Source organism: Exophiala bonariae (assembly GCF_035927105.1).
Source record: "Exophiala bonariae strain CCFEE 5792 chromosome Unknown scaffold_1, whole genome shotgun sequence".
Lineage (NCBI taxonomy): Eukaryota > Fungi > Ascomycota > Eurotiomycetes > Chaetothyriales > Herpotrichiellaceae > Exophiala > Exophiala bonariae.
The window spans coordinates 2,247,302-3,131,634 of NW_027042476.1; the positions used below are offsets into that span (position 1 = coordinate 2,247,302).

The 884,333-nt window shown below is 49.9% G+C and overlaps 296 protein-coding genes and 4 non-coding genes across 300 annotated transcripts; 141 read left to right on the forward strand and 159 right to left on the reverse strand.

Moving 5' to 3' along the window:
• The first annotated feature begins 1,747 nt into the window (after nucleotides 1-1,747).
• Nucleotides 1,748-1,881, forward strand: LTR84_000794. The gene has a single exon. It is a non-coding gene; the product is annotated as a tRNA-Glu (tRNA).
• Nucleotides 1,882-5,892: 4,011 nt separating this feature from the next.
• LTR84_000795 (uncharacterized protein) lies at nucleotides 5,893-6,316 on the reverse strand (the record flags this gene model as incomplete). Its single annotated transcript, XM_064844424.1, has 2 exons — nucleotides 5,893-6,222; nucleotides 6,272-6,316. 2 exons carry the CDS (start codon nucleotides 6,314-6,316, stop codon nucleotides 5,893-5,895), a joined length of 375 nt encoding a protein of 124 aa, XP_064712284.1.
• A 119-nt stretch (nucleotides 6,317-6,435) lies between these two features.
• LTR84_000796 (uncharacterized protein) lies at nucleotides 6,436-11,747 on the reverse strand (the record flags this gene model as incomplete). The annotated part of the gene is made up of 7 exons (XM_064844425.1): nucleotides 6,436-6,707; nucleotides 6,885-7,318; nucleotides 7,386-10,169; nucleotides 10,218-10,781; nucleotides 10,829-11,030; nucleotides 11,078-11,268; nucleotides 11,332-11,747. The coding sequence occupies 7 exons, from the start codon at nucleotides 11,745-11,747 to the stop codon at nucleotides 6,436-6,438; spliced, it is 4,863 nt and encodes a 1,620-aa protein (XP_064712285.1).
• Nucleotides 11,748-12,755: 1,008 nt separating this feature from the next.
• GRS1 (Glycine--tRNA ligase 1, mitochondrial) lies at nucleotides 12,756-14,726 on the reverse strand (the record flags this gene model as incomplete). Its single annotated transcript, XM_064844426.1, has 1 exon — nucleotides 12,756-14,726. One exon carries the CDS (start codon nucleotides 14,724-14,726, stop codon nucleotides 12,756-12,758), a length of 1,971 nt encoding a protein of 656 aa, XP_064712286.1.
• A 551-nt stretch (nucleotides 14,727-15,277) lies between these two features.
• LTR84_000798 (uncharacterized protein) lies at nucleotides 15,278-16,648 on the forward strand (the record flags this gene model as incomplete). The annotated part of the gene is made up of 1 exon (XM_064844427.1): nucleotides 15,278-16,648. One exon carries the CDS (start codon nucleotides 15,278-15,280, stop codon nucleotides 16,646-16,648), a length of 1,371 nt encoding a protein of 456 aa, XP_064712287.1.
• Nucleotides 16,649-17,019: 371 nt separating this feature from the next.
• Nucleotides 17,020-20,916, reverse strand: LTR84_000799 (uncharacterized protein; the record flags this gene model as incomplete). Its single annotated transcript, XM_064844428.1, has 1 exon — nucleotides 17,020-20,916. One exon carries the CDS (start codon nucleotides 20,914-20,916, stop codon nucleotides 17,020-17,022), a length of 3,897 nt encoding a protein of 1,298 aa, XP_064712288.1.
• A 1,126-nt stretch (nucleotides 20,917-22,042) lies between these two features.
• LTR84_000800 (uncharacterized protein) lies at nucleotides 22,043-23,765 on the forward strand (the record flags this gene model as incomplete). Its single annotated transcript, XM_064844429.1, has 2 exons — nucleotides 22,043-22,066; nucleotides 22,125-23,765. 2 exons carry the CDS (start codon nucleotides 22,043-22,045, stop codon nucleotides 23,763-23,765), a joined length of 1,665 nt encoding a protein of 554 aa, XP_064712289.1.
• Nucleotides 23,766-25,636: 1,871 nt separating this feature from the next.
• LTR84_000801 (uncharacterized protein) lies at nucleotides 25,637-27,251 on the forward strand (the record flags this gene model as incomplete). The annotated part of the gene is made up of 4 exons (XM_064844430.1): nucleotides 25,637-25,948; nucleotides 26,005-26,453; nucleotides 26,509-26,569; nucleotides 26,625-27,251. The coding sequence occupies 4 exons, from the start codon at nucleotides 25,637-25,639 to the stop codon at nucleotides 27,249-27,251; spliced, it is 1,449 nt and encodes a 482-aa protein (XP_064712290.1).
• A 762-nt stretch (nucleotides 27,252-28,013) lies between these two features.
• Nucleotides 28,014-29,474, forward strand: LTR84_000802 (uncharacterized protein; the record flags this gene model as incomplete). Its single annotated transcript, XM_064844431.1, has 1 exon — nucleotides 28,014-29,474. One exon carries the CDS (start codon nucleotides 28,014-28,016, stop codon nucleotides 29,472-29,474), a length of 1,461 nt encoding a protein of 486 aa, XP_064712291.1.
• A 109-nt stretch (nucleotides 29,475-29,583) lies between these two features.
• LTR84_000803 (uncharacterized protein) lies at nucleotides 29,584-31,290 on the reverse strand (the record flags this gene model as incomplete). The annotated part of the gene is made up of 3 exons (XM_064844432.1): nucleotides 29,584-30,657; nucleotides 30,714-30,918; nucleotides 30,980-31,290. 3 exons carry the CDS (start codon nucleotides 31,288-31,290, stop codon nucleotides 29,584-29,586), a joined length of 1,590 nt encoding a protein of 529 aa, XP_064712292.1.
• Nucleotides 31,291-31,864: 574 nt separating this feature from the next.
• On the forward strand, nucleotides 31,865-33,364 carry LTR84_000804 (uncharacterized protein; the record flags this gene model as incomplete). The annotated part of the gene is made up of 1 exon (XM_064844433.1): nucleotides 31,865-33,364. One exon carries the CDS (start codon nucleotides 31,865-31,867, stop codon nucleotides 33,362-33,364), a length of 1,500 nt encoding a protein of 499 aa, XP_064712293.1.
• A 500-nt stretch (nucleotides 33,365-33,864) lies between these two features.
• On the forward strand, nucleotides 33,865-35,187 carry LTR84_000805 (uncharacterized protein; the record flags this gene model as incomplete). The annotated part of the gene is made up of 1 exon (XM_064844434.1): nucleotides 33,865-35,187. One exon carries the CDS (start codon nucleotides 33,865-33,867, stop codon nucleotides 35,185-35,187), a length of 1,323 nt encoding a protein of 440 aa, XP_064712294.1.
• A 61-nt stretch (nucleotides 35,188-35,248) lies between these two features.
• Nucleotides 35,249-36,286, reverse strand: LTR84_000806 (uncharacterized protein; the record flags this gene model as incomplete). Its single annotated transcript, XM_064844435.1, has 2 exons — nucleotides 35,249-36,124; nucleotides 36,182-36,286. The coding sequence occupies 2 exons, from the start codon at nucleotides 36,284-36,286 to the stop codon at nucleotides 35,249-35,251; spliced, it is 981 nt and encodes a 326-aa protein (XP_064712295.1).
• Nucleotides 36,287-36,768: 482 nt separating this feature from the next.
• Nucleotides 36,769-38,316, forward strand: LTR84_000807 (uncharacterized protein; the record flags this gene model as incomplete). Its single annotated transcript, XM_064844436.1, has 1 exon — nucleotides 36,769-38,316. One exon carries the CDS (start codon nucleotides 36,769-36,771, stop codon nucleotides 38,314-38,316), a length of 1,548 nt encoding a protein of 515 aa, XP_064712296.1.
• A 306-nt stretch (nucleotides 38,317-38,622) lies between these two features.
• On the forward strand, nucleotides 38,623-40,776 carry LTR84_000808 (uncharacterized protein; the record flags this gene model as incomplete). The annotated part of the gene is made up of 1 exon (XM_064844437.1): nucleotides 38,623-40,776. The coding sequence occupies one exon, from the start codon at nucleotides 38,623-38,625 to the stop codon at nucleotides 40,774-40,776; it is 2,154 nt and encodes a 717-aa protein (XP_064712297.1).
• A 407-nt stretch (nucleotides 40,777-41,183) lies between these two features.
• On the forward strand, nucleotides 41,184-47,309 carry LTR84_000809 (uncharacterized protein; the record flags this gene model as incomplete). Its single annotated transcript, XM_064844438.1, has 1 exon — nucleotides 41,184-47,309. The coding sequence occupies one exon, from the start codon at nucleotides 41,184-41,186 to the stop codon at nucleotides 47,307-47,309; it is 6,126 nt and encodes a 2,041-aa protein (XP_064712298.1).
• An 856-nt stretch (nucleotides 47,310-48,165) lies between these two features.
• On the forward strand, nucleotides 48,166-55,560 carry LTR84_000810 (uncharacterized protein; the record flags this gene model as incomplete). The annotated part of the gene is made up of 3 exons (XM_064844439.1): nucleotides 48,166-48,258; nucleotides 48,305-48,336; nucleotides 48,405-55,560. 3 exons carry the CDS (start codon nucleotides 48,166-48,168, stop codon nucleotides 55,558-55,560), a joined length of 7,281 nt encoding a protein of 2,426 aa, XP_064712299.1.
• Nucleotides 55,561-57,406: 1,846 nt separating this feature from the next.
• On the forward strand, nucleotides 57,407-59,659 carry LTR84_000811 (uncharacterized protein; the record flags this gene model as incomplete). Its single annotated transcript, XM_064844440.1, has 2 exons — nucleotides 57,407-57,679; nucleotides 57,746-59,659. 2 exons carry the CDS (start codon nucleotides 57,407-57,409, stop codon nucleotides 59,657-59,659), a joined length of 2,187 nt encoding a protein of 728 aa, XP_064712300.1.
• Nucleotides 59,660-60,422: 763 nt separating this feature from the next.
• On the reverse strand, nucleotides 60,423-61,436 carry LTR84_000812 (uncharacterized protein; the record flags this gene model as incomplete). The annotated part of the gene is made up of 1 exon (XM_064844441.1): nucleotides 60,423-61,436. One exon carries the CDS (start codon nucleotides 61,434-61,436, stop codon nucleotides 60,423-60,425), a length of 1,014 nt encoding a protein of 337 aa, XP_064712301.1.
• An 814-nt stretch (nucleotides 61,437-62,250) lies between these two features.
• Nucleotides 62,251-63,899, forward strand: LTR84_000813 (uncharacterized protein; the record flags this gene model as incomplete). Its single annotated transcript, XM_064844442.1, has 4 exons — nucleotides 62,251-62,360; nucleotides 62,474-62,602; nucleotides 62,656-63,676; nucleotides 63,735-63,899. 4 exons carry the CDS (start codon nucleotides 62,251-62,253, stop codon nucleotides 63,897-63,899), a joined length of 1,425 nt encoding a protein of 474 aa, XP_064712302.1.
• Nucleotides 63,900-64,383: 484 nt separating this feature from the next.
• Nucleotides 64,384-66,154, reverse strand: LTR84_000814 (uncharacterized protein; the record flags this gene model as incomplete). The annotated part of the gene is made up of 3 exons (XM_064844443.1): nucleotides 64,384-64,643; nucleotides 64,713-64,980; nucleotides 65,051-66,154. 3 exons carry the CDS (start codon nucleotides 66,152-66,154, stop codon nucleotides 64,384-64,386), a joined length of 1,632 nt encoding a protein of 543 aa, XP_064712303.1.
• Nucleotides 66,155-69,184: 3,030 nt separating this feature from the next.
• On the reverse strand, nucleotides 69,185-70,175 carry LTR84_000815 (uncharacterized protein; the record flags this gene model as incomplete). The annotated part of the gene is made up of 4 exons (XM_064844444.1): nucleotides 69,185-69,253; nucleotides 69,390-69,980; nucleotides 70,051-70,068; nucleotides 70,119-70,175. The coding sequence occupies 4 exons, from the start codon at nucleotides 70,173-70,175 to the stop codon at nucleotides 69,185-69,187; spliced, it is 735 nt and encodes a 244-aa protein (XP_064712304.1).
• A 763-nt stretch (nucleotides 70,176-70,938) lies between these two features.
• LTR84_000816 (uncharacterized protein) lies at nucleotides 70,939-72,039 on the forward strand (the record flags this gene model as incomplete). Its single annotated transcript, XM_064844445.1, has 2 exons — nucleotides 70,939-71,770; nucleotides 71,840-72,039. The coding sequence occupies 2 exons, from the start codon at nucleotides 70,939-70,941 to the stop codon at nucleotides 72,037-72,039; spliced, it is 1,032 nt and encodes a 343-aa protein (XP_064712305.1).
• Nucleotides 72,040-72,323: 284 nt separating this feature from the next.
• Nucleotides 72,324-73,427, reverse strand: LTR84_000817 (uncharacterized protein; the record flags this gene model as incomplete). Its single annotated transcript, XM_064844446.1, has 1 exon — nucleotides 72,324-73,427. One exon carries the CDS (start codon nucleotides 73,425-73,427, stop codon nucleotides 72,324-72,326), a length of 1,104 nt encoding a protein of 367 aa, XP_064712306.1.
• Nucleotides 73,428-74,190: 763 nt separating this feature from the next.
• Nucleotides 74,191-75,816, reverse strand: LTR84_000818 (uncharacterized protein; the record flags this gene model as incomplete). The annotated part of the gene is made up of 1 exon (XM_064844447.1): nucleotides 74,191-75,816. One exon carries the CDS (start codon nucleotides 75,814-75,816, stop codon nucleotides 74,191-74,193), a length of 1,626 nt encoding a protein of 541 aa, XP_064712307.1.
• Nucleotides 75,817-76,724: 908 nt separating this feature from the next.
• LTR84_000819 (uncharacterized protein) lies at nucleotides 76,725-78,413 on the reverse strand (the record flags this gene model as incomplete). Its single annotated transcript, XM_064844448.1, has 1 exon — nucleotides 76,725-78,413. One exon carries the CDS (start codon nucleotides 78,411-78,413, stop codon nucleotides 76,725-76,727), a length of 1,689 nt encoding a protein of 562 aa, XP_064712308.1.
• Nucleotides 78,414-79,385: 972 nt separating this feature from the next.
• On the reverse strand, nucleotides 79,386-80,933 carry LTR84_000820 (uncharacterized protein; the record flags this gene model as incomplete). The annotated part of the gene is made up of 1 exon (XM_064844449.1): nucleotides 79,386-80,933. One exon carries the CDS (start codon nucleotides 80,931-80,933, stop codon nucleotides 79,386-79,388), a length of 1,548 nt encoding a protein of 515 aa, XP_064712309.1.
• A 745-nt stretch (nucleotides 80,934-81,678) lies between these two features.
• On the forward strand, nucleotides 81,679-83,028 carry LTR84_000821 (uncharacterized protein; the record flags this gene model as incomplete). The annotated part of the gene is made up of 1 exon (XM_064844450.1): nucleotides 81,679-83,028. One exon carries the CDS (start codon nucleotides 81,679-81,681, stop codon nucleotides 83,026-83,028), a length of 1,350 nt encoding a protein of 449 aa, XP_064712310.1.
• A 485-nt stretch (nucleotides 83,029-83,513) lies between these two features.
• Nucleotides 83,514-84,328, forward strand: LTR84_000822 (uncharacterized protein; the record flags this gene model as incomplete). Its single annotated transcript, XM_064844451.1, has 2 exons — nucleotides 83,514-83,748; nucleotides 83,925-84,328. 2 exons carry the CDS (start codon nucleotides 83,514-83,516, stop codon nucleotides 84,326-84,328), a joined length of 639 nt encoding a protein of 212 aa, XP_064712311.1.
• An 873-nt stretch (nucleotides 84,329-85,201) lies between these two features.
• Nucleotides 85,202-85,889, reverse strand: RHO2 (Rho GTPase; the record flags this gene model as incomplete). The annotated part of the gene is made up of 2 exons (XM_064844452.1): nucleotides 85,202-85,772; nucleotides 85,852-85,889. The coding sequence occupies 2 exons, from the start codon at nucleotides 85,887-85,889 to the stop codon at nucleotides 85,202-85,204; spliced, it is 609 nt and encodes a 202-aa protein (XP_064712312.1).
• Nucleotides 85,890-86,929: 1,040 nt separating this feature from the next.
• LTR84_000824 (uncharacterized protein) lies at nucleotides 86,930-90,497 on the forward strand (the record flags this gene model as incomplete). Its single annotated transcript, XM_064844453.1, has 3 exons — nucleotides 86,930-88,001; nucleotides 88,057-88,310; nucleotides 88,362-90,497. The coding sequence occupies 3 exons, from the start codon at nucleotides 86,930-86,932 to the stop codon at nucleotides 90,495-90,497; spliced, it is 3,462 nt and encodes a 1,153-aa protein (XP_064712313.1).
• Nucleotides 90,498-91,918: 1,421 nt separating this feature from the next.
• On the reverse strand, nucleotides 91,919-92,707 carry LTR84_000825 (uncharacterized protein; the record flags this gene model as incomplete). Its single annotated transcript, XM_064844454.1, has 1 exon — nucleotides 91,919-92,707. The coding sequence occupies one exon, from the start codon at nucleotides 92,705-92,707 to the stop codon at nucleotides 91,919-91,921; it is 789 nt and encodes a 262-aa protein (XP_064712314.1).
• A 2,043-nt stretch (nucleotides 92,708-94,750) lies between these two features.
• On the reverse strand, nucleotides 94,751-96,613 carry LTR84_000826 (uncharacterized protein; the record flags this gene model as incomplete). Its single annotated transcript, XM_064844455.1, has 1 exon — nucleotides 94,751-96,613. One exon carries the CDS (start codon nucleotides 96,611-96,613, stop codon nucleotides 94,751-94,753), a length of 1,863 nt encoding a protein of 620 aa, XP_064712315.1.
• Nucleotides 96,614-98,411: 1,798 nt separating this feature from the next.
• On the forward strand, nucleotides 98,412-100,186 carry LTR84_000827 (uncharacterized protein; the record flags this gene model as incomplete). Its single annotated transcript, XM_064844456.1, has 3 exons — nucleotides 98,412-98,452; nucleotides 98,511-98,821; nucleotides 98,877-100,186. 3 exons carry the CDS (start codon nucleotides 98,412-98,414, stop codon nucleotides 100,184-100,186), a joined length of 1,662 nt encoding a protein of 553 aa, XP_064712316.1.
• A 1,860-nt stretch (nucleotides 100,187-102,046) lies between these two features.
• On the forward strand, nucleotides 102,047-103,238 carry LTR84_000828 (uncharacterized protein; the record flags this gene model as incomplete). The annotated part of the gene is made up of 3 exons (XM_064844457.1): nucleotides 102,047-102,290; nucleotides 102,360-102,452; nucleotides 102,511-103,238. 3 exons carry the CDS (start codon nucleotides 102,047-102,049, stop codon nucleotides 103,236-103,238), a joined length of 1,065 nt encoding a protein of 354 aa, XP_064712317.1.
• A 945-nt stretch (nucleotides 103,239-104,183) lies between these two features.
• LTR84_000829 (uncharacterized protein) lies at nucleotides 104,184-108,609 on the reverse strand (the record flags this gene model as incomplete). The annotated part of the gene is made up of 4 exons (XM_064844458.1): nucleotides 104,184-106,724; nucleotides 106,786-107,676; nucleotides 107,734-108,458; nucleotides 108,513-108,609. 4 exons carry the CDS (start codon nucleotides 108,607-108,609, stop codon nucleotides 104,184-104,186), a joined length of 4,254 nt encoding a protein of 1,417 aa, XP_064712318.1.
• A 408-nt stretch (nucleotides 108,610-109,017) lies between these two features.
• Nucleotides 109,018-110,139, forward strand: LTR84_000830 (uncharacterized protein; the record flags this gene model as incomplete). Its single annotated transcript, XM_064844459.1, has 1 exon — nucleotides 109,018-110,139. One exon carries the CDS (start codon nucleotides 109,018-109,020, stop codon nucleotides 110,137-110,139), a length of 1,122 nt encoding a protein of 373 aa, XP_064712319.1.
• Nucleotides 110,140-110,594: 455 nt separating this feature from the next.
• LTR84_000831 (uncharacterized protein) lies at nucleotides 110,595-112,073 on the reverse strand (the record flags this gene model as incomplete). The annotated part of the gene is made up of 1 exon (XM_064844460.1): nucleotides 110,595-112,073. The coding sequence occupies one exon, from the start codon at nucleotides 112,071-112,073 to the stop codon at nucleotides 110,595-110,597; it is 1,479 nt and encodes a 492-aa protein (XP_064712320.1).
• Nucleotides 112,074-118,069: 5,996 nt separating this feature from the next.
• Nucleotides 118,070-119,362, forward strand: LTR84_000832 (uncharacterized protein; the record flags this gene model as incomplete). Its single annotated transcript, XM_064844461.1, has 2 exons — nucleotides 118,070-118,658; nucleotides 118,710-119,362. The coding sequence occupies 2 exons, from the start codon at nucleotides 118,070-118,072 to the stop codon at nucleotides 119,360-119,362; spliced, it is 1,242 nt and encodes a 413-aa protein (XP_064712321.1).
• Nucleotides 119,363-126,154: 6,792 nt separating this feature from the next.
• On the forward strand, nucleotides 126,155-127,237 carry LTR84_000833 (uncharacterized protein; the record flags this gene model as incomplete). The annotated part of the gene is made up of 1 exon (XM_064844462.1): nucleotides 126,155-127,237. One exon carries the CDS (start codon nucleotides 126,155-126,157, stop codon nucleotides 127,235-127,237), a length of 1,083 nt encoding a protein of 360 aa, XP_064712322.1.
• A 2,826-nt stretch (nucleotides 127,238-130,063) lies between these two features.
• On the reverse strand, nucleotides 130,064-130,841 carry LTR84_000834 (uncharacterized protein; the record flags this gene model as incomplete). Its single annotated transcript, XM_064844463.1, has 2 exons — nucleotides 130,064-130,598; nucleotides 130,744-130,841. 2 exons carry the CDS (start codon nucleotides 130,839-130,841, stop codon nucleotides 130,064-130,066), a joined length of 633 nt encoding a protein of 210 aa, XP_064712323.1.
• Nucleotides 130,842-131,475: 634 nt separating this feature from the next.
• LTR84_000835 (uncharacterized protein) lies at nucleotides 131,476-133,734 on the forward strand (the record flags this gene model as incomplete). The annotated part of the gene is made up of 1 exon (XM_064844464.1): nucleotides 131,476-133,734. The coding sequence occupies one exon, from the start codon at nucleotides 131,476-131,478 to the stop codon at nucleotides 133,732-133,734; it is 2,259 nt and encodes a 752-aa protein (XP_064712324.1).
• A 1,205-nt stretch (nucleotides 133,735-134,939) lies between these two features.
• LTR84_000836 (uncharacterized protein) lies at nucleotides 134,940-136,959 on the forward strand (the record flags this gene model as incomplete). Its single annotated transcript, XM_064844465.1, has 3 exons — nucleotides 134,940-135,160; nucleotides 135,254-136,198; nucleotides 136,266-136,959. The coding sequence occupies 3 exons, from the start codon at nucleotides 134,940-134,942 to the stop codon at nucleotides 136,957-136,959; spliced, it is 1,860 nt and encodes a 619-aa protein (XP_064712325.1).
• A 306-nt stretch (nucleotides 136,960-137,265) lies between these two features.
• Nucleotides 137,266-138,414, reverse strand: LTR84_000837 (uncharacterized protein; the record flags this gene model as incomplete). Its single annotated transcript, XM_064844466.1, has 1 exon — nucleotides 137,266-138,414. The coding sequence occupies one exon, from the start codon at nucleotides 138,412-138,414 to the stop codon at nucleotides 137,266-137,268; it is 1,149 nt and encodes a 382-aa protein (XP_064712326.1).
• Nucleotides 138,415-139,171: 757 nt separating this feature from the next.
• LTR84_000838 (uncharacterized protein) lies at nucleotides 139,172-140,425 on the reverse strand (the record flags this gene model as incomplete). The annotated part of the gene is made up of 1 exon (XM_064844467.1): nucleotides 139,172-140,425. The coding sequence occupies one exon, from the start codon at nucleotides 140,423-140,425 to the stop codon at nucleotides 139,172-139,174; it is 1,254 nt and encodes a 417-aa protein (XP_064712327.1).
• Nucleotides 140,426-140,533: 108 nt separating this feature from the next.
• On the reverse strand, nucleotides 140,534-141,691 carry LTR84_000839 (uncharacterized protein; the record flags this gene model as incomplete). The annotated part of the gene is made up of 1 exon (XM_064844468.1): nucleotides 140,534-141,691. The coding sequence occupies one exon, from the start codon at nucleotides 141,689-141,691 to the stop codon at nucleotides 140,534-140,536; it is 1,158 nt and encodes a 385-aa protein (XP_064712328.1).
• A 2,421-nt stretch (nucleotides 141,692-144,112) lies between these two features.
• On the forward strand, nucleotides 144,113-145,327 carry LTR84_000840 (uncharacterized protein; the record flags this gene model as incomplete). The annotated part of the gene is made up of 2 exons (XM_064844469.1): nucleotides 144,113-144,594; nucleotides 144,832-145,327. The coding sequence occupies 2 exons, from the start codon at nucleotides 144,113-144,115 to the stop codon at nucleotides 145,325-145,327; spliced, it is 978 nt and encodes a 325-aa protein (XP_064712329.1).
• A 7-nt stretch (nucleotides 145,328-145,334) lies between these two features.
• LTR84_000841 (uncharacterized protein) lies at nucleotides 145,335-146,273 on the reverse strand (the record flags this gene model as incomplete). Its single annotated transcript, XM_064844470.1, has 3 exons — nucleotides 145,335-145,530; nucleotides 145,595-145,833; nucleotides 145,893-146,273. The coding sequence occupies 3 exons, from the start codon at nucleotides 146,271-146,273 to the stop codon at nucleotides 145,335-145,337; spliced, it is 816 nt and encodes a 271-aa protein (XP_064712330.1).
• Nucleotides 146,274-146,785: 512 nt separating this feature from the next.
• Nucleotides 146,786-147,859, forward strand: LTR84_000842 (uncharacterized protein; the record flags this gene model as incomplete). The annotated part of the gene is made up of 4 exons (XM_064844471.1): nucleotides 146,786-146,848; nucleotides 147,020-147,451; nucleotides 147,535-147,617; nucleotides 147,673-147,859. 4 exons carry the CDS (start codon nucleotides 146,786-146,788, stop codon nucleotides 147,857-147,859), a joined length of 765 nt encoding a protein of 254 aa, XP_064712331.1.
• Nucleotides 147,860-147,941: 82 nt separating this feature from the next.
• LTR84_000843 (uncharacterized protein) lies at nucleotides 147,942-148,916 on the reverse strand (the record flags this gene model as incomplete). Its single annotated transcript, XM_064844472.1, has 2 exons — nucleotides 147,942-148,819; nucleotides 148,871-148,916. The coding sequence occupies 2 exons, from the start codon at nucleotides 148,914-148,916 to the stop codon at nucleotides 147,942-147,944; spliced, it is 924 nt and encodes a 307-aa protein (XP_064712332.1).
• Nucleotides 148,917-149,247: 331 nt separating this feature from the next.
• Nucleotides 149,248-150,223, forward strand: RPS0 (structural constituent of ribosome; the record flags this gene model as incomplete). The annotated part of the gene is made up of 2 exons (XM_064844473.1): nucleotides 149,248-149,420; nucleotides 149,524-150,223. 2 exons carry the CDS (start codon nucleotides 149,248-149,250, stop codon nucleotides 150,221-150,223), a joined length of 873 nt encoding a protein of 290 aa, XP_064712333.1.
• A 618-nt stretch (nucleotides 150,224-150,841) lies between these two features.
• On the reverse strand, nucleotides 150,842-151,405 carry LTR84_000845 (uncharacterized protein; the record flags this gene model as incomplete). Its single annotated transcript, XM_064844474.1, has 1 exon — nucleotides 150,842-151,405. One exon carries the CDS (start codon nucleotides 151,403-151,405, stop codon nucleotides 150,842-150,844), a length of 564 nt encoding a protein of 187 aa, XP_064712334.1.
• Nucleotides 151,406-152,602: 1,197 nt separating this feature from the next.
• Nucleotides 152,603-157,530, forward strand: LTR84_000846 (uncharacterized protein; the record flags this gene model as incomplete). The annotated part of the gene is made up of 2 exons (XM_064844475.1): nucleotides 152,603-157,375; nucleotides 157,504-157,530. 2 exons carry the CDS (start codon nucleotides 152,603-152,605, stop codon nucleotides 157,528-157,530), a joined length of 4,800 nt encoding a protein of 1,599 aa, XP_064712335.1.
• Nucleotides 157,531-158,147: 617 nt separating this feature from the next.
• LTR84_000847 (uncharacterized protein) lies at nucleotides 158,148-160,280 on the reverse strand (the record flags this gene model as incomplete). Its single annotated transcript, XM_064844476.1, has 1 exon — nucleotides 158,148-160,280. The coding sequence occupies one exon, from the start codon at nucleotides 160,278-160,280 to the stop codon at nucleotides 158,148-158,150; it is 2,133 nt and encodes a 710-aa protein (XP_064712336.1).
• Nucleotides 160,281-160,873: 593 nt separating this feature from the next.
• On the forward strand, nucleotides 160,874-163,735 carry LTR84_000848 (uncharacterized protein; the record flags this gene model as incomplete). The annotated part of the gene is made up of 1 exon (XM_064844477.1): nucleotides 160,874-163,735. One exon carries the CDS (start codon nucleotides 160,874-160,876, stop codon nucleotides 163,733-163,735), a length of 2,862 nt encoding a protein of 953 aa, XP_064712337.1.
• Nucleotides 163,736-164,619: 884 nt separating this feature from the next.
• On the forward strand, nucleotides 164,620-167,666 carry LTR84_000849 (uncharacterized protein; the record flags this gene model as incomplete). The annotated part of the gene is made up of 10 exons (XM_064844478.1): nucleotides 164,620-165,382; nucleotides 165,441-165,464; nucleotides 165,746-165,842; nucleotides 165,932-165,960; nucleotides 165,984-166,287; nucleotides 166,374-166,519; nucleotides 166,581-166,853; nucleotides 166,974-167,163; nucleotides 167,246-167,378; nucleotides 167,439-167,666. 10 exons carry the CDS (start codon nucleotides 164,620-164,622, stop codon nucleotides 167,664-167,666), a joined length of 2,187 nt encoding a protein of 728 aa, XP_064712338.1.
• Nucleotides 167,667-167,978: 312 nt separating this feature from the next.
• Nucleotides 167,979-169,639, reverse strand: LTR84_000850 (uncharacterized protein; the record flags this gene model as incomplete). Its single annotated transcript, XM_064844479.1, has 4 exons — nucleotides 167,979-168,294; nucleotides 168,348-168,969; nucleotides 169,060-169,371; nucleotides 169,426-169,639. The coding sequence occupies 4 exons, from the start codon at nucleotides 169,637-169,639 to the stop codon at nucleotides 167,979-167,981; spliced, it is 1,464 nt and encodes a 487-aa protein (XP_064712339.1).
• Nucleotides 169,640-170,425: 786 nt separating this feature from the next.
• On the forward strand, nucleotides 170,426-171,991 carry LTR84_000851 (uncharacterized protein; the record flags this gene model as incomplete). Its single annotated transcript, XM_064844480.1, has 7 exons — nucleotides 170,426-170,909; nucleotides 170,966-171,054; nucleotides 171,114-171,482; nucleotides 171,545-171,603; nucleotides 171,661-171,712; nucleotides 171,823-171,860; nucleotides 171,931-171,991. The coding sequence occupies 7 exons, from the start codon at nucleotides 170,426-170,428 to the stop codon at nucleotides 171,989-171,991; spliced, it is 1,152 nt and encodes a 383-aa protein (XP_064712340.1).
• Nucleotides 171,992-172,099: 108 nt separating this feature from the next.
• On the reverse strand, nucleotides 172,100-173,967 carry LTR84_000852 (uncharacterized protein; the record flags this gene model as incomplete). Its single annotated transcript, XM_064844481.1, has 3 exons — nucleotides 172,100-172,946; nucleotides 173,020-173,506; nucleotides 173,625-173,967. The coding sequence occupies 3 exons, from the start codon at nucleotides 173,965-173,967 to the stop codon at nucleotides 172,100-172,102; spliced, it is 1,677 nt and encodes a 558-aa protein (XP_064712341.1).
• A 381-nt stretch (nucleotides 173,968-174,348) lies between these two features.
• On the reverse strand, nucleotides 174,349-175,673 carry LTR84_000853 (uncharacterized protein; the record flags this gene model as incomplete). Its single annotated transcript, XM_064844482.1, has 2 exons — nucleotides 174,349-175,323; nucleotides 175,383-175,673. The coding sequence occupies 2 exons, from the start codon at nucleotides 175,671-175,673 to the stop codon at nucleotides 174,349-174,351; spliced, it is 1,266 nt and encodes a 421-aa protein (XP_064712342.1).
• A 624-nt stretch (nucleotides 175,674-176,297) lies between these two features.
• Nucleotides 176,298-178,046, forward strand: LTR84_000854 (uncharacterized protein; the record flags this gene model as incomplete). Its single annotated transcript, XM_064844483.1, has 1 exon — nucleotides 176,298-178,046. One exon carries the CDS (start codon nucleotides 176,298-176,300, stop codon nucleotides 178,044-178,046), a length of 1,749 nt encoding a protein of 582 aa, XP_064712343.1.
• A 560-nt stretch (nucleotides 178,047-178,606) lies between these two features.
• LTR84_000855 (uncharacterized protein) lies at nucleotides 178,607-179,974 on the forward strand (the record flags this gene model as incomplete). Its single annotated transcript, XM_064844484.1, has 1 exon — nucleotides 178,607-179,974. One exon carries the CDS (start codon nucleotides 178,607-178,609, stop codon nucleotides 179,972-179,974), a length of 1,368 nt encoding a protein of 455 aa, XP_064712344.1.
• A 928-nt stretch (nucleotides 179,975-180,902) lies between these two features.
• LTR84_000856 (uncharacterized protein) lies at nucleotides 180,903-182,878 on the reverse strand (the record flags this gene model as incomplete). Its single annotated transcript, XM_064844485.1, has 2 exons — nucleotides 180,903-182,452; nucleotides 182,521-182,878. 2 exons carry the CDS (start codon nucleotides 182,876-182,878, stop codon nucleotides 180,903-180,905), a joined length of 1,908 nt encoding a protein of 635 aa, XP_064712345.1.
• A 621-nt stretch (nucleotides 182,879-183,499) lies between these two features.
• Nucleotides 183,500-184,396, reverse strand: LTR84_000857 (uncharacterized protein; the record flags this gene model as incomplete). Its single annotated transcript, XM_064844486.1, has 2 exons — nucleotides 183,500-183,893; nucleotides 183,948-184,396. The coding sequence occupies 2 exons, from the start codon at nucleotides 184,394-184,396 to the stop codon at nucleotides 183,500-183,502; spliced, it is 843 nt and encodes a 280-aa protein (XP_064712346.1).
• Nucleotides 184,397-185,097: 701 nt separating this feature from the next.
• HHT1 (histone H3.1) lies at nucleotides 185,098-185,621 on the reverse strand (the record flags this gene model as incomplete). Its single annotated transcript, XM_064844487.1, has 3 exons — nucleotides 185,098-185,317; nucleotides 185,369-185,522; nucleotides 185,585-185,621. 3 exons carry the CDS (start codon nucleotides 185,619-185,621, stop codon nucleotides 185,098-185,100), a joined length of 411 nt encoding a protein of 136 aa, XP_064712347.1.
• Nucleotides 185,622-186,398: 777 nt separating this feature from the next.
• LTR84_000859 (uncharacterized protein) lies at nucleotides 186,399-186,813 on the forward strand (the record flags this gene model as incomplete). Its single annotated transcript, XM_064844488.1, has 3 exons — nucleotides 186,399-186,625; nucleotides 186,676-186,746; nucleotides 186,800-186,813. 3 exons carry the CDS (start codon nucleotides 186,399-186,401, stop codon nucleotides 186,811-186,813), a joined length of 312 nt encoding a protein of 103 aa, XP_064712348.1.
• A 5,024-nt stretch (nucleotides 186,814-191,837) lies between these two features.
• LTR84_000860 (uncharacterized protein) lies at nucleotides 191,838-193,523 on the forward strand (the record flags this gene model as incomplete). Its single annotated transcript, XM_064844489.1, has 1 exon — nucleotides 191,838-193,523. One exon carries the CDS (start codon nucleotides 191,838-191,840, stop codon nucleotides 193,521-193,523), a length of 1,686 nt encoding a protein of 561 aa, XP_064712349.1.
• A 5,171-nt stretch (nucleotides 193,524-198,694) lies between these two features.
• On the reverse strand, nucleotides 198,695-199,546 carry LTR84_000861 (uncharacterized protein; the record flags this gene model as incomplete). Its single annotated transcript, XM_064844490.1, has 2 exons — nucleotides 198,695-199,036; nucleotides 199,139-199,546. 2 exons carry the CDS (start codon nucleotides 199,544-199,546, stop codon nucleotides 198,695-198,697), a joined length of 750 nt encoding a protein of 249 aa, XP_064712350.1.
• A 492-nt stretch (nucleotides 199,547-200,038) lies between these two features.
• On the reverse strand, nucleotides 200,039-201,834 carry LTR84_000862 (uncharacterized protein; the record flags this gene model as incomplete). The annotated part of the gene is made up of 6 exons (XM_064844491.1): nucleotides 200,039-200,760; nucleotides 200,825-201,082; nucleotides 201,138-201,369; nucleotides 201,443-201,453; nucleotides 201,513-201,606; nucleotides 201,664-201,834. The coding sequence occupies 6 exons, from the start codon at nucleotides 201,832-201,834 to the stop codon at nucleotides 200,039-200,041; spliced, it is 1,488 nt and encodes a 495-aa protein (XP_064712351.1).
• Nucleotides 201,835-202,502: 668 nt separating this feature from the next.
• On the reverse strand, nucleotides 202,503-204,752 carry LTR84_000863 (uncharacterized protein; the record flags this gene model as incomplete). The annotated part of the gene is made up of 5 exons (XM_064844492.1): nucleotides 202,503-202,708; nucleotides 202,775-203,601; nucleotides 203,659-204,102; nucleotides 204,183-204,631; nucleotides 204,684-204,752. 5 exons carry the CDS (start codon nucleotides 204,750-204,752, stop codon nucleotides 202,503-202,505), a joined length of 1,995 nt encoding a protein of 664 aa, XP_064712352.1.
• Nucleotides 204,753-205,148: 396 nt separating this feature from the next.
• Nucleotides 205,149-207,836, reverse strand: LTR84_000864 (uncharacterized protein; the record flags this gene model as incomplete). The annotated part of the gene is made up of 1 exon (XM_064844493.1): nucleotides 205,149-207,836. The coding sequence occupies one exon, from the start codon at nucleotides 207,834-207,836 to the stop codon at nucleotides 205,149-205,151; it is 2,688 nt and encodes an 895-aa protein (XP_064712353.1).
• A 2,662-nt stretch (nucleotides 207,837-210,498) lies between these two features.
• Nucleotides 210,499-211,236, reverse strand: LTR84_000865 (uncharacterized protein; the record flags this gene model as incomplete). The annotated part of the gene is made up of 1 exon (XM_064844494.1): nucleotides 210,499-211,236. One exon carries the CDS (start codon nucleotides 211,234-211,236, stop codon nucleotides 210,499-210,501), a length of 738 nt encoding a protein of 245 aa, XP_064712354.1.
• Nucleotides 211,237-213,547: 2,311 nt separating this feature from the next.
• Nucleotides 213,548-214,341, reverse strand: LTR84_000866 (uncharacterized protein; the record flags this gene model as incomplete). The annotated part of the gene is made up of 2 exons (XM_064844495.1): nucleotides 213,548-214,163; nucleotides 214,220-214,341. The coding sequence occupies 2 exons, from the start codon at nucleotides 214,339-214,341 to the stop codon at nucleotides 213,548-213,550; spliced, it is 738 nt and encodes a 245-aa protein (XP_064712355.1).
• A 4,598-nt stretch (nucleotides 214,342-218,939) lies between these two features.
• LTR84_000867 (uncharacterized protein) lies at nucleotides 218,940-219,293 on the forward strand (the record flags this gene model as incomplete). The annotated part of the gene is made up of 1 exon (XM_064844496.1): nucleotides 218,940-219,293. One exon carries the CDS (start codon nucleotides 218,940-218,942, stop codon nucleotides 219,291-219,293), a length of 354 nt encoding a protein of 117 aa, XP_064712356.1.
• Nucleotides 219,294-220,075: 782 nt separating this feature from the next.
• Nucleotides 220,076-221,836, reverse strand: LTR84_000868 (uncharacterized protein; the record flags this gene model as incomplete). Its single annotated transcript, XM_064844497.1, has 1 exon — nucleotides 220,076-221,836. The coding sequence occupies one exon, from the start codon at nucleotides 221,834-221,836 to the stop codon at nucleotides 220,076-220,078; it is 1,761 nt and encodes a 586-aa protein (XP_064712357.1).
• Nucleotides 221,837-222,421: 585 nt separating this feature from the next.
• On the reverse strand, nucleotides 222,422-224,743 carry LTR84_000869 (uncharacterized protein; the record flags this gene model as incomplete). Its single annotated transcript, XM_064844498.1, has 2 exons — nucleotides 222,422-224,581; nucleotides 224,633-224,743. The coding sequence occupies 2 exons, from the start codon at nucleotides 224,741-224,743 to the stop codon at nucleotides 222,422-222,424; spliced, it is 2,271 nt and encodes a 756-aa protein (XP_064712358.1).
• Nucleotides 224,744-225,741: 998 nt separating this feature from the next.
• On the forward strand, nucleotides 225,742-226,761 carry LTR84_000870 (uncharacterized protein; the record flags this gene model as incomplete). The annotated part of the gene is made up of 1 exon (XM_064844499.1): nucleotides 225,742-226,761. The coding sequence occupies one exon, from the start codon at nucleotides 225,742-225,744 to the stop codon at nucleotides 226,759-226,761; it is 1,020 nt and encodes a 339-aa protein (XP_064712359.1).
• A 1,810-nt stretch (nucleotides 226,762-228,571) lies between these two features.
• On the forward strand, nucleotides 228,572-229,669 carry LTR84_000871 (uncharacterized protein; the record flags this gene model as incomplete). Its single annotated transcript, XM_064844500.1, has 1 exon — nucleotides 228,572-229,669. The coding sequence occupies one exon, from the start codon at nucleotides 228,572-228,574 to the stop codon at nucleotides 229,667-229,669; it is 1,098 nt and encodes a 365-aa protein (XP_064712360.1).
• Nucleotides 229,670-229,792: 123 nt separating this feature from the next.
• LTR84_000872 (uncharacterized protein) lies at nucleotides 229,793-231,190 on the reverse strand (the record flags this gene model as incomplete). The annotated part of the gene is made up of 1 exon (XM_064844501.1): nucleotides 229,793-231,190. The coding sequence occupies one exon, from the start codon at nucleotides 231,188-231,190 to the stop codon at nucleotides 229,793-229,795; it is 1,398 nt and encodes a 465-aa protein (XP_064712361.1).
• Nucleotides 231,191-231,530: 340 nt separating this feature from the next.
• LTR84_000873 (uncharacterized protein) lies at nucleotides 231,531-232,607 on the forward strand (the record flags this gene model as incomplete). The annotated part of the gene is made up of 1 exon (XM_064844502.1): nucleotides 231,531-232,607. The coding sequence occupies one exon, from the start codon at nucleotides 231,531-231,533 to the stop codon at nucleotides 232,605-232,607; it is 1,077 nt and encodes a 358-aa protein (XP_064712362.1).
• A 227-nt stretch (nucleotides 232,608-232,834) lies between these two features.
• On the reverse strand, nucleotides 232,835-234,225 carry LTR84_000874 (uncharacterized protein; the record flags this gene model as incomplete). The annotated part of the gene is made up of 2 exons (XM_064844503.1): nucleotides 232,835-233,799; nucleotides 233,919-234,225. 2 exons carry the CDS (start codon nucleotides 234,223-234,225, stop codon nucleotides 232,835-232,837), a joined length of 1,272 nt encoding a protein of 423 aa, XP_064712363.1.
• A 705-nt stretch (nucleotides 234,226-234,930) lies between these two features.
• LTR84_000875 (uncharacterized protein) lies at nucleotides 234,931-239,118 on the forward strand (the record flags this gene model as incomplete). The annotated part of the gene is made up of 1 exon (XM_064844504.1): nucleotides 234,931-239,118. One exon carries the CDS (start codon nucleotides 234,931-234,933, stop codon nucleotides 239,116-239,118), a length of 4,188 nt encoding a protein of 1,395 aa, XP_064712364.1.
• Nucleotides 239,119-239,924: 806 nt separating this feature from the next.
• LTR84_000876 (uncharacterized protein) lies at nucleotides 239,925-240,335 on the reverse strand (the record flags this gene model as incomplete). Its single annotated transcript, XM_064844505.1, has 1 exon — nucleotides 239,925-240,335. One exon carries the CDS (start codon nucleotides 240,333-240,335, stop codon nucleotides 239,925-239,927), a length of 411 nt encoding a protein of 136 aa, XP_064712365.1.
• A 1,108-nt stretch (nucleotides 240,336-241,443) lies between these two features.
• Nucleotides 241,444-243,287, reverse strand: LTR84_000877 (uncharacterized protein; the record flags this gene model as incomplete). The annotated part of the gene is made up of 2 exons (XM_064844506.1): nucleotides 241,444-243,024; nucleotides 243,078-243,287. 2 exons carry the CDS (start codon nucleotides 243,285-243,287, stop codon nucleotides 241,444-241,446), a joined length of 1,791 nt encoding a protein of 596 aa, XP_064712366.1.
• A 1,506-nt stretch (nucleotides 243,288-244,793) lies between these two features.
• Nucleotides 244,794-255,063, forward strand: LTR84_000878 (uncharacterized protein; the record flags this gene model as incomplete). The annotated part of the gene is made up of 10 exons (XM_064844507.1): nucleotides 244,794-245,324; nucleotides 245,441-245,514; nucleotides 245,587-246,109; nucleotides 246,170-247,110; nucleotides 247,182-247,617; nucleotides 247,669-249,953; nucleotides 250,010-252,155; nucleotides 252,240-253,874; nucleotides 253,956-254,896; nucleotides 254,961-255,063. The coding sequence occupies 10 exons, from the start codon at nucleotides 244,794-244,796 to the stop codon at nucleotides 255,061-255,063; spliced, it is 9,615 nt and encodes a 3,204-aa protein (XP_064712367.1).
• Nucleotides 255,064-256,084: 1,021 nt separating this feature from the next.
• On the forward strand, nucleotides 256,085-257,308 carry LTR84_000879 (uncharacterized protein; the record flags this gene model as incomplete). The annotated part of the gene is made up of 1 exon (XM_064844508.1): nucleotides 256,085-257,308. One exon carries the CDS (start codon nucleotides 256,085-256,087, stop codon nucleotides 257,306-257,308), a length of 1,224 nt encoding a protein of 407 aa, XP_064712368.1.
• Nucleotides 257,309-259,916: 2,608 nt separating this feature from the next.
• Nucleotides 259,917-262,346, reverse strand: LTR84_000880 (uncharacterized protein; the record flags this gene model as incomplete). The annotated part of the gene is made up of 1 exon (XM_064844509.1): nucleotides 259,917-262,346. One exon carries the CDS (start codon nucleotides 262,344-262,346, stop codon nucleotides 259,917-259,919), a length of 2,430 nt encoding a protein of 809 aa, XP_064712369.1.
• A 766-nt stretch (nucleotides 262,347-263,112) lies between these two features.
• On the forward strand, nucleotides 263,113-263,997 carry LTR84_000881 (uncharacterized protein; the record flags this gene model as incomplete). Its single annotated transcript, XM_064844510.1, has 1 exon — nucleotides 263,113-263,997. The coding sequence occupies one exon, from the start codon at nucleotides 263,113-263,115 to the stop codon at nucleotides 263,995-263,997; it is 885 nt and encodes a 294-aa protein (XP_064712370.1).
• Nucleotides 263,998-268,704: 4,707 nt separating this feature from the next.
• On the reverse strand, nucleotides 268,705-268,995 carry LTR84_000882 (uncharacterized protein; the record flags this gene model as incomplete). The annotated part of the gene is made up of 1 exon (XM_064844511.1): nucleotides 268,705-268,995. The coding sequence occupies one exon, from the start codon at nucleotides 268,993-268,995 to the stop codon at nucleotides 268,705-268,707; it is 291 nt and encodes a 96-aa protein (XP_064712371.1).
• A 736-nt stretch (nucleotides 268,996-269,731) lies between these two features.
• Nucleotides 269,732-270,790, reverse strand: LTR84_000883 (uncharacterized protein; the record flags this gene model as incomplete). Its single annotated transcript, XM_064844512.1, has 2 exons — nucleotides 269,732-270,346; nucleotides 270,395-270,790. 2 exons carry the CDS (start codon nucleotides 270,788-270,790, stop codon nucleotides 269,732-269,734), a joined length of 1,011 nt encoding a protein of 336 aa, XP_064712372.1.
• Nucleotides 270,791-273,871: 3,081 nt separating this feature from the next.
• Nucleotides 273,872-275,800, forward strand: LTR84_000884 (uncharacterized protein; the record flags this gene model as incomplete). The annotated part of the gene is made up of 2 exons (XM_064844513.1): nucleotides 273,872-275,491; nucleotides 275,552-275,800. 2 exons carry the CDS (start codon nucleotides 273,872-273,874, stop codon nucleotides 275,798-275,800), a joined length of 1,869 nt encoding a protein of 622 aa, XP_064712373.1.
• A 3,349-nt stretch (nucleotides 275,801-279,149) lies between these two features.
• On the forward strand, nucleotides 279,150-280,106 carry LTR84_000885 (uncharacterized protein; the record flags this gene model as incomplete). Its single annotated transcript, XM_064844514.1, has 1 exon — nucleotides 279,150-280,106. One exon carries the CDS (start codon nucleotides 279,150-279,152, stop codon nucleotides 280,104-280,106), a length of 957 nt encoding a protein of 318 aa, XP_064712374.1.
• Nucleotides 280,107-284,689: 4,583 nt separating this feature from the next.
• LTR84_000886 (uncharacterized protein) lies at nucleotides 284,690-285,746 on the reverse strand (the record flags this gene model as incomplete). The annotated part of the gene is made up of 2 exons (XM_064844515.1): nucleotides 284,690-285,561; nucleotides 285,623-285,746. 2 exons carry the CDS (start codon nucleotides 285,744-285,746, stop codon nucleotides 284,690-284,692), a joined length of 996 nt encoding a protein of 331 aa, XP_064712375.1.
• An 810-nt stretch (nucleotides 285,747-286,556) lies between these two features.
• Nucleotides 286,557-287,672, forward strand: LTR84_000887 (uncharacterized protein; the record flags this gene model as incomplete). Its single annotated transcript, XM_064844516.1, has 2 exons — nucleotides 286,557-286,840; nucleotides 286,895-287,672. 2 exons carry the CDS (start codon nucleotides 286,557-286,559, stop codon nucleotides 287,670-287,672), a joined length of 1,062 nt encoding a protein of 353 aa, XP_064712376.1.
• A 1,012-nt stretch (nucleotides 287,673-288,684) lies between these two features.
• On the reverse strand, nucleotides 288,685-289,141 carry LTR84_000888 (uncharacterized protein; the record flags this gene model as incomplete). The annotated part of the gene is made up of 2 exons (XM_064844517.1): nucleotides 288,685-289,010; nucleotides 289,090-289,141. 2 exons carry the CDS (start codon nucleotides 289,139-289,141, stop codon nucleotides 288,685-288,687), a joined length of 378 nt encoding a protein of 125 aa, XP_064712377.1.
• Nucleotides 289,142-289,593: 452 nt separating this feature from the next.
• Nucleotides 289,594-290,165, forward strand: LTR84_000889 (uncharacterized protein; the record flags this gene model as incomplete). The annotated part of the gene is made up of 2 exons (XM_064844518.1): nucleotides 289,594-289,642; nucleotides 289,702-290,165. The coding sequence occupies 2 exons, from the start codon at nucleotides 289,594-289,596 to the stop codon at nucleotides 290,163-290,165; spliced, it is 513 nt and encodes a 170-aa protein (XP_064712378.1).
• An 894-nt stretch (nucleotides 290,166-291,059) lies between these two features.
• On the forward strand, nucleotides 291,060-292,337 carry LTR84_000890 (uncharacterized protein; the record flags this gene model as incomplete). Its single annotated transcript, XM_064844519.1, has 5 exons — nucleotides 291,060-291,104; nucleotides 291,163-291,273; nucleotides 291,352-291,472; nucleotides 291,544-292,151; nucleotides 292,200-292,337. The coding sequence occupies 5 exons, from the start codon at nucleotides 291,060-291,062 to the stop codon at nucleotides 292,335-292,337; spliced, it is 1,023 nt and encodes a 340-aa protein (XP_064712379.1).
• A 375-nt stretch (nucleotides 292,338-292,712) lies between these two features.
• Nucleotides 292,713-293,729, reverse strand: LTR84_000891 (uncharacterized protein; the record flags this gene model as incomplete). Its single annotated transcript, XM_064844520.1, has 2 exons — nucleotides 292,713-292,934; nucleotides 293,025-293,729. The coding sequence occupies 2 exons, from the start codon at nucleotides 293,727-293,729 to the stop codon at nucleotides 292,713-292,715; spliced, it is 927 nt and encodes a 308-aa protein (XP_064712380.1).
• Nucleotides 293,730-294,429: 700 nt separating this feature from the next.
• On the reverse strand, nucleotides 294,430-298,161 carry LTR84_000892 (uncharacterized protein; the record flags this gene model as incomplete). Its single annotated transcript, XM_064844521.1, has 1 exon — nucleotides 294,430-298,161. One exon carries the CDS (start codon nucleotides 298,159-298,161, stop codon nucleotides 294,430-294,432), a length of 3,732 nt encoding a protein of 1,243 aa, XP_064712381.1.
• An 867-nt stretch (nucleotides 298,162-299,028) lies between these two features.
• Nucleotides 299,029-304,668, forward strand: LTR84_000893 (uncharacterized protein; the record flags this gene model as incomplete). The annotated part of the gene is made up of 1 exon (XM_064844522.1): nucleotides 299,029-304,668. The coding sequence occupies one exon, from the start codon at nucleotides 299,029-299,031 to the stop codon at nucleotides 304,666-304,668; it is 5,640 nt and encodes a 1,879-aa protein (XP_064712382.1).
• Nucleotides 304,669-305,608: 940 nt separating this feature from the next.
• LTR84_000894 (uncharacterized protein) lies at nucleotides 305,609-306,544 on the forward strand (the record flags this gene model as incomplete). The annotated part of the gene is made up of 1 exon (XM_064844523.1): nucleotides 305,609-306,544. The coding sequence occupies one exon, from the start codon at nucleotides 305,609-305,611 to the stop codon at nucleotides 306,542-306,544; it is 936 nt and encodes a 311-aa protein (XP_064712383.1).
• A 2,842-nt stretch (nucleotides 306,545-309,386) lies between these two features.
• LTR84_000895 (uncharacterized protein) lies at nucleotides 309,387-310,459 on the forward strand (the record flags this gene model as incomplete). The annotated part of the gene is made up of 3 exons (XM_064844524.1): nucleotides 309,387-309,467; nucleotides 309,766-310,067; nucleotides 310,282-310,459. 3 exons carry the CDS (start codon nucleotides 309,387-309,389, stop codon nucleotides 310,457-310,459), a joined length of 561 nt encoding a protein of 186 aa, XP_064712384.1.
• An 8,589-nt stretch (nucleotides 310,460-319,048) lies between these two features.
• LTR84_000896 (uncharacterized protein) lies at nucleotides 319,049-320,265 on the reverse strand (the record flags this gene model as incomplete). The annotated part of the gene is made up of 3 exons (XM_064844525.1): nucleotides 319,049-319,273; nucleotides 319,338-319,901; nucleotides 319,966-320,265. The coding sequence occupies 3 exons, from the start codon at nucleotides 320,263-320,265 to the stop codon at nucleotides 319,049-319,051; spliced, it is 1,089 nt and encodes a 362-aa protein (XP_064712385.1).
• Nucleotides 320,266-320,846: 581 nt separating this feature from the next.
• LTR84_000897 (uncharacterized protein) lies at nucleotides 320,847-322,808 on the forward strand (the record flags this gene model as incomplete). Its single annotated transcript, XM_064844526.1, has 1 exon — nucleotides 320,847-322,808. One exon carries the CDS (start codon nucleotides 320,847-320,849, stop codon nucleotides 322,806-322,808), a length of 1,962 nt encoding a protein of 653 aa, XP_064712386.1.
• Nucleotides 322,809-323,038: 230 nt separating this feature from the next.
• LTR84_000898 (uncharacterized protein) lies at nucleotides 323,039-324,123 on the reverse strand (the record flags this gene model as incomplete). Its single annotated transcript, XM_064844527.1, has 2 exons — nucleotides 323,039-323,909; nucleotides 324,053-324,123. The coding sequence occupies 2 exons, from the start codon at nucleotides 324,121-324,123 to the stop codon at nucleotides 323,039-323,041; spliced, it is 942 nt and encodes a 313-aa protein (XP_064712387.1).
• Nucleotides 324,124-324,508: 385 nt separating this feature from the next.
• On the forward strand, nucleotides 324,509-325,851 carry LTR84_000899 (uncharacterized protein; the record flags this gene model as incomplete). The annotated part of the gene is made up of 2 exons (XM_064844528.1): nucleotides 324,509-324,935; nucleotides 325,139-325,851. 2 exons carry the CDS (start codon nucleotides 324,509-324,511, stop codon nucleotides 325,849-325,851), a joined length of 1,140 nt encoding a protein of 379 aa, XP_064712388.1.
• A 443-nt stretch (nucleotides 325,852-326,294) lies between these two features.
• Nucleotides 326,295-328,206, reverse strand: LTR84_000900 (uncharacterized protein; the record flags this gene model as incomplete). The annotated part of the gene is made up of 6 exons (XM_064844529.1): nucleotides 326,295-327,016; nucleotides 327,068-327,188; nucleotides 327,279-327,595; nucleotides 327,651-327,722; nucleotides 327,774-327,977; nucleotides 328,050-328,206. The coding sequence occupies 6 exons, from the start codon at nucleotides 328,204-328,206 to the stop codon at nucleotides 326,295-326,297; spliced, it is 1,593 nt and encodes a 530-aa protein (XP_064712389.1).
• A 587-nt stretch (nucleotides 328,207-328,793) lies between these two features.
• On the forward strand, nucleotides 328,794-329,186 carry LTR84_000901 (uncharacterized protein; the record flags this gene model as incomplete). The annotated part of the gene is made up of 1 exon (XM_064844530.1): nucleotides 328,794-329,186. The coding sequence occupies one exon, from the start codon at nucleotides 328,794-328,796 to the stop codon at nucleotides 329,184-329,186; it is 393 nt and encodes a 130-aa protein (XP_064712390.1).
• A 481-nt stretch (nucleotides 329,187-329,667) lies between these two features.
• On the forward strand, nucleotides 329,668-330,147 carry LTR84_000902 (uncharacterized protein; the record flags this gene model as incomplete). The annotated part of the gene is made up of 1 exon (XM_064844531.1): nucleotides 329,668-330,147. The coding sequence occupies one exon, from the start codon at nucleotides 329,668-329,670 to the stop codon at nucleotides 330,145-330,147; it is 480 nt and encodes a 159-aa protein (XP_064712391.1).
• Nucleotides 330,148-330,903: 756 nt separating this feature from the next.
• On the reverse strand, nucleotides 330,904-333,675 carry LTR84_000903 (uncharacterized protein; the record flags this gene model as incomplete). Its single annotated transcript, XM_064844532.1, has 3 exons — nucleotides 330,904-331,931; nucleotides 331,988-333,457; nucleotides 333,507-333,675. The coding sequence occupies 3 exons, from the start codon at nucleotides 333,673-333,675 to the stop codon at nucleotides 330,904-330,906; spliced, it is 2,667 nt and encodes an 888-aa protein (XP_064712392.1).
• A 1,801-nt stretch (nucleotides 333,676-335,476) lies between these two features.
• LTR84_000904 (uncharacterized protein) lies at nucleotides 335,477-336,268 on the forward strand (the record flags this gene model as incomplete). The annotated part of the gene is made up of 1 exon (XM_064844533.1): nucleotides 335,477-336,268. One exon carries the CDS (start codon nucleotides 335,477-335,479, stop codon nucleotides 336,266-336,268), a length of 792 nt encoding a protein of 263 aa, XP_064712393.1.
• A 517-nt stretch (nucleotides 336,269-336,785) lies between these two features.
• Nucleotides 336,786-338,183, reverse strand: LTR84_000905 (uncharacterized protein; the record flags this gene model as incomplete). The annotated part of the gene is made up of 2 exons (XM_064844534.1): nucleotides 336,786-337,780; nucleotides 337,847-338,183. 2 exons carry the CDS (start codon nucleotides 338,181-338,183, stop codon nucleotides 336,786-336,788), a joined length of 1,332 nt encoding a protein of 443 aa, XP_064712394.1.
• A 501-nt stretch (nucleotides 338,184-338,684) lies between these two features.
• Nucleotides 338,685-341,469, reverse strand: LTR84_000906 (uncharacterized protein; the record flags this gene model as incomplete). Its single annotated transcript, XM_064844535.1, has 3 exons — nucleotides 338,685-339,612; nucleotides 339,920-341,340; nucleotides 341,392-341,469. The coding sequence occupies 3 exons, from the start codon at nucleotides 341,467-341,469 to the stop codon at nucleotides 338,685-338,687; spliced, it is 2,427 nt and encodes an 808-aa protein (XP_064712395.1).
• Nucleotides 341,470-341,985: 516 nt separating this feature from the next.
• LTR84_000907 (uncharacterized protein) lies at nucleotides 341,986-343,055 on the forward strand (the record flags this gene model as incomplete). The annotated part of the gene is made up of 4 exons (XM_064844536.1): nucleotides 341,986-342,003; nucleotides 342,056-342,905; nucleotides 342,956-342,977; nucleotides 343,040-343,055. The coding sequence occupies 4 exons, from the start codon at nucleotides 341,986-341,988 to the stop codon at nucleotides 343,053-343,055; spliced, it is 906 nt and encodes a 301-aa protein (XP_064712396.1).
• Nucleotides 343,056-345,151: 2,096 nt separating this feature from the next.
• LTR84_000908 (uncharacterized protein) lies at nucleotides 345,152-346,441 on the forward strand (the record flags this gene model as incomplete). The annotated part of the gene is made up of 1 exon (XM_064844537.1): nucleotides 345,152-346,441. One exon carries the CDS (start codon nucleotides 345,152-345,154, stop codon nucleotides 346,439-346,441), a length of 1,290 nt encoding a protein of 429 aa, XP_064712397.1.
• A 1,109-nt stretch (nucleotides 346,442-347,550) lies between these two features.
• LTR84_000909 (uncharacterized protein) lies at nucleotides 347,551-348,792 on the reverse strand (the record flags this gene model as incomplete). The annotated part of the gene is made up of 1 exon (XM_064844538.1): nucleotides 347,551-348,792. The coding sequence occupies one exon, from the start codon at nucleotides 348,790-348,792 to the stop codon at nucleotides 347,551-347,553; it is 1,242 nt and encodes a 413-aa protein (XP_064712398.1).
• Nucleotides 348,793-353,973: 5,181 nt separating this feature from the next.
• On the reverse strand, nucleotides 353,974-356,248 carry LTR84_000910 (uncharacterized protein; the record flags this gene model as incomplete). The annotated part of the gene is made up of 2 exons (XM_064844539.1): nucleotides 353,974-355,703; nucleotides 355,753-356,248. 2 exons carry the CDS (start codon nucleotides 356,246-356,248, stop codon nucleotides 353,974-353,976), a joined length of 2,226 nt encoding a protein of 741 aa, XP_064712399.1.
• Nucleotides 356,249-363,212: 6,964 nt separating this feature from the next.
• Nucleotides 363,213-364,748, reverse strand: LTR84_000911 (uncharacterized protein; the record flags this gene model as incomplete). Its single annotated transcript, XM_064844540.1, has 2 exons — nucleotides 363,213-364,376; nucleotides 364,500-364,748. The coding sequence occupies 2 exons, from the start codon at nucleotides 364,746-364,748 to the stop codon at nucleotides 363,213-363,215; spliced, it is 1,413 nt and encodes a 470-aa protein (XP_064712400.1).
• An 896-nt stretch (nucleotides 364,749-365,644) lies between these two features.
• On the reverse strand, nucleotides 365,645-367,295 carry LTR84_000912 (uncharacterized protein; the record flags this gene model as incomplete). The annotated part of the gene is made up of 2 exons (XM_064844541.1): nucleotides 365,645-367,193; nucleotides 367,249-367,295. 2 exons carry the CDS (start codon nucleotides 367,293-367,295, stop codon nucleotides 365,645-365,647), a joined length of 1,596 nt encoding a protein of 531 aa, XP_064712401.1.
• A 565-nt stretch (nucleotides 367,296-367,860) lies between these two features.
• On the reverse strand, nucleotides 367,861-368,873 carry LTR84_000913 (uncharacterized protein; the record flags this gene model as incomplete). The annotated part of the gene is made up of 2 exons (XM_064844542.1): nucleotides 367,861-368,768; nucleotides 368,822-368,873. 2 exons carry the CDS (start codon nucleotides 368,871-368,873, stop codon nucleotides 367,861-367,863), a joined length of 960 nt encoding a protein of 319 aa, XP_064712402.1.
• Nucleotides 368,874-369,842: 969 nt separating this feature from the next.
• LTR84_000914 (uncharacterized protein) lies at nucleotides 369,843-370,742 on the reverse strand (the record flags this gene model as incomplete). The annotated part of the gene is made up of 2 exons (XM_064844543.1): nucleotides 369,843-370,508; nucleotides 370,572-370,742. 2 exons carry the CDS (start codon nucleotides 370,740-370,742, stop codon nucleotides 369,843-369,845), a joined length of 837 nt encoding a protein of 278 aa, XP_064712403.1.
• A 353-nt stretch (nucleotides 370,743-371,095) lies between these two features.
• On the reverse strand, nucleotides 371,096-371,166 carry LTR84_000915. Its single transcript has one exon. It is a non-coding gene; the product is annotated as a tRNA-Gly (tRNA).
• Nucleotides 371,167-371,450: 284 nt separating this feature from the next.
• Nucleotides 371,451-373,750, reverse strand: LTR84_000916 (uncharacterized protein; the record flags this gene model as incomplete). The annotated part of the gene is made up of 2 exons (XM_064844544.1): nucleotides 371,451-373,118; nucleotides 373,190-373,750. The coding sequence occupies 2 exons, from the start codon at nucleotides 373,748-373,750 to the stop codon at nucleotides 371,451-371,453; spliced, it is 2,229 nt and encodes a 742-aa protein (XP_064712404.1).
• Nucleotides 373,751-376,057: 2,307 nt separating this feature from the next.
• LTR84_000917 (uncharacterized protein) lies at nucleotides 376,058-376,468 on the forward strand (the record flags this gene model as incomplete). Its single annotated transcript, XM_064844545.1, has 2 exons — nucleotides 376,058-376,072; nucleotides 376,187-376,468. The coding sequence occupies 2 exons, from the start codon at nucleotides 376,058-376,060 to the stop codon at nucleotides 376,466-376,468; spliced, it is 297 nt and encodes a 98-aa protein (XP_064712405.1).
• A 2,183-nt stretch (nucleotides 376,469-378,651) lies between these two features.
• LTR84_000918 (uncharacterized protein) lies at nucleotides 378,652-382,080 on the reverse strand (the record flags this gene model as incomplete). Its single annotated transcript, XM_064844546.1, has 1 exon — nucleotides 378,652-382,080. The coding sequence occupies one exon, from the start codon at nucleotides 382,078-382,080 to the stop codon at nucleotides 378,652-378,654; it is 3,429 nt and encodes a 1,142-aa protein (XP_064712406.1).
• Nucleotides 382,081-382,736: 656 nt separating this feature from the next.
• LTR84_000919 (uncharacterized protein) lies at nucleotides 382,737-384,444 on the reverse strand (the record flags this gene model as incomplete). The annotated part of the gene is made up of 3 exons (XM_064844547.1): nucleotides 382,737-384,051; nucleotides 384,110-384,326; nucleotides 384,390-384,444. The coding sequence occupies 3 exons, from the start codon at nucleotides 384,442-384,444 to the stop codon at nucleotides 382,737-382,739; spliced, it is 1,587 nt and encodes a 528-aa protein (XP_064712407.1).
• Nucleotides 384,445-385,212: 768 nt separating this feature from the next.
• LTR84_000920 (uncharacterized protein) lies at nucleotides 385,213-386,115 on the forward strand (the record flags this gene model as incomplete). Its single annotated transcript, XM_064844548.1, has 3 exons — nucleotides 385,213-385,470; nucleotides 385,532-385,735; nucleotides 385,786-386,115. The coding sequence occupies 3 exons, from the start codon at nucleotides 385,213-385,215 to the stop codon at nucleotides 386,113-386,115; spliced, it is 792 nt and encodes a 263-aa protein (XP_064712408.1).
• A 499-nt stretch (nucleotides 386,116-386,614) lies between these two features.
• LTR84_000921 (uncharacterized protein) lies at nucleotides 386,615-387,116 on the reverse strand (the record flags this gene model as incomplete). The annotated part of the gene is made up of 3 exons (XM_064844549.1): nucleotides 386,615-386,770; nucleotides 386,839-386,901; nucleotides 387,042-387,116. 3 exons carry the CDS (start codon nucleotides 387,114-387,116, stop codon nucleotides 386,615-386,617), a joined length of 294 nt encoding a protein of 97 aa, XP_064712409.1.
• Nucleotides 387,117-392,792: 5,676 nt separating this feature from the next.
• LTR84_000922 (uncharacterized protein) lies at nucleotides 392,793-393,633 on the reverse strand (the record flags this gene model as incomplete). Its single annotated transcript, XM_064844550.1, has 5 exons — nucleotides 392,793-392,936; nucleotides 392,988-393,110; nucleotides 393,182-393,268; nucleotides 393,434-393,548; nucleotides 393,599-393,633. 5 exons carry the CDS (start codon nucleotides 393,631-393,633, stop codon nucleotides 392,793-392,795), a joined length of 504 nt encoding a protein of 167 aa, XP_064712410.1.
• A 584-nt stretch (nucleotides 393,634-394,217) lies between these two features.
• LTR84_000923 (uncharacterized protein) lies at nucleotides 394,218-396,468 on the reverse strand (the record flags this gene model as incomplete). The annotated part of the gene is made up of 13 exons (XM_064844551.1): nucleotides 394,218-394,429; nucleotides 394,491-394,547; nucleotides 394,612-394,685; nucleotides 394,743-394,978; nucleotides 395,036-395,136; nucleotides 395,187-395,313; nucleotides 395,382-395,482; nucleotides 395,531-395,665; nucleotides 395,735-395,896; nucleotides 395,959-395,995; nucleotides 396,054-396,176; nucleotides 396,229-396,279; nucleotides 396,358-396,468. The coding sequence occupies 13 exons, from the start codon at nucleotides 396,466-396,468 to the stop codon at nucleotides 394,218-394,220; spliced, it is 1,527 nt and encodes a 508-aa protein (XP_064712411.1).
• Nucleotides 396,469-398,230: 1,762 nt separating this feature from the next.
• LTR84_000924 (uncharacterized protein) lies at nucleotides 398,231-400,153 on the forward strand (the record flags this gene model as incomplete). Its single annotated transcript, XM_064844552.1, has 1 exon — nucleotides 398,231-400,153. One exon carries the CDS (start codon nucleotides 398,231-398,233, stop codon nucleotides 400,151-400,153), a length of 1,923 nt encoding a protein of 640 aa, XP_064712412.1.
• A 910-nt stretch (nucleotides 400,154-401,063) lies between these two features.
• Nucleotides 401,064-402,282, forward strand: LTR84_000925 (uncharacterized protein; the record flags this gene model as incomplete). Its single annotated transcript, XM_064844553.1, has 8 exons — nucleotides 401,064-401,077; nucleotides 401,133-401,277; nucleotides 401,340-401,489; nucleotides 401,602-401,709; nucleotides 401,779-401,919; nucleotides 401,993-402,055; nucleotides 402,113-402,191; nucleotides 402,263-402,282. 8 exons carry the CDS (start codon nucleotides 401,064-401,066, stop codon nucleotides 402,280-402,282), a joined length of 720 nt encoding a protein of 239 aa, XP_064712413.1.
• A 265-nt stretch (nucleotides 402,283-402,547) lies between these two features.
• LTR84_000926 (uncharacterized protein) lies at nucleotides 402,548-403,959 on the reverse strand (the record flags this gene model as incomplete). The annotated part of the gene is made up of 2 exons (XM_064844554.1): nucleotides 402,548-403,396; nucleotides 403,504-403,959. The coding sequence occupies 2 exons, from the start codon at nucleotides 403,957-403,959 to the stop codon at nucleotides 402,548-402,550; spliced, it is 1,305 nt and encodes a 434-aa protein (XP_064712414.1).
• Nucleotides 403,960-404,970: 1,011 nt separating this feature from the next.
• On the forward strand, nucleotides 404,971-406,885 carry LTR84_000927 (uncharacterized protein; the record flags this gene model as incomplete). Its single annotated transcript, XM_064844555.1, has 5 exons — nucleotides 404,971-405,326; nucleotides 405,379-405,401; nucleotides 405,661-405,715; nucleotides 405,774-405,874; nucleotides 405,933-406,885. The coding sequence occupies 5 exons, from the start codon at nucleotides 404,971-404,973 to the stop codon at nucleotides 406,883-406,885; spliced, it is 1,488 nt and encodes a 495-aa protein (XP_064712415.1).
• Nucleotides 406,886-407,702: 817 nt separating this feature from the next.
• LTR84_000928 (uncharacterized protein) lies at nucleotides 407,703-409,811 on the forward strand (the record flags this gene model as incomplete). Its single annotated transcript, XM_064844556.1, has 9 exons — nucleotides 407,703-408,162; nucleotides 408,215-408,432; nucleotides 408,480-408,566; nucleotides 408,633-408,719; nucleotides 408,769-408,875; nucleotides 408,932-409,092; nucleotides 409,140-409,368; nucleotides 409,431-409,474; nucleotides 409,597-409,811. 9 exons carry the CDS (start codon nucleotides 407,703-407,705, stop codon nucleotides 409,809-409,811), a joined length of 1,608 nt encoding a protein of 535 aa, XP_064712416.1.
• A 1,287-nt stretch (nucleotides 409,812-411,098) lies between these two features.
• On the forward strand, nucleotides 411,099-412,514 carry LTR84_000929 (uncharacterized protein; the record flags this gene model as incomplete). Its single annotated transcript, XM_064844557.1, has 6 exons — nucleotides 411,099-411,330; nucleotides 411,392-411,501; nucleotides 411,561-411,653; nucleotides 411,713-411,786; nucleotides 411,838-412,101; nucleotides 412,181-412,514. The coding sequence occupies 6 exons, from the start codon at nucleotides 411,099-411,101 to the stop codon at nucleotides 412,512-412,514; spliced, it is 1,107 nt and encodes a 368-aa protein (XP_064712417.1).
• A 1,121-nt stretch (nucleotides 412,515-413,635) lies between these two features.
• On the forward strand, nucleotides 413,636-418,234 carry LTR84_000930 (uncharacterized protein; the record flags this gene model as incomplete). Its single annotated transcript, XM_064844558.1, has 3 exons — nucleotides 413,636-414,398; nucleotides 414,578-417,297; nucleotides 417,383-418,234. The coding sequence occupies 3 exons, from the start codon at nucleotides 413,636-413,638 to the stop codon at nucleotides 418,232-418,234; spliced, it is 4,335 nt and encodes a 1,444-aa protein (XP_064712418.1).
• Nucleotides 418,235-418,499: 265 nt separating this feature from the next.
• On the reverse strand, nucleotides 418,500-419,369 carry LTR84_000931 (uncharacterized protein; the record flags this gene model as incomplete). Its single annotated transcript, XM_064844559.1, has 1 exon — nucleotides 418,500-419,369. One exon carries the CDS (start codon nucleotides 419,367-419,369, stop codon nucleotides 418,500-418,502), a length of 870 nt encoding a protein of 289 aa, XP_064712419.1.
• Nucleotides 419,370-420,506: 1,137 nt separating this feature from the next.
• On the forward strand, nucleotides 420,507-421,883 carry LTR84_000932 (uncharacterized protein; the record flags this gene model as incomplete). The annotated part of the gene is made up of 1 exon (XM_064844560.1): nucleotides 420,507-421,883. The coding sequence occupies one exon, from the start codon at nucleotides 420,507-420,509 to the stop codon at nucleotides 421,881-421,883; it is 1,377 nt and encodes a 458-aa protein (XP_064712420.1).
• Nucleotides 421,884-422,656: 773 nt separating this feature from the next.
• Nucleotides 422,657-425,393, forward strand: LTR84_000933 (uncharacterized protein; the record flags this gene model as incomplete). The annotated part of the gene is made up of 7 exons (XM_064844561.1): nucleotides 422,657-422,824; nucleotides 422,887-422,987; nucleotides 423,047-423,834; nucleotides 423,889-424,231; nucleotides 424,295-424,794; nucleotides 424,855-425,076; nucleotides 425,134-425,393. 7 exons carry the CDS (start codon nucleotides 422,657-422,659, stop codon nucleotides 425,391-425,393), a joined length of 2,382 nt encoding a protein of 793 aa, XP_064712421.1.
• A 245-nt stretch (nucleotides 425,394-425,638) lies between these two features.
• Nucleotides 425,639-427,298, reverse strand: LTR84_000934 (uncharacterized protein; the record flags this gene model as incomplete). The annotated part of the gene is made up of 2 exons (XM_064844562.1): nucleotides 425,639-426,883; nucleotides 426,999-427,298. 2 exons carry the CDS (start codon nucleotides 427,296-427,298, stop codon nucleotides 425,639-425,641), a joined length of 1,545 nt encoding a protein of 514 aa, XP_064712422.1.
• A 1,036-nt stretch (nucleotides 427,299-428,334) lies between these two features.
• On the forward strand, nucleotides 428,335-430,075 carry LTR84_000935 (uncharacterized protein; the record flags this gene model as incomplete). Its single annotated transcript, XM_064844563.1, has 5 exons — nucleotides 428,335-428,680; nucleotides 428,761-428,856; nucleotides 428,922-429,022; nucleotides 429,092-429,363; nucleotides 429,433-430,075. The coding sequence occupies 5 exons, from the start codon at nucleotides 428,335-428,337 to the stop codon at nucleotides 430,073-430,075; spliced, it is 1,458 nt and encodes a 485-aa protein (XP_064712423.1).
• Nucleotides 430,076-430,750: 675 nt separating this feature from the next.
• Nucleotides 430,751-432,814, reverse strand: LTR84_000936 (uncharacterized protein; the record flags this gene model as incomplete). The annotated part of the gene is made up of 1 exon (XM_064844564.1): nucleotides 430,751-432,814. The coding sequence occupies one exon, from the start codon at nucleotides 432,812-432,814 to the stop codon at nucleotides 430,751-430,753; it is 2,064 nt and encodes a 687-aa protein (XP_064712424.1).
• Nucleotides 432,815-432,887: 73 nt separating this feature from the next.
• Nucleotides 432,888-434,152, forward strand: LTR84_000937 (uncharacterized protein; the record flags this gene model as incomplete). Its single annotated transcript, XM_064844565.1, has 4 exons — nucleotides 432,888-433,052; nucleotides 433,123-433,524; nucleotides 433,622-434,038; nucleotides 434,117-434,152. The coding sequence occupies 4 exons, from the start codon at nucleotides 432,888-432,890 to the stop codon at nucleotides 434,150-434,152; spliced, it is 1,020 nt and encodes a 339-aa protein (XP_064712425.1).
• Nucleotides 434,153-434,605: 453 nt separating this feature from the next.
• On the reverse strand, nucleotides 434,606-435,358 carry LTR84_000938 (uncharacterized protein; the record flags this gene model as incomplete). Its single annotated transcript, XM_064844566.1, has 1 exon — nucleotides 434,606-435,358. The coding sequence occupies one exon, from the start codon at nucleotides 435,356-435,358 to the stop codon at nucleotides 434,606-434,608; it is 753 nt and encodes a 250-aa protein (XP_064712426.1).
• A 529-nt stretch (nucleotides 435,359-435,887) lies between these two features.
• On the reverse strand, nucleotides 435,888-437,839 carry LTR84_000939 (uncharacterized protein; the record flags this gene model as incomplete). Its single annotated transcript, XM_064844567.1, has 3 exons — nucleotides 435,888-437,261; nucleotides 437,324-437,585; nucleotides 437,634-437,839. 3 exons carry the CDS (start codon nucleotides 437,837-437,839, stop codon nucleotides 435,888-435,890), a joined length of 1,842 nt encoding a protein of 613 aa, XP_064712427.1.
• A 3,432-nt stretch (nucleotides 437,840-441,271) lies between these two features.
• On the reverse strand, nucleotides 441,272-443,093 carry LTR84_000940 (uncharacterized protein; the record flags this gene model as incomplete). Its single annotated transcript, XM_064844568.1, has 4 exons — nucleotides 441,272-441,612; nucleotides 441,793-442,788; nucleotides 442,838-442,956; nucleotides 443,020-443,093. The coding sequence occupies 4 exons, from the start codon at nucleotides 443,091-443,093 to the stop codon at nucleotides 441,272-441,274; spliced, it is 1,530 nt and encodes a 509-aa protein (XP_064712428.1).
• A 502-nt stretch (nucleotides 443,094-443,595) lies between these two features.
• LTR84_000941 (uncharacterized protein) lies at nucleotides 443,596-445,441 on the reverse strand (the record flags this gene model as incomplete). The annotated part of the gene is made up of 6 exons (XM_064844569.1): nucleotides 443,596-443,743; nucleotides 443,802-444,136; nucleotides 444,190-444,576; nucleotides 444,624-444,703; nucleotides 444,759-445,005; nucleotides 445,232-445,441. 6 exons carry the CDS (start codon nucleotides 445,439-445,441, stop codon nucleotides 443,596-443,598), a joined length of 1,407 nt encoding a protein of 468 aa, XP_064712429.1.
• Nucleotides 445,442-446,314: 873 nt separating this feature from the next.
• Nucleotides 446,315-450,304, reverse strand: LTR84_000942 (uncharacterized protein; the record flags this gene model as incomplete). Its single annotated transcript, XM_064844570.1, has 6 exons — nucleotides 446,315-447,340; nucleotides 447,394-447,578; nucleotides 447,631-448,078; nucleotides 448,588-449,269; nucleotides 449,328-450,188; nucleotides 450,252-450,304. 6 exons carry the CDS (start codon nucleotides 450,302-450,304, stop codon nucleotides 446,315-446,317), a joined length of 3,255 nt encoding a protein of 1,084 aa, XP_064712430.1.
• Nucleotides 450,305-450,996: 692 nt separating this feature from the next.
• LTR84_000943 (uncharacterized protein) lies at nucleotides 450,997-451,717 on the forward strand (the record flags this gene model as incomplete). The annotated part of the gene is made up of 3 exons (XM_064844571.1): nucleotides 450,997-451,035; nucleotides 451,091-451,629; nucleotides 451,678-451,717. 3 exons carry the CDS (start codon nucleotides 450,997-450,999, stop codon nucleotides 451,715-451,717), a joined length of 618 nt encoding a protein of 205 aa, XP_064712431.1.
• Nucleotides 451,718-452,714: 997 nt separating this feature from the next.
• On the reverse strand, nucleotides 452,715-455,453 carry LTR84_000944 (uncharacterized protein; the record flags this gene model as incomplete). The annotated part of the gene is made up of 5 exons (XM_064844572.1): nucleotides 452,715-453,455; nucleotides 453,503-453,659; nucleotides 453,709-453,988; nucleotides 454,037-454,680; nucleotides 455,338-455,453. 5 exons carry the CDS (start codon nucleotides 455,451-455,453, stop codon nucleotides 452,715-452,717), a joined length of 1,938 nt encoding a protein of 645 aa, XP_064712432.1.
• Nucleotides 455,454-456,833: 1,380 nt separating this feature from the next.
• Nucleotides 456,834-457,103, forward strand: LTR84_000945 (uncharacterized protein; the record flags this gene model as incomplete). Its single annotated transcript, XM_064844573.1, has 1 exon — nucleotides 456,834-457,103. One exon carries the CDS (start codon nucleotides 456,834-456,836, stop codon nucleotides 457,101-457,103), a length of 270 nt encoding a protein of 89 aa, XP_064712433.1.
• Nucleotides 457,104-457,170: 67 nt separating this feature from the next.
• LTR84_000946 (uncharacterized protein) lies at nucleotides 457,171-458,051 on the forward strand (the record flags this gene model as incomplete). Its single annotated transcript, XM_064844574.1, has 2 exons — nucleotides 457,171-457,175; nucleotides 457,265-458,051. The coding sequence occupies 2 exons, from the start codon at nucleotides 457,171-457,173 to the stop codon at nucleotides 458,049-458,051; spliced, it is 792 nt and encodes a 263-aa protein (XP_064712434.1).
• Nucleotides 458,052-458,975: 924 nt separating this feature from the next.
• LTR84_000947 (uncharacterized protein) lies at nucleotides 458,976-461,208 on the reverse strand (the record flags this gene model as incomplete). The annotated part of the gene is made up of 7 exons (XM_064844575.1): nucleotides 458,976-459,499; nucleotides 459,549-459,658; nucleotides 459,706-459,845; nucleotides 459,898-459,996; nucleotides 460,048-460,486; nucleotides 460,541-460,834; nucleotides 460,931-461,208. 7 exons carry the CDS (start codon nucleotides 461,206-461,208, stop codon nucleotides 458,976-458,978), a joined length of 1,884 nt encoding a protein of 627 aa, XP_064712435.1.
• A 642-nt stretch (nucleotides 461,209-461,850) lies between these two features.
• LTR84_000948 (uncharacterized protein) lies at nucleotides 461,851-462,874 on the forward strand (the record flags this gene model as incomplete). The annotated part of the gene is made up of 5 exons (XM_064844576.1): nucleotides 461,851-461,879; nucleotides 461,931-462,341; nucleotides 462,395-462,476; nucleotides 462,529-462,640; nucleotides 462,687-462,874. The coding sequence occupies 5 exons, from the start codon at nucleotides 461,851-461,853 to the stop codon at nucleotides 462,872-462,874; spliced, it is 822 nt and encodes a 273-aa protein (XP_064712436.1).
• A 1,235-nt stretch (nucleotides 462,875-464,109) lies between these two features.
• LTR84_000949 (uncharacterized protein) lies at nucleotides 464,110-465,297 on the forward strand (the record flags this gene model as incomplete). The annotated part of the gene is made up of 3 exons (XM_064844577.1): nucleotides 464,110-464,253; nucleotides 464,365-464,574; nucleotides 464,635-465,297. 3 exons carry the CDS (start codon nucleotides 464,110-464,112, stop codon nucleotides 465,295-465,297), a joined length of 1,017 nt encoding a protein of 338 aa, XP_064712437.1.
• Nucleotides 465,298-465,763: 466 nt separating this feature from the next.
• LTR84_000950 (uncharacterized protein) lies at nucleotides 465,764-466,654 on the forward strand (the record flags this gene model as incomplete). The annotated part of the gene is made up of 1 exon (XM_064844578.1): nucleotides 465,764-466,654. The coding sequence occupies one exon, from the start codon at nucleotides 465,764-465,766 to the stop codon at nucleotides 466,652-466,654; it is 891 nt and encodes a 296-aa protein (XP_064712438.1).
• A 72-nt stretch (nucleotides 466,655-466,726) lies between these two features.
• LTR84_000951 (uncharacterized protein) lies at nucleotides 466,727-467,723 on the reverse strand (the record flags this gene model as incomplete). The annotated part of the gene is made up of 2 exons (XM_064844579.1): nucleotides 466,727-467,342; nucleotides 467,422-467,723. 2 exons carry the CDS (start codon nucleotides 467,721-467,723, stop codon nucleotides 466,727-466,729), a joined length of 918 nt encoding a protein of 305 aa, XP_064712439.1.
• Nucleotides 467,724-469,298: 1,575 nt separating this feature from the next.
• Nucleotides 469,299-471,188, forward strand: LTR84_000952 (uncharacterized protein; the record flags this gene model as incomplete). Its single annotated transcript, XM_064844580.1, has 1 exon — nucleotides 469,299-471,188. One exon carries the CDS (start codon nucleotides 469,299-469,301, stop codon nucleotides 471,186-471,188), a length of 1,890 nt encoding a protein of 629 aa, XP_064712440.1.
• A 416-nt stretch (nucleotides 471,189-471,604) lies between these two features.
• Nucleotides 471,605-474,470, reverse strand: LTR84_000953 (uncharacterized protein; the record flags this gene model as incomplete). The annotated part of the gene is made up of 2 exons (XM_064844581.1): nucleotides 471,605-474,328; nucleotides 474,381-474,470. The coding sequence occupies 2 exons, from the start codon at nucleotides 474,468-474,470 to the stop codon at nucleotides 471,605-471,607; spliced, it is 2,814 nt and encodes a 937-aa protein (XP_064712441.1).
• A 984-nt stretch (nucleotides 474,471-475,454) lies between these two features.
• Nucleotides 475,455-476,000, reverse strand: LTR84_000954 (uncharacterized protein; the record flags this gene model as incomplete). The annotated part of the gene is made up of 1 exon (XM_064844582.1): nucleotides 475,455-476,000. The coding sequence occupies one exon, from the start codon at nucleotides 475,998-476,000 to the stop codon at nucleotides 475,455-475,457; it is 546 nt and encodes a 181-aa protein (XP_064712442.1).
• A 712-nt stretch (nucleotides 476,001-476,712) lies between these two features.
• LTR84_000955 (uncharacterized protein) lies at nucleotides 476,713-478,635 on the forward strand (the record flags this gene model as incomplete). Its single annotated transcript, XM_064844583.1, has 1 exon — nucleotides 476,713-478,635. One exon carries the CDS (start codon nucleotides 476,713-476,715, stop codon nucleotides 478,633-478,635), a length of 1,923 nt encoding a protein of 640 aa, XP_064712443.1.
• Nucleotides 478,636-479,435: 800 nt separating this feature from the next.
• On the forward strand, nucleotides 479,436-481,184 carry LTR84_000956 (uncharacterized protein; the record flags this gene model as incomplete). Its single annotated transcript, XM_064844584.1, has 1 exon — nucleotides 479,436-481,184. The coding sequence occupies one exon, from the start codon at nucleotides 479,436-479,438 to the stop codon at nucleotides 481,182-481,184; it is 1,749 nt and encodes a 582-aa protein (XP_064712444.1).
• A 942-nt stretch (nucleotides 481,185-482,126) lies between these two features.
• On the forward strand, nucleotides 482,127-483,386 carry FBA1 (Fructose-bisphosphate aldolase 1; the record flags this gene model as incomplete). The annotated part of the gene is made up of 4 exons (XM_064844585.1): nucleotides 482,127-482,234; nucleotides 482,288-482,398; nucleotides 482,468-482,770; nucleotides 482,826-483,386. 4 exons carry the CDS (start codon nucleotides 482,127-482,129, stop codon nucleotides 483,384-483,386), a joined length of 1,083 nt encoding a protein of 360 aa, XP_064712445.1.
• Nucleotides 483,387-484,019: 633 nt separating this feature from the next.
• Nucleotides 484,020-485,389, forward strand: LTR84_000958 (uncharacterized protein; the record flags this gene model as incomplete). The annotated part of the gene is made up of 2 exons (XM_064844586.1): nucleotides 484,020-484,088; nucleotides 484,142-485,389. 2 exons carry the CDS (start codon nucleotides 484,020-484,022, stop codon nucleotides 485,387-485,389), a joined length of 1,317 nt encoding a protein of 438 aa, XP_064712446.1.
• A 493-nt stretch (nucleotides 485,390-485,882) lies between these two features.
• LTR84_000959 (uncharacterized protein) lies at nucleotides 485,883-488,209 on the reverse strand (the record flags this gene model as incomplete). Its single annotated transcript, XM_064844587.1, has 8 exons — nucleotides 485,883-486,115; nucleotides 486,199-486,472; nucleotides 486,564-486,715; nucleotides 486,805-486,935; nucleotides 487,018-487,288; nucleotides 487,429-487,537; nucleotides 487,674-487,893; nucleotides 487,968-488,209. The coding sequence occupies 8 exons, from the start codon at nucleotides 488,207-488,209 to the stop codon at nucleotides 485,883-485,885; spliced, it is 1,632 nt and encodes a 543-aa protein (XP_064712447.1).
• A 1,342-nt stretch (nucleotides 488,210-489,551) lies between these two features.
• On the forward strand, nucleotides 489,552-490,651 carry LTR84_000960 (uncharacterized protein; the record flags this gene model as incomplete). Its single annotated transcript, XM_064844588.1, has 3 exons — nucleotides 489,552-489,678; nucleotides 489,797-490,345; nucleotides 490,413-490,651. The coding sequence occupies 3 exons, from the start codon at nucleotides 489,552-489,554 to the stop codon at nucleotides 490,649-490,651; spliced, it is 915 nt and encodes a 304-aa protein (XP_064712448.1).
• Nucleotides 490,652-491,116: 465 nt separating this feature from the next.
• On the reverse strand, nucleotides 491,117-492,525 carry LTR84_000961 (uncharacterized protein; the record flags this gene model as incomplete). The annotated part of the gene is made up of 4 exons (XM_064844589.1): nucleotides 491,117-491,462; nucleotides 491,524-491,840; nucleotides 491,902-492,453; nucleotides 492,511-492,525. The coding sequence occupies 4 exons, from the start codon at nucleotides 492,523-492,525 to the stop codon at nucleotides 491,117-491,119; spliced, it is 1,230 nt and encodes a 409-aa protein (XP_064712449.1).
• A 1,736-nt stretch (nucleotides 492,526-494,261) lies between these two features.
• LTR84_000962 (uncharacterized protein) lies at nucleotides 494,262-495,229 on the forward strand (the record flags this gene model as incomplete). Its single annotated transcript, XM_064844590.1, has 2 exons — nucleotides 494,262-494,514; nucleotides 494,586-495,229. The coding sequence occupies 2 exons, from the start codon at nucleotides 494,262-494,264 to the stop codon at nucleotides 495,227-495,229; spliced, it is 897 nt and encodes a 298-aa protein (XP_064712450.1).
• Nucleotides 495,230-496,385: 1,156 nt separating this feature from the next.
• On the forward strand, nucleotides 496,386-497,017 carry LTR84_000963 (uncharacterized protein; the record flags this gene model as incomplete). The annotated part of the gene is made up of 2 exons (XM_064844591.1): nucleotides 496,386-496,701; nucleotides 496,818-497,017. The coding sequence occupies 2 exons, from the start codon at nucleotides 496,386-496,388 to the stop codon at nucleotides 497,015-497,017; spliced, it is 516 nt and encodes a 171-aa protein (XP_064712451.1).
• Nucleotides 497,018-497,127: 110 nt separating this feature from the next.
• LTR84_000964 (uncharacterized protein) lies at nucleotides 497,128-498,941 on the reverse strand (the record flags this gene model as incomplete). The annotated part of the gene is made up of 3 exons (XM_064844592.1): nucleotides 497,128-497,641; nucleotides 497,701-497,963; nucleotides 498,015-498,941. 3 exons carry the CDS (start codon nucleotides 498,939-498,941, stop codon nucleotides 497,128-497,130), a joined length of 1,704 nt encoding a protein of 567 aa, XP_064712452.1.
• A 510-nt stretch (nucleotides 498,942-499,451) lies between these two features.
• LTR84_000965 (uncharacterized protein) lies at nucleotides 499,452-500,546 on the forward strand (the record flags this gene model as incomplete). Its single annotated transcript, XM_064844593.1, has 3 exons — nucleotides 499,452-500,028; nucleotides 500,084-500,216; nucleotides 500,282-500,546. The coding sequence occupies 3 exons, from the start codon at nucleotides 499,452-499,454 to the stop codon at nucleotides 500,544-500,546; spliced, it is 975 nt and encodes a 324-aa protein (XP_064712453.1).
• Nucleotides 500,547-504,734: 4,188 nt separating this feature from the next.
• LTR84_000966 (uncharacterized protein) lies at nucleotides 504,735-505,924 on the forward strand (the record flags this gene model as incomplete). The annotated part of the gene is made up of 2 exons (XM_064844594.1): nucleotides 504,735-505,171; nucleotides 505,294-505,924. 2 exons carry the CDS (start codon nucleotides 504,735-504,737, stop codon nucleotides 505,922-505,924), a joined length of 1,068 nt encoding a protein of 355 aa, XP_064712454.1.
• Nucleotides 505,925-506,189: 265 nt separating this feature from the next.
• Nucleotides 506,190-509,179, forward strand: LTR84_000967 (uncharacterized protein; the record flags this gene model as incomplete). Its single annotated transcript, XM_064844595.1, has 2 exons — nucleotides 506,190-508,949; nucleotides 509,030-509,179. The coding sequence occupies 2 exons, from the start codon at nucleotides 506,190-506,192 to the stop codon at nucleotides 509,177-509,179; spliced, it is 2,910 nt and encodes a 969-aa protein (XP_064712455.1).
• A 730-nt stretch (nucleotides 509,180-509,909) lies between these two features.
• LTR84_000968 (uncharacterized protein) lies at nucleotides 509,910-514,038 on the reverse strand (the record flags this gene model as incomplete). The annotated part of the gene is made up of 3 exons (XM_064844596.1): nucleotides 509,910-510,103; nucleotides 510,239-513,367; nucleotides 513,420-514,038. 3 exons carry the CDS (start codon nucleotides 514,036-514,038, stop codon nucleotides 509,910-509,912), a joined length of 3,942 nt encoding a protein of 1,313 aa, XP_064712456.1.
• Nucleotides 514,039-514,898: 860 nt separating this feature from the next.
• On the forward strand, nucleotides 514,899-518,906 carry LTR84_000969 (uncharacterized protein; the record flags this gene model as incomplete). Its single annotated transcript, XM_064844597.1, has 1 exon — nucleotides 514,899-518,906. The coding sequence occupies one exon, from the start codon at nucleotides 514,899-514,901 to the stop codon at nucleotides 518,904-518,906; it is 4,008 nt and encodes a 1,335-aa protein (XP_064712457.1).
• Nucleotides 518,907-519,638: 732 nt separating this feature from the next.
• LTR84_000970 (uncharacterized protein) lies at nucleotides 519,639-522,392 on the reverse strand (the record flags this gene model as incomplete). The annotated part of the gene is made up of 7 exons (XM_064844598.1): nucleotides 519,639-520,779; nucleotides 520,831-520,949; nucleotides 521,001-521,051; nucleotides 521,104-521,196; nucleotides 521,251-521,451; nucleotides 521,498-522,279; nucleotides 522,389-522,392. The coding sequence occupies 7 exons, from the start codon at nucleotides 522,390-522,392 to the stop codon at nucleotides 519,639-519,641; spliced, it is 2,391 nt and encodes a 796-aa protein (XP_064712458.1).
• A 758-nt stretch (nucleotides 522,393-523,150) lies between these two features.
• On the reverse strand, nucleotides 523,151-525,294 carry LTR84_000971 (uncharacterized protein; the record flags this gene model as incomplete). Its single annotated transcript, XM_064844599.1, has 5 exons — nucleotides 523,151-524,001; nucleotides 524,050-524,192; nucleotides 524,242-524,521; nucleotides 524,617-524,654; nucleotides 524,705-525,294. The coding sequence occupies 5 exons, from the start codon at nucleotides 525,292-525,294 to the stop codon at nucleotides 523,151-523,153; spliced, it is 1,902 nt and encodes a 633-aa protein (XP_064712459.1).
• A 981-nt stretch (nucleotides 525,295-526,275) lies between these two features.
• On the forward strand, nucleotides 526,276-527,719 carry LTR84_000972 (uncharacterized protein; the record flags this gene model as incomplete). Its single annotated transcript, XM_064844600.1, has 2 exons — nucleotides 526,276-527,015; nucleotides 527,068-527,719. 2 exons carry the CDS (start codon nucleotides 526,276-526,278, stop codon nucleotides 527,717-527,719), a joined length of 1,392 nt encoding a protein of 463 aa, XP_064712460.1.
• Nucleotides 527,720-528,395: 676 nt separating this feature from the next.
• LTR84_000973 (uncharacterized protein) lies at nucleotides 528,396-529,949 on the reverse strand (the record flags this gene model as incomplete). The annotated part of the gene is made up of 3 exons (XM_064844601.1): nucleotides 528,396-529,474; nucleotides 529,529-529,736; nucleotides 529,788-529,949. 3 exons carry the CDS (start codon nucleotides 529,947-529,949, stop codon nucleotides 528,396-528,398), a joined length of 1,449 nt encoding a protein of 482 aa, XP_064712461.1.
• A 704-nt stretch (nucleotides 529,950-530,653) lies between these two features.
• On the forward strand, nucleotides 530,654-532,636 carry LTR84_000974 (uncharacterized protein; the record flags this gene model as incomplete). Its single annotated transcript, XM_064844602.1, has 1 exon — nucleotides 530,654-532,636. The coding sequence occupies one exon, from the start codon at nucleotides 530,654-530,656 to the stop codon at nucleotides 532,634-532,636; it is 1,983 nt and encodes a 660-aa protein (XP_064712462.1).
• Nucleotides 532,637-536,502: 3,866 nt separating this feature from the next.
• On the forward strand, nucleotides 536,503-541,455 carry LTR84_000975 (uncharacterized protein; the record flags this gene model as incomplete). Its single annotated transcript, XM_064844603.1, has 1 exon — nucleotides 536,503-541,455. The coding sequence occupies one exon, from the start codon at nucleotides 536,503-536,505 to the stop codon at nucleotides 541,453-541,455; it is 4,953 nt and encodes a 1,650-aa protein (XP_064712463.1).
• An 865-nt stretch (nucleotides 541,456-542,320) lies between these two features.
• On the reverse strand, nucleotides 542,321-544,193 carry LTR84_000976 (uncharacterized protein; the record flags this gene model as incomplete). Its single annotated transcript, XM_064844604.1, has 7 exons — nucleotides 542,321-543,070; nucleotides 543,120-543,284; nucleotides 543,338-543,390; nucleotides 543,449-543,470; nucleotides 543,618-543,785; nucleotides 543,839-543,918; nucleotides 543,986-544,193. The coding sequence occupies 7 exons, from the start codon at nucleotides 544,191-544,193 to the stop codon at nucleotides 542,321-542,323; spliced, it is 1,446 nt and encodes a 481-aa protein (XP_064712464.1).
• A 420-nt stretch (nucleotides 544,194-544,613) lies between these two features.
• Nucleotides 544,614-545,769, reverse strand: LTR84_000977 (uncharacterized protein; the record flags this gene model as incomplete). Its single annotated transcript, XM_064844605.1, has 2 exons — nucleotides 544,614-545,488; nucleotides 545,565-545,769. The coding sequence occupies 2 exons, from the start codon at nucleotides 545,767-545,769 to the stop codon at nucleotides 544,614-544,616; spliced, it is 1,080 nt and encodes a 359-aa protein (XP_064712465.1).
• A 2,663-nt stretch (nucleotides 545,770-548,432) lies between these two features.
• Nucleotides 548,433-550,188, reverse strand: LTR84_000978 (uncharacterized protein; the record flags this gene model as incomplete). Its single annotated transcript, XM_064844606.1, has 2 exons — nucleotides 548,433-549,075; nucleotides 549,179-550,188. 2 exons carry the CDS (start codon nucleotides 550,186-550,188, stop codon nucleotides 548,433-548,435), a joined length of 1,653 nt encoding a protein of 550 aa, XP_064712466.1.
• A 973-nt stretch (nucleotides 550,189-551,161) lies between these two features.
• GMT1 (GDP-mannose transporter) lies at nucleotides 551,162-552,474 on the reverse strand (the record flags this gene model as incomplete). Its single annotated transcript, XM_064844607.1, has 4 exons — nucleotides 551,162-551,601; nucleotides 551,649-552,035; nucleotides 552,088-552,175; nucleotides 552,226-552,474. 4 exons carry the CDS (start codon nucleotides 552,472-552,474, stop codon nucleotides 551,162-551,164), a joined length of 1,164 nt encoding a protein of 387 aa, XP_064712467.1.
• A 1,001-nt stretch (nucleotides 552,475-553,475) lies between these two features.
• Nucleotides 553,476-554,183, reverse strand: LTR84_000980 (uncharacterized protein; the record flags this gene model as incomplete). The annotated part of the gene is made up of 1 exon (XM_064844608.1): nucleotides 553,476-554,183. The coding sequence occupies one exon, from the start codon at nucleotides 554,181-554,183 to the stop codon at nucleotides 553,476-553,478; it is 708 nt and encodes a 235-aa protein (XP_064712468.1).
• Nucleotides 554,184-554,548: 365 nt separating this feature from the next.
• On the forward strand, nucleotides 554,549-555,259 carry RPL23A_1 (60S ribosomal protein L23A; the record flags this gene model as incomplete). The annotated part of the gene is made up of 3 exons (XM_064844609.1): nucleotides 554,549-554,576; nucleotides 554,760-554,818; nucleotides 554,879-555,259. 3 exons carry the CDS (start codon nucleotides 554,549-554,551, stop codon nucleotides 555,257-555,259), a joined length of 468 nt encoding a protein of 155 aa, XP_064712469.1.
• Nucleotides 555,260-555,839: 580 nt separating this feature from the next.
• LTR84_000982 (uncharacterized protein) lies at nucleotides 555,840-556,236 on the reverse strand (the record flags this gene model as incomplete). Its single annotated transcript, XM_064844610.1, has 2 exons — nucleotides 555,840-556,009; nucleotides 556,122-556,236. 2 exons carry the CDS (start codon nucleotides 556,234-556,236, stop codon nucleotides 555,840-555,842), a joined length of 285 nt encoding a protein of 94 aa, XP_064712470.1.
• Nucleotides 556,237-557,020: 784 nt separating this feature from the next.
• Nucleotides 557,021-557,416, reverse strand: LTR84_000983 (uncharacterized protein; the record flags this gene model as incomplete). Its single annotated transcript, XM_064844611.1, has 1 exon — nucleotides 557,021-557,416. The coding sequence occupies one exon, from the start codon at nucleotides 557,414-557,416 to the stop codon at nucleotides 557,021-557,023; it is 396 nt and encodes a 131-aa protein (XP_064712471.1).
• Nucleotides 557,417-557,950: 534 nt separating this feature from the next.
• Nucleotides 557,951-558,724, forward strand: RPS5 (ribosomal protein S5; the record flags this gene model as incomplete). Its single annotated transcript, XM_064844612.1, has 3 exons — nucleotides 557,951-558,096; nucleotides 558,153-558,336; nucleotides 558,407-558,724. 3 exons carry the CDS (start codon nucleotides 557,951-557,953, stop codon nucleotides 558,722-558,724), a joined length of 648 nt encoding a protein of 215 aa, XP_064712472.1.
• Nucleotides 558,725-561,299: 2,575 nt separating this feature from the next.
• Nucleotides 561,300-563,034, forward strand: LTR84_000985 (uncharacterized protein; the record flags this gene model as incomplete). The annotated part of the gene is made up of 2 exons (XM_064844613.1): nucleotides 561,300-561,313; nucleotides 561,369-563,034. 2 exons carry the CDS (start codon nucleotides 561,300-561,302, stop codon nucleotides 563,032-563,034), a joined length of 1,680 nt encoding a protein of 559 aa, XP_064712473.1.
• Nucleotides 563,035-563,376: 342 nt separating this feature from the next.
• Nucleotides 563,377-565,909, reverse strand: LTR84_000986 (uncharacterized protein; the record flags this gene model as incomplete). The annotated part of the gene is made up of 2 exons (XM_064844614.1): nucleotides 563,377-565,531; nucleotides 565,584-565,909. The coding sequence occupies 2 exons, from the start codon at nucleotides 565,907-565,909 to the stop codon at nucleotides 563,377-563,379; spliced, it is 2,481 nt and encodes an 826-aa protein (XP_064712474.1).
• Nucleotides 565,910-567,784: 1,875 nt separating this feature from the next.
• On the reverse strand, nucleotides 567,785-569,323 carry LTR84_000987 (uncharacterized protein; the record flags this gene model as incomplete). The annotated part of the gene is made up of 1 exon (XM_064844615.1): nucleotides 567,785-569,323. The coding sequence occupies one exon, from the start codon at nucleotides 569,321-569,323 to the stop codon at nucleotides 567,785-567,787; it is 1,539 nt and encodes a 512-aa protein (XP_064712475.1).
• A 443-nt stretch (nucleotides 569,324-569,766) lies between these two features.
• Nucleotides 569,767-571,605, reverse strand: LTR84_000988 (uncharacterized protein; the record flags this gene model as incomplete). Its single annotated transcript, XM_064844616.1, has 1 exon — nucleotides 569,767-571,605. One exon carries the CDS (start codon nucleotides 571,603-571,605, stop codon nucleotides 569,767-569,769), a length of 1,839 nt encoding a protein of 612 aa, XP_064712476.1.
• Nucleotides 571,606-572,132: 527 nt separating this feature from the next.
• On the reverse strand, nucleotides 572,133-573,289 carry LTR84_000989 (uncharacterized protein; the record flags this gene model as incomplete). Its single annotated transcript, XM_064844617.1, has 3 exons — nucleotides 572,133-572,363; nucleotides 572,434-573,156; nucleotides 573,215-573,289. The coding sequence occupies 3 exons, from the start codon at nucleotides 573,287-573,289 to the stop codon at nucleotides 572,133-572,135; spliced, it is 1,029 nt and encodes a 342-aa protein (XP_064712477.1).
• An 851-nt stretch (nucleotides 573,290-574,140) lies between these two features.
• Nucleotides 574,141-576,093, forward strand: LTR84_000990 (uncharacterized protein; the record flags this gene model as incomplete). Its single annotated transcript, XM_064844618.1, has 1 exon — nucleotides 574,141-576,093. The coding sequence occupies one exon, from the start codon at nucleotides 574,141-574,143 to the stop codon at nucleotides 576,091-576,093; it is 1,953 nt and encodes a 650-aa protein (XP_064712478.1).
• Nucleotides 576,094-576,160: 67 nt separating this feature from the next.
• On the reverse strand, nucleotides 576,161-577,456 carry LTR84_000991 (uncharacterized protein; the record flags this gene model as incomplete). The annotated part of the gene is made up of 1 exon (XM_064844619.1): nucleotides 576,161-577,456. The coding sequence occupies one exon, from the start codon at nucleotides 577,454-577,456 to the stop codon at nucleotides 576,161-576,163; it is 1,296 nt and encodes a 431-aa protein (XP_064712479.1).
• Nucleotides 577,457-580,389: 2,933 nt separating this feature from the next.
• Nucleotides 580,390-581,445, forward strand: LTR84_000992 (uncharacterized protein; the record flags this gene model as incomplete). The annotated part of the gene is made up of 2 exons (XM_064844620.1): nucleotides 580,390-580,504; nucleotides 580,559-581,445. The coding sequence occupies 2 exons, from the start codon at nucleotides 580,390-580,392 to the stop codon at nucleotides 581,443-581,445; spliced, it is 1,002 nt and encodes a 333-aa protein (XP_064712480.1).
• Nucleotides 581,446-583,200: 1,755 nt separating this feature from the next.
• On the forward strand, nucleotides 583,201-584,966 carry LTR84_000993 (uncharacterized protein; the record flags this gene model as incomplete). Its single annotated transcript, XM_064844621.1, has 2 exons — nucleotides 583,201-583,764; nucleotides 583,824-584,966. 2 exons carry the CDS (start codon nucleotides 583,201-583,203, stop codon nucleotides 584,964-584,966), a joined length of 1,707 nt encoding a protein of 568 aa, XP_064712481.1.
• Nucleotides 584,967-585,276: 310 nt separating this feature from the next.
• Nucleotides 585,277-586,398, forward strand: LTR84_000994 (uncharacterized protein; the record flags this gene model as incomplete). The annotated part of the gene is made up of 1 exon (XM_064844622.1): nucleotides 585,277-586,398. One exon carries the CDS (start codon nucleotides 585,277-585,279, stop codon nucleotides 586,396-586,398), a length of 1,122 nt encoding a protein of 373 aa, XP_064712482.1.
• A 68-nt stretch (nucleotides 586,399-586,466) lies between these two features.
• LTR84_000995 (uncharacterized protein) lies at nucleotides 586,467-587,430 on the reverse strand (the record flags this gene model as incomplete). Its single annotated transcript, XM_064844623.1, has 2 exons — nucleotides 586,467-587,223; nucleotides 587,309-587,430. The coding sequence occupies 2 exons, from the start codon at nucleotides 587,428-587,430 to the stop codon at nucleotides 586,467-586,469; spliced, it is 879 nt and encodes a 292-aa protein (XP_064712483.1).
• An 878-nt stretch (nucleotides 587,431-588,308) lies between these two features.
• On the reverse strand, nucleotides 588,309-589,349 carry LTR84_000996 (uncharacterized protein; the record flags this gene model as incomplete). The annotated part of the gene is made up of 1 exon (XM_064844624.1): nucleotides 588,309-589,349. The coding sequence occupies one exon, from the start codon at nucleotides 589,347-589,349 to the stop codon at nucleotides 588,309-588,311; it is 1,041 nt and encodes a 346-aa protein (XP_064712484.1).
• Nucleotides 589,350-590,963: 1,614 nt separating this feature from the next.
• On the forward strand, nucleotides 590,964-592,029 carry LTR84_000997 (uncharacterized protein; the record flags this gene model as incomplete). The annotated part of the gene is made up of 2 exons (XM_064844625.1): nucleotides 590,964-591,838; nucleotides 591,891-592,029. The coding sequence occupies 2 exons, from the start codon at nucleotides 590,964-590,966 to the stop codon at nucleotides 592,027-592,029; spliced, it is 1,014 nt and encodes a 337-aa protein (XP_064712485.1).
• Nucleotides 592,030-592,610: 581 nt separating this feature from the next.
• LTR84_000998 (uncharacterized protein) lies at nucleotides 592,611-594,826 on the reverse strand (the record flags this gene model as incomplete). Its single annotated transcript, XM_064844626.1, has 7 exons — nucleotides 592,611-593,598; nucleotides 593,656-593,791; nucleotides 593,850-593,908; nucleotides 593,964-594,142; nucleotides 594,208-594,298; nucleotides 594,364-594,514; nucleotides 594,577-594,826. 7 exons carry the CDS (start codon nucleotides 594,824-594,826, stop codon nucleotides 592,611-592,613), a joined length of 1,854 nt encoding a protein of 617 aa, XP_064712486.1.
• A 1,271-nt stretch (nucleotides 594,827-596,097) lies between these two features.
• LTR84_000999 (uncharacterized protein) lies at nucleotides 596,098-598,103 on the reverse strand (the record flags this gene model as incomplete). The annotated part of the gene is made up of 6 exons (XM_064844627.1): nucleotides 596,098-596,920; nucleotides 596,994-597,174; nucleotides 597,234-597,250; nucleotides 597,320-597,635; nucleotides 597,692-597,785; nucleotides 597,846-598,103. The coding sequence occupies 6 exons, from the start codon at nucleotides 598,101-598,103 to the stop codon at nucleotides 596,098-596,100; spliced, it is 1,689 nt and encodes a 562-aa protein (XP_064712487.1).
• A 561-nt stretch (nucleotides 598,104-598,664) lies between these two features.
• On the forward strand, nucleotides 598,665-599,581 carry LTR84_001000 (uncharacterized protein; the record flags this gene model as incomplete). Its single annotated transcript, XM_064844628.1, has 3 exons — nucleotides 598,665-598,991; nucleotides 599,069-599,222; nucleotides 599,271-599,581. The coding sequence occupies 3 exons, from the start codon at nucleotides 598,665-598,667 to the stop codon at nucleotides 599,579-599,581; spliced, it is 792 nt and encodes a 263-aa protein (XP_064712488.1).
• A 359-nt stretch (nucleotides 599,582-599,940) lies between these two features.
• Nucleotides 599,941-601,925, reverse strand: LTR84_001001 (uncharacterized protein; the record flags this gene model as incomplete). The annotated part of the gene is made up of 4 exons (XM_064844629.1): nucleotides 599,941-601,386; nucleotides 601,439-601,655; nucleotides 601,722-601,841; nucleotides 601,894-601,925. 4 exons carry the CDS (start codon nucleotides 601,923-601,925, stop codon nucleotides 599,941-599,943), a joined length of 1,815 nt encoding a protein of 604 aa, XP_064712489.1.
• An 875-nt stretch (nucleotides 601,926-602,800) lies between these two features.
• On the forward strand, nucleotides 602,801-603,572 carry LTR84_001002 (uncharacterized protein; the record flags this gene model as incomplete). Its single annotated transcript, XM_064844630.1, has 2 exons — nucleotides 602,801-603,046; nucleotides 603,102-603,572. 2 exons carry the CDS (start codon nucleotides 602,801-602,803, stop codon nucleotides 603,570-603,572), a joined length of 717 nt encoding a protein of 238 aa, XP_064712490.1.
• Nucleotides 603,573-603,623: 51 nt separating this feature from the next.
• Nucleotides 603,624-604,763, forward strand: LTR84_001003 (uncharacterized protein; the record flags this gene model as incomplete). The annotated part of the gene is made up of 2 exons (XM_064844631.1): nucleotides 603,624-604,643; nucleotides 604,698-604,763. The coding sequence occupies 2 exons, from the start codon at nucleotides 603,624-603,626 to the stop codon at nucleotides 604,761-604,763; spliced, it is 1,086 nt and encodes a 361-aa protein (XP_064712491.1).
• A 675-nt stretch (nucleotides 604,764-605,438) lies between these two features.
• LTR84_001004 (uncharacterized protein) lies at nucleotides 605,439-608,136 on the forward strand (the record flags this gene model as incomplete). The annotated part of the gene is made up of 8 exons (XM_064844632.1): nucleotides 605,439-606,051; nucleotides 606,134-606,249; nucleotides 606,299-606,352; nucleotides 606,406-606,425; nucleotides 606,478-606,551; nucleotides 606,607-606,809; nucleotides 607,536-607,676; nucleotides 608,041-608,136. 8 exons carry the CDS (start codon nucleotides 605,439-605,441, stop codon nucleotides 608,134-608,136), a joined length of 1,317 nt encoding a protein of 438 aa, XP_064712492.1.
• Nucleotides 608,137-615,461: 7,325 nt separating this feature from the next.
• On the forward strand, nucleotides 615,462-616,928 carry LTR84_001005 (uncharacterized protein; the record flags this gene model as incomplete). Its single annotated transcript, XM_064844633.1, has 3 exons — nucleotides 615,462-615,701; nucleotides 615,758-615,964; nucleotides 616,017-616,928. 3 exons carry the CDS (start codon nucleotides 615,462-615,464, stop codon nucleotides 616,926-616,928), a joined length of 1,359 nt encoding a protein of 452 aa, XP_064712493.1.
• Nucleotides 616,929-620,685: 3,757 nt separating this feature from the next.
• Nucleotides 620,686-623,515, reverse strand: LTR84_001006 (uncharacterized protein; the record flags this gene model as incomplete). Its single annotated transcript, XM_064844634.1, has 4 exons — nucleotides 620,686-622,281; nucleotides 622,331-622,393; nucleotides 622,444-622,872; nucleotides 623,150-623,515. 4 exons carry the CDS (start codon nucleotides 623,513-623,515, stop codon nucleotides 620,686-620,688), a joined length of 2,454 nt encoding a protein of 817 aa, XP_064712494.1.
• A 918-nt stretch (nucleotides 623,516-624,433) lies between these two features.
• ARPC4 (Actin- protein 2/3 complex subunit 4) lies at nucleotides 624,434-625,629 on the reverse strand (the record flags this gene model as incomplete). Its single annotated transcript, XM_064844635.1, has 5 exons — nucleotides 624,434-624,442; nucleotides 624,499-624,543; nucleotides 624,593-624,718; nucleotides 624,776-625,102; nucleotides 625,474-625,629. 5 exons carry the CDS (start codon nucleotides 625,627-625,629, stop codon nucleotides 624,434-624,436), a joined length of 663 nt encoding a protein of 220 aa, XP_064712495.1.
• A 501-nt stretch (nucleotides 625,630-626,130) lies between these two features.
• Nucleotides 626,131-627,934, forward strand: LTR84_001008 (uncharacterized protein; the record flags this gene model as incomplete). The annotated part of the gene is made up of 2 exons (XM_064844636.1): nucleotides 626,131-626,146; nucleotides 626,208-627,934. The coding sequence occupies 2 exons, from the start codon at nucleotides 626,131-626,133 to the stop codon at nucleotides 627,932-627,934; spliced, it is 1,743 nt and encodes a 580-aa protein (XP_064712496.1).
• A 413-nt stretch (nucleotides 627,935-628,347) lies between these two features.
• LTR84_001009 (uncharacterized protein) lies at nucleotides 628,348-630,211 on the forward strand (the record flags this gene model as incomplete). The annotated part of the gene is made up of 6 exons (XM_064844637.1): nucleotides 628,348-628,407; nucleotides 628,539-628,643; nucleotides 629,374-629,472; nucleotides 629,517-629,581; nucleotides 629,636-629,690; nucleotides 629,954-630,211. The coding sequence occupies 6 exons, from the start codon at nucleotides 628,348-628,350 to the stop codon at nucleotides 630,209-630,211; spliced, it is 642 nt and encodes a 213-aa protein (XP_064712497.1).
• Nucleotides 630,212-631,537: 1,326 nt separating this feature from the next.
• On the reverse strand, nucleotides 631,538-631,966 carry LTR84_001010 (uncharacterized protein; the record flags this gene model as incomplete). The annotated part of the gene is made up of 1 exon (XM_064844638.1): nucleotides 631,538-631,966. The coding sequence occupies one exon, from the start codon at nucleotides 631,964-631,966 to the stop codon at nucleotides 631,538-631,540; it is 429 nt and encodes a 142-aa protein (XP_064712498.1).
• A 1,297-nt stretch (nucleotides 631,967-633,263) lies between these two features.
• On the forward strand, nucleotides 633,264-633,710 carry LTR84_001011 (uncharacterized protein; the record flags this gene model as incomplete). The annotated part of the gene is made up of 2 exons (XM_064844639.1): nucleotides 633,264-633,268; nucleotides 633,386-633,710. The coding sequence occupies 2 exons, from the start codon at nucleotides 633,264-633,266 to the stop codon at nucleotides 633,708-633,710; spliced, it is 330 nt and encodes a 109-aa protein (XP_064712499.1).
• Nucleotides 633,711-635,459: 1,749 nt separating this feature from the next.
• On the reverse strand, nucleotides 635,460-637,432 carry LTR84_001012 (uncharacterized protein; the record flags this gene model as incomplete). Its single annotated transcript, XM_064844640.1, has 4 exons — nucleotides 635,460-635,803; nucleotides 635,857-636,813; nucleotides 636,876-637,170; nucleotides 637,229-637,432. The coding sequence occupies 4 exons, from the start codon at nucleotides 637,430-637,432 to the stop codon at nucleotides 635,460-635,462; spliced, it is 1,800 nt and encodes a 599-aa protein (XP_064712500.1).
• A 3,035-nt stretch (nucleotides 637,433-640,467) lies between these two features.
• Nucleotides 640,468-643,289, reverse strand: LTR84_001013 (uncharacterized protein; the record flags this gene model as incomplete). Its single annotated transcript, XM_064844641.1, has 6 exons — nucleotides 640,468-640,875; nucleotides 640,927-641,586; nucleotides 641,910-642,106; nucleotides 642,156-642,286; nucleotides 642,342-643,129; nucleotides 643,182-643,289. The coding sequence occupies 6 exons, from the start codon at nucleotides 643,287-643,289 to the stop codon at nucleotides 640,468-640,470; spliced, it is 2,292 nt and encodes a 763-aa protein (XP_064712501.1).
• Nucleotides 643,290-644,186: 897 nt separating this feature from the next.
• Nucleotides 644,187-645,564, forward strand: LTR84_001014 (uncharacterized protein; the record flags this gene model as incomplete). Its single annotated transcript, XM_064844642.1, has 3 exons — nucleotides 644,187-644,710; nucleotides 644,756-645,080; nucleotides 645,139-645,564. The coding sequence occupies 3 exons, from the start codon at nucleotides 644,187-644,189 to the stop codon at nucleotides 645,562-645,564; spliced, it is 1,275 nt and encodes a 424-aa protein (XP_064712502.1).
• Nucleotides 645,565-646,237: 673 nt separating this feature from the next.
• On the forward strand, nucleotides 646,238-648,203 carry LTR84_001015 (uncharacterized protein; the record flags this gene model as incomplete). Its single annotated transcript, XM_064844643.1, has 8 exons — nucleotides 646,238-646,392; nucleotides 646,447-646,583; nucleotides 646,638-646,731; nucleotides 646,787-647,045; nucleotides 647,157-647,360; nucleotides 647,479-647,798; nucleotides 647,858-647,939; nucleotides 648,000-648,203. The coding sequence occupies 8 exons, from the start codon at nucleotides 646,238-646,240 to the stop codon at nucleotides 648,201-648,203; spliced, it is 1,455 nt and encodes a 484-aa protein (XP_064712503.1).
• Nucleotides 648,204-649,180: 977 nt separating this feature from the next.
• LTR84_001016 (uncharacterized protein) lies at nucleotides 649,181-652,038 on the forward strand (the record flags this gene model as incomplete). Its single annotated transcript, XM_064844644.1, has 2 exons — nucleotides 649,181-649,291; nucleotides 649,372-652,038. 2 exons carry the CDS (start codon nucleotides 649,181-649,183, stop codon nucleotides 652,036-652,038), a joined length of 2,778 nt encoding a protein of 925 aa, XP_064712504.1.
• Nucleotides 652,039-656,393: 4,355 nt separating this feature from the next.
• On the reverse strand, nucleotides 656,394-658,584 carry LTR84_001017 (uncharacterized protein; the record flags this gene model as incomplete). Its single annotated transcript, XM_064844645.1, has 3 exons — nucleotides 656,394-656,542; nucleotides 656,596-656,784; nucleotides 656,835-658,584. 3 exons carry the CDS (start codon nucleotides 658,582-658,584, stop codon nucleotides 656,394-656,396), a joined length of 2,088 nt encoding a protein of 695 aa, XP_064712505.1.
• Nucleotides 658,585-667,901: 9,317 nt separating this feature from the next.
• LTR84_001018 (uncharacterized protein) lies at nucleotides 667,902-669,582 on the reverse strand (the record flags this gene model as incomplete). Its single annotated transcript, XM_064844646.1, has 3 exons — nucleotides 667,902-668,088; nucleotides 668,140-669,157; nucleotides 669,216-669,582. 3 exons carry the CDS (start codon nucleotides 669,580-669,582, stop codon nucleotides 667,902-667,904), a joined length of 1,572 nt encoding a protein of 523 aa, XP_064712506.1.
• Nucleotides 669,583-670,172: 590 nt separating this feature from the next.
• Nucleotides 670,173-671,369, reverse strand: LTR84_001019 (uncharacterized protein; the record flags this gene model as incomplete). The annotated part of the gene is made up of 1 exon (XM_064844647.1): nucleotides 670,173-671,369. One exon carries the CDS (start codon nucleotides 671,367-671,369, stop codon nucleotides 670,173-670,175), a length of 1,197 nt encoding a protein of 398 aa, XP_064712507.1.
• Nucleotides 671,370-674,381: 3,012 nt separating this feature from the next.
• On the reverse strand, nucleotides 674,382-675,368 carry LTR84_001020 (uncharacterized protein; the record flags this gene model as incomplete). Its single annotated transcript, XM_064844648.1, has 1 exon — nucleotides 674,382-675,368. The coding sequence occupies one exon, from the start codon at nucleotides 675,366-675,368 to the stop codon at nucleotides 674,382-674,384; it is 987 nt and encodes a 328-aa protein (XP_064712508.1).
• A 1,165-nt stretch (nucleotides 675,369-676,533) lies between these two features.
• Nucleotides 676,534-679,269, reverse strand: LTR84_001021 (uncharacterized protein; the record flags this gene model as incomplete). The annotated part of the gene is made up of 1 exon (XM_064844649.1): nucleotides 676,534-679,269. The coding sequence occupies one exon, from the start codon at nucleotides 679,267-679,269 to the stop codon at nucleotides 676,534-676,536; it is 2,736 nt and encodes a 911-aa protein (XP_064712509.1).
• A 4,948-nt stretch (nucleotides 679,270-684,217) lies between these two features.
• LTR84_001022 (uncharacterized protein) lies at nucleotides 684,218-685,486 on the reverse strand (the record flags this gene model as incomplete). The annotated part of the gene is made up of 1 exon (XM_064844650.1): nucleotides 684,218-685,486. One exon carries the CDS (start codon nucleotides 685,484-685,486, stop codon nucleotides 684,218-684,220), a length of 1,269 nt encoding a protein of 422 aa, XP_064712510.1.
• A 395-nt stretch (nucleotides 685,487-685,881) lies between these two features.
• LTR84_001023 lies at nucleotides 685,882-685,951 on the forward strand. Its single transcript has one exon. It is a non-coding gene; the product is annotated as a tRNA-Gly (tRNA).
• A 193-nt stretch (nucleotides 685,952-686,144) lies between these two features.
• Nucleotides 686,145-687,932, reverse strand: LTR84_001024 (uncharacterized protein; the record flags this gene model as incomplete). Its single annotated transcript, XM_064844651.1, has 1 exon — nucleotides 686,145-687,932. The coding sequence occupies one exon, from the start codon at nucleotides 687,930-687,932 to the stop codon at nucleotides 686,145-686,147; it is 1,788 nt and encodes a 595-aa protein (XP_064712511.1).
• A 1,534-nt stretch (nucleotides 687,933-689,466) lies between these two features.
• LTR84_001025 (uncharacterized protein) lies at nucleotides 689,467-691,404 on the forward strand (the record flags this gene model as incomplete). Its single annotated transcript, XM_064844652.1, has 1 exon — nucleotides 689,467-691,404. The coding sequence occupies one exon, from the start codon at nucleotides 689,467-689,469 to the stop codon at nucleotides 691,402-691,404; it is 1,938 nt and encodes a 645-aa protein (XP_064712512.1).
• Nucleotides 691,405-692,261: 857 nt separating this feature from the next.
• Nucleotides 692,262-693,687, reverse strand: LTR84_001026 (uncharacterized protein; the record flags this gene model as incomplete). Its single annotated transcript, XM_064844653.1, has 2 exons — nucleotides 692,262-692,449; nucleotides 692,523-693,687. The coding sequence occupies 2 exons, from the start codon at nucleotides 693,685-693,687 to the stop codon at nucleotides 692,262-692,264; spliced, it is 1,353 nt and encodes a 450-aa protein (XP_064712513.1).
• A 983-nt stretch (nucleotides 693,688-694,670) lies between these two features.
• LTR84_001027 (uncharacterized protein) lies at nucleotides 694,671-695,966 on the forward strand (the record flags this gene model as incomplete). The annotated part of the gene is made up of 2 exons (XM_064844654.1): nucleotides 694,671-694,674; nucleotides 694,831-695,966. 2 exons carry the CDS (start codon nucleotides 694,671-694,673, stop codon nucleotides 695,964-695,966), a joined length of 1,140 nt encoding a protein of 379 aa, XP_064712514.1.
• A 10-nt stretch (nucleotides 695,967-695,976) lies between these two features.
• Nucleotides 695,977-697,356, reverse strand: LTR84_001028 (uncharacterized protein; the record flags this gene model as incomplete). Its single annotated transcript, XM_064844655.1, has 1 exon — nucleotides 695,977-697,356. One exon carries the CDS (start codon nucleotides 697,354-697,356, stop codon nucleotides 695,977-695,979), a length of 1,380 nt encoding a protein of 459 aa, XP_064712515.1.
• Nucleotides 697,357-697,932: 576 nt separating this feature from the next.
• LTR84_001029 (uncharacterized protein) lies at nucleotides 697,933-699,555 on the forward strand (the record flags this gene model as incomplete). The annotated part of the gene is made up of 3 exons (XM_064844656.1): nucleotides 697,933-698,045; nucleotides 698,103-698,611; nucleotides 698,672-699,555. The coding sequence occupies 3 exons, from the start codon at nucleotides 697,933-697,935 to the stop codon at nucleotides 699,553-699,555; spliced, it is 1,506 nt and encodes a 501-aa protein (XP_064712516.1).
• Nucleotides 699,556-699,675: 120 nt separating this feature from the next.
• On the reverse strand, nucleotides 699,676-702,503 carry LTR84_001030 (uncharacterized protein; the record flags this gene model as incomplete). Its single annotated transcript, XM_064844657.1, has 7 exons — nucleotides 699,676-700,480; nucleotides 700,607-700,901; nucleotides 701,000-701,441; nucleotides 701,530-701,582; nucleotides 701,780-701,822; nucleotides 701,880-702,010; nucleotides 702,413-702,503. The coding sequence occupies 7 exons, from the start codon at nucleotides 702,501-702,503 to the stop codon at nucleotides 699,676-699,678; spliced, it is 1,860 nt and encodes a 619-aa protein (XP_064712517.1).
• Nucleotides 702,504-703,194: 691 nt separating this feature from the next.
• On the reverse strand, nucleotides 703,195-706,032 carry LTR84_001031 (uncharacterized protein; the record flags this gene model as incomplete). Its single annotated transcript, XM_064844658.1, has 1 exon — nucleotides 703,195-706,032. One exon carries the CDS (start codon nucleotides 706,030-706,032, stop codon nucleotides 703,195-703,197), a length of 2,838 nt encoding a protein of 945 aa, XP_064712518.1.
• An 857-nt stretch (nucleotides 706,033-706,889) lies between these two features.
• On the forward strand, nucleotides 706,890-708,554 carry PDH1 (ATP-binding cassette transporter CGR1; the record flags this gene model as incomplete). The annotated part of the gene is made up of 1 exon (XM_064844659.1): nucleotides 706,890-708,554. The coding sequence occupies one exon, from the start codon at nucleotides 706,890-706,892 to the stop codon at nucleotides 708,552-708,554; it is 1,665 nt and encodes a 554-aa protein (XP_064712519.1).
• A 420-nt stretch (nucleotides 708,555-708,974) lies between these two features.
• On the reverse strand, nucleotides 708,975-710,762 carry LTR84_001033 (uncharacterized protein; the record flags this gene model as incomplete). Its single annotated transcript, XM_064844660.1, has 1 exon — nucleotides 708,975-710,762. The coding sequence occupies one exon, from the start codon at nucleotides 710,760-710,762 to the stop codon at nucleotides 708,975-708,977; it is 1,788 nt and encodes a 595-aa protein (XP_064712520.1).
• Nucleotides 710,763-711,287: 525 nt separating this feature from the next.
• Nucleotides 711,288-715,639, forward strand: LTR84_001034 (uncharacterized protein; the record flags this gene model as incomplete). Its single annotated transcript, XM_064844661.1, has 5 exons — nucleotides 711,288-711,637; nucleotides 711,692-712,477; nucleotides 712,526-712,607; nucleotides 712,668-712,747; nucleotides 712,807-715,639. 5 exons carry the CDS (start codon nucleotides 711,288-711,290, stop codon nucleotides 715,637-715,639), a joined length of 4,131 nt encoding a protein of 1,376 aa, XP_064712521.1.
• Nucleotides 715,640-716,316: 677 nt separating this feature from the next.
• Nucleotides 716,317-717,364, forward strand: LTR84_001035 (uncharacterized protein; the record flags this gene model as incomplete). Its single annotated transcript, XM_064844662.1, has 2 exons — nucleotides 716,317-716,466; nucleotides 716,552-717,364. The coding sequence occupies 2 exons, from the start codon at nucleotides 716,317-716,319 to the stop codon at nucleotides 717,362-717,364; spliced, it is 963 nt and encodes a 320-aa protein (XP_064712522.1).
• Nucleotides 717,365-717,607: 243 nt separating this feature from the next.
• Nucleotides 717,608-718,090, reverse strand: LTR84_001036 (uncharacterized protein; the record flags this gene model as incomplete). Its single annotated transcript, XM_064844663.1, has 4 exons — nucleotides 717,608-717,663; nucleotides 717,724-717,756; nucleotides 717,821-717,927; nucleotides 718,005-718,090. The coding sequence occupies 4 exons, from the start codon at nucleotides 718,088-718,090 to the stop codon at nucleotides 717,608-717,610; spliced, it is 282 nt and encodes a 93-aa protein (XP_064712523.1).
• Nucleotides 718,091-718,563: 473 nt separating this feature from the next.
• On the forward strand, nucleotides 718,564-719,306 carry LTR84_001037 (uncharacterized protein; the record flags this gene model as incomplete). Its single annotated transcript, XM_064844664.1, has 3 exons — nucleotides 718,564-718,775; nucleotides 718,871-719,023; nucleotides 719,135-719,306. The coding sequence occupies 3 exons, from the start codon at nucleotides 718,564-718,566 to the stop codon at nucleotides 719,304-719,306; spliced, it is 537 nt and encodes a 178-aa protein (XP_064712524.1).
• A 1,095-nt stretch (nucleotides 719,307-720,401) lies between these two features.
• LTR84_001038 (uncharacterized protein) lies at nucleotides 720,402-720,708 on the reverse strand (the record flags this gene model as incomplete). The annotated part of the gene is made up of 2 exons (XM_064844665.1): nucleotides 720,402-720,538; nucleotides 720,630-720,708. 2 exons carry the CDS (start codon nucleotides 720,706-720,708, stop codon nucleotides 720,402-720,404), a joined length of 216 nt encoding a protein of 71 aa, XP_064712525.1.
• A 2,656-nt stretch (nucleotides 720,709-723,364) lies between these two features.
• Nucleotides 723,365-726,876, reverse strand: LTR84_001039 (uncharacterized protein; the record flags this gene model as incomplete). The annotated part of the gene is made up of 3 exons (XM_064844666.1): nucleotides 723,365-723,486; nucleotides 723,545-726,313; nucleotides 726,363-726,876. The coding sequence occupies 3 exons, from the start codon at nucleotides 726,874-726,876 to the stop codon at nucleotides 723,365-723,367; spliced, it is 3,405 nt and encodes a 1,134-aa protein (XP_064712526.1).
• A 1,801-nt stretch (nucleotides 726,877-728,677) lies between these two features.
• On the reverse strand, nucleotides 728,678-731,250 carry LTR84_001040 (uncharacterized protein; the record flags this gene model as incomplete). The annotated part of the gene is made up of 4 exons (XM_064844667.1): nucleotides 728,678-730,598; nucleotides 730,653-730,787; nucleotides 730,853-730,993; nucleotides 731,126-731,250. The coding sequence occupies 4 exons, from the start codon at nucleotides 731,248-731,250 to the stop codon at nucleotides 728,678-728,680; spliced, it is 2,322 nt and encodes a 773-aa protein (XP_064712527.1).
• Nucleotides 731,251-732,118: 868 nt separating this feature from the next.
• On the reverse strand, nucleotides 732,119-736,732 carry ARG6 (Protein arg-6, mitochondrial; the record flags this gene model as incomplete). Its single annotated transcript, XM_064844668.1, has 4 exons — nucleotides 732,119-732,174; nucleotides 732,233-734,686; nucleotides 736,142-736,373; nucleotides 736,625-736,732. 4 exons carry the CDS (start codon nucleotides 736,730-736,732, stop codon nucleotides 732,119-732,121), a joined length of 2,850 nt encoding a protein of 949 aa, XP_064712528.1.
• A 1,394-nt stretch (nucleotides 736,733-738,126) lies between these two features.
• Nucleotides 738,127-738,659, forward strand: LTR84_001042 (uncharacterized protein; the record flags this gene model as incomplete). The annotated part of the gene is made up of 3 exons (XM_064844669.1): nucleotides 738,127-738,167; nucleotides 738,241-738,282; nucleotides 738,392-738,659. 3 exons carry the CDS (start codon nucleotides 738,127-738,129, stop codon nucleotides 738,657-738,659), a joined length of 351 nt encoding a protein of 116 aa, XP_064712529.1.
• A 540-nt stretch (nucleotides 738,660-739,199) lies between these two features.
• LTR84_001043 (uncharacterized protein) lies at nucleotides 739,200-740,616 on the reverse strand (the record flags this gene model as incomplete). Its single annotated transcript, XM_064844670.1, has 2 exons — nucleotides 739,200-739,763; nucleotides 739,813-740,616. 2 exons carry the CDS (start codon nucleotides 740,614-740,616, stop codon nucleotides 739,200-739,202), a joined length of 1,368 nt encoding a protein of 455 aa, XP_064712530.1.
• Nucleotides 740,617-744,100: 3,484 nt separating this feature from the next.
• LTR84_001044 (uncharacterized protein) lies at nucleotides 744,101-744,690 on the reverse strand (the record flags this gene model as incomplete). Its single annotated transcript, XM_064844671.1, has 2 exons — nucleotides 744,101-744,520; nucleotides 744,640-744,690. 2 exons carry the CDS (start codon nucleotides 744,688-744,690, stop codon nucleotides 744,101-744,103), a joined length of 471 nt encoding a protein of 156 aa, XP_064712531.1.
• A 531-nt stretch (nucleotides 744,691-745,221) lies between these two features.
• On the forward strand, nucleotides 745,222-746,187 carry LTR84_001045 (uncharacterized protein; the record flags this gene model as incomplete). Its single annotated transcript, XM_064844672.1, has 1 exon — nucleotides 745,222-746,187. The coding sequence occupies one exon, from the start codon at nucleotides 745,222-745,224 to the stop codon at nucleotides 746,185-746,187; it is 966 nt and encodes a 321-aa protein (XP_064712532.1).
• Nucleotides 746,188-753,065: 6,878 nt separating this feature from the next.
• Nucleotides 753,066-754,425, forward strand: LTR84_001046 (uncharacterized protein; the record flags this gene model as incomplete). The annotated part of the gene is made up of 2 exons (XM_064844673.1): nucleotides 753,066-754,241; nucleotides 754,297-754,425. 2 exons carry the CDS (start codon nucleotides 753,066-753,068, stop codon nucleotides 754,423-754,425), a joined length of 1,305 nt encoding a protein of 434 aa, XP_064712533.1.
• Nucleotides 754,426-756,591: 2,166 nt separating this feature from the next.
• On the forward strand, nucleotides 756,592-758,534 carry LTR84_001047 (uncharacterized protein; the record flags this gene model as incomplete). Its single annotated transcript, XM_064844674.1, has 2 exons — nucleotides 756,592-757,115; nucleotides 757,172-758,534. 2 exons carry the CDS (start codon nucleotides 756,592-756,594, stop codon nucleotides 758,532-758,534), a joined length of 1,887 nt encoding a protein of 628 aa, XP_064712534.1.
• Nucleotides 758,535-760,242: 1,708 nt separating this feature from the next.
• On the forward strand, nucleotides 760,243-761,924 carry LTR84_001048 (uncharacterized protein; the record flags this gene model as incomplete). The annotated part of the gene is made up of 3 exons (XM_064844675.1): nucleotides 760,243-760,552; nucleotides 760,630-761,031; nucleotides 761,104-761,924. 3 exons carry the CDS (start codon nucleotides 760,243-760,245, stop codon nucleotides 761,922-761,924), a joined length of 1,533 nt encoding a protein of 510 aa, XP_064712535.1.
• Nucleotides 761,925-764,162: 2,238 nt separating this feature from the next.
• LTR84_001049 (uncharacterized protein) lies at nucleotides 764,163-765,309 on the forward strand (the record flags this gene model as incomplete). Its single annotated transcript, XM_064844676.1, has 3 exons — nucleotides 764,163-764,446; nucleotides 764,501-764,692; nucleotides 764,751-765,309. The coding sequence occupies 3 exons, from the start codon at nucleotides 764,163-764,165 to the stop codon at nucleotides 765,307-765,309; spliced, it is 1,035 nt and encodes a 344-aa protein (XP_064712536.1).
• Nucleotides 765,310-768,905: 3,596 nt separating this feature from the next.
• On the reverse strand, nucleotides 768,906-771,827 carry LTR84_001050 (uncharacterized protein; the record flags this gene model as incomplete). Its single annotated transcript, XM_064844677.1, has 1 exon — nucleotides 768,906-771,827. The coding sequence occupies one exon, from the start codon at nucleotides 771,825-771,827 to the stop codon at nucleotides 768,906-768,908; it is 2,922 nt and encodes a 973-aa protein (XP_064712537.1).
• Nucleotides 771,828-772,336: 509 nt separating this feature from the next.
• LTR84_001051 (uncharacterized protein) lies at nucleotides 772,337-772,756 on the reverse strand (the record flags this gene model as incomplete). Its single annotated transcript, XM_064844678.1, has 1 exon — nucleotides 772,337-772,756. The coding sequence occupies one exon, from the start codon at nucleotides 772,754-772,756 to the stop codon at nucleotides 772,337-772,339; it is 420 nt and encodes a 139-aa protein (XP_064712538.1).
• Nucleotides 772,757-774,207: 1,451 nt separating this feature from the next.
• On the reverse strand, nucleotides 774,208-777,369 carry LTR84_001052 (uncharacterized protein; the record flags this gene model as incomplete). Its single annotated transcript, XM_064844679.1, has 3 exons — nucleotides 774,208-776,049; nucleotides 776,099-776,530; nucleotides 776,581-777,369. 3 exons carry the CDS (start codon nucleotides 777,367-777,369, stop codon nucleotides 774,208-774,210), a joined length of 3,063 nt encoding a protein of 1,020 aa, XP_064712539.1.
• A 731-nt stretch (nucleotides 777,370-778,100) lies between these two features.
• Nucleotides 778,101-779,116, forward strand: ASF1 (Histone chaperone asf1; the record flags this gene model as incomplete). The annotated part of the gene is made up of 3 exons (XM_064844680.1): nucleotides 778,101-778,209; nucleotides 778,271-778,619; nucleotides 778,678-779,116. 3 exons carry the CDS (start codon nucleotides 778,101-778,103, stop codon nucleotides 779,114-779,116), a joined length of 897 nt encoding a protein of 298 aa, XP_064712540.1.
• A 375-nt stretch (nucleotides 779,117-779,491) lies between these two features.
• LTR84_001054 (uncharacterized protein) lies at nucleotides 779,492-781,276 on the reverse strand (the record flags this gene model as incomplete). Its single annotated transcript, XM_064844681.1, has 1 exon — nucleotides 779,492-781,276. One exon carries the CDS (start codon nucleotides 781,274-781,276, stop codon nucleotides 779,492-779,494), a length of 1,785 nt encoding a protein of 594 aa, XP_064712541.1.
• A 358-nt stretch (nucleotides 781,277-781,634) lies between these two features.
• LTR84_001055 (uncharacterized protein) lies at nucleotides 781,635-783,983 on the forward strand (the record flags this gene model as incomplete). The annotated part of the gene is made up of 2 exons (XM_064844682.1): nucleotides 781,635-781,774; nucleotides 781,829-783,983. The coding sequence occupies 2 exons, from the start codon at nucleotides 781,635-781,637 to the stop codon at nucleotides 783,981-783,983; spliced, it is 2,295 nt and encodes a 764-aa protein (XP_064712542.1).
• Nucleotides 783,984-784,019: 36 nt separating this feature from the next.
• LTR84_001056 (uncharacterized protein) lies at nucleotides 784,020-785,759 on the reverse strand (the record flags this gene model as incomplete). Its single annotated transcript, XM_064844683.1, has 1 exon — nucleotides 784,020-785,759. One exon carries the CDS (start codon nucleotides 785,757-785,759, stop codon nucleotides 784,020-784,022), a length of 1,740 nt encoding a protein of 579 aa, XP_064712543.1.
• A 619-nt stretch (nucleotides 785,760-786,378) lies between these two features.
• On the reverse strand, nucleotides 786,379-788,146 carry LTR84_001057 (uncharacterized protein; the record flags this gene model as incomplete). The annotated part of the gene is made up of 3 exons (XM_064844684.1): nucleotides 786,379-786,840; nucleotides 786,893-787,213; nucleotides 787,256-788,146. The coding sequence occupies 3 exons, from the start codon at nucleotides 788,144-788,146 to the stop codon at nucleotides 786,379-786,381; spliced, it is 1,674 nt and encodes a 557-aa protein (XP_064712544.1).
• A 4,057-nt stretch (nucleotides 788,147-792,203) lies between these two features.
• Nucleotides 792,204-792,722, forward strand: LTR84_001058 (uncharacterized protein; the record flags this gene model as incomplete). Its single annotated transcript, XM_064844685.1, has 2 exons — nucleotides 792,204-792,296; nucleotides 792,354-792,722. 2 exons carry the CDS (start codon nucleotides 792,204-792,206, stop codon nucleotides 792,720-792,722), a joined length of 462 nt encoding a protein of 153 aa, XP_064712545.1.
• Nucleotides 792,723-793,407: 685 nt separating this feature from the next.
• LTR84_001059 lies at nucleotides 793,408-793,551 on the forward strand. Its single transcript has one exon. It is a non-coding gene; the product is annotated as a tRNA-Ala (tRNA).
• Nucleotides 793,552-794,078: 527 nt separating this feature from the next.
• Nucleotides 794,079-794,466, reverse strand: LTR84_001060 (uncharacterized protein; the record flags this gene model as incomplete). Its single annotated transcript, XM_064844686.1, has 2 exons — nucleotides 794,079-794,377; nucleotides 794,460-794,466. 2 exons carry the CDS (start codon nucleotides 794,464-794,466, stop codon nucleotides 794,079-794,081), a joined length of 306 nt encoding a protein of 101 aa, XP_064712546.1.
• An 811-nt stretch (nucleotides 794,467-795,277) lies between these two features.
• Nucleotides 795,278-796,161, reverse strand: LTR84_001061 (uncharacterized protein; the record flags this gene model as incomplete). Its single annotated transcript, XM_064844687.1, has 2 exons — nucleotides 795,278-795,783; nucleotides 795,861-796,161. 2 exons carry the CDS (start codon nucleotides 796,159-796,161, stop codon nucleotides 795,278-795,280), a joined length of 807 nt encoding a protein of 268 aa, XP_064712547.1.
• Nucleotides 796,162-797,266: 1,105 nt separating this feature from the next.
• Nucleotides 797,267-797,802, reverse strand: LTR84_001062 (uncharacterized protein; the record flags this gene model as incomplete). Its single annotated transcript, XM_064844688.1, has 2 exons — nucleotides 797,267-797,436; nucleotides 797,481-797,802. The coding sequence occupies 2 exons, from the start codon at nucleotides 797,800-797,802 to the stop codon at nucleotides 797,267-797,269; spliced, it is 492 nt and encodes a 163-aa protein (XP_064712548.1).
• A 43-nt stretch (nucleotides 797,803-797,845) lies between these two features.
• On the reverse strand, nucleotides 797,846-798,520 carry LTR84_001063 (uncharacterized protein; the record flags this gene model as incomplete). The annotated part of the gene is made up of 1 exon (XM_064844689.1): nucleotides 797,846-798,520. The coding sequence occupies one exon, from the start codon at nucleotides 798,518-798,520 to the stop codon at nucleotides 797,846-797,848; it is 675 nt and encodes a 224-aa protein (XP_064712549.1).
• Nucleotides 798,521-799,630: 1,110 nt separating this feature from the next.
• LTR84_001064 (uncharacterized protein) lies at nucleotides 799,631-802,606 on the forward strand (the record flags this gene model as incomplete). Its single annotated transcript, XM_064844690.1, has 1 exon — nucleotides 799,631-802,606. The coding sequence occupies one exon, from the start codon at nucleotides 799,631-799,633 to the stop codon at nucleotides 802,604-802,606; it is 2,976 nt and encodes a 991-aa protein (XP_064712550.1).
• Nucleotides 802,607-803,564: 958 nt separating this feature from the next.
• Nucleotides 803,565-806,609, reverse strand: LTR84_001065 (uncharacterized protein; the record flags this gene model as incomplete). Its single annotated transcript, XM_064844691.1, has 3 exons — nucleotides 803,565-804,023; nucleotides 804,210-804,727; nucleotides 804,830-806,609. 3 exons carry the CDS (start codon nucleotides 806,607-806,609, stop codon nucleotides 803,565-803,567), a joined length of 2,757 nt encoding a protein of 918 aa, XP_064712551.1.
• Nucleotides 806,610-807,254: 645 nt separating this feature from the next.
• Nucleotides 807,255-808,939, reverse strand: LTR84_001066 (uncharacterized protein; the record flags this gene model as incomplete). The annotated part of the gene is made up of 2 exons (XM_064844692.1): nucleotides 807,255-808,636; nucleotides 808,693-808,939. The coding sequence occupies 2 exons, from the start codon at nucleotides 808,937-808,939 to the stop codon at nucleotides 807,255-807,257; spliced, it is 1,629 nt and encodes a 542-aa protein (XP_064712552.1).
• A 1,448-nt stretch (nucleotides 808,940-810,387) lies between these two features.
• Nucleotides 810,388-811,621, forward strand: LTR84_001067 (uncharacterized protein; the record flags this gene model as incomplete). The annotated part of the gene is made up of 2 exons (XM_064844693.1): nucleotides 810,388-811,389; nucleotides 811,439-811,621. 2 exons carry the CDS (start codon nucleotides 810,388-810,390, stop codon nucleotides 811,619-811,621), a joined length of 1,185 nt encoding a protein of 394 aa, XP_064712553.1.
• A 228-nt stretch (nucleotides 811,622-811,849) lies between these two features.
• LTR84_001068 (uncharacterized protein) lies at nucleotides 811,850-812,896 on the forward strand (the record flags this gene model as incomplete). Its single annotated transcript, XM_064844694.1, has 3 exons — nucleotides 811,850-812,089; nucleotides 812,500-812,619; nucleotides 812,684-812,896. The coding sequence occupies 3 exons, from the start codon at nucleotides 811,850-811,852 to the stop codon at nucleotides 812,894-812,896; spliced, it is 573 nt and encodes a 190-aa protein (XP_064712554.1).
• Nucleotides 812,897-813,452: 556 nt separating this feature from the next.
• On the forward strand, nucleotides 813,453-813,873 carry LTR84_001069 (uncharacterized protein; the record flags this gene model as incomplete). The annotated part of the gene is made up of 2 exons (XM_064844695.1): nucleotides 813,453-813,459; nucleotides 813,545-813,873. 2 exons carry the CDS (start codon nucleotides 813,453-813,455, stop codon nucleotides 813,871-813,873), a joined length of 336 nt encoding a protein of 111 aa, XP_064712555.1.
• Nucleotides 813,874-815,321: 1,448 nt separating this feature from the next.
• Nucleotides 815,322-815,651, forward strand: LTR84_001070 (uncharacterized protein; the record flags this gene model as incomplete). The annotated part of the gene is made up of 3 exons (XM_064844696.1): nucleotides 815,322-815,350; nucleotides 815,406-815,556; nucleotides 815,613-815,651. 3 exons carry the CDS (start codon nucleotides 815,322-815,324, stop codon nucleotides 815,649-815,651), a joined length of 219 nt encoding a protein of 72 aa, XP_064712556.1.
• A 979-nt stretch (nucleotides 815,652-816,630) lies between these two features.
• LTR84_001071 (uncharacterized protein) lies at nucleotides 816,631-817,578 on the forward strand (the record flags this gene model as incomplete). The annotated part of the gene is made up of 2 exons (XM_064844697.1): nucleotides 816,631-816,975; nucleotides 817,042-817,578. The coding sequence occupies 2 exons, from the start codon at nucleotides 816,631-816,633 to the stop codon at nucleotides 817,576-817,578; spliced, it is 882 nt and encodes a 293-aa protein (XP_064712557.1).
• Nucleotides 817,579-817,584: 6 nt separating this feature from the next.
• HIS7 (Histidine biosynthesis bifunctional protein hisB) lies at nucleotides 817,585-818,559 on the reverse strand (the record flags this gene model as incomplete). Its single annotated transcript, XM_064844698.1, has 4 exons — nucleotides 817,585-817,590; nucleotides 817,649-817,947; nucleotides 818,003-818,189; nucleotides 818,260-818,559. The coding sequence occupies 4 exons, from the start codon at nucleotides 818,557-818,559 to the stop codon at nucleotides 817,585-817,587; spliced, it is 792 nt and encodes a 263-aa protein (XP_064712558.1).
• Nucleotides 818,560-818,958: 399 nt separating this feature from the next.
• On the forward strand, nucleotides 818,959-819,879 carry LTR84_001073 (uncharacterized protein; the record flags this gene model as incomplete). Its single annotated transcript, XM_064844699.1, has 2 exons — nucleotides 818,959-819,306; nucleotides 819,364-819,879. The coding sequence occupies 2 exons, from the start codon at nucleotides 818,959-818,961 to the stop codon at nucleotides 819,877-819,879; spliced, it is 864 nt and encodes a 287-aa protein (XP_064712559.1).
• Nucleotides 819,880-824,462: 4,583 nt separating this feature from the next.
• LTR84_001074 (uncharacterized protein) lies at nucleotides 824,463-826,657 on the forward strand (the record flags this gene model as incomplete). The annotated part of the gene is made up of 3 exons (XM_064844700.1): nucleotides 824,463-826,210; nucleotides 826,266-826,349; nucleotides 826,402-826,657. 3 exons carry the CDS (start codon nucleotides 824,463-824,465, stop codon nucleotides 826,655-826,657), a joined length of 2,088 nt encoding a protein of 695 aa, XP_064712560.1.
• Nucleotides 826,658-827,961: 1,304 nt separating this feature from the next.
• Nucleotides 827,962-828,825, reverse strand: LTR84_001075 (uncharacterized protein; the record flags this gene model as incomplete). The annotated part of the gene is made up of 2 exons (XM_064844701.1): nucleotides 827,962-828,603; nucleotides 828,688-828,825. 2 exons carry the CDS (start codon nucleotides 828,823-828,825, stop codon nucleotides 827,962-827,964), a joined length of 780 nt encoding a protein of 259 aa, XP_064712561.1.
• Nucleotides 828,826-830,471: 1,646 nt separating this feature from the next.
• On the forward strand, nucleotides 830,472-835,817 carry LTR84_001076 (uncharacterized protein; the record flags this gene model as incomplete). Its single annotated transcript, XM_064844702.1, has 1 exon — nucleotides 830,472-835,817. The coding sequence occupies one exon, from the start codon at nucleotides 830,472-830,474 to the stop codon at nucleotides 835,815-835,817; it is 5,346 nt and encodes a 1,781-aa protein (XP_064712562.1).
• A 792-nt stretch (nucleotides 835,818-836,609) lies between these two features.
• Nucleotides 836,610-837,131, reverse strand: LTR84_001077 (uncharacterized protein; the record flags this gene model as incomplete). Its single annotated transcript, XM_064844703.1, has 1 exon — nucleotides 836,610-837,131. The coding sequence occupies one exon, from the start codon at nucleotides 837,129-837,131 to the stop codon at nucleotides 836,610-836,612; it is 522 nt and encodes a 173-aa protein (XP_064712563.1).
• A 1,112-nt stretch (nucleotides 837,132-838,243) lies between these two features.
• Nucleotides 838,244-840,314, reverse strand: LTR84_001078 (uncharacterized protein; the record flags this gene model as incomplete). Its single annotated transcript, XM_064844704.1, has 3 exons — nucleotides 838,244-839,445; nucleotides 839,505-840,033; nucleotides 840,090-840,314. 3 exons carry the CDS (start codon nucleotides 840,312-840,314, stop codon nucleotides 838,244-838,246), a joined length of 1,956 nt encoding a protein of 651 aa, XP_064712564.1.
• Nucleotides 840,315-841,287: 973 nt separating this feature from the next.
• LTR84_001079 (uncharacterized protein) lies at nucleotides 841,288-845,797 on the reverse strand (the record flags this gene model as incomplete). Its single annotated transcript, XM_064844705.1, has 3 exons — nucleotides 841,288-841,518; nucleotides 841,575-845,615; nucleotides 845,702-845,797. 3 exons carry the CDS (start codon nucleotides 845,795-845,797, stop codon nucleotides 841,288-841,290), a joined length of 4,368 nt encoding a protein of 1,455 aa, XP_064712565.1.
• An 824-nt stretch (nucleotides 845,798-846,621) lies between these two features.
• On the reverse strand, nucleotides 846,622-848,034 carry LTR84_001080 (uncharacterized protein; the record flags this gene model as incomplete). Its single annotated transcript, XM_064844706.1, has 4 exons — nucleotides 846,622-847,174; nucleotides 847,227-847,623; nucleotides 847,676-847,843; nucleotides 847,908-848,034. 4 exons carry the CDS (start codon nucleotides 848,032-848,034, stop codon nucleotides 846,622-846,624), a joined length of 1,245 nt encoding a protein of 414 aa, XP_064712566.1.
• A 1,232-nt stretch (nucleotides 848,035-849,266) lies between these two features.
• RPL2 (60S ribosomal protein L2) lies at nucleotides 849,267-850,367 on the reverse strand (the record flags this gene model as incomplete). The annotated part of the gene is made up of 5 exons (XM_064844707.1): nucleotides 849,267-849,490; nucleotides 849,545-849,887; nucleotides 849,946-850,026; nucleotides 850,130-850,197; nucleotides 850,319-850,367. The coding sequence occupies 5 exons, from the start codon at nucleotides 850,365-850,367 to the stop codon at nucleotides 849,267-849,269; spliced, it is 765 nt and encodes a 254-aa protein (XP_064712567.1).
• Nucleotides 850,368-854,466: 4,099 nt separating this feature from the next.
• On the forward strand, nucleotides 854,467-856,439 carry LTR84_001082 (uncharacterized protein; the record flags this gene model as incomplete). Its single annotated transcript, XM_064844708.1, has 3 exons — nucleotides 854,467-854,922; nucleotides 855,008-855,379; nucleotides 855,435-856,439. 3 exons carry the CDS (start codon nucleotides 854,467-854,469, stop codon nucleotides 856,437-856,439), a joined length of 1,833 nt encoding a protein of 610 aa, XP_064712568.1.
• A 797-nt stretch (nucleotides 856,440-857,236) lies between these two features.
• On the reverse strand, nucleotides 857,237-858,207 carry LTR84_001083 (uncharacterized protein; the record flags this gene model as incomplete). The annotated part of the gene is made up of 3 exons (XM_064844709.1): nucleotides 857,237-857,734; nucleotides 857,792-857,847; nucleotides 857,901-858,207. The coding sequence occupies 3 exons, from the start codon at nucleotides 858,205-858,207 to the stop codon at nucleotides 857,237-857,239; spliced, it is 861 nt and encodes a 286-aa protein (XP_064712569.1).
• Nucleotides 858,208-859,073: 866 nt separating this feature from the next.
• On the reverse strand, nucleotides 859,074-860,301 carry LTR84_001084 (uncharacterized protein; the record flags this gene model as incomplete). Its single annotated transcript, XM_064844710.1, has 3 exons — nucleotides 859,074-859,565; nucleotides 859,624-859,784; nucleotides 859,863-860,301. The coding sequence occupies 3 exons, from the start codon at nucleotides 860,299-860,301 to the stop codon at nucleotides 859,074-859,076; spliced, it is 1,092 nt and encodes a 363-aa protein (XP_064712570.1).
• Nucleotides 860,302-862,488: 2,187 nt separating this feature from the next.
• On the forward strand, nucleotides 862,489-863,209 carry LTR84_001085 (uncharacterized protein; the record flags this gene model as incomplete). The annotated part of the gene is made up of 2 exons (XM_064844711.1): nucleotides 862,489-862,552; nucleotides 862,614-863,209. 2 exons carry the CDS (start codon nucleotides 862,489-862,491, stop codon nucleotides 863,207-863,209), a joined length of 660 nt encoding a protein of 219 aa, XP_064712571.1.
• A 1,776-nt stretch (nucleotides 863,210-864,985) lies between these two features.
• LTR84_001086 (uncharacterized protein) lies at nucleotides 864,986-865,657 on the forward strand (the record flags this gene model as incomplete). The annotated part of the gene is made up of 1 exon (XM_064844712.1): nucleotides 864,986-865,657. One exon carries the CDS (start codon nucleotides 864,986-864,988, stop codon nucleotides 865,655-865,657), a length of 672 nt encoding a protein of 223 aa, XP_064712572.1.
• Nucleotides 865,658-866,366: 709 nt separating this feature from the next.
• LTR84_001087 (uncharacterized protein) lies at nucleotides 866,367-867,702 on the reverse strand (the record flags this gene model as incomplete). The annotated part of the gene is made up of 3 exons (XM_064844713.1): nucleotides 866,367-867,239; nucleotides 867,312-867,561; nucleotides 867,623-867,702. 3 exons carry the CDS (start codon nucleotides 867,700-867,702, stop codon nucleotides 866,367-866,369), a joined length of 1,203 nt encoding a protein of 400 aa, XP_064712573.1.
• An 847-nt stretch (nucleotides 867,703-868,549) lies between these two features.
• Nucleotides 868,550-868,894, reverse strand: TMA7 (Translation machinery-associated protein 7; the record flags this gene model as incomplete). Its single annotated transcript, XM_064844714.1, has 3 exons — nucleotides 868,550-868,644; nucleotides 868,723-868,812; nucleotides 868,873-868,894. The coding sequence occupies 3 exons, from the start codon at nucleotides 868,892-868,894 to the stop codon at nucleotides 868,550-868,552; spliced, it is 207 nt and encodes a 68-aa protein (XP_064712574.1).
• Nucleotides 868,895-869,807: 913 nt separating this feature from the next.
• LTR84_001089 (uncharacterized protein) lies at nucleotides 869,808-871,779 on the reverse strand (the record flags this gene model as incomplete). Its single annotated transcript, XM_064844715.1, has 2 exons — nucleotides 869,808-871,554; nucleotides 871,616-871,779. The coding sequence occupies 2 exons, from the start codon at nucleotides 871,777-871,779 to the stop codon at nucleotides 869,808-869,810; spliced, it is 1,911 nt and encodes a 636-aa protein (XP_064712575.1).
• An 871-nt stretch (nucleotides 871,780-872,650) lies between these two features.
• Nucleotides 872,651-874,225, reverse strand: LTR84_001090 (uncharacterized protein; the record flags this gene model as incomplete). The annotated part of the gene is made up of 1 exon (XM_064844716.1): nucleotides 872,651-874,225. One exon carries the CDS (start codon nucleotides 874,223-874,225, stop codon nucleotides 872,651-872,653), a length of 1,575 nt encoding a protein of 524 aa, XP_064712576.1.
• An 850-nt stretch (nucleotides 874,226-875,075) lies between these two features.
• On the reverse strand, nucleotides 875,076-876,608 carry LTR84_001091 (uncharacterized protein; the record flags this gene model as incomplete). The annotated part of the gene is made up of 1 exon (XM_064844717.1): nucleotides 875,076-876,608. One exon carries the CDS (start codon nucleotides 876,606-876,608, stop codon nucleotides 875,076-875,078), a length of 1,533 nt encoding a protein of 510 aa, XP_064712577.1.
• A 987-nt stretch (nucleotides 876,609-877,595) lies between these two features.
• On the reverse strand, nucleotides 877,596-879,181 carry LTR84_001092 (uncharacterized protein; the record flags this gene model as incomplete). The annotated part of the gene is made up of 2 exons (XM_064844718.1): nucleotides 877,596-878,492; nucleotides 878,543-879,181. 2 exons carry the CDS (start codon nucleotides 879,179-879,181, stop codon nucleotides 877,596-877,598), a joined length of 1,536 nt encoding a protein of 511 aa, XP_064712578.1.
• Nucleotides 879,182-880,189: 1,008 nt separating this feature from the next.
• LTR84_001093 (uncharacterized protein) lies at nucleotides 880,190-881,945 on the forward strand (the record flags this gene model as incomplete). The annotated part of the gene is made up of 3 exons (XM_064844719.1): nucleotides 880,190-880,492; nucleotides 880,550-881,767; nucleotides 881,826-881,945. 3 exons carry the CDS (start codon nucleotides 880,190-880,192, stop codon nucleotides 881,943-881,945), a joined length of 1,641 nt encoding a protein of 546 aa, XP_064712579.1.
• Nucleotides 881,946-884,333: the final 2,388 nt, after the last annotated feature.

Genomic DNA, 884,333 nt, shown 5'->3' on the forward strand with positions numbered 1-884,333 from the left:
GGGAGGAAGAGAGTATGTTTTCTGGTACCCAAATCGCCCCATTTTCTTGTCAAGCTCGTGTGATCATGTTTTTGGGGCTCGGTTGCGGCTAGATCGCACACTTTTGCCGGAAGTCGTGGTTATTCTCCTATGTTGAAACTGAATCGTGTCTTGTCTTGAGTGCTCTGCAGTAGCCTACTTTTGTATTGCAGACCGAGGACAATCATGAAGACAGCCATAAAGGTATGGCTTGAATCAGGCTGATTCGGTCTGTCAGGCAAGTACAGCACATTCCAATGGCAAAACAGATTAGATAGGAGGCTCTTCGCAGCACTAAAATAGTGTCCCAAGTGACTGGAGGGATGAATCGTGCTCCTGTTCGCCGTGACTTGCAGCATGATTGCTTGTTCTCGCTTGAGAATGGCGGGTTTTTGAGAAGGGCATTGTCAATAGGGTGCGAACTGTGCCTGAGCCTTCTTCATGTTCGTGGCATTTTGCGGCATGATTGCTCGCCGTTTGAGTGCAAAATGAAATTTTCGAGGAGTTCGTTGTGTTGTAAAGTGCATCCTACCCGACACGAGGCTCAATTCGCCGGGCGACGCACCAGTGGGGAAGAGTAGACGATCACTCAATCATCTATCCACTATTGGTTTGCCAGTGTCTGTGTAATTAATGTCATACACCATGAGCCTAATATCTGTTTCGAATCTCAACCCCCGCTTGGTTTGTTTGATGGTTGAACAAGACCCTCTCGAGGTCTGCTCTGTGGGAATTGAGGAACACTGAAGTTACCGGTTTGTCCACAGAGATCTCGCTTTTCCTTCGCTTCTAACAAATGTTAGGCCCGCGAGCAGGCGTTGATGATATTTTGGATATCGTAAGTGCCAAGTGTTGATATCGAATGCCAATCAGGTTCGGTGTAATCGATGATGACAAATGAGTTGTTGAGTTTGAAATGCAAGACTCGAAGGTCTGCCGCACATGGGGCCTGGAGGGGTTATCCCATGGGATCTCACTGTCTCTTCGCACAATACGTGCGGCCGTGAGCGGGCGTGGTTGTGGTTTTGACATTGTTGTGAGTAGCGAGTGCCAATGTCGGATATCAATCATCATCGGTGCAGTCGATGATGACGATTGTCATTATTGTAAGTTTGAAACGAGACTCTGGAGGTTCGCTCCGTGGGACCTGAATCACACTTAAGTTATCGGTTTACCCACCGAGATCTTGCTATTCCTTCTTGATGGGTTTGCACCCAAAAAGGCCCGCAAGCTGGCAGTTGTTGTAGTTGCTAGGATGTAGTGTCAGCTGATGGGAAGGTAGATTAGGCTGATCCAATCCAACAGTAGAGTGAGGTTTGCGATGGAAAGATCGTTTGTCACGAAGATGGTGGGGATTAACTTACGGACAAGATCAAGGCTCGAGAACATGGTAGTGATAGAATGACAGGCTCATAACTTATGATTGCGTGCTTCAGGAGGAGTCTTTCTTGTGATGATTCAAGAAGTTCGAGTTGTTTGAGATGGATGTTGGGGAGACTGCGAGTTAGCAAAGTATGGGGTAGTGCCAAGAGATATGGCCAGACCTTCGACTTGAAGTTCTACGACGACCGGTATTCTTCCCGATCGGGTCGAGCTCCGGAGGTGTACATTCTGTTCCAAAATTCACAAATTAAAGAGCTCCAATTTTCTTTAGCCTTAAGTACATAGATTTGAGAGTGGCAAATCTTCTCAACAATTCGAGCACAGCTTCTACAAGCCGCTCAACTTCGGGGTCGTGGTTTAGTGGTATAATGCGTTCGTCTCAACCCAACCATATCAGCATCAACAATAACTAACAATCTCCCAGATCCTTAGCACTCAGCAGTTTGGATGAGGTCCGGGGTTCGATTCCCCGCGACTCCAAAAGCACAGCTTATAGCTATGTTATCCTTTTTTTGCATTTTAGAAAAAAATCTTACCTCGCTGTGGATTTACCTCGGTGTTTCTGCACTATAGGTCAACATATCGACACATATATACCTATTTAGTGTTGCTGTGGCTCTCTCCAGTTAGGATCTGAACCAACAAAATTCGATAGAATTACTCTCACAAGTTCACTCATCAAATCTGTAATTCAAAATATATTTCATTTTTACCAGCTCAAGGCACGCTTTCGCAGAGCTTGTCTTCTACGGTGGTCCAGGTGTGAGGATCTCGTGCTTAGCACCGCTAGCACTTCGGATTCTCTACCTCTGTGGATGTGTGATCATTATTTGGGTGCTTAGGTAGAGCTCAATCCACACGTAAAATGGTTTGTTCTACCACTCGCGTCCAATGGGAGGCGCTACCCTCAAAGACTTCAGCGTAACAGAACAATTAAAGTGTGATGGCGCTTTTGATTAGTTCTCGTCTCAGCCTCTATGTACTGGAGCACACCGTCTCGGTGCTCATCTCTCGACTTAGCGGTGACCTCGTATCAATTCCTCCGCATGCTCGAATCTATCGCCTACTGTTCTGCATGGTCCTCCATTAATTTACACTGTATATTGATCATGCAATCTCCAACGCTGGGATATGCTTCTCCTAGATTACCAGTTCAGCACGACCTAAGTCACCCTTCCACTCGTTTTGCATCATTAGTCTCCAATGAGGTTGTCAAAGGTCTTCTTTTTGCTCATGAAGGGGTTGGTGCCTTTTTACTCCATATTCCATCCTTACTTAGGACCTTTACTACATTGAAAACACAAGATCATCCACTTAGGTAATAACAATGAATATCAGTCGTTCGGCTATTTAGATGGCACGTAGGGGCATACTTGATACATACCGGAATAGTCGGTCGATCCTATATACAGAATCCGACATATCTAAGCACACATTGAAGTACTTAGGTATCTACTTGGGTAGAATGGGGGAGCCTTTTCATCCAAGTAGTAGCCTCCACTCGTCTCACTTTCGTGAGTGCTTTCTTTGTATTTTTTGCAAATTCGTACCTCTCGCCTTTCCGTTGACCTCCATGACTATACCTCGGGGTGTCTAAACTGTTGGGTGGACAGACTTATCGAGCTCTTGAGATAGGTGGAGGCTCTCTCCAGTGATGGCCTAGATCTGCTTCGAAATTTGATCCGACTCTAACAAATTCCTTAATTTTTGTCAGCAGAAGGTGCCCTCCTCTCACTTTCAAGGAATATTTCTAGCAATTTCCAGTCTCCAAAAGATTGTCAGATCTTCTTTTTGGGTTTGTGAGAATAGTTTGAGACTATTGTTTCCTGGCTGTCCTATCTGTCACCCATCTCCTTAGCAAACTCACTACATCTGAATACATATGCGTAGGATAGCTCGATGTCAACTGTTCAACTATTTATGCGACATGTACAGAGCGTTACTTAGCGCACGCCGGAACGGATAGTCGATCTTACACACTGAACCCGACATATCTAAGTACACACCCAAGCACTGAGGTATCTACTTGTATAGAGTCGAACACTATGATTACAATATTTCAACTCCTTATGTCTCATTGCCTATAATAATTTCAGTCAATCGACACATTCTCCTCGTCGGAGACATCTACTCGGAATGTTCTCATCCTCCGACATAATGCCCGGGGCGGCTTTGTTGACTGTGTTCACCCATTGGCGGTCGGATATTGTACCGGCCATGCTGAGATTCTAGGAGATGACAGTCTCGGTTTGGCCGTCTCGTCGGAAGCAGTAATCTGCCTTTTCTCTCAAAGCCCTCGACATAGGAATATCGAAGTTTACCGTCTCATAACACATGCGTTGGAGGTTCAAGCCGTAGCTGGACATCGAGTATGAGGTAATCAGGATTTGAATACCATTCTCGTTGTCATTGAAATCATCAATTATATCTTGTCTCTCGTCTTAGTTGAGGTCCGAGGTGTACAAACCGTATTACGCGCAATGCTGTAGGTGTAATCCTTGATTTGATGGTGTCTTGTTGGTATGATGAATGAATGAGGTGGTTCTGCCATAGGAAGGATATTTAAGTCGTAAACAGCACTAAACCTAGTCGAGATCTATGACGTAGCTTAGATCTCAATATATAACTACTAGCCTAGGGGGTCATATAATTCATGAACTACCTTCCCCGATTTCCTTTATAGAATACGCCGTACTCAACAACTCCACAACGAAAGGAGGTCTACATATACAATTAGTTATATAGTCTAGTAGCTATATAATATAAGAGATAGCCTACTAAGTTATACATTATTACAAATTTTAAAAGAGAACTTATGGCTAAGAAACATGTGAGGTCGTCACCAAAATTGAGGTGGTAAAGAGTAGAAACTCCAGCAAGAAACGCAGTTTGGGTGGTTCATGAATTCTGACACTCGCTGGGTGATGACCCTCTCGAATAAATTGCGTTTATTGATATAAGGATTTCGAGGAGGAGGAAGAGGAAGAGGCTATATCTTCAAATATCGACTACGATTTTCGAAGGAGGAGGAGGAGGAGTTCGAAGAGGAGGATACCGAGAGACTTCGACTGCAAGTCATTAAGTTCCACGTCCTGTTCACCTCGACTAGAGCGTAGCAGGTGGTAGTAACGATTTCTTATCATTATAATCCCTTCGTCTTCGTGAAGAGTCCTCGTTGTCGAAGTCCTACCACGATCCACACTTCCGAAATATCTTGAGAAATTGTGGTCGAAGTCTCCTGATATTCTTCTTCTCGAAACTCCTCCTCTCGCAATACCTTAAGAAATCGTGGTCGAAGTCTCTTTATTTTCTTCTCTCTCAACTCTTATAAACTAGTATCGGCACCTAAGGATCCTCTTCTTCCTTACAATCCTCGAATCCTCTGACGTAGCTTACTTAAGAGAGGCATATATTGGGAGCAAGAGCTATATATTAGATCTCGACTAGGTTTAGTGCTGTTTACGACTTAAATATCCTTCCTACGGCAGAACCACCTCATTCATTCATCATACCAACAAGACACCATCAAATCAAGGATTACGCCTACAGCATTGCGCGCAACAAACCGACGTTGAGCTTGATCTTGGTGAGTATGTCCCATAGTAGGAGCTGTTGGGCTGGCAAGAGTGTCCAGACACACAATTATCTGTTGTGTTTGATGGTGGATTCGCTGATAATGGCTAGTAATGCCCGGATCTTTGGAGACTTTCGCACAGACGATCCGATTTGTTCGAGGGTGTTAGCTTTCTCGGGCATGTCGAATGAGGGTTCGCCGATGGCGCTTTCAGCTGTGTGGATCATAGACAGCCACTCGAAGAGTAGATTGTCAGTCTCCTTCCATTTCTTGATTGCTTCCGCGTACACATGGCCGAGGATATGTTCGAAACTGGGCCACGTGGACAACAACATCATCCTCCGGAAATGCTTTGCATTCTATGCCAAGCTTCCGTCCTTCAGAATCAAGTGTTTTCGGGCAACCTCCATAGCCTTCAAATATCGAACATGCAGTTCTTTGTTGAATTAAGCGGCGGATGATGGGCTTGATGGAGTCTCCAATAAGGCGACCATCGATGACGGAGGCGTATGTCTCACGGATATTGATTTCCATTGCCGAAAATGAACTTGCTGGCGGACTCTGGGTCCAAAAGTAGCTGTACGATAGTGTGACTCACGTCCTCCTCGCAAGGATTAAAGTCTCGATTGAGGTCGAGATCCGATCTTTGTGTTCTTCTTCGGTGAGATCGAGTTTGCGGAGACGTATGAACTGAAGATATCCCTCAATACTTAGGTATCGTCGATACGGCTAAGGCCAGGAGTCGCGCTCGCAAGACCTACCCATCCAGCCTTCAGCCATTGAATTGAGAGTGATTGTTTCCTTTTTCCTTCTTCACCTCACGAGCTTCATCAACCCAACGAGGTCGAACTTTCCCCGTAGAAGCCATGGACACTCATAATCAGGAGAGGTGTCATCTCGTTCGCTGACTTTTGCGATTAGCCATTTTCCATGCGCCATTTTGTGAGCTTCGCGGGTCCGTCTCGGCTTTGCCAAGTAGGATGAGGCGAGACAATGACTTTGCGATATATCCCACCGTCGAAGAAGGGGTGGTCAGCCTTTAAGAGGGTCTTGATTTGCTTGCCATGAATGTCACTTCGTATACGACCATCGCCATAGTACGCAAAAGGTTCCAAGTCCAGAGAGAACACCTTGATGGCGCGCGTGGCTTGTCTGGTCAGACTGGGAGGAACGATGAAAAGGATTGGCTTGTTCTTGTCGGTGATATGCTCTCCTGCATCCTTCATGAGCTCAATCCGGCGAATACGCTGTTCGTGTATTAGGAGGGATCTGGACTGGGCGATCACTGGGCTTTACCTCATGCATATGCGCGATCATAGTCACTGTCTTTGCAAGTCCCATAATATCTGCTAACAAGCCACCCGTCATAGATTGCTGGAATTGTGCCAGCGCGAAAAACTGCAGGGATCTGCCAAAACCGGAGAAATACACTGCGAGGCATTGCCTCTTGTCGGGGACGATCAGTCTCTTCCCATGACGGCCAAGGCACGTCGAGCTGTCTCGAGGTTGGTGCGTTCTGTGCCAAGTGACCGCAGGCGCTCCTCATCTTCCATGAAATTCAGGATGTCATCATCCGTCACCTCAAGCGCAATAATTTCCTTGGTCTCTAGTGCAGTCACCAGTTCTCGTCTCCACGCCTCGCTTCGAGCCGACAGTGATTGATTATCATCGAGTTGGAAGCGTGAGAGGACTTCGCTAAATCGGAGTTGGTCTCGATAGTCTTTGATCAAGGCTATAAGGTGAGGATCTGCCATAGAGCGCCGTCGAGAGCCAATTTTCTAGATCCCGCATTAGCTACAGCGGTCTTCTTCTTCATAACGACAGCAGTCCTCTGTTCCACAACGACAGCGGTCTTCTTCTCCACAACGACAGCGGTCTTCTTCTTCACAACGACGACGATCTCTCTCACTGTTGGGACTCGAATCGCGTGGAGCATCGGGCTGCAAACGGAGATGGCCTTGTAAGTTCAAGGTACTGGTGAGGTTATCATCCGGATCATCAATAACGATAGGCTGGTTTTGGGTGCCTTCGCTGTTATGTGGAAAGACTCGATTTTGCTCGCCGGGCATGATCTCTAACTTCACGTGCCCGTTGTCTTTAACATTGATGCTAACATTGATGCTGTCTTGCGCACCTTGGATGTTCTGCAAATGGATTCGGCTTTTCTCGTCGGGCATCTCTTGTTGCACATGATTCTCATTGTCTTCCGAACCGATGCTGTTTGGCAGCTGATTTCCAGAGTTGGAATTGCGTGCACGCTTCTCCGGTCGACCAATCACTGGAGATGGTGGAATGCTTGGAAAATCGCGACCGTGTGCCTGCTTCTTGCGTGTTTTGCAGATTCTGGAGTGGTGGCAGGAAATGTCAGCCCTGTAGAAGTTGACAAGCCCATAGATCCTATCATGCCGACTCTTCAGTATACGTGACGGCCGGCGAATCTGCGCATGGTCGCCCCGCCAGACTCCGTTCGATCACTGAGTATCTGTTGTAGAGCTCCCGGAGCCATTCGTCAAACGATTGGCCCTGTTCATTGACAATCCCTTCCGGGAGATCTTTCCAGCCGTCTCCTGGGACTGGAAGGAAATCCCAACAGCCGCACCACCTTTCTCCATCATCCCGACAATCTTCACAGATCCATATGTAAGGGCAACGTTTGCACTTGAAGAGGACTCCCTCATGTTCTTCAGAACAGCTCTTGCAAAAGTCGTGGGGGAAGTATGGTGTTCCTCTCTTCGACTTATGCTCCATGCGTGCCTCCAGCATGGTCAGCGCGGCAGCATCATCTCCCAGCTTCAGCAACTGTGAGGCGAGTGAAATCGCCAATAGTTTCCTGTTTCGGTCGTTGGCTGAGAGCATCAATTCTAATTTCTCGGTCAAACACGAAATGATTCGTCGACGTCGATGCTCTGGCTGTGTTGGTTTGTATGTCAACCAATGGACCGTTCTGAACCCGATGTCCTTCGCCATGTTCGGCGGCTGTTGCTCGAGGTAGTCGAAAACACTCATTCCGAAAATATCCATGACATTCAGGTCGCCCCTGTACTCAGATAGGCAAAGCCGCGCCAAACTGGCGTTGCCTTTACATACGGCCTCTGTCAAGGGCGTCCCTCGGCTGCCGCTCCAATGAGCAGGATCGGCCCCAACACGGAGGAGCGCTGCGGCGGGTTCGGGATTCCCATAAAAGCAAGCCAGGTGGAGTGGTGTGAGGCCAAAAGAGTCTTCCTCCGATGTGGCAATGGACGACTCGAGAAGGATGGTCGTCATCATTTGTGTTGAACGAAAAGCGCCCGCAGATTTGTGCAATATCGACTCACCAAACACTGTCTTCGCATTCACATCTGCGCCTTTATCGATCAAGAACTTGACCAAATCGACGTTTTGGCTTTGCACCGCGTAATGTAGTACTGACATGCCATCCTCGTCCAGAGCCAAAAGATCGGCCCCAGCATCGAGTAACCGGGAGGCGGCGTGCTCACGGCCGCTTTCTGCTGCGAAGTGAAGTGCGGTCCGTCCTCGATCGTCTCTGAGATCCGCTGGAAGCTTCTCTAGGAGATATTCCAACTGGCCTTTGGTGAACTCGTCTTCGTCCATCCGTGCAAGGTGGTGCAAAAAGCTCCGTCCGGCAGCATCCCGAAATGTTAATGGATGTTGACAAGACTCCAGTAATCGCTGCACGTCAGACCCTCGGTCGTGGATTTCGTCGTATTTGATGGTCATCCAGTCAATGGCGTGACGACATGCTGGCTCGAGCTTAACGTCGGCGTAGTAGGTGAACGGCCAAAGCAGGCGTAATACAAGAAATTCGGCGAGGACAAAGCGATGGTCGTTTTCCAAGAGCCGAACAATGGCAGGTATGAGATAGGTGTCTGTTCGGGGAGTGTATTCTCTGTGCATGTAGTCTTTGGATAGTTCACCAACTCGATAAGCTAATCCACCAGATCGCCAGGGATTGAAACTAGGATGCGCAACAAGTTTTCGAAGTATCTCAACCTGAAAATTTTGGGCAAGCCTATACCATGGGTCCTTCTCAAACACATCGTGAGGACCATGGGCATTGACATCCAAGTCATTGTGGGCCAGGAGCAGCATGATGATATCCCCTGCCTCCGAGACCTCTGCCTCTGAGGCATCCCTCTGCGTCAGCAAATCGACAAGCATAGGAAATGGGCATCCAAGGTTGATGTCCACATGACTTTTGGAAAACAACATCTGCCGAACAACTTCCCACTGCTGAAAGAGAATGGCATAGCAGAATGCGGTATTGCCCTCCCAGTCCTGAGCATTAACATCCGTGCCACCTTTGGAAATCAAGAGGCCCACGATGTCAAGATGTCCTTCTGCCGCAGCGAGCATCAAAATAGTCCTTTCACACTTGTCTCTCCAAGCCATTGAAGTCGGCTGAACCTTGATCTGATCCTGGACCAGGGATGTAAGGCCGTACATTGCTGCGATGTGTATATGTGAAGGTGGAGTTGTGATCCACCCATGATGTCTCCTCCACCATGATTCGATGGCGTATCTCTGATGATGAATTTGATCCTCGACTGTACGCGCCCAGAAGGTCACCGTATTAGGCGAAGCAAAGAAGTCATGGACTTTGGAGTTCATGACCGCCACGGACTCACTTTCAGGGCGTGCCAACTTGGCATGCATACCCCAATGTGCTATGGAGTAGTTCAAAAATGGCCAATGAGGAGGAGTTTTGTAGGGTAGCTCGCTCCTCAGAGAGTCGTTGGCCTGCAGAGAAAGTAGTATATATGACAGACACGTCGCCGCCAAGGTGGAATGTGGATGCTTGAAGAGTTCATCACGGCGCTCTTCGAGGAACTCGCTGACCGAGAAGTGAACCAACCTGATGACTGATGACTCGTCAATGATGACAAGCCCGAAACAGCAGTCGACGAGAATCTCGGCATCGATAATATCCCCAAGCTTCATGCTGCTCGAGTCAGTCGCAATCGCATGTTGCAGTTCATGCACAGTGAGCAGGGATTGTGCTGATGATAACCACATCAGGACCGTCAGCGCGAGTTTGGCCCGTGTTTTGGTATGCGGGTCTTGTGACTTGATCCGTTCCATGGTAAGGAGAAGATTTTCACCGAGGCCAATTGGCAACGTGTCAAGTGCCTCCTCGATTTGAGACCTGGTCGTCTGGCCAAGAATAACCTGCATCTGCAGAGCAGGAAGAAGAAACCTGTCTTGGTGAGTCATGTACGTCTGCAAGGCAGCATGTCAGACTTACATCCCGCCGGATCTTGAGGTGATGGTATGAATTATCTTGTCCTTCAGGCTATCGTCGATCATTCGGGCCGTCTGCGGGTTACAGGCAATTCGATCTTGAACGTACGCCGTGATATCCGAGTCTGAAGCCTCAATAAGGAGTTGGGGGCAAGATCCTAGCACCTCCGTGACGTCCGCTGGATACGGCCTACTGGTCACCATCAAACGTGCTTTCGATGCCTTGATGCCTTGGATGAACTTGACAATTGGTCCTCTGTTGGCCACCTTGTCGCATTCATCCAAGGCATCCAGGACAACGAAGACATCTTGAGTGTCGTTGCAGATCTTCAGGAAAATTGATGTGAGTTTGTCCCAACCGGGCAACTCCTCTCGCTTCGCGATCGCCTGGGACAATTCCACTGCCTGGGCAGGGACGTGTGTAAATTTCGAGAGCAATTGGTGCAACAGAGTCTGGATGACATTCAAGGGTGTCTGATCTGACTGTAATTTGTAGTCAAAATAAAAGTAGACGACTCGACGATTGCTTTGCACCGTGAAGTTGTGCAAATGATCGATGGCGATGGAGCTAAAGTAGGTTAGCAAGGCCAGGTCGTAGAGCGACAATTCACATACGCGAGGTGCGTTTTGCCAACTCCTGGGGCACCATTGCACCAGAGTGTGCCCTCGCTAGACGTCATGTCTCTCCATTGGACAAATCTGGATGTGTCGAAGAGCCAACGACCCACACCATCTAATCGTGTGAGCTGCAGATCGCGGTGTCTTTCACCATATGGTAGCTTTGGTATGCCATCGAGCAATTGCTTCAGTCTATTATCTGTCTCGAATCAGTCGCCTGTGGAAAGCTCGGTGGGTGGATTATACCTATTTCCAGATCATGGACGAATTTCTTGACCAGTTTCATGTCATTGACCAGATCTGGCATGTCCTTGACCATATTTAGTATCGTTTGAATATTGGCGTCGTTGTAGTTAGTCTGGTGTTGCTCTATGGTATTGAGACTAGTCTGGATCTTCGCGAGTGCGTCCGGATTCTGAGGTTGACAGAGTGCCTTGCTACTCAACGGCAACCAGATCAGTGGTCTGATGTTCGACCTCATGGCTTGTTTGACAACTTACAATCCCTCCAGGCTCATGGCGAAATGAAATATTTGAGCGAAGCGGTGCAGCGCAATGACAGCTTCGGTGGTTCCTGCCTTCTCAAAGGGCCAAGTTGCGCGACCCCAGAGTCTTTGCACCATGCTACTCGCGGCCAGAGGTTGGAGAGCCTTATGGATTTCCTGAAGTCGGTCTCGACATCCATCTACGGCGAAGAACAATACCGATGTTTGTTCAAACACGGTTTGACCTTTGCGGTGTTCTTGTTCGAGATGTTTTCTCAGAGCGCCGAGGACATGATCCACCGATGCGACCTCAGTGACCAGAGCCTGGGCCTGCGTATTTGCGTGCTTGAAGGCTGTGGCATATTTGACGATCCCTTCGGTCAATTGGATGCATACCCCCAGAATTCCAATCACGGCAGCGAAATCAGCCATGTTGATGGATGAGGTTTGGTGATGAACAAGAGGACGTCATCTTATTTCGTCAATAGCAGAACATTGTCAGGCTGATGAGACAGCAGACAAAGCTCGTATTCTCGGGCGTTCCAGCTTTGCCGGTTGTTCAGCGTCGCGGTGCCCCTGTACATTGCTAGACGCCAGTGCAACAAGGGACAGCAAATGAAGATGCATGGTGGCGCTTTGGTGTTGGCACACTGACAAGGTAGACCTTTAACTGTTGCAGGTGGGCTTAAGAGGTGACCAGCCTTCCCTCCATTGTTCATACAAACGTGAGAGACCACGCCTAGGTGCTTAGGATTACTGGAGTCAAAAAAGTAGTTTTCTGAATCAGTCGGAGCTTGCTAGGGATTTTCCGGTAGTGAGAGTGAGCACATTCATGTCCGGGCAGCCCTACCCTAAATTTTTACCCAGGCAGGTAGCCAAGAGGTACCTATCTACTCATAGGCATCGTAGGCATCGTACGCAGTATACCTACCTGGGGTGGGGTTTAACAAGAAGGGCGGATCAACGCGAGATACCAGACCTATTGCACTTGACAGAGGCATGGCGAGAGCCTCGTGTCTATCAATGTGAAGGAACTTTATTCCTGTGAGGGCTCCGGAAGTAAGAGCTTTGTAGTTAGTATTTATCACTTCACTCAAAGTGCACTTAAACGGGCTGTTTACATTGAATGTAACGAGGCATGTATTTCATCATCTCCCTCTATCTCACATTTACTCTACTCCAACATCTCACCACCAATGCCCCCCCCCCCCATCTCCCAAACGGCTTTTCGTGAGGTATTTTGGTACACGGCCCAGCGATTTCCCGCCACGGTGCTCTGGCCGCCATCCGAGGTGCTCATCCTGAACTTTTCTTAGGTCGTTAAGAAGAAGCGAATCGCACCATCAAAGAGGTCGGGTATCATTTGTAACACAAAAGCAAACGCGAAAAAAGTAACGACGCTCACGATCTTCCCTCTTGTCCCACAGCTCAGGACATATCTTATTCCACCTCCTGTCCCTCAAAGGCTGGCAGTCTCTTGGCGATGTCATCCCAAGTCTCCTCGCCATCAACCAGACTCTTGACAGCGTCGATGATTTCATCCTCGCTCGCACGAACCTGTTTGGTGGAGTCACGGTCGCGGAGCGTGACGGTGTTGTCCTTGACGGTCTGGAAATCAATGGTAATGCCAAAGGGCGTTCCGAGCTCGTCGTTTCGAGAGTATCGTTTGCCGATACTGGCAGACGAGTCATCCACCTTGTTCGACACCCCCACCCGTCGAAGGCGGTGGGTCAGCTTTTTGGTGTGAGGCTTGAAGTCGGGGTGGCTGGACAGCGGGACGAGGAGAACCTTGGTGGGTGCCACCGCGGGTGGGAAGGACAAAACACCGCGGCTTCCATCGCCTTCGCGAATCCAGAACACGTGTTCCATCATGCTGTAGAGAATGCGGCCGATACCGAAAGACGGCTCGATGACGTTGGGCGTGTATTCTCTAATGTGCTCGGTTCTCTTTCTCTTTTCGATCTTGATGAGGTCTTTCTCGAGTTCGGTGGTTCCACTACCAACTCCTGGGGTGGGCACCTCGATTTTTCCAGACTTCTCCAATTCCAAGGAAAGCTTCTCACGTAGATCCTGAGAGAGGGCGTCCACGGCGGATTCGACAGCTTTGGCATCGGCGCGGAATTTGGGTCCCAACTTCTTTCGATTCAGGTCGATTTGGAACTCCTCGACGACGAGCGGTTCGGCCCTCGTTTCGCGAACGACCAAGGCCGCACCGGTCTTTTCCTTGTGGACGGTCAAGTCATAGGCGCTCCGATCAGCACAACCAACACATTCGATCCATCCATACGTGGTGAAGAGCTCCGCGTCCCAGCAGTCGGCAGCGTAGTGGGCCATTTCGTTGGCCATGTGCTGTCGGAACCGCAATTTGGTCTTGTCGACGCCAATCTTCAACAAAAAGTCTTGGATTCTGGCGATGAAGTAGCCGAGAGTCTCGTTGTCGACGAGCCCGGATGCGACCGCATCACCAATGGTGACCTCGTCGCATTTGGTGCTCCCGGACAATTGCGTCTTTCTGTTGAGCAAGGTGAGTTTGGTGTTCTTGACCTCCTCGAATCTGGGGTGCTTCTTTCCACCTTCGGGGTCGACGAAATGTTCAATTTCGGCCATGAGGAATTCTCGAACCCGTAACAGTCCCGATCGTGGTGAGATTTCATTTCGAAAAGACTTTCCAATGGATGCTGACGCAAATGGCATGGATTGTTGATTGAACTCGAGAAGCTTTTGGAAGTTCAAGAACTGTCCCTGGGCGGTCTCTGGTCGAAGATAGCCGTTGGGCTTGTCGGCAGAGGGACCGATCTGTGTTTGAAACATGAGGTTGAAAGCCTTGGGCGGATCAAGCTCGGCACCGCTGGTCGGGCCTTTGATGTTGTATTTCTTGATCAGCTCACCGAGCTCGTCGCCTCCGTAGTTGTCAATCTTGGCCAAAGTTTCCTCGTATTCTTGGACGAGCGCGTCGTCGAGTTTTTCCGCCTTTTGGGATATCTTCTTCTTTTTCTTGGCCTCTTTGGCTTCATCGACCTCGACTTTGACGCCGCGAGCGTCCTTGTCAGCCTTCAGCCTGGCTTCGAGAACTTGCTCCACGAGATGGTCTGCTCGGAAAATCTCTCCACTCTTGGGATCTTTGCACATCCAGTCGGCAAACTTGTCCACGTGTCCACTGGTTTTGAGAACAGCTTCGGGGGTCAACATGGTGCAGTCGACTTCGAGCATGTCTTCCTCGAGGACGAAATGTTTCCTCCACAGGTCGACAATGTTGGCTTGGAGAGCACATCCTGGGGGCCCATAGTCGAACAGACCACGTTCTCCGCCATAGATTTCAAAGGAGGGGGTGTAGAAGAGTCTCCTCCGTAGTACCGAGTCGATGGCGGCACGATCAAGAGGCTGGCCGGTCTTTGTGGTGCTTGTAGCCATGGCGAGGTCGACTGAGATGGGATTGTATCTCTTCGACAAGGAATTGGTGGTGGTAAAAGGTCTCGCAGAGAGCAGGAGATGTGGTGGTGGACGTAATGCTTTGAGTCGAAAAGGAGAAATCAAAGCCCACATGAACGAGTGGAGGATGGATGGTGTGAATAACAGCAAGTGATCGGGTCAGAGCACTTGACTATTTGGGCAGAGGAGAGAGGTGGGAGAGGGGGAATGAGTTTCGATAGTCGTGAGCTTGGGAGGGAGCACAGTCTCAAACTCTCAGAGAGTCATATTGAATTTCCATCCACGGTGACTGAATTCAATCGACAAGTACGGCAGCCAATGAACAGAGGAAGTTGGATCAAAGTGGGGCTGGCACGGACAAACTGCGGGGAGAGTCTCGCCGAACCTTCCCCTTCAAGCCTTCAACTTTTTTTCTTGTTCACCATCACCGCTCGAGAGAACCACCATTGAGACGGACAACAAGACTCTGGGGCGCCGGTGTAATTTGCAAACGACATTTCGCTGATGCGAACTTGAAGGAACTCCCTTCCAAAATGCCCTCTCGTCCGCTCAAACTCTCCGACAAGGCGGCCCTCCCGTTCAAAACCGCCAACAAGCAGCGTCGACAGGATCTCCATCTCAAACAAAAGCGGGCAAGAGATGCGCTGAAACGAGCAGAGCGATTCAGTCGCAAGAAACAAGAGGAGAAGAACCCCAAGTTAAAGGCAGAACGGCTACGGAAGAATGTCCCTGCCACACTCGATAAGAAGCGAGTCTACGATGAAGTCGACATGGAACCCGAAGATGGGGGTTTGGGAATGGTCTACGATGTGGAGAGGCTGAAGAGGCGGAAATTGGCCGAAGAGCAAGATCTACTTGAAAACGAGGTGGACGAAGAACAAGGGGACGGTAGCGAAGAGGAGGACGATGACAACGATTCAATGCTCGACTCCGACTCCGGTTCGCCAGACGAGGACGGGTCACAGTCTGACATCGAAGCCTTGAGCGATGAAGACGCCGACCCGCTGCCCTCCAAAGCACAATTGAAATCCGCCAGGTCACGCACGTTACACAACCAAGACCAAGAAGGAGGCCAACCACCACACAGAGCGACATCACCCACCCGATCCACCACCTCAACCAACCTGTCCCTCGCTCCAGCAGCTCTAGCTGCCAAATTCCCGACTCTCTTCCCCTCACAAGACGAAAACGACGAAACATCCACACCACCCGAACCCAAAATCCTCATCACCACCTCCATCAACTCCACCCTGCACAAAGAAGCCGCCATCCTGACCTCCCTATTCCCCCACTCGAAATACATCCGGCGCTCGTCCCACCGGTACGGCTACAAGTTCAGCGTGCGTGAGATTTCCCAGTTCGCATCCAAACACGGATACACGGCGGTGGTGGTTTTGGAAGAAGACCAAAAGACCCCCTCGGGCATGACGATCGTGCACCTCCCGATCGGCCCAACCTTCCACTTCACCATCTCGAACTGGTACACGAGCAAATCCATCCCGGGCCACGGACGCGCGACGAAACACATCCCAGAACTGATCCTCAACAACTTCACGACGCCGCTCGGCCTGCTGACGGCGCATCTCTTCCGGTCGCTGTTCCCGGCCACGCCAGACCTACAGGGCCGCCAGGTGCTCACGCTGCACAACCAGCGCGACTACATATTCCTGCGACGCCACCGCTACGTGTTCCGCGAGAAGCGCGAGTCCGAGAAGGCCGTCGTCGGCGCCGACGGCAAGGAGATCGAGGGCGCCGTCAAAGGCATCCGCGCGGGTTTGCAGGAGTTGGGGCCCCGGTTGACGTTGAAGTTGAGACGCGTCGACAAGGGCATCCAGCGCCGCAGTGGGCAGGATTGGGAGTGGAAGAGTCGCATGGAGAAGGTCCGGACCAAGTTCCAGCTGTAGGTAGTTGTGATAGACGATGGATTGGGATGTTCTTCTTTCTGGATCTTTCGAGGATTCAATAATCTTGCCCTGTCCTACTAAAGTGGTGATCGTATTGGCATGTTTGATTTGTGTGATGAACATTAGTACTCATCGACACGAGAGCTTCGCGATAAACAATGTAGTCACATACACTATAGTGCTATTTGGGTATATACACCTACTCGGGCACAAGAACTGAAACTTCCCAAAATTGTTCGCACGCCGGCACACTCAAGGCCACTCTGGCGTCATCCAAACATACAGCAGCGGCAATAACAGGCGCAATGGCCTCAAAACACAGTGTGCAGTGCTCAAACATGGCAGATCAGTCAGACATCGACCAATCCCGCTCACTTCCCACCCGCCCTCCTCTTGTTCTTCTCCACCACCCCCTCGAGCACCTCCAGCCTCTCGCGCGTGATCTTGATCGCGTCCTCCATCTCGCGCTGTGAGATGCGCTCCTCACGCACCTTGGCCTCGACGTCCTTGGCGGCGCTGCCGTGGCTGAGCACCTTCTTGCGCTGTTTCTGTCGCTTCGTCGAGTCCCCCGACGATGAGACGTCGTCTCGACCCCCACTGTTCGAGGACCCGAGCTTGGAACCCTTGCGATTCTGGCCCTGCTCGCGGAAGAGGACCGTGTCGACGTTGGCGCGCGCTTCGAGCCAGTCCCAGAATTCGTTCTCTTCCTTGGCCCAGAGGGTGTCGTAGGCGACCAGCCGCTCGGATTCCGAGAGCGTGCTGTAGCCTGGATAGGGACCGAGGCGCGCGTTCGACGTGGGTGGTGTTCGGAACCAGAGGACCACGACCATGAATGTCAGCAGCACCAGGAGGAGTTCCATCTTGAGCACCGGTCTCAGAATGTCGGTGGCCGGTTGCAGCGGACCTCGGAGCGGCTCAAAGAGCCCCCAGTCTTCGCTCTTTTTCTTGGTCTCTTCGACCTTTTCCTCCTTGTGTCTCTTGTCGCCCTTGCGTTTCTTTTTGGTCACCTTGGAGACCTTGCTGGCGTTGGTCGTGCCCCTAGGTCTGCCGCTGATCGCGCCCCGGAGCACTTTGATCAGTCCGTCGCCGTATTGCTGTTGCCCGTCATTGGCACCTTTCTCGATGGGCCCTTTCAACCACGACTTTGCCGTCCATTCGATCGTGCAGTTCATTTGGAGTCGGGTGGCGTTGCCGGGCGCCCACGAAAGACAATATCGGGTCTTGACGGAAAAGGCGTTCCCGCTGGGGACATCGGGTGTCTGTGTGGTGCAGGTGACGGTCACGGCCTTTTCGAGGTCCCAAAAGTCGAGATTTTCGGTCGTGATACACTTGGTCTGCCGAGGACCGATGGAACCTCCCAAGGGCTTGATGTAGCTGTATTGTCGACTTTTGATCTCGTTGTTGAGACCCTTTTTGTCGTCCTCCAACACCAGGTCCGTACACTTGCAGTCGTCCGCCAGATATTTCCGTACAAACACACCCGACTCGGGTCCGTAGAGGAGTGAGTAGATTTTACCCAGAGGTGCCGGCAAGACTTCATCCTTGATGATCTTGTCGTAATGGGTGGCGGCATCGGTGCATTCGGTCGGGGCGTGAGTGGCTGGGCCGGGGAAGTCGTTCCCGGCCACGTCGGGCATTCCAGCCTGAGCGGCGAGAGATGGAGGAACATCGTTGGACGTCCCTGCAGCGATGCTCGCCACTTGAGCGACGGCCGGTGCGTTCATCCCCGACGGTTTTCGAGAAACGACCTTGGTCTCTGCGCCTTCGCTGGCGGCGTTGCTCGCGCTGCTCTCCACAAAGCTCGGAGCACTGTCCTCGTCGCCGCTGGAATTCGAGTCCTCCGTCGTGCTCCCTTCACTGTTCTGTACAATGACCCCGTTTTCCACGTTGGTGCCTTCGGCGACTTCTACTTCGCCCGACGCTAACTGTTTCCCATTCATGCTCTTTTGAAAACTGGCCGGATGACTAACCCTCCAGATGCCGATCAGCAGCTCAAAGGTCTGTTCGCGGTAGAGCAGACTCCGAAAAGTGTGTCGAGCGTGTAGTGTTTGCACGGCAATGGCGTTGGGGAAGACCATGGCGGTACTTTCCCGTTCAATGCTGACGACCTCTTCAAAAGAGATGACCACGGTCGTGACCCATCCCAGAATGTTGCTGAAAAAACAGATGTGTCCCTCGGAGATGTATATCCTGCCCGCGAGGAGAATTTCCTTTTGCAAGGCGCAACTATAGTCCTCGATCAGGTAGTCGTCCTCTGGCACGCTTCGAAATTGTTGGTGAAAATTCCGGTTTCGCTGTTTGGGGGCACAGGTGAATCCGGTCAGTCGCGGTCCCTTGGTCGGATTCACCAGCGCCGCGGTGCTGGCTCCGATCATGGCTCCAATCGCAGATTGACCGGTGGCGACCGACGATCCTCTCGATCTCCGCTTTCCCAGTTTGCTTCTGACACTGTTTGTCCTCCGGACAGAGCCGAGCTCGCCGTCATACACACTCCCGTTGGGGGGCGTCCTCTCCCCGTTGACGGCGGCGCTGATCAATTGTGCCTGCTTCATGCTGCTGATGGGGTCGGAGATCTCGGCCACCGGGGTACTTCCCGTGGAGGTCCGCTCATAGGCGGCAGACACCGCCCGTTTGGCCAACAGATCTTCCATCTTGGCGGCAGCCTCGTCGCGTTCCAGCATGGAATCTTTGCGCAACTCATTCAGATCGAGTCTGGAGCCGTTGTGGTTGGATTCTTCCCCGTTCAGACCGAGATGTTCAAAGTTGAGATCACCGGTGCCCATGGTCTCGATCGCCAGCTGCTTGCGCGGGACCTCGGGTTCGGAGACCTCTTCTTCTTCCTTGATGGGTTCCTCGATGGTTTTGGGTTTGATGTTGGGGTCCGACGCGGTGGTGCCCGCCCGACTGCGGTTGGGACCCGTGAGATTGGTAATGGTCGAAGCCGCATTCTGAGCGGCCGAGACCCAAGACGAGAATAGACCACCACTCGGGACCCTGTTGCCAAAGGTCATGCCCGATGCCGTCCGGCCGTCCTCCGTGGGGGTCAGAGGGGCGGTCATGGAGGTCGACAGTTTACTCGGTTGATGGGTGATGGAAGATGTCGACCTCGTCTTGCGGTGCGAGATCATGTTGCCAGACGGACTGACCACGATGTTGGAGAGTTCATCCTTCTCGTCGGGTGCCGCCTTGTCTCGCTGTGGAGACCCCGTGGTTCCATCGAAACGAGTGTCGGTGGGCGTCGGAGGAGTCACGGTCGTCAGGGGAGTGGTGATGAGCGCCGCTGGCGGTGTCAGAGGGCGAAATTTGGTGTCCAAGTTGGGCATCGAATGATTCTGTGGACGATCGACGGGGAGAGGAGGTGGGATCGGTTCTGCAGGAGGCGCTGGGACGGGCTCATTGGTGGACAGGCCCAGGCCCGAATTGTTGCCCAACGGGCTGGAATAGGCACTGGACACGTCGGTCTGCCTCCTCTCCGGGCTCACTTTGGGGCTCTTGCTGGGTTTTCCAAAGACGTCTCTGAACCTGCGGGCCGGTGATTTGCCTCGGATAGTGCCCAGGGTGTCGCTGCGTCCTTGAGGGAGGAGGACATCACCGCGGTCGAGTCCACCAAAAGTCGCCGCTCGATCGATCGGTGTCGACGTGGTGGGGGAGCCGCTCTGGATGGCCGGGCTTTTCGGAGAGGGCGAACGTCCCGCTCCATCCGGCTCTCTCAGAATGGGAATGTGACTTGCGTATCCGGGTAGAGGCGGCACCGGAGGGACCGCCGAATCTTGATCGCTTCGCGTGGTCGTGTGTGACACCAGAGGCGATGACATGGTCAAGTAGCCGGTATGTGAATCTCTGGAGACTAAGGGAGGAGTCTCGAGTTCGGAGTCATCGGTGAGTAGGTTGTTATCCCCCTCAGGAGGACCGAGACTGCTGGCTCGTCGAGTCAGGGTTGCCTGAGGAGGCAGTACCATCGAGCCACTCCCCGTCCGACCCCTCGCCAGGTCCTCTGCGGCAATCTTTAGTTCTTCCTCGTGCATCCGCCGCCTCCTCCTTTTGCTGTGGCCAGGCAGCAATTTTCGCACTCCGCTAGAGCCGGACTTGGAACTTCCATCCTGACTAGTGGAACGGGTGCTGTATCTGGTGGGGGACTTTTCCAGGACAAAGGAATCGGCGGAGCCTTGTCGTAGATCCCTAAAGCTAGAGTCTGAAGGGACATCGGAGGAGCGCCTCTTGGAAAGGACCTTTTTCAATCCCTTGAGCTGGGGTGAGGGTTCAGGCATGGTGGGGGCGACATTGGGAGAGGATAGAGCGGAGGTCGACACTGTGGCCATTCAAGGCTGAAGGATTGATACAGGATGATACGTTGGTGCGAAAGAGAGGTGGTGGTCGACGTGCGGTGTGCCTTGGATTGTTTGGGTGCGGAATGGCACAGGCCACGTTTGGGCCAATTGGGACGAATTAGTGTACGTGGACGGTGTCTCGCGGTGATGTCACCTCGGCGTGGATGAAGAACCAGGACAAAGAGAGTGGCATGTGGGTCAACAGCAATGTCCCCAGCAGATTAGATCATGGTGTCAAAGATGGCAATTAATTGGAAATGAAGAAGAGATGGAAGGAAACGAGTGTTGTAGACTGAAAGTCCGGGTTCTATGCTGTCTGTACGGAGACAGACCATTGTTGTTCAGGTCATTCTCCATCCAGCAGGAGACGAAAGGAGAACGAGAACGAGAACACGTCCAACCGACTGCACGTTTGGCTCGAGCTTCTGCAGCTTCCTCACAATTGACCGATGGGAGCTAAACTGTTTCTCGACGCCTGTGCGAGCTCTGGACGAATTGGCAGAGTTGAAGACGTCTGCCAGGCTTCACTTGCATCGACTTGTTTCTCCATCTCGCATAGCGTCCCGGTGGTAATACGCGGATAAAAAGGTCGATTGGGGCGACTGAAGAGGCCGAGGGGCCCAAGACTCCCCCGTAACTTTGGCACCTCCTGGGTCCAAAGCCGCCCCCAAAGCCGCCCACAGGACCGCTCGATTCGCAATAATCCGGTCACGACGGGAGGGAACAGCTGACCAGGCTACGTTGGAGCCTCCTGCCCCCAACTTTCAGCCCCTCCAACCCCTTGAGGCGTCGCTTCCAGTGGCTGAAACGCCTAAAGAGTACCGATCTTGGCGACCAATTACGCCTACGAGTTGTTCCTCCAGCCCTTGACAACCCGCTTGTTGCAGCCTCGTCGCAAGCAGTGACTACTTGCGTGAAACTTGGACCATCTCAAACCATCCCAATTCATTACGGACCTCTTCCAAGACACGACTCTAGAAGCACCGTGTGTCTCTGGTTTCTGCCGGCCCCCATTAGCTCATCATCGAGCGGGATTCGCCTGCTCCATCATCACCCTCTGGTCACAATGGAGACTGCGCCGTTGACTCTGGTAAGTTCCCAAGCGTTTGCCCCTCCACCGCCATGGCTCCGCTGACCGATTGAATCAGGCGCAGACTCATGCTCGCAATGCAACCCTCGAAACCGAACGTTCCAACCCGGTGGCGGCCAGCGAGGAACACGATCTGGCTGCTGCCGAATTCGCGGCTGCAGCTCACGGCACCTCGGACATTGAAGCATTGCGCATTTTGAATTTGTTGCAACAACATCATAAAAAGCTGGGGCGGTTGTTGAGAGAAAGTCACGAGAAACCACGGGAAAACGAAGCAACCCGCACAGCCTCCTCCACCACGGCCTCAACGGCGACAGCACCTTCATCGCATCGAGCGACCTCCCCAGAAGCCACTCCTCGACCACCGAGGCTGCCTCAGTCGGTCAGTGGTCGTTCCAATCCTCACGATCTATCCTCTTCCTTGGCGAGTAATCTGGCCTCGGCGAGAGGGATTCCGAGCGTTCGTCAAAAGAGACCGACGCCCGTCTCCCCTCTCGTTTCAAATCAACATGCCGATGGCCAAATTTCTCAGGATGATGCTCGAGCCAGGCAGACCATCTCCAGACAGGGCACAGATTCAAATGACCATTTGCTGTCGATGTCGCGGCAGGCAAATACCCGCCCTTCCTGGGCACCTCCTACGACCACCAAGTCGGATTCGGCGGACAAGGTCGAGGCTGAACACTCGACGGAACCGTCATCAGCTTCCGACGCTCCGTTCCAGCAGTTCTACGCAACATTTGAAAGTCTGGTCTCCAAGCTCAGCGCTCCGTTGGCATTTGCTGGCCTTCCACTCACGGTGCCCGCTCCGACAAAAGTCCAACCCGCTCTACAAACCCCACCCTCTCCCAAATCTCCCAAAGCGCCTACTCGCTCATCACCAGCACCGCCGGCTGTGGATTACTCCCAATTGATCTCCCGAGCGGCATTGCGCGCGGTGTCGGAAAACCCTGCCAATGGTCACAACCCGAGCGAGTCGTTCTACGTGGTCCCGACGACGGGTGGCACGGTGTCTTATGCCGAAATCATGAATCGTGCCGAACGTGAGGAACTGCGTGGTTTGCGGCACCACCGACAGACCTCCAATCTGACCAATATCTCGGAAGATGATTTTGTCGACGCTCAAAGCACGATCCTCCCACACAGCCGGACACGTGAGCCGTCCTCCAATCCGACTCTTGGCCGCTTTCGGCGAAATGGACCGGATGAAGCCAAAGTGGGGGGCAAGACGATGGAGGAGCTCTCGATGGAAAACCAAGCCCTCAAGCACCTCTCCGACACACTGTCAAAGAGGTTACATGTCTTTGAAATGTCGGCACAGACGTCCACCGCCGCGCTTACACAGAGTATTCGATCACTACATATGTCGCCGCTGACGACGCCTCTGCTGTCGCCCGAGAATTCACGGGGCAAGAACAGCGCCCGTCCTCTTGATACAGGGGGTGCCGATGAGGGATTGCTGAGGAGAATTGCCGAGCTGGAGGATATCCTACGCAAAAGTGACGCGAGGACCAGGAAGAAGGAGGAGGAAAACGCCAAACTCAAAGAGACCATCAGCAAGTACAAAGAAAAGTGGGAAAGCTTAAAGGCGGGTGCAAAGGCCCGACGCGAGAGGGAGCGAAAGGGTGGAGGTGAGAAGGGGGGCGATGCCGGTGAAGGTGCTAGTACGAGAGGAGCGACCGACGATGGTAATCAGTAATGGTGGAAGATGGTTCCAGGATGTATGAACAGAGCAGAATGGAATGATGTCCACAGTCAAAGTCTGGATTCCCTCTGAATGCGTTTGTGAGTGGTCGAGCCGGGTGTAGTCTCACTGATCTTCTCTCCAAGTGAGGATAGACCGACCTCCACAGCCTCCGTCATCAACGAAAGGGCATCAACAGCTGCTCTCCAAGTCCATAAGACATATACGGGCCAAATACTCTATCGGTGGCATCACACCAACCGATAACAGTAGTCAGGCCGCGTCAGAGAACAACCCGCTTCGTGCTTACCTCACTCAGATCAGATCATGTTCATCACCTCTGTTTCTTACATCACGTACACACACTGCAGAGACCAAAGGAGAAGGGAATCTCACTGCATAAATCTCCGAATGACCTGTCATCACAGATATTTGGTGGTCGAAGTCGATCTCCGAAGAAATTCGGAAGAACGAGTTCCGAAATCCGAATCTGTCGAACAATTCAAGATCCCACAGAAAGATTACTGATATGCTGCGCTAGCTCGTCACCTGGCTTGTAAGATCCTTCGTTCTTGTCTAGAATACACAACATTACGACGCCGACATGAATCCCGATGCTTCCAGGGGTCGGAGCCTACTACAAGTGGTTCTGGGATCAGTAATACCAATTGAGCCGCCACCCGTGGCCCGCGGGTCAAGTCCAGGTATTGTTGAGAGCAGGCTACTCGCGCCTCTACTGAGAAGTATCATTGGACTACAAGTGCCTCGGATTTCGCAAGGAGAGTCAGCACTGGTCGCCTGAAAATCCGGGGTAGGCAACAAGGCTCAAGGCTTCGACCTCGCGAATCCTCCCAGATAAGTCAGCAAAGAATACCACGCTGACTGGGTAGTCGCCAATTAAACCCACTTTCCATCCTAGAGGAACACTGAGGATCAGAAAATACCCGAATTGGACAATCGAACAACCTGGTCGAGCCAAGCGAGTCAGGCGAGGAGACGTCAGAAAAGTCATGCACGGCCACTCCTAAACTTCTTGTCCTTGACTTCGGCCGACCACGGATTTTGCCCACACAGGGAACCCGGTGAACAAAAGTAGAAACTCTTTTTGAGGTCCACTATCGTCGATTGAGGAACGACTACGAGCGCGGCAGTGGCAGCGGAGTTAGCGGAATTCATTCGATATCTGCCAGTGTGCCTCGGTGCAGAGTGAGACACCAGGAGGAAAAGATTCCTGACTTGATTCCACTCATGGCAATAATATCAACAGGCAGCCTCAGTTGCGTTGTCCTAACCCTTGGATCCTTGATGGCTCCAGGATGATTGCAAATGCAGCGGGTTAGGCTGTAGAGATCCAGGCTCCTGGTTGGCAGGACTTAACGGCTAACACTGACTCTGCTCGATCGAGAAGTGCCGTCGATGGCCACCGATTCTTAAGTCTCAGCTTCTGAGTAACCTCGGGGCGGATAGCCTCATGTAGGTAGATTGTAGGTGGGGTATCCGAGGTCGAGTCCACGATAAAACTCTCTTGCCAATCCTGGTCGCCTACCCCTCGATATGCCAACCGCGTTTATCCATAGGTTGGTGAGGTCTGGCGACATAGCGACCTAGTACCAAATCCTCGCTGATCTTGTAAACCCAAAACGAGAATGATGTTTTCGTGGAACCCTGACACATGAGTAGTCCGGTTCCCGAGGGTCAGTGTTTGCCATGACCAAGCCTGCCATGCTCTGCCCCGCGATGGAAGTTTCCTTAAACTCCACGAACGTCGTCAGTCGATAAGAATCTGGCCCTTTTCCTGTATACTGTAGTCTCAATCTCCCATTCCAAAGACACTGCAAACCCACATACAACACACATCCCATATAGTAGATATAGACCATCACATTATGGGTTCACTCGGAACTAGCAAAGACTTTGACGTCTTCAATGGCTTCTACAACACCATCAACGGCAAATTGACCACCACCGAGACGACCAGACACGGCATCAACCCCGCGACAGGGAAACCCAACCCAGAAGTTCCCGTTTCCACACAAAAAGATGTCGACGACTCGGTGGCTGCTGCCAAAGAGGCCTTCAAGTCGTGGTCCAAGGTCCCCCTCGCAGAACGCAAGAAGGCCCTCCTCGCATTCGCCGACGGTCTCGAGAAGCACGTCCAAGACTTTGCCAAACTCCTCACACAGGAGCAAGGGAAACCCGTAAGTGGAGTTCGCTGCCTGTAACGTTCAGATATGTCTGACAAGCTCTTGCATAGAACCAATTCGCTGTTGGAGAGGTTCAGACTGGTGTCCACTGGATCCGTAAATTGGCCGAGATCGAGATCAAGGAAGAGGTCGTGGACGAAGATGACGATAAGCAAGTCATTGTCAGATATACTCCTCTCGGTGTTGCCGTGGGTATCGTCCCATGGAACTTCCCCGTCCATCTCGCCTGCGGCAAGATTGCCCCTGCCCTAATTACCGGAAACACCATCATCATCAAGCCATCTCCATTTACCCCATACTGTGATTTGAAGCTCGGAGAACTCGCACAACAATACTTTCCTCCTGGCGTGGTTCAGGTATTGAGCGGCGATGACAACCTTGGCCCATGGTTCACAGCCCACCCCGGTCCAGACAAGATCTCTTTCACTGGTTCGACCTTTACCGGTAAAAAGGTCATGGAGAGTGCTTCCAAGACTTTGAAGCGAGTCACCCTTGAATTGTGAGTCCTTGTGGGAAGTCAAGAGTTGTAGCTCAATTTCTAATAATGACTCTAGGGGCGGCAAGGATCCCGCCATCATTTCCAAGACTGTCGACATCGAGACTGTCGCCGCAAAGGTACGTATTGATCCTTCGAATGGTTTCTGAGAACGATCATTGACTTCTCCCTTAGATCGCCACCCTTGCTTTCCTCAACTCTGGCCAGATCTGCTTGGCCATCAAGCGTATCTATGTCCACGAAGATATCCATGACAAATTCCGAGATGCCATGGTCGCTTTCACCAAGACTCTCAAGGTTGGCGAGGGTAACGAGGAGGGCGTCTTCCTCGGACCCATCCAGAACTCCATGCAATACGAGAAGGTCAAGACCTTTTTCTCAGACATCGAGAAGGAGAAGTGGACCGTGGCCGTGGGCGGCAAGAACGAGACCAAGCCAGGCTACTTCATCACTCCCACCATCATCGACAAGCCGGCTGACGACTCCCGAATTGCCACCGAGGAGCCCTTCGGGCCTATCGTGCCTCTGATGACCTGGCGCGACGAGGACGATGTTGTCGCTCGTGCGAACAATACTCTGATGGGTCTCGGAGCCTCAGTCTGGTCCAATGACTTGGAAGAGGCCAACCGAATCGCTCGCCAGCTCGAAGCCGGAAGCGTCTGGGTCAACACCCATCTTGAACTTGATCCTAACGCACCCTTCGGCGGCCATAAGAATAGTGGGCTCGGATTTGAATGGAGCGCCGCCGGCTTGAAGGCGTTCTGCAACGCTCAGACACTTTATCTGAAGAAGAGAGCTTGATTTGAGAGCAGACGGTGAAGTTTTCGGAGCCCTGGGAAGCCTTGAGAGCCTTTTTGGCACTCCAGGGGCGAATGTGTGGCGATACGTGACTCACGCATAGCTCAGTGTCTTCTCTGACTTCTGAGAACAATGCTAGATCATTTTAGATCGGATTTAACCATGTTGTCGCTCTTGAATGGGGTTGGTAGCGCGATGAAGCGGTCTTGACCCTTTGGCGGCTCAAGGGCTAGATCACTAGCACAAAATAACAAGAATACCATGACCGAGTTTCCAGATATAAAGCTATGATTGTACTGCATTCGCCATCAAGATGAGTTGATTTAATCCTTGTAAATCCATGGAAGGGTCCTGGTTGAAGGTGGGTGATAGTCTTCACGCTCAATGTCTTTAACCGTTTGCCGGATGAGCGGCTGACTTGGCAGCGGAGAACACCATAAGCACTGTGATTGACTTCTCGAATATCAATACACGATTATCTCGTTGACACCATGTAGATTCAAAGGTGTAGCACACAGTGATGTTGACCTCTCAGGCTGAAGGGGGATGGTAGCCTCAGGGGTACATAGAATCCGGTGGAGCATATCCCGCACATGTCCTTAGATATCCGTTCATGATCCACCGTAAAGCCAACCCCCTCCCAGGCTGGCTTCAACCTATTCGTCTTACTGGTGCCCTCCTGGCGTCCATCTCACTCACTCCCCAGTTTTCAAGTGTTTGAAAGTCGACGGCGATGCCTTGAAGAATTATTCGAAAGCCACCGCCATGGCGCTGTTCACTGAGAGCCCGGGAGACCATTTTGTCTCCCCCAGTGCACTGTCAAATCATACTGGCTCTCTTGTCGATGAATTCCCGTTGAATCCTCGTTTCCAAGAGCTACAGACCACTCTCAGGTCGTACCTCTTTGACGAGGCTCGAGGCACCAACAACACCAATGCACACACACCGGAACCACAAGCCCAAAGTCCTTCTGCGGTCGAAGGTCACCAACCGATGGTCCAAACTTTGGCGGGTTCGAATGACCGAATCCCACTGCTCAAGAAAATCAACTATCTCAACATCTGGATCACCGAGTGTGCTCCCTGGCTTGACATGTTCGACTCGGAGCGCCATTTTGGCATTCAGGTACCCATCCTGGCACAACGTAGTCCTGCAGTCCTCTACGCTTTGCTTGCCCTCGCGGCGAGGCAGAGTGAGAGGTATTCTGGCATGGACAACTCGTCGGAAGATTGTCTGGAACTGTACTCGCAAGCAATCTCATCGCTGGCCCCGTCTGTTGACGCCCGAAGCCCCGAAGTGCTCATCACCGCCTGTATCTTGTGCGTCCTCGAGATGATGAGCGTCAGTCCGAGGGACTGGCGAAGACACTCGGAAGGCTGTGCGGCGTTATTCGAATCTTCAGGCGTGAATGGTTTCTCCGCTGGACTCCTACAGGCGGTCTTCTGGTGCTACGCGAGAATGGACCTCTGTGCGGCCATCATCTCCAACGGCGCCGAGAGTACCACACTACCCATCACCAAATGGGCTCTGATTGAGACTCCGTTGGGATTCCCACAAGAGAGCCGCTCTCCGGAAGAGCTGATATGTGAAAAATTTCTAGAGAAAGGCGCAGCGGTGCCTGACATGCATGCCAACTATGCTGTGTATCTCTGTGCGCAGGCTTGTGATTTACTGGCCAGACGCACGAGGTATCTAGAGCTCGGTGAAGACAACGGTTGTACGCACGACAACTTTCGGCAGAATTGGATCGTGCTGTGGGACCGCCTTGAGCGTTGGGTTCAGAAACGGCCACCCCAGATGCTGCCCGCCGCAGAAATCGACTCACGACAAAATGACAACCATTTTCCGAGCATTCTGTTCGCCCATTGGGCGGCAATCTCGGGCAATCAACTCTACCACACTGCCTGTGTGCTCATGATGGAGATGGTCCCCCCAGATATCAACATGGGCCAACTTACGGGTTCGCACACACCATTGTGGCATGCTCGCTGCATCGTCGGCATCTCCTTGACAAATCCTCACCGCGGCTGTCTGAACAATGCCATCCAACCACTTTATTTGGCGGGCAAGTTGTTTACGCACCACGACGAACACAAAGTCATTATAGATCTACTGAACCATATCGAGGCGTGCTCTGGATGGGGCAGTCGATGGAGAATCAAGAGCCTCGAGAGCTTTTGGGGCTACCGCACAGAACGACGTACCACGAGAGTGGCCAGAGACTAGATCAAACCGCGATTCTTGGCCACGGTGAACTGAACGTGACAATCAGACACCCTCCTGGTTCATCCACCACCACCAACACTACAGCAATATTGTCCATTAGACCGGCCATTTAAGCGGACGCTCTTCTCTGGGCCTCCTCACCCCTGGTCTGCACATCCGTCACATATGTGTCAAACTTCCTGGCTGGGACATGTTTCATAAACATTTCGTCCAGCTCCTCATAGCTTCGGTTACGGGTCTCGGGTTGATACCACCAAAGGAAGGCGATACAAGGAAATGACAGCCCGCCAAAGATGAAGCCGAGTTTGCCCCCGAGATTGGCCTTGTCTGGGTTGAAAAGATACGGGAGGACAAAGGACCACATGATCCCCCAACAGCTCTGAAATGCGATACCGATGGCGATGGTCTTTGCTCGAAGACGAGCGGTGGCGACCTCGGTGAGCAGTGTATATGCCGTCGCGCCGATGGTCACATTGTACAGCCAGCAGTATACCAAAATCATGGCCACGGTCCCCTTGAGTGCGACAGGAGTCCCGACCACGGCGAGACCACCCATGATCCACAGGATGACGGTGAGTGCGGCCGTGCCGTAGACCGTCAGGAAACGACGGCCGACTTTGTCGATGAGATACCACGACATGATGTTCCCGACCATGGATATGACTTGCTGGACGATTTGCAACTTGAAGGACATTGAAGTGCTGTATCCGGCCAGCTGAGCATAATATGTCGAATACGAAGCGGCAAAGACGATTCCCGTAAACATTTGGACGGACAGAGGGGCAATGGAGACAATGGTGCGTCGAAGATTGGACCTGCGAAAGCACTCGGCGTAGGTCGCACCCTCAGTTTCTCTCCGGATCTCCTCGAGGGTGACCTGGATGTTGGCCAAGCGTTTGACGTCTTCACCCGACGTGGCACTGTAGCCCAAGCGGTGCAGACTTCGCAGAGCCTGTTCCTTGCGGTCCCTGCCCGCCAGCCACCACGGTGACTCGGGCATGAACCACACGAAAATGGCCGAAACGGCGGCGAAGCCATACTGGCTACAGAAGACGGCTCTGTAGGCCCAGCGGTTGGTGAATGTTCCGGTGCTGTTGACGATCAGAGAGACGGTGAATGGACCGACCGTGTAGGCGAGGGCGATCAAGCATGTCATCAACCCTCTCAGCGGCAGGGGGACAATCTGAGATCAATGTCAGCGCCAAGTCATGACTCCAAAGCATCCAATTCCGTGCTCACCTCGCCAATGTAAGTACCCGCCACGATTTGAATGGTACCAACGGCGAACCCGTTGAGGAATTTGCCACCGAAGAACATCTCATTCGTGGTCGCAACGAATTCCAATGTGATTGCAATGAAGGATACCGCGAGGGCGCCGATCAAGGTGTTCCGGCGGCCGATCGCGTCGGCAATCTGGGCAGCGGCGAGGCAACCGACGATTTGACTAAGACGACCTGTCAGTCACAGTGTACGATGATGTAGAAAGTCTGAGGATGTCCACTCACGAGGCGACCGGGGCACCACTGAAAGCGGACTGCCATTTCGTGCTCAGGACCCAATTGCCGTCGAAGAAGGAGCCAAAGTCCTTGCGAAACTCGGGAATACCCAGAATGTTGCCGGATGCCTGGTTCTCGAAGCTGACGAGCAACACCGTCCACACCGCGTACATACACCAGGCGAATGCCCGAGGGTTACGGCAGATGCTTTGCCATTTACCCTGCTGGTGGTCTTCGGCATTGGCGAGATTGGCGAGCTGTTGCTTCTGGTCGCTCTGTTCCTCGTGGGTGTGGACGTCCGCACCGATCTCCTTGTCCATGGTGAGGGTTTGTAGGTGACGACGGGGTTTGTCAACGGAAATTGGGAACGATCCTGTTGTTGTGGTTGGGAGTAGCTGCCAAACTCATGCGACAGTGACATAGTTTATATAGTGGCAAGATGCCTCGTCTCGTCTCGTGGTTACCCCCCACAGAGCCCCGGAATGTTGAACCCCCAGGCTGAACCTTAGCTTTGCGGGGTTTTGTCCGTGAGTGCGTGTGGTCTCCAAAGACGGTTGGCTTGTGGCCGCTTCGCGAGCCCGATCGGGTTTTCGGTGCCTCCGATCTCCTGAAAGAGGCATGATTCCGCCATGGTTGCTCGACGTTGACTAAACATTACTGTCGGGATCAACCCTACTCCAAGGCGTATGAGCCGTGTCGAGAGACCTTTCCTCAACGTACATCACGAGATGGCTGTGCGTCCCGAGTACACAAAAATGTCCGAGTCATCTGAGATATTAAAGCGTGGTCAAGGTATGACGTGAGGTTACCGAACGATATCGCATTACACCAGTTCGTCAATCACCGACTGCCTCAGGCGATTATTTCAACAGCCCAACGACATCGCCAGTCACCATGGTGGACAGATCGCGACTTCGAGTCTGCGAATCCAGGACTAGAGTGTTCATCGTGTCGGATATTTCAAACGAGCCAGATGACGCCGAGTCTCTGGTTCGTTATTTGTTGTATGCCAACGAATTCGATACGAGAGGGCTGGTGGCCTGTACCTCCAACTGGATGAAACGTGTGGTACACCCAGAAGACATGCAGAAGATTGTGCGAGCGTACGCCAAAGTCGTGGACAGCCTCAACCAAAATGTGCATCCAGACAACCAATATCCATCCGCTGAAAGTATCATGGACCTGATCACGACGGGACCCGCGCTCTACGGCAAAGAGGCTTTAGAGAAAGGCATCCCACTGAGCGAAGGAGCAAATCTCCTGATACAGAGACTCGACGAATCAGAAGAACCATTGTGGATTCTATGCTGGGGCGGAACGAATGTACTAGCACAAGCCCTCCAACATGTTCAGACCGAAAGATCGGAGAGCGAAGGTGTCAAATTCAGATCGAAGATGAGGGTCTATGCAATTTCCGACCAAGACGACACCGGGATGTGGATCAGATACCGTTTCCCGGATATCTTCTACATCGCCTCGGCGCACGGCTGGAACCAGTATGGCCTGGCTGCTTGGGCCGGTATCTCTGGCGACAGGTACTATGGGTTCGACAAAGGGGGACCCGATTTCACCAAATGTAGCAAGGAGTGGATCAAACAACACGTCCAAATCGGGCCGCTGGGCGGGGCATACCCAGACTACATGTTCATTCCAGAAGGCGACACCCCGACATTTCTATACTTGATCCAGAACGGTCTGGGCTCGTCGGAGCATCCCGGGTGGGGAAGCTGGGGCGGTCGCTACCTGCCAACGGACGTCGGGCAAGCGGGCAAACATTACACGGATGCGGTAGATCGTGTGGTGGGCAAGAACGGCGAGGTGTTTACGAGTAACCATGCCACGATCTGGCGCTGGCGTGATGCGTTCCAGAACGACTTTGCCGCCAGGATACAGTGGACGCTCGGCAAGGACGCCAGAACATGCAACCACGCTCCCGTCGCCATCGTCAACGACAGCCAGGGCGGACCGGAGCCTCTGCTCATCGAAGCAGAGGCGGGATCCACGGTTCAGCTGGACGCCAGTGCATCGTATGACCCCGATGGCGATGAACTGTCGTTTTCGTGGCTGCAGTACAAAGACGTCACCGCGACACAATGGTGGGTCGACGCAGAAGTCGAAAGCTGTCGCATCGAGGACGTGGACGAGAAGGCGTCCGGAAAGGTGGTGTCAGTCCATTTGCCGCCAGCCTCAAAGTGCGCGGTAGACATGTTCACGGGCAAGGCGAAGGAACGGGGCCAGGTCCTACACTTCATCTTGCAACTGAAGGATCACGGAACCCCACCGCTCGTGACATACAAGAGGGTGGTGATTCAAACCACCAACAAGGAATTAAAAGGTGGACGAGAAAATGCCGTAGACTCAATTGCCGAGGTGCAGCATGCTTTTGACGGGTAATGAAAAAGAACAACTAGTTGGATTTCAACGGGTTCTATTCTTTCGTTCTAAGCGTGGCCAAACCGATTCCCGTCCTCGTGTACTTCTGACTCGACGCTTTTGCCACAAATCGAGTGCCTGTACTTACCGTAAAGCGTTGTGTTAAGCACACCCTGACCCACACATCGGTCTCGGTGCCACACTCGCTCCAAAATCATCCACCTTGCGGTTGAAGGGGCCACCCGTGGACATCCATCTTCCCCATACTATGTGCAAGTGCTGCGTTGTTCGAGGTTGTGGAGCAGCCAGCGTCCAACTGTGGCTTTTTGAAGTTTTCTGTCACTCGAAATGTATGGTCCCAGATCTTTCGGCATAGGCTTAGGCTTTCACGGTTCACAGACAAACAAGTCAAAGATATTTAGTTGAAACATACACCGGTTGGTCATAAATTCCCAGTCTGGACAGGAACGGCGACATTATTCGACCTGCAAGTCACAAGCAAACGTGACATTTCGAACTCAATGGCCCCAGGGACGCTGATCGAAGAGAGCGACGATGTGAATGGGAATGGATATCGTGCCTCTCTTCATGGTACTGGAGAAACCAACGGGTCCAACAAAGCGACATCCATAAGTCCTATCGCAGCAGTATTACCTTCTCAACAATCAACAAGTGAAACCGACATATCGTCTCTCGTCGCCCATCTCTCGAAAAAGTACTCGAATCCATCGCTCCAGGTCACCCCCGAACACACCATAGAACTCTCAGATACGCCAATACCTCAACCTGGGCCGACCGAAGTGCTGCTTCACATCAAATGCTCAGGGATCTGTGGCTCAGACATGCATCTTTGGAAACACGGGCGCATTGGACCTCTCATCGTCAAAGGTCGCTGCGTTCTAGGTCATGAAGCGGCCGGAGTTGTCCTCGCGGCCGGGGATCAGGTCTCGACTCTCAGAGTTGGTGACCGCGTTGCCGTGGAACCCGGGATGCCTTGCCACGAGTGCTTTTTGTGTCGTAGCGGCCGATACAATCTGTGCGAGAGCGTCAGGTTCTGTGGCGTCAACGAGGGCTGTGACGGAAGTATTAGGAGATTCATGTGCCATGAGGCGCGATACTGCCACTTGATGCCCGAGACAATGAGCTGGCGACAAGCGGCACTGCTGGAGCCGCTGAGCGTGGTGATGCACGCGGTGTCGGAATGTGAAGGGAGAGTGGCACTGGGCAGGCCAGCACTGGTGTGCGGAGCCGGGCCGATTGGCTTGATCGCCCTGCTCGCGGCCAGAGCCAGTGGAGCCTGGCCGCTAGCCATCACAGACGTCGACGAGACGAGACTGGACTTTGCGAGGAAGTTGGCCCCCGGAGTGCACACGTGGAAGATTGATGCCGCGTTGACGGACGTCCAGAATGCAGAAATGGTGAGGAAGATGTTTGGATGTCGAGGTGACCGGGACGTCGAGCAAGGTGTGCCTGACCGAGATGAGTATCTCGCTCCTCAGGTGGTCTTGGAATGCACGGGGATCGAAACGAGTGTCGCCACGGCTGCTTACTCCTGCCGAAGAGGAGGATTGGTCATGGTCATCGGCGTGGGCAAGAGCAAGATGAACAACCTGCCGTTCATGCACATGAGCCTGGCCGAGATCCAGCTCAAGTTCATCAATCGCTACCGCGACACGTGGCCGGCCGCGATGAACGTCTTGGGCGAGGGCCGGGTCCTCAATCTCGATCCGCTGGTCACACATACATTTGGGCTGGAGAGCGCGGTGGAGGCCATGGACACGTGTGCAGATCGTTCATCAGGGAGCATCAAGATCCATATCGTGGATAACATAGACGTTGCGTAGCATTTTTAGACACCGAATGGGTAATTCATCAAATTAACACTAATACTTTTCCTAACCGTCATTATGCAAAAATCCTCAGTGGCTCGTGCAAGTAGAACCCAGGGTCGTTGAACCGCAGGCCAATGTTGAGCGCACTGATCGCTTCAATTTCCTCCTTTGACAGATCAAAATCCGTGACTTCGAGATTCTGCTTCAGCCGTCCTGCATTGTTGGACTTTGGAATCACCGCGATTCCTCGCTGGGTCGCCCATCTCAGGAGAACCTGTGCAGGACTTCGGCCCACTCGTTCTGCCGCCGCCGTGACGGGTTTCACGTCGAACAGCAGTGGAGTATCTGTTGCCCTGGCGCGGAAGGCGGGCGGAAGCTCGAGGAAGCTTTGTGGCCCAAAGCTGGAGTACGCGGTGACGGCGATGTGGTTTTCCTGGGCCATGGTAATGAGTTCCGGCTGCACCAGGTATGGGTGATGCTCAATCTGGAGAGACGAGATGGGGTGACGAGCATATGTCTGGATATCGTAGAGGGTCTGAGCTTGCGCGTTGGAAATGCCAATGGATCTTGCTATTCCAGAATCAACGGTGGCTTCCAGTGCTTGCCACGTCTCGTGGAGAGGGACCTTGGCGGTCTTGATGGTCTTTTGGTCTTTGTCCATCCACCAAGCAGGATATCGTAGAGTCTCGGGGCTGATGTATTCCAGGGAAACCGGGAAATGGATCAAATAAAGGTCGATGTACCCTAATCCCCACGCCTCATTTTGCGCTTTTGCCATCTGCGCGGCGTGATCCTGGCGATGGTAGTTGTTCCACAATTTTGTCGTGATGAAAATATCCTCGCGCTTCACGAGCCCATCAGCTATCGCGCGCTTGATACCCTCACCGGCTTCTTTCTCATTCTGATAGTCGTACGCCCCATCGAAGAGGCGATAGCCATTTTTAATAGCCTACGATATGTGTCAGGCCTCCTCGAGAGCCATTGAAGGTATTTGCTGATCACTTACGTCGTAGACCACATCGGCCGCTGTTTCGGCCGGCACTTTCCACAGCCCGAATCCCACCAAGGGCATCTCATGACCAGAAGCGAGCTTCACAGTGCTGGCCGTCATTTTGGATGGAGGTCTACCAGGAGCAAAAGGCCTTCTGTCTGCGAGGTGGCAGTCGAATCTCGAACGTGATGAGATTTGACATATGCGACATTCTATATGCCCCGGGCCAAACCGTCACCATCGATGGCGAGCCTCAGCTCATAGATCTCAACGCCGCTGGCACGGTGCAGAGCAAAACCGCGGTGACATCCTAGGGCGCCCCAGGCACAAAGTCAAAGTCACAAGGGCTGGCGGTCTACCCCTTTTCGGCTTCCGTAGGCACTGCTACCGAAAGCGGCACTCGGGCCAGATTCAAATACCACCATCCTTCGTGTCGATCCCACCTCAAGCCCGTCCAAATCTTGTGGTTCCCGATAATTGAGCTCTCATTACTTGAACCGGTAGTGGCAGGCATTTTCATCCAGCCCAACGTGTATCTGCGCTTGGGTGGTTCCATTCTCCAGCGCAAAGATGACAATAGTGCTCTCTGGGTCGACCAAGCCATGCACGAACGTTCGAAACGCGTCAAGACTGGGTGCTTAACGTGTCGAACCAGACGGAGGAAATGTGATGAGCAAAAGCCCAAATGCGCCAATTGTATAGGCAAGAGTCTAAGCTGTAGATATGGGCCTAATTTGACATTTGTTCCATCAAAGCTCCAAGAACTCATCGCACCAGGTTCCACTAGACCCTCATCACCAGCATCACCAGTCGTGCCGACACTCCAGACAGCCATCTCCCCGTCCGGCAATCAGCACACACCGACCCAGGACGACATCGGGTTTGACATTGATACTCCTGGAGAACTTGGCAACTTCTCAGCCGGTCTAGAGTTTCAACTTGGCTCCACGATCTCTGCACATGTGGACAGCGTTCAGTCGAGTAACAACCTACTGGTCGAAGATCCCCAACCTCGTTACCAGCCAGCTGAGCATCTGGTACCCCAAATCGATGCCAATCCACACCGAAAGAAGTATGAATTGGAGCTGTTCACGTACTACCGATATCACGTGGCTCCCGTTCTGGATTTGGGGCTGGGAAGCCTGGCCTACGGCGTTGGGGCGGTCCTTGACTCTATCGCGTCTGAGACAATCTATCATGCTATCCTCGCGGTGGCGAGTCTTCACCGAGCTGTCTTGCGGTCTCCAGCCCAACATGTAGACGAGGCCACTGGGATCATCTCGTCACACCTCGCTCAGCAGTCGATCGAAGCATCAACAACCAGACACTGTCTGAGTTCCAAAGCCTTGCTGCTCTGGAGGACGCTCTTGTCAACGCCGGTTCGTTCATGGTCATGCGTCGGCCCCAGCGTCCTAGAACATCTCAATTGCGGTGTAGAGTTCCTTGAAGATTGGCAGCTGTTGACACGACTTCATCTCGCCACGGTCTTGGCCGACCTTGCCACCGCTCAGCCAGTCAACCTCACTCCGGCACCTCTGAATACCATTGATGGCAAAGAATCCGAGCATCTGAAGCAATTGAGTGTTGCCCTTTGGAATCTGGAGCAAAGTGTCGCCCTCCAGAACCCCCCATCACCAAACTCGATCAATGAACGCTTTCCCCTCGCACAGCGGTGGCTCGACCGATGGCGAAAGCTCCAGAATTGGTATCACGCGAGATCTGATGATATGCAGCCCATCGTCGAGGTCCGAGAAGAGGAGATGTCTCAATTCCAGCTCAAGGAGACTCTGATTTTCCCATGTATCGTTTTCAGCAATGCTTGTGCCGTCGTTGCCAACGTCGTACATCACGTCAACGCCGTGATCCTGCTCCGGAATAAACCGCGCTTGACCAAAATCACGGGTCAGCCCAAATCTTCGACATCACTCCTGTGGCACGCCAATCGTACAGTGGGAATTATCTCGTCCGCTGCGGATGCCAAAACTTGGGACCCTGTGTTGATTGCCGCCTTGGTGTGCATCACTCGCCAATTCAGTCATCCAGAGCAAATTCGGGCGATACAGGACACGATGGCTAGGATTCAGACCATCTCTGGTGTCCACGTGCAAATGAAATTCCAAGATACAAACGACAATGATAACGATGGATGACTCGAGGGCACAGCTCTTGGCAGATACTTGCCACTCATGCAGTGGCAACTTGGTGTGAGGGTGGCTCGATTGCCTATTTGGGCATAATTAGCCATATGCAAGATGCAGTGGGAACGGTTCTATATTTGTGGAGAGCCGCTGTTCGAATGTGGAGGCCACATACTGACACCCGTGCTCACTAGTGAATGGCTCGTCGTCAAATACCAAAACCACTGTTGACGACATCCGAGTTCGTTCTGTGCAAAATCTCCATTACTCGAGTCCATCTCGCAACACATTTCCATCACCGCTGCTTTGACAAGCACCATGTCGCCCATTGCTCTCCAAGATGTCGGTGTCGGCGTGGCTACAATGTCGGCGTTGAAGCGACAACCAACAGCAGAGCAAGGCGCGGAGAGGCATGAATTGGTGTTGAAAACGCTGAGGTTGTTGGTCGCCGACCTCGTCCAGCAATTCAATGGCGGCCACCCAGGAGGCGCAATCGGAATGGCGGCCATCGGGGTGGCTCTGTGGAAGTATACCATGCGATATGCGCCGCACACACCAAACTGGTTCAATCGAGATCGTTTTGTTCTGTCAAACGGCCACACTTGTCTTTTTCAATACATGTTCCTCCATTTTGCCGGGTACCGGCAGATGACGTTCAAACAGCTCAGGTCATATCATTCGTCTCGCGAGGATTCTTTGTGTTCTGGGCATCCTGAAATTGAAGTCGATGGGATCGAGGTCACCACAGGCCCCCTCGGTCAAGGTGTGGCCAACGCTGTGGGCTTGGCCATGGCGACCAAACATCTCGCCGCGACCTTCAATCGACCTGGCTTCGACGTCGTTTCGAACCACACTTGGTGTATGATTGGTGACGCTTGTTTACAGGAGGGCGTCGCACTCGAAGCCATCTCTCTCGCGGGCCATCTTGGTCTGAGCAACTTGACGATAATTTACGACAACAACCAAATTACCTGCGACGGCTCGGTCGACTTGACAAACACCGAGGATGTCAACACCAAGATGACCGCGTGTGGATGGAACGTGATTGAAATCATGGATGGTTGCTACGATGTCCACGGCCTTGTCGCCGCGCTCGCTGAAGCGAGACGGTCAGAGAACAAACCCACCTTTATCAATGTACATACCATCATCGGCCTAGGGAGTGCCCTCGCTGGTGATGCTGCGGCGCATGGGGCGGCATTAGGCGAAGAAGATGTCAAGAACATGAAAAGGACCGCTGGGTTTGATCCTGACAGGACCTATCACATCCCGTCATCGGTCCGAGAATTCTTCGCTGATCTCCCTGCTGTTGGGGAGCAACAAGTGGAGGCGTGGAACCAAGTGCTATCTTCATATGCGGTCACCCACCCAGATCTGGCCGGACAATTCGGCTCGCGTATGTCAGGAGCCTTGCCACAAGGCTGGGACCAGATCATCCCCTCAACCTTTTCATCCAGTGCAACAGCGACCCGAGCATCATCTGGTCTTGTCCTAAATCCTCTCGCCTCATCGATCCCGAATTTCATGGTCGGTACAGCAGATCTGAGTCCTTCGGTGCACATGGCTTGGCCTGGGAAGGTCGACTTCCAGCGTCCTGACCTTTGTCCCCAATCTGGTCCAGTAGGCAACTACCGGGGCCGCTATATCCACTACGGTGTGCGTGAGCATGCCATGGCCGCGATCTCCAACGGCCTGGCCGCTTTCAACCCGGGCACCATTGTCCCAGTCACGTCCTCGTTCTTCATGTTTTATTTATACGCCGCCCCCGCGGTACGTATGGGAGCTTTACAACACTTGCAGGTGATCCATGCTGCGACTCACGATTCCATCGGCATGGGTGAAGACGGGCCGACACATCAACCTATCGAATTGGCTGCCCTGTATCGAGCAATGCCCAACTTGCTGTATATACGACCTGCGGACAGCGAAGAGACGGCTGGAGCGTGGATAGCGGCAATCGAGGCAAAGCACAGCTCCAGCATCATTTCCACCTCGAGGCACAAGGTAGCCCAGTTTCCGGGTATCACCTCGCGTGTCGGTGTGCTGAAGGGTGCCTACGTTGCCAAAGAGGATGGCGGTGCTCAGCTCACGGTCATCGGAGTGGGCGCAGAGTTTGAAATTGCCGCTGCCGTCGCCGACGAGATGCAGACCAAGCACGGTGTCAAGACTAGGCTCGTCAGTTTCCCTTGCCAGCGGCTTTTTGAAAAGCAAGACGTGGACTACCGCAGATCAGTTCTTCAGCGGCACAGAATGCCCGCTGTCGTGATCGAGGCGTACGCTGCTCAGGGATGGGAGAGATATGCTGATGCGGCCGTCTGTATGAAGATGGATCGCTTCGGTAAGTCTCTGCCGGGGAAGGACGCGTACAGGTATTTCGGGTTCACAACCGGACAGATCGCGCCGAAGATAAGTGACTGGTTGCGGCAACGGAGAGAAGGCAGCATTTTGGCTGGAGAATTCACAGAGATTTGATATAGACGTCCCATGTAACATATTGAGGAGGCCCTTAGAGCTGACCATGTGATGCACATGTCATATTTTCAGGGTGACAATAATGGCGCAATATGTTGTTGGCAGACTTCGAGGCACGGAGCAGGGAGGTCAGCCTTGCCACACACTCCGGCGGAGCACTGTAAGATGCTAGCCACGCCCTGTAGTCCACCGTAAATATTGCCAAGCCCTCCCGGATCTAACCAGATGCGAAAATATTGCGGGTAACCCAGGCCTGAGGACAGACAGCGACTTGGGAGTAGTAAAGGAGTACTATTTCGAAATCGTGTGCCGTCATGCTCATTCTTCTGAGTTCGCATATATGATACTCGACTGGCGATACGGCGTTCGTCCTTCCTGGATGTTCGCTCTGACATCAATTCCAACAAATGGCATCTCCTCCCCCTCCGGCGCCACAGCCAGCACCTGCGACTAATGGCACCCCCGAAGTCCAACTCGACGTAGCCAAACTACACGCCTTGCCCACCGAGCAGCAAGACCTATACCTCCTCACTTTCGTGTCGGAACTGCAAAAACATGTCGAACAACTGTCGACCGATGCCCTGCCCGTACACCAGGCCTCGATCAAGAAAGAGATCATCAAGATCGTGGGACTCGGTGCACCGGTCCCCTCGCGCGTGGTCAGAAATACGCTGGGAAGCATATTGGCAGACTTGTTTGGACGTGGCACTCGAAGTCTGCTATATGAGACCATCAATGAGCTAGTGGCCATGCTCAACACCGGGAAGCCGGACAAAGATCAAAGTTCCAAGCACGCTGCGGTGGTCTGCCTGGGCGAGACGTTCCGTGCTGCTGGTGACAGTGCCATCAGTCTTTCGGGACTTGTGGTGGCAACGCTCCTCAAACTACTCAAGACTTCGCACACGGGATTGAGAGGTCGAGTCTTCAGGGCTATCAGTGGTGTCGTCAAAGGAATCACCACCAGCCTGGACGAGCACGTGGCCAGGGATATCTGGAAGCAAGCCCGAAATGCCGCTGCAAGTGAGAAGTCCTCGTTCGTCCAAAGATGCGCCTGTGTTTGCCTCAGAGATCTTCTAGGGGAGACCGCCTATTTCAACAATTCAAGCGACTTTGACCACCTCAAGACGGCTATCTGGAAGGCTTCAGATAGCGCTGTGCCTTCTGTCAGGCACGCTGCCGCGTTTGCATTGGCAGAGGCCCTCCGACAAGCATACTCAGATGGCAAGGGCACCGATGTACCTGTGATCCGGAAACCAAAGAAGTCCAAAAAGCCTGGTGCGGACTTGGACGAAGAGCTACCAAATGAGCGGCCCGGCTCACCGAATCCCAATTCCGCCAAGTCGGTGGTCCGTCTCTCATTCTCCCTAAATGAAATGCTCCGGGTGCTTTCGACCCAGTACTGCAAAGCAGCCACAACAAATCGAGCACGAGCGTGCATTGCCATGTGCTACAAATATCTCCTCCGAATGTTACCGCGCAAGCTTCTGGAGGAAAACTATGGTTCGTTGGCCGTTCGCATGTATGCCGACCTTCTCAACCATCCGACGATTCACTTCAACCGATATCGCATGCTGCTGACCAGAAAACTGGTACAGGGTATTCTGTCAAGTGTCACCAGCCTCCTCACCGAGAATGCCCAGATCAATGCTGCAAGGTTCATCATCAACGAGGTTCTCAAGAATTACCCCCAGGTCATGCCGGAACGGAGAGAACCTTCAAAACGGATCATCGCCGGCGCTTTGACCACGTTGACAGATTTACTTGAACGTCTTGGCCCTGCCGCGAGCATATTTCAAGACTCTTGTCGAGAAGCACTCTTCCAAGTGGTGCAACATCCCAGTTACACGGTTCAAAGCCACGTCAGCCATTGCTTCCGAGCTTTTGTTCTGGGATGTCCAAGTCAGCTTTTCCGTAGCATTGAACATGCTTTGGGCGAGGTACAGAAGGAATTCCAAGCCTCTGACGGCAAGCCACCGCATAGGAAATCACTGGGCTACGCGATGAGCATTGCGGTGATGACGAGCTCCGCCCGACAACGGCCGCTATACGGCTCCACGCGCATTTATTCCAGCATATTTACATTCGCCACAGATCTGTTGAAGTCCAGTGCCGCAGCCGAATTGCGGACATCGGCCAACCAAGTCCAGGTGGCCTGGACGCTGATCGGTGGCTTGATGAGCTTGGGACCTAGTTTCGTCAAAGTCCATCAGAACCAGCTCATGCTTTTGTGGAGAAATGCACTGCCGCCACCCCTCACCCATGAGAATGCCGCGAAAAGGGGCCACTTGGAGTTGAGCTTCCTCTCGCACGTTCGCGAGTGCGCATTGAGTGCCCTATTGATGTTTCTTACCTCCTGTAGCAGTCTAGTCACGACCGACGGCTCCAAGCGTATATCGACCATGTTACAAAACACCATCCAATTCTTGGAGAGTTTGCCGGCCACCCGAGAAGCAGAGGACTTGTCACACCGCCTGGTCCCCGCCCTACAGTTGCAGGATTTCGCCATCATACTGCGACGGCGTGTTCTTCAATCTTTTACCGCTCTGATCGGTTTGAAACACCTCGACCAATCCGAGGTGGTGTCCCAGTCCGACCTCATCGGTCTGACGATGCGGACTTTTACAGATCCTGAGCGACCGGTGTTAAAGTCCCTCGAAACTTCACTTGCAAGCGCAGCGAGTAATTTCGAGGGACTGTATTCGACCGGTGACAATTGGAGCTTCGGAGTCAGCAGCCTGGTGGAGAATGTTGATACATATCTTCATCTACAAAGCCGAGCGCAAACAGAGGTCGTGAGATCAACTGAGCAAGAGGTTGACTTCCCGGACAAGATCGTGAGTGCTTCGGGTTTGCCGGCGATCGAACATGATCCCGTCTTGCTGTGCCGTCACGACGCTGCAGTGGACGACGCAGAGATCAGCTCCCCTGCGACATCGTGTGTTAATCTTGCCATCCGGTTGTTCGCTATATCGTTCCCACTCCAGTCTCCTCGAATCCAAGAGAGCACAGTCGAACAACTCATCACCACGGTATCGCAGCCTCTACAACGGGAGCCGGGCCGAAAGGCTGCCATGCAGGTCAATTCAGCTTTGGCCCTTCTCTGTGGCTTCGCCGTTGCAAACAACGAGACGCCGTTCGTGGCCGGCAAGCTTAACGTGGTTGCAACAGGCGGTGTGATTGTTGAACTACTCGGCAAATATGTCTGTGCCGCAGACTCTGTCCTTCGTCACATTGCAGCTCGCGCTATCGGTCGCCTCTGCAACCTCGCAGGCACTCAGTTTACAAATAAAGAGGTCAAGGTTCTTATTGACACCATAGTCGCCAATCGAGATCCCAACGCTCGTGCCGGGTGTGCACTGGCATTAGGCTACATTCACTCGGAAGTTGGTGCCATGGCGGCTAGTTTACATATCAAGTCCATCGTCGGCGTCCTGCTCTCCCTCTGCAGCGATGGACACACGACGGTTCACTTCTGGGCGCTGAAGGGGCTGGTCCAGGTTGCCGAATCCGCCGGCCTCGCCTTCTCGACCTATGCCACGAATACTCTGGGCCTCCTCGCTCAACTGTACAGCAACGATACGCACAACGAGGAGTCGGCGTCGGTTGCTACTTCTAACCTTGAGCTGGAACTATTCTCCCCGTTAGCGCTGGGTGAATGTATCGATTCCATCATCAATGTCCTGGGCCCTGACCTGCAGGATGTGTCGAAGGCGCGCAACCTGATTCTCATCTTGATAGGCTACTTACAGCAGGAGGCGTACGTGCAACTTCGCGCTGAAAGCTTCCAATGCCTCCGGCATTTGTCACTGTATGCCCCGGCTCACATCCAGTTCTCGAAATACGTACAAGACCTACAGATTAATCTAGCGTCTGAAGAGGGATTGCTCCAATTAACAGCGGTTCAAGGGTTGGGGGAACTGATGAAACGAAATTCCGCCGAAGTGGCAAGGGTGGCAACTTCCAAGCTCAGCGATGATTTGTGGACCCGACTGGACGACTCAACCAACGACGTCGCCGTCCAGGCCATGTTACAGAACTGGATGCAACAGACCATTCTCACCAATCCGGCAGAGTGGATCGAAAAGTGCCAGACGATCCTGTCCAGGACGAGGGCGAAGACGGAAGCACCCTCCAAAACCGCGACGGTGACTGCAAAGACAGCTATGCCGGATCTCGCTGACGACGAGGTAGCTGGATTCGCGGCAGCCGTTCAAGGTGAAAGTAGTGACCCTGCGCCAGAAGGACAAGAGTTCCTCCGCTGGCAAACTCGAGATTTCGCCATGCAATTGCTGAGCGAATCCATGAACATTATCCAGGCTGCCATGTTGTCGGAAGAAGTCATCCACGCGGAAGAAGTGCTGCAAAGCAAGGTCGCCGAGGTCATTCGCGTGGCTTTTTCAGCTTCGACAGCAAATGTCGTGCAACTTCGGATCTGGGGTCTTCGGATCATCGACCAGATTTTGAAACTTTTTGGCAAGACCCCGGATCCGGATTTCCTTGAAGCGTCCCTACTCGAACAATATCAAGCGCAAATCAGTTCGGCGCTGACGCCCGCATTTGCGGCGGACTCGTCCCCCGAGCTAGCGGCGGAAGCCATCGGGGTGTGCGCGACCTTTGTGGCGACGGGAATCGTGACCAATGCAGATCGCATGGGACGAATATTCAAAGTTCTCTCGATGGGGGTGGAGAACCTCACACAACCCACTCCGGAGCCATCGATTGGCGATCTCAAAGACCTGAGCCCCAACGCCCAGGCGATGTTGAAGATGAGCATCTTGTCAGGCTGGGCGAATCTTCAGCTGGCTAGTGGTGAGCAGCCATACCTGGATGAGATCTTGCAGCCCTTCATTCCGAAATTAGCGCCGCTCTGGCTCACTTCGCTTCAAGAGTTTGCCGGGTTGAGATTTGAACCCGAAATCTCAGACACTCTGGGAGGTGAGGTCGCCGGTGGCAATCTCGACGAACGATACGCCTCGTTCAACCGGGAGGTCAGGCTGAAGTTCTATGAACAGAATTGGCTGAGCATAGTGGATGCGATTGCTGTTTTGGTGGAAAGAGACAGCGAGTCGGTGTTTAGTGCGCTGGACAATAAACGCATCTCATCCCTTGACGGCCAGACAGATACCTCCGCTCCCTCGGGTCGAGACATGAGCTTCAGAGAGGAACCGGTGGCGTTCTTTTTCATTCTGTTTGGCCTCGCCTTCGAAGCATTGGTGACTCAAGCACGAGAAGATCCTTCACAGGTCTTGTCCATCCTGCAGGCGCTGCGGAAGATCCTAACCCCGGCCGTCAGTGGACACGCGATCTACGAGGAGGCTGTCTTCAACGAAACCACCGACACGCTCGATCGACTGGCGATGACGAGCACCCGAGAAACACAGAGTGTGCTGGTGGAGATTGCACGAAACCTTTCGCTCGACCACTTGACGGCCAAGAGTCAAAACCGTGACGACAAGCTCTCGGACGATATTGAGCAATTATTCGAACTGACTCGGATCATCATCTTGGTGCTGACAGGTCTGATCCCTACTCTCGAAGATCCTCCGGGGCAAGCCAGCCGTCGCCTGGGAGAAGAAGGGATGGCCTTGGTGGAACTGTCCTTCAAGGCACTCGTGGACGCGGCGGAGGTATTCCCAGCCATCATTCGAGCCGACTTGCACGCTTGCATCATCCACAGCTACTGCACCATGCTCGCCACGGGGATCTGCCAAGACGAGGTACTCCCTCGCATCATGCCCATCTTCAAATCGTTCCTCCAAGATGTCGGCCACGCGAATCCTGGAGAAGCCGGTTCTCGACTGATTCGCGGCTGTTTGCACCGGATGCTCGCGACTCTGACTGTTGCCCAGCGCCGCGAGAACGACTCTGCCATTACTTGCGCCAAGAACACGCTGCTGTCCATGACGATCCTCATCACGACCGCAAGTGAGCTCATCCCGGCGAATGATAATCTTGTGCGACAATTTCTATCTGAGCTATTGGATTGCCTACAAGATGTTGGACTCGCCAAGATCGCTGCAGGCTGCATTCGATCACTCCTTCTCGCCAAACCCAAGAGCCCCTGTGAAGAGCTCATCGCACGGACATTGTGGATGCAGTTGATCCCCTTCATCGCCGATGAAGAGCGAGATGATCCAGAGAATGTGAAACCGGCGCTCACGCAGTCACTGGTTGCGTCCGTGACCACGATCCAAACGAGGGGCCGTTTTGCCGCCACCTCGATCCTGGTGCCCGTCCTGCTCCTCCGCGCAACTCATCGCTCGTCACCACCAGGGGCTGCCGCCGGCAATGACAACAATCGCAGTGTCGAAAACTCGCGCAAAGAGAGTGCAACGCGACTCTTGGAGCTTGTGGCTGCTGACCAGCTCGCGTTCAAGGTCACGGTAGGCTTGCTCAATGAAGAGCAACGCGTGGATTTGGAAAGTCTGCTTCGTGCGGCGGGAGTTGGGAAGCGCCAAAAGGCGGAGGACAATGCCGAGGGCGCGGATGCGGACGCTCGTCCGGCTATTCAGCTTCGGATGGATTTTGATTGAGGTGGGAGGTGGCAATGATGGTAATGAGGATATAGATACATCAGTATGAATATAAAATTCAAATCATGAGGAGGGTCCTTCGTACAAGGCTCCTGGCCCTTGACCAACACCCGAGGGATGCCCAGAGCTTAGTGAGCTTTAAGCTGTGTAAGGGCCTAAGGAGCCACAGGGGCTGGCTTGTCGCTCACTCAGGCTACACGGCAGAGACTACTCCTAAGTAAAGTTCTGATGGTTCACGGTATTTTCATCGCCGTGGGGTGGCTTAAGTGAGTGCCGAGCCAGTGAAGAGCCAGGACGTCGGCCATTTTCTATAACTGATCTGCGTAACCCCGCCCGCCAGTGCCCACCACGTCAGTTCTGTCCTATAATCATCCACCACAAATGATTAAGCCCTCGGGACTGCTGGGGAGTCTTGCTTAATCATCGTTCTAGGTGGTTCAACGCCTGCGACGAGAGATGCCATAATCAGCAACGATCTCAGGCATCCCATTCACACGAACAATTGACAACGCTCAGGGTCTGCTCTCCTCTCCTCCGCGTTCACTTCTAATTAGCAACCACCTACCACATCGAGTAACCCAGGTGGATGCTCAGAGTAATCAGCCCGCTGCCTCGACTTTCTTCCTCTTCGTACTCGTTTGTCATATTCCCGAACCTCCATACTCGGCTCTTTGACTACCTTGCTGTCGTCAATTCCATTGTCGCCGTTGCCATTGCTCGTTTTCCTGCCTTGTCCATTGCGCCGTCGCCCTCATCGTCCGCATCACCAACCTGCACAGATTGATTCCTCTGAACCTGCAGACCCACTACAATGTCATAATTGGCACGCACGTCTCCCCCGTGCAGAATCGCATCGATGGACGAACTTTTGGGTGACGATCTCCCCCTTGCGGCCGGCAGGCTCTTTGACCGCCTGAGTCAAGTTCCGAACTATACCTGGGACCGATCGGTAAGAGACGCAGTCTTTCCCTCTCGACATCGCTGACGCCTATCAGTTCATCCCATTTCACACCTCGTACGACGCTTGGTACGCAGCCCTTTTGGTCCCCAGTGCGCCGATATACTATTTGACTGACTGACCGGCGATTCATCTAGGCATGTATACGGCATCCTACACAACATCGACGTCTTGAATCCTCGATCCTCCATCAGCACCCTGACAAGTTTCTCCCTCCCCTCGGCTTCCTCCAGAAGTTCCCCCAAACTCGATGCCCATCGTCCTTCTCTCCGACACCATCACTGGAGCAGTATTAGCGGTGCCTCCACCGACAGCGACAACCTGTCCTCCAAGGATGAGCCCGAACCAATATGGCAGCCGGTCATTGCCCGTATCAGCACGCATGTCTTGCGCCTCGAGAGAGAATTCCACTACAACCAGGCCATCATCAAAGATGCCGATCCGGACTGCAAACATACAATCAAACCCATTGAGATGTTCCGCTTGCCCACCACCCCGGGCGACGCCAATTCAATGCTCGTTTGCGTCTACGAGGCCCCCGGCAAGAATTATCTAAAGGAGATACTAGACTTTGGTCCTGCTTTCTATGGCCTGCAGCACCGTGCTCTCGATCCGCCCGACCGCGTCACTCCGGGCGAACGAGTCCCCCTCCAGGCCTTCCTCGATTTCGCCATTGGGGCCTCAGAAGTCCTGGAGTTGCTACACCATGGCGCCAAGTGCATTCACGGTGAGATACGGGCAGACACATTTCATTGGAACCGCGAGTCGAATGTCGTCAAGCTCATGAGTGGTGGCAACGGTCCTCGTGCATATGAAAACCTTCTTTCCAGTGAAGGCTGGGCCACCATGAGCCGTCAGTTGGGAGTGAAGAACAAATTACAATTCATCGCCCCGGAACAGACAGGCCGGCTGGCTGCAGAACCAGATAGTAGAACGGATATCTACAGCTTGGGTGTCATTTTCTGGACGATACTTACCGGTCAGCCCGCGTTCGACGCCGAGACCCCGATCGATATCGTCCAACGTGTCCTGGCACATCGGCTACCCATGGTGACGGCCATCCGGATGGACATACCCGACGTGATTTCCCACATCATCTCCAAAATGACCCAGAAACAAATGGATGAGCGCTATCACTCAGTCAGTGGTCTGAAATATGATCTGCTGCAAATCCAGAAGATGCTTGGTGAAGGCGATCAGGAGAAGATCAGGCAGTACAAGGTCGGTCTGCGTGACGTCTCCTCCTTCTTCATCCTTCCTTCCAAGCAGTTCGGTCGACACACCGAGACCGAGCGCATAACCAAAATCATCGAAAAAGTCCACAAGCGCCAGGGTTCGTCCCGACACCTTCCGGCCCAGCAGCCGCTACACAGTGCCGCCTCGAATTCTTCCATTTCAGACAGCCGCGTTGATGGCTACGATGACAGGGAAGGCTCCGAGTCATCCGGGTCTTTTGGCTACAGAGAATCACGGAGTAATTCGACCACGATCGGACTGGACGGTGCAGTGTTCAACTCGAGCTTCAGCGCCAAAAGTGGTTTGCTTGCCAAACGAGGCAGAGGCACCCCACTAGATGTCTTGTCAGACCGAGACAGTAATCTGTCCGGTGGAATGCAGCCATCTCCCGACGGACTGGGCATGATGACCAGACGGAGAAACAGTCACAAGTTCAAGCGCAAGAGCCGAACCGAGGTGGTGACCATCCTAGGTCCGTCAGGAGTGGGCAAGACGACATTACTCAAAGCCGTACAGCCTGCGATCCGTCGTCACGGGTATTTTGCCCTGGCAAGATTTGACCGTGCACGACCTTCCCCTTTCGAGCCGTTGATCAAAGCAATGGCGAGTCTCTTTCGACAGATATTCTCAGAGAAAGATGTCAACACTCCGTATCACGAGCACCTCCGAGCACACGTCACCCCGTTCTGGCCCATTCTCTCCTCCATGCTGGATTTACCCGCCACGCTTCTGGATGTCACCATCTTGTCCAAGAAGCTTCTCATGAAGCCGGACACTGCAACCCAGAGCATCAATACCGAGGTTCCGACGGTCGACAGTTCGGCCAAACCCCATTCCAACTCCGCCGCCCACAACGCCTGGGACGCCAATGATTTCCTCCGGGGCCCAGCAAGCACCAAATCCATTAGACTGATCAACACCTACATGGATGTCCTCCGTACCATCGCCACCGGAAAATTGATATGTTTGTGCCTGGATGACCTGCAAGCCGCAGATTCAGAATCAATAGAACTACTCATGCATATCATCAAGGCCAAGGTGCCGGTGGTCCTGTTGCTTTCGAGCCGGACCGAAAACGGGCAGCCTCACGAGGGCACAACGAAAATTCTGGACCTAGATGCACTCAATAAGATAGAACTGGGCAATCTGCGCGAAAAGCACGTTTTCGATTACGTGGCAGCCACCATGTCTCAATCTGTCGACACGATCGTTCCTCTGGCGGCCGTGGTGTACGCCAAGTCAGAGGGCAATCCGTTCCTGGTCAAAGACATTCTTCAGACTTGCTACGAGCGCAACTGCCTGTACTATGACTATCGAGCCTCGGGATGGTCCTTTGATCTGGACAAGATCTTTGACGAATTCAGCTCACGCGGCTGTCTCGAAGCTGGTTACATCTCCAGACGTCTCGAAGAACTCCCACCAGCCTCGAGGTCCATCATCGCGTGGGCTTCGCTCATTGGAGCTAGCTTTTCGTTCAAACTCATTTCGGCTATCATGTCGGGTGAACTCTTCTACAAAGATGGACGTGATGGGGGCGATGACGCTGCGTGCCCGAATCGAGTCAAGCTGTTCAACCTGTCCGAAACGGATCTCGTCAACGGGTTGCAACAATTGGTCAACATGTACATAATCCAACCTGGCGACAATGACGACGAGTTTCGATTCACCCACGCCCGCTCCCTCACGGCCGCAAATGAGTTGCGGGAATGTCAGAATGTGCCTAAGATGCACTTCATCATCGCCCAGACAATGATGACCTACCTGAGCAAGTGCAAGTTCAACTTGTATCCTCTTGCCAGACATCTTTGCATGTCTTCGGATATTGTGAAGGAGAGATGCCCCACGAGAATGCGACACCGTGATGTCCTTTGGAGAGGGGCTCAGAAAGCCAGTGAACAAGGAGCGGCGGAAACCGCTTTATCTTATTACCAAACCGCGCTCAAGTTGCTTCAAGATGACAAATGGAACACCGACAACCCGGATGTGCATTATGACGAGACACTTCAACTTCACGTTAATTGCGCGGAAGCGATGTATACTCAGGGCCAATTGGAAGAGGCTTTAGCCCTCCTGGAAGAGACCTTCGAACACGCACGCTGTGCGGCAGACAAGACCAGGTCCTACATCTTGAAGGGTCGGATTCTCGCCACGCAGGGCCAATTCCTTGATGCCTTTGCCAGTCAGCGTGATTGCTTGACGGAACTCGGCCACCCTATGCCGGAGATGACGTGGGATGAGTGTGATATCTGGTTCAAGCAATTGGAATTCCGCCTTCGCGGGATCGACAGGGCAGAGCTCGTTGCGCGACCGCTAAGCGAAGACAAGACGACGATTGCCCTCGGAACAATTTTGAGCGAAGCTCTCGGCGCCTTGTATTGGTCAAACGCCCAGCTCTGGTATCAATGGGTCATTGGTTATGTGAATGCTATCCTCAACTGTGGCAATTTCGTGCAAGCAGGTCTCGGATTCACGATGCTCGGTGCCGCTGTCATTGGTCGCTTCAAGGACGTCGAGCTAGGCATCAGCTATGGCGAGATTGCACAAGACTACTTTACACTCTATGATGATTCCTGGACTCGGGGACGCGGCTGGACTCTATTTTCATTATTCATCGGCCATTATCAAACGCCGGTTCGGAATCTACTTCCGATCCTCGACAACGCCCTGGAATATTCACTCGCTTCTGGGGACAAATTCGTCAGTATTCTCAATATCGGATCGATGGCGCTGTCCAGATTTTGGGCGGGCCAAGATCTCGCAGAGGTCGAGGCGTTTTGCAACTATGGCCCGGAAGAATTTGAGGACTGGATCAAAGATCGTCGGGGAGGCACCCTGATCGTCGCCACCAGACAAGTCACCCGAGCCTTACAGGGAAAGACTCTGAATCAAGATGCCAAGACACTTCTCAACGACCAGGACTTTGTCATTGACACGTGGTTGGCTGACTGTTCCAAGTATGCGGCCAATGCTGAGCGTCCTAAAGATATCTGGCACGCCGTCTCCATCGTCGCCTATTACTTGATGGGATACCACGAGTACGTCGTCGAAGAAGGCCGACGGTTGGTGGCGACCACGCTGGATGATCTCTGGTCTAACAGACCGGTGTGTGGCACTCGCTTCTACCTGGGCATGGCGCTTGTGGCCGTCGCCAAGACCAAACCCGAGGAAGAACGTGCACCATACATTGAGGATGCAAGGGCAATGAAGAGATTTATCGACGAGTGGGGCAAGGTCAACGACGTGAATTACCTGGCCTGGTCTCATATTCTTGAAGCCGCCATCGCAGATGCCACAAATGTCTTTTACCAGGTTGTTTCCAACCTCGAGATCGCCATCGATCATTGCCAAGTCCACGGCTTTTCCATCGAGGAGGCTTTGGCTGTCGAGCTGCAGGCCGAATTTCTTCTCGCCCGTGGAGCGAAGCGAGCCGGGAAAGTCATGATTCAAGAAGCCATCGCCGCATGGAATAGGATTAGTGCAGGCGGTAAAGCAAAGCAGTTGGCTGAGAAGCACGAGTGGCTGATCAAGACCGCTACCACGTCCAGGACCATGGATGCCGTGACCCAGACCGAAGATTTACATACCCTGACGGCGAATGAGGAGGAAGCGCAGATTCAGAACAAGCGCGACTACACCAACGCGTGGGTTCAGCCGAAATCTGGTGGTCAGGCGCACCCTCCGCAAGACGTCCCTGGTCTCGGGCTCGACATTCTCGATCTGACGTCCATTCTGGAATTTTCCCGCGTCATAAGCTCGGAACTTCAAATCAACAATCTGTTATCCAAGATGATCTCGGTCATCCTGGAGTCGGTAGGGGGACAGGCCGAATTCTGCGCGATTGTCATCGACTCGGAAGACCAGGGTTGGTGCGTCGCTGCGAGCGCAGACCACGAGAGCGGTGTCAAGACGTATCCAGACGGTATCCCGTTCTCCGAGGTTGACGATCAAGCTGCGCAGCAAATCACACATTACCTCCTTCGGACCAAGGAAACCGTCTTTGTGCAGAACGTCCTCGAGGACGACCGCTTCTCCAATGTTGGCGAGGCATACTTGACACGACATCCAACCGGACGTTCCATCATCGCGATTCCCATCATCCAAGCCGATCACTTGATGGGAGTCATCCACTTGGAAGGGCGGCCGAACTGTTTCACTCAACGGAACATGATTGTGTTGAACCTCTTGACAAATCAAGTCGCTATCTCGCTGGGAAATGCCCTCTTGTACCGAAAAGTCCGCAAGGTGAGTGCATCAAATGCCAGTATGGTCGAATCACAAAAAAGAGCATTGGCCGCCGCCCGCGAGGCAGAGGCCAAGGCGAAAAAGGCCGAGGCGGAAGCCATGCACAATGTGAAATTGAAAGAGGAAGCAGCCAGAGCGAAATCGATCTTCCTTGCCAACGTCAGCCACGAGCTCCGAACTCCGCTGAATGGAGTCATCGGCATGTCGGAACTTCTCAAGGGAACTCCTCTCAGTAAAGACCAGGAACAATACGCCGACAGCATTCGAGTGTGTGCTGACACGTTATTGACCGTCATCAATGATATCCTCGACTTCTCCAAGCTCGAGGCGGGCAAGATGCAAATGTTCACGGTGCCTCTGAGTCTGAAGGAGACAATTACGGAGGTGGTGCGGGCCTTGGCATACACCAATCAGGAACACGGTCTTCAAACCATCGAGGATCTGGCCATCGAGGAGAACCTCGTCCTTGGGGATCCTGTGCGGCTTCATCAAATCTTCATGAACTTGTTGAGCAACGCGTACAAATTCACGCCCAAGGGCTCTGTGACGGTCCGGGCGAGGAAGATCGCCGAAACACGGGACAAAGTCAAGATCACATGTTCCGTGGTCGACACAGGTATCGGTATCACACAGGAACAGCTGACCCGATTGTTTCAACCATTTTCCCAAGCAGACTCCTCGACGGCCCGCTCATATGGAGGCAGCGGTCTCGGTCTCAGCATTTGCAAGGCGATGATCGAGAACGTCCTTGGGGGCAAAATTTGGATAGAATCCACTCCTGGTGTAGGGACAAACGTTTCGTTTACTCTTACCTTCCAAAAGGCACCCAAGAATAGTAGCAAATATGAGGACATGAAAATCGCCGCCAAAGACCCCGACCCGATGGCGAATTGGTCGCAAGCCGCGAGTCCAGAAACGGAGCCGAAGAACTTTAGCTTCTGTGATTTGAGCAAGATCCCTCGAGAAGAATTACGAGTATGTATTGCCGAAGACAATCACATTAACCGAAAAATCGCCATTACCTTTGTCAAGAGAATCGGACTCAAGTGCGAAGCGTATGAAGATGGTCAGCTCGCGTATGACGCATTGAGAGCCAAGAGTAAAGAGGGGAAGCCGTTTCACTTGGTCCTCATGGATGTTCAAATGCCCGTGCTCGATGGCTATGAAGCCACCAAGGCCATCAGAGCAGACCCGGACCCCAATGTCAGCCAGGTACTGGTGATCGCAATGACCGCTTCGGCGATTCGTGGCGACAGAGAAAAATGTCTCGAAGCGGGCATGAACGACTACCTGGCCAAACCAGTGCGGCAGAATGTGCTCAAAGCGATGCTGGACGAATACTTGAACAACACCAAAGCAGCTGTGCGAGCGGCGGAGAAAGGTGCTGCGACGACTCCGGCTTCAGACGACAAAGCACCCAGCGTCGCAGAGAAAGACGCCTCGGAGAAGAAGGCCGAAAGTCCGATTGAGAAGCAGCCAAACGGAGAGACACCCCCCAAGTGGGAAGAAAAGCCAAAACTGAGACGCCCCTTTAAAAGAGTCATGAAAAGAGTCAACTCCATTCCCACAGAGACAAGCGAGAAGACAGATCGTGCTGATAGTCCCCCAAGTGGGAAGCGGGAGACGGACGAATTGGGAAAGATTAGCGTGGAGCAAGTCTTGCCGAAGGCGACTATCGATGTGGGGTCGCCTGTTTTGAATGGTCACCCCAACGGTTGTACCAATGGGTCGATGCCTGACGGTCGAGGCAAGAAAAATGAACCTGTATCAGAGGTTCAGGGACAAACAAATGGCCATCAAGTCAATGGTGAGTAAAGACGACGACAACAGAGCACGACACCAGTGAACTTCAGTATGTCAAGAGGGCAGGTTATCAGCCGGATTGGTCACGACTTCATGAATCAGACATGATGTTTTGCGTTTCGGAAAGAGTCCTTTTTTAGTTGGACTTGATATAGTATAGGTTCCCACGGTCCAAGCATTGAGGGGGATCCCACCGCCAGATCTCCAAGTGGAGTGATAGACACTTTTTTTACAATGTTGGATCGCTTCTTTGCATCCTAATGCGGGAAAAAGGGGAGGAGAAATTGGTCGTCGTCGGGACGAACTCGGTGGCCGCAAAGGGATGGATGGATTCTTTGACACCATAACAGTTGATTTATCCTGTAGAAGTACGAGTATAAGGATGCACAAAACCACTTATGTAATAATTGTCAGATACAGTGACCTGTTCAGAGCACTCCGTACCTCGTAAGGAGGATGTATCTTGATCTGTGATGGTGCTTCGAACCGAGACACGAATGGAGCCTCAAGTCTGTGTGACAGTGCCAAAACTGCTTCGAACTCCGTCAACCGTCGAACTCAATTGAATTGAGACTGGATTCTCGGGGGAATTGACTCTCGCAACTCTTTTGCCATCAGTGGTCGATCTCGCATATGGCAATAGTTGATGATAGTCCCTTCTGCTCCCATGTTCCCCGTGCGGCATGTCTCTCTCCTGCTCGGCGACTAACCCAGAGTGGACTAGCCGTGGCTGAAACGGCGGGAGATCCACAGCCAAGAAAATCTTTAAGCGGCGCCTCAAGCTTTACCAAGTCGGACGTCTATCCTGCCAATCACATGGCCCAGCCTTTCCACCGTCGACCTCAATTTGTAACTCGTGCAATCTTCCCCTGCAAGCGCCCAGGAGCTACCAATTCGCTTCTCTACAATTCTTGTCATCCACAGCTTTCCACGCGAGGAGGTCGACCTGGACACTGGACAGACACAGCCTCGATAGTGGACTATCCTCAGCTAAGAGCTTAGCTGTCCAAGCGACTCCAGAGTTACCTCAACCGCGTGCCGGCCCAGTCGTGTCTGGGTTCGTGCCAGTCCTCGACAAACCCAACACCTCCTGATTTGTTTCGAAACACTGAATTGATTTTCAACTTCCTTTGTCCCAAGGCTGGCTCTTCGGTCAAGCCGCTTGACTCGTTTGGACGCCCCTGTCTGTCATTCCGTGTCTTCATTGGCCTTCCTCACCATGCGGCTCTCCCAGCCTTTGCTAATTCTGGCTCTGGATGTCCGAGCCTTGCGCTCGCTACAGTCGAGAACCGCCATATCCGCTTGGGAAAGAAAAATCATGCTCATGTTCATCGCTTCAACCACCTCGAAACCTGACCGTGGCGCGCGCCTTGGTGGACGGACCACCGATTGTCTGTGTCCCCTCTCTTCAAAATGTCTTGAATTGATGTCTCCGCTACCCAGCTATGGAGCACACCAGTAGTGTCGTTGCATGGTCTATCAAAACATGTTGATGGTGGAGTGGGGTGTTTCGATGTTCATGAATTCGAATCGTGACTTTGACGCATCCACGGTCACCCATACCATGAGGTTTTCATACAAATGTAGGTCAAGTCCTCCTTGGAGATGACAAGCTTCTCTTTCCTCCTCTCCATCCTCATCCCTCTTGGTCCTTTTGAGTACCATCACTTTCGTTTTTTCCTTTTCCATTTTCATTTGCTTGATCACAAAAGCTAGTCTTTCGCTACAACCACAATCGTTACACCTCAAGAAGGTGGCCAACCAACAATCGTTACTGCTCAGTTCAGTTCACACTTGCTTCTCTATATATACTATCACAACCAACGCCAGCTAAAGCATAGTGATTTTGATAATCACCATGAAGTCCGCATTGACTGCAGGGCTTGTGGCCTCTGCCTTGTTCGTGCAGCAGGCTGCTACGACGAGCTGGGGTGACCAACCAAGCTTCTCCAATCCCGGCAACACCAACAATAACTGTACCGTCGATCAAGGTAAAGGTTTTGACTGGTCCAAGTTGCCCCCCGGTGGCTTCAACAACTACGACGGCTTCAACTTCGGTGGATTTGATTGCAAGGATTCCTTTCAACCAAAGAACCGCAAGAGGTCCTTGGAAACTCGGACCGGCTTTCAGGTAAGCCGAATCTAGCCAGCAGAGGATCGTTGCCGGAAGCTTGAATACTGACATGGGATCGAACAGTCGAAATGTATTCAAGGCACCATTCCCAAAGGTGGCAGCAGTGGACCGAAGATCTCTTCGGGACAAGGCGACAAGTTCTCCATCACCCATTTTGACGTTTCTGTCGCGTTTGACACCGACATTGACTTCATCTTCTCCATGCCTGATGGCTCCAAATGCAAGCATACTTCTGCCTGCAAGGCTGGCGGCTCCACAGTGCAAAACTCGCAGTGCGGTGGTGCGCATGAGGTTACGTTCCAACTTCCTCCAAAGGGCGGAAAGGATTGTGATTTCGGTATCCACTCGATCGGCTTCGAGTGTCATTCGACTTCCAAGACGACCACCACAACCAGACCTCCTCAGACGACCACTACTAAGCCACTGACCACAACTACTACTCCGCCAGTCACCACCACCTCCTCCAAACCTGGAGAGCAGCTACCACCACCCCCAAGCACTACAACGACAACCAAAGGTGGCGACGTGCCCCCTCCTCCGCCTCCTCCTGTCACGACAACCACGACCAAGGGAGGTGATGTGCCACCGCCTCCTCCACCAGTGACTACCACAACATCAAAGGGCGGAGATGTTCCCCCTCCTCCACCGCCTCCGGTCACTACAACAACCAGCAAAGGTGGCGATGTGCCTCCACCGCCTCCAGTGACTACAACGACCAGCAAGGGTGGTGATGTGCCTCCTCCACCACCTCCGGTGACCACTACGACGACCAAGGGAGGAGACGTACCACCTCCCCCGCCGCCACCAGTGACTACTACGACAACTAAGGGAGGTGACGTCCCGCCGCCACCGCCTCCTCCAGTGACCACTACCACCAGCAAGGGCGGCGATGTTCCACCACCACCTCCTCCACCAGTGACCACAACGACAACCAAAGGCGGTGATGTGCCACCTCCCCCTCCTCCACCAGTCACAACTACAACCACCAAAGGCGGAGATGTTCCTCCTCCCCCACCACCGCCAGTTTCAACCACCACCACAACTCAACCCGGCGAGCAACCACCTCCACCACCCTTCACATCCACCACCACTACCAGCACAACATCCCCAGCACCACCCCCAACCACTTCACTAAGCTCATTCACCCTCCCACCTTTCACCAGCTCAACCACCATCGTGACCCTCACCACCACTACCAGCAGCGGCTCGTTCCCTCCACCACCGCCTCCACCAGACCACGACTCGCCATGCCCACCAGTCCTCCCGCGCTGCCTCAACACCTGGCTCAGCCTCGTCTCCAGCTGCCGCAGCAACAGCGACCACGCATGCTTTTGCCCCTCCGCAGACTTCATCGCAAACGTTCAGTCCTGTGTGTCCGCATGGTCTACGTCCGACAGCGAAATCACCGCCGCACTGTCCTACCTCGCAGGCATCTGCGCCGACTTTGTGCCCCAGAACCCCGGCATCTGCACCGGCGTGCCCCCAACCATCACGCTCGTACCCGAGACCGTGACTGCCACCGAGACCGTCACCGCTGGAAACGGCCGTGGCACCAGACCCCCCGTTGGCCCTCCCTCCGGCGGCTTCAATATCCCCGTCACAACCCTCACGCTGATCCAGACCCGCGGCGGCGAGACCATCACCACCGCATACACGGTTCCCCAGGTCGAGTTTGTCACCACAGAGTCAACCGGCACCGCCACTGCACCGGCTGTTGGCCTCATCCCTGCTGTACCCGCGTTGGCGACTGGCACTGGCTCTTCTGGCTCAGGTTCAGGAGCCCCAGCCGCAGGCAACGGAGCTGGCTCGCCACCCGCCGCCACCTCCACCGCCGCTGCTGCTGCGGGCGGTGCTCCCACAGGCACAGCATCCGGCACCCGTCCTACCGCTGCCACCTTCACCGGCGCTGCGAACAGACAAAGCGTCGGATTTGGCTTCCTCGCTGCATTGCTGGCTGTCGCTGCGTTTGTCATTTAGAGGGTGAAAAATATGGTTTTTGCTTCTTGGGTTACTTCGGCGTCGGCATCAGCATTGATTTTGGGATCTATGTTTCACCCACATACGTTATGGTTTTTAAAAACAAACGCGTAATTTTTAGTCACGGTCTATGCGGCATCACAGCGCTGCTTGAAGTTGTATATAATTTGCAAAAATGGGGGGAAACATGAAATATGTGTGGAAAAGAGGAACACGAGTGAAAAGAGGTACAGAACTTATATATACTATGTTATATATACAAATGCATTCAAGGGAGACATCTTCCCATGATCTTTATTTGCTTCGACTCATCTTTTTGAGTTTGTCTTTTGTTTGTGGACTTGAATCTTTCTGTTTCGTTTTGAGTCACTTGGGTCCCGTGTCGAACTAACTAATTTATAAGCCCTCCGAGGGTTTAATGCGCGTGCCCCTGTGTGATGGACATCGGAATAGGTATGATAATCAAAGCATTGCACTGCCGAAAGTGATGCGAAGCAAGTCCGATCTGCCAGAGTGGTCGCAAATAGAATTTGTTCAAGACGAGCTTTTTTAAACAGAAATGGGATCGGAAGCCACTTAATTTAGGTTGGAGAAGACGTGGACCCTGTCACTGCATGGATTCATTGAACTGCAGACTGTCACTTCTTGTCGTCCACCTCAAGACCCTTGTCCTCGAATGTGACTAGAAGTCTTCACGGTGAAGGTTCACTCACAATGCGATCGCCGGCCTTTGCCATTGGCCAAAGAGATCTGTCCGAGGTCGTCAGGGTCCAAGACCATCAATTTCAAGCTCATTCAGGAACTTGTCGGTTTGCGCCTTAGCTCTCTGGGCGGCAATCAGCTTGCGTCGTTCTTCAATTTCCTTCTTTCGCTGAGATTTTTTGTCTTCTCTCTCCTTGCGGGTACTTTCTGTCTTCATTCTCTCCTTCTCCAGAGCTTCCATTTCTTTCTTCCTCTCTTCAGAATCCTGACTGAAGGCATAAAAGCCAGTGCCCTTTGACCTCACCTCTGCACTTGCGTTGTAATGGGTTTCAGGTGGAGGGGTAGCAGATTTGTCCCGCTTTTTGGCAATTTCTGACATACGATCCACGATGACTTGATCTGGGTTGAAGGCAGAATATTGGATTGTGTCTCCAACGATGATGTTCTCTGGCATAGCTGGCCGTGCAGAAGAACGTGCCTCCTCTTCCGCAAGATGAGTTTTGGTGGCCTTTCGTCTCTCTTCGCGAGCAGCTTGCGCCTTGGATCCTTTTCGAAGTCGACCAAATTCATCTAGGTATTCCACGACTTCATCCTCATCTGTGACATTGTCATCTTCCGATTCCGAAGTCTCGTCCCTGGCGGTGCCATGTGCCATCTCCTTCTCGGCCCATTTCCGATCAAAATCCACCAGGCCACCTTCGTCATGGTCAGTCCGACCAACGTATTCTCCACGCTTCATGGCATTGTATATCCTGACCTTATCCTCCATTTTCCTCTTGGACCTATGCAACTCTGCGGCGTCAACGGAACCGATTTCATCTCTTGTTTTGTGGCGCTGTTGACCATCTTCGAGGTCCGCAGCTGAGCGCTTTTTGACGTTCTTGTTATGGGCTTTGAAGATGTCTGTTTTGGAGTTTGAGGGTCGAGGTCGGCCAGATGTGGCTTTCTCTTTACTCGACGATTTACTGGAGATTAGTGAGGCAAGATTGGAAGAGAAAGCAAGGGATGTGGATGAGGAAATCTCTTTGACTTTTGTTTTGGAAGCCTGCTTGATACCATAAAGACTGTCAGCCATGGCACCTACTGTTTGCTGTGAAGCACTTGGAAAGTCCGCAAGAGGTCAGTATGACCAAGGCGGCATGATTATTGGCAAGGCTTGATGATCGTCAAGATTGATGCATGTCCGTCTTTACTGGAAGGCGGTTCGTGTCGCAGCTGGTACAGTACGAATTAGGGATATCAGCCGATCACGTGTGGTTCTGCCAAGACCGGCCTTCTAGAGCAAGTTTGCCGACCTCAGGTTTAGGGGCAATCATGTACGAATCTATCTACTTCGTAACTACTCACCTAGGCATCTACATTGGGTATTTCTGGATAGACACATTCATAGCAGCCATCGCCGATTCACCGGTCGGTTAATTACGAGTGGCAGTCAACATTTCACTATCGGAGTCAGCACCGAAGGATCTGTGTCGAAGGACTTGGTGGAACCACTTGCATGGTTACATCCACGTTGTTGGAGAAGTGAACAGCGGGGATTCGCGCTCCCTCCAACTAAATCCATATCCTGATCAAATACCGACCATGGCATGTCGATCATTTAGTCCAACCCTGGGAAAGGGTCACCGGACATTATTCACGTATCGAGGAGATGGACGCTCGCTTGACGTGTGTGGCATGGTCCCTGGTAGTCGGAATTCTGTGAATGATAAGCGGTCGAAAATCCAACGACCTTCCAGCTGCTGATGTGCAAGGTCCGCTCTCGTGGAATCTTTAAAACTCTTGTTCCAGAAACACGAGCAAGCTGTGTCAAAACCCATTTCTCTTGCATCCTACTCCTCGTGCTTCTTTTTCTCAAGCTCATAGGGGAGGCGAGCAGATAATCGACCATGGCGAAACCGTCAGGATTTCGGACCTATCTGAGGTCTGAGAAGACACCAGAGGAGAGGAAGCTCTTACGCAAGGTCGATTTCTTCATATTAACATTTTGTTGTTTTATGTGAGTATATTGGAAACGTTGTGAGCAGCAACTGTGTATGAACACTTCCATGTTGCTTGCCACTACTCAGATTGATACCATATTCCTATTCATTTCAACTGACATGCGTGAAGGTACTTTTTCAATTATCTCGACAGGTCCAACCTTACTCAGGCATATGTTTCTGGCATGAAAGAAGACCTCAACTTCAAGGGCAATCAGCTGACCCAGATTACTACCATTTTTACCTGCGGGTACATCGTGTACGTCCACATTACTTCGCAGATGATACAACAGTGCTCACTGAACCTCACAGTGGGATGATACCATGTAATCTAGCCCTCTACTACATCAAGCCCCGGATATTCTTCCCTTCCATGGTTGTTCTCTGGGCTGCTTTGACCATGGTAACTGCCGCCGCAAGCACTCCCCACCACATCATGGCCATCAGATTTTTTGTCGGTATGGCTGAATCTAGCACTTTCATCGGGACCCACTACATCTTAGGTTCGTGGTACACGGAGAGCGAGCTTGGTAAACGGAGTGGAATCTTTACCGCTTCAGGCTTGGCCGGCACCATGTTCGGCGGTTTCATCCAGTCTGGGATATACAAAAGTATGAACGGACTACAGAATCTTGCAGGCTGGCAATGGCTCTTTATCATTGATGGCATTATCACCCTACCAATTGCGGTCTATGGCTTCTTTTTGTTCCCCGACACTCCATCAAGAACGACAGCGCCATATCTATCCGCCGAAGAACGCGCACTGGCGATCTCACGAGTGCCCGAGGTCCCTGAGCAAAAGCCACTCACGTTCGCATTTGTGAAGCGCGTCTTCAGCTCCTGGCAATTCTATGGATTCGTTGTACTCTGGATCATCGCTGGAGAGACCGAGAGCTTCAGCACAAATAGCTTGTTGGCACTGTATATGAAGGCCAATCCCGACAAGAAATATTCGGTATATCAACTGAACAATTATCCGACAGGGGTCCCAGCTGTCGGAATCGTCTCAACGTTATTTTGGGCGACCCTCACAGACTTTCTGGGTGGGAAGAGATACCTGGTTGCATACTGGATCGCAATCACCGGAGTCATCACTTCCGCCATCATCCTCGCTCCTGGCACCGGGATTGGAGGACATTTTGGTGCATATTACTGGGCGGGTTCGGTCTATGCGTGTCAAGCGACGTTCTTTGCGTGGGCCAACGACGCCCTTCGGTACGAGGAAGATTCTCTGCGGGCAATCGTTATCGCGAGCATGAATCTTGGAAGTAATGCGGTCAACGCCTGGTGGTCGATCGTGTTCTACTCCGCAAACTTTGCGCCGAAATTCACAGTGAGTTCCTAGAAATCCGAGAGCAATTGGAAACGCTCTTTACTGACGAATACCGTAGCGTGGTATGTGGGCGATGATCGCAGTGAGTATCTTGATGGCTATATGGGCATGTGGACTACAAATTATGCAAAGAAGAGCTGCCAGAAACCATGTTCACTCCACAGAAACGGTGGAACCAAGAGACATCGAGAAAGAAATGGTCAGCGATACGACGAAGGTGTAAGCAATTAGGAGCAATCCATTAGACCCGCAAACTGGATGGAACTCTTATGAGCATTTCGAATCCCAGTGGAAGTCGACATAGTCGTGTCTAACTTAGTACATGAGTTCGAACATGTGGTCGGGATACTGGAAGCCGACCCTCATTGACGGTGTGACCCAGTATTAAGGCACGGATCGAACAAAGCCTATTCCGTTCTTCAACATTCACCATCTTCGCACAGTTTATCAGGGTTGTACTACTCTCAGAGTGTTCTATCTGCCGTGCTAGCTTCGATGTCTTCCTTGAGTACCATCTAGTCCTTCCTCATGTGACGTACCCTGATTCCCCACATGTTGTCCAGGGAGGCCGCCTGCCACACTTGCACCAAAGTGTGTCGAGCATTGCTCCTGTGGTACCATGCTTCTTGCCATTGCAAACATATCCCAAACGTACATATTACCTCGGCCGAAAGCTTGGCAAAAGTAGTTAAACTGCTCCTTACTACTCAAATTCCATTCTCCGGGTCAGCCATAATCCTATTGATAATGTCACAACGTCGCGATTCCTTGTCATCCAGCTGTTCAACTTCCAAGCCCGCAGCAGTAATGTTAAGAAAGCTGCCAGTGCCATAGAAAGGCCACTCGGCACCGGAATCAATCTCCAAAGGCTCGACTTGATATAAAAATTTCCAGAGCAACGTCTGTAACGATTGTGCAATGCCCACATCTTTCACGGGAGTTGTCTCCTCGTCTGTGAAGAAGTAGTCTTATCCAAGATGTCAGTATTAGCACATGTGTGTCTGATAGAAGATAACGCTAGTAGGCAAGCACTTACAGAATAGATCGAGACCATGATACGCAGGCGGAATCGACATGATATACCTCCTAGTTGACGTGTTCGCAGCTTTTGCCAAGGCTAAAGAGTGGCAGGCAAACACTGCGTCGGCAGTCCATTGCCAAGCGAGTTGTTCTGGAGCCGCATCTGGCCACTGGTAAAGTGATTGAATCGTGGAGATTATTTCATTGGTCGAGGAGGGAAGTATTCTTCGGACAAGCTCTGGGAATGCTTCAGGCATATCGCGATCGGAGGAGGTAATGGCACCCTGTAATAACAAACAGTCTGTGAGAATACAAGAGGGAAGCAGAAAGGATGAGGGAACGCAAGTGACAGACCTCATTAGCCATGTTGGCGACGATCATGCTTCTGAGCCGACTTAAGCTCTTATCGAGAGTTGGGTTCGCTATCGGGAGTTCAGGCACAAGGAATTCATCGACTATTGGCCCGAATCCAATGCCTGGCCCAAGATTGCCTCCTCCGCTAAGACTCGGGGTATCGTTGATCAGATAGCGATTTATTTCGCGTAGCGCCCCTTCGTTCATATCCAGCAGGCAAACCAAAGAAGAGCAATTTGCAGCACTCAAAATGGAGTCAAAGACGTCCTGTCGCCGCTCCGTGACATTTGCTTTCAGAGACAAAGCCGGAGATGACAAAAAAGCATGTTGAAAGGGTAGATCCACGCTATCTGGACTTGCAGACAAGAGTTCGACCATTGCTGCGCCCGTGCTCTGTCCACCAGCCGTAAGCCTGCTCGGATCACCTCCGAAGTGGTGAATATACCGTTCCGACCATTTCAACGCTGCCAGCCCATCATATAGTCCGACATTCGGCTGCGTTGTCTCGTCACTCGGGGAGGATGCCCAGCCATAGAGGCCCATGCGGTAATTGCTGACCACAAGGATGAAGGGTGTCCCTTGCGAAAGTAATTGGTCAAAAAGTCCCAATGGGGTGAATCCCAACTCTTTTGATCCGAACGTATATGCGCTACCATGCAGCCAGTGCAGCACTGGAACGCCAGCACTGTGAAGAGCAGATGTGGATTTCTGGCAGGAAAGTACATCTGGTACATAAACATCAAGGAACAAGCAGTCCTCATTGCCAAAGACCGTGCCGTTGAGTCCCGGAAACAAGGCTTCCGCTCCTTGCGGCACAGCGCTTACACATTGCGTGTCCTGGGAATAATTGCCCGACCGAACCACACCCGGTTCGTCCCAGAGAGGCGGAAATGCAGGTCTGTGAAATCTCTCCGCTGGTTCTGCGAACCGGATGTTCTTGTACACGTTGATTAGATAGCCTGAGTTGGTGAGGTTCTGATAGGCCACTTGGTGTCTCGTATAGCCTAGATCGATGGGTTTTGGGTCTCGTGGGCAACCAGTCAACGGGGCTGCTATAGTTGTACTGGACAGCAGCAAGCCGAGATGCAGAAAGAGTGGCCTCATGGTGACATTTGTTGCGCTTGAAGAACTGGAGGCCGCCGTCCCTGGGGCATGCTCAATAATTAATAGTCTGTCGAATATACCTCGAGTCGTAGTTCAATGGCGCAGCACAGTTTAAGTAATCGACAGTCTTATATACCGGGTTCTCCGGTGATGTCGGCGATATAATCCATGGGAAACTCAAAGGTTGACGTATGCAAAGCGTGTTTAGCCTTGTGAAGGATGGGTTTCTGAGTCAGAGCAATGATTGGCCAGAAAGCAACTATATATCCGAAAGAGGAAATCGAGCAATACGAAGCCGCTTTTGTGGCTGTGCATCGTATTCGGGATGGCAAGGGGTCTCTTGGCATTAAACCACCTTAAATGCGGACATGACCAGAATTCTTTGGATTCGAACATCAATTCGATTTCCTCATTCGAGTATTCAGTATCATTATGCCGTATGCCGAATTGGATGAGGCTGGCAAAAAAGGACTGGGCGTAATCAAGCTGTCAGCCAACGAACCTGGCATCTGGTCGAACCATTCCTATCGGCCGAAGCGTACACATACCAAATCGAGGAGCGGATGTTCAACATGCAAGCATAGGAAGATCAAGGTTCGTTGACTCCATTCACATAGACAAATGTCCCATTCGTTTGTCTGACAGTCTGCGGTTTTCAAGTGTGACGAAGCAAGACCCCAGTGTCGCCGATGCTCGCAACGTAATGTTGGTTGCTCTTATAACCAATTCAGAATGGTCAGCCCTGGTGTGGAAGGCATACCACCAAAGCCAACAATACTCTGGCCAGGTGTCAAAAGTCCAGATATCCTCGTGCAAAATTCGGATTTCTTCACCATGCACGATCTTGATCTCTTGCATCACTTCGTCATCGCTGCATCCCCAGCAACACTGGAAGATGGTGGTTTTATTCAGATCAGTCGAGAGGTCCCCCGCATGGCTTTTCAGGTAAGTTCCTGAAAACTTGTAACGGCCAATCTGGCTCACCCTGGTGCCGCAGCATACGCACGTCATGCATGTGACCCTGGCGGTGGCTGCCGCACATAGAAGAGTTCATGCAGGTCAAATAAATCCGTCAAAAGAGGAGCTTGGGCATTGGAATCAGGCCATCTCAATATTCCGACATGTGCTGAATGATGATTGGGACCAACAGACCGATGCAGTCTTGACAACATCGATGTTTCTCAGTATGCTATCGTACACGGATAATGGTGTTGCACGTCCCCAAAATTCAATCGTGCATGATCTTCAACCTTCGTCGTTCACCTGGTTCCAAAATCAGATTGGATTGGTGGAATTGATAAGTCTTGCATCCATCCGGGCTTCGAGTACGGTGATAATGCCATATTTCGAAGACATGGACCTCAATCTTGCGCTTCTTCACGATGAAAGACCAGGAACAGATGGAATCCCTGCGTCGCTTGTCGAGTTGTTTGATATCAGGCGAGAATCGACCTGTGAGGACCATCCTTACTTGCGTCCACTCCGTCGAGTTTGTAGTATGAGCAATATTCCGAGGACGACAGATAATGGACTCAAATTCATGCAGTTTATGCAAGCTGTCGATAAAAGCTTCATGGAGCGTCTTCAACGACTTGATACACGCACCATCTTCTTATTTGGATGTTGGCTGGGCTTTCTGTGTCACATTGACCACTGGTGGTGCAAAGGACGTGCAGAGAACGAGTTCAGAGCTGTTGTGGCATACCTGCAGCAGCATCATACAGCGTTGGTGCTGTACCTGACCGCTATGGTGGTGTAGGAGAACATGAACAAACTTACCAGACGAATGGCATGGTCTTGAAAATTTGCAAACAATAAAGATCTGGCGCTGTAGGTTGAGCGGGAAAGTTCTTCTACCAACACCTTAATGTTGTTCGGTCACATAACCCATTTCGGCAGCAAACGACACATCAGGCCAGTGGATCTGAGTTTTCCACCCAGCCAAACACTTTATTCCTCGTTTCAGTGTTTGAATGATGGATTATCGTCCCGAGCCATGCAAGTACGTGGCCTTCGATGAGAAATTCGCCGGGAAGGGTGAGGGGAGGCTGAGATTCCCGTCAGCAGATGGAAGCCAAGAGAATGCATGAGCAATGCAGGAGTATGGCGTAGGGGCACCCTACATTGGCTAACAGCCCTGCTTGTCCGATCCCCATGATTTCATGAATACATGATAGAGCCCCACTGAAGCTTTTTCTGCTAGACTCAGGAATAATTGGCAGATGTGACACTGCTTGAAGTACATGCATCAAGAGGAGACCACTGTATGCACTGTTCGGGTGCAGTGTCTCTCCCTGCACAGCTGATTCACCTGCTTCCGTTGATCGATTGAGCAAAGCGGTTGGGTTTCGATAGAGATGAAACGGAATCGATGCTACGATGGCTCGGGACAAGTCTCGCGCTTTCTTGATCAAGCTGTTCCGTTGGTAACTTTCCGAGACCTTTGGTAAGTTGGGGTCATCACCAAGCCGATCCGAACATGCGAGGACGAAGTTGAGGAGCAGAAGGCGACACTTGCGATAAGCATTCCAGACCACGCCCACAAACACTAATTTGAGAGTAAAAGGCATGTCAGCTTTTGAGTAGGTATCATCAGGGCTCGTCCCATGCTTACAGTCGAAGTAGATATCTATGCGATCTACCACATCAAATGGGGAGACTCGTTGCTCTTTGCTTCCTGTTGAGGCAAGATAGCCCACTGTCTTCGGCAGCCACATGTCTGGCAATGTTGAAGACCATCTCGCAAATTCTTCGTCCATCGAAATGGCAAATTCTCGGGTCCGAAGAAGCTTTTCTGACGAACTCACCTTGGCAAGAAGGAGATCGTGGTTGTGGCGGAAAAAGGGAGCGAATCGAAGGAGGAGGGCATCAAGAGATTTTGTTGGGTTCTGAGGGCTACTTAGGATGGTGATGTTGTGCGGCCACTGGATTGTAGTAGATACGTATCCTGGTTAGTATATATGAGAAGGAGGAAAGAGGGGACAACAATGGCGATCAAGGCCATTAGGAGCAACATTTACAATTAAGACTTCACTCAACGAACTGATTGATAGTTGTATACTCTTGTCCTTCATTACCCCAGGGGCAGGAGAGTAATCTCTGTCGCAGTCCTTACTTGATAGGATTGCTAGTAAACCTTTGAAATGGGCTCTATGCCCACCAAAATGAGCGGTTGTTGCAGATATCATCTGCCCATATTTTAGATATGACTTCAAGTCCCGGGTTAGAAACATACCTCATATAAACCAAGAAGCACTATGGTCGTCAGGGACTCGACCGTACTGGAAGAAGGTGTCTTGGAGATTGCAAGCTGGAAAGAACGAAGGATATATGGGTATAAAACGGACGCTCGTCGAACAATGTCAGGTCTCTGCAGTTTGTTGCCCAGAGTCACCAAGCCTACTAATCTGGCAGATTCCGCAATAATGGAACCGGGGCCTAGCATCAGAATCATAGCTCGGAGAGAGCTTAGATAGCCTCTGGATACTGACAGGTCTTGAGAAATGGCAGTATATTCCTCAACGCAGATGGTGATCGCGAGCTGATCAATGTCCACCTTCTGGTCCAATCGATCTGACGAAGGTTGTGACAATAGTGAGATGTCAGCACACTTTCTTGGACGTATACGTGTTGCGCTTCGGCGTTTGTCGTCGTATTCATGGCGGAAGAACTGCAGTGCAGTGTTCGGGTAGAAGCAGCCATCCCCACGCTTGAGACATCTTTGGCAGGCCTGAATGAACGTCAGTCGGTCGACGTATAACCAAGCAAGAGAGGTGTCGAAATTTGCCAGGTGCTTGTTGCTGGCTCTTGCAGGGAAAACATGGGTCTTTGTTGATACTGGTCTACTGATTTGCAGAAACGGGACCAAGGCAAGGTCAGTCGGGCATCGCGCTTACCGGGCGGCCTTCATCACACTACATATGGATCAGTACTGAGTGATCCGCGAAACCGCAATGTCGCGTACCTTTTTCCGCTTCTGCTTGCATCCCACACAGGCCCGAGACATGCCGTGATTGACCATGTTTTTCAAGGTACTAGCACTAATATGATGGGGAGATTCGGCGCAGTGCCTCCAGAATTCGGGACTGGAACAAACCTTTCGCGATGATAATACTCCAATTGCGACTGCATGAAAAGCGATGAAATTGACAACGTCCAGCAATATTGACAATCGTCAGCATCACGATCCATAGGGTGTTTAGGCAACCCGGAGTTAAGAATCCCGCCAGTGGGTGATCGTTGCGCTTTTCGTTGATAGAGGTTAGCGGTGGATAGTTTCGAGCTAATCCCTTTATGGCCAATATCGCGCTCGGAATGAAAAGGGGTTAGCGCAAAGCAACTCCAAACACCTCCATTTCTATCCATTTGACGCTATCGACAACCGTTCAGGAGATTTGTGTCGCACGTACAGTAGGTATGTGGTCCTTTTCGCGTCTCTGAGCATAGTTACCAGCATTACGGAACCACCTTGGACCATCAATGATCACTCCATGTGCGTCGATAATCTAGGACCTCAGCCCGATCGGTCCGGGTAATGAACAAGCTCTTCCTTTCCATGATCAATAGGTAAGTCCTTTGATCGCGGATATACAGGAGCCTCTTTAAGACCGAGATGTGGTTGCAACTTCCCATTGCACGAGAATGGGTCCAACGACAAGATGGATAGATATAAAGAACGAAGGATCCTGCATATTACTTGAGACTTTCCCCATCCATCTCTACCCTCGCAACTTCCTCCGACCAAAGACTCTACAGTACGTATATAGCACTGAAGCTCATTCACCATGACAAACAAAGCTGCTTGGCTCACCGCTGCGAAAGCTCGACCTTTCAAGGTAGACGACGCACCAATGCCCATGCCGTCAGGGACCGAAATCGTCGTCAGAAATCATGCCGTTGCGATCAACCCGGTTGATTGGGCTATTCAAGCTACTGGTATGTTCCCACTTCCATATCCTGCCGTGCTCGGTCTGGACGCGGCCGGCCAGGTCACTGCGGTCGGAGAATCAGTCAGCAAGTTCAAAATTGGAGATCGTGTAGTCACTTCTCTTGATCCTTTTGCGAAGAAGGATCCACGAAGAGGTGCTTTCCAGCTGTACTCTCTGGCTAGGGAAGAAGGAACTGCAAAACTGCCGGACAGTATCAATTACTCTGAAGCTGCTGTCTTGCCACTGGCAGTGTCAACCTCGGCCAGTGCCCTATTCCAGGAAGACACATTGGGTTTACAACTTCCAATGCCCAATGCTACACCTACCGGTAAAGTCGTCTTGATCTGGGGTGGCTCTACAAGTCTTGGTGCTTGTGCCATTCAGCTTGTCGTCGCTGCAGGCTACGAGGTCGCCACCACTGCCAGCGCTCACAATCTTGATGCCATGAAGGCCATCGGAGCCAAGTTTGTCTACGATCATACTAAAGAGACTGTCGCCGATGACATCATCACCGATTTGAAGCATTTGGATTTTGGAGGAGCATACTGTGCAGTCTTGACAACTGAAAGTATCAAGCAATGCGCCAAAATAGCGAGAGAATTTAATGGCAAGAAACTCGTGCAGACTGTGCTTGGCGTCGAAATGCCATTCCCAGAAGGCTTGCCAGAAGATATCGCATTCAGAAATGGTAAGACACTCAGCTCTCTCGGTCGTCATTATCAAAGTTCTAGTTAGCTGACATGCGCACGTTGATCAGTTTATGGCACGTCCCTGCTTGAGAATGAAGTCGGCACTGCCATCTGGGGAAATTACATACCTGAAGCGTTGGCAGCTGGATCGTTCAAATGTGTGCCACCTCCCCTGATCTTTGGTGAAGGCCTTGATGCGATCCAAGGTGCATTGGATCGATGGAAGGAAGGTGTGTCATACCAAAAGGTTGTGGTGGAGCTTCCATGAGATCAGCCCATTCCTGCCTCGACTTCCAGACAAGTGGACCACGGTGGAGTCGCGGGAAATAATGTACTTGTGATCCTGCGCTGAACTGATATGTGAAGATTTGGGGACACATGCTCTGAGACGAGGCTTGATGGCTAAACACAAGTTGAGTAACTTTATCACTGTTTAGTCGCATCTCTTAGGGGCCATTTACGCGCAAGGCTGGATTGGAATGGTGTGACAAGGCGGACAATTATTCAACCTAGACTCAATCAACTACTCGTCTCATAAACCATGCCACCATCTCAAACAACGGAGATATGGAAATGGGGTTTCACGACCGTCTCTCCATCTCGATACCTATCCAAAACATAATTCACCTTGTCTGCATCAAGTCCCGGTTCGAAAACCTCAAAACTTGTCAACGGCTTGATCCGTCCATCCGCGAGATACTCTGGGAGACGAGTCCAAAAGGCCTCCGCAAGCTCCCTGTACATATGTGAACTCCCATAGACGTTCCTGACTTCATATCCCTGCGCCTTGGAATGAATCTTGTCTGCGTCGGGGTCGCCCGTAGTCAGAAGACGAGCCAGGACACCACGCTTCGTGTTCGACAATGCATTCAGCGCCAAATGCTGATTCGGCGCTACATTGTATGCATCGTACGCATAGATGAGGTCATCACCCACGACGTCGCGGATGCTGGCAAGGACCTTCTCTTCGCCGCCGTGCCGGGACACAACATGAGTCGCACCATATGACGCCAGCAATGCCTTGTCTCCGCCAACGACGACAATCCGTCCAATACCCGCCAACTTCGCCAGCTGCACACCGAGCTTACCACAGCTCGTGCCGCCGCCAATGACCAAGAGAGTCTGCCCGGCAAAGTCAAACCCAGCGGCGGCGCTGGTCCACGGCGCAGGGAACCCGAGAGTATCGGCGCTGAACAACGCGACCAGCGGCGCGATGATATTGCTCGGCAAAGTCGCCGCGCCGTCGTCCGACACCGAATCCGGGATCCTGGCGCTCAGATCCACGTCTACCACCGCGTACTGCTGCAGGCCGTTCTGCGGGTTTCCTGCTTCCAGGCTCGATTGGGCGACAACGCGGTCGCCGACAGAGTACTTGGTGACGCCATCAGCGACCGTCGTGACGCGGCCGACCACGTCCATGGCCAATACCGCAGGTAGTTTGTCGGCGATCAAGAAGCCCCCGTCGCGACATTTCTGGTCGTGCGGGTTCACTCCGGCAACGGTTACTTGGATCTGGACTTGTGATGGGCCTGGCGTGGGAATGTCCCGAGACTTTGTCAGTGTGACGGGCTTGCCTATGTCGGTCACAATTAGGGCATTCATGGTGGAGGGTTTCGTGAGGCTGTTGGGCGGTTTGACTTCAGATGGGTTGGGCATTGTCTTGGGTTCTTATATTCAATATCTTCGCCTGCTATACAACAAACAGATAACGACAGAGTTATGGGGTATACTGGAGAGCCGGTATGACTTTAACACCACACTAGCCCGAAACCATTGTGCAACACCTCTAACCACCATGCACAGGTGTATTGGTTATGCGTGCAGGTGTATGCTTTGAAATTACGATGACTAATGATGGAGGGCCATGCGGTTTTGATTGGCCCATTCGAGAAATCTAGCCGTCAAGGCCAAAGTTCCAGCGATATTTAAGGCCGCGGCCGACTCTTTTGCTTTCTGCCTTCGACCTGTACGAGGATAGTTGGCCAAGTACCTCGGTAATGGTGTCATATGAGCTTCTTTGTTAAACGAGCCCATTTGAGGGACACTAAGAGCTTCTTTGATAGTTGGCAGTCGGTGGTGGTCGTCGTATGACCAGTCAGATCAAGTTTCTTCCGGACGGACTTGGAACGAAAGAGTTTATCCGCCCCCGTTTTGCGGCCTGTCTATTGATCCGAGTGCCCATGAATCGCCATGGACTTCTTGTTCTGGGAGCATGATTTCACGCCAGTCAGGCGTGACGAGGATCAAGCTAGCAAGTTCATTGCTAAGGGTCTGACTGCTTCATTGTTGCCATGGGAAGTTGACGAATGATATCACAAGAAGCGGTTAGAAGTGTTCGGCAGAATGCCGCGGCGTTCCAAGAACTGGTGTCTGCAAAGGTACCTGTGAGACTTGGAAACCTCTGGAAGAATGATCACGTTCACACACCAGACCCTCCACCCTCAGTTTTCTGGCCTTCAGACTTCTTTGCTGCACGCCTCCGCTTCTTTCGAGCATCAACAGCATGTCTCCAGCTCTCGCCCCACACAGTCGTGGCCCACACGCTGACCGCAGAGAGAATGAGAAATCCACTAGAGATGGTTGAGAACCATCCCACACCCACCTTCTGAATGGCAGGTAAACAGACAGCACTACCCGCCGCGGCAAAGAAATACCGGATCATGTAATTGCCCGCGACGACCTCGGACGAGAGACCTTTGGCTTGCATGACATCTAAACAGTAAGTATTGAGGCTGGGGAAGCAGAATAGCTGCGCGACACCTTGGACGAACATGGCGAGAACGGGAAGAGGAACACCGCCGACCGCTTGATCGACAGACCAGCCGTAGATGAGCATACACACGGGAATCAGTCCTCCCATGAAGGCATAGCAAGACCGGAGCCGATCTTCGGGCACGCGCTTGTTTTTCTTCTGAATCCATTTCTTGACCATGTAGTCTGCCCATCGCCCGCCCATGAAAGTTCCGACCAGATAACCACAGCCGGGCGCGATATAAAATAGGCCAGACTGGATGGGAGAGGTCAGGTGGAAACGTGGATTCAACACATATCGGATCGGTGTTAGCAACGAATACATGTTGAACACGAGCGAGCTGGATGCCAAACCGGCCAGTAGGAGATTTGGATAGCTGAAGAGCAGGATGGCGACGCGGAAAGGGGACAGCCCATGAATGATCTTTCTCGCACGCTCCTTGCGCGGAAACTCGCGCAGTTCCTCGATTTTCTTCTCGTGGATCGTCTCCGGAAGGAAGAAAACCACCAAGATGGTGGCGAATCCACCTAGAGCGGCTTGTAGCCAGAATATATCTCTCCACGAGCGAAATGTGACGATGATCCCGCCAATGAACGGCCCAAAGGCCGGTCCGATAAGGGTCCCAGAAAGAAACCAACCGAGTGCGGTCGCACGTTCGGTGGGTGTATATATATCCCCCAAACAAGAGGTCCCCACGATCAGGAATGATGTCCCTTGATAGGCGGTGAGCATTCGAAAAATAAAATACGAGGCAAGATTGGGCGCCAGCGCGGTACCAACGCTGAAAGCGAAGAACAGAGCGGCCGATATGATACATATCCACCTCCGACCATATATCGTCGAGAGGGGACCCCACAAGGATGGCGATATGCCCATGAAGATCAGATAGAGAGCATTTGAAAGGTTGATGATGGTGCCGGTGGTGTTATACGTAGTAGCAACTTCAGGGATGGCTGCGAGGATGGTCGTGGAGGAGATGGGTGCGAGGAAGCCACATAGTGATAGGATGCTTGTTATCAGGACCTTGCGACGATTGCTGAAGCGTTCGTACTGTGCGGCGTTGACCTCGATATATGAACTGCTATGGCTTGGGACACCCTGTATGTCGTGGTGTGAGATTGTTGATTGGACATGGTATAGATTGGGTCGGTCCTTGTCGTGGCTCTTGCTTGGTACTGTCGGTGTCCTGCTGAGATCTAGGGAAGTTGCCTCGTCCGGGTTTGATTGGACAGGAATAGCCCGCGTGATGGTATGGTCATCTTCCACGGTATCGTGATGGAGTTCGCCTGTCATTATGATATGAAACGAAAGAGGGATGTCTGTGAAATACTATTCATTTCCTGTACGGGAGATGATCGAGCAAAAGAGAATGAGCGTGTAGGAAAAGAAACAATTACCATCGGAGAATGTTGACGAAAGATATGCCGACCTAGATATCAATTCTGTTTCTTAGAACACGGTGAGCATTCATTGGGCGTATGAGCAGATAACACCAAAAGTAGGTGAGGTATAAAATGACTCAGATCGTAGATATGGAGCAAAGAGATGCGATACTCAATGATCTCAGGGCGCGCGGTTTCACCGTCACAGTTTTCAAGAAGGAGTTTAGTTCTCAACAAGTTTTCCCCATAGCGGTACAGGCCCTGAATCCGTAGCTAGCTGCTTGTAGGTTGGGGTCATATCTGGAAGCACCAGCCAGTCAATGACAAGGCTTTCAGCCCGCCCTGGGCAGTTCCATAATGAAATCTGCTTTCTCTGCAAAGTTTTGTAGCCCGATGTGATCTCCGGATCGCCAGAGTTCAAGTTCAGAGACATTGAATGACCGAGATCGGACAAATTTGCAACTGGGAGGGCACCATTGGGCAAGCTTGTCCGGGGTCTGCTTGCCGGTTGCCGCTCTGACCAATCCCGGCGATTTTCGGTGTATCGCCGAAGGGGCAAAAGGTACGAGGCATTATGGGCTTCTGCCGTCGGCTGGGGAGCGAGCTCTGAGTGCGGACCATTCCGTCGGCTCAGAGGCTCAGCGATTGTCCATGTGTAGTGTCGGCGCAACATTATATGGATTTGGATCGCTCCATCACGAGAAACCGAACAAGGCTGAAACTTGAAATGCGGTAGCAGCTCCTTTTGAGTTCTGATAATATTCGATTGACCGAGACTAACTGTGCATTTATGGAGGAACAAGCAAAGGGGAAAGCTCTTCATAACTTCGATCCTTTGCCCGCCGACTTCGCCTTCAACGAGTCCTTCAATTGCCTCCGCAGGATCTTTCCACTGGGGCTCTTCGGTATCGCATCGACAACGTACAGTCCGCCCCTCAATTTCTTGTGATTTGCAATCCTGGCATTCAGCCATTGATTAACACCGTCGACAGTCGCCTTGTCACCCTTGGCCTTGGCACTGTCCTTGACCACAATGAAGCCAACAGGAAGTTCTGTCGCTTGCTCCTCGACCCAATGACCAACGACACACGCATCGGCGATATCAGGGTGCTCCAGTAGCTTCCCTTCAAGTTCAGAAGGTATGACTTGCAGTCCCTTGTACTTGATCAATTCCTTTATCCGGTCGACGATGGACAGAAATCCTTCGCTGTCGATTGTTCCTATGTCACCTGTGCGGAACCATAATGTCCCATTCTCGTCTCGTGCGAATCCATTTTCCGTCGCCTCTTTATTGCGATAATAACCTATGGTGACATTCGGACCTCGACACCATAGCTCTCCTTGCTTGGAAGTGCCATCTGCATCAGTACCGACATCTTTCATGGTCTCGGGGTCGACAACTCTGAATTCCATGTTCGGTGTAATGTTGCCGACAGTGTGCCGTTTATCGGCCCGCGCGATAGTCACGACTGATCCTAGTGGACTGGTCTCTGTCATGCCCCAGGCTTGTAGACCATACACCGTTGTTCCGTAAAGTTTCTTGAACCGGTGTTCGACTTCTTCCCGCAATTCCACGCTCAATGGCGCAGCGGCAGACATGATCCTCCTTATACTGCTCAGGTCGTACTTCTCCACTAACGGATGCTTGGCCAAGAGCAACATGACTGGAGGTACCACCACGATCATCTCAGGTTTGTATTTCTGCAGATTTTCGAGATACAGGACCGGTTCAAACCGAGGCAACACGACCACAGTGTTACCAAAGTATACACTCACGCAGATATAATTTGTCAGACCATATATGTGGCTTAGAGGGAGGAAAGTCACGGTCGTCGCGTTACCACCTGCATCCTCAGCAAAATGCGCCCTCCATTGCTGCATGTTGGAGACCATGTTTCTATGCGTGGTCATCACACCTTTGGCACGACCCGTTGTTCCCGACGAAAAGCACATGAAACTCAGGCGTTCGCCTGATTCAGTGGCCTCAATACTGACAAGATCTGTGGCAGGGCTGGTGACCGCGAGAGATTCTGCCGTCGGTTTCCCATGTCGATCACGATCACCATCTGCCTGGATAAGTCGAACTTGTGGTAATGACTTGAGAGCCTTTTCAGCCACATCGATCAATGACGAATGCGCGATTAAGACTTTGGCAGAAGAGGTCTCGAGCTGCGCCTGTAGTTCGATCGGGGTGTACGCCGCGCTCACTGGAGAGACCGTTGCCCCCGCCCCGAGTATGCCATAGCATGTAATGGCATAGTCGATACTATTTGGACTGAAGAACGCCACAATATCTTTGGGCCTGACTCCTTGCTCACGGAGAGCATGCGCAAGAGACTTGGTTCTCTGCTTAACATCGGCAAATGTGCGAACGGCTCCAGTTACCGCATCCACATAAAGAGGTCGATTTTCTGGTGCATTGTTTGGATTTGAGAAGACGAACTTCACAAGGTCGATATCAAGTGGCTTGATGTCGGGAATTGAAGATCTATAGATCTTGACAGGCATCTGAGATTATGGTGTTTGTGAATAGAGTAAACGACGGAGCGACTTATACCGAGAGCAAGGAGACGGTCAATGGTCAATGGTCAATCAGAGTATTTGTGTTTGATAACTCGGTCCAGCGGCGTTGAAGCGCGGCGAAAGCATTAAGTAAACTGGGACAGCAGTCGTGATGTTGGCTTGCGGCCGCATGGTCATACGAGCGGGTCTGGAAAAGCATCCACTGCTGACCGTGAGAGAAGCTGGGGCGACCGAATCACCAACATCTCCATATCTGGAAGTTGGACTAGCTCGCCAAAGCTGACTTTGATCATGCTTCAAATCGACCTAGCAGGAGCTGAGGCCCTCTTAACCCAGCCCTCGGTGTTTGGAGTACTAATCGTATCGAGAGCTGTGTGAACCGTGTGTTTCAAAGTTAAGGTTCAGATCAAGGATGAAATACGGGGTAGAAATCCCGAGGCAACACGAGAGGAGGGTTTTGGTCAGACGACCAAGCAATCTTTAAAACCCCGGAAACGTTCTTAAGTCTCGAGATGTTCGCTCATGATCCCACCTAGAGAGCTGGAGCGCTGCTTACCCCTGAGACAATTACATTATGCTGACCGTACGAATTTTCGGCAAAAAATCTCGATATAATGGATTAGTCAACATGATGCCCCTAAGATCGACAAGATAATCATTTGGGCGATCTTACTCGGTATCTTGGTGAGATGCCGCTGTTGACCCGGAAGTTGCCCAATCATTTCAGTATAGTAAACAAGGGGAATCAGGTGTGGACTTTTGAGACTTGTCTAATCGTGATTTAAGTCCTTGAGTAATCCATAGTATTGATTTACTGTTGTGGAGGATTTGGTTGCATAAAAAAACTTCCTCGAAATTTGAAATGCTCCTCAAATCTAAACATACACACAACCGTGCAACATAACGTCTAGGTATTGGGTCCAGTAGCATACCGATCGCTAATTGAGAACCTGCTTTTCAAACATCGAGCGCCTTGCCAACGATCAGAGACGACCCCTGACTTGGCTTCGATATGACCAACGCTTCTTGAAGCTTTTCCTCGCTGATATCAGGAAATTTCTTAAAATAATACTCTTTTTTCAGAGCCTCTGTGACGGCAGCGACTTTGCTCTGAGGTACCAGATGAACGGTACAGCCGCCCCAGCCTGCACCAGTCAGGCGAGCACCATAGGCGCCAGCATTTCGAGAGATGGAACAAATATCATCGATCTCAGAGCAAGAGCACTCGTAGATGTCTCTGCATGATGCCTGGGTTTGATTCATGAGCTCGCCCAATGCTAATAGTTTTTCTTGGTCGAGACTTCCTGTACTGCTCAACGTGTCTTTGAACTTTAGCACACGGCTAGCTTCCTCCAACACATGTAGAGCCCGCTGTCTGAGCTTGAATGCATCGGCTTTGATCGGAAATTTGGACATGTATTGTTTTTCGAGCTGTTCCACCGAGATACCAAGTATTTGAGAGATGTCATCACGGGTGTAATCGGATTTCTCGAGTTTGGACTTTATGGCTTTGATGACGACCTCCACCTGCGAACTTGCATCACTATCCCGAAGCCCTTCCTTCTTGATGAGTTCCTCCTGAAAATTCCGTAACGAGAAACCGAGGGAGCTGTCGTCGGGGTTCAAAGAGATGTCGTGTAATTTGGCGAGAACCACGGTGGCTAATGTCACCTCCACGACGCGAAGATTGTAATGTATCTGAGCAGTGACGGCCTTGTCAGAGGTGACAAACGATTGTGCGATCAAAAATGTGACTTCAGGATCTGAAGTGGGTACTGGGACATGTTCGGCGGAGAATTTGGGGAAGAAAGTGCAGTATAGCAAATAACCTCGTTCAGAGAAGATCGAGGCTGCTTGATCCATGCCACCGGAGAAGACTCCAACGGCACGCTCTGATACAATACAGAGGTCGAGGAGATCTTGTTTCGAAATTTGATGGTTGTTGGCTGCCATGACCGCAAGAGCAGATGCACACACAAAGGCAGCGCTGCTGGAAAGGCCACCTCCTGCAGGTACATTACCATCGATTAGCAATTCCATTCCGTTGGTCGTGAAAGACTCTCCCAATTTCTGACGCAGATATTTTAGTGAACCACTCAAGCCAGCCAAGAAGTAGTTGCTCCAAGCGTGGCTCTTTTTGTCTACTTCGATGAGGCCCGTTTCCGGAACTGTGATGTCTTTGGAGGGGTATTTGGACGAGTTGACGTTGGCAATTTTGATCAGTGGATGGCCACTTGGGTTCTTGAGGACTCGGACGGCAATCAGAACATCGACTGTGACCGCTGTGGGTAGGACATTATATAGTGAATAGTCGACGTGTTCACCAATGATGTTCACTCGGCCTGGACTTCTCGAGACAAAGTCTGGCTTCTGATCGTATTGTTGCTTGAATGAGTTGACAAGATTCACAAAGCGTTGCTCGAGAGCTTTGGGGACTTGATCACCCTCGGCCGCCCCAGCGTAGACATGTTCTAGGCTGTCAACCTGTGGTACCAAGGCAGCCATTATTGACGAGTATTGAATGGTTGTCCAGATAGCCTCAGGATATGTTGTAATGCGGCTGGAGTCTAGGAGCACCTGTATCGATTCTTTATATCAGCTCTAGTGGAAAGAAGAAACCTTGTAGCTAGAGCCAAATAGGCAGGGTTCAAGAAGCAATTGTTGAAATCGTTACAGAGTAGCATTTACAATCTTGGACATGCTCGTGTGCCGGCAACATGAGCCATGAAGGTCATGGAGGTGCGGGAAACCGCCCACCTTTAGTGAAGAACTTGCGGAAAACGCTCTTTCCCTGCATCCATTGCCCGCTGGGTGCCCGCCATGGGCTCGAGTGAACCTATCTCTTCAGGGCCTAGTGGCCTACTAGTGGAACATTAGTCCTTAAACTGGTGGCATTCGGATCGGAAAAACGTCATTGCGCGGTTATCCTTCCAAGTTCAACCTGAAGGCCGAACCTAGGCATCTCGTTCTCAACTGCAAGGCTGGTCAGTCGTCACGATTCAATCGCAGGTGTCTTGCCATCAACTTGTACTACATCACACGACCGGCTTCAATCGTCGTAGCCGGTGCTGAGGTGGCTTTCTCTGCGCTTTCCTCGCCTGGTCGACATCGAAATTCAGATCGGCCAAACTCGAGCCTCCGCCTCAGCTTTCTCTCTGCAGATGCTGGGTACATACGGCTCACTGACCACATTGGAAGAGTCTGCGACGAAACACTTCCTGCGGCTAACCCGAGGCCAATTTTCTACACAATGAGTTCTGAAGAGTCCGATGCCGTACTATTAGAACGGCCTGGCTCTGAAGAATCAGACAGTGCTCCCCCAACCCATGATGCACCCGAACGACCCGCTGTTCTCTCCCGGGCTTCTACCTTTGGCAAGAAGTGTTGGATATGTTTGATGGATGCGAATGAAGACGATCAGACCAACCCTCCAACTTGGAGAACCCCTTGCAAGTGCAGTTTGACAGCACACGACCAGTGCCTGTTGGACTGGGTAGCCGGCCTGGAAGATCCAAAGACAATAAAGCGGGGAGGGCCTCCTCAAATACTTTGTCCGCAGTGCAAGTCGGAAATCCGCATTACAAGACCAAGAAGCTACATTGTTGATGCATATCGCGCGGTTGACAGGACCTTGGCCCGGGCTGTGTTGCCTGCGGTGGGGTTATCATTCACGGGGTCTGTCTACGCGGGGCTATGGGTCCACGGATTCACATCTGTTTATATGATTTTCGGTGAGGAAGAGGCAAGTCGTTTGCGCGATATAGCAGCTGTTTCATATTGGTCACTTGCATCCTATGGATTAATTCCGATCAACCTGATCATGGCCCGTACCAACTATGCCGATTTCGTCCTACCCGGGGGTTCGCTGTATCTCTTAGCGACACAACTCAATGAAAATCTTGAGATCGACATGACTATCTGGCCCCCCTTACCAAGCACAGTGTTTGCATGTTTGCCTGTCATGAAAAAGGCCTACAATTGGGTCTATCATCAGGCCTTCTGCGACTTGAACAAGAAGTGGCTGGCGGAAGTGAAGCCTAGAAGCCAAGAACTGGTAGACGGGCGGGAGGAAAATGTAGCAGACGCCGATGCAATGGAAGAGGTGGAGGAAGCCGGGGCTCAAGGAGGCCTTGTCATCGAACTGGATCTCGAGCTCAACGTGCCTGCTGAAAACGGTGCTGGGAATGAGAATGCAGGCGAAGCCGGTGAGCCGCCTGCAGGTGGGGATGGTCAGAACGCAGCGATGAATGGAAATGGACACGTCCATCGATTACTGGGCGACCGTGGCGATGTGATCGTGGAGAGCACCTCGACGTTCGGACAGACCATGTTCGGAGCACTAGCCTTTCCGGCGGTGGCTGCAGGCATGGGCAATCTCTTGGAATTGGTGTTGCCGTCTTCTTGGCTCGGACTCACGAATACCATGAATGGTCGACCAGGTCTCTTGCGAACCAAGTGGGGAAGAAGTGTGGTTGGAGGAGCCATATTTGTGGTCCTGAAGGACGCATTGGTGCTATACTGCCGATGGCGATTAGCCCAGAGTCATCGACAGCGGCGAATCGTGGATTACGACAAGAAGACTCAGAAGTACAAGGCATGACACGAGATTGTGAATGGGTGGAACGAAGTGTTTGAGTAATGCGTCTGCCCATGGGGAACGATGAGCATAGAGTCACCATTCGAGGCAATGAAATAGATACCCCAATCCAACTCGAGAGTCATCACTTCCCTCAAGCAACTATTTCAATCTTGAATGCCGTGTTGAGTCGATGATCATATTGCAGTACCCGCATCACGTGTCCAGCCCTGGACTCCATCTGCAGCAAACACGCCAAGATATGAGCCTCGCGCTAAAGAACATTCAAGTCCGAGTCCGAGTCTATAGCTTGTCCCATCGTGTCTGTCGCCGCGAGCTTTTCCCCTAGGAGTTTTACACCTCCAATCCACCACTACTTGCAAGCGGGACAGGAAGCTGCCAAACGGAATTATATCTCACAACAATCCTCCCTGTATCTCGCACCACAGCACACGACCTATAAAGGGACGACACAGACGGCCTCCTGTCTCCTCGAACAAGCCACAATCATGCACACCACTTCACTCCGATCTGCACTGGCAAATGCGTTCCAGATTCCGCTGCGCCCGGCGGCGACGAGACAGTTATATACCCAGGCTGCGCTGCCTATGAGCAGGAGTAATGGACAGAGTCTGTCTTCGACGCCATCGTCGTTAGCGCCGGCTTTGAGGTCGTCGTTCTCTACGTCGGCGGTGCGTGCGGCGAAAAAGAAGGGTGGCAGAGCGAAGAAGGACCAGCGAATCAGTATGTGACCTTGTATTCCCCGTTTCATCAACCCGTTACTTGTGGTCTTTGCGTCCGTATGAACATCTACAATGGAAGTGAAGGAATGCTACCGGCAAGCCCAACCAACCATCACCATCACAACCATCTCTCATACAAACTACACTCCCAAAACTAACACTCCTCTCCCACAACAGCCCTGATCCGCTATTTCCTATACCATCCAACAACCCTGCAACCCCGTCCACTCCGCTTCTCGCGCAACCGATATCTACGACACTGGACGATCCACCGAGCATGGAACTTGTACCAAGCGAAGCTGAAGAACGCTCGCCAGCTCGAGCTGGAAAGACAGTACAACGCGATGGCGGCGGCGAACGAGGAGCTGCGACTGGGCGCTGGCGATGGCGGACGATTGTTCCGCAAAGCCCAGATGAAGACCGGTGTGTGGAGTATTCCTGAGCGTGGCGGTGGTGTACCGATTGAGTATGCGAAGGGACTGGTGGAGTGGGTCGGCTCGACCGGTATGGGTGGTGTGGCCGCCGAGGGTTCCGTTGGGAAGAAGGCTATGATTTGGGATGCCGCGTGGAAGAGATTTTAGAGGGCAGGTGCAGGCGATGGTGTGCGTGTATGGGGTGGCACTGCACCTTGGCCATGGGGAATTACCTGGTAAGGACCTGCTGTGCTATGACTCTTGCCTTCTTTCGACACGGAAGAGTTGGTCAGTCCTTGTCCGGGGCATTGTTTCAGAAGGTCGGGATTATGCGAAACCCGTGATTTCCAATTGAGGAACGAGGTTGTGAGACAAAAGGACGAACTACTGCAACGCCAGGCACACAAGCTTCACTGCAAGGCTATCAAAACATGCATCCATTAGGGGTTCCGGAATGCTGGAGCACGAAACTTTGAGATATGGCGTTCTGCAAGAGTGTGTTGACCACGGAGATTCGGTCTGCAAAGTCTCATCAAATGGCCGTCAAGGGATCATTACAACAATATGTATCTATACATCAATTCCAACTTTTTGTTTTCCTCTGGTGGTTCCAACCCCGACGCCTTTTGGATTGTATCAAATCAAAAAACCAGGAAGAAGCGTTGTAACGAGAGATCCTTCATTGTAAATCGCTAATGTCGAGCAAATCAAAAGACAGAGGCATGATACAGTGAAATGGTCGTTTTGTGGAGAGAAAGGTTTCATCGTCATGGTCCAAGATGCAAGACGTTCGGGAATCCCGAGCCCCAATAAAATGCCAAAGGTGTGGCATCTTGCCGCCAGTGGCATGAAATATGCCCATCCATCACAGAACATTTGCTCCATGTCTGTAAATATGATCGTCAAAGTCCGTAGACAAGAGAAAGCCTCCAACATAACCCTGGATTTTGACGTACTCGTGAGAGAAATAAATGCTTTCCAAAAGGGTTGTTGCAGCTTCATGTGAGCATTGAAGGTTTGAAAAGGTCGTTGATTCGTTGATCAGAGTATCACACAGCAGCCACCTCCACCCTGCTTTCCATTGAATGTCAAGAGAGCTGCTCGAGTGGCGGCTTCGAATACATCATCAACACCCTCGCCTGTCAAACTCGAACACTCGAGGTATTTGCGAGCCCCACAGGCTTGTGCCATTTCCTGGCCCTCTCGCGCGGTGACAAACTTCTGACTTCTCTTGCGCATCTCCTCAATGGCCAGTGGGTCTTCTCTGAGATCTTTCTTCAGGCCAACCAAAATGATAGGTACAGCGGGACAACGCTCTCGAGCTTCTTCGATCCATTTATGCCGTACGTTTTCCAGACTGTCGGGGCTGTCCACGCTGAAGCCGATGAGGATGACATGTGATTTGGCATATGCCAGAGGTCTTAGTCTCTCGTAGTCTTCTTGTCCCGCTGTATCCCATAACGCCAACTGAACGGAACGACCATCGACCCGACAATCGGTAACGTAGTTCTCGAAGACCGTGGGTACATAATGTGTTGGGAAATACCCTAATGTAAAGACCGATAGCAAAGATGTCTTGCCGCAAGCGCCGTCACCTATTATAACCAGTTTTCTGTGAGATCGTTAGTTGCTGCTTGGCTGACGCGCGGCTGAAGGATGGAAATAGATCTGAGGGGGTTCAGAGGACTCACCTCCGCATAACATTCTGTTGTGCCTGGTTCTGAGCCATGATAGGCGCGGTTCAGTCAACTCGACACCGGATGCGGGCGAGTGACTGTCAAGTGGTTGGTGACTGATCCAAGGGGTGTGGGTGCGACTCAATGAATTGGTGGGTGATCAAGGAGAGGGAAGAGCCTGAGGTGGAAACAGTGACCAAGAACAGAGGGCTGAGGAGGGATTAAATTCAGGCAAAGGGTGGATCGATGTTGAGTGCTGTACGACGTAATATAGTAGTAGTGAAGTACGGGTGGTGGTGGTGGTCTGGAGTTCGGGGGCCTCTCAAGGTGACTTTGGTGTTGTAGAGATGATAAAGTCTCGGTTTTGGTCTCAGTCCAGGTCTCGGGAGTGTGAACCAACTCAGTTGGAGATCAAAAGGTGTAAAGTGTGAAGTGAAAGCCTGAGACTAGCTCGGAAGGTTGGAAAGGTCGTTCGTGGGGTCCAGAGCAAGCCTGTCCAACAGGAAAGCGGAGGTGGTGAGGCGCAGCCACAAATAGACACAGGATAGAGGATCCGTGGGACGGAAATGTAACGGGAGTGGGATCAGTGAAAACAGGAGATATTGCAGGCCACCTCCTGAGGAGAGGATGTCGTCGATTAGTCAGTGGTGATCACAACAGAGCGAGTATTGGGAGGTGGAAAAGAGTTGAGAGGTGAAGATGGAGATGTGAGGCTTTGGAAGGTGCAGTGATGGGCCGTTATTGTTGGCACTGGCGGTGGAAGTTGCGGTGGTCAATTGCAGTCCTCTGTAGCAGGAGCCCTCCGCTTACACCATCATGCCTGCCATTTCCAGGTTCAAATGACGAGGTAACCTATGTCTGACAATGAGACTTTATTCGGTCGTATACTCCGCGGTACAAACTGCACTTCGGGCTCTCGGTAATCCGCCCCATCGGACGTTCTTGCCCCACGATGTAACAACTTGAACCGGTTCTGGTTACTAGTGCAGGTGGAATGTCTCTAGAACGACCAAGTGCCTCAGAACTCCATCTCATTTTCACGAACCACTAACACATCCATTCCTCCCGCTCTGGCGGTCACAACTCCATTAACATGCCTTCCAAGAAGAAGGGGACACCTATCACCCACCCTGCAAGACCTCAGGCTTTACCTCTGACCCACGATTCCTCCAAGAATGGAGACACCACCGAATCCGCTACCGAACTTCCCCAGCCTCAAATAAACAGAAAGAAGCAGAAGAGGCGGCAGAAGGAGGCTGCCAAAAGAGCCGCAGAGACTGACATTCCTCTGCCCAACGGTCAACAGCAGAATGGAACTCTTCCTCCCGTCAAACAAGGTCGAGGTCCTGTCAAGGGTTATTTTACCGAGGAGCCCGATTATGTTGACCCTCAAGACCCCTCCGCCTATCCCGAGCTAGGAAGCCCCGAAGAAGCCTTCTACAGTGGTGACGATGACCCCGCATATGCTCCCCAGGACGATTCACTACACGACAGTTCATGGCTACACACCAGCAAACGGAAGAAATCAAAGAGTAAAAAGAACCACCTCGATGACTCCAACCCCATCTCGCGAACCTCGACCGCATTATCCCGGTCGAATATTCCTCCAATGTCCAATGCTGCCATTCGCGCGTCTCACAAACTCTCAAATGACCAGATATGGAACACATCCACCCAGGCCGAGCGCGAGAACATCAAACAGTTTTGGCTAGAACTGGGTGAGGATGAACGACGATCCTTGGTCAAAGTGGAGAAGGAAGCCGTGCTACGTAAGATGAAAGAACAGCAGAAGCATTCTTGTAGTTGTTCAGTGTGTGGACGAAAGCGCACAGCCATCGAAGAAGAACTCGAAGTCCTCTACGACGCCTATTACGAAGAGCTGGAACAATTCGCAAACCACAATGGTGATATTTCAAACGCCCCACAGCTGATGGCTCCTGCTCGGACCCCTTTTAGGAGAGTCACTCAACCCATGGCAGGCTCTTACCCTTCTCGGGGAAGAGTCCATGAAGTCAACGAGGACGAGGACGAACTCGAAGACGACGACGACGAGTATGACGACGACGAAGAGCCTTACAGTGACGAGGAAGGCGACTTTGATCCTCATGGCCTACCTCCCGGACCGCCCGATTTTTTCCAGTTTGGAAACAGCCTTACAGTCAAGGGTCAGACAGATGATCTTTCCCCTTCTCCTAAAATTTGAGCTAATTGATCTTCTAGATGGCATCCTTACCGTGGCCGACGATCTATTAAAGAATGATGGCAAGCACTTCATAGATATGATGGAACAGTTGGCCGAAAGAAGAATGCAACGTGAGGAAGACATTCGCTATCATTCCTCTGCATATGCTCATCGTGATATTCATCAAGGTCACAATCATCCCCCCATAGACGATGATGACGATGATTATGACGACGAAGACGACGATGAATATGACAGTCAGGAAGAGGACGATTTCGAAGGCGACGAAATGGTAAACCTTTCACTCTTGCCGCGTCAACCTCCCATGCTAATGTTGAACAAGGATTCTATGACTGAAGAACAGCGAATGGAAGAGGGTCGACGAATGTTTCAGATCTTCGCTGCTCGTATGTTCGAACAACGTGTTCTAACAGCATATCGAGAAAAGGTTGCCGCCGAACGTCAAAAGAAACTCCTCGAAGAACTGGATGAGGAAAACCGCCTTGATACCCAGAGAGAAGCCAAAAAGGCTCGCGAGGCTGCCAAGAAGAAGGAAAAGAAACGACAGCAAAAGGCCGCCAAAGACGAAGAAAAGGCCAAGAAGGACGCTGACAAACTGGCTCAGGAAGAAGCTGCTCGGAAACTCGAGGAGAAGCGAATGGAGGAGCAGCGTCAACGGAAAGAAGAGCAGAGGAAGAAGCGTGAAGCCGAGAAGAAAGCCGCCGAAGAGGATCGACTGCGGAAAGAGGCGGAGAAGCATCGAAAGCAGCAAGAGCAGCGCGACCGACAGGCCGAAGCAGAAAGAAAGCAGCGTGAAGCCAAAGAACGAGATCGCCTAAAACGAGAGGATGCCAAGAGGAAAGAACGTGAGGAGCGAGATTCGAAAGAAAAGGAGGCCAGGGAACGAAAAGCTCGTGAGGACAAGGAGAAAAAGGCCAAGGAAGACCAAGCGAAGAAAGATGCATCTTTGAGAGCAGAGAAGGATGTCAGAAATCATGCCGGCCAACATCCCCCTCAAAAGCAACAACCAATAGCGCTTCCACCTGGACTCCATCCTGCTACAAAACCTTCCAACCTGCAGTCTCCTCATTTCCAAACTGCAACACCTGTGGTGCCTCCCAAGGTGCCCACACCTGTTCGAAATCGACAGTCTTCTCAACCTGGGCAGCAATCCCATGGCTCATCACCTCGATCTCAAAAGGCGAGCACGGAGATTTCACGAAGCTCTGCTTCACCTGCGACGGTATCAATGCCTCAGACTCCTGGACCTCCGCAACCGATCAAGACACAAGGTCACCAACCTGTATTACACCATCCTCAGCCATCAGCCCCCAGATCGCCTCTTAATAATCATGGACGTGGTCAATATCCGTTCAACATGAATGGACTACCAGGACTGGGCGTTAATGGACCTCCTATGGGATCCGGAATGATGCCAAACATGATGCCGCCGATGCCCATGTATCAAGGTCCACCCCTTGGTAATCAGCAAAGATTTGCACCAAATGGAATGCAGTATCCACCAGGATTCCCACGACCCTTCCAAGGACATCAGATGCCATTTGTTCCTCCTGGCCCAGTCCAGGTGCCAGGAATGCCGAATCCGCAGCCAGTTGCAAACCCACCTCCACATTCTCGGCAGCCATCCAGTGACAATACAGCTCAGCCAGCACCTATTGCCCGACCCGGACCCATCGCTCGGCCTTCGAGTACGACTCCCGACAAGCAAAAGCATCAACGAAAATCTCCAGATGCTGATCTGGACCAGCTGACTACACAATTAGGCAGCAAGGCACTCTTGGACGATTCAGATGAACCTTTCTTAGGGAACTCGGAACCTCGTATGAACCTACCACCACTTGGACCACCTGGATCTTCGAGATTGCCTTTTGCGAGCGCGTTTGGCGAACCCAAACAAGATGCTTTTGGGCTTGGAACTCCAGGCTGGGGTGGTTTCAATCCTGTTGCGCCCGTTTCTGGGAACTGGGGCCCGCCTCCAAATGCACGACCGGGTCCTGGCTGGTCACAACCTCCCTTTGGAGCGATAGGCGGCGGACCTCAACCATTGCCACGTTCGCATTTTCCGAGACCTGTCTCTGTTAGACTCATGCTTGTTCAAGCTTGTCGACAACTATCAAACATCCCGGGAGGACACCTGGACAACTATCATCCAGTGCCGAATGTGCTTCGGCAATTGAACGCTATCAAAGACCCCAGCGAGGCAGCGGTGTCCATGGATGAAATGCTAGGCATTTGCGATACGGAAGGCAATTCACAAAATGGAGGTGGCTCTTTTGAGGTCGTCATTGACAAGACAAGAGGACAGGTCCTGAAATTCATTGAAGAGGTCCCCAATCAACCACGGAACAGTGTTTATGAAATCCGCAGCCCCAATCTCGGACACAGTCAACATATTCAAACGAGTCCTTTTGGTGGCATCGGCCAAAACAGCTTCGGACCTCCTGGTAGGAGCTTTTAGTGGTCGACTCCTCCTCGAAGAAAGGTGAGAGCCGAAGATCACAAAAGCGAGAGCGACCGATTTCTCGAGTTATCCATACCCCATCGCCGAAGCAGGTCAACCACCTAATAGGTTTTGATTCCTCTTACTGCATGGATTCGTGATTTCTTGCACCAGAGCTGTCATCCTTCGCAAAGGTATCCTGCTCTCCTTTTGTTCTTACACCGTTTAATATCACACTGTTAACCGTGGAGTTCTCATCGTGTACTGTGCTCGCTCACCTTCTTGAGCGGGCTCTGCGTGGGACCTACTTTGCGATTCAATCACCAATACTCTCCGGTCTGATGGAAATGGGACGGAGAATGACTCTCGGGTCCGCCATGTAGTGTGCACACGAGGAAGACTGGGCAGGGCAAGGTGCTACTAGGGACTAGCACGACTTCTGCTCACTCATCCATGCACCCTTTTCACTACGGTGATTTCACGCGACTGAGATTGCGATTCGCGCGTGGAGTGGTGGGACAAAAACTCGGTGGTTTTTCCAAGAATATCGTATCACATCGCATCACAATGACACCTGATAGTCTTTTCATCAGCTGCTGTGCTATGCTATGCTGTGCCAGTCTGGCCCATTCATATTAATTCAAAGGCTTCTGCAGAAAGACATGTTTCTTGGTGTCGTAGTCTCTTTATTTATGCTCCGTCTTGATCGTTCTTTTCATTTCTGTTCCCTTTCCGCCCAAGTCACTCGGTTGATGTCCTCCACATCACTCACTGGGTGCGAACCTTGCAGTCTTCCTTCTCTTACCCCAATCATTTCGTCCCACCGCTCTCGGATCGTTGGATTCTGATACTCGTGGTTGATCTAGCCCCTCCTGCCAACGAACGAGGTTGATGTTGATATTCCGATACTGAACAGCAGACCCTCATGCTTCCGCTAGACTAGCCCGAGTGGCTTGAGGTGCGGCAACGCCATTTGGTGGAGAGAGGGAGCTGGTTTCGTTCTAATCTCTTTCCTGGTTCTTCCTTTCGTTCTTGGTCTGGCTCTGGATCTTGGTCTGTCTATTCGATTCGTTATGTTTTTGTCACTACCTACATACATGATATGATTGAGCTCCGTATCGTATATGCAATTTGCACCGGTCATCATTAGCGTTAGACTCGCGCTGCTTGATGTGATTGACGGCTAGACTGGATGCCTGCCTGACACTGGGTATTTTGAAAGACGTTGGATCGATAGGCGGGATTTTCCAATATCCTAATCTTCACATTCGGTGCAAACTGGCTGCGTACTGATCAGCTTTTCTGAGGTATCAGGTGAACCCAACGATTGAGTTCTGCAGGGGATCCGCGTAGAGAAATCGCGGATCCCTCTCGTCATTCGCGAGGATATCGGATCCAGGTTGTGAATTGAGCCGATGGCGAGATGTCTATGCTGCATGTCAAGGAACGTCAGTCCGGAAGCCCTGCGCGGTCGTGTCGTCCTTCATCTCCTCATCCATTCCCGAAGACCGGACCCGAGATCTCGCTTGCACCGGCAAGTCACTACTGGTACTGTTACTGACAGCGCCTCCGCTGGTGCTGACATCAAGAAGTGATGGAGCCGGTTCAGGTGCAGGTGCAGATGCAGATAAAGCTGCATCATCGTTACCGAACGGCACGGACGTCAAAACCGGCCTCGGCAGCGGCGTGGCGGGCACACCGCCACCAACGGACTTGACCAACGCCATATAGAAGCGTGCCTCGTCGATGCTCTCCAGCACATCCTCGCGGGCACTATGCCGCAGCATCTTGACGGGCGCGGCGGCGAGGACGTCCTCTGGCGCCCATCGTCGCACCATCTCCTTCAGGGCACTCACGTCGAAGAGCCGGTAGTGCAGATGTGCGAGGATGGCGTTCCACGGCGGAACCATCAGGAACGAGCGGTCGGCGTGAATCGAGTTGCCCGCCAGGAGGGCGGTGCGTGGTGTCGGGATGTGCGTTTGGATGTAGTGCAGCACTTGGGCCGCGGCCAGGATGGCCGTCGTCGAGGTGCTCGGGTCGACGCATATCTTGGTGAGGCCTGTCGATGTGTGTGTGTTGATGCACCATTCGGACATGGACGACAGTTGGATTTCGCTGTGCGTGATGTATAGCGTCAGACCGAGCGGTTCGATTGGGCGGAGGTCCGCGTCTGTGAGGAGGACGGATATGCTTAGTATTGTGTCGGTTTGAGGGTCGAGGCCTGTCATCTGTCGATTTTGTGGAGAGAGATGGTTAGCTCTGGGTTACTTCTGATTCTTGATGCACATGCGGTCAGGGTTAAACACTGTTGAGTTTCTGGGCTGCTGAAGAAGACGGAAAGACTATGGTAGTTGTGATATTGCTCAGCATGAAAAGTCCGCTGCTGAAAGGATTTAGACTTCCCATATGCTCGAAGGGCGTGGTCACTCTGGTGAAATATTCATTCTGGCGAGGCTCCCAGTGGTCGTCAAGGGCCCCGGTCGATCCATGCCACAAGCACAGAGAAAGGAATCTCCATTACTCAAGAAGAGCCACAGCCAGAGCTAGACCATGAAGCCTTTCGAGGCCAGAAGTCTGCATCATCCAGCAATATGAACATGTCATCAACACGAAAATGTCGATGCACATGTTCGTGGAACAATAAAGCATAATGGCCCTACCATACCTCCCTCTCATGGGAACTCAAGATTGGAAATGCAGAGGAACCTCACGACATCACATGTCCTCGCGGATAAGATTAATGCAGAGAAGGAAAACATCGCTCTCTTACCTCGCAATCGATCCAAACAAGTGGATCAGTCGACCTTGTCAAGGCCATGATGGTGGTAGTGCTATGCCTCACAGAACCAGAAATTTGAAATCGATTCTTCTGTTCTCGTTCCCAAATTGTCAGTCCTTTCAATTTCGGCTTTGTTGCAAAAGGACTGAGTAAAGCAGCAGTCTTCGAGGCGTTGCGGACTCCTTGGACTCCTCTCGGTCGAAAGACGCCCAGGTGCGCTGGACCGAGATGCTTAGAATCTTGGCTGATGAATTTATGTGCTTTGCTCGGAGGGTTTCTCGTGAAAAAATGATGACTCTTAAGTGGTATATTTGACGGAATCTGTGACATCAGTCTAGCAGTGGCCTTGGGTGAATTTGATGCGCCCCAGGGAATTTCTTCGAAGCTACCGGCTCGGCGAGCTCGGGGCGATATCCATATATCAGATATCTTCGCTCAGTCGACTATTGAGCATTCGATGAACAATCAGAGTTTGTAGAGAAGTGTGAACGATTTCCAGGTAATCGGCAAGGGGTGAGGGGTACCTCCAAATGAAGGCGATGTGCGGTGTGTGATGCGATGACGATCATTGACACTTCGTGCTCCCGCGTAGAGAGCACAGCCTTTGATGGTCGTTCAGAGCCAACCAATCACGGCCCACCCGACTCCCAGACGACTGACCCTTGGTGGCGACTCCCTGAAGATCCCAAGGTCTGGATGGAGGATGAAGTATCATTCACCGTGTGTCGAGTCAGAGCGGCCATGTTACATGCTTTCACTGGCTACACTTGATGGACGACTTGAGCTTCTCGTGAGGAATGGGAGTTGGGACACGAATGATTTTCTGCACGATTTGGGTTGCGAAATGTTTATTATTTTCTTGTTTCACGAGTACTTGCAAAATTCTTCCGAATTGATCCGCACCTCGATCTACGGTCCGATCCATCTCTGAGGAATCTTCCCAAGCAGGAATTCCTTCTAGCCTCCGTGAAGAAGACTTCGTTGGGTACTGGTACATCGACCAACCAAGGACACGAAGCGGGGGTTGGTCCAGCCGCTGTGAAGAAGAATAGACTATGTATCAACCAAGCTGTTTCACGACAAGTCCACCCGCCCGCACCGATTCATATGCATCCATCTTTGCCGATCCTATCATGCTTGATGCGAGGTGAACACTCCTTCCCATGCCTCTGTTTTGGCAAAGCATGTCTCGTTTCATACTCTCTCTTACTCAATAAAATGAAATGGTTGTGTCGTCTGAATCAGCATAATGGTGAGCCAAATGCCTTTTCGATAGATCGTTATTGCTGACCTTGCTGCATAGAAGTTTCTTATTCCCGTAACTGCAGAGAATTGAACGCACCAAGATGTTTCCAAGCTGGTGCTGAGATTTGTTGCGGATTAAAAGCTCTCAAGAATTCGGAGAAATTCGATGCTGGACCTTACGCGGCCGAAACCCATCTTTGGGTGCAATCGATCGCCAATCGAGAGGGCCTTGAATTGACAATGATTATCATAGTTCGTCGTCATCTTGATCGGGTTCCTTGACCAGTACTCCACCAAACTGGATTCCGGCGGAATTCGATGTGGATGAAGAACCGAGCACTTCACCGATGGTACTGGCTGATGTTGAAGAACCGGCCGCGAGTCGTCTCTTGATTTCGTCGTCAAATTCTGCGACCGACGCTCTTTGTCTCTTCATTGGACTACCAACCATGAAGCTCTCATCCTCCTTTTTCGTATCAAGACTTGTTCCGAGGGCGGAGGAATTGAATCCAGCGGGAGAAGTGCTGAGATCGTCCCCGATTTTCGGCGTCGATGCGGCCGAAGGGCTTCCCGATTTCGAGGTCTTACGTGCCTCAGTCACACCATTGCTATTCAAGGGCTCGGCCGAATGCTGCCTTTTGAGCTGATGATATCTTAGCCCATGCCGGAATTTCAACGGCGAGGGATCTCTTACCTTCATTTTACGAATTCCCTCCGCGACTTGGCCAGTCCGTTCGGCATCTTCGGGAGATAACATGCCGGAATCCTTCTTCACATCAGCATCGTTAATATCTTCCATCTTGCCAATGATACCGGCGTCCTCGTCGCTTTCACTTTCCATGTCATCGTCGCTGGTGCGCTTAGTCTTTCGGGTCTGTCGAGGTTCAATGTCTCGGAACTTGGAGAACCCAGCACCACCTTCTTTCTTCAAAGGTCCAAGCTTTGGTATGTCTGCGGCTATACTACGTCTCTTTGTAGTGGTGGCAACTTTGTCTGTCTTGGCGCCTGGGAGAATTCCCATCTTCTGAAGCTGACGCTCTCCACGATAAAGGAAGGTAAAGACGGCATATGGTTTGTCAGTCGGATCAATGCCAGTAACAGTCTGGGTGGAAATGGTCTTTGGATCTAAGGTCTTTGGTTTGGCGAAGCTTGTCGTGTGGTCAACATCGGCTCGGCCAGTGCCGTCTCCATTCTTATTAGCCGCCTGTTTCTCATCGGAATCTTCATCGTCATCATGAGCATCAAACTGAGGTGAATATTCTCCACGCTTGATTTCACCAGAGGCCAACACTCGGAAAAGAGCGACTTTGATTTGTCCAGCAGTTTCTGGGATGGGGTCGTCGTCGTCATCTGACGATCCTGAGTCACTCAGAGACGCTTCGTTGTCCGACACATCTTGGAGATCACCATCTTCGCTGTAGCGCATAGTATTTCTCCTTCTTCTAGCAGAACTCAGGCCACCATTGGTGTCGTCATCGCTGGCATTTCCGTCCTTGCGCTTCCGTCTTCTCTTTTCCATCTTCTGTCGTCGTCTCTCGATGGTCGCGGCTGCGTCTTTGCCATCGAGGTCAAGACCGTTCAACCATCGCTCAAGGCCAACTTCACGGAACAAGAACTCTCTTTCTGCAAGTCCACCTCCCTCTTTTTCAGGGACACTGACCCACCGGGAGTTGACCCATGTTTCTTCGCCTTTCCTCAGTAGAGTGGCCACTTCTTCTTTGACTCTGCCGTCGAAATAGATGTATGCAGCGATGGTCTCATTGGGAGAAGTCGTGAGAGGAACATATGGACTGATCGTAGCGAGGGATTTGGTGATATCACTTGTGTGACCCGGCAGTCCTCCAACAAGCTTAGGTTTCGGGTTGGGCTTCTCGGGAGTGCTCTTGGGCGTAGAATATGGAACCTCTTGATTGGGAGTGAGGAGGGTGATGGAAATTGCGAAGGTTGACTGCTCAGGTTTGCCCGTGGTGGAGTCGGCAGGTATCCGCGCAGGAGGAACGGGGATGTAGGTGCTGATCCGAGACAGGCGAGAGGTTTTTTGGACTGAGTGCTCGGGCAGGGGACCGTTTGGTGTATGTATGCTCACAGCAAGACCCTTGAAGCAAGGCATCTTGAGGTGGAAAGCAACGATCGATGTGTTGAAGAAATCTTAGATCTCCGCTGTCTGCGCAGGGCAGAGACGGCGGAGAGGAAATCCTGAAAGACAATCCAGTGGAATGATCGACTGATGGGCGGGTGGAATTCCTCCTCTTGTTGATGTATCCGTATGGTGTCCTGGCAGTGTTTACCAAGTGAGGATGAGACTCGGGTGAAGAGTGAAGTTGTGTAAATTTGGAACAAGTGATACTCCGCAGGTCGGGCGGAGACGGTGAGCTATCCGGTTGACTCGTTCAGCAGAAATGAGAGACTAGGGTTTGATGGTATGGATGTGTCCAGAGAATGAGGATAGGGTATCTTGCAAGTGTCGTAAGAGAATGAGGCTCGCAAGGGCAAGGTCGATGTGTCTTGTGAAAGTGGAAATTCGTAGGATGGTGATGCACGTACAAGTGACCAAAGCACGAGGCAGAGACGAAATGGAAATGCCAAGATATGCCTTGCCGAGCTAGGCTGTATGCGGACAAGGCTGCCACTAACTTGTTCAAGTTCAAACTGACTCGGCAGAATCTGGAGGGCTGAACCTGGGGGAAGCTCAACTGATTCCAGACGTGAACCCAGTCCTGGAGTCAGTTTTCTTCAGAAATGAACCCCAATATCCTTGCTGGAAAGCGCCTTTCATAATACTCATTTTATATTTAGTATAACCACGTGTCTCGTGGCGGAGTATCTCCGTCTGGCAAGGACAGAGCGTCAATTTTATTTGCACCTCCTGCTCATGGATAAAGATGTAGTAGATGTTGTTGGCAGTGCCGTGAAGCACTGTTTGACACCTTGTTGCGTAACATTCACTAGAGCTTTCGTTGGTGGCGTTGCCCTCCAAGTTATAGCTTGAAGTGCACACCCTGACCAACACTGCTATCAAGCAATCCACATTCTACGACGACATGGCCCACAAGAAGAATCGCGTCCAAAATCTATGCTCGTTTCTCACGTTGTCCGCCATCTCACTGTATCGCTTGAACATCACAAAAGTTGAGCAACAGTTCGTGGCTGGTTACCAAGAAAGCCTGGGTGTCAGGACACAATTGACTCCAGTCTCACACGATATGGAGCCCTCCTTATTGCCAAAGTTGTGTCTCGGCATGAACTGTAGGTTCGTGCTCATGATAACAAACAGTCTGGGGCCGTGTGCTCGTGCACAGACCAGAAGGAGAGTGATGCGATTAGATTAGTGTCCAAAGAACGTCTCTTACCTCAACCATTATTATCTCACCCTCTTCAATCAATTTGCCGATTCTATATAATCGTGGGTCCTGCACGTTACTGGATAGGAACTATGCGGAATATGGTGATATTGCCATTGGCAATAGCAGCGAGAGTGGTGTGAGTGTTTTTTTGCTGCTTGACCAGAAAAAATCCCGGATTAATTTCTGTTGAGGTTTCTCCGTTCCAACCAATGAGCGCTGCTCGTCTTCAGGGGAAGACCCTGTGGATGGGGAAAACGGTGTGGCAATGACGTTGTTGTTGGGTCGTTCCTCCCCAGAAACGTCGGATGCAATCATTTTGGCAACTGCCCCTGCACCTGCTGCACCTGAACGCCCACGCCGACGCACCTGCCCCGCGGTGATAGCTTCTTGATCCAATATTTCTCGCCCTTCAATTGAGGGGGATCTTCTGGCAAGGAATTTTTTACCTGTCGCCATATTCCTTGCCATAAAACCCTTCGCACCTCCATAGCTGACACGCTTTCATTCACCTTCTTCACTATCACCCCACCTCAACTTGACCAAAACCTTTCTCACACAACCAACATGTCTAAAGAAGTTCAATTCAAGGCCTTCACCGACCAGAAGTAAGTTCAATAGCTTGCCTGTCGTTTATCATCCAGGAGCTTACCATCTCTCTCACAGGCCTGGTACATCGGGCCTTCGCAAGAAGGTGACGGTCTTCCAACAAGATCATTACAGCGAGTCCTTCATTACCTCCATCCTCCTCTCCATCCCTGAAGGTGTCGAGGGTTCATTTCTTGTCATCGGTGGTGATGGAAGATATTGGAATCCAGAAGTCATCCAGCTTATTGCAAAGATCGGTGCTGCATATGGTGTCAAGAAGCTGCTCATCGGCCAGAATGGCATCCTGAGTACACCTGCTGCCAGCCATGTTATCCGGATCCGCAAGGCAACTGGTGGTATCCTCCTGACTGCCAGCCACAATCCAGGCGGTAAGTCTTCTTCTCACCTGTCAGCGGCTATAAATGCTTATCTGACCGAAAACAGGACCCAAGGCCGACTTTGGCATGAAGTACAACCTATCCAACGGTGCTCCTGCCCCCGAGTCCGTCACCAACAAGATCTATGAATTGTCAAAGACTCTTTCATCATACAAAATCGCAGACATCCCCAAAGTCGATATCGAATCCATCGGTACAAAAAAATATGGCGATCTTGAGGTTGAAATCATTGATTCTGTCGCCGATTATGTCACCATGCTCAAAGATATCTTTGATTTCGATCTCATCCGCTCCTTTTTCAAATCTCAACCCGACTTCAAGGTTCTGTTCGATGGATTGTCCGGTGTCACCGGCCCATATGGCAAAGCCATCTTCCAAGGCGAACTCGGATTGTCCGAGTCGAGCACACAGAACTGTGAACCCAGTCCCGATTTCAACGGCGGTCATCCAGATCCCAATCTCACATATGCTCATTCGTTGGTTGAGCGCGTCGACAAGGAAGGCATTCACTTTGGTGCGGCCTCAGATGGTGATGGCGATCGAAATATGATATACGGCAAGAACGCTTTCGTCTCACCCGGTGATTCTTTGGCGATTATCGCCCACTATGCCAAACAATACATCCCATACTTCAAAAAGCAGGGTGTCTATGGTCTTGCCAGATCATTCCCAACCTCTGCGGCCCTGGATCTCGTCGCCAAGAAGCAAGGCTTGAATGTTTATGTCGTACCCACCGGATGGAAGTTCTTCTGCTCTCTTTTCGATACCGACAAGATGTCAATCTGTGGTGAGGAGTCGTTTGGTACAGGTTCAAATCATATCCGAGAAAAAGACGGCCTGTGGGCTGTGACTGCTTGGCTCAACATCATTGCTGGTGTAGGTCGGGATACTGGCAAGTTCCCTTCTATTGCCGAGATTCAGAAGCAATTCTGGCACGAATATGGCCGCGTGTATTTCACTCGATACGACTACGAAGATGTTAGCAGCGAGGGAGCCGCGGATATGGTCAAGTCTCTCAAGGAAAAGATTGCTGACAAGGCCACGGTCGGATCAGAGATCAAGGGTCGCAAAATCACGGAAGCTGACGACTTCTCCTATACTGATCTTGATGGATCAGTCTCGAAAAACCAAGGAATCTATTTCATCTTTGATGATGGAACCAGGGTCGTTGTACGCTTGTCTGGAACAGGCAGCAGTGGAGCCACTATTCGTCTGTACGTCGAGAGATTGGAAGAAGACAAGAGCAAGCTTGGAGATGATACCCAAACTTATCTGGAGGGACCGGTCAGCTTGGCGGCGGAGTTGTTGCAACTTCAAAAGTTCATTGGTAGAACTGAGCCTGATGTGAAGACTTGATCGGGTTTGTTCTTGAGGAATGTAGTTTGTTAGCAGTACCACAGCCAGAATTATGATAATGCTCACAGCCAATTGCTTGGTCTTTCTAAGGCACCCATATCTTCTCTAGACTACTTGCTCATTTAATTTGCCAGGATTCTCCACAGCCCCCTAGATAGCCATAGTTAAATACCTTGTAAGTACTGTACTTGTTAGACCTGAGAGAAACCCATTATGGTAACAATAGAGTGCTCGTGACAGCGACGGTGATTCTCATAGGGATGATCACGTGAAAGAAGAAAGCCTTGCCAGCTGACGTAACTCGCCAACTGCCTGAGCACGTCGGCAATCGGTGCCAGGACCGACAATTTCTAGCGTTGTCGATCATGGAGATAGGAGAATGCTAGCGTTATGCTTATTTCAGTATGGGACGTCATTCCCTATCAACATTCAGGATCAACCGGTCAAGACCATTTTTACAACAAGTCAAATATGTCACTGACTTAGTATTTGCTTTGTCCTGGTTGAGAATGTGATGCCACTTACAGAAAGTCGAGGTTTGTTATTTCTTGTCCATACCGAATTCAAGTGCCCCGTGGAGAGAGTGATTCACACAGAGCAGCATCACCTCTTGTTACACGGTCAAGATCAAACCTGCCACTTTAAAGCAGCACAAGAGATGGCTAAGACGCACAGTGTATGCTCTGACATCCTTGGGTCCGGTCAACTTCCGATCCACCAACCTTTGGACGGTGCAACGTTAGGACAAGGCCAAGCACCCCTGCGTGGAGACCGAGTCGCACAGCCTCATATCGGGCCCAAGTGGTCCAATTAAGCTATGGCGTTATCGGTTGAATGGTGGATAAGTGACACGGATACTCAGCACGTATCCGTGGATGAGATGAGATCTGCGTATGGTATTCAATGATTGCAGCCTGATCCAGCCATCGAAGGGAACAAAGAAGCACATGGTGGAGATTGCCGAGCCTTGGCGCAAGATAACCATCCGGACTTGCTCTCATGTCTCGAGTTCTCAGGTCCAGTTTCTTGATGCCAGCTTCCAATGGCTTATCACACTGGTTTTCGTCTCTTGGTCGATTAGCACTCCTGAAATCCCTGGCAAATCCACCCTCTTTGAAGCTTCGTGTCCATCGCCGCCACGCAACCCCGATGCGTACGAGTACGTCCAGATCTGGGTTTGACCAAGGCGACCATCCGACATGTGAAGTGCTTGACGCAGCCACCCTTCTTGGTCTCTGCAACAACGATATCTCAATTCGGATGCGGAGCCACAATTTCCTCAGGCACAGCGTTTTCTCGTTCACTTATGCGGAACCTGACGACTTCATCTCCATACCTGACGAGGCCTCAGGCAGGCTTTTCATTCAATCTCAGGCTATTGGCATATGCAACATGATTCATGCACATGCTCAACAGGTTTGAATCCCGAGTACTCAGCCTCCCTTCCTATCACCTCATCTGTTGTCACACAATAGGGTGAACTTTGAACTCTGTGAACGCGGCTGTGGGCCATGTTCTCACTACCTCCATCACTGTCTACCCAATCACCCCATGTGTCACATTCATTCGGCACTTTAACAGCCATGATCGTGGGGGGAGGTGGGAGACGAGTATTCGTAGTAGTGTACAGATGCAGATATATCTGCTGTCTTCCGTTCTTTCGTTACCACCCTGTCCACTGTCATTGTCCTTGCCTTCGAACCCAGTGGTGCCCAACCGGTTTGTTTTTTTTGTGATTTGACTCAACGTCTCCCAACTCTGTTCGTTGGGCAGTCACACTCGACTCACCAGCTCCTTCCACTTTGACACCCTCTGCAATATCGTTTCTCCTTCACCATATTCAACTTTTGAGCCTCGACCATGTGTGATTCACGGTTGTCCCTAGACCTCGAGAAGGCTGAAAGTCCGGGTCTGAGCCCGCTCCAACGAGTCGACTCATCTCGCACTCTTACCAATTCAACCTTTCCCACTCCTCAACAATCACGAGATCCAAGTGTAGAAAGACAGAAGCGAAGAAGACCGACAATGGGTGGCCACTTGAAATCCCCATCTGTCGTTGTCAAGTCTCAGAGATACCTTTACCAGGATCTCGACACCTCCTATAGTGAGTAGCCAGATCTTCTCCGCGAGTCTCTCGCGTCAGTATCCTTTCTCTAACCTCCGTGTCAAATAGTGGGCCTTGTGGTCATTGTATGCTTCTTCATCTCAGGATTGATTGACAGTGTTGCCTTCAATTCATGGAACTGTTTCGTCCAAATGCAGACGGGTAAGCTTGCAGCCCCGTTCATATAACCACTGAAGTCTTCAACTCATATCAATTTCAGGCAACACCGTCTTCGCCGCACTCGGACTCGGAGGCCAACCCAAGGCAAGTCATGACCAACAATACTACAAGTCTCTCACCTCCATCGCCGCCTTCTGCCATGGAACCCTCTTCTTCAGCGCCCTGCACCGCTATCCCACCGGTCTGTCTGAACAACCATCTTCTCGCCGCCGGGTCATCTTCATTATTTCCTTCTCCGTCCAAACAGTCTTCATCATCATCGCTGCATCCCTAGTCACCGTCAACCTTGTCTCCAATAAACCCTTTGAATCAGGCACATTCTCATCTGGAAGTGCCAAAAACCCCTCCAAGATGCCCAACTTCCTCGACCTCTGCCCCGTGGCAATCCTAGCGTTCCAGGCTGCGGGCCAAGTGACACTCTCACGGCTTCTAGCCATGCTGGACTTGCCGACCATCGTCCTCAGCACACTGTACCATGACTTCACTGCAGACTTGTACTCCCTCAGGACATCATGGCGAAACAGAACTAGTCTCCAGCATTTCTTCCTGGGACCTCAGAGGAGACAAGCAACGAGATTGGCCTCAATCTTGTCACTGTTCATCGGTGGCATCGTTGGTGGAGAAACTTACAAATCCAAAGCCGGCATGGCGGGAGCGTTGTGGATGGCAGCTGGCCTGAAGCTCGCCGTTACCATGGCTTACGTATTTTGGCGGCAGGAGAAAAAAGCCAGCGATGACGGTGACGGCTCAGATTCCACAACACGCTGATCTTGTAACAAAAGCGGGTGTGATGCCTTCTTTCCAAGCATTATCGGATTTCTTCCTTCCATCCCAACAAAACGATGTTCGATCTGAAAGGGAATCGCTTGGAATTAGCTACTTCTGCAATATATGAGTATGGTGCTCCGGATGGCACTTGAAACGAATTTAACGACTAAAGGCTTGACGCCGACATGGGCATGAACACCGAGGTGAAATAGATGAATGGCGCTTTCTGAGCTGTGGTCGCTCAACGGATAGGTTTCATAGATTTTGAGCTAGCTGGGAGTTCGGTAGACATTTTTAGACTAGGGCTTCGAGATTAGAGCTCAGACAATTTGATTCTCATGATAGCTCGCTTGTTTTGGTCTTCCTGGAAATGGGCGTTCAGATAATTCCACATTGTCGAGCATATTCGTGCACAGCTTTTCGCACTCCCTCATTCATTCGTGACTCGTGGGTCCGTCGAAAGTCCTCGATACGGGAGAGGGAAGGGGGTGATCAAGGCTAACGTGAGATTGTCCAAAGTAGCTACGCCGAAAATGATAGCTGGGTGGGTAGGATGGGGATGGAATGGCATGGGATTGCCACCTTGTCAGGCACCAAGGAGGACGAGTATGTCAGGTAGTTATCGTCGTTCCTTTCGATGGAGAAGTTCTCTCGCCCTGTTTTGGGGCGGGTCGGGGAGAGTGTTCAGAGCCAAGGGGCGGCGAATGTGAATGGGCGCTCTCCAGCGTTTGACTCGCTTCATTCTCTGGCTTGGACCTTGCAGATCTCGGAAGCAGAGTCCTGCGCTTTGCGCTTTGCGCTTCAGGCTTGAGACTTGTGATGGATGGTTTGTGTGCAATGTATGCCGTGAGTTGGTCATGTGGGAGTCCTACTCGAGGGGTGGGTTTTGAGCCTTCTTTTGGTCGATGTGCTCCAATACTAGGTAGTTCATCGGTGCGCTCACAGTCAGAGCTTGCTCGGATCCCAGCGGATAACAGTCGGTTGCTGAGCTCCTGTGTACCAGACCGCCAGGACGCCGGCCTTTTCGTCAAGAGCAATATTTTCGCTGTAGTAGTCGAACCCGGGTGGTAGGTGAACCACGAATTTATCTCCGCACTTCACCCATCCATTGTAAGACACCTCAACCCATTTTTCTCGTGCAGAAATGACGTCCATGTCCCTCCCATCAACCTTTTCAAGATGAAATTGCTCTTTATCGTATTCAGAAGATTTCACTGCTAGCAGTGTTGATCCCCAGTCCATCAGCAGATATTTACCATCGCCAGAAAACTTGTGTTCGTTGTTGATTCCAATGGTCATATGCAGGGTTCGTGAGACTTTGATCGTCGCTAGCAAGCTGCCAGTTATAGTGTCTCGCAGGCGGACGTTTCTTTTGATGCGATCGGAATGTAAGTCAGTACTAATGCACGCGTATCGCAATCCATCCGGTGTAAACAGGATTTCGTTTATATCACTCCATTGATCACGTGGTCGGTCCCATATTCCATCTGAAAGAAGTTGCAAGTCTTGAATTGTATAAAGCTTTTGGCTGTTGTTCACATCCCAGAGCTCGATATGGTTTGACCTAGCCACGATGAGATGAACTCCGTCTGGCGAGGGACAGCAGAACTGGGCATCACAACATGGATATTCAACGTAGAAGTCTTCCTCAAAAAAAGATGATGAATTTGTGGAGAACTTCCAAATACTTAGTCGATCAGCCGACATGGATATCAATCGATTCTGGGAGAATAAGAAAGTCAGTACTGATCCCCACTGGTTGTCGTCCTGGAGGTCTAGAATCTTTGAATCGCTTTCGCCTGTTATCATCATATTCTTGACCTTGACGCCACCAGAGGAGGTAGCAAGAGCAAGGAACTTATGATCACTTGAACAGGCCAACTTCCTGAACTCATGATATCGACTATTGACTACAAATCCACTGCGATACCGCACTTCGGGAGAGTAATTCCAATTAACGGCTCGAAACAACTCTTCGCCATCCTGGGTGACCATTCTGTGTGTTGATGTCAAACTCTCGAGGTTCGGCGCAAACTTAAGCATCATAGCTGGAGATATGCTGGCAGTGGCAGAGACACTCTGAACAGGGGCCTCAGGTTCATTGATCGCAGCGCCTGGGAACGCTTCGCTCTCACTCGGTGTTGTTCTTACCGTCCATGTGTTCATGTCAGTGTGGGACCACGCAAACAATAGCATCGTGGCATCGGTGACCTTGGAGCGCTGCGAGAACTTCACGGAGTCCATGAAGTCTAGGTGACTCTGTAGCCTCTGGAGCACCTTACCGGACTCTAAGTCGTAAATTTTGAAATCTGGACTGGCTTCGTATCGTGAGACAGTCACCAGTCGCTTCCCATCACTTGATACATCAAATGAAACATCACAATCCAACGTGTGCTCCCAGCATTGTAGGCCAGTACGGAATTTCCAGAGACTCAGCGAGGATGGGCCACTGCAAACGATGGTTTCTTTGTCAGTGAGATGGACATTATACACAACTTCTCCATGCATGGGTAGAGTGAAGGCTGCTCGCGCTGCGCAGTCCCATATCTGCACCACAGATTCGTCTGTCCCAGTTGAGCTTCGTAGCTCTGAGCCCACTGAGTCGTCAACCTTGAGGTCAAATACACGCACGAACATACCGTCTGGTGACAAACGAACCGTATTCACAAAGCCCTTACAAGGATACGGCTCTGGTGATCCATAAAGCTCGGATTGAGTTCCAGTCTTGGTATTCCAGTACATCACAATTCCCGATGGTTGCAGCACAGCGGCCAAGAATGCTCCATTGTCCAGAAACTGTAATGTAGATACAAATTCTGGGTCGGAATGCACTTTCAAGATCTTGGGACATGTAGCCTTTGATTCGAAGTTTTCGGTAGCGGTGTCCCACAGCTGGATAGACTCATCGCCGGCTAGGCAAGCCCATATCTTGTCATCCGGAGAAAATGTCATGGATGTGAGTTCGTTAGAGTCCTGTTCCTCTACGTGGCAAACAACACTTCCATCAGACACTCTGAAGAGCACGTAGCTTGATCTGTAACGGGAAGGTACGTATGCGACGGCCAAAAGAAGTCCTTGATGAGAGAACAACAATTTTGAGGCTCCCGTTTCAGCTCTAGAGTATATCATACTGTCACTTACTAGACTTCCGGTATTCAAATCCCACAGTTTCACGATGCCGTCCGCGGTTGACACGGCGATAAGTTCGCCATCTGGAGAAAATGCGACGTCCCATATCCTGGATCTGGTAGGATTCGGGAGTGTTATAGGATCTTCTGAGTTCCATTCTGCTTGAGTGCCGCTGATAGTAAGAAAGTGCGGAAGCATGCGGCTGCCAAAACAACGCTTCATTATGCTATGCTCGGGACAAAATCCGATTGCGGTGCCATGGACTTGGAGTGGTGCTTCCTGGATGATGTACAGATATTTTCTTGTGAACTTCCGAGCATCGCGAATGAATTCGATAAGTTCTGAAGGGTTTTGGTACTATTGTATCGTTCAATGAGAAATCACAGTATTCGCAACACGGACGACAACATCAACTTACTTGTGACCAGTTTTCAAGGCGTTGGAGCAGTTTTGGAACGTCATATGCTCTTCCCAGTAGTCCCATAGCCTCAATCCAATTGAGAAAGTTCGTTTCGCAGAAATCAAAAACACGGTCAGCAGTTGATATCGCAGCTGAGTCGATTCTTCTGATGTCCTCAAACACAAGGTGTTCGATCCAGTGGCAACATGCATAATTTAGAGACCCCAGCCTTGGCGAATCAAGACATCCCGAAGTCAGATTTGCAGAGATGGGCCCGTACTCTTTGCCGTCACAGATGTCCATCTTTAGACCCTTAAGTGAGTCACTCATGCAGTCGAGAAGTCGACAAGCGAAAGCTTCGTGATCCAGTGGCAGTAACGAGAATTCATGCAACTCGTTGGAGTTCTGTACAAAGTCCTGTGCCGATTTGTGGACGAACTTCACTTGACAGCCCTGCAAGACGAGCAAAGACCCACAGCTATGGACCAGACGAGAGACGTCCTTGGTGGTCCGAAAGGCGGCTGGAAGTCCCACGACAGGAATTATCTCAATAAGCCTGAGCGGTCTTTTGGCCATGCTGAGGGTCGAGAGCAGCTGTGTGCAATAGTTGACCGTGGCCGGGTGGCGGGTTTGAAGTCGCTTGAGCATTCCGCGATAGAGGCTCTTGAGACCGCCAGGAAGCTCGTTGAGTATAGTCTCCGCAATGGTGCTATCGGCCTCAAGAAGCTCTTGACACACGAGCGATACCCATAGAAAGGTATTCTCGGCTTTGTTGTGGAAGATTTCTAGAAGCTTGTTCTGGAGATGCCCGAGTTCTTTCTGTCGAACCACCTGGTCGACTTTGTGACCAATGTATGTATCCACATTCGAGTTGATCATGTCTTGGTGCTCTTCCAGTGAGATGGTGAGCTGATACGTCTGAAGTTAGCATTTCCAAATTTTGAGCAAGAAACAGCACTTACTCACACTGGAGTCACACGCGCTGAGACTAGGAGGTGGCTTTACACTGTCATCATTTCGACTTGTTATGAGCCATCGGAGATTGGATGGTCGGTTGATATCCTCAGCAATGAAATCCATCAAATATGCTCGACCTTCTGCACATTCATCAAGGGCATCCACGATGATAAAGATTGTTGGCATGTCTGGATCACGTGCGATTTTGGTCATGAGCTCCTGCATGTATGAAAATGCCTCCGAACCCTGCAGGATTTCGGTCATCGGCCGTTCTTGATATTTTCCCAGATACTTCCTCAGAGCAGGTCGCTGTTCGATGAGCAAGAATATAAGACCTCGACAAATCGATACGGCGCTCCTAAGTCGCGGTTCAGAATTTTGGCAGAAGAAGAATGCTATGGGTTCGTTTGCCTGGTCATTACTTTCGTCGTTATGCTGTGGAGAAATGCTGTCATGTTGGAGATGGTCGTCGGAATCATCGAAATCGGGTTCGCTGTCATCTGTGATGTGTTGCTTGAATACCTTGTTGATTATGCCGATAGTCATCATTGTCTTCCCCTTGCCGGCATCGCCTTTAATCCAGAGTAGCCTAAGATTTCCAGCTCTCCATTTGCAGAAATAGTCCTCGTGTAGAATCCAAGAGAAGCACGCCTCTAAGACATCCTCCTTCTCTTTGATGAGCCGTTTCTTGTCTTTCCTAGGGTCTGTGATGTAAAGCCAGGCATCGCTGGGTTCTGTGCATAGTGTGAACTTGGCGAGTGTATCCTATGAAACATGAGAGGACATACCGGAGTTGTTGAAATTGATCGTCGCGTCTCCTCTGACATATGAACCGGCTACAACATTGCGACCTTTGATTGGTCCGAAGCGAGTCGCTGGATTCATACTGGTATTAATATGGTTGCCTAATGACGAGGAAGGAACAACCTGATGCTGTCAAGAACGGGGGTCAGTCTTGAAGATGAGGTTCTAGCTGGAGCGCGGCTGAGATGTGCTGGAACTCGCATCTTGGTGGGGTGGTCAACCCCTGCTCAATTTGGGCTGCATGCTGTACAAATCAGGTTAGGTTGATCTGTCTGCCTGGAAGAGAGATGTTGGTCGAGTGTAAGGCTGAAGGAGGGGAGTAGATGCACCGCCTCGTTTTCTAAACATTCTCTCGCATCTGTTAAATGCAAACCTTGATGGTACTTATTGCCAAACTTAAAAATACCGGATAGACAGCCTTGCGCTAAACCGGAATTTATAACCCTGAGTGACCTAGTTTAGTTAGAACCGCAACTGTGACTGGACAGAATGGTTAGCAGGGCATCCAGCCGGGATGATTTTGAGATTGCCATCATATGTGCCCTGCGCAGAGAGTACAACGCTGTTGTGCCATTATTCAGCGAGCTGTGGGATCAACAGTCGGAGGACGACGAGGACAACGATTTTGGGAGAGCAGCAGGTGACACCAATATTTATGCCAATGGACGCATAGGAAGGCACAACGTCGTTTTGGTATTACTCCGGAAGATGGGCAAGAGAGCTGCAGCGGGAACTGCAGCGCAGATTGCGACAAGCTATACTCGAGTCTCTCTGGCACTCCTGATCGGAGTTTGTGGGGGTATTCCCAGATACAAGCGAGATGGGAATGAAGACATTGAAATACTTCTTGGAGATTTAGTCGTGAGCACAAAGGTGTGCGAATTCGACTTTGGAAGAGAATATCCTGATGGTTTTGCACCAAAAAACACTGAGGAGGATCAGCCCGGTAAGCCAAACAAGAACATCAGCAACTTATTGGAGGCACTTCAAACGGATATTGGCATGAAAACTCTCCGACAAAAGACCCCCGAATATCTGCAAGCAATCCGAGAGAGAACACCGATTCATCCCGAGAAGTACAATTTTCCGGGTCGAAACGCAGACAAGCTGTTCAAAGCGGATTACCGCCATAGGCACGATGGAGCGGTATCATGTGAGTGTAGAAATTGGCAGAATGCCCGGGATGCAGTCTGCAAAGAATCTCTCAAGGCAGATTGCAACAACACCAAGTGTGACGAGACACAGCTCGAGTCAAGGCGGATCGAGTCAAGGCAGCAGTTCATTAACAAGCCTGAGGACCCGGTATTCCACTTCGGCGCCATTGCCTCGGGTGACAGAGTCGAGAAGTCTGGTATTGATAGGGATCAGTATGTGAGGGATCTCGGAGTCATCGGCTTTGAAATGGAGGGGGCCGGAGTCTGGGATGAGTTGCCTTGTCTCGTGGTAAAATCAGTCTGCGACTATGCAGACAGCCACAAGAATAAGAAATGGCAGGACTATACTGCAGCGGTGGCAGCGGCAGCGGCAAAAGCCATTTTGGATGTCTATCCTGGTAGAGATAAGCCGGTTGATCGTAAGTTGTCTCGCTGTTTTCGGTGTCCTAGTCCTTGAGAATCGCGAACGAGCTGCTGAACAAGACTTACAGTATCAAAATTCGCTAAGTCGTCGGTTTCTCCAGGTGCAGTGATATTTCATGGGCCAATATCTGGGAAAACTGTGGTTGCGGGCCACATAGTCCATGGACCCTCAACTATGACTTTCCACTAGTTAAAGTTCAGGAGCATTTCTGCTGTATCATGTCTATATTCCGAGAGATTCGATAGGAGACATTATGAAGCTGGTACGATTGAACATTTGTTTCGTGTGCATTAAACCCCACAAATTTTTGATGACCAGATTGTGGATTCACCACTACTGACTTTGAAAGAGGATGCGATGTTGTCATTGTTGGCTTTTCGCCTAGAATGGAACGGCCTGTAATTGAGGCAATTATTAACCATAAATAGCATATCCACTCGTGGTACATGCTGCCAATCGCCTTTGATTGTAAGAAACTGTGCTTTTGTCTATTCGAGACTCTTGAACAATTTTCCACCTTTCCACACATGTGTGATATTCTTTGGATGCTTGAACACAGCCATGTCCTCCAGCGGATCTTTGCTGAGAGCGATCAGATCGGCATCATAGCCAACCTCAATCCTCCCGCTCTTAGGCGCCATGCCTAAATCTCCGAGCACATCTGGTGCATTCGCAGTGGCGGCTTCAATAGCCTGTAAGGCCGTCATGCCGCCATCCGTTACAGCGTAGCTCAGCTCGCCGCCGCTATTGCCCAACGCCATAGGATGGGTAGTCGGCACCGAGATCCCCAAATCAGTGCCGAGCGCGATCTTGATACCAGATTTCACAGCCAGACGATACGCCGACTCGTGGTGCTTGGCTGTCTCAAGCATCTTGCGGTAAGACTCAGGGGACATCAATTCTGGGTGATCAACGCCAAGTTTGACGACCGTGCGTGTGGGCACGTACACAGCATTACGTTTCTTGAATTCCGAGATGCATTCATCGTCCATGTATGTGCCGTGTTCAATCGTGTGACAGCCGGCGCGGAGGGCGGCCATTATCCCGTTCTTGCCATGACAGTGTGCGGCTACGACGCGACCGGCGCGGTTGGCTTCATCGACGATCGTCCTGAGTTCGGCATCGGAAAACTGTTGACGCAGAGGGTCATCGGCAATGCTGAGAACGCCGCCTGATGCAAAAACCTTGATGCACGAGGCACCACGTCGAATCAGCAAGCGTACGGCGCGACGACATTCATCTTCCCCGTCAGCAAGGAGTAAAGGTCCACCAGCTGGATTGAACCCATTTGCTTGAGTATCGCGGACACCCAGGCATGATGTCACGAAGCCCGATGGCATATCGAAGATATCGCCGTGTCCAGATGTTTGGGAGATAGCTGCCCCCGCCGAGTAAATGTTGGGTCCTACTAGTGTACCTTCGACGATGGCTTTGGAGACCTCAATTGCATAGCCTCCCAAATCACGCACGGAGGTGAAGCCGCTCATCAGAATATCGTGCACATTACGTGAGATGCGGGCACCTGCGAGTGCTGGTGGCGAGGTTGTCAATAGCTCCGAGAAATTGAATGATGTTGCGCCAAGCAGATGCGTGTGGCAGTCCCAGAGCCCAGGTAAGAGAACGGGAACGGTGGTGGTTGGAATAAACTTAGAAATGCCTTCTGTGAGAGAGCTTGTCGACTGAATAGAGTGGATTTTGCCAGACTTGATGATTATTGACATGTCTTTCTGTGGTTTCCCTCGGCCAGGAATCAGCAGAGAAGTGTTGATTAAATGTGTGTCATGCTCCGTTGATGAGCCAGTTTGGAGGTCTGTAAGTCGTGGTAACTGAGGCGAATCATCCTCTGATACGGGTAGGCTGCTGAAAATGTGTTCCGTTGCGGTATTGATGGAGCTGAGGTCTGTCGTACAAGGCTCAGAAATTGTCGAAGAGCCTGTGTGGCTCGTGATGACCTTACGGCGGGTCATGCTGATGGTGTGAGATGGTATTGTTGGATTTTGTACCTTGCTGAAATGCCTGTTGTTACCTGAAAAGAAGTCCTTATTGCCAGAGATAGTAGGACCAAGTGTGAGCAGCTCCGAGGCTGGGATGATTGTCGAATGACCTGCGCCTTTTTGAGAGTGGTTTGTCCACAAATCGGCTGTGAAGGTCACAGTGACAGTACTCTACAGCTGAGATCAAGTTGGCATAGCTCTAAGAATGACGGTGAAGCAGGAGCCCGTGGCAATAGAGCATAAGAAGAGGAAGGAGGTTAACCAGCTGACGGACATTGATTCGTCGTCAGCAATCCACTGTAGTTGCCGTCATTGCCGAGGATTGGACCAGATCCAGCCTCGTCTTGGCAAGGCTGAAGCTTGAGGAGAGGCAACAAATCAGCCACTGCCAGATGCGAATTTCGCACGCGTTAGCATGACTACTCAAGAATGAGAAAAGACGTCTAGAAATCAACAAATATACAGAAACTGGCAGCAGCTGATGAACACCAGCGGCTACAAGGGGTTTTGCTCAAAGAACGATGGAGGGTCTAACGTAATATAATATTTTATTGTGAAAAGAACTTAAGAAAAATACTCAACCATGTTCCTTGATAACCTCGTCCACACTCTCGTGAATGACAAGCTAAGGGTTGGAAAATACACACACCACAGCCGAGCAGATCAAAATATGAAGCTAATAGTAATAACTTGCGCAACTCAATGTACCATGGTAATAGGTTGTGCTCGTTTCGAGTAGATCACTGGGGAGAGATTCATGCCTCTCCAGCGTCGAATTTCAACAGTGGTAATTTCACACGAAGATGCAACATACAGCCTCATGGAAAGCAGGCGTTATATGGAAGAGAATCGATAGATGACAATGGAGCGAAGAACACCAGGGAACATAGAGGGTGAAGTTAAGAAACCTTTCGTCGAGTGAAGAGCTCTAGGTCTTGTTGATCTCCACTGAGTCTTACGGAGCTGTGCAAAGTCATTACAGTCTTGACAATCCATGATATATCCGGCCGGCGGAGTGCAAGGATAATCCAATTGCGCCACTTACAGATCTATTCAGGATTACGACCTTGAAGTGGCCTCATCACGATAGCTTACCACCGGTGACAAAGTAGGAGAAGCATTCCGTGCGGAAGTGCATATGCTAGGATGTAGCTCGAGTTGCGAACTTCCTGCAATGGACAGCAAACACAGACATCCGCTGGCAGAGAGAGGGTCGTGCTTGTGAAAGTTGGAGAAGGACAACTTCTCAGCCCTTGCAAGGAACAAAGTGTGAGGATGAGGTCCCTGAAGGAGTACATGCCAAGGGCCCCTATGGTGAAAGAGTCCTTGATGGTCTGACATAGAATGCACCTGAAAAAGTGAGCACCAATGAAGTGAAACGCTATTTGATGCTTCTCGCTGTCGTGCGTGAAACTATCGACGAGCATGAGATGCCCGTGCTTCAAGTCGGGAGCTCACGAACAGAAACATTGGAAAAGGACGGATGTTGACAAACACACTATCCGTTCGCGTACAACAGAAGGTGCTGGACCGGCACGACCTCCACCAACGAATCTGTCGTTCTCGGTACTCAAGCACTTGGGAGTGGAGTGATGATAGATGTTGCACCACCGCTACTGGAGGCAATTGTCGGTCATGGTTAAACTGCAAGCCGAATGGAAGTTCTAACGGATAGAACGAGCAATTTGGGTTTTTGCCCTTGGCGGTGTCGCAGGTAGGGACTGTCCATTCAATCAGCCAACGTCTCAACAACATCTGTGATCTCGGAGTTCCAGAGTAAGGTGCTTGTATAAGCGCCGATTTCATCGAGTGCACGGTCTCGTCTCACCTAGGTGGGTTAACTGGGGTGATCAAGGGTAATAGTGAGATACATTAGTTTCAGGGAAAGCTCTGAATGCAACAAATTGTCAACGAGTGAAGCCTAAACGGATCGTGTCTCACGATTACATCTCGGCACTGTAACTTGCCTGTCCAACACGTGATAATGGTAGAGTCTGGCACGTGATTCAGAGAAATGGCCTTGAGATGCTTTGGGTCAGATGAGATGTTTCTTGCTAGAGTGTTATTCCTTGCATGGTAGTTTGACTCCGGGTACAGATCCCAAGGACACCCGTGCACCGATATCACTTGACATGCGAGCCTCGCTCAAGGAAGGAAAAGTAGTTGGTGGAACCATCATCGATTCCCCCTTGTGCACCGACAGAACGCCATCTCTGATCTGAAAGTGCACACACGGGTTGGATGTGTGAGGCTTGAACAAGACGTTCCAGACCTGCATTCAAACCCTGAAGACGAGGAAGGACTCGGACAAAGTGTCAAAAATTTGCCACCACCTCTCCAACGCTTCTGAACCATGTTTACCTTCCTCATTCGAAGTATTCATTAATGCATTGCATGCTGCAGCGGGTTTTGACTTTGTCTATTTGCAATGTCCACCAGTTTACCTTTTTTGCATCGGCGATTGTTCAACATGAATAACGGGCACACACGGTTGATCTCCAGTTCCGGTCGATCGAGAGCGTGCACGGCAGATGTTCACATTCTTGGGTGTGCTTATCACCCGATGATCTTTCCATTGTAGCAAGATCCAACACATATCCCAGAGATCGTGGGAGGTGATTTGCGGCATTCTACTGTGGAACCAGGAGCTATCTACTGATCAGCACACTTCGGGCGTCGTGGTAAGCATGGTCCTCATGACGATCCCGCAAATCCGTAAGGCAAGGGGAGTCGTTGAGAGCCTGACACTCCGAGAGGAACTTGAATTAGGGGAAGGATTCAGCTAGAGTCCACTTTGGAGTCCGCCTAGGAGTCCGATCATTGCCAAAAGATTTTATTGTTGACGTAATAACACAATCGAGCTGAACAACAAACATCTTGTTTTCGCTACGGCGGAGTAGTAGCTTCAATATCTGCTTCTACTGTGGAGTTTTAGGTACCGTCTGATGTAACACGTGATCTAACAGCACTTCGAGTTTTTGCGGTGGCAAAGTTCTTGGCATCCATGCGAGTGCTCAAGCGTTAGATTTGCCTGTACGGATAGATCTTTGAGGTTGGGCTGGGTTGACTTCATCAACTCGGGTTAGTGGTCTCGTGATTGCTGCACTACGAGTTGCTTGCATGAGGAGCCCCGACCCTGTTCAGCCTTCGGAGCCAGAGCAGCTTTTTTTGTTTCACTCGTAATTAGCAGTTTGCCGCCCATCATGGGTGCTGCCCCTGGGCCGTGGGCCCATCTGTCTCGCCACCTCGAAAATGAGTCGTTGGTCGGCAACGTGGCTTGAGAGGTTTCTTGACAGGCTGGTGGTCTACCAAGCACCAGCCGCAGAGAAGCATCTTTGCCTCCCAAGGCAGGCCGCTCTCCGATGTACGGATATTCTCCTACGTAATCTGGTGTCACTCACACGGTCTGGCTCGAGACACTTTCATAAAAAATCGTGTCACTGGTTGCAAAACCCGCTGCCGTACTCCGTGCTCCAGACTCCGTACAGCACCGCGCACCTCCGGGAACTCAAAGATCCTGGCTACCCTGGCTACCTATCCTGAGCACGAAAGCCAGAGTCATGCAACAAGCCCTTGGTGAACCATGGTTATCAACGGCGATCCTGAGACACACGAATGCTCTATCGCTAGGTGCCCACCATAAATGCATTTATCAATTTCGGCAAGGCTCATGGCTGCTACGCTATGTTCTAACTATTTGCGCTTATTGGCTGTGGAAGTTACTGTTGATCTTCTATTCGCGTGGTGGGAGGGGGTCACATGGAAGGCAAAGGCAAGCAAATGTGTTCTTCAGAACAATCTCAATTAAAGGCTCTTAGCGATGAAACAAGTTCGGCCCGCAAGTATCCAATTATTTGTGGCGAATCAGACAAGCAGCTAGACCAATAATCCTCCAAGCCACACAGCAGACAACAGTCGGTAGCCGACGATTCCGCCGAGGCTGGCGCTGGAGGGTTGGTCAAGGAATTGGGAGGCAAATTTACTGCAGAGCAAGCTGGCCTCCTCCGTAGTCTCGTTGCTGTTCAGTCAGCGACGCAGGCCACCCCAGCGCTGAAGATACGATGTCTATTCTCGCCTCAACCACCTGGATTTGGTGGCTGAACACTTAAGCCTAGGGGCGTTGCAAGGGCTAACCTTGAGAACTTTGGAGGCCAGAGGTCGAAAGAGTGATGAGGTTAACTCCAGGTCCAAATGCAGTTCTGCCCTGCTGTAGCGCTGACCATGCACCACTGCACCAGAATTCTACGAGTACTGAAGGCTTCACATCAGAGCCATGGTCTCCTCATAGGCGAGGATTGGCAATGCAGCGCCCTGTGGTTGTAAATCACAGAACCACTTTGTGGACAATTGGGCATTGACCCGTGAGATGGCACTATGAGTCTGCAGGAGTCGTTTGGAGTGGCTATGCGTTCCCACCGACCATTGGTCTATCCTTTTGATTGGGAAGATGGAGTCACTTTGGGCGAACTGTATTGTCAATGTCAAGCAGGAGTGTGCGTATTTCTCAGACTGGCCGCAGTCTGAAGTGTCCATCTTGCCTCGCCTGGTCTGACTGCACGCTACCCATGTCGGCTTGAAACACGAGCGAATAACAAATGAGTGCTCAGCAGCACTGGTACTACTAATTCCACCAGTGCGGAGATGCCAGGCGCAAAAAGCAACACGATCCAAGCATCTCACCGACCAGGTCTCTCCTCGACCCCACCAACGGTCGATCAATTATGGACGTCTCATGTCTGTTGCCGTCTGTGCTGGCGTCAGAGGAATCCAATGATAGTGGAGCTGTCAACACAGAAATTAAGTGTTTTTTTTTGCCAGGAACCTGGTTTCGACCAGAGTTGGAGGAGAAGTGACCAGCGAGAACTGATCTTCCCTTCAACTATCGTGCATATCTGGAGGGCAACAAGAATCTAGCAACATTGTTGACTTGACTGGCTTCGGAGAGGGCGAAATTCGATACGAAGGATGGTTTTGGCTAGTCAGCCCAAACTTGGAAAATGACATTATCATGATCATCGTGGATTCTAATTTCTCCGAGTTCGAGCAGCCTGGCAGCATTGGGCAAAGAGGCTGCAGGCAGGCGGCAGGCCCAATGGTGAGTCAGGAGAGCAACTTGCTGGATTGCTCGTTCGTACAGGAGTAGGCGACCTCGCAGGTTACTGGCTGATGGCTAGCGCCTGGCGTTCGGTCTCGCAAGGAATGTTGATCTGTGACAGAAAATGCACCCAGCCACTAGGTGATCCGACCATTTCTCAACTGGCACAGTGGCCAGAGCATGCAACCCACCCGTCTCAATGCCCACCAGATGTGTGCCCGCCTCGTCTTGCTTCCCTCCAGGTCGGTCTAAACCAAAACTGCTCAGGGCCGACTCGTCATCTAGCGTCAGACCACGGCCCAGGGTTTGCGAGCCCTCTTGACTTTTGACGCATCGAGGTGGGCCTTTATCTTCGATGGCGTTCTATTCGCAGCACTCTTCAACCAGGATCTTGAAGCGTTTTGCCCCACTCGCATGGATGACATGGATCATCGACGTCCGTGCGTTTTCGACCATCTTTTATGCCTTGCCTTGTTCAGTTGAAACTACCGTCATACCCTAATGGGAGTGTATGTTGCCTCTCTATACTTACCTCAAGACCCCCTCCCATCACCAATAACACCACCATCAAATCCGCCCGTACAAACACCTCACCATATCCTTCTATTGTCTTTATCTATCATCTATCTTATTTAGTATTCCACTTCGAGTCCTTCCTTACTATCTCGAATCTCTCAAACTCGACTACAACCTTGGACCCGTTGGACTAGAACTTCCAAAGGAATCCGGACTATTTTCTTGACTTCCATCTCTCTCTCAAACACAGTCACCGGATCTTTTGGACCCATGTTTTGAGTGGTCTCTTGCCTTGTTGGTCTTTGTCGACTTGTCCATTTCCTAGCCAAGTACTCAGTACTTTCGGGCTCACCCGATAATGCTTCTAACACCACCCTCGTCTCCTCAACTGACGACTTGTCTTGGACCAGAAGACAAACTTGGGTGTTTGTTGAACGACACTTATAGACTTGTCTCTATCCTTGGATGTGGCGCCTATGGAGTGGTCTACCAGGCCATCGACATTAAAACCAATATCCCTTATGCCGTGAAGGCTCTTCCCAAAACCGGACTGGATGCCAGACAACGACGGTTTCAAAAGCGAGAGATCGCTCTTCACCATCTCGCAAGCGGTCATCCCAATGTTGTTAAGCTGGAGCGCATTCTTGACAGCCCAGATTGCACATACGTTGTGATTGAATTCTGTCCCGAGGGCGACCTTTTTTCCAACATCACCGAACAGGGCCGTTTTATGGGCGACGACTTGCTAGCCCAGCATGCCTTTTTGCAATTGTTGGATGCCGTCCAGTACTGCCACTCCCAAGGGATCTATCATCGTGACTTGAAGCCCGAGAACATTCTTGTCACCAATCACGGTTCCACTGTCAAACTGGCCGATTTTGGACTCGCTACCATGGATTGCGTCACATCTGACTTCGGGTGTGGTTCGACCTTCTACATGTCTCCAGGTATGTATATCAAACCCTCTCAGTTCTGGTCCGAAAGCTAATCGTTTCAAGAATGTCAACAACCACCGACCAGGTCCTATGCTCGTTACGCTTCTGCGCCTAACGATGTCTGGAGTCTCGGCGTTATCTTGGTTAACCTGACTTGTGGCCGTAACCCATGGAAGAAGGCTTCACCTGAGGATTCCACGTTCCGCGCGTTCTTGAAGGACCCCATGTTCTTGAGCTCGATCTTGCCCATCTCTCCCGAGTTGAATATGATCTTGCGACGCATCTTCGAATGTGACCCTCAGAAGAGAATTTCTCTCCAGGAACTTCGGGAGGCCATTATCAACTGCCCCAGGTTGACCATGCCGTCTTACAACACCTTGCCGCCGTCCCCTCCTCAATCTCCAACATACTACGTGGATCCCATGGATTGTGCCAACGTGGTCCTTCCTCCATCCCCACCCGCCTCTCCATGCCCACGGCAACCCTTCCACGCTCAACCATCGGATTATTCCTTGTTCGAACCCGCTTCGAAACAAGGTTCTTCCTGCTCCTCACTGTCCACGGATTCTGGTTACGAGTCTGAGGCGTTCTATGCCGACGCTGGCCATCGTCTGCAACCCATTTTCAACTTCTACGGCAACGTTATTCCCCTGAATGATCATGAAAAGCAATATTATTTGCCACCCAATTTTGTTCCCACTGTTACCGCATATTAATATTCGGGACTTTTTCATACGTTGCGCCCAACCCAGTCTGACGCCCTTTCACGACGTCATGGCTGTTTTTACGATCGGAGTCTTTTCTTCATACTTCTGGATACCCAGGTGGTCTACGACATATTACTTTTATTACTGGGCCGATCTCGAGAGATGTTCCTGTGCTATTTTGCCTAAAAAGTCCCTGGAAGGCTTGTGTTGGTCTCACATGAAGGAAGCATGTTGTTTGGAGTCAAATTTTTCTAGATGCGAGGTTGGAGTGGTTCCAAGTTTAGCGTCGTCGCAGCGGATCACACGAACATTGGAAGAAAAGGCGCGGTCCTGCGAACTAGTTGATTCATCGTTGTCCCTCAGACCAAGTGCTGGCGAGAGACGACACCTACGATGAACTGGATACGGAGAGGAATTTGTCAATTTTTTTTATCACGTTAACATTTTTTTGTACACCAAAAAAGGACTTCCGGTACACCTGGCCGTCGATAAAACTGGTCGGCGCGAACAAAACTGGGCAACTTCCATAGGCCTTGTCGCGATACACTTGATCGATAGTTTGAACAACCGCAAAGCGACTAGAGTCATTTGAATCTGTCGATTTCCTGTATATAGTTTGAATGGAAAGTGGATTTCGAAGACAAAACCATGAGCGAACATTTCAAATCAGGAGTATCAAGTAACAGCACACACCCACCCCTCTACGGTCAATTTATCATCACGTGACTGTCTTTTTGTTGTCTGTATGATTGATAGAAATGACTGCTCGGAGATGGAAGTTTGTGCCAGGATGGGGCACTGAATTCTGGAAAGAGAGGGGGGTGTCTGGCAGATCTCGTGGTCGCCTCATGCCATTCTATTCCTGATGACATTTCTTCGCCCCCGAGTGTGCCGCCTTGACATGGACTACTGCAAGCCTCAAGGTTCCAAGAAGGCTTCCAGCCTTCAACTCACCACAGATGGTTGACAGCGCATGCGTCAGCCATCCTCCTTCGCTGGGATGCATTGGCTGCCTTACTTGCCTCTCCTTGCCCCGCATTTTCGAACTTCTCCCTATCTTGCCATTCGTTGATGTCAATTAAGGATTTGCCACGCACTACTGCAAGTGTCTGCATTCAAGCAACCTTCGCTGAAATCACTGCTGCAGTGGTGCGCAGCATTGGAACGGTTCTTATTAGAACTGGCTTGGCTCCCGCTCCTTGGGGCGATGCAAGTCCATCAACTGCATGGGATAGTTTGAATCTAGCCAGAACCGACATCGTCTCTGATTAGTTACTGGAGCACGCTTTTGCAGTCGACTTCCCAAAGAATACTGCGAAAGGGCTTGTTGGGGAAATGAACTCCTCCACCTCGAACTATCTCGACAGCCGCCCGACACTAATTTTGATCCATCCTAGGTCTACACAACCCATCAGGTCATGACACTCCCCTCCATCACTTGCGACTTATGCAGGAGCTTGCGCGGGACTAATGCTCGCGTTCCCGGCAACCCAACTCCATGATCGACCGTCAAAACTTGGGCATGGATACTGTCCTGCCACGAGCAACGTGGTCATGCGTAGCTTGTGGCACCGGAGGGTTGTCAATTCTGTCAATTCTGTCACATTCTCCAGCGACGGAATCGAATGTCAACTAATGGTGTGGGTCGAAATTTGCATCCAGATGTAGACGTTCACTGGTCGACTGCTGCCACTCTCCAATCATCGCCTATGCCTGAGCGACCCCGTACTCAATTTTGTGCGCAGTCTCAGTCCTGGACTCCTGGAGGTCAATTCCCCCAAGTGAAAGGCAAGGTTCTCCTGGTCTGTCATCGATAAGCACTGTGTCACCGATAACGTTGTCCCAACTCATCTCCATCCACTCTGCTCCTTGTGTAGCGACACAGGATACAGACAAGATCTCGGTCCTATCATGGTCCAATAATGCTAGACGTCTACGTCCCGTCTCCAAATTCTCAAGTACGAAGCGTCATCACGCGTGTCCCAAGCCGTGCCCAACGATAGTAAGGTCAGAGCATGCAGCCTTGAACAACCTCGCGTCAACTGCACCCACCCATCTTGCCTCTGAGCGGAGCATCAGTGCCAGTAGGTGCTCAGTGCCCCTCCAGGACATGTTTCGAATGAACCCACCGCAGTCTCATGTGTTGATTATCTCTTGGGCCTTGCTCCTTGTTCGATGACATTTACTGACAAGATACCACCAGTAGTAGTAGGTACTCGTACCCAAGGAGACGAAAATGCTCCCGGCTGGCACGCATGTCAGCCTGCATAACTCTCGAGTCTCAGCTACTCCTCGTACAGGTACTTGAATACTTCACACTCGGCGTGCTTGACACCTCCAAGCAAGTCCCTCAACGTGGCCTACTCGTATCTATCTAGCGTCTAAGTGGCGTTCTCATTCACCTGATTAGATGCTGATGCCGAGCAGAGAATCAATATTCCCCCTGTACGGATAGATTGAGACTGTAGACCACTTGTCCAGTACCATCAGCTCGGCAACGAAGCAAATAGTGTATCTGTACCTGCAACTACGGGAAAACCTTCAATTCCATCCCCCGAGTCCCCCGAGTCAAAGAGCCAGTGGCAATAGGAATACGAATCGCAGTAGTGTTGGCTCGTTTAGGTGACTCGAATCGTGATTGGGGTATCTCGGTACAAGCAATATTCTCGAATGGTCCTTCAAGCCAGTGCAGTCGTAACCCAGTTTACGCAAGTACTTGGAAAGAAGGAGACTTATTCCGGAGCGATGCGAAAAACCCACCTGGGTCATGCAGGACCCGTGCGATAAGAAACTCCGAAAAAAGCTAGATGTCAACATTTCATCACGACCGGCACCACACCGTTTTTTGCCCATGTCCAAGATCACGATCGAATCACGATGTGCATTTAAATCTGCTGTCAGGGACGTTTGTAGCCAGTCATCGTCATGCCGCAGTTGACGCCGTCTGAAGTGCGCAGTATCCACGATGTTGCTTCAAGTTCTCAGCCCGCCTGCACTTTACCACCTCTTTACTCGTCCGCGGGAGAAACTAAACTACGTGCCACGTCGGATAGCGTTTCCGCCAGCTTCCCAGATTCCCAGCCCGGCAGCGAATGGGCAAGGAATTCCTTCCCTCCCTCCCTCAAAGGATCTTTCGGCAGGCATCAAATTGTTCATTCTCGGGGCGCTAACGCCTACCCAGCCCACCTCGTACGGCGTGCGGCCTGACCATTTTTCTCCCAAACTCGAACCTGCCTGCCTCTCGTATCAAAGCCCAGCCGTAAGCAACGACGTGTAATTGGCAAGGCAGAATGATCCTATCTGGCAGTCTAGAACAAAACTGCCAACGCCGCCCGCTGGAACGCTGACCTTTCCACGTCCGGGTTGGTCTTGGAACGCGATCCCAAAAATTAAAGCCTATCCATCCATGTCTCTGGATACTGCCCCCCTCTTTCTGCCCACCCCTCCCTCCACCGAATGACTTTGTTGGACTCACCGGACTATCAAGCAAGTGTCATTGCTGACTCGCAAAATCGCAAAAATGCCGCAATGCAGACACAAAACCAGCCCAGCCGAGCTTGACGGCTCTTCCTGCCCAATCATGTATGATGGCCTCGATGCAAGACTTCAGATTGTCCAATGGGCAAGATTCCCTGATTGAGAACACCTGCCTGCCGGAACCTTTTCTGCCTGGCTTGTGATCAAGTTGTGTCTCCCAGCAATGGGATCACCTTCTGCGAAGCCACTGACCGGTCGTACGTCTGAGGACTATGACTCTACAGAGTACTGCTAGCGTGGTAGCTGTCACTTGGGAAAGAAGTCTGATTTTAGATTGGCCTATTCGTGGCAGCTAGATCTGAGCCGATCATTCGACCACATCACGTGCTATCAAGCGTGCCTTCATTTTCGCCCTGCCACTGCGCCATGTTGAAACAGGGTACGGTTGCTGGAATGGGTGTCTTGAACGAAGGCAGGAAGAATCATTCCGCGAGAGTGGTCTGGGGGGGGGGGAAGATGCTTGGTGGAAATGGGTGGTCAGCGGTAATGGCTGCCAGACATCCCAAACCTGCCTTCCAGGATAGGCCCCTGGGGGACACTCTGAGGAGTTGATTGTGTGTGCTATGACAATAGTTAGTATTTGCAAAAGGAAACTCAGACATGACATCTGTCACAACAACAGAGCGAAAGTGATGATGTCTCAGAAATAGGATATCCTGCGGCTGCGTAAAACAGACGGTGATCTCGTCGCCGTCTTGTTGCGGTGAATTGTAAATCCCGCAGGCCAGACATAGTGTAGAGCAAATATTGTACCAGAAGTCCTGGCGGTGCTGTGATTGGGTGGCATACATTCCTTCAGGGTAGAGACGAACGGCTCTAGACCTCACCGCCTAGTACATAGACGGCAGCTCCTAAAATCAGGAAATGTGCCCCCGTGCCATGCCTGTGCGAGGAATTCAACGATTCCGACCAGCGTCAGTCTAGGACTGATCCTCTGCGTCTGATCCAGTCCCTAACGTGCATCGCCGCAATTGCTAGTCATCGCGCTCATGAGCCAGCATGGAGCATGGTCGCGAGTCCAAATCTCGAGACTTGTACATAGAAAAGATCGGTCATATGCTGTATGAGTGCGTATACTCATCGTTGATCATCTCGGTAGCGTAATTTCCGTTTCTTGTATTGATCAATTGATCAATCATTCAAGAGCATTAGATAAATCACCAACGCGTGCTCTGGCTTGAGCGAGGCTATACATGTTCGCGGCGCCATCGTAGATGCCAAGGGTTTCGGCAAACTATAATACGGAGCAGTGTTCGTAGGTAGGTCCTTAAGATGGCAATCAGGCTCAAGAATCCATGTGAGGCTCACCGAGGAAGTTATATCTTCCCACTGCATCCCGTAAACGTAGTCTGATTGGGAACCATAGGCAACTTTGAACAAGAACCAGGAGTCGTGCCTCCGTCATTGCCAGAGACACGAACACCCACCCGTCCTGAGCAATAGTCATCTCGCCAGTATACGCCATATCAAATCGTCCAAGTCACAATGTCGCAATAGTCATTGTCGATGAGTCTTTCGGCTAAAAGTCAGCAAGTCATGAGACAGGCCATTCGGTTAACCATTGTGATGCTGAAGAAACATCGCGACACACCTCACTGGACATCTTGAAAGGCTTGAGTCCCTGGCCAATAACCAACTCACCAAGAGATTTTCCAGCGCCCTTACCATTAATTCGTGGCTTAGCAAACTATTAGCGTCCAAGACTGGCAGAATTCTATATCCGCCAAAATTTAGAGACCTAGAAATGCTTCGCTTCTCCTCCTGAGACCTCACACTGAACGGCCTGGAGTGAGGAAGATACGGCGTGGACAATGACTGCGATGCAGCTTAGTTTGGTGGCTTCGAGCTGGCCCCTGGACATCATGAAGAAAGGCTTTGGTACTTCCAAGTCACTGTTTCACTGCTGCAGCAAAATGTTGTGGAACAATCAGAAATACCTGGTTACCGCAAGAACATTAAGATGTCTCGTTAAGATGGATCATATCATCCCTGTGGGCCATTTTCATAGCTGGTGAATCCGCTACAGGTGATCGATTGGACTAAAGAAGGGACGAAACAAGGGAAGTTGTCGTTAGTCAGGCAGCTGATCGTGAAAATGACGTCATCTCACCAATATCCAGCCTCCTTCAATTAAGTTCTCGCCGTGACAGAACTTAGCAACTTCGCGCTCTTTTTCGAAATCGAGTTTTCAATAAGGTCCAAATACCTATCTGCCCGCAAATCGTTGCTCTTCTGTACTGCCTGATGCAACGGCTGGCAATATGTGATGCACGAACACCTGAAGGAAATCCTTTATGGCACTCCATGAGGAAGGAAGCGAAGCTCAGTGAGCAGGCGGCAGTCCTGTTATATGTTCTTTGAATCTCTCTGCATGATATACCAGCATACTAGCATGGCTTCCATCTGGGCAGAGCGCCCAATACGACGCGATTTTCCGCAGTTACGATGCGACGAGGTCGGACTTCTGGGCAAAAACTCATACCACCAGGTGTTTACCACCCGTTTTCAGCCTTGTCCCTCACTCATGTGAATCTCTGGGTCAAGCATTGATCAATGTTATAACAATGAGCTTCTTTCAAATGTTAAGCTAATGAGAGTTGAACCAACCTTTTCCTTCGTCATTGTTTGGAGTCTGGAAGCCTGGAAGCTGTCGGCCGGCTTCTTACTCGGCCGATAGATGAGCCTCCACCTAACAAGCAGTGCTTGGGGGTTCTCGGTCAAGAACGAACGTCACGTACCGAGACTGCTTTCGCAACATTCACCAGAGATGACTCGGTCTGTCAAGGTAAGGAGCGAGAAACAGCGAGACACCTCGACCAAATAGTTCGTATGCTAGGCTGCTGGGCTTTATTCTTATACTGCTAATAGCATAGCCCCATTGGCAAAATCAGGGTTTGCGAGCCTTGTCAGGAACCTTGAGTACTTGCAAAATGCACATCACCAGCATTGGGTAGTTGTTCTCGTTGAGATATGACCCTGACTTAGTCCTCTAGGACATTCTAGCTCCTCTGCGAGACCTGCTTGCCAGCTCGGTCCGGAGAAACTGACATGAAAACTATCGGTCGTAACTACGGCTTCACTGCCAGGCTCCACGGAAACATCAATGAGGTCGTTGACTTTCTTGAAGCCATCAATGAGGTCACAGGCTACCTATGGCTATGGTCGATAACACATATAAATGTCTATCAACCACAGTCCAATGTTAATGTACACCTCGAGTACATCAGACTGCCATTAACATTATCGATACAAACAGAATTCACGATGGAGCTTAAATCTCTCTTCAGCTTGAACATATACTTTTGTCTATCGGCCCTCATCACCCTCAACTCGGCCGCGCCTGGGGCTACAACTCGCATCTCACCATCGGATTATGAATGGCACGCACTGCCCGCAATCCCCTCGCCTCGACAAGAACAATCCGTCGTCGCGGTGGGAAACAGAGTATACATCATTGGTGGGATCACGAGTAATTTCTCCTACACAAGCGACACCCTCAACGAGCCGGTGGAGCTTCAACCTGTGAAAGATGTTGAATTCTACGATATCGAACAGCGTAGTTGGGGTTCAGCAGCCCCTCTTCCTGTCAGCATCAATCATGGCAACGTGGCGAGTGTCGGAGGGAAGATATACCTCCTCGGAGGTCTTTCCGGCGCAAACATGAGCACTTGGAACAATCTTGCGAACAGCTACGTCTACGACCCTAGCTTGGACACGTGGACAGAGATCGCCCCTATGCCTGAGGGCACCGCGAGAGGAGGTGCAGCCGTTGGTGTTTACGGCTCTACCATCATTCTCGCAGGTGGACTTACAAAGCTCGACCTCACAGGGAATCACGACCAATTGAGTGTCAACTTCGTCAGCTCCTATGATACCAAGACCAATAAATGGAGCACCTCATTCCCATCACTACCAGGAGCAAGAGATCATGTTGCAGGGGCGGTTATCGGCCATACCTTCTATGTGACCGGTGGCCGAGATTTGGGCCAGTATAACACGCGCAACAACACCTGGGCATTGGATCTCACGTCACCGTCATTGTCTTGGGTTGAGAAGGCGCCACTGCCCACTGCACGTGGTGGATTGGCAAGCGTTGCTATCAGGCAGTATCTTTTCACCTTTGGTGGCGAAGGCAATACGATGGACCCAAATGGTGTATTCAACAATACGGAGGTATATGACACAGTAAACGACTCCTGGTTGATTGGGCCTCCGATGAGTCTACCACGTCACGGGACGAATGCAGTCGCAATTGGACCAGAGATATTCATTCCGGGGGGAGGCATTTTGATTGCTGCAGGGCCGGTCAACGCCAGCACTGTCTACAGGCCTAAGGTTATGTGGTAAGAATGGCATCATGCTTCTTTGCATGCATCAAAACAACGTGGTAAGTGAGGGTCTACATTGACAACAAGATGGCTATCTGTGCGATGAGATAAAACGGCATGTTCGCTCCATCAACGCTAGCAGCAAACGAACAACTGGCAACTTGAATTTCCACTTTTCACTTTCTTGGGATTAAAGATTAATAGTATGCTACTGGCATCAACTACTTTTGTTAATGACCAATCCACCCTATCCAACAGTGCACACCTGGCTTTCAATTCGATTGCTTTCCGGCTTGTTTCGCTAGTGTAGGGTTTCTCTCCGCAATCAGTCCATCAGACCCATACTTTTGGCCAATCCGAAAGAAGATTGAGCATCAATCATGGTCGAGCCATCGATGCGAAGGAGGACTCATCGTAAATACTCGAAATGGAATTTTCAGACATGCGAATATTCCGAATTTGAATACTTGACCGTCCACACTGGGTTAAATAATGTCCAAGCGCAATGATGTTGATATATCGATATAGCTTCTTTCAGCTCACGACTCCGCAAGGAAAGTTCCTCAGGCGACGGCAATCGTGCACGATCCGATTGGGACGTTGAAGTATCTTGAAGATCTGGAAAGTTCCCTAAAGTGCAACTATGGGAGAGGAACCTAAAGAGCATTGAACCTTGAGATCATGCTAAAGTTCGACCAGTTTACTCTTTTGGCCACGGTTGTACGAGGTATCCCCGTCGGGTATGGGGACACGGTCCTGGTCGATGCGAGATGGGAGATGCGAGATGTCATAGCGCTGTGCCTCAATTTACACTGCGAAGGGATGGGGTAGGAATGTGTTCAAGGGAGCTGTGCGATATGCACGGGCATTGCACAAACACAATACGAAGTACTTGTGCATGGCCGCCTTGATCAGATCAAGCATCCAGCTAGTGATTATTGATGTAGGTTTTGTATGAGGTGATCCACAACGTCTCTCCGGGAACTTGAAGCGTATTCGTCACGTCCTACTCCCTCCCTACGTTTTAGGAAGATGACACGATGGACCAACGATGGCAAAGACGAGTTCCTTTGATCAATCATCCACCAAGGCAGGCGCAGAGAGCCCTCGTAAGTCTCCGTCCACTCGACTGAAGTTGCAACTTCCACGACTTCAGGTCACTCCGTTGCTCAGCCACAGGTGACTACGATAGACGCCACATCACCAGTAAAAGCTGAGCCTCAGTTATAGACTTTGCCCTCCACCTCCACCTTCGCCTATGCCTGTCAGGTTTCGGCAAAGCGCCACCACCGTAGCAGTTATGGGAGTGGCCCTCGTATCTCGTAGCTGAAACCTTGGGCGGCCTGCGAGTAATGCTACCCTTCCAGAAATAAATCTATTGACATCAGGTCGATGAAGTGTAACCAACTGGCGCAGTTACATCTCTCCCACGCAAAACAGACAGCGACGAGCGATTAATTGAATAACGGGCGCAATGAGTTCAAAATCTTTAGCCTAAAGGTGAGAAGTGAGCATACGAACGGAACTAGTTCACTCCGTCAGTGAAAGGTGGCCCAGCCAAGTCGTCCAAGACCAAACCATTACGCGTCGAGAGCCGGACAGCGGCTGGAGCTTCGCGAAGCTGTCGCCTTGTCTGCTTGGTCTGCCAGTCATGTCTCTGACCTCGAAACGTTTAATAACATCTCAGACTCGTAGTAAGGTGGCCCAGACTTGCACTTTCACTCTTGCTGTCATTTGATTTTCATTCAAACCCTCCCGTTCTCTCCTCTTTCTCTTACCCTTTCAACTACATCACCCTCATTTCACCACCAACCACTGCAAGTGAAAGACCACAAACAGAATTTGTTTGCGCTTGAAGACCAGCGTCTCTAATCCACCAAACCTCTTTCCTGCATTCAAACCAACGAGGAGCGCAAGTCCGTGTACCTGACCCCCAAAATCGAACCTCTCTCAACCTCCAACCCAACCCAACATATACACACACACAAAATGGCCGACAAGTACCCCCCGCCGCAATACCCACAAAACACATATGGCAACAACCCAGGCTACGCATCGCCGCCGCCACAGGGCCAAATGATGTACATGGACCCGAACCAGCAGAACTACGACGCCAACCGCGGCTACTATCCTCCGCCCGGCCAGCCCCAGTACGGCCCTCCCCAGGGAGGCTACTACCCACCGCAGCAGCAGCCGATCTACGTTGAAGAGAGAAAATCAGGTAGCGGGCCCGGCATCTGTGCTGGTCTGTTCGCCGGTCTGGCTTGCTGTTGTTGTTTGGATTGTTTGTTTTAGTTGGGTGGTGATATATTTCTTCCACTTGATGGGATGGGATGGACTCGATACAGATGCCGTGCGAGAGGAAGGGTTTCGGCATCTAAGATATGCGGAAAACGGACACGAAGAATGTCGACTCGATGGCCTGGCTTCTCGGCCTCCTCCTATGTCGCCGCAGTGGTTCGCCAGACTCGTATTGATCGCCACCCTCGCCATCGGTGCGGTCATCAGTGAGCTCCGAACAACTATCTTCATTCCTACAACGGCTTTACAACAAGGGAATTTTTTCTTCAGCTGGACTTTGTATCATTTTTTATTACCGTGGGCACGGCGTGAAACGAACCAATCGAGCGGGCACTCCGTAGTGATGATTATTCAGAATGCATAAGTACATACCAATCAAAACACCTATTAATGTCTAATATGTATATGCTTGTGGAGATTTGGTCCGTTGCTAATCATCACCCATCATGATGTAGATATACTGCACATGCACAAAACAAACTTACGTCAGTATAGCAGTGTAGACTTCCGCACATGGCTCCCCATGCATGATCCAACTTCTTCCTCACATCAAACAACACGAGTTGACTTGACTGAGACCACCCTCGTCGGTTGTGGTCTTTGCGGCCGTCCGAGTGATATCTTCCAGGACCTCCCACATCAACTCACCAGTGACGGCACTGCACTCGGCATAGCGATCGCAACGCATCTCCTGCGCGACCCGGTATGCTTCCTGAGGCATCACGCACTCGAAGGATCCGTCCTCGAGCCTGTTCTCGGTCCGCTCGTCTCTTTTCAATCCCAGCAACATGACGGGCATGGCGTGCTCCTGATCATGATAGTGCATGGACAATTGCTTCCGCCAGTAGAACTGGGCATTGTGTAGGGACTCGCGAGACGAGATGGAGAAGGCGATGATGGTGAAGTCTGGCTCGGCGGGGAAGTCGTCGATGAAGAGTGTCGAGGTGGAGGGATGGATCCTGAACTGGTAGGGACGACGGTAGAGCGTCACGTCAAAGGACAGGGTGCTCTCGGGTGGCAAGACGCGTGCCCGGGGAACAGAAACATCAAGCTTCCCATTGCGGATGTGCTGTAGTTGTCTAGCGGTGTGTGCAACCAAAGTCAGTACCTAGGTCATGTCTCGGAAAGCGGTCGGGACCACATGGACCAGTCAGGACTGTGAGGATTGGCATGATGTGGAATGAAGCATGGATTCCGTGATTGAGCAGGTATGATATGACATACGATAAAAAGGTAGCCTTTCCGACGCCAGGGCTACCAAGGAACAGGATGTCAACCACTGGCCGAAGGACGGGCTTACCGTGGTGGACTGACTCCTCCATGAATTTTTACCACATCTGTATATGCTTTGCAGGATCCGAGTCCATCATGTTGCGGGTTAGTAGTGGGGGACCGAGACGTGAAATATGTTGAACGTCGTTGGTTAAGAGAAAAGCTGGTGGAATATTTCGGTGGGGTTTTGCCATATCAGGCTACCGAGAGCGAGAGCGAGACTCTGGCTTGGCACCAGTCGATGGTGGCATGTGGAGGGGTCGACGAGATCAACTACCGTCCATTTACTAATTCGTCCCTCATCATTTGGTGGTTCGGTGTAAAGATAACTTTATACAGCGAGCCTGAGGGGGAATAGGACTCCAGAGAGGGACCGCCAGACCGCTAGACCCCCGAGAGGACGAAAGCCTGAGGGGCATTCCATTCCCTTCTTGTATCAGTTGTTTCGAGACGGAGGACGACGCGCGGGGTATCGTGCCTACTGCAATTCTGGCGTGCTGCCTTCCATTTCTTGGTGATTGTCACTTGCTCTTTCCCGCTGAAGAAACTTATTCTCCATTTCTCTTTTTCATTCTTCCTTCCTTCCTCTTTCCTCTCTTCCTTTCCTTCCTCACTCTCCTGTCATTACTGATCACTGATCATCCCTCATTACACACATCAAATCCCATATCCTGATCAGCAATCATGGGTGAATGTCCAGTCGACCACAAGAACGTCAACATCGGTGGCGGTGGTACCAGAAACACTGACTGGTGGCCAAATGACCTCAAATTGAACATCCTGCGCCAGCAACAGCCCTCGGGCAACCCATACACCAAAGACTTTGACTATGTCTCGGCCTTCAAGAGCTTGGACTATGATGCCTTGAAGAAGGATCTCACCGCCCTGATGACCGACTCTCAGGAATGGTGGCCTGCTGATTTCGGTCACTACGGTGGTCTTTTCATCCGTATGGCATGGCACAGCGCCGGTACCTATCGTGTCTTTGACGGTCGTGGTGGTGGCGGTGGTGGCCAACAACGTTTTGCTCCCCTCAACAGCTGGCCCGACAACGTCAGTCTAGACAAGGCTCGTCGCCTCCTCTGGCCCATCAAGCAGAAGTACGGCAACAAGATCTCTTGGGCCGACTTGATGTTGCTCACCGGAAACGTCGCTCTCGAATCCATGGGCTTCAAGACCTTCGGCTTTGCCGGTGGCCGCGCAGACCAATGGGAGGCTGATGAGTCAGTCTACTGGGGTGGTGAATTCACCTGGTTGGGCAATGAAGTCCGTTACGCAAACGGCCAGGAAGGCATCAAAGGACATGGTGTTGTCGATGGTGACGAGCACAAGAAGGAGCACAAAGACATCCACTCCCGTGAATTGGAGGAGCCACTGGCTGCTGTCCACATGGGTTTGATTTACGTCAACCCCGAAGGTCCCGATGGTATTCCCGATACCAAGGCCTCTGCCCGAGATATCCGCACCACCTTCGGTCGTATGGCCATGAACGATGAGGAGACTGTTGCTCTCATTGCCGGTGGTCATACCTTTGGTAAAACCCACGGTGCCGGCCCTTCCGACAACGTTGGCAAGGAGCCCGAGGCTGCTGAGATTGAGCTCCAAGGCTTCGGCTGGCAGAACAAGTTCAAGTCTGGAAAGGGCCCAGATACCATCACCAGCGGTCTAGAGGTCACCTGGACCAAGACTCCCACCAAATGGAGCAACCAGTACTTCGAATATCTCTTCAAATACGAATGGGAATTGACCAAGAGTCCCGCTGGTGCCAACCAATGGGTGGCCAAGAATGCCGAACCAATCATCCCCCACGCCTTTGATGCCAACAAGAAGCAGCTCCCAACCATGTTGACCAGCGATCTTGCATTGATTCACGACCCAGAGTACCGAAAGATCTCGGAGCGATTCTACAAGAATCCAGATCAGTTCGCCGATGCCTTTGGCCGTGCTTGGTTCAAGCTGTTGCACCGTGACCTTGGCCCCCGTTCCCGATGGGTTGGTCCCGAGTTGCCATCCGAGGTCCTGCTTTGGGAAGACCCAGTTCCAGCTGTCGACCATCCTCTCATCGATGATAAGGATGCTGCAAGCTTGAAGAAGGAGATCCTCGCAACGGGTGTTGAGCCTACCAAACTCATCCGCGCCGCCTGGGCTTCTGCCTCCACCTTCCGTGGCTCCGACAAGCGTGGTGGTGCCAACGGTGCCCGTATTCGCCTTGCTCCTCAGAAGGACTGGAAGGCCAACAACCCAACTGAGTTGGCCGAAGTTCTCAAGGCTTTGGAGGGCGTACAGAAGAAGTTCAACTCAGGTAGCAAGAAGGTGTCGCTCGCAGATCTCATCATCTTAGCCGGTAACGCTGCTATCGAGAAGGCTTCAGGTGCTTCAGTTCCCTTCACCCCAGGTCGAACAGATGCCACCGAAGAGCAGACCGATGCGCAATCTTTCGAGCATCTCGAGCCTGTTGTCGATGCTTTCCGCAACTATGGCAAGGGTACCAAGCGTGTACGCACTGAGCAATTCTTCGTCGACAAGGCCCACTTGCTCACACTCACCGCTCCCGAAGCCACTGTTCTCGTCGGTGGTCTCCGTTCCTTGAACGCCAACTGGGATGGATCTTCCCACGGTGTCTTTACTCAACGCCCAGGTCAGCTTACCAACGATTTCTTCGTCAATCTGCTCGATGTCAATACCGCGTGGAAGGTCAGCGACGCCTCCAACGAGGTGTATGAGGGTGGTGATCGCAAGACAGGTAGCAAGAAATGGACTGCCACTCGCCACGATTTGATCTTTGGATCTCACCCTGAGCTTCGTGCTATTGCAGAAGTCTATGGCAGCTCGGACGCACAGGACAAATTCGTCAAGGACTTTGTGTCTGCATGGACCAAGGTGACCAACCTCGATCGATTTGATGTGAGCTCATCATCTGGCTCTAGCAAGGCTCATCTATGAGCGCGCACTTCTCTTTCTTTTACCTACCGTGGTAGTCCTGAGATGTGATGATCCTGTTTGCCGGAGTATATAGGTAGAGGCAAATAGGTCAAAAGTTTTCGCGAGTCTGGAATCCTCAACTTCCGCATAACGGATCATAGTTGTGTCCTGCCATCGATAGCTTTTTGTGCCAACACTGTAGCAGTGCTTGGGCAATTCAACATAATGAAATTGTCTCCGAATTAATCAGTCTTTTATCCACCCAAGGACCCATTAGTCTTACATCCTCTTCGGCAGTTACTAATGGAAGATACTACATGGAATTCCACGGCTATCCTGCAACCATTTCTTATTTTCATCCACCAAGAAAGTACGAGTAACCCGCATATTTACGGATGTTGTTGGCCGAGATGCAGTTCAGGTACACCCGATATGGATATTGGACTCACGTGCGATGTGGACAATCTTCCTTCGCAGTTCGAGAAACCCCAGGCCTGGACAAGTTCTGCTATCGCCATATGCCTGAAGCTATCGCGGTGGAGACATCAAAAGCCTTTACGCATCTCTGATACGCTAGAGGGACTGACTGCCATTTCTTGGCAACGACTTTCTCAAGCTTGGCCGTCTTTCAATTTCCGAGTTTGGAGCCTCATCCGCCGCCACGGTTCCCAGGGTCTTTGGTTTTTTATCAGATCAACTGATAATCACTCTTCATCTAATCGAATCCGATAATCGGCTTTCAGATGACCCATGCCATCTGTAACTCAAAGGCAGCGAACACGGGTGCTCGCCCCGTCGCTTATTTCATCTCTCATGCTTGTTCTCCGTATACTCGTGGGACGAGCATGGTTGAAGAGTGCTTAAGGCCCTTCATTTCGAATCTTGGCCAATAGTACTGTTGGTGGACTCTGTTGACAGACTCCATAGACGAATCCAGTGCCCTGATGATCGATCTCGGCTCGAACAAAAGTATGCATGAGAGCTTTTTTTTTGGTCCCACCGATGGGCCATGTTCATCGTCAAGACTGGCATGGATGCCGAGGACTGCTTCTGACCAGGTAGGTCAATGTCGTTCTTACATCGATGGGAGGGTGCCCTGCGAACTTTATCTGCAGGAATATATTACCTCTCGGAGGGACGTCGCAGTTTTTCGTCAAGCTCTGGTCATCTCCCTGCGCTTCACGCCGCACACTCTATACGTTTTGATACTGCCATAAGATAGCGGAATGGCAGTCACAGAGATATCGACGCCCCCAGCTACGGCTACCTCCCCGGCCAGAGCGGACGATAACATTGAGAAGCATGCCGCGGCCGATAATGTAGATGCAGACTTCTCTGATGACGGCAAGCTCGATGACGGTGCCGAGCGGAAACAAGCAGGTGTTCGACAGGTGGAGGCTATTACGACGGTGTGGTCGAAACAAATGCTAGTCGTCATGTTTATACTGTAAGTGTTATCCCATTCCAGCTCCACTTTCCTTCCAAAGGAATCGCGAACAGAAGCACGCATGCTTACCACAGGGGCCTTTTACAAAACTAGGCTCTACATTGTCTCGTTCTGCGACAGTCTCCTGCAAGGCGTCCAAGGAAACCTCTCACCATACGTGACCTCGGAATTCTCACAGCACGGCCTCTTGGCCACCACCGGCATCGTCGCTTCGATCCTGGGAGGAGTGTCCAGCCTCGCCATCGCCAAGATCATCGACATCTGGGGCCGCGTCGAAGGCTTTCTCGCCATGTTGCTCCTCATGGTCGTCGGCATTGTCATGAAAGCAGCCTGTCAAAATGTCCAGACCTATGCGGCGGCCCACACCCTGTACTGGGTCGGCCACCTCGGATTGATCTACGTCATTTCCATCATTTTGGCCGACACCACGACCTTGAAGAATCGTGCCATCATCTACGGTCTCAATTATACCCCTACGATCGCGACGAATTTCGCGGGTCCCAGGATCGCCGACTTGTTCTATACTAATGTCAACTTCCGATGGGCTTTTGGCGCTTTCTGTATCATTTTGGTCGCCTTCTGCGCCCCCGTAGCCGTTATCTTTATCCTCAGTAAGCGCAAGGCGGTCAAGCAGGGAATCTACCCGGTCAAGACAGAAAGCCGAACTGTCTGGGAATCTTGCAAATACTACTTTGTCCAGTTTGATGGTATGTCGCACACCCTTGAAAACCTACAGCTCGCAATCTTTAGTAATGAGGAGACGCTGACCAATAACCATATTCTAGTCGTCGGCATGTTTCTGACCGTTGTTGGGTGGTCGCTCCTCCTCTTGCCCTTTAACCTCGTGTACACTGCTCCCAAAGGCTGGGAGACTGGCTATATCATCGCCATGATCGTGCTCGGAGTTCTCTGCCTGGCGGCATTTTTCGTGTGGGAAAAGTACTTCGCCACTGTCGCGTATCTGCCGTTCAGGTTTCTGAAAGACCGCACAATCATCGGCGCTTGCCTCCTCTACGGAATCATGTTCCTCTCAATCTTGTAAGTCAAATCCGGGTGTCGGAACTATTGGTCCGCAATTCCAGTACTAATTTTCTCTTCTACTTAGTTGCTGGGATACTTATTACGGATCCTACTTGCAGGTCGTCCACGGCCTCGACATCACCATATCGGGCTACGTGCTGAACTCGTTCTCCCTGACGTCTGCCTTCTTCATGCCACTGACGGGGCTTCTGATCCGGTGGGACGGACGCTACAAAGTGGTGTCGTACACGGGGATCCCGTTCTGCGTGCTGGGCACGGCATTGCTCATCCACTTCCGAACACCCAGCTCGTCGGTCGGCTACCTGGTCATGTGTCAGATGTTCAACGGCATCTCCAGCGGCGTGTGGGTGACGACGGGCCAGCTGGCCGTGCAGGCGTCCGTCAGCCACCAGGAGCTCGCCGTCGCGACCGCCATCTTCTCCATGTTCGGCTCCATCGGCGCCGCCATTGGCATGGCCATCGCCGGCTCCCTGTGGACAAACACCCTGCCCACACAGCTGTACAACCGCCTCCCTGCGGATGCTAAGGACCTCGCCGCCGAGATCTATGGTTCCATCATCGTCCAGCAGTCTTACCCCTTGGGCAGTCCCGTCAGAGACGCCATCATTGCCGCGTATGCTGATGTCCAGCGCAAGATGGTCATTGCCGGTGCGGCGTTTATTCCTCTGTTGGTCATTTGCATCATGGTGTGGAGGAACGTCAACGTCAAGAAACTCGAGGCCATTAATGGGAACCAGGTCAAGGGTACTGTCTGGTAGAGAGTTGTTACGGCACGTTGTAGATCAGCAAATCTCATCCAGACCGTGGATGACAGTATAAGGAAGTGCGATGGTTGTACTGCAGCCTTATATGCTGTGTTATCTAGACTTTTGGGCAATGCGACTGACAGGGACGGACGTGCACAGGAGATAATTCGTATCACCAGATCAGAGTCGGTCGAGTAATCTAAGAGGAACAGTAGCTCACAGCCTGATGATACCAGTTCTTAATAAATGCAACATGCCGACGCAAACCTTCATCCCAACGACCAAGCCCCATCCAAAACCCCCTTACCTTCTAGATCGTCAATAAGCCGTGCCCTCCCCATGGGCAATATCAACGGCTCTCTTGGTCGCCTCGTCGAACTTCTCCTCCGGCAGGCCCAAGAGCTCATTGGTCAGCAAGCCACGTTTCTCGTAATTGCCCTCGTCGGACGGGTAGAAGACCCGCGTGTACATCAGCTGAGCAAAGCCTAGCCTATTCCCAGCCTTGAACATACTCACGCCCTCATCATACCTCTCCTTGGAACTCTGATGCTTGACCGTCCAATCGCTCTCCTTGGCGCCCGTGACACGCAGCACCGACGCAAACATATCCTTCTGGCTGACGTTGAACGAAGACAGATAGACAAAGTCGTTCCGGAAGCGCGAGATCGAGGGACTCTTGTCGTTCTCATCGTCCGGCAGGACCTTGAGGCTCAGCAGCGCCGCCACCGCACGCCCACACTGCTCCCAGGTACTGGTGTTGATCTTCGTCTCGCCGTCGTCGAAGAACGTGACGGTGCGCTCTTTGAAGTCGAAGCCGTAGCGGGACGGCGAGCCCGCCAGCGAGAACTCGTACCAGAAGCTGCAGATCATACCGATCCAGCTGCTCGCGCCGAGCTCGTCGATGTAGTCGCGCGTCGCCGCGTACGTGTTGTGTGGGAACGCGTCACGGATGAGCGCCGTCTGCGACGGGTCCGCGCCCCATTCGTTCGGGAGCACCCAGGGCACCGAGGCCTCGGCGGCCGCGGCGATGAGCTTCCGCTGTGTGTCTGGGGGTGCCATCACGTTCATCGTGATGATCAGCACGTCTTGGCCCTGGAGAGCAGTTACCAGCGTCGACGGCTCGTCGTAGTCCACGTGTTTCACAATCACGCCGGCCGGCAGCTTGTTCTTGCTGTCCTTGCGGCTGAGTGCTGTTACAACGTGCTGTGAGGTTCCGAGGAGTGCGCGCGCCACGTAGCTGCCTACGCTGCCGCCTGCGCCGACGATGGCGATATTGCGCACGCGGTTGCTGAAGCCGCTCGGCTGCATGTTGGCGTATTGCGTGGACATATTGCTGTGGGTCTTGGCGAGGAAGTTGATATTTGGGATGGGGATGGGCTCTGGGAAGACGAGTGTGGAGGTTCTGAGGAACTTGATCGATGGAGTTCTTCTCGGGGCAAACAGGCACGAGGCAGGCGGTTTCAACATTGACTGATCGATGGGGATGAAGGTGTGAAATTGCACTTACCTTGCGTCCTTTTATGTCCTATCGTTGACCTCAGATGTTGGCGGAGTTTCATTAAGTCCGCAGACACGCAGCTCATGATGGAAGAATTCCTTGAGTGTAATTGTTGGGTTTGAGATAGGATCCCATGAGACCGAAGAAGTCGTTGTGGTCATTGTTTTCCGAAAGGGCGTTAGTGTATATCGCAATACGACAGGAGGTTAGTGCCATCTGCTGAGGAGGGAGATTATGTCACCAAGAGATCTGGGGAACCTTCAATTGAACGGTCGACCTCTCCGGCGTTTATGGGCACAGACTTCGTACCTGCAGTAGAAGGAGTCGTCCTCGGCCGAGTCCGAGTCCGAAGTCCGAGCTAAATACTCGAGCACTACTTTGTATACGCAATGAAGAACCCTATTTCTAAGTCCGCTTAAAGTCCGGATGGTATTCTGGTAACGCTCCTAATGTATCCATCAACTGGGCGAACCGTGCGTACTCGCACATTGGCTGCGGAGCTCAAACAAGCCTTTGACCGTCCCAGTCCACAATCGCATCCTATTTAAGTAGTTCCGCTTCCAATCAAGCTTTGTCTCGACAAGATGTGCTCATGATTGCACGTATTCTTGACAGCTTTCAAAGCGGTCAAGTTTTCTTTGGTAGCTCCAATACTACTCCTTCACAAAATCCCGAACCTGAATTGTTGTCCCTTCTTGAGTAAACGTAGCCACTTGGTCTGACGTTTTAGTCTAGATCAAACATGTCTTCCGTCCAACCATACGTACGGCTCAGTCGTCGGCCTATCATTCTAGCCATGTAAAAGTGAATCTTGTTTGACGGATGAGGTTCGTGGACATGAATGCCTCGCTTGACACTACCCGTGGTTGGGGTGAACTGCCAGACTGATCCGTATAGCTTCTCAGCGTTGAATTTCAGTGCTGTCATGACTTGCAGGAAATCTTTCCAAGCTATCTCCCCACGTTGATTTCGCGTGTCATTGAGGTGAAGTAATGTGGCAAGAACCTTCCGACCCCGTTTACCAAGATCATATTCCTGGTCGGTCTTGTTAGGCATGCCTGGCCCTTCTCCCTCAAGTGCATTCTCCCCGCGTTGCCCTTGTTCAACCATCTCCGAAGGAGCTGGGGTACCTCTTGTTTTGATCCTCGATTTCTTGATCTCGGGGCTGAATTTCGAATGTCCTTCATTATATCCAATGATGCTGCGGAAAGGAATATTCGGATTCATCGTCGTCCCAACAAATTTGAGTGTTGCATCAACCCCATCCTCTTCCAGAGGGACGTATGCAGGTGTTCTTCGAATCTCTCGTTGATGGCTGGTGTAGTACGATTTGAACACGTTCACGAGTGTGCGTGTATGGTGGCTAGCGAAATGGATTTCAAGCTTCACCCAAACTTCATCAAGGTTTGCCTCCGCCTTTTGCAACGCTGTGACTTGTGCTGCATCATAAGCCTTCTCAATGGGGTAGTAGAACTTCTTGTGTCGAAGATTCAAGAGAGAATTGCAATCAAAGACTTTCGGAATGTGGAGGACCTTGACAATTTTGTCCACATGAACATACTTCAGTCCTGGCTCAGGGATATCCTCGCTATTTCCATGAATGAAGAGGGGTGCCCAAGAATAGAAAATATCGATTTGGTGGGCAATCTGTGTGATCAGTGCGAGGTCTGAGAAAAGCTTCTGCACAAAGGATGTGAACACATTCTTCTGGGCAGGATCGTGGTCCAGATAATATTGTATATCGTCAATTGTACCATGTAATGCTTCCATCGATTGATTCTGGGGTCTCGAAAGATGTCGAACCAAAACCAACAATGGCTCAAACTTTCCCTTGATAAAGATCTCAGCTTCGGATGTCTTGTCTGAGGTGTGAGGGCATCGCGCAAAAAGAGCACATTTTGGGTGTGAACAGGAGACCGCGACCATGAAACGCTTCACAACGATGAAACAAAGCTCACGCAATGTCCCATAAGTCCACATGAGTGGGTATTCAACCTTAGAAGACAGACGTTGGTGAGGAACCAGGACTCCTTCATGCCGTCCAATACGTGAAGCCAGTTGTCGAATCTTGCCATGTAATCTATTCCACTAGAAAAGATCTTCATACGCATTACCAACCGCGGTGGAGAGGACTCGATCCCATGTTCGATCGTCGTTCAGAATCGGATTTGCTTTTCCATCAATATCACGAATAATTTCTGGTCTGTGCTCGTGATGCTCGGTCAGAACTGATGCAAAGTATCCTGGGTCTTCTCTCATGTCCCAAATATGATCTTCTGCAGCGTTCCTCCTAGCTTCAACCAGTGCCAGGAGGATCGTCGTGTCTAGGATTGTCGGCAGACGGTAAGGTGCTTCAGCGATCATCGTTGATAACTGGCCATTGGAGCGATACTGGATCGTAGGCAAGGCTTCAACGTTTTCCGATGGCGCAGCTATTTCGAGTTTCAAGAGCTCGTCCTTCGGGATATCTCTGAATATTCCAAAGCAGCATTTGACCAAGAATTCGAGTATTTTGCTTTGTATCTCAAGAACAAGCAAGCCGTGGCCAGGCTGAAACTGAAGTGTGTCTCCCACCTCTGCAAATGTAATTGTCTCATCTTTCCAGTGAACGATTTTACCGTAGCCCTCCTCCGTAGTTTGTCCGGTCAGATACATGGTATAACCATGCAGGTAGGCTGTCGGAATATTGGTACTGTGTCTTCCCGTCGCGCATGCTTCGAGGTCTGCATGGGCAAAACAGTGTGGTTGATGGCGACCGCGACAGTCGAGTAACAGCAGGAGATTCTTTCCTTTGACCAAATCTTCCAGGTTTATCTGTGGACATCTGAATGCGGCTTTGTTTCTAGCCTGAACTGCATCACAAAAGGTTGGCTTGACTTTCTGACAGCATTGACAATAACCTTTCTCCAACATGCGCATCAAGATTCGTTGATCAGGATGATGGTTGGGAGGGATATCTGGATCTGCCTCCAAGATTACTGATTTTCTCTGTCTATCAGACTTTTTGTTCCACCTACGCCAGACTGCCTCGTAGCGCCCGCAGACGACATGATTGAGAATTTTCCAGGATTGGAAGATAGACTTTGAGAGAGCTGTTGCTTGGCGTTCAATTTCCGCAAAGGTGGGATATGAGGTTGGTACAGCCATTATTGGATGTTTCTTTGCAAGCTGATTGAAAGCCTTCTCAGGATCAAGACCGTAGTCCGGATCCTGGCGCTGTTGAGTGTAGAAGAAGTCTGAGTCCATGGTTGCTATTGTTGGTTGTTTCAGCAATCCCTTCAGTGATGTCTCAAGCAGTCAGTAGCTGTTCCTTTGACAGCGACGCCGCGGGGAGGATATGGTGCAGGGTTCTTGTCTCTAACTGTGGCGAATAGTAGGGAGAGTGTTGGTAGGATGTTGCTGTATCGTCGCGATAAGTCGCTGAGTGACCAAAGTGGGTTGATTTGTCTCAGGACTATGGGAGCAAAAGACCGGGATGAGAATTGCCGTCAAGACTGTGAAGCCATGGTGAGTCGTGTATGTGGTCCCTGCCGCTTGAGACAAAGGGGGGCAGGCACGAGGCTTGTCTGGTTTGTTAAAGCGGCGCCTTCCTTCCGCCCATCTCCCGACAATCATCCAGTATATATATACCTATTTACGGCGTGCAAATCACCAGCCGTGTCTCATCCTAACCTAAACAATTCGGTGTACGTTCTCTGACAACACGACCTGTGGCTTGATGTTGACACCGGGTAGGGAGACTCTGCATGCTCATGGATCCAATCTGCAGTATCACCCTACGAAGGGACGGTGGCGGTCGAGCAGAGCTTTGTTGAAACATGACGCGGCGCACAAGATCTTGTGTACAGAGGGTCGAAATGCTCTTCAGCAAGGATGAAAGGGGCAAGCAACGCATGCAACAACAATGGTTGAGAGCGTACTCAACCACTAGGACGAGGACCTGATCTTTGACAGCGCTCATGGCCAAGTGTTATTGATCGATTCCGAGCAGATCGTCTAAGAAGACTACCCTAAAGACACGAATGTCAGCAAGCTATTTGTCGAAGCACCGTGAGTACATACAGGTTCACTGGAGGACTCATCGTTGTCTGCGAATATATGATGAGAAATTGGCGCACACCTAGTATGATCAGCGCATTCTGGATCAGTCAATCTCAATGCCAGCCAAATCAAGTGCCAATCGTCGAGGGTTCTTGATGCGCTTCAGGCCCGTGAAAGCTGTCCTTGTATTAAAGTTAAGTCGTTGACACACAAGGTTCAATACCACCGGCCAACGGCCATAACGAAGGATGGATTCGTTGCTGTTGCTTGAGGTTGTGAGTAAGAACAAGGATGAGGGAAAAGGAAAGACAAAGATATGAAGGTTTGACGCGATCTATTCGTCTCTGAGGTATCTGGCGCGTGGGCCATGTCCATTGTCCCAACGACAGTCAGTCACTTTCCACGGCCACTTTAGTGGCATTGGAAGCTACATGGCGGAACATAAAAAAGGACAGGAATCCGATACTTCACCATTGGGTCTCGGTCTTTGGCTTTTGGGCATGTCTGGAACGGAGTTGGCATTGCGCGAACTGTCCAGATCTATCCATAACCTGGGGATGGGCATGCATCTCCTCATGGAGACCAGAAGTGACCATTTTGTTGCATTTGTGTCGCAGAGCTATGTTCTGTGAAGCACACTTACATGCCAATTGGTTCTTTACCCTCTTACCGCCAAGCTAGCGATCTTTGCTCACGAGTTCGAGCAATGTCTGATTTGTCTATCGGTCTCTGAGGTTGGATCTATAGATCGAGGACATGCTAAGTAATTGAACCCATTGGAGGTTGGAATGGTTTTTTGGTGCATTGAACAAGTCGAGAAAGACTATCCCCTCAAATGGTCAACGCGATAGACGTCGTGGACGTTTACGTGGCCGCATCATGCCAATGAGAATGCTAATCCTCCAAAGTGAAAACAAAGGTCATCACTGGTCTTCAAACGCTAGAATAGAACGAGAGGTACAATACATGATCCCAAGGCGTGATTGGGATAAAATAAACTGAGTTGCTTTGACACAACGTACATAAAAATTGTCGAAAGAACAAGGCGGGAGGATGCAGGAGGTTGAACTGAATGCCGAGACTTTGGCGGAGCATTTGCAATCGGCATGCGAAGTTCAGTAATTCACCGTAGAAATTCCCAAATTTATCGGTTTTCATCGCTCCCTCAATAGCCTGAGTCGTGAATTCAGGAGCGCATAGAGGAGTTGATTGTATGACCGCTAACGCATTTAGTGGAGCTCAAGATGTCTCAAATGTTGTGAGATCAATTTGAAGATTTTACAAGTCTCATCTCCGCGCATTGGGAGCACTAACGTTACTGGCAGGTACCTAGGTATGCACAAATCCATAACCAAACACATACGCACGAAGCGCTTGTAGTTCATCCGAGAGACAGGATACGGATGCGGCTACGGAGAAATGAGAGTGAAGGGATGGAGTGACCATAAGGTAGGTCTCGCCAATCAAGATGCAATTTTATCCAGAAATCCTGGTGCCTGGTCTGGATGCATACAAAGGGTTGCCATCGGATCTTGGCATAGTGACCATGAAGTTCACCCTCTTTTCACATTCCATGTGTGGTTTTCAATACAATAACAACCACAGGTTGGAATGATGACACTGAAGATGGCCGGTCCCGAAGCAAAAGTCGAGCTGAAGTCTACCGTGTCGAAGGATGGTACCCAGATTGCATATTACGAGATTGGTCAAGGACCAGGGCTGATAATCCTACATGGCGCAATGCAATCCGGACTCAGTCACAGTGAACTTGCATCTTTACTGTCGCAGAGTTATACCTGCTATCTTCCAGATCGACGTGGGAGGGGGAAGTCTGGTCCTTCCGGGCGCAATTACGGCCTAGTAAAAGAGGTCGAGGACATTGAAGCAATTCATACTGCCACTAACGCAAAGTTCGTGTTCGGAGTAAGCTCTGGGGCGGTGATAGCGTTGAAAGCTGCACTCATTGCTCCTTCCTCTCAGATAGAGCGAGTTGCGGTCTTCGAACCTCCTTGGTGGCCGGATTACTTGGTCGAGGAAAGTACTTCATGGGTTGGTCGCTATGAGGAGGAGCTCAGTCGTGGCGAGATTGCAGAAGCATTGACAACCGCGTAAGTTCCTCTTCATATGTTCAGCAGGATCAGTCATTCATGTGCACCCATCCGTTCCATCTGCACACTATTCTTGACGATCTTCTGCGGAAAGAATTCTGCACCCCCGGAGACCCCCTGTATGAACAGCCACTGTGCAGACCTGAAGGCATTTCAATAACTGTTCATCATTCAAGGGGCATTTCATTTGTTGACTCCTTCTCATTGATGAGTTAAGTCGCTAATCACGCTCGGCAGAATGCTTGGTGTGAAAATGGGGCCACCCCTTTTCCAATCAAAGTATTTTCCTCGACCAATCCTAGTCCTCCTATCAAAATTATTGATGAAAGCAGACAAAGCTGCAAATACAAAAAAGTCAAAGAGCAGCTCTTGTAAACAACATGCTTATGATTATCCAACATTTGAAGAACTTGCACCTACACTACGGAATGACATTCAGGTCACTAGCGAGATGTTCGGTGAGCAGAACTTTGATACACTGGCGGATATTGATAAAGAGGTGTTCATCATGGGTGCAAGCCGAAGCCCTGACTACCTAAAGAATGCAGTCCGGGTACTCAAGAAAATCCTTCCGCACTCTACGTGGGTGGAACTTCAGGGCTATGACCATGGAGTGACGGGCAACAGATCGTATCATGGCGATCCAGAGGTTGTCGCTCGGGAGCTACAGCGCTTTTTCGCTCAACCACAAGAAGTGCAGACCTCACCACAACATCGGCATGATACAACCTGAAACTTCTTCACTTCGCAATCAGACCTCCATCTACCACAATGCTTGTCCCGCAAACGAAATCGCTTGCCCTACTAGCAAGGAAGATGATTGCTCCACGGAAATCCTCGGGTAATCCCCAACGACCAGCAGGTGTCCGCCCGATGATGTATTCGGAATATGCTGGGTCATCAGTATACACCTTGGTCATGGCCGTCTTGATATATCTACACGAAACAGTCAGTCCACGACTTCAGAATGCTTTTCGGCGCATGGGGGACACATCCATACCCTGGGCAAATACAATTGACGTTGATGCCCTTGGATGCCCATTCATTACTCATAGCTTTTGTCATTTGCAGAACACCTCCCTTTGTGCATGCATATGCAGCGATGTTGATGTTTCCGATGAAAGAGATGATGGATGCAATGTTGATGATCTTGCCGGGCCGCTTCAGCTCTAGGAGTCTCTTGCCAACCTCCTGCGCAGCTACGAATGACGCTTTCAGATTGATTGAAAACACCTTTTCCTTTGATCAGTTTCACACTTCTGCTATATAGCATTCTCAATTCCACATCAACTACTCACCGCATCGATATTCTCGTCCGTGAAATCCTCGACCTTGGCCCGTCTATTGATTCCCGCACAGTTCAACAAGATATCAGGTGTGATGCGGCTCTCCCAGATCTTGGCGAAGCAGGCCCTTAATGATGGTGAGTCGGCAACATCTGCTTCAAATACCTTCAAGGTTCTACCACAGGCCTTGACTCCCTCCTCGAGCATTGATGCCCTTGCGTCGTCCTTAATCTGTATCGAGACAATATCCGCACCTGCTTCTGCGAGCGCGATGGCCATTGACAGGCCAAGACCTCCCGTACCACCAGTGCATATTGCTGTTTTGCCCTGTAGCGAGAATAACTCTGCCACGCTGGGTAGCGTGCCCTCGCCCATCTGGTTGACTGATGCCATTGCCGACGATTCTACCTTGGTAGTTCCTGACTGACGAGCTGTGAGGAGTGCGAGTCAATGTATTGCTATCCACTTAATATTTCTCCGATCTGCTTTATGCGAACGATACGAGACCCTGGATATACCTACAGATCTACATGTGAAAGAACAGTATATTTCTCGACTTTATCGATCCAGGCTCTCCAAACTCCAACCGATCCTCATTTGCCTTGTAGATCGATAACCGAGGTGCAGCAAAACAGGACATCCAGAGACATCCTATGATGGGCAGGTGTCCTAATCCGGGTAGTGACATCTCTGCTCAGCTTCCTTTTCCCCCCTCAATCCAGGTCTTTCTCCGCACATGGCGGCCGAGCAGAAGTGAGGAGTAAACAATGGAGTGACACACCAAGCTGGACAGCACAAGTTGGCCTTGCTATCCTCGTGAACCTAAGTCGAGCAGAGTCTCTAGCTAACGTCTTGCTTCAGATACTTTCGCCCTTTAGGAATCTCACTTCGCTGACAACGCAGATATGGGCCGTCTTGATGGGAAGGTCATCATTGTGACCGGGGCAGGTGCTGGCTTTGGGCGTGGTGTAAGTACATATTCTTATATTGGATAGAAGCCGGAAAAGATCATGGTGCTTGGGGAAAGAGTCCATGAACACCAAGGATGAACCACCATTAGATATCGTATTCTAAAGGCGGACCAGCTTCTACTGTCTACAAGTACTTTCTGAGAGGTCTAACACGGCTACTTCCCACAGATCGTCCAAAAACTCACAGCAGAGGGTGCATCCGTACTAGCCGTCGACATCAACGCGAAGGAAAACGACTCAACGGCATCATCCTGTCCAGGCGGCACTTGCCACGCTTTTAGCGCGGACATTACGCTCGAGACCTCCTGGCGGGACATTCTCTCCACAACATTATCAAAATTCTCGAACCGCCTCGACGTCGTCGTCAACTGTGCAGGTGTCGTGCACATTGCGGCCCCGTCGCACGAAGTCCCTGAAGACCAGTTCGACCTCATGTTCAAGGTCAATGTCAAGCCCTTGTATCTGAGCACCAAGGTCATCGTACCCTGGTTCAAGGGGAACAAGGTGGCGGGATCGTTTGTCAATCTGAGCAGTATCAGTGAGCCGAGGCCGAGGCCGAATTTGGTGTGGTATGCTGCGAGTAAAGGAGCAGTTACAGTGGTGAGTTTTTTTCGACACTGTTGTTTGCATGATGGGTTTAGATTGTGGAGTAACCATCGCTGATGCTGTTGCGAATTTTTAAGACGACGAAAGGCCTAGCTGCAGAGTATGCGGTCGATCAGATCAGGTACAATTGCATTCGTCCCGCTGTTGGTGAGACTGCCATGTGAGTTGACATGTCCTGCTGGACTCCTGGACTTTCTGTCTGACCAGCAATACAGGCTACCAAGAGTGCTCGGTGGGCAAGACACACCCGAAGGTCGTAAGAAGGTGCTTGGAACAGTTCCGCTGGGTCGAGTGTGCCAACCGAGTGACGTGGCGAACATGGTCTGTTTTTTGGCGTCAGATGAGGCTAGCTATATCACGGGGGCTGCATTTGACGTCGATGGTGGAAGAGGTGTCAGCTGATTGTTAAAAATTGACGTCGGAGAAGAAGAAATATCTGGATTGCGATCATCATTGTACAGTGAAATTGTTCCGCAGGAATATTTTACAGGGTAATCTCTCCCTTCCACATCGCATCGGAGATACCTAGTTTCTCGACGACATTCTGCCATCTCGGTCCGCCCTTGTCCTCTCTTCTTAGATATTTGAGTAATTTTTGTCTCTTGTGGACCAAGAGCCGCAAATTTCGCTTGTTGTGTTTGTCCTGATTGTGCAGATTGTCCGCTAGAACATTGATTTTGGTGGTAAGGATGGCTATTTGAACTTCGGAGGAGCCGGTATCGACACCTATCCTTTTACGAGGCTCAACTGGAGTCGAGAATTTGCTGCGAAGTCTTGGGGCCAGGGTGGAATCGGTTTTATGTCGCCCGAATTCCTCAATGCAACGATCGATGTTGATTCGGGTACGATCCTTGCTGCTTGCATTGTTCAGCGCAGCAATGGCTTGAAGCGCTTTGGAAGCATTCTCGTGAGACGCTTCGTGAGCCTTGACTTCTTTTGCATGGATCTCCTCGGCCCTAGGTTGGATATCGGCTCTCTGGGGAACTGGCTGAGACAACCACTTCGAGTAATCTAGGGACTTTGACATATCTTCTGGCTTGAGGAAATAGTTTAGATATGAATCCTGTGTACTCGCTGGAATATTTTTGGAGTGTAATGAATTGACAAAGGGGGTTGATTGCGATCGAATCGGATTGCCTAGAGTCGCTTGACGTTCAGCAACAAGGACTCTTTGACGCGCAAGATTTGCTGATTTCCGTTGTCGTGCTTGCGCCAGGCGGTAAGGATCTATATGTCTTCGAACTTTGTGTTTCTTCGCTCTCTTGGCCTCTAGATGAGGGCTTGTAGAAAAAAGACATGTCGAGCATTTGGAAAAGACTTGACCGCGAGAAGTCGTTGGCAAGCTCTGAAGTAGGCTCGACACTAGGAAGGCCATTAGCTATAGGCGTTGTAAGCCAATTTGTGGCTACTTACGATTGAAAATGCTACTCGAAGCAGCATTAGCTGCACGAGGAGGCATTGTATTGGTATCGTGTCAAAGTCGCAGATGATACGGTCCTTGCAGTTGCTCTCCTGCAACTTTCTTCAATCCAGTAAAGTCGAGGATCGGCAATCCTTCTCCTTCTGGCTACGCGACAGTACGGAAAAATAGCTCCGTTCTGAAGAGCCACTAGACCTTTTCGAGAGCGAAATCTTGGCAAGCCCTAACTTCCACTTTCATCGAAAAGTTGACCTCAGGCTGTTGGCGCATCTGGTAGTCCCTCACTCTTCAAACTTGAGATAGATCAACACCACAACTCCTCCATTACACCCCTCCCCCTTTGACTATCCTCAAAAGAACAGTCGCAAACATGGCGAGCCCAGCTAACCTCCCCCCTATCTTCAACCCCACATCCAATGACATTGAGATGCTTCTAGCCGCTCAATGCCATTTGGGATCCAAGAACTTGCAAGTTCACATGGAACCATACCTGTGGAAGACTCGTCCTGATGGAATCAATGTGATCAACATCTCCAAGACCTGGTTAGTGATATCTCAACCACAAGTCGCCTCAAAATCTCCTCTGGGCAGTTTCGAGGGCGAGGGAAGGTTCAAGCCAGAATTTCAGTACTGACCATGAACGCAGGGAGAAAATTGTTCTTGCCGCCCGTATCATCGCAGCCATTGATAACCCCGCTGACATCGTCGTCATCTCCGCTCGCCCTTACGGTCAACGTGCTGTCCTCAAGTTCGCCGCACACACTGGAGCTGTCGCCATCGCTGGTCGTTTCACCCCCGGTAACTTCACCAATTACATCACTCGCTCATTCAAGGAGCCTCGCTTGATCATTGTTACCGATCCCCGCACCGACGCTCAGGCTATCAAGGAGGCTTCCTACGTCAACATCCCCGTCATCGCTCTTTGCGACACCGATTCGCCCACCGAGTTCGTTGATGTTGCTATCCCCACCAACAACAAGGGTCGTCATGCCATCGGTCTGATCTGGTGGTTGTTGGCACGAGAGGTCCTCCGTCTACGAGGCACCCTTGCAAACCGAGAGGTCGAGTGGGATGTGGTTGTGGATCTGTACTTCTACCGCGATCCTGAGGCCGAGGAGCAAAAGGAGGAAGAGAAGGTACCAGGTGCTGACGAGGCAGGCCCAGCTGCTATCGACCGTGGATTCACCGACAACGCAGACTGGACCGGTGAGCCCGGTGCCGCTGCTCCTGGCATTGAGGGCGCTGCTCAAGCTGACGCAAACTGGACCGAAGGCGCTGGTGGAGACTGGGCTCAAGAAACCGCTGCTCCCACTGCTCCCGCTACTGGCGGTGCAAGCGGCTGGTAAAGGATTGTGGGAAATCGTCGAAACAATCGAGAGGCTGTCTATTTCCGCAAATACCATGCGAGTCCATCTCAAACGATACCCCACCATATCCAAACCTCTCTCCATCCAAAAAAGAAAACCAGCCACTATCAACATTCATCAATTCACATTGTTTGACCCGTTCACTGGGTCTGAAAGTCAAAGGCACTCATGAGGGAAAGATACTGTTCTCGGGATCATTCACTTTTCTGAGAAGAGGGAAAGCCCTGTGCTGGAGATAAAAGGGATTGTACTTAACAGTTGCCCGGACCTCAGTGGAATCGGAAAGTTTTCATAGAATGAGATACGTGCGGCCAAAGGAGAAGAAGCCAAGCAGAATAAAAACAGAAATTCATGCCGTTCAAATTGCCATTTGATCTGTGATTGCCATTCGGGCTAGTCTATGAATGCACCTAGATTATTGATTTTGCTCGGTTGCCCAGTATTGCAATCGTTCACACCAGGAGTACATCTGAAAGTTTCCCGTATCGTTGACCAATGGGTAGTGCCCAACAATGTCGCTGTTATTGTCACCCTCCTCACACTAGAAGGAGTATTGCAGAAGGTTTCAATCACAACCTCTATGATGCTTGACCTCAGTCAGTCTTGGAAGTTCTTGCGCCACTGTCGAAAAGGAAGAAGTGGTTCTACGCACTCCCGGTGATTGAGTTGACTAACAAATGCGACCTTGTCTGATCTTTCGTCGAAGTCCCCACGGCAATATCGGCATTGGCTGTCAAAAAGATCAACTGCTGATGAGGGCATTGCTTCGGGACCAGCGTTTGGTGCAGCGGACTCCGGAGTCTCTTCAGAAGGGGTCTCGGCTTGATTCGATGTTTGTTCTGTACTATCTTCCATATCACTACCGCATAAAGTGTTACAGTCACTATCGTAATCGGGGTAATCGTCGCTATCGTAGGTAGTCGAAGGATCACTGTCGCAACCAGTGGCAGCACCCCAGCAATGTTTGATGTCAATTTTGCGGCTAGTATTGTCGTCTTCTTTGCCATCACTTTCGTCATCGCCATCGTAACCATTTTCAGTGTCTGTGGCAGTGCTGTCGTCGTCCGGCCCGTTGGTGAATTCAATATTATCCATCAATTCATCGGTCAACGTTCTTTGGATAGTAGGCATGATCATACAGCTTGGTGCGACTGAAGTCATTTTGAGATCCAGGATATGGGTACTTGTGAAGCCGTGAGATAAATACTCTATACTCCCGAGGGTTAAAGGTATGAACTGTCTGGTTTTGATGTTGTTGTTGTTGTTGTTTAGAAAAACTGCAGATTTTCTTGCAGTAGGAGCGAGTTGCTGGAGAGAAGGAAATGTCAGAAGATCTCTGGAATTTAGGATGACTATATACTCATCCTTGATGATCCATCGCCGCCTACCTGCGCATAACGTGGCTTCAACAAAGAACTTGTTCAATGCTAAGCAGCTCAATCTCAATAACGATTGCAGAATTCAAAGGCACGACACAATCTCGACTCAGACTGGGACTGTCTCGATGCTGATATGGCGGAAGGCTGTAGAGAAACATTCCAACTATAAATCAAACTTTCAGAAGCTGAACCAGCTTTTGTCTTTCTTGACAAAAAGCTTTGATTCCGTGAAGAAACCAGTGCGAACACCATGTCTCAAAAGACATCGATTGCCTTTGCGAAGCGTTTGGGATATACAAAGCTGAATTAGCTTGAAATAATCACCAAAACTCCATGACATATACCTTTGCTGAGACTTTGTTGCAGAGTCAAGGTTTCCGAGGGACGTGTAGTCTCAAGGCATATGTATATCAGGCGTACTAAATCACAAAGTCTTAGGCAATGAGCCCAAGCATATAGGCCGTCTGATGTAGAGATAACTGCACTTCGAATCAGCACGTAGGGAAGCTCAATGCCCCATGCCACTCAAAGAGGTTCGTAAACCCCCCAGGGAGCTTTGCCAACCTCCGCGGGCACACAGCTTCGGTAGTAATTCGCCTCCAACGGGCCAACGGGGATGGTTGATCGGGAGAATCTTCATAGTCATATCAGAGACTTTATGCGGTCAAGAAACGGCGTCCGGTTTCCACATAACGAGGATCTGCCTTGCGCCTTCGGAAGTTGGTGGTTGGACGAAGTGGTGAACTGATCCTGGCACTTTCCAACGAGAAAAAGCACTAAGCTCGTGCCTGGTGGTAGCGCCGTTCGTCAAAAGGCGCCATCCAATCGGAAACTCTTGTCTTCCGTAAGGCTGCACTAAAGCAGGCCTAGTCCTGCCAAGGCTTATTTGGAGCTAAGGAACAAAAATATCTTGTCAAGCTCCATTAATGGTATCCCTGGATTTGTTATGCAAACCCCCACAGTGTATACATGAGCAATTATGCCATTAACAAATGGAACGACGAAGGAGGTTCGAGTGAGCCTACTCGGGAAAGAAAGTATCATAATCAATTTCGGTCTGTGGCGCAACTATGTCGCTTCTGATCTCCTTGACAACCTTGAGTCATCCACCTATGTCTTGATCACGGACACAAACATCGGCGGTCTTTACACGGAGTCTTTCTCAAAAGCCTTCGAAGCTGCGAGTTCGAAGAAATCAAATCCCCCACGCTTGCTGGTCCATGAGATCCCTCCTGGAGAAAGCTCAAAATCACGGCAAACCAAGGATGACATCGAAGATTGGCTTCTGAGTCAGAGCCCGCCATGTGGCCGAGACACAGTTATCATTGCCCTCGGAGGTGGTGTCGTTGGTGATCTGACTGGGTTCGTTGCTGCGACCTATATGCGTGGAGTACGATTTGTCCAGGTGCCAACAACCCTGCTCGCCATGGTCGACTCCGCCATTGGAGGCAAGACGGCTATCGACACTCCTCTTGGCAAGAATCTAGTCGGAGCCATATGGCAACCTCAGAGGATCTATATTGATCTCGATTTCCTCGGGACTCTTCCTAGACGTGAGCTCATCAATGGTCTGGCAGAGGTGATCAAGACTGCAGCAATTTCTGATGAGAACGAATTCATTGCCCTGGAGACCAACTCCGACAGAATCATGGCTGCGGTCAATGGTGATATCAACCAAGGTGCAGCGAGATTCAAGGACATTGAACCTATCCTGATCAGAGTCATATCTGCCTCGGCAAAGTTCAAAGCACATGTCGTCACAATTGACGAGCGTGAGATGGGTTTGAGAAATCTGCTGAACTTCGGGCACTCCATAGGACATGCGATGGAGGCTTTCTTAACGCCTCAAGTCCTCCACGGCGAATGTGTTTCGATTGGTATGGTCAAGGAAGCCGAGCTCGCTCGCTATCTCGGCGTGCTCAGTGGAGTCGCAGTCGGACGATTACAGAAGTGTCTAACAGCTTATGGTCTGCCCACACGTCTTGATGATGAGAAGATTCGAAAATTGTCCGGTGGCAAGATCTGCACTGTGGATGGCATGTTGAAAAAGATGGGTGTCGACAAGAAAAACGATGGCGCAAAAAAGAAGGTCGTTTTGCTTTCTGCGATTGGGAAAACTCATGAACAAAAAGCAAGTGTGGTATCTGACTCTGACCTCCGCGTGGTATTGTCTCCCAGCGTGGACGTCATTCCCGGAGTCCCTCAAGATCTGAATGTTATTTGTGCTCCGCCAGGATCAAAAAGTATTTCAAACAGAGCATTGGTTCTGGCCGCCTTAGGCAAGGGAACCTGCCGGGTCAAGAATCTCCTCACATCTGCCGACACAGAAGTCATGCTTGAAGCCTTGACCAGATTAGGAGCTGCAACGTTTTCCTGGGAAGAGGATGGAGAAGTCTTGGTTGTGAATGGTAACGGTGGTAAGCTCCACGCCAGCCAGACGGAACTTTATCTCGGAAACGCTGGTACCGCCGCCAGGTTCTTGACTACAGTTGTAACACTCACTCGATTAAGCCATGTCAGCTCAACGGTGCTCACTGGAAATGCTCGCATGAAACAACGTCCTATTGGAGACCTGGTCGATGCTCTTCAGACAAATGGAGCCGGAATAGAGTATCTCGAGACTCCTGGCTGCCTACCGTTGAATATAACAGCATCGGGGGGCTTTAATGGTGGTGAGATCAAACTCGCGGCAAAGGTCTCGTCACAGTATGTCTCATCACTTCTGATGTGCGCACCATATGCCAAGAAACCAGTAACCCTGAAGCTTGTTGGAGGCAAACCCGTGTCTCAGCCCTATATCGACATGACGATTGCCATGATGGCAAGTTTTGGTATTGCGGTGCAAACATCAAAGACTGAAGAGCACACATATCACATCCCTCAAGGAAACTACGTTAATCCAGAGGAATATGTGGTTGAAAGTGATGCGAGCTCTGCAACTTATCCATTGGCAATTGCTGCCATCACTGGAACGACATGCACAATCCCAAATATCGGGTCTGCATCTCTTCAAGGAGATTCACGATTTGCAACTGATATACTGAGGCCCATGGGATGTCACGTCAAGCAGACTGAGACCTCTACCACTGTGACAGGTCCCTCCACTGGTGTTTTACTACCACTCCCAAATGTTGATATGGAGCCAATGACGGATGCTTTCCTCACAGCGTCAGTCCTGGCGGCAGTGGCCCAAGGAGGCAAGTCGAACACAACTCGCATTTATGGGATTGCAAACCAACGCGTAAAAGAATGCAACCGTATTCAAGCAATGGAAGACGAATTAGCCAAGTTTGGCGTGACATGTAGGCAGTTCGACGATGGTATCGAGGTGGACGGCATCGATCGATCAAAGTTGACGCAACCAAAGGCAGGCGTTCATTGTTATGATGATCACCGAGTCGCAATGAGTTTCAGTGTTCTTGCTCTGGCCGCACCTCAATCCAGTCTTATTCTTGAGAAGGAGTGTACAGGGAAAACATGGCCAGGATGGTGGGATACACTCACGCAACAGTTCGCAGTCAAGCTGGAGGGCAAAGAACTGGAGACTGTGGTCACTCATTCCAAGAAAAAGCTTGACAGAGCAGCGGCATCTATCTTCATCATTGGTATGAGAGGTGCTGGGAAGACTACATCCGGCAGATGGGCCTCTCGTTCTTTGGGCAAGAAGTTGATAGACCTCGACACGGAGCTCGAGGCTCGTGAGAAAGCCACGATACCAGAGATCATTCGCCAACACGGTTGGGACCATTTCCGAGCTCGTGAACTGGCCTTGCTGAAGTCTGTGGTCAAGGAAAAGCCTACCGGTCATATTTTCGCATGTGGCGGGGGAATAGTGGAGACCCCTGAAGCTCGAAAGCTGCTGGTCGACTATCATCAGAAGGCAGGACACGTACTGCTGGTAGAACGCAACATCAACGAGGTCATCGACTTCTTACAGATCGATAAGACGCGACCAGCTTATGTTGAGGACATGATGGGTGTCTGGCTGAGAAGAAAGCCATGGTTCGAACAATGCAGCAACATCCTCTACTACAGCCAGAGTATTCCCAACGAGCAAATGTCCGAAGCTGCCGAAGACTTTGATCGCTTTCTACAAATGGTCAGTGGCAAGATTGATACGCTTGCGAATCTCAAACGCAAGCCTGAGTCTTTCTTCGCAGCATTGACTTTCCCCGACCTCCGGCCTCACCTTAAGATTCTTCCAGAGATCTGCCTAGGCTCTGATGCGGTGGAACTTCGTGTTGACCTTCTCAAAGACCCTCAATCCACCAGTGGCATCCCTTCGCAGGAATATGTCACTTCCCAGCTCTCCCTTCTCCGCGCGACGGTCCCTCTGCCAGTAGTTTTCACCATCCGAACCACTGCACAAGGAGGAAAATTTCCCGACACAGCTCACGATGAATACCTTGAGTTGAATTCGCTTGCCATCCGCATGGGAAGCGAATTCGTCGACCTCGAGGTTGGATCATTCCCAGATGGAATCCTCAACAAACTCCATGAGCTCACGAGTGACAGCCATACCAAGGTCATCGCTTCACATCACGATCCACAGGGCAGACTCTCCTGGTCTAAACCAGGTTCTTGGATTCCCATCTACAATAAATGCTTACAGTATGGCGATGTGGTGAAGCTTATCGGTATTGCTTCCTCCATCGACGACAACTTTGCATTGCGACGCTTCAAACAATGGTCAGCATCACAGCACTCTGATCTCCCCCTCATCGCGATCAACATGGGCCGAGCAGGTCAAGTTTCACGCATCCTGAACGGCTTCATGACGCCAGTCTCACACCCAGCACTGCCGTTCAAGGCAGCACCAGGGCAGCTGTCATCAGCCGAGATCCGCCAGGGTCTTTCCCTCATGGGCGAAATCGTACCAAAGCAGTTCTACCTCTTCGGCTCACCAATCTCAGCCAGCAAATCACCTATCCTGCACAACACCTTGTTCGGAGAGACGGGTCTTCCACACAAGTATTCCCTGTGCGAGACGACATTGATAGAAGAGATCAGAGAAAGAATCCGGGCGGAAGACTTCGGCGGCGCCAGCGTCACGATTCCCCTGAAGCTAGATGTGATGGGTCTGCTCGACGTGATCGACGCACCAGCACGGCTGATCGGCGCAGTCAACACGATCGTCCCCGTCATCGATCCAAAGACAGGCAAGAAACTCCTCGAGGGCCGCAACACCGATTACCTTGGCATGGGCGACTGTCTACGCGCAGCGGGCGCCAGCGCAGCTCTCGGCGACGGCCCACAGTCCGGCCTCGTCATCGGCGGCGGCGGTACCGCCCGCGCAGCCATTCAGACCCTGTACAGCATGGGCTACGGCCCGATATACCTGATCGCACGGAACAAGGGCAAGCTCGCGGAGCTCAAGGCCACCTTCCCGCCTTTCTACAACCTGCATGTCCTCGACGCGGAGGACAAAGCGTCCTTGGAGCCGCTGACGCGCAGTCCGCCCAGCGTCGCCATCGCCACCATCCCCGCCAACCTGCCTATTGATCCCGCGTTAGGAGCAGCTCTGCACGTCCTCTTCGCGGCATCGAAGAAATTGCAGAAATCTGGCGCAGGTGTTCCCACTCTGCTCGAGATGGCATACAAGCCGGCCCACACCGCTGTCATGGCAATGGCGGAGGAAGTCGGTGGTTGGAGTACCGTGCAGGGCCTTGAGACACTCGTCACGCAGGGCTTGTGGCAGTCCGAATACTGGACTGGCATTAGAGTCAGAGGTGTCGGTCAGCGTATTGCAAGGGTAAGTCTGGCTTTGTTTCCTTTTTTCAGTACCTCGATCCCTTGTCTTTCTTCTGCTTCTGTCCTCCTAACAGCCATGCCATGTCGCGTTGCGTTCTTGCTAACGAAGATTGTTTTGCGGGAATATAGGAAGTCGTCTTAGGACCCGGTGCATGAATTTTCCCCCTCGGTTCCTCGGGATTCGCAGAACTATAATTCCGTATCTAAGTTCCCATCGCAGCAGGCGCTCGTTTCCAATCCAAGCTCTCATGGTCTAGTAGAAGTGTAGCAATACTTCAGTGTGCAAGCACGGGCACCAAGATCTCTCGTTCTCCTAAACTCCTCCCCTAGACAATGCCTGGCAAGGTCATGTATCCATAACCGAAAAATTAACTTGGCGGTAAAGGTATTCATATCAACTCAAAAATAGCAACAGCGGCAAATTAATGGAACACTTCGGAGGAGGAGGCCCTGAGGGACACTACCTAGATGCTTCATCGGATCAGAATAAATTGGCACGCTCGCTTGACAAAGGCAGAGGATCAATCATCGGTGGAATGGGTAGTGTTAGAATTCCCATTCGCTTGCTTTTGTACAGTGTGGTCAATCATAGCTACTTATAGACACAAAAGCCAACCCTTTTTTCAAGTTGCTCAACAGACCATGACATTACCACCGCTAACCGATTTCCTCATGACTTCATTAGGTGGATAGAAACGCCGTCATCCAGCACGCCAACCCTACACAAGATGATGAACAGGCTCCGCAGGATTCGCAGTTCACGATCTCGGTAACTAGTTCTGCCCCTGGCCCTGATGCCTTCTCTGCTCCTCAACCTGTCTTTGAAATTCCGCCATGAAGGCGGGATTGCTGGCCCACGGGCCTGCTTGTAGATTGCCCTGGTCGGGTGCTGGGCCTGGATTTAGATTTTGCAGGTTGGCCTGAGGATTGTATTGGTGCTGGAAATTTGGCATTGGAGGCATACTCATTCCTGGTATGTTTGGATTTGGAAATGGGAAATTTGGAGGAGGCTGAGGAAAGGCGAAGTTTGCAGGAGGCTGATAGCCGCCGAAATTGAAGGATGAATTCGGCAGCGGTGTGATGGGAGAAGGAGACATAGGAGGGTAGGTGACGTTATACGGTGTTATGGAAGGAGTGTTGGGGAGATTGAGCTGCGGTGCTTGTGGCACTGCCCCTGTTTGTTGTGGGTAGCCAGCATTGGTGTTGGGTTGGTAAGACATATTGTTAGGGCGAGTCCAGGTGGAAGAGTTGCCTTGGTTGAAACCGCCACGTCCTCGATGTGGACGATTGCCTCCTCTTCCTCCTCTACCATGGCCTCTGCTCCGATCACCGAAGTCGCCTCTGTTGCCCGGTATGGAAGGTGGTGGCGGCAACGGATGTGTCAGAGGCGGAGGTCCATTTGCGAGTAGGTCTGATAGATTGTCTGGCCGCTGGAGTGGAGTATAATCATCTTCTGCACCATCTGCCACATCGTCGTAGTTCATCTCGGGTGAATCCAGATCTCGAGGCCCAAATCTCGAAGATGGTCCTTGTTGCCCACCACGACCACCACGATGCGGACCTTTTGAGAACTTCGAACCACCGCGACCTCGGCCGATTTCCGCGGTACGACCTTGCCTGCGGAGCTTTACCTGTCGTTTGTGCTCAGCCTCGGCCTCGTCATCTGAGAACTCCATCTCATCATCACCAACTTCCTCATCATGAAAATTGGACGCATCACTGCCTTTGACACTCTTCAATGGTTGTGTAAAGACAAATGTCGAGTGCTGTGGAACGTAAAATATCGTAGTTCCGACCTCAGAGACACCAGCTTCCACAATATCTTTTTCGTTGGTGAAACGCACGGTGTACCTTGGCTCTTCAACTCTTCCTATTAAGTCGGCCACCACTCCAATAACACTTCTATCTTTCAAACATATAAGGGAACCTGTCTCAAGAACTTGATACTCGCCAGAGGTCTTTGCTTTGATGAGAATTGTGTTCTCGACCACAAATTCGACATTCCCAAGTTCTTCGATTTTCATGTCTTCGGTGATGGTGATATCAGGTTTGGGAACTATTTCCTCAGGCTTCTCATTCGCCGTTCGCAGAGCACCAGCTCCTCCGGACTTATCCTTAGACTTGCCTCCCTCGTCGTCTGAACCACCATCTCCCTGCATCAATATACGCGCTGCCTCTTCCGGGTCAAGCATTGCATAGTCACCATCAGCATCGTCGTCATCGCTGTCATCGTCCGATGTGGTGTCGGACGAAGAGTCAGAGTCAGAGGATTCATAAGGCGACGAATCAATTTCCCACTCTGCTCCTTCGGTACTCAAACCGGGTATGATTGTGTTATCGGGGGGGATAGCATCCACATTCAGTGCGGAGGCATCTGATATAGCCGACATGTCCTCTGGTACTTGTGTATTTGAATCTTCCGACGCTGCATTGGTTCTTATAGAAGGAGGCTCTGCAGTGTGTTGATTACTTTCCGCAGACATGTTGTTTCCTTCCTCTTTCCCTGCCACTGATCCTGTCTCCATCGAGACGACGTCCTTGTCAATATCATCGGGTTTTATCTCGCTAGGTTGATGTACAATTGTCTCGGTCACGGCTGTCGTAGATGTTAATGTATCATGTGAGCCTAAATGATCGATCTGATCGGGCTGAGTAGCACCGTAGTTGTCGTTCAAAACCTGAGTGGGAGCGACAGTTGAATCAATATCCATACTTCCATGATCGGCAGTATGGTTCGTGGTGTTCTCAGTCAGCCTGGTCCCATGGGAAATCTCTCTCTGCTCTTCTCCAGCCGGAACCTCACTGATGAGGGGGCCTGGGGTGTGAGGTGATGGTTGGGTGGGAGTTCCAGACTCTGCTTCAACCTGAAGCATTAAAGCATCGAGTATAGAGTTTGAAGTATCCATGGCGCATCAACTAGATTTCGTGATCCATGGTTCATATGGTAGTTCTAGGTGGCCTTCACAAAATTTGCGAGAAGAGCAGAGCGAGCGCAGCCAACGTCTGCCCGCCTCCAAATCGACGAAAAAAAGTTGATGCGGAGAACAAGTCTAACCATTTTTGTGATGGTGTGGGCCTCGTGTCTTATCATCACGTGAAGATATACTTGCGACTCCCGACGTCCATTTCAATCTTAACCGCCCAGCCTTCAGCCTCGCTGGAAAGCCTCGAACATGGTAGCAGCCCCTGAGGCTCGGGGGGAAATCAAATCACCATCTGCACCCGTCTTACTTGAAGTACAAACCAAGGGTTGTTGCGGCAATATCATCTCCCATGTTTTGACGATGCATCACTTGTTCCCATCATCCTGCCGAAAAAATGACCCACATGATGTCCAACTAATGGAACTCTTTGCATTCAATTCCTGCGATGATGCGCAATCTCAGCCCACACCTCCCCTTGTGACAAGGTTGACTCCTCCGATCGTACCAACCTGAACAGGCCCGCGGGCCCTTGCGTCGCTCGCCCAGCGACCGCCTACAGGATAGTAGCCGGGAAGATGGCTGGGAAGATGAGATTGTTTAAACTGATCGTGATTGGGGATGGTGGTGTAGGCAAAACCTGCTTGGTTATACAATTGGTGCAGAACCACTTTGTCGAGACCTATGACCCGACTATTGAGGACAGCTATCGAAAACAGGTGTTGATAGATAAAGAAGCCTCTATAATTGAAGTCTTGGACACGGCTGGACAGGAAGAATACACAGCTCTTCGGGATCAATGGATCAGAGACTCTGAGGCTGCAGTCCTCGTGTACAGTGTGACCTCTAGGCAATCGTTCGAACGAATCAATAAATTCAACCAACAGCTCCTAAGGGTCAAGGAGTCGGCTTCCTCTCACTCGATATTTGGATCCGCCACCACTCTGGACATGGCAACACCAAAAGCCCCTCTACCAGTTATGTTGGTTGCAAACAAAGCTGACAGGGAGGATGAGAGAGAGGTTACGACTGCAGAAGGCTTTGCGCTCGCCCGAGAGCTGCAATGTATGTTTGTTGAGTCATCCGCGAAAAGCTGCATCAACGTGGAAAAGGCGTTTTATGATCTGGTACGAGAATTGCGTCTCCAGCAGCGATCTGCAGTCATAGCAGACAAGATAAAAGTTCCTGTGCCGCCTGAGAGGACAAATCGGAATGGCAGAACTCGTAAAGTCTACTTCGGCTCTTTTTCCTCCCTGCTTCGACTTCTACCGGGCTTCAAGGTCAATCTTCGAGAAGAATACAGGCACGATGTTGCTCATCAGCTTGCTATTGACAAGGTACTTGTCCAAGCGGCACGGCTGAATGATATTAAAGCCGTCAAAAAATGTTTGACCAATGGTGCAAATCCGAACGCGCAATCTGGAAGTGAAGGCAGTGCCTTACAGGCTGCTGCTGTTCTGGGTCACTCCAAGATTGTCAGACTTTTGCTTGAAAATGGTGCAGCTCCCAATGCAAAGGGTCCCAGAGAGATGACTGCTCTTCAAGCCGCGGCAGCTGAAGGCCATCGCGACGTTGTGAGTATTCTCCTCAAGGCCGGTGCAGATGTGAATACGACAAGCTCTCTACACGGAACGGCCCTTCTGGCTGCAGCATCAAGAGGGCAGGTTGAGGTCGCACGTCTCTTGATCAAATATCGAGCTGATGTGAATGCCAAAGGAGGCCAGTACGGTAATGCACTGCAAGCTGCAGCCGTGGTGGGCAAACTGGAGATGGTAAGCACATTACTCGATGCAGGGGCCAGTCACCATGCTAGAGGTGAAGGAGATTGTACGGCGCTTCAAGCAACGTGCAATGCTGGACATGCGAATCTTGCTCGTCTGCTCCTCGATAGAGGTTCTGATATCAACGCTCGACCAGGCAGATTTGGGACCGCATTACAAGCTGCAAATGATTCCTCGAGATTTGATGTCTTCAATCTCTTACTTTCATATGGAGCTGACGTGGCGGTCCTAAGTCCACAACCCTCTGCAGAACAGGTCAATCGGAACCAGGGGAGCAATTCAACTATCCAAGCCCCAGATATAGAAAATGGCGAAGGAGCCGCTGAGCCTTCCACCAGACTTGCGAGCCCACATAGTAGTGAGCCCACATTTCCAGTAGTCGACTCATGTTCCATCCCGGTGGTCAGCTATGGTTTGATGAGAGACAACGCTGCTGGAGATACAGAGCCTCAGTGTAGTAATGCCGCAACACCTAGAAGCCCATCTCAAAATCAAAGCAATTTGCCAAATGCCGCCAACCCACTTCCACCGAGGACAAACTATCACCTACCTACACATACACGTTTTCTGTCTTATTCTCAGGATCCTACAACCCCACTAGTCGATAAACCGGAACATTCACTCAGCAGGACGGGTGAACAAACACCGGCGTGGAAGACCTCAGCACTTAGTAATGGCCACCTTCGAAGCAGATCTTTGAATCTATCTCACCATATGTATACAGTTGCTATTATCTGCCCTATGGCTGTCGAACTGGCTCCAGTTGAGGCTATGCTGGATGTTCTACACCCCAACCTTCCCACCAGCCGACTCGACCACAACGTTTATAGCTTCGGCTCTTTGGGTGAACACAACGTTGTTATTGCAGTCATGCCTGGCATCGGAACTAATAGCTCAGCAGTCGTTGCGACGCAACTCCTACATGATTTTCCTTCAATCCGATTTACCTTGCTGGTCGGGATTGGCGGCGGTATTCCGGATGATGAAAACGACATTCGACTAGGTGATGTCGTTGTGAGTCGACCGACCAATATATTTGGAGGTGTGGTTCAGTATGACATGGGCAAGTGTCACCCTAATGGGTTGTTCCAACGCACTGGGGCGTTACGGAAACCGCCTCCAATACTGAGCGCTACGGTCGAGAAGCTGAGGTCGCGACACTTGCGGGATGGAACTCAAATTACTGAGCATCTGGTGGACATGATGACGAGGTTTCCAAAGCTTATGAATGTCTATTCGAAGCCTGATTCAGAGCACGACCGACTGTTTCAGGACTCTTGCAATCATTCGGCAGGGCAGAGCTGCCTCGAATGTGGTCCAGAACACATTGTAGCACGGGAACCACGCAACAACCCCGATCCAAAGGTACACTACGGGACGATAGGCTCAGCGAATGCCTTGGTGCGAGATAGCCTTACACGGAACCGATTGAAACAAGACTCTGGTATAATCTGTGTGGAAATGGAGGCGGCGGGTCTGATGGAGACGTTTCCGTGCCTAGTGATTCGAGGAATCTGCGACTACGCGGATTCACACAAGACCAAGATCTGGCAACCATATGCTGCTGCTGCCGCCGCTGCCTATATGAAAGAAGTGCTGCTTATGATCCCTCCAAAGGAGATTGTAAGGGAATCCCGGGCAATTGACGTCTGGATCTGACATTTGTCTGTCGACTACTAGTATCTATCTTGTGATCAACCGTGTCTTGCCACAGATATCTTATTAAAGGTAGAGACAAGTGGTCTTCCGCCTGTCTTCCCAAAGAAACTTTTTACACGAGAGGCTTCGCTGACTTCGTATCAGTCTGCAGTCTGCAGAGATACTACAATGGCGTAGGAAGATAGATCACGCAGTCGCCAAGAGCGGCGATATGCCTCCCTGACCCTCCCCAGAATGGACTGCATTGACACCCAATGAGATGTGGCCCGGCCAGCTGACCTCATCAAGGAAGCACCCAAATTGTTAGTCATGTGTGCTTATGTAATATTTCTTTCCTCATCGGCGGACTGAATCCCGGGCACGAATAGCATCGAGCAGATCAAGAGGAGATGACATCCCCTAGGTCTGACAGAGATCCTTTGTAGTAGTAACCAAAGTAGACTTCGAATTCGCTGGGAATGATCGGCGGAAATACTTTACTTACCTGTCTACGACCACACTCGTTGGCCAGCGCTTCTCAGCGTAGTCGGACATCTAATTGCGTATCATGCAGAGTACTGTTGATTCAGTAGTGTCTAGGTACTAAGTATGTTTGCTTGAGACACCGGTATACGTGGGCCCTCTCAAAGCAGTGATAAATGCAAATCTACTCCCAGCAGATCCATGCTACTATGGCCTAAACTTGAACGTCAGGCGTCCTAATAAGCTCGGAGTATGCGTATTTCGTAAACTCCGGCGTACTCGGAAGACAGAAGATGCTGTCACTTAGTAGTACATAATGGGAGGGATACCTTGGGCAGAACAGTGGCAGGTCAGCCTCGACCACAGCAGAACGCAAGCGAGACATTCAGACTTGAACGAATTCGAATTCGGGGGCCAGCATCATGACGATAACAACCATACCAGCTCCATTGCAAGGCAAAGTCGCGATCGTGACAGGAGGAAGTAAAGGCATAGGTCGAGAGACGGCACTTGTTTTCGCCCGTAGAGGCTGCAGTCACATAGCAATCACTTATGTCCACGACCGTGCAGCAGCAGATCGGGTTCTCGACGCCATTCGCCAGATCAATCTTGAATGCTGTGCCGTGGCTGTCAAGGCTGATGTTCGTGAGCGGGACTTCGGTAAGGAGGTCGTCCAGCAGAGCATCGAGGCGTTGAAGGTTGATCGCATTGATATCCTCGTCTCCAACGCTGGAGTGCAGGACATCAATGACCACACCACGGCTTCGCAGATGACGTACGAACATTTCGAAAAGGTCATGGTCGGCCAGGCATGGGCGCCGCTGCAGCTTTCTCTTGAGGCGATCAAACACATGTCTGCCGGAGGGCGAATCATCATGAACTCCTCGGGCTCCAGCAAATCGGCCAACGGCGATCCGTTCTTGATGCACTGCTGCAGCAAGGCGGCGATGGACTCCATCGCCCGTAACCTGGCGGTCATTTATGGGCCGAGTATTGGCATCACTGTCAACTCGATTGGCTGTGGATGCACCGACACCGAGTCCTTGAGGAATTCAGTTCAGACTTTTGGGCCCGAGTTTGGGAAGTTCGCGGAAAACATGAGTCCTCTGAAGCGGCTTGGTAGGCCCGAGGAGGTCGCGAATATTATTGCCTTTGTGGCAAGTCCAGAAGCGAGCTGGATCAATGGTAAGTCTTTTTATGGTTCTGGTCGAGGTAACATCTTGTAGTGCTCACATCATTCTAGGCAATCAAGTTCCTGCGAATGGTGGTATGATGCTAGAACTGCAGGGCTGAATTGATGAGAAGCTTGAAGGTTGGATCGTGTCAGGTTGTGACGGTCAGAGATACTAAGTAGCTGTCTAGGGCCAAGTCTCGCCAGGGTCGGCGGTGCTGACTCTTCAGGGTGCAGAATACGAATAGGCTCCTCAGTCCATGAAGTCGCTCCTGTCAGCTTCACCTCTCTCCAATGTTGATTCGATTGTGCACTCAAGGAATACTGAGTACTAGTAAATATTCGCCTGGACTAGGATGCGTTGACAACATGTACAGATACGTTCACCAACCATCGACAGTCGGATTCTTCGACCAGGATCGGTGCCGAGGTCCAGGGACCTCCGTCTCACCTAAAGTTGGATGCAGTGGCTCAGTGAGTTGGTACCAGGAACTCACATCTGCCGCAAGTGTGGGGAAACGTTTGCGGATATAAATACTAAGTACTTGACTTTACTAATGCAGCGTATCCGCGAGTGATATCATTGTTGCCGGTAAGTCTACTGATGTGAGTGAGTCTGGGTGAATAAAAGCAAGCCTCTCGCCGAGCCCGAAGTTGAGAATCTTACCACAACCAGCATCTTTAATCAATATAAATTTGACATGGAGGCGTACACAACCATTCCCCAGGCGGCAAAGCTCCGCCCCGAGAGATACCACCTGAATATCCCAGACCAAGATGTCTCGGACTTCAGAGAGTTACTTCGCTTGTCGAAATTGGCGCCAAAAACCTACGAGAATCTCAAGACCGATGGCAGTTTCGGAGTGGACCACGAATGGATGTCCAAGGTGAAGGAATATTGGCTGAATCAATACGACTGGTATGTCTGTCCACTGGTGCAGGGCATTGGGGTCGTTCGGCTCCCGAAGGCTTTGCAAATCTTGCTCACCCGCTGCTGCAAAATAGGCGACAACGGGAGGAGTATATCAATTCTTACGCGCACTACACTGTCGACATCGAGGACGAGGGAGAAACATTTAAGACTCACTTTGTGGCACTGTTCTCCAAGAAAAAAGATGCAGTTCCCCTGCTCATGATGCATGGCTGGCCAGGTCTGTTTCCTCAGGGAGGGGGAGAACTCCTAGTCTAAGCCTTTGTCTGACCGTTTACTAGGCAGCTTTCTCGAGTTTCTCGAAGTCATCGACATCTACCGCAAGCGATACTCTGCAGAAGAACTGCCTTATCACATAATTGTGCCTTCTCTTCCGGGTTACACCCTCTCATCCGGCCCACCTCTGACAAAGAACTTCAATCTAGAGGATGTAGCGCGCATCATGAACAAACTCATGGTTGGACTCGGATTTGGCACTGGCTACATTGCCCAGGGAGGCGACGTTGGCTCATTTTTGTGCCGTATCCTAAACGCCTACTATGATGAATGCAAAGGTACCTGACCCCCCAAACTCCAAATTCCAGAGATCTCGTTTTCTGACAGCCATAGCTATCCACCGCAAGTTCATCTCCGTACTCATGAACCCACTTGCTTTCGATCTAACCTCATGCTAGTGAATTTCTCCATGACATGGAAGGAGCCCGAAGGAGTCGATCCAAAGGACGTCAACGAAGAAGAACAGGCGGGTGTACAGCGAATGCTCAAATGGGTGACGCATGGCTCGGCATACACGGCCGAACACCGCACCAGGCCCGCAACCATTGGCTTTGCTCTCTCTGCAAGTCCGCTGGGATTACTAGCATGGTACGACAAAAACCAACTTGCCCCATCTAACCAACCTCCTCCCCTCCCATCCACAAGAACTAACAGTGATTGATGTGCACAGGATTGGCGAGAAATTCATCGAATGGTCGGACGTGACTCCATCCTTTGACCAGATACTTGACGATCTCACCTTGTACTGGTTCACGGAGACTTTTCCCCGTTGCATCTACCCGTACAGACCGGCAAGAGACCCCGTTGCTACGATTGCTTTACTGCTATTCATGTCAAGTCACTAACTGGGGTTATTCGTACAGATCGATCCGGCAGTCACCGACCTCCCGCACAGCAATCCAAAGTACTACTGCCAGAAGCCGGTGGGGTACTCTTGGTTCCCTCGAGAACTCGCACCGATGCCAAAGGCATGGGTGGAGAAGCAAGGAAATCTCGTCTGGTATAAGCAGCACAACAAGGTCAGAATCACCCGCTCGTTCCAGAGTCTCAGCATACCTAGTCCGATCTCGATTCTGGTATCAATGGTCTAACTCGTTTGCTCAATATATAGGGCGGTCACTTCGCTGCGTTGGAGCAGCCAGAGCTCATTGCCCAGGACTTGGATGAATTCGTGCAGCAAGTCTGGCCCGTGAAATGAAAGAAACTGATGGCCGCAGTCGGCGCGGTCGATGTTGTCTCCTAGACGAAGCATAAATTTCATTCACTATTTCATCAACGGATGAATTATTCCAGGCTACAAGTGTCATGCATTGTGCCTAAATATTGCAGAACAAGAGCTACAATCCAATTGAAAATTCTCAAGGGTTCTGTCGTCTTGTCACTAGCCATATGGCCCTTGAGTTCTAGACCGCAGCTCTGTCAAGCTCGTCATCTGTATGGGTTGACTCGCCATCCAGTTGTTTTCTGATATCCTTTGGGTGCTCCGGCACCTGCCATGTTAGGTAGGACGTTGTGGGTACGCAGAGAATGAACATGACAAAAGCCACAATCAAATTAACCATCGGTGAAATCTTGGCTGCACCAATTCCAAATGAAAGACAGCTCCCGACGGATTCAAACGACCGAATGATACCCACCGACAGCGTCAACGTCTCGACATCTTCGAAAAATGTCCCTACGATCCAGTACACGAATATGTAGTGGGACTCGTTCATGAATCTGTCACAGTTGTTAGCTCGTTGATCGAGGTTTTGTGACGGACTCAGCCTTACCGGAATAACACATTGACTGCGAAAGCACGACCAAATTCTGGCGAAAGCCAGTCAATCGTGACTTTGGTAGGCGAGTCCTCGTACTTCTTCTCGTTCGCAAATTGCCAGGCGAACAATGAAATCATGATGGTTGCAAAGACCGCCCAGGTGATTTTCGCAGCCTTCGGGCGGCTAAAAATCCTCCAGTCGAGGAACCAGCCCCAGAAGAGATCGGCGATCGTAGCGGCAATACCAGAGGTCAGAGCTCCCAACGTGCGTGCCCGGACTGAGAAGTACTTGGTCATGTAAATACTCAAGTACGTTCCGTTCCAGTTATAACCGACCAGGATTGGGACGAGAAGAAACATCTGCTTTCTCTTGAGCAGTTTCCAGATCTTTTTGAACTCTGCGGTGACCAACTTCGCCCTCGTCGGATCTGGAACTCGAGTCCCATCAGATCGAATTGCCTTTCCGGGGGGCGAGATCAGTAAAGCGAGTGGAAGTCCGAGACATTGAAGTGCAATTAAGACGAGATAAGTGTTGTAGCCAACTTTTCCTGTCTTTGCCGACTTGTGGTTCAATGAAAGCTGAATGGAGGAGCCGATGAGTTGACCAAGTTCTCGCAGACCGAGCCAAATTCCCGCTACAACCCAAGTTAGCCTAGATCACACGGCGTACTCCAGGGTGTCCCACGACCCTCTTATAGGGCTCCCTGCCCCTAAGGAGAACTCACTATAGATTCCTCTGTCCTTCACCGTGGGATATCCAAGGGCGATTGCGCCTTCAGTTGCCCACAAAGCAGAAGCAGCAATCCCGCAAGTAGTCGCTCCGAACAAGACAAACCATTCAGTTCCATAGCGGTTGTTGACGTACAATGCCGCTGAATATGGCGCATAACCCAAAGTACCGATTATCAGCATTGGCTTGAGACCGAATCGATTGGCCAAAACAGCAAAGATAGAGCAGCCAAAAACCATTATACCAAAGGTCAGTGAATTGGCACCGTTCACCAGATAAGGCTCTTGCTGACCACCAGCACCAGTATCTTTTGATGGGCAGGTTAATTTAGTGATACAGCAAAGATTGCAATGTTACTTACTGTTCAAGGCATTCCAGATACCCGGTTGTGTAAAGGATATCAATCCCACAATGATGACATTGAAGAGGGTACTTCTGTACCATCTGACCCACTTGGAACGAGGTAAGGGAGCTTGCTGTTGCTGGATCTCGTCGGAATCTCGTGTTGAAAGCTCACTGTCCTTCAATTCCGCAGACACTCTCGCCGCGAGTATGTCTTTGTCTGCGTCAGCCATGATTTAGTTTCCCGTTTGGATGAATGCTTGCTAGGCGGACAAATGGTATACTCAAGCGTTGGTGACTTTAAGCTTATATGTTTCAATTAACAGTCTCCATTCAGCCCGGCGCTAGCAGGAAATTTCTGAGTTCCAAGTCGATAATCATGGTGCAAGATCCGCTAAAATGAGCTCAGGATCCGCTGAAATCACACGTGGGAGTCCATAAAATCAGTGTTGGCCGACAGCCACCGAAGGTGATGAGCAGTATTGCCATCACAGGCGTTACTCCTTCTTCCTTAGGTAGGACAACCCGAAATAAGCGGACGATACCCAGGTGGTATTTCGCTCCACTATTTGAGAAAAGCATTACATGCTCGCATTTGTATGGCGGTATTCACCCCGAGGTGCCAGATATGTCGATAGTGTAACCATGTCGGCTACTAAAAGGTTGATGCATTGGGAAGGAGGATCAATGAGCGCCACAAGTGACCGGGCGGTTCCCTTGGCGACCTGGGTTTGTACGGTGCCAACGCCGGCTGAAGTACATGATAGAGGAATCACCGGCGAGCTAGACTTTTCTGGAACGCTGACTGTTGAAGAAACGGGCGGATAACGTCGATGGCGTGATTCAAAGTCAAATGTTGCAATGATTCGGGCGTATCAAGTATAGAGCATGAGCCTGCTCGCAGAGACTTGCCTGTGTAAGGTGTATGCTCTGATAAGGAAATAGCAAAGGACATTTACCTCCATCATCTTCTCCCTGATATACCCGTGGTGTAAGAGAGAGGTCTGGCTGAAGTCAAAATGGCACCAACGACTGTGGAATCTCCTCGAGCGCCTACGGTGGGCCACACGACCGCATCCCACGAGCCAGATACCACATCAAACTCAAATCCTGCATTTTACGCCACAAATCGATACAAGCTGGACTCGCTCCCACTAGAACTCGCCCCAGCAAAAGATTTGACATTGGATCGGAAAATTTCTGCGGCATCGCGGCTCGCCGCCAATGGCACGATTCGAGACCTCCTCACCAATCATGGAGCCGTCCACTTCAAAGGACTAGGTTTGAAGAGCGCCGAGGAATTCTCACGATTTGCCCAATCGTTTGGATGGCGTCCACATGAAGACATCGGAAACCCTGTGCGAAGGACTGTCCTCGCGTACAATGTTGCAACCGCCAACGAAGGTCCCAATACTCAGCCAGTGTACCCTCACAATGAGTTCGGATTGAGTCCACATTATCCTGCTTATGTATTCTTTTACTGTCTTTCTGCTCCCGAGACCGGTTCGTAGATCTCCCCTAGCATCGAAACCGTACGATATGACTGACAAAGTAACAAGGTGGAGAAACACCTGTCAACAACTCGATAACCTTGTATGACAAACTGAAACAGCAAGTTCCTGATTTCATCAAGGTCGTGGAAGAGAAGGTAGGTGAGATATCCAGGAAGATGGTGCGTAGCTCCGCTCACTGGAGGTCGATGACCAGGGCGTCCGCTACCAGTTATTCTATCGCAATCGGCCACGAAGTGACATAAGTTCTCCCGGAACATCCTTGCTGCAGTCTTATGGCATAAACGTCCTGGATTCCGATGACACGGAAACCGCACGTTCGAAGATCGAAGATGAAATACGGCGCCTCCCGACCGCGACCTGGCAATGGGAGAACCAGTCCCCAGACAACAAATTGGGAGATTTGCGTGTATTTCAACGCCTGCCTGCAGTTAGACGACATGAGCAGACTGGGAAGCAAGCTTTCTTCAATAATGTCATCTCCAGGTATTTGAATGCTAAGACAGCAGGAACACTTGATCCTCCGTACTTGAACAAGGATGGCGACTATCAGCCTCCAGCATTGGTAAGCGATACTGAAGTGAGCAACGGCTCTCGATTGCTGCAACTGACCATGTCTCAATGCAGTATGCCGACGATACACCCATACCCCATGAATATCTCGAAGCTGCTGTTCAGATTGTGAAGTAAGTCTCATTCAGTCAGGATCATGAGGTCGAATTGCGTTTTTAACTGGATTGTAGCGACACAAGATCTCTGGTGTTGTGGAACACGGGCGATGTTCTCTTGATAGATGTGAGACTCTCCAGACTTGTAATGAAGCGCCGAATTCTGCCATGTCGTGTTGGCGGAGCTAGATTTGACACTGGTTTATATCCGAGACATGAGCTAATTCCAGCATGCAGAACCATGCCGTTCAACATGGCCGAGAGCCTTGGACTGGGTAAGTGCAACTTGTACTCTGCTTCGAGCCGAGCCGTGAACACCAATTTGTTGACTGATAGGTCTTCCAGTGACCGGAAGCTGCTCGCAAGTCTCTGGGACGAGCCATCTGTTGGGGTGCAGAAGTCATAGATATCGGATTCCCATACAGTCTTTGCCTTCCTTGAACAAGAACTATCACACCAGAACCACTGTCACTCGTTTGGTGTAGCAGGCTCGTAAAGATACTCAGTGAGCATCTCAGCAAATCACGCATTGCGCATCTGGCATCACTGAAGCCTCCACTTCTTCCCAAATCAACCTGCAGGGGACTTCACACTCACTGTCGAGCCAGAAAAATTTCTTCATCTTGTTTCGCACCAGCTTCCAGGATTGTCCGCCAGATTCTTGAAGCTCACTTACATTTCCAGGCACTGCATATGGGACGATGTCAGTTGTTAGGTGTTCGATGAACCACGCTCTCTCACTCAACTCTTGCGTGAGCCAGGCACCAACAATGGTCGCCCAAAGCAACAGATCACGGTCTACACTGTTATCATAAGATCCGAGTAGGGTCTGACAACAAGTTAGTATATCGCGCAACCGCTTTGCGTAACCTGACGTGACAGCCTGAACGCTGTGGAGGTTTGGTAGGAGAACTACGATCTGGAAGACCAGCGCAGAGATCCGAGACAATTCGTACAAGACAATATCTCGTGAATAGTATCCAACGGCGGATGTGCTTGTTGGTGAATCGTAACCTTGGGATCCATCAAGCCATAAATTGTCCATGCTAATGAGTTCGTGTTGATTGAGATTGCGTGCAAAGATGATTTGTTTGATGCTAGGTGCGTCTGAGTCACATAACTGGTAGCAATTGAAGCCGATAACGATATCGCGCATGTTTCGAAACACATCGAGTAGATGTCCTGCTTGGGGTAAGTCCATAGAGGAGAGGAACTCGAAGCCGAGGATAAGTTGCGATGACCGCTGGAATGCTGAACTGCGTGTTGAGCTTGACGGCCAGGATTTTATAACAGGTGCCGATGGCATCAGTAGTGGAAAGTTCGGTTTGGACTGAAACATCATTGCCGTGTGAGTGTCAAAGCTGATGGTCCCGTCAGTATTCCGTCGAAGAAGACTGGAGGAGTTGGCGGAGAGGGAAGTCAACTGAAACTTACGAGGCTAGCGCAAATACAAGACCAGGAACGGAGATTTCCCGCAAACCACCCTTCTTTTGAAGGATACCCATCAAAGCGTTCATATGCGTCCATTCATACTCCATGCTGGCATAGAACTGGGCATCTTGAGCGGCAGCGAGCGCTCTTTTCTCCCTGTGGTGGGGCGCCGTCACCTTCTCACCACTCCCGTGGGAGGCAAGAAGAACCATGGCGAATATCACGTCGTCCGCGCACATAGTGTCTGGGGAGCTCAGCGCCTTGCGCAAAGATTCAAGAGCTTTAACCTTGCAAGTTAGGCGCAGAATCTGGCTTTTCCGATTGTCGACCGTTGGTGATTGGTGGAATGCCTTATGCGTTGCACCGGCAAAAATAAGGGTATTGAATAGCAAGGGCGAATCAATGGCCAGATTCATGACCGATCTCCTCACCACATTCAAGGCTTCTATGCTGTCATCGGGTGCAAAAAGTGACCACTGGCATGATATTGCTGTTGGCTAGCGTCAGCAAAGCTTGGTCCTGCCGATGAAGAACTGATGGAGGATGAAATCAACAGCGGGGGTAAAAGGGTGATTCAAGAGGCCAAAAGCGTTATTCAGAACTCTTACCATGATCAAGCATCTCGTGCACCATCAGTGGCTGATTCGGAGCACAATAGACATCGAAAGGGTCTAATCTGCCAGCCCCGAGAATTGTTATCGGGCTTGTCCTCATTTGTCGCTCTTCTGGCTCATCATCCACTTTCCACTCGATGAATTGTCCCCTGGAGTCTGCAGAATCCTGAACTTCGTGGCTGGAGACTTTTTGGTTCGACTTCAATCGCTGTTTAGTCAATTTTGCTTTCCGATGATGTTCCCGAGCCGCATGCTTTTGGTGCGATATCTTAGGCCTTGCAGGCGCATCCGAGGTGGCGTCGGAGGTGGGCTTGTAGGGCAGGAAAAGTAGGCGCATCGTTGTTGACCTGATTTTCTTGTGCTGTGACCACACACGACGAGGCGAAGGTCAATAAATTTGGTTGTCGTAACTAATGGTGTCTTTCGCGGGGTTTCTGGTCGGCACGGGATGGTTTGCGACCACATTTTCAGCCTGGCTTGTTCTAGACCCTGCCTCAGCTGAAGGTGGGGTTCTGCTTTTGGCAACAGTTCCAAACTTTGATCAACCATTTCGCATTCGAAAATCTGTCAATCCCAAGCTCTACTTGAGAAAACAAATACAGGCAATGCTATAGCTCATGTCTCCACGAGGCAGCGCTTGCTGCAGATTTGATGGCCACGTAAGAGTGCAGGGAGGTTTGTTCGTCGGGAGTGCATCATACATTTGAGATGCCTGGTCTCATCGGTCAAGAGGCCCGTAATTCCAGAGTTTCTTAAATTCATCCACAAGGTCCTTACTTTCAAAGAAGATGCCTAGTTCTTGACTCGTCTTCCAACTTGCAGCGTCCATATTGCCACTTCCGAGCAATATTTTGGCTCCGTCAACAATAGTCACCTTCGAGTGTAACTTGATCGGAGTGAGTTCTTTTGCATGCTCCTGGACTCTCTGCGCTCCGAGGACGTCATCGAAGAATTGGGTAGTCAATGAGCCTCTGTAGCCTCTCGTTCTCTGGGCCAAATTGCGCACACATCTCGGAGTAGTTGTACCGGCAGTTACTATCTGCTCCATGGTCATGAGCTTTCGATTCGTCCAAATATGAACATCAACACCTCTTTCCATCGCTTGGACGAGGTCATTGATGACGACGGGTTCCGTTAGGTTTGGGGTGAGCATGATGATCGACGATTTTGCCGTGAATAAGAGATGGTGTGTCTTGCTTAGTAATGGAGTCGATGGAAAACTGTGAGGAATGCCGGGGAAACAAGGTAGATTTCCTAACATTGAGCGTGGATGGAGATGATTTGGAAGATAGCTCGGCGTATGTGGTGATGGCAAGAGGGTGGTGTCCACGTGAAGATGGCTGAAGACTGCTACTGCTGGTCCCTGATGTACCAAAGCTCCGATATTCAACTGCTGTGGCGAGGACTGCATGGAAGGGAAAGGGCGCCCCCTGTCCCAAAAGTCCATGTGGAAAGAGAGCAAATCTTCGACGGCAGGTCCACACACCGACACTGCTACCTCAAACCATCGTTCCCAAGACACATTGCACGATGGAAACACGGCAATTTCGCGATCAACAATCACATACTTGGAATGGATGATACCCAGCGGCCAGAAAAATTTGCGTTTGATAGTGATGTTCAGCCCAGGGAGCTCATCTTGTTGAGGCAATCCAAGCTTGCTCCAAGTCGCAGGTGGGTAGTTCTGACCATACTTAGGCGTCGGCAGTAGAAGTTACGCGCCAGCGAAGAAGATGAGAAGTAAATCCGAACAGATATCTTGGAGAAGGATGCTGATGCTTTCTCCGACAAGTGCCGAAGTGCATCATTGATAAGGGTGAGGGTTTCAGACTTGGCCCAGAAACACGTTACCAGGATGACCTCTTTCTGTGCAGCTTTGATGGCAGGAATTATGCTGTTCTTATACACAGAGAAGCCAGTTCCGACAACCAGAGACAGTGGTGTGCTAACAGAAAGTGTAGAGGGGTCGAGGTCAGGCAACAGACGACCTTCCAGGCTATCGCTGGCCCGATGGTTGGTTTGCCCCATACCTGGTTCGGCCATGTTGATATCCAAATCACGTAAAGGTATTGTTTCAATTGTCATTTACCAGGTACGAGATCATTGCAGATTATGGGGATGGTAAGGTCATGAAAATGTGAGTGGCTTGTTGTTGAAGCTTACGAGGTTCCTTGGTCGCAGAAGCGATGGTGTTGGCGCCAAGGAGCTGACCCTTGCTATCGCCGATTTCGAACCACTACAACTAATGCGTCGTCCATAGGGAATCTGTTCATTTCTACGATCTGCGATGCGTCTGAGGATGGCAGAAGCTATCATGCTCTGGATTAGGGTGTGATCCCAAGTGGCAGTATAGTGGAAGCATGCTCTTGAAGACAAGGATGTCCTAACGCGAGGCGCGACATTTTAGGTTTATGCATGACGTACGAGGATGATCATGAAGCCCTTGCCTAACCAAAGTCTTGGCATCAATCTGGCCTCCAATTCCAATTCTGGTTGTCTGAGGATCATCCTTTATCGACGATGAGAGTTGGTCGCAGCTGTCCAAAGCAGAATCATGGATCCAAGTATTGAGGCCTTTAAGCGACGGCAAGATCCTGTTAGAGTGCCAAAAGGGTAGGAGCACAATACACTCATAATGTTGAAGGCACTGACATGCACAGGGGTCCAATGTACGATGCAGTCCCTCAACCAGTGGCAGTCAAATTCTACCTGCCATTGAATATTGCATTTTATCTGTGTCTGGTTTCCCATGTCGTTGCTGCTCTCTACGCTCCCATTCAGGATTGTGATGAAACCTTCAATTATTGGGAACCTTTGCACTATCTCAATCACGGTTATGGACTTCAGACATGGGAGTATTCTCCGGAGTTCAGTATTCGAAGCTGGGCTTACATTTCATTACATGCCATACCTGCCAAGATCATTGCATTGATCAGTGGGTCTAAAGTCTCCGAGTTCTATGGCTTGCGTATTCTTTTGGCATTCGTCTGTGCTGCCACCGAAACCAGACTATATTCGGTCATATGCAGAGCTCTGAACCCAAGAATCGGTATCATATATCTTTCTATCGTGGCCTTCACTCCTGGTTTCTTCTATGCATCTGCAGCTTTCGTGCCATCAAGCTTCGCCATGTATACATCAGCATTGGGGCTGACATCGTTCATGGACTGGCACGGTGGGTCCAAGACGGCCACTGGAATCATGTGGTTCGGAATCGGCGCATTGCTGGGATGGCCATTTGCGGGTGCTTTGATCGTTCCATTCGTCATCGAAGACTGGCTCATCGCTGTTGTTGGTGGAGGAGACTTGTTTGAGATGTTCAGACGATACCTCGATGGCGCCGTTCGCTGTCTGATAGTGCTTGCTCTGCAAGTTGGTATTGATACGTTCTTCTTTCACAAAATGGTGGTGGTGTCCTGGCAAATCGTGGCATACAATGTCTTCGGTGGCAGAGATCGAGGTCCGGATATCTTTGGTACAGAGCCGTGGCATTACTATATTCGCAATCTTTTATTGAACTTTAACATGTGGTTCATCTTGGCTGTCGCATCAGGACCATTCTTCCTGTTTCAATCTGCGATTTTGAGACAGAATTCGACCAAACAGACCTTCCTCCGCACCCTTACATTTCTGACACCTTTCTATCTTTGGTTGGCCATCTTCAGCCTTCAACCGCACAAAGAGGAGAGGTTCATGTTCCCAGCATATCCTTTCCTAGCCTTGAATGCTGCAATCACATTCCACTCATTTTTGGCCTGGGTCGGCTCAACCGACTCCGTCATATTTGGCAAAATTCCTCCGAAGCTCAAGCTGGCGACGACCTTGACGCTTGTGTTGCTTTCACTCAATATCGGCCTGATCCGAATATTCGGGACGCTCACTGCTTATCGCGCTCCCCTCCAGATTTATGGTGCTCTGAACTCACCGGGTGCGGTGCAAATTGGGGACACCGTCTGTTTCGGCAAAGACTGGTATCGGTTTCCATCATCGCACCATCTTCCGAACGGCACACATGCCAAATTCATCAAGAGTGAATTCGATGGACTCCTCCCCGGGGAGTATCATGAAGGTCAAACCGGATTTGGCTTTTTCCCAGGAACCTGGCTACTTCCCTCCGGTATGAACGATCTGAACCAAGAAGATCCGGCAAAGCACACTGCGGTCGAGCACTGCACTTACCTTGTGGACACTTACCATCCTGGAATGGAAGCAACAAAACATGAGCCATTGTATGCTCTGGAGCCAGAATGGTCCAAAGTTGCATGCTACCCATTTCTGGACGCAGGGAAAACCTCACTACTTGCACGCACGATTTGGATTCCTGACCTATCTGTCATACCTGCACGTTATCGTCGGCATTGGGGCGAGCACTGTCTCCTCAAGCGAAACGATCCTGCACGATATGTGAAGCATTGACATTGATAGATAATAAGGAAGATTATCCAACAGCTCGTTGTAACTTGCAATAAAGCGAATTCATGACAACGACAACGAAATGTAACTACCCAGGATTTGGAGTAGGAAACCTGCTCGCGGTGGCATACCCGACCATCCTGGCACTGGCCAAAAAGTGCGGAGATAGACCATTGCCCCAACCCCAATGCGGTCATACTTTCCAGAATCACGACGATTTCATTGGTTGATCTTGACAGCCTCTTGCGTGGTGGAAACGATAAGAGATGGAGCAGACACAGGGTTATAGGTGATAAGCAAAAACCCGTTGACCCAGTCAAGCGAATGCTGTAACTTGCACCCGCCAATCTTGGGATTGCTCGCGGTGACTATTCAATTGAAGGTCCAAGCGGCTGGCCGATCAACACCACTGGAGCAGGAAAACAAGTGCTATATATCCTCCAATGCTCAAGTCACCACCTCAACAATTTTCACTAGCCATGTCGGTGTGTTCACACAGTTCCAGTATTGTAACCTGGTCTTGCCCCTTGATGATCCAGAACCCGTAGACTTCACAATCAATAATGGACACCGAGGTATTGAAGCGGTCCATCTCGGACCTGGTTGCAAGGTCACAACCGTACATCGACGAGGCAAGCCAGCATCTCCAGAAGACCAAGACACACTGTACATCAGCATTGAAGAACGCCCAGACCGATCTCGAAAAATTGTCGAAGCAGCGATATTTCAAAGAGATACTGTACGCGTTCCTCCTCTTCGCACTCGCCACCATCACACTATCCAAATACCTCTCGAGACGGTACAACCGAGCACACCCCTCACGACCATCGACCCCAACAGTCGAGAAAGCAGGCTACACGCGGCGAGAGACAGTGACTCGCGAGCCAGGGACATGGACGCCATCAACATTCCAAAGGCCCAAGCCGGCACCCTACCCAGATTGGTCGATCGAGACGACGAAGCCACTACCCTACCGGCCGTTCCGCTACAAGTACTTCCAGACGATGGGACTGCGCAGCGCGCAGTTCGAGGACTGGGTCGAGCTGGACAACCACTACCCACGGTTTCACGGCGACAAGGCGCGACGCATCATCGAGCGCGGGCCCAAATGCTGCCACACCGCGCCCGAAGCATACGCGGCTGCTGTCGAGCTGCTCGACGAGCTCGTCGACTACCTCTGCGACCGGTACCCGACGCTGTACCAGCACAGCGAAAAGGGGATCAAGAACCTATGGTCCGGGGAAGACCTGAACACCAAGTCGCGGCCGTTGCCCGAAGACCCGATGCAGACGTGTGCACGGCTCACGCAGGACGACCTGGCGATCATGATCGAGAAGCCCGACGGGCAGTACTACCTGCTGGCGGGGGCGATCCTCCTCGCGGGGTTCTGGCGGCTCGAGGATAAACTCGGGATGCCGTTGTCGGAGATCCACACGTCGGGCGACGTGCCGCAGTACCGCGAGAAGCTGGAGAAGGGCATGATGAACTTCTTCCGGCGGCTGAAGCCCGAGGAGCTCGTCGCCCGCAACAACTACTTCATCCAGGTCGACGACGACCTCGCCTGGAGCCACTCCATCGGCAGCGAGGACTCGGACGGCATCAGTTGGAACACGGCCGAGCAGGACCGCGCCATCGGATACCATTATTTCCGCTCCGAGCGCCAGACCCTGCGCCGCCTGCCCAGGTCCGGCGGTGTCGTCTTCACCATCCGCACCTACTTTCATCCCATCACCGAGGTCGCCCAGGAGGATTACGTGCCCGGGAGGTTGGCCTCGGCCATCAGGAGTTGGGGCGACGACGTCGGGAAGTATAAAGGCAAGAAGAAGTATCAGAAGGTCTTGCTCGAGTATCTGGATCAGAAGCATCAGGAGCAGTTGGATAGAGGTCTGAAGCTGGAGGAGGAGGACGACGTTAGGACTTACCCCTGGTGAGCATCAAGTAGTGATGATTATGATATTGATGACGGAGCACAACAACAAGGAGTAACATCAGATATTGGGGATTACTCCTCTAGTCCATGTAGATAGGTATTGAATGGATATATTGAGAATTACCAACGGCAAAGGTGTTCAGTAGCTAGGTACTAGGTCGGTCTCACTCGAACCTCCGCAATCGTCCGCCTCGAGTTCAAAGTTTGAAATGTGCACATGGATTGGGTGTCATAAATATATGCAACGTTTTCGTCTTGCGTCCAGGTTCCATCGAGATATAATAGTCGTGTTCAGGGATTTCATCAAGCGGGCTGAGCATTGCATTGCATTGCACGAATGAGGATCCTCGCTGCAAGCAACGAGCGGAGGAATATATACCGATTTCGCCAGTTTTGTTGGCCGCAGGGGAAAAGCCACAACGCACATATATTTGATGCAAAACTCGGGCTGTCGTACTTTCGCCAGTTGCAAGCGTCAAGAAAGGACTCCATCCCCTTTAGCAGCTGCATTCGCGTTTCGGCGGACGAGATGATGTAGACAGATATGGAGAGTGGCTTCAATGATCTGCAAAAATCAGAGCGGGTTTGGTTTTTTTCGCCTAGTTATGTCGCTTGATGATGCGGAAATGCAGCAGTAGTGTTTCTGGGCCGCAACCTGTATACAGAGGTCGATTGCAAACGAGGGTCAGCAATGCCGACAAATCCAATGCCAACCAAAGGTTGTGGTGTTGGGGTGCCATCACCAGGCTTTGGACATTTCGCGCATTTCTAAGCCCGGAATCTCTCCCCGGCCATTGAGAATGAACCCAGGTCAATCCACATACCATTTGTGAAGACAATGGGCACTGTTCCGCGATGGCATTGATGGCCATGATCATGCCAGAAATATTCTCAGACGTAGGCGAGGAGATAAACTGCAAGTTTCACCACTATACATGACTCCTTGTCACCTCATCACCCACGACGCCGATGCCGACACCTTCCTCCCGGATACGTCTTCTCTCCAAACTATCGTTTAGGGCACGTTGATCTTGTTCTTTGACCCAGGCACAACCGTCACGAAACTCGCAAACACGACACTTCCATGCATCCGAAAGCACCACGCCCTTTGGTTCTCGCTCGCCTCGCCAGAAAGCCAATGTATCATATAAATAGCTTCTGAGAAACGAGGGATTGAAGATGACGCTCTTGGAGCCAATAATTTGCGGCTTTGAAGGGTCAGTGCTGGACATAAGTCTTGAAGAGAGATACTGGGCCGTAAGAAGTGGAGACAGGAGGGTTGGTAAGGTCGATTGGGGTGGATCATCCAATAATGTAACGGATTGAGGTGTTGCACTTGGTGGCTCATGTTCGCTCTGTGGATTTGAACTCGTATTTTGGCTTGCATATGTAGAGGAAGCCGTCGACCGAACCATGAATGTCTCCTGCAACTGGCTTAGCATGTACTGCCAGAGGCTTGAGATATTATTGTGCTGAAGGATGATGTCGATTGACTCCTGAGTCGAAGCGACAAAGTTGTCCTCCGTCAAATCGACTTCCATATCGTTTTCATTCGAGGAGTTCACGAGGTCGAAGGCTTCTTGGTTGAGATTTCCGATTTGTGCAATGAATGAGTCCGAGAATGTCTCGTTGACGTCAAAGTTGAACCGTGATGACAAGTGTTCGAGTGGAAAATTTCCCTGGGCAAAGTTCTCCAACAGATGATGATAAAGGTGAAGCTGGACAATTGTAGGTCGAATGCTTGAGCCAGAAGGCAAAGACGAAACTCCTCGAGTCTTGACATCAGTGATGTAAATTCGTCTATCGCGAGCTGCATTGTTGGAAGGCTGTACATCTCGGGTGGTCTTCATTGTGAGAGCATCTGCAATTGACTGTCCCTGTTCACGATGCTCGCTCAAGATCAGGTATTCCCTTATACTTGCCTGATACCCAGGCATGGGAGGTTCATTGTCTTGTTTTCCCATTGATTTGAGACTCTGCTCCTCAAGTTTGGGATCCGGACAATCGTAGCTCAGCTCATCAATGACACCATTGACAAGTTCACCACCCACTGTTCCCCAGACCTCGAACTCACGAGTTCTGCCAGTCTCTCTCAAGGTCTTCAGACCATGTATTATGTTCCACAGCCTAAGGCCCCAACTGTCTTCCTTTTTCGTGATCGTCACAGGGACAGTCACATGAACTTCTTCTTCCAGAACTTTGTGAACTTTGGTTCCTTTCTTCATAGCCGAAGTGGGTTTCTTGCGCCCAGTCTTACTGCTGATTGTATAGAAATATTGTAGCTCACACCAGGCGGGGGAAGTGAGGTCTGTGACAGAAAAAGGTTTCTTGGGAGGACGTCTGAATCGTTCGAGGGGAGACCTCGTATCATTCAGTGGTGTTGTTGGCTCTGCTGGATTTCTGTCCAAGGGACGAGATGAATCACCGTTTGGTTCGGGGGTCCGGTCCTTTTTGTCTTCAGTGTTGGTTAATACTGCAGCTAATCGCTAGGTCAGCAGGTCAGCAGGAATGATGCGCGAGGGGAGCAGGGCATCAATCATGGCTCACCACTCTCGTCGCATATGATCTCGACCAGGCTTGACTGGTATTCCTGATCTTTGATCTGGCTTGAATGATTCCATTGCTGAGCAGATTGGAGGTCAAGCACCTCAGGCAAGTTGGGGCTGCGCGGTAATTCATAGTCTTCGATGTCTGTAATTGCCAGGGACACAGTTTGAGTCGAGGTAGACTGTTTCGCAATCGCTTCTTGTAGAAGATGTTCGATCAAGGCAAGTTCTTCTGGATCAGCTCCAAAGTCACTGAATTCATCGTCATCGTATTCCAAGTTTGTCTTGTCGTCTGCCTGTGCTGCAACGACTTGCACTTGCAGTTTGTGATATGTAGACTGCTCGGGAAAATTGGACATGGTCAACTTGAGAATGCAGGAGAGGCAGTCGGTAGAGGGTGGCGTATCTATGCGTCATGGAATCAAAAGGCTGCCATGGCAGCTTCACATTTCCAGTAGCTACGACTCGAATTTAAAGGGAGCCGAAGTTCACATCTTGGGCGGTAAGAGGCACATGAGGATTTCTCCATGATGCCCGCCGTGTTCAGGTCCTTGACTGAATCGATAGGTTTAGATACTGCTTCTGCCTGCTCGATCAAGTCGCGTGTTTGCTCGACGCGTCGCGGGGCTTTCTGGTCTTGCCCTCCACTAATTAGAAAACGATTTCTGCCACAACTTGTAAGGCCCAATCAATAGAATTTTGGTATGCTGGATTGAATCATTCATATCTCTAGTGTCCAATTCTGTCTAGTTTCTATGGTCACGCAGCAGGTTCTTTGCCACTTTGCTGTCGCCAGCACTTCTTTATTGTCGAGCAATGTCTGCTTCTCGCATCAACATAATCCACTCTCCAACAATGTCAATGATATGACGAGTATTATTGCTGATGTCTTTGGTGTTGTTCATATCCCAGTCTCAACCCCAAGAACGACCGGTCCTCCCAAACGCCATATCCAGAAATCACCCATGCCCGAGCATTCTTCACTCGACATTTGTTCCCGCAGGTATAACGGGATGGCTCATAGTATCGGTCGCCTCTTCAATCTTCTCTTCCTTTCTGTTCAAGAAGCTGAGGTAGCACTGCCAGGCAACAGCAAAGATACCCGAGAACATGAATCGATACTGCGCCGGGACAAACCAGAAGCTAAACGCCGTGACCGCAGGCCACAACTTGAGAGAATTGACAATGCTAACCGGTACCGTGGCAGCGATCCTGTTGATTGTCCCCGTGGGTCCTTCTCCTGTGAGGATGGCCTGCATGCCGAAGAAGTAGCTGTTGAACACGGGCGTGAAGATGGCTTGGTTGACTGTGACCTTTGTAGCGATCGAGGCGACTTTAGAGGAGTAGTTGAAGTTGCGGCCGAGGAAGAGAAACCTGTGTTCATTCTTGTCAGCCAGTATTTTTCAAGATCATGTCCCTCTCCCATACCATTTGTACCCCGGGATGGCCGCGATGGCACCAATTGTCAACATCCTCAAGGTCCTATTGGGATCATAGAGTTCCCCTCCAATGTCTTGCGCGAGTAGATCACCGCACAAGTAGGTCGTCAAGGTCGTACATAACTGAACCGTGTAGGGTCTCTTGGTTTGCATTCGATGGAACCAGCTGAAGAATGTCGACACCGGACCCAGACGATGGTACCATAGTTGTATTGGTATGTCCACCGGTTCTACCTTGGCCGAGTCACCAGCGCCGATCCCATTCTGTGGCTTCGGTGGAAGACTGTTTCGTCCTGGTGTTTTGGCTGGTGGTGAGTCACCAGGATTGGTGCTGGATGAGTGTCTTTGGCTGCGGACTGCTGGGCGACGATGTCTAGGCACCCTCAGAAATGGCGATTGGGCACCAAATTTGGAAGATGCCCGCTGTAGAGCATTCATGTCAAGGGGAATATCATAGTTGAGAATCTGCAGATGTCTTGCATCGAACGTCTGAAATGTCAGATTGCGAGGAAGATTTCTGCAAATTTAGTTTGGTTCCCCTCCAGCTGAAGACCATTGGTGCGAGTTTGGAAGTTCCGAGGGTGTTTTCGGGAGCCAACGTGGAAATCATAGGCTCCGATCTGCTGCCGATGACGAATTTCAGGGCTACCCCAGTGCCCAAGCTTTCTGTTTTTAGGCATTGGATTGCCCTTCTCGTCAGAGGCTTGCCCCTAACGCAGGGGCAGATGATGCCTATTTCCACCCCTGGACTGCAGCAGTGATGTGATTTTCCCATCCATCAACCATCACAAAATCTACTCTCTACGACAAAGGATTCTACGGGCACAATGCAGAGGAAGGTCAAGTTCTTGATGTTTGGACGTGATCATATTGAACGTCTAGTTGTCTGAGGCGCCTGTCTGCTCAGTCCAAGTCATATCACTGTGATGACTGGATTATTTGATGATTTACAAGCAGAAACGCCGAAGTCCCCATACCCCATAATGTGGTGTTTGCCAGAAAAGCAATACAAAACCATGATTGATCATCCCATTCGCCAAAGCACTCATGAAACCCCCGTACCCATCATGAACATCCAGCTTCCCAAGAATTGGTGACTCATTGCTGAAGTGAATGGTTCATGTCGTTTGTCATGTCATCTAAGATCGCTCACCACGAAGACGGCGGGCAAGTTGGATATCCTTGGATTGGATAGTGACACGCTTGGCGTGGATGGCGCAGAGGTTGGTGTCTTCAAAGAGAGAGACGAGGTAAGCCTCAACGGACTCTTGGAGAGCGCCGATGGCTGAAGATTGGAAGCGGAGATCAGACTTGAAGTCCTGGGCGATTTCTCGGACAAGACGCTGGAAGGGCAGCTTGCTGTGTGGATGTTAGTCATGGTCAATGAGATGATGGTGAGAAGGTACTGACCGGATGAGGAGCTCAGTGGATTTCTGGTAGCGACGAATCTCACGGAGAGCGACGGTACCGGGCTTATAACGATGGGGCTTCTTGACACCACCGGTGCTGGGAGCAGACTTGCGAGCGGCCTTGGAGGCGAGCTGCTTGCGAGGTGCCTTGCCACCTGGGATTGTAGTTAGTATGAGATGCGGCGGTGATGATGATGAGGTATGAGTTGAAACTTACCAGTGGACTTGCGAGCGGTTTGCTTGGTTCGTGCCATTGTGAATGGAACTGATGAATTGATGAAAAGTGTTGTTGATGATGGATGAAGAAGATTGGAGATGATGAGTGAGGCTGACGAGGGAAGAAGCCAAGTGGTGGAAGTGGGCGGGAGGAGGAGGTATTTGTAGGGGAAAGAGAAAAGGCGAAAAGGCAGTGACGGGGCTTGGCGTGATCTGAGGCAAGGCAGTTGATGATCTCAAAGGGAAGCTGGAAAATGGGTGCCTTGGAAGGAGCAAAACAAAGTGATCAGATCAGAGCACTGATAATGATCCAATTTACACACGATTTTTGGCTGTGATTCAGAATGACTGCCAAATCATGACCTGTTTTGGGTTTAGTCGGTTGTCTGATTCCGTCACTTGGCGTACCACCTCGAGATCTCCAGCACCCGTTTCACCACCACCCCCCCGGCAGCCATGCTCTACAACGAATAATAATTATTGCAAATATTCTGTAAATCATTATCACATCTGAATGACTATAGTTGCAAAAGGATCAATTGATTCATCAAGTGGTGGGTGAGAGATCATCAGATCAGGTGGTGATTCGGCCTGGTTGGGCCACTACCCAGATTTAATTCTGATTGGTTGTGATCTGACGGCCCAAAGTTGATCTGGAACCCTTCGCTGGGGTGCATAAGTCTCCGCCCACCACGCTCCCAATCAACGGCTCCTTTCCTCTTCCATCCATCCATCTAAACTTACCATCTTCAATCCTCTCTACACTCTACACTTTTCAAATCTTCAAAAGCTTTTAGCTTCATACCTCATTCATCATGACTGGACGTGGAAAAGGTGGCAAGGGTCTCGGCAAGGGTGGTGCCAAGCGTCATCGCAAGATTCTTCGTGACAACATCCAAGGTATCACCAAGCCCGCCATCCGCCGTCTCGCTCGTCGTGGTGGTGTCAAGCGTATCTCGGCCATGATCTACGAGGAGACCCGAGGTGTCTTGAAGACCTTCCTTGAGGGTGTCATCCGTGATGCTGTCACATACACAGAACAGTGCGTCTTCTTCCGTCCCTTCCATCAACATCAAGCTAACTCCCTCCCAGCGCCAAGCGAAAGACTGTCACATCTCTCGACGTTGTCTATGCTCTTAAGAGACAGGGCCGTACCCTCTATGGTTCGTACTTGTCCAGTCTTCATTCTCATAACCTCAAAACTAACTGGCTCCAGGTTTCGGTGGTTAAACAACTCAATCTGTTCTCGACATCATTATCACGACATCAACCCGACATATCATGCTTGCAGTCATCCCTGGCATGGTGGTCTTCTTTTTGCTTTCAGTTTCGGAGTGGTTGGGCACGCAATGGGTTCTCAATGGGGCTTGCACGGTCAAGGTTATGATGGGATGGCAAATCAATAAAGGTGCCTTGATGTATCATACAGGCATAGTATGAGCAGCCTGAACGGCGTTTGCAGATGGACTGAGAGCCATGACATAAGCATCAGTACCAGTATGAATTAAATTGTCAAAGCAAACAACTCTTCTGCTTCCTCCGTCGTGGTTATCTTCTGTACGCTGCCTACGTTGCATGGCTTTGATGTCTCTTGGGCCTGGCTTGTAACTTGCCTTGCTCTCCGTGAAGCCGGCGCTGCCATGGTTCGGTGCATTTCCCTATCACTCGTCGGCATATCATTTTAATGCGCCGAGCATCGTTGGGCGATCTCTTCAACTCGGACTTTGCAGACGGCCGTTGCTCGATGGATCAAGCCGAGACTCTCGTTGTTGCCGCCTGAAGTTTGTCGTTGTCAGTTGAGGTTTCTTCATAAGGTTGGATCATGGCCATGTGACGCAATGCTTCTGTGCTCCGGCATTTGCCACCTTGTAGCCCTCGATCTAGACCACCAAAACTGTCCAATTTTATGGTGTTTAGGCGCCAGTGTATATACAAGACTTGCTGCGCCATCACAAGACATGGTTTACTGGCGCTCTGGTGCGCAATTGGGCATGTGTACGAACCTTTGCGCGTTTTTGAAGCCAACTTAGTCTCTCATTCTGCTAACCTCTGTCGTGCATCGCTCAAACTACTTGCAGACAGGCTCGCAACATTCTGCCACTCTTGTGACTAGGTCGCTACCACTATAATTAAGTGCTTGCTCGGTCTGCTTACGTCTTTTCCAGAGCGGCTTGTTGTGTCTAGAACATCTCCGTGCGAAGCCGTGGTTCTACCAAATCCAGATAAACCACTCGATTCGCAGCAATGCCGCAGTAATCCTGCGAGTGGTTATCTCTCTATGCACGTAATTCGAGCAGCAGCCCCGTACTTGCCTACCTAGGCAGTGGATAATGCGCCATTTCATGGTACGATGGGAGGTGGAATGGTTGTGACGTGGTGCTTGGATGATTCATCAGCCTCGGATGCTGAATATATTTTTTAATTCTTGGCGGGTTAACTACCTCCAAGCGCTGACCAGTTCGCATCGAACACAGTCAGAAGCATACACACATCATGACCAAATCACAAAATCTTGATAATAGTATTATGGCAAATTGCATGCTCAGGTGTTCCGGCGCAATGGGCAATTAGACAAACTGATTAGGTGTCCTGTCCTTGGTGGTTGCCTACTCGAGGAGCCCCCACTAAAATGGCGCTTGCTATCTCATACGAGCTGAGCCGCAACTGTCTACGACCCTCACCCGATCCGAAGTGACCATGCGAAGTCCGAGTATACGATGGCTATCTGAACCGTCTCCCCCAACGGAGCCGTTTCGCTCGAGGGGCCATCAGTATACACATGTAGATTACCATTACACTGGTATCGAACATTACCTGTACAGTCTTGAACGGGTTCCAAATGGGAAGTCAAAGTACAAGGCGAGCATGATTGCTACAATAATGGGCTGAAAGTACATCCGAGTATGCGACTGATTATTAGGTGACAGCCCAACAATCGTACCCAAATATGGGTGCGTGCAATGAAGGCACAGCTCGGCCACCGACGCCTTGACAACGTTTGAGAGCAAGACTCAGCTGCCACGGGATGTTTCTCTCTCAGCGACATGCAACGGGACGCACCAGGCATAAACAGTTTCAGCCATGTATAGCTGCGATAACTCCATGCACGAAAAGTCAAATACATGCTGTTGCTCAAATGGTGCTACTCGAAGACCGGCTCTGTTATCGCCGGGTGGAACTTCCTCAAAGAGGGGCGTTGTCCCACCTCAAAAAAGATACATGGGATGGTCACGGGACCCGCAGTTCACACAGGTCGTATCGAGTAGCCCATTCGCACAAAGCATCCCAATTCTCATGGACGTGAGTTTCGGCGACAGAGGACACAGTTGCGTGAGCTCAGCTCGCATACCAAAAAACTGCGTTGCCAGGCGTGCTGAGCATGAAATCCACTACGGGGTACAGAAGTACATTTTGGTCGGGAGAGTGGTCCCACCAGGCTGCAGCCATTCCAAGGTTCCCCAGATGTGGCACATATGTGGCGGTGCTCGCGCTTCTGAAGATCACTTGCCAGTGCCAGACAGACGTAAGCTGAAAGCCACGCGGCCAGACTATTCTTCTGTATCCGAGCTTGCGCTGCAGACACAAAGAACGTTTCTATTCGACTGTTCGCATCCTGATAAAACAGGCCAGATGATCGATTCATCAAACGGGTACCAAACCCGGCTATGCTCACGAATCATTGCCTGTTTTCAGGTATATTGTACTCGGATTGCCCGAGAACAAGGAAGGTTGGTATCTTGTTACAACAGAGACCACGCATAGCCATGGATATCGTTCTAGGTAAGTGGGACAGGATATTGAAATTTTCTGTCGAGATGCAAATCTGATAAAAGTGCATCTGCCGAATCAAAGTACGAGACACAAGCATCTGCCTTCCTCATCAGGGTTAGCAGACAGGACAGCGAGGAGAAACCTCCCCCAAAGTTGTCCTCCAAGCCTCAGGCCCAGAAGCCATCGGACCCCTCCGACAATAGCCGACCTTTCTCCTTCTCGGCCTGGTGGCAGAAGATGCCCAATCAGACAGACCAGTCGGTCGATCAAAGTTTTTCCATCAGCTGCATGTTTTGACTCGCGTGTCAACTTGCCAAGGGCCACCAAGTTCTCTGTCCAGTGGGGGGACAGCCCTACAACCCCAAAGAGCAAAGCCCATGCTAAATTTGCACCAGGGTTGTGGGACGCAGATGCAACGGCAGCTCGGCACGTTCCTGCATGTAACTAAGTCGTAGACGAGGACAATTGAAAAATTCTAGAAGGTCATGGCAAGTGGGTCGTAGGAATGCATTCCGTGCATTACTGGCATCCACCGGGAGCCCCAAACTTGTCTATTGTACGGAAATGATCACCATATGTCTGAGACTGGTGTCTTTGGTGTGTCTTATCACAGCCCTGTCCTCGTACTGCAAGCTGCATTTGGATAGACGTGACAACAAGAATCAATACCTGAAATGATTGCCGATCATCAGACACACACTAGCTGGATACAGGCAACAAATGGGCCAAAGCAGCCGAACGAACCACGAGTCAGGAAACTCGCCCATTCAGAATTCAAGTGACCATACCCAAACATAAGGCTGGCTGGAGATCATCCGTGTGGCCGTGCTTGGTCGCGATGCGAGTACTACAGGCTATGTTTCTTGCTCGACTCAGCTGGCTTGCATGCAAATGACACGGATTTAGTCACGGCAGAGGACAGACTTGGTCTAAGTAGGCGAGCAACCATAGTGGGAACATTTGAATGCCATGTAGAGAATACGCATAATACACTCAAATAGGGAGCGTGGTGTACGAGGGGTTTGTCAAAGCGACAGGGACATGACTAAGGGTGTACACAAATTCTGGGAGCGGTTTTGGCGGCCGTCGCAACAATCTAGACTCCGAGGGAGGGAAGGGAGAGGGAAAGGTTTTCCACGGCGTCAAAAAACTTGGGTGACGGGCAGCAATGGGTAACGACGGCGTATCCGTACGGTTCCAAAACAAGAAATAACAGCAGTGGAACATCCCCTCGGATACGCTCGGGTTTTTGTTGTTCCGGAGGGCTGATTGGTTGGAATCAAGGCACAGCCACAGCTTGTGACGATATGATCGATCTATGTTGAGTGCATTATTGGCTCGTGCCAAGAGTCAGAGTTCTCAACATGGCAGGTCAGGTCGATTGTGCATTACGTGGAACTGTCGATCTTGGAGCAAAGGATAGGAAACCGATGAGCACAGTATATTGGATGCCTCGGATGAAAGAAATACTTTCTTTGTAAGGCCGGCGATAAGGGGAAAAGCCATTGATCATAGTTACGAGTGTCAAGAACAAGCAGGCGGAGGGAAAGAGTCGGGTCGGGTGCTGATTGTTTCGTCCGAAAGAAAACCGGGTGACCGTTGTAGGCGTGACTGACGGTACAGGGTCAGCTCAGTTGGGAGGGCACCCCGAGGTGGTATTTTTCCGCGACAAAGTATTGAATGTGACGATACACATTACTTGTACGGAATACGGAGTGCTCGGTTGGTAGTTGGTGGTTGAAAAGCAAAAATAAAGCCCGCAGGACAACGTATTGCCGAGAAGACGCCAGTGTCCAGTCGCAAGTTGCAGAGGCCGCAAGCCCTGGTCTGGTGGTTAATGCCTCGACCCCGGTCATGCTGGGCAGTGGGCACAGGCATGGCATGGATCTGATCATGGATGGTGTCGACGTCACCGAGAAAAGCCATGCAGGGTCCCCAGTTTCCGCTCGTTTGTGCCGGCTGATTGTCCATTCTCTCACCACTACCTCACCACCCAATCTATACGACGCTCGACTCAACACATTACATTCGCATTCAACCCAAAGCCCAAGCCCAAATATGTTGCTTCCGAATGCACCTTCTCTTTGCAATCCTTTGACTGCTACACTTACCACTATTGGCTTTTTCACACTTCACGCCCGTACCAACGCCGATACCTCCGCCCACTTGGACTCGTACATTCTTTAAACCCTCCCACTTCCACATCTTTCCACCCCCATCTTTCGTAAGCCGTCTTCGTCCGGCCTATTCAAATAACCTCGCTCTCGCATATACATTTGCCACTTCATCCTACTTTCTCCCATACCACTTCCTATTCCGAACAACAGTCCACGTACGACTACTACTCGCTGCCTCGCTATCCATTACCAAGCACAGGCCTACTATACACATCTACCATCGCTGAAGGCCTGATCCCATCCTTGCCTCCTTCATATTACTCGTCTCACCCGCACACACCCTCACACACCCATCTCTATCAATCGATGCAAAGAGCTTCTGTCAGTCCTTCTGTGCGCATCTCTCACTCGAGCCCTACTCCCACTCCTGCTGCTACGGCGACCAGCCCGCAACCACCCATGCTGGCTCAGAGCGCCCTTGTAGGAGGGTGGAACGACGGTTACAACGCAGGCCCTTTCCTCAGCGCCCTGCCAAAGAACTTTCAAGAACAGAGATTCCATAAGAGAGGCTCCTCCGGATCTTCTGTCACATCGGCGGGTCCACCTTCGCCTCTTAATCATAATACGATATATCCACACGTCGCCACCTCCGATTCAACTTTTCCCACACACTACGACTTCGACTACACCCAGACTCCACACACTGCAAAGTCAGAATCAACAATCATGTATCCTACAAACACTGGCTACGGCGCTGTTGACATGAGAAGAATACAGTCTCAAGGTGTGGATGATCGTGGGTCTTACAACCTGTCTGCACCGCAGTCTGTGTCGACCATGAGTCACAACTCCCCAGCGACACCGCATACAACCTTTGAGCCAGAGTACGATGAGAAAACCCAGCAGATTTTTGGTGAGATGAGCGATGTCGACGAGCATTTGTTCGACTACTTACAATTTGATTCAGGTTATCACCCAACACCAGCATATCAGCAGTCACTCCAGGATGTCTTTCCAGACCAGCAATACCAGCAGCAGCTGTCCTTCAACCAGGCACAGCAGAGTATGCAAAGACTGAATGTGACACCACACAGGCAGAACATGATGGCCGATAGATTACAGGCAGCACAGCAAGATCATCTCCATCCTGGCGCCTCGACTTCAAATCCTCGTCAGAGATCTCCATTCAGGCAGAACTCACCATACATGGCTGCGCCTCAACTGCGTCAACCTCCTGCTACACTACAGAAACAGCGGACGTCGATTTCACCCAAGGAGTTGATGCTTGACGAGCATGATATCGATGACAATGCTACACCGTTGTTCGCTCCATCTCATTCTCAGGATATGTTCGCCACTCAGCGCACCTCATCAAACCTGTCGACATTCTACACTCCAGACCAGTCCATGCAAATACCCCAACAGTATCCATTTGTGAGTCAGACTGGCCGCCAGCAAATGAATTCCGGTCTACAAGAAATGGTACCTGAATTTCCTGCTCACATGATCTCAATGGAGTCGACTGGTGATGAAGGTCCATCGGAGCCTTCGAGTCAACAATCCATCAGATCAAGGTCGCAAGCACAGCCTGTCTCACAACATCAGCAACAACAGTCACCACCGGTACAAAAACCGCTTGACACATCATCTGACTCAGGAACATATTCGTGCACCTACCATGGTTGTCACCTGAGATTCGAGACTCCCGCCAAGTTGCAAAAGCATAAGCGGGAGGGGCACAGGCAAACGTCACCTACGTCATCGCAGCAGCAATCGCCAAATCTAGCCCTGCGGAACTCGCAAGCCGGCCCCCACCGATGTGATCGGATAAATCCGAGCACTGGAAAACCTTGCAACTCAATCTTTTCTCGGCCTTACGATCTTACCCGCCATGAAGATACTATCCACAACGGTCGCAAACAAAAGGTGCGCTGCCATTTGTGTACTGAGGAGAAGACTTTCTCGCGCAATGATGCACTTACCAGACATATGCGTGTGGTTCATCCCGAAGTTGATTGGGTTGGTAAGCAAAAGCGCAGGTCGCCAAAATAAAATAAGTAACAAAAAGCTTGAGTCAGTCTTCGGTCAGAAGCAATACTGCGGCTGAAAAACAACGACTACGATTGGCGCAATTCAACTTTGTGAGGGATTTCGGCCACTTTGGCAATACACTTTTACCCGCATAAAAGGCGGCCTGAGGGCACAACTGTATGATTATCATGAGGTTTTCTCCTTGTTCATCAGGCGTTATGTGGGTTCTTTGGTCCCATTGATCAGCGACATGAAATGGCATTTAACGCAAACACTTTTTGGAGAGTGTTGAGAGCGTCAGGCAGGTCATGAAGCATGGCGCAGGGCGCATACGGCAGCCTGAAACGAGGCTACGATATAAGTTCACCAGCGGGACGGTGGATGTGGATTTTACGAGATTGAAATGTCTTTTTTATCTTTTTGGGCTTGGGATCTTGCTCTTACTTTATTTCTTTATACGCGACATCACCATCAGGACCGGTCTATGGACAAAGAAAAAAGCTACTTGCTCGCCATTTTTGGGTTATGGGACATGAAAGAAACGATAGACTGTATAACACTCACTCTTATACGCACCGTACCGACGCGTGCTTTGGGTCCTGTCTCTGGGCAGCCCTACCTACATAGTTGGCTGAATTTGCAGATAATGTGGATTTTCTAAACCCTCCACCTTGACTCGGATTTGTTCCCATGTAGAATTGCATTTACTTCACTTGAAATTTCTCCAGTTTTGTCGTCTGGGTTTAGTTTGATTGAAACTGTGTAGTCGGGGGATTTATTTGGGCACTGCCAGGTAGGCGGGTAGGTGGATCCAGCGTGGATGGATGAGCCTTCTTTTGACCTTCCTTCCTTGCCCTGCTCCCCCAGATTTTGCTTTGCCTGTGCGCGCGCCGCAGAACTGAGTGCCTCAGGCAGACCAGGAACAGACTGTCTTCCTTTTTTTCTCTCTTCATGCCACGTGACCGTTCGGGGTTTTCGTGCCACTGGGCTGGCTACGTTTTTACAGAACACCTACTGGGTAATTAATGCCTATGGTGATTATCGATGAGCTGATGAGTCAGAGCTGTGTGGGAGGGTTACTCGATCTATATTACATGATGGTTGGAGGTACAGTGTGTCAATTCATTCGTGGGTTGGATTTGACTTCTACGGTCCTAAGTTGGATTTTGTGGAATATAATTATCATATTGTTCTCACGAAACCCTCGCCGACATTTCTGCCCTTTCAGACGCAACCCTACTCAGCCCCCCACCCCCAAATTTGCTCAAGGAAGAAATATATCCGATGCAGACAGGCATGCAAGCATGGTAGGTCGAAACGCTGACATGCTACACAAAGACTTGAAATTGTAACATTGATCTCAAACAAACCCGTCAATCACTAATCAATAATTGATGGGGGGGGGAAAACCCGACGTGCGCCCTTTTGGCGTAACAATGGAAGACCCACCGGCACTGGCTTACGAAATCTACTGCATCGGGGTTGTGCTTGGGCCGTGGACATTGAATGAATAATAATAATAATGGCGGTGGTGGGGGGCTTGACTAAGTCAGTCGCTCCTCGCTAGGCTCGCCAAAGTTTATTTCCCGCGGGTAGGAGAGTTAGTTAGGTAGGTTGGAGGTTGCGTTTAGCCGCCGTAGATTTCCCCTAAGGTGGTCCTGTGCCCTGGGCCCTGGGCCTTGGGTCCCGAGGGGGCATGTGGGCACGGCGAAACACAAACAATCCCACATGTCCGGCTTTGCTGTAATCGGGAAGCAAACGAAACAACCCAGAGATTTCCGAGATCAGAAGTTAAATTTCGGACACTTTCTTTTAGTGTTAGGGATCCGAGTTGAGTAGTTGCAAGGATGCTAGAAGAAAAACACGCGAGGACGGCGGTGCGAGGAAGGGAAAACTTAGCCTACCTATCTGCTTACCTTGCGGTTGAGCGGAAACGGAGGGACGGTGAAGGTGGGCTTTGCAGCCCGAGGTGTGAGTTTAGATGGGAACCCAGCGCCCATAACTTTAAGATCCCGATATGCAGACCACTGCTCTGCTGGTGTCTCCTGACTCGGGATTCTTTCATGGGGGATGGAAATACGATGAATTAGTACGCCAGGATATGGGAGGACAAGAGGCCTACCATTCCAAGCCGGATGTATTCTGCAAATGCAGGCTTTGTGGAATGTTGAGTTGATGTCGGACGCTCATTTCAACACTCTTGAAGGTACTACCAGTAGCTCGCTCCACACGGCAGGGTCGAAATGAGAGGGCTGCTTTTCCGAGCAAGACACGTTCATCAGAAATCGTTTGAACTTCGTATCATCTGCCTGGGGCACATACTTATTTGAGTAGAAGTCATCTAAACCGTGGATGGAATAAGCACAGTTTGACTAATTTTTTCTCGCTGATATTGACAACGGGTGCTTCGTGTCGAGGTTGGTTACCTAACGGTCGTTGGAGAACTCCGTTGCAAAAGTCCCTAGGCCTGGGATGACTTGAATGTTAGCTCAGCCGCCTAGGCCAAAAAGGAGAATTCAACATTCTGGCCAGGCCCTCATCGAGTTCGGCCATTAGGTCGTACGGAGAGTAGTCAGCACGCTCGCCGAGTTGTGTTCGTATCGAAGATTGTTGGCATGCAAGCTAAGCTGGCTTTGTCCACCGAAGGGAAGCACGAGTAAGAACCAGGGGATGTCCCACTCGAAGTTTCGAGATCGAACTCGAAGTGACTAGTAGGGAGTTAGTGAGCATACGGGGAGCATCCCGACAGGAGACGAAAAGATGCACATGCCGCTGAGGACTTGGGAAATCTCGAAAAGTAAAACGTAAACACGAAATGGCCAAGCATTGGGGCACATTCCCGATAAGGTCAGGCTTGTCACTTTGTGAGATGAGAGCGGAGAAAAGGTGTAAGAGAGTTGGGACATGTCGAGTGAGAGAGCTCGGGTATTTTGACAGGGCCAGCAAAAGATCAAGCGGATGCGCGAAAATGTTTATTCAGTGCCTGTTGATGATGATAGGTCATGAGTAGTCAAGCCACAAGCGGATGAATTCGTAGCGGTAGAAATCGTCGGGTCCAGTCTTTTCATCCAAGTCCATGGTTGGCTATGTCGGCTACTCGTGTTTGTTGTAACTTGTTCATGGTGACGCCTTCGGCAATCGAATTGATCTGTTGAAAGACGAGAGTGGCATGGTTTCGGACAGCTTCCACCGGGGAACGGCGAGCCTGCCACTAACGGTGTGGGAAATGTGGGGAGAGCATCCACTCGCGGATATTTTCCAGTCGTTTTTCAGCTAGAGAGCCCCACACAGATACAGTTACTGCGTGGATAAAAGCATGAGGGTCGGGTAAAATCTTCAGCCACAAAACACGAGTGTCGGACCGAACTTTGAAATCGACCATGCCATGTGGCCCGTAGGCGTAAATGTACGAAGTAGGAGAAGTCGCTTAAGCAGCCAAGTGGGGAGCACGGGTACGGCACGGAGGGAGTTGGAAGGTGCGACGGCTGCATTTTCCAAGTCTCACCACCGGCAACCACGGACGGGTTAGAACTTCAAGTTGCTTAGGCAGTGGCTTGGTTGGTAAAACAAGCATATAGCGAGTCATGGAAAGTTCAAGGACAAACTCTCCCGACTCTCAAACCGGCTGCATATACGAATCTTCCCCCTGTTGTTGCAGGAAAATTCATTTAGGATATGGAGAAAAGTCGGCATCTGGGAATGCCTTACCTAGTAGTGTATCTTGAAACATGTTAACGAGTGCGGAATATGAGACAGGAACAATACGAGTATTGCCGAAAGGGGGTGGTGCTGAATACGCTGCATTTACTGTCTATTCGAGAAAGAACGCGCATCTTGCCTGGGTATGAACCACGATGGCCTCCATGCATATCTCGTGAGAATCTAGTGACCACCTCCAGGATCCTCATGATGTGCAACGAGCCGACACTTTTGCAGGGTAAGCCTTGCGAGTGGCTCACTTTCTTATTCCGAACTATTAGATCATGCATACTAAGTATTCAACTTCAGGGCACGATTGCTCATCCTTCAAGGCTCATTAGAGGGAGGCTTCCACATTAGCTCCTTCGTCCAACTACCCAGAAGTACTAAGAACTTCGTTGCCCGTCATTATCGTCTGTCATACGACTCGTGTCCAACGTCACTCTGGTCATCCTGGCCGATGCTATTCTCCAAACCTGACCAGCACTTGCCGTTTCTGGTTCTCGGCTGGCAGATCTTGAAACATAAACAGATGCCTACTATAGGGCATACCTCATGGCTTTCCTGAAGGAGACTCAATCTCACCCATTCACATCACTAGTGCATACACTATCCTCCGTATCTCCCGGTCTGTTCTAAACCCGAATTTTAAACCCCCGAGTCCCGCCAGATCCGAATCTTTTGCTTATCACTTGCATTTTGTCAGTGATCGTACACACTTGTCGGTAGTATCGGCTTGAACACATGCCGTTGTTTGCTGATTCCCATGATTCAGAGCCGGGCGAACAACTTTAAACCCGAAGTGCCCAGCAGTTCATATCGCTCACTCCTCAGCACTTACCGAAAGCTAGCACGCCCAAACTTGGCGGGTCGCAAATTTTTAGGTAAGCATACTTAATAATTTTGAGTATAGCGACTTTGGAACTATCAAGTACTAAAGTACTACGTATATGTTTTACATTCCATATTCCATGCACGCTATTCATAAATACTTGTACCAAGTACTTAGTAGCTACATTTTTTGGCCCACCTAAGTTCTAGACTTTTAGTGCTAGTGTCGAATCTGAGGACGCCATTCGAATTCTTTCAGTAAGTAAGTACTAAGTACTAAGTACTACTTAGATCCAGTGTGCGTACAGAAAGATTTCTCTAAAACGGTAATTCCTTATAGATCGCTATACGGCTATTCTGATAGCAACTTAGAAGTAATAGTGTAAGTACATTAGACCTTAAGTGTATAATGCTAATATTTAGATCTTGTCACTACATTCAACCTAGACCTTGGAGCTAGATTTGGTTAGGATCGATAGACCGCTTGCCTATTTACGGATAAAACATGTTCTGTTAGGAAGGAATACTGCGTTAACTACTACTAGTACTTTTAAAGTAGGGACAGAGTAAAAGATTCCAGAATCCAAGTGCTCAATTTAGAACCTGGAGTCCTTTCTTTCCTTAAACTCTTGGTATTAGACTTTGCATAAAATCTGAATTACTCAGCCCTGCACAATTTTCTTGAGAATGTTCACCAGGTTATCAGGTTGGCTGTGAGTGGGACAATGACCGCTGTTGATGCTATGAACCTGGACCTCATTACCACTGGAAGCCTTGATCAAATCAATCATGGCTTGCTGGAACTGGGGCGGGATGATTTTATCCTCCTCGCAAAGAATATAGTGAACCTGAACATCGTTATAGCCGGGATAGGTGAGTTTCTCCTTGAAGCTCAGTGTCGAATGCACTGACATGCGGTTGGCCCACATCAGAGCCTTGTCTTCGGGAAGGTCGGAGAATGTCAATGGGGCGTTGGCTTCGACCGAGAGACTCATGTAGTCGTCCTGGGTGATCTCAGTGATCAGAGAAGAAGAAGGGGATCACTACTAAGTATCCGCCTTTTGGGGGATACTAAGTACTAGCAGAAGGAACTTAGGAGAACTCACAGCCACCGAGACGAAATCAGGCATGGTGCCCCCAAACAACTCAAAGTTCGACATTCCAACCTGCAAGACGACAGCCGTCAAGTAGATGACCTTCAGTACACCTCCACTCTTGCCTTGGGCGCCACGTGCTTTCGGCGACAATCTCTCGAGACTCTGCGTCGTTGGTATCCCGCCATATGAATGGGCGACGAGTACCACTTCCTTCCCTTGATCGATGAGCGGTGATACGACTCTCGAGATCTCGTTCGCATCATCTGTCATCGTTGCGGGACCTTTGCCTTCACGACGCCCCACCGAAGGCGTATCAACGACGACCGTTTCGAGACCGGCCTTTGCAATTACCTCGACGAAATCCGTGTAGAGATCCGCTGGAGCAAAAGAGCCTGGGACGAGGACGATTATAGCCATCTTGAGGGAATTCAAGTTGTTTTTATCACACAATCAAGTTGTGAAGCCCACAGGCAGATCACTGAGTATTAGCTAAGTACTAGTACTTAAGCAAGTATTAAGTACTTAAGTGGTGTCTTCACATGCAGAAGTAATATGTGCATACGCTGTGTTTATGGCCCAGGCAGCTGATCAGGCACCCTGTGCACAAGGAAATGAACTTTGAGAAGTGAGGCAACCTGCAGCTTGAAATAAAGCTAGCTTTGCGATGCCCATACTAACCTCGGCTGACTAGATTTATGCGACCTTCTTTATTCACCTATGTCGAAACGGACTCATGGCCACCTAGCACTTAGTATCGATTTACTAAGGAACTAATCATATGATCTATCAAAAGGCTCTTAAACTGCTTCCCAGCCGGGTTCAGGAGGATGAATGTGAGACAAAGAAAACTGGCTGACATTGCCGTGAGACCGCCTAGAATTTTTGACTGTCCTGAAGGTGAAAACGGGGCTATGTTGTATATCGATAACCAGGATGGTAGTCACACAGCCGTTCATAATCTTCATCCATATCAGGATCGAGCTCACCGGCCGCAGCAAATTCTGCCTGTCGTTGATCCTTCGCCTTGTTTGCACGGGAACAAATCCACCAGCAAGCAATTGCACTGAGAATGCCAATGGTGTAAACGCCGAGAGCAATGCCGTGGCCAAGAAAGTATCGAGGAGGGTTACGGTAAACCTGTGTGGCCATGATGCTGTAGCCTTGAATGAAAATCTGATTGATCCATGAAGCGGTTGCGCGCTTCGTGTAGCCACCATGAAACGTCAACAACCAGGCAATACTGACGACGAGCGATGGATATGCGCCGCCTGCGACGAAGCATGCACCAGCCACCAGAGCAACCTTATTGGTTGTCGCCATCAGGATGATAAAACCGGTTGCTGTGATGCCTAGACAGGTAATAGTCACCAATGCCCGCTGGTGAATACGGTCCGAGAGCCACGGGAAGAACAGCAGTCCCAGCAGTCCAAAAGCATACGGAATCATTGAGTAGAGTTGAGTCTCAAGGCGAGAGAATCCAAATTCCTTGATGAATGTCGGAAGGAATACTGAAAAGGCCCCAATTCCCACACCTGCCGTTCCCACCATCAGAGAACCTAAGTAGAGTTTTAGATCTTTGAACGCGATCCAGATCTGCTGAGGGCGCAACTTTGCATCCTTTGAGTTTTGTGCTGCAACATATAGTTAGCTTAAACCTGCCAGCATCATCTTTGAGAGTATTGGTGTACCACTTACACTTTGCAAACCGAGTGAGTATAGCTTGTCGATCCTCTTGACTTCGAAAAAGATATGAACCTTTGGCTGCGGTCTGCTCTGGAAGGCCGGGCAGCAAAAAGATAACCAACAAGCCGAACGCACAAGTGACTACGCCTTCAATGACAAACAGCCACTCCCAAGCCATAAGCCCGCTCTTATTTTCGAGGTTCTTGCCCACGCCATATGCTATTACGCCACTGATGGCTCCTGCAATGGGTGTCATCCCATAAACAGCGGCTGTGAACACGATTAGACGGGGGTTCACATAGGTGGAAGATCTGGAAGATCATACCCGTTCTGGTTGCCAACTCGTTGGGTTTGTACCACAGCGTGATGAAGATGTATGCATTTGTCGTAAATGCTTCCCCAAGACCAATGAGAACTCTCAAAGTCATGACTCCACCATAACTTCTTGCTGGTGGAATAATAGCTGCAAACACTCCAAAGACAAGAAGTGCAATGCCGAAGACATATCGAGGATGGAAGTATCTCAAACTCATTGCCGCAGGAAGCTCGATGAGCATCTAGGATGGAGTCAGCTTCTCCTCGCAGCAACAGCAGGTCATCTACGAAGTAAACATCAATCTGGGAACGTACATAGCCGACATCTGCAATTAATGCTATTAGAAAAGGCTCGATTGGCAGTTTCGTGCTTGTTTGTACTCACAGAACATCATGACGCAGTTATAAAATTGCTGGTTGGTGAATCCCAGATCTTTTTGCATTCCAAGGACTCGGGCATTGCCTATCTGTCCACGATCCTGATACCTATGTTAGACACGAAACGGCACCAGGGGGTTTCAACGGTGCACACTGACCAGGTAGCCGAAGAAGATACTCAATGAGAGTAACGGTAAGAGGACAAGGTCCAGCTTCAACCGGACACCCCTCTCTGCTTTTTCATTCACAACATCGTCGCCTGCAAGATCTGATGGACGGCCTTGTGCCAAGTCCTCGAGGCGGATCGCTTCTGCTTTTTCGGTATCCATGGAGACTGTTGAATTAGAAGTACTACCTTCCTCTGAGTTGCAAATTGGCGTTGCTATGAGGTAGGATATCGAATATTTTATATCAGCTCCGAACATCTAGACTGATCCGAACATCACCGCTGCTCGCTTCTCGGCATCACGCTAGATATTGGTGATGCATCTGCCTAGGCCTCTCCTGGGTGTGAGTATGGTGGGGATGTTATGGGGTGGCCCCGGGGAAGTGTTACACGTGACCGGACTTTGACGACCAAAATCGCATCTGGGGGTTGCGATACGGGATGAAGACAAGATGTATGCTCGGATTTTGCTCACGGATGAGCTATATGTCGAGTAATTAAAGTAGGCTCGGTCCAAGCTCGGTAAATCGAAGTTTCGAAGAAAATCGTCAGTGTGCTGTCTTAGAATTTCGTCGTCGTGCAGTTGTTGAAGCGACTGCAGCTCAGGCCCAGATTCAGAACCCTTGGTGTGGTGGGGTCCTCGCTGATGAAATGATGACTCTTGAGGTGAAGCCCAAGCCTTTGCAGGCAACGTCCATGCTTGGACTGTTTAATCTAACGCTACTTCGATGTTTGGTGACCTTTTCAACGGTATGACTTCCTCAAAGCAACTCAATCGTGTTGACCTACGCTCAATCGGGTTGACCAACGCTCAATCGGGTTGACCAACGCTCAATCGGGTTGACCAAGTTGATCCATTGTGCTCGGATTACCACTAAGGGTTTGTGGCATGGTTGACCAGTCATCAGGCACTGGTACTTCAGGAAAATGTAGAGGGAAATCTGTCATGGGAAATTGAAGCCATTCGACATCCCCAAAGCTGGCCACATCAGTCTCTGGTGTGCCCGTGAGATTAGCAGTGGGGGTGGTAGTCACAGCTGGCAACGGAGTCAGTTAACCACATAATATCTCCAGCAAAATGGGAATGCTTGAAAGGGACTCACAGTTCTCAATATCGTAAGGGTACGGCTCGTTTGTGAATTCTTGTCGCCACCACCAGTAGCTATCATAGACAATGCTCATCCCTAGTCTATTTCTGCACCTCAAAGTCAACGAGTCTCTCGTGCCATCAGGTTTGCGATATGCTTTCTTGCTCGCCCACATCTGCGGTAAGTAGACAGAGCCCCTCGCCCAGAAGTCGTCTGAGCGGACTGGTATCTTCTTGTGCATCTGAATAATTGCAAAGTAGCAGCTTTTTCCACGTGCAACATCTAGATTTTCTCGAGCACTACTTCTTTCAGTCCTCAGTATGAGTACTGCCGCCAGATGCAGATATTGAATCAATGGCAAAGGGGCGTAGTCACAGAACTGCTGGCTTTGTTCTAAGGATACAACAAGCTCGGCAAGATCGCAAGATGCTGCAAAAATTCTCTGGATTTTCGTGATATCTATATGCTGCAGCGATAGGAACAGATAGAATTGTAGCATTTGCAATGTTGCCGCTTGCAAGGTAAACTTGTCTGGAGTTCTTAGCTTGTATGCCGCTTTTGAGTCCGAGAAAAGCTTACCGATTGATGTTGGACACTCATGTTCGAGAGTTGATGCTGAAATTAGCCACTCTTCGATCGTTGTAACTATCCTTGCATCTCTCGCGTCCGTAGGAAGTGGTAGGGCTTGGGTTTCAATGCTGAAGAGAGCCTCTGTGTGTCGCTGGCCTAACACCTTTTGGAACCGAACTGAGACCGGCAAAGAGTCGTATGAGTTTCGACTTAAAGGGCGGTCATAGGTATCGGGAATCCAGATGGGAGGAGTACCCTTGATTGTACTCACCCTATATCGACACATGTGAGTGATGCATCAATGGCCCAGATGAATGTTCAATTCCCACCTTTGACAAGTGGCGATGCAGATACTCCAGAGCTTTGCGCGAAGTCGTCTCGATTTGTGATCGTCGACCAGCTTCTTCCGTGCAAAATCCTGCCCGACTCCCAAGACATGTAGACCATTGCTCATCGCAAGACCCAGAACTGCACCAGCAATCGTTGATGAACAATCATGGGAGAGCGAGTCAAATGGTATTGGCCAGGCACAGAGCAGTAGCAAAGCTTGTATGGTAAACAGCACTCCGTCCGTTTCCGTTGACAGAATGTTCTTCTCGACCAGCTCTGTCAATTTTGGAGCAAGTGATATGACAAGAGTTGGATCTTTGACGTATCTTCTTGAACCAATGGCGACCACTGTCCAGAACAATAGAACGGATTTCTCGTAGCACTCACGTGGTTTTAGATCGCTATCAACCACCGGTTGGTAGACAAGATAGTTCCTTAGAAAGCTTGATTCTGGTCAGATAGTTTGGAAAGCATATCTCATGGTGCAAGCGGTCACTGTGGAAGGCACAACGCTCCAACTTACGCATGAAAGCAATCCTGCACTTCCGCCTGTCCAACGGCCAAATCTCCAATTGTCCAGGACGAATTGTTCATGCTGGAAAATGAGCCTACCCCATAGTCTTGGTCAATCGAACGTGAATTCTGAGAGTTCCGAGGGAGCGTCATAAACCTGTCAAGGTCGGCGCTGGACAGACTGCTATCGGACTCATCGAAGCTGTGCTGGAGCTTGCTACCACCGGGCAGAGTGGCTTGATTCGTCGACTGGTGTAATTGTTCACGCAAAGCTTGCAATTCAGCTTGCAACTCGGATTTCCTAGGAAGGATTTGGTTCACAAAAATCATGCCAGCTTGCGGGAGTGCGCACCTTCGTCGCTTGACACGTCTGTACGTCTGTGAAATCTCACAATGAAGCTTCTGACGACTACAGCGCGAACATGGCAAAGACGTAAGCTCTTTTGCATCGCATTTAAGCTGGAGAGATCAGTTTTCGCTGGTGCTTTTAGGTGCATGATGATTTCTATACCTTCTGCTGTCGACACTCCGTACATGCCTTGACTCTGTTGCCTTTCACGGTCGAAGAAAACGAGTCCATGTTCAATATACCACCATCGCAGTGCTTCGAGTGGGGAGCTTGAAAGCTGATATCCTTTGGATGCCCATATGGTGAGGACACGAATGAAGGAGGTGAGTGAGGAAGCAATAGCGGCGATCAGGCCTGTTCAATGACATGGAGCAACAGGGACGGACCCCTAGGGAGCTAGTTCTAATTAGGGACCATAGTTAAACATCCCAGTGGCCTCGGCTAATTGAGTCACCCCCTGGCCTCTGGCCACAGTCACAATGGCTGCCGGTATGCTATCAAACACATATTTTGAGAATGTAGAAAGTATGAGTCTTGTTGACTTTGACAGATCCGATGCATTTATCATTAGGTATTCTAAGGGATCTCGTATGTATTCTAGTCAACCTCGAAACTACTATTCGTACATTAGAGACGAACCTGAAGCATCAGATTGTCAATCGTCTGATCAGACAGATGTTTTGTCCAATCTATGATCCCATCGATTCTTTTTCCATCGAGCAAGCCAGAAGTCAAGCCCTTAAACTTTCTCTCGAGACTGGACCATGTAACGGGTCGCTCTTCCTCCCACAGCAGGATCTCCGAGGACGCTTCAGAGAAATCACCATTGGTTTTCGTCACTGATAATGTGGTTGCAGTTGGATTGGGCACCTCTGCAACTACCACGGTGATCTTGTCCGATAGGATTTTGACTTTCTCATCATGCAAGTAATCATACACCGACCAGCCAAGGTTGCTACCATACAGGAAGGACACTGCAATTTGATAGTAGACGCTGAACTGGGCATCGACAATATTCTGCGGATGAATTTTGTTCGGCGTCGGTTCCCCAACGACTGGGAAACAAGTCGCAGATATTTTGACCCTGATAGACTCAACGCTGTCTCCATCTCTTGTGTCCTCAGCTAATTGATCAGCAAGCTCGATCATCCCATGAGTCATCCGACATGCTGGATATGGTTTCAGAGCAGTTTTCAACAGAGACCATTCGCTGCCCAACCCTTTCACTAGCTTGGTTGCATCGTAGTCCCCCGAATATGCGTGAAGAAAGCCAAATTGACCTTCAATGGGCAACGCTGATCCCAAGACACCCGCTTCTGCGAAAATGACAGCTTCGAAAGCACTCTTTGCAGCCAGTCCAGGGTGGAGTCTTTTGTTCCATGATCCGTTCTCTAAATATTGCATCGATCCTGCCGCCATGGACAAAGCGACTCCGAAGGCTTGCTGCAGAGTCGAAGCGTCGAGTTTTCGCAACTTTCCAATAGCCGCCACGGCACCAAAAATACCACAGGTTGAGGTGTTATGAAAGCCTCGCTTATAGCCTGTGCTTCCGACAGCCACACCCAGGCGGCAAGTCAGCTCATAGCCTACCGCCAGGGCTGCCAAAAAATCATCCACTCGGGACGATGAAGTCTCCGCTTCTGCAAATGCAGCAGAGATAACAGTGACACCAGGGTGAAGAACAGCTTCTATGTGGGTGTCATCGAAATCCAAGCTGTGGGCATGAGCACCATTCAAAAGAGCTGCATAATGAGGAGGCAATCGAAAATCTGTTCCAATTACAGTGGCATTCCCTAGACTCGTATGTGACATGGCTTTCACGGCCCGTTGGAAAGGGATGCTAGACTCGGGGATTTTTGATCCTGAGACAGCCATTCCGATGTAGTCCAGTAGCAGCTGAGAAAACTTAGCTCGCAATTCAAGGGTAACATCATCTGGGGTGAAGTCCACAACAAAGTTGACGAGCTGCTCTGTAATGTTCGATGCAACTTCACTACCCTTGTCGGTGTGGCCATTGGTGACAACTCCGTTCGAATATTGGGGGCCACTGGTACCATTGAGGTAGGGCTTTGAAGGCACCGCACCATTTGTTGAGCTGTGCCTGTCATCGATATCATTAATGCTGAATGAATCATACTTCTGCCGAAAGTCCTCGGGAATGAAGACATCACCCTTGAATAGATATCGAGATGTGCGCACAAATGACAATGTTCTGAAAGTCGGCAGTCCGCTGTCATGCGAATACTCTGCTTCTACTGAGATAGGTAAGATACCTCCTGGGTGTTGGATTTTGAAAGTAGTCGTCTTTGTGCCTTTGGTATCCAGCAGTCTGCCGACGATGGAGTCGCTGATCTTTGCGCATGCAGCAGTTGCAACCCCTCCTGTCAATGCCATAGCCGTGTGACATTTGTTGTCCAAGAATAGGCGGGACTGGACGTGTGCTTCGTGATCACTGGGTTTCGAAACCAAAACAATCATAGGTGCCATGGGTGATTCTTCGTCCACATTCTCCGGGTGTTGACATAGTCCAAGTTTCTGAGCGACAAAGCCTCGTAAGCGTTTGATCCTTTCGATTACAGCATTGTCACTGGTGAGATCAAGTGCCTTCTCTCCGCCGCTTATGGCAAGGTCCTCCGCATTGGCAAAGCTAATCAAGTTGCCGATGTCTACTGTAGTAACTTCTACAGTATTCTCCCCGAGTTTCAGATGGTCGACGACATTGCCCGTTGGCAGTAGCCCCTTCCCGAGCGTCCCACCAGCCAAGTCACGATAGTCCATCAGTATTGGAGCACCAGTGCCTGGACAGCCAGCAATAGCGTAGTCACCCAGCTCACGCGCCCTGCCAGTCTTGTCGTCAAGTGGCACGTGAGATCTCATTACTTTCTTCGTTCCGGTGTTGTAGATCCGTATCTCTTGGGTGTGAGTCTTTCCTCCGTCAGGACTCACGCCCTCCCGATAGGACTGCACGATGCCTTCATTGATAGCAAATGGACCGACACCTGCGGATATATTGCCGCAGTTTCCAGTACTAGAGACGATTGCATTCTCCGTACTGACTTGATAGAATGTGTAGTCGACATCGGCATGTTCATGTTGTGATGGCGCTATGACTGCAATCTTCGAAGTGACTATGTGTGTTCCGCCCATCCCATCGATCTGCATAGGATCGGGACTTCCCATGATTCTGAGGAAGAGAGCATCTCTGAGTTTGCCTGGTGGTGGGAGATCTCGATCGTGAAAGAAGAGTGCTTTCGAAGTGCCACCACGGATATAGGTTGATGGTATCGAAATTGGGACTGGAGCTTGAGACGACATGGTCATGGGTGGCGTGTACTGTAGTGGCCGCCGTTAGAGGAGTTGCAAGTCTACTTAGCACTCATCGATGACTTGACGGCTAGTGTGGGGATTGCAGTGTATTTTCAGTTGGAAAAAAGGTAAACGCGGGTCCATCGCATCGCACCCGTTTTTCGGACTTTGTGTTGAATGCCCACAGCGTATTGATTGTATCAAGGGCTACGGCTTTACCTCCTCTTAAAGTCCGATAATGGATGATAATTCGTGATTTGCAGTTGCGATATCCTGGTTCTGTTTCTCCGAGGTGTGACATACGAAGTGCGGAGAGGTTGATCCCCGCATGTTGATGCGGTCCAATAACGAGCTCTTGAGGCGCACGGCCAGGTTAGGCTCTCAAAGATCCGATGACCGGACTTCGTCTCCGATATATCGCATGTTCTGTTACATCGGGAGAAGGCATGCTTGAATATGCATAGTGAAAGTCTATTGACCCGAGATAGTGGAATGTCGCATTCGAGAAGAGAGATCATTCCCTCAGTAGTGAACTGAGACATGATTAATCCTCAGAACTGGTCTTCTCTCATGGACGTTGTTCTCATGGAGTTTTGAAAACCAGCCAACAATTCTGGGGGAAGAAATCTCTGTTGGAGATCGTTTTGGCCTTCGATTATATCGAGATCCATGGCTGGGGAAACAGGCAAACTCGGTTGCGGTGAGAGAAGGCACCGAATGTGTGGTTGAAAACCCGCAATTGCAAAAGCGGGATATGTTGCTCGTTACCCTCGACGTAGTAGTTCGCCATTTGGAGTCTTGCGAGTTAGAGGACGGTTGCTGTGTCTGGACGGACTCGAGTGAGGATACCAGCCACATTGACACTAACCAGAGAACCTAAGATATCTGTTGCCATGGCAGAAGCTTGTCTGGTGAGTTCCAAGGGGTTATCAGTAGGAGGAAATCTTCAAGGCTATACACGCCTTTGCATATTCGATAGATTTCTGTAGGTCAGTCTGGGCGCTCCATCGTACAAGTGGTAAATCACTAACTGGCGGTCCAGGAACGCTTACCCAGTCATTCAACCTTGCCAACTCGCTGCCTAGCCGGATCTCACTTTCTTGAGAAGCTCTTGCAACTGCCAGAATATCATCGAGACGACCGAGCCATCGCGTACACAAACACGGAAATATGATCAGGCGAATAGAGGAAATCCGACTATAGCAATGTCTCCATCTTCTCACTGACCTAGACTGTTCCACAATTTGTGAGCGATTTCCATGGTTGGTGAATGTCAATGATTCCACAACATGCTGTTTCACGGGTGCTTCTCAAAATTCTGTTTCTTGAAAAATCAAGCCTGTTTTGGTGTTTCGCGGATCTATACAAAATGACCCTTTCCGGGTAATGGTCTTAGCTCGTGGGCACGTAATCACCCTATCGTCCTTTGTGGGTCTCACGTCCCTCACAACACTAAAGATGTCTGGCGAGACCAAGTCTGGAAGGTTATGTGCGATATGCAGGAGAGATAGTCTGAGAAGTCTGGCTTCGGCAGCTTATAAACATTCACCCGGTACAAGGTTCAAGATTCGGGCTGTCTCGGGAATCGGGATTCAGACAACTTCTGTGAGATTAGGAAATTATGATACCAGCAATCGGTGGAGGACAGGCTTCAGCAGAGACTCAAACACGATCAGCATAGATTATGCGTGTTTGGGGAGTTTGCAGAGATGTCTCCTGGTTGGAGGTCACTCGGTGGTGGTGGAAAGCCTGAGAAACCTTTACCCAGACGAGCCGCTCTACCGGAACAGAGGGCTGGTTGTCGAGATTTGAGTTGAGCATGCGATAGGAGGCATTTTGCGGCAGAAGCTTTGTGGATCGAAAGTTCCTGGAGAAGCGGAAGACACGATCTTGCACGTTCTGCTCCTTCACAGAAGTTGTCGTAAGGGTTGACGCGGCTATACGATGTGGCATAAGGCTGACGACTCCTTACCCGATGGTTTCCACGACAAGAAGAAGCCCGGCCAAACCTGATATGAGCCACAATTCCCGGAAGAAGCCTCGGTCTGTAACGATCGTCATTTCACTTCGTTTGAAATCGTAATGTACTTCATGAGACGCGCACGATACGAACCAGTCTCGTACACACTTGAGAGAGCGCGGGAAATCATTTGAATCTCGATGCAGCGCGTCATGTTTCGATGATGGCCATCGGATGCGGTAATCCCTCCTACCTATTCCAGTCTTGAGAGGTAAGATGTTGTTAGGGCGATCTCTGTGATCGGGAGGTTTTTGCTGGCAGTGACAATTCTTGGCATACGTCATCACCTTCTCACCACCTGGCACCCACCTGGCACCCAAGGAGAATTATTACAGCAGGGCATCGTTCTCATCTCATCCTGCAAATCATTGCGCAAGGATGACATTTTTGACAGGTCAAATTCAACCTGACGTTGAGCATCGTTGACGGTGCGATGATATTTACGGCTATTTTACGCGAGATATGCATCCGTTTTCAGAGCCAAAGGGATGGCACATCCTGACCCAGTCATGAACTCTGCTGAAAGTCAACTTCGCGTGCTGAACCGCCGGTTGAGCTGGAAGCCAAATGTTGATGTTGTCATGTCGATCGGATCGAAAACTTTTGACAGACCACAATCTCGCATCGCTCTGTCGAGGAAAGATCATGGAATCATGGATTGGCAAGCATAGGCGTGTCCCGTATCCAAGCTTTCTCTTTGACCTCGTTGAACACCCACTTCACCAGACTTGCCCGGCTCAGATTCAAGCTGGCGGTATAGTTCCGATCGAGATGGCCGGCAATGACACCAACATCTCGTGACCCACTGGTCAAATGGGGGACACGAAACACGGTCCATTCCAGATCCCTGTCTTTGGTTCCTGCCTCGATCACAACATCCGCAATGTGTTTCATTTCCGCGTTGCCCTGTGGCTGGAGCAGACGTGGTATCTGCATATAAAGCCACCACTTCCACGGCACTGTCCTGGCTTCTTCGGCGGAGTAGCATCCGGTAGGTGTGCTTAATGCAATGATCCGTGAGACGTGGCTTGATTTCATCACGGGTAAGACAGTCGACCGAAGTGCATCGGCTATTGGGGTTGAAGTGTCGCGAGTAAACAGTGGTATGAAGGAAGGATAGGCACCCAATAGGGAGACGACGATACTGACAGGTGGAAATCTCTCGTCACCGGCGAGGGCCAGCTTTATTGCTTGGGCATCGGTCAGGCTTCCGAGAACAAGGCGGAAGTTGGTGTTGGTCAGTGCTGCCGGAGGTAGTTTGGGCTCTGAACCTGGGCGTACAAAAAGAGTCACATTAGGCCTTTGAACGGTCTCGAGTGCTTGGTGGATGAATTCGATGCCCGAATAGCCTGTAGCTCCAAGAAGAAGATAATGCTGTTGGCTATCCATCACGGTGTCTCCTTGGTCGTGTCCTTGGTGTTCGGTTCCAGGTTGCTGTGATATATAAGTTGAAGTTCGCAAGTCGCACAGTTCTTTTCCCGATGATACCCTTGGTTGCTTCATAAGCTCTCGAAGTTGGCCTTTGCATCCCAAATCCTATTCACATGCATTTCTCAGCGTGGGGATTTTCGTCCGTGGTCGGGGATTTCTGTCACCGATGCCTCTCCGGCGGCGAACACAGCTAAGACATCATGACAAGACAGTAGAGGTTCAGAGTCACTTCGATGCTCCTCTCGGGCCGCCCAGACAGATGCTATCGTGATTTTAGCACGAAGACAACCGCTCCTGATCATTCATGAATTGAAATGAAGTCCAGGACGTTCGTCTTCCAAGCCTGAATGACTAATTCCTTACTTCAGACACCTTGCGCCACAGAATCCGATTGAATGCGTGAAGCGCCGCACTAAATGTGGCGCCATAATTTCCCCAAGAACTAGCAGTGGGACGTGGACCATCTCTGGTTCACAAGTCGGTCCCCACGATTGATTGATCTACAACTAGGAAGCAAATTAGATGGCTTCTATTGGTATAGCATGAAAGTTCATAACTTCTCCAGAGATACTGCGCTCTCACTAGAGAGATAGCACCTCATCTCCGACAAACCCCTAAAGTACCCGAGTCTTCTCATTTCGACAGTCGGAGTGTGTAGAGGACTGATTCGACGCCGTACGAGTAGGCGCTCTCGGCTCTAGCTACTTAGTATGTAGGCATCCGCAGAGTCAAGCGAAATCGCGACTAAAGGTTACCGAGGAAGAACTCCACCACCTCTATGCAACGGTGACGGCACGACTCGATCGTCACTTCGCAGTTCGCAAGAGCAAGCAACCGGATTGTGTACAACAGTCGGTTGGTAGCCGAGCACCGACAGAAGTGTCAGGAGTAGAGATGGAGAAACCCTGGATTGAGCGTCATCTTTGCGCAAGTATCCGTTGCGCTGTGTCGCATCGTGATCAGAGGAACTTCTCTTATCGTTCAGACTTTCAAAGCTCGTTCGTACTATGTGGGTGGTCTAGAATTCTGTAGGACCGTTTTCCAGCTTGTGTATCTTCTGCGACGAACGACACTAAGACAAGAACGGTAGCACATCATCGGATTCCCATCCATAAGTAGCAGTGCGACTCCGTGATGTTCCACAAATAGGGAAAAGAAAAGACGACAATCAAACGAGGAATCGACCAAAAGAGTCATTGGGCTCGTCTTCTCGATGATTTGATCGCGGCAGTTGCGACTTCCACCTAGACACGTCCTCGTAACGCAAGGGTCTCATCTCCACGAAATGAAAGATAGCACGCCCCCCAAGTTCGAAAGCACACGAAACGAAAGGGATCTACCGAATGCATTCGCGGTCGCCCGCCAACGGCTAGTGTGGGATCTTGGTACTACTACAACGCACTAGGACTGTTCGTCGATCGGTTACGCTAGTATAGTCGGATTAGTTTGGATCAGATGAGTTAGTATCACTTGGAGTAATCTGAGTAGCGCTTGTGGGAGGAAGATATGTAGGTGTTCCTTCAATGCCGGAATGAATGTGGTTGGTCCGGAGTGTGAGAAACTGCTAAATTGCGTACGTGCGAGTTGTTACCGAGTTGATTGTCACAAGGCAAAAACTCAGGGGTGGGAGGTTGTGAAGAGCAAGATTAAGATGCACGACACGAGCGTCACGACATCTGGGTTTGGTGGGAAGGAGAACAAAAGACCAACTACGGGGTCAGACACGAGAAGTGATTTTGAGATAGGTTTATCATTCATTTTGGAAAAACTCCAATGAGGGAGGGATTGCACTAAAGCTTTCTCTGTTTCTTCCCACCTATCATACCACTCATTCATTACCCAGAAGGCAATATCTTTCTGTCAAGTGTAAAAGATTTGAGACATTAAATGTTAACAGTAGTATCGACTTTCGTTCTGATATACCTCCATTTCCAAGGTAACGTGTAGTGATATATCTGGATGTTGTTGAAAGTAAACAAGAAGTTTCTGGCTTTTCCCCTTATCATTGCCAACTGTACAACTTATATTGCGCGTTCGTCCGCAGATCAAGAATGATACCAAATGGTATTGCTGTATGTAAAAGATTCGGTTGTAGATTGAGAAGTGCTTGTCGTATCGTATCGATGTATAATGCTCTGGGTGGCTGGATTTATCGCTGCGATATATGTCGGATGCAAGAAGTGATTTCGTGACCCCAGAATCTAAAAGACGCCCCTACCAACTCCATGCCAATGAACAAAGACCGCGGTGATTGCGTTCCAGGATTGGCTTATGTGAAGGTAGTCTTGAGGCTGGCAGCGGCTCCCATACCACCGCAGCCACCTGAGGGAGCGCCCTCGTGGATACCATAGTTGGCGCCAGGTTGCGAGCCATTGGCACAGTTCTCCAGGATGTAGTCGAATGTGCAGACATTGCCGGATGAGCACTTGAAGACACAGGTGTTCATGTCAGTAGTGCAGGTTGGGCCAACAATGCTGAGTCCATGGCCGTCCATCTTGACTTCTCTGGAAACATCAACGACACCCCATTGTCCGAAAGTGAACTCGCCCCAGGTGTTGGAGAGCTGTCCGTTGACGAGAGTGGTATCACCATACACAGCGGTAAAGGCACCTGATGCACCATCGGCGAAAGACACCCAGATAGATTGGCCAGCTGGAATCGATGCAGTGATGTGAGGTTGAATGACGTTGACCCACGAGCCAGCAACACCCCAGATAACCAAGATCAAGTCCTGGCCAGACTGGTTGGAAAATTCGCTCTTGTAGGCACCGTCGGTACCAAGCCAAGCAGCTCCATTGGGAGCGTAAGAGTTGGCACCAGTGGATAGTACACCGAGGGCGGAGAGTTTGGCCTGGTCGGCAGCTGTGATGGCAGTGTCACGTTTCCTGGAGGGTACATTAGATGGGCGTGGTGAGGATTTGGTGAGATCGGGGGGACTTACTCGACATGGTCGTGCTTACGAGCATGGTTGTGGAATGCAGTGTGAGAGTTTCCAATGGAGGCGGCAAAAGCCTGGCCGACTGCGAGGGTGGCCAGCACCAAGGTCTTCATTGTGTAGCGCATGTTTGCTGATTTGGATTTCTTGAAGTCCGGTCAAGGTGTTGATATGTGTGTACAGGGTTGAAAAGGAGTGAAGTTGTGTAGTTGTGATTGTGAGTGTGAGTGAGGTGACGATCTCGGATCGAGTCTGGTTTGAATGAGAGTGAAGTGATTTGAAGGGAGTGAGGTAGTTGCTGCGTGAAGGAGTGAACGCGAGCGTAGACTGGTACTGCTGAAGAGCAAAAAGAGCGGACGACGGTCAAGAGAGACGTCTGTGATCAATATAGTCCTGACGGATGGTGGACGGTGGATCGTGAACACGAGTTTTGATGGGAAGAAGTGAAAGGAGAGCAAAAGACAAAATGCAGTGCAGGTGCAGGAAGAGAACAATGGGGGCCGAGCGGAGCCAGCAGTGCTGCAGTCTGCAGACTGCATGGAGCACCCAGAACAACAAGGGCCCAATTGCCAGAGTCGCCCGGGGATCACCCTCGGAGGATTAGGCTGGTCAGGGCGTGGGACCGCCCCAGGCCGCCCCTGTCGGACTTACCTGGTTAAGCTAGCCCCAGGCGCTTTAGGCTTTGAATCCCCCAAAGTGAAACGACCTTGCTCCAGTGAAGCTCTGCCAATTTCCAGGCGCTTGACGAATGGCAGTGGTTGTCGTGCTCGCGTACCTGGCGCTAACTCGAGCTTATTCCTCTCGCCTACGTCAACTGGCGTCCTCGATCGTGGCTTCCAATCTGCCACCAAAGGAGAAAACTCACACGACAAACTGTCAAACTTGTCAGGGCCAGGAGCTGGGAGGCTGGGAGTTGGGCTGTTTGACACTGACTGCCTGGAGACGGTCGTCGGTTCACTTTGGGTGACGACCTGATTCATACTCGTAGGGGCAACTGGGAGCCAAGAAGCCCGAGTCGGTTGCCCAGCTCTGGCACTTGGGATGAGCCTGCATATCCGCACAATCAGTCTGAAAAATGCACTTCAACCACAGGCCTTTTTCCTTTGCTGCCGTGTGATAAACTCCCACTGTAGCCAATACGTAGCCGTCTGAATCTATTGTTTACCAACCTCCCGAGTAAATGCCACGCGACGCAGCAAACTTTATCTTTGCGCTCCTCAGCGGATTGGGTCAACCTTGTCGATGGTCTCAGATCTTCGCAGAATAACAAACGAAACTTACCTCTCTTCTCAAGGATCAAGGTCGAGACATTCCGAATATCCAATAATCAATACGGATCAAACCATCTTCATGTTGTCTTTGCAAAACATGCCGGTCCAACGCTGCAATGGTTATTGGATGCTGCCCAGTTCGGATGGATCTGCTTGTTGACAGCATGATTTCATGAATCATGAGACTGACACATTTCACTTCTGACTGCACTCCAGTGCGCCACACATCAGCATCCAGTTACATCCGAAATCTTTTCTCTCTTTTGCACGAGACATAATCATGCCTGCCAGTTCTTGCCCAAGTACCAATATTGTTAGATGCTGCAAATCTGGTGAGTAAATTGTCAGTGGCATTGCAATGAATTTTGGAGGGATCCTTCAAGGAACATTCCATGGTCGCCTGTGGGTTTTTCCCCCGGGCAGTTAGTTACGCCCCTTCAGGCTTCCAAGTCCCGGTATTCAAACTGGGCCGAGGGGTCCCTCGGCCCTCCTTCCCACACCCGGACTGAAAAGCCTGGTGCCTGGGCAACCGCAGACGGCACAGCGGATATGCAGGAACGGACTTGACCATCGAATGAAATTCCCGTGCTTTGACACTCCTGCATGACCACGAACTTCTCAAAATGCGCCAAGTGTCAGGTCAGGAACGAATATATTCCTACTGGATACCAAGTGTTGGGTGGAGAGCTAGGGCTTATTCGAACTTGCGTATTCTTTATCATGATCAGGATATCCTGTACGAGGTATCGGCAATTCAATGAACGCTTTTGCCTTGCAGCAAACAAGTTTTCGTCGCGACCCGGAAAGGGAAGCCGTTGAGTCACCCAACTGACCATTCACAGCCGTTGCGCAAACAGAGTTTTGGACTATGCAGCATCTCGCCAGCAGTCTCTATCGCAGTCTCTATCACGGACGTCTGAAAACCTTTGGCTAGCCAACTGCATGAGGAGTATCCCCATGGCCGTTGGGCTCCGCCAAATCGTCGCCATCCAGTCATAACTGTTCCCGACTGAATTTTTGACTCCCAGAGACCTCCACCCGTAGTGCATGCATGAAGCTATCGATAATGGCCATGCGCCCGGAGAATTGACAGCTATCGCGACCACACCATTCGCTGCATCGGAGTGGAAGCCATGCCTTGTCCTATGATCAAGGGATCCGTGGAGTATACTCAGCGGAACCAGTTGACATAGATGGCTGAAAAGTCCCGACATTCACACCAGCATGTCCGCATCCGTAATCAATACCAAGCCGTCGTGTCGAGGACCCGCCTGCAAGACAGCCCTGTCGTCCTTGCATATACTCAGGACCACACTTCTCAGAGGCCGAAGGACACCTTACCCGGGATTGAATTAAGAATTTGGTGAAAAATCCGGATGGTTGGTCCACTCACCGGATCAAACGCCAGCACATGAACATGGTTTGCTTTGATAAAGTTTCGAGAACAAGCTGTCGAGCATTTCTGAGCACAGGTTGAATACGAGATAGACACGAATCTGACTGGTGAATAGTTTCCATCTATGGCCTTGGTATGAGGCATTTAAGGATCGGGAGAGGAAAATCAAACAGAGAGAAAGTCTCGAGCCACATCTCAGAGTCGGCAATCAGCGTCAACAAGGGCCCATGTCGGTGTGGTAGAGCAGTTGACCATTGATCATCAGCATTGGATGGAGGGCAACAGCTTTCGTCGAAGCAGCGGAGTATTTCGACACGAGCTATAGGGTTTACCATGAGTCCATGACAAATCGCATTGTATTGTAGTTCGACAAACGATGCTAGGCTCCGAGCAATTGCCATTACTATTGATCGCGCAATATGATCTTTCATGACCAAGACAATGCCGCATGGCCATTGTCGAGTCGAATCACGTTGAAGAGGCCGATCCGGTAATGATGGACCATCCATTCGTGATCATGGAAGTCATGAATTTCGTCCTCAAGAGTCTAGAGGTGAGTTACTACAGTATGAAGTATTGAAGATGATATCCCTAGGTGCACATAGCACTTGTACATACTGTGGACCAAGCCATTGTGCGAAGGAACAATGCTCTTCCACTCCGGCTGGGCACATCAGCGTGACCCAAATTCAGGGTTCCAGTTTTTGTGCGTTGCTCCCTCCATCCACTTGTCCATTCCCCCTCTCCCCTCTGGATGCCACGGACAGGCCTCAAGAATCAAGAGCCACCAGGCACAAAGCACAAAGCACGTGCAACCCCCCTACGAAATTGACACTCCACGATCCACGACCAGGATGATCCAGCGTCGTAATCTTCGCAAATCAGGCTGATCTCGTTTGCTTTCCCGCATCCACCACTACACTGCATTATCGTTACATTCGTAGGTAATAACAATGGGCAATTTTGTCTCACTGAATGCTGATCCATCGCCATACGTGGACTTTTTGCCTTGCATGGTCTATCAAACGACGACGAAATGCGAGATCAAGCTTCAGTCTGCATCTTCCTCTCTCCATCGCAGTGCAAGGTTCTCGTGTGACGAAGAGTGTTTGTCTTCTCCACACCCACCAAACTGACACAGGAAACAGGATTAAATCTTGATTGTCCTTGTTCTCGGAGCACAGAGGTCTCGACTCTCGACCAGGATTGGTGGACACCTTGACTTGACTTGGGTGGTGATGATGATTTTCGTTTGTCTAGATTCGTACAATTCCTCCGTCTTGTGTTCTACTGTGTACTCTTGTTTGTTTGCGTGTCCCCCTGCACGATGTACGGGCGTTTCAAGCTTCGACCTACGAGTAACAGCAACCAGACTACAGAAGGTCAAGCGTGGCGGAACCATAGCCTGATCACATGTATGTAAAGCCTTACGGTACATGACATTCAACATTATTGCCTCCCCAAAGTCGTGGTACAGTGTACCGGATTAGCCTAGTTAAAAGCGGCATGGACCTATCTCAAGGTTACCAGGCCCATTATTGCCCTCGACGATTTCTCACGGCGTGAAGCGATCAACCCAAGAATGCAAAATGGCCACCACAGAGAAAGGTGGACGCATTTAGGCGACGTCCTTTTCCGACATGACTTAATCGGCCTCTGCGAGTCCAGGGAGCCGCCGCTGAGGTCAAAAGGCCATGGCCACGTACATATGGACACCACGAGGCGCACATCACAGGGTTCAATCGAATATCACTTCAGCTGAATCCAGACCTTGTTCGCATGACAGCTTGTACACCCTTGTTAAATCATAGGGGATTTCACAAAACTCGACGGTGCCCAACCTGTCTAGTAGATCCTGACGAGTCCAATTGAGGTGACGAAGCCGACTACGTTGTGAGAACAAGTCGTCGTAGTCGTGGTTGACTATTCGATGACGAGGCCGACTAGGTTTTAAATTAGAGCTGTAAAATGAGGGTGATGCGGGCCGTCGCATGTCAAAGTACTCCTTGATGCTGCCGGGTTCACATTCGATACTTGTTGGCATGTTGCCAGAGAACCCATGGGCTCTGGGCCGGCCCTGTCTTTGAAATCCTCGTTCTACCGAATCTTCGTGACGCTGTCGACCAGCCGCGGCCAACACACCGACGACGACGTCATGGCGCCCGACTACCACTGCGCCGTGCATTTCTGCCTCTCGCCACGCCCGTCGGATAACATGTCGTATAGTTTTGAGGACGAGGGCTTCAGGGAATTGTATTATACCGAGGTCATTCGGTCGCTGGAAGAGGACGCGAAGTGCAAGTTGGAGATCAAAGACAGCGACTGGAGGGAAGAGATAGATGGTTTGCGCGCTGAGGTCGTTTTAAGGTGGACTGTACCTTCCTCACCCATTAACTTTGAACGACGTGCATAATTGATTGCCAGGCAGGTAGTCTTGTAGCGAGGCAGCAAACTGGCTGCCAGGTATCTTGCTATGTAGGTTCGCTTGTCACCGGATGCTGTGCTGCTTGCTTTGCGCCTGTGCTGACCTTCCTGCTTCCTAGACGGGACAGGAGGCGAGTATTTACAATAATGCTTCTTTCACAATTGCCCTTGATGAAGGCGAAAAAGGGACACGATGTAAAGGCATGGAATGCAGGTCCCAACTGCCACCGCGCGATAAACGTTGCGTATGCTTGTGTACACGTAGACAAACAGAATAAAGCCTTCCATTCAATTACATAGGGCTAGGAATTCCTTCCCCGATATGTGAGACGGAGCCCTTTGTCCGACTGATCATACCTAAATATATGCCGAGTATATCTCTTGACAGTGGAATATCTCCCTTTCCATAGATGTTTTATACCATATCCCCTCAAGCATACTCTGCTCATTCGATTGGTTCGTAGATAGGTCGTGTGAAATTGAATCCTGTGGACGCCGAGCCATTGTCAATGGATAGAGCTCGTGTAGTCATGTTCACAGCGAATTATGCTCGCGTAGATATTGCGAATTGTTCGGACCAATCAAGATACTTCAAAACTCGACTTGTCCAAACCGTACTCCGTACTTGATTTGGCAGCATCGTAGGGCTCTGTCGTTCAATAATTTTCCCAGCCCGAGATCAATGGATATCGTGGATCAGATTCATATGGAATCCGATTTTCGTTCCAGCCGCTGCCGCCACCAACCTGCGACCGTCATTCCCCAGTGCCGTCAAGTAGGGGGAGTGATGTACCTTACCGGATCGGTTGTCTGATTTGTGGAGGACTTGTTAACAGTAATGAGCGTTGCTAACCGTTCCAACCTCGGCCTCTGGATTTTCTCGTAGTAAAAGAATTTTTCTTGGAAATTTTGGAGAACGCTTGCCGTGGTGGCTTCTGGTCCTTGCATTTCTCGGAAGAGCTGGACGTTTTCAGGCAGGCCAAGTTCAAAGAGCTTGCCCACGAACCAGCTCTCCTCTTCCGAGTCGGTGCCGGCACACATGGCGCCAACGGTTATAACCCATATCTGGATATCCATCCTACCTTTCCATTGATGATAAGGATTTTTTGCTGTCCTTAAGAGTGATTGTAATTTCGGGGCTAGGCGGTGTCCCAACAATCTGAGTCCCAACAACACCGTCGTGATCAGAACCCAGAGTAGGAGGGTCACTCGGACGGCTTCCAAGCTTGCGTCCGAGAAGCTTATACTCAAAAGTTTACATCTTATTGCGGCACTCCGCCATTGCAGCCACTTGACGGCATGCTTTGACGCAGGAGATGGTTCCACTGTTCCATATCGCAGCACCCAAGCGCATTCTCTGATTTCATGTATGATCCCTTTTAGATCGTCCGGTAGGTATCCATCTGCTGTCAGTCCGTGTAATGCTGGCGCTATATCGTTCAGTTCTTGCTCAGGGCCAAGTTGTAGTGCCAAAGGCGTGGTACTCCAATACGGCCCAGGATCATAGTCACAAGGCAGCTCAGGAGGCTCCAACAAGACCGCGGACACATGAAGATCACCAATGATGAAAAGCTCCCTTATAGCTGGATCAGGGATTTGACTCAGACCACCCCAGGAAGCAAAGATAGCCTTGGCAGCTCTCATGTGAATTTTGGCCGCCTGATAATTCTGCCTATATGCCTCACCTGCATAAAGATGAAACATAATAAGTAGTAGTTGGTCTTTGGATGCAGAGCTGAAGCGCCGTCGAACAGCGACAAGAGCATTTCCCATGTATTTGTTTGTGCCCTGATTGGGAATGCCGTCAACATTCTCGATCCTCGCAGCCATGGCGGCAAGCATGGCATTCATTTCCACTTCACTTTGCATTGCCCGCTGAATGACAACTTTTGCAGAAGGGAGGTGTGTGTAAGCTCCATCGGCTGAACCCCATCGCTCGGCATTCCAGACACTTGGATGATAGCTTTCGGCAAAATAGCGACAAAGCTTGGCAACATGAGGGTCAAGCTTGACCACCGACTGACCAAATGGATCTAACGAGGACCCGATGACCTGAGTTATATCTTGGGGGGAGTTGATCCTCGAATTAAGCAATAAAATTGTCCCTTTTTCCTCTTCGGCCTTGGGAGACGATGCCGAGGTAGACTTTGATCGTGGTTTTTGTGCCTTGGATGGTCTCTCCTTGACACTTGGAGGAGTCACTGTCTGTGCTCTCGAGTGGGGTCTTGAAGGTATGTCCAATTGCTTGCCTTTCAAAAGCTTTTCAGGCACACGCCCCTCTAGGGTCGGAGATTCAGACGAGGCTGATGTGCTAGGGGTATCGACGATGACAGCTTCCTCTTCTGCCGCACGTTTGCTTGGCCCCCCAACCCTTCTTGCTCGATTGCCGGAACGACCGGCGTTATTGCCGGATCTTCTATGCCGACGGCCACGCTGAACATAGGAATTGATGGAGGATTGCTCGAGGGATGTGCTACGGGTCAGAGATGAACTGTCGGCATCCTTATTGACGAATAAGAACTGCCTTGGCATGGCTGAGGCTAAAGAATGTGGCTCTCGGAACCTTCATTGTCGGTACGATGTTTCATCGATGGGACCCGAAGACCAAGGAGCTTAGGGCACATTCAAGCAACGAATCCATAGAAAGCAGTGACAAGTACGGATAAAGGGTGGGCATCACTGTTAGACCTGAACGTCAGAGTTGTAGAGGAGAAAGCGACTACCAGAAACAGCATGACGGCTTATCGCCTGTAATATGAGGGATAGTGGAAGAGGGGAACTTGAATGTTAAGCATGTCAGCAGCAAAGGGGCGATCAAACGCCATCAAAGGCCGGGGGAGTTGGCCTAACTGCCGACCATCACCCATTTGGACACGGAAGAGGCTGGAAAGGAGGATCCTAACACGCTAACAAAGGGCGCGATGCTCTTTGAGGATTAGACGGTTCTTGGCATGAAACGGTCGCACGTGCTCTCACAGAATCATATGTGGTTGAGGGCATCAATTTGAAGCATGCCGAGGTTCAACCTCTCTTGCTCATGCCAGTGGGACCATGCTCCCTGTATTATTTCGTTGCTAATATACCATTCAACGTCCAGACATCTGTACTCAAACATCATCAATCACCAGACCGTCCTGCTGAAAGCTTCTCGTAGAATTCCAATGTCATGGCCGCCAGAAAGCAGGGAATTTGTTTCTTCTCCTTCACCCAGAAGTTCACCAGATCTTTGATATCAGCTCCAAAGGCACCATCAGGCCCTCCGCTTATTTTCATGGTTCCGTTGTCTCCGTCGAAAATAATGTAATTTTCGTCTTCTTCATCGCTGTCCTCATTTGCCTCATGGCTCCGGCCATAGTACATACTCGATACTTTGGCCTTGCCATTGGGCAAAAAGTTGACCTTGTATCCGAGTACGCTCGCGATAACATCACGGAATTCGCTTGCTTTCTGTCCCCAAATCTCGCGTTGTCTTCTCATTCTCTTCTCCTTCTCGGCCACAACCATCTCCATGTCTTTGAGGTCCAACTTGAGGGCGTCCGCGGTACTAACAGGGACTACTTTCACGCCTTGTAAGTCTTCGCCCCGTAGTTGCGCCAAGAGTTGCGTATTTTCGGCTTTCAATGTCCGCAATGTTGACATCTTAACGACTTCGGAATTTGCAGTAGGGTTGTCTCGTAATTCAAGGACTCTGGTCTTGCTGCTCTCGCGTAGAGCTTTGAGTTGCGTTTTACTGGCCTGCAATTCAGTTGCCAGTAGCTGTGCTTGCTGAGCAGTCTTCTGAAGTGCGACCTGAAGGTTTTTGTTCTTGCGCAGTAATGGTCCAATTTGCTGGTTGTTCTCAGGTTCAGGATCCTGAGATTCCGCAAGTCTCTTTGTGCCTCGAGGTTCCTCCTGAGGTGCGGACTCCAGCTTCGACAAATCTGTGTGCAGTGTATGAATTTCCGATTTGTATTGATCCACCAATGTCTCCAGCTGTTTCACCTGTTCGGATCGTTGTGCATCAAAATTCTGGTTATCCATCAAAATTGTTTCCTCTGTATCAAACGTCTTGAGTTGTGCGCGTAGATATTCGATTTCTTTAATGGCCAGCGCCCGTTGTCGCTCGAGCCTCTTGTATGCCTTGTGATCATGACCGGCATCTTCTCGAGAGGGTTGACTAGCTTTCATTCGATCAAGTTCTGTCTTGAGAGATGTTCTCTCAACATCCAGAGTCTTGATAATTTCATCTTTCTCACTCAATTCGGATTCCACGTTCCCAACTCGATCAGTGACAGAGGCGAACTCAATTCGCAGCTGAATTAGAGCTTTGACGACTGCTTCTGGGGAGTCAAATTCACTCTCCTGCCCATCACGCTCTAATAAACTTGTCCAAGTACGCTTCTCATCTTCCAATATTTCCCGCTGTATTTGAGCTTCGCCAAGTTGGCGTTGGACATCCTTCAGCACTTGAAGTTCGATTTCCAAGCCATGCTTTTGCTCTTCGACAACTTGAACGCTTCTGTGTGCTTCACGCAGCTTTCTAAGCTCCGTAAGCTGTTCTCTGTTTGTTGTTTCAAGTTGACGGATATGTCCAACTTGTTCTGAAAGCTGTGTCTGTAGGACATTCAATGCACCGCTATCAGCGGATTGAGACCTTGAGGCTAGAAGGTCGGCTTCCAGTTTTTCGACCTGGGCGTCACGTTCGGAAAGCCGGGTTTGTGTCAATTCGAAGTGCTGGCTCAACTCTTCGAGTTCTTGTCTCACAGTATCCACAATTTCTTGGAGAGCAAAGCGTTTTGCTTCAAGGTCATTCAACTGGTATTTGTAGTGCCTTTCTTGATCAGACAAGCGCGCTTGCGAGTCCTCCGAGTCATCTTTAAGAGCCGAATTTTGATCCTGCAGATCTCTCAGCTTTCGCTCTAATATGGCCTTGTCGTTGACTTTCTCGTCCTGCGCCTTACGTAGTTCTCGTGCTAATGCCTCATGCCTTTGAATCGCCTTTTGCGCAGCACTTTCGGCATTTTGACACTTTTTGAAGTCGGCCTCTGCTCTCGCTTGTTGTTCTTGAAGTTCTTTGTCATGTTGTAGTATCAGGAGGCTCCTTTCTTGCTGCAGATTCTTGAGTTCGTACTCAAGAGAGTTGATTCTGGCTCTTAAGTTCTCATCCTGCGTATGGTCTGGCTTAGATACTGAGGATTGTCTGAACTTCGACTGTCTTAGTGGTTGCGCTTGGCTTTCGGATGCACCACCAGTAATAAAATCATACTGTGGTTGGGTGGTCTGTCGGTGCGTGCCTGCCTACATTATGCAATCAGATATGGTAGTGATCGTTCTCATGATTCAACTTACAGCAGAAGAAGGTCGAGGCAGGGCAGATTGACCACCTTGCAGGCTTTTGCGACCGGATAAAGAGTTCCGAGACGTCGAAAACCGCGGTCTCTTGTTGGCAGGTGAGCTCATGATTGTCGTATGGTACTGAGGCACTGATACTGCGACGACTCTGGGTGGCGTAAAGACGCAGTATCAACCCTGTCGCATCAACTGGACTGTTTACGTTCGCAACTGGGCAAAGAGTTCGGACTTGGCGCAGGTAAACAACTGCTTACGTAAGTCCAACTTCATGGGGACTTGGGCGCGTTCGCCGAGTGGCACGGGCGTTGGGAGTGAAAATGAACCGAGACAAAAGGGGGTACCTACTAAGTATCTCTGATCTTCAGGTTTGCGTTTGCACAAAGAACAGGCAGTCGACGGAAATTGTACAAATGAAGTGGTGCTGAGTAGTCGCCAAGCAGCCTGGTTTTTCACCTTACTCCAGGGCCTTTCTGGTTAACTCGGGAATTCATGCATGGTCATTTGAGACAAGTGAGTGCCTACTTTGGTATGATCATACTGAATCTTTACCACATACATTTATTTTAGCACGCTTTTCATTCAAGTGAAGCGGCTGTGTACTCCAGCAAGGCGTACATTTGCAAGGTCCTAAGACACGGTGTATTAACGGGGTAATACTTTATCACCTCATTGGAAATATCGCCAATTCCAAGACTTTCAAGGTAGGAAGCCGTTTCCGCAGCCCTGCTTTTGAAGGGCGGGAGCCTACCGGAGGATGACAACGGGGGCACCATGCCGATACCAGTGCCACCCTTCTTCCCGTCTAACTGAGCAACCTGAAGCCGAGGCGCTCGTGTTCGACTTCGAGAACTGCCTGCACGGCTCGTCATAGTTGTACATTAAGTATGACCATCCCGCTTCGACTTCGGCAATCCCCACAAAATCCCCAGAGCTATCGACTTCAAGGATGTTCGCTTATCTTGTTACTGCACCTCATTTGTACATTATATCATAAGGGTTCAATCTGGAGATGCACTATTGACATCTTCAGGTATCCTGGATAAGGGTACACGTTGCTCGTCAATCACTGAATAGTTCTCAATGATGACAGCACGAGAGCTTCGACAATGTCAATCAGCACAACTCACACCCAAGGTTTCTCTCCAACAGTGGGATGGGACGCCGAAGCCATCATCGTTGTGGTCTGTGTCACTTTATCATTCTATAACTGCGTAGAACTCCTGGTCCTGGTCCTCACTAGCTTCCGCCAATGGCGAGGTCTATACTTCTTCTCCCTGGTCATCGCATCTATTGGTGTGATCCCATATTGCCTTGGCTTCTTACTCGAATACTTCCACCTCCTGGTCTTTTGGGCGTCGATGCTCTTCAGCTCTATCGGGTGGACTATGCTCATCACAGGACAGGCATTCGTGCTCTACTCTCGCCTTGGACTCATCTTGACCGATGCGAAGATCCTCAAAGGTGTCAAGTGGATGATAATTATTGATGCCATTGTGTTTCACTGTGGAACAACCATCATCCAATATGGTACTGCGTATGGCTCCCACAAGGCTTCCTTTACCCATGCCTTGTTCTATATGGAGAAAATCCAAATGACAGGATTCACGGTCCAAGAGTTCATAATCTCAGGGATCTACCTGTGGAAAACGGTGCAGCTCCTCCGCATGATCCAACGCGAGGGCACACGTCGTGTCATGTGGGAACTGTTGACAATCAACATCGTCATTATCCTCATGGACATCGCACTGCTGGCCATGGAATATAAAGCACTACGTGCCATGGAGCGCGCCTTCAAGAGTGTCATTTACAGTGTCAAACTGAAACTCGAGTTCGCAGTCCTTGGTCGTTTGGTGGATCTGGTTCAGTCTAGCCAGAGAACACTGAGCAATGCCCTGGCAGATGTGGAGTCTTTTGTCGACACCTCCATTTCGAGATCGGATACCCAGGCTTCGGCTCCAATGACAGCGCGAAGAAAAAGTGAAACAGTCCCAGATTGGATGGCTAAGTTGGAGGGAGAGACGAGTCATGTCGAACAGGCACAGGTCGCACCACACAGTTCCACCGCAAATGGCAAGCGAAGTCCATTTATTACGCGGCCGCGCGATTTCGATGAATGTAGCATATGAAGTTTCATGGTTTTGTCTTGATTGATGGCAGCACGATGAGAGTATTGAGAAGAGTCGAGCTGATGAGAGATACGGTGGGTTCTTAAAGGCACCTATGGGATTGCAGATCAAGCTGGACGCTCTGTTCTTAAACCTATTACTCAACTAGATGTCCCCACAATTTCTCCTCACGGAGCGAAGAATAATATCGGCTCATCAATGTCCTCCACTTGGTGCAAGGCATCCGGTAGCCTTGTCAAACCTTATCAGCCTTGTGGTGAATCATAGCATTGCCGAGTACTGAGCTTCACGAGCAAGCCTAGGTCCGCATTCACTCCCTAACAGGCGACTAAGCAAATAATTGAAGCTATATATTTTTGCAATGCTGAGTTCTTGTCACTCAATTGAGTGCAATACTTAGAGTCTCCATTAGGACAGGTCACAGTCCTCGCCCTCGATGGCTCAATCAGTTTCGACTGGTTCTCCCTCCGCCTCACCTCTCTCTCTCCTCTCTCCCCCTTCTTATTCTTAAGAAGCTATCGAGGGCGTACAGGAGGCTCCTAGTACCTTCCACCGTTCCCCTTCCCCTACTATTATTATCAACAAAAAATCCCAATCGGGATTTCTCCCCAGTTCGAACCCCGCCGGTGGGGGGTGAGAATTGGAGGAGTTTTTGTTTCTTTTGAATTTTTTTCCCTTTCCACTCACCAGTAGCCCTTCTGATCCTCATTGTGAGGCTGCTTTCATCCATCCTCCTCAATGTAGGTTACTCTTCCTCGACCGGAGTTCCACAGCTCAACGAAAGATGTCATTTGAGATTGTGGTCTGTCAGTAACCACGATACTTCGAACAATCTGTTCCATCCACCACGAACCTGAGAATTAGCAATCTGTCATTTTAATTCTTAACACCATCGTAAACGTGCTCGAAAACTGCAATTCATGATGACCCCCGGAGCATCTGCACTGACGTGATCTTTCTCGGACACATCGGCATTGAAAAGGCCACCCTCGTCCTTAGGCAGACCTTTGCCTTTTTTCCTTTCCCACCAACAACGCCGTATCTGAGGAAACAATATGTTCCCACCTTCCAATAACTTCTCCAGCAGGCACACCCGACTAATAGGAGACCGAGCAGGACCAATACTGACAGAACCGCAAAGATAAAAGGAGATTGCCCAGTAATGCATCCTGTTTACGTTAGCTTCATGTGATGGCGGCAGTTGATAACGCCTTAAAAGTCCTTCTGGAGCCATGTGTATAGCTCCGCCATTGTTATCTGAGTCAGCCTTATAAAATGTGCAAGTCAGGGGGAAGTTTAGCAGCTTGACAGATTCAAGACAACGCCTATCGCAACATGATCGACCAGAGTACCTATAAATCGTGCTATACTTACTTGCATTCTTGTCTCTTTAGCGGTGCAGCGCGAGTTGTAGGTAGTCTCCTGTAGCAACACACAGTCCTTTTTTCCACCGCGAGGGTGTCAACGACTCTTCTCCATGCATCGCCCTCTCAACAAGACTTGTGATTTCATCATTTTGAAATTTCTCTCGTCGCCCCAGGGACTTTGCACATGAGCAACTATTAATCTTACTCCGCGATATTCGACGCCAACAGAGTTGCCTTCCTTCGTATCAAGATAGTTAGAGTCCAAAGTCCGCCGATAAAACCCATGCCATGCTGACTCGAGCACGATGATTCACGTGATGTGTATGACTCGAATATCGGGATCGATGTCATCTCTTGAAACGTAAATACACACTCTGAATTCTGGACTGGGAATCACCGGGCTCTGAGACTACCATAATTTTCCATTCAAGGCAACTAGAATAATGGCTCGTACTGCTGGGAAACGAACGGCAAAGCCTGCAGGCTCTTCAAAAGCAGCTCAGCAACCACTACCCCCATCAACCTCGACGCCTCCCACACCATTTCAATATGCACCAACTACCCTCCGCCCATTTCTCGCAACTTTGCCCACGGACCACTTCTACCTCGTCCATATCGACCGTACGGAGCCTACCATGAAAAAGCGAGTCTTCGTCGTCCCTATCATCATGAACCTCATTATCACACTAGGTCTCTGTCTGCGGATATATTACGCTGCGCCAGCCTATCTAGAACAAATAATCACCATATTTGGATATGAAACATCTTACAAGGTCGACACGACGCAGGCAAACGCCGGGGAATTAATGAACGTCGTCACCACTAGGACGATGCTGTTGATGGTGGACTACTTCATCTTCGTCATCATCGGGAGCTGGCCACGAGAATTCATCTTCGGAAGCCAGTCACTGCGGTTTGTGGGACCGGTGGAATGGCGGCGAAAACTTGGCTTTCAAGACACGGAGATTGTGGTACGGCGAGGGAGGAAATGGGACACACCGTTGCTTGTGGAGGAAGTGCCGGACAAGGTCAAGACTTGGCAGGTGGATGAAGAATTGACCATCCGCGTCAAGGTCGACAGTGCAATGCGGAAGCCCTACATCGCAAAGACGGGGTATCTGCTTCTGGACAAGGACTGGGACCTCGATTTCAAGGCCATGCTGGACGCACATCGGTTGGTGGAGAGCGGCACCGTCAAGATCCAGGATCTCCAGGACCTGGCTCTCGTCTACTACCAGAAACAGTGGCTGGCGTGGCGCGTTCACGAGGAACCTGTGATAACGGCGCAGGAGGCTGCGCAGGACTCGGTGCTCGAGAATTTCCGCAGCAAACTGACCGACCTGGGGGCCGAGGATGTCTTCTTTCGCTGGATCGAGATGGTCCAGTATGAGACGTCACGACCCGGTGGGTTTACGAAAGGGAGGCAGGCGGAGGCGATGAGAGAGTTGAAGAAGCTTCTCACTGCTAAAGGTGTTGATTATGCCCATTTCTGGAATGAGATTGGTGGGCAGACCGGCCTGCCTGGGTTTTCGCAACAGTGAGTTGTTGAATGTATATTATTATGTTTCTTTCCACAGGAGAAAGCGCGCGAGCGAGCATTTTCATCACTGTATAATACCCCCCATGATCATGACCTCATGGGACGCTGAATAGACCAAACGAATTTATAAAAGATCCACGACGAAACTCTCGCCAATATCAAGCACCCCGGCCCAGCCCTTGTCATCCTCTGCGGATACAATCTTCTCTTCCTCTCCTCCCTTGTTGTCATCCAGCCAACCTATACTCCGAGCATCACAAGCATCCGCAAATTCCACTACTGCCTCGACCGTTTCATTCTCACTCCCAACGAACGTCCCGAAATGCACCCCAACCGTATTCCTCGCCTTGACCGCGAGATGCATGTCGGCCGCATCGGTGGGCGACGCATGCAGTGCAGCCGGTATGTCATGATGTGAGAGACGCAGGCCCATATACGAGATGAATCCTAGACTGCCGCCGCGCCAGATCGGGAGGAAGCAGAGGTCGAGGGGCCCGAAGCGTGAACCGATGGTCTCAAATATGGGACAGATCGGTGAGTTTGGATTGGAGTGTCGTCGGTAACCGGTGTCGCCTGCGTGGTAGATTGAGCCTATACGCGTGCGTGGTGATTCCGTTTTAATCTCTGATAGCCCTTGTGAAGGCTGCCAGAAGCACTCGATCACCCATCCGCACCATAGTGTGCTTCCTTGGTCAGCGGGACTACGGCCGGAATTGTGCTGAGCGGGAACACAGGAGACTTTCAGCGTGATCTTGTTGTCTGTGGTGTCGTTACTCCCCCGTTGCTGCACTTCCTGAATACCCGAGCACTCGCCAGAAGCAGGAAGTTCCAAGTCAGATAGTTGGAGTTCTCGGTCTTGCCACCAGTCGAGTTCGATGACTTGATCTTTGGAAATCTTGATGGTGGCCAATATCCAAGACTTGATTCCCAGTGGGACGAAATATCTTGCGTTGGGGAAGCGTTTAAATACAGCTTTGACAGAAGATACATCAAGATGGTCGTAGTGACTGTGGGAGATGAAGACGGCATCGCAACCGGGTAGATCTGCAATTTGACAGGGCGGTTCTTTGAAGCGCGCAACCCCTTGATATTGGGTTGGGCCGGCGCGCGTGGAGAAAATAGGGTCGAAAAGCAGATAAGTGCTTTTCGACTTGGATTCGCCGCTGAGAGTGGTGCTCCCGCCATCCTCGTCTGGTTGTTGTATCGGAGGGATCTCGACTAGTGCACCAGCATGTCCAAGCCAAGTGGCAGTAAAAGACTGTGGTTTGGATTTACCACTGGATTCTCCAGGCTGAGCTTGTACTTGTTTAGGGTGACCCCAGTCTGGCTTGACGACTTTGATCTTTCGCGCCCTCCGATGACTGTGCAATGAGGCTTTGTTGTACCATCCAAATGGAAATGAACTTTGGAAGACTTCGGTCCATGTCGGCAGTCCTGCTGACGGCCAAGGGTTGATGAATGACGTAGCAGTACCATTGGCGTGATGTGCCGGGCGAGATGATGTTCGTTGGGACTTGGGCATGGTTGATGAAGTATAATTGTTCTGGAGAGAGATATAGATCGAGACTGAGTCTGTCGCATACTGTTGATTAATCTGGTCTGTGGCAGAGAGTAGTGAGTATAGTCGGGAGTTGAATACGGAGCTCCGGCCCACGAGGCTGAAATATCCCTGGATTACGTCATCGGTCAGGGTCCCTTCCTGCATTTGTTCCTGCATGCCACTTCCACTATCCACACTTTGATCCCCTCTCAAAATAACCCCGCGTTCTTTCGCAGGTCGATTCTTTTTGTTTGTCGCGCCCAAGAGACAAGTATCTAGGTAATTTTCAACCACTTATAACATCACCTCAATCATACAGACGATGTCCAATCTTTATCTCGCAGTCATTGGTGTTGGCGGTGTTGGGCAAGCCTTCCTTTCTCAAGTCGCTAACCTCCCCTCCACCCTGCGACCTAGCTTGATCTTTGTCTCACGGTCAACCAAACAACTCTACAACTCATCCTACAGCGCCGTCAATGCATCTGACCTCCAATCCTCTTCCTCGAAACTTCTCTCCCTATCCGAACTGTCCAGCTATCTGTCTTCTGCTCCAGGCAAGACCATTCTCGTCGATAACACCTCCAGTCAAGATGTAGCAGATTCATACCCGTCATTCTTGAGTGCTGGCGTCAGTATTGTTACACCCAACAAGAAAGCTTTCTCAAGTAACCTCAAACTATGGAATGATATCTTTTCCGCGGTCGATTCCTCTAATGGCAAGGCACTGATCTACCACGAGTCCAGTGTCGGCGCAGGCCTTCCAGTAATTTCGACCTTGAAAGATCTAATCGCGACAGGCGATCAAGTCACACGCATTGAGGGTGTCTTCTCGGGTACTATGAGCTTCTTGTTCAATTCATTTGCACCAGCCGATGGCTCTGGGAAGGGTAAATGGTCTGAGATTGTTGCCCAGGCTAAAGATGCCGGGTATACTGAGCCCGACCCAAGAGACGATCTTAATGGCATGGATGTCGCGAGAAAACTCACCATCCTCGCTCGCTTGGCTGGTCTCAAAGTCCAAGCTCCTGACACATTTCCTGTTCAGAGTCTGATTCCGGAAGCACTGGCTTCGGCAAAGGATTCTAGTGAGTTTATGCAGCGGTTACCAGAGTTTGATGGTGAGATGGAGGCGTATAAGGACCAGGCGGCCAAACAAGGGAAAGTGGTTCGGTATGTAGGCTCTGTGGATGTGGCTGCTGAGAAGGTCAAGGTAGGCTTGGAGTTCGTCGATCAAGGGTCGCCAATTGCTAGCTTGAAGGGGAGCGATAACCTCATGTGCTTCTATACGAAACGCTATGTTGCCAACCCCTTGGTGATACAGGGTGCTGGTGCTGGTGGTGAGGTCACTGCCATGGGGGTCACGGCAGATCTGATCAAGGCCCTTGAGAGGTTAAGGTAGATAACAATACATGGGAGTGACAGTACGCTGATCGGACAACATCCACGACTCAGGGACACTCGGGAAACCTACGCCAATACGTAGACGACTAGAGATTCTGGTCTCAATAAGTAGATACATGATTGCATGTTTGGACGAATTTCATTATAACCCGCTCCTCATATTATGTGCTTGCGTTCCCAATCCCGTGTATCGTCATGAACAAAAAGGTGACGATCGTCTCAACCTTAGCTTCTCAAGTATTTCTTAACAGCCTCACCCCAGACAGCCCCCCTTTTGTAGAAATGCATAGCAGGGACACTCCCCTCCTTCAACCCATCCACCGCCTGCGCAAGCTCCTCTCCCAGCCCATCAACCTCCTTGATCTCCCGGATCGGATACAAATAAGTCTTGAAAGCAAACACCAACCCCTTCGACTTCGGCAACCGATGCAAAGTCTGACGCTCACAGCGCATAAAAGTCTTATCGAGGTCGAGCTCTTCATCCGCCATCTCCTCGACGACATCGCCTTCGTGCGCATGGTTCGTGCCCGGGCCTGCTGCGTACAGGTTGTCGTGTGTCTGGATGCTCCAGTTGGCTCGTTTGACGTATTTGCCGACCTCGAGGCGGGCAAAGAACCGGTCCATGGACCCCGAGATCTTGGCTTCGTAGCCGGGTACTGGTGTGTGGATTGCAGACAGGCGTTTGCCGAGCTTCTCTGCCGGGTCGAAGCCTGACGGGCAGCATACTACGTAGGCTTGAAGGATGTATTTCTTGTCGTCGTCCTTGGGGTTTGGCTTTTCCGAAGGTGTTGATGATTTGCTGTCGTCTTGTTCCTCGTCCTCCTCGGCGTGGAGAAATAAGAAGTCCTCATCGATCGTGCGCCCTAGAGTCTCTAGTAGGCGTGTCGTTGGTGTGGATGCAGATACATTGGCGGGGAAGATTGCGCCTGTGACCAGATTTTCCAGCATGAAGGTCTTGCCCATCTCATAGTCGGTTTCGTGTAGTTTGAACATTTTGGGAAAGCGGAGTGGCAAGTACGTGCCCATGAGAAACTCATAGTGCTCAACCACGGCGGGTCGGATGATATAGTCATCATTGACGGCTACCACATGCGTGCCGTGTTTGGCCATTGTGTCGCGTCGAAGGGCAATCCGATCTCGATATGTCTTGTCCATCTGAAGCAGTTCTGACGGGATGAGGTTTTCAAGTGCTGAAGAGTCAGATTCCACTTCAAGATTGAACGAAGCATGAACGCAGTCAACATTTAAAGCCACAAAATAGACAGAACTCAAGCAGTTCATCAGCCACGTGGGGACCAGATGCACTTACCCATGGTCAAATGGTACTTTGGCTTGAACGGTCGCAACTTTATGGGTTCAGTCTTCTCCCATTCGAAGTCGGGCTGTTCCTCCACGGTTGGGAACTCATCCCGTTTGATATATCGGTGTTCATAGCCGTGTTTGGCGGCTTCTTTCTGCTTGGCCTTGACTTGTCGGATAGCGATGAAGATGAACACCAAGAGCATTATGATGTTCGTGTAGTTGGCCTTTGTGAATGAAGTGGCCATCTTCCAGTCTTCCAATGTTCGCCATTTCCAGAAGAACGTAGGCCTCTCATAAAGATTTGGATTCTTCATGATGTGATGATCCTGCCGTCTGTGAAAAGCCTTCTCCTGATTCCCCTTGACAAAAGTCTCCTTTAGCAAACCGAGGCTGTTAGCAAAGACGATGCATGAAGATGTGAGTGGGTGTAGGTCCTAGACTCACCCTGGTGTTATATGCCAATGGGGATTGATGAATTATCTCAAACTTTCACTCCCCACGCCCAGTGACAAGATACCGGGAGAAAGATAACCTTCTTGGGTTCAAAGGGAAATACTTTCTCGCGCTTCTCCGCCGAACCCGTTGATATCTGACAAGGTTGCATTGCATTTGGTTGGATCTGGATATGATATTGCGGGGAACCGCCAAGTCATCACGTGCGCCGCAACCAATTAATCCGACTCGGGGCCCGGAACGGTGGCTTTGTTCTCCCGGGCCGGTAAATGTTGATTCGACCCGTCACACATTCCATCTCTGATTGGTCAGCCTGATTTTGGGCCATCCAGGCACGCGCTGCAGTTCGCGAAAGTGTCATGCTGCACATGCCTTTGCCAGACACCACTGCTTACAGCCACGCCGATCCTTTGCCATGACATGCCATGCATCGCTTGACATGACTCCATAATTCATATCGCAGGCTGCTACTGCCAACGGCGACGGATAAGCCACCCGTCCGTCTTCATTTCCCCGACAAGCCCGGTGTGTAACGGGTGGTCCATGGAGCAACAAGTGTGACAGACATGGCTTTACGAGTTTACGTCTCCCACACTGGGGCGGCCCTACCATACAATGACCCAGCCTCGCGTGTCGACACCCTACGATCATGGATCGAGGCCAACGCTGCGATTCCGATCAACCGTCAAATTCTCATGACTGCGAGGGGGAAGATTGTCAAAACCTTAGCAAACGAATCTGAAGTCTTTGTATACGACAAAGAATTCCTAGGCTCCAACTCTAAACCCCCGTTTAAGTCGAAGCCGAACCTCGAGACCCTACAAGAGCCTCCTTCATCCCTTGCCGATGAGACCAGCCTTGCTGCATGGCATGAGTTATTCAAGTCTAGACAATCTTGGGCCGTTGATGCCTTCGATATAGCAAGAGCTGGTGTCGAGAACCTCGAGGTCGGTGCTGATGAAGCAACGGTTATTGCGCGGTCTATGAAGGTCGCTCTTGACAATTTACGGAACCACATAACTAGCTTGCATCAGAAATTCCAAGAGACCAAACAATGGGCTGAAGGGTACATACAGGAACATCGGGAGGTACTTCGAGATTGGCAGGGTAGTGCAGAACTTTTGAGAGAATTGCCGGTGAGGGAAGATGTTGCTCGCATCCTCCGTCGATCGGTCGAATCAGATACCAATCGAACCAGTACTCCCATTGGTACCTTGTTTGATTTAATTGATCATGACGGCTTGCAGTTTGCCGCTGCAAAGGTTGAACAAAGCTCGACCCAGTTTCAAAAGGATCTCCGCGAGTTGCATTCGAGTATGGCAGCTCTCAAGGAAGATGCAGAAGGAGCTCAAGGCCAGGATCCACAAATACCCGATATTGATACGAATGCTTTGTTGGAAGAAGCAGAGACAATAGCAAACCGCATCCAATCCGATATGGATGATGTTTTGCAAATGACGGACAGTCAAAAGTCTGTCATTACCGCATCGAGGAAGGCTGCAGTTCACACTCAAGAGCTTCTTCCTGCATTACAAGGTGTTGTGGAGGAGATTGTCCAGGCATCTCTAGCAACATCGGAAGCAAGAAATAATGCTTCTGCCGAGTGGTACCATACTTTGCAGAATATCTCACGTCTTCAATCACGGCTCCAGGAATTGCAGCCTCGGATCACGAACCTAGACTTCACTGATCTGGATAATTGGCAGACCCTCAATCGAGTTTTCCAATTACCCCTTGTTTATGGTGATACTCTGATAGAGGCAACAAGAAGGACCGAGTGGACGGAGAAAATGCGGATCGAGGTCGATGGACTTCATGATGATCTGCTACATCAAACAGAAGAAGAGCAACGACGTAGGAAGAAGTGGACCACTGCACACAGCGACTTTCTCAGTGATGATCTGAATGCTAAAGACGCTTTGATCGACCTGAAGGCCTCATCTCCCCGAAATTCTTGGCCTTTTGTCAATCGGGACGAGATTTTTGCGTGGATCGATGATCTCCGGGCATTACAAATTGATGATGCTGTGCAAGCCATTACTCAGCGGCTGAAAGATCTAGACGCTGCGGTCCGCAAACAAAAACCAAAGCCATTCAAGAATGGGAGTGTGCATGATCTTTCTCAAAGTGCTACCCTTCAGCACGGGGACGAGGTTCGAGGTCTACAAGATGAGAAAAACCGATTGGAAGAAAAGCTTAGAGCTTCTGACAGCAGAGTCCGAAAGCTGGAAGATCTATTGCATCGACAAAGCCAACTTAGCCGACCTGCCAGTGGTATCTTTGTGCCCGGAAGTGCAGCAGATTTTGAACGACAGACTCCTTCACCAAATCCATTCAATAGACAGAGCGACCTCTCGCGAAGATCATCGATGTCCAACAGAAGAATGTCGAACACCCAAGACGACAAAATGTTGGTTCAAAAAATCCTATCTTTAGAAGGTCAAATCCAGAAACTTCAAGATGAGGCTCATGCCGAACGCAGATCAAGCACTGAGAGTCGAGACAAGATGCAGGAGGCAGAATCGGTTAAGAGGGATCTGATGGCCAATTTCGAGTCCCAAAAGCAGGAGTTTGAGGATGAAAGACAGCTTCTAGATGATGAAGTTCACAGGTTGAAAGTCAAAATGGAGGAAGCGGAAGATGAGCTTGATCGTCTTAATGAATCAAGAGACCATCTACGCAACGAGCAAGACCAGACAATTGCTAATTTGCGCAACGAATTGGACCAGTTGAGGAAAGCACATTCTGAAGAACAGGCTCAACATCTACGCAAATTTGAGGCTTCCCAGAAGGATATCTCGTTGCAGCGTGACAAGATTGCCAACCTTGAACGTCAAATCCACCAAGTCAAGGAGGAAAGAACCGCCGCCCAGGGCCAGAATGTCACATTAGCGAATCAAATCAGGACAATGGAGGACCGTCAACAAGACTATATCGGTATATTGCAAGCAGTCCATTCAAATCTTTCACCCGCTGGATCGGCACCAGAAGACCTGCGTCGTCTAGTGAATGCTCTTGAGATACTGTCGGAAGGTGCGGCTATTCATGCAAGAGGGCTGGATGACTCTTTGCAGCTCGCAACTGCAGAGAATAAGGCTTTGGAAGAGAAAGTATTCCACGGCGAATCCCAAATCAAGTCATTGACATCTCGACTGTCGGCGGCAGAGACACGAGCTAGTGAGACTCGGGAGAATCTTGATCAAGAAAGAAGCAGAATGTCTGCATTGCGATCTGAACTTGCTACTGAACGAGCAGAGATGCATAATCTCCGAGAAAAGTTCGCTGCTGGGGAGACAGGATCGGACGCTCTCAGACAGCAACTACAGTCAGAAGAACAAAAGGTGGCTGAAATGATGGAAAGCAAAGCAGGCGACGAGAGCTCGATACAAAGATTGAAACACGAGGTTGAGAATCTAAATCGTGAACTCAACACAGCGAATCAAAGTCAACAGACGCTCAAGAAACACCTCGACAAACGTGGTGAGAAAGCCAAACAATTGTCTGAACGTCTTTTCCATCACCATGATCGTATTATCCGTATGCTCGAGCAATTTGGATATTCTGTTTCTCGACAGGATGATTCGTTGGTCATTCAACGAGCTTCCAAGGTCAATGCGTCAACGATCCTAGGTGCTGGTGAGGGATCCTCAAGCATGAGACGAACAATATCAGGCTCTGTACCTCCACAGCACTATTCTGACCCATCCGACCTTGACACTTTATATTGGATGTCTGATACAGATGTCACTAATGAGAACAACAAATATCAGTCGTTTGTGACGGCCTTGCAGCGTCTTGACGTCGATACAACCGTTGATCTGATTACCAAACGCTATAAAGATGTCGAGACTCTTGCTAAGAAATATCAAAAGGACTCCCGTGGTTATCGTGAACGGACCCATCGAATTCAAGCCGAAGCACATGATAAGATTGCTTATCGCTCGTTCAAGGAAGGTGATCTCGCTTTATTCCTTCCCACTCGCAATCAAGCTACTCGACCCTGGGCCGCTTTCAATGTTGGTGCGCCACACTACTTCCTTCGTGAACAAGACGCACACAAGCTTCAAGCCCGGGATTGGTTGCTTGCACGCATTACTAAAGTCGAAGACCGTCTTGTCGACCTCTCCCGATCCATGCGTGGCTCTGCAATGGCTGAAGCGAGTGATGCAGGTTCTTTACGTTCCATGGATGACGAGAATCCCTTCGAGCTCTCCGATGGATTGAGATGGTACATGATTGATGCAGTAGAAGAAAAATTGGGCGCTCCTGGAACCCCATCGCTTGGAAAGTCGACCGTTTCCGCTAGTAACGTTGAGGTGAAAGGTCATATGGGACGGAAAGAGCAACCTGGGGCGTCTGGATCTGGAACCGCTAATACCACGCTTGTTACAAAGACGCTGACCAAAAGCCTTGATTCCCGCCGCTCGAGTTCCGGAAGTAAGAAAAGCGTTGATCTGACCCGCAAGCGCGGAGAGGGAAATAATAGCAAGGATATGCAAGCTCCTTTGGCACCTATCGTCAGTGATACAGATGCAGAGCGGGATGGCAACAACATTATGGTACGCAGAAGCCAGAGCATTAGCAAGGACAAAGGAATTGGATCACCCACGTCAGGAGTGAATGCTACAGCATCAGCTTCTGGAGCCACGGTACCACCCAGCTTGGTACAGCAGCCTTCTGAGACAGGCCAAACAGACAGGGAGGATGCCCATGTCTTTGAAGTGGTGAGGCGCGATCTCCTGCTCGGTCCATGAAAAGGGACCGAAATATCCTCCCTGTGGTGAAGAGATGGCTGACGCGAACCATATTTGTCGACAGGCTGCTGGTAGCAATATTTCTGCTAGTGGACATTTCGCGGGATTGCTTCCCCAGAAGTCTCCCTCCATCTTGTCCAGTCCCAATACTGGACCATCCGGGCTAAAGAAGCGTGCACCAAACTTTTCTTCAAATGTTCAGACCGACTCACGGGCATCTTCACTATCTCCACTGAAGCGCAAAACCCCTCTAGCGAGTCCCTCGAAATACTCCTCTACTACACCTACTGCCTCAAGCGCTGCTCCCTCGCCTGCGAAGCCTGCGCCAAGTACTAGAAATTGGGACAAACTATTCAGTATGGAGTATCGCGGATGATCACACTCCTTGGTTCCCAGAGGACTTACGAGGTTTTCACTGGTCTCTACAGATATTGTTACTTTTGATAGAATCCACCGCCACCGTCCTAGAGCTGTGTTCTCTCCAACTGGAGCACGCCTCGAAAGATTCCAGCTCTACATAGAACAAGATTTACAGCCATAACCTATAGTAGATCGATCATTCTCGAGCCGAGGATAGGGAGCTTCGCAGTAGACACCTCTTATTGAATGCGTGGGTGCAGTGTTTATCACCAGTGATCTCTGGTGTTTACTAGTTATTGGGGTTGTGAAAGGTATAGAAATGGGAAATGGCACTCAATCCTCCAAAACCAACAATTCGTCCCTCCTTACTGTAACCAAGTAATTATGACTTGTCCCGTCATCAAGCCCACGTGCATAGCAACCGGCCAGCTTGAACACATTCGGAATCACTTCTGATGGACAATCGCCATGGCATCAACTTCATACAACAACTCCGGCCATGCCAACGCCGCAACACCCACCACGGTACTCGGCGGACGATGATCCCCAATAAACTGCGTATACGCCGCGAGTCTTGATTTATCCTTTGGGTCCAAGTTGACGATATAGTGCGTGACCTTGATGATATCCGCCGGCGTCGCTCCTGCGGCCGCAAGGCATTTCTTCAGATTCTCCAGCGCGATTTCAACTTGCTCGCCGAAGGTCGCTGCTGCGCTGGCGGAGTCTGGAGGCACGCCGATCTGGCCCGCTATGGTAACTAATGTGGTCGTGGGTGAGAGTGGTGTTGTTTGCACGTGCGAGTAGATCGGGTGCGGAGGGCGGACGCCCGCTGGGTTGATGAGCTGGCGCTGGGACATGGTGGTACTGCTGTGCCGTGGGCGACCTTTTTTCCGACAGTTGAAGCAAATCTTGTCTAGTTCAAGGAGTTTTGCAAGTCACTGATGGTCTCCTTTTTTGGACTTGTGGTCCTCTTTATACGCATGGATGTCGTGCTTGAAGTCGTGACGGAGAAATGCGCTCGAGCTCTAAGCAACTACAGAGGGGTTGTCAGCTAGCTACTGTACGGATATCGCGTATTCGCTAGAACTCCAGACTCTTTTTGGTTACATATATTCACCAAAGAGTCTGACAAGCGCCGATCCGTTGCACACAGTCTACCCATTATCCGCCAACGTAGAGATGGATTCACTGAGTGAAGCTCAAGCCATCTCTCGTGCAACGTTTCGTGATTTCATGGGTGTTTGGGCAATATAAGGCTGCCTTTTGTCACGGACTCGTATGAGATATCGAACGAACATCGCTCAAGGCAGTCTAGGAACCAGTTTTGATGCTTCCGGAACTGAAGCGACACTGTCACCGATGGCTGTGTTACTCGACAGGAATGATGGTGTTGAGTTGCGCCTTATGAATGCTCAGGAGCTCTTTTTGGGATATTATACTATCATACGCGCTGTGGAATGAGATCTCGGAGATCTAGGTGTGATTATACCTCTTATCAGTGAATATAAATCTTGGTCCTCTGTTCGTCCACCTTGACCTGTGGGATACTGTTATAGGTGCTGTAGATAACGAGACCCCTGGTGTCGCCGAACACCCTGCGGTGCTGGCTGGAACACCTTGACCACGTCACAGTTTGGGTTCAGTTCATGATTCCCCTTCGAGAACTTACTAAAATGTCCACAAAAGCCTTTTCCCAGCCGAAACCCAGACGAAGCGACAAATCGGTCGGACTTCGCGTAACTGACGTCCTGTGGTCGGTGATACGGTTGATATGGCTGTGGTGGGCGAGAAGGCACTTTCTTATTAAGCTTAATATATTATAAGCCAATCAAAGACTGTATTTCCTTGTATACCGCCGCACTCGGCAGGGTTCACGCAGGACAGTTAGGAGAGGTTGCTTTGGAGTCTTAACAAAGTTGTCTCATAATTGTGGCTCGGAATCTATCCTCTACATCGGGCATATATTCACACCAATGTCGCTTTGATGATCTCAGCGCCATGCTCGGCCACCCCGTACACCACAGCTTGAGGGTTGCTCGTCGGCACGACCGGTATAATGCTAGCATCGCAGACTCGAAGATTCGCACACCCATAAACACGTAGCTTATCATCAACAACGCCTCCCATCTCTTGCGACATCATAGCACATGTACCAACAAAGTGATGCGTCCAAGCAGTATTGGCCTTGACATACTCCCTTGCCTCCTCGATGTCTGTGAAGCGATTCTTGTGCGGCTTAAGGAGAGATGCGAAGGGCTCTAATTGAGTCAGGGACTTTTCGGCGTACATGATGTAGCGAGCGAGGACTTCTACGTCAAGAGGGCTTGGGGAGAAGCCTACATCCAGCGTCATCCCAGTCTCCTTGTCTGAATGCTCGAGTAAGCTGCTGTTGATGTGCACGGAACCTCGAGGAAGAGGCGTCGACAGCACCGTGATAATGGTGAAGTGATTCCCAAGCGGGCGATACGATGGATCAGCCACACCAAACCGCGCATATAATGGGATGAACATGAACCGCCCCGGTGACTCTGTTTTGCTGGTGAGGTTCCGTTCGATGTACGAGTCCCAAGCCCTCCGGAACGCTGGCGTGGTAATCGAAGACCCCATTGACTTGCCCGCGGATTCCTTTAGAATTTGCTGTATCTCGTTCGTGCCATGATCATCTGTAATATCGGTCATAGGCATCTGCGCACTCAGAAGAGTAGAACTTCTTCCGATCGGGCCGCCTTTCCCGCACGCATACGTCTTCTCAGCTGCAGCAACAGCGCTGGGCTCTTTTCGGATGAATGCATCTAGGGTACTGACATCGTCTCGGACTGGGAACACGAGGCCTGAGTAGCAGTGGTTCTGGAAGTTCTCTCCAACGTGGGGATTGTCGACAACAGAGTCTATGCCTAGGTTCTGTAAACGTGACCTTCCACCAATGCCAGAGAACTCGAGGATTCTGGGTGAGTTGATGACACCTGCTGCGACAATAACCTCCTTGCGAGCCTTAATAATGCTCTGCTTCCCGTCCTTCGAAGTCACTTGAACGCCATCCGCAATATGCTCAGCTCCAGTATTTCTTCCCTTAAAGACGATTTTGTTCACAGTTGATCCAGTTAGGACAGTGAGGTTGCTTCTAGAACAAACGGGTTCAAGGTATGCGTTGGTCGTGAAAGACCTCTTGTTTGAAACCGGATCAACAGTGTCAAAATTCCTGATTGGGCCGTGTTGCAAGCCAGAGAAGGCATCGCATGGCGATTGTCCAAGCTGTGCTAGGCTGTCGTTCCAAGTCTTGACCCACGAGGTTGCTATTTCCGACTCATCGATGACTAGTTGAATCGGCCCGGAGCCTCGTGGTGTTGTTCCAGACGGGCCGTGGATCGTCACGGCTTTGCGCACAGCCCGGTCCATGGCATCGAAGCCCCAGCCACTGTTCCCAAGCTCAGTCCAGAAGTCGAGATTAGACTTTGAGCTCGGTTGGAAGACGAAGCCATTGATGCCGCTTGTGCCTCCCAAGGTGCGGCCTGCTGCCAAAGAAAGCGGTCTATCGCCATGTGGTGACTGGAAAGTATTGTCTTAGTAAGGGTACGCATAGAGAGCGGTGAGAAACTCACTGGATAGGTAGACTTGAACCCCCAATCCAAAGGACCGTTTCGTAAAGAATTATACAAGATGGGAGTTTGGAGATTTGGGTTCGAGCTGTCATCCTCTCCAGACTCGAGGACAGCAACTTGCAGACCCGGGTCCTCAGACAGTCGAGCGGCGACGATGAGCCCCGCTGTCCCACCACCAACAATGACGATATCATACTCGTCCGATGACATTATGAAGTCTGGTAGTGAAAGGGGGACCACAGATCAACCCTTTTCAACAACAAAGGAAGAATATGCTTCGGATGTATCATGTTCGACCCCATCGTGTGGGCCGGCTGGCTGCCGAATACCTTTCCAATTACCAACGGCTTTCGTTCCTGAAGTAGTTCCCTCCCCTGTATCTACTCACATTTTCGTTTCGAATCCCGTAGAGACTTGGAGTTTGAGAAAGCACCATGACATTCTTGGTCTGGCGTACTATCAAAGTCCGGGGCCGGCCCCAAATGATCTCGGGGAGGCGCCGAACTAGGCACGAGGTACCAGTCTGTGCCGGATACGGTAGGTGCCATAAAATGGACAACAAGGGGATTGTTCTGCAAGAGAACGGATAATAGCCATGCGTTAGTTTCGTTCGGTGAGGGGGGTTGTATTGATGTATGGAGGGGTCCGGAGGTATGTAACCCCGTACCTTTTCTACGTTGGTAGCGTGCAAGACAAGGCTTGAATTCATTCTGGTTCACACTATGTACGAGTACAAGGCAGAGTACCTACGTAAGCCATGGACCCTGGAGAGTACAAGGTAGAATAAGCCATAAAGCCTGGAGAGACCATACTAGTTAAGTTAGTGGGGGTGCGGGGAAGGGCCGGAGCGTTGCAAACCATGACATAGCTTTCTCCGCATTATCAACGGGCTTTCCGCCGTCCGATATTGGTCATCAACTGAGACTCTCAGGATCGCCCCGGCATAAACCCAATAAAGTGGGTACGAGTGCATGACAGCCGACGTCGCCGTATTTGTATGTAGCCACCATAGTGCGTGCAGACATCGATGGACTTCATCGGTTGCCCGAAGCATATCCCATTCATATCTCAGGGTAGACGTCGACAGTAAAGGACTGCAGTCGGTAGGATATTCCGGTCCTTGATTCTTCCACAACTGACTATTAGCCTGAACACGGGGCTATTCCCCGTAGTACAGTCCGTCGAATCCTTCGCGTTCAATGTTAATCACTTACTCGAAAAGACTGCGCGGATTGGCTTCATGGTGGTGGAGAACCTGCACAGCTCTGGGCTGGCTCATATTCAAGGACCGGATAATCACAAGGCACCTCCACTTTACCGAGAACAGGCGGGTTCCAGGATTGTCAACGTTAAGCATTTTAACACTACACATTTATCCAAGTTGTAATTTGGGGTCCTCAACGACTGCTATTACCGTCCTGGGCGCTGCACGCCTTGCTAAAGACTGGGATGGAGACGAAGTGAGAGGATGTGCATAGGTCAGGCACAAAGAAGCCGCCAGCACTTCGTTTGCCTGGGTTTTCGACGAAGCACAACATGTAGATTTGAATAGCTACAAGGCTAAATTCATAAGAAGCGGCTGATGTGTCCTACGCATGTCATTCTCTCGTTTCTCCTCGCTGTCAATCGCCGAGTCTTATACCCATAGCTGCCTTTACATTGTAGTGACGTCCATTTAAAAGTCCCTGTCTTCATATCTTGAGCACACACGCCACGATGGCGGACCTTGAGCCCATTGCTATCATCGGCATTGGCTGTCGCCTACCGGGAGATGTAGGAAACGCTGAAGACCTTTGGCAGCTCTTGAGCGAAGGTGGTTCAGGATGGTCAGTTGTGCCGAAGGACCGATGGAATGTCGATTCATTCTACCACCCTGATGGCGCCTCTATACAATCATACAACACCAAAAGCGGATATTTCATGTCGCAGGATGTCACACATTTCGACTCGAGGTTCTTCGGATTTGCCCACAACGAGGCCGATGCTACAGATCCCCAGCAGAGGATTCTCCTAGAGTCGACATACGAAGCCTTGGAGAATGCCGGAATCCCTATAGAGAGCATTAAGGGCTCCGACACCGCAGTATATGCCGCCCTCTTCACGCACGACTACGATCGGATCGCATACAAAAACCTCGACGGTTTGTCACAATTCCACACTGCCGGAGCAGGAGAGGCTATAATTGCGAACCGCGTGTCGTATTTCTTCGATCTCAGGGGTATCTCAGTGACTATTGACACTGGCTGTGTGAGTTCACGAAGGTTCACTCGCAGGGTGAGCGCACAGCTGACAACACTTGTGCGTTAAAGTCTGGTAGCCTGGTCGCGCTTCATGAAGCCTGCATAGCTCTTAGAACAGGACAGTCTCGGATGGCCATTGTTGGCGGCACGGAAGTCCTTTTGCACCCCGATCAAAATATCGCCATGAGCTTGAGCGGGTAGGCTCACACAATTTTGTTTTAAACGGTAAACTCTCGTTGCAGCCTAGCTGACTGACTTCACTCTTCTAGGATGCTCAATCCAGACGGCAAGTGTTATACATTCGATAGCAGAGGAGCTGGATACGGTCGCGGAGAAGGTGTTGCCGTTGTCATCATTAAGCGGCTGAAAGACGCGCTTGCAGACGGCGACACGGTCCACGCCATCGTTCGTAACTCCGGCGCCAACCAAGATGGTAAGACTAATGGAATCATGCTCCCGAACCCGGATGCTCAGGAGGCCTTAATCCGGAAAGTGTACGGCGATGTGCATCTCGACCCCGCCGATACTCCTTATGTCGAGGCCCATGGTACGGGTACGAAGGCGGGTGATTTCGCCGAAGTGCAATGCCTGGGTAACGTCTTTACTGAGAATACAAGGACCCAGAACCTGTACGTAGGCTCAGTCAAGACCAATATTGGCCACACGGAAGCGACTAGTGGTCTCGCTGGCTTGATCAAGTCGATTCTGGTCCTCAAACACCAACAGATCCCACCCAATCTGAACTTCATTAAGCCGAAGCCAGGCCTCAATCTGGACGAGAGGCAGATTTCGGTAATTGCTCTTATGAATCTGCATGCCATGCATACTCATCGTACTTACCTTCTTTCTTAGGTCCCGCTAGAGCTTGTCCCTCTGCTCCCCGAGGGTTCTAAAGGCGCTCACAGAGTATCGCTCAACTCCTTCGGTTATGGTGGTACCAACTGTCACGTTATCGTTGAATCGCTGGACCAGTACCTTTCTGACCATAGCGGGTATCTGACCAATGGAGCTGCCAATGGAACTGTGAACGGAATTGTCAATGGATCTACGAATGAAGTCTTCAACGGTGCCAATGGTGATTCTGCTGCATTTCCCAGAGGAAAGAATGGCGCCCGATTCTTTAGCGGCACAAATGGCGTCAATGGTAGCCATATCAGCAATGGAGTTAAGGCAAAAAGCACGGCATCGGCAGACACCATGCCGCTAATCTTCCCCCTGTCAGCCACCTCAGAAGCTGCCCTAGATGAGATGCCGGCACAGATCCAGAAGTGGCTTTCGCGCTCAGACGCTTCTCCCTCCGACTTGAGTGACCTTTCCTACACTCTCACTTGCCGTAGGTCGCTCTTCAAGTGGAGGAAGGCCTTCGTGGCTTCCGACGTGGCCGAGCTTACAGCAGTACTGGCCGAAGGCAAGATCTTCAAGACCCGTTCAGCACCATCAGCCAAGGTTGCATTCGTTTTCACTGGACAAGGTGCTCAGTGGGCAGGTATGGGAGCTGATCTTATAGGTTCCTCTCAAGTCTTCAAGAGTTCCATCGAGAGCTCGTCTCAGTTACTCAAGAGCCTGGGTTGCGAGTGGGATCTTGTCCAGGTGTTGAGCAAACTTGAGGCAGAGAAGTCACGGATCAACGAGAGCGAGATTGCGCAGCCTGTGACTACCATCATCCAGATGGCGCTGGTGGATCTGCTCGCTCATTACGATGTCAAGCCCAACTTTGTTGCGGGACACAGCTCTGGTGAAATTGCCGCTGCCTACGCTGCTGGGGCTCTCGCCCGAGAAGCCGGAGTCAAGGCGTAAGTGAGCTTCTTTGAGCACTCGACCTGCATTGATTCCTGCCTCAGATATGTACTGATACTGTCTTCAGCTCGTACCTTCGAGGTCTACAGTCCGCGATTGCCAGGAAGCTCAACAAGTTGCCCGGATCTATGCTGGCCACAGGTTATGGCGAACAGGCAGCGCTCCAGACAATCAAGGCGGCCAATGTTGACAGTGAGATGGGTCGCGTGGTAGTTGCCTGCATCAACAGCCCAGCTAGCACGACTCTTTCTGGAGATGAGCCTGCCGTGCTTTACATCGCGGAGATGCTCCGAAGTGGAGGCGTGTTCACACGCAGACTCAAGGTCGAAACAGCCTACCATTCCCATCACATGGAGAAAGTGGCTTCCTCCTACTTGAAGTCACTCCAAGGACTCTCCAGCACTGATATTAGGCCCGATGTTGAGTTCCATTCATCTGTAACCGGACAGATGAAGACTTCCGACTTCGGGCCAGTATACTGGGTTAAGAACCTGGTGTCCCAAGTATGAATGCGCTTCTCTCTCAACATTTTGATGCTTACGGATGCCGAGCAGGTTCGTTTCAACGATGCTATGACAGCTCTACTCAAGAGTATGGCAGCAACAGGTCCACCTGACGCTGCCAACATCTTAATCGAGATCGGACCGCACTCCGCCCTCCAGGGTCCGATTAACCAGATCCTCAATTCTATCACTGGCTTCAAGTCCACTTATATGGCTCCCCTATCTCGAGGCAGGAACTCAGTCTCTTCCTTCTCGGCAACCATAGCCCGACTATATGAGCTTGGCGCAAAAGTGAACCTCGAGAGGGTGTTCACCAAGCCTCGACGTGTCATTGACAATCTTATGCCATACCCGTGGGATCACCGGGTCAAGCATTGGGCCGAGTCGAGACTCAGCCGCGACCATCGCCTTCGCACATTCTCGTATCATGACCTCCTCGGTGTGTATGATGTTGTGAGTTCAATTAAGGAGCCTCGCTGGCGCCACCACCTCAGCATTCAGAGGCTGCCCTGGCTCAAGGACCATGTTGTTGATGGTATGGTCATCTTCCCAGGCTCTGGTTACTTTGCTATGATCACAGAGGCCATGAAGCAGCTCGTGCAGTTGAAGAATACCGACTTCGATACCAAGATTTCTAACATTATTATCCGTAATGTGAGCATTGCCCGTCCCATCATCCTGCCTGTTGAATCGACCAATGGCTCCAGCGACGATATTGAGGTTCAGCTCATCCTCAGCCCTTCCAAAATTAGCTATGCCAGCCCCTGGTACTCGATCTCTATCCTATCTTTGCAGTCAGATGGAACATGGGCCGAGCACGTCTCTGGTACTGTGCGCGCTGAGCTTGAGTCTGCTAGTGTAACTGGTGCGGAGCGCAAAGCAACTGTCGACGAGGCCTTTGAAGCCTTTGACAGGATCCAATCACGTGCTCAGGAGAAGATGAACATGGAGACCTTCTACGATGAACGAAGAGCAGCAGGCAACGACTGGGGCCCGAGCTTCGCCCTTCTGTACGAGGCTCATATCGGGCCTTGGGTTGGATTTTCCAAGCTGAGGATTCCAGATGTGGCTCAGTACATGCCTGCAGGGTATCTACAACCGCACTTAATCCATCCAACAACTCTCGATGCGGCAAATCATATTGCACTGGCCGTTTTCAATAGGGAAATCAGGAATGCTCCCGTTATGCCCATCAACACCGAAGAAGTTATCTTCACCAACAATCTCTCAAGCAAGCCAGGCGATGAGATGATTATTGCCATGGAGCTGAAGGCTGAGGGTAAGAGTCAAGCACGTGGAGATGTTTGGATCTTCCAGAACGACCCCGATACCCGTGGGGTGACGTTTGTGAGCTCTATAAGAGGTCTTGTCATGCGAGCTGTAGGTGATGGGGCGAGCACGGAGGCATCGAAGCCATTCCAGCGCAAACATACCTACCAGGTGTACTGGAACGAGGATCCTGATCATCTCGACAAAGCTTCTTTCGCACGCTTGGTTGAGCCGTACGTCTCGAAGAACCCCGAGCTCTTCGAACAGCTCAGCACTATCGAACAGGCCACAGCTATTTACCTCGATAGGGTCAAGAATATGCCTGTGATCCAAAACCCAGAGACAGCGCCTCTGCCCCATCTACGCGACTTCTCACGTTGGATATTCGACTATGTCAATTCCGATACTTGCAAGAAGATCTGCGAATCTCTGAGTGATAGTGAGCAGGCTGAGCTTCTGGATCGATCTGATAGCTCTGACATTGAGGGTAAATTGCTCGGCCGTGTCGGCAGAAACCTTGCAGGAATCCTGTCAAACACTGCTGATCCGCTTGAGCTGCTTGTGGCTGACGATCTTTTGGAGCGATTCTATAATCACGGCCCCTTGACACCATTGTATCAGCAGTTATTGCAGTATGCACGCCTATTGACCAACAAAAACTCGCAGATGAACGTCCTTGAAGTCGGCGCTGGAACCGGAAGTGCCACTCTTCCGCTATTCAATAGCATGGGCGAGGACGCATCGGATTTGGTCAAGAAATACACGTACACTGATATCACGTCCGGTTTCTTTGAGACCGCCAAGGAGCGGCTAGACAGGTGGAAGTCCATCATCGAGTATAGAACCCTTGATGTCTCCCGTGATCCCGTGGATCAAGGCTACGAAGCGAATTCGTATGATCTGGTTGTGGCCTCAAACGTCTTCCACGCAACAAAGTCGATCTGTGAAACCTTGACCAACGTCAGGAAGCTTTTGAAGCCTCACGGCAGACTACTCTTTGTTGAGATCAACAACAGTACGGCAGGGGCCAGCCGCAGTCTTGCAACTATCTTCGGAACCTTGCCAGGGTAAGCAAAATCAGCCTACTTAAGCTCGTAGGATGTAATTGTTAATAAATTACTAGATGGTGGGACTTCATCGATGGTAGGGAGGGCTCTCCGCTTCTGGAACCCGACAAATGGCATGAGCAGCTTCTCCAAACATCCTTCGGTGGCATTGAGTACTCCTCCCAAGACTGTGATGGTCCATTGGCCCGAGGCTCCTTCATTGTCTCCAAGGCCATTGAGGAACAGAAGCCACTCGATAGGGCCTCTCTCATCGACTCTGTGACTGTGATTCACAACCCTGTCTCCCCTGTGGGACGGTCAGCATCCACTGCCCTCACTTCCGTGTTCCAACAAAACGGGTTCTCTTCCAATGTGAAGTACAGCTGGGAGGCTCTTCCTGAAGTCGATTCAGAGGCTTGCGAGGGAACCATGTATGTGGTTCTTGACAGTGCAAACTCATCCGTCCTCGAGCACCCTACCCAGGAGATATTCAACCGTTACCAGAACCTCCTTGTCAACTGCCGCAACCTTATTTGGATTTCATTCCAGGAAGAAGGTGGACTAAAGGAGGGCTCTATCAAGGGTTTAGCGGATGGTCTGGCTCGTGTTGTCCGACGTGAAAACGGAGTTGTCAAGCTCATCACTATTGACGTCAGGAACGTTCTCCGGACCGAAGATGATGTGAGCCGTTTTGTCCTCAAGATTCAGGATGTTGCTCTTCAACTTCTAGCGCCTGATGTCGACGACCGTGCAACGGTTGATGAGGAGTTCGCCCTCGATGGGGACAAGCTTCTCATTCCCAGAGCATACGCCGATAAGACGTTTAACAACTGGACCGACCTCGTCAATGGGCGCAGCAACCTCTCGCTTCAACCTTTCAAGGTCCAGGCCCTGCCATTGAGGATGGAAGTCGGCGCGCCAGGTCTCCTGAGCAGCATTCATTTCGTTCACGATGCAGATGCCTCCTCTCCCATGGGCAGCGAGCAGATCCAGATCGACTCCAAGGCCTTCGGTGTCAGCTTCCATGATGTCAGATGTGCGCTTGGCCAGCTACAAAACGGTACCTTCATGGGTGAATGTGCCGGCGTTGTCACAGCTGTTGGCTCCGGCGAATTCGTGCAGCGCACTTACAAGGTGGGCGATCGCGTAGTTGGCATGCATGCTCAGGCGTTTGCCAGCTACTCTCGTTTGAACGGATACGACGCGCATGTTTTGCCGGACAACCTAAGCTTTGCGGATGCTGCGTCAATGCCAGTCGTCTTCACAACGGTTTACTACAGCTTCGTAAAAATTGCACGCCTCGAGGCTGGTCAGTCGGTGCTGGTTCACTACGGCTCAGGAGGTGTTGGCCAGGCTGCAATCCAGCTTGCCAGCCATTTCGATGCCGAGGTTTTCGTCACCGTTGGCAGTGAGGAGAAGAAGCAGTTCATTCTGGACCACTTCAATATCCCCGAAAGCCACATTCTCTCATCTCGGGCTTCACCCCGCGACCTGAAGCGACACCTACTACGACTGACACAGAACAAAGGTGTCCATGTTGTTCTCAACTCAGCGTCTGGTGAGATGTTGGCGGAGTCATGGAATTGTGTGGCCTCTTTCGGATTCCATATTGAGCTTGGTAAGACTGATATTGACAAAAACACGCATATCAGTATGGCTCCATTCAAGAGGAATGTAACATTCTCCTCGGTCGATCTGGTCACCATTGCCAAGGAGCGTCCGAAGGTGTTCTACGATGTTTTGGATAAGACCATCGCTCTCTTCGCCAAGGGTGTTTTGAAGCCGGTCTATCCCCTCAACAAATTCCCCATCGATCAACTCGAGTCCGCTTTTAGGCTTATCTCGGAGAGAAAGCACATTGGCAAAGTGGTTTTAGACTGTGAACATGAAGAGAAGGTTCAAGCGGTTCTGCCTGCGCCGGCCCCTATCGAATTACAGTCAGAAGGTACATACATCATTGCAGGTGGTCTTGGTTCGATTGGCCGTATGTTAGTGAGACACCTTGCTTCACACCATGCCGGGCATATCATCACGCTTTCCCGCGGGTTTCTCGCTGATGAAGAGCGACTTCCGTGGCAGGCCGAGATTGCGAAGCTGGGAGCAAAGCTTCATGTCTTGAAATGTGACATCACCGATGCATCAAGCGTGCAAATACTTACTGAATACTGCCGGGCGTCTCTGCCTCCCGTTCGCGGAATCTTCCATGCCGGAGCGGTCTTGAGGGTATGTACATGTTGCTTTTAACGCCCAGTATTGAGCGCTCATAACTGCTATCTTATCCACAGGGCAAGCTGACCATGACAATAGGACCGCCCCTTAGCCATGATGACATGTGATGAATGGAACGCAGTGCTTGGCCCCAAAGTTCAGGGAACCTTCAACTTGGACCAAGCTTTCAGCTCCCCAGATCTCGAGTTCTTCGTTACTCTGTCATCCATCGCCTTCACATTCGGCAACCCAGGACAAGCAAACTACAGCGCCGCAAATGCTTTCCTGGACTACTTTGCCACTCACCATGACAGGACACACCAAACTCGTTACGTCTCTGTCGACCTTCCTGTTATTGAGGAAACGCAAGCACGCGCTCAAATCGAAACAGCGACCCGCAACTTCATCCTGCAAGTATCCACGCACTTTGACGTTGAAGAACTCATGCAGCTGATGGACTACGCCATGGACCGCTCGGTCGAGCTGGACAGGCCGTTCATACATGCACTTATGGGCTTTGACCGGAAGTCCTTGGGCCAGGGCACGGGAGACGACATTTTTTCTCTCCTGTTCCAGACGATTCCTCAAATGAAGACCTCAAATTCTCAAGATCAAAACGGCGGTGATGCCAAACAAGATATCGAGGGCCTTCTCATGGCCGCCACAAGCTTTGACGAGGCTGTGAAAGTGATTATGGACACAATTATTGAGAAATTCGTGAGGTTCCTCAACCTCGAGGCTGATGATGTTGGACCCGACCACCCTCTCTCGTCCTATGGCCTTGACTCGCTTGTATCCATCGAATTAAAGAACTGGATGATGCGCGCTTTCAAGGTTACTTTCCAGGTGTCAGAGCTGACTAGCTCGCGGAACATCGCGCATCTGGCGGAGCTGTTGGCAACCAGATCCAAGATTATTCCTACCGGCCTCAGCAAGCAGACGCAAGATCACAATCAGAACGCTGGAAAGGATGAAGCCCAGGGCAAAACAGACTTACAGGAAGAACAGGATCTGCTTACTCAATCGGACGACGCGCACATCGAACCTCTGCCATGCTGCCCGCTGCCCGCCAAGGAGGCCCGGCAACCGGTCCCGGATCTGGTTCTGGGCTTGCAAAAACACCTTGAGAACATTTCACATTTCGCTCACAGCGAAGAAGAGATAGAGAGTCTTCGGTCAGCTATCAAGGAATTCCTTGCGCCAGGCAGTGTTGGGGAGCAAGTCTACAAAGAAATCCAGAATGATAGCCGTGATCCTAAAGTGAGCAACTGGATCTCGAACTTCGTGTCTGAGGGATACTACATGCCCATGCGACAAGCTCTTCAATACTGCAGCTTCTTGGCCATGAACCACCCCGGTCCTGTCCAGCATACACAGGCTGATCGCGCTGCGTTACTCGCTGAAACTGCTTTCCAATTCAAGCAAAAGATTGATAACGGGACAGTGGAGCCCCTGTACATCTTGGAGACGCCTGTATGCCAGGCTCCGTTGCAGTGGATATTCAACACCTATCGTCAGCCTCAAATTGGGATAGACAAGATAAGGAAGACAGCAGGTGACTATTGTGTCGTGTTCAGACGTGGTCGACTCTTCCACGTTCCTCTTCGAAATGGAGACGCTCCGGTGTCTCTCGACACGCTGAGAGCCACAATGACAGCTATCCTGGACCATGTCCAGGACGAGGGGACATGGGCTGGGATCTTGACCAGCGATACCCGTGACTCATGGGCCAAGGTAAGTCAATCGTCCATCCACGCGACTCACTGAAAGACCTCGGTACATTCTTCTCGACATATGACTAAATTCTCAATCCAGATTCGTACCGATTTGTTGGCGGTCAGCCCTTCTAACGCCCAGTACTTCCAAGTTATTGAGGAGGCCGCATTTGCGATAAACCTCGATGACAGCAGCCCAACCAACTTTACCGAGATTGCAAAGCAATGCAAGATGGGCAGCGGCTTCAATCGCTGGCACGACAAGCCTTTGCAATTTATTGTCACCGCGAACGGGCAGTCCGGCCTTCTCATGGAGCACTCGTACCTTGACGGCACGACGCCCATACCGCTTTATGATCGCATACGTGACGCGATCGCGGCTTACAAGCCGAAGGGCCAGGCGACACAGCAAGTACTATCACCTGAAGAGATCCCACTGGCTCTGCCTTCCAGTCTTGACAAACACATCTCCTTCCTTCGTGAACAATGGCTTAGCAATAATGCTCTCCGCGACTTCATCTCGTATGAGCTTCCGACTCTCAGTGGCCAGATTCTCGGCCGGAGTAGGGTCCCCATCAAGAGCGGATACGATGTCCTGTGTCAATTGGCATTCTTCCTGTACAATGGAAAGCGCGTCGTTCCCAACTGGCAGCCTGTGATGCTCGCACATTTCCACGACGGTCGCCATGATATGGTTCAGATGGCATCACCAAAGGTGCGAGCCTTCTGTGAGGCCGTGGTGGCAACCGGTGAGGACGAGATACCGATCCTGCAGAAGCGCAACCTGATGATTGAGGCGGCGCGTGATCTCAGCCGACGGTTGAGCGAAGCCAAGGATGGTAATGGATTCTTCCGGCTGTTCGTGACTATCGAGCAGCGATGGCCGAAGGATCAGCCCAGGCCAAGAGTGTTTGACGATAACCTGCAGAAGAGGACGATGGACTTCCCCATAAGCAACATGAACCATAAAGGGGTAGAGGCAGTGACTACACCGCTGGATCCTCACGCACTGAGGATCAGGTACACTATTCATGATGACCAGTGAGTTTTCTGGTCCCTTATAATTTCTCAGATCGAAGTAAATGCTAACGAACGTCCCTCGCAGCACCCTTATGAGCCTGAACTGCCCTACAGGGGCGGCTGATAAGCTCATCGAAGCCGTCAACGAAGCGGCCATCATCATCCGAGAGCTGAGTCTGGCCATCTGAAGTAGGAATTGAGTGCTGTTTGTCCCTTGTTAGAGATAAGTAAGTGCAATGTTGATTTTACTCTCGCAAGGTTCAGGGTGAAGTGACATGTATGACCAAAAGCCAACATAACACACAAGCTAGTGGGCCAGACGCTCACCACCACTCTTCGTCCGATATGCTAAACACGTCACAACAATGCGATATCGCCTCGAAGTTGGCACAAGTAACTGTATTTGATAATTGGCACGTCCTGGAATTGTGTCCTGCTATACCATAGCTCCTGCAGTGCCCGCTCAGCGCCTCCGACATGAACCATAATGGCATCCGCCTCCCCCATGTCAGTGTCGTTGACGATCGACATTAAAGATCGTATTTAAATGTTGGCACCTAGTCTGTGAATAACTAATCTTATAAGTTCATAGATATCCATAAGTCATGAGGTGCGAAGATCCTCATGATATGAGGCGCAAGCACATAGTACTAGTGGCAACCTATATAGATTACCACTTATAGTATGTGCTTAACCCCTGTTGCCTCTATCGTAATAGAGGAATAGAGCCAACACAGTTCAAGTGATATCGATCTTCTCCCTGATTGTCAGGGTATATTCTTGTATACCCCTGCCTCCGTAATTTAGTTAACCTAGTTACGTAGCTCAGCTTCATCCTCCATTGGCTGACCCTGTATCCCAAAGACGGGGACTTGCCCTGGGGGACGTCCCCGTGAAGGTTCATGGTACGTTACTTCAAGAGGAGGATCACTAGAGATGGAAATTTAGCCTAAAGCAATACTACCTTTTGAGATCTTCTTGCCTTGTGTCGATATAACTTCACAAGTTTGTTCATGCACTGTGTTCGCTCTTCTTGAACTACGTCTTCAACATAACCATATCCATCTTGACACCCTGCTTGCGCTGTCAAACTCTTATCATAATCCACTTGTGTCGGAGCCCTTACTGCTTGAGTTAAGGAACACCAAAAAAGCTGCAATCGAGGTATCTCTAACCATACCAGAGCAGGCACAGTAATCTCGCGCCACCATGAACATCGCTTTTGTAGGCTGCGGCTTTGTTGCCGCTTACTATGGCGACACGCTGCTGAACCATCCCGAGTTGCGGCCTCTGGCCGTATTTGATATCTCTCCCTCCCGCATGTCGGCCTTTTCGAAGCGATATAACATCCCCATCGCTGCCTCTTACCAGGCCATTCTCGACAATCCCGACATAGACCTCATCGTCAACCTCACACCACCTGCTTCCCATGTCGAAATCTCCCGTGCCGCCTTACTCGCCGGCAAACATGTTTATTCCGAAAAGCCGCTTGCACTGGAGCCTGCTGGCGCGAAGGAGTTGATCGCCCTCGCCACGAAGCAAAATCGCCTGCTCGCGGTCGCGCCGTGCAACTTTCTTGGTGGGTCCATGCAGACCCTCGCCCGGCTTGTCCGCGAAAACGTCGTTGGCATCCCGCGACTCATCTACGCCGAGATCGACGACGGCCCAATACACCAGCTGCCACACAGCACCTGGATAAGCAGCTCTGGCGTAATTTGGCCAGCGGAGACTGAGTTCCGTGTTGGCTGCGTCTGGGAACATGCTGCGTACGAAGTGGGATTTCTCACCAGCATCTTCGGCCCAGTGGCGAGCGTCACGTCATTCGCCCACACTCTTGTCACCGACAAGATGAAGGAGATCGCGCCGCAAGACCTTGGCCCAGACTTCTGTGCCGCTCTCCTCCCATTCCGCAGCGGTGTCATCGCTCGATTGACTATCGGCACGGTCGCCCGGCGCAATCGCTCAATGACCATCACTGGCGACAAAGGCATCCTCCACATACCGGAAATATGGGACTACGAGGCGCCGGTCCAATTCACACTCTCAAGAGGCTCGAAGGCTGACCCAGCCTCGCCACTGTTGCTTGTCACGCCGCGGACCACCCCCGAGCGCGCAGTAGATAGCCTCGGTGTGCCAATGCCGATGGCGGAGCGAGGTATTCAAGTGGACATGCTGGCGGATGCGCCGCGGCACTATCCAAAGGCAAACCGCATGGACATGTGTCTCGGTCTCGCCGAGCTCGCTGCCGCCATCCGCGAAAACCGTCGCCCGCGCATGGCGGCGGACCATGCGTTCCACGTATATGAAATCCTCCAAGCGCTGCATGACTCTGTCGCCGCGCCCGGGTATCGCGAGATTACGTCGGACTTCTTGCCGATCGAACCAATGCCCCCATTGCAAACGGCCGCGTCGAACTGTACAATCTCCTGGTAGGCATCTTGAGGGGAAACAAACCAATTGCCGCTGGCTCGCTCTCGCAAAATTCGTTCATTATGTGCTTCGAGATTGGTATTTGTTGTGTTCCAATGCCGCAATACGCCAGTCTAACGTCGTTGTTTATCGAGGGACCCATCCTCGGCTAAACTTGATCAGCTTGCTGGTTCGACCGGGTTAATTCCATGACGGCTGTCGTTTTATTTCTATAGATAAACGGGCGCACGAAAGTGGTTCATTGCGAAACCCTTCATCCATTTTGATCTTTCAGTGAGGTTTATATCCCTTATGTTTAGCGGAATCATTGTTAGCCTTCTTCGTAGGCGATAACAGAACAACTGTCGTCGTCCCGCGATGGACCAGCCTTAGCAGGCACAAGCTCGCTCAACCTGAAAAATACCAACAAATATTATGACCACATCATGAGGGTCGATTGTAGTGACAACTCACAAATGTCGTTCAGACTCAAGTCCGGCCAGTTCCCCACATTATATTGTCGACCCTAGTTGACTCATGATAGCATGAGAGCTTGCAGACCATAAACACAGCAAAAATATATCTCCTTTCGTCCCTCACCTCCTCCGGGGTGAAAATAACTAAAAAGGCAAAAACAATCAACAATCCGGATTCCCAAATGGTCACCCACTTTAGTACTAACGAATCGGCATGGAGCTTAAGTACGGCTGAGCGAACGGGAAGCCCTGTTTTCCCCATCCTATGGTCGATTGCGAAAGTAAATTAAACAACAAAAAATATGAACGTGCGAGTGCCAAGATTTTTCGAGCTGGACTTGCACTGCCGCCCGAGATGTCCCTCTAGCGTGCCGATAGGGGCGGAGACCAGCTAGGGCATGCCCACATGTCCAAAAGAGTGTCTACGAGTACATCCAATTCCCATAAGCTGGACATTAGTAGCAGCCTTGATTCACAGATAGAAAATATTGTGCGAGAGAGCCGGAGATTTAGATTTGATGAACCTCAGCCCTTCTGGGTACAAGTCGCCTGATCCAGAATGAACATTGAGGTCCAATGTCGGGAGATCTTACGAGGCGTGTTCGCATTCGTATCGGTATTCGTATTCGTGTACCGACGATGGCGCTGTCAATTCGCTCCTTTTTGACTACCTAGGTACCTCGTAATGTTGCCCGTGCAATCTTAGCCCACATGGCCAAGGGTTTATATACAGTGGCGCCCCGATCGCAAAATATCTGTGACACTATGACACTAATACTCCTCCATGGCGACGCAACAAACACTCAGATCCATAAGGAGCCGGTCAATCACTTCCTATCTCACTTCACAATTCGACCCAACACCAAGATCAGCAACAATCACACGGAGATACTCAGACAAATCGAGCCGCCATGAATCTGAACCAACCCCCAAGGGCAAGACGAGCACCAATCCAGGTCAACTTCCCAAGTTTAGCATGAACGACCTCGGCGCCTCATCAAGTGTGAAGGTCGTTGTTTACACAATGATTGGAATTATGGGCACGGTGGAAACATATGCTTATGGCAAGTGGGCGTGGTACAAGTGGGGCCCAACCCCAGATGGAAGCCCGTCAGAGCACCCACAGGAAGTCTGACCCTGCTAAGCGCTAAGGCTTATCGAGTTGCACCACATGGCTACTCTTTTACTTTCTCATCATGAGTCTTTTGTACTATACCTCGATCAAATTTGCATCATATCATTCATTCTGAACAGCCTGCTCAAAGGGGTTTTGGACATACAGCTCGATACCTTGTGAGGGCTGACAAAATGCCACAACCCGCTCTCCTCCCTATTGAGCATCCTTTGTCATATTCCGACACTAAATCGCTCGACTCAAGTCCCACACGAGGCCCATCGGTGAAGCTAAGGAGCATTGAGCAGAAGGCTCAGTATTTATTCGAGCACCAGCAGGTCTCGAATCTCCTTAATGAGTACGCATACGTCCTGGACGTGTGCATGGTAGACTGGTAGACTCGGCCGCTGCCCACGTGTGGGTAGCGCTGTTCACAGACGATTGCAGCGTAATATATCCATTAGGCACACACAATGGCAAAACTGGGCTGGCAGACTGGTGCCTCAATGCTGAGCTCAGGTTTTATAGAATGCTGGCAAGTGTTCCCCGTGGCAAATAGGTGGTTCATTCCGCAGGGATTGTCCAAGGGATGTCCAAGGGATCTGTCATATGTGATTGCTCATCCACGATTAATGATGCCCAGTCTCTAGCATATGTCCTCGACTTTTACGATAACATTCGATTCGGATCTTGTTACACATGGCTGTACCGTATTGTTCGGCATCCGTGGAACTCATGCCGAAGATATCAGTCAGAACTTCTCCGAAGGCGGCTATTATTCCTGGAGCTTCCGCAAAGTCAATGGCGAGCGGAAGATTTCATAACTTTTCCTGAACGTCAACTGGGAAAGTGGTGATTCGAAGGGCTTGAATGAGCCAGGTGCCGCAGCATACCAGTGTGGGAGAGCTGTCAAACAGTAAATTGGTGGGAATACACGTGCATTCCGACATGACGAAGAGGTTCGCCAGACAAGGGTAGCCGGAAAGTTGAACATCTTTGGGTATTAATTCTAAGGACGGCTAATTGGAAAATGCACACCCCATTAAGCCAAGATCCGTTCCCAGTCGAACCTCAATATTCGCACCGAGGAGTCAGCCGATGCGACAGCTAGTTGTTGTGACGTTCCATCCATGAATCGAGGACGCCATGCCAGGCGGGTGATTGATTTGGTTGGGCACAAGTGGGTGTCGACGGTGACGCTCCGCTCAACTTTGTTGCCGTCAGTGAGGTTAAGTACATGGACAGCAATAGTACCATCCTCCTCACCGGATGCGAGAAGAGACCAAGATTGATGGGATACAGCAGCAAGTGCCGTGATTGCGGACTTTCTCTTGATATCCAGTGTGCATGTAAAGTCTGGAGCTGTGGAAGAGCCATCTGTGCTCCACACCCTCATGACCTTGTCTCGTCCTGCAGTCACAAATGATGCATCTCCAGCACCTGGCAGCCACGTGCAGTCCAAGATCATGCGAGTATGCGCCTTAGAATTGGACGCAACTAGCGACCACGACTTGGAATCAGAACCTTGCTGTTTGAATACGGTCCACTGCCGGTCTCGACCGACGCTCAGAAGGTATTTGTATTCTTGAGGAGAAAATACAAGTCGCGTGACAGTTAATGAATGGGCGGTGAGGGGAGGCTTGATCTCATTCCAAGTTGCTCCATCGTAGAGACGAATGACAGCGTGGTCGATTGAGCTTGCTTTACACGCCGTCGCCAGAATTGCGCCTGAAGGAGAGGAGTCAACTTCAGAAATCTCATAACCATGACCGTACAGCTTTTCATGCTCTGGCCATAGTGTATGCCGCGAGAGCAAGTCTTCATTTGGGGGCTCTTCTAACAGAGTCAGAGCGTGTGCAGGGCTGCTCGATTGGATATTCGCCTCTTGGTCATCATCATTCGGTCCTTCGTGGATGTCTTCGTTCTCCCCAATGGCTTTGTTTGAAAGACCTAACACTGGGATAGCGGCCGTTTCTGGTAACTCAGTACTTTCTGGTGGCATTGCTATCCGACACAGATTGTTGAGCATCACAGCAACTTCCTTGGGCTCGTTGAAAACTCGCAAGAGCTTCTCATCTGCACCCGAGACAAATTGATGAGGAGTAGTGCTTGCAATGCAATTGAGATCGTAGCCATGAATTTGAGGACGTGAAAATTCGTGCCATGTGACTCTTCCATTCATTTTCCACTCTGCATGCAGCCTGGTCGTTTGGTCAGAGCTCGTCGAAATGAGATAGCTACCATCAGGTGCCCAACACATCCCATCGACAGAACCTACGTGCCCACTGATTGCAGGCTTTTGATGCCAAAATTGTGTCTCGGGTGTGTACTGCCAAAGCCTCCAGCTGCCAGTTCTGCCAAGAGAAATCACCATGTGACCATCTGGAGACCAAAGGCCATTCCAAAAGCCACCAGAGGAGCCTGTTGCCGTTGTGGCACCTTTTTGACTGCTGATCTCCCCGAGCCTTGAAATACTGACCCACACTCCGGAGGACTCCTCAGGCTCCCAGATTGAAAGTGACCCATCGGCCGAGGCAGTGAGAAGCTGCGGTACTAGTGTATTCTGTTTCCAGGATGATGAATAGATCCAATCTTCGTGTCCGAGTAGAAGAGCCTCGAATGAAATAATGTATGTGAAGTCGCCAGCAGAAACACTTTGAACCTTCGCAGTCAGTGTAATCGTGTCAGGTATTTGACGAGTTGTTCCATTTGTATTTGGTGTAGCTAGTTGTTGATCTTCCGGCTGTATACGCCAAATGCGTACATACTTGTCCTGACTTGCAGAGGCCAGTAGATATCCACCATTTGAGGTCGGTGTCAACGCAAGTGATCTGATCCAAGCCTCATGCCCGGTTAAAATCGCATTTGGCGCGACCTGGGGTTTCGAACTTAAACCCTCTATCGAGAATACCTGGACATCATTGCGGGTGCCTCCTGCTATGAGAAAGGCACAGTCGGGAGATGAGGTTGTTGCAAATCCGCCAAGTGCCAAAGCCAATGGAATCAGCCTTGGCTTCAATGGGATCTCTGTAAGGGCTTCCACGTTATCTTGACCAACCCGCCATAACTTCACTTTACCGTCTGCCCCACCTGTGGCAAAGATGTTGCCCCGTCCTAGAGCTGCGATAACATTGACGGTGCCCACATGTGCAATTTCCTTATGAGCTGGCTGGAATGGGATTCCTTGCAGACTTGCCTTCCATACAATCAGTTGGCCGTCTGCAGAGCCTGTCACAAGTAATTCAGGCGAAGAATCAGATAGCAACGGTAAGAACCTCACAGAAGTGACTGTGTCGGAGTGGCTCCCAAGCAGTGCAGACACGCCTAGAATGGCTTTGTCTGTTGGGGACCATAGACCAACATTTTGGTTGGCGCCAAAGGCAATGATGCCTGAAGTCGCTGACCAGTCGGCTGCTGCACTGTTCCTATTGCCGCCGGCGCTGTAGTACTCAGCCGCTATGTGGTCAGTCATGAAGCAAATATTTTAAGAGATTTGTTACTCATTGATTGATTCAACGAAAAGTTTGGTTCTTGAGCTCCGGAGTATTTTTGCCCCGACATTCCGATCCCTGGATGACTCATCCCAGTCTTGGCAAAGCTCCCGTCCAAGTTCAACTTGGACTTTGTCACAGGCGTCCCTCCCATCTCAACCTTTGAAACCTCGCCCTGCCAGCAACAACTCACTTCAATGAGAACCTGGAAACAATGATCAATTTGGTCACAAAGCGTAACTTACTGGACTTCTCGAGATGATTTGAGGGATTCAGCAACTTCAATCAATGGCTTGCTTGATGACTCACGCTGACACTCTATCACACTCTGTTGCGTGCGGACTTTCCACCAGATACGAGGTGTCCAATGCTGCGGAAGGCTAAGAATTCTTTCTAATATTCTACTGGCCATAAACTCCCTGACAGCTGTTGAATTCCTGAAAACAACTGCCCGATCCCGATATTTTGTACTAGTCCCCTCCCACAAGGCTGAGCACAACTATTATTCATCTGACTCCGATTCTGGTCAACTTTGGCCCCCCTATTTGACTCATCGCAGGACTTGAACCACTCAGGACCGCAGCTAAAGATGTAAGTTTCTTTAGTCTTCTTGAATCTTCCCCTATATAGTATAAAGACGCTCGTTTCATCAATAATCCCTTCATCAAAGTCCATAGAGACATTCTCGGCATATCTTATCTAGATCTTTTAATCTCGATCTGTCAATCTGACTGCACAATTCGAAGCATGGCTACGTTAAACAAAGCTGCCAGAGCGGCCCTGGCCAAAGAAACCATCAATAAGCAGATCCCTTCCATTTTGGCCTCAAACCCTAGAGCTAGCTCAGGTGTCCAGAGAGTCCAGCGTTTGCTCGGCAGTGTTGACCTTCCAAAGCTGATTGTTCAAGATGGCGAAGATGGTGCAGCAAAATCGATGCTTGACATTACAATACGGCCAGTAGACACCCTCGAGGCTGCAAGATATATTCTTGATCGTCAACCCCAGGCACGAGTCGCAGTTTTGAACATGGCGTCTCCACTACAGCCCGGTGGAGGCGTTTTGCGAGGAGCTCGGGCACAGGAGGAAAGCCTTTGCATGCGGTCGACACTGTATCCCAGCTTGCGGTCACAATGGTATCGTCACAAGCCAGATACAGTTATATATACACCAGATGTCCTCGTTTTCAAATCTCCGTCCCCTGATCTCAAGCTTTTGGATCCCAAAGATCAGATCTACGTTGATGTCATCTCTTGCGCGGCACCAAGACACCCAGATGTCAAGCAACTTGACGACGGGACTCTAAAGTACGAAGACCCAAAGGACGAAGAGGCAATGGCTTTGAAGATAAAATACATCATGCGTACGGCAGTGAAGATGTCAGCAACGCATGTCGTTCTTGGGGCAATCGGTTGTGGTGCCTACCGAAACCCAATCAAAGAAGTGGCCGGCATGATGCGTCGGTGTCTTCTTGGGCGTGGGAAGGGAAGGCCACTAGATGAAGACTGGGCTGCTGCTGGAGTGAAGAGTATCGTGTTTGCTATCCTCGATGATAGCCCGAAACAGCTGGTTTGGAACGGGTTTGTCGAAGAATTTGCTGGGCATGAGAATGTGGTTATTGAAACTATCGGTTAATTACTCACCATAATGAAGCAAAACCTTGCGCGCCTCCGCCCTCCGTTACTCTTGGTTGGTGACTCGGTCCTAAAATTATGCGACTTTGCAGCCGTTGCTAGGATTCGTCAAGCACAAGTTTGCGGCAATCCATGGTTCCACCGTTCTAAGACAATCGCCGGTTTCAAATCGTCACTGTGTCCCGACAATCAATGAGTTTCAAAATGCAACAGAACTACCAGCTACGATCACGCATCATGACACTTTGTAAAGGTGTGAATACTGCCAATGACCCAAAAATCTATATAAACGGCCACCCCTCCCACAAAAACCTTCCAAGATTTTATCGTCCGCCCATTCTTTTGTATAAGTATCATCCCTTTCCAAACATCCACTCTGGCCTCTCTCGGAGACGGCTTTGCCCCAAGTTGCCAAATTCTCGCTTCTTCTCCAAGGCTTCGCATTGTGATGAACTAAATCCAGCATGCTAGCTGTCTGTTGTCACAATTTCGGAACTATTATCACGCAAATGCCGTGGAGGTTGTGAGCCAGGTTCCCATCGGTATAAGAAGAGCGCCCTTTGAACGCAGCACGGCAACCCGTTATCAGATAACCGGCCAAGGGTGATGGTAACGAAACCACCCGACTCTGATCATGTGCCATGAATCTCTAACTGACATCCATCATTACCTTGCTCGGGAGTAAGAACATACGAGGTCATTCTGTGTCAAGCCATGGCGCGGAAATATATGGCATTCATGGCCGCGGCGTATATATAACACAAATTTCGCCCTCATGATCACCCAGAAGCCTGTCATGAGGATTCAGGGTTTGCAATATGGCCTGTTGCTTTGTTACTCCCTTACACATGCCATCTTCAAGATTGGAGATTGCCAGGAGGGTCCAAATGCGACCGTGAAGCGTTCCATGATGGTGCAATCCGAAAACCTGGTCACCACAAAGAGCAGAACATGCATCTCTGGCTGGCTCCTTCGATTTCACATACCGCTCAATGATATCAGCAAAAGGACAACGGCAAAATCCATCATCATCGTCAAGCACAAGACCAGCATCAAGGACGTCTAGCTGGTGAGCAGCCAAGATAAGGGATCTTGACATTGAACGGGCGCCCAAGGCACTTGGAGGACGAAACAACACCCTATTTTCTCCAGCTCTCCTCCCTCTGGCCACTCGGGTGGTACGGCTATTCCCACGGGACAACTATTCAGTGAAGAGGCAGTACTGTAGATTCCCATAATTTCTGATCGCTTGATCGAGGATCGATCGAGTTGAAAAGGGGCTGGGTCGTTGCTGATAGGTGTGGATCTATGAACAATTATCTACCCAGCTTTCGAGATCTGCGAATATGGGACGCACATCATACAGCGACGCAGATTTTAGGAGGTCGAACATCTTACCGATTGGCTTGGATGCACAACGTGTGGCATTTCGACTCGATGTTTATGTTTGCGATTCTCGTCATAGGACGCCGAACACACCAACAGACCCCAGCTCCCAAAAGAGGAGTAGTATTGCAACAGTAACTTGCACGAGCCCAATATCACGTCGCCAAAAACGACAAGAAGCTTCCGATGAATCTACGAGCTCCAGAATCGACTCTAGAATCCTGGAGCCGGGCTGGGCCAAAGAGCGCTCTTGGCACCAGGAATTGACTCAGAAAAGCTGTAGAACAGCCAGAGTAACAAAATCCTCGCGAATCATTGCCTGGAGCAGAATATGTACCGGGAGTTCTTCGGGAATTCTTGCGTGCATTGTCATTTTCAGGTTTGGACCAACGGATGACCACGAAGATATCTTTAGGCTCGCCTTGCAATCGAAAATGGAAGAATGGGTGTTGGGAGCGAATTTACTTCAGACATGAACAACAATCTTTCGCACTCAGTAGTGATTCACTGGCACTCCACCTTTGCTTCCAGGGGAATATAAAGAAAGACTATCTCCTTTCTTTACAACCTCAGAATCGACTTTTTCACCGTCTGGCCCGGGACATCGGAGTCTGACACAGATGACATTTACGCCAAGTTCAACGAGCCTGAGGACAAGACTATGATACTGGTGTTGAATTCTAGGAGTTCTACGGTGGGCCTCAACCTACAGAATGCCTGTCATAAGATCTTGGCTCTCCACATGACAGAGAATCTAAATGTCATTATCCAGTCCATTGGCAGAGTCTATCGCCTGAGATAAAAGAAATAGCAAAAGGTGTGGATTGTGGTGGACACGGCTAGAATAATGACCACATTGGCACTCTCAATTTCTCTTGCCCACAAACAGATTTGAAGGAGCCGTCAGTGACGTACAGACGAGCACAAACTTGATTAGTCTTGATACATTTGCGAACGGGAATAGCCATAACTACTCAAAGCGACCAGAGTCGTCGACGAACTGTGCCTTTCTGATGATCGGTCAGACTGCTCAGACTTCGGAGACCTTGAACGCGTTGAAGATCGGAGAACAAGTTAGTTCACGGGAAATCAGTCACTGTCATGTCGCAGGCTATCAAAGTCCAAAGCTGCGTCTGAGGTCGACTAGAAGTCATCCAAGAGCTTGGCAGAAGTCATATCGAGCTTCTCCGACGAGGCGGAGTTCTTGGTGTTCAGGAATTCAGGCTGGTCGAGTCAAACACACGGTAAAGCTGAGTGATTTTTGGTGGACAAAGCACCGGAGCCTACCATGCCATCTCCTTCAAACCCTAAGAATCCGAGGACAGACAGCGTGCAGGCAAAGTTTCAGCGTCCATGAGCCTCATTCCTACCTGGGTCACTGAAAATGTCAATGTGGCGGAACCGGTCAAAAGCAATCCGAGGGAAGCCGCCACGAGAGAGGATCCGTAGCATGATTTGGGCCCTTGGGGGATTCAACCCTGACACTAGTCAATGATGGAAGGGGTGATATGGTAAAATCTACAGCACCATGAGCAGGTGGCGAACTCTCCAGACTGCAGTGGTTCATCGCTTCGGACGGCGCATGAACTCTGTCGAACACCCTGTCACAATTGTCATCGGCGCACTGGTGGTCCGCCACACAACTTGGTTATCGCTGACTTAAATGAGAGCGTGATCGACCGTTTTGGCCTCCACTTCTGCCTTGACGAGGCTGAGACCACTATTAGTCCAGGCGAAGTATCCATTTCTGCATTGAATAAACATACGGAACTATTTCTTCGAATCTTCCTCTGGTTGGACTGCTGAGTTTGCAACTACTGTTGAACGTGGTCAGGCCTGGAAACTCAACCATGCCGAGCTCGACGACTTCGTCCCAGAAGTGAATGTCCCAACAGCTGGAAGAGAGGCATTCAACAAGACTGTGGGTAAAAACGTGCATCTCTCGTGCGTCTCCCAGGCACGGGAGATTCAGGTCTCTCCTAGTCTACAATCTTAGATCGAAATAGGCTCTAGCTCTGGACCGCAGGATGTTGAGACGTCTGTGGCTGATGGGCGGATGGCAGTTATTCATTGGGTTTCGACATCGACTCTATCGGTTTACTCTGTTGGTCTAAAATTCCCACACCTGGTCTTAGACCACGCATCAGAGCCCTGTATCTACTTCTTGAAACCGTGTTTACGGTCAGTTTCCATGCCAGAATCAGATACATGAGTTATTGGGCTTGGGTAACTTCATAAGAACATGGGCAGGGAAAAATGCTAATAAAGATGACTCACTTCATGGACCACATGGAATACTCGACCTCTGGACCTGGTCACCACCTTCTTCCTTCGACCACGACTCCAAATCATGGACCTGGACCTGGAGCCCACCTCTGACGCAGATCTTGCATCCGGCTCACACTCCGATAAACGTGGAAGCCCCGGCCTGCGTAGTATGTGGACCAAGACTCCAAATCAGGTTTCCCAACAAGGAACATAAGAATCTAGACAGGGTTTTGGTACCTGCAATCTAGGTTATGAAAGATCGCTAGCTGTGGCTTGAACTACCGCTCCTCCACCGATTCAGTCTTCCAAAGACCTGCCTTCACCCATTCAATATGTATGGGCCTTGTATGTCACCGCATTCTCACAGCTTAAAACATCATGACTAGGAACCATGCCTGTACATTGAGTCGGGGACAGTGGGACCGCAGAATCGAGACACAGAAATCGTCTGTTCTTCTGATACTGAATAGAATAGGCGTTGAACAAAGTGGAATCACACGCACTCAGGAGAGCGCATACTCTAGGCTGGTGGAATTCAAACGTTGTTTCGTGTTTGAGTGTACTGTAGCGATAATTGTGCCAGAACATCCATCTGAGGAGTATTGATTGAAGCTGCTTCTCGACACAAAGTGGGCTCAGTAAAACTTTGCAAAGTCTTTCATTGTTTCCATCTGATGGAGGAACGAAGTGTGTAGAATTTTCAATCAATGGAATATTGGTGTCGATACGATGAGCCTGATAGCAACATCAAGCACTAAAGCGATGTTATGATATACATGAATTCCGCCGAGTTTTCGTCACTACCTAGGTAGGGATAGTAACGAACTGCGATGATGATAGCGGCTAGTTTGATATTCATCGAATGTGGTATCGATGTGCTTGCGGCGACTGCAGGGGTACAAAGGGCGTCTTTGCAAGATTCACGAGATCACCTCGAAGAGAGGACAAGTGGTGTTTAATCAACCTCTGCATTGATCGCTGCTGAGGAGCTATCGAGCACCTGAGACAATCTCCACCTCCACCATCACTACTACCACCACTGCTGCCGTCAGCTCTACCACATCGGCGCCTCATAGGTAGCGAGCCGAGCCTGGAGAGCCGCAATCTTCGCCTCTAGCTGATCCATGAAAGCCTCGATCTTTTTCCACTCCTTGAGACCCTTGGTGTCATCGGTTTCATCTGCTTTGTTCGGCTCGTTGTCTGCACCAAGCCTCGTCAAAACGCGCTTCTTGGCATCTGACTGTTGAGCACGGAACTCTTTGTGCTTAGCGGCCTTGTTCGCCTTAGCGACTTTCTCTTTCTCCTCTTTGCTAAGAAGGATGGTAGCAGTGCTGAGAGCAGACATCTTGATTGATTTGATTGTGGCGGGTGTCTGTGGTGAAGGAGGATGGTTGAATTTAAGCTTGGTTTGGAAGAGACAATATGTGTTTGTGTTGGTGATAAGGAGGATTAGGATAGAGGAGACTGTCGATGTGAATATGTTTGGCGCTTGTGACAACGCAGTTTGCTTGTGTGGAGGTTTTCGAATTCAGTGTTCGTAAATAAAAAGAAAAAAAGAAGAAGTAAGAGAGCAAGTTGGCGGCTTAAGTAGATCATCTAGGAGTCGTAAACCGACACTCTGGCCAGGCAGCGACCATGTAAATGATTATACAAGAAGTGAATAGCCCGGAACGAGGTGAAATCATGCATGTAGTATTGCCATGTCCACACGGGCTTGTTGAGGCAGGAGAGCTTTTTGTTTAGGACTTAATGCAATGCCCGAATCGGCCAAGCATCAACGCGGACGATGAAACATTTCATCACACTGGAAGGCAATCATTAGTTTGCGTGTTCACGCGTAACTGGAGCTTGGGCATTCAAACCATTTGTCCTGGAAATTTATATGCTTGAAACCTCAACTTTTGTTGTCCACAAATGCTCCCGAAAGTCAATTTGATCCCGTTTCTCCAGCTGCCAAACGACGAGCTTGTTAGTAAAACATCTTTATTAATCGAATTCGCATCGCTCGGTCTAACATAATGCCCATAGCAAGCAAGCAAGCACGCAACATGTTGGAATTGTCCGCACCATCCCGCTGTGTTCTATTTTCGAATTCCGTAACCCGAGAAACCCCCTGGAGGAAGAATGGGTGGAGCAGAAGGTATCGAACCAGCCTGTGGGCCGCCAAAACCAGGCGGAGGGGCAAAGCCGGGTGGAGGTCCAGCATTTGGCTGCGGGAATCCAGGCATTTGATTGAAACCAGGTGGCATGAAATTCTGCGGACCACCGTATCCTGCTTGACTGGGCGGTGGTCTAGCAGGAAGACCACTAGGAGGAGCAGCTAAAGGCACACTTGGCGGCGGCGGCGGCCTTGCTTGTACTGGAGGAGGAATTGATTGGAAGTTTCCATTTGGTTGTCCAAAGCCTGCTGGTGTGGCAGGAGATTGAGGAATGCCACCAAACATGGGAGTTCCCATCGGAATGGTAGCAGGAGTCGGCTGAACTCCATGAGCTTTTGCTTGTGCGGCGAGCATTCGTTCTGCCTGGTCACCGTGCCGTTCTCCCTTGCCATCCTTCTTGTAAGCATACTGAACTGAAACCTCCTTATTCATAAGATATTGGCCGTGCATGTTGGCAATGGCATCATCAGAAGCTTCAAAGTTGGAGAATGAGACAAAGCCATATCCTTTAGACAAGTTATTCTCGTCTCGGGCGATCTGCGAAATGATTAGCGATGTCCTCTGAGATGTTGAGTAGGAACATACCTTCGGAGCAGCTACTAGGGTGCCGAAACGGCCGAAGGTATCGTACAGCATCCTCTCATCCACCATAGGATCTAGATTGCCGATGAAAAGCTCTGCACCAACCTCGACGGATTTTTGTTTGTCGGCGCTGGCCTTGTTCACGCGGATGGGCTTTCCGTAAAGACGGACTTGGTTCATGATGCGAGCCGCGTACTCAGCATCTTCTTCTGAGTTGAATTCAACAAAACCATAGCCTTGATGAGATTGAGTCACCCGATCTTTGGGCAGATGTACGTTCGCAATCCGTCCTGCCTGCAAGAACAATTCCCAGACAAGAGAATCCGAAACACGCTCATCGAGATTACCGATGTAGATGGTGGAATCCTTGTCCTGCTCCCAATGTCTTGCTCCAGACATTATTAAGACGTGGCTGTGTTTGCGCAAGGAAGCGACTGTAGGAAGCGCAAAGATCTTGATGACCAGTTGTCCAGCGAAATATCTGGCCAGGCAATAACTTCATCAGTTAAATCTGAAGTTTGGAGGGCGGCTGATATTCGGTACGCTTTACTGTTTATGGCAGAGTCACGTGCATTGTACTGCGGAGCATTGATTCAATTTCTGCTCGTCTCTTTCCAGAATGATTTTCTGAACTGGACATTTCTACTCCGACAGTTGAACAATCGGCTTTGCAAGACAATTCTCATCAGTCCTCCCCAAAAATATCCATCGACCAGACTCTCTAGCACCACATGATGGTTCAATTCTCGGAAGAAACAAAGGTGCGACAGAATCCCTTAAACCATTTCGATGGGCGTTCTAATGTTGAGTTTGCAGGAGCGCATCTCCAAGATCCTCGACATCACTCGTGAAGTCGTCCATTATGGCTACCTTCCTCTCATCCTTTATCTAGGTCTGATACAATGTCTGCAACGTGCAGGCTATGGCTAATCCTTGCAGGCTACACAAGGAGTGAGCCCAAACCTGCTTTGATTAGGTTAGTGCCTGTCCTGGGGAAACAGAATACACAGACAAAAACTGATGCTGCGCAGCTTGATTTCGCCTTTTGCCAACTGAGAAGCACCCGAACGAAATGTGTGACTTGTAACAACACCCATTGAACGACGCAGATTCTTGGAGAACTTCGACCAATGTGAAATGACCTAGAGTGGTGGCTAATGGATCAGAATTGTCCTCAAAGTTCAATCAAGATTTAGGAGCTTGGGAACGGTTCAATTGCAGCAGAAGAGGAGGTACTTGCACAAGGGCGGTCGCCCGCAGAAAGAAGCTGCACAGATGCATGGCCAGCTTGTACAACAACCCTACTAACGCCAATAATATCATACTCTTGACTCTCTCTTGGTTTCAACATGTGACAAGTTCGTTCTAACGGGAGACCGCATGCAGCATCACGGTGGGATGGACCTTCGATATTTTCCACAACTCTTAATGTCATGCCATATGCATTGCGAATGACCAGACAAATAGCCAAAGTCTCAGGACTTCAACGGTACTGAGTCTGAATAATCCAGGACGCCGCCCGGCACAAGAGGGAGGCTGAATCTATCTGTTGCATTCTCTGCGATCTTTCAATGCTGTCCATCCACGTCAACAAGCATCCTCAGATGGTGCTGCTGGTTCTCAGGGTGTGAGTCCCAAGCAGCGCTTTTGAGGGTGCCTGCTTGCCAACGAACAGGATGTTGGAGCCGATGCCTGATGTGTGTAACATGAGATGGCGTACGTTCCCAGCAGCACAGTTTCCTTGGTCTCGGGTTTCCTGGTGTGGAACAAGTCTTCCGAATACCTGTGTCTATGAGCTGATACAGCTGTCCAGGTAGAGAGATGAATGCTTCTGTCATTCAGGCACGTGGTCCATGGTAGGACAAATGACAGCCTGATAATATGATCGAAGCAGGTGGAGTCAAACATGTTGTTCACCTATGTCACCAATGGTAATGATCCTTTTCTCTAATACAGGGAAGACGACAGACTGAGTGCCGTACACACCGATATACATGGAGCACGAGACCAAATGCTGTGGAGCATGCATGTATATTTTAGCACCCTTTGGATGTGCTCGAGTGGCAAGCCATGCGCAGCCTCGCTGCAGCGGGCTGATCGTGGCCGACTTGGCGAGGAGCATGGCACCCGTGGATGAGACGTCCCGTTTCACTCGGACTGCCGTGAAGGATTGTCCCCGAGTCGCAGGCGATTAACATTTCAACGAATGGCAACCCATATTGACACTGTCGTCTAGTCTCTGTACCCCGTAGTACGACAGTAGCCTACACTGGGGTCTGATGTGCAGATTTTCGGTTATAACATTGACAGGGAATTCGTTATTAGATATGGAACGGGGTAGAGCGTGGTGAACGTGCGGCGATACTCCGTCAAGTTAACGATCTTAAGCCCGAGATCTTCGCCTTTTAGGGGCTAGCAGTCTCTGGGATTAGGTGGTTTCCAGTTACTCCGGGGCCCGGGCGGATAATGTCCACAAACTTCAGGCCCCTTGGTGCAGGTGGAGCATTTCCGGCAGTTCGTCTCCCATTTAGCGTTGATTCTGGAGAAATGTGCCTGGCTTGCCAGTCCTGGGCCGAAGGCTGAAGCCCGTGCAGCATGCGAGCTTCTTCGTCCTTGGGCTGGCCTGTCTGCCAGTTACAGCATTTAGGTGCCCAGGTGGCTAAGTTAGTGGGACGGATATGTGTGGAGCGTACGCCCACTGGCACTGAAGATTCCATGGGGCCATGCCTGTACGAGTACGTGCACTGATCTGTGTGCATGACTTACAGAGTCGACGAACGAATTCTATGCCCGCTCCAGCTATAACAGTGCAAATCATGCTCATCATTTAGGTATCTCGCAGTAACCTGGTGTGTTAGTAACCACTTTTGCCCCCCGAGGAGCCCCCATCCTCGTGCATCTCGCTCCCCCAGTACCTGCAAGTCAAGCCTAAGTCCACCAGGCTACCTTGGTACCTCGTACGATACTCCATGTGAGTATTCTGGAGTCCCAAATAGCGTTACGGAAGGTTACTCCACATTTGATTGTGTCCACAGACGCCAGCATCCTTTTCTATCATTCAGCCTGCCCGTCCTCTCCTCCTGTTCTTCTCCCTTTTCTAGGTCCTCACCCACTCTGCCTCTGTTTCGCACCGTCTTATGGACTCCTGGCACGCTTTGCTAACTTCCCAGCTCTGATCCAGGCACCCAACCCCTTCCGCGTGGAAGTTTCAATCATCCAACCCCCGTCAGAGTCATTGGCTTAGCTGTCGGCGTGCTATGAGCTTATTCCCTTTTTTCTCCCCTTACCACTAGCGTCATTTCTCGACCAGAAGCCCGAGCACCCCAAACTTGAACGTGTCCCGGTTTGTCGCTACCACTGCACCGCTACCGCGCTTTTCTGCTTCAACCTTCTTACTCCCGCTTTCAGGCTGCTTCTTCATTTCTTCCATCCCATCCCATCTCCCTCTGATCATCCAGCATTTGATCAATCACCTCCATCATGTTTAATGCTACTCAACACCGCGGCAACCCCAATCTTGGGCCTGCGCCCCCGGGCCAGCCCAATCATCGCCTCAATGAAATCATGGAGTCCCTTCGCGCAGAATTCGACAACCAGAGCCGTTCATCCGAGCAGGTGGAAAACCAAGTTGCTCAACAAATTCAGGAGATGGAACTTATTAGGAACAAAGTCTACCAATTAGAGCAGAACCAGCTGAAAATGAAGCAAGACTATGAGGCTGAGATTCGCATGCTACGACATGAGTTGGAGATGCGCGGCGGTCCTCAAGTGCAGTCGCATCTCGGTGGTCCTCCCCAGCATGGTGGTCCTGCTCAAGCTCCTCCTCCTTCTTTGGGTCACGGACAAGGTGGTCTGTTCAGTGGAATCATGGCCAACCAAGGTCAAGGTGGTCCAGGGCTTGCTCCTCCTCCTGAACAGCCTCCTCCACAACAGCATCCCCTACAGCCACCTCCACCACCTGCTGGACAGCCTCAAGGACCACCTCAGCCTCCCAACTCCTTTCCTGGATATCAGGGCCCGACCCTGAACGGCTATGCGCCACAGCCACAACCTCCCACAAACTCGCCAGGATTGGGCAAAAACCGTAACATGGCCAACAGAGGCGCACCTGGTCCCGCCACTCCTCAACAACATCCCAATCAGCCTCAGCCTATGCCATACCCGAATGATCCCAGAGCTTCCCCACAAATCCCTCGCCCAACTCCTCCCGGTAGCGACATGCAGCTCCAACCACGTCACCCAGGACCTGGACAGAACGCATTCCCTAACGTGGGCAACGTTTTGGCAGAGTTGAACCCGGATGACTTGCCGGACTCCTTGAAGCGCCAAGGAGCCGATTGGCACGCCGTGTTCAACCCTAACGTTCCTCGTGTGCTTGATGTTCAGCTTCTGCACAATCTGGTCCACGAATCAGTAGTGTGTTGTGTCAGATTTTCGGCCGACGGCAAATATGTCGCAACAGGTTGCAACCGCAGTGCTCAAATCTTTGACGCCAGAGATGGTCGTAAAGTGTGCGAGTTGTTGGATGATAGTGTTCAAGATAAGGAGGGAGATTTGTACATTCGTTCGGTCTGCTTCTCTCCTGATGGCAAGTTGCTTGCCACAGGCGCCGAAGATAAGAAGATCCGAGTGTGGGACATCGAGAGCAAGCGTATTCGAACGACCTTCGACGGACACGAACAAGACATTTACTCACTCGACTTCTCTCGCACAGGTCGCTTGATAGCGTCAGGATCTGGTGACAAGACAGTCAGATTGTGGGACATTGAGTCCAACCAACAAGTGATGGTCTTGTCGATCGAAGACGGCGTGACTACGGTGGCAATGTCTCCCGATGGACGATTTGTTGCTGCCGGTTCGCTGGATAAGAGTGTCCGCGTCTGGGACTGTTCAAGTGGATATCTCATTGAGCGGCTAGAGGGCGGCCAAGGCCACAAGGACAGTGTCTACTCTGTGGCCTTTTCTCCCAGTGGACGTGAGCTTGTCAGTGGTAGTTTGGACAAGACGATCAAGATGTGGGAACTCACACCTCAGCGTGGGCTGATCCCAGCATCGGCCTCCAAGGATGGCAAATGCATTCGAACATTCGAGGGCCACAAGGTGAGATGGATCCCGACTGCTGTCAATCATGATGAAATGAGCTAACCTGTAATTCTCTAGGACTACGTGCTGTCGGTGTGCCTGACACCTGGAGGCGAATGGGTCATGTCCGGTTCGAAAGACCGTGGAGTACAGTTCTGGGACCCTCAAACCGGCAATGCACAAATGATGCTTCAAGGACACAAAAATTCCGTCATCTCGGTGGCGCCATGTCCTGCTGGACATTTGTTTGCAACCGGTTCAGGAGATATGAAAGCTCGGATCTGGCAATACACCACCTGGCGTGGAGCTCACCAAGGAGGCATCTAAGCCGGCCGCGTGAGGCTTAGTGCATGACGACCTTTTCGAGATCGAGAAAAGCCGGAAGGTCGCCAACCATTGGCAAGCCCGAAGTAGAAGGCCAATTTCGGGCTCTTCATGACTGGAACAGGAATCGGGGCAAACCAACGCGCAACATGGGAAAGACATTGGGTTCGAATCAAGAGGCATTTCCCCCAAGGCATTCCTCGGCATGGACCAAGGACCTATTGGATTGTTGTGTGGCTGAGGAGCACATTTTGAGGAGTGGGAGTGATTTCTTGGGACCGCCAGGGACTTTTTTAGTGGCGTGGGAGGACCAGCATTAGTGGGCCATGAAGAGGGTTTGGGGGTGGTCACGATCACGGTCACGGTCACGGTCGCGGTCACGGTGTGCGGACAACTTGTATATCCGGATATGACGGGCTGAGCTGCCAGTGGCAGTTGAATTGTTTTTCGGGATCTTTGCTAGGGAACGTTGCATTTTTTAGAAAAGTGATTGGAGGATTATCTCCTGAACACCCCCAAAATTCCCCTGCCATTACATATGGAGTTGCTCTTGTTCTTTGACCACCGGGAGGCGTCAGATCTGAGTTTGAGTGGTGACTCGGAGTACGAGAGACGATAGCTCTGATCTTCACGAGGTAGTCATAGACTCATATCATAGTGCTTTGCCCCCCCCCGTGGGACCATGTCGGGCGCTTCAACAGAGTTCAAGTTAGCGACGATAGGGACATTCCTATTTGATGGATGGACTTCGCTTATGATGCTTACTGAACGGGACACGAACGGGCTTGGAGTTTCCATGAGTCAGTTTCATGGTAATCATAGGTGACTGGGAAGGATGCCTGCTCGACGATGCGACGATGAGCTCAGCGAATGCCCTATTGTGTTTTGATCTTTTACGAGCGTGAGTTCTTCAGTGAGTACTCGGTACTGATACAGCTTCATGATTCCAATAGTATCCGGACCGGAAGGGTCAACACGTCACAGACTTCAGCCGGTCGTCGTCGGAACATGCATGGTCTACAATACTGAGGATCCGTAACCGTACTTGCATCACGACAGTAGGGGGACCTTGGAACTGGAAGCCCCGGGGCCACCAGCCCTCTTGCTCCTTGGGCCTCAACCTCGAAGCAGATCCATCGGGGTCTACCGAGCGGGCGGCCGTAGCCGTTGTTCTGCTGACTTCCGAGACCCTTCCGCTTCGTCAATGCCGCAATGCTCTCAATCCACACTGACACTCCAAGGACACCCCCAGGACACACCACTGTCAGGGTCGGATCCAGTAGGATAGGCTACTGTTTGTCGGTTGTAACTTGTGACCTGTACACTCGTCAGTGGTTGGCCTTTGTGTTTATCCACGCATTCTCGTTGGACGAGCATTCCTGAGCTGGGGTTGAATTATCTCAACTGAAGAATTTGCGTAAAACGAGGGGGGGTTGCCCCAACTCGACTGGCTACCTAGAGACGGCGAGCGTGAGGGGGCGTGGGATGGTATAGGCACCTGCTTACAACTTACAAGGCAATCGATGTGTGACGATCTCGTCCTGCTCCAGCTGCCCATGTTGGTTTCCTCGAATTCGCAATCTTGCTTTTCGCTTTCCTATCGAATGAAAATTTTTCACCATCTGCAAGCCTCGTGAGGGTGAGGGATATGTGGCTCTGCAGGCGCAACGGTTTCAGGGCATTATCATATCTTCTTCGTGGTGAAAAACTCAGAGATAACGAACCTGCACCCAATTTGCGAATCCTGATGCTGGGCCATCGTTGCTCATGCTCTCCCACAGTCCCACGTCCTTCTGTTGCCCTACTGCAAGCCTCATTATGTACAGAGAGGCTTTTTCCTCTCCAAAGGCCTGAGGTCCCTGGAACTACGAGAGGATCCGGACTAACAGAATTGGCTAACCACTGGCCTTCTCGTCTCTCCAGAGTCCCATGGTCGAAAGCCACGAGTCCGCAATGCGAGGGACCTCCCCTTTGAGACTACGGCATCAAGTTATCACTGAGATTTCCGTCTAAGCATGTTAGCATTCAGAACTAATGCGTCTCTTGCATCGACCTGCACTGATCAGCGTCTTCTTCAAGCTGGACTGGGGCTGGACAGGCGCTGTACCTCGTACCCTCTTTTCGCTACACAGAAAGCCTTGGCCCCCGATGCCTCTCTTGGGTTTCTTTTCGTCCCTTCAGACGGCCCCTACGTGCTCGGGGCTAGCAGTGCCCTAAATCACACGATCGTTGACGCTAAACACCCCAGCAGCCGGCCTTTTAGGCTCCGGCCCATCAGCCTACAGCCTACGGCCCATCGAGCACCCCCCTGTACTTTCTCCGCTGTCCTACCCTGGGAGAAAACCTTCGATCCAACCTCTCCCTGCAAGCCGAAGGACCTGGCATGCCCTCCATCGTTTGATGCATCATCACCATCATCTCGCACTGGCCCTAATGCCACCAAGGTAGCTCAAACGAGCCACTGAGGTGCCTCATCCAGTGAAAATTTTCACGGCGTCATCTGGCACTGTCCCGGCCTGGAATGTCGATGCGTCTACGGCCCACGGCCCTCGACGCCCTGGCGCTCCCTCTCCATTCTTTTCCCTCCACTGTCAGGCAAGGCTGCCTCTCGAGTGTCTTCCCTTAGCCGCAAAGAACACCACCATCGCTTCTTCAACAATGGAGACGTGCAATCTCTGCCGCATGCAGCTACATCCCTGTCCCCTGTCCCTTGTCCCTTGTCCCCTTCTGCTTCTATTCCCTCTAATCCCAAAAGTGTCATATCCCACGCTCGCTCACTGCTGAGTCGGTCGATGCTTTTGTATACAATGCCATTTCCAATTCAAAGGTATAAACTAAGGTCGGGGCTGATAGTCATGACTACCGTTCTCTCCCATTCACTACCGCAACTGCTGAACTTCCTTGACGCTTCAAACTCAATCGTGAATACTTGTGAATCGTTGATCATTTCGCTGTGCCAACTCCTTCCCTGCTTCCGAACTTTGGTCAATCGTCTCCGTCCTCGATCCTATTCGTCCTCGTCCTCGACGCATCCCTCCTGGAACTCCATTTCTACTTATATCAAAGGTTCGACTTACGTTTCGATGTAGTCGACCTTTGGTTCGGCCTGCGTAGCGGTTCTACTCCATTGATATAGCCGTTTTCGAATACCACTCCCCCTTCGGATACGCAAGATCTCTATCTTTACACTTTCAGATCCTCATCGACATCTCATCACATCACATTATATTGGCATCTCTGCTCTTGTATGGAAATGTCTTACAATACGGCGTCGGACCAAATAGAGTGGCACATGCATCAACTCAGACAGTGGATGGTGCCCACCTCGGCACCATCCAAGCCAGCCTCGGACATGTCTGGGCATGCCTTTCCTCAGGACTACTATTTGCAGAATGTACCCTCGAATGATTTATACGACTATGATGTCTTCGGCACTCCTGATCCTACACCGACCACTCTCCACCGTGCCCATACCATTGGCAATTTCCCAGGCTTTGATTACACCTACGACTACTTTCAGACAGGTCAAGGTCCAGCAACTCCTGGAAGTTGGGCGGGAGACGAGAAAGGCAACTTCGATGATGTTCTCTCCGTCTATTCGGAGGCTCCTTCCAGTTATCTTTCCTCGGACCTGTCGGAACAAACAAGACTTGAATCGATCATCTCTTCCAGTCGCAATACTCCTCCTAGTTGTTCACAGCCGTCCACAATCTTTCCAGAATCCACTTCAGAAGTCGATTCACTGATGAAGACACTCCAACCACCGCCAATGCAACCAGTGTCTACTCATACCACCACAAAACCCAAGAAGCACCTATGTCCCTATTCTGACTGCGGCAAATCATTCTCTCAACCAACCCATCTCAAGATTCATCTTCGTTCTCATACCGGAGAAAAGCCATATACTTGTTCCATCTCTACGTGCCGGCAAGCATTTTCCCAGCTTGGCAATCTGCGTACGCATGAACGACGGCACATCGGACAACGACCCAACCGGAAAAGAGCGTTGTCCGATCCTGGATCTTGCCAGAAAAGGTATGAGTGTAGGCTTGATGGCTGTCGAAACACTGAAGGTGGGCATGGCGGTAAGATCTTCACACAACTTGGTAACCTCAAGGCCCACATGAACAAATTTCACAGAGAGACTCTGGCACGGCTCTCTCACCAATTCTCGGCCAATGAATATGATCCTGAGGAGGAGGAGTTGAGAGAATACTTCCAGGAGCTCTACAGGCACAGCAACAAAGGGATCAAGGGACGTGGCAAGGGCCGAAAGGTTGAAGTACTTGCCACACTGGATCAACCCTGAGTTCCAGGCTGGATCAATATCACACCAATTTTTGGGAATATGATCCTACGCACGATCTTGCCAACTGCGCCTCATCGAGATCGGATGGTCGGATGAAGCACTTTGGGCGCTGGACTTTCCAGCGTCAACCCAAGCTATGTCCTGTCGATTTCAGACACCCTTAGATCGTGTCGACGATCATCCTCGAGATTCATATCTCTCTCAGCTGTCCAGGCAGCTCAACATGGAGGCAGCTCCTTACATTGACCCTTTTTCTTCTTCAAGAACTGCGTCAAGAAGTTAGCTAGCACAGCTTCCTGGTTCATGATACGCGCTACATGAAAGTCACAAAGAGTCAGAGAAGATTTCTTATCCATTCGTTGCTTTTATTATTTTTCTTTATGACGACCAGCGATGTACGAGTACAAGTATACAGGGATCCAATGATAATCCCATGGAGCGCAGAAGCGGGTGTATTTCAATGCCAGAACCTTCCAAAAGAAAAAATAACATATGACGAGAAATTTCCAACGCCTTGGTTTGAGATATTTGTTTCAATAAGAAGACCAAATCGAGTCTTGGATGTATTCATTCTTCCTTTTCCTGTTCCTATTCCTGACGATTTTCTTTGACTGTGCAAGTGGCTGAGTTGTGTGTATGAGAGGGTCAAACCTGCAATTTCCATCTTATGACACTTTTTCCAACATATATATCTTCCTCATTCATGTTCTATACCTAAAATTTCTTTCTTACAACTGTCTGTCTGTTCCCCCCCCCCTGGCTCAAGCAGACTGCAGGGACATAGGTCAGGTCGGGAAGAAAATTAAAGTGAGCACAGATGCCGCAACGATTCGAGATATAAAATCTCAAAACTCATATTTTTTTCTCTTCTTCTTCTGATGACCAACGCCTAGCATATTGGTTTGTTTTATTCTTCTTCTTCTTTCTCGCCACATGCACAAGGCAATATACTCGTGTCTTTTTCCTTTGCCTTTTCTATTTTGTTCCCCCATGGTACGTCGTGCAGATTTAATTCCCTCCACTTCCTTTCTCTGGATAGGTAAATAGGCTAGGTATCATCAATCAATGCCACACCAGTCCTGTCTGCTCTGTTCTGCTCTACTATGCCATGCTACGCCATCACACAGTACCTTCCTTCAACATGCTCTGTGAGCATCCCATCATTACCTAACCATGGTCCCTAGTTAGTGAGGCACTTCACATCACATCACATCACATCACTTCTCATCTATTCTCGCCCCCCTAAACGCCCTGCCCTGCCCTGCCCTGCCCTAAGTGAGAGAGACCCAGCCCACGCCCAAAAATTGCGGCTGGTCGCTTTTGTTTCTCGTCACAGAACTCACAGTGATGATGACCGCGCACCCCGTCCAAGCCTGTGAGATCCAAACACGGCGGTGTGTTGGTCGGTCGCGTTGCCCCTTTTGGATGACTGACAGGTACTCGCTTTCGTGGATGCTTCGGCAGCGGCGGGGCTACGGCGTTTCTTTGAATGTCCTAGGATTGAATTTCTTTAATGACGTATGGTTCAAGCATGTTTGACCAAAAAAAGTCTTTTGCAAGCAACAAGGCTCTTTATCCCCTTTCTCGTCTTGCATTCCCGGGAAACATGGTTTCTACGCTTCAACGACTACATTAGGCCGTTCTAGATTTCTGCCTCAATTTGAACCCCATGATATTTGCCAGGGAGACGTTGCCGAGGCATGAACTCACGCGAAAACTCAAACCTTCGGCGCTCCTGCCCAATGCAAGGGGGAGGGACGACGGCGAGTGTTATCTCACCGGACCAACCCACCCGTTCGGGACCTTCCGCCGGACAGTGAGGTTTGCACTCCGTCGCCGTGAACTTAAATACATGTGTAGGCATAATATGGGGTAATGAAGGTCACTCGTGCAGGTCAAGTGCTGGGTTCAAGCGAAGGAGGGAGAATGCATGTCAGGGGAATGCTCGCTATGCTGTGAAGCTTTCAGAAGCTCATCTTAGGTATGGTCGGGAAAAATCGGGTCGGGCTGGGCTCTGCTCTCGTAATAGTAGGGGGAAAAGGGCAATGGAAGGCTGAGGGAATGTCCGACTGTCTGGGAAAATATGGAGGTCTGCGTCGTGATGGGCGCCTTGTCGACCCATGGTACCGATCGCCGAGGTCTCTGTCACAAGGCTGTAGGTCAACGCACATGTTCATGTGACGAGAAGATTAAAGTAGGTGTACTGGATGGAACGCACTGGCCCCTGATTGCTTCATGTCTTACGCCATTTTGTTGACCATCTTCAGCCATGGCAATCCAGCAGAGTAGAGCAACCTCTTTTGGTTATGGCCAGAGACAGCAGAAGGTTTGGGCAATCGTGAAGTGGGGACCCTGGTCTGCACCAGGGATTATCAATGAGGCCTTTAGGCCTTGATCGACGGATCCACTTGCAGCGATTCAAAATAAACCGTGCGGGTGAAACATTCCTTATTCTGGAGACTCTCATGTCAACCCGCAAGTGTGGGTCGTTGCAACTCTTTATGATGTCTCGTCATTCCAGGTAATGGCCGGATAGACTAGTATCGACCAGCCAAGCATGCACGAGAATACATCGCCATTAGAACAAAGGTATGCTTGACATTGGGAAGCAATAAATGGTCATCTGATCTCAATGCGAGTAGTGTGCTTGATGCATGTGGAACAGGTGAAGATGATCACTACGCCATACCGCGGTTTGAGTTGCATGTCCAGGGGCACATTCGACTCCATAGGACGAGACGAAAGCCTCCTATGGTTGCAATGTAATGAAAGCCCACTTGCCGCGTCTTAGCATATCACAGCAGGGGCGACACAAACGTCTTGCAACCCTTCCGAAGAACTCTCATGTCCTTTTAGTCAATAGTAGATCACCTTTGAACAGCGATCCAGAAGGTTGCGATACGGTACTGTCAATGGAAAAGTGTGCAGAAGATCCACGGGTGCAAAAATCATCAGCTGTTGCCAACTCGTATCGACTTCGTGTACGTTTGCGATTGGGATGCGGTGTGGCGAGAGTGGGATAGATTGCTGTGGAAATGAAACCTGGACATATTTCGCACTGCTCGATGTGGCTGGGATAGTGCCACGTAGTGGGTTAGGGTACAAGCTTTGAAAGCTCTTTGCGAGTTGCATTACTGCTTCAATGGTCGATAACAGGTAGAAAGGATCAAGAATATGTCACCTACCCCACAGCCAGGGGCCTAACCCTTCGGATGGATTGCATTTCCACCCAGTTCTGTCACCGAGGAGTTCAAGCCAGGGACGACTAGAGACCCAAAAGATGCCAAGTTCAAATCCTTCCAGAAAAGTAAGGTGCAACGGTAAGCGGCAAAGTAATGTGTTCGGTTGGCACACTGGCTTACTCCGTAAATGCTGTGCACTTATGCAAAAGAGATGGTGGTTGGCCGTGCGGTAAACGAGAAAGGCTTGTAGATTAAAATGCTGATACCCTGGGGCTGAAACTCATGGATAGCTCTGAAGGTGAGGAGCGGTGGTTAGACCAAAAACCCACACTGATCATCCGTCAAAAGTGGCACAGAACCTCGGGATCGAAAGTCCGCATTAGAGGTAAACGGTTAGGCAGCTGGAGTATCGACAATAGAACAACAAGCTTGATCAACCCATGATAGTGTCCACTTGTGGAGGAACAGTCGTCGATAATCCCGCAAAATTAGTGACAGGATCAAGGCATTCCGTGATTGTGGGTCAACTAGGCTGAGACTTCTGCATGAATCCTGGCTAGTGACCTTGAAGAGTTTTTCTAGAAGGTTTCTAGAAGGTCGGATGGAACAGTAGAAGAGCCTGCCACTCGACCCACGATGACCAGGGGACTCATCCAATCATTTCCGAACCACGCTTTCCCTTGGTTGGCTGATAAGGCTCTCTTCGAGAATGACCATGATTTCTGGCAGTTGGGTGAACTTTCTTCTTTCGGCTTCAAATTGTGACTAGTGGGTACAAGATGGGATGACAGGCAACAAAGTCATGTGAATGGGGGTAAGCAATTATTAGTACAGGGCCTGTCCACTGCTCTCTTGTTAGAGTGGTCCAGTTGGTCTGAGAAAAATCCGGGAGGAATGCACCCCGTTGTCTTAGCTGTCTTAGTCTTGAGCTGTGCAGCGATCACCAAGTTGGATTACTTATGAGTGATCTGCTAATGCAAGACTTCTGCTGCAATGCAGGTACAGACGATACCAGATGTGACCCCCTCAGGATAAGACTTTGAAGTGGGGAGATGAGTAGGTCTGAGTATGGGTCTATTCATGCTTGAACGGAGTTGAAGAGAAATCGGGTTGTCATTGTGAGATATATCCATCATAGGGTTACCTCCTGAGGTCTTTCAGTAGAGTGCACGAGGCACAGACCGAAGGGAAATGCTCGAAGACTGTCATGGGGACACGACGAGTGATGCTCCGTACACCCCAGAGACATATCCTGCTATCCATCAAGAGGCAAAATCCTCGGGGGATTGAGATATATTATCAGCTTCGCACACTCAAAGTGACGGCGTGCTGTAGATTAGGTCCAGATGTAGCTCGTTTCTCGAGCTATCAGTAGGAATCTAGTCTGTACTTGGATCCCTGCTATAAGGGGCCCTTCTTCTCCACCTTGTTTGATGGCGCTGCATTCGAGATGTTTTCCAAGTGGTGGCCGTCATCGTCACCAATTAATCTTGGTAGACTCCATCGTACATTTTCATATACCAGGAAGGTGACGCATGTGCTTGGGACCACACGGAGAAGATTGGGGAACAGTCCTTTGTAAAACCCGACAAAACCTTCATTCCGCCATACCATTCGAATCAAATTGATGACACCTGGACCTCGCTTCTGGACTGTGGCACTTGGGTCATAAGTCTGTAGTCGGGCACGAACCAGTTGATGAGGATAGGTGATGAGACCTGCAAACACTTTGGATAACGACGAGGTTATCAGAGTATCAACATTGGAAAGTTTCCCATCCTTCCTTGATGTTCGGCGCCATTGTTTAAGCTTCTCGTAGGCCATAAAATACAATGAACCGTGACTGACTCCAACGAGAGTAGGAGTTAGGCCATGAAACAGACCGCGGGTGCCTTCTGTTTTGTATATAGAGTGAAGACCGGAAACCATGCCAGAGTATGCGCCTGCTTGAGACACTGACGTTGTGAGCATTCGAGTCTTGATGACCCAAATCGGATTTGTGAGGATGGCAGACAGGACCCCCGAGAGGGACGATGCACAGAGGTAATCAAATGAAGTCAATTGGTGACCTGGCTCATAACTCCGGACATTCCTGATCAGATCTTGTGCCTGGCTATACCAGAGGAAGTATAAACCCCAACCAGCAGAGTTGCCCACCAGGTTAGGTGTCAAGCCACGATAGAGAGCAGCAATTCGAGTTGGCCCTTCATTCCGCAATATGTCACGGAAGACGGATCGGGATGAGTTGAGGAATGGATGAGAAGTGCTGTCGACTGTGGGCAAGTTAGTTCTTCTGAATTATGCCCCGATAATCGACCGCGATTGAGTACCTACCCTGTAATCTAGTCTTGATGATATCTAGAGGATGGACAATGACAGTGGAGCTCAAGCCGGCCGACAAACCCGCAATGGCTTCGACAGTGGCTGGAGAAATGCCATGGTTATTGGAAGGCGTCATGTGCAGGCACTGCGAATCAAGGGCTAGGAAGATGCGGGACGGAGTAGCGACTGTAAGTTGATGTTCCAAGATCGAGTATCATGTCGAGGAAGAATTCGAGTTCAAAATGACATGATGCGATATGGATAGGGACTACACGATGGCAATCGGTGTCCTATAGGCCGGGAGGAGTGATTTGTACCTTCGGCCTGATGAATTGCTGCGTCGCAGTTTCAACACTCGAGTCATGACGGCAGCGACATCTCGGAATTTCATACTGAATCACGTGTTTACACGTGACATGACGGTGAGAGTGGGGAAGCTGCCCTGCATGTTGGCAGCTGATGTTCAGCATCTATAGCTTCAGGGGCATGAATTAGTGGCCTGTGCCCGTGGAATGGGAATTAGCCGGCATTTCGGGGCATGGAATGAGCGGGCATTTGGTCATCACCGCCTGGGAGCAAGCCCAATGACCGGCTTTGGCGGCTCAGTTAGGTGGGCTTTCCTCAGTACTGGAGTGGGGAATGCCATCTCTCAGGCCACTCATCGCCTGTTCTCTGGGGGCACCAATTTATTTTATTCAGATGCCCGTTATCGGTCGGGCGTCGGAAGTCCCATTCCCATTTTCACGCCACCACCACCAGCTCCTCATTTACCGCGTTTGAATCCTTCCTCAATGAATTCTTTTGCCATGGACCACTCAATGCAAAACAACACACAGTCCGTTTCCTAGGTCTCTTGCTATCGCCTAGACCTCATTCCTGGAATACAGAAAGACCGTACAAGCGAGTTCCTCCTTCGACACCGGGCAAGCGCCGTAACCTAGCCACCATGGACATCGTCCTCGAAATCGTTGACACTCTCGTCCTTGACCGTTTATACTCGACACTTTTCCCGGCCAGTCCCTCAGAATACATCTCGCAGAAGTTTAACAACATCACCTCTTCTACCTTCTCGAGTGTCAGAGAGGGTGCCAGTCCATCACCTCAGTACAAATATATCTTTGAGCCCGCTTCTCAAATCATCAATTTGGAGCCAACACATTGGGCCTATAGTAGCTCATTGCCACGCGACAACATATACAGGCAGGGCGTCAGCCTTTTCCTCATAGTATGGTACGCTTACGTCTTTTTCCATCGTCGAAACTCTGTCACTTACCAATTTTGCAGGCTGTTTGGTGCTCTACTTTATTTCATCTGTGCCGGACTCTCCTACGTCTTCATCTTTGACAAGGACACTGTCAACCACCCAAAGTATCTCAAGAATCAGGTCCGCCTGGAGATTGCTCAAGCCGTCAACGCCCTCCCTGGCATGTCTCTCCTCACTGCTGCTTGTATGTTGGCCGAAGTCCGCGGATATGCCAAACTCTACGACACGACCTCCGAGGCCCCTTTCGCGGCATACAACTTTATTCAGTTCCCATTCTTCGTCCTGTTCACCGATTTTCTGATCTACTGGATTCACCGCGGGTTGCATCATCCTACAGTCTACAAACACCTTCATAAAGCCCACCACAAATGGATTATGCCCACGCCTTTTGCGTCGCATGCTTTTCATCCGCTTGATGGATTCTCTCAGTCAATTCCATACCATCTCTTCCCATTCTTGTTCCCGCTGCAGAAGTTTGCCTACATTGCTCTATTCGTTTTCATCAACATCTGGACCATTTTCATCCACGACGGTGAATATTACGCCAACTCGCCTTTCATAAATGGTGCAGCTTGCCACACCATGCATCATTTGTACTTTAACTTCAATTACGGACAATTCACTACGCTATGGGACAGGCTGGGTGGAAGTTATCGAAAGCCCAACGAAGAACTTTTCCGAAGAGATGCGAAAATGGGACAGAAAGAGTGGGAGCGACAGACCAAGGAGATGGAGAAGATTCAACAAGAAGTTGAAGGGAAGGACGATCGTACCTACGACAACAAGAAATCTCAGTGAAATCGCAACTTACCTAGCATTCAGTGTGGATTGACAGGCCGGAGTTAACATTAATTAGTATGGGGCCAAGGCATTCGACTTTGGATAATTATGCAGAGGGTCGCTACTCTACGACCATAGTCGCTCGTTGAACACTATCTGGTATTTAGAAAAAAATCAATCGAGTCCAACTTGCACACGATAGTTTGAGCCCCACGTGGCGCGAAGGTCTCTGCACCGGCATACATCAACGAAAGCAATGCATTCTGCTGACCCAAGCGTGCTCCTAGAGGTCAAGTATATATCGTATTTGCCTTTTATTGATTTATCTTCCAGATGCCGTAGTAAACGCTCAGAGGCCGGCGACCGAACATGATCCGAAGATACATGTCATCGTCTATAGATAGTGACGCAAGTCCAACACGCGCGATACTGTATGTGTCTATCCTCGCAGCAATCCGCGTGGCCCCGGGAGCAGGCTGCTTGGTACAGTCCATCACCATTATCCACCAGCAATATAAATAGTGACCGCGCCACCACATTGCCTCTTGTTTCACTATCATTCATTCCCGGCTCAACAGCATTGATCACTTCCGAGATAGTGGTTTCGAACCAGTAATATCGGTGGTGGGCAACCAAACATCCGGGTCCGACCAAGGTGACAATAATTGCTCGCTCCGGTGGCTCGTCCACCCTTGAGATTGGTAGATTCGCAGTAACAGGACATTAGCGATTGCAAACGAGTTTCAAGACCCTTTCCACCCAATATGTCGGTCCGTCTCGTCATTTTCGTGAAGCAAAACATCTTGTCACCCCCGCATTATCAGAATGAACATGCCTTGAGAAACTTGTTGGGGAGGAAAGAAAGATATTCTGCATTTCGACACCAGTGTACGCTGGTATTAACAGCCATTAACTTTCAAAATGGGACAAGAAATAGACCTTAGAAACCAGAAACCCCCCGAACACAGCGCTCACAAGAACTTTCGCATCGATCTTTCCTCGACAAGGCGATTCTCTCAACCCAAGTGTCTCAGGAAAACGACACAAATTTTGGATCTTTTGGTATCCCATCCTCTCCAATACCGGCCTTCTTGAATCGCTGTTCCATATATACACGTCTGGCCTCGTCAAAGTTGATGCCACGGATCTTCATCAGTCGTTGAATGTCGCGCTTGGATTTTGGATCTAGTCCCGATCGCGAGTCCCCCTCCATAACGTTGCCTGCCAGGTCGAAGTCGTTGGACGTGAAGCCGGACTCGACATCACCCATGAAAGATGTCGGGAGTCGGGAGTAGACGACATCTTGTACTCGGTCGGGCATGTACTGCATCCAGCGCTCTCGGGTGAAATAGAGGGCTGCAGAGGACAGGGAAAGAAGGCTTGTTAGCATATGCAGAGACTCATGATGAAGAACTCAATAGCAGTGGTTGCCTACCTGTTCCGACGATGACGGAGAGAAAGAAGATGGAGTAGAGGAGATACGCCATGGTGGGTTGCGGGCTATGGGCTTATAGAGAGAGGAAGTGTCACGTAGTTCTGGCGATTGGTACTAGATTCCTGTGCCCATAGTATATGTAGAGGTATCTGTCACGCTCCACGAAGGAAGCTGGTGAGTGATAAACCAGCAGTGGTTGTGATGAGGGTTGTCCAAAGAAGCAGGGAGAACGCCAATGCTGGCCCAAGCGGTTGTCGTCAGCCTGCGAGCGGAGGGCCACGGGATTAGCCGGACACTGGGTCTACGTTAGAGTAGAATAACCTCAAGCGTCATTGTCGAAGCACAAATGCACCAAGTGCAATCTCCCGTCAGACACAAGGAGGCCACCAATGGGAATTCTGGTCCAATCGCCAAGCCCGTCGAAACAACTGCGCACAAGAACATTGAACAATTTCACCTGCAAAAGTTCAACGACAGCATTCGACCCTTATACACACTCACGCCATGTCTGCTCCTTCCAACGTGTCCGGAGATCTCATCTGGGAGGTTGTCCGTAAGTTTTGACCCCCGATTTGGTGGGTAAGATCGAAACTAAAACCCAGGGTTCTGCAGGTAACAACAATGCTTTCCTCGTCAAGCGCAAGTCGGCCGGCGGCGTCCAATTCTCTCGCGACCCCTTCAACTTGACCAACAAACACTCGAGAAAGCATGCTGGTTTCGTGAACAACAAGGCCGTTGCTCTTCATCTCAACGAGAAGGGTGGTGTTACATTACAGACCAAGAAGTCCAACTCTCACAACAAGCCTGCTTCTTCCAGCAACACACATGCCTATAAAAAGGGCACGACGAATCGCCGGTGCGTACAAATCTCCGGAAATGTCAAACTCACATATGCTGATGATTTCTACAGAACCTACGCCAGTGTCGCAGGTGCCGTGGGCAAGGGATCGTACCGCAGTGATTTGAACAAGGACGCCGTTGCCCGAGCCAGTGCTCTCAAGAAGTCGCAGCAACCCAAGAAGGATGCCCCAGAGAAGAAGAGCCGCGGAAAGAAGGCCTCGAAGACGGAGGCATAGATTATGTTCTGCAACCATAGTGCAGCCATTCTCCAAGTTCAACTTCGACAAACCAATACATATGATATCACAGGAAAACTCGCGGGGACTGGGTTTGTTCCTACCAAAGCCCCGGTTCGGGTTTCATGATGGTTATTTGATCCATCAGTCGGGTGTTCAAGAAACGCAAGGCGACACAAGTTCGGCGTGTTGAGAGATAGGGGCAAAGCAAAGTCGGCATGTGGCACAAGAATCACTTCAGAAACCCATCCGAAAGAGCTACTTCCGATAGTACTATGCAGCGATGAAAACAAGAATGCCCTCAAATGCCCAAGAACGTTTACGAGGACCGAACACTCCATAGTACGGAGTTTTGCCCTTGGGTATGAACCCCTCGATGATGCATGGTGTTCAGCCTGACCCGAACAATTCTCGTTATTCACGCAAACAAGAGTCTTGAATGAATCGTAATACTAGTAGGAAGAGTGGCGTTGGCAAGTCGTTGAAGCCGTGAACACCCTACTCTGGGACCAGACTAGGACTAAACCGGGGATGCGGACTTGGGAAAGGGAAGCCGCCAGTCGCCAGGGTTCAACGCGGGGCATGTTGATCGCTCCTTCCTCCTCCGACCGTGAATGGCGTTTCAATGCAGTCAATTATGATACAAGCTTGGCACCTTCTCCCTCAACAGCTTCCACGTCAAGTTCTCATCTGTATCTTCCCCAAAAAAGTCAGACCGCTTTCCTTCTGTTGACCTTGTCTTCATCTTCCTGACTTGTTCATACTCAATCCATTCTTCTATTGCTCTTTATCTGACACTGATACTGTAAGTCTATATATCGCGCACATCTAGCCCCACGCACCTGTTGACATGCTTCATAGTTCACGCGGATTTACCCCTCACTCTCAGCAACAATGGTCAAAGCAGTTGTTCTCGGCGCCGCTGGTGGCATTGGTCAGGTAAGACGACAGTCAACAATGATCTCGCGTCTTGAAAGCTCACTGACTTGTTCCACAGCCATTGTCGTTACTCTTGAAGATCTCTCCACTCGTGGACGAGCTCTCCCTGTTTGATGTGGTCAACACTCCTGGTGTTGCCGCCGATCTGTCACACATTGCCTCGCCCGCTGTACGCAACTTCCTCTCGTCCTTTCCTCTCGTCCGAAAGGATGAATGACCCTTACATCCCTAATCTGACTCTTTGCAGGTCATCGATGGCCAAGTTGCCGCCAAGGGTGACTTCAAAGGCGAACAAGCAGAGACTGAGGAGGCCAAGAAGAAGGCTTTGACTGGTGCAGATATCGTCATTATCCCCGCTGGTGTTCCTCGTATGTGATATAACCTTTTCCCATGACCTAGATGCGTATGGAGAGAGCATCACTGATTCTGATTCTTTAAGGCAAACCTGGCATGACCCGAGATGATCTCTTCAAGATCAACGCAGGCATCGTCAAGGATCTTGTGGTTGCCATTGCAAAATATGCTCCCAAAGCCAGCATTGCTATCATCTCAAACCCCGTCAATTCCACAGTCCCTATTGCCGCCGAAGTCCTGAAAGAAGCTGGTGTCTTTGACCCCAAGAAGCTTTTCGGTGTCACCACTCTCGATGTTGTTCGTGCTGAGACCTTCGTTGCTGGCATTACCGGCGAGAAGGATCCTCGCAAGCTTACCATCCCCGTGGTTGGTGGCCACTCCGGCAATACCATCGTTCCTCTCTTCAGCCAAGCCAAACCTTCCGTCAAGATCCCTGAAGATAAGCTTGATGCATTGGTCAACCGTGTCCAATTCGGTGGTGATGAGGTAGTCAAAGCCAAGGATGGTCTTGGTTCTGCAACTCTATCCATGGCATATGCTGGTTTCAGATTCACCGAGGCACTTCTCAAGGCTGCAAAGGGTGAGAAGGGTATTGTTGAGCCAACCTTTGTCTATCTCCCTGGCGTTGAAGGTGGTGATGAGATCCAAAAGATTACTGGCACCGATTTCTTCTCTGTTCCCGTCGAACTCGGCGTAAGTACACTCCTGCAATCCCTTTCCTCAATACTAATCCCGAAATAGCCCAGCGGAGCTGAAAAGGCCATCAACATCCTAAGCGGTGCGAACGACTATGAGAAGAAGCTCTTGGACGAAGCAGTCAAGGGCCTCAAGACCAACATCGAGACTGGTGTCAGCTTCATCAAGAATCCTCCCAAGTAGGTTCCGTTGTCTTGTCCTTTCCCTTTATCCATTGCCTAACGTCTCGCTGCAGGTAGGATGTGAGCAACTTCTGACAACAGAATGAGCGAGCCCGCCTGCCAGCCATGCCATGCCATTCCAAATACAAACTAGCCGCCATGGAAACTGACAAAGATGTCGGAGCAGGTTATGAACATTTCATGAACGTCCAGTTCTTTCGTGAGCTGGATCCCAAGCAATTCAGCCCTTCACTGCAAAAACCTTTTAGAAAAGATATTTTGCCATTGGTTGGGAAGTTTTCGAGGCTTCCGAAGCATTGCCAGGTATCCTCGAGAAGCCTAAACCAGAAATGAAATCATGTGACAACGCATTCTTCTTTACTTGTCTCATGTAATTCTATGTCTTTGCTTGAGAAGTTTTGATTTGGAAAGTCGCCGAGGGTAGTTCGTTCGTTTCTGCTTGAACTGTAGCCTTGATGCCCAGACTTGACAGTACTCCTCTGATGATACCACAAGGAAAGTAAAGATGAGCTTGCGCCCGAGCAATAGCCTCAGCATTACTGGTCATGCTCATCCTCGAGAATGGCCGAAATTTACTGTCGGTAAGAACAAACACGCCCTGCTCAAGAAAACCCCACGATTAGTAACCAACTCTCGTTGCCCAGTAGAACGGAACGCGTGCAGAGCAATCGGGAAAAGAAAGACATACCCGATGATTCGTCTTCAGATTATCGATCTGCTTCTTGAACACGACGGTCCACAGGTCCTTGCAGATGAATTTGATTACGTCGAGCTGGTCCGTAAAGCGCGGCCGGTCGCGCGAGAACCGCTCACACAATCCCTGGCCTACGCGGAACCCCAGCCGTTCCAGCCGCACGTACACGCTGTCGCGGAATATCTCGGTCTCGGGCAGTCCGTCCGCGGCGAGCGAGGGGACCAACGCTGCGTTTTGCGTCGTCGCTGTTACTGACGCAGGCCCATTGGCGGCGGAGGCGGCGGGATTGAGGTTGCCTCCTGCGGGATTGATGGCCGTGGTGTTGCTGTTGCTCCCGCTGCCGGGCGAGTTGGAATTGCCGGCCCCCGCCGTGGTGTTGCTTGTCGGTGTGGCGGCGTCGGACGGGGTGCTCCCTCCTCCTCCTCCTCCTCCTCCTCCTCCTACTATATTCTTGACGCTTCCTCCTGCTGCACTTGCATTGCTCGCCGTGGCTCTTCTGCTACCCGCGGCGGCGGTTGCGCTGCTGCCGCTGTTGCTTGTGGGTGGAGATGTAGCGGAGGGACGGTCGAGCGATGCTTCGTACGAGCGAGCCATTCGCTCGGCGAGTGGCACTAGCTCGATCAGTAGCAGGTCGAAGCAGGACATGTTGAAGAGCGTCGCATTGGGGTCCGACAGTGTGTCTGGGTTGGCGTTTGCCATGATGGCTCGCGCTTTTTTGTTGTGGCTCTTTGGTGAGGTGCGTGAGGTTATGCTGGTCTTTTCATGTGTTGTTTCGATGGGAATGGCGGTATGGTTGGGTGGGTGGTAGGGTCGGTGGATCGTTGGAATGAGGTGTATATGAAATTGAGTCTTCGATGTCAGATGTGGGGGGGAGACACTGGCTCCTGGGTGATTTGTAGTTTTCGGTTATTTTATTTCTCAATCTTCTTGCTTTTCACACGCGCGTACGCAGAGTGTCGAAGGGGATGTGGAATTCCGAAATGCACTTTCAACAATCAATGACTGCTTTGCAATGCCAGTCCGCATGGTATGTAGGACGGTTTTAGGTCTCACCTGACCTCCTGGCCAAGATGAGAGATACCACAACGACTCATGATGTTGTCTGTTGTCACTATATTGCTTGTTTGAACGCTGCTTGATTGTGTGTGTGCATGGGTATGTTGCTGGCATTCGCAAGAAGGACGAAGAGGAGGCATGATGATGTGGAGGTGGAATTTGGAGAATCGACCATCACGTGCAATCTTTCTGGCGGCTTCAGCCTCGGGCTAAGATTTCAGGGGCATGAGATCCGGGTGTAAGCAGTAGCTACCTCAGTGTCTCGATGTTGCACTCTTGTAGTTGCAAAAAATGTTGTCTCCTCTACAATGATGAATTCCCGCATCCTACACAGATACATAGACTATATACCTTGTACCTTGCGATAATTCGGCGGTTTCCACATTCGACGAATGACTTTCCCTCCCCACACAGGAATAAGGCTGATCGCTCCCACAGCAGCCACTCTCCAAACCCAACTCCAGCTGACCACGTACTTGAGATCGAAATAACCACCAAGAAATGGAACACTTGCCGCATAAATGATTGCAGTACCCAAGATACAAGCGATCATGATCGGATGCCATGTGGTAACAGCCACCGCGACCATGATCAGTTCGTTCAATACTAGTACGGTGAAGCTGACACTCAGCATTCGTGGTCCGTCAACCTCCCCAACTAGGATCTGGGTTAACCCTTGTATGACCACTCCTTGATAGACCGATACCAGAACCCAAGTGAAGAAAGTTTTGTAACTCAAGCTTTCACCAGACTTGAGCTCTTTGTAGAGCTCAGGATAGAGGTTGGCTACTTGTTCATCCACATCTCGATCAAAGACAAGTGAGAAAACTGGTGCCATGGTGTATACAGTCGCATAGCCAACCAAGAGCCAATCTTTGAACAGGCCCTTGGGGTCAAAGTGTCCTGCGATATTGTACATCGTTTGGCAAACGCTGATAATCAAGCCACGATGCATAACGAATTGAGCCAGTTTTGCTGATCGCTTGTAGCTGTTCCGACCATGCCACACTAAAAGTTTGGTAAGATGGCAAAATTGCGTGACACTGTAATCTGCAGCGAGGGATGCTTGACGTCCTTCTTTGCCCACAATACCAATGCCCACATCTGCTGCTTGGATCATACTTACATCGTTGCCACCATCTCCAATACAACAGACACGCTTTTTGGTATGCTGTCGGATCAATAGTGCAACTTCAGCTTTTTGAGTAGGAGAACAACGACAAGCGATTACCGCAGGAAGCAGGACTGCAAGTTTGATGAAATCTTGACGGAATTGGCTCAGCATTAATGCTAGAGACTCTCCGTCTATCAGAAGGCACGACTCTGTCTGGCTCCGCATGGCATCAAGCGCATCTTGGCCTTGAGACTTGGTCTTGATTTTCGCCATGGTTTGAATGTGCTGACCACGTGCCACAAGCCTCGCCGAGACAGCAACACAGCGTGCAGTTTCGATCTTGTCACCAGTCAACATCCAAATTTTGACACCAGCGTTACGAAGTAATTCCAGAGAGGGCTTGACATCCTTTTGTAGACGATCTTCCACGCCTGTAACGCCAAGAAGTTCTAAATCACGCTCAAGATGCGACTTGATAACTGCTGCTATGCCCATATCACGTCCGTGTAGGGCAAGAGCGGCTTCGTCATAGTCCGAGGAGAACGCGGCGTACTGCGCAGGAGAGAGCTTTTTCCTGCCGACAACAAGAGTTCTGAGACCTTCGCGAGCCATATTGGAGGTTTCCTCATCCAGCCAATCGTTGGCAGCAACAATCGATGACATGACTGTGTCTGCACCTTTTTGAAAAAACCACAGTTCATTGGCAAAAGGCAGCCCGGGGACTTCAGAATGTATCTGTAAAACGATACCCATGCGTTTGCTTTCTGATGTGAATGGGAAAATATCCTTGATCTCCGCTCTGATGACGATTTTATTCGTGGCTACCGATTGAAGGACAATTGTTTCGCGATCGCGTTGAAGGAGTCGAAGGCCAACACTCTCGGTAAATTCAACAATGGCTATTTCATCAGGCGAGGATGCTTGATATGATACCACTTTCTTTCCGTCGATCTCATCAGTGGTCGGCGTAACATTGTGACACAGAGCAAGTGCCAGAACCAGGTCACGCACGCGTATCCCTATCTCTCTGCGGGTCTTGGTGGTTGCTCCCAATTCTGAACCTCGAGTCGAAGCAGCAGATTCTGTTGTTGCAAAGGACTGGCCAACATAGGCCGCGACTTCCTCAAGAGCCTCACCCGCATATGCTACAGTACCGACGTGTATTTTCCTCAATTGCATCTCGTTTTGGGTGAGGGTACCGGTTTTGTCGGATAGAAGATACTCGATTCGACCCAAATCTTCCGGAATGGTACTGGTACGCACGACGGTGTCTGGAATGCCACGATCGTGTTCGATAAAGTATGCATAGACTGTTTTGCCCATGTCCAGATTCACCCGCAAGCTGATGGGGATGATTGTCGAAAACAGAATCAGGTATATCATGATGGCCACATACCATCGTTTTTGATTTGATGGTTCAAACCCTTCCAGTGCAACAAGAATGATCGATAAGCTGAGCGTCATGATACACAGTATCTTGGTCAAATTGTTGACCTCGAGTTCCAGCAACCCAGTTTTCGACCTTGATGGCGATGTAGAAAGGGCCGACCGTGTCTGCCGACCAGTGTATATGACTGCACAGTAAGTGGTTGTGCTAGAAGCTAGGACTGTATTGGCCCAAGCAGTATTGTCGATGGTGAGCGGAGCGGAACGAGCAGTGCTTGGGACATCTCCTGTCTCATTAACTCGAGTTGAAATCTCTAACGAAGAGTCCTGCTCGCCAACAGGTGGATCGTATGCAGCAGTGGGGCTTCCTTGAAGCTCAAGAGTTCCGACGAATGCATTGACGTTCTTGTCGGGGGCGCCCGCTGTTATTCGAATTTGTCGCAGATCAGCCAATCTCAACCTCTGACTCAGGGGACTGGGAAGTCGCAATTTCCAGTCGGTTTCTCCGTCAAGTTGATCTGTTCGGATAAAAGTCTCCACACTCGTTTGTGGAGCTGCCATGGTCTCGACATCGCCGGGTGAACTTGTTGCAGGATCCGAGAGCAGTTCGCTGAGATGGCTTTGCAGTATCACAACATCTGCAGGAACCCGTTGATTTTTCTCTAACTTCAAGATATCACCAACTCTGATGTCCCGTGCTCTTTTTTCAACCTCAAGAACACCGTTTCTAGCGTCCAATTGACGAGACCTTGTGGAATCGGCAAATGACAGCACGGTGAAAGGTTCCGAGTTCGCCTCGGCGTCTCGTCGTCGCCTCGTAATATCATCAAGGGCCTCTTTCCCAATGGAAATGGCCAGAACACAGGCTAGTGGTACAATATAAGTGGACATATATCCGATGCGCAAGAATGGTATAATCTGCGAAAGGGCGACCAGGAGAAAGTAGATGTTCAGAAAGAAAGAAAATTCGTTGTACAACGTCCTAGGCAGGAAAGACCAAGCGGTGTATTTAGCGTTGGAGACGACGTTAGTTGGATAGCGACTCGACTGGGCCTGGCCAACGTTGATTTCGCGGGACTCCTTGCTGTCAACGTCCTGGTCTTCACGCATATCGGCAAGCTCTTGTCGGACAAAATCAGATAATTGCATGCTTTGGCGAAAACTTGAACGTCTCGAGGCTGTTTCTCGAGGCTGTGATGGCGTGTTTCGTCCGTGATCTTTATCTGATGTCCTGTTCTGCCTCACGTTCCAACCGACTGGATCCTCCGACCATTGGCGCAGGTGGCCGTTTTCGCGAGACTGGCCCGGCCAACCACCCAAGAGGCCTTCTGTATCTTCATCGGGATCAGCATAACTCGAGTTGTCTCTTTTTCCCGCGGAGCGCCATAGTCGAGCTCCACCAAACTGCTGTAATTTGTGGAGGGGGATGTTGGAGGAGGGATTTCCAGGCCGTGCGCCTGAGCGTGCAGAAGGGTTTCTCTGTTCGACGATAGGGTCGAGTTCGTCTAGGTCGAGGTCATCTTCGGAGTCCGAGTCTACCCGACCAGGCATATATGGGGGATTTGTGGAAGACATGCTGTGTGATGCACATGTTCTGCGTTGCGGAATGGCCCCTGCGGATCACAAGGACAAAGGGAGTATCATGTTATTCGAGGTTTCGCGATAGGCAGAGCAACGGTCAATATAGGTTCGAGATGGTATATAGCTGGGGGAAGGACATAGACATAGGGTGATTGCTAGGTTATAGGCTCGAGAAATAAGAAGAATGTATTATTATGATAGATGCCTTACAAGTTGCTCAATATAATCCTGGAACCTGAAGAAGATGACTTGGTCCGGGGGAAGCCACCATGTGCAAAGATCTCGTAGGGGCAACTTAGGCGGTGGCTGGCGGCAACTAGAGCTAGATAGGGTTGACCCGGGCATTAATGATTTAGTGTTGGGCTAATGCCCAATGTATCTAGCTCTGCCTCTTTCTCACCTTAGCGCCCGCTGCCGCCTGAAGCTCTTCACGGGTCAACAAACACGCTTGGGCCGCTAGAGCCTGGGTACAGTTTAGGTATCTTTATGCCTGCGCCTACGAGTAGATGAACAACTTGGCCCTTTGCATGATTTGATTTATCCGACTACGGACACGCAGTTCCGAGCCAACTCCAATGCTGCATCACGACCGCAGGCACTGCATCCTATCTCATCTCATCACTCACTCACTCCCATCATCAGCTGCATCACAACCACCACTGTCCGGTTTGTCTTCAACCTTTTGATTGTGGATCGACTTGTCCTCGTCGATATGCATGCGTTGTATTACTGATTAGCACCATTGCACTCGCAATTCTTTCCTGTACATGTACGTGATGTGATGCCCCTTTGTCCTGGAATCGCACCTATGGTATCTGTGCTGATTCATCTTTTTAGTACCTTTTGTTGTTTGGCCCGGACATGGCTACTACCTTGGAGCCTTCGCACAGCCACCCACGCATTGTCGCCTCTTCCAACGAAAAGCTCGGTCATTGGTTTCCGGCCATGAGACCAGATGATCTCGATGAGATTCCAGACTCTTCGCCTGTCGATACTGGAGCGCCGACGATGGGAATAACGCCGCCATTTCCCAGAAACTTAGATTCTCTACCAATCTCGTCTGATGTGCAATCGCAACCACAAGATGAAGTCTTCTTTCAAGAGCAGGATTCCATAACCTCAGCAAATACAGCCCCTTTATGGACCTCAGAGCCCCCCTCGAACGGCGGGGCAGGCGATGAACTCCCGTCGGATGATGACGATGAGCGACTGGACCCTGCCTGGGGGATTAAACGGATGGATTCTACCCAGATTCTCCAGACTGTAAATCGATCGACCACTTTCCCAGACTTCGGATTGCCAACACCTACTGAGCCCTCTCTCGGGAGCGCTTTTCCTGGCGTGTCTGAGAACAGACAAGCAGAACATGAAGAGACAGATATCTTGACAAAACCTATCCAAGACGATGCGTATACTATAGAGCCCCAGCAGACTCCATGGCTGCTTCAGGAAGAGCAGGACTTGGTTCAAGAACAACCCCCCTGGACAATATCGGAACAGTCGGACCCAGACACTGAGCTAGCAGAGCGCTTTGATGAAGGGATTCCTCTTATCCAGACCAATGATAGTAAAGATAAAGAGGTGGAAGCAAACGTGGAATCAAACCCTTGGAGTTCTGAGGCCCCTCAAGACGAAACCGGAATTGAAGATGGATTCTTCTCTGGTCTAAATAATCTGACCTCCAATTCAACACAACGCAAACCGCTGGAAAGGAAATCTACTGCCCAAGTCTTGGATGCCCTGGATTTCGAGAGGCCTGCTAGATTAGACTCCCCAGCAATTCTGGAGAATACCGAGACGTCTTTCTTCGAGCAACTCCATAATGAACCAGCGGACGAAAGTCTTGTCTCTCAGCCTCCCGCGACAGAGGAGGTCGATGCAATGTGGGCAGCTGCACTTGAGGATGACGAATTTCTCGTTGAGGATGCTGACGATCTTCTGCCTGATTCCGAACCTGGGTCGCCCTCATCATTCATGGCTTCTCTTCGGCGCGATGGACTGACAACAGTACCAGAAGACCAGCCGACCTCAGCGAATGCCACCCAAGCCCATCAATCTTCTCCGCGTCGACAGAATTCCTTCAATCCATACGCGCCACATCAACCCCTGGTTGCCGATATGCTACACATGTCGCCCGATCCTACAACACACAACAATTTGGGCCTGATTCGTCCCGGTCTTCCCCAACATGCGCTATTCGGCGCCCAAGGCCAACAAAGACCAGCAGCACCACAACCAATGAAGAGCTTTGTTGACCAGTCAAAAGATGGGTACAAGTCACCGTACGATCTCCCCGTAGATATCACAAAATCTAGGAAACGGGCAGCAGCTCCACATGCTGTTCAAACCAACAAGACACTTCCACCTCCGCCTCGAAGTAGTAGCTTATCTGAAAAACCACTCCAGTCTCCTTTCAATCCGCCCTATCAACAAAACTCAACGGCTCATCCTCCCTCATCCACCTCTGCAGCACCTGTTGTCTCCCGAAGTGTGTCAGCCTTTACACCTCCATCGAAACCACCTGTTACGCATAAAACGACGGGATCAGGAAGCTTTTTCGAGGAGCTGCCGGCCGTTTCGAGACCGCGACCCGTGAGTAATCAAGGCCGCTATACTCCTCAGCAAACCGTCGTACAACCTCCACAGCTTCCACCACCTAGTCCACCCTACAAGGGCACTGTTGCAGAACCACCATCTCCACCACGTGCATCAGATCCATATGCTGCGTATCAGTTGCAGCCCCCCGAGCGGCTCGACCCTTATGCGAATATCTCTTTGCAGGCCCCTCTTCCATCACCGTCTACCACAAATGCCCGCTATTCTCCCGCGCCGCCAACAGCTCAACTTGGTGCACGCTCAGGTCCTTCTCCTCGTTATTCTCCAGCACCGCCCACCCAGCCATCATCGTCAACTCAAGGCAACCGATATGCCTCACAGCCAGTTTCCACTCCGCAAGCACCGGCAGCAGCGCCGCCAATAAATCGATATGTCTCTCAGCCACCTCCAAATGCCTTACCGCCATCCAACGTTCTGCCTTTCCAACCTCGTACATCTAGCCCATTGGCAGTTCACAAAAGATCAACAGATGAGACCAATGCAGGCATTCCTCCCGCTATCACTGGCATCCCAAGACCCGGAATGGCTGGTCGACAGAGTTCTCATAATCTGAATTTCACTCCCCAATCTACAATCAATCCCGAAGGTGCTAATCTCTCGTCATCAACACTGTTGACGTCTCCTCCAAAGCGACAAGCAGTGGAAGCCCTTCCACCTCCCCGCAGGTCACAGACGCAGTCCCCATCGAAGCAACGCCCCCAACCTTCGTTTCAAAACTTGATCAGCGATTATCCCAACCGCCCAGCTTCGGCTTATGGCCAATCCTCACCCAGCAAGTCTTTCGCGCAACTGGCATCAGATCCACCAGCAAGAACGAAATCGTTCGCCTCAAGTCTAGGTACAGAACTGGATTTCGTGCGGCCCGCCGACGATAGTCAGTTTGATCCCTTGGAACGCTGGAAAGGCGCCCCTTTGATAACTTTTGGATTCGCCGGGACGTTGGTGACTTCCTTCCCTAAACATGTTCCAAGATATACCACGGGAGTTGCAAGACCTCAAATCAAGGCCATGCCAGGGGAATTTGTCGTCCGCCAATTGAAGGATCTCATAACCCAGAACGAGCTGATCAACAGCTTTCCCGGCCCTTTGCGTGGCAAGGCAAAGAAGAAGGATTTACTTTCCTGGATGGCCTCCTACATATCGGGGCTGGAATCTTCTCAACCCGAAAACGACCCACATCAGTCGCCGATGGATTCTCACAGGCGCCACCACGAGAAATTATTGCTCTGGAAGATTGTTCGTGTCCTTGTTGAGAATGATGGATCTTTGGAAGGTCCTGCTCTGAATGCTGTGAATGTGATTCTTTCACCAGAAGTTCACGCTGTGGATGATACAACGGCTAGCAAATATCGTACCGATGAGCAGATCACTGGAATATATCGTCCATCAGGAGGCAATGCACGTTCAGACTCGGTCGATCCTCTGGCTGCAGAACTCCTTCGCAAACATCTTCTTGCAGGTAATCGCCAGGCAGCAATATTTCATGCCATGGACGCGCGCTTGTGGTCACATGCGTTGATCATAGCATCTACGATGGAGCGCTCTGTGTGGAGTCAAGTCGTCCGAGAGTTTGTCAGACAAGAAGTAAAAACTATTGGAACCAACGCCGAATCCTTGTCGGCTCTGTATGAAATCTTTGGGGGCAATATTGAGGAGAGTATCGATGAACTTGTCCCACCCTCGGCCCGTGCTGGACTTCAAATGGTAAGCAAGGTGGATAGCTTAGGCCCGACAAAGAATGCTCTTGATGGGCTGAACCATTGGAAGGAGACACTCAGCCTCGTCCTAAACAACCGGGCACCTGGTGACCACCAAGCTTTGGCAGTCCTTGGTAAACTACTCGAAGACTATCAACGCATCGAGGCTGCACACATTTGTTATCTATTTTCGAGATCTCCTGCTAAACCCGTCATCATGGGCGGCATTGATGATGCTCAGGCTGACATTGTATTGCTTGGAGCCGATCACAAGACGCGGCCATCTGACTTTATGCGCAATCAAGAGGCTGTTATCCTCACTGAGATTTACGAGTTCGCCACCAACGTGCTTATCAGTGGATCTACGCCGGTAAACATGCCACATCTCTCCGCCTTCAAGCTACAGAAGGCAGGCATTCTTGCTGAAAATGGAATGAAATCAGAAGCCCAAGCTTACTGTGAGGCGATAGCTTCCATGTTCAAGTCGAGCACCAAACTATCTCCTTACTATCATTCATTGTTCCTGACACAGCTGGACGACTTGTCTGCGCGACTGAAGCAGACTCCAATACAAGGGTCGGCTTCTTGGATCGGGAAGCCCAGCCTCGAGAAAGTCTCTGGGTCTGTGTGGAACAAGTTCACCACTTTTGTTGCCGGTGACGACAGCGATGCCGAATCCAAAGGATCCGGAAAAGATGCGGCTGAGGCAGGGCCATTTGCCAACGTATCCGGCACACCTTCTCTGAGCAGAACTGGGTCACAGTCTGATTTATACGGATCGTACCCATTGGCATCGCCCCCAGCCGTCTCCAACACCATTGCTGGATCCAGATACGCGCCAAATGGAATTCACTCTCCCCGTTCTTCTTCTGAACTGACGCGAGGCCGACCATCTTTGGACTCGCAAAGATCTCCACCAGCAACGTCACATCTAAACTCTAGCCGACAGTACGAACCCGTCAATATGCTGCAACAAAACCAAATGGTCCAACCTCTAAACCCATATCAGGCCCTTGCCGCAGCCTCCCCACCTACCAACTACCCACAAAGCCCTCCAGGTTCTTCTTACTTGCCAAATAGTGTGACTCAGCTTGTCCAAGATATTGCTCCTCCGGTGCATCATGAGCCTTATGCTCCAACTCCACCAGCTGAAGACACCGTCTCTCTGGCGTATGGACACAACCCTCAGTTCCAACAGCATGGCCAATTCGGTTATAGTGAGTATGAATATGCCGAACCACCTCTAGAGCAAACTCCGCCGGTACAGGACGAAGTAGCTGATGCAGGTTATGCTCCACCCGCCCAGTCATATGGGTACGAAGCCTCTGCTGAAAATGGCTACATACCATATGAACCAGAACCTGAATCACCTGAGGAATCGAAGCCCAAGAAAAAGTCTTTTATTGGCGATGATGATGATGACTTTCCACAAGCAACGCCAACAGCTCACCGAGGTTCCCAAGACGATGAAGCCGATCGCAAGCGTGCCAATGATGCCGCCGCGGATGCTGCTTTCCGCGCAGCAGCTGAAGCAGATGCGAACCGTGAGAAAGAAAAGATGCAAGCAAAGAGATCTTCGTCGTGGTTTGGCGGCTGGCTGGGCGGAAAGAAAGCCCCCGAAGGCCTCGATTCGGGTTCAAGCAAATCCGCAGATGCGAAAGTGTACAGAGCTAATCTCGGCGAGTCAAAGATGAAGTTGTACTACGACAAGGAACTTGGCAAATGGGTGAACCCAGACAATCCAGACGCAGGAGTGAAGACTGCAACACCTCCACCGCCTAGAATGGGAGGTACACCTGGACCTTCTAGCGGACCTCCTAAATCCGTCGGGTCTGGACATGTTACCAGTTCGAGTTTACCTAATGTGAGTATGGGATCTCCGTCTTTGCCAGGTAGCAGAGCGGGCACCCCTGCTAGTGGTTCTATGATAGGTGTACCAGCTGCACCTTACTCGGCTGGTCTATCTGGCCCACCAAGTGCCGCAAGCACACCACCACTCGGGCTGGCTCCAACATCCCACCCTGGTCTTGCTGCTCTTGTACCACCACCTAGGCCAGGCTCACGCCCAGGAACGGCAGTGAGCAATGCCAGCAGCATTGATGACCTCATTGGGCCACCGGGTGGCCGTAAAGGAGCAAAAAGCACGAAAAAAGCAAAAGGTCGTTACGTCGATGTCATGGCGCAATGAGGCAAATAGATGAGGGATGAGTACGAGTGCCGTACGATTAGATAATTGACAATATTGATGTATAGTAATAGCCTGGAATATGGAAAGCGTGACAGTGTAGATATTTAAATGTGATCAATTACTTCTGCTACGCCGAAGACGCGCAAGTGCGTCAAGGGTAGCATTTATCTGTAGCTCTTTCTATAACTCTTGAAGATGAGTCTTTGTACTCAGTGGCTTCATAGGTAATTCCCAAAGAACATACCAAGACATTAGGTTATATTGCTGTCAGGTCGGATCTAATAAGCAATTGAACTCGTTTAGAAGAGAGATTTTTGAAGGGAAGAAGAGAATAGCAAAACAACCAGATAGATAATATCGGCATAACGGATCGAACTCAGGCCTGCACATTGTCAAAAATTAAATTGGTTCCTCATATGTGCATTTTAGCACCTTAGTGACTGCAGTCACAATCAGGCGGGATGGAAATGACCTGCTGTAATTCCCAGCGTCCATTCTGCAGGGCCCTCCCACCAACCACTATACATTGAGGCCACAATGCAGCAGGTCACACCTAAAGAACATTTTCCTGACTTAATGTGGGGGACATTTCCAAAGCTTTTATTAATATAGGTTTAGTGGTGAAGTGAAGTATTCCTTGTCTCGCTCCAGCCTCATACAGCCTCGTGCAGCCTCGTGCAGCCTCGTGCAGCCTCGTGCATGACTAATGATTGTCCCCCACACACGTGACCCGCAGTGATCGAGTCTGATTCAATCTCCCACCGGATTTCGAAACACCAGACTTCAGCTCATCTACAGAGAGGCACCAGATGCTCACAATCCTGTCACCGGCGCATGAGTCTGGGACGAAATTTCGAGAACTCATCTACCTGAATTGCTCCGTCTCAGACTGAGCTGCATATCGATCATCTTCAGAACCAGACTCTCCCAACCAGGCATCATGGCATCCTACCTCTCCTACTTCACCTCCAACAATAACGCATCCAGTGCCCCTCCATCCTCACACGGGGGAACACCACAACCATCGGGCTCGACATGGTCTAGCACCTTTTCCTCTCGCATAGCGACGCTTCGGAAGGCATTGACGAAAGACTCTGAGGACGACGACCCAGACAATGAAGATTGCTCACACATATCCAACGTACTGCGTGCCTATTACACCGAAAAACAAAGAGCGCTTCCTGAGTGGCTTCCTCCGGACCCAAAACGACCGGTTGCTCCCCCTCCACAACCACAAGGGTCTTACGGCCAGTACGGTAATGCGTACGGTGCTGGGTATGGGGCTCAAAATACACACGCGCGAGGCCCATCCGGCGGACGGGGAGGGGGGCTCTCCGACCTGTGGGATCCTGCCCCAGCTGTGAGTGCACCACCTCCACAGAGTCTCCGAGCAGCTAGACCTACACCTCAATCACTCCGGTCCAACGACTCGTTACGGGCACAATCACAATCTCAGTCTAGTGGTAGCGGACAAACGACGCCTTATGGTGCTACACTGGGGGCAGCCCGACCCTTGCCAAGTCAGCGAGCTGGAAGTTATCAGACTGCGAATCCAGTTGCGAACCAAGCAGGAGGCCTAGGCTCACGTGATCGTCTTCGTGCCCGCTTACAAGGGGGCGGAAGTGGACGGAGCAGTCCTTCGGCGGGTCTGAATAGTGGTGGGAGCAGTGGAAGCCAGCAATCCTATGGAGGATCTGGTGGAAACTATGGTACTCAAAATCGGGGCGGTCCATCACAGCCGTTTGTTTCCGCATCTGAACCTTGGGCGACCAGTGACCCATACTCTTACAGCGGTAACTACGACGATGGCGGGCTCTCTAACACAAACCAATACGGAAACCAAGGCCACCGACAACGGCCTGGGGGACCAAGATAAATCAAACGCCTTAGGGCTGAGAGCTTTTCAGGTGGTAATTCAGGTGCTTCAGCCTCGCAGCCATGGCCTAAAGTTCATGGCAGCAGAGCCTTCAGTATCTGAGAATTGGACCCCAACCTGAATCTCGCCTGGAGAAGTGTTTTCTACGTTGGGACAGAAGTGTACCCGCAGAGTCAGCAATTTGACGCCATCAGGCTAGCCGTCCTCCAGGAATGGAGATGGGCGTTTCAGGTACAGACAGATCTGGATGTGGACAGCGAGAGAAATCTATTCTTTGGGAGGAAGAGAAGCTTGAGCTCAATCCTACTCGGGCCATGCCAGCCTCAAATGGGGAAGGTTGATGCCCTGGACCTCGCGCACACCGAAAGGCAGACCATGTGGTTCAAGGGGAAGCGTAACGTTTTCGGCAATCTTCGATCCCCAGCGTCGAATAAAAACAGTATGTGGCTGGTAGGTGGTAAGCATCTTGGCAGGTATTGGTTCAATAAGAAGTCATTTTGGGCCAGAATGGACCCAGCCTGGGGCCAGATATAGGGCAGAAAGTGGCAGCAGGCAGAAATGGGAGATTATCAAGATCACCAATATGCCACTGGCGCAATGCTCACTCACGGGCTCAGCGACATAGCCTCAGATCCGGAGAGGCTGAGGTTGTGCACCCCACTGATTTAGGACTAGCTTCGGTATAGTCGGCCATCTGCGCTTACTAAGCTTGGCATCCGGTCGTCTCCTAGCACCGCTAGCCTTGCCCCGGCTTGCTTCGAACAGTGTGTTACTTCGGTCAATTTGGTGCTTCCATTGTTCCTTCCAAAGCTCGCTACTACTAACCATTCTCCACCCTAGCTAGCTCATCATTGTAGACTACCTCCTCCTCCATCGACCCAATGATGGTACAGACAGCCACGATCTTCCACCTGGCTTGCATGGGTGGCCTTCTGCCCAAAACTCGTCCCAACCATTAGGAGAAGTAGTTGAGTGGTGTAGATTGACCGGCGAGAAAACGACATACTCTGCTTCTGGACTTTGTACCAACTCGGCATTTTCACTAGTCATACAAATACTAGTCTGACAACTACACTGCTCCCCTTTCCATTGCAATAATTCGGCCCCCAAACCGTTGTCCTGTCTTGTTCACCATGATCTTTTCTTGAACAGACAGAGCCCAGCGACCTTGACCTTGTCGTGGCTACCGTGACATTCTGGGAAGGAGTATTTTGCTATTACTGAGCAATCGTGATCCATGCTCTCGGCGTCCGGCACGTGGCTGGCCACCCACCAGCAACCTTGTGCCTTGCTTGGCCTATTGTCCCACTCCTCTCAGGCTTTTTTCAGACCGCATTACCCAGCGACACTAGCACCATTGTTTGCTGAGCGGCTCTGTGGTTTGAGGCTGAGAGACCGAAAACCTTTTGCTATTGCTGTGCTCACTATCCCTCGTACTTTCACACGTTAGATCGACATGAAACCATAGCTCCATTCTTTTTTGATGATCCGATCGGAAGATGACATCCCCGCCTGGCCGCAAACCCGCCTCCATTGTTGGTGTGGCGTGTGAGGGTCGGTTTTCTTTTCGATGCCCTTACATTGGGGCATCGGAGGGCAGTAGTAGCACAGGGAGTCACAAGGAGAGCGAGCATTGGCAGTGAACCGGGCAGCTGCGAAAAGGAAAGCCACCTTCTAGCGGAGACGCTTCTTCCCGGTATTCAGAATAGAATAGTTACGCCTTTCAGGGCTTGGTGCACGAGGACAGGTTCACTAGTATGGTAGGGCTACTTTGTTGTATACGGTCTCTGGAGATACACACACGAGGTGCGGTCTAGCGAAGCTCCTCGTGGGCCACTTCGGCATCATCACCTCACCATACCGGGCACTAGGAGACTATCTGGGACCAAAGACGAAAAAGACATATTAGTAGTCACTAGACCTGCTTTCCGGAAACCACACACTCACACATACTGCATGTGTCAGCCTGCTTTCCATCTCTCTTCGGATCGTTCCAGTGTATGCGCGAGTACGTGTACGTCTGCGTGTGTGTGCATCGATCGAGTTCTGAAGAGAGTCGCTCCGACCACCACCACCACCCACACCCCCCCTTTTTGTCTCTTCCCATACTCCGGATTGTCACATTGCCCGGAATCGAACATCTACACATTGCCCAAGTCCATCGTTTGTTCTCGACTCATCATTCTTGGTTGTTGCGTTTCCTGCGGTCTTACTAAGTGTTGAACCACTGGCATAGACTCTTGGTTTGTCCCCTACTCTCGGATCCCACCTATCTTCCACATTCTTCATTCTTCTTCAAGTGTGTGATCGGCCCTGCTGGTTCTGTGGTCGTGTCCATTGGCGAAATAGCGTCTTATATCATCACGATTACTCAAATTCGACATCACAGCAAACGCCCCCTACAGAAGTGTCCGATTCTGCTTCCAGTGAGAGGTCTCGTTTTTTCCCTCTCTCATCTTTCCTTTCTTGCTCGGGTGACACACACACACATACACACGCACGCACACTCACACACGAACAGAAAACGAGTCGGTCTATGGACCATTCGTCCCGTCAGGACAGAGACCGGAATACTACAAGAAGGGGCTCGTCTCGCCACCACCACCACCACCATCAAGACGACCGAAGATCTGAGTCTGCCAACACCCTCGACACCTCTCTGCCACAACATCCAGCTGCTGGTCGGACGCCTTCCTACACTTCAGCATATTCCAGCTCGACTCCTTTCCAAGCAGGGGAGCAATCGACGTCCCAATATCAAGGACCGTCGTATCCCATCACAGCAGCACAGGCACCAGCACCAGCACCAGCACTCGGATATCAGTCTCCCACTGACTCCACCATGTCTCGACACGCATCGTCAGGACAGCAATATCAGCTCGTCTCCCCTGGCACACCAGCTGATCCTCGAGCCATGAGCCAAGTTAGTCCAGGCTTTATTTTTGTAATATTTTCTATGTTTGCGATTGGCGATTTCCCCCCTGGCCTTTGGAGCTTTCCCCTGGCTCCTGTGCCTTTTCCTCTTGTTCCCCCACCTATCTCTCCTTTCATCTCTCGCTTCTCGATCTCTTTTGTCATCTCCTTATCTTTTGGTTTTTGTTCTTCTTTTGGAATGAATTTTATGGATAATCTTGATGCAAAACGGGCTCAAAATATTCCTCGCGCACTCCCGGAAACGTGCATCAAAACCGATCAGGCTAACACTGAGATTTCTGTGACAGAACAACAAGGATCAGCTGATCCAATCGCTCCGAACACACCGCGTCAACACAATCACAGAGCTGCGCCGCATTGAGAAGATCTTTGCTTACCTGGACTCGGCCGAGGTGACCGAGCCTATGACCACGGCGTGGGCGCATTACGTCAACTCCAACAACCTCCTGAACGAGCTTCGCGGCTTGACCAGGACGTACCCGTTCAGCTCGGAATGTTTGGACGAGGCAAAGGCTATGGTCGTGCGCGATCCCAGCAGCACCCGCAGCTGGAACTACTGCTGGCTAGTGCTGGTCAAGATGGAGAAAGAGTAAGCCGAAGCCCTACCCATTTCTGACCTAACCATGCACAGCTCCAGGCAGGCGAACGGATACGCATTACATACGCAACGGCAATTTGCTGCTGCGGGTACTTTTGCTTTCCTTTCGCCACCCTGGAGTGGGGGGGGGAATATGTAATCATTGGGGAAAAGGGGCAAGGAAAAGGCAAAAGGCTGACCATTTCGATTGCTTTTGAAACTTTAGGAACCTTGTCACCAAGCACGCGCGAGCCCTGGCGTCCAAGGCTAGCACCTGGGGTGGTCGACGACCGACGGCCACGGAGTTTGAGAAGCTAGTCAATGCCTGTGTGGCGGAATGGACCCGAGCTCTCAGGCAGATGCTCAAGCACTGGGATAAGCCACCGAGCACGACTGGAAACTGATCGCGACGCAGACCGATACGACGGCGGGAGAGGGAGAAGGGAAGATCACCCCTAGACGGGTAGTAAGTGAGTTGGCGTGCGCATCTGAGTGAGATTCTTGTCGACGCAAGCATGCAGGTATGCAGGTCAAGAAGCCGGTCTTGAGATGGAGGAGTCAGTTAGTCGTTTAGTTGCATTTCATTGGCATCGGTCAGGACCGAGCGGAGAGGCGAAAAACAAGACGATATCAAAATGGAATACAGTGGAAAGAGAGTTTGTTCAGGCCGTCTGTCGCGGCTTCTTTTTGGGCGGACTTGATGGAGCGGCCACCAGCGGTTGATTGTTTTCGCCACTGAACAGGCACCCTGCTTACGGAATTTGGCGACACGTGGAACTTTTGGGGGAGCAGGGTTGCATCGAGATGATGGCTTTTGTCCTCGATCCCGTCGATGGCCATGTGCCGATGCAGGGTGTTTTGTTGGATGAAGGGAAGAAGGCAGCTGTTTGTGTGAGAAATGAGCGCGATGAAGGAGGAGAGGACAGGGCCTGGAAATGGGATGGATGGATGAGGAGAATGGTGGACGCCCAGGCGAATTGGTTAATTCGCAGCGGACCAGGGGCCCGCGTCTTGGTGGGATCCTCTGAGGGAGTGGGACCAGCCCTGGAGGCTCCAGTGGTGCCATTGGACGGGTTTTTCCCAAATAGGCAATGGACAGGATAGTACGAGGTACCGAGTACTCTGGGGGGCCTTGAGCATTTCCGGAAGCTTGGACTGGGTCGACGGTGAACATCTTGGATGGTACGAGTATTTGGGCAATGGGGGACAGGTCTTCCTCGACGGAAAATGGGCGGCGTTTTTACGGGGAGCCGGAGAGCCAGCGAAGGATGGATCTCCTGCATCTTCTGTTGCTCTTCTTGTTGCATCTCTCGCAACTACCTCTTTGGGTTTGTAGAAAACCTGTATGTCGCTCTTTCAAGGTGTGCTATTTTGGAGTTGGGTTTTGGGGGAGTTTTTTGGCTTTTGGGTAAATTTCCGACACTGGGCAGACATCGCTCCAATGCTGGCGGGAATACAGATTGGGTATGTGGTGGGGGACAAATCGGGGATCGTCTTTAGAACATGATTGATCGCGATCATTTCCTCTAGTCACATACTAAGTAGGAAATGGTAGGGATCCTCCTACAAGCGAGGGTGCAGGATACATTTAGAATCATGGAGTTCCGAATACCGCATTGCATCTCCGTAGCCGTGCGGTTGCCGATGCCGTCGCCGTTGCGATCGCGACTGATTAGCATCGTGTGATAGACTTCGGTGTCATCTTGTCATGTTGTCCATCAAGGAAATCAGAAGTCAATGCAGTAACCATTTAGGCTGGTGGGTAGGGCTTAGCCTTGGATTGCACTGAATTGCAAGATACTACCATCGTACGAACGAGGTTGAAGGGCCGAACAAGGACTTCGGTCAGGAGTAATCCCACATCGGCTGCCAAAGGCATGGCGCTTATGTTCGATCCATTCGCCAGGTGAATGTCATGACCCGCACTGTTCGCTACGTTTGGCAACCGTGATGCTATCTATCAGACAGATACTAGTACTGTGACGATGACCTGGGTCTAGACTGGGCGCAGCACATCGTGAGTCAGGCAGACTATCCAAATGGTTCTTTCATCTGCTGATCTGGATTGGTAGTCACAAGAAGTCTACAAGTGGTAATTGTTTTGAAGCGTATGACATCACTCTGTAGCCGAGTAAGATCTACGACCACACACTGGCATCTCATCTCGCCTTTACTCTTCGCCGGTCGATCGCCATAACAATATGAATCATCAAAAAAGTCTGGGCTGGATTCATGTCGATCGACCCACGAACTCTAAACCGAACACCTGCACCTGCCTGACAAACCTCATCATGCTTGGGGATGTTCTGGGCCGGAAAAACTATATTCTGATTTCCGTCGGTCAACGAGCATTGGCTAACTCGCACATCGATGGCCAGGGCTGAGGGCTGGCTGGAAGATCGGAACGAGAAGGTCAGGTATGTTCACGGGTCTGAATGGTGGGTCACATTTGACTTGGGCGGAACGGCGCGAGGGCCATCAACTCGGCGTCAGTCAGCAAACATCGTATTCAACCGTGCTTGCAACCGCGGCACGGAGGCATGATTTCTAGTTGCGATTGGCTTCATGAGGCACCATTCTCTACATGTGTTGGCGCGAAACTCGGGATTGTTTATTTGCTTGAAATGTGCACCAAACGCAGTGCTGAAGCTCATTTACAAGCCAAATGAGGATGATGCTGCTACCGGAAATGGCAACTTTGCTCTTGGATCACCTGAGGAGGCAGGGGTCGCGCACCAAGTACGTCTAGTCAAATGGTACCTGCCTCAGATATTAGGAAGGAAGTCGCGAACAACGATCGTCACGGTGTTCTCGCATCCGGTTCCTGGGTGATGAAGACGGGATGCTCATGGTTCAGTGGAAGGAATGCAACGGGATACCAAGGTAGGGTTAGGGCAATCCCCAATTCTGGACTCGGTAGCTTATGTCAACCGCGACCACATGCCTTGTTCGGCGTGATTATCTAATCCACGGTTATTCGGCAGGGGCTCGGACACTCAAGACTGACATCCACGTTGCCGAGGCGTTGCGCTGGTATCATGATTGATCGAGCCAAGATGCAATGTCGGATGGTTTGGGAAAATGGTAGCGAGGCTCACGAAGTGGTGCAGGTGATGGAATTCTATCCGGAGTATGTCGACGAAATCACGACGATTGAGAAGAATTGTCCTGGTTTTTTGGACGGTGGGAGTAAATTGGAAATAGAGAAGAAGCTACAAGAGCAAGTGCTGATTAATTGGTTTCCTCAAATGGAACGAGGCTGACGGGTCGATTGGTTGTGAATTGCCCACCTTTTCCCAGATTCAGTAACACACAATGACTAGTCCGAGTGGCGCCGGCCCTGCTTAAAACGCCTTGGCGCGACTGACGAGCAGTACGAGAACGAGGAGCTCCTGCCGACTTCAAAGGTCGTGATCGTGACTTCCAAGGTCCATCGCAACTGCCTCCGCGACTCCGAATACGCGCCGGCCATCTTCGCCTCCACGGGCTACGGTTGCACCTGCCCTGCTCGTTTTTGGCCTAGGCTGCTTCGACTGCATGGCACTGACACAGAGTTTCTGGAACTTCGATGAGCCTCACACCATACAACTGGAGACTAAGTCGACCTGAATCCGTATCTCACCAGCATCGAGAGACGGAAAATGCTGCACCATCTATCATCACGAGGCCACCACCATCATTACGCCTATCAAGCCAGCATACGACGAGCCTAAGCCGAGGACAGACATTGTTGGCTTGTCCGCTATTCGGCAAGCCGAGGTTTGAGTCTGTCCAGAACGCACATCAACACTTTGAGTTTTGGTGTCTGTATTGCACAAGGCTGGAGAACCCTCTATCCCGCAATCAACCACTCCGGGCTATGCACCCACCTACTCAGAGTGGCAAAGGTTTGCCTCTTCTCGCTAGTCATCCTTATCCCCCAAGGCGAGCACCCAGGAAGTAGCCGATACTGTTTGTACCGGTACTAACCACTACTACTAGTGCTCAATGTTACGGTCATGAGTGCTAGTCGAATCTCCCCGAGAACTTGCTAGAACATTGGATATCGGAGCACTCCTCAAGTCCTCGTGCCTGGCAGGCACCTTCCGTGTTCGCGCGGCCCTGTGCATCTCTTGGCCCCCACATTTCCGACCTCGCTGCTACCTCGCCACCTCACCACCTCACAGATGATTCCTCCATCTGACATCTCACCTTTTTTTGGTCTAATCATCAATTTCCCAATAATGATCTTTCAAATCAAATCATCAGTCTCATATGGGCAAAGGGAATGCCGCGGTAATTGTCCTCAAAGGGAAGAAATCATAGATCGACTTGCCTAAAACTGCAGTTTACACCTGCCGATCCTGGCTCTTCAACCAATGCTGACCGTACTATCACCACCGACGTACCATTTCTGCGTCTGTCGTGGCATGACTCCACTACAGGAGTCAGTACTGCTTGACCACAGACCCTTGGGTCCTTGACGTCTGCGCAGAGCCTACATCTCCTGCTCCACGAAAGTACAAAACACCGGCACCGCTAATCCTTGCAGTATCCGTTTCGAGACTGTCCTTACACCAGTTGTGTGCTTGGTCAACAGGTACTCACCGTCTTCCTTCCCACACTCTCAAGGCGGGTCCCGACGAACCCAAAATACGACTCGAAAATGTAGGAATGGTATCCATTTGCTGCTTGGAATGCTTGTGCTAATTGCCTGATATCCCTAGCCACATGAGACTCTACCCAAATCGGGGATCTTCCAATTTTAACATTCAGCCAACCTTGTTTCACGTCGCGTGGGTCCATTTTCCCCAGCACTCTCTTCATCAGCCATGTTGACGCCCTTCTCAATGCACTGGAGCCAGTCAGATACCCGCATACATCCTCCGAATCCTTCCTCGGTGTTGATCATCGTTGACGCTCGGATTCGCTGGCACCTGCTCCCGACCTGTCCACGCTTCCAAAACTTTTCCCCTATAGCATGGTGATTCAGCCGTGGTTGGTAGTATGATACCCAGGCAAGTCAGGTACATCACAGCCTATAATATCCGCGCCTACGCGCAGAGCTAGTGATGAAGCAACAAGTTCGCTACATTGAGGGTGAGGTCTTTGGTTACTCATCTTGCTTTCTTTCTCGCCCATATCGACTTTGGCAGCCGAGTGGGAGTTTCTATTGCAACCGAAGGGGGCCTCAACGAACATGAGTGGAGACCTCCCGAACAAGGATGCTGGACTCCATGTCTCAAGTGCTTACATACACAGAAATTTCACCTACGGTAATGCTGAGCTAAGTACTCCACATCAAAGCCTAATGGCGGTGCGCCTTGAACCAAGCGATGGGAATCGAATACAGACTCTCTTTGAATACGATGTCCCTAGTTCCGCGTTGTCTTTGCTTCCAAGGTGATTCATCCAAAGACAGCGTCACACATTGGTTGGGAACTAGCCCCACAAGCAAGGAGGCCGACACAACGACAAGGGCTTTCTCGTTGCAGGCTCGAGATACGAGGTACATGTTCTTGAGAACGTGAAAACCCGCGCCCCACTCAGGGCTCCTGCACCTTCTTCTCAGTCGTCCCACCATGTCGTCAATCGAACCATCCTACGAAAGATACTGTCTATATTGCTATTGATCTACAAATTACAGCTTCAGGCATAAGATGTAGCCAAATGAGCGAAACGGTGCCTCAAAGGATCCAGCGGTTTCAAAAGCATCGGGGCGACCCGGAATTCGTCTGACAATCTTTGCATGCATTCAAGAACATGAGGACAGAGATCCGTCTCCTGAAACGGGTATCGCTACTGCAGGCTCTAAAGAGTACAAGGGTGGGATAACGATTGCGGACTCTCTACCTACCTCTGCGCCCAACCTACAAAGTCTGATTGGGGCTTCACTTACCTTGGTGTGCAGGTGTCTGCACCCACTTAGTAACAATAGCTCTACTTTTCTTGCTTCCTCGCCGCTCAGGATACACGCATTCACCTCGAAATGCATGCCGCGCTGAGTCATTCCTGCTTAGGCATACCAAAGTGCATGAATGAACATGATCACAGGGTTGACTTGTTGGCCCTAGCTGTGAGCCTGGGCTCTGCAAATGCAAAAAGGAGATGGGTCTCTCACAACTCAAGCAAGCCATCGACCCAACCAGACCGCTCTCATGTTCGGCATATTTGCTCTAGAGTGGAACTGAGGCCATTCACTCGGCTTTTTCAAAGATAAGCCTGTCTGTGGAGCACATCAAACTTTGCATACTGGCTAATGTGCCGACTGGATACACCATCTACCTAGCCTGTCATGCTCAGGCGTACAAATTAATTCAAGCTTGGAAAGTCTACGACAAATGACCTTTCTTGTTCTGAAATTGGCCAATTGCAAGATTGAGCATTCCCTGATTGCGAAACTTTGGGTCATAATTACACGGTCTCAAGTCAAATGGGCCAAGCAGGTGAGATAACCCACCACAACCGCCTATTAGTTTCTATTAGTTCGGTGGAGAAACGAACAAGACAGTCAGCGTGCTCAATGCAGGCTCCGAATGGTGATAGGTATTACGAATATTGAAACTAATGTTGGCCATTAATTTGTCCCATCTCGTGAGGCAGCAAGAAACCATCCACCCGGCGGACCACAAAAAGAACTCATGGAGAACTAAAATGATGCTGCCCTACAAGGTGACTATGCAGTATGAACCTTCCTGTTCTGACTCGCTCATCATTATCCAAGCATTAACAAATAAGCATGTCCAGTTTGATTGAATCCACAGCGCTGGGCATTCGACACCAGAGAACCGATGTTCCACAAGCGGTACCGGCTAAAAACTCTGAGATCCACTATTCTTAAGTACACTGACATGGGTGACAATGAAGTCTGGATATCGACTCGGTGGGTATGCTATGGATAGTCTTCCAGAACTGTAAGCTACACACCGAGAGAGCCTCCGATTGACCAGGGTTTCCCTTTGATCAGTCTTAAGTCTGCTGAGCTCAGAGCTCGTACTGTACTGAGACTCACTGCTCCACCTTCATCCCAGACTTGAGTCAGGGATGCATTCGCTCCTTGACTCGGCCTGCACGTCGCTAAAAGGCAGAACAATTGATTTGGCCATTCAGTGATTGTGGAGAGACCCATCAATTGCAGCACACTAGGACGTCCATGCTGTTGGCCTCGACCTTGGCTCTCCAATGGCATGATCAAGGAAACAGAGATCTTTCGTCGTGAGGGACTCTGTTCGCTTTAGACGAACAGGACATGTCGTATTCTCGCTAGCGTCGAGGAGCTTTGAGGGACTAGTTGTTGGTGACTTCCGTCTTTCTCTATGTGACCAAGTCCAGACATTGCTGTGGCGGTGCTGTCGAGTTGGACTTGACAAAGAAGGGACGATATCTCAAATCAACCAGTCGCGTTTATTTCTGGGTGGTGGTTTCTTGACTCGAGCACAGTGGACTGCATAAATACTCGAGTTAGACTTCGCGTATGTCGATACGTCATACTCCTCTCGGATACCATACCTAGGTGTCCATAAGTATCCATCCCTATTCTGAAGCCAATCGATACTTCATAGTCTATCCTCTCATAGCTAGATGTATATAGGTATCCATCCCCAGCCCCGTTCCCGTCCCTATCCTAACGCCAATCGCTCACTACGATACCATGAGTCGTCGCGCAGTGAGTTAAAACCAACGTCAATACAAATTCAGCACTGTGTCACACGGCATCTACAGTCCGTCTTGCGGCATACCCTCGACTCACCACGTCCCGTTCAAGTCCAAGTCCAATTCCATCGTCATTCCACCTTCACCTTCGCAATACCAGGTGGGTGCTCTCCATCTTAACGGCCGCGGGCCAGACAGAGTGTGTACAGTGTACGAAGCAAACCAATCTCTCGTCGCACTCATTTTGGGACAAGTAAGCACTTTTGACCGATCGATCTGATCTACGGGTGAAACCATGGTTATGTAAGACGTCCTTTTGGAATTGGAGTTGGACATGGAAATGAATTGGAAACGGCACCACTGTGGGCTTGAAATACCGGCACTGCCAGAGCCAGTGGACGGATACTCGTGGAGTGGGGACGGCACGTTGATGGCGGTGTCGTTGAGGTTGCTGGCACGGATATCGTCTTCATTCATGTCTGAAAGGTCCTTGCTTAGAGGAAGAAGAAAGTGGCACCGCGTTAATTAGTGGCGATAGATAGCAGCCATGATGTGGTTTTTGAGTGTCTAATGACTTTAATTTGTTTTTACCTTCGGGTTCGGTTCATGTATTGCCACTTTTTGTTCCGCACCGAGTCTATACATCGACAGAGTCCAGGCAATGGCGATTTGACCAAGTCTATCTCGACAAGAGAAGGTCTATTTCTTCCCCCTCTGATCTAATCTAAGCATACGCAGTTGTCGTCATCTAATGTCGTTTGATCCCAGGGGTCAACGACATGCGTCTACCCCAGCTGGCTCTTTTTGCTTTTGCCCATCATGCTCAGAGCATTCCGTCTAACCCGACAGCGATGGTATTCGTACTGCATCAAAATGGCATCCTCGACTGGTTGAAGTCATCCACAAGACATTGTGGCTCAAGCACCAGCAAAGTGTCCTGGTTGTTAGAGGAACGAATCGATAAGTAGTAGGCGTTCGACTACCATTGCCCGAACGGCGTCGGCCTGTGGCGATTCTGGTACTCGTGTTCGTTTTCATAAGTCGTACTCTGTGTTTTGCCGTTCATCAAACCATTAAAGGACCAGCGCTAATCGTTGACTCTTGCGTAGACTGCATGAGTCCGCCGATATTCAAATTAGAGACAAGTCCGATGATACGAGGATGACCAAAAGTAAGCGGCCCATGCGTCGTCCTTGAAAGGGATGCATTGTTCTTTCCATTTTCATACCATGATGAGCCTAGGCAAAAAAAAGCAGTGTGGCTAAAGGCTGGTAACTGTCAAAGCAAATTACATGAAGGCGACCCTTACAGGAGGTAAAATGCTGCGATGCTCGTGTTGAGGATGGTGGAACAATCAAGGATCAAACTTTGGGTCCAGTGATTTTTTTCGTGACGGTCTTGACCGCAGATTCCTCACGACTCAAAAGCCACATGAAAAGCATTTGGATCACAAAGGCATAAATGGCAAGAAAATAGGTGCGCTGATTCTTCCTGGTGCGTGCCATAGTGTAAGGAGTGCTATTCCCAGGCATTCCTGTGGGATCATTGGAAGTGTCTGGAAGCAGAACGTATTTGAGTGATCGAAGCTGCAGGTTAGGGAATATCAGTGGATGATCAGAGGATAGAGCTAGGGCAGCGAACATAACGTACCAAGAAAAAAGCATTTGCATACCAGGTATAGATGAACAAGGTCCATCCAACCCAGTTGTTGGTGCCACGGCCACCAGTCAAAAGCTCGCTGAGGAAGAGGGTAAGAATGACTCCGACGAACTTGTAGCCAGAGTAAGCGAACAAGTCGAGAAATTGCGAGTCGTTGGTGATGGCTAAGAAGTACATAGCGGCTCGGAGAATGATAAATTCAAACCCAACAACGAAGAGAGCGGTACTCGTGATGCTGCCTAGTAACTCGGGGTGGAAGGAACCTCTTATTCCGGCAAGAACGGTGGAAAGGAGAATATATGTGACCAGAGCCATGATAGGGATGTACATATCGGGAGAGTTGAGGTCGTCGCGGGGTGGGAGGTAGTTCAGAGAATAAGATTGTTGAGAGACATGGCCGTCGGGATTGGTAGATGATGTGGCCATTCTGGTCTGTTGTCTGGTCCAAGGTTTGTGCCTCCATGGAAACAGAACAAGTAAGAGTTTCCGCACGACGTAAGAATTGGAAACATTGAAGTAGTGTTTAAGAGCCGAGACAGGAACCAGACGATTTAACTGCGAGGTACAGTCAGCATGATGGACGAGTGTGACCACGTTAAGATAATGAAGGGTGAGTTACATTCTGCTCCATGTATTCTTGGCCCGCCATAACAGCAGTCTTTCCAACCTGGAAGCCCATCTGAGCAGTGGGATCATTGATGAAGCCACCAAAGCCAGCGGCTCCTCCAGTCCCGGCAGCTGGGGACGAGAAAGGATTACCATAGCTATTGAGTTGTGGTTGAGACTGCTGCTGCTGACTCTGATAGGAGGCTGGTGGAGGAGGAGATCTCATCATGGGGACCTGGGAAATATGCTGGGGTCGAGGATGAAAGAGTTCGGGGGACTTTTGTGGCGGGGAGAAAGGTTGCCGTTGCTGCATATTGACGGAAAACGAGGGTAAAGACGACCAGAATTATGTAGATCGCAGATGTCACAGTCAAGTGTGTGATGTGCGGCTTGCAATGCTTGTGAAAGAGAGTCAGGGTGGTGGAAAGGCCAGATCTCGCATGGAGCGTGATATGTCAATAATAGTGGGCGAGTCGAGACAAACGAGGTGAGTTACTACTCGGTAGTATCTTGGTATGGAGTACTACCTGGAAGGAAAAGTGTCATTGTCGATGATTGACACAAACGGCAGCCCGAGCCTTGAGCCGCAGGCGGAGTTTAGTGATTGCCAAGCCTCACTAAATCCGCCCCACGTGTCCTTTGTTAAAGTGGCAAGAGCAGTGGGGTCGAGTCCATGTCCATGTCGATGGCTCCTTCCTTAGATGCCTCGAAGCCCAACTCAAGTCGCAACTGCCAACTGCACTGGCACATCACTTCCCTTACCCTCAGATAAAATACGCGGATCCCTCTGGCAGGTTACAATAAGAGACAGACCAAGTATCGCCTGCGCTCGCACTCCATTAATTTCGCACATTCCGATCGATTCTATCCAAGTCCACTCCAGCACCCTCCCAAATGTTAGACGCCTTCGAGATCCTCACCACCTCCGGCGTGGTCCTTTGGTCCCGGACCACCACGACCATTGCCGCCACTGCGGTCAACACTCTGATTAACGATGTCTTCATCGAAGAAAAGGTCCGCCCTGTCCTCACAGCCTCCACCAACCCTACCTACAAGCATGAGAAATACACTCTGAAATACACTCTGGTCAAAGACTTGGGTCTGATCTTCGTCGCTGTCTACCAATCTCTTCTCCACCTTACCTGGGTCGACAAATTACTTGATGATATCCGCACCATCTTTGTCGAGGTTTACAGAGGCCAGTTGGAGGAACTCGACTACGCCGCCCTCAAGTATCCTTTTGATAAATACTACGATGAGGAAATGCGCAGGTTGGATCAGTCGACTGGCGGTGCTGTTTCCGCACAAGCCCCTCGAGTTCAAGTCGAGGAGGAGAAGCAACAGAGTGCTGAAGGGGCGGACACAGGGGGTCCTCCTCCACCAGATCTGCCTCAGCTTCTTAAGGCGCAGCCTCGAGCTGTGCCTAATGGTGACTCTAACCAGAGTACACCTATTCAGTCCCCTGATTCTTCCCGTCCTACGACCCCACTACCTGGCATTGCTAGCCACTTGTTATCCGAAAAGGCAAGACCGGGAAGCCGTGGCTCCCGCCGTTCAAGGAAGGCCGCCAATGTGTCCTCTGCCAACGTATCCTCTGGCGACGAAGCAAGACGACCAAAAACACCCAGATCCACAACAAAAAAGGGAAGAGTCTGGGATGCCGATGGAATGGCTGACGAAGCCGAAGACACCAATCTCGACTATTCTGTCGTCGAATCTGATGCAAATGGCGACTCAGCCATTCGATCGCCTCTACCCGAAGCCATCAGCCAAGACAGTTGGGGTACAAAGAACAAGCAAGGCCAATTCGTACTCAAGGATCTTGACGATGAAGTCTCAAACATTTTGAAATCCGTCGATACTGCCAAGGCAGACGCCAACGGCGCTGGGAGCACCAGATTCGGTGCCATTTCCGGCTACTTTAGGAACATTGTGGGAGGCAAGACTTTGTCCAAGGATGACCTAGACAAGCCCTTGAAATCAATGGAAGAACACCTGATCAACAAGAACGTTGCTCGCGAGGCCGCCACTCGCCTTTGTCAAGGAGTTGAGACGGAAATGGTGGGCAAGAAAACTGGGGCATTTGAATCCATTGACACAGCTTTGAGACCAGCCCTGGAAAATTCTCTACGCAAAATCCTCACACCCAGATCCTCCCTAGATCTTCTCCAACAAATCGAGTCAGTCGCGAATCCCTCGGGATCCAAATCAAAACCACGACCATTTGTAATCACAATCCTTGGTGTCAATGGTGTCGGAAAATCTACCAATCTGTCTAAACTATGCTACTTTCTTCTGCAAAACAATTATCGTGTGCTTATAGCTGCAGGCGACACTTTCCGGTCTGGAGCAGTGGAGCAACTCAATGTTCATGTCCGCAATCTGAGAGAATTGACAGCTCGAGAAAAATTGGGAGCTGTGAGCATTTACGAACGAGGCTATGGTAAAGATGCGGCCAATGTAGCGAAAGATGCGGTCGCATTTGCGGCTGCCAATGATTATCAGGTCGTTCTGATTGATACTGCGGGTCGAGCGCATACCAATACTCAACTAATGGCTTCATTGGAAAAGCTGGTAGATTTTGCCCAGCCTGACTTGATCTTGCAAGTCGCAGAAGCTCTGGTGGGAAATGATTCGGTAGGACAAGCCCAAAATTTCACCAAGGCTTTGGGAAAGAACAGAAAGCTCGACGGATTCATTGTGTCGAAGATTGACACAGTAGGATCTGGGATTGGAACTATGATCAGCTTGGTCCACGCCACATCAGTGCCAGTACAGTTCATCGGAGTTGGCCAACATTATGGAGACCTTCGACAATTGTCAGTCCCTTGGGCGGTCAATATGCTCATGAGCTAGGTGAACAGCACGATTGCCATAATATGTATCCTGAAAGAGTACAATCCCAGTTGGTCTAGTCATCGATAAGTTGGCTTTCCTCAACACATTTCTGAGTCAATAGCTCCCATACAACCTTCGGTTCAGTGCTGTCCAAAGTCCAATAATGCAATCTCAGTCTCTGATACAATACTTTCTTTTAGTGAACTAAGTGGTGCTCTGTCGTTGTTCCTACTTCCGTTCCATTCTCATCATAATCCATCCACCCTCCTAAAACAAACACTCGCAACGCCCTGGCCCTTCTGGCCTCCAAACTGAAAGACAGGGTATTTGATCCGACCGTAGATCTCCAGACCAACCCCGCCGCCGCCACCTCCATCGAGTCCCTCTCCCACCGTAAACCATTTCACGACCTCCTCCTCCGTCCAGTTACAACTCGTCACCAGCAAGAACCCACCAGGCCTAACCATCCGTGCCACTTTCGCGGGGTACAACTCACATACGCGCCTCTCCACTCCCGTACCCGCACCCACCGGGGGTTCATGCACGGTCGCGGACGAAAGCGAAATCGCATCAAACGTGCCCTTGTCAAGGACGAGATCGAACCCACCCGCTTCATTCGGCCACCACGGCAACAGAGACGAGCCGGAGTTCGGGTCATCGTGGATCAAATCCATGGTCTCGAAGCTGATCGTCTCACTCTCACCCTCACCGGTTGCAGCTGTCTCCCGATCCGAAAACTGATACTGTCGCCACAAGCGTCGTGCCAAGTCGACACTCGGCCGCGAATAATCCACGCCGAGCATGCGCCCGCGATATCCGCCGTCGCGACGCAGCGAGAACAGCGCGCTGCCGTTGCCCGTGCCGAGGTCTAGGACTGTTGGGTTGCGGCTGGTGGTGACGTCGTGTCTCGACAAGTACGCCGGTGACAACGGGAACGATGCATCAGTCAGATATGCCAGTGTCTTGGCCGGTGCGCCGACGTCGTCGAACCATGATTCCAGTTCGGACGGATTGGGGGGCGCATGGTCGTTGGAGTCTTCTTCGTCTTCATCGAGAGCGTTGGTCTCATCGCCCGAGTCATACCCGTTGTCCAGGTCGTTTTGGTAGTATCTGTCCCAGCTGAAGGAGGGATAGAGTCAATACATTTAATTCTAAGACGTGGAGTTGCAGGATTTGTGATGCGAATTAGGGAGGCAATGACATGAGATATTCAAGGTACAGCTGATGTGAACCTGGAGTGGGGGCTAAGACGCACTCACTACTCCTTTGTTCCCAACTCGCTGGGATCGAGGTGGTTAGGGTGTGTTTGCAAAGGTGGCTGTCCCGATGCCATGCTGCTTCGATTGCTGCCGATTCTGAGTCAATCCAGGTTCTTGAGGCGTCAATTAGTCATGTCAGCCACAACTTAGTCGTACACATGCCACCATCAGCCAGAAATATAACGACAAGCAATCGAAGAAGGGTCGAGGTCTGAGAAAATTATGCGAGAGCGAAATATCTTATCTTATCTTATCGATAAGACTGGTTCCTGAAAAAAGCAGCCTCGTTCCCCTCATCTCAGCCTTGCGATATTTGCACCATCGAACTTTCCCCCAATCGATCCTCCTCTAGTCTTTTGCTTAGAGGTAGAAAAGGATCAGAGTGGTGATACTCATAAAGCCTGCTGCACGAGCACAATCTAATACCTCCAATCTCTCACCATCCCAAACCCGCCCAAAATGTTCTCATCACGCATCTCCACACCCCTGACATCCGACCCCACAGCCGAAGACATATTCGAATCCGCACTCTCGACGCTCTTCACCGACGTGACGCAGAACAGGCACGGCACACCTGGCGCCAGCGTCACATACCACTCGCCGCGCTTCGGGCCCATCTCTCTCCGCATCCCCACACACCCGGATGTCGAGGACGGGAGAAACCTCTTCGCCCATTACTTGTGGAACTCGGGCGTGATTGCGGCGGATGCGATTGAGGTTGCGAGCGCCGTTGAAGATGTGGATGGCGGGGGCGATGTGGGGAATGGCGAAGATGATACAGGTATGGCGAATGAGTCTCCTGAGGCGGGAGCGACGAGGGTGGTTGATTGGGGCAGGCGGCGCTATTGGAATGTCAGAGGGAAGCGGGTTCTCGAGTTGGGCGCCGGTACGTGATATCGATTGAAAGGGAAACGCTGAAGAAGGAAAGCGATTACACACATCTCAACCTGTCCATAACCTTATTTTGATGCTCCGTCAAATGTGTATCGTCTGTCCGACGACACGGCATTGCACAGCAAGAAAACGGGATAACACATGGAAGGAAACCACTACGAGCCTGCCCAGCTGACGGATTCTTCTTCCCAACAGCAACAGCACTCCCCTCCCTGATTTCCGCCCTCAGTGGCGCCGGAACCATCACCATCACTGACCACCCGTCCTCGCCCGCCCTGACAATGGGTGCGATCGAACAGAACGTGCGTGAAAATATCACGGCTCGGAGGAAACAGTGCGACGGAAAGACAGGGCCTCCTGAAGGCATCTCTACCACTGCCACTGACCTCACTACCAACATCCAAGTCCTCGGCTACGTATGGGGCACGGACACAATGTACACGACGCAGAGCTATGGGCGACCAGCGCCGCCAGAGCAGCAGCCACAGCCGAACACGTACGACCGCATCGTCGTCGCTGATTGCTTATGGATACCGTTTCAGCACGGGAATATCGTCAAGACGATACTGCGGTACCTTACGGCGCAGGAGACCGGGCCAGAGCACGAGGAAGAGGCAGAAGACCCACCCTGCGCACTGGTCATCACGCCGTTCCACACTGGGAGAGGTATTGTGCGGAATTTCTTTGGGCTCGCAACGGGGGAGTGGAAGGGTTATGAGGATGATGATGGGGATGGGCAGGGAGAAAGGGATCCTGAGTTGGCGGATGTGTCGGGGAAGTTGAAGGCCTTGGAGATGTTTGAGATTGATGTTGATGGGATCAAGAGGCCGTGGCAGCCAATACGGCAGGATGAGACCAAGAATCAGGCGAAGCGGTGGTGTGTCTGTGCTGTGTTGGCGAGGAGGTGAGGGCTGAATCGACGTGCTTTAGTAGCATCGATGCAGGCGAGAACCGCCTGAGCAAATAAAATCCAGGACAAACGGATGAAGGAATGGGTTATGACCCTAAACTTCAAACCCATGCATAGTGGTTTAAAGGCAGCTCCATAATAAGGCCTTGTTGTATCATTATGTAATGTACAACTCTTTTGTAGGTGGAGATTTAATGCCTACAAACCTCCAATTGACTCACCAATTGAATCGAATTGGTCAGTATCTCTCATCATGCATTCATCCCGGAGATCAATCCTTGACCATGGATGCTTCAGCGCTGGCCCTGAAACCACCCGAGTATGCCGTTTCTCCTCGTTCTGAGCACTGGTCGCCGCCTATGTGTCCGAGTCCAACATTTCGTCCTTCCCATGATGTTAACACTCCCAACGCCATCGCTAAACGAATGAAACAATCATGACTTAAAAAGAAGGATGCATCCTATCAAAGTTAAAACCGGACGAGGGATTCGGAGGAGGCAGTTGAAAATAATACCGATTATCGAGGGGATGTGTTCTCGTCAATTCCGATGCAGACACATTCGACATCCTTGGAGCTTTGGAAGCAGGAACGTCCTCATCATCACTCAAGGTCAGATCAATGACATCCTCCCGTGGCCGCTTGCTCGCCGATTTCGGGGCGGACATTGATGGTGCTCTGGAATCTTCCCTCGAGGATAATGGTGGAGTCCTGACAGTATGAGGCGTAAGTGTGTCCACTTTGGGCTTTGTGAATGGATCGTCTCGTATTTCAACTAGATCATCATCCTCATCTTCTTCACTCGGTGTTGGATTACTTCGACGATTGTTGTTGTTGTTGCTGTCGTCTTCTTTCTGAAGTTGCCATCTACCATCAGGGTTCACTGTGACAGCCTCGGTTTCCGTCGACGTCGAGCTCAAAATATCGTTCACATATTGGTCAAGAGCTAGATTTTCCCAAGGTGCCGGTTTGTTGCAGATGGGGCAGGTCCAGGTCGGAGCTTGCTCTTGCAACTGTAAGTACGCAGCAGCATCAAAACACTGGTTGTGGTTACAACCGATCGATCGGCAAGGGGTTGTGATTCGAGTATATGCGACCGGATCCTTTAGAGATAGGACACTCGAAGTTGCAACAATCTCATCCGGATCTTCAGCTTTGGTTCGCACTAGTGAAATCAGTCGATTGACCACAGAGATATGAGACGAGGATGACTCACTTTCTCGCAGAACTTGGTCCTTGGTGATGACTCTTCCGCGTCTGAGCTCAGCTACCATTGCCGGGATGGACTTCTGTTGAACCAGGTTCACCACAAGATAGAACTTCTGTTTTTGTTTGTCCTGTTCAGCATGATAATTCTTGACTTAGATACCGGGCTCTGACAAAAGAAAGAATAACAAAAAAGCAAAGGAAATAACATGGGGGCGCACCTTGGTGGTCAGAGCATAGACCATCTCAACCGAGTTGGGATAATTGGCCTTTTTCCGAATGAGATGAGTGATGTCTGCAGGCCTGGTGGAACCAGGTTTATTCTTGAGACCCCTCAAATTGGCTTTGACTTCATCCGAGTTGCATTTGAGTTCCACATTATGGGGGAAGGCAATCTCGGATTCCTTTGATAGCGGTTGAAAGCCTTCAGCAGCGCAGAAGACCATTATTCTGCATGATGGATCCCGCGCTAGTTGGTCTACAAGACCTTGATCAAAAGAAACTGTCAGTCGTGCCGTGTCACGAGTGGCCTCACGGGCTGTTGTTGTCAGTAGGCTGATGAAAGAATCGACTGATACTTTAGTGAGACTCACCTTTGCATTCGAGAACTGTGGTTAGGGATCTTGTAATCGTGTAGAAAGGAGAGTTCTTGAATGAGATCCGATCTGTCCCGCATGTTAGAGATACCTGTGATCTTGATCCTGTCCCTCACTTACTCGACAAAGAGTTTGAACCAGGCATATTGTAAGAAGGATGTGGAACAGGGGAAGAGTAATGAGGAGAAGCCGAAGACGTTGAATTGTGGGGAGAATAAGGCGACGGGTAGGCAGATGAGCCATATGTGGGAGGAAAGCCACTAATATTGCCTCGCACTCTGGTCAAACCAGCCTGGTCACCAGCCATGCGCAGCCTCTCGATATCTGAGTGAGTTGTAGTGTCAGAAGTGAAGGAAAACGACGATGAAATAATTTCATCTGAATTGACTGCCTTACGTGCAATAGCCCTGACCTGTAATTCATTCTTGACACCACTAACAGGTAAACCCTCTGTTCTAAGGAGGATCTTCAACTTTTCAACGGTCAAAGTCTTGACACGGGCAGTCATCTGCGAGGCCTGCTCCTGCGACGAGGCATACGCCGAAGTTGCCATAGCAGCGGGTTGAAAAGGTATCTTCGGACTGGTTGTTCTGACAAAGGTGAGGCTATTGAGGTTGGGCGGACATTTCTTTCGTACAAGGCCTTGCCAACATGAGTGGCAAGTGTGGAGTGTGTTTGATTCGTGTGTGAATGAACTCGAGAAGATTGATAGAAGGAGGAAGAGAGAGGGTGGGTGTGGATATCGAAAGAGAATTTGTGGGATGTCGTTGTCGTGCAAAGTCGCCGTCGGGTAGGTCAGTGGCAGTGACCAGTCAAGATGCGCGATGGCGATGGCCTGCGCAGGCAGTTATCACACTTGCTGCTTTAGCGGGGGAAGATGAGCTAGAGACTTGTTTTGATCTAGCGTCAGGCTAGTGCATGATATCGTAGTTTGACTGGCCAGGAAGTTGTCTTTAGCTGTGGTATTCATACAGTGTATTATTACCTTATCGATATCGGCAAATGCTGGCAATCTGTTGTAAAATTCCACTCCACTGAAATTAATTCTGAACCGCCTTTTCTCATGGTGCTCTCTCGGTCTTTCTTGGATCGACCACTCTATCACTGTACTCCCTCATCGTTCTAGCAACACAGATCACAATGGCAAAATCAGCGCGTTCCTCAAATACGAAACGCAACAACCGAAACCTTCGAGCAAAAGTGTTTGGTCCAGCTCACGATGCTCGCACCGCCCGCCTATCGGCCAAACTTCAAGAAATAGCTGCAAAACCTCGACCTACGGATGACAAAGTCATGCAAGTGGATGAGTCCGCGGAACAAGGAGGACAAGACCAAGACCAGTCACTCGGTGCCATTGTTTCCGACGATATGGACTTGGACGGCCTTCAAGCCAAATCCAAGAAGCCAAAAGTTGATCATAAACAACGACGAAAAGAGCACAAAGTCTCCAAGAGAAAGCCAAAACACCAGATGGTCTTTTCTTCCGAACGCGCACGAAAAGCTAAATTAGCTTCCAAGAGAAGTCAGCGTTGAGGCTGTCAGGCGTTCGCCCCTAGCTATGGACAAAGTCATGAAATACAGGAATGGAGGCACTCAGTGCATGATAGAAATCCTGGATCACGAATGCTATTTCCTACCCCTCCGCCCGCCGTACTCAACGATGACAGGATAGAGTATTAGCTGAAGGACGCAGTTGGGAGAACCACGAATCTCGACGCCAGCTGGGTGAGAGGTAACCACGATGGGATAGTTAAGGATTGCCGCGCTTTGCATGCTCCTTCTTTCGAGCCGCGCTTCATGAGGAAGCCACTGTCGTCGCTAGTAATGACATCTGCCTCGAAAGACTCTTCATCTCCCTTCTCTCATCCTCATCCTCAAACATCATCATTCACAGCACTGGCATAAAATATCTTATTACATCAAAGGTCAGCATCAGCTATCTCGCTTTCGTGTTCCAGAAGATCTATTCAAAGTCCCTCTTTACAATCTCACCGGCTTCCATCTCTCCTTCAAAATGGCAGCACCACCATACATTCCCAAGCGACAGCCAAATGGACCCCTGGGCTTCCTCAATTACCCTCCAGAGATCATGAACAACATCTATCAACACCTTCTAGTTGACCACGATCAAGTGTTGGCCCTCCTTTGCTCAACAAATGCCAGGCTCCGCCAACTCAATCTCAAACGTCGCATCCATAAGTTGAATCAACCCCAAGATCAAGTCGAGTGGTCTCACCTGTTCGATTCACACTATTACGTGGATAGCACTGGGCTTTCGGCACAATTCCTCCGTGTCTGCAAGAGATTTTGGCTTGAAGGGTCTCCAGTCCTGTACGGCAACTTGACTATTGCCATGCGTCCTTCAAATAGACCTGATCCCTGCCACACGAAACAGTTCCCTAAGAACTCCCCGTACATTCTGGCATGGGCCAAAAAACTCATACTCAAGATCGACTTTTTGTCGGCTATTCGCTACGCAGGTTGGACGGGATAGGACCTTTTCCACAACGATCTTGTTGGCAGACAGCACGTTTCAGTGATTCAATCCGGGGGGCGGCTGAACTCATCTGTAGGACGAATGAATAGAGCGATGTCTATTTAATGGAGTCGTCAGAAGAAGATGTCGGGCAGACAATGGCGTTGTTGGAAGAGGCGATCGGGTAGGCGATGGTGTTTCACATGACTTCGATACCGAGAATGTATTTAAAATGAACCAATCAATGCTCATGAATTCCATACTGCTTCAAAAGTTTGTACAAACTCCCTGTTGTGATTCAGGAGCACGCTCTATTGCATCGCTTAATACCAGGGGCCGGCGTGTGTACAGATTTAATGACAGACACTGTACAGTACCCGCTAATTGCCACGTATTATAGCTCGTAAACAGTGAGGCACGGTCACAAGCAAGCACGATACGTTTAACACAACCACCGGTGAATCACAGATGGACAAAACTGCCGTCATCACGAGACATTACGACCCAACACGGAGAGGAGAGGAGAGAAACCAGAGAACTTCATGGGACTTTTTCTTATATCCCGGCTATGAGAAGAAGAGAAGTGGCAAGAGAAGGGACCAGGAAAAAGCTACAACAAGCATGTGAAGCAGTTAGACCGTTGCATGGACGGAGCATCCGAAATAAATAAACACTGTGCCGAGACAGATAGATGGTTTCCCTTGGGTGGGGAGGTAGTCAAGCTCTGTCCCCCATCTATCATCTATTCCGTTGCTCCGCTCCGCTCCACTCCTTTCACCACGTACGATACCTCCTCGTGGGCCGCTTACCGCTGGTAACAAAAGTCGTCGGGGCGGGAGTGCGCTTCGGCTTCGAGGACGAGGGCGGCGGCTTGGTCGACGCCGGCTTCTTCGAGGGGGTGGTCTTGCCAAAGCGCGAATTTCCACTCTTCAACTGGTAGACGTTCAGCTTGGCGGTGCCGCCGCAGTTCTCCTTGGGGTCGCCGACACACGTGGTCGAGCAGTCGGCGTCGGTGAGGTTGATGGCGCCGTTGACGATGCCCGCGCCGTTGCAGAAGCACTGGTTGCCGTTCTCGACGCCCATCCAGTTGTAGCCCTTTGCGAAGCACAAGGCGGCGCAGGCCTCGACGGTGAGCGAGGACGACTCGGTGGCGAAACTGCCCATGTTGCTCGTGCTGCCCAGGGCGCGCGCCGTCCCGGGCTCCGCGTAGCACCCGTAGTAGCCGTACTGCACGCCCGCTTGGTTGGGCACGTTGACCGGGTCCGGGTTGCGCGGCTTCACGTACAACGTGTTGTTGTACATGGAGATGGCGTTGGGCCCGCCACAGGTCTGCTGCGTGTTGCCGGAACAGGGCATGTTGCATTTCGTGGACTGCAGGATCGAGCTGGCCGCGTTGATGACGCTACCCGCGAGGCATTGCGAGGCGAATTCCAGGCCGAAGAAGGGCAGGTTGAGGGCTTGGGCTCTCTGTGCGCAGAGGTCCACGGTCATTTGGCCCGAGGTCGTGAAGAGGCTCGAGAGCGCTCGTCCGCCTGTGGTTTCGCTGTAGCAGTCCAGGTAGGCGACGCCGGAGGCGCTGGGCAGTGGTGTTGCGGAGGTGCTGGTCGTGGAGGACTGGCTGCCTGTCGGATTGCTGCCGGTGCCGGTCGTGGACGAGGATGACGACGGCGTGTATGAGCCGAGAGACCACACTGAGAGGCGAGAGCCGCCACCGCAGAATTCTGTCTTGTCGCCGCTGCAGATCACGGAACAGTTGCCTTGTAGGACCTTCTCTGTGGTGATGGTGTTGCCGCAGTAGCACTCTGTCCACTTGTTAATTCCGGGGGGAAGAAGAGGTAGAGAGAAGGACAAAACATACCATTACCATATTCGGTACCGAAAAGTGCGAAATTCCCGCGCTTACAGAAGGCGGCGCAATTCTCCAATGACATGCCAGTATTGTTCGAGTACGATGTACCAGTCAGAGCTCTAGCACCGGTGCCTTCTTTGTAGCAGCCTCTGTAGGTCGCATTCTCACCACCGGGAAGTGACAAAGTTGACACGTCGGCCACCGGAAGACCCTTCAGAACAGGACCTGTGTACTGGTCATCCTGCCAGATGTGCATCAAACCTTGACCACCGCAGAATTGGAAACTGTCACCAGTACAAATCATGGCTGACTGCGACGAGCAGACTGCTGGAGATTGGAGCTCCCGACTGAGGGCACTCGCGCAATAACACTGCGACGCGTACTCCAAGCCGGCCATTGCGTAGCCATTCTTGCGGCAGAATGCCGTGCACGAATCGATAGTCATGCCGGTTTGATTGGAGTAGCTCATGCCGGTCAAAGGTCGAGGCTGGCCTGTGTCGAAGGCACATCCCTTGTAGGTGAAGTTGGCGACACTATCTCCTGGAACAGGTTTCGAGCGGGTCTTATAATCTTGGTTGTCGACGTAGTTGAGCGCCGGTTGAACGGGGCAGATGTTCTGTTGAGCTCGCGAGGGGCCTCCCGTGGGCGGATTGCAGCCGGGGAGAACCTTGAGCATGCCCTTGGTTGTCTCGTTCACGAGAGGTGCCTGCTCGGGACAGTTGCGGCTGAAGAATGGGTCAACGGAAGCGGCCAGTGGTGGGCAGAGACCGATTTGGCCACCGTTGGTGGCGTTGGCTCCCATGCACTGGCTAATGGCAGCGTCTAGAACGTCCACATCCCATCCGTTCTGGAAGTCGCCGTGAAAGCCGTAACCCGTGGTGTCGCCGTTCGAGAAGACGAAATAGCCACCATCGGATTGATCGATGCTGTTGACAGAGTAAATGACCTCGAAGAACAAGTGAGGAAATGTCTTGGGATGGGTTGGTGGGCAGATGCCGTTGTCGATGCCGGATAAATGGGCAACGTGGCTCTGGTCAGACTTGTAGAGATTGACGCCATCCCAGCAACTTGGGAATTGAATTTGAGCTCGTAATCCAGAGCTGCACTTCATTCGGTTGAAGCCTGGGGTTTCAGGCATAGGTCCACTGCTGTCCAAGCATGCATAGCTGACACGATTGGCGACAGGCTCACTACCATATTGTCTGTTTCCATATGTCAAGGTATTGGGGTCGTAGGCACGAAGAGCGGGATCTCCAGCGAGAACACGATATCCAGGGGGAAAGGCTGTCATGTTGACGGCACCTACGCCACGGTCGAGATAGTAAACAACAGTTCCATCATGGGGCACCTCTTCGAACATGCCGTTAGTGTGTCGATAGTACAACTGTGGCGTCCAGTAGGCGCTCTTGTCCTTCTGGATGCTACAAGAGGTACAATAGGCTGCTTGGTAGCTCTCATATGTTGAAGTGGTATTGAAGTCTGCGCTAGGGTCAGTCGAGATTCTATCAATGGGAGAAGGAGGTCTTACTGTTGGGGCCAGCAACAGTATGACAGTGCCCGGCGATGGCACCAGGGTTGATGATGGGGTCGATTCTACCCATCTGGATGGTGCCACAGACCATTCGCCAGAATGCCTCTACATCATCGAAAAACAAGCTAAGCACGAAGACCAGAAGGGCGCTTTGGAGAGTCTTCATTGTGGCGGATTGCCAGAGGGTGTCACAACGAGGAGAAGAGCCGATCTGGAGGGGGGCAGAGACAGGCGACTTACCGGACGAGACTGGGGAAGCCATGGTTTTGTTCTTACTGTGATAGATCAAAGGATATTCCTCTGTTGTTCTTGGGTGTATATCGACCGCAACGGGCGAACAGCTCAGACCTGATTGGTGGAATAGTTCTATCAGACATGTCTGCAACGAATGAGAGCAGTTGTGGCTTGCAAACAGGTGACTTCAGACAAAGGGTGAGGAGTAGTCATTGACAGCTCGCAAGCAGCCTCAACCACGTGACAGCAGTTGAGGAAGGACAGAAGACAATAAGCAGAAATCCGTCTTTGTTAAGAATATGTGTGGGGTGAGTCGAGCATGGATAGTATAGAGGAACAAAGGCGTCTGCCATTATGTCGATGTGGGGCCCTGCAGTGGTCAAGGCTCTGGTACGCAACTGTCCTTGCAACCCACCATGTGGCAGAGCAGACTAGAGATGAGAGAGCACCAGCCTGGTGAAATGAACACGGCGGGCTCCCCCATTTGGATAAGGCCACATGATCTGAGATAGGTATGCACATCAGAACTTGAGGTCGAGGAGGGCATTGAGACGATTCGGAGGTTTGGGTCGTGCCAAGACCACGCGTCGCGTGCCAATTGACGCGAACGCGTTGATTAATCCGAAAGCGGACGAGCCAAATCTCCAAGCTTGACGAACCTCGTCCAAGCTTCGTCGAGGAAAAACTAGCATCCCCCTGAAACCCGCCACAGCTCGAAGGAAAGAGAGTTGGAGCTTTGACTCAAGGTTCGCATGCAATCGTTTGGTATCTGCCAGGTGTATGATAACCACAAATTCTCCGAACGTGGACGCCTATCGTTCGCGAGACGAAACACGCGGCAGCCGTTTTCATTCCCAAGCATTAGCATTATCTGCACAAGGGAAGGAAAACAAGGTTCACTGCAGAGCCGTTGAGACTTCTCTTGCTCCTGTCGATCGATAATGCAGAGATGCAGAGACCCACGGGGTCATCGTAGATCGAGGCCATGGTGGCCCATCGGGTTGACCTGAGGACCCTGTGACGAGCTCTGAGTAAAGTTGTAAACCAGTGACGAGGACACTTGGACTGAACGTGTCTCGTCTCGAAATCAATCGGACCAGATGTAGACTAGTATGCTGGATTCTCAAGCTGTGCTTCATCCCGATCGCCTGGAAATAGGTCAGATGACGAACCCAATCCATTATCCATGGTGATTCAGATAGACACCCTGGTCATTTTTGTTCCGTCGGGCACCGTTTTGAAACTCAGGCTCCAGGGCTCTCTCTTGTCGCTGGCTTATCCTTATCCCTACCGTGTGACTCGGAGGCTGCCACGGGCGGTCGCCCACTTCCCTCCCGGCGCTTGGTCGATCCCTCCCTCCCTCGCTCAACTCAACTCAACTCACCTCACTCGTCCTGCATCTTGCCTCACCCTCCATCCGCCCTCCACCCTGCTGCATCTTTCCTGCACTGCACTCACCGCAACAACACAACGCATCCATTTCTCCACGTCACAAACAAACAAACAGTCAGTCCACTGCTCCACGAGCTGGCCTACATATCTGCGACCGACTGCGCAATCCCACCCGTCCTTTGTTTACATCGTTGCGCGCGTCAAAATATTCTCCAGCGCATTCGCAAGTCGCAAGTCGCAAGTCGCAAGTCGCAAAGATCACAATCGCCCACATCCACCCTTATCCAGTTTTCACCCGCACGCACACACGCACGTCACTGTCAACCTCCGGCGCATTGGCCATGCTACTCCCTTCAGCCTTCGCGTGCGAAGGCGCAGTCACTCAAGAGTCGAGGAGGCCGCAAAGACCCAATCTCCCCTCCTTCACACCCTACCAAGCGCGACTCTCAATCCAACCGCGCGCCAGTCCCATCGCCTCCAGTTGTCGTGCTCTACATGCCATACTAGGGGGTCCTGCTGTCGCACCACAACCTGTCGCAGCCTCACGACGCGAGTTGGGCAATCCATTCATACCATCAACTAAGCCTCTACAACCACGCCGCCTACCACCGCCCCCTCCTCCTCAGCGCGGCGAAAACAAGCGCAGGCGCAGCGAGTTTGAGGAAGACCTACTTCCATCCGAATCAATAGACATCAACATGCAAGACAGCCAGTGTACCCCGCCACAGGTTCGCACTCCCAAGCGTCGACGGAGAATCCCTCTGTCCATGCCGCTCGGTCTCTCCGTTGAAGACTTCCACGCGCTCGAGACTCCACTAGAGGAGGAAGATGTCGCGCTCGACATGCCCATCATCAGCCCGCACAACATCCCCTCAGATCAAGACTCAGCATATGGGTCATCCCCCACACTGGAGGAAGCAGAGTGGACACTCGAGGATGACCAGGCGCTGGTCGAGACAGTCCTGGAAAAGTTGAGATTGTCAAAGCGAGAGTGGAACGATTGCGCAAGACAGATAGGAAAGGACAAAGATAGTCTGGGAAGGCGATGGAGTCTGCTTGTCAGCGAGGGCAACGTGGGACTGAGGAGAGGAGGAAGAATGTCAAGGACAAATTTAGACGTCGCAAGTTGGTGACCATTCACGAGGCACTTATAGTGGCCAGGAACCAGACTTGAGCCCAGAGAACTTCTTGCTTGTATGATTATGCTTCTTTCGACGGCTCCAGCGAGCTCATTTGATACCCATATCTTTAGAAATACCAGAATATACCGTGCTTCATCATTCATTCATTCGGCCACTCAGTCGCATGGCTCATCTCTTTCACCTGCCTCGGTCGGCCCAGTTGTCCATTGTCCGCTGCAGTGGTTCGAAAAGCCCCGCAGCTTGATAGGCCAAAGATCTGGTCATTCAACACATGATTGACTGAAGTCCACGAATGGACCGTCAGCGGAACCCCGAGTATCAGTAGATATCTGTCAGACCATGCACAAGCGTCATATACAAATATGGCGCATGCCGTGTTGCAATGGTGAGGTATCCAGAACTAGTGTGAGTGAGTCGTGAGCCGAGCATAGTGGTGTGGAGCCTGCGATCTCCTCCAAATCAACATCCAGGGAACGAGGTGTCGTGTCCGCGTGGCAGCACAAGATGCTCAGAATCGAACCTCGTAGCTGCCGGCCTTGGTCATGTACCGGACCCATTTGACGCTGCTGTAGTTGTTCTTCTCAAAGACCTTCAAGTAGCGAACCAGCAGTCCGGAGCTGGTGAACATCAACAATGAGAAATTCATGCTTAGCGGAGGCCGCGACCATGCCTTTTGATTCGTCATACTCGTCAGGTGTGCTTCGGCGCTGAGAACGAATTCGCTTCCACCCACAAATCTCGCAATCTTCCATACCATGCAGTTGTTTTCGGGTTCGTATTTGGCTTTGCCTTGCGTCGTCCGTTCCGTGATATTAGCTGTATTCAGTGGTGTTGGGATCCTGATCACAACATTGGTCGCGAAAAGCTTGCTTCCATAGTTGGCTTTCACAGCTATACTGTATTCGACTTTGGTGGTGCCGACCTCGCGCACGATCGCATGGATCTTGAACGGTAGGTTGACATTCTCAACTGACCGGTAGCGCATCAACTCGAACTCGCCATCTGGAGGGACAAAAGATATAGTTCTGTCGGTCTCGAACTTGCCCAATTGGACACACTGATGAAATTGGCAGTCTTCTAACGTGACGGAACCTGCAGCTGCTCGCGTGGCTTTTCGTTTGCCGTCGACATTACCGACGGGGCCATCTCCTTGGGCAATATGACCCACCACCAGTTGGTCATTGAGGCCAAACTTGCATTCCGGCGTTCCAGTAAGGTAGGCTCGCATCACGATCTGACCTGTAACGTCTGCTCTTAGGACCGTGCCCGTTGCACTCATGAGGAGGTTCACATCTTCAATAACATCCACAAATGCCTCGTTCTTGCGGTACTTGATATCCCCTCTTCGCCATGACTGTGCACCTGTGGCTTGCATGGTGATTCTGGACGTGTCACTGGGAGGTGCGGAGACGGATCGAATGGCAGAGGAGATGTTGTCAGGAGTGATGTACATTTTCAGTACGTCCACATCGGTGTTCTGTGGGTAACCAAAGTCGAGTATTTCTGTATGCAGGTTAGTGGATGATCAGAGTGAAAAGGAACATTCGATCAAGAAGGTCTTCAACATACCGTCCAGCAGCTCGTACACAAGTACGAAATTATTCTTGACTGCATCTTCGTCAAATTTGCCAAAGTATTGTTTCCCCAAGCCAATCAGCCTGTAGACAAATTCAAAGACGATGGCGGCATTGGCATTACTCTTAGTGACGGCAACAATGTATATGTTTTCATGTTTGACATGACTGAAAGTCGTCGAGCCGAGGGTGAGAATAGGTGATCTGACTTGGGCATTGGATATGACTTGAATTCTGAAGATGTCTGCAAGTCGAGGACGACAGTCCGGACGAAATGCGCGGAAGATGAGATTCTCCCCCTTCTGATTGAACAATAGAATTCCACTCAACATATTGGCTCAGTTATATGGCCACATAGGGCCTATACAGCGATTGTCCAACTCCACATTCTTGAAGAAATGGATAGGGATGGACAACTGGGAGTACCTGAGTTGTAGAGCAACTGTGGTGACAAGGCAGGAGTGGATGACTTGGATTGGGAGTCGCGGTCGGCGGCCTCGGTGGCTGTTTATTCCGAGCCTTGGCAACTCCTAGCCCAGACACGAGAGAGCTCTTCTCTTCCTTTCCGACTAATCTAATGCAAGTGCCTGATCATACCAGTAGTCTTCAGGAGATTCAGATTAGAGATATGTTGCAATGTATGAGACACTCTTTTGTGCTGATCGTAAGAAGTCATTCAACGAGTTGGGTACTCTGGCTATCATGACAATATGTGCAAGCAAGTACTCAGATTGCTTCCCAATCACACTCAATTCCGTCACAACACCAGCCCAACACGCTTTTTACCACCAAACAGCCATTATAAACCCCACAGATGTTCATATCGACATTACCTACTCCATGATTTCAATGACTTCGCCTTGCCAACCCCATTGTTCTCTGAGATCTCTTACTCGTTGAGCGGTTGACGACCCAGTCTCCTTTTCAATATTTTGTAGTAGTTCCAGCACCACCTTCCTGTCCTCATTCTCCTCGAAGCACAGCCCTGCTAGGTAAAGAGAATGAACCATCTGTCGACTCACTGCCGGAGGTGGCTTTCCCAGTGCGATACCACAGATCTGGCGGCTGTGGTAATCGGAAGCCTCTGAGACATTCCTCATCATCTGGATTCGTTTGGCTAGATTACTGTTGTCCCTCTCATCCACTGGTTGGTTTGGGAGCAAAACTATTTGCGCAAAGTGATAGAGTTGAAGAGCTGCAGCACACATGGGGACGCTGAAAAATAGTCGGACAAATTTGTTTTTATGCTCTTCGCCTTGGTCTAGATCCGTCTGGGGCGAGGTGCTCATGGTTGCGTAAGGCTGAAACGTGAAAGGTAAATTGTCGAACCATTCCTCCAGCTGACGTCGTAGTTGATTCCACTGAGAGATACGTGTTTGTATAGGAGATGCTTGGGCCGCGCCTTGAGCCACAAAATTCATAACGCGGAGCACGATCCAGATCAACGAACAGGCGACCGAATCTTCTCGATCACTAGGGAGGTACACTGCCCCATTAGCGTTTGCGGCATCATCACCATGTTTCAGTACTCCATCCTCAGTTATCGGCAAACCTGCGGCCCTCCACATTGTTAGGTTTTCGGTATCGAGCCTTGTTCGAGTACGGTGGACGTAGGCAGCTAGATAATCTGCCCTCGCGAAATTCCAGAATGCGGCCCGCCCTGCTTTCATCGAGATGTAGGGATCGCCTCGAGGATGGGGAGCAGATACAGCTTGAGGAAGAATTTTCGTTTCCAGAAGTGCTTTGAAGCCATCTAAATGCCTAGGAAATCAGTTAGCAACAACATTGGGGCCTAGCGTGAAGCCCCAGGGCATGACAGGATTCGTGGATCACCCAACTGCGTCTTCTAGCTAGTACTTTACCTTGTAATCGTTGAGTATGGCTGGCGACTGGGTAGGAGATATGGTCCATGATCCACGAATTCTCTCATGCTCTGAGTGCGTGTCGAGAATCTAACAAGTCGAGTGAAAGCGGATTTCAATACTCTAACCCGAAGTGCCAGAACACGCAGGTTTCCGTATTTCAAATAGAAAGTAGCAGGGAATGCGTCTTATGAAATTTGACTTACTGTGACCAATCATTCGTCGATGAATCGAGCGTCTCGTAGAGCGAAAGCACCGATATAGCCGCCAGTAATGCCTCCATGTCTCCTCCAGACGATTGTTCTTGGAGCAGACGACGGCGCTTGTTTGAGACACTAGATTTCCGATTGTCTGGACCAGTAGCACTGGACTCCGATAAAGCTCTCATGGTGTTGTATCGCGATGCATGGCCGGTCAGGCCGGTCAGATCATTTCCTGGGTTGTTCAACCAACGTTGAAGAAAGATCCTCAGATACGATATCCCTCGGTCGTAGTAATTGGCAGCTTTGTAAAACCAATCTTTCGGCTGTGTGGCACTATCGTCAGCCCCTATTATGGGAAACAAATGCGCCAGTCCATCCCGGGGAGTTTTGTTGGCCATAAGTTGTCCAATCTGATTGGCAGCAACAGCGGCCATCGCTGAGCGCAACATGACGTTTTGCACCGCCTTAACGGGAACTATGCGGCTAAAGTAGGTATCGAGATCGAAAAGATCCATCCATGGCGAGATAGCTTGAACAAAATGCCGTGTCAAACAGGTTAGTTCGGTGGCACGCTCATTCAAATACTTCTGGCTATACTCTGTGCGCTTGCGACGGCCTTCGCTACTGCCACTGACGGAAGCGTAGTCACTGGCCAGGAAGTCTTCTTCTGTTTCAGGTTCGGCGGCATCGGTTGCGATGACCGGCAACCCAGGTATGAATCCACACGCATTATTGCCATTTGCGTAGTATTCGTCAATATCTAGGTCAAAATAGTCGTCATTCATAGAATAGTCCAAAGATACTTCCGAAGGTGCGTATTGCAATTGGCCTTGGATTAGTTTGGCTGTAGGGTGCTCATTTGATGCATAGTCTTGATCAAGGCGTGCACCAGGATTATATTGGAAAGGCGGTAAAGTATTGCCTGTGGTTGGACCACTTTCCGGTGGCGTAGCTTGTGCGGTGAACAGATTATACTTGGGGCTGAGTCCGAACAAAGGATAATCGCTATTCGCAAGTGGATATGGTCCAAGAAGCCTGTTCGTAGTGGGTGGCGTGGCAACGAGAGAGTGAGGCGATGGAAGAACGGGGGCAGCGCCAGATTGATACGGCGGGCTCCCATTGTTGAATGAATGATTGAAATGGGGAACATTTGTAGTCCGGTCATCGATCAGAATATTGGACATGAAGCTTGGTGATGACTTGCCAGGCGGCGCCGTCACTGGCGCCGTCGTCGAGGTCAACGTCGGTGCTGGGACAACTGGAAGAGCGGCCTCCCGAGGCGCATGTGGGATGGTCTGGAAACCGCCATCATACTTTTTCCTAACCTTTACTCCCTCATCCAGGAACTTGCGTTCGAGATCATAGCCGGTACATGGCCTGCCCAACTTTTCGCATCTTTGGCAACCAGGTAATCTCTTGTCGCACTACAAAGGATCAGTTCGGAATTGCTCGAATCTCCAAGAGCAGAAATTTACCTTGACCCGTCGTTGTCTACAAGAGTTGCAGGCACGATCTGCGTAGCCCGACGCGTCCACGCTTCCAGTATTGTCCATTCCATGCAAAAGTGGGTAATTTGTCAAGCCATAAAAGGGCTCGCTCAGAATGACAGGCTTGTGAAACTATCAAAGTCACGGTCGTCGTGAGAAAGTGCCCGTGAGCGTAACGAAGAGCGAGATGTCTCTGATCTCCGGTGTCCAAAACTTACTCGAAGAGGCCGATCATGTTGCATCAAGGTGGTGGTTTGCCTTGAGACATTGCAAAGCGAGAACTGTGATAGGACATTGTTGAAATTGGCGTGCTCGGATGAGTCAGTCGTAGGCTACTGACGGACAATCAGCTGACAAAAGCGTCTTCCGCGACCGAAATCCGAAATCTCGCATAGCTTTAGCAAAGTTCCCGGCCAGCCCAAAGTTACTTCATTTGATCCGCACGTGTCCAGCATCGGTAGGCAAGCTGCTACGAGTATATCTACAGTGAGACCCTTGTCCTCACTATTAATTGCATAGATGTGGGGAGTGTCCTCGTCCACAAATCCTTCATCTGGGATAGCGACCTAGGTGGTTCCAGCGATGTTAACAATACAGCGTGTACGTCGATCCTCACACCACTGGTTCCCGTCCATTTGCTTACTGGTGCCAGCTTTTCATTTACCCCGTGAAATCTTTACCACCAGTTGAGGTATCCTCGGTCGAACTGACTAATGAGGGGCTTCGCTTCGATAGATGTTTCGTCCTGGTCAATCCGCCCACTGATGGTTCTCGCTTGGCCAAATTCCTCACTATCAAGAAGGTCTTCAAATTGTGCCTGTTCAAGACTGCGATAGATGATTCCTGGACCAAATTGACCATTACTCATCTTCATGCCAATCCCCCATCATCAATCACCGTACCACTGACCCCGTCGCCGCTTTCGCTTCTGGCAAATGCGACTTATGAAGTCAGTATTTTTGGTACTACTGCGATTGGGATCGACCTAGGGGACGAGTCGGCTGCTTTCTTCTCCAAGCACCTCAAACAAGACGTCCGTCTTCTAACGATAGGTGGCACGGGGCGTCGCGATATTCCGGGGGCTGCTTACGTCCCCACCCAACGTGATGCCCTTTCATTAGCAATCCGTGATGGTATGCAGCCACAGCGCATTCGCTTTGCCGATGCTGCCCCTTTATCAATTACATCAACTGCTTCAGAGGAGGATGTTCGATCACGTCTTCCCAAGGACTATCAGAACGAGGATGTGATTCGCCGACTCAGGCCAAATATTCATGTTGATGTACATGGGGAGCTCCCGCCCTATGACGAAGACAATTGGTCATCGCTACTAGTCAAAACTCGTCTAGATGAAGCACAGGAAGTTACAATCAAGTGCATTTTCCGAACAGTGCGATGCCTCAGCTTAAATGCTGATCCAGATACCGGCGAAATGATTCACCGCGACCGGCAGTTGTATGGACTCCTGGCCAAGGATAGGAGGGTGAACGACAAGTTTCCTCGTAGGTGACGCCTCAATTCTGCGGATCGAGACAAGTTTCTGACATTTCAGCAGACAAACCCGTTTTCGGTCAGTATGGTTTCGCAGGGCCTTCCGGTGCAATCTTGCGAACAGGAGACAGGATTCACGTCACAGAAAGGGTGCAGCATAAATGAGTTGAGGGGCTTATGATACCCTGCCCTTATTGATTTACGGGCGTCCACCTAGGACGCAACAAATGGGTAAGATATCGGCATGTGGACGGCGACCAGAAGCTAGCAAGTTCAGGCAAAATGGAAACCTCAATAAGATGCTGACAAAGTCCTACACCGTCGAACAATGACCAAGACTCATATGAGAGCCGCCATGACGAACCAGCAAGCGTGTTGGTAAGGATGGTCACGGGTGTTCCCTGGTATATGGTTTCCTGGAAGCATATATGAGTCCGATGGACACAGTCAACTTGCGCTCAAGACACCTGTCGACACCCATGACTGATAATGCCATGGCCGCTTGCAGCGCCAGCATAGCATGGTGGACCTACAGAGACCCAATTCTTATACCATATTGGGATGCAGAGCTGCTCCCCATGATCGAGAAGGATACTGGGCAAACACTGCAAGCACTTGCTACCTGCCAACGAAGTCCATGGCCCGCGGCATGCTTGGGGGTTATGTTGCCCGGGGATGACAGTGGGTGTCTTTCACTCATGGCGACAGACAATCTCCGGTCAGACTTCGTGGTATTTCGAGATACTTTGCAGACGCCTTCTCACAACTCCCCATTTGTCACCAACAACGACTCGAAACAGTATCCAGCTTGAATAATGAGCATACCTATCAGAAGCTACAGCCGCTACAGCCGCTACAGTCTCAACGGCAGACCGAAGACATCGCCACAGACGTATAATTCATGTTCCAGCTAAAGATATATATTGTTACGGATAGGAGGGCGGTTATGTTGAGACGACTATCCAGAGTAATGAGTAATATTGAAGTTGAACGACTCTAGAAGATCTTGCTATCAAAAAGACACGATAAATAGCTGGAGGCCGCCGTAACCACCGAACAAAGTCATGTGACTACAGGGTCACCTTACATCACGTGACAATAACGTGACACGCACACAGAAATAAATATACGTATCACAAAGAGAAAAAGACACTGGTGACGACATGCTTGGTTCCTTCTTTCTCCTTTTCGAAATTATTTCACATTAACATTGAGTGACAAGGTCGTTCATAGAGCGCTCGCACGTCGCAGTTGATTCTTACTGTGACCCATTTTTTCAACGGTCATGAGCGGGCGTTCTTACTGCATACAGTAATTTGCAGCGAGAGCGAACGCTTCTGGTGGTACTGTCTGTGCTGTGCGGTGCGTGATTATCTGGACAATCTCTCGGATGCAGAGTAATTGCTGTTTCGAGGTTGAGTGATGGAGGCAGTCTTGAAGAAGTTGATTATTGCTACTCTACTCCATGAGTGCGAAAGTCCACATTGGTAAGTGTCGACCGAACCAGAGAGGAAGAGAAATCCTGTTTGGCAATTCGCCTACCTCGCCTGTCGGGTGGACTAGTTAGAAGTCTTCTAAGCCTAAGTCGCTAAAACAGGTACGAGACGAGTCGACATCCGAAATGTTCGATTTATCAAGGAAACAGATCGGTATGTGTTATAGTCTGACGCAGGATTCGATCTTCGGAGCAGTCGTCGTTTGTATTGACCATCGCGACCAGAAACAATTTCCGAGACAACAACGCGTCGAGGCAGAAAGCAAGATCCGAGTCTGACAATTCCAGTTTTGAGAGTCTTGCGGGAGATTTTGGTGACGTCAACCTGGCCAATGCTTAGGTCTTTGTGGCCTTCGCTAAACTCCTTCTAGCTTTCTCAGCAGATCCAAGTTGGGATATGCCAGTTCTAGGGCGTTGGCACATCGGTCCGAAAAGAACCCCAACGTCAAGTTTCGTCTGTGGAGTGTCCATTCACGTAGTATTTGTTGTTGGCTATTCAATCCGCGTAATCTTGGAAGGCGAATGGATTCATCTGGCATTCTCGGTAGGTTTTAAAAAGGCCACTGTGCCTGGCAACGGTGAGTCGCTGTTGGGCATCAAGCGCCTTGGAAGCCCCTTTCTCCTGAAACCTGTTCCCTGTCCACTGCCTCACTCGAGACTGGATGACAGCCTCACTTCCCAAGTATATCTATACGCATCTCACCTGAGGTTTCTGTTTTGCCCTTCTTTGAATAGAATCAACGTTTACACACATACACCACCATGCCGACATCATCGATACGAGTAATCGGCATTTCCACCGAGGAATTCGACTCCAAGGATCAGTCGAAGCAAAAATCAAGTCCAACTTTCAGAGTTCACGGGCGACTCAATGTGAATAGTCAAGTTGATGCATTCGACCTGGTACGGATCGACCTACGTGGTGCTATCAAGACTCGGATTGGATCGAAGAACGCCATTGAACCACTACCTTCCTCGACGCTGGTGAAGAGCCACTTGGACTTCAAGCCGGCTTATAATGCGTCACGAAATGCCACTGAGGACCAACGCCTTGACTTTATGATGCAGCTTCCCAGTAGAAGTTCTCGGCAAGAAAAGTCCAAGGATGCCACAAATGGCTCGACGAATGCTTTCGTTCCCTCGCTGTCCCTGGCTGCATCAACATATATCACCAGAGTGACCGCCCTGAAAGACCGGCATCTTGTGGAAGGATCTTGTCAAGTGGTCTACTGGCTAGAGGCAGAACTTGTTCAATCAGGTTCCGAGAGGATTGTACGCAAATTGAGTTGTCCAGTCGACGTGTCATCTTTACATGTACCTCTAACTGTTGAGGCCATCGACGAAACCTCCGTCGAGCAGGTCATTAAGCCCAAATCTCGAAGACTGAGCAGAGTCTTCAGCTCGGTGCCAGAGCCACAGGTCTCGGTCAAAATGCCACGCCAACTTGGGACAATGTCCTCGGCCTCAGCCAAGTTTGCCACAGGAAGCCGCCATCTGTCTGTCCCCGTCACCGTGACCCTCGACCTCCCGGCTGGCACTTCCCACCAGACTCTGACCTCGCTGGAGACGAACACGCTACAATGCTCCATCAGAACACACTGGTATACCAGTAGGACATTCGGAACATCCAGCCTGTCACACTTCGAAGGCAAGCAATTAAACCCGGGCACCGTCATCCGCAACACCACGCTATCAGGACAAAAACTCGAACTCAACTTCCCTCCGCTGTACAACTCGACCACGGATGGAAACAGCAGCACGTCGAAAAAATTCTCCACCTCGACGATGATCGACCTCATCCTCCCCGAATCCATCTCCAGCCCTACGGTGTCGACCGAGTTATTAGACATCGGATACTGTCTCGACATGTCCATGAAGTTCGCCTTCGACACCAACGACTCGATCATGCGCCCTTGCACCGCCGACTTTCATCTACCGGTCACGCTGTCGGCCGCTCAACCCACCATCATGCTCAACTTGCAACGATCCGCTCCCCTCGCCGGTCTGGTCGAGCAAGGCCTCGTCGTGGCCCCTCCGCCCTATATCTCATGAATGAAGGAACGAATAATGATTTAAGACAGCATAGCATTTCTACCATTGGTCATACCCTGCTATACGGAAGTATGCACGTCGGTATATACTTGTCTTGGCGGGCCTCTTTGCGAGCGTTTTTTCAATAGCGTTGATTATCTATGTCTGTCTGCTCCTTTGTATATACCCCCCATCTATAGATCATGATCGCCTGGTATTTTGTAGACAATGACCCTAATCTATGTCCATATCGAATGCCATCAATGGCAAATAAACATTTCTAAACTTTAAGTGTCCACACCTCTCTCTAAAACAAGTATTACTCGACCACCCTGTAGGCAGTTCAAGTGCACTTGCAAAGCCATGCAAACCCACCTCCGGCACGGGCGACGAAACGACTCGAAAGCCGTTGCTGGGCTAATCACTCCTACTCCTTCTCATCGACAACGAGACAACAGGGCCTCGGGGTCTCCACTCAATCCTTTTTCCTGGTGCCCGAAGAGTGGGCATCGGGCGAAACAGGGCAGTCCCCAGTGTGGTCAAAAGCCCAACTAAGGCTTACTAGTTAGGCTTCTCTCCACAATGATCGTCCCAGGCGACCCAATGCTTTGGGCTCAGCCTCCCAACTTTGCGGCCAGACCGCGTAATAATTCCGTCGATCATCCATTCCGTCACTTGTTTCGCTACACGACGTCCTGCTGTTCCTGGATTCCGAGAACCCCAGTCACCCCACTTTTTCCTTGCAAGTGGTAATCTGACTTTCGTGTGAATGTGACTTCGAGCGGTAGTGCTGTGGGTGACCATGTCGTTAGAAAGTCTAACGGTATTGTTGGTGCATCACAAGCTCATTGGTGTGTGGATGTGCTTTTGTCCTGCATTGTCATTCTCGACAGGGCAGCCGTACTCATACGTGCGCTTCTGGGCGTAAAATGTTCAGTCTGAGCAGGGTGGGGGTATACTACACCGCTTGTCGGGCACGGGGAGTCCTTGCTTGCACGACTCCTCATTCTATCATTTGCAACCAAGCACAGGCAGACAGATGATTATGCTCATCAAGGCGAACGAGGCCTGGACCTCTTGCTGTCGAATGATCTTGTCGATCATGACAGTGGGCACGACGCCTTCAGCAATCATCCAAATGGCGAGGGCGCCCGATAGGAGCCATTGCCCGATATCCACCTCTGCTCCTTCTCAGGCGCAAACCTCCAGCGGCCATGAATGCCGCGCAGACGACTGGCTTCCGCTGGGTCGAGCTGGTCCAAGAGACTCTCCACGACGTCTTCCGAGGCGACCGCCTCACCTGAGTCGTCCACTTTGGTGAAGAACATGGTCTCCCAGGTCCGCCCCTCAGCTCGTTCCCTCTTCCGCATCTCACGCTGTGCATTTTCGAGCTTGGATTTCTGCTTGACCACCTCGCCGTGGTCGGCCTTTCGGATGGCTTCGAAAGTCCGCGCCCACGCTTTCTGTGACTCCCAAGCATTCTGTTCGCTTACAGGTCTCGTGGACATCGGTGCTGGTGCGTTCTTGGGATCAGAGAGATCGAACACCTCGACTTCTTTGCCCTTGGAATTCGAGATGGTGAACTTCGAACTCCAGCTGCCTGATAATGTAAAGATTGCTCTTGGATTCTCGGCTTTGTCGGTGGTGCGGTAGACTGAGGCCTCGAAACAATTCCTCTCACCTCCCCAAAACCCTTTCCCAACGAACCGCATCTCCGCGGTATAGCCACTGGAGCTCAGAATTTTGTAGGTGCCATTCAATTCTGGCCAGGGCACACCCGATATTATACTCCGGGCATTCACATCTGGTAAGGGCAACAGATATGTCTCATTGTATTTGTCGACGGTCAAAACCGCGTGGCCAGACTGCCGAATCATGATTGACGTGCCACAGAGTGTCGTCGCTTGGGTCGAATACGCCTCGGCACGTACCCCGTCGTCATCTGCTGACAGAAAGCATGCTGTAGTAGGTGGATGGTGTGAGACTTGTTCGGCGATGACTCTGACTTTGGAGCCGGTTGCCTTTTCGTCGGTAATATCCTGATCGCTAAACTCGGCAAAGAACAGTTCACCCAAGTAAGGATTGAGAGGCTTCTTCAATCCTTCTTTCACCGTTCGTCCGACATAGTACTGCCGTTGGAGACTGGCGAGGTATAGTTTCAGAATCAAGAGTATCCGCTTCTCGGGGTCTGATTCATGCGCGGCAGCCGTGAACAAGAACGGTCTTTCGGCCCAATATGACGGGAACTGCGTCAGGGACTGGGGCGCTAGGATGAAAGGCGGGGCTGTGATATGGGAGATATCACCACTGACCGTGGCGAGGAATGAGAGGAAGTCCTTAAGGGCAGACATGTTGCCCAACCTAGCAACCATGATTGTCAAGCTGATGTCTGGAAGTGCCTGGGTGTGATAAATAGAGGTGCAATCTGGTATTTCAGTCTAGACAATATGTTGTACGCCCAAAGTGACTGCTGGTGCGGAGAAAGAAGCTGAGATCTCTTGGTAGATGTAAAGAACCCGCTTGGACTAAACAAGAAGCCAAGCATGCGATGCTGCTGTGGTTGGTAAAAGATAGTGCTTGCCAAAGCAATGATGGAAGCGATGGGGAAGAATAACACTTGACTAAGATCTAGGCGTGCAGTCGGATGTCTATATATGCATATATCGAAAGATGAGAAGAGGAGGGCAAACGTACAAGGCATGCGTCGAGCCACTATTTGCAGTATCTTCCTGGATCGATGGCACTGTCACTACTTCCTCCTGACTTACTCGTAGCATCGTCTCGTTTCATCACATGCTGCATTTTATCCATTCTCCGCGCGTCTATAGCCCAGTGCTCCAGACCGGGTAAAGTGCTCGCGCAGTGTCTTCGAGAAAGGCTATCATCTGGCCGAGTCGTGGTACGCGGCCTGGTGAAACCCTCCATGCTGGGGAGATAAGCTTTCCATTAGACACACATTGAATGACTACGAGGGTGTAGAAGAGCCTAGGACTTCTCCCGAGTTAGAGAGGGGTTTGAGAACGAAGTTTGGTTTCAAAAATAGGACTGGAAACTGGAGGCACAGGCCCCCGGTGGCGCCAATGATGTGATGACGCACCGGGGGCCAATGATGTGATGACGATTCGACGAGATCAAACGTGGCATGTGCATCTTGAAACAGTTTCTGCTTTACGCGCGAAACCCCATCCCCTGCCTAAGAAGCCTTATCGATTGTGGTCTATAGGGGCGATATTATTACTCTACTTACTGGCCTTGATCTTCAAAGTTCTCAAGCCCTGCTATCGTTATAATTATGTTGTAGTTTTCAACGTGCTTACTCAATACCTGGAAGATTGCGTACACGGCCTCATCTCGCTATGCTAGCATGCTGATGTCGAATCATCTCTCTGTCCATTGATCTACTGATTACTGACAAGCCCTGAAAGAATTCCAGAATTCACAATCTAGTCGCCCACGAGCACAGCCTCAAATGATGCCGCAATCACTATGACCACCCATAAGGTTTCCTCCGCTCAAATTCCTTGTGAGGTAATATTGCGCATCCAAGAAGGGACAAGAGTACGCAGAATACGAACGAGTGGCAATGCAAGCTCAGCCAATCCCCAAGTACTAGTACATCTGCAACAGGCTGAGCTGGCATTGTGGTCAATTCCTATTGAGACTCTTCGGCGACTCTCCGATCAATGCTGTTCTCGTGGCGAGTTCGACTGTACTGCACAATGGCACAGAGGTTCGAAAATAGCCCAAAGAGCCAGATTGAAATGAGAGCGAGCAGCACTCTGGAGGGGCAATGGATCGCCTGGTTCTCTCCAATGGGCCATTACTGATAGTTCCTTACCTGCCTTGAACGCGCTCCTGCCCTGTGATGACACTGCGATGTGAAGCCAGGACATGACAATTACTGGCTACCGGATACCGAGAGGCCAGAGATACTCAATTTTGGTTTGGATAAGAGACACAGCAGCGTGTAGCCTTACTTCTGTCCAGGTATGTGCATGGCATGGTTGGATGTGAAAGATAAGAGACATCTGGTAGCCCACTCTTTGCAACTTACACTTGCCGGATGGCGATGCCACCAACAATGCAGAGGTAGAGTGCATCGAAGATCTGAATGCTGGGGAAGAACTTTGCCAATACATTGGGCACATTGTTCCTGTCTCAGCTAGAAATCTTGAACCTCATATCCGACATCGTTGCACCTTGGATGAGGCTGCTCATGAGTGGTTCTCAGCCTGGCTTGAATGGCCATGCACGTGGGCATGAGATCGTTGCTCAGGTGAAGAAAGGGAGGAACAAAATGAACCGGGTGATCGGAGAAAGGTGGAGATTGAGATTGGCAATGGGAGACGGGAGACAGGTGAGAATGGTCTACACAGGCTTGACAGTGAGGAGATACAGACAATGATCCAGGGGGAACTGATAATGACAAGATGCTCATAGAGAAAGGGGGAAGTGTGAGTCCAAAGTCCATGCTCTCAGGCACAGCAGCTCACAATGCAATCGGCGCCTCATGAGTTGCAGCTTGCAACTTGTCTGCCCACCGACCGAATCCATGTGATGCCTCTGCCTCCTATGAGCCTCCCTAGGCAGATAATTAGGCGCAGGAACTTGACCCCTGCTGCAAATTCGTGTTTTATCCAAACCACTCCCTATTCGAAAAAGCGAAAGAGCATTTCACTGACTTGTGCCTCTTGCGCCTCCATTTGTACCGTCTATATTCCGTGGGCCACTTACAATCATCACAGTTGGATAGTAGAACCCTTGAGAAAGCGGTAGCACTTACCAAGGGGCTGCTTTGTTGCTGGTGTGTTGATCGTCGCCGTTTCCATCTTTTGCCACTGGATTTAATCATGCGATCACGAAAGCTTCCCAGAACTGGTTAACGGCTGTTGCGAATACAGATTCCAGTAACGTCCATTACGCGTAAAAGTTCGATGTCAAGACTCTCAATCACCTACCTTGATTCACTCGTATACCCGAGCAACCAGCAAATGCAGAGCAGAAAGCCGATGGCCAAGTAAGCCACGGCTTTGAGTACGGGCTGCCAACACCGGGTTAATTCGATAGTGCTATGCATCGACCCCAGTCAGCTGCTGAACCCTGTATCTTCCATGTTACCATGTACCAAGTACAAAAGACACAATTGAACAGCATAGAGAGGGATGAGAGTATGCAAGACGGTTCTAAAGCGATCGGCCCGCGGATAAATCCTCAGACAATGGTTGCATTTCTTAAACAGTGCACACCACTGGGCCCGGCAAAACCCACCGTCCAAATACCCATCGCCGTTCTTTACCTTTTCAAATCCGGGGAAGGGACTGCGAGAGCACTGCCGTATACGGTGTGTGTTCATTTTCAGGGGCCATCTCGAGTGTGTGCTCCGTAGTCCGTACGAGTCAAAGGAGACCACGTACGGATCAGCCGCCGCTCAGGCATGACACCAATCTTGCTCAAATCCCTGCCTGGACGGCAGTGTTGCAGTCGTGTATTCGTAGTTTGTAGAAGGATGACGACTTGACAAATCTACCCATACCCAGTTCCAACTCCCCTACTTTCGCAATGCAAGTCGACATCGCATGGCGTTTCTCATACGGGGACGCCATACGGATGGTCGTAAAATGACCAAATGAAATGGCATCGCTTAGGGATTGAAGTATTTTCCCTAGCCCTCTGTCCGATTAGATCAGTTCTGAGATAAGATGTGCCTCTGACTATATCTCAGCTTTCCCAATCTCCCATCGTCGTCCAATCTGTGCAACGTGCCCTTCCAGAATTTCAACGGTGGCAGATAGGCTGGAGAGAGAGGGGTAGACTAGTTAGTGTAGGGATAGTCTTCCCTGCTAAATAGCCGATCACCATTTTCACCGAGATTGGGGCGTCTCTTTTCTCGATTTCTTCAAAGAACCACGTTGTTGCACTTGCATGGCGTGCTGACCGTTAGAGCCCTGGTCTCGTTAGCTCCAAAGTGGGTAGCCTAACTATCGTGATTCGTGTGAGGAGTGGAGCAATTGACTCTGTACATTAGGTCGCCTCGTAAAGGGAATCTACTCGTAGGAGACTGGCTTGATGCAGTTTGTGGCTTCACTCGGTTAACGACAAGAGTAGGAGTACTCCGTACCTCTTTTTGTTCTGCAAGTCCCAATTTGTGATTCGTCGGCGTGTTTCTAAACGACGAGCTTGGATTGGAAAAGTGCCAGGTACGGGCAGCACGACCTGCCCAGCTAAAAGCAGGCACGGGACATGGGCACACCCACCAGACTCCGGCAGGGTCGGTAGGATAAGCAAAAGAGATTAGGCAGGAAGATCCGTCGGAGTGACTCGCGCTGCAGCACCCAGCAGCAGCTAACCAAAAGTTGCGACTCTCCAGGTTCCAAGTAAGTAAGTGCCCTCGGGACCACGACTGGCGAGTCGGCCGCGACTGCATCAGAAGCTTGCGAGACTCTGAGCGAGATTGCACCTTTTCTTGAGGGCCAAGGGGCCAACCATCCGTATCCCACGTGATGGATGTCGCACTCGCTTTGCTATCGGTTCAACATGTCATTATTCTCGATCCTTCGTGGTCCTTCCCAATACGACCGTCGACCGATAGGTACCGATGAGCTAAGTTAGTATGCTTCCCAGGTTGCTGCTTTCAAGGTTTTGACCAACCGGTGCTGGATATTACTGCCGAATTGAACCCCGGTATGTATATCTTGGTACTCCGTGATTGACATAAATTTACCAACGGCTTACTGGGGTTATTCATGTAGTCGAAAAATGCCAGGACTTCTGACAGGCCCGAGGTCTGACATTATCCCAGACGATCAATGCCTCGAATGGCCTCGATGAATCACAGCCCGTTCTCGTTGGAGTTTGGGGCATGGTTTTGGTGGTATAATGTTTTCTTGTCTTCCAATTGGAATCACAACTAACTAGTAGGCCAGTGCAGTCGAGCCATGCCGACCACCATTTTGGGGCCATGCATTATCACAGAAAGCTACAGATTGGGCGATGTGGGTTTGAGTCAAGCATCCACAGGGCTCACAGCTTCTCGCACAAACATTGCCTATATTTTGTTTGATCCATTGCAATGAATCTCCGGCCACTAAGACCTGCAGAGGAAATGGGCTAGCACTCTCCATGCTTCTTGCCGATCTTCCAAAATGTCCCACAAAGGAAACTTTTTTGGTCGAGAAGTTCCTGCTCCAATGGACAGCCCTCAATACTGACGAAGGGGAAAAAGAAGTCTTTGCGAGAGAGGAAAAACACAGAATTCTTTTGGTTCCGACCACTCAAGCTATTCCAGCTTGACCAACAAAACTGCCCCGAACTTTTTGAAGGCTCTAAAAACCCCCTCCTTTACCTGTGTAGGTTATTCGTCCGTTCGAACAAACCCGGTAAAGATTTCCAAGGATGAAATCGTCTAGATGTCATTTCGATCATAATCGTTCACGGTGTAGCACACCCATCATTAAGTCGTAATAGTAAACAATAAGAGAACATTGGTGCTGTGATCAGCAGCAGACTCCGTGAAGGAAGTCTAGAAGATGGTACATGTAAAATTCAGATGTCGATCAGTTCGGGCTGGCGGCAGGAAACAAAGAGTAAGACACTCGAGTGTTGCGCCTCGGGCGAGAGTTTGCAGTGTTTGCCCTTCTGCGGCCAGGTGTCTTACTTCCCTCGGTGCCGGGAATTGAGGACTTCCTCTCTGGTATAGTAATTTGAGAAGCTGAAGCAACCCTGTCGTGTCTCTTTGCTGTTGTGGCAAAAATATCGTTGGGCATTGTGCTTGTTGTAGGTGATGGTTGAGACCCTTCACGAATGGTATCTTGACTACCATCTCTGTTGCGTGTGTCTATCGAGGAAGTTGACCCTCGAATATCGAGTTTCTCCATAGAATCTCCAAAATTGGCGAGATGCGCAAAATCAGACAAGCTTGTGCTTGAATTTGAAGACCTTTGAGTTCCCATCATCGAAGAAGCGATAGAGAGAATAATGCTCTCCTGTGAACTTGACTTGCTCATCGTAGAATTGGGAGTTCGAGATAGCGTAGAAGAAAAGGAAATACAAGGATCGAAATGGTTAGGGTCGACTGTCGGACTGACAAAGTTGTTGGCAGCCAACGAGACGGTTGGGACATGGGGCAACGAAGCGATTCCAAGGCCAAGAAGTGGCGACGAAGGCTCATCGTCACTCTTGGACGATGCAGAGGCTAACTTTGTATCAATGAAATGCCGGCCAACCGTCGGGTATGCTTGCATCATAAGTGGAGTGGAGGCAGATGAAGATGCTTCTTCCATATTTGCTTGCTCAATAATCAAATACTTCTCATTGAGGCCGGTGGAGGGCTTGGATTCTGTAATCACAGCAGAGTCACTTGAATGTTGTTGAGCTACTTCTTCAAGGTCAGTGGCATGATCCCATGAATAGTCAATAGCGTCTTCCCAATCCTCAATTTCAATCGGTTTCACTCCGATGGAGATACGCTTCTTCGTAATTGTGACACTTGGGTCAGGTGTCAGAGCGGTGGTAGGTCGTTTCTGCTCTTTCATCATTAACATCACGTTGTTGAAGGCAGCATCAAATTGAAGTTCTCCAGATGACTGGCTCCGCCTTTTATTTTTTAGAGAACGTGATTGTCCTCCAGATCCTGTAGAGGTGCGCAAAGGATTTGGCAAGATGGGCGACGAAGAGACAGCATCTGCAGCCCGCTCCTCTTCTTCAGGCACACCTGCCAACACATTGGGTGGTGAAGGAAGAGGAGCAGTAGGGAGAGGCAACGCGATATCATCTCCGGTCGAAACTGCATGTACCACATCCGGAAGTAGCGGCAGAGGCTTCCCAAAAACACTGGTACGAGTATTGGGGCCCAATGATGAAAGCCTGGCGTCTGACCGGAATGGAGGACTCACATCGCTAGCAGTCACCGATAGCCTGGTTGGGCGAGAGAAATTCTCCATGGAACGAGACATACGGAAATCTGAAGGACTGTATGGCGATTTCAAACCATCTTTCGGGGGTGGTTGCGGCCGAGGAGGTGTGGTTGGTAGTAACGGAATAGCGTCTGTTGTAGGAGACGTCGGCTCAACGGCATCTATTTCGACAACCGATTGAACTTGTTGGATGTCAGTCACTGGTATTCCTCGCACTGTCTCTTCTGCCTGTTGCTCTGCTCGAACAGAATCAAAGTCGGAAACCAATTGAGTCCTCGTGAGGCCATCGAGGCTTTGGAACTGGCCCTGGTCTGCATGAGTCAAATGCTGGAAAGCAAATGGTGTTGATATACTCTTCTTGAGCACAGGCCCTGATGAAACATTAGCACTATATATATAGCAAATTCTCGCACGACTCACGCTTTGAGTTGATTGTGGATTGTCGCTGGAGTCTAAAGGTGGATGGTAGTTCCTGAGACCGAGTATCAGATCCACTGAAGGAGTCCTGAGACGGAGACGGTAAGAGGCTGAGCTTGCTTCCTTGTCGCTTCAGCATGCGGGTACCTCTTGATAAAAGACTTTTCGTAGTAATTTCCTGTCGGTCGGCAAGAGGAAGGACAACATCAGCGAAACTCTGTTGTGAAGAAGGCCTAGAAGGTAATTCGTTGGAGGCATCGGACAGCGATCGCGCGTAAAGAGAGAAGGACGATGTCACCGTGTTAGTCCTTGATCGTCCGCGATATTTTGGCGATCCGTCGCTCGTAGAGGATTCGAAACTTGAAGGATCTTTCATCAGTTCGTTCAAAGCCTGCCTTGAAGGTTCCGACCCATCTTTCGAAAACCACTCCTGGGTGATGTTGTGCAGCTTGTCACTACTTTGTTTCGAGTGACCATGACTCCATGGGAAGCGACCCATCTAGACGGTTGGCAGTGTGACTAAAACGTGTCGACAGAGACAGGATGCAATATAAACGTCCTCGACCAGAGCGTCTCTCCACAACGACGTTGAGAGAGGTTGTGAGTGTTATTGGCAACGTGGTTGCCTTGTGAACGGGCGTGATACGAGAGAGATTGAGGTTCAAAGCTAGAAGACTTGTCAATCATTCTATTGGAGTGATGAGGGCCTCATAGACCGTAACAGAATTGGATCTGACACTTACCCGAGGCTTCTCAGTCGCAGGTTAAAAGTTTCAACAATAACTCGCAAGCCCGTGCGTTCTTTTCGAAGTGGCAGGGTGATGTTTCATGAACCCCGAGGCACGTGTCCGGAATGTATTTGCTTCACTGAAGATAGATTGGGTTCGTAATTGCAATGTCGAGGTGAGAGACGACAGAACGAAAAGTGAAGGTCATCTGCAACAAATGGTTGCGTGGAGAAAGCAAGAAACGAAAGGAGCGTAAGTTTGTTACAATGCACCCGGTATACAAGAAGTAGATGTCGTTAAATGGGGTGGGAGCAGAGATGAATAATGTACAAAGGGTAGATGCTGGTCAGATACTTGTTAGAGGGAGAGTATCAGAAACATGTCTGGGGGGATTGAGCAGAGATATTTGGGATCCTGACTGGACGAGCGATTGGCAGACAAGAAAAGTGGTGGTGGTGGAGTGAGGGCTGTCCTGTCGTTGAGGCCTCAGGACACGGAGCAGCTTGAATTTTGAACCAGGGTCAAGAGTGGTCCAAACTGCCGGCAAGGCTCGATAGTGGGCAACGGGGTCAAAAACACGGACTAGGCTCAAATGGCCATGGTAGAAGAGTGACATGCTTCTGAACAGACGCGTCTGAGATTCTGGGATAGCTGGCTTCGAGAGTAATCCCCATACTCGCATAGCACAAGCCGCAGGGGGGATTTCTCTGACTTGGATTGATATGGTGGAGAATGAAGGAGCACACCAGGAGATTTGATGGGGCCGACTGTCGTCAGGAACGGGTGGACTCTTTTGTGGGTCGGGAGGTCATCAGAAATGCTTCAAGTGGGTCACTTTATTGCGTGGGCGGAAGCCACAAGCCGGGACCTTATGTTCGGGATTCAGGGATGTTCGATCCAGGGTCGAACTCTCGCAGACCCGAAGAAAGTCTGTTTCGCCATCTTTCTCCGATCCTGAGCTGGGCTAGCTCATGAATTACGGAGCCAGGCCTGGGTTTGTAGGACGGCCGGCAAAAGCCCCGGCGAGGCTAAGGCCGAGCGAACCAGCATCAACCTCCCTTTGCGGGCTGCAAGCCATGCCGAAGCACATACTGCTGGAGCTCCGGGCACAATATCCAATATCCTGGTGGCAGATAAGTGCCTTTTATCCGCATGTCTCAACGCTCAGCGTGCTTGACAGGTGACAGCAGTCACCCGCCGACGGTAAAAGAATACTTTAAAGTATGTTCACCTACCAGAATGCCACCGTGGCTTGTGAGCACCCCTCACCTGAGGCTTGGAGTTTTCTGTATGATTCTGAATGCCAGACAACCGTGATCAAAAATTGGTAGCAAACGATCCGCTCGATAGCGCGTCTGTGATGAACCATGATTGGCTATTCTGACAGATGGGACCTTGAACTTCTGGATTCACGCCGTCCAACACGGGTATGGAGTGTCTGCATTCTGCAGAATGGATATGGCGCGACCAGCGGGAAAATTGACTACTCGTAGAAGGTGGATGGTATCAGGGGGGGGTTTAGGCGGATGACGAGGGCCCTTGGCCAGATAGGTTGGTGGCAGGCAGACGGAGACTCAGAGAGCGTGTAAACTCGGCGCGGTGGGGGCAAGAGGTGAAGGAACCGAGGGGAGTGGGTGCCTGAAAGACCAGTGCCAAAGCACGCTTGAAAAGCGACAGGCATGCAGGCGAAAAGAAATGATCTGCCGAGGAGAAGAAGCAAATGAGAAGAACGGGGAAGGTGTGTAAACTGAGGAGCTGCCTTGAGCGTGATAGAGAGGATACGGGCTTGAGGATGGAATCGACGGCGTACGGAGTACCTCGTAGTGTGAGGTTGATGAGGAGTGGAAGGTTCAATCGAGTCGGGCTTTCTCAAGCGCAGCTAGATGGAAATCGGTTAGGCGTTAGTATTTGGTCGGCAAAATCGTCAGGGTCATCCTCTTTAAGGCCCTCACTAAGCACTTAGAATGACGCTACATCCCTTGGCGTTCCGCTACCAGCATTAGTCTATTACAACGAGCTAGTCCCACTGGCAGTCCACAGTACTCGTACCTACAGACTACAGGACGGAGTACGAGTAGATAATTGATCCACTGGTCCCGTCCCTCGACTCTCTCGAAGGCGGCCGGGCATTGTGAACGCGTGCTCAGGCTACGGAGTACGAGGGACACCAGATAACAACTGTTGTCTCTCCATCATTTTCAGTTTTGTTCAAACAGGAGACTGAGCTTCATATCCACTGACGTGTTCGTGGCTCTTCGCCCGTCTGCATCGCTTTGCACTGCACCTTGTTCATTCGAAAATCCTCTGCCATACATCATCGTTATCGAACCGTAACATACGGAGTGAATATCTGCCGTACCGAGTATAGGCCAGGATCCTCATACTTCCGTAGTTGGTGGCCCCTGAGCTTCGCCTGCCGAGGTAGCATCATCATCCCTGCCCCTAACCAGGCCACCAAGTACTCGCACTCCGTCGTGTCGAATCATGGCTGTTCAAGATTTGGTCTCCAGGCGTCATGCCGGTCTTTCGTAGTGCGTATACTAGCCTCTGACGGCCTAGCCAGGAACACTCCATGGCCAGCGGTCACTCGCGCTAAACGCAGTGGCGCGTGCTACCACAACCACACCTTACGGACGAATCAAATCTTGATCAGAGAAATCAAGGGTCGTAAGAAGCCCACTGAATCTCGTGATTGTTGTTTTGATAAAAAGGTTTGATAATGGTAGAGTGGCCTTATGCCTCACGCGTTCTGAAACTTCTAGCCTCTTTATGCCATGAGAAGCTGGAGTATCCGTCTATATCTCCAGTGGGACCATACCAGAAACGACTACGAGTAAGCATCAACCGTTCAGTGTCCACTGTCCAGTCTCTGTACTCGTACCACGACGTTCTCCCATAAAGACTCCTGAGACGTGGAACCCGAAACTCTGGATCAGAACTTAATGACGGATGCACGGTCTACGGTACCGTCGCCTCGGAAGCCAACAACGCCTGTGTGCACCAAAATTCAATTATTGTTCGGAATATGGATACTGGCTGTTGGTACTGGTATAGACCAACCCTCGAAGAGGTCATCTCAAACCGTGATCATCCTCTAAGCCCCCAAAAATGGATCACGGAGCAGTTTTAGTAAAGCCTCGATGTCCACTTTCAGGCCGCATTTGGGCTTCCGAAAAGCCTCGAAGCGGGTATGATCAACAACTTCCACCTCCCACTTTATCATTCGACGGAAGTTCACTACAGAAAGAAGTCTTGCGGACCCTTCTTGCCCCCAACGATCCCACTATCCGAGAGCTCGAGCAAGAAGTCGTCGTTTCGATTGCGCCACATTTGATTCAGATTACGGCACAGAACCCCAAGTGATTCATGCACAACACGCGCCCGAGCCTTTGGTAGCGAAGATCTGAAATCTCAAACCTCACACCGGCTCGTGTTCAATGATACGGACTATGTCCGAGTATCTCGTTCCGTAGGTTGAGATCTTTGCCTCAACTCTGGTCCTCTCTCACTTGAAAGGGGCAAAGCTAAGACTGCCTGTCCCAAGACCCAAGTACCCCATTGTTCCGACGGAAACTCGCTCACGATTTGTTCGCCATTATACTTGTGTCCCATTCGTTCTCTCTACCACTCAAATTTGCTGTTTGCCAGAACGATATCCCCACAAGAGTGTGATAATAGCAGTGGCCACGTTACGAAGTACGATGCTTGATATTGCTCGTGGGCCCTCTGCTTCAAAGTTGTGGGCTATTTCCCACCAGCCAAGCGTAGGACCTCTAACACGGCAAGACTTGGCGTTCAGCCACCCACATCACCTCTCTGCAATTGCTAGCCGGATCGTTTGGACTGACACTTTGCTTTTGGTTAAGCTTGACCAATCTCCTGAGCAAGCATATCAACCTTGATCCTAAAAGTCTAGAACAAGTTGTCGTTGACAAAAGCTCAAACGCGTTCCTTGTAGCTCGGGAGAAGGTTCTGAATCCTAGATCCTCGACCGCGAGATACGGCAGAAGAAGCCGACCAGGAATTGCTTTTGGCGATTGCCCAGCTCGATGCCTGCACGTGCAGTCAATTCGCTTATCTGACACTCCGGAAGTGTCAAAATCAGCTTGGAACAGGGTTCGGATATCACATCTCGATATTCATATCCCAAGATGTATTGAATCAATAGTTTTCCGGCTTAGGCATGTGAAGACTGTTGATCTATCGTTGTCTGCGAACTACAGGACGAACTACTTCGTAGACCACTGCACCATTGCGCTTGTGGCTTTTGATTTTCGAGGCTTCGGGGGGAATAACCGCGGACAGTCTCCTAAATTTTAACTGCGGTGACTTAAATCCGCCTCCCTGACGCCTTCAGCACCTGACCACAGTGACCAGCTTTCTACAAATGGTAACAGAGTTTCGAAACTCGTCAAGTCCCCCCACCGGCGCATTCTCTTGCCTCCACGATTTTTTGGTGCATGAGGCTGTTGGGGAGGTAACCAGACTGTCCAAATCGTCTCGGACACTCTTCGACGGGAAAAAGGAAACCCTTATCACATATTGGGCTCTCCGAAGGACAACATTCAACGCTTCTATGTACGAAGTAGAGTTGTGGTTAAGGAGGGACGGGCATATTTTATCCATTTAAGGACTTGGCAAAATAGCCAACACTTCATGGCAAGTAGGAGCCATGCCCAAACTCTGTCCATGCTACTCGATCAAAGAACAGGAAACACGTGAGAAACACATGAAGCAAGAAGCGTCGATTCTAGCTGGTCGTATTTTTGCTTTGGCATATGCAGGACAACTCGTACAAGGTACCTCGGTATGCAGGTCCGGGCAGGTACAGGAAATTCGCAGAACGGAGACTACTCCTGGCCTGCTGCAAAGAAGAATGGCTTCTGCTGGCAGCCCCTCGCAGTACTGCATCTACGGCCTGCTCCTTCCCGGGTGTCGGTAACGCGCTCCCTGGTCATTATCACCTGCTACTGCACTGCACTGCACTACAGGCAAGTGCGCGTGGGCAAGAGCTATGTACGAGTAGCTACTACTGTACCTTTACGTGGCTATCTCATAGAGGCAGGTGCAGAGGCTATGACCCCTCTGCTCCATCACTGTGGACTTTCCATGGAGATGTCTCAAATCCAAAGCGCGTTCAGATAGTCTTTCTTCCAATCCCTGTGTCTTTGTTCGCGTTTGCAAACCTTTTGCTCTCTCCGAGTCCCTCTTTCCATCCCTGAGAGGAGTGAAAGCATCATCGTGCAGAAGTCCCTCTGGGTTTTTGCTTCTATGAGGGGGCACAAGGTCAACGCCAGTCTGGGCTCCTGTGCCCTGCATACCCGAATTACAGTCCTCCTCAACTACAGGTATACTTAGAATTTAGAACTTCATTTTGCATTCCGAACCTCGCCTATTGCATGCCGTGTTTCACCTTTCCTCCCCTCCAAAGTACCGGCAGGGCTAGTTAGTCAGGGAATTGTCACAGCCCTACAACTTCCAACTTTGAAGCCAGCACTCATGATCTAGGGTCTTGAACTTTGGAGTAGCAAGCCTTCAGAAGCTTGTTATGCTCGACTCGATTTTCGCCCAGGGTCATCGATGCTTAACGAGGTAAGTTCCCTCTCATATTCAGGGTCCCTCACTCAGCTTCCCCCCTAGGCCCTGATTTTTCTTACCCCAGTAAATCGACCGCTGCGTGCTTATTGATGGCTCCTGATCAAGAGGTGAACCGTGAACATCGGGAACGGTAGGAGGCGCCCGACGGAACTGCAAGTTGACATCCAGAGGACCAATTGCCAGCACGTGGAAGACTTTTTCAATACACCCCCTTTCAGGGAAAACCCCAGCTGAGGATTAAGACATTTAACAACTAGGATTTGAGCACCAGAACTATTGCGGGGCGCATCGGAGGAGCAAGCATAACCGTTGTTGTGTGACAATAATACCCCCGTTTAAAATAAATATTTTCCTCCCTACTGCTCAACCCACAGCGGAGGTTTGACAGCTGTCCCAGTCACCTTAATTTTTGAAGTACAGGGCTTCCAATAGCCATCATTCAATTCTTTCACCAGTGACGTCGTTGTGTTTCTTGGAAAAGCGCCCTGCTGAGTCGAGGACTGGCCGAGATGGCCACAAGTGTTCATACGAAGTACCTGAATGCAGACAAAAGACTTTATTGGTCGAACTTGCCGGCAGCCTGACCCCTGGACCAGGATTACGCGAGAAGGCATGGATTTGCTCCCTTTCAAGTGCAGGTATCCTCAATAACTCTCTGCTTGATTTGCTTGATCCCGGCAGGCCTCCAAATAATGCGATACAGGGTGCGGAAATATAGCTGACATTTCCATCTATCAATTAACCCGTTGTGGCTCGTAAATTGACGATTGCTTACGAAAGATGGATTCTCAACAACCTCTCACCGACATATGTCACTGTCTCAATACCAAACCTACTTCAGCTCCATAACTAACTCCACCCTCACTTCTAATTATGGTTGAGTAATAGCAGAACAAGTCTTGGTTCTTCGGAATCATTAAACGCCAACGGAAACATATTCTGCAACAGGAGCTCGAGCTCTCTCATCCGCTGAGCCGGCTAGAGATTAGCAAACCAAATGGGCCGGATCAGAAAAGTGCTCATTTGGCGGATAGCAAAAAAAAATTAAATTCTTGCATAGCTCGAGAACCAGGTCGAAAGGTAAGATGGACATGGGAAAGATTCCTCTAATACAGACTGTCCAATTTCAACCGAACCTCATGCAAACAATGCCTTGTTACCTTCCTCAATAATTCTCTGCTCTCCTGAGCTCATACCTGGCTGAATGTCCCAAGACACCTTCCCCATTCCCATAGCCCTCTTCCCCCCTTGATCCAGCGTATTCCAATCAACAGCATTTGTGAAGCCAAGCTCGCCGTCGCCTCCCGCACCTGGAAAATCCGGGCCAGGGCTGTATCTTAAAGCACTCGAGCGTTGTCTCGTCAAGAATTCAAGGTTCGACCTCGTCATGGCGCAAGCCGGGATATACAGGACACTGCTATCCCCGGTGCCACGGTGTTCCTTGTCGACCGCGTGAATGGTATCACAGTGCCACGCGACATAGTCACCGGGCTCGACCTGTGGCATACTGACCATTGTCGTTTCGAGATCCAGATCCGGGTGAGTCAGGGGATTGTATTCCTGGCAAGCTCCAGGCACTGAATTGGGGAAGACTGCGTCCATGTTTGGCTTCCCTGTGGCGAGGTCAAAGAAAGGTCTCAACATCAAATACGATGTCGCGTGTCGAAGCAAAGGACACACTTTCAACGTCCCTTCTCCTGGCCCAGTCGATGACATGGACAACCAGCCCTGAAAAAGCCGAAACATGCTACACGCACCCGCACCGTTATACAGGTCCATGTTGGCCGTGATGCGATGCCGTGCATCGAACGGATCATATCTCTCCCACTGACCTCGCAGAATCGCCTGATACACACGTGAGTACTCGGGATCCTCCCACCTCTCGACACTCCCTCCATCGGTATGCGGGCCCAAAGCGAACTTGGCATCGCCGGGCCTCCGAATGCGAAATCGATCAGCATAAGAGAGGGGATACGTGGTCGAGATCTCCGAGGCCGGGTCGGACGAGTGCCAGAACGACGCCATGAATTGCTGAGCCTTGAGCATGTTCGGGTGTGCCCGCGCCTGCACTTGCGAAGGTGTCCAGTATAGCTCATAGACTGCCGGGTCGTCCGGTGGGAACGCCTTGACTTTGTCTCGATTGGCAGCAATGTACTCCCTCGCCTGCTGCTTGAGATCCAGAGCTTGCTGTCTTGGCAGAACATTACGAATGACCGCCGTGCCTCGATGCCGTACTGCATCCAAGCTCGACTGGGCCACCTTGCCGTTCACAATATCTTGAAACTCAATCTCCGGGATGACCTAGATCCATCACATCAACCCACTCCAATTCCATGTCCCCTTTCTTATCCCATCCCATCCCACCCCATGCAAACAAAAACAAAACAACAAGAAAGTCAACTCAGAGAGAGAGAGAGAACTCACTGTACTCCCCTTGAGCCTGATCTCCTCGATCTCTGCCTTCAAACTCCCGAGCAACCGGTGCCACGACTCGCCCACGGCATCCTCGTGACCGGCGATCAACGACCTCTTCAGATCCGCAAACCGCGCCGGCAGCGGCTCCGGCGCCTTGCCCGACAACGAGGGGAACACGGAGCTGATGTCACCGGCCTCCTTGGTCAGGGTGGACGCCGCACGACGTAATGTCGACAGCAGGCTTTGCGCTTGCTTCATTGTAAATCTTAATAAAAAAGTTCGTCGACGCGAGAATGAGTATCTAGATCCAGGAGTTTCTCAGAACTTGATCTTCTATACTCCTTCTCTCTCTCTCTTGCTCTCCTACACATGTTCAAGTTGCGCTCTCGCCCATTCATTTATGGTCACTGCTTCCGACAGAGTGTCCGGATAGAATGCCGTTTTAGGACTAGTGCGGTGTGCCGCTCTCCAAAAATTCGGGCGAGGAGGCAAAAAAAGATAAAGTCCAAGTGATCGAATCAGAACGACCGTTGGCTACAATACTGGGTTGCAATGCAGCATGCCGCTCATATCAGCCGGTGGTGGATGTGCGTCATTCGTGGGCGGAGTTCGAGTGCACGGTTGTAGGTACCGTATGGGGCAGCGGTAGGACTGAGATGTCTGAGGACAAGACCTTGGAATTCAAGTGTTTCTATTGATATTCAGACTCTAGATTACCCAGATTCATTCGAATGCAGTCTTCATTATTCATGATAATGCCAATCTGCTCTCTTGGCCGCTTGCTATACATTGGGCACAAGAATGCAGTAGTAATTCCAACTCCAGTAACACCTTACTCGCATGTTTTTAACAGATATCATTGTAGGCCACATCTTTCGGTTGAAGTAGTCATCGGCCACAGGTGCTTTTGCCCGTTTCTGTCAGCTCCAGTACGGGCTGACTGCCAGAGATTTGGTCAGAAAATTTTCCGTAACAAAAGCAGAATTAGGACAAGTGTTCTGGTTGCATATACAGGTATATGTCCGCCGGGGGTCGACCGAGTTCTGCTGTTGCGTCTCCAAAGTGTTTTTTGGCCTTCTGTTTGCGTAATACCCACGTTTTGCATGGTCTATACGAGTGACTCAACCATTTCTCATTTCTCTAATGAGATCAGTTCAATGCGTTCCGAGAAGAACAGAATTCGTAATGAGGCACGTGATCATGACCACAAGTCCGTATATAGCGAGCGCAAGACTGAGCTTTCTCAATAGGTTTCTGCGAAAGGTTCTCGTTCTCTTTAATAAGCTCACACCACTGAGGCTCAACAGGCCCGAGTTTGCGAGTAGAGTCTGACTCTCGTGCAGAGTTTCGTCGTCTTCATCACCATCGTCATCATCTGATCTTCGGCCTGCTTCATCACCATAGTCGTAATCATCTTCCTCTTTCAAAAGCTGTTGATGAAGTGGTGAATCTGGAGAGGAAATCTTGTAGTAGAACAATCCTGGTAGGATGAAGGAAATGGACGTGCTACCGGTAGAGCCGACATACGCCAAAACTTTGTCAAGACTAGAGACAGTCATTGCAACCAGGTAGCTCAGAATGATGATTGTTGTGGTTATCGCAGCGAACCGAGTTTCTCCCATCTCAGTATTGCGCTGTCTGCTTGGCTGGAGAAGGGGGACATTACGTGGCGGACTCGATTCCACAGAAGGGGTTCCAGATGTTGAGCGAAGTTTTGACTTGAGCTTGTCACTCGGTCTCCATTTGAGAACCGCGTCCACACTTGCACGACAAGGGTGAACCTGCAAAGGGTAGGAGAACATGACAAGAATAACAATCATGGCCTGCCCAATAATTGTTGCAGGCTTCGGAGCATAGTTCTCGACGATATTGCCCGAGACTTCGTTGCCGAAGGATAGATATCCTGTGATGGCCACAAGGACGTAGATCGATGCGGCAGTTCCAATCGAGGCCGTGGCGACGCCGGTAGTGCGGAAGTGTGAATTGTCTCCAATCTCATTCAGAATGCTGAACATGTTTTGATGGCAGGTGTAGGCAAAGACGATGACAGGAAACGATGAAAGTGCGGATACTGCGCTAGCCCATTTGAAGATTCGTAGTGGTGTTTTGTAGCCTTCTTCGGGAAGGGTGTCGTGCGCGGCAAAGTGGTATACCACCAAAATGACAAGATAGCCAATGGATATCAGGGCAATGACTGATGTATATTTCAAGGAGTCCAAACGGCGCAAAAAGGAAAAAGGAATGACAACCAGCATGAAGGCGGTTACCCAAAAGTGACGGTCAAACATGAATGGAGCCAAAGCGTCCTCACTGGCAAATCCACGAACCACCTTAGGCATCAAGTCTCCAATGATGATCAAATAGCTGACACCGACTCCGAAGCATTTGATGGAAATGGCGGCATCAAATATGACGGCTGCGTTGGGGTAGGTAATTTGCGATAGAGCGAAGAAGCTCGCTGAACCTCGCTCGAGATATCTGGCGCATCGTGTTTGAAGGTATAATCCGAAGCCCGCCGTTAATCCTGCCCATAGTATAACGATTGTTCCGAGCAAAATACCCATATGCGACAAGGCAAGGGGCATAGCGAGGACCCCAGCGCCGACGATTGTGTTCAAGAGGTTGATGACACTGCTTATCCATGATGCCTGGCCCACGGTCCCTATGAGATCGCGTTTGTTCCGAGTGGGAGTGTGAGCCCGCCTGGACAAGGTATTAGTTCTGTCTTTATAGATCTGTGGATATTTATGATACGTACCGGCGTGGCCGTGAATGTGGCCGGCTTGACGACGAACCAGGTGCCATGTTGGCAAGTGAATTGAGGGTAAATTGGAACTGGCTGTTATTCGTTCAAGGGTCTCGTGGTATCATGACTCTGTCGTAGCAAGCGCAAACAGTATTAGGTATTGACGTGGATATAGTAGATCATAGATTTTAAAGAAGCTGAGCAATGAAAGATAGTGGATGTGTGTTTCTGTTCGAGAGGTGGACGAGAGGGAAAGTTGAAGACGCAATTCGTAGTGAGGATGAGAGAGTCGGTGATGACAGCGAACCGCCAACCGCAGGCAGAGAAGTTACTGGGCGGAGATCGGGCAATTACAACGGAAAGAGCCACCCAAGCCACGCGCCCCAGGCGGCAATCGGCAAGTGCTCCGGGGGCTTCCCAGCCACACCTCCAGAGAATCTCTTACCCAAGGCAGGTACAAGGTAGGTATTCTACTCCGTGTATCCTTTTCATCACCATCCCATGGTCCCCATCGACACGATGGTCAATGCTTCAAATTACCCCATAAATCAAATTAACTCTCCTTGTTCAAGCTTTGTGGACTGGACTGTGAATACGTATCTGTTATTGTGAGACCTAACTCAATCATTGACCCCATCCAGGCCGGATCAAGTCCTCAACCTCCCCTATAAGAACATGGGCATTACTAGCACCAGCGCCCGGTTCTCCATCAGCATATGGTCCAACGTTATTGAACATAGGAACGTCCCTAACTCTTCTCGTCAAGATTTCGAGGCAGGTCCCTCCTTTAATGGTGATAGCCTCGCCGCTCTCGCCACCATCCGTTTGTGGATAGGTGCTGATGCTTTGATCCTTAACGCATGCCAGCATGACTTCTGCGACTCGTTCAGGCGTGACCCATGTGTCTTTGACCTCATCCAAGGCTTTCAACTTCTCTGGATGCTCTGTGAACAGCGGTGTTTTGACAACACCTGGCTCTACCCCCGTGACTCGTATGCCATGGGTTTGTTCTAGTGATGCCAGACTCCGTACCAGAGCTTGCACCCCATGTTTTGCAGCATGGTAAATCGGGAAGGGGAGGGACGCCGTCTGTCCAGCAATGCTCGCGATGTGCACAATCGACTTCGGATTTGATGGACTTGCTGGTGGTGAAGCACTGAGGAAATGCGAGATGGCAAGTTGTGTGACTCGGATGGGATGCGTCAGGTTGATATCCAATGCTGCGTACCGTCCACCTAATCGATCATCTCTAGATTCCGCAGAACCAGGTGGATGCCAGAAATTCGACCAGTTGGGTTCGAATACTCCAGCTCCCGGGCAGACAATATCAATGGAACCGAAATGCTTCTCTGCCGCCTTGAACGTGTCTTCAAGATCTGACCACGAAGTAACGTCGGTCTTCTGAAACACCGCCTTCGGTGTCGACTGATACTCATCAATCAATTGCTGTGCCTCTGGTCGTAGAGCAATATCTGCAAACAAGACATTCGCGCCATTCTGGAGCAGTAGCCGTGCAAATTCCAAGTTGATGCCTGTAAAGGAACACGATCAGACACCAATCGATATTGAGAGGACGAGGACATACCAGAACCAGCACCCGTCACAATAGCAGTCTTCCCTCGAGGATCTTGCGCCATCTCGATCTATGGCCGTCGATTCTTTTATGTTGTGAAGCGAAGAAATGAAGAAAAGTCCTCAAGGACGAGAAACTAGATAAATATATAAGATATTCTTTCACGACCAACAACTTGAAACGTCGAGCAGCACTCGACAGAGACCAGTCGCGCTTTATCGCAGTCCCAAGTATCACACAGATGCACAATGATAAGTAACACCAGGCCTCCCTCCAAACTCAATACCCCGTGCGACGTCTCCAATCAATGATATATCAAACCGAGCAAGGAGTCATGCCAACACGGCGGTCGCTCGCCGAGGCACTTCTATATTAGGCACTTCCTTGCGACCGCAGTTGACATCGTAGGACATGGTATGTGGGACGTCCGCTCTGACTTGGGCCGAAGTAGCCCGAGGTTACTGCTGTGACATCTGCAGTGATTGCGAAGATCATTGCGATGGTGATAGAATGCGGGGAAGGTGTTTACCGATTGAACCACTCGTTCCACATCCTGTGGGTGTGATGGATACGCAATTAGGACCGGAATGTGATCGGAATTGAGGAGAAAGTATTGCTTGTTATGGACAGCTCATTACACCTACTGCTATCTTACATTATGCAACCCAACAGTAAAATCCATGAAAGGGACGGATCTACCTAATGAATAAAGATCGAGTGTCCACTATAGGCATATGTCTGAGGACTCCGGATCATTGACAACTCAATGTGATACTCTCCAACGACCTGCGATAGGTACTCCTGGCAAAAATGCCCCGGGTTGCCTCAATTGCACCAATACGCCATATTCAGAATAAATGTGGCCATCTGAAAATTGAAGGACAACGAAAACCCTTCCACATCATCGCTGTGAAACCAATCGGTGATACTCAAGCAGTGGGAGTAGGATGCGTAGATATCGTGGCTGCTTGCAATGCTCCAATATTCAAAGGAACAGATATGACCTTGCCGTCGGTGGAATCCCTTGCCACATCTAGTTGTTGTTCTGGCTGTTTAGGATCCTGAGGATAGCAAGGAACAAGTTCAGAATGTCAAGATACAGACTGATACTGGCGGCAATTTCTTCTTCGACGTGGTAATGTCTCATCACCATTTGTGTGTCCACCAGGATGTAACCGCTGAAGATCAATGCGGCTCCGACACCATATACCAATTCGATGGTCTTTCCTCCTGGGAAGAAAGCAGCCATGAATCCGAAGATGATCAAAACCCATAAAGCACCGAATAAGTATGGCATCCAATTGGTGAAGTCGTACTTGGTTTGACATGCGAAGAGAGTCAACCCGATGAAGATACCCACTGTGAGGATCAATGCCTGAAGCACAATGCGGCTTTCATAGAAGGACGTAATGACACTAATGCTGTATGCTTCGAGGCCTGTGAAACCTGCCAAAAAGAGCATGTTGGTAGGGTATGATTTGCGTTTCCAATATGTGAGCAGCATGAAGCCGATGGCACCAAAAAGGGACAACCACATCATCCAGCTGTTGGACTGGATCCAGTTGCGATAGTTGTCGGAAAAGAATGACAGAGACGATAGACCGGCCGTGAGGAGCAATTGGACGGTCAAAATACTATAGACCTTTCTGATGAAGGACATGCGAATGTCGAGGGTTGCTTCGGCCACTGAACCGCCAAACTGTTTGTATTTCTGTCAGTATAGATCTTGGAAGCCACTAAATCTTCTGGGAATGTTTCATACCTTGAAGTCATCTGGCAGATTATCGTCCTCAGATCGAGGAGTTCCATATCCTTGGTCATTGCCACCACTAGGACCCGCGGTCTGGTAACTAGGAGGTGCCTGGGTGAAGGTCTGAGGCTCGTCAAGGGAATCGCGCTGGGGCGCGGGCTGATATTTGGTGGTGGAAGCCATCACGGATTAGATATCTGACACGAGAGAACAAGGAGATGCAGGTGAAGAAACGAGAGGAGAGATGGAAAGAGAAGGTGGAAGATTGAAAGTTGAACGCAGTGGCGTGTAATTCGTGCAACTTAGGCGGAAGTCATGGTGGAGGTGAATGACCGCATCCGCCTTCGGTTTGGTTTTCCACAGCAAGCATCACGTGAAGCCGTTGTATCACGTGGTTCACCCCTCACTTCACTTCTCGAGAAGTAGAAGCACCAATTCAGTATGCATTTTTAATTCAGCTGCCAAATTCGAGAGAAAGGATAACGCAGTTCCAAAAACACAAACCGACAGACTCAATGGCCAAAAAAAACCAATTTTGCATGAACCGCGACTCGAACGCGGGCCCCCAGTATGGGAAACTGGGATTCTACCCTTAAACTATCCATGCATGTTGCTTCTCCGCACATTCTTGTGTCATCAATTCAGCAGAAAAGTACTAAAAAATGCAGAGTAGTTGAATATATATCAGTGTGAAATGTGGCGATGTTCCCCGTTTCAAAGGGGTTGCCAAACCTCATCACATTCTTCCTGATCGTGAGTGCTACAGTATCTGAAGGTGAGTGCATACTATGATACAGACCTCTATGAACAGAGCCCCTGAGAACGACTCCCATGAGCTTTAGTCTAATATAAGCTTTCAAATCAGGGGCCCATGATGAACTTAGTATTCAACTAATAAGTCTCTGCCTGCGGTAAGAAGAAATCCAAATCCATGTCCAAATCTAGATCTAGATCAATATCATATTCCCCATATCCAGCATAAGTGCCTGGAGGCATATCACTATGGTGATCAGGACAGGGAATAGTGCTACTCTCGATCCGTGCCTGCAGCAATCCATGACAGAGCTCAAGGCTATCTCTTGCACTCTTCGCGATCTTCAACTGATGTGGACTATCAGTCTCGAGTGCTTCAACCCAGGCCAAGATCATGGCCAGATATGGATGGGCTTTGATGTTCGTCTCACCCTGGCGGATCCGCTCAAGGGCTATCGCCATTCGGTTCCTGACGACTTCTTTGAGAATTTCCCTCGACTGTGAGTTGCGCTCCAATGTGCCGTCCAAATGTTGAATCTCAGCCTGCGATATAAGCTCAAAGGTGATGACCGTGAGTGCGCACCTCATGCCCTCGCGAAACAATCCTCCACTAATAGACAATAAGCGAGAAAACTGTTCATCTGGCTCTGGGCATGCCATTGCCATTGCGGTGTCAAGACTGACCTTCCGCGAGTAGTAGAACAACTGGTTGGTTCGGGCCTTACTGGCGAATGGGCAATGCAACGGTAGCAGGAAGCGGCGCAAGAGGAACTCGAGCAGACACTTATGAAACGAGGTCGCGCCGAAGTTCGCATTTTCGTCCAAGAATTTGTTACATGTACGATATGCATCCGTGATTTCTGAGCTCAGGGTCAGGACATCTGGATAGTAGAGCTCGGAGTGTAAGCCGTTGATAAGCCGGAGCACCCGCAAACGGAGGCGCAAATTGTCATAAAGAATTAGTTGTATCGAGGTCGAGGTAAAGGTGCTTCGCGGACGAACTGGTAGCAGCTCGGTCGAATCGTCGATCTCGTGGTCATTAATATTGGCGGGCGCTTCTGTGTCAAACTCGTCGAAGGATATTCTCGGCGGCATTGCCGAGTCCAGAGATGTTTGAACAACCATGTCAAGGATTGTTGCCCACAACCTTCGACGGATCTCGGCTTGCAACAAGGAGCTTGTTGGCAAGTATTTTGGATCGCGATGCAGACCGATTTGCATAGCACGATGAACAAGTGAGCCCATCGACATCCAAACCAGGTCTCCTCCAACGCAGAAGATTTGCCGTGCGAGAATAGTTAGACAGTGGACCTGAATCCCGTTGATGTTCACTCTATCTTTTTCCAAAGGTCCGGAGAGCCAATTTTGGGCAGTGTATATCCACTGATGTACCATGTCAGAAAAGGCATCGTCAACGACTTGCCCGCTGGACATGCCGAATCCTACGGCAATGACGAGGAGAATTTTGATACGAACCCCAGCTGATACAGTCGCTGGGGAGTCCCAGTAAATTTGATATTCCGTCCAAAACGTAGGCACATGAAGAATCCGGTGCGCAGACTCGAAGTATTGGAAGTATAGTGCGACCATCGCATCAGCCACCTCACGGGCAGGAGGCGCAAGAGGCATCTCACGGGTTGAGAATCCTCGGCTAGGTCGAGCCTTCTTGATGCTTTTTGCAACGTTCTTACATTTCTGCAATAGTTCTTTCATCTCCACCCAAGTGGCTTTGAGCTCAGCCTCGTCAGAAGAGGCTTCTCCATCTCGAACAAATGCATTGACATGACATGCCATAACTGGATCAAACTAGGAGTGAACTGGTAAGTCTAACAGACACTGCGGTATTGTCAGGGACGGGTAGGAATAAAAACGCATACCTCTGGCGCATTACTCATCCAATCACTCCAATTTGCCATCCTTGTTTTCTTCAACATGACCTCCGAACCTCGCATGCCTGTGAGAATGCTACGGCCCGTCTCGGTCAAGCCCTCAACCTTGGCGGACAAAGACGACTCCTCAAGCTTCTCGATCCTTCGTAGGAGACCGTGAAGTTCGGCGGAAGTGCTCGGAATAGTGTCCGTCGGTTGGCTGTCATTACTGCCGAGAACGTGTCGGTCAGTACTTTGTACCCCCGCGTTCGGTCTAAAGTGAAGGTGACCACGGATGTCGGGTCCTGGGACAGGTCTAGTCACCTTCAATTGCTGAGACTGTACTGGACCTGATGCTAGTGAGACCGACGGGCTCGACGGTGACTGTAGTGAGTCGGGACCTGAGAGTACGCCAGCGACAGGCGGATCATTGTACACTTTGTAGGTACACTGAGAACCGGATGCCACACAATGGGCACAGGGTTCGGTCCTGTCGCACTTAATTTTGCGGCGCCTGCAGTCGATGCACGACAAAGCCGGTCTTCGACGACGGCAGGATGGACGTTCCATGGGGATAGAACACTAGGTCTCTATAAGAGTTAAATGCGTTGGTGTTTTCCTGGGGGCCGTCGTGGAGAGCGATGCTGATAGTTGAATCCGAAATCTCAACTACGGATATGGTTGAAAGCTCGAACAAACGGCCATGATGAGTGAATGTCTGAAACGGCAAATTTCGACATCGAGAGCGACACATTTTCAAGCTCCATCATCCAAGTAGTTTTGCAATATCAAACCACTGCATACTTCGCTCGCTGTTCTCGGCATTTTCGTGAAAATAGCGGCTCGGGAGACTTGTTTTGGGATGCCGCTCGAGGTGTCTCGGCCCCCGGACTTAACAATAGTTGTTGTGGTGCGATTGGTCTGAAACATGTTACAATGTGCATTTCTTCTGGGCGAAGTCCACCATCTTCAACTCAAACAGCAAGTGATGAGCCCTGAATCATATCGTCACAGTAATCGCTACCTCGTGGCCGAAACTGCACAGGCAGAATGAGAACCTGATGCCATGAATGCATTTTGATTGAATTACGTTCGACCTGTGAAACACGGTGAACGACCTGGGATACACGCTTTGTGAATCCGAGACAAGGACGTAAGATGACTCTTACAACTAAGCCTGTTCAAGCTTAGCACAACTTCTGGCAAAAGAGTTCTCGAGGGTATATATACCTCTTCTGCAGCCAGCATTTTGTAAGCTGTCAGAAAGAAGAGTTCGGACTCTGCACCGAGCCATGGAGTGTGATCGAGATCATGTTTGGAAGAGGGGCCTCAGGGGAAGGCATTCAGCTAAGTGACATGTAGTACCATTCTAACAGCATCTCATGACCGGGCTTGTTGGTAATCTCATCGTTTTGATCCAGTCACACGATGGGTTGATAGCATGGCTCGAAAGGATAAGGCTCCAGCATGAACATCCCCACGATCCACGCTGGCCAGGGTTAACAATGCAACTGAGCTTGCCAACAGTCCCCAGCCCCAATGAAATGCATTCTTCACCAATGACAAAGAGACCGGGACTGTCAGTCGCCTACTGTCCTCTGACAAGGCTGAAGCCATCACGTTGCGATAACGAAGTCATGTCTGCCAATAGTAGACATTGTTCCGATGAGGGACAACGTATTCGCAACGACGAACAAGTCAAGCTTACTGAAGCTATCAATTTTCCAAAGTTTCTCAGTTCACTGTCGGTAACGAGATGTCGATGTCTTGCAAAGTGCATCTTTGTCAATTGAGATACGGTTTACGACGTCGGAATCATGACCCTTAGGAAAGCTATTCTCTCATTGCTGAATCCGGCGAACCACATGGTCGAGTTCTTTTGCGTGAAAATGGTAGTGGTAATGTTTTGGCGCGCCAGAAGCGAGGAGTGTTTCCGAGGCCTGGCCTCGATTTGTGACGCCATCCGCCTGCCCCTGCATTCGATGAAATCCATCGGCGAGGTGCAGCCGGAATTTTCGCCCAGAGGTCGATGCTCGCGAACAAACTACTACCTCTCCCGAAGTTCCCTGTGGTACGGCGACATCACCAATGGTGCACAGTTTTCGTTCGACAAGAAAATCTGCGAGAGAGACTCTCTGTCGTTCAATGAGGTTCCAGCTCCGGTACGTGGGCAGCTCTTCTAGCAGGGTCTTCAAGCCTGTCATTACAGAAAACATGCTCGAAAGTGTTTAAGCTGTGATGTGGAGATCCCTTCAGACTTACAGCCGTCCACCAGAACATCAACCTCTACGTCGGGATCAGGTCTCGGCGACCCTCAGCCAAACCTTAACCTACAGACGGTTCCAGACATACCAGCCAAGTTCTCATTCAAGAAACCAGTGCGAACGGAGCTAGCAGACACTACACGGCACATTTGTTTGAAAAGCTCGCAATTTTCCTACACGCCGCGATACCGGACGACGCTCGAAGAGAAACGCGGTCGTCTAGGCGGAGAAGGCGAACCTGAGCCAAAATGCCGTAAACAACTGCAGGTTTCCAGCGCGTTGTCGTTTGCAAGATATTTTGCCAAATTCAGAGAGATGTGATCAAGGATATAACAGATTCGGGATAAGGTACCCTTGAGAGACGATCACCTGTACTGCGACGCAAGATCCTGGGCGCATCAGCCGAAGACGGTTGGTGATCGATTCCAGTACACGCCTCAGACTTGATCAAAGTGGGGACTTGATTACTGTCGGACGTGATGGTGTGAGCTTTCTGCAGCAGATGCAAGCATGGAAGCTCTGTAGGTGACATAATCCACCGAATTGTCTGTTCAAGGCCTGCGCGGAGTGCAGACGTTCGAACGGAACCTTACCACATATGTCCTGGTAAAGAATGGGTTATATGGCGGTAAGTGTCCGTGAATCTTCGTACCCATCAGTACTGACGAGGATAGCGTGTGCAAATTGCGATATCTCGGAAGCTGCGAACAAATACTCCCTCGGTGAATATAAGGAGCTGTAGGTCTTCGAAGGCCAGCTTTCGTCACATGGCCCGTATCCTGTGGTCGAGCTTCACGCTTTGGCCGTCGGTATGTTCAAGGTCGCCAATGACAATACTGTTCCTGCAGCGAACCGAATGCTAGCCCGCCAGTTTGCTCTGCTCTTGACCGCTGTCCAAATCGACGACATGGTCGACGCCAGATACTCTGCAACCACGGATGAAGGCCATTACTTCCTCAGCAAGGAGGGCGCACTGGGCCTGGAGCGACTACGAAAGAAAGCATCACTCCAATGCGAAGCCTGAACACGGACAATCGGGATGCTACGGTAATATATTCTGCAACAACACTTGCGAGTATATGATCTACGTTAGTAGTGCTACAGCCCAACAGGGTCCCGCTGAACAGGTCTGACTTGTCCTCCAGACGCCCAATGGCCCCTATCGAACCGAAAGGCCCACAGAAAGGTTTCCCGCACTCATTCGGAAAGTCGGGGAATCGGCTGTAAATAGCCACAAGGCGAGCACCCCCAAAAATTTGGTTCTTTCCTCCTGTGCGCCACAGCTGCCCTGACGAAGCCTTGGATCCACTTCCCTAAGGGCACTACTCAAACATGAGCGAGAAAAGAGGGAAGAAAGACATCGAGAAGAGATGCTCGTGCTTGGCCCGATGAGGAGTTGTTGTTCAACAGAAGCAATACGAAATTGCTCTGCGGGGAGCTCAAGGAGAGAACAGGCCAGACCGGACACGTTCATTTTCACTGGGCCTCCGCCCATGATGGAAACAATATATCCCTCTATGTCCTTCTCGGAGTCGACAAATAATGGTCTGCCGTGGGAGCAAACAAGTCCGAGAAGAGGAGCAAATGCCAGCCCTGGGATACATTGAACAAGTCGCATGCTGGACATGGCGGCGAAGAATCAGCAATTAAAATAACAACACCAACAACAACATCCACCGCAGTTCCAACGATATCTATATCAGCTGCGCCAACAGCAGCAGCGGCAGCAGGCCAGGCTGCAGCTTCAGCAGAAACACCAGCAGCAGCAGCACAGTCGGAGTTCGCAATACTAAACCCGCACACGTGAGAAGACATCTCAACCGCATTGACCACAATATCAAGACCACGAAACTGAACAGAGTGGCACCCTCTTCTACTCTGTGGATGCGGGAAATGGTGCTGGCAGCCATTCTCCATAACCCGACCTCTAATCATGAATCTGGACTGGATTGATGCTGTCAAACAGGTTATGAGCCTAGCACACGAGGCAGGTTCGTGTACAAGTTTGTTCGTCACTCGTACGAGCCTGGCATGGCAACAAACTTCGACACCCTCAAATCCAAGCCCGTCATGGCGGCAAGAATTACTTCTTCTTCTGCGAAGCACAAGTCGAGCTAGCAGAGGAAGCGCCAACCGAGGGTGAGGGTGAGGTCGACTTGAGCAGCGATAAATCAGTCGGAGTCCTTCACCCGGCAGTAGAAACGACATGGCAATGCACAAGCCTGGGTTATGAACCAGAACTTGAGGCTCCTATTTGTCTGTGAAGACTATGCGACCCTTGAGAGCGTGTGTGACGCATTTCGGACGGCTGGAAATATCTGGGTTGTCCGATTTATGGCTTTGTCGACCACTTGCATCGGTGGTCTGATCAATGTCAGTCAATTCTTCGACTTTGCCGGCATTGATCGTTCAGCTCCGTCGAATTGAAGGGCGAAGCTGTAAGCTGCCAAACCCGCGGGGCGGGGTGTTATGGTCAACATGCATTGCTCATACATAAAGGATCTTTCGGTCTTTCCATGATTGACAACATCACTAGTTGACCTATTCACCCACCGTTTGGTGCCCTGGTGACGCTTCCCCAATCCTGTACAGCGGGCGCCTGAAAGCCAAAGCCATGGCGGTCGTGGAGTAGGCGGAGGTTCCAGCAGAAGAACAAGAAAGAGGAAGAGGAAAAAGTGGAGGAAGGAACAACTGCAGGCAGAAGAAGAGGTGTGGAGGCTCAACAATCCCTTCCCCCATTCCTCCTAAAATCCTCCCAGCGATGTGACTTAGCAGACTTGCGTTGCCCGGTACTACAACCCCGTCTCATCAGTGTTGTTGCTGCTACTGCTGCTACCACCACTACTACTGCAGCTCCATGCACCTCAGCGTGAGAGGTGGACGGCAACGTCGTTGTCCGAGCAGGCGACGACTTCGGAAAAGACGCAGTCTTAATCTCTTGTGGGGTGGTGATCTCAACGGGCATCGATGTAGTGAGGTGAACGTGAGAAACACAACGGTCTTGAATCTACCTGTGCCTATACCAGTGACAATCAGTGAGATATGAGGCAGGACGTTATGACCCTGGGGCATGATGATTTGATCAATTTTGTTCAATTTCAATTTTTTCATTTCATTATGCAAGTGCCTATGTCTTTTGTACCGGCGTCAATTCATTACTCATTCAGTCATCATTCGTTGTACTCATTACACATTTCATTCGTTCCTTCATTGCTCGTTACTCTTGATCAGTTCTCCATTGATCAGTTCAGCGATGATTCGCTTTCGTTGCAGTGGGATCTGGCTGGCATTGTAGCTCGTTGGAGCCAGTCCCAACATTATCTGGCGGGCGCTCGTAATGGCGAACACACCGCAGTCATCCATATTCGCCTGTTGGGGCGATTCTCCTCTGGCTCTGACAGCCCATTCACTCTCCACGAAGTGGGTTCCCAACTCCGTTTTCACCCAATCCTTGATCGTGTTCACGTATCCCTGGCCGTTGCCACTCAGGCTGTTGTAGTGTGTGATGGTCTTTTCTTTTCCTGACACAACGCACAGTGTCCAGTGCATACCACTATTGATTGGAATGAAGACTTGTTCGGTTTCCAACAGATTCTTGCCTCCAATTTTTGCTTTCAATGCCCATCTCCTGACACTTTCATATCCCTTGCTTGCAAGGTTGGTGTAAAAGAATGAAGCAAACGCGTGATGTGTCGGGGTTTGCGCAGGACGGTTGTTCCGCTTTCCATGTGCAGTGACCAGTTTTAGGTATCCGTTAATGACCTCGTCATTCAACCAGTTATCTGTGCCATGACCTGCTCTCAAAGGCACAACGCGTAACAGATCTGTGGCCTTGTACATGTCATGACCGTTCTTCAATGCGGTTTGAATCCGACTCTCCCACTCTTCATCCAATGGGCCAATGCTATATTGCTGCACTTCTTTCAACAATTCTAATCGTTTGGCCTCTGCTCTTGTCACTCTTTTGTCTCTAGCATCAGAATGTAGACCAGCTTTTGGGGTGGATGTACTTGGATCAAATGTTTCATCTAGGTTGAGCTGGGCTAAAGCTCGCTCTGGTGTCACTGGTGATGATTCTGTGAGCTGTGATTGCTTTGTCCCTGAGTCCAATAAGCCACTCTCTCTCTCTCGATGCGCTTTTTCAGGTGTTCTAGGTGGTGGGTTTGAAGGAGTCTTGATGGGTGAATCAATGACTATGATAGAATCGGAGAGGTCTGATGGATCAAAAAGATCGTAGAGGTCTTGCTCGATCGAAATAATGTTTCCTTGTGGCGTCTCTGGACCACTATGTTGTGTCTCCAGACCAGTTTGCTGTGTCTTTGGATCACTAATTTGTACCTCAGGATCACGCTGTTGTGTCTCTGGGCCACTTTCTTGCGTCTCATCAACGTTGCTGGAGAGACTGTTCGGATTAAGAAGGCTGATCGGTTGTGTGACAACAACTTTAGCATCTCTTGTGTCTGCAGTTTGGATTTCATTGTCATCAATGGTGAGAAGTCCTGGTGATTCGAACAACAATGGATCAATGGGGATGCCTGTTGCAACTGAAGAATCACGCCCAAGATCTGTGGATGGTTCTCTGTTTGGAATGGGGGAGCCACCGCCTGTTACACGTATGGAGGGGAGAGGTGTAACAGATCCGCAGTGGGAATTTAGAGACAGATTGGGTTGCGACTTCTCGTGATGAATTGATTCGTGCATGGTATTGTTGATATTGAGAAACTCAGATCCGGTTTCAATCTCACTTGGGGGTTGCAGACCGTTCATGTTAGGAAGGTCCCATCCCGGATTGCCAGGAGAGAATGGGCATGAGGAGGAGATGTCGGATTCGGGAGATTCAGTGATAAGAAAATTATTAGGAGATTTTCGAGCCGATGACAAGACTTCGACGCGACGATGTCTGATGCGTGGAGGGGTGAAATACTCGCCAGTATTTGAACTGGGAGATAAGGATACAAGAGGTTCGGCTTTAGCCTTGATGATGGGGTGGGGGGTCAGCGCTTTAGTTCCGTTGGAAATGGTAACGAGCGGCTGGGATGATTTTGAAGGGGAGGTGTTCAGCGCAGAAGTGAGTCCAACATCAACTTGTGGCTGTAAACCTTCCGAAGGAGACATACTCAGCGCAGTAGTCGATGCAGAATCAACCAGCTGCTGTGTAGTGTCGGGAAGTGACAGATCTAGCGCATGGGTCGAAAGATCGGCTTGCAGCTGTGTGGTGTCAGGTAGTGAGAGGTCCAGCGCATAGATCGAAAGATCGTCTTGCTGCTGTGTTGTGTTTGGGTTGAAGATGTCCAGCGCATTGGTCGATTCAATATCGCCTTGCTGCTGTATCGTATTGGGGTGTAAGAGGGCTGGAAGCGAATCTGGCTCAGGGTTTCTGTCACTGTCAATCTCGGTTTCTGTATTGGTCTCTGAGTCGAAGTCTGATTCGAAGTCTGCTGACTGCTGCAGGAAGTCTGTGGGGTAGGTTTCCAGTTCTCGAATTGCTCGAAGATATTCAACGAGCTGCTGGTCTGTGACGTGGGAATTTGAGGCTTGCGTACTGGCTGATTCAGTGGCATCGACAAGCTGCTGGGATGACGTTGAGAGAGAGGTATTGATTGCGGGAGGTGTTTCAGCGTCAGTATGCTGCACAGAGGAGTTTGAATGGAAATTGGTGAGATTGATTCCATTGGGAGGGGCTGCTGATTTTGTGCTGCTGTTTGCAGATGTTGTGTTTGTAGACAAGGAGATGAACCGTGGGAAACCAGAAGGTCCGTGCCTCGTGTCCGTGCTAGCCTGCAGGAGGGCCGTGTCTACAGATGTAGGATCGCTGACCTGTCCGCGGATTGCTGGACGAGGGCCGGATGGAGTCGAAACGCTGTCGACTGCGTCTTGCCATGACATAGTACTCTCAAGAGTGCCATCGAGCTTTCTCTCGGGACTTGCAGGGCTTCTCTTTTTGTTTGTTGGAGCTTCCTTGCTGCCAATTGGACTTCTGTTCTTGCCGACAGTACTCTTTGGGATGAGATCGGGGATGCCGTAGAGTCTCTTGATTGAATTTTGAGGAGGAAGCGCGGGATGAGGACGGGTGACCGAACGATGAGGACGCCGGCGACGCTTGTTCCACATGATGTATGGCTTGGACTCATCGGTTGCTGGGTCTTGAACTTGATTAATGTCTGGCAGATCCCACTCAGCCTGTGTCTCTGTAATCTCAGGGCTGTATGTCACTACTTGAGCCTGCATTGCTGCAAGTTGAGCATCGTGATAGGCATTCGCGCGAAGCCATGGTGACTCTGTCAGTGGTGCTGTAGCTCGGGTATGTGGCTGCGTGCGTGTCGGACGCTGTGGTGTTGACTGTCTGATGTGTTGTTGTCTTCTGACTCGTCTCACAATTCCATACACGGGAACCGCCGCAGTGTCGACAACCGTCTGGCTGGTGGAAGCTAGACCGTGGCAGACTCTCTTAGCCGCTGGAAAAAGCACGCCTGGTGGTCGAGGTCTTGCGAAGACACCAGTGGTTTGGGGAGGAGGGGTGGCTGGCCAACCGCCGGGCATATACTGGCCGGGATAGGGATTGAAAGGAGGGTCTGCTTTCTGAGGAGTCCAGTCCATTCTGGAGTCGAACGAACGGTCACCGACATAGTCATCCATGGCTGTTGTCGCTAAAGTTGCGATGGTGGAGGGAGGAAGCCACTGTGAAGGCTGACGGAGGCAGTTCGTGGTGGACAAGGGGAACTAATTTGAGGTTCGAGAGTCTCGAAGACCGGTGGGATTTGAAGGAGATAATATCTGATTTATAGCAATGATGCTTCATTCAGAATGTGGTAATGGTGAAGAATGAATCGGTGATTGAAGCGGGAATCAATGGGTGATGAGGGACTCGCTGAGCGCGATCAGATCGACTCAATGCGGAGGGCGACGTGAGGAGATCTGCCAAGAGATTATTTTCTGCCACCGCCTTGAATTGTGACCTCTCTATTGGCCAGGCATATATATGGGCCTTTGGTCCAGGGTCACGAGTATCACGTCGCCTTCTCAGTTTGCCTTGTTCAGGGAGCCACCATTGACAGATTCAATTTACAGGGTCCAATTGTATATCTATTTGTCTTATCCACCATCATGATGGCCTCTATACAGCAAATCCCAGCGCGCTCGCTGTTGACAGTCCCAAACAACTCTTCTCCAGTTGTACCCATTCGCGAATCGCGACTTGTTGACAAGCGGATCAATAACAGAGCATCTAATTGCTAAATCCCGAACGCCTTCTGGTCATTACCATTCGCGTGTGACGTGTTTCGCTCGCTCGCTCAACCAACCCCAAGACCAATGTGTTGAAAGAGGATAGGGTTGCCCTCAACCGACCACCATGCAATGCCCAAATAAACAATCAATTTGGTGATGACCTCAACATCATATCTCACTCGAGGCCGCTGTATGCTCGAAAATAACTGTCTTTCATGGAGCTCATCAACTTCTTGCCCCGCGCCGTCTCCACCTGGTGACTCGAGTGGCTGAGAAGGTAGCCCCTCTGGCCCCGTGCCCATCTGGGCGCGAAACATCTCGAGGGAACTCGATCTTTTCCGGTTCCCTGTCTCGGAGGCTACATCCTCCGAGCTATAAAAGCCTCGTTCAGGAGAAGACGCTTTGGCGGGGCTCGGTGAATTATTGGCTGTGAGACTGTCCCGCCTCCTTTTGTCACGATAGGCCAAGGTCTCATAGGCATCCGCTTCTGATTGTGGTCCAATTGAGATGGCTCGTCTTCGTCGTAGAGAACTGAGAAGATGAGGAATATCGCGAGCGTTTGGTATCAGGTTGTCACCGTGCTCCTGCTTCGGCACCGTTTGATACTGTGACGCAGGCTTGAAGAACCTCCGAGGTAGGGAGAGGCCAAGCTGTTCAACTACCCGGAAAATGGGTGGAAGGATCTTCAGTAAGAGCGGCTTCATGACACCTCTCCACGTGAAAACCACAAACACCCCCAGGAAAACTCGTGCAATGGTGACAGGCCAACCTATCTTGCCTAGGTCAAACGGAACCGTGCCTGGAGAAGGTTCCGTCCAGGAATATGGAGTTTTGGCAAAATGCCATACTCCAAATTCCACCCCCATGACAACTGCGGCGAATGCCACACTGTCATCGAAACATGGGCAATTATCAGCTGGCTCAGGATGGATACGAACCAGTACCAATATGATTGATTCAAAGAAGAGAACCCTTTTGAGATCCCCGTCCATGAACCATACATCGAAAACGGGGCCGAGGAAACATTCTAAAAGACCTATTCCGATGCCCAAAATGCTGCCAATTACAACATCAAAAAAGCCATGCATGCCGCAGTAAAGCCGTCCAAGAACGATGGAAAAGGCATAAAAGTAGGCGACTATCTGCAATGCCAGACTCGTTGTGGGGGTGAGCTGATCACCACTCTGCTTGAGTAAGAAGATGGCATAAACTGCTACGGACACTGCATTGGTGGAGTGGGTGGACGGAAACCCATATTCGAGGGCGGCGGAGCCTGACATGGTGATTCTTTGCAAAGGTGGGGACAGTGGTCTGGGGAGACAGAGCAAGTCTTTGATGAAGCCGCTAAAGAAAACGCCCATGGCGAGGATGCGGACCATGCTAAATCTCGTCAGAGGACCGTCCTCATTAAAAAGGGATTCAAGAGCCAGATGCATACCCTCTCCCAAGATCGGTATAACCGCACCAAAACCATATAGGTAGCATAATGGTAAAGAAGGTGTGGGTACCTAAGTTGGCAGACATGGCAAAATAGGTATCGAGTGCTGGGGTTCGCAGAGTGTTCTGCAGCCACGCGACATAAGGTGTCTCCCACCGCACGATGGGTAGGAGTCGTTCTCGAAGTAGATACCTCCAACGAGGGAGCATTACCTTGTCTGAAGAAAGCCCATGTCAGGAGTTGTAGTCAAAGAACATCAGCAACCTTGATGGTGACATACAGTGATCGAGGCTTCTTAGCCCAGCATCAGGCTTAGTATCCTTCTCCTTTTCCATCTCTGCAAAGCACTTCGGGCACTGATGCCCATGGATGGGTTTGAATTGGCTAGGTAATTATCGCGGTGCTTCGTCCGTCTCGGCAGGAGGACAACCCGTCCCTTGGGCAAGGCTTGCTGTTTTCACTAGGGGTTGGTGGGACGAGTCGCTCGAACAAGTGAGGACAGCAGATTATAGACTTGGTAGGCAGAACTGCAAGATGTTGATAGCATGGCGCAAGATCACAGCTCGCTTATCGAGGCAGGCAAAATTCGCGACAGGGGCATTATTGACGGGCAGTACGAGGTACAATAGTGGTTGTTGCGCAATACCAGGTGGTGGGCGTGATTGCGATTCTGATTCTGATAACGTGTTGTGCGCTAGATGTTAGCAGGAGGTGCAACTTGGAAGCGGCGCCTGCCACTCAGGCCAGTGAGAATGAGGGGAAGGTGCGAGTTTCGAAAATAACGGTAGGGGTAAGAGCGACCCACCCCACTGCTACTCCATCCCTCGGTTGCTGGCCCAACGTGGCAGTGACAACAATGGAATTGAAACCACCACAGGCTGCTGTATCATGCATCTTGCATCATCCAGTCGACGTACGATTATGTTCAGTCAAACAAACCTGTTCTTGACATAAGTACGTACATACCTACAATATCATAACACTTTTAAACTGCAGAGACTGCCATTACCTACCCCTTCACCTTCTCTCCGCCGCCTCCACATCTTCACCATTCTCTCATCATGGCCACTCTCGATAACTACTCTTCACGTCACTCCACCATCATGTCTGAGAAACACCTTTCAGCATCATACACCAACACTCCTCCCTCACCCAGACGGAAACCTACTCGAGCCCAAAGTACACGGACAAGCAACGGGACCGTCAGCACAAACATGAGTTACGGCAGCAGTGGACGAGTGTCAGAGGCCACTAATATTACGCTACCCCCTTCTTATTCCAAGAAATTCGTCGTTGTAGGCGATGGTGGCTGTGGCAAGACTTGCTTGTTGATCAGCTATGCTCAAGGTTATTTTCCAGAGGTTCGTGCCCCTGGAAGAAAAGAGAAGAAAATGAAAGTCATGCTGATACAACTGCAACCAGAAATATGTCCCCACAGTATTTGAGAACTACATCACACAGACAACTCACAAGCAGACTGGTAAAACTGTCGAGTTGGCTCTGTGGGACACAGCTGGACAAGAAGAATACGACCGCCTGAGGCCGCTCTCATACCCTGAAACTGATTTGTTGTTCGTCTGTTTCGCCATCGACTGCCCAAATTCTCTCGAGAATGTTATGGACAAGGTGAGTCAAGCCACTGTTCTGATCGGGCCAGTCTTCGCTAACGTGATCAGTGGTACCCTGAAGTTCTTCACTTCTGCCCTACGACTCCTCTGATCCTCGTGGGCTTGAAATCAGATCTCCGCAACAAGAGAACATGCATCGAACTTCTGCGAACCCAAGGACTGACTCCAGTCACGCCGGAACAAGGCCAAACCGTTGCCAAACAAATGGGCGCGTCGTACATTGAGTGCAGCGCAAAAGAATCAAAGGGCATTCAGGAAGTTTTCGACCAGGCCATCAACACAGCCATTCAGGCCGAAGAAGACAGTTATGAAGTCAGTCCCACCACAAAGGGTGTCAAGGTCAAGAAAGTCAAGAAGAGGAGGTGTGCAATCTTGTGACCGCAACATTTCCCTGGTGCCTGGTGCATTGGTCTAATCTTGCTCATCGCCTTGGGATTCGCTCAGGTTGATGTACTGATCTCTCATCTGCAGAAGCTCCATGACATGATCCTTGTTTCCTTATGACCCCGAGATGGGCCCCAATATTTGTACACGCATACTAGACGGCGTTGCTGCACGAGTGCATGACTGGCGTTTCCAAATGGGAGGCTGACTGTGTTTTGGTCATGCCAGAAAAGGCAATAGCCAACCGGATTTTGAATGAGTATAGGCGGATTGTTGTGATCTGCTCCCACTATAATTTTTCCCATCCCTTCCAAGTGCCGCGTGTGACATATTCATGTGACTCATAGAGATGCGCGGTCTGTGCTTCGGAAAGTTCGTTATTGCCTGGCTCCACGATGGTCTGCTCGTCCTAAGCCTGATAGAACAGGCTATCTGAGTCGAACGCAGCGCTTCCGCTGACTTCAAGAAATCAAAGGAAAGCGAGAAACTTCACTCAACTGGCACCGCCGCCGTGTCCGGCGTCCCCTGCATCAGCCTTCGTAGTAGCACCACCCGTCGTGCCTGTCGCTGGACCACCCTCTTCATCTCGCCCCATCACGCTCTCGAACTGGCTCCACAGCGCCTCGACCGACGAGAACTCATTACCAATCTGGGTGTGAACCACGGTCAGATGGGGAGGGGACGGCCACCAGGTGCCAGAATTTTTGGCAAACTCACCTCAATAATCCCCTCCAAACTCCGATTCAACGCGTTGATCTGTACGAGAACTTGTTCTAGCGACTGTTCATTTACCCAATTTCGCGTTAGAAATGTCTTCTCATGTCAAACTCTGGGTTGATAAGCCAAGGGAGCTACAGAGCATTGCCTCTGGTAGAGAGAGGCGGACACTTGTATGTACAGATACATAGATGTCATCTTACCTCGCCGATCTCACCCACGAGCGTGGCGCGTCGCTGCTCGAATTCGCTGGGTTGCGATGTTGCGTCGGTCGCCATTTCTTTTGTGTCGAACTTGACCTGGCCGAGACTTGGGTCTGTCTGTCTATTTATGTACTAGTGACGACGTGGTTGTTGATATTCAATCGTGGATCAGACAGAGCAAACAATCTCGTATTGGTGGGTTCTAGGTCGTTGGATGTCGCGGTTTTGCGAAATGACGAATATGCTTGGATCACATGTCTACTTCTACGTCATTTAGGGAGTTCTGCAGTGCCGTGGTTGCCCCGCGATGCTGCAATAATATTGGTCGAGATAAAAAAAATGAGACTATACTATTGCTTACATTATGGTTCGAGAATGTTACTGCTAGGTAGTTTATCGTCTGCACTCTAGACTCGGGATTCTCAACTGGGAGGTTTGGCGGTATAGAGGAACTTTTATTCAACAACGTTGGATACTCACACTCCTACTCCGCCGGTAGATAAGACGTTAATACGCGGGTATGAACCTTCTTCTTGAAGCCCTTTTAAATATCTTACGCCCCTTGTCTAATGTGTCACCCCAAAACTAGCAAAAAAACTTTCGTGTGAGAGGAGTGGGATTCGAACCCACGAGGTTTCCCACTGCGGAATCAGGTAAAGATCTTCAGTTAAAGAATGACCTAAACACAGCGCCTTAACCACTGGAGTAGGGGTTAGCAACGGTTAAAGAGAGCCTGGAGTGTATGTAGTTACCTCGGCCATCCTCCCTGAAGGGGTATTGCAAAACCCGCATTCAACTTCGCGCAAAGCTGTGGGCAAAATTTCAACCATTTTTCGAGGTGTTTGATAGATGTTCATGGCCATGGTCCGCCAAGACTTAGTCACGTGCTTATCTCCACTCTTTGAGACGTCACCAGAACTTGACCAGCATGAGCCTAGCGCAAGCACGCTTAGGCACCAGGTCGAAAAAGGGCCACACAAGAGCGGGTCAAGAAAAAGTCACGAGGCTTACAAAGACTTTTCGATTCTCGCTCTTCTTCTCATCGATCGTACTGTTCACGTTCTTGAGTCAGGACTCAGGGGTGAATTGGTGGTGGATCCCACGAGGTTCCCCAGGAACTTTTTGCACAAACGAGGCAAGACCGAAAAATGCATTTTCCCCAAACATTGAAAATCGGGGTTCTTTCACGGGCATCATTCGCCCGTGTGACTCAGGGGGGCCAGAAAGTAAATTGCGTAGGTGGGATTTAACCAGCATCCGAAGTACGAAGTAAAGAAAGGGTGCCTCGGACTTCGTCCCCGCAGGCTGCTTGGAAGGCCGCACTGCACGGCACGACCGCACGGCTCGATGTCGCGATTAGGGAATCGATCCAAACAGTCGGTGTCGTTTGCAATTGAAACTACAGGCCTCGAATGTTAGGTACCGAACAAGGGCGTGCGTGAAAGCGAGATACGAATATGGCATAGGTAGATAGAGTGTGGCTTGCAGAATTTCAATATTCTAGGTTCACATGTCTCTATGGTACGCCTGGTGACTGGTCTGCGGAACACCTAGTTAGTTCTGTCTTGTGAGACACCCGACCTTCGTGGCCCTTCTCAACCGTTTCGAACACAAGTTTGCGAAAACATTCAACTAGGCTGCACCCCTTGAACCACCATTTGTCGACGGGGCAACATGTTGCCTTTTCGTCGGTGGCGAATACTGTTCGGGGGGTGTAAGTGGACGGGATGGAGTCTTCGAACACGGTCATCCCAGTCAAGAACGTCCAGAGACGGGAACACTGAACGTTAGAGCGTCTGGGAAGGAGAATTGATTCTAGTCTTCGCTTCTCTCTTAGATGAGGTAGTCCTGATTATCTGTGGACGGAAGGAGGCATCCCTTGTAAAGCCGCTTAGTCTTGTTCGAAATCGTAGTCAAGCAAAAGACGTTGGCCTATGTTCCCCCTCGCCTGAAATGGCATATCCTGTGGAAGATCTCACGGGTAGTCACCACGGGTATGTCCTGCACTGGATTGGGATTGTGGGTAGTTGTGTATTGATAGACCTGCGAACGAATGCCCCATGGCGAAAATTTCTGTCGATCGATAGTTGATTCGACGGGTGGATGCTAAAAGTGCAGATCATGCTGTGTTGGGTATGCGAGGTCCACCAGCACGACGGTCCAGAACAAAAACCCTACCGGTCCACCTAGATTGCATGGCTGAGGAGATCTGATATGCTTGATATGCTTGATCACCGTGTTGGAGTGTTTCTCTGGATTTGTGTATTGTTCAGGTTCAGGTGTTGGAGAAACCGCATGTTGCGTGTTTGGTCGGGTATGAAAATGAAATGATGCCGTGATGGGACGTCCAAATGAATGACTTTTGGTGATGCATGGGGTATTCGTACACTCATAGCGTCGTGATGCTGTTGTATTGTAGTTTGCATTTACCAAATCTCCGTGGAAGATTGGGTGATGGAATGTTCGTCATCTCAACCTGTGGTTGGGCGTGAAATGAATTTCGTTCAACAGTATTCATCGCTTTCCACCGGTCAACAACTTCGAGAGTCTCTTCCTGCTCTTCTCCCCCATTCTCTCGCCGCTGGACGAACTCGTACTCCGTGAACTTGCCTCAGACGAGGTACGAGAGCGTTGTGAAAGATCTGCTGCTCCAATGATGTCTTCTAGACGGACATCTGATTTGGGTGAAGTGCTTTGAAAGCCAGGTTCAAGAATTTCCGTGAATTTCGAGGCCATTTCAGCGGCTGTTGTGTATATAGTTTGAATAGTATTGCTTGGTGGAGAAGCGAAGTGCTAGGCGTTGCTGGGACTTTGCTGTGTATACAAGACAAAGTTAGGAGAACGATTGTATTGTATGAACGAGGGTTATGCAGGTGATATATGAGTATATCTGTCTACGCAACACAAGAAGAACGTATAGGAAGGGATGAGACAAGCCATGGTTCAGATGGAGGGGAGGGTGGCTGCTCGTTTTGTCTTCTTTCTCGGCCACGGTGCTAGAACCGTTCTGCACATTTCAAAAAGTTCTCCCTCCGACTCTCGAAATGAACCTGCCCCCTTGTCGCGAAGTCTGGATCCAATAGCTTAAGTGGCGTGCCACGCCGCCTCGTCACACCCCTCGTTTGGCCTTCCCCGTGAAGGAATGGCTTTGGGCAACTAACTATCAGACGTCCTCAGAGGATGGTCCAGGCACCGCACTGCCCACACATCCACAACGAGACAGGGGTCCAATCTCAGGGTCCTGTGGCGGGTGCACGATCATCGTGTGATCCCCAGATGTGCTGCTTCGTGGAAGAATCCGGGATACAGCGTGAATTTCAAGGACTGGGAAACGTGGTACGGCAAGACTTTCCCATTCCCATAAACGAGCCACGCATGAGCACTCGTACGAAGATGATCGTTACGCCCTGATGGGAGGCAATAGTCCACGTAGACAGATTCAATGATCGGCATTGCAATTCTGCCTGGCTATCATTTGGGTGGTATTGATCAAGTCTTCACTTAGGCTCTTCCAGGCAGTGGATTGATGCCCACAACGCAACAAGATTGCTAAGGTTTAACGTACTTCCACAAGTGGTTGAACCACATCGTTGGTGTTTTGCAAGTGGTTGTTCCAGCTAGAACTCCGCTCACCGTGCATTGATCGTGTCCTGTTAGGTGCGTAAGTTTTTCGAGTTGCCAAATTGCCAATGCTTGCCTGTCCCATGCGATGCGAGAGTTAGAGGTTTAGCTCTGGACGCTCTGCATTAGGGGACCATCTAGGTCTTCTCGCCTGCTGTTCCAGGCATCTCGGCTCCTAGCCTTTGGGCATTGGGCATTCCACAAATCCTTCTCGGTCGCTCGGCTCTAGTTCAGCCGTTTCATTGCCACGAGTGAATATGAATTGACGGATGGAAGCCCCTGGGTGGCCCCTTTACCCATGCTTCGAGCCAGTGGCTGGTGAATGCCAGTGCTCTTTGGACTTCTGATCTCTAATCTACCATCTTGGATGCTTACGACAACGCTACCTCTATGCTATACAATTATGTCATCGATGGCGAACTCATGAGGTATTATGCTAGAAACAGGCTTCACGAAAAAGACAATGCTGCCATGGACTTTTCATCTGTTATTCTTCATGTGTCTTGCAAAATCACTAGAACAGTATCGTAGCTATCCATTGAAAGTGATATTGAGCTTTGCCCTTTTGGAGTTGGAATATTCATGTGCATCCTGTGCTTGATCATCCTGAACCTAGCCTCGTTCTGATACGGCCGGGGGCAAGTTCGGCACATACCAACATTGATTCACAACAAGTTTATTCGTGATTATCATGCACGGCGCTGTCCAGTAAAGAGTCGATGCTTCTTGTCATGGCCACATTCGTTTTGCCTCGGCGTCAAGCAACCCACTACGCTTTGTTGTGGCATCTCTGAGATCGGCGATGTGACGAGTGGCCCTCGATTTCCATTTCAGAGATGGACGCAGGCTGTGGTAGCACGATCATTTGTTCGAGAAGAGCAGTACCGGAATCATAGGTGTGCCGTTTTCGAATCATTCCATCTGCGTAACTTCAGAAGGAGTAGTTGGTAACCAGCTCGTTAGGACTACATCGAAATGTCCTGAGCGTGGACATGCGTTTTCATGCTGCGTGAGTGATGTTTTTAATCCTCCATCTTCGAATCTGCCCCTTCGCCATTCATTTCCACTCCTTTCGCAGCTGATATCCATAGAACATTATTACATCTGTGATGAGAGAAAAGAGTAAGTCTGCGGTTCTTAAAACGATATTGATGCGGGGTATGAGCCCTCCATCGTACCTTATCAGCACCTGACCAAGCGTGCCTGTATGTTTCCGGTCGATGTACTCCTCGGTGTTTGCAAGCTGGACGTTCATATACGAGTCCACACTGATCAAGCGGCCTTTGTACTCCGTTTGACCCCATTTTAGGCGGATAATCACATCTTCATTGATCCTGCGTGTTGTGAGCGATCTGTTAGTTATACCATACGTTGAGAGTTTCAGGAATCAAGGAGGAAAGCAAGCAATTGACGTGGCAAGCTCGCGCACTCCGTGTCAAGTCGAGTAGACGTACAAGTTCTGTAGCAATGGTCTTGGATTGAGTGGGGTGAACTAAAGCAAGTTCGGTCAGACATGCTCATGTGATGGTCAAGGATAACTTACATTCATCCTGTATTGCACCTGGATGTTCAGGTCCTCCAAATGAGCTCAGATACAGACCGATGGTGAATTGCAGTTGCTACGAAGAATTGTGTCTGCGCCGTTGCTCGTCCGCTTTGCAGGTTGCACCCGCAAAAATGTTCGACTGCGACAGATATGCTTGGCGAATGTCACGTGCCCAGCCTCGCTAAGCCTCTCGCAGCCTTGTGCCAAACTGAATTGGGTGCTTTATCATTCACTTTGTAGAAAATTGAGCGTGTAAATCTAATCTGTAAAGCCACGGATGTGTGTCAAGAGACAACATGGAGTCGTCTAATCATCTGTTACCATCTTTAAAATCAGGGTCGTGAATGATAACCACTCTGTGGTAAGCTGTCCTGAATGATCCAGAAGCAGAAGCTCCCCATTTCCTTATGGCTTCGTTCTCGTGCATCATGGACTCATGCGTGGATTAGCTTTTGCCTTTTGCCATCTTTGTCCGAGTACACTCATAGGGTTGTTTGTTGGCGACAAGAAGACGAGTCAGCATATTGGGTCTTATTTCGCCGCAGAATATCAAGGTGGTGTGAGGAAGATGGTTCCAATCCAACTCAAGCCCTTCGAATTGCCCATTTGATATCCTTGATGCTGACCTCCTCCCCGGCCTTCTCATCATAATCAAACCATTCCCCTTCTGACAAGTCGATTCCACTGAACTTGGTCCCAGATTCGGTACCCTTGGCCTCCCACTCCCCCTAAGATTGATCAGAAAGGCTTGATCAAATACAAATACCGCTAGGACTCACGTCTGGCTTGAATTCTGTAAATTCAAGACCCCGGCAATCAATTTGAATGATGTTCTTCGGTTTCGCAGGAGCAGTCTGCTCGTAAGACGCTGGTGCGGCCTTTATGGTGGCACTGGACTCTCGCTATAGGTGAAAATTCGAAGGTTTAGTTGACCTGAGGCCATTACATGTTCATAAAGAACTGAGAGACTCACCTTGCAATTTTTACACTTCCAGACAAAGTTGGCTTCTCCCCGGCTACCACTTTGATCGTTCATTTCCTGCGCCAATTCGGTTAGGCCCTTTCAGACTCGTGCGTGTGTCGCCAGATCTTGATTTCAAACAAATTTGCATTTGATGGAACTGGAAAACATGAATGACAGCTCATTGGTCCCGAATGAACTCATGTTGAGAAATTGGCACTCTCACTGGGGTGATTCTGATAATCCGCTCATGCGATGACTTACATGACGATTCACGCCCACCCAGTTTGCATGAATCTCTCGACATGATGTGCATTGCACCTTGAAGGTATAATAGTATGGCGATTCGGCTGTATCAGAAGGTATCAGGTCTGTTACTCTGCAGACCAGTCAGTGGCAAGAGAGTCCGGAAGTCGTCATGCTAAATACCCTTCTAGGTCTGCTGTCAATGCTAGCGCTAGCATCCTGAATACACTCTTCTACGTGGAAGAGGACAGAAACGGGGTGTGCACGTTTTCTTTCGTCAGAAAATGGCACCAAACTGTTGCTTCGATCAGAGTGCCTCGTAATTTTGGTGAGATATGTTAGACCATGTCAATCGCCTAACTAGTGCTTTAACTCACCTTTAAGGGTCTAGAGTAGAAGGTATTCCGAGCGCGTCGTGCGCATGCTGCTTTAACCGATCAAACCTCCTGACTCCTGTATGTATCCCATTCTGAGATAATCTCTCGGCACAAGACTTAAGTCGCATGGAAGATCGTTTCCTGCTGCATCCGAGAGATATTTAGAGTTGACTCACTTATGAAAGGGGCCACGCGTTAAAAGATGAAGTGCCACATCCCGACGGCTGAATCTTCTACTGTATTTACTTCACCAACAATCGGCATCTTTTAATGCTGTCTCTATAGACACTGATCGGTAGCACGGCCACTCCATCCATTATACAAGGTCCAAGCTCGGGCGAATACTCTCTTCCTGATATTTGGATTTGCCTTTGCAGATGCTCCAACCAATCACCACCCAACAGGATTCAGTCTTGCTGGTCCCCTCACGCTTCAATTCCCTTTACACCTGATGATGCTTGCTTCTCGTTATAGTCCTCGGAGACGGGTGTGGAGGGTTCAGACGAGGCGCTAGCGTCATTCAACTCACCACTCCGTTTCTTTTGCAGCTTCTCCCGGCGATCAAGCAAGAAAATCGTGGTGAAGATAATCACATTCAATCCCGCAACGACTGCGGCACCTCTGTTACCAGGCGTCACTGTTCGCATCGACTGTCAGTATGACATATTACAAAATACAAGTAAATCAAGGAAGCATACCATTTGGTTGATGGACCTGCTGAAACCAGACCAATGGTATCCAAGCCGAGAATGTGTCTATCGTAGTCTTTGTGTCAGCTTAGAACTTCAAGGTCTGAAGCTCAAAGGTCTCGCAACTTACATTGGAGAGTATTCATCGACGCTGCAGTGAACGCTCTCTGCTCGGCACTGTGTGAAATCAACTCCGCCATCCAGCTTCAGCAGCGAGCATATGTCAGTTTACGATTTCTTGTGAGGGATAGCAGAACTTACGCCATAGTAAGTGGCACTGCACTTCCTCCAATTGAAGACACAATGTACAGAGGGGCTCGGTGATTGAAAGGGCCAAACACTGGGGTCACAACAAGTAGCGTGAAAATGATGATTGCACACAAGTTCGCAAACAAGATGGGCGGATAGCGTCGTCCTTTTAGTGGACCATCAGACACCCATACTGCCACAAGGCTGTATACGGCGGTAAATGCGTTACCGATAGTCGGATATTCATTCTGAGAGCAGTCAGACCACCAGACTTGTGTAGACCATGTATCAGATGAAATACATACAATCTGTGAAATAGAATAAACAGGCTTTTGCCCCTTCTTGTTATGTGCCTTGAGCCAGAAGACGAATGATTGCTGGGGCTGAGAGGTAAACGGTTGAATGGCTAGAGGAGTCAGCGAGGTGAAACCAGCGTAGATGAACGATACGGCTTACTGAAGATGAGAGTGAAAAGAATTGTTTTCCAGCTGGTCAGATAACCAAAAATCGTCTTGACACTGTAGGGTGTACCCTGAAGAGTTCGCCCAGCTCTTGCCATTCTCTCTTTGGCGAGCTCAATCTCCTATGAACACAAGTTGATGCGGTCAGTAAAGCTTTGTTCTTGGCGAAAGGCGGCGCGGGAATACCTACTCTTTCAGAGAAAAGCCAGTTGGGTTTAGCATTACCTGGGACATCAGGTAGGAAGAAGTATGCAAGGACAGCAATGGGTAGAGAGATTACTCCATTGATGACTGGTCTGAGTTAGCGAAAGTGATAGGAAGGTTGATAAATTCACTTACTGAAGAGCCATCTCCATCCTGCGAGGCCAGCGTGCCCGTTGAGCGACTTGTAGATGCCTGCCTGCAAGAATCCGGAGAAGATTGGTGCGATAGACACGGCAGATTGCAGGATACCATTTCGCTTCCCAAGCTCGCCTATTGTTCATTGGACTGTCAGCGATACGTACAAGAGTAAGCAGCGATGACGCGGGGCGGGGACTTTACGCTTGTTATACCAGCTGCCAAGGATGTAGTATAGAGCAGGCCAGTATCCTGCTTCAAAAAGACCGACCACAAATCGAATGCCGAGTAATGCCGAGTATGAGTTTGCCCCTGCAAGAGCAAAGGTGAAGACAGTCCATCCAATCTCTAGGAACGGGATCCAAACTGATGGCATTCTTGTTAGCTATCCACACAGTGAAGCTTGGTGGAGTCTTTAAAGGGCTTACTGTGAGCAGGAACTCGAGTCAAGATAAAGTTAGACGGCTATTCAAGATCGAATTAGGCTAGATATACCCAGGAGTCGATTGAGTTGTCAACATACCAACTGTCCAATAATATAGCCGACTGTCCATGAGACAACAATATAGTTATACTCATTGTGGTACAGATTGAGGTCCTCCTTCATACCCGAGACGAAAGCATTGGTGATGTTGGATGTATCAATCTAGGCCGGGATATCAGTGGGCGCTCCAAGAAGAGAGAATATGCTTCCTTACCCATTTTGTCAACATTCCAAGCGTACCAAAGCTCAGGAGTGTAAAGTCCAACTGCGAATGAGAGTATGTTGTCAGAACAGGCCCACAGGGTATCCTTGAATCCATTACCAATGCCAATCATCAACTTACCTTGAGGAGGAATCTTCGTTCCTCTGGTGATACATCAGCAGAGTCCCACAGCCATCCTTTCCAGCTACTCTTTGGAGTCACCGGAACCACCGCAATTTCTTTTTCTGCCATTGAACAAATAAAGAGAATCCTAGCTTAATGATAGAAGGTCCAAAAGATGGAGGAACAGGGCAGGCGATTCCTAGAAGCCCTCGATGGGACCAACCCATATATGCCATCGCCAGTCGAAGAATAGATCTATTGGGAAAGTCTAGACCTTCTCCAGCAGTACCGGCTTGCCAACCGAACACCACAAGGTCTGCACAGTAGCCGAGCCAGGCGGCAAATTGTCATTGCGTGACTAGATTCGCAAGAACGGGCGTTTATGTCGACAGAGACTCTAAGGACCTCGACAGCACTGGCTTGCCGACAGAAGCCAATCGATTGAACAATTTCGGACTCATCCCGACGGCGAGACCGTCTAGTATTTTGTCAACAAATTAGAAGCAGCCAAACTTCAACCGACAGATAAGAGGGTGCTGATAAAGCTGGCATTAGCCCAGTCTGCATTGTTCACAGGTGAAATTTCGTGAAGACGATTCTTCTTAATTGAATGATCAAGAGGCATAATGGCGTGATTGCGCGCAACAGAAGTCGACTTACGAGTAGGTGTGCGACAAGTGAAGGTGCGTGGACACTACGTTCGAAAGGTTCGGTTGCTGAATTAAGCATCCGGCACGCTTAGCACTGGTCTAAGCCGTTAACGACCTCCGAAGAAGCCGCCTAAGCATTTATTAAGCTCCTTTCTGTCAGCTTAACTGTCCAGCGCTGATGTTGTATTCCTCTCCTCTGCAAATAGGTGGCAATCACGAACATGAACTTCATAGGAAGGCCTCTAGCAAATGCTTGGCGACATCAGGTGTGCAATCTCGTGTGACAAAAGCTCATCAGCACTACCGGAACCTTTACAAGATGCTGGTCCAGCGATACTGCTATCCAAGATGGAAACCATCCACACCTTTTTCTGTTTGAGGTTTCTCAGCAAGACAAAATGCCTGTCTACCGAGTCACGGCTGAAGATGTCTTGAAGGGAAAATGCTCAGAACGCGCAGAAAAACCCAGATTGTGTGCCATGTCTCCTGAGATTCTCTTGTTACTGCATCAAACGACAATCTCATGGGCACTTGAATGGAATCCTCTGCCGACAGGCCTTATTCCTGGTGACTTATATCTAAGGATTGAACATTCGAGAGGAGAGGGTTCGTGAATCATTATTGCGACGACTCCTGTTGACACAAGAAGTCGGAACACTGGACTCTTTCAGCCCATGGCAAGGATCCGAGCAATACTCCAATTTTTATCGGAGAGATCTCCCCTTTCAATGAGCAACGGTCGAGGACTCCCTATTGAAATTGGTGATTTTGTTATGTGCACTTCCTGTCGCTCTGTAACCAGCAGCCGAGTGCACATAATGCCTAATCACGAAGGCGGGATAATGTGTGTGAGGCGACACACTCTTTAGCTTTTTACTTCAAGCCGCAACAGACGAGTGACAGGAGACAAATCCTCCAGGCCGTTGATCGGGGTCGCAAGGCGAGACCGTCATAACCATATACCTAGATGTAGCCTACAGGGCGCCTAAATCTTGGCTCGAGATGTCCGTGGCTCAGGTTTCTAGTTAAGTTCGGGACCATGAGGTACGTAATACCCAACAAGTTCAACTAACTCATTATTAACTAGGTAACAGGATCCAGCTCCCACCCGCTGCCCCACGTTCGCTACTTGGCTTCCTTCCTGGCAGAAACCTCTGCATAACGTGCTTTATCTCAAGATCCGTATCTGGAGTTCTCAACTTGCAGCCAATATCATATGATGAGCTGACAACAAGTTTGGAATGCCCAAAGCCGCCCCACGGAGGACATTTACCGCATGCTGGACATGCCGTGGGCGAAACATTCGGTGTGATGCAGGTATCCCTGGTTGTTCACAATGTGCACGATCACGCATAACCTGCGAAGGCTATCACTTCAATCTTGTTTGGGTTGATCCTATTACAGGAAGCTATACGTCGCATCAAAGACGTGCCTATCCTTGCCACCTTACATGGCATGGCTTTCCTTCCTTAACGTTACAGGAGGTTGATCACTTGATAGGCCATTGCAAAGACACTCAATGTCGATGCCCACTACATCAGTTCGTGAACCCCTTCACAGCTTTTTCTATCAATGAGGATCTTGTCAACCTGATCTCACCCAGTGAAGGGAACACCGCGAATCATATCCTTCAACCACCTTCATGCTCGTTACTGAATGAGACCGTTCTTAACAACGCCACAGCCGTGGGTGAGGGCCATGACCACTCGCTACCAGCAGTGCCAACTCCTGTTTGGTCCACTCCAACCTCTGATACTGATCTAAGCCTTGCGAGGAGCCAAACTCCGATCAGAACCGTGGAAGGCCAAAAGATGCCGCTGAGGGGCTGTGACGAACCCTTAGAGCAAGAGACGAGGCTGGTCTTGCGACATTACACCAGCGATGCCGCAAATGTTCTTGCCCACCAACCAACACAACCTTGGATGGTCAATGTGACCTATGAAGACGGTATGCTATTTCACCATTTCCTCTCCAACCTTTCAAAGAGGATGGTACCGGTGGATGATGATTGCAACCCCTGGAAAACTGTATATCCATCGCTTGCGATGCAGACAACACGGTCAAGCGATGCTGAGGCCTTGTATCATGCACTTCTTGCACAGTCTGCATTCCAACTGGCCAACCTCAAGGGCTCCGAACGAGGAGCTCAAGTCCGGGGAAGTGCTCTGCGCCACTACGGCATTGCTCTGTCCAAACTTCGTCAGAGTCTAATTGATCCATCCAAAGACTACACCACAGTTCTGGCTGCCCTTTATACCGTGATTTTGGCCGAACATGTTTTCCAAGGTACTCGTTCTGGATGGCACGACCACATTCGTGGAGCTAAGGGCTTCGTCAGTCAATTTTTGAGTCAACAGCCCTGGAAGCATTCTCGGGAAGCCTACACCATTACGCAGAATTTTGGGCTTGCAGTGGTCATATCTAGTACTAGCGATACGAGGAGACCATTGCGAGTAGAAAACGACGAAGTTGGTGAGCTCGAAAATATGCTCAATGACCTGATGAGTATGCCAGACATGGTCTTCGGTTACACTCTTGGCGGGACACCCCACATTTTGAAAGCAATATATCAAATCCGACTCCTTGAAGTGCACGTCAATGCAAGAAGAATTTCTGGAGACGTGCCCGAGCTCGATGATGACATGTTCTCTCGCGTGGGCCAAATCCTCCAATTACTACATATTCCCCTACATGAAAAGTTACAGACATATGTATGCCACCGCGAATCCAATGGCATCACTGTCAAGCCTCAATTGCGCACATTGGCTGAGACTCATCTCCGGCTCTTCAACACTGCGGTCTCAATCTATCTCTTCTGCATCGTCCTTCGCTCTCCACCCTCGACCGTGGCGGCGGATATACGCCAGGTACTCGTAGACGCGAGGTCTTGCATTGACGTGCATGACAGTACTGTTTCGATCTGGCCTCTTTTCGTCGCGGCTGTCGAGGCATATGAGCTTGAAACTCAGACTATGGCCACGTATTGTCTTGATGTCTTCAAGGACGGAGGGGCTGGCAACCGGAGCGATGTCAAACGTGTGGTGCAACAAGTCTGGAAAGACCGGGACAGATTAGCAACTGAACTACAGTGTAATCCTGGTGAAGTGTCGCTCGACTGGCGTGAGACTATGAAGAAGCTTGAAGTGGATATCCTGTTGCTCTGAGAGCCTCTTTGCGCCCCCTGGGTAATATACGGTCAATCTGAAAGGCCACCGCCCTGCAGGTACTATATTTTGTCAGCACATCCCTCTAGGACGACTTATGTTGGCAAGCCACTGAAATCTTTGAGCTTCGGATCTGAAGAAATCTAAGAAGAGTGGGATTCATCGAGATTCAAAATTGCTGATCTTTGATCAAGACTGTTTTTGAGCAATGAGTGCATTGCATAGACCGTGCCGTTGGCTGCGGAAAGCTGGACATCCCTCACATACAGTTTTACACAGGTAGCTGGAACAGGACTCAATGAACGTCGTTTTATCTTGATCAGCCATGCTACGAGTGCCTTATTGGCCAAGAATTGTAATCCAAATTCTCATGGGAGTCTGACATGTTCCGAATGCATGAACAGGCGGTATTTGTTATGTGTTCTCTACCGGGTTCCTTGCGTCCTGGCCTCGATTACGCCTCGTTTTGGGCTGCCTCTTCGAGATTTCCCCATTGATAAAGGTCGTGGCACTTTCGTGTCAATTCTAGGCCTTGCAAACTAGCAGATAGCGTCTGATTCTGGAGTGGGAGCCTAGCTGCCAAGTCCGAGGGCATCCACGTTCGGAGTTTGAGCTCCAAAGCCGACAGCCTCGTCCTGAGCTGCCAAATTGGGTTGCCCCGAGAAAAGGGGTCCTTCAACAATGTCGACCAACGAAGCTTCGGGTACTTCTCGGCCTTATGTTCATAATGCCCTAGGTACGATTTCCAGTCCATGGGATTGATCTGTTTCGTCGTGAACATTTGTGCTGGCATCGGAATCAGATTTGACAACTTTGATCCAATTCACGCGCAGAAAGTTTGCCTCATCGTAATGCCTTACTCGTTGAAGGGGAGGAAAGTTTTGGTTACAGGCGGTTCAAGGCAAGTCCCATGCCTTTCAATCCGTATGCGATGTCCAGAACAGATGGTCTAATTGCACTGGTTTTGATACACCAACAGAGGCTTAGGTGCCGTGATTTGCGAGAAATTCGCTGCTCAAGGTGCTGATATTGCTGTGAACTACGTTAGCAACAAGGAGCGCGCTGAAGAAGTTGCCGAACAGTGTCGAAAAGAATTTGGAGTTCGTGTGGTGACTCTGCAAGCCGTTAGAGGACCCTTCCCAAGTTTTCTGTACAGTTCCTTATCGGAGGCTAACACGATACTTAGGACGCTGGTAGTGCAGATGATATTGCTCGGCTGGTTGAGCAGTCTGTTGAGCAGCTCGGCGGACTTGACGTGGTTATCCATAATGCTGGTTGGACACGATTCGCAACATTTGGCGATCTCAATGATCTGAGTATCGATGAATGGAACAAGGTTCGCATCACCGATTCTGTGGCGGAGATAAAGGGTGTAGAATAGTAGCTTTCACAAGAGAGTGGAGCAGGGAGACTGGGGCCTGAGCTCAACATCATTAACTATTTTCTAGTGCTGGAACGTGAATGTCATGTCACAACTGCTGCTGATGCAACAGGTTGCACCTATTTTCAAGAACAATTCAGAAGGTGGCGTGTTCATCATCACATCATCTGTGGCCGTGAGTTCGACTGCGTTCATGACCTCAGATCAACCAATTTGCTAATATGATTTGGATGGATCCTTATAGGGAACCACAGTTGGTGGCAGCAGCATGGGTTATTGTGTTACCAAGGCCGCTGGTCTTCGCCTGATGAAGTGCCTTGCTTCGACGCAAGGTCTCAAAATAAGGATCAACGCGGTTCTGCCTGGTCTCTTATTGACGGAATGGGTAAGAATAGCTGACCTCGTGCAGAGCCTTGCAGGTAGAATCGCGCACTGATTTTCTCTGTTGTCTTGTCTAGGGAATGCAATTCCCAGAAACTGCTCGAAAAGCTGGCATTGAAAAGGCAGTGCTAAAACAAGAGGTTCGTAACCTCACAATAGTTTTCCTCCACTAGTCTAGCCCGACTGACGGCTCTTAGACAAAACTCGATGATTGTGCAGACGCTTTCGTGGCCATTGCCATGAACACATCTATGACTGGACAACAAATTGTCGTCGGTAGGTTCTCTTTCCCTTAGATCTCCTAGTCCATATTGTCTGCACCTGACTAAATTCTGACAACCAACAAGACTCGGGAATTGTCATTTGAGAAACATGTAACTGGAAGAGTGTGAGAAGGAGTCTTATATCGCATCGCAAATTGTAGAATGCTGTCTTCCTTTCTGAAGCAGTTTCGATGTCCTGGAGCAGCGAATAAGTAGCCCTGGTCCTTCTGGACTACATAAATGCTACCTCCAATGAGATAGACCGTGAAGACTGTTCCCAGTTGGACTAAATGTTAAGATAGATCCTATACAGGGACACTGTAGGGAGTAAGCTGAAGATGCGTAACAAATATAATTATAGCTCGACTATCAAGTCAGGACCGTTCTGTATCTCTCAATGAAGCTATCAAGAGCGCTAAGTAGTGGCTTGAAGTGAGCTTCAGTGACCTCAATAGTCAAAGCTAAAAATCCTCGAGCAGCAATGTAGATCCCTTGCTCGAGAAGGTGGTGGTATAGTAGCGACTGGAGTGAACTGCTTTCTGGCCCAACGAAACCAACAACAAAGAGACTGCCTAGACCTCTGGTTGCGATCCTATTCCCCACGTATCTTGGGTTCGACATTGCAGGTAATCGTTTCTCTATCAGCTTGGAGATTTCATGTCTTAGCCTATCACCTCGCTCGTTGAGGCTATTTGTCAACTCTTCATCCAAAATAGCGCAGCCGGCAATACCTGCAGCCATGGTGACGACGTTATTGTTGAATGTACCGGCATGATTTAGCTTGCCTTCTCGTGGATCGAACAATTGCATAATCTCGTTACGTCCCCCAAACGCTCCAAAGCTCATTCCTCCACCTGTCCACTTCCCAATAGTGGTAATGTCAGGCTTGATGTTGAGCTTCACTTGGAGACCTCCATAGTGTAGCCGTGATGTCATTACTTCATCGAAAATGAGCACTGCTTTGTTCGCAGTGGCCAGTTCTCGAAGGTACTGAAGAAACACATGTGTACCAACTATGCAGCCTCCAGAGACTTGCATTGGCTCCACGATGATTGCTGCCAGGGACTCTGGTGGAAGGCTGGACACAATACTTGCAGTTTCGGATACATCATTGTATGGTGCAATAATGAAATCGTTGTAAGAGTTGAGGGTATATGCAGACTGGTGTTCAAAGAACGTCAGGGTGCTTCCATGGTACGCGTTCCGAAAGGCTAGAATCTGAAGGGTATAAGGTTGTTAATGATCCAATGAGAATAACAGACGACAAGATACCCAGTTTGAGGAGAGTAAAAGTTTTTATGCCCCAAGGGAGAGATTGCACTGACCTTCTGCTTGCGAGTGAAATTGGTAGCAGCTCCCAAAGCCATCAGATTTGCCTCCGTGCCTGAGTTACAGAACCGGATCGAGTCCATGCTATAGCTAAACCGTTCAACCAGAGTCTTCGCCAGTTGGGGCTCGTATTCGTTCTTGCCACCAAAATTCCAGCCCTTGTCAAGAGCATCAATGATGGCTTTCTTGATCACTGGAGAACTATGGCCGTAGACCCCGGCTGAGAATTCTCCCAAGAAGTCGATGTACTCGTGGCCATCAACATCGAACAGAGTGGCTGATTCTCCTCTGGCAATCGTGATCGGGAAGGGGTTGATATGAAGCACCGAACGCGTGTTTGCCCCTGGCATATGATCCAACCCGGCCTTGAATTGTTCAAGGGAAATCGGATTGCTTTTAGCATGTCGGTCATATGCATCTCTCAGCAGTGGTTTCAGTAGATCTGATGTCATATTAGTAGCCAGGGGAATAAGTTTTGATTCAACCATCGTAAGTCACGTTCCAAATTAACAGTAAGAATTGATGAGCGATTGTTCCAGGATAACAGGAGTCCTGGGCGGATTAAGCTTGATATAGCGGGATACCCTAGCGCGCTCAATCCGACTTTGTGTAACAACCCCATAGCCTGCCGCAACCATAAAATGCTGCAGTGTCCCGAGAGCCGAATTCACCTTACATGCACCTTGACATTTTGGTCCGTCTCAGAATTTGGGAAGGTGGTTTCCATAATCTGTAGGATTCTTGTGGGTCTCAGTGCCAATGATAATGGTCTCAAGAGGTGTTCGTCTTATCACTTGGTCTTCTCGGGAGGGTGGCAGGTTGACTGAGCTACGACTAGCCTATCCAAGGTACAACTAAAAGCCTCTACGCCCAGACGGGATAGAATTTCGCCCTGGACTGCCAGCTTTGGATCCCGGAGTATTCTGCCAGGCCCTGCAGCGGCCCGCTTATCTCAATGAGCATTAGCCCGAGGCCATAGCGCGCTAGGCGACCTACGAAATAAATCCATTCATCTACTATGCTCGTTTCGTATTCATCCTTCAACTCCGCAATACCACCAATTGTCCGGAGAGCGATGGCCATACAAGACAAAATACTCCCCAACTTCTCGACCGAGGTTCTCGCCATGGGTTGCTTCTTAAGCTACTACTATCTACGCCTCTACCAGTGTCCCAAGCGTGGTGTAGAGGTAGAGTTCATCATTCGTCGTCATCAAAATGCCTTGCTCCTCTGGCCTGGCTAATAAGGCAATGTTGCGGTTGACAGAACCAATACTCTTACACGCCGAGGCAGGCACCAGGGATGGCTATTCTCTTGACGAAGATGGAGACGCGGTGCTCCAGGTTTAGGAACGAGTATATATCAACCTCCGCATCCCTTCAACGCGGAGTTGACATATGTCGCAACCTCCACATGACTCTATATTTCTAAAGAGCTTCTAAGTTTCTACTGAATTCGTCAATATGGCTGCTGATGGGAATTCTGCTGAAAAGTTGCCTCATGAGGCAGCAAACTCGCCTTCATCAAGTAGTATGAATATCGACGTCGAAGATGCCACGTCAAGGCCAGCGAAGCTTCGGCGTGATCTCCAGGGACGACATATGCAGATGATTGCCATTGGTGGCTCAATCGGTGCAGGCTTCTTTGTCGGTTCTGGCAGATCGCTCGCGGTTGGGGGCCCGGCATCCCTGCTGCTCGGCTTCGCTATTACTGGTGTCATGGTTCTCTGCATGATCATGGCTTTGGGAGAGCTGAGTGTCATGTATCCAGAGAACGGGGCATTTTATGCCTACGTAGTCAGGTTTTTGGACCCAGGCTGGTAGGTTAAGCCTTTGGCTATTTTCGTTCATGGCTGACGCTTGTCATTATAGGGGCTCTACTATTGGGTGGATGTGTAAGTTGAGGCTCCCTATCTGAATGGTGGGTTATCAAAGGCTTATGAAAGCTAGATGCTATAGGGTGGCTCATAACTCTTCCCTTCGAAATTATTGCTGTTGGGATCACAATCAATTACTGGCATGAATACAATATCGGAATATGGGTGGCTGTCTTCTTGACAACCATTGCCCTGGTCCAATACTTCGGCGTCAGGGGCTATGGCGAAAGTTGGTGCATTCTTCCCTGATTTGCTTGCCGATACTAACATTGGATAGTTGAATTTGTTCTTGGCATCATCAAACTCATCGCTGTTGCCGGATTTATCATCTTGTAAGTGTTCATATTCATATCTGTTTTCTCAGCCATGCCATCCCTGACTAGAGATCAGTGGTATTGTTGCGAACACTGGAGGAGTACCAACAGATCAGCGAGGGTATCTGGGCTTTAAGTATTGGAGCGGCGATGATGGGAATCGCGCCTTTCGCAATGGTAGCTTTTCTCCCTCAAAACCACCAGTTGATGTGATCGAACACTAAAATGGACAAAGGTTTCCCTGGCTTTTGTTCGGTTTTTGTGGTTTCTGCCTTTGCATTCGGTGGCACTGAGCTCGTCGGACTTGCCGCCGCAGAGGCTGTTGACCCCCAGAAGTCCATACCCAAGGCCACAAAACAGGTCCTATGGCGTATCGCGGGGGTTTACATCCTGGGCTCCCTAATCCTCGGTATCGTCGTCCCGAACTCAGCCCCCGAGCTACTAGGCGCATATGGTGCAAACACCAAAGCATCTCCATTTGTTTTGGCGTTCCAAATCGCTGGAGTCAAGAGCATGCCGTCGGTATTCAATGCTATTATCGCTGTTTCGACCCTCTCTGTGGCCAACAGCTGCACCTACGGCTCCACTCGAACACTACAGGCTTTAGCTCAGCGTGATATGGCGCCGAAGTTTATCGCCTACGTGGACAATAAAGGTCGCCCACTTGTGGCAGTGGCTATTCAGCTTCTTTTTGGACTGCTGGCATTCATAGCCTTCTCTGCACAGGCTGGCACAGTATTTACCTGGCTCTTTTCAATCTCAGGACTCGGTTTGTTGTTCTTATGGGCATCAATTTGTCTCAGTCACATAAGATTTAGACAAGCATGGAAGGCTGCTGGAAGATCTATTCAAGAATTACCTTTCAAATCGCCACTAGGGATATATGGGTCGTACTTTGCGCTTTTCCTCATTCTCTTCGTTCTGGTTCTCACTCTCTATGTCGCCATCAAGCCACCTGGAGCACCACCAAGTGCGATGTACTTCTTCCAGAATTGGCTTTCTGGCCCACTTGCCTTGACGGCATTTGCAATAAGAAAACTCTGGGCACGAGACTGGACTTTGGGCGTCAAAGTTGACGAGATTGATCTCGATGCTGGAAGGAGAGAAGACAGCTTCACGTCGCCACGCGTACATGAAGAAGAGAAGCGGCAGAGTTTTGCCCAACGTGTGATTCATGCCGTCTTCTAGACGTTGCATGTGTAGCTTGCGATGTGGTCAAAACTGCAAGAACATTGGCACTCGTTAAGCGCTGCTCGGACCAATGTTTTGCCTGCACCTTGTGTCAAACGGAACCTCAATATGAAGCTTAGGACAATGCCTACATTGACCTCGTTTAAGAAGCTATGATAGCCTTTGGGTCTAATGTCAAAATTTCAAGCAGCGGGAGGCCAGACTTCACAAATTGATCAGTGTCCGTGAATCGCGTTTCGGCCTTTGCAAGCAGATGCGCGCATATAAAATCCTCCAATGGCGCCATGCTGGATTCAAATTAGTAACTGCTCATCCTAAGTACAACCCAAGATCTACAACTGTTTAGACTGGTGTGCCTGCCTGTCTTTTAGGATGGATCCTCGCACAAGTCCTCTTCCATGGCTCGTACAAGCTAGAGACCAACCCGAAGGATGACTCGAGCACGTTCTTGGAGCCACTCTTTCTCGCAATGTGAAGGAGATAGCTGGCTTCTAGGTCTCTGAATACAAATTCCAAATGGTGCTACGATCGGGATCTTTGCCTAGTCCAACACTTCCAATATTAGACGTCTTAGCCAGTAAACATCACGAAAACATCCCACGAAATGTCGTGCGAGACCGAGATCGTCCAGATGATATTGCAACAAGTACACCTATATGTCGCGATACAGCCAAGCTTGACTTGCATGGCCAGCCGATTACGATCTCGCCTCTGATGATTGTTACATACGATAATTCTGCTGTATTTAAATACCGTTGACCTCATCAGCCGTTTACAAAGTCAAATAATCGTTCTTCAATCTGACCTGTCAGTAATGGCAACCGTAATCGCTCGACCTATACAGAAGGAGAGGGGGGAGATATCAGTGAAGGCCGATGGTTTAAACAGCAGTCCTTCTGATTCCAAGGATCGGGTTTTCCTTGACACTTCGACCATTGAAAGCCTGAATCTTGGTGTGCCTTCAGATGAGAAAAAGTTCTGGTGGCAAAGAGGCAAGGGCTACGACCCTGGTGCCATTGCAACCCTCCCGTCTGTTTTTGACGATCCAGAGACTGCAAAGCATTATCAGCCTCGTGCTGATTGGGAGAACCTACATCGTTTCGATCCTTCTGCAAGATGGACGTGGCGCGAGGAATTTGCTATCATTCGCAAGATTGACTGGCGGATCATGATTTTCGCCTGTGTTATGTTCATGGCTCTGGAATTGGACAGAGCAAACTTGACCCAGGCTGTGACAGACAACTTCCTTGAGGACCTGGGCATGAACACGAATGGTACGTCTATGGAATGTCTCTCTCATTGTCTATTCCCATTGACAGTCTCAAGATTATAACTGGGGAAATACTGTGTTCAAACTCAGTTTTCTTTGTGCCGAGTTGCCATCTCAGCTGATATCGAAATGGATGGGTCCCGATCGCTGGATACCCACCCAAATGGTTCTTTGGTCCGTCGTGGCCAGCTCACAATTCTGGCTATCTGGTCGGTCTAGTTTTCTCACGTGTAGAGCCTTACTGGCACTCTTGCAGGGCGGTTTCATTCCTGATGTATCTTGTCATCCACCCGTCTCCTGCCAAAATCTAACCTTTGTCAGATGATTCTCTATCTCTCATACTTCTATAAGCATGGCGAGCTCTCTCTGAGATTGGGATTCTGGTGGACTGCGATGTCGATCGCCGACGTAAGCTGGTCCTTCTTCTTTTCCACTTTCGCTTTGTGAGTTTCTCTTTCTAACAAATGCTCGAAGATCATTGCCAGCTTTTTAGGAGCGGGCTTGTTAGACCTTCGAGGACACCTTGGATATGCTGGGTGGAGATGGCTTTTCCTGATTGAGGTTAGAAATACGGTCCATCACCCTTATCCATTGAGCTGACTGTATCTAGGGACTTATAACACTTGTTCTTGGCTTGGTAGCCTTCATTTTGATGCCACCCAGTCCTACCCAGACTGCCAATTGGGCCAGAGGGAAGAAAGGGTGGTTTACAGAGCGGTAAGCTAGATTATTAGTACCGTCCGTTCCAATCTTTTTGTCTCACAAAAGTCCAGTGAGGAAATTATCATGGTCAACAGAATCATTAGAGAAGACCCAAGCAAGAGTAGTATGCACAACAGACAGCCGATCACACCAAAGCTGCTCTGGCAGAGCCTGTCAGACTATGATTTGTGGCCATTGTACTTGATCGGATTGACTTTCCAGGTCCCAATGAGTAAGTCAAAACCAACACTCGATTGACGATGTACTGACCTTTTGAAGCTACTCCTACCCAGTACCTGACTCTCACCTTGAAAGGCTTGGGGTTTGGCACGATTAAGACCAATTTATTGGTCGTGCCCTCAACAGTCGGTCACATAATCACCATGTTGACCGTCACGTACCTGTCCGAGATCTCTGGCCAGCTTTGGGTCTGGGGTTTGTTTGCACAGTTGTGGGCTCTGCCGTTTCTCTCATATATTTATGCTGTCAATATCAACTCGATTCCGAAGTGGTCTGCTTTTGGGGTAATGACTGTCCTCCTTTCCTATCCGAGTACCCACGCCATCCAAGTCGGGTGGAACTCCAGAAACTCAAATTCGGTCCGCAGCAGGACAGTCAGTGCGGCCATGTACAATATGTGTTGTCAGGCAGGGGGCATCATTGCCAGTAATATTTATCGTCAAGGTGATTACCTCCTGCAGGCGACCTGCCATTCGCAGCTAATGGCTATTTCTAGATGACAGACCTCGCTACCGCCGCGGAAACCGGGTTTTGGTGTCTATCTGCACTGTGAACATCGGGATCTATATATTTGCAAAAGCATACTATATTATCCGCAACAAGCGCAGAGCCAAAATTTGGGACGCCATGACCGAGGAGCAACGTGCTGAATACCTGGCGACGACGACTGACGAGGGAAACAAGCGTCTTGATTTCCGCTTTGCTAGTTAGAGGTTTCCGGAAAATGCACAACTGGTTCGCGCAGGGAACAAGGTGGAGGGCCACAACCGGAGTGGGGGTTGGCAGAATGTCTGCGGCCAAAGTCTTTCAGCAAGGGGTCCGTGGTATCACCAAGCATATAGACCGATGCTCTTCGATGGACCAAGACTCGGTATTAGATCCCTGACAGTGAATTGAATTTTGTAGGAGTACATGCAAGCGTCGGTCAAAGTTTCTCCTGCCTCTTTGGCTGTCCAATCTCCTGATTACTAGATCCAAGCGGAGCGACTCGACCTACTACAAGTGTTTGTGCGACGTACATGCACGGCCACTTGATCACGCAATACATGTCGTTGGAATAACAAGTGGGAGAGACCAGTAGCTTCATCCTTGGCGAAGATAAAGCAACCCCGTCAAGCCAATGATCGCGCCCGAGTTCAAGGTACAAGTGGCCCCTCGCGGGGCCTTGATTCGTCCCCGGCAGACGACAAGCTACCTCCTCCCAACCACATAGTTCGCTAACTGCAGATCCCCATGTGTGTACATGCTTATCCCGCCGCCATGAATCTGCCTATATGATGCATGCTAGGTTTTAGACTATGGCACCATTTGGAGCCAGCATTTGTGCTCAGTTTTTTGATAATGGTGGTGCAATCCCCCGCCATACTGACGAGCTAATGCTGACAGGATGATCCACCAGTACCTGAGGTCTTCATGTGCATTTGTCCTGACATTGCGCCATGGTCTTTCGAATGGTGTAAAGTAATCCCTCACGGCCATGGGTTCTGGATGACCTCGACATAGGCATGATCGCGAGATATTCTCGATGATCGAATGATTTGATTAGTGAATGGATGGGCAGATTGGGTAATGAGTACAAGGGTGGGTTGTCGACTCGAGAAGTTTGAGCTTGAGCCTATTTCAGACACATCCGCCTACGATGTCCCTGGTCGCGTTTATGCGTGCGCTTCAGAGAAGTCGATAACGTGGCATGTCAACATATCACAATCGACTATATTATTCACACCATGAGCAATTCGACGCTAGAGTAGTTCCAAGCACACTGCCTAAGGCTGTATCGGCACACCGGCACCTCGAGGTTTGCACAAAGCATTGGGAGAAGACCTCATCTCGCAAGGCATGGCATGTATATCAGACGAGGAACCCCAGTGTCCATAATACTTTGGCTTCATCCCTCGACTAGTATCTTCTTTGACTTTTTTAACCCACCGTTTCAGCCAGATCAAATTACTATTGCTTACCAAATATAACCCCTTTCCAACCTTCACTTCCACAAAAATGGCCCCTCCTGCCGCAGATATTGATCTGGTTTCTCATACAAGCACTGGCCCCATTCAAGTCAAGAAGGTTTCTGCAGAGAGCAGTCTCAAGGGTCCACTCGTGAACTCGGGCTCGCTCGATCAGTACAACTCCTTTGATGTGACGAAAGTCATCGGCCGGGAATTTCCAGACTTGCAGCTCAGTGATATTCTGGCCGACGATCAGAAGATCAGGGACTTGGCCATCACTGGTAAGTGAATTGCGTCCCCCCAGAGTGTCTGGTAGTCGCTGTGGCTGACGAAAGGGGGAAGTTTCGCAAAGAGGTGTCGTGTTCTTCCGCAACCAGAGTCTGAACATCGAAGAGCAGAAGGTCTTAGGCACGAAACTCGGTGAACTCACTGGCAAGCCTGAGTCGTCGAAGGTATGATCACACCCATCATGTCGAGCTCACGGAACAGCAATTTGACCTACCATTACCAGCTTCATCGTCATGCGCTGAGTAACAGCAAGCGTGGGATCGCCGTTGACGAGAATGGAAAATTAGACGATGAAGTCTCGATTATCTCATCTGAGGTATATCTTGACCCATTATAGTTGAGCCAGAGTCTTCGCTAACAAATTCTTGGTAACAGCAAAACCGTAAATTCTATAAGGACCGCTTCACCAATAAATCCAAAGTTCTTGCCAGTGAGGGTTGGCACGCAGAGTGAGTTGTTAGTATATTTTACCAGATTCAAAACTAATCACATTTCTTCAGCATCACTTTCGAGCGTATTCCTTCCGACTACGCAATCCTCAAGATTATCAAAAAGCCAGAGGATGCAGGCGGCGATACTCTCTGGGCGTCCGGTTACGAGGCATACGACCGTCTCTCGCCTGATTTTCAGAAGCTCGCAGAAAGCTTGACCGCCACGCACTATCAGCCAAATTTCGTGAAAGTCGCTAAAGAGTTCGGTGAAGAGCTGATCGAGCAAGACCGGGGTGCGCCAGAGAATACCGGTCTCGATTTTACTGCGTCTCAGTAAGTTTTCGGCATTCTATAGACTGAGACGCGATTGAAAAGTGCGCGTATCTTCCTTCCTTGCTAACTAAACTTTTAGCCCTGTCATCCGCACCAACCCCGTTACAGGTTGGAAGTCACTCTTTGGCGCGGGCCACCAGATCGAGCACGGCTGGATAGACAACGTCACGCCACGCGAGTCTGAAATCCTAAAAGCGTACTTCTTACAGCTCATCACCAACAATCATGACTTACAAGTCCGCTTTCGGTGGGGTGAGAATGATCTAGCGATCTGGGATAATCGCTCCGTGTTCCATACCGCGACCAATGATTACGATGGAAAACGGCAAGGAAATCGGGTTGTTAGTCTTGGAGAGAGGCCATATTTTGACCCAAATAGTGTGAGTCGACGACAGGCTTTAGGCACTGCGTAAGGAGGGATAGAGGGGAGCAACCTGTAGTGATTTGTGCTCGCTGAAACAGGAAGCGAGGCAACGTAGCATGGTTGAATGCCCTCATGTCTGATGCTCCTCGAAGCTTGTAATGGTCCTGATGAGTTGTACAGTGGTATCTGCTGTCTCATAAATACAGCTACATCAATATCAAAAGGCACAGTCCAGAGTTTTGCCCCATTGGCATGCCTTGAAGCAGACGAGGCTGGATATCCCAATCAATGCGGAGTGAAGACTCACACCTGAAATGGACGTGTCTTACCTGCTATGTGTTCAAATGAGCCAACGCCATGCGACGATGAGTTCTACTATATGGCTAGGCAGTGAAGATCCTAGAAGCAGTCTCAATGTTTGCACTGCAACACAGGCCTTTGAAAGACTGCTGTGAATTCTGCAGAGTACTTGCCATTAGATTCAAGAAAGCGACGAAGAGCATCAGTGGGACCAATGAACCACCAATACGCGCTGTTTATCTTACTGTAATGTGTTGGAAACATTCTTTGGCTTGGGTTGCACTTCAGAATCTTTATAGCATTTGCGGTAAGCCTCAAAAAGTTATCAAGAATGATATCGAAGGGAGCAACCACTGTGCAAGAAAGAGGAACAAAAGAAAGGAACAAAAGGATCGGGCGCAAGCATTGATCACCAGTTTGGATCGGGCGCCTAATTTCCTGACGACTAGGTGCCTCAAGTGCCTAATGTACCCGGACCTTGATGCTCACAGGCAAAGTCCTGGAAACTGGTCGAGGATAAGGGCGGCATGACGTCGTTTCTTAAAGCGGCGAAAATACAACTGGGAAAGTGATATTTCGTTCTTGGCGCGACCTGGCACAAGAGGCACAAGACCTTGGAACTGCCTCAGGAGAATTTACATCATGAGTCAGTCTCTTCGAGGAATTTTTTTAACATTTTTGCAGATAAAATTCTGGCGCATCAGCACCAGGACTTTGACATGAATGCGTGTTCAGCACCGAGAAGATCTTTCATGATTCCAGTGTTGAGCGTTTGACCGCAAGCCCTTCTTGTCTGCTTTTGGTCCTTGAGGCCATCAAGACATAATCTTCAACTGACACAGCCTTGAAGTCAAGAAAGGCTGCTACAATATGGCGCCGAAGAAGAAAAAGAAGGCTGCATCTAACCCAGCGCGAGGGTTTGCTACGACATCGCTTCCATCTCGGACCAAAGTGGCTGACGAGGCTGAACACGAACATCCAAGCACCCCCACTGTGGCAGCAAAGAGCGGCTCTGCAATCCACCCTGGCAAGTCACAAATTGGGGGACACAATCCCGCTCAGCAGAGCTCTCTCCCACCAGGAGCAACTGAGATCGAGAAGATGACTCCCGAGGAGTTGGAGGCGCATCTTGAAAACGCGGAGATGGATAGTTTGCTCAACAAATATGCTGCACGGTGTCTTGCTGAGTCCAATCGTCAAGTTACTAGGCTAGAAACGGAGAAACGTCAGATGCGTTCTCAATCCATCAAACTCTCAACTTATGGCTGGCTGTCAGAAGAGACAACTGATCGATTATTTGATATGAATGCGGAATATTCCTCAAAAGTCAACGCCACGGCTTCTATCCCACGAGAATTTGTAGATGAAGACAAGATGTTGACAGATCTTTGGACCTTGCAACGTGTCTTGCAAGCCCTGGATCTCCCCATGGTGCTTGAGGCAATTGCCCACGTCACCCATTTAACAGTGCTGGGTAGGCTAGTCACCAACGGAGATCTTATCCCTGGCCTGACCGAGGCTTTCGAATGGTATGCGTCTCAGAAACAGTCTGATGATCTTCCCAGCTACGACATCGGTGTTTCAAGAAGGTTAGCGGAAACCGGTGATCTGACCCCTCAACAAGAAATATCCGGTCAGTGCAGCAACCCCAAAAGTCATTTGTATCGTGTCAAGTTTGGGAGGCCCAGCGTTCTATGGTATTGAGGCTTTAAGAAGAGCTGTCTGTGTGCTGAGGATCTGATCCAAGCATCGAATCTATATTCAACAATGCTGGCATATTTACCGCACGAGAAGTTGGCTGACGTATCATAGAGCCTCCATCAACCACAATAAGTAGACAGAATCCGGCCGAAACACCAGGCACGGTTTCTGAGGTCGAGGAAGACGCATCAACGAGCAGCTCAGCTTCAGATAGTGATGACGACTTAGATCCACAGATGCAAGTGGACAGATATATTCGTATTCAAACACGGATATGGCAGGCAAAAAACCCCGATTCAACCAAGGATTCGGCAGGTATTGCTCGACAACAGAAACGAATTGTACGACTCAATGGGAAGCTCGAAAAAATCCGCCGGGATATTCTCTTCGAAGTCGATGTAGCCGATGCAATCTGGAGCGAGAAAGCGGACGATCTACAAGCCGAACATCAGCAAATGCTGAGGGAACAAGCCAGCCGACGCCGAGCAGATGAAAAGTTATCTTCAGGAAAGATTAATGGTGCGCAGGATGACAAAAAGGCAAACGGTAATTCCCCAAATGGAGATCCACATGATGCAGACGATGGGCTTCTTGGGGCAATGTTCGCCCAAGATGAAGAGGCAAGGTCTCAGGACCAGCAAGAGATTGAGACCAACACTAACATTCGGATACTTGACTTTGGGAAATGGACTGGAGTTCTACCGAAAAAACTCCTGGAAGAAATCTGCAAGACTTACGACAGCAAATGTCGAATCCATGCGCATCCCATTCAAAGTACGACTTACTCGACCAGACACAATCTAAGTATCACGTGGAGTTCCGCAACTGAAATGCCTAGCAACGCTCTTGCATCTTTGCCCACAGGAGTTGTAGCCACAGCTACCCCGACTTCACTGACCTTGACCATGAACGATATCGCAGCCGTGTCAAAGCTCCAATCCGAGGCGTACATCTCAACACTCGCAATCTTCTTGGTGTCTACACTTGGCGGTAAAGAGCAGAAAGCCACCTTACGATTGCCTACTGTTTGGAGAGACTTGATCAAAGAGCTTTCCGATGTCAGAGTCAACCTTGTCAACGAAGAACACAAGACCACCCTGCGGGAATTACGGGCCGCAATCAAGAAGGCCAAGGATGATGTGGGACAGAACAGAAGTAAAGAGTCGCAAATTGACGCTGAGCATGTCACCAAGTCAACAAATAACAAACGGCATACGCATCGTCCGATTACTTCCAAACTGAGCTCACAGCAAGTGTTGAATGAGTGGGAGGCAAGAACCTCACGCCCAGCATTTCTCCAAATGCTGGAGATACGTCGACAGCTACCCGTTCACAGCTATAAAGACGTGATTCTGGACTGCGTCAACAATAATGCAGTGAGCGTCATCTGTGCAGAGACAGGCGCAGGAAAATCTTCTGGGATTCCCGTGCTCCTTCTCGAACAAGATTTCGCTGGTGGCCATGACTGTCGCATTCTTGTGACCCAACCACGACGTATTTCTGCGATCACATTAGCCAGGCGCGTTTCACAAGAACTGGGGGAACCTCGCAATGACATCGGAACGGCAAGGTCACTCGTGGGTTATGCCATTCGAATGGAAAGCAAGACCAGCAGTAGCACCCGTATTACTTATGCCACAACCGGTGTGTTACTCCGCATGCTCGAAGAATCGCCAGAACTTGACGAGTTGGACTACTTAATCCTAGACGAAGTTCACGAACGCACTATGGATCTAGATCTTCTGTTCATTGCATTGCGAAAGTTGCAACAGCGACGAAAGACTCTGAAAGTCATTCTCATGTCTGCAACTGTGGATGCGAGCAAATTCTCGGATTACTTTGGCGGTGCCCCTGTACTTGATCTACCGGGCAGGACCTTCCCTGTTGAGGTTGGCTTTCTCGAAGACGCAGTGGAAGCTTCCAACGACCTTACAAATGTGGCAGACAGAGGTCTACAGGGTCATATCGATGTGCAGGATACCGAGGACTATGGAGATGAGAAAGGTCACCCGGTGCTAAAAGATGCCGAAAAATACAGCAAGAAAACCCAGCAAATTCTAGCTACCATGGACGAGTACCGCATCGACTATAGTCTCATCGCAAGAGTGGCCGCCGCAATCGTTACCAAACCACGTTATGTGAGATACAGCAGTGCCATCTTGATATTCATGCCCGGAATTGCCGAGATGCGCCGCCTCCATAATATACTTCTGAATGTCGACACATTTAGCAAGAACTGCCTGATCCATCTCCTCCACTCGACATTCAGCACCGAAGATCTCGAGAAAGCCTTTGAAATCCCACCACGAGGCTATCGAAAAATAGTAATTGCCACCAACATTGCCGAAACTGGCATAACCATTCCGGATGTGACGACTGTCATCGACACATGCAAGGAGAAGGTGATGCGATTTGACGAGCGTCGTCAACTGTCCCGCTTGACCGAAGGTTTCATATCCCGTTCATCAGCACGACAACGACGTGGACGTGCCGCTCGTGTCCAAGATGGCCTCTGCTTCCATCTCGTCACAAGACACCGACATGATACCATGATGGTCGAGCAGCAGGTACCGGAAATGCTTCGATTGGGCCTTCAGGATCCAATGTTGCGGATCAAGGTTTGGGATCTAGGAAGTATCGAAGAGACATTGTCGCAGGCGATCGATCCACCGACTCGGAAGAACGTGCTGCGGGCAATTGAGAAGCTGAAAGATGCCGGCGCCCTTACGAAGAACGAAAACCTGACGGCTCTTGGAAAACAGATCGCCCGCCTCCCGTTAGAAGTTTCCCTTGCAAAGCTAGCAATCTTCGGGGCAATCTTTGGATGTCTGGTAAGCAGTTTGTTTCCACTCTGAACACTTCTATTTTGCCTCCAGGAAGCCGAGAGGAACAACCAGCTGACATAACATCTTCCAGGACCGAATCCTCGCAATGATCTCACTACTCACATCCAAATCTCCGTTTCTGCCATCCCCGTCCAAATCACAGGCCGAAGTCCTCCAAGTCTTCGCACGAGGCGACTCGGACCTCCTCTCCAGCGCGAACGCGTACGACTGCTGGCGCCGCGCGAAAACCAGCCGCCAAGGTCAGGACTTCTGCCGCAAAACCCACATCAGCGACCAAGCCATGTCACAGGTCGAAGATCAAAAAGTGCAGCTCCTTGTCTATTTGGTCGACGCGGGCGTCGTATCCTTCGAAGCAGACGAAAAAACAACGCTGAACCGTGCGCGACTTGGCTCTGGCCGTCGTGGGGGCACCTTCTACACGATCCCAGACCGCTACAATCGATCAGTCGGCAACAGAGCACTGACCGCCATCATCGCCATGGCGCTGTACCCGCGCGTGCTGGCCCGTGAAGGCAAGGGCTGGCGCAACGTGTATTCGAACCAGCAGGTGTCGCTGATCGCGCGCTCCATCAACCACGGCAACTCGCGCGCGCCGAGCTGGCTGTCGTTCTACGAGGCGATGCAGAGCCGCAGTGGGAGTCTGAACGTCTTTGAAACGTCCGCGATCCCGGACTCGGCGCTCGCGGTCTTGCTGGGTGACGCGGAGTTCAAGTTCTTCGCGGGTGTGTTGAACTTGGATTCCGGGAAGGTGCGCTTGTCGGTGAGGCACTGGAGGCAATTGATGGCGATCAAAATCCTGCGTGAGCGTATTGCAGCCGTGTTGGATGCTGTGTTTAGGAGACCGAGCGATGCTATGAATGCCGAGAATTGGAAGTGGGTCGAGTTGTGGTTGAGCATGGAAGCTGGCCAGGATGCATCGTGATTTTTCTGGCTTTATTTGCTGAGAGAATCAGACAGCTTGAGAAACGGAAATACATTCACGTAATTAGCTGCTCCGGGCATTCAATGCACTGATATTTGAGTTTGAGACATCCTTTGTGTCTAGAATGACATTTCCAGGATAGGAGACTCCAAAAGGTGACCAAGGAGAAACACACGTAAGAAATCAAGTTCGATTCTCAGACAACCTGATAAGCAGGGCATCACGCAATAAGGACTTGGCGATACGATGCGATGCGTATCGATCTTCACCTCAGAAGATATGCTCCGTCCACTGGCAATGGGACACCAGTAATCCAAGCTGCATCATCACTGGCAAGAAAGACGGCTGCTTTGGCAACATCCTCCACCTTGCCTAGTCTACCACCCAAGGGGTGCTTGCCCTGAATCTCTGCCAAAACGAGTTCCTGACCCTGCAGATTTTGGGTCATGCTGGTTTCCAAAAAGCCTGGGCAAAGCGCGTTGCAATGGATGAGATCCTTTGCATAATCCAACGCTATTTGCTTCGTTAACATGACAGCAGCACCTTTACTTGCACAATAACTGGGTGTGCCATAGTATGGTACCAAGCCTTGGACACTAGCTGTATTGATGATCCAGCCTCGGGAATCGTAGATCTTTTCCTGACCATCTAGTATTTGTTTAAGAGCGTACTTGCAGCCCAAGAACATGCCCTTGGAATTAATGGCCATAGTCTTGTCATAGTCCTCCTCGCTGGTTTCATGACACCGTAGAGGTCGGATATGTGTGCTCTCAACACTGATTCCAGCATTGTTCACCATGATGTCCACTCTCTTGTACCGTTGCACGCAAGCTCGGATGGCAAAATCCATCTCCCGCGCTTTGGTCACATCGGCCTTGTGGTAGGTGGCCTCGCCTCCCATCTGACGGACGCGCTCATGCGTGCCAGGCTGGTTTGTGATTCGATTGTTGAAATCATCGGCTCGAAGGGTGACCGGATTGATCGCATTACGAGGAGATGGATAGAGGTCGATGCAGAAAATGGTGGCACCTTGGGCGGCGAAGGCAAGACAGATGGCAGCACCTAGGCCAGAGGAGCTTCCCGTGACGACAGCGATACGGCCCTGCAGCCGGCCACCATTGGGAGTAGAATTCATGATTGTGAAGGGCAGGAAGCAGATGTTTACCTTGAGAGTGGTTGAGACTTACTCTTGGACGAGGCTTGTCGATGATATCACAAGATCGTCAGGGTCACACATTGTTCTCCAGTTCGTGAGATGGATGACAGGGTTTCTCAGCCGTACTGAATGGCACAACCAAGCCGAGACTAAAACCCACGAGATGAGGCTGAATTTTGAATTTGACGATGTGGATGGCCTTGATAGGTGTGAGATGGATTCCGATCGTTTTCTTGGTGAAGATTGTGGTTTTTGTGACTGCCCAAAGGTCCATTCGGGGTGTCTTTTGAAATGCCGCCCCACGGGCCCTTCAGGCAGCTCCTTCCCCTTCTTTCGCCCCGCCCCGCCCCTTCCTCATGAGCTTACATGACTAACTAGTAGCTACAATAACGGCAGTTGCGAGTTCAATCTCTGGCTCATGAAAAGTAAAGAACAATGGCCAGATACCTGTGTACTTACCTAGGTGTACACGATGCATGTTTGGTCTGCGTTTCGATTGTGGTTGTTTCCATGCTTGACGACGCTGTTGAAGCCTTGAAGGCCCTTCGGCCATCGTGGACCTACCTAACACATCCCTACACAACTTGCCCATCCCACTGAGCACTCGATCTGCTGCCCCATCTAGCTGAAACCGCAATTCAGGTAGGTGGCCTGTCCAGCCTATCATCGCGTTTAGCTGTTGCACCAACATCTCCTTGATTCGTCCCAATATCATTGTCCAAATTCTCCCTCTCCGGAGGCTCGGAAGCCTCCCGCTTCCGAGCACTGGCGTTAATCAAGAACAACATCGATCGCTTTACTACGGATTCCCCGAAAATCATCGGGTAGAAGCTCATCAGGCTGCCGGGTTTGCATCCATGCTGGGTTAGAATTATGGCTTTAATGCGAAGTCCTTTCCCCGGCCTCGGGGAAGAGTCGAGGGTACAAAAGTGCTCTTGCGCACCTGCTCGTACCGCGCTAACAATTCTAGATGCACTAAGGGTCGACTCTCACGCTCACTGCTTCGTGTGGGTGTTCCTGGAAAAGAACTCTTAGTGCATATTGGTCTCTGGTTTTGAAAGAGGGTCGAAGCTGATTCATGCTCCAAAAACCTGCCTACCATTCACTAATTTGACCATGGAGGGCCACGTCCAGCCTCCTCGCTGTGGTCTGAGCAAGGACGCGGCGCGGCCACTTCGTGTCATAATATGCGGTGGAGGGCTTGGAGGGCTCGGTGCTGCCATTGCGCTGCGACACAAGGGCCATCAAGTGGTCGTACTCGAGAGCGCTACCTCCCTCAGCGAAATTGGAGCAGGTATTCAGATTCCGCCCAACAGCGCGAGGGTCCTTCACGACTATTATGACCTGGGCGAAAACCTGCGGGCGCACGTGGCTGTGCCGCGCAACATCGCCATCAAAAGATACGCGACCGGGACTGTATTGGGACGGACGGCTCTCCATCCTCACCTGTCCGAGAAGTATGGCTCGCCCTACTGGCTGATCCATCGTGCCGACTATCAGCGTATTCTATACGACGAGGCAATCGCTTTGGGTGCACGAGTCATCTTGGCGACCTCGGTGGCTTCGGTTGACCCTGACAAGCCATCAATAATCACCACGAATGGCACAGAATATCTGGGAGATGTCATCGTTGGTGCGGATGGTATCCGCTCCAAGGTTCGTGAATTCGTCCTCCCAGATTACAACAACTTCCAGCCGAGCCCGACGGCGAACTGCGCGTACCGTGCAACCGTCTCTGCCGAACTAATGTCCATCGATCACGACACTGCGGAGCTCATAAGTGATCCTAATTCAAACGCCTGGATTGGCCACCGTCGACACATTATGGCGTATCCCATCCGTGGTGGTGCACTATACAACCTTGTGATGTGCCATCCAGGTCAGGCAAAACCTGGAGTATGGAACGAACCGGGGGATATACAAAAAATGCGAGAAACGTACGCTAACTTCGACCCACTGATCCGCAAGGTCATTGACAAAGTCACAACTTGTCTACGTTGGACACTTGCCGATCTGCCGCCTTTGCCAACCTGGCTTAGTCAATCCGGGAAGGTTGTATTAATCGGCGATGCCGCCCATGCGATGGTACCTTTCCTAGCCCAGGGCGCCAGCATGTCTATTGAGGACGGACCTGCTCTAGCGGAGTGTCTCAGTCGAGTGAGGGAGATCGAAGATGTCCCGAAATACCTCCGAGTGTTTGAGCAACTTCGAAAGCCGCGTTGCGAGAAGATGCAGCTGTGTTCTAGGCTCAATGGCCAGATGTGGCATCTCCCTGATGGACCGCAGCAAGAAGAACGCGACAAGGGTTTCGAGAGAGACGACTTCGCCAGGGGAGAAAGTGAAGTGGAGCAGGAGCAGGGCGAAAATGTCAACCCGTGGTCCGATCTGAACTTTCAGCCGTGGCTATTTGGTTACGACGTCGTCACGGATGTCAGGAGAGTTCTGGACCAGATGGAAGAGCAGTCAATATCATCATACAGGGCCAACATATAAGAATAGTATCCTGCAGGATCGACCTGGGTATTCAAGGCAACGGCGGTGGTGCTTCTTGTTGCGAAAACGCAGGGTTTATGTGAACTGTCTCCTTTTTCACCCAGGCAAACCGGACTACAAAGCTATGTGCTAGATATTCATCATGCACTACGTCAGACATTTTCTCTTCGCCATCCTTACTATGAAATTTCTCGCCAAGCCGATTAAGAAAGACTAAAAATATCAGCCGCGGAGGGGCATTCTCTGCAGGCAGAAGCTGAACCTTGTGGAAACTATCTATAGTCTTTCCATGAAGAGATCGTGCGCATCTGAAAGCTGATTCAGATTTCCGCAGTTTCTTGGCCTGTCAGAACTCAGGAAATGTGCGAATATCATGCACCGAGAAGCGATCAGAAAACTTCCCGGTGACTCCCCGGTAGTGGAAGACCGGACAGTGATCAAACCTTGCACATGTGGGGAAGATACATAGTAGCCCTTATTGATCACATGGTCAAGTTTCGGCGGTAATAATGGACGTTTTTCTTGCCACGCCATTAATCTCGAACAGGGGAATAGCATGCTTTCTCTACACTCAAACTCTGAATTTCTAGTAGAGACTCATCCTATGTGCCTTCACAAACCTCGGCTTCCGTCTGCCAAGGTTATTTGCCAAGCCGAGTTACTCACCCAAGCGAGGAGCACCTAGGAGCCTCCTCTTCGTCGGTGTATATTGCTGTTCCGATTCACTACAGTTGAGTCTGGCACTTAGTGCAAGCAATGGTGTCCATGCGACTATGCGAAGCCAGGTGCAGAAATCGACTGGGCGAAGAGGAAACTCGGCACTGACCGATCACCAGGACCAGGCCCCTGGTAGGTCTGAGCTCTCTACGAACGATGAGCCTGAAAGTAAACGACGACGAGTTGCTCTTGCTTGTAATGTGTGCCGCGGACGGAAGTCTCGTGTAAGTTTCGCTTGCCCAGAAAGAGAAGTTACTATGTCAGGGCCTTACATATCATTTTCAAGTGTGATGGCAAGCGTCCTAGTTGCTCACTCTGCATTGAATTGGGCTTCGAGTGCCAGTACCAGCAAGGAGCTGGGTTTCAGAATGTCATCATCGGCAAAGAGTAAGCGTATACGAGGAGATCTGGTTTCAGCAGTAACAATTTGCTGATAATGGTTAAAGCTACCTGAGCTCGATTGAGTCTCGCTTGAGGCTGGTCGAAGGCCGCCTGTCCCGACTCGAAGGTGGCACCGAGGATACCAGTCGTGCAGTTACTCCGCTGGAAGCATCTTCGAATCCCAGAAAGCAGACCCAGACACAGTCGGAGATTGCAAGCTTGCAGCGAGAAGAGTTGGAAGCTACTGAGGTGGCAGAGGATTCAATCGATGCAATGGGCGTGGTCACTTTCGCCCAGGAAGAAGATTGCGCATTCTTTGGACCATCGTCAAACATTGCCCTTCTAAGACAAGTCTCTGCAGCCATAGCACACCTCAGTCATGAGTCGCAGCCATGGAGGCCGTCGCCAACAGAGGGAAATTCTGTAGCTGACATTGCAGGAAGCTTTTTGAATACAACCCGCCCATCCTCTCCTGCCCGAGCATCGTCTGAGACCACGAGGGGAAAACCTAACGTATTTGCTATTCCATCGGGTGAGAATTGTCGAAAATTATTGAATTGGTTCTTTGGGAATCCAAACTACATGTATCCTTATATTCATGTGTCAAGCTTCATGAGAACATTTGAAGCAGCTGAGAAGAATAAGTTTAAAGGAGTTCGGCGGATCTGGCTCGCACTCTTGAATATCATCTTTGCACTCGCCAGAGTGCATGCACGTCAGTCTACCGTGGCCTCTAAAGACCACCCTTCAGTTGAGCTGGGCCCAATCGCAGAATCACAGGTTTACTATCAGAGAGCGTCGGCTCTATTCAACGAGAACATGATTGGCAACACGGGAACCAGCATAGAGGTCGGTACGTTGGCTGACTACCTCGATTTCATCACCTACCATTGCTAAAGTCGAACAGTTCAATTCCTCCTGCTGATTGGATCTTATTTACAGTCGACTCAGAAGTCGACTCAAACGTGGAAGATGCATGGTCTAGCTGTCAGAGCCGCGTTCCAACTTGGCTTACACTCTCGGGATCTAGGCAGGCTATTTTCTCCTACCGAGCAGGAGGTCCGCAAGAGATCTTGGTTCGGTTGCATCATAAACGAGACACTTTTAAGTATGACATACGGGCGACCACCATCAATTCCAGAGAACTACATGCAGCTTGATTTGCCTGTAGCGTTTGCAGCCCTGGAAGGAGAACAAGACGGATCGGAGGCGGACGAGTCCTTAAGCATCAGCTTCTTTACAGGCACCATGTAAGTTTTTCCACGCCATCTGACCTCATCGAAGCCTCCGAAGAGCTTACCTTGCTACAATAGCACTATATACAAGGTATTACAAGAGATCATCGACACGCTGTATGGGCAAAATCTGGCTTGCTCCTTACCGACTAACGATGTGGATACCGTGTCCAAGGTCTACCAGATCGAGAACCGACTCTCTCTGTGGCAACAGCAACTACCTACTGAGATGAGACTGGTGGACGCCCGGGAAATTTTCGCTCAAGACTTGCCCATAGCAGATGGATCAGCAGAAAACCATTGGCGGCAATTACGATTACGATTTGTTCTAACATTGCGCTACATCAACATCCGTATTCTTCTCCATCGCCCAGTTATGGTCAAATTTCTGGAAGAGCTGCGGCATACAAGTACTGCTTCTCATCTGCCACTCTTGCTTCAGATTGGAACCGCGAATGTCCAGATTGCTGCGAAGTCCAGCATGGAACTAATATATTTAGTTAAAAACGCGCTTCGTTACGCCAATGGACGCTCACAATGGGGGCTCTTGGGGGCGTGGTGGTATTCTTTATATTACAGTGAGTCTTCACTTCCTGGCCAGATATTAGATCCTGGTTCGTGCTGATCGACCAATTTAGCGTTTAATGCAGCCTTGGTGATAGGTGCTTGCATCTTGATTCAAGTTGAACAAAAAGGGCTCGTGGCTCAAGCGAGTATTCGTTTCTCCGAGTCGACTGAGCAAATGAGCGAACACCTTGGGATGGCAATCGAGGTACTCAGAGACTTGGACGAAGACAATCGTATGGTTGCACGCTGTCGAGATTACCTTGAACAGTTTGTGCAGATCATTCGTAGCCTAGGTAAGCAACCTAGAGTCATCGATGTGCCTTATTTTCTAATGCTTTCATTTCCTTCAGCAATTGGGCATGAGCTTCTACCACAGCCTACCGATTGGCGTATGCCAGATCCACCGAATACTGGGGCGCCAGAGCTCTTACCTTATTACGATGACTACCATTTGCTCCAGACATCAATACTTGGCGGTGCAAACGTAGCTGGGCAAAACAACCATTCTCCATTTGGTATGGAAATGGGTCAATTCTTACTGGACAGCGATCTGAATGTATTGAACTATAATTCTTTTGCTTATAGTCGGGCCACAGCACCACACGATTGAATATATGGACTGAAATTGCGTGCATCCTAAGTTCCTTGGTCATCACGAAATTCGGTCTATTGGGCATGCCATCACAACTCCAGGACAACAGACGGGAACCCTTTGACAAAAACTCTTCATTTCGCATTAGAAATCTCGTGCCTTCTCTTACACTGCACAAAGAACTCAGATACTTCTGCGCCTCCAAGGTTGGTAACTTTCCATTCTTTATCGCCATCTGCCAACTGAAGCTGTAGCAAGTCAGATTAACACCATGGTGTCACCAGATCCCATTGGGGCAACAGTTTACTCACACTGAAATATCTCAACAACGATGGCACCGCCTTGTAAAGCTCCAACATCCCAATGTTCTTACCTATGCAGGTGTTCGGCCCTGCACCGAACATCAGCATTGCCTTGTTCATCAATTGGAGGCGACTAGGAGGTGCCAGGAGCCATCTGGACGGTCGAAACTCATCGGCATCTTCGCCAAATGTGGGTTTGTGACGGTGCATGATCCATGAGTTGCAGCTGACGATAGTGTTGCCCCGGATGTACTCTCCGAGGATATGTGCGCCTTCCGGTGGTGTAACACGCTCCATAAGCTGCATTCCTAAAGCTGGCCACAGCCGGAAGACCTCCTTTATCACAGCGTCAAGGAAAGGTAACTTCTGTGCCTCGGCAAAGGGAACAACGATCTCCTCCGCCAACCACTTCTGCGTGTTTATGGTGTTCGCTGGTGTGATAGGTGGAAAGTGTTCGTCTAGCTCGGCGAGAAGCTGCTCCATGGATGCAGGATGCTTGATAAGGAAGTACAGCGCCGCGGCCAATGTGGTCGACACTGTCCCACTGCCAGCATTTACCATAGAAAGTGTTAGGCCTAGAATGGCTTGATCGTCAATGATGTCTGGATGTTCGGCTTTAGCCTGGAGGAATTTGGTTAGTAACGGAACACGGCCATAATGCGATTTTTCGGCGTCTTTATGGTTGTTCTTATCAAAATTGCGTGACAGTTCTGTAACCTGCTGCTGAGCTATGGGCACGGTTGCGGTGACACTATTCCAGAGTCCTTTACGCCCCAGCCAGAGAAGGATCGGGTTTTTCTTGAGCATACCGTCCAGCCAGGGAGCATTATTGGTGACGGTGAAGTACTGCAGAAACTTGACCTGGGCCTGGATGACGCCGATATGATCGTAGCCAGCTTCCAGAAGGCCATAAGGTCGACCCTGAGTAAGACTGCTTACAACGTCAAGGGCGAAAAACCTACACCAATCTGCCAGGTCAAAAATACCTTTCTCGTTGTACTCGCCTGAGAACCTCGAATCGAGTTGAAGCAGCAGCGAGGCCAGTGCGTCTGTTACGTAGGGCTCATAGTGAACCAGAGTACTCAGCGCGAACGAGTTGGCCACCGTTCTTCGAAGTTTGCCGTGGTGGACTCGATCAGTTGTCGAGAAAATGTTTGCAACCACGTGGCCGCGACTGACGCCCTGGGCAACCCAGTAGAATGGGGACTGAATGTGCTGGTAAGCTTCCGCGACACAGGTGAACAATGCATACAATCAGATTGGAGTCGGGCCCATAAGCACAGGATACTTAATATTTCCAATGACAACTTGTTCAACTTACCTTTGAAAAATGCGTCATGTAGATGTCCTTGATCGCCTCGGGATCATTGAACACCAAGGTATTCGGTCCCACTCGGATGATTCGCCCGTATTTGGCCAGGTCCTGGAAATAAGTTCGGTGAGGGTATCGTAGACGCTGCCAAATCCGCCAGAAATTTGTGAAAGATGCCAGGAAAGGGCCATTGTACTTGTTGAGGCCTTTCTGGTACCTGGCACTGATGCCCCATGCACATATTGCTACCGCTGCAAGAACCGACCATTCCCACCAAGGTATATGTAAGATAGTATCTCGAGTGAGCATGTTGATGTGTTGCAAGGGCAAAGTATGTGAGCCGGCAGCAGTGGTTGAATAATGTACTGCTTTGCTCACTTTAGATTACGAGGTCAGGACAACATTGCAACGTGGTTTGAATTCGAGATACCCTTCCGTCGAGCATTGGTTGAACGAACTGTCACTGAAACCAGGACCACATGAGCTCGTTCAAGAACTGAAATGCATGAGACGACAGTTCCGTAGCTACAGTCCACCCTGATGCCCGCGGCATGGATTGTCCGGATGGCATTCTACCAGGACCAGCTGGTGCTTGCGGTTTGTGGGCGGCTGTTTGATGCAAATCCCAGTTATTAGCGCTTTCGGGGCCTCGCCGGCAATGTCTTTTCGGGGCCTCGCCGGCAACCGCAGAGCTACACATAGACGGCACACAAACAAAGGCCTCTCGATCCCCGAGCCGACATCTATTCTTCGGAAATGCACTATAACTCACTCTCGGACCGCTCGATTGGTTAGGGTGTGTTCTTGGCAAGTATTTCAATTGTCCTATCCGTCTAACCCCCGTCTGGCGACACCGACCTCTTATGACAGAGCTCGCTGCTGGCTCCTCACTCAGCTGTGCTAACTGTTGACTTGCAGACTTTCCTCGGTTAGGCGGAGCAGTCTCCGGAACCGAAAGCTGTACCCGGGCTTGTGGTGATTTTACGTGGTGCCCACAATCAAGGGTTTTCCGCTCACAAAACTGACGACACAGTAACCAGTGTGACGGTATTGCATCCAGAAAAAGAAGAGTCTGGGTCCAGAAAGACCCCGGATCTGCCCCGCGAGAGGACGTGGACACGGATTGCGGAGGCTAGTCTGGGATAAGGGCATATAAAGGGGAGGACGCTTAGACTCCGCTCATATACAGGTCTGAGCCAGCATCTACTTTTTCCCTGGGACAAAGCGATCACCCATTTTCGAAGCCCGTAAACCCGAAGAAGTGTACATTCTCGTCCCAAGATATTCGCATTCATTGCGCCACCCAGCTGTTCCTATGGACGATAAAAGAGCTGACGAAGACACGATGGACGTCAAGTTCCCAAAGGTCGTTGATGAGGTGGAGGATGACGCTCACGTTGCAGCGGTCATGGTTGCTGAGCGAGAGAGAGAGAAAAAGCTAATCCGGAAAATTGACCTTCAGCTTCTTCCGATTCTCTTCCTCATGCTCATCGCCGCCTTTCTTGATCGAATCAACATCGGAAACGCTCGACTCTTCGGCCTGGAAAGCGACCTTAGCATGCAAGGGGATCAGTTCAACATTGCACTCTTCGTTTTTTTCATCCCGTACATATTGTGCGAGCTTCCGGCCAACATTCTGTTGAAGAATCTCAAGCCTTACATCTGGCTCAGCACTATGATGATAGGGTTTGGTAAGTGACATATCCCTTAATGCCCTCCCCGTCATCTGTGGTACAGCGTATAATTTGCTGATCGCTCAACGGGCACCTAGGTATCCTCACAATCTGCCAAGGTCTGACTCGAAGCTTTGGCGGACTTGTGGCTTGTCGGTTCTTCATTGGTGCTTTCGAGGCTGGCTTCTTTCCAGGTAAGTACACGACGGAGCAGGAGCAGGAGAGAGTGAACAGAATGAGATCTGACCCAGTCGTTTAGGCTCTTTGTACTTGATCTCCATGTACTACAGGCGATACCAAGTTCAAACTCGCTTGACATTCTATTGGTCGGCTGGTGTATATGCAGGAGGATTTAGTGGGGTACGTTAATTCGTTCGGTGCCATGCAATGCCAAACCGCTGGAGGCTAACCTCTGCTGTTATCCCTCAGCTACTTGCCTATGGCATCGGCCACATGGACGGGGTTGGCGGTTACCGGGCCTGGAGATGGATATTTCTCATTGAAGGCGCTGTCACGGTTTTCATCGGCGTCATGGCCTTTTTCATCATTCCAGACTGGCCAGAGACGGCGAAATTCCTCAAGCCAGAGGAGAGAACCTTGCTGCTATCCACGCTACACGAGGACTCTGGACCAGCGGTCATGAATCGTCTCGACAAGAAGGCCATGAAGCGAGCTTTCTCTGACTGGAAGATCTACCTCGGGTAAGTGACATCCCTCGAGCGTGGTCTCTCTTACAAGCCAAATTGCTGAAAAGGTACGGCCATTTCCAGATTCTTTATGTCGCTGGCATGGTCAGCCGCAGCATACTCGCTTGCACTGTTTACTCCAACTTTGCTAAATGGGTTTGGATGGTCACCCCTGCGCACCCAGCTCATGACAATCCCCGTTTTTGTGGTTGGAGGTACCCTGTCCATCGTCATTGCTATGCTCTCAGACTTCATGAAGCACCGCTTCTGGTTCATCATCGCAATGTATCTCGGAACTCTTCTCGCCATTGTCATCATGTTCACAGGTGCAAGAGTCACCATCGGAGTCCGATATATGGCGATCTTCTTCCTGGGCACCTGCAGCCCTACCGGGACATCCCTGGCCGTGGGCTGGATTAACAACAACATGGGCGGTCACTACAAGAGATCAATTGGCGTTGCAATTCAGGTCGGCTTCGCGAATCTCGGCGGAATCATCGCCAGTAACATCTTTATCAAGCGTGAAGCTCCTTTTTTCAAAACGGCGTTCTCGGTTCTGATCGGCATCATCTGTATGGGCATTTGTATCGCAATCATATTCGTCCTCTTGCTTATTCGCGAGAACCGGAAACGTGAGCGCGGAGAAAGGGATCATCGCCTGCAGCTGCCCGAAGATGAGCGTGGAAATCTCGGCGACGATCATCCCACCTTCCGTATGGTTTACTAATGGTGCAGCTGACGGGTTGATTGTGCTTTCTCAGGCTTCTTGTTATTGTGGATCTAACGAGTCCTCAGTGGCCAGAATTTATAGAACTCGAACAACCGAGGAGCACATAATGACAGAGCTAGGCTGCCAGCAATAGTATAACACAAATCATTGAGTATGAATGATTCCGTCACATGGGTGACTTGAATCCTGTAGTCATTCATGCTCCACCTTTTCCTCTCCTCTTTCGCTATTTTCACCCGTTCTCTAAACGCGCAACGGGACAAGCTTGCATATGGTAAGTTACACAGCTGCCTTCGATACTTCCATGGCGTTAGTATCGTGACCGTCCGGACATCGACTGAAATATGTGCGCACATGTCATGGTTTGAGTATTCTCTAAATTACTTTGACTAGTTAGAGTCCAAGAAGGTGGCGTTATTGAGTGAATAGCTACTTTATCAATGAGGATAGCGCGAACATAGATAGGGGTAACGTAGCTCTTGATTTTATAGTGTTTCAAGGTCTAAGGGAGTGCAGTGGCTACTTGGGCTCCCCAAGTCTGGTTTCACTGACCCAAGAATGTACGCAGACAAGACACTAATTATACAGTCTAGAGAATCTGAAGGAAGAATTTTCTTCTGTTTCACTGCTTACTAGCAGTTTTCCATTTTGAATATCGTCGTAAAGAGTTGCTCAAGACCTGGACGTGCTCTCAAGAACGTTGAATGTCAACAAAGATCCTTTAACAGGGCCTGTCGAAATGGCGTGCCAACCCATGTTGTTGGTCTGATGAACCCGGCGCGTGTTGTTGGTGTAGATATCGCTGCCGCGGATGACCAGTTGCAGACGTTCACCAGCGTTAAATCGTGTTGCCGATGGCCAAATCTCAACCTCTATCGGAACAGCTAGGCCAGGAGTCAAAGGTTCCTGCTTCGCATGAATATGCCACGGCCGGTCCGGAGTCGACCTAGTGGAATCAAGCGCTCGATGAGAGGAGCGAAGCCAGCCAAGGGCCACGGGACCTTGAGACAGAGCATTTTGAAAATGAAACGTTATCAGATTGCCGTCAGCATCCGTCTTCCTGAGCGCGACAAAAACGTCGGCTTCCTCGGCCTCCTCAGTGGTGATATATAGTTTCAAACCCATAGAGCCCACAATGTCAGTCTGGGAATCGAACACATGTTCGAACACCACAGATTGTCCTTCCCTGGTGGAAAGATAGCGTGCAGTTCCTTGATTCAAAGGCGTCTCACGCTTCAATGTTCCATCAGTGGCATCAAGATAGAAAGACACCAGTGTGCGGTTCAAAAGCGGCCATGTAGATGAAGTCATGTCAAGCCCAGTATTCAAGCCAGTCCGTAATTCCCAATTCACCAAAGGCCAAGAATCGGTCTCATTGCCTATTCCCTTAACGTACTGGTCAAAAAAGGCACGCAGGCGCTCAAAGGTCGTTGGATTGTGGTACCACGCCCACTTTTTGCGCCCGTGGATTTCAAGATGTTTGTGTTTTGATGAGATGGCTTCGAACGCATCGATTGTACCCCGAGTATGTAGTCCTTGGTCTGCCCAGCTAGCGATTATGTACGCCGGAACCTCAATCTTGGATAGGTCAGGACGCTTTGATGCCCAATACTCGTCATCCAGGGGATGTTCCATACCCATCTCCCTCATAGCCTCGACATTGGAGATGGAATACTTCAGTCGCTCGTACTGCCACTCCTCCACGAATTCTGATTCCGGAATTCCGCCATGAAAAATCAGCTCTCGGTACGGATCAGTCAGGCCCTCACAGGGTTGAATAGCCGCGAGGTGTTTCGGCTGGAGTGAGGCCGCCCACCACTGGATGATGGCGAGGTAGGAAACGCCTGTCATCCCTACCTTGCCACTGCTCCAGGGTTGAGTCCCCGCCCACTCTATCACATCACACACGTCCCGAGCCTCGCGTTCGCCCCAGCAGCTCGCAAAGTCCCCCTCGGACCACCACATACCGCGCGGATTAACGGTGATACATGCGTAGCCAGCCTTGCACCACCTCAGTCCGTCCGCAGACTCGAAACCCGTGTATGTATTCAACCAGGCCAGATCAACACCACAGCCGTACTTGCCACTGTCGTCTGGAATCATGCTGTATTCCTTCCCAGCGTCCAAGTGCTTACCGTAAGGACCCCATGATAGCACCACGGGCACGTTGACAATATCCTTGGGCCGAATCAAGTCGATGTACATTTTTACGCCGTCTCGCAAGGTCACAGCGATGTCACGCTCCACCTGCAGATCGCCATCCACTTTGAGACTGTATTTTGGTGGTGCTACACCAGCCTCAGCTGGGGATACGCCCTTTTGCAACAGCAGACCGTTTGGTCCTTTGAAAATATTCGGCCTCATCCCTTCTGCCCCCTTGATGTTTGATGTTGCGAAATTTGTGTTGAGTTTAATGCCCTTCCTTGTCTTATACGCATACCAAACACAATCCACCATCGTCGTGCAAAGTATCAAGACGCGTGTTCCGATTTCGGGCAGTAGCCGGAACATGAACTGCTGATGGCGAGGGTCCGATGTGATCGGGCTTTGTCCACCATTGCCCGGGTAGTGGTCGGGTCGTATTGTGTATTGATCTTTTCGTACCAATCCTTGTGCGGCGAGCGGCACATCCGGGACGACCTGCGTAGCGGCAAAAGCAATGTTTACGAGCTTTGAGGAGGATCCATTGATATTGTCATTTTTATTGTGCACATAATTGCTCACCTGGACGCTCATCACAATGGAGTCTGCTTGACATGGTCTTGTAGAGACCCTCAACTCTGGTTTTATTTGTCACTCCCCTGCCGGCATGGTACTTCCGCAACACACCGCTGCTTGGGTGTTTAACAAACAGGATGGAATTCAACGTCTAGACCGTGTAGATGATTTGCGCCTCCCAGTACTCAGAGAAGACGAAGTATTAGTCAAAATTCATGCGGCTTCTCTGAACTATCGCGACTTGGCGATCGCCAAGGTAACAATCCCTTTTCCCTACCTGCCTAAGCATTCTACTCGACTCGACTGATGCCGGGTGATGTTTCTAGGGAGGTCCAAGATTGGTGGTGGGCAAGAAAGATCTCATTCCTGGCTCAGATGGGTCGGGGGTGATTGAGGCTGTAGGACCCAGAGTGGCTACGCTCAGCGTGGGAGACCATGTTTGCGCACATCTGACGTACGGGCTGTCAGAAACAGAACCTCCTCAATTTCATGATATCTGCAATGGCCTGGGTCAGAAGATTGACGGGACCCTATGTCAATTCGGTATTTTTCATGAGTCATCACTGGTGAGGATACCAGAAAATCTCAACTTTCTAGAGGCGGCCACGTTGGCGTGTTCAGGCTTGACAGCCTGGAATGCCTTGTTCGGCCTCAAGGGCAAAGAACCCAAGCATGGTGACACTGTCGTGGTCCAAGGCACTGGCGGCGTTTCAATCGCTGCTCTACAGGTACGTTAGTCCGATTAGTTCTCTCCAGAATCGCGAGGTTTATCCAGGTCAACAACAAATAGCGCACAAGAAATCTGACAACCCCGACCCTGCTTAGTTCTCCCTTGCGGCCGGTGCTGTTGTGATTGCCACCACTAGCAGCCAGGAAAAGGCGGATAAGTTGAAGTCTCTGGGAGCCCATCATGTAATCAATTACAAAGAAATATCTGGCTGGGGTACGGCCGCCAAATCCTTGACAGTGGATGGCAAAGGTGCTCATATCGTCGTGGATGTTGGCGGGGCGGCTACACTTTCAGAGTCTTTGAAGGCGATTCGGGTCGATGGGGTGATTGCTGTGACTGGAATTCTTGGAGCCGCGGCGAATGTTCCGACACTGTTGGACTGCAAATACTCTTGCTGCATCGTTCGTGGATTCTTCCTGGGATCGAGGAAGCAGTTTGGTGATATGAATAGATTCATTGAGCGGCACGATATTAAGCCTGTGCTGGACCAGAGAATATTTGATATGGCTTCGGTAAAGGAAGCGTATGCTTATATGACGGAACAAAAACACTTCTCGAAGATTGGAATTCGGATGTGCTGACATTAGCAGAAGGTGGTCGCTTTCTACTTGGAATCCAAATGGTAGAAGCCCAGGCATCTATAGTTAGTTGGGTTGATGTTGTGGGAGTAAACCATCATTGTCAATGTTATTAGTGAAGAACATGAAATTTAGTTGAAACTCGTGGCTGCTTCTGCTGAGTCTCAGCAAAATGTCTGCCTGAGACTTCCCTAGTTAATGAGGTACTTTGGTAAGTACCTAAGGTGTCAATCGATCCATCGCCCGAGGCCCAAGGCTCGAAGCACCCCATATTTGTAAGTGTATAGTGGTGTCAGCCCTTCCAGCCATCAATTTTAGGCATAGTGACTAGGCTCCTTAGCCGCTATTGATCACTTGGGAACATGTTCCTACATAATCCCGGGAGTCTCTTCCATCAGTGTATAGCTAGCCACTTGAACTTCCAAACCCATGGTGGCTGAAATGAAATCCTAGGCAATTTATTTACTGATATCCGATGGTCATTTGTGTTTTAGACAAATTTCACGGCTTCGTCACCGCCACAAGAAGGAAGTAAGGCCTATGAGCCTCTCCTTTCTCCTCCAACTTAGGCCTCAGATCCAACCCTTCCCACGCTTCCTTGAAAGCCCTCAAGACAAAGCCGGCATCTATCAAATAAGTGAGATAAGTATCAACTGTCCGATGATATTTCCGGACACCGGGCGCCAACCAATTTGTCACTCTCAAACCCTCGTCCCAGTATTGATTCAGAGGCCAATAAACTCGGCCATCTTCACCCATCTTCCAAAAGGCATCAAACGGCGCACTGGCGACGGGGTGCTCGATGGAGAACACGAATTTGCCGCCAGACACCAAACTTTTGAAGACCTGGCCCAGCAGTCTTTTCAACGGCTCGTTTGGGAGGTAGTGGAGTGCTAGCGAGCTGTAGGCAAGGTTATACTGGAGTTCACTGAGCGTTACTTCCTCGAGATTCCTGCAAGAGTAAGTGATGATTCCTTCTCCGATGCCTGCCTTCTGCGTCTCGTCTCGGGCCCGGCGTAGCATGTTTTCCGAAAGATCAATCCCAAGCACCGTCTGAGCATGTCCCTCCTGAACAGCCCATCGAGCAAACCAGCCAAACCCACAACCCAAGTCCAGAATATGCTGGTCTTTGACATCTCCGACCAACCCACGCAATGTAGGCCACTCTGGAGCACCATCCAAGCCATGCACTGAGCGTGGAAGTCGCGAGTATTCAGTGAAGAACTCGGCTGTATCGTAGATATTCTGTGCCATCTCGCTTTCGTGATGAAAGACGTTGTTGGAAATTCCAAGGAGAGTCGTAATTTGAGTGGAAAGATAAAAAGGAAAGGAACTACCCCATGATCCTTGAGAGTCTATCTCATGCCTTTATCTCTTCTCGCCAGGTCCAAAGCACGACATCACCAAAGCCTATGCAGCAATCATGGAATAGTCACTAGTCCATAAGTAATGAGGTCTTAACTCGCATTCAATGAGTATGACTGTTGAGTGCGGTGACTGTGAGTCACGGCCTGTGTTCACGCAGAATATGATTGGACAACTCCAGACTCATTCAGCGTACCTAGGTAAGGTCCACGCTATCTGATGAGCCGTCATGCCCTGAAATAATAAATTGTCTCGATATTCTCACACCCATCCCTGTGTAAATGCAACGCAGTACTGTAACGACCGGTCTAGATGTACGCCAGTATTCGAGTGTATCCGTCGATGAAACATGTATGAAGTCGTTATGTACACCCCAAAAAGCTCCCTTTCTCCAGCCGCTCTGCTTCGGAGTTCGAATTTACTGATCCGCCTTGATCATGTCAGCCGCCTTTTCCGCCACCCCATATGCCACAGCCTGCAGATGTGCGCCTGGCACCATGGGATAAATCCCCGTGTCGACAACTCGGAGGTTCGACGTCCCATACACCCTCAACTGGTCGCTGACCACGCCACCCATGTCTAGCGGTAGCATAGCTGTCGTGCTGGAATAGTGATATTCGGTGCCAATGCCAACGCGTAAGATCTCCCCTAGTTGGTCGGTGTTGGCGTCACGAGGAATCTGCGCGTACGATGGCTGCAGAGCTTGGATTGCATCCGTGTCTAGGATCTTCTGGTTCACCTGCATCGCGAGGATCATCACGTCGTAGTCGAATTGGTGGACCAGCCATCGGGGATCGACGTTGGGTGGCGCAAATGGGTCAGTGGATGTGATGTGTGCGGTACCGCGGGATAGGGGTCTCATGAGTGCGAGATCCAGCCCACCAGCATTGTTGTTCAGGTTTTCGAACGCCGGGATATTCTCAGAAGCGAGTTCGCCCAGAACACTATCGAGTTGTTGTTCATACCCACGCTGGAGCGTTGGTTCGTTTGCATACGTGTCCGGTAAGTTGTATGCTGCAGAGCGCGCAGCAGATATCATGCCTGCTGCATCTGCTGCGGTCTGCTCCAAAGAAGGAAATGCAACGGCACAACTCGGCTTAGCTGTCCATGGGCCAGTCTTACTGCTGTAATACTCTGCGGCAGAGTCATCATTGAACTGGGAGTTGGTCGCGAAATCTTCGACATCCATGATATCAGGGTTCGTGTAGGAGTAGTCTAGGTGAATCATGCCGTGATCCTGCAGGTTATTACCGACACCGGGTAGGTTTTCTAGGACCTCAATACCGAGGCCTTCGAGGATGGAGCTCTGGCCAATTCCTGAAAGCTCGAGGATCTGAGGACTATGAATCGCGCCTGCCGACAGAACGACCTCCCTACTGGCGAAAGCTGTCTGTCGTGGCGAGGATGGTCCAGCAGCAAATTCGACCCCCGTAGCCGTCAGCTCGTCGCCCTGTTCGAAGATGATTCGGGTAACTTGCGAATAAGGCTGGACGTTGAAGTTGTTGCGCTGGATATTCGGGTCGTAGTAGGCGCGTCGTGCATCCGAGCGAGTTTGGTTGTTCGGATCGATATCCAGTGGCAAGAAGTAACCCCCAGCAGAGAGACCTTGATTGGGCTCCGCCGATGTGGGAATGCCAATTTCTTGTAAGGCGCTGAACCAGTTATCAGTCTGTGGCCAGTAGTAATTAGGGTATGAAACTTGAATCGGTCCGCTTGTGCCGTGGACTGCTGAATTTTCAAGGACTGGTTGTACTTCCCTACCAGCATAGTTCTTAGGAGTATATGTCTCCGACTAAAAGAATAAAATCAAGGTCAGTATCTCATAAAATGAAAATCGGGGCCACTATCGTTTACCTTTTCAAAATATGGAAGAAGAGATTCCCAACCCCAGCCTGAGTTTCCAAGGTCGTTCCAAGCATTGAAGCTTTGCTGATTACCTCGGTTCCAGACCATGCCGTTGATTAGCGAGCCTCCTCCAACGCCCTTACCCATAGGGATATGGCGGCTCACACCGTCGAGTTGCCCCTGAGGTGTTGTGTATATACCCCATTCGTAAAACCCATCTGGCTGGAGGCCGATGTAATATGGGATCTGGATCTCGTCCTCATAATGATCCCTATATGTTTTCAGTGAAAGCCATTGCGAAGGTGTGCTATGTACTTACAATGCCCCTGCTTCAAGGCACAAGACTGTGATATCTTCACTCTCGCTTAACCGTGAGGAGACGACGAGACCAGAGACACCACACCCAATGACAATGTAGTCATAAGTCTGTCCAGCAGCATTGTCGATGAGACCTCGGTCCTTCAGAGGTCTAGTATCCGACAGTCCGAATAATGATAACACGAAGAGCAATGCGATCGGGAGCATTTCGGTGCCCGAAACCCTCGAATGGCTGTTTCTGAACATGTGCAATATGTACCCAGATGAGTAGTATGCCGATTGAGAAATTCCCGGCCCCAAGATCTCGGGTGCTTTGACTCTGGATGAACTTAACCGCTTTAACGCAGAAGTGGTGCGTCACTCTCGTATTGGATTTCTACCTAAAAAAGAGAGTCTGAAACTCAAAAATGAAGGATGTATTGATAGGAGGGTGTTACAGCAACAACATGATCATCGCCGAATGAAGGAGAGACGGGAAACGAAAGAAGATCTGAGGTACGGATTCGAAGGGATCTCTGAAAATCACATTTTTCAAGGCCAGCTCAAACCTTTTCCGTCTTGCGTACCTTGTTGACCTTGTCAAGAACATGATATCAAGGCACATAAACTTTTGTCAAAGGCATGTGAATGGTGGATAGTGAGTCGAAATCAAGCATTACCTGCAGTCGGATGCAACGAAAGCACCTGCAGGACGATGAACACATCCCATTCCACATCGTAGTCATCTGGCCTATCAAGACTGAACAGACAGACTAGACCACAGCTGTGGCACAGTATCTTCCCGGCATAGCAGGAGGCTGAGGAGACTTTGAGGATAGCCATTGGTGAGAAAGTCAGCAAAAGGTCGGCACAGGTGCGGATGGATGTAGTCAGAGGTCCACCATGTGTCTCAACAATGGATGGGCCACGTGCAATTGGCAATCGGTTCTACCGGCACCGAAAGGTTTATGATCCATCAAGGTGGTTCCAGACGGCCTGGTTGGGATCAGATGTACGGCGGGCAAGCTGTTTCTGAGCTTCAAATTGAAGGTGCTGGGAAGCTGGCCTCGGTTACTTATCTGAATGGATATGGTGCACAGCACATAGCAATGGTGACTTTGCCATGACGGGACAAATATCCAATGCATCTCGAGTGCTCAGCAAACCGTGGCTTAATTAGATGAATTGTTTCCAGCTTCTGATGCGGATTTAGGTCTGACCTATTAGGGCCGCACTCAAATTGAGGGAAGCCGAAGTTGTGTGGGCAGGATGGTGTTCATGATGTCGAAAGAAGGCGACCCCGCTGCTCGCCAAACTTCCCCTAAGAAGCTTATGAAACGCCTCGGCACTAACTAACTTAGCAGGAGGCACGCTTTGCTCCTTCCATGTTGCATGTCTTCAACTTCCGACATGGTTAGGCTTGTAATCAGACTGTGTCTTGCACGGGCAACGATCCACGTGGAGCGATTATGATATAGTGCAAGAACGTAGCATTTAGCATAGGTAGGTGACTCCGCAAGCTGTAGATTCAATCCTACGCATCGAATGGCTCGCATCCGCCCAATGATTGCTCGAGTCCAAAAATAAAATAAATCGTCGCGCATCTATATAGACTCAATGGTCTCCAAGATATGTAGCGAGCTTTGTGTCAGTCCCAAGTTGTTATCACAGGTAAGCCGCTGCGCCTAAGAACCCAGCGGCTAGGGCAACCATTGCAGGAAAGAATACGTTGGAGACTCCGACAGCAGAGCCTGAGTTTGACCCAGTCGCCGATGCACCAGCCGCAGTTCCAGTCGACGTGGCACGCGTGGTAGTGCTCGTAGCGGTGGCAGACCCAGCGCTCGAGGCGACAGCCCCGGCGGTCGCGGTGTTCGCAGCATTGGCAATGGTCAAGCCCGATGGGTAGTGTGTTCCACTGGCCGACATACTGCTTTCAGCGGCACTAATCTTGCTGGAGTACCCGCTCTCAGACTCCGAGATGATGGTGGCACAGCTGATGGGCGTCTCGGTCGTGGTGGTCGTCACTGGGCCAGTACAGATTGGCCATCCGGCGCATGTTGAGAGAATAACAGGTGGAAGGATGCCACCTACGCAGCAGCCACTTCCGATATCATCTGAATACCAGACGCCGGGACATTCTGGAGTATTACGCTACAAGAGAAAAGTGAGTATAACACCCGGTGTTGCTCCATGTGATGGACTCACCTTTTCTTGTGAGAAGGCAACCTGAGCAAGAAATGCTTGCAGAAACATGAATGAGGCGAATGAAGACATTGGACGAGCTGAATTGCGAAAATGCGAATGAGATAGTCTAGGTATGTTGATGGCTGCGAGAGACAGGAATAACACTGAAAAATGTCAAGTTCCCATCATGGAGCATCTTTCTTCTTTATACAAGCTGCTTTCGCACGGTTCATCGTTCACAATAATGGCACGGTGCGCCTGAAATATGCGTTCTAGACTCTGGACTCTGAATGAAAACCAAACAAAGTCACCTGAGGTAGCATTCAGGACTACCGCCATACCACTCACTGGGGAATGTGTTACCAGTCCCCAAAGTTGCTGCCAAGCCGGCATCGGGAAATGCATCCAAGAATAACAATTAACTCCCAATAGTACGAGTGTACCAGAGAATTTCCCTGGTTGCGTTTCGTGCCCGTGCCTCTGACAAAACTTTAAAGGGTGTCGTCCGAGTGTTGCGACGAGTGACGTGGTGTCGGAGCTCGGTTGACTTATTTGGGAAAAGCCTGGCCTCGCCTCTCGTTCCTCGTGCAGAATGATTTCGACTGGGGGGGGCCGGAACGCGTACTGAAATGCAATGAAAGTCGCTTAGACAGGTACGAACGAGGCTCATTAGTCAGTCTATACTGCTGGATATCCAAGAAAGGTAAATCGCATACAACTGCTTGGCGGACGCCCTGGACCCGACTGCAAAAGGACAGGCAGATGATGTGGCATTGCGTGGGACACTACGTACTCCGTCCTCGTTTGGCTTGTTGCAAATCCTTCGTCCGCATCGACTTACGAAAAGGAGAAATGGGCCCTTCAGATTCATACATGAAGCTTAATAGTTGGCGCTAGTGCTGAGAGCACAGCAATCATTGATTCTACCTCGATGCCATCCGGGGAAGGCAGGATTACCAACAAAGTACGCAAGATCGTATGTATTCCTTGGCACTCTTACAAGTAGACAGCATTGATGGTATGCAAAGAATTGTGGTCTCGTAATTCTCCAGCAGATGGGATACATCTCTCCATAGATAAGATAGCCGCTATTAGATGCATCTCAATAGAGGGCATTACCAATCATTTGATCATCATGGAAAGATTGAGCATCTTCGAGCGTCGCTGCCGAGTCAATGGTAACAAAATTGGATGGGTAATTGGCATTCGTTCACAAACCAAACGATTGCACAATCATTGTTACAACCATAACCATGTGGGTTCATAAGTCGAGTTGCAATCGTATTGCACCGACTCCGCGTTCAGGCAGAACCTCCTACATTTTCAATATTAGACCTACCTAAGATCTGGAAATGGTTGATCTCATTTGCAAATCGTCTGTGAAGTCAGACTAATATCGCTCGGCCAACGATGCATGACAGGTGCTCTGCTGTGTAGGCGGTCCCGGCGAAGTAGATCAGAAATCATGGCAATGAATCAGTCATTTTCACTTTCATTTTCGCGTTCCTCAAATCGGAGGAATGTATCATCATGCGCATCGTCACCGAGAATCAACTTCCAGACATCTTTTACAGAAGTAAGAACATCATCGGAAAACGCAATGTCGAGAGGTCTGGGCGCAAGGCTAGTAACTTGGGCAGACATCTCCGAGGGCGTATAGCCTGCTTGTGAGCTTAGATCTGCTCCCGAATAGGCGTAAGACAGACTCCAAACATTTGACGTTCCCACGCCACAGGTTGCAAGAAAATCTGTCACAGACTTCTCCAGCCTTAACTTTGCTGAAGGGCTATGATCTGCAATTGATGCGTATATGATACCTATAACATCTTTGTTAGCTTCCAGCAAAATATTCAGGCGGTATGTAATAGATGCGAAATCGCGTGCCAGTCAGGTTGTCAGAGGATAGTTATCAGCAAGGCATAAGTGCTCAGGCAATGTAGATAAGTATTCATAAGTTGGATCATCATTGGAGGGAGTTTAGAAAGGGTTAGACTTACATTGACCACTTGGACATTCACCTGTGTCTTCAGAGTGGACCTGAAGATAAATCGGCGCGGTCTCAGCACCAGTAGCACCTGCATCGGCAAAAACAATTGCGACAGCTGGTACAGGTCCATTGTCGGCAGTCTGCGGGAAAAGATTGCGAAGAGGATCGGTAACAATGCTGATAGATCTCCATGCAGATGTAGAGTTGGCGGAAGAGGGGCCACCCTCAGAATTCGGCAGGTCATCCCTGCCTCCAACCACGAGTCTCGATATGATTCTAGTACCATCCGGTAGGATACCCTCAATCATATTCTGTTGCTCATCATTTACATCTGGGGTGATATTGGCCGCAGTAGTATTTTTGATGATCTTCAGATCTTCGAGACGATTTCCGAGTAGATAAGTGAATCCACCGACCGCGCCAGATCTGCAAGCAACCTGCGCTAATTCGGAATTGCCTCCATATTTCGCGACTACTGCACCAAAGCCAGGACCGAAGTAACCCAGGGACCGCATGTGCCGTCTGATCCTCGCGAGGGCAGTGTCAAAACGGGTCAGACTTGGAGGGAGCGGCGAGAGTGCGAGGGCTTGCAATGGTGCCTGTAGGGATTCGGAAATTTTGAACTTGCTCGTAAGAGCTTCCTGAAAAGATATCTGCGAATCCTCCGGATCATTCGGACCTTGGTCATCCTCCTCTTGCAGAACATATCGCAAGAACTTCATGAGACCTCGCTTGTCTTTCATCGACAACGTGTCGTCATTGAAGACATCTTCACGAGTACTAGGAACCTTCTGCAATATTCCAGCACGATGAATCCACAAGGACCCGACAGCCAAAAACTCTAGCTGAGTATGAACTCGAGATGCCACAAGTGTAGGGAGGATAGCGGATTGTGCGTAAATGATCTGAGGATTGAGGCTGAGGGTGTAGGAGCGTGATGGAGCAAGTTTTCCAGCATCCGCAGGAGGTTTTGTGAGAGTTGCATCCTTAAAAGTGTTGCTATGGCCTGGAGATGATTAGAAGCTGTGAGTGTATGTTGAGAGCTGTTGTCACACCTCCGTTGACCTCCAATATCCAATTTTCCACATCTTGTAGACTCAAACCAGCATCTTCACCCCCATAATAATCATGATGATCAACATGGAGAATTTTCTTGCCCGACCGAGACAGAGATCTGTCAAGAGGGTCTTTTGTCAGTCAGTTTAGGCCGACACTTCAAATCAAGAAACAGACGTACAAGGCGAGGAGTGATTGTGGGATGCTGGTCCCAGCTATGACCACATCCCACACCTCGTCGCTCAGAGATTCCATCTAAGCGATTTCTCGACCCTAGGATGGGTTGCCAACAGTATTGCTATATGGGAGAGGAGTTGTGGTGAAGAGAATACTGCAGATAATTTGAAAGCAAAGCGGCTGGAAAGTTTGGCCCGACCTAACCACCCAACCCCAAATGGCCTACACAAACGCCGCTTTACACACCAAGAATTGGGGCCTATTCTTGGTGTGCGTCATCGGTCGGCTCCAAGGAAAGTTTGCTGGCCATCGTTTTCTCAGCCTTGTTCCCCTGATTTGCCAGGCTACTGTGCTGCACAACACCTATGCTACAGCAACGTTCTGATCGTCGAAGTCAAATCAGTCACCAACATCCAATGAAACGCTTGAAAACTCAAGTTATTGCTATTATTGGTCCTATTTAATACTTGTCTACACAGCGCTTGCTGTGGTCCGTTCATCCAAGGTTAACAGCTATCTTGTGCCCGCCAAATCCCTTAGAGTCGTTCGCAGCGAGATGCCCGCCACATTACCGATGCATTCAATAGGTGTATCGAAACTGTGGGTCGCCTTCAATAATCTTCTCCCCTCTGTCGGCCTTTTTGTTCTCAGAGATAAAGTATGCACTTGTCGTGCACATGGAAATGATGCAAAGTCCAACAGCAGTAAGGCAAGCATAGAGACCAGGGCTATATAGATAGTCAGTCTTCACAGGTGTTCCTCTACGGATAAAAAGCATTCACTTACCGGTAAGACGGAGCATCTTGGGATCTGAAAACCAAAGACCCAATAATACCCCCAATACCTCCTGCTCCCACAATGGTGGCCGAGCAGAAAGCACGCTTCCACTGGCCCAGGATATTATTGGCCTGATAGGTAAGGGAGAATGGGATGTTCGAGAAGGCCGGACCGACGATAAAGAAGGCGCCAAAATATCTAACACCACTTGGTTTGGCAAAACCCAGGACGCAGACACCCAGAATCTCAAGGCCGCAATTGAGAAGAAAGAATGGAGCTCTCAGGTTCCACTTATCGGAGAAATAGCTCTCAGTCACGCCAAGAATGATGGCGAAGACATAGCACTGATGTGAGCTATTAGCATGGACAATGGGAGTTCAGACCCGACTTGACTTACCGGAGCGTTCAGACACTGAGCAGCCGCCACGGAAAATTTGAGCTCGTTCCGAAGCACGATTGGCAAGAAATACGCCACTGCATAATTGACTACACTCGTCAACATGAAATTGGCAGCAAAGAACCAGATCTTCCAATCTTTGGCATGACTGAGGTAATGTCGCATATTGAAGGGTGGTGTGATGACATCGCGGCGATCTAGGTTGATTCTGGCGATCACAAGTTGAGCCTGTTCCTCATTGATGAATTTCCACGACTTAGGTGCCTCCTCCGGAAAGTCGACAAGGATCACATAGGCCGGCAGTCCAAGGATGATCGTTATAACTCCCTCCATTATGAAAATCCATCTCCAGCCCGCGTGTCCGGCGACGCCGTTCATCTGCTGTAACTGGAAAAGATCAGTCTAGTGCTCAATTCAATACATGGTATACCTACACCATATGCTAGGATACCACCGAAGCCCCCCAGCATGCTACCGAGCAGGTAGAACGATGAATTCCGCTTCGCGACCTCCCCTGTAACCGTTGTCAGTATCTGGCAGACGTTCACGATGTGACTGGCTTGGCATACTTCTGATATACCAAGTGCTGACAAGATATGCTGAGGTGGAGAAATACCCAGCCTCGAGGATGCCTAAAAGAGCACGGAGTGCGAGCATTTGGCGCCAGGTTTTCACTAGACCGTGTCCAACCGTCACCAGTCCCCAGGCGACGACAATGAATGTGATAAATCTTCGAGGGCGAATCTTTCTCGCAATTGCGATCATTGGAGGTTGGAAGACAATGTAGAATGGAAAGAAGATGAGAATGAGCAGTGTCTAAAGGTCACCCGTTAGCCGAGGCCGCAAGAATCGTGTGGTAGAAGAATTGGCCGTACGTATGCATTCCCCTGAAGGTCAAGATCCGTCCCCATCCCGGCAACGACTCTGCATGATGTTTAGTGGCTTTGTTACTCGTTGAAAACTGCTCGAAATACTCACGCATTCTGGTCATTGCAGTCAGCATCTTACAGATCGAACACACAGTTAAGGAGAAACCACTTACGCCTAGGTTGACACGATCAATCGCAGCCATTGCGTAGAGAACCCCCAAGAGACCGCAAATTCTAATATCTGTTTTCCTCTTGATCTCCTTGATTCTCGGGTCCGAGCCGTCCAACAAAGACACGTCCTCCAACTCATGTTGTCGACCTTCGACATCTTTGAATTCAGACTGGTGAGGAGTGTCGATTTCTTGCTCAACTTGCTTAGCCATTTTCTGTGATATCGATTTAGTCTGATATGGTGACTGGGGCAATAGCTATGAGTGGCTCCTATACGGCGCAATCTGTACTTATAGCACCCCAATGGTCGCGTTGAAACTGCGGAGATACCCCAGATTGCCCTCCGCCCCGCTATTTACGCAGCATCAATATTGAGCTATAGACGAGAGCAAATCGTGGCCGAAAAAAATTAGTTATGGTATACACGTAAGCTGTACAGACGAGAGACGCGTGTGGTATTTACCAGAATCAGTGGACGGCCTGACAGAATGGGCCACGAAGAACGGCTGGTCAATCTTCAGGTCTGGTCAAGCCGTAGAGTCGTCGAGCCCGCTCGCCTGTGCGCGTGCCTTCCAGTCTGGCGAAGGCCAGTGCTCAAACCAGCAGCAGCCCGTGGTAACCTGTCATACTTCTCCAAACACACACATAATCGGGTGGTTAGTAACCAAATTGCCCCTATCCACTTCGAGCCTTGGCAGTGGGGGTCGTTCTGGTAGACGGCAAGGAAGATGGGCAGTGAGATTCCCAAAAAGCAGGGAAATATTGGCAGCCGTGACTTAGTCGGAATTCGGATCTCAGAAAGAAAAGAAGATGGTTTGTGTACTCATCTAGGTTGGTGTATCTCTATTGAGACTTAGTGACCATGCGAGACCGCATTCGTCGCATCCAAGACCGGATTAATGGGACAAGGCTTCACAGGTCGTAACAGGTCGTAACAGCTCCAAGCGACAAATTCAGCGCAAATTGTGAGCTATGCACAGTCGTGGAAACAGTTACACAAACTCGGTCAAATTCTTACTATCATGAATCAATCGCTTCTTCCCATTCGGCTATGGAGGCTGTGCTACTGGGACGTTCCATCGCCATCATTCTAAGCCCTCCCTTTCAAGCTGCGCCAGATTATATGTCATCACTAGACGACCAGTATCTACCAACGCTCGTGATCGCTCTGAGCTAGTGAAGAATTGCCTCCATCGTTCATTAGAAGGCCATTGTTGTAATCCAGACTCTCTCCCTCTGAATACCATTACCTTCTGAGAATGGTGGAAAGGTTCCCATGGCTGCTTTCCATGAACGAATGTCGAGATTGCCGTCGTCAACGCATCAGAAGTCAACTTCATATCGGGATCCGCATTGGCACCTGCGACAGCAGGCATCCTACACAGAAATGGTAGATCTAGGCAATGATAAGCCTTGCCTCTGTAGTTGCTTTCCTCAAACGTGTCGGGTTGCTCGAAATGATAGACACTCACTGGTGCTCGAAGCTGGCCCAAAACTTGTGGAAACAGTCCAAAAAAGCTCTCAGTAGTAAGATCGAGTAATCCTTTCAAAGTGTCTTGATGGAATTTAGAGGCTATGCCGTACGTGTGGACGATTTCGTCGCCCATCTTCTGGTTTGGCACGACTGATTTGACGGCGCTGAGGATGACCTCTGGCGTGAATGGTGTCCAGAAAGGTCGGATATTTGCGGTTTCGTCCTTGGTAGACCCAATCAAAATACCTTCGACCCAGTCGGGAAGAGATTTGGTCTCGTCAAGTCTTGATGGTCCATTCAAGGCCGAAAACCATTTCGGGTCCCAAGATGGGCGAATGAGAACGGCTCCATCTAGCCATGCTGTCATCTGCTCATCACTGAGACTCCTCAGCGCTGCCAATTTCTCCTGGGCTGAGGCGTTTGGGTCAATACCAGCTCTTGCAACCAAGGTGTCGAAAACCTCTTGATTCTCGTTCTCAGTTGGGAAAGAGATGACAGTCGCTGACATGATTAGACCTCTCTTACACAGTGCCATGTTAGTGACAAGGTGGCTTAGAGCCGACCAAGCTCCGGCTGATTGCCCAGCAACAGTCACATTGGAAGGATCTCCGCCAAAATATGCGATGTTGTCTTGAACCTAATCATAATTTCCACTAAGCAGTTATTTCAGTGTAGGAGCAGGCATCTTACCCATTGTAATGCCTGACGTTGATCATGAAGTCCCAGGTTCGGACAGTACTCTTTGTTTTCGGCTTCGGCTTCCATTTGCAACTCGCGAGAACTGAGAAATCCATAATATCCTAGTCGATAGTTGAGCGTGACAAAAATAATGGGTTTGTCGACTCTAGAGGCCTCCTGCACAATGAATGTCCCCTCTGCCGCAATCAGTATCCAATTCAGTACTACTTTTCTTGAGAATGAACTCACCATACTCAGCACCCCCATCGCCAAATACCCAACCACCACCGTGGATCCAGACAAGAACAGGGAGACTTGACTTTTCCGATACAGCCTGCACTGGAGTGTAGACGTTGAGATTCAAGCAGTCATGTTCAGAAGCAGGGCTGTTGGATGGAAGCCGAACTCCTTGGTATAGGTGTTTGCGCCTTTGAGGCCCATGGTTGAAGGATTGGGGGCAGCGTGGCCCGAAGTTTGTTGCATCTACCCTGTCTCCTAATGAGGCGAGATATATCCTCTGGGCAATGCTGAATCTCTGTTTAACTTTTGCATAGGGTATTCCGAGGAATTTCGCTACTCGCAGTTGTGAAGACAACCCTCGAATCTGAGTTCCATTGACATCGATCTCAAAGCTCGCATCCTCTGGCCTATTCGTTATCATCGCCAATGGTTTTGGCACTCGCTTTCCCTGATAATACTAGAAATTCGTTGAGCAAATTTAGCTGCTGCTTTCTCTCACATGCTAGAATGCGAATGCTAGGCGCGCTGGTTCTTTTTCTTCCTTCCTGTACCAACCTGTTGTAAGTACCGTGCAAGAATCATCGCCCCGTGACTCTACAACCTAGAGCTCTCTCGGGATATGCTCTAATGTAGATAGATCCACCTTTGCATGGCAATCGGCTAGTTCCATTGACAGTCGAGTGGCTTGTTACAATTACGTGAGCACTGGTGACTGTCCCTCGATTTCCTTTACAGTTTGACACTTTGTCACAAATAAAAGATCTATTCAAGAAAGGATTAGAAGTACTCCACTACTACATAGTAGGCTCAACTCCACTCTGATTACTCATTATTGATTTACATATTTGCTTTCCATAACATCATTTTGTAATTGACAATAGCCTCGCGAGTCAAAGGTTTCGGACGAGGAACTGGCGTATTGCTTCCCCTCAATGTGCAGTCGATCCCGGTTGCTATTATACTCACATCATCACATAGCTCGGGATGCGCAGCTGCAAAGACAGGGTCTACCTTGACAGTACGCCGGTCTTCCATGTGCAACAACCTGAATAGTTTCAATGCCGCTTTCCGTGACTGATAGATTTGGTCAAACGGCATTTTGATCCAAGTTCCATCGCTCCCTGGCTGCTCAATTTCGAAAGGACTCGTGGGCCCTGCGAACAGTCCTTCATCTAGATGAATTTCACTTCCCCACAAATCTGGGTTAGGCTGAGCTGGATGTACTCCTGTGCCTTCGCGGGAAATTGTCTGTACAATATCCCAGATGCTGAAATATCCTTTCCGAGCTGGGAAGTTCTCCATTCCAGTCACAAGTCTGGTTAGGTCTGCTTCCACAACATACGCGTTGACAAGTTCGCACACGATCTCATCCAACATCCAACTGTGTGAATACAGCTCTATCATGCGATCTCGAATTGAGGGAAAGAATGCCCAATCAATAATATCTGGATGCGCGGTACATAATTGGAGTGCTGTCGGGCGATGGGTCAAAGGCAAAGACTTGTAAGTCTCCAGACAAGGATCAAGTTTCCAGCGCACAAGCTTCTCAACAACAGTTGAAGACTGTATGTACGCCCACCAAATCCTCATATCTGGCCAACAAGTATTGACAAACATGTTAACCATTGTGGTTATTAGTTTGGCATAGCTGCATTCTGGTTAGGCAAGATCTCAAACTTCCACTGGCTGTGTTGATAATTACTTACGATTCTTTGCCCCCTATCTGAAGTCGATCCCGATAAGCTTGATTTTGTTTGGTGAAGTACTCGCACACAGCAAGGTGCGCCGAGAATAAAGAAGGAAAACTTGCAACACCTGGTGGAAATCCGATATTCATAACTGGAAACTTCATGCTCTCACCAGGAGAACTAGAATTGAAGAAGGGGAAGTGCATTTGCGCGCTCTCTGATTGATTTTCGTCCCGTGGCCATCGAGATACCTCGTGGTCAATGAAATCTGTGTATGTGTGATTGCTAGGCTGCTGTGTATGATTGGCCGTCTGCATGAGGGTGTTTGGAGATAAGAATGGATTGGTAGACATAATATTGTTGTGCTGGCCATTCACCCAGGAAACTTGATCAAGTCCACTTATGGTTTGTTGAGGTTCGTTGCCAAGTATACTCTGCGACTCGATGGCTGTACCAATTGTTCGATTTTCGTCTAACAAATCCTTGTGCTGTGGGTTACTGGTTTGGATATCATACAAAGATGACTCAGGCCCGTCAATATCTCCATCGACGTCAACTTGACTACCGTCTTGTTGGCCGTGCCCATCACTGTCTTGACCTTGACTTTGATCTTGAGACAACCCAATCTCAATACCGTCTGTGAGGCAGTCCAATGATGTGTCGATATTATCTGCAATTCCAGACAATACCGTGCATAGGCCCAAGATTCGAGTCTTTGTGGCCATCAAGGCCTCACGTAGTCTATGGCATTCTTGCTCTGACCTCTTAAGCCTTGGACTTTCGTCCTGTGATGTCTGAGCAACCTTATGCTCCAATTCCTTTACATATCGTGCTTGCCGCTCCCTGAACGACCTTTGTGCAACACGATTGCGGGTGCGCCTAGTGTCATCATGGTCAGTCTACTGAAAAACGATTGCAGGGGACGATGTAAATATTGCATACCGTTTCGCAATTGCGATCGGTGTAGGACCGGATTGCTCGCCTCCAGGAGCCATAGCGCATAATGTTAAGAGAGAGCGTGGTGACTGTGCAGTTGATTTCTAACAGCCTCAGCGAACGCTGGTAAGTAGACATGCGGAGTACTTTAGGAACGATCATTGGAAGACTTGGGGCCAAGCCCGAGGTTCACTTTCTAAGCCCATGGGGTAAGGAGTTACCCCATTGATATCGGTTTGCTAAGAGGCTGGTCGTTTACTCGTAACTCAGGTAGGTAGAGTGGATACGTCAGTGTGCCGAACATGCCGTGTTTGTCGTTCATGTTTTTGGCGGCTTCTTGGCCGCTCCGTTTACCCCTTCTTAGACCATGAATGATTAATGGACCCGCGAAGCCACTGGAATTAGGGTTTGACAATGCTGGTGCAGACTCGGCAACCATCGCAAGGCCCTTGTGCCAGGCTCAATTAATGCTGAATACGCTGCGGGGAAATTCCTGGCACAGATGATGATGGAACCGATATGGTAAGAAACATGTTTAGTCATTGATCACGACTCTCTTGGAATAGCCAAAGTAGTTTCGTATCGCATTAATTAGGAAATCAGCAGAAAATAATGGCAGTTGAAAACTGAACCAGCATTGAGGTCAGGACGTTCACCTGCCGGATACTATTAACATATCGCATCGCATTCAAGAAACTTCGATTCTCTACTCATCGACTCCGAGTAATTCCTTCACCATCACAGCGCAAACATGGCTACCACATGGACAGGTCGCACAATTGCCATAACGGTATGAAATCTGATTCTCTGCGAAGTCACCATCAACGGTTTCTAACCTTCTTCAGGGAGGAGGCTCAGGCATTGGCCTAGCTACCACACTGGCTCTGCTCAATGCTGGCGCTAACGTATATGTCGCGGACGTCGCCCAAGCTCCAAAAGAGCTCGAGGGTAAGGCGAACCTGCACTATGATGGGAATTGTGACATCACAAAACGTGAAAGTTGCAAGAAGTTTATTGACTCAATACCCGGAAACCTCGACGGCCTTGTGAACTGTGCAGGTATTTGCCCCGTCGAGGGTAAAATGGCTCCCGATGAACTGTTTGCTCGGATCCTGAGTATCAACGTCACGGGTTCCTGGAATATGGGTACAGAAGCGATTCAGAGAATGACTCAACAGAAAGGAAGTTCAATTGCAGGAATCTTGCCCGGGAGTGAAAGAACTCTCGGAGCTGGTGTCATCGTCAACATCGCCAGCGGTGCCTCTCTCCGTGGAATTGCCGGGCTGGGCGCGTATTGCACTTCTAAGCATGCCGTCCTGGGAATGACACGATCATGGGCTAAGGAATGGCCCACCCTACGAGTGAACGCGATAGCTCCAGGCGAGTCCTCTTCCCCATATCAAGCTGTTAAATGGCTAACAAGCAGTTGTAGGCGTGACAGACACACCACTATCAAGAGGGGCGACAAGTAATACTGGTAACACAGAAGATCTAAAAAAATTGTCTTCTGCGCTATCCTCAAGGATTCCTTTGGGAAGAATGGCATATGCCACAGACATTGCAGATGCTATTCTTTTTGCTCTATCAGATTCAGCTAGTTTCATAACGGGACAAGTTATCCCCGTGAATGGAGGGTCTGATTGAGCAATTCTGCGCTCAGAAGCTTATCTTAGATTCGTTTATGACATATCTTTCATTACAAATTTTAGTCTCCTTCGTATTCAGGCACTGTCTCGCCAACATTTGCAGACTCCATTGTAAGACTGAGGTTCAGGATTTTACGATGGATGACCACCTGCCATTGAGAAAGGTTAAGGAGGGGTTCAATACCTATAGCCATGCACAAAATAATCCCTGCCGTTTAAGTAAGACCTTTCTACCTCTGATATTCTTATCGAATACTTAGTTGCTTCTGACGAAGTATTTATGGTATTCTTTTGAAGACTTTCCCTTTACGCAAGCGCTCTTAGTATCGTCTCCGGACGATGCCCTACCTTACATCATCCTTCCTCCTGATATTTCTTTTCAACTCCTTATACTAACGGTGATATTCGTTCAATAGTTAGTATACGATATAAGTATGTCATATATAGGCTGTATTCCTAGTCCAATCTTCCCACTAGGTCTTTTGTCAACCCTGTCCTACAAATCCTACCATTGTACATTGCTTAATCGGTTTAAGCAGTGCATTCGATTTCGAATTGTAAAATTAGTGTATTGAGGTTTCGCGCTCATCCCATGACGGATCCTGTAATACCTGCCCATCCATCAGGCCATGAATATAGGAACTCTCTTAAATTGTGAGAATCCAGGCCGATCGTCGCATTTCCTAACAATGTAGAGTATAATTCTTCCAGAGAAACTGTAGACTTTATCCTCGTTTTGTGCCGTCCACGGGACTAGGCGCACGTATCCCTTTCGTGTCCTAGCTATATTGTGACCGCAATGCGATTGACAGCATCGAGGCATTCACTTTCGCGCTCGGTACAACGCAATGAGGGACTTGAAGATGGCGCTAAATGCCTTCGCCCTCGAGTACCATAGCTCAGACCTACTGCTAGACTTCTCGTCGGATAGCGCAAGCACCCGTTCGCCGGGCATTGGCGCTTTCACAGTCCGCAATGTCGTGAACGAGCACTTCTGGACTCCTTCTACACACTCTTCAATCACTCCCCATTGAACCGGTAGAAGATGCGCTTCGGTATCAGCCCGAGGACGATGGCAATTTGCACTAATGGCCAAGCTGCAGGTGGACACCAAAGGCATTGCTGACGCAGCAGGGTATTTCCGAAAAAATGCATTTGCTGATTGGGCTATCAGTAACAACGCTGGGAGAATAATCGCAAATATTGCCGGTATAATGCTGAAGCCAGAGGTCGTCCAGCCATCAAGAGTTGTGAACGGTATTCTGGTGAAGTCAAAGCTCATGACACGAATGACGAATGTTGTCTGCGAGAGAAGCCAATGCTCAAGTGAGAATAGAGCCATAATTGGCATACCGTAGCGCAGCGGTATTGAGACAAAATATGTCGAACGCTGAATCCCTACTGGATGCGACACGCGTAATGTCTTTCTTTCTCTTGCGAAGCCAGTCCATTCATATGCAATGAGCTGGCAAGAAAGTAATGCATTTTGAGCAATATAACAAAGGGATACCAGCACTTGCCATATGTTGGCAATCATGATGTTCGCGAATAGGCCGCTTTTTCCCTGCACACACATGTTAGTCCTGTCGGTAACCGAATGCTCCTACTTACTGTCGTTGGTTGGCTCCATTCAATCAATTCCTTGTAGTTGGGCGTGCCCCATCCCATGTCCCACAAAGTGCCCCAGGCAATACTATGGTAGTATCGCTTGACGACAGACAGTGCTGTTGCGAAGATGACAAGTCCAGCGCCCAAGGTAATGATCGACCTATGTTACGTTAAGGTTTTCGTCGCTCGACGCCATCTGTGAAACTCACGTCGTCATCGTGAACCACCATCGGCCTTTGCTCCCGGCATTGAACCACCTGATATCTTTTGGCAACCACAGTTGCGGGCCCCCTCTGGCGTGCGCGAGACTGCCATTAGTTGTTCTTGCAAGAGAACTGGATGTTGCGATACCAAGCTTTTCGGTGATGGCATCGGGGTATTCGAGGAACGAGGCTATGGCGTCTCCCAGTGTGCAAATGGTGTGCTGTGGCCTACCATATAATAGCCACAAGACCCCAATACATTTAATAAAGTTGAAGATGCTTGTGACTAGGAAAAATTGTGTCAGTTGGGCCGAAAATGATTGGATTCGCCTACCTAAAAGTACCCAAGGTGCGCATTGAACCCGGCAAGCACTAAACGCGCTCGCTGCGGACGCGTCTGGTACTTGCAAGCAGTATTGAACGCGGTGACCCTTGGACTTCCATTCATCCATAATGGACTCATTCAATGCTGAGACAGGCTGGAACAGATTCGCCCAGTCCTTGCTCCACACGATCGGATCAAGTTCTGCATTTGTAGCGCTGTTTGGATAATGTGCCTGCCATACTAAAAGCGATGTGTTGAATTCTGAAGCTGTTTCGTAGTCATTCGACACAAGCAACACATTTGGACGCAGTACGTAGGGGTTGGAGTAATGAGATAAACATGCGTAATTCGATAGCCTTTGATACTTTTGCAGATTAATTTGCACATCATTGTGGATCGCTTCCAGAGTCTCTATTGCTTCGGGTGATGGCTCTCCGAAAGAACCAAAGGACGGCATCACATCACCAACAACTGGCATCGCATAATAAGCGACCGTATGTAGGGCTCGGTTGATATCTGTCGGTGCCGCTATCGCGGACCCATTCTCAAGCACAAACGTCACACCATCAGACGGAGGATACAAGAATGCCTCAGTGACGGTGGCGTACATGAAAGAGTTTGACGACACTGTAGAAAAGACGGTCGCATTGTACCTGAATTTATTAGCTAGTGGCACTCAACGGTGGTGGCGCACGAACAGGAAGTGAATTGGCAGTGCACTAAATGCAAGCAGTACTGCAACAATGATGGTCGTACGAGGAAGAATTCTGATATTTCGAATGCTCGGTACGCCAATATCAAGCCATTGGCCACTGCAGTGGGCCCTGTCGACCTCTGTCCGAGTCGGTGACACGATCAACTGCAGTGATAGATTCGACATGCTAAGCAAAATTGTGCTCAGCACGTTGATAAGAACGTGTAGGCCCGAATCGAGTCGCTTTGCGAATGAACAATCACCTTGATATAGCGTCGCAACGCCATCGCTCGATAATGGGTACTTGAGCCATACCACGATCGTGACAATGAAGTTAAGGAGAAAGATAGAAAGAGTCGACGCAAACGAGATCCAAATTACGGTATTGCGTTGCGACCTCCGACTCTTCCACGTTCGCTTGTGCGGGTCGACGTTCGGGAACCAAGGCGCAAGAAACTCGACCGAGCCAAATATATGGTCGTTGCTTTGATCCGATGCGGCTGCGAAAGCCAAGAGATTTTCATTGCCGTCAGAAGGCTCTGTGGTCGGCTGGCATATTTGTCCGGACGAGCTACTTTGTGTGTCAGTCGTGCCACATGCAGTCAGTACTACATACCTGTTCGCCAGAGGTGCGTCGCTCTTTGGGATATCTGCAGCTGTTACGACAGCGCTGCTTGAAGCCTCCTCCGGCTGCGACTGGGAATTGGTTTGGACTTCGGTTAGGCCATTCATGTTGTCGGAAGGGATCTCGGCAATGAGTCAATGTAGAGAAAAATCCATTGGCAGATTGATTCTCACAGGCAGTGCAGAGATAGGTCAATGGCAGTCGTCTTAGCCACATGGCATGCTCAAAGGCGAAGAGCTCCGTGCAGCACAGGACGTCGTGATAACAGGCTGGGCGAAATAAAGAACTGCCGAACATTGAGTCCCATTTATATCAAGCAGCTTTTTCAGTATTGGGATGGTATTAGAGACATTACAAGCGGGGATCCGCTGGGTCGTCACATTTACATTAGTATACAATACAGCCAAATTGCTGTCAACACTAATGCGGTTACCCTTTCCATGATGTGACCGCTGGTGGGTTGAAACAACAGCCAGTCTCAACCCGTATCTAGACTTTCGTGGTTAGCTGAAACAGAATCAATCCAGTCTGGGGGACCATATTGAGGCTGTTGTGGGATATTATTTGAGGGCCAATTCTCTATCGTCGAGTCACAAGGACGACTCGAACCCCCGAGACATGCAGCCGCCTTGTTCAAGCGTGAAGAGTCTCGGGTTTGCATTTAACTAGGCAACCGAAGCCAGCTAGGCTTGACGAGTGCAGGTCGGCAATTGCTAGCCAATCGTACTTTAGCGTCCTAACCAGAGTGTGTAATTACGGTGGATGACATAGCTATTTGTTTTTGCAGCTGGGAGGGGCGGAGAATGGAGTGTTCACTTCAGATCATGATCAGGTCCCCTTCTGACACCCAGAGCAGCTTGTCGCTTGATTTGACAGATGTAGGCGGTTTCGACGGCAACAGCAGGAGCAATTTGGAGGTGCGAGACTAGTATATACCACTTTTGGGGCAATGAACTCCCATTCATCTACAACTTGTGTGCCATTCCAAGTTACTACGCCTGCGCCAGCACATAATCGTTCAGAAACAAGCATTCTGGAGATAAATGTCACGGGGACTGGCCGCGGCTTACTAAACTTGGGTGCAAGTTGTGCGATTTAAACCTCTATTGGGGAAATGGGTTGGTTTACCAACTTTCAGCAAGCTTACGTAGAAATTTGGTCGTAAGAGCCATCGCAGCCCCGGGTGATCTCAACTCCCCATGTCTTTGAGGGGCGAGAGCGAGAAGTGGTAGATGAATAAGGCTAGACAAGCTCAACTCTGAAAGGGTCCTTGATCGGACGAATTCTGCTCCTTTCTGAAGAGATCCAATGGTACAAATGTCTGCCCAGAAATTTCTTGATGAACATAGGAGTGGAGGTCCCTAACGGCTCTGCCTTTAGAGATGGTGCTTCCTCTTTCTCCGACTGAAACCTAACTAGGGTAGTTTTCTTAATTCTCCAAACTCTCTCGAGACTCTCGAGCTCCTGGAATCCTTCATATCCATAAGATGCCCATCATTATCTCAAAACTCCTCGACATTATTGCTAGCAATGGCTCCTTGATATCTCCGTCGGCCGGAAATGGAGAGAAAGAAGAGGCGGCAAAACGAGAGGTGATCAAGGCAGCCAATGCTCTCATTTTCGCTTTGGAACGTCCAGGAGACTACTTGGCCAGAGTGGGCTGGGGAGAACCTAGTCGAACTGCCGCTCTACGCACCGCCTTTGAATTAGGCATTCTGGCCAAGTTGGATATGCGGACACCTAAGACCAGTGCTTAACTGACCAAGGGCACCAAGGGAGATCCTGAACTGGTTGCAAGAATATTGAGGCATCTTGCTGCAAACAATGTGGTGAGGGAGGACGGCCGTGATCAGTACTTGACCACCCCATTCGTCATGGCGTCCAACGACCCGTAATTCGCAGCAGGGTTGATCTATAGCTTTGAAGCCATGATTCCAACTTCCCAAGGTCTTCCCGAATTCCTGGCCCAGACAGACTACCAGGTTCCTCACGATGATCAAAAAGGCCTTATACAGTACGGCTTACGGACTGACAAGTCTTTCTTCGGTGTTCTACAAGAGAACCAACGATTGGGCGCAGCTTTCAACCGCTTCACGACGGTCTATGCGCAACAACGGCCACGCTGGGTGGATTTCTACCCGTGCGAAGAACGATTGCTTTATGGGATGAATGCATCTACCGGACCACTGCTCGTCGATGTCGGCGGGGGATTGAGCGGGGAGATTCGCGCCTTTCACACCAAGTATCCGATGGCTCCTGGGCGCCTCATTCTAGAAGATCTTCCAAATACGATCAGTCAAGTCGTTGCAACGGATCCCCCCCTCCCTGCGGCTGTCGAGCCAGTTGAGCAGGACCTCCTCACTCCCCAGCCGCTTGAGTATCAACATGCCCGTGCATACTTCCGACTTTTGATCCTTCACGACTGGCCTGAAGACAAGTGCCGCGCCATTCTGTCTCATTTGCGCAACGCCATGAAACTTGGCTATTCGGAAATTCTGATCAATAAAAATGTCCTGCCTGGTACTGCGGCGCCGTGGCAGCAAACGAGCCTAGTCTGGACCATGATGGCCATGCTAGCCTCTCAGGAACGAACTCGTAGCCAGTGGAGTCAGATGCTGATGGCCGTTGGATTGAAGATTGTGGATATATATTCAATAGATCCTACGAGCGAGAGCCTCATCGAGGCTACGCTTCCCGACAAATAATCTTGGAAACTGGAAGGATAATAGTGGAGAGGACGGCTCTGATCAACATAGACGCCACGTACTCGCAGCCTGTTTAGCAATACCATTTGATATTCGCATTCTCCCACGGAAAGCATGGACGGATTTTGAAGATCGTTCTCTAAGAGTAGATTACTAGATTTTCTAGATTCCCCATCCGGAAGGCATACTGTCTTCCGGGTGTGACCTTTGCACAAATACTATCCTTTTTCAGTCACATTTTGAATTCGCCTCCATGAGCAATATGCCAATCGGGTTGGAAAAGTTGTCAGTATTCGCCGTAGGGTGGAAACTCATCGATCAACAATTTTTGAACAGGCAAAAGGTTCGAATCGCCAACTTGTGGAAACAGCTATCGTGTTTTGATATACGTGGCTAATGGCCGTCTTCATCGCTTCAGCTTGCTCTAGCTTCGCTTTATCATCGTCAAGAACACCTCCGTGATATAGGTTGACATGTGCCCAAAACCCCGTGCTTCTCGTAGCCTAGTAGTGCCCGCTGGTATTTTAAGTTCCTTTTCCCAAGATCTATATTAAAAGACGAAGTCCTATGAGGTCCATTGTGAACTTATTCTTCGATAGACCCAAACCGAGCTGTCGAGATATAATACTAGAGGACGCGGGAAGGGTTTAACACTATAACGATAACCTCGACACCGATCTTCCCCTTCTCCTATAATTTTCTCTTATTTTCCTCTCACTATTTTATATTGGACCTTTAGATCAGCCAGACCAGGACCACAGGATCTATTGGTCACAAGACCGCCTATTAGGGTTTAGGTTTTTTTTTACTCTACATAAGAATAGATAGGTCTCCGTTTTCAGGAACTGGGAACGGACAATCAATCATGTTACACATAAACAAGTCCTCTCCTGTATTGAGGTTCAGTCCATGGCATCTTTGATGTCAAGTGCTACCATTGATGGAAATATCTCTATTTACATGCGGTATCTCTTTTGCAGCGCCATTCGTGTACGCCCGAGTCGGAAGCAGCGCGCCTGGATCATCATCGGTCCCCAGGTAGTACGAAAGATCACTGCCATCAAACTCCTTTATACTGAATCCATTTCCAAGAAAACCGAAAGGATTTCCATGTTGATAAACAATTTCGTAGTCCTCAAAGCGCGGTTCTTTGAGGAGGTCCATGTAGACGAGTCTACTGCCAGGAAAAACTGCTGGCTTACCATCCAGTCGCCCTTGTTTGAACCAACTTCTGCAGACTCCCGACCAGGCAGTCCGCTGCAGAAATAGATCTGCGTGTTCGGCGAAGGACTCGCTGATATCTCGTTTTGGGGCCATCGATTTGATATTTTCCTTTTGCATCTTCTTGACGATTGTAAGAATATGTCTTGTTACGAGTTCGATTATCGGTATGAATGAACCATGGCCTAGAGGACCGTAGGGGCCGACTCCCATCCAATAGTTGGGAACTGGAAGAACAATCAGTTAAGCATCTGAGATTTGTGTGGAGGTACATACTCTCTGGGACCGCAATTGAGAGATACGAGACTAAGCTCTGAGCAAGATTTTCCTGTACGTTCTTGCCATTTGCGATAATAGGAATTCGAGGGATCCAGCTCGTATCAAAGCTTGCTCTCCATTAGCACGTACTTGGAAATGAGGCGAATGACCCTACCCAGTAGCACATATGATCACGTCGACTTCATGCTCAACTCCATCCTCATTGACAAAACCACTTGGAGTAATTCTTTGGAGTCCCTGAACGAATGCCTTAACATTGTCTCTGGTGAGAGCCTCTAGGAAACCATTCCCTGGCTAAATGCCAATGTCAGTGGGAGTGGGAGTCAGCCTAGTCTCTAGGACTTACTGTAGGGCGCCTGCACCCAACATTGAAGGCTTTAGGTATTATCTTGTTGATAAGCTCTTCATTGCCACCTAAACGCTCTTTCATCTGGTCGGTTGAAAACTGTACGATAGTGAGATTAATAATGAAACACAGTAACCGAGGAAGACCTACCTCTTTGGCTTGTGCCGCCTCTGGTGTACCATTAAGGATGAATTTGAACCGCTGATTGAGCTCGCTTTCGATCTGTTTGCAGTAATGAAGATATTCCAGTGGATCTTGTTCGAATTTTGTCTTTTGTTCTTTCGAGTCTGACTCAAGACTTAGCCACTTATCACAAGCAGGCAGGATTGACATACATTCAAAATTTGTTCCATTAGGACCAGCCCAGTTCTGCGCAAATCCTGCAGTGACCCAAGTTGGAGACCGGATCCAGGTGTAGAGTTGGCCAACCTTGTCAGCTATTTCGGCGGTCACTTGAATTCCACTGCTACCTGTGCCAATTACGGCCACTCTTTTCCCAGTGAGGTCAAGGCTAGTGTCGTAACGAGCTGTGTGGCAGATTACGCCCTCAAATGAGCTCAAACCATCAATATTGGGCATTTTCCAATTGCTAGAAACCACGTTAGTTTCTGCCTTTTATTCTGTTTCGAGAAATCAGTCTCACTTGAGGACGCCAGCATTGTTGATTAGAACTTCTGCAGTGTCGGTGAAAGTCACATCATTTTGGAGGTCCCTCACTGTGACCTCCCATACACCTCTCAGCTCGTCCCACGATGCTGCCATCACTTCATGGTTCAGCTTCATGTACTTCCTCAGGGTGAACTGCTCAACAACGTTCCGTAGATACTCCCATATCTCCCCAGCATAGGAATAGAAGTGCGACCATTTTGGATTCCTCGCCCACGTAAACTTTCTTCGTGTCAGTATCGTTTTCTCTGAAATTTGGAGCTGGTCATACCTGGTAATTTACCGATGGTATATCGCAAGCGCATCCTGGATATCTTTGTTTGAGATGAGCCAAGTCTTCTCGCAACGTATGCCGATAACTGCTTACCTATTCTCGAACCACGTTCCCCCAATATCTGAGTTCTTGTCGTAGCAGACGAGGGATACATTGTTCAACGTTTCAGGAGCGAATTTTGCCATGCATATGCCAGAGATTCCGGCCCCGATGTGAATTATCCTCAGAGCCTTCTCCGTGCCATATGGTTGCTCCTGAATACGGTAGCCTCGCTCGTTTGCCTGTGGCCAACCATACTTAGTTGCCAAGTCCTCAGGGTGTAGAGTCGTGTCTAGCCCAACGTTGACCTCCGTATCTGGAAATTCTACCATCTTTGCGACCTTGAGGGTGGAAGTGTCAATTGTTAGCACGCTGCAGATAGCAGTTCATTTTCTGTTCGCGACTTCGATGAAATCGTTTCAGCCATGCTCGCCATCATGCCAAGGCAACATGGCCGGTGTCTCGAGACCACGGCTAAGCGGCGTTTGAATGGTCAAGCGGGTTATGTCCTATTCGTCTCGACGTTGGGCTCAGTTCTGTTGTTAGTCATAAATGGCCCACCAAGCTTACGTGTGTACCTCCGACTGGTGACGGGGCGACTTGTCATCGCCAATGTCGAGGGTTAGTGGCCAAGTGCTCCCCGCACCCCAGACTTCTCCATTATTACGTGGTGACCTCGATGAATTAGGGTGGGTGGTTAGCAGTGAGGTAAGTGCCCATTCTCCCAGGCATCAATTGAAATTTAACCACTAACTTCCGAGGCCCAATGAGCTGCGTTTTGGCTAGGTGCTATGAGCGAAAACGAATGTTTTATTTTGTCCCCATTTCATGCAAACAAATGCAGGTAAGGCTTGAAGCCTGATATGAAGTGATTTCGCTCGGAAACAATTGTTCGAACTGTGCTAGCGTATCACTATCCTTCACTTACATCCTTCTTCCTTGATAGCATTTAACGATACCCGATCATAATCAACATGGCGCCAACTCCTTATCGTATGAAAGGGTGAGTAGCCCTCAAAGAAAGCTTCTTCGCACGGAACATGACCTAAAACAGCGTTGCACTCATCACTGGCGCTGCATCAGGGATCGGCCGCGCGGTCGCGCATACTTTTGTCGCCGAGGGATGCACACGGCTTGTTCTGGCAGATCTCAATGGAGATGGCCTTCAGGATGTTGCGAGAGAGCTGAAGGCACTGGATTCCGTTGTACAAACGTGTCTGGTCACATGTGATGTTTCCGAGGAGTCTCAAGTTCAAGGAATGATCGATGAAGGAGTGGCAGCATTTGGTGCGATTCATTATGCAGTCAACAATGCTGGTATCTCGAGCAAACCTAGAGTCAGAACTCATGAGCTTGAGGTAGAATCCTACGATCGAGTGCATAGCGTCAATCAAAGAGGCGTGTGGCTCTGCGAGCGAGCAGAGTTGAGGCAAATGTTGAAGCAGGAACCAGAGCTCCGTTCAAGGTAAGGCCTCAAACGGACGGCACAACAATGAAGAGAGTTGACCATGCAAATAGGGCTGGTACCACTCCTCAGAGAGGGTCGATTGTGAACATATCTTCGATTTTTGGTCGTGTTTCGCATGGCAACGTCGGAGCGGTAAGTGGCGCGCCTAATGTCGGCATTCGCACGCTCTAATCTGCATGTGAAGTATGGTGCCTCGAAAGCAGCAGTTCTTGGCATCTCGCGAACGGACGCTTGCGCTTATGGTAAAGATGGAATTCGGGTTAACTCGGTCTGTCCTGGATATATCAGAACACCTCGTATGTTGATTATACCACGTTCTGATTCTGAAACTAACGATAGAAGTGCTGGACCATCAAATAAAAATCGGTACTTATCCGGAAGAAATGATCAAATTGATCCCGCTTGAGCGATGGGGGCTTGCCGAGGAAATAGCTGAGGGAGTTGTGTTTCTTGCAAGCGAAAAAGCGAGTTTCATTACGGGAGAGGAACTTTATATCGATGGAGGGTCGGTGGTGAAATGCCACGGATGATAAGGGCCCAACTTTCCAGATTCCTGGCTCGAGGCGTATTTCAAGGACACTGACGGCTATAATATCTTCCCGTTTAATCACCTAACTAGGTGGTAGGATTGAGTGGACCTACCAATTTCGAGATGTGGTTCTCATTTGCGTCGTATCAAATCGAACTTGGGTGTTTGAGGTAGCGATGAAAGTCATTTTCTGCGATTATTGCATCTGTCCTCAAGATGTTTTCCATCGCCTCTTCGCTCAGGAGAAAGCACTTTAGCAACTAGAGGCCTACCTCGACCTGTTCAATGAAGGAGGAGGCCAGAAAATCTTCGCGTTCACCACCCTTGGGACTGAGTACTAAAGCTAGAACCTACCACAATATGCTGCTTCACCAATATGGTACATGGTGCGTAGACTTTCCGTCTGTATCTGTTGGCTCGGAGGCTTCTACATGGAAGATCTTTGAGCTCTAAAGAGAGAGATTCGCCATGGGCTCATCTATGAGATGTGGTTAAAAGTACTGAATGTTGATCCTTGGCGAGGAAAACAACTCGGCCTCTCCAGTCAGGATACCAGATATGGCAGAAGGGTCTTACTGTTCACAAAAGGACTTCCAACGGCTGGGAAAGCCGACCGGACTATGCTCCTCGAAGTCTATGTGCAATTGGCCAACATGAAACTCAAAGAAAAGGAGGAGCAAATGCCCATGGTGGAGCATGTCTACCTAGAAGTGATTGGTATCTTAGAAACCCACTTGGCTTGCTTCTCCACGAAATGTCGCTGAACGCCCGCAGTTTCGGCACTTTCTAGGTAAGCCCCGCCAAATCCCTAGTCACCTCCGCAAGGCTACGCCCCTAATCCTGAAACGCTAGTGATATTGATAGCCTATGCATTCGCACTTGTTCGTAATCACCATACCCCTAAAAGACATGATTTGCGGCATTCTTTCTTTGACCGGCTTCTGTAGTCCAGCTACCTGCCGAACTTCTACATATCAGCATTCCTCCACTTCATGTAATGGTTCTCCGCGTATTGCCCCACGTTTATCCATGTCAGTTCTACAAAGCCATAGATCTGAGGGTCTTGGATAAAGAACAATGCAACCTCAAGAAGCCTTATCTCGACCCCAGAACTCTGAAAAGAACCACAATCGTTAAAGAGGGGAACAAACAGTTGTATCATTCTCCATTCTTGCAAACAACTGTGTGTACCGCCCCAAGCAAAACAGTTAACAAGCCTACAAGAAAAGGTGTAAGATGGGAAGTTACACTGAGGAGCCCCAATTCAAGACTATCACAGTCAAGGAAGTCCACCCTACTTTTGCGGCAGAAATCGAGGGCGTTGACTGGAAAAATCTTTCGGAAGAGCAATTCAACGAAATATTTGCTGCTCTAGCTAAGGTCAGTAGTGATTCTCAATGTAATCCATCCCTTCGTGGCCACGTACATTCTAGTGATCGCTAAAAGCAATTTTGCACATTCCATGATTGTGGTTGTTTCTGACCTGCGCAGTATGGAGTTGTAATGTTCAGAAATACTGGACTAGACGATGCTAGCCATGTTGAGTTCTCGAGGCGAATTGGCGACCTGGACACAATGAGGCGTTACATGACAAATGGGAGGACGCCCAGGTACGAATTTTACGAGCTCTTTGACGCTGGGAACATAGATGATCAAGGTGGTGTCCTTGATCCGAACAGTCCAAGGGCACATTATGGAAAGGTATTATCTGTTCCGTGGGCGTCAATGGCCGTCTAGATCATACCAATTCACTCTTCATAGGGCAATCAGTTGTTCCACGTCGACTCATCTTTCAACCCCCGTCGAGCGAGCTACTCACTTCTTCGTGCTGTAGAGTTGCCCCCTCTAGGCAATGGTGGCAACACTGACTTTGCCGACTCTCGTACCGCATGGGACGACCTCGATCCGGAGTTTCAAAATGAGCTCTTGAAACAGGACTATGTTGTCAATCACTCAATCGCCCAATCTCGGAAACAAGGATCTCCAGAGTTCTTCAAAGATCTCGACCCAACCAATGGCGGTCAAATGTCTCGTCATAAGTTGATCCAAAAGCACGAAGCCAGTGGCCGTATGAACATCTACATCGCTGCTCACTCTCACAGCATCGAAGGTCTTCCGAAAGAACAGTCTGATGCGTTGCTGAAGAAGCTGCTAGACCACGTCACACAGAGCAAATATGTCTACAGCAGTGAATGGCGAAATGTGTCAGACATGGTTATCTGGGATAATAGGTGTACATTGCACAGGGCAAATGGAGGGGCATACGAAGGCAAGTTCAGACGCGATCTTCGCCGAACGACAGTGCATGACACAAGCCCAACAGCTTGGGGTCTGAATAAAGTGATAACAAACACTGAGGAATGGGTTGTGAACCATAATGCGACGGCAGCTGCAGGCAATACCCAGGTATCTGTCAAGGCTTGAGTATATGGTGGTCATGAATAGTAACACCAATGAGGCACTTGCTGACCTCCTGCACGTTTGCAAAGATCTTTTCTCCTCATCCATTGCAGTTACTAGTGACAATGATCGTTCCCTCAACTACTGGTTGACCATGACTATTCTCAGGTATTAAATAGTTAACATGCCAACCGCGATCGTCATTAAGCCGAGGTTCATCCGCCTAGCAGCACAACGCCAGATGAACTTCCATTGAATCCTTCTCCGCGACAAAATGTAGCCAACAGTAGATTGATAACGTTATTGATCCTACAAACAAAACTTAGAGGCCTACCGATGTACAGTCTTGAACACAGAGATTGCCGCACGTTGCAGACTTGGCGGTCGTCTTGGATGAGTCACAGTTTCGCAGGAAAAGAAGCACAGCCATCTTTCCACTTGCTGTTTGAAAGAAGAGCCACACTCCACAGGCATTGTGCATTCGTTTGCGATGGCATCAGATTCAAATCTTACAATTGCCACGATTGAAGATTTTTCATCCGTTGACATGGCACGGCTATCGCTTAAGGGAACACCCTGTTATAATTCTGAATCGCAAATCAGAGGCGAAGAACATCCGCAGGAAGAGCAGGCAGATCAGATTCCACCCATCTTCAGCCTCCCAAGAGAGCTCATCGGAAATATACAATCATACCTCCAGTACTATGACCTCAAGTCCCTCCGCAGCGTTTCCAAAGCTGGCAGCGAGGCGATTCTTCCAGAGGATATCAAGAAATCCCGACTCGAGCTGAGGGCCAAACTTTGGGCCGCCGAGAAAGCAAAATTTGCAGAAGTACAAAGCAACGAGGGACCATTTGACAAATGGGGAGGTCGCTGGTACTCTACTCAAAGGAAATACAACGGATCAAAAGGGGGTTACTTCGGCATTTACGACTTGCTCCCTTTCACCTGTTATTCTTGCTTCGAACAATTGTCGATAAGCCATTTTTCTGACAGTCAGTCGCTCGGCCGCAGAGCTTATGGCCATGAAGATGCCAGAATGCGATTCTGCACCACTTGCGCTATAGAGAAGTCTATCTGGCGCCCTGGTGAGCGTGTAAGAATATCCCACAAATTGCGCATCTTTTGCAAAGGCTGCAAAACGCTCCAGAAAGGAGATCCCGATTACCGGAAGTTCGGGTTTTGTTCAAAGAAGTGTCAGGATGAGACCAATGGTCTGTGGCAATCAGCTACAGAGCTGGACCCTTTCCTCAATCGTGCTGCTCGATGCCTTGCCTGCTGGATCACCGACCACACCGTAAGGCCAGTGGAAGGTGGCCTCAGAACTCTCTGCCCTGAATGTGGAGCCAAGGAAGGGTTGGTGCTTTCTTCTCCAACTTGAATCACCATTCAACTGAGCCATTACATGATCTAACCCTTCTCACATGCCTCTTCGCAGCCCTCCAAACCCCGCTTAGAGATAGTCAGAAATACTCAAGACACCTCTCCCAGTATGGCCTTCAAAATCTGTACTCGCTGCGATATCCTCACTATTTTTAAAATCCTCCGCCAACTCCGCCATCCTTAGCTTCGACAACTGAATGGCATCTTTCCCAAAGAGGAACCGCGAAGTCTTCTCCAAACCACTTGCCAGGCCCGTGGAATCAACAACTTCGACAATCCGCTCGCCGAATTTCTCGGGGTCGCCGGGGATATCGCTTGCGTCCTGGGCGAATTTCCCTGAATCCTGCAAACATTTCCCGACCGAGCCGGCCAAATAGTCCTCCGTGATACCAGCAGCCGGCAGCTTGGAGGCTGTAATGACACCAGTCCGGTAAAGACCAGCGGTGATGGTGATGGTCCGGATGTTGAACACAGCAAGCTCGGACTTGAGAACCGACTGCAGCATATCTTGTGCAGCTTTTGGGCACGAGTAAAGTACGCCAGCTGGGCAGGGGTAGAATCCAAGGATTGATGAGATGGAAACGATCGTGCCAGACTTTCTGGCTCGCATGCCTGGAAGTGCGCCTTGGACCACGCGTACCGGCCCCCAGAAATTCGTCTCCATCGCGTCTTTCATTTCCTCTTCTCTGCAGTTTTGGTATTCAATAAGCACCAAGAGGACGATGATCTTACAAGGACTTCCTGGGAGAAGCATGTAATACTCACGAGAAGTCTTCAATCTGTCCCACTGCATAATACCCAGCATTGTTGACTACGACATCAATGCCTCCTGCCTTTTCTGCGGCCTGTTGGACAATGTCTCTGGTACTGGGTAGTGATACATCAAGATGCAGCCACTCTCCTCCTGCGGCGGTAAGTTCTGGATGGTTTGTCCCTGCGACCTCAGGATTCCGTGCTCCTGCAATTACTTTGTGACCTTTTTTCAATGCAGACAATGCAATTGCCAGGCCCAGACCTTGGGAGGCACCAGTAATAAGCCATGTTTTGCTGGAGGATGATTTGGCCATCTCTTTGTTTGAATATGTGTATGTCTGTGATAAATCAGGTTGGATTATCACTTCGAGCGATCTATGGATGGATTCAGACAGGTATTATATACCGGATTGATTTTGGTGATACCCACCACTTAGCCTTAACGTTATCACTTGTATCGCAAGTTCAGACCATAACGGATTAACTTCAGGCCTCCAGTATCACCAAGGCTTACCTACGCCTCTTCTCGTGAAGTTTAACTGTGCTCTGGTGATAAGACCAACTGAGATTGCCGCGGGAATTCCATATATAGATCAGGCTCCCAATCACAACACTGTCATATGCGAATGGTCTGTCAATCGGCCCATTGAGGCCGACGGCTGGCGTGGTAGGATTAGATGGTTATCCTTGCGAGCCAGAAATGCTCATGCAATATTAAATGCGCCAGTGTATTCGTTAAGGTCTCTAGTGACTCCATGCTGACGAGCAGAAAGCTTGAGTTCCCTGGTAATGACATGCCAGAGCGGAGATATCACAAACGAGCAAGGACAGAACAGTACCCACAAGAGAGAATAACGTCCATTCACACACCAAGTAGTTGATCCCCAAGTCCAAGGCTGTACTACATAAGTATTGATACGTAAGAGTCAGCTCGGTAAGACCACGTTGTTTGGTGTCAGCCGCACTCCGCGGACAGTGCGGCCGTGATGTGGCGAGTCAGCCGTAAGGCGCGCTCTAGGTTCCACCTCTTTGGATCGCCGCCAGTTGACTAAAGCAACCGAACCTGGATCATATTCGAAGTCAGATATGTACAAGCGCAGTCTGGGAAGGATATGCTCGGACCTAGGTGGTGCCTGGCCGGCTAAAATGCCTGAGCGTCCGGCCTCATGGACAAATGCAACCTGCTTATCCGTACAGATTGCTTGAAGTCGTAGCCGCTCACGGATGATATACCAAAGGATGTCTCAGTGATGGGGTACGCACATGCACAACCACATAGACTTCAATAGGCATTTTATCGTCTGTTGTCTGCCATCTTTCGCAGTGCTGAATGGACTGCACAACTCGCAGCGTCATTGTGTCTTTCATCTGCTGCTGGACAACGCAATGATTACTAGACTTACTGGATCTGTACATGGTGTAATGGAGACACTCCTGGAGATCTCAATTGCGTCCATTCTTTGCAGGCTTCCACTGTTGGCCCTGCTTCAAAGGAAAATCGCGTTTCCCTTCACAAAAACGCAGGTGTGCTTGTAAACAGATGGTTATGGCAAGGCTGGCTACTCACGATGTTTGGCGCACATGACCATTTATGCTCGGCGTTTCTCATGGCACAGGTGCCAACAGGAGAGCTTTCGCGGTTTGAGAACTGACAATGCCTCAATACAGACAATCGCGTGAAGAAGTCTACATCGAACGAATTTCCCTGCTTGCAAACCACCAATTCTGCTCTTTCCAAGTATAAATTCCAGCTTCATTGCCTCCAAAGTGTGTAGATCCCCCTCGATCAAGGTCAATACAGTGATATTCCACCAACGAGACCATCTTACAGCTAACACACCTCTCCTAGATTTTTACCGATGCAACTTTCCACCCCCACCCCCTGAACCATGTCGATTCGCAAGAATAAGACTGGCATGAAGGATATGACCACAGAAGAGTTTAGCTGGGTTGAGAGCCTCTTTAGAGTCGTACCTCCCGCTTTCCTATTGATCGCCGTCATCCTCGTGGTGTTTTCCATACGTGCAAGCGTTCGAAAGATGCTTGAGCTCTGTGGAAAAGGCCTTGAAGATGGACGTTTATTAAGCCCTGACGAGGACCACAACGGCCAAGCTCTCCAGCCATTGTCAAATGCAGACTTCGAGGAACAGCTGAGCATTGCGTCCAGTTCAGATAACTACGTGGCTCGACAGGAGAGAGTTCGGCAATGGCAGCAATCATTCCCACTGCGTTCTCGTTCTCGTCTAACCTCTGAACTACAGGACAAGCGCTATCATCCATTCAAGCGACGACGAAGCACATCCAAAGGAAGAATGAAGCGTGAACAGCACATCTCTCTCCCGGCCTTGCCACCTCAACCGCTGAAGCCACAGCGCCAAGATACAGAAAACTCGCCTATTCGAAGGGCCTCCAAAGGGATTAAAGCACCATTTGTGATAAAGCAAGCAAGGAAGAGAAGTGTAGAGAAGTCTGAACAGTTCCAAGCAACAAATATAGCACGGAATGGCAACGAAGAGGAACCGTTAGACTCCTGGCGAGAAATCATCGTCATGGACGACTGGAAAGACTTCCAAGGTCCTGAGCTCCCCGACAAAGAGTCTGAGAATGAAGAATTAAGCCTTAATCGGCGCCCTAGGATTGATCTCATGAAATCTCTAGATGTCAGCGGTGTGGACCAATCAGAAGATACTAGTAGTCCACCTAGACTTCGTGGCCCCATTCCCAAGGCTTATGGTAGAGATAACGGAGAAGACGACTTCTATTATAGTGACGTAGAACAAGCTATCAACGTTGTTCGACTTCGTGGCGGTGGTAGAGACGACTATACTGCCTACGAGGATGACGAAGAAGAAGACGAAAGCGATGATGAAGGCCTAGCTACTCCTTTCGACCCATACGCCAATGACGAGGCTCTCAAACTATCGAGATATCCAGCACGTCGACCTACAGATCTACGTACAGCATCCACTGTCTCTAATCAAGAAGATGCATTACAGGAGAGAATTAGAGCCGTCTTCAGAGGTCGTTCATCCCTCGATATCAATCGAAACGAAAGCATTGAAGACGCAGATCCTTCTATTAGCATTTCACGCCCTGAACCAGTCCCAACAGCACCAGGCCCCTCGAGAAATACCCAAACCAGCAGTACGCCACGAAGAAAGGTCTACTCAGTCGAAATAGCCGAAGAATACGACGACATCGTGGCCGATCTCGACGCAATGTACTCGCACCTGGCGCTATGCCGGCGGAAATTCAACCAGGTGCTACGACAGGCGAATAAGACGGATAAACCAATGCTCAGACACATCATACTGAGCAACAACGAGCTGCAAACGCGCGAAACAGAGCTCGCGACGCTGCGGGAATACGTGGTCAACAGGGGTGCCAGCCTCGCGGCCCCGAACGCTGAACTATTCGCCGCGGTGGAGGGGTATATCGAGCGAGAGGACCGCCGACTTCGACTCCGGGATATCGCCTGCGACAGCGAGGAGGGCGGGCATCCGCCGTACTCAGCGCCTCGATGGGCGAAACCGTGGGGCTGGACGCCGCCGGCTAGGTCGGTCAGGGGTACATGGCGGCGTACGCCTGTGCAAAGTGTCGAGGATGGTCATGAAGGTAGCCGACGTGGGCCATCGAGCGTCTCGAGAGCGGTTGGGACTTCCCACCGAGTTACGCATCTATATGGTGCTGGAGATCGCCTGGGGTATCGTCGTCCACGAGAGCACGCAAGGCCGTCCATTCCAATGCAGGAGCTCGATGGGACGCAGGTGTCCAAGTAGGTGATGAGGCTCAAGCTGGTGACATGGTTGCCGCTATCGACAATCATGGAAGATTGCTGAAGGAGACTATATGATTCTAACGATGGAGTTCTTTCAAAGGGTGGGCATCTAACCTTAATCTTAGCCGATGTGGTTGGAGAGCTTACTGTTTATCTTACAAGGAATTACGATACTCGTGATGTAGGACGCGGGTGGTAGTCGATATCGATGGGAATAAGATGGTAAGGATTTAGATCTTGTGAGCATGGAACCATGTAGACGCCTTAGTAAGTAACTGCGAAATAAGGGTAGAGAACGCCCTATTCAATTGTGCATTCTATCTCTGTCATAGCATCATTAAATACGTTTCTTTGTACAAACTAGGAAGACACCACCTTCAACAATTTGTCTTGGTCAGGGGAGGCGCCCGGAAGATATCATTTCCGTCCCCTGAAGTAATCATACCCCGAGTTCAACTCATCTCCAGGGGTATTTGTCCCACTGGTATCTCTGTATGCATTCGGCATAAATTCACCATTTGTAGGCCTGATATCGCCAACACCAGCCAAAAGGTTTGCTCGGTCATCGTAGGGATCAGATGTTGGCGGCTGAGATCTCAAAAATTGTGGAGGAACATGGGAATGATTATAATCTTTGCGGGCAATTGCCCGAGGGTGTTGAGGGGCAGGACTGGTATCTCTGGACGACCCAGGGGTACTGCCTGACAAAAGTCCATCCTTAGCACCGCCCGCCATGAAAGACACAGGAGTTGTGCTTCGAGAGTCAGTAAACATGTCGCCACCTTCCTCCTTAAAGTCGGATCTGTTCTTGTAGTAGGAAAAGTCCTGTTGTGCTTCAGGTACAACTTCAAATGGCAAGTCTTGGTCAGGTGCACCCGATTGTGACATGGGTTGCATGGCGATGTCAGAGACTGCCATCGACTGACCACCTTCCGAATTCAATCGCCCTCTGTAAATCTCTGCGAGAATGTTTTTGGCCCTCGCGTGAACCATTGGCGTGATGAGTGGTTTGTAGAGTGCTGGATGACCAAATTTGGATGAGATCTTCTCGACACGATGAGCCTTGCCATCTGTAGGTAATCTTTCCATGTCATGCATACCCTGACGGACATAATACTTCAGGTCCAAGTCGAACGTCTTCATGCAATACCACTTGAACAAGACCATAATGATGAAGAGAGGTGCAATGGCAATAACCATACTCCACTCACCACGTGCTTTAACGACGACCCCGATAACGAAATTTGACAACATGACCGCAAATATGATCCGGTTGAAGATAGTGACCCAAAACTGACCGCCCGATTCGGTCTTTGTAACAAATACATACATCAGAAGGTACTTTTTCATGAATGCGTCGATGACGAAATACAATGCTGTTACAACCAAGATGATGGGTTGCAGAGTTGAGTAACAGAGTGCCACGGTAGTGTAAAATAGAAAATAGTTGTAATAACTGGCGTATTCGAAGGACGGTGGTGCTGTCCATTCGATGTTTTGTCGAGGGGTAGGCGCCATGAACGTTCTTGCGAACCAGACATAAGCCAGCTGCCATAATTGTGCAAGGTCAATGGCCGCGCCCAAGTTACGCTGAAGAAGCCAAGTCACCCAGAACGGTGAAACTTGACACAATGTGGTTGTAACGATAAGGAAGAAATTTCCCTTGCGTAGAGCTGTCCATGTATCATCCCCGTGGTCGTTGAAGTCAATAACGATGGTAACATATTGCCAGACCGCCGAGAAGATGGAGAAAACAATCAGATTATTGAGAGTGAAAAAGCTGTAAAGATTTCGAAGAACGTGGCGTTCGCGATCGGTTTTCGTAACATCGCCAGCACGAATCTGGAGACGTCGAAAAACACTAGGAAGGACCAGATAGACCAAGGATGTAAGGGCTGGAGCTGCGATACCCTGCACAACGGCCCACCAGGTTTTGTGAGCCTTCAATTGGGTGTCGAAATCTTTCCACACTAGACCGAGATTTGAAAGATTGGATAGAAAAACGGCAATGCCGGCGTTAATGGGTGTCCACAAGATGGTCAACACAGTGATCCAGACCGCATTCATGAACCGCTTGCGTTTGCGCGAAGACCGAGATAGCTTGAGGTTGTCCCAAATGAGATCATTGGGTCGTGGAGCCAAGCGAATCTTGGTATGACCTGGACGTTTGCTTCGACAGGCGAAAGCCACTTTGTGAGCATCCGCAACACTGTCCCAACTTGCGAATCCATAAGGCATAGGGTCCCGATTATCGATCCGCTCTCTGATGTCACTGATCTCATTTTCGAGACGCCGGATGCGGTCAGTCAAAAGATCAATCGCGTCAACCTTGCCGCCTGTTGTCTGACCCTTGTATTTTCCAGAAGGCTTCATCAGCGGTCGATTTGGTGGCAAGCGATCCGGATTTTTCATGTACTTGGCTAAAATGGACTCGAGTTCTCGAACAGCCTCTTCGTGTTCTTCAATTAACTCGGGCAGAACCTTGACATTTCGGCCAATTGTGGTCTTTGCGGCAGTACCTGTGGAGGTTGTCTCGTTGAGGATCCTGGCGAGACCCTCATTGGTCCGATCCTTGGGCGATATGTCTCGAATAAGGAGTGTTCGAGCGTGCAGACTTTTTTGATAGTCGGGACTTTCGAGATAGGCTCTTCTCAAGCGGTGAACACGCCGGTAGTTGTGCCATAAAAAGTAGATGACGACCAGATCAATCAACCATGCCACGACCACTTGGGCCCATAATCCTCTACCCCAGATGTATAAAGGCGTCATGATTGAGAAGGCGCTCAACCCCTCGGTGATGGATTTGTTGGACATGGTGATGTTGACTGGAATCATGACGCAAATTCCAAGTAAACCCAAGATCAAGAATATGTTCCTCAGCATTCGGGTGAAGCGCAGGAAGAGGACGGCATCCAGACCGATTTTGTCCATTAAGAATTCATCGTTGGCTTTACTGACAGGTTTAATCCAGCTGAATAGTCCCTTGCCCAGAGGAGGGGGAGCATGTTCTTTATCCGAGTTTTTCAGTCTTGGGGCATATACGAGAGCATGTCGGGGGCGGATGAAGCAAAAGAGGAGAGCCAGACCGGCACTGACGCCCAGTGAGGTCGCAAGAGAGGCCCAAAAGGCATTGGTTTGTAGCTAGAACGTGAGTTAGCGATATGTCTCTCGTGGGATGGCAGTCAATTCGTACCGATGCCTGGAAAGGATTGGACATCAATTTCAAGACCTGCTCGCTGGGAGACAGGCCATCATCCTGTCGAGAGTGAATGGTAGCAGACATGGTGGCCGGGTTCGATGGTTCGAATCGAGTGGTGATTAGCAGCGAATGTTCATAATCTCAATGGGATCCAGCCCAGTATGTTGATTGTAAGACGGTGGGGAGAAAGAGATATGCGGGTTGAATATGCCTGGTAGGGGGTGAGTTCAACACGGATATACAGCGAGTGACGTGGGCGTGTTGTTTGAAAGAGATGAACTCAATAAGGAAACGATGATGTATCTTATTTACAAGGGGGAAAAGGTGAGAAGAATGGGAATGAAATGAAGTTGTGGAAAGAAGGAGCAAAAGGAAGAAAGTGGTTTGTTTCAAAATCAAACTGGGACGCGCGTGAGAGACCTCCAGGGCTATCTTTTACAGTTTCTGCGGTGTTTGAATTCTTTTGATATTTGGCTCAACAGAGCAACAATTGCCCTGAGCCTTGACCAACCGCAGCTGCAGCAATCGGATCCAACCTGCAGGGACCAAATATTCGCGGGTGGGTGGATGTCTCTGCAACAATGGGCCGAGGGGGGCACCTTCGGCAGCCTAAAGCAAGCCACAATGGGCCACCCGAAGCCTGTCGATGCCCATTGGAGTGGCAGCTGCATGGCCCATGGGTGCCTTATGGTGCCTATTCTACCGAGCAGAGACTGTCTCTTGGGCTCTAACCCGCCCAGGGAAAAACCGTTGCACTTCCCGCATTCAAGCGTTTTTTCGCCTCTTTTCCCGCACATTCTTTCGACTCGCTTTATGGCAATCTGATTCGACAGGTGTCATTCTCGCTCCATCCCGCCCATCTTGCCTCACTCAGAACCACACTGGATCCAGTTGTGATCGATCGAAATCGCTCGTTTCTCACTTTCTGGTTGTGCCACAAACCTCAACCGATTCACATGTCGTGCATCTTACTAGTTGTGAACCGCAACATCTGTCCAAGACCATCGGCTCTTCCTTCCTCCAAGTCGGACTAGGAGGGGCTTTTATGAGGTCATACTCAGTTACTTGTTAGACGGTGGTGTTCACACGACGTATAGCATCACGGTCCTCCTCGCTGAGTCCCGCCTGCTCCAAAATCATGCAGACAATGTCGTTCTTGGCTTCGCAATATTCGTCGACATTTCTCCATTCCCGTCGAGATAGCTCCATTTTGAATCGCCCGTATTGATCCCTCAAACTGGCATTCCTCCGGCAGACATCACGCACACCAAGATGATTTCTGACCGACTGACAATCCTGGACTGTGACATACAGGTTTCGGGCCGGAATGCCATCTGCTTTGCGGCAGACATGTCGATCTGGTATTCCCAATTCCCCGGCATATATATATCCTCCTTTGGCGGTCAGAGCGTGGATGACACCATTGACGTCGTCTCGCTCGCTGATTACTACAAGATCGATAACTGGCTTAGCAGCTAATCCGGGCACTGACGTTGATCCGATATGTTCGATTGAGATATATCGTACTCCTAGGAGGGCTTGCTCGATTTCTCGCTTGATTTCCTGGAATTGAATAGGCCATTCCGGGTTGTACTCTTCAACTACAACAAGCATATTCAGTGAGTGAGACGGTAATACTGAAGACAGTTGCAATGCGTGACTCGTGTTTATGTCCCAAGCCAAGGTCAGGAGTCATGTTTTTATCCAAACCTGAAACGTTTTCATCACGTGTTTCCATTTCGAGTCGACCTGCCAATTAGAATGACAAACACTTCGGTCGCTTGGAGAGTTTCACCTCGGCTCGCATCCGACTGATGCTCCCAGCTGATTTTCATCTACCCACTGATATATATTTATATATATTTAATTGCAAACACAATGCCACTCGCCCGCAGACGATCCTCCTTGAGCATCACTGACACAGGAGATCAAGAAGATGAAGGGTCTCCAGTTGCCAAACGTCCCCGTGTGGCCGCTGCTTGTGATCAATGCAGGCTTCGGAAGGCCAAGTGTGATGCAGTCAAACCAGGTATTCCTTTTGCTATTTCTGTCTAACCCAATCCCTGCTTCCGGGTTTGATTCTCTCGTTGCGCCTGAAATATTATAAGATAGTTCACGTTGGTCGAACATATATCTGATGCAGACTCTCATTGCAGTATGCGGGCCATGCCTGAGGAGGAATGATCCGGCCTCAATATGCGAATGGGGTGAACGTAGAGGACGAGGTGCGACCAAGACCAAGACGGAGGAAATGATTAGGCTCTCGCAGAGAATTGACGAGCTGGAACGTGAAAATCGTTCTCTTGTGTCATCCTCCAAGGAAGGAATGTCTCAGACTCAGCGTCCTGTTCTACTTAACCGTGAACCCTCCGTTGAGGTCGACGAGCAGTACATCGAAAGCAACGCGATGATGGGGTTTGATGAACATGGCGACGATGGTACTCCAGAACAATTTCGTCAATCCAACGCTCCGAGCTTTATGCACCTCATAAGAGGTCTTATTGATCAAGACAAATCTGCCCGCCACTCTAACGGATCTCAACACTCTTCGAACTCACCGCTGAGAAGACCTCGCCCCCAACAAGTCCCCGGTCGAAGGCGTCGACTACCTGACTATGCTCTTCCCTCACGCCCCCAGGCGGACCATCTGATGTTCGTCTACCGCCAGCTGGCCGCAACTCTTTATCCTTTTGTCGATTTAGAACAGGTTCAAACACTGTATCGGCGACTATGGACAGGAGAAGATCTTGGGGATGATGGCCTCACTTTTCTCTGCATGATCAATGTTATATTCGGCATAGCATGTAATCTTGATTCTTCGACAGCGCCAAACGAAAGGGTGTCGACCGCGAAAGTATTCTACAATCGTGCCCAAGATCTTCTGCAATTCGATATTGTCGAACAACGTTCAATCCTCTCTGTGCAGTGCTTTCTATTGTTAGGACAGTATTTACAAAGCACAAACAACCCTCAACAGTGTTGGATTTATGTAGGATTCGCCATTCGGGTTGCTCAGAGCTTAAGGCTCGATATCCCTTCGACAAGTTCAAAAGAGCCCCCTCTTCAAAGAGAAGTACTGCGCAGGCTCTGGTATGGCTGTGTTCTCTTGGACCAGACTTTGTCCATGACATTTGGAAGGTCTGCAATGATCACACCCCAGGCTTCGATCACAATTCCTCTCCCATTGCCACACCCTGACGGAATACAATGTCAATGCCATATGACTCATCTTCCCAGTTCTTCCACGGCAGACTTTCATTTCTTTATCGAAACTCTGAGGTTATATCGCCTCATGAACGAGACACTTATCACCCTCTACACTTCGGATATTACTGAGGGTGACGGTGAAAACCTGAATGTTGTCTATTTCGGTTCGCTTGGGGCCCAGGCAGTTGGCAGCCTCCTAGAACTCGACCACAAATTGTCTTGCTGGTGCCAAAGTTTACCGATTTATTTACGCCTCCGGCCAAATGATACTCAAGCGGATCCTAGTGAGCGTCATCGTATTGTTCTTCACATCAGGTACACCCATGTCAAGATCCTCCTTTTCAGACCAATCTTGGCGAGATATTGCTCCGCGAAAGCGCTTCGGACGGCAGATCCCACGTCCATAACAGACTCTTTACCTGACAAGATTGCGCTTCAATTTTCCGTGGCTTGTATTAGGGCGGCACTCAATGCGATCAATTGCTTTGATCAAACACTATCGGGGAAAGACATAGGCAACGTTGACGATCTTCTTCCAGCCTGGTGGTACAGTATCTACTATGTCTACACAGCCGCAACAGTGTTGGTTGCAGCTAGACTGAGCCCTTCCATTCTAGCAGAAATCACTGAACAAGCTGTCTCGGACGCGTGGGATAAAGCGATTAATATTTTGAGCCGGTATCAGGCATTTACCAATCTGGCGAGACGCTGTGCAACAGCACTAAGCTTGCTCTCGAACCAGGTTTTGCAGCAGGAAAAAAAGTCGGATTCCAGGCAAACTCTGGGCATAGATGGTCTTCTGCCGTATACATTGGCAGGTCAAAGGCCACAACCCGTTTTCCAGACGGGCACCGAATCTCAAGTGGCAATCCATACTGATGCTTGGGCACCCATTGGGATGGAATTTATGACGAGATCTGGTTCCCTAGAGTCTGATCTTGACGTCGAGAATCTAGTTCGTCATATGAACACGTCCGGCATCCAGTTTGATATCTTTGGAGATATGTCATGGTTGACGGATATGCCTTCGCAGCTTTATTAGGGACGAGAAAGTCGGAAAATCGTACATCGTACATCGAGATTCCGACCCTCACCCGTCAGTAACCCACAGGCCCTTGACATTATTTACCATAATTACGCTTCCTCATCCCAGGATGTTGACGAAACATTGATTAGAAGTCGAAGGGCATTGATGCGTAGCTCCACCAGGGACGACATCCATGTCGAACTTCGCAAGTGTTTCTAGCTAAGGTGGTAGGGTGTCTTTTGATGCTGGGTCTAAGCACTGTCGAAATGTGCTCCGTAGCCTCTCGAGGAGTGCATTATCCGGATCCATGTCAGCGAAAGCCCAAGGACACCTCCACTCAATCAATACCGGGCTTATGGCTGAGACCTTCTGGGCACCAACTAAGCCCTTGGCAAGTAGATCGACCACTAAAGACCAACCCCCAAAAAGCCACCAGCACAAGCGAGCGGATGCAATAATCGGCCGCTCCAGGCACCTACCAAATGTCCGAGGCCACCACTGCTCTGGGTCCAGGCATCCCTATCACTCAGGGTTGCAATGATTTCAGTTTTCAGTAATTGTGCTCCGTTCTCCGTACCCAAATCACCACCACCCAGCTGGGCCGAGCAGAAACCTTTTACCCCAGATTTCCTCGACATTCTTCATTTCAACTTGCCTCAATTACTTTGACCCAAGCGATATTCTACATCCCGACAGCTACTCACAGGCCTGTACCCGGCGACATATCACTCCAGCCACCATATACGAAGATGTCGTGATCCCTGTGTCGAACCCGAATAACCCGAGGATGATCGCAAATCATCAGCAGCAGACGGATGCCTGACAAGCCAACCACCGTCGCCGCCTATGCGGCTGGCGCATCTTTGGCAGCCATCGCCGCCTTCTATGTCTTCGGTCCTACCTTTTTCATCGATGGCGAAAATTCCTACAATACCAACGATGGACGGAAACGCACCATCATCGGACTATCGAACCCGGCCAATGATTGCTTCATCAACTCGGTTCTCCAAGCCCTGGCAGGTCTGGGTGACCTGAGGTTATACCTAATAAAAGAGCTGCATCGGAGGCAACTTGAGGGACTGGAGATCTACGAAGCCGCCCCGACGGTGTTACGAAAGGGCGAAAGACCTGAAAAAATAGTCAATTTACAAAAGGGCCCGGTGACTAAAGCATTGAAAGACATGCTCGATGCGCTAAACGAGCGGCCCATATACAAGAAGACGATCAGTGCAAGACCCATGATAGAAGCGCTAGAACGGGCATTTCAGACACGGATAAGCCGGAACCAACAGGATGCTCAAGAGTTCTTGCAGATAGTCCTCGAACGTCTTTGTGACGAATACCATGCAGCTGAACGAGCTCGGCAGAGAGCAGACCAGAAGCTGGTTGAGAATGGACAGCCAAAGGAGCCGGGACAGAATCCCACCAAAGAAACCTCGATCTCAACCAGGGCGACTGTCGGAACCAATGGGGGATTTCCATTCGAAGGACGGATAGAGTCACAAATAACGTGCTTACGTTGTGGCTACAAGACCAAGCCCAGTGCGACAACTTTTGTCTCATTGACTTTGAACGTCCCGCAGAAGAGCTCAACGTCGCTGGATAGCTGTTTTGACATCCTGTTGAAAAGTGAAGAGATCGACGATTTCAAGTGCGACAAATGCCGGCTAAACCATGCAGTGGAATGGAAGAATAGCAAATTAAAATCTGCAAGCTCCGAGGGTGACCGAGAGGCACTGCAAAGGGACATCGACCTGATCGAAGAAGCACTCCGCGAGGATCCAGAAAAGGTGCTAGAGGGGGTCGCCCTGCCAGATTCCAAACAGGCGCCAAAGTCGAAAATCCGAAAGTCCACCCGAATCACTGTTTTTCCCAAAGTGATTGCTATTCACCTGTCAAGATCAATGTATGACCCTGGAAGCTACTCGACCAAGAACCTAGCCAAAGTTTCATATACCCAGAGACTTCGATTGGGAGGCCTTTTGAACGAACACTGGTACAAACTCCTCGGGGTTGTATGCCACAAAGGAAGTCATAACAGTGGTCATTACGAGTCATTTCGACGCAATCACCTATACCCGCCATTTGCAACACCCGATGCTTTCGCAGCGTATGCCCTCGCGAGTCGGAATGGCAGCACAGCACCATCAGCCTTACCGAGTCCCAATGTGGAAGCGATGCAAGCTAACGGGGTCAGTCATGGCCCTTCTGACGGAAGTAGCGTCTCTGTTTCGACTGCTTCGTTGTCCACAGGCAATAGCAGACCTGAGTCGCAGGGAGTACCTACTTCTACAGCGACACCTATAACCGAGACGGCAGAGACGGAGCCAGTGATGCCACCCGTTCAGCGATCAGAAACGCAGACATCTAAACCTCAGATCAGGACCCATGAATCCGCAGTTGGGAGTAAGTTTCGCCGACGCAAGAAATCCAATGATCGATGGTGGCGCATCTCGGATGAGAAGATCAAAGAGACGCGCACTGCGGATGTTCTTTCGATGCAGCGAGAAGTATATCTACTTTTCTATGAGCTGGAGCGACCAGGCGATGATGCTGTCGCATAAATGCACTTGGAATGTCAACCGAATTTTCTGTTGGGCTTGAGCATTTTCTTTTTTGAATGCCATGTGCCACCCCCACTCGAAACTATACCTCGAGGTTTGAAGCTGTAGATAAGGTCGATCCCATGTGCTCTTGATAAAGGTATCGAATTTAGACATGCGAGAAATCATCTGCACATATATATCTCACACTAGATGGTTGGTGGATTTACTACTGGGAATAAACAAAGTACAAACGTGACCTTGCATCGCTGTCAATGTGTCCCACGCTTCCGTCCCTTCCATGGCAACCCACAACCCACTACCCACAATTCTTCTGGCGCGAGGAGACTTGAGGCTGGAGAATTTGCGTTCGGTCCAGATTGACCGAGATGAGACTCCGCGAAATCCCGCCAGTTCCTAGTATTGGAGCATCTTCTCCATAGAAAAGAACGGGCAATGAGGGATAAATCGGAGCAGCGGGGGCTTCTTGTTATGGGGAGAGGCCTTGTTAGTTACCGAGTTGGTAGCCATTGGGTGAGGGGCAAAGGGAGCAGTTATCGGAAGCAGAGAGCATTTGCACACTGGCAGAAAAAAAGAACGCCAAGAAGAAAAGGTCTCGGTGGATCCTTCCTTTGTTTTCGAATGATGTCGTAGGGCAGTTGCTGCAGGTGGTGGAGGCTCCCTGTGTCTGTGTCAGTGCCCCTCATTCTCAGATTCACGAGTATCCCATTCCCGACCAGCTACCAAGACGAGGACGAATAGTATCCCAACACAGTCCTAAAACATCCTGGGTCTTTTCCGATTGAATTCGTTCTCGTTCTCATTCTCTTCATTTTATTTTCTTCCTTCATCGTACTCCTGCCTGTGAGCTTCATTGACCTTCACTTGGATCTCACATCTGATCTTGATACTTGCAGCCCCAACAGTTCCAACAGACAATACCCCACTCAACAATCCTCAATCATGGGTGTCCAGGACGTCCTCTCCAGAAAGACCGGTGTCATCGTCGGCGATGATGTCCTAGCTCTGTTCAAACATGCTCAGGACAACAACTATGCCATCCCCGCCATTGTAAGCACGTGCCCCAGCCATTCCCGACCCTGCTAACCACCATTTCTCTCCAGAATGTGACCTCTTCCTCGACCGTGGTTGCTTCTCTCGAAGCCGCCCGAGATGCCAAATCTCCCATCATCCTCCAAGCTTCTCAGGGAGGAGCTGCATATTTCGCGGGCAAGGTTTGTAGCCCCTCTGTGGCTTGGAAGAGGCGAAACTTCAATCAACAAGTCCTAACACACACTGCTTAGGGCGTCAAAAATGGCAACCAAGAAGCTTCCATTGCGGGTGCCATCGCGGCTGCTGAATATATCCGAGCTGTTGCCCCTGCCTACGGCATCCCAGTCGTCCTGCACACTGATCATTGCGCCAAGAAGCTTCTTCCATGGCTCGACGGCATGTTGGATGCGGATGAGAAATACTTCAAGCAGCACGGAGAGCCCCTCTTCTCATCTCACATGATCGATCTGTCTGAAGAAGATGTCGCCTGGAACATTGAGACAACTGCCAAGTACTTGAAGCGGGCAGCTCCCATGAAGCAATGGCTTGAGATGGTAAGGATATTAGCTTGTGACTCTGTGGGAAGATGTATGCTGACTTTGGGCATAGGAAATTGGTATTACTGGTGGTGAAGAGGATGGCGTGAACAACGAAGATGTTGACAACAACTCTCTCTACACTCAACCCGAGGATATTCACCAGATCTACACTACTCTCAAGAAGATCTCTCCTTACTTCTCAATTGCAGCGGGCTTTGGTAACGTCCACGGTGTGTACAAGCCTGGCAATGTTAAGCTCCACCCCGAATTGCTCGATAAACACCAGAAGTATGTCAAGGAAAAGGAGTCCACCGAGTCAGACAAGCCAGTGTTCCTTGTCTTCCACGGTGGCTCAGGCTCCACCAAGAAAGAATACACCGATGCGATCAGCTATGGTGTCGTCAAGGTCAATCTTGACACTGACCTGCAATATGCTTACTTGACCGGTATTCGCGACTATGTTTTGAACAAGAAGGACTACCTCATGAAGCAGGTGGGCAACCCTGATGGAGATGATAAGCCCAACAAGAAGTACTTCGATCCTCGCGTGTGGGTTCGTGAGGGTGAGAAGACCATGAGCGCTCGTGTGACGGAAGGTCTGAAGGATTTCAACACTGCTGGTCAGTTGTAGGGCAACGTTACTGAGGGTCAGAGGTGGAAAAGTTCAAGAGCCTCCTAGGCTTAGTACTTAGTACAGGAGCATGACCATGTGAACCCCAAACAATGGAGCTTCAAATGTGAGAAATGTTTCACCGTAATCAATTGTTCCGCCGTAGATATAGTAACGGCACGTGACATGGCTAGGACGAATATGGATGTGGTTCGATCTGGAACTGGAGGGAGCGGCCGAAGCGTTGATGTCACTTTTCCCGCATCTCCAATTCTCTTTCCCAACTCCTTCGTACCCCTCGTCATATCCCTGCATCACTTCGCCTCCACCGTCACACCTATCATCAACCCCTTGCAGCCATTCGCTACCACACACCTTTCAAGTCCGGACCTACAACATTTGATCATTGTTTGATCGATCCCTTGTCGCGTGGTCAAGTCGAAGAAATCAAGACTTCTGTCTCTCCATCGTTCTCTCCACTCGCTTAACATCCATCAAGACCCTCACGATCGGCGGTTTGTTCACTACTCTCTTACACCACACTTAGAATTATACTGCTTGGGACTAGTATTACCAATTTATTCTGCTATTGTCGCTATTACTCCTCAGACACGACCGTGGTGTCCCTGATATTCACTATCTTACAACTACATCATGCCGGCAGAAGCTGAAGGTGGCGCCGTCCCTGCTCAGAGCAAAGGATCATGGTCGTCATTTCTAAAGGTGCGCAGTCATTTCTCAACTACCAGAAGTTAGCCATTCACTAACAAACATAGTCGATTGCTTCCTTCAATGGTGACCTGGCCTCATTGACCGCCCCTGCGTTCATATTATCGACACAATCCTTGGTCGAATTCTCTGCTTACTGGACAGAAAATACATCCTTATGGATCGCAATCACTCAAGAGAAGGATCCCGCCAAACGTGCTCTCCTCGTCCTCAAGTGGCTTCTCAACACTTTGAAACAGCAGTATTGTTCTCGCTCTGAGAAACTGGGTTCCGAAAAGAAGCCTCTCAATCCCTTCTTGGGAGAGCTATTCATTGGTTCGTGGGATGATGAGTTTGGACAGACTACTCTTGTCTCAGAGCAAGTCAGCCATCATCCTCCTGTCACTGCTTATTGCATCACGAATCAGAAACATCGAATTCAACTTCAGGGCTATAATGGCCAGAAAGCGAGTTTCAGTCGCACTATCCACATCAAGCAGATTGGTCACTCGCTCTTGACCTTATATCCTCCTGGTAGTGATACACCCGAGTCATATTTGATCTGCCTACCTACACTGCACATAGAGAGTCTGATATACGGTGCGCCTTTTGTTGAGCTGGGCAAGTTCATTCATATTGTCTCCAGCTCAGGCTACATTTCCAAGATTGACTTCACCGGCAAGGGATGGGTGTCGGGTAAAAAGAATAGCTTTACCGCTACTCTGTGGAAAGATGGAGAGGGATCTGAGAAAAATCCTCTCTATTCTGCCGATGGACAGTGGTCTGATGCTTTCACGTTGAAAGAGGGCGAGGGCAAGCGTGCCAAGGAGATACAGACATTCAAACCGTCAGATATCAAATTGTCCAGACTCAGTGTCGCTTCTCTTGAAGAACAAGACGTTCTTGAAAGCAGGAAAGCATGGGCAAATGTTGCTCGAAGTATCGAAAAAGGTGACATGGATGCCACGTCACACTTCAAATCACGGATTGAAAACGCTCAGCGTGCTCTCCGCAAGCAGGAGCAAGATGAGAAACGTGAATGGCAAAGAGTTTTCTTCTCACAAGCCGATCCTAAGAGCCCTGCTGAGCAAGCATTCCAAGCCTTGGTGCAAAAGATCAGTGGATTTGGCCCGAATAGTTGGGAAGGTGTTGCTCCAGACAAGACAGGCGGGATATGGAGATATGACGAGAAGAAGGCGGCAGCTGCAAAGAAACCCTATCACAAGGATGGACTATTGGCATTGGGAGAGAACGCTGATGGTACAAGTGCACCCATTAGCAGAGTAACGACAAATCAGAGTGGTGTCCCCACCTGAGTTCTTTCAGTGGTTTCGTGGTCATTAATCCAGAGGCATGGTTTGAATTGAGAATAGCAACGGTAGAGCTCATTGCGGAACCTCAGAATAACCGATTCCTTTTCTGGTTTATCGGTCACTGCATGCGAAAAGAACACTTCCTGATTACGACCTTACCGGTTCTCTGTGGGATGCAGTACTTCATTCAAGCCGTTAAGAGACACGAATTGTATTATTAGACTTATCTAGCTAGTACTTTCAGAACACAGTATTTTTTCTTCAAGTTTTGATCAGTTCTGTACCTGAGTAGTATCTCTGGCAGGTACCATGCCTGGCTTCCAAGGTCCTGATGAATTGTAATTGGTGAACATCTACTTATCATCTGCAAATGGTTCGGTCGGGGTAATGCTCACAGATGGACTATTCTCTCAGACAGTTCCACCACCCAAAACCAACATACCTAGAGAAATAAGTACACTATCTAGGTAGTTAGGCCTCATCTCATCCGAGCTTCTCAGATCTCCCGGCCAACAAGCCCACACTCTCGCTCAATGAGCGCGACGTGCCTCTCACTCCGCGGCACGATTCGGATCTGGAACGGGGTATGGTCGTGCGCCAACGGGTCGATCTCCAAGACATTGATCTCGCGGCCCGGGATCTCTTCGAAGTCGAAGCAGTACAGCAGGCGCGCGAACGAGAGGAACATGTTGCGCACGGCCAGGTGTGAGCCGGGACAGATCCGGCGGCCTTGCATTCAATCACGTCAGTGACCCCAGAGGGCGGCATTCCTTTCGACATGAAGAGATTCAAAATGGGAGGGAACCACTCACCGACGCCGAACCCGAGATGGCCCTTCAGCGGATCATACAGGTCGTCGTCCAGGAAGCGCTCGGGGCGGAACGCGTCGTGCTGGTCCGGAAACTGCTTCCCGTCGTGGCTCAGCCCGTAGTGGTTGTAGCTGAAGACCGTGCCAGCCTCGAACGTGTACCCGCCGAAGCTGTCGTCGGCGCTCAGCGCGCGCGGCGTCCCCGATGCCGTCATGTTGGGCCGCCACCGCAGCGATTCTTTGATCGTCGCGTGCATGTAGGGCAGGGCGTGCCAGTCCTGCGAGTTTGTGGGGAGTGTCAATCATCCTGATCTGTTTTGCTCCCTCGAAAAGGATCGGGGATATTGGATGCAGAGGGAGGGGGCTCACGTCGAAGCTCGGCAGGTGTGCTGCCTCACCACACACGGCGTCGAGCTGGGCTTGTGCGGTTCGCACCCAACCCGGGTACTTGGCGGCCGCGGCCAGCATCACGTTGATCTGGTTGCGTGTCGTGTCGCTACCGGCTTCGATGATCGATCCCGCTGTACAGACAACAGACATACAGCGGTCAGTATTGGAATGGGGTAGGATATGACATGGGAGTGGGAGTGGGAGTGGAAGGTATACACACCGCAGAAATACTTCTGTGCCGCATTGAAGCCATGCTTGTCGGCCATGACGCTCATATCTCGCGCAAAGCATTTCGGGTCTTCGCCCTGCTTGATGCGCTGCTCGAGCTCCTCGAAGAACGACGCGTATACACTGTTGATGCAACAACCCCAAAATATTCAGCGATTCCATCCACCAAGAAGATATGGACACCCAGAGATTTCGTGAAGCTCACCCAATCGTCTTGCGAAATACCCGCTCGGCTTTCGGGCGATACCATTGCAGTGCCCGTGGGAGGAGTTTGACGAGGCCCGGAAATTGCTCGATCATGCTCGTCGATGGCGACGCTTGGGTTTCCATGAAGTCGTCGATCGTCGAGAATAGGAGTTGGACTTTCGGGTCGTCCATGCTTGTGCGGCGCCCGAAGACACTGTTTTTGTTGGGGCGCGATGGGTCTTTAGTTCTACTACCTCTCCTGATGGACGAGAAAATGGGGTCGGAGATGGCTAGGCTAGGTCAGGCTTGACTTACACTGAGAATATCACTGCTCACGTGCAATTTCCAGTGTCAGCATGCGTCGTTGATCAGATCGATGGCATGGTGGACTACCACCGTCAATCAAGGGGATCAGGAGGGTCGGACGAACCGGAATTTGCGAATCTCGCTCCATGCTTGTAGAACTCCTCGGGGCGCTGCAGATATTGCCAGAGCAATGTCCGGGACTCAACGTCTTGAAACGGTGCATATGTGTCTGACTGTCATCTCGGTACAATCAGCTCTGGTCCCATAAGAGATCATATATGTTCTAGAGAGCGACAGATATCCATTCCTTGCGAAAGGTTCTTTTCCCTTCACATCAAATCCAGGAGACGGCGTCACGTCAAGACTTACATTACTCGCCATCAAAAGCGAATGCATGATCTTGCGAAGATTGCGCCAGAGCGGCGTGTTCCCCATCATGACGATACGATTCCCTCCTGAGAGGATATCCTGCGTCACGGGGAACTCGGGCCGGTCGCTATATAGTTTTGCACGCCGGTCCAGCAGCTCCCGTGCAGTGCTGTAGCTGTTGACGAACACCCATTTGCGGGCGCCGAGTTGCAGCGTGAACCTGTTGATGTTAGTATTGTTCTGTGGCCGATGACGATGAGTGGGACGTGGGTGGATGCTTGGTAGGCGACGAACATGTCTCCATATTGCTTTCCCCATTCAAGCAGTTTCTCTCCAGGATATCTCGGTGGGAGTTGTAAGATATTGCCGAATACTGGGATGCCTTTCGGACCTGGCGGGTAGTGATATTTGGTCTTGGATTTGCGTAGCGCTCGGAAGAGAAGGAATGAGGCTATGGTAGTTGCGAGCGAGAGCAGGATCCAACTGTCTGGGATGTGAGTATCGAAACGGATTGTCATCATATCGGCGTCGTACATGAAGAATAGCTTCAAGGCATCAAGTGAAGGGTCAACACCATTTTGCCAACAAGCGAGGGGATATACACTTTCTTCGCTGGAGTGATATCTCTAACAGGCCTCGAACTCGACCCCATGGCCCCGAGGCCTTCTCGGATGCACAAGCTATAAGTCATGGTAGTTCCTTGGTCAATGCCGCAAAGATTGGAACAAGGATTGTGTGCGGCCTAAAAAGGGTCGTCCATGAAACCCCACATTCTTCGAGTGATAGGGGGCAAATGCGGGGAGGAGAGCCTCGCAAATGGTCGAAGGCGATTTAATGATGTTACCTTGAATCAACGATCAACGACCACTGTTGTTTTTCGCATTTGAGGGGCACGCATTGAGATTACGACCTGGAGTTGTCTGGAGTGGTTATGACTTTGGCCAGTGACGGGACCGCTGCTCGCAAATGGCCATCGCTTTAAGACCCGTGAGCCACTCACCCGTGACAGGATATTTCTTAGTTTAGTGCCACCCATAGGGAAATCACTTCCTATGGTAGAAGTACATCATTAAGTTGGTGAGATATACTACACCAACGTTGTGTACTGCCCTTGACGATTTGCCATATGGCTCGCTCAGTTCAATTGCGAATGCCATTCGGCAGGCGAAAACTTTCCGGAGGCTGATCAATTCATCAAGATCAACGCTACTTGTGAATGGGGGTGTCTTGCACATAACTCTGCCCTCAGGTTTTGGGAGTGATTTCAATCAGCAGTATAGACGCCCAGTCAAACTTGGGTATCAAAAACCCCTACCTAGTAGGAGAGTGCGGATGCGGGGGTGGGGAGGATGGTAAGAAAAATGACAAGGCTGAGGTACCCTTTTTGGGCGCTCCAAGGCTGTGTTGCGTCTTGTTGGACTTGTGAACCAAATAATATTTGCGTGGGTGTGTCTTATAAATTTTGAATGATGCTGAAGTCACCATAGTGTTGACATCTTTTCATTCGTAGACTAGTGAGTTTGAAAAGCAAAACTTCGCAGGTTGACATGTTGATCGTCGGTTTGGTTAGGAGATTCGTGCAGAAATGAATACCCCAACTCGGTGAGACCCCACAACATCAGAAGAAGCCCTGTCCACCTCCACATACACGGATCTCTCACCAGCTAGGCGGCAAAATCACTCTCCGATAACTTCAATATTCTGTTAAGCCATTCATAACCTTGCATTATTCCACATCAAAGTAGAGCTTTGGACATTCTTCAGACGTGACTAATCATTCCCAAATCACGTGGCTCACCAATTCATATTAGGGAATCACTATTGAGCAGCAGGGGTGAGAAAGGATAATAGTGTCGAATCAGAAGGTGACCAGAGAACATGGATCCCAAAGATTTTGGCATCTCAACTTTGCCTCTTCAACATGAGCCGTACGGACCAATACTCCCAGAACGGCTGGCGGGTGCTAATCGAGGCAAAGTTGCTGTTGTGACAGGGGCTGGTCGAGGTATGTGAATCAACTCTATCCTTGATCATGAACCTTGTTTCATACGACCAAGATGGGTGTGAAGAACGGGCAGGTAAAGGACATAGATAAACCGACACTGACCGAATGACACGAAAAGGCATTGGCCAGGCAATAGCAATCGCACTAGCAAATTCCGGGGCCCATCTGGCCCTCCTAGACCTCAGCGTCGAAGGACAAGAGGAGACCAAAGCCGCATGCCAGAAGTATGCAGGCGTGCGAGTCGAAACTTACAAGTGCGACATCACCGACGTAAATGGCGTACGGGAGACATTCGCCGCGCTAACCAAGACACTCGGGCCGGTGGATATCATGGTGAACAACGCGGGCGTATCGCATGGCAAGCTCGCGTCGCAAGACCGCTTCGAGGATTTCTGGCGGGCCATCGAGATCAACTTCAAAGGCACCATGCTGTGTATCTTCGAGGTGTTGCCGAGTATGCGTGAGAGGAAGACCGGTGCAATCATTAACCTGGCTTCACGCGCTGCGACCATCGACATGCCGACGGGGTTGAGTTATAATTCGAGTAAAGCGGCAGTTGCACGGGCGACGTCCACGCTGCAGGAGGAGTTGGAGCTGGAAGGTCTCGGCGAGCAGATTTGCACATATAGTTTGCATCCGGGAGGTGTGTGGGGTGCTATGGTTACAGGTACGTTGTTTTTGCTTTTGCGCGTCTTGAGCGAATGGTCTGGGCTAATGCAAAATCGTCCTCGTAGGCGGCACAACACTCGAGGTTCAAAAGGAGATTCGACATATTTTCAAAGACGGGCCTGAATTGTGTGGCAATACTGTGGCGTATCTGGCATCTGGACGGGCCAAAGAATTGCGCGGGCACTATTTCGATTGTCGGCATGATATTGAGCGGGTGTGCAGCTTTGGCCACAAGACTCTGAAGTCAAATCGCCTGTATAACCTGACGGTGAAGTTTTTGCCAGGCTATGAGAACGAGCCTTGAACGAGAGAATTCTTTTGCTTGTTAAAATGGCGGCCAATAGTGGAGAGTTTAATAAGCTGGATTCTACGTATCTTGTCCGAATGGCGCGAGCGGTCTATTTAAACACACGCGAAGCGCCATGTACTGCCCTCAGGTTCCAAAGATGACTCGAGCCCAACGCGCTTCCCTGATATCACAACGTGACGCAGCTTCTTACCCTGTCGAAATAAGACTTTCAAGCACTAAGAGTCAGCAGCGTGCGGGAGTTTCGTTGGGGGGGGGGGGGGGGTTTGGAGTGAGGGGCCCTGGACAAAAAATATTTTTTAAAAGAAAGAGGGAGTGGGGTGGGGGGGTTTGTGGGGGGGGGGGGGGGGGGTTTGGGATCAGGCGTCGCTGACGAAAAATGTTTATCTCAAGACATGGCCAACTTGGACGATTCTCCCCCAACCTTGTCATACTCCTGAGTAAAATCATGCATAATGGAATTCACGCCCTATTAAGATAAGGAATATTGTTAGTGGCGATTATCTCGTAAAAGCCTTGTTTGATGTTCGCGTCTCTCACCAACGAAAGCTGGGCGCAGAAGTCAGCATCCCGAAATTTGTCTGCCATTTTGAAGAGATCGTCGTCCTTCATTGCAACGCCTGGCTCTTGAATGAGTCGGCGGAGGTTAGAGCTAGAGACAGGGTCTATAATGGTGAAGTATTTCTCACGCCTAACCTCACTGTAACGATCTAGGATGCTGTCACTGGCGAGCCCCTGATGAATACCGTTGAGGCAATCGAAAAGATTGCCTACGTCGACTATTCCACCGGTAAGTCCTAACCCACCACTGATATTGAAACATTAGCAATCTTTTTGCACTTTCACCACTTCCATGGATCGAAACTCACAAAGGGTTGCAGAGATGTGCCGCATCGGCAGCAAGAAGAATCCGTCCAACACGGAAACTCTTGGCACATCTCTGATGAATCTTGTATGGACTGAAATTCACGACTTTGTAATCCCCAGGGGAAGGATGGCCTGGAAGGATAGTGCGGTACTTTTCTGGCAGACGAGCGAGATATTGTTCTTTTGTCAAGCCAGGAACCTCACCATAGGTGACCCGCAACATCCCGTCCAGGCTAATCTGGAGTGCCATCGACCAATGGTTTGGATCGACGATGAATGCTCCCTGATCCCAGCCATGACGCTCGATGTTGTAATACACCTTTACTTGTTCAGCAGTGATCCTAGCAGATCGTCATGCTATACGTGGAGATCAATCTCACATTTGTGGCAACAATTTGTTCGTCCCACGTTCGTCCTGGAAAATCATCGCCAAAAAGCGCACTTCGGATTCTTGAACTTGCACCATCACAACCCACTAAGTAGTCGGCCTCAAACTTCTGTTCCCCCTCGGGAGTTTCGGCCCAAACTTGAGCGCCTTTTTGGGTCTGGTCGACCTTCAGGGCTTTGTGTAGATACTTGACTTCGACGTTCGGACACCTATCAAGATGTTCTTTGATCAGAGCACAGAGCTCACCCAATGGGAAACAATGCAATCGGTAATCCTTGGTGATGGCATCTGGGTTAAAACGGGCAAGCAGATTTCCCTCGAGATCACGCCACTGAATTCCACCCCAAGTCACAAATCCTCTCTCACGAACTTCGCTCAAAAGACCAGCACGTTGAAGTTCGTAAATTGCAGGCCATGAATAATGCGTTGCCCGAGGCGAGCCATCAAGTTTCGAGGCGGCCTCCAAGACTTGAACGTTGATACCCGCATTAGCGAGCAAGAGGGCAAGAAGTAAACCGGACGGACCAGCACCAACAACGATGACCTAGAACATATATGTCAGCATTTTTCAAGGTTTCGATATTTCATTTCCGAACAGAACCTTGGAAATAGCCATTGGTAAGGTTGCAAGCGGATAGCACGTAACCTTTTAAAGCGTACTTGGCCGAAGCGACCGATAGCGTTGGGAGAAATATGCTGATCAGGTACGTGCCTCGAAGTATCTACCTACTTCAATTCTCAGCATCATTGTTTGATTCAAGACTGGAACCCTTGTTATTGCATGGTTAGTCGAATAACGCCCCACGACTGTATAAGGCAAGCTAGAACCAGTTGGGGTGTTTGAACCCAACGTTACGGTCCCCAGAGGAAATAGATTTGGAGGATGTGGATAGAGGTTGCCTGAAGCTCAAGGCTATCCCCAAACCCCCACATTCAAACTCTCATCTCCAATTGACCCCGGGCCTATTCCCCCGAAGCTTAGGAAGCCCCGAGAGTCACGCCTGGCACATACTCCGTGATGGCCTTAGAAGTAGAACGTAGGCAAAGGTGATTATGGCTGAGAGGTTTGATCAATTTTCAACAATCACTATGAGCTTCACCTGGCAGCCTTTCGAAGTATTTGAACACAGCCATCCTTCCTGCATTGCATGTAGATGGACTGAGTCAGCAAATTGCTGCCCCTGAGAGCTGGTAAAGAATGGAGACAAGTATTTGTGCTGCGCGGGAGATTACCAGGATAGGAATAAGTCAATCGTGCATCCATCTGTCTTAATATATCGTCGGATGATAAGCAGACATGAGAATGCCTTCTCCAAGTGACCTGATGCAATGATAATGGCCAACAGGTGTCGGACAACGCCGATCTCATTGAACTGATGAGCAAGTTGTTAGTGAGTGTGAAGTACCAGTAAAAGTAAGCTCGGATGCTAGTCTCAAAACAGTATATCTCCATTGGAAGGCGTATGGTGCTAACATCTTGTAGCGCCGCTAGCAGGGCTCTTGGTGCCTCCACTAGTGGCACTGAACTTTGAAGTCGGGGATGCCGCTAGAACCGGCGTCATTTGAACCAGGCTCGCACTCGTGACTTGACTTGGCAGGCCACGGCAGGCGTGACTGGGGCTTGAATGACAATGGGTTGACAATTGGCGCTTGCCGCTCCTACAACCGCAACCGCAACCGCAACTGCCTACCTAACTTGAACCTAACCAACCCAAACCAAACGCCGCTGTCGTCTGCGTCTCTCGCCTCTACGACCCTGTCTCATTCTTCATCCTCCCTACAACACACCCCATCTCTATCCACAACAAACTAGTACACCATCATTCACCCCCCTCGCGCTCCGGCTATCATCTGTATCTCTAGAACAGCCACGCTCGACTCACCACCAGCCTCAATTCTCCCCGATCCCGATCCTCTCCCCGATCGCGCCCCACTTCGAAAGGAACAAAGAATCAGCTTCATCACGGGCAAATCCCCAGGATCGAGACCCTCCAACATCAGCAGTGGCGCACAACCCACTGTGGAAGACGTCTCTTGCGCTCTTTGATGTCCCCCTTACCTCGTTCGACCACCATCCCGCCATCGCCAACTTCTCCGCCAGCTTCTGGTCTCAAGCGACGGCGCCTATCTGACAACATCCCTCAATCCCCAATTTCTCCTCCGTTGATGTCAGTCGCTACAAAGAGCTATGTTGCCTCATATGGAAATTCCCATAATACGGACGAAGTTTCGGGTCGATCTTCACCACGTTCTCCAAGGGGTTCCCTATCGCGTGCTCAGCAGTCCACTTCTCGTACCACACCTTCGCTCCCAACACCCGCAAATAGTGTTATCGGAATCCCTGGTTTAGAAATGACGGAGGATTCAGATTCACATCGCGATAAACGTCCAAGATTCGATGCTGGACAAACCGAAAGTGAGGATAAAATGGAAATTGACACAGACGCTATATTCACAAATCACGATCGGCAACAAGATACATCTATGGCGGGCGGCCCCGAAGGTGTAGATATACATCCGGATTCTGAAAGGAGGAGGAAGAATGAGACGATCAACCTGGAACAGCAGAAAGATATGGGTGAACCATTCCTTCTTTGCAGATCCAGTAAGACTCTCCCATCATCCCCTCAATGTAGGCTGTTCCCGTTGGTATATTGTTAACAAAATTGTTTCCAGAGCCTGAACCGCAAAGACCGAACCCTCAACAGCATCTTTTGGCCGTATATGGGCTCGGTCCGTTATTGAAAAGTGTCGCACGTATACATCCATTGTCCGGGGAGAAGATCAACAAACTCCGAAAATCCTACGAGGGACAAATCAAAGACTTCGGGCTTCCTGGTAGAAACAAGGCTGTCAGAGGTGAACGAAACGTTGACGAAGATCAACCTGGACCGTTGAGACGAATGGCAGGATCTACCCCCTGGGGCCTTCAAACCGATGAACAATGGAACTCAGAACACGTTCAATCCAAGATCAACATTACACCGGACTTTCAACTGAAAGTGAAGCAAGCAATGCAACTGCAACCTGGTACTGTTCGAAACAATACCTATTGGGAGAGCGAACTTGGGCTGTCCGACAAAGCCAAGGTCAATGCAGTCCCACCACGAGACCAAAGCTCCCAGCGAGCCATGCACAAAATTCCAAATGGAATTCAAAGGCCACCACAACAGATGGTGGGTGAACCTAAACGCCAAACCCGTGGTAAGAAACGAAGCTATGGTGATGATAGCTATGTGGGTTATGGGGAAGGCTATTCAGATGGAGACTATTCCGGCGATGATGGTTTCAGCCAGAGAAAACGGAAGAAGGTGATTTGATGTCTTTTTGATGGTCGAAACATTGAGCTCACATACCTTAGGAGAGTATCGGTACCCCTCTGGCTTATGGACAAATCAGAGATCGCTAGGTACTTCTCAAGACCAAATTGACCCAACTGGGCAACAGAAAGCGACTGCAGCCATTATTGAGGCTATGTGAAATACTTTACCGTTTCGACCAAACGGATATAAAGATACCCTAATGAGAACGACTAGAATGGGCTGGGATGTGCTTCATTCATATAACAGCGTATACCGGGGAGTTGCTGGAAAAGGCGCCTTGGAACCATCGAATTCTGATGGGCCGGTTATTCGGCGGTTACCATTCACGAACATTTCTATTTTAGAGAGGATGATTAGCTTCGCAGAAGCCGCCTTCTCTACTGAACGCGTTGTTACACGTTTTATCAAGTCAAGGTGTCGATTAAGGACTCCTACAAAGAGACTTGACTTTCAAATACGAACTGTTTTCCCAACCATGACTTTCTACCTCAAAACCCGGGCAATTTCACTCCGAGATATAGACCAGCAGACTGGACGGACTCTGGAGAATCACGCCCTTTCCTCACTCATTTCCGTAATTGCTTAATTCATCTACCTCGTGCACTGAGTCTAAATTGATTGGAAGGACCGTCTATCCCTTCTAGGGTTGCCTTACGGAGGATTCGAGGAGACCACCTGAGTGTATAGTATCAGTGCGACTAATTGCCTAAGATGGCGTATTGGGATGGAGAATGGTACATACTGGCCACGAGTGAGGAATACGAGTACGTCCACACGAACAAGCTGACGGAAACCTCGAGATGACAAACCTACCTAGATAGAGAAAGTCCCGGGTTTAACGTGGAGATGGGTTATGGTATGAATCCGGCCTAGTTCCCATCTAACGAGCGGCCCGAAACAGTGTTAGACGCAGTCAGGCTAGCGTGTCGTCATATATGGTTGGATCGGGCTATCATTCAGGCCGACTTCGAGCTTCATAAAAGCGCTTTGAAGGAGTATTCAGTTTCCGACGACCCAGTCTTTACTTTCGCGACCTCGATAGCTGTCCATCTATCTAGGTATCTATTGATCACGGGAAGCAAGCGCCCGCCTAAGGAAAACTTGTATAGGCAAAGCCATCACAAACCCACCGGTACCATCATCACACCACACGATGTCATCAAGCACCTCCCTTTCTCTGGGCATGGGGCCCCTAGGACTCTTCAGCGCGAGCCCAACACACCGGTTCGCGGCGCCCGCTGCCTTCCTCGGTTGGGGCTGGCTGTACGCGTATTGCGTGCTGGCCAGCCGCACATGGAAGCAGTGGTACGGCATCGACCACAACGGCAGCCCGCGCCAGGACCTGACCAAATACGCCGACGTCGCCGTCCGCGAGGGCAAGATAACCAGAGCCCAGGTCGACCAGCTCCGGCGTGTCGAGGCCGCCAGCGCCAATGCTACCGAGGGGTATACCCTTTTTGTCGCTTCCGGTATGTACCGTGGTTTTGAGTTCTTTCTTGGGCGTGTCTTCTCTGTGTTGGAGGCGTTGGCGTCCCTTTTTTCTACAGGGAGATGTGAGTCTGACTGCTGATGTGCTCTTTTTTAGTGCTGTTCGCTCTTGTTACTGACGTCCCGCGGTCGTCGCTGATCAATGCTTGCACCACATATACGGTCGCTAGGTTGGTGTATGGGGCGGTCTATGTCTTCGTTGAGGATGACTTTTGGAGCCAAGCCCGCGGCATCTCATGGTGGACGGGCAATATCAGTTGCTTGTTCTTGCTCTGGAAAGGCGCTCAGTCGGTCTGAGATCGGTTTTACCTCCAAGAGAGAAAGAGCACATATCAATTATTGTACAGCAATCTCTTCACACTATATTATCAGGAGATCAAAAGTCATGTCCGTTGGCAACCCCCTTATCAAGCCATTTTCTCCACCACCTCGCGCTCTTTGATCTGGTCTGACTCAATGCTCGCCGCACTTCCATGGCTTTCAGTCTCTACATGAAACCCTTCAATTATGATCTGCTCTGCTGATTGTACCTGCGACTCGAAAGATTGCTTGCCATCATCACCTGGTAGCTTGAACAGCAGGCAAATGATATAGTATGACAAGCAGCCCATCAAGAAACTCAACACCCAACCCAGTGAATACATGTGCGTGGCGGCGATGTTGATGTTGTGTCCAAAGCTGGCTGCAAACCCGGGTAGGGGAAGTAAGAATCCAATTACAAAAGCCGCGAACGCTCGAACATTGAAGCCATGGAAGAAGTAGTAACGGCCTTCGGATGACAGGGTGAATAGGTCAGTTAGACTAAGATTGCCACGACGAAGAATCAAGTAGTCGATTAACATCACGGCCACGACGGGACCTTGAAAGATGGAATAGCCCCCGAGAAAGTTGAGAAAGCCGTTGGCCGTGGCAACGATACGCCTGAGACTTGGTCAGCACAAGATGTTGTGGAGCTCTTGTTGAGGATGATCGAGGCTTACCATGGGACAATCGCAAAAGCGATGACCAGACACAATAGTTGACCACGAATAATGTTGATATATTTGGGAAGAAGGCAAGTCACATCGGCAGCAAAGGGGATGAAGTTGCAAGCAATGGAGGTACCCAGAGTCGCAAACGCAAAACTCGCCGACGCAAAGAAAACACCAGCTCGGGCTTTCGATGAATACGATTCGTCAAGAATGCGATTTAGAAGGTCGTAAGGATTCCAATATGCCTCTCCATACAGATTTCGAACCGCAGACTAGTTGCTGTTAATTGCTTTTCCAAATTCCGAATGTTCAGGAAGGCTCACTGTAGCAATAATGCCAAAAGATGCACACAAGGTTTGGCCAATTGGTAAACTGATTAGCTGACCCCATAGTTGAGCATTTTTGGTCTTCGAGTACCGAGCCAAATCTGGAACTGTGACAAGCAGTGCCGAATTCGCGCCCATGACTGCACTGAATTGTGATATAATACCCCAAGCAAGCACTGATGTTGACGTTGAAGTTCCGGAGTTCTCGAATACACCAGATGACACTCCTCCATTCTCAGTTGTCGCCCAAATCACTATGCCTAGGCCGGCAAGAGGCATAATTACTGACTTGACGCTGAATAAATGTTGGATCTTAGATGTGTGAATGAAGAGAAAAGGAATGGTGAACAAGAAGGCAAAGAAGAAGCCGACCATAACTTGTGTCGTGATATGTTGGCTCTCAGGAATGACGTTAGGGATTCGCTCCCAACCAGGGAAGATACATCGTAAGCAGACGGAGATAAACTGCCCTTCGAAGTAAAGCTGAACTCCACCCCAGATGATACCCAAGATTGAACGCAGCACGACGACAAAATAGGCGCCTCTAATGCCAAAGCTTGAACGAGAGATAACAGGATAGCCAATATGATATCTCGCTGCCGCTCTACCATTCAGCACAATAACGGCTGCTGACAGAAGATTGGCGAAGAAGACCACGAGGAGCGCATCTCGAATAGTTGCTCCAAGTGCAATGAAGGATGCTCCGACAGACCATGTCGACACATTCCAGGACTCAGACCACCAATATGCGAAGAAGCTCCAGACAGTCCATGTATGTCGAGAAGGTGGAGAAGGGGCTAGATCCTCGTTGATGAGGATCGAGGTTGAGCTTTTAAGGATGAGTGCTTGGTGGAAAGCGGAAGGGGATGAGAATGCATGCTTTAGTCGTTGTAAACGGGGAGGCCTAGCGTTCGAAGTCGTCATTGTGAAGGTTGTCCGATGTTGGGAAGGAACAAGGGACTGGAGGGGTCGTGAGGGCCTATATGTACCATCCTTGCATCCTGGAAATGATGGGAGAAGGGTATCTTCCTTTCGTCTTCAAGCGAGGTGGTGCTTGTCCGGAGGCAGTTATGATCATGTAGATGCACGACGAGAATCGAAGCGTAACATGGGTTCTGGCCAGGACCAAGAAATGTGGATTAGAGTCCTCCAATGCTATAGATTGGAGCAATCATGCTCAGTACACGCACCCTCCAGGCTGTGATAGTGCTGTTGATAGACCTAGGATGTTTGAGTGCCCGCGCTTTCGTGAGACTTAGGGTGGGGATCAGGTTACTCTTCGTCACTTCCTGCATTGATCATCTTTACCCAATGCAGATTCTTGAAGAGCCGATCTAACTGATGCCATGCCTAAATAAATTTCTCCTCATTGCAAAGTTAAATGGGTTTGTGACTCGCAATACCTCGAACGAACGAAACAACTTCGAGGTCGTAATGGCGGTAAGTGGTCCTAAAGAATCTATCGAAGGCGGGACTGCCTGGTACAAATGCGACCCTCCAATGAATCTGGGTGAAGCTCCAATCTACAAAGCATCAGATTCCACTCTTCATTGGGTAGATTGTCTATGTGAGCCTGCAGAATTGCATATTCTCAAGCTAGACCCAGAAACAGGAGACGCTCAGGGTCGCGCCCGTGTGTTGAAATTGGAGGACTCAGTGACGGTCGGATTTTTCCGAAAAAATCACCCCGGGTCTTATATATGTGCTTACTACCAAGGAGTAGCATTTCTCGATGAGGCGACGGGCAAGTTGAGTGTGGTGAAAGAGATCATACCCAGTGCACAGCGAGATCTGCTCCGATTCAACGATGGTGGTGTTGACGCCAAAGGTCGATTCTGGCTGGCCGAGATCGATAAGAAAGCAATGGCTTACGGCCCAAACAAGTTACCATCAAGTTACGGGGAGCCGAAGGGTCGCTTATGGAGGTATGATCCAGATGGTAGTTTGCATGAGATGGAGAAAGGAATCGTTTGTGGAAATGGTTTGGCTTGGAGCCCGGACAACAAAACTAGTGGGCACATATGTCCTCAACCATTGAGACTGAGATTTGCTAATCCATTTGAAAGTGTACTTCAATGATTCCGTTGCCATGATGGTTTTCGCATATGACTTTGACCTGGAGTCAGGAGAGATTTCTAACCGGCGGTTATTGATCGATCGCAGATCATCGTTCGGTGAGCCGGATGGAATGGTTGTCGAGTAAGTCGTCGCGCAGTATTACCCATTATAACCAGAGCTCGATATTAACACGACTCTGTGTGTAGCACCGAGGGCAATCTTTGGATAGCAGTTTTCGCATCCTATCGTATTATGGTCTTCGCTCCGAATGGTGAGCACTTGAAAGATATCATCTTCTCTGCCAACAATATGGCATGTACCACCTGGGGTGGAAAAAATTTCGATATAATCTTTGCGGCAACAGGGAAAGACAAGAGGCTTGACGCCAAACCGGAAGATGAAGGCGGACATATGTTTCGATACAAACCAGAGGGATATTGGGGAGCGCCCAAGTTCGAGTTTGATGGTTGATGCCAATTTCAGACAAGGCTTGACCAATACATTAGTCGTTAACGAGACCTGGCGACATCGTCGAGCGAACAGAATGGATGTGTAAATTTTCACTTCAGTTCCTAGGTATTCAGCGATGTGAGAGGTGCTTTTTCGCCATCCTTGACACCTAGGCATCTTGTGAAAAAGAAAGGAAGAAAAGACTGGCTGTTTGGGCATCGAGGTCGCCTAGTTAGTTATTACCCCAGGCAAGAAGGCACCCACTAAGGTACAGTAGGTATGGTGTCCGCGGGCCATCGGGCTGTTAAAATTGCTAGTTAAGCCTCGTTAATGGTAGGTGGGAGGATGCCTGGGCTAGGCCAGGCTCGAAGCCCGAGGCCAACTCTCGGTCTGCACCAGTCGCCCTTCCCTTCTCGGCCTCAACCACCCTTCGGGCGTCGCTACGGTGGCTTCCCAATTAAAGTGCCCTAATCCTCGGGTTGGTCGTGGCGACTTGTCCTACGCTATATTCCAGCCTCGCTCTTCTCCGAATATAATTTGATCACTATCGGCTATGTATCGAAGCAGGTTCTTTGGCGGCGCGGCATCTTGACATAGATTCCATCTCGACAGCTAAGAGGTCTTCCAAATCGTAAAACTTTATGCCAATGCTCCAACAATGTCCCCCTACAGGCACTTCCGGTCGTTCCACAGGTCTAATGAGAAAAATGACTACAACACGCGTCAATAAGCCACTTTGAGTTCTTGAAAAATACTTGATAGCTCTGCTAGACTTGGCGAAGTCTAATGTCGTCCAACAAGCGATATGAATGTTCAACAGAAGGCTGTGGAAAGAGTTCCGTGCGGCCTGAGCACCTCTACAGACATCGGTTAAACCGTGAGATCAACTTCCCACTACGTAAAGAAGTTGACACAGGCTGATAAGTTGGACAGATAAACCCAAACGTATTTATACATGTGCTTCCTGTGAGAGGACATTTGTTAGACTCGACTTACTCCATCGCCACGAGAGAAGACATGAAAGGTCGGATAATTCAAAGCCTCGTGTTTCCGTCACAGATGACACAATTTCGGGCGAGAGTATACCTCAGACTCAGTTGCCTCTCAACGAAACGATTCCGCCTTTCGGGCAGTTGACTACAGTGTTCCAGCCTGAAAGTGATGTCAATCTCAACACGTCGGCCCAGAGTATTACTTGTCCCCCAGAGGTGGGTTCATTCTGCCCAACATTGAACTCGCACTCAGGCTATGATGATCAATGCCATGGAGGGTTCCAGATGTTCTTCGATTCCTCGATGGATACACAAGGACTAAGTGACGAGCTAGACTGGCTCTTTGGAACCATTTCCCCCGAACAAGCCGACCTTTATGAACCACTACCCGACCACAATGAAAATGCAATACCATCCTTATCACCTCATAGTAACAATTCTCTCTCATTAATCATCGACTTAACATCCACGAACGATGGATTATGGCTGCGTGTTCGAGAGAAGATAGTATCAGCTCTGCAGGGCGTACTTCCAGCTTGCCTCGAAAGTTCATTCTTCCAGCCAGCCAATCTGGAACAGTTTTATCGCATATATTTTGCAAACTACAACACCCATTTTCCCATTCTTCACGAAGCTTCATTTTCATGCGATGAAGCGTCCCCTCTCCTGTTACTTGCAATCCTCACATTGGGAGCAACGCTATCAGACCAAGAACACTTTGAAACATCAGAGCTGATACACGACAAATTGAGATGGATGATATTCGGTGTAAGTACCATTCTCACCTTGTCAAATGCAAGCTAAACCTAGCAGGCGTCTGCATTCCAACCGCCTGCACCACTTTGGTGTTTGCAAGCATTACTCATCGTTCAGGCTCATGAGAAAATGTTTTCCTCCCGCAAACATCATGAGATGGCCCATATATTTCATGGATCCATTATTACAGTCAGTATTGTGAATCTTTCTCTCTCATTTCCTGTTTAACCAGATTCTTAGCTTATGCGAAGAGGAAGCTCGTACTCAGGAGAATGGGACGAGTCTGCTGACGCCTCCTCGGTGGAGAGAGCGTGGCACTTGTGGATTGAGCAAGAGTCATCCAGGCGTGCATCGCTGTTTGCTTTCGTGATGGATGCACAGCATGTTTCCATCTTCGGACATAGTCCAGTTCTTTCTGTCAGTGATATTCGTCTCCCTCTACCATGTCCGGAGGCCCTTTGGACTGCAAGAACTGCTTCTCGTTGGGTAAGGGAGAAGTGTAAATACGAAGCACCGCCAACCTTTTTGTCTGCCTTGCGGGGCCTATTGGCTAGAAGGCCTTTGCCTTCCACCTATTCGCCCTTTACCAGATTCATTCTACTGCATGGACTTTTCAGTGTGACCAAGCACATGCAGGAGCGAGACCTCACCGCTGCGGATGTTGGCGGAGCAAAGACATCTACGAATGAGTCTATACCATCATCACCTTCGAATCTTTCAGAAGTTGATGCTTGGCGCGATATACTCGATCGGGCCATAGAGACGTGGTCGTTATGTCTTGTCTCACAAGAGCCTTCTTTGTGCCTGGAAGCTGCCAGACCCCTACACCGTATGGCGCACATTACGATACATGTGAACCTGATCGACTTTCATACCTTCGCCAAAGCACCATCATTGATGGGTAACAGGACTAGCTCAAACGAGTATGCAAGGGCTCGCAAAAGAATTGAGCAATGGGCTATGAAATCGATTGCAAAGCGGACTATCTCGCAATGTTTACTACTCATCCAGGAAACCATGTTTACCCGAAAGCAGTACAAGGCTTCAGAAGATAATATTGCGCTTCGACCTTGGTGTTTGTATCATGCTACGTTGATAGTGTGGGCCTACGGGATCTTGACCATGGGGACCACCTCAGCATCATTCCTTCCAGCGGAAGAATACCTCATCCATATGCTCAACGGCTTACTTGTCGGTGACGGACAAGTAGCCATTGCCAATCGAACATCAGGACTCATTGACACAGTCCGGAAATCACTGCGTGGATGCAGGTGGCATTGACACAGTCCGGAAATCACTGCGTGGATGCAGGTGGGAGTTGCTCAAGGAGGCACACATCACTCTAGGAAATCTAACTGAGGCGGCTACCTTAGGGGTCATGGTATGAAGTTACTAGTCTGACTGTAACTTTCTACAGCACTGCGATACATTTGATTTCAACGTCTGTGTTCAGGGGTAATGTCTTGACTGCGACACAACTACATGTGATTAGCAGTTAAATTGGGCCCGAGTGGATCATGGATCACTTACGTTCTCGCTGGCTTGACTTCACCCCAATATTGCATATATATTTCATTCATCTTGGCGAAGTCGTTCATGTCGGCCAGAAAAACATTCACCTCAACAGCCTTATCCAAGCTTGAACCCGCTGCCTCGAGCACTACCCCAAGATTCTTGATGCACTGATGCTGCGGTACGTCAATAAGTCTGCAGCGTAACATCAACGGAGGAACAAACAGTGTGGGCTTGGATATCCCCATCTGCCAACGTCGAAGTCGCAGGGTCCATCGGGACCTGACCAGAGCAGTACACAAAGCCATTCGCTACAATTGCCTGACTGTAGATGCCAGGTAGGGGCTTTGGGGCTTTATCAGTCAATATTGCTTGCTTGGACATCTTCGTTCGAGTTGCTCCAATTCTTTCGGTGTTATTGGGGACGTCGAATTTGACCTTCAAAATGAGTCGTTCTTGAGGTTTCTGAACGGCAGAGACAGAGATTGATCACAGCTTACCAAAAACGAGGAGAGCGTGGGCCGACGTCGAATTACGATTCCCAGTATGGGGGTGTGGGGTGTGCCAATCGGCTCCCTAATAGGCCAACTCCGCCGTTTCTGATGCTACATCACTTGTATCACGGTGAAGGGTGGGCATTGAGTGGGCAATGCCCACGTGGGGTAAATGACACCCTCTAAGGTACCTGCTACCACCACACCTAGTCCGCATCCGCTCTCGATTGTGCAGCAACCACTCTCATTGAACGCAACGCTATCTTTGTATCACGTCCTAGGCATCATCATGGGAACTTATGAATAAGAACGTCTGGGCCCAGGTGGGTGGTAGCGTGTGCATTATGTGGGGTTTAGTATCAAAAAGGCGCGATTCTCCCCTGGTTTGTTTAGAGTCAATATGATTTTGAGACCTCTTGCTTGGAAGCCCCAACAACTCGATCGATACTTTGATCATGAGTTCACACGACACTCTTGTTGTCGCTGCAATGGAGGCATATCCCTCGCCTCCATATCCTTTACATGAATCAGTTATTGACAAACTCCATCCACAATATGTCGCATTTTACAATCAACACCTTCTCAACGCGCAACAGGTTCACTACCAACCCGTCTGTGCTTCCCGAGTAGGAGGCAGGATTATTCCCGGTGGCAGCGAGGACTTGCCAGTTGGTCACGCTGAGGACATCTCGATACCTCGTCTCGAAACTCAAGGACCAGATGTTCAAATCCGATGTTTTACTCCCGAAGGTAAGCCGCCAGCGAGTGGCTGGCCGGTGATGGTGTACTACCATGGTGGAGGATGGGTTCTGGGTACCATTGCCACAGAGAACTCAGTGTGCACGAATATGTGCGTGAGGGCCAAGTGTGTCGTCATTACGACAGGTTATAGGTGAGTGTTTCATCTTTATCAATCAAGGTCCCAGCCATGAATGCAGAACTTGCCAAACGATTCGAGGACAGTGCAAGTTGAGATGCGGTGTGAAAACGTCACTGACAGAATGTCGACACTAGACTAGCCCCAGAGCACCCATACCCGGCTGCAGTCCATGACTCGTGGGAAGCGCTTCTCTGGACAGTGACTGAAGGCGTACAGAAATTGAATCTAGATCTATCAAAGCTCGCCATCGGAGGTTCGAGTGCCGGAGGCAACCTTGCCGCAGTGATGACCCAGAAGGCGCTACTACTACGCCAACAACGGCCGTCCTATCTATCCGAGGACATCAAGTTCCTCAAGCAGCTCCTCATCGTTCCAGTCACAGATAACACCGCCAACATCGAGAACAACCCAACCTACAAATCGTCTGAGCATGTTCCAGCCCTGCCGGCCCTGAAAATGCTCTGGTATCGAAACCACTATTTGCCGGATCGGGCGACCTGGAACGACTCCGAAGCCTCTCCGCTACTGTTCCCAGCCGAGAAGTTTTCAGATCTGCCGCCCGCAGTTATCCTTGTGGGACAGCTTGACGTACTGAGGCATGAAGGCGAAGAATACGGCAGGAAGCTGAGAGATGCTGGTGTTGACGCGAAAGTCGAGGTTATGACGGGAATGCCACATCCGTTCTTGGCCATGGATGCTGTTTTGGATGAGGGAAAGCGTGCAATTACCATTCTGTGCGACACTCTGGTCGAAACTTTTGCTTAGATAGTTATTGTGGCGGGGAGAATCCAATATCAACGGCAGCATCTCTGCGTGTAATGAAGCTCGCCTGGAGGGGCATTGCCAAGAAATGTTAGGTCAGCTGCCAAGAACCACTTTACGCGCGACGCGTTCCTCTTGAGAGACGCGTCTCATCCCCTAAATTACACCCACCATTCCAGAGATCTCCCCTCAGTGTCAATCTTGCGAAAACTCCTCGTCGACGACTTTTACTCGCACTGAACCTTGAACATACTCGCCCGCCGACAGTATGGCGAACCTTGTAGATTCAATCCTCAACTCAGATGCCTTTGCGGCGACTCCATCTTCTCAACGACGAGGTCAAAGTGATTTTCCCTCATCCTCGCGACCGCGACCAGCACCATCAGAGAGCGCCGGACTCCCATCTGAAGCCGACATATTTCCCGACGACGAGATAGTTGGTGTGGCGAGCGGGCGGAATCGAAATCCCAGGGATCGAAACGTTTCGCAACTTACAGATGTAACCGCAGAACGAGTCGCGCAGGCATTCGAAGATTTCCTCGAATCTCACAGCGAAGAACAGACGTCCTCAACGCCTGCGTCAAGCGAACTGAAGACGAACAAATACTACATCAACCAGATACATGGTCTACGAGAGTTTCAGCTCTCCACACTTTACGTCGACTACCGCCACTTGTTGGCATATAAGGAGGGCACGATTCTTGCAGATGCCATCTCCGGCCAATACTACCGGTTTCTGCCTTACCTCATCAAATCACTTCATAACCTTCTCTCGAAATACGAGCCTACCTACTTCAGAGATCACAGGCAGACGACCAGTGGTGCTTCTCAAGCGGGCACCTCAGTCGCAGGAAACGCAACTAGCGAGGGTAGCACACAAGGAGATAGGAATGTCAACCAGCAAACAGACAAACTTTTTACGCTTGCATTCTATAACTTACCCCTGATCTCTCGAGTGCGCCAGTTGAGAACCAACCAAATCGGCAAACTAGTTTCGGTCTCCGGCACTGTAACGAGAACATCTGAAGTACGACCTGAGCTGGCTCTGGGCACCTTCATTTGTGAGGCATGCAACACCACCATACCAAATGTCGAGCAGACATTCAGATATACTGAGCCCAGCGTTTGCCCCAACCTCACTTGCGGCAACAAACTGGCTTGGAGACTCGACATCCGGAATAGCACCTTCGTGGACTGGCAAAGATGTCGAATTCAAGAGAATAGTTCTGAAATTCCCACAGGAAGCATGCCCCGAACTATGGATGTGATCTTACGTGGAGAGCAAGTTGAACGAACGAAACCTGGTGAGAAATGTGTCTTCACTGGAACATTGATCGTCGTACCGGATGTGTCTCAGCTTGGTCTCCCGGGTGTCCGACCAGAGGCATCAAAAGACAATAGGAATTTCCGTGGTGGTGATGCAGGTGGATCTGGCGTCACCGGACTGAAGGCTTTGGGCGTCAGAGATCTCACATACCGTATGGCATTCCTATCCTGTTTCTCGAGCCCCGATACCACAACTCCAGGGCAAAGTGCCAATCAGCTCAATGGACAGTCTACAAACATCTTGAATTCTCTGCACCAAACAGATCTGTTTGACCAGTACGACAGCGGAGAGCGCGCCCAAGAGGCATATCTAGAGACCCTCACCCCTGCAGAAATTGAAGATCTAAGAACCATGGTGCATACCGACAAGATATACAGTAGGCTTGTACAGAGTCTTGCACCTATGGTATATGGGCATGAAATTGTCAAAAAGGGTCTTCTGCTCCAACTCTTGGGAGGTGTGTCAAAGAAAACCCCTGAGGGCATGGCTCTCAGAGGGGACATCAACATCTGTATTGTTGGTGACTCCTCGACATCAAAGTCGCAGTTTCTCAAGTACATCTCATCATTCCTCCCACGGGCTGTCTACACCTCTGGCAAAGCATCTAGCGCAGCTGGTCTAACAGCAGCTGTTGTCAAAGACGAGGAGACAGGCGAGCACACAATCGAAGCAGGTGCACTCATGCTTTCAGACTCGGGCACTTGCTGTATTGACGAGTTCGACAAAATGGACATCAGTGATCAAGTGGCTATTCACGAAGCCATGGAGCAACAGACGATTTCCATTGCCAAAGCCGGTATTCACGCCACTCTGAATGCACGTACCAGTATTCTCGCTGCAGCAAATCCAATTGGAGGCAGATACAACCGCAAGGCAACTCTCCGAGCCAACATCAATATGTCGGCGCCGATCATGTCAAGATTCGACCTCTTCTTCGTTGTCTTGGATGAATGCAACGAGAACATCGACCGGCATCTCGCAGAGCACATTGTCAATCTCCACATGCTCAAGGACGATTTCGTTCAACCGGAGTTCTCAACCGAGCAACTCCAACGCTACATCCGCTTTGCACGCACATTCAAGCCCGTCTTCGAGCCCAGCGCCAAAGCAGTCCTCATTGAGAAATACAAGGAGCTGCGCGCCAACGACTCCGGTGGTATCGGACGCAACAGCTACCGCATCACAGTCCGACAATTGGAATCCTTGATCCGACTGAGCGAGGCGATCGCCAAAGCAAACTGCGTCGAGGAAATCACTGAGGAATTCGTCCTCGAGGCATTCAGCCTTCTGCGCCTCTCGATCATTAGTGTTGAGAAAGACGACGTAGACGTCGAAGACGACGAGGACAACTCACAGCAAACACGAACAGGCGCTGACGACAACGATGACGACGACGACGCAGATAGCCCCATGGACGACGGCGACAACACCTCAGGCGCGGCACAAGCTCGAGCACCAACAGCAGACGGCACACCCGCGCCCTCGAAGCCGACCACGAAAATCACGTTTGAGAAATACCACCAGATCCAGAACCTACTGGCGACGAAGATTCGCGACGACGAGGACGCGTCCGGCCAAGGCCCCGAGCACGAGGAGCTGCTGCTGTGGTATCTCGAGCAGATCGAGGAGACCTTGAGTACAGAGGACGAGCTGGAGAATGAGCGCTCGCTGGCTAGGAAGGTGTTGAAGCGCATGATCAAGGTATGTCGGAATCCATTCGTGCTGTGAAAGCAGTGACAGTCTCGTTAGTCACGCATGCTAATCTTTTTCTCGCAATGTAGGACGCCGTGATCATTCCCATTCGCGGCGAGGGGCTCGTCGAGGGTGAGGATGGAGCTGATGACGCGGCTGGTCCGTCGAATGCCGCTGCGCAAGGTCAATCGCTGTCATATGCTTTACATCCTAATTGTGGCATCTTTGATGACGAGTAGACGTGATGTGTGATGTGATGTGATGAGACATTGATACCATGCGGACGGAAGCATTCTCTATGGTGGCCATTGTTGTCATGTGTGCATCTCGGCGTTGAGGCTTTCTGGCATAGGGAGCTGGCGATTGAACTGGCCTGTGGAGTTCACGTTCCAGATTAGGTTTGATGATTTGCTCTGCTATGGCAGGAAACCATGAGACACCATATGCACGGCCATATATGAACCCGAAGTCTACATATATGTATGTCGGGATCAATGATACGTGTATAGCAGAAAGCAAGGTAGTGAAACGGAGTGAAAGAGAACATGAAATGATAATGGTATGAACCCTACGAATAGACAATGAGCTACGTTTTTCGTAGCACTTGTTCCTCGCTTGAATGCTCCCCAGCCTTGGTCAGGCCTGATGCAATGTAATGCGTTTCCTCCCTGCAGACCTCGGTCTACTACCGACCTCAAACATGTCGTCTCAAACATCGTGATTATTTGTACATGGAGAGATTTGCAAGCCAGAAAATTGCTTGAAACTCTCTCCCTCTCCGGGCTCACTCAACAAGTTTGTTGTTTTGAGTGCCGGACTGGATATGTTGTTGCTTTTCGTCATCCCCTGAATCATGTGAAAACACAGGCTATCAATGAAGGCAAGGGGAGATATTCCGAAAAGAATCAAAAGATCAGGTCAAGGGTGAAAAAGATGCATCACGAAACGAAGTCGTCTCGAAGATTAAGCTTAAGATACCTCTTCCTTTTCCGCGAAAAATTGTCGCCTATACGCTGACAATGCTTGCGCCACGTTCTCGAATTGTTTTACTTCCTTTTGTCGCAAATCTGCAATGACTTGTTTCAATCCCACCAGGTATTGATCGCGAATTGTTTTGTCCTTAATATCGCTGGCTGAGCTCATCTGCACCAAAATCTTATCATCTGCAAGAAGCAGCCATCCATGAGTTAGTAGGGGCAATTTGCTTCACATGGGAATGAGAAAATGAGGGGAGCGGGGGACAAGGGGTGGTGAGCATATTTTCGGGGGTGGGGATCTATCTCCATCTGATAACATACCGGTAAGGCCAAGCTGCCTAAAATGTTGCTCCTCACAACTTGGGTCAGTACAGAGAGAGCCAGAGAGCTCGGTTGAACAAAGCGGTTGCGAAGGATCGATGTTGTTACTGTAGGTCAAGGATCGATACCCCGATTTCACAGTGTCGTCGAAAGCTTGGTGGAAGCGAAATGTCTTGAACGAGCTCAATGGTGTTTTGTAAGGGACGAACAGTGGGTTGGAGGGCGACCTCCCGTCCAAAATGAAATTGGATGTGGCTTCGGCTGAATTTTGCTCGTCCTGATTTTCCATATTTTCAACCTCGGGTACTTGATGGTTTTGCTTATTGAGATCTGGTCGACGATCCATAGAATCGATTGAAATGTCTGGAATGTCGTCGAGTACCTCAGACAACGGCGGATTGCTGAGAACAGGTGTCAAGTGACGGGAACCATTATCAACGAGATCCGTGTCGTACGCTGGTGTGCCAGAAAGAGCAGTGTCTAAGGCACCTATGCTCTCTGCAGGCTCATAATAGTCATCAATTGCTTCGTCGTCTGCTCCTGTGGCAGGTGTGAAGTCTGAAACAGGAGCCTCTTCAGGGTCATATTCATCCGAATCTTCATCTGATTGTTGCATGGGCTGGGAAATATCTGCATCGGCAGGTTCGTAGTCGTCCTCATCGCGATCCGAGCCGCTATCAGACATGCTCGCACTTCCATCGCTGCCTTGATCATCGTCTAGAGGAGGTTCTTGGGACAATTGTTTGTTCAAGATCGTCTGGTCACCAGTTGGGAACATCGTTATTATGGGCGTCGATGTTGGTTCAGGTTCAGGTGATATCTCCATCTCATCGGTCTGAGGTACGTCGTCGTTTACATCATCATAGCCAGCCTCCACTGCTGCACTAGACAAATGTGGAGAACGCCCACTGTTCTCCCCTATAGCCACATCCTCTTGACTGATACCATGGGAGGGCAAGGTGGCGTCCTGAGGGGGGCTAGTGCGAGCCAAATTTTCATTAGGCTCTTCGACAGTACCAGTGCCGATGCTAGTTTGCATATGCTGTTGATGGTTTTCGCCAGCATTCTGAGAACGAAGCTCGCCTTCTTCGAACTTTTCCCGCTGGATTTGATGAAGCTCGGCTGAAAATTGTTCTTGGCCCGAATGGCCGTTGAGGACCTGTCGCTCAAGGTGCTGGACTTCTTGGCGCAGTTCAGCTTCCGTATCTCTCGCACGAGATAACTCATCTTGACACTTCGCAACCTCTTCTTGTGCGCGAAAAAGATCTCCCCGCGCCTTCTCCAGCCGAGTCTCGAGTATCTGGACCTCAGTGTTGAGACTGGGCAGCTCGACTTGAAGGACTTGTTGACGCTGCGCGCGTTGTTTCAGTAGCTCGGCTTTTAAAGCGGCTGTACGTTCAGCGAGTTGCGCTGGCGTAAGCTTGACTGCTTTTCCCAGTACGAAAGGCTTTCGAGGCAGGTTTGAGGGGGTATTCGTCTCGCTTCGGCCTGAGCTTGGATGTGCTGGCGAACTGCTATGAATACTACCGTGCCTGCTTGCATGAGGTGCAGAAGTGTACGGAACACTGAAAGAGTATTCTTGACTGCTGCTCGGCTTTACCTCTTCACGTTCTTCCATCTCCAAAATTCTTTGGCGCCTGGTCTCGATTTCTGCCCGTTGAGTGCCGGACGAGGATCTCGCAGCTGGTTCACTAGCTGAGAATCCTTGTAATTGGTCGGCTGCCTGTCGGTCGTATGAATCCATTTCGGCAAATTCATGGCCGTTGGAGCCATCGTCGTTTCCGGGCCGAGGCATATTCGTCGATTGCTCTTCTTCATCCTCAATAATCTCACCTTCTGAAGCATCCTCTGGGACATTCACCTGTGCAGGTAATTCATTCTGTTGATGATCCCAAGAGAGGTTGCTACGCTTGGCTTCGGGTAGCGTATCAGAATCGGCGTGGAAATGACGTTTGAGAGGCAGCGGGCTAATTGGAAAGGCTTTCTCCAGTAAGGCACCTGAATCATTATCTGTGGAACCAGACATCAAAACATCATCCGCAGCAGATTCAACAGTGGTCATGAACAATCCCGGAATCAAGGACGTCAGGGCAGCTTGACGGTTGTCTGGTGACGTTTGGTTCGCCGGAATTTGACTAACTTGTAATGCTGCCTTCGATGACTGAGGCATACTTCGAAGAAGGATGTCGCTTTTCGACTTCATATCTCGTGGAGTTCCCGCGAAGTGTTGGCTCACGCGTTCATGCTGTTGCTGGGCTGGGACAGGGTTTGATTGGATTTCAGTAGGTTCAGGCCTCGAGAAAGCAGTCCCATCCAGATTTGCATCACGCAGCTTAGTGGTGGGTTGGGCACTGGACTGTTCTCCCGAGGATGGAACAGGTGTCACAGCTGAGGGTGCGGATATACGGCCAGCCTTAGCAGCAAGTAGCTGAGCAATACGATCTTTTCGCTCCAGACTGGGGCTAGGCGCGGTGTTTGGCTTTGCCAGATCCTTGATTGCTGACAGAGCAGCACTAGCAGAGGTATCCTCAACTCGAGGCAAGGTGGCTGGTTCGGGTGAGATCTTCTGGGTTATGGTAAGACTTGGGTGGTGTTCGGTAGATTGCAACGGTAGTATAACTGCAGACGGCGCTGCAACTCGAGCGTGCCCATGTGGGACAACGTCCTTGTCTGCCGTCTGATTATAATCGATGCCCAACTCACCATAAAGATGCTGCAGAATAGACGAGTCAATGCCTTCATTGATGACATCGGCATAGAGTATCTTTTGGGAGAAAAGCGATAATAGTGCCCCTTTCGCAGCTTGTCGAAGCTCGGCCAGAGAACTTGTATCGTATTTCCGCTCGAAAGAGACGGGCTCCTTGGTCTTCGAAGAACCAAACCCACCAGAGATCGCAGAGGATATAACTGCTGGTCTTGTGGGGTCATACGCTGGCCAAGAAGTTAGTATTGGCTGGGGCATAGCACATTGAGGCTTACGTGAGGCGTTTCCATCTATTGAGGATGGCTGTTGAGCATGTAGACGCGAGCCGCGGTCTTCATCGCTTGGTGGCAGGCTAACTTGTTTCTGGACAGTAGCGAATAATTGATCGATATCTGATCTCGAACCGAAAGACGGAAGCGCTTCATCTAGACATGTATTAGAGATTGGATCGAAATACAGACAATAGGTATTGCTCACTCTGCTCACGATTGCCTCGATCAACTCCTCGATTCGTGGCGGGAGAAGACGACTGGCTTCCTCCATGCGATACACGTGGCGCTGAATGTGACTGCGTTTCAGAATTCATTGTTGAGCGATAGTCGCCCGTGCCTCTTGATCCTTGTTGAGAAGTGATGAAAGGGTCCTGTGGATTGGGCGGAGCTTGCTCGGTCGCATAGAACCCCGAAACATAACCATTCTGTCCACTTGCACCGTGTTGTGGATATGGTGAAGATACAGGTACACTCAAAGGAACAGGAAATTGCGGGTATCCCGCATTAGGCAGAAGTACAGGCGGCGGAGGAGGTGGCAAGCCTGCACTAGCAAACTGCTTGAAGATTTCTGGTGGAAATGGAAACGGAGGAGCTGGTGGGCGAACTTGGGAGTTGGCATCGAATCTAGCGGTGTTGTTCGCAGTGGGCGGATATGGCGCCACCGAGTGGTTTGGAAGATGAGGAGGTTGAGGGAGACCAGGAGGAGTTTGAATTGGCTGCTGAAAAGGATTGGATTGGTACGGAGGATAGAAAGACTGCTGAACAGGGTACGAGGGCGTGCCAGTGGCGCTGTACGCTGGGGTTGTAGAGTATGGGTGCGCCATTTTGGGGGAAGAGACACTGCACTGCAGGAAGAGAAAAGAGATGAAGATGACTAGAAGGCTTGGAAAAACCAGAGGGGCGGAGATGCAGCAGAGGGAGCCAAAGGCATCATTAACCTGGCTCGAGAACTGGAATCTCGACAGACAAGGGAGGGAATAGCTGAGGTTGCGGTCGCAGTCTCAGTCTCGATCTCAGTGTCTCAGCACCAATGCGCGTGTAGAGAAAAGCGCCAGTGGGTGAAAGGGATGAGGAGAGACAATGGGATTCACCGTTGAAGTCAAACCACTTAATAGTGATGAAAACACAGGCTGGCAGTGAGGGGCCGTGTGCTCGTCGCGTGTACAGTCGAGATGGTGGTGATGGTGAGATGGGGTGATGAAGACTGTGTAAACTGCAGGATCCTCGTGATCGTGATCTGGGTATGTGACTTTCGAGGCGAAAAAGGAATCCATGCAGATCTTCCGCAGTTTGCGCCGCTAGTCGTGGCTACGGGGGAACTTGTATTCGAAAGCGCCATCACTGTATTCACGTACTCCGCAGTACAGAATGATGCTTCACGTGACCCTCTAACTGTGGTTGCCGTGGCACTCCTGAAGAGTTTCGACGCCTTTCCTGATCCAGGTATCTGACAGTAAACACTGACGCCCACCACGACGCCATGACTGCACCAACCACATCGACACACACACACACATAATAGCGTATCCGACTTCCTCACAACTTCCAAATCCCAGCTGCACGGATCAGCTACACCTGCATCTGCCCCTCGCAACCAGATCAACTAACTACACATCTACTGCTACTATTCCACTTGTCCATACTGCCATCACATGTAAAGGAAGAACCCCAACAAGGCGGCACAATGCTGCTCCACGATCGCAGCCCAGATACTTCTCCTTTCAACAGCGCCTCTCAACGACAATACTTCAACAGATCATACAACTCAGACATGTCTTTACCTTCGCCTGCTTCGCCCTCGAGAGGCTCAAAGTCATTACTCTTTGCTTCTCCCGCCCCAACCCCGACCACTCGACATGAACGGCAACAGTCCTTTTCACCTTCCACCTCGTTCAGCTCCATCCCCACCCATGTCAGAAGCCAGTCGCTGCAGCGTCAGGCCAGCACTTCCAGTACATTTGCCCCAAAGTTCATCAAGTCGGAAGAAATGAAGAAGAGCGAAGAGCGCATCTCTGCCATTGAAGGTGAAAACGACTTTTCAGGCAAGCGATATGTTTGGGTCAAGGATCCCGAGAAGGCTTTTGTCCGAGGTTGGATAATTCAAGATCTTCCTGGCGGTCATGTGCTCGTTCAATTCGATAGTGGTTCCTCGATAGAGGCTCACATGGACGATGTTGACGCCGTGAATCCCGCCAAATTCGACAAAGCCGACGACATGGCTGAATTGACACACCTGAACGAGGCCTCAGTGATACACAATCTCTACACCAGATATCAAGCAGATCTGATATACACATATTCCGGTCTTTTCTTGGTCACGATCAATCCTTACTGCCCACTTCCCATCTATGGGAACGACTATATACGCATGTACAAAGGCCAAGCACGAGAGGATACACGTCCCCATATATTCGCTGTCTCAGATGCTGCGTTTCGACGTCTTGTGGAAGAAGGGGAGAACCAGAGTATATTGGTCACCGGTGAATCCGGAGCTGGGAAAACAGAAAACACGAAAAAGGTTATCCAATACTTGGCCGCTGTCGCAACTTCCGATTTCGATACACCCTTGACTGGTAGAGCGCCAGCGAAGCACCTGTCCAATCTCTCACAGCAAATTCTGAGAGCAAACCCGATCCTCGAGTCCTTTGGCAATGCTCAAACCGTCCGCAACAACAACTCTTCACGATTTGGCAAATTCATACGCATTCAATTTACACGGTCTGGTCAGATAGCAGGCGCTTTTATCGATTGGTACCTTCTAGAAAAATCTCGAGTTGTCAAGGTCAGCCAGCAAGAACGAAGCTATCATGTGTTCTATCAACTGCTCGCTGGCACAGACTCGCGGATGCGTGACGCCCTGCTTCTGACGGGCATGGATGTCGAGCACTTTGCCTACATCAGAGGTGGTAACGATACAATTTCTGGAGTCTCGGACAGAGATGAATGGAATACCTTAATCGAAGCTTTTCATATCATGAACTTTTCCGAGAACGAACAAATGGCCATCTTCAAGACAATCGCTGCCATCCTTCATCTTGGAAATGTCGCTGTGAGACAGGAAAGTCGAGCAGGCGATCAGGCTTCCTTGGATCCCGAGGCTCGAGCTTCGATTGATAAGGCTTGCAGATTGCTAGGTGTTCAGACAGAACCGTTCATCAAAGGCCTCCTCCATCCTAAAGTGAAGGCTGGTAGGGAATGGGTCGAGAAGGTGCAAAGCCCGGAACAAGTTCGATTAGCCATCGATGCCCTGTCAAAGGGTATCTATGAGCGTGGCTTCGGTGACTTGGTAACGAAGATCAATACCCAACTCGATCGCGGTGGCGTCAGCAGCGACGACAGTCATTTTATCGGAGTGCTCGATATCGCGGGCTTCGAGATTTTCGAGACCAACAGCTTTGAGCAACTATGCATCAACTATACGAACGAAAAGTTGCAGCAGTTTTTCAATCACTACATGTTTGTCCTTGAACAAGAAGAATATGCACGGGAACAAATTGAATGGCAGTTTATCGACTTTGGGAAAGATCTCCAACCCACAATAGATCTCATCGAGCTTCCTAATCCCATAGGAATCTTCTCCTGTCTGGATGAGGATTCAGTAATGCCAAAGGCTACCGACAAGTCGTTTACGGACAAGTTGCACTCTCTATGGGAGAAGAAGACGTCCAAATATGCACCCGCCCGCACAAGGCAAGGTTTCATCCTCACCCACTATGCCGCCGAAGTAGAATATTCGACTGAAGGATGGCTAGAGAAGAACAAAGACCCTCTCAACGATAACCTCACGAGGTTGTTAGCAGGTTCGAAAGACAACCACATTGCGAATCTCTTCAGTGACTGTGTCGATGACCTAGACGAACCTTACAGTCCACGAAGTAGGGTGAAGAAAGGTTTGTTTCGCACAGTTGCTCAGAGACATAAGGAACAACTGAGTAGCCTGATGCGACAGCTTCATTCCACTCAACCACACTTCGTACGATGCATTCTTCCCAATCATAAGAAGAAACCCAAACAATTCACCGCACCCTTGGTTCTTGATCAGTTGAGGTGTAACGGTGTTCTTGAAGGCATTCGGATTGCACGGACTGGTTTCCCGAATCGTTTGACCTTTGCAGAATTTCGATCCCGTTACGAAGTTCTGTGCGAAAACATGCCAAAAGGCTATTTGGGAGGCCAAGAAGCAGCCAAAATCATGCTTGATTGCTTGAAGATGGATAAGTCAAATTATCGTGTTGGCCTAACTAAAGTTTTCTTCAGGGCAGGTGTGTTGGCTGATCTTGAGGAACAACGCGATGGGCTCATTCGCGACATCATGTCTCGATTTCAGTCCATTGCCAGAGGTTTCATGCAGCGCCGTGTTGCCTTCAAGCAATTATATCGTGCGGAAGCCACTAGAGTCATTCAGAGGAATCTGAATGTGTACCTCGATCTGCAGTCAAACCCTTGGTGGCGACTGTTCGTCCGGATGAAACCTCTTCTAGGCGCAACTCGTACCGCTGGTGAAGTTAAGAAGAGAGACGAGAAAATAGAACTCTTAAACAACAAGATGCGGCAGGAGGCAACTGAGAGACACCGGATAGAAGAGGAGAGAAGACGGGCGGAAATTGACGTGCAGAGAATTCAACAAACTCTTGAAGCTGAACGGGCACTCGCTCTAGACAAAGAAGAGATCTTCAAGAGACTTCAGTATCGCGAGAGTGAGCTGAGCGAGAAGCTGTCGGACGCATTGACGGAGCAAGAAAGCCTCGAGGATCAGCTAGATGCCGCGATGGACTCGAAGAAGAAGGTGGATGAAGAGCTCGCCACTCGCCGTGAACAAGTTCTCCAAGCGGGCCAGATCATAACGAGACTAGAGGCTGAGAAGAAGGAATTACAACAACAGATCGACAAACTAGAAGATGAGCTGGACAACGTGGAGAAAACACATTCCCAGAATGACAACCGCCTGGAGTCCATCAGCGTAGAGTTGCGAACATTGAAGAGTCAACTTGGAGTCAAAGATCGGAAGATTTCCGAGTTGGAAGCCAGTCTTCAACAAGCACAGAAAGAAAAGGATGGCAAAGCGGCAGCTCTGGATCAAGAAATCCGAAGCTTGAGAAGTCAAATAGCTCAGCGGGACCGAACGAAGGAGGATCTTGAAACTCGACTGCACAGGGCGGAATCTCAGCGTGCCGAGGACAACAAGCGCAGAAGCGACGACTTCGAGTCCCAGATCCGAGCCCTCAAGAATGAACTGACCAGCAAGGATCGCAAGATCCAGGACCTGGAAGGGGATCTTTCGAAAATCGACAAAGATGCCGAAACAAAGCTCAACGCCACGACTACTGAACTCACCACGACCAAAAAGCTCCTCCGTGAACTCCAAGGCCAAAATGAAGAACTGCGCGCCCAAATAACATCAATGTCAATGGCTGCGTCGCAACACGAAACCGCGCTGCGTAGGAAAGATGGCGAGCTCGCCGCACTCCTGGCCGACGTGGAGCAGCACGAGCGCGAAAAGAAATCTTTGAAGAAAGAGAACGACGCCCTCTCCGGCAAACACGATAGTATCCAGCAGAAACACGTCAGTCTGCAAGGCGATCTGGAGGGAATGCGGGCACAGCGCGCTATGATGGAGCGCGAGGCCGCTGAGGTCCGAAAGTGTCTCGAGCGCGCCATGCCATTCTTCACGCAGCATTTCTCGTCATCGTGATGTATTCAGACTAATTTTTGAGCGTGGGTGTCTGTTGAAGGGAATGGAGACGAAATAGCCCGACTGCGCGCGTTGTGGTGTGTGATCGGTTGATTGAACGAATGGAAGATTTTGAATGTCAATGACAGAGCGCCTTTTTTGTTCTCCTCCTCTCGTCGTCGTGATTCTTGATTCAGCAAATCCGATGCGATGCGATGCGATACGAATGTGCCAGTGGATATTACAATCATACGATGTGACGTTGATGGTCGCGGAGGTGGTAGGGGAGATGGGGACAGAGAAGATTCAGGGAGTCGTCTCTCGGGGGATTGTGCGTGGTTTCTCGCACCGCAGCTGCATTGGCTCGGGCTGGGACCGGATTGGTTTGCTTTTTATCTTGGAAATGCGAACAGGCAAGGCATAACCGGACAGGAAAAGAGCGGGTTTCTTGGTGTCTGGACTCTGTACTGTACTTTCTTCGCAACTAGTCTCTACTAAGTACACCTAGGTCTGAGTAAATAGGATCATGAGTATGCATAAATATCATGTCAAATGAGGTTTAATTAGGTGTTAGGTGTTGGAATTGAGAGTCACTTCAGACGTGCATAGATCTGAGTCTCGTTCCATCCATCGCCTGACAAATTCAATTACTTTGCGTTGCGATGGTTTCACCCACACCTTGTCTATATAGCTAGAGTGAACCAAGCATTTCCTAGAATTATATTGCAGAAGTCATGAAATCATTCTCGCCCTTTAATCCGTACCCGCCCACTCATCTCGCCCATCTCCAGCGATGAGGATTTGGATGATATCCGCAAAACGCCGGGATATGCCACTTGCGCCGAGGCGGCGTAGCATTGTTTCTAGCACGCAGAGTGTCGCCGCCTTCATCTCGGCGTTGTTGGCGTTCAGGATCGATTTGAGGGCCCCAATCGCTTGTTTGCCCGTGTAGCTTGAGGGGAGGGAAGGTATGAATGTGGTAGTGGTGGTGGTGGAGGAGGAAGAGGACTGTGTAGTGTGGGACATGCTGTCTAGCGCGCGGATCTCGGGTAGGAGCTCCAGTTCTAGCCATGAGAAGGTGTCGGTGGTGGGTGGTGCTGTTGTGGAGTGGGAATTGAGATTCGGGTTCGAAGAGGAAGTGAGAGGGGCGACACTTGGGCGATAGAGCATATAGCACGCCCAGCAGACTGCAGAAGCGAAAAGGATGCGGGGCGTATGAATTGCCATAACGGAACCCATGCTGGTATTTACCATGAAGTTTTGCAGGAGGAGTGCATGGAGGAGACATCGCTTCGAATCCGGGGAGGACAGCCACGATACCACATACTCTCTGACGGAAGAAGCAACATCGGACCCTTCTTTTCCGATCGCCAGTTCGAGGACGTTGATATCTGCCATCAAAGTTATGAACGAATAGTGCCACAACGGCATGAGGCTAAAAGGTGCTTCGGTGGTGGTTGATGATAAAGCTCCATTATGATCCCCAATCGTGCCCATATGTTCAGAGAAATTGCGGTGCCAGAAGATGAGCTCAGACTCAAGCTTTGCGATCATCTCGAACGTGAGCTGCTTCAGGTATCGGCACTCCGCGATCGACGCACTAAGTCCCGAGAGCCTGGCATATCTTAGTAGCATCGGGGTTCGCTGGCGGGTTTCTATCGCCCATGATTCTCTTGACCCTGCAGAAAGTTTCGGATCAAGTATACTAATCTGTTCTTCCTTCCTGAGTCTTGCTGCCCAGACAGCAGCTGAGGGAGCGTTGAACAATTCTGCTGATGAAATGGTGGGCAGTGAAGCTGTGTTGTGACGGAAGATCGGTTCATGATGAAACAAAGCTGCAAGCTCTGCGTCATGGATGTGCAGAAGTAATGCAATGCTATCAGTTCCATATAAGCTATCATATATTGTGGGGTGGATAGCAGTTATGATCAGTGGAAAAGCTTACCGTTTCATCTCCTCTGCCTGAGCCCATTTAAGCCAGGCTTTGTGCAACTCTTTGGCAGAGAGATTGCCAGGGAGGATGAACTTAGGAACATCTCCAAGTATCCGAGCGTGACGAGCAACCTAAAATTTCATGTTACTACGACATTAGAAACTTGGTCGCTCTGCACAAACCGAGATAAGTGTTCCATGGTATGAAGATGCAGTGGTGAGATGATATGGATGCTGGTGGACGTTAGGCCAGTTATCATACAGAAAGCGGTGGGGTATGGCTAACTTCGGAGAGTAATGCAAATGTTTGACCAATCATTGATGCTTTCAACGTTGTACGCACTCCAGCTGGTCTGCGAGATATGTACCTCTCGAACGGCTGGAGTTGTTAATGATGTTCCTCCATCTGGGGGGCCCATTCGGATCAACTTACTGCACTCAAATGAGCCTTGTTGACTCGTTCAAAGAGCATACATCCTGTTCGGGCTGCAACATCCGAGCCCAAACATAGCGTGCCTGCAGAGCATATTGAAAGCACCAATAGGGCAGTGTCTGTTGTCGGCCGAAAGGTAGGCCCGTGAACAATGGGAAGAGCCACATTGAATCGGGTGAAAAAGAGGTGGATGCAAAGGTTCTAGGCACATGTCAGTACGCAAGCAAGGCCAGTTGGAGGAGTCTACCATGAATTCAATCGTCGGAAGGGGTTCATTCCGCTCAGGAAATCGTAATTTGGAGGCCATTTTTGCACGATAGCTTTCGTCAATGTCCTCGCCACGATCCTCCCTAACATCACCCGGAGTCATGGGTCTTGAGCCGATAGCAAAGCCTGACGCCATTAATGGGACTTGCGTGTACCAATGATGCCTTAAATCAGACACATTTGGCATAGTTCGTTTGTTGATTGGCGGGGCACGCTGAGGTATCAGAAGCTGTTCACTAGTATCGTTGCTCAAAATGTTCTGCAGATCTGGTGTGTGCCAAGTGTTCAGATTATCAAAGATGGAAATATCGAACTCATCTTCAAGAAGCCAATTCGCCGAGTCGAGGCCGTCCAATGTTTGGGCGAAAGAAACTGGATCGAAATCGAGTTCATTTGTGTGAGCTCCTGGGACTTGGAGAACCGACAAGTCGATAGCTTGTGAGGTGCCTGATGATGGTACAACACCTGAGAACCCCGTAGCTTCTACAATGTGTTCTCGACCAGGTTCATTGGAGAGAGCAGCTGTTTGGAAGTCGTACGAATGTGGTCCTGTGGGATCAGTGGCCTCCTCACTCAGATCGTCCGTGGAATTTTGATCGGAAGTTGCTGCCAGCAAGACCTGTACATAATCGCCCACAGTGCCTTCTAAAAGTTCAGTAGATCTCTCTGTCACTGTCGTAGCAGAATTCGTCTCCAGTGATTTGGCTGTAGAGTTTCCATTGTTGGTGACTTGTGATGCACGCCTCCGGGCAGCTTTGCTGTCTATGCAATGTGTTCTTGAATGGCGGAGAAGTGTATCACTCACAGACTCAGCATCCAGTTTAAACATGCCATATGGTATACTTACTGGCGAGGGTAAGCCTTCAGGCACACATTGCAACGAAATGGCTTCTCCTTCGTATGAGAGCGGATATGTCGAGTATAATGATCAGCCTTGATGAATCGTTTGGAACAATAAGGGCACGCCTTTCCCTTCTTCGACGGTGATTGGGGTTCCTGACTAGACACACGCGACTCGTCCTGGGACTGTGACGGATCATGATCTGACATGTCATTCACATATCATCCAGATTGCCTGTAGTATATGTCAGAACCGTTGCCGATTTTTACACCCTACGATATGAAGAGAAGCCGACAGTCAATAGGATCTCTACGGACCTGAAATCAAGATTAGTAGTCAAAGAAGCAAGAAATTGTGGAGGGGATGTTCTGGGGATGCGAAATGTCCCCACAAAATAGCCTCGGTTTGAATGCTAGCCCTAACCAGGGTCGTCCCAGGGTCCCAGACGACTTGCGTCGAGTCTTCGCTAGTACGCACATGCGTATGAATATGAAGAAGTACCTGTTAACCTACAATTCGCTTGCTTCGCGCATTAACTATTTGCAGTACGCATATCTGATCAGATGGCGAGACACAAGCAATTCAGGCAAGTGCTCTTCACTTTCAATGTTCATTGCTCCTCTCGAATTTGCAAGGCTACGAGTACAAATAAGTTCGACTTGCTTTTCTTCTTCGCGGGCTAGTTAGAACTCCCTTGGGCATAGCTCCGCTCAGAAGCAAGTATTCCACATTTCCAGGTTGCCCTATCAGCCCGGTATGCTCCAGAGAGGCAAGGACTCTGGTCTAAGTCTCCTATAGTTTCGCAAACAAGACTGAAGAAGCCTTACCACACGCCCTCTTAAGCTCTTCACCCGATCCACATTCTGCAAAAACATATCTGTCCGCTCTCACTAACACGTACCGTCGTCCCTGCAGCCACGTCCGAATGCCGTACATATCGTAACCTGCAGGCTCGGGTCGATTAATGTTCAGACTCGACTTCTTGAACTCTTCAATGGTGGCAACCCGATATATTTGTGTAGGAGACATCGATGTTGATAGGGCTGGGGCTTCAAGTAATGGGTCATGCACGATGTAGCAGACGTCTTCGAGTCGTAGCTCCCCGTGTGATATTGTGTGGAGATCCATTCCCTTCAGCTCGGAATATGCTGTTTCTGCCTCAATGATATTGCTCACTGACACAACCAATCGCAAGAGTGAATTGTATGGACTTTTGAAGATAACGTCGTCGGTGAAGCGCACCTGGCTGTCGGGATTGCTCAATACCGATCGGCAGTAAACCTGAGGGAATAAGATGCCGCCGGCGAATTCACTTAGAAAGGACATGCCATCTCTCCAGTCATAACGGGACAGGCCATCTGCTCGCGGCCCAAGTTCGAGCTTACGGCGCAGAGGAGGGATAAGTTGCATGATCCAGAGGATCCAATCTCTGCAAAATATCTTCAGACTGTTTCGTGCGGTAGTGAGACTCCCGTTCCTAACAGTAATGGCAATCGACCTATTGAGATGCTGCTTTCTTTCGAGACACCAGCTGTTTAAGAGTTTTTGGTGGTCAACGGCTTTTCCTGATTTGCATGCAACGGCGAGCCTCCAAGCAATTCCGGACGCATCTCGGAAACCCGAGGCAATACCTTGACCACCAACTGCACGATGTTAGAGATACAAATTTCGCGGCCAACAGAGACACTTACAAGGGGGCATGACATGGGCTGAATCTCCAGCCAATATCACTCTTCCAAGGAACCAGCTGTTACAGCTTCTCGCAGAGAATGTGAATGGCCTGGATCTCAGTACGTGTATGCAGTCTTCTGGATACTGGACGGGTTTGGTCAACCTGAAATCACTCAGCGGGAGAGATACATCAGATAATAAGAACTCCTTACCCGTAGATATGGCCTGGGTGAGTCAAGTAGGGGAATATTATTGAAGTAGCACCTTTATAAGCCGCCATTTCCTGAGGATCTTCGTGCTTTTCAACAACAAACTCAAACCTCCACAAACGTTCCTCGCGCAGGCCAAAAGTTCCACAAACTGACGGTCGATCAGGGTCACCGATGAAGCGGAAATTTGAGGGAAAGAACGTGTCATACACTTGCTGTGGTGTAAACCCACATTTCCATAGGGGGAAATCTGGATGGCTCTCGGTGGTTGGTAAGTCCATGTCTAAACGATTGATCCGGTTAGTCGACATTCATATACCCCTCTAACCATCTTGTATGGTAGGTATGTCTTGCTCAGCCGGTTCGAAGGCAACTTACGATAATTTGCAGCAACCCAGGTCTCTTCGTATTCATAGCTACACGTTGTTAGCCATAGAGCTTGCCCAGCTCCTCAAGGGGCACATACCCGGGAAGTGATTCAAGCACTATGCCTCTGGGTTCCAGATATTGTTTTCTCGTGAATCCGGTCTTGCCATCCGCACCAACGAGGAACTTCCCCCTTACCCGCTGTTCTCTTCCGTCATAGTTATGGTATGTGACTGTGACACCTTCTTTATCTTCTTCAATTGCCGTGATTGTTGATCCTAGACGTAGTTCAGAGGCAGGAAAACGACTCGCCGCCTCACGGATGTTCTTCTCCAAAATTGGCTGCTTGTGGGCTATAGCTCCAACATGACCACTAGGACCAATCGTGTCGAGATTCATTCTCATGAATGGTTTGGTTTGTAAACCCTGTTTACCAGATGTGAAGAGAGTCCAGCCAATGGACGCCCCAATCTCGGTGTGAACCTTGTCATAAATCCCCAGACCTTGTAGCAGTCGGATACCTTCTTCATCCAGAGCTATGCCTCGTGGATCTGTCACAACTTCTGTCTCCTTTTCGAGGACGATGTTCGGGATCGACATCTGGCCCAGGTAAGCACTCAAAAGTGCCCCAGTTGGCCCGCAGCCACAGATGATAACATCGGTGGATTCCAACTCTTCATTGATCTCCATACTGGCAAATTATCCCCCAGGAGTCTTGGTAGGTCGATTTGAGATCCTCCAGAATGACAGAACGCGTCGAGACGGCCATCAGATACTGATATATATTCCTAGGGAGGTCTAGCCATTCGGTAGGTAAATGGACCTACAGTACGAGAAGCTCTTCATATCAATCTCATATGACTTGGAAGTAGCGACCAATTGTGTACTTTGTTGAGTTCAAATTTGCGGGACGACTCATTCCACTTTACAATTCCGTGGGACGGTATTGTACAAAAGAGGGAGAGGAGTTCAAATGGATGCGGGACTCCCAGATTATACGGGGCCCCAACAGTCGAGTTCAACCTGTAAGTTTGTGCTGAAATTTGCGGGGTCTCGATCTCCAGATGCACGTGATTATCGGATGAACAAAATTCCGGAGCCAAGAATGCACGTGACTATATGATATCTTCATTCGGAGTAGGTCGAAGCCTTGTGTCGTTTGAAATGAAAAGACAAAAGAAATCACATTTCCATGCCATCGAACTTCCGAATTGCTCCATTCCTGAGACGACTCGAACAACGATGATGTATTTGGTGTATCATCCGTTCTTCAACAGTTTTCCAAGGTTTGAATTCGATCTTCGCCGGTCAAGCCGGCCTGCACCGTAATGTCCACTGCCGATGGATCGCTGGAGAAGATCTGTGTACTATGGGAGTACACCGGGCCGGGTACTCAGCAATGAACTGCGAACGCTTGGTTCTCCTGCATAGGGATATGGTTCATACGCCAAAAATGGAAGGTACACACCGGTGTGATCAGGCTCGGATAGCAGGGCGCGAGGACAACACTCCATCATCCACGTGAACAAGAATTGGGCTAGTGTCACATGGCAGCCAAATATATAAAGACGCCAGCACGGTACAACTTCCTTGGATTGTCTATCGTTCTTCTAACCATCATCTGGAAATCAAAAACGTCGCCCTCCTTCCACCTTATCACTTAAGTGCAAAATGCCTAGCGCAATCACAGACGAGACCACCTGGGTCACGACTGAAGTCCCAGGACCATTATCGAAGCAAAAAATTGCGGCTTTAAACAAAGTCTTTGACGCAAGAGCCGTTCACTTCGTGGTAGATTACGAGAAGAGCCATGACAACTATATTGTCGACGTGGATGGTAACAAATACCTCGATGTCTACAGCCAAATTGCTTCGATCCCAGTGGGCTACAACAACCCAACCCTCATCGCGGCTGCCAAGTCTCCAGAAATGATCTCCGCTCTCGTCAACCGCCCAGCGACAGGCAATTTCCCTTCAGAGAACTGGTTCGCACTTCTCACAGAAGGTCTGCTACGCGTTGCCCCTAAAGGCCACAACCAACTCTTTACTGCCCAGTCAGGTTCTGAGGCGAATGAGCTGGCATACAAGGCGGCATTCATGTATTACCAACGCCAAAAGCGAGGCGAAGGTGTTGAGTGGAGCGATCACGAAATCGAGTCGTCATTGCATAACACTACCCCGGGTTCACCAGACCTATCCATTCTGAGTTTTAAGAACTCATTCCACGGACGAGGCTTCGGTAGTTTATCCACTACGAGATCGAAAGCTGTTCACAAACTTGATATTCCATCATTTGATTGGCCACATGCAGCATTCCCAGCACTCAAATATCCACTTGAGGACAATGCTGAAGCCAACAAGGCCGAAGAGGAAGCCAGCCTCCGAGAAGTGGAGGAGCTCATTACTACCTGGTTAGCGATACAGTCTACACTTTTCTCATCCTTCATTTACTAATTCATATAGGCCAAACCCTGTCGCAGCCGTAATTGTTGAACCAATCCAGAGTGAAGGTGGCGACAATCACGCCTCTCCAGCCTTCTTCCAGGGTCTACGATCTCTCACGAAGAAACACGGCGTACTACTCATTGTAGACGAAGTACAGACCGGGTTTGGTGCGACTGGCAAATTCTGGGGTCATGATCACTGGAACTTGAGTACCCCGCCCGACATGGTCACATTCTCAAAGAAGGCTCAGACAGCAGGCTATTTCTTTGGAGATGCAAAATTGTGTCCAGACAAGGCTTACCGCCAATTTAACACCTGGATCGGCGATGCCGCACGCGTACTTCTGTGCAATGCTGTGATCGATGAGATCCTGAAGCGTAACCTCGTGGAACAGACCGCACAAGTGGGAGAACAGCTTTACGCCGCTCTGGAGCAGGTAGCTGCGAAATACCCGGATCGCGTGCATAATTTGCGCGGCAAAGGTCAAGGAACATGTATTGCATTCGATACAATCAATGCGGCGGGTCTGGTGAAGAAGATGAAGTCTCTGGGCGTGAATATTGGTGTCTGTGGTAAGGAGACTGTCAGACTTCGACCAATGCTGATCTTTGAGGCCGAATTGGTCCCTAAATTGGTGGGGACTCTCGAGAAGGCCATTCTGGCAACTTGATGGGTTGAATGGCATGTCCTTTTCGGACTTCTTCTACTTTTCATTGTATCAAATTGAGCGAACGGACGGGGGTAACTTGGGCGTGTGGGAGTCTGGACACTCCGCAAGATTTCCGGTTTTTACATACCGAAATAAATCTTCTCATGGTTATCTACCAATTCATCATACCAGAATTCCTTGCCTCACTATAGCGGATAGAATTCAGCACAACTTCCGCGACGTAATGAACCGGCTCCAGCAATACTCATAGCCATGGGGCGTTTCAAGTTCCCGGTTGTGGTTGTGTGCCCTCCAAAAGTCCAAGCCATGCCCCCTCAGCCTTGCCTCACATATAGTACCCGGCCCGGTGCATCCAGATTTCCGAGTCTTCTGCATGCATCTCAAAGGGGACGCTGTCAGCGAGCCACAACTTCTGCCTGGCTGGGAAGAGGTGCCATGCAGAATCATCTCGAGATTTGATGGGAAAAGAATAGGTGCATCATGCGTGAATAACAGCTGTACAAACAATAAACTCCAGTTTACTCTCAAAAATGGGAACGTTTGGATACCGCTTAAGTAGTACTCTGGGCCTAAACACATATGTTATGTCCTATATAAGCCATCCCGAATACGGAGATCTGCTGTCCTTTCATTGATCTGCGCAGAATGAAGGTAAGGTTCTAGCGAAGGATTGGCTTCACTTCCTGTCCTCCTCGAGTTGCTCCACTTCCCGGATTTTCATCTCAAGCTCAGGATCTCTAACGGGACTCTCCAAAGTCACCGCTGTCACTGTCCATACCGTGGGAATCACAATTGCAAGAGCACCCATCGAGAGGCCCCAATTCATCGCCAACTGGCTCATTGGGCTCTTATGCAAGGCGTTGATCCTCCACGCCATTGCGCCGCCCGTTGCCTGGAAAGTCTTGTAGGCACCCACCAGTATTGCGGCTCTCGACGTTGAATTGGATTCGGTTCCGATGAGCCAATAGCAGTATCCTTGCCACAGGGCATCGTACATGCCGTAAAAGATGTACAGGAATATCGGGCCGGTCGAGATCGAACTTTGGGTGTAGTCAACATCCTGCTTCAATCCTGCGGCGAGGCGCCGGTCTTGCCATTTCTGGAAGGCATAACCTCCACCCCAGATTGACATGCCGGTAACCAGGAGAACACCCCAGCCCACTCGGGCGCGTATCGGACGGCTCAAGAACGGAAGGTCGAGAATGACACCGATAAAAAGGCCACCTAGCATCTGCGCGATCCAATATAGCGCGCCGTTCAGGGAGCGAGACCGGATGTTGAAGGTCATTCCATTGACGTTGTTCTGCTGATAGGAATAAAATACATTCGCGCAGAAGAACAATGGCAGCATGCAGGCGACACGCCAGCTAGCCAAGGTGCGAATGACAATCTCAGTGGTGCCACGCAGAGAATGTTTCTCCGTTTCTACAGCAGCGTGGAGCTGCGCAAGTCGAATTCGCTTCGGTGAGCATATGAACAGACCGAGACCCCAACCCAATAGCATGATGATCATCAACGCGATATAGGTCGAGTCTGATACTGTGCCAGACTTGCTCCTGAAGTTGAGGCCGAAGGACGCAAGACTGCCGACGCCCCCTCCCAGATTGAAGATAATCCAGAACACTGCGATTGCACGGCCTTTTTGTGATTCGGCCACGTACGTCGTCATGATTGCGCCTTGTACAACCCAGAGCATGGAAGCACCTACACCAAGAATGGCTCCAGATGCAATGACAAAAGCACCATTGTCATGATCTAGGGTAGTTATTATCAGCCACGTGAACAAGGGCTTGCTAAACCTTCACTTACGATTGAAGTTGAGTAAGCTGCCACTGTACAGCGCATATGTCCACCCACCCAAAATCAGACAGAGCCGTGGGCCAGTGTATGTGAAGAGTGGGCCAACGATGAATAGAGCTGTGCCAGCGGTACAAGATAAAAGAGCAACGGTCGCATTCGCCGCTACCGTTGGGTCTACCTGACCAGAGCCACCTAGCCCTCCGAGAGCATTGTACATCTGGAGCGCTGCTTAGACATAGATCCACACGGCTATCTTAGATATACTTACTCCTGGGCAACAGAAACAAATGAAGCTTATAAGCACGATCTGAGTCCATGGATGCGAATAAAAGGCTTTAACCGTTGAGAACCCTGATTGATTTCCTTGCTCAATGTCCATAGGATGGATATCAGCAGCCTCTGTAGGCTCAACCGCGGCTTGACCAGTCATGTTGAGATGGTCCTTTGCAATTGGTATCGTAGTGTACTCAATTCTGTTCAAAGCTATTGATTGAACGATTGCAAGGGCCATTCATGACTATTAGTATCATCCCCAATTTCTCAGTCGATGAGGCTCTATCGTCTCCTGTAGATGTTACAATCAGCCATGCAACGCGGAGAAAGGAGCCTACCGTTACATTGCACGTTTGCCTCCTCATTTTCCACCACCACAACCCCAGAAACCATAAACTGGTGCTGATAAGCTTTCAACCAAGCAAAATGTTACAGCGTGAGGTGGATCGCTAAGCCTGTTTACCGAGCATAGGCATGATCGGCAATCTTGGTGATGCCTGTAACCGGATGGTCGGCATTCTCCGTGGGGGTCGTTCTGGTGGGAAGGGTACCCGGAGATGTTAGGTGGTCCACTTAAGACTTTCAGTAATCCTGCAATCTGGTAGCTATCACAATGTAAGAGATACCACAGTACTTCGTAAGCACTCAATGGAACAGTAGTAGTATCTCCCAAAGTTGTGAATGATTGATTTGTTACATGGTCATGAAGAAGGTTCCGGTGATCTCCCCGAGATATGATCGGATTTCCATCTCAATGCATTCTCTTCTGCGAATGTTCGTTAGCAGGAGATTGTACCACGAGAAAAACCATGACCTTACTTGAATTTACGCGACTACCGTTCTGAGCAGCAAGCGGAAGCAATGCCAACCGAGTCGGATCTTGCTGGGCTTTCTGCGCTCCAGACTGAGCAAGTGAATCCACACAGTCGCCAGATTGACCAAGTTCCTACTCTTGAACTTTGTCATATAATTAACAATGAGGATGCAACCATAGCGGGAGCCATTGCCAAATGCATTCCTGTCATCGCAGAGGCCATAGACAAAATTTCAGACCGAGTCAGGAACGGTGGAAGAGTGATTTATGTAGGCGCTGGAACGAGTGGCAGGCTGGGTGTCCTCGATGCTTCCGAAATCCCCCCTACATACTCTGCACCGGAGGGTCAATTTGTCGCAATCATCGCTGGAGGCGATGTGGCGCTCCGGTATGCTCAGGAAGGGGCAGAGGATGATGTGTATGCTGCTGCAAATGATCTCAAGGCTCTGAAACTTGACGGCAGCGTTGACTCACTAATAGGTTTGGCGGCCTCTGGTCGAACACCGTATGTACTGAGCTGTCTCACATATGCTAAGCAGCATGGCTGTTTTACGGTCGGGTTCGCATGTGCTGAGCCTTCAAAAATGAGTTTGGCAGATGATATTGACTGTATGATCAGTGCGATTGTCGGGCCAGAAGTCGTGACTGGGAGTACGAGAATGAAGGCAGGCACAGCTACCAAGCTTGTGCTTAATATGCTGAGCACAGGCATCATGATAAAAACTGGAAAGACCTTTGGCAATATGATGATCGATCTGAAAGCCACGAACCTCAAACTCCAACAACGGTCACGGAATATATTGCGAAACCTCTGTGGGGCGAAATGTCCTGATGCGGATGAGGAGCTTGATGCCCTGCTGAAAACCAGTGATGGGAACGTCAAAGTCGCAATGGTTTCGTTAAGCCTAGATATTCCGGTTCCAGAAGCCGTAAACCGGCTGAGGGAAGCAGGAGGTGTGCTTGCAAAGGTCTTGCAAGAGGACCAAGTCGCACGAACACTACCACGACCCAATGGCACGGGCCTTGAATATTTCCTCTGTATAGATGGAGGTGGTAGCAAATGTGCTGCTGCTATCATCTCAGCAGATGGTGTCACCAGTTATGGCGAAGCTGGAGGATGTAACGTAACAGATGTTGGTGTGCAAGCTGCGACAGAGTCAATCGATCTTGCGATTCAGCGAGCTGTTGACTCGTCGCCAATTTCGTCGGGGAAAAGTTGGCGAACACTTTCACTGTCCTCGATTTGGGTCGGTCTTGCAGGCTATGATAGACCGTGCCTTGCTGCCCAAGTCGATCAGGCTCTTGAGAAGCTGTTCTGCCGTCAGCGAGGGCCTAGACTAAAGGTGACAAACGACATTGAGCTCCTTGCACTCTCAGCCCTTGAGAAACATAAAATAAATTCTACCATGGTGCTCATCGCTGGGACCGGGTCCATTGCCATGAGCTATCAAAGATCCGGTGATCAACTCTCCCGAACCAGTCGAGTCGGAGGTTGGGGTCATATAATCGGTGATGATGGGTCCGGCTTCGATATTGGTCGGAAAGGCGTCCGCCATGCTTTGGCTGCTTTGGACGATTTCAACTTGAAGAACTATTCTGGGCATCAATATACTGAGCTTGACGAATTGACCCAACGAGTGCTTGAGTATTACAAGCCAGAGTCAGAATCGGAGCCTGGCTATGATCTGCTCAGTCGAGTCTTAAACTCTAGCCTGGACGTTCAGAGCAAGGAACACATCGCCCGACTTGCGAAGGTCGTGGTGGAGTTGAGTGAAGACAATACTGAGGCAAAGAAAATTGTCTCAAACGCGGTGCAGGATCTGCTTAACCTTCTACGTCCGATCGCAATCTCGGGCCAGCATGATGTCAGAAACTCTGTCTTAATACTCGCAGGGGGGTTGATGCAGAGCAGCATCTTCCGCAAACGACTAGAGGAAGAGCTGGAAAAGACCATTCCCCACTTCAAGGCTATTGAGCTCATAAAAAACCCGGCGATCATGGGTGCTCAACACTTGCTGCTGGAGCATTGAGCAATGATCATCTGTCAGTAATCGATCGAGACTTAGTGTTCAAATTCCATATGGTCATCGAAAACCAGACAGGATATACTCAATGATATATCTAAGTGTAAGCCTGATCCCCTGCGTATTGAGATGTCCAGATCCTTGTTGAAATAAGCCGCACTCTTCCGGGCCTACCTTTCACTGCGCTGAACATGACAGTTTGATGAAAGCAAACTCCCTTCTCTTCGGGCTCACTGATCAGAGACCTTCGTCGTTGCGAGAACAGTGGACGGAATTACCGGAATACCAGCAAGGCGTCCTCTCCTGGGGCTGAACTGAGGTATCTTGCTCGGCTCACCCTACCCAGCGAGGTGGCGACTCTAGCCACATCAATAGGTTGCCTCGCGATGCAATATGTCCATGGTGCTTTGAGTGCCACCAGGCTTGGCCCATTTTCAGATCATTGCCCGCCAGCAGAGGGCTGATATACCTGTTATTATTTTAGATCGCCGCCTCATTCATATTGCTATCAACATTTGGAATTGGGAAACATGTGAGAATCAGCGGCCATCGTTCTTCAATTCCCGGTTACCAATAATGATCAATCTTTCGTCCGAGCTGTATCTCAGGAGGGCAGGCTGTCTTGTACTGTGGTCAACAGCAGTGATGGTGGTGAAACTGATGCCCTGCGTCGTAATTGTTAGCGTGTGTACTTGCAATTCAAGTGTCCCCCCGCACTTTACTATTTCAATCTTGTTGTGCTAATCGAATGTCTTGGGAATCTCCACCGCCATCCCTTAGAGGGAGAGGCCCTTTATGGAAGTATGGTACAGTGCGTCTCCTCATTGCAATAGAATCATTGTTGCTACCGCCAATCAGCCTGGGCAAGTGTTTCCGCAGGAAGGGCTTTCCAGCAGGAAGACATGCACAAACGATGGCAAGGTGCACCTCAGTCGCCCTATAAGCCAAGTGTCAGGAAGTATTACCAATATGATTGTTGAGATTGAGACAGGGGCCATTTTTTACTTACCACCATACTGTTGGAGCGACAATGTTCCAAGTAATATCTGTTTCATCCACCAGACCCACTGTTAGTATTGCTTTAATAATGCTGACAACCAGTATACTAGGTATTCAGTAAGCTTTTGTTTCTCCAACGCAATTCAGGGAATTATCAGACATACAAGCCTCCTGTCATCAACACAATCACAACGCCAATCTTTTGCTTCTTTGGAAGTCGGAGGTTTCGTAAAAATACGACTGGTAAGACAAGAAGTGCAACATCTGTAGCAGCATTCATCACGCTGCTAAAGATTGCGATTTTCACCCAGTCTATGCAAGAACCACCAGTTATTGTAAAATCCCAGTATTTCGCGATTGGCTGACAGGTGTACACCCAATCAAATGAAGCCACCAAGATGTACACCACAGCAATGGCCATGATGATGAAAATAATGACTCTTAGTTTCCCTGGAGGCACGAACCGAAGAAAAAGTGTGAGAACCGAGAGTTTGGTGAGCATAATCGAGAATCCATAAAAGACGCCGGAAATCACCCCAAACTCAAACATATCAGCGAGGGGTTGTTTCTGATGTGCTTAGATGATTATAGCAGCAAAGAATTTCCCTTACTATCATGAAATTAGGGTTAAACCTGGAAAATGGGACATCCCACATATGCCGCCCAAGGCCATACCTCGAGTCTAGAAGCACTCAGTCTACGCCCCAGTTTGACCCGAAGAATGAGCCACCTACTTATGCAGTCAAAAATGGAGAACAGTAGTGCGAGAAACTGAATCCGTGGTACTGGATAAGTAAGGTTCCTTATTGATAGTGTGAAGTGAGTGTACGAACCCAGGCAGCAACAAGCAGATCTATTGACATTAGTAGAGGTTTATCACAGGGATAGTAGTGTGACTTACAATCATCTATCCTTACATAGCGTGTGATGGAGACAGCAGTGTAATAGCGTAGCCCGACGAATGAAACTGAGATCATTGGCCACGCGATATTGACGACGACGACAATATGTGCTCTGGACGGCGGATCGACGAAATTAGGTGTGACACCGGGAGGAGGGGGTATTGCACCAGTAACTTCATCTCGCCTGGGAAGCATCAGAGAAGACATCGACATGCTGTATTTCTGCAGAAGCTGCTTCGAAAAGCTGCAAATAATAACGAACAACGCAAAATCGCAGGACCTACCGGCCTGGCGTCTCTTTTACATGATACCAAAGAGACAGAGCGTTCTTCAGGGATTAGATGTGTGAGACCGTGACAAGTGCTAGCCTGTGCCACAGCTATACTAGTTGTTACCCTCATCAAATCCAAAAGCTTGGTTTGGGGCAGGGGCTCTTCTGCTCGTTCTATAGATTCTGCGCACTGCCCCTCATCCCGTGCCCTGGGTGCGCCGAGAACTCGATGTGCACAAACTGGGAAAATGGTGCACAGATTAGTACGAGGTACCTCGCGTGGAATATTGACCAAACTCATGAGTCTGTGTAACAAAAAACCAAAAGGGCCCGGGGAAGGCAACGCCACTCTGGAAAGGCTCCACCCCCCATAACCTTCCAGGTTGAATGGGAAAGCGTACATAGACTCTAGCAGCGGCCATTTACGGATAGAAGCTAGAGCCCTGACCTCGATGAATGCATGTGCTGCAGAGGCTCAACGTCCTTACATTATGTGGTCTGCGGAACCTTACGGAGTCCATTTCCGTGGATTGAAGAAATTAAGAGCACGGGGGTATTTCTTATGCCCTCAAACCCTGCGAGATTTGTTAGTATGGCCATGAGTGCTTCGTCCTTTCCACGGGTCTCAAAGGTATCAACATGGCCAAGTGCAAGAACTCATTATGCTTTCACATCTTGTGCCATCCAAGTTTCGGATATTGGCCTTCTGCCGGATGAGTGTTTCCAGTCGTCTTAGAACGTCAATCGTGACTCGGACGACGCTAGAGGTCAGGCTGGACTGATCCGATCTGGGGGAAACCCAAGTCGTCAATTGGAAATAGCGGCGTCCGTGTATCGAGTGGCTAGTGTGAGCCTAAGCCGCGGAACAGCCGGGAGAGACGGGGATGATCTTCCGGAACAGTGCAGGTGTGCTGGTGTCCGAAGGCTGCTCCTCTAAGTGCAAATTGGTGGCCAGCAAGTCTCCTTTTGAGAACAAAATATCCTACCGAGTGCTCTTACGAGTATGGTGGTAGAAAGTTACTGTCCGGCGTGCTTTATGAGGAGCCACGGACGAGGTATTATGCGATTACCTAGGAAGGAATTGCAAAGGTGAGCCAAGGTGAGATGGTGGGTGAGTCGTGAGCTCGTGGATTTAAAAGCGGCACGGTCTGACCTGAGTCGCACGTGAGCTCGGAGCGGATTTTATATTGCTTGAGGCGCCAAGCTTGAAAAATACGCTTGTCTAAAAGTGGACTAGCGACCAAGTTACACCTATTGCCTCAGTTGACGAGAGCAGAACTAAACAAAAGATCGGATCTATCCAGCACAGATACATCGACGTGTTTAACTTCATCGAAATATCTCTTTAGTGGGAGGTACTACTAATTTTCGATTCGCGACCATCAGACAGTTGCTTGATCAGCCCAAGCCGGCCTCGACCTCAATATTGATACGCGTGTGTGATCTCCGACTCGGAATACGCCCTGTTGCCAGGTCACCTCTACAGTATCAAAAGCAAGACGACGGGTCCTTGTCGAAAAGGGCCAGCTTCAGCATTGTTTCAGAGCCCACCGTCACCATGCAACAAGCAGGCTGTCCGCACCTGGCGATCCCGCATAGCTTCTCAAGTTCAAGTGCGACAAGCTGCACCCTTTCGCCACCAATATCTTTGATTTGACGAGAGACGGTGTCAAATAATCTCCCAGGCGCTTTGAGCTAATATGGCTCGGCGCGGTCCTGCTTCCGCGTTCGAAAGCGAGACATTTGGTCAAGATGCCTCTTTCCACCTCGAGCAACCCATTGGGGCTATGTCCATCTCTCCGAGTGGGCGTGACGTTGTCTTGGCTTCAAAGGAAGGACTTCATATTATTGACCTAGATTCTCCATATTCTCCACCGCGATATCTACCCCATCGGACACCATGGGAAGTTGCAGACGTACAGTGGTCTCCATTCGCTTCCCGTGACTATTGGGTCATCAGTACTTCCAACCAGAAGGCTTTAGTCTGGAACTTGCAAGCTCGCTCATGGCAGGATAGCATCGAATTTGTCCTTCATGGACACACGAGAGCAATTACTGATATCAACTTCTCTGCACATAACCCGGATATCCTTGCGACTTGTGCAGTCGATAGTTTTGTACATTGTTGGGATTTGCGCGCGGCGATGCGACCGGTGAACTCATTCTCAGATTGGTTTGCTGGTGCAACACAAGTGAAGTGGAGTCGACAGGATGAACATATCGTTGCAAGTGCACATGACAAGTATCTGCACGTATGGGATGATCGCTTCGGGGCATATCCCGTGAAAACCATTCAAGCCCATGGTACCAAGATCTATGGAATTGATTGGAACCGCCATCATCCAAATAAGATCGTCACATGCTCTCTTGATCAGACGATCAAATTTTGGGATTTTGACAAGTCAGACGAAAATCCAGAACGTGTTATTGAGACAAGTTTCCCCGTTTGGAGAGCTCGTCATACACCGTTTGGTTGGGGATTGCTCGTGATGCCTCAACGTGGAAATAGCAGTTTACACCTCTATGACCGCAGGGCAGTTCATGGCGAGTTTGAAAGTGGACGCGTTCGTCCTGTAACAAGTTTCCGAGGTCATGAAGGCCAAGTCAAGGAATTTCTCTGGCGTGCTCGAGGCACAGTATCCGATAATGTCGACGACAGGGACTTTCAACTTGTGACCTGGGGTACAGATGGGGATCTTAGATTGCATGCGCTCGACCCTGAGGTTTATCTTGACATTGGCTACGAGCAGGGGAAGTCGAAAGTCCAACGCCTGAATTTCACTCGCAAGGGCGCGATCTACAGAACCTTCCGAGATGAACCGAATGACACAGACTCCCCAATAGAACAGACCCCGCGTAGCGACATCTTTCCTCGGCAAAGCTTCTTCCAGTCTCGCCACCGCACAAGCACGAGTGTGGGTATGAACCGCGTTCCAGCTTCCCAAGTCAGAGGCTGGGTTGCAGGGAATCGGCAGGCGCAAAGATCAGGCATGCATGGGAGAGCGAACAATCGACAAACAGCAGACCCAATTGCCTGGCTCAAGAACGTCAAGATCTTTTCCTGGGATCCTGACACTATTGCTGAAGAAATCCGGCAAGTTGGTGAGAAGTTCAAGAAGGTGGAATTTGAATTTGTTGATATTCAGCACCGAAAGGCTGTCATGACCCTGCAAGCTCCTTGGGGTGAAGAACAGAGTCAGATTTATCTACGAGTTGAAATGCGCTTTCCCAAGCTATATCCACGCGGTGCAAACGCGGTTTTGAGTCTTCAAAAGAGCGGGTCAATCGATGACACAACACATAAACATTTGGCTACCGAATTGCAGACTATCTCTGAGACGTATGCTTCAAGGAAGAGAGGATGTCTTGAGGCTGTCATTCGATATCTCCTCCGAGAACAAAACTTGGAGCAAATTGTTGCATGGGTGCTTGGTGAATCCATCAGTGAATCCAAAGTTCTTGATACCGCACCAGTACCGGTGGACGACTCAAGCAGCGACGATGATGACCAACTCGAAAGTGCTCATGGACAACTTGATGCGTCAGCCAACATGCGAGTGCCATTAGCCAAAGGCTGTGGCGCGGTATGGTCCGAGACTGGAAAATTGGTGTGCTTCTTTCCAACGAAATCAAAAGAGCCTGTTTCACTTTTGGGCAGACTCGGTGTAAGGGATCTTGACGAGTCTGACTCAAATCGATTGTTTGAGGGCTTTGGTCGCCTACACACTAGTTCTCCAGCCCACAAGATGGCGAGTGGGACCAAGACAGTTGACGATGATACAGCTTCGGATACCTCCGAGTCATCTTGGAAATCATCAAGCAGTTCCTCGGCCTCATTTGAGACTGGTCAGAACGTGCGAGGGGACTCATCATTCCGCGTTCCTGTGGGTGGGACGCAACAACGCTCACGCTCACAGGATCGATCTATGCATTCAACGACGGGAGAACAGAAGCTCGTCGAAGCACCACGCACCAGTAACATTTCGATCCATTCTTTTGAAAACTTTCTACCCTCGAAACGCGAGTTGGCCGAGGAATATAAAATCTTCGGCGAGGGACAAGAAACATGTAAGCACAATGCCAAAGTAGCGAAACATGCTTCACTAGATGACCTTGCATCTGTTTGGACGCTCATTGGCCTGGTGCTGGATGACGCTGTCCCATTGGAAGTCCTTCCAGACCTCCGCCACACGACTGCGTATGACATTTCTATCATTGCTCGGTCACTCGCATCCTTTTCAAGCAGAGCTAAAACTGCGGTGCCAACAGCAAAGCAGTCTCGAGGTCGAACGCGGTGGGGCAATAACCCTCTGGGCTCCACCTATCTCCTCCCGGCCTTATTCGATCATTTTGAGAGACTAGGGGATGTGCAAATGCTTGCAATGATGTCCTGCATCTTTATCCCGGCGCTCGATCATAGTGCTATGTATGGCAGTTATGATTCCACCTGGAGTACCGATATGAGGACCAGGTCTTCGAGTGTTCGAACGGATTATTTCCCATCAAAAGCGGTTGCTAGGTCCTTCTTCGAAAACGAAGTCGTGCCAGACGGCTACATTATTGTAAATTCTACCGACACTCAGCCAAAAGCGAGAAATCATCTCTCAGAAACCACACAAGGTTTGCACAGCCAACGGCGATCGAACACCATACATAGGCCTGATTTTGCCCGGCAAGCTAGCCAGATGTCATCACGTGCTCATAGCTTTGTTGGCGATGATATGAGTGATCGCATTCTTCCTTACTCCACTACCATATCGGTCTCGACTTCACCTGAAGGGAACAGAATGAGCAATAAGCCAACCTCGGGTGTTGCCTATTCTTCAGCAGCACGCGCCAGCCTATCGGCGTTAACCCAATCATATTCGAACTCTCCCCCTAATCACACCACCAACTCTACCACAGCCTCCAGTGTCAAGAAATACAGCCCATCTGGCTCTTTGGGACCTGCGTGGGTTTCAACAAGCCTTTTCGGTGGACAGAGTGGGCACAGACAAAGTAGAACGTCCTTACAAGGCAGCGAAGTTGCTAGCCAGCATAGCCCTGAATCTGGAGTACTGCGCACATCTTTTTCGTCCATCAACCTACATCGCCCGCATCGGGACAGCATACCTGCCAAGCCGGACATTGGAAGCCATCGAGACCTGAAATCGATTCCTGCATCGGAAGCCTCCGAACGAACACAGCGAAACGAAAGGCAGCCTCCTCGGCGGAAGAAAATTAAGACCCGGCTTTTCAATCAGGATAAATTCGATTTGGACGGCTATCCCCAGTCTCCCCTCGTAGACCCCATCCTGGAGAGCAAATGCAGAAACTATCGAGCCAGCTACGCTCATCTCCTCGACGTGTGGCAATTACATATTCAACGAGGTGAGATTCAGAAATTCGACCATTTGAATATCCTGAATGACAATTCAAACACGTTGCAAAGTCGAGCCTCTGGCTTGACTACCCATGGTCCACAGTATCATTCCACAAATTTCACAAAACACCCCGCGCAGAAACCACTTCCCTCTTCTGCGCCACGACAATCAAGTCCACGGGGACTTGCAATTCGTCGCTGCTGTCCTCGCTGTGCCGAACCATTAAGCGCCATTGAGAAGAATGGGGTCCCCATTGGCTGGCATTGCGTGAACAGCTTATGCACGTCGACATCGACATCTAACTCGCTGTCGGCCACCAAAGCCCCGAAACGCAGTGTCTGCGCCATCTGCAACAGCGCTGTATCTGGCCTGTCCGTTCCATGCATGCAATGCGGGCATCTAACATGCCTGGCATGCGCACAAGACTGGTTCGGCGGCAAGGCTGAGCGTATGAAGCTCACTGGCGTCGAATCTCGCCGGCCTAGCGAAGACACGCCCCCCTCATCGCCCTTGGACGGCTCCATTCGATTTGTCGGCCTGCTGGCACACGAAGAAGACCTTAGCACCATCAACGAGCATCAGACCTGCCCGACAGGCTGCGGATGTCCTTGCGCGTTGATCAGCCGGATAGATGTGCCCGAACCACCTGTGTCGCCGCCGTTCAACTCCGAGAGCGAAAAACACCCCGAGTCCGTCACACAGCTCTTACATCCCAAGATCGTGCCTTTCTCCCGCCGCCAGAGTCAAAGTCAAAGTCACAGCCGCGGCGGCAGCAGCTCAGGCGGAGCAGTCCAGCTGCAGAGGTCGTCCAGCCTGCTCATCCCCGAGGGAGGATCATCAGACGCAGCGGCGCTGGCAGCACTCCTGGCCATAACGCAGGCCCACCAGCGTGCGAAATCAGTCACTGCAGCCAGCGGGGCACGGGGCAAGGCTTCATCCATGTCAATCCAGCCACAACTGCAACCGAACCACCCACAGATACACGCCAAATCAAAGTCGCAATCGCAATCGCAATCACAATCACGCACCAGCCCCGCGCTCAACGGCGAAGAAGCCATCGTCGAATCTTCCTCGACGAACAGGACCTCATTCGACGGCCCAGGCGAGTCCCAGCACGACCAAACGTCCCTCAGTAGCGTCTCGTCCACGGCCGTCTCGATCGACGACGACGTGCGTCTGAATCCCTGGGCAGGTAGTAAACTCGCGACGCTTGGTCGCGGCATTGGTGCGGGCCTTAGTCGCGGCCTGACGTCGAAGGCGAGCGATGCGACGATCAGGAAGGCGAAGTGATTCGTGCCCTGGCCTGTGTGCTTAGGGGCGTTCTGTTTGAACCTCGGGGCTCGTCAATGTTCTGGCCTTGATAGCCCTCAGCCAGCAGCTTGTCTGAAGCTCGAGCAAAAAGGATGTATGTTGTGGACTGTTTTCGCATCAAATGCACATGTAGAATATGAGGATAGGCATCGGGTGAAGGCATGAATTGAAGATTGGACATGTATTACTAGGTACGTCTATAGCTATAGTATATTAGTCGAAGCTTCTTTTACCGTCTCGTTAATTACGACCAGAATCCCATCAAGATCCACGAGGCGCGACAACTCCGGGTTGTGTTTCTCGGAAACCTGATTTAGTGCACACGTTGACCAAGGAGAAGCGTGTTTGCGTGGTGGTACGCAGGTGGTCCGAGTCCGACCTCTGGTCCTACTCAACGGGGGGGAGTGAATCATTGACAGCTTCTAAAAGACGAGTTACCTGTCACAACAAACCCACTTACATTGAATTGTGGAACACTCATTCGTACATTCCGAATGCTCTGTTCCCGAGACGAAGGTACAGCGGCATGTGTCCTCTGTCTGCCGTAGCGAGGGCGAAATCACAACTACGCTATAGTAGTCAGCTGTAGACACAAAGATAAGAATGAAATTAATGGATCTGGCCCTATTGACCGATCAGCTTTCTCAAGTATCCCTTTGCTTTTCGAATACTTTGCCTTTCCATCGCCAGGTTCAAAATGGAATACAAACCGCAAGCCCCGACTAAACTCAGATGCAGACGCGAGAAGGAGATAATGTTATGTTGCGAGGTTGAGCGATTTTCCTGGAGACACTCGTTGTGCAAACTTTGACTTTGTCAGCTCTTCAACCAACCGATATTATGCTCACAAGCCTGGTGGTGGTGGCACAGCGGAATAGCCTCCTGGTGGCGGAGGAGGTGGTGCCGTGGAGTTGTCAGGCGGAGGTGGAGGGTTTGGCTCACCACCAGGTGGTGGCGGAGGGGACTGCTGCTGTTGAGCTGCCGCCTGCTGGTAGTACTGATAATATGCAACGTAGTTTTGATAGCCACCGTAAGCCGCATATGGATCACCACCTGGTTGGCTGGCATAGTACTGAGCGTATTGAGATGCATAGTCGGTGGGCGAGGCCGATGCAGCAGTGCCGGGTGCTGGAGTGGACGATGCGCCGGCATACGCAGAGTTGTAGCTGTTACTGTGATGTGAATAGCTATTATCTCGATTTCTGTCTCTTCCATAGCCACCATAAGAGGAACCTCTATTCGCATCTGCTCCATATCCATCTGTGTAGGATTCTTGTCGTTGTGGTGGCGGGTTGGCCTTGAAATGTTCGAAATTAATGCGTACGTTGGCGAGGAGATCTTCGCAGAGTTCTTTTGCCTTTTGGACTTGTTGTGGTTGCGGACCTGCCACATGAAGGTACATGGGCTCATCAGACTCTTGACCGGTGCTATGCTCCATGAAGCCACTGCCGCGACCTTTGATCTGGACGCGACATCCGGTCTCCTGTTGGATATGTTTGACATAAGCACCGCCTTGTCCCACGACTTGGGCTCTCAGATTGAAACCAGGAATATTCTCCATGTCGAGAATGATTCGCTCTTCTGGCCATTTACGCTGCACCATGTCAGTTACCAGATGACCTGGGCATCTTTGATTTACTCACTCTGCCAAATTCATCTCGTTCGACTTGTTCGGGTTCTTTTCGACGGAATCTCCTTTCATCAACAAGATTGGGGAGTTCTTGTTGCATAAGCTCTTCTATTTTCTCGATAGCTTTTTCCAAGCCAGATTTGGATGTGCTGGTGACGTGGAGGTAAAGAGGAGGATTCTAAATCTCATCAGTCACAAGAGTCGATCATCAGAGAAAGACCCAGAACTTACCGCAGCTGTGGCCATGCTCTTGTCTGGATAGTAGGATCCTCGTGTGGTAACATCTTGATGGATAAGGTCAGTATGTGCATCTACTTTTCCAATTGCTTATTGATGGCGTACCGGCACCCGTTTCTTCTTTGATCTAAAGGCACAAAAGAGGTCAGCAAACGCACACTGTTAGGTCCTGCTGCATGCGCTGGATGAGTCGGTGGTGAGAAGAAGCGAGATCGCTTGTTGAGGACCCAATCCACATCCCAAGACTGCAATGCTCATTACAAGGGTATTTTACCATCTTTTGTGTAGATCCTTTAGTCAAGGTATATCGATTGCGTAGATCATTGACTTCAATGTCCTTGATATAGTCGCCATCGGCAATGTAGATCTCGCCATCAAGTTGACTGGTACTTTGTCCCGTTGAAGCTGTTGGCGTTCTCGCGGCTGCGCCATCTGAGGAGGCCTGGAGGGGGTTAGTTCATGCGAAAAGAAGGACCCAAGACCTGCAAAACTCACAGACTGAATGGGAGGTACATCGACATGCTGAATAGCTTTACGGGCTTGTAGGTCGGCGTTGATCTTTGCCGCGGCAGCGGCTATGCGACTGTCAGTATGAATGAAGTAACAGGGAGGTCTACCGAGGCACTGGTTTTGGAGACTTACCAGCAGCGGCAGCTGGGTCGATTGCTGTGGCGCTCTTCGCGCCAGGTGCAGGAGACTGGCTGGACTTTCCAAGCGGACTGCGGCTACGCCTGGAATCTGTGTGCCTGGAGGATGGAGATCGCGAACGTCGGTCGAATCGCGATGGTTTTCGAGGTTCTGGTTCTGTCTGGTCGAAGCGTGACCGCTTTCTGGGAGCGTCTTCCGACATCGTTGGTAAGGTGTGGAAAGAATGAAGAACTGTCAAGAGTGAGTTCAAAGAGACCTGGTCACTTCACAATAATAGATGCTAGCGACTCGTAGAAGTAAAAAACAAACTCCGAGGATGATCGGCTTCAATAAGTTTGTGTGGAGTAGGTGGAACCAGTGAAAGGACAACTTGAACCTAGACGGAATGTGATGTTAGGTAGTGAGAAACTCGAGGCTAGGCAGCGCTAAGCCTCTAGCCTGGTCAAAACTGGTATTTTATCCGAAGAGGCTAACTTGTCATGGTTGTTCTTCCCACTAAAATCATTGCCATCTATCAGACAATCAGAAAGGATAAAACGCGAAGGAAAATTGACGTGGCAAGCAGCTTCGAGGGCTGTTCAAAAGAGAAACTGAGTGTTGCGAAGAAGGATTACCCTGTCCATCAATCGCTGATGTCCTCTTCCTCCTTACGCTTCCTCCTACTCGCTCTTCTATGCGCAGGACTGGTTATTGCTTCCTTGTTCTCCAACACATAACACCTAGCCTCCCTTTCCTCACCACGCCACGCCCCCTTCCGCTTGTCGTCTTCACTTCGATCTTTGCCAGTAGTAATGTCGCCAATGGTCCTCGCATGCTGGTAGCCTGGATAAGCAGACCATGGAAACTTGAAACTCTCGATCACTTTCAAGCCACTGTGCCTGGCCAAATCCCTGACATTCCACAACGTGTAAGGCTCTCCCTCGAATATTGTGACGAGGATCTGCCCATTCACTGCACCCGGATCCGAATGCGATGGCTGATTGACATTGTCTGACGCATATTCATCGTCACTTTCGTAGGCATCAGATTGTGAAGTGACCCGTGCAGGCTTGCTTGGAGACGACAGCAAATCTTTCGCCGCTTTGAAAAATCCAACCAGGAGCTCCTGATTATGGCGTACCTGCCGATTCACATCTGTGCTCAGCCCGCCGACATGTGGGAAATTGAATACGATCTTGCTGAAAGGACCGGACAGTCGCAAGACTTTCCTGTGTGTCGACAAAAGTTTGGTCGCATCGATTCCGTATAACATATGGATCTTCTTTGCTGTCGCTGCCGATGATGGTGGAGATGGCGAGAAGCCTTTCCACTCAGGCTCGGTGTTTGGTGGATCGTGCGTATCGCCATCAATTTGCGAATTGTCGGGCGCGATTTGTGAAATCGTCTTTGCGACATCCGGATACTTTCTGTGAAGGGCTTCCTTCGAGTCGAAGCAGGTCGACGTAATATGGTGAAACTTATGATGAAGCTTGAGGGCTAGAGTAAATGAGAAATCTCCTACATCATGATCGTCAGTCGGAAACCGTAGCAGCCACTAAATGTCTGCAAGCTAATATCTTGACACGCATATTACCTTCGCCTAAGAGGAGAATACTGTCATATTTTGTAAATGGAATTTTTGGTCGTGCGGGAGGACCTTTGCTTTTCACCGAAGGTGAACTCTTAGCTGGAGCCGCTTGCTTTTGACTAAACTGCCGTCGCACCACCACACCTCTACCATTTGCCGGATTGTCATGATGATTTGAATGCTTCCTGGCCTGGCGTTTGACTTTTCCCATTTGTAGGCTGGACTGGCTTTTCGCCTTGCACGGTCTGCTACGGCTTACCGCGTTTGAACAGCGACGTACAATACCACTGGAAGTCTATGCAGGCCACCGTCCAGCTCTTCATTTCAACTCTTGTGATGAAAATTCCATGGAGATATGATCAGTAAGTAATTGTGTGATCGTTCATCGGGTTTATCGGGGTAAAAAGTGAATTAGGCGAACTCGAAAGTCCCGAGACATCTGCGCCAAGGGTTATGCTTGGCACTATTCCTCTCATTAAAGTTTGTACGGATTTGTTCTCCTCCCCCATGCTCGCACCGTTGCCATTCCACCAAGGTTGTAAATATTAGCTGCAGCCTTGCCGAGCCGACACGGGTCCTGTTATCCATGACGAACGGGACCTCTTTATTGCACTGGCATCAGTATTTCTCGACCAGGCTTCTTCCTCGTTTGTTGCGACCCACGTCCGTATGCGATGATAGTGCATTTCACTCTGTCAAATTGCAGCTAAGCCGGTGCTAGACAGATCTTCCAATGGTAGCGTACTTGAGCCTCAAGCCAGGACAACATGGCTGCAACAATACCCAATATGACCGCAACCAGGGCACCCCATTGTCCAACATGGCGAAAGGTTTCACCGCTTTGATCAGATCTCCAGATGACCCATTCAATGGAGGCCACAAAGGATAGCAGCGCGAGGGGACTTACGAAAGTAGAATAGGCGTAAACTATCAGTAGGTAAGAGTAGCCGCAGGAAGTCCAGACACGTGTTAACCTGCCCTTGTTGTGGTCTTTCCAATGCTGCATGATTTGCTCTCTGAGCCACTTCAAGCTGAACTGCATCAATCCTCCCGAGGTCGTGGCCCCTGTCTGGACCCGAAGTGGCCTGAGATTTGATAGCACAAGATGTGTGATCGTTGCTCCTGCTGCACTACCCACGAGTAAGTACAAGATAGACAGCAGCATATAATAATCATAGCTCGTCCAATCGACACTAAACCTTTGTTCCACAAGATAGGCATCGGATGTATCCCGCAAAGACCAGGTATCCGTGACGTGAAGATCAGTTGGGTTTCGAAGAGACCAGGTTGACTCGAAGCGTGGGTAGATACAATAATTGGTCAGCAGGACTGTTGAGTTTTTGTGTATAAATTCATCAGCCACAGTGCGATTCCAGTGGTAGCGGTCCATACGATCCCATGAGTGCCCAGCCTTTTGAGAGCCATCATTCATGAATGGCAGTGTATCATGTAGATCTGGAGGACAAAATCTTAACTGGGGAAATGTCCATAGCCAGACATAAGCTTCCGAGATCAGGCCCCAAATGAAGCCCATGAACAGTAAGACTCCCCAGAGGTACACAACTAACTTTGCCTTGTTTCTTTGAGCGTCTTAGACCACATTGTCATGGGCAGAAAGACCAAGAATGCTGTTCCAGTTGTTGCGAGTGCTCCATCGCAATCACTGTCCCAGGCCATGGGTAAGACAGGGAGCCAGAGGCTGGTATCATAATTTGTTGACAGAACTGAGCCATCTGCGGAAATCCCCTCTACCAGGATCGTTTCATAATTTTCCACCATATAGCGTGGGACCATTTGAGTCCGAATCAAAGCCAACACAATAGAGTGGATAGCCGTAAGAGCGCTGTAGGCCATGACCAAGCTCATCGCTGCCTTGGCCACAAAAGAAGTTCTTCTCCATACGACAGTGACAATGACCAACCCATAGAAGACGCAGCGACCAGTCGCGCCATAGTCGCCGCTCATTTGGTAGGAGCACCGAATCCATTGAGTCGAAAATTGAGTATTGTTGCCAGTAACCTCATTGCCGATATAACCCATCTGCCGAAAGAGGTGTTGTGCTCCGGAATCAGCCTCAACTCATCCGGAAACAAAGAGTCCGCAAATGGGACAGGGAGATCCATTATGCGAGGCTAAAAAATTCTCTGTTCGATTCATACGATTAAGTATCTTTCCAAGACTGAAGTTTGACGAGATGCATACAGGGAAACTGTCCGATGACACGTTAAATTAGGGTAAGGCTGAGCTTACAAGAACTTTCCCACAGTCGTGACTTGGAGGGTGAATATGAGTGGGGGCCATCTTATTACAGCGCCAATTCTAGCGAGTGGTGGTTCGGCCTGTTCAAGCCTCATGTTGTGTTTGCAGAAGGCAGCGATGCCTATCGCTCCAAACCAAGAGGGCACGACCTCGTACCTAGTTAGGTGGTCGAATCAGTAGCAAAAGGCACCAGCCAGGGGCATACGTAATTCATCTCCCGATTCCAGGAACAAATTCAGTACAAAGTGGGAGATACTGTTTGACGCACCCTTACTTTGGCCATCGACTTGATAGGTTTACGACTGGACATTATTCGAGTTGATTTTAGTTTTCTTCGAAGGATAACTGTACTTGGTACGCACGCAATAGGTACGCAATAGGTACCTATGTATGTTCTTGCTCAGAACAGAACACCTCCATACTCTGCGAATTTACGGCATGTCTTCCCACTCCTCGGCAATAGCGAGCAACATTCAGCGCAAAATTACCTGGATAAGTAATCATAATGATAACAATCCAGAGAGACATAGAGAGAGATGACTGTGGACTGGCAAACACAGAGTGAAGCAAGGAAAATCTGCCTTTTTCCTCGGGACGAGTCCTTGAATCTCACGATCACAATGTCTCCTGAATAGCACTCGTCGCCTTGCACTCCACATTTCTAAGGTCACACACTCTCAACCTCAAGCCCCCTTTGGGCTTGATAGTCAAAAACCCAGCCATCTCCACGGTCTGGCCCGGGTATGCAGGCTCGAATCTGAACCTCGCGACCAACGGGGCGAGCAAGCACTTCATCTCCAGCAGAGCGAAGCTCTTGCCAATACAGCTCCTCGGACCATGCAGAAAGGTGGCATACGCGAGCGGGCTCTGCGCACCTCCTGTCGCAGCGTTGGGACCATGCAACCAACGGTCCGGGACAAATTCGGCGGCGTCGGCGCCCCAGAGGACTCGGCTACGGTTGATGGCCCATGGGGGGATTGATACAGTCGTGCCTTTCGGGATAGGTACGCCGCCGACCGTTGTGGACACGACTGCCTCGCGGACCGTGTTGGGCGCAGAGGGATAGACGCGCAGGGTCTCGTTGCAGACGGCGGTCAGGAAGGGCATTTTCTCCGAATCGAATGTCGAGGCGTCGAGTTCGGTCATATCCTTGTTTCCTAGTGTTGTGCTGCACTCACTGTGGAGACGATCTTGGATCTCAGGGTTTTGTGACAGAAGCCACAGTGCCCACGCCAGGGCTGACGCTGTTGTGGAATGACTGTGTATGCGAAGTCAGCTTCTCTGATCAGGACATATCAACGGATTAGGACATGACCCTGTTGACGCCATAAGGAACCGTTGCGGAAAGAGAGAAGACCTACCCAGCGGCGAGAAAGGTGAGTAGTTGACTAATGAGGTAATCGTCCGAGAAATCACCCGACTGCATGATATGTGCAATGATATCCTTGCCGTGCTGCTCCGTTTTCTCCTGGTTCATACGCCCCTTTTTCTGCTGCAGGATAACGCGCATCTCCTGCCAGAGCTGCACTTGACCATTCATGATTCTCGCAAAGCCGCCCCATGGAACCCGTCGGATGAACCACTTCGGGATGAAAGTATCAACGAGCAGGAAGAAGGCGGGCGGCTGCGAGGTCTCCCTATAGAGCTTTGCAAGTTTCGAGTCCTCCTTCTCCAGTGCTCTGAAATTCATCCCAACGCCGGCGGCACCGATGATATCGAGAGTGACGCGTGATATCGGGGATGCCACTTCCACAATCCCTCCATGGTGGTGCGTTGCCTCATGCGCTAGAACTTCCCTGAGAGCGGCGCCACTGGCGCAGAACAACGGCGCTAGTTCGCGGACCTGGCGGCCAGAGAAAGAGGGTGCTACGACACGTCGCATGGCTTTGTGTTTGGAGCCTTCGACGTTGATCAGGCCTTCTCCCAGTATTGAGATAAGGGATTTCCTGATCAGCTTCGGCTTCTCCCAATCATAATTGTGCGTGTTCAGCACGTCCATGAGCGTTTCTGGTTGTGTTGCGATAATCTCGCATTGGAGATATAACGGGCCCCAGAGCACGACAATACCATCGTTAGGTGTATTATTGATTATGTCTTCATAGATGGTCGTGAAGGGTTTGCCCCCATTGAAATTCAGATGGCAAAGGAGAAACCTCTCATTCGGCGGAGACGGCAGCCGACGTAGTGGATTCTTGAAGAAAGGGATACTGACCTGGGTGACTATGTACAGCCATGCCACACCGTGAAGAAACCAGCTTATGCTTGACCTTGACGTGAAATCTGTGGTGTCGACGAAGCATCGAATAGCTAGGTAAATTGGCTGAGCCAGCAGGAAGCTGACATGTGTGATGACTCCTCGCCAGTAGTGCATTTCAATGGACGTGAAAGCGCTATTCAAGATCTTCTTACCTTAAGTGAAGTAGACTATGAAGAAGAAAGGCAGGATGGCGATGATCAGACTCTTGAACGGGTTGGCACATGCGGGGTTATATAAATGAACTGAGACGAAGACGACCAGGGGAGGCAGCGTCAGGACACCCTGCTTGCAATGAATGCTGGAGCCTGATCACTGGTTGGATTGGAATATCAAGCAAGTAAGATCCCAAACCCTTCGTTGCTGTGCTGGGGGTGTGCAATAAGAGCCCGTTGTCTGCCTCCTTCAGGAACATACGATATACGGTGTACGACATACGGCAGTTATTGTTGAGTAATGGTGTGTGGGAATCAGCAATTCCGCGCTGTAGACATGGGGTTTCCGAGTTGTATACCTATCTGGCTCAGTAGGAATGGAGATACCTAGGTACCTCATACCGAGTATAGACGGCGCCAAGGAAAACACCGAGCCCGGTCAGCAATAGGGGTACCTAGGTACTTAAGGAAAAGAGAGCACTGAAGACAGGGATAGAGCTAAGCTTCAATACCCGTTCACGATCGACAGCCCTGGATCCCTTTATTCGTGATACAACGCTGTAAGTCGGAGGTAGCAAGAATCTTACATAGGTAGTTAAGGAAACTTTCATTTCATTGCCCCTAGGCCTGCCTGTTCTCGTGAATTGTAACAAAGTCCAGTGACTCCTCCTTGATAATACAGAAAATAAAAAAAAGGTGGGTTTCTAAACATATCTAACACATTTTTGTTCCATCAAGATTATCTTATTTCATGCAATAATGGTGAATACCACCTGATCCGATGAATATAAGCAGTCTTGTAAGCAACCTTTCGACCCTAAGTTCTTCCGTGAAAACGCCTCGCAATGCAGTAAATTCCGAATCCGTGGATGGTGTACCATCTGACTATGGCCGTCAGGTGCTCTATAGGAGGCTAGTGAAGCCTACAGCTATGCTCAATTCTTGAGACTATCACGGTTGCTCAGACTGCTGGCACTCATGGTGCTTGAGGTCGGGAGAATTCCAGTCTTCGGTTTCGAGTTCTGTTGAGCCTTGGCGACAGCGTACACAATTCCACTGACAAAGCCGAGGAAGATTGCAGAAACGCTGGGAAGGGTGACTGGCGCATCGAAAAAGATGAGACCGGACACTGCGATGGGAAGCTTGTTGAGCATGCCAACCATTGAATAGGTGGTCGAAGAAGTTGCACGAACGCACCACGCTGATGTGTACGAGATGAAGATTGACGATACACCAGTGAAAATCATGGCTCCAAAGATGGCATTTCGGACATCAACGGGGAAGTTCTTGGCCAGATTGATCGCTGACCAGTCCTCCACGATAAAAGAGCCAAGAAGCAGGACGGGAATAGTCAAGAGGTTGTTGTAAAACATGGCTAGTAAGCGTCAGCATATGTTAATTGCATGTCGGCGACGGACATACTGTCAAAGTCTTTGAAATTGGTGAGCTTGATGCGCTTGCGCATGCCTAGGACGTACGCAGAAGTGCAAAAGCAATTCATCATCATCCAGATATAACCAGCATTTAATGTGGCTAATTGCGCGGTCGCAGCGGCCGAGTTCTGCGATCCATGAGATTCCAGGACATGTTTGATGTCGGCCCAGGCAGCAATGACAGAGCTGAGAACCATCAATCCGAAGGAGAACAGGGTCATTGGAGACACCGAGCCTCCGAACCATAGCACCTCACCATATGCCGTCAAAATGATGGTCAAGTTCTTGAAAATGGTGTAGACCGGAATAGAGAGATATTTGAGAGATTTAGTGCCGGTATAGATCATGCCAATAAGGAGTAGTGAAATGGGGAACCCTGTCAGAATCAGCAAATACTCTGTGTCTTCCTTCCATGGGCGTATTCTTACATTTTTTGGCCTCGTCCGTCTTGAAGTCTCGGTATGTGATAATTCCAGCGGTTTTGCACGATTGAATGGCGACAACACAGACAATAGACTGGACCAGAGTCAGTGCCTTCGCGACAAACAAAGAGTGGGAAAACATACCTGGACAGCCAAGAGAAGGAAATTCAAGTTGTAGTCAGGAAACGAGAGGATGTACTTGTTGGCGACGGTCATCAAGATGGATGAGGCGCAGTAACTGAGGACGGGTAGGATGGGATTGTTCTGCCAGTTACTCGAGGGCGGAGAAAATCTGGGAGCGGAATTCTGAGGAGGACTGAAAGTCCGGCCTTGCTTGTCTCCAAGTTCCATCTCGTTGCCATCGAGGAATCTCTGCTTCTCTTCAGCAGCCATTTTAAGGGTTGTTGAAGGCGATCGACTGATCGAATGGCTCTGTTGAACAATGAGAAGAGGGGGTGGTGGTGATGACAAGAGGGGCTGAAGATGGACTCTGGATGGTAGGATGTACTGAAGTCTGTAGAAGACTCTCTCTTTCTAAATGAAATCGAAGGAAGAGAAAGGGAAGGACAGTTCAATAATGGATGAAATTAATGTTGGAAAGGGAAAATGCAAGGGCGCATGCTGGCTTAGCTGAGTTAAGAACTCAGACCGTGTTCACTGCTGAATTTTGGGTGAGGAAAAGGGGACGACGCGCAAAGTGGCACGGGTGGGCGGGCCAATTGATTTGTGTCTGCAAGGACGGAGTACGGAGTCCTCGGTAGATGGGTCACTCAAGCTTATCAAAAATCCGGCGTGCTAGTCAGTAGTGCCCTGCCCATTGCCCACTAAACCAGATTTTACTCTACAGACGAGGATCAATGGTGGCTAGGCTTGAGGAGCACAGAGTTACGAGTAGGGGAGCAGGAACTTCGGATCCTTACGCTTCTAGGCCTATTCAACGCCTAACCAGGCCTAGAGTATAGTTAAGCATTCCCGCTTCAGCCTCTAATTCAGCCACCAATATAATTTCCCTGACTCCCATGATTCTATGATGTGCTCCTGCGAAGTCGTGCCTTGTTGCTGCTTGTCTTTGAATCAACATAAACAGTATGTACCGGCTCCTTGCCGACTAGCGTGGGGTCGGAAGCGGGCTTTGACGCAGATGCTCAACTGCCATGCATCTATCATATCGCAATCTCATATACAGACGTCGACATATATCGTCAATTGACCTATTTGCAGCTCATTAAGCCCGGGATCAGTCTGTTTGTTATGCCTGAGAACCCTATGTGCATATTGCTGAAACATTGCAGTCATATCAGACGGAGGGTGCGGTAGTGTAAATCGATACCCAGGTATTGATTCGTGCTCCCAGCTGGGTTCGCCGCCTCTAAAGATATGAAGTGGGAAAATCATCAATCCCAGTCATCGTCTTCATCCTCCGCTGTAGCTTTGCTGCGATCGCGAATACCTCGACCTCCCTTCTGAAGCGTCCTCTTTGCATTATCGTCCTCGCTGTCGTCCTCGTCTTCGTGCCCACGGACAAGTTTCCTTTTCAAAACGGTCCAATCGACGAACGCTTCCTCGAGAGCGCGAGTGACATTGAGACTCCCTTCTTTACCATCCCAGCATAGTCCTTCGAAGCCAGTAACTTTGCCTTTGGCGACTCCCTTCACAAAGCCAATCACACATGGCAAAATCCTGACTCCAAGTTTTTCCACCACGAACGGAGCATTTTTGACATCGATTCTGGCAAATGACACATCCGCTTCATGCTGCTGCGCATGTGTCTCTGCGATTCGCTCACAATGTGAGTCCATGGTGCTGCATCTGGCGAATTCGGGGTGGAAGAAATGTACTACCGCCCTCTCATGCTCTGTCGTGAAACTGAGTGTTTCATCATCGCTCTTCAGCGTGATGAATGCTCTGTTTGTAGTTGAAAATGTCGTTGTTGACGGCTTGGTCACCTCACTTGCACTGCGAAGCTCTTCAAGCCTCTGGGCACGGTACTCTGAATCATCTTCTTCTTCAAGCGACGCTAATAGAGCGTCCACATCATCTTCTGCAGGTGGTGGTAGTTCAGTGTTATGAAGAACTTTCCTCCTGTCCTGCTCATCAGACATTTTAAGCACGAGACCGGTCGCACGCAATCGGGTTACTGCGGAACAATTTCTTATGGATTTGCGTATAACATTCTCCCCTAGCTTGTTCCGTGGCCGAAATTGAAAGATTAATTGAACAAGGGTGCCTAGGTGTGGTCTAGAGCCTGGATCCGCTGCAGTGGCTGTCATTTTCGGCCCCTATTTTTGTACTTCGCTTCAGAGTGTTTGATCCACCGTAAAGAGAATTGACTTGGCAGGTGCAAAACTCTTGGCACTGCGCACACATTCGATCCTGCGGCAATCCCCATACCAACTTTTGAAGATTGAATCAGCTTCTTTTGTGACGACCACCTTGACACCATTCCTCTGGCGCAAACACAGTAGAAATGGCGCCTCCAACACAAAAGCCGAAAGGTACGATCTCAGCCTCACACTACTCCCCGAAATCGACCCATGAAAAGTCCCAAGGGCGTGGCAAGCAGCACGACAACGAGGACGCTGATCCAATTTCTCGTACACCACTGCCATCTCGCAGATGGATGATTTAAGAATCGATGACTTTGTGACGGGCTTAGCTGACATTTATCTCACATCCAGGCGGCTCCAAGAAGCCCGGTGCCAAAGCCAACCAGGCCGCAAAAGCCACTCTCAAGGGTGTATGTTTTCTGCCCACGCTCGTAAAAACGGATGATCAAAAACTCATAATCGATATCTAGGTCCACGCACAAAAGGCTCGCAAGATCCGCAAGTCAACCACATTCCACAGACCCAAGACCCTCGTTCTCTCGCGATCACCCAAGTACCCACGCAAGTCCATCCCCCATGAGACGAGACTTGACCACCACAAGATCCTCATCCACCCTCTGAACACCGAGAGCGCGATGAAGAAGATCGAGGAGCACAACACCCTGGTTTTCATCGTCGATGTCAAGGCCAACAAGGCACAGATCAAGGGCGCTCTCAAGAAGCTATACGATGTCGACACAGTCAAGATCAACACCCTGATCCGACCGGACGGAACGAAAAAGGCTTTTGCCAGATTAACGACGGACGTTGATGCTCTTGACATCGCTGCCACCAAGTTGTCCATTGTGTAGACGGGGTTGGCTCGGGTGGATGTCGAAGGAGATGATGACTGGAGGGGAGTGCATTGGCTCGGGTTTTTACTCAATGGAGCGACTTTACTTTATGCGTCTTCATTGATGCTCCTCGAAATCACAAAAAAGAGGATATCGATTCGGAACAAAAACAGCTCAAGATAGATGTCAGGGCGCAGTTTCAGAATCAGTGCATGCCTTCCAACAAACAAGAAAACTTCAGAGCAGAATTCTTTCAGTTTATTATTTTCCCGTACTCGAGAAGCACATCTCATGGCGGATAGCTTCCGAGAGATTGTGACGGTAGTGGTATGCAATGTCCAACTCAGTGCCTGAAGAGGAGACAGCCCATCAGCAGCCCAATGCATGTATCCATCCGCAAAAGACCTGCCTCCCATATGCATCATCGCCTTGTAGACCGTGACCGTGACCGCGATTTTCTACACATCCATTTTCCATGTTTCCGTTGAAGGGTTTCTATAATAGTACAAGACACTGATGGTGTAAACACTCAGCTGTCGATGCAGGCACTCCGCAGCTCAAAGCAGTGCGATGATTCCGCAGCCATGAAAACACCGAATCATTGACTCGCCCTCAGTGCATCCAAATGCTTGAGGATCTGCAGGTTGGAATCGTACCAACGGTTGACACAATTGGCCATGCACGTCTCCTCCTTGCCGGCCAACTTGCCCTGCGTTATCGAGCTCGTGATGCATTTCTTGAAGCAGATCTCGGCTAACGAGTGTGTGTCTGTCGAGCATCAAAGTCAGTAATCAGAATTTTTCGCGGTTGAAGTTGGCAATGAGAAGGGATAGAAGAGTGGAAAAGGGGAACATGGGGTGACCGGCAGGGAGAGTCTCACTCTTTGCGATCTGGTTCTTCTGCTGCTCGCTCTGTAGGAAGACCTGCAGTTCTCGCTGTTCGTTGGGTGAGAGGCGCTGCAGATCTTCTGGGGAGATGTTGATTTCGTCGTCCATGGTTGTTGAGTACGGAAGATGTGGAAAGGCGGATTTATTTGTCTGAGGAGTCTTGCTGAAAGTTTCGAGGGCAGTCGATGGGATGTTTGCTTGAGTGGTTAGTCGGCTCTGATGCTGAAGATCGCATACGAGATTCGTGTTCTACAAAAGTTGACTTGCATTTAGTTAGGCTCGGCTTCTCCCTTTGCGGGCGGACAGGGGTCTCACGTGACCACAACCAAATCGTCAAATTCTTGCTCTTGTCGTGTCATGCACTGTACTATCATCTAGTGGCTCCTCTTTAAGTCTAAACGATGAGATTGAATGAGGAATGCTTCAAGTTCTGGGTTCCTTGTTTTGGGTGGCATAGTGGTGCGTACACCGCCCTAACAGTTATGGTGGGAGCATGGTCGCAAAGCGTCGGACCAGCACCGCAGCTATTGATCGGAGCTCGTGTGTCCAACCAAATGCACATAGCTTTCATTCGAGAACGATGGCCGTGTTCAAATTTGGTTTCCTTGTCTGGAATTCTGTTCCGAAAATGGCAGGCACTTCGCCCAGTATATAGGTGCCGAAGAGCTGAGCTCGCTCTCTGATATCCTGTCTTGACAAGGTTTGACATCAATCGCATGTCCTTCGTCTTGCACATTTCATTGCCTTTGGCATTTGGAATCGTAGAACAAGATGTGTAGAACCGGGGATATGGGTTCCTGGTGAAGATCCATCAAATGCGTCAAGCCATACGCAGGAGTGATTGACAGGCCGTTGTGGGTGAGGGCCTTCGATGCTTATATTACCTCCTTGCTCAAGTGTCCATCGCCCATAACTTTCGCGCATCTTTATTTCCAACGAGGCCACCAAGCCAAGCACCCCTTTGTTCGATCCTCCAGGCGACATCTTTGGAACCTGTCCAATGGCTGAGACTTGCAGCAACTGCGACTTCATCTTCGCTGGGCACTCTGATCCAGGCATCTCGACCCTCCACTTTCAAGATATCAATCGAAATAGCGGTGCCAGTAAGACCCAGGTATTGTTGCAACGCCAACGTGAGGTATGTCCGCGCAGAAACCTCATCAAGGTCATGTGGTGCCTGTGATGTTGCAGATAATGACCTCAAAGAAATCCTGAGATATGAGTATGGTGCCTTTCGGAGTGTGAAACTCATCACAGGATCGGCAGATGAAGCTTTTGATTTAGTCATGTGGATGAGCTGTGGCAGAATACGTTTTTATACCAAGAATGCTTGTCTAAATCTGCATGACATGTCTGTAGGAAAAGAACTGGAGTCAACGATCAGAGGCACATTGGGATTTCACAATAATTTCACTAGATAGGATCTTCCTACTAATAGGAGAACTGGAGTTCTGAGCTGAGCTCACACATGCCTTTGACGTCTGAGGAGGATCTCAGCTGATCAACACAGTAAAAATGGAGTATTGTTGAACTGGATGTCTCATGGTAGATATAGGTGCTGGACGAGCTGTCAATCCCGGCATTAGGTATGATCACAGGTTGAAGTTGTTGGTGGTTGATAGTTATACGGAGAAGTATAGGTGAATGATACGCTAGAGCTCCCAAAGACAAGAACATTTCACGTGAATAAATCTTGGCAATTTACGACCCACCCTGGCCTTGGCTGCACCTGCACCGCACACAATTCTCTCTGTCCACAGAATTTCATACAACACTCGCGACAACTTTCTTCTCGACACCAGCAATATCAACACTCGTCAAGATGTCCGACAACGGCGAGGTCGAAGTCGAGAACCCCGTCACCGGTTACCCCGTCCTCCCCAAAGATGTTACCAACGAAATTGGCAGCATCAAACTCTTCAACAAATGGAGTTATGAAGATGTGGAAGTTCGCGATATCTCATTGACGTACGGCACCAGCAGCGGCTCGAGAAACTCCCAGATTTACTGACCGTTGTTCACAGCGACTACATCCAAATCCGATCCCCTGTCTATATCTCTCATTCCGCCGGTCGATATGCTGCAAAGCGATTCCGAAAGGCTCAGTGCCCCATCATTGAGCGACTGACCAACTCTCTCATGATGAACGGACGAAACAACGGCAAGAAGCTGATGGCTATCCGCATTGTTGCACACTCATTCGAGATTGTACGTCACTTCAATTTTGCGGGACAGGATATTACCAGGGAAAAGTCGAGGACTAACAGTTTACTTTCAGATCCACATCATGACCGACCAAAATCCCATTCAAATCGCCGTCGATGCCATTGTCAACTGTGGTCCTCGAGAAGACAGCACCCGAATTGGAAGCGCTGGTACCGTCCGAAGACAAGCCGTTGATGTCTCCCCTCTCCGTCGTGTCAACCAAGCTATTGCCCTTCTCACCATTGGTGCACGTGAGGCTTCGTTCCGAAACGTGAAGAGCATTGCCGAGTGTCTCGCCGAAGAGCTGATCAATGCTGCCAAGGGAAGCAGCAACTCCTACGCCATCAAGAAGAAGGACGAGCTGGAACGTGTCGCCAAGAGCAATCGGTAAATGGTTATTGATGGAACCGGTGTTTTGCGGCGGAAAATTATGGTGCGTTCTGCTCGTGTGTTGACAGCAACCATAGCGAGTGTACTGGTGGGAGCATGTGCTATCACCGCCAGGCATGCATTAAGGTTGCATACCGGCTGGTCATGACTTCAGTCGATATGCAGGTCCAAGATTTTTTAGATCAGGCTGATGTCCACAAAATCGAAAATCAGTGCAAATTCATTCATCCTCTTTTTGTCATCCGTGGCCAATATTGTGTGGACCCCAAACTTTTTGTGATGGCCTTACATTTGCAGGTAAGTATGCAGTACTGGTAACTACTTCTATGCCCTTATGTCTTTGAGGTGTTGTGTGATTTTGCAAGACACCATACCATCCTACCTTGGTCTTCGGTGTGACTGTGCACTCCTGCGCCGACATCCCGGGCAACCTTGTCTCAATGCTGAGAGCAGGGCCTTATTGAATATACTGAAGACGACATTAAAGCTACAAATCACTTGGAGAATCGCGACTAAATGCAGATACTATTGCGAGTCATGTGTGCTCCTAGCATTGGTAACATATACACTTTGATTCCATTTCCAAGCCCATCAATAAACTCCGGCTTGGCTTTTTAAATGCTGTACTGACAATAACACCCAGATACCTTTTATGTTTTTGGACGACGCTATACTGATAGGAGCAACCTGATGTCTTCTATGTGGATGCTTGTCCTTCTGAACGTTGCTGCCACCTGCCCCATTGCAGTACTGGTGGATCGATCTCTTGCGAGCACCAGAGAACGGTCAATTGATATGCATCGCATCCTCTGGCCTGACAAGTTACCTAGTAGACGGCGGACAGTAGACAATGTCCTTGCCATCCCTGGCGCTACTCAATCCTTCTCATCAATGTGACGCCCTGTGGCTCTCATGGGCAAATTGACGTTGTTTTTCCCCCACCCGGGCTTCACTCCAGACTTGCATCCGCGACCTCTCTCGCAGCTCTCTCATATACTCCATCTGCGGGGCTGACGTCTGGTTGAAGTTGACCCCGTCGTTCTTGATCCATATCCTGTTGACTGCGAAGCCCATACAGATCACAAAAGCTGCGGAGAGGATGATGATCAGGATGATCACGTTGTTAGACAGTGCGGCCATTTTTGGATATCGGAGAGCTTCAATCTTCCAGGGGACGACTTTGGAGGCTTCCAGTCTAGTCTTGTGCTTCTGATGCTGAGTCTGGCTCTGGAAGTTGGGGAGGCGTGTGAACTTGGTCTTCTGGTTGGAGGATTTTGTATTTTCTTGTGATGTTAATAGTGCCGGAGAAATTGAAATACTGCATGAGGTATTGAACGAGTGACGGGAGATTGTATCAAAGAAAGAGACACCTAGGAGTTGAGAAGTAAAGACCAAAACTGGGAGCGGCGCTCCTATTCTACTGTCGTTTTACTACTGTCAATAGCTCGGAGATAATGAAGCACCATACGACCTCCTTGGACACTACGCCAGGGGCCATATATCTCAGAGGAGGTGAACTTGACACAAACCAACCAATACTTCCTGGAGGACGCCATCCGACAATGGTGCAGTGCACATGGAGTATACGAAATGTGATAAACCGCCTGCAACGTGAGGCCCACCGTGTCCAACGCGCTATACCAGACGCAGAGAGTGACACGATCCAGCAAATCAAAATGCACTCGCTTAGACCCGGTCTTCGTGTGAAGGATATAAATCGAAACCCTTTGGCTATTTTTCTGAACTGCTGATAGCCATGGATGCTGACATAATATACCGTCGAGCCTGGGAGTCTTGCCAAGGCTGAGGCCCCCTGAAAACGTCCGAAGCACTGCCCCACGCCATCCTCGACATAGGATGGTGTCAATGCTGACAAGATCCACAGGTTCAGGCTGATTTCCAGCCTGGTTTCACGTCAGGTCCCGGCCAAGTGCTGTAATATCCATTGTTTGGCATAATAGCCAAGAGGTTTCGATAAATATCCCTTCCCACCAGATGGCCCGTTATTTGTGAGCTCGGTTTGTGGAGTTACGCTAGCACCGTCGGAAATGAAAGATTCAGAATCTCCAGGGCTTAGTGTGCATCAAAGAAGGTCCATTGCAACTGCTTTGAAATATGTATCTCATGCATCCTGAGCCGTCAGACAGCTGTGACCGAAGTTGGCGGGAGATTCAAGGCGGAAACCACGCGTGTCGTAAAGCTGACTTCTGAAATTGCAAAAATAGTTGATCCTCTTCAAGACATCGACGTCCCAAAGCGCCATCGTGCGTGGGGAGCACAAAAAAACAGCATTCCTTGTTTCTCGATCGCGAAAGCCATTGGACAGTTACGGCTTTCCATTCTGTACTGCGTACGAGTCGGCAGTATCGCTTTCGCGAATCGCCTGGTCATTTAGTGCCAAGTCGTCAACAACAACCACCCCAGGCATTCTGCAGACGGGTGGGCGCCACTTGCATCTCGCGCGGGTCGTGGCTGATGCGTCTCCGACGAGCTGGCCACCAGAAATCGAAAAATGGGTGCCTGACCTGCAGGATTCGGAGGGTCAAGTGTGACGAGACCAGGCCACATTGTCGAAAATGTACCGAGACTGGTCGGAAATGCGAAGGACCTAACACGTTGGACCTTCAATTTCGCTTTATAAACAGTCAACCAGTGTCCAGAAGTAAGAGCAAGAGTTCTTCTGCCGGGCTGTTGTTTGAAAATCCGGGAGCTGGTTTAGTTTTGGATGCGACTCCCTCCAGCGAGGACAAACACGCAATTCCCATTGTCGGCGGTGCTCTGACCCACCACAACTTTACTCCCTTGAACAACTGCTCCCCGCTCTATCCAGCGGTCTCTTTCCTGCAGTCTCAACACTGCGATATTGAAATACGATCGTTCGACCATTTCATTCATCGTGCGGCGCCTTGTTATGCGGGTGCTGTGGAAGATGATTTCTGGACGAACACGGTGCCACGACTTGCACTGTACGACCCTGTTGTCTGGGACATAGCAGTGGCTAGTAGCTACATGTTCGAGTATGTGCCTCATGATCCACTGGTAGCGTCTTTCACCACCACTTCGGTGTCGCTCCCTAAGGCCAAACCTCATCAGCAGGCGCTGAAATGGTACAATCGGGCTTTATCCAATATCCGTCAACGAATGGATTGTGAGGAGATGGATTACACATATGCCTTGCTCACCTGCATACTATGCACGTGCATAGAATTTCAACAGAGGAATATTGGAGTTGCTATTCACCTTGTTCACAGTGGCTACCGGCTCCTAAACCAATCGTTACTCACCGACGTCAGCAACATTAAATCGGCCCAGGTGCGAGCACTCAACAATGTCGTCACATCGTTCTTCTCTCGGCATGCTCTCGTGACTGCGAATTTCGTCGTCCATCCGTTGTCAGAATGGTCAGGTCCCACGAAGAATACCGAGGGGACACTCCTCAAAACTGATAACCCCTTGATGGAGAAAGCCCACAGTGCCAGCTTAAAGCTTTACCGGCTCATGTACCAAGCCTACGAGATTCTTCGGGTTATTGTTTTGATGTGGAACATGCCCGATGTCATCAAGTCACAGAGCGCAGGGCAACGGGTGACGCTCGATGAGTTGAAGAGATGGCGTATATCCTACACGGAACGTGTGATGAACGCAGAAGATGCCATGATGAGCAATGACCTGCAATTACTGACATCGCATTTGCTGATGAGCTGGGACATCTGTTACACCTGGTTTGCGACTTGCATCTACCCCACGGAGATGGCTTATGATCAATATATGGACCACTTTGCCGAAGTGGTGCTGCACGCGGACCGTGTTCTCAGGCTCAGGGGGTTTAAAATTGGTCGCGACGAACCACTACATCGCCACACCAAAGTCGGCTTGAATATCGTGCCCCCTTTGTTCTTTACCGCTTTGAAATGTCGTGATCCGATACTCCGGAGAAGAGCACTTGCACTGCTGGAGCGAGCGCCACCGGCAGAGCCGTGGAATGGAGTCTTGACGCCGCGAGTTGCTCAAAATGCCATTGCGCTGGAAGAGAATCGACCATACGAGAAAGTCGACCTGACGGATCCGGGAGCCCTGGCAGAACTGCGCGCGCGACCACTGCCTCCCGACGGCCAGCGACTACGAGACATTGCTTTGGTGGGCCAGGAGCAGTCCAATGCTGGCACCACGCTAATACTGGAACTCGGGAGGATAGTGGTTGATGCCGATGGAACCAAACGCTCAGCTCACGAAACAATCCGTGTTGAGCATCCGGAAGCTCTTACGATTGGTGCTTTTAATCATGACGGAAGGGCAGAGATACCCATATAGAATATGCACATCGGTTGACATATCTTCAAGATAGGATAGATGGATGTTGACATGTACTATCATCCTTTGATCTGTGAGGCGTGCGTGACAAGCACAAAAGGATTCGAGAAAAACGTACTCCTAGCACTGTATTCGTCCTGCGAGTAATTCATCATCAGCATCGAGCTTGGGAACGCGAGAGCCTGTCTACCACACATATACGTTTCAGCCTGGGATCGAGCGTTCGGAAGTTCCTGGTACCAGGATGGTTTTATTTTGTCTACGACTTCATCATGATTGTCATGCATGCTACATAGACTCGTTCCACTACCGCTCGCCATCACAGGGAAAGCCTCTTTCGTATCACGAAAACGAAGGATCCCGTTCGGTGGCGGTACCACCAGCAGCAGGTGCGGGAGAGGCAGTAGTACCAGCCGGGCCAGCCGCTCCATTCTGCGTTGCAGACAGGTATCTCTCGTGTGCCTTGCGCTGCAGCTCCCAATCCTTCTTCAACCGCTTGACCTTCGACGCCGTAAGCGGTGTGCCGTCTCGTGCCGTCGTGGGCAGCCCGTCTGGATCCCACGCCGAGAAGTCGTTGGAATGTGGTGGTTTGAACATGTCGGCGGGTGAGAGTCGGCCCTTCTGCAGCTTCTCCAGTGCTTCCTGTTCGCGCTTCTTCTTCGCTTCTTCTTTCTGTCGGATTTTGTCTTCACGTTCGCGACGCACGGCTTTTAGTCCTTCCGTTACGGGCCGAACTAGTGCTGGGGCGTTTTCGCGGTCTTCGAGGTAAATGTCGAGTTGCCAGAGATCTACATCTCGTACACGATCGCATAGGGCGAGGATCTGCTTGTTCAAGTCGCCTGACTCTGAGGGTGATGCCACTTCTAATGCGCTGCGACTGAATTCACTCAGTGCACGAGCATACGAAGGTCTGGGCCGTCCACTAGTCGGCACATCTTCCTGGTCAGGAGAGCTTGATACGATTTTCTGTACCTTCTCGGCTGTAATCGACTTGGCGATTGCTGCCTGTCGAAGCTCATCCCTCATTCTGGCCAATGGATAGACGTACTCCTTTGCAGCATCGGGAATTTCAATACCCTTCCATCCTATCGTTGTAGAGTCTGCAGGTGTATCGCCGTTCAAACCGAAGATATTAACCATGCGTGTAACAAATCTTGCCGTACTTATGTGATCCTCAGGAGTGGTATCGATCTTCTTGGTACTGTTGTAAGCATTTATCAAGGTGGAGATGGCACTCATGGCTGCAGGGGTGTTGAACGAGTCCAGAAGGGCGGCCCGGACTCTCGCCTCGGTCTCCTGTAACACATCTTCAAGAGCCCCTTTCTGATTTGTGGTGGTTGTAGCGTTCTTGCTATTTTCAACAGCGTTGATGAAGAAATTGTCAACACGATCTTCCCAACCTCTGCCTTCGAGGACCATCTCGTCGGTAATTTCAATTCCATCTTTCCACGTTCCAAGTAAGAACACAATTCGGAGACTTCTAGAAGTCCACTCTTTTCGAACGTGTAGTGCCTCTCGGATGGTGGTGAAATTCTTTAGTGATTTGGACATCTTTGAACCCGCTATCGACAAGTGGCCCATGTGAATGAAATAATTGACCCATTGTTTTCGAGTTCCATCAGCCCAAAAGGCTTCACTCTGAGCCAGCTCATTGTCATGATGTGGGAACGCCAGATCAACACCACCTGAGTGGATGTCCATCTGGTTGCCAAGCTTTCCAGATGCCATTGCTGAGCATTCAATATGCCAGCCAGGTCGACCCTGGCCCCATTCACTGGCCCAACTTGGTTCGCCGGGCTTTGATGCTTTCCAGAGGGCGAAATCTGCATCAGACCGCTTGACAGAGCTGCTTTGCTGCGAAAGTGCTCCTTCTCCATCTGCCTGCAGGTCTTGGTTGTGTCGGTTCCATGGTTCTAGTCGTGCATAATTGAAACCAGCAGCTTCGAAAGCTTTTATATCAAAGTACACAGACCCATCAGACGTCAGGTAACCCAGGTCGTTGTCCACGATTTTTTTGACGAATTCCGCAATTTCCTTCCCATGCTCGGTCACACGGACTATCTCGTCTGGGTCGAGGACATTTAGATCGTGCATGTCTTGGAAGAACCGGGTTTCATACTCCTTGGTCAGCTTGGTGAAGACAGCATAGTCATCGCCCTTGATGGTAGTACCGAGCTTCTCATCCAGTACGAGGTACATTGGATCGGCAACTCTGTTGTAAAATTCGTGTGGTGTCAGGAGTTTTGGATCTTGCATTAAGGCTTTTGCGGTGCTTCTAGCAGTTGCAAGATGCATTTTGACTTTCGCTTCTTTGTCTCCAGGTTTAGTGCCAGGTTCCAGACTTCCTCCGGCAAGGATATCTCCATAGGCCTGTTCCACCACATCGTCGAAGGTTCCGGGTTCCAGTAATGTTTTGGGTCCGATTCTTTTCAGATATTTTTCGATGTAGTAAACCCATGCATGTCGAACGTCTCTTCGAACTTCTGCGTCGATGTATCTTGAGATTTAGTCAGAATGCTGTTTGATGTCTATGGATCCAAAAACCTTACCTGTGCTCCTTCTTGTACTCATCATATAGATGCCTCTGTCTTCCTCGCAGAATGATCTTGTCGTCGACATCGGTGGTGTTCATAATGAACTTGATATTAAAGTGGAAATAGTCTCGCAGAATGCGACGAATGATGTCGGTGGAGACATAGTTTCTCGCATGGCCCAAATGGGCATCGTCATAGACGGTGGGACCGCAGGCGTACCATGAGATTTTCTCAGGCTGTATTGGAATGAAAGGAACTTTTGATCGAGTAAGAGAGTTGTAGATCTTCAATTGCGGTTCGTGAGTCGAGCCCGTGGGCTGCGCCCATGGAGGTTGAGACATTCTGGTCGCTTTACAAGAGGAATATGCAACAGAAGAACAGAAGGAGCGTCTCAGAGAAAAGAGATAAAAGGAACGACGTTGGATCATTGACTCATTTCTGTTGCTTGTAGCATTCACTTTGGGCGCAGGGCTGTGATGTGAGTCCGAGTCATTCTTGGGGTAGCCGCATCTGAATGTTAGGCACGAAATCAAAACACACAAAACTGCCAATGCACTCTAGCTCTATTCAGGCTAGCTCTAGTCTCTAGCGGCACTTCCCGCTCAGCTGCAGATCTCTTTTGGGCTCAGCCTCGTCTCTGAGTCCTGCTCGACCTTCGGATGCGAGAATTCTAAAATTTCGAGGTTGTTTTCACCTGAATCTAATGAAGTTCAAAAGTCTATCAAGAATTAATTCGCGATATATTCCTCATTAGCAGTCCCCGTTCACCTAATCTTTGATCCTACCAGCATGGAGTGGTCCCCAATTTGTTGGAGAAAAGATATTCCCCGGCTGACAGCTCAAAAGTTCCTCCCCACGTACCACATCTAACTGAAAATTATTCATCAGGAGCTAAGCTGGAATCCTTATGAAGGTCGAGATGAGTGTGATAAGTAAAGCAGCTCATGTCGTTTCAGAGCCTTCCGCGCCTGTCTCTGCAGCTACTGTTGTCCGTGGAAGGCATCTTACGAATTCTTGTAAGGATACCACCTCTTAAAGATTTCTTTCTTTCTTGCAGGCTCCTGGAGGGAGAAGTTGCAGGAACATTCTCTTTGGTGCTGGTATTTGAGGATGCTCCCACTCTCCTTTTATATTGCTCCTCCCATATTACCCTGCGTTCGTTTTCAACCTGAAGTTCCTGCGCGAGCGTGGACCTGTCGCAGTCGTCGAGTGGTTGTCGTGACTCGAAGTCGCGTTCCCATCTCTGACATACATTCATCTCTTCGAACCAGTCACTATCATCCGCATTGATAGAAGCTGAACATGGCATCAATATGGAGTGCTTTTCGTCTAGTGCCAACATACCTGAAGAAGACTCCATTGCCGACTTGAATATCATGCTACAGCTCGTCGGGTTGGGGTCTACCCATCTTAGCAGCGAACGATTGATTTCCGCGCAGAATAGTCGTTTTTCGGCACCACTGACAAGGACACGAGCAGTGCGCGAATGAGCGGCCGCTGGGTGACGGCGGAGCCTCTTACCTTGACTGTGAGTAAGGCTTTGCAGCATTCCCTGACATAGTGCGAGCATTGGCGATCGAGCTGCATTGTTCTGTTCTTGCAAAAAGAATCTCACATCAACAATGAAAAGCCTGTGAACAGTGCGCTGTGAGGAGAGGGTATTGTCTATCCACGTTCCAGAGATGTAGCCGCGGCAGGGGAGGAACAAACCATTAGCTACTTCGGTCTCCGTCGATTGGTATGGAAGCTGATGAAGAGTGAAGTGTTGCCAGTCGGCCCATTCAACTGAAATCGGATTCAAACAGAGATCGGAAAAGAAACATGCAATAGCAGGGATTTTGTTTGAAAAACCCTGGGATTGAAGCAGTCTGGTAGTAGTTGTCAAGACTATTTTTCATGGCATGGATCCTTTGATCTTCGGAGCGATTGCCTCACTTACTAGTACATCGATTTCGACCAACTCCACGATCTCAGATCGACTTTGCGCCCCAGAACTCCGGACCCCCTGAGTCCTTTTTGCACTCCAAATATTGACTGACTTGGAGCGGCGGACTCAACGCCGTGCCATCTATGTAGTACCAGGGCTGAGCGGGAATTGAATGGGGGGTTTTCCATTGGCTTGGCTATTCTACAATACTTAATTAGTAGGTATCTAGTAGTCTAAGAAGTGATCATGTTGTCTGCTATGATAACTACTACTTCGAGTTCAGGCGCATTCAAGCACCTTGTGCCTCGTCAACTGGTGCTCCAGCAGAGCCTTCCAATTCGTCTATCTTCCCGACAGATGATTCACCCATTCCTCCCGGTGCTCGTGCCGCCGGCTTCACGCCATTCTGTCCTCTCGATCGCTTCTTCGCCTCCTTCTTAAGCTGGCGTTGACTCTTTGGAACGTTGGACTCGACCTTCACATGCTTTGACCATTTTGCTTGAGCTGCAATCTCGTCGTCTTCACTCCACGATCTAGGCAAGACCGCAAAGACCAAATATGAAGTGTGGGTCTTCAAGTCTGCTTGCGTCCTATGCACCAGCTTCCCTCCGTCGAAAGGAAGGGTCTGCTGTTGCAGGTTTTGACTTTGGTTCTTTACAACCGGCGTATCTGCGACTCTGCCCTGGCCAGATTTTGACCGGTTGAAGTTCTTGGCTTTCTCTTCGACTTTTCGTAGTCTTGCCAATGCTTCATCGACATCTGTTGCAAGACCATTGACGCCGCGCAATCCCTCGTATTGCAAGCTGGTGTACCCTCGACGGATATCTATTCGCTTGTGTTGAACCTCGACTGTTTCGATTTCCAGCCAGTCGAATTTTCGGAGGGCTGTTATTGTTCGCTGAACTTGCTCTATGCATGGGTTGAACGTACAGATGTAGACAGGCGAGGATTCATCGAGGGCCGATGGTGTGCCATCTTGAGCTTGTCTTGTAAGATGAGGTAATGCCTCCCACGGCGCTGGCAGATCGAGGAAAATTGCATTGGCCCGAGGAGAGGTTTTTATCTTCACGTCTGACTCATCGTTATGAAGGAGAAAGCCATCTCTGTAAACATCCCGATGTGAAGCTCGCACGATGCCGTCCAGACCATGCTGCAGCATTTCCTCCTGTACTTTTTTATGTCGCTCCTCATGGAATTCGAATGAGAAGACTTTGCCACGGGCTTCTGGATTCTCAGCAGGGTTTGTTTGGTTTTCAATGTCTTGAGAAGGAGGGTATCCGTTGAAGACTGCTCTTGCAGCAGCATGTGTGAAGCTTCCACTGCCACTGCCAGCCTCAATCAATCTCGTTCCTGGCCTGGCTCTGATCCTGTGCAAGATGTAGCTGTAGTCCGGCGTGTAGACTACCTGTGTCCTATGAGGCAAGCTCGTAGTCCAGGTCTCCGGTGTGGGTGGTAGGACATGGACAAAGCCGGTGCTTGCAACCACTGCATCCTTGGTATTTGCTAAAGCACTATCGTCATTGGTGGCCTTATCGTCCAACACGTCCGCTTTACGCTTCTTTGCATTGCCCCTATCCCTTCTGCCGCGAGATCCGGTATCGACCTTGCTTGCTCGAATCTGACTTCCCCACGGGACACCAATAATGGTTGAATGTGGAAAAGAGCCAAATCGAGTGTTGGTGACCACACCTTCAGCATACCCTTCATGCTCTGCGCCTTCCGCTTTGGTCGACAAAATCACCGGCATTGAGGCATCTCGACGCAGGTGTAAAGAGGCCAACTCGCTCTCTTTGGTGACGGGTCCAAGCGAGAAAAACGAGGATGCCATCGTCGAAAATTCTTCGGCTAGTACTACTTGAGAACAGAAGAAGTCGGAGCTTTATTTGCTAACACCAAGAGTCGGTGGGGTTTTCAGCATCCATTAGATAACTGCGAGCTCTCTTGCAGCGGCAATTAATATGTGGTTGAGATTTCCGATTCATGTTAGCGTCTCGAAATCAAAAAATAGTGAAGTCAAATTCATCTCACGTGACAGGACTCGAAGCGGACATGATATCCGAAGTTGCTGCACACAACCAATACGAGGGCATTGAACCGGGAGATCTTGGGGAATGCGAGTCGGCAATTAGGACCTAGCTGGATGAACGACGAAATAACCAAAATTCCAAATCGATGGAGCTTATTTAAATTTGAGAAGGGCTTACATTGGTTGGCAACCCTGGTTGTGGGCATGGGAGGCCCGCAAGTGGTATATGGATGCCCATGAGAGCGCTAAACTAAGTCCCATGGCTTGAACATACCCTCGCAGACCAAACCCTTAGGAGGCAACGTCCCATTTGCGAAGAATGCCCTGACAATGGGGAAGAGGCAAGTACTTGGATTAGCTGCGGTGGAGCAGTGACCAGGAAGATCCTGTGTGAAGACCACACTTCCCTCGTGCGATTTGGACATTTTATGAGCATTGAAAACAGGCGTCACGGGGTCCGCGGTGTTTCCGATGAACAATATCGGACTTCCCTTTGGATTATACTGCGACAATTTCGATCCAAAGGGTCCTGTAAAACGGTTCTTTGATGTTGGTCTCAATTCCGAAGGCCAGTGAATGCAATGAAGATTGATCTCCGCCCAGACAGGTCCGCTGATCTTAGATTGAGATTCAAGGAGAGCCAAATAGTCGGTTTGATTGGCCTTGGTTCGGTCTGTGATATCCTCGCCGTCACCACAAAGTACTGAGATTGATGCTTCCAGGCTCCAAGCATAGCCGAATTGCGGTTGTTGGTCGGGTTTGTTGGAAGTCATCGAGAAGTAGTCTGATAGTTTAGGAATAGGCGGCAGAGAAGGCGAGAAATATAATGGCAGTTCGTGCTGCCATAAGAGGCCCTCCTCCAACATTGAACTTGCGGTCACCAGGTCTTCGTTGGCCAGTGAATCAATGAAAACGGCCAGGTAAGGCCAAAGAACATTTGGGATATAAAGTGCCGTGTGTACGAATGTTCGCAAGATGAAATTTGTAAGGATACCCATGTTACCTCCAATCACTATCGGTATGGGTTCTTGCTTGAGCTTCTCCCAGAAAGCATCCACCTTATCACGGATGTCGTTAGCAGACTTGTATGAAGGATGATACAAGGCGCATTTTGAACCCGCCTCGAAGCAGTACTCGAAGAACTTCGACCACGTCTTAGTGTTGTCCCGAAGATTCGTCGTCCATCCTGTTGAGACGTAATCGTCCGCATCTACAACTCCATCCAGAATCACCCGACCCACTCTTTCAGGAAACATGGAAGCGAATGTGTTGCCCAGCATTGTTCCATAAGACAAGCCCCAGTAATTGAGGAGAGGAACATCGTCGCTCGAGGTCTGTGAAAGGGTCTGCTGCTGATAATTTAACCCCGAGGGCCTCTTTCCGTCCTCCAGCTCGGTCTTCAGATTCTCATCCAGTCTGTCAATAATCTCGACCATGTCACGAGCTACCAATGCAGTGCTGACGAATTGGCGAATGTTGGATCCATCCGCGTAGTAACCGGAATGTGCACAAAGACGACCGAGTCCTTGATCAATCCCCCACTTCAAGTTCAAAGCGTTGGAGGAATCATCCAAACCACCTGCTCCCATGCCCAGAATCAACAAAGCTTGCCTGGAGGGGTCATCTTGGAAGCAGCTAACACTCGGTGTCGTGTACTTCATGCCGCGAGGGTCAAAGGACAGTACATCGAAATGTTTCTCACCATCCACAAGCTTCTGCAGCCCTTTTCCCGATGCGAGTAGAATGTCGGTCCCGGAACCTCCTGGGCCTCCGGGGTTGACAAGAATAGCACCGCCGTATGATTCATCTGCTCGATCAACAACAGCGGGCAGTCGGACAATGGCGATGGAGACATTATTTGGGTTGGACAGATCACTCCAGTCTAGCGGCACCAAGAGCTTTGCGCACTCGAAACTCCCATCATAGCATTTGTGGAAGACGAGATGTGAGGATGACTCGGTTTCACCCCAATCGAATAATGTAGCAGGGTTGTCTCCGTGAGCTGTCGGGATGGAGACTGCCTGACTTGTGCTCACAAGGATAGACAACAAGCACCCGCCGAGGGTCTTGAGACTTGACCGCATGTCTAAATTCTGCTCTGGAGTTGAACGTCCAAGGAACAGTTCACCTCTGTTAGAGAATTTGGTTTGGACATATTGATGATATTTAATGGCCGACTCAAGCTTAAGAGGGGTTGGTCCTACTGGTCAGCGCTAGCTCTACGGCACCTAGTTAGGTACCGATAAGGAAGCTGTCTCCATGCCCAGAGGGCCCTTAGGCCGACGATCCCCCTGGACCACTCTTCCCTCGACCTTGTTGGAGTAAGTTACGAGTAGTTGATGCTGCTGCCTGAGAGTATATACGAGTACGAGTCAACCATTTTTGATAACGGTCGCTAGTACGCTATCCGTGCCCAATGACACTCCATATCCCTCCACCGTCGAAGCTATCAATAGCCGAAACTGTCCTTTAGGAATGAAATACTTACCAGAAACGGTCTTGTACCAAGCGCACATTCTGGGAAAATGTAACTAACATTCTAACCCCACACACCAATTCTCATCGTGCTGGTCGAGAAATCATGATCCCTCACCACTGATTTTCATAATTATCAAGGTTTCCTTCCCCATATGAAATAAAATGGGACATATAGATGAGCTTTGGGATGGCGTAAATCTTTCTTTACCTGCTCGATAGTAACTTGAGTCTCTTTGGCCGAGAATCCCAGCACTCGTGTGTATAACGCCAGGGTTAATGCTTCAATGGAGTCGACTGCTTGCGCGTGATAGAAAAGTCCCAGTTCTTTATTCTTGCGACCTTTTGCCCACTTTCCAATAGGGACCTGAATCGATTTTCGTAAGAAGATAGAACCAAATATTTGATGGTGATCAGCATCCATTCGTGTGACTTACCTTGTATATCTCCTGTTTTACATCAACAAACCCGACTTCTTCCATGTAACCTTTGAGCAGGTGGGCGTTGTTGCCGGGTTTCTTAATGATGTCGCAACCCTCGTTGAGTTTTTCAACCCACTTCATCATCTCGGGCACGAGCTTCGTGGTGTCGTCATCCGAGTTCACGGTACAAGGGTATTCCTGAATCTCGAGGACACCTCCTGGTTTGAGATTATTGAAAGCCTCGGTGAAGAGCTGTTTCCAGTGTGTGATGCTGCCGATCAAGGCCCTACCGTGAATGTAATCGAAATGCTCCGCTTCGGGATATGCCCAGGCACTTTCTAAATCATCGACATAGAATCTGACATTTGGCGGTACCCAGGTGGGCTGGATAGCACTCAAATCGTTTCCTAGTATCGTAGCTTCTGGAAAATCCTGAGAGAGGTCGATCGGCCATATGCCAGTTCCAGTACCCATGTCAAGAATTCGTTGCGGTTTTAGTTCTACCAATGGAGCTTTGTAGAGTCCACCATCCAGGATCAAGCAAAATATATGATGAAGCATATCCAGCCGATCCTGTTCTTGTTCATCGTTTGGAAGCACATACTTACCCTCGTGGTAAGCATGATAGCGTCGGCCGTTCTCGTACTTGTAGTCCAGAACCGACGGAGCCAAAGACGCGGACAGTAGAGAGCCAGCCACGGAGTCACCGAGCGCAGAGTCACCATCAAAGTCGCCAGTCTGTTGCGAATGTCAATACGCAGGCTGTGTGTGTGTAAAACAGAGAGGGAGAACATACGTTCTCCGCATCCACTACCAGGGCCGCATCGCTCTGACTTTGCTCCATGCGACTTCCAGGAGTAGGCTCAGACATGATCAGAGAAGCTGGGGAAACAAGCAACTGTCACTCGTGCATAAGCTCGAGTGTAGAAAGTTTGCGATGGACGATCTCCCGACTTTTATTTCGAATTGAGCACGGCGGGTGACAACGAAGCAGCCAGGTTACTTACAAGTGCCCAGGTGCCATGTGCATTAGCTGCCTCGCGGATGCAGCACAAGAACCTCTTGTGCAGCGAGAGTGAAGAAAACTGCAACCGTCTGGGGCCAAGCGAGCATGCGACCAAGCCTCTATGAGCCATGTCTGCCTCCAACAGGTGATCTCCATCTCTGAACAAGAGACAAGCGAAGGGAAAGATGGTGGCAAGATGCAAGTTCTGTATGCAAGTGTTAACTGCTTTTAAAGGTCTGCCAACACGGGTGGCCTCTGGAGCCAGAAATAATCGTGAGTCAGACAGAAATGGGATTTCCACCTTAATTTTATCTTTTATCCGAGAGGCTGTTCTTGTCATTTGTGTCATTCATCGAGTTACTCTCCCGCCCTTAGCTTTAGGCAGCCTGTAGGTCATTAACTACCCAGCCGCTCGGCATGCAGGCATCCACCCACCCAAACAACCAACTTCAATACCCTGCATATGACGCCACCATGCTCGACGCGTTCTGAACTTTTGATCTTCAACATCTTTGACTCCTAATGACTGTAAATCAGCACAAAATATCTCAAAGACATGAGGTGATGGCTTTCGCTTTCGGTGGTGACGTCTTTCAAACAATTCTGATGGCTTTGCACGATTTGCAAAAACGCAACCATGAAAACGTATTGCCCTGAAGAAAAGACAGGCAATCGAGTAATCCATACATCTTAAAACATTTACTCTCAGTGCGACCATGTCATCTTCGCAGACGTTTCTTCCGTCGTCTCCACTAGTAGGTGGCATACGGAAGAAATCGAAGTTTACTTACAGACAACTGCATCTACTGAGCCAAGCGTCGGTGAGCTGTCCGCTGCGCTGTATCGCGTTGATCGACTACGATGCTTTCTACGCACAATGTGAAATGGTGCGTCTAGGGGTGGCCGAAACGCAGCCACTGGCCGTGCAGCAATGGCAGGGCTTGATCGCGATCAATTACCCGGCGCGTGAGTTCGGGCTCAATCGACATGTTACTGTCACGGAGGCGAAGACCAAATGTCCCGAGATCGTCGTGCAGCATGTCGCGACGTGGAGGGAAGGGGACGATAACTGGGCATATCGGGACGACGCGGCAAAGCACATCCAGACAGACAAGGTGTCTCTGGATCCGTACAGACTCGAGTCGCGAAAGAGTCTTGCGCTGGTCAAGGAGATCTTGCCGCCCGCTCCGATCCAACGCGTCGAGAAGGCCAGTATCGACGAAGTGTTTCTGGACCTCTCGGCGCAGATCCATCAAATCCTCCTCGAGCGGTATCCGGAATTGCGCCACGCACCGTACGACGATCCCACAGAGAGACTGCCCCTCCCACCCTCGACCGCGCTGGACTGGCAGGCCGATGCACTCATCGACCTCGACACGGCGGAGACTGAACATGACGACCCAGACTGGGACGACGTGGTCATGAACATAGGATCAGAGATCGTCCGAGGAGTCCGAACGGAGATCCGAGAGAAATTGTACTACACATGCTCGGCCGGCATTGCGCGCAACAAAATGATGGCAAAGCTTGGTGCTGGCTACAGGAAGCCGAATCAACAGACCATAGTACGCAACCGAGCCGTGCAGCATTTTCTTTCGGGATTCAAGTTTACCAAGATCAGAAATTTGGGAGGCAAGCTGGGCGATCAAATTGTGGAGGCATTCAATACGGAGGAAGTCACTGAGCTGCTCAAAATCCCTATCGAGCAGATGAAATCGAAATTCGGTGATGAGACTGGCACATGGCTACACAGCATTATTCGCGGCGAGGATAACAGCGAGGTCAATTCAAGAACACAGATCAAGTCGATGCTTTCGGCCAAGTCGTTTCGACCCAGTATCAACAACACAGATCAAGCGAATAAATGGTTAACGATCTTTGTTGCGGATATCTATGCTAGACTTGTGGAAGAAGGGGTGGTTGAGAACAAGAGGCGTCCAAAAACCATCACTCTCCATCATCGACAAGGCGGGCAGACCAAGTCGAAGCAACTACCTATTCCCATGGGCAAGAAGATTGACCAGATGATCCTTTTGGACCTCGCAAAGACATTGTTGGGACAAGTCATCGTCGATGGACGAGCATGGCCTTGTGCGAATCTGTCTTTGAGTGTTGGAGGGTTTGAAGATGGTGTTTCCGGTAACAAAGGCATCGACACCTTCCTTTTGAAGGGGGACGAAGCGAAGGCTGCAATGGATGCACCACTTCGAACTAACGCCACCACACCAGTTCAAGAAGAACAGTATCCGACAAAGCGTCGACGCCTCAACGACCCACCCAGCATCACTCGGTTCTTCCAGAAAGGTGAGAGCACGGGTGAAGGTGACGATCAGTCTTCGGACGCCATGGTTGATGACACAGCCCAAAAAAATGATCCTCGTGCCGATGAAGAGGCTGATATTTCGATTCCTCCAGCACTGCAGCAGTCGGATATTGCTTCATATTTTTGCAAAGCATGTCAAAGATCCGTACATGAGACCGACAGGCCTGAACATGAGGACTGGCATTTTGCCAAAAGCCTCATTGAACAAGACAAGAAAGTCGTCACAGGTCCAACCAATAGCCGTCCTCCCGGCCCGCAGAGTACGAAGCCCAAGCGTGGTGAGGCCAGCAGTCGAGGGAAGGGCTCGAAGCCGGAGAAGGGTCAAAGCCGGCTGACATTCAAGTAGCGAATTCTCAGCTTGGGAAAGGAACTTCGCACTAGGATATGTTGCTTGCCAGTGAAATGACAGTTTTTTAGATCCCTTGATCCTTGTATTCCTTGTTGAAGGCCCGGCCGATAACCATTCGCCTGATCTCGCTGGTTCCAGCACCGATTTCGTATAATTTTGCATCCCTGAGTAGTCTTCCAGCGGGGAGCTCGTTGACGTAGCCGTTGCCGCCCATCAATTGGATGGCATCCAAACCACACTCGGTAGCTCTCTCGGCGGCATACAAGATAGCGCCAGCACAATCTTGGGTGCGGATTTCACCTTCCTCATCCACCTTCTTAGCCGTGGTATATGTGTATGCCCGTGCAGCCTGCAGCTTGGTGTACATGTCGGCAAGTTTGCCCTGGATGAGCTGGTTGTGGGCAATGGGCTGGTCAAACTGCTTGCGCTGATGGGTATAGGGAAGGACGAGATCGAGGCAAGCCTGCATGATGCCCAATGGACCGGCGCTTAGTACCAGTCGTTCGAGGTCCAAACCTTCCATCAGGACGGTGACGCCCTTATTGAGTCCGCCGAGGATGTTCTCGTTGGGCACGAATACGTCTTCGAATACCAGCTCCCCTGTGTTTGAACCACGCATGCCAAACTTGTCCAACTTTCTGGCGACGGAGAAGCCTTTAAAGCCCTTCTCGACGATGAACGCAGTGATGCCTCTGCTCTTCTTCTCGGGTTCTGTCTTTGCGTACACCACAATGAAGTCCGCCTCGGGTCCATTGGTGATCCACATCTTGGTACCATTAAGGATGTACCCTCCATCCACAGCCTTCGCTGTAGTCTTCATACTCACGACATCACTTCCCGCCGAGTGCTCAGACATGGCCAAGGCACCAATCTTCTCGCCCGAGATGAGGCCGGGCAGGACTCGTGCCTTTTGCTCCTTGTTGCCGTTCAAGCTGAGCTGGTTGACACAGAGCTGCGAATGTGCAGCGTATGACAGACCAATCGATCCAGACGCCCTGCTGATCTCCTCGTTGATTATGCAATGTGCCTGATACCCCATAGCCAGCCCGCCATACTCTTCATCTGCGGTGGGACCGAGAAAGCCTGCCTCGCCCATCTTCCTCCACATGTCACTGGGAAAATCATTGGAAGAGTCGGTCTTTGCAGCAACTTCTTCGGGGATCTCTCGGCGGGTAAATTCCTGGACCCGCTCGCGGAGCTCATATAAATCTTCTTGAGTAGGGGGGACAAAACCGGAGGGGTGTTTTGAGGTCGAGGCTGCTCGTAGTGGCACTCTGGAGACTGTAGGGGCAAATATGTGTGTATTTCGTGCAGCGCGGGTGGTAGGTCTTAGAAGTCTGGGAGCGAGAGAGGAGGCCATGACGGCGGTATATCTCTACTGGAATATTAGACTGGTGTAGCTTGTAATCACTTGAAGACCAAGAATTGTACTTCAAGATCCTTTTGAGCAATTGGAACGGATGGTGTAGTGATTAACTATGGCAGGTAAAGATCAAGTGGTTGACGCTCCTTGCACGGCCCGTCTCCGGGTGGAAAAGAATGCTCGCTGCCGATGGTAGCCGCGCATTGTCAGCCGAGGATGAGATGAGGGGGTTGAGACACGCCTTGGCGGTCGCGTCTTCTTGCAGGAGGCTCGACCACCAGAACTAAGGAGTGAATTGATTAATAACTTTGTCCAGGACGTTCTACGCAACAGCTTTTGTTTCTCGTATTGTGCGCCGGGGTTTCATCGGCTTCTTTGATATCGTAAGTCGATGATATGTTTGAACAGTGGCACACACCGACAATCGACGATAAAGCCGTATTTTAGGGGCTGGCTGTCAACGGTCAGCCCGTCATTTGCAAAGACTGGGAATCCACGTATGGCATCAAGGTGATTTTCATGCTTTTGACTACCTACAGATTGGCGACTACTCGTGTCACTTTATTGACAGCTGTGCCTATTTCAATCGAGCATGATTGTTACACCATCTCCTTCTCCACCTCTCTCATGTTCCTCTGAATGGGATTGATTGACCAAGTATTGCACCTGTGCTTTGAGATTTTTCTGGGACAGTAGGCTTTGCTCCGCATCTGGTGCACACTCCTGGTGGTGGTGGGACTCTCTCAATGATTGCACGTCTGATTTTGTCTTGATCGTATGGACCGAGGAGACCTGCAGGGCCTTTGATGAGAGAGCCGAGGAAGACCCTACGATGAATGAGGAGCATGTTCAGTCATGACCAAGAAATTGAACGACCTACCACTGATCTCCAGATAAAGACATGAGAGATATGATTCGAGAAACTTCATCGACAACAGCAGGCTTGCAGTGCGCTGGCCTGCGCAACTCATAGTTTTTCAGATTGTCATTGAACGGAAGACCTGGTGAGTTGGTGAGTCTCCACACTTGCTTGTTAGGCTCATCATTCGTTGAATAGGCCTCAAGCATGAGCAAGCGTCTCTCGACCATGATGAACAGTATTTGCTGATGAGGGCTGACTTGGTTTTGAGGCCGCTCTGATGAACCAGGTTGTTCAGACAGAAGGACAAAACCTGATGGCCAGGTAGGTGATCTGGCTTGTGTGAAAGATCCTGCTTTGTCCTCAGGCCTTTGATGTGCAGACTGGTAAGAGACAGTCCGACGTGTACGATGGGTAAGATGAGACGAGTTCACGTTGATTTGGTGCTTTTCGAAACCGCAATACGGTAACGCCGAGCCCCAATATACGTGGAGCAATCACAATCTGCCGTAATTCGATACGTCTCCCTCAAGAGCAGAAGGTGAACTTTCCTGCCGTCCAAAACTATGAGGAGAAATGGCAGAGTCTGTGATTCAGGTGCTTAGAAACCAACGACCTCTAAGCATGCCTGTGCTGGTAGAGGAAGCCTCTCATTTCCCTTCGTACTTCTGCCCTAGAGACGAGATGATACGACAGAGTGTGAGCAAAGCTCCTAACCACTTGGATGGCTGCCGGGGGAACCCTGGTCGGGTCGTGCCTTCCTGTTTGACATGTAAGGCTGCCTATTGCCAGCGGCTGCATCATGGTTTTAACGACAGTAAGTGTTCCCATTCTTTGGCTGCCCCTTTGCGTCTCTCACCTAGTCACTTATGGTGAGATGCAAAGGGAAGAAGAGCATCGGGATCTCTGAGAAGTATTCAGCAGTCCACGAATAGTCAGAACCCAAGATTTCTTGTCAAGCATGACTGACAACTCGTCTCAAAAAATAATAATTTTTGAAGCAATTAACATCTTGGTTAATACCACCTTTGAAACTGTACAAAGGCTGAATGCTCGACAGGTACATGATGCTGATCACGATGTCGATCGAAGTCTATCAAGACCACCGATCTCCGGAGAAATACTCCCCCTGTCGCCGATGAGTTTATCCGAGCCGAGGTTCGCCAAAATTTATCCACTAGTCCAGATAAAGCCTAATCTCTATCTAAGCTGGATTCCCACAATCAATTATCCCACGCCACCTGGGGCGGATTTCATTCCCAGCAGATAAGAATCCCACTTTTGTCATCTTCAGACCAGGCGAAAATCAACTTTGTGCGAGCAAGGACAGTCAGACGTGCTTCCTCTGATTTCTCAACCAGCTTGGACCTCACACATGCAAATATAGCGTGTCCAATTGTGATCCACGGGTCATCAATGCTGACCGCCTCTCTTTCTCTCCAGCTTTCTGGCTCCTTCGTTTGGCACGGTCAGGCCAATGGTCTAAGACCATAGCGTCATCATACATATCGGAAATGCCATGTTTCAGGGACGGGAATCGATTTTTTCAAGCTAAGCATGTGCATTGTGCAGCAGCCACCCGTTGCCATTACCAGCCAGACCAATGGAACAAGTACATTGTACCATCTGCCTCCTCGCCACTCATTCTTTCGCGTTATCTCGAATCCATTATCGATCCATCAACTGTGGAACCAGTCACTGTCAATGGACCGGTAAACGAATATATGGCGTCAGTCTACATTTCTGTCCGTGTCCCTAACCAATCATGGTCTGTGCCCAATATCCCGCAGTCGTCCAAGCTGTTGCGGAGGGCATCAAAGTTCTGATGGTCAATAAAACAACGGCCATCGATTTCTCCATGTCTACGTTCCAGTGCCCGCAATAATGCCATGTCCTGGCTACCACCCTAATGCAAGCCTCGCGCCTCCTACGTATAACTTGACCTTTTCCCCACTGCCTCCTTCACCCTTTCTTCCCTATATCAACACATAGATTGTCCTTTCCAGCCTGACCCTACGAACAAAACACCTCCTTACTCACTTCCCAGACACTTCATCACCAATCATTCATCATGGCTCCAATTGCTCTCACTCCTCCCCCAGTCGAGGCCAAGCAGGCTAGGCCTAGCATTCACCGCACCAATACCGCGAACATGGGCACGAAAAGAAAGATTATATGCTTTTCAGGTAGGATCTACCAAAACCCTATAGATATTGTCTGAGAGCTAACTCCATCACTAGATTTCGATGGTACAATTTTCATGCAAGACACCGGCCATACACTGTTCGATAACTTCGGTTGCGGCCCCGAGCGGAGAGCCATCCTAGCTCATCAAATGGAAAGTGGCGAACGCACTTTCCGCGAAGTTTCCGATGAACTGTATGCCTCATTAGACGTGCCCTTCGACGATGGTTTCGAGGTGATGAAGACCGCACTGGAGATCGACCCAGATTTCCAACAATTCCACGAATTCTGTGTCAACAACAGCATTCCTTTCAATGTCATATCTGCTGGCTTGAAGCCCGTCCTCCGGAAAGTACTCGATCACTTTATCGGTGAGAACATGAGCAAGCACATTGAAATCGTTGCCAATGATGCCAAAATCGCCGAGGACGGTAGCAAATGGGAAGCTGTTTGGCGGCACGACACAGACCTAGGCCATGACAAGGCCCAGTCCATCAACGAGTATCGAGAAATGGCAGCTCTCCAATCCGACAACGGCACCATCCCTCTGATTGTGTTTATTGGTGATGGTGTTTCCGACCTTCCTGCCGCAAGGGAGGCAGATGTCCTCTTCGCACGCCGCGGACTGCGATTAGAGGAATACTGCATCGAGCACAAACTCCCTTTCATCGCTTTTGACACATTCGCCGATATCCAGCGTGAGGTTATCAAGATTGCCAAGGTCGATGATGAGAAAACTCATGGCAAAGGCTTACCCACGACATTCAACCCCAGAGCCAATATGTGGCGCCGTGTTAGCAGCAAAGCTGCCGTACCGGTTTTCGCCGCCCTCAGCCCAACCAAGGAAGAGAGGGTTTTCGTCTGGCCTGAAACTTTTACTCAACCTGCAGTTGTGGGGAATGCGGAAAATGTCAAGGCTGCTGTTGCTGCACCCGTGGCATAGGTTCTTGGCTAGACTTACATTCTTACACTACCTCCTTATTCTCCACCTGCTTGTTTTACACAACGTCAAACAGTGCCTACATGGGACAGAAAATGGGGTCGAACAACGCCCTCTCATCCCATGCAACTCATACCTTCTTTGATTTATACTTTCAGCGGCTAGCGCTTGGAGTTTGGGGGCGTCTGACTTTACCATTGATGTTGGGTTTTGGACATCAACATGACCCTATAGCGAAGACAATGGACAATTTAGAAGTAGATGGAGTCTCGAAATCGCTTGTATACAAAGATACCTCCTGCTAGAAGAAGCGAGATGTTGCTTTGGCAATTAGATGTGATTATGAAATGTATTCGTGCCACCTCACAACTGTTAATATGGTTTCTCAGTGTTCGTCCAGTTTTTCAGACAGCGATATCTACCCGTAGCTTACACTGATAGTCCGTACCCAAGTTGATAATGCCCTAACTTATGAAGCAACTAAGAGGCGAAGGAGGTGGGCGAGTGAAGGGAAGGCATTTGTTAATGCTGCAGCCTACGACTGGTATACATGTACCTAAGTAGCCTAATTCACTCCGCGAGAGACCGAGCCATCGAACTTTTGAGCATATGCATATCGTGTTAATGGAGATGCGAGGCAGTCTCTTGAATGGCGTTTTGTCTGCCCTTCACTAGTGGCGAATAGCAACAGGTTTTTCACAGCCTTGCAGTATCTGTAAATACAAGGTCGAACCTGATGCCGAGGAAGACGAGTCGGCCCCTTTAAGAAAAGCATGAAGGGCATGGATCAAGGTTACTCATACGTCAAAGGCATCTATTGGTCGCTGTGCAGCTGAATATCTAACATACACTCTGTCATTGACAAATGTGAAAACATCAGGTTGAACAAGACGCCACTGGCGAAACGTGAGATGGCGTAAATGAGGCAACACGGCCTCCACGGCGGGAATTTCTTTACACATTATGCCACTCTCGGGCTGATGTGCAAAATGATGCTTTGGGCTTTTCTTCCGTGGGAAGCCAGAAAGTAGGTAGCCTGAAGACGTTTATGCCCCAGGCTGAAAACAAGCAGCACCAAGGCCATCTAAGGATTACCGACAAGGATTGCCAAATTGTCATTGCACTTTTTAACGAGATGGGGCTGGGGATCCGCACCCATCAGAAGATTATTGACGGCAACACCGGTCCATGCTTTAGGGCAAGTGTAAGCCACCCGAGGAAGGCGCCAAGCCGTGAAAAGCACTTCCAAGTTTTGGTTGCCTTGCTTGGGCAAGCTTGGAGCGGCAGGCGCGATGAGCATCCTCCCCGGTTCTCGTGATCTGAGTAACATCGTCATTCGCACGCCATCAACTCCTCATCCCATTGAATGATCTGCCTTCAAAAGTTTTCCCTCTTAGCAATTGAATACTACCTGCTGCAAATCCCACGCGTCCTTTGCAGTGGAAATGACTCCATTGCCGCTGACCTTGGGACCATCTGGTCAGCATACGTCTCGCAAGATGTTAGAATATAAACCAGGTAGGATTTCGTCCAGCACACTTTGTGAAAGAACTCAAAGGCTACATGAGTGCCGTCCTGATGGATCTGCAAAAATGATGAATATCGACTAGATCGTCATCTCCTTTTTTTGAGCTCATTTTCGGGCACTGCTTCCGCTGCGCTTCCAAATCTACCCTACCTCATTCTCAGTGCCATTATAAGTAACACATCTAACATCTTCAACTTCCAACATTACAACAATTCCTCTGGATAGCAACTATGGTATCCTATGATGTGGAAACACAGAAGGGGGAGCCAGCAAGTGTGCTTGGCTCTCCCAAAGAGCACTCCTCGGCCGAGTTCGATCAACCACCACATAACCACGATGACTACACCATTCATATCCAAGCCGACAAGCTTGCTCGCAGGCTCAGCGCTCGCCAGGTCCAAATGATTGCAATAGGTGGTACGATCGGTACGGGCCTTTTTCTCGGGACTGGAAAATCTTTGGCCACTGGTGGACCAGCGTCGATTTTGATCGCCTATTCCATTGTCGGTGCTATCGTCTTTGTCACTATGCTTTCATTGGGAGAGATGGCAGCATATGTTCCCGTAGCTGGTTCCTTTTGTACATATGCTGGCCGCTTTGTCGACGACGGCCTTGGATTCGCCCTCACCTGGAACTATTGGTTCAATGATGCCGTTTCTACTGCCGCAGACATCATCGCCCTACAGCTGCTGCTCAAATTCTGGACGGACAACTTTCCAGGCTGGGCGATCAGCTTGATCTTTTTGATAGTGGTTGTGGCATTGAATTTCATGCCTGTGAGAGTTTATGGCGAGGTGAGTCCTTATCTTAACAGTCACCCTCTTGTTTACGCTTTAATTTAACACACCTACAGGTCGAATATTGGCTAAGCCTGCTCAAAGTCATCACGATCTGCATTTTCATTATTCTCGGCATCGTCGTCAACTGTGGCGGCAACAGAGACCACAAATACATCGGCGGCCACAATTGGCACATTCCAGGGGCTCCGTTCCATGGAGGCATCGGTGGGTTTGCCAGTGTGTTCGTTACGGCGTCGTTCGCATATGGAGGAACCGAGTCGATCGCTGTGACAGCGGGAGAAACGCAAAATCCGGCAAAGAACCTCCCTAAAGTCGTGCGCAATGTATTCTGGCGAATCCTCCTTTTCTACATAATCAGCGTCTTGATTATCGGTCTAAATGTTCCATGGAACTATCCGAATCTATCCCAGAAATCAACTGCGACCAGTCCATTCACAATCGTTTTCACTCAAGCTGGAAGTAATGCGGCAGGTAGTTTCATCAACGCAGTCATCATGACGAGTGTTATATCTGCTGGAAATCATGCTTTGTTCGCAGGTTCTCGGTTGATGTACACTCTTGCCGTTGATGGATATGCCCCTAAGTTCTTAGGTCACTTGAACCGCTTCCAGGTTCCTTGGGTGGCTGTGTTGGCAACTTCGGCGATATCAGGACTCTGCTTTGGCGCAAGCTACATCGGAGCAGGCCAGCTGTGGTCATGGCTCCAGAATCTTGTTGGAGTATCAAATCAGATATCCTGGATATGTATCGGTTTGTCCTCCCTACGGTTCCGAGCAGGTATGAAAGCTCAAGGTCTGGAGCATCTCCTGCCATTTCGAAACTGGACGTATCCTGTTGGACCCATCCTGGCAGTTGGCCTCAACATCGTCATAGTACTCGTTCAAGGCTGGTCTTGTTTTAGTCCAAAGTTCAGTGCGGTGGACTTCGTGTCTTACTACATTGAGATTCCGATTATGTTTGTCATGTTTGTGTTCTGGAAGCTCTTCAAGCGCACAAAATTTGTGCACGTGGATCAGATGGATCTCGTTACAGATCGCTATGACCTCCACCCAGATCACAAGGCGGAGATTGAAGCTAGGACTGAGAATGGTCAAGTTGTTGTCAACCAGAGCAGGTGGCGCATGTCTTTGAAGGAAGGCCAAGAAAACACCTTCCTTGGAAGACTGAAGAGAGTCGGAATGTGGTTATTCTTTTGAAATTAATATATTCATGGAACCTGATGAAATAGTTTGGTGCATATAACTGCGTTCGAAGCACTATAATAAAATTGTCAAAATACATCGAGAGATAACCATCGTGCTCAACAAAGTCATCTCATACGAGTAGCGGGTTCATAGCGGTGCCAGAGCCTTGTGGCCCCAAGGCTGTGAAAGCCGTGCTCCGATTCGCCGTGCTGTGATATGACTTTTCTACTCACCACCGATGATTTCGCTGCTTTGCCACAATCTAATATTCGTAAATCAACCACTTGCCATGTTCCATTTCACCCACAGCAGGAGCAGGACCATGGCACGACCTGGGCGACATCTGCCTGTCACTTCAAGCCCACCATCCTCCTTGAGGATTCCAGAGGCTTTCACAGCGCGCAAACGAAAGATTTTATCCGAGCTGCAACAGCCCGACGACGAATACACCGACAAATCACCCAAAGGCAATGTCGACGTTCAGATCCGGGATCTGATTGACGAGATTAATGGGATTGAGGGCTATGTCACGACGAGCAGCTGTGCTGGTCGCGTTGCCGTGTTTGTCGAAGGTGGCGATAGTGGGAACTCTGCCGCAGAGCGTACTGCCGACCTAATTGCCAATGTCGATGTCGAAGCGAGTGATGACGCTAGAGACGTGGAAACTTCAGTTCCTTTGACTCGAACCTCTCCCGGTGGCAAGGGAGGCGGGCATTGGCTTTATGTGTCCCATGATCCGATTCCAGACGTCACACGTGATGGTTCGAATGTGGACCGACAAGTGACTAGAAATGAAAAGCGAGAGGAAGAACGTTTTACGCAACTATTTGGACTCTCTTCATCATCGCCTACGGCGTCTCAAGAGGACTTTGATCTTTCCAAGACGGAAACCAAAGTCGAACCTCCGAGTAGACTCCCACGCCTCGTGCATCTCTCCTTCTCCCCACTCATACTACACATCCACTGCGCAACACTGCAGCATGCACGCCCGCTCCTCGCCGCCGCTATCAACGCCGGTTTCCGCGAGAGCGGAGTGCAAAGTCTTCGCGCGCTCGATGATTCAACTTCAGGCGTCATGCTCGCGATCCGGACGGCGGGCTTGGCTTTTGAGACCGTGGTCGGCACTATGGAAGGGGACAACGAGTTGAAGAAGATCGTGAACGAACAGTATCTCGCTATGTGTGCGAGAGTGGTCAATGAGAGGTTCAGGTGGAATGACGAAAGGAGGGAGAGGCTCAGGGTGGAGATTCGACGGGTCCGAGATCAGCTGCGGGAGGCGGCGGAGTGGGAAGATGAAGATGTGCGCAGGGCGAGGAAGAGGAGAGAGGGCCTCGAGAGGCAGCAGGAGCGAAAGAATGTCAAGACAGGTGGGAGGAAAGATGAGCCTCGTAATCACGGGCAAGACGGGCTAGAAGACGGACTAGCCGGTCTTGATATTGGCTAGGGAGATCAACGAAGCACGGTCAGACGGCGCTTGATCAATTCTACAAAGCCCAGCAAACTCTCACTTCTTCAAAGAACAGCTGCCTGCTTGCCCTCCGGCTTGCGGCCCTTTGCAAGCAATAACTCTCTGGGATTCAGCCCCCTCAGCATCACCTTTTCACCAAAGACCCGCATTCCGAACTCCGTCAACCCGGCCCCTTCGAAGATCTGCTTCAGACGCTGCTCACTGAAGCCATTGTGTGCGACCGTGGGTGCGGCAGGATTGCCATCGTCTGCCTTCATAGCGTCATGTGAGACGAAGTCAACAATGAGGAAGACACCGCCGGGCCTCAGCCGTTCAAGAAGCCGTGACATGGTCAGATCCAGGTCCCTGAAATGATGGAATCCCAGACCGACGACCACAAGGTCGAAATCCTTGTACTTGGGATCGTCGAATGCGGGCGGCGTGCCGGCTGGGTCCAAGAGATTGCCCACCTCGGCGTGAGCATTCAGCTTCTCCTCTTCTCCTTGATCCTCCAGTGGATTTGCAGCACATTGGTCCGAATCTGGATTGAAGCGGAGGTTGTAGGCCTTGACCATGTTTTCGCTGAGGTCCAGGCCGATGTACTCGGTCGCGCGGCCGGCGAGGGCGTGTGTGATTGTGCCAGGGCCACAGGCATAGTCAAGGATCCTGACTGTCTTGGCTGGGTCGTTGTCCTTCTCGAAGGCGGTGGCAGGGTCGATGAAGTCGACACCGATCCAGGATATGTTCGTCAAAATGAAAGCATTGACATGGTTGACGAGATCTTTTTGCCACTGTTCGGACGTATATGAAGCAGCGAATTTACTAAATCCTTAGCTTTGGGATATTGACTTAGGGAGAAGTGGGTAGATGTTGTGTGAAAACAAGTGATGGAAGTTAGATTACCTACTTCCAATGCGCCCTATTGACTTCCGTAAAAGATGCTGCGTCTATCGGGATTTTCCCATTATGAGCATGATCTCCAGCATGGTCATGCTGGTGGACATGGTGGTGATCGTGTGAGTCGGCCATTTTGAAGAGTGGCAAGAGTAAATAAAGGGATAGGAAGAGTGCGCGAAGAACAAAACTCATGAATCTGTAACTGCTTGTATGATGTAGAGCAGAAGCCGAATCTCGTAAAGGGAGATGCCGGTCTTAATATAGCTTTTCCAGAGGCTGTGGTTCAATTCGAAAGCCTCGGAGACATTCACGGAGACATTGTTTGATGCTCTGAATCGGGGCTTGGGTGCTAGTTACCGATTTCCAACCCTTGGTGTCTAGGCCTTGAGAGGTCTAATTACTAGTACCTATCTGAGATGAGTCATTCAAATTGTACGTCGCCGAATTGAAACGGGTGAGAAATTGATGATTTAGAGACTTGAGCTGTTTTGCACCTGGAGGGGGTGACAATAATCTTGATCAAGCTGCGATCGCTTGTTTTTAAGACTCCCTGCGAGAAGGAATTAGTGCTTAGAGAACCTTTCACAATACCTTCTAGCTAAGTGCTTATAGTTGGATAATGGTCTCCCCGTTCACGCGAGAATTCTGGAACGTGATGTCCTAGGACGGGTCACCCAAAGAACGTTGGCAGCTCAGATAGACCGTGATTTATCCGAGATTCCGAGATCACGGGACCAGTCTTACTGCTGCCTGACCAACCCCTTGACCTGAACTCCTTAGTCTAAAATACTGATTTCATCAGCAACAAGATATGCGGTAGCTATATGCATATTCCTTTCAGCTCATACATAGGCGCTTCCTCGCCGAGCAAGATGACCCAGTGCGTAGGAGCACAATCATGCCGCCCGTCTCGGATAGGGATGACTTAGCGTTGTCCCATATTACCTCAACACCACAGTGATCCAGCTTTGATGATAACCAAGCTTGTGCGAGCCAGCCTCGGTGAGGCATCAAAAGGATGGTCCATTGTTGGGTATGAAGAAGGAGAAATCATCCATCATCGTGTCCCACACGAACTCGTCAAACCCAGGTTCGGCCAAATCAAATTGCAACTCCAGTTGATTTGCAGAAGAAATGTCCGGGTCCCCTGTTTCCAGTACCGCATCATTTGTGTTGACTGCTGGCGGCATCGATCCTTCTATGTCCGCACTCCTGACTTCCGGATGCGACAGCTGTGAAAAGGATGCCTCTTTTTGATGCGTTTCAAATTGCCCCAGTGTGGGTGGTTTCTCAGCCCTAATTCGGCTCTCATAGCCAGATTGTATGCTCTTGAGCAAGACCCCATAGTAATATACCATGTCCCTGCTGCCGTCATCATCAACAAGCTGCGTGGTAATTGTGGTCAATTTCATCATATACTCATCCAGCAGATGAGGTATCATGAATTCCTGTTCAGCAGCTCTTCTGAATTCAGCTTCTAGTGATTCTGTTATCTGTACCTTTCCTGTGACAAGATTCCCACAGTTGAGGAAAGCAGTCTTGACCTGAACGATAACCACGTAAGAAAGTTCTGTCCACCAAGAGAATGGAAAATGGAGTAGCTCGTTATTCTCAACAGACAGACACCAATTATGAAATGAAACCGTTGCTGCGACGAGCTGCCACAGCATCTTTGTCCGATGTACTGAGAGCTGTATTGAGAGACTATTCTCGGGTTGACTAAGTCGGGCAGACACGAAGGAGTTTTGCCAAACCTCGTTGTGGAGCGCGACTTCAAGAATCCAGACTTCCAGAAAGTGAAGATGTTGGGCCAGAATAGCATTTCTGTCTGTTGAGCCAACAATCTTTTTAAGTCCATCAAGTTCTCGGGAGAAAGAATCAATGGTGATCTGGAGTGCGCGCTCTCCTCTTATGTCGCAGGTAGATATATCGTGGTAGCAAAAGGCGTCACTAATCTTCCTCTGTAGTATCTGAATTTCCACAAATGGCGCGATCAGTTGATCGCTAGGAACATCCCTCAGTCGTGCGAGTGACATGCAACAATCCTCCATATATGATGTGTAGTGCATAATCGTCCGTTTTCTCAACACCATCGACAACCTCATTAGAGTTCAGTCAGCTCACGTTCAGAACAATGACCAACAGGCAGGTAGAGCATACTGGGATGATAGACAATATGTTCCAAGGAGAGCTCTCATCTCTGCGGGATTTTGCACTTTCCCCTGAGTTTGAGCCTCTTCTAGACCTCTCTTCCCCTTCTCATTCAAGTCTAGTCTCAACTCATGGCATAGGTTAATACACAGCTGTAACATGAGGAAGTATTGATGCTTCCCAGGTAAGCAGAAGTATTGATACCAATTGACGAATACCAAAAGACCTTGTAAAAGGTCCAAACTGACTTCAAGACCCATCACTAAGCGATCGCAGATTTGCTTCTTGACCTCGTGCCCGAGCCTGCGCTGTAGGATGGGATCCTCAAAGGAAGTGACGGCCATAATACATAAGAAAAGGAACGGATTGTCGCATCGTAGAGCTTCCAGGCTTGCTGTGAGAGGCACAACTACAAATGGGAAGTAGTGGACGAATTCTTGCCGGAAAGCTTGCAGTCGACGGCCCAGAGCTGCCAGGCCCCCTAGATCATTTAGTGCAACCTTGGTCAAGCTATCATTATCACCATCTCCGGACCTGGATAAGTATTCGGAAGACCCCAAGTGACCTCCACTTATTCGGTCGTGTGAGGACGGAAACCTGGACCCAAGGATCTTAGTGGTAGGGCGAGTACTTAGTTGTCCTTGAATCGAGTTGGAATGGATATGCTGTGTCAAAGCAGCTACTTGTGTGGACAACAACTCCACCTTCTCTTCGAGTCTCTTGGCAGAACTAAGCACGAATTAGCCAAGTTGAATTGAGCCATATCATTATGCATGCAAGTGGCATCTGATGTGCGAAGTATTCCAAGGCACTCTCATAGACCTCTTAGTCCGACAGTATATGGGACTTTGACACTCACGAAGATTCTCTCCGACGACTTCTTGCCTCAGACGAAGGCTCTGCATAGACGCATCCTTTGCCCAATCTTTCACATCTTTCGCATACTTCTGCGCCCAGCGAAGCAGAAGTGCACTTGACCTTGGCGCTAGTGCAGCTGAGGCACGCTCGCCTCCTTACTCGTGGATTTGTCACCGATGATAGTTCCAGTACGTTCATCGTAGCGACCTAGAATATTATACAAAGGTGTGGACGAGCTGATGGTTCGAGGTTCGTTGGAAAATACGCGACACCAGCGGCCATTCCGACCCGAAATGAGCCCGCTTAGTACGTCACTAACAGCGGTTGTCAGTATTGGGGGCACGACTATCTTAGGCCTAGTGCCAAGGGGTCGGGTATATCGTGTTTTCCGTGCCTCCGAAAACTCTCTCCTTTATATCATGAATCAGCAAGGTGCTCACTTAATGGAACCCTTGAAGCATCACCATGCGGCCATTTCCTACGGTAGCAGGAGTATCCGCTGCCGCTTATGGCTATATATACGGACCTCGATCGCTGCCATAGAGCAGCTCAATCCTAGAATCCATCGACCTTGAACAAAGACGTGAATTATATCCTAGCATACTATTTTCTCGATTAGACTCTTCGGAGAAGGTCGTACTCTTTACTTCTTGGAAATGCCCGGTCTTACATTTCTTCTCAAGGGCAAGTTTATCCCACCCAAGCAAATCACGACAACTTTCGAAAACAAGACCGTCATTGTGACAGGGTCGAATACTGGCGTTGGTTATGCAACTGCCCTCAAATATGTCCAACTCTCCGCATCAACGGTCATTTTGGGTGTCAGGAGCTTGCAGAAAGGCGAAATCGCAAAATCGCAAATTGAAAAAGCGACAGGGCGGGCAGGCGTCGTCCAAGTATGGCAATTGGACATGGCTAGCTCCGAAAGCATCGATGCATTCGCCAAGCGAGTTGAGAGTTTGAAAAAGGTCGATGTCGCTATTCTTAACGCAGGCATCTTCAGTCGGACTTTCAAGCAGTCGGAGGAGGGATGGGAGAACAGTCTTCAAGTCAATACTCTCGGGACTGCGCTCTTAGCGATCCTCCTTGCTCCAAAGCTGCAAGCATCCCGCACTGCAGATTCACTAGCACATCTAGTTGTCGTCACATCGACAGGGCACATCGACGTGCAATTGAAACCTCAAGACAAAGATCAGCTTCTCCACAAATACAACAGTGACCTTGGCGTGGGACCTTACCAGCAACATGTAGCCTCCAAGCTATTCATGATGTGGATTACAAGAGAGCTGGCATATCGATGTCTTGATGGCAAAGGCGAGCCAACAGTGGTTATTAATGACGCATGTCCTGGTGCGTGCCGGAGTGATGTTGCAAGAGACTTCGACACCCCTCTATATACAATTGCCAAGGGCATCGGCTCCTTTCTGGCCCTGAGGCCTTCGGAAAATGGCGCTCGCGTGCTTGTTGGGGCTTCCACTTTAGGAAAGGATTCCAACGGACGTTGGTGGTCTGCAGATGGAAATTACGCTCCGTGAGTTAGCCTCCAAGAAGAGAGAATGGAATGACGCTGACAGATACAATAGTTGTGGTGAGCTCATTACAAGTCATGAAGGCAAGATATTGCAAGAGGCAATGTGGACTGAGGTTGTCGATGTTCTTGAAGAGATAGTTCCTCGAGTCAAGGACGTGATTGCGACTTTATCTGAGGCGAGGGCTTCGTAATTAAAAATATGTCTGTAAGGAATCGCTCTCAAGATATTGGAAACCCCGGAGCACTTCCTCTGGACCACTGAGGTCATCAGATGGCAAGCCATTGCGGCGGAAACAAAGATATGGGCCGGTGCGCGCGAAATTTGGCTCACCTTCATCCGGCATGCCCCGGTGATGTACGAAGTAAGGCTGTAATACGGATAGATTATATGGCGTATGATGATATAAGCAGGAGATTTGGTTGGTGTTGGACCCAGGTAACAGGTAGACGCGTCCGAACTAGTCGAAGGCCAAAAACTGGAATTCTAAGAGCCAGACGATAGGTTCCCATATATCTAGACGACTATTCTCCTGATTCTCAAGGCAGGCTAAGTTATGCTTAAGATTATACAGCTACAATTTAGAGTGGCTTGGTTATGGCTCAGGCCAAATGGTGAGATGCTCAGGCCAGGAAACGGAAGGATGTCAAGATTCGCCGCTAATTGTGTCGGCATATGGCTTTGCAGCGTCACCAGAATAACTCTTTCCATTTGTATAGTAGTTGGAGCTCTAATTATGAGCATAGTAGATATAGCTAGGCATGCCAGGTGACTTTATGAAGATGTCTTCAATGATGATTGACGGTAGTTTTTGACCTCCTCTTGGTATGATTTCTCCTCACTCTTTCCGTGCAAGCCACCAGCAACATAATTCTCCGTACTAACATCGTTATTAGTAGTGAAGCATGCGAGGATGATTGCGGTTCCAGAGAATGCCAAAACCACCAAGAAGACGGTACTTGCTGCGTTCTTGAACGCCAGGCGGAATGGTGCTTGAACCGCTTCCTTGATTTCAGGGGTCAAGCCTTGCACGGAATTCCACGAGGCTGCCCCCTTCAAAGCAGCGGCCAAGCTTTCCAAAGAACCTTCAGGGAGTCCGGCTTGGCGTGCAACAGGATAAACCTCGTCAGGGATAGTCTTGAGTAGGCGGTTGCTCAGAGTCGCTGTGTAGACAGCCACAGCGATTGCTGAGGTAAAATTTCGGATACTACCACTGAGACCACCACCAGCACCAATTTCTTCCTGAGATCGCAGGGGGAAAGTCGATGTTGTGATTGAAACAGATTCGACGATACCCATTGCATATGCACCTGGGATGAGAAGGCCGATTGTCAGATTCTTATTGTCGAGATCATAGGCGGCAGCACTCAACAGTGGTGCAGCGATAACAGCCGCTCCGATCATGGCCCACTTTGGTCCTGTAAACCAAACGATGAAACCATGGCACATCTGTGCGAAAACGAATGCCATGTTGAGGAGACCAGCATATGTTCCGATATCGTATGCGCTGATCTTGCCCTCGGCGTAATATAAGTTGTTGACCACTTGTGGGAAGACAATTGCGGCACCATAGTACACGCAAGCCCCAATACCGGTATTCCACGCCGCAGACATGAAACGAATGTTCTTGAACAAGTGCAATGGTAGATATGGTTCCTTGCCTCTCTTCGAGACCCAGATTTCATAAGCAGGCAGGATACCAAACAAGGTGATACCTCCAACTGCCATGGTTGCAATGACTTGAGGTGAGTTCCATGGATACCTAGCATAGTAGATTAGTGATCGTGATATTTGACATCAAAGAAAGATCGAAGCTCACAAAACACCTCCCCAGTTCATTCCGAAGATGAAAATGCATAAGCTGCCGCTGTAAAGGAAGACGCCAATCCAATCGAAATGGAGGAAGAGATCCCTAGCGAGTTTCTTTCGATGCAACATGCTGAAGGTTGGTGGATCTAAGGGACGAAACAGTCAGAAAGGTGTCAACCACTTACTATTGCGGGATATACTCACGGTAGAAAAAATACCAGGCAAGAACACTAGTTGCATTAATCGCGATTAAAAAGTAGAAGCTTTGCACTTGTCAGAATGTATGAAACAATACTTAGTTGTTATGACAAATCATACCTGTTGCGCCATTGACCTGGGTAGGTTTGAAAGCTGTATGCAACTCTTGCTGCCAGAGGGGAAGTAGGAGTTGTCATGAGATAGCAGTACGAGTTTGCGATGTATCGCCATCGCATAGGTACAATTTCTGCAACAACCCAGAAGAAAGACTGTTGGAATGCCACAGCAATACCAATGAACTACCATTCCCGCATATAAGCATGAGAAATGGGAAAAGAGGAGTAGTCAGCATGGATGCACTTACTAGTTGAGCAACGATGAGAGTGTTCACGTCCTTCGCAAATGCACCAATGATGGAACCAAGCAAGGCAATAGCGGACCCAAAGATGAAGAACCTGTTAAGCGACATGTTAGTGATCCATCATGTATAAGACAGTACGTTATATGCACGACAACATACCATCGTCTGCCAAAGATATCCGATAGTTGACCAACCATCAGGAAAAAGACGGCACCGCCACATAAGTTGACTAGAGGAATCCAGTAGATGTTGGGTGATGGGCCAATATCAGCGTTGATATCACCAAGAACTGGTGCAATGAGACCATAACCTAGAGTTTTCCATAAGCTCAGGTAGATAAGACTGGGTGTATTTTCCTGTCGGGTGGTGTACCTCCGATACCACCCATGAAAGCCATGCCGATGGCGAACATGGTACCAATAAAATTAACGGACAACCAGTACTTTTTCTCGAACTTGTCGGAATTCTTGCCCTTAGCTACATCTGCTCGATCATCGTCGGCACGATGGTCGTCATAGGAAGGGTCATTGTAGCTACGCTCATGCGTAAGAGCTTCGATGTGATCGTTGTCATGATCTTTCCCTAATGCACCATTGCTGGCGACTACCTTTTCGTGTTCCATAATAAAAATCCTTTTGACAGTAGTCTATCTAGTCAAAGGCGGAAGTGAATAGATGCTATGGGAAGAGTGACGATGAAACAGGGTGTTGGGTTTTCATATAAGACTGGATCAACATCATAGTCCCTTGGATCACGTCTCCCAGCCTTACTACAGCGGAATCTCGAAAATATACTATAAGCTACTGGAGAGAGCTGTATATCCTATCCCTTTTGGGATTGTCTTCAGTTCCGAGACAAAGCAATCCAATAGATTGGGTCGAGTCATCTTCGCTCCGAGTTTTCGTTAGCGTGCTGGGGAATACCGAGCAGACGGGGCGAGCTTAATGGGGGGCTTTCCTAGTTCCCCATGGGGTCGATCGTGGGCGGATGTGGATACTGGTATCTCAATGGGAGTAAATCGAACCAACGCGACTCGCAACAGGTTTCCGTGGTCAATGCATCGGACGAATAAGCTCGTGGGTTTTTGCTGGAGTCCTGTCCCGTGAGTAAGTTATCTCTGTCTAGCAAAACTCCCATGGCAAAGTACATGGGAAAGGCTATTTTGAGTTCACCCGACACAGCGAATTTCATCAGAGATCGTTGAAACAAGCCAACAAGGAGCGGGGTCACCAAGGTGCTGTGACATTCCGATGACTTTTTATTGGTGTACCAATCCTGTTCTGGACGCAAGGATGTACATCACGGCGTTAAGCCTTGCGAGAGGCCAGAATGTCAGCGATCGAAGATCAGTCCGAGATCGCCATTGACGACGTGTGTACTTTCTTTGGGGGATTCAACGATGGCGATACTGATCAATGGCTATAGTAATGACGTTTCAACCCGGCCATATAGTGTCGGTGGCGTCTGAAGCACTACCCATGGCTTCGGGAGAGGGGGTGACGAAGTCTATCTTTGATGTTGAACTATCTCGCCCTCGCTCGATTATCATAGGTGCATCTCGGAACCTTGGAGCTCATACACAAGCCAGAAGACCGAAAGCGGTCCGAACGATGGTCGGTGAGGGCTACCTTTCTAGATTGAACACCATGGGCCTGCAGGATGGCGCTTGATATCTCCAAAAGAGGAGCCCTTGGCCGAGCGACAGCTAAATGCTATGGCGATATGGTTCATTCCTAGTTCCCCAGGAAATTTCTCTGGAGACGAAACATCTCCCCGATACACAAGCTAATGTTTTCTGCCTGGTCAAAATCCTCGAGTCAAATTTTCGGGGTCAAGAGTTCAACTGATCTAATTTAGTTGCATAGATATGTATGAACATTTCAAGCGCAGTTATCATAGCTTGGCTTTCGTTACTGGCTTGTTTTCCATCAGTTTGTCGATCAGCTGCCTCAATTCAGGCTTGGAAATCTTGCCACTCATGGTCTTCGGCCATTCCTCAATCACATTTTTGTCTCCGAGCCACCAGATATGCGCCGGTGCTTTGAAGTATGCCAACTTCGCCCTGACCCACTTCCTCACCTCGTCATCTGTAGGCCTCTGTGATCCCTCTTTCACCTCGATGAAAGCCCCAACTGTCTCTCCATACTTGTCGTCTGGCACACCAACGATACTTGCCTGTACAATAGCTTCCATCTCGCTTAGCCGCTCTTCGATCTCCAGAGGCGTGATATTCTCCCCTCCCCTGATAATGAGATCCTTGATTCGGCCTGTGAACACCAGATACCCGTCGTCATCCAACATACCCTCGTCGCCAGTGTGCATCCAAAGCCTCAAATTTTTCGAACCTCGTTGGCCAATTCCACCCACACCTCTTTCATCAAGATCGTCTTCGTGATGCCGTAGAGCTTCGTCTGTTTTCTCCTTGTTTCCTAGATATTCACTCATTTGACCATAACCACTTACCACGACCTCACCCTTCTCGCCCCAAGGTACGGCCTTGCCGGAATTCGGTTCGACAATCTTGAGAATGAAATCAGGGAATAAACGGCCAGTGGTGTGGATTCTTTTTTCCCAAGGATCAGTCTCATGCATCATCGTCACAAAAGAGGAGAGCTCGGTCATGCCCCAGCAAGAGTATATACGCGGAATAGAGAACTCTTTCATCACTCTTCGTAGAAATTCTGGAGGCATGGCAGAGCCAGCAACGATCCCGAACCTTTTCGCGCGACATATGTTAGTTCATGACAGCAGCTGTATTGTTTCCTGTGCAAGTGAAGTGGCGCACGTACTTGAGTGATGACTTATCCGTCTTTGCAAAGTTTGCATTGGCCATCTCGGTGATGAACATGGTTGTAACACCATAGAGCGCAGTACATTTATACTTTTCAATGCAATGTAGTGCTGCAGCGGGATCGTAGAGTTCGGAGGGGAAGACAAGAGAAGAACCGGCGACAGCACAAGTGCTTATTGCTGTAATGATTGAGATTTTAGAAAACTTCCTAACCAACAGAGGTTTGCCCTTCTCTTACCAACGATCATTCCAAAGCTGTGAAATAGCGGTACAGGACAACAAATCCTGTCCTCGCTTGTCATTCGAGTCTGTTGCCAGATATACCTGCCACAATTCATGATGTTGTAATGAGACAGAGCCACCGATTTAGGTAGTCCAGTGCTACCAGACGTGAATTGAACGTTTACCATGTCGTGGGGAGATATTGTGGGATCTGGAGACCAGGCAGACCCAGATTTCGACTTGAGAAATACCTCGTAGTCTTGATATTGTTTTGATTTGTCTGCCACGTGGTGCTCGTCGAAGATATCGGCTAAAACGATGATGTTTTCAAGCTCTGGAACCGAAGAACTTGCATTCTTAAGAACATTGTTATAATCATATCGTGCAAATCCTGCAGGTGTGAAAAGCATCTGAGTCTCTATTTCGGGCAAAATCAGAACATAAACTCGCTTGTCGCAGGCAATATGCACCTACTAATCGCCTTCAGTAGCGCCAACATTTCAGACTCTGTGTAGGCGTAGTTGAACAATATCAACGCGGCACCAAGCCTAGCACACGCGAAAAAGATCTGTGATGTTCATCTAATTAGTTTCAGCGTACCAAGGCTACTCGAAAGAAAATGATTCACCTCGAGGTACTCGTATCGAGTTCCTGATATGATCCCAACCATACTGCCTTTCTTGATTCCAGCATGTGACATGGCTTTTGCCAGACTGATGCTTCTGTCCTTCAACTCCTTGAAGGTTACTGTGCATCCTTGCACGTGCGACAGCACGGCAGGACTACTTGGTCTGACCTCCGCATGATGATCGAGCAGCTGTCCAAATGTGAGGGTAAGAGGAACAGGGGCACGAGGTCCATACACAATTGAGAGCTGGTTTTCCATTGTCGATGGAATGTCACCGTCGACCATGCGACTCGAAAAACAGAGGGGGCGCAGAAAGAGTATCTCCTAAGAGAACATGTGAAGTGGAATTGCGGCCAACTCATTGTGCCTGTTCGAACGTCGAATCTCCGAGAAATCCCACAGTGTAGCGATTGGTCGATGGCATTGGATTCAAACTTTCGAAGTGACGTTCAAAATCGGCTCGACCTGGTACTCGTCCTAGCTTCTTTCGAGTCGCCACTGCTGCGGGGAAATTGTCTCGACCTGGAGAAATCCGCGAGAATGGTAATGATGTGCAAAGACCAACTGGCAGGGGTTTTGTGGGGTTGCGCCACGAAAAGAACACTATCGCACCCCAAATTCTGGGACACGATCGGCTTGCTCAGTATATTGAGAATGGAACTGTGACTAGCACATTTGCGATCACGATCGGTGGACAGATATCCTCCCTCTTCAAAGCGTTCGATAGTTTGGTCTGCTCATCCTGCCGCTTGCGACCTGGCTCCTACAACTCCTACAATTGAAACACTTTGTCAATTCAGGCTGAGTGCTACAGCCTCCATGGCTGGAGAGGGCGCTGTGTATCTTGCTGGTGTGGGATATTCGCCATTCTCATCCAATGATTCAAGTGGTGGAAGCCCTATCGCTGCCTTGGTTTCTGCCGTAGTCAAGGCTCTGCTCGATGCTGGGATAACATACGATAATGTGACCACAACAGTGGCAGGTTGCCGTGATAATGGGTCAAGTTATGGGCCTCAGGTAGCAAAAGTATTTGACAATACTTTTATTGAAGTCAAAGAAATCGAGGCCGGATCCGAGTTGGACGAGGCCTTACATCTCGTCAAGACTCGACGCAGTCATTGTGTTCTCGTCTTTGCCACAGAAAACGTATGTCTTTCGATCTCTTGACCCACTACGATCACGAGTGGACACAAATCCAAGACCAATTGCTCACTTCTCTATAGTCTGCTGCAGTCGCTTTGACAGTGGTATCTAGCCAGTTCCTTTGGAGTCGTCCATACCTGAAGGACTCGGCAGCATGCATTCGACCAGCAAGTGCTCCGCAAGCCAATGATAAATCTCGAACGAAAGAAGGCCTTCAAAGCCTCTGTAAAATTGGTTAGTTATCCTCTCTGGCAGCATTTCTCCCACTAACACTGTCACCAGCCTGGGCACTCAGAGGTTGGTCTCACAGCAAGGATTCCGCTGACGAAGAACCCATCTGCGCGCTCGGGTCGAAACACCAAATTTTCAAGTTTAGTCGTGCTGATAAGAAGCCTATTCCACCATGGAAAGATGTTGAGTTCAAACAAGATGGAAAATATCGGCTGGGTTATAATCCTACGGTAGAAACAAGATCGGTTTCACAGGAGGACTTGGAGGCAGTCAGAGCAGCCAAAGACGGGCAGCCGAAAGAGATGTGGTCAAGCTTATTTCCACGGAATGGTGGAGACAGATACATGCTTGCAAGACTATGATATAATCCAGGCACATTCTTAGACAGATAAATCACCCGGTCTTCATTTCACGGTCTTGATACGGCTATTAAATCCTTAGCAATAACTAGACCTTCTATGATTCTTATTCGTGTTTATGTATAGAAATTTCCCAGACCGAATGAGTCGGGTAGTGAGTCACTTGACATGGACAGGAAATTGTGGCCGGGTTTGTCATGGAACAAAGAAATCCGAAGCCACTGATCTGAAGGGACCGGGAGTATGTATTACACAATCAGTAACAGAGCCCAAGTAATTCGAAAATTCGAATGTAAGTAAACATCTCATTCATGACAAATTTAAGGAGTTTACAAGAGTAATGCAATCATCAAGCTTGCTAACTAATGTCCGTTTACCACGTGTCCGTTGACTTTGGTGTACCCATTCACAGAGTGACCATTAGTCTTAGCGTGGCCATTCACGGCGTGGCCATTGACGTCGGCCACCTGTTTTATATACTCTGCCGCCTTCTCTGCAATTCCAAAAGCGGGCATTTGAGTATGGCCGCTGTTGAGAGTCGGCATCATGCTGCAATCTGCCACGCGCAAGCCTTGAACACCGTGAACAAGCAGTTTCTCGTCGACAACAGAGGTTGAGTCATCTTTGCGTCCCATCTTGCAAGTACCACCGGGATGATAAGAAGTGGATGCGTACTTCTGGACATGAGAATGCCAGTCCTCGTTAGTCTTGTTCAGGTGGTGTTTAGCATCGGGTGGCCATGAGCCTTTAATCTTGTCCTTTGTGCCAGAGCCAGTCATGACAATCTCGTTGGCGAACCGTACACCCTCCGCCATCATCATTAGATCTCTCTTGTCATCCAAGTATTTATGGTCGACGATAGGGTTATCGCGAGGGTTGGTACTCGCCAGTTTGACGTCACCTCGTGACTGTGCATTGCACAAGAAGCAGCACATGGCGAAAGCGTACTGTCCCTCCTTAGGGAAGTCTGTATACTGTGGAGGCCCTCCATAACAGACGGTATGGAAGAATTCAAGACTTGGCTGCGTGCTGGTCAGGTCCATCACATCGCGTCCAGCACGTTTAGGATATTGACGCCACTCAGCGCTCTCTGCATCAAGCCGGTCGTCAAGACGGGCGAAGGCGAAAGAGCCGAATGGAAATTGGGCTAACCACCCAGTCTTGTTCTCCTTCCATTGCTTGAGCCCATTCTCGTAGGCATTAGGGTCATGGTTGACTCTTGGATCATCGGTGAGACCTGGCTCATTCAACTCGTAGTATGTGAAGACAAGTAAATGGTCTTGTAGATTCTTCCCCACGCCAGGCAAATCAACTGAGCAGGGAATATTGAGGGTGTCCAAGTCAGCCTTGGGTCCAATACCAGAACGGAGTAGCATAGCTGGAGTTCCGTAGCTACCACCTGCTAGGATGACCTCTTTGCGCGCGAAAGCCTTGATTCGATTTCCGTTCGCATCTTCATACTCAATACCAGTGGCTCGGAGAGATCCTGCATCTCTTTCTAGTATTACCTTGTCGACTGTCGAATGACATTTAATGGTAACGTTGGATCGCTCGTAGTCTTTGGTCAGGTAATCCATGGCTGTCGTCCGATTACCCTTCCAGGTTGTCCTAAGAGCATGGCCACAGCCATTAGCCGTTTCGCCAGAGCTAAACATATCAGGACAAAATTTCAGGCCCTTGGATTGGTATGACTCTAGCATCAACTCTCCAAGTGGTCCACAAGGAGCAGCTTCGATATGCATGGGACCATCATATCCATGGCTGTCCTTATCTTCCTGAAACCACTTCGAAGAATGAAATGTTTCCGCCTATAGTTAAATAAGTTAGAACGATTGTGTTAACAGCGTAATATTGACAAACCTTCTTCATGGCTCTGAAAACTTCATCACCACTCCATTCTGGCGAGCCCCAATCATCATAGTCTTGCTTGACTCCACGCACACAGATTGTGCCGTTGCAACCAGAGCTGCCACCTAGGAATCTGCCTCGTGGCAAGTGAATCTTACGATCGACTAGCCCCGGCTGTTCGGGAGTGAAGATGTTCCAATCCGTTTCTCCTTTATGGTTCTGTGTCCAGCTACCAAAACGTTAGAGGCTGACTGGAATGACATCCGCAATGAGACGGGGAAAGGAGGATACATACGCTCCAGCCATGTGCATATTGTCCATCTTGGCACTATCTTGCCCTGCCTCAAGCATCAGAATCGTCACATTTGGATTTTCTGACAAGCGGCCAGCGACCACTGGGCCGCAAGTGCCGCCACTATACACCGATGTCAGGCAAGACTCAAGTTTCTTGTGATGATACAACTCACCCAGCAACAATGTAGTCATATGTATCGCCCATAGTTGGTTCTTGCTTTAGTTCTCAGAGGTAAACGTCTGTGTCTCTTGGATTGGGGAAAAGAACTTGATGGCAGAAGACGACGTTGTTCCAAAGCCACTATCATCACCGGATTTAAAGATGGAAATTTGTAACCAATACTCATGGTTGTTGCAATCTGAGGTACAGGATTGGGATTGATTCGTCGATAGTCTCACCACGTCGGCGGAAAGGCAAAGTTCGACAGTCGACATCATTATCCGGAGCCCAGAGTTGAGGGGTTGCATGCCCTGCGTGCCCTGCGTAGTCTCGATACCGGTGTACTTTCGATGCCAGCTTGATCGGCTTGTGATAGTATTGGACGAGGAGTCGTCGGTGACTATCTCGGAGACCAGTTCAAAGACCTAAAATGGCATATTTGAGCGACAAGACAAGTGAGATGCTCCGACTCTTGGACTTTCGAGACTTAGTCAGGGCCTTAGACTTCGAGAGATCACCGGAATTGGATTTGAGTTCCAAAATTCGAGACTCTCCAGAGTTCGAGACCAAGGCCAGATACGGCCTATTTTTTGTGGATCATGCGGAGAAAGCATGGAGCGGAGAGGAGTCGGTGGCCTGCATTACTAGCTCACGCTCAACCGTACGGAAGACTTCCAACGTCATGCTCTTGCTTTCAAGTTGACTTCAGATTGCAAACATGTGCTGTGACCCGAGGTCCGCACTTCTGCCCGTTGTCAACACCTTCCATTTCAGCATCAGTTTTGTTTCAACTGTTTGAGGTCAGCTGAAGCACACTTTCACCTATACAAAACTTGCACGAGAGTGGACGAAATCACCTTCTCTGTCCTCACAAGTGTGGCCCAACTCATACTCCTACTTCTTTCGTTGAGCTTGCAAACATGATTTACGGAGCAAAGTTGATTGCTCAGGCTCTCCATGACCTGGGTGTCAAGGTCATATTCGGTCTCCCAGGGCTACCTGTCACAGACATCGCGCAAGAAGGTCTTTACTTTGGTATTCGATTCATCAGTTTCCGCAATGAACAAGCTGCTGTCTATGCGGCAACTGCATATGGATACCTGACAGGTAGACCTGGTGTATGTATATCTGTGGGTGGACCAGGCGTTTTCCATGTTATGGCCGGTGTATGTAGCTTAATCCAATGTTCGTACGGAAAATAAGCAATTAATGGTGCAATAGATACCACACGCAGCCGCAAACTCATGGCCCCTGCTGGTTCTATCCGGATCCAGCGAGACACATAACGGAAGAAAGGGTGCATTCCAGGAAGTTGATGCCATTTCTCTTTTGACACCGCATGCGAAATTGTGTCTGCGTCCGCCTCAGCCGGATATGATCCCAAAATTCGTAAAAGATGCATATCGCACTGCCATGTTTGGTCGACCCGGGCCCACATTCGTCGACTTGCCTGCGAACTTGATCCTGGGTACATTTGATGTTGAAAGACAGGCCCTTTCTCCTATAATTGAGGCTCCACAACCTGCGGCACCAGATAAGAAAATCCGGGAGGTTGTGGAAGTGCTGAAGAGCGCTAAGGCGCCACTCGTGGTTCTTGGAAAGGGAGCGGCATATGCTCGTGCTGAACAACAGATCAGAACCATGATCGAGAGGTATGGATTTGAGATTCTTGCAGTCAATGACCAGGGATAGATGATGACTGATGCTTCGTCCAGAACCGGGATACCATTCGTCCCAACGCCCATGGGAAAAGGCATCGTACCTGATTCCAGCCCTTACAATGCATCTGCAGCACGATCGACAGCCCTAAAAGAAGCCGACGTCGTCATAATACTTGGAGCCAAACTGAATTGGATTCTCTCGTTCGGACTTGCTCCAAAATGGAACCCGTCAGTGAAGATAATTCAAGTGGACATTTGCGCCGACGAACTTGGCAGGAACGGCAGTGATAGTCCACTGAGCCTTGTCGGCGACATTGGTCTCGTTGTGGAGCAGCTAATCTCACACCTCGGTGACTGGAAGTGGCAAAACGAGTCTTCCGCTTTCTACCGCAGCCTGGAGGCAGCCAGGTCAAGAAATGAAGCTAAAGCTGCCAAGAAAGCGCAAGTTGACAAGATTCCAATGCCATTTGAGAGAGCATTCGACATCATGAAGACCAAGTTCAATGAACTGTCACCCCCAGAGAATGGAGATATTGTATACGTCTCTGAGGGTGCGAATACGATGGATATCTCGAGGTCCATATTCACGATGGAGCACCCTCGAATCAGGCTTGACGCTGGCACATATGCCACCATGGGTGTGGGACTCGGCTATGCCATAGCCGCATGGGCGGCATACAACCTGCCAGAACCAGAGGGGTTGTCTCCAAGTCGAAATCATAAAAAGATAGTTGCCATCGAGGGGGACAGCGCTTTTGGGTTCTCTGGCATGGAGGTTGAAACCATGGCCCGGTTTCAGATGGACATCTTGATTTTTGTCATGAACAACAGTGGTCTCTATCGAGGAGACACGGACTCGGCAGAGAAGTGGCAGGAACGCCAGAAGCACACCATTGCTGGCACGACGACGGATCGGAAAGGATTGACAGCCTGGTCTCTTGGATATCAGACCGACTATCACAAAATAGCCGATATGGCTGGTGGGATCGGCATCCTGGTGCGGACGCCGGAGGAGCTGAGAGAAGCTACAAGGATTGGATTCGAAGCCAAAGTCCCTGTAGTAGTGAATGTCATGGTTGACCCACAAGCTGATTTACCAATGGTAAGAAGATGCTGGCTGACATCTTGGTGATGATTTGATCTAATATTTCAATAGGACTTTTCCTGGCTCGATATGGTACCACCAGAGCAGAAGCAAAAAGCTCTCAAAGAGAAGCTATAGCCGGGTTGATCACATATGTTCAACAATTTCAGAGCTCGGCGTCAATCGTCTTCCTGCGCTGCTGGTGAGATGACCATCCGCTGCCCACTGCAGCATGGCCAACCAAGTAAGGCACCTAGGTAGCCACGGAGTAGCATCTATTTGCTCAAGGCTGGTCTCCCAGATATCATATGGATAACTCTCCGCCTTTGCCCTGATCTGTTAGTTTGTAGGAGAAAGGGGGAGGATTTGAGGGCTGCGAAGGGGCACATTCAGCTGCAGACACATGGTCCAGCCTGAGCGCACTTCAGTCTGATGGAGCCATCTTTCAAACATTTTTAAAGCGTTATCTGTGATCCTTGAGACCAGAGCTCAAGCCGAAGTTAGGTATGAATGTCAAGGAGTAGTTCTCATGTAGCACTTAGGATATGGCTTCAAAGACGCCGAGGTGAAGCCGGCTGACTTTTCGTGGTGACGTCATCAAGAATGGTGTGTCCGAGCAAGCTGCCTGATTGACGCGATAATTCACGTCTACGGCGCGTACCTTGGACGACCCCCTTAATTTTGGTCTCAGGAGCAACAAATCGACCAACATACGTCAACCGCATAAAAATACACAATTGTCTCAAGAAGAGCACTCTAGCACGCGGATTGATACAAATCTTGGTAATCTTGACTTTACAGAACCTTGAAATCATGGCCAGACGAAAGTCAGCACCGACAAAACCATTACCAAGCGCTGCAAGCACTGGGAAATCACATAAGCGACGAGTTTCTACAGCCACCATCACAGCCACACCTGGGAGCAGAGCATCGAAAAGATTGAAGCAGTCAGAACAGAGTCCTATCGGTGTCAGAGCGACTCCGACAAAGAGCAAGTACTTCGAGGATCCCGACAGCGAGGATTCCGGCGACGAAGACGAGACTCAAGATGATGGGGAAGTTTCCGGCTATGAGGATGCATCGCAAGCAAGCGAATCAGCACCCAGTGAAACCGACGAAGATGATTATGATTCCTCGGAGGGTGACAGCAAACGCAAGCGGACAAAGCCTGCTGCTCGACGAGGCAAGGCTGGTGCCGGGCAAGGGACTGGCCTCATGTCTGCGGTGACGAATACTTTAAACAAGGCCAAAGATCTATGGAGACCAGGTGTCTCGACCGGATTAGGACCTGGAAAACAGGTTTTCATAGAAAAGCCCAAGCCACGAGGCGACGGAGGCGTCAAATATGAACCGGCCAAGATTCATCCAAATACGATGGAGTTCTTGAAGGATTTGAAAAAGAACAACGATCGAGAATGGTTGAAAAGTAAGGGCTCTCGACTGGCACTTGTCTCTTTCTGATATGTTTTGCTCGACGAATGCCTGCTTACCTATTGCTTGCGTTGCAGTGCATGATCCTGACTATAGGACCTCGTGGAAGGACTGGGAGAGTTTTGTCCAAACTTTGACGGAAAGAATCAGCGAGGTCGACGAAACCGTTCCAGAGCTACCGCCCAAGGACCTTGTCAGTACATGTCCAATGAATAGCTTGACTGTGAGCTGATGGTCTTTAGGTTTTCAGAATATATCGAGATGTCAGATTCTCCAGCGACCCGACACCATATAAGGTCAGTCTAATCGAACACGTTTGTATATTGATATGAGCTAATTTACTTCATAGCCTCATTTCTCAGCTGCATGGTATGTCAACATTGGACGCAGCCTCAATAATCTGTGACTGACAGGTCAATAGGTCTCGCACTGGTCGAAAAGGCCCTTACGCGTGCTACTATGTGCAGATCCAACCTGGGGGCAAGAGTCTCGTCGGTATGAAAAAGCGCTACCCCTGAGTGATGTATAGCTAACTCTTCTGTGCCATAAGGCGCCGGTCTTTGGATGCCTGAAGCTCAGCCTCTTGCTCTCCTACGCCGCAACATTGACAGGAAGCCACATCAGTTGAGGCAGGTCTTGATGGAGCCGCAAATGCGAAGCCAAATCTTGGGAGGGATATCGAAGGACGAAAAGAAAGCCGTGAAAGCATTTGCCGGACAGAATGCTGAAAATGCTCTCAAGACAAAACCGAAGGTATGTAGGTCTACTCGATCGTGATGTTTTTCTGCCTGCACAGACTATGTCAGCAACTACGTGCGTGAACTCGTTGAACCCGCCGTGCTTGAATGCTGCATCCCGAATCTCTGCCGATGTTGGACAGAACTCAGAGAGCTGGCCACGAGCCTGTCATTTTGATATGGTTACCCTGCTATAAGTCGGAGTATATCATTACATCAGATCTGCTTGCATTGCAATTAATCGGCAGGCAGTTCCTGGAGAGAAAAACAACGCGTTTGAGCTGATGAGAAGGAGGGGCAGGCCGATATCCCACTCACACAGCCCAGCCCAGCTTGAGCAAAACTGAGACACCCCTCCCTTCCAATTCATGAGGCAAAATTGGCGCCAATCCAATTCTGCTGTTCACATGCTAACTAATGGCACGGACTTCCACAATATCATCGGGGTGCTCGATTCGTGCCGCTTCACCAGGACTCAATACTAATGCTCGTCCCGACAAAGAAAAGGAAGGGGGGGCACGCAACGGAAACATCAAGGAGCAGCGGGTACGACAGACTGCACCTTCGCTGCCCCTCGCCCCTCGAGACGCTTCCTTTCGGGTCGTCCCTTCTCCGCCGCTGAAATTATTTGTGCGCATGTCTCAGCACCGATTGCCAGAACCTCCAGGAAGGCCTGTCTTTCATTCCAAACCATTAGGCACTGACAAATTCATCTGAGCCCAGCTGATACTCGTGTGATTAGGGCTATGAAGCCGATAATCCTAATATTGAATTGCTTCGATTGCGCAATTTTACCCTGGGCAAAAGGCTCGCGGACAGTGAAATCACTGGAGCAAGGGGTCTGGAGAATATCATGCAGTTGATTGGCGTGATGGTCCCTTTTGTGAGTCCACCTTTCCATTTTCAATTCGCCTTCGCGTTCATCTTGCAGCGTGCTATTGCCTCGAGTGTCGAGTGTGGTGTGTGACCGGCTCCGCAACTGCCAGTCACAAGCCTGAGTGTGATTGTCCAGTTCTCTCGAGTCTTGACCGATAAGATGCCCCATTACTTGGAAGTCAATCCATCATTGACTGGAGACGGCATTGATGCGGGCCGCAGGCGAACCAAACTTCGTCCCAGACTGTGATGCTCTTCTCTTTGCGGTGGAGGCCCACCCACCTTGACCCTCACGCGGAAAGCTGGAATATCGCTCAATCACTCCTCCAGAAAGATGAGCAAACTCTCTCTAATCACTGATTGCTCCATAGGTCACATATCTCAATAGCGTCGTTATGCCAGACGATGATGATGACGAGGATGAAGAAGACGATGAAACCAACACCAATGAAGCTGAAGATGATTGAGGCAATAAATTGGAGGCAAATAGAGCCATGCGAGGCTCGCCACCACCACGAAAAGGCTCGAAAACCGACGGATTAAGAAGAGGTAGAGATTCACCTGGGCACGATCTGGCTCGTGCTGAGGTAGTACATAGGCAGTATATTGGGATTGTTTGGGAAGCGTGGTACTTGGCGGCCGCCTGGATAGAACCGAAGTGTCACGTTGTGATAAAGTCAAGCTTTGACCTGGTTAAGAAATACTACCTCTTTGCCATAAAGGCTATAATCTGTCACAATCGGTAGTCTTCAAGAAAGTGTCATTAAGCCTTGACTTCGAGCGATCCGACGACGGATGATATGCAGTGCACTGTCAGTGCGAGCTGTCAATTTGGCGGTGACGGTGGCAGACGCCGCGTGTAGCCAGATCGATGCTGGGATGAATGTGACAGGTTTGACAGAAAAGGCAATGGCACAGTGCCCATCAAGGGTTGTTCCTGAGGTGGCCTGTCCACCAAAGCGTGACAAGGGTTGGGCAGCATCCAGCACCAGGGTCTCCGCTCTGGGGACCGTCTTCAGCTGAAATGGCTTGATTACCACCCATCCGAGCTAGATGGTGGAGGTGAAGTCCGAGGTCCATACTCCATACCTGATGGGCCAGGATTTGCACCCACTCTGCGACTCGATGAGAGGTTCAATAAACAGTTTGCCAAATGTGAAGACATTATTGCTACTGCAGGCGGTGAGCAGTGCAAAACAGGTCAACTCTTTCTGCAGGTGGAGAGAAGAGAGGGGGTGGCGTGCAGAAGGGCAACGCGGCGTGCAAAGGTAAAGTCCAACAAGATTACCTCTTCCCGACGGGTTCACCTACCCCGAAGACAAAACACTGTGCCGCAGTCCTCTCCTCTCCTTTTCTTCTGCAATTGTTGACCCCAAGACTACTAGTCAAATCGGTGGTGCTGCAAAGGTGGAACGAGCCGCTGGATCGCGCAGCTGCCCACGGTCATGTGAACGACCCACATGGAGAATGTCCCAAATGACAATACGCTCTGTCAATACAGAAATTACCATTCACCACTGCCGCGACACATAAAATACCAACCAAAAGACCAGCATCTTGTTGGTGGCTTGCATTTGTTCTTGCTCACTGTCTCTTTGACCATAGGAGCATCGCTGGTGTTTCTACGAAGAATCAGTCTTGGAACCACGCCAATTCAACCCCTGTCAGTCGCGTTCTTGCCCAGTCCGAAACCCCTTTGGTCGCTGCCAGGTCCTCCTCGGACGGTTAGGTCAACAAGGCCAAAGGTCAGGTGGGCGAAAAGTGATGTCGACAAGGTCCGTAGATCCCTGGAGGTCGGGCGGCGGTTGGCCTGCAAGCGACTAAGGCCAGAGCCGGCCCGCGAAGGCTAGAGATCCGATTGCTGCAAGACGCAGGCTCGGGGCTCCTTCGCAGGGGTACATTCCATCAGAAAATCCAGCGACTCGCTTCCGTTCTGTTGGTTGCACATGTGGGAGTGTCCGAGGTGCCCGAGAAGCCGTTCTGCAGGCTAGGGGCGAACTTGAGTGTCAATCATGATTAGGACTGCCACTGACAGACCGCAGCGTGCGAGGACAGACCGCACGCAGTACACGCTACGTTTCCGAGTGACACGTATCAGACTGACTCTTGCCCCAAGATTCGTCCTTGTGTCATCATCCTCGACAAACATCTCATGCACCTTGTCAGATATCTCTCCATCATTCGGCGCCAGAGACAGGTGTGCTCCACCATTCGCCCAACGTCTTACAACTAGGACAGGTGAGGGTGTATCTAGGAACAGAAAGATCTCCCGGGTTTGGTATACAATCCTTGCCTGGGAACACAGAGGTCTCGGGAACCAGCAAAGCCTATGATGGGCATTGAGGTAGGCTTCCGGAGTGAAATGTCCGACAATTATCGTCAACTTCTCAACCATGATTGTGTTTTTTCTGCTCCCTGCCTCGTACTCCAGTTGCCGGAAAGAAGACTTCCTGAACTCGAAAACCTTAGCGTGACGATACAGTCTAGCACTGGCATTGAAAACACGCCTTAGTCTTTGTTCGAACGAGGCATCAAACCAGTGATTTCGATGCGGCACAAGTGGCGGAACGTTTGCAATGCGAGGAGAGGTCACTGAGGCATGTCAACCCCGATCTAGCAGGACTGGGCTACTGGCGGTCAAGCAAAGCACAAGTCGAAAAAGCAGCTTCAAGGACACGAACTTGAGATCCATTACGGTTGTTCTTGGTCAACATTCCCAGGAGTTTTTCCCCTAGCTTGCGCAAGTCAGACGGCTGCGGGCTGATCCGAACCTTCCTTGTGCCCTTACCCCTCCCTTGATTCTTAATGAATGTGGGCACCATCTCCCCAGCTGCACGCCAATCGATATGGCTGGGCCCAATAGAAGTCCCGACTTCGAGACCGCGGGGCTTTACAACTGAAATGCAGCTGCTCGTCCCAAGAGCATTTGATTAGCTTAGCCACGACAAGGTGGTAGCCAACAAAATATTAGCGTTGGACACAAATTGCCTAGGGCGTAAACTGTCGCCCTGATTTCTGCACACGAACAAAGAACAAGGCAGGTGGCGAGATCAGCACGACTCTTCGACCGGTTCCAGCAACCAGGGTTTGGCCTTCAATCATGTCGGGTGGAGTCATGATGACAGTCAGCATCATCCCTCCCCCCCTCACCACCGGTTGCAGGGGAATCAAGACGCCCCGGAGTTAACCATCTCAGCAACAGGGAGGGTCGCGAGGGGAACAGGCTTTGCAGCCTACAGGAGATTCAACAGGCGCTAAGCTCGAGGCCCGGATCTATACGGAGGGGTAGTGTCCAGTGATCCACAATGCTTGGGGCTCTACTTCGTCTGAGAGCAACCTGCAGCCCAATGCACAGGGTACATACATTCATTGAGAGGTCAAGTGACGAGTTGCATGATACTGATTCGCGAGTCCCTGTTCTGGTACAAGTTTAGTCGCAATCAACAATTTCTTGTCCTCACCTTCGGCGTCTTGGATCTTAACAGCAGTCTCGTGGGTTGGCCTTGGTTCACCGCCTCCGAATTGTCTGTCATGTCATTCTTGAAGTCTAAGCCTCCACCATCTCCACATCTCTAGGAAAGTCGTCAAGCTCGAAGTGTCGCAATCAAGGTCAGGAGCTGAGATCTCTCGCGGCAGCATTATGTTGGGCTCGAGCCCCACCACGACACGGTGCAACAAGCACAACATCAACAAACCAAAAAATTGAAACCCCGAAAAATAAAAAAATAAAAATATCATCTTGTATTCGTCCAACACGGAACACCCGACCTTCCTGTAGGACAAACGTCACGCCCACCACAAGGGGCGGCAGTGATTTCCGAAAACGTTGATCTATGATGGTACAGGCAATGGGACAAGTGGTTTGCACTTAAGTCTTTACAGTAGGTACGGCTCGCCGGGTACCTCCAGAGCTACCTTACACAACCGTGGACGGACTTCGTGCTAGAATTGCTTGTGACTAGGTACCTAAGTACCTAGGTAGTATTTTGCCCCTCAATTTGTCATAACACTAGAAGATGAGAACCATTGTGATACGGGGTATCAAAAGGCGGGAAGGAAGTATCCGTAGCTCGACCCAAGTTGGCCATTGCATCGAGGACAATATTGACGATCAGGCTTGTTGGAGAGTACCAACCACTCAGTTGATAATATCGCAACTCCAAACTATTACAGTTCTGGATGGGCACGGCTCGCGATGCAGTCTGCATGCAGTCGTTAGTGGATTACCATGATGAATGTTGGTTTTTGGGCTGCATGATACTGCCTCTGGCACCCTTGTCTTGACTAGAATGCGGATGGCCACACTCTTTGCTGCAATGATGCATGGTGCCACTAACAGAGCAAAGCTAAACAACTTGATTGTATCAACTACTGCATCCTAGGTACGAGGTACGGAGTGAGGTCCAAGCTGCCCATGGACCATGATCAACAAATTATTGTTTGGTGTTTGCCATTCACGGTTGCCCAATTGCCCCATGGAAAAGAGCCTTCAGCCCTTCAAGACCGGTATGCAGAACCGATGTCAACCTCAGGCTCAGGTCCACTCAAGGGAGGGCTAGGGATACAGCAAATAGACTCGTAGGAAGGAGGGAATGAAGTCAAACAGAACAGGGAGCCGCATCAGCTGCCATCCTCTTCGCCTCGTATGTTGGACCACCTAATGGAAAAAGTCCGCTGGCGGTAAGTACCTACGTACCTAGGTACCTACCTAGGTAGCCTGCCTGCTCACTAAAACACTAACTGGAAACTTAGAGGTCGACTAGGTACCTACTCGTAGGAAAGCACCTTTGGTACCGAACAGGCCATCAGTGGCACCAATCGCTCAATAACCACTAGTATCGCCAAGTATTCAAAGCTTACAGCACCCTGCCTGACACGTCATTTATTCTTCTCTGGATCCTTCACTTTTCCTCGTCCCATCCCGCACTGGCAGTCTGCAGTCTGCAACCTGCACCCTGCACCCTGCGACCTGCGACCTGCGACCCAGCGGCGACCAGCGTGCGTGCCGTTCATCATTTCATTTTCGGTTCTCTTCGCATCGCATCACATTGGTGTTGACGCAGTCAGTCAATCATCCATCCGGCCTAACCCACCTCGGTGACTTATCCACACTCGATCCAAGGCCTACGAATATTCGAACGAATCTCGTTATTTGCCCTTCAAGTTGTTCAAGTTGCCCATGCTCACGCCCACGCCCACCCACCCAACTTGAACATCCACACCAACGCTCAAAAATTGACATTTCACCTCACTCTTCTTCAACCGAAGACGTAGTACCATCCTCCCATCCTCCTAGCTCACCAAGCTGCTAGTTCACGCCGTCCTCCGTACGGATATCCTTCAAGTCCACCCATCGCCATCCCCACCCTCGACACTATTTCCATCACTGGCATCTTGTCCGAGAATTCGATCCTTTCCCTTCCACCCCGTTTCGTTTCGTCTCGTCTCGCCTCGCAGTCGCGGCCTGGCTCGCCACTTGGCTACCCGCAGCAAGTCATCCATCATCAACCAAGGTCCATGCGGGCCAATAAAGCACTCTACACCATCATTTATTGCCCATGTTGCAACTACAAATGCCCCTCCTTTTTAAACTTGCAGACTAGCCTGTCAGCTCACTGACCAATAATCGGCTATCGCGGCTGGCTGCGGCAGTATCCCAGCATCCCACCTGAACCACCAGAACTCCATCAGCGAGCCACCTGAGGCTGTAGCTCACCCACTCATCTGTTCAACCTGATCTCAAACCCAGGCGAAAAAAGTTATCCTGCCAACCTGCCATTGCTGCCAGAGTTCTTTCGTCTTCACAAACTTTCCTCGAGGGACGAACCTAGCCGCAAGACGCAGAGACATTCGGCCTGCCTAACACGACGGAAAGTCCCCATCCGAGCCATCTGACTGCTCGATTTGCGTCTTCCCCTCCAAGCTGACTGGCAATTGTCCTCGCTTGGCCGCCCTCTGACATCCCACTTTGGTGCCTTATTTTTCACTTTCCCTAACATTAAGGTCAAGGGTTCCTGAAGTTCTGCACCCACGCCTCCGCCCTTGCGCTCGCCATCTCCCGGAGGTGGATCCTGCATGTTTGCCGGTGACGGCTTTCCCTCTGCAAGCAATCCTGAGCGCTCGATTCCTCATTCGTCCTGATTCAATTTTCGAACAGCCACTCTTCTCCCAGTAAATCCTCTGCCCAAACTCTGTTAAACATCGGATCACGCTGAGACTTTGCGGCCAGACAAGATACTCGACCAGGTTTCAACAAACGTAGTGAAAGCAATAAATTGATCTGCTCTATCAATCTCTCTTTCTAACGAGTGCTCGGACCTTGGACTAACCCTCCACAGACATCAACAGTTGACAGGAGAGAAACAGGCAAGAACAATCATTAGTACGACCGAGTCTTAAGCCAGATCCACGCTGTACGCCCCCCCACGGGTTGACGAGTGACACCACAAAAAATAACTGAAGGAGGGGGAGCTGTTCTCCGTGTTCTGCCCTCCCACTACCAAGTCTCAACTTCCACTGTCCAAAATACTCTTGAACCCTAGAAAAGTGCCCTAGGGAGTACGTACAGAGGTACCACACCAAGGGCCAGGGGTGAACGCGAATGATCTTTTGGCGTCTTTCAGCCCACAATATCTACCGGGGTGGGCAGTCAGAACGCAGTGGAGCTTTCCTTGGGTTTCCTGACGGTGCCTTCCACAAAAGCGCCTATCCTGGCACCTCTATTATTTGACTTCCCCCAAACTTTCTCAGGCAGCCGACGCCAACTGAACCAGTGTACTCCGTACTCCGGACTCGTACAGAGCACTCCGTACCTAAACATCCAGAGGGTGTTCAGTGCGTTCAGTCCAACCTGTTATCCGTAACTAGTTTCTCCAAGCTAGTTGACCAGTCAGTACGAGCACTGACACTGGCATCTTTTACTGGCACCTGGCACCTGGTACCACACCGCCATCCCTGTCATCCAGGCACGCTAGCCTTGACTGTCCCGACTTATCGGGTCCCGGGGGCTCTTTTCCAGAAAAGACTGCACAAGGGCGAGCGCCAGCAGCCTAGCTCCCTCGATTCTCTTTGCTCGTCCCTCGCCTGTCTCTCAGCCTATCCTATAACCTAGGCAGCTTGCCACGCTCAAGTCCCAAGCACCGCAGCACCACAAGCACACCCTCTCCACTAAACAGAACTCTGTCACATCTCCAATCATCCCTCATCAACGGCCTTTTCCTCCCATCATCGTCATCCTTCAGCTGGTCACTTCCTCATCGTCCTGTCCACTCCCACCTTGACTTTTACCCTTCTCACCACCTCTCTCTCACGCCTCTCACGCTCACCATCGCCTTGACCGGGCCCTCTTCTGACCCTCATCCGCCTTCCCGTCGAACACCTGATCCTCTTCTCTGACTAGGTCACATCTCGTAAACCCACCGCCCGATCTCTTTCAGCCTTTTGCCATCCTGAGCAAATAATATACCACGCTCCTGTCACTTCATCACACCCTTGCAGGACTTCCATCCTCTTTTTCTTTCTTCCTCGATTCTTTGCACTGCTTGCGAGTGCGCTCTCGATATCTTTGACCTCGAGCTGGTTCCGAGGTCGTCAAATCCTTGGGTTTCTTTCGCCTTTTTTGTTCTTGGGCTCTGAGAGCACTCCTTCCACCACTGCCTACGATCGATTTCCCACCTTACCGGTCTTTACCTGTTGGCCCAATCGTCCCCAGCCTCGGCAACTCTCTGGGCTGTGTGTTACTCCTGGTCTGGATCTCTATCACACACCAACAAACTTCTAGAGCATGGCGCAAATGGCGGACCCTAGGGAATCTCAACGTCCTCAATATCCTCCCCCGGATGATCCAAACCAAGGTGGCTACTACTCGCAACATTCTCCTCGTGGACCTCCTCGGGATGACCGCAGTTCCTATCCTCCTCCGGATGCTGGACGTCAAGGACAATACCCGGACCCACGAGCGGCTGCTCCATATCCTCCTCAACCATGGCCTCCCGCTCCGCATGGTGCTTATCCTCCTTCCCATCACTATCCTGTAAGTTTTTCTTTATTGAAACCTGGTCTCAAAAGTTGGCCTCTGATGATCGAAAGCAGGACCCTCAGCACGCAGGCTATGCCTATCCGCCAAGATCTGATATGGGTCAGCCTCCTCAGCAGATGCAGCCAGATCCATACCGTTTGCCTCCACCGCATCCATACCCTGGATATTATGCTCCTCCTCAGCACTATCCCCCTCCTCCGGCCGCTGCTCCAAGACAACGCACCGCCATTGCCTGCAAATACTGCCGCAAGAGAAAGGTATGGATCAATCTCTACACATATTGACTTTTCTTCTGACATTCATTCTTAGATTCGATGCTCAGGCTACGATAGTTCCCCTGATGGCCGTTGCCAGAACTGTGTTCGCTTCAATCAACAATGCTTGTTTCACCCAGTCTCCTCGCAAGCTGCCTTTGTTCCGGCTTCTGCTGTCTATGGTCCTGGTGCAAGAGCTCCTGTTGCTGGTCAGTCTGATAACCGCCCCGGTCAAAATGGACAGCAGCCTTACACCCGTGAAGGAGAACAACCCATGCTCTATGGTGCCCATGGACAACCACTTGGCCCTGCTGGTCCACATGGACAACCCCAATACAGTTATCCTCCCCCAGGCCCAGGCCACTATCCTCCTCAGCCATATCCATATCAGGCGTCCCCGTACCCTCCTTCATCTGGGTCACCATATGACGCACAAGGGCAGGCACCCCCTGCCCAGCATGATGAACGTGTCAGTCTCAAGCGTCCCCCTCCTGATGATGACCCCCACAACGAGAATTCTCATACTGCCCAGTCTCCTCATCCAAACGCTCGCCCTCGTCATGGTACCTATGACTCTCGTGCCAATAGTAGTGGCAGCTATGATTACCCAGACCCAACAAGTGGGGCTCCAACCTCGCCTGCGACCTCGACGATGAGTTATCAGTCTTACCCGCAACAACAACAATCTCGCTACCCCAACGGCACTCAGTCGCAAAAGGGCAATGCGTCACCCCCATCTGGGCTCACTCCATCATCCGCACAGAGCTTCAATTCACCCCACCATGGCCCGACCCATGACGATGGCCGAACCCCTCCACCCAATCAGCCCAATTCTGCCGGATCCTCTGCTAATGGTAGAAGTGGCATGAAAGTGCATGAATTAATGAGCGGTCCCTCCGCCGGCGGTCCTGAACAACGGGGCAGAAACGACAACGAAATGCTGAGCAAACTCGACGGCAAGAAATAACGGACGTGCGGGATGAGTCAAGTATCATGATGCCTAGACCACACCCACGTCGTGGTCTAGTGCGCAGAAACTGGGTCATTGCAGCGGTCAATGACTCTTGATCGGAGTTGTTCCCATTCTTTTCCTTGCAGATATACACTTTGGGGCAACCCACATCTCTTTTTTCTCCAAGAACTTCGGTCTTTACTGAAATTCGCTCGCGGAAATGAACGGCGGTCTGGTTTTTTGATTCGACGATTCCCACCGGGCGGCTGTTTGATTGAAAAAGCAAAAAAATGTCTATGGCGACCAAATGCAAGGCTCTCTTTGCGATGGAGCCTGGCTATCAGGGCCCCTGCTTCATATGCCCCTTGCGACCACTGAATGAAATGTAATCTGGGAGGCTATTTGTGCTTTTTCTGCTTAATGCAACGTTTTGTAACTCGGGAGGCAGCACTGAATCTTTATGTCTTTGTTTTGCAAGAATTGAACCACATGGAAGTTCTTTCATGTTCTCACGGTAGCCAAAGGACGAATAAATTCTGCTGAGTGGGCTTGATTTCCCTTGACTTGAAGGGTCTTTGTCCTAAGGACGTCAAGGGAGGTTGAGGCTCAGGCATGGGAACAACACTTCATCAATATGGAAGGTCCTTAGGCTGAGATCATGGACGGGATGGGCAAGAAGTCGAGTTTGAATGGGGGAGATAATGGTCAAGACGACGCAGAGGTGAAAGACACACTTTTCTGGAGCAAATGGTGTACGGGAGGCACACTCTATCATCGATGAAGGACGACCCGTCATATACGAAGTGGGTTTGCCTACTATCAAAAGGAACACATGCGCGAGATGATTTCGATGGCGTGTCGCTCCATGGAAACAAATCGATAGACTCGTCAAACTCGGAGCCGGTGTGTAACATTCAACATTCGACAAACATGCGAGAATAACTGTCTTTTCAATAGTCATTGATTTGAACAATTCGAATCCCTTTTTTTCCTGCCATAGTTCTTGGTGATTCTTACGATTTGGCTTGTTGACCTCTACGTGGCCCTCCCAATGATGGGAGTATTTCTACATGCAGTAGTTCAAAAAGACGCACATAACCTCAACTGCAGTGCTGGATAATCCGTGTGAGCATCGTGACTTTCAAACTGTTTCTTTCACTCTTCCCCCACCGGGGACTGGAGTAATCGTATTCAGCCACTGACTTATTACTGGCAGTACAGTTGTAAGCTGGGTGGCGATCAGCTGGAAGGACGGCACGGGAGTGGGAGGGGGAGCCTGGGAGCCTTTTGGGGGGAGAAGCACAGCGAAAAGGAAAGGGGTGCACCTACCTACCTAGGCACTCCCTGAGGTAGTCACATCGGAGTTGCTACTCGCATGGGCATGGGCATTGGCATGGGTATGAGCATGGGGAGGAGACCAAAAAACGTGGCAGAGGACGACCAAATAATCCCCGTCCGTGGGCCGTGGGCCGTGGGCCCCTCGGGGCCTTCAGGGCTTTATTGACAGACTTGGCCTGAACCCAACCCGGCCGCGCGCACCAGGACCATGGCCATGGAAGGGATGCGTGGCCGGGCGGCCATATTATTCGATTCCCACTACGGAGTACGGACACCTTCACAGTTTGGACCCTCTGTCGCCTCTCGTCCAGGGTCCTCGAGTTTTGCCACCAACTTACATTGAGATACCTGCCTACGAGGTACCGATCATGATGATGCTTGGTCTTGGAAGCTGGGAGACCCGGAATTCAAGGTCCGTTGTTCGAAAGAAAAGGCTTGTGGAAAAGTCCGAGGGACAGACGACGGATCACGTCAACTAATAATAACTATAGGTAGCTATTCATCTAACATCAGCAGCGTTCTACAGAGTAGGGGGCAGTAGTTTTAGGGACCTAAGCTAACTAGTTAGTTAGGTCGGCCACTAATGCCGGCCGCTGGCGCTGCGACCAGACCAGACCAGACCAGTTTGACCACCCGCAGCGAGCTGAGGGGGGCGAGTCTGTTTGTTTCTTAAACCAAACTGCCCGCCGATGGGGATTCGGTACTCCGTAGCCCTAATTTAACTAACTCAACTAAACGCCGTAGCGACCCAGCGGGCGGGCCGCGGGGTATGCACATAATAGGCAGGTCACGCCCGTTGGGTGCCTGTCTCATGATAACTACTCGGTAGCTAGGTAATGTTAGGTACGGATATACCAAGTCAGTTACCTAGGTAGTTAGCTACTTTCGACATCTAGAAAGATACTCCCCACGCTACCAACTAACTACAGTACACAAGGACCAGAACTTCCATGGACCTGACTACCTAACTGACTAACGGTGGTGAAATCTTCACAGGATGGGTAACGCTGCGCGCGCAATGTAGATAGCTATGGATCGGATCGCTGGTGCGCGGTGCAGAAAAATCACCAACTAGCTCGACCATGTCGTCAGCTGCGCTGCGTACCTACCCACCCACCCACCTCCTCACCTACTCAAGGTAGATATCGGACCCTCCTTCCACATCGCCTGAGGCAGCGATGCAAGGCTGAACCAACTGGCACGTCTAGGGAGACGTCTGATGTCGTCCTCCCTCCCTCCATTAGAAGTCTCGAGCATCCGTACCGGGACCATAAAATCGTACCAACCAAGTAAATACCTAAGTTAGAGACAGTATTTGATCATCTCCTCCGCGTGCTTCCCCCATGGCCCCCATGCGCCGTGGCAGCGTCGTCCACATCGGATATGAGCCATTCACCAAGTTGCCTGCCTTCCTACCTGGGCAGCGATCCTCAATCTCATTGATCTGCAGGAATCGCGCGAAGGTGCGGGATGTTCATGTAGTTATGGTTTGTTTGTGTGTCTTCAAGTTGTGTGGGGCTACTAGGTCATCTCAGATGGCTGATGCGAGAAACAATGTACGTGTACCCCTTGGCGGGACTGGTCACTCATGCGTAGTTGGCTGCTTCCATCTATCTGTTTCTGTGTCTGGGCATGGATGGACCGCCATCCAAGTGATCGATCGGGATGTTGGACCGTCGAGGTCAGAGTGGCCACGCGATCACTCACTCACTACCTGGGACTTACGCACGAAAGAGTCTACATTCTGGGTACATAGATGGTACTCATGTGGAAGTATGTACCAGGGCACCTGAAAATTTTGGGGTCAGCATTTCAAGTTGGCCAACATGGAAGTTGTGCTCTTCCCAACACCGCATGTTTGAAAGGCATTGACAGTCCAAGGAACGAGGAGACCAACCACACAGAAATACGCCAGACACGAAAATTTTGCGTAGGGACACTGATTCTGCTATCTGCTAGGCATGCGTATGCACACATGACAACCTTCATTCAAGGCGTCGAGGGCCTGTCAATCCGATAAGTCGATGCAATCCGCAATGCCGTGCTAATAAATACATGATGCGTTTGTGTTGTGCGTTCCTCTTCGTGTTGCGAGACACGGTACCTCGATTTTGCAATTCCTTTCTGGTGGCATTGAATTTCCACTCCGATTTCCTTTTTCTGAGATCTCTGACTCACACAAAAGCTCCATTTCGACAATCTCATCTGCCCTTGTGACATTTGCACATTCCGATGTCAGCACCCATGAGTTTCCAAGTTCTTTCTTCCCAATGTTGACCAGACCACTGGCCATCCATCTCCAGAAAGAAGGTAAGAAGTACCTCCAAACAACTCCAACGCCAATCGTAATGTTCGTTCCGTTCATGTCATCACCGTATCAAGGTCACATAGTGAATGAAACTGCGACGCGTTTTCCTGACTCAGTCAGACTGAACTATTCCTCACGAGGGGTGACATTGTCATCATTGAAGATCAGGCCACGCTCAAAGTCACGGACAAGACCTTGATTTTCTTCTTCAACAATGGTGTTCTCTTCATGAGGAGCATATCTGGAGCTGCGGCGGACAACGGTGCCAGTGGTGTTTGCAGAAGTTGAACGAAGACCACTTCCAACTGGACCAGGATCAAAGGATGAAGCATCGGAACGCTCACCACCACTTCCACCAAACACGTCAACCAAAGGAGCTGCAGAAGGAACTGAACCATTGCGGGAATCTGCAAGAGCGGGCTGGTCAAGGTCCTCGCTAGACTTGGACAGCGAGTTGCCATGGGATTGAGAACGACTCAATCCGACAGTGTTGAAAGGATTGTTTGCGCCTGTCTTCTCCAACATGCTAACAAAACTGGCATCGCGTGAAGATGAAGACATGCCGATGTTGTTTGAACTGATATGATAGGATGCAATCGAAGCACCACCTCTGATAGGGCTGATATTGGTACCAGACATGCGACGCAGACCGCGACGGGTAGGAGAAGCGCTGGTAGACTTGGATGCGTAATGCCCTGAAGTCAACTTGGGAGGCGTGGCCTGGTTATTGTGGCTCGATGAGGCAGCGGACAAATTACGTTCATGGCCGTCGCTGTAGCTTGCACGATGTTGAGGAGATCCGGTGGCAGCACCACTGACACTGGCTTTATTGTTTGAACCACGAAGAGCATCATTACCGCCAACAGGAGCCGACGCCGCACCAAGGAAGTTGTTGGATTCAAGTTTGAGAGCTGTACCATCAGGTCGACGAATAGAAACAGCGTGGTTGATTCGGGTAGGGGTGTCTGGAACTGACTGAGCCTGGAAGGTGTTTTGAAAAGCGGTCGAGGTCTCTTCTCTGGCTTTGCCTTTGACATCAGAAGTACCAGAGCTCTGACGGGCAGTGCTGATACGACCGCCTTGTCCATTCATGCCATTGGTTTCAGACCCGGGGTAGTCGTGCGTATTGTAGGTAAGGGCAGGGCCCGGACCATCAACACCAAGTCCAGATTGAGCCAAATAAATAGGCCAACCCAAGACCAATGCTTCATCCAGGATTTCCTCTTCGACCGCCGAAAACATGTCGCGTGTGAGTTCCAAACCATGATCAGTCGCACGAACAACGACGTAGTCCTCCACGAGCTCAATTCCCGCATAAGGCTCTATCCCAACGAAATCGATACCTCCACATTCGCGAATCAGAGCATGAAAGCCGTATTGAATGACATTGAGCCACATGCCAATATCTTGATCAGTCATTGCAGCTGACTCAGGTGCAAGGCATTGGAAAGGCCAGCACTTTGCATATTGACTGAGATAGACACCACTGCCGAGTCCCTCAGAGGTGACGACGATGTCGTACTTCTGGCGCAGTGAGAAAGCGGGACAATTCATGCCAGCGAAGATAAGATCCATGAGCAATTTGTTGTCAAGACCGACTTCACGGCGCTCCTGCTTCATGGGATCCGCTCGAACAACAAGAACTTGAAGCTGTCTCTTCAAGCATGAATAGACACAATCTCTCTCTCTCATGCTGTAAAGACGATTGGCATACCAAGGGAACTGAGAAAACTGTTAGCCCAGGTGAGTCATTGATGTTGATGTTGCTTACCTTGTACAAAGTACTGATCATTGATTCATAGGGACGTTGTTGACTGCGTGTGGCGAATGGAGACTGCAAGGTCGGATAAGTATCGGCATACCACGACAGGTTGGAGTACTTACTCGGTTTGGAGCCTCTGCATGGCGAATCATACCATTCATCTCCTCTTGAGTAAACAAGCCATTGAAGCCAGAGGTGTATGGATCGTTGGTTTGAACCAGATAGGGGTGGCCGCCATTTTGAGGATCCCATTGGATGCTGCGCGCACGGGGGAACAGCTCTTGGAGAAGCTGCGCCTGGGTGCTGAGCTCGAGATTGACATGTCGCTGCCCGAGTCTTGAGAACTTCATACCCTTGAAGTTTCGCTCAACAGCCTCCTCCGCAATCTTTGGGGTTTGAACTTCGATGAATGCGTCCATGGTCTTACCGGTAGAACGCTCCATGATGATGTGGAATGGAAAACCGTCACGGTGGGGCTGAACCAGGTCTTCTAGAGTAACATGTTTCAGGATAAACTGTTGAACCTCAGCCATGGTGATGCCATAGGGAATCTGTAACAGACACGATTAGTTGATGTCATTGTGACATTTGCTCGAATGTCTGAAGTGAACATGTTGTACAGCTTTTCGGTCAACAATATCCTGTGTACGCGTCTTCCTCACCCACAGTCCATGTTTATGTCACAGATCTTGACTTGTGAACATTGGGCATGGGGCCAAAGATCCGCTGAGCAGGAGTGGGTGCATAGCGGAAAGGGTCAAAGTGAGCAGTAGGAGGGTAAGAGATCGAAGAATCCCAGGTGTCAGATCGATTGAGAGATAAACTTACATTCTTGATTCTGATGACACCAAAATTGCTAGGGCCAATGAGCTTGACAACATCGACAATGGGTGGTTTTGATCCTGGACCAAATGGGATTGTGGGTGATTCCAAGTCCATGCCTGTGACGAAGCCTTCAGTGTGAGGACCTGGTGGGACAAAGCGTTGTTGCTGGTAGAGAATGGGATCAGGAGTGGCAACAGGCGCAGGAGGGTTTGGGGTCTGTTGACGAAGATTTGTGAAGGGATTCATGAAAGGACCTCTCCAAGTGTAAGGAACGGATCTTTGAGTGCCTCTCTCGGTACGACGAGTTGCAGGACGATAGAAGGACTGGAAGTCGGGCCCTCCAGGACCACTGTACGGCTCCCACGACATGATGAGCAAATGACACTTGAAAGAGAAAGGATAGAGGACTGAAGAGGAGTTAAGTTGATAAAAGAAAAGAAGGTGGAAGTGTGGAAGATGAGGCGGTTGAGGGTGAGGAGAAGAGGAGAGAAGAGAAGAGATGTCAAGATCCAGTGGAGTGGCAAGATAAAGAAGGTCGATATGTCAAGCGACGTGAAAGTGACGAGCAAAGGGAAGAGGCTCCAGGTCGAAGACTATGTGTGCTTCTGAGATCCCGCAAGGACTTGCGGACGGTCGGAGTTGGCAAAAGTAAAGCAGCTGTTCCAAGGCTGGGAAGACGCTTAAAGACCTTTCACTTAACTCTCGGTGGTAGTTGAGCCTGGAAAACAGGCCAAACTGTGGGTGAATAGTAAGGAGAATTGAGGCAGTTTCTGTCCAAGTCTGTGAGCGAAGATCCAAAGCTGTGATGACCCGTCCGCCAGGCACAAGATTGTTCGTTGGAAACTGACCAAGAGCGGCCGCCCACGCCATCGAGGTCAAGAACTAAAACTGCAAAACCCTTTAGTTGCGTCGCATTTTCTATCATGCGCAGCGTGCCGATTTGATGCATCAGAATCAATGTCCTTCCGAAGGGTTGTCCCTTCTGAGGAGAAGCTCACTTGAAACCATTACAGCAATGCTGCAATGCTATTGCTTGGAATGATTCTGTGAATTCTCTTTCTTCTATTAGCACCGCTCTCGAACAGCAATGCATCATTATCGACGCTTGGGCTATTCAAAACACCTGGGTTGTTGGCAGGTGGCTTGGTCACATGACCTTCAAGACGAGAGTCCTCCAACAGGCCCAGAAACAAAGTGCCACGAAGCAATAATCACTGACATGACTTTGTCTAGCTGCGATGCATACGAGGAGACATACAGGGCGCTTTCGAGACCGAGCCCATATATCTAGTCGAACTTTTAAAGGGTGAATAAGTCAGGCTTCCTCTTGGACGGAATCTCGATAAACATACCGGAGTCAAGAAAGATTCAGCCACGAACCGAGCCCTTGCATTCAACTGGGTATGGAGTTAGTCAAGGCGAAGATGTGGGATCCAATATACATACAAATAGCTTCATCTCCGAGATTTCCTTGTCGACTTCCTCCATGAACTGAATAATGAAATCCACCAACTTGTGCTTGAGCATTTCTTCTGTGTGGGTGTTCGTGATCAGGAAAGAGATGTCATAACCCTGGAGGACGTCAACTGGACTGCTCTATGACCGGAACGGGATAGACACGAGGCATACCTTGACAGGTTTCCGTCTCAGAATAAAGAAAGATTCGGCTCTTTGTGTCAAAAAGCGAGTAAATTTGTGAACCAGGATGTTTTCAATCTCATCGGCTTGTTTGATTCTTATGCTGACTCTGACGCTGTTAATACTTGGCTCTATCAGAACCTTCTCGTTCTCATTGCGGGCGACTGTGAGGGGATTCAAAAGGACTTCTGGAGAGCTGGCTGCTTCTATTTCTGGAACATTGTGTCGCTCTGAAGCCTGAGACGCAAAATTGGAGAGGGAGAGCGCAGCGGTCAGTGAGGATCGCACACATTGCAGGTAAGGACGAAGAGATTGTGACTAAGGCGGTTCATCAGCATCATGCCAAACTATGAGAGCTCCGAGGTGGGCATGCGAACCATTTTCAATATCGTGAGTCCGGTCAGGGCAAGGTTGCGGGAATGGTGGGATGGATATTCTACCGACTCATGGAAGCGAGATGAGTTTGATCTTTGGGAATTTGAAAGAGGTATGCGTTTGGAGCGTGGATGGGACTAAAGACTGATTCTCGGCGGCCTAGTCCTCTACTAGAGTCGACACCATCAAGTTCTGGGGGGATTTATTGTTTGCGCAGTGAATCTATGAACATGAATATGACAGTGGAGGGGAAGCCGCGAAGGCCGCAGGACACAACAGGCAAGCGCTGGACTGGACAGCCCTGGCAGTGGCACCTGGATGCAGGTGGAGATGTCATCCTCAGGCTCACGACTGGCACCTTCCTCTTCCAATTCCAGATTAGTGTCACCTTCCACGTGACTGCTTGGCAATTGAACAAAACTCAGATAAGGCTGAGGTGCGAGGCTGAGTGTCTTCCCAAAGGCTCTCATTCAGTAGGGCCACAGAAGGGAGAAGGTATGAAACGGAGACGGATTGGATGAATGGATTGTGGTATACTACATCAAGCGTGCGAGACTACTTGGGCATGGGATGTTCATAGAGATGTGCTAACGATTTGCATAATTTACACTTATTCGAACACCGTGGACTTTCTTCGTGGCCTCGCTGGAGTTTGGCTGAGGTCAACCATATAGCAACCATCTAGCATTGAACGGTATGGTTATGGTAACAATGAAGCCACCCACTTTGCATTTGAGCCAAAGTGAGAAGATGTACTTCAGGTGCCAGCCCGTGAAGCACTGATGCTGACGTCTGTCTTGGCAGCCGATTCGTACCTCGAAAAGTGCCTGGCCGCGGGACAGGGCCTGCGGTCTATTTACACGTGTGTCTCTCTTCGCCTCCCTCCATGCAGCCATTTCAAAGCATTTATCTTTACCAAAACCTCATCCTCTTTGCCTAGTCCTCAACCTTCTTCCACCTTTCTCGACAACATGGCAACCATTCCAAGTAAGTCTCGATCGCTCAACTTCCACTCCGAAATCGTTCGTTCGTCGCTAACAGTTGTCAGTTATCGTCAAGCACCAGGGCAAAAAGTATGATGTTGACCTTGACCCTACCGCCACAGGCGAAATCCTCAAATATCAGCTCTTCTCCTTGACGGGTGTTGAACCCGACCGCCAGTCACTCTTGATCAAAGGCGGAAAGCTCAAGGATGATACAGATCTCTCCAAACTCAATGCCAAACCCGGTCAACTGTTCACCATGCTTGGATCCGCCTCATCTGAAGGCAGTGTTCTGCTCGCCCCGAAAGAAAAGCCGAAATTCGTCGAGGACATGACTGAGGCTGAAGCCGCTGCTCAAGAAGGTGCAACACCTGCTGGGCTTGAGAACTTGGGCAATACTTGCTATTTGAATTCCACTCTCCAGGTATTACGGAGCATCCCTGAAATGCAAGATTCCTTAAAGGTATACAAGCCCGGTCCCTCAGCAGGGAGTAGTCTCCAGGACCTCAGTCGGTTCGGTCTTGATGGCTTAAGTGGTGCCAACGATTTGACTGCTCAACTGCGTGACCTCTACAAGAGGATGTCTGAAACCCAGGAAGGTTTCCCACCCGTCATGTTCTTGAACGCCCTCCGAAGTGCATACCCTCAATTCGCCCAAAAAGCCAAGAACGGTCACGGTTATGCACAACAGGATGCCGAAGAGGCCTGGTCACAGATCCTTCACTTGCTCCGACAGAATCTCAAGATCTCGGAGAAGACAACCGACGCCGAGAAGAATATTGCATTCATTGATCGATATATGGCAGGTTCTCTTCATTCCACACTTGCACCACCCACCGAAGCCTCAGAAAACGAACCAGCCGTTGAAACAGATGATTCATTTCTCAAACTTGACTGTCACATCAACATTACCACCAATCACCTTCGCGACGGTATATTGGCTGGTTTGACTGAGGAAATCGAGAAGCACTCTCCTACACTAGGTCGCGACGCCATTTATACAAAGACATCCAAAATCACCCGGCTCCCTCAGTATCTCACTGTCCATTTCGTGCGCTTCAATTGGAAAAAGGACATCAACAAGAAAGCCAAGATCATGCGCAAGGTCACTTTTCCCGACGAGCTGGATGTTGTGGAATTCTGCACAGATGAGTTGAAAAGCCGACTGATTCCTGTCCGTGATAAGATTCGAGACATTCGAAAAGACGAGCAAGACATCGAACGCGCAAGGAAGCGACAGAAATTGGCCCACAAACAGGAACAAGACCGAAAGCATGACGAAGCAAACAAGGTAGAAGCAGCACCAATTGCGAAGTTGAGGGAGCAGTCGGAGAAGAAAGAGTCCAAAGACAAAGTCCCCGAAGGTGGTGACTTGGATGTCTACAAGACCGATGCTGAGTATGAAGCAGAACGTGCACAGTCTATCAAGCAAGCTAAACAGGAACTTTTTTCCGTGATTGATCCGAAACTTGCTACAGATGAGGGGGCCAACAAGTCGGGTCTATATGAGCTGACAGGAGTCATCACCCATCAAGGAGCAAGTGCAGACAGCGGACACTACACCAGTTTTGTCAAGAAACCGGCCAAGATTGTTGATGACCCAAAAGCACCTGGTGGCAAGCGGAAAGAGGAGGATGGCAAATGGTGGTGGTTCAATGATGAGAAAGTCAGCGAGGTGGAACCGGAAAGAATCATGACTCTATCTGGTGGTGGTGAAAGTGCTTCCGCCTTGATTCTCCTCTATAGAGCCATTGATCTCCCAACCAAGGATGAAGTTGATGAGGCAAAGTAAAAGAGTCATGTGTTCTTGTAGCGATCATTTGGAGAGGGTTTGAAGCGTCCAAAGCGTGCATGGTGGATGAAATGCTTTAGTAGACCATCTCTAGATTAGATAATAGAGCCTCACGAAGATCACTTGATGCCCGCGAGAGACAGAGACAGAGTCTCCTGCTTCCCTTTAATCATTTGAGAACTCAGCCAAAATTCGAGCGCTTGGAATCGCTCCCAAGCCATCTTCATATCCGGACTTTGCGGACTTAATCCCTTTCGTCACATGACGAATTTGCCCGCTCTTGGCACCCACCAACTCTGACTCTTACAAGTTTCTCCAGGACCTCGCCTCGCCATCACCACCCAACGACCATCAACTTCCTTCTTCACCTCACCACGCTCAGTTTCATCGACAACTGAATCTCCATCGCAATCATGGGTAAAGTGCACGGCTCCCTCGCCCGTGCTGGCAAAGTCAAGTCTCAGACCCCCAAGGTGAGCATTGGAAACCTCCTGGGACGCCGCACATGCGCAGTTCCTTTCGAATTAACAACGAGTCGATCGATATACTTGGAGACGGACGAATATCAGTACAAGAAAATTACTCACAAAGATGAAATCAATAGGTTGAGCCTCAAGAGAAGAAGAAGACCCCCAAGGGCCGAGCGAAGAAGAGAATAACCTACACACGACGATTCGTCAACGTCACACTGACCGGTGGCAAGAGAAAGGTATGGACTATCAACATCATCATATTATCGATCAAAGCCTTACATTTTTCGCTCCAGATGAACCCCAACCCAACCTCATAAGCCAAGCAATCCTTGCATGTGGTGTTGAGCAGAACCATCAAGGACTGTATGTACAGCAGGACGACACTCCCTCTAGGAGGACGACGAAACACGCTTCCGACTTGGGGATGTGAGCGGGAAATGATGAATTGAATGGTGGGAATTTCTTCATCGATCAAAGCGTTTTTTTCCAAAGACACAAACGATACTCGGCATGTGTGTGGTGATTCAAATGGTTTTAGATTCCCCAGAGCGACGCAAAAACATTACACACTTTGCATATAGCTTGAAGACGGGACCTGCATGATGAATTGGCACCAAAAAAATTGAGGCGTTCTTCTCTGGCTGTCATATCCACGAACAATATCAAACCTCCGAAATCGCTTTCATGTTTCCACTTCATCTGTTTCTCTCATTTCTCGACCCGCGATGTTGAAGATGTTCTATGTCCCAGATGCGTCCAGTGTCCCTCACCCACCTGTGCTGGTCTACTAACACTGAACGGTTCTCATATCATTGTAATTCCCGACCTGCTTGCCAGATACCCTTGATGTTCACATTGTCTGTCTGGAGTTAAACATTGCCGTCCAAGCCGTGATCGGTTGTCGAGGATTTCTAACTCTGATACCACCCAGTGAACACCAGAGCCAGCTCTAACTAGTCACGACAGCGGCGTCTTCAGGGTCCCGAAACGGCAGAAGCTTGGAGACAAGCGGCATCACCGTCGACGTTACAAGCAGTCGTCCGAGACCACGGTGAGGATAGCTCAGTAGATATTTCATGAAGTTTAAGTATATTCAACTATCGCTGGAGGATGATGAAGAGACTATCAATAACGTTGTGGCTATGGTGGTCATCAAATATGAGAAGGGCAAAAGGTAAGAGTGTCCTGCTCTCCAAACTATATCTTCTTCTTAACTAAATCGTATCAGGTTCTCGCAGGAACATCGCACTCAGCGTGTTATGTCGTTCCAACGCTCCAGCTCCGTTTCCGCCTCCTAAGAGGGCACATATCTCCACACCTTGTACCTCGTTCCTCTTCTAATCGCCCATGGCGTAGGCCATGCGCTCTTCAAGGACGGCAAGAGTCTCCCAGAGATCCTCCACGCTACGATGCTCTGAGGGGATCGCCGTATCCGCTGGACTCGCCCGAGTCTCCCATTAGTTCCTGCGATCTCTATGTCGTACTTAGATCGAACCAAAATTGAGAAACCAGCCCACACGGCGTAGGCGTGAGGACGTTTAGACAGATTGGGGATCCTACTGGATACAATTTTCGCCTCAAGATCTACGACGCTCGCCGTAGAAGTGCAAAGGATCTCCCTCGAATCGATCGGTCCGTGATGAACACACCTTCCGATGGTTCAGTCTGCGGTCTTCGTTACGGCAACAAGAATGCTCAGATGCCGTACAAGAAGCAAGAGGACGAATCTCTCGTCAACTGGAGACGTCTTATTAAGGAAGGTACAATTGACCGCCTCATCCTTGGGGTAGAGACGGGCTACTAATCTTTGAGAGACGAACGCGTGGGACAGAAACTCATCCACGGATCCATCATAGATCACCAAGACGAGCTTCTCGAAAGGTTTGATGGCAAGTATCCGCTCGAATTCTTCCTTGGACCATAGCCATAACATGGTTCTCCCAAATACTCAGCTTCCGCAGTGTTATCACCGGAGCTACTACGCGTGTCGAAGATGAACATCGTGAGCAGTGGATGAAGAGATCAGCTGGCACACGTCCACAAACCTCTACTATTCCGCGTAAGCGACCTGCAGATTCGGCCACCACCTCAACCCCTTCCCCGAGGCTATCTTCTTTAACCACCTCTGCGAGGATTGCCTAGGACATCCTTACTCCCGGCGCCACTGGTACTTCTGCTTCTGGCTCTACTCCTGGCGGTGCACTCAACCCCATGATCTCCATCGGATATCTGGTTCAGCAGAGAAGCGAACAAGAGGCTGGTACGCCAAACTCCGCGGCCAATATGCACCACACCACAGATGATTTCAATACTCCCATCAACTCCATCGCTTCTTCTGCCTCTGACGAATCCAACCATCTTCTAACTCCTTTCATTTGCTACTCAGTCAAATATGCTTATATGTATGTAGCAGTATAATCGTACAGGTACAAACACGACGTCTCACCTCGTCGCTAATAAATTACAGATAGTCATAGAATATTGTATCCTCATTAGCCTAGCTAGATACAATATATTCTCAAAGTTCCCTCCACCTCGATAAGTAGATTCACTAAAGTATTCGTTACTAGCTCTAAAGATATATTAGGTTCCTTCAAACTACCGGGAAACCGGCTGTTGTAGCTAAACACTACAGCGATGGTATATATCACTTCAAAATATTTCACGATTCTAGCTCCATCCCGCCACCAAATATTAATATTAATCCAAAACCGGATCCCAAACCCCTCGACAAGAATCGAATGCCTTGTGACTTGTCATCTATTTATGTCTTCATATAATAAGAAGTCCGACTTAAGCCATCAGACTCGGATGTGCAGGTGGTTTTTCCTTGATATTGGTCACCGCGTAATTATCACTTTAGTACGACAAAGAAAGGTCATGATGTTTAATTCGAAAAGTATTGCATGATGCTAATGATGGGTATATGAATATGTTGTACAGGAAATGCAAACGCAGAGTTAGAAGGTGTTGACACAGTGCATGAACGGCAAGTTGTCCTTTTCGAGTCCCCCAAGTATACTGCTCCAACCAGCCCAGCTTTGTTCGGTAACAAGATCGGTGAATGGTGCAATATGAGTACAAACGCTCCACTAGGTTGTTGATATGTCACTTTGAAGATGAGCGTCATCTATGGGTGAGGCATCCAGCCAATGCTCCTCCGCCAGCTATGAGCAGGCTTGTCCTTTTCTTGGGCACCTTCATCAGAGGCAATACGTGCGGCGATCTGAGCTTCTTGCTCCTCACTCTCACGAGGCTCTTCGACGGGGGAGGGCACTGCGGCAGTAGGTCCTGCCTGCTCCAAAGCAAGGTTAGCCGCAGCAAGAGCCGCTGGTGCAGGTTCGGCAACGGAGTTCTCCCTTGATTTCAGAGCCTCGGAGACCACGCTGTGTCGTCTTGTCGCGTGCGACTCGGCTTTTCCGTCCTTAGTCATGTGTTTGCGATAGAAGGAGACGTGCTTGATGAGCCAGGGCTCCAGCCATGAGTCGGCGGCGTGGGAGTTGTGCCGGGCAGTACCTGCTGGTTGGTCGATTGCCATACCGTTGAAAAATTCAGCCATTATATGAGTAGGCTTGATATGGACTGGATCGGAATGTTCAGGGTATGTCAATACAATACAGTAACCTGCTGGATTGATGGATTGACGGAGCTTGTTTGTGGAATGAACTGTAAAAGATATTACTCTTGCTTAAGTCGTAATTGATATCGAATGCTGAAGGACAAGCCTCAGCACGAAGAGATAAAGAGCCACTACTTATGCGTTCCAGGGCACAGTGTTAAGAGCGGTAGTAGGACCAAAAAACCCTCAATGACGCAAATTGCATCTGTTCGTATAAGCAGAGCCACGCTGTCCATCATCAGCGTAATCGTAACGACGACATATTGTCAACCCCTCGATCAGCATAAATCCGGGGTGGACAGGATAAGCAAGCCGAAAGCCTCCTTACCACCATTCACAGGACCTGAAATGCGTCACCAATTCGACTTCATTGGCAAGGCTCCGGCCGTAGAAGGCTGTGGCATCACTATCAGCCCATGGCATTGCGGAAGTTGGCGGAACAGCAGATATCGAAGATGGAGGTCAGAGGCTCGACAGCGGCCACCCTCGGCAATGGAATCAAAAATGCCGCACAGTCAGATACGGCAGTCTACGTGGAAATAGAGATGTGGTTAGTAATAATGCAAGCTTTCTTACCAGGATCCCGTAGTTTGTCTTATCGATTGCGCCCTGAGCTGGGTCCTTACTCGACGTTAAAATAAGATGAAGTGAGCAGCACTAGAGGTGTGCAAAGGCTCGAAGAAGATATGGGTGGTGGTGGGTTTATTAAGGATGACGTCATATTTCTTAACCGCCGCCAAAATTAGCAAGGAGTGCCTTTCACACTTTCTTTTGGATTTTGCACAACCTTCAACCGCACTTTCGAAGCCTTTGTGCTGAATCGCGTCATCTCCAGCATAAACGATTGAAACAATAGACTCGATTAGCGGCGGCGGCTGCCACGTGATTGATGACGGAGAACGACAAGGAGGAAGTCGCCGATGAACATCAAGCACTGACCCGGGCCACTGGCTTGGTCCTTGTTATGAACACCCCTAAAGGTAGTATGGAATCCTTGAGAAAGCTGAGTATTGATATCAAGCGCTTTTGAACATTTCCCCTTACGTAAAGAAGCAGAGACCGTCAAACGCTTTTCAGCACGAAGCCTGATCATAATATCCGTCGTCGTAATGTACATCATTCTTGAAAGGATACTAACTCTGGTTCGATTGCCTCGTAGGGCGTGGAGTCTTTGCAACTCAGGACATTTCAAGTGGAACCATCTTGGATATAAGTCCAGTCTTGATCTTCACTGAAGATGAAGTCGAGAAATATACCCGGCATACGGTTCTGCAGCATTATACGTAGTAAGTAATGCAGGACCCGTTTCTACACAGCCCTTGCCACTTTCCGGCTAGCAATTGATCTTGTTTCCAATAGTTACTGGCCCTCGCCAACAAGCCGTGGAACAACGCAAGCTATCGCTCTAGGCCTCGGCAGCATGTTCAACCACTCGACACTTCAGCAGAACGTTGGTTGGAAGCGGAACACCGAGACCGCAGTCATTGTTTACAGCGCCCTCCGGGATATCAAGAATGGAGAGGAGTTGTGTATCTCATATGGCAGCGCACGGCTCTGGTTCCCCGACGCTGATTCGGACACCATTGCAAAGATAAATGCTGCAGATGATAAGATCTTGGAGGACGCTAGGCTCAAAGATCTCACTGAGCTGGAAATGAGTGGACTTGGCACCATGGAACTCTAGAACTCCTCTTGAGGGCGTAGTAGTTAGTAAGTGGTCTGTCACTTCTTGGTTATTGTACATGGTGCCTCCTTGAGGTCCATCGTCTTGAGTGTGCCGCCAGAAACACACAGCCTGTCTGCGAACATACGAAATTCCATGGAGGCGCACAGTCCCGTAATGTCATTCATGACAATATTATGTTGGACGCTGTACTTTCTACAGCCTAAAATAGACGATTTTAGATAACTCCAATGTAATATCCTACGTTGTTAAGATGATACTGCGGATTGGCCATTGAAAGTTATAAGAGAATCCGTAAGTGGTGTGAACTATTTAGTACACCAAAGTGCCCATAGAACTATCGAACGAGAGTTGTACGGTAGTGTGGTGCTTAAGTTCTCCTCGGGAACGGGTACATGGACTTGGATGCTTTGAAGGTCTAGAGCTAAGAACATAAAGTCACTTGATTACTATTCCTCCCGACGCCCCTCGACAAAGGAACTAAATTAGTTGTTTGGGTCCCTGATCTGACATTTCATTTGCTCCATGTTTTTCGCCTGGCTGGCCATTCACACCCATCCGGCCGAAGTGACTAACTTCGAACTAAGTGATATTGACATCCGTAATAGGAACAGACCTCATATCTTGATAACTCCGAATCGATACTCAAACCAGGGTTCAAGGTATACCGAGGCCTCTTGATCCAATTGCTTTACCTGAAGAGGGTCCTAGGTAGCCTTGTGGCTTAAATATCTTACACAAGTGCTCTACCTCGGCCGGATTGTTGGACCGCCCCGTGTGGATCACTTTCGAGTCAGGGTGAATACTAAATAATGACTGGGGAAGCCTTAAGAGCCAAATGAACCTACCATAGTCATCGACTTCACTTCAGCGACAGAGAAACCACTGTTCTGACCTTCGCAAACTCGTCATGATCGCACGGCAGAGGACTCGAAGCCTGCATGGTCTTCAACGGACATTATGCCAAGAACAGATACAATACCGAACATAACGTGAGGGTGCTCAACGCCCGAGACCTAAGATCCAATGAGATTACAAGTATGCCGTCCGTATCTCGTACTCGTGTCAAGACGAATCTGGCCCCCGACTCCAACCTTTGTCTGTGCTGCCTGACGATACTCGAGAAGTCTAAGGTACGAAAGTACGAAAGGGCGTTCCCCTTATGTCCAATGGCGTCCTGGAACATGGTGTCAAGTTGTCAAGTTGGCAGGTGCAGATATCAGTATCCCTGCAGCCCTACTCGATGGGAGAAGAATATAGAGGTGTCAACCCCACCGCATTTTCACAACATTCCTGGCCACTCTAGGAATTTCTCTCAACTTTACCTGGCTCCCTGAGACTCATATATACTGCATCAATTGCTCGACGTCTCTTCTAGGTAGTCGTTTGAGATAGACAAATCTTCCTCACGGTCGTTAGGCCCGAAACCCCGAGAACCATACCGCAAGGCTGGACCACTGTTCCGCACCACAGCCATGGTCAATCATCGTCAGGTCTCTGCGATGACGTTATCAAGAACGCTCCAGATGACCTCGGACAAAGAGATTCAGGTATCCCTGGCACACAGGAGATGGTTCAATGAGGCTGCATAGTATATATGCATTGATTTCGAGCCACGATATGATTATCGAAGCAATTATATACTCAACTTATCACCTATTCATCATAATCATCCTTCGATCAAGGATCTGCTGCACAATAGCAGTGCCAAGAACCGAGCCAAAATTATTTTCTCTGGAATTCGTCAACCTAATGCATGACCACAGCGACGTGCTCATCCATATATTTGTCGATATTTCCGAGGAAGAAAGCAGCAATGATACTGATGCCTCCGAATGCAATGCTGGTCAGGTACACATATTTATAACTCTCAGCATATGCGACTTGGCCTGCCAGTACAACCATCTCATATGCGGTCTCATTTCCGGCAATACCTGGAATGGTCTTGAGAGCTGGCAACAAGCTGGCAGCCGTGTACTCGATGGCATGGGTGATATACGTGACGTTTGTGATGTTGAGTTGCAACGCCATCGTGCCGCCGATATACTTGGTGGCGTTCGGTACGAACTTGTTCACAAAGACATTGTAGTATACTGCAAAACGTCAGCACAAGCATTCTGGAGCTCCAGAAAGGAGAACTCGGCACCTGTATAACCAATGCATCCACCGATGACACGAATGGACAGGGTTAGAGCTGTCACTGTCGCGATAATGTCGTCGGGGCAAATGATGGTGGTGATGATCGAAGCGGGAACAACGATTCCACCAATGCCAATTCCGGCAAGAACCAAGAGTCCCCAAAGCATGTGAAGGTTATCACGGTCTGCAATTGCAAGAGCACCACAGCCTGCAGTCATGAGGACGGAGGAAATGACCAGAAGTTCTCGGTTGTGGCCCCGGAAGACGGACAAAAGCCACAACACGATACAAGCTCCGGCGAGAATGCTGAAACCAATGGGGATACCTCGAATGCCGACGCCAACTGGATCATGGCCATAAACATTGAATGCTTGCGTTGGCCAGAACATGATGACTGAAAAAAAGTTGGCGCCAGAAATTGCCGTAATGATCAAAGTGAGTGTGAGAGTCCGGGCCTCCTTCTTCATGCGAGATGGGAACATGGGGAACTTGGCGAACTTGATCTCCCAGATTGGGAATGCGACGAACAGGAGAGCACCGCCGATGATGAGAGGAGCAAGGACGTGAGCAGATCCCCAAGGGTATTGGTATCCACCCCATTGCAGGCCAGCAAGGAAAACAATCATGCCTGTAATGCTGAGCAAGCCCCCAACGAAATCGATCTCGCCAATGATTTCTTTCCTGCTCAAACCACGGGAGTTTGGTCGAGGTGGTGGGAAGTAGAAAAACATGGTGCCGAAGAAGCCGATTGCGGCCCAGATACCGCAGAGGAGACAGCAATAACGCCATCCAGCGTGGCTGGCGATCAATTGAGCCCACAACACGGATGGGCAGAATGGAACGATAGTAAACACCAAGACGGCCACATACTTGCCACGTGAGCGGGTGGGAGCGAGCTCAGCAGTGACAGCCAGTGAAGTGAGCTCGCAGATACCAGCACCAACACCAGAGATGGTCATGCCAACTAGATTCGGAAGTTGTCAGATCAGGTACTCCATGAGGCTTCTGTTTGGAGTCGTAGCTTACCGATGAAGACATTCATATTTTTAGCAACGCCACAGATGATCATGGCGATGACCAGAAGAAAGGAACCGGACAACGCGACCCATCGTCGCCCGACAAGATCGGAAATTGATCCAACGAAGGGGCAGATGGCAGCAAGGGCCAGAAGATAGGCCAAGACGAACCAAATCCAGCGATCAACACCACCAATATCGGCATAGATATATGGTGGAACACCACCGAGGATGTACACTGGAATTTGAGAACCAGTCCACAAGAAAGCCTGTGCTACCAGCGCCAAAATTCGCTTTCCGGACATCTTTGAAAGATCAGTATGGGCTCTGGAGCAGGAAAAAGACAGCTACAGGCAGGCTTACAGGAGGCTCGTGGTCGTGATCTTCATCATCGCCATATGTTCGCAGACCATCCTTCTCATAGTAACCAGGATGACCAGGAACCCTCTCGTTGGTGTGGACCTGCTCGACGTGGTCGGTAGCATCTTTTTGGGTACTACTAGGAGTTTGCATACTGTCACTGGAACTATTCGCCGCGGGCTCGGTGGTTGGATGAGTGGTCGCCATGACGAGCGGTAAGTAAAAGGGAACTATGAAGGCTCTCAAGAAGAAAGTTCAAACCCCTCCAGATGTGTGTCAGGGAGAGTCAATATCAGGATATGGGAGAGGAGAAGAAAAGAGGTGGGAGCAAAGGATGAAATGGGAAATTGGGGATTGATGTAGACGAAAGCAGAATTAACAGTCAGGATGTCCGACTCGGTTGATCACAAGGGTATGAGCCTCGGTCTCAAGATCTACGAATACTACTGAGTACTGGGAGCTATCTCAAGTCCTGATCGAAGGCGTTTCGTCTGGTCTGGAGAAGCCTTTGCAACCAAGATGCATGGAATTACGGTCTGGTTCCGTGGAAGGGGCGCATTTCGGCGACGATCAAGGTTTATTGGAGTGCTAAGGCCAGAGACAAGCATGGCTGGAATGCACTCCATGGACCTCAACCTCGAGAAATAAGTGGAGGCACGAGTCCGGATGAGGGCGGACAATGGCCTAGGAGGAGGGCTGGTAGGCAAAATGTTGATTGTCCTTGTGGATCGCGTGGAGAAACATGGGGTTGTCTGGAAGGTTGATGGAGATGGAGAGGCGGGAGGATGTGTCTAGCAGGTGGCGACCATATGTGTTCTGCACCCACTAACCTTTGACATATTCCTCCCTGGAACCCAACCGTCGAATGGGAGGATGATCCATCACGTCCCAGCACTGACCGGGGAATTGAACTACGCAGGCTATGACAACGCAACGACAAATAGAGGATTGCCCAGACGAATCTCAGGCTCTAGCTTCGAGGTTCAAGTTAATGTGGGAGGTATCTAACCAACTGTGTTGTGATTATGTGGGAGCCGCCACTGAGTACCACAGGAGAAGACCAACGAGTGGCCTTTCTCCTCTCCACGAATCGATGCGGCTTCATTTTGTTTGGTTGGCCTTCGCTTATTCCCTATCTCGAGCCAGGTACCTCGTCCGCTCTCCAACTACGGCTTTTGACCTGACATCACGAGTGACGAAAAACCACCAGGGTTCTCATTAAATTTCATCATTTGAGCGCTAATGTCATATCCGGAGATGCAGCAATCAACGAAACTCATCATAGTTAATCAACAAAGGCCTCGAATATGGAGTCTGGACGCAAAGGTAGGACGCATGATTCAAAGCTCAAACATTTCGAGAATTGGACCCTCCCTCCAGGCTCGAGGGGTCCCCATCTAGGCAAGCCTAAGCACCAAAGCTAAGCGAATCTAAGGGATATCTTCCTCCAGACAAGGTTAGAAAAGAGGGGGGCTCACACCCTAGCTGACTCGGCTTTCTGGGTGGGAGTCTTCCTTGGTATTGCTGCCACCAGTGACCAACTTGGGCAACCGTCAGGAATGCAATGTAACATCCCAAACCTAAGGACAGTTTTGGATAGATGTGAACGGCTCTTGATAATTTGTTCAGGACTGTCTGCCTTATCAAAGGGTTCACAGGAGGAGAGCAAGGCAGGACTATGACCTGCTCTGAAGTGTCAACCGGTTTCACCAGGCGCATCGAATTAAGTACCAAGTACTTAGTTACCCAGCTAAAAGTACTGGACTACTGGACTATCCGTGCGCGAAGGCCGCCTGACTCAGAAACATTTCCGGGCTTGGGGGACCATTCTTAGGCATTGCTTGGCCCCAAGCAAGCGAGTCAAAAATCCTGGAGAAGGAGAAAGCACACCACCCCCTCCGCATTGCGGCCCGCAAAGCTGGAGAAATCCAAGGTAATATTGGAGAATCCTACTCGTACCATCGTACGAGGTTTTCGCCCTCGTTGATAACGCGACCGACTGTTCCGTACGGGTGTCAATCATGGGCAGAGCATTATTGTGTGGTCGGATCCTGAACGTGCCGGTGCCATGGGAGCCACCATCCCTCCCTCGACCACGTTCACTATGATGATACATACGAGAAGCCGCCACCAGTGATCGCACGCAACGTTTAATCCAAGGGAACCTTGTTTTCCTCTGAAAGAGCCGCGTCCCTGAGTTTCTTCCCGCAGTAACATCTCCCCTCATCACCATTGCTTGTGGTCGAACTTCGGGTTCACGAATCTCCGACTTGAGAGGCGAGAGGTGCCCAAGCGCTTAGGCCTACTGGGATATCACAATCGCTGTTCTAAGTCCTTTGTGGCAATGCAATCGAAATCAAAATGGTCTTGATGACAGTTGAATAACACTAGTGTCTGTGCAAAAACTTTACAGGGTGTCGGCAGGGTGCCAAATAGGGTGCCTGCTCCGGCCTGTCCAATAGACCCGAAAAGACTTCGAGATATCCTTCGCATGATCCTCAGACCAGCCCAATCTGGCGGAAACCTCACTGTTCCCTCGGTACTTTTCATGCAGCCACGAGGGTTTCTCTGGGCATACCCGGCCGATTACCGATAATTGCCTGCAGCCAACACCTTTGTGCGAAAGCCATAATCGGTTAAAAGACTGCAGGCCATGTTTGACCCCGCAAATTCACTTCTCTCGAGATCATGCCATCAATCTCCATCCCATGCTTGATTTGTGGGGAGCCCGATAGCCTGGTCCAGGCGGGAGTTTTGTCGACCACATTGACTCGTGCCCTTGCATTCTGGACTCAAAACATCAGCGCTAGAGACCGAAGTTATACCCAATCATCGTTTCCCGCGCTGCCCTGTATCTGCAAATTCCAAAGTCATGACCGAACCGCGGCCCGCTGGACGGCCAGATCGTTTTGACTGGTGAGATTCTTATTCTGTCCTGTAGGGACCCCGCAAACATGTAGGACCGCAACAGAATAGCGAGTTGAACATGTAGGGTCTGGGTGGCTAAGAGGCGAAGAGTTCCGAACTGACCACGCGGCGTGGCTCTGCACCACCCAGTAAAAGCTGCGGGATAAATCAGTGCAGATCGTGTGCAAGGATCTGACTCCCTGGTCCCAGTCGTGCTTGCGGATGTTCCGAACCAAAGTTCAAAAAATCGAGTTCTGAATGAGTCAAGTCGAAGACCACGTTGTTTGGTGGCTCGGTTCAGTGACAAGCGAGAAACGTCGGATTAGGTCACAGCTTCAAGGGCTATCGCCATCCTTTTGGTCGAGCTCAGCGTGCTGATTGTCGACAAGAAGTCGCACCTGTGTAGTGCCTACCGCATGCGTGGTATCAACAGCTCCAGGAGTTCGGACGTCAATTACATGCTGGTCTTGATTGGAAGTTGCATCAAAGCTTGAACGAACTCGTGGAGCTGCTTCCATATGCATCAAGATCGGTACCAGCTGAACAACCTTCTGTCCGGGTGTGGGATTGGTCTCCGTCGCTCCAGGTGGGACGAGTATAGCATAGATCTCCCCTGGCCGAACAGGCTTTTTGAAATCAACGCTGATGACCTGTTCTTGTGCGGTGCCTTCGTGTGCATAGAAATTATGGATATGCTGGTCCACGCCTTCCTGCAGTAACGTCGTGAGGATGCCTCCATGTATCTATTCATGGTCAGTGCCAGACTTGATGTACCGTCGCCATTGTGAACCTACCACATCAGGCCAGCCTTCCATACCGAAGCCTAGAAAGAACACCAACATCGTGCATTCTTGGGAAGGATGCCTAAAAGCTTTGGCGGTGATACCTTGGGTGCCCGTAAGCCGCTCCCAAACGAGGTGGAGACCGGGCCCTATGCCTCTGAGTTGACTCGCGTAGCGATTATCCTCGATCCATTGCTCTTCTCGGAGTGACTCAACAAGCGGATGTGTTTCTAGGGTATCAAGAATCTCTTCGATCATCTCTTCATCCTCCGGTGATCCCTGTTCGAAAGGTGGTTGCAAGTATTGCCATGTTATCAAGGCTGTACCTGCCGCGGTACCCAATACGTAGAAGAGAATGGCCCACGAGACTGATCTTGCAGCGCGAACGATCCGCGAGGGTCCAGCGGAACCTTGGATAACTGGGATCGGTCGTGGAAGGACATAGGGTGTGGCATCTGGGACGGGGGTCTGCCCTGGGTGCTGAAAGTATTCCTTATGTGGACCATGGAAATCGTGCTGCGCTCTTCGATACCAAGTTCGTCCAACGGCAGCGAATCTCGCTTGACGGCGCGCCGCCGTTCGAAACAGTTGCATCAACCGACTGCTTGCGATCGCCAACTGCGACCAGTCGTAAAGAGGAAGAGATTTGAAGATGTTGAGAAAGTCTCCCTCCTAGAAGCCTGAAGCCTGTTCGGCCGCAAGCAAAGTTGGAGCCCCGAAAAATCGTGACACGTGACAAACAAGTACAGTGGATCTTAGAGACATACAAAGGTGCTTCAACAGTCCACCGTACAATATGCAATTCGAAGGCCTCAATTTGCGCATTCAAACATTCCCAGTGTCCAATTGATACATGAATATCAGGGGTGGCTATGAATGCAGGCGACGCCCGTGAAACAACTACGCGCCCCAGAATCATCCCAGTTGTTTCTTCATTCAGCTTACAAGCGGCATTGCGATTATTGCTTGAACTCCTGCCTGAACTCTTCCCATACCTCTGCTGCAATTGCATCATTTGCGAGAATATCATACGCTGTCATTGCCATTCCCTTGGCACAGTCCATCGCTAATAAGAAAGCAGATTTGGTTCCAGCAGCTGTTGCAAATTCCGGGTTATGTGGACTTGCGCCCGGTATTTCTGGACCAACACTGAAGGAGCCATGAAAGCTCGGGACTTCGTAACACACATTACCTGTTCATAAGTCAGTTCCTAGCCTGTGGCAGGAGTTCAATGGGCATACCCATGTCGGTAGATGCCCCCATGGGTAAGCTCCGACCATCTACCAGGTACTTCCTCCCAATGTTTGACATGTGCTGGGTAAAAGATCTAGCTATTGTCATGTTCGGTCTCAGATCCTTATAATCGCATTCACTGTTCTCAGGTCAGCCCACATATGCAAGAAGCTTAAGACTTAGGTGCAACTGACTCGTCCCAGACACATTCCAGGCTACAGCCTGTTGCTTGTGCACCTGCATTGAAGCAAGCCTCAATCATCTTGGCCATACTGTTCACGCTGACTGCACTGGTATCCCGAATAAAATACTCTAGGCTAGCTTCGTCAGGAATCAGATTCGGCTCCATTCCCCCATTCCGGATGACGCCATGAATCCGTGCTGTCTGCTGCGTTTGCTGTCTCAGTAAAGAGATATTGACATAGCTAGCCACTACTGCATCAAGCGCGTTCGTTCCGTCCCAAGGATTGAGTCCAGCGTGAGCATTCTGACCCTTGAAAGTAACATTTACCTTTTTTCGAGCGAGAGAAGTTGTGGCTGATGTCCCATCTAGAGTGAGCTTGCCATCGTCACTCTTTGATGAGGCGGGTCCGGGATGGGACATCATGCATGCATCAATCCCCTGGTAAGCTCCTGCCTGGATCAATTTGATCTTTCCTCCCCCTGATTCTTCGGCTGGCGTTCCCAACAATCTCACTCTTCCACTGATTCGACTGTCCCGAATGGCCTCTGCAACCGCGATGAAGGATGCGATCGAGCTTGTCGCGATGAGATTGTGACCACAAGCGTGCCCTATACCTGGGAGAGCATCGTACTCAGCATTGAATACCACAACCCGTCCGCCAGTGCCGTACTCAGCCTCGAACGAAGTGCTGAGTCCATACGCATGTCGTTCCACCGAGTAACCCATCGTTTCCAGCAGGTCACAGATTCCATCATGGGCCTGAACCTCCTCAAACCGTATTTCAGGGTGATCGTGGATCTATGATTAGAGTCAAATCTGAAAAGGCGATTATCAACATATTTTGACTTACATGTTTATTAATAGCGAAGAGCTCAGGTTCATGATCCTCTATTGAGCGTACTACCTGTTTGCACAGCTTCTCTGTGGTCAAATCTTCAGAAAGCCGAGCTGGTGACATGTTGAATATCGTGGACTTTTGCTGAGGAACCTCTAATGATAAAAGCGCATTAATCTAACACGATGGTCTGGGGATTACGCAAAGCTTATATGTCGGGATGATCCACATCTCTACTTTACAGTACCTGCACCTGCCGTCAAGTACTCTTTTCCTTGGTTGTCCGATAGGTGAGTTTTGATATGGTCTCCAAATGCTGAGAGGACAAGTTTTGCCGAGTCGACCAATTAGAATATCCACACACCATCCATAGTTGCCGAGCTGATCTTCACAGTTCACGGTATTCTTCCGCATCTAAGAGGAGCTTATCTTTCGGACGGCAACCCCGCATGGATGGCAACCTCAACGTTCCTCCTTCGAGGTGTATCACCATCTGAGGATAGTACCCGATCCAACGAATCAGGAATATCATCGTTCTCAGGATGTGACATGGCTGTAGATGGTCAATCTGGTCGGCACGGCCCCCGCTCGAGACATGGTATGAAGATCCACCATCTTAATATGTTCCTCGGCTGAATCTCGTAAGGCTGTACAACTTGCCGTACTCGCAAGGTGAAGTGTGATGAACAAAAACCACTCTGCTCTCGATGTGTGCAGGGCAAGTATCGATGTGACTGGAGTCAGCCTGTCCAGAGAGCCCGCGCAACATCTATTGCAAATCGCAATGCGACTGTTTCACCAACTTCTCGAAGTCCAGTAGCATTGGCTAGTGCAGCTCCCAAATCGCAAAAAAATTGCACGGCATCACCAGCAGTTGCCCGTGACGTCCTTCAGGTACAATCCACACGGGAAACGACCTCGCCGAGCATAGATCAAGCCAATGAGATACATTCTGGACATTCACATGATGGTTCGCGATTACGTCTTCCAGCATCTCATCTACCTCTCGCAAATTCCATCATGTTGAACGAGCAAGAATCGCAGGCTTTTATGTATGTGCCAGAATCTTTGATGGTGCTTCGCTTCGGGAAACCTTGGCAATGGAGCATGCTTTCCTACGTTCACTCGCGGATAGCAAGTCGTGAAGCAGGGGTCATGAGGTCTTTCATCGCACTTGCTTCAATGGAATTGCGTTTTCTAGAACTCCTGAAATTCCAGGAAACAACTCCCACCCTAGAGAGTCTCACCAGGATACGTCAATTGAAAGATGCTGCCATGAATCATTTGCACTTGGCACTTCAAGATCTTTCTTCGATCTTGGATCGCCTATCAGGAACTCAATCCCAATCTGACGATATTGAAGCACTATTTTCAATGTGGTTCTTGATTCTTCACGTAGGACTCTACGATCCTGAGATTGTCAATGCCTCTCACGTACACTTGAAAGGTATTCGATCATTCCTGCAGCGATATGTGAATGGAGATGTGGCTCAAAAACAAGACAACCTACCACCAGCTGCACAACAGCTATTGCTATTCATTGCGTAAGTGAGATAAATGCTCTTCAATCAAGGCTAACAGATACACAGCCATAACGATGTCATACTAGCGCTGGGCAACATGAATGGGGGTGGTCATCTTTCGCTAGATTTATTAGGCGCTCCAGAAAAATCGCCAATCGCTTATGATCAGATTTTTGAACAGGCTCGTCGATGTCTACCCAAGGTATGGGGCTCGGATTATCCACTTGAAGAGTTGCTAGACGATGTGGAAAACTACCGAGGACTATATTTCTTGACCGTATGCCAAAAACTAAAATTGGGAATTTGGAAGTTCGGTGTTGCAAAAGCACAGAGGAAACCAGTTGGGGAGAGTCAGGAAGAGCTCTGGAGGAGGATCGAAGAGACAGGTGAGGTGAGTTTTAGTCTAATCTACATTTTCGGAACCTGAAATCCACTGATACATTCGCAAGCACTTCTCTGATCTCCTTCTACTGGCGAAAATGGTCAAGAGTTCAAATGGGCGGCGGGTGATCTGGACAATCTATCATGCATGTCTAGATTACTACGCCTTGAGAGTTTTATACACCTGCTTGGATGGTGGGGATCCCTACCCGCCATGGCTTGAGGAGTCTCTCGCAGAACTCTTGGCCATTGCCTACAAGTCCATGCTTGAGATACCCCAACAGATATACCGCTATTCTTGGCCACTCACTGTGGCCTTGATGAAGGTCCGAGACCCAATCCATAGAGATTGGGTTACGGCCCAGGTTCGTAAAGCAGGTGTACTCTTCTCCAATCTAGGACTTCCTCCCACTTTGCTCAGCGGTACCTGTGCACCGGAAACGATATTCCTCGAATACGACCAGGAGGAACATACACGACTGCTAGTCGCCTAGACATGGGAAGAGCTTACAGCAGGGTCGTTCATTTCTACTCGATCTCCTCACCTAATTGAATAAGCAGGAAATCGGGATTGTGCATTTCTAAGTTCTGGAACACGTCTGTCGTCTTTGACAGTTTCTTGTTCAACAAAACAAGACGCCGCCCAGAATTCAATACGCTATTGAAGACTGATGAGCAATGGCCGGATCGATGTTGATCATATCGATGAAGAATCCCAACCGACTACTTGAACAAAATGGTGCAGATGGACAATCTTGAAAGCATCCACTTTTGCCGACAGAGCCAATGAAGGTGGGCTCGGCTTCTCTTCCATCGGCTGTGGGATTCCTGAGATCATCCGAGGATACAATCCCCAGAAAGTCAAATGTTCTTTATCACCCCGGATTTTATACCACCTTCGCTGATACTACAACACCCGATGTGGTTTGCCGTTGAGCGGACTTATGCGCCGTGATCAAATGTAAAGAAGATGGAGCATACAAGTCAACATATCTTGCTTGACTCTTATCAAATGTGGGAATCGTGTGGAACGGGGCTCAAAGTCATGATCCCGATCGCTGGCTATAAAATATCTGCACCATTCCCTCTCTACAATCGCTTCTGTTGCAGAGCTCTACCTTGAACCTTATAACCTTGATCACCTTTCAGAGCTGAGTTCATTACAAAATGGCAAGTCTCAAAAAGATGACAACTCGAAGTATAACCAGAGACAAAGAGGCTGCAGACTGCTCCAGTCTGCAGGGAGTTGAATCCTTTGCCGTGTGTGACGGGGGACTATCCTCGAACGAAGAGAAGAAGTTGTTGAGAAAGATTGATCGATGGTAAGCACCCACACTTGTATGATTGCAGGACATCCGCTAATATTGCTTCTGCAGGATCATGCCCCTCCTAATGGTGTCATATCTACTTCAATTTCTTGATAAACAGACTCTGAACTTTGCATCCGTGATGGGAATGATTCAAGACCTTGTACGATTTACTCTACTTGAAAACCCCACCACCTTTCCCGAGTGTATGCTAATAACGCCGCACTAGGATCTTCATGGGAGACAATACTCCTGGGCAGGTAGTATTTTCTATCTTGGATACCTGGCCTTCTGCTATCCGGCCTCATACCTCATGGTCCGCCTTCCGTTAGGGAAGTACCTCAGTGCAACTTGGTATGTCATACATCCTATCATCTTCAATATTTACAGGCTAATGATGCAAACAAAGTGTTGTCTGGGCTGTAATCCTCACATGCCATGCGGCGACGTCCAATTTTATCGGTCTCATGGTGGTTCGAGCCCTCCTTGGGGCGGCCGAAGCGTCAATCTCGCCCGGATTTAGTCTAACGACTGGGATGTGGTACAAGCGCTCTGAACAACCACTTCGCCACGGAATCTGGTTCATAGGGAATTCATTAGCTGTCATGTTCGGCAGTCTGCTCGCATTTGGCATTGCACACATCAAGCACAGTCTTGCTCCATGGAGGGTAGGTGGCTGAGACCCTCTGTGAAACCTCAGAACTACCTGCAAGCATTGTACTGCTCGCAGTTCACTGCAATCTACTATTGGAGAACTTGTGCTAACAACATCCTTCTAGTGGCTCTTCATCATCTTTGGCGTCATGACTTTAGCATGGGCAGCCGTCCTTCTCTGGTACTTGCCCGATGCACCAAACACGGCCAGATTCCTCAGTGAGGATGAGCGTATTCGAGCTGTCGATCGAATCCGGAGCAATCAGACTGGGATGAAAGACAACCAATTCAAGTGGAAGCAAGTCTGGGAGGCCATGACCGACATCAAAGTGTGGCTTTTGGTGCTCTTCCAATTGGCAAACTCAATACCTAATGGAGCGTTCACTACGGTACCTAGGCTAAGCAACTACAGCTTGAAGCTTGACCCTGTGCTGACGTTTTACATAGTTCAGCAGCCTGGTGTTCGCAGGCCTCGGCTACAACAGACTACAAGTCTATTTATTGCAAATCCCCCTTGGCGCAGTTCACGGGATCTTCGCTCTTGGAGCCACATTCATCTGTAGCAGATACGCAGACTGTCGCTGCATCATTGCGGGATCATTGTGCATGGTCAGTCTAATCGGCAGTGTTCTGGTGCGTTATGGGCCCAACTTGGGAAGTAATCTACTAGGCTTGTTCGTGTTTGTTGGATATGTCGCCGGCATTCCATTGAGCTTGTCGATGATCAGCTCAAATGTTGCAGGCTTCACCAAGAAAGCTGTTGCTTCGTGAGTCTTGCTTTTCAAACAACCCTCTTCATGACAGGTACTAACACATGTTTCCACAGTGCAATGATGTTCATTGCATATTCAGCGGGTAATTTCATCGGCCCATTCTTGTTCTTCCCATCCGAGGCCCCATACTACGGTGTAAGTCTCCATTCTTGGACCTCTACCATATATCTAGCAATCGACTAACATATCAAGCAGAGCGGTTTCCTGGCAACCACGATCTGCTTTGCCTGTGCTGCGCTGTTCATCGGCACACTTCGAGTCTTGCTCGCCCGGGAGAATCAGCGCCGCGATCGTCTCCAGTCTGCGAACGGCACAGCTCCGAGTATCGAGTCAACAGATGACTTTCCCCTGACGAATGAGACAGACATGGAGAATCTGACCTTTCGATATGTTCTTTGATAGGCCATTGCGAATCAACCGTCTCAGTAGGAAGAAGGTTTCGAACCACGCAATACATTATGTGACTATATAGTTAGATGATACAGGCCCGCCTCTGTTCACTGGCAGAGTTGCGGATCCGTTAGATAGATTTCTAAGCTTGTGATCAGATGTTCAGAATGCTCAAGATGTTCTAATGTCTGACAGTGTCAGCTTCTGCGGGGATTAATTAGCCCCTATCTAGGCTTCAACACCTTTCATTGACTCTGGAAGCAGCATTGGACATCTGAAGCTCAGTCCGCATAATTCAGTAGCTAGTTCAATGTCACTGTTACTTCCGTCGCGAACAGTAACGATATGCCTGGCATCCATTGCCGTAGGTGCGAATCCCCCCAAAATAGCCGATCAGCAATTCTATTCAAACGCGAAGTAACTGTCCGTATCTTATCCGGTGTTAAATTGGTATACCATCGACACAAATAGTCCTTCGGCACTTCCGTTGAAATCTATTAGTCGGTTGCAACGAAGTGTATTGCGATGAGAATCCTGAGTACGAAGTATGTGCTGGTGATCTAGGCCAGCTAACAAGCTCGGCACGTGGTTCGGGTCAAATTTCTCCGATGGGTGCGGAAAAATGATAGACCGAGGATGGACACGTGACAACTTTTCGGTTCCCACTCCAAATTTCTTCAACCTCAACTACCGAACTCCTCACGTCTTCCTATTCGTCTTTCTTTTAGCCTCTCGATCTCGGAAGTTGAAGTGGCTGGGGTTCGCTCACAGTGCCCGTTCGGTGAGCTGAGTGACTCTGAGTCCGCAGCTGTTTCTCCTCCACCTTCCACCCTCCACATTTTCGCCTGACTCTTTCCATAGCTCCTTCCCCTCAACTTGCAGAAGTTCAACCCCTCACCTTCCACGTCCCAAAACCATACTGTTCGTATCTCCACATCCTGACTTGAAGTCGCTGTCCAAGCATCGCCATCTCCAACTTGACCGTCATGGACTCGACATTGTCGGCGACAGCCTCTGGTAGGATCAAGAGGAAGCAGTCTGGCAACAAGTCCAAAACTCTCCCTTGCCCGCACTGTCAACGTCTCTTTGCTCGCCTGGTATGATCGCATCCAATACTAACTCCATGATTCTACTGCTTCTGCCTCGGTCATCCACTGACTCAACACTTGTAATACAGGAACACCTTCAGAGACACATTCGTACACATACCAAGGAGAAGCCTTTCATCTGCGAAATCTGCTCAAAGACTTTCGCACGAAGCGACCTGCTTGTCCGTCACGAGAGGCTCGTCCATCCAGGCGAAGAAGATCAGCATACCACAAGAAAATCCCACAAACATCATGTTCAGAAGTTCAACGATACTGCGCATGTGGCTCAGCCACAGCCAGCTCATCAGCCCTCTTCTGATCCCATGGACATTACTTCCCAGCAGAGTCAACCCATGATGTCGCCTCAAGCTACCCATGAAGCGCGAGGCATGATGGATATGCTCGATCCACAGCTCATGCAACCTACCAATGGTATTTCGTCACAGCAACAACCCGTCATGGGCGCACCTCCTCTCGATCCTTCTTGGGGCTATGATTTAAATCTCCTCTCTCATGCTGCAAGCCATGTAGCTTCAAGTGGTCAAGATCATTACATGGCCAATCTGCCCCAGGTGTCTCATGAACAAATGCACGAGCCTCTACAGCAGATAATGCCTGTTGTCTCAGAAGCGCAGTATCAGCCTCGAATGCTCACAGAGGGATACGGCCATCCGACGCCTATGTTTGAGCCTCCTGATCTTGGTGATCCTATGCAGGACTTCACTGTCTTCCTTGATAGCGTGGGCCTATCTTCCGAATGGTATGCCAATATGTTTGGAAATGATCAGGTAGAATCTTATCAGTCGCCAGAACTCCGAGGCGACCACCTCAATATCTCCCGACCTCATTTGAATGGCGAACATCCACCGGATGCCAAACTTGGCGTACCACAAGATGAAACCGGCACCTTTTCTCGATTCGGCTCGCGACTACCATCCCTTCAACCAGAGTCCAAAGATCCTGACGCGAAGCCATCGGACCCTCGAAATGCCGCCATAGAAGAAATCGAAGCTGCTAAGGTTAGAACAAATTGGGACGTCTCTGACTCCGACCGACAGGTATTTGCAACCAAATTGGCGACCTTTGACACTGTTATGCCCAAAGGTTTTATTCCACCCTCACGGCATTCACTCTCCCGATATCTAGCCGGCTACGTTAATGGCTTCCACGAGCACTTGCCCTTCATTCATGTTCCCACTTTGCAAGTTGCCGGCAGCGCACCCGAGTTGATCCTCGCTTTAGCTGCTGTTGGTGCACAATATCGTTTTGAGAATAGTCGAGGCATTGAGCTGTTCTATGCGGCAAAAGCTGTGGTGATGGAACAAATTCGGCGACGTGATGAGCTAGCTCTTCCTCACTCATGGAACAGACCAAGGACAGGCTCGACGGCTCAATCACCACCGGGAGGTGGCTTCACCGCTCAGAGTCATTCCAGCAGTCCATTTCAATATGTTTCACCGGATGATGTGGTTCCCACTGATACCAAGGAGCAAATGGATTCAATTCAGGCACTTCTCCTGCTGAGCGCCTTCGCCACATGGGAGAGACATACTGAGTTGCTGCGTGAGGCTCTGGCTTTTCAGAGTATTCTTGCACGTCTGGTGCGCGAAGCAGGTCTAATATCACCGGAAGTATTACAACCTTCAGAGGAGCTGACTTGGGAGGACTGGATCAGAACTGAAGGAGAGAAGCGGACCAAACTGATTGTCTATTGTTTCTTCAATCTTCATTCAATCACCTGGAACATCCCCCCACTCATTCTGAATTCCGAAATCAAGCTCAATCTTCCAGATCCTGCAAACGAATGGAAAGCTACGACCGCCGAACAGTGGCAGAAGCTGCATCTAGCGAATGCCTCACCGCCAATATCTTTTCAGACTGCGTTCTCTCGACTCTTCACCAAACAGAGTCAAACTCCTCCAACCCCGATCTCACCGCTTGGAAACTATGTCTTGATCCACGCCGTCATCCAACAGATTTTTTTTGCCCGACAACTGTCGTTAGCTTGGCCAGGAGTTGCAGGATCCAGTTTGAGAATCGAGGACATTTCGGTGCTAGATCGTGGTCTGAGCTCTTGGAAGACAGGATGGAGACGGACTCCGGAGTCGAGTCTCGATCCCCAAAACCCCAATGGCCCTGTCGCCTTCACATCGACAGCTCTACTGGGATTGGCTTATATCAGACTGCATGTTGACATGGGACCATTACGGCATCTAGAGACGAGAGATGCCACACAGATTGCCACTTCATTGCTCAACACCCCAGACATACGTCGTGACCCTCGTCTGACGCCAGCATTACTGCATTCGGCACACGCACTGTCAATACCGGTGCGCCTAGGAATTGATTTTGTCGCACGCACTCAAACATTTTTCTGGTCGATACAGCATTCTCTCTGCAGTCTCGAGTGTGCATTCCTTCTGTCGAAATGGCTTGCTATTCTGTCCCGACTCGAGACAGAGGGCGGGCCTCCAGTCACAGAACACGAACGTAAACTTCTTTTGTGGGTCCGGAGTCTATTGGACGAGACAGAGATGACGATTCCCTTGGACGGTGATGCAAATGACCACACGCTTTTGCACGAATCACGAGAATTACTTGCCGACACTCAGAAGATGAAGGCGTTATCGGTTGCCGTTGTTCGAGTGTGGAGCAAGACATTCAAGGGCAATACTAGCTGGGCAATTGTCGACATGATTGGCAGCGCACTGGAGTTGTATGCCAATATGTTGGAGCAAGAACTTCTCGAACAGTGAACTGATTGTTCTTGAATTATGAAAGCATTTTGCTCTCTTGGCACAAAATGGGGGCGGGAAAGTAGATGAAGTTAATGAGCACACTTGCGGTCCCTACTATCGGCACAGAGTCTCGAACCGGACGATGCAATACGCATTATGCACCTTTATTACTGATTTAGCCGGCGTACACCTGTTTCATGGTAAATAGGTCCAAAATTTCGAGAAGACGGCACAGTGTGACGGGTCGGCCAACGTTTGATCAATGTCCTTTCTTTCCTGTGTCAACACATCCTTATCCAATACTCAGCGGGCCTGTTCACCTAGATTTGATCCACGGGAAGCAGTGTCATTTGAACAGAGGAAACGAGGACGGATATGTCGAGAGTAAATAAGAATTCATTATTGGTAAAAGTCCAAAAACTTTTGCCCCCTTGAAGCTGTCGCAGTAGGTCTTGAGAGCGGGCATCTGATGCGATTCCTCCTTTTCGCCTTACCTAATATCAGCCTCGTCACGGTTCTATTCGGTACATTTGGCGACAGTCCTTCTATCGACGCTGTGAAAGTCGTTTACTTCTTAGTCATTGACACTACGACTACTAGGTTCAGAGCTGATTAACAAAATACCTCCAGCTTGCCACGGGTGATAAAGGACTGAGTTAAGTCACCGACCTATTACTCAGTCCGGTCCACTGCGACCCATCTGAAGTACGACTGCGGATGCGAAGCACCACGATATGCGACCATTTGTACGAAGCCTGCGACACGGGATGACCCAGGGTTGCCAAGACTCAGGTCCATTTGCCCGATCACTATCCGTATAGCAATCATTGAACTGATTGTCTGAGAGAGCGACGGTATCAGCCAACCAATGAAAGCACTGCATTGGACTTTTAAAGTGGGATCTTCCCGTCTCCAACTTGGACTGCTTCAGTATCCAAGCCTCAGTCTGTCACGCACTCCCCACAATAATCGACCGCGTCTTGGTATCGAATCCTTCTCATCATTTCGCAGCATGGATATTCGTCAGTCGATTCTTTTCTCTTGTGTCCTCGTCGCGAATCGCGAGGACCCATAGTAAATTGTAACGTCTGTAGCCAACGGAGCAAAACGCGAGCTAGCCACTAAGTCGGGGTTAACAGAACCCGAAAATCGTGCAAAAGTTTTCCATGTCACTCGTGCGCCGGCCCGTTTCAGTTCGGAAGCTACAACTCCATTCTTGAAGATTCAAGCAGCTGTCCGTATAAGCTCAAAGTTTGGCTGGACTCTTCTTTTCCACAACTCGGTTTTTACCTCGGGAAGATGAAGACAACTGTGCGCTCTTCATATATCAAGACCTCTGGGTACTGAGCATGTGCTTCAGCAAGTCTCTTCCTAATCCCTTTTGAAAGATGCTCAGTGGTTGTCGTGTATGATGACCCACCAAAGCGACCACTTAGCGTGTGACTAATGGGCACGCTGGACGACATCATTCTAAGCTAAACTAAAGGTGACAACTTGCCCTTAGTTGATTCGCCAATCACTTAGGCTGAGCCTCGTCTCGGTGTCCAAAATTTCCACCCAAAAGATGCTCGTACGAACTATGACTGTCTGAGTACGGATGGAAGAGCCGATGATGATTATGTGGCGCTGTATGAGCAGAGACTGCACGCCTTTTTCATGACTCGAGGCACATGTGTTCTCCTGTATGCTCGTACATGACCGTGTGCCTGGACAGGCCTTTCGGTATCTCAAAGGGAAAAAGCATACGAGAAAGGTTCTTTTGGCAAGGGTATTTTTTCGGATCCGTGGTCTGATCGATGCACTGACAGTGGCGAAACTGCGAAAGATACGGATGATCATCGCCTATGCACTCTTAAGTCATTATTGGAAGGCACTTGCCAGTCTCGCTCTGTTGACTACACAACACGGGTTTCAGACCAAACAATCTCGGTCCACAAAGGCTTCACCTACATGCTCAGTGTCCCGTGTCTGTCCACTTTCTACAAGGAAAAAGTCAGCAACTAGGTCAGCATCTCGCGCTGGTCAGGTAGCTAGAGACAGGGATCTCAGCACAAGAATAAATTCCATATTCCCATCATCTACCCCGACGATCATTCTTTGCACAAGCTACAGACCCAACTTGGCAAGTTGGTAAGGGTCCTCGAGACGGATCGACAGCGCATATGCCTCCATTCGTACACCGTGAGTAAGGTACTCTGTACCGCTTTCGCATACTGAACACAGCCCGTCCCTTCAGGTATCTGCTACATGCCTAGGGGTAAACCTAGGTGACTTTCCGAGCCCCGAGCCAAATCTACTCCACCGCTGAGCGGATCATATCGTACATATGCAGGCCCCTCAATCGGTTCCCGCCATGCTTGCATTCCGCTGCACTGTCCTAGGCAGGCCTTTTCCGAAGTCACTGCGCGAATCCTTGTGAGTGGTGGTTTCCCTTCTGTTCAATGAGTGGAACTTGTCGCCGACACCTGTTGTGGTCGTTCGTTGATCTCCCGTCACAGTCAAGGTCAGTCCACCTGGTACCGCACACGACGATTCGTGTAGACAAAGATGTCACAATGGTTGCTAGTGTGGCGCTTGCAAGCCGTTTTCCTCACATAACTTTTTTTTTCTGCACTCCAGGGCCGAGTCCCGCAAGATACGGGTATAGTGGAAAGGAGACGGGGTTGCTTAAGACGATATAGGCAGGTCCCAGGGATGCTGATTCTTGGACAGAGTATCCCAAAACCATCGGCAATCCCCAATCCCCATTCCACCGACCGACTCTCCTGGGAACTCGAGAGACGATTCGCCCGCAAAGTCTAGCCGTCGATCTTCAACACGAGCTCTCAAATGCATAAAATCGGCCGGTGTCCGCTTTGTCGTCTTGCGTCCAGTCTCCAGTCTCGAGTGGTGTCGTCACGCGCTCCCAGGGTATATCTCCAGGCTATAGCCTCTCACGCTCAGGTCGTCTCGCCTGTCCTCGCCTGCAGGTAACTATTTGGATAGGCGCCAATCCACCTATTTCAGTCATAGTCATGCTTGTCCTGTCGCGGTGTCCATGGTCTTACCCCTAGTTAACTGACAGAACACTCCGTCGCAAGCAAGCGAGAGAACAACCGGATCTCCAGTCACACAGCCCGCCAACCAGCCAGTGGATGCAACAGCCTGTCACCACTACTTACTAATATCTACCGACTGCTGTACGAAGCACTGATCAGTCAGGCCGCTGTTAGTCCATGCTCCGTCCGGTTCGGACTACTCATATCGAGCCGTGTATATAAACCCCGCAACATCTCCTGTCCTTTGCCTGGTGGCCCATCCCACCTCCTTCTCACCCTTCTGGCAGGCCGGAAGGAATTCCCCCGACACCACCAGGCCGACTTTTGGCATCCGTCAGTCAGTCAAGCAATCTAGATTCCTGAGGAGGGGTCCTTGGCTGTGCGAATCCTTCTTCGACAGCCGAGATGGTTTTACCCGTTCTCGAACCTACATGGATGGCTACGTTGACTCTTGTCCCTCGACTGATCAGCCAATGATGATATTCTCAATGCCTACCATGGAGGAACAGCGGCAGGTCGTGAACGGTCTCATCGTTCTCAACCATACATAACACATGACCACGCTTACTGGAGTCGACCAATCGGCCTCGCCTTGAAAATTGGAATCGACGATGGGAAATCGAAGTATAGGATTTGATTCTATGCTCGTTGGATGTCTATGTTACATTGCAAGGGGAAACGGGCGCCCCGAAAATATTCAGAGGACACCAAAAGACTCCGCTGTGCTGTTGTAACCATGATTCACCATTTCCGAAGGTGGTTGCCACTCAGCATGTCTATGAGACAACGCCAGAAACATTCGCAATGGGGAATCTTAGCCAAGCAGCGCTCTATTCTACTCGATAAACCCCGCAAAACGTTTCGGGGTGTTCAGAAAATATCCGCCCAAGGTCATCGAAATATACCCTCAACGAGTTGATTTCGTATACGTTTTCTGTGAGTTCTGTCCAAGGTCGGTTGGAATGCGACATTATTCTCAGAGGTTTGTGAGGAAGCAATCCTAGGCGCGATGGTAAAGCTCTCGGTTGTTGGAGCAGTTGTATCCAATCTCCAAACTCGACCTTTTCAAGCCGAAAGAATATCGACAAGACGCTGGTGTGTTACCTCGGGGCAAACCAACTCGAGTTTTTGTGCAGTAAAAGGCACAAAGATCCATCAGGTAAGCAGTCTGGTTCAGCCTCAGACGTCGTCGACATCTTATGTGGATGTGCGATCATCAAAAGTACGCTCAGCTTGGTGGTGTGACGTTTTCCCGATGACCTCAAGACATCGAAAACTCAGTCAGCAGATTTTTTGACTTTTACAAGATCAACCAAGTTTGAGATGATTGCTCATTCATGGTAATGGGCTTTCGGCCGAACCATTCCAGATCATTTGGAGATGATCTGAAAGTGGGTTGAATGGCCAACCAGCTCGCTCTCTACTGGCTTTCAGAAGCTTTACGACCTCCTGCCGCTCCCGGGGATCTTGAATACACAGGCCCGCTAGAAAAGTTCGGTCAGTCAATGGAGAATGATCGGAGATGGAACGTCCTTACCGATGAACAGGCATTGAGAAGACATAATGCTCGAAGCATCATCTGTGAGGGTCGAGGCGAGACCGCAGATTGCATCGGTATATGTTTTGAGCAGTGCTTGTTGTGTCATGAAGTCACCAATACCCCTCAAAGCAGGTCGATGACAGAGTAACAGGATTTTCGCTGCATAATGCAACTGGAGCGCAACACCTGGTATACTTGTCAGTACGAAGGTGGGTGCACAGGTTTTGGGGACTTACTGAATGCTGGGGGATGTACCCAAATCGGTTCAAAAACACTGCCAGCCTTGGAAGACATTGGTAAGGAACTAAATTCGATCGGCAAATTTCGGTGCCACTCGTCAAGCAGACTGGTCAAATGGTCCGCCTTCGCGATACGGCTCTTAAAATTACGCTCGCCTTGGTCAATTTCTGACTGAGAGCAATACGAAACCACTCGTGCCATCAAATGGACGGAGCGAGCAGCGAATTCATAAGGCGTCATGTTGCTATAATCTTTTGTGGGGGTCCAGGAAGTGTAAGGCTTGCGCTTCTCTCGGAATGCTGCCCAGAGGTCCTGAGAAAGCCATGCCCACCAGACGGCTTGTTTGATACCTTGGGATTCGCCATGGATGAGCTGGGATCTTTGGAGTCGGTAGAACCCTTGAAGATGTCTTTCCCAATCCTTGCGTGAACCATCGATCATCTCATATGCAGAGATAATCAGACAAGTGGAGAGAAGTTCGTCACTTCTATTATATGAATCGTGTTTCATTGCATCCTGGATATATCGGAGTGCTTCGTGGTAATATTGTACAGCGTCGTTTCGATTGGGAGTTATCTTATTGACATGGCTAGGAGTCAAAGACAAGTGACAGATCGAAAGCGCGAGGATAGCATTCAACAGGCCAATGTTATGCATGGCGAGATGAGGTATATGTGTGGAAAAGTTTTGGAGCGGATCGAACAAATCGAGCCATCGACTGATCCGAGCGACAAAATTGTCAAAGATCTCGACTTCACGTGGTGTCATGGTCAAGACATCTTTCGATCGCCATTGATGAGATTCTATTGCCAGGGCTTGGTCTTCAGATCGAGGGACTAGGCTGATTCCAGAGGGTTGACTGCCTGCTTCTGCAGTACTGGGTGAATACTGTTGGGTATCCACAGTAAAACTATGAGACGCATCCATCGTCTCGGGCTGTTGCGTGTATGAATTACTTCGTCTGCGGCCAGCCCAGTCGGCGTCGGAGCTGGGACTTCCGTGTCGGAAATCTGTGTCACCAGCCAGTTGTCCGAACCATTTCGCAACCGCTGCATCTGGGTTAATCCTCGAACTTCCTGGATGAGAGGTGATTGGGATATCGTCTGAACCAGTGTACGAACGGGCAATGCTGACAGGGCCGTATGTGTGTCCGTATGGTGCAGAAGGGGACATCATCTCGCTGTGTAATGATGGCGGACCGGGGCTAAAGCGGGTGGAATCCAAGTCATCCATTATTGGCGTCCAGTGAGCTGGCATGCCTCCAATTCGATCATACTCCACTCCATTAATAGAGTGAGGTACGGAAGTGTGGCGGACGTTTCTTGCCTGCCAACCTGTCGCTCGAGAGGCAAGGTGTGAAGGCTTGTCTCCCGAGGCATTCCTATGGCTCCAGGAAGTCCTCAGGGCCAGCTCGAAACTTTCAGATGGGTCTGGATAATCGAGATCAGGATTTGTGATGACTGATGGGGCGGTTGAATTGGTCATAGAAGGTGTTGTCGAGGTTTGTTTTGAGGCCGAATTCGAAGTCGAAGTCGAATCTGAATGAGAAGAAGCATTTGGGTCTGCGTAGACACAGGGATGATTGCTTCTCGTACATGGTCCACAGATGGGTTTGGCCTCGTTGCATTTCAAGTGACGCTTCCGGCAAGTGAGGCAGCCTGTGCGCGTTCGAAGACCTCGCCCTCGTGGTTTGCGCTCCCTTGTACGCGTGGGTTTCTTAGAAGAGTCGTGGGATGATAGAGACATGGTGGTGACAGTGGAAGGCTGAGTTTTCTGCATCGATCAGGGTATAGTAGTGCGGTATTGAGAGCCAAAAGACGACAACATCGGGACACAATGGACGTGTAAGTAGGGGTTAGATCTGGAGGCAAATATGCCACGTTAATATGCAGACAACCCGTGCTCGGGTCTCAAGCGATCGGGATGGGAATCTCTTCTCAATGGGGATGTGGTGTGAATCATACGTCGATTCCTATAGCGGTGATGTAGCAGATCGTAGTGGAGGTGGTCAACAAAGTTCAAGCCAACCCTATCCAGGTGATGGTCTACATCGGTGGGAGAACGGTGCAGTATTCCGTGGACTATACTCCCTTGAATTTCGAAGTATGAGAATCAAGGTTTACCCAAGGCCATGAGTCGGGCACACAGGGCTACTGGGGCCAGGGTTGCAGACCGGGTCGAGTCCGCCAGGGGGGGGAAGCTACGAAGGAGTAGCGAGCTACTTCGCTAATTCCCATCAGCCAGTGCAGATTCAGTGGAGAACTCGTTTCTCATAGCTTTAATGCTTGCCTTTCGTTTGGAAAATGACAAGAGCCCCAAAAGACTCCACTACGACAGGAGCAACACTGCATGGGTAGGGTTGGACCCCTGGAAAGCTTCTTTACACTTTGGCTATTCCAGAACCGTATGTTCTGGGAGTGCAACTCGGTGGATTCGCCCATTATACCGATGAAACCTGTAGGTGGGTAATATCCTGCCAAATATCTGGTGCAGCGGTGATCGTCATTACTTGCCTGTTTGAAGTGCGATGCAAAATAGCAAATTAACATTCTATACTTGGCCAATTAATACGGGACGGCAGAAGCAGAAGCCATTCTGCAAGTATTTTCTTTCACTTTCCTTGGGGACACATTTAGGCCTCCTTGGATTCTCTGGGCTTGCCCACTAGCCCCCGGATCTGCCCTTTAACCCTTTGATGGTGCTGGAGTCACATGGCCAGCGGGCCCATCTTTGTTTTACTCCCTACCGAAGCACCGTCCATATGGTGTTTTCTAACGGTGGTGAGGCACGGGCACGGCTGGACTCGTATCTGCAATTACTCGTTAGTGGGTGTGGACTTATCCTTTCGCCCAGCGAATTCCAGTCACTACAGATTCTGATGTTCATCTGTTCTCGGTCCAATGGGCAACCTTTGATGGACTGAAGTATCCTCCTTTCCAACGGTCGCCTACTCACCGACTCCCATCACCACTGCTACAGTAGGCATCAGGTTTCAAGGGCAAGGGAAGGGATGATCCATCCAAACTCTAGACGTGAAAGGCTCCATCTCATTCATCAGAAACGTTGCCGCAGTTCGTGGTCTTACGAGTTACAACTTGCAGATTTGCTTCACACTAACAGGGGTGGGGGACGGGAGACACATGCCAATCGCATGTCCACACTTTCCAAGAACATTCGAATTTGAAAATGACCCGCTTCCAAGAAACGCCGCCTCTAACGATTGTCCGCAATAATGGGGGCCCTCACCTCACGTGGCAGGGCACTACTGCAAATGCAGAACTGGCCAGCATGGAGTACCTCGTCCTTAGCCCATCGAGCGGAAGTGAGGCCGTAGGGATCTTCCGGATCAGGCTGGGCATGGAACCTTCGTGAGTGGTCCCTCGAAATGATTTGCAACCATGAGCGTCTACTCTGTAATGTCTTTCGGCCAGTCTGGAAGACATCAATATCACGGCTGTGAACCAAGTCCTCTGAGTACGGAATTCAGAATGCCACTGGCTCAACACTGTAACATCACCAATATCCATGGCTCCCGAAACCAATCACAAAGTTACGCCCATGTCCACGGAAGATAATCTTCAGCTCACATTGACGGAGGTGGTGTTTTTCATGCATTTCCATGCAGCCACACTTTTCTTGCTTTTTCTTCTGGAAGGCTTTTTTTATCGCCAGCAGGCGATTGATTGTGGATTGTTGCCAAGGAGTAGCCGCCGCCCGAACGCTACCTAAATAGGCATGGCTGTCAATCCCGGTAAACCTTTGGTATTCTTCGCCAAATGGCACGCGGGTTGACGCGAACCAAGTGACATCAGTAGTGCCATCTTCCAGGACCAATGTGGCATGCCCGGAGAATGGAGACAGGGACCACTCGAAGCTAGGCTTCAGCTACTCTTACGAGTATAATCACTCTTCACCACCCCTCGTCATGATTGGGAACGAGTGCCTTGTAGGTACCTCTTCAATGGCCAAACTGTGCAATGTTCGAAGTGCAACTCTGTAATCTCCTCCTGGCTACGTCTGCGGCACTCATTTGGGAGCAAACAAAATACATGTGGGAAGCCCGTCAGATTAATCCTTGCCTACCCTTGTTGCTGCAGCGTATCGACCTTCCTCTTGAATTCATGAAGATTCATGAAGATTCATCATCACAGAATAGCGGTAAGATGCTTGTCGCCTTTCCTCCATGGAATGGCGCTCATCAGGGCTGCATACCAGACTGAGAAGAAAGCGAGTTACGACCCTTCTACTACTTGTGCACTTCCACAAACTTGGTTAGAGTTGAACTCAACTGGCCTCGACTCGTACGGATGAGACCCTGCCTCATGGTAGCCAATCGGACAAGAGATTCATTCACTCTATTCGCTCGGTCGTGTCCTTCAGCCTGACCAATGCACTCGGGTGAAGGGCTCAATTCATCGGTTCTATCTCGCGAATACCCCCTCTGGCATCACTTGACATTGATCTGATCGACAATATGGCTCGGAATCTTGCCGAAATCTAAGTAAGCGAAAGTAGGAATTATTATCCCCGATATTTGAGCACATTCTGAATCTGTGGTCATTCTTGATGCATTTGCCAGGTGCTGTTGTCATCTAAAGTTCTGAAACAACTCAAGAACGCCAAACCACTAGGGAACACGAGATTCTCGAGCCGTCTCCCCACCAGACCTGTGAAACTGGCAAGTAGCTGGCTTGTCGGTATTATCGAGGCCTCATGATTCTAGACTCTCATTCAGGAAGTACGTTACGAAGCACTTAATGGAGAACTTGGCTTTGCACCTTGTCCTAATGATGAACTTCAGCTCTCCTCCGTAGGTCATTGAATGCCGTTAGTGGGAAACCGCTGAGGACCAACAATCGAACCAATGAACTCATGTAGCGCTCATGGCAATTTAACTTCCAGCCTTCCCATCCGGCGCTTATTGTTGCATTTGCTAGGGAAACCTCCGTACTGAGCCTCTGTGTTCCTTACCGAGCCCTTGGCTCACGTCTTCAAACAACACGACGACTTCAAATGGAGATGAAACGCTACCCTGCATTTGGAGGCTCGTTCTCGTGAGCCAAGCTGTTGTGTGCATGAGACCCGCACAGAATAAATGACCACGGATAAGGGTTGATTCTCGTGGATAAGTCCAGCCATTGTTGAGCGGTGCTGGTTGCATATACGACGGGGTTCGAATGGAGCAAAGGCCAACAGTACGGAGTATTTCACCATTCGTCCAGCATCAAGTGGCTTTCCGCCAAGCTTCAGTCCGTGGACAGCAATTGGACTACGAGGAGATAGAGTTGCCCTCTTCCTTTGTTAGATCAGTCGCTCATGCTGAATATGGCTTATTTGACATCCACAGTGTCCGAGTACAGGGCTTCCCGTGCACAACAAATCGGACAACATGGCATCCATCGGGCTCAATCTGTTAGGGACGGATGCGCTGGCCCTTTCCTTCGGGTTGCAAACCGGACCAATCGCAACGTAACCGTCGGGGCTCGGGAATTCCGTCGATCGAGATGGACCATGAAATCCCGATCCCGAAGCCAATATTGAATCGGTCTTGTCCGTGCAATCAAATATGATTAATACCATCATGGGTAGATCTTTCAAACGCAAGACAGAAAAGGTAGCACCACTCCCTCCCAGATTTACTCGTGCTACTCACAAGTCACGGGCGCAAGACCTTTGCATAACCGTTTTGCTAGGAAGCTCGGAGCGACCCTGATCCGAACGAAACATGTTGTGACTCTCTCAAGTGATATACCGAGAAGCCGATTCGTGTTTGTGGTGTTAAACTTTCGATGATGCGTGATGGAAGAATAATAGCCCTATGATTGGGAGTTAAGCGGCCCAATCGAGAGTCTTTCCGCTGGCACTACCGTTTGACAAGGGACTGTCTGCAGCGCGCTCCCTCTATCTCTCACAAAGATCATGCTTGAGTCCTTCACATTTACAAAGCATCGTCGGCCTCGGAAATCAACGAAAAATAGCAAGTATACTTTGTTCAGACCAGAGTTTCAACATCGCCTGAGTTACATGGGCTGGAAAGGTGGATGGGAGCTTTGGGAGTTCGTGACAGGAAACCACTTCCGCGGCCTCTAGCCCGACGCCGCGGATGTGAAATACGGATAAGATATTAGAATCTCATGGGCCGAAGGGTGCCAAAGGGTGCCGAAGAGTGCCCCGGAGGCTCTTAGGTTATTCAAGGTTACTATTCGTCAAGTCTCCGGCGCTGACGGGAGAAACCCTAATACTTTTGACCAGATGGGTTCCAATCGATGGGAATATCCCCTCGACCGCGAGATGCAAGTTGAAAGTTGCAAGTCCTGAATCTCGACCGTGTTTGCCAGTAAAGACTATAACCAATCCTAGTGGAACTCGATATCATGGGAACCATTCTACGGCCACCATTAGGAAGTACTTGATGTTGATATCTCGACACTGGAAACCCTCTTGCCTCGGCTCCCGCCCCCACCTAAACAATACCTCCATGCAAGATTTCGGCTCGGTGTGGGGCTCGCAGTTGTGTTCCGTTGAATAACAACTTGGCTGCCGATCATGTCGACAATAAAGTTGAACGCAAAGCACACCATGGCAAGCACAGCAGTAGTACTGGCAACCTTCCAAACGGCTCTTCCCGCCGTGGAAAAGAAGGTTGTCGGCGCGCAACTGGCAGGTGGGAGATGAACGTACGCTTGCCTGATTCGGCGACCTTATCGGATAACTTCCGTGGCATCAAATTTTCCTTTTTGGATACGCGCCAACTTATTTGCCGACAACGTTATGCCAGTGGCAGACTTCCTGCCCTTTTTTTTCCAAAGTTGCAGAGGTGAGTCAACCTATACCTTATTCTGCAGAAGCTCGAGTCGACCAGCAGAATGTTCACGCAGGGACAAATGCTCATTTGGCAAGCGTGCTGCACCCTTGGTTCTCTGGTGGCTTCATGATGGTGTTGGCATGGCCTGCGAATTTACTATGGACACCCGGTATACAGATATATTGAGGTTGGGCGTGTGTGTAGTGTGGTCTGATGGCTGGAAACCCATGTCCTGTGTAGTACAAACATGCACGGTCGTGTACGGAGTATGAGGGAACGACCTCGTGATCGTCAACTGCCCTGTTATTGTCTCGGGTTGTGGGCAATTTCCAGATTTGTTTAAAAAGTGCGACGGTGGATAATGTCATGATGCAGCAGCCACTGCATGGGTTCGCATCAATTTCTATAAACTTCTGTCGATTACGATGACTTCTATCCGTACCAAGGCTCCAAAAACAATCACTTGCACACATTTCTTACCGCAGGTTTGGCCATGCATGTACGGGATGAAAGGACAGGGGTGAGACGAGAACACGAGCCCACGTACGCATGTGGCTTGGCGCGCACATGACATGACAGTGTGGATCAAAAGCCGAAAGTCAGCCTAAGAGTGCCGCTAGACTAGCTTAGTCAGGGCGGGCCGCCCCCATGATCTAAGCTTAAGTTGGGCAGGTCATCGGCAAGATAAGATAAGATTGATCGCACGATCACGTGCGCGGTTCATTCCGAAACGCCTTGCTCGTGTTCCGCCGTCACCACCCACCGCTCGACATTCAGGGTCAGCCTGATGCCCCCCTGTGATTGAGGATCGCGAGTGTTCACTTTCATCTCTGGCCCAGTTTTCGTGCAGAAGAAATTGATGGAAGAAAGACACACAAACTGTCCCTTCCACGGCGACAAGCTGGGGAATCCACGCAGATCCCTGACTTGACGAGAGAGTCTGGCGCCGCGCCGTTCGATAACTTGTCCCCATAATTGTGGCCTGGATCCTCAAAATGGAGCCCTTCGTGTTTATGGAGGAGCGGTGGATCTGGTGAAGAGGTTCCACTGCGCTGTCAGGCCACGGGGAACAAGGAAGAAGATGACAGCGGCGACGATGCCCAGATTCGTGCGAAAGTGGACGTCTCATTCGTGTTTGGGGCTTTGCTCCGAACATCATCAGCTGAAGATGCTGCGGTGGCTTATCGAGGGCCTGGTGTCCTCATTCTTGTGTGAAGGTCTGAGCGATGGTGAGCTGGGTTTGATTCGATTGTTTTTCAGTCTCCCACTCACAGAACATGGTTGGATCATATTTACATGTGTATATACAAAGACAGGGATACATGTCCGTCTCCCTGAGGTGGTATCTGGTTAACTATTGCTTCGTATGGTACTATTAACTAGTGCCAGTAGTTCTTTAGGTGAACATGAAGCATATCTAGCTAGTTAGCGAGCTAACTGCAGAGTCGATGCCCAAATCATAAGTAGTGATGTACTGCTACGAGGTACTCATCGTTTGGTTCGTACTGCTTCATGGAGCCACTTGGTCAGGATCCCAGTGCTGGTAGATATCCATACGGATAGAAAGTCTTTGGGTGGTTGTCCCACGCCCCATGTTGCTATCCTCAATCCTGGTTTCTGAGTGATGATACATAGTCCATGAAGCATCTTGTACCCTCAATGGTCCGATATTAGTGCTGGTGCATCAGTTCCGGTCGATCTCATCAGGTCAAGCACTCGCCAGTTCCGGACTATGCGCCCCATATAATTAGTTATTCATTCGCAGTCCTCTCGAATGGCCTGCAAAGATCTTGGAAAAACAGATTAAGTTATCGATCGTGACACTGTACTACGAGACTACTCGCAAATTCCCCAGATAGCACCAATCGTAAAGTGGATTCTACTGGAGTCATAAGCGGATGCTCGTGCCAATTCACTGACCGATTTTCCCCAAACAGTGCAAAGAATCGCGTAGCCTAGTAACGTGGATTCAGTGGTTCATTGTTGTTATTCCTCCATCGGCTCGATCCTAGCTTGGATGGTGTCGGAGCAAACTGACCACACCTTGATTGTAGTGAAATAGCTTCATCTGCTGTAGTTGACGTGCATTGGGTTTTTACCTGTCCTGCTGGCCTTTTGTCACCGACGCAGAGAAATAAGCTGTATAAAAGGCCTGTCTGTCGTTAAGTAATCTGTCTCATCGTGCATGATGACAGGAAATGCCAGTTGATAGGCTGGGGAGAAATTAATAGGAATGAGTCCGGCAAACCCATAAAGATGGTAATCAGACTTAAGAAGAGCAGGTGCGATCCGTCTCATCAGGTGATATTCGACACAGAGACCAAGCGTGGTCTTCTGATGCTCGGTCTTGAAGCTATCTAATGACCGAACGCGACCGTTGATCAAGGAAGCAGCTCGGAAATGTATCGTGTAGGTAAGACTGGCGGACGCCAATCTGGGTCAGGGAAAGTCTCTCACCACCGACAAACTAGTTAGTGTTGCTACCAACAAGCTTAACCCATCCTTACTCCCCTCGTCCCACGTGGCCGTAAACTAATGCCCCCAGCTACCTTAGTAGCATTCAGATGTACTGACGGTGACGAGTGGTCGGCTGGAACATATATTCGTGCATGCATGATGTGCATGGCTCGTGCATTTCTGCATGCAATAAGCATTCTGGAACCCTTTCTGTGGAGCATGGCATTAATTAGATAGCGTAGAGTGAAGCCAGGGCTTGCAATGGAGTCGGAAGAGCAATGATCTAGTGATGCAGCGAATGATGCCAGAGGATCGACAGCTTGAATTGAGAGAATAGCGCATTGGCTTGTTCCAATTAGAGGTTCATTCTGAAAGTAGGCCTAGGAAGAGGCTTTTAAGGGCCTTCCCGGGTTCACGCACTGCACTGAGCCTGACCTGTATCAAGGCGTGTTCTGTCTGTGGGCGCCTGTTCTTGTAGAGTGAGCAGTGAATGAGCCGTTGACCATTAAAAGTATTTAGACAGGTCTTTTTGGTACCATTGGTCTCGGAATGGTAGATCTGCAAGCATCCCATCCAGCGACAGTAGCAGTCTGATCTTCAAGCCGTGCGCTGTGAGCTTAATGCAAGCGTCGAGAGCCAAAATAGTCTGCGACCAATGCTGGCAGGGATGGCACTACCTGCGTTGCAGTAGTAGGAGACAGTCCATGAGGAAGCTAAGGGTAACGTAAGTTGGCAAGGGCCTGCCTACGGTGGAGGCCGCTGCTTGAGGGTCAGAGAGAGGAAAGTCTGACCCGTGGTGACCACCACATGGCATTTCCGGAAGAGTGATGGGAAGTCGTTGATCGACCATCGTTGAAGGCTTGCGCTGTCCTCACATGGAGTGTTCTGCCCACGCGGAGCTGTTCCGAGAATCTTTACGTGGATTTGCCAGGCTTTTTAGGTCTTACTTGTGATTAGAGCCTGAACTGGGCTCTAACATCATTCGTGGATTGGTTAAAAGGAGAGCTGATACCCTTTGCGACAGGTACATAGACTCTCGCTCTCTCTGAGCGAGAACAATGCCCAATAAAAGTACGGTTTTAGTGTCCATTTGGTGGAGAGCGAAGCTCGTGGCTGCAACGCAGTGAGGCTTCCAGATTGACGAATTTCTACTGATCTCTGATCAGACAGATCTGCAAAGAGGCACACTTGCACGCATGTCGATGTGGAATCGGATCTTCACGGTGATCATCGGCCGGCAGTTGCCCGGAAGTACTGTACACTAGTCTCAGCAGCGCTCAGGCCCTTCTCCGAGCAACAGCAAAGGCCATGGGTAGCTATTGTTAACGTGATCAACCACCCATGGAAGAGTTGTCGTCGAAGATTTGTTGATCTCCGATTTGGTTGCGTTTGGCTTCTGGAGCTGCCGGCCAATCTCATCCTGCAGATGGTGGTTCAGGGCTTTCTCTTGTATTTCAGTCGGAGAATCCTGGCTGTTCAGGATGCCAGGCATGCCACCCAGACAACAATAGGCGGGACGATCTTGGGTCGGGTTAAGCCAACCCTTCGGACTGCATTTCCGGTTCGTTGGTTATGTTTCATCAGCTAGTGTTTCTCATCGAGCGCTTGGGAGACAAAATTTTCGACAGGAATCGGTATATGGGAAAAATAGTATTGATTTCAACATCTGCGAATTCCAGTAACTGGTCGTAGGCTTGCTATACAAAGAAGAGTCATCTTCGACTTCAATTCATGGAACCAATGAAGGTCCCGAGTGGAATACGTTGTCCCACAGTACCATTCGATACTTGAGCAGAGGTCTTTACTTTTTCTCACTGGGTTCCAGCATGAGCTCTGGTCGAACATATTTGTCAAAATCTTCCTCAGAAATTGCCTTCAGCTCCAAAGCTGATTGCTTCAACGTTAAGCCCCTCTTATGGGCATTCTTGGCAACTTTCGATGCCATATCATAACCAATGACCGGGTTGAGACAAGTGACAAGCATAAGACTGTACGAATTGTGAGCAAGAATTTTCAGAAAACAATTAGGACAAACAAACCTTTCATGGAGGAGAGTGCCGATTCTCTTCTCATCGGCCTGTAGACCGACAACTAAGTGGTCCACAAATCCATTCATGGAGTCAGACAAAATTCTGACACTGTGTAGAAGGTTTCGGATCAATAAAGGCTTGAAAACATTTAGCTCAAATTGTCCACTAAGACCTCCGACTGTGGCAGCTGTGTGATTGCCAATAACTTGGGCGGCGACCATAGTCAAGGCTTCGCACTGAGTGGGATTGACCTTGCCAGGCATGATACTACTGCCAGGTTCATTCTCGGGTAAAATGAGCTCACCCAAGCCACAACGAGGACCTGAACCGAGATATCTAATATCTTGAGCGATTTTGAAAAGACTGCATGCCAGCGTGTTGAGAGTTCCGGAAGCCTCGACGATGCTATCATGAGCAGCAAGCACCTCAAACTTGTTTGGGGCGGTAACGAATTCAGTACCTGTCAGTTTAGTTACCTCTTCAGCAATACCTTCGGCGAAGCCTTTGAAGGTGTTAAGCCCAGTACCAACGGCGGTTCCGCCCTGGGCTAATTGCCTGAGATGGGGAAGGACAAACTGAATTCTTTCAAGGTTCCGGTCTAGTTGGGCGACATATCCACTGAATTCTTGTCCGAGGGTCAGAGGTGTAGCATCTTGCAAGTGTGTTCTACCAATCTTAATGATATGGTCGAATGACTCCTTCTTCTTCTGCAGAGCGTCTCGCAGGTTTGTCAGAGCGGGAATCAGCTTCTGTTCGAAATCGAGCACGGCGGCGATGTGCATAACGGTAGGGAAGGAATCGTTGGAGCTGGCGGACATATTGACATGGTCATTTGGATGAACGGGCTTCTTGCTACCTAATTCGCCGCCAAGGATCTCGATGGCACGGTTGGAAATGACCTCGTTTGCGTTCATGTTGGACTGGGTGCCAGAACCGGTCTGCCAGACAACAAGGGGGAAGTGATCGATCAATTTCAGACTTGCGACCTCGGCGGCGGCTTGCTGAATAGCTTCACCAACCTTGGGATCTGCGAAATGTGTCAGAGCGGGGTTTCGAATTTGACCAGTGTGAAGCTCCAAACATACCCAGGCCATATTTCATATTGACGGTAGCGGCAGCACCTTTCAATATGCCAAAAGCACGCACGACACCTTCCGGCATGCGATCTTGTGGTTGATTGATATTGAAGTTTCCCAGTGACCTTTGTGTCTGAGCACCCCAGTACTTGTCGGACTCGACCTCGATGGGACCAAAGGCATCGGTCTCTGTTCTCGTGGACTTGGCCATGATTGTGGTAGTGCTAAATGCTTTGTTGGTGGGGACAGAGACTCGAGAGGGTATCGCAGTGGCAGTAAGAGGTCGTAGTGGAGATTTCAGGGAAGAAGAGTAGAAGCGCAGAGCAGGACTTCTTAACTGTCGTAGTAGTGGTCGGGTTAAACAGCTACTCCGCATTGTACCGGTGCTGGAAGCATGTGAAGAAGCTGAGAACACGGCCCGATTTAACATTTTGAAGGCTGTCAAAGCAGGCGGAAATAGAAGACCAAGTGAAGTTGTCGTCAAGCACAAATGCACCAAAATGAAGAACCAGTGTACTCGATCGATCTTGCTGCTGATGGTAGATGGACCTTTTTTTTTTATTTTGGCAACATGGGGGAAAGCTCCTAGGGCGCTCCTGCCATGACTGCGCGATATCGGAAAAACTCGCGAGCCGCCCCAACGACGTTAGTCGCGCCTTCTCTCCAACATTGGAAGGTAGGTGCATCATCCGATGCTGGGATCGATATATTATTGTTGATAGCGAGAATACCCGGAGCTCAGTGATCCTCAGTAATTACATAATATCTAGACAATTCAAAGAGCATTGATTCTGTCAATTATTATGCCGTTTGTTACCGTGCATTCGCAAGACCCATATGACGCTCTGAAGATACAGTACACCTGGGCTGTCGCCAATCCTAACACTTTGGGTATCTCTACGTATGAAACGTTGTTGCTCAAAACAAATCCCCTTCTAATCAGACCATCTCGCACCTTGGCGATCTCTAAGCTGTGCCTTGAACAGTCGCGAGTGCCTTTCCAATCATGAAATCCTTGCCCTTGGCAAATTTGACAATGAAACTCGGGACTCCCCAACCAAATGCAACACCAACTCCTTGGTTGGGTCCGATGGGCACGAACATCATGTCGCTGGCAATTTTCTTGTAGACGTTCTTGGTACGAGGTCCGGGTGCTGTATTATTGTCAGTGACTCTGTCTGTGTAACATTGAAACTTCCACTTACCAGTTCCCGAAAGATCACTGCGGATGCTCTCCAGGAATGCACCCTTGGCGAACTGGACGTCCACAACAGAGCCATTGGAGTAAGAGCCGACAGATCCATAGACATAGACATCGGTCACGCCTGGTACGTCGAGACGAAGGGTCTGAGGGTCAGCCTTGACCTTTTGCTTTTCGTTCAACCACTCTTGAGGTACAAATTTGGTGTTGGGCTTGTCTCCCGTGGCTTCAATGTAGACATCCACTGTTTTGGTCTCTCCATTGCTCAACTTCAAGACGTCCTTGCCATTCGCCTTGGTGTGCTCAACCACGCGAACGCTATCATGGATGACTTTGACACCTTGCTTTTGTAGACGGGAGGCTGCATTCTGTCCGATCTTCTGGTTTTGAAGGCTGGCCAGAAGGTTGGTGGTACCTGACAGGAGGGTGATTTCCTTCTTGGTCCCGTAGAGTTCGCCGAGCTCGCCAGCAGTCTCGACACCTGCAGCACCTCCACCAGCGATCAAAATAGATTCGGCAGCAGGGAGTCGCTGATGCAGGTCTGCAATGGCATTCTTGGTAGCCTCGGTGCCATCAGAGACACTCCAGATTGGGGTGGCAAAGCTGGTTCCTGATGCAATGATGAGAGAGTCATATCGAACAGCAGTAGATGTGCTGGTGTGGACTGTCTTGGTGGAGGCATCGATCGATGTGACATATGCTTTTATGAACTCGTACTTTTCAGGACCGTACTGTTCAAAGGCAGAGGCAATTGGAAGGAGGGCCTTCTCGAAAGGGAGGGAGGAGGGGTTGGCGATAAGTCGAGGAGCACCGATCTTCCAGAAGAACTCCTCGTTGGGGGCGATTTGGACCACTTTGAACTTCTTGCCTGAGATGGTTGGAAGGACGGTCTTCAGGAGACCGTGGGCGGCGGTAAGGCCGGCGAAGGAAGCGCCGATGATGACGATCTGGTGATCAGACATGATGACTGCTTGTTCGAATGATGAGACAGGGAGAAGAGGGAGTATACGGTGATGAGCGATGAGTGAGCGTACAGGAGTGTGAAAGGGATGGTCAGGAGAAAAATCGAGGAGGGACAACAATAAAAAGCGTCAGCGACGGAGAAATTTGGACGCGGTGGCCGATGAGGAGCAGTAGCGGCGGGAAGGTTGGGCTTGTTGAGTGGAGACGGACGGGGGGGAAGATTCCAAGAGTACGAGTACTCGTCCTTGAGGGTAATTGAATGGCCAAAGCTGAAGCCTGAAGGTGAGACAAGACACACGGCGGCTGAAATTCAAGAGGAACAATGAACTGGAGGCCTCATCATGCATGTTTCCCAGTTCCCATTCCATATTTATCTTGTCTACGTCTTACCACCCATCGGGACCAGGACGAAACCTTTCAAGTCTGCTTACAATTGCAGCATCGATGAGCTTACCAAATATTTATCTCGACATGTTGCAATTTAGACTTCTCCGACGCGTGGCTGCAGCGCGACGGACTATCTGCGCAGCCTAGTCCATTGCTGGTCGATTATGCATGTGACTTTTCGCCCGAGTGCCGTCAGCGATCCTCGATTTTCTCGCACGAATCGTCCTCCCAATCACGTGACAACGGCCATGGACGGGAATATGGATATATCAATATATTTGTGCATCCTTGGCAATCATTGTGAACCATGATTGTCATTGCCATTATTGCTAGGCCATAGGTCTGCTCGCCAACATATCTGGACCACACGGACGATGATGTTGATGCTGCTCACATGTTAATTCTTGTCCGAACAGCCTGGTGCAACCAGTGGCATGCACCAGTACTCTGTTCAGCGATCAGTCATGCTTGATCAAGCAGAAGGGATCCACTTACTTTGATGCGAACCCGCTATAGGGAGGGAACCAGATTTTATACTGTGCGAACTGCGTCGAGATATCACCCCGCGCTGCGACGATTCTCCCGGCGATCATGAAACGATAAGAGCGAACTTGATGCTGCCGTGACGATCAACATGGACCCGATGGAATATATTGCGTTTCCATAAAAGGATGGCTCCTGCAAGTTGAGTTGCCGACAGCGGACGGCGATCCAGAATCTCTCTTTCTCTCTTGGTATCTACCCACCAGCTCCGCCAACCCTGTCAGTCAACAAGCGACTGAAAAGAATCAGAGCGGGGACCATGAAATCCTCACTGGCTTCCAGAAGTGCAAAAATTGCGTGTTGTCGATGATGTGCAATTCCGTCTTGAGCGTCGATTTCATGGCGCCCGGCCCGCGATGCCCGAACTCCACCGAGAACCGAATCCGATGGCAGTGACGAGCAGGATCGCCACGACTTTCCACCTGAGAGTGGGCTCTGGTCGACAGGTATTCCCATCGGCGTCACTGCTGGTCTCACTGGTCTGCATCGAAGACGCCTTTCCAGCCTGAATTTCTCGCGAGGCAATAGCAACCCCTTTCCTGGCGGTAGATATGTTATTGGATGTCTGGTGACCGGACTGGCGAAGTCGCGCGTTCCATGTTCCAGATCCTACGGCAAAAGGGAAACTTCAAAACCAAAAGACCTAGCAGACCAAAAGCATGGGAGCCTTACAGGCACAAATCCGGTATGTTTCGTTTATCAATGGGCACTACTAGTCACGACGCACACCGGTTTCTCGGATTTAGTGACCTGCAGGACCGAATCTTCCCCAGCACCTCTCAACACCGGCAAATGTCCCGCTGCCACGGCGAAGGGACATTTCCCAAACGCTCAAGTTCCTTGTTGGCTCTGTGTCGAGGTGGATCTCTGGTATACGGAGTCACTTTAATCAGAGTCGACACACCACACCCACCTACCTAAGATACCGTCCATCACCGGTCAGTAGGATTTCAAGCTTGCACTCTAAGCGCGAGGTGAGCGAACAAAGTCTTTTGTTATTTAGCCGCACGTGTCAAACTTGGATCACTACATTGCGACGTAGGGGCAAGGGCAGGTAGGTGCTTATGAAGATGCAATGTCAGGTCAGCTTTCTCCTCCTTCGATTATGCACACAGAAGTTCGGAACAATCTAGTGGAAAGCTTGAAGTTTTATATCAAATGTTTTCATTTCTTCTTTTGTGTTCCACATATGACTTTCAACAAGGTACTGAACTTATGAACATTGTAGCAGTATCCGATCATACCACATACCACATACCATCACCCATCACCCATCACCACCCATCACCCATCTCCACCTATCTCCCTCCATTCCCCAACGACAGCTCCTTGTTCACCAGCTTCCACCGGCTTAACACCCTGCACCACGAGAAGGTGGCTGTCCCAGCAAGGCAAATGTCGACATCGTACAACTCAAGATAACCGGAACCCTATTCAGCCCAAACTTCCATTTAGACCCGATCCGACACCTGCGAGAATGATGGCATTTCAATCTGTTGTCCTCCTCACGTAACCTGGTCGATCTGCAAATGCAAGAAAGTCATCTTGCTCCGTGTCGACCATCCCACCCTCCAACGACACAAACGACAATCAAAACAAAACTCCAACCGACCACCCAACAACCAAAGCATTTTTTGGCGGTCTCAGAGCAAAAGCCCCTATTGACCATTTTCCGAGTTTTTGTGATTTTTTTTGATGATATGCTGAATTTTCAAGTTTTTGGTGATGGTCTCCGAAAGCAAAAGCCCTCGAAGAACCGTTTTGTGAGTATTCAAGTTTTTTTGGTTGGTTTCCGAGGCCGTCGACTCATCCGACCAATTTTCTGGACTTTTTTCCGAAAAGACAAAAACAATGCACCCAGGTTACGTGTCCCCTGCTCCTTCGCATCCACATGATGATTTTGCAAGTAAGTGAATCCAAGCGTCCAAGGATTCACCGGCCATCAAGCAGCATCCGTCATCAGCAATAGCCCTGCCGAAAACCTCAAACCACCTGTTGACCCTCGCCTGGTATTTGGGGTCAGCGTGTTTGAATGCCATGGCAAAGCAAGGGAACTTACCACACTTGGCCTCCAGTACTCGTTACTCGGGCGGTGATTCGAGAGTTAGCAGCTCAAAGAGCAGCTCACCCTTCACTACCTTCGCACTTCTCACCGGGTAATTGATATTGTCGTAACCAAGCGCGAGTTGATTTCTCAACCATCCATGGAACGACAAATCCATCGAGTTTCGGTCTGCAATTGCCCGTGCACAATTGCAATCGTCCCGCTTGCAACCCTTGCACTCCCACGCTAGAGGAGTTTCCCCCCCTTTGGGAATGTATTGGGTGATCAGCTTCTCGCTCCACATGACTTTCTTCTTGGGTTCGGATTTCACTCCTTGGCCAATCGAAAGCAGAGGTGAAGACTCAGCGCCATCCAAGTGTGTGGCTCGATGCTTGAGGATCGGTCGAGGTTTTACCCCCTCCCGAACAAGCCCCTTGCTCTTGAAACCTGGAATCTGTAAAGTGATCGTTGTGATGCCTTTCCGTAGGATATTTTTGCCTGCACCCTTGTCCTTTAACGCCCCAGCATGAGCATTCGGAGTGTTGCGACGCCGTACCTGCGGCAATGCAGGCCGACACGAAGCAATCGACCTCCAAACACGAACTGGGAGTCTGGACGCCGGTGTATCCTTCGTGACCGTAGGATGAGCGGCGGGTCTGTCCTTTGTCTCTACACCATCCGGCTGGAGAGAGCAGCGTGAGAATGCACAAGATAGGCCTACCCAGACTGGGATCTTCGATCCCGCTGAACGAGCTAGGGCTTTCGCCTTCGCCACAGCATTGGGGGCTTTCTCCGGCTTCGTCTTCTGCTTCTCCGAAGTGCCTGAGGTGGGCCTCGGAGGGCATGACGCAGGAACAGCCGTCACGATGGTACTGACAGAGGGTTTAGGCTCATCCAAACTCTTAGTCTGACCAGCAGAAGTCTCCGTTGTTGACCGTCTTCGGACAACGCTATTGGTCAGCCATGGGCGAGCCCTGGCTTCTCGCAAACGCCTCCTCAGGTCGAATTCGCTGTTGTCTGTCATATCGACAGGACGGTCTGGGGGGAAAGAACATGTGTCAGTCTTTCCACTGATGAATGCCTGTCTCGGCGCAGGATGGGATCAGACAACAAGCAAGGAAAACACGATTGATCGAGATGGTGAAGGAAATCAGAAGCACTTGAAGCTGGACCTGGGGAGGCAGGCTGAGGCAGATTCACTTACCAGCAGATCCCAACTTCGATCGTCCAGTATCCTTCACAGTGTGCCTCGCAGTCTTGGGAATCGAAATCTGTATCGCCATTAGAAGTAACGGTAACAATCACGGTAGAGTAACAAGGGGGATATGAGAGCATAGGACGAACCTTGGAAAGGAGGAGGAAAGAAGAGAAGAAGAGAAGGAGGAGGAGGAGAGAAAGGTGAAAGGTAGGTCTCGCCCTTCAATTCCTTGTTATGATTGCTGCCTCAACAAGATGGAGTCAAAAGTTTTCAGCATTGAGGACCATAATTGAAGGAGTCATGGTGAAAAGTTTGAAGGGTTATCAGAAGCGCACTCCACAACATGTTGACAACCCTCCGACAGTTTACCAAGCTGCGACAAGGTAAGCATCATCATATCAGCCAACGGACTCGGGCAGGAGCGAGCAATGCACCTTCCTCTGGCATAGCCAGCTTAAAGCCGCACCATTTGATCGTATATGAATTGTCAATATCCAATCGTCTTCACCGATAGATGGACACGGAATGGCATTGCCATCACATGTGTTGTATTCGAGTTGAGTTCCAGGAAACGATGGTTGGTTGCCTTGTGGGTGGAGTCGAGTTTGAACCAGAGTAAAGTTGTCCATCAGATCAAAAGCACCAACGACCAGCTCAGCTTGACCAGAACGAGGTCAATGTAGACCGGTTAGAGTTATGGCAGTATAACTTCGAGCCGGGATAGCATATTGGGAGATAGTTTGTGCAAATGCTCTACCCTCGTCACTATACGAGCAAGTCAGACGATTTACTGTTTTGATGGTCTGTTGAGAGGAGTAGGCTAGTTGGCTGCCTGATAAAGGTCCTCGTTCTGACCAATAAGTGTAGACTGAATACTTGGGCTTGAAGGCCGAGTAAACAATACTAAGTATACGACTTGACATATTGGGCTATTGAGTTCCACCAGTATGAGTGTGTCGGTCTGCCCGTAAAATATATCACATCAGTATCTTCAGATGAAAGCTGGACCTCCAGCATATGTATCCTTCTCATCTGCACTCACACTCCTTTCTATCCGACGGGTTCTGAGAAAGTTGCTGACCATACGCCGTCCACTGAACAAACTTGCTATCTTGGATGCACTCCTCGAGACTGTCGTGGATGAGGAAGTGACTATTGGAAGAGCATCATCCTGAATGTTTTTAGGTGGCCTACGAAGACCACCATAGCTCTTGGATTCACGGGGAGCAACGCTCAATCGGCTATGGCCTAGAGTATCTGCATGTCCAGGAGTTCTCTTCCCAAGGTACATGCTATCGAAGGGTCTGTTGTGGCGTGGGACATCCATATCAAATGGTCGACTCAAGCGGGCCACCAAACGATCCTTGACTTTTTGTGAAGGGCTGTCCCCATTATCGCTGAAAGTTACTGACCCGGTCTGCATGTTGCTTATCGGACTTGCGTGTAGTTCGCTTCGCCGAATATTGAAAGGCACCTCGCTGTTACTCTGCTTGAGCTTTCTATGCCAGCTACCAATCTCTGCCTGCAAGTGTAGGCGACCTGGCGTACTGAGTGGTGGTGTGCCAACGTGACCAAATATCTGGGTCTCCTTGTTATGCTCACGACCTGCTGATCTGTTGTTGCTTGTGTGGCCTTGCTTGTTCTGATCAATGGAAAGTGGATAATTTGGCTTTTCAGAAGGCGTCCTGCCACGTCTGAACATCATTTTAACTTTTGCGTGGGTGGTAGTCGGCGCCGAAGACTCCGTGCCTGCGATGGACTGGTCAGAGCTCAGATTCATATGTCGCAGACTCAATTCAATATCCCCATCTTCAGCTTGTTCACGAGCATGAGATCCTAGGCTAGAATTTCTTGAGCTCAACCATGGATTGCATTCTTGTATTTCTGCTGGATTGTAGAAATGTTGAAAAGATGAGGGTGACTTGGACACGACCCGCATGGTATTCATCGGCTCTACCATGGACTTAGATTTGAAAAGCCTGTTGGGAGACCAAATCAAGCTCGCAGCGCTTTCACCTGACGACATGTGATTGAATTTCGGCAGACCATCCGTTGCTCGCGAGTAGATGCTGTCATCACTGCTGTTGCCAAATTGCAGTCGACCAAGGTTGGGAGGATCAGAGTGTGGGTTGACGGATAAGTAGCGTTCAGCACCACTGAGGTTGTTGTTGATGTTGTGCGTGCGCTTATGACGAAAGATCTGCTGGAACGGACTGGGACGATTGGACTTCCGCTCAACAGGGAACGGTAGGAAGCTTGGGAATGATTCCAGCGGCTGGTCATGATGCTCATATCCGCGCAGCTCGTGCGTTGCCTGCCCATGTATTTGTGTTTCGCTACAAGCGACTTCAGGAAGGCTCGGGTCATTCAATGGTGGCTGAGTGTCTGCACAGACTGTACCAGTCATGGACGAATCACTCTTCACAAAACGTATGGTAGGCTCTTGCCTAATTGATATGGGAGTATTAATCGCTCTCTCCTGGTTCAAGGCTTTCAAAGCTGCAGCAGTGTCTTCTATTTCGGCTTCTTCTTGCCTGATTCGTTCAATCAATGCCGAGTAGATACGCTGACTGTCAACAGGTAGTAGAGTCTGTCCATCGCCTGTCGTTGACTGCAAAGGTTCCTGAAAGAGACTAACCCCACCAATATGTCGCCCTGCGGACGAAGAGGGTTGATGCGGGCCCCCGTCTTCCTTGATCACGGACAGTCGATTCAGCTCAAGCGGTCCAGAACGCAGTGCAACTGACCCAGTTGTGCTTGAGTTTGTCCAGCTGGTAACACGGGACTTGTTGTTTGAATGTAAGCTTTCTCTGCTAGCGGATTGGTGAAGGTCATTGGCCAGCGAGTCGATAGCCTCGTCCTGTTCCATAGGAGACAGCACATCCGAGGGATGGGAAATTTTGTGGTCTTTGGCATGATTATCGCTTGAAGGTATATTCCGTTCTTCAGATGGCGTACGTTCAGTTCCCAGCAATTGGGCCGACACGCTCCTTTTTTTCAAGGATCCTTTGACAGTCGCCCAAATGCTTCCAGAGAAGTGGTTCGAAAATGGTTTTGGCGCGGGACTCGGTTGCTTCTGGGATGCCGCTTGTGTAGTCTCAATTTTTGTTCTCTCCTCTCTGAGGTAGCTTGGGGCCGCCGAATTTCTTTCTTCCCTTTTTCGGCCGATCAAGAAGATCTCTCGTTTCGAAAAGCCGAGCTTCTTCATGTGACTCTTGTCGTCTCCCGGAATACGAAAATCTCCATAGCTGGTCTTTGCACATTCGGCTATACTTTGCCCGCTGAGCTTAGGCAAGGAGCTGATCTCAGCCCGACTCAACTGCTTCGTGCTGCTTGGCTCCTTCCCACGTCGGCTTGACTGCCGAGCTAGGTGGTCCAGGGGCCGAGACTGTTTGCCCGAAGACCTCGACGGTGTAGACTTTGTCACCGCCTGGCCAGGATCAATTATTCCAGGAGGCCTCCATGCAGGTCTAAGCCTGCTTATGGATTGCTTGACACGAAGGAGAGGACTGAAGTGACCGCGTGGTTGAGAGTAGGACGATCTAGAAGTTATCATAGATTTCGACTTCCGAAGCCTGCGGTAGGAGGAAGGTAGAGCACCATAGTTCTCGTCTGAGGAGGAGGAAGTCTTCATGGCGCGGTCGGCGGCTATAAATGCATGTTTGCACGCGTAACAATCGTGGCCTTGAGCCAGCTGCTCACTTTGCTGACCCTCGGTCAAAACCATACTGGAGTACTAGAGCTGGTAACCAAAAATTTGACCAGGTTGTTAATTGGGGAAGTGGATGTGGGATGTGATGTGACAAAGGGAAGAGGAGGTGGGAGCTTGGATGGACGATGAGTAGCAGCATCATGTGGATGGGGAAGGCGCCGTCCTCGAGTAGGTGCCTTTGAAGCATCGTGAGTTCCTTCTTCAGAGGTTGCTCTTGCTCAAGACAAGCACGATTAATGAGCAATTGTCTTCCCCAAGAAGAACTCGTCAGATCTATCATAGCCATGTTGAAGAAATCCGTGACAGACCTACCTGGTCGGGCGGATTTGATTTTAATGATAGAGGCAGATGTTGACATAACTTCCCCAAGGACATGAATCCCATGAATCCCATAGAGATGCCATGGCGTATGCTCTACCACAAGATGGTGGTCACGCTGTAGAAAGCAGAGTTCCTTTCTTCGTTCTCACGCATTGATAAGTCGAGCAAAGTGGAAGGGACTTGGATCTGGACACGAAGTGATGTCGTTGTCTTCCAGAATTCGCTTAGATGCAGGGACATGACGTCTCAAGTAGGTACCTCGGTAGGTAGTCTCTGGCTAAATTCATTGTTAATTTACCTATTTGTTAGTACGCGATACCGAGTACATGAGTTGGAACGGAAGCTGGGAATTTAGGGCTGTAGATCTCCTCTGTTGAGCCCGAGATAAGCCTTCCGGTAGCCAGCATTTCTATGTCTATGCCGAGGTGCTCCCGGGCCCAACCTGCGTACCGAGTACTGCGTAATGCGTACCTACACCTACGGGCTACTCGCACTCCAACGTCAAGTCGTGATGATCCCATCACGTGGGGATCAGCGGAAAGAGCCGAATCTACGAGGAAATATATCCCGTACGAGCACGAATGAAATGATAGTTGATCATGCAGGTCAGGCCGACCGTTGACAGATGATTCTTGCAGCTTGCGAGCTACGGGCTTGTTGGCTTGCGAGCCTGCCTGCAGCTGCCCAAGGCCCAGCACTGCCCCTTCAACGCCTTTGTCTCACTTCAACTTCTCGTTTCTGCAGCCAACATGTCATTTTTAGCATCACCAAGCTCGTACAACATGAAACCCGCAGCATTTAGCTGCTGCGCAGGTGGTGATCATCAGTGATGTTATAGTGATCCAAGTATTCGCTAAGACTTGTTTTGCAAATTGTATTTTGTATCAGCATAATATGGGCGAAAGATGACCTGGGCGGTTGCAACCGAGCACAGCGTGCATCACGCGATCCTACTGTGCAGAAGGGAAATCATTGATTGATAGATTTAATCTGTTTTTGGATTTGTTCTCTAACTGGTCACAAGCTTCGAGGAGCTGTGATGATTCTGTTGTAACTAATTCAAGCGTATAGGAGATGCAGTGTTGGGAACAATGTTGGTACACGAGTAGGAAACCAGCCGCTGACTCAATGTTCCTTCCCCGTCTAACAATCCCAATGCTTTTTCCCTTCGACGTCCATTCGTCGTCTGCTTTTTGCTCGAAGTGGTACGATTTGTTGCTCTGAGATGCAATCTCGCAGGAAGTCGCTCATGCAACCTAATACTGCAAGGCCACGCTTGCCAAAGAATAGTGGTGAGGTTGTTACAAAACCCATGGCATAAAAAGGAGATGCCGGGTCCATCAATGCAGAAGTAATCGTGTACATCTGTTGCCAGTCGCTAATATGCTCAGAAAATGTGAAAGAAAATGGCCCCAGACACCAATGCTAAATCCGATAAAAAGTGGTAATCGTGAACAGTGTGCATCATGTTGGCACAGAAGAAAGCGAGAAAGGCTGCAATTCAGAGTAAGGTCGTAATCGTCGTCTGAGTCGTAAGAACATCATCATCATCACCCTCCATGTCAAGCTGCAGACCGCATGACGGTTTCCTTGGAAATTGCCAAGGTAGGCGGTCGGACGGATTGGGTGGCAGTTGAAAGTGGTGGAAGTGAAGTGAGAAAGTTGACTGGTTGCTCTATCGGGCCTCATCTGCAGGGTCTAACGGCATGGTGACATCAGCCTCCGATGACGTAGTCAACAGCCCTGACCGAAAATTGGGCGGCTGTGAGAAGACTGATCGAAATGGCTTGGTGTTTCGACTGCGGAAGTTGTACATCTGATGATACTTGTCAGTGCTGCGTAGAGATCAAAAGAATAACGGGTTAAACATACCTTGCATTCTGTGCATTTACCACCAGCGTTATCGCATCGTCCGCGGCATCCACGGGGTTGGTTGGTGCAGGAGAACATTTTGGTTGATTGTCGGCAGAAGACTGGAAGAGAGACCAATGGTTTGGAGTAGTAGCGAGCTCCAATAATGTCGGCGTCAGATAAGTGATATACTAGGTGGTGGAGGCCTGGCTGAGACTGCTTGATGGTGGTGGTGTGGTGGTGGCTGTTCTGTGAAGTGGTTTGCTTGTTGGCAGCTGGTCGAAAGCTCGAGAGGCAAGTGTTGAGTTCGGTTGATGTTGAATATTGAGTGTGAAGTTGTTTGAAGAGAGACTGTGGGAATCGAAGGGTAGAAAAGGAGAATGGGAACGTCGGAGTTGATATGTGACCGGGATCTTGGACTGTGTGAGAGATCGAGAAGCTCTTTAGGCCGCCGCGACGGTAAGTGACACTGGCACCGCCAATTATGACCCGCGCGAGCCCGCCTTGGACTTGCCCTGTCAAGCCTCAAGCCTTGCCCTGCGACGGACGCACGCCAGGGTTTCGTAATTGCTGCATCGACTTGTAACAACAGGATCCACACTTGGAAGCAGGTCACAGCATTAGTATGCATGATTCGTAGTCACCATCATGGCTGAGTCTACATCTGACTCTTGCTTTGGTTTGCCAATCAGCTGTCCCGAGCCAGTCCTGCCTATAATTTATCCCATCCTCACTCCTCGATATCTAGGTGATTCATCAAGGGTGGGCGTATTCCACTACGGACTGGTTTGCAGAATGTGGTGTCATTGCATTGTGCGTGGAATCCTTCACTACCTACCCTACGAGGTATTCTGATCATTACAATGTAACACAACAACTTCAACTTGATCAATTTGTGGTATTCAAACTTCAGGCTGCAATCATATCACCTCGTTCCACATCGTAGGTCGGTACAAGCGGCACGAAGCGGACTCGGAGACTCGTCAGGCACAATTGCGGCCTCAGGCTGCCCAAGGCCCACTAACAAAAATAGGGCCCTCGTAGAGTCGGAGCCTCCCCAGAATGCTCCCTGCCGCGTTAGTCACCCATGGCACTTACTCGTAGGCTTCCCCCTCTGCCTAAACTGCGCCGTGCGGATGGCTCGGGCGCTGACCGTTAACTCGCAGGAACAACCATAAGAAGGTACGAGTACTCGTACGCGACTACCTCTTCAAGCTGAGCAGGTGCGATTTTGGGAAGAAGTTCTCTCGGCACCTTACTCGGCACCGCACAATCATTTTCTTAAACTCTCCGTTTCGGGAACCACATTTTGACCCCCAACGTTGGACATGTTTCTCAATGCTTGACGTCTCAGACCACGCCTTTGTGTATTATTATTCATCATAGGATGAATTTCCACAACCAAGCCAGGTCAATCCCTCCACGAATCCAATTCAGATTGAAAATTCAACCATGAGACTCGCATCGCGTTCCCATTGTCATTGTTGTCTTTTCATGGCTACACAGCAGCTGAACCGGTTCCAGGCGAGACTGGTGGCTGGAAGTCCAGACCTCAGAAGACTCCGGCCCGCTGACAGTCCAGACCTTCCTTTCAGCACCGAAGGATGACCTTACCGTGTTTCTCACTCTGACTCTGGCAGACCGGCCAAGGCGACTGTAACCTTACGGGAGACAGAAGCTAGCCAATGCTTGCGATTCGTGTTCCAGAAAATGTGCTCTTAAGATTTTGTGTTCAGTTGTTCTGTATCCGTCCATCCTTCAAATTGTGCATCGACGAGAAGCCACTGCACGCACCGCGACGGCCTAAAACCTTAGGGTACCTCGTGACCCAGCTTGAACTGCCATACAATGAAGTCGGCTGCTGTTGCCCTCGCATCAAAATAGCTGTCATCTATACCCAGGTACCCTGTCGCCAGCATCGCAGAATCAGACCACCCAGAACTTTCTCCCCGGCTAATCCCCCCCTGGTTGCACATTCAGTACGAGATACGGTGCCGTGCGTACTTGGTCTATGAAGGTTCGATCTCCTCGAACTCCAAGCTGTCACATGTGCACCAAACCTTGTAGTTATGTCAGCTGCACAGTCAGTTGTCTGACGCCGCAGGTGTACAAGACAGACTCGAGAGCCAAGTTGCAGCATGAAGTGGGGGTGTTCGGGGAACAAGCAGATTCATCAGCCACAGCTAACCATAGCGCGGTGAGTAACGGATACATACCTCAAAGGGTATCCTGGGTGTAGCAATCAAATCTCTTTGAATTCCGTCGGAGACCAAAGAAACAAACTTCGGCTGATTAGATACATATCATGTCATCAAGACAATTTACCCGATCGTCGTTGACAACGCGTCCTCCGTGCCGGCTCAACCTCGTACTCTACATATTAAGCGAATCCCATCCATCCCCCAACCCCAAAATGTCGTCCATTTATCTCCCTGCGACTTCCAGAAGCAGTGTCAGGTATCGGGTAGCGAGATCCCAGTAGTTCGTTGGTGGGGATGGTTGCTCGTCGGGGAGAAGCCTTCCATGACTTCCCGCTAGAATCACAGTCGAAGCATTGCGCTCGCCTAATGGCCTTCTACGGCGATCGGCGATCCACTCGATCCCTTGATAATCTCAGGGTGTGTGGTTGACACACGAACACCATCCTGAGTCACTAGTGTGATGACTTACTCATTAAGGAGCGTCAACGAAGCCCAGATTGTCTTTTGCTCCGTCGTGGTTCCGCGCACGTTCGTTCGTTTCTCTGCATTATTATTATTGTTGATTATTGGGACCGACTCCTTGATTTGTATCACACCATCAGCAACGATCTGATAATCCACCATCCGCCGAGTGCTCCCAGTACCGTCGCCAATGCCAAGCCATTGCCCTCCCGCGTCAGGGTCAAGTAAGCCGCCAAACCCACAATCAATTCCTTCCTCCTGCCGGCTGCTCTAATGGCTCTCCACTGCGGGTCGATACTGAAGGGTGGTTCCTGAACACGATCTGCAGTCCTTGACGATCTCAATGGAACCGTAGCTGCCAGTGCAACGGGTCGATGATCTGATGTTGCGAACAGTGGTAGACACGTGTAGGTATGTGCGTCAACTGTAACGTCGTCATTGCTTAGGAAGAAGATCCGGTCGCACCAGCTGGGCCAGCGGTGACGTGCCCAGTGCCATTCGTCTTCTCCGTCCAGAGTCACGGCTTTGTTGGGATCAGTGTCATACTTGTAGGTGGGTGGGAACTCAATTGGAGCTTCTGTCAACCCATGCAATGTCTTGCCAGCCTTGATCTCTTGAGTAAGCTGGTCTTCTGCGAGTAGATGCTTGAAATGTCTCGGATTGTCCTCATCCTTTGTCGGTTGAGGGAATTTCTCCGCAGCATCTAGAGGAGATGGCTGGAGCGAAGAGGTCCGATAATTGAGATCTCCGGCGAAGAAGAGGTGCGAGGATGACGAGTAAATACCACTCTCTTCACTATGTGGAGGAATGGGTGATTGCAACAATGGAGCATCTTCTCTTTCTTCACCACGTGAGATCGGCTTCCCGCTTGCATCTGGGATGAAGACAAGTCTTCGAACAATGTTCTTATAATCCTCGTTCCGCTGCTCCAGTCCATCCTCCATCGGAGCAAGATGAGCAGCAACAAAAGTCAACACAACTTCCTCCGTTTCAGTTGTCTTGTAGCCCAGTCTGATCCCGACGGCGCCCTTGTTGCCCATATCACTGACGCCAAGTCCAACTTCTGCCGTGTGAAGCCAATTGATATTGTCGGCCACATCATCTCGCGCAAAGACCATGATCGCCGTCAAGCCGATATTTCTCGTGATGACATTGACATAACCATGATCCTTCGAGGCGAGCTTGACAACTTTCCGGAACGCATTGTAATATGGTGTAATAAATGAACCTCCCAGAAGACCCGGACCAATTGGAGCGAGCTCTTGTAGCGACAGTACGAGCACTTCCGGCGATGGTGCGTTGGGTTTCAGAGCCTGGAACAGATAAGGTGCGAAGCTATCAGGCTGTACGAGAGCACGACCGCAATTGAATGTCAGGAGATAGAGACTGAGAGCCATCGTGGGTGTACCGAAGTTCGTCAAAAGGCCCAAGCCCAGGATCCGATCCGGTAGCCAGAACGTGCAACGGGAGGTGGACGGTTGTCGGTAGCTATTTCTGAATTGTGAAGCCTTGTATCAACCGACCATAGGGGTATTGATCATCTTGCCGACTATCTGAAGGTTTGCCCGTCCCCAATGTGGTCGATAGGTGTTTGGGAACTTGAAATTCGCAAGGCCGAGAATCAATGACATCATAGGATATGGCAATTGTTGCCCAATCATCCAGTGCAGAATAACAGAAAAGATATATATATTTAAGCATCGAAGGTTCTGCCACAAATTGCGTCACAGCAATCACGCATCAGGTTCGTTGATCTTCGCTCAATCATCCTCAATGCATATACTAACAGGAATCACAGTGGTTTAGTGGTAAAATCCATCGTTGCCATCGATGGGCCCCGTGTTCGATTCACGGCTGATGCACATCTTTTTGCAATTTTTTGCATTGATCTTCGTTACTTGTACTATCCTTGAATTTAGGTACTCGCGCCTAATTAAAGACTCTCGACTCCGCGAATTTGAACACTTCATTGATGTAATATTTATGTAGGAGGTAGAAACCGCCTTAGATAGGTCACATATAGCTTAATCCATTTAATGAATTTTCATATGGACATTATCCTAGTCTGACTTTCCTCCATAATCGTATGCATTCTAGCATATCGGCTCCGGCCTTCCCACCAGTCGTGTCAGAATACACACTCTCTAGAATAACGGCTGCCAGGATGGCCGCACAGCAGAACGCCATCTTCCTCTCCTGGAGCATCTTGACTTGGTCCATCTTCATGCCCCCAGCCACAGCCCATGCTAGCCATTCCTCAAGAAGTTTGATAATCTTCAATGCCTCTCCTTCCTCACTCTTACTTTGGTCGACCACCATGAGATACAGAATTGCCTCGGCGACCTGGCCAATTGTCCATTCCCGACCAACCTCACCTTGTTCGATAAGCCAGGCTAAGCAAGCCTCACCGACAGACTTCATGCTCATACGAGGGCTTGCTATGGCCTCTTTCAGTCTTCGCTCCCCACGAGCCTGCCGCTCGGACATGGATGCTAGCATGTCATTGTGCTGTTCTTGTCGTTCCGCAGCTTCACGGTTCATTTTATGCACTCTCGCTTGGTCGGGTGGCATGGTTGCTTCGAGTCTCTCGGCAGCAAGACGTGCTTGGAATCGTTGTCCATGCCGTTGAGCCATGTTCATTCCATTGCTTCGAGAGTCTGAGCTCTTTTCAGAGGACCACTCTGGGGCATCTGTATCCGAAAGGAGCCCGAGGATTACCATGACGCCGCAAGGCATCGAGTCTTTTCGTACAAAGGCACTAATGTCGGCCGGCACTTCAAATGTCCATAGACCGCCACTATTGTGGTTCTGTCCCAGGATGGCGGATGCCACACACGTGAACCAAGTTGCTGCGGATGATTGCTCGTAGGCGCGGAAGGGTTCACAGGACAGCCCTGTCTCCATGTTCTTCTGCTCCCACTGTAGCCTCTGGACGTAGTTGTTCTCCGTCTGAAAACGGAAACTTGTGCTGTCCAAACTATACTTATTGGCGTTTTTCATCTCCTCAATCCTGGCAGGCAGGTCTTTCGCTTCTGGAACGACTTTGTCATTAGCTTCCAACAACGCAGGTTGCACAATTCGACCCCAGCCAGGAGGTAGGCTGCTAGCACCTCTGCTTTCCATTACCGCACTCATGTCGTGAGACCATCGAATTGTTACACTCAAGATCCCATCACTCTCATCAGGCATACTGGTTCTCAGCACCCAGTCAACATGTTTTGTCGTTTCATTCTCATCTTCTGCCTTCCTAAGCAATATTGTTCCAGCGGGTGTCCATAACCCACCAGATCTCAACTTCTCCCAGCCCAAGGGATCAGGAATCGCGCCCCAATCCAGCAGGAAATGAACAAGCTCCGAGAAGTCAATCTCAGCGGGCGGCTCTCTCAATTCATCTTCGTACTGTATCCGGTACAATTTTCTACCCACGATTAATTTCTTCCAATGGAAAGCCCGCCAACTGCCCCCTCGAAGAAATCCTCGCACTCTGCCTTCTTCAATCATGCTCAAGGTGCTCTCCGCACGATCAAGCAATCTATGATGTTCGCCTTCCACCTCTTGCCCATCTCCCGTATTCTTCCAATAATCATTGTTATTCCGTTCCAGGGGTGCTATCGTATATCTGGGGAGCTCGACCTCGATCAAACTCGTCATGGGAGAACTTCGAATCATGAACCCATCATTTGGGCGCGTTGTGCTGACCGGTTTGTGACCATGATGGAGGAGGGATGCCCGTATCCGTCTCTGTGTGAGCACTGCCAGCATGAATGTGTACAGAATGGGCAGAACGCCTAGGACGGCGAGGGGCACGCCCACGTAGGTGATAATATCCGATGCGTTGGCCATGTTGTTCGTTTGCTCTCAAAACGAGGGCGTTGGGAAAGGGAGAAAGAGTTGGACACTCTATAGATCAAGGTGGCCGCCAACTTCCTTCTCTTCCATGTCCCACAACTTGTATCTGCATGCAGGAAGGAGAAGGGATGCCAGCAAAGTCCACGATACGAGCCATAATGTTGGAAGCCCTGTAAATTCGATGCTGTCTGCGGGCCTGGGGCATCAGGCTGTGGCTGAAATTAAAGCGCAGGCTAGAAATAGGGGGTAATCTGCAAAGTGGCTGCGGAGAAAGCCGTAGGCCATCGTCAGTTCATAAGGTCCTGACCCTCTTACCCTACTACAATCTCCATCTCCTTCGGCATTTTCAGAAGCAGATGTTTTGGACTTTGAAGACTCATCTCTTTCCAACTCTTTAGTCGACACCGATAGCCATTAACTTCGTGGCAATGGTAAACTTGATCATGTTATTGACAAGGCCAAAAGCCCCTTTATGCGGATCTTGGCACTTCCCACCGACATTGATCACGGATTCGGTGATTCTCAAACCAGGATATCCTCTCAAGCAGATAGGCCACATATGTACTTACTATATAGATTGTATTCTAGGTGAGGCTTCAGTGTGAGCTGAAACCTGTCTCAAGACTTGTGCGGCGGTGGTGAAAGCCGAGCGCTCTGGCAGCCGATTGAAAATGCATATTTCAACCTCAACCCACTTCCTGATAGTGAAGAAGCCATACTGTCACAAGCATATCTCGGTAAGTGGTCAAGAAATGAGCCCATCGTCTTGATGAAGGGTCCTCCAAAAAAGATTGTCACAGCAGTGACCCTATCCGTGTCTGCTCTTTGTTCGTTCACGCAACCGAGCGGTGTTCAACGAACAAAGGTTTGTCGTTTGCTCCCGGTGGACAAGCGCAGCTTGTTTGCTTCCAATCCTTTTTCATACCATGGTTTCTTCGTGGACCAGAAGATAGCTGATATATGGCATATATGAAAATGACATTCAGCTCGGAGCACTGGAATCCTCGTTGCCAGTCTAGATGGTGTTCTTGGTGGAAGGCTACCACCCTGGCCCCGCTGCGTCGACCATGCTCATGGCAGTGACATCGCCATCAGTGAAGTCCCGGTGCCCTTCAGCTGCATACCGACTGCCTTGTGGTGAAGTACTTTACGCAATCACGTCGACGCGTCACAAGCAGCCCATTGCCTCGATAACGAGAGTCGCGCAGCGAGCTGCCTCAGCACCACCTGACCGCCTCAAGCTTTGCATATGGTATATCTTCCATCATTCTTAATTTCTCGACCTTTCTTCTCTTCCTCTCCTCCTCAACACACACGAAACTTTCTTCAAGACTCTCAAGCTCAACTCAGTGCCTTCGATCAACGAAGCCTCGAGTCCTCAAGCCTTGGACAGCACAATTTTCCCAGCCCAACTTTCCCCCTTTCCACAACGTTATCCCTTTCTCCACCATAACGCATCCTTCTTCCCCAGACAAAAACCCAATATTACTCTCTCAATCATCACAACAGGACAGAATTGAGCAGCGCAATGGCACCAAAGAACGCCATCAAGCGCGTCGGAGCAGTCGTACTGTCTGGTGCTGCTGCTCTTCTTCCATCAAGCATCACCCTTCGCCGCGAGTATGAGGCAGGACCGTTACCTCAATATGATACCCCTTTGACAACAGCACCACTACACTCAGCCTTGCCAACTTCGAGGAAGGGCACAACTGGCAAGACTCACATACTTACTGGCATTCTTCGACGAGCAGCCGCCTTTCCAAGGGGGTTCAAAGGCCTTTTCAAACATTCCAACCATCCCAAGGATTCCAAGAATCGAAATTCTCCAGCTGGATCGATTCAATCTGCTCTAGCCATTGCAATGTTCAATGCAGTCAAACTCCGTAAAGCCTCACCCACAGAGACTGAGAACAGTACATCCAGCCCCATGATGGAAGAGTCCAGCACCTTATCTACTGAAAGCACCAATGAAGTCATCGTTGAAGGCGCCAGCACTCCCACACCAGCTGCCTCGATTGAACGAAGCATGGTGAGGCGTGCACCAAGCATCGATACCATCGTCTCCGGATTTGCAGACGATTTCAGCTCAGAAGTGTTGAGTATCTTCGATGTTGACACAGAACAGGTGTCCAATGCTGCCCCATCCACACTGCCTTCAGCGTTGATTCCCGGAAATTTCCCCGGCCATCATCAGCAAGCCTCCAGCATCAAGGAAGTTCAGGCTGCTTCTCCGCTTGCCACCAAATCCTTCAATCATGCCACTCCGGCTCCCACGAGAGTCTGCCGCCAAGAATCAACTACTTCAGCATATGTCAATTGTGCAACTCAGACCGAGGAGGTGGGAGATGTGAGCATCTCTAAAGCAGGAGCACCTTCGAAAGATCTATATGTTCAAGTTGACCTAGAGTGCAATTCATCACCCGAGCCATCTCCTTTGGAGAGTCAACGTTCAGCAAGCCCAGAGACACCCGACACTATTCACTCTGATAGTCCTACCAAATTGGACCTGGAGCAAGAAAACGAAAAGCTGAAAGCAGAGAATTCTAGACTCGTTGGCGTCATCCACAACCTCAACGAGCGCATTGAAGACCTTGAAACTTCGGAAGAGGTGTCTGAGAGAGACAGCAAGCAAGAGATGCAGCAGCTCCGGGCTGAGCGTGACGGCATGGCGCGTCGAGCAGAGGAGCTATGGGATCAACATGAGCAGCTTCTTGGTCGGAATCAGGAGCTGCGTTACCAGAGAGGAGAATTCGAGCACGATGCAGAGCATCTCCGCGGCCAACTCAAGGCTGTTGAGGCGCAACATGAACAGAACATCGCTGCAAATGTCGCAGCATATGAGCGGGCCCGCAAGGTCACCTTGAAAGAGCTTCAGGACAAGCATCAAGATGACTACATGCAAGGTGTCGCAAAATACAAGGAGCTGCAAAATCAAGCACTGCAGCAACAACACATTATCAAAACTCAGAAAGATTTGATTGACTGCCTTGAGCAGGAGAATGTTCCCGCGGCGGTTGCAGGTGCCGCCAACGCTCTGAGAGAAGCAGAAGTCAAAAATGGGATGCTTGAACAACAGCTTGCGCAGCAGGCTGGTCACATTTACAACGTGGAGACGCTGCTCGCACGAGCAACACATCAAGTATCACTGCTCCCTCAGATTCAAGATGAGGTGGCAAAGCTGATTTCGGAGCGCAATGCTCTGCAACACCAGCTGAATGCCCTGCGCCGTCAGCAGCCTGCTCCTGTTGTTGCTGGAATAGGCAGCAACAATGCCACCCCGAAAAACGCAGGGTTTGGTGCAATCGGTGGCGAAAGACGCGCCGCTGGGGCCAACAAGACCAGCAGCAAGCCGACCAACAATGGCTTCGGTGGCAACAACAATGGCGGCGGCATACCACGCAACTATGGCTTCCAAAATTTGAACGGCCAGGCGAATTCTGGACTGTTCTCAGGCTTCAACAATTGAAGCAATTGAATCGCTCTGAGGCAAGCCCAAGGAAAGCCAAAATCGACCATCTGGCCCTCCTGAAAAGGCGTCCATGAAACAAAGGGCAAAGAAAGCAGCCAGTCACAAAAAATCCAGACAAGGCCTGAGGAAACATGACCCATCCCTCAAAAGGCAAATGAATTTGGATGTGAAAATAAAAATATATGAAAGGGTCGGATTTTCAGATGGCGGCCTCCTCTCGAAGGCAGAAGCACGAGAGCAAAAGTGCCTTATCGGAATAAGAAATAAATCGAGAGAAATAACCAAGGAATGGTGGATGAGAATTCTGGAGTGCAAGGCAATGCCGGGAAGACAGGCAAAGGCCATGAGTGCAGGAAGGAATGGAATTCTACTAAGACCAAGGGTCTGATGATGATGATGATGGTGATGTTGATGACAACAATGGCGATGGTTATGATGAGTCCGACCAACGCCAACGACCACATGAATGTAATGAGTACAACGAGCTACGACCAAAAAGTTTGATACCCCATTGTGAGGCAAAGCATATAGGCTACGGCTGTGATGAGGCTTTTCATTAGGAATTTTTGGCCTCTACCTTTTTTCCCCATCGCGTGGGAATGCAGGATAGGAAAGGACAATGCTTTTCATCAGAGACAGTCAATTGAGCCACAAAGAATTGCAAAAAGGACAAAGAAGTTTCCATTGCTTCCGGAGGAGCGTGATAATCTCTTAATCCTCTATGCATTCTGGTAAGATGGGAAAGTAAAGGAAAGCGAAAGTATCTTATAATCTTTGAGAACGAGGTCCGAATCATGATTTCATTCGGATGGTCTATATAGAAATGGGCTGTCGATCATTCCCACATGTTCAACTCACCCCATGCTCCCCTCAAACTCGGCAGTCTGAGTGCCCTGCTCACGACTGGGGGTGGTAAATCTGGCGGCGACAGCGGCATCGACTTTCTCCTCATGCGCTCTGGCCGCTGCCTCGCGTTTCTTCTCCATCTCCTCTTTCCCACGGGATTTTATGGATGAGTAGTTCAGCGTTGAGATGATCATGACTGGAGTTGCGCAGTTAGTATTTGTATGCCAAAGCTGATGTGGTGTGGGAAGGACTATATTGCGAGAACTTACAGGCACACATGCCGATCGCAAACGCTGCGCGACGAGTCAATACCCATCTCAGACCCTCGACTTCGCTTTTGGCCTCGCTGTTCAGCAGAACTGTAATCTCATAGTTGAGTTCTGAAATCTTGCTGTCGATCTTACGCTTCTCTTCCTGCAGACCTAGTTTCCGATCGTTGAACAGACCCTTAAGCTCTTCGCGTAGAGTCAACAGATCCTGAGTGACTTTCTGGTTCAAGATGTCGTACTCATGCTGTAATTGAGCGCGATGGGAGCGCTGTGTCAGCGTCTCGGTGTGTCGCGCGGTCTGCAACGTGGTGCGCAACTCGGAACAGGCTGCACGGAAGAGGTAAGATTCGTTCTCGGTGTCGGATTTTGACACGAGACCTTCTTTTGCAAAATCCAGATTTAGGTTTAGCATCAGACGGATTGCTTTCATCAAAGTGATTGCTTGCTCTTCCGTGTATGCTGGTGGCTCTTTTGAGGCCAGTTGCTGCACCAGACTGTACGTGTCGAAGTGATGCTCATAGGGAGATGGTTCGAGATGTGGATGCCGCGATCCATCCTTGCCTTTAATCTCAGATGGTGAAGGAATGGAGAGCACCATCTCGAGCTCTTTATTTTCTAGAGGCCCTTCCTCTGATGTCTTGACCTCATGTTTGGAGTCCTTCGAGAACGAGGCTTCGTCGATATAGTCGGACGTGGTATTGGACTCTTGAGGGTCATCTTGTCCTACATATTCCTCGGTATGCTTGGCTTTGTAGGAGGGCTGGGAGGATTTTGGAGATTCCTGTTTTGTGGAGGAGACCTGCTTCGCCTCGTTCGTGGGGGACAAAGCTTCGTCTGGTTTCGATGGAGGTGGAAGGTTTTGTGTTGCCGCCTGGCCATATCTTTGCACGATCGCTTCCTGACAGCGCCTGCTGGTAGAATGGAATTTTGCTTTGCGAGTGGCTTTTCCTGTAGGAGGAGTGCGAATTGATCTGTACGTTGTCGGTTCACAGGCTCGCACAGCACGAAAGAAGTTCGGCCACAGGAATGGAAGGCGTGGATTTGCCATACCGACTTGCGACCAAGCCTCCCGCTGTCGATCTAATGTTGCTGTGAGTTGTTCTACCCTTGCTTCAATAACCAGGTCACCAGAAGCAGGTTCTCGTGGCGTTGCGTGGGCAGTCATCACGTGGCATTTTTCTCCGGTACCTCGACGAATGAGCCACTATTTCTATTAGCGGCTTGGCATTTGTTAATGCCTCAAGTTCAAGTTTCTTGCAACGACAAGTTGATAAGTACCCAGGCATATCTGCCATCCATCAAAAAGAGGCTATTGTCAGAACATGCGAATATCGTAAGTCAGTCAGCTTAGAAGCACTCAACAGTCGCTCACAATAAACTTATCATCAGCTGCAAGCGATGTCAACAACGCAAGGTTTGTACCCGAAGCAAGCGACCCCGAGAGACTGCAGGGCCAGTGATGGGATTGTCACTTATCAAACGCTCATAGATACGATGCTCGCGTACAAAGACCTGCATCAATTGCTCAATCGCTTTGGTGCACTGCGAATATCGAGAGAACGATAATAAGCGAGCACCTGTGATTAGAACGTATGCGGATGCCCTTGAAAAACGAATCCTCTCGCTCGAAGCATTTCTGCTCAAAGTAAGAAATGCTTCCAATGACGCAGAACGGGAAGAGCTTCTGGCCGAGACTGCTTCTTTTGAATTATCTGGCCTTGAAGCCAACGTTCAAAGAGGTGAATCAATAAGGTCATCATCAAGAACCAAACCCTCAGAAGAGGACGAACAGGGTAGGTTCTGGAGGACAATTTCAATTACAATCCTTACTGATGGTGAAAAGCATCTCTCGCTGTGGACCTCGGTACAAGCATCTACAATGAAGCTGTTCTGCCTCCTGCCTTCAACGAAATTACTAGCCTCGCAAATCTCGATCGTTGTGATGACTTGAAGTCCCTGTTGGAATCCCCTTGCGTTCCTGAGTCGATAGCGCTATTTTTTCGATACCAGTACTCGACCGCAATGTTCATCAACAGGGAAGCCTTTCTGCTGGATTTTGTTCCTATCTTCCGAGAGAGCTCGGGAATGAACAGAGCCCACTTTTGTTCGCCCTCATTGATACTTGGGATTGCCTCGATAGGTGCCACCATGTGTTCAAAAAGCTCAGCCAGGGAGCAATCTCCAAAGTTTTTCAACCTTGCGCTGAGTATGGTTATGAAAGAGGCACTGTCTAACCCTCATCCCACAGTTCTCCAGACACTATTATGCTTAGCAACATATGCTCTGGGACACAATTATCATTCTCAAGCTTGGCTCCTTTCTGGAATGGCATTTCGAATTTGGCACGATCTCGGCTTTCAGCGCGACTTGAAAGAAAATGTCTTGCCTACGATGGAGCAGTTCCGATCCCCAAGTGAGCTTCGTCGTCGCATTTATTGGGGGGGCTATGCAGCAGATAAAATATTTGCTTTGTATCTAGGAAGACCGGCTGACATGTATGATGATCACACCGATGTCTCAGCCGCTGTGCCTCGACCACATATTCCAGTGTTTGACAATTTCATAGTCGAACACGGCTTAACACATTTAAGGGAACCAATACCTCCATCGCCAAGACTGATCTTGACCCTCCATCAGCTAGTTCGACTTTCGTCCATCATCCATCACATTCTCAAACGTATACTTGCGACCAAATATGACCAACAGAGTGTTGATAATGCAATGGTTGTGAGCGAATTCAATGCTCGCTTGCTAAAATTTTATGATGATCTTCCTCCAGAGATGAGGTACAATAAAAGCGCACCGGCAACCACCCTGTTAACGCCTCGAGTTGCTGCGTTGCACATCATCTACCATGCGGCTCGTTTGTCGCTGAATAAGCGATTCATCTGGTCCGCTACACAGACAACAGCAGCCAAGCTTTCATTTAATCCGAGAGAGCAATTGGAAGCGATTCAGGCTTGTGTCGAATCCATTGATGCGATAGTAGCATTGGCAGCATCTTTCAGCGCACAATATGATGGATTAAGCTGTGCACCACTTGTGCTTGTCCACACCGCCTTGATCGCGGTGAACATTGTGGTGGCTTGTTCAAATGTGAACTGTAACACTGACAGTACACTTAGACACACCTCGAGTGAACTCCAGGCTTTCGGGATACCGCTCTATATTATCCTGCAAGAAATGGCCACCAGCTGGAAGCTTGCAGCAGAGGCTGCCACAAGGCTGGGAGCATTGTTCCAAATCAAGAAAGGTTCTGCATTTGAAGCCTCTCATCCTCCCATCAACGGAAGCCACATGGCGCCCGGGTCTTGGCAAGATCCGTCTGTGGCAATTGCCAGTGTGTCAAGCTCAGTCGAAGACAATGAGTGGGCCTCATTCATGCAAGATTTTGAGCTACAATATGGACTCGAAGGGTTCGACATTTTATTCCCCACGATGTAACGATTTTTGACTACAGCACACTTTTGCTATCGGCAATTCCGCCAATTCCATTCGTGGCAGTTTTTTGAGGTTCTTCTTTCAAGCTAACGTCAAATGCAGCTCTCATTTTCAGCATTGGTTGCAAAACCCAAGTGTTGTATGCCAGAATGTCGGTCTCCTCCTTTGGATCGCGAGTGGTGTTGAATAGATATGGACTTTCCAGGTGTCCACTACTTTGATTTACCTTGGGCTCATACACGAAATGCAACTTCCAATCACGCCATTTGATGGCGCGAAGCTCATTCTTGATGTAAAAGAGAAATCCCTGGCGTGGAGATTTCCTGGTCAGCGGGTTGAAGAGAAAATTCGTTTGGACTATACCATCGATATGACGATCCCGAGGTATCAGAGTCGAAGCACCAGCAAGGTCCAGAATAGTACTAAACAGGTCTGTGATGTGAATGATCTCGTTCGACACCACGTTGGCAGGAACTCTGTTCTCCCATCGTACAATGCAGGGCACACGAAGACTGCCTTCCATTGCGGTGTGATAGGTCCCCGTCCAAGGCCCTGCTGTACCGCGATAAGGTGGTCTGAACTCCGGTCCGTTATCAGACGCGAAGATGACAATAGTGTTTTGTCGAATAGGTTCTTCCAGTGTATCAAGATGGTCCAAAATCTGACCAACGCGGAAATCCATCTCCGCCATGGAGTCTGCGAATTCGCCATTGCCAGTTATGCCTTCGAAATCAGTGTGGGGCAATGTCGGGAAATGCAGATGTACCAGTGGGTGGTAAAGAAAGAATGGCCTTCTAGCTTCAGCCTGGCGACTGAGCCAGTCCTTGGACTTTTCGACCAATATCGCATCGATTTCTCGTCTCATCTTCAGATCATAGACGCATACGTTTTCCGATGGTGATCCAGCACGTCCTTTCATGATGTAGGGCATCTCAACCTCCTCCGGTACGAAGCCAAGAGCTGAAGTGAATTGGCTTTCATCTGTTGTCCGAGGTATCCCATACCACTCATCAAAACCTCTATCAGATGGATAGCGACCCGGTATATCGCCTAGGTGCCACTTCCCATGATGAGCACTGATATAACCGACCTCAGTCAGAATTTCTGGCAGGAGCTTTTCCCAACGTGTTAGCCCCTGAGGGAGACCTGCTGGAACTGACTGTAGGCATCCTGTGCGAATGGGATGCCTTCCAGACATCAGCGCAGACCTGGTGGGTACACAATCGCTCTCAACATTGAAATTTTGGAGAAGAAGCCCTTGTTGGGCGAATTCGTCAATCCTAGGAGTGGCTGCTCCACGCAGCAGTCCTCCTCCATAGCAGCCTAACTCTCCCCATCCCAGATTATCCGCTAATATCAGAATGATGTTCGGGCGGCTGGGATCTGAAGACATAATTTGCTGCTGAAGGTCACAAATATAAAGTGGTTGTAGCAGCAATTACTCGTTGGCGCAAGAGTGGTATTCTGGAATGACCTGGAGAATTGGCATTTGTATGTCTCATCTCCAATAAATATCGGGTTCCCTGAGTTCATAGTCCTCAGAGTTTCGATCTAATGAGTGACGCGAGAATGACTGCAGTTCACTATCTTCAGACAACTCGACACGAGATCCTGTCTTCCAAACTTGAGTGAAAGATGGACGCTAGGCATGGCGACATCTATTTTCTTTGACGTTGATTCGTCCGTGAATTGCGCACGGACCACGGAGTTCGACTCCGTGTGGGGATTGCGCAGAATATCGGCTTGAGACAAAGATAACCAAAATTAGCTATGATTGTGCTATAACTGTTCCTCAATGGCGAATACCAAAGGATGATGGCGCCCAGATTGGAGACCTGGTGCATGTCTATAAAGATAATGCCATTGAACGCACTATCCTCACACCTTCGTGTCTTCTTAGCTCCCTTGTGTTGAAGTATTCACTTACGCCTCGTTGTTAGGTCAAAGGCGTTGGTCCCCAATCGAGATCATGGAGACAGCTATCAAGAAACAAGCGATACCTGAAACAAGTAAGCCTGGAGAAGATGAAGTTACTGTCATGCAGGAATGGGATTCAAAGGAGGAAAGCAGGATTGTCCGAAAGTAATGCGTTGCTCCACAGCAATAACGATCAGAAGGACACCAAACTGACTATCATAGATTGGACTTCTTCCTGATGCCAATCCTGGTTGCAGGCTTCTTCGTGCTTCAGCTTGATCGCTCCAACATCGGCAACGCTCTCACATCAACGCTTACCAAAGATCTTGGTATCACCAGGGACGAAGTAAACGCTGGTAACCAGTTACAAATTGCAGCCATCGTGATTTTTGAAATTCCGTCGAATATCATCCTGCAGCGCGTGGGAGCCTCGGTCTGGATCACATTTTTGGCTTTTGCGTGGGGAATTATAGCGACTCTTCAAGCTTTCTGCACAAACAAGGGGTCTTTTTATGCAACAAGATTTCTCCTGGGCGCCTTTGAAGCAGGCTATATACCAGGCTGTCAATACATTCTGGCACTGTTCTACAGGCGAACCGAACTCGCTCAACGCACCGCAATCTTTTACGTTGGAAACTATCTGGCTGCCGGCACCGGTTCGCTGATGGCTGCTGGCATCTTACAGCTGGAAGGTGCCAGAGGTCTTGCGGGTTGGCAATGGATTTTTCTAAGTAAGTTCACCCTTTGCGCCATGACCATGTAACTCCAGTTTATTGATAGTTGTGTTCTAGTCGAGGGAGCTATCACTCTGGCAGTCGCTGTCGTCATCTTATTTCTCCTTCCAAAGGACCCTCTGAACACAGTTGGCTTGGCCAGGATACAAAAGCTCAATCCCTTCACAGATCAGAAGCGCTCAATTCTGCACAAGAGGATAATTATTGATGATCCACACAAAGAAGCCAATGCCCATGAGTGGAAGCTCAGGAACATGCTCAAGGCGCTTGCCGATATTCGACTATGGGCGCATATGGGTATCAACGTGTTGTCGCTCGCTCCCAAAGGCGGCCTACAATTGTATTCACCATCCATCATTAGATCCCTCGGGTTCGATTCCTCCAAAGCCAACGCCCTCAATTCAGTCGGAAACTACGGCGTGATCATACTCTCGCTATTGGTATCCTGGATTTCAGATCGAACTCGGCAAAGAGGACTATGGTGCCTCGTGGCCAGTGCGTACTCAATGATTTTCTCCGGAGTATTATTTGGTCTACCTGTCGGATCAGCCAAGTGGACCAAGTACGGCATGCTGATGTTATTAAACTCGGGCAATGCAGTCGCCCAAGGTCTGAATGATGCTTGGTTGAGCAGTAACTGTAAGACTCCCCAGCAGCGGAGTATCGGCCTGGCCATGGTCGTAATGGGGAGTAATCTGGGTGGTCTGACCGGTCAACAACTCTTTAGATCATCTGATGCCCCACGCTATGTGAACGGGTTTTTGGCAATCTTGTGTCTCTATGCAGCATCCATGGTGGCCATTTCGCTTCTCACGGGTTTATATTTCTTTCAGAATCGAAAACTCGATCGCATGGACACTCGCCCAACTGATGCTGATGACAGCTTACAGACCGCAAGTCCTCAGGCGTTGGCGGAGAAAAGATGGAGATTTGAGATGTAGCGGAGTTTGTATAAAACAAGGGTCACATAGATTTGGCCGCATCCAGTTTGGGATTTGCCACCCCTTGAGATCTCTGCCCGACGAGTCAATCAAAGGACGTAAGCAATACAAGAAAACCACCTAACTAACACTTGTCTTCTCAATATTCTCCTTCGCTTTATTCTCCAATTCCTCATGTTGTTTCTTCAACTCGCCAATCTTAGTCTCATGGACCTTGGAAGCATCAATACCCAACGCTTTCATCCACTCGGGGTCGATATTCTCGACATTCAAATATGGACTGACGTCCTCTTTATTCACCAACGCCCTCACAGCACCCATGCCCAAGAAAGCCCAGGGGTTCTTCTTGGCGGGGCCTAGATACTCGATCTCAAAGTCCTCGTACCGCGGCACTTTGATGGCCTCGACGTAATGCAGACTGCTCCCAGGCCAGACGGCATTGACACGCCCGGTCTCGTTGTTCTTGTACCAGGAGCGACAATCGTCCACCCACACGGTATGGCGCACCCACTCCTGGCAATGCTCGTTGAAGGCGTCGGTGACGTCCTGCTTCGGCGCCAAGCTCGCGATATACTCGCTCTGGATCTTCTTAATGATCTGCAGCGCATACATGCTGACCTGCATGAGGGGCCCCATGACGCTGCCGTTCTCCACGGGCCAGTTGGGGCCGATGAACGTGAGGAAGTTGGGGAAGTCAGGAATAGCCAAGCCCAGATAGCCTTCCGGGCAGACTTTCCATTTCTCGGCCAGGTCCACGCCGTTTTGTCCGACGATGGGGAACCGTGGTCTGTAGGATACGTCGAACCCGGTCGCGCACACGATCGTGTCGACTTCGACGCGCGTGCCGTCTTTGCCAATCACACCGGTCTCGTCGATGCCCACCACTTCCGTGAAGTGTACGTCCACATTTTCTTTCTGGATAGCTCTGTTTAGGGGTAGAATAGTTAGCTAAAGGGGTTCCCTTTTGAACGGACGGCAATCTAGCTCGTGGGCCTGGTCTAGAGCCAAACAACAGACACGCTATGGCTTCGAAGAAGAAAAGAGAACTCACTCAATATACGGATCTCCCGGGGTGATTCGACGACATCCGATACCAAAAGTCGGCGTGAACCCCTTGATGAGTCTTTCATCCTTGATCATCTCGGCCATGCGGGCTTTGAGGGCAGCCTGACCCTCAGCCTGGGCCTGTGCGCCTTTGTAGAAACTACCCCAGAGGCCGTTGACCTGGTCTTCGATGGACTTTGCATGCTCGACGATCTGGTACGGGTCGCGGAACGATGCTTTCTGCTCATCCGTGTACTCGTGGTTCGCGCCAAAGTTGTTCGCGATTTGTACGAACCAGACTCCTGTTGGTAGAAAGACGGGATTAGTCAGTCATCGAGCTTTTCCCCTCCTCCTCGCACAGGATACTACAGGCCAGCAGGAGTGATGGATTGGAACATACCGGTACGGACAAAAACATCCAGATGCTTAGCGTGAGGCTGCATGGTCGGAACGGTCTGAATGCTACTCGCACCGGAGCCAATGACAGCCACACGATCATTCTTCCACTCCTCCTTCTGATAGTTCTCAGGCCATCTCGCCGTATGGATAATCTTACCCTTGAACTTCTCCATACCTTCGATGTTTGGCCACTTGTAGTTGTTTAGAATGCCTGTGCCGTGCAGAAGGACATGACATCTTTCTTCGAATACGCGCACAGTTGAGCCGTTCGACGGATCAGTTTGCTTGAGTTTGACGAGCCATTCGCCTGTCTCCTGCTGCCAGTAGCATCCAATGACCTCGGTGTTGAAGGTCATGTATTTCCGGAGTCCCCAGACCTCGCACACCTTGTCGAGGTACTTCCAGATATCGGGACTGTAGGAGAAGAACCGTGGCCAATCGGGCTATTGTCACGTAAAAGCCGTGGTCGTGTCAGCAATTGGCAAAGGTGATACGGCTCATATCCGGGGAATTGTGGATCGGTACACTTACGTTGAGAGCAAAGGGGTAGGTGTATGCATGGCTAGGGATATCACATGCACAGCCTGTACACAATGACGGTCAGAAGTACTTCCAATCTAGGCTTGCCTTGTCAGGTACTAAGACGAGACGCGTCGCACCGGTCTTTCCCCGATGCCAAACACTATCCAGAGCATCTCAGGTCCACAAGATCACAATGACACTCAACATTTCGCTAATTGACCAGCATTGAAAGGGATCAGAAACGGGAGGAGAAGCATACCAGGATATCTGTTTTCTAACCAAGTTCCACCAATATCTTTGTTCTTCAAGCATAGAGTTAGGATGTAGTTTTTGCCTTTTGGAAGGAGCGATCACTTTACCTTTTCGAAAATGACATGCTCAACGTTTTCGCAGAACTTTTGGATATGGTAGGCATTCATGATACCCGTGACTCCGGCGCCAATAGAGAGTACGCGGATCTTGCGCGTGTAGGGGCCATGGAGGACAATATCTGTAGAACCACGTGCATCAGGGCACCTGGGTCAGCCAATTGGTTCAATGAATTTGATGAAATAGAAAATGGGTTGACTATTGTGCTGCTCGGACAGGCTAGGAAAAGGCCCTGTTCATGGACATGGAGGAGCTGAGCGGCCTCAAGATGATATCACAAGGAATGTCCTCAGGGGGCCCTGCAGTTGTCGACGATGCCTCCCAAGACCTCAGTCAACACCCGAAAGTAGTTTGGCCTTGGATGTCTTGGTAAGGTTCAGTAAAGCAGCTCGGACCCTGCCTAATGATCTTGGAGAGGCTCAAGTTTTCAAATCACGATGAATGAACTGTGGTTGAGGTCCCAGACGGTGTTCCGACCAGCTGAACAGCCAAAGGCAAGTGGGAAGGAAACAATCAGACTGACCTGGAATTTCGTATTCTTCTTTCCGTGGAACCTGATTATTAGCATACCCATCAGTAGCCCAATTAGCCATCGAGTTGATGTCGGGCGCCATGGTACAGGTTAGGGGGGACAGTAGAAGCTCAGGGCAACAGTGAGAAGGCAGGTTGTAGCAGATGGGACGGCAATGAAGTGCTGCCACTTGAATTTATAGCTCACAGGTATGGAGCTTACGTGATACAAGGATGAACAGGAAGTGCAAGAGATGCGAAGGACAAGGTAGAACAAAGAGCCCGAGTTGGAAAGCCGGTAGTCTATGAAGTGAAATTCTACTATTTGTGGTGATCTACACCTGACCTGTTTGCTTGTTTGCTCTGGGAGGGCATTAATAGGGTCACTCTAGTCCGAATATTCACGGCCGTAGTGGATCTGAGGTTCGTATCAAATGGATTTGCCAAATCATTCGTGCTGGAAAGTGATACGTGGTGGTGTTGCTCGTTCAAGTTGTGGGGTTGCTTTGCGGGGAAGGACTTTGTCTTCCTCGGTTGAGGCATCAAAATGGTGCGGGCCAACTCATCCGAGGTTTTGGAGTACCCTTGACCAGAAAATGTCGAGTAAGCTGTTAGGTATGTGTTGGTTGGTTCAACAGCACTCGTATTTGTTTCGGACAGAGGGTACCAAAACCAAAGGAGCTACCTAGGTTATGGTGGGTGGTCGTTCGTAGGAGATATGGCCAGATGGGCCGAGGGCGGCCAGGTATTCATCAGCTAATCCCAATTTCCAAGAGATAAAGTGGTTGTTCACATCTAGTACACGCCCTGTAACGGAAGATCCCTCGAACTTCGGCCAACAGCGAGGTTAAATTTGCCCTCAGGCATTATCCAATTCTGTCGGATCACAGACCAAAAACTGAGATCTTTCCTCGTCAGGGTAAGGTTAACAAGTTGGGTCTCTCCAGCTTCAAGTTCGATCTTAGTGAAGTTTCGTAATGTTCTCACAGGGGTGTCGATGATCTCCTTGGTTGTGGGCTCCATGATAGATGAAGGTAGTGTAACATATAATTGAACGACTTCCTTTCCCTTCCGATTTCCTGTATTGGTAACCCTAACTTGAATGGCTACATGTTCTTCGTATAGGGATGGGTTGCCACCTTCTGCTCCTCCGGCGGGACTTGGCTCTTGATCAAGGTTATAACCTTCAGGGTAGGGGTATGTGCCCTTCTTTACTTCCTTTACACTGGAGATGTAAGGATATATAAACTTTCGGAATTTCCCGAATTCAGCTGGCCATAGGGCATCTTCTGCAGGGGGAATGCTCTCGTCAAACTTTGGTGGACTGAGTGATTTTGGACGAGGCGATGGGAGAGCTGATTTCGATTTCAGTGGAGTGATGGATAGATCTTTGAACTCGAACGAGGTGAACGACAGTCCATAACCGAAGGGATATCGAGGTTCAATCTCTTCCCGGTCAAAATGCCGATAATCAACATAGAGACCTTCCTTGAAATCAACCTGAGGAATGAAACCATTGGGGTAGTAAAGTACTGGAGCCCCTGGACCATAGTCGGCAAGATCTTTACCTACAGTGTAAGGCAGTCGTCCTGACGCATCGATTCGGCCAAACAAGACATCAGCAAGTGCGTTACCACTTTCCTGGCCGGGCAGGTTGGCGAACAAAATAGCCTTGACAGCGGACAGATCTGCAAACTCTTCGACAATGACAGGCCCGACGGAATGAATGACAACAACCACAGGCCCACCACAACTCTGCGCGACACTGGAAATGAGAGAAGCACCCTTCTTTTGGATTTCCAGGTCATTTCTATCAGCTCTCTGTGACTCCCAGAAGCGATAGCCTTCGCCTGAATCTGCATTTCCAAAGACTATGCAAAGATCTTGCTCTGCTAAAGTCTTCTTCAGGCTGCTAGAAACCTTATTGGCTAGAGATGTTGTGATTTCCACGACCGAGGGATCAAAAGAGGCGTTCAAGGCTGACAGAGGATCTACCAAATACGTGAACTCGGTGGCTCCAGATCCCCAGCCCACAGCAAGAGTGCCCTGATTGCAACCTCTATCCTCACAGTGATTAGGACCTTTGCCAGGACCGGCATCTTCGCCGATGACAGCCACCCTTTTCCGACGATGAGCATTCAGCTGCTCGAGTGAAGGGGTGAGTGGCAACATGGCGTCTTCATTTTTCAGTAGCACGATACCTTCGGCAGCGACCTGCCGTGCGATATTTCGACTCTCATCATTTTCGGTGTCAATAAACTTGTTGACAATGACTTTTTCTTGCTTAGTACTACTTCCGTCATGCAGAACACCGTACTTATCATTTGTCCACGACGAAAAGTTCGGAATATGATCTTGCCATGCATCCTGGCCAAGTTGATACCAGGCAGCAACAACACGGGTGACCATGTCGTTGAGTCGAGATAGAGGAACGGACCCATTCAGAACAGCCAGGGTCAACTGACTTCCCCAAAGAGACTTGCCGTCGAGCCAGTGAAGACCATCACCCGGCATAGATACGTCCAAACCGGCAAGGGCAGAAGCCACACCACTGCGCTGAGCCAACCAGTCTGATTGTATAAAGCCTTGGAAACCAAGCTCGTCCTTGAGAATTCCATTCATGAGCTTACTGTTGGCACATGCATAAGAGTTGTTGACCATTTGGTAAGAACACATGACACTAGCCACACCAGCTCTGACACTTTCTGCGAAAGGCCAAAGATAGAGCTCATGCAGGGTTCGGTCATCTATATTGGATGAGAGAGCCTCTGGAATCCCCCACTCAAAAGATTTGCGGAAATGTTCTTGCTCGTTTCCAATGAGATGTTTTGCCGTTGCGATAATGCCTTGAGATTGGATTCCTTGGATGGTCTCATATGCAGCAACACCCTGAAGCACAGGATCACTCCCAAACCCCTCCCATACTCTTCCACCTGCTGGGTTTCTCCCAAGCGGGCCCATGGCTGGGCCTAGGAGGACATGGACACCTTTCAATTTGGCCTGACGAGCATGAGCAGCACCTCGTCGTCGCATCAAGTCACGATTCCAAGTGGCTCCAACGGTGATGCCAGCAGGAAAGGAGGTGATGTGGTCAGCAAATCTGATGCCAAGGGGTCCATCCTGAAGGCATAGTGCAGGAAAGCCAGCATTGACGGCAGGCGCAGTATTTCCGACACAAAGATCTTGAGCCCATCCAGTACCAGTGGTGATGTTGACCTTTTCAGGCAAGGTCATACGCTCAACCAGTTTTCGAGCTTTGTCGTAGCTTACTTGCCATGACGACAAGGTCCCTCCGGGCGGTGTGGGATACCATGGAGGAGATTGACCATTGATTTGACTCTGACCAGTCTTCCATGCCCAGAATCCGCTACCGGCGATGGCAGAGAGAACGACAGCGGTTATCAGGACACAACCAGCGATATAGGATTTTGAAAGTCCGTGACCGGCAAACAGGCGGGCGTAGAACGATCTGGGATATCTGGCAGACTGAGTCGAGCCAGGGGGACCTAAGAGGGTGGCATGACTCTGATCGGGATTGGCTTTTAGGTCATCATCCGATAGATCTCCGTCGTCTTGTTCAGGAGCAGTATTTTGCATCGGATCATAGCGAATATCTGAATGTGGTCGGGCCATGGTCAGTGAATGACGATAACCTCTTTGTGGGCCAGGAATTATTCAGGCTGGGTTCATTTAGAGGGAAGCAAAATCGAGGACGAAGAGGACTGCGCCAATCAGGCTATGGTTCACAAGAGGATTAGACAGAAGTCTAGGCCTGATAGGGAGTAGGGCACAGACTGATGGCGACGGCGCAGAGGTGACCAGGAGCTAGGACAGGCACCGGACCGCGAGACCGAGGAGCAATTGGTGGTGGTGGAATTTTGTGTGGCGGCAAGATGGATTGCTTGGCCGGCCGAAACCGAGGCAGTGGTCGGGCCTCTATCGGCAAGGCAGAGTGGAGGGATGAGGGGATAGGATGGGGGATTGATTCGGGTTGAGGTTTTTCAAGGGAGCGCTCAGCGTCGGATAGAGAGCCGCAGAAAATGTCAACGGCAAGAACAGGAACAGATGCAGGACACTGGGAAGGTGCAAGTCGTAGAGTGGTAGGAGTAACTAGTAGGAGCCTGAGTGGTAAAGTAGCAGGCGTTGTGAGTCGTGACTGCTGCAGTGGTCGAAGCCTGAGCACGGCTATTCAACTTGACACTGGATCATCGGAGGAAGGAGCTGTGAACCAAAGACAAGACTACTCGCAGACCAGGAGCTTGAACTGTCCATCTCATTTAAATTATTTCTGTTTTCTGCTACTGTCCGTAGTCTTCACCTCTCTTCCTTCATCGTCTCTTCCTCTCCACTCCTTCGTTCTCACACGCAGGACATTTGTACCATCTGCCCAGCCTGCCATCTTAGCCTCTCAGCTGTAGTGCGGAGAGACTTCTCCCTCAACAGTCTTTGTCCCACTACCACTCCTTCACTCACCTCTACTCGGTCGAATCATGCTCGCTACTTCTACCATCAAACGTCTGCCTCTGCGAAGATTGGCTGCCAGTGCCGTAGCTGTACGAGCTCCTACACAAGCAATCCACCGTTCTCCCACCTTCTCCCCACCATCCTCATCCAGATTTGCGAGATCCGCCATGTCTGCTCCCTTCTCCACCTCGACTTCCACAAAGTCCTCTGCTCCAACAGGCGCACCTGCTGTCGAGTATGACCCTGAGATTTCCGACATTGCCAGCTACGTTCATAACTTCAAAATCGATTCCGAAGTCGCCTTGGACACTTCCCGCTATATCCTCCTCGACACCATTGGGTGTGGTCTTGAAGCTCTGAGGTTTCCTCAATGCAGTGCCCTCCTCGGTCCGTTGGTCGCTGGTACAACCGTTCCTAATGGAACACGAGTTCCGGGTACACCTTTCCAGCTGGACCCTGTAAACGGGGCCTTCAACATTGGTGCCATGATCCGATGGCTCGATTATAATGATTGCTGGTTGGCTGCCGAGTGGGGCCATCCTTCGGACAATTTGGGTGCCATTCTTGGTGTTGCCGACTGGATTGCTCGAACAAACAAGGCTGGAGGAAATGTTGCAGGAGGCAAGGTCCCCACCATTCGAGATGTCCTCGAGGCCATGATCAAAGCACATGAGATTCAAGGTGTCTTGGCTCTGGAAAACTCGTTTAACAGAGTCGGTCTTGATCATGTTCTTCTGGTCAAGGTTGCTTCCGCTGCTGTTGTGAGCAAGATGCTAGGTCTCACTGAGGAACAAACAAAAGCTGCCGTCTCTCAAGCTTTCGTCGACGGCCAGAGCTTGCGTACATACAGACACACCCCCAACACCATGTCCCGAAAGTCGTGGGCTGCTGGTGATGCCTGCCAGAGGGCTGTGAACCTCGCTTTCAAGGTCCAACAAGGTCAATCCGGTGTCCCAACAGTTCTCTCGGCTCCGGTTTGGGGTTTCTACGATGTCCTCTTCAAGGGCAAGAAGTTCGAATACCAGCGGCCTTATGGTAGCTACGTCATGGAGAACGTCTTGTTCAAGGTCTCTTACCCTGCCGAGTTTCATTCACAAACGGCTGTTGAGGCCGCACAGAAGATCTACAAGATCCTCGCAGACAAGGGCAAGTCTGCAGCTGACATCAAGGAGGTCACCAACCGCACACACGAGGCTTGTATCCGAATCATTGACAAACAATTCAAGCCTATGGACAACTTTGCAGACCGTGATCACTGCGTTCAATACATGGTGGCCACAATGTTGGCCTTCAACCGTTTGGAAGCTACCGACTATCTCGATGGTGGTGAGGCTGCCTCTTCACCACTCGTTGAGAGCCTACGCAAGACTATCAAATGTGTCGAGGATCCTCAATTCACCAAGGACTACCATGATCCATCCCTGAGAACCATCTCCAACGCATTGACTGTGACATTGAAGGATGGTACCGTCCTTGATGAGGTCGTTGTCGAGGCCCCTCTGGGTCACAGACTCCGACGAGATGAGGCCAAGCCAGAAATTCTGGCCAAGTACAAGAGACACTTGAGCCACCACTTCGATGAGGCAAAGATCAAGGATCTTTTGGCTCTAAGTACCGATGCTTCCAAACTTGATTCCATGGATGTTGACAGCTATATGGACCTGTATGTCAAGGAGAAGATGGACTGGTAATACCTTTGACCCGGTTGGTGATGTGTATAGGCTGCGTGCAAATATCCAAGTTGTATCTACAGGCGCTGAAGGAACTGAAAACATAGAACCGGGGTATCCCCTGAAGGTCAAAAAAAGCCACAAAATTCAAGCTGAAATGAGAATGACTGAAGTGATTACGATCTCGGGAGTCTATGCGTGATTTTTTCCATGCCACTCAAGCTCCAGGTCTGTCGCGAGCCCTCCAAGGGCTACTCAGATACTTGACTACCAACCCATTCGTGGCTTCTTCCGCTCGGCTTACCTTCTTCTTCCGAGTCTCGCACGCGCGATGCTCCCGACGCGTTCCTACCCATGGGAGTACATAAGGAAGGTGCCTTCCACTTCCTACGAAGTAGGTAGTCTGCATCATCTTCCGACTCCTCCATTCCACATTAACAATTAACCTTGACTGCAAAGCTCGTCCAAAGGGATAGCCACCATGTTGTAAAACTCTACCGCAGTGACCGGTCCCTGCAAGTCGAGACACCATCTTACAATCTCTTTGTATCTGGTTCCTACACGATACGCCAATTCCCCAGCGATACGTATCATAACCCTTCTCTTGAGCTCAATTGCCTCCAACTCGTGAAAATGAACCATGTCTGGAGAAAGTGCAACGGGAGGCTCCTTCCCAGGGCGATGCTTTGCCGCAAGCAAATCCATCAGTGGGCTCCAGAGAGCGATCTCAAGAAGCACCAGACCCAGTGAGTAAATATCATAATGCACCTGATACCCAGATGCTGCCTCACCTTGGTAGGACGGATGACGGTAGATGGCCGATTCAAGATCATTAAGCACCTTTCCCCGATCAATAGTCTGTGCTTGTGTCAGCTGCCGAGAGTAGTTGAAGCCTTGAACCAGCGCCGTCTGAATGCCCGTGGACGCAACGCTCTGGGCTGACCCTGCAGAATAGACCTGTGGGAACACTATATTCTTGCTGTTGATGCCCTTGTGCATCCACTCACTGCCATAAAGCCTGGCGAACGTGTCAACAAGGCGCTTGCCTAGCTGATAGCGTGCCTCGAGTGGTGGCTTCACTGGCGATAAAAAGAGTCTGTGCAGCGAGAGCGGCTCGTTTGCACGAGAATTTTGGGCTGACAGCAATGAATCAACCGGGCCTAACGGGAACTGGAACACAATCCACCAGCAGTGGTAATCTGGGTCGTCAACATATCCCACAGCTCGCAGGGTGTGTAATTTTCGCCGCGCATTGACCTCACCGAGCAGGGAGACCAGTTTCCGAATGCTTTCACGGACCAGATCCTTGAGCTCGTCAGTGATGTTCATATCGTACTCCTTCTTCTCAAATAAGTATGCCATTTCCGAGTCGTGGTGACCTGGCTTCAAGAATCGCGTTTTGGTCCGATCATCCGTGCTGCTTCCGGCGAGACTCCAATCTTCAGCATCCACCGAAAACAAACCCGTGGTGGGAGTTCTCTGTTGCTGTATTATGGCTTTCCACTGCGCAAGAGACCTCACATCAATCTGAGAAAGCCCTTCATCCCATCCAGTGGCTGATTGCAGCCGGAGGAGGGCTTCTGGCTCCGACAGGCTCCGCACGATCTCCATCGCCAGTCGTGTCCCTTCCTGTTGAATTTCTTTTCGATCTTTGTCAACAGTCAAGTCTTGTAAACCTCGCACATGCTTTTCCAACGTGTCGATAAAATCTTCAAATTTCTTCTTGTCCCGAATGGCCCAATACATCCGTCTTGAGACACTGGTTGCCGCTCGTTTGGCCATCGACTGGGCTGACACTTCTTTCTCTACCTGCAATGCCAAACTGGATTTGGACCGGGAGCTTGTAATGATAGCACTCAAGCTCCGCCGCATCTGGATGACTGCTGCGGACATCCTTTTTGAGTCTGGTCCACCTGGTTGTTTGACTACAATGCCATACTTTTCTCCCTGCTGCTCGATCTCGAAGATAAGGTCCCGGATTCTCCGAACGGTCCGCTCGAGGAGCTCCTCTACTGGGTGCAACGGCGCTATGAGCTCTCCATCGGCAAGTCCTGCCTTGCTCGCCCAAATGCCTAGGCGAGCTTTGACTGTCTCTAGACGAATGACAAGATCCTCTGTGTCGTCGTCAAAGCTGATGGTATCGTCCAACGTTCTCCATGCTTCAACAGCTGCATTGAACGCTATCGGAACAACCCCGAGCACAACCCCCGCTACCTCGAGGCCTGACATGATAACTCCTCTATATTACCGACAGGGCTCTACTCCGGAAGATCCCCAGTTAGTCAAGCTTTTGAACCAAGGCTGACTGATCCTGAATGCATTGCTTCACACCTGTCACTCGGCAGTTAGTCTCATTGGCCATCAACCTAGGATCGCCTGGTGTGGCAAACCTTGGTTAGCAGTGGCCTGTATATCGAGTTGGCACATCTCAATATCGAGCAGATGAACTTCTCTATGGACGGTCTCGCTACTTCAACGTTATTTAGTGGTGCGGGGCATATCATGTGGTCTGATTCTCCTTGGATCCGAGTCACTCAACCCCCACTAATCTACCACTCTGGGCGCCCGCCACGCGAAATCTCAGCCTCGATCTTGAGCTGAATGTTAGCTTGATGTTGTCCAACATCATGGGCCTTGGCATAATTCTTCCAGCCTGACGAGGAGGAGAAGGGCCAATATCCTTCGTTGCCCTCTGTAATCTTTGCCAAAGATAATTGCCTTCAGCAAAGCACTACTCCTTAGGGACCGTTTGCGATGGACGAATTTGAATGGGTAAAATCTTTTGCGACATCAAGCTATGGCACAGTCAATGATGCTTCCCTTCCCGCAGCAAAGGACTCTGTGTCATCTCCAGCGCCCACCTCACGGGGCTCGTTTGCATCATTCGTTTGTCACGTCGCGCGGCTTGAGAGCAAATTACGCTCGTTTTCTTCGCTAGTCTTGGATGATTCTTCTGATGTCAAGGCTACTGGGAAAATTCTGGGCCAAGGGAAGACATTCATGGTGAGGCATGCTAAATGGGTGCGAAACCCGAAAGAGCCGCCTCTCGAAGTTGCCCTGAAAGAGATTATTCCCGACGTCAAGTCTTCAGATGGAACCTCGAGGTGAGACTAATGTAACGTGGCCAGTTTAATACCTTCCTCTAATGCCAATGCTAGACCACACACTGACTGGAAAGATATCTTGTTCGAACTCCGAGCGCTACTTCACGAGCCCATTCGGTATCACCCAAACTTGGTTCGGCTACTTGGCATCCAATGGGGTCTCTCGCCAATTGCAGACTCCACATATCCTGTATTGATTATGGAATATGCGTCACTCGGCACCTTCAAGACTCTTCAAACATCCTCTGAACCATTGTCTTTTCCTGTAAAGCAAAAGCTCTGCTACGATGTTGGGCGAGCATTATCTGCGCTACATGCAAGCGGTATCGTTCATGGAGACATGAAACATGAAAATGTACTGATATTCCCGAGCAAGAAGCCTATTGACGGCATTGCATACACTGCCAAATTGGCCGACTTTGGTGGTACAGTCATGGATCTGGTGGGGGGCGAGGTCAGAAAAAAGGAAACCTGGACTTGGCCTTTTCAAGCTCCTGAAGTCACAAATGATCAGGCTTTGACCAGAAATGGACTGATGCTCACAGATGTTTACTCCTTCGGCCTTCTAGTCTGGAGGGCATTCTTGGATGGTGAGGGCTTTGTGTCGCTCCCAGGCGCTGCGCAAACTGCTTCAGACCAGGACAGACGTGCCTTGAATGCTCACAAAGCATCTGAAGAATTAACAAATATCGCGGTTATCGACATCTACGACTATGCCAAAAGCCGGGGACTTTCGCAAGCTTGTTTGGACATGATGGTTTACACCGTACTTCATACCGTGCAGCTCAAACCTGAAAATCGTGAATTGGTAAAGGCACAGGCAGCATTGAGGGGCATCGTGTATGGAGACAACCCATTCCCAGTGCTCATTCATTGACAGCTTGATAGCCCAGGTCATATTCCCAACTTCATGGAATTCGTCCACAAGAAAAATGAAGAGCGCCAGGCCACAGAGGCTCGAGCAGCACCGGTAAGATAGCCTGATCCTGCGTTGCATATTCTGTATTTAGTGGGCGCTAACTCGTGGAAGGGGCGCCATGGTATCTCTAGAGATAGCCTTCAGTTTATGCTGGGACGTTATGGAAATGATGCAGATCTGCAGGATAATTTGTAACGATAAGTTCTTTTCATGAAAGCGCGCGGGTTTGTACTAACAATTCATCTCTCAGACCAGGCTTTCGACCTCGACTGGACGAACCAAACCCTGAAGAGTTCATGTTCGAACCTGCGAGCTTAAAGAACATTCTGACTTGGGAGCAGCAGCGGCAAATGCTGGATGAAATGAAGGCTGTTGCTGGCACTACTACCCAGATCTCTGGTGGCCTCCTGGAAATGCCGAAGACAGTAGCAGCCTTTTATGTTTTTCAATGCTATCTCCTGGAATTCGGCACAAACTTCAACCCAGATGAGGCAGTTGCATGGCTTCTGAAAGCGTCCTCGGATGATGACAGCCATGAAGATCAGGACTACTTCGCCCAAGCATGGGTTTGGCGCGTCTCCCGTGCGCTTGGTGTTCCAGCAAACATTCCACCGGATCGCTTACGAGGTCTTCTAAATCTATCTGTCATTCGTGGCCACCGAACTGCCCTTCTAGATATGCTTGAGCTAATGAACATAAGCAGTGGCCCAGAACGTCAACAATGGTGGAATGCATTCCAACAGTTCCGCAACATTCTTCAGTGTCAGATGGGGGCTGTTGGGATGGGCTACTATTTTTCCAAGTATCTGACCAGACCATGGAACACGGTCAACTTGAACAACACGACAGAAGTAGATGAGGCCATTCGTACATGTGTTGGAAGTGACTATAATTCCTGTCTCAGATGCTCTGCTTCTGTGGACCAGATATCCTCGTCCCAACAAGGCAGAGACAAGGAACAGACTACCTTTGATCGAATCTACATCAACCAACGTGGCCATGGTTTGTTACATATGGCGGCCGCGACAGGTGCAACTGACACTCTGCGACACTTGGTCACAAAATATGATTGCGATATCAATATTCCTAATCAACATGTTGACGAGTCACCTCTCGTTTGCGCCTGTGAAGGCGGCCAGTCAGATAGCGCAATCCTCTTACTCGAGCATGGTGCAGATCCTAACGGGTACCGCTTTTCACAAGAGGGACCATTGCATTGGTTATGCAGTTTTCTACCCAACGAAATGGAAAAAATCGCCTCGAGATTAGTGAGGGCGGGAGCTGATATCGAGCTGCGGTCTGGCGGGATGCGTCACGACGTTCGTGGAATCCGAGCCGATTGGGAGCATAACTTTGAGATCCGCACAACACCATTGGGTCGAGCCGTTTTGATGAACAACCTCGATGCTGTTAAGGTTCTCCTGAAACTTGGTGCAAATCCGCTTGCTAAGAGCGCGAGTAAACATCCAGGCGAGTATGAAGGTATGCAAGACTTTTCCAAATTGATCGATGTATCTTCGCCATTCGAGCTTGCTGCTGTCTTAACTCTACCTCATATTCTGGCAGAGCTAATTAAGCACATCGATGGTCCGAGCGGAACCCCGAGACTGAAGCTTCTTGATGAGTGGTCAATGCTTGATCTTGCACATGGAAACAAAGTTACCGAGTTTGATTCGGTCTCATTACAGAGTCGCCTGGTTCGTTGTGGAATGAACTACAAGCGCAACATGCGAGATACTCTTGTGCTCCTACACACTCGCGATCGACCATTCCGCGGGATTTCAGGCGATGAAGTACAAAAACAGCAAAGTCGGGTATTGTTCACAGAAGTCGCGCTTGGCAACTTAGATGTCGTCGAAATCCTTCTAGAGCTCGGCTACAGTTCAAATGGCACTCAGGATTTCCGACCGTTGCAAAAGGCTGTGGAAAGAAATCATGAAGAGATGTTTTGGATTCTAGTGCGATATCGGGTTGATATGAACGTGACCATTATGACACCCACAGGTGGAATATCCATGCTTCATGTTGCCGCCATGCGGCCACAACAGTCGCGACCTGGGCGAGTGATCGCCGATGCACTCATACGAGCTGGAGTTCCTGTTGAAAGCACGGATCCACGGACTCGACCGCCACTCGCAATGGCAATCATGTGTCAGAACTTCGAAGTCGCTGGAGCACTATTGGAAAACGGCGCCAACATCGATGCGATCTACCCGCTCTCGCCCAATGCTCTTACCGGAACCGAAGAAACAAAGGCCGTTGGTGTTCTTGTCGAAGTGTTGTCCCAACATACAATGCGTACACTCGAATCACTAAAATTCATCTTTGGCCAAAGAGACGGCGGTCCAAGTCAGCGGCCTGCTTTCCACATCGACCCCGGCAATAAGCTATCCATTCTCCACCTCCTCGCTGGAAGTCCTCAGTTCACACAGATTGCACAGATCACGCCTAAGATCCTCAATTTGTGTCTAGCAACTTACGCCGACCCAGCACTCATCAACTATAGACATCCCTTCCTAGGTACGGCCTTGTACTACGCGGCGATGTGTGGACACAAGACGATGGTGGAACTCCTTCTGGAGCACGGCGCTGACGAGACACATAAATCTGGGCCAGATGTCGATGGCTCTGTACAGACACTATTCCGACCAGAAGAGTCGTGGTCCCCACTCTGGGCAGCCATACTGAAGTTCGAGGACGAGCTGAGAAAGGGTATTCACTTCCCACCAGAAGGGCCGCCAGGAGCATGGCTTAGTTCTAATTCAATCCAAAATGCGGAGAAGATAATTGGATTACTGTCCGCAAATGGTCAAAAAGCAACAGCTCAACGAGCCATAACACAACTGAAGGCGCGAAAACAGGCGCTTGAACTTAAAACCAATGCGTGGCAAAAAGACAGAATGGCTAAAAGACGAGAGTACAGAGCACAGGAAGATGAGGCGCCTATCGATCTAGGCATTCTTTCAGGCGATGGCAGTAAAGATGATGAGGCAAAGATCCGCGAGATTTGCAGAGGGCCGGAGCAGGAGTGGAAAACTGAAAGGATCGAATCGTTTCTGGGCAGCCTGAGTCTCGAGGAATAGATCATCCGATACCCGTGCTAGGTATTGAGAATCCGGTGTGGCGAGGCTGAGAAAAGAGGGGATGATTGGCAATGCAAGGCTGAACTCGCCGCGGCGGCAATTCCGCGTGAGACGTCTGGCTTAGCTAACATTTCCCCATCTTCGTGCCCCAGCACGCCACATCAGAGCCAATGAGACCTGAAGCAATTGGTGCTGAAGCAAAGCATGCATGGGTTTCGAATCCATTGCAGGTGCCTTGCAAACTCCGAGTATTGCCATCTAACTGCCGGTAGACCATTCGACGATCGTTCACTCGGCCGGGTGTTAGAAATCAAGCCAAAAGGCTTAGTTGTTGCCATTAACTCGTAAGGAGATCGTATAAAGAGGAAAAGAAGAACTCATCCGATAGTACGTGGACGCTGGTCTTTATCATCACCCAAGACATATTTATTGTCTCGGACTGTATATCTTCTTTCGACAGACTCGCGCAAGTGAGTGGCATGCCATCAGTGGTGCAGTGGCATCGAAATCGAGAACCCAGCTCTAGTAGTCGAAGAATAGGAACCACGGCCATCGCATTCAAGTTCGCTGTGGGAATCCTGGTACTCAGCATCCTACTCGCATCAACACTGTTTCATCATTCGTCTCCGACGAGTCAAGAAGTCGAATCCATTGTGGCGAACCTCCCTCGCAATCGCATGCTAAACCCTCTCAAATCTCTTTTCGGGAACTATTGGGGCGCATCAGCCATAAACACCCTCTCAACTTCGACCCTGACGAGCGAGTCCAAGATCAACACCTCCGGAAGCATGGCGACAAGAACACCCGTCTATTTCGTCTCTCATGGTGTGAGTACCACACATCCTGCCGCCTCTTTAATCCCGAATCTGGAAGTTGACACTAACCATTTCATCTCTTCTCTCCTCTCCACAGGGCCCAACAACCATGTACGATGACAAGCACCCAGTATGGCCCGAACTGCAAGCGATCGGGCGGGAAATCACGCAAAAAGTACGACCGGCGGCGATCGTGGTGTTCAGCGCACACTGGCAGGCGCAACGGCCCAACACGATCGAAGTGAACGTGTCGGAACAAGAGCCGCTACTGTACGACTTCTACGGGTTCCCGCGACACTACTACGCGGAGAAATTCCCGAACAAGGGGTCTCCGGAGCTGGCGCGGAAGATCATGGCGCTGCTGAACTCGAACGGGATCAAGACACAGGAGGAAGAAAGAGGGCTCGATCACGGCGCGTTCGTCCCCTTCAAGGTCATGTTCGACCCCAAGCAGAACCCCGTCACCGTGCCGATCGTGCAGGTCAGTCTGTTCGACGACGACACGGACGCGGACGCGCACATTAAGCTGGGGAGGGCGGTGCAGAAGCTGCGCGAGGAGAATGTCTTGATTCTGTGTTCTGGCATGTCGATCCATAATCTACGGCACTTCATGATGATGGGCGGGCGAGGGCTCGCCGCGAACCCGCCGGCCTACGCCGTGGATTTCGACCAGGCGTTGAAGGATGCCGCGGAGACGGCGCCGGGGTCGCACAGGGATGAGTTGATGGTTGAGTTGCTGGCACGGAAGGATGCGAGGCTTGCGCACCCGACTTTCGAACATCTCCTGCCTGCTCATGTTGCCGTTGGGGCTGCTGGTGCCGATCACGGGAAGCAGTTGTTTACCTTTGTGGAGGGCCCAATGGCTTGGGCGCAGTATCGATTCGGGGAGATCCAGGCGGCGGCAGGGTGAGCAGTTTTAAACAAGGGAGGTGTTGGAGTCTTTGAGTCTTTCTTCTTCCTCTACCTCGTAGGTAATGATGCACACCATATGTACAAAAGTTTTTATCGCTGGTTTGCCCCAATGCTCTGCAAGAACATGATGCATGTAAGATTGTCGTAGTGTAGCCACGACCTATTTCTGCTCTTTCACCTGCTTTGTACAGCCCCTAGCTCCGGTTGCTGAACTGAAGCCATTTGCGTGTTGTTGATGTACTTATTCGCTCTTGACGAGGGTAGTCACCTTATCCTCGATTTCTTTGTCCGATAGTCCTGTGAATCCTCATCAGTTTTTCTGGCCGGCATGTCTCAATCAATGCTTGTGTATCTCACCTGCTAGAGACTCTGATTTCTCCCTTCCAAATCCTGTGTCGTTATTGATCAGCACCGCCCTTTTCGTTGGATCGCGCTTCGCATATTGGAGACCTACCATATCTCGCCCAGATCTTGGGTTCTACACCCGTTGCTTCGCGTATTAATATGGGAGTGTTGGGATTGTGATGTTTCATTGTGGGGTAAGCTCGCTTGAGGAACGATCTGTGTAGGGATCGGTCAGGCACGATTCCAAGAGTGCAGATTGGAGCAAACGGGAGAGGGTCGAAGGAGGTGTCTACCTTGCTGCTTCACTGGCTTGACCGGAGCTGCAGAGATGAAAGCGCACCTCTCGGAGGCCTTTGGTGAAGGCATACTTGGTTGCCATGTTGGCTGGGGAAGATCTATTGAGTTGCGAGGGCAGGACAGAGCATTACCGTCGTCGAGAATGCACCCGACTTCGAGTTGCAGTTGGGATGCAGAACGTCTGGAGCTGGATTGGGATTTTAATATCGCTGCTTTACTCTGGATAAGTTAGCGAGATATATCCCCCTCAAGGAGCTATGAGAGTCGGCCGGAGATTAGGTTGAGGAAGGAAATGTTTAGCCGCGTAACTGGAACTGTACTGCGGACTCTGTGAACGCTGGAGCAACTCCTCAACCCCATCCCAAACCTCAAGGTCACTCATTATTACTCACAATCGAGATATTCACTTCCCATACCGAAGCCATCCCATCTGACCACAAGAGGTGATACTCTCCACTCCACTCTCTTTCCTTTCCTTGTCTTCGCCGACCTTGATTCTCTTCAAGCTCGTGCACGCCAACCTAATTAAATACCCAACAATCCTCTCATACCAAAATGTCCGCACGATTCGGTCTGCGCTCAGCGCAACAAGCATCACGACAATCGTCCACCGGTACTGGCTTCACTTTCCGATCGCGCAACCCCATCTTCCGAAGATACCAAGGCACTGCGTCCAATCCTGCCGCCGAGACCGTGGTTCCTCCCCAACAAAGCCTTTTCCAAAGATTATGGACCAGTGAAGTGGGCATTAAGACGGTGCATTTCTGGTAAGGATTTACTTTGATGTTCTCTCACAAAAATGCTCCGGGGGAGGAAAGGGTGTGGAATGGAGATGAAGAAGCTAATATGGGTTGAAATCCAGGGCACCAGTAATGAAATGGGGTGTTGTCATCGCCGGCGCCTCCGACTTCCTTCGCCCGGCTGAGAAGCTCTCCCTGACACAGAACCTCGCGCTCATGGCCACTGGCTCCATTTGGACTAGATGGTGCTTCATCATCAAGCCCCAGAACATGCTGTATGTCCCTTTCTCCAACATCACCCGTCCATCCTCCTAGACGCAATGATATACATATATGAGAAACAAATGACTAACCAAATCCCACGCGTTCTTCGTTGGGATGTACAGTCTCGCCGCCGTGAATTTCTGTCTGTTCCTCGTCGGAACAACACAAGTCACCCGTATCTTGTTGTACCAGCAATCCATCAAGGGCACCGAGGGTGCTCTCAAGAGCATGGAGCAAGACGTCGTGTCTGCCGCCAAGGACGTCGAGAAGAAAGTCGAGGCCAAGCTGTCGTAGGTGGTTAGATGCTGTGGCTGTAGCTGGATATTGAACGTGCTGGACCTGATTAAAATACATGGAGGGCAATGGTGGGATCAGGGCTGAAAGGGGTAGAGCCTTCTGACCTGCACTTCTTTTCGAAAGAAGAAGAAGAAACGGGAGAAAGCCCATCAAGTAGTCTTGCTTGTGGCAAAGGACTACAGCATCTACTACACGCACCCTTTTATCTTTCACATCATGGATTTCTGTCCGGTCAAGAAAGACTACCCGACGTGATGCGGGCTTAAAGACCCCGCCGCTACCAGTACATAACCGCAGCTTGGATACGTAGGTACCTAGGTAGGGTAGACAGAGACCGGGCCTTGTCGGCCTATATATACTCTGTTCTGTTATTTCAACAATGGGAACCTTGAGTCATCGATTCGCCCGGCGAACATGTAAGATACCGGCCCAAGGGGGGGTCCACCAGGAACTCTTGTCCTCGTATGTATCGATTCAATAGTTCTCCTGTGCTCTCCTGTGTGCGTGGTGGGTTGACCCTGTATTCTCACTTGCGGTGGAGGAAAAATACCTGGGACACCAATATCTATCTCTCTCCATCCGCGCCGATGCAGGATACTGAATACAAATATCCACCACGGAATGGACGTCAATGCTCGATATAACAGGTCCAGAAATACTGTGCCGTGGAAGAAACGACAACTGAAAGAGTAGTTGACGGACCATCTCTAAACTCGGATTGCTCACTCCCTAGAACCTGGTGAGTGGATGACCGAGCGTGTGAGGTTTGCGCTGCACGTTGCGCTGCGCGAGTACTAAATAAAGGAAGTTGATTGGGACGGGAGTGGGAGTGGGAGTGCAGGTGGAATGTGTGCGTAAGTATTATCACCATCATCATCATATTAATATTAATACTATAGCGTAGTCATGTACAGTAGTAGAACAGAGACTTGAACCTGCAAAGCCTTCTGATTGCAACCAAGTTGGCGTTCGACACCAACTTCGAGACTTTGAATTCGTGACCGTATATCTCAATCTAGTGGACCGGCCTCACGGCAACAAGAGAAGCACCAAATTCATTGGTCCCCACGTCATCTCACGTTTTCTCATTCTTCATTTCTTCTTCTCAGGCGCCCCCTTCTGCGCCTTGTTCTTATTGTCGCCGGTGTCCTTGTAATCGCCGCCTTGGGCCTCGTAGCGACGGGCGAGTTCACCAGCTTTCCACGCCGACCAGGATCCTTTGCCGCCTCCTATTTTTCACAAGATAACAGAATTAGTATAATTCCTCTGAGTACGTGGGATGTCTAGACGAGTCTCAAGCGATGCGACGAGACAACGTACCTTTCTCCTCGTTCTTGACTTCCTCTTTGATCTTCTCGCGGAGTTCGGGATCTGTGGGCTCGCCTTTGGAGCTGGGCATTTTGATGGTGGAGTTTTTCTGTGAGAATAGTCGGGTGGTGGAGGTGGTGGTCAGCCTGCTGCTGATAACACGCTTGATGGTGGTGGCTTGAAAAAACGGGCGGGAGATTTTCGATGGTATGGTGGACTGAAACCCAGGAGTTGGGTATGTTCCTGACCACAATCGAATCGACTTGGACGATAGCAAGAGATCGTTCTTGAACAAAGAAGAACGTCAAAGAATTGACAATCACCGTGGACTCGAGTAGTTGTAACCTCGGGCTAGAGTATTCTGCTTGTGTCTCGCGTCCTTTGAACTCGAACTCGAGCTTGATCCCGATGATCTGGAGGAGATTTTGGGACTCGGCGTCCGAGAGTTCGGCGATGACGTGGACGAAGTCGAAGTCGAAGACGTAGAAGTGGAACTGGTTCTGGGTTTCTTGTCGGATGAGTACAAAATATCACGCCTTGAAGCCGACGAAGACGACGATTGTGAATCTCTCCTCAGGATCTCCTGTAACGATGCTTTGGCGGTTGAGCAGTTCTGGCAGGTAGGTGTGTCGCGGAAGGTTGGAAAGCGGAACATCTTCGGGGGAGATGTGAGTTCTGGCATAATGAACCAAAGTTTATATATCTTGAATGATGGAATGGAGCACGGATGTCGAATGCTGGCTCGCTTATGATGTGGATATGATGTCGTCTTCGATCTCCCTTTTCGCGGTATCTTGGGGCTTAGTCGGTATTGTCGAAAGAGTGATTTGATGGAGATTCGATTCAGTGGGTCACCACAAGTCGAAGAATCTGGGGATCTGTTGTGAAGCTTTAAATGATGATGCAGTAGTGATGCAGTGAGGCTGGAGTGGCTGATGCTTTGACGGGCAGGCTGGGACCTGGAGGGGAGATGTCGAAATAGATAAAAGGAGTCAAGTCTGGGTTGGGAAATGTAAGACGTCACACAAAGCATGTACCACTGAAAGGTGAGTATCGACGGATCGGGTGACGAAAAAAGGCCCAGAATTGTAGATCGAGTGGGATGTTCCTTGACAGCGAATGATGGGGAGGGAGGGTCGATGCAAGGCTCAACAAAGAAAAGTTTGAGGATCTGATGGTTATTGGTTTACGATAAGAAGCCTAGGTACCTAGGTAGATTGTGGCTGAGGGAGAGCAACGAAAAGGCCGGGCATGGCAATACTTGTATTCGAATTCAACCTGATCCTACCGGATGGATTTGCCATGTCTGATGCAGAGGAGAGGTTTCAGATCCTAGGAGGTGCGACAAACGAACTGTCAGAACAAAGCGGAATAGGCCAGCCAGCCAAAACCCCACACTTTTTGCCATCGATGAGAAGATGGGTAAAATGACGCACAGACAGTTAGTTACCTTGGACCGTGGACAGATGTGGAGGTACCCAGGAGGGGGGGGACCAGAGAGTGCGGCTGACTCCGAGAGAAAAGTTGAATTGATAGGGCCAGGCGAAAGATGAGTTTCAGAATTGATGGATTCAAGCCTTAGAGAAAGCACTGGCACCAAAAAAAAAAGAGGCGTCAGCCTAGAAAAGATCCGAAGCAAGATGAAGGATGGAACTTGGATCCGTCGAAAGAAAAGTATCTGAGACTTGGAGATGTGATGGTGATGGAGGTTATGATTTGACTGGGTCGGATGGAAGTGGCGGTGCAGGGTTTGAAGATGCGTTTGTTCCATGGGAAAGCCGAGGGAATTAAGCGACTTTTCTCAAGGTTACTTCGGAGTGATTCTCATTGAATGGGTTAGCGAACCACCAAGAGTCAAGAGACTGGTCGATGGAAGATTTCGTGCATGAATGGACCACAATTAGAATTACCTTTGAAGACAAGAACCAGGAAATCTCGCCTGAAGTTGTGGCACAGTCGTGCCTTACGAGTAGACACTAGTGGCACTCGCCATCGATCAAGATCGTGGCATCGGTTGATCAGGAAAAGGATTGAGATGCGGGAAGAGGGAAGAGGGACTGCCACACCAACCTTATCGAACTGTGTGTATGACCTCATCCCTCTTTTGTGGCTTCTCACTTGACCAGACAAAGACCAGTCAGTGACTTTGATGTCACGCACTGGCTTGGCCCCTGTTCTGCCCGGCTCTGTTTTCCGCTACTGGCTTGCACCACCACCGCGAGCCTCGTGGATCCGGGTCGAAGGAGAGGTTTTAAGAAACTTATCGATCGGATGACCTCTATCGCCAGAGAGATCAACCCCGACGTCGATCTCGTTCATCGAGATGATACGACGTCTCTGTAGAAGTGAAAGCGTGGGATCGGGGGGTAGAGTGGAATTGCAGTGCATTCCAGAATCAGGCTGTGGATTTACTGGCGGTCTTCTTTACGCCTTGGGCGATGGTTCGCCGAATATGATCTCATTCTCTTCATGTCATGAAATCGAAACACCCATGAATTCCTATATTGGATAGGTGTTTACTGATATCGCCCGACCCGTCATCAGCGCACAATCCACGCCCAAGTAATTACTTTGTGACTCCGAGGAAGCTAGAAAACGACACACGCTCCTCTCAAGGAGAATACCTGAATGGAAATGAATCAAAAAGGTCCGCACTCGTCAGCCCACATCTTCATCTTCATCTTTGCTACATCTTTCGTCTTTCGTCTTTCATCTTGCTTGCATACTCTCATACACATCACATCACATCACATCACGGAGCACTCGCCGTCATTTTTGACGTTCGTTCTCGACATGCGCGTCTTCTGCTGCCGTTGACCACCCCTCTTCAACTCCTCCAACCTCTCGCGTGCCTTGACGTGACTTTGCGCTATTGGAATATGTCAGCAAACGAACACTCATAAAACCCGCACACTACAAAAACTTACCAGCAGCTCGATAATACCAGCGTTTCGCCTCCTCCACATCAACGGCCGTCCCGATGCCCACCTCGAAGAAATATCCCATTGCGTATTCCGCCTTGGTGAGACCGGAGCTCGCTGCTTTCCGTGCCCACAGGAATGCCTCGGTGTCACTCTGCGTCAGGAGTGGTTCGGATCCAGTCAAGTACCACCCACTGAGGGCCAACTCGGACTGGTGCTCCCCTTGAGCTGCTGCCCGCGTATACCACGCGATACTCTGGCGCGCATCGATGGGACATCCGAGCAGTCCATACTCAAAGGCCGATCCAAGTCGGAACTGTGAATACTTGTAGCCTAGCTCTGCCGCCTGTTGGAACAGTTGGATCGCGTATCGTTCATCTTTCACAATGTGATCGGTGGGCGTTGCAGATTCATATAGCAGACCAAGCTCATGCAGTGCATGCGGATTGTCCCGGTCTGCACGCTCGGCAGCTCGCTTGAGCCAAGACACAGCCTCTCTCGGGTTCTTTTGCTGGTTAAGATGTCCTTTCAGTAAGATCATGCCCATCTTATACATGGCAGGCGGATCTCCCAATGTGGCAGCCCGTTTGTACCATTGGACGGCTTTCATGGGATCTCTTCGAGTCCCTCCTCCGTCTTCTTGTCCCAATTCACAACAGACTGCAACTCGATATGCACTCTGAGGATGATTTAGCTTCGCTGCAGATTGATAAAGAAGGAATGCCTCTCGTGGGTCAACTGCCAGTCCCAAAAGTCCTTGTCCATGACAATCTGCCAAGTAAAACATAGCCTGCGCATAATTGGCCGCTACAAGTTTCTTGACTATCTTATGTCCATCAAAGATATATCTTTCTCGATTCTTTTGCGTCGTTTTGGCATCAGCCACTCCTCCTTCATCTGAAAGAACACGAGCAGCTTCTACCAGCTTCTTTGACAACTTCAATCCCAGTTCATGATCATTGGGACTCCGGCTGTAGGCTTCTCGCATAGCGTTGACCTCTTGCAGGGTAATGGGAGGTGAAGCTCGACCATTTGCGACAGGTCCCGAAACTTGTCGGTTGGTAGGTGGCGGAGGTTGCCCTGTTGGTGGTGGTCCTGTTCTTGGCCCGTTTTGCACACCGTAGCCGTTGTTAAAGTTTCCTGTTCCCTGCCTGGCAGGTTCCGGATGAGCTGGCAGCGAGTCTGGGTTGTTGGTCACTGGAGCGGGCGTGCCATAGTGACGGACAGGTACTGGATGTGCATTGCCTGAAAACGTAGGCTGTGGTGGTCCGGGCTGGGACGCTCCAGCATTGTAATTGTCTTGAGAAGTTGACCTTGGAGGTGGGCCTTGTCCATATTGTGGCCTTTGATGTTGCTGATTTGGCTGATTCGGCGCTGACTGGTTCCAATCTTGATTATACGGTACTTGGCCGGCCATTGCAGGTGGTCCTCTCGGATTCTGTTGGATTTCTTGATCATAGGGGTTGCCCATATCAAAACTCCTTGCATCCGGTCTCGGCCCTTCATTCGAGTGCCCTCGTGAAAACTGCCCCTCGCTGATTGAGCGGTAACTGGGGGCCACGACAGGCATTGGTGGGGGACGACCATCATTCATCTGAGGCTTCATCCCATTCCGACTTGCTACTCTCGGAGGAGGCTGGGATGGTGTCTGCTGTCGTTGGGAGTCTTGAAATCCATCGTTTCTTCCTGGTCGTTGTTCATAGCCTCTCTCTTCCCCAAATGTGGGTGGGCGATACAAGTTCGGCACAGACGCTGTTTCATTTCGACTAGGTGTCATAGGACGTTGGCTGCGATTGGGTGGAAGATCAAATGAAAACTCCGCCAGAGGAGAGACCAATTCCTGCTCATCCGATTGATTGTGTCGAGAATTTCCTGGGTTGGGATATGATCCTGGCACTTGATAAACTGGCTTCTGATACACCGGCTGTGATTGTGATTGTGATTGTGGGCTCGACCCAAACAGTTCGTCCGGTTGTTCATTCGGCCTTGTCGGGATCGCATCGAAATTGGGCATTTCATGGCTTCTTGTCTGAGTCAATCCGCCGGCGTGTACTCCACGATAGCCACCCTGATCCACATGACCAGTAGTCATTGCGCGGGGAGGAGGATTGAATTCTTCAAACGTTGGTGCTCGTTGTAGGTTGTTTCGATCACGAGGATCATCAACTGGAGACTGGTGTGCCATTGATTGAGGAATATGGTCTCGCTGATAGCCTTCGTCGAGCCCGTAAAATTCACGTTGATTTCTCGAGGGTCCATACCCATTACCACCAGGATTGTGACCATCTCGGAGATCATATGAGTTCTGCTCATTGTATTGACCAGGTCGAGAGCGGCTTTGAGGAGGAGGGCCTCGATTTTGTGGTGCAGCAGGTGGTGGTGGTTGCCGCTGCGCTGGATGTCTCGGTGGGCTTGGCATGGATCCTGGTGGAGGTCTTCCATTTTGATATTGTCGGGCAACTTCGGGAGATTGACGACCAAGTGGAGGCATCGGAGAATCAAAAGAGGGACGAGAGGGTTCAGGGCGACGATCGTGCGAGGTATTCGGTCTTTGTGGATCTTTTCTGGAAGACTGCCCTCGCTGACCATGAGATGTCGAAGGTCTCTCGGGTCCTCCGCTGTGTCTCCGGTTATTAATGCTCATATCATCCATGGCTTTGTCCAGGCTCGTATGTTTTTCTTTATCATCGGGCTTTTGCTTTGGAGGAAATGCGCCAAAGGGGTTATCCCATGCAAGATTCTTTGGAGAGCTAGGCTGGAGAATTCTCTCACGTGCTTTGAGTTGTCAGTGATATGGTCTCTTGAAAGATTGGAACCGACTTACGCTTAGGGCGAGACTTGTGGCCAGAATGATCGGATTTATGGTTTCGGGGTGAATGTCGGCTCTCGTTGGACTGGTTGCTTGGATGTTGCTGCACAGGCGGTCTTCCGGGTGGAGCATTGTTGTTTCGATATCGTTCGTCATACTGATAGTTGCGACCGGCTGATGGACCTTGATTATATTGCTCTTGACCGTAATCATTGGGATAGGCATTTCGAGAGTTTGAGTAGTTCTCATGAGGGGCCGGCTGGGAGTACTGGTAGTGATCTTGAGGTTGCCGTTGATTTTGACCCTGCCACTGATCATGCGCTTGATATTGAGCCTGTATTGGGCCTGGAGCATGCCCATTGTGGCCATTGGGGTAGTCGTTGTACCGTTGATACTCCTGTTTGTAACCGCCCTGAGATCTTCCTTGCTCTTGCCATTGTCTTTGTTCGTTCCAGCGATCGGGTTGATATATTGGCTGGGCAGTAGCTGGACCTTGTTGCCATTGCTGACGGTGCTGAGGGCCAGCCATGATTGTGTAGAGGGCAGTCAACCGTGGTGTCAAGGGGTGTTCAGTTGCGCTTTGCAGAAGGAGCGAAGGGAGAGAAAATCCACTTCACTCTCGAAGTGGGTGCGTGCTAGTCAAGAATGAGGTTGACGAGTGTTGCAATAATGCTATATTAGGATTCAAGGCCTCCTAAGGTCGCAAGCCATTGTTTTCCCAAGCAAACGGGAAAGACAGTGGGGATGAAATGATGGAATTTTAGATGACGCTGGTGGAGGAGCCGCTGTCCACGTTCAGCGATGTTTGTGGAGTGTCGAGAAATTAGACAATGTGGTCAAGACCAGAAATCATTGAGCGGTGCAAGGCGATGAGCAGACAAGAATGTCAACTGTAGAGAGTAGTCTTGTAGACGGAGTGGTCAAAAGGCGAGTGGTTCGGTTGCCCGTGGTTAGTTAACTTGGTGAGCTTTGCGTTCGGCGCAAGGGCCGTTTTGGGGCCACGTTGGAAGACTGGGGGGTTCTGGGGCGGGACTCGGGCGTGCGAATAGTGGTTTAGGTACTTTTAGTGACCAGGATGAGACGGGAGAGCCGCCCGGTCGCTAAGAAAGAAAGAAAATAGCACTGAAGACAGTAATCTCTAAACTGGAGTTCTGGATGATCTGGATCCAACTTGAATCTAACGTAATCTCGGAATCCATATACGGATTGCATAAGGACTCTGGTCCATATTGAACCGGGGGGGTTGCTAGCAAGAAATGGTGCTGAAAGTGATATGATTGTCTGATACATACACCACCAGCATCATCACTGCTCGGGACTCTCGAGTCTCGACATCGATGATCCTCATTCATCTCGATTGATTGCGGAGAACAAAGAAGTCAGTCCAGTGGCTCAGGCTGTTCATGCCAGGCACAGACTCATGATTCGCCGCAACCAACACTCGAGTACTTGGATCTCCCGCTAGACGACCGCCTGCATTGGCCACCCGATCGCTCAGCAACCTGAACCTGAACACGCAAGCATTGGCCCAGACGCGTTGACCGTCCAGAAAATGGTTGTCCGTGGTGAACCGTCACTGGTCAGTGGTTACGTCCTCTCCCCGGGCTGTGTAACCAACTCCTGAGGTACTTGGGGTGCTGCAATCAGGTATTTGTGATCTTATTCGTAAAGCCTCTGGATGGCAAAAAATGTTCTGAACATGACCGGTGTGCCAGTCCAGCCCGTGTCCTTGCGGATCCCCTATAATGCATTTCCTAGTGGTGGAAGAGGATAACATGATGAAACCAAAACTGTCACAAGACTTGAACATCGCATTTCCATGGTGGCTTGATGGTGGCTTGACCTTGTTCTACGCCACAACTTCTTTTCCACGCCTCCTGGCTTGAACCACTATCCCTATGGTCACCTATCCACAGATCCTCCTTGCAGTGTTTGTCGATCAAACGGTCATCATCCACATTAGCATCGTAATCATCCTCTATGCAGCAGCTAACCAGGCTGACCTTTCCGAAGTGATATCATTTCCATTTCCTGTGACCTTTGAATCGCTCGGCTACGAGATATCCGAAGTGGTTGGCGCCCCTTCCCATCTCCCAGGGCCGCAATAAGATCATCATGTTTTACATCCTACTCGGTACCCCATTCAAGCTATCTTCCCACAAGCACGTCCGTTCAAGTCATTATTAGTCAATCACCATATCATTCCCTAGCAATCCCACATGTTTTTCCGTCCGGCACCAGTCCTTTCCGTACTTGTACATTTCCTCATTCAAGTGGATGAGCTCCATTCCCTCTTCAGGGTGTTCAGGAGCCCTCCATAACCGTGCAGCTTATTCCCCTGCGACGGTCATTTCAATTTCCCCAAACGCCACTTCTTGATAGATATCAAGCAATCCCTTCGTAGCCAGAGCCAACACATGGAGCATTCCCTGAGCGGCAACGACTCGAGAATTCTGCTCAGCAGGGAGGAGTCCACTGAAGGTGACAACACCACGTCGTGCACCGTTCTCATCTTGTTCTTCCTCTCCTCCCTGCTCGCTACCGTTCACTCCGACCTCGTTCCGCAGATGCGCCTGCACAAAGCTGAGGAAATTGTATGCTTCATTCTCCAGTGTCGCCGTGACCCATTGACTCTGCTGCGCGAGCTGTGTATCCACAATCGCCGACGGTCCATATAGCTCAAAGTCCACATCAATATCGGCTCCGAGCTGCTGGTCGAGTTCGGCAAAGTCATCTCCAGTGTCAATGGTCAGTCGCGATGGATCAATCAAGTCTTCACTCCCTAACCTGGAAAGCCCTCTGCCCAGAAGTGGACTCGCAGACGTGAGACGTGATCCACGCCTTCCCAGAGCGGAAGATGGCGGGCCCAATGGTGCTAGGTCCATCCCACCTGGGATTCCACCTCCTGTTCCGACGCTGGAGCTCAATCTCGCTATCACTCCGCTTCCGAGTGCTTGGGCAGAGCTTTGTCGCGATGCCGAGACGTTCCAAGGCATTCCAGATGAGTAGTCTTGTAGCGAGGGCGGTGCATATCGTCCGACCTGACTTTCGATGTTGAAATCATCGTCGCCTGAAGGGTTGATTTCTCCGTTGTCACCGTCGTCAAAAATAATATGGCCGTCGTCTTCCAAGAAGCCGTGACCCACATCTCCTGGCGGCGGAGTCCTCGCTCTGACTCTCCTACTGCCTGCCTCAGACTGGTCTGTCCCTTCAGACTGACTATGAGACCTTTTTGTGCGACTTTGGGTTTTCGGCTCAATACCACGAAGCATCTCCCACAGAGAGTCTCCGCTGAAGATCGCGAGCGGGTGTGGCGTGTTATCATTGGCAAAGGCAAAAGCCACTCTTCCCAAACCTTGCCCGACACTCCAGAGTCCAGCATATTTCCTGGCGTCACCCAATGAGACTTGCTGTTGCTTGATGCGCAGTGCAGCTTGCATATTGACGAGGTAATTCTCATTCCAGTCCTTTAGGTCTTTGTTGCTCAGCTCGGTGAATTGATCAGGCTGAAGAGACTTGATACGACGTGCCCGCTGTTGTGGTGCTGCTGCTGCTGCTGCTGCTGTGATTGAAGGTCCATCAGATGGCTGGAATGACGGATCTGGGTTGTTGACTGATCCAGTCGGAGTGACATTCGATTGACGGGACACAGCATCGCTAGCGTCGGCATGCACATTCTCTTCGTCATCACCCCAGAGAAGACCATCATCTTCGGGGGCAACATATCCTCGAGCGCTGCTGGCTACGACTGCGGCTCCCAAGGGATCATTAGCAAGCTCACCATGGACATTTGCTCGGTCTTGAACATGATCCGCTCCTGATACTTCTGGATGTTCATTCAATTGATACCCGCCACTAGCAACCGTTCGTAGCACGCCGTTATCATCAACGTCGAAGATAAGGCCGTCGTCCTCAATGGGCTCATCATCGAACGACAAGGCCACTGGACCCGTTTGGACAGCTGAGCTCGTGCCCGCACCAGGAAACATTTGGAAGCGCCCGATCTCGCCATCTCCAGGAGTATGGTAAGGTGGCACGACAAGGTCGAGCCCTTCTTCTCCCTCTCCTTCCTCCTCCTGATTTTGATCTTCTCCGGGAAACATACTCGACTGACTACTCGCAGCTGTTCTGGGGGACAAGAAACTGGCCATGCTCGAGTCATCGGATGAGAAGCCAAAGGCCGTAAGGTCGAAGTTCATATCGAGGTCAGGAATGAATGCAGGATCTTCTGCAAGATTGAGTTGTTCTGGCCTATTGAAGCAACCCGTCAGAGATCGGTCTTGAACCACCCTGCATCATACTCACCTGGTATTCGCAACCTCCAAATCCAAATCCATCTGCCGCAGAGTAACCGCCGTCCCACGCATCTTGTCCCACAGATTCGTGACATCGGTAAGAATATACCCGCACTGCTGAGAATAGACGCGTGAAACGCCATACCTGAAGACACAAGTCAGATCACATCAAATTTGAATTTCTCGCCAAATGCTTGGGTAACAACTCACAATAGACTCCCCTGCAACCGCAACGCGAGCGGTGCCTCTGGCTCCGTGATAGTCTGGCATGCCTTGGGCAAATCGACGTCGAGGATCGCGCGACGCGTGATCTTCTTCAGGCTGGACTTGCTGCCGAGTGTTGCGACGAGCCTATGTATGTGCTGGTCAATTTGGGGTTTCTTTGTGGGCCTTAAATATCATGAAAGGCATGGAAGTGGCTTCAATGGGGCTCATCACTGGCAAGACAGCAAGAGAGTGAGTGGTGGGATTAATGAGACCTACCAGATCGTGGCAACGCCGTATTGCCTGTTCGTGAGGACTGCGGTGGATAGTGAGCATGTGACGTTCAAAGACAGGAGACCCCTAGTTTGAGGGTATTTTTCAACCGCAGTGGCGTGCAAGAACATGGTGCTTACCTTCGTGGCTGTAGAACATTTTCGCAGCGGTGATGTTTTCCGAAGTGAGGAAAAGGGTACGAGCAGTGAGAGAGTTGTGGTAGAGAGGACGAGAAAGGATGAGAAAGCCACAGGGCGAAGCCAGTCTGTGAGAGCGAGAAAACGAGTCTCCAAATCTTCGTGGTCCGGTCACTAGAAAGAAGAGAAGAGAGGAGAAGAGAGAGGAATAATCTGACAGAACGAGAGCACAACCGTGGCAGAGTGAGAGGTGGTGTGCCGTGGTGAAAGGTGTCGACACGCACAGTGAAGTAGGTCCTAAGGAACACAAGACCACCGACCAAGTCCAAAGAACACCGCAGAAACCCTGCCGGTGAGCAAGAGCAAGCTTCAGAACAACCATGAGCAGCAACACTTCTGGGGTTTTTGGCTTCAAAGGAATTCTCAATCACATTAATCCATCCTCCCCTATCAAAATTTTTGTGCAAAGCGCGTTCTTTTTTAGCAGAGCCCATGGCATGATTCTCATGTGGACAACCGGAGCTCTGGGGATCACAAACCAGCCTATATTTCCTCCCCCCCGTTCTTATAAATTCAAGGTTGTCCTGTGCCGAATGACCAAAAAGCAAAAGCAAAAGCGACAGCAAATATTCCACCTTGATAGCACTCCCCATTTCTAGTTGGTTGACATGATCTGCTTCGGTGTGTCAAGTAGTTCAGGCCTATATACATACACCGTTGGAATCAACACCCATCTATCTCAAGTCTAGCCTTTTTGAGTTGCGTCAACAGTGGTGCTGAACAGTGGAATGCGAAGAACCCAGCGAGTAACCCATGGAGAAAAACCATGGCTGTCTTAGTACGCAATTTATCCTTCGACCTCCTATTCCATTGGGATGCCCTCGTACTCGCCATAGCCAAGAGCAAGATTCATGTTTTCTGTCGTCGGTCAGCATACCTCTTCTGTCCAAATATTATGATCGGAGGAAAAACTTACGGAGACATTGAGTGGCAGCACCCTTCAATAGATTATCGATCGTAGCACAGATCACGACACGCTTACCGCTCGAGTGAACTGCGAAACCTCCAACCTCGACACCATGGCGATGTGCAATATTCTTGACCAAAGGAGCCTCGCCAATGACCTTGAGTAACTTCTCGCCAGCATATCTGTCCTGGTAGATGTTTCTGATATCTCGCGAGCTCATCTCCTCCTTCAATGGGATATTGATGGTGTGAGAGATACCTTGGAACCACACAGCGACGTGAGGGATGAAAGCGACGGGAGTTCCAAGTTGATTGGAAATCTCACGCTCGTGGATATGATCTGTGAGGCTGTAAGGGATGAGATTGTCGGTCAGGTTGTCGACATCATTCTTGGGACTTGGTTTTGTTCCAGCGCCGGAGTAACCAGAGACACCGAAGACGGTGGGCTGTCCTCCAAGATATGGTACTAATGGAGCGATACCGATTTGTGCTGCAGTGGCATAACATCCAGGGTTTGAAATTCTGGTGGCTTTGGCAATGGCAGAGCGATCCACCAACTCGGGAAGACCATATGTCCAAGCAGGATCAAATCTGTAGTCCGCACTGAGATCGACAATCAGACTATTCTTGCCGACTTGGTCAATGGCATCCACGAAGGGTTTGCAAACGCCGTTCGGCAGAGCCATTACCCAGCAGTCCACTTCTCCATTCTCCTCCATCTGTCGCACATCTTCCACGCTCAAGTTCTCATACGTAATGTCACGCTTGCTATAACCCTGGAGCTTTTGTCCTGCCAATTCTCGTGAAGAAACATGGCGGAGGTCTAGATGTGGGTGTCGGTTGATGAGATCGACAAGAGCTTTTCCAGTATAGCCACGAGCACCGATGAGTGCTACTCTTGAAGGTTCGGTATTTGAGCTATTCTTCGAGCCTAGAGGAGGATTTGGGTTGGTTGTGGAGTACATCCGGGCTCGAAGGGCTGGTGTGGTTGCGAACCGAGCATTTCTTGCCGCTCTCAAGGGATTTGACTGTGTTGAGAATGATCGCTTTTGCTGAACTGGCGCATTGACTGTATTGGACGCGGCTCTGGCAGCTCTTTGCAGCTTGGATTCTAGGTTGATGTCACCGAACATTTGTCGACCATGTTTGGTAAATTCAACCATCAAATCTCGAACTTCATCACTTGATTCAAGCCCATACCAGAAGAGGACCTCACCATCCTTGGAAAGACTTCCATCGGCTTTGTCGAAGAACCAGGCCAGATTCTCATCATCTTCTTTGACTGTCCACATCAGCTTGGGATAATCTTTCTTGATGGCAGCAAAAATATTGTCTGCGACGTTGGTAAGCCAGCCGTTTTTGGTGATAGTCAAGGTTGCCAAATGGGCGAGGGAAGTCTCTCCATTAGGTGGCAGGACAAGTGCAAAGGCCTCCATGGGTTCATCAAAGTAAGCACCGAATTCTCGATCTCTAAGAGATTTAATATATCGGTCAACCACGGCCTTGGCGTCAAGTCCAGCTCGATCACGAATCAGAACTTCCTTCAGCTGTTCAAGATCTTTGAACTGGTCGACGGAGGAATGCTTGTGAACCTTATTTCCACGGCGAATGAGTGTGCCAGCACCGGAATCCGTGAAGAGCTCCTTCTGGAGGTCTGCAGGGTGAATGATGGCCACACTGGAGGTCCGGGGCAGATCGGTCAGGAGCTCTTTCATCTCCTTAATCTTCAGCCTCGTGCCATGGCGAACCCACCACTGTGTCATGAGTTGATCATACTCTTCATCCAGATTGATGGCGGAGATCTTTTCCTTGGTATCTCCGTTAAAGAGGCCACCCTTTTCCGAAAGATAGACAATTTTCAATGGTTGGAGAGCGCGGGCCAATTCACCTGCTGCGACATCTGCATTGACGTTGAGGACTTGTCCTTCTGGGGACTCGGCCATTGAGGTTAGAATTGGTAGACATCCTGCCCGGATAGCTGCTTCGATAGGTCTTTTATCCACATGATTGATCTTGCCCACCAAGTTGTATTTTTCCTTGTCCAAGTACCCAGCGCTGAAGACGCCAGATGTGATGGGTCTAGCACGCACACCCAAGCGCTCGAGCTCTTCCACCAATCGTAAATTTTCCTCCAAGAACAATGCCCGTGCAATACCTAGAGTTTTGGGATCAGTGACTCTGATACCATCCTCGAATTGTGGCTCAACGCCGGAGTCTTCAATAATCTTATTCAACTGAGGACCTGCACCGTGTACAACAACAGGATATAGTCCGACGTGATTGAGGAATGCCAGTGCAGAAGACAGTGTCTGAAGATGTTCGGTCAAGATAGCACCTCCCACCTTGATGACGGCGAATTGCTGGGAGGAGACCGAGCTGAAATGAGATAGATATTGCTGGACCTCTCGTTTGGAGCCAATGTTGCTCAAGAGCTGTACCACTGTAGATCTTGTCGAGGGCTGTTCTGAGGGAGAAGAGTAGGATCGACGGTTAGAGAGGTGTTGGGCAGCTAGCGGGGTATATAAGATTCTAGCGGTGCGTAGAGCTCGCAAAGAACGAGGACGAGTAGAAGAAGTAGTCGCACGAGTCACTGCCCGTGTGGCAGCAGCAGTAGCAGCACCCATTGCCGACATCGTGCCGTTGACTCATGCGGCAGCTGAGAGATAACCTGGGAAGAATGCGGTGGTGGTCGTGGTGGACGAAGCTTGATTGAAGAATGGCAGAGGAGGAAAGGTATGCTTTGGAGAGGAGATGCGACACAGAGACCAGCGGTAGAGCCCACAGGCCAGGTTATCTGGAAGAGCACGAGGATGAGATATAAATTCTACATCGATGGAGAAATGCAGGGCTTGCGTATGGTTTTTTTCTGACCGTCTCAAAAACGTTTCTGATAGGGCTGTTGGAGCACAAAACAAAATATTTGCGGGGGTGTGCCAGTGAGGGCAAAGAACTTTGAAGTTGGAGGATAGAATGCAGCTTGTCCGACCCCCAAAACTTCTCCGATTTGGTTGCCAGTTGGGTAGTGGCACCCACCTAAAGCCGGGATCAACCAGTCCCCAGTGGCGCCTGGACCGCCGAACGTCGGACGCAGTTTTCCCCTGCAACTTGCAGGTGAAAAAAAGATGGATTTTTTCCACCATCAGACACGGATAGTATGCAGTAGCCGTGAGTCGATGAGGGTTGAGGCAATAATACTCGATTGCGTCTTCGATTGATCATGTACTTATCTACTAGTGCCTCGTCATAACCACATGACTAACCGTAGGCTTTATCACATATCCCGACGTCCTTGCTCACCTACGTACGTCGTAGGGGGAATTGGTTGAATAGTGATTCTTACAATTGCGAGTGGCCACAAAATCTATGCAAAAAGAGCATCACTAGATCACGGCAGAATCAAAGCAAGAGCAGGGAGAGTGAAAGCATCTGTTGATCCATGCATCAAAAAAAGATTGGGAATGAACGCCTGGCGTGTAAAAATGAACCCCGTGGTATTATTGAAACAAGTAGTCCGTCAATCCGTCAAAACCATCCATTTCGACGCCCTCGGTGCCTGTGTTTAGGAGCATTCTCGAAGATTTTTATTTCTTTCTTGGTCACATTGGCCAGTCCACTCCAGCCCTTGGGGAGACTTGCTGTTTCTTCATCAAAATGTTGGAGTCAAAGCAGCAGCAGTTTCATATGCCTCCCAAATTGCGCTTCCTTTCACAGCGACACCGTGATAATCTTCCAATCGAAGATGATAAATGGTACAAACGCTCGGGTGGAAAAAACAACAGATGGCTTTCGAGGGAGGGACTTGAGAATTCGTGGTGGACGCTGTTGTGCCGGTCGCGACGTCTATTTCCGGGTTGCAACCACTGATAATGAGTCAGTCGCGGTCATCTTGAACGTCGAGGCTTCAATGTTGGAAACTTACCAGCTGGGACGATGATAACAATGAGCAAGATAATGATGCCCACAATCAAGCACATGCGCATCTTCATGTCCTTCCACCACATTTGTTTCCTGACTCGGTTGGCTCCACGTCGGAAGCCTTGGGCAGATTGTGCCAGATTGTCGGTCTTGTCTTGCAGTGTATCGAGCTGTTCGCCTCTCTGGTAGACCTTGTTGATGTTTTCACGCATAACACCAACGGTGTCATCGATTTGCTATAAATAGGAATTAGCCCATGTTCCAATAATAGGTTGTAGACGAGGTGCGGGTGCGCGATTGAAACGGTCTGCAGAGCGGGTAATCATGAACAAGATCTTGACGGTTTCAATCGAACTTGGATGTGCCACTTGATCTTGTAGTCTTGTTGATGAACCCTCCGACTGCGGATATCCAGGCACCGAAGTTTGGATGCCCATCTCATTGCGGCATTGTAGGAAAGTCTAGATGGGAAAGATAGGCCACATACCGCTTGCAGAGCAGCTGTTCTTTGATTGCCGCCAGCTTGTTGTCCTTGTGCACCTCCCTGGCCACCAGAGGGGATATAAGGGTCATAGGGTTGTTCTCGGTCGGCCATCTCTGCGGTAGTGAATCTGGTGTTTAATGCAAATGGGAAAGGGGTCAAAATGCCGGAGTTGATTGATGGGCGAGGGAGACAGTGATCAAGGGAGGGTCGCAATAGATACTGTGGGACGAGAGAGTGGTATGAGAGTTTCTCAGTGTTGAATTGAGGATGGATTGGGAGTGTTGAGTTAGATGGAGGTTGGAAAGCTGACGCTGAGACTGGGCTTGTAGAAGTTGGGAGTCTCAGGTGAAATGGATCTGGCGCTTGGGCGTCTGTAGTTAAAGCGTGCAAGCTTGCGAAGCCCCCAGTGATTATGGAGAGCCTGCGACAACTCGAAGACAAGGGACTGGGATTCTTCTGGCTTTTGGGGCCTGAGACGCCACCAGCGTGACCACCTTTGGGTCTTTGTTTCAGAACACGTGACGTGATCCAGCCTCCTTGAAAAAGTATTCTTGCGGCTCAGGCCGACCTTTGAGTGCAGTTGACCACTCCTGATGATAATATCATTTAAACAAATGTAGAAATGTAGAATAATGTGTCTCTCCTCTAAAATCAATTCATGCCATCTCATAACTATGTATCCATCGTCACCAAACACCAAACCACAATATTGCCTCAAACCCGTCGGAGGCCGTGGCAACTCTAAGCACACCAGGGTACGAGTTGGGGTGGCTGACAGATCTTCAGAACTTGGACGAAGCGAGGCAGTGCTCTGGGCAACGCTACTCAGCATGACGACGCGGATCAATCGCAGTGTTAGCACCGAGGCCCATGCTTGAACTTCAGATAAGATGCAAGTTGGATAATTCAGCAAGCCTGAACCTAAGTTATCCGGAGCTGTGTCTGCCGTACGTACCGCTTCCGGCTTCATAATGGCTCATTCAGAGGGACTACTCGTAACTAAACCTCGCTACGATGCATCCTCCACCGATGTCATTCCACTGATGCCGATGTTTTTTGAGTCTCAAGCACTTCTAGTTAAATTCGAGGTTCAACGTGGTGGAGGATATTCCAATTGTCCCCCAACAACGTCACTGGCACAGTCCTCAAACAATTTATGATTCTACTCTGAACTGTTCCCCTGTTCGCTATGCTGCATCTGAAGACCAAGTGGAGACCAAGGATCAGAAACCAATCGGCAGCCCGCCAAGTCCGCTCGTAACTGAAATGTCGTGCATCATAGATCCCATGCCCAATGTGCCGTGCTTGACTGCGTTATTGGACTCCAATGTTGAATGATTTATCTGGGGTTCCTGAATCCTCTTTAGCTTGAAAAGTGATTAATGGTCGCGTCACGTCCATCAAAACGCTCAATCAGGACTTAGTCTCCGCTTCTGACTGTCTCCGGCCGACGACCTCTCGAACAGTCTTCAACCACCTTCTTGACCTACACACCAGACTTCATCATGTCGGGGAAAGGGGCCATGTACGCGAAGATGACCGGGATGTAAGGCCACAACATGTCCAGAGTATATACCCATACAGGAATACCCTCCTTGCTGACCGTCGCCTCCTTCCAGCTTCGTCACCTTCGCAGTCGGCGGACCAGCTCTAATGTACTAGTGAGTTGCGCGCACCTCGATCAGAGACACACTCCAATCCTCAATCTTCAAATGTTCAAGTCTTTTCCAAAAGCTCAGTCTCCTAACCCAACTCCACCCTCTCCCACAGCGTCACACCGGCCGAAGGCGAACTGTTCAAACGCTTCAGCCCGGAACTGCAGAAACGCAACCTGGAGCTGCGCGACGAGCGGATGAAGAACCACCAGGAATTCGTCGCCCAGCTGAAGGAGTACAGCAAGTCGGACAAACCCATCTGGGTCGCCGCCGCCGAGGCCCAGGCCAAGGCCAGGGAGGATGCCCTGAGGAGTCAGGACGAGCAGCACGCCGCCCAGGAGAAGATGCGTTTGGAGATGAGGGCGCAGGCCCAGGGGAGATGAAGATGGAGATGAGATGATTGATTGATTGATCGGTTGCCAGAGGACCAACGATGGCCCATGCAGGTGCAGGTGCAGGCGACGAAGAGGCATATCATATTGATCCACGATAAATGTGAACTTGTTTGATTACTGGGTTGCATACTACGGGCGGCGTTCTTGGTACTAGCTAATACAGCTCCTGGAATCACAAAATCAAAGCAGAGATGAACTTGATACCAAGGACTGTGGGTCTAGGAGGTCTTGATATTGTATGCTAAAAGCGCTACAATTTTCGAGAGAAGCAAGCAAGCTTCCCTCGAGGCCATGGTCGGCCCACCCACGCCAAAAAAAGAAGTGAAAAATGTCAGCATGCATCTGATGTGGTCTTTGAGTTCTTTCACCACCCATTCCCATTTGAAGCCATAAAACGCCCTCTAGCCGGCTGATGCAACACAAACGCCTGAGTAAATGCGTCCCTTTGTATTCATGCCAGTCATGATTATCGTATACACATTCCGGGTGCTTGTCTGATGTCAAGCATAATTAGTTGTTTCCATCCGTCTAAGCCACCAGCCACCATGCGCCTCCCAAGAAGACGAATATGACCAATACCGTCAGGATACCTGCTCCTGCCTTGTCGGCCGTGGTCACAGGTTCTTTGTTCAGGTCGTCAGGACCAATGGCACTGTTGGTACCGGCATTGGGGTCACCTTCGCTGGTGCCACCGGTATCGCCTGTGACAGGTCCTGCAGAATATTGGATGAGATTCGATTGGAACACTTCCAAAGCCGACATTTGTTCTCCGACTCCAGTCCAACCGTCGAAACTTTGTTGTGTCCATTTGAGCCCACATTGAGTGCCGCTTGCTCCGCCCGTACACGTTGCTGCCGCTGCTCTCGCGGAGGCTTCCAAAATCGGTTTTAGTAGGGGATATGTGAATGGAGCTCTGACACAGGCTGCTGCCATCCACCTGGCGAGGTATGCTTTGAACGAACGCTGATCAATATTGCAGGTGTTGATGTCTTCGCATGCAACTTCGTACAAGATGTTTTCTCGGACGAAAACCTCGTTGATTCTGTTGATGATGCCTCGTAGACGACCTTCCCAGAGAGGGTCTCCGCCAGTCTGTTCATGGTTAGTAAATCAAAATGGAAAGTCACAGAGGAGAGCTTACATGATTATACATGTTGGCCGCTCCAACAAGATAAGTACCCGCATTGTAAGTCCACTGAATATGGTCGAGCTCGGTACAATTCAGATCATCGTCACTGCCATCGAAGAAGTTGTATTGGGCATCCATAAGGCCAATTGAAGCTGTCCAGTCCCAAACTTTGTTTGCCCAGTCTGCATACGTCTGGTTTCCAGTGTAGACTGCAAGCCTAGCACCCATGTTGAAGAAGCAACCGTTGGAAATGGTGTTCTTGTAGTTGTAGCCGTTGTTGAAAGCGAAGATTTGCCACTTCAACCCACCAGCGCAAGAAGTCATGTCCCATCGGGCAGCCTGAGTGTTGAATACGGCTTGTACCAGGGCAAGCCACTGGGGCTGATCTTTGGGAGGGTTGGGAAAGTTATTCTCTGCCGCCGAAAGAGCAGCCATTGCCCAGAAAGCCTGATCATCATTGCCCTCTGTCTTTGTTTGATTCGGAGGCATGAAATCCCAGTCTGGACCAACTTGATGAAGCATAGCTTGAGTAGTGATGTCGTTGTGGGTGTCGTCACCAGTAAAGTACCAGTAGTCTATCAATGCTCCAAACATAGCGCCTGCTTCCCACCAAAAGTATGGAGCTGGCAAATTACCAGGAACATCACCAGGCCGGTATCCGGTATAATATGAGACCATCTCGTCTGCAGCAACCTTAGCAGCAGCCTTGATGCTGTCTGGACTTGATAGATCGATATCAATTGCTTGAACATTATGTGTGGCGAGTAGGACTGATAAGGCGACTGGGAGGACGGATCTTCTTCGGAAAGGCTTCATTTTTGGATGTGTGAAAAGCAGGGAGGAACGAGGGTGGTACTGCGTCTCTTCTCTCTCAAATGATCGGTCTCGATCACAATATTGGGGAGAGAAGAGTTGGTGTTGTTTTGTATTGGATTGGTATGTGAGTTTTGGTACCAATGGGAATCCCTGTCAAATGACGTGCGGGCGGCGATACGGTGCTTATCGTAGATCGGGTGATAATGCGTGGGTGCGGCTAGGGCGTCATAGGCGTGCTTAGCGAGTGACGGTGACGGGGGTCTGTCTACGAGTGCTGAACCAGAAGCTTCAGAACGAACGAAGGGTAGGACAGACAGACGTGAAGCAGGTTGGAGTGAGGAAGAAGAGTCTTTGTGCACCGAACAAGAACAATGCAAATGGAGCAGGAGCAAGATCAAGAAAGAAGGTCGAGGTGTTCCTTGCAGCAGGTTTGTGCAAGACTTTTTAGGTGCATTGACTCTGCATGATGTCCGTCCAAACTTGGCCCTGGGAATGTGCTACGGGTCGTGGCGGAAGACTGTCAACTGGGCATGAAGGGCACCCATGGGCAAGGTGGGTTGCTGATGACGGAGCACGCTGTCCTTGGCCACACACCCAGGTCTCAAAGGCGCTTCCCAGTTACTGCTAGCGGTGTTGATAAGTGCTAATAAGTGCAAATAAGTGTACGCATCATCCACTACCGCCCTGCTTCCCGCCTGCTCGCATGCGCATACCCAGCCTCCTCCACTACGACTGCCACCTAAATCCGCCTAATATTGTTCCAGTTTTGCCTTGGACCGTTTCCCAATGTCGCAACATTTCCATTTCCTCCCAGCCCCCATTTAATTACTCAGTGGTGACCTCCAGCTCAACTATCAGCAGACCATATCCATGGAGTCACTAATCCATCCCCAAGGTGCGAGGTACATACCTAACTCGTGGATGCTCCGTATCCGTGGAGTATAAAACCCAACCAGTCCTCGTAGCCCAGAGATACCGATGTTGTGCCCCATTTTGTGCATCATCAACCCGTGCCCCGTCCCCGTTCTGCATCATGATTCACTGCGGGCGCCCAGCCTCGTGCTAAGAGGCGCCCAGCTCAACTTCGGGCCTTTGTGTCCAGTTACCACGTCAGCATCCGCTCCTCATCGTCTTGTTTTATGCCTTCAATCAACGACAACAAGCCTTCACAACTCTTGGATCAATTTGCGAAACACTGGGTACAAACCATCTCGTTCTCTTGCCCTTGATTCTTGTCCATCACTGTCAGCTCATCACTGTCTTGTCCCTTACTTCTTGACTCCTCCCACTACGGAGTTCTTGGTCCAATAATGTTCACGAATACGAGCCGTGCCTTGCGTATGTCTCAAATCATGCCCCAATCTTTCAACCCCCGGCCTTTTAAGACCACGGGAAGCTGAGCTTCATGAGTGGAAGGAACGTACGAGTACTCGGGACTCGTTCCAAATCTGAAGTATCATGCAAAGTCATCATTCCAGGTGGGGTCCTTTTCCACACAGCCTCCATTGGCAATGATTATCGAGTGTCACGGAGAATTGGGCCAAGTGCACAAGTCTCTCCAGTTGTAATATTGATGTGTATGCCTTGCCCTTTGCTCTTCAGTGGCTGTATCCGTGAGGTCTTCAGGTCTCATTCAAGTCATGTGTGATCTAACATGTTCTGTGTATGTCTCGGGCGGCGAGGTAGGAGAGGCAGTCTTTGGCGTACTCGTCCCATTGGCAACTCGGGAGTCGATCGAGCCTTGCAGAGATCTTCTTTTGATATCCTTCAGGTCCTTTGAATCTCGTTTGTCTCACGACCTTGTCGGGGCACTCTTGATTTTGTTGACCGACTCTAATACAGAGTTTCATGCTGCTGAAATTCGAGTTGAGTCGAGGCTTCTTGATACGCCGTGACCAGGCTGTCCAGATCTGTGGTCAATTGTGCTCGACACAGGATTGAGAATGAGTATCCACTAGACCCTCGATCTTGAAAGCATGCAACCTTGCAGGTGCGGGATATCATCCCCGATCCCACACTCATTATGCAGGCTGCCATCCATGCCGAAGGGTGCGATTTTCAGAACTCGTTGTCGTACAACTTGAGGAGTATCTGCAATAGCATTTGCTCAAACGGTGCTCAGAGCAGGACTGGACGCTGCCGGTACGGTATCACGCCCGTATACCCGTGGAGATTCTATGTTGTCCTCCGTTTCTAGCGGAGCCGAAATTGGAGAGGTATTTGTACCTTGAGAGTCGTCGAAAAGCAGAGGGTGATGACATGATCTGTACTTCCATCCGACCAAAGGTATATCGGCATAACTCAATCCAAGTCTTTACCTCACTCTTTTTAGATTTTACGTGTAAGTGCTTATTGGGGTTTCATTGATGAGGTGCGCACGTATCCGCATCCGTGATTACACTTCTCAAGCCCAGCAAAGTCCACTGACGAAGATACTTATGATCGACCCGCCAGTTTGATTAGACATTGGTATTGCTCAGTGCAATTTCAAGACACCTTTGGTCGACCTCACTGGTGTGAGATCGGAGGTCTATCAGCAGCTCGTAGTATATGTCTCGACTCCTCAGGTGTAGTGTATGATGTCCACCCTTGGAGGTGGAATATATTCGTACACCACTGGAATTCAAAAGAAACCAAGAACGACAACAAAAAGAATCAACTACCACGACGCGACGACTAATCGAACCCACGAACAACAAAAAACCGGCCGGTCCCAACAGAGACCTTACTAGTTACCTTGCATTTCAACACCTTCAATGATTTATTTCACATCGGGTGGGATGGAATGAGGACCTGCTATGGTTCTTCCCACTTGATCCATCCTGCGAAGGCCCACCAGCCAACCACTTTTTCCATTAGGCCAAGATGCAGCAGGTCTGAGGGGGCAACTGAGTCACTAATGTTGGGCGAAATCCAGGGAATCGGAAATATATGGTCATGGTTGTTTGGTCGTTAGTGAAGTGAAGTGATGGCTAGTCAGTACCTAGGCAGTGAGTCCATGCTGCTGTTCGGCACTACGAGGGCTGCCTATATATCTCACAGAGAACCTCCCAGGATGGGAATGGGTTCGAAATATACATGGTTTGGTGTAGCATGGAGTAGGATGTTGATATTGCCTCAGACCTTCCTATGTGTCCGTACATATCATCTATGGGCTCGCAATCGAGCTTTTCAAACTCCCAAGCTTCTCCATTTGTTTTTCTCTCGCAACTGCAAGCGTCATCGCGACTTCATAGCATGGTCCTCTTTTCCGGTGTTTGAACCATTCATTGCCGTTCCCCAGGCCGCGTGGTTCCGTAGAAACCCATCTCACGTTTTTGGAACAAGCAAGCAAGGAATAATTTCCAGCTTTATTGCAACGCTGCCCTTTTTCAACGATCTCAGCATCTGTCTCCATAGTCACACATCTTGACCCTCGATGCTAATATCAATTTGGAGGTCGCCAATAGTAGTGACATCGTACTTCGATCCACACAGCGGGCACTTATTTACCCTCACTCTGCCTCACCAACTTCAATATTTCACTCTCGTTGTCGCCCACCACAGCTCGACCATTGATCCAATCAACGACAACCGGCCTCTGGAAAGCATTGCCGTCCTCCGCCAGCTTCCTCAATGCATCGGTCTGGGAGGCTGCACCCGCCACAAGCTCACCGGGTTTGCCAGAGCTACCGACATATTCAAAGATGTTCTTGAGCTGGTCGGCTGTAGGGGCTGACTCGGTGATCTCAAGCTCGAAGGGTTCACGTCTGGAGTGTTTGTCCTGCGCGCTGTGGTCGGAGGCCTGGTCTTCCGTTGCAGTTGCGGATGATGCTGCAGAGGCTTGTTTGAGGAGGGTAGCCGCTCGCACAGAGGCTTGGACAGAGGGCTTGTGGAAGAGAGTTATCACATCGAGGGTTTTTCCCTACTTCAGGTTAGTGTTCAAATTCACTTGTTCTTCACGAAGCAAAGCATGGATGGATGAATAGTGCTGTTTGGTGATGGAGGCCGTGGGTAGACGGAGAGGGGGCATCTATAACATACTGCTCGAAACATGTTGCTGATCCAACCTTTCATAGGTTTGGGGTGAGGCATATCAATGTTGGAGGTGCAATTAAGGTACAAGAGGGATCGACGGTATTATGTACTTTGAGGGGTGTTCAAATGGGACTTTGAGAGACAGCTCATGCAGCTCTCCAAAAGCTTCAATGAAGTTGAGGAGAGAAGGGAAGGGTTCCTCCAATACGTCATACGACCCCAAAGTTTCTCAGTCCATGTTTCCCCGGCTCCGCCCTCTTTCTCCAGTCTTGGCCAGGCTATGATCCGACCTCAAATGTGAAACGTTTGCCTGTTTCTTCTGCAGTCGAATATTTGACCTACGTGTATTGACCTCCTCTCGACTTGTGCTGATCTACTCTACCTCAACCTCGCATAACTGTAGTCCAGCTTCAAACTTAGAGCCGTGTATGATGTGACGTGAGCCGAACCAGCGTCGTATATCGACGACTACCTGAGTACTAGTTCGAACCTCATTTTTGGCGACAAAAGTTCGACTCATCGTCAAATCTTTCAGCCTGATTATTTGCTGTTCTTAAACCCTTTTAGAGGGTCACTCCTGATCTGATTATGGAGAGCACGAGCACCACTCAAACACCGGCACGCACCGTGCCAGGTCTCTACGATCTTCCAGTCGAGGTCCGGCATCAAATATACAAGCATCTATTCTGCCACAAACCGTCGCCCATCGAGTTCGCCGCGAACAGCAATGCAGAACTGGAGCTGTGGCCCGACGTGTGGCCGACAGATGGATATTCGTCGTCACCAGCGCCTCCCCCGACATTCTACACCGACATCTTCCGTGTCAACAAGGCCCTCTCTCGCGACGCGCTACAGTTCGCATACAGTGCCAACTCATTCCTCATCGCCAATAGCATGGGCATGGAGCGATTCTGCCGCCTGGGCGACATCGCACTGGCGTCAATGAAGTCGATCTGCATGTACAGCATCGCGTTCGAGTGGACGGAGCGCGCAAGGCAAGTCTGGTGGGTGCTCAACCAGCGGTGCACGAACCTCGAGGTCCTGAAGATCGAGCCGTCCAGCTTCCTCGCGTTCGCGACCATCCCGTATCTCAAGGACTTCATCAACACCTGCGCCGAGCAAGGTTCCCAGCCGGACGTCCTGCTCGACCTGTACGTGCTCGACCGGCATTTCGCGTTCGAAACCCCCGCGAACGACTACCGCCAGGCGATGCGCGTCCTGGGAAAGCAGTTGGGCCAGGGCGCCAAGTCCTGGAAGGGGTTCGTCCGGCCCCAGCGTGTCATCACGCATGTGCCCAAACACGTCAAGCAGGTCTATCTCGCGGCGGACGTGAGCGCGCAGGCGATGCTGGCGTTCGAGGAGATGCTCGAGGATGAACCTGTGTTCCGCTTTGTCAGGACCTCGCCCGACCGTTTTCCCTCCGGTGGTATGCCACGAATCGGACGCAATACGCGGTGGTGTTATCGTTGGAAATCCATCGAAGAGGAGGACAAGGAGTCGCCCCAATGCGGAGACGTACGAGAGGACGGAGATGGAGACGGAGACGGAGACTGAGGAACTAGGATCGGGTGCATCCACAGGGGCTTCGTTTCCGTGTTGGCAATCTCTCTGCTCCGAAAAATATCGCCGCGATCAAAACCCAAGTCCACCATAATGTTCTCCGAGGCGGCCAACTCTGTTTTGATATGAAATATCTACGTGCGCATCAGTGAAAGAACTAAGTCGAAGCCTGTCTGGGTGTGGAAGGGAATGGAGCGAGTGTTCTGGCTCCAGGTATCCCTACAAAAACCCGAGTCCCGCGTGTGACCACCAATTTCTCTCTGCTCGAGTTTGCAATTCTATATGGACAAGCCTTTTTCGGGTCTCAATTTTGCTGAGAGAAAGAAAATGAGATGAATAGGGAGTGGGAGTTCTCGTGTACTCAATCAGCATCACTGAAGAACTACGCTGGACGTATGCTGCCCGAGTCGTGTGTCACATACGGCACAGAATTCATCTCGACCTGAAGTCTCGCTTACCGCTGCGCACGGTGCGTGCCTTGGAGGATAGGTGGACGTCGAGAACACCATGACGCGGCAAAGAAGTGGGAACTGGGTATGTCTTTCGATTACACAAGGATGGTCTGCATGTCGAGCAACTTTCTACGAGAGATTTGACCGCTTTTTTGGGTATATTCTCGAGAGCTTTTCAAAATGTGTTAAATGTGGGGGTTTGGCATTGGATGCAAATCTCCAAATCTATATTTATATTCGTCAATTTTTCCGCGACGCCAATAAGCAGCACAGTGAGGTTGGCTACCCCCATCAGCGGTACCGAGTATCATTAATCAGACATGCATGACTCCCAAACAATCATCGAAGCGGAAGCGCATCGCGAATGGGCTCAAGATCTAGATCACTGCACTCACAGACTTTGGCGAGCGAAACAAGATGGAACACAAGGCTGCAAGCACTGACGTTGTGATAAGAAGAGGCGGTCGCGGATGTGGCATTTTCGCACTGTCCGAGTTGGTGACAGCCTTGAAGCCTTTTCAAGGGTTAAGGATGATTAGACACCTGGGGGCTCTAGGCCAGGGTTGCAGGGCCTTTCCCCCTCCGGAAGTTCCCTTCCTGAGATCCGTGCAGTAGTCCGCCAGTAAAGGGTTAGGGGGGCCACCGGGGGCGCCCTTCAGAGCGTTGCTGCAAGTTAACTGACGCATTGGCCCCCGGGGAGTCTGCAAGTGGTTTTTGCCATCCAGGCTGCTTTTGGCAGGTCTTTGGAGCGCTAGCTGTCATGGCTTCCTCCCGCGGGCGGTTGTGCAGTGAAGCCCTGCACCTTTGCAGCCTAGGCATGTGGGCGTCCGCTAAGAGCCGAGGGGTTGAAAACACCTCAACCCAGGCACTTCGATGCCAGCCCACGTGTGTCCCCTCACCAGCTCGCTGGGACGGTGGCCGCCGCCGGCGTACATGAACGCTCCACGCGCGAGGTAAAGCCAATCGATTGCTGGCCCTCAGAATATCAAGTTGGTGAGGGTGTTTACGATGAAGGAGTATTCGTAGTCAACATACTCTGGAACAGTATTGTTGAAGTATGGGCACTCTGCCCATGATGAAGACTTCTCCTATTGATTTACGAGTGGACACGTAGACAAGGCTTAGAAGAGCTACTTCTGAAGAAGGAACATAGCAAGACGAAATTATGGCCCCAAATCCAGGGCCTCATGAATCCTACCCATCTGACAACGCAAATCAACGTTACTCTGCTTTTCGTACGCGAGGAGTGACTGCCTAATATTGGAGCACATGAAAACTTGACAACTTGACAACCAGCAGACAGGGAGAAAAGAACCAGGCAGGAGCCTAGTTGATCGAGCTTAGTAGGGCCATGCAAGTGCCTTGAGGAATACATCTTCGCAGATTCACAGCCTGACAGTAAATCCAGGCGATGCCTGGTTACACGAGGTAGCTCCCATGGTATCCAGGATCCAGCAGTCTGGTCTTTCACCCAATATTCTCGTATAGCAAAGTTCGCCTGTGTCGCCGTGGCCAAAGCTGGGAGTACGAGGTACTTCGCTTTCTGCATGTATCGTCCTTGTTGTCCGTGAGATTTGACAGAGCGCGTTGTTTCCTCCCGATGCGCATGCCCGAAACATTTTTGGCATGTTGATCGCGACACTGTTGAGATAGCAGAGCCGAAATTAGTTGCCACCTCTGGGATGAGGCGACTTTGTAGTAGCGGCCAGAGCACAACCGGTATCCATTTCTGTTGATTCTCGTGTTTATTTCGTGATAGTCCGAATAAGGATCGAAACCCCTTTTAATGGGTTTGCTGATCAGATTCAGACGGAATATCAGAAAAAAAAGGTACGCGAAACTCTCTGGTTTGTGTTTCATCCAGCCTGATCGGAGAAATTGCTGGAGACAATCTCCGACATATGTGCTGACCCGGGAATCTAGGTTATGAGAGACATTCAAACCATTCTGAGGCAAACGATGCAAATTCTTATTATGGGTTTGAACAGTAAGTCCTCGTATTGCTTGATGAGCCGAGATATCTGGATACTCGTTGGATAGGAAAAACAATCCAGACTCCGGAAACTTTGGCGGCGTTCTGGTGGAGTGGAAAAAGTGTCTTGTTGCGTGGTTTGGAGCTATCTTGCGCAGAAGTACGGATACCGTAAATGCTAATTCGAATGTTGGCTCTCAAAGTGGTTGACAATTCAATAAGCCGAGGACGCGATCTGCAGGGGCAGTTTTGTGGCGATCTTGAACCGGAATGGTGGTTCGGTTAGGAGGTATCATAATTGGAGGCCCCCCAAATTGACATGCAGCATGGAATCCACTGCGCTTGGACAGCCTAGGATCACCGCGTGACAAGTCTGGCAATGAAATTGGTATTCCCAAGGACATCAAGTTTGACGTAAAGTGTTGACTGATTCAGTGCTCTCAATCAAAAGCGACGAATCGCATGGCATTTGTGACCACGGTGGTGAACGAGATAGGCGAAGAAATCAATCAAACGCGAGTTGTTGAGGGCAATGTTCCCAGTCAGTTTCATACCCCTCATCCAGATGATACTCGTCCAGGTTGAGCTTATCGTGAGGATGGTGAGTGAAATGTGTCATGCCTCATGCCGCATGAGCATTAGCATTGGCATCAGCAAAGCGGTGAGCGTGATGCACTATAAGCTACCTTGAACTTGGACCGTTGGGTGCTTCGACCACCTTTTCCCTGAAAACCGTCAAAACAGTTGTCAAGAGGATGCACTCCGTGGCAGGGCCAAAGGCATAAAGAACGGTCCGTCCTTGAGTTGCAGATCGATTAAACCCCGGGGGTACCCATCCGATAGCAAGTGGCTTTTCTGCATTGAGACTGCGGCTGGCTGAACTTCCAGGAGAAGGAGAAATGGCTCTGAAAGTGGAACGGCATGGCAGCCTTCTCTGGCCGGAGGGTAGGTATCTCAGACCAGTGACAGCATGCCGATCTTAAACAAGGGAGAGAAGGAACAAGCAAACCGCCCAAAGATGTTTAGGCGCAGGCAGCCGATCACGATGCATCTTGTGATGTTTAAAGTGGTGGTGGACAAATGGTGGTGGCAGCCACATGGTTCTGGAGATTGCAGAGAGTTACCCACCCTGCGATACTTACTGAGCTGCACAGCGCGCTTTGAAAACTGTGCCAGTGGGTGGCAAAGGCGTGAGGACGCTAAAGGACTCTGTGGACCTCGAAAATGGCGGAAAGCAAGGTTCCAGGTAGAAGACTAGCCTACACCGATAGAGCTTGGACCACATTACATTTTGGACGAGCATTGACCTTTGTGTTGGATGCGAAACACATTTGCGTGTGATGGAGGATTATGAGTATCGAGAAAATGAAGTTTGATGTTTGATGAGAGCAAGGGATAGTGATCTTGTCCGTTGTGCCCGCGCTTTCCAACACTTTGCTGTTACAGAATCCATCTGGGAGAGCAGGAACCACCCAGCAGAAGCAATCACTCGCTGGTAATAACTCATAAGCATTCCTGTGGTGTTGGCCACTATAGGACTAGGATCCAGTACCATCCTGTTCCTGTTGTAAAATGTTTGTTAGACTGATTATCAAATGCTTCGCTGTAGTCAAATATCGGATCTTCAGATGTCTGGAGACTGGAGAAGATCCGGTGATCTGCCCACCAGCAAAGAACTGGGGTTGAATCTTGCTGGTGCGTTTGGTGCGTCCGCTACGGCGACTCCGTGAGTAAGTGTGAGGTTTTAGTCCGATCAAGGTGTGATCTTGACTCTTGACCATTGCGAACAGGGGGGTGGGTACGCTCGAGCACGGAGTAGTTGGAAGCGAACAGCAACACGCTGGTCTTGTCACCATGTCGATGTCTACAGCCCAAATGTTCTCTTGCTACGACGAGTAGTGGGTTCTTATTTACGTCTTGGCTCGCATGTCTTCAAGTTGTTGAAGCTCGAGCCCAGATGGGATTAGACTTACCGAGTCCCAAGTGTCCAAGTGCAACTGGACGAGCAATCCACAAGCAGCTAATAACACGGGAGACAGGGTTCTTCTGACAGTAAGAGAATAACAGACAAGAGACCTCGACAGCATACTCGGTAGGGAAGCAGTAGAAACTGTCCAGGGCTCACTCGTGTTGGGAAAGTGACAAGGGGTCCTACCAAGTACCAAGGAAGTAAGTTAAGCATCTCAGATTTGGGCTTCAGGCGTGGGTGCCAGGGCTAAGGGGCCACTAATGTAGCCTAGAAACTAGCTTACAGTGAGTGGTGCCAGTGGGGCATGGCCAGGTTTGAGATTCCAATAATCATGACGAGATTTGAGGGGAGGTAATGATATCTGTTTCTGAGCGCAAGATGATCCGCTGCCTGAGGGGTTCTTGTGGTTCTCGGGTTCAGTTTTATTAAAGGCGGCAAGAATTGAGCCAGAAAAGGGTAAAAGGTATTTGTTCAGATATGGACTGGAGTCTGGCAGTGGTACATACGCATACCGGGACCAGAAATGCTTCAATCGCTACACTGCACCTGTTGCCCGCAGCTGACACCCCCAATGTCGGGTCACCTGTCTCTCTCCCTAGGCAAGTACTGATTCACATGGACTTGCACTCTCTACAGATTAAAGTCTCTGATACATCCTCTTGCTCTTGGTGGCTGAGGTGCCGTAAATAAGCTTGACAACAGGGTTGAGCAATGAGCATGAGCATGAGCATCCCATCATCCCCCCTCGTCTCCACGTTCTGTTCCCTGACTTCGGTAAGCAAAAGACACCATCATCACTAGTGGCAGATTTAGTCTTTGCTGGGTTCAGCATGTTTGAGTCTTAACGCATGTCGCGACTCCCAAGGAGACAATTCGTTCCGGATAGCGGGGACTGAGGAGAGCGCTTGCATGGCCGGCTCCCTTGCTCTGTGCCGTACCAGTCCTCCCGTACTGGTAGCCTGTAGGAACTGTAACTTGTAAGCTCGGGAGTTTTTCACCAACATTTTATTCAGCAGTCCGAGTCGACTTCAGCCGGCATGGTCCAGTGACCGCCGTGACCATGACCGTGTCCATCCCCCGACCAGTGACCACTTTTTTCTCATCACCCTGCGACCATACTCCTTTCAGTAAGGTCGTGCTTCAACATCTAATTTCTCTGCCATCCCGTTTCGGCATCAGACTCTCAGACTCTCCCATCTGCCCAGCTGCCCAGCTACCCAGCTGCTGTTTGGTCCAGACTCGGTTGACTGTCTGCAAGTCCGTCCGGATACCTCGTACACCTCCTGGCCATGTCTTTTGTCCCGTCGAACCTGAGTTCGGTTGGGGCCATGGTCGAATCCGACCCTCTCAAAACCACCCATCCCTGCTCTGTTGTAGGTCTCTCCCACGTCCAATAAATCCAGAGCCCAACTCCTGGGTCAACCAAACCACTGCATGAGATGCCCTCCTTGCCAGTCAGCCCTCGCCTTTTCAGGCCCTGGTCATCCGTCACATCGAGGTGGGAGACTTTCAATCCAACTTGCCTTTTTCACCCCCTGCTTTTCTCGTGTCCGTTTTGATCCAAGAATCCACACACCACTGTCTCCCGTACCCATGTCTCCATCAACCCCCCAAGCTTCAAGCCCAGCTATCGCCGCCATGCCTCAATCATCCTAGCCATTCTAGTCTCCGCTGTCCATTTTTGACAAACTCTCCTCTTTTTTAGGCGAAGCTGGCGAAAGGCCGAGTCCAGCCAACCGGACGCCAGCTGCCCGCTAAGAACGCCATGTGCTGCCCCGACCAAAAGGATCGTGGCCTGCCATTCCTTCATTCTTTTTGAATTCATGCCCTCTTTGACAGCCTCATTGCCCATCAAGACTTCTCAAGACTTCTCCAGACATATCAACACTCGAGCTGCTGTCTTTCTTGCACGTCACTTGTCTTGCGCATTGACTCTCCGAATTCAAGTTCCTCTCGAGAAAGATAGCCTGTGCGGATCATCTATCCAGATCTCATAACAAGCCTAATCGACCCAGAGCCCCACGTCCATCTGATAGGGCTCGGAGCACTTTTGCAGAAACAGCCCAAAATCCAAGGCGCCGCCTCTCAAGCCAAATCCTTCACCACCGCCCATCTACTCCACAAGTATCGTCGTCCTCGACACTTGGTTGATAACCGAGTTGAGCAGGCGTGAATACTACACTACGTAGTCGTTGACTATTACATTTCTTCGACACGCGCCATATCAAGTCCGGGATCGATTGTCACTTTTGTCACAACCTGATCAGTGTCGCCATCGGAAGGGACCATACGCAGGCCCTGGCAATCACGATCACAGCAACCTCATTTCCATCACCAAGCTACAACTGCTCCGTTGGGTCCTGCTATTCGACTCTTGAATCGGCAACGTTCGATCGAAATCTTCCAATAGCTTATCCTAGCAATTGTGCTTCTACCCACCTCAAGCGTCAATCTGGCGTCCGTTGCAGTACCTCTTCCAATGGGGTCGTCCCTGGATGCCCTTCATGCTCCTTCCAGCTTGACACAGCGCCGACAAGCAGCCTCAAACCTGCCAGTATTTGAGCTACCCCCTCCAAATCTCCAGTTCAATCAGGTATCAAGCCAAAGGATTCCTCCTCTGGTTGGAATAAATACATCCCACCCTCCTGCTTCAAGCCTCGGCCAACTTTTAACTCCGCCATCAAATTCGGCTTCAGAGGGAAGTGGCTCCTCGTCCACTCTGCCGACAGGGACCACCCCCAACGGGATTGGACCTGTTCTACCGTATACACCCACCTTCTTCAATACTGGGACTACACCAACTGGATACCACACAGGCTATACGCCTCAACCATGGCAACATGGAAATTTCCCTACGCGATCCATGTTCTCACCGATGCCCGGACCGCTGATGAGAAATAATACCAACTCGCCAACCGCCGGTGAAGGTTCCGCTCTACCCCCTCCACCTTATGAGATACATTCAGGGCACACATACCACGGGTCGCATCTGGGCCTCACGTCTCCCATCAGTGCGACAAATCCCCATTCCGGGTCCTCAAGTTTCACTCCCTCGACTCACGCGAATGGTGTGCGTCCGCAGAGCCAGCACTCTCCCATCACGCCTGGAGACGGCACTTCTAAGCCGCAGAGCCACCCATCTCTCTATACGAGCCTCTCCAGCTCTGCACAGCATCCATCACTGTACTCGTATTCTGCCCCGACTCCGGTTTCCCAAAGTCCACACCCACAGTCTCTTTCCGCGCCTCGAATTTCCCCCGTTCTTCACCACGGGGCTGTTCCTCACCACCCTTCACAATCACCATTCATGCGACCACCACCGCCATCATATTCGTTACCCGCTATGCCAGGGCCAATAATGTCAAATGTCCACAGTCCTGGTGCACAGATGGCGATGGTGGGAAATATGAACAGTGCAATGCTTCCAATGTCATACAACAGTGGCTATCAAGCCAATCCACCAATGTATGGGCAACCGAGGACAAGTACACCTCAACAACCACCAACTCATGATCGACCATTCAAGTGTGATCAATGCCCACAAAGTTTCAACCGTAACCATGATTTGAAGCGCCACAAGAGGATTCATTTGGCTGTCAAGCCCTTCCCTTGCAATCACTGCGATAAGAGCTTCTCTCGCAAGGACGCGCTCAAGGTGAGTTTTGTTTTTTTAATTTTCCCTATCTTTCTTGCACTAATACGATTTTCAGAGACATATCTTGGTCAAAGGTTGCGGTAGTGGACATCCGGTGGACGCGAGTGGGCGTGATGATGGAATCAAGTCTGATTCAGCCAGTGAGGGCGTGAGCGAGAGTCCAGCAGCTGCAATGGCTGCATAATTTCGGCGGCTCTCTTCTCGTCCTCGCATTGTACAATACTTTCCTTTTGTTCAAAGTTTTGAGCAAGTTCCTATCGAGTTATGATTTTTTAATGGTTGGCAGAATATTAGCGATGGGCGGACACAGGCTGACAATATTGATGGTTTGCCATTTGACGAAGCGGGAATTTCCCCATATCAGTTTTGTTACTATACCCAGGGAAAAGGACAGCATACCAGGGACATTGAGACCAGAAGTTTAGGCGATTATATGTGCGGAAGAAGCAATGGCGACCAGTGGCCATTATGTTATGAGCCCATCTTTGCGCGACAGGGGAGGTCGCGAACTATAGCAGTCTACGTAATGAATTGCTTTTGATCGCCCCATTTGGGCATAATTACACCCCCACTGAAGGCACTTTCTTGACGATTTCCAGTGATCAATGCTCTCAGAGTTGAGACAGTGCAGGTGGTCACTTTGTGGTTGTGGCCGAATCCAGAGGTAAAGTACTGAGCAGCCAGTCGGCAGCGTGTAATGCAAAACCCTGCAACCATGTGATGTGGCTTTTAGGTGGCGCAATGATGCTCAAGCCTCGCCTGCGGAAGGCGCCGTGAGAGGCACGGACCAACCTGTTTTCAAGAGGCGCCGGAAAAGCTAGAGTTTCTCGCCTATTTTCTCAGGCTTTTCAAGGATAAACCAACCAACCCAGGGATCCCTGTATGGATGCACGGATTTCTGTACGACGAGCAAGCACAATCCTCATTCGTCTCCAAAGTTCCAACTTCGAACTGGCATTTCCAACCAGGGCCGGACGTTTTCTCAAGTCTGGAGGAATTCCTCAGCAGCTACTCCCGCCTGTTAAAGTCAATATGTTTTCCTTGGGAAACTTTGCCGAGCTTACCTCAGCAATTAGCAAAAATTGCTGATGGGCACTTGCCTCCAGATCAAAATACCAGCCTACGAGTACTTGAAACAATAAATCAACTTGAACCTGCAAGAGACACATTGGCTCTATTAAGCGACTCCGACGTCCACATTCAGTTAACACAGTCACTCACAGGGTCTTCACGAGCTCTCCTTCGAGTCATGATGTGGAGCAATGTCGAGAGATCAACGGAGCTCGTGCTCCACCCCCCACTACTCGTACACGTCGTGGTACTACTTCCTCAACGGTTTTCCCCAAAAGGACCAGCTGCAGTCTGCAACGAGACTAGTCCCTGATTTCAGAGGCACCAAGTTAAATCGTATCTGCATGATATGTGCTACAAGCAGGAAAAACTCGTTCCAGTTAACAGCTGTCTCGGAGGACGAATGACGGATACCCACCTCGCATAGAAGTCGTCAAGATCGCGAGGCAAAGTTTATTACCTCGACGATCGACGCTACTTTGTCGAAACTCCACCACGCTGCACCGATCGATCCCTCTAATCGTCAATATCAAGATCGAGCTTTCCCAATCTGACTTCCTGCATCTATCCGGTCTATCTCTTGACAGGACGAGGTACATCAGTAACACTTGCATGCCACGTTGTTCACATCAAGCCACCAGAGTAAGTCCGCCCACGCTTCCGAGCAACCCATCAGCGGTTTTTCTCGAGCCGTTTCTTGCTCACGGATCCAGATGGGGTGCCCGAAACTTGGGTACGATGAAGTAAGCCCCACCACATCGATCTGTTCAAAGTTGTCCCCTGATATCTGGTGATCTCATTTCGTGGATCTACCCAAGCTTAAATATCCCTGACCTCATCAACAGCTTCCCATGCTTGTTTCTTGCCTCCGACCATGCTCATTGGGTCCCTTTGTTTCATTCACAGTTTTTCGGGTTACCAGCTTCCGCCGCTTCTGGGTTTGCTTGCATGATTGTGCCTGTCATACGAGCCCTGTTGAGTTACCAGTAGATGTGACGAGATAAACCAAAGCAGCGATTCCCGACAGAGTTTGAAATCTCTTAGAATCACTTTCACCACTGGTTATCTAAGACAGATCCGCTGTTCTGAAGTCTTGCAGTTCGTTCTCGTTCTCTGCTCTCCTTCCTTCCAATAATAAACAAAACTACTGCTTATATTTGCACGAATCGACATATCCCTTCCTAACATTGAAACGCTCATACCCCTTACTGAAAAGTACCAAGTCAAGTCCATGGTCGATTCTAGAGCCTGCTTTGAAAAGTAAAACGACCGTGTGGCAATGACTCTTCAGAAGGTTCTCATATACGTCCTACGTCGCGACTTACGGTTGTCTGACAACCCAGTTTTTTATGAGATTCACAAACTATCCCAGCAATCCCAGAAGCCTTTCACACATGTCCTGCCTTTGTATGTCTTCTCTGCCCAACAGATTGAGGTCAGTGGGTTCCTCAAGGACCCTTCTTCTCGCTCCCCATATCCCGAAGCACGATCGGAGGTGGGCAAATTCTGGAGATGTGGACCTCATCGTGCAAAGTTCCTGGCCGAATCTGTGTGGGATTTGAAGTCTCAGCTCAGGGACATAGGCAGTAATCTCGAAATTCGTGTTGGATTACTGGGAAAAGTCGTTGCCGACCTGGTGTCTCAGATCAAGCAACAAAATGACAAGATCTCGGTCTCAGCTGTCTGGATGACTGAGGAGGAAGGGGTGGAAGAGAAACGAGAAGAGAGAGACGTCCGTCGAGCTGCAGAGGGTGCTGGTATTGATTTTCGATTATGGATAGACGAGAAATACTTCATCGATGAGTATGATTTTGGCGTCTCAATCCACATTGAACCAGGGACTAACAGGACGTAACTAGCCGCGATCTGCCCTTCGACAGACCTTCAGATCTGCCAGATGTCTTCACGAGCTACCGAAAATCCGTCGAGCCACTGAGGGAAGCTCCTCGAAAAGCTGTTCCACGAACTCCATCCTTACCACCAGTTCCTTCCAATCTGACGATCCAAAGTGGTATCTTTTCCGTCCCAGAAACGTACGATGAGCTGGAGGCATTTCTCATGAAACCATTGAAAGCGAATCCTCCCCTCCCCGACTCTCCATCATTTCCACCCGGTGTCAAATCGGCTCATCCGTTCAAGGGTGGTGCAACGGACGGGTTGAAGAGAGTCCAATCACTAATAGCCAGTGGTGCTATGACGCATTACAAGGACACCCGAAATGGTCTACTAGGAACCGACTTCTCCACCAAGCTGTCTGCATGGCTTGCTCTTGGATGTATCACGGCCCGCCAAGTCCACTTTCAACTATTGGATTTTGAGGATGGGCGAGATTCCCAATACAAGGGAGTGGCTGGTTATGCTAAAGGTGAGAACAAAGGGACCGCTGCTGTGCGGTTTGAGCTTCTATGGCGAGATTATATGAGATTATGTACACGGAAGTTTGGCCCTCGATTATTCCGACTGGAGGGCTTTCGAAATGACACTTCATATCCGTGGAAGAGTCCCGGTTCCAAAGGCAGCGGTCCAGAGGTGGAAGAAATGCTCCAGCGATTCCTTCATGGCACCACAGGCACTGCGTTGATCGATGCCAGTCAACGAGAACTCTTTTTGACGGGTTACACGAGCAATCGAGCACGACAAAATGTTGCCAGCTACTTGGCCAAGCATCTCGGCATCAACTGGAAGTTGGGAGCAGAATGGTACGAATGCATGCTGACAGACTACGACGTCAGTTCGAATTGGGGTAATTGGCAATATGTGGCGGGAGTGGGCAATGATCCCCGAGGCGAGGCTCGAGTGTTCAATCCCATCAAACAAAGCTTTGACTATGATCCGCACGGCGAATATTGCCGTGCATGGGTTTCCGAGCTCCAGAATCTCGACGAGCCACAGGAGATATTCCAGGCGTGGAAGGTGCCCATCGAGAGGAGAGCTGAGCTCGGATTGGAGGGCCTGGCCATGGTTGAGCGACCTCTCAAAAGGATTGATTTCAGGGTCGGTGGAAAAGGGAGAGGCGGAGGAGGCGGTGGTGGTGGTGGCAGGTATGGGGGAAGCAGTAAAGGCAAAGCCAACGGGGGAGGGGAGGGTGGAAAGGGACGAGGCTTCGGCGTGAGAGGCAGTTATCGTGGACGGGGCAAGAGTGAGCGGGGACGAGGAGGTCATGGTCGGCAAGGGTTCATGGATAAGGCTGTCAATGGCAATGGCACCGGGGTAGAAGTATAGGAGCTGTCTGTCTGTCTGTCTGGTCGAGCCATCATGCCTGTGGGGGGAATCGAGATACCTACTACATCAATTATTGTAGTTGCTGCTTCGTGATCACGATGACTGTGCATTACCTCCCTCAGCATAAAATAGTTATGCCTCCATGGGTAAGTAGGTGCTCATACTAGTCATTTTCACTTCCCCGTATCTACTTCCGGGGCAATCTATTCCCACCTAAAGCTTACATCTGACGATCATCGACATGGAAGACACATACACACAAACACACACGGGCGGAGGCATCAATCTAGCCACCGGCGCCGGGACAACCATCGGAGACGTTCCAGTTGGGCACCACTCCACTGGCAAGCGTTGCGAGTCTCGCGAAATCTACCTAGGTAGTTAACAGTGTACTCGGGGCTTTTCTGACGCGAGATCGGGAGATAGTAACTGCCTGAACCACTCACTACCTTCTCGTGGATGGACATTGCGATTGAGGATTGATGGATTGCGAGAGGCCGGACATGGCTTTGCTGTCTCCTTCTCTTTTGGAAAAACCCCGGCATTTGGTGGATCGAATAATCATTGTTTCATATCTGTGAGCATTGGTTTAAACCCGTTCGATCATTCACGGACAGCCAGCAGGCCACTTTGGGTGCTGACTACGATCTGTGATGGAGACAGGAAGTCCACGGTTTCAATCATCAAGCTCAACGGCCGGACGGTCTTCACGAGTCCGGGAAGCCCGAAATGCCCAGGAGTAACCATCCTCTTTAGTTAGTTGGGTTAATTTAGGTGGTCCAGCCTGAACTCTGATGAAGATCTACCCTGGGAGCCGGATACTTCTGGCCCTTCTAGGCATCAACTTCAGACCTTAAATTTACGAGCCTCCAGCCGAAGTGTTTACTGTAGTGGGTAGGCCTTTAATTCAAGTTAGAAGTGGTGCAAGCTCGCATCTTGTCTCTTTCGCCATTACAGCCACGACGCACGCTTCATTCGTAATTCGTATCCTCAGAGTGGGTGTTGGGGTCTCTCAGCTTTGGAGCCTTGGACAAGCGACCCTCGGATTGCGATGTCGCAAATCACAGCGCACGTCTGGACACCCACGTTGTTTTTGGTTGCGAAGGTCGCGTTCAACTTCGTGGTCGGCACTGATGCGGGCGTCCACTCTAGATCAGATAGGTATCAACTCTCCGCGCGCCGACTCCACCCTCGGCCGATGGGTCTTGTCAACGTCAAAATTGGACGAGGTACCTCGTACTCTGTGAGTTTGTTACTTGTAATATGTAGCACTTTGCCCCTCGAGGGGGCTGACCTACGAGTTAACCTAAACTCCGCAATAATGTAATGCTGAACCGTTGCTTTCTCCACCCACCACGACTCACCATGTGCCCCATGCTTTCTCTCGCTAGCAGTAATACGACGTGGTCAGCATTCCTAATTCCTGAATCCTCGATGCCTAGGCAATTCGGATTCATTTATGCTCCCATCCAATCCATTCATTCTTCGATAAATACAAGCATCCCCCTGGAAAATTTGTCCTTTTGCTTGTGAGATTCTTTGCGGAGCTGCTGAACTCAGTGAACACGCATTGTTCCTCGCCATGAAATACTGAGGACTCTGACTACCACTACTGTCATCAGTCGGTCCCAGCTCAGGGCCGCTCGTCTCGAAGTTTGTTCCACATATAAATACATATTTTGCCTCGCCTCACCTCATTGCAACCATCATGGCGGCCTTGTCGGTCCCTTCACCATCACTACCACTCACGCTTCTCGCCCTAGTTATTGTTTTCTCCTGCTACCGAATATTCTTCGAACTCACCACGGGAGCAAGACGACGGCAGATCATTCGAGAAAATGGCTGCCAACCACCGTATTATTACCCCCACAAGGGAATCATGGGGAAATTGTACGGCTTGGATGTGATTCGGGAGATGGTCAAAGCCGGCAAGGAAGGGAGGATGAACGAATCTAATCGGTTGCGAAACTGGTCGAAAGGACACAAGACGCTGCATTTCAGTGTCGCCCGGAGGCATAGTGAGTAGCTTTCACGTTGCTCTTCTACCATGGACCATATGTTGGGGTGATGATCAAATTGACTAATTGCTTGACAGTCATCTCAACCATCGAGCCCGAGAACGTCAAGACAATCCTAGCGACCAAGTTTCAAGACTTCTCGCTCGGAAAAGGAAGACAAGAAATCATGGGACCCATCTTCGGCCACGGCATCTTCACCCAGGACGGCAAAGGGTGGGAGCGATCTCGAGCCCTGGTCCGCCCCAACTTTGTCCGGCAACAGGTGGCGGATCTCGACATGTTCGAATCACACGTCGGCCATCTGATAGACTCGATTCCACGAGATGGCTCAGCGGTGGACCTGCAGGATCTGTTTTTCGGCTTGACCATGGATTCGGCCACGGAATTTCTCTTTGGAACTTCCACCAATACCCTCGCTCCAGGTCTGGAGACCAAGTCTGCGAATGACTTTGTCAAGGCTTTTGTGTACATGGGTGAATGTAGGTGTCCCTATCGTGATGGGTGGAACCTTGATCACTACTGTGGATTTGCTAACTTTGATGCTCTTCTAGCTGTCGGAACCTCTTTCCGCAACGGAGGACTGGACAAATGGATTCCGAATCCCACATGGCACAAAATGGTCAAGAAGGTTCACGGATTCGCGGACGAGGTGATTCAGAAGGCCATCGAAGAAGTCGACTCTGGCAAAGTCTCGGACAACAAACGCTATGTTTTCCTGTACACGCTACTTGAACAGACCCGTGACCCCTACACGCTACGCTCGGAACTGCTCAACATCCTCCTGGCCGGCCGTGACACCACCGCAGGGCTCCTCACCAACACGTGGCATGTCCTGTCCAAGCGACCCGACATCTGGAGCAAACTGGTGGCCGAAGTCAACGGCCTGGGAGGGTCGCGCCCCGACTACAACTCGATCAAAGACATGAAATACCTGAAGTGGGTGCTCAACGAATCTCTGCGCCTGATGCCCGTGGTGCCAGGCAACAGCCGAGAAGCGATCCGCGACACGGTGCTCCCGCTGGGCGGCGGGCCCGACGGCAAGGCACCGGTGTTCGTCCCCAAGGGCTGGACGGTGGGATACTCGCCGTGGTCGATGCACCGACGAGAAGACTTCTACGGCGCCGACGCCCTCGAGTTCCGGCCCGAGCGCTGGGAACATCTCCGGCCCGGCTGGGAGTATCTGCCCTTCAACGGCGGGCCGAGAATCTGTGTCGGCCAACAGTATGCCCTCATGGAGGCCAGTTATGCCACCATTCGTCTGATCCAGACGTTCCCGAGGTTGGAGAGTCGTGATGAACGGGAGTGGCGAGAGTGGCTTACCATTACGCTTGCCAGTGGCGTGGGCTGCAAGGTGGCGTTGTTTGAGAAGTGATTACTCACTCACGTTGGTCAAGAGATGGATTCTTTCTTTTTTCTTTCATGAAGATTATGAAATTGCACTTGTCTTTGGAAGATGTATTACTGCTTGGCGGCGAAAATTCGAGTGTTTCTATGATGCCATGCATAATGTACTGTCATGGCTATCACGCAGGTAGTCTTCAGCTGGAGTACAGGCATGGGGAATGCCAATTACCAAGTCCCCCTCTCATCCATTGTCCATTGTCATAAGGCGTCTGCGACTCACATGTGATCAAATCCGAATGATGATCATCCTTGCAGACAAGGCGTTCTTTGAACCTTTTGCTCAACACACTCGGATTCGCAGCTAAAAGCGTTGCCTAGGTTGGGATCTCGTGAATCCCACGTATCCGGTCGTATCTGTTGTGCACATGGTTCTTATTTTCAGAGAGCACTCTTGTGACCTGGACTCTATCGGGAGAATCAACCGAGATACCAGGATTATGGTTGATTCAACGTTGATCGTACCATGTCTGTGCGGCATCTAGATGGTTTGCTGGTGGACTGGGATTCTAAGAATGACGACATTGTCCGAGTTCTGGGAGGCTGACTTGCAGCTTCAAGTTGGGCTTGGGCCTCGGTACCATCTTTTACCACGACAGCCGCTCAGTCTGCCTCGCACCGTTGCAACTCGTATTGCTATTATTGCTACGCTGCCTCTCTCCATCTCTGGTCACTCGTTCGCAGTATGGATCTTCACCAAGAAAGCTCTTGTTGCTTGGATTCCGCAAATTCAGGTAGCCAAAACTGCTGATGGCTTTCTTCATTCGTACACTACCAATTTCTTATGATGATCATCTACTCGATCAAGATGCAATCCATCTTGTTCTAGATCACCATCGAGTCTCTCTCAATCCCTTTGGGTATCAAAATACTTCTAACAAAATTTAGGGGTGCGACCGTTAAAACTCTACTTCTCTCGTGTCTGCTTTACCACTCCACCGGCATTTGAAGCCTCTGGCAGACCCCTGCAAAGGACGGGACGCCTTGCACATCACTTGCTCATGATTCGTTGCTCCGCTTCCAAACGGCATCACGGAGCAGGCCTCATCCACTTGGCTTTCAATAACAGGCTCCTCAAGGCACTCCACCGCTAAGACGGACCTGAACAGCGGGTTCAACCCAAGAATATGGCGAGACGAGGTCATCCTTAACTAGCGATGCAAGTAACTAGTTTGATCAGCGTTCCAAAACCTGGAGTTGACTCCTCAAGACTTACAACTCATCCTGCTCTGCTACACCAGTCCACTCTTTGGCGTGGCCATCTCTCGATTGAATCTTGTCGTCGTCCACCACTCGCCCTCAAAATCAATGTAGGACACTTGCTCAACGCTCACACCGTACTATTTGTCCCTCATCTGTCCTCCCACCACGTCTCACATCGCCCGCGTCAGCTTGCAACCACACATTCGTTTTATTGAACCATCTCCACTCGTCCTGACCGACAACAACGACAAAGGGTTTCACGAACCCTCCGAGTCCAGGCCAGTCCAAACCGACTCAAACCGCACCCATCAGAAAAGGAAGCCAACATCCTATTTCATCCTTTCCCGTGCCATATCACACTGCGCGTTCGTCGTTTTCGCTCTCTTCCGGCGCTCCACCAAATCCCAGTCCCACTGACCAATGCGCATCCCGACATGATCAATATCTCAATTCTCCCATTACTCACAAATGACTTCTCGAATATATTTGTTGCAGCGCAGTGATACTGGTGCTGTTGGCGCGAAAGATGGTAGTTGGCGGGAAAATGCGTCCGACGAGGACTTGATTCTCGAGTCATGGAGCCAGGGATTTGTAAGTCATGTCTTTTCGCATCGGCGTGACGACTTTTAGATCGCATTTCTGTCCTATCATCGATATCAAGCTTGGGTTGTTGGTGTTGCTTCTGTATCGCCTTGGAGCGCATGCAATGGCTCAGACATGCCGACCCTGCATTTTCATATCTCTGACTAACGTTTCGAAATCTTCAGATGGTCGGCGCTCTGATTATAATGGCATGTATCACTGTTGCAAACATGAGAAGAGGTGTACTCCTCCACAAACTCATTCTTGTCGAGGTAAGATCTTGTCCCGAACCAAGCCGTAGGCCATACCGTCTTCCAGGCTAACTTATCCACTCAGCAACTTGCAGCATTATCGCACGGTTCGTCTGTGACTATTCACTCTGAGATGCCAATGGTACTGATTCCAACCAGGGACTTTCTGCTTCATGTCTTTCAACGGCTATGGATGGTACCTGTCCGCCACGGCTGCCCTGCTATATTGCTCGTGGATCGTGCACAATGTCGTCGCATGGATGAAGATCCGCCCGTTTTTCACCGACGCAAGGTCCATGTTCAAACCAGAGACCGGTCTGTGGGTCAAACGAATATACCTCGTGACCCTCGCTTGTACCGCACCGCCCATCATCCTGCAAATCTACGACAACTTCCGGTTCTTCAACAATATCAATGACTTCTACAGACATGTCCGGCCCTACGAGCCTTTGTTCAGGTAAGCATTTGCCCAATAATACTGGTTGGTGAGTTTTGCTCATGCCCCTGATAGAGATCCTTGGTGGGTATTCACATGTGTGACTTTATTTCACGTCATTCGGAAATGTTACGGAACGGGCGTCTTCGAATTGATCAAGCGATCTCCTCGCTTCGGCATTCTCCTCGTCGCCATCTGTCTATCCCTGATCTTTACGGGCCTGGACATTGTCGCGAGCATCCATAATTTCATCGGCTCCACTGACGGGTACATTGTTCCTTGCCACTCCAGACAAACATATAATCCGCTGACCCTCATATTGCAGAATCAACCCGTGGTGGAAGCTGTCACTCGTGTTCAAATGCCTGACCGACACGATCATGCTGGATGACTTCAAGACAGAGCTGAAACGTCTCGGCATCAAAAGACTGCAACAAGACGAACTGCGCCGCAAGAGTCTCGCACTGGTCCTGGACGACAACATGAAAGACGACGACGACGCCAATCACCAACTAGAGTTCTCCGACGCCCTCAACGTCAACCCGGCCCGCTTCCACACCCTCGAGAGCACCGACACGAGTTCGACGAGCCGAAGCCCCCGCGGCCGACTGAGGCAGGAATCCGTCAACGAATCGCGGACCGAACTGAGAAACTACGCCGACCACTCTGCGGGGAAGAAGAAAATCTCGCGACTCCCCGGCCTCAAAGACTTCAAGTTCGACTTCAAGAGCCGTGGCGCCAAGAATAAGGCCAAAGCCGATGACGAAGAGAAACAACGGCCACAGACTGGTCCTGACGACGATACTCAACCTCCGCCGGCCGCGCCGGATCGGCTGTCACAGATGCGCAAGAGTCTCGGTGTCATTGATTATCATCCGAGATGATGAAGACGAGTTTCTCGAGTTTTATGTCGCCAGGTTCCACCACTTGTGCAAAAGGGGGGAAATATGGAAAAAGCGAATGGGAAGGGTGGGGTGTTAATGTCTCTTGATGTCTAACGAAGGTCACGGCTTGTATCAACAGAAGGGTTTCATGTCATATGCAGCGTGGATCGGATATGCTGGCTTGCTTGCTTTCTCATCATGTACCAGAGCAAAGGGATCTCAGAAGTCTAGCCTGGCGCATACAGGATTTGGGATGCTCCCACTACAGGGGAATTTCAAAGCATATATCCGTTTTTGTTGTTGTTGCTTGAGAGTGTTGCATTCTTGGGAGATTGGAGGCGTGCGATTTATTTTCGCCATGGTAAGCAGGCCATAAAACGTGTGCTTCAAGCCGGGCCATTATTGGGCTGGAAAGGCGCTATCCATGTCAAAGCCCAGCAGGTTTCCAATAATTGCATCAAAATGCGAAGAATATCCGATCCTGACTCACCCTTTCCTCTGGCTCTCTGACTCTGCCGTGTAGCTTTGAAGGTTTCCATCCAAGATACGCAATATTACCAGTGAGTGCAAGCATCGGGCAGTCCTCACCTTTTTCCGTGCTGGGCTTGTGCGCAGTTTATAGCAGTGGCTCCGACAATGAGTAACCAGTGCACGTTCCACTGGACCAAGGGAACCGATTCCTGGATCCCAAACCCTCCCACAGACCTGCGGCAACGTCAAAATAAATCAATGGCTCTCTCTGCCAGAGCTTCTGAGACCGTCTGCTAAGTAGACAGCATCATGGGTTCTTCTGAAATTGCATCGGCAGAAAATCATATCATCCTTGGGCGGACAACAAATCCCGTCGTTTCTTCCAGTCTCATAGGACTTCATTCTCTGGCATATTTGGCCACCGTCTCAGATTGGAAGATCACACGAGGTCCGGGGTGGAAGAATTGCAGCCGCAGACCAGGAAGTTACAGGCCTGTGGAAACGGTAGGTGAACGTCGGATCCTCGACATCAGACACTCTTTTGCACTTTCAATCCAGCTCTTCCTGCAAGCTCGTCTCTAGCCACCGAGACCTGCTCGCCGTACCGCATGACCAACGCTGTTGCAAGGCGAAAGGAGATGAGAACGGTGGCGGTTTTTGAACATTCTCACACTCTTGAGGCCCAAATATAACACGTCGAGACAAGCACAGCACCAGATCGCCTGGCAGCCTTTGCAGCTTCCAGCATTGATGGAAATGACAGAAGCCAGCGACATCCATGTCTGCGTGACTTCACACCGGCACTGAAATCTGTGGCTCAAAGACTCAGAGACTTGAGATTTCCTGTGCCTATTCTGATCCCGTGCATGCGGAAGATGCCCCTGATCTGATATGTGTCTGGTCATATCAAATCTCATCGCCCTTTCGCATCCACCAAATGATGATGTTCCAGCCAAACCCATATGCAATGACCCCCTGACTGCCCGCCCGCAAGTGATGGTATCCATAACCTACATCTCTTCCCCATGTCTGCCGATCTTGCTGATGCGGATCAAGTAATTCCAGCCTGCCTTTCGTCCGAACGGCATGGCTCTTGCTCAAAAGTGAGATATCTTACCCATAACGTTGTCACCCCCGCAAGCCAAGTCATCTTTGCATGTCTGAGGCTAGAGTATCTGAAGTCCGATCCGCAGTCCGTTCATATTTACAGGGTGTCCTTGAAGTCACCACACAACTTTTGCTCACAAGAGGGCCAGTCGATGGGTTGGGTCGATGAGTCAATCAGGCAGTTGTAGCTCTTCCCCACCATTGTCCAAACTCAATCGTATTGTAATGTGTCAATTTCTCCCCACCTGTCCCCCAGACTTCAATGCACAGTTGGTAGGCCGGTGCCAGCTACAACAGGCAATTGAATTCTCCGCGCAGGAGTTACAGGAGAGATGATATGTTTGCGGTTTAGCCGTTCTATCACTTCGCCGCAAGGCAATTCCGCTCTTTCAGATTCCTGTGTCACTCTCTTTCCCTTGCCTCGTTCTCGATGTTCCTCCTCTTCGTTTTGCAACATGTGTGTTTCGGAGCGGCTGTGCTAAGGTGAGATGGACGGTCCATGTGTGTCTGAGATAGCTTGGAAACTAGAGAGCTGAATGAGGATCAGGATCTGGAACTTCTTCTCGTCAGCCAAAGATCAACAACGCCTCAGGACCGGGAGGAAGGCCCGCGTGCCTCTTTTCTGGCGGGTCGATGGTTTTTCAGGAGGATTGTCAAAGGGGGAGGGCAATTGGGAAACTCAACATTTTCACTCCGACTGATGGCAAGGTCATTGGCTTACGCATCATTGGGAGAATTGCACCTTGCCCATGTGATGAGGCTTTCCCATCTTGCGCTGGCCCTTTTTCAGGCTGATGCCAATACGTTTCACTTCCGTGTCTTTGACGTGATTTTGTCAGCCAGCAGCGTTCAACTTCAACGTTGATGCGTTCTTCTGGTCTGTAAATCGTAGTCAGTGTCTTCCTTACCCCCCTTCCCACACCCAAGTAGAGCAGAAAGGAGGAGTGATCCGATCCGATCCCGCCTCGTGAGGACACGATCAACTCACCGCAAAGTTTCTGCGTCCCTCACCATGAGGCCTTGCTCCTCGAGTTTTTACCTTCCAACCTTCCAACGAGGATGTTGAATCTTGAATTGGGCGCATCACTGAACAGAAGAGGCAGTGGAATGAACCCTTACCTATGTGGAATTTATCATTACTGAGTCCGTTCAAATCCGAAACTCTTGTTGGTAGATCTGTGATGTGACAGCCACTTCATCAATGAAGCGCAGACTCGCCCTTGCTCTGGAAGGAAGTCTCAAGGTCGAATTGGAGATCGGTTTTCTGTGTCTCTGCTCCAAATGAATCTCAGTCGTTAGCCAGTACTCATCATTGTCAATTTCATTGAGTACTTACATTGGGGACATTGCGTACCGTCGCTTTTGCCTGCGCAATTCTGGCTCTGAAGTTCAGTCCTTCTTAGATACGATCCTGCTTGCGGTCAGTCGATGCGTCAACTCAGGCTGGATGTTTGCGAGTTGCGTAGTCCAAAGTTCGCAAAGATCAAGATACACACAGTACACGAGTTCACAATGTTCTACCAGGAAAAGATCCGAGATTGATTGAATGCATTTGCATTTGAATAAGCTAAACTAAGAGAATAATGACCATTCAGTCGGACTTGTGCAAAAGGCACCTGCCGTAGAATGGTTGACAATGAACTGCATACTCGAGATCACCCAGATTGGCATGAACGAGTGATGCAAGATTCCACTGTACTTTTTTTTTGTGTTTTTTGGTTTTTCTTGGGCAAAGGATTGATGCCGTGAATGAAATGTGACCCATTGAAAAGAGTCTCGTCTTTTGTTTCGGAGCAGAGACTTCAACTGCTCAAGCTCCCTCGTTGGTCTCCAGCTGGATTGGAAGTGTCAAGCACTTGCGGCTAGACGATACCGAGGAATGGGGTGCTGTTAAAAACTCTGAACAGATTGTTGTGAGAGACATCGTTGATCCAGGACCAAGACGCACATTCTCGAGAATTAAAAGATGTATCCGCAATGGAACATGCTGCGCTGTCGGAAGACAAAGGAGACCAGTCTTAGATGTACCACATGCTTGTCATGATTCCACCAGTGTTGAGCATGGGAATCAATGGCTTGGTCTCAGTGTCGCTGGGTTCGGAGCTCTTCTTTTGCTGTCCTTGCTTGAATCCAGGACCACCTTGAGGGCCGGCAGTTGCAGGAATGTCTTCGTGTGCTTTGGCACGGTTGGAAGCAAGATGAGCATAGTAGACTGCAGGATGCAGAGAAACTGAGGTTGTCGATCGCATGTACTGGTAGCAATGCTCATAGAGCATATTCTGAATCTGCTCAGGGCGATGATCGGCTTCATCATAGAGGATGGTGTAGTGAACAGGTCGAGAAGTGCCTTGCAAGGCAATATGAGAGTAGAGATAGAAATCAAACTCGTTAGGCATGGTCACATCTCGCTCAATCAAGCAACCAGGTAAAGGATTGCCCTTCATGTCAGCGGCTTCTTTATCTCCTGGTCGTGGGAATGCTCGAACATGATGACGCTTAGAGGCAATGATGACGGTGATCTTGCCCTCAAATTTCTTGCTGTCACTTAACTCACCGAGCACATTGCGGATCTCAGGAACTTCTTGATTCAGGACATGAGCAAACTGGCCTTCGGAAACGCCATCACGAATGTAGTAGACCTGCTTGGGGAGACCATTGTTGCCGACATATTTAACCCATTCTCTGGCAATTGGGAGGAACATGCTCTTCCAATTGGCTTTGGAGATCATCTCAACGCGATGACCATTGGTTTCACAAGCAGCAGCGTATCGACCACCAAATCGATCAAAAGAGATAGAGATTGCGGCCATGGAAGCCTGTAGACTGCCGGGGGAAGCATGTGAGACGTCCGCGCCGATCACCATGGTTGGGCCTTGGAAACCCTTGAAACCACTGGATTGATGAGGGACAACTTGAGAGGTGGTGCCACCGAGCTTGGCATTAACCTTCATCAAGACATTTGAGTAGTATTGAGGATTGCCCTTAAGGACTTGTTGAATCTGCATGACTTGAGAGACAACACCATAGCGACAGTCACAGGATTTCTTGATGCGTAGATAATGGAATGCCTGCTTATCCTGAACCAAGAAAACCAGTAGTTGAGGGCGCATTCTGAAGTTGTTGCCAGTCTCTGTGAAAAGTTGCTCTACAGCAGCACCAGCGTCTGATGGAAGCATCTTCATGAATGGAGGCTTGGCTGCAACCTTTCCGGAGTGGCCGCGATAAGCTCTGGCAAAGTCGAGTGCGAATTTGTCAATTTGGGCCTTGTCGGGCTTGCTTCTTCCAGGGAAGATGCCAATACCCCAAGAAACTAGTTCTTTAGGGTTGCCAGCCAGGAAGGTCTTCTGCTTTAGGTCCCATCGACCTCGAGTGCCCGGTTGTTCGACCCGATTGCCAAATTTGATTCCAGGTGCAGGCAGAATTCGAGCATTGGTCTTTATTGGTTCACCATTGATCTTGAGACCATAATTGACTAGGAATTGATCTTGTTGCCAGTTGAGCCAGGATTTACCCTCATTGATAGCCTCAAGTCGCTTTGCAGGAGGAGACACGGCAAATTTGATCATGTTGGCAGTCTGAATTTCATTCAACTTGGTGTTGTATCGCTGAGCAGGTTGAACGACGAGAAGCTCCATAGGGTATTTGACTCCTTTCTTTGTCATCTCGATCAAAGGGACATAGGGATTTTGGAGTGCTTTATTGTACTTGCGCTTGAAGTACTGAGTAACAGACAGCATCTCTCCAGTGGGTTGTTTGGTCTTAGGGTCCTTCCATTCGAGCTTCTCCTCATTGGCATTGTTGGTAGAGATGCGAAAAATCTTCCACTCTTTATTGGGAAAAGGGTTGCCGGGATAGCTTGCTTTGACAATCATACCTTTGATCTTGGATTGAAGAGCTCTATGGGTAGGATTGGCCTCGCGACTTCCATTCTCCCCATAAGGTCGTAGTTGATGAGCAATATCTTGGCTATCACGAAATCCGCTGGCGACGATAGCACCGATCAAAGTATTCTCTTTCCAGAAACATGAGTTGGCAACATCGAGGTTGACAACCATCTTCGTTCCTTCAGCAAGTCTCATGGATTGGTAGATTCCACGCCACACTTCAACGCCATTGCCGAGATCTGCACGATCTGCTTTCTTCTTGAAGAGAGAACGCTTGATGGTGATGTAGTTGGGGTCTCGAGAAGGGCCTTCCCGAAGAAGGTGATCTAAGAAGCCGATGGCTTCGAGGATAGTGACATCCATCTGAATTCGACCTTCGAGGTATTGCTGAATGAGGCCGACATCAAGAACACGGGTTTTTGTGATGTGAAGTCTGAACTTGTTGCTATCACGGCCAGGTCGACCATCCTCCTGGTCAAGATCGACAATCAAGCGAATCTCGCCATGATCCTTTGATGACCATGCAAGACGATTTCCATCAAAGATCATTTGCACACCAGTGGCTTCTTTGCGAGCATTGGAGTTCCAGACTTTGCTCTGGACAATACGCTTCTCTGAGCCGCTCCCAATGACAACATCATACTGATAGATCTTTGCAGTAGGATATTGATTGACTTTGTATGCATTGAGGCTGACTTGGACTGCTTTACCAGTATTGTTGAAACCAGGTCTCTTTGTGAACTCGGTAGGAAGCTTGTACTGGTCATAGTCAGAGGTGCCTGGGGCAGAGATGTTGCGAATGTATGGAATGTGGATTATGGACTTGGGAGGAGAATTGGATGTTGTTTGAGGGGTAGATTGTTCTGCGGTGCGAGGAGGGGATTGGGGAGCAGATGTGGAGGGGGTTTGATTGCCAGAGGGAGTTCGAGTAGGAGGTTGAGAAGCAAGTCCAGAAGGACTGCGAGTAGGAGATGCAGGAAGACTAGCTCCAGAAGAAGTGCGAGCCTGAGATGTGGGAGGACCAGCTCCAGAGGGAGTGCGAGAATGAGATGACATATTGTGAAGATGCTTTGAAAGGATGCTTTGAGAAAGATGGGGCAGAGATAGGATTTGCTGTGTATGAGAGAGATGGACAGACAAGAGAAAGTTTGGAGGAAAAGGCCAGCTTATATAGCCATGAGAAAGAGCTAGTGGGATTATGTGCTGTGAAGGCTCAATGCATCTATTGAAGCGTAGTGATACATTGAAACAGTGCAGGAACACAAACAGTGCAGAACAGACTGTACAAACAGTGCAGTGTTGAATCAAACAATGTGGGTCAACAGCACTGCGAATGGAAGTGGGTGACATGATTGCGTGGACTGGGACAAAGCTGTGAAGCAATCGACAATGGTGAAAGAAATCCAGGCTTGCGCAAGGTGAAGAAGAAGCGGGGAATGGTGAAGCGGACCAAAAAGAGAAAAGGTCTCAACAGGATGCGGACAAGTGTGAAGGCAACCCAGGCTTGTAAAACAGCAAGTGGCACGATGAATAGGAAATTCAATGGGTGCTGGCGCTTAGGGAGTTTATGACTGAGGCAAGGCAGAGAAGGGAATGCTGGATTGTTGCAGACTGGAAATTGTACTCACCAGATTGTCAACTGCGTAGGAACTTGCAGGCAGGTCCACATTTCGAACAGCATCGGTGGGTCGGCGTGGATTCTCCAGTGCAGGATCAACCAAAAAAGGAGCAGGTTGATTCGATTGATTAGGAGGAGAAAGAGGGCCGGTTGACGAAACATTGGGCGACCCTCTGCCAGATCCGACCGAAGGTGTAGAAGCATGACCAGCTCCGGAGCCAGTGTTTGATGCACTACCTCTGGAAGCAGGACCATCGAAACCACCAGGGAATTGTCGACCGGTACCGCGGCGAGATGAAGACTCAGAAGATCCTTCATTGCCACCACCGGCACGTCCAACACCACGACGTCTGGCTGCACCAGACATGACGGCGAGGAGTGATCAAGCCTGTAGATGAGTTTGTCAGTGAGAGTCAATTGATGAGAGATTGGCAAACATGCAGTTGTTTGCAGAATGACTGCCACGGAGCGAGTGTTACAGGAAATCTTGAGATGGGTAAGATGCTGAGAATGAAATGGGAAGAAGAGATGCCGGCTGGAACAATCTTGGGAGCAGAGGAAGAGAGGGTCTGTGTTGAGATTACAACGGGAAGAAGGTGTTGACTGCAGTCAATTGGGAGGAAGTTGCTCTTGTGGTATAGTGGAAGTGAAAGGCGCGTGGTTGCCTGCGGGGAGACGCGTCTTTTGTTTTGGGGCTGCGAGAGAAGCGCCGACCAGGTGACAAAACAACAGGCAAGTGAGTTACAATTGAGAAGGAAAGCAGTGGATATGAGATTGAGAGAAGAACTAGGAGGAGCAGAATTCCGTGAAAAGGATGATTTCGTACCTTGATGAAGTTGTTGTTTGTGGATAATGAGAACCAGCCTTGCTGGTGGAGTTGATGAGAGGGTGGTGCCGAACTTGGGTCAAGAGGACTCAATAACGGTGGAAGATGGAGAGATCAACAAAAGAAAGAAGGGTTGCTCTCTAGAGAAGAGAAAGGTCAGTGTTGTTGGAGTTTGACGATGTATAAGTGGGAAGGAGGAAGAGGGAGGGAGGAGGTGGTATAAATACCCTTGGTACTGTTGCACATGCTCGTCGCCATTAACACATGCTCAGAGTTCACATTGGCGACGTGGTCAAGTGAGATAACGAACCCTTCTTTGTTAGAGCAAGGGTTCACTTGAGGGTGGTGGATGGATGTGTGCTTGAGATAGAGAGATAGAGAGAGAGAGAGAGAATTGAATGAGGTGAGAGGAAGGTTTAAAGTGGGTGGGCAGTGAGGTTGCCTAAGAAATCTACTGCAGGGGTCCGGTGGTTACACAAAGAGACTTGGCCTGAGAGTTGCTCTACTCGTCGTCCACTAAAGAACTCCTGTAGCCTTGAGGCGGAACAGCACTTGCAGTAGGTGGTGCGCATATCCCTGCTGCACACATTTTTCCGACCTTTTGGCTTGAATTTACGGATACAGCGGTGCGTGGCAGTCCTAGGTAGGTACATACGTCTACACCGTGTTTGTCAATCATTTGAAAGCCTACACAGCCTCATATCACAAATCATGAGACTTCTTGCTCTTCAGTCAAAGAATTCAAAGAAATTGGTCTTAGACTCTTCCAATATTATCTATGGATGTTCCAGACCAGCTTAAGGTATGCTTGCAGCCTTGCTCAAGAGACTGTTTCCACCACCCCCGATGAAGTCTGAAGATGGCCCAATTGAAAAGCTTTTGCTCATAGTTTACACGCTCAAAATGCCGCCAGCCTTGCTACCCATCATGCTACTGTCCCAAAACCTGAATTACGCGAAGCGAAAAGGAGCTGGACGCGTGTTAGCTGTGTTTCAAGCCGTAGGTCTTGACCATGACTTACCACCTCCATACTGAGGTTGTGTACCAGGAGGGACCGCAAAGCCTCCTGGTGGAACAGGTGGTTGTTGATGCTGTGGGTATGATTGCCATCCTGCAGCTTGAGGTGGTTGTTGTGCAGAAGGAAAATGTTGACCAGCAATGCCGGATGGTGGAGGTAGATGCACATCACGAATCATCTCGACTACTGTTGTCGGGTCAAACTTGACATCAACGTAGAGAGCGGCTTTAGGAAGAATGCTCAAGATGTATGCGATCTGTGGCGGAAGTGGAGGCGGGACAGCAAAGGAGGCCATGCTTGGAGGAGGAGGAGGAGGATTAGTCTGTCTTTGCTGTTGTTGAGCTTGTTGATTCATTCGACGTCCAGCTGCTCCCTTCAGAGGAGACTCGCCTCTTGCAAGCTTCCGTGGACCAACATCCTCAAAATCATCTGGGAAGGGTCGTTTAGGAGAATTTGTTGCGATGGAGTCGATCACTTTCTGAATTGGTGAATTGAAAGCCTCTTGTACTTCCACAGAAGGAAGGACTGAATCGGGAACTTGGATCTGTTGTGGTGATATCACTGGGTGCGCACGTGTGGCATCAAATGTTGGAGTACTATAGCGGCTGGTGAACAGTTGAAGTGTTGGGTCTTCAGGAAAGTGTTTCTTCATCCTGGCCTCCAAACTCTGAACTTGAGCCAACTCGCCGTATTTGGATTCATAATCATGAAGATAAGCAAAGAGTGGTTTCGCTGTGTTGGTGTTTCCACCCTCTTCATTTGTGAGAAGTCTCTTCACGGTGGTCTCGAAGACAGCACGTGCATTCGTCACGTCGTTGATTTCAAACAGATGCTTGATGTATTGAAGTGGAAGATAATCATCCTCGGGAAACAATTTCATGCCACGATCAAGGATCTTGGTACCTGTTGGATCACGATAACAATTCCACTCAATCCGAGCAGATTCGACGTAGAAATCGCTCGTCAACTTGCCACGTTTGCGGGCTTCACCAAAAACAGCTCGGAATCCACTAGGTCCTCGCTCTGTTGGTAGACCTTTGCCTTGTACCCGACGAGTGGCTCGCATCAGAGCAATCCAAACATGTGAAATCATTCGACTAAGAAGGTCAGATTGTGCTTGAGCACCCTTCTTGATGATGTTGATCTGACCATCGAGGGCGGCCTGTTTGCTTGCGACATTTGCTGCATTGAATTCATCTTCTTCAGTACCATTTCCTTCTCCATTTGTGGTCGAGGAAAGTTCGGCTCTCTGGATGTCTTCCTTTTCTCGGATCGATACTTTCTTCACCTGTTCGTAAAGAGCATCCAAAACTCCATCGTATGGTTCTCGAATCTTCTTCATACGATCTTTGGAACCCGGATCACTTCCTTCATCATTCTGGGTGGAGCCTTCAATCCGATCTGCAAGTTTGAAAGCGAGAAGTGGTGATTCTGGGTTTGCTGCAATACCCTGATTCAGAAATTTGGTACCTTCTGCCTCAAGCTCGTTGGCAAAGCAAAAGTCGGCAGCATCATACCACATCTCGGGCCAGAATTGCAAGGCCATCAGTGCCTGCTTGTAAGTGAACAATATTCGTGAACGATAAAGTTTTATGTCTTCATCCTTCAGAACAAGATTGTCGTCTTTCTCCCATTGAATCCACTGATTCCATAAGAAGACTTGATTTAGATAGGCTTGATGACCTTCATAACCCAGTGATGGAGGTAGACGTGGACGAGTGGTTCTTTGGATGTCTTTTGTGAGGTTTTGAAGCTGTGTATAACCAGTTCGTGCTGTCATATATGAGGGTGATTTCTCCTGGAGGTATTTACGACCCTTTTACTCATTAGTGACCCGTGCGCAATATAAGAGGGACTGAACCTACATTGATTTTGCTGAGACCAGTCTCGAAAGAATCATACTCTTTCCATAAGGCAGTGGTGGCGGCTGTGGGTACAGCAATGGCTTTCTGATATGCTTCTCGTAGAGTATCAACTTTTGCGGCATCTTGCCAACCAGAACCACCGACAGTACCAGGACCAGTTTTCAGGAAACTAATGTAATCTTGCCATAAATTTCCCGAATCTTTGTCCATACCGATAGTTTTGAGGGCAAAACTAAATGATTCATTGATGATCTTGTATGATCTTGCCACATCACCGGATTGCATGCTATTGCGGCGACGAATGTAACTGATATATAAGGACCACAATTGAACATCGAGCACTTCAAGAAGAGAACGGCTGAAAAGGGTTTCCATGGCATGCTTTCGATCGTGTTGTTCTTCATATCTCACATAAGCGCACCACTGTTCAGCCTGAAGGAATGGTCAGCTAGGCTCAAAGAAATATAAAAGGAAGAACCTACAGCTAGAGGGAAGACGGAAAGATATTGATCGTAAATTCGACGAACATCATCTTGTTTGTTTCGGTTCTTGAGTTCTTCAATCAATTCAAGATAAGCCGATGTATCACCTCTTGGATCTTCTTTGATTCGATCTTCCAAGATACCAACGATATCATGAGCAAGTCTCGATTTTAAGACAGCTGAATTAACAGAACCGTTCACATTCAAGCGAGGTGGAGAAGGTTGAGCTGAAACATCAAGGGTGGTGGATTGAGCAGGTGTGGTAGTTGCAGCACGTGGTGCAACTACATCATTTCCAATGGGAAGAGCAGAAGAGGAATTATCAGTAGGACTACCAGATGCCTGGACAGGAACAGGAGTGTTTCCATTTTCTTGTTCTGGTGACTGGGAAGTTCTATCAAGGGGTATTGCGGGGGCTGGTGTAGAGAGACCGAAATCTAATCCGATAGATGGATCATAGACATCAAGCTCATCCTTTTCATCCGGGGAACCATTTTCTTCTTCAACAACTTCATCGTCTTCTTCATCATCAACTTCAAAACCTCCGACTATGCGGGGTTGATTTTGGGTAGAAATGGTAGGATTGGGTGTTGTAGTTTGAGAAGAAAACTGGCTGGAAGTCTTGGTAGGAGGTGGATGAAAATGTGATTGTGTTGGAGATTGTATTGTATCAGGTAGATTATTGATTGAATTCAAATCATCAGACGATGATTCCAAACCGTTTGTGTCCTTCGGTATTTGTGCTACCATACCTGACGGTGATTGTAGACCCTGAGTAGGACTCGCCATGGCGAGGTCAATTGTTTGTGTCCTTCTAATCGTTTAGTTGAGAGACGTCGTCAAGATCGGTAGCTTGGAAGAGAATGAAAGCCCGAACTATGATGGTATCTGTTATTTACAAGTCAGGTCTGTGATTCGGCTCGCAGCTGAAGTCGTCCTACTTACTGGAAGAGAAGTAGCAAGACGTTGAGAGACTCGGCTACTGAAACAGCATGTGTTGCGCAAGCAAGTAAGAAGAAAGAAGTAGAAGAGAGCGCGACCAAAAACAAAGAAGTTCAAGGGAAGTGGTGAAAGACAGGCAGGAACTTTGAATGGGATGGCAGTCAGAGACATGAACACAAAAAGTGAGTCACGTGCTCTTCGGATAAACTGCCAGATATAGGAGAGCTGGTGCCAAGTTCTTTAGCTCGTCACTAATGACATTAGATTGGTCTACAGGGAATTGATGCGAACGGGAACGAGATTCTGGGAATTGGCCTTCTTCTGGACGCGCCACGCGCTTCATCTGGTGGTATCCACCTGTATTTTGTCAAATGCGGTGTCGATTGATTTCACTGCGCAATCCCACTTCACGTTTCTACACCACAACTATACCAACCACTTCTTCCCAGATCATTTCTTTCCTCTCGCTTTCATCATTCTCGATGGGGATTGATTTATCAAAAAAGTAACAACTTATTCTCTGAGACGATCGCAAGGACCCGCAATCCGCTTAATAGTCCTGTCCTCACCCCACGACAATGTCGGTAGTCTCTCTCTTGGGCGTGAAAGTCCTTAACAACCCTGCGTCATTCACTGCGCCGTATGAGTTTGAAATCACATTCGAATGTCTTGAACAACTGCGCGAGGGTAGGTTACCCTTCCCTCCCTTACGATGAGCCTCCGAACTAACCATTCACTACCCCTCCAGACCTAGAATGGAAACTCACCTACGTTGGCTCCGCAACATCTGCAGAACATGATCAAGAATTGGACTCCCTGCTTGTGGGACCCATTCCTATCGGTGTTAACAAATTCATCTTTGAAGCTGACCCACCCAATCTTTCTCGTCTACCAGCCACGGAAATCCTAGGCGTCACGGTTATTCTCCTGACTTGCTCTTACGATGGCCGTGAGTTTGTGCGTGTGGGTTACTATGTCAACAATGAATATGACAATGAGGAGATGAACAACGAACCACCTTCCAAGCCTGTCATTGAACGAATTCGCAGAAATGTTCTTGCAGAGAAACCTAGAGTTACGCGGTTTGCGATCAAATGGTATGTTGCTCCATGGGCGCGATCCACGATTCAGTCATGTTCTAACAGTTTCCAACAGGGATTCCGAAGAATCAGCACCTGCCGAATTTCCCCCTGACCAGCCCGAGGCAGATAGACTTGACGACGACGGAACAGGTTATGGCGCTGAAGAGGCAGAAATGCAAGCTGCTCTGGAACAAGAATTGGAAGAAACCGAAGCCAAGATTGCTCAGCCACAACAACCCAGCACAGAAGGCGACAAAGAAATGGCAGAGGTTGGTGTTGATGCCAAAGATCCCAAGGCTGATGAAGAGGATGAAGATAGTGATGCCGGAAGTGAGGATCTTGAAGAAGAGAGTTCCGAGTCTGAAGATGACGAGGAGGAGGAAGAAGGTGGCGAGGGCGAGGATACGGAGATGGGTGATGCTGATGACAAGACTGCTGCGACAGTCAATGGTACGAACGGCGATCAAAAGAAGGCATCGGCCACTTCTCAACCTGAGGTCATGGTCCATTAGTGACTTTGTTCCCTCTTGTGATCAGATCATCTCGGAATCTTCGGAGCGGAGCAAGGCGTCTGGAGCTAATGAACCCCCTTCTTTGAATGAGCTTTTAATGAGGAGATTCGACACGGCGGTATGACAGTGACAGTGAATGGGAAACAGCAATGCAAAAACAACGAGAGTACAATTGAGCGATGAATCGATCGCTCTTGATTGGATGGATAGAACGGATTGAATTGAGAGTGTTGCTTTCCAGTTCACTCACCAAGACTTGCAATTGGATACATAGAACAAAATACCTGTTCATAACACAAGACCTGAAATATGCAGACCTAGAATTGAACCAAACCAACACCTCCACTTCCATCATCATCATCGTTCAAACTCCACTCAAACACCAGAATATACCGCCGTGACATGTCTACCACATTCAATTCTCTGCTCCATGTTGACCTTCCGGCCCTTGACCTTGACCGCATGCTTAGGTGTCGCATGGAAGCGATGTTCCTCTCTCCTACCCGCCTCGATCTCAGCCGCCATATCCAACGGACGGATGTACTGGGGCGTGGCGACGTTATTGCGCTTCCCACTACCAAGCTGGTAGTACTCGTTGCCGCCCCACCAGAGCACATCGGCACCCCAATTGGTATCGTTCTCCGTGCCCTTCTCGTTCGCGTCTAGATACGTCACGTTGTCCATGATTGCGGAGACGTGGGTCGACCCGACCGAGATATGAGCCATGCGGATCGGGATGGTGACTCGTTTCACCTCGTCGTATTCGAATAGGCCACTTAGACTGGGGATTTTGGTTGGTGCGTCCTGAACGTGTGTCCATTTGCCATTGCCGAGTGATCCTCGAAGACCGGCGCCGGTGGCCCATACGTCTGCTGTGATTCGGCCTAGAGTGCGAATCTCGGCTGGGTCTTCGGACGGCCCGGCCACACGGAGGGCGTCAACAGAGAAGAAGCTGTTGGTGCCGCCTGCAGAGATGCTGGTGACTTTCGGTACTTGGTTGGTGCCTTGATAGAGTCGATTGACGGGTAGAAGGGATGGGGTATCGACATATGGGGCCTCAGAGTTATAGTTGAACCCGAGCTGTCCGGAACTGTTGTCGCCAAATGAGAAGACGCGACCCTCTTCATCGAGTGCAAGGGAATGGAAGTCTCCAGTGGCTATTTGTTTGATTTTGAACCCTCGTAGGGTGGTCAACTCATGACACATATCATACGGTCCTTGTGGCCGCGTGAGCCATGTTACACCGGGAACACCAAGCTGACCTCTGCTTGGGAAATTTTCTGTACCTGATGCTGCAGAAAAGACACGGCCTTTATTTGTGAGGAGTAAAACATGCTCGAGACCACCGCTTATACTCGTGACCGATTCACCTCTTGCGAGATTCTGAGGTTCAAGGTTTCTGTAGCTGGTGCTGGAGGTAGAGCTTAGAAACGGAATCCAGGAACTTTCACTGGGTTTGTGGCCGATTTCTTGATCCGATTTGGAAGCTGGAATAGAATAGACCGTCCCATTCTTCGAGAGTCCTATGACTCTGTCCCTCGATATAGCGATCTGCTTGAGATCTTTGCCTTTGAGCGTTACTGTTGGTTGAGCAATGTCCTCCGAAAAAGCTTTTCCCCACTGAACCAAATCTCCATTCTCGAGAATTGCTGCCCCGAAGTTTCGATCGAGTTTGAGATCCCGCAACAAGACATCATCAAAATATGCTAATCGTCGAGGAGTCTTGACATATGCATCGGTGGAATCTGGAGCAGCAACCTGAGCTGTATTTGAGCCCCATATGTATACACCTGGGTTTTCCCAGCTCTTTTTGACTTGCAGATGTTGTGAACTGATGAGATCTCTATTCTCTTCTTTTGAAACACCTTTTTTCTTTTTGGACTTTTCGATCCTAATCTCCGGGGGTTCAGATGCTGGAACTTCTGTCGATACTTGGGTAAAGGGACTTGTGCTATAAATCAGTGCTACTGTAGCAGCGGCAGCAAAGAGGACAACAGATTGTTGTTTCCATGGTCGATGAAGGTGGGAATGTCTCGTGGTTCTGGAAGAGAATGCTCTTGATCTAGGAAGTAATTGAGGACATTTGGAGTTGATAGTTGTCGATCTTGATGATCGCGTGAGTTGGTGAATGGTCGATGTTCCTAGAGTTCTAGACGCCATTGAGAACACTTGATCGGGTACTCAACATTTCACTGTCGACCCGAGTTCAGACAAAGTAGAAGATGCGTTCGTGAAGTCGAACCTGTAGGTACCAAAATGGTCGTATTCGTAAATGTAGGACGTCATGCAGTGTCTCACGAACTCTACTGAGCGAGTCAACTCACCGCCTTGGCTTTGAAGCGGCAGAATAACAACCCACTTCGAGATGTTGAACTTGACGAACACATGGGAATTGCATAATTATGTGGACGTCTCTCTAACGGTTTGGTCGTTTCAATCATGATCCTTATGGCATTGTCCTCGATTTCTTTTTCCATATGACTCGAGATAGATCTTCAATCATTTCGTGGCTCAAGCCATGGCCTTACAAGAGAATTCCAATAACCAACAAGATGCCACCATAGCACAACTCGAATCCGCTGGAAATGAACTCGATCTTCTGAAATTGTCCGGTGACATAGATGCTCATTTGTTGGATGCCAGTTTAGATGAATACCAGTATGATTCTATTCTCCTTCTGTCCCTCTATCATCGCTAAGAATGACCGCCTAGGTATTATCTCGATCAATTGGAAGCCACCCGTTCTCATCTCGATACCATTTTAGCCGACACGGCCGCGATCCTCGATGAATTATCTGAGATCTCCGCCTCATTCAAGAGGATTGATGTCCAGACCAAGACTTTTCGCAAGCAATCCGCCGTAATTCTTGAAGAACAACGTAAAAATGACTCCATCGCTCAAGAAGTTGCCGACAATCTGCGGTTTTATGAACCTTTGGAACGTATCACCAGAAGACTCAATGCCCCCGGTGCTGGAGCATTTGTTCGAAGTAAAGATTTCTCTGATATGCTTGTCACATTGGATGAATGTATCGACTATATGCAGACACATACCAGTCATAAGGAAGCGGAAACTTTTCGATCCCGTTATAGGTTGTTATTGACCAGAGCACTCACCTTAGTTCGAAATACCTTTATGGCTGGAGTCAGAGAGACAACAACCGAAGTTGCAGGAAGGATAGCAGCTAAACAACTGAATGATACCACCATGTCCGCATTGTTGTATGCCAAATTCCGCGTGGGAGCAGAGGAGATGAAACAACTTGGACTGGAAATCCAAAAGCGCGCCAATCCTCCTGTGGACGCAGATCCCGGTACAGAAGGGGAATATCAAAGTCTGATGAATGAACTACATGCCAGCTTTGCTGCTTGTCGAGCCAGATTGATCTTACCTATCGTTCAAAGGCGACTCACGGAAATTGGACAAGCTCCGAGTTCTAAAGATCTTGTTCAGCTTGCACGCTCCAGTATTAGTTATGTTCGAGGCATGTGCTTGGATGAATTTGAACTCTGGGGAGAATGGTTTCATGGCTATCGGGGATTATATGAATTCCTCGAATCCATCTGTGAGCCACTTTACGACCATCTTCGTCCACGCATCATTCATGAGAACAAATTGTCGAAACTTTGCTCTCTTGTGACGTTACTTCAAACGAGATATTTACATGATGAGGAAGAGGATGGTCCAGTGGACATGAATCAACTTGATTTCTCCTCTCTGATTCAGCCAGCTTTGGAGGATGCACAAACTCGTCTACTTTTTCGAGCACAGGCAATTCTTCGAGATGACATTGAAAATTTCAAACCAAAGGCCGAAGATCTTGATTATCCACGACTCACTTCAAGACCACCCACAGCGAATACACCTCTTTCTGGTCGTCGGAAATCACGAGATCCGTTAACACCTAGGACTCCGGAAATTGCTGATGAAGATTCTGGAGATGAGGGTGCCTTTTCTTGGACTATTGCGTCCCGTCGTTCAGGACTTCAGAATTGCTATCCTACACTTGCGAAGGCGATTCAACTTCTTTCTCGGATATATCGACTAGTGAATTCTTCTGTTTTCGATGATCTTGCACATCAAATTGTTCATCAAACTACCATTTCTCTCCATTTGGCTTCACTACAGGTTTCTTCCAGATCCTCTGCGGCTGATGGACAACTCTTCCTCCTACGGCATTTGCTTCTTCTGAAGTCCCAAATCGTGGCATTTGATATCGAATTTGTGACTCCTGATGTGTCGTTTGACTTTTCTGGTGTCGCGAGCACGTTTTATGAATTACGTGAGCGAGGTGGTCTTTTCAATCCTAGGAGTTGGATGAAGCTTTTCAGCACGGGAGGACTATTACCGAGAGTTGTTGAAAACATGCTAGATGCAAAAGTCGAGCTTGATGGTCGTCTCCGAACGGTCATTAATGATTTCACCGCGGGGTTTGCCAATGATATGACAAAGGAATTACCCAGGGATATCGACAAAGCGAACGTCAAGAATGATAGTCTGGATAAAGCCGTTTCCGCGACCCGGAAGACCGTCGAGGCGGAAATCCCCATCATTCGCGCCAAACTAGAACAATATATTGATGACATCCGCACTCGCGAGACGCTGGTCGCTGCCGTAGAGGATCAAGTCGTGCAGATCTATGAAGCGTTTTTCGATGGCTATGTCAGACGAGTAGGAGGGAACGGCAAGATGAACGGCGCGAATCAGATATCCCGTAAAGGCAAGGGGCCGGAAAATACTGTCTGGGACATCGATACGTTCGCCGAGTGGGCTGAAGGACTCTTCAATGTTGCCTTGCCCAATGTCGAAGATGACGCGGAGAGCAATGTCGTGAGTAGGAGTTTGTCCAGGAGCGGGAGTCCCTAAGATAGTGTCAGACCTTCAATCGAGTGAATTTCCAGATCAATCATGCACAGTCTTCCCACCGAGATTGACCTTTCCCCTTCCAGCGCCTGTTTGCAGCTTTTGGGCACGCTCAATCCATGTTTGAGCCGCTGCAGAGATTCCTCCTGACATTGTACATTCACGAGCAACGACTTTCTCCGCAACTGTCGCTGGATCGGTAGGGTTTTCGGATTTACTCTGTGACTCCTTCCTCCCTCTCGTAGCAACACTCCTGCGATTTCCCACAATGCCAATATTCCTCGTACTCGGGATCCTCATGAGCGTGACCTCGGCTTGCATACCAATTTCCTCGGTGATGCTCACCACCTTCCGTGTCAGACAAGCATACATGCTCTTATCGTCCGAGTGATTGGCTGCTTTCAGCTTCGCTGCACGTAACGCTTTCAAATCACCTGTTGCAGGTTGTTCTTCTGCACCATTGATTTTGGAGTCGGTTTTTGGGTGGCTGTCTTTTGGTTGGTAGCGATGCTTGGCGCCGCTGAGGGCGTGTGAGCAGCAGGGGATAGCGAGGAATGGGAGAGGTGAATTTGGAGATGAGAGTGTGGCCAGTAGCGGGGTCCAAGGTGTGAGTTCGTCGGCATGGTTGGAGATGATGAATGTGTTGGGTTGGAAGAGGCCATTGTGCACTCTGGCTTGCGGTAGGAAGTCGGCTATATCGGATTTGAGAGCGGATATGAATGGTTGTGGGACACAAATCATTTCGTCCAGGTGGTCATCCATGCCTAGCACTTCCCATGTCTTTCGCCTTCGAGCATCAAATCCACGTCCAGGATATCCTTCTTGAATCAAAATGTAACTGAGGACGCCGTTGCCACATGCAACGTCAATGAAGCCTGGGAAGTCGGACGGGGTTTCATACATTTGTCGCCAGAGTTCGATCAGGAATGCGGCGATAGAAACGTCTTCGAAGACGTGCTTGGAGGGTTCAGTCTGCTCGACCCAGCGTGATATGAGGTCAGGGGCATATTTCTGCTTCAACCGGCTGTAGGTATCCTGAACGGTATGTTGGGGGAGAATTGTGTCTTTTATTGCGGATGGCGCCAGGGAGAATCCTTGTCCATCTTCTACCTGTCCGTTAATAGGTTTTGTGTCTGGTGTCGGACCTTTTGCCAGTCGAAGGAATGTTTGCAAGAGCGATATGAACGTCCGGTGAAGACGGAGCGGTACCTCGGCGTCAGGTGTGAATGACAGGAAATGAATTGACAGTGATGGTCCGGCCTCGGTCGTCTCATAGAGATAAGCCATGGCTTTGATAGTAGGATGATACCAAGGCATAGCATTCTCGGATTCCACTTGGGGGACATAGACGACAATGTGACCTGTGATGGTGGAAGCTGGCGAAAGATCATACAGGTAGCACCATTGCTCCAACGGAGGGTCGAGCTGCGCGTTCCTGGGTATCAATCTTCGCAAGACGCTTCGTTTGAGGATGGCGCCATCAATGACTGGGGCAGCTGCATGTTGCGGCAAAGGATTGGTCGTTTCCTCCACATCGCCAACCGTACCATGGGTTGTACCATTTGTGCGAACAACGAAGGCTTTTTCCTTCTCCAACGCAGTCTTCAGATGTCCCGAGCTATCGAATAGAATGTCCGCACGAAAGAGGTGTGTTGAGTTCAGATTAGGACTCTCAAGTAGGAGGTCGTTCACCTGAGCGAATATGGTTCCCGAGAGGTTGGGAGAACCTTGTCTATAGTTTGAGTCGGTCCTCCAAACCACATCTCCGCTGGTTAACATTTTACGTGCATTATTGGGTCTTGAGAGAAGAGTGTTCTTTGATGGAAAGGAGAACAAAAGTTTGAGAAGTTGAGTACGAAATTCCGCCGTTGTCTGTCTTTACAAAATATTCGGCCCGACGTATCACTTCGCATCATTCATGCTTCAAGACAACAGCGTCACACCGGCCATCAGTACATGCAAGCATACACAAATCTCTCCAGCCACATTTATTGACGTTGTTGGAGATCGCAAGTGATATCTCCTTGCAGTTTCTTAAAGTTGAGGCTACTAATCACTGAGTACCTCTTTCCCAGTAGATATCAAAATTCGTTGATCATCCAACTACGTCTTTTGGCTGATACTTTACCCTGTATTGAATTGTTGAGTACGGCGAGCGACAGGGTGGGAAATCAGGTTCGTGATCCACGGATTCTGTCATGCACTCGGTGAGTGGAAACTTACACTTGTGAATGTCAACAATAAATAGTAAGCACTTGTATCTTGAAGAGCAAAAGTTTTCAATTCCCTATGGAAAATGCGTGTACTTGTGAGAGACAAGCCAAAAAAATTCGTTCAGAAATGAGTGGACGCTTGGAATAACCTCTCCAAGCCAGTACGGCCGTTGCTACTCATGTAACTATTCCAAGTCTGCCTCTCCATTACCTTCCGATGTTTCGTCTTCATCTTTGTCCGTCTTCTTTCCTTGTGGTCGAGTTAAGGCGCTCGCCGGTGTCAGTGACTGTGACGGGAAAAGCCCACGGCGTAATCCAAAGCCCGAACGATGTGGCGACGGTGGAACCAGTCCGTGCAGAACACTCGAAACCGCTCTGGAACTGGCTGGCCCTTCCAGACTCAATATCGAGGGCAAAGTAGGCCGCTTCCGACCCGAACCGGTTGGTGACCCATGGTATGAGGAGTCTTTTATGACAACACGCTTGGCTGGCCCTTCTGCCTTCAAGCCACGGGAGGGAGGGTCGTTGATGACAGAGCTCTGCACATTGCCCTTCGTCGGGCTTTCCAGTGGGGACGGGTTTTCTGGCAAGGGGGGGATTGTGAATGTGGAGGGCTCTGTACCGAAGCCAACGCTGAATGAAGCGTACTCATCAACTCATTCTCAGAGCTAGTCGTGACATCGTATGCCATGGACATACCAATGTGCTGAAGGACGCTGTTTGCAATATAGCAAACATGCTATCACGGTTGGACTCATAGTACTGTTGAAGCACATCGAGGACCAATTGGAATCCTGCCGCACTAGGCTCATCAGGGTCGATTTGTGCAATTCCATCGTCCGTCAATGCCTGATAGGCTTGAACGTCAAGCGGACGCTCAGGAGAATCTGCAATATCATCTAAGATCAACTGCCGACCAGCCTCATCGATGCCATAGTCTCGAAGGTCCACCCAGCCAGGAACAAATCCGAAGTCTTCCGTTCGCACGTCGTCATCAAGCAGACCGGAACCGCTAACCACCTCGCGATCAAAATGATCTTCATCTTGTCCTTATATCGCTACAAAGGCGGGCTCCGAATCGGCAACCTCGTTCAAATAGCTGGATTCGTCCTCCATCTTGTCTGGAACTCCTGACTCATCATCTGGTTCGAACGTCGGAAAATGTTCCGGAAGCAATTTGCCTTCGGTGAGCTCGCTGATGGTAAGTGTAGGATCAACTCCATTGATGGAGGTGCTTCTGACTTTAGCGAGCATTCCGAACATCACAGGATAATATTTCTCATCGAAGTCATGTTTCATGGCATTGCAACCTTGGGTCTCCCAACATATATTGCACTTGGAGTAGTCGAAGACACAGGGACTACCTCCGGTAGGGTCCAAGTTGGAGATACCAAGGGCCATGGCTTCGCCGTGACGACGATGTCCGATTGAAGAGGAAAGCAGCCATCGAAGTGTTGGATGCGGGATCAAACCGATTTCGTCACGACCACAGCGATCAATAGGAATTCCGTTGTCAAGGTCCGACCTAATATTTCGAAACCATAAATAGGCCACAGCGACCATCAACTCCCCAACCTCAGCTGTCTCTCGGTTTGGGTTGTCTATCTCTCGCCAGTCGCATGTTCCTCTCATTCGTTTCAGCTTGGCAACAAAGAAGTCGTACGCATTCCCGTGATCGAAATCATCGGGCAGACCGCAATCCATGGCAAATGGGTGGAAAACGCCATTCTTTAACCACAACTGTGAGTGTTCGGGGGTTTCAAGACCACATTGACGGGCCGCAGCACGAATATTACTCATTATGTAAGTTCGCTCGTGAAACTGCCAGCCTTCCGGCCGACCGTAGGTCATCACCTCGTGGTTAGGATCTCTGAGGATGCGATACAGCGTTGATGGTTTTGTGATTGTTGGCAGTGCCTTACCCGTCCGTAGTGCATCCATGATCGCAGGCATATTTGATGGCTGCGGTTTGTTTATTCGTCGTCCAAGTCAACCATCAGCGAATGTTCCCATTGCGTAGCTGTTTTTCAAACAGGTTCTGAACAGCATCAATCCTCGTTCATAGAGCGACCTATCGTCTGGTGTATCATGGACAGCAATCACCATGGCATTGATTGCTCTCAGTAATACCTTTTCATAATGACGCAGCAGTAGATTGATTGCAAGAGAGCAAGGAACCATGTTATCTTGGTGGTGATATGATGTCTTCCCATCCCCACCAGGAAACATTCGGCAAAATGCATCCCAGGATATGGTCAGTGGGTTGGCACGAGCTTCTGAAGCGGACAGATGAATTGCGCAACCGTCTCGTGTCAGTTCTTGGTCGATATATGCATCTCGAACAGTAGTGTCATCCAAGAAAAACGGTCTAGTCTTTTTCATCAATGATTCGACTGTGGCTTGCATCTCAGACTTCGTCCAGCCAAGCTTGTGGGTCTTGTTGTTTGCCTCCAACAAGTGTATGGCAGAAGTACGCATGTAGCTTGTCAAATTCAACGGCATTTCGAATGTTATCAGTTGCTTTCGTCTGTCACAATAAGAACAGACTGGGTCTTTGTGATATCGTGATTCACAGAAATCATTACATGCTCTCATGCACCAGCATCCCGGACAGACATGCAAGGCATATCTACCACCCGTTCCGTGCATGCATGATACAATTGGATCACAGGGAATTTGATCCGCTGCGCGGTCCCATAGTGTTGCTCCCATCTCTGCACCATCTCTCCAAGCTTTCTCTACAGAAAGACCATGGTTGAGGCCCTGAAGGATGGAATCAACAATCCACCACACCTCATCAGTCGTAGGACTATCAAAGTTGATGGTCGAAAGTTTGCGAAGTGCACGATTCCGAAGCCAAGTCCCTGGCTCAAAGGTCAAGACTGCTCGATTTCGAGTCCTATTCTTCGAGAACTGACACAGAGAAGAGTCCCGCAAAGAGGCCAGAGGGTCAGTCGTACAGGCTTGAGAAGCAAATGTAATACATTCTTACGAAAGGCCTTGCCAAGCGCACGCTCTTAGGGCTGCAGCCTTTGCAAGCTTCATCACCTTTGCATGATCATCTGCTGCGAGGTAGAAAGATGGTACGTCACTACTATCTTCATGATACCAGCTGATATGTTGATCGTTGAAGTTTCCGCTCGGCTTGCATCTCAGGATTGTTTTTACATCAAGTTTCCATTTCGTCGCCCACTTAGAATCTGCCGAGCGAGTTTGGCCAGGGATATGCCCTTGTCCCTGTAGCATTAGAGAACAATTCAGCCGCTTCCGCTCATCTCGTTCAAGAATTGGAGACGATATAGAAATCAATGTCACAGAAGACTGTTCAGGCTGTGCCAAAGACTCATTGGAAACAACCGACAAAGCCCCACGTAGTATCCACAATCGATCCATGGCAGACATCGTTGAGGGCGGTGAATCTACCTTCTCTGCCAAGTGCCATAGAAAGTGTGCAAGGCGACAGCCGTGAACTGGCTTGATATTGAGATGCTTCAATCGATATGAATAGGATTGATCTTCGTGTTTCAGCGTAATTGTATCAACAATTTCTGATGTGGATGACACACGGCTTCGTAGTTCTGCAACAACCTTACGAAGGGAAGTGGCCCGGGAAAGCTTCTCGAGCATCTCAACAGTCTTCTCCGATGCATCAATGATGTATTTGATAAATGGCAAAGCATAAACGCATTGGACCACGCAGCAAGTGCAGTAGCTTCCGCCATTGATGCGGTCGATGGTAGCTGTTTCATTGATACTGTCTTCTTACGACGAATCAGTGGCGTATGGGCGAAGAAGGGTTTGAATTCATTTGTGTCGTCGGCCATTCCTTGTGATGCAAGACTACTTCCACTTGCTGGCTGGTTTGTGTCGCCCGCCATTCCTTGTGGTGTCACATGAATTCCAGGTGTTGGCGATGTTGTAGCGGCAGGGACTGAAATGACAAGGACATTCTGGATAACGAGGCGTTGTTTGTTGCCTGTTCCTGTTGATACCGGTTCTGCCTGTAGTGGGATGCTCCCAGCCTGATGAGTCTTTGAGAAATGCCCTTTGAGTGTTGTGACACCACAACTTCCACATGTCGGCTTCAACGAACTTGGAAGACTGTCGACATGTAATTGCAAAAGAAATAGATTGGTCAGGGTCCGCTGGCAAACCTTACACATACTGCGGCCGTGAGCATTGATTTCGTGTGAGTGTAGCTGGGCCATTGAAGGAAAGCATTGACCACAGGTGTGCTCCACATACATAAAAGGCCGGGCTGTAGTATGAACAAGACTATGCCTATCCAGAGCATCTTGAGCAGAAAAGAGGCACGAGCAGCCATCAAATGTACATGGAAGTCGCGTGCTATGTATGAGACGCATATGGCGCTCATAGTTGTCGAATTTCTAACCACACATGTTAACAATCTAAGCCGCCTGAGAGTAATTGATATAAGTTATCAGTTAGGACAGGTGCACCCCCACCCCCCAAGGGACTCTATCTGAGGACCGAGGGGGCATTCTACCACCTATGGCTAGGTATATATAGTAGGCTCCCGGCCCCTGAGGTCCAAGGGAGCCTATTTACTCGTACCTTGTCTCATATTGGGTGATTCTGGGCATGGGAAGGCTTCAAGGGCAACAACTCACAGGAAAATTCTGGTTACAGCCATCAAATTCGCAAGGGTATTAGATCACACCATGTTTGTTCCGCCAATGCGCAGTAAGGTTGTTTCCGGTGTCTGTACGGAAGTCACAGTTGGGTTTGCCACAAACGAAAGGAAAAAGTTCTTGATGCTCTGATTTCTGGTGCGCTTCGAGAGCTCTGGCATTAGAAAAAGACGCAGAACAGCCATTGTAGTTGCATACACTGTATATGGCCATGCTGTTGTCATACTGTTGTTTAGTTCTGCCATCAAAAAGAATGCTGCGGAGGAGTTGTGTTATAAGATTCGATACGGAGGGATTCATCTGGTGTTCACATATCACTTAGCAAGCACGGATCTTCCACGAGCTGCTTGTCGCTTGTAGCCTTGCCATCATCAGAGTTATCACCTACCCGTGATGGTATCCGTCATAAGTCTGTGGCCGTCACTGGCAGCCAATTGATGAAAGGAAATGGAGCCATCATATGGGACAACACATGTGATTCTCTCTGTATTCTTTGTCGCAATCAGCGATACCAAACATTGGTACTGCCGAGAAGTGAGCTGAGTACTTCGTGCCTGCATTCTAGAAACTTTCTGAGATCGGAGAACGGAGCCCTCATTGGCAACGACACCAGGCTACGGCATGCTGCTTGCCACCGGCCATCGCCCAACTGCGTTTTTCAGCTGATACTCTATCCTGTAATCGTTGAGCATGGCGGGCGTCAAGGAAGGAATACCGTTCGTGATCCACGCTTATACACTGGGTGCCTGCCAGTGTGGATTAAAACCTGGGCAAAATTCTTGCTCCTTCTCCCACGACTACCCTAGGGAGAGGCAGTATCTACTTTGCCTCCTCGCAGTACAAACATGGTTAAGATCCAGTTTGGTTGTTTGAATTTCAGATCCATGGGGGAGTCGACTCACCAAGATTCTCCAATAAAGTCCTCAATCATAGGACTTCATGACTCATAGCTTATGAGAGAAACTGTTTTCGTAGTACAAAGATTTGAAAATTTCAGAGCGGACATTCCGATCTGACACATCATACGGAACAGATACCAAGATCAGTAAACTTACCTGGTGGCTTCCCAAATGTCAATCATAACATCATGTGCGCATCCGAGAGCGGTCTCCACGCCAGCAAACTACCTAGGTGAGGAGCCTGATCCTTCTTCATCATCCAGAGCCACGTCCGAGCAGATAGACAAAAAATTGATTTCATAGTAATTAAAGTCAGTAGAATATTGTTGGAATCAGGCTGACAGAGGAACCTTTTCAGAGTCGACACTCCATCAGTACTCAGCGCCATTGTCTAACAATTTGGTAAGTCGACATCCCACTGTTCAGGATACGTACTAACTATTTCAGAACAGGTGAATCATGGAGTCATTGCAGCAGCAGTATTGGGCTCAGTACGAAGAAGCTGGTGAGCTTTTCATGCATGGTTCAATTGAAGATGGGCTGACGCTGTGTGTAAGTACCGTGTGGTCAATGATAACTGCTTCGTCAAGGCTAACAAATATTTATTAGCTGGATCTTCGACGCCAAGTCAAAATGGGACTTTACCTCCGAGCCATGGTCAACGCCGCTCTAGCAATATTCTCAGAGAATGCCGTTGACAAATCTGAGTATGCAACTGAGTGTCTTGACCTTTCCAACATGCTCCACAAACAAGCACCAGACGATGAGACAGCATGGCTCGTTAAGCACGCGGAGAACCTCATGAGCAAGACTAGTAGTTCTCATATCGAGATAGAGGAGGACCAAGACTTAAAAGATGACCCGGGAATCGTGACAGAGTGCTTCGGATCACCAACAGAGGTTGACAAGCCAAGTATCTCCTGGGAGGGCATGTTCACCAACCACTGGAAGGCGGCTAAGCGAAGTCAGCAAGATTAAGAGAGGAAGAAGAGTGCACTTGATGGTAAAGCGGACGCTGGAAGCAGTACTACGGTTCGGGTTATCGGATCGCCATCGCCAGCGCCAGCGCCAGCGCCGACCGTGGGAGGATCATTTGCCGGTATGAAACAAGAGGGTGGTGGTAGCGGTGAGGTGTTTGGTCAAGTCAAGTCTCCTTCACCTGCCCCGACCGCAACTGAAGATGAGCTTCAGGAGTAGCACGGCCAGTCACTGATTGTGATGAATTCGTCCCAATTCCTAGTGAGCTAAGTGCCTACTTCCAAGGTTGCACTTCGTATTGGCAAATGAAGGGATATTATGAAAGGAAGTTGTGGGATTTACTCAGAGATGCTGGTTCATTATCTCATTTCATGCCCAGCAAAAGATCATATGCAGTGGAGCCTCGCATCTACTTGAAAGTACTCGTCAACTATTTCGTACTTCATATGACTTCTTGTGATGAATGCACCTGTTGCCGTCTACTTCGAATACCTTTCAATGCGAGGAGCGGGGGACGCCGCTAGAAGACCAACCCCACTTTCCTGCTGGTGCCGCCTGTGATAACTATATTCGGAATAGCGCCATTTAGTATTTACATAATATGAGAAATATGTCCCACATTTTGTGTAAAATATGCCACAGAATTTGTAAACATATTCTACTTCAATGACTTCAGTTATTGAATGCCCGCGTGGCACAATTGGTCAGCGCGTATGTTCAGCCATAATATAGTATTAATAATTGATTACTAAGCAAAACACAGGTGAGACTTTTACTTGCTCTAAATAGTGAGATCTCAAGGTTGAGAGTTCGAGCCTCTCCGCGGGCGTTATACCCTACGTTTTTTTGCAATCGGCTCCGTTGAAAAATGGAGGGAGATATATGAAAAAGATAGCTAAACCTAAATTAAGAAATAAGACTAATCTAGTCTGAGACTAGAGCAAAACCTTATCAGTCACCCAAAAATCATAATCTTGGTATATCGCGTCATTTATTTTAGGCTACCCTACTGAGGTACTTACACGACCATGATATTCACTTAATTTCGTAATCGATATCAATGCCTTTGTAAAGTGATTAATTATCAATAGAAATCTCGCTGATTATTGCCACCGCCATGTTCATTTTCTTCGTTAACTTATTCCTAGAGCTCCACTGGGTACAGAACGACTGTCGTTAATTGTGGACCAAGAAGCCACCAACGATAGACAGATCCTGGAAGACCAATTGATATCTCGCTTCTTTGCTAGTACCATTTGCAACTGTTCACTGGGCAAGGTCATTGTCATCTTTGACAGAGGCCCGGGCAACAAGGGTAAGTACCCAACTGATCCGCAAGAAGCTTCTGCACCACATTCAGCCAGTGAGCACCTCGACCTCCGCATCGGCTCGTATGCCAGGGTCGTCGGCCGGGACAAGGACACCTCCCAATTCAACCCAATCACCCAATTGTAGATCATTAGCCCAGTCATCACCGGCATCCTCGTCGTCACATGCAATATCCTGGCCGAAGAGATTGCTATTGAGCGATGCTAGGAGGCCAGGTACTGCTTTCTTGAGGTTGTTGAGCACTTGTCGGCCATTAAATGTGCTCTTCGTGGCGAAAGGGATTAACTCGACTGTCTTGGTTTGGCCAACACGGTGAATTCTCGCGCCTGGTTGTTTCGCCGATCGACGCCAAAGCGGGAGGGTCCAGGAATGCGCCTCAGTGACATTTATGTCGGAGGTTGAGTCCACAGGACATAATTGCGTACGATCCGGTCAGCACCATAGGTGTTGCACTGCCTCTAGAGATCATCCTTCACCCACGGTTTCAGATGAGCGTGATAAACGGCCGTCGGGATTTGCAAGACATCCAATATCGCGAACAAAAGAACGTACAGGGCGGGGATGGACGCAAGGATAACCATCTTATCGGGTTTTTCAACAACAATCTTACTGACCAAGGCAATTATAGGACAGAGACTGCGCAAGTTCTGGAGGATTGCATGATCCGACAGAGTTATGTTGGATAGAAAGCGCATCGGAGATGACATGCCAACACTCAATCAAGGCACTTGTGAGTTCACTGCTGGAGAATTGGCACAGTCCGGAGAAATGGCGAAGATGCCGCTCCACAAATTCGTTCGCATTGATGGAGTCACAGACAAGCGATGGATCGCGAGGCTGGACGAATGGGACATATCGGGCCACATTCCGCACTGAGTTGATGTCTGGTGTTGCTTTGGACAGAATAGAAAACTCGGGCCTTAACCACCTACACACGGTATGTGCATTGGAGGAATGATCCTTCACCGGGTGAGCTTCGTCAATGATGACACACTCGAAGAGACCACTCGGGTTTTCCTCCCTTTTAATTTGGTGTGTCGATGGATTGCTAACACGACGGTTAGCAGCTGGCGTACTTGATCTAAAGTAGGACTTGCAACATTTGAATAACATTTTGCATTTCTGATTGTCTGGTCCAGTCCAAATGCTTACTCACAACCTCACAGAATCTCATCAATCATTATATCTGCAATCTGTACGCCTCAGAAAGCTCAAATTGCAGTCTCTCATATTCCGGAGCGCCGGTCATCCTGGCCGCGAGGCTTCGTATTCTGTATCCAAATCATGGGGTCATTGGACCAAGCATCCTTGTTTGCTTGTGCGTACTTGGCCATCACCAATTTTCCTTCTTCATATGGATATTTATTTGTGTTTGGGTCCTTGAACTCGCCAATGAGCGCCTCAACATCGCTTTGGACCAGCTTGAGGCTGGCATAGTACCTGCTCTCCCGTGTTGGCTGACCCCAATATTGCAAGATAGCTGCAAGTCCACCAACGAAGCTATTGGTGGCGCCGAGAATGATCACTACTGTTTTGACATGATTTCCTTCAAGGCTCGTGAGTACCGAAATGGTAATGCCCAGGCCCAACTGTAAGATCACCAGAACTACTGCTAGAGCCTTGAGTGCGTACGACAACACTTGATGCTTCCGGATTGACGAGAGGATCCTTGCCCAATCGCCACCCTTTTTAGGCTTGAAGCCTGCATATTTTGTGGATTCTTTCGGCGGCACTAGTTGCGCATTAGTCAAGTCTGCTTTTCGGGCCTGGAGTGATTTAAATAAGAGCATAAATAGCCTCTGGCCCTACCAATATCTAACCTTTCACAGAACTGATCGAGCTTGTTAGATCTGAGAGCTTGTTGATTGCGGTGATCATCGTCGCGACGGCCACCATTATGAACACTCCCACCCCCGTGGCTCGACTGTGACGAGTTAGAAACTGCGAGCAGTGGGGTTCCGTCGGTGGCACTCCCCGCCACTATGTCGTCATGAGAGAGATTGGCTTGGCCAGGCTGAGCATAATCTCCTTCCCCGTCAACAGGCTCAGATTCTGTCTTTCGCTTTTTCGACAGCTCCCTGGCCTCAGTGTGGGATTTTGAAGTTGCCATGGCAAATCTTCGAAGGGAAAACTGGAGCAACCCAGTGATGGAGGCAAGAGGACAAATGGTTCTGCTAACATGAAGTCCTATTCATACCTACCCACTACCCCGCAGTTTTCGGACCGTTCCGTGATTACACTAAATTTAGTGCAATGCCAGGGGAGAGTACAAGATGGTGTTAAAAGCACAAACTGGTGACCCAAGTAAGAGAAGTGATGCAGCTGCACTGAAAGTACAATCAAAGTGCGAAATCTCGTGATCCTTTCCTACCGAAGCGCCGGAATGGTGGAAATGAAACTCGATGTTTTCCCATTACCCCATGTGGCAGCCAGCTTTAAGGCGGCAGCGAGCCGAAAGCGAACAGCAGGCCCCTCGATGTAATAGCTTCAGCTGACTTACAAGAATGAGTCCCTTGATCCCTTGAAGCATAGAACATATGCCGTCCTTTCAGAATCCAGTAATTCTCTCTATCCTGTCGCACCACGTACAGAAAGGGCGAAATGCCAAGTGGCAGCTGAAGCCTTCAGAATACGGGCGCTTCCTCGTCGCCGCCATGGAAGACCCTTTGGATATATGGAAGATCCCATCCATCCTAATATGAAGGTCAAAATTTCCAGGGAATGGTCGATCCATCATCCATCGTTGCGAAGCTCTATCGCCGTTCTCGGGGTCGCCGAACAAGTCTGCCGGCGCAACAATCTTGTGCTTCACAGGAGTATTGGAGTAATAAGTGGCCAACTCGACGGATTGATGGTGAAGCAGGATGATAGTAAGAAATTTTCGAAGCGAATTTTCCAGGTCCCGCTGAAGTTAAACAATTTCTTCACTGGCCGCGATAAGGAACTTGATTTGAATGAGAGAATCCTCACAGAACCGAACATAACTGTTCAACGTCGCGTTATCCTTTGGGGTTGTGCTGGGGCTGGTAAGACACAAACGGCTCTTTTTTTTTTGCTCTGAAACATGAGAAAAGCTACGATGTGGTATTCTGGGTCGCGGCGAACAGTGCTGAAGTCTTGCAGAGGTCATTCGCTGGTTTGTCGAGGCATCTCACATTGCCAGAAGACGAATCCTCCGACCTAAGTTCTAACTAGACCAATCTTCAACTAGTCACTCAAACCTCACTTTTCCCCATCACCTCTTCTGTAGGTTGTGCAATATTATTCTGGTAGTCGTCATACCCAAGCGAGCAGAACCAGTTGATGCTTCCCACAGAAAACACGGCACCTCCAGCGTCCGTCTTGTAATACACGATAAAAGATCGAATCTCATCAGTCTGTGTACCTAGGGTTTTAGTATCGGAAACATGGTACGTTCTGTGCCGATACTAAAAGTATCCGGGTAGCCAATGCTCGTGGCAACCACGACGGCATCTGCAGGACTGCCGGAGGCGATATCGTATGAGTCGATCTCATCCCCATTTGCACCTCCGCCGAGACCAAATTTACCTATCAGGTCAACTTCAATATCATTAAACATCCATGTAAGCTCTGGGGCGAAACTGGATTCGGTTCGTTTGTAGGGGACACCAGGGCCAGTGCCTTCGGCATTGAAGGCGACACCAAAGAGGCCATGAGAGGAACAAGCGCGTGATCTCCACAACCCGGCTTGCATACCATTGACCGATAAAAATCGCTCACCTCCAGGCATTTTATGTGCGAACTCCTTGATCACCACGTCGTATTTCAAGACGTTAGGGTCGGTTAGCATCAACGCCCGCTACCCAGTAAAATCCCTTGCCACTGAGGTACATCAGATTACCACCTTGTGCTGCATAGTCTTGATATGCATCGTAAGATTGTAAAGTAAGGTACTCCAGTTGACAGCCAGTCATGAGAGTATTGTAGTGTTTCAGTACATCAAGGCCTTGCTCGTGAAGATCATGATCAGTCAGGATATCATACGGTATATTTTCTCGTTCCAAGAATCCTGTCATCATTGATTCTGCGCTCAATTCGCGAGGTCGGTCGAATGCCCACATTCTGTATCCAGTGCGAAAGTTTAGGATACGGCTTTGGGTGGAAGATAACACCACACCAGATCCGTCCCTGTGAACATCATAAGTCGATAAGCCAAAATCTGGTCGACGGATCAAACAATGAAAGTCCTCTGTCCTTGGTACTGTCGTCGGGTCGAAGCCAGGTCCAACGTCAACAAGAGTCGGGCCACCTGGATCTGCCAGCTTTTCATTCGCGTATGCCAAATAGGTGAATGTGGAAAGTACCAGAGCGGCTCTAGCACCGACAACCTTGGTAGTATCAGGAGTTGGACGCGCAATGAAAGGGACGAGATCCGTAGTCTTGCTATTCGACATGATCAGCTCGACTGCGCAGACTCCTGAAGGAGCTGTCGCTGGGAATGTTGACATGGGAATCGGTTTCCCGTTGAGCATCATCCAGATCATCCTCATGAAACTGAATAGCCCCATATCCTGACTTTGCTCGAGTCCACTCTACCTCCTCTCCTTTCCAATCATAGCCTGTGACTGCTCTGGTTGGGGCATTGACTCGTGAGCCATGATATCCACTCCCTGAAATATCAAGTATCGTGTCCTCGGACATATGAGCAGCAAAGTCGTACTTAGCTATAACCCTGCCAGGACTTTCAGAAGTGCTGAGGGAGAAATTATCAATACGACCATTGAAGAGATTAGTTGGTTTTGGAAACTGATTGTTTTGCAGTTTCGGCGTACGCCGTGCTTATTTAACAGCATGTCAGTGGATGAATTGGGAATGGCGGCCGCCTTCAACGCAAAAACGCCTTTGAAAATGGTAGGAGTTCTTTCCGCTATTTATGGTAGCTGTTTGAGAGTAAAGGAGCACTTGGTCCCATTGAGAATGAGCTCAAGGTGCACCCAACGCTGAAGCGATCTGATTGGTTTCTGGATTCAAGCGAGGGGCGAGGAGTTGGGTGAGACCACAGGGATGAGTGCGGCGAATTCGTAAGTACGAAACCTAGCGTCCTTCTTTTTGGTATCGCCTTCCCTCTTCCATCACACTCGATCGCGTTTTGTGGTGACTATTGGGTGACTATTCCTTCGCTTCTTCATGACTCAGCAGTTCGTGAGCATTTCCGATGAGATGCCACTTCGGGCCACCGCCGGCTCCCGCTTCTCCACACTCCCCCATCAATGGTACTATGAATGAGCTCAGAAAACATTCATCGCAGAAGGTCGAGGCCCTCTCTGTGAAGCTGCGACCCGGACCCTTCGCCAGCACTCTCTTCCTGCCTTCAAAGGTATGCGACGCAAGTCCCCCTTTCCAGCACTACGCCCTTTCCTACTACCCATTCCCTGCCTCGTAAGGTACTCGATGCAGATTTCCCTTTCCAACATCACACCGCCCCCGCCAGTAGACAAGTGAGGCTTCGTTCACGGATCTGGGGGCACTCGTTCCGAATATTCACCATCTCAAAAAGATTATACCGTCGTGACAGGCTTGAGGAGGATACCGATACCTCAGGTCCTCATATCCGACCCATGACCAACGGACTGGAACCGACCATGAACCAGGCCCAGCAAGGTCTGGCCTTCCGCCAACTTGAGATCCATTGGAATGGAGGGTTGATTACAGCGTCTGTCGCCGTTTCTTTCCTGGGTGCCTTCACGACCACCCAGATGCTGTGTCAAGCACGGTCTTCTCGATACTTTTCAGGTGTTTTGGTCTGGACCATATTGGGGAGCTTGACTTTTGGCTTCTGTTCAATCTGGAGTCTACACTTCATCGCCATGTTGGCGTGCGAGCTTCCTCTTCTAGTCCGGCTGAATGTCCCGTTGACTGTCCTAAGTGCTATTCTAGCCGTGACCTTCACGTTCCTCGCCTTCGCTTGGGTCCTGATGCGCGATGGATATCTACGCTTTTTCAGGAAGAGGAAGCCGAGGACGATCAAGCGCGAGAGCAGAAAAGAAGTGGCAAAAAATCTCACTGGTAGCACGGAGGCTCTCCTTGAAACGCGAGCCTCGGTGGAGTTTGAACCGGATGAATTCACTTTGACAGAGCACACAAATGGGTCTATACGTCCATCCCTGGCTATAGACGACAGCGGAGCAAGCAGGACCTTGGGCCCTTCGGAAGACCATTTCGCAGGTGGTATGTTTCCAAATGACACTTCCACAGAATCTCTCCATTCGCCTCAACGGCTACTATCACAGCTAAATGGGACGTGGAAGCCACCCTCTTCCTACGATGTCAATGAATCTTCCATCGTAGACGAGTCTGTTGGCGATACCGAAAGCCACCCTAGGAGTTCGGGTGACCGAGAACGATCTCGTCGCTCCTCTTCAACAAGTTACTCAGATGGAAGTAGTTTGAATCTTCCAGGATTTATGAGCGTCAAACTCCCCAAGAGTATTGCCAGCTCAACCACCAACGTTCTCATCGGAGTCGTACATGTGCTGTACCGTGGTGCGACATGGAAAAACGTTGCGAAGGGGTTCACTTGGAGCCTAGCAAATTCGAGTATGCACTACGTAGGCATCTTCGCTCTGAAGATACCTAAGGGCCATGTCACACTGCAACCCATGGCAGTACTTCTCTCTGAAATAATCAGCTGGATTGTATGCACACTGGGCTGCATCTTGATTCCTCACGTCGAAGTCGATCTCTCACAGCAGCTCATTTTCTCGGCCGTCGTTGCGGCCGGTGTTGCCGGTATGCATTTTACTGGAATATGGGCGGTGACTTTCTGGTCTGAAGCGGACGAGACAACAGAACAAGGATACCCTCCTAATCTGGCAGTAGCCGTAACCAGCATTGCCGTTCTGACATGTATGCTTGCGAATGGCCTACTCGCACATTCTGCCACACTGGATCGAAATAAGCTGGTTGAAATCGTCCAAACGAGGAGGAAACTGTGGGCGGCTATTGCACAAAAAGAACATGCCGAGGCTGCTGCGGCAGCAAGAAGCGAGTTTATCGCCAGTGCAAGTCATGAAATTCGAACTCCTCTACATCAGTTACAGGGCTATAGCGACCTCCTCTCTCGAACGACATTGAACGACGAGGGGCGACTACTTCTTCTCGCGATACAACAAGCTACTAGATCGCTTTCTATGATTACGGCTAACGTTCTTGACTGGTCACGCTTAGAGAAGGGGGAAGCTATATATCGACCGACTAGTCTAGACTTGAGAAAAGTCTGTGAATCTATCCTTAATATTTTACCTGGTAAGGACGATGAAGTTAATATGGAACTAATGATTGTCGTGGCTCCTGATGTTCCACAATCCCTTTTCTTGGACGAGATATATCTCCAGCGAATCTTGATGAATCTACTCACTAATGCTATGAAGTTTACTCAATCAGGGTATGTGATGCTCTTAATAGCAACTAAGAACGATAATTTAGTGGTTACAATCAGGGACTCTGGGTTTGGTATCCCTGAGTCCTTTTTACCGCATCTTTTTGAGCCATTTAAACAAGCCCAGATTAGAGGGGCTCAGAGAGGAAATGGTCTCGGCCTCGCTATTATTAGGCAACTATTACAGAAAATAGAGGGAACCATTACGGTAGAGAGCAACTGCCAACAAACGGAAAATGTGGGAACGGAGAAATGTGGCAGCACCTTTACTGTCAGGATCCCTGCCTCATTTCCAACGAGTGCCGAGGACAGTCTCGGCTCACTAGGATCGAACGGTCAATTGGCCCTGCTTCTAAACCACAATTTTCGATTCGCCGAAGGGTTCCAGCTGGCATGGAAAACCTACGGATTCGACTTGATTCTACCTGATCTAGGAGACGAAATACCGGACTCCTGGAGATACATATGGACCGATTTAACATTTCTAAGGGCACACACCAAATTACTACACCAGATAGTCAAGCTCCGAAACCAATTCGTCCTTGTATCATATGATTCGCAGGCACTTTTGGAAGATTCGTTCGGACCCATTCCTCTGCCACATATCATACCGGTCAAGAGGCCATTTGTTTGGCATCGAATTGTTGAGAGTTTGACATTGGCCGTCCGTACGGGTCGATCGTCAATTGGTCGATCGGTTCGATTTGCACCGCTGGTCGATATTGTACCCAACGCGGCACCGCGTCAACCGAGCGAGACGGTGCCTCTGTATGGTCCGACCGTACTCCTTGTCGAAGACAATAAAATCAACCAAAGACTAGGTGTCAAAATGCTGAGGATGCTCGGGCACAATTCTATCGTGGCAGATGATGGTCAGGATGCAATCGATAAACTCGTCGAACATAGTCAAGATATTGCTCTGATACTGATGGATCTGTCAATGCCACGCATGGACGGCATTACGGCCACTAAGCGGATTCGAGAGATGGAGCAATCAGGGCTACTTCCTCGGACCAGATGCCCCATCGTCATGGTCACGGCAGAGGTCGGTCCAGATGCGCAAGCTCTGTGTATGTCAGCAGGGACAGACGCGTTCGTTCCAAAGCCTTTAGCCTTGTCAAAGCTCGAGAACACGCTCAAAAAGTTCCTGGGCTGAGGTTTGACACATTGATTGCTTATTCTGCAAAGCATGCGGGAGTGCCAATACTGTGTACGTGACTGTCCACGGTTGTACTGTGCCACAATCGAGCTGTATGGAAACCAGCTTCAATCAAAAGGATATTGTATAGTCTAATCAACGGGGCTGGAGGAATTCCGCTGGCTTCTCTACGAGCGCGAACTCTCGAGATTCTGTCTTGAATGCCGCAGACCCATTGAAAGTCGTGGCGGTATAACTAGAATTGCTCGGCTGGTTTATACTGCTTAGAAGGTGGAATGTATCAAAAGTTGAGGAAACAGGCAATTCGACGTCGGAATCGCGATAGGGGCATTCTCAATCTTGAAGATCTAGTCTAATTCTATGATATAGCTAATAATTTTATTGCTATATTCCTTAGGGACATCCTCAAAGATACTTATGTTAACATCGCGAACTAAATGACACCGTTGCTCAAATCTTGACAGTAGTCTTGTCATCATAGGTGTGCTTCGGTGCTGGTCAATGCTTAATTTCTCTACCAGCACAAGTCCGAAGATGAAGCCGCGGGTTTCAAAGCACCCCGGCGTCGTTCTATGTCAAATCTTTGATACGACACAGCAGACTACATGGGTCAAACAAGGAAAAAGACGAGGAACATAAAGACAGGCAACCGATTATGGAAGTGGAGAAACAAGAACAGTAAAGATTGAGACGGGATGTACAGATCCACAAATTCTTGGGACATGAAGATTGCCTAAATAGGCATATCAAAAGATCTGGGGGTGGAGAATTTGCTAGTGCGGGTTGGAACGGCCGAGGCGCATTATTCGATGGTCAATTGTAAGCCTATCTACCTAGGTAGTTGTGGCATAGATTCCAGGCTTGCTCTTGTTGGTCACCTGGCTGTCAAGATTGGCCAGCTCCATGAATACTCTCTTTCCTATGAACACCTTCACCTCTGTTTTCGGCGGCACACTCAGCACTTTGGTCTCCACTTCCAGATCCCCTCCCTGACCTCGTTCCAGTTGTGTTGTTTGATGCGAGATGCAGCCGGTGTCGACAGAGAAATACATAACTTAGGTTCGATTGGTGCAAGTGCGTTGCGTCGGATCGAGAACTTCCGCTTGGTGCTGAAACCACCGTACTTATCCAGCAGGTCGAAGAACTTGCACAATCTGGTTGGAGGTTTCTTCATCTTGGTGGATTCCTCAAGAGTGGCAAAGACTGTGAGTGAGTCTCTTGCCCGACTGGTGGCCATGCACATGCGATGGCCGTCTGCCAAGAATCCGGGTCCTTCTCTCTGCATAGGCATAACCAAAATGACATGGTTGAAATCTTGTCCAATGAGTGAGTCAACAGTACCGGCATGCAGGCGCTCAATGCCATGGACCTTGCCCAGCATCATGTTGTCACATGCCGTCGAAAGTGCGGTCACCTGAGCGAGATATGGAGAAAGTATCGACGATGATTCCCAAGACGTGGTCTTTCAAAGCTTCGACAACGACGCGCGATGCTGCGGTATGAGTGGTCATGACAATAGCGTGCGATACTCGTAAAAGCTGGTAAATAATGGCTTTCTCATGTGCCTTGAACTGATCTTTCGCGGCTCTGTCCAAATTACCAGTGCGGTGTAGTCCTGGCAGAATTGATGACGAAAATCCTCAAAAATTTCCTCCGCATTCGGGGCCGTCAAATCTTCGTCATAAATCACGCCAACGTAGCGAGCCAGATGGTAGGCAAGAGATTGATTGACATCCGCAACGCGCTTGTCATTTACGCCTGCAAATTTCTGGGTGTGATGCTCATCATAAGCGCGACGCAGAATGATTTCCAAATCGCTGGGATCCACGAGCAATCCTGCTTGCGGCTTTCGACCTCCACGCTCTGGAATCATGTCTCTGAGGGCATGTCTTGTCAGCTGCTGCTCTGTTCCAGGGGAGTGTAAGCGGATCACTCGGCGAGAGCGTCCCAAGCGTCTGCCCAGCTTCTTTGCTAGACTGTTGACATTCTCATTCGATGGACAGGCGTGGAGAATGGGACCGAGATGGGTGTCATGGTCGGCGATGACTTTGTCGATCTCAGCCGCAAAATGTGTCTTTCCGGCACCTGGACAGCCTTCATTGATGTGATGACCTCCGCCTGGATGTATCTTTTTTTATATATAGCTCAACGTGTAGATCACGGAGCTTTCTCCTTTCGCTCAACCGAACAAGAATTCTGGAGCGTCTGTGTGCCTGTTACCGACAAATAATCCCCACCAAATCCCAAAGGGATTTATCTCTTGTTCTCGCCGGGCCCAGATCTGCCGCAGAAGCACCAAAGCCTCGCGAAACATGGTGTACCTGCATTTTCGATACCACTCTTCACAGAACAATGTGACAAAATCTTGGCCATATCGGTCCACACATTCTGAACCAGCCAAAAACACAGGAAACAAGAGTTGTTTCTGTAATGGCGAGTCTGCTCGACAACACCGGACGCTATCCAAGACCAATCTTGAAAATGAGGTGACCTCTGCCAGGTGTGAGTCTGTGGTTCGATTCCAATTAAAAACCCGGGAGACATATAGTAAGAGTGCATACTTCCATGCATTGCCTGCGTTGCAGATATCATGCCAATGTTGAACGAGCTCGTCATTGTCGGCCGCACCTGGATATTCAGTTCGACCAACAGAATAAGCTCGAATGCAATGGCTTATTTCTGTAACTCGGCTCAGATCGAACTTCACATATTTGAGGCCGACGGTCTGCTCTTTCTCAGCGGCCATTGAGGCAAGTTCTCGAGTATACTTGAAGAGTTCCCGAGGTACTCCAGAAAGGGTAAAAATGCTCCAGGTTGCAGAGTCGTCATGAGCCAAGATTGCATCATAGTATTGTGAAGGGAAAACAGGCTCAGAGCGAGCGACCAATGCGACACTGCAATCCCACCAAATGAACAGACCAAGCTGAGCCCGAAATCGTGCTGAAGATGAGGCGATACCAAGAATGTCATTGAGCGCCGCAATCTTGCATAAAGCGGCCGACAGACGCTCTTTCCATGGCCCTTCTGCAGATTCTAGGGTGTCCAGTGTGAAAAGGACAAGTATTGCGTCAATCACAGAAGTGTTAAGTCTCCCACGGGCATCAATGAGCGCTTTCTGGCATAGCTGTGTGGCAGAGTTCTTGTACGAAATGATCGTCTGCGCAACTGATTCATCCAGACACTGATCATTCGCACGATAGACATGTTGCATTGAGATTGCTAACACTGCGTGTAAAAGATATTTTGGGCCATTCAGTGAGACTCTCTCGCACCGGAGAGGATTTTCTTGGAAGTCAGAAGTCAATGGTACGGTGCAAAGTTCTTCTGCGTACCATGTGAGGAGTGTTGATGACTCTAGTGAGGGCAACAAGAGTTGCGAAGTCAAGTCTGAGTATTGAGAATCATATGAGGTCTCACTTTCGTCTTGATTGTCCTCTTGATACCGGGGGAAAGACTGTACCATCAGAGACATAGTGTTGTTGACAGTAGTACAGGGAGAAGATAATGTGAGAGAAGCCCAGTCAATAGAAGTCCCAGGTATGTCGCAGAAATCTTCGGAAACACTATCTGGTCCATCCCAGATGGTATTGGAAAGCTCAATCGAAAAGATATCATCGACTCCAGCTCTAGCAAGGTTACACCAATCATTGCTTTCGGTGATGGCCGGAGATTTTGGAGATGAAGTTTGGAGAAAACTTGTTGTGCTGGGCTCCTTGAAATTCTGCCGACGCTTTTTTCGCGGTTTCCCTTGCTTGAAGACAAAGGCATGATTGATAGGCGTGGTGGATTGCCATTGTCCTCTCGAAGTCTCAACACTGAGAGCTTTTCCCTTCTCCTTTCCCCGAGATTTGACCCCACTAAGCCATTGAAGATCTCGAGGATATCCTCGGCAGACTTTGGTCGTCTGCAGACACATCAAACAGCGATGACGAGTTCGGTCACAGACTTGTCCTGACGCTGAGCAGTTGAAGCAGTTCACCAGTTCCTTGCGTGCGGCCATTTGGAGAAGGTAGTTGTAAGGTACCAGTCATTGAGATCATTTGATCTTAAGAGTCTGTAGTGAGCAACTCTGTGGCGTTAGATTTTGATGAGTTTGATCATCGGGTTGAGATCGGTGATAAGGGGAATGGGCATCATATGATTGAGAAAGGATGATAAGAGAATCCAGGTGGCATTAGCGCCGAGACTTTGAGCCAGCCCAACTTGTTGGCGGAGGGCATCTCTCTTGCTGGTTAGTCGTTTGGAAACAGAGCAAACGACATGATATGTAATCATGAAATGATTGGATTCAAGTTGTGAAAGATCGGTAGTAGTGGGAGAGAGAGGGAGAGATCGGTGAGTGAGAGGAATGAAGTCAAGGTACAAGGAAGCGGGCATGCCAAGCCTTAAGTTGGGAATTTAATCCAGTCATCTAACCTGTTTTGATCTAGTGTGAATCTCCACGTTCCAGCTTCAAGTTGAAGCTGTGTTCCAATCTGCAGCCTTCAGGTCGAAACAAGGGCCTTACGTTCGAAGACATTCATCACTACCTAGTCGTCAGGAAGTGAAAGGCATTCACAACCAGCAATCCACAAGACCCTTACAGTCCCAAGAACTTAGGAGTATGGGATTCTTATCAGCTTCCTCAGCCAGGAGCTCTCCATTCCTACATTCGGGGCTTCAGACGCGTCCATCCTGCCTCTTCAGCAATAAGCTCGGCTGCCCTTTCGCCAACCGCTAGGACTGTCAACATCAAGTTCACGGTGATCATCGTAGGAAACACACTCGCGTCCGCTATTCGAAGGTTCTTGAAGCCTCGGACTTTCAGCTCTGGATCAACCACAGCCATCGGGTCGGTGTTGATATCACCCATCTTAGCGGTACACGCGGGGTGATAGATCGTATGTGCAACAGCACGTGCATATCTGTCCAGGTCTTCATCTGAAGTGATTTCAGGACCGGGCGCAACCTCACGCCGAATCCAACTTCTGAGAGGTTCGGCTTGCGCCATTTTTCGCACTGCTTTGATGCCACCAACGAGAATACCAGCATCATAACCTTCAGCATCCTCAAAATACTTGAAATCAAGTGCTGGCTTCTCTTTCGGATTATTCGATTTCAAGTACACCCGACCTTTTGCTTGAGGCCGTAGGCACACAGGGAGGAAACAGAATGGATGTCTAGGTCGGTCGTACCCAATCCGGGAGGTATCGTCACAAAAATCCAGCGCCCATGGATGAATTAGCGTATCTGGAATTCTCCCATCGTCCCCAGCCCAATTAAATGGTTTTTGACGAAAGAAAATCAATGCATCGGAATGAGTGGCTGTCTCTTGTGGTACCCTGTCATGGAGGTCGTACACCACAACCGTACAAGGATGATCCTGGAGATTCTCACCCACACCTGGGATATTTTTAACGACTGGGATGTTCAAAGGTTCAAGATGTTCACGATTCCCTAGCCCCGACAGCAGCATCAGTCTTGGAGTGTCGAAAGTTCCGGCGCAGAGAACTATTTCCCTCGTGTATTTGATTGTGTGTTGTGAGCCATCATGCGTTGTAAGATCGATGCTGGTGGCCACATCACCACAGACATTGATCCGGGAGACCCAAGCCTTGGTCAGTATCTTCAGATTGGGCCGCTTCTCCTCACCCCGAAGGATTGGATGAATGTAAGCGATGCTCGCGCTACTACGCCAGCCATTATCCGGATTGTATGATAGGGGAGTCCAGGCAACAGCATCGGTCAACCCAGTAGATGACGAAATCGTTTCGTTCAGGTCTGACGAAAATGGTAAGTCCAATCCTCGATGCGCGGACTTGATCCAATCTTTGTGCAATTGATTCCTGTCGCGAGGATGAGCGGCTGGATATGTTGTCAAACGAAGCTGATTCTGCAAGCGCTGGAACATCTCAAAGGACCAGCCCTTGCAGCCCAGTCTCTCCCATGTGTATGTATCGTATTCGGGTGTTCTTAAGGACACCATGTCGTTGTGACTGGAGCAGCCGCCAAGGATCTTTGCTCTTGAGTGTTCAATATGACTATTGCCTGCAGATTTGAAAATTAGCAAGGAACCCTTACATAGCCACGACGGGGTGAAGTACCTTTTGGCTGTTCAACAGTGGTATACCCAAAGTCGACATCCGTTCCCAACATATCATTACGCTCTTTCAAAACCAGTGCACGGCGATCCCCAACATCACTAGGTCCTGCTTCGATCATCAAGATTTTCTTGCCAGGTAGGTACTCGGAGAGACGGCTTGCCACGACACATCCTGCAGTACCACCACCAACGATGACATAGTCGTATGGGCCTGCATCGGCTGCGGAAATGGTATCAATAATGGTCATGGTGGCGGCCGCCAGACTCTCTTATCGTACCGTCTGAACCTACAGCCTCTGCAAAAGCAAGAAAAGAGCAGTTTATCGGAACTGGTCTTGGTCGGCAGAACAAAAAAATGAAGAACTCAACTTGTCGGTCGTATTAATATTCCTTCAGGCCATGCCGTTGGCTGCGGTCTGTTACTGGTAGATTGTGGAGTCTACCTACAGATTCAAATCATCCCACAATGCCTTGACAGTGGAACATGTCGATTTGACCCCGTACAGAAATGATTTCCCGTTCGATGTGGCAGCCAGCTTGATACACCACCGAACTAGCAATCCTATTGTGGAAGTAGCTTGGAGGCTGTCACAGCCTGCGCTTCGTTCCCAGATGTGTTTGTAATAATCGGAGCTGGTACAAATGCATGCCAGGGTAGGCGAAGCATGTGGTGCGGCCGATCAAAGAGTCTTACCCTGGTATCCTGCTTTACCTAATTACCAGTCCGCACTGGGCAGCCTTGCATGAGAAGAAGGACGCTTGACTCAGACTCAACCCCATGAGTTCGCCAAGACGAAATTACCCAGAAAGGCAAATCGAAAACGAAGATCATCTGTGGAGAGCATGCCAAGCTCAAGGCCGAAGTAAGGACATTTCACGATTGCACTGAGAGCAGATGTTCAAGTTGAATACCTTCCAACGGGAACTTCTTTATATTATTCTGTACACTGGAAAACCCTTTTATCAATAAAGACTAGGTAGAACAAAGTGATCATGTCTGAGCGAATGCCAGATGTCGATCTTGCTCCACGTGTGGCACCTCCAGCCCCCGCGAAGAACGTTGAGCACGGACAGTCTACATGCTTGGAGGACTTATAATTTGGTAAGAATCCATTGTCGCTTGTACGAGCTTGACCTAGTTCTGACTACTACAAGTGACGGGAGGCGGCAGTCACTTCCCATGGGTAGCAACGATAGAGGCAGCGCTCACGCGAGTCCGAGGGTCCATGGGTCCGCGGAGCCTCGCGTTTCCTTTTCCGTTGATCTGTTCCTCGAGTTCGAGTCCACATCCACCGCTGATCTAGCGGTAGTCAGGAACACTCCGAGTTGTTATACTCCCGGATTGGCACTCCGAACAACGACGACTTTACATGCAGATTGTGATGCATAGTGACGTGACTTAGGAGCAAGTTTTCCGGGCTGACATGTATAACTATCCTATACCAACCTCCTGTCTGGCGATGCCTGCAGACGCCTTGCCAACGAAATCGCCATATATTTCCCGTCGTGAGACAAAACGATACTTTTCATCAATTTGCAAAACATTGCAACTAGCAGAGCTCCGCACAAGATACACGGTGATAGCATAATGGCGGAAGTTCAGCCGTGAGTGCCCAGCTGCCAACGAAGCAAGCCACCTTCTAATTCAAATAGCCCGGTCTATACTACCCAGTACAAACCTCATCCTCACCATACCATGAAAGCGGCCCAATGGATGGGCCCAAAGGATATTCAACTAGGTACTGTACCGAAGCCGATGCTTACGGCGCCTAAAGATGCCATTGTGCATATCACGCATTGCACAATCTGCGGTTCAGATCTCCACATGTATAACCCTGACATGAAAATGGCAATGGAGAAGGGTCTCATCTTGGGCCACGAAGCAATTGGCATCGTCGAAGAAATCGGTCCGGAAGTGAAAAACTTGAAACCTGGAGACAGAGTCATCATCCTCCCCGTCATTGCCTGTGGTGATTGCTTCTATTGTAAAAACAAGGAGTACTCGTTATGCGACAAGACAAATCCATCCCAAGATATGGAGCAACTTTATGGTCACCGACTTTCGGGCATATTTGGGTACTCTATGCTTACAGGGGGATATCCTGGCGACCAGGCAGAATGGTGTCGAGTCCCTAATGCGGATCTTGTCTGCGTGAAGGCTCCCAAAAATGTCCCTGCGAAGAAGCTTCTCGGATTGTGTGATGTGACGCCAACGGCCTGGCATGGAAATGAACTTGCTGAGGTTCGCAAAGGAGATGTAGTTGGAGTTTGGGGATGTGGTGCGGTTGGACTGTCTATTCAGCGACTCGCACTTTTCCGCGGTGCAAAGAAGGTTTATGCGATTGACAAGGATCCACAGAGACTCGCTTTGGCCGAAAAATATGGCTCTATTCCAGTGGATGTGTCTGCCCACAAAAACGTGGCTGATTATATTCTCGGCATCGAATCCCACGGACTTGACAGGGGCATTGAAGCCAGCGGGTTCAGGAGTACGAATTCGGTCGCTCACAAAGTAATGCGAGGTATATTCATTGAAGGCGACAGTAGCGACACAGTTAGTGCCATCATCAAAGCAACTCGCAAAGGCGGCAATATTGCTTTGATCGGCGACTTTTTCTTCACCACGAACCAGTTTCCGATCGGAGCTCTGATGGAAAAGGCAATAACTCTCAGAGGAGGACAACTATATGCTCAAAAGGTACGGAACTCAATTCCCACGCGAAGCTTCAATTTCTAACCGATTCCAGTACTTTCCATATTTGCTTGATATCACTGTCAACAATGAGTACGATCCATCCTTCATGTTCACACATGAGGATAACTTTGAGAGCATTTCCGAGAACTACGCCAAGTTCAACACACATGAGGTTCCTGGGGGGCTCAAAGTTTGTCTGATAACTGAGTTTGGTCGAACACATCCAACCGAATAGCTAAGTTAAGGAAACTGTTTGTGATTTCAGTTTGTACTCACAGTATGAAAACTCATTTCATATTTTCACAATTTAAGGCTTGATGATTTAGGTTTATTTTACCAACACGACCTCCAAAGTCATTTGATGGGCACATCGGGTCCTTATCGGCCTCATTGTCGCACCGGTTGAATCACTGCCAAAGGTTCCGTCCCAGATCTGCTCTTCGCCCATGAACGTGGCAAAGATATGAGATTCTACACATTCGTCCTCTTTGGATCCCATGCGCTAGCTCCATTACTCGCTGAATTCATCACTAAGCATCTCGAGTGGAAGGCCGCCATCTGGTTTGAAACAATCGTCGTTTCTGTGACCACCGTCATCATATTCTTCGGCATGGAAGAAACAATTTACTTTCGATCGGTTGTTGAAAGTGTCAGTGATGATCCGCCCAAGTTGGTTTCCAAGGACGAAAAAGCCCAAGAAGCAGTATGCCACAATCAAAAAAGCAGCTTCCAGAGAAGATTAGTTCACGGTCGAGGCAAATGCCTTCACAAAACGCCGTACATATTTGACAAGTCTGCCAATTTTCTGCTTGCTTCCCAGCCGATCGAGCATAAAACGAATGGGGGTCATGACGTACCGACCTCTGCAGATATGTTATCTCTTTCCGAATGTCGTCTGGGCTGAATTTCTGTATGGAGCATCATTATGCTTGTACCAGAGTGGCAATGCCACTGTCGGCTTTGTTCTTGGAGGCTTCGGACATGGTCGGGCTCTCATACATTGCTCGCAAGCTGGCTCCTTCCACTTGATTCCACTTTGCAGAAATAGCTAACAAATCTAGTGGTGTTCGTATCCCTTGTGGGATGGAACTGTGCTGAATAGGCTGGTGACAGATTGAATATCTGGCTGGCGAAAAGGATGGCGGGTATGCGAGGGCCAGAGCAAAGACTTCGGATTCTCGCATAGCCTCTGCGGGTGGTTCATTTCTATGGGCCTTTGGCGCTGCCCATCAGGTATGTCTACTCATCCACGCTAATCATGTACGGGGTTATCATGGAGAACTAACCTTTTCACCAGGTACATTGCATAGGAGAGATGTTCGCGCTCCTGTTCCTCAGCTTCGGTATGGTAGTTGGCGCAACAACGGCATTGGCATACAATGTTGACTGCTTCAAAGACATTTGTGGCGAGAAATTGATTCTGGTGATGATCGTCCGCAATACCATGCGCTATAGAATGGCCTATGGGATCAAACCGTGGCTACAGCGAGTGGCTTTCAGACTACTATGATCGGATCTGCCTTTCTCTACCTTGTATGTACCTTCATCTTCTTGATTATGACTGTGTGGGGGCGTAGCCTGCGAAAGATGTGCACGAGTAGATACTGGAAGATGGTGGAGATTCTTGCTGTCGCTCACTATGACCCAGATGTGGGTTGTAACGAGTAGTCGGTAGATCTTGCTTTGTAGTTGACATATTTGGAGCGCGCGGATGATATCGCAATCCTGTCACGCAACCTTCATTTCTGAAAGCAAGATGGCAGGCTTTGTATCCGTGCTGGGGAAAACGTCCACATTAACGGTTGACGAGGAATCTGAATGACCATCTTGAGATATACCGTTGTGAGCATGGACGTATCGATCCGTAAAGGAAAGAACATAAGGTCTGGCACGATCAAGAACAGATATTAGTCGCTCGCCAAGATCCGATCAGGCTGAACTTAAATTCATGTGTTCCATCCCAGATGCAACCGAGGTTGATTTAAACCCGACCATTTCTGGGTCTTGACGGAGAAGAACGCTGTAGAGAACACAGAATCCTCAACCTTACCCACCAACGAACGGACATGCATGGTATTCGATATGCCCGCTTCTCTAAGAATTGAGATATTCCCGTCCGATCTCCAAAGGTCAATTGACTTTTACTCCAACATCCTAGGATTCACCTTGCTGCAGCGCAAGGGGGAATATGCCTATCTCGGTCGAGATTCAATCTTCATTGGTGCCATCGAAGTACCATCATCGGAGACGATTGAGGAAAAGGCCCGCTATCGCCAGCCTGATAAGGGTGTCGAAATTGTGATTGAAGTGGATGACCTTGAGAAGGAACGCGATTTCATCGTAAGCAAATCATGGAAGCTCGCCGCCGACATCCACTCTCAGCCTTGGGGGTTGCGAGACTTTCGATTGGTGGACCCTGATGGTTACTATCTACGGTTTACAACTCATAGTCCCAGGAAGGATGGGAAAGGTCTTTCGGAGACTTGATTCTCTACGAGATATGCGTACATGGGAAATGAAGAAGGCTTCCTTCAATGGTGATAATGAATCAGGCATCTCCATCTTCAAATCGATTCTCAGGTGCAAAAGGATCGATATTGAATCGCTGCGCCATAGCTATAATCGAATTTGCTATGCTTTCATCGAACCTACCGATCAATGCCAAGTACCCAGGTAGTGCCTTGTTAATGATCCACCGATGCCTGCGCCATCGGAGATAGAATTTCTGCAAGATAATGATATTTTGGATCGCAGTGGAGGCATGCTTACTATGAGAATTCAAAATCATAAGTGTCTCAGCAGCATACGGCCTGGCACCTGGCAAGGCTGTACCCAGGGTCTGCGTGTGCAATAACTACGTTGCAGCATTTTTCTGATGCTTCACTCCCTGGCACATGTACAAAACAAGAAGAACTGACATTGTTACTCACGATCCGCACAAACGCGTAATTAGAGAGCTCAGGCAGGTTATCATGGCGATGCCATCAGAACCACACTGGATTTCTTGCTGTACAAGCAGCATGCTGAGTTTCTCCTTGCATCCCACCTGGGGACGAGTACCTACTAGATCTATCTGCGTCAAGGAATCCAGTGACATGTGATGAATTTGAGAGGGATGACATAAATGGCATCATCGATAAAACCATCGAGGCTCCAAGTATGCAACGACTGGGCACCAGCTCACCGATCTACGTGACGCAGATTGACTGGGCAGTTACTCGTAAGGCAATATCGAAATTAACTCGGTGGGTTGAAACCATTAACTCAACCCGCGTCACATTATCTCACGCGTTCTTATGATCATGCCAATTGCCATGCACCTCGTACTCCGTATGCTCAAGTGAAGGACATGGATCAGCTTCATGTTGTGAGACGTTGGGTGCTGTTCCGACGTCATATAAAAAGGGATGTCTGTGGTCGGAAGAGACTTCCACGTACCGCCACCTGCCGTTGGGTTTTGCACCGCCACTTATTCTTGATTGGCTGGAGAAGACGGCCCCATCTGCCATGATGTCAGCCTCCTATGTGGTCATTTCTTGTTCCATCTCCCCTTGCCATGTTTTACATGCGAACGACTGTCACCTGCTCACAAAAACGTCATAATGGTTCATAGTAACGAGCTCAACTTGCAGTACTAGCGGCTACCGGTTTCCCTCGGCTCAGTACTCTCACATGTAAGTGAAGGAACGCGTTGGTGGGGTGAAACAGTAGAAATCACCGTGGAGGGGTACTATTTCATCATTCACAGAAAAAGGCAGGGTGTAGTCGAAGTCACCAAACCAGGCAGTCGCGAACCGTTTGTTATTCCTATAAGTATCTCTCAGTTCTTCCGACTTCCCTTGCTCATTTCTTCTCCTCATCCAAGACTCTCAAACTCCAATCTCAATATCCAAAATCTTTCCAAATCAAATCCAAACAACCCAAACCAATTCACAATGGCTGACTCCATCAAGAACGCTGCCAAGTATGTCATCGCCTCACCTCATCCTCCAGATCTTCCTGCTAATCTACATATTTAGCTTCGTCGGTGACAAGTTCAACGAGGCTACCTCAGGTGCCTCCAAGGAGGCCAACAAGAACGTTGCAAAGGACTCCGATGCTTCCCTAGGAACTCGTGCCTCTGCCGCAAAGGATGCTGCTGGTGACAAGCTCGATGAGAGCAAGTCTTCCGTAAGTTACCGTTGACTTCTCAAGCCAATGTCATGTGAACTAACCGGTATCAACAGGCATCTGCTGAGGGCAACAAGCAAGCTGCTACCCACTAAGCAATTCCAACAAACTTAACGATTCCTATGTCCAACTCCTTCAGTCTAGAAACCGCAGATATGGAGTGAACGATGGTTATGGTGGATGTTGCAATGTGCAACCTTTTCAGCACATCCTGCAGGCCTCTTATGAGCTTCATGAATGTATTTCTTATTCCTTGCTCAGGTAGCTCCAGTTACCTCTTAGATGAGGTAGTCAATCAATAAGATCATTGATAAACAATATTCTTGTCCCGTGTAGTTGATTTTTCAGTGTTCATATGCCAACATTGATCCTCTTGCGTACCTTGAATGTTTCTCGAACAGTGGTCCATTCTTACGTCGACCTCATCGTGCAAACAAGCTCTTATCTGACTGGGAGTGCTCACAGCACCTAAGGAATAAGAACTCCCGGCCAGCGAAACCTTACACTTCCTTCTTATAAATGAACGTTGCACCTGACACGTCTTCGACCCGGGTGATCGACTATCATATATAATATAACCTTTTCAGTAACCTCATGGCGTGTCAGATACTACTATCATTCCGCAGTCATGCCACAGGCCTGGGCATCTAGGTAGGTATGGTCTCAGGCTGGACTAGCGACAAACACTGTCCGGCACAGGTATGGAGGACGCACATTGACAGACGAAGAAGCCCCTGGCCGTGCAAAGATCTACCACAGGCAGTTCGGTCGCGATGACAACGACTGGGCTTTGTCGTGGTAAGGCGTCGCTTACTCGATCATCACGTCACTCACGGCCTGTGAAGTGCTCGCGAAGCAGGTCTTCCAAACGTTGTCATTGAAGCGAGAACTAGCACATCGTGAATATTTGGGCGCCCTGCTGTGATGGAGCGTGAATCATGGCATGCGAAGGAACTGCAATAAAATCCAACACGGTTGTATCTTTTGTCTTTCTGTTCCTTCTCTCAATAAGACCCTCACCTCAAGATTTGTCCATACAATAGCACGCACACAATCGCATCCACTATCCTCAAGATGGGTCTCAACCAAGCGAAAGACCAAAGGTCGCAACGGCGGCGCCCTCCACCGATTGAAATCAACAATCCGTTCCGAAAGGCAGATCCGTCTTGTGCACAAGAGGAAATCTCACCACAAACCTACCTAACGATTGACCCAAAGATGGTCTTCCCCTACCACATCGATGAAGAGAACGAGGTCATCTACAAGATGGCCAACAATGGGACATGGACAATGAAGCCTCGGGGTGAAAAGAATGGCCCAGAACACGCAGGAAAATGGGTCCGATGGGCCGAAGTCCCTCAAACTTTGGAATTCAATTATGACTGGGTGTTGACCAAGATTGCCGCCGAGACAAGAAGTGTACGTTCAGAGTCTTCACAAACCCTTTTGCTTGAAAGATGCTGACATCGAGTTTTGTGGGCGCAGGCCGATCTCAGACGCCTCATCAATCAATTGATGCTCATACGAGCAGCACACGACATCACCGAGTTTCCGACACATCGGGCCTTCACCTCAGGCCCACATGATGATTCAAAAAGTCTGGTCCCGGTTTACGGCACCCAAGCCCTCCTAAATAGTGATGGGTCGTATGTGACCCTAGTGGCATGGGATCATCTTCTGAAGGACGTCAAGAACGCCAGCAAGTTGATGCAAATTCGGCGGAGATGGAACATGGCAGGGCAGAAAAAGGTTGCTCGATGGTGTCGATGGGGTAGAGATCAACTTATCAACAACAGAACGGAGTTTGTGGAGGATCTTATCGCAGGGTATGTCATTGAAAGGAGACTCGATGGTCATGACCTTCCACCAATCGGGCTCGGGTATCGACGACGGCAAGAATGCGAGTGGGACGGAAATGTCAAAGGGCCTTGGGATCCAGAGACTCGAACGGAATTCGACAAAGCCGTCACTGCCTGGTGGGACAAGGAAGTAGACAGCAACAGATTATTGCCACCACAATGATTAGAGCTATATCTTGATAAGGAGTTAGCGTAAGGTCGAACCAATATGTCGAGCGGTTTTGGGCACATACCGTCATGTTCAAGCTTCCATGTGCAAAATTCCATTGCACGCAGTCCTCGAATTTCGAACCTGAGCCACCAAAGATGTCCAAAGCACTGCCTATCGTCAAATCCACGTTTCCACCACTACATGACTTGACCAGGTCGAGGTCTTCAATACTGCGAGCCCCACCGGCATACGTGATCGGGATGCTGCACCATTGAGATAGTTTTGTGACGAGCTCAGTATCAATACCCTGCTGAAGACCTTCATTGTCGGCAGCATGTATCAGGAACTCGGAACAGTATGGCTCGAGTAGCTTGATACTGTCTGCATGATGATTAGTAGAATATTTGACAATCCACGGAAACCGTTCTTCGCCCACCTTTGGTGATCTCCATCTCTGTTATTGTTTGCCACTTGTTCATTGCAACAAACCAGGTTTCCCCTTTTCGTCTGCAGCTGAGATCGATCACAAGCTTGGATTTGTCGTTGTCTAAAGCAGACAGTACCGATTGTAGTCGTTCCAAGGAAAATCGACCATTGGGGAAAAGGAAGGAGGTGATGATGACCTACCGTGTAGCAAACTCATAAACACATGTCTATCGAAGATCAGGGGTAGATGTATGAGCCCGAACATACCTTTTCAGCTCCGGCGGCTATCCATTCCTTTGCATTGGCGTCCGTGATACCACCACCTACCTGTAGATGATCTGGCCAGGCTGCTAATGCTTCTTTGGCTGCCGCATCATTTCCGGGTCCTAACATGATGACATGGGCACCTAGGAGGTTTGCCTCGCGATAAAGTGTTGCGAAGTGTGCGGCTGGGTTTTCGGATACATGATTTGTTTTTAATTCTGATTCAATCGTACTCAGTGTACCTCCCACAATTTGTTTGACCTGACCGGCATGTAGGTCGATACATGGTCGGAATCTGGTCATTGCAAATGGTGGACTGTGCAGAGATTTTGACACTCGATTTAATTGAGACTACAAAGGGATTGAGGTCGTGATTTGTTTTTTTGATGCTGAGCAAGTTGGCCCTTCGGATGAAGTTGTTCCGCCAAAAATGAAGTGTCAGTGACACGTAAATCTGGATCTCCATCGAAGCAAAGAGCGTGCAACTGCCACCAACTTTGGCTGATGCTTGGGCTCAATAATGACGTGGTCAGACGGCTATTCTTTTCTTGGCATCAAAAATTTGTGAACCAACGCCTCGTCTCCCTGATTCTATCTTCAATCTTTACCATGACAACCGCAGTCGGGAAAGCCTAGCAGATTCAAATTTAAAGGTCTCATTGTGAATACAGCTATTTGAATATTGATTTCCGTGAAGAGGAGATGTTGGGAAAGCGGAAAAGAGAGTTGGTCATCGCGCCACGTCAAACACCACCAAAGTCTCCAAAACAAGAGGAATCTGGCGATGATTCACCTTCCGGAAACAACGATGTCTTCCGACGCTACTTTGAATCTGCCTTTGAGCCACTTCCATTTACTGAAACCGACACACTCAGTGCATCTGAAGATGAAGAACCATCAGCACAACCATCAGATGAGGAATCTGATTGGGAGGGACTATCAGATCCAATAACAGCAGTATCTACTGTCCAAATCGTTGAGCACAAAGTGGCTCAGCTGGATGATGCAGCAGACGACGAGCAACAACGTCAGCGGTATAAAGAATTCATGGTAAGCATCTTCTCATGTACTCTTGTCATCGTGTCTCATATTAACCTGCCGCCCAAGACTTCGAAACCGCCCAGTCAAAAGAAGCAGGGCGCGAAAGGTGCCATCCCCGGCAAGCGAAGCGAGCAAGATGATGACGAATCTGAGGCAATAAATCTCAAACACGATCTTGATCTTCAAAGACTACTGAAAGAGTCTCATCTATTGGAACAGGCTAAAGCCTCATCACTTCCAGGCACTCACCGTCATAAAGCAGTCGATATGCGGATGCAAGCATTGGGATCAAAAGATTCACTCTTCACCCAGCAGAAGATGCCTTTGTCCCACAGAAGAGGAATTGCAGCCAAGGCGGTCTCTCAGGAAGCGCTACGAAGAAGGGAGGCCAAGGAGAGTGGAATCGTTCTTGAAAAGGCTACAGGGAAGAACAAATCGAGCGGAGTTCGCCGCGACCGTGGTGTTGATGTACCTGCGGTGGGCAGGTTTCGAGGGGGAACCCTGAAGCTCAGCAAGAATGATGTTCTGGACATCCGGGGATCTGGCCAAATTGGGAAGAGTCGAAAACGAGGCCGACGATAACGGTCCAAGTATACTATTTCTCTATCAATTCAACAGTTGCTCGAGACGGGGTTGATGTATGTCTGGGGCTCCCTCGCTCTCGACTCCGAAAACGACGAGACTTTGTGAAGACCGCCCTGTACAATCATAACTCCGGACGCCATGCTGCCGCAAAACAATGACGTCTTTTTAGTGCCTCCACACGTGCAAGACTTGGAAGTGTAAGTTTGAACAAGCAAGCATCATCCAGGTGGAAGTGTGACGGACTTGCAGAAACTCAGCTCAGTCATGTGTTCTCCTTTTCAGCTTTTTTTTGGGTCACATGTATGATGTGGAGCGATGCAGAGGACGTGTTTCAAGATGGACGGGGATTATCACAGGGTGGCGAGAAGTCAGGACGCAGGACTTCCATCTCCGTACGGCAGTCTATCATGTCATCTGGAGCAATTCACGTTGACTGTGCAGATGGAGTCTAGTCAACACCCAATGCCAACTTTCAAGTCTTGGGTCCGTCCCACAATCGGAAGGAAGCGCATTTGTCATGGTGATATCAACGTTAACAGAGACTGAAAGACCGGCTACTGGGATCTCAACCGTGAGAAAAGTTGAAACACTCCCTCTCGCCTCGCAGAGTTGGGGTAAGAATGTTCTTTCGTGTTGCACCATCGCTTCAGCCTTGGGCTCTACTGCAGTCCGGACCTCGCAACTCCGTACGGCAACCCGATTACACCTCACTAGGATACGTGCTTCGAGCAAGCGTGGCTAACAGGTACCCAACGGCTCTACTCCATCGCAACTGTTTCACGATATACGGATTTGGCCTTTCCGTGGTGGCTGAGCTCATCTAGATGCTCAGAAGAGTAAGTGATGCTAGGAATTTTGGCTTTTTTGGTGCCTCTGTGACAACGCCCTGTCTCTCCATACCACGGCATGTTCAACAACCGAGATTCGCAAGGGCCGTTCATGTCCTCTCTACGATTACGCCACTTTGCCAAATTGAGCAAGCTTAGGCGGTAAGCACATCGATATGTCTCAAACACATTTCGGGTGAGACCTTTGACCGAATCTATCATGGAAACGCATAGGTTGAGAATCGAGGATTTTCAGAAGGATGTCGAGACGCTTTTACTATACACTGAGCTACCCGTGTGCATGGTCACAGTGAGCCTCCGAGCCTCAATTGAAGCTTGCGGCTGAAAGGATTCATCGAGCAGATTCGCCAAGCACATCATTATCAGGATCATGCATGCATCAATGATGTGCGTTTCCACAGTGCGTGCAGGTGATTGACGAGGTTGTTGATCCAATCAATGTTGTGACGGAGAAAAAGCACAACGATGAGGTGCAGTGACCAGAGGTTGTCGAAGGGGAAGGCGTTATCTCCAAACCTCTAGTGGCCAATGTGGTTGCATAAGGAGAATAAACCTGAAACGTAGCGCCATCTGCGAAGTGGTGCGTGCGCTCAGATTTTCTGGAGATACGAAGAAGGTACGGTACGATTTAGACCGCCGAATTGTCCGTTGTGCACGGACGGCTAGGCAGGTAGAAAGGACCCGTTCTCGACGGCCCCTCACTGTTGACTCGATCTGAAACCATTAATATAAGCGAACGCGCCAGTCTGAGCTTCAGCGCCTTTTTTATCTCAGTCATCCTTGCTAGTGAGGCTCTCTGATGGCCGTGAAGGACATGAAAGCGGGAGGCTAAAAGACGCGAGGGAGTGATGAGGAGAGCATTTTACGAAAGGGTCAATCGCGGAATGAAGACTGTGGGGGGTTTGTTTGTTGTGACAGGAGCTTTGAAGAAGAAAACGAGACGAGTGGTTCTGATGATCAGAATTCGACGCCTTCCTTCCCTGGATCCGTCGCCCATCACGTGTATTTGATATAGTCAACGCTCATTTGCTTAGACTGGCCAGTAATTGACGCCAATCACATTGGATAGATGAATAATTCTCCTTTTCCCCAGGGGAAGCTGTGCGGGTGAACCGGCTTTTACGAAGAATGTGACCACACACTCCCCTATCTCGTATTCCGAAAAAGTCAGAATCAAGGGATCTTGGAGGCAGAAAACCGACCAAGTATCCGTGCTGTCATGTGGCAGTGGCACTGATTGAGTAACGTGAAAAGCTACCTCTGCACCTGCATTGCATGAATGAGTAGGTGAACAATCACGCTTATGCAGAGGCGGGGCAGGTGTCATCAAAGACATCGGAGAGTAATCCTGGTTGATGCAGAAGGGAAAGAAAGAAAGGGGCAAACCCATGTTCTTTTCGGAAGACAAAGCTGCATTTCGCCTGTGGTGGACACTCAAGGCTTGTAAACACATTGCAACCATTTGCCCCAAAGTCAAGACTCAAGAGCTGGATAGCCAGCCTCAAGTTCAACATTCTGCAGTACAAATAGGGAGTAGAAGAGTTGACTGGCTATGCCGACAAGGGTAAGCCCTATCAGCCAGTGGACGGGCTGGAGACTGAAGTAGGATGAAACTCGAGTTGCACATGCGGCGTCTGTTTGAAAGGTGTTTCTCAATCAACAAGCGGCTGGCCCTGGCTGCCCTGGCTGCTGCCCAGGTGGCATTTTGGCGCCAGGGTGGGCCAAGGCCCCAAGGGCTCCTTCCCACTCGTAGGCTGTCCAGCGATCAAACACAACCGCCATCTAGGGTGTACACACTCTATTCGTTCATTTCCCCGTGCGTTCTTAGCCACTCGTTTCATCATGTCTGCCACCGAGCTACTGCACGTCTTCATCGCTTTCATGCTTTCCAGCGGCACGCCGACAGTAAAGCCATGTCTCTGGTAGAAAAACATTCAGCCCTTGGTGCCGTTGAGGGTTCAAAATAGCAATCTGTCTCTACAACTGGCTGTGGAGTCACACCCTAGTTTGTTTTCCATGGTGGTGACTTTACGTCGGCTTGGTTCCAATCCACCTGCCATTTCCATGTTGGCAGCCTACCAACATGAACAAATCTGCTACCAAGTGCTAAGTCTCGCGAAATGCCATTGCTTGTCTCGGTTAGGGAGACACACGAGGGTCCGGCTGTTCTTGTCCTTCGCCGACGTGTCCGGATATTCGTTAGGAATATTTTGGGGGGACCCTTGATCAAGCCGAGAGTGACGCGCAAAAATCGTTCAATAACAACTCCATAATCAGAGGCAGATAGTGTGTCAAGATGCGATCACTATCCCTAAAGATCTTGTGTGTGAGTTCCAACTTCCATGGGATTCACGGATTTGCCTACTCCCGAGCAGAGGAGCCCTGTCGAGACGAGCAGTCAATTTTTGGGGGTGGGATTGGTGCCCACCATTGTAGAATCCACCATGCCCAGCGGTAGAACCGGAAGCCTACAGCTTGGGAATCGGGGGAGTCGTGCCCAGTGGAGAGGCTCGTAGCCTTTTTCTTTCTAGACCAAGTTGGAGAGTGGGACATGGCACTGGCAGAACTCCAGGCTCAAGGGGGGGCTAACAAGGCGGCTATCCCCGAAGCTGCTGGTCCATCAGGGGCCCAACAGCCTAGGTACCACGGTTAATTGGAGTCAACTTGGACAAGTAAGCGGCAAAAGCGGTCCCAAGGTTCCTGGTTCCCCATCGGAGCCAGTTAAACCATGACGGGCGAAGATCCCAATTCAGGCACAGACCATGTTTATTGGGCATTGCCTATTCACGTTCAGCGGTCCAGAGCCAACATCTACTTCGTAGTTGACCTTCTGTTGATGGATGGTCAAATGCTACTTGACTGTTAACCCATGTCCAGGTCCGCCTTAGCACACATTTAGTTCGCCCACCGAGTCGTGGTTTTCACAGCCAGGAGACCTGGGCTAGGCGGTCTTGGTCGTCCTACGGGATACTACGAGTAACCTTAGGTCCGATTACCCGTACTAACTAAGACCTGACCTGGACTCGTACTCGTAGACTGCCAGCGTAGTGGGAGTAGCAGTAGCATTGCTCCGTAGTGATTGCCAGCCCAAGTCCAAAGTCCAAGCCAAAAGTCCATCAAATCTAAAAGTTGCCCTCTTCGACTTTTCCCTCGCTTCCCTCGCTGGTCTGGTCCGGTCTCACCTCTCGACTTTTATGTACATCTTCCCATCCTCCTCCCCCCATCCCATCTGTTTCATCTGTTTTTGTTGCTATAGCTCACCACTTCCCTCCTCCTCCCCGTCGACTTTCACTTCCTAATCCTCGGCGTTGTTCTCGAGGATCTTTTTGAGAGACTAGTTTCTCTCCTTATCCACTTTCGTTTCACCTGTTCTCGCTTCCCTCCATTCGAGACAGGAGCTTCACCACGTCTGGACGTTCGCGAAAGCTGGTCTCTCGCTCCAACTCCATTTACATCATCGGTACATTCGCTATACACATCAACAACCTCGCCCGTCTCTTCACGGTCTTTTGCAGTTCAATCACCCTCTCCGCAGAAATTCCCCTGCTATACGTTGTCTGCACAATCAGACCACCTTCACTATAATCGAGGGAATATTCCAAGACATTGCAATCATATACTTCAAGACATTGCATGCAATAACCGTTCACGAGTCACTATACTGTGTGAAGCACTGCGAACATCTCCACAACCTCTACCCTCGTCGACTGTGTCGATCGACTCTCTCCTACCATGTATCCCTCAAGTGGTGCTCCAATGGCACAACCTCAGAAACCAGAGACCTTTATGCTCTCAAACGAGGCCCAACAAAGCTTGCCTCAGGATGCGCAAGTCGCTCTGCAGCAAGTCGATAACCTCAAATACTTCCTTATATCTGCACCAGTGGACTGGAGTCCAGATTCTTTAATTCGGAGGTTTCTACTTCCCACGGGCGAATACGTTTCTTGCGTGTTGTGGAACAACCTCTTCCACGTTTCGGGCACAGATATCGTGAGATGTCTATCCTTTCGCTTTCAAGCATTCGGTCGACCAGTAAAGAACCCAAAGAAATTCGAGGAAGGTATCTTCTCTGACCTGCGCAACCTGAAATCGGGCACGGATGCATCACTAGAAGAACCTAAAAGCCCTTTCCTCGATTTCCTTTACAAGAACAACTGTATTCGCACACAAAAGAAGCAAAAGGTCTTTTACTGGTATAGCGTTCCCCATGATCGTCTGTTTCTTGACGCGCTCGAGAGAGATCTCAAGCGTGAAAAGATGAATCAAGAGGCCACCACCAAAGCGGTCGCAGAGCCTGCCCTTTCATTCGAGTTCGACTCTTCGCAGTCACTCTTCGAGCAACTCACAAAGGCTCAGCAAGCCAGTTCCTCTTCATTTGCCACTGCCAATGCAAACGCATATTCCCAGTCCACCTCTCCTGTTCTTCGCGCAACAGATTCTATGCCTCCACCACAGATGGTGCCACCTCACCCTCAAATGCCTCGTTCACAGGAACCTACTCAGCACATGTATGCAAATCTGGGCTTACAAACAAGCATGCCAACGTCCATGTCAACCGTTGCCATGTCACGAGAGCCAGACTACTCTCAAGCAGCATTCGACCGTAGTGGACTCTCGTACGACCGAACTCATATGCGTCACACATCTATGCCAGCATATATGGAGTATTCTCCTGCTCCATCGTTCGTCTCCTCGCACTTTGAGGACTACAGCACCCGTGGCTTGTCATACGAACCCATTACTCCACCTCAACATCAAGTCCCCCATGGTGCTGAGCCTGCATACATTGCAAATGAGGACACTGGACTTTACTCTGCAATTCCTGAGATGCAATCCATGCAAGCCTATAACCCCATGGCTTCCCTCCCACCTTCGACACTTTCTGGCCCATCTTATGCTGCTGCACCTCGAGCATTCCCTCCCGCCAACGTCTACTCTGTGATTGAGGGTTCTCCTACCTACAAAGCACGCAGGCGGAGGTCTTCTATTCCGTCTTCCATCATGAACGCCGTGGCCGCAAACGCCGTGGCCCAAGTTACACATGGAATGAAGGCACATATGCCTCAACGTCCAAGCGACCTACGGCGGTCGATGTCTAGTTCTGTACTTCCAATTGCCGAGGGTGACGAATCTGCTGGTCAATCTCCTCCTGGGCTGGCACACAGCTATGCGTCTTCTCTGGTACACCGTGACCACATGCATGATTACTCACGGCATTCGACACCTCTGGGCAGTCTTGAAGAGGACCCATCACATTCCCTCGGTATGGTGACTTCAAATGAGGGCATGCCCAATCTGATTGCCGACCAAATGCACCCCGGGTCATTACACGGAAGCCCCGCTGTGAGACTAGAAAGGCCAGGCCCGATCCGAAGAGCACGAAGTGCAACCATGATGGAGCTTGGTGTGCCCTATAAGTCACACTCGTGCCCAATCCCAAGTTGTGGTCGGCTTTTCAAGCGTCTTGAACATCTGAAGAGGTATGTAGTTGGTCCCTTAATTTCGGTTGGCGCTTACTGACACCCATGGTTCTAGACACGTTCGTACCCACACACAAGAACGACCCTACGTGTGCCCATATTGTAACAAGGCTTTCTCTCGATCTGACAACCTTGCACAGTAAGTTACATCCAAGCTTGACTACAAAATCTATACTAACTTTCATCTGCAGGCATCGTCGTACTCATGAATCTCAGCAAGATGGTCAACCACTTCAAGTCAACAGTGAAGAGGAACTTGAAAACGAGGAGAATGAGTTTGGTTCGATGGACGAACTTTCTTCGCCCGATGAAGTTACTCGACCATCCAGTGTATCTGGCATGATGGCCATGTCAATGCCACCACCATCCACACTTGTTATGCATACCATGTCACACTCCATGGCACCCAGCCAACTTGTCCAACCTTCGATGTTGCAAAATATGTAGATCTAAAACCATTATTCAACGAAGCTGATGATTACCAACAACAAAAGAAGCCAGCGCTTTTGCTTTATTCTACAAGGGGCAATGTGGGGGGAATTGACAGCGAAAGGGGATTAAAACGAGCCTTATGATGAATGAGAGCTATAGCCTTGTTTTTGGAGAAGAACTCCCATACAGGCGGACACCCTTGATTGGAAGGGTGGGCTCAACAACGCTACGAAATCACACAGTGCAGCTGCTTACCTGGGATGGATATATATGGGACCATTTCTTTCTGGAAAGGGTCACACGACAACGACACGACCATGAACGTCACTGTTCCCGTGTAATGGCTTTCCAGGTTTCCCTCCTGACGTGCCTTTTATTTCCTTTTGCCACAGGTGTCAACACTAAGGGCAGAAAGAAGCATCATCTTTTTTTCCTATGGATCTGTTATCTCTCTGGGTTCTTGCATGGTTGAGGAACAAAAGCCCAATTGCTGGCGTGTGCCCGACGGGGGCACGGCGATGGCAAACAAGCATATCTCTCTTGATCTCTTTTTCTCTCTCTTGGGAAGAGTATCTCAAGGCCCCAACTTTCCATGGGCGCCGCTGGACCAACTGTACATATAGATGCGATCTCGTTTTCCAACCACCTACACTAGTGATTTTTCTCTCTATCTTGAATTTTGAATTGTTTGAAAGCTAGAAACACCCATACTATTCGAATTCTTGTATTTCCCTTCTCAATCTCGCCGGTGTTGAGTCTGTAGTTTGAGTGTGCATACATAAGTGCTCCGTGTACTTGTAACGTAATGTGATTTGTTTGAGGAACGAAGGATTGTTCTTCCTCAGACGACGTAGAAATGCGTCTCGGTTCACTCTCGTTTGATGCGTGCGATATGTGGAGACATTACATGTACAAATACATACATACATACCCAGGTAGGTACTGTAGGTAGCTCGGGGCATTTATACACGTACACGCGCGAGCCTCGTGGGTTTTCCGGGTATGCTCGTCGTCAACGTCACATATATACCAACCATCAGCGGCAGCGGATGGATGTCGACGCGCGGCTGGTGGCTCTGGTGGTGCATGCGACTCTGCAGGTTCTATCGCTCTAGTCATAGACTTGTGGCTGCCTTTGTTGCCCTGATCTGATGATTTATCATATCGGACGTAAGTAAGCTCATGGTCATGAACAGCATTGAGAGAGAGAGGAAGAGTGAAAGCTGAACGTGGATTGAGATGGTGTTCCGGGTAGATTCAATCGAGGCACGCATACACATTCATAGGACAGTACATTTCATTTCATTTCTCTTGAATTTCTAGGACGAGATGGAAATGGCAGCGATATAGTCTCGCCGTGCGGTGTCGGTGGGTCGGGGCCGACCGACTCTAATCTGCGTGGTGTTTACCTCTTCGGCCTCGTCGTCGTCACTGTCATCGCAGAAGCCTTCTTCCAACTCACGGCTCAGACGGCGGTTGGAGTCGACATCCCCTCGTCCAGCAGCATGAGGTGCTGAGGATGACAGCGGCGGCGGCGGGCCCATCGGCCTGGTGCTCCCGCGAGCGACCGTCCTGGTCGCGGCATCCATGTTCGAAACCTGCCGCTCCATACCGTCACGCCGCCGGTTGCGCTCCTGCACGTCGAATCCGACCATCGCCTCGCCAGATTCCTCGTCGAACAGCTCCCCGTCTGCGCTGATCACGCTGTCACGGCGCGCTGTGAAGCGGTTGCGGATCGCCCATGTCGAGGGCAGGAAAACACGGATGAATGCGTGCGAGAGCCGGTCTCGGAGAGAGAGGCCTTGTAGGAACTCTGGGAGGTGTGAGGATATCGTGTTGGAGGCGGCTTGTAGTGGTAGGTATTGTGAATAGCGTGCCCGGTGTCGTCGGTACAAAGGTAGTAGCGCGTGGAAGATTAGGAGGTACAGCACTAGTGAGACGAACATGGGGAGGAGGATGGTCTGTTGGTTGAGTTGGTTAGCAGTTGGACATTCGTCGTCGATAGCGTTTCATTGTCTTGATCGAAAGTATGGCCTTGTTCATACCTTTGCGAAGTTTGAAAATCCCGAGGAACCCATGTTCCCGTCCCTAGATGTGGTGGTAGTGGTGGTGGTGACGGAGACAGGAGGGGTGTCCTCCGTCGACGAGATGGTGCCCGGAATGGAGCGGCGTGAGAAACGCATTATGCCGCCATAGTGGCGGCGTTGAACAGGCGGGGGAGGGATGGGATAGATATAGATATGCAATTACGGAGTAAGGATAATGTGGGAGTGTGGTGGATGGAATTGAGTTCAGAAATTGGCTTGTGAGGGTCAAGCTGGACAGATTGAAGGGAAAGGGAAAGGTGGTTTGGGTATCAGTTTGGCAGCTGGTGAGGTCTCGCCATCGGCTAAGGCGTCGCTTAGCGGACAATTGGGCCCGGGCAGGCTCGTGCTATCAGCCAAAAGTGGCTTTGACGGGTTCTCACGTGGAGTCCGAGTCTGTCCACAATAATAATAATGATAGATACTATTGTCAATTGGTACCGAGTATATTGGATGATACATACTATCTTTGCTCCATAGCAGATGAAGATCTGTCAATGTATTAGGAGTTGCCAGATGAGCAATTGCCAGGCACATTCAAATCGTTACCAAGTGAGTGCCAACCAAAGTCAAACCATGCATACTCCCTACCGAGTAGCATTGAGGCAAGGTAAGCATGGCTTCTGGAATTGCATTAATATCAACATCACCCCATCCGGAGCCAGGGACTTTGAATTGCGTGGAGAAAAGAAGGGGGTGGTGGACCAACATAAACCTAGAAATGGTGTAGTCAACTCACCAAGATCAGATGTGCCGGAGGGCGTTAGGCCTGTAGCTGGTTAGCAGAGGCGGCTCGCTGGGCACTTTTGGGTAACCTGAGTGGACTGCCAATCTGCTCCTTGAGCCCAATTCGTACTAACGAGGGCAACAAGAAGGCTGTGATTGTCAATTGGTCCAACACCACGATTGCCTTTTGTCGGTGCATCCCATGATATTGGGCTTGACCAAGCACCGGAAAGGTGAGGGTGTGTGGACGGAGAACCACCCGATGGGACACCTAGAGAAAGTTGGTTGCTCCCTCTGGCTAGGCGGGATGAGCGGTATACGCAAGGCTTTGGCAGGTGCTTAGGTACACCATGTAGCCCCCTCGGCCCCTGGACGACCCATAAGGATTTAGTCGATGCACCCTCATTGATCATTCATGGCCAAATCAAGCCTCTACAACAAACCCTCTAGTCTGGTCTGGTCTGTCCACTCCCACTACTTACTACTCCGTACTCCGTCCTGTAACTGCAGTCCATGCCAGTGCCAGTGCCACTGGCTCTTGCTTCTTTCAAACTTGTTCACGATTGTCCTGCAACTCCTTTGAGAAGAGTCTGTGCGTCACACACTTGGTTCTTTTTGTCCACCTCATCTGCCCGCTTTCAATGAGACAGCTCTTTGTTCTGCTGGCTGTTCTTCGTCTACCGCCAACATTGAACAAATTGGAAGTTGCACCCTGACTCCCACTACAATTGCACGCCTGTACCTGCACCTGCACCTGCGCTTGCGCTTTCCACACCATCATTCCCGACATCTGCCCAACACGAAACCACGTGAATTTCAGCTTTCACTTTCCAAACCCGAAACTTGGTGTATCAGGAACCGGTGGGCATCATGCAAGGATAGTTACGGATATCACAGACCCCGTCATCATCTGACTTTGTAACGAGGGCACCGCAGACTTTCAAGAGGAGGGTACCCCTTCTGGGGCAAACGATCTACATACACATGATTTCAGTCTGTCTACCAGCGCCCAACCGAGGATGCCCCCAGTAAGCCAGAACGACAAAACGACCAGACAGTCGTCCGCAGGCAAAGGTTTTTTCAGCAGGCGCCATCGAGACAACAAATCTGATAGTCGTTACGATGGCCCCGAAACCCCAAGCCTCACTCTCAATGGTTCATATGGTTCGCGGCATTCCAAAAGAGATTCAGTTGCTTCAATCGATGGTCAGGAACCAGACAGTGCTGGCCTTTCTATGACCGCCGGTGTCATCACTTCAATCCCGTACTCCTCCACCTCTGGCCACCAGGCCCCAATTTCCGTTGAATATCTTCCCCGAGAAGGTGACATTCCTGGTCGAAAAGAACCTCAACCACATCAATTAGCAAGAGGAAGCGACTTTCATCAATATCCTGCTTTCAGTGGCCCTACCAATGGCGCATCACATCCTACGGGTCCCAGGCCGGCCCCTCAGAATTCAACCAATTCAACAACACTGTCCGGCCTCACCATGGCCACCAGTCAAGTTGGGGATCGAGGTACAAAGTATCAACAATGGGGTCGTCCCAGCAGTAGAGAGGGTCCACAACATAATCCCTATGATTCGGTTTCAACCACAGACTCCTATGGAGGTCAACGAAAGTCGTTTGATGGTGCCAGTATACGCTCAACAGCTTCCTCCGCTACCAGAGGCTCTAGTCTGTTTTCCTCCGAGAGTTCGGCACGCACCGCCATGCCATCTCGCCAGGACTCCGACGGTTCAATGACAGTCATATCACCCACGCACTCGAGACTTTCCAAAATCAGCTCTCATTCTGGTTGGCCCACTCAACAGGCCTCGCCATTCAATTCTACCACCTCCTTTACACCCGCCGGATTTTATCTGCCCAAACCGAAAGACGATGCTGAGATCGAAAAATTATTCCTGCAGCTCATGCATAAGCGCGGTTGGCAAAATCTCCCAGACCAGGCCAAACGGCAAATGATGGCATACGCTCCAGCAAAGAAGTGGACGCTCGTTCATCAAGACAGACTAACCGAATGGCAAGGCGAGCAAAAGCGAAGACAGCAAGCTAGAACGACAGGTACTATCGATGGACCAGTCCCGCGTGATGTTGACGGAACACCTGAGTGGTATGTTAAGAGAATATTGGACAATACAATCACCTCCAAACAGCTACAAAGTTTGAGCGTCAGTCTTCGAACTCAACCCATCAGTTGGGTCAAAATATTCATTGAGGCTCAAGGTCAAATTGCGTTAACGAATGTCTTGATGAAAATCAATCGACGTCAAGCCAATGGTCCTACACCTGCGAACAATACTACGACTACCGATAAGGATCTCGATAGGGAATATGACATTGTGAAATGTCTGAAAGCGTTGATGAACAACAAGTATGGAGCAGACGATGCTTTAACCCATGAGCAAATACCTGTAGCGTTGGCTACATGTCTGATATCTCCTCGTCTCACCACGAGAAAATTGGTTAGCGAAGTGCTCACGTTCTTATGTCATTGGGATCAAGGACAGGGCCATCTCAAGGTACTGCAATCCATGGATCATTTCAAGAACATGGCAAACGAGAATGGTCGATTTGATGCGTGGATGAGAATTGTTGAAGTCACTATCGATGGACGTGGCAAGATGGGCAGTCTTGTTGGCGCAAGTGAAGAAGTTCGAAGTGGAGGTATTGGCATGGAAAATCTTTTGATGGAATATGCCGTGGCCACCATGGTGTTGATCAATATGCTGGTCGATGCTCCTGAAAGAGATCTCCAGCTAAGATGCCATATTCGAGCTCAATTTATCGCCTGTGGTATCAAGCGTATCCTGGTAAAGATGGAATCTTTCCAGTACGACGTAATCGACAAGCAAATCGCAAAGTTTCGAGAAAATGAGGCCATCGATTATGAAGACTTGCTGCAACGAGAAGGTAGTAGCATGGTCGACAGCATTGAAGGAGAGGTCAAAGACATGACGGATCCTATGCAAATCACAGATGCTATCATGACCAGAGTTCAAGGCACACGGACTCAGGACTACTTCATCTCGGCCATGCAACACATGCTTTTGCTACGTGAGAACAACTCAGAGGAACGTCTGAGAATGTTTCAATTGGTGGATTCTATGCTTAGCTATGTGGCTATGGATAGAAGGCTTCCAGATATGGATCTCAAGCAAAGCCTGAATTTCACAGTACAAAGTTTGCTCGACAGATTACACACTGATGATGAAGCTCGAATTGCTTTTGACGAGGCTACCGAGTCAAGGCAAATCGCAGAAGCTGCCATTGCTGAACGAGATGAAATGTCAGCACAGATCGCTCTTGGTGCCGATGGCTTGGTCAGAAAATTACAGAAACAGATCATCGAGCAATCTGGCATTATTGAAATGCAATCCAGGCAAGCAGAGTCGCTCAAGTCTGAAGTTGCCGAGCTCCAAAGAATCCGGGCCCAAGAATTGCAAAGAAATGAGCTCGAAACCAGAGAGTTATACCTCATGCTACGGGATGCTCAAGATGTCGCTGCGTCCCGGACTGCCAAAGAGGGACCTGCAGCTCAAGATCCTGCCCAGATGCAAGGCATCCTGGATAGAGAAAAGCTCATGGAACGCCTTGAGCGGAACCTTGAAAGGACCAAAACACAATTCAAGCTTGAAGGAAAGGTCTGGGGTCAAACAGGCCCATCGGATCGACTACGAGAACTTCGAGAACAGATGGATGAAGGTATTGATGCCGACTTCCAAGAAAAGACAAAACGTCATCTCACCAACAGCGTCATGGGAAGCGTCCATCGTAGTAACGCTACAAAGGGTCCCCGTAGAGCTGCTCTGGGAGCTCTTGCTATTAGCGAAGAGGCTGATCAAGACTATGAATCTGAGGAGGAAGATGATGATGTCGTTTTTGAGAAACCAAGGTTGGTCGAGTTCTCACGGCCCAAGATCTCTGCAGATCAACAGTCCAGCCTGCTCGGCGAGCTTGCCGCTAAGGTCAAAAAGATTGATGATGATAGTGATGGGACAGCTGAGGAAGGTGAAGATGCTGGCGTTACTACAGGGCCTACACACCCAAGCCTCGAGTCCGAATCTCCTAGAACTCCTCTCGATGAGACTACAACTGAAGCCAAGTTTACCGGACCACCACCCCCTCCGCCACCGCCGCCACCGCCTTCTTCCATCCCGTCAACACCCAGTCTAATCCCTGGCTTTGGTGGTCCACCGCCTCCTCCACCGCCTCCACCTCCTGGCATGCCTATGTCTCCTTTGATTCCGGGGTTCTCTGGAGGACCTCCACCTCCTCCACCCCCACCTCCTGGTTCACTACCTATGAGCCCATTATCACCTATGCCACCACCACCGCCTCCTCCACCTGGTGCCCCGCCTCTTCCAGGCGCTCAACATGGCCACTTCTTGCCACAATCTCCTATCGGCCCCGTGCCGATGCTCAAGAATCCAATGATGCGTCCAAAGAAGAAGCTCAAGGCATTCCATTGGGACAAAGTCGACACTCCGCAAGTCACTGTGTGGGCTGAGACTGCCAATGCTGAAGCAAAGGAAGAGAAGTACCGTGAGCTGCAGCGTAAAGGTGTTCTGGATGAAGTCGAGAAATTGTTCATTGCCAAGGAGATTAAGATACTTGGTGGTGGAGCAAGTAAAGGCAAGAACGACAAGAAACAACTCATCAGCAGTGATATGATGAGAAACTTTCATGTTTCGATGGCTAAATTTAAGAACTCCTCGGCTGATGAAGTCGTCCGAAAGATTGTTCATTGTGACAAAGAAGTTCTGGATAATGTTGTTGTCATGGATTTCTTACAACGAGAAGACCTTTGCACGATACCAGAAAATCTTGCGAAATTGATGGCGCCATACAGCAAAGACTGGACTGGTCCAGATGCTATCACGTCAAAGCGTGAACAAGATCCCAACGAATTGACGAGAGAGGATCAGATCTACCTTCAAACCGCTTACGAATTACACCATTATTGGAAAGCAAGAATGCGTGCCCTAACCCTCACAAGAACATATGAAACTGAGTACGATGAAATATCCAATAAACTGAAGGATGTTGTCAATGTATCTGAGGCGATCCGTGACTCGACTTCATTGATGAGTGTTCTAGCACTCATCCTCGACATCGGAAACTACATGAATGATTCGAACAAGCAGGCTTCCGGTTTCAAGCTGAGCTCATTGGCGAGACTTGGGATGGTCAAGGATGACAAAAACGAGACCACCTTCGCAGATCTCATCGAACGTATCGTCCGCAACCAATATTCTGAATGGGAGGTTTTCGTGGATGACATTGGGGGTGTGGTTGCTGCTTCCAAACTGAACGTGGATCAATTACGACAAGATGCGAAGAAATATATTGACAACATCAAGAACGTTCAAGCTTCACTAGATGCTGGCAATTTGAGTGACCCTAAGAAGTTCCACCCACAAGATCGTGTCGCTCAAGTCGTGCAAAGATCAATGAAAGAGGCAAGACGCAAGGCAGATCAGATGCAACTCTATCTGGAGGAAACCTCTAGGACCTATGATGATATTATGACTTACTTCGGCGAAGACAATCAAGATGAGAATGCCAGAAGAGAATTCTTCAGTAAATTAGGAGGGTTTGTCACTGAGTGGAAGAAATCCCGAGAAAAGAACATGACCATCGAAGAGAACAAGAAACGGATCGAGGTCAGTCTTGCCAGAAAACGAAATCTTGCCAGTACCACCGCAAGTGGAACACCAAGTGGTGCGGAAACACCAGGCAGTCCGCCAGCTAATGGCGCCATGGAAACTCTTCTTGAGAAGCTTCGAGCGGCTGCTCCACAAGTCAAAGATCAACGTGATAGAAGGCGCCGGATGCGTCTTAAGGAAAAACATGATCAAAGAGTTGCTAGCGGCCAACAACTTCCTGATGCACCCATCAAAGATGATGTTGAAGAGAGCCGTGGTTTGGCGAGTCTCGGAGAAAAAGCCAATGAGGACAATCTCAGTGCTGAAGATGGCACCAGCGGCAAAGGAGATATCAGTGAAAGTGAAGATGTTGCAGACCGAGCATTAAGAGCACTCCAGGAAATGCGAAGTTCCGCTCCTGCCACTGGTGATGAATTGGACGTAAGAAGACGCCGTGATGGTGCCGATGAAGAAAGAAAGAATAGAAGGATGAGAAGACGGACGGCACAACAGAGCAGCAATGGAGTTAGGGACTCTGTGCAGTCCCCTACCAAATCGGATGTTGATTCACCGGTGACCGCTACTTATAATGGGGATTCTGTGAATGACGACAAAAGGTCATCAGGAGGGACATTAAGCCCAGTGTTTGCACAACCACCGCCTTCTATAGTGGTTAGTCCTACACTAGATGATCACCCTGAGGTGGAGGAGAAGTAAGACTTGGACTTTGATTCGAAAGCTTCAGCGATTGACCACATTCGGTCTTTTTGACTTAAAGTGAGGGAGCAAGATTGGCTCTCAGGATGGGCTTGCTTATATGAGTGTGGAATACATACTTACATTGCGGATTCAGGATGCAGCATTGTTCAACCTGTTTGGAAAGGATTGGCGAGAAAGAGACGGAGTTGTTGGAAACCGGAGAGCCTGTCTTGTTCAATTAGCCCCTCTGGTTTAGCAAGGTCGGGAGAGTCTCCATTCGGGTCACGATCACACGATGCGTGGTGTTGTCATTGTTGTTCGTGTTCTTTATAACCGATCACCCCCTGCAAGATAAGATACCCAGAGTCATTGTTTTAATCAGAATTGTTGCATTGCGGAATGGTGAAAGCTATACATATGAGAAGACTTCTGGTGTATGCTGATGTTCGATATGAATCCTACATCATATTTGATCTGCTTGGTTTTTGAAGCAGATCTCCTCCCACATCTTCCATGCCGCCTCTCACGCCAATCTCATGCATTCCCTGCAGAGCTCTTTCCATCATCGCTTCGTGGCACGGACTCGCCTTCGCACCCTGTCTCATTGGGGGTTGTTGAATCTGGACAGCTCTTTCGGAGAACCGTGGGTCTATTTTCTGTAGCCAGATCCTCACGGCCAATCCATCCATGTGGATCGGCCAAGTCATAGCATCGCCACGACCTGTCACGATGCACACGGCCTCCATCCTGCAACATAACCCCCATACTTCAAGTCCAACCCAATCCAACTCCACCCTCCAACGCAACCAATTAGTCCAGGACCCCCAAATGCGTATGGCCAAACCCAGTAGCATACTTGAGGCCAAAGCCCAACATGCGATCCATGCCGACATGCGCCAGCCACGTGAGCGCGACCCTCGCGAGACCCAACCCCAGATTGCCAGCTCCCCCTGGGGATCCGGGTCCGGATCCCCCACTCTGCTCACCCCGTTGCACGACCCAAGCGGCACACAACATCAGAATGCCCGGCGTCTCGGTATGCACGGCGTTGTAGAGCGCGGCGCCGACGCGCGTGTTGGCCAGGTAGCCGGCCATGCCCAGGTCCGGCAGCAGAAGCCAGGCGCCGAACGTCAGCCACGAGCCGCCCGTCTGGCGGTACGCGTAGATGGTCGCGCCGAAGATCGCGGCGCCTTCGAGCCGGAGTAGCGCGAGCGGCCACGTCTTCACGGTCCCGTTGCTAGAGTGGGAGTGGGCGGGGATCATTGTGGTCGTTGTTGGGATGTTTTGTTGTTGGAGGAGAGGGCTGGTTTCTGCTTCAGCGTCTTGTGGCATTACCTGAGCTGTGTGTGTGTATGTATGTATGTAGACGTGGTGTTGAAGATGACAGAAGACCAAGTCCTGCTAGGAGGAGGAACAGATGCGTGGTAGATCGGCTGTTCTCTGGGCGGGAGGGCGGGGACTAGTAGTTGTTTGACTTGGGCGAGAACAGCCTAGGTATTCCTTCAAGTCGAAAATGATCAATCCAAGGTAAAATCTAGTTGTATTATACCCAGGTAGGCACAACGGGTAACAGTCCGTAGGCGACAACTATTGTAATTCTCTCCGTTCCGACTCTAGCATATTGTTACCGATACAGCGCCAGCGGTAGCTACAAGCAGCAGGTGAAAGGCATGAGTTGAGTAAGCCACCTGCAATCCCCCTGCCGTGGAATCTGGGTCGAGGCGGCTGAAACGAAGTACCGCGACTGGTTCCTCGTATCGATCCCTACATCTGGCCTAGCGTTTGGGGGACTTGCATTGATCATTATGCCTGATCCGGCGTCGGTCGGTGTCTGTGTCAGCGAGGGTGTTGGTGGGGAACAATATGCGATCGATACTATCTCTGGCTGTCATCCTGGGAAAACCCTGGAGGACCCCTGAGGTCGGATTGTCTAAGCAGCCAGTGCGTTCCAGGCGCGGTCTTTGAGCCAACTGTGACAAGAGCGAGAGTGCTTTTCGCTGTGAATGGGCCGTTTGAGGCATCGATAGAGATCTTGTGATGCTGCTGTGTGCCGAAATCGATGGCTATCGCAGCAGCAGATGTCAATCAAGCGTGCACACACTATCCATAGCTACTACAACATGTACAGAGGGAGCATGAGTCTCCGGAAGATCAAAGAAGGAAATCACGCCGCAAAGTCTCTTATGATTTTATGAAGCCTAAGTGGCTTCGCTGTCATACATTCTACACGCCATCCTGGCATGGCATGGCATGGCATGACATAGCATTCCCATTCCTTCTAGTTTAAAACAATATCGTTACAATTCCATTTCATCCCAACCCACCCATGAATACAACTATGTATATATACGTACGTCCCTAATGTAAGCTCATAAACATCAAACAACCCGCAGACATGTGGTTAGAAGACAAAACCCATATGGGTAGGTGATCACTCTTCGATATCAACCAGGGGGTGGACCCTGACCTTGATGCTGATCGAGGAGCAGATGAGGCTTGATGAAATCTTCATCGAGTTGCTTGAACCATGCGGTATGATCCGCAGTCGCTCCACGAAGTAGATCTCTTATCCGTCCTGTGTGGCTGGAGGCACCTGCCCCTGTGTGTGTCGGGAGGATTTCATCATCACCATTGCCATTTGGCCTTAGAGTATCATGTAAGATGTTGGGAGCCGATCGTGTCCTATTGTCCAACGATCCAGGGGCTAGGTGCCCACTGCCTGGCATTGATAGAGGTGAAGGATTTCTCCGTGGAGCCGCCGGAGGGAGATCAAGATCAACAGCGTCAGACTCGTCGTCTGAGGGAGATCCACTACGACTGCTGGAGAGGAGTTGTCCTTGCTGTGAAACAAAATCACGCTCACGCTGACTGATGGTCGAATTTTTGCGGTGATTGGTCGTTCTTGCTTTCCCCAAGGGTGGTGATCGGCCGTTACTACTGCTGTAGCCCCTGTCGCCTCTTGCATGATTTCCACCTCCGGCAGACCCATTCACGCCCCCCCTGTTGTTGTCCACAAAGTCCAAGCCGATATTCGATGGGCGTGGAGTGTGGCCAAAACCTGTGCCTGAACGTTTGTAATATGTACCACCATTGGCAGTTTCAATGTCAAATTCATCATCAGAATCAATTTCTTCCACGATACCGGTACGAATTCCAAGGATTTCGAGCATACGGGCTGTTGTACCACCAAAGATGATGACCGTTAACACCACCACGACAAGGACAGTCGCGCGAAGAGCTGGACCTTCATTACCCTGAAGACCAGCAGCCAAAGCGACACCCACAGCACCACGAAGACCAGCCCAGAATAACATGGCTTGATAGTGCCAGGGGAGTTCTTCAGCAACATCATGACCTCGTCGTTTAGCTCGTAGCCTAATGATGTAATTGATGGCCTTGGATAGAGGGAAGACAGCCAACCATCGAGCCGCACAGATGCCGACCACGGTAACTAAGATGAACAGAGGTTTGAAGACAAGATCTGTTTCGGTAAACAGGGTAAGGCCGAGGTAGATGAAGATGAAATTTTCGGACAATTGTGCTAGAATTTGGAAGATGAATTTTGTGGTGAGTTGTGTTCTTCGAGACATGTTGTAGTATGCGTAATGCTTTAGGGTGATTCCGCAGAAAAGGAGGGAGACGATTCCTGAAGATGCACGTTAGCTGATGTGATCAGGAGAGCGAACGAAGATTGATGATCATTACCAGACATGTGTACGCCATTTGAAAAGAAATAGCAAGCGTATGCGATCAGAATGACCAAACAGCTTTCGATTTTGGGAAAGCGGCGTATCAAAGTGTACTTCAAGATGAGCGCAGTGCCGACACCAACAATGACACCAATAACCAGGCTGGTAAAGAAAACCAACAAGAAGAAGCCAATAGCCTCAAACAAGCTGACAATTCCGAGATTTCCAGCCACACCTCCATCCTTGTATCTCTGAGCGGTCTCAAAAAGGACAATTGCAATAGCATCGTTTAGAATGGATTCTCCAAATATGATGGTGTAGAGTTTCGGCTCGACTTTGTAGAGATTGAAAATAGCTAGAATGGTGACGGGATCGGTTGCGGAGAGAGTTGCACCAACGGAAATGGCCTCGACCCACGTGATTGTGAGTCCATCGAAAGGTATTCTCGTCCACAACCAGAGAATCAGACCGAGGGAGATGGCTGAAATGAAGGTACCCGCGAATGCAAAGGTCAGAATGGTGCCAATGTTTCGAAAGAAGTTTGCCTGGGTCGCAGGATTAGCACGTGAAGATGTGGGAATCGAGACTGTGAATGACGGACCTGATGCAGTTCGTAGCCCGAGGCCAGAATGATTGGAGGAAGGAGGAGGTTGAAGAAGAACTGGTAGTCAAAGCTGACAGTATCTTGAATTGCAGTCCCTGGCGACAGTCGGATGACGAGACCTACAACCATGCCGGCGAATATGGATATGACCGTTTCATGTACGGCCTGTATTCTCTTTTGTTGTAGAATATAACTTGTGAAGAGAGCGGCAATCAGAAGCATGATAAGAATGAAGAGAGCCCATGATGAGAAGATCTCTTTCTGACCGGCCTCGGAGGGTTCTGTTCGGGTGCGATGTCAGAAGGGGGACTCATGGTGGTATTGGAGTTGTACTTGCCATCTGGATCAACGTCTTCTACCTGGCGACCTAGGGAATTGTGAGCAACTTGCGCGTGTGATAAGGAGACGAGGGGCACGCTCACGCAAGAGATTGACGGTTGCGCCAAAGAGACTGGAGGAGGCCATGTTGGCTCAGGTTGAGAGAGAGTGGAAGAATCATTCGCGACAGGGTTTACAAAGTGACATGGCACTCAATCGTCAGGTCGGGTTGGGAACAGAGAAGTGATCGAGTCGAATCCGTGTGTCAAGGCTCCAGGGATAGGTGTGCAGGAAGGTAAAAGTACAGATGTTGTGTGCAGGCTGCGGAGTTTGAAAGTCTGTAAGAGGAGGATTCGGGAGGAACGTGGCACGTGTCAGTAGTAAGTAGTAGGGATACTGTAAAACTGGAAGGTGAAACGAGGGTGGCTGCTTCCCTAACGGGACAATCCGTGCTTGTTACTGCTGTGGCGTATAACTCTATTGTGTACTATCGAGGGCTCTACAGTCAGCTCCCCCTTTTACTTCCCGGGCCTTATCTTTGGGAAAATATGCACCTCGGAGCGTATGATAGCTCTGATCAATAATAGTATTGAGCCTGCTGAATAACCATTGCCCTCGAACGACTATACTAATGCATCGAAGCATTCTAGAAACGAAACCAACAAAGCTATCTCACACTAATACATGATTGCCCTGAAGCTGTCTGGGCATGGCGGTGATGACAACCACCCAGGAGCAGGAGCAGAGTCCCATTCTGCTCCATAGCACATCCGAGGGCGACATGCTTTTCTTTTGTCAATCAATGCCTGAGATGAAATCCCCGATCCCAGTCATGAGCCGTTATTGGTACAATAGTACACATCCATGTTTATCAATATCATTCCGTCCCACTGGCTGCCCCACTGGTGGTTCCATTGGTTGCTATTCCATTGCTGCCTCCCAATGTCAATCTCAATTTTGTTCCTCCCACTGGAGCGACAGATCCCCGTGGTGTTCCAACACTTGACGCTGCTGCTGTTGACTCGCCATCGAACCCCATTCGTTCTCCTATGCGCCCCAGATTCGGGTGATCGCTAAGAGTCTTACTAACCATCTCATTGCAGTGATTCTGAATCTCAATGTTAGTCATCTTCCTGCCCAAACACACCTCAAATGACGACTTACCTCGATTGTATTGGCATCATTGTATAACATGCTGCCGTCTTCATTGAAGGTTTTGGCATTCTTTGCCAACAGCCCAATGTCCCGTTGCAGATCTTGGAACCTCGTGTATGCATGGGTGTTGATTCGTTTTTCGATCATATCCATCGCAATCGGATCCACAATGATGTGGTAATATTCCGGATATAGCTTTTTCGGTGGAAGCTCAAGGAATGGTCCGATGATCAGCCGTGTTGGAGGCTCATCATCACTTTCATCCTCTGATTGCTCTTCAGGATCAGAGTCGGGAACTTCAAGTGCTTTGATCGACTCAAATACTGTCTTCAATGCTTTCTGTAGTATGGTTCGATCTCCAGGGCTTAAATTATCTGGCACCTTGTTGGGCTGACGGCCGCGCTTGCGTTTCGCTGGTGTTTCTTCCTCGAGTTCTTCACCTTTGCGTTTCAGCCCTGCCGATTTTCGTCCACCCTTCTTTTTGGGTTGTGGTTCAGGCTCCGGTTCCTCTGAGCTTTCCTTTTCTGGTTCCGGTGAAGATTCACCACCGTTTGCATCTCGCTCACGCTTGGCCTTGTTGGTTCGTCGCTTGTCGATCCGTGCCTGTTTTCGCTTGGCCGCCTCTCCAATGGAATCGTCCGAATCATCCACGGCGGCAAGCCATTGTTCTTCAGTAAGACCATCATCATACTTGACCTGTGTCTTCACACGTGCCCCACGACCCGCATACTCTTCTTCCACTTCCTGCGCAGGATTGTCTTCCGCCATGTAAAGTTCTGGCAGTTCGCTTTCACCCATCAAACGTGGAAGTGGTCGGCCAGGCCCGTACTCTCCATTCTCATTTCGCTCTTTGTCCATCTTCTTGAAAAGAATAAGCTCCTCTTCTGAACGAGCCATCATCTCGTTGAGGTCATCATCGTCCATTTCTTCGGTATCATGACCCGGTTGTTCAGCAGCTTCTGCAGTCTCAAGGAGCGTCTTCAAGAATGCTTCTCTTTCTTCAGCCGTCGACTTGTTGTCGAATTTACCAGCCTGGATGACCTTGCCGTCCATGTCCAATTTGAACTGTGCTCTTTCCAGAATCTTTTCCTCTACAGAGTTGGATGTAATAAGACGGAGAATTCGGACTTCATTCTTCTGACCGATACGATGGGCACGATCTTGTGCTTGCAAATCTTGATGAGGATTCCAATCCGAATCGTAGATGATGACGGTATCTGCTGTTTGCAAGTTCAAACCTAGACCACCAGCACGAGTGGAGAGCAAAAAGCAGAAATATGGTGAGTTGGGCTCATTGTACAATCGCAACAGTTCAGCACGGTCCTCAGCCTTGGTTGCACCATCAAGACGGAGATATGTGATGCCGCGCAATCGTAAGAAGTCTTCCATGATGTTCATGATCTGTGTCATTTGAAAGAACATCAATACTCGATGGCCAGTGGCTTGGAATTTTGGCAGGACTCTGTCGAGGAGCTCAAACTTTCCGGAAGTACGCCAAATCGAGTCGTTTGTTCCTTTGCCTGGATTCATCTGGTCTTCCACAGGCTCAAAAACATAAGGATGATTGCAAAGTTTTCGCAGCTGCATTAGCATATTGGAGAGACCACGCATGCTGGTCTTACCTCCCTTGCCATCGGCAACCACCAATCGATTTTGTGTCATCAATTGGTGGTTGAGTTTGGCTTGAAGAGCTGAGAAACGGCATTTGATTACTCTTTCCTGTTTGTCAGGTAGATCTTTCTCGACGTCTTTCTTCAGACGACGAAGGAGGAAAGGTCTCAACACCTTATGCAGGCGACGGATAATCAAAAGTGACTCTTCTTCCGAGAGATCAATCCGGTCTTGACTGCCCGTGTTCGCGAAGGGAGTATTGAACCATTCGTCAAATGACTTGACCGACTTGAAGATCGTTGGCAGTACGAAATTGAGCAGAGCCCACAACTCAGGAAGATTGTTCTGTAGTGGAGTTCCGGTAAGAATGAGGCGGTAGCGGGTAGTATAGTACTGGGTAATGGTGTAGCTAAGTTTCGACTCGGCATTCTTCATACGATGGCCTTCATCGACAATCATGTGCACCCACTTGATCTTACTAAGAATTGGTCGGTCCTTGATAATGTATTCGTAGGTTGTAAGTAGAACCTGGAAATTGCCTTGTCGAATTCTCATTTGCTGTTGTTTTCTCGTGTTGGGTGGTCCTTTGTAGACAATTCGGTTGATGGATGGTGCCCATTTCTCAAATTCCAGATTCCAATTGGTCAATGTGCTGAGAGGTACGATGACCAGGAAAGGCCCAGGCTGGCGTTTTCGCTCAATGAGGTAGGTAATCAGACTGATCGACTGGATTGTTTTGCCCAGACCCATTTCATCTGCAAGAATACCATTGAGATTGTTATTGAAGAGCGAGATCATCCACTGCAAGCCCTTCAATTGGTACTCTTTCAGTGTTCCGCCCACGAGAATGCTTGGCTGCACCGTAATCTCTTCCTTGATACGGTGAGCAACGGCGTAGTAATCAACTTTAGGACCTTGACCCTCCTCGTCTTCGGAGCCGCCCTCCTCCAAGATGTCTTCATCCGAATATTCATCTTCGCCCCATTTCTCTTTGTTACTCCGCTGCTGCTGTTTGACTGAGGCTGCCAGTTGTGTCAAGAAGCCATCGGTCTGCTTGAGAAGATGTGTGATACGTGAGTCCTTGGCTTGCCCAAGAAGCTTCAAGTAAGTCTCTTCATCGTCGGCCTTCAATGCCTGCAATCGTTGCTTGGCGGTTCGTTCAATACGCTTCTGCTCTTCACGTTCCATATGTTGATGGTGAGTGACCATCATCCGGCCTAGTTTCAGCGTACGGCTATGTTGAGAGGTTGCATTATTGCGAAGATCTTGTCCATGAGCAACGATAGATGTCAGGTAATTTGTCTGTCTTGTCTTCTCTTTGTTCTCCCGAGCATCTCTCTGTTGCTTTTCGAGCTTTTCGGTAATGCGAGCCTCTCGAAGTGATTGTTTCTTCATTCTGCGGTGTAAGCTTCTGTTTGCTGTCATCGCGAGATTGTCGTAGACATATAATTCTTGCTGAATCTCACGGCGCAATTCACGTTGACGCTGAAGTAAATTGAGCTTCTTGAATTCTATCAATGCTTTGAGCTTCAAAGTATCGTCAGGGGAAGGATCGGTAGATTTGTTGGTATCCCAAGAAGTAATGTTTGCAGGGAGTGCCGCCAGTTCGGCTTTTCGAGCCTGTACACGATTGTACAACAGTCGCTCCTGTTCTTCACGGACCTGCTCAGGATCAAGCCCCAGAGGCAAAAGACTCGGGATATGTTGTCTTTTTGCTCGTTGCGAATGATCTGAAAACGTGATCACCTTGGCTAATAGATCGTAGGGCGATTCGTATGATGAAAAGAACGTCTTATGCTGAAATGGCTCACCATCAACAACTGCTTTGGAATCTGCGATCCCATCCAGTGCTTTACTCACAGCCGTAACTGCATCAGCACCCGTGGTTGGTGGTGGTTTTCCAGAAGGAAACAGCTGCTGTTGTAACTTTGGCGGTAGAGCTAGATTCTTCGACAGCATCTTAAACGCGTAAATCTGAGTTCTTAGCAGATTGAGCTGTTCTGGGGTAAAGCTACCATTGGCTTGCGCAACAACGCGCTGCGCTTGTGAGGGTTGCGACTGGCCATTTGTGGTTGGAGGTGCACCATTTCCTGTTACCGCACCGACCCCATTTGCGACGGGATTAGAAGACTCGGTATCAGTCTTGATAGCTCCATTCGTAGATGGACTGGCGGCCGATCCGTTGACTTGCTGCAACGGTTGGGGCACAGGTTGTTGCTTGACCTGCTGCGGTTGCGGTTGTTGAGGCTGTTGTTGTTGATGTTGTTGAACCTGCTGCTGTTGTTGTTGATGTTGCTGGGCCTGTTGCATTTGCTGTGCCTGCATCTGTTGTTTGCGACGAAAGTTCTGTTGTTGCTGCACCATAGTGAGGAATCGATGAGCTTTGAGGTACTCGGGGTCGGTCTCGGGAACATTTTGGGCTTTCATGCGTTGAAATTTCTAACATTTGTTAGTCGCAAGTAGAATGGTTGAAGGGGGGAGGGACGAAGAAGTGGGAATGGAGTGGGAAAGAATAATTTATGTACCTGATATACTTCCTGGACTTGGGCCTGGGAAAGGTTATGTGGTAACCCAGGAGGCATGTTGGCCTGCATGGCAGGCGCGGGTTGGACTGAAGCCATGAGAAGTTAAAAGGCCGACGTGTCCAAGATAAGTTTGGGTGGCTCTGGTTCAAGCCAACCAGTGGATGGTGGTTGATAGCATGCAAAAAGACGTGACTGGGGAAGTATTGATGCTGATGGACAGGGATTGGGATAGCCTTGTGAAGCAATGCGATGAACTTGGCGCAAAGCGCAAGCCTGAGCGAGGAAACTCGCAAGGAGTTATTGGGTTGAGGTTGGGTTAGGCGTGAAGTGGTGAAGTGGCTAAAGAGGGGACAAGGAGTGGTCAATGGTAGTTGGGCGCACTCCTCAAGTCATGGACAGTAGGACTCGGACCTGGCGATGGGTCGGTTGAGATGGAAGGAGATGATCACGACGCGTTGATGATGATTTCTGGAGGGGCCCTTCACGATGTTCCGAACGCAACGAGGAAGTCACACGGGAAAACCAACTGCGCTGCCCTGCGCCTGCCTGAAAGATGCTGCTAAAAATCTCTTGGCTCGCGTCACGTGACAAGACCATTTCGTACTAGTTTCTCGCTAGCCGCAGTCTAACCCAATCGAAGATCCCACGCTCCTGCCACACTACGAGTGTGTCACCAGGGGTTCCGTAACAATAGAGTCAATTCTCATGTATTCGATACTGATTCTACATAGCAATACTTGCATCCTGCACTCCGGCGGGGTCACCTTGTTACGTTCTCAATTGATATTGTTGGATTTCACCTTCCCGTAGCCAAGAACTAAACCATGGGAACCAAACGCCAAACTTGCCCAGTAAATGAGTGAGAATCCCGCTGGACCCTGTAAGGAGGAAAAAAGAAGGCAGCTCATGGCCAGCATGATTTATGTAATTACGGATCGTTTCGCGGGAACAGGTGGTGGGGGAGGCTTCTTCGCTCTCGAAGGAGGGGGCGGTGGTGCAGCACTCTTCTTGCCCGGCGTGTGGGCGAATGATCCACTGCCGTGTGAAGTAGCCGGAGAGACAGATTGATCTCCATAGCCATGATCGGGACTACTGTTCGTGTAAGATCCCGAATCATCTGCAAACACATCGTTTTCTTCAACGTTGCGCAAATTAGACCGAGCCGTTCGTATCATCAGGGAGTCGCTAGGTACACGGGTAATACGTGGCATGGTTCCAGGGGACAGATCTCTTATTGGGGTCGAGGAGTGGTCGAATGTGGTTGATCGTCCTAGATTGGGGCGATTTGTTGCAATGCTTGGTGGAAAGTCGGCGCCTGAATCTGCATAGCGGGAGGACGGTGCGCGACTTGATCGAATTGTAGGCCGAGCCTCAACGACAGGCTCTTCTGCCGGTTCAACGTACTGCGTGTGGGATCGGACAGTATTGGACCTAGATCTTGGCGTAGGACGGCCACCACGAGAATGTTGCGACCTGAAGCAAATGGGTTAGAAATCGTCGGGGAAATTCATGACAGTGAACAAACCTCGCCGGCCATTCGTTCTTCAACTGAACCAGAGCCTCTCGACATTTATCGTGATATGCCAATTCTGCATCGAGAAATGCTCCAAGATCAGCCACGCATTCTGGGTCGGTGTCCCGAATCTCCTCCATCCGACGCAATACGTCGTCTGCCGATTCTTCGTATTTGGCCTTTTGGCTTCGGAGCTCTTCTTCTACCCTGAAATCCTCCTTCTTGGCCTTCTGCATCTTGGCGAGGGAGGTGTCATAGGCCAATCTCCTGGTTTCAAGTCTCTTACGCGATGCTTGATACTCCTTCATCTGGACCAGTGATCTTTCCAGAGACTCTAGCCAGGTGTTTGTGGCACTCGTAATGTATGATTCTTGGACACGAGCAAGTCGTTCTTGGGTCCGACCAAACACTGGTGAACGATCAGTATGAGAGGGATTCCTGGCTGGTCTGGTGTAGCTTACTAGCCAGGCATTGACCAATTTCCGAATCGATGTCAAATTCATCACCATGTGCTATCATTGTTCCACCCATATGGGCAATCGGTAATATTTTCTCCTTGCCTTCGATCTCGGATCTTTTGGAAACGGCCTTGACATAGGCGTTTGTGGAACGCTGCATCTTATCAAGACCTGGAAGTAGATGGTAAGTCTCTCAGTTGTGCAACAGACGTTGATCTTTAGTCATGGAGCTTACCATCCTGGCGCAGGGTCATCTCCAATTCCATCGCCTTGAAATCGTCAGACACATTGGTCTTGATTTCAGAGCCCATGCGCTCGCCGGCCCATTGCTTGAAACGATCGAGCTTCTTGTTGACGTTCATGTTGATCCTTGAGTGTGAGGGTGGTTTGGGTGTAGTTGCGAAGTACTCGTAGAGAGCTAGGGATTGAGAGATAAGAGAAAAGCGATGGTGGGTTGTATTTGGAACAGGTGAGCGAGTGACGGAGTGGCCGGAGCCGCGGTGTTCTCTCTGGAATGCTAGTAGTCCGTGGCGAACCAGAGCGAGCGGGACAAAAACAAAAGCAAGCTGACAGTCGCAGTGTTCCAGGGACGATAAAACGATAGAATGCGCCCAGGCTTACTCGATATGAATAGACTTAGGCGGGCGAGAAACGAACGTTGAAGACACTCACGGTGGATGAATGACTTGGAGAAACAATAACTGTTGGAAACAGCGGTCACTTTGGAACGTGTAAGAGTCGTGTCCAGTCGAGTTGTGACGCGGCACAGGGTCAGGCACAAAACTCAAGCACAGGGCACGGGCAGTTATACGGAGGAAACTCCAAACGGGTTCGTCTTAAGCAAGTCGCAATGAGTTTTTGTTCACTGCCCTGCCTACAACAGGCTTTGCTTTCCAGCGTCAGTGACCAGTGACCACTGGTTCCCCTCCCTAACCCCTGACCTCAAACCCTCTCTGCGGGCCTCTCCTCTGAAACCAAAACGCCACCATCATTCAATGACACGCCTTGATTGGGACGAGCCATTTTTACTGACACCTGGAAGATCTGCTCCATGGCCTTCATCCTCATCCGGGGCTTTACACGCCGCATTCTTTAGGCTGTGTTCCCTAGAAAAATCCAATCCACGTTCCAGGTGGCGCCACGCTCGGTACCTTGCACATGCAGAGATTGCACGTTTGTCTCTCGGCTTGCGAGTGCTAACTACTGCCCCATTCGATGCTTGTCTATCAAATGCGCATCAACTCTATCACTGTTGCATGACATTGTTTTCTACGAAGTAATGACACATCTGGAGCGAGCGCCGGATATAGTTTTTACTGCGATTCTCACAGTGAAATTTCCGTTCAGGAGGATTTGACACCATCTTCATTTCGTTCTCAACTATTCGTAATTGGTGCTGATCGTTGATCCTTCCAGGCCCTGCACTATGCTGAAAAGTCTTGCCATAAGCCCAGCTGCTTCTAGGCGGCTTTTCCACAATGAGAAACCAGGATCTTCCCCACAAACTTGAAATGTCGCGGTCACAATCTCAAGTGTAAAAGCCGGTAACACAACCACGCCGTTTTTTGCATCTCCACTAATACAAGCCAAGTATCTAATCCTTTGTCTTCTGGGTACCTCGGAGGAGACCAGTTCTTCTGGCTGCAATAAGACCAGCCTTTTGACCTTGTGCAGCGTATCTGGAAATGGTTGATGCTTTACCAATATGTTGATGGTTACCACCACCGTGAGGATGGTCGACAGGGTTCATAGCAACACCACGAGTCTTGGGCCACGAGTTTCGCTTGACGGCGAACTTATGCTTTGCGCGAGATGCCTCTGTAGATTTTGTCAGCATGATCGATCCACCATTTCTTGATTCTCAACACGTACTCAACATAGGCTTATCAGTACGGCCACCACCTGCAACGATACCGACCATGCCTCTGGCTGAGCTGAGGATGACCTTCTTGGCACCACTGGGTAGTTTGACTCGGGTCTTGCCCTCATCAGGGTTGTGTCCAATCACGGTGACATAGTTGCCAGATGTTCGGCCCAAAGCACCTCGATCACCTGTCTTCTCTTCCACGTTCGAAACCACGGTACCTTCGGGGAGTTGACCAACTGGGATGACGTTTCCGACAGTCAACGCGGCGTTCTTTCCAGCGTAGATGAATTGACCAGTGTACAGGCCTTCGTTGGCGATGAAAGTCTCGGTTCGGTCCTTGAACTTGTACTGTAGATCGTCTGATGTGAGTATTTCGATACAACCATGAACACATCGGGACTCTTACGGGATTGCGGAATTGAACTCGTGCAAGAGGGGCGCCACGGCCGGGATCGTGGATAATCTCCTTTACAATGCCTCGGATGTACTATGGAAATGATGTTGTTAGTTCTCTCTCTTTAAATCTGAAAAATGAGGTCGTTCGAGAATGGGGTCGTTTTGGGCTAGGAATCGATGGATGGGAGCTGTACCCCGTGTGCTTCGGCATAATCGAGTTGTCTGAATTTCGCAGGAGCCTTGTTCAATCTGGTGTGTGCGGCTAGGGAGAAGAGTCAGTATAGTTCTCAATCAGATCTTCAAGAAAAATGGGCGATGGCGCAGTTTTCGGAATCTTCCAGGATAGATTGATTTCTGGATTCTCGTGGGAGGAGGTGACTGACTGAATATAGAGCCGCGACCCTTTCGCTGATTTCGGATGACTCGACCCATGGCTGGCAGAGATCACCTTCAAGTGTTGGAGTCTGAAGATAGAGGGTGAGGCCTGAGTGGGAAAGTTCGTGGTTTCTGTGATCGCACGTTGGTTGCAGAGTGTGCGAAAATCCCGATAGGGCTTAGTTTGAAAAACTCTTGGCGACATGAAGAGTCATGTGACTCAAGCCGACCTCAGGCCTCAGACTTTTGATGCTCGTAATAATATCCTTTGTTAGGCGAACTACCTAGGTATCTTGTTTACTTGGGTACTACCTAGGTGGGCTTGACTGTGGTGTAAGTCCACGTCTTTTTCTTGTCAGTGCCTGAACCGGAGTCACACAGCCTTCAGCAACGGCCTGTTCAGCTCGCACTGACAAGGGACTCTCCGTCAATGGTCTCGCTCTGAGCTTCGGGGGTAATAAGATTCATTATGGTGGCAACGGATATAGAAACGTTTTCTTGCTTAATCGACATGAAGTTCGACATCAAAATGGACTGGCTACTGCTTTGTGTCTCCCGCCATCTTCCAAATCTACTCTACCAGATCATAGTATATCTAGCAGAAGACGGCATCTCAAAATCTTTTTCTCATCATGCATCTGCCTTTATGGTGAGTATTAAAAATATGCTGGTGTCCGAAACACAGCAAAAGGAGCTCTTTTATTTGGCAATATTTGCACAAAGAGCAATGCGACCAGATAAGAGAACGCATCGTTCCAACCTCGATGATCTCCTTCTCCGAATTCACCAGAGTGGAAAATGGACGATCTTCTCCATAGATCCTGGGAGGATCTCAAAAAGCATCGTCTCATTTCATCAAGTCAAAGATCTCCCTACATTCGCGAATATAACCACAGCTAATGCCTCCTACCTAGCCAGTACCAACGCAAGTTGCTACAGCGAAAACATTGCGCCTAACGAGCTCCGGAATTTGCTATGCTTTTCCTTCGAAATGTAACATGGGTCGTTCGGCCCCTTCGCCCGAAGTCGTTCTCCTCAAGAGGTCCAATAGTGTCCAGCATCTCCAATACTTCCCAACCATCGTTCTCAATTTCCCTGGCCTTCGACGCAAATTCCGACTTGAAGAACATCGCTTTCCATACCACGTTAAACCTACCTCCATCCTCATTAGGATAAGTCGTAAAACGCCTTGTCGTCTGCTCAATATAATCAGGAAGATGCCCACTCCACCTAGATAAGTGGCCATCAGTATCATACATAGTTTCGGGCAGGTCTGCGAATTCCAGTAGCAGTGAAAGTTGTAGTTTTGATTTTTCAGATCCGAGAATCCGGAATACACCGTCAATAGCAGGAGATATGTAGTCGACTAACAGCCCTACATACTGCTGATCATGCTCAGGGGGTGGGAAGCGAGCATGCTGGTCTCGTGCATGTACTTTACGCAGCCAGGATGAGCCACCTACAAACGACCAGACTGTCCCATAAGAATCCTTTGAAACTGCCTTAGGCCTGGAAATTTCGGCCTCAAGATATTGGATGTATGATCGATTTCTGGCTCCGACAGTACAGAGAAAGGAGTAGAGGGGGTCCCAGGGATCTACCAAGGGGAACTGCAGTGATCCGCAAAATTTGAAGACATTATGTTGATAGAAGACAGCTGCGGCTTCGATGGAAATCATCCTATTCACTCGAAGTAATCCAAATGTCACAGCGGCGACATTTTTTGAGGGCGGCTGCTCGCGATGTTCGGGATAGTACCCTTCAGGGTCTGCTAGAAAAATTGAGGATTTTGTGTAGACGACGATTGGCTCGGAGCTGATCAAAAGTAGACCATAGATCCTGTTCCGAATTTCAAGCGGGAGTGAACTGAAGGTCGTTGCAGGATAGATTGCAAGGCCAAGAGGTTCACCTTTGCGATATCTGAGTCTGCAAACCATAGGAGCCATTATCGACGCGGGAACTTGACGTTGAATAATGGAAGAGTGGATGAATTATACGATTTCTATCTTGACCCTTATACTAGGATAGCGTTTTAGTACGAGAAGAACAAGTCTCAATATCAAATAGAGAGTTCGCTATTGAGTGCAAGTAACAACAACTTATTTCAAGGAGTGTTTAGTTGTCTTCAATTTTGTGTCGGTGAGGTATGTCGGCGAAACTGCGGATATTTATCTACTTGAAAACTACAATACTATTCTGACTCGAAGTAACCTCTGCTAAAATGATTCATATGCCATGGGGAATTTCCATGGGATGATACACAGATTCGCGGTTGATGTGCGGTGTTAGTCTATCGCATCGTAGATAGAATTTAAATGGTAGCTTGGATCTCGATCTTTTATCTCGCATGAAAATTTTGAATCATACTACCATGTTCAAAAAGGTTTCTGAAATCATGGTAAATGAGAACTTTTTCATCCTTGTACGACCTTTTGCTTTCAGCCTCGTCGAAGATAGTCCTCCGGGATTACAGGCCTCGTTTCGTATTCACCACGCCTACATAAGGTTTCCGAGTACCTCCGCACTTAGGGACCGACGGAGGACAGTTTTAGGTTGCACAATGCCAGCCAAGGCGCTAGTCAATTTAGTCTAGCGAGACAGGCAGAGTATAGGGCGGCATCACTTTTGTCCCCAAGAATCACGAGCAGTTTCCCATACCTTGGCACGCAGAACATCAGCTTCCACTTTCCAACCTCATCCGCCACTGCCACCGTCCGACTCTGCATGATATACAATCAAGTTTCCGTTATGAGGAATGCTCCAATACTACCAGTATCCCATTAGCCTTTGATCTCCGCTAATAAAACTACTCAACACAGATACTTCATTGTCACTACTTCAGAGCCAGGCTCATGATTTGTTCACATATTCGATAGGTAGGTCCTTTTATCACATCATATGTTGCTGAAACTGTGTCGGCAACAATATCGTTGGACAAACCGCGAGATTTTTCTTCCAGGCGGTGGTTGAGTGAAACGGGATCGGCAGACCCGGGCATCTCATTGGCTGATCTCCAGAGAAGAGGGAACTTGGTCTGATAATCACCAATGCCACCGAATATACTCACCTCGAGGAGACTTCTAACCAGAGATTTTTTGGCTCCGAAAACATCTGAGAAGCCCATTGGAACTCATGTCATTGCAACGAATCGTTGTGACTCCTGAGAGGGCCATTGTCACAGTCGAAAGTCAGTCGAGACTCCAAGGCACGATGACAATATCATCCCAGGAGCTTGCACAAGCACGATTTTAGGCAGGACCTGCACGATACTGGGTTATCAGTTTCCTTGGTGTGAGGTGTCAGTCATGCTACCATTGTGGTCCTTGACCTTCAGCCCGGAGGTAACGCCGCAAGTTCAGAACAACTGATACGTGTACAACAATGTTTTTTCGGATTTTTGGCAGTAACTCATCGGATTCAGGCATTGGGATGACAGAATACTGCATTGCGCTGCTCGGAGAACGCCGCGCAGAAGAATCTTTGGGTTCCAATTTTCCACAGGTACAAGCTTGAAATCGATGTTCCGAATGTTCAACACCAGTGCCCGTTCTCTTTCGACCGCAGCGGTCACAGTCGTGGTATGCTTTACAGATTACAGCCAGGTACGGAAAGAGATGCTATGTCTGGTTGGTTGCCAGCCTGTTTTGGAGTATGGAGTATGCTGCATCTTGAGTTGTGCTTGGCATATGCTACATGCGGAACCCCAGCAGGGCTGTCCAACAAACCCACAAAGATTATACGAATACTGGAATGGATCCTGAACATCCAGGTGGAAGAAGTCAGGGAGGCCTCAGCTTTATGTGGATGGTGAGCGTCAGCTATGAACCAGATATTGGGAAGACAGGTCGAAAATGCTGGCATAGATTCTGTACACCAAAGCGCGGCCATGTCTCCCTGTGCCAAGTTGACGTATGAGGATCTTCTGCTAGCAATTATTTAGCTCGCTGGCAGACCGCTTCCCATTTCCGCATTGGCCTTTATTGTCACCTCCACTGCTGCGTAATTTCCATCTAAATTCCACCTTCCTTCCTCAACTTACGCCCACCCCAACATCCTGTTCTACTCGTAACTTTTTATTTCCCTGACCATGGCGGACTCAGACTCATCCTCTTTGTCTTCGGCTCCCTCTAGCGATGACGAAGAGATGGTACTCAAAATGACTGCTCCTAAGGGACTAAATCGCTATTTCAAGCCCGCACCTAAAGACGACCCCATACCAGAACCTCCCAAACGCGCTCCGTCACCACCTCACGACTATATACTAGCCGACAATGGGTCGATCGCGTTCCTCGTCATGTTCAGAAGCCGTTTCAGCGACGCGTTTCCCAAGTCCTTACCACATTATGGCCCCCAAGATATTGAAAGAGGGGTTCAGGGTGAGCTACCGGACGAGCACGCTGAAAGACTCCTTTGCGCGTTGTTGGGATTGGTACTGAACCGAAAAAAGGATGTTGAGTTTGTGGCCCCCACCAATACTTCCCAGCTGCGCGAAACAGTCGTTAACTTTTCTATGTCAGACGCGGTCACCATGGACGAGCACTCGAGGATGCCATCTCTTCAAACCAGCACCAGTGGCTGGCTGCGTGGCAAGGAACAAATCCCATACACGGTGGTAAAAGCTTCAACAACATGACACCTGAAGAGCGCGTCAGTACCCTCGAAAGCCGCGAAATCTACAAGCACTGACCGCAACATAGTTGAATCTACTCAAAGCCCTCGCCCTCTGGTCGTTGAATCAGTCAGAAGTGGTGCAGGCTATAATCAAAGAATCCTACAAGCAACCCCGCCGCGACGATGACCGGAACCAACCTCGAAGCGTGCAGCCATGGTTTTCAGACCAATACCGTCGCAAATACTGGCTTATTGAGGGACTTGAGGACTCGCACTTCAGAATATACCGGGAGAATGATGGGAAGACATCGAAATCCAATACCTGGTTCAGCATTGCAGGCTCAATACCTGAAGTAGTTGCGCTGGCGGACAAATTTGGCGAGGAGCATACTCAGACGTCCAAGGTCATCAGCGACAAGCTGCGGTCAGCAATTCCCAGGTTTGAAGCTGGAGATGAGGTTAGCCAGAGTAATGATCTTCCCGTATCTTGCAAGTCACTGACAAACGATCTAGAAACGAAAGCGTCGCGACTACCGCCTAGCACGAAAGGCCGCCTTTTCACGACCCGAACCCGGATTCTCACTCTACGAGGGGCGAACACGAGGCAAGAGAATGAAATACACGTTTTCGGATGAGGAAGATGGCTCGGACGAGATGTCTAGCAGACGATCAGCCAGAGACTCAGGATTCTCTACACCGTTTGAAGCCGGCCCGACAGTCACCGCAAGTGGGAGACAAGTCAAGTCCAGACTGGGCGGTATGTACGGCGAGAGCATGTTGATTGATCAGCGCAAAGAGCTGGAGAAGATTACAGGCGAGGGACACATGACAGAAACAAGCGAAGACATGCCGACAACAGCACCGACCGGAAGAGGGCACCGTCTGTCAAGGTCTGGCAGACCCGTCCGCCCCGCGCGAGAGCGCTTCAATGATGGAGCCGGGTCCGACAGCGACGAAGATCAATCCTCTGGCAAGGAATGGAGCGGGAACGAGAACGAGCCAGACGAGTCGGAACCCGACTTTGACGGCGAGGACGAAGACGAAGATGACGCGATGAGCGATGAGGGCTTGGACGCGGACGACATCATTGGCGGTGACGACGACAACACGCAGGAGTCCCTAGTCGTGCAGCTTAGGTATCGCAAAGGCAAGGAGACGACTTCTTCCCCGGCAGGAAAACGACCAATAACCCCGCAAGCAACCAACGGCACTCTCAATTCGATCAACAACGCGGCATACAGACCCCTCGCCGCCAAATCGACCCTACCTATCCCTCAATCCAGTCCACCCATGGCAGATACCATCAACGTGACGCGTCGAGTCAGCTCGAATGACCTCCAAGGGGCACAATTGACATCCGAGCAGATCAATGCACACATCAACGCGAATGGAAATGGAGGCGGGAACCCCAAGGGCAGTGAAGTGGAGACTCGAAACGGCATTCCAAGCCCGCATCCAGGGGTCCAGCAGATGGTCTCGACCGTCCAAGTCCCGCTGCAGGCGATGGATGTGTCGTGAACAATTTACTGAGTGGGCGAGTGAACGACCGAATGAACGAGGCATGAGATGAACTGCCAGCCTTTCGAGATGTAATGTACCGGCAGGGAGGAGCCAAAAAGGGAAAAAGTCTTTTTGTTTTCTTCAAATCCGGGCCTTGTACGGGTTGACGAAAGAATGTCAAATGGACGATGACCACAGGGTACTGGGTGTCGAGTACTATCTTGCCGATGAAAATTCATCCTAAGGCTACGACGGAAGTACAGTGGGGTCGTCCGCAACGAAAGCCTTGATGAGTTGATATGGAATTCGAGCGATCCGCTGACTAGGTAGACGACAGCATTTGGGAGTAAACTCGTCTTGTAGCTGTTAACGATGAATGACATGAATAGAACATCGAAGGGCAATGCTTCTTGTCCCCGATACTAGACTCCCAAAGAATTTTAACACAAGTGCTTCTCATGTCAAATGGTAGTGATGTTTGAATATTTGTTCGCTTATGATCGAGGCATTATCAAGCCCTGACTCATGGCAACGAGAGGGATGTATGGTATGTTACAAAAAAACTGAAAAGCTGTCAGGATTCGGATGTGATTTGAATTTATATTTAGTCCATCACTAACTTATGCCGATGTCTAACGGTAAAGTACAGCTTTAGTTCAGTCCCCTCCTGAGCATTCTGGTCCTCAGATTGGAAAACCCTCAGATCCATTGTTCCGTAGCTCCTGGATTTTCATGATTGTTTTTCAGCAACATACCTCCATTGTTAAATCCATTCCTACCCTCTGTACCTTCAGTCCTAACGGCTATCGTTGCCTTCAGAGTAGCACGACAACACTACCGATCACAATTGCCAGAACTAATAGAATCTTCTGCCCGCTGAGGTCCTCGACATGTGCTCCCAACCCACTGACTATCGGAGGAGTGATTGTGGGAGTTAAATTGATAATGTTTGTGACAATGGGGAAGCCACCACCAGCGGTCGGTGCACCAGTGGGGGCCTGGGTGATATTCTGTGGCTGTCCATAGCCAATGGCTGTAGTGCTCTGAGTAGAATATGATGCATCTGTGCCCACTGCTGTAGCAGGAATAGCAGATCCTACACCACTGCTTGTGTAAGGAGTTGGCAGATGGAGTGTGGACAGGTTTGGTTGTTCAGTCTTGTTCTGTGCATAGAGATTTCCGGTTTGTCCATTTGGAAGATTGAAATCACCCGTAAAGAGGTTGGCCGAGCCACCGGATGCACAATGGTAGACGCCTGTGGTCATAGAACCGTACGACTTGTCTGAAAGCCAGTAATTTGTGGTGAAACGGTCCTAAAATTGAAGGCGTGTTCAGTGCCAAATAGCGGCAGAAGGAAAGACAGCACGTACCCAGCACAACGGGACTTTCCAGGTGGTCAGAAGCAAGCAATCAGTCGTCTCAGCACCTGTACTAGGTCAGATCATCGTGTTCAGGGGAACTGGGAGAGGAGAATCTTGCAGCAAATGGTCTGTGGAAGCTCGAGGGTTTGTAGTGACTTTGGAAACCTGGACTCTGCAGTGTCGAAAAGCACCGGTGGAGTGCCGTCTTGAGGCTTCACAGTTGTAAGCAGGTTCATGTAGAGGTCAGCGAGATGGGTCTCGATGAAATGGCCATCATGAGGGAATATTCCAGGCGGCGAGCAGATAAAATGACCCTGGTCACAAGATTGACGGCCATGAACACCAGCACTTGACAAAATGAAATGAACAAACAGGTTCAAAGCGAGAAGAGGCAGTGCCGAAAGCACGCTGCTAGAGACGAGCATGATGATGACAGATGGCTTTGGTTTCAAGAGATTGGGAACGTTCAGAAATCGTACGTACCACCTCGATTGAAAACTGCAAGGTGATGGGATGAAATTCAACAGAAGTGCAGATTGTGAATCTGAGAGAAAGGTAGACGGAGAGCAGAACTGGCAGTCACTGCAATGCACGCAAGCAATTGCAGTGACTGATTGTTGGAAGGTGCGAAACCACAAGTCGTGCTGAGGAAAGAGCAACTGAGCACCAAAACTCAGGTATCTTCCTCGTTGACTTCGACTTCAGAAATTCAAAAGCAGCTTTCATCTCAGTCATCCTTCCATTTTCCTTCGCCCTCCATTTCTGTGTGCTCATATGATCAACATCTGGAGTTCCAAGTCGAGGTGGTCTGGTACATGACACATTTCAGTCGTTCCCTTTAACCAGGCATGCAATCTGGCACCCACACATCACTTAATCATCTCAATAGCTGTGCGCAGATCTTCTCACTACAGCCCACTTAGACCGAGAAGGGATCTTTTCAGGTTTGTGTTGGTGGATTCGCGACCGTATCGAGTAGCTGACCAGGACGAGTTGTCGGGAAATTTAATTCACTAAAAATTAGTAGATGATGAAATGTCCCCCAGGAATTCATGGGTTTAGTTGGGGTTTTCCAAGGGTAGCCTGATGAACAGCTGTCGTCCCCTGGTCCCAACCCGAAATTTAGATTAAAGTTCCCAATCTGGGGAAACCTGTTACATTGGTATGTAGTGTCAAGATGAATTTTGAAATATCGCACAGATGATTGAACTCCCCTGTCCATATAGCTGGTCAATGGCGTCAATATTACATTATTATATTAATCTAAGCATCTAGTTCTCGCATTAAGTCTTTAGGCTAAGATGGAAACAAGCAGGGTAAGGAACACAACCAAGCCCATATTCGCAGCATAGCTGGTTGAGCTACCGTTGGATCCAGTAGCTCCGGTAGCGCTGCTAGTAGGTGCAGCAGTTGTCGATGCCGGAAGCACACTGCTCGAGGTTGTTGAAGGTGCAGCAGTGCTGCTTGCAGTGGTCACGGAACGGCTGGTTGAGAGATTGCTAGAAGTGCTGGTGGAGTTTGCTGGTAGGTCACCACATTCAACAACGGGAACTGTGGTAGCAGCAGGTATCACACTTCCTGAAGGAGTGAAGTTTGCGACGGTTGCATAGTCCTGGACAGTGCCACTAACGTAGGTTGGAATGACGGTTTGGTGATCCGATTTGTCTTTCAAACCAGCCACAGATTTGATCCAGTCGGCTGCTTCATTCGAATAGTGCTGATAATAGCCAAGATGGGTCGAGACTAGAGCATCACTCTTGTTGCCAGCGCAAATTGGGTCGGGCTATGGAGAATGTGTCAGCAGATTGAGCATAAGATTGATGGCAGGGACTGCGACTCACTTCGAGACACCAATCGCGCAGAACAGGAGTGTATTTGTCAAGAGCGGTCAACATAGCAGCGTCCGTTCTGGGGAAAAGACCATCAAAACTAGAACCATTGCCGAAATTATACGGCTGGTTCGCGGTATGGCGAGTATTACCGAAGATGATGACAGCAGAAACTGTACATTTGTGTTAGTCAAGCCTCCAGTAAACGAGTGCTCTATTCAAGAGTGACATGGAAGAAGTCAGTAACTCACGTCTGTTTCCAGGACTCGTCGTTGGGTCTAGGGCAGGGGTCGAGGGCTGGATGCAACCATTGAAGGAGACACCACCACCACCACCTAGAATATCGGCGACGATCTGACCTCCTTGGGAATATCCAGCAAGGATGAGCTTCGACTTGGGGCAGCGTTCCGCATATGAGGTCAATTGTTTGAATCCGGCTAGTACACCATCGTAGGTTGTCTGGCAAGACAAATCGGTGAAGAGAGCGGAATAGATGAGATTTTCATAACCACAACTGGAAAGACCATCACAAGTAGCCGCAACTAGATCCCCCTGTCGTCCTGGGTAAGGCTCATTATTACCACGAGCCAAGAAGAAGTGTACATCTTCGCAAGGGGTACATGTTTGGGCCTGAGTGAACGAGGCCAATGACAGCGAGAGAATGGCGAAGATCGCCGATGTCGAAACCATTGCAGATACAAGATCAACAAGAAAACGAATGTGCTATTGAAAATGCAAAAGATGGACGAGGTACGGATACTTGAATAATCACCAAACTGAGAAAGATAGACAGACAATGGAAAAAACAAGCAAGAGATCCCAGCGACTTGATTGCAGAGGCGAAAGAAAGATCAATTTTCTATTCGGCTCGGGGACAGCGGTAATTCGGCTCAACTAGGCCAAAAGGTAAGTAAGACATTGGGCAAGATATCGCCTTTAACCGTACGTGCTAGTCCCGATCCAATCTTGTTGATAAGGTACGAAGTGCTTGTTTGCCTCGGAGGGGTACTGCACCTCCAAACAACAGGTTCAAAGGATGAGCTGTGGTATGGATACGAGTCCTTCCTTTGAAGCAATAATTCTTCATTGCTGCCAGTGCTTGGACTAGTATCACACTGATACAAGGACCACTCGCACTGCGAGGAATATAGGAGGAGTAGCATTCATGATAAACAATAGGAAATTAGCCAAAGTGGATTAGGGAAGTGGAAATCTCGGATGCGACAAAAAGGCGATGGGACACTGAGACGCGTAATTCGACTGCTACTGCGAAGCATACAAGTGTTGGTGATAGCTGCATCATGGTTTGAATACTCCGCTGAATATCATATCCCTCGGATTTATATCCCGACCCCATCGATGCACCGTGCACATCCTCCTACATATCTGTCCAGTTTCATCTAAGGTCTGATTGACATAAAACATCCGAAAACGATATGTCGCAACACTTAAAAGTGGTTCCGTCCCAGTGTTGGGCTGGATACAAATCCGCCGAGCGAGTTTCCAGCCCAGCTTACATGGGCTTGGTGAGGCTAGAGTCCTTTTAATCGAGATTGCCATCACCCGAACAGTAAACTCATACCGCTTGTTCATGCCTATGCTGCCTGACACTTAACAAGCAGTTCGTCGCATTGGTCAACAACGGACCCGTCCGAAAGAGCCAACTTTGTCTATGTTTCTTCAGGTGGGGAAAGACAGAAGAAGACAAGTACGGAGTACTGTTTGTCTTCACTAGCTGCATTGATGTCCAAGCTTTCTGCATCCTCCTCGATACGGTCCGGATACCAATGCTATGTCACAAGGTGTCAATCCACAGGGGAGACACCCTGTCTCTCCACAAACCATCATAACATTCGTCAAAGGCTCTTTGGTCGCCTTTGGGATCGACAGGAGAGTCAAATGTTAGATTTCAAGGGCAAAAATAATCTGCTTGACGAAGGTGAGTAACATCGATAGAGTAACCTGATTGACTTCAGATGGCGAGAGAACGGTAGGCAATTTAGTGTTGAGGTCGTGATATGAACGCGGGTGATCGAGATTGTGGCTGGATGTGCTACAACTCTTACGAACTGCTGGCTCCTAACCCCAGAAACTAAGGCAAGCCATAGCCTTACCCCTCGAACTCTCCAGCACAAGATGACCGCTCAAGCCCGAACTCGCCGAGATCAAATTCGGGTTGAACAGAGCAAGTCCACAGAGGCTCCCACAAAAACACCCATGATCCTGGGACATTCTCAACGGGCCCACGGCGCCATCCGAATGGACCCCTGTCGCTGGGTCATGAGATTCCCAGAGCGTTCAAATTCTCCGTCGATCCTCCTGCATTGGGCTATGTTCAAAATTGCAAACTCTAGGTCTTTGCACACCATTTGACCTTGTCACGACCGAACCTGGTAGCGATCTTCCAGAAGTGAATTTCACTCCAGGCATCCGGGACGACATCGACACTGAACCTGCAAAACAGCTAACCAAATGATGCCATCACCGATCTTCAAGACGTAACTCTCTTACTCCCTAGCAATGCTCCATATCCTTACCAACTGAGATGTGAGTGTTCATCCATTACTTTGTTGAGGATGGTGCGAAACATGATTGCAGTTTGAACGGCATCCATCGTAAATTGTGTTCTGCTGCAGCACATCCTGCTGGCCTACATGAGTTGAAGTTGATATGAAGTATATCATGGAAATCTATATAAGACCATCAAGGTCGTCCTCCCTCTCTACATCTTTTCTTCTCATCAGCATCAGCCAACAATCACTACTCAGAACAATCAGTTCCAGTCCACTCATTTGAAATCCCCCCACATTCATTTACTATCAAACTCAAACACTACTACTCCCAACAACCAACCCCAAACCCAAACTAACAATCAAAATGCGTGCCTCAATCATCATCTCAAGCATCTTCGCCGCTTCAACGCTGGCCGCCCCTCTTGCAAGTACGTCTTCTCCAGTTGCCGCCCATTTCCTATGATCAAAAGACTAACATACGATGCACAGCTTCCGCAGCAAAGCGAGACGTCAGCCTTGATGTCACCACCGGAGTCAATGTTGAAGGCCTCGACCTGGACCTAGACGACATCACCGACGTCGTCCCTGCTCTCCCCGCCATCCCAGCCCTGCCAACCATCGACCTTGGTAAGCGCCAACTCGGGCTCGATCTCGGCTCTGTCCTCAACCCTGTGACCGATCTAGTCGGCGACCTGCTCTCCACTGTGACCGGCCTCCTCCCCACATTGACCTCCGAAGTCAGCTCCGTGGAAGCCCTCGTCAATGGTCTTGTTGCCGGCACCGTCACAGACGTCGAAAGCACCCTAACAACCATCACCTCGACCCTGAACGACATCCTCACGCAGCTCGGTGGACTCGACCTCGGCGACCTTGCCAGTCTCACCAAGCGCCAGACCGTCGACGTCGACGCGAACGTCTCGGTCGATGCAGATCTCAGCTCGCTCGTCGGCACCGTCACCGGTCTGCTCGACACCGTCACCGGCCTCACCGACACTGTCGATGTCTCTTCCGTCGTCGACCTCGTTCAGACTGTCCTCAACACCCTCACGAGCTTGACCTCCGTGTTGGGCTTGAAGAAACACTAGAGATCATCATCTGTGGTGAGCGCAACGGTGTGTTTGGTTTCCGAGGACTTTTTTCGGCTTAGAGCGCATGTATCAGGCATATATACATTTGGGAGAGCTTTATGTTCCTTGTAATGTTTTCCGCACGGTATTGAACACTAGTGGAAAGAGAGAATGGAATGGTCTTAGGTATGAAACCTAATGGGCTGGGCAGAACGGGACAAAACGACAAATGTTTCGGGAGTCTAGATACTCATTATAATACATAAAAACAAAAATAAAAACACTGCACTATAGATGTCTACCTTTCGGTGGCTAGATGAAGACTGGTTGATTGTCAATGGTCCTTCGATGCAACGCCACGTCTGTTCTCCGGCGTCCTTCTATCTCGGGCACTCGTCATCAGGGAATCGACAGGCTCATGAGTAAATATATCACCGAACTGTACACTGTCCATTGTCAATTTCGCCCAGGAATGGGAGCGAGCCCACTTTCATCACGCAAAGTGAGCCGCTGAGGTGCATTGCTTGACCACAAGTGCAATGACAGGTACATCACATTACAGTCACAGTATCTACATATAAGAACCTCAATTGAGGCATTGCTGGGCCTTGCCACGTCCATTTGACCTACCTAGAGGGTACTCATCTATTCACCTAATCATGCGACACTCTCTCTTAATTACCAACCAATACACACATTCCTCCTTATGCATATTACGGCTAATGCCTCACGATCCTAAGAACCGACAACAAGCGCGCGGCCCGAAAAAACTACAGCGTGCATGATCCCCCAAAGCAAGCGAGCCCGCCGCGGTGGGGGATTCTGATCAGGCTGAGACTCCTGGCGCAATTCTACGAGGCAGCGAGTAGATACGAGCACTTGGGGCTGCATCCTATCCTGCGATCCATTCAATGTGGCGCCTCTGTGCAGCTCAGGTTTCGTGTTCTGACCTCATTCGACAATTTCTGTTTCTGCTGCTCACTATGCTCATTTGTCCACCTATCGTTGCAGCTGCATCCGTCCCCAAGGCATTTTGTTGGACAACCTTTCGCTCGCAAAAAAGCCACGTAGAACCCACAAACCGACCGAGAAAAGCTCCTGGCTTCGGTTAGAAACGTCCGCACATACCAGTCCACATCCATATCACTCTATACCTTTCACTCTCGCACAGGATCGTAGTGGAATTGTTGACAGAGTGGATGGATCTTCATACCCAGGGGTCATCTTCGGAACCCTTTCCCCTATCAAACTTAGCTCACAGCCGACTCAGTTCAAACTTGACAGGATTACACTCAACCGATATCAAGGCCTACTCGCGTATATCAGAGTTACCATAGTTTGAGAAGTTGGAGCGACCTGAGTACCTTTACCGAGTGGCTGGATTTAGTAGGTGCGGCTGAAGGGCTACATACCATAGCTCAAAAGCCTAGCATCGGTATTTTTTCAGCTCTTGAAAATGCTAGTGTGCCTTTTTGCAAGCCCTCTCGTATTCTATGACATCCTGACATGGGCTCTTTGCGATTCTAGACCTTAAACGACCCTGCATCTGGTTAACGGTGCGCTACTTGTGATTCTAGCCTAGGCTTCGGGGCTGACGTTCAAGATAAAGGTATTATCTGCTACTTCTCTGTGTAGTAGATTACGATTTCCCCATGGCTTCTACTAGCAGGAATCTATGAGCGAAAGGTCCGTAAAACGTCGTATAAGTTTATTCTCCATTTAGTTGTCTGGTTATCGACGTTTATGCCTCAAGGCGCCAGAGTTATCGATTCTCAATCACACCAATGATATAAGATGGCACCCCCATCCATCGCAAACAATTGGCTAGATCTGGTCAACTTTGAGGTTCCCGGTGCCATCCTCAGTAACCTCAATGCTCGAGGGATAAAGTGGCAGAAGATCGAGAATGCGTCGGGCAATCTGATCAACCTCGACACGTACAGTGTTGTGATCGATCAATTTCCCGTCCGAAATGGCCAACGCATGGGGGCGGCCGATTTCCTTTCCTTATTCCGCAAGAACATCAACACCTTCATCAACACGACGTGGGCCATTTTCTCGCCATTCGACGCTTCACTCGATGCCAAGTGGGCGACAAATAGTCCACTGGGTGCAGCTATCAAAATCGATGCTTTTGGTCCAGACAATGCCGCGGTGGTTGTCTCCGAGTTTTCCACCCTTCGCTGGCGGTTTTCAACCATCGAAACGCTCTTTTCGGGTGGGACAGGGACCCACCCGGTGAGTGGGACTCGAGAGTTTGGCATGCACAATGGGAATATCTTATATACACGAGGTGCCGATCGGACCACGGGTGCTTTGGAGTCTGCGTTCGAGGGAGGCGCTGTTTGGATCGCTGACCGGCTGTGGCGGAGCATGCAAGACACCACCGTGGAGTGGATCAACAGCAACGGTGGATCTGCCAGCCTCGTGAACCCCACGATCAATACTCTTCCTTGGTGGGGTTAACAAAGGACCGGAGTCTGAGGTAATACTCAATTGTCTCACCGTCCATAATGGCACTTTGGGGGGCTTTCGTAATCCTTGGTGCTCACACCAGACTCAAGGTTAGATATCAGAACGGGCGCAAGACGGTATCGTTCGCCACTCACAGGTGTAAAACTAGGCTTGAACGAGTAGGACAAAGGTATTCACCCCTTTAGGAGTGCAGGAAAGCTCCACGCAGTGCCTGTCTCTTTCTCATAGGTCTGAGACTAAGTAAAATCTCAATTTCCTTTACTGTGAGGGGGCCAACGAAGAATGCGGGCGGGTGGGAACAAAACCAAAGACTGGAAGTTTTTGGAACAGGATTCACCTCCTTGTAGCAGCTAGAGACGCGTCTTGAGACTCGATTCCATGTGTTGCCAGTATGAGCCTTTGGTAGAGTATCTGAGAGCTACGAATTTACGTAGTAGTGATTAGTGCAGTGCCCGAATTCTCCATATGAGCATTCGCGTTGCCAATTTTCCTCCCACAGGAACAAAAAGAGGCAAGCAAGTCTCTCGACATGTACATCCGACATCCCTGAGTGTCTGGTTGTGGGAGCCTTGGAAGACTCGACAACACTTTTCTTGTTTCTTGCCGTATTGCACTGGACTGTGATGCACGGTATGCATACGTGCGTTGCTTTAATCAAGTCAAGCCTTTTCGCGGAGCAAAGACATCTTCAAATGCTTCCTCACCAACCCGCACTCTGATTGACCTCATCAGCCCAATCACCGCCACCCGCAGCAGCGCCGCGATCGTCCTCAAAAGCTGGTAGGCGAGATTTTCCGTCACTACCGCCGCCACCACCGTCATGAATACTGCTGACCGTCGATGCGGAGTCGTAGACACCTGGTGTTCCTTCGCGAGTGACAGCGCCATGATCAGAGGAATCCCAAGTACGGTCTGCACTATCGATAGCAGCGGCGCCATTGGCGTTGAAAGTGTTTGTCGCATTTGAGAGATTTCGTGCTTCTGCTGGCGTGCCGTCTTCCCAACCTGTTGATTCTTCGTTGGTGGGTTGATCCCATGAAGACTCGCCCGTCGCAGCCGCGGCACCGCTGTCTCCCGTATCCCAACCAGCACCTGCGGAAGCCTCAGCTCCAGTGGCGGCAGCATTGTCACCCCAGCCTTCGCCGGCACCGCCATCAACACCAGCAGCTTCTTCGGCTCTCTTGGCACGCTTCTCAGCCTTACGCTTCTCCACGTCCTCTTGGTTGTGGACACACCAGTCGTGCAGGGCGTCGTCGAGATCTTTGTCTTGGTCACGCAGCCAGGAGAGATACATCATGTCTTCAGGAGTATCTTCGTCTGTGAGCTTGGCGTTCCACCATGCGTAGAAGATGCTGGCGGTGGCGATGCCACGGACCTCATCGCTGCAGTTGTTCAAGGCTGGGTCGTAGAGGAAATATTCGACTTGGTCCCAGGTCATTTGAACTTTGCGGGCAACACCGAGCATGACCTTGGTCATGCTGTTGGCGAAATCGCGGGCGGGGATGCCGAGGTAGTTGGCGGCGATGATGGCGTTGACATATTTGATGAAGATGTCTGGATCATCTTGATCGAACTGGAGGAAATGGGTAGGAGTTAGTCTAGATCACTGAATCTGGGAGAGTAGCGAGTAGGAAGAGGGATCGACCTTCTCAAACTCGGCAGTCTTCTTCTCTTCAACGGATGCCTTGATCCAATTGAGGACATATTTGAGGCCTTTCAAGTTGATGCCGGTAACGGTGAAAGACTTGCAACTGCTGTTGTCCATGAGATCATGACGAATACGATCACAGAAGACCATGGCGACATCGCGGGAAAATTTGTGCTCTACACATTGCAAAGCAGAGTTTCTGTCTTGCTTGTAGAAGAGGGAGATGTAGGGAGCGGTGTCGTTGAGACTGCAAGACCAGGGCTTGTCAGAGAGGAGATTCATAAAGATCAAGGAGGTTCTGAGCTTACTCTGCCAATTTCGCAGGTGGGATTCTGGGACCACGATCCTCACGTTGTTCGGGAGCAGCTTCGCCAAAGGTGTCTTCCATGGTGGTTGATGCGTTGGCGTAGACGAAGGGGAGGGGGACTGTAGGAGGAGAAAGACGAAGGGTGCTTGAGACAGGTTGAATCCTTCCTATGCTGAGAGCGCAAATAAGTGATAGCCGTGAGTTCAGCAGTAGAGAAGGGTCAGAGCAGAAAGCAGGGAATTGAGAATGTGCGTCGAGGGGACAAATTGGGAGTGTGATGTTGGAGTGAATGTCTAGTGTGCGAGAGAAGAGGGACCAGATGACATTAGACACTGCTCCGCAGTTGGTGGTAAATCGTGGTGGTTAGCAATGGTGACTGCCAGCCGCGACTTGAATCAAAGTTAGCAGTCACACGCTCTCTATTCGCATCAAGTCCTGGTGATGTCAACCTCAGACCATGGAAACTGAAGAGACACTTGTAGGAAAAAGGAACAAAATCATTAGAAACATACAAGGCAAGGACAAAGAGCAGAGGCAAACGATGTGGAACACTGCATAACATCTTCAAGGTCAAATCAGACCAGAATGAAATAAAGAAGTCAATCAGTTGGTAGCCGCATAGGAAGTAATTGAATACCTAGCCATCACTCATCCACGTTATGGTATGGGATGTCATGGCATATCGTATCATACCAGATCAGATCAGATCAGATGAGGTTAATTCGGTTCCATTGCATTGCATTCAATTGAGATCAATAGTCGGTCGTCAGCTCAGTTGAGAATCGATCTCTCCATTCCCCGGATCGTAGCAAACACCATCAATCAACCCACGCATCCATGCATCCATCCAATTTCGAGGCGCCATTGCTTGCATCATAAAGTTCTCATTAACAGGCACGGGCACAGACATGGCAAAGAGAATATGCATCTATTTCTTTCCGCTCTTCTTGATGCCCTGCTGGCCGGCGTTTAGTGGTCCTTTTCCCTTGGCCTTGTCAGCCATCTCTTTGCGGGCTTTATCGTCTAAGAAAACAAAGAAGGCGGTGTCAGTCTCCAGTCTCCCAAGCGCAAAGTTGGTGTCTTCTGGGGGATGTTATGTACCGGCTTGCTTCTTGGCCTTGAATGCGATTTCATCTTCATCCATGTCTTTCTTCTCCTTCTTGGGTGCCTTCAGTGGCTTGACTTTGCCGCCTGCAGTGTCCTGGTGGTGAGTATCGATCGAGGGAAAAGGCGGAGAGGGGAGGGGCGTACCTTCACGACTTGCACCACCCATGATGATTTGTTGACTGCTGAGTACTGGAATAATGGGCCTGGAGAGTGTGATTGTCGAAGTATCTGCGGAAGACGAGAGATAGATGGAGTTGAGTGGCAGTGAGAAAGATAAGTGCAGCCAGCCTTACTGTTCCAGGGTCCAACTTCAAGTCCAGCGCAGTGACTCGCAAAGTCCCTCATCCACCGCCACTGCCTTTCGACTCCACCAAAAAACCGATATTGCTTGGCATAGGGTGGCTGACTCAGCCATCCAGTGTTCCATCTTCAAGTTCGTCTTCACGTGTTCATAGGCAGGAAATACGCTAGAGCACGCTCATTGATTGTGTTCATTTCCAGATACGTGGTGCCCGAGTCGACGGACTTCAACTTATGTAATATTGATCCATCTGACTTGGTCAATGGGGGTATACCCAGAGACAATCATATGCATCTTCACCATTTATGCTCTCAGGATCTGAGAGACCTCCAATTGTACACATATCCGACTCCATCCTCCATGGTATATCCGAGCTCACGAGGACAAAAAGAGAACTGGCCTGCTGAGAGAAAACATGTACCCATCCAATACACTCTCCAACCATTCCGATATCTCCAATTCCCTTTAATCCAATCTGGTCCAATTTGACTGTTCAATCCTCCAACGCCCTCGCTGCTTTGGCACTACTTTTCGAATCCAGTTTGTTGAAGGAAGTAGAAGAGAGAAAAAGAAGAAAGAAAAACCCCGATTTCGTGATTGTGTTTGTCGATCGCTGTGAAATCATTGCCTTGCATCGCGTCGCTGTACTTTAGTGTGAAAATTCGGAAAAGAATGAGAGATAAAACAAATGTTCGTGGTAGGTCGTGGGCGATTGCATCTTTCCAATGGTCAATCGCTAGGAATTAAACTGTAGTCGAAAAGGAAAAGCCGGGGGAGCTCAGGTTGTGACTCTCTTGATCCATAATCCGGTCGGCTGCTCGTAGAAGTCGTCTTTGTCCTTCCGCCTCTGTACGCGGTGTAATCTCAACCCCGTTTCGTGTTCTTCATTGGTGATATCTTGTAATTCCAGTTCGAGGTTGATGATCATTTTGTCCACTTCCTTTCGTTTCCGCGCATCATATACGATGGCATACTTTTTCAACGATTCGCGTAATTCGGCAATGATTTTATTTGTGTTTCTCTTTCGTCGGGCCAAATCCTCCATTCGTGCTTCCAGTGTCCCGGCTTTGTCTGCCGCTGATGTCTCAACGGGTGTTGGGGGGAGAGATTTGCTTATAGATGCTCCACTCATCAAGCTGGCCGATCGTCCCTTTTCCGCTCCCACAGCCTTGCGAAGAATATTCGAACTCGATTTTCGTACACCGATGTTTCCAAACGGTGAAACACCACTGTAGGCATCATGACTTCGGGCGCTATTGTTAGCAGCTACACGTTTGCGCAGCATAATCGGGGGAGGAACTGTGGATGAGTCATTAAAGGAGACGGGGCTGCTGTTGAACTGCTGTCGTGCTATCGGACTCGGAGGGGCACCCGAATATTCATCCACATTACTCGTCGCATATGTGTTCCAACTGGACGCCGTCTCCGCTTCGCGCTGTAGGGGTTTTGGTGGTGCATTTTCATGGAGAGATTCCGAACTCGAATTCGGTCGAGCTGGATCAAACGAAGCGACCGACCCAAGAGTCGGACTGTCAGCACCATATTCTTGAATTGTGCTGGGAGCCGGACTGGGCATAGCATCATACATATTCCGCGGAGGAGGTCCAGGACTTTGGAAAGGGCTTTCAAGAGCTCGAGTCTGATGTTCACCCTCGGTTGGTGATAATACACGTGGTGTATTTCTTCCTTTCAATGGAGCCACGGGCTTGAGAGAATCCGCAGAGTCAACAGATCGGATAGTGGCAAGAGATGGGCCGGAGGCTGACATTGGCGGCCTAGGTGACTGGGAGGGCTCAGACACCTCATCAAGCACAGGGCTGGGGACATTTCGTTCAACCTTCTTACGTTGAAGCAACAATAAAGGCTTGGTTCGTGCACTGGGAGTGTTCTTAACAGGCTCCACTAGTGTCGTCCGTCCACTCGCACCTTTCCAGGCTGGTCGTTCCACTGGATTGTCCAGGGGATCTTCGGCAGGGGTGGATTGCGCCCAGTTTGATTTCTTGACAGCTTCCCGTTCCTTAAGGCCTGCGAGAATCTGCCTCGTCCTTTCTTTCAACTGAGGGAATGACTGTTCTGGTTGGGGCGCTCCAGATTTATAGCTGGAGGGGTGGCCCTTTTGACCATCCGTGGGTTCGCCTGAATATGCATCCCATCGGGTTTCCCCACTCTTGGTTGCTTTATGTGACCAGCGCTTCTTGACACCCGACTCTGCAGGGGAAACGTTGGTAGCGATTGGGAGTGGAAGTCTCTTGGGGATCTGACTCGGTTTCGCAGATTCCGGCGGTGGTTTCTGTGTAGCAGCGGGGAAATTGGGTTCGATCGGAGAGATTACGGAGGTGTTTGACTCGGTATGGGCATGAAGCGTTTCTCTGCTGCTGACGGGCGAGACGGCTTCGGGTTCTGAGATTGGCCGTTCACTGATGTTTCGGTTGGCCGCGGGCTGTTGGTAGAAGTGGGAAGCGATGGGGGAAACGGGTTCGTTGGAATAGACCGAATCACGCTCATACATAGGCGGAACGGCACGACTGCGATACAAACAAGAGCATTAGCCATCGGGACTTGTGAAAGACTGAGCAGAGGTCTTACAAAGGTAGTTCTGGAAGGGCCTGGTGTACACTACTCCTGCGACTGTTTCGACTATATAGAGATTCCACCTCGTGGATGGTCTCGAGATAACGATCATCCATCGTTGGCTCTGGATAGGCATGATAGCCCATCTGGGGCTCGGGGTCGGTATTTCTCCTCCACATCTTGATCCCGGCGGTGACTGTGTTGCTTGCGACTTAGACCTGGTGGGTGACGGTTAAATCTTGCGTGCGCCGCAGGGATAAACACTTGTTCATAACGAAGAAAGCGAAAGCTGGAGGACAAAGAGCCGGAGCAGATATTCGGGTAGGAGTGGTCGTTTCGCAGCGAAGACGGTACAATGTCAGCGAAGTTCACGCCACGGTCGAGTCAACGCAGTAGTAAATCTGACTGTTGGACAAGGTTCGAAAATAGATAACTGTCAAATGGATTCTCGGGATAGTGATAGAAGCAGGGGGGTCGGGAGTTGGTTGTTCGCTTGAGACTGGAGTCAGAAACGAAGCAGGTGATGTCGGTCATTGGTTGACGAGGTGTGGCAGCAAATGTGAAACAAAGGAAATGGTTCAGGGTCAAGAGAAAGGAGGGTCGGGGCTTGCTGGGCTTGCTGGGCTTGCCGGTTATGGACACGATTCAAGCACTGCCCCAATTCAATCTTCCATTGTTATGGACAATGATAAGAACATCGATCCGGCCATACATCAGACTGATGGATTATCGTCCTGTTCCCCAAGGTTGTGATGCTGATGCCATTCGATGTTTGAGTTGACCGTTTGGCTTGGACTCTGCGACGCGTGCCAGTGAAACACGACAAATAGAATGAAACCTTAAAGGGAAGTGGAAACAAACAAGAAAAAGGCGGGGAACTCAGGCTTGAGAACAAAGATTGAACAGACATGGTTGTGGGGCTGAATACGGAGTATTAATGATGTGGCTTTCGCCCACTGGAAATACGTTCACAGAGCATCCGTGAATGTTATTCATAGTCCCTGGTAGTATGTAACAAGTGTATCACTGAACTGATGATTGACATCAACATCAATCCTGATGCTTTCGACCTCCCTGGCGACCAAGCGTCAAAAATGGAACAAAGCCCAATGCCAACACACCGCCAACAAGTGACACCCAAAATGTAGCCTGGTACGGTCTCCATCGATTGTGCTCTTCACCTCCTGCACTGTTGTAGATACTGGTCTGTATTCCAATCCCCACCGTCGCTCCCAATCGGATCACGGTGTTGAACAACCCCCCCGCCACCGATTGTTGATCCGATGGAAGACTCGACATCACATACATATTCGTCACCGTGAACTCGAGATCCTGAGAGACCACCGCAAACAGCTGTGCTGGGAAAAACAACGCCCAGTATGAAATGTTCCGGGCTGTCGCACTGTACAACGCACATGAGATAACATGCGCCGCGGCACCAACAATCATGATCGACTTGTTGCTGACCCGGTGCATGATCATGGCGGCCAGGACGTTGACCAAAATGCCTCCAATTCCAGCTGGTAGCAATCGGACTGCATTCATCAACGGAGACACTCCTTCGATGCGTTGCCAGGCAAGAGATGCCCAGAACATATTGCCCGAAAAGCCGTAGAATCCCAAACACAAAATAATCACCACCAAGCTGAAGTTGCGATCCCGCCAGACGCCCAGCGGCATCAGAGGATATCTAAAGACACTCTGCCAGTAGATGAAGCCTCCCGTCAAGGCCAATCCTACCACCAGCAATGCGATCACATAGGGTGTGCCCCATCCACCCGAGGCTTCACCTCCCATGGTCAACGCTGCTGTAAACATGGCTATACCGACGACAGCCAGAAATGCCCCAAGTAGATCGAATTTGACAAATGTCTCGACGTTGAACCCTCCCAACTTCTGCTCCGTATCCGGGGGCGTTGTCCACCAAGCGGCCACAAAGAAGAAAGCATACATGACGGACATGACCCAAAAGACGGCTCTCCACGTCGTGATCTGCATCGTCACGCCCGCGATGAATGCCCCAAGCACGAAACCAACCGGATTCCCTCCACTAAAGCAGGCGAATGCACGATTCTTCCGACGTGACGGCTTTTCGTAAACAGCTCCCAATTTACCAATGGCCGGTGGGACTGACGCGGCCGAGCTCAATCCCGCAAGGCCGCAGAAGACGTCCATATAGATGGCGTTGGTGGCGAACCCAGCAACCAGTAGACAAATGCTGAAGAATCCAATACTCACCAAGAACAGGAGCCGTCGGCCAAAGAGATCAGCTACCCGGCCGAAGAACAAAAGAAACGTCCCCGCCGCAAGTGTCTGTGCCGCACTGATCCAGGTGACTTCGGCGGCCGTCATGTTCAAATCTTTGCCGATGAAGTTGGTCATGCAGAGTAAGGCTCCCGTGAAGATTGAGCTTTGTCCCACGGCGACGGTCGTGGTCAGGACGAAGAGAACTTCCTGAAGGAGGCTGCTGAAGCAGGCTGGTCGACTACCATGGGGATCTGTCACGACGGGTTCCAGTGGTGCACCGTCCGAGTCGGTCGTGGGCTCGAGAGACCTGAGCTCGACATCCTGGGCGCGGTTCTCCAGGTCAACCGTAGGTTGTTGGACGGCGACCTCTTTGGTCATGCTGGTTGACGGGCTCATAATTATGATTAGGAAAATTGTGTCGTTATAGGCAGCTCATCCCCACGCTCCTCTCAACCCAACCACATGCATGGAGGAGAGTGTTGTAAGAGGAGAATAGATGAAAGGTCAAGTTTGGATTTGAACTTTGAAATTTCGTACATCATCCAGGTACGAGACTAGCGTTCAAGGCTCCTTTTTGGGCAATTCGCCACCTATCCAACTCGATCCCCACCTCCTCATCGTCCGGAATCTTGAGGTTCAAGCATTCTTGTGATGATCCGTTTGGTTGGGGGCCCGGGGATCGGTTCTAATTCCGCTTCAGAACTCCAGTCGCTTAGGCGCTTGGTGCCTGCAAGCTTCAACTATTAATCAGCGGCGTCCAGTGCAGTGCACGCCTTACAAGTTACAACCCCGGGAGCGATACCACTTTTGATGTCTAGAAACTACGAGTTCGAGTTAAGTCTATACAGTCACGGGTGGAGAAATCTATTGAGGTAGCTACGAAGCACAAGATACGCGGCATACGTACTGAGTCCAGGTATTAGCCAAAGGTTTCCGAAGTCTTCACTCCTGCGAGCAGGGGATGGTATGTTTTCTGGAAGGGATTCTGCATCTTAAATTCGCATATCAGGTATCGGCGATATCAATCGATAATCATTTATCAAGACGTCTGCCATCGAGTGTGTAAGTCTCTGCTTGCAATATTAATGAGTATCAGCTTTCTAGGGTACTCGTTAGCAGGTCGAGTATCATGAATGAGCCCGCCGCAGCTCACAACTTCAATACATAAGATGAGCGACTTGGATAAGTCCGGCTCCTCTCACACAGGCCATTCACCCGGACTGCTACTTCAAGGTCGAGACGACTTCTTCAACTTGTAGTAGGATTTGATGGCCTTTTTGACTCGGCTCCACAACTTGAAACATGGGGGCTTATTCTTAACCAACTTTGTCTCCAACGGAGCGCGGTGATCGGCTAGAAGTCGAGGGAGAGCAGTTGTTGGTGAGACGGCATCATCCTCGATGGGGAACGACTGCTTCAAGTCGCGGAAGACAAAGTTGAATTCACGATTGGCGTGGGCCAACTCGTGGAATGATTCGAAGATATCGGTAGGACTGATTATAAACGCTGGACTGTCAACAAAAGCTTCGATAGGAGAAATCCCCGCTGACTTCTTTGGAGACATGGATCCCTCCTCAGCCTCGCTCTTAGGCGCAGCCAGGAGTCGTGCATACTCTTCGCGGAAAGATTGGAGGTCTGCTTCTGTGACGGTATTGTAGCATGGGACTTCGGCGCCATTTTCTGCAGGAGTGTTAGGAGGGGCATCACTTTGATCATAGTCCTTGGGGCTCTCACAAAATTGGGAGCGCAGTGTACTGAGACTGTCGACATTTTCTGCCCAAGTGTAAATCCTGCTCTCCAGAGCCTTGCGGGGAGATTCAACATCTTCCTCATCGTCGCTACTATCCTCATCACCACTGGAACTCCCCTCATCCGAGTCTTCTTCATCATAATAACTCTCGGGGCTCTCACAGAAGCGTGCAGGTTCTCCGCTCACAGGTGACAGCCAATAGCCCCGGTTGCGAATCTCTCTCATTTTGATCTTTTGCACTTCTTGTTCCCACACAACACCCCACCACTGGCCCCGTGGCACGTGAGGCTTTGATGCAGCGAACCATCTTTGCCAGGCCAACTTTCTTTTCACTGGAGTTGCAAGGTAGTCTTCATCATCAGACTCCCCATCACCGGAGTTCTCGCCATCAGAATCCCCATCATCAGAGTTCTCGTCCTCGGAAGGTTCCTCAGAACCCTCCTTGAGAGGTGGTTCGAAGTACTCCTCGATAGAAGAACCTGAATCCGAAATGGGCCAACTCGAGTCTTCATTGCAACTCTCAGTTGGATAGTATCGCGCTCTGATAGCCCAGGCATTCAGCTCACAACCGGCCTTGGTATCAATTCTGAGTCGCGGCTTCGCAGAAGTGGAAGGGCCCTGGATCTCGTCAGCAATTTCAATCTCTTGCAGCACAGGGTCGTCAGAATAGATACTCGATGATCGTCGACATACTAGAGGCTCACTGTTCTCACTTTCAGTCCCATTGACATTCACATCCAGACTGACACCCGAATCTGTGGGAGTGTGGTCGTCGCAAGCCAGGTTCAACTTCGATACCATGTCCAAAGGCTTCGCACACTCCTCTTCGAGGGACTCGGCCACCACACAACCAGCACAGCTAGACCATCCAGGGATCTCCCTGAGTAGTGAAGCCAAGTCTTCCACGCTGAGACGAGGCGAAACTGGCGACTGGGTTTCTTCAACGAGTGGAGTGTCCTTGGGAAGAAAGCTGGTCGGTGTAAGTGGTGAAATACACATGTCTTCAGCCATCTTTGCAAAAAGAAGAGTCCTTCTTAAGAGACCGTGGTGTTAGTGTCCTCGCGAGCTTGAATGTTCCTACTGATTCAGAGGTTTTTGGTTACTTTGGAGCAGTAGATATTGACTGGATAGCTGTGTAGGTTTGGTATGAGGACCAGACATTCCCGTTCATCGTGGTAGACCTCAATTTATACCTTTCGCTGCGTGCTCGCTCAACACCAATTCTTCCATTGTCGCTCAAGTGCTTTGTCGCGCGTCGCTTGTCTCCTCTTTTTGAAGCACCAAGAAATGCGTTTTTGGTCTTTGGTGCAAGGCGTTGAAAGAGGACGCAGATTCTTTCTGGCATTGTGCGCTTTGTCCGTCTGTCCCTTCATGCTCGGAGGCAAGTCTCCCTTAACGCCGGATAGAGGGTCATTGGTAGCAGAGTATGAGCATCGCCATTCTAGAGATGCTCCCCTTCTCACCTTTCTATGTCCACTATTCAGTTCAACGCTCACGCTGAAGTGGGCCAGGAGGATATCACCCTCCTCGGCGGACCAACAAGGTGCTCTTGTGATGTTACTCGACTATGAGGGGAATCTGTTAGAGACCATATTTCTATATATGGCAATTCAAGCGAGCGACGAGGGGAGACAGACAGCTTGTGAGGGTCGAGGACTGCTTTGTATCTAGTATGTGGTGGCAAGCTTCAGGGGACATCAGCCTTGTCAAAGAAAGAGGTCAAAATCATAGTCTGAGTGTCCATGGGGCCTTACTGGATCCTGGATGACGGAGTCACAGGTAGGGCAATACTAGTTTCAATGTGATGTTCAACAAGCCAGTTCGAATGCTGAGAGAAGAATGGCCAGAAATTCATGAACTTCAATTCGTTGACGTACACACCACTCCAACGCTCAAATTGCACAATTATCGCCCAAATGGTCACCTAAAACAATCGTAGTCCACGTAATATCTGATAGCTCTCTGTATCTCCTCTACATGTTCCATTTCAGAACAAGTCTAAGCCAACGCACCCATAGGATCCCAGAGCGGTAACTCCAAAGGCTCAGACTTGAGAATATCCTTGATCTCCTTGCTGACAAAGCCCGGGTCCACGACAACTTGATAGACGAATTCATCCATCCATTTATCCGTCATGACAAAGAACCCTTTCTCTCCGGCACTCTCGCCCCAGGAGTTCTGGACTCGCCAACGGACAGATTTGCCCTCCTCGACTTGCACGGCCGTTAGGACCATTGCGTGCGTCATGGCTGACTCACGTGCCTTCAACCGTTGAGATTTACTCAGATTCAGGCTGATGTTGAACGCCAGGCCGTAGTCGTAAAGCGCTGTATCCATGATTCCGGACTGTGAGTTGGAGAATTTACCAACATCGCTACCGAAGAAGACTGGAAGGCCTGCGCGAAGCATGGCAATCGTGGCTTTCTTGATCGTGGCCATGTCAACATTAACATACGTGATTGGACGTCCTCCCACGACGTTGCCAAGGCGATTGACCGTCAAGAGCTGGTTATATTTATTTCGTGGATCGTTGACGAGACTGAAAAGCTCGCTGACGTTGGCGTTGAGGGAACGAACGACGCTAGGGCTAGAGATGTCCTTGGCAAGTTCGAGCGGCGTCTTGGAAACACTGTAATATTTCTCATTGGCATCGTAGTATTCCCAGGTGAATTTCTCATCAGGTTTGGGTGGTGGTCCGAGCAGGAGAGTCAAAACCAGATGAACCTCTTGGATAAATTTGGCTTTTGTGGCAATAATGGATGATTTCTTGACCGATGGTTTGTTCACAAGGGCTCGTAGTGCCAAAGCATCTTCACGTAGCTTGGTGGTTAGGATTGAGTTAAGAGGTCCTGAATTCATGGCGTTATATGAGTCGGGATAGAGCTTTTGAGGGACCTGTAGCAGTCAGTGGTGAACACAACGTGATGTTATAGATAAGGACATACCAAACCATATTTAGTGACCAAGTTAGCAGCCATATCCCACTGTCCGCCGTCGTTTACGGGGGCTCCGAGGAGTTCTTGGATCAGCCGGCTATCCAGATCTTGGTCCGCAGTATCGATGATCTGCTCAAGGAACCAGTTGGCTTTCTCCAGCTTATCCCAGAAGAAGAGATATGCCTGGCTGAGCTCAAACTCCTTGAGATTGTACTTCTTCATGATGGGCACTCTCAGCACATTGGTAGTCGCGAACAACCAGCATCTTCCTGAAGACCTCTGATTTGTGACTGGTGACCCCTCGAAGGGTATCTTGACATTAAAGGTCTGGGTGTCAGACTTGGTTGCAACCTTGTTGGCAACGATGGTGCGAATGTCGTTGGAGAGGAGGGCATTGAGGGCGAATCGGTTCTTGGGGTCGGACAGGAGCTCCTTTTCCCATGCTTCAGCGGTCTTTACGGAGAGGGTGGGATCGGTCGAGTAGGTGAGAGGAATGCCCTTTTCGGTATCAACCTGCAGATAGTCATCGTCGACTTCTCGTTGCCTGATACCGCGGCCGGTGCGGAGATTCTGGAGTTGCTGGACGAGGATCTTCTCGACCTCAGCTTGAGATTGCCTGTCGGATGCTGAGGACTGTGAGTTACCCATGATGATAACAACGACCGCTATGACTATATGAATGTTGTTTACTTCTTGCGAGTGGTTCAAGTTTGGGAGAATCGAAGTACTCAACCCCACCTGCAACTTATCAGCATGTTCACTGATAAGGGTGAGGACAGCGCGCGAGTCAGTGCGAGTCGGGTTGGCGCTCGCCCGGTTGTCACCAGTTGTCCATTATGGAGCTACTTCAAAGCAGCGCCGCAGATTCTACGCTTTAAGGCTAGTGTTGAATTTGAATCCGGTACATCACGTGACTAAAGATGGCTCGAGCACGTGCGAGGCTATTGCCCATGGGGCTTCCACTACGGCCATTATCGGCTTCAATGCCGAGGACTTCCTTAGGTACGAGGTACATACAACATATATACACAGTCATCCTTCAAGCTATTTTCACTTCATCCCACACAAATTGCCTACTGAGTATATCATGCCACATATCAAACCATTGGAGCCCGTCCAGCTGTACCGCAAGCACAGAGTCTTCGTCACTCTCTAGACGACTCCGTATGGCTCGGAAAGGAGGCCGGAGACTCATCCCTGCTTTTTCCAGACAAGCTTTCCCTAAGCTACCGAAGCCTTTGTGCGCGATATTCAACGTTGGCACTGGACTTTATCCCGTCGTTGGTCCACTCAAGGATCAGACATGAGGCGTATTATGCACAGAATAAAATGGGTATTGGCTGTGGTAGGTTGCTAGGATGGAGAGGGTAGCAGGCAGGGATCTGGTAGGTGGGCATGCCAAGGCCCAACACCGTGTGGAAAATTTGGCCGAAAGCATGCCTTGCGAGAACTCCACATTCGTAAGAATACGAACCTGATCGTGATGGCGATCAAACTCAATGCATGTCGCAATCGTGTCTAACAGGAATTTTCATGGCCCCGCTGCCGGTTGGAGATGTATATAAGGCAGGAAGACGCAACGATGGTGGACATTCGTGCAAGTAGCAGGTCCATTGGCCTGGTTGTCTGTACATCAGCGCGGTCCAAGGACAAATTATGGCTCATTCTAACGACAGTGACGAAGGCTTCACCAAGTCCTTAGATGCGCACACGGCTCCACAACACGGCAATGAAGATGAACCGCAGCTCAATGTTGGTGGTCATGGAGGAACGCAAAGACGTCTTCGAAACTATCAAGTCACCATGATCGGATTTTGCAGTGGCATCGGTACTGGTCTGTTCATTGGGTCTGGTGCGGCCTATGCGAAAGCAGGTCCCGCTGGATTGTTGTTGGCATATATACTTGTCGGAGTGGTGCTGTGGTGTGTCATGCAAAGTATTTCTGAGTTGGCTACCTTGGTACGCTGAACGGCATGATCGGATGCGGAACAGAGCTTTTACTGATCTATTCGCCAGTACCCAACTGCTGGGTCATTCCCTCACTGGGCAACCCGATTTATCGACCCATCGGTGGGATTTTCTCTTGCTATTTCCTATGGTTACTGCTATACAATTGCCATTGCCTCGGAGGTTTCAGCAGCCGCGGTTGTAGTTTCTTTCTGGACAGATATCACTCCTGCGGTGGTTATCACCGTCGGACTCGTCCTCATCCTGGCTGCCAATTTAGTCAATGTACGATGGTATGGCGAGGTCGAAGTCGTGACTGGCGCCATCAAGGTTTTATGCTTCATCGGCCTGGCGATCGTCTCCATCGTCATCACCGCTGGCGGCGCACCCAGCCACGACCCAATTGGTTTCCGGTTCTGGAAGAACCCAGGTCCATGGACGGACTATAATGGAATCACGGGCTCGACTGGTCACTTCCTTGGATTCCTCGCCGCTTTGGTCAACGCCTCCTTCAGTTTCATCGGTATTGAGACCGTGGTTATCTCTGCCGCGGAGTCTATTAATCCACATCACGCCATTCCCCGTGCTGCAAGTCGCGTTACCTATCGAATCGGATTCTTCTACATCCTCGGCGCCTTTCTTATCGGCCTAATCGTGGCTTCGGATAACCCCAGTCTAGTTTCTGGCAGCGGCAATGCCAACAGCTCGCCCTTTGTCATCGCCATAGTGCAAGCGAAAATCCGTGCATTACCATCGATAGTAAATGCGTGTATTCTCGTGTCCGCCTGGTCAGCTGGCAATTCATACTGCTGGGTTGGTTCGAGAATGATGGTGGCCATGACAACGGATCACCAATTACCTCAGATCTTTGGACGAACAACGGCACAAGGTGTACCTTATATCGCGGTCATCGCTGCCTGGCTGTTTGGCCCACTCGCATATCTCAGTCTCGGCTCCGGCGGTGCCGCTCAGGCATTCACCTGGCTTCTCAATCTGTCCACCGTCGCCGGCCTCGTCGCGTGGGGCACTCTCTGTGTGTGCTACATCCGGTTCTACGGGGCCCTCAAGTCACAAGGCGTCAGTCGCGAGACCCTTCCGTGGAAAGGACCATTCCAGCCGTATACAGCGTGGGTGGGTTTTGTCGGATCCCTGTTCATCACGCTGATCAACGGATTCTCTGTGTTCTTAAAAGGACAGTGGTCAACGTCGGATTTCATCGCGAGCTACATTGGAATCCCGATTTTCATTGTGCCGATCATTGCGTGGAAGCTACTCAATAAGACAAAGGTGAACTGGTTTTGCTCATCCCCGTTTGGAAATGCCACATTCACTGACCGTAACATAGATTGTTCACCTGTCCGAAATCGATTTGTGGTCCGGCCGATGGAAGGCGCCGCACAGTGCGCCAAAGCCTGAGAATGGTCGCAAAGGGCCATGGAAGCGTTTTGTGGACGTCGCCGTGTAGCGCTTGTCGCTTGTCGGTCGCATCGGTCCCGGGCCAGGGGTAGTGTCTCAAAACTTCCACTGGAGTGTGGACAGAGGCTCGTCAGGGCGCATTATTCTCAAAGCTAGAGCATTCCATGTCGATAAGATAATTATTGAACACGAAGTATTAAACGCACGTATATATAAAGCCGTGCTTTTTTACACGTGAATCTCCAAAGCACTGGTCGGCCAATTTGATGCACAGGACATTTCAAACGTCGCGACTCTGCAACAGCACCCTCCGATTTCCAAAATCCAAATTATTAATCCTTCCTCCTCACAAAAGCCCAGCGAAGGGATCGGCAGCAGCAGGATCGAGAACAACACAATGACGCACCCGGCTCAGCGAATGCCTAAGATACAGCCAGCCAAGGACGGTGCGAAAAGGACGAGTAGGACGGCGAGGAGATGATGAGAAGATGGTGAGAGGAGGGCGGGTCTTGCTTGGGGTGATGGATTTTCAAGCGGCGCCGGGGATCACCAAGTGCAGTGGTAGTGAGCGCCGAACAGCTTCTACATACTCGTAAGTACGAGTTTGTTCAGAGATGGGGGAAGGGAACGCAGCGTGGCGACCGTAGTCGTGGTGACAAAACACGGAATTCCGCCCACAGGGTCCAAGAGACTCCAGACTCGATGATAAGACGCCATCGCCGCCCCATGCAAACGACTTGACGAGACCCTCAGCCAGGGACACTCATTCTCAATAATGCCAATGCACGAAGGAATCGCTTGCGATATGGGGCACCGAGGATTATTCCAACGACATCTCTGTCTTCGTGACTCTTTGTATATATATCCACACTCATAGTCCTTCTCGTTCTGATCGTTGTGGCATCTCCTGGGCGACAGGGGCTCAGGAGCCGTTCATTCCAGCGTTTGGTAATCGGGAGATATGTTGCAGTGGAGGAAGGACGACAAGGACGGTGGGGCAGTGTTACATAGGTGCAGAGGTTTGAACGGGCTTCTTACAGATGGAGGGCACCTCATCTTTGATAGCTGCGACGAGGCGGAGCCTTGGGTTTTGGTGCGAAGGGACTCATGGCTGAGCCGGTTCAATGTGTACCGTCACGAGATGCTCATGAGCAAGGTGGGATACAAGACAGATAGTGGTAAACAATGTTCCATTGAAAGACATCTAAAAAAAAAAAAGGACTTTGAATAACCTTGAACCCTGCATTGGGTATCGACCGATATCAACGCCCCAAAGCCAAAAACATAATTTTTCATCTGGACTAATGACTTTGTCATAAAGTGATACATGTCCGTGGGGAATCCACACCCATTTGCGCCGGAGATTGAGGTCTTTGACAGAGGCTACCAGAAGAACCTCTCCTCATATTAAGCTCCATCAGATTATGGATAGCTCATCTGGCCGGGGCTCGAATATGCTTGCTTGGTCTTGGGATTGATGCCTGTCGTTCTGACCTTGATTTCCTTGTTCTCTTGGATGAGAGTACAGCATGCACAGCAGCACGACGCGCAAAAATCGCCACAGCTGCTGCCGTCGATGCCATGCTTCTCACGTAGAGAAGTTCGGTTAATGCACTGTAAAATTCCGTTGGCCCCTAGGGCAGCGAGACAATACCAGGCAAAGCACTAAATCTGTTAGACGAGAGAGGAGCTAAGTTTGAGACCAAAGATCTTACCTGTCCACCAAAACCACTTGAGTCTTGGTCACCACGCTCGAGATCGTGATTTACCTGATACAGCATGCAGGGACACCATGTTGCGAAACAGCCTAGTTGATCAAGGGTTAGTGGTCTTATCTCCAAGGCTCTTTCAAAAAGAAGTACTCACAAGTGCCGAATGGTGAGCAGCAGTCAAAAAGTCCGAACGACCATTTGCCCTGTGCGCCGTGGGCATGTGCGTAGGCAGCAGTGGCATTGGCGTGTTGTTTCTCCGAGTGGGGAGGCTGTTGACCTTGATGATATTGCTGAGGTTGCTGCTGGCCCCCTTGTTGGTATTGAGGACCTTGACCATATTGCGGGCCTTGACCGTATTGTGGTTGAGCCATTATGCTTGAGAATGATCGGAATGAGAGAAAGTGAATTGAGTTCTGGTGTGTTTAATGAGAGGAGACGAAGACAAAGTTCGAAGGAACGTGGGATGGATAGGCCTGAAAAGACAGTGTCCAAGTAGGTTCTGAATATGCAAAGAAGAAGGAAGAATTGTTCACTCTAGAGGGCCCTTAGAGCACAAGGCAGGTGTTATATCAGAAGGTGCCCTGACTACAATTTCGGAAGGGACTAACTTCGTACTCTTGATCAGAGCGGGCAATATGCGCATCAAGACCATCAAGACCCTCGGACCCCCAGACCCGTTAGGATGCTGGCCTAAGGGGTCTCATTAGCGGTCGAGAAGGGGCGGT